At 38.6% G+C, this 1,153,433-nt stretch overlaps 13 protein-coding genes and 1 non-coding gene across 31 annotated transcripts; 6 read left to right on the top strand and 8 right to left on the bottom strand.

Annotated features, from left to right (window-relative positions):
• Positions 1-4,653: 4,653 nt before the first annotated feature.
• Positions 4,654-12,626, bottom strand: RIDA (reactive intermediate imine deaminase A homolog). Its single transcript, XM_062568327.1, has 6 exons — positions 12,481-12,626; positions 8,796-8,901; positions 8,182-8,236; positions 7,114-7,182; positions 5,936-5,991; positions 4,654-5,431 (listed from the first exon to the last, which is right to left on the bottom strand). Exons 1-6 carry the CDS (start codon positions 12,543-12,545, stop codon positions 5,369-5,371), a joined length of 414 nt encoding a protein of 137 aa, XP_062424311.1. The 5' UTR covers positions 12,546-12,626; the 3' UTR covers positions 4,654-5,368.
• Positions 12,627-12,882: 256 nt separating this feature from the next.
• On the top strand, positions 12,883-33,126 carry POP1 (POP1 homolog, ribonuclease P/MRP subunit). The gene is made up of 15 exons (XM_062568326.1): positions 12,883-13,003; positions 15,154-15,339; positions 16,173-16,348; positions 19,134-19,382; positions 19,948-20,035; positions 20,320-20,495; positions 21,089-21,339; positions 21,463-21,556; positions 22,350-22,461; positions 23,401-23,520; positions 26,308-26,423; positions 27,791-27,982; positions 28,882-29,036; positions 29,894-30,235; positions 31,355-33,126. Exons 1-15 carry the CDS (start codon positions 12,883-12,885, stop codon positions 32,013-32,015), a joined length of 3,039 nt encoding a protein of 1,012 aa, XP_062424310.1. The 3' UTR covers positions 32,016-33,126.
• A 22,924-nt stretch (positions 33,127-56,050) lies between these two features.
• NIPAL2 (NIPA like domain containing 2) lies at positions 56,051-108,688 on the bottom strand. The gene is made up of 11 exons (XM_062568552.1): positions 108,584-108,688; positions 89,872-89,940; positions 86,462-86,633; positions 75,476-75,535; positions 73,404-73,525; positions 66,498-66,594; positions 62,201-62,336; positions 59,699-59,787; positions 57,922-57,985; positions 56,492-56,586; positions 56,051-56,145 (listed from the first exon to the last, which is right to left on the bottom strand). Exons 1-11 carry the CDS (start codon positions 108,686-108,688, stop codon positions 56,051-56,053), a joined length of 1,104 nt encoding a protein of 367 aa, XP_062424536.1.
• Positions 108,689-170,822: 62,134 nt separating this feature from the next.
• On the top strand, positions 170,823-173,019 carry KCNS2 (potassium voltage-gated channel modifier subfamily S member 2). The gene is made up of 2 exons (XM_062568325.1): positions 170,823-170,849; positions 171,473-173,019. The coding sequence occupies exon 2, from the start codon at positions 171,486-171,488 to the stop codon at positions 172,941-172,943; it is 1,458 nt and encodes a 485-aa protein (XP_062424309.1). The 5' UTR covers positions 170,823-170,849; positions 171,473-171,485; the 3' UTR covers positions 172,944-173,019.
• A 10,985-nt stretch (positions 173,020-184,004) lies between these two features.
• Positions 184,005-327,100, bottom strand: STK3 (serine/threonine kinase 3). 2 transcript variants are annotated; one of them, XM_062570483.1, is made up of 11 exons: positions 327,041-327,100; positions 320,277-320,357; positions 319,690-319,818; positions 316,811-316,925; positions 294,374-294,538; positions 293,779-293,946; positions 259,924-260,061; positions 257,568-257,693; positions 246,722-246,914; positions 237,572-237,747; positions 184,005-188,257 (listed from the first exon to the last, which is right to left on the bottom strand). In XM_062570483.1, exons 1-11 carry the CDS (start codon positions 327,061-327,063, stop codon positions 188,099-188,101), a joined length of 1,473 nt encoding a protein of 490 aa, XP_062426467.1. In that variant the 5' UTR covers positions 327,064-327,100; the 3' UTR covers positions 184,005-188,098. The 2 variants fall into 2 exon arrangements, with proteins under 2 accessions (XP_062426467.1, XP_062426468.1); XM_062570484.1 differs by lacking the exons at positions 184,005-188,257; positions 237,572-237,747 and adding an exon at positions 244,904-244,950.
• Positions 327,101-348,324: 21,224 nt separating this feature from the next.
• On the top strand, positions 348,325-353,949 carry OSR2 (odd-skipped related transciption factor 2). 2 transcript variants are annotated; one of them, XM_062570482.1, is made up of 4 exons: positions 348,325-348,605; positions 350,987-351,712; positions 352,428-352,527; positions 353,260-353,949. In XM_062570482.1, exons 2-4 carry the CDS (start codon positions 351,057-351,059, stop codon positions 353,332-353,334), a joined length of 831 nt encoding a protein of 276 aa, XP_062426466.1. In that variant the 5' UTR covers positions 348,325-348,605; positions 350,987-351,056; the 3' UTR covers positions 353,335-353,949. The 2 variants fall into 2 exon arrangements, with proteins under 2 accessions (XP_062426466.1, XP_062426465.1); XM_062570481.1 differs by having other exon boundaries at positions 353,178-353,949.
• Positions 353,950-373,032: 19,083 nt separating this feature from the next.
• TRNAE-UUC (transfer RNA glutamic acid (anticodon UUC)) lies at positions 373,033-373,102 on the bottom strand. The gene has a single exon. It is a non-coding gene; the product is annotated as a tRNA-Glu (tRNA).
• Positions 373,103-412,791: 39,689 nt separating this feature from the next.
• VPS13B (vacuolar protein sorting 13 homolog B) lies at positions 412,792-873,192 on the top strand. 14 transcript variants are annotated; one of them, XM_062570467.1, is made up of 62 exons: positions 412,792-412,871; positions 413,577-413,754; positions 418,611-418,754; positions 454,427-454,550; positions 458,997-459,164; positions 461,044-461,225; positions 463,746-463,920; positions 474,402-474,670; positions 477,132-477,227; positions 477,576-477,698; positions 482,342-482,479; positions 483,879-483,966; positions 489,658-489,849; positions 490,511-490,680; positions 494,539-494,733; positions 496,417-496,541; positions 515,184-515,368; positions 562,474-562,608; positions 563,458-563,631; positions 615,870-615,979; positions 627,651-627,795; positions 638,993-639,120; positions 646,303-646,537; positions 653,836-654,056; positions 658,852-659,058; positions 672,322-672,493; positions 673,526-673,640; positions 675,791-675,932; positions 677,705-678,113; positions 683,871-683,982; positions 707,759-707,962; positions 716,753-716,879; positions 718,503-718,646; positions 753,381-754,083; positions 764,150-764,287; positions 775,516-775,920; positions 787,898-788,097; positions 790,831-791,038; positions 791,326-791,528; positions 810,901-811,097; positions 817,279-817,460; positions 819,250-819,599; positions 825,613-825,774; positions 835,255-835,410; positions 836,785-837,048; positions 837,211-837,294; positions 837,461-837,636; positions 838,135-838,305; positions 839,810-840,011; positions 841,056-841,244; positions 841,661-841,807; positions 842,905-843,188; positions 844,738-844,865; positions 845,484-845,683; positions 847,551-847,669; positions 848,898-849,721; positions 854,135-854,311; positions 855,225-855,395; positions 862,104-862,280; positions 864,845-864,947; positions 865,571-865,820; positions 871,015-873,192. In XM_062570467.1, exons 2-62 carry the CDS (start codon positions 413,608-413,610, stop codon positions 871,258-871,260), a joined length of 12,117 nt encoding a protein of 4,038 aa, XP_062426451.1. In that variant the 5' UTR covers positions 412,792-412,871; positions 413,577-413,607; the 3' UTR covers positions 871,261-873,192. The 14 variants fall into 14 exon arrangements, with proteins under 14 accessions (XP_062426451.1, XP_062426452.1, XP_062426450.1 ...); XM_062570468.1 differs by having other exon boundaries at positions 627,648-627,795; positions 791,344-791,528; XM_062570466.1 differs by having other exon boundaries at positions 627,648-627,795.
• Positions 873,193-876,084: 2,892 nt separating this feature from the next.
• On the bottom strand, positions 876,085-882,383 carry LOC134136452 (cytochrome c oxidase subunit 6C). The gene is made up of 4 exons (XM_062568324.1): positions 882,275-882,383; positions 880,924-881,051; positions 878,987-879,125; positions 876,085-876,201 (listed from the first exon to the last, which is right to left on the bottom strand). The coding sequence occupies exons 2-3, from the start codon at positions 881,035-881,037 to the stop codon at positions 879,006-879,008; spliced, it is 234 nt and encodes a 77-aa protein (XP_062424308.1). The 5' UTR covers positions 881,038-881,051; positions 882,275-882,383; the 3' UTR covers positions 876,085-876,201; positions 878,987-879,005.
• Positions 882,384-895,059: 12,676 nt separating this feature from the next.
• RGS22 (regulator of G protein signaling 22) lies at positions 895,060-957,424 on the bottom strand. The gene is made up of 27 exons (XM_062568323.1): positions 957,375-957,424; positions 956,680-956,708; positions 953,163-953,225; positions 944,320-944,547; positions 940,722-940,807; positions 937,909-938,074; positions 937,390-937,561; positions 934,377-935,049; positions 933,660-933,821; positions 932,564-932,753; positions 930,804-930,946; positions 930,179-930,284; positions 928,187-928,312; positions 926,514-926,615; positions 920,055-920,249; positions 915,756-915,848; positions 915,056-915,222; positions 912,068-912,230; positions 911,312-911,470; positions 909,401-909,463; positions 907,244-907,405; positions 904,503-904,682; positions 902,811-902,972; positions 899,057-899,164; positions 897,290-897,392; positions 896,654-896,764; positions 895,060-895,190 (listed from the first exon to the last, which is right to left on the bottom strand). Exons 1-27 carry the CDS (start codon positions 957,397-957,399, stop codon positions 895,171-895,173), a joined length of 3,957 nt encoding a protein of 1,318 aa, XP_062424307.1. The 5' UTR covers positions 957,400-957,424; the 3' UTR covers positions 895,060-895,170.
• A 13,225-nt stretch (positions 957,425-970,649) lies between these two features.
• Positions 970,650-974,618, bottom strand: FBXO43 (F-box protein 43). Its single transcript, XM_062568322.1, has 4 exons — positions 973,141-974,618; positions 972,092-972,194; positions 971,046-971,234; positions 970,650-970,898 (listed from the first exon to the last, which is right to left on the bottom strand). Exons 1-4 carry the CDS (start codon positions 974,616-974,618, stop codon positions 970,650-970,652), a joined length of 2,019 nt encoding a protein of 672 aa, XP_062424306.1.
• Positions 974,619-982,335: 7,717 nt separating this feature from the next.
• Positions 982,336-986,435, top strand: POLR2K (RNA polymerase II, I and III subunit K). Its single transcript, XM_062568319.1, has 5 exons — positions 982,336-982,396; positions 982,689-982,743; positions 984,299-984,362; positions 985,098-985,190; positions 985,649-986,435. The coding sequence occupies exons 3-5, from the start codon at positions 984,302-984,304 to the stop codon at positions 985,669-985,671; spliced, it is 177 nt and encodes a 58-aa protein (XP_062424303.1). The 5' UTR covers positions 982,336-982,396; positions 982,689-982,743; positions 984,299-984,301; the 3' UTR covers positions 985,672-986,435.
• A 4,016-nt stretch (positions 986,436-990,451) lies between these two features.
• Positions 990,452-1,032,528, top strand: SPAG1 (sperm associated antigen 1). Its single transcript, XM_062570460.1, has 18 exons — positions 990,452-990,591; positions 991,144-991,303; positions 992,362-992,487; positions 995,991-996,058; positions 998,266-998,384; positions 998,958-999,063; positions 1,004,440-1,004,570; positions 1,005,195-1,005,301; positions 1,008,153-1,008,315; positions 1,012,420-1,012,845; positions 1,013,236-1,013,335; positions 1,016,154-1,016,306; positions 1,021,999-1,022,174; positions 1,025,112-1,025,253; positions 1,026,142-1,026,268; positions 1,029,525-1,029,689; positions 1,031,672-1,032,049; positions 1,032,224-1,032,528. Exons 1-18 carry the CDS (start codon positions 990,452-990,454, stop codon positions 1,032,353-1,032,355), a joined length of 2,919 nt encoding a protein of 972 aa, XP_062426444.1. The 3' UTR covers positions 1,032,356-1,032,528.
• An 8,165-nt stretch (positions 1,032,529-1,040,693) lies between these two features.
• RNF19A (ring finger protein 19A, RBR E3 ubiquitin protein ligase) lies at positions 1,040,694-1,101,793 on the bottom strand. 3 transcript variants are annotated; one of them, XM_062570461.1, is made up of 11 exons: positions 1,101,671-1,101,793; positions 1,098,835-1,098,991; positions 1,064,119-1,064,876; positions 1,056,443-1,056,651; positions 1,054,461-1,054,605; positions 1,053,747-1,053,909; positions 1,049,736-1,049,850; positions 1,047,495-1,047,656; positions 1,046,130-1,046,343; positions 1,043,370-1,043,513; positions 1,040,694-1,042,936 (listed from the first exon to the last, which is right to left on the bottom strand). In XM_062570461.1, the coding sequence occupies exons 3-11, from the start codon at positions 1,064,712-1,064,714 to the stop codon at positions 1,042,246-1,042,248; spliced, it is 2,439 nt and encodes an 812-aa protein (XP_062426445.1). In that variant the 5' UTR covers positions 1,064,715-1,064,876; positions 1,098,835-1,098,991; positions 1,101,671-1,101,793; the 3' UTR covers positions 1,040,694-1,042,245. The 3 variants fall into 3 exon arrangements, with proteins under 3 accessions (XP_062426445.1, XP_062426448.1, XP_062426449.1); XM_062570464.1 differs by lacking the exon at positions 1,101,671-1,101,793 and adding an exon at positions 1,100,511-1,100,867; XM_062570465.1 differs by lacking the exon at positions 1,098,835-1,098,991.
• Between the last annotated feature and the right edge of the window lie 51,640 nt (positions 1,101,794-1,153,433).

Below are 1,153,433 nucleotides of genomic sequence, written 5' to 3'. Positions count from 1 at the left end.
GTGGCTGTTGCAGAGGCTTGTTTCTAGCTTTTTTACCAGCCTTCTATATTAGAAAACTTAAGGAAAGCAATTAGTCCTATTAAGCATCTAATATTGACATAGAAGCAGGAATTAAAAATTCAAACAGGTAGCCAAACTTTTTGTCTACATACCCAAATCATTTCCTGACAAAGAGCCTTAAGACACATACCATACACTCCGGAGAGATAAGAGATGGGGGGGGCAAGCTAAGAAGCAGCACCAGGGCCCTTGGGGTGATAGAGGCTCAGCATACAGCTGGTGCCATCATGGACCTTCAGCTGCTCCTGGTGGCTGGTTTCCTCCTGTAAACTGGGGATTTGGCTTAGATACCAGCACCTGTGTCAGCACAGTCCTGCTCCCAATTAAAGAAATAACAGAGGCAGGGGAGCCAGGCTCACTGCTTGTAAGATGTGTGTTAGATCAAGAGTTATAGTTTGACCAGCTATATTGAACAACTGTAAAGTATAAACCAATTCCATGACAGCGATAATATTGACAGCAGCAGAAGAGATTGCACTTGGAAAGAAAATATGATGCTACAAGGGAGCTTCTGTGCACTGCAGAGCCACTGTTGTTATCTGAAAGACACTTGTCTCAGCATTCAGCTTTTTTTGAGATGTTAAACAATTGTAATTGGGAACAAGAGGAATATAAGCCAGTCAGTGACTCAACATCTCAGTCCTTATGCACTTTGTGGTTACAACTGATATAAAAGCTATTTTAGCTTTTCCTTTCTGAAAGCTGAAATACGTCTGACACACAAACTAATCATCACATAAATTACCATAAGATCAAAACTTGGCTGCTAGACTTCTGCTGAACATCCCTACTTTGAGAAATAAGACAATTACTATCCACTAGGGCCTAGAGGTATTTATGTTCCATAAGCTACCGAATCATGTACCATGAATAAAGGGCCAAAATATGTGCAGTTTTTCACCCCTGCAGACCTCCATCAAGGACTGCCAAGGGCAGAAATTGGTCTGTGGATCAAAGAGCTTTCCCATGTTAAAGGATGAGAAGATATGCTCCAGTGTTTGTGTTTACAAGTTATACCTCCAGAGCTGGAGCAGCATACTTAGTACAATATAAGCAACGTACAAACCCGTCTTCAGAAATGTTTATGAAAACGTAGACAATCTTCAGCCTTTTACTTCATCCGAGGCTGGTGTAATCATTCCATGCCACAGGGAGTGGTTAACAAGGAACAAATTTAAGCACCAAGCTAACAAGAAATCTCTGGTTGGAATTTCTTTTCAATGACCAATAAACATAGCCCTAGAGGAGGTTAATCTGGGGCTCCAAATTATCGCATCAGCTCTGTGTATGCATACACTGTGTTAGGATCCCAGAATATATTTAGCAATCTGGCTTGCTAGTGTCTGCTCTTTCACTTAGCATGTACCTGCTTTCAGAAGAAAACTTCAGCAAGTGTGAGGTGCTTGTAGCAGAAGATTAGGGCAATTTAAGTTTTGGTGTGCATTTTAACAAAGTTCTGTTAAGATGAGGTACTGAAGTTTGATTTTTGTATTGTTTAATCTATAGAGAATATAATTATTTGGGGAAAAAATTCTGAAAGAAACGCCTGATAGAAAATGCTAATTTAAGTATTGCATCTCAGAAATATATTACATGAACTGTTTTGTTTTTAATAGTTACATATGACTGAAACACATTTTAAATGCTGAAATTAATGTCAAGCTGAACTGTGACTTCTTATCACGCATGGTAGTGGCTCAGTCTACTCAGCAAAAATGGCTACTTTTAACTTAGCTCCAGCTAAAATGATTTCATATATGTTTATGTACTTTTATGAACTGAAACCTAAGCGATATCCACAATATTTGCTTCTCAAATAGGAGAATTATGGGGCTTTGCCTTCTTTAAAAACACATCAAGTAATGTAACGCTGCTTAAAAAGTACAAGTTTTTGTCATCTATATGGAGGGCTGGTCATTTATGTTAAGAACTGCTATGTTAGAGCTATAAATAAAAATGTTTATTTCAGTTATTCTAGAATTCCTCTACTGGAAGAATTCATATTTAGACTCGACTTGCTCAAGAATGTGTATCAGCTCCCCCACTAAAAGCTAAAGAAACTTACAGTGGATTTTTGTTCCTGACTTTTTGCAGAATTGTACCTACTTACTAATACAAGCATTTTTAATGCAAGTCTCTCTTGTGTCCCATGAGTTGCATCTGGCATGCATTCTTACAGGTGCTTCTCTTGCATTTCAGTCTCAGTTTATAAGTTGCTGGGAAAAAAACACGGTAGTATATTCATACCCCTCTGTACCAATGAAGGCACCCAAAAGAGTTCTATAAAGGACTTTAAATCAGCAAACAGGCAAGTCAACATCAAAAAATAAAAATAAATAAAAACTGCCATCTAGTGTTAGGTTTAGGATGATAAAGAGGCAAAGGCAGCTGGTCACACAGTGGTGACAAGGTGAGCTAAGGGGGTAACTCTAGCTATACAAGGCTGAACTTAGCTTATTTTCAACGCTATCGATATTTGCTGCTGCTGAACTCAACTAATTCTGCTACAAATAAGTTAAATATATTCCAACAAAGTAATTACATCTGAGAAAAGCAATAAAGAAAAACAAAATATAAATTGGGAATCTGCTTAAATAATGTAACTCCATTCAATTACATTATTCCAAATGAACAAAACTGAACAAGCATTTGCTCAGTGTTTCCTATAAAGTCATTGTCATGTTACCAATCACTCCTTCCTAACAAGTCTGATGGTGTTTCTATTTTGTTAGCTGGGATTGCTTCTTGAGTGAAAGAACTACTGATGAGCTGTAGAAGATAAAAAACTTGAATAATATAGCCAAAGAGAGAACAAAAAAGAAGCTGGGACTAATAGCATTTGCGAGCAGAAAACTTACATGCAGAAAAGGCATATATAGGCACTTTTCAAAAGCTGTTGCTTAAAAAGTTATCATCAGATACATTAAATACATTACCTTGACTGTCATAAAGGTAATTATCTATTTGAGAGATAACGAAAAGCAAGATATGGCTATAAAAAGCCACACAGATGCACATACTTGCTGTGACAATCTGCTTATTGATCTCTTTTGTTTAAAGACACAAATTATAAATTTGGTGGAAAGCAGGAGAAACACCCAGTTCAAGCTATGTTTGGAAAGACTGACTATTTTCACAAGTTTCTGTGTAATACTGCCTAAATACTACTAAAGCAATCCCAGAAAGGCCTGAAAAATATGAAATACAGTTATCATAACAGTGCAACTAAAGTAACGAGACCTAGATAGGGCTGACAAGCAGGAAGGTAAGAGACCACTGGTGGAATCTTTATAATTTATCAAAGGATCAATATTATTCACAAAAGGTTGTTGTGGAGGTTTATTTGTAGAACAATGTTCAGAATGAGTAATATATGTGTGCATCATTTAAAGATACATACTGATACTAGGTGTATGCAGATAGCAACTGCATGAAGACATGCTGCTATACTGGAGTTTTCTTGTGTGCTTAGCATACAAAGTCATTAACCAATTAAGTGTGTAAGAGATGATCACCAATAAGCATTTTAACACTGTGCTTAGAAAATAAATGATATGCACATAGGAGAACTGTAGTTTGGATTTAAGTTGTTAGGCAACTCAGCCCACAGCGCTGTCACTTGACCGCTGGCAAACCTGCATCATGCCCTCTTTCTGCTATAGCGCTGCAATAAGGATGCTGGAGCGACAAATCCAGTGCTGAGTCAGGCCTTGTGGCTTACCAAAACAGAGCAAGTTTGGTCACAAGAAGAGATGGGACTAGAAATGGATGCTGGGACTGTCAATCACAGCACTCTGGTGCAGCTGTCAATGACAGCAGACTCTCGATAGACTAGCCTACAGGTCTCCCTCTCCTAATACGGTTAAAGCTACAGCTGAAATAGTACATTCCCTAAGTTCCCATGTATAGCTTTTTTTTCCCTTAATCTATTTCTACTTTTTTTAATGAAAATTAAGGCATAGCATTATGTCTTCTATGTGTGTGTGTGTGTGTGTTTATGTATAAACTGGATGGCCATCTTTGCAGAAGAGAACATAAAGATGTTCAGGTCAACAGACTGTCAGCAAAGAGAATTTTTGTTCATTTACACTGAATAAACCGATATTGGGCTCTGGCACATGCCTGTGAGGAAGACAAGAAATCTAGACTACCATGAGATATCTGACTTTCAAATAAGTTCTTTAAAAACATAGTATCCATTTCTACTTGTTTAGCTAGGAGATAAAGGCAAAGGGATGGGATAATGTAACATCACCACTCTGACTCTCAATATTGTTTAAACGCTCTATCAAAAAGATGCTTCTGTTCTTAACTGGCAGAACTGCTAATGTCACTATAGCTGAAAGCTTCTTATCTTAGAAGACTATTTTCATCCTTAGATATTAGGAGATCGGCAATAAATCTATTTCTTTGTGTGTTTGAAACATTTCTTATTGAAGAAGCAAGATAAGAATTTCTTGTAATGGAGTATAAAAGCATGTTAGCCCTGAAAAAAATGGCAGAACTGAATCTCAAGTAAATAGATATGTAAAGCACTTATTTAAAAATAAGAATCAGGAGGAGAAATGTTTGTTCCCAAAAGACACAAACACATTTTATAGATGCAATCATCATTTATTCTCATTAAAAAAGATATTTTTCATCATAAACTTAGAAGTCCTTTTTTTTTTAATTAAGCTATACTGAAAATTGAATTCTCTAGAAAAGGTTGCACGAAGAGATTCGTTTACAGCCAATTTATAAATGTTAGCACATTACTTCAGAAAAGTGTGATATTCTTCTTTCTGAAATGAGTGTTCACTCTCTTAAGTAATTATTTCCACAAGAACAAATATGGCAGATTTCCCCAAAATACAGAAATAAAAATGTATTCAAAGTTCAAAGGTCTACAGTTTTCCCATTTCTATCATTTTTTCTTACTTAAAATAGTTACTATATCCTACTAAATAATAATTTTTCATGTGCAGATCACTGCTAGTGTAGCTGTCATATATTCATCTAAAAATGTGTACTTTATGGTTAGATATTCAGATAATAATCATAAAATAAGGCCCCTACTTGCAGTAAGTTCAGACACCCTAATCTGAGCAACAAGCTCAACTGATTTTCACAAGGCTCCCATAGACTTCAGGGTTTCCTTACAAAGAACTAATTGCAAGTCTGCATTTTAGAGAATGTAAGGTCCCAATGCACCTTTCTTAGGTAAGATCAGTGATTTCAACTGTATGTAACTGCCTATAGTCAATTGTAGGAATGAAACTGAATCTAATAAAATTGTTATTGCAGGATATTCAGTCTCTATTTATAGTCATGCTGAAGCATCTTGGATGGATCCTTGAATGGCAACAGCTTCAATCTCAACTCGGGCACCCTGTGAGCAAAACAACGAAGAAACATTAGGAATATATATAGATATACATACACACACACACACATATATATACACACACATATAGATATACAGACACAGACACACACACATATAAAACTTGAAGCAACTGGATTTATACCACTAAAGAAGAAGATGACCTTGTAAAAACAGGGAGTCACGTTAGAAGGAGATTATACTCCTGATGGTTTTATTACTAGTTTAGCAACGTTAAATAATATTGAAAATTCATTTTAAGTATTATAACCCCTTATTTCTAGGGTAGTAGGCATCTTCCACCACACAGAAAAATATCTCATCATTTCAGATCTCTTTTATTATATGTGGGAATAAGACTGGTATACTTAAAAACGTAAACTAAATACTTAAGAAGATTATCCACCAAAATAATTGCTCTTGAAGCTATTCCTAAGAAAAGCTGTCAGAAAGTTTCAAAACTAAAGAATTGCAGAAAATTGATTTTTGTAAGCAAAAAGTGACACTTACTTTCGGCAAAGCAGCTACTTGATAAGCTGCTCGGGCTGGGAAGTTTGTATTGAAAACTGTAATTTAAACAGAACATCCACCAATCATTTATCTTTGCTTGATAAAACAAAGTTCAAAGTAATCTGTACAAAAAGAAGTCTGTAGAATGGTTTCACGTTCAAGGCTACAAGACAAATAGTCTTCTATGCCAGTTCTTCTCCATTGTTTGGACATTCATTGCTCTAATACCTCAACAAGCTACCATTCATCATCAGGAATGCAACTACAAACACGATCTAAAGGCTAGTGATAATTTTTCACTCTGCTGACATGGCCTTAACACCAACTCAGCTAAACATGAAAAGATTAAATTGGAGCAGTGATCATCCAATTGCAGAGACTGGAGGGTGGAAGAAGGCTCTTCCACATAGAGCAGCAAGAAGGAGAAAGAGGTCCCTGACAAAAGAGTCCCAAGCAAAGACTCCAGATTTGCATAAAGTAAATTCGAGGTCAGTTTTACTCGTACCAAAGAAAGAGGAAAAAGGTGGCCTCTTGCAAAGCAGGCCCTGACCTATTCTTCTGTTTAGGAATAGGCCTTGAGCTCAAGGGTATTAAAACAACAGGAAAAAAAAAAAAAAAAAAAAAAAAAAAAAAAAAAAAAAACACACACACACACACACACACACACACTGGTCACAATATAAGAGCTATTTTGCATCATTACATGAAACTTGTACTAGTGAGAGTTAATGAGTTAATGCTAAGCTCAAAAATGGTAGTTTCACTGCACTGAACTGACAAAGTACATTAATAAGCCAAAGCCAAAGAACAGCTAGAACTACTTTACTGAGTTACAGGTACAAGGGGCATTGGGCAATGAGTAAACACGTATCCAGCTGATCAGTTCTTACAGTTCATAAGCACTATCTAATGAAAATCCAAAGTTACATAAAAAACCTATGTGCATACTCTCCCAAATTCTTATTCAATACGTGGCTCACTGTAATCACCTCCTTCAGTCTATGCTCATTTTTCTTAATTATACATTATTCTTTTAATTTGTTTTAATGTTATGTTTCTTCCAGAATCTTAAAGAATCTGAAACTGTATCATCTAAGTCATTATCACACTTTAGTTACAATAAATACAACTTGTTCTACAAGCCATACTGATAAAATAGAAACAAAATCTCTACTTACATTGTCTGTAAATATCATTAATATCATTGAAGTCTTTCATGTCTGCCATCAAAACAGTAGTCTTCACAACTAGAAATTACATAACTGCAGTTATTTTTGGATATCCAGATCTTTAAATTTTATACAAAAGTTGAAAATCTTCAGTGCATTACTTATACTGTATTTTTATTCCAAATATTTATCTCAAATAGTCTAATGTTTTGAAAAGTTCTGCAGAGAGATACTGACTGTTAGAGCTACTAAATCAGCCTATTTCACTACTAGTTTAGAAATAGCTAAGTATCCCAAAATGTAAATACATCACTTCCTTTAAAAAACTCTCAGGAACCATGGATAAAGAATCAGTTTATTTTTTCAGACTGAGATCTTTCAAATCACCTAAGAAATCCTGATATCCAGTACATATTAAAATTGGATATCCCTGACCAGCTTTGAAAATATCTACTAAAAATTTCATTCTAAGCCCAATTCTTCCAAGAGGCACAAAACTGATGAAGCAAGTGAATTAAAAAGCTGTTGTAATCCAACTGCTGGCAATAAATTATATCATATACAATATTTGCCACTAAAACCCTCCCCAATTAAATGCCTGAAGATAGGGTCTGTGCTAGGACTTTTTTTTAATCCATGACCGCCCAAACCAACATTAATCCTAATTTGGCTCCACTATTAGAAAACTCTTAAGAAAAAAAAAAAAAAAAAGGTGCTGAAGGTGCTGAGATTATTAACACCATTGCTACAGACCTGCTTTTACCTGGAGTAAAGTCTAGGATGTTTAAAATGCCTGTAGCCAGTTGCAGCTCAATCTACAGCTGAGCCTCCTCAGTTTGGAGCTAAAATATTAGTACCACAGGCAGGAACTTCTGGTGAAAGGCAGATACCCATTGATTACCATCATATAAAGAAGATTTGCATGTTGATTTTTTTAACCCAGACTCCTGACACCTTTTGTCTTTTCCAGCTATTGATGATAACTGCATATTTAGCAATCAGCTTTAAAGGTCACTTCATTTTTTTTTTATCCAGGTAAAAAAGTCACTTACGTGCCACCACCATAGCAGCACTTACCATTGCAGTAGTCACAGCCTGCAGCTTTCAGGATTTCTCCCATGTTTTTTAGGGCCTATCAAGAAATGAGACAAAATCTTTAAGTATCAACTGTGTTGTATTAAAGAAAGTGTGCATTGCAACCTGACTACATCCATGGTTATAGTTTAACTTTCAACAGGTAGCCTTCAACAGTAATCGGTGGGCAAGCAAAACAAGAAATAGTTTAAAAATGAAATAATAAAAAGAAACTTCCTAATATTGAACCACCCACTCATTAAATAAGAATGTAAGATGCAGCCCTATCTCATCCTATCTATTACCTCACACATCCTCTTTGCTTCTGGAGGAACAAATCCTCTTGCCTCAACTCAAAGCTAGGTTTCCTGCTGAGGGTCTGATTCTTTATTACAAGCATTGACTCTTTCCTATATGAAATACAGATTCTTGCCTTGGCATCCAAGCTCTTTGGGTGGAAAACAACAAGGATTTAGATGGAATTTTCCCTCCTGCTTTTCCCTCATTTTGGAAGATGTGAAAGGTACTATCTAAGGCACCTCCATTCCTCATAGGTTCATGTTTAACTGAGAGCATGCCAGCTCCACTGCAAAATTTATTGCTAGAAGACATCTTACCTGTTTAGCTTCTTCCTTTGCCCCTCCAGAGACAAGCTGCCCGCTGGAAGGTTCTATACCAATCTGTCCTGCAATATACATGGTCCGATCTACCAGCACTGCCTGGCTGAAAAAAAATAAGTGACATTTTAGGTTGGGAAAAAACATTTCTGAGTAAGTTCTCAATCAAAACATTTAATTATCCACCTCTAAAAGCACTCCCTTGTAAGGACATCTTATAGTATCTCAGAAAGATAAAGGAGTCAGGTTATATATGCACAAATTGTCCACAGTCATATACTCATTCTACTTATGCTTTGGAAGTGCTGGGATTGAGCCTCTTATGGCTACACTGCTACATTAGCATGGCTTTATGTTTGAAGTTATAGGCCTTGTCTCTCAAAAGGGCACAAGGCAATGGCACAGCAACACAACACTAACACAGATGCACAGCTTCCAGACTAGAGCTAACACAGAGGGGAGGCTGAATAAATGTTTCTTGCATCTGCCCAAATATCCCATTCTAGTTTGACAGAAGGTGGACAATACCTTTCCTCTACCTTTCACCTGCACAGCAATGGTAGTGGTGGTGGTGGTGGGGAGACGGAAGGTGGAAAGAGAGAGAGAGAGAGAGAGAGAGAGAGAGAGCGCACATGCGATTATTAAATTCATAAATTTTTTTCCTCAAATGAACACTGTGAGAAATGAGTTACAGCTGTAAGGCAAAGCCTCACACACTGGATTTCTGGCAGTATTTCTCCAGAGCCATGGACAGTCAGCATAGATACCTGATTACTCCATTCCCAGCAGTTTCCTCTGAACAAATAACCTAGGTGACCTGTTGGCAGAGTCAGTTCAGACAAATGCAAAATTCAAACTATCTGCAAAACATTTTTATGTAAGTGTCAAGTGTGTTTTTGCTGAACTTGGTCATTGGTAATGTTGCTTAATTACACAAAGACATTAAAAGTCAAGATTCAAATCACCTAGCAAACATTGTGCAAGCGACATAATTTTCTTCTCTTGAGTTGGTAATTAAAATAATTTGTATAGAAACTAGAGAAGGGCTCCTTTCAAAATGTTTGAGGTTTGTCAACATAATTTTTCTTATCTCTTCCTATTCCACAAGAAAAAGTATTGTTTTGATAGTTCAACAAGCCTCTTAACATTATACAGACTAGAGTCAGATATCTTCCTGGTGCATCTAAATTAGGTTAGCTCCCTATAAAGTCAATAGATAGAAGTGTTCTGTGAAGGAGTCTCTAACAGATTTCTTCTCTAAATTGCTCCCTCCATCGACTTCACAGGGAGCTCGATCTACTTCAGGCACTCAGTAAAATGATTATGCTTAGGCAATCTGTACAGTGCCATCACTCCCATCTTTCCTCTTACCTCTGTCTCATATACTCCTACAATTTTGTAAGAGGAAAAAAAAAAAAAAAAAAAAAAAAAAAAGAAGAGCCAGTAATTTATCTGATGTAGTAAAATACTTTATTTGATGATTACTCTCCGTGACATCAACAGCTTACCAAACTGGAGTAAATGACAAAACTACACAATGTAAAGAAGAGAAACTTGCAAAAGAAAGTTTTTATAGTTGATGCAATCTAGTTGATGCAGTCTTGTTGATAATGTACATATGAACACAACACAAAGTCTGCTTTTATTTTGTTTTCTTTCCTAGAACATCCTGCTTTGTATGAGGCACATGCCCATTAGACCACAAACTTCTGCTTCAGTTTGATGCCAAGTTCTCCATGCAACAGCAAAACACTAGCTCTTCAAAAAAGAGATTGTCTTGTTCTTATTACACAGGAAATAACAGAGGCTTTCGGACAATCCTAAATCATGAATAATTAGGAAAAAACAGGCAGAAGCTTTCTGAAAACTGTCAGATGAGCACTTACAGTAATCTTATGGAGTCCCGTTCTCTGCTCCTCACCTCCTCCTACACTCATCAGTAGCATCCCCTATTCACTCATATTATTAATAATTCACCAACTAAATACAATGCTCACAGACTTCAACTACACAAATTCCAATCACATTTTAGCTGCAGATGTTTCCTACAATTAGGGTCAATTGTAGCTACTCTTTAATTTCTGATTCAGCAAAGATTTAAGAATGTGCCAAAAGTCATTCAGATTTCAGTTCACTCAAGTGCACAACTGGATGGATATTATGACCTTAGGAAGATATCACACATCAGAGTGATGAAGTTAAGAAACATTTGCTTTAAAGACAGTGACGGTAAAAGTTAATCAGATTTTTTTAAAAAACCTCAAAGGATTGTTAATACAAGAACAACACCTCCGCTGTGTACACATACATGTGTTTATACATAAGACTACTAGAAATTGGATGAGGTAAAGGAAATGCAAAGTTATGGTAAAAATAGGTCACCAGAAAGCATATTGAAGGGCTGGAGCAGAATGAAGAACGTAACCCATACACCCAAATTCTTCATTCATACTTAAGCCCTCAATACTCTGTTATCATGCTCAGATCCCACGGCAGAAACACAGCAGTTACTTTTTGTGAATTTTTGCTCACTGGACTTTAAGAAGTTCACTGGAACCTGATAAACTTAGTTAATGATAGACCCGTCAAAGCAGTTACAGGCTGTACAATAAAGAGCATTTCATTAAAAATCATCAACAAGCAAAAAGAAGTTGGAATGCAGTTAATCTACAGCAAAAAAGAAGGGCTATGGTGAAGGATAGGCCAGTTAGTATGTGCGCAGCGGAAGAATTCTTGCTTTCCTATGTCTTAGATGTTCTTTTAACTGCAACAGATGCCAAGCCCCCTGCTGCAATCCACCAACAATTCATAGTTTATAGAAGTTAACCTTCATGTAATAATGGTGTCTCTGCTCCTAGAATTTTTATTTCTCCATCTTTATAATTCCTATAAAGAATACAAAAGGTTCAAAGCTCAGAAAGCTCAAATTCAAAATAATTGAGGCAAAAGAAATCCAAACCTAGAAGACAGAAGGAGAAAACTTAAAATCTAAGGGGACTGTGTTTACAGTGAGGAAGAAGAGTCAGAACACAGCATTAGAAGTTCTTAGAAAATGCTGTTAAAATCCCTCAGTGCCTTCAAAATAATAGCGCACAATATTTACTGACCACTTATCCAAATACGACCGAAGACCCTTTCTCCAATTAAAACTGGTATTTTTTTAAAAAGAATTTAAGTTCTGAACTGTTGCAGCTGACAAGTTCTTTGAGAAAATACCTAAGAACATCCCACTTATTTTTACAGCCACCAGCTTTGACACTGAAAAGCATTACAATGCCTTGTTGTACATACGAAGCAAGAGACAATTTGAAAACCCCAGTCTGTCAATTCTCTTAACTGCCAAGCACGGGCTGGATCAGATGTAACATTCACTCTCCATCCCCTCTAGAGTTCAGATCCACTGCTGACTCGCCTGTCTATATAACACCTGTATTAGGAGTTTTTTCTTTTCTTTCTTTTTTTTTTGGGGGGGGGGAGAATCTTTTTTTTCCTTGCATTTTTTCGCACATGCTGTCTGTCACCGATTTCAAAATCATTTTCCCAATCTGATATTTTTTTGGTAGACACGCACAAACGCCACTTACTACAGCTGGGAAACCCGCCAGTGCCGGGTTTTGCCTGCTAGAAACCCTAACAGCAAAGCCTGCTGCCTCTCATTCCTGCATCTCCCCGAGCTGCGACATACCTGTAGGGGCCCAGGGCAGCGGGCGCCTTGGCCGTGCTGATTATCTTCCTCACCACGGAAGCCATGGCCACCAACTGCCGCCAACCGTCGCCAACCGTCGCCTCGCGCTCTGCCCTCAGCGCCCCTCGCACCGCCGCCTCCCGCCCACGGCGCCGCCGCGCGCATGCTCCCGGCCCGCAGAGGCTTCTGGGAGATGTAGTCCGGCGCGGGAGCGGGCACCACGCGCAGGCGCGGTGTTGGGGGCTCGCGTGGCCTCGTGCGGCGGTGGCTGCGCAGCCTGTGGGCACCCGCTCGCCTCTCCCCGGCCCGGAGGAGCCGGCGGCCCCCGCCGAGCACCCAGCCTGCCGGAGGGAGCGGGGCAGGAGAGGAGAGGGGAGGGGAGGGGAGGGCGGCGCGGCGGAGATGTCGGGGGCGAGGGAGAAGAAGCGGGCCAGGAAGATGCGGAACCAGCCGGCCAGCGTGACCCTGCCCGCCGAGCCGGGGCCCGTGGCGGCCGGCGGCAGCAGAGCCGGCCCGCCGCCAGGTACGGCAGTGCCCCGCGGCGTGGGCGCCGCCCGCGGGACCCCCGTGATCGTGCCCCTGTGCCTCTCCCCGCCCTCATCCCGGGCCGGGTGCCCCCCGCGCCGCCCCCCGCGGTGCGGCGTCCCGCGGAGCCGTTGGGCGCGGGTGCGCGCCTCCCGCGGCGCAGCTCCGGCCGCGCGGATTTCCCCGTGTCATCCCTCCGGTGGCGTTACCGCCCCCTCCCGCCCCCTGCCGCTGGCAGGCCCCAAACGAGCTTCGGTGGTACAGGCGACCTCCCGTCTCCTCCTGGTAGATGTAGGAGCCCCGGAGGGACCTGGTTCGGCTTCTGGCCGCGGGTGAATGCACTGTTCACCCACCAGCTCGGCACGGCTCACCAGCTTAACCCTTGCGGTCCCTGTTTCTGCGAGCGGGAGGCAGCAAAATGCCTTCCCTAAAATGGCAGCTCTGCGGGGCCCGGCTCGAGCCCTGAACCCTCCTCGGGGGCGTCGGGAGGCCCCGGTCAAGGCGAACGCCCGGACGTTTAATCCGCGTCGTTCAGCCCGAGCCCTGCACCACGTGCCTCAGCCAGACTTACATTTTTCCTCTCATTTCACATTTTGATGTTTGTTTTAGCTCTGTTGTTTTGTTGGCGGGGGGAGGGGGGAAGTGCAAGAGCAGGACTTTTTACTGTGAGGCCTTCAAATGTTGACAAACTGTGTCTTTCTGGTTGAACAAAAAAATGCTTAGGTGTCCAGCCTCTTTCTCTGCGTATTTCTGTGACTGGAGTGTTTGTAAGCAGACAGAATGACATCGCAAATAACAGTCAGCCCTGTTTTAAGATTTGGGGTTATCTTTTTAGGAGTACTATCAGATTAAGCACAGTTTGCTGATTTTGTGGTAGGAGACTTTTCCCTCAAATTAATTTTTCATCTGAAGTGCTGCATTGCTGCATGATGTGTGCTTGAGAGGGGACTGCCTAAACCAATATAAACAGCAGTGCTACTGAACAAAAAATGAGCTTTATGCTTACTTGAAACTGAAGAGTTAGGTTTTGTGCCATTTCAAGTTCATTTAAATTGAGGATGAATCTGCTCTTGGCTGGGTCCCTGCCCGTCTGTCCTCATACCCTCAGTGGTAGCAGTTGTGGGACAATGTGATGAGCTTGTTTAAGAAATTGATTAATCTGAAATTACTGATTTACTCTTTTTTTATTAGTGCTATTTTGCCCCCTCACACCCCCTGACAGGCAGGCTGATTTTTAGTACAGCAGCCCCTGAACTGCATTGCCACTTATTACCTCCAGTACTAGTCTTGACGCAGTAGCTGGCAGGACCTTCTGCTGTCCATGTGTGTTAGCATGAGCAGCCTGAGAACCTTACCTCAAATTATACTTGAAATCCTAACCAAAACTTTTCTGAAAGGGTTGAATATAAGCTAATATTTAAATATGTACTTCAGTGCCCTTTTAAACTTTCCTGACATGCTGTTAAGTGCTTTTCACTCCTGAAAGTTTATCTGCTTATTTCTGTAACCTAGGAAGCTAAGTTTAGACTTTCGTTATTTAATGTTCAGTATTGATTTAAATACTAATATCAGAAAAGTATGTGCTGTAATTTACTGCACCAACTTACATGTATCATGTTTATGTTACGTATTGCTGTAACAAAAATGCATTTATGCAAGTCTTGTTTAAGAGTTAAAAGATACTGGAAAAGAATACCTATATGCTTATGGAAAACAATTTAAGGGGTAAGAGGGAGAAATGCCAGCTCTGCTGGTGTGATAATAAAACTCTGACAGGACAGTAGTAGGAACCATTGCTGAAGATGGTTGAGTAGGCCGACTGTAGTCAGGTCTTTCCTATTAGGCCCTTTGCAATACTGGAGACAAAGTTTGGATTTGTACCATTTTCAAAATGTGCAAAAGGTACTTAATCTACACTTACTGCATAATAATGAAATTTTTTTCTGACTTACTATAAATAAAAGCTTAATTCTTCATGTACATAAGACATGATCTCTCACATCTTTTGGGGGTATGTATGTTAAATATTTGCAAACCATACTAAGAGGAATGTGTAATGCAGTCTCATTTAGGAAAGACTTTAGAATTATCAGTTACTCAGACTACTTTGTGTTTTTTGCTACTTCTTTTTACATCTGAACGCTCCAGGAGATGTTCGTTCTGAGGGTCTGCCAGCACCCTATCAACAGCAGAGATTTTCGCATCAGTCGTCTGGGACTTCTTACAGGAAAGACCAGTATTTTCCAAAAGGGCAAAATAGAGGAGGCAGAGGAAGAGGAGGATGGCAAGGTGGATGCCAGAGTGCTTCTGAGGAAATGCCTAAATACATTACTGGTTTGTATTTATGAGAAAGGTCATAATTTATAACTCCAGAGCAACTTGCTGGTAATTAGATTTGCTGTCTTTTTGTGCAGTAGCAAAAATTAGGACTGAAGCTGTGTTTGGCGTGTGCATTTAGTCTTCTGTTTTATCTGACTTTTTCCAAAATACAGAAATAGTTGTACTAGAATGGATGACCAGTAGGTGTTCAGTGAGCCCTTTCAGTCCTCTTGAATTGAAAAGTTGCACTTACTTGTAAGGTGGAGTATGGATTTCGGTACTGTTTGCCAACAAAATGAATACTGAAATCTGCTTTTCATGCAGCTAGTGAAACTGCTTACATTCATTCTGTGAGTTAAAGACAACTTTTTTTCTAACAGAACCTTTCTTTAGGAAAGCAAGGGTGCAAACTAGTTTCTCAAAATGTGGCAGTGCTGTATCTATGAATATGCTTTCATGATCGTAAAAAAGGATCAGCCTCTTCCTTGATTTATTTATTTATTCTTTTTAAAAAAACTCTTGAATATTGCTTCCTGTTTTTCCATGTTGAAGTTTTTTCACCTCTGTGAACAGCTCCTGAAAATATTGTTTCTTTAATTTAATAGAAAAGTACTTAATTCAGATAGGACTTATTGATTATATCAAGACTTTCAAATTCATGCTGTTCTGAGTACTTGCTTAACTATATTTGTAAACTTCAGAGTATCTAAAGAATGGAAATTGCTTCAGTAACAGACAGTTTACAATATTTACTTTTATCTCAAGGAGTCATTAGACTGATGTACTGTAAGAATGCTCTCCTGGAATTCAGTAATTTAAGTACTCTAATGTGGTGGTTCTTATTCCAGCATCTACTTTTGCTCAAGCTCGTGCTGCTGAGATCAATGCCATGTTGAAGGCAGTTGCGCAGAAGTCTTCAAACTCACTAGTTTTCCAGACACTACCTAGGCACATGCGAAGGCGAGCTATGAGTCACAATATTAAACGCCTACCCAGGCGGCTCCAAGAGATTGCCAGAAAAGAGGTACAAGTGCATTTTACATTATTTGGTAAACTACACCTTATATTGAGCAACATTTGTAAGCATTTTTCTTCATCTTGTGCATGTAATTCCTTCAGAGAGCTTAACCTTTGTGAAAGTGTCTTAAGAATTACTGGAGGTAGCAAAAAGTACTTGTGGACTGTAGCCCTCATCTGGTGCTTAAAAGCTAACTAGTCTCTCAAACAGATAGGAGTTTAATATTATGAAAGATCTGATCTGAACTGTGGAGATTTTGAAATCTGTGAGTATGGTTAATTCAGGTGATTTTACCAGAATAGGAATAAACTGGCAATAACTTAGTATGTCCTATTAGCCTACTGTCTCTGTGCTTGAATGTTGCCTCATTTAATATATACCTTTAACTTGGCTGTTGAGATTCAGGGCTGTGAAGTCAGCAGGGGTGTAAATTGGTGGTATTTTAGCTTTTTCATCATGATTTGATATTTGGTGATACCACATATGGTCAATGTGAGGTACTTTCTTTTCAGAATTAAAGGGGCATAGCTAATGTACAGGGTTTGGTTACACATTACTAATGTTCAGACCTGAGCCCATCTGCAAAACCTCAGTCTTTACACAGGCTCTCAAACTTTGACTAATATTTGGATCCAAAATGCAGAAGCACCTCAGTTCTAGACGTTAGCTGAAGTAGATCACTTTAAATGCTTTGCTGCATGATTATTGAACTTCTTGAAAAGTCATTAGAGTAGTGATGATGAAATGGTCCACTGCAGGAGGGACTGTTCTGGTGGTGCATCTGAGGTGATCCAAGAATCCTTGATAGCACCTTGATAGCAGCTGTGGGTTGTGATCCTGCAGGGCTCAAGCCAGAGTAGCCCTATCACAGTTCATACGTCATTGCTTAAGCATGTGAGGTACATCATTTGCAGGTTGGCATGTAGTGTAGGACGTACCAATTGGCTGTCTCTGACTGCTCATGAAACCTTCCTTTTGGGGCTGTATCTCAGGGTTTAGTCGGAATGCTCCCATGTAGCTCCCATTTGGTCCTCCCCTTCTATGCAATTCCTGTGTGTGTGGTGGTAGTTGGTTTGTTTGTTTGTTAGGTTCAGTAGGATTTCCTTTTGAGGTGTATTCTCTGATGTTTGACATTGATCACTTTTTCTCCAGATGCTTCTCAAGCAAACTCATGTAATCACTTTAAGAAATTTTCTCTGTATTAAGGCTGACTGACATGTCAATTTCTTGCATTCTTTTTTTTTTCCCTTGCTTTGCCTTTTTCAAGTTCTCTGGGACCTTTGCCCCTCCTCCATGAGTTTACTGAAGATAATTGTTCATGAATCAGAAATTGCTTCAGGTATTTTTGTACATGCTGATTAGGATGTGTTTTATTGGATCTTCGTAACGATGGACCTCTCTTTTCATTGCTTTGGATAGCATTTCTTTTACTTTGTTAGTCATGACAGAATTTCATGCAATTTGGCCTCTTTTGTGAAAACTGAAGGAAAAAGGCATTGAATACTTTACATCATTAGTCACAAGGTCCTTGCTAAGTAATCATGATTTCTTTAATAATTGTACTTCATTCCTTTGTCTCCTGCACTTTTTAATTTCTTTATACAGTAGCCTTTCTGACTTCTTTGGACATGTGCACACTTAGTCTCAGGTCCGTGTTTCCATCTCAAAAATCCAAGAAAAATCATACCATGAGTAATTTCATTGTCCCTGGTGCAGTTGTATTTCTCTTGCTATGTTTTCTGTCGTCATTTTTTTTTTTGGTGTAATTTGTGTGTTTACACGGGTTGTTTTTATCCTATTTTCTTACAGTTTTCACATCTGTTTCACATCCCTTTTCTAAAGGCTTGCCTTTTAGTTCCCATTGCTTTAAGTCTACTTGTTTGAGTCCACAGTCCTGATTCTGTGATGCTTCTTTCTGTTTCTAAGATCCTTTATCATGACCATTTTCAACCAAACATTTATCTGGACCATCTCTTATCTGTTCATAGTCTTGAAGACAAACATATTTTTCATCTACAGTACCACATCTCTATTTTTTTCTCATTATTTCTGAAAAAAATCAGACACGTATGTCACACTGTCCGGTGGCTTATTTTGCCTGTTCTGTGGTTGAATGATGGGTCATGTCTTGGGACTTGTTTTATTTTTCTTGCATTTCTGTTTTGACATCATGGGTTGCTTTGGTGTTCAGTGACCTGTAACATTCTTATTCCTTCCAGATCTCAAACTAGTGCACTATTATAACTGAAGACCTCTTGTCAGCTGCTCTTGGTGAGCTTAGGAAGGGCATCCTAAGAAATGTTTTTTGTCATATGGACCCTATTTCTTTCTAACAGTTCTCTTTGCAAAAAGAAAAATCAAGCCTGATAAGCATAGCAAAATAGAGCTAAATGAAAAGTCTGTACTGCTGCTGTATTACCTTTAATCTCTAGGTGTTCCTAAAGTCTTGTTCATTTGTTTGTGGGGGATGTTTTGATGATGGGTAAAAATCTCAAACAGGAGGTAGCAGATCTTGCTGTTCACTGGTAATTTTCTGAATGTGAGGAGCTAGGTTTATCTATAGGTTCCATTCAAACCTTGATGCACATGTGTGGATGTGAGTCGTTTATAGAATTTCAAAGTGTTAGTTATCTTCAAATGATATGGTAGACTTGAGGATAATTAACATCAGAATACAGTATAACTCAAGTTACGCTAGTATTTCCTGTATCCTTATATATGTTAACACTTTCTGTCAATCTCAGTTTGTGGATTTGAGATTTACTTCATTATACTCTCTTTTTAAAAACAGGCAGAGAAAGCTGTGCATCAGAAAAAAGAGCAATCCAAGACTAAAAGCCGCAAAGCTAGAAGGCGCCACATAAACTTGGTAGCAGAGTTTAATCGCAGACAAAGAAAGAATATATGGCTGGAAACGCATATTTGGCATGCAAAGAGATTTCATATGATAAAGAAATGGGGATACTGTTTAGCAGATAGACCTACAGAGAAGAGCTACAGGGCTTGTTACCGAGCCATGACAAAACACTGCCTTCTTCAGGTACTGCATTTGCAACTGTTTTCTTTGTTATTTTGCCAAAGAGAAATAATTGGCTATTCAGTTATAATGAATATTTCTGTATTTTTGAAGTGCTGTTGTGTCAACTGTTAATAACTAAGTATGAAGTGAATAATTTCTTAATGTAATGAAGGGTGGAAAGTATCAGAGAGAACAGGATGAACCTTTAAAAAAGTCTTATATAGCAGAATGGCAAATTGGACTGAAATACTGTATCTTCCACCATTAAAGCTAAGAGGTTCAGTGGCTCCCTTTATCATCTTTCTAAGTAGGATGTTTCTGAAGACAGACACTTTTTGTGACCTTTTCTGTCTGTTGGTTTGAGAGGCAGGTTAGCCCTTGAATAAGAAATGCCTGATAGCTCGCTTATACCTCACAACCTTAAATTAAAAAAGAAAAAAAACCTCACTGCTTGACACCTCTTTTAGTAAAATTTTAATACCTGAAAAGTTAATTTACTGTAAAGTTGTTAAACTCAATCTGGTACTTCCTTGCCAGATTCACTTTTGAGAGTTATTCTTACTTTACTACTATCCTGTTATTTCAGGACTTATCATATTATTGTTGTCTGGAGCTGAATGGTAAAGAGAATGAGCTTCTGAAGCAGCTTGCTCGATTATGTAGCCCTGACACAGGTAATACTTAACTAGTTTGAAATAAAGTTAAGATTCTGAATAGCCTAAAGGATGACCCCATGCTTTTTTTTTTTTTTTTTTTTTAATATCCTTCTGAAACCAATGGAGTTGATACTGAGTTGTGATTTTGTTTGGAGAACCTATTTGTAATTTATCACACCAGGATCAGACTTTTTAAATTCATTTATTAAAAAATTATTGTATGTATTCTTTATCTTGTACTATCCCAGCAGGCAGTCTTTTAAGAGGCTACTTCATTTTTCAGTTAGTATGTTTTTCTTCAGGATTAATGTTTGGAGCAGAGTTTTGTCTATCTGGAAGATTCCAGGGTTCCCTGAACCTTTACCGGGCAGATCGCTATCCTGAGGATATGCTTGGTCCTGTTACATTTATTTGGAAACCCAAGGATGGGTCTGAAAACAGGCAGTTATGGATCTGGATGCATCCTGCTCTCAAACAGGTATTTTATTCCTTGAACTTTGACCACTAATTTCTTCATTCCTTGTACTTTTCTTATCCTGAAAATTTCTTCTGAAAGGCTTAGAAGAGCTGGATGTAATACTGCAGAAACGTGGACTGTTTCTGCACTAACAATGTTGTATATTCTGGAACTTTTTAAGAATTGTACAGAAAGTGCATGCATTTGAAGTTGTTTCAGAATTGTTTTTGGCATTCTGTCTTGTTAATTTTCTATGCTTTGCAATATGATGATGTTTGATTCTCTTCCCTTCGATGGCCACTCTGAAGAGGCTAAGGTAGGCCTCGCTCATCACTGGCAGTCATAACCTAGTACTTAACTGTAAAGTTTTATTTTAGAAAAAGCTAGTTTTAATGCCCTTACAACTTTCTTAGATTAATTTCAGTGAGATTAATTTCTTATCAATAATGGTACATTCAGCACTTGATAGTAAGCAATGGACTTCAGCAAAAGCAAGATTATTTCCTTAAATTCATACAAGAAAATAAAATGGTAGATTATAATTCTTAAAACTATACTTAAGATTTGCAGTATGCTGCTTATCCTCATAATCAAAACTTTTCATTTTTCCTTAGGATATACTGAGCGAGTTGAAAGCAATTTTTCAGTGTCCAGAGCCTGAAGAAATCTGTATTTCTGAGCCATTTACAACATTAATTCAAGAGGAAAAACAAAAAGATGTTGCTATGAACCTTGGCAAGAAAAGAAAGAAGAAGGACAAAGACGGAGAAAAAGCTGTGCCAGTAAAAAAAATAATTGGTGATGGAACTAGAGATCCATTCCAGCCCTACTCCTGGACCTCACCAGCTACTGGCATTGTGATCAGGTTTGTTCATAGTAGAGTCAGCAACTGTGACTCTTAAACAAGATTCTGACTTGAATTGTTTTCCCAGTACACTGTTACGCATTATGTGAATATACACTCATATGGAAATTCCCTCTGTTTCAGTGATCAAACTATGGAGATTCTTAGATATCGGCTCATTGGCCCATTATCACACTCTGTCCTTACAGAGACCCTGAAAGCTGCGTCTCTTCAAACAGTAAGGAAATTGACAGCTTGGATATTACTGTAACTGTAATAAGCAAGTATCTAGAATGTGCTAACTCGATAGTTGAATTTGTTAGAAAGAATCGGGAACTACGTACTGATTTATTATAAAGGCTAAGATATGTACACTATTACCTTCTATGTATTGAGTCTTTTGGTTAATATTGATCTCCAAGGAAGAGTTGTGATCAGGATTTGAAAAGTGTAGCACAAGATAAAAGAAGCTGTGGTGCTATAGAGTAGGCTTTGAGTTTTTTGCAGTAATGATGTACTGTGTTGAGAGGCCTAGAATAATGCATATTCTCTTTGACAAGCTGTAGGTCCTGCTTCTTAAGCAATGAGTTAGAGCACTCTAGATGACAAGACGTGTTACAGAAAGCTTCCATGTTCTAAATATTTAATTTCTCCAGGATTTAGTAATTTGTTCACCTCTTGGCATATAGCATCACTCAGGTTTTAATGGTTTTCTATCTCTTCTAGCAAACATGAGGAGGCCATGAAATCTGTTTTTCTATAAGAAATCATTAACTACAGAACTGAGAAGCATTGTGGGTTATTTTTGTTTATTTTTGAAACACAGGTTAAACTAGCCATACTTATAGGGGAATACTGTAAGGTGGAGTATAGGAATAAACATATTTTCTGCTTAAGCATCAAGAAAAATACGATTTTGTTTTAAGAGGAGGAAAGGGAGTCTAGTAATTAAGGCAAACTGATAGTGAATTCATACTGATAGAAAATACTAAATGCGCACTTGAATTTAATTAGATGGCATTGTCTTCCAGGAGATGGCAGATTCAGAGACAGAGCTTAATAATTGGTGGGTAGAAAACTGCAAGGATTCTGAAAAAGTATCCCTTCATCAGCGTCAAACTGCTGTCTTTGAGCTATTAGAAGGTATTTGGGAGTTTGGGTGGTATGGGAGGAAGGGGAAGGAAAATCCTCTTAAAAGCCACTAGTGAAAAACAGCATGACAAGTTAGCTGTAATTTGGAAATGCTTATTCTTTGCTTTATCAGAAATCATACCAGTGAACATGTAGGTGGGCAGTCACTGTTGCATGTCAAAGATACAAGAATTGTTAAATTAGTTTATTTAAAGCAGTAGTAATTCTCTGTGTAGTCTAAAATCTTAATAGATAAATTAAATCTCATTTTACATCTTCAGCAATTTAGATTTGAGATGCTGAGGACCTATACAGTCCCACATGTGCTCTCATGTTCTCCCACCCATATACCTGAGTAAGAAAATAGGTTATGCAATACCTCCATAAATAAAATGGTAGGCCCCTACCCCAAGTGAAAGTATTATATATTGCTTTATATATTTTTACTCTTTATGAATGGTTGTTTATTTGGCAGAGATGTAAAGTATCATAAAGTTAACAACATCTCTACACCTTCAAGTACTGAAATAGGTTAGGAACTAGCTCTGGTAGATTTCACTCTGTGCTTGAGCTATCTGAGGTGAGTAGGGATGAAGTTAAACTTTTAAAAATATATTTCAATTTCTTTTCTCTGGAAGGGCAAGTATAAAACAAGTTTCTTTTCTAAGAGTTTTGTCAAATACTAAGGATGAATTGAGTCTTTTAAGAAGACTTCAGTTCTATGAATATTACTGTAAAATAGCTCTTATTCTGCTGTTGCTGTCTGTGTTACTGGACATCTAACAAGCACTGCAGAGTTTTCAAAGCATGTTAAATTGAATATTCTGAATTGCTTCTCTGGCTAACAGCCACGTCACATCCCTTCAGGCAAAAATGCACAAAACTGGTGCAGAAAAACATCAAAGCTTTATTAGTGGTTTCATCACAGTGTCAATCTGTGTATTTTTAAAGGGATAAGTTCACCTTCAGAAATGCCAGCAGGTACAATACTGGGCCTGACTGTTGGAGATCCTCGTGTCAACTTGCCAAAGAAGAAAACGAAAGCCATGCCAAACCCTGAAAAATACCAAGGTAAAGTCCCTCGCTTATGGTGTGTCTCTCGTGGAATTGGCAAAAGCAGGAGATTCAGTTTCTTTCTACAACTCTGTTACCACTTACTGTGATATTTCACTGATCCTATCTTGCTGTTTCCCTCTAGCATTCAAATTCAGAATGCTTCCTCTTTCAACAGCACCTGTCAGAAACAGCTTTAAAGTTGTGTAGGTTTAAGAACAGCAATTGTGAGGGAGGGACGTGCACCAAAGCTGGTCTTGTGCTCAGTGGAAGCCTCTGTCTCACCATACAGATGATCCAGGTTCGAATCCTGGCAAGGCCAACCAGGTGCTAAAAGCTACTCAGAAATTTCTTTCTTTGCTGTTTAGTCCTATTGATGGTGTATATTTCTCCAAGAAGGTACCTATTCTTTCTAGTTTATAATCTTTGAATGATGAAAGTCCAATGCAAAAAAATTACTGTTGCAAGAGGAGCCTGTTAGACAGCCAGGATGCTAGGCATGTTTGAAAGTGACAGGTGCATGCATGACTTCAGAAAATTCCGTTTCAAAACCAGTTTATACAACACTTCAGTGTAGGTTGGATTTGAATGTCCTTGAAACGTGTGCAAGGGCATATACAATAATGGTGGTGTATAAACTGCTATGTAGACATTTCCATTTAGAGTGACTAAATACACTGACTGTCTCACCTGATACGTGAATCATAATAACCCACTATCAGACAGTAGCAAATAGGACAAGAGAAAGGTTCCAGAAATTTGAAAATATTTAATTTCTTTGTCAGCTTCCAAGATATTAGAATAATCTAACCTTACCCTTCACTTAAATCAGGTTGAACACCAATTTCAGTTACTGTCTTTTAACTCTCTGCACAACCTTTTCCCTACCTGGATTTCCTAACATCCTCCTATCCTAGCCTCTGTGTCCGTAACAGCCTTTCTCCTGTTAAATTTGCTCTGCTTAGCTACTTTTAAATGTCAAATGTTACTATATAAAATGTTGCTGCTTATGTGACCTCCTGCTTTGATTCCCTTTTGCTAACAAGTAAGATAAACGCTTGTTTACAGATACTGATTTGAACTGGTAAAGGAGTTAGCAAGCAAAAAAAGTAATTTCCCTCCTTCTCTCTGCTTGTCATGTCTGTGAAGATGTGATCAAGATGGCAAGATCAGCAGAAGGTTTCCAGGCAGTTTGCAGCAGATTACTCATCCCACAGTAACCTCCCACTGTCAGAGCCGATTGTCCCTCAGGAAGGAGGGCCTTGGTAAAGAGGTGATGATGTAAGATAGGGAGTCGAGGAAAAAGATACCTTTGCCCTTTTTCCTGTGTGTGGTCAGCAATGACCATCTTCAGATTCTCTCTGCTTTGAAGATATCCTTCACTTGCATGTGTGGAAAAAAAACTTCTTAAGCCACAAACATTCAAAAAAGGTGGTGTTACTTTCTTTTCCACGTGTTTTTTTTGTTTGTTTTTTGTTTTTATCTCCTCATGAACTTAAAACTGCATTTGCCCTCTCTGACTGTTGTTCAGAGAAGGGAGAAGGTCCTTGATCAGCTAACAGGAAGAGGTAAGCAAATATGGCATCTTCTAATTCAGGAAAGGACTTGATGTTACACAAACAAGTTGCTACTTACGTAAGTTAAGAGTAGGCAGAAGGATGAAGGAAGATAACTGTCACGTAGCAGAAGATCAAAAGGGCATCATGGTAAGGGAGCCGAAGAGGAGAGGACAGCCTTACAAGAAGCAGTAAGGAGCAAATAGGAAAGATTAATGGTTTGGCAAGGAAAGAGGCTGCTGTGTTCCATATTTCCCGACTGAATGACTTCCTCATGCTGCGTAGGAAGAGTTGCAGGATCATTCACAACCTCCTGCATACCTATAAAATGTGCAATAGGGGCATCTTATGGTGTGGTAGTTTCTCTCCTACCTGGGAAACTCAAGATTCAGGTCTAACAACCACCCCCCAGTCTGCCTCATTGGATGTTGTTCGGTGTCAGTTAGAAAGGGAGGCTGCTGTTAACTCTCCAAGGATTGTTGTTCCTAACCTAATTGTGTAGCTAGTTCTGCAGCAGCTACTACCTGTGCTATCTGTCTTTATGGGTCTCCTTGTTCTAGTAGTTAAGACCAGGGAAGTTAGAGTTATGAGATGTTTCCAGAAGAGTAATCCACGTTAGAGTATTAAAACCAAGTACTTCCCACTTCTACAAATTTTTAATCACACAACTGTTAGACTGTGCAAACAGAAAGTATAGTGCCTTCCTCAGAGTGTAGAGCTTGAAAAGATCAAGACAGTGGGAAGCTAGTGCTAAGTAGGTAGATGCATGCTGATCAGATTCATTTTAAACCATTTCCTGTATGTATGCTTTCTAAAAGTTACCTTCACTTCTCTTACAAGTTTGTTAGGGAGACTTATTTCAGGCTTTGTAATGTTGCTCTGACTTTTACCAAAAGTGGTAAGCTTCACACTCTTCTTTAAGAGGTCAAATACCAGAATATTAAAGGTGTAAGTATTCAAGAGTAATGGATCTTGCCAAAGGTCATATCATTTGTACAAAGAAATGTTTATTCATAAGAGAATACCAGGTTCAATCTATGAAATAAACTAACAGGTGCTGTATTTCATGTTTTGTATTTGATAAGATCATGTTTTAAGATACTAAGGTATTCCAGAAGCTCTGATGCTTGTTAAGCTTTTAAAGAGTTTCCCTAGTTTTCTGCTCCTTTGACTTGTGATACTTGAGTGATTTTTGATATTTAAAACATTCAAATGTGGATTTTGTTTGAAGCCTCCTTTTCTTTTGTAGATTACGATAAAGTTAGGCAGCTGGTCCTTGAGGGTGTACCTGTAGAATGTGCCCACAGCTTTATCTGGGACCAGGGCATCTGTAAGAACGTCACTGAAAATAAAATCTCAGAGCAGGTAACTAACAACATGGATTACCATGGAGAAAATAGTTAATGATCTATACAGTGAGACCATAAGAGCCACGATTTCCGAATGTGGTAGTATCCAGCTGCTGAATGGAAGCATCCTGTGGCCTTTGTGTAATGTTCTTTTATAACTATTGTTCATGATTCAATTAAAAAGTTTTATTGGGTTGTTTATAGGACTAAACTCTAGATTTTTATATCTAAAAGGTATGAAACAGGGTTTTTCTACTTTACCTTGACTCATTTACAGCAGATAGAAGGGATGAAGTGATACAGAGAAGCTCTTATCTGTTTTATCCTCAGTCCTACCAAGGAAGATTCTCTGGACGAAAGAATTGAAGGAGATGAAACTAAACCTTAACAGAGGAAACTGGCTCTGTACTATAAAACACTTTGGGTATTCTGATTGCTATCTGTGATTTGTAGACAGCTTTAAATGTGCTGTTACAGTTTTGAAAGCTTCTATCTTGATATTTTCTATGACAAAGTGGCAATGAAGGAGCAACCCATAAATGCATGGGCAAAAATGTGATAGAGTTGTGAGTGGTGATTAATTCTCGACACTGCCTTTATCAAAAAGAGAAAATAACAGAATTTATCAGAAACAGAATAACAGAATTTAGAGCAGAAACATCACTCTAAATATTCTTTTAATACACATTAGTTGTGTGGTCTTTCAAACTGTCTGTCGTAGGGTAAAAAAGCAGAGTATTTCCAAGATGCTATACTAGAGCAGAACACACGTCAGCACCATCGTTTTACACATGACACTGTTCCCTATCTTATCGTGAACTGTGATACTTACCTTAGAATGGCTGACACAAAAAGGACATGTAAAGTTGCAGTCTAGTGATCTGTTTTCTTTTACAAATATATTTTTAATTAATTTGGTACCATGAAGTATAACAACTGGTGATTAACAAAGCATCTGTGCCGGTGTGCTTTACATGAAACCAATTCATGATGAAATGTTCTTCCCCTGTCCCTGGATGTAGATCCAGTTTGCTCTGTATATTGACAGACTGTTTGAAAGCACCTACTCTGTCTAATCTTGGGGACAAACCCCTTAATAAATATCAAGTTGCAATACTTTTTTTTTTCTCCTTCATATGCACTGTATGTTTTTGCCCTGAGTTTCAGGACTTGTCCTCCATCAAGGTCTGTGGAATTTAAGAGGAAAAAAAGGGTACTTTTCCTAAAGGCATTTTTCATCCTTAAATGAAAGTTAGATCAAATGTGTAGCATACTGCTAATTTATTCTTTCTAGTTATAAGATCACCTCGTGTCTGTATCTCAGGAGGGTATCTGGAAGAGGAAAAAATGGTTACTAACTTACGGGAAATGTTTCTTCCTCAGGATTTAAACCGTTTGAGAAGTCAGTTACTGGTACCTGGATCACAACTTGATTTGGGTCCTTGTGAATCTAAGATTCCTGTACTGTTGGTGCAGCAGCCGGGGAAGGTGGCTGGAGAAGATCGACCAGGATGGGGGAGTGGTTGGGACATCTATCTCCCAAAAGGCTGGGGCATGGCTTTCTGGATTCCTTTTGTAAGTGACTTTCATTGCAGATTGCAGGCAAACATGATGACTGATATAATTTGGTTTGATACATCAATTTTAGAGAGTGCTTAACATTGTGTAATTGATTCACTTAGAGAATCAAAAATCCAACTTTAAAGAGGGTGTATGAATTGGATGTGATAGTGACTTGGTCTTAAAAGCTTGAAAATAAATAAGTAATAGCTTTCCATATCTTCTATCAGCTATAACTCTGCTGGCATGGAAGTCTGAAGCAAGAAATGACAATTGAGGGGAAGTAAGGAGAGGAAGCTGATGATAGAGCTCTTTGGTTTTGTGTTTCTAAGGGCATGTGTCTCTCTAACAACTAAAGAGAAATCATTTGGTGCCTATAGCTAATCCACTTCCAGCTTGTCTGTCTCCACTGTGCTGTCTGCAGATTGGTTGTACTTGACTTTGGGGGGAGCTTGATACACAATGTTTAATTTAGACTGAGTACTATTCTGGTACTGTTTGGAGCACTCTGCTTTAAATATTTAGATGGCTGTTTTTAATGCCTTTCTGCAGTTAACTTTACCCTTTTGAATGTGCAGGGGGAGCAATTGCAATGATCTCTATTGTACAGTAAAAATAAATGAATGGGCAGAATATGACACTCTTGCCAACATTTAAAATTGCAACATATGAAATTCTCTTCAGTTCTGTTACAGTTTTTCCAGAATTAAGTTTAAACAGCATAACTAACATTTTTGCTGAAATGAGGTATAGAACTGTGAAAGCCATACTTTAAGTTGATTTTTAAAAGGTAAAGTGAAAAACTTTCCATTTTCTAAGGTAGTAGCATCTGGGATATTAATATATTTTGTTTCAGGTAGGAACCCGGAATCAATATAAACACATTTTGGGGGGGGGGGTTGTTTTTATAACAGATCTATCGAGGTGTACGAGTTGGTGGCTTGCAGGAAGGCTTAAAGCATTCTGAATATAAAAGAACACCTCATACTCCAAATGATTATCCAGACTGCCCTGCGGGAATACAGTTTGCTAAAGAACTGGAAAACAGTCTTCTTGAAAAATTCAAACGGTAATATTAACTTCTTCAAGATAGATTGTTAGGGAAAAGAAAAAGATAATGTTTAAAATATTCTTTTAATTATCTGTTGTGTTCATTTAGCGTTTGATTTTATGAAGATATTTCACTAGTGTTTTAAAATCTCAGTATAATAAAAGAAAAAAAAATCCAAGATGCATATAACAGAAAATCTCTGCTAAATGGAGCATGTAAATTAACTGAAACCTATTCCCAGAGATGTGCTCAATTATAAGGCTGTAACATACACTGCTACATAACATTAAAATAAACAAAACTATTTCAAGCTCTCTTAGCAGCAAATGAGGGAGGAGGTATGAGCAGGCAAAGGCAGAATATCAAAATGCGTATGAAGTAGTGAAAAAGAAAATGAGTGTAGAGATACTTCAGTTTAATAATAGATATTTTGAAATCTGCCTTCATTTTCACTACAACAAACATAGAATTCTTGCCTACGAATGTGGGGCAATTGGAAGCATCCTTTGGACAAGCAGGTGTCAGGTTCCCTTCAGCTAGGAGGGGGAAGAAGGAGAAGTTAGAGGAAAAGGCAGTGGTGTAGGTCTCAGTTTATAGAGTTAAGAATTAATAGAAATGTCTAGCACAACTAAAAGGATATGGAGACCAGAAATACAGCAGCATTGTGCAGAAGTAAAACTTATATTCAGATTTTTCTGCAATGAGATTGCAAAGTGAATGTACAGTTAAATTGCTTTCTATATACTTATTTTGAAAAAGGAAAATATTATTAGACTAACATGGCAAAGTGGACAAATAGCCTTTCAAAGTGTTAACTAGGGGCTGAATAAGGGCCCTGGAAACAAATATTCTTACCTACTTCATTTGTCATTTAGACGTCCACCGGCAAAAAGGGCAAATTATGTCAAGTTGGGCACTCTGTCTCCTTTCCTCTGTCCTTGGACACAGCTGACAAAGAACTGGGAAGAGAGAATGAAAGCTTCAGGAGAATTTTTATGTCCTTCCTTTCCACGCATTGAGAGCTGTGCAACCGAAGGGCAGAGCCTTTGTGACCCCAAACCAGAAGTGGTCGCAGAAGCTTCGTCTGAGACTGGTGAGGTAGAGGAGACCATGCAAATAAGCTCTGAAAGTGCCATAATGACAGAGGATGTTGCAAGCACCCAAGTTTTTGAGGAAAGAGATGAAACTATGACAAAGAGTGTCTTTATTGTTCTCAGGTATGTCAAAATTACACAAGGATGTGATACTTCATTTATCAGAAATAAATGAATTTAGTCTTGAGAAGAAGGCTCAAGTGGGATCTTATCGATGTGTGTAAATATCTGACAAGAGGGTAGGTGCCAGACTCTTCTCAGTGGTGCCCAGTAACAGGACAAAAGGCAGTGGGCACTAACTAAAATGCAGGAATTTCCACCTGAAAACAAGAAAACACTTCTTTACTGTGAATGCTAGAACAGGTTAACCAGAGAGGTTGTGGAGTCTCCATCTTTGGAGATACTCAAAACCCGACCAGACATGATCATGGGCAACCTGCTCTAGGTGACTGTGCTTGTGCGGGGGTTGGACCAGATGATCTCCAGAGGCCCCTTCCAACCTCAACTACTCTGTGGTTCTATGAATTGGGGGAAGAAAGAATTCAGCCTTGAGTATTAAGATGAGAGAATGATTTGATTGAACTGCAGTGAGGAGGATATTAATTTGCTGTGGATCAGAAATTCTTGTTGAATGGAAGCCCTTCATTCTACCTTTCCCCAGTGAACATGGTGCCTAGATGAAATAAGGAACTATCTTAAATAACACTCCTGAGTTTAGCATTTCCTTGGAGCTAGCATATTCTGCAGGCTTTCAGTTGGACTGAATGTTTAGAGGCTCATATCTGTGATTTAAAAACTGTTGTTTTCTATACCTGCTGGCATTTTCTCTTCTAATACGTTATCACAGATGGTTCTTGCCCGACTTAAAAGGTCCACAGAGCAAATGGAGAATCTCTTGCATACCAATGCAACATATGAGGGCAATAGCATTTGAAGAGAAGTGCCTGAATGCAAGGTCTTTCATTTGTGTTAGCTTGGAAAGAGAATAAAGGCAGTTCAGGACTGACTGAGTGTCACTGAAGGTTCTAGAGCATTTGTGACTAAAATCAGTTTTAAAAATTAATGTGCTCTTCTGAAAAATAGCTCTGCACATGAATTCTTGTTGTCTATATTTCTTTTTATGGTAAAAGTGATATAAACATAAGCTTGGAAGGTTACAGAGAGCACCAGGACTTTTCTTGATTTCTTTGGTACTATTTGTTAAAAATATTCCTAACATTTATTTTTAAAATTTTATAATAGGAGTGAGAAATTATTAATGCAGTTATCAGCCTGGTGCTATCCCACTTCTGGAAAAGATCGTCGAGTCCGCCTTGTTTCTAGACTGGGACAGAAAGAAATGACTGAACATGCCCTTTTGCCAATTTTGATGAGCTATCCGAGGGCTCTAGTATGGGTCAACTTGTCTCTCTTGAGAAAGGGGAACCCTGAATTACATGCCATGATTTGCATTCCAACAGAGGAAGATTTGCTGCATCTAAGCAAAGACCAGCTCTTCTGTGGTCCTCAAGAACCCAAACATCGTGACATATTCAAGCACAAGATACAGAAACTAAAAAGGGAGAAGAAGAAGAAGAGGAAGGATAATGTGAAGGCTCTAGAAAGTGACCCTCACAGTATTTCAGATAAAGAAATAACTGAGGAACGTGAAGATCTGATTCTCGGTCTTTGGTCAGACCCTCTTCCTGATGTTACTTCCCACTGCTCCAGAACTCTCCTTGGATATGTCACTCGAGGGGATTTTTCATTGGCTGTGGGCTGTGGAGAAGCACTGGGTTTTGTTAGCTTGACAGGATTACTTCATATGTTACACAGCCAGCCCACAGATAAAAAGGGGCTTGTTTTGTTAAGAACTCCAGCATCTTTACAGTATAGATTTGCAAGACTTAATATTGAGGTATAAGTATCAATATAATGCAGTAGAATGCCAAAAAATACCAAAGAATATCTTTGTTTTCTGTCTTCTGAGGCCTATCTGATGTGCCCCAAAGTTGAGGAGGTAATTCTGAGCCTCAGCAATGTCTTGAGGCATATGAAACGATTGGGAAGCTTTGTAGCTTTATTCATGAAAATAACTAATGAACAAACAGGCCTAGTGTTGCTTTTGATGTCTGCAATGCTAAGGATTTCTAACAGCAACAGGTCCATTATCACGATCTTGTTTTTATCCAAGAGATACACTGTTCTTTTTATTTCAGAGCATCCAATGCTCTAACAAAACTTAAACAGAAAAATCATGTTTTTCCCTTTAGAAGTCTTCTGGCCAGATGGCTGATGGATTGTAACCTACCAGTTCACTGTTTACCTGTAAGTGTATGCGATTTAGGCCTGTGCATATAGCAAGTATCTTTCTCCTACTCCTTCTATCCTAATACATGTGGCTATTTTGGAATAGAGAGAAGTAGACAAATTAGTACAGAAAGCAGAAGGTCCTTATTTTAATGTAAAAGCTCTGTGCGTAAATGGAATACAAATAAAAGGTAGTCTGGCTGTATAATAGTGGATTAGAGCAACCAAAGTGCTAAGCTGGAAGATGGAGAAGTTTCTCTTTTTATTCTGAGAGAGAGAAATTTCTGTTTTTGAAGGGCAGTAAATGTTTCAAATGTAAATTACAGTCAGTGGGTCTGTTTACATTTTCTGTTAATAATTGGGAATATTTTGGCTCCTTAAAACATGACTTTATTTTTTTATGGCATGTGCTAGGACTGCAGGGTTTTCTTTTGCTTTACAGTATGGGTTATGAATGTTGTCCAAACAGTCATAAAACCTTTAAAGCATTTCTGGGGCAGAAGGTGAGAAGGGTCTTTAGGGTTTTTGTTTTGTTTTGTTTTTAACAAATGATAGGCTTAACTCAAGAACAACTAAAAGTTTAAGCAGCTTGAAAATGAGATGTACAATAATACATTGTAGTTTAATAGCAGCATGATGCAAATATATACCACTTGGTAAAATTACCCTGAAGTGATCATGTATAAGTAAACATGTAATCTATCTATTCTTGATTCAGGAGTCTATTGACTGAGCTTGATTCTTTGAAAAATTAAATATGGATCATTTAATGACTTTGTTTTCCAAAGTATCAGTTTGCAAATTAATTCCTGCATTCAGTTTTGTTTGACAAAGACTTCAACTCATGATGTGAATTTCTTGGTTGAGTTATTTTGCTGGAGGAAAGATTTAAAGTACTTTCACATCACAATTATTAAAACTTAGAACCATTGTTGGATTAAATATGACACACATACAGGGAAGGGAGGGAGAACATCTCTGATTGCAATGGAAGCATGAGTGGGGATGGAGCTAGAATTTTTTTTCCCCCGGAAGACTGATGTAAGAATCAATCCAGTTCATTTAGCTTTGAACTCATTTGTTTAGAATTTTCCTGTTAATTCTTCCTGAAAGAGAACCATAAATTCACTACTTGAGTTTGTGAGTGCAGCTGGATGCATTTTGTGTTGTGCTTGAGTTTCATATGCCATTCACATAAGTCATTAGCAGTTTGTAGTCTTGCACACCAGTTACAGTTACGGCATCGTACGGTATATGACGGGTTACAGAAAAAACACACTTCTCAACATAGCCAGGAATAATATTGTGATGAATTGTTCATAACTGCTTACAGATCATTCCCTTTGTGCGCATCTGATAATGCAATCACCATTACAGAAATAAACTGAACCTGGTTCTGTATCATTTCAGGGAGCAGGTTGTGCAGAGCGTCTGCTGTGTAAAAGCAGGGCCAGTAGATGGCCCCACAGGAGAAAGCTTTGGTACTGTGCAGGCCCAGGATTCACATGCTCGCCATGTGACTTTGAACACTACATCATGTAGGTATGTAGAAATAAAGAACCCCTTAAACATTACAGTCTGGCTGCTGTGATCAAGTTCTCTCATGGTAATAATCCCGGATTTAATGAACCTTTTGAATTGTGAGCTCAATTGAAATATTTCTAGGATCAGAGTTTCCAGAGCTTTGTTTCATGGGAAGAAAGGAGAGGAGGTGATGTTTATATGGCTTTTTCCTCCTTCACCTCCCCCATCCTCTTAGATTCTTATTTTCTTGCCTTTCTAGATTTGGCTTGTGTGTGATTAAAAAAAGAGGAAGAGACCCCCACTCAAACTATCATTTCTTGTTTCTTTTCTGCTTGTAGATCTTTTGTTCACTGAATCTTTCCCAGGTTTTGAATTTTTTTAAAAACATCTGGAGTCTTTTCTTTTTCTCCTATTGGTAATTTCTGCCAGGTTTTCATTTTGACACTTCCTGTTACTTTTCTTTGATTTCCATTCTCTATCTCTGATTTATGATCCTTCTCTCTGGTGAGCCAATGAACAGAAACTAGAATCCAAGTGCATCCTGTTCTGTATATCTTGTAATATTGTTACACAGTTGTTTTCCTTTAAGCCAATGATTTATGCCAGAAGACTTCACTCTCTTTGTAAAGTGCACTGCGAGGCTGATAAGTTAAAAGTGCTCAAAACTCTCAGCCAAAACCTGTCAGAAAAATATTATGACTTTATGTAGCTGCAAGGAAGTTTTTATCTGTGGTTGGGATTTCCAGATTCTCAGTGTCTCAAGGGTGACTTAGTCATAAAAACTGTGTCAACACTGGATAATCAAACTAGATAATTAAACCTGTGTTATCTATGTGTCAACTGTACAGCATGTCTGCATTCTTCATGTTGCATCAGGTGTAGTTGTGGCACACATCTGTTCTTAGGCTGGATCTTACTGCAGTTATGACCCTTTAGTTAACTAACTACCCCAAAACATCTGGATCAGCTCCCATAAGCTCTGATATTTGAGTGTTTTCAGGGATCCAGGGAACTCCAACTCAGTGAAAGAAACTCTCATAAATTCTCTGGCTTCCATGCCATTCTTCAGATAACTTTCTCAAAATGGATGCCAGAATGAACCCTTAGCTTGGCAAGAACTGTTGGAAGCTGGTATGAAGCACAGAAGGCAATTCTGGCATTATCTGTAGCACCGAAGAGCTTCACTGATACTGCACTGATCATGTAACTCTATGTACAGCTCCCTGAGAGTAGCTAGATAAATACTGTCCTTGAAACCCACCTGGTAAAGGGTCTTTTTCCAACCTGAATCCTGATGTATAGGGTCGTTGCCTGCTACTTCAGACAGGCTGCAGTGACTGAAAGACTTCCCAAGCTGATATTCTTATGGCTCAGAGACAGGCATATTTTACCACTGCAAGTCCAGAAAATGTGGCTGCAGCAGAGAGATGTGATTAACCTGCGGAATGTGCTGACGTGGGACAGATGCCAGACTGTGGTGTATCTATTAAGGAAGTTCAAAATGGTGCAGGGCAATTGGTTTGTTTAGCAGTGCATAAGTAATGGACAAAGTTATCTGGCAGAAAGGCAGCTGAAGTTGTTGAGACAAATCTGAGAAAACAATTGGCTGGGTGAGAGACCACTTGAGGGAGGTGTAAGCCTTGCAGGATCACGGCATACGCATATGGAGGGCAGTCAAATGCAGCATGGCAGTTTTTGTTGAGTGGCCTGAATTTGGAAGAGCCAGATATGTTAAACCTGAATCACTCACTTGCTCATGAGCAGAAGTTAGTAGGAACAATGCTGGGGGGAGTAAACTACCAAAAACATATTACTGAACTGCTAAGACTGAGGGAAGCAATAGCTTTTACTTTCTAAAAATCTAGCATGCAAAAGAAAAAAAAAAAAAAGAAAAAAGTCCTGTGCTTGTAAATGCTCCTCCCAGAGGTTATGCATAATACTCACAGTTTACCTGTTGCAAATTAAATTCAGCTGTACTAAAACTTTTTTTTTTTTTTTACAAACATTGGTGTGATCAAATCCCTTCAAGAGCAAGTAAAGTAGTACTGAATAATGAAAACTCTGAGAAAGGACAAATGAGATAGGCTGGAACCATTTTGTGGCATCTTTGAAAGTCAGTCTGCTTGTCCCCGGACAAAATAAGATTAATGAGTTCAAGACAGTTTGCAGAGAAGATGGAGTGACAAAAGAACAGAACGGACAAAACACAGCTTTCAGTTACTGCATTGGCCCTCTTGCTGAAGATAGCTAGTTTCTTCTATAGTAGGAAAAACACCTACACAGTTTGTGGTTGTTCTTGGTTTTTTTGAAGTCCAGGACCTGGAAAGCTTGATCCAGCATTGGCTTTCTTGACCTATTTTAGAGGTCTTCTGGTCATAGCTCACAGCCATGCTGCTAGTGTGACAGCCTTGTCCAGCTAAGAAAGTAGAGAGGAAAAGATGTCCCGGGCAAAGCAAGAATAAAGCAGAGAATGAGAAAGTCTGAAGGAAGAGAGCAGCTCAGTTTTCACCTCATGACGTCAAATATGTGAGGCTTTGCTGAAATTTCTAGAAAGGATGATGTAATTCAGTCTTTTGTTTATCTCAAGAAGGAACTTTGACTGAATTGGGACAAAAGCAGATGTGTTGGTACCTGTTAAGAGAAAGACCGTTTCTTTCAGCTCAGTGCTTCTCTCAGCATCCTTTTTCCTATGCCCAGAAACCTTGTTTTTTTTTTTTTTTTTTTTTTTTTTTTTTTTTGAAAAAGAATGTAAAAATTATGATGGATGGGAAACTGCATGCATACATAAGTCTGTCTGCCGGTCAGAACTTGCTCTGACACATGACTGCTGCCAATTTCTTGTTCTGTTCTTTTGTCACACTGGGTAATAACAGGAAGGCTTTTTTTATTTCACCTTTTAGCAAAAACATGGAGTGAAAGCAAGTTCAGGACAGCAAAACTTGACGTATTTAGAGCTTTACTGCTCAAAAAATGAATTTAAATACCACCTCAAAAATAAACAACCTCTTCCTCCTCCCCACTTAAGACAGCTCAGTTAGTTAACTGTGGTTCTAATAATGCATCCTATCGTAGTCAATGATAAATACATATTCTCTGTACAGGAAGAGAGATTATTATATCACACATGTACTTCCTGAAAAATCTTACATGAGTTGTAACGGGTATCTCCAAGGCAATTTCGCCCAAGTGCTAAGCCAGTTGCTCAATGGCTTTGAACAGTCTGGGTGGGAAAGAGTTTGTTACTTCTCCTTAGCACTCTGAAAAATTCCAAAATACATACACAGAAAAAGAAATTGTAAATCTGTAATTGAAAATATGCTTTCCAGAGTGGCAGTTGCTTAACATAGTGATTTTTGTTTGTTTAAAGATGTATATGGAAGTGGTATTGATATAGGGCAGTAGAAATTAAAGGGTTAAACATAGATCATTTATTTTCCTGTAAGACATTTTGTAAGAAAATCAATTGCATCCAGGTTTTCTGAATATTTTTACAATGCAATAATTCTTGTAAATTAGTTGGCAGATATATCAAGGGTTTCCAAATGATATCACAAAAATGTATCAGATTAGCTAAGAACTAGAGCCAGATTTTTTTCAAAAGGAAGCAGATGAAAATAAGCATTAGTGCACTGAAAAAGTAGTCCACAGAAAGTTTCAAAATAAAGTATCAGTAGTTTCTATTAGTCTTTTTAAGACTTTCTCTGAGCTATTCTATTTTGATGTGCTAATGATTCTTAAACATTGAGTTCTTAAATAAACAAACTTTCTTAGTAAGTTTAAGAACATACTTTTATTCTATAGAAATCACAATGAAGCAACTTCAAAAGTAACAACTCCAGATCTGTAAGATTCGGTAGCCCCTAAAGTGTCATCAAACTTTATCTCAGGACATAGATTTCTAGGACAATATCCAGCCAGTACCTCACAGTCCCCTGATGGTATGCATATTTAGCTGTCACCAGTTGTGACAGGCACTTGAGCAAAGTACAACAACCTTTGCAGAAATTTCTTCTGGAGCAAAGTGAAAGCAGCCTTCCTTTGAAGGCTGTGGAACCCCATCCTTCCTGTGATGCTGATGAAGCTCTGCATCCTTTGATGTTGGAAGTGTGAGTATAACAAATACCTCAGAAATCCTGATCCAGACATTCTGGGTTCATTTGAGAGGAGAGGAAGGGGGGAGGGAGGGGAAGGTCCATTAGAATGGTCCAATAAAACCAGAAATATCATAAAAATAGCAAGTCTCTGCCTGAAGGCTTGGTTCTCACATCATATGCAGTCGGCCCCTTTTCATTAGATAACACGTGGTGTAAACCTAGAACTAACCATCACTACAAGTAGTTACTGTGCCGACGTTTGCATGTCGGCTACTGCAAGTGACATGCATGATAGGTGGCTCCCTACTGAAAGTACATTTACACTGCTTCTTCCCTCAGAGTAGGCTATGCAAATAATTCTCCGTGATTGCCTGAGGAGTAGAGAGGCTTGATACAGCTTTAAAATAAAAATCTCCAAAGACCAGAGATGTTTTTAATCTCACTTGGTAAAAGCTTTATTGCTCAAAACTGGACCCTTCTCTTTATTTAGAAGGGGAATTTTAATAATGTGACTTATTTTATCTTGTAAAAATGCCTCAAGTTCTGTTCCTTTTCCTTAGTAGAATGTATCACTGTGGCCTGTGGGTACACTATTAATTATGTTGCAGATGCAATAAAATAGATCACATCAGAAAAACAGAGATCCTAGGACATGCCTAGCTATAGTATGGAGCATAAAAGGATTAAAATATCATAGTGAGCTAATGCTTGGGGAGGATGTCCCAACAATAAACATTTTTAAACAAGGCATGAAGATGCTACTAGTACTGTTTTCTAGCCTGCTTCAAACACCCGAGACATCCTTTCCAGAGTTAAAGAGCTCAATTCAGTTCCCATCTGGAATTCTTTCCAAGCTCCAGGGTCATATGGGATAGTGAGGAGACTAGCATATGTAGCAGGAGTGACACAATCTTTAGCTGCTTCTCTGGATCATCAGTAAATCTGATTCTTGGAGGTTTTCAGATAAACAAGCTGCCATCCATTTGCTGTCTGTTTTGACTTCCTTGTAGTTAATTTTGCATAATGTTAGAGTGGTTTTTTTTTAATTGTAAATGCCATAGGTTTGAGATTATTTTGTATAACACACACTGTACATTAAAAAGCATCTAACAATGTGAAGAAGTAAGTATAATATGTGCCCAGCATCAGTAGACGTCTCAAATGACAGATCGCCTTCTGTATTTAAAATGCTTGTATTCTAAGAATTAAGCATTTCAAAACAACAGCGTGTTCACTGATGCCATAAAGTGGACCTTAGACCCTGGGAGCCTTCATGCCCAGCCCCTCCTATGGTTTTGATTATATCTCCTCTACCTTCTCTGCTACGTTTCCCCACCTGGAATTTGTACTCAGTGCTCTCACCATTTGTTTTTATGTGGACTTGTTTATTTTTTGATGTATTTCCTATTAAAATCTAGTACCAGACCACAGGAGGGAATAAGGCTGCATTTATGCTGTATTTGTGTTTTAAATTCCACTTCAGTTCTGCTCAGAGTAAATGTCGGTTTTCACTTTGAAATATTGTATATTTTTTATTCAGAAAAATACTGTCCCACAGTACAAGGAGGAACACTGTTAGTCTGGCCAACCTGCTATCAAAAATATGCAGGAAATACAACATAAATTTATTTTTCTCCAAATGTATTCTACAGACAAGATCCCAGACTATTAGATTAACTCCAGGGACTATAAAGGCAATAACTTGAGCTAGAAGTCCCAGGACGGTAGCCAGGTTTCATTTGATCTTCAGGGATAGGAACAAAAAACCTACCAAAAATTATAACTTCTATTTCATTATTCAAAACACTGAACTCCACTGTCAGCTAGACTTTAGAGCTTACTGAGAAGCAAGAAAAGTAACTTCTTCTATCTGTAAGGTCATAAAAATGATTACCATTAAGAACTGAGTCTCATCCAGATCTATTTGTGAAATTAATTTACATATTTTCAAGAATGAAAATTAGTTTATGGGGACCTAGACCAAGGGAAAAAAGTACAAGTTACAGTATCTATTTCCTTCTTTTCAATCACCCAAATGTTAAGGCCACTGAAATAAAAAAAAATAAAAAAAGAAAAAAGAAAAAAAAAAAGAAAAAAAAAAAGGAGCTTTGGCCAATGTCCTGCTGGAACTTGACTCCTCATCTAAAACAGGAGCTAAACATGGTTTTTGACCTAACATACAGGACATACTTTTATCCCAAAATACAAAATTAAAGAAAAGCCGTAAGAGAATCCTCTTTGAACTTTGATTATTATCATCAAAAATTCTTTCCTTTAGTATATTGCCTATCTTCTCTCATAGACCAGAGTAGTCACCCTTTGATTAATTGGATCCTGCTCTATATGTACATTCAACTTTTGTTAAGATCAAGTTTCTTCAAGTGGAAAATACAAGAAAAATGAAAGCGCTATTTTCTCTGGCCCTTTTGGCATCTAGATATTTTTTCCCCCAAATATCAAGCAAATTGTCTTGTAGAAAACTGTAGGATTATGTTTCCCTAATAAAATACTTTTTGCAAAATATTTTTATTTTTAATTTAATAGAGCTTTCTGTTTCCATTACATCTGGCTGGATACCACATTCAAGCCCTCAAATATCTTTGGATAAATTTCTAGGGCACTCTTCTCTCCTAAATCTCTTCTGAGCACAAGCATGCATGCTGAATAGATTCCTTTCCACTAATGAGTAAAACCATTAATCTCTACTTCCTGCTATTTCAAATTCAAGCTGGATGCTGAAGGAAGAAGAAAACTGATTGGCAGAGCTTGGAGAGGGAGCCAGGAGGAATGAGGAGTGCCAGCGCATCCAGCAAAAAACCTCATGTGAAACAATTCCTGGTCCAAGGAAACCAGACAAAACCTCTCACTATAACATCAATAACTGACAGAAACAAAGCTGTCAGGCTTCTGCATGTATTCCTATTTAATGGATAAGCAACTTGAAAATATAAAAAGGAACCCCCAGCTGTGACAGCACATGAACAACATCACTTCATGAGGGAAATGAAATACTGAATTAAAATTTATGTCTTCCCAGTAGCATTACATATTCTGGGAACAGTGAATGTTTTGTTCCTTCCCCAAATGACAAGTGTTAAGATCATAAAATCAAACTCAACTGGAGTAGCACATTGATTCGAGTTGATCTAGTTCTTCCAGGCTGTGTCATGCAGTGCAGAATCAGTGGTTGGTTGCCTAGGACAGCAAAATATTAGGAATAACACAGTATTTAGTGACTGTTGATTAGCAGCGTGCCTCTGAGAAGGGAGGTGTGTCCATGTGTTACTGTGCTTAGCGCAGCAGAAACCCTAGAATTGAGTCAGTCCTGAGTGTTGCATTTCTAGCCAATTTTCCAGCAGCAATGAACTAATAGCATTTCCAAAGGTTAAGATTTCTGTAACTTTGCCAAATGGTAGGGTCATGCCCTGTTTTGCTGCTAATACAATTTACTTCCATCATTTTTTTTTTCTCATGACCTCTTCCTCTCTTTGCACCATCCATTTTGCCTGTTTTTGTATTGCTATAGACTTTATATGTACTGCTCCATTAACAGCTTCATGTCTGTGTTTTGCTCTATCTGTGCAAGTAAGTGCTACAGAACTGCCATAGCCGTAGCAAATCTGCTTAAGCTTTAGTTGCTAATCACACAGTAAGTTTACTAGGTAGCTTCATAACTTCAGGTGTGCGCAAAGTTACTTAGGTGTCAAGCATCTGCAGGTTTAAGTCCTGTTTTAATGGAGTATTATCGTGTCAGTAACAAGCACGTAAGCATATGGAGACATTGCCCTAATGCCCTTGCAATTTGGTGACACCGAATCTTCTTTTATGATCATAAAACTTTCTTTTATGACACAACACTGCCTTCTTCCTAGAAGCTCGACCCCTGATAAGGAGACTATGGACACTTTCTCCAACGTGCAGAGTGCTCTGTATCTCCGAGCTACAGGAGGGTTTGCCCTTCGCTCTGGCACACCTGGTTACGGCCAGAGACAGGGTAATGGCCTGGGTACATCACCAGTGTTAACCAAGATTGCATGCCTTTTATAAGCTTATTAGGTCTTTACTCTTGGAGGATATATGACAGGTGATTCTAAGTCACTGAAACTCTTCTTGCTGCATCTGAAAGTTTTTCTTAATGATCTGGGGTTTTTTTCTAAGTAAGATCTTTTAACCTTTTTCCTTTGGATGCTACATGCTATTACTGATACAGATCACATGTCATGATGATGTCTTGGCGTCCATGAAGAGATCAGAGCTTTGCTATCTCCTGACTCAACCAAGCTATTTAATCGCAAGTACAGCAGCAAGGATAGATGAGGTGTTTACTAAAAAACAGATACTATACACCTGAGCTTAGCTAAAAGAAAAGACACAAATAAGGGATGATCCCTGCCCCAAGATGTCACTCTCCTATGCAGGTATCTCTGAAGAGTAGTAATGGCCAGCATTCACTGTACTCTTGCATTGTTCCCTATTACTCCCTCATTCTCAGAGAAGCAGGTCTTCAAAACCGTAATTCTGGTGGGACTGTTTTGGTCTAATTAGAAGCCCAACTTGTTTATATTTTCTGCATGAGCACAAGCTATTTTTTTGTAGCCCAACAGAGTTTGCAAACTGCACTAGCAGAGGAATTGGCACTGTGAGCAAGAGCTGGCCTGCAAGCTCCAGAGAAGCCCTCAGGCACAGCGAGCTGCTGGCCGCACTCTCCAGGAGAGACTTACGGAGGAGAGCACTACTGTACAGTTTTGAAATCCACAAGAGCTCATGCCAGCCACAGGATTCGTCCTTGTTTCCAGATCCTTGGCTTCCTCGGGCCATTTCTGGAGACTGCCGTTCTGCACGTGGCTGAGCTTGCCACACCTAAATGCACCAGGTGCAGCTTTAATGAGTTACTGAAACAGTAACACTCTACTGCAGGTGCTCATTGCTTGATTTCCAAATCCTTGTAACTGTCAAGTCAACAACAAAAATTTCCTTCAGGACCGGGCCCTGCATTGGACTCAGTGCATTTCCATAGCAAATGTCAACGTTTGAAACTACCTTTTTCCTTTGAAGTCCTGTTTGGGGGGTGAGGGAAAGAAGGGAAAAGGCCTAAGTATATTTTCATAATGAGGCAAGGACATTTCTTTACTTCCCATTGACTGAGTAATGGCTGAACTTTGCTTCCTTTAATCTTTTTAATGAAATGGTCCAAAATAAACAAAACCACACAGTCCCAAGCAGCTGCGATGCCTGGAAATCTGGAATCAAGAGGTGACGGTTTCATAAAGTTAGTGACTGAAAGCTATAATCAAAGCCATTTCCCTATCTTGACCTTTGTTCCTTCTGTAGCTTTGCATACAAACCGTGTCCTAAATAACTCCTGCCAAACTGACAGGAAAAGAGGCACCAGAAGGAGAAGGCCGTGTTGGCAAAAAAAGGCATAGCGCGGCTCTCCGAGCACTTGAGGGAGAGGAGCTCTGCAAGGTGAGGAGCTGCTGGGGAGAAAGCTGACAAGTTCTGACTGACAGATTATATCTGGTGGGGCAGAGAGGCGGCCAACAGCGAGTGGGTGGGAGGCTGGAGGAATTCGTGGAAGAGCTGTGAGACAGGCAAGCTTCCTGCAGAAGTAGGAGGGAAGGCAGTTTTGAGCTGAATCCTGTAATGAATGGGGAAGCTGCCTGAAATGTTCTAGTCATGAGGTAAGAGACAACAGTCTTTCTGCTGCTGAGCAGAGATGTGGAGCCCTCAGAGACCTGGAAAAGTCCAGAGGAGATGCGGTGAGGGGCAGAAGGGAGCCAGCAGTCTGTGCAGAGCTGCTGTGCAGTGATGGGCTTCCAGGAGGAGGGAGGGAGCAAACGGGAAAAACTAAAGCTGAGGGTGGGAGTTCCTGGGAAACCTCATCTGAGGAGGGCTGGGTAGAGGATACACCTCGGAGACCCCAGCAACGTGCCTCTCTAGGGTTTGAAGCTGAATGCAGGTGAGATGAAGGTGGGCATCCCTTCAAAGTGGCAGCAAGGCAAGAAGAAGTCATTGCCTTTGCGGGAGTAGGCGCTCCCGCAGTTTGCGAACGGCTCGTTCTCACTCACTGCAGTCACGTCCTGAGTTCCCGAAAGATCAGCAGCTTTACACCAGGGTGTTGAATGGGCAGTAGGGACGTCAACTTAGAAGCCCTGGGCTATAGTGCGACCCAAACCTTTTGGAAAATGCTTACTGCAAATACAAATTCAAGCATATTTTAGTCCTAAAATGTTTTAAGTGATGACTTAAGCAGGGAAAAAAATTCTTCCTGTAGGGAGACTATAGCAGTGTTGGTATGGTGGGAAGAAGAATGGCTTCTCTGTATGGCAAAATGACATATTTTTGAGCCACCAATGTATGGTATATGCAGAGAAAAGCAAGACCTGCTTTCTGCTAGATTTCCCTCTATTTCACACACACACACATACACACACACACACACTTGTATCAAAGAAGAAAGTGATGAGGAGAGAGAACAGCAGAGAGTACTACACCTACTGATTTTATTATTGGTTTTGCTGTGCAGACTCCTAAACCACGTGGGTGTTGATGGTTGACTTTAAGAAACTTAATGAAGGTTACGAATGGAAATTTTGACATTCATGATGATGAATGTGCTATTCATTTAGAGGAATTCAGTTACCTTCAACAGTTATAGCTGACTATAACAAAATTTTAATTTTTCTCTGTCTTCAATATCTTTTGCATTATCCATTTTCAGAGCTAATGCCAGTATTTTTCAGATGGCTATAATTTAATTGCTTTCTTACTGACAGGGGGAAAAGAGATATCTTTCTTAAGTACTCCTCAAAAGGAACAGATAAGCAAGATCAGTGTAAGTACTGAAAACAGACTCCTCAACATTTAAATTTTATTGCTATTCAAAAGGAAACTGGCAGAGGGGAGGACAATCTAGTCAGACTATCATTTTACGTCTTTTGTCTGGCAGCTCTCATTCACTGAGAATATATTCCCAGGCTTTTAGAGGGCTGCTCCTCAGCCCAGAAAATGAAGCAAGCCCATTAGAGCACCTGGCTCTTTTTAGGGCTGTGCATTTTCCTGTCTGTATCGGCTGCAGCCCACCTACCTGTCTTCCTGGGATGCCCTTACCCTGGTAACTACTGGTGCAGCTTGTCATAATAATTTTATTTCCTCTCAATTCTTGCATGCTTTGGTCATCAGTGAAATCAGTCAGAACTAGGGGCACTGAATGTATCAGCTCTGATTTTACCCTCAGTTTCACTGAAATACCCAAGGCGTTTTACATCTCAGGCTTTCCACAGATGCTGGGAGAAGAACAGCCTGGGTTGCACTTGCATTACGGTTTAAACATTTCCTTCGCTATGACAACAATTAGAGCACTATTTTCTATTTAGCTGTAAGCTCGAGCTGTGAATAACAACAGAGAGGTCTCAGCAGCCCCCTGCTCTCCGAGCAGTCCCCCCGTGAGCTTGGCAGCTCGTGGGAACAATACTCACAGTGCTGCTCCAAAATGTCATTTTGCGCAAGTGAAATTGGGACAGTATTTCTCAACCTGTGCCCTGGGGACCATTCGTGGTCTGAAACATTTCAGAAAGTAATTTGTGAGATCACTCTAAAACAAAACAACTCTCCCTGAAATTTCCCCCAGCCTCCAAAATATCCAAACCCATGCACACATGTTGTCACAACTTTCAAAGGTGGTCTAATTCTTAGCTGATTATTCATGAAGACTATTGCATTGAGATTGCTCAAGGAGCTTGCAACTTCTTCCTCCAAAACCCTCAAGGGTCCTCAGATTGAAAAGTATGGAAAAATACAACTGTGGAGAAATGAGTCCACTATTTTATTTGTTGTGGAAGACACGAAGCATCTGCCTCATGAATTCTCTGTACCCTTTAGAGCCTATGGCAGATTGCTACATAAGGCTTCCATCTTCCTTCACATACTTAGTACTCATGAATGAAGCATACTAGATGTGGCAATTCTAATAATAAAAAGCAGCAGTTTTATATTATTTTGCTCCACTCCTTGTGTCTCCTGGACACCACCTCAGATGCCTCTGAAGTTCTTGTTGCCACCATTGCAGTAGGGTGTGTTGGCTTCTCCAGTATAAACATTGCTCTTGGGATACTTCAGCTCCTGTATCATCTTGCTTCAAATGCAAGGTTTTTCCGTTCCTCCTCCATTCCTCCATTATATGGCAAGAGAGCGCTTCCCGGCGTGCACAGAAGTTTACATTTCAGCTTTATAGTGACAAGAAGCCAAAGCTGAGTGTAACAGCTAAATCAGATTATGGCACAGAAGACAGAGAGACCTCCACAGCCAGAAGCTCCTGTGCTAGTGCAGGCAAACATCTTACATTTTGCAAGCTCCAGCTTAAAACTAGGTTCCTTGCTCTCACTGTTTCTATGGAAAGCACATGGGAACTGCTTCCACCTGTGACTGGAAGCTTTCTAATTTCAGACACATTTTTATGGTAAATGCAAACGTATTTATTCTTGTGCTAATACTGCCCGTGATCTTAGGGAATTGTGCTGCATGCAGCCACACCGTGGGCCCTACCCAGCACTCACCAAATGCTCCAAATGCAGCTGATCTAAAAACCTTTAGGCTGAGGCTCCAAACAGAAGATGGCAAAACACAGCTGTGTGGAGAGGAGTCAAACTCGCAGCTTCCCTGTTTATAGCTCTGCTATCTCTTTCATTACAGGTATATAGAAACACCTCAAAAATTCTACTGTGTAAGGCAAAAGTGGGGAACAGGGGAGAGAGCCAACAGGAGACATTGCTGCAGAGGGGAAGAGAATTGTTTTTATGGCTGTACCAACTTCACCTAAATTTGCTTAGGTGAAAGGAACCAAAAATACTACCACACTCTCCCAGCATGCGGGGATTTGGGATCGCTCTTGTCAGTGCCCTGGCAGAGCCTTTGGTAGTGCTGGGCACAGGGCTGGGGCTGAGCACCTCCCAGTAATCCCATGACCCAGCCCTGCGCTTTGAGGGTTGGTTCCTAGGCAGCCGATGGGAAGCTCCGCAGCTCGGGTGTCCCTTGGGGCTTCTGCAATTTGGGAACACTAATGTTCGCTGTAAAAACTGTTCCTACCATGTTTCAGCACAACTGTGTCTTTGCAGGTTTCTATTTAGATCATCTTATACAATGCTTTATTGCAGTGTGAGTTGCACCTATTACCCTATTTTGTGCCATCTTAATTAGCTCTGCTAACAGCTTAGTGTGTTTAAAGCCACTATTTAGCACAACAAAACAAATTAACATAGGCTTGAGTTTTGGCCAGCCAGACTTGATACATTTTTAAGCTATGATTTCATTTTGGCCAGTGATTAATGATGATACATTTTAAAGCTGTGATTTTATTTTACATTAGAAGCATTATTTATGCAGAGCAGATAAGTATTTTCTCAACTCCTAATGACATTTACTGCATGTTGCACAACTTGCGGTCTCCAGGAAAAAAAGAAAGAAAGAGAAGAGGCAGCCTGAGCGCTGAGTGGCATGGCACTGATGGACACGGGATAGGGCTAGGAAGATAGTCAAATGGGCACAAGGACCCCGTTAACCAGACATAGCCACGAACACTTTTCCCCGCAAGCGGCACGCTCTGAAGCAGGCGAATGACCTGATCTCAGGCACAGCTTGCAGCCCGGCTTGCTTTTCTGTTGTAAGATCCTGTTCTGAGTTGATCATAAAACTCCGCCAGACTTCTACCATGTGAGCTGAGGTTTTCCATATGAGGCAGACACCTCAGACTGCTGCTGCTGGCTATTTATAATCAGTAAGTTTAACAATATGGTTTAACTTGTTCAAAGGAAAATGTAGCAGAAACTGTTTATTTCTTAACAAAACAACAGCACTGAATTTATTAGGGCTTTTTATGCAGAAGGAAAGAAGCATTTTAATTTCCATGAGCACCTTCATTTTGGAGGGGGTGCTGTGAAGGCTGTAGCTTGCCAGGGAGCCGTCATGCTGGCCTGGAGACACGCTAAACCTTTTCAGAGCTGCCTCTGGCACAGACTGACAAGGGACACGCTTGTGTTTGGCCACTAAGGCCTCCAGAGACGTTACCTGCAGGGGCTGAGGTCGCTTCATGTCTCTTAGACACTTACTGCCGCTACGACTTGGAAATGTCTCCCAAGGGGTCAGGGATCCCCTCCCACCCCCAAACCCCTTTGCTGGGTGGAGGGCAGGACAAAACCTGACTGACATCGGTGGCGTCTTCAACCTCACATGAAGGTTTTGACTGCCAGGGAGGCTCCAAGAAGCAGCGCGTACCCCGAACGCGCCGGGGCAGCAGGAAGCCCGTGGTGGCACCGTGCTGAGCCCAGGTGCTGCCGAGGTTTTGTGGGTGGCCGGGGCAGTGTGACTGGCCCCATCTTGGCTTCGGGCAGTGGCCGTGGGAGCAGTGTGGGTTGCCCCAGGAGCCGGCTCCAAGAGCGGTGCCAAACAGCAGCTCCTGCAGGCTGCTCAGCCGGCGGAGCTGGGCAGCGGGGTGGCGAGCAGCACTGGGCACGGCTCTCGCAAAATTAAAGTCTGTCCGTGCCATGGGGGTCATCTAGGTAAAGTATCTGGTAACGGCACATGGTCTGGCCTCGGAGCTTGCTTCATGTAGGCGTGATGGTGAAAAGTGCAGCTCGGTCCGACATCTGCACCATCACCGGTGGCATCGAGAGACCTCCAGGGCAAAGCTGCCGCATGAATTCCCTCTCCCTGCTCTTCCTTGGCTTTCCAAGGTGCCTCTTTGCTTTGGAAGTGCAGACGTGGTGGCTCGCGTTTGAACAACGAGGCGGGAAAGTGAGAGTCGCGGTACCTCCAGTGCAGCCTGCCCTTTTCGAGTCCAAGTGGAAAAGAAGTCGAAAGGCTGCGGCGTGCTTCGGCCAGCAGCAACTGGCATAACAACAACAACAAAAATGCAGCGACCAGGAGCGCCGAGGCTGCCGTCCCCCGTCAGCGTTGGCGCGGGTCGGGTCCTCGGAGGAAGGTGTTCGGCGCTCGAGGCGGACCCTCGCGCGGGAGGCGGGTGGTCGGCTGCAGCCGGCCTGGTGGGGAGCCAGCCCTGCGCAGCGGCCCGGGCTGCCGCGGGCGGCCTGCAGGCCGCTCCGCTCCGCGCAAGGGTGTTTTTCGTGTTACGTGTGGAAAAGAGCAGTAATCCTCGTTTGTTATAACAGGCCCTATAGAACGTCATTTGGAAAGCAGCCATTTTTTAAGATTAAAAAAAAAAAATAAAAATATGAGTCACCGTAATCACATTTGAAGTGCTCCAGCATGGGCTTTTATTTGCAAAGGCTTCACTATTCAAAGCAGTTTTTTATTTTTTATACAGAATTCCACCACAGATTACCTCAGGTTAACTGAGGCAAAATTATTGATCTGCTCATTTTAAATCATTAACGAAACCATAAAAGCCTTGAGATGCTGAATTCAAACTGTTGAATAACCGGCCCTGCTCCGTTGTGGAGGACGTGACTGGGGAATCGAAACGCAACACAAGCTTTTCTTCAACACGGATGCACTTGTGTGCACCAAAGCTTCGCTCCCGGGAAGGGCGGGGGGAGCCTCGTGGCCCGGAGGCGGCCGGTCCCCTCTGCCACGCCGGACGGCGCTGGCAGCCCGGGGGGCTCGGGGTCTGCCGCTGCGTTCGGCGCTGGCAGGCGTTCCCGGCCTCTCGGGGGGCGAGGTGCTGAAGCTGCTCCTTTCGAAACCGAAGCGAAGAGGTTCTGCTTGCTCTCGAAATGCAGCGGGGGGAGGAGTCCTTTGTGTCCAGCAGTTCTCAGAAGAAGGTGGCTCTGAAAGGTTGCCTACTGCCAGGGCAATACCTGTCATGACATTTGTGCAAGCCCCCGGGCCAGCGAGAGGTATTTTCAACATCAGATGTTATCCTGGGCTCCTGGGGACCGCAACGGAGGGCATCTCCTCTTTGGACCATGCTAAATCTCCGGAAGGAGTCCGAAGTCGAATTGCTCAAAAATATCTAGGCTGACGCCTCTCTGGGCATGTGCTGCCACCACCACTAAATTAGGAGTGGTGAAACAGAAAGTTTAGGCAGCTCCCAGGGCGGGTGGCAGCTGAGCAAGGGTTCAGAGTTGCAGCTCGGGAAATGGGAGAATCCAGGCACCAAATCTTTTTTTTTCTTTCTCTGTTTTAGGTCTGGCCAGGTCTATCCTACCTCTTCAGTGGCATTAGGAACTGATTTTTATTCTGCATGTGGCGCTGAAGCCAGTTATAGACACTGAGAAAACACAGAGAGCAGAAAACAATTTGAGGGCTGAGAAAAATGTCTGACGGTGAGAGACTTAAAAGGCCAGTCTGGTTGGCTTAGCACAAAGTCCAAGAAGTGATCTTACTGTGTTTTACTAGAGGGACCTACCGAGCGCTTTAATTCTCTGGTGAAAGACAAATAGCTGTAAGCCAAATTCAAGTAATTTAAAATAAGCATAAGTCACAGCTGAGGATTCACTGCTAATACAAATTACTGATGGTGGATCTTGTACCTTACCTTGCAGGGAAGGGCTGGGTGCCTTTTCATGTAGATGGGCCAAGGTGTTTATGCAGAAGTGTTCAAAAAAGGCTCCCAGATCAGAGCTGTGCAAGAGGCCCAGTGAAAGGACACCGAGCTCCCTTCTCATATTAGCCATCTGTCATCGTTCACACTACACCAAATCATAAAGCACATCCATGCACCTAGAATCCAGTCAGTGGATTTTCAGGACATGCCTGTTAGTTAACTATTAAATATTGCCTGGAAAAAATAAATACATGGGTAACTGTGATGCTTAGTAATATTCAATCATATTCTTCATCTCCTTTCCAGTGTAAAACACAGAACAGCTGTTTTTGGAAAACTAAATAAAGGCTCAAATACTTTGTTGTTGTAGTCCATTGCCATATAATGCGTTCTCAGCAGTAACCTTCGGTGACAGGTAAGAAGTGTCTAATTAGCATCCTCCATGCCATGCAAGTTTTCTTTCTCATTCTTGGCTGAGTGCATTAGAGAGCATTAGACAGCCTTCAGCTCTGAGCTTGGTACACACGCTATTGAAACCCAAGAACAGCTTTTTTTTTTTTTTTTTTTTTTTTTTTCAAATGGAGAGAAAAGTCCTGATGCAGTGTTAATGCTGGTCTGGATTTATGCCCGCCAACTATCAAACAGAGACAAATGACAGTGCTGCTCTCTCAATCAGCTTAATAGTTCTGGCAAGAGAACTGGCAGCAGACTCCAACAATTTCATCTAGGCAAGGCAGTGCCTAGTCCAAGAGCGGAAATCTCCAACTGGAGAGCTGGCAAGTGCATATTTGTGCTGGAGGCTTATATCAGTCATTTCCATTTTTCCTAATGTGACCTAGCAAAATACAAAAACTGGCTCTTTCATCAGTGGCCACAGGCCACTTCTTACATTCAAGGTATTAATGCTGTGGGCTACAGTGAAACATTAACTACGTGTAAAACAGTAAGAGTTAAAAGTACTTGGTCAGTCTTTCTTTTACAGTAGCTCTAGTTTGAAAACTCAACAGTTGCCTTTGTCTGGAAGATCCTAGTTGTCCCTTGGACTTGTCCCTCCATGCCCATGCAACACTTTCCTCTCCTCAGGACACATTCTTGATCCTGCCACAGAGCAGTAGCCCCTCATTGTCGTCTTGTGAACAGACACGTGGTCTCCTGGCACCCACAGCTGAGGTACTCAGCAGTAAAATGCTACTGCAGTTGTTGCGCTATGAGGACTTTCTCTCTCAAAGACTTGGACAAACTTCAGGTGCCTACCTGCACAACTTGGATTCCAACTAAATAAGGCATCTACTCAGCAGCCGCCTAACTCTTTATTTAGGGTGTCACCTGCTGAACCTGGAAGTTCCTGAGCTGCCAGTAATTCTGCTGCTGTGGATAACCCAAAACTGCACTTGTTTTCTATGGTGAGAATCAGGAGGTAAAGGGAACATCATCTGAGTCTTTGTAGGTTTGCACAACTTGCTTGTGGGGCATTGCCATGTGCACACTTCCTAAGTCAAGAGAAATGCCCTGGAAATAGTGTATCTTCTTATCAGAGTAAGTCTGTACTATGTACCAGCCACACAGTCTAACTTCCACACAGAGAGGACCTAACAAGAGCTCTGCATGGGAGACAAAAAACTCCAAAGAGACATCAGTCGGATGCTCACGGTTTCCAGACCAGGTACAAGTGCTCTGAGCAGATTTAATATACAACAAGAGGACAAAGAGCCTTTCTAAGTAGTCATGACTGCTCAGCATGTAGTGATAAATCTGCCAGTGCTGCCCTCCACTATGATACAGCTTAATGACTACTTTAACCAGGGAACGTGTCAGGTGCCTTCTAAACTTCTCTCAGCTTCAAAAGGTCAAAACATCTCCCATCTGCCAAAAGAGTATCTTACTTTCTTCTGTCCTTCTCTAAGCAGAGAAAAGGCATTTCTAAAATTTAAAAAAGCCCAACAAATTACAAATACATACCAAAACAAATGTTACTACTATGTATTCACTGATGTCTCCGATTCTGTCCCGGATCTCAGGCACGTAGCAAGCTCAGGAGTTCTAAAACTCCTGAGAATCCAGAGAACTACATTTTTATTTGCTCTTTTCTCCTTGGTTGGCCTCAGTTGTAAATCTTTCAAGTTGGTCCTCCAGTAATAATTAATGCAATTAACCTGTATCTCCTTTGGACTAGTCAGTAAGTCAGCCCAGCTGATTTCTCCAAAGGCAACAAAAATCCAAAACATTTAAACAAGAAAAAGGCTGAGCCTCAGAAGACAGTAACAAAAGTGTAAACTGGAAGACAGGTCAATCTAATCACGTGCACCCCAGGTTTATCACCGTCAATATTTTTCTATGAAAGCAGCCAGCTTCCCTGCAAAAAGTGGGTTGGAAGGAGAGCTCACTAACAAGGGAAGACCATTTTCAGACCAGAGCCAAGGGCTTTTGATCCCAGTCTGTCCTTCCAACACTTCATAGCAAACAATCATTGGAAAGAAAAAAAAAAAAAACAGTTCTTAGAACAAGCTGTATCATTAGACACATATCTACCTCCTGCGTGACCTTAGGGTGTTCCTCATGCCACAGGCTGCCTATCTCTGTCCCTGGTAGAGTCACCCAACTCTTACCATGCATAGCACAGCAAGCCTGGCCCCGGTTTTTGCTTCAGAAGTCAGACACTTAAAACCTGAGCACTTCTAAAACCTAAGCTAGTAACCGCTGCATTTGGGACATGCTGGCACATGAGGAGTGAACTTACCAGGATGTGAGTGGTACGGTGCAGCTCCTCAGGAGCAGGGGGAGCTAATGTAATAGTTGCCCCTGCTAAAGGAGAAAAGTCTCACTCTCTCCCTTCTTTTTCCTGTGCTTTCCACCACATGCTCCAGCTAGACCCTCCCATGGGCCAGCTCCACTCACTAACCTTCCAGGGCAAACCCAGGAAGAAAAATACAGCAGATGGTTTCTGCAGGGTTAGTGGCTCACAGAGAGCCACAGGCCGTACAGGACCTTGCAGCCAGGGGAAAGAGGGTGACACTTTCAGCAGCACTGAGCTGTTCAAACAGCTCATCAAGTTCATGAAACCAGAGCTTCAGATGAGAGAAGCTCTTTCAACCACTCTTCAGAGATGCTCCTGTAGACTCTGACCTTTCTCCTATGGTTTTAGGTGAGCCTTGCACACAAAACCTGAGCCGGGCCATAGTGAGGAGCAGGCAATAAGCCTCCCAGGTTAACGCCAGGCCCCTGTCACTGGCAGATGTGGGAATCCAGTCCCAGATTAATTTACTTTTTGCCAGCTGAAACCATTTGGCAAAGGCAACCTGATATTTTTATGGCAAAAAATAAATTGCCTAGCTCTCCTCCAAAGTTCCCATTTCCAGGCCCGTGGCCAGTTAATACTTCATCTTTTTCTGCAGCATGCATCAGCAGTAGAACAAGCACTAAATGAGTCCGGCTGGTTCTGGTCTAACAAAATCCCAAACTGGAGCCTGCGGGGATCACGCGAGGTGCTGACTGTCCACCACGCCTTCATTTATTTTTATTTCCTCAGATTCCATAGAGTATCTACTCAAGAAATTTCAGTTTGCAGGTGCAAGTTTCACAGCTTTTATCTGGCCCAGATTTTTGGTGTCAAGAAAAACACAGCAAGCAAAAAACCTCACTATTAAAGAAAAGGGTTTCAGGGACATTTTTGTATTCCGGTGAAAGGGATTTTCTTTTTTATCAAGCATTTGTCTGTGGTGTTTGCAACCTAAATATCGCAAGCACAATCTGAAAATTACATTGATTAGAAGTTGATTCTTAAAAGAAAACATGTCCTCTTTTTTTTGTATAGCAATAATGAAATCCCATCACAGAGTTTTCTGTCCCTATAATGCATTAACTGGAACGTGTCCCATCTCAAAATCATGCCAAATGACAACTTTTAATTGCACATAATTCCTGCTGGAGTTTTGCTCCATAAATTAATTTAAATTACATTCAGGTTTACAGAAAATATTTTAATCCATCAAATATTTGTATAAACCCACTGTGAGAAAAAAAGTATCATTCAAGAAGAATTTCACTAGTTTAAAATAAATAATAGCTTTTGTGATAGATTTTTGTGCTTGATTTCCTACTTTAAAGAGAAAATCCTATACCTTAATATACCTTAGTATAACCCTTAGTGTCTCTTCCAGCCCTTCCAAATCATGCAAACAAATTTCAGAAAGATGCCCAAGACCAATGATTTAAAAAAGAAACGAGAACAAATCCTTTCATCCTCCCGTTTGCTAGGTCATAGAAAGAAAAATTGTAAGCCTTCCGTTTCCATCTTGAGCACACACTTTCACTTGAGAATTAGAAAGTGGCTTAAATCTGAGCTGCAAAAGAAAGATGGAGGCATGCCTTTATTCCCTGGAGAAAGCATACCAAAAAACTCTGCATTTTTTACTTTAAGCTTTAGAAACTCGAACTTCTGCTTCCCTTAAACTGCAAGAGGGGAGAGGAAGGCCATGACCGGGCAGCTGGTAAGGTGCAGACGCTGAATCTTGTCCTGTGCCAGCTGGAAAAGATCCAAGTCAAAAAGCAAATTCACAATGCCCGGAGGCCTGCTGTCGGGACACGGGCGCTGAAGAAGAAGCTCAGTTCTGCGGGTGCTCCGTAGCGTTTGCAACCAAACCACCTCGCTGCTCTTCTGCCGCGCTTACTTTCAAATGAAGTAATTGCTTGCAGAGCATGGAGGTGTCTATCCGGCGTCCCCTGCTGAAACAAAACGCACCCCGCGCCTGGCCTGCGCCCAGGACTGCTGGCTAAGCCCAGTCAAAAAGCGGGATTTTGTCCGAGGCGTCAAGGCTAGTGCTGAGCCCTGGTCCCGAGCGCCCTGCCTGGTTCCTGCAGGCCAGCCGGGGCGTGCGTCCTTGGCTAAGGCACCTCCCGGCGCGGGCGCCTACGTTCGTGGTGAACGCGCTCGTCCTTCCCCCTTCGCACGCTGCTCTGCATTGCCTCGAAGAAAAGGAAATGAGCCTGACGAAGCAGGACTTCCCCACGGCACGTAAACTGGAATACATTGTGCAGCCGTGTTGGTGTATGCTGCATAGGTGCACACCGTTACTGACTGCTAAACAGAAAGGATGAAGTTTTTAAAAGTATTAGACACACCGCAAAAAACCTTAAGACACTTAAGGAAATCTTCATAATTTCCCATCTTTGTCTTCAAGCATCTATGCATATCTGGGGGTTTTCAAAAGCAAATTTTAAAAATCCTGTTATATGCCTATTTGCATTTCTAGGCAATTAAAACTAAAAATAGCTCCAAATCATCACTAAGAGGCATTTATGGCAGGAGCATGTTCAGTTTTGTTAATGCTTATTTAATTCTTCTTAAAGCTTCCTTTATCTTCGTAATGCACTTGGGACAGACGGGATGAATTAAGTAGGATTAAATAACACTATGACACATCAACATACAGGAATACTGTAGATGCTTGAATATGCCCAACGAAGAGGTGCTCCTGGTCCTTGTTCCAGTGGTGTTCTTCCTGTTAACTGGAGAGTAAAGGGCTTTCTCCTCTTTCAGCTTTGAGGTTTCCCCAAGTCATCTTTGTTCCTCAAAGTGCCATAGCACAAACGGCAAGAATCTGGCTGTACTTTGCCTGTCACTTTTTGTCCTAAGGAATGGGGGTGAGGACATGGAAAAACAACAACTCTATGAAAAATTTTAATAAAACAAATGCCTCACCAATACATCTTTTAAACATTCTTTGTTCCAATAATCATTGTTTTCGCTTGACTAGTTGTAACAATAGCTTGGAAAAAGTCTGAAAAATTCTTTGAAAAATCTTTTGGGAACAAGAATAGAAATTAAGGGAACAGTGTATGTATTAAATATGATTAGAGAACATTCCTGACTCAACTCTGCCAGGTCATCCCATTATCTGATATCGCATTTTTAAACAGAGAGACAGGAAAAAAAAAAAAAAAAAAAAAAAGAAAAGAAAAAAGACCTCTACTTACCAGGAATATGTCCACAGTCAATATAAGGAATTTGTAAATGTTCCTCTTTTCTATTTCTTGTAATTAAAAATACACCAAGAAAAGAAAGGAGACACCTGCAAAAAACAGTGACATAGTATAATCAGGGACAATAATTGCATCTGAGATGAGGATTTCTTTCCATATTTCTTTTTCAAGGACTTCCAAACCTGAGCTGCTCAGCTTATAAGTAAAGAAACTTTGGTTCCTGGCAGCTCTATAATTCAGATCGGGCTCCCTATCAGTCTAGTTTTTGCCTCCTGAAGCTTTACTATCAGTACCAAGGGCTCTGCAAACAAAATTACACTTTCCATGACATAGGAACCAAATGTCTGTGGGCGTGAGACCACAACATTTGAATCCTTGAGCACATCTTCACAGAGTGTCTGAACTAGCGTTTTACATTTCCCATCTCATTAGCAACTCGGTCTCATTATAGACAGTCAGCATCTCTGTTGTTTTTCTCATTTGACTGTGTGTCTCAGGGGCAAGCTGTAAGCCAGGAGCAATGAGAAACTGCTATGCTTGGATAAATCTGTGCGCTCTATGTTGGACACACAGTCACTACTTCCAGCCTGCCAGATACATGGATTGAATTTGCTCATCTCCATTTTCTGTTGCTTTTATTGCGGTCAAAAAACAGCAGTTCTGTGCATCTACTGCAGTCTGACTGCAGGGGAAGAAGATGTCTGTAGTTGTCAGTCCCATTTATTTGACAACAGTGAGAAGATACATGACCAAGACTTTGGGGAGATGCATTTAGCTATCACATGCCCACTATCAAATAACTTTTCCCTGTCCCCTGAACTGTTACTATGTTGGCGGCCATTAGAAGATTTCTGCTCTTGCTTGGAACTTCGACTGCATTTCTTCAAACATTTACTGTTAGCAGCTTCTTAGCATGCTCTGAACTTTTCAACAGGCGTGCCATGTCTTCCTGAGCACAAGGAGATGGGGGAGAAGTGTTATAGTACTGCCTTGCAGGCAAGCAACTCATGTATTTGCCCACAGCTAATGGTAGCAGAGAACAGCCGGGCACGCAAGTGGAAGGTAACATGGAAGGATATTTCTCGCAGTCATAAAAGTCTCCTCTATAACATGATCTTTGGAGGAGAGCAGCGATCTGTCCTTCCTGCAGGAGGAACACATGCTGCTAGTTTTTCATTCCATCGTGGGATTAGTAGTTCATAAGTGTCTCACATTTTTACATATTTGGATTCAAAAACAGACCTCCAAACCCCCAAAGCACTGATATTAATCTTTCCTTTAATGTTTTTTATCCTACTGTAATGGCTATTCCATAATACTTTAATAACAAGACGGGTTTCTTCTTACTGAGAAAAGAAGGCACTCCACAAAGCAATGTTGTTTCAATACAAGCTTTAGTGCAGATTTTCAGCCGATACACTTACCCGAACAGAAACATGAACACGCTCAGCAAAGCTGCACTTTGGAATTCCTGATAAAATATGACCCCTGGAATGTGACAGAAACAAGAATTGCAGATCTTGACTGGATTCCAAGTGATATGAATTACAGCTGGGAGGGTCAGGAGCAGTGTCATGCTCAAATGGAGCAAAAAAAAAATCTCAAATATGGTATTAATACACATTATGAGGGGGTTCACATTATCTGTCCATATTCTGTTTTGTAGGCTTTCTCAGGATACTGTATGGAACTGGAGAAGATTTAGTTTATCAAGTTGGAGCACTTGCTGTTATTAACTGCACAGATGCAGGTATCTTTTGCATTGTCAGCAACACAATTTTTATGCAGGTCAGACTCAAGGTCTTATTCACCAGCAGAGTCATACCAGTACAGCTAACAGTTTTTTTCACGGATTTAGTTAAGCCACTCCAACAGGCCATCTTAACGCCAATTAGGAACAGGTTTTAGATAACTAGCAGTGTCCCTGATATTTATACTGAGTTAAAGGCTCCAGCAGACAAGTTTGCCAAATCTTTTTGGCTGAAAAGATCACTAACTCTTTCTGGTCACCCCTTCTCTAGGAATTAGCACTTCTGCAGTGGTGGTGACAGAACCAGATGCATATCTGGATCTCAGCTGCCCCAATTCACAGCCAAATGTGTGAGCTTTAAACCGCTGAGGAGCATAGTTTTGCTTAGAAATATCGGAGTGTGAACTGGAGCAAATGAAGGGTGAATGTATCTTCAAAGGCTGCAACTAGGGATGGGGGAATAACTAAAGAAGGTACCTTCTGCAAGTACCCCAGCAAGATTCAGCAGAGCTCGTTCTTCTGAGCCCTATGCTGGTTTAACTAACCTGGTGCAAATGCATGTGTATCCAGTCTCAAAGCTATTAAGCTGTTCCTGAATAGGTACTTGATCTTTTTAGGAGGCACAAGGCCAAATTCTCCATATGGTCACAAGAATGCAACCCCCTCTTGGCCAAAGTCTCCTCTCAGTCACAAAGTGTAGGTCTCCTCTAACACAGGTGCTGAGGCAATCTGTGCATGAAGCTAACTCCCCTTCTCATTAATGGCAGCTCTGCATGAGAAACTCCTGCACAGCAATGACAGGAAAGCCCCTAGTGTGTGTTAAAATGAGTCATAAATGTTATAACAACAGGATCATTTCGGCTCATTGCTGATACAGCATCTTAGTCCTCCTCCCTGCTCATGTTCTTACACTGTGCACCGTTTCCAAGATCTGCAGTCGCTCTTTAACAACACTGAGTTCAAAGTTCTCACCCAGAATAAAATGTTAAATGCTTAAAAGGTCTTCAGAGTCATTTTATTTCCTTCACTTAAACTAGAATTCCGCCTTCTGAAACTGAATATACACTAACTACTATGAAACACAGCTGGTTGTAATTTGAGTAGTTTGCCAGGCTGTTAAAATTACCCTACCAGTTTGGATATGGAGAGGCTGGTGTGCACATGGTGAATGCATTTACTGGATGTCAAAATGAAGCTAGGACAAATGCAGGTATTTCCAGTAAGCCAGCAAGGCACAGTAAACTCTACATATCAAAAGCTAGAATTTGATTGTTTTTATTTTGCTTCAAAGGTTATGAACTTGCTCATTTTCAGAACTTAAACACCTGTCAAATAAGAAAAAGTTCTTCTGGTGGAAACAAACATGACTGGTTTGTGTTCCTATCAAAGGTGGTAATTCAAGCTTGATCCTTAGAAAATCATTCTGTAGAGACAGAAGGCCAGAAACAAACCTGAAATGATGGCACTGGCTGTGGAGAACGCAAAATTAACAGGCACAACTGCTGTCACTTCGTACAGCTCCATTGCTTGATTCAAGAACCTGGAAGACAAGACTTACTGCACCTCGTAGCTACAGGAAGTTCTTTCCACTTCAAGAAAGTCTATGCAATTTAATGTAAGTTTAATAATAAGTCTGACTGTTTATTACCACAATACCAAAAAGCCCTGGACAAATGGTAACTATTGAATTTGCCTGTTGGGTTCGACTCTGCAGAGTACAAATAGGACACAGCCAGAAGATTGGAGAAGATTCCTCTAGCCATTGGCTGCCATTTGAAAGTCCCTACTGACACCCCACAGGAAAAATGTTGTTTGCCACAGATAAGGAAAAGGATACTAGGGTGTCACTGCCTTTGGTCTGCATCAGTTCTTGGAAGCTGTGTGGCTTGCAAGCAAGTTACTCTAATTTAAACAGGTCATGTAAGGGTGTATTTCCAGCATGGTTAAGCATGTGAGTCGATGTAGGAACAGTTCCACTTTGCTGAAGTCCACATTGCTGCCTCTTTGCTGCTGCGGCTCTACTCAGTTAAAATACACATTTGTATGTTTATCCGTGCCATCACACCCCAGCTTATGTGGGTCATACTCTGTCTTGCCAGGAGAGTCCAGAAAGGTGACTCCAAGCCTGTGATCCCTGAGCTAGAAGATCTGTGTTGTGCTTCTCAGAAAGGCAACACAAAACCTCACCAGGATCTCAGCAAGATGCAGGACCACACAAGGATACACTGCACATGAACCCGCAGGACCAAGATGTTGGTGAGCAGGTCATGGAGCAGCCCTCGAGGTCTGCATCAACTGATGAAAAAAGCAAATGAACCCAATTGTAAGGAAAACTGTGCTATCAGCTCTCCCCATAAGGTGATGAATCATGAGCGTGAACCCTGGGATGCACGAGCAGATACTGTGTTATACTAACAATGTATTTCAAACAGAAAGAGAAAAATCAAGAGACCGCAGAGTGTATTCAAAACCTATAAAAAGAACCATGTTTAAATGCTTCACTGGTACAATATATGTGAACAGTAAAAATCCAAGCTTGGATCTGTTTTAGCCATTAAAGTAATTGCATGGTTATTTTAGCGACCGTTGAACAGTCTCCATGGTGCTTTAAAAATAAAGAAATCCTACATATCCACAGGATAGTCAGGATTTTGAAGTCATTGAAAACACCTCATTATTTTCTCCCATTTGCAACAAACTTGGTCACAGGGACTAAAACAGTGATACTAAGGCCTAGCATTGAATCCGGGAGGATGTTGCAGAACAGGCTATTCTGAGCTAACACATGACAGTTAGATAAAACAAGAGAGAAAAAAAGTTTAAGTGAAAAATCTAGACTGAAAGCACTATCTCCTATAGAAAATGTGGCCAATGGAAAAGAGAGGAAGAGAGGAGAAGAGAGGAGGAGACAATGAGCCCAGGGAATGAAACAGGCACATCTCACTTCTGTTCTAATTCTGACCCAGCAAAAGAAAGAAAGAAAAGAAAACCTGGCAAGAAGGAGAGGTTAATTTGGGAGCTTCCTATTTACTAAACTTTTATTTCCTATTTTAAATGGCCTGAGCTGTTCTTCCAGTGAAGACAAGCTGGATGTAAATCACTCTCTAATCTCTTGCAAGGGAGTTCCTGAGTCAGCCATGGAGAGTCACTGCATAATAACGCATGGACTTCCTGAGTCCACATGGGAATGATATGTCCTGCCACGAGAAAGCTGGGTTGGCTCTTTTACCGGAAAATAATCATGCAAGTAAACACTCAGACTCACACTGGAGCAGTCTAGATGAGATTACTGAATGATGCTATCAGCACCTGAAGCAGAGGGACCGGCATGAAGGGAACGGACTCTCCGTTCAGCTGCAAGCAATATTTTACCATGCTGCCACCCGCAGCAATCTGCAAAGGCAGCATGAAACAATCACTTAGCAGGCTAGAGGCCAGCAGGGAAAACCCTGCTCACCAAAAGTTAACTGTTTCCTAAAGAGCCAAGGGTAACAAAGCTCAATGGGCATTTAAAAGAAATGGGGAGAAACTAGGGGTAAACTCTTTTCTTCAGCCTGATGTGTGACATAAGCCAGGAAAAAGAGGTGTGCAGTGAGGGTATATATGGCCATTTGATTATTTAGCAATGAAGATCTTTAAAAGTATCTGCAAAAAGCAACAGGAACATAAGTTTCTTTTAGTAAGTTCAAAACTTACGGCAAAACTAAAATTGAATTTGACAAAATGAGTTGATAATGAAAGCAGGTAGCACCTTGTGTAATTAATCAATTACAAACTGAGAAATAAAAGTCTAAATAAACTATATAATCAACTGCAGACAATTCATGCATCTGTCAAGACTCTGCTAGGAATTTATTGCATTTAACTGTAATTTATATCTAGAGTCAATAGCAGTACAGAACAAAACTGACAGATAAATGGGTATGAAGGTCAGTAGATTAGTAGAAACTTACTTGACTTGGAAAGCACAAGTAGCTGCCATTAAAATGCACATGATATAGAAAACAGGATAAGTAAGCTGCATTTTACCCTTCACAGAGCATGTTATCATGCCGGCCACAGCCTTTACAGCAATGACTGTCAGGGATGCTGAAAGAGAAAGGGAGAAATTAGCAGGGCAGCATCCACAGCAAGTGCCTTGGAGCATCAGCGAGGGAGGATGATGTGCCAGGTCACATCCAAAGGACTCTCTCATCTGAAAAGAGACCGAAGTAGAGTTTCAATACCTAAACCAAAACACATGAATTTATAAACCCTTGCTATGCTGCTGCCTAAGCTCAGAGTGACATTAACTCTGTGCATACTTTATTGTTTTGCTTTGAAGTTCTTTTGGCATTGAGGTCTGCAACCCTACATCTATCCAGGATTTCCCCATTTTCAGGTTGGAGTCTATTTCATAAAATCCTGCAAGGTAGGACTCTGTGGGTATGTTTGTGTATGAGAGAGGCTGAACTTAGGCTGAGGAAAGAGCTGAATCCATTTCCCACTTTTGGACATATGCCCTAGACACTGAACTATCAGGCTGAATGGGAACGCAGTCTCTACGCCTTCCAGACAGGCTTTATTTAGCCCCAGCTGCTAATTTGGAGCCCATTTTGTATTATTCAGGAGAGGGACAGAGGCATCTCATTATCTGCTCAAAGCTGCTGGACATCTCCTCAGCAGCCTCCATGTGAGCACCCTAAAGGTTTAAAACAACCCTTCATCCTCAGGATTTCTTTGCTGAGCAAGGAGCTGGTGAAAGCCAGCAGAGTTGAGCCTTTGGGTCCCATCACAAGGCACCATCTCTCCCCATGAGCTATAAACATAGTCAAGGCAACTAACATAGGGGTCTGTGTCTTCCCAGGGGCCAGGCTCTTCAAATCACAACTGGGTTTAGCTAACAAACAGAATATTTAAGAGTGCATTTTCAATCCATTTAGCTATTGTTATTCCATCATCAAAAAGGAGTCTTGTTTAAAAGACAGCAGGCAAAGATTTTCATATATGTTGCCAGTCCAGAGAAGTCTTACAACACACATCATTTAGAAAAGAGGCTGACAGTTCAACTATGAATCTAGTTCAACTAGATTTCCTTTTGGAGTGTGCTCTTCGTATGTTGAATCTAATCTAAGTAGATTGTAATTACTCAAGTAAAATGTAACAAATTCAAAACAAAGTAAAAATAAGAGGAGTCAGAGTGTAGAGATGACCTTAAAAGAAAGGTAATTAATCATCAGGAACAAAATCCCTCAGCTGGGATCCACCTTCTTCCAGAGCTTAGGAGTGTTGTTCGGTCTCAGTTTTCTGATTCATCCTAATATAGATGCAAAATTCAGATTGGCAAGGAGATCTGCATTTTCCAAAGAGGAATGGGAGAAAGGTGGGGTAAGAAGGAAGGATTCAGGTCTGGGGATTTGATTCCAAGCATTTTTCTTGTAGTTGTTCCAAAAGTTCAGAGGGAGTTTAAGAACTACATGCACCTCATGAGGATCCTGTTCACAGTCATGAAATACTGCTTTAATGACAACCTTTGCTCATTGTCAGCATTTCACTTCTTGTGCCATAATTGAAATAGGTGGAGTTGTTCAACAAAACAGTCCTCAAAGTGAGCAGAGTATGCCAAATTCTGAACTGTAGTGATGCTAATGATATGAGAAAAGCCAAAATATACCCTCAAAACCCAACAAGTGGCCTACATAATGACTGAGAGTTGCAGTGTAAGATAGTGGAATTATTATCTTAAAATAATAATTACAAGTAAAAACTGGTATTTTGAATTGTCCAGCTGAGCACAAAGATTTCAGAAGAATTGTTTCTGATGATAGGGCAGTTTCCATCCCCTACAATTTTAACAGATCAGAAAAGAAAGCATAGTTTTTGAAACCTAGGAAATGGTTTTGCTACCTCTGATGAAATTACCTCCCTAAGCACATGTGACAAATGATGTCACTGTCCAGCTATTAGAGCAGGAAACTCAAAAATCCCACTTTAATCTGAATTTTTTCCTTGAAATTTATGATAACTCCCAATATATACACAAGGTAAAATAATTCTCACAAAATCAACTTGCAGGTTTGTACAAAGCAAAATGTTTACAGATTTTTATGATCACTTCCATATTTTCTTTATAATGAAAATAGATCTTATTGTATCCACTGAAACACAAGGATTGCATCCTTTTTAGAAAAGCTTTTCTACATTTCATTTATATCTGTATGAACTCTCTTCCAGGAACTTATCAGTGCAGATATTAGAAAAGGCAGAAATTCTCCTCCACAAGCTGTCACAGAGAATTTTCTGCACAGAGCCCCCAAACCTTGGCCACTGGTCATGTAGCCATGGACCTTTGAGGGCTGTTAATATGTTAGACAGTAGAGAGCAAAGCTGCTGGGCCTTCTCTCAGCCCTGGTGAACCAGCAAAGCTCCCCAAGACTTTGCTCAGCAGAAGGGTCAGAGACCAAATAGAGGACTAAAGGTATTTTGTGGGGGGCTGCCAGGCACCAGGACAGCTGCAGGAACTGGAGCCAGCCACAGTTCTGTATTTCCTGCTCAAGGCAGATGTCAGTATTTCAAAAGTTCCTGTGAAGCGGAATTTATTTGTTTGTGTCTTTTTTAATAGAGCAGAAATAATGACACATTATTGCTGAAGCTGCATATGCTCACCAAAACCTCAGCAGCCACTAACTGAAATTGTGGCTTTTTGGTTGATTTCAACAAGACCACCAAATACTGTTAGTTCCTGCTGGGGAATCCAAGGGTTTGGAGCACCCCACACGTCTCTTTGCCACGAAGGATATCCAGGCTCCATGGCGAAACTCGCAGCCCAGCCTGTGCAGCCAGACTGCTGAGCTCCCTCAGACTGTGGGTATACTGTAGACCGATGCAGCCCTCCCAGTGAGTCTGCCCAGAAGTGCAGCAGTTAGGAGTGGAAACCCATCCCGGCATCTCTAGGCTTTCCACCTTACAGCAAGAAGCCTGGAATTTCTCAGGAGCACTCAGCTTTTCCTGCTCCTGGTGGCAGAGCCAGGATCTGGGACCAGTTCAGGTGAGCTCTCTCAAAGCTCCACATGAGGATCTGAGACTTGGTTGAACTTGCACATCCTACAGTCTCCTGCAAACCAAGAGCAGTCAAACACTTAGACACAAGATTCTGGGGACTCTTAAATCTCTTTCTCATGTGGAGAGTATGGAAATCTCTAAAAGCTAACAGACCCTGACACCAAGGAATTTAAGTGGTTGAACTGTCCTGAAATGGTAGATATGAAAGTCTGAGCTTATTAGCTGGATAAGAAACAGGGCAAGGATCTGGTGGAGTCCAACTAACAAATCTATGAGGGTTTTTCACATTCAATTAAATCCAAATTGTGAAACTAGCAAATTCCACTGAAACTCTGTTTTATCGAAATGTTTCTGACCAGCTCCATCATAAACATGTTTTGTAAGTCTTTGCAAGCTGATACATGTACCCACCGTACTCAACAGAAATTAGATTGATTTCAGTGGCACAGTTTCAGCCCCTTTCATCTCAGTCAGAGAAAGATGGTGTCCCATGAGGGTTTCTGTGGAGAACTGAGATGACAAAGATGGCAAAAGATGTGGAATGGTAACAAATTCTTAATATATACCTGCAAGCAGTAGAACTTTACAGATAATCTCCTGCCTTTTTTCAAAATTGGTTCAAATCTGACTTTATTTGAAGCTGCCTGAGAAAATGATCTTCCTTGTTTCTCTAGATATTGATTATTTTCTGACAGCAACACAAGCTTCATTAGCCCACTGAATTCTTGTTATGCCTCTGAAAAGATGGTGAAGCACAAGAAGTTGCATATGCAGACAGGCATAGGTAATTCAAGGAAAAGTTTCTAGACAGTCACACTGTAGCACTGCATATCTTTACAGAGTCTTCAGTTGCTCTGTTTTAAAGTACTGATTTTCACAGCTAGCCTGCTTTCCAAACAACATATCAAACAGACTCAGTAATCTTCAATCCTAGGATCTAAACATAAAGTGTTATTTTAAAAGGCTTCAACAGCATACTCATTTAAGAAGATCTGTAAAAGGAAACAGTCCTAGCAATAAGCATAGAAACGATGTTTGATAATTGGCTTTTCTCTTCAAAAAGGGGCCACAGTAAAATCATATAATTGTTTTAAGGATTCTCCTTCAGCACACAACTTTGAAAATGGCCCTGATCTGAACTAGCAGGCAAGAGTGACAAGGAATTATAAAGCAAGGAATTATCAATTAAAGTGAATAATAAGTTCTTACCTAGTAGCGCTACCATCATTAACAAAACCACAATGTGCTTCACAGCCTTTCTTTTGTAAAAATAGAGGAGAATGCAGAATATGATTATTTCTAAAATCTGGAAGTAAAAAGGAAGAAAGTTAGAGCTGTTTAATTGCATAATAAATACTTCATTCTAAGTCTTTGAGATGTCATATTCATCTACTCTGCTCTAAGAGTTCAAAGGAGAATTACTCTGTTAAGCTTCTTTGACTAAAAAGTAACCTTATCACCAATCACCTGAGTTATCAAACAATTGTTCTCATATATCTTTTGTGTTGTAGAGAAAGTTAACTTTAAGCATTTATTCTTTCTTTACTGTTTATTTTTGCTCATCTATTTTCTCACTGGTAGCATTAAGAAGACTTTTTTCATGTGACAGCAAAGTTACCCATGTTTGCTAGAAATAATTATTATAGAAACTCTGTATTTACAATCCCTACAGAAGGAAGCACTTAACTGGAGGAATGGCTGTCTCTCCTAGCGGTGGTTCTTCTAGTGCCCACCCCTGTGACATGCAAGCTCACTTTTTGCCTCTCTATTTGTCCTTCTCCCTGGCCCTAACCAAAAAAATCTTTAACGCTGTTTTTTTGTTCAAACCTGCTGCCACACATAGTACAGGGAAAAACATTTATTTCATATGGTGGTTCTCAAATCACAGCCTACCTGTCAGAAGAGTACCTGGAAAAACTCAGTGACACGCTAGCAGACCGTGCTGCAGGACATCTGCAGTTGCTGATGCAGCTTTACTTACACTGTACACAGTCCAAATTTGCTTCCTCAATAACATCTGACAGTTCAATGACTGACAGTTAAATATACTGAATTGCTATTAATATGTCTCCTTGCAGATTCCCTTAGTAACTTGCTTTTTGCCAGTGTGGTGGCTCAGCAGATGCTCCCTGCTATTACCAGCTATGGAAGTCACCACTAGACCCTGCTCTGGGCTGAAAAAGCAGACAAGTGAGGTGGTGCCAGGGAGCGACAAAGTCTGCCAGGCTGGCAGACAGCAGCCCGTCTGCTGTATTCACTCTACTCTCATTTTACCTAAAGAGGTGACTGAGAGAGAGGAAGGCAGGTCTCCAGCCTGCATCCTACCAGGGTCCTGCTGTGGTCCTCAAAGCCCTCCTGATGAAGACCAGGACAAGGTGGGTACTCAGGCAGTGCAGCCATGGCTCTACGACTGTGGCTCGGTGGCTGCTTTCCATGCTTACCCCTGTAGCTGTGGCTGAGGTGACTTTTGCCAGTGATGCCTGGGAAGTGGGAAGCTGAGGGGGCAAGGGCACGCCACAGCAACACTGCTCCAGCTGCAGGCAGAGGCTGAGGACAACCTATCTGCACATGACAGAAAGATCATGGCCTCCTCCTTCTCCTCCATATGACTCTGGATGTTGGCCTGTACATGTGATGACTTCTGTGCGTCCTCTCAGGTCTCATCCTGCGAGTGTCACATACAACTGTGGAAAGTCCAGGTATCAGGAATGGGGACCCAATCATGGCCAGAGCCACGAGGGCAGGGAGGCAGCTGACTGACCTCCTGCAAAATCCGCTGGACTTCTGCCCTCATGCTCCCTCCCACCTCAACTGGTACCTGCCAACCACCTCTGGGCGTCTACATCCTCAGCATCTTGAAAACACAGATATTCTCCCTCCTACCCAGGGCATAAGGCAGTAGCTCAAACCCCCTTATACCCACAGAAAACAACAATTGCCAAAGCTAAAGAAGCTTTCATGAAGCCCAGGAAGCTGCAGGAAATGGGTATGATGGGGATCTCTGTGCTGTGAGATGCTCAGAAGCCCAATAGCTTTAGAGGCTGTGCATGTCAGGATATAATTGAATGAGGAAAATAAAGAAGACAGAAAAGGAGATTGAACTCATTACTGAAACTGGTTGTTCTCAATTTTTTACTAAAGAAACAAGTCCTAGAAAAATTTTATTTCTCCCTCTTTGGTTCTGTCACCATGTAACTATTACATGTTTTTTAATGCCACTCCACTCTTAGAAAAACAATAGCCGTAAGGCAGCAGAATCAAAAAGATCTGTGTGTTGAGCTGATAAAATTTCAAAAGAAACCACTGAAAAGTTAGCAGCAGTGGTTATATAATGCAACATAACCAATTTCTCATTTTGGAGAAGGAGCATACCAAGAAAGCAGTTATCTGTTACAGTCAGCTACTAAATTTCTCTGCCATATTAATGATCCTCCAATTTAGTAGTGTTCAAAAATATTAGCAGAACATAGTTATGCATTAATTAATTTTTGATTTACCTTCATAATTATCCTTTGCTCCCAAAGACAGCCAAAAACCAACTGCATCTCAGAATATTATTGATAACACAAATTTGGCTTTTATATCACATTTCTCAAAAAAAAAACAACAACAAAGAAAGCAATGATAACAATATTTTTAAAAAGCATACTATTTTCTGTAAACATGCCATATATAAAAACCATTTTGCTGTTAGTTAAACGAATGCATTTCTGGACTAATGATCTTTACAATCTGTTTCGGAGTGTTGATCTCATCTCCCTTCATAATGACTTCCCTTCCCACCATGCTTGCACCCAGAGGTGAAAGCTGGGACACCACAGGATATAAAAGAGGCTTTTGCTCCAGTCTTGCACAAAGTACCTTCACCAGCTTCCTCAGGTTTATTCAACATTGTAACAGTGGGCATGTCTAAATTAGGAAACAAGGTAGGAATCATATTAGGAGCTGCACACTTGTGATGCCATTCTGGCTTCCCCATGGAAAACTACAGCAGTGTCTTGAGGGAACTCAAGGAGAAGAGAAATAAAGGTAGCAGCTTTGTGTTCATACCACTGGCAAACACATTTTAGGGATAGAGGGGATTATCAGTCTATAGCTACAACAGACTTCAAATTGCTTCAGTTGCTATTTTGACAGTGATCAGTTGCTAACAGAAGGGAAGAAAACTGTGCTAAATAAATATTCCCTGTGTGGACAAGTGCCTAGGCTAAGAAAGAAATCCAGAGGTTTCACAGGTATCCTCTTCCAAGATGCACCAGCTGAGAATGGGCATACAAGGCTGGGGCCAGGGCCATAGCACTGGGTGACAGAGCACTGTGGGACCTACTCCCCCGCCATGTGACTCAAGTACCCATCACCTCTCCCAGACCCCCTAAGCAGTTGTCACAGAGCAGGACAGAGACTGCACTCCATGTGCATAAACCTGTGAGACAGCCCTACTGGATGCAGCAGCTGTATTTCAGGTATCAACCTGTTTTATGTCACCTGGACATTCTTAACAGATCCCATCACAGCACGTAAAGGGAAGCACCATCGTCTTCCTGGTCACTTAGATTTCAAACTAGACAAGAATAATCTTCTACAAAACAGGCCCAGAGAAACTCATCCAGGGCACTGCTGGATCTGCTGAAATGCTGTCTCATGCCACCTCCAGCATGCTGCATGCTCTGGCATGTTGCCATGATCTCCAAGAGCAGAAGGGACCATTGAGCACCACCAACCTCAACTGAACCATATTACTGCTGCTGTCTCCGTGCATCAGCCCTCCATCAGACTTCACCCTGTCATCAGCTCTTCTCTTGCAAGAGGTACCACCAAACTCCACTGTGGTCTCTCTCTGCTTAAGAGCAAACAACCCACCAAGAAAACCTGCTTCTGAATGTAAACAGCCAAGAAAAACTGTCAAAGGAACATAAAGGAGTCCCTGACAACAGGCTCTGGAAGAGGCAGGCAGGTCTGTATGCTTGGCTGGGGCCTCCTTGGGAAGCCTGTAAGAGCAGTGGTGGTGCTCCTATAGGGCAGGCAGTCCTGAGGACACACCTGCAGAGAAAGCTGATGCTTGCTTTTGATGTCCGTCATTTAACTTTGCTCAGCTCTGCCAAATCTTGTACACTGAGTATGAAATTCAAACAATTAGCGCTCACCTCATGCTCCCCAGCAGCCAAACTATTCTTCCTGTATTTGTGGTGCCACGGTTCTCTGCCACTTGGTGACCCACTAGCAGGTCACCTTTAGTCACCAGGCAAGGGAGAGGCCATGGCACTGAGTCACTGCGAGCAGAGTGTGTAGTTCTAACAGGATCCCATGCAGAAAGGCATCTTTCTGGGTTGCCCCAGCTGTAGCCTACAACTGTGTCCTGAGCACTACCCAAAATGGTGCTCTCCTATTGCTGATAGCTGTGGCAGTGTTAAATATAAACTCTAGGAATGGGAAGTGTTTAGATTAACTCTGCTTCATGTATTCTGTTTAGAAGGATGGAAGGAAGTTGACCTGCTTACAATCATTTTTGTTATTACAACTAATCTGTACTGAAGCCTCTTCATGCCTACATCTCATCAAGATTTTTATATTCATAATGTTTTCCATGTTTCTAAACATTACCAGAAGGCACCAGATCAAAATGCCACAGTCTCCCTCAACTGTTTCTCTAGGACATAACAGCAACGTAGGAACCAGAAGCATTCTTCTAGGTCTTCCAGGCACTTTGAAGGAAAAATAGAAATTCTCTGAACCTGATTTTACAAAGATTATATATTAACAATCCAATGTTCTTCTGTTTAGGGAAACCTAAGAGCTTCATCTATAATTGATGTCCTCTGTAATGGCCAACAATGCACATAAGCGAAAGAGAAAAAAAACAAGATAGGATAGTCATTCTTGCTCAGACATGATTATGTTACTTGCAAAGGCTCGGAAAGTGACTCAAAGTTGCCTCCTGTGGGAACTTCAGGCTATTTTTTGCAGACCTCCTCTGAGATCTGTGTATCACCCACACAGAACACTTTGTACCGTTGGGGCTTTATATTTCTCAGCAGACCTTACATCGGGGCTACTTTTAGAAAGTTGGACTGCATTATACTGCTGTACTGTCTCCTCTCTATATATATTTATACTGGAAACTCAGCAGCTTCTGCTGTGCTTTTTATATCTCAGCAGCTAACCTGTGCTAGGCATTTTACAAACAAATATGAAGAGCTAGTTCCCTGCAGAAAGAGAATATTTACTGCAGGGTTTGTCTTAACTTCCAGCAGCATGCCAGGCTAATCAGGCTGGTGTCTGAGTCTTTTGGCGAGCCTTCCCCTTCCTCTTCTTCTTTGGACATGAAGCTCAAAACAAATGAATCCAAGGAGCAGAAGGAACAAATCAAGCAATGTATTGAATGACGATAGAGTCAACAAGACTTCCTGCATACTTCTCTGTCCTTCCATGTAGCCCACACTGTACATGCAGAATTGGATACTGACTGAGTGCAGGGAAAGTGAGAAGAGGAGAAAGTGAGTAGAGGAGAAAGTTACCTATCCCCTCCTTATAGTCTCTCCTAGGAAGAAGAAAGCAGTTTTCCTAGGCATTCAACTGTGTTTTTACGACCTTTTCCAGAAACAAAGTCAAATATGTCCTCAGGTGAGGAAAAACCATTTCCCAGCAACCTACTGGTTTTGAGAAACTGTGGGCTTCTGGGCACCATCTCAAACACCATCTGGCACAGAAATTTCTGATGCCACTAGGAGTAAATGGAGAACTTCCTCCCTCCACCATCTCTACACAGAAGGTGACACAGTGATTTAAAAACACTATTTAAAATGCTGGGCTTTTTGTATTATCTACAGATGGAACAGCATGGTAAAAGGGGACATTAACTAGGAGAGAGAAGGTCCTCCAGCACCCCCTTAGTCTTCTGTCCTGAACCACGTCCTAAAGGAGTTCCTCTCTCTGCTGATTACAGAGATTTGCTGAAGCTCTTGCTGAGGCTGAAGTTAAATCTTGTGAGTACCACACCCCTACCCCACTTCCACCAACAACCAAAAAACCTAGAGAGGCCTTCAGAAGCCTCTGTACTGTCCGACTGAAAGTACATGTTTTGATGTATGGAGCATGATCATTACTTTATTCCACTGAGCTGTATCTTTCAAGATTTTTGAAAATGCATAAAAAATTGAGCATGAGAATTAATACATTTTAGTGCTAACTTGTACTTTCTGCTTAACCAGTAGCATCATGAATAGTAAAGGTGTATTCAATACCTGCAGGCTTGCTCAAAAATTAAGTTTCTTAAGCTGTCTACTCTGGAAGCTTAGCTTTCTAACTGAACTTCCTACTGAGAAAAGCCTGGGCACTAATAATGTAGCCGAAGCGAGGCACTTTGTTGGGAAAAAGTAACATTTCTGAAGCTCGCATACTGCATGTTCTATATTCAGCTGAAGGAACAAATTTTCAGCATTCTAGGGGGAGAGAAATATTCCTCCTACTTACTCTGGCCTTGATCATGATGCTGATTAGATGCATGAAAGAAGAAGGATGAGGTTTGTAGTTTGTATACAGATACTTTAATCAAAGCGGTATTTTTGCATTTGAATTCAAACTTTGGTTCAGGTTAACAGCGAGTGGCTGTGAAGCAGGCAGTCTCTCCACATCTCTACTCCATACAAAGCTCCTTTTGGTCAGGCTCAGCAATGTGGGGATAAAGCAAAGTGGTAGGAAGAATAAAGCATGACCAGAAAGATACATAGATTAATTTTCAAAAGCACAATTCTATCACATTCCAGAAAAGCACTATAATTCAGATGTATGTGCTGAGAGTATGGCATGAACACATACATAGCAAGCATAACCAGTGCCAATATTTAGTCTTGATCCCTCAAGTTCACTAAAAAACTAAATCTTTTCTTTCTCATCAGTCTTGCACAACTGTGACTTTCCCTTGGCACATAACTTGAAAGACATCTTTTGGTTCAGCAGATTTTCAGCTTGGGGACTGGGTGACCCAAGGACTTGTTCTCTCTATGAAAACCACACAGGGAGCAATTTGTCTTCCAGAGCAGGCTTCAGACACTAATTCATAATGTTGCAAAAAGCCCAAGAACCCTAGTTATTCTGATTTAAGAACTAGATACTCACCGCATATATCACAAAAGGCCAACTCACTAAGTAATTCTGTACTTTCTTCGCTGTGAGCTCTTGGTGTACATTTGGAGTGAAAGTCACCAACAAGTATGTTCCTGCTACTGTGAGTGTTCCTCCTTTAAAGAAAAGGCATGCAATACACACAGTCATGGCTGACCTTGCTCTCCAGCTCATTTAGAAATAGCTTATAGCAGAAAATTTTAGTCCATTTTATCAGATTTGAATTTATAACCTAGTATAATTTTTAATAAACACTTAAAGGATTCTGGAAGTATGAAAAATGCTGTCAGTAAAACCTCATGAATTAGGGCTCCAATTCAGCAAATTTTCAAACGTTTTCAGATATGCTCAATTCTAAAATACAAGGCATGACAAAGGAGAATCAGTCCTCTGCATTTCTCATTGGCACAAAGCAGATCACATAAACTCATCCTAAACTGAATGTACAAGTTGTTTATTGAGGTAGACGGCTAGATCATTAAATAGTGCAAATACATACAGCTCTTCTGAAGTCAGTGTGACCACAGAGATCTACATCAGCTATGAACCTGCCCTGGAAACTTTAAGTGTAATAGATATGTTCCAGTCCAATGCTTATGTGAAGCTGCCCTGAAGCCAACATTTTGGCCACTCCCTGTTGTATTTGCAGACCTATGAACTGTTTTTAAAAGGTTGAATTGCAAGAGACTGTTCAGCCATCAGGTTGCTGGGGCCCCTTTTCAAGGTCAAACTTGCCTTATTGTGCTTTTAATAAAACTCTGGAAGTTCTGCCTTGTGGACAGCCAGCTGACAAACACAGATGTTCACGGAGGTATCTAGATACAAGTGAGCTGGTCATGAGCTCATAAACTGTATTGGATTAAAGAAGATATTAGCTAATCAATTTTTTTAAGTAATCCTTAAAAATTCTTGGCAAACCTATATATCGGTATGGAATACAAGGCTTAGGAATACAAAACAAAGCACATCCGGAGGACTTTGCTGGCACTGTTATCACACACAGTTCCTTTGGAAAAGCAAAACTGTTCTATATTTATGTGCTTGTGAAAACATCACCATATTTCCCATCATACAGCTCATTCCTATGGAATGTAGCAACATTGTTAAATCCTTTTTGCAAAATCTAACTCACAGAAATAAAATAAATCAGTGCTGAACACTACTTAAAGAAACACACAATGTATAAGGCCATAAGTGAAACATGATCAGCCAGGGGAGTGGAGGGGTGGGGGACAGATTTTGAATGTAGCAGCTGAGCTGGCAAACTTGGATCCCAATGCTAAATAAATATTATATAGTATTCCTGGAACAATACTGAACAGACGTCTCCAAAGCATTCATGGGGACAGCTGGAATGTCCTTACAGTATTGACAATCAAGGCCCACAGCAGGAACTCCACTGTAATAGCAGGCACCCCATAGCAACATCAGGTGCAGTATCCCAGCTGAGATAGCTTGTTGTAAAGTGCAAACGCTGAAATCTGCTTGTCTTTCGCTATTAATATGTTCAAGCAGGGCAGTTCTGATATGCAACAAAAATCTTGGATGCAGACAAAAAGCTGACATGCTTTTACAGAAAAGATCATGTTTTCCAGCAAAACACTTGACAACATGATTATTTATTCTTTGAAGTGACAAAATTAGTACCAAAGGGAAGTTGTCATTTTCAATTGAGCTTCAATTTTTGTGTAATATCCATGCAGAAAGAAAAAAATCTTCTATTGGAATGAATAATTCAAAGGTCTTATTGTTTTTATTAAAATTGCTTTGTACTCATAACGATAATACTAAATACATCCTCAGAGGCAAAAATAGACAATGAAAATAAATCTGAGCACATAAGGAATGAGTTACAGTTATAAGAGAGGAGGATTTGGGTGTGCAGTCTTTTTCATATGCATTGAAGATTCTCCCTCTTTCTGTCACTTCCTCCCAATTTTGAAAGTATCTGCCTCAAAACACTTGCTCAGGGAAGTGGGAGTGTGAAGGTGGGGGGACTGCGTGAGAGTTACAGCTTGCTAAGCATATGGCAGTACACATGCCCGTATTAGCAAATGCTTACTTACCCAATATAACAGGACCCTTCATCATCTCCTTTAGGAATAAGACCGAAATAAATGCACTACCTAGAACAGATATATAAAGATGTCTTTTATATTCAATAGAATATCAAGTGCTACAGCAAAAAGCTGACTTCGGCAAAGTATAAATATGTCTCATGGCTGCTGCTGTCATACTATACTGTGGTATAAGAGGTATCCTGGCATTCAACCAACTCTCTGGTTTTGTAGCATCTTAAATGCACCCAGAAGGCTCTTACTTGGTTAAAGGGATGCAATATCCTGCCTGTCTCACACACAGACATTGCTTTAACTGCCCTGACTTAGTCATAAGTGAAAATCTTAGGAAACCAGGCACTGGTCAGCCCTACTGTTCCACTCTCCATTCTTTTGTGAATTCAACTATATGGACTTGCTCAAGGCAAATTGGCTTACAGAGGGGTAAAGTTCTGCTTCCTTTAGTATTAGAGGCTTATAAGTAAAGTAACAAATGCACAACTCAGAGGAAGAAAGTCACTGCAAAAGTGTAACAGTACAAACTAAGAGACTGGTCATGATCTCTGCAAACAAGCAAGCTGAGGAACTCACAGGTCTACCAATAGTGGTAGCCCTGCCCATGGCTTTCTAGAGTGACTTGTAATGAGGAGGGAAAAAAATGGAAGTGAGCACTAGAAATGACCTCCTATTTCCTGTCAGCTATTTCACTTGTCCAGCCCTCACATTTCCCCTTGTGCTTTCTCCTAGCCCTGCCTCCTCTGGAAAGGCAGAAGTAGTGATCACGATGGGATTTCTGGCAAGCAGCTCAGTGTGGACATGTGCTGAAGAGGAAAGAAGGAGTTTGGACTTAAGATGGATGAGACTCTTGGCTAGGTGGGAGAGATGTCTCTATTCCACCATACATTAGAGCATCTACCTCTAAGGAGATAAGAAAGAGGCTGAAATGCTCCTATGTAAAAGAAATGATGGAAAACCTTTAGGAAAAGTTCATCAGTAATGCTAGATCCATTTGGAAACATCAGAGACCTTCTCTGCCTAGGAGGGATAGTGAAGGGATACATTGAACCTAAATCATGGGATGGTATTACAAGAGCTCTGTTCCTGCCTACAACAAGAACTTCTTGGTTTATTCTTCAAACAACAATTTAAACTTTTTGTGGCTATCCTTGTCTAGTACCTCTATTGTTCTGATGGAAAAGTTAACTTGTGGTTAGCTATTAGATGTATCCTAGATAAATCAAAACATGGTCATAGCAAGACATAAACAGAGATCTGGTATTCAGCATTGTGTCTGTGTTAATCAGTAGAAAATCAGACATAGCGTAAATCATAGATTTAGACTGTATGAAGAGTAATGGAGATCTACCCAAATAAACAGAAGTAATTAAAGAAAGTAACTGAAAAAAAAAAAGCCTCACTGAAAGTAAGCTACTTAAGTGACATAGTTTTCCTTATTCAATATTACAGTGCTAATTTTACTGAGGAAAAGATATTGGTATCCAGGCAACACTAGTACACCCAGAGCTACCTAACTTTAGAAAAGAGAGAGGATAAAAATCTGGAAAGGAGCAGCAGCCACCCTAGTAAGAGCAGGAATTAATTACTGCTCTGTCTCCCTACCATCTGAGCTCTCAAATGCCATCTCAGACCGCCCATTCAGGCAGTCACCATAATGAGAAAGACTTGGTGCTTAATGAACAGCTGTCTCAGTGATTTTTTGCTTTTGAGTCCACACTCTTGTCATCAATGTTAATAAATACAATAAACTGAAGATGAGAAGAATGCAAGATCTGACCCTTCTGAGTGCTGAGCATCTCCTGGGAAGGACTAGCTGTCTGCTCCTCTGATGGACTGACAGAGAGCTGAGACACCAGTGTCTTGAGAAGGATAACGGATTTTGGTCAATGACCCTTCAACTCAAAAAGGATAAGGTTTCACAGAGGTGTTTCCACTGGCCTCATGTGGGATTCTCATATGCAATGGTTCCAGCTTACTACAAGTCTTATACCAGTTAGGGTGAATTCCCATCTTACCAAACCTTAGATCTCTTCAACAGAATACCTATGTCTGAGCTTGTTGTCAGGACTCTCAGTGTGTTCAATGGACATCTAGTAAATGTAATTTAGGGTTCCATTTTAGTGCTGGCATCCCATTTGGGATGAGATGAGTTATGCCTCAAATTCTATTGCCTAGTTTTCTGAAGATGATAAGGCAATCTAAGGTAATCACAACCTCTGATCATAGCAGTGGGCACAGGAGGGCCTGCAATCTCCAAAATGCATCCAGATAATGAAAATTGTCATTCAATCTGTCATCCACTTTAATAATACATTCAAATGTGGCAAGCTCTTTCTCCAGGGATGGCTGGTAATGCACAAGAGATCATGAGCTTAACAGAATATATGTATAATTAATGCTCTTTGTGATGTGAAATATGTAGAGCAATCTAAAAATAGAAGCGGTTTTAAGAACACATATTAGGGCCCTCGGGGACGGGAGGAATTGGCAGAAACTGAAATAGGAGGGGAGGTGCAACAGGAAAGGGAGGAGAGCGAAACCCGGGAAAGACTTTGAACAGAAAAGGTAACTGTCCCTGTGTATAAGCCACCAAGACTTCACATGCATGGAAGTGAAGAGTAAATCAAGGGCAGTATATCTAAGCAAAAGAACAGAGAACAGTTACACAGAACTGAGAAAGGTCGTATACTGAAGCCTGGCAGAGACTGGCAATTACATTCTGGACTAAATTTTAAGCAAGTTACTGTAGCACAGCCAAGACAGGACCTTGTTATTAAACATTGTCCAAACTTTATTTTTCACTTGTAACTTTCTGTTTTTAAACTTGTAAGTTTGATATTTAAATCATCTTTTACACTCCTCAATTTGCAGAGCCAGACTGAACCAGGGTAAATCAGAGTAACCAAGGGCAGATCATCTCCAGGTAGACAGCAGCCCTCTAGAAGTGATGGGCTGGAGAAGAGAGGATACAAAAGGAGTCTGGGAGCCCCAGGAGTGCAGGCTGGTGCTTGCTTGCCTTGCCATCTTGCATCTGGCATTTTCCTCAGCTGCCAAAGAGAAACAGCAGGGAGCAAAGTGCATCCCTGGACTCCAGGAGATAAATGCAGAGCTCTCACAGCTGCTCTGCCCCACTTCTTAGTACTCCTTAGAGCTCCAACACACAATCACAGGTGGGTCTAGCTGCTCAAGATGCTAAACCCTCCAGAAAAGGCAGCTTAAGCCAATATGCTAGATGGCAAACATTTTCCTTTGCGTTTCTTCTATGGCATGGTGTCCTCTCTGCTTTGATCCAGGTTTGGATTAGGGGCCTCCTGAGGTCCTTTGCAGCCAGAATTATCCTACAATCTGATGAACTCACGACAGAAGAGTAAGTGGCAACCAGTGACCACAGCTAGGTGCACCAGATATATAAATCAGAGCCCTTCCCACATCTCCAGTTCTGCTCCTGAAAGCAGCCCTACTGAAATGCTTGTGCTCAGCTCCCCAGACCCTCCATGCCTTCCCCGTGCCATCCGTCACAGCAGCGGTGAGGTGTCTCCACCCCTCTACCACCTCGCCTAAACACCAGGGACTTTATACTCTTGCGCTTCGTCCCTAACCAGCTTCCTCCTCACCTGACTAAGGTAGCCTGTGTTTAACTTCCTTCTACCAAGGAATTTCTCCTTCCCAAATTTCCCCTTCCTCATGCCGTAGTCCTCTCATTCCCCCTCTGTCATGGGAGTTGCATGCATCCTTCTCCTCCACCATTACTGCTGATGTGGAAAATAAATCATTGAACCTTATGTTCAAAACTCTATGGGTGAATAGACCAAGGAAGGGGGGAAATTGCTGAGCTGAAAGGTATCAATGTGCCTTTACAAATGTTCATTTGCTTGCCTGCATCTTTTTTAAAAAGCTATAGACAGTTACAGAGATTGAGATCTGTGCCAAAGTAAGAAATATCCTCTGATTTTTTTTTTAATTGGTCAGCAATAGAATTCAAAAATACAGTAACTCAGAAAAAATTATGTCAAAGTGTAAGCTGTCAGGAGTTTGGCAATAAAACAAGCAATTTATAATTGTCTTTAAATCTTACTGGTTTTGAGACACTGTTTTAGGTATACCACATGTGCTCAACTCTGTGTCTGAGTTGTTAGCCTGTATGTCACTGAGGCAAGGACAGCATCCCTACGTGTTTCAGAAGACTTGCATACTTTCAGACATTCAGAACATTTTTGGCTTTTTAAATAAAACTTTCAAAAATAGGCACAGAGCCCACTCCTGCTAGGATCCCTACTAGGAACCCTGCTAGATAAAGAGCAGGGCAGAAAATGTTAGGAGACTTTCTGTTAAGTATTGAACATTACAGAACTGAGCCTGGAAAAAGAGGACAGCACAAATTAAAGCACATCCTAAAGAAATTTCTTATCTTGATTGCATGATGCTCATATCAATATCCACAAATGGAGAAGTAAATAGGCCTATAAAATATCTGTATCTGTATGTTCATTTCTGAAGGCTCATGAAACTGTTCAATCTAGAAATATAGAATTAGAGTTTCAGATAAAAAAATATTATGACTTAGTACAACATCAAAATCATGATAAATAAAAACTACTGGGCAGAAAATGCCAAAAGATTTGTTTATTCAGAGTTTAACTGCTTTGTTGAAATAACCTTGTTTTCTCATACTTCGACATAACACAGGCTGCTTTTTATTCCTTAGCTCTCTACTACTGCAGCACATGAATTCCAATTTTCACTGAAAGAAATGGTAGAAAGTGTTCTTTTTCAGCCTGATATACAATTAAGTGCTTCACAGGGGAGGGCTGTAATGGTGCTACACATAGCTTTGTCAGATACTGATTCTCCTAGGAGAGGGATAGCGAGTGATTATCTCCATATGTAGGTTTTCTCCAGTACAAATAGAACCAATGGATAGTATAAAATGTGGATTCCATCCCTAAGAAACTGAATGGTGAGATCCCAGCTCACAAAACAACTCCTCTGCCTCCTAGAAATGAAATTTGCAGTTAGGCTTGTTTCGTGTTTTTTTTTTGTTTGTTTGTTTTGTTGTTGTTTTGTTTTGTTTTGTTTTAAGAAAGAAAGAATACAGAACTAGAGAAGTTAAAGAAAGAAAGTACATATTAAAACACTGATCCTTAGAAGATATTTTCTAAATTTTGTCCAATCCAGCCTTAGAAGACTCAAATGACTAAGTGCCCATCACTTATTTTTCCTACCAAAAACTATTTCATAAAGTATATGTCATTGTTAAGCTGTTTTCCTGGTCCCCAGGCTATTCACGAATCCCATCTCTTTACTCTTATTTTTATTGTCAGGCAATACTACATTACCATAAATAATGCCTCTGTAATTTATGTTCATAGCCTTCAGTATAATCATGTTCTTCCTTTTCTCCTTTTCAAGTCTTAGATTAGCACCCTTAACTATTTTAAATCTATATATTAAATTTTGGTTCCTCGTAAATGCACACAGACTGCTTTTGCTGCTTCTGTCTTGCCAATAGTTTTCCAATAGTGTGACACAAAACTGAAGATTTGCCTCAAACATTCATTCATTCTGTTAAGCCAAACTGATTAGTAGCAAAGCTAAGATCACTGCAGTTAGGTAAAGGCATTTACAATCACACAATTTTCAGAATACTTTTTTAATCCATTTCACTAATGCTTTAGATGAAATATGAAAGCAGGTTTGCTAATCATGATTTGAAGACTTTTTTTAATGTTTGTGCTTCCCTCAGTTTGTGCAATAAAAAAGATCACTTTGAATCAAAGCATTTATGCTGTTCTACACAATTGAAGAATCTGCCTCCAATTTATGAAGCAGTTTCACCCAGGTGTTGAGAAGCGCTCAAGCAGTAAGGATGGCAACCTGCTGCTGTGGAAGGAGACGTCTTAAAAAGTGACCTTAAAGCATGCTTTATGCAGACACTCAGTCCTCTACTGACCTTCCAAGTTGGAGAGATTCAGGGCCATCCTGATACAGAAGCAGATAGACATGTCTTAATCTTTCCTCAAATCCAAGCTAAAATAGCCTGCCTCTCAGTCAGCAAGGTCTGAAGAGGAGATGATGGGGGTAGTTCATTCCATCACAGCAGCCCAACTGAGCAGTAAGCCAGGGCGCAGATCTCGGGGAGGCAGCTCTCCCTGGAGAAGTACCAGTGTTTCCACAGGGGATCTGGAGACTGGTACACTAAGAGGGGGCAAGAAAAAAAGGCTGAAATGATGAGGTTGCTGGTCATGACAGAAGTATTGTTTAGCAGAAGAAAGATGGAGTGAAAAATATAAGAACAAAATCCCTAAGCAGGTAAAGGGCTATTAAGCACATACAAAAGGGAAGGAGCTTGTAAGAATGGGGCTGTGCTCACAGCTTTGGGGTAGATTTGAACATCTCCCTCCCATGCTAAGGGCAATGGGGGTGACTGAGGGGCAGGAAGCACAGACTGCACGGCATGTGGACAGGCAGGGCCACGTGCACGCTGCAGGCACCCACAGATATATCTCAGCTGCCTTTGAGCACTTGTGGCACCGTCCCCTCAGTGCGGTCTGCATATAGATAGTTCATGACTGAGACTCTCCCTGCCCCAAGACCTTCAACTTAAAACCTCCATTGCCATATCCTGCCTGAGTCTCAGATGTATCATCTCACCCCAGAGGGAGCAGAGACCGGGAGCCTGAGGACAACCAACCTACTGACCTCCTGTGAAACATTTTGGGGGGAACAGGGCAGAGGATTCCGGTGGGAGGAGAATGGATGCTGTTAAAACTGGTACGATCTGGGTCTCCATCAGGGCCAGCGCTGTGTGTCAGAGGAGAATTAACCAAAGAAATGGGGAAAATGAAAGAATACCTGCAATCACAGCCAGAGTTAAATGGAGAGCTAGCTCTCCCTAAGACAGCTGGGAGCAAATTTGTCATAGCTAATTGACTACTCAAGCCTATTCTTAGTTTATATGATAGATATTAATGGTGCACTAAATACAAAGGAAGATATTACAGAATTTGATCAGTTGGTGCATGACCTCTTGATAACTATTCTGCACATCAAAGAGGTAATGTTTCCAGTATGACAAAAAGCTAGTACCGTTGTGGACAAGACATAAAACATTTCTTCCCATCCCTAATTCCAATATCTAATTAAGGAAGTAGCAAAATATGAGAGAAATTGTTCAAGAGAGACTATGAAATTGTATTACAGAATATACACACTTTAGAAGGAAGGAAGGACCCTGAAAACCTAACATCCTTTTGTTGCATCTTCTAGAAAAGTACTAAAAAGGCATTTTAAAATATAGTCTGGAGAGAGCTCTCTGGTGAGTGTTTCTCAGTTCTCATTCTTAGCAGAGTCCTCAAAAATCCAAAGCTTTTTGACCACAAAGATGTTACATTAGCATGAGTGGGAGAAATCCATTTCTACGAGAACATCTGAGAATCTTTTTCCTCAAGCACCATCAGGGATATCAGTTTTCAAAGAGTAAAGCAATTTCTTGCCCCACAGCTGGTTAGAAGGCATATATAAAAATGCAAAGGGATCTCAACAATGTCAGTCTAAGTGAGTTAAGTGTAAAATAACTCTCTACGGAATGATGTAAACTGCATAAGAAGTGATCTCCGATACCACTGGCCTCTCCTCATCTCCTTCAGCTTATTTCTGCAAGTAGAAGTAGTAGAGAATGAAGAAAAAAAGTACAGAAGTCTAAAATTATCCCAGTTACATGTAAAACATGAGTATTAATTTTAAAATATAAAAAGCTTTTTATGATCACATCAACCATGTATTACTCCTCCATTTTTTAAATTAAAAATTTACTAATTTCTCCTCTTGGAGAAAACAACCGCTGCCTTCTTAAACTATTTAAAACCCTGAACAGATGTAGAGCTTGCATCATTGCAACCACACACAGAAATACTTCCACAGCGTAAGAAGAAAAATATAGTCTTCATTGCTTAATTCTAAGAAAAAAAAATCTTTTGGTGTAGTGCCAATTTATGGTCTGTGGTGCTGAATTCTTTCTAAAACATCCATCAGAAGTACCCAGCTCAATAGGAAGAGGCACAAACTTTTCACTATTTAATTGATACCAGGTTAAATGCAAAATTCATTTGGATTTCAGCTAAATGTGGTAGCAGAGCTTAATAGATGCTGGCTCCGTCTATTTTAGGACCGAGGGACACTTCCCATTTAGGAGGTCTGAAGATTCATGGTGGGCACAATGCAGATCTGTTGTGGGATAAAACTCCAGTGTGCTTCATCCTCTGCCTACATTGTGGTTTCCAAGCAAAGGAAACTTTCCATACAGACCCAAGGGGCAGTCAGAGAGAGCTTCAGAAAGTCCTCTAGATGACTGTGCATACTACAAATGACATCTCTCCAATGTACAGCCATAGGCTGCAGAGTATCCAATGTAAGAGACTGATTCATCACCTGTGGTTTCAAAATATAAAATGTCATTGCTTATCATTTGAGACTTGTTGACATGAAGTTTGGAAAAAAAGTCCTGTAAAAAAGAGTGGATTAAGATTCAGATATACACTTGAAATTTGTTCTCAAATGCTTGTTTTCCTCATTTTAAAATGAAACTAACTTATGAGAAGATGCTCATTCAACAATACTTCAAAATAATAGCCAACCAGAATATGCAAATCCCACCCTCTCCCACCTAAAAGGGATCACACCTCAATGAGAAAAAATTTCTTTATCTTTGGAATCAGAAGACCTGCTGCCTAAACAGTCACTTACATAGTTGTTAGCAGATGATGTACGTGTGTCTTGGTCAATTTGTCATTGCCCCAAATGATAAACTGTTCTAAAATTAAGAGAATGTGCTCTCTCTCTGGCTGTAATTTTAGAAAACAGGAAAGTATCTAGTGGTAGGAAGTGTTACTGGGAAGTTACCACAGCAGTGCTGTATTTGGCTGTCTACATCATTTTTTATTTTCCCTTCCTTAAGGGAATGTTTGCTAGACTAAATACAATTTCATGTATTTCTGTTGTTTGGGCTATGAAAAGGATACTGTCATCTGATACATGGGAATGGAATAGAAGGTATTAAAGTGCTTTCTGGGGTCTTCCAGGATAAGCATTCTGGTTCAGTTAAAAAAATAAAAAAAAAGTGAATGGGAATTTTGATAAAATATAACACTTATGAAAATGGTATATTGATATTTAATAGGGGTAAGGGGAAATAGAGAACAGAAGAAACAGATGCGACATTTCTTCACATATTGCAAAGGTAGAGAAGAAGGAATCTACCAAGATTAAAATCAGCTCTAAATATGACCTGTTCGCTGTAGCAGTTTAATAACCAATGGAATTTTTTCTGGTCTCGCTGGTTTTTATTTCTTCTGTTTAGTTTTATGTATTTGCATTTTATTCGGTTTGGTCAACAAATTAGATTGGTCAATCTCCCTTAATGTTCAGAGACATCTGGAAATGTCTGCAATTGATAAAGAAATAACTCCTGCTACCAAAATCACATTGGGATATGTCATGTCCAATTTACATTTTCATCTCAGGTAATATTTCATTCTTTTATTTTAGAAATCTTTCTTATGATAGTGAACTACAATAGCTCTGAAATCTTCTAAAATTCTGTGATAATTTAACATTACGGGTTAGAATAAATTGCCTGCACTTTCCTTCCCCTACTACCTCTTTGCTAAACTGCACCCATACATAGTTGACTGTGTCCTTCCACTACAACCGGCCAATCCACAGGGAAGGCAATTCATTTTTATACCTTCTCATGCAGCATCACTTACTGCAATGCTATTGCAAGTCTGAAACTGGTAGCTAGAGACAGACCATGACATGCTATCACCTGTTCAAAGCAACTAAAGGAGCTCCGATATATGCAGAATTGCTGTGATATCCCAGCCCTGAATGTTTCAATTTTGGATGTGAAATGATACAATTAAGGGTCACAGCTGCACCCTGAATTCCTGTTTTCACAGCCTCTGTACAGTATTGGCCTGTCCACTCTGTTTTGCATTGGCACAATATGATAACATATTCTAAAATGAGGTTTTTTTGTCCAAGAAACAGACATCTCATACCTGAAACAGTTCTATAAATAAATTATTCTAGTAACAACATAGTTAAGTGAAGAGCAAGATGATACCAAGTTCTAAATATAGGAATAAGTTCTAAATACAGAAATAACTATATTGAAGTCCAATTGATCTGTACATAAGGGAATAAGTGAACAACTTTGTTAATGTCCATAAGTAAATTAAACTTTTCAGGAAATTTCTAGGTCCTTTTGATCACACACTGCTACCAAAACTAGCAGAATAGATTCTTTGTTCATAACAAGCTTCCTAAAAAATAACACGAATAAGAAACTGATTTAATGACATACAAATTTTGGCAGCTCTGCTAAGAGGCATTTCTCTGCAGAAGAAACTATAGTGTGTGCATCCCAGCCAACCCCCAAGGTGCTGGTGGGCACCGGAGCCCATCAGCCGCACGCGGGCAGAGAGGTGGGTGAGCCGGCCTGAGTCAACATGAAGCATGGCAAGGGGCAAGGGGCAGCGGGAGAAACCACCTGGTGTGGCAACAGCATCAGGAACACATTGTCAGTACTGGGGATCAGACCACAGCTCTGCGGAGCCAGCGGGACACTGGTCCCTCCCCCCCCCACCCCCATTCTGGGAGCTTGCAGGGCTGCAATGTTCATGTGGTGGCAACATTTGGTAGAGCAGCAGGTGAATGACCCACAGGAACAGGCACAGCAGAGTGACCAGAGGCCACAACAGACAAAACTAGAGGAAAAGATGGAGTTTAAAAGGTCTCCAAATTAAGTAGAGGATTTGTGTTTAACTGTCAGCCTACGTCATTATATAAATAATTTCTTTTCAAACCACATTAACATTTTTGTGTTCCTTCTGCAGTTCCTCCAGTATTATTCCTTGGATCACAGACAAGCATTTGATTAAAGTATCTACCCAAGCAAAAGGTGGCAAATCATCTCACCTATGATGGAGACACATCCAAGCGGAGCGACAAGGGCAGCAGGGGCAAATCCGTAGGCTGTGAAAATCCCCACCTCTCCAAGTCCCAGCAGGATAATCCCACACCACCATAATTTGCTTGTGTAGTAGGGCTTTGGATCTGTCTGGCAAGCCAGTCGCAGATGAGCGCATTTCTAGGAAATTAATTATTGGGAACAGACATGAAAAGAAAGACTTCCTTTGTGTTCTCATGCATAACAAAAGTGGGGTAATTAAGAGGGCTGACAAATTCAAATTCCAGGTGCGTCAAGGTTTTATTTTTAAATATGCCTTTAGCTTGATGTTGCAGACATACTGCTTTGTGTAAACCTAAGGCTGCTTCAGCTTTCATATGTGCTTTTATAGCCTTGCTTTAAATGACTGAAAAACTAAACCTCTGAATAAACCAGTAAAGTATTAAGTGAATATACAGTATCCCCAGCTATCACTGCAGTCCTCTGCTCTTCTGTCAAAGCATGGCTGTTTCAGACAAACCTAATTTCACAGGTTGCTTCAGGAGCTGTGCTGTGAATCTGGAAACACTCAGAGGCGATGATAGGACAAGATCAGAAGTACAGCAACAAACCAGGAGAAGGTGACCAGACAGTACAGTGTTCCTGCTCCCTGGTGCATGTTCTAGCCAGAAAACAAATTTCAAAATGAAAAAGCCAGCACGTATCCACAGTTGTTGTGGGGAGGACTCTAAATTCACTAGGTAGAACTTAGGTTTTGGACACAATCACCTGTTTGACCTTAGAAGATCTCAGGTAAAGCATTATTTTCAGAAGCAAAACCAGTGATACTTGTGTCGACTGTTACATGGAGAAGGTGCTATTTACATGTTGTAATTGTTTTCTCTCCTATACTTCAAGAACCTGTATATAACAGGATAATTTGATCACATTGGTCTTCTAAAACAGAGTCCAGGCTGTCAGCATCAGGAAGATGTCATTACTGAGAGAGATGCAACATTCAGGGGCAGGTTTAGCTCCGTTGATTAAAGCATGGTGCTGCTATTGCCAAGGTCATGGGTTCAACCCCCATATGGGGCTATGTTGAGGGTTGGACTAGATGATCTCCAGAGGTCCCTTTCAACCCTACTATTCTATGATTCTATGTCTCAGAATGATTCTATGATTCACCATGTTAGTTCTGTAGAATATAATTTCCGTTGTCATAATCCCTCATCAGTCCCTCTGCGCAGGGAAAAAGGTCAAAAAAGCTGGAAACCAAGTGATGTAGCCATCAAAGTATAAATGGCTATAAAATATACTTTTTTCTTCCACCACCTGATATTTGATTTTGGATGTGCTCCTGCAAAGCCTCAGGGAAATTGCAAATCCTTGTACTTTCACTCTACTCCACAGGCCAGACAATAACGTCTGTGATGTACCAGCCTCAGTCGCTCCTCTTGTGGAGAGGATGAAGCATATATTGCAGCTTCAGGCTAATGGCATGTGCTCAAGAGATGAAGTCTTGAGAATTTTAGCCTTTCATAGAGAAAGTGAACGTGAGAAAAATCAAACTTCCGTCAGCCACAGGCCAGTATTCAGTAACATTCAGGATTTTGCATGTTCCATTTTTATAAACAAAAAAGCAACAAAAATCTAATCAAAATTAATATTAAATAAAATTGTTAAATCAATAATCCTAGCTTCTGCTGAAAACTAATTAAAACAAATTCTTAACTGAGACCTGAGCTCCAGTTTCTCTCCCAAATTCACACAGCAAAATTGTGGTTGAAAAGACATATGATGAACTTTAGAGGGTGAGCTCAGCAGCTCCCCTACAGCCTTCTTTTTCCGGAGGCCTGTGTCCTCAGTATAGTACTGTGTACAGATGGTATTTGAGGTGGAGGCTTGTGTTGCAGCTGAAACATTGCAAATAGTGGTCTTTTTTAGCTGATAGCTAGCTAGAAGGAAGATAGGGAGAACAACTGCATAGTGGAAAGAGGCGAGAGCAATAAAATCTGGCCTGTCCATTTGATTTTAATATGAAAATAAATCTTGAAATTGAAAGAAGGTAATTATTCATTTTTTTATATGATATCTATTTCGTTACTAAAGGGAGAAAAAGCAACTTAGAGGATAAATAAAAGCTCCAGCTGAAACTGTGGAAGGGTAATGCAGAGATACTGGGTTTTCCTTAACAACATAGTAGCATTTAAAAGCTGAAAGAGAGTTTAAATCCAGTAAATATTATTAACAATTTCAAGCTAATTAACGCTCAGTTTTCATGCCTCAGTACATCTCCATGCAAAGCAGCCACTTCGGCACTCGGTGCCCTCAGCAGAAAAAAGACAGTGTCTAAATTACCTTCTCATTATGTGCTAGACTGAATTTCTACTTTGTCAGCCAAAGTTTTTTCCATTGAAACAGAACCTCTCCTGCTCTTGTTGCCTTCAGCAACTAGTCACAGATCAGCACTAATATTGGAGAGGCAGAAATGATTTCAATTTGCATGCCATCTCTGGCTGAACGTTTTTTTTTTTTTTTTTCTGGGGCACTCTCTAACCAGAGATATTAAAGATAGAAAGGGATTGTTGAAGATGATTCCAGTTTTAATAAAAGGGATTATTATATATGAAAGATTTCATATTCCATACCTTTCTGTTTCTTCCTTTAAAGAAAGAGCAAAGGGTAGTTTTATATAAAAGAGCTACTAAACTCATATAAAATTCAAGTTAGTAAAAATATTTTTTCTATACAATCAACACAAAAAAGTCTTCCCTGCTCTAAGAATTTGTATTAGAAGACATAAAAATACCATGAACTCTACAAGACTATAATGAATTATTTAACTTTTTACCAAATATGTTTTCTAATTATTAATACAGAAATGATTTTTTAAATTTCATCCTACAAACCCTTGCCATAATTGTAAGGTCAGCACCTCCCACTGCTTGTATGATTTAAAATAGTGTTTATTGACATCATTTATCTTACTTGCTCAAGGAAAATGAAGTCATTCAAAATTGTTCTAGTGCCCACTACTGCAAGCAACTTCTGTGCATTTATTTACATTAATTACTTTATTAAGCAGCTCTTATGAATTTGTGGTCAATTCCATTTTAGATTTCCACACAATAAGGCAAGTTCACATGACTTCCAGCAGGACCATAAGCAGGTCACAGCTGGCATTTGCTTATGATGAATTGCAAGGAGAAGTAGTAGTTATGAATTTTTATTGTTGCCAAAGGGGAATCACAGCACAGATCAGGTTCAGAGCTACCACTCTGCTAAAAAATTGAGGAAGACACTAGTTGAAGAAAAAGAGAGAACATTTATCAAGTGCAACAGAAATTGTAGTTTGAACTTCACTATAAAAACAAGCTATAACATAAAGTACTTGCTAAACACAAATGACTTAAAATAAAAAGAAGTAAATTCATACCTGTATATTCAAAGATACACTAATCAAAAAATTTCCAGCAGCAGCCAGTAAAACTCCCAAGAGCTGAGTCTACAAGATCAAAAAACAAAGAAATTAAAAAATTCTTCTTATATGTTCATGGAGAACAATAAAACCATGGTCTCCTGATAACACATTATAACAAAATCAAAAACAAATGATTGCAATTTTCAGTCACTAAGTTCATGCTACACTGAGTAAACATATCTCTGCACAATTGAAAATAAAAATAATTAAGCTGGTACGTTTTGCCTAGAACTTGAGCAGAAAACATCTGGGAGTGGAAAGGGCAGCCCAGAGCAGAAGCTGGTTTTGCTATTCATCAGTAGAACACATTTTTACATCTCACAAAAAAAAAAAACTAGGTAGTTTTCAGTTGAACACTACACACATGCATTATTATTGTTCAAAAAGACCCGTTTCATTATACAATCCAGAAGGAAAATCAACAGCATTCGAAGCATTCATACTGAAACACAATTATTTTATGTGTTAACATATCTCCTATTTGACAGAGCAGCCAGAAACACAGGTCTCCTGATAGCTTCTTTAATGCATTGTATTATTTCACCAAATTCTTTTCTAATCAGCCTGTCTAATTTTCTGTAAGATTTGCAAATTTTCTGTGAAGCTGAGAAATTAAAAACAAAGCAGGAGCCATTATTTTGGAAAGTAGCCCTTTAAAGATGCCGTTTCAGCAAGCTTAAATACCAGGTACACAGCAAAGTTCCCTGCCTAGATTCAATGTGTTTGTATGTTGTCCTACGTATATTTGAGTATGATTCCTACCCATCCAAGGCCACATGCCATGGCAAGCCCCAGTAGCCTGCAGAGAAAGAAAAGACTCAACTAGAGTTGGGAGAATATGCAAATCGTCTTGGACCAACCTATCTCTCCCCAGCGGTTTGTGCAGGCAAGAAGAGCTAGAGCTGATCCCTGGGTAGTGTCAACCAAGCAGCTGGACAAACACATACTATCAGTGGGTTTCTATAAACAAAGTCATGCTAACATAACTCAGCATGAATATTGCTCACAAGCTGTAAAGCATCCAAGCAGGCTCAGTGCTCACGGCCTCAGCTTATATGGCTCTTCTTCAGTGAGGTCCCTGGCACCTTACAAAGAGGAAGTACCTACCAGCAGCAGAGATTGTTGCACCTCAGCATTTGTTGAGAGGCGGTACCTGGTTCTTTAGGCCGCTGGAGATGACAATAGGATCTCTTATTGTTCCTAGATAATTCTCAGACTAGGAAAGAGTATCCTCAAAACTGTGAAGAAACAATAGCCTTATTGCAAAAGATCTAACAATTTATCATATTTCTTATTTAAAAGCACTTCTTTTTAGTGCTGAATCCAAAAGTCTTCAGCCACATGTATTTCTGCAATGGCTTAGACCCAGAAGGAAAATAAAACGAGATATGCTGGTGATCAGAGGGCTCGAGCACCTGCCCTATGAGGAATGTCTGCGAGAGCTGGGCCTGTTTAGCCTGGGGAAGAGAAGACTGAGGGGGGATCTGATCAATGTGTACAAGTACCTGAAGGGAGGGTGTCAAGGGGATGGGGACAAACTCTTTTCAGTTGTCCCGTGTGACAGGACAAGAGGCAATGGGCAGAAACTGAACCACAGCAAGTTCCACCTGAACATGAGGGGGAATTTCTTCACTGTGAGTGACAGAGCACTGGACCAGGTTGCCCAGAGAGGTTGTGGAGTCTCCTTCTCTGGAGATATTCAAGGCCCGCCTGGATGCAACCCTGTCTAACATGCTCTTGGTGACCCTGCTTGAGCAGGGAGGTTGGATTAGATGATCTCCAGAGGTCCCTTCCAACCTTACTGATTCTATAATTCTATGACAGACTTGCTTGACAGACTGCTAGGTGTCACCAAGACCTGACTGATGGGTACAAGAGAGGATGCAGAGAGGCGAAGGCAGGTGATGAGAGGGCTCCCCTTTGCTCACACACCCTCTTTGCCCATATAGCACCAGTGCCACAGCCTAGCTACAAGCAATCATTGAATGAGAAGTTTTATTCTGTTTTGCCTGTACCCTCTGGCACCCGGCCAATGAATGGCCTTCCCATCTTACATGCTCTCTCCCTTAGACCAGTTTCCTCCTGTCCCAGAGGATACTCCAGTAGCACATCCCAGGGTCTCACTCACAGCATGTTTTCCATGCTCATGGAACACCTCTAACTTGGAGCAATGGGGAGCATGAGACAAGCCATTTCTGCACACTTAGAAGTCTCTGGTAAGCACAGGGACTGTTACAGGTACATAAGTTGCCTTGCGACCTCCTTATATGCTGAAGAAATGCTATGAAATGGCCCCACATGTTTGGCCACTCATGAGCAGTGAGGATGGGTTCTCCTTTCTGAGGCCCTGATGCCTTGGTGCTACACCTTTTGTAGAGTTTGATCACTTGGCAGGTAAATTTTTTTTTTTTTTTTTTTTTTTTGCACACATGGCAACTTCAATATATCTGTAGTTTAACCAAAATTGCTTTCCTGCTCCCAAAGACTTGTTCTTTTTAAATGAAATGTGCCTTTGAGTGGAAAAGTGGCCTTATCAGCTTTGTCATGAAGGATGTAAGAAAAAAGAAACAGCAGGGAATAGAGAACAGGAACCACCATCTCATATACTCCATCATTTTATTGCTGCTCATAAGTAATTTTGTTACATTCACACAACCCCTAGCAGAAATCTCAGGCTCTCTGTGACTTTTTCTTTGCAGCATCTGACCATGCCCTTATGACTGAGTCTCTAGATAACCCCTTCAAGCTCCTTAATCCCAGCTCTCCGTCCTGAGTTATAGACACTGTGCAGGACTCAGGAGGCAACCAGAATCCCAGGGAGGAAACACATGTCAGTCTCAAGCCAGACAGCCCACAATGGCTCTCCATCCAACTTTCAAGCTACTTTTGGTAGCTTGAAGCACATCGTTCATTCAGTATAAAATGGTTGAGGCAGCAGCTAACTAATTCCTGGGAACAATCAGTCGTCCTCATCTATAGCTGTCAATTCAGAGGGGTGGAAATGGGTAGGGTCACCACCTTGATCTGCATGGGGCAGGTAGGTAGAGCAATATCCCTACCTACAGTCTTAAATTAATTCAGTTATTGAAGAGGCAGGCATAAGGCACTTCACCAGATTCCCTGCCATAGGAATGACCGTGATGGTCAATAATAGTTCCCAGAAGAGTCTCTTTCTTTTGAGGTAACACCTGCATGCAGCTGGTGGAAAAAAAATAAAACTGTGTGTTCACTATATCACCCCAAAACATTTGCAAAATCCCATTCATGCGTGGGTACCTATGACAACTTGAGTATCTACCTCCAGCAGATTGTGAGCTGAATGCCCCCTTTACAGCTATACATACCGTTCCAATAGGGACTCCAGCAGGAAGTCTTCCAATGCCATAGATCATTGGTGGCCTCTCTGGAATCAACTGCTTTCATATCTTGCATGCTTGCTGTATTAGGTACATGTGAGTCTGGCTCAGATATCTTTGTGGTGCACCTCTACAAGTTTTCTAATCTGATAATCTGAATCGGAACAATCTCCCATAAATCATTGTTCTTTTTACAAGTTAAAGAAAGTAGCTTAAAAATCGCATCTGCTCAGCTGTCATTTCATCTTCTGCGAAATACTGGCATATGTGACCTATTTACTGCAGCTACAATTTGCTCAGCTAATGGACTGGGAGAGCCACATACCAGCCTTTGCAATGCCAGGCAGCTTCATACAGCTTTAGAGTATGCTTCTACTGAGGAGAAGGCCTTCAAAACATGCAGTAACAGCAAGGAAACCCAGCCCATGGCATGTAGCTCAGAATTATTTGGGTCTTACCACGGCCCAGCCAAGCCTCAGAGTTGAAACGCCAACCCCTTTTCCAGGGCAAAAGGCCACCAACCCACAATTCAGCAGCAAAGGTCATCACGAGCTGCGATGCTCTTCAGAATAACCGGCAATAACCCAGACAATACTTACAATGAATTTACCTGCTGAAACAGCCAGCTGGCAAAATATACGTCCATGCCTCTGACACTTCCCACAGCAGATGCCACGTGCTTCGCTCAGGAGCCTGAGGTGTGGGACTGGCAAAATCACACTTGCATTGCTTTGCTGCGGCCATGCAAATTTGTTTAAAAGCCATTCCCCACGTCAGGGAGCTTGGAAGGCCAGGGGCATCCTGTGGCCAGGCGCTGGTACTGGCAGGGACTCCCAAAAAGGCAGATCAGGTCCTGGCCACGAGAGCATGTCCCAACACCCCGAGGGAGGAGGGTCCCAGGGGGCATCAAACATCACCACAGGACTGGGGCCAGGGCCAGTGTGGGTGTTGTGGGGCCCATGGCTGGGCAGGGGCAGGACGGTGGCAGAGCTGTAGTCAGCAGCGCTGTGGCATCACGGGGCAGTGACTGACGGCCCCGGGCTGAGCTGAGCTGAGTCTGGGACCTGACAGGAGGAGGTCAGGGGCTGGCAGGGACAGGGAATGCTGGGAGCACCCTCGGGGTCCAGACAAACGAGTGTTTAGGTGTGGAAATGACAATCCCTCGAGTTTAACTTCAGCAACCCAGTATGTGTATGATCAAGGCAAATTCATAGTGACAGTTTGGACTCAAAACTTACCCTTATTGCTCAGGTCATCTTATCGTAATGACCACATGTTTCACCTGAGCATTGCTGTTGGCATATATACTGCATTGATTGCTCTGGACTGACATGTGTTAATGAGCTCTGGTTAATATGGTGCTAGCACTATACTTTTAAATTCAGGGCTGGACAGAGTCCTAACGATTAAAAGCAGAGTACAACGCACTAAGAAGGTCAAATATCACATGGATCTATGCAGGGAGATGAGATGAAAGTACCGTAACACCATGCAACTGTAGTATGGCAAACTTCTCTTGTACAAGTTCATACTCAGGCACAAGAATGTTAAAGAAACAGAAGGAAGCCAAAAGGCAGGAAAGAGGAAAAATAAATTGAAAGCTTCACAAGTCAAAGTCCACCTTAAACCAGCAGGCATTTTCTAATGTACAAGAGCTATAACACACAGTAGTGCTCAAAGCAGGAGAGAAAAAGTGAGGTACCATATCTCAGACTAGTAAAATCATACATGAATGAAAGATGACCCACAACACAACATAGATTACCTATCAAACTAAAATAGTTGATGTATTTCCCTGAAGGCTACAAGGATCCTTCTGTTCCTGTCTTATGATGCAGAAGACTTCATGTGTGCTGCATCTGCCCTTCGACATCCTTCAGAGGCTAGAAGAGTGGTGCAGCCAGTTTTATAAATAATAAACATGATGTTCTCTGAACGCAGAGTTTCCAGTTGTGATATTATTAACAACACTACAGGACTTCCCACAAGCAAGACTGAGGCAACCTCCATGAACTAACTCAGCTGCAGACACAATTTCAGAGCCATGGCACTCCTTCAGATAATTAAGTACTTCTACAGCAGAAAGTTTGAAATATTCAAGCTATTGGCAGAACATGCAAATCCATTTGTCTCCAAAACATGTGTTTAAACCTCCAGGCTACTTTGTTAGACCCTAGATTTCAAGGGAGATGTTCCCTCAGGTTTTCATTGACCCCAAGGCTCACCACAGAATCATCCTGCCCTAAGCTTTCCAGAAGGAAATTTGATTCCTACACCTTAATTTGGTTTCAGATAAGCTATGAAAGTCATTTGCCAGCTTTACAGCTTCTTCTAGACAGTCTCTGAGTGCACAGACCACAGGTGGAGGTAGTGGATCAGTGGACACTTTCCTCAGTGGCAAAGCCAGTCTAAGGAAAGCCTTCCCTGACCTCCTCTTCCCTGGTTCCCACTCCCCACTGTCTCATTTGCATTAAACAACTATTTGTGAGGCCAGCAAGGCACTGTTCCAAGTTTAAAATAAACCTCCCAAAATATACACCATTAGCATTATGTTCTTTATAAGCCACCTGCCAATGTTTAACATCGAAAGAGGATTAAAATTCACAAGCCACAGTGAGGGTTTTAAAACGGTGACCCCACACTGTTTGCCCGTGATGAGGGTGGTCAAGGGGACGTGACCATACACACGGCTGCCTGAGGCAACTGTGCTCCAGAAGCCCCAGACTCATCTTGGTGCGGTGAAAGCTGCAGCTGGCGAGGGAATGGGTTGCTATGCCCAGAGCATGGACCCTCTGCAGCTGGCCAGCGTCCCCCTATCCTGGCTGCATGAGGCTCTTGGACAAGCCCATGTTGAGGGCAAGGAAAGTTTGAGCCGTTATTCAGAGTGCCCCCATTTGCCTAGTGAGATGGCAACATACTGCTATCAAAATAAATAAGTGACAGCAGGCTATATTGCTGCTCACTATCCTGCTTCAGGCACTCACACAGGACCTGACGTTTATTTACCCTAAAACCTTTTCACATCACTCTGGCAATGTTTTAAAAGAGCCTTTTGCATGCAAGGTCTCTTTTTATTGTCTAAGTAAGAGGCTTATGGTAAATGAGAACCAGGCTCAAATGTAAACCCTTGGCACTAATTCTGATAAATTTACCCCTGCAGACTAAAATCTGCATCAGAAACTTAGTTACACAGTGAGATACAATTTACACATCCTGCATGTATGTTTTCTTAATGCACACTGAACTGCAGCTTTGCCAGGACTGTGAAATGAAAACTTAGAAAGATTAACTTATTTGCATTAAAAAAAGGTATATGGCCATTATTTATGGAAACTTTCTACTGCTGTAAGTTAAACTGATGAATAGAAAAAAATGCTTCTAATATATGCTGTCAGCTCACTTATCAAAAGTAGTTAAACTGTTCCTCCTGTTTTTCTATATTTCTGCATTTCTTTGCAATCTAAAAGTGTTTTTAACAAATACAATAATATATACTGCTTCAAAAACTACAGTTAGTTTCCAGTAATTAGAATTTTGCCAGATAACTATGGATCTTACAAGAAAACAATCTTTGGGGGGGAAAAAATGCCTCCTAGAACTTTCAAATCCTGAGTTAACTCTGAAATAAAGGGAATTCAGAGTCCTTAACAAAAAACATATTTTTGAAAAAGACACCACGTGGAATTAGGAGAGGCTTATCATTTAGCTATTATTATTTATAGAGCTCTAGCAGTACTCAGTGCTTTAAAGACATATAAAGAAAACAAGGTCCTTGTTTCAGTGGTTTTTCATAGTGCAATTTGTATATTCATACAGTTCAGGCCCACATGAAGCACTGAAGAAGACCTGAAATAATAGTGAAAGAGCAATTATCAGTGTTGGAACATGCAACGAAAATACATTGTGACATAAAAGACAAAGGACATTGTTCAATACACAAGAAGGAAAGAATTAAAACATTTGGCACCGTGTGTGTTAGGAACAGAAGGAGAGAGGAGAACTTGGTAACAAACTCAGGGTAAATTTGAATGGAGACGGGATGGTTACCAGGTTGGTTACAAATGACTAGGTCGGATTCCAAATCATGGCTGATAAAGTGCCAAATTTACAAATATTACAGCCTTGCTTTTACCAGCTTTTATATCTCATTAGCTCATAGATTTAGAATATACCTTTTGTTCTGGAAAAGAGACAAACTATACAGGCTGGAAGAAGAACATAATAAGGTATAAAATGTGTGTGGGAACTTGCGAAGATATAGAAACCACAGCAGTGGGCCCCTTCTATTCAGCCCAATGCTTTAAATTATTTTCGTGAGATCTTATTTATATTTATCAGTCTCTGATTACTTTATGGAATGTCTATAATGGGTACCAAACTGAGATGAAGAATATGGGTTGTAAAATGTACTAAAGTAACTTTTGATATGCTCTCCAAGGTCATATATAAATGTATCTACTTACTGTAATGTTGACAAGGATTATGAATAATTTTTTTTTCCTTTTCAAAGAGTTACAGCCAAACCTCCCATCTCTTAAATTTCCTTTTCTTCTATTCAGAAATCAAATCTCAGAATTAGAAATAAATGGGAGAACGGGGAAGGAGACCACATTGTTACACTGTTTCTCAAGTGACTACCCTGGGATATTTTGCTGCACAATCACAGCGCATTTCATGTTTTTAACACTGTCTGTTAGCTTACAAATAAAAACCTTTCCAATGAGTGTATAACAGAAGATCTAAAAATTGTGATCATGGTTGATAACATCTTAATAGAAAGATTTTCTCAAGGACCGTCACATTAAATCTCTATGGCAGCTACAGCAATTACATACCCAGAAAAGCAACAATAGGATTTTTAAACATTTGCCAGTCTCCCTCAGGAGAAACAAGGAGGCAAGCCAGCATCGCCTGACCAGCGCTGACTCACGAGAGCGCCAGTCTGCTCAGCGGTCCTCCTCTAAAGCCACCTGGGAGCAGCCGTTCTGCCTGCTCCAGTTTGACCCCATCTGGTTCCAGGTGTATGAGCTGGACCCCTAAAAGCCTATGAATATTAACTCTCAGAAGCTGTAGCCTGGCTCACGCTCAGAGGGGCTGCACTGCTCCTCTCTCAGCTTCATGTGGCTCCCTGACACCTAAATCGAGAGCCAGGGAGAGAGCAGGTCCCACCACTGAGGAGATATGGGGCTCATGGGGAGCTGGACCGCCCCACATCTGGCTGCAGGAGACAACGCTAGCTCAGCCCACGGCCAGAACCATCGGCAAGCTCAAAGACAGCTATTTGAACAACAGTGAATTATGCTGTTAAATGTTACGTTGGGTTGTAGGACAAGGCTCAGAGCACTGTTGGAGAGATGGCTGGGCCTGCGTGAACACACAAACATGCCTCTAAACAAAACATGCCTAGCTCATTCCCTTTTGTTGTTGCAGTAAAAGCCTTTCTGGAGTATAAATGAGCTATTTCAAATTCCACTTAACTCAGATACACAAAGCCCTGACAGTAATGTAGCCAACTCAATACATTATTTACCAAATCCTGAAAGAACTTCTACATAAAAGTCTCTCTTTATAAGCCGAGAGGAGCAGAGAAATGACATGCCTTTTCCAGCATGCGCTTCTCGTGCACCGCTTTCCAGTGAAGGAAGGCTTGTTTCCCATCTAGTCTCTAACTAACCCTTCCTTCAATGTGCACAAAAACCCTTCCCCACGTCACAACCCCAGCAAACATGCAGCAGCCCAGTTGTCAAACCTTACTGCCACATACACAGGCCAGTGGTAAGTGTCAGCTGGAACTGAGAAGACTTCCAAGCTTGTGACATTTCAGAACAGCTTCTAACAGGAGTAACAACAGGGGAGGGACAAAAAGAAAAAAAAAGAAAAAAGAAAATCCAACTTCATTTAGGATGAAGCTTGATTCCTCAGTGAAAAGAATTATGATTATATGATAAGGGAAGGAGCAGCCCAAAGGCCCTTCCAGTCAGCTGTTCCAACAGAGCAAGGGTGTTGTATATTAGTTTCTTGCTTTCCTTCCTGCACCTCATGGACTTGGCCCTCCCAGCTTCATTTCCACAGAAAACATTAATCAATTATAGACAGTTTGTAATGCAAAAAAAATGACTGGACTCCAAAAGGCAGAACTTCTGATTAGCAACATTATTCATTTTGATATAAACAACTGTTAGATTACTAGTGATAATGTTAAAAACATAAGGTCTTACACTGAACTATTCACACAGATATACGTGGATGCACACACAAACAGACAGATGCCTCTTAATTCACAAATGCTACTGGGCCAAAACTTTAAGATGCAAATTTGATGATCATGAGCTGATCAGCCAATAAATTCTTCAGAGAAATTATAGGTTCTTGTACTGTAACTTGTATGCAAAATTTTTGCCAGGATCTGAGATAGAGGCAATGGCCTTGTTTTTTTCTTGCATCTTCCTGTGACACATTACACTTGTGCTTTTTGATCTTTTATTACAAACTGTGACCTGTTAGTGTGAAGTATTGTGAAGTTCGATGGGAGTGTTGACACACAGAATAGGTGTCTAGTTCACAGGAATCCAGATCATCTATTACAGAGTTGCCTTCCACTGCAGTAATCAGTTTAGCTGGATAATTCATTCTAGGTCCCTTTTTTACCATTCATGTTCTTTGCTGCACTTAAATCAAACAAAGAAATAACAAGTATTTTTTCCCCCCAGTTTTAAGTATTACTGATCTTTCAGCAAGTATAGCTTTCATGAGCTCTCCAAACATAGAATATGTTGGCTTTCTTCTGGAACATAAATCTTGGTAGGAGATGTAACAGTTACAGACCTTCTGCCTGACAAGGAGTATTATACAGCCAGGTGCTGTGAAGATAAATTCTCTCTACTCTCTTTTAGGAAAGAAAATAATGAATGGGAATTGAGCACCCTGTTACTAAGTTATATGCTATCATGTTTATGGTCTCGTAAGCCACATGCTCCTCTTCAATTTGTCCTAGTAAACCCTGATCCATGGTCAAGAGATGCAGCTAGCATCCTGATCAGATGAAAGCTGCTATTCTTTGCTTGACTGAGCCTTCTGCAGACACTACAAGCTTTGCTGTCTGTCATCCGGAATTGATGACCGAGTCATTGCCACTTGATAACACATACACTGAATGATAATGTTCACATTGCCTCAGGCACTTCAGGGAGCAACAGATTGTCACAGAAAGAGAGAAAAACAAAGCACAGAGATGAATGTCATTAGAAGTCAATAAATATGACAGCCTAGTAACAACAAGTCTAAAACAGAAGATGAAAAAAAACCTTAAAGAAACAAAAAAAGAAAGAAAAATATTAAGAGCAATTCAGAGTCACAAAGCAAATTAAATGGAATCAGGATCAATTTACTCCCAAGAAGAAACACAAAAATGTTAAACTGCTTTTAATTGGCACTATGTATTAGGGGACATGTCTTTTATGTAAACAAAGGCCATATTTTGGTTTGATTTTCATGATAACCTCCTTCCAATGGAGGTATCTTTGACCGTTAAAGGCTTCAAGTGCAATCCATATCAGCTGGCAAAATGACTTTGTTTTGAGCAGGAGAACAGTTACATCATCAGACATGTTAGCTTAGACCCTGGTGCAGATTTTAGCTCTCATGGAGCTGATTCAGTTCAAGATGATTAAATGTCAGCAAGAGTTAGGTTAGTCTACAAGAGGATATTTACTTCTATGTTACTACTTTACCTCAGCCAGCACGAAGCAGCCATGTTCAAAGAGCCAGCGCTTACTTCACTGTGAGTCATTGTTTTCACATGTAGAGGAATTTCCTCCAAATCTTGCACTTAACACTGTGGGTCAGTATCCCGTAGTCCTCTGCATCACAGGGCTGTTTTTGTATCATAAGGATACAAAGGGGAATATAGCCAGCAAGTCACTTCACGCTTCATCCAAGAGTTAAGCTTCAAAAATCTTGGGATTTCTCTTTATCACAATTCCAAAATCTCATCATTTACTCTTTAAGGGCAAAATGGTGTATATCACCAAACAAGAGCAAAGCTTCTAGTCTAGATGATGTAAATAAGCTATACATATTATGGAGGAGAATGGAGTTACACTGGTATAACCTCACTTTAAGCAGTGCACATTTGCCTGCTTAGATATTGATTATTTACTTTTGAGTGTACTCCTCTCCAAGTATCACTGCCACATATCTTTACATTTATGCTCCAGGCCTGGCGTTGATTCGCGCACCAACTGGCTGCCTTCTGAAGCTTCTGGTGGTATGTTTCAAAGTCCAGATTAGTCACAGAATGGAAAGCATACCTCCCAACTGTTCACATTAACAAATGTTATTCTTCTGGGACAATCTGTGGTGACATTATACACATGAACATAACACTTTATTCATGTCACCAAAACTCCGAATGGAATGATCACAGCCTTAGCTTAGTCCAAGGTCTCTCCTGGCCCTTATGACTGAAGTGCATGTTCTAGTGTGTTTCTAAAACCCTGCTTTTTGAACTTGCTCTAATTTATACTTGAGCCATCAGAATTCTTTTGATTTCTTCAAACAGGAGTTAATCAGATCCACTAGACTACTGGAGATGTGCAAGATAAAATTCAGATATCTTCTTTCAGATGTCCAAAAACAGCTTCCAGGGCATAGGAGGAGGAAGATCACACATCAGTTTCAAAGAGCAGTAGAAAAATACTTCTCCCCTGAAGCATCTAACCCCAAAGACAAAGATACACTGGTTCCTACACTTTGGATCACAAAATCATAAGAGACCATAAAGTCACAGGAGAGATTTTACGTGCAGGATAACTTTTATTTAAAAAAATAAGTAAGTGAGTATTTTCCAGTCAGCTTAGTTCGTTGAAATGCCTCAAGGAGTCAAATGAGTACTGGGACAAGCGAAACAGTAGAAGTACAGACTGAGGACAGGAGCAACACCACCCATTATGGTGGCACTTAATATCAACTCAGTCACCTCATGAAATCTCACTTGCAAACAGGTGTTTGCCTAAGCAGTAAGTCACCTTGTAACTCCCAGGCATGGCTGGGAGACACCAAAATCAACAGAGCAGCCATAGGCACTTTAAGTTTATAATTTACAGAGTAGTCTAGAGGGTGGAATATTTAATTAGGTTGTGAGATATTTATTCACACTCTCCTGAGCCTGTGCTACGTCCTCACCGCAAGGCTACAGGCCTGTCCTTCCTGTTGAAACTTCACCATTGTACAGGCAAGAATAAAAGAGGGATGAGACAAGGAGGAGAGCAGGGAATGTGTCCTTGGTTCCTAGAAGTCTGGAGACCCAGGCAGGACAGCGGAGCCCTGGTTCCAGTTTCTGCTGCCCTAGAGGGTTTCTATTTGAGATTTTTCCTGTACCCTAGTAATATGTAAGCCACTGCATCCAGAAAGTCCAGGTGTCTGGGACTAGAACCTCACCCTTCACACTGGCTGCCTTAACCCTCATAAAGTGGCTCCTACTTGCTTGCTGCCTTTCCAGCCCTGCATTGCTATCTCTCTTAGTTTGAAACACAAGACAGCTCTGCCAAAGAAATAATCTCCTCTATAACCCAGAGGTCAAAGACACATACTCCTCCTCCAGTTGTGCTGCATGGCTTGGTGCCTATCCACAGCAGAAGACTTGATGTCCCTGAGCAGACAGAGGGCCCAAAGCCCCACACCGAGCCATGCCCTCACTCCAGACGAGAGCAGGAGTTCAGACTTGCTGGTGTTTCCAGCTCAATGCCAACTAAGGGAAGAGAAGCACCCACTCTCCTCTGCTAGCCCTATAGTAAATCTAATCCTGCTGCTTTGAATCACTGTGCTGGTGTCAAGTGTCTATGTTTCAAGCACCACAATGGCTAAGAAGGATGTCTGAGACACTTTCTGAAAAAATACTATTTTAAAGCAGTCCACAGCAGAACTAATTTCTGCATTAGACAGAATATGTTAACATTTGTGCCTGAAGTTTCCTTGCTCTTCCTGCACCCCCCACTTCCTGACAAATTGAAAGATTTATAGTGCTTGTTACTGCCTAGAAATTTTCAAATTAACATTTGCAAACCTCTTAAACCAAATTAGCATAATTAAAAAGCCTCCATTTCACTCACTGTCGTATTAATCACTAAAAAAAAAACAAATGCAGAAGTCCTCAGAGAAACTCAAAACCAGACTCATTTTACTAAAACAGGAAGGAAAAAGACACTGAAAGCAGTCTGAGATTTAGAAAAAATAACCCATGGATAGTCAGGGGACAAGCTCTCGGCAGCCCCAGCATGGTGCAGGCAGTTGTTTCCCATGTGTTGGCTGTTCAGGAGAAGGCCACCAAGCTGATTCCCATCAAAATGAGTGGTGATTCATCAGCTAAAATAAAAGGGCTTTGCTCACCAGCTACTTTTAGCTGTCAGGCTAGAAAGCACTCGTTCAAGCAGCTCTGCCAGTAAGCCTGAGGAGACAAAAGTGCTCAGAAAAGTTGGAGGATGGAGCCTTCCATCGGTAGCATTTGCTTTGGGTCTATGTGCCTAGAGCCCAAAACCTGGAGCTGAGTCGGTTTGCTGCCCCCAAGGGCAGGCTATGCCTTCATAGAAGTTCAGGGACTTAGGGTAGTCATGGGTATGAACCAGACAAATGGGTCATTCCTCAGACTATCACAGGTCCTTGTGCTGCTTTCTCCACCACAATATCACTCTCAAACCAGCCATGCCATCTCTGTGTCCTCTATAGTAAGGTACACGGCTTACACCTACTCTGCTTACAGTGATGGGAAGAGTTGGGGAGGGGGAGGGAAAGCTGCATTTCCCTAAGGAATTTGAGTTACATTGATACAAATTTGCCTATGGTACATCACAAGGGAGGCAGGCTAGGAGTAAGGCTCTCCTACGATTATTTCCCTTATCTTTGTAATGAGTAAGTTACCACATAGCAGCTGATCTTTCTTTAACCTCGAGGCTGCAGTCTGCATAAACTGTATGCTAATTTCAATCCTCACGTCTGCAGGGACGACTGATGTTTGACACGGCAGAATGGATATAGGAAGGCTGTACAAAAGATGCGGATAGTCCTTTCTAACCTGTACTTTATTTTGCTTTCTCCTGTCAACTTCTTGCTCACACTACAGCTAATCAGAGTACAGCCTCCAGCAAATCAGACCTACAACTCTGGCAGAGTCTGAAAGATTGAGTAGAAAGCCGGCCCGGCTGACAGTCCTGCATTTACAATCCAGAGCAACACTTCCCCTTCTAGCAGAGCTTAATGAAACAGGCACTGAACAGTGGAGCTGATGCTGAATTCCCAACAGTGGCAACAACACTGGAAGAGCTTGTATCAGCACTGACAGCAACTGTTTGCAATGCTTTTTCATTATAAGCATTGTTTTTTTTTTAATGTAATATTTGGTTTTTGGATTCTCTATAATTGATTCAAAAAAGATGTTTTCTAAGACTGAACAAATATCCATTTCCCAACTTTTGATTTATCAGGGCTGAAATAATATACATTTCCCACCTAAGGAAACCCTATGCATTTTTGCCCTGTACACATCCAGTCCATACCATAAAGGAAGCTGAAATAGTCTGTCCTGTTGCAAAGAACAAGGAGGTTATACATGGTGAAGAAGAATTAATGTTTGCATACTCTTGTTTGTTTTCAGTGAATAATTTTGGAACAAGGAGCTAGGAGAGGGAGGATAACTTTTTGCTACAGTCTTTGCAAATGAGGAGAGCAGTAAAGGCATGCTTAGGGACTGCTCTACTATTAACCTGAAACAGTTAACATCTGCAGTCCATCAGGGAGCACGAAGAACCCTACAGATACCAGGAAAAGAACATTAAAAAAAAAAAAAAAAGAAAGAAAGAAAGAAAGAAAAAGAAAAAAAGAAAAGAAAAGAAAAGAAAAAACACTTGAAGTGGAAAAAAAAATGGAGATTTTGCACCATTTACCTTTCACACTTTAATAGTTTGTTAATATGTGGTGATCACTGCTTGCAGGGGAAAGCTGCCTTGCTTGGAAGGGCCATGCCACCCTTGTGGCTCCTACTCCCATTTCTGTGGACCCCTTGACTTGCTCTGGAGCTTTCACTGATGAAAATCTGTGGGATACGATGACCATTTTCTCTGGTAGTAGTGCCAGTTGAAGAGGTCTTCACTGTCTGCGAAGGTGCTTCTTCAGCTGAGGAAAATGGAGAAATAACCTTTTTCTCCATGGTGGCAGCTCCCTGTCCGCATGCACTGGGTCCCTCACAACCCAATGGCAGCAGCACCCCGTGGCAGCAGGAACACCACCAGGGACTGTGCTGCCACCAGAAGAAAGTGTGATCAAACTATGCCCTCACACTGCTGAGGCTTCTCGTCTATAGATGTTGCATGGCAGCATCGAGCCCTCTGCAAAGCAGGGTCAGCTGAAGCACTGAAGACTTTCAGCTTGACAGAATTAGCTAAAGCCTTCATTGTGGTGTTCTATCTAGATTTCACGTATACAGTAGGAGGCAGCATAGAAAGACCTCACAATGATGTGTTTAATCCTTGGGATTTCTCATTGCACCTGATAGTAGCCTCACACTGACCGCTGATTAGACCACATGAAGGATCAGGTTTCCTCACTGCACATAATCTCCACCTGCGCGAAAGGCCTGTGACAGACCATGATATATTGTCATGGAACACAAAGCCATAGATCTATTTGAAGGAGCTGTCAACATTTTAAACCTCAAGGATGTAACTGAAATGATTTATTGCCACAATTCATGAAATAAAACAATCTCTCGAGGTGAGTGTCTGGGCAGCCAGTAACAACTCTGAGTTTATTAAGAGACAGGCAAAGGAGGAAAAAGAAGCAGAAGTAAAATGAATTTCACCTTCTGGCTCAGCTTCCACACTTTAACAACCACACACAGTGACTATACACAACAACAGCCATGTGAAATACTGAGTTATGGAAGAATTATTACATCCGAGCCTTTATTGATTATTCCCACTGAGCTCTTTTCTCCTTCCCTGATACAAAGGCAAAACAAGAGTAATGCTGTAGTTACTAATCTCAACTAAACTTGCAAAATGTTTTTTGCCCATAAACAACCACACTGCAAATAAATAAACAACATTGAGAAGTGCCAAGGGAAATAAAAAAGGATTAAGCTGAAACAATTATATACACTTTCTGCTAAGCAGACCAGATCCACATGTGGTAGCTTCTTATGTTCATTACTCCAGCAGACCCAAAATATTACCGTAATATTAGTTTGTCAGGAAATGCTTCAGGTAACTAAGTGCATATTACATCAGATTTTACAACATCATTGAACACGTTCATGTCCCACAACACACAGCACGGGGCTCGGTCAGGGAAGGTTGTCAGAGTGCGGGATACTATTTTGCCAGATTTCAGATGTGCAGTTGCTCAAGCAGCATCAATCAAGCTAAATCCTCTGATGCCAAGGAGAGTCCTGCCTCCAGCCTTTGTCCCATGCCACACATTCCCCTGCTTCCTCACGCCAACAGCAAGCACCAATTAGCCTGATCAGAGAGCTGGCAGGAGAATAACCATGATAAACAATTGAAAGCAAATGTGATGCCAGCACGAGAAGGCATTACGATACACAACCATGTGGACACAGGCATTTTAACTCTTTCCAGTGAGCTCCCTGTTTAGAGATGTCCCTTAGGGCTTAGTCTAATATGGATTTCCTCCAACGCCCGTGTAAGATCTGTCAGACCCACATGGTTGTCTCAGGTGCCTAGGTGGCTATGGTCAGGCAGCTGAGCCAATGCCTAGCTGCTGTTCAAAGGAGAGCTCAGTCTTTCACCTCCTGATGGTTTATGGGACTAAAAAGACTGGAAAATACTCTCCTCAGAAGCAATTCCCCTCAGCTTTCCCAGGGTATTTCAAGGCAGATAAGAGCCAGTGCTAGTATCGTCTCTGGTAGATCTAGAATCTCCTCAAAACCAAACCAAGGAGAGGAAGAAAGGGCCTCAGGAAAAGGGGGAGGGAAAGAGCCTCTGTATGCAAACCTGAAACCATGCTGATCCTCTAACACAGCTAGGACAGTCCATTTTTCTGAAATGGAAGGAGAAAATGGTTTCTCATACTTCTAAAAAAGTAAAATGTGAAAATGAGGGTGCACAAAAGTACTTAACTCTTGGGAAAATGAAGGCTGATCTCAACATATGACCCATAGTTATGCATTACCTCCTCCAAAACCTCACTTGTACATGAAAATCAAAGCACAGAAAATCAAAGCCTTTCCTGCTGGTACCCAAGCAATGCCAAAAACCAGTTCAGGACTCCCCAGAAAACTACTAGACTTATAAAATAGCAGTTCTCACACAACCAACCCAAAAAGTACAGGAGCAGGACTGGGATGTTTTGCAAGCAAACCCCTGACTCCACTCTCGGGTGCAGATGGGTGTCCTCTGCGCCAAGGCTGCCCCTCCCCTCCCCTCTGCAGATCAGTGAGTGCTCCCAGCACCAAGGCCTGACTCCCAAGCCATGATACCCCTCTGGCCATGCCTCCCCTAAGAAAGCATGGCTCCGGCCCCCGGGAAGCTTCGCCACCAACCATGATCCAGCACGGGAGCAGCAGGAGTCCCCCCACCCAGGGAGGCCAGGGCAGCAATGCACAGTTTTCCCATCCTCTGAGAACAGGGACCTGAGAAATGCCTCCTTCCATCTGGATATCCACCCAGTAGTGGATGCAGAATCCAGAGGGGAAAGTTTTGGGGACCCTCCTGAGGTTATGACCTGCTCTGGGGCCATTTGCAGAAAGAGCAGTTAGTTGCAAGCCATTTTCTGCACAATTTATATCAATGTTTTGCATAAAAAAAGTGGTTTGCTTCTTGTGCAGCAAAAAAACAAGAATGTTGAGTATCCTCCAATGCTTCTAGCTGGTGAAACAAAAAGCAGGGAAGAGGTAAAGAGTTTAATCAGCCTCCAATTCTTTTTTATTGTTAGCAGATGCTTCTACTTGTTAGTTCGCGGAGGCCACTTCGGTTTCTGTTTTCCAGTCTCCCAAATACCAAATACACTGTCAGCACTGACAACGACGAAAACACCGATGACAAAAACCAGCAATGCTCTAGCACATGACAGGCCACTCTTTTCCCCCATTACTGCCCCAAAAGGGTTACTCGCTCTGGGGAGCGATGCTGGGGGCTCCCAGCATGGGAGGCCTGGGCTGAGCGACAGGGAAGCTGGCGAGGAAGAAGAGGGTATAAGCAGCAAAGGGGGCTCTTCAGAGAAGAGAAATGGAAATTTTGACACCCGCTCCATTCCTCTGCTGAGTCTGGATCCTGGTGCAGAGCTGTGGGGCTGGTGCTTACCTTGGCGGCGTGGTACCAGGGGCTGGAGAGGGGCCCGCTCCCAGCCCCCGGGCCCCCGAAGGTCACATTCACAGCGGCTGGCTCCCACGTGGGGAGGGCGCCCATCGCCCACCCTCAGGCCTCCGCCGGAGCAGGGCCACAGGGCTGGTGGGAGAGGTGGCCAGGAGGGAGGGCTCACTTTGGGAGTATTTGGGGCAAGAAGCATAGGAGAGGGAAGCAGGTTTTCCAGCAAGCTTTGCTGCTCCTTCCCCGGGCATTCAGGTGCCTTTTTTTTTTCCTTTCTGCCTTCCCCACGCCCCACCCTGCTCCGAAAGGGCAGCCTGGGAAGTTAACTCCTTCAAATCAGGGCCCAAATCTAATGGCCAAATTATTCATTCCTCCCTGCTCGGTTGCAAGAGTCGGTGGGGTGAGGGAGGGCCACAGTCGTGTAGTCATTCGCAGAAGTTCTTAGGTCTGTTATGTACCTTTTATTTGTAAGTGTTTCCTGCATAGTTTCTTCGCAGAGATTTCAGGCACTACGTTTGTTTCCATGCTGTGGCTTCATCCATTTGTTCTGTTAGTTTTGATTTAATCACTTAAGCTCTCCTGGGGAAAAAAACAACTGAAAAAAAAAATCCTTTAAAGGGAGCAAAACAATTGCTAGGGGCTAGTAAGGTAGGAACTTGGTAGAATTGCATGTGGGACAGAAATGGGTATCTAGAGAAATTATAGAGCAAAAATGAAGTCACTGCATCTTTGGGCTCAGGACAGGATAACTGCTTGTAGTTTAGACAGCTCATAAAAAACTGCAACTTAGAAGACGTCTCAATTTATTCTTAGATCAGCTGGACTTGAAAATGACCGAAGTCCTGACAATGTCTTTAGCAAATGAGGGTCAACAGGCAATTGTTCCACTGCCTGTGATAGCAGAGTTTTCTCTTGCCCTTATATATAGAAGAAAAGGGATTCATTGCTCATTTTCAGTGGTACTGGTGGTCCGGCCATCTGCAAGTTGCATCAAGAGAGAGAAGAAGGACAAGTCAGCCGGCAGGTGAGCAGGCTCAGGAGTGAACTTCCAGCAGACAAAAAGATATTGGGGCACATAGAGATAAGCTGACTGCAGAGAGAGAGAAGAGGATACGGCCCCTCAGTATGATTAACTTATTTGAAAAGAGGAAGAGCACATAATTACAGGAAAGAAACTGAAGTTAAATCAATACTCTCCTGCTTTCCTACATAAACAATGATTGCATTAGCTACGGGGATGTTATCTGAATCCAGCCAGAAGGTGAACTGAGATATGGGAAAGGCAGAAGTGGTGAGGTCGTGCTTCAGTTAGATGATGACGTAACACCCCAAAGTATGAAACTTGCATTATACCAAGAAATGTTTTGTTCATGTGTGTGGTCTAACTTGAAATACTGGTTTCTGCAGTCACAACTCCGGTGAGTCTTGTGTAAGCACTGGGACTAGCTGCAGCCTTGTATACATACATACACTGAGAGAGAAAGAGCTTCAGTATTTCATGGCTATGTAAATTGCTGCAGACTATTTTTACAGTGTTGTGTAATTATGCTCTGGAGTCTAAGCTTACATTAAAAAAAAAAAAGTTTCTAGGCAATTTGGATTATGGTTGCAAAAAAACTCTTTAAAGTGGAACTGGAGTGTAAACTGCCGCAGTGATACTTGCTTGGGTCTAGAGAGGGTTGAAACAATAGCTCTGAGGGATGTGTGAATGGACCCATTCTTCTAACTGGAGCGTTAAACTGGAAGCCTGCTGACAATTTAAGTGTCAACATCAGCTACTTCAGGGCGGATCATTTTAGCAGAAACACTAGGCTAATGTTCTTATTTGTCATCCTCAATTTGCACTTATTGGATAGCAAATCCTGGGGCAAGAGGAAACGCAGCAACTGGTTGTCAAAGGTTGCTGGACTGAGGAAAGCTCTCTGATTCCTTCATCCAAAGTCACCTCTGCCCCAGCTCGAAATGGGGGGTGAAAAGGGTGATGCTTCCCCAGACTGGTGCCTAAAATTGTTTTCAGTAGCCAAAAGCCATAGCAGTCCTAACGAGACTGCTAATGACCTCTGCAGTAAAGTTCTCTGTGGCCCCAAATGCCCAAATTGGTAAGATATTGAAAAGGGGTGTAGGGGAGTGGGAGAAGAGGAGCAGTCCAAAATATCTTTCAAAGGTAGTTCTTGTTTTGCTTTTTTCTCATTGGTTCACTGCCTGAAATACAAATGGGACTGTGATTTTCTGTTGCATAAGAAAGCTGTTGGAGCAGGTTTTCTCTAATGATGTCTATGGTGAGCCTTTGTTGGATTGCTTTTGAAATTGGTCTAGCAGTGATGGATCACTATTCTGCACTGGGTCCAGACACTCTGTCTTACCTACATTCTAGGGGCCCTTATGGCATGCTATACTTATTAAAAATCTCAGATTGCCTTACATGTGTAATAGCCCAAAGTTATTCAGATGGATTTAACCTTTCTTTGAGTTCTAAGCTGGCCCTTTTAAGAAAGTAAACGGCATTTTAGAAGCTATTTCTATTCAGTTGCCACCCTCTATTACTAAAACCAAATCAGTAAATGCAAATGTCCCTGTAGCTGTGCATGGCTGGTTTTCAGGCTGCAAGTGACACTGAACTGATTGGCATAAAGGTACTTGGGATTGACACTCAAAATATTCTAAGGAAATGCTCCATGGAGTAGAAGCAGAAGATGGGGACTTTGCAGGATATTTTGACTGAGAAAGTTATTTCTGTTCTTCAGTGGAGCTCAGAAAATTGTGCTCAATTTTCTGCCCAAAGTGAAATTCTGTTTGAGATTCCTTCAAAGTAGGTGTGCCCTCTGCCAGGTGAGCTGGCAGAATAGACTAGAGCCACTTCAAACCATGAAAATAAAATATGTTTTGAGTGGACACTACAATAAATTAGCAAGACAGCACAGGAGGGATTTGGCACAAGAATGAGTCAGGGTCGTATCACCAGGGGTGCAATCAGACTGCACCATATATGCTTCCATGTATGCATGTATATTTTGGGTTGTTGTCCTTGTTGCACTGTAGGGAGTTTGGAGTAGCTGAGGAACTGCCTCAGGAAAAAGATCTTCAAAAACATGGGCTGACTTGCTGTTGCTGGGGTGGTGTGTCTTCCCTCCAGGGCAAAGACAATACCAGCAATGATCTGTGTTGGGTTAGGGTAGCTGGACCACATCAGAATCAAGCCAGGACTGGGCCATCTAGTTCCCTATGAGCAGCACATAGCAGGAGGTAGCTAGCACCTGTGAAGATGGGGTGGATGCTGCTTGAGATGGTTTCATTGCTACAAAATTTCTAGGATGATTAAACTAAGTCATTTGAAAGCTGGCAATCTTTGGGTCCTCTCTTTCTATTGCAAGTCATTTTAGGGTAGGAGTGATGGCATTGCAGAGCCTAGGAAATGACATCCACTTTCTGTAATACATCAGCCTGAATTACTTTGGAGGAATGGAGACACAGAAACTATTGTGGATTTCAGCTGCACAAATTCCCTTTGATACTTGTATTCCTATCTGATATTACTTGGCCAAGTATGGGTCTTTATTAACAGAATATGATATTATTCTGTTAGGTCACAAGGATTTGCAGACTGCAATGGATGCTTTGTCAGCCTTCAGTCCAGCTGATCTGGGAAGGTACCTGGTCCACATGTCTTCTAGAACTCCAGCCCAGTTGATGCTCAGACCACATAAAGCAATGGGGTAATTATGCTATCCTTGCTATACAACTGCCTACCTCTGGTTGCCTTCACATCTGGAAGTCATCCACATACAGTTTGGCCTGGCACCTGGGTCACTTGCATTCAGTGCATTGAGTGTCTGAGAAATAAACAAGAGGACCTTTCATGTTTGAGAGGAGCTCAAAACTCTTATTAAGGTTATATTATGCTTGCTGGATACCCTACACATTTTGCAAGAGTTAGAAGACATAGAGGAACAGATGATGCTCAAACAGAACAAGCTTACAAGAATCTGCCCCACTGCCAGTGAAAGGACTAATTATGAGGAATGTCATGGTTTACATCATCAGAAGTTCTTCTTTGTTAATTGCATTTGAACCTGGCAAGCTCCATTTTCTGCTGGTGCAATTTCTGGTGGCTTCTGAAAACAGCATGATAGAAATACAACCTCAGATGATATGGTATACAGAAGAAAAATATAAGGACTTACAGAAAACAATGTACAAGCAAAAGCAAAACAGAAACTGTACAAAGTTGAACTGGAGGGGGAAGAAGTAGTCTGCTTACCAAAGGGGTCATTTAACACAGTCCTAGTCTAGCATAGATCTCCACTCAAAAGGCCAAGCTAATATTACCTTGCATCCTGCTCAAAGTCTATGCTGATGTACGTTATTTTGATAGGGGCTGTAGCTGCAGTGACTATTCACCATGGTTGCTCCAGGAAAGCATGGAGATGCTTTCTTGCTTGTTCATGCCCCGTCACTTCTTTGAGTCTACACTTCATCACTGTAGATAAACTCCTTAGCCGATATAAGAATGCATATCCTTGACTGTTGGGCATTGGCCATAACTACCAACATTCCCCAGGCCAGAATATGAAAGAGGCCATGGCTGTCTCCTCTGCTGAAGAGGATAGTAGCCCTTCCTCAAGGATATTTAGGCTTTTCCACCATCATCCACTGGGAGGACAGAGCTCTGGTAATGGTAAGTTCACTGCTAGGATGGATGTTCCCAGCTGGGTGGTGCAGGATCAAGGAGATGGCCTTGACTTTGACCTGCTACTCAGATGTCAAAGTGCTGCTAGTATCATATTAGTGCCACAAAGTGCTAAAATTGTGCAGAATCCTCAGAAATGTTGCTGAGTTAATTGTGCACTAGCGGACTTCTGCTGGGTCTATTACTGTATGTTCTCATGGAAGTCTTGTTGGATCTCCCATTGCTACCCAACAGGCCTGTTTGCCAGCATCACATTGCTTGCTTTCATTATGCACTTCCCAGAGGTGATTAGACTGTTGCGTTGAACTTCTGGCAAGGTAAGGTGAAGACCTCAGTAGTACCTAAAGACTACTACTAACCTGTGAGCTAGGGAACCTTCCAAGGGCAGGCTGCAGGCAGGGCATTTTCTGCAGTGTTAGCACAGGACCACCTGTGCAAGACCCATGCAGACAATTTACTGATTTTAACAAACAGCTTTCATCTCCCTTCTCCCAGGAGCTTTGAAAGTCCATGGTGCAAGTCTGTCCTGCTTCGTATGCTATCAATTACAGTTCTGATTGGAAGTTGCTTTCCACCTTGAAGTCTACCAATATAAGAAAAACAGGAATCCAGGTGTCCTGCAATCAAGATGTACTTTAAAGACCATAGAAAAGACTTTTGTCCTTCCTCTCTGGATGATGGATCAGTAAGAGATTTGTAGACTTTTTCATTTTTGCCTTTTAAACCTTACCAATTTAGGCTTAATCCTGATCCTTTTGAAATCAATGGCAAAGCTCCTGCTGACTTCAAAAGAGCAGGACTGAGCTCTCAAATACTTTAAAGAACAATTTAAAACAAACAAATCTAAGATGGATAAGAATTGCATTTTCTCTCTCTATTAGGCATACAACTTATTTTCTCCAAATCTAAACAGTACCTGGAGAGCTAAGCAGTGATGTGGTTTTTATTATTTCTTTAGTAGGCTACAGTACCCAAAGTATATTCCAGGCATACCTCATCATTTAGGAGCCAAACATAGCTATGTAAAGTGAGCAGCTTGTTTACAGTAGGCCCTTATGACTTGCTGTCAAATTAGTGGCAAATCAGGACTCTAGTAAACAGAGGTCAGAGATCAAACACACAATTTCACATAAAGTTCCAGACCATGTACACAGAATTTAAAATGCAAAATCTTCAAATCATAAGACCATCAACTGCTCTTAAAACTAATCAAAAGCAGGATAAAGACTGGAGGAAATGAAATTTAAATATGATTTTAATCCAAATTTTAATGGAACAGCTACATCATGGATATCTTTTAAACTGTGACAGTTGACTCTGTGCTACTTATTTTCACTTGCCATGAGACAAGGCTTTGGCACCATGTGTAACTCACTGGTCAAACATGCTGTTTTGCATCTTTTTTTTTTCAATTCATGGTAAAGATAATATAAATTATACTAAAAGTGCCACCAGCTGAAGATGCGCAGTAGCTCTGTTGTTGTTAATGTCCACAGCAGTTTTATATCAGTTATTTCTCCCCATTCAGTATGGGAAATGATAAGACGCAGTTTGCTCATTTTTGTAGTGGAACGACTGTGTTTAAATGCAGCCACCTCACTTCAATGATACTTGCTTGCTTACCTGGCATCCAGTCTCCAAGTAAGATATCCACGGCCATGTTAGTCACCTATGCGTGCATTGGGCTAAGTATGGAAAGATTTAGGAAGTGTCCTTGGTTTTCTGATCCATCTAAGGGAAAATAAGATTGCAGACTCCTTAAAACTAAAACTTACTTTTTTAACAAAGATTTGGTTACCGAGTGCCACCAGATGTCAGCATACACTATACGATTAAAAGCAAGTATCTAAGACCTCTAAGAAATGAATAGCAATAAAACTGCCTCTGTCTAATGGAAATGATGTATCAGGTCAGCTTTGTGGTGGGAAAAATTATGACAAGGATTTGCTGGAAGAAACTGTGAAGTTTCACTCAAATGTCTGCTCAATTCCTCCACCCCTGTGGGGTGTTCATCCACCCCACCAGAGCAGGCAGTTTCTCCTTCACCCCTTTGCTAGCTGGATCTGCCCCTGAGACTCAACCTGCCATTCCCAGTCTGCATCCCTCTCCTGGAGTTTCCCACCACGGGCCTAAGGACCTGCATTTTCCTCTGATCCAGGAAAAAACGAGAAACTTGCTGTGGATTCAAAGAAATGTTTTTCGTATGCATAGTTAGTGAAGATACACCTCACCCCAAATAGCATAGCAATATCGCTCTCATCTGTGTAGGAACAGGAAAACTCACTGAGATGACGACTAGTGATGACTTTGGAAAAAAATATGTGTAGCAGGGAAATTATGTGATTTCCCCCAATATACTCTTTCCAACTCTGGCTGAAGTAGTCCTATGGACCACCAGTTTAATGCCTGCACAGAACAACTGGTATCACTTTTAGACTGTAGTTTATGTACATAAAGAGTCTATATTCTCCTACTGAAATCAATGACAAGCATCTTAAGATTAAGGGAAAACCTGTGGGAGCTTTCAGCCAGAAATCTTCCATACCTTTTGTTACCTGTCTTATGGCAAGACCTTGTAATACAACCAAAACCACCCAGTCTATATCCTGCTGCCTTGACAATTTGCATTTTACTAAAGCTAGGCAGACGCTGAAAGCTTTCCTTTTCTCATAGCCATATGTACTTTCAAAAATAGCTATGACAACAAAGCTTTATATTCTAGCCCTGGCTGGAAGAGTTCTTTCAAGGTGTTTTTCTTAGTGAACACATAGAGAGCAGAAGACATTAGTCTGTCACATTGCATTTCAACCTAGATCTAATATTGTCTGCACAAATCCAGGGAAATCAAGAATATTGGTCTACCAGGAAGCAGGAGTTTGAATGAGGTGTCTGGAGCGCCGGTGACAGTCAAGTAAGGCTACATTTTTCAGGATCTGGGAGTCAAAATGCCATACAACTGAGTTTTCCAGGACATGTCCTCCCTTTCTCTCCAAGGCATTTAATTTAATTTTGAGGATTTCTCTGTGTTTGGCTAGCTTTCTAGGTGTACAACAGCTTTAGTTAAGGCCCAGTACATAACTCCAACTACACTGGTGCCCCTTCAGAACTCCCAGCTGGTGCTAGTGTACTTCAGGAGATAAATTCTGCTTTAGGCATGTGCTGTTGTCACCATGCACCAACATAGCCGGTCTGATGCTTTTGCAAAGCTTCAGAGGTCACAAGTTCAAAGAAAAGAAGCAAAAAGCACGGTGCTTCTGGGCACTGTTAATTCTGCTGCCTACATGCTATCCAGCTGCTTTGCTCCTGCTCAGTTGGTCCAGTGCATCCCAGAAGCGTCAGATATATGTACCAGAAGCATGCATATGCAAAGCTGTGCAACAAGCCTACTGCACACATGCATGCACTATCATCAAGGAAACTCCAGCAATCCAAAGGCAAAAGATCCATCAGGTCTCTCAGCCTTGTTCACAGCACGAGCTAGCGCAATCTTGAGGATGGCTCTATATTGCCTCAATTAAGTCTCACCTAAAGAAGGGGAGGTTCCACCTCAGTCTTAGGTTAGAGGGCTAGTAAGCCTAGCAGATATGGAACCACTGATTGTCCAGGAGATTTTTGAGAGAGATCTCTGAGTGACTAGTTAAGCTATGGTTTGAGGAAGACTTCGAAGAGGGTAAGATAGGCACCTCATCTGAAATCAGTGGAATATCTTTAAACAGGATTTAGGTGCCTATGTGCCTTTGAAGATCTGACCTGTGCCTCAGTAACCTTATTCCACTGAATAGTCCATTGACTTCAGAGGAAGGAAACTGCATATTATAAAACCTGTATTCCAAAACCACAGTGAAACCAGCCCTGGAGACAGATACTTTATGTATTATATCCTTGACAACACTTACATATGGTGGCAGTGAACTGAAACAGAGCATGATAAGGTCCAATCTGGATTGGATCTATCTGAAAAAAAAAGTGATTTAAAAATAAAAATTATAGTATTTTGGTAAATCCGTAAAATCCCTGCAATATTAAACATAAAAACTAAAATAACCTGAAGCAACCTCCAGGAGAACTGGACTGACAAACCACTGTTTTTCTCTCTCCAAGAAATAAATTGTTAACATGAATATCACATATGTATATGTGCGTGAATGTGTGCTGGGAGCAGGAGAAGAGCTTGAATATGTTTAATAACTAGTCAATTGATAACACAAAGCTTGTATATACACAATATTGCTTGTTAAAGTATTTAGGGAGATGAAAACAACCTTTCTTCACATTCCAAAGAACAAAATCTTTATATGCTTTCACATTTTAAATTAAGATTCAATATTTTTCCTTAGAAATTATGATTTCATAAATGTACCATTTTGCCTTATAAAAATAGATAAAATACCCTGATTATAAGCTAGATTTTACAAACATCAAAGATCAAAGTCCTGTATTTTTGTTTTAACCAAAGAAATACTTACTACAGTGTTCCAGAATGCTGCTTTAATCCTTGTAAAAACATCAAACTAGTAATGCTGAATCTGAACAGATCTTTAGAGATGTGGATATACTTTTTGGATTATTTGGACAGAAAAACAGTAAATAATAATAAATTAAGAACATGCTGATATACTCCTTTTGCAGTGAACATCTTCACTGAGATGTATTGACACAGGTGTTTCCTGAAATAGCAAGTAGAGATCCCTGAAGCATTTGATGCTGAAATGTAGTGACGGTGATGAATTCTTATTAGATATTAGAATTAGGCAGAATTCTAAGATTTTGCGAGGGGATCTTTGGTGGGGGATACATTTTCTTCAAACAAATGATGGGTTTTAAATACTTCACTGAAGAAGAAACTAACTGTATTAGTGGAGAAAATGCATATTTTTCCTGTGATTTTGGGTTTTTCTAGACCTGAACAATTTTGTTTAAATATGTATCCAAGTTCTTAAAAAACAACTCCAATATAAAATACCTCCATCAGGGATGCTGCACAAGATTTATCTTCCTTTGGGGAAAGCATATCTTTCTTTGCCAGAAACTTAGTTCCGTATTTAGAGTCTGCAGAACATTCCTCCCTATATTTATTATATTTTTTACCATATTATAATGATTTTAAGATGAATAGGTCTTTTTTTTTACTTCAGACTGCGTGACAGTGTCCCTTTTTCAACTTAGACATGAGGAACTGATCTTTGCTCTGAAAATACCTTTTTATTATTAGAAAGCCATTTGCGTTACAGAGTTTACAGACTGTTTATGATAGTTTTGAACATGACGGAAAGAAAAAAAAAAGAGCAGTATAAATTGAAATCAAGCTGTACCAGACAAGGAACCATATTATATAAGGAAAAGATTTACAGGATTTCAATCAAGAGTGGCTTATGTGTGTAACACATGGAGAGGTTTCAATGTGGTTGTTGTGGATCCTCCATTCCTCATCCAGTCTTTGCACACGTGGAATAAATGGATTCCACCCAAATCTCAAGTCTGCAAGGTTTTTCTGAGCTCTGTAATATACTCTTACAAGGCAAATAGGCTTTGCTGAGTTTTTCTCGAAGGTCTGGGATCCAGCCTCTGATGCATGTGTGGATGGGGAACAGGAGGTCCACCTCTGTCCACAGTGGAACTAGTGTTTCAACTACCAGGAGAGCTTTATGGAGAAACCCACTCGTCTCTCTCTAAATCAAATGCAGCATTTTCTGTTATATAAATAAGCACTGTTCAGAGTATGCACAGATATCTTCATGTATTACCATGGTTATATAGGTCAGTATTGTACCCACTGGTTTGCCAGCTCAGGACATGTCTATATGAAACATATGACAGAAATTGTGGTGACTGGCTTTATAAATAGCCAAGAGACAGACAGAAACTATAAGTCAGAAGAGATTTTAGGTGTTTGACATTTTGAGGAGTTTTGATGTTTTCCCTGTTTTCTTGAAGGTGATTTAGGTTCTCTGAGAAATGGTATTTTGGAATTTGAAGGCTGTAACAAGTTTTCTTTAACTTTATATGCTGGACACGAGCTGTGTTCACCATTCCTGTCTCATCCCCTGCCTTTTCCATTTTTAGATTATCCTTCTGGATGGATCTTTTATGTGTGTACATCCTCCCTTTTCCCCTCTCTCTTGGGATATGGGAATGGCAAAGTAGAGATTATGCCATTCAGGCTATGAGGGATTTCGCAGATCACATATGGTTTACCTGTACATCTCTTGAGTTTGCTCCTTTTGAAAAATCCAAACACAGGTAAGAACTACTAAAAAGAAGGAAAAAAAATTCCTCTGATGGCTTGGTTAACAGGGTTAGGGGGTTTGCTTGGGAAATAAAGTTTCCCAATGGATGGACAGACACCCCGCTGGCAGCGCAGCCCTTCCCAGGGCAGATACGAGTGTCCATCGCTGGTGGCAGAGGCGGCAGGGGTGGCTGGGTTGGGTGCGCTGCTGGCTGCTGGGACCACTGCACAGCACTTGCTCTCGTTGTTGGCCAGGCCGGCCGGCCGGCAGGCTTCTGCTTTTTCCTTTAATATTAATGCATTTCGGAGCATTGCATGGGCATTCAAGACAAAGTTGTCTAAAATACCCTTCAGTTATTTTTGCCTTATCTGTCATTGATTTTGAATCTACTACCATCAGCATTCTTATCACTGCTAGACCTGCTTGGAAAATTGATTTTTTTAATTATTATTATTTAATAACAAACATAACTCAGTCTCTGGTTTTCAAATGAATATTCAAAAATTTTTCAGAAAAGAAAAGCTTCCCAGCAAAAAAGCAAAAGGAATAAGGAAAAGTAAAATTTTCCTTTCAAAAAAATAAGTGGAAGCTGTTTTGACCAGGCATTTAAGTTTTAGTCAGTCATTCACTAGCCTCGGTTATGACTTGCTAGACATTTACTTGCTTTTATAGGTCCAAACATTTATTTGGTGGGATTTTTAAATCTGTTTCCTTTCTATGTATTTCTTGTATCTGTTTGAAAGAAAATGCCTAGAGTTTGGAGGTACAGGCACAGTTCTAGCAAGCGTTCCCTGTGTAGACAAGTCAGTGATTTGTGAAGAGGATGTTGCAAGGAGCAAGCTATTTGTAACACATTAGTTCAGTAGCAGTAGCTCAGTTTTACACGGAAGATGTGAATGCAGATTCCACAAAACCGAGTATTTTAAACGAGGAGGGATATATTTGGTTTCTGTTGCTGTTAATGACTTGCATTCTGGTAGTACCTACAGCTCCCCAGCATGGACCAAGACTGCGCTGTACAAACAGGACAAAACGACGATCCTTTCCCCTAACAATTATCACATGGAGACCAACAGCAACTTCTATTTGCTCTGTGCAGCTTGATTCAATGCTCCAAGGTACTGAAAGCAGCTATTTCTGAAACATGTTAGATCTCTGCATGCGGTCGCATTATGACCGGTTTGTTTGTTTAGGGTTCCCCATGTGTAGCATATTGTCTAGTGGCACATGCTTATTTTCCAGCACATGCTGGTGCTGCTGAACTGTCAGAAATAAATTCCTTCCTTTGCCAACACTGCATTATCTTTGAAGTGGTTCGTTGTGAGCTTCTTCTCAGTAAAATTGTGTGTGATACTAACCACAAGGAAAAAATACACAGTAATTGAAAGGAAGGTGTTTTTAAATTAAATAAAGAAAAGCATCTGTAAGGAAGGCTTAAAAATTATGTCCCTGTAAAGACTGAACTCTTACCCGCATTTTATGCTTCTTGTTCATCATGTCAGTGGAGAATAATGATAGACAGAGACTTTCAAGTGCCTGGAGGTTTTAGAGTCTTTCATTTTGGTTAGTTCATATAGCAATGCTGTGTGGGGTCCTGGCTTTGTAGGAGCTTTGGGAAGCTCATCTTGAAACTCTTGTCACCTCAAGGGCACTTCACCAGAAGCTGAAGACTTTGAAATCACTGTCTGCTTTGCACAGGAGCTTTAGCAGTGCAGTGTAGTGTGAAATAACACACAGAGACGTGTATGAAGCAAGCCCAAGAGTAGAGCTGTGTGAGGGAAAGGGAACCCCCTGTCCAAAGTGATCTTCCCGCCATCTCAAATGCCAAGGATCGCCCCCCATTTGCCACTTTTTTTTCATTCCAAAAATAACCTAGATTTCCTCTGCTCATCTCTCAACTCTCCAAGCTTTGTCCTTGAACAAGGGTTGATCCTAAAGGATGTGACTGATCCTGAGGTTTCACAGATGACTTAAGGCAGTCTAAAGGGGGGTGGCCACTGAAAGAGGGCTTCCTTTTCCCCAGTCCCTCTTCCTCAGCTGCATACTCCTTCCCTCCTCTCATTGCAGCAATAGCAATCCTGCAGTCCTGTGGAAAATCAGAGGCATGCACCGATCCGACTGTTTTTTGTTTTTTTGTTTTTTTGGCAGGGCTAGTTTTATAGCTTTTTTCTGCTTATAGTTATTCTTATCTTTATGCAAAATCTTCCTACTTTACCCTATAAATTATGCACACACTACAGCATGCAAAAATAATGTGTTACTTAAGTTCCCTCAAGAATCTGGTGTGAGAAGCCCATGACGACCACCCATCACCAGGGACTTGTGGTAAAGTGATGCAGCATGTGCACAGGGTGACGAGAGAGATAGGAGCAGAGCCTGAATTCTTTGCTGTGACTTGGGAATAATTAACCTAATCTGGGATATAACCAACTATCCCTTGGTATTTAACCTTTCTTTTTACATAATTAAATCATAGGTTCCCATTTAAATTGTAAATTAATAGTTCTTGTAGATTCTGTTTTATATTTCTGCAGAGTTGCCTGCTAGCAGGGAGGCAATGAACCCAAGCTTTCTGGAGCAACTGGATTTTAAATAGTGGGGCCTTAGAGCTTGCACGACATTTTGCCTAATTTGTCCTTCCCTAGAAGGGCTAACTGCCCATTCAATCTCATAACAGAGCACACGCAGCCTGTTAATCAACACTTTCCTTCTCTAATGTTGGGTACAGCCTGCCAAAATTACTAGGAGGAAAAGGGAAAATTAGCTTTCCTCAAGGCTGAAAAAAATTACCTATCTCTCTGAAGGTCATTAAAAAAAAATAATATGGGGCACTGAAGCATATACCTGGCAAACAAAAATAATCAGTGTCCACACCGTGATATTGAAATGATCCTTGGGGCCGGGGCTCTGCTCTGCTCCCTGCTACGATGCCTGCTGCGTTCGGCTGAGTCACCCGCTCTGTCGAAGGAGCTCAGCTGGGAGCAGCATCAGCCTCCGTCTGCTGAGCTCAGCCTCCCAGCAGCTGTCTCACAGGCCTTGTTTTGATGGGAAATTACACCATGGTAGTCACCAGGACTCCCGAGCAACATGTTCTAACATGACATAATTTCCCAGTGTAAACCATCCCACCAGTGTCTCTTTCCAGTTGTAAGGCCAATAAACAGCGTTAATGCTGGGCTGAGTTGCTAGTATTGCAAAAGTGTTCAAAGATGCCAGTGCAAGGAAGGTACAAGCTCTTTTCTTATGCATTTCAAATCCAGTTTAAAACAAATTGTGATAGGCATGAATGAGACTTCGCACCTACCCTACATGTACAGAGATACACCAACTTAATTATGGCAGCTTTGAATGGATCTCTTTAAATCAGGAGGCTTTTCAAAATTCAGGGTTGCAGGTTGCCTTTCTGGCTGCGGACGTGATTGCTGTGATTCCTGGGTACCTCTCTGTTAGTACCCCCTGCCCCTCCAGCAATCGAGTGTCTCCTACACTGCAGCTCATCCTGGGTGCCGTACAGAAGTTAAAATTGCTGGTTTGAGCCGATGCAGGGAGCACCCGGGTCAGGATGCAGGCACTGGCACCAGCTGCTCCGCCATGAGCTGTGCAGACAAGGCCCATGGACACCTGCCTGCAGCACTTCTTCTACCAGCACAGCAGGATCCCAAACGCAACATCAGTCCATGCCGAGGAGTGCCTACAGCCAGAAAGTTGTCCTAGTACTCCCAGAGGAGAGCAGAGCAAAGGAGAATAGGGATCTCAGCACTAACAGTCCCCTCTGCCGTGTAGGCACTTGCAGAGGTACGCAGCTCTGAGTTACTTAAAGATTTGTAAGGTATACATCAATAAATATTGACATTTCCCATGTGCTCTAGCAGACCAGTGGTAGTTAATGATTTGCTATAGGCAAAAGCAGATACTTCAAAATCACAAAGTCTCAGCTTCAGATACAATTTGACATTTGCACATGGCAAGAAGTGCTCTCAGGACACTGTGGTGAGGGACAAAGAAATAGCCTGTGTGAGAATAAGGAAAAAAAGCAATATTCACTATTACTTCAATATATTCAACATCTTGCTATACTTTGCAGTTAGTATGTTGCAAGGGTTAAAAGACAGCCAGACCTTGGCCTGTCCGCAGGGAGAGTGAGTGATTGCCTGATCTGCTTGGTCTGGCCCACAACATTTTTTTTATTAAATAAAACTTCATTGACTGCAGCTGATTTACACCTGAGTAAGTAAAAGCAGAAGCTGATCTTCAAAACATGCAGGAGAATCTAGAGTTAACAGCCTGATTCAGGAAGTTGATTTTTCTTTCCTAGCTATTGCTAATTGATAGGAACCCAACATTTTCTGTCAAAACAATTTCATAGTAACAGCAATAAACATTTGTAGAGCTGAGCCCTTCCACAAACTCCTTCCAAGCTAGGTGGATCACTGAACACCTCCTCAGTAGATAACGTTAATTTATCCTTCTCCTTCTTTAAGAGATGGTAAGCAAAGATGCAATAGCCTGGAAACCTCTGTCTCTAGGGAGAATATGGTCCTTGAATATAACAATGCTCTCAGCTGGAGAACAGCATTTGAGAGATTCTGCTTCCTTCCTGCACTTGGACTTCTTACACTGTGCAGGTAGGAGGGCTATGTATTTGTGTTTGTAATGGAAACCCAGAAAACACAGATGTGGCAAAAAAAAAAAAAAAAAAAAAAAAAAAAAAAAAAAAACAGTTTGGCATTTGCTTTGCAGTGCTGCCCTACCCACAAGTGCAAGTAAATATACATATTCTTATTTTGCACAATATGAATACCCAAAGCCTCTTTGCCAGGCTTCAAGCACCCCTACAGTCTTGTGGTCTTTGCACGATGTGCTTAGCTCCCTGCCTCCAGCCTTCACTGGCACTAAGCAATCGCCTAAGCAAATGCCAGTGCCCTCACTGCGGGCAGGGAGAGCAGGTGAACAGGGAGCCGGCATGGCTCTTCCCTCTCCAAAGGCACTTTGGTATTTCAGAGCTGGCAGCAGTGATCCCCTTCTCCAGCTGGTGTCAGCAGGAGAGATGGCAAATAGGCACAGAGTGACCAGCACCCCTTTGCAAAATCCTAAGTGCTGGAATTGCATCTAACCATCTGTGTGCAGGAAGGAGTTTCTTCTGCAAAACGGATATCCCTGGGGACAGCAAGCACTGTTTTAATGCAGTCACTTCCCATAGCACAACCACAATGCAGTTATGCCTGCCAGTCATACTGTCCCAAGCCTGATTCTCGCGAGGTGACACTGTGATGGCCTTTAGGATACTCATATTTTAGGTAAAATGTCGTCTCTACTTTGTACTTACAGCATAACAGCAAGGAGAGAAAAAAAGCGCCCTTTACTGGAAAGTAGTTGGACTTAATATAGGGATTATTTGGGCTTTTGGTGGAAGTTTTTATTTCAGTCGGCTGTCATCCTCGAATGACAGGACGTTACTTGATGAGTGGCTGTAACGAGATTTGTAGCTGGCTTGCAAAATAGCCACTGATTTCTAAAAGCTCTGTGACAATACAGTAAAAAACAAAACATTTTCTTATATAAGCCATTGATCTCCTCCTCAGAATTTGCCTGTGTGCCTGCAGATACAGCATTATAACAGCACGACGCCAAAGCCCCTGCACCCAGGAATAGCACGCGCACTGAAGACAGCAAGAGCTGGCTCTAACTTAAAACAGTAAATTTGTGTTTATATTCTTTTATTGCTTACTCATTTACTAAGAAGGAGAACATTTGTCACTTGCTCAGTTTTTCCAGCACTGCACTGTCTCTCACTCTCTCTTTCTGCACGTTGCTTAGCCTATTTGCGTAGGACATACACGCTCTCTCCTACACCCACATAACTCCCAAGGTCTCAGAAATGCCTACGCCCTTTGTATCCACCACGATGCTTTTGCTTATAAATTACGGTGCAGGCAGAGCCCCACCATAAAAAGTGAGCGAGGCAGAGATCATGCGATCCCATGGGAGCGAAGGAATGGGGCAGGCAGCACATCCCACTGCTCCACAGGAAAACCCTCCCATTTCACCCGCTGCTGAACCACCAGGCCACTCAAGGAAGCCTCGGTCATGACCAAGATGCTGAAAGCCGAAGTAGCCTTGTCCTGGCAAGATAAGGCTATGTGAAATACTGTCACAGCGAGCAGGAGCTGAGGAGCTGAGAGCATCACTGCTCTGAAATTAAACGTACCTCTGGTCCAGACGACAGCTAGAAAGAGTAATACTGAGATTAAGCATTCACTGGGCCTTCCATGGAGTTGCAATAATGGAGCAAGGTGTGCTGCAGGCCCCTGTTTTACCCCAGAATATGTTCCTTGAGCAAAAGACCTGGCCTCTTTGGCACCCCATGGGAGAGCAGTGACACTTGCCTTGGGTCAGTGCCCAGGAGCCCTGACACCCTTGGGGGCTGTCACACACAAACCATGAGAACAGCTCCCAGAGCTGAAAACACCCTGCAAAAACAAGGTTTTCACTCTTTGCTCTCGCAGCAGCACAGAGCTTGGGTGTGGAAGAGAGCCCTGGTGCCCCGGGCACCCACCTCTGCCCCGCACAGGGTGCACGGTCTGCAGCCCTTGCGGCTCCCCGGGTGCAGGCCTCCCCATCAGGACCTTTTCCAGCCAGTGCTGCTGCATGGCCTCCCTTGTGCCCTACCTAGCTCCTCCGCTCCTCTGCCAGGATTGAAGCAGAACAGCCCTTGGCACAGATTTCTTTTGGTAGAAAAAGTGCGTTTCCACTTAGAAACACCATCTCTCTCCTTGCTCACTGCTCCTCCCCACACTCCCACCAAGATATGTGTGGGGCTGCATGGGGAACAGGACTGGAGAAGAAAGATGGATAAGCAATGACTTGGTGGAAAGAAAAAGCAATGTCCAAGGAGTATTGGAGTCTGGGATTGCTCAGCGCTGTGGCTCACGAGCAGATTGTGGCCCTGGACCGTTGTCCATGTGACAGGAAGGGCAAGCGGCAGGGAGCAGGCACAAGCGGCAGAGCGGGGCTCCTGCTAGGCAAAGCGGTGATCAGACTACACAGTCTGGCAGGGCCGGGGCCGGGGCCGTTTTCTCACTAACAGATTTCATTCATTTCTCAAGGATGCTGGATATTCTCTGTGAAGGACCGTACACATCTATCCTGCCTTAGACCCTCACGTTGCTTCATTTCCTGCTAGTTTTTTGCTAACAGCCTGCTTTGATTTAGCTCCATGTGGCCAGGCAGGATATTATCAGCCAGGAGAACAGAGAGGTGCCTGATACTGATATTGATATATTGGTATTTATAAAGAAAACAAAAGGCATATATTTTTCCTGATTCTCTCCTCAAAGGCATTGCAAATATACCTTAACTCCTAGCAGTAGCACAGTAAGGAAGACTCCCCCCACGGGGGGAGAGCAAAGCCACTTTTTTGTCAGATCAACATCTTTTAGGAAATGGAAGTTGGAAAACTTCTGTGATCTTTCATTTAGGTGAAAAGTTAAGGCTAAAATCTTAGCGATGTGCCCGTTTGTTACCTGACGCTCTAGCAGCCCTCAGGATTTATGAAAATTGGACTGCAGTTTCAAATCCTTTCTGCTTTAAAAATTGCCTTGTGTTTAGAAAGAGACATTCCTGCAGTTATTTTGTCTCTGTATGATAGATTTTCCCTTCCCAAGTCTAGGACTTTGTACCGGCCTTTATTGAATTTCACCTAATTGATTTCAGACCATTTCTTAAATTTATCAAGATCATTTTAAATTCTTCTCCTGGCCTCCAAAGAGCCTGCCAGCATGGTGTCCTGTGTGAATTTCACAAGCATGTTTGCTCTTCCCCTATTCAAATCATTAATGAAAATATTGAACGCTACCAAGCCCAGGACAGATTTTGAAGAAACGCCGTGAATGCCGCTTGGCCTATTTGATAGCAAAGCGCTGAGAACTACGTTCTGAGTACTGTTCTTAATGACTTTTTCCAACCAGTTGTGCATTGTCCCCACAGCAATTTCAATGAGACCAGACTGCCAAGTTTCTGTGTGAGAACATCATATCCAAAAATGTCAGAAATCTTACTCGGATCAAGGTAGATCACATCCACTTCCTTCTTCCCCACAATGACAGTTTCTTTTCAAGGAGGGGAAGGAGACTGATTTGATCTGATTGGTTCTTAACAATTACATGTTTCTCTTTGTTATCATTTTTCTTCCTAAATCAGTCCTAAATCAGTGTGTTTAGTTGAATAACTTCAAATCATAGCTAATCTGGGTAAGCTATAAATCCCTAGGTCCTCCTCTCCCCCCCCCCCACCCTGTAAAGATAAGTATTTTCCTCTATTCATGATTCAAAATCAATTGCTTCTTGTTCAGAGATTGCTTTGGCTAATTCTTCGACTCTTCAAGCTAAAATTTATCAGACCCTCTTGCAAGCAACATATCCAACTCATCAAAACAATCTTTATGTGTTTTCCCCCTGCTTTGTCCTATGGCACTGTTTCCTTGTTATTATTAGTTACATTGTGCATCTGGTTAAAACTTATTATTTTCCAGCCTTTTTGACAGAATCCAATATTTCCTCACCTCCAGACTTGTTTTACGTCTACTGCATTTAAGGAACCTTTTTTTGACCATTTGTTGTTACATCTCTTGTTGTTGGTAACCATTTTAAGAACTGAAAGTCTTTTTCACTGCTGTTTTGTTCTTATGCTGCGATTTCTGTTCATCTTAGGAACATGCTCTTGCTTCTGCTCTCTGGATTTCCAGGTGATGAATAGCTCCTGACTACAGTCAGGGGAGACTCTCGCGCTGTGCCCTCCCGTTCCAGATTTGCAGGTGTTTGCGCAGCGCGGGGATGGGGATTCCTGCTTTACAATCCCGGCTCAGAGATTGCCCTTTCCTGCAGTGCTCGTTAGCCTGCCTAACCCATTTGCGCAGGAGGAAGAACAATACTTTGGCGTCCTGCTTTGCAGGTGGTTAGGAAAGGGCATACAAAATCCTCCCGCGGCGGGAGCTCCCACAGCCACCAGCTCCGGCCCCCACTGAGACCTTGGGAAAGCTCTGCAGGTTACGCGCAGGCTGCTCCGGACACCTCTCTCGAGGGCACGGAGATCCGACAACCCCAACGCAAAGCTTCAGCTTACCCTGCGCCCCGGTGCAACCCGGCACGCGGAGCTCCAGACACCGGGGCCGGGGCAGCGGCAGGAACCGCAGCTCGCGTGCAGGCCCAGCAGTGTCTTCGGAAAGTGGTCAGATACTTTTGTTTTAATGAGCTTTCTCCACAAAATATTTAATATTGCAGCTTTTGGCAGGATCAGGGCAATGGTCAGAAATTCTCTTTTTCTTTTTTTAGCAATTGGAATAGGATAGTTCAAAGGGGTTTGGTACAAAGCTAGCTTTTTCCAACTGTAAGTTAACTTGTCAATTTTAAAATACAGATTAAAAATAAAAGCTATTTCCAAATCATTAGCCAGGCTGTGAAATGAAAACAGCTCTGTGGGGTAATGACTGGTCCCTGGCAGAGGAAGTGCGGGGCCTTTGGATGGCATTTCCATCTTATTTTTCCTCTATTGAACACTAAATATTTCTCTCTTCCTGAGGAGGAGATGTAAGACAGGACGTTTGGGCGATCACTGCGGGCCACAAACTGAGCCAGGGTCAGCTTCTGGGAGGTAAACCTGCTTTCTCTGGGTGTACCCCACCGAAGCAGGGAACCTCCTCCTCTTCAGCTATTTTGAGAGGAGTAATAACAAAAGCCTTAACTTCAGGCAAGGCTGCCTAAACTTGACACAGCAAAGAAGAGGGACCAAGCGGTTCAGATCACGGATGCGAATCAACACGGGGGGTGACTGACCAACAATTTACCCTTCTAAAAAGGGCATTTCAAAAACACACAGTAGCTGTTCTGGTTAACAACATCCCCAGACAGGGGTAGCGAAGCTCTGCTTGTATCTTAAGTAGCATCAGGTAGCTCCTTTAGCTTGTGAGATATGGGGCAGAGGAGTAATGGCAGGCTCTGGCCCTGCAGGAATGTGACGACTTTAGAAGTATAAAAGTCAAAGGAGTTGTTGGTAGTGAAGATATCTGCCCGAGATGTAATCATGGAAAATTCCTTTCAAGCGCTGGTGTTTAGACCTCAGAAAATGCACAGCAAATTGCATTGTGATTTATTTGTCAGTGTCTTTATAGGTTGGGCGTTACTTTACCCCGCAGCTGGAGTCAATTTTTAATATTTAAAAGTGGAAAGAAAGCAAAACCTAAACACATACAGATCTGTCTGTTTTAGATTGTACTTTTCCCAAACATTACTGTTTAGAATTGAACCCTGAATAGATTTCTGCAGAGGCCAGCTGGCAAGACAGAATTAAAATAACTAGGACTGGGTAGATTATATAGAAAGACCTCCTAAACTGCAGTTAGCTGGTCTGGTATTCATAGTCACTCCAGAAATAAATCTAATCTTTCCCTTCTTTTGATAAAGGACGTAAGGTTCGTTCATTCTTTTTTTTTTTCCAGCTCCATATCTTTCTCTCTCTTCCTCTCTTTCTTTCTTCCCTTCTTTCTCTCACTCTTCCATAGCAAAGTGCAGCACAGAGTAGGTGTGGTACAGTGCATTCTTTAAATACAGTAGTTACTGGTTACCATGAGAGCCTGCAGAAGAAACAGATAAATAGAGTGAGGTGGCAGCGATGATTTACATCACTCTTGAATCACACACATTCGGAGCAATTAATGGAGAAATATATGACAAAGGAATTTTCCGGTGCCCATCAACTTCTACTCACTTAGCCAGGAAAGGCTAACAAAATAACAGCTGCAGTAAGAAGCAGATCCTATTTCAAAGCCTATACTGTACCTACGCTAAAAAACTCAATCTCTTGTGGTTTGCGCTCAGGCTTTGCTGCAAAGCTGTGCCTGGTTTGCTGCAGCGTTAAATGAACTGACAGGCCAGTGCTTAGAGCACAGCTCTGAGAACTGGGATCCAGAAATTTTATTGCCTGCTCTGCCACCAATGTGCCAGGTGATTTCAAGGCTTAGATGCAAAGACAAGTTACCGTGCTGTAACAGATAACTGTGCAACAGCTAAGCCCCAGTAACTGTCTGTGCATGTGTTTATATTCCCTAAGTCTGCCACTAAATGCCAGGTAACAACTTAATTTAGTTCACAATGAAAGAGATTTAAGTTGCGTCTGCCATGGGCTGAGAGCAGAAACACAGACACAGCTCAGCAGACGCATGGCCAGTTGTTAAACCCATGTTACTGACTTCTCTGTCTGAGCCTTGGGAAAAATCACTCTGCTTCTTCACAAACCAGGATAACAGCACCTGACTTGCAAATGTGAAGCATGCTCCACAGTCCTTGTTAGGGTCTCAGAGATTCTCAGATGGAAAGGACCAATGGAAATATTCTTTTTTTTTTTTTAATTCTTATTGTGGGTCCACCATATAAAGAAACACAAATCGCTAAGCTTAGTCCCAGCCTTCCTCTTTTCATTTTTTGGGGAGACATATCTGTGGAAGAATTGCTGTGCCAACTGCCAGCAGCTTCCAGCTTCTCAGAGTCCCTCTGTGTTATGGGAGTGCACATATGGAAATAAGAGCGTCTTTGCATGGCATATCGGACTTCACGCACAATTTCAGTCTCCAAGTTCCTGGTGAGTGGCCCTGGCACCCCTGCAGGGAGTCATGGATATGTTTACCAACAAAAGGGCTCTATAATATGCAACATATGGAGGTAGGAAAAACAACTCTAATTGGGAAAGGCACAATCCCGTTTGGTAACATTGTTGTACCTCTTAATTGTATTTTATTTATTCTCTCTTCCCTACTGAGTCATGGTAGATGCCAAAAGCCAGGACCACCAAGCAAAGCTGACTCTTTGCCAAGAATATGCCTTGCCTGAGTGGATTCGCTCTGTGAAGGATTGCAGGGAGATGTTCTCCTTCAAAGATTTTAATATGATTGGAAGGGATGTTGTGAGATAGGCAAAAAATGCTTCCAGCTGAGAAAGGCTTCAGCTTCCTCCCTGTCTAGTCCAGAGCAAGAATCAGTTTTGGCTGTCTTTGTGGAGCTGCTGCCTGCAGACCACAAGGCCCTCAGTTCAAGCCTCAGCAGCAAAAATGTGCACAAAAGGAGAATTTATTCAGCAGATGGGGGATATCTGTGTTTGAGGAAGGCAGCTAACACAGTGTCTGGACAACAGCTGATGACACTTTTTAAAAAATATTGACTGCTGTGGCTTGTTGTCTCCCTCATGAATTTTCACATCGCTTCTTTGAAGAGTAGCATAATTACAAAAGGTGTCTCTCACAAACCTTGCAGGATCAGAAGGTATCCTTAGAGCAACTCCTCGTTCTTCAGGGCATCTGGTGTGAACTGGTCAGCTTCCGTCACGATGGGATTAGTTTATCTTTCAGAAATCTGCAGGAGGTGAGAAAAATAATGCATGTGTAGTGGCTAATAGGAAACACCAATGAGGAGGACTCATTGCTTCATGTGTTAGACTCCAGGAATACCCTTTGAAAAGAAGTATCTTGCTAGCTCTGGTGGCTACTGATAGTCATAAGAAAGATGGCAGGGAATTTTCTTGGCAAAGCTATTCTTTATGAGAAAAATCTTTTTTACTCCTGAAGTGCTTTTGTTTGAAAAATCTCTTGTTCATTCAAGTTTTCACCAAATTATATAAACACAACCTGGCTGGATTCCAAGTGGAATATGCAAGACAAGGTCCCTTCCCCAGGTCCGTGACTCCTGGCCAGCCCAGCTGACTGGGTCAGCCATACGCTCTTGGCAGTACAGGACTTTTCATCACGAGGCAGGGTAGTCCCGGTGTCAGTGCCTTTGGCAGCCAGTCTCCAGTGTGCTAGGATGCCAGGCAGCATGCCCAAAGTCTGGCAGACCCTACAACTCCAGGGAGCAAGAAGTTCAATGCCCTGGCTTTGATGGGTCCTGGCTCCCTGCATCGAGGCGGAAATGCTGGCGTCCCCTGAGCCCCCTGGTTTGCTTGGCTCCCAGGTCTTGGGAGCACTGGGAGTAGTCTCAGCATTTCTGCCTGCAGGACAAGATAGCAAGGCAGGGCTCTCACAGTTCCAGGGTGTAAGTAGGAAAGACAGGGAAAAAATATTTCAGGCCAGTTTGGCCTAAGTCAAAATTTTACAAACTTTTCTCAAACCAGATACTATGGTTTTGGATCGCCTCTAGAGACGTAGCCAAGTTCACAGGTTAAAACGTCTTGTGATACTAAAATGGGGATTCTGGTCCAAACTGCAGAGGTCACCGAAAGGAGACCATCTCCTTCCCCAACAAATATGCAGTGTTATCAGCTGCATTTGAATCTCACTCCCATGAATTATATGCTTGGCTATCTGAACAGAAATTAACAGATTTGGACTAGATCTACCTTTTTGCAAGAATAACGCAAACCTTTTACCCAAATGCTGCAAAATGTTCATGACTATACAACAATTCTCAAAACCAAGTAAATTAAATAAAGGCACTTTCAGATGAACAGTGAGAGCACAGGAGGAGTAAAATAAAAATAGGTAAACATTTAAGAAAAACATTAAAAAGATCAAGTTACATACAGAAGTATGAGGTATTCTCTCTCTTGGACCTCAGAACCATTTGATCCACATGAGCACACACTGATCTTTCCCCATATTCAAGCCTTTATTCTTTCTGGGACAAAGATGACTTAAATTAGTAGAGCCTAGAGATGGAAGGGTACTTTAAAAACATCCAGTCTCCTGTGTCACGCAGATAGTCTTGGGGGTGTCATGTCTCTAACTTCTTATCAAACACAGCCATACTCAAACTTGGCTGGCAGGTCCAACGTACCTGTAAATAAGTTGCTCTGATCTTAAATTTTTCTCACTAGTAAAAATGTCAGGTACTACTTATCTGAATGTGTCTGGCTGGTGAGGAGATCTTTTTTAAAAGTCATGTGACAAAGGAAAAAACTTCAAGGAAATTACCAAGTTTGCTCCAGATTCAGATTTAAGAATGGTCTCATCCGGTTAGGATTTGGGGATATTTGGCCTGGATACATTTCTCTAGAGAAACTAGATGTGTGCCTGCACATCCCTGGTACATAAGTGTGAGCTGGGACACAACAAACCTGCCCATATTTCTTCTGTTAAGCATCACTTGCATGTGATGGTCTTTCTTGCTGTTGTCAGCCTGGTGTTTTAGCCATGATGTTGTCCCACAGCTGATTTTCAACACTGAGGCACTCCCAGGAGGGGATTCCCTATGCAGCACTGCATGGTGCCATCACTTGTTATGATGGAAGAAGCGTTACCTTCAAAAACAAACCCTCTCACCTGTCTTTGCCAGGTTTCATAGCACAAATAAGCATCACGCTCTAAAGAGTCTTAGCAGCACTCTAATCTTCCTTTTCAAAAGTTTGTTTTTAAACACTCTGAACAAGTTCAACTCTCACAGCTGTCAAGAAAGGCAGCTGTAGTGCTGTAACATTTAAACTCCTGGGTAAAATTTTGACCCCACTGAGTTAATGAGGAATTTGCTACTTACTTCAAGAGAGTGAGAACACTACCGTGTTTACTTGACTTATACCACAGAGAGGGACTATCTGCAAAGTCAGCTGTGGGAGGTTTTGGTGGATCCATCTCATGGGCTTTCAAGACTACTGCTCTGAGATGGATTCTTTATGGTTTTTCATTTAGCAAATTTTTGCTGTTTTTAAATTCTGCCATCAGATACACAGGAGCAAATCCAAAAGCATGAGGTGTAAACATGTACCACACAGCAGAAATTGGTTCTTTTGACTAAAAAAAAAATAAAAAATAAAGAAATACACAGATTATGTATGAACTCCTGGACTTTGGAGTGCTTCTGAGCTTCTTGGTCCAGGTACACACTCAAGCTTTGTTTCCTTCCATACCTGGTTGAGACCTGGCAGTGAATGATGCTTGCCACCTACTACATCTCAGAAAGAAGCCCAGAAACAGGGTCTAGACAGAATCACAGTGCATCCAGTCAGGTCTTTGGTGTGGATAATCAGTGACTAGTATCTGAGTTGTGTTATACAGCCTGTCCATCGTTGCATATGGACATGACTCATGATGGTCCATTGCAGTTCTTCATTTCATTATTATTTACATAATGCTAATTTTGACCTGTGAAATATGCAGTGTCCCCTAATATGCCTGGGGACACTGCCTGCAAATGTAGAAGTGACCCTGGAATCTTCAAAAGTGAAAGCATCACTTTTCTGTTCAGTGTTATATTTGTTGCATTTTTATTCTTGATTTAATTGCCATGCTATTGGTAATGATAATAGTACTCAGCAAAATCCAGCAAAATATCTCAAAATGTTTTGCAAGGCAGGGCTATGCATTTGCCTGCCCCATTTTATAGATGGGGAAACTGAGGCACAGAGAGACCGTGTGGTTTTCCCAATGTCACACAGAAGGCCAAGGGCAGAGCAGGACTTCCTCCTCAGCCCAGTCCGTAATGAGACTATTGCAGACCCTGACTCTAACTCAGGAGACATTCAGCGCTGCTGTGCCATGGTTGCGGACTTGGGACCTTGCTGGGCTGCTACACAAAATCCCTTTATTGCCATGTGCCTATTGGCATAGATTATACCTGCCTCTTACCTCTGACTTCAGTGAGAGTGTGATTTATCCTGTTGCTTTACACTGTCTGATATAATTCAGAAGGAAAAGGCCAGAAGAGAGGGGACCTTCACCCGCTATTGTTCTTCCAAGGGACACGCAGAAGAAAGGGGATGTGCAAATGTGTGAGGGAGGAGGGAGCCGGCAGCTCTTCTGTGCAGTCTCGCAGTCATGCACAGCTGCACTGAAATCGGCCTTGCGTTTGTGTAGGTGTAGAAAAACCTGCAGCCTAAATTTCACCTATCTCCTTATGGCAGTGGGGGTGCCTCTGAGAGTGATTCATAGGACCTAAATAAGGCAGCAAGTAGGGAGCTGCCTAGAGCTAGTCAGAAAATGTTAGGCACAGAAATGAAAATGGAATTTAGCTCTTGTGGTATAATATAAAAGATCTGTCAGTGACCAACTCTCTGCTTGGGTGGTTCCTCTGATGGTAGTTTGCAGTTTCTGTTATTAGTTGCAACAAAAGAATGAGGATAATAAAGATTTCTGAGTCTAAATTAATCTTATGAGGCTTTTAAAAGTTGTATTTTGTACCAGCTTTGTGTTAGACACAATCCGGTGGCTTTTGTTCACCTGAATACCCTCGATTTCTGAACTATGCACAGTACATGGAGGAACACAAGGAGGAAATTCACATTTATTCTATGTTAAAACACTCAGTGTGGAATGTCAAAGGCCTGGCAGTAGAAAGTGTTTCTTGAGACAGAAGCACCTTAGATACAGCAGGATCAAAGTTTCACTTTGAATTTAGACAGACACTGTTTTTCCAAAAAGCACACTCACATGACTAGCAAACAGTCCAGAACAAATTGAGTTTTCAGATAAATTATGCTCTTATGCCAACTATTGTGAAACTCTGAAAACCTACGCATGCTTGTAAATAGATCATACTTACATGGAAGGAGATCTCTAAATACACTCTGACTCATGTAGCTTAGATATACAAGGATGGATCGTATACTGCACTGTGCTGGAGTTTCAGGGTAACACATTAACAGACTTGTGCCGTGCGGTGTCACGGGGAAGCGTTGATAAGGCACCAGGGCATGAGAGTGGCAGTTTACCTGGGGGTTTGGAGGAGCAGAGATCTGACTACCGCTTTGCTTTTCTTCTCAGTAATTATTAGTAAGTCTAATAATTATCGATAGGACAATTTTAAACCTTTGAAAGGTCTCATTTCTTGTCTCTCAATAAGGAAAGGAAATATATGGCCATCCTCGGGACATTATACTGAAGGCTTATGAGTCTGCTCACAAATGTAATATAGGACAGCTTTTACTCTTCTGATTCCTTCTGGTTATGAGTACTCTCAAATGAATTGCTTACAGGCTTAAAGTTAAGTGCATGCTACGTGCTGTGCCAGACTGCTGCTTTGCTGAAGTGATTTGCTACCTTCTCAACAGAGTGGGCTGAAGCCCTCAACTGTCTTTCCAGAATTTTGGCATTTAATCTCACAGTCTATGCCCACCTGGCTCTGAAGGACGATGGATGCAGGAGCCCGTGCAGCTCCTCATCACCTGGCTGCTGTTTGCTGCTGCAGAAACACCTCCTGCCAGGTCAACGCACCAGCTCTGGTCAGACACATACTCGCCAGACCAGGAGTGCAGACTGTATCTCTGGCTGCACCACAGACAGCAGGAGAGAGGAAGAACGGCACAGCCACCCCTCCTGGGGGTCCTGAGGCTGCCGTTACAAGAGAGGGGAAATGTAGCTCAAGACACACAGATCCTGCTTCAAAGGTTGTTTCAGCAGGGAGGAACGTCTCTGTGGCCTTCAGAGTGTTTAGAAACCCCAATGAGCTCTGCTTGCGAAGAACAAAGACTCCAAAGACAGTACTGACATGTTTTATACATTTTTCACATTATTCCACAATAATTGAGCTATAAACATCTTTTATTCAGAACTGAAAGATGAGATTTGGAACGTGACTCTTTGGCAAATTTGGTAAGGAAGTTGCCTGGAGCACTGAATTTGGCTGATGAGTGTACTTGCAGGCTTGTTAGCCAGAACAGGACAGCATGAGCAAACTTTACAGGGAAAAACAAGGATTTTACTTTGCACACATCCACCCTGGGAACCTGCTTTTGGCCCCATCTATTTATCTGCATGTGCTTGAGTGCTTTCCTTAACCAGGGATACAAAACAATACAAACTATTCACTCTGAGGGAGGAAAGAAACTCCTGAGAGTTCTGCAGCCTGAATTTTGAGCATCAAACACTACCATCATTAATTGTTTCCAAGCAAGCTAACAAAGCCAGAACGATGCGCAGACATCTGTGCATGAACAATTCACATCATTGAACACATCTAGGAACATTGGGGCAAGTCTGTTTGGAAGGCTAGTAACGTTCACTCAGCAAATCAGTCACTGCCAATTATTCACTGTGCTGTAATTGAGAACACCATCCTCATTTTATAGATTTGGCAATCATGGACCCTGTTCAGAAAGGCTTAGAAGAACAATACACTCTGAATACAGACTCTGGCTCTTCGATGGGGTGTCTGTATGTGAAGGATACCTATTCTCATTGGAAGAGACTTGCCAGCAGTAACTGTCAAATTTTGGCCCCATGAGTTTTATCTGTGAAAGGAAAACTTTAGATCCATTCTTTGAGTTGGAAAACAACTGAATATAAATGTATGATTCATCTTGCTGTTCGGGGAGCAAATTATAACCAATAACCTCTTTTCTCCTGTTAAAAAAGGAAGATCATACAGAAAGAGGTTAAAAACTGTTGTCTGCCTGTTGAGCTGGTGCCTGTGTTTCTTGAGTTACGAGGTGCATACATTATGAGCCTGGAGGGATGCAGAGTTTTGAGTGCATTTAGATGTCTTCCATTCTCCTTGCCATTGAGTTGTTTGCTGACAACCTAAAAGGGTGGAGGCATCTCTGCAATTCTCTCTGGGGGCTTTTAAGGTTTACTTTATGTTTGTTTTGCATTCCAGGCTTGCAGCTGTAGTTTTTCTACTGTCCTTTTGATATTATTGCTGACCATTAGTTCATTTCCTTACCCAAACTGGCTTGCGCCTGTTAGTAGCCATCCCTTTCCCTCACCACATTTCATCCCTCAGTCCATGTCTCTACATCCTCCCAGTGGAAAAGGGGGATACAAATCTCTCAGTCACCCCAGCTTTCTCCTTGTCATAGGCAAGTGTCCTCTCTGACTCTGAAAGTCTAGGGACCATGACAAACAGAAAAGTCCACCTGAGATGGGCGTCAGGACCACCACCAGCTTTCAAAGGGAGCCCCAGTACAGTCATCAGATGTGGATCAAGTTTCCCACTGCAAGATGTACTGTTTGGAACCCACCACTGATGGAGTGGCCTGATGTCCCTATGGCCAAGTTCATCCTGCAGGAGAAGCACATCAGAGTGAGGAAACCTTTGAATGAATCTCTGACCTTCTAGAGCTCACCCAAGAAAAGAAGGATTTGAGGGTGAGCCTCACTGCCTGCTCTCCAGAAGAAAATCTCACAGTGAAGTAGTGTGACAGCATGCAAGGAAGCTTGGAGAGACTTATCCCAGCCTGCCCATTAAGCTTGAATTGCGGTGACAAAGCCCTTTCCCACTTCCACCTGGTCCATGTGAGCATCTGGTCATCCCATGTTCACCAGGGCCAGTGTAAGGAGAAGCCGGGTTTGGCTCAAGCGAGGGCCAGACTTGAGGCAGCTGCACCCCGGATGGCTTCAGCTGTCACTGAGCTGCTTCCAGAGCATCCGTAAAAACAGACACTAAGCTTAAAAACAGCATGCAAACAAGCCTGAACTGCTCTTTCACCTGTGCTGGTAGTAATGCCTGTAACAACACCACCCATTAACTCAGTTTCCCCTATTGCTTTCCATTTGGTTTCTTGCCGCAGCATCTGTGTTCCCCAAAGCTGTCAAACACTCAAGAGAAATACCTAAAAGAATAAATCATGACATTTGTTTAAGTAGGAAATTAAAAAAAAATAAGCAACCCTTTCACTGTTTGTTTTTTCCTCTGTCTTCCAAGGAATGAGGATGCATATGCATCACATGTTTTGAGTTTTTCCTCTAGTGTCCTTCCTTTTTTAAATAAAACCTAAGATTCTCACTCAATTACTTTTCTCTGCAGCTCTAAGAAAAACAGAAATATGATGACTTATGTTAAAATCAGTGTTGGCAGCACTCTCATCTGTTGAGCTTTTCCAAGCCAGAATGTAGCTTTGCCAATAGCCCAGAATATGGAGCAACACATAGTTGACTCAGAGAATCACAGTCTGCTTGCTGGCTGCCTCTTATTCTGAGTCTGCTATATTAGTAGGTAATGTCCCTTGGCAAACTGGTTGTCACACGGTTGAGGAAAGCTAACCTACACAACTCATTTGAGCAGATAGGCCATGGAGACTTGTGAATGTCAGGCGAGATCCCATGCCAGTCCCTTCCAACCTCTCCCCCAGCCCTAATACCACATTTCCATTTGGGGTAAGCTCTTGAGACCACAGTCCTTCTGCACAGAGCTGAGCACTCAGAAGAGGTAAAGCAGGACCAGGCACCATGGCCTTTCAGCTCCCTGTACGACCTCCTGGCTGCCTGGCCTTTTAGCTTCGGGGAGAAATTGTCTTGCAGCCCACATGTGTTGAGCAGAGCTGTTCAGTGCCTGCTCCTTGTCCAGCAAAAGATGCCTTCAGCCTGTAAGCCGATAAGCAGTTGCATGCTTTTAAGGAGGGAAATACTTAGCGACTGACAGAATTTTTAGAAAATGCCTAAAAGAGAAAAGAGAGGTGCAGGGGAGAAAGAGAAGTGTATATAAAGCTCTCCCTTGGCAAACACTGAACACACCTTTCATCTCACCCTCAAATGGAAGATGACAGTCCTTGGAGGTTCAAAACACAAGCAAGCATCCCAGGGAGTTTAGGGGTGCCATCCCTTCTTAGCTTCCTGCTCTGATACTTAGGATAGTGCTTATTTGTTTCTGTTTCGTCAACTTGGAGGTATCTCCTCCTCTGCAGAAGATGACATTCAATGCTGAACATTCACTGACAGCATCAGTACTTTCAAACTTTCTCTGAGCAAGGACTATTCTGAATTCCCCAATCTTTTCCAAAAGAAGGTAAAGGAGCATGAAGTAAAATGTCCGTATTTTAATGGCACCCATTTTATATTCAGATTCAGGACTTAAAATAATCCAATGAGTTTCATTGCTGTTTATAGTTAGTTTCTGCTCAATTTCCTTTCCTGGCTTTCCTGCAGTAACTCAGCATGGCGGGGCTGGGGCTGCAAACGCTACATGAAAATGTTAAATCTGAGATAAAATTTGTTTCACTAAAAATACACTCACAGTTCATACAAACATATTTATTGATCCTGTTTTCTGAAAGCTTCACTTGTGGGCTAACTGAACTTGGCTACAACCCTCTAAGCTTTTGATGGTATGAATTTTCCCAGATATTGCTTACTGTCTGCTTTTAATTCATATGCATGTTCCTGAGCTATGACAACTGACTGATTTACTTTTAATATCGTTGCTGCATATGAGCAATAAAGGGTGACACTTTTGCATAAACCCGCAAGCTTGCAATGAGCATCTTTAGTTAGACAGGAAAGAGTAGATCCCTTCCACCAAGGAGAAATTATCAAATCTGGGAGAGAAATTGCAAACATACAGAAGAAGTCCTCACATGGTTTGCAACCCACATAGGGTTTTTGGCCACTCAAACATTTTTTATAATTGCCAGCCAATCACTATGGATCAAAGACCAGCTCCCCTGGTGCTGTCAGAGCTGTGCTGGCACTCTGGAATAAACGTAAAGCTGGCCTACATAGCCAGATATGGTTTTCCCAGTTGCACAGGATCCTTGGGTAAGGACAGGAGTCATAACATGGACACATGTAGGGCTACTGTAGCCCATCTAACACTCCTTTACTCTTAGGGGAGGAGAGGACATTTAACAGGTGATGGACACAGTAGACTTGCACAGGAGGCAACCACAGATGGTTGAGTGCCATCCCAGGGGCTAAACAAGCACTCCCAGGCTGACCCAAAACACCATTTTCCTTCCCTTTTAATTGACATGAGTGTAAATAAAGACCTCCTTCTCCTCAAAGGCACTAGCTTTCCAGCCTGCTGGACTTCAGTGGGTTGAGTAGCATGAGTGAGACAACTCCCTGATGATCCGTGGTGGGAAGAGATGGGTTTTTTGGCTTCTCAAAACTGGGAGGTGCTGATGACTTTGAGCTTTCTGAGCCAGAGCAGTGAGATGATACAAACTGACTAGTTATGATATCTACAGGGTGGATGGATGTTACAGTTTAAATGTTTAGACCTGATCAAGGCTTATTCAGCTAATTTAAAATATACACAAGTAAAGTGTCGTTCTTTTCCAACAGCATCACTTTGTTTTTCTGATGCCATCATATCCTTGGTTGATAAAGGCCGCTCTGTATACATAATATGCTTCAGTTTCTGCAAGGTACTTGCTCTAGCATTATGCAATGTTTTGGTGAACAATTAGAATTACAGAATATCTGTAGAGTAAACATTAAACTGAGGAGGAACCAATATGCCTTAGTGACAGCCATTATCAAATCAGTCTGGCTTTATTGCTCTTTTGGCAAGAGTGCTGAGCATGGCACTGTTTGATATCTTCATCAATGATCTAGAAGCAAAAAATCATTGCTAATATGATATATGGTGACAGGAAGATTGGTCAAGAGGTAAACTGCGAGGGTTGGACAGTTGTGCAAGAGAGATATGCACTGACTGAGAATCTGGGCTCATTTTATTCAGATACCTTTTAATAGAGTTAAAATCCACACTGTGTACTATTGAACAAGGGATGGAGACGAAATCTGTGCAAAGTGGAGGGACTCCAGCCTGGGATGTGTGACTCTGACAGGGATTTAGAAGTCATAGCAAACAAGTTCCTTATCAGAAAGTCCCAGTACAATGTTGCAGAGGAATCACTGGTGAACAAAACTAACTGAAATTTGCCACTGGGCATGGGCACTAGTAAAGATGAAACCACAGTTCTATATGTCATCATCTTTTTTTTTCTTGAGATTTTTAGAAGGCCTCTGAGAAACTGAAGAAGGTAGAAAGCAGACTCTTGAAATATTGGAGGGCTGGAGAAAATACCTTGCAGTGGGAGACTTAAAGAGATCAGAATATTAACCTGGTTTAAAAAAAAAAGAAGACAAAGAATTAATTTAGAAGCACCTTAACGGAATAAAATACTAGATTTGAAGGGGCACTTCATTTTCATGGATAAAAGCATAATGCGAACCACGGATGGTAGATCAAGTCAGACAAATTCACTTCAGAAATAAAGCACAGATCCTTACCAGTGAGAACAATTAACTGCTGGGAAAAAAAGAATAGAAGGAACAAATTTTCCATAATTTTCTCATAATGTCTGCTGTTCAAAACTCGATGTCTTTCTGCAAGTTAAGTTTTAGTAAAACACTGGTTGTTGGACTCAAAATAGAAGCAATAGGAAGTAAATGAATAGCTGGGGATACACAGGAGGAGGGGCTCAGTTGGCAGCCCTTTCTAGGCTTAAAAATTCTCTGAATCTATGAACTGTGTTGCTAAAAATTTGCCTCATCTCATAACAAGTGTAATAGGCACAGAAATATTCTTGGAATGGATAACCACAATTTCTGACTGGCCATTGATACATATCACTTAATGAAATCTAAAACAAGGTGACAGGTAGTATCAAAAACACCACAGACAGAAATTGTTCCAATGTATGTTGTGAGCCTCTGCTGTCATGTTTCTTTGTTTGTATATTTGCTGAAGGATTTCTTAGCCAGCAGAGGTGATCATGTGCCTCATGGTATGGATGGGAAGAGAGTACTCTTTTCATGTAGATGATGCAGACCGTATTGATTGCGGTAGTCAATTTATTAGAGAAGCAAGGTCCAAAACACATACCATTTAGTTGCATGGGGATTATAGTCAGTTGCAATTTTTCTTCTAATTTAAGTTACTGTAGAAATAAAAATATTTCCAGGTTGATTTTATTTCAAGAGCAATGAGATTGCATGTCTAGTGCACAGCTTTATTTGACAGAGAAACTTGCATCTGTATTATATCACTGACAGCTACAGAGTTTGCTTGTAGAATACTATGGAAAGGTCATGATTACCAAGAGAAACATAAATGTGTAGGCACTTACTAGCTTATTTGACTTGGAAGCTCACAGCTAGATAGAGCTGAACAGAGTATTGAATTGGTAGGAATATTTCTCAGAGAGGGGTGTAATCAATTTGTGATTTTTACGGAAAACCATGAATATGTAGGCAATCTACTGTTCTTGCCTGCAGTTGGCTTGTTGGGCTGTGTTACATTATTTTCTGCAGCAACTGCCTATTACAAGATTTGTGAAGATCCTGCTGATTCTGAAAGAGTAGGTTTATTATAGACAAATTGAATAATAATACCGTGTTCAATACTTTGCTTTCCACTCTGGTAGTGATCAATTTAAACTCTTCAGGAAAGAAAAGCATTCTTCTTTGTTGGTGTGTCTTGTGCCTGTCTCTTTCCTCAGTGGATAATAACAAATATTTCCCCAGTGCTGGCTTTGTTTAGATTTCCAGAAAATGTAGCCGTGATTCCAGTGAAAGACCGCAGAGAGGGGAAAAGTTCACCTCACCTGGGAGAACTCAGCATGCCTTTGAAACCTTCCTCGATCCAATTGTCTTTCTCTCCTCCACATTACAAAAATAGCCTTTGAGTTCAAAATGATCACACATTCATCTTACATAAAATACTCTTCCCAGAGAGGCCTATGTCCTATTTGTTGAACATTTATGGACTGATTTCAGTCCCTACCCATGGTGGCTTGTGCTACTGTTTTAGAACTAATACGTGGGCTAGTTTTGATGAGAGCAATAACATTAGGAAAAACAATGTGAACAATACTTTCATTAACGGACCAGCAACGATTACACTGAGAAAATGAATGAAATGAATTCTAGCGTCTTTGAAAAGGAAGCTGGAATTCAAGGTATTATGTGTATACTGCCTGCCAAGCCTAGACCTAGTCCTGAATCACCTGACATGCAGTTAGTTTGGACAGATGCCCATTCTCAGGTGTGAGTTTTATGAGACCAGTGGAGAACACTTGGACCTGCTCTTCCTTTCAATGTGTGGATGGCACAGGTATACAACCGCTTGAACCAAGTGCATTACTATATATTTCACCCGTCAGTCCCTGCAGTGGCATCACATAGATGATGTCAGGCACATCTGCTACAGCTTTCTTTTTCTGACCATTTGACACAGTGTGCATCAGATGCTTACCAGGGAAGTCCTACTGCTGCCACTGAGGATACAGCAAGGTAATAAAGTTCTGGGAGTAATTTTTCTTTTCTCAGCTGAGCAGGGAGAATTACAGGAAAATCCAAATCCAAACTTTTCTGCCCAGCTTGCAATTCTCCAGTAGCTTCCCAGCAAACTAAAAGAGATCAGTTTAGGCAGCAGTGACCCTTGACAGTCCAAAGCACATATTTCCTCTGTGTTGGTATAGAGGATGAATAAGACAAGATATGTGGTCAGAAATAAGACCTGACCCTTTATACATCCACCTTACCATGTATCCATTTGCATTGCAGCAGGCAGTGGTGTAGGATATTGCAAGATGGAAAGGCGAGTTATAACAGGCAAGGGTGGGCTGACAGACAAACTCCCACATGCTAAGAAGGCCCCAGCTGTTTTGTTAACAGGAGGAATGGCAATATGAACTGTGGATCTTGCGTGTGTTCAGAAAGCCTGAGTCCTGCCAACCCACACCTTTCAAAAGTTTCTCTCTGCTGCTTTTATGATGTTTCCTCAACGTCAGGGCTTGGCCAGCACTGTCTGGCGTTAAGAGGGGCCTTTCTGTTCTCCCCTTCTCTCCGGTATGTTCCTTGAAAAACAACACTACAAGGACCAGAGTTAAGCCTGCAAAGCGGAACTTATTTACCAAGGCAGTCTGCACCTAGCATTGGGCACACAGATCTTGATTCATTCCATCTAACTTAAATGAGCTGTCTAAACCAGGAGCCAGGTCAACTTTATATCTTAAGTCCACTGGATTGCCCCAGGAGGTGACAGTCTCTGCCCTAAGTGCACAGAGAGCCTAGGATGACTCAGCTCCTGACTACCACATCTCAGCTGAGAGCCTGGAAGTGCAGCATGAATCCAGACCCAGAGTTCCCAGTGAATCTGGAAGGAGCTGCAGAAGGCAGAGCACTGAGCGGTTAGCTGCCAATAGTAGTAAACAGGTAACCCAGCACAGGGGAAAGATCTATTTCTTACCCCCATTCACATGAAGACACCCTACTCAGGGCTGAAGCTTCTGGAAAATGTCTAAACCTGAGGATTTTTGCATTTAGAAAATCTTAGGCTCAGCTGTTCCTGCTGGTCAGCAGGAGGTAGTGCCCAGCTCCATGTGCAGATAGCCTCCTGCCTGCCTGTGCCTGCCAGCATCCGAGCCCAGGGAGGCACGCAGGAAAGTGCTCTGCACAGGCACTGTCTAGCAAGTTGGCATCCCCCCTAGGTTACCACCTAATGCTAATTTCAAGCAGGTATTCACCTTTCTTACACTCTTCCCCAGGGAGCTAAGATGGCTCCAAGATTAGACAGCTACTGAGCAAGGGTGTTTGGGGAACCATATTTTGTATTCTGGCTCTTACAGACCCATGTAGACAGGACACATGTATCCAAGTCCTTTTGAGAACCCAGCCCTAGAACCAAGTCTCCTTTCTGGCTCTTCTGAAGACCAGATGATTTTCCAGCTCCAACCCAAGCCTTGTACCATTTGGGAGGCAGCTGATTAGTCACAGATGGGAACTAAATGGAACTCCCATCTGTTGAAAGTGCAGTAGGTTTTTCTGTTTTTCCAAGGGAAGGAAGTTGTCATTTTCTGCTCTTTCTTTCCTTGCTTCCCAAAAATCTAATAGCCAATGTGATTTGCATTAAATAAAACTCATTGAAGTCCTCCTTATCTTTAACAAGGAGAGACGGTGTCCTGGTATCAATGTCCTACTGTGGTTCAATAAATCCTAGTAGGAGGCTATTTAATCAGCAGGGTCCAAGCTCAGAGTTTGCAAACAGACCTTAAAATAAAAGTGCAGCAGCGAGCTAAACTAAACAGGCAGCTTGGCATTCCTTAACACAGAGGCAATTTGTTTTCATAGCTTCTATAACTACAGCCTCTCACCCCTAGGCACATAAGCACCAATCAACCTGCAGGGAATCATTAGCTTAAAACAATTACTAGCAGATTTCTTTCAGGTCTTGGGAGTACTGGGGACTGTAAAACTTATCATTTGGCATTCACTACATCCTTAACCTTTCCAAAAGCAGCTAGAGAGAGCAGAAACCGACAGAGGGCCCTTTAAAAATCTTTTAATAGCTGCTTTCTCCATTTGTGTTTATAGCGACCATAGTTGTTGCAAAAAGCTTTCTAAAGCACTCCTGGCTTCCCTGGAGCACAGACTGGCTGGTGCTGGGCATTGTAACAGCAGCACATTGTTCCACAGGTGCAAAGTCACTCTAAACCCTTCCATTTTCCTCTCTCCAGAGACCAAGGCTTGCCATAACTTTCCACATCAAGACTTCCAGGTCTGCTGTCATTACTGCAGATATGGTTACAGCACATTCTGTGAGGCTGGGAATTGCACTGGCAGCTCACTACTGTCATGTTTGCACACTGAGGACCCTCTATTTAGAATCACCATGCTGGCTGAAGAGTAACATTTTAATGACATTTGCAGTTCAACTTTATTCAAACCATGGGTAGTTTTACCCATTTAAACACAGCACTTAAGCAACATAGCTTGTTTCAGTTTGATGCTTTGCCCCTTTATAAGCATAATGTTCAGAGTATTTTTCAACCATGAACAGAAAAGTCCAGATTGTCCATGGCAACTGAGACTGCTTAGCACTACCAAAGAGCAGGGATATCCAGAACAAGTTTATGGCTTCTGATCCTCTATTATACTCTGGCCTCAAAGTGAGTTAGGGAAGCTTAGTACCATGTAATGATTTTGGTCCTCAAAGGATTCACCACAAGACAGAGCATTCCAACCATCCCCCTACTCTAGTACACTTGTTCCTGATAGAGGGCTAGGTGTAGAATAAAGATGAAAATTTGGCCCTTAAAAGTCATGGAAATGTGTTTTTTTCTGCACTTTTATTCCCACAATATCCAAGAATGAGGACTTCCATGCAACACTTACGTCATCTATGCCAGAGCAAGAATTCCAGGTGCCCTCATTCCATGATAGGTGGACCCACAGTTACAGCTCTGTTGGTTACATGCTTTGTTACATGAGGCTGACAAAATCACCAATATCATTTAATAACAGAAATTATATCTTCAGTTAGCAGCCCTTAGTATTTGCAGAATTTTTACAAAAAGCATGTGACACTACAATGAGATGCCTGTTGAGGCTCGGAGAACCAGCTCTCATCCATAATTGCCAGTATCTCCATCATCATCATCATCTCTTAACAAAGCAACAAGATGTATGTGTTCTGCTCCTCAACCCACCCATGCACCAAATCATGCAAGGAAAGCTAAAGAAATGCTCTTTTCAGTGGTCTCCAGGCAAGCACCTCCCAGCAGCTTTCTTGCCCAAGGACTGCCCAGGACATTTGAGGATTTCACACTCTGTCACAAATATTCTCACAGGAACATTTCCAAGAGGTGATTCACAGAATGACCTGTCTACCTTTCTCACATGGCTGCAGAAGAAGAGACATAAAACCTAATGTACTACATATATTCCCAGCCAATCTGACTGCCTAGTCACAGAGCTGTGTGAGAGTACCAATGCTTACCTTTGCTTCTTTCTAAGCAACTTTTAAAATTACATCATGGTCCCAACGATCCAGACATAAGGAAAATATATTGTTGTTTATAGGTTAAGTGGAACCCCCTATGCTGGGGTTTTAGATTGACACCATATAAATCCTGTTTCATCCAAAAACACCCATTTAGCTTCTAGCATAACCGTCTTCCACATCACAGTCTGTCATCCTGACATGACAAGTCATCAGGCTTTTGAGGGAGTCCAACATGAGACCTTTAACCTGCCCTAAGAAAGCCATCTTTCTGTTTTGGTGTCACAGACTGGCTTATCATTCCAACTAGTAACAATTGTTTTGACATTTTTGTAAATTTTTTATATCCATGCACATTTTACTGCTATTATTTCTATATTCTATTTCTAAAATGTGATCTTCACCCTGGGGTTTCTGAGCCTGCCTCTTGCCTATTAAGATTTGTTAGATTATGTGGTCAAAGGCTCCACATGCGCAAAGAAGTCCAGAGGCACCACAGCAAGCATGGGAAGCAGTGACCCAGCCACAGAAAGGAAGGCCCTCCCTGGTACCTCCTGGGGCTGCCCCAGGAAGGCCATCAGTCCACAGCTGGGTGTGACCCCAGCTAGATAGGTCAGTGGAAGAGGCTCTCCAAGACAGTTTACAAACTTAGCCTGCTACTGCAGGGTTTGAGGACTTACTATGTCCCCTTAATGCGGGGAAGAGCATTTGGGGATTATACAGATGTTATTGTGGGATGTTTAGGGGAAGGACCATGGAGGGGAAAGAGAGAGAGCAAGGTGGCTTCAGGAGGAACAAGTGTGGGAAAATTGAGATAGTTGGTAAAAGGAGTCAGTTAAGTGTAAACAGTACTGGTAGTACACTTGTCCAGCCATGCCCTGAAGGAGAGCAGGGTTCCAGGAGCAGCTACTGGATAGACTGAGTGCCTAAAGCCAGCTGATGGAGGGATCCATATTATTTATATATTTTTCATTTGCCATTAACTGACCTTCATCTTGAATAGCCAGAAAGGGGACCAGGATGAGGCCATTGGTACTGTTGTGTTTCTGTGAGTGCTGAGTATTTCTGTCTGTGTTGATCTGTGTGGTCACCATGTATATGTGTATATATATGTTGTATATGTGTGTTTGGCACAATCTGGTAACACAGAACTGCGGTAGCCTCTATAAGGCTTTGGTAACCCCTAACAAGATTATTTCTGGGTCCTGAGTCCTGATCCTGTTTTCTGCCACCTTCCTGTGTGACCTGTTTTGGATTATCCTGCTAGGCCTTGCTCCAGTGCTGACGGATCCTACTCCTGGGACCTTGCTGTCTGTTTGGACTCATTTACTCCGACTTTTGCTTCAAACCCTGGCCTAGGCTCCATCTTGTCCCCTGCTGCATATAAAGTGTCATCTATATATGTAAATTAAAAAGCAACAGAGGCTGTTCCTAGATACTGGAACTCAATGACAGTAACTGCGAAGTTGTAAGAACAGCCCTTGTCATGGCTTGGATCCATGCCAACAAACACTCCTAAACAAATTGAAGGCATAATTTTGGAAGTAGCTCACATTAGGGTTTGCACACAGTCATTCTTTTTTTGGAGGCTAAGGTAATGTAAGGCAGTAAATAAAGCCCATCCTGTGGCAGTTAGCCTCAGTGCCAGAGATTCAGCTGGGGCACATTAAATTTACAAATAGAGCTGTAGGCACAGAATGCTTGAATCCTGCACCCTCCCCTTGGTCCCCTGGCTGGTTAATTCCTGGCTTCTCACATCGTCACTATCAGCCAGTCAGATCTCTGGTCCCTGCTTCCAGCCCAGCTCCCTGCTGGATCAGACCCTGAGGTTGTGCAGCCCTCTCCCAGTTCGGCTGTACTTCTGAGCACAACACCCTCTTGGTTCCCTCCATCGATTTGCCCAGTCCAGAAGCTCTAGCTTTTGTCTTAACTACCTATGAGCTTTTCTTGTTCAAGATCCATAAACACCCACACACTTTGCACACTATACAGCTTGAAAACTCTTTTTGCAAATTCTTTTGGCCACAAGCCTATCCAGAGCTAAGTCACTGATGAGCTGACACTCCCACTCACCAGGTTGTCCTAAGTGTTTTATTGTTTCTTTGTAATCTCTGATCCTGTCAACCATTTCTATCAATCTGATATTGTAGTATAAATATTCAATGTCCTCCCTAACCTCTTAAAACAGGGAGGAGACTAAAGCTATCACAGAACAAAGCCAGTATGACATCAGGTTAGGAACCTGTAGCTGAATGGGAAGAGTTGTTAAAAGTCACTACTCTCCTACCAAAAGATCTCTTTCTGCAGGAAGAATCGGACCTTTCTTCCCACAGATTCTTGACCAACTAGTGATCCAGTGTAAGAGTACAGAAGATAGGAGAGAGAAGACAGGAGAGACAAAATAAGTCTTTGAAAAGAGAGACTAAGGCAACAGAGAGTAAGGTAGCAGAGAAAAATGAGGACACTGAAAGGCTTGAATTTTGCCTCTGAGAAGATAAAGGGTAAGAGAATAAGCGGTATTTCTCATGGAAAGAAAAGATTTTTTTGACTCTCAGGCATTTTTCTTCATTACTCTGAAACCCATTGGTGCTAATGGTGGAACAGAAACCCCACACAAACCCTCAGTTTCTCCTCATAACTTCATCAAGTGTCAGTGAGGCTAATCCTCATGTGCCTGTCCTTTCAGCCAAGATCTTAGCGACTCTCCAAATGCCTTCTCTCCACTAACTTGCATAGCTAAGCCATGGTAACAAGGCAACAAGATGCTGGGAAGAGATGAACCCCACTGGTTGCTGCTACTTTACCTGCCTTCGGAAAGCAGGCTGCTGCAGGCACATTACAGTTCCCACTGCAGTGTTGTCTCTGCTGGAAATCACATTTTAATCGCATGATTCTCCCTCCTGCTTCCACCCTCCCAGCCAATTTGCAATTTGTTTCTCAGAATTTGTCAATGACAATCTCTTTCCTCGTAGTACAAACTCAAGATCTTCCTAAAAAGAGGGATAAAGTATTTACCAGTAGGAGGCAGATGAAAGCCAGCATGTAAAAACAGCCAGCTGGTCATCATGAGCAGCATTTTGTGTTGCAAAGGGTCTGGATTAATAATACAATGAGATTAATAAACACAGTAAGCAGTAAAGAGTATAGGGAAATAAACATTTCTAGCACAAATGGGAGCACATCCCCCATCACCAGTGATGGTGCATTTGCTTAGCTCAAGCATGAAGTTCATCCCAAAGAATCAATAAAGACTACGTCTTACCAAACAAACATGATCATTCCTTTCTTATTGAATTTCAAGATCAGTAGATGGAGGGAATGAAGAAGCAGTCTATAGCCAGTCCTGAGAAAAGCCTCAGTGCAAAACGTGACTTGAAAAATGAATGCAAGTTGGCTGGGAAATGAGTACTGTCACAGAGATTGAACACAGGCTGTAGGTCCATAAACAAAGAGGAATGAAAGATAAACATGAGTATGAACAGCCGATGGGAGAATATCTGGGGCATGGATTGAGTGTGAGGAGGGGAGGAAAGGAGGGCTAGCAATCTGCACCAAGTCTGGTTTTATTTAATGTCTATTAATGATCTGGAAGGAAGCAGTAAACAGCACATTCATTCAATTTATATTTGATGTAATGACTCCTATGAATTAGAGAGGTGTTGTGTAAACCAGTGAGGACAAGACACAAAACACAACGAAACCTAGACAGGCTGGAAATAACAAAATGACAGTCAAGTGGATGGGCACAAGACAATAATCTTCAGGAGGAAGAATAAACTCAAATGCAGAGATTAAGTGGAGGAATGCACTTAAAGAAGGGAAGTAGGAGGTCCTGATGATGACAAAGACCAACAAACTGGCTGTGAGCTTGTAGAACAGGCTCATCCCAAAGGAAGCAAGAGGGTAAGCATATGACCCTATTGATTTATGAGGAATCAAGTCAATCAGATGTGTTTGGCTGCATGACAGCAGAGAAAAGAGAGCAGAGTGTGCTCAGGCGTCAATGCTGAAACAATCTTTTGGAGATGAGGAATGACCCTAGGGACCTATCTATTGATCTGTTTATGTATATGTCTATCTATTTGGACAGTGTAAACACTACAGAGGAGGAGGAGTACTGATTTATGGAGTGGGGAGGAAATAAGGGTCAGAAACAAACTGAAAGAAATATAGGCTGGCTCAGTGACCAAGTGAGTTGTATTGCCCTGTGAAACAGCTACCTGTGGAGGAGTCCGACACTTCTCTCTGAATCTCTTAGAACTAGATTGCACAAAAACATCTGAGAGAACATATTCTAGGAAACAGATTTTTGTCTTTGAGAGGATGGACTGAATAAATACACACGAAAATAGCAGCCATAGTGACTGCAGTCTGGATAAAAGAGGTTGTTTGAACTAATAGGTCTCATCTGTTATAAAATCCCAAGAAGTGGTAAGCCTACCTCTCCACAAAACTGTCTGCACAGCAGTTGTCTGAAAAGGAAAAATCACAAAGGCAGGGAACAGCTAATGAAAATACAAAGGCAAGATAGAGGACAAGGAACTAAAATGAGCCACCTGGCAACAGACATCATCTAGGAAAGCAAGGGTCTGCATCAAGGTACCTTGATACTTAACAGCTCAAGTGTTGGCATATTCATCTGGGGCATGGGAAACCTGAGATCATGCCTCTTTTGGCAGGCTGTATTTGAACCCACATCTCCCAGCCCCCTGAAGAGTATCCTAACCACACAGGCTGGCAGAGAGAGCAGAGGTTACCAACCCTCCCATTTAAGCTTGTACTTCTTCCACTCAAGTCCTTACTAGGCTAGAGGCAGGATGGGAAATGAAAATTCTGTTCTCATCACATGAGAGGGTAAAGATCTAGCTCACAGTTCCCATAGAAAATGTTTCAGCATTCAGGAACTTCCAGTTGCAGAGTTACTCAGTAAAAGGAACACATTCACTCAGTCTTTTCTCAGGAGAAAGAGGGGAGGAAGGGATCTGAAAAGAGCTTCAACAGAAGAAGCAGCTTAGGAGATGTGAACTTCAAAGCTGACTACTCAGCGCAGTGCAGGTTTGGGTGGCTCTGGAGGCTTTTCTGAAGAAGTAGACAATTAAGAGGAACTTGGCTGGTGGAAATGCAAATGCCTCAGGAATTTAGACAATCTGAGGATAAAGTGGAAAGGGCATGGGAAGTTCGAGATCTATTTTTGGATATGCGATCAGTTAATCTAGCGCTAACATCTTCCAAGGTCATCATTTCAAGGCATTAAAACTCTTCCATGCACCACAAGAATGTCCAGAATATCCTGGAAAATTACCCTTCATTTATATATTTTTTCCAGAAGGCAGCTATAATGCATTATAAAACGAGATCTCATGATTTGGGCTGAAGGGAAGGTGAAAAGGAGAAAAATCGAGAAGAAATCTATTGATCTTCGTATTTTTAAACACAGGACACTGGAAACTGGCTTCCCAGCTGACTGTAGAAGTTAAGAGCAAAAGAGAAGGTGAGGAGCATTTTAATGTATCACTGGTGATGCAAGCATTAGGCTTGATAATAAGTTGCAGTTCTTCACTTAGGCAATAGTCAATTGAAAAAAAATACACAAGAATGCACATGAATTTTCAAACTGTAATTAGCTTTACTTCCAGAGAGCAGGGAAGGTATCCAAACTCCAGATCTTCATGAGCAAGGGCAAACTCCCACCATACAGAATCATAAAGAGATTTTCAACCATTAAGTATTTTTGCTTTGATTCCCTTTGTTATATAGACAGTTCCTGAGTGAAACAGTCATCTCCAAGTTTAATGCAAAGAACAGAGTTCAGCCACTCTCACATTGAAAAGGTTTCTTATGTTTAAGTAGAATTTTCTGTGTTTCGATTGTGCCCATCGCCTCTCATCCTGTCACTGAGCGCCACTGAGATTAGTCTGATTCTTTACACGCCCTTCTTGAGTATACACATGACATTTTATATTTATATTTATACTTGTATTTGTATTTTTACATAATATAAATACATATATATAAATACATTTTATATATAAACTTGTATTTATACACATGGATCAGATCCCCCAGAGCCTTCTTTCCCCCAGGCTGAACAGGCCCAGCTCTCTCAGCTTCTCCTCATGTGAGAGCCGCTCCACTCCCTTAATCCTCTTTGTGAGCTTCACTAGGCTCGCTCCACCAGCTCCCTGTCTCGTACCGGGGAGCCCAGCACTGGACCCAGCACTCCAGATGTATCTGACTAGGGCTGAGCAGAGGGGAAGGATCACCTCCCTTGACCTGCTGGCAAGTAGCTGCCTAATGCAGGCCATGATGCCGCTGGCCGTCTTTGCCACGAGGGCACATTGTTGGCCCACGGCCAGCTTGTCCCCTTGGCCCACCAGAGCCTTTTCTGTCAAGTTGCTTTTCAGTCAGTTGGCACCTAACCTGGACTGATGCAGGCCATTTGTCTGTTTAAATCCCTTTGGAAATAAAGGAATAGCTTTAGTTCTGTCTGCTTTTCCACGTGTACTGTGATGCAGTCCCCTGGATAAACCTGTCTCCATATCTGCTGAGGACTGGGAAAACAGAGATTTCAGCTGTTTGGAAAGGCTTTTTAATGGTAAGGATATTGAAGTAATGGAAAATTATCAAGAGAGGTTGTGAAACTCTTAGTGGAGTTTAAATACGTACCTAACAGGAAAGTTAGGCCTAGCTGATCCTGCTTTCAGGCAGAGGAGTGAATCAAATGAACTTTTGGAGGCTTTGCTACAGTTCTCTGCCAATTCGCTATATGCAAATAGGGGCATCACTGTTTGAAAAATCTGAATCTGTTATTCAAGGTATGGCACGCATCATCCAGCACTGCATTGAAACACACATACTGAAAAAGGCATTTTATGGCCTTATCTCTGCAAGATCTTTATGTTCTGCAAACAGTAATGATTTCCACAATGCTCCTCTAAATGCAGAAGGAGTATTTACCTTCTGTGTTTACTCATGGCAACTGATGTATGAAAAAATCGGAGGCAAAATTACCAAACTATGAACTTTTGTTTCTAGTTTGAGATGCCTAAAAATTTTTCTTCAGAATGTATAAAATTTCTTTAAAGTACAGTTCACATAATAGTGAGTATTCAAAGTATCCGAAATCAGATCCCAGTTGTCAGGTTTTCCAGCAAATCCGTTAACATCTGTGAAAAGTTTTGTGTTAAGTGACCTGCCCAGCATTACATAGCAATGATGTTCAAGACAATAACAACGAAATCCATAACAGCAACAAAATCCAATACGAGGACAACACTCAATTTCCCAAACCACAAGGCAATCCTTTCCTATCTTTCCTCTGCCATCACCTTCCAAATTCCTCGGTTTCTACAGTGAAGTAACCATGATTCATCCCACAGCAGGTTCATCCTGTGCAGTGAAAAAAAAACAGGCTGTGGTCATGTAATTACAAATTGGAAGATAATGGGCCTGAATTATGGCAACTTTAGTTCTGACATTCTTTACTTTGGCTTGACAATTATTATGTTTTTTTCTTATGAGTTTTTTTTATTGTTGTAAGTTGATTTTTTTAGATTTTTACCAAAGCAAACTGAAAAGACAAATTCCTTATATGGAACCATCTGATCCACAGCTGAGTAAACAGCAGAACTGGAATTTTGCACCCACGGCACGGTTCAGCTGGTATATGGAGATGCAATGGCACAGCAGGTCATGATGATAGGCTGTTATCTTCAGGTGCTTTTTTATTTGCATATCTTCAAACAGGTTTCATGCATTTCAGAAGAAAATAGTGGTATTTCTTCTTTTCTTGAAAAAGATACTCTTCAAGGAAATGTAGATATCTTTCTGTCACACCAGCTTCTTGGTTCTCAAATTTTGGTTAATTATATAGGTGTACCAGCATTCTGGCTATCCTCCAATTATAAAAAAAATAAAGCCATATTGTTAAAAGAGGCTAATTAGCTACATTTGGCTCAACAGATGTAAGGTACAAAATAAAAAGAAAAAAAAACACACTGTGGATCTCTAACAGAATAGGAAACATAAGTATCTTTTTTCTGAAACTGTGCATAGTTCCTGGGCTGATTTCTGAACCTACAATAAGTCTGAAAGCCTAGATCTCAGTTCTGATCTTCCACAGGTTTTATACACATCCAATTACACTAACCCCTGCAGAATTATTTCCAGGTAACACCAACAGATAACAAGAGTATTACATAAATACTTTTTTTTTTATTTTAACATAGCTAGCTTGCTTCACGTATTGAAAATTCGTAAAACATCTATACTTAAAAGCCTAACTCAATTCTTCTACTTAGCAATGTAAATCTCTTACCTCAATTGAAGTCAATATAGAGGCACCAATAGAACAATTAGATCTGAGTAGTTCTGATTGTTTAATACTGTTAGGCCTCTATAGAAGTGGGTCTTCCAGCTCTAAATATATAGAATGATCAGAAAAGCTGAATATACATCCCTGAAGATGAAAAAAGTGAAGGTTGGGAGCACTGCATTTAGGACGTAGAAACAAAAATCACTGAATCTGTCACCCAAATGATATTATCAGTGGTATCACTTGGTAGTTGTGTGAAATCAGGTAAGCTAAAAGGATGTGTTTAAATATGCCAGATATGTTTGGGATATCCTTTATTTTTTACAGTCCTCAGATGTGCACTGATAGGCTTGTATTTAGGGCTAGCTAACCTACTAAGTCAGTCAGTATACAGTGAAGCCAGAAGAAAGTTTCACAGAAAAAAAAAAAAAAGGGGGGACACATTTTTGCCCTGTTTTTACAGCCCCAGTGACTTACAGCATAAACCCATGTAACATTAGATTTTTTACAGCTTCTTACCTGCACCCATCAGGTATTTGTATACATGCATCAGATCCCTCCAAGTCTTCTTTTCTCCAGGCTGAACATTCTCACCTCCCACAGCCTCTCCTTGTCTGAGATGCTCCAGTTCCCTAATTATCTTCGCGGCACCTTGCTGGACTCACTCCAGTAAATCCATGTCTCTCTTGTACTGGGGAGCCAGAACTGGCATATTGCATCCCTTTGGAAGCAAAAGAAGACATTTCTATTTTATTCTAGTCTAGTGTAGTCTAGTCTGGTCTGGTCTAGTCTAGTCTGTCTGTCCTGTTCTGTTCTAGATATTTCTTCTGCACTCATACTGCAGAAGCTGAGCACCTTCCAATCCATGAAATACTGGAGCTCTTCCACTCATTTGCTCTTTCATTCCTTTCACAGGTAAAGAGTTCAAATGTCTGAGCTTGGGAATCTTTCTAAAAAACATTTAATGAGATATTCCCTTAGAAAGAAGGAGGTCAAAGCAATGTGCCTGCAGTGAGGATTGGCGTACCTTCAGTTGCACTGAAATTACCTTCAGGAAGTAGCCACAGTAGTGAAGTCATAGTGACATGGATTTGAGTATAGAACAGCAATTCAAGTACAGTTCTGGGAAAGTAAGAGATTTGCCAATTTATGCTGAAGTCCATGCTGGCTGGCTGTATGTTATCATTATCCACATGAGCCAGAGCACAGCTAGTATGAGTCTCTGCACAGAAATCACACGCTAATTCGAGCATCTAAGCAAATCTCTAGTGTCTTATTTCTTCTTAGGATGACCTATGCACTTGGGCCAGCCTCCAAGAGAAATCCATGTCCTTCACAGATAAACCTCATCACTGCTGTCCCTCCATCTTTGCAGCATTATGTCTCTGATGTCTATTCAGGTTAACATAGGGGTTTAGCTAGGAGAACTGGATATGCAGATAAGAAAGGAAGTTTTCCTGGATTTGGTGTTTGGCTGAATTGCAACAAGAATACCTATCTCAAAAGTATTTCCTGTTACTAAAGGCATCACTAAGGAATGTATAATTCTTAGCAGAACTGCTGCCCTTGTTCTACGCAGTTCGGATTTCACTTGATGATATAAATAAATAAACCATGAAATGTTCAGAAAAGACAAATCACCAGTCCATCAAAATGCCTGATAAATTAGTTCAACAGACTGGACTACAGACATGTTTAATGAATCATCATCACTAAAAGTAAATAAATTCAGATTAAGCAAAACTTGATTGAATCATGCTGAAGTTTGGCACTTAACAAAATAGATCAGTCTGAAATCTCGCATTAGGAACATATAATCTCATAAGATTTATGAGTGTTATTGCTCACCACATATGTTTCTAGGTTACTCTTTGCTGTGCTAAGAACTGGATGCTCTGAGTATATGAAGGCTTGCCTGATATTACACATTTTAATCTCCTCCAAGACACTATTCTTTTCCTCCCCTCTATGGGGTACAAAATAAACTTTTACAGTAGTAGACTATCTCATTATTTCCTCTCCTCCCATAAATTCCCAGTTTCTCCCAGGAGGTTATCAGTTCCATGTGATTATTCAATATTGTTAGCTAAAATATCTGCAGCATGTTGTGATAGAGTCAAAATGTGAACTGAATGCTAAACTCAGTCACTTTGCTTCAGCCATCCAAAAGAATCCTCCTTTTCAAATTCTGTGACACTACTCTCACACACTAGCCATCGTATTAATCTCTTGGTAGCTGTAGATTAGCAATAGCCCATGGCCGTTCAAGACAAGAAATAATTTGGCCACTTTTAATCAATAATTACTTTTATTTAATATTTATGTCATGGCAGTTCCAGAGGTTACAGTCAGGGTGGAAGTCCAGATGTGCTAACTGCTACAGAAATGGGAAGGTAAAGTCATTTGCAAAGCAAACTTATAAATTATAACCACTTGCAAGTCTGACGTCAAGTTCTCCTTTGGTGTAATGGTATAAAAAGTTAAATATCTTTGCATTTAAGTATTACATCATGCTGCAAATATTGGCTGGGGAGAGTTGCTATTATCAATCTTATTATACCATAAAGTATAGTATGCTGTACAAGTTCCAAAGTAATGCAGTGGAGGACTCGCCATTCTGCCTTGGAGAGCCACCTTATTGTACAGAATGCTTAAAAGAACAAACTGAGATTTAACAGCCAGCATTATATGGATTGCTGTTCAATATTATCAGAATTTTATATTTTTGTGGCCTGAATGATTTTCTATAGACAGCAAAGCCCCATGTCTTTATCCAGCTGGGTGTATTTTTGGTTGGAATACTATTCTTCTTCCATACCCTCCATCTCACGTTTTACTGAAGAAAGTGACAGAATCTTTGCAGCACCAAAAAGACTATGTCTGGCTGAATTTTAAATATGCCCAGTGCAAGCCAGTCTAGCTCAATAGAAATAACCTGTACAACTATAGAGACAAAAATAAACTCATAGTAGGTTAATTTTGTTCTCAAATGCTGAAGGCTAAGAAATGTTGGTGAATATCATATAAGTAGTGCATACACACACATATATACATACACACACACACACACACCAAAATAATGTTTATCACTGTGTGACTTTAGGCTCTGGAATAAGCCTGTTCATGATTTCTTATGATATACAAAAGTAAGATTCATCAAAAAAAAGAAAACACATCCTTTGTGGCCCTGATACTTCATTCCATATATAGGATAGACAGAAAGGCTTTCCAAGATACTTTCTTCTGGTAGCTGCAGGGCATTGCTCAGACAGACATTCTTCTCTGTCTGTCCAGGTGGTCTCTGTGGTGCTAAGTTATCCCAATAAATTAATCATAACAATCCTCTACTGAGAAGTGAGAGTAGCGTTCCACTACTCTTTTCTCCAGTACTATGCTCTGGAAAAGGCTGGCTGAGATACATCTTAGCATGCATTTTGTCCTAGGAACTGCAGAAAAACATTCTGAAAAGCATGGATCTATGTAGAGTTCTCTCTGGAAAATACGACACAAAGTGGAACGTCCAAAAGAAAGCACAGCTGGTGTGTGCTCTTGGCAGGAGGCACTGGGTAACGCGAACAGAAGAAAAAGGGACTGTGGAGCAACTCAGAGGGGAAGAAGAGCCATTGTAAGAGCGAAACAAGTAGCACCGCTTCTCAAAAAGCTCTTACTTCCAGACACAGCAGCAATACATCTGCTCTACTTGTGGCAGATTGTGTGAGTCACAAATAGGATTTCACAGCCAGCAGCAAATTTGTGAGCCATAAAACCCACTCCCTTCAGTTACAAGTGATCACCTCACAGGGATGTTGTAAGGCCTGATCAACTGATATTTATAGAGCACTTTGAGATCCTGAGATGAAAGTCACTATAAAAGGCTACAGATTTTTCATAATGTTCATAGACCACCTGCTCAGACCAGAAGCATTCACTTTTAACAGTGCTTGATCCAGCTACCAATCTGATATCTCTACCAGAATTTCCTAAAACAGATGTGGTTGTCACATTTAATCTCTCTTTTGCTAGGAACTCGGAGAACGAGAACTCCTGGAAAAAGAAATAAAATGAATTTCATTAAAACTGATGGTGAGAAGAAGCCCCATAATTCTGTTCCCACAGCTCATGGATTCTTCATCTGTACCTTTCAGAAAGCTGCCACAGTGACTAACTCTGCTAACTTCACAAATTAGACCTGACCTAGATTCACTGGAGTCTTTGTTCAGCAGCTGGTTAGTGTAATATTCTGACTGCAGCAATGTTCAGAATTGCTCTAAAAAGCAGTGGTTTGAAAAGAAAAACAAATAAAATGAAATTCATGTTTTCCTTATTCACAACATACTAGCCCTCACTTGACTTTGTACCAAACAAATCAGTCAGTGAGTGGAATGGTAAAGTTTGGAATACTGCTGTAATTTCTTAATTCCATAGTATGAGCTTGAAAAAAATTATTTCATTATTTCCTCTTACTCTTTATTAGAGAACTAACAAATTCCAGTGCAGCAAAGGAAAACATGATTCTGAAAACCAGAGGTGGTTACAATTAAGTGTACCGTTTAGTGCTTTGTTGAATTAAGGCTATAAAATCTGAAGTTTAAAATCATGTTAGCTAAGGATAAAACAATTCGGAGGTTTTTTTTAAAGCTGATCTGAACCATATGAAACTCTTCAGATCATGGATCTGGACTTGCATCCCTTCAGAATAAGATTTCCCATGATGTTTTGGACTTCCTGCATTTTGGACAGAAACACAGCACAGATGTCCCAACATGTTTCAGAAACTTTAAGATCTTTTGTTCCATGATAGTAGTGGGAAAAATTAATTTGAGTCTAATTTAGCGATCCATTTTTATTCTTTTTAACTGGCTTGCACTTGTTTTAAATAAAATACAAAGCCATCAAAGCCAATCAGATCTAAATGAAATACAGTTTCTTGACCCTTCATCCACTAGTGAGAGATTTCTTAACAGCCAGAATGTGTTTGGTGACACATAATGATGTGCATACTTCCAATTAGCCCTTCAGATAGGTGAGTATGACCTTTAGGACAAATTACAACCCAAGTTGCATTTGAGATATATTTCAGAAAAGGTACTTCCAATGCAAATTTACAGCAAATGAATGAGAGATGGACACTATTGCTGCGGAAAGTTCATTATTAATCGTTGAGGGGTTGGTGGGTCTTATTCCATTCAAATGTCGCATAAGCGTCATTCAGGCTAAGAAAAAGTTTTTGAATTCCTTTTACTGTGTGGGCAGTTATTAAACAATAAATGTTTAAAGCTGACTATTTTCCACTAGGAAGTTCATTTGTTTGTTTTTTTAAATCTATAGCAGTCACAGTAAAGCTCTGCATGCCACAAAATATTTGTCTTTTTGTTTTAGTTTGTTCCCACAAAAGGAGAAATTGCTGATGGCATTACCATTATAGAAACATATCTTCTTGACTGTGTGTGATGGTCATGTATCTCCTAGATACTGTCTTCACAGGCTACCTGCTGCAAGTAGCTGCAGATAAATTTATCCTAAGTTACCAGCTCCCAAATTCTGCACATAGTGGTATATGTTGCAATGTTAAATGTTCCACATCACACAAACTGGGAGAGTATCTTCACAGCACTTGTCTTGGAAAGCTTCAGGCATCTATTTAGCTGTGATAGGCCTCTAACCCACTGCCTGCTAGCAATGCTGGGTACTGAAGATGTATCTGTACTACCAGTTGGGGATCCTTAAGCTTCTACACGTTCATGCGTTAGGGGCAACGTTTGCTCTTGTCGTGGTGGAGAAACCTGGGAAAATAGGGTGAAGACCTCAGAACTGTGAATACCCTCATGCAACAGAACTGAGTCCCCACAAGCAATATGAAAACAAAGGAGTTGTTGTTGGGTGGCTTCATACAAACCAGCCAGTACTGGTACTTCAGATTTAAAAAGCTGAGAACAATATGTGGGAGACAGGAACTGGCAGCTTTTGACTCTGTTCTGAGCTGCACAAGACGATGAGAGTCATGCAGGGTCAGAACCCCTCCTGGCCCATGACCCTCTGTGATCAGAGCTGAGTCTCGGTGTTTATGGAAGTTCCTGAAAAATCTTTCCACCCAAATCTCTCCATCCTCAGGCACTGAAGCAGCCAAGGACCTAAAAGAAGAGGCTTCTCTCAAGCCAGAACATGGCCTCTGTCTTTTTCCTAGTATTGCCATCCAAGAGCACACCCAGCAGCAGATAGAAGGGTGAAGGAGCTATTTTCTTCTGTATATTTTGAGATAGTACTTCTGCACCTAGGGACTAAAGATGTAGTGGAGGACAGAAAGCACTTGTATTTAGGGCAATATGGTAGATAATGTAGTGGGCCACCTATGGCAGACAGGATGCTCAGCAACACTGAAATCCTTTCTCCACTCAAATGGGGCAGAAACTGCAGGCTGCTCACAGCCCTTTGCCCTGTTTGTTTGTAAAACTGCAATGATCAGCTCGCACTGGCTGCCAAAAGCCAGCTACTGTCAAATTGAAAACACAACCTGGGTCATTGACAGCAAGTCACAACACAGGCAAACACAACAACAGACATTGCAGGTATGTCTCCAGGAAGGCTGTCCTTGCAAAGTGTTATGGGGTAGATTGAAGAGGACTTCTGAGAGGCAGAGTTTGGTGAGCCATCAGGAATTGCAGCAGCTGGTGTTTGGGCAGCGAGTGAGTTGTAGCAGGAGGCAACCCAAAGGCATCGTGTTTCCTCTGTTCTTTCCCTGCCGAATCTCTTTTGGGAGGCACACTTGGTATGCCTACTTCCCATTCCTTTTGTTGGTTTGTATCATTTCATTTATTGATGTAGTTGGGCTTTTAAGATTTCCAGTTATAAAATAAGTATTTTGGATAAATGAATTGCTGTGTGTTCTTACGCTTCCTTTTTTTTTTAAAAAAAAAAAAAAAAAAAAAAGGAGAGAGAGATTATTCTTATTCCATGCTCTACCTGGCCCACTGTGGACTAGCCCACAGAGTGCCGGTGGTGGGCATGAAATGATCCTCTTCAGATTGTCCTTGTCAATATCACTAATGATATTATGAAATAAAAGACAAGACAAGCTGCCTGCCTGGACCCCGATGGAGCATTCTCCGGTTGTATCTGAGGCAGACAAGTCATAGCAAGGGGCATGCTGGAGAGGTCTGTGCAAACAGGGTGCAAAGAGTGATGGAGGAGGTCTCACGGCAAGGAATATTCTGTATTGGTGTGACTTCAATAATATGAGTGCAGCCAGTACGTGTTGCTTGGTCAATGATAATGGAAAAGGCAGAGGTGATGTACCTTCAGGCTTTTCTGGGTTATGGTAAGTTGCAGGCAGGAGTGTGAATTCCTCATCTTAGTATTTTCCACTGACAGTTTGATGATAGCTGTTGGACACCCATCAGAAACTGGGGGAGGAAGTCGCTGGACTAAGAAATTGTGTTTGGCAGCAGAAGCAGTCTATTCTGGCTGCTACCAGCACAGTTTCGGAGTTGTTCTTGCTACTTAAACCACAGAATCAGCTAGTGGTCTTCTAACTCTAAACTCTCAGAGACAGGTCAGGAGGTGCCAAGAAGGAAGGAGAGAATACTGATACACATGGCTGGCAATGGCTGCAACACTGGAGCTGGTCTATCATCGCAACACTGAACAACCCTTCCCTGAATCTTACTAACCTATGTAAAGTCCTGCATGGCCCTTGCTTGCTCCAGGAGGTTAGTGGAACCTTCAAGCTTGAGAGGTTTCTCCCGCCTTTCTGTATGGCTCTCTCATACTCAAAAACAGTTTTCCTCCCACACTGAAACAGATTAAAGCTAGAAGAGGATTTATCATATTCATGCTTTTTGAGTAAAATGTTTCCCAGTAAGGACTGCTCTTCCTGTTTGTATTCAACCTACCTTCTGTATTTAAAATGGAGATGCCTATGTCACAGAGATATGCACATAAATATATGGGATAACAAAACTATCATTTCAACTATTCTTTTTAAAATAAAGGACTCAGATTAGCTTTGAGTGAGCCTTTTCTCACTTACTTTGAAAAAGTAGCATCTTTCCCATCTTCTCTGAGTGGTGACAAGCAGGTGCACAGAAGAAAAATGAAGACAAAACACATTGCACCATGTAAGTATGTTCTCAGTGAGTGAAAATCATCTGTGAATATATAAGATCTGGGGATCTGCCCAGAGGAGCTATGCTATAGCTGAATTTCCCATGACTCTGTTTTCCAGATACACAGAGGTCTGAAAAGTGTAGTGTAAGAAAGACAGGTTCCAGAGGAAACTGAAATAGCTTTCAAATGCTCTAGGTTAGCTGACTGACAGCATAGAACTAGATTTTTTTAGTCTAACTAAAACTAGCTGCCATAATCCTGATCCAAGCAATAATCTTTCCCCCTCCATCACCAGGTCACTTGAAAAGCACAATTCCAATCTCAAGTAAAATGCTAATATAAACATACCCATTGCTGCGTCCTCTAGTATACTGTCAGTGAAGTCAGTAGGTATGGTTCATTTAACCTCAGGCATCAATGTTCAGGGGGAGACAAATGGTTGAAATTCTATCGTCTGTGCTAAATGAAAGTCAAGATAGATTATCTGATGATCTTTTCTTACCTTACACTCTGCGATTCTGGGATATGGTGGCTTACTTAAAGAAGCCAACGTTCCTCATAGAGTTTGCAAAAGCAAATATTATGTGCTCCTCATAGTGAAGAATCGGGTGCAGCAGGTACAGAAGTGACCAAAAAAGGTCAACTCGCAGCAAAAGGCATAATGCAGCAATCATCACAGCAAACCTTCAATACGCATACAATCAATGCACCACAAAAGAGCATTATTTTTTTCACTCTGTTGAGCCCCTATGAGCCAAAATGAAATGTGGAATATGTGGTTCAGTTTCTTTAGCTACCAGATGGCCTTTCTGCAGTCCACTCAAGTTTCATCTCCTCACAGTAGAGTTCTGTTTTCATACACCATTATCACTGTCTTGTAAACCTCTAGTGTAGCAAAGTATTTGACTCACCTCTCTGCTGAATTTTATACTCCAAATGCCACAACAGCTTATACCAAAGCTTTTGCCTCCTAAGAAACGCAAGCATGTCAGTCAGGACACTTACATAACAAGCAAATTCATAAACAATTGGCAGTTCTTTTCTGCCTGTGGTTATGGAAGGTTTCACATAGTTCTTTCAAGAATAGCTGAAAAATATGCAGCTGGGCTAATGTCAGCTTTCTTTAAGCTTATAGTTTGTAAAAACTGGCCATAGACTGCAAGCAACTAAAAGTCATGTGAACAGCTACCTTATTTATGGAAGAGTTGAAGAACAAAGCTTATATAGAATGATCTTTCCTCTGGAATATTTTCTGTCAATCAGAAGTGCCAGCAAACTGGAGGTTGTACTCAGATGATTATGATAAATATCCAGAGAGGGATATAGACTCCATAAATTTATTTAAATCCATGTTCAATGTATTCATTCTTTTAGCCTTGGAGATATGCTGCAACAGTCCTATTTCAGTATTTAAATGGGCATTATGTGCAAAATTACTTTTATTTCTTTTAAACATGTTGACCAGCTGGCCACAGTGAACAGGTGCAGTAGTAGAAATGTTGTCAAGAAAGGATCTTAGATTTGCTCCTAGTTGTCTGTGAGTCTTTGCAAAGCAATACAGATCGTATCTATTGACCTTGAGCTGACACATTAAGGCTCCAGGGTTTTCTAGCCCACTTGGTGCAAAAGAAAATGGTCAACAAGAATGTAGGTTTGAATCTGTCTCCAGGGTCAGAGGGGGACCTTCCAGTAGGTATTATGTTCAGACTTTCCACCTTCAGCCTTATGGATGGTTTTGTCCACCAGTCCAGAGTGAATCTAGTTGATAAAAACACTCAGTTAGGTCCCATACCTTCTTTTAGATCCTATTCAATATGTCATTAGTGTTATAACAGTTTCACAGTCTTCCAAAGCTGACAATGTATCTAAGATACCAGCATATTTCTCCTGTAGGACAGAAATGCCACATGTCTCATCAGCACTTAGCTCTCTGTAGATGTGGGGCAGTCAACAGAGACCAGACAGGAGATGGTGTCCAGGGACATGGCTTCTTAGGTAGCAGCTTTGTATGCCTGTTCAGTTCATAGCAAAGCAATAATCCTACATCGCAACCAGCTCTGTCAAAGCTTAGTCACTGCAAGTCCAAAACACGGTATATAATCATGGCAAATGCATTGCTGTAGTAAGTGGCCAGGCCCAGACCGGCCCTGATAGGCCTGATACAGTGCTAGTACCTTCCCACATGGGTTAAATGATGTGGTTATGTTTTATACTACGTGATCACATGCAGTAATAAAACAAGCTCCATCTCTTTCATGAAGTTTTGGAGTTAACAGTGATAATGAGCAGACCCAAAGCTAGTTGAGCCTGTGTAGTACTGCCCTAGGGCTGCATTAGTCACCCTTCATCTCTCCACTCGGAGATGCTTTCACCCTCCATCCTCTCCCAGCTCAGCCCTGCTTCAGGATGCCTCTCACATTTTCCCCCGGCCAAGCAGCATCCAAAATAGACAAAGCCATTGTCTTACATTATTTCATTTATTATTACTCCTTCCCAAGCTTCACTCTTACTTGGCACATCACAAGCTCATTTTGTGCAAAAATGACTCATATGGTTCCTTTTCACATATCAAAGTGGACCTTTTGCCTTGGATTCCACCAGCGATACTACCTCTGTAGAAATTCAGCCTGTACTCACTAGTGGAAAAGGCAAAAGCACTATGTCTGCTGCAGATTTTTTAAACATATGTCCGCAAAGCAGAGTGCATGTCTTGCAGAAATATTCAGATGAATTTTGGATTACTATCTTGGGCAGTAGAAGCATTTTAGCTTTATTAGCAAAGTGCTCCAGCTGAGCTAATTAGCCCTAATTTCAGGAGTAGTTATGTTACACTAGGAGGAGACTATATCCTAACACAGATATAATACTTTTTACTACTTATTTCCTGTTATTTCTGCATGGACCTCTCTGTGCCATTATTAAGGAAAAAAGTAAATATTCCAGGTCTGAAATTCAGCTGATAGCGACCTATGCTCTTTACAGGGTAAATCCAAGAACAGATGCCTAAGCGCATTTCCCAGCACCAATATGAGGCTGCCCATAATCGATTTCTTAGCCAAGTAGACAATATATCAAAGCTTTTTAGAATCAGTAGGTTCTGATGAAAAACATTATTGCACACAGGTAAATATTGACTGTGGTGTAGAAAGAATACAAAGAAAAGTGAGTTTCCTTCTAGCCCTTGAAAATCATCTAAACATATCTGGACTTAATTTCTTCCAAAGAAGCATTAGGGAGAAAGTGTTTCACCTCAAGAATAAGAAAGAAAATTAATAAAAGAATATTTTTAAGAAATATGTGTTGAAAATATTTCAATATGTTTCAAGCCTCAACTAAATGCCTAGAATAGAAAAGAGTTGTGGAAAACTCTTATGCCTCCTGAATACACTGTCAACAGCAGCTCAGTATTCCTTGCAAAATCAGTAAGGAATACGAGTTATTTTTGTTCTCTTAAGAGTGAAGAGGAAATAAAAACAGAGAAGTTTGGTGATTTGCCCAAGCTGGCCGGGGGGGGGGGGGAGGAGGGTGTCTGCATTCAGCTCAGAAATCCCAACTTGGTGGCTCCATTTTGCCATTCCTTTCCCTAGGTGTGAAAAGACAGTGTGTTATCGATTCCTCAGTGACCAATTCGGTAGGACAACTCTCAGACAAGGAGGTTGTCACAAACTAACCCTCTGGAGATTAAAAATTAGCCGTTGTCACAGAGAACGTGCAAGGTGTCCCTCCATTTGGAAAGCCTCTTCTCTGCTGCATGCAGCCACTGCTTCCTGCACACTCCATCCCAGAAAGGGATGTGGGCACTGAACCATGCAGCAGTAGTGCTTTTCCAGGCCAGAAAGCAGACTGGTGGGCGTAATTCACTGCAGATCCAAGCTCCTGTGAGATGCCACTGAACATGCAGTGAAGCAAACCATACTCAGAGCGCAGATCCAGGGGATCTGCAGAGAAGGGAAGGACACCCAGGAGAGCCATTGGGGACTGGGAGGCACAGGTGGCCATACATGCACTGGCAGGAGGCCCAGGCAAGTGCAAGCCTCAGCCAGCAGACAGTGAACTGGAAAAGCACCTGCAGTGAGAAGCATCTCTGGGGGGGCTGAGAGCGCCATGGGCCCAGGCACACCTTTGTGCCAGAAGTAGTGTATAGGAATGGAGTGGTGAGTGCTGGGTGAAGCAGTGAGGAAGCATTTACAACCCTTCATTTCCCTCCTGCCCCCAGGGATCTCTGGCACTGTTAACAGGAATCCAAGGCCCATTTGGAGTTTAATCTGGCAAGGGATGTCAAGGACAGCACGAAGAGTTTCTTCAAATATATCAGTAGTAAGAGGAAGACTAGAGAGAATGAGGGCCTGCTACTGAATGGGGCAAGGGCCCTGGTGACAAATGATATAGAGAAAGCAGAGATACTGAATGTCTTCTTTGCTTCAGTATTTACTGCCCTCAGGAATACCAGGCCCTGGAGACCACAGAGAAAGTCTGGAGAAAGAAGGACTTTCGCTTGGTGAAGGAGGATCAGGTTAGAGATCTTTGAGGAATACTGGACATCCACAGTTCCATGGGCCTGGATGGGATGCACCCACAAGTGCTGAAGGAGCTGGCTGACATCATTGCTAGGCCACTCTCCATCACCTTTGAAAAGTCATGGAGATCAGGAGAGGTGCCTGAGGACTGGAAGAAAGTCAGTGTCACTCCAGTCTTCAAAAAGGGCAAGAAGGAGGACTCAGGCAACTGTAGGCCAGTCAGCCCCACCTCCATCCCTGGAAAGGTGATGGAACAGCTCATTCTGGATGTCATCTCTAAGCATGTGGAGGAAAAGGTGGTGATCAGGAGCAGTCAGCATGGTTCCACCAATGGGAAATCGTGCTTAACCAATCTAATTGCCTTTGATGATGCAGTGACTGGCTGGGTAGATGAGGGGAGAGCAGTGGATGTTGACTTCAGGAAGGCTTTTGACCCTGCCTCCCATAACATCCTCATAGACAAGCTCAGGAGGTGTGGGTTAGATGAGTGGACAGTGAGGTAGATTGAGAACTGGCTGAAAGGCAGAGCTCAGAGGGCTGTGATTAGTGGCCTCTAGCTGTAGATTAGTGGCCTCTGTGATTAGAGGCCTGTAGCTAGCAGCATCTCCCAGGGCTCAGTTCTGGGTCCAGTCTTGTTCAACTTACTCATCAGTGACCTGTATAAGGGGACAGAGTGCCTTCTCAGCAAGTTTGCTGATGCTCCAAAACTGGGAGGAGCGGCTGATATATCAGAAGGCTGTGCTGCTGTTCAGAAGGTCCTTCATTCACAGGCAGTGTATAGAGAACAGGGCTAGATTCTTTTCAGTGGTGTCCAGCAACAGGACGAGAGGCAATGGGCACAAACTGAAACACAGGAAGCTCCATCTGGACATAAGGAAAAACTTAGCGTTAGGCTGACTGAGCACTAGAACAGGTTGTCTATGGAGGCTGTGGTGTCTCCCTCCTTGGAGATATTCGAAAGCCATCTGGACAATTTGCTCTAGCTGACCCTGCTTGAACAGGAGTGTTGGACTAGATGATCTCCAGAGGTCCCTTCCAGCCTCAACCATTCTGTGATTCTCTGATTGCCAGGGGCCAGAGGTCTCTGGTTGTGTTGGGTAAGGAGTGAGGGACAGACAGCTGGCAGGAGATACAGAGTGCGTCTCGCAGAGCAAGCCAGCCCCTTCCCCACCGCAGATCCCTGCTTGGAGCAGGTCAGACACGCTGGCAGCTCATGCACTCGGGGACCGATACCACTTCCAGCAGCCGCCAGGACCAGGCTCCTGCCGCAGGAAACACCGCAGGGACCCTCGCCTGGCGCCAGGGCCACCTCCAGGGGACCGGGCCCCGGCTCTGGAGCGCGCCCCGAGCGGGGCCGGCGGCGCCGAGCGACCCGCGGGCGGTGGGCGCAGAGGGGCCGGGGCGGCTGCCGACGGGGGCAGGTGTCCGCAGCGGGTGTCCCCTCGGGCTGCGGGGTCCCCGGCGAAGCCGCGCTGCTGCGCGGACAGGGCGCCGGGAGCCCTCCGGGCTGACGGGCCGGCGGCAGGGGGAGAGCGGGCGGGAGGCGGCGAGCATCGGAGTTGGCGGCGCGGTCCCCGTCCACGTCTCCGCGCCGCGCTGCTGCGCGGGGGCGCCGCAGAAAGCAGCCCCGGCGCGTCGGACAGGCGCCTTCGCGCCGTCCCGCTCGGGCGGGCGCGGGGCCGAGCCGCGGAGCCGCCGCCGAGCGGCCCCACCTGCGGCGGCGGCGGCGGGGAGGCGGCTGCCGCGGGGGTCGTCGCCATGACGAGCGCGGCGGCGGCCGCCTCCCCGCGCTGAGCGGCGGCGGCGGCGCGGCCGCTGTCCCTTCAGCACCGCGGCGCGGCCGCTGCCGGCCCCGGCCCCGGCCCCGGGGCGGCGAGTGCCGCCGCGGAGGGCGGAGAGCCGAGGGAGCGGCGCCCGCCGGCGGGCGGCGGCGATGGCGGGCCGGGGCCGGGGGCAGCCGGGCGCGCCGGCAGGGGGCCGCGGGCGCTGAGGCAGCAGGTAGGGCGGGCGGCGGGCGGGCGCGGCGCGGGGCGGCTCCCCCCGAGGCGGCGGGCGGGAGGGCGGCGGCGGGCTGAGGCGGCGGCGGCGGCGGCGGCGGCGGCGGGCTGAGGCGGCGGGCGGGCGGCGGCGCCCCGCGGCGCTGAGCGGAGCCCCGGGCCGGGAGGCGGCGGCGGCGGCGCGGGGCTCCGGCCCTGGGTAAGGCGGCGGCTCGGCGGCGGGAGCGCGGGGCGGGCGCGCGGGGCGTGGGCGCTGGCCGGGCGCGGCGGCGCGGAGAGGAGCGAGCGGAGCCGGGGGCCACGGGGCCGCGTGTCGCGGCTGGCGCGCTGCGGGCGGGCGGCGGCCGCGGCGCGGCGCGGGGGAAGGTACCGGGGACAGAGACCTGCCGCGGGGACAAAGGAGCAGCCCCAGGCGGGCAGTGGGGAGGTGCGGGAGAGGGGGAAGGGGGGAAGGGGAGGGAGGGAAGGGAAAAAAGGGAGAAAGAGAGGAAAGAAAAAGAGAAAGGGGGGGGGGGTGGAGAAAGAGAGAAAGAAAGGAAGAAAGAAGGAAAGGAAGAGCCCATAGCTGAGCATGCTGTAGATTTGCCCATTCTGCAGATTTTTTTCCGTTCGATTGCACCCCAGGTTTTTATTCGCTATGCCCCTTTGGAAGGAGCTCACTATGACAGGGCAGAGTCTGAAGGCTTTATCTGAAGCGAATTTTGAAGACAATGAGATCAGCATCAACGTTGGCGGCTTTAAGAAAAAGATGAGATCCAACACGTTATTGAGATTCCCCGAGACCAGACTGGGCAAACTGCTGAGCTGCCATTCAAAGGAGTCGATACTGGAGCTCTGCGACGACTACGACGACACCAAGAATGAATTTTACTTTGACAGGAACCCTGAGCTCTTCCCTTACGTGTTACATTTTTATAACACTGGCAAGCTCCATGTGATGGGTGAACTCTGTGTGTTTTCTTTCAGCCAAGAGATTGAATACTGGGGAATCAATGAATTCTTTATAGACTCGTGCTGCAGTTACAGCTACCATGGGAGGAAAATGGAGCCAGACCAAGAGAAATGGGAAGAACAAAGTGACCAGGAAAGTACCACATCATCTTTTGATGAGATTTTGGCTTTCTACAATGATGCCTCTAAATTTGACAGACAACCCTTTGGAAATGTCAGGAGGCAGCTCTGGCTTGCTTTGGATAACCCTGGTTATTCAGTCTTAAGTCGAATCTTCAGTGTCCTTTCAATAGTAGTGGTGCTGGGCTCCATCGTGACCATGTGCCTGAACAGCCTCCCAGACTTTCAGATTATGGACAGCAATGGCAACCCTGAGGAAGACCCTCGATTTGAAATCGTGGAACATTTTGGTATTGCATGGTTCACTTTTGAACTGGTGGCGAGATTTGCAGTAGCTCCTGACTTTTTAAAATTTTTCAAGCATGCCCTGAATCTGATTGACCTTATGTCTATCCTCCCATTTTATATTACCCTAGTTGTCAACTTGGTGGTGGAAAGTAGTCCAACTTTAGCAAATTTAGGTAGGGTGGCACAAGTCCTGAGACTCATGAGGATCTTCCGCATCTTAAAGCTTGCTAGACACTCAACAGGTCTCAGGTCTCTTGGAGCCACCTTAAAGTATAGCTACAGAGAGGTAGGGCTTCTTTTGCTTTATCTCTCTGTTGGCATCTCCATTTTTTCAGTAGTGGCTTACACCATTGAAAAAGAAGATAACGAGGGGTTAGCCACCATTCCTGCTTGTTGGTGGTGGGCTACAGTTAGCATGACCACAGTTGGCTATGGAGATGTGGTGCCAGGGAGCACTGCTGGCAAGTTGACGGCATCTGCATGCATCCTAGCTGGTATCCTAGTGGTAGTGCTTCCTATTACACTGATCTTCAATAAATTCTCTCACTTCTATAGGCGTCAGAAGCAGTTAGAGAGTGCCATGAGAAGCTGTGATTTTGGTGATGGTATGAAAGAGGTTCCATCAGTCAACTTAAGGGACTACTATGCCTATAAAGTTAAATCCCTTATGGCCAGTCTTACCAATATGAGCAGGAGTACCCCCAGCGAACTGAGCCTGAATGATTCACTGCATTAGCGTACAAGTTTGACAGCAGTTTGCATGAGAGTTTTCAAGAGCTATGTTTATAAATGTTTTCCTATTTGTCATCTTTTTTTTTTTTCCTAGAGGATAGTGTTGCTGACACTGCACTAACTTTGCACTTGAAAATCTAATGACATTTGTATTACAAATCGAGAATTTGCACATTTTCATCCTGTTGCGTATGTACTAAATGCTGACTTTTTCATGCAGCTGTTACCATGTTAGTGCCAGCGGTATGGTGATAATTTGTTACTTTGTGCATTTGCCATAGAAATCCTTGTTTGAACAAGGAAAGAACTTACCCACATGGAATAAAAGTTCTCAGCTGTGAAACTAATAACAAACAAACCACCTGTCACCTATTCTGGTATCTATAGTAGTTCAAGACCATCTCAGGACAGATGTAGGACTTCCAATGTGTTTTAAAATATGACACTGCAGTAGTTTTAGAAAACAACTGTGAATCACTAATGTGGGAATGTATTTCCCCACCTTTCTGACTGGTAATTCTTATCATCACATGTCCATAAACACCTCCAAGCTTCACATTTCGTGGTAATTTGCTTACTGTTGAGTAAATGTCTTAGAAATAGGATGTTCTTCTTTTGAAATGGTACAGAGGGTAATATTTTTCGGAAGCTTTTAAGCATAGATCTACCTCTGTTTTCAAGATTAGGTCCACACTGAGCATTTTGGAGAAGATTGCTGCTCATTTCCAGACAGCTACATGTTCAAAGACTACATTTCCACAAGTGGCTTTAGTTATGGAGGCTCATGAAAACATCTTAGGCTTCTATTTTCAGAGATTATGAGCACATAGCTTGGTTCCAATGAAGCTAAAGATACTCAGTATCGGTCCATCAAAATGGGTCTGAGATCAGGCACAGAAATATGTAGGTGTTCAACAATTAGAAGCACCATTGGAAAATTAGGATTGGTTTAATGAAGAGAAATATTCCCACATGAACAGAACAAGCAGCATTTTAGGAACTGACATTCATATACTGCAAAAAGACTAATTATAAAGACGCCATATGTGATCCTGAGATACAAAAGCTAATTTTATCAGGAAAGCTTGAAAACAGGTGTTGAGGGCAGATAATTCCATTAAGCTTTCTGCCAAGAAAACTCTAAGGAGAGAAAAAATATGTAAGTCATATTTTTACTCAGAAAAGAACCCACAACTTCCAACTAACAAAAAGTACCAGGACCTAAGAAAAAAATAGCCAAAAGCACTTAATACTTCACTCACTGTGGACAGATTCTCCTCCTAGCTGGTTCAATGACGTAGTCGATTAAAATCCTCTCAAAGGCTGGACTGTACGTTTTCAAGTCATTTACAAAAATGAGAGAGCAGATCACTTGGGTTTTCAAGAATAATCATGAATCTGCATAAACTTATCTTTTCAATGATCAGCCTTTTTCGTAATGCAGTTGTGCAGACACCAAACACTCACAGCCAACAGGCAGAACCCATTGCTGTCCTTTCCTTGTATTTCTAGAGATTTGTGTTATAAAACAGATGACTGACACTCAGTGAACATAATCGCTTTTCTTTTCATTTTTTCCAGTCTATTTATTACATATATTGTTCCTTTTTTTATTGTTACTTGTGAAGACTGGAGAGGTTCAGAAAATAGACTTAAACTAGGAGGAAGGAAAAAAAAGATTTAAACTAGTAGGAACAAAAATTAAAATGGTACAGCTAAAATTGTCATGTTTGAAGCCTGTGCTTGCATACCACAACATGGTATTCAGGTAGCAATGGTACCTGAATACAAGTAGCTCAACTAGCAGAATAAAGCAAACTATGAAAGTATGAACAGGTAATTTCCTGTATTAGACTGGTGTTGTCCAGGCTGGATATTTTGATGTTGTTGTATCAACTCCACTTGAAAACAGAAAATTGAGCACCCAGGATGAGATTCTCGTATGTCCAGTGACTTATCACAGAATACACAATGTGAAATAACTTACCCATACATAACATTTCCTTTGACCATTCTTCCCTACATCAGTTAGTAGTTGATTTAGGGCATAAGCCTTGAGGGAAACAGGTCCCTTCTAACCTTACCAAAATAAAACTCTTAGAGATTTCAACATAACTTGCCAAACCTATAAAGTCAATAGTCATGAAGAGTGCTTAGTATCTCTGAAAACCAGTGAGCTATATACCTGTTCCTAAAGGTAGGCTCAGATAACCTGAATTAGGCACCCAAACTTGAAATATTTTGTTAAGGCTTTGCTTCAGGGGAGCTGGTTCAAATTCTTTGCTGGATCACAGGTGTAAGTCGATAGCCTTGCCCCTGCCTCTCACTGCGCATGGGTAAATTATCATACACTTAGGAATACCAACCAAAATGCCGCGTAGCACTAGGTTGGCTGTCAAACTGAAATAATCATGAATGAAATAAGAGAGGGAAGAGATGGTCTTGCAAAGCACATAAACCCCTGTTGGGCTGAAGTCTGCAAGACCAGCAAAAATCTCCCACTGATGTCAAGGACTTTGCAATTCTTGCTAGGTCTGCTGGTTCGGGGCCTACAGAGATTCCAGCTCTAAGCAGGGGTTTTATTTCAGTTTCACGAGCTGTAGATTCAGAGAGTTTAAAAGCAATGCCTTTCAGGGCAGTTATTTGAGGAGATCTGTAAACTTGCCAAAGAGTCACAAATTCCCTCAGCTGATGCTAGTTCAGCATTGCAAAGGTTGGATCCCAACTTTGCAACACATCATTTCAATAACCCATAGTTTATCTTACATTGTAGATTTATTATTCATAGGGCTGGTGCTCTGTCATTTCTGCAAATAGTGAATGGAATGTGTCCAAATTGCATTTTACTAAAGAAAATGAAATACCCTAAGGAATCATGACTTTTATTTACTGGTTGAAAGGAATTTTCATTATTGCTTTTTATATAAGTGCTTTGGATCAAAGACACTAAATAAATAAAATACTGAAATTTAATATGTTCTCATTATCATGACAATGACTTTATTCAGTACACAGGAATTCCCTTCATGAACTTAGCTAACTCCATGTCAAAAGTAGTCAGTAATTTTTGCTCTCACTACTTTGGAAGAGTATTCCAGAACTGCATTGCCCTTCAGAATTTGTGTAATTTTTAGCGTAATTTTATTATTGGTTCCTTTATATGAAGTTTTTCTCATGCCAACATTGTTCTTTACTTTAAATAATTCCTCTTCTTTCTTGGTGTTCGCTTATGTGGTGTATTTATAGACAGCAACCATATGCCCTAACAGGCTTATCTTCATGGGTATGCTTGCCAAACTCCTTTTAGTATTCTTTTTGCAAGTCTTGGTCCCTGCTTATCCTTGTAGCTTTCTTTGTCTGAATTTGTTCTGCTGAGATTTAATCTTTCTGAACCAACATTGTAGAGCACTGTATCGTGTATGAGTTTTTACTACAGTTTTGTACAGTGGTATTAATATTTGCTTACTATAGGAATTTTCACCAAGAAAGATGGCAAATATTCTGGTTTAAGTGATGTTGCTATCTTAAATCACTGCAGATATCCAGGTGAGGAAGACAGAGGCACACCCTTCCTGCCATTTTATGAAGTAACTTCTATTCTAGGGCTCAGTTCAGTAAATTCTGAGAATCCTCACATCTCCTTAAAGAAAAACTAAAGAACAAAATTTAGATTTAGAAGAAAAAATTCAGTATTTCAAAAGTCTTAATGAGGAGAAAAGGCAGTGTACTTTTTGAATAGTCATATTTCTGCCAGACTTTTAAAAATCACTGCTTTATAAGAGCAAGACATCTTCTATAGGCATCTTCTATAAGGCAGCTACTATAACATAGTAGGTCAGAATTTAAGGATTAGAGGACAGATTGACAGCTTTAGCTGGCATTTGAAGCTTGAAAATCGTCATGGTCATAAATCTACTTCTTCAATACTTGCAGTTTAATGAAGAACATTGCACTTGGTACATGCTCCTCTTGCCTGGTGACTGTCACCTTTCTAACATCACTGAAAATGCTGAAACATGCTGCTACTACTCTCTTTTGGCTGAAAACTTTTAAGTACTTAAATAAGGATTATGATAATGCTTGAAAGGAGGGGACTTACTTTTTTTGCTAGAAATAAACTGTTACAGAATCTTGATTTCTAGTACACATTTCAGAGATGGCCTTGAGAAGGAATATGCTGTATTACCTTCTTGAGATGTGGAAATCCATATATAGATTGTGATTAATCATTTTATGTATGTTCAGATTTTGTATTATTGTCCATTTTATTATTCACATACTTTTCATGAATTGGTAATTCTTTCCCTGCAGAATATCTTACCCATTTTGAATGCAGACAAGTTTTTTCATATAGGATAGCATGATCTATTTCACACTGTAGGCTTAAAAACAAAGAAATTTGCATTTACTTTTTAATTTTAATACCTTCAATATTTGTATCTTTTGGTACAGGACTTTGCAGGGAACTACTGTAGCTGGTGTTCTTTGAATCTTGCACCTTGTCCCAGCGGTGTGCAACACACTCAAGAATTCTGCCTTGTGCCATAAAATTCAAAATAAATGCAAGAAAAAGAATCCAACATTTCCACGGCAATAATTTAAATTTCAGGATAGTCTCAGTATATATTATAATCTAACAAAAGCCTGAATCTCAATGTGAAGATAGATTTCTTTTAGAAGCATATCTCAGGCTACATTTTTATAAATACTCTTAATTGGTGGGGAAGACCCACATTTTTCAGCTGAGCAAATGGCACAAGTTTCTTGTTCTCTACCTCCTAGATTAGGGACTGAGCAACATACCGATACTGCTTCTAGGTGCTAAATCAATTTGACATGACCTTTCATCTCTTCCAAAACAAACACCTTCCTTAGAGGCTCCAGCTGTGCACATATTAGCAGCAGAGCACCCCTGGAGTAACTGCGCTTGTTGTGCTAGTTATCCATTTCCTCTCACAATATTCCTGGCTTTACTCTACCTTTGATGGTACTTCCAAATGCCGTTTGACCTTCAATCACCACTCATATACCTCCATGAAGTGTGTGCCAGAACTATTCTTTTCGCATCACGTTATTCTTCATTCTTTCCCAATTTATCCATGTGGCTTTCAATTAGCTTACACCAGAAATTTATTTGGTCTGCTGTCTCTTACTTTCAAGCTGCCTACTATTTAGGCAGAGATAGGGCAATATTCCCACGCAGTTTCTGAAGCATCTTTCACTGATTCTGCCTTTTCCTTAAAAAAAAAAAAAAAAAAAAAAAAAAAAAAAGGAAGAAGAAGAAGAAGAAGAAGAAGAAGAAAGACAATGGTTCTTGCCTAAGAATAATTTACTGGTTTATCAAGGCAACAAGAGGCAATACATTATCTAAAGCAACAGTTCTTTACTTAACTGATTAAGAGACAACCTTAATGTTGTATCTGGCTTCAGAGCAATTGTTGAGTTCATTAAAAAACATAAAAACATCACCTTCATCAAGGATCCACCTCACATGCACAAAATTATGGGTTATCATTTGGAAGAGGCATCCTCCAAACAGCCTAGGAAGTGATTCCTAGGATTAGCATTACACTCACGGTGAAAGCCTGGCTCTTGCGTGTACTTCTCTTGCAAGTACAGAGGATAGAGAATTGACTCATGGGTGCTGAGACTCAAACTGATCTCCCACTGGACACAGCAGAAACGTGTTTGCCTTCCATCTGCTCACCCTTTACACACAACCCTAAATCATGCAAGTCTTCACTTCAATAAATGCATCCATCTGGCTATAGGAGGCAATGACACAAATTCAACACTTCAGACTCACAAAAGTAGAAGAGCCATCAGCACCTCCTACCCTTTTTCCTTTCAAACTACTAATAGGTTTTGGCCTCTTGCTGAACCCTGTTCAGAAATAATCAGGGCTGTGTTTCTCAGGGATTGGATAAAGCCAGCTATAAATCTGCCAACTTCTTCTGTCCGTCTTAACCTAGCACTCTAAGAGAATTGTCCACTTTGAGATGCCCGACGCAGCAGATGCTTGTGGTCGCCATATGCCCAGGAGCTCTGCGTGGTGCTTGAGTCTGCACAGTTCTGACCAGACCAGTTCATTGATTACACTGTTGACCTTCAAAGATAATTTTAATCACATTTGGAAGATTAGTGAGGACTCAAATGTCACAGTCTGCTTACCAGCAGCCACTGTTCTCCTCATTTGAAGTCCTGCCCCTCTTAACTGAACCCCTTGAGCTGTTTGCTCTATTCTGGAATGTGGTATTCCTGCCACTCCCATCACATATGATGAATGGGGCATGTGGTGGGGTGACAACAGAAAAAAATGAGGGGTTGGAATTTGAAAAATAATCATCTGGCTTAGGCATGTAAGTCCTACCACCTTTCAGTGGAAGTTACCTCCTGAATTACTACAGTATTCTTGAAATTCACATTCTGTTTTAAGTGAAGTTCTGAACATTAACATCCCAGCACGGCTTCATTAAATACCAGCCTTTTAATTACAAAATAAATTCTAATTTATTTCTATTGTACCAGAGCTTAGGCGCTCCAGATCTTGGGCCAGCACTTTCATGTTAGGCTTTAAAGCATAGAAAAAGATAATACATCAAAAATGTCCTTTCTTTTATGTTGTCTCATTCTTTCTTCTCTCCATAGCAAGGAACAGCTTCCTACTGCCTCTGGTAGTATGAGTCTTTTTGAACTTTTTGATCCCTATCCTGGAAACATGCATGAATGTATTTTTCTCTGGTGAAGTGGCACTTAACATTCACTGAGGGAGTACGGTTTAAAAAAGACAAATCCAAAATGAAGCTGGTGGCACTTGCAAGTACTTGCCGGACCAGTAAGTCATTGCTGCTTAATTATTAAAAATTCCCCCATTTGCCTCTCGCTCTCCCTCGCACTTTCAGCAGGGTGGCACGACAGGCCACCACGAGAGGAGTATCTCAAGCTGCCTGAGTCGGGAAGCAGCTTCTTTTTGATCCTGCTGTGTTCAAGCTGGCAGATGTGCCAGCAGGCTTGACAACTGGTTTTTGCATGATACTTCTCAGCTGCCATACAGGAAATGCTTTACACAGGGCGATTTTTGTCATGCTCGAAGTGCCAGGTGTAGGCAAAGATGCACAGAGCGCAGAGCCCTCCTTATCCTTCGTGGCCAGCCAGGGCGGCCAGCTGGCTCCTACCCCAGCTGTAGTGGCAACATCTCCAGCCCCTGCAGCCACTTCCTCGGGGCCTCGGGCCAGCACCCTTCGCTGCCTCCCAGCCCAACACGTCCGAGTTGGGCACTGGAGCCATCTTCGTCCCAGCGAAGCCCTGGGATCAGCACTGAAATCACCACCGTGCCAGGAGGCACCGACGAAGCGCGCAGGACAGCCCTGCCTCGCGTGGCTGGATTTAGAGGACTGGACCAAGCGGCTCCCCAAAGCGCACAGTGGGGGTTTTTAAGGATAGAGCAGTCACCGGAGGTGCAAAGCGTTGCCTTCTCTCACCGATGTCAGCAGTAGGAACGGGAACTCCAAGCGTGAAGCTGGCAGCCTCCGCACTCGGGGGGCAGGCAGGGGGAGGCGAAGCAGACGCTGCCCACGCGCGCCGTGTTTCTGTCGCTTGCCGTGGTGCGTGAACACAGCACCGGAGCTGCTCGGGCACAGCCAAGACGGAGCAGGCTCATTTCCATCGATCGGGACATAAGCTGGCACAGGGCTCAGAAACACCAGAATAATCTCTTCTTAAATATAACTTAATCATTGTTCCTTGTTCCTGAGTGAAGAGCTGAGCTAAACACTTTAGTTCAGCATCTGTCTACAAAATAATTTATTAGTCAAACGCTTTGCTAATAAGACTTCCTCCTACTTGAGCTGCAAGATAGAACCCAACTATTGTGCTTTTTGTGGAGGCAGTAACTGAAGATAAGTGCTATGAGATGTATAAAAATTGTGTCAGTTGATGAGCTGAATAAATGAATGTTAACCGCATTTAAAAGGCTTCAAACTTTTACCCACTCTTGGAATAAATTTGCATTAATTGTTGGGATGTGGGGCTACTGCATTGCCCATCCTACAATCATAAAAATGCTCAATTCTTTATCCCAATAATTACATATCTGTGGTCTGTTTAAACACACAGTTTAAACTGTGTGTCAACAAAACACAGTTATAATTGCTCTTTAAATAGAAGGAACAGGTTTATCAAATCTAATACAACACTACTGCAGCAATTGCAGACAGATTACATTGTGGAATATAAACAAACATGAAAGCTACTGGCTTCCTACGAGAGCTGAGCAGTCATTGCTCGGTATTTGTGCTTAGCACAACAGGTTGCTAAGAAAACACTCCAGGGTTATAGTCCATCAATATTTGCTAGTACATACCCATAGCTGGTTACTAAATTACTTCTGGTAGTTTTAGAGTTTTTCACAGGTTTACGAAGATTCTTGCAATGAATAAGAGCAGTATTTCAGAAGCATCACTGTATTTATTAAAAACTTGAACCAATACTTCCTGCATTATAGACTTCTCCTCACTTTTCAGATGTAAATTGGATTTGGATTAAACAATTATATATGTATACATACAGATACATATGTGCATATAAGATAAATCAGTACATTATTGAATATCAATACAGTCACCATATTATTTTCTGTATGATCTCAGAAATTTCATCCTGTAAAGATCAACAAACAGAAAAACAAGTCTTCTTGTATTTTAAGAAACTCAAAAAAGATTTTTTATTAACTGCATTTCTAAGTACAGAGTTTGATTTGCTTCTGCATTTTTAATACAAAACACTTTAAAAAAACCCTAGTCTTCTTCCATAGTTTCAGCAGGGAAAGACTATATGACAAATAAGGCCTGAATTTGAAAAAGAATCTCATACATTTGGATACGGTTGCTAAGAAAAATGGTAATGCTACTTGATCCTTCTTCAAATAATCTCTGACCAACGTAATCTCCGGACTATGACACCTGTTTTCATGTGCTATGAGAGATCAAAAGGACACCTCTTGCTGTTAAGTCTGTATACCCCACAGTACTGTAATAAAAATGAAATATCAATTGATGCATCACACTAAAGGCTTAGTGTCAGATAAATCAAATCAAAAGCTTTTGGTCTTCCTCTTTGATGTATTCGCTGTGAGTTTTTCCTTAACGGTAACCATGAAACTTTGGAAGCACACGAGGAGTGCAAAGCAGCAGAAAGAGCCTGGGAGGGAAAAGAGCAGCACTGCAAACATCTGAGGGCCACGTACATCTCTCCGTGAACCAGCTCTCTCAGAGACAAAAAGGGACCGAAAGAATGAACAGGAGTCAGGGGTGTGTGTGTGTGGGGGGGGTTGTACAGAAAGATTGTACTGAAGGCTCCAGTTTCAAACGCTGTCCTTGAGGGGAGAAACAGGATTAGGAGGGCTGTATTTCTCTCTTGGAATTGGATAGGGAGTGATTTTGCAACATACAATCTCTTTCTTTAGAAGAAACGTCCACATCCGGTAGAGTCCAGATCATCGGTAAAGAACATGTGATTTCATTCTGTTGACAGAGAAAAACATATACCCAGATACATTGCTGTGCATATTTACAAAATCAATTTCTATAGTCCTGACACTTAAGAAAGGAAACTTTGAAAGCCCCCGGGGTTGGCAGTAGCTGGGTAAGCACCGTTAATTAATGTTTTACCTGCCATAGGTGACAGAACCGTCAATGTTTCAGCCCAGATTCAGGTGACATTCATTCCTGCCAATTCTTTCCTGTTGGCTGGCTCCAGGCAGCTCCCTGCTTACTGCCCAATTTATACCCTCTCAAATCATCTAGAGCTTTTAGAAAGGCCTGTTTTCACTGAACAAATACTGACGCCAAGCTAGAACTTAAAGTGTTGGCCTACAGCACATGCAGACTTCCTACCCTCGCCATTACTTGCAGCAAAGCTAAGCCCACCACCTACAGTGAGAACCTCGGAGGCCGAGGGAGAGCGCGACTGGACTGCAAACAGCGTATGGAGCGGTCACTAGCTGAGGCATTTTCAAAGACCCTTCCGCCATGTTGACATTATTTCTTAAGGGTCACTAAACACTGTCTTGTACCTCCATATAAAAACAGACACAAAGAACCTTTTCCTTTCCAAGGGCTAAATACAATTTTCCAACGCCCTTATTTGCCCCTGCCTACATCCGCACCAGTAGCAATGGCCATGCTGAATTCCTGCCATCCGAGCAAAGCTGGATCAAAAGCCATTTGCCCCATCACTGCAGTCTCGTTCCTGAAACAGCGAGCGGGCTCCTGTAAGGCTTCCCAGACCAGAGTCATCGGTTTGATGCTGATCAAGCATCCAGATTCATGCCCGCTCCCTGGTAGTGAGGTGAGCAGGGGGTGGTTTGCCCCCCTTTGCTCACGCACCACTTTGCAGTCCTTCCTCACACCTCCCACGAGCCTGGAAGCCCCTGCTGCAACAGGGGAGGGACTGGAGAAGCAGGCGAGGGTGGTACAGTTTCCAGTGGGGCACAGCGTTTATAAGATAACCTGACTACAGGATCCAGCTCATTCGGCCCTCTTGATAGAACCAGCTATGTCCATATCTGTGTAGGGCTGGGGCACGGAAAGTCTCTGCCAAAACAGCATCATCTGCAGTCAAATCCGCATGACCGCAGATGGCAGCGGGGCGGAAAGGAGGAGGAAACATGTAAACAGGAGTCCTTTTCCATAATGAATACGCCAACCACAGAAAAGAAACACATTTTGTGAAGAAAATTTTAACACATCCCCAGCACAACTTAATGACTTTACAAAGAACCATCAATGTAATTTTGCCTTCTCCAGAAAGGAATTAGCTATTATGTCACCTGGCACAAAGATATGGTAAGAAACTCCATACGCTACTTGTCCTCTCCGAGGCTTTCATTGGCAAGAGTGGGCATAAAACTGTTGCAACGCCTCCTGGCACAGAAAATTCCCCAATCCGATTTCCCAATTAACTATATGACATTACAAAATACCCGTCACTGCTTTCTGAAGTACAGAGAAAGAAATGCCACAGTAAGGTGAAGCCCTTATTATTTACGAATGAAGGAAATAAAGGCTTTCTTCGTGTTATAAGGTCTTTTTAATTATAGTTTTGTAACCAAGCATACACTTAGAAAATTCAGCCCTCATCCTGTCACATTCTGGTAAAGCAGTGTGCATACAGAGTGTTTGACAGACCTTTTACAATATACATTCCGTTTAGAAGCACCAGTGCCCCAAAATGGTCACTAACGTTATCTCCTGTACTTGTGCACTGAGCCCTTCATAACCAGCCATTTTTATACCAGGAAGTTCAATGCATGGTGCAGATGAACAGAGCAGCAGTCTGAGTCATTGTACATTATGTTCTCTCATCTGAATATACCTTGGCAAATACAGACAAGCTATTATTTATTGTGGATAAGCAGTAAATAATTATAATATCCAATAGCTGTCAGATTAATTCATATTAGCAGTAGAATTTTGTCACTTCAAACATAATGCATTTCGCTGAGGAGTTTGGCTCATGAGTCTCTTTTACTAGAGAGTCTTTATGGACAGATTCTTAGAACAGAATGAATACTTAAAAAAAAAAAACCCAGAAAATACATGGGCAGCTTTCCCTAGTGAAGACCCTCCGTTAACTACTGTTCTCATTGCACTAGGAAATCAAAAGTGCACCTAAAGCTGCTAATGTCTGCTAGCACCTTCGGCAAAGGATGTCTATGAATACCTCCAGCCGTCACCATGTTGGGGGACTGCTCAGCGCTCTCGGGATTAGGCTTTTAGCAAGCTTAGGCTGCAGAGAGGGATTCCTGTCCTGAGACTGGCCTATTATTCCTTTCCATGATGATCCCCAGACTTCTGGAGCTTGCATGAATGTCTTCAGGTGGAAAAAACCTCTCCATACCTGACTTTTAGAGATACGGTTATCTGTGCTCACAGCTGGGCTCACAATATTATAGAAAGGAAATTTAAGCATGAGAGAAGGCTATGTAAATGAACTTTAATAGTTATTATTAACACAATTTAGCTTCAGTTAGAATGAACAAGACAATAATTATACCTAAGAAATTAGTTTTCATTACAAGTGGGTTTTTTTGTTTGGTCATTTTTTTTTCAACTTACTAACTTAAACATACAGAATCAGAAGCAAACAAGAAAATGCTGGGTTAAAACCTTATTGAAAGTTAACTTGTCAGTAGTTCTATTAGATTTGCTGCAAGTCTTTCTTTGCTATTAAAATATCTTATTTATTGCACTATCTACTTTCCTTTATAGGGATGCTCATTCACCAGTGGAGATGTGTAGTCATTCACAGAGATGATTTGAGTCACTTACAAGAACAGAAGAAAAGATAAATTGTATCCATTTCTTAATACAAAATCTAGTTCTGTATGTTATTCCTATATTTAATTTAGAGCCTGATAAGCTGGCTTCTGAAGCCAAAGACAGCTTTATATTGACTAGAGTGTGTACCATATCAGATGGCAACACCACTAATTCTGTATTAATTGCTGGAAGTACTCTTTGGTCTCAAGACTTCCTGCATCTATCCAAACAACTCAGAAGTTATTTTTCAGCCATTTTAAGTATCTCATCAGAATTTTGATTTATTCCACTCTTTTAGATTTTTCTCTTGTGTGTATAATCCATAACTGGATGCATGCACATGCACAAAATTTAGTCAAATTGCTTCTATGCATACAGATCAGGAGTAAAAAAAAGATGTCCATCATCTTCTGATACATTTCAGATGTTAGACTGCAACAGCTCTAGTCTAAAATGGCCTTTTACTAGATCCCTCTGGGGCTTAACATTTAGTATTTCGTGCACTACATTGCAAAAATGTCCATGACAGAAAATATGAAAATTGTGATCACTATACTACAGTGTGTATTCTGCTACATTATTCAAAATCAGTGTGTAAGTTTAAGAGAGTAAGGGAAAAGAAAACTACTAAAGATGCAAATAAGAATGCTGCACAGTGACATTTTGCTTGGTATTGATATGCCTATACCAATAAAAGACAAGTTAGTTTTCACCCCTGATGGCTTAAATCTTTCTGTTTCATACATTTGCTTTTGTGTATAAATAACAGAGTTTTTGAGAACAGAAAGTTCAGGAATTGGGAATAAATTTTACATAAATAACTACTAATTAAGGGAGTTGATGCTGGTTTTTGTTGCATTATCATTATAATCAAATGATACAGTGATATGATTATACTTTTTACTTGACATTTCATTGTATAAATGTGAGACCTAAGACTACAAAGTGTATTTATTTTGCTTAAAGTAATTTTTATGGCTCTTCTGTGTTCTTATTTCTTTGTAAGGGATGATCATTATTTTAGGAAGCATAAAGAGAGCTGAGGATAAGGATGTTTTAATAATCACAATTAAAATTTATTTGACTTTACATGTTAGAGCGTGGTGTGCACACAAACACATGCACAGAACGACAACTGACAACAACGGCTGTAGATAGCTCAAAAGCAAACTCTGGTCCCAGCACGCTGTAATATGCTGAACTGTTTAAAATTTTGTTTCCCTTTTGCTTAAACTCTGTAATACACTGCACCATCTCCAAAATCTGCACTGTTCCATCTGAATGGTCCATGTATGATGACAGTAAATGTTAAGAGGTATGAGATGATTACTAACTTCCAGAAAATATTTAACAGAAGATGCCCATACAGTAGTCACCATTAAAAAATGAACAGTTGAAGGCTGCAAGTAAAGATCTCTTCAGCCGTATTGTTTAAAGAAATATGACTATCACAGTAAAGTTAATTACATAAAAGGCAACAATTGTAAAGATATCAACAGAGAACACAGTAGATAGTTCAGAAAGTGGATCACATTTTCTGCTAAGTCTGAACTATTTCTTGCAATATGGTAAATTCTACCTACTAGATATAACACAACATGAACCAGAGAGAAAACCTGTAAAAAGATACTAAGAGCTTGATCCTGTATTTCTGATTCCCCAAGATATATCCACAGAAGACTACAGGAGTTTTTAACGCTTAGTGATTGCAGGACAGAGCCCTCAGAGTACTGCAAAACACTGCTTCTTTTTAGTACTTAAATATTCGGTTGATTTTCTTTGGCTTTTAAAATTACTATCCCTTAATGTCTATAATGTGAAACCAAACCAAACCACCAATAACTTCCTCTTCTCCCAAGACAGTGATAAAAAATTAAATGAACCAAAAAAAAAAAAAAAAGATCCAAAAAGTGTCATTGTTACTTCATTATAAAATTGTGGTGCAAAACAGGAGTTTCTACTGCTCCAAACTGCAATAGCAATTGGAAATCTACACTGTAGGAGTGACTGCAATTATTGCTTCTCCTGAATTCCGGAAAATCAAAACTGACTAGGCACTTGTTTTCTTGTTTAGTAAGAGATCACTCAGTGTGCGTAAAGATGACAGAAATACTCTCTAAAAGAACTCTCTCTAGTATAACAACTACATTGCTCAACCACAGCCACAGTCCTTGATTCAGGACAGCAGTAAGACATGTGCCTATCATTTAGTTTATGCTTAAATCTTATCGATCTGAACAGACTGGATACACATTCAAGTGCTGTCTTGAATTAAGATGCTTGCTGAAATTGGAGTTTTAGAAGACAATATAGTGGTGAGCTTTTGTATCATACTACAATACCAATTTTATCTGACCTGGCTCTGCTCTCCACTATATTATCCTAACACTTCCTAATAAAAAACGTAAACAGGCATAAAATAAATAGGATAACCAAAGATTACATAATAAATATGCTACTAAATGAGAGCAAAATATATTGCAACATAAGGCTCTGTAGTGTTGCACAATCAAGAAATAGTTCCAGGGGCTCCAAAACACAACTCCTAATGTACAACACAAAATTACCACTATACAGTTGAAAAAAAGATTAGGAAGTAATAGACTGAACTTCTATTACATCAAACATTTGAAAATATAACAAGTGGTAATGTGCTTTACTGCCTTTGCAGAATAGCATATGTATGCTCTTTCACTGCTCCAATTGTCATCATTTGTGAAGGAAAATTTGAAAGGTCGCTTTCTTAAAAAAAAAAAAATTCTCAGAATTCCTTCAGACTTACAGTTACCAGTGTCCACACTGACTCATGACATTATCTCTGAACAAAAGTAAAACAAATTCAGAAATTTTGTTGTCGTCTTTTCTTTGCATCCATTGCATCTAGGATAGGTTGCCTCTTTGCAGTGTATCTCTGACGAAGCTCTTCAATTTCCCGTTCCATCATAGGGTCCAAAGCCTTTAATCTCATCTGTAGTTCTTCTAAACTTAGATTCTTTAACTGTAAATCAACCAAGAAAAAAAAGAAAAACCCCAAAGATTAAAAAGTATTTACAACAATGAAACTCACCACCTTTCGTAAGAATTTAATTTACATTTGAAAAGTTCTATATGCTTTTTTGTGTATGCATATATATGTATATAACTATAAAACAAAAAGCACTGATATGTGCTATAGTAAGTTTAATAGCATAAAAACACACACACACTGTACATTTTAAAAAAATCACTTTGTAAAGTTTCTAAATAGATGGCAAATAAATTAAAGGTCTGGAGTTAAATTCATTAATCTGAAAAAAACTTGTCATAGTATAGACATAATTATATTCATATATACAAACTGCTTAATCAAATGCTTTTTTACAGAACCTTAGTCTCCCACAGAAGTATTTTCTCACAGCGTTGAACAGTTCATTACTCGCTTAGAACTTATACAAAAATTAAAGACCACTGGGTCATTTAAAAATAAACAGTCTCGCTGCCCTGCTGGGCACTGCAAATAACAGCGGCCGGAATCTGCCCACAGAACCGGGCCCTTCGGGCACTGCTGCCCCATTTGCCCTTGCATGAAAATATCGACATTTGGAATTCAGTCCTTTGATTGGCCTATGTATTTTTTCATGGGGAAGTTTGGTGCTTCTCTGCCTTTCTATTTCTTGCCAGGGATGCAGCAATACTCAGTGTAAAAATGAGTGTGAAAGAAAGTGCGAAGTATATCAACATCAAACAGCACAAGGAATTTCATCCTTGGAAAGGGACAATCCTTACTTTGCCAATATTCTGACACTGCAAACAAGCATACCACCTAACTCAGGGAAAAAAAAAAGAAAGTATTTTCTGAATCAACCTACTAATGAGTCAATATGCAGTTCATGAATCTAGGGCAATTTTCCATCAACACATTCAGATCCATTTCACCTGAGGAATGCAATACTACTTTTGATCTACATTTTTATTAGTATCTGAGGCATGTAAGTTAGCAATACATGTGGCTACATACAGTCCAAACACCAGCGTTACAGTTGCTACTAAAATACTACATCGTACACGGTAAACGAAAAACAAAGTCAGAATATAGAGGGAGTGGAGATCAGAAATTCATAGAAGAGCATATGGAAAGAGAAGCAAATTTTCATGCAATGTGATTTTAATAATGAAATTCCTACAAAGATGTGAATTATGGGGAAAATACCTAATAAAGGCAAAATCTGCTCATAATTAATTCTACAAGGCCACCCCACCAAGGAAAACATGCATCATTCTGTGATTCCTTCAGAAGGAACTAGGTGAGGATGTTTACACTCCCACAGCCAAGTACAATCCCCTTTGCGCTTGGCAATCAAACTCAGAACTGTCAAAACATCTTCTGGCACCAAAGATCCTCACACTAGTATTCGCTTCAGAGCAACCTCACACGTGCTTAGTGGCTCAGTACTTCATCAAGTAATATTTGTTTCTCCAAGGACAAAAGACAAGTCTGGCTTCTTAGGAGAGAAGGATTTGCCTCCTAAATAATTAAATATCCTGTAGTTTGGTACGTTTCTCACGTTTGATAAATGTGAGAAGGGGCTGGGGAAAGGAACTGTAATTCCTCAATCACCAAGACTCTTTCAAAAAAACCATCTTTCTGTTTTCAGAGAAAGAAAGGAAAAAATGCATTCTCTTTCATTTTTAGCCAACTGCTAAATGTAACTGGCACACTAAAGACACTTTTCACTGAAGATATTCATTAGAGGAGTGTCAGAGATATCTGCAATATCATGAGAAGAGACCACAGTGCTGATTCCCCTGTTTAACCAATTTCAAAGCAACACAGATGAGAGGAGCAATAAAACCATGTCTTCTAGCATATGTGAGAGGAGGAACGTATTTGAGACACCATGGACTAGTTAATGGACTATGAAAGGCACCATGAATAACTGTGTATGTGCATACAGCATGAGGACCACTATTAATGAAGTCTGCTATCTGGTCTGGGCCAGGCCAGCTAACAGCTTGAGTAGCCAGGTATCTGGCCCCCTGAATCACTGTGGTAGACATCAGGCTTAAAATATATATAGTAGACTGAAACTCATGTGATCACATAATTATTCTGTGTTGAAAAACATTTTGCATAAATTGTCAGAGAGGAATGTGATAGGTGAGTTTTTATTTAAATTTCAACCAAGAAATAGAGACAGCAAACAGAATTAAGTATTCTTTAAACATCACAGGCAGCTGGGCTGGAAATTAAAGAAACTGACTTTTCAAATCTAGAAAACAATCATAGAATCAAAGAATCAGTAAGGTTGGAAGGGACCTCTGGAGATCATCTAGTCCAACCTCCCTGCTCAAGCAGGGTCACCAAGAGCATGTTAGACAAGGTTGCATCCAGGCGGGCCTTGAATATCTCCAGAGAAGGAGACTCCACAACCTCTCTGGGCAACCTGCTCCAGTGCTCCGTCACTCTCACAGGGAAGAAATTCCCCCTCACGGTCAGGTGGAACTTCCTGTGCTTCAGTTTCTGCCCATTGCCTCTTGTCCTGTCACATAGGACAACTGAAAAGAGTTTGCCCCCATCCCCCTGACACCCTCCCTTCAGGTACTTGTACACATTGATCAGATCCCCCCTCAGTCTTCTCTTCCCCAGGCTGAAGAGGCCCAGCTCTCACAGCCATTCCTCATGGGGCAGGTGCTCCAAGCCTCTGATCATCTTTGCAGCCCTACAGCTGGACTCTCTCCAGTAGCTCCATGTCTCTCTTGTACTGGGGAGCCCAGGACTGGACACAGGACTCGAGATGAGGCCTCACCAGGGCTGAGGAGAGGGGCAGGATCACCTCCCTCCACCTGCTGGCAACACTCTTTCTAATGCACCCCAGGAGACCATTGGCTTTCCTGGCCACAAGGGCACATTGCTGCCTCATGCTCAACTTCTCATCCACCAGCACTTCCAGGTCCTTCTCTGCAGAGCTGCTCTCCAGAAGGTCAGCCCCCAGTTTGTACTGGTGCCAAGGGTTATTTCTCCCTAGGTGCAGGACTCTGCACTTGCCCTTGTTGAACCTCAGGAGGTTCCTCTCTGCCCAGCTCTCCAGCCTGGCCAGGTCTCTCTGAATGGCAGCACAGCCCTCAGGTGTGTCAGCCACTCCTCCCAGCTTGGTGTCATCAGCAAACTTGCTGAGGAGGCACTCTGTCCCCTCATCCAGGTCACTGATGAAGAAGTTGAACAGGATGGGACCCAGTACTGAGCCCTGGGGGGACACCACTAGCCACAGGCCTCCAACTGGACTCCACGCCACTGATGATGACCCTCTGAGCTCTGCCTTTCAGCCAGTTCTCAAGCCACCTCACTGTACACTTGTCTAACCCACACTTCCTGAGCTTATCTAGGAGGATGCCATGGGAGACAGTGTCAAAAGCCTTGCTGAAGTCAAGGTACACAACGTCCACTGCTCTCCCCTCATCTGCCCAGCCAGTCATTCCATCATAGAAGGCTCTCAGGTTGGTTAAGCAGGATTTCCCCTTGGTGAATCCATGCTGGCTACTCCTGATCACCTTCTTTTCCTCCGTATGTCTGGAGATGACATCCAGAATGAGCTGTTCCGTCACCTTTCCAGGGATGGAGGTGAGGCTGACTGGCCTACAGTTGCCTGGGTCCTCCTTCTTGCCCTTTTTGAAGACTGGAGTGACACTGGCTTTCTTCCAATCCTCAGCCACCTCTCCTGATCTCCATGACTTTTCAAAGATGATGGACAGCGGCCTGGCAACAACATCTGCCAGCTCCCTCAGTACCCGTGGGTGCATCCCATCCGGGCCCATGGATTCGTGGATGTCTAGCCTGCCCAGAAGGTCTCTAATCCTATCCCCCTCAACCAATGAAAGTCTTCCCTTCTCCAGACTTTCTCCCTCACGTCCAGGCTACAGGATTCCTGGGGGCTGCCCTTAGCAGTGAAGACTGAAGCAAAGAAGGCATTCAGTAATTCTGCCTTCTCTGGATCCCTTGTCACCAGGGCCCCCGCCCCATTCAGTAGTGGGCCCACATTTTCCCTAGTCCTCCTCTTGCTGCTGATGTATTTGAAGAAGCCCTTCCTGTTGTCCTTAACATCCCTTGCCAGACTCAATTCCAGCTGGGCCTTAGCCTTTCTCGCCGCATCTCTACATACTCTAACCGCATGCCTGTAATTCTCCCAAGTAGCCTGCACCCTCTTCCACATTCTGTGTATTTTCTTTGTCTGTCTGAATTTGGCCAAGAGCTCCTTGCTCACCGATGCAGATCTCCTGCCCCTTTTGCTGCACTTCTTACTCATAGGGATGCACCGCTCTTGAGCTTGGAAGAAGTGATTTTTGAATACAAGTCAGCTCTCCTCGACCCCCCTTCCTTCTAGGGCCTTAACCCATAAGACTCCACCAAGTAGGTCTCTGAAGACCCAAATTCTGCTCTCCTGAAGTCCAGGGTTGCAATCCTGCTTGTTGCCTTACTTCTTTCCTGCAGGATCCTGAACTCCACCATCTCACGGTCACTGCAGCCAAGGCTGCCCCCAACCTTCACATCTCTAATAAGTCCCTCTCTGTTGGTAAGGACAAGGTCCAGCAGGACACCCTTCCTCATAGGCTCTGCCACTATTTGTGACAAGAAGTTACCATCAATGTGTTGCAGGAGCCTCCTGGACTGCTTGTGCCTTGCTGTGTAGTCCCTCCAGCAGATGTCAGGGTGGTTGAAGTCCCCCAGGAGAACCAGGGCCTGTGATTGTGAGGCTACCTCCAGCTGCCTATAGAAGGCCTCATCAACTTCTCTTCCTGGTCAGGTGGCCTGTAGTAGACACCCACAACAGTGTCTCCCATGTTAGCCTGCCCTTTGATCTTTACCCATAAGCTCTCGACTGCCTCCTCCTCCTCCACCCCTAGGCAGAGCTCGATGCATTCCAGTTGCTCTCTCACATAAAGAGCAACTCCACCAACTTGCCTCCCTGGCCTCTCTCCTAAAAAGCACATAGCCACCCATGGCAGCATTCCGGTCATGGGAGCTGTCCCACCAAGTCTCCGTGACTGCAATGAGATCATGGCCCTGCAATCACACACAGATCTCCAGCTCCTCCTGTTTGTTCCCCATGCTGCGTGCATGGGTGTACAGGCATTTCAAAGAGGCGGTCATGCCTGCAGGTTTCCCAGGAACGGTGTACTGGAGTCCCCCATAGCCGTGTCCCAAACGCACATCCCCAGCTGCATGCACCCGCTGGAGGCCCCCCAACTTGAGTTGTGTTTTGTTGATTACCCTGTCTCTATGACACTCCTCCCTCCCCCTTCCTACCTAGCTTAAAGCCCTGTTTACTAGGCTTTACTGGAATGAGCTTCCAGTAACAGCATTTGCCTTCACGAGGATCCTTCATATCGCCATGTACTCACATGGCTTTGGGAAAGCAACAGGTCAAATTAGAACCTGTAACACCATGAATGCATCAATTACCTGTAGCAATATATATCTGGAAACAGATGTGTAGACCTGTTTTACACACACGAAGAGTCTTCTAGAGTGGGTATGCAATGCATAATTAGTTTTCCAATATAAGAAATTAAGTATGTAGAGGAAAAAATATATATATATTTTTTCCTGAAAGGTATGCTTGTTAATCTAATAACTGAAGAGAGAGCCTAAGGGAAGAGGGAGAAAAGAAAGCAAAGCAATCTCCAGAGCCAGATAACATTGAATAATGTCTTCTACAAGTTGAAGCCATAGCTTCATCCAAACAAGTCAGAATGAAATTATCTACTCTGCTTTGCTGTACCAAAGGAAATGGATTTTGCCCATGAAGAGGTCAGTTGAGAGCTGCTCTCACAGAGGAAGCTCGCAGCAATATAAGCTGACTGCTATTAGCTCCCTTCTCTCTTGCTGCTTTAGGGGGAGATCCTGGCAGAAGAAAGGTGTCCAAACAGAAAGGAGCCCAGTTACCCCAGGCTTCCTCTGGCTAAAGATCTTTCAAGCAACACCAATTTGAACTGAAGACAACCAGCATAAAATAAAACCATAGCTGAATTTGTTCCTGTACTCACAATTTTCAGTAATAATCTTTAGAAAAGGCAACCCAGCCACACCACTTAGGCTCCTCTTAGGAGCTACTAAGTGTGGAAACCTGGCATAAATTATCTCAGACTTCTTGCAAATGGGAGGCCAACTATTTGCCTCCTCCTGAGCCATTTTTCAACTTACTCATAATAGGGTTAGAGACATTTCCAATGAAGGCTACATATAGAAGTCAGAAAGCAGAAGAACAGATTAAGAACTGTTAGCAAACCCTTTTTAATGTGACCATCTTCACTCTCAAGATCTTAACTTGGGATAGGTTAAAAATTCGGAAGTTGGGACAGTTAGCCTGCAAGTTATTAGCCAAAGAGAAGTTCCTACAGGATTTTGGTAACAAACCACAAGGTGATCAAAGCTCATATCACAGCTATTAGCTCTCCAGAGATAGATATGCTTTCCCTGTGTGAAGGTGGCAGGAACCATTGCTCTTCACTACTATCTGTAATTTTAGAAGCAGAGATGAGTTTTGTAGCAGAAAAAAATGCAATACTATCATGCAAGGTATGTGAACCTTAGTGCATTTTAGCATTTCATCAGAAGATTATTTTCTGTGCAAAAAATGTCTTTATCCTTCAGGTTTCTGGGGTTTTTTAAACATGTCTTCATCAAAAAATGATAGAGAAGGAATTATTTCCTCACATACTGCTGTGGCTGTCTCTCAGAACTAAACTCCAGTAAGTCGAATGAAGCAACTTTTACTTATTTCAGCCTAACTTCTTGCATCCCAGACAGACTAGCTTCATTTGGATCAGTATTTTCAGCAGACTACAGAATAATTATTTGCAGTCATTAATTCTTCTCCCTGTAGCAGGACCCATACCAAACCCTTTGTATTCTGTTTGCAACCACGGTCAAGTCATACTGAAGGAAAAACGGGCCAAAATGGGCAACTGGAAAATCTATATGCCTGCCTGCTAAAGGCTGGGATTCTGTAGCAATATCTAAGAAGGAAAGAGATAGTGTTCAACCAAAAATGGACTCTCAGAAGTCATCAACTCAAGCGGTGCAATGCAGATCCTGACTACTGGCTTTCACCTGTTTCCAGCACAGGAGTCAGGAAGAAAGCAATGCATCTGAGGTACTCGGGGGGCGCTTACACTCCATGAATTTAGGTGAAGGGGTCTGGACAACAGAGGCTGGAACTCATTAACTGCACTTGGCCAGCACATATCCGTAGCCATCCAAACTTTTCAGGGGGTGAAAGCCAAGGTTTTGGTGGATATAGCGCACTATAATCTTAATCCACCCTTGACAGCTCACAGAGATAAATAAAAGCTCCAGGCCTGTGATGTTTTCAATATGATAAAATTAGATTTCATTAGTAATTCCATAATGCATGAGTTACCATCACAAACCTGCAGTCTATCAAACTAAGTTATGGGATACTGCCATTAAGCTGGTGCAACAAAAACAAGCAAATGCATTTTCAGGGTTTAAACTGTTAAGAAAATAGATATTCAATCAAAAAATAATCTGTATTAAGTTTGTTGTGTTTACTTGAAAAAACAAATTCTTCCTAGCAACTGCTTAAATGAATCTTACAGATGCTACATGCCTTATTAGAGGCCTTTGATTTAAAAAATATGGATTGCTAATACTGTATTCTGAGTCATCTATTTTCCCATCTGCTAGTAATTCCTGCAATATGAACTATCAACAGAATGGCTAACAACAATAATTTTCTATGGCAATTGCAAAAGTGGGTTGCCTATAGCACTTTCTAAGATTTAACCAGTGCATGCCTTGAATTGTTTTCTGTTGTTAGTGGCCTCGGGTAAGACGAACGAACTTTCTCTCCATTTTACCTCTCCTGAGCAAAGTTTTCTTTTCTCTTATGGAATGAGGTCCACTGACGATTTCAAACTCCTTTTTAATAATGTAAAAAAATTGAACTTGAGCCTGTGCCCAAAATGTAAAAGGTGAGCCTTTTTAACATAATTTTCTGGTCTACAAACTCACAGCCAAACCCTGTAAATCTCACTTATGTAGTAGTTCTCTCAGGCCTGCATGCAAAAGGACTTTTTCCCTGAAACATTCCTCAGTTACTGCCATCTGTTTAGCTGCCCCAGCATAGCAATGAAGTGAGAACTGCTATATGTCCTACGATTATATTTCAAATCATACTGAGCTAGGATGGGCAACATCAGGCCACGAGCTGTCTGAAGCACCCAGCAGCCACCAGTCGGAGCTGTCTCACTGGCACTCCTGCCCTGTAGGCACCAGGGCAGGTAAATCAGCCACGGGAAAGCAAACTCAGGCAGGAGATAGAAGGGAAACATTTATTTCAGTAGATGTGCACAGCAAGTCTCCTTGTGGCAAAATGTGAAATATGGGGTCGTACAGATATAAAAAGGTCCTCATTTACTGTCACTGCTTTTGAGAATTTATGAGAGAGAAGAATTAAAAATACGAGTTTTAAAACCTTACGTTCAGTCAATGAAAGTCAGACAAGACTGACAATTATCTGAAACATTTTGGCGGGTAAAGTAAGCACATAGCATTAAGACGGAAATTAAACAGGGTCAACTCAATGTAATTTTATAAAGTCTTTCACAATAAAATTGTATATGAATGTTCTGTGATTAAGGCCTACATTTACTAGTAGAACCGTCTTTGCTCACACATTAAAGTTACACTGTTTTAACAAAACAGAGGTAAATCTCAGTTACTAACAAAAATCATCACTTTCAGTTTTAGAAAGCTTTTCTTAGCTCTGTGCAAAGTTAGATTTTAACAGCAAACCACCACAGGGGGAAAAAGGAGTTTTCTGTAGCATTAGTGCATACTATCATTTGCATATTACTGTTGCATACTACCCAGAGTGTTTTCTTTGAGCACATGAAGTACTGCCAATCTAACATAAAGTACTGCCAATTCAAAAATCATGAGCCAGGTCCTTCACCATCATTAAATTACCTTAAAAGTCATCAGATCTCCAAAATGAGAGTTTTTAGGGAGAGGAAGTTGGTTTTTTTTATTTCCCTCTCATTTCTAAGTCATGAGGATGCAGCTAGAATCTAAGTGTTTCTGCACAATTAAAAGAGCTAAAAAGTTCATGAATAAAATTCTCCGAGTCTAAAATTTTCATGAGCAATCTTGACTAGGAAAATTGAACCCTAACGGAAAAGCAGACATCATCATAGAAAACAGTATAACATGAGTTATATTGTTAACTTTTGCATGTCATAATTCTATGCAATTCCTGATGAAAACAATCTTTGAGTGTGTTAATGCTTCATCACGTCCTAAACAGTTCAAACGTCACTGACATTGCTTTTACTACTGTGACGGCTGATGTTCACGTAGTTGGAAAGTTTGTAATTTTCACTAAGAAACATAAAACAACCTAGAAGAATCTGAGCATGAGGAAATAATCTGCAAGTGATGTTCCTCAAAAACCTGGTAACTAATAGACGTCCATAAGTAAGAGGCTTTGAGATCAACTGTTTAGTACCTGAAAAAGTTTCCTCTTAATTAAAAAAATTGTACAGAAGGAAAAAAAAAAGCCTACCGTACTCTCTCGCACTCTCTCCTCTCTTTGTTCTGTCATTTACAGAGAGCACATTGGTACATCACATGCTCACAAGTGAGTCTACTGAAGCATGACATTTTAATTTGCTTTCACCTTCTCTTTAAAATTGCATCATCCATCACAGAGATTTTTCAAAATGACTTTTCAGGTATCCCTGGCAAAAAAAAAAAAAAAAAAAAAAAAAAAAAAAAAAAATCACAGTTTGAAATGCCTTAGAAAACTACACTTCTATGTAGATCATAGTGCATTTTTAATACTATGATTTTCTGTACGAGGCATCTCAAGGTTTTGGGTGCAGTTAGAAAAATACTATAAATGTTTACCAAACCTCCCAATAGAGTAAATAATCAAAAGAGGAGGGAAAAACATTCCATCTGGGTATTAATATCATGCTTTTTAAACTCAATTGCAAATATACTCACACAGTGCTGACAGTAAAGCAGCTATAACACCTGGTCTAAAAATATAGACAATTTCCCCCCATCTCCTTTTGGAGAAGAATGAAAAAAAACACATGAAAGAAATTATTTGCAAACACAATCCAACAAAGGTATAAACCTTTAAAACAGAAAGGAATTCTTTAGCTAGAGTTCTTAGTCTGCTAAGTAAGTAGCATCAAAAAGTCAGTATCTTATCTCTGCTGTGATGTGTATCTCCAGCGCAAGCATTTTTGGTTACTCTTCGTATTTCTCAGCATTGGTTCAGTTACCAGCAGGTACATTACAGCATATTTGAGTTTCATATTTATAAAAATATTGTATCACATTTCCAGCAAATTGCAGTTATAATTCATTCAGTTCTATAGATCCAAAAGTTACTTTCATATTTAAAAGATGTTTTCTAAGCTAAGGTATCGCCTCCCTGACATTTCATTCTTCAGATGAGATGATCATTTTTTAAATTTCAGAAAATAAGTTTTACATCTTTTTATAGTTCCACTAAACTATATGTAAATGCAAGTTGTATTAACCACTGAGACTATGAATTATTTAGGACCAGAATATTTTTAATAAATAAAACTATTCAATTAAGGCTTTCAAAAATCCCAAAGACAAAATTAAAAAGTTTCCCAATTTTGCTACAATTTTTTGTAAATGTAAATCTCAAAATCCTAAGGTTAAAAAAAAAGTATAAACCTACAAATTCATTAAATACCTAATGATATAATTTAAAGCTATTTTATTTTTTAAAATTCCACTTAATATTATTTTAAAAATAAAAATTACAATGGAAATCCACAGAATAATCAGGATTTCTTTATATCATACAAAAAAATACATGTATACATAGAGATAATCTTGAAGTTAAACCTAGACCCAGAAAAGCATCTATCCTGGAAAACATTGGAAAAGACTAAAAGAATTTTAAATCTTAAACCTCAGTGTCATAGTGAAGGGCAAAATGTTGATACTCAAAAGTAAAATAAAAGTGGATACTGCAAAACTAAATTTTCCTAAGCAGAAAAGTCTGTTGGAGGACAACTTCAGAAAATAACCCCCAAACACACACATACAAATTTAATTCTAGTTGTTGAGGAATCTTGACTGATTTATATTCTTTATAAGTAAGATGATTCAATTCATTTTAAAATAGCCAATTTAGAAGGGTTTTAGGAAAATAACACATCATCTTTAATAAACGAAAAAATGATAGACATAGTGTGTGTTTGTTTATATTTCATGCAGAAAGCACTCTGGTAGTCACATACAGGAGAGTTTTGGTTTCAGCCACTTTCAGTACAATCTGGAATAGTACAGAAAAAATCCTACAGAAACCCAGGAAAATTTATAGGCAATAAACGCCATATTTCTTAATCACTAGGGGATGGAAGAGAATACAACAAAGACAGCGAGAAAAAAGCAAAACTGAGATATCAGTTGATAAAAAGGCCTGCAAAATAACAGAAAGAGGAGAATCTGAACACAACAATTTAGCAAAGCAAGTCAAAACCAGATTAATAGAGACAGGAAAGGAAAAACAGAGTGATGAAACTGAACTGTGAGTCAAAGCAGAGAGAGAGCGAGAGAGATGTCTACCTGATAAAAGCCACATCCATTTAATACCTGGGGAAAAAGACCGGGCGGAAAACGACAGTTGAACCTTACCCGACCTTAAACAACGACGCACAGCATATTGATGTTACTTTTGGAGGCCTGTAGTGACCTGGGAGAGGAATAACGATCCCCTGGTCCAAGGCTACTGTCATCTTTGCTAGAGAGTAGGTTTCATCTTCTGTGTAACTTTAGCATTAGCAGAAGCTCTACTGGCTTCTGAAGAATTAGCCTCAGTCTGTAAATTCCTCAAACCTTCTTTATTCCCATCTCAGCCATTTTTTAAATTTCCTTTTTTCCCAGGGAACTGCCCAACTATCTATTTAGTTTGACGTGGTTCATTGTTTTCCTAAGAACTGAAAGAATTAAGCTAGCAAAGTATCTGGGTTTCCAACAGCAGCAGCCCAGCTTGCTGAGTCTCTAGACAACAGGACTGTGTTGTTTCACTCTCGGATCACATTTGGAAGCTCGTCAACCACAAGGCATGGAGATTTCATTTTCTTTTATAATAAGAGCTTTGATGTTATAAGAACTGGTGAAACTCATTTAGAAAACTTTCTTATCCCATTCAAGAACCGAGGAGCTCTTTCAAAAATCTTGTTATGCTTTAAGAAACACTTTAATTCCTAACAGCATTGCTTTTTATTGAAGTCATATCTACAAATCATACAAATCAGACAGATACTGCAGAGTTTCAGCAGATTCATTAATGTAGAAGATTTAGTTTTACTTCTGATAAAATGCACCAGCTCCACAGTCATGAAATACAGCATAAATAAAAAACTGATTATCAAATAATCTTTAATCAACCTGATGAAATCCACATTAGAATGGTCTAAATGTAGCACAGATAGCTACTGTCACGCTTCAAGTCCAAACTAAATCATATCTAAGATAAGTTAACAACTACAGAGATTGGCAGCCTACCAAACAGTACCACTTAGCTAGCAACTTTTATATATACAGTATCTTCTCCTTTAAAGACATGTAGTACTTTACTTTCACTATAAGTAATATGCTAAGAAATAGCCTGAAAAAATGAAAATACAGAAAAAGATAATGATTATGTTAAAACACATGAAGTAAGAAGTTCATGTATTAACATACTACTAAGAATAACAGTAATTAAAACAAGTGCCATCAGCTCAATGAACAAGAATCCTTTCTCAACATTGAACAGAAACTTAACCATCATCTAATCTATTCACTAAACCACAGTCCACTCAGTGAGAGTATTAGGTAAGAAATTCTGTACACTATTATTCATTAAATAAGATTCAGTGATTCAGTGGCACATTCACTTATTGAGTCCAGAACTGCCAAAATCATTTCCCAAAAAAAATTTTGTTATCAAATATTTTGCCCATATATTAATCTGATCAAGCCAAAAATAAGCACAGTTCATTCTTACCTTCACAGTATTAACTCTTAGCAAGATCTATACCACATTTGATCTATTCACTTTGTCACAGTTTAAAGAACATTATTTGGTTTAATTAGATTTTTCAAATTACACTTTGCAGACATATTTGTGGTTTATTATGACAAGGGAAGAACATTAGAGCAAAGCATAATGCAAACAGGTATTGTGCAAGCTTTTGTGACAGCAAAAAAATGACAGCACGGTCAATTAATCACAGTCCCAATTTATAGCACTTTGTATTCCACGTCTAGATTGTATGACTAAATCACATCAACTATATATACCACAAGTAGGGACTGATACTAGCTCAGCGAACTCTTCAGATGCATGACGTGATCAGAGTCTCAGTAAAACCCTATCTACCCACTCACCCACTGCTAGTTTTCCCATTCATCATTTCTAGAGTGATTGTCTATATTTCAATTAACTTTCACTTTTCGTGACTTAAAAACATTGAAGAAATTGAAATAATTATAAAATCCTAGCCAATGTATAGTGTATCAACAGTGAAAACACTACACTTTGAGTAGAGATGGCTGTACCTTCAAATCTAAATCCTTGTCCTGAAAAACACTGCCAGGGCTCAAAAACAGGTTTTAAAATTGCTTTAGCATTCTTGATTTGGAAACTGAAGTAGCACCACAGCCTTACTCGTATTATTTCCAAATCTAACTACTATGGTAGGAAATAACAAGTGCCCCTATCAAGCTCCAACTCATTCCAAATAACCCATTTAGCACATTCCCACACCATATAGAAAGGATGGGAAAATACGAGCCAGGCATACGTCTACCTGAAATGCAGGGTATTAGCGCTCAAATAAAATCTATGCTCCATTCACTCAACCGCTATGCAGCTCGCAGGCTCATCTTTAAATAGAACTGTAATGTGTTTCCCAACTGCACTTTCAGAAGTAATTAGAAGTCAAAGAAACACTGATTTCAATTTAGAGTATCTTGCTAAAGGAAGTTCAATTGTTAACATCATCTTCAGAATAGTGCTTTTCCAAGGTAAAGATAAAAGTATAAATGTTGAGGTTATTAAATGCTCTCATAATTCCTTTAAAAAAAAACATCACAGGGTTTTGCTTTTACAGATCTATTCCTCTGTTTGAATGCTATGCTACACTCAAAGATGTAACACTGAGGAGAGAAAGTACAGGTCAATGGGACTGATAAGCTTGTTCAGAGCCTTGTGAGAAGGTGGGAAGGCATGAACACCTCTCCCTTCACCAACAGATCTGCTCTGCATATGCACAAGCACAAACAAACGCAGAGTAGCTCAGGGTTAGTGTCAAAAAAGATCACATGTCTATCCTGGACTTTCTTTATTAAATATGAATTTAGCAAAGCACATGAATTACTTCTTAATCCAACGCACATCTGTATCTGGACATTAGGACGTACTGTTAAAGAAAATTCTCTCAGAAAGACATACAAATATACTCCACACATTCCTGAATCGGTGCTAATTAATTTCATCTTATGTGGCAGAATTATGCCACATTCAAAAAAGCAATGCGCACTTTTACAATGTAAATATCTTGCCACAAGTAGCCAACAACTCAGTATAAGGAGTTTAATAACTTTTATAATACACTGCAACCAATACCGAGAGCTTTAGAAATGTAATAATTTAAAGAATCCTCAACACTGCTCTCCTCTCCCCTTTCCACCCCAAACCAAGACAGATATTTTCATTTGGAAATTAACCTGATTTTTTGGGCAGAGTCTCCTAATGACAGAAGAGTGGATTTGGCTTTAAGCCGTGATCCTCTGAAAAGCTGTTACAGTTTTGAACACAAGCTGCCTTGCTGAACCACCAAATGTACTGAAGAGTGGACCAACAACTCAATTCTTTTCTCTGAAAAGGTGCAAGCTGCCAGATCAGGTTTGGATGGAGAAGAAGTTATACTTCTTTTTCTGCTTATTGCCTTTGAGATTTGTACTGCTGCTGACACAGCTGAAGACCTTGCATTCTTGTGCTCTGAAATCACAAGGTAATCAGAGACTAGATGTCCTAACATCCTATCAACACAGAAGTTACACTAACAATTTAAAAACACAAAAGACAAAAATAAGGCTTTTTTTTTTTTCTTGACAATGCTGCAGAGGTAAGGTTTTCATTAAAATATACCTAGTTAATCTCAAACACACACATGCACACATAGTTCAAATTACAAATACTCAACACTTTTCAATAATTCACTATGCTGCAGAATCAAATATATCAGAAAAAATGAAAAATAATTTATTTTAGCACATTATTCTGCTACAGGCAAACATCAGATTCATCAAAGACTTAGCTAAAAAGTCACAATTAAGGTAAGTGATGACTTCAGAACATTTTAAAAAATCCAAACATATTAAAAAATATTTTAAGGTAGTAATATAATCATATTCTACACAAAAATTTGTGGATTCAGGCCATTTGATCAATTTTAATAAATAACTAATTTTAATTGCTTTCACTTTCACTAATGATCCTGAGGGTAAAAAAAAATTTATGGAGGTACTGGCTTTTTGCCTTTCTCGACCATTTCTCAAACCACATTTCTTTCTCCTCTGTCACTATCTCCTCTTCCTTTAAACAGAGTCTTGCAGACATAACTCATTCTGTTATTTTTGCCATTAGTATCTCCAGACATCTTCCATTCTGGGAGCTTGTGCTGATGCCATCTGATGAAGCACATGGGGAACCCTAGTAATTATAAACTAACCATGTACTACCTTGGTTGATGATGATATTGCCAGAATGCCAGCAATGTTTACCAGAACTTGGCTGTTAAAGTAACAATAGCAAATGAGGACTTTCAGTAATTTAATGATTGTTTTCTACTATTTTCAGCATTAAATTCCATTTACACTCTCCCAGGTAACACCACAGTGTTTAACTTTAACTAGAAGCAGTAATATTGTAAAGCCACTGGGTAATTTAAGCTATATTAATTTGTTAAACTACGCTGAACATATTTCACCTCTTCCTCAGCAATTTAATATCACACAATGTTTTAAAAGTAGCAATATCACTTGAAAATTGACAAATTTGCTATTTATTGTTGCTATAGCGACCACAGAAATCCGCATAAGAAAATACCAAGCAATAAAGGACGAAATGCCATAGAAACAGGGTAAGAATAGAATGAGTTGTCTCAGCACTACCCTTAAGCAAAAATTTAGGCACAAATTCATGGGCAGAATTATAAAAAGGTGAGGAAATAGAAATAGGCAGTTATATGGAATGTTACCCATGTTCTCCAACAGAGATTTCATGCAAATTAGTTTGAACCTCTGAGAAAACTAAAACACATTAAATAAAAATTTAGAGAAAAATTCAGCAGACGAGCTCATTATTTCATGAAACATGCAAGAAGATAAGATGAACTGACCTAACAGCTACCTACTGTCCAAAGGGATCATCCTGCCCCGGCCCTTTCCCCACAGCGACGTTCACTTAATGCTGTGATGAACGGATTCAGCTCACCAAATTTAGCTGGGAGCTATTGACTGCTGTTTCTGATTTAGCGAGCTGCATCAGAGGCAGTGAGAGGGCACAACACTACCCCTCGCAGCAGAAGTGAGCTGTTAGGATGTTGGTCAAGGAGCTCTAACAGTATAAAACAACACTAAATGTTTCATTTAATACTAAGAATATCAGACTATAATACACTATAGAAGATCTGGACATTCTTAAGCTACTACTAAAATAAATCCCAAAGGCTTGTTAATGAGAAACAAGAAGTGAAATTCTACAGTAAAGCCATTCCTTAAAATATAAAAATTACAAGTCTTATTCTTGATTTCCATCTCATAAAGACAGATCCACAATTAATGAAAAGATCCCTCTAGATTTCAGTTTTCCTATGTACCCATCTTTTACTTATAATAATACTGCTGCACTGCTGCACTACAGAAATGGTTAAATGCTTGAAAATCAGAATAGACTAATAGCTAAATTGCTGCCAGTTCCACTTGGTTTTCTAAAATTCCCTCAAGCAGAAGGAACTAACAATTGACTTAGGAAGTTAAGAAGGAATTCAAATGTAGGGATTTATATTCCTGCAGGTCAACCCACTACTGCACTGTATAATAAATGTAAATATGAAATGATATCATTTCATCTTTGCTCCTCACCTTTCCAACGACCTTTAAGAAAAAACATCCTGGAGCCTGAATTTTGTTTAACATGGAAGTCATAGAGGCAGGATAATATGACATTCCTATCTACAAGCAAAACACCTTTAACACATTAATTTCTCCTAAAATAAATGTTGTACAGATATCTCTATATCAAAGCTAGAATCAACATATGGACTAGTCAAAATCAAAGTTTTGTGTACAGCGTAAGAAATAATACATTTATAGTTCTTTGTTTTAAGAATTAGCAAAGCCCAAACGGAACCTGTCTAGTAACACTCCATTTTGGATGTTATCCATAGACTTCTACTGAGAGCATAACCAAGAAAAAACACTTTATTTTCATATCTTTCTTCTGTTTCAAAGCAGGACAAAAAAACAGAAGGGATTAAAATGGAGCTCAAACCAAAGATGTGAAGTTTAGATTTGATTCAGCAAATGTAAGGAAACCATTATATAAAGAAGGGAATTCTTGGATAAGAAAGGTCAGGTGAGATACAACTAAACCACAGACAAGAATCTTAACAGGAAGAATAGTCTTGATTTGTTGCTAATAAAATATCAGTAGGATTTGGAAGCAGTCTGAAAATGGATAAGGATTAAGTAAGCAGCTTCATTTTACACTTAATCAGTTCTAATGACAGGAGGTAGCCAAAAGGGTCACTCCTGCTGTGTAACTCTCAGGCTCCTGCAGGAGATCTTCCACTTCTGCACCTGCAGCGCGAGCTGGGGAGAGGGGACAGGAGGACATCACAACTGCTACAGTCACCACTGAGGAAGCACCAGAAAAAGAACTGGTATCCTCCAACACCCCTCTCCCCTTAACCCCATCTCCAAAGGGGGTAAGGCTGGGTAACATGCCACCAGTCTAGCCCTGGTTCAAGCCATGCAAGGGACAGCTGGCCCACCAAGTCCCAGGCAGTAGCTAACTGCTGACCTCAAACCACAGCCCATACTTCTGCAGAGGCACTAATTTGGATCCCCCCTCTCAGCTGTATTTCTTTTAAATAAACTTCTGGTAAACTAGTTTATCTGGAGACTTCTACCTTTCTGAAATTGGGCAATGTAGCTCAAAAGTTTTCAAGACAGCCAGCCCAATCACAGAACTGTCACTTCCTCAGGAAACAGTCCAAAAAACCCATATAACCCAACTGCACAAAAGTCTTCTTCAAACAAGGTAATTAAAAATTATAAACACTAATATGATTAAATGTTAGCAGAAAACGTATAGCAAAACTGAGTACCTCACTTTAGAGATGATGGGCAGAGGGAATTACAAAAATCCTATGAAAAATGGCCATGCTTTCATGACAAAGTGAACAAAATTGATTTTATACACTAAAACTACTAAAGAATTAATCACACAAAATATTTTCCCCAAAGCTCTGGCAGCAAGATTGCTAGTTTCCTCAAATTCAATCTGCAAGCAGAACTGTAAACAAGTAATCAAAATACAACAGTATTAAATCGCAGTGGGGGAAATCTATACAGAAGCTTTCCTCCTTCTGCTGTTCGTATCTTTTTAGAAGAAACGCAAATACCCTGAATCCTAAGTAAATTTTAAGATTCATGTTACATTTTCTACTATATTTGATAGAAGAATAATATGACTGACCTACCTACATCAAAAATAGGGACTCTCAGAAGCAATCATGCTGTAAGTGAAAAATCTAATAAAGGCAAGTAAAATTTTTGTACTAATCATTTCTTTTGGGTTTGAGGGTATCAGACTTTGAAAATTAAAGCGTTAACTTTTTGCTTTTAGTTCACAAAGTTTCTTTTAAATCTAAAATACACACCATAAATGATCTGTCTGAGGATCATACTACAGCAAAGGGCTATACAATACACGATTTTGGAAAATGTTTTTTTGAAACATCATCTTAAGAAATTACTGCAGTAGTTTATTTCGTAAGTCTTTATATCCCTTCATAACAAAAACCAAAAAATATCATAAGAAAAATGAAGAGAATTAAAGCAATAGAACAAAAATCTTGTACTATGGATTGTTTTAATTAGTATATAAATTTGATCTCCTTACATTAGGAAATGAATTTAAATTATTCCCTAATTGTGGATGTGAACGTGGATCCACTCAAACACTGTGGTCATCATACTGCAGTGAACTCTGAAACACAATGTAACTCACAAAATGCACTTCTGAAAAGCCTTTATACCTTTGAAGATGAAAAAGTGCTATCTTTGGAGAAGTTCAAGGCGTCACTGACAGGTCACTGATGCATCCCTGGTTGTCTCAGCGCTATTGCCGAGGTCCTGACCTCCTTTCAATTAGCTGCTCAGGCAGCCCGTGGTTTAATTTGGAAGCATTTCAACTTCTCTGGAAGAAAAGCCTTCAATGACTTGGCGTCACATCTTCCCACCGTTGTGTAAATATGCAACTTTGACAAAGTATCGCATACATTTAAAAGCACTATACGAATAGCATAATCCACAGTTCTTGTGATAGTTCTAATGAAAATGCAAAGAGAATCATAACAATTCAGCAACACTTTTTTTTTATGTTAAAATACTTCAGTGAGGAAACTGCTATTTCACTTTTTCCATATATTTTGCTTGCTCATTAAAAACAATGCAACCACTTACAATATAGAATTTAAATCATTATCATGGACTTATTAGGAAACATGTCTCCAGAAAGTGAACGTTTATTAGGAAATTCTCTGGCCTATAAAGTAAAAGGCATCTGCTGACCTACTGGATATAAAAACCAGGACAAATTTTTCTGCAAGCATTACAGAATAAGCCACTGCACAGCCTACTAAAACTCTTTAAACACTGAAATTTTACAACACTGCAGGAAAAATTTATCTTATTCCTCTAAAAATTACACTTTTTATGGATAATGACTACAGTACTTCATATTATTGCTGCATGCCATGCAACATGCAACACTGAGGTCACATGTGTTACCTAATAAAATGATATGCTAAGATCATTCCCAGCCTAAACTGGCAGACAGACCAAAGTCAGTGGGGAAAGGGAGGTTTCTACTTGCTCCTGTCCAGGATGGTATACGCTCCAGAATCACGTGATGAGCTATGGTAATACCCATCCCATAAGGCAGACAGCTGTTCAAGAAGCAAAGTTTGAAGTGAAGTCAAATTGTATTTAAATTCCCCATATCACACCATCATGGCATGCGTGCTAATTAAATGGATTCAATTAATTTCAGGTGACTGCTCTGACAACTTCAAAAGCAGAGCAAGTCTGAGACGGCTGCTACCAACGACAAAGCACTGAGTGAACATCTTTCAATTTAACCCTTAAATATGTTTAATGTAAAAGTAACATATTATTTCCTAACAAAGCCTCCCACAGACAAAAAGTAAAACCCCCTCTTATGTTCAGAATACAAAGTTACCTAGTAGTTCTCACTCAAGAAGGAGGAAATATAAAGGAAATTTTGGCAAGCAACAAAGACGGGAGGTTCCCATCAATGATTTCTGCGGTTCTCCATCTAGATTTAAGCTTCCTAAGACACCAGTGTCAGCATGAGCTTTCTTTCTTGTAACGTCAACACCTGTTTTAGAGGTCGTAGGTAAAGCAGAAGTGACAAGAAGAGTCCTCTCTGAAACTGCCCTGAGTTCTCAAACATTAACTGAACACAAAACTGCTCTTATTTTCCGGTTTTCAGAATATCTTCCCCAAATATAAAACTGGCCACATGCATTTTAGTATCATCAGTACGAAAAAATACTAACAGAATACGAGTAGCAACAAAAATTATTTCACGAATATTTACATAAAACAAAAGGTAATGGCTAAATGTGATCTGCAAGTTACCAAAGGAATGGAGGACACATCTATCAGCCTCCTGAGATTCTTATAAAGTCCAGCTGTATTTAGAGAAAACTTCTATTTCTATTAGCTGCTTCACAAGTAGACATGCCTCTTATTAGCAAAATTAATAAAAAGCAGCCTTTTTACTATGTACTTTTCTTCCATAAGTCAACATTTACTTTTTAAAGTACACATATACCAAAGGTTAAACAGCATCTGCAGTGGCTAGCAGAAAATGTCCTTTAAAGAATGAATCAAATATGAATAACCTGAGAGAAATATGTAAGACATATTACTCAGAAAGTATATTCCATGTTCATTAATGCATCTGGTACAACCTTTCATGAAATTTAACTAAAATTTCCAGTTGTGAGTATGGACTCTTGGCACTAAATACTGAGTATTAGATGAGTACAAGGTGAAACAAAGCACGAAGTTTGTGGGTAGAGTCAGCCAAAAACAACAAAAAAAAAAAAAAAATGTGAATAAGCCAGTCAGCTTTCACTTTAATACCTGACACTTACTCAATTGATAACCACCTGCATGCTAAGTCCTTGGCAGCTTTAGAACATGTGGGGGTTTTGTGGCTTTTTTTTTTTGTTTTTTTAAGAATAAAATACTCAAAACTATTTCCCATCATATCAAGCACAAACATGCTTTCATTTAACTTCAGGAATGTGTCTTATTTTAATCTTTCACCTTTGCTTAGTTGAAGAAACATGTATTGCTGATGATAGGAGGAAAGCCAGATCTTACTTAAAATATGTTTTATGCTATGTGTTCGTATATTCTCAGGCCCACTGCATTCCAAACTGATAATTACTTGACTGATTTTTTTTTTTAATGCAGCCAGTCCTGCAATAACAGTTGGCAAGTCAGCAACCTTCTGAGTCAGTAGCTTCATGTCAGGCACTCATTTTACTTTTTAGCTGAAAAACTCTTCTGTGCATCCCATAAATCACCTTCTCATGATTCTAGCACTAACATCCACTCTTACAAAGTGGACTGCATATTCCCAAACAGGACATCCCTGATACAGGAGCTGTAGTTACAGACCCTGCACACACAGCTGCAGGTGTTAGCATGCACTTGCACCCACTTGGTGCCAGTGCTGTTAGATCCCAGCACAGAAGTGCATATACGTCAAGACTGACACACCAGGGGAGTGTGCCAGCTTCATTTTCTAAGCAATATAGCCTCAGGGTTGCAGAAGACTCTTGACAACTGAAGTAGGTTGCAATCAGTTGCAACAGTCCTAGCATACCCTGATGCAGACTGCTCCAGCACAACACAACACAAGTGCAGTTGACCGCCTTAGCACTCTTCTTGAAATAGACTACACCACGTACAGCTTTGACTCTAGTTGCTTTGCTCTTACAAATGAAGAATAGGATGATCATGCAAGAAGAGACTAGTGCAATTGTCTAGTTGCAGGTTCCAAGAAACAAATACTTGTGTGGATCCAAGGTTGTTAGCACAAACTGCAAAAAATGAAAACTCACTTCATGGTAGAAGATAAGATTTGGGAAAAAGACACAGACAATACGAAAACAAGATTATGTTATGTAACAGTGAACACTGAGATGGCAAAACTATAATAGGAAAATATCTTCAGAAAAACGTGCAGTTGTCTGACATAAAAGTAACTCCAAAAGTTTTAACATTCTTATAATTGCAACTAAACCAGCCCAGGAATACCATGGTCTCTCTTCCCATACTCCCATAATACTATACTCTCTCTTTCTCATCTGGGAATCTACAAAGACTGAGTTCTAAAACAGACAAAGAGACACAGACAGAAGACTTAAGAATTGTCTTCTCATGCTGACCCATATTCTTGAAAATTCCAAAGCTTGTTGAAATTCTGGAACAGAAATACAAATGACAAAGGCATTTTCCAGCTATTCTTTATGAGCATTCTCAAGTTCGTCTCTCAGAAGATATGCCACAAGTATAAAGTTCAGCAACTTGCTTCTGTTTGTTGATTGAATTTACAGAACTGAAAGGAACAACTGCGCTACTTCTGATGGTCCTTCTGAGGCAACTGTCTTCAATCACTCATCACTCATAAATGGATGGAAGATGATGATAGAAACTGTGAAGAACAAGTGCACTGAAAAGAACTTCCAAGTACATTAAGAGTCCTAAATAAAATGTGTAGCACTAAAAAAAGAAATTTAATCTTTTCATTTTAACTGCTTACAAATATTCAAAATACCAAAGCCTGTGAAAGCACAACATAAGCATTTCTTGTTTTGCCTGAACTCAGTGAGGCCAGTCTAGCACATCTCAAAGGGACTGGTTCTAGAGTGTACATTTCATTTTCTAAACAACTCTCAAAAGTATCTCCACAAAACCACTTGTCTCTTGTAAATATTAGCTTAAACTTTACACATTGCTGTATATCTGGACTATTCTTATTTCTACAAATCTAAAGGATTTCATTTGCCTATATCTGATCTAAGAAGCACACACATTACTGTGTAAGATACATGTCTTCTGCTTAGCTTTTCTCAAAATACATATAGTAAGCAAAAATAAATAAATAAATAAATAAATAATAACACTGAGTACACGAGAGCACACCATTCCCTTTCAGGTATTATTTCTACTGCTTTGAATCGGTTGTCTGTTACTGCAGCAATCTCTGGAAAGTGAACATTAATAATATTTTGCAGAGTGCCTTCTAGGCTTTCTTACTGCCTTTTTTTTTTCTTTATCTAGGCCATAAAATTGTGCATCATATATGTTTTATTTCCCTTCAAATTCAGCACTAGGCATGAGAACATATTTCTATGCTACAGGTACTTTTGTAAAAATCTGTGAGTAGTTTAATTTAAAAGCCATGGACAGCAACCTAAAGCAATTTTTGACCATGCAAAATGTTTTATAAATAGTTCCATGTGCACTGTTCATCTGGAGTCTCACTAGAGACGAATAATGACCTTGTATTTCATTCTCATTTACTCTGAATTAGTCAAACCTTCTGTTTTTAATTACATACTTAATACACCTGGCATGGTCTAATTACAGAAAACAAAACATCATTTAAACAAAAGGTGACCTTGAACTCAGTCTATCAAAATACCAGCTAACTTTAAGTTTTCAGTTTTTAACGAACTGCCAAGACATGCAATAGCAATTTTCCAAATGTGATCATATGCCTTTAGAGCAACAGACTTACTGCATTAGGAAACATCTGTACACACTCTTTATGGCTTTCTTCATTATTAATGAAAATCCCTCTTAGATTTCAATAGCGCTATAAACAGTTCTATAGGTAAACACCAAATTCACACTACTGATATTTTTAATATGTTAGACTATATTAAAGCTAGATTTGACAAGCAGCAGCCTGCTGGAACTGAAGCAACTTTTTTCAGAAACTAGTCTTGTGTAAGTATCGCAGCTATGAAGGAAACAAGTAGCTGTAGCAATGAACATAGCTGCAAAAAAGATAGCAAAGGGCCTTGACACAAGAAACTATTTAAATAACCATACCAATTTTAAACACATGAGTTATCCCACTGTTAAACTGTAGTTATTCACAAGCTTGAACTTGAGAATGTGCTTAAATTCCTTCTTGAATTCTGCTGAAGAGTTTCAGGGACAATTTGTTTTTATAAGAATGCTTCAATAAATCACTGAATGGTCTTTACATATTTGACACAGGTTTTTCCTCCTATTTGTGACCAAGTAACACTAAGAAATTAGGCACAGCATACTTAATAAAGCATCTGGGATTTAAAACCAACAGAATGTAATGCCTACATAAAACTCAATGAGGCCTAAAATTTCTGTAATGCAAACACACCATGTATCATTTTACACTACGTACTTTCTTGACACTGCAAATTCATTTTAGTACAACAATAATTTAAGTACACTTTCTACTCAGAAGATTTCTAGTTGTTTCCTTGTAGTTCTGACTTTGGTCATCATTACAGACCAAATTCTTCCTTCCTCGACATGTCAGAACAGCCAAAGTACAGCACACGTGAGGTTAATGCTGTCAACAGCTGTAGTAAGGGAAGACAGGAATTGAAATTTAAATATATTTAGGAAAGATCTATCAAACTGCAGGCTAATTCATAAATAGCTGGCTTTACAAACATATATTCTCAGAATTTTTTTTCTATGTTCTACATCACTGATAACTGTATATTCTAAAACAGAATACGCCAATGCACAAGTAGGAGAGAAGCTGGCTACTACAAATTTTGGCAATGTTTCAGCATGACAGCAGTTTACTATCACCACGGACACATCCAACGTTTTAAATGTAGATGAGAAGGTATATTTGCCTATATAGCAATAGTCAGAATGGCTAGATGTTTGTTGAGAAACAAATTCTTACTGCAGTAGTAGGTTTGCAAATTCGTATGAAAGTAGCCCATACAGACAAGCAGATCTGTTCAAGGTTATTATGAATCTTGACCAACACGCATCATTCCATTTATTTGGCTGGCAAAATAAGGAAAATAGTGCTTGTTTAAAAGAGAAGAGAACCCAACCTTTTAATAGTCAATAGAAGGAATTTCATATTATATATTTACAGGAAGGATGTAGTAGGAAAAGACCTACAACCATACATGCAAACGATATATATAATTTACTAATAGATGTTGATTAAACAATTTCACATATATTACTTATTATCTGAACTGCGATAGTGTCTGAACCAAGACTTCATTGCCTGGTGCTTTCCAAACTGCCCAGAAGGAGACACAATCTAAGCAAGGTAAGTTTGTTACAAAGCAGTAGACCATTTGAAAAGGAAGATGAGCGATATGGGAGCGAGAAGAGTTTAAGCTTTACAGGAGACCAGAAGGCAGGATGTCTGTATCTTATCTCAGCTCTGCTATGAACTGAAAATAGTATCTGGGAAACACGACTTTCTGTTTCTGTGCCACTGTTTTCCTGATGATCAAAACATTTATTCATTTTTGCTTTATACAGGGCTATGATTAAAAAAGTCCTCAAATAAGTACCCAGATCTGGATCCTTTTCACTGCTCTCTCTCAATCGTGAGAACTGGAATTCTACATATTCAAATCCTATTATATATTCAAATACTATTGGAATTACATCACTTCAGCTATAGCAGAAAAGTCTTTTCTTATAATCTAGGCTAGCCCATATATACAAATACTGCATTCACTGAAGCATATAAGCAACTGGCGCTGGCAGCTTTCCCCTTATAAGAAGACTTCTCCCTTTTTTTGCCTTCATCCCTGCTTACTCATCATTCTCAACAGTCTCCTGCTCTACCAACCTCCTGAAACCACCCGGTTAGAAAGCACAACAAGTTTTCAGAACGGTGATGGCCTCAGGGCATTTCTGTTTACTTTATGAAGTTGTTTCACTCATTTAACATTTGCTAAACAAAAGAAAAAATTCAGCCTAAAGGTCACAATATTTTTGAATCTTACAATTGTTGTCTGTTTTACAAAGACTCCACACAATTTATATACCATAAAAATCATTTGTCATAGGTTCAAACAGTGTCACACTCCCTTAAGATCTGAAATAGCTATGCTGGTTTGAAAAGAATCCTGTCTGTCAAACAATGACAGTGACATAAAAATAATGTGAAGCAAAATAGATGAGTTATGTTAGCACAGAGGAAAAACACCAGAAATAGAGATAAAAAAAGATAATCCAGAGAAAAAGCCTTGTGACAACACAGGACAAACGAGTCCTAATGTATCTAAACTCTCATGAATTCTGAAATGAATGGCACAAGGAGTTAAAATGCAGTTTATCTGCAAGTTATAAGCAATGCTAATTTTTACTGAAGAATCCCTCTAACAAAAGAAATTCAACACATAGGTAATATAATCTTGTGTAACCCAAATAAGCTAGTCTTCTGAACTGATTAAAACATGGCTAATCATTTCTGCAGCAGAATTAGAGTACAATAAACATGTCTCAAAAACATTGCATCTATGGTGAAAATCAGATCATATTCCTAAACAATCAGCATATAATCTTAAAAAAAACCACAATATGTTTTTTAAAAATTCAAAGACTGTTTTCTTACATTGGCATTTATATTTCTTGTACTAAATTGCATTAATCTTTGTTAATATACTGTATGGCATAAAATAGTTTCCTCTTTCAAGCAATTAATACCAGCCAGAAAACACATCACAATACAGTCTGAGCAGATCATTCACTCTTAAAAAAAAAAAGAATAATAATTCCTACAAACTGCTGGCTTACATGAATCAAATACTGAGCTTGAAGACAATGGCTACTTCTACACTTTCTACACGATACAACTATTATAACAACCCTGGCAACATCCTTGAGCATAAATTCCTTCACGTCTACCAAATCTTCCTTCTGTGGAGTCAATAATTTATTTATATAACATCTTGAAAATAGTTCACACATGAAACAATAGGGTATTTTTTAACTTGACAGCGTTTTGTCTCAGAGCCCAAAAGTAAAGACTGTGCTTTCTAATACCTTCTCTCTGGCTCTGTGTAGAGTCAGCAGAACATACACGAGAAGCAAGCAGCTTCTTAGGGGAGACGGTGCACGGACTGACCAACTCGCCTCTCTTTCCTCTGCTTGCGCTGCCTTTGCTGGTGCCAGAGAGTTGCCAGGCAGTTACTGTATTGCTTTCTGTGCTGCTGCTCCAGAACCAAAGATGGCCTTTCACAAGCTAAAATTAGTGGCCTGCTGACAGATGTCCTATTCCTGGAGGACAAGTTATTCCCACCTGCGGATACTCATGCTGCAAGTACAGAACCACTGAAACACAGGGGAGCTGATCACATTCTTGGCAGCTACTGACAATTTGGTTATGCTCCAGGGACCTTCAGAAGAGAAATGAACTCAGTGCTCCAAATCTTCATAATGATTTGTGGAGTGGGTATTTATACCCTTGTGCATACATCGTTTTATTTGTGTAATATTCTCTCTAAGATAGATATGTAAGGGAAGATTTAATAACCTATATAACTTGAGTAATACTTGTTCCCTGGAGGAATAAAAACTGTTGAAGATTGTTCAAAGAGCTATAACTAGGCATAACATCATAAAATTTTAAACTGAACATAAAAAGAAATATTTTTTAGCAGACAGATCTATAAAACTGTGAGATAGTCCCCCAAGGAAAGTGACAGAAGTAACTTCAATTCTGTCATGTTAAACAAGCCTGGAAAAAGCAGTCAGTAGCAGATTGCTGGAATAACATACTTGAGTAGGGATACAGAAAAGATCATTTAATAAGCCATTTTCATCTATCATTTTTTCAGATTAGGTACTAAATAAAAATAATATAGTGGTACACATCAAAAGAACATGTTGGAATCATTTTTTAATTGCTAACCTACTTTAGGATAACCTCCATATTTGAATTATTCTGTCAATGCATCCTAAGTATAAAAGGCTCAGAAACCATCAGAAGAATAAATTAATGTTCTGATCCTTTTGATTTCTAATAGATGTTACCAGTGGATGTGTTTGGTTTTCTATCTTTCTTTACACTGGGGATTCATTTAAACATAAAGGAAAAGCAGGACTCAAGTTTATCTGAAACAGAAATGTTGAAAGGCCATGAAAATTTTATGGCAATCTACAAAAGTCACCTTTTACACCTTTTGCAAAAAAAAAAAAATGTATATATATATATATATATATTTATAATGATTTTGGAGCTATCTGCTCTCAAATTGAAGGAGACCAATAATTTATACAATACTGTCTCCCAGCAACTTAGAGAGTCAGTATTATCCAGATTGTTTAGGAAAAAACAAAAATGATGAGGTCAGAAAGTGGTGTTCCTCAAACAGTAGTATATTCAGGTATGGCAAGTCTTCAGAGAAATCCTGCCTGCCCCTAATCTAGTAGCAGAAGCAAGTTCTCTTCAAACAAAGTGTCTTCAAAGTAATTCTGCTGGCCCACAATTTAATAGCAGATACAAACTACTACTGAGACCCTCCAGATTTTCCTCACATAATTGCTTCAATTTTTCTTGTTTATAGCATCTGTCAAACTACTAGACACTCTCCAGGAAACATGCAGAAGACAGATTCCTGAGACTAAAGGGTTGATTTTATAAACACAAGTTGTAAACAGTAACTTGAATAACACAGGTAAGTTAATACTATACTGAATCAGAGATAGAAACCTGGAATTTGCATGGAAAAGGGATGAGTAGGTCAAAGAGCTTCCAGATTGGCAAAGCTGGAGATAGTAAGTATCCTACAGACATAACAAAGCTTATGTAGTTGACATATACAAATTACTGGTGACAAAATCTAGCTAAATCAGAATGAATCTTATGCACCTTTACACTTCATACAAGAAAACATAATGAGTAAATCACAGTTGCCAGAGAATCTACTAACAACAGATAGCTGACATAAGTGGTACTTGCCATTTAACTTCTGATATGTCACATCTGAGATTAATGTAATACAAAAAAATCAGTCTAGCCACTAATTTATTAACCACTATCACACAATGTTGTACTCAGCATTTATAGTAACCAGAAAGGTGGAAAAAGGAGACACAGAATAAAATGAATACGACTGTATAAAAGTTATGGGAAGCAATTAAAAATGTTAGGGAAGGGAAGGGAAGGGAAGGGAAGGGAAGGGAAGGGAAGGGAAGGGAAGGGAAAAGAAAAATGTTTAAAATAAGGGTTGTAGTACTTATCATCAATCTCCTACAGGATACCAGAACAGTTTTTGATTCAGATCAGTAATTTCCTTTATAAGTAATGGTTAAGCTGTATACAAATAGTATTTTAATTTTTGCATTGTAAGATACAGAATGTTAAAAATATTAGACAATACACATTTTAGAAAATAAAGAGTTTATTGTACAAATACTCTAAAATGTAACTGTCTACATCAACAATTTTGTTACAAGCTGAATGTAATTTCCAGTGACAACTATTGTTGTAACTCTTGTATAGTTATCAGGTGACTGGGATTTTATACCTATTACAACAGAAACAAGACAGCCACTTCAAGGGAAGAAGAAGGAAAAAAAAGCCCTTCTAGGCAATTTCAAGTGCAATCTCCTGCTTCTTTCTATTACATATTTTTTTAATTTTCCATAGTATATGAATATCTGAAGAGTTTCCATTTTAACTGAAATATTAATAGGTGCTGAAAGAAGAGAATATAAACGTCCTCAGCTCCTCACATCTAGAATCCCAAGTTACTTTTAATGGGATTTCAGGTGAAGTTAGGAATATGCACAAGTGTAGCTTCCTGAAGAGCTTCCATTACAAGCTAAATCTGAATCTTAAAAAGGAATGTAAGGTCTCAAGGAAAATAATGCTTGATGAAACACTGAAGAGCTGCATCGTACCCATAAGCCTCCCCAAAGGCAATATGCTTAGCAAAAAGCACGTCTGGATTCCTTGAGACAGCTCTGCAAGTCTTAGGGATGGAAATGTTCTCCAGATGTCACACCACGCCTGTGTTCTTTTATCACACTCCTGGCACTCCTGCAGTAGATCCTAACACAGCACGCTATTTTCACTGCACTATTTCTTGCGAGGAAACCATCACACACATAGACCTTTCTGCCACACAATTGAAAAGCTGAACAGTTTTCCTAAATCTTCTCGTCTCCTCCATCATGCACGAGAATGATGAGTAAAAGCACTCTGAATAGTGGATTGTATCTAAAAGGAACCATGGGGATAATCCAAGCCAAGACCAAAAACATTAATTTGTCTAATCAAAAATATTTTAGTTGTCAGGGAAAATAGGTCCATTGCAGCATACCCAAAGTCCCCCAAAATGGCTTCCAACATCACTGTGAAGCCTACCACTGACAATTCTCCAGTCTGAATACGGTAATGTAATTAACTTGCTCGTTATCCAACATAATTAGTGCTCTCAAGAAAGAGATAGCCAATATATAAGGTAGATACTAGATAGTCACTTCCAAACGTCACCTGCTTCCTGCAGAAGATCGAACCTGTACCTCCTTGTTTGTTTACATAAATTATCCTCCTGGTATATTTTGGTGCTCTTGAGATAAGCAGACTTAGACTCTTCCTAATACTCTATTGTCATCATTGCCACAAGGGAGCACCAAGTGGAATAGTGAAAAGATCGATTTCTTCAACTGCAACTGCCCTTTGGGCTGTATTTGTGTGAAGCAGGACCTTTCTGGTAACTTCATCAGCTGTAAGACTTAAACATTCACCAATGTAACAATCAGTTAGCTGTTACAAAATATCAGGACAACTGTAAGCCAGCTCTGACTCAACCACTATGCTGAGGAGAGGCAGTCACTTTCCAGAGAAAGGTCAAGAAATGTCCTCAGGTAGCACTGGAGTGCTCATGTGGCAGAGGAGACCTCCTTCTGAGAAGTTCCAGAGAAAGCTGCTGATTTGAACAAGGAGGAATTTGGAAGCAGTACATCTGTATGTGTGATATAGGGCAGTTTGAGGACAGCTCTGTAAAAATAAGTTAAAAAGCAGCTGGGTAGATTCTCTGTCCCTGGCAAGTGTGAGTGGCTGTGTAGAAACTCACTGAAGTGATCTTAACTGTAGGACAGATTGTATATGTTCTTTAGATCACTGAGGAGGAATTAGATCTGGCATTCTTTCCAGTAAAGAAGCATCTGCAGTGGTGGTTCTTCATTACTGAGTTGTGACTACATGACAGAACCACCACGTCAGGAAAAGATAAAGAAGAACTGATACAGACCATGAAACTGCTTCTTTATCTTAATGTCATGGACATATGTGAAGTTCTAGCTAAAAAAAAAAGAAACTGCTGAAATAAGTCTTACTGGGAAAAGCAAAGAGCTTTATTATATTTAAAGACTAGGACTGGTCTTCACTTTCCATTTCACACAGCAAGCGTTTGCCCCAAATGGAATATAGATAGAACTTAAATTGTATAAATCTCAAAAGAACTTCACAACATCAAACCCTGTTTTAGAGAAAGCACTCTAATCTACGTGTAACTGATGCCTCACAGCAATTGTATAAGGTAATGCTAAGAAGTAGAGCCAGTTAACTCTCCCTTCTCTTCTGGACAAGCCTAATTCCCAAGATGTGGAAGCTGTGCTGGCTCATAAACAACTCTCCAGACATTCAGAGGCTCTAAGTGTTTGGAGAAAGCAGGCAAGATGAAGGCAGTAAAAAGCAAACGGGTTGCTAAAGCACTTCTTCTGAGGCATTCTGCTCATCCAAGAGAACCTCTCAACATTCCTCTGGGATAAATCAAAATGAGTGAGATTTCAAACAAAAACTGGAGCAAACCTAATCCATAAGCCCAAACAAATTAAATTTCATTCAAAATGACATATATGAAACTATTCTTAATACTTTTATGGTTCTAGGCCTAAATTCTTTACAAATAGAGCATTTCCCAAGCATACTGTCTTTCCCTAATCAGAAGAAATCCGGGAATGATCATTCTATCCAAAAAATTATATAATTACAAATACAATGCAGAGCTTAAAGCCAGAGGGCTTAAGCAATTCTAGGCAAAAATATTGGAAGAAAAAAGGTAAATAAAATGAAAGTAAGTAAAAAATAACTCTCTAAAGAAAAATAATGCTATGGCTCCAAAAGGGACTAGAACAAAAAGGAAAATAAATTCAAACAGAGAAAAAGAAGACCAAAGGAAACACATTCCAAAGAGTAATTAATAAACAAGAAGTAACCTAGCTGACAGGAACAGAAGACCAGTGTTATTCAGCCCAATATGTATTCCACACTCACAAAGTGTTTGAAACATGCACATCCACATGTGAATGTGCCTGTGGGAATACCACTAGAATTTCTAAATAGGCCATAGTCGTATGGCCAGAGGGCATCTATGAAACATTCCAAAGCACCTTTTCCAAACCTTCTTAGGGCTATACCCCTTACACATCACCATTTATTCAGAATTGAACTTAAGAGTATGCTCTAGTCTTTAACACAATGTGCAATTTTTACACTACATTTTCCCACTCCAAAGATACAGAGGCATACAGAAGTGCACACATGCACAAGGAATGTTTGTGTGTTTGCATACATGCACAGTTAAATTTCTGCATAATTGAGATTCCAGCACAATTCTGTTTAATAAAATTATTTCAAACTGTTACGTTCATATTGCTAGATGACTAAATTATTATGGGAACAGAGGATGGTGAGTAGTTTAAAAGTACTTCAAATATTCTGAATATCTAATATGTTCACAAGCATTCCTTGTTCTTTTGGGGATTATTCCCATCTGGATTAAACATGGCTCAGATGACCTGCTTTGTGTGAAAAGCAATCTGATGCAAAATTCAAATGGGAGTTCAAATCTACTGATCGCACCAGTTTTCTGGCACTTCAGATGGCCAAGAGTAGGTGCAAGATTTTCAGGTATAAAAGGCCTTCTTCAATTTCCTTCTGTTGGAATCTGTGACTCTACTCTGCAGCTAAAAGCATATTCTTGAGGAACCTCATGCAAGTACTCAAAGGGTCACCATCGCCCTCTAGAAGTTGGCCCATCTTTCAGTGAGCTACTTTGGCACATGGATGTTTCATCAGTATGATCTTAACAGGGATGTAAAACCACCAGGCACATCATCTATTCCTGCTTGATAATAATCACAAATATCCCTAACATCACTGGGGAAAGTTCACTTAACACTACTTCCTACGCTACATCTTCTACAAATGCCACTATATTCCTATGCACTGTCCTCTTTGCTGATGGAATCCAGAACATCTGTCATTGCAGGACATTGCAGGATCTGACACTACAGGAGCTTCAAATAGGCATCTAAAAAGGACCATCGTTCTCAGGCATAACTGGAAGCTACATGCATTACTGTGATGCAACCATGCATTCAGTCTGCTAGATAAAAGAGGTTGTTTCATGGATGCCTCCTGGACATATGACTATGGCTTATTTAGAAACTCTAACATTATAGTGTTGGTCTTATGAGAATTCTTCTCCCAGGCACAAACTCTTCAGCAAAACAGAAGTCACATGTCTGATGCTACATATTCCTTGTAGGTTTGAGTCATGAGCCCTCATCTAGATTGTAATGGTCCCCATTGGTCACTTCTAACTAGTTTCTGGATTTCTGCCGTGTTAACTGTGGAGTACTTGTTCAGATAACACATTGCAAGACAGCATGCAGACCAACAAAACACCCACAAGCTCCAGATACTTTAAATTATTTACTCATGTTGTCTAAGCCTTAATTGGATACTCCTTAAAAACATTTTCAGAGTTTCAAAGCCTGATTATAGAAGTATAATGATAACTAAATTTGAGTGAGACACCCTTTGCTTCAATTTCAGACATCTACATTGATTTTAGACATAACTTCAAACACATGAAGTTTCCAGAAGTACCAAAGAGTTAGGGGGAAAAAAGCTACATACAAAGGGTATGGATTTATGTTACCATTCCCCCCCCCCCACCAAACATAACAAGACTTTTCTCCCTAAATATTCTTAAAAGGAAAAAGAGAATTTCTTCCTATATTGCCCTACTCATACATAACGGAGCACTCCTGAAGAGATATAGCAACAGACAACTAAACAGTAAGTTCTCTTGAGGAAATCTCTGCTTAAACAAAAAACACCCCAGACTCAATCTGCATGGCTCACAACTTTATCCAAGAAACATTACATTTTATTTTTAAAAACTATGTGAAAATACATAGCGAAGGATAAAAAGTACATTCCTTGAATATATATAGCAAAAGAAAAACATAGTTTCCTTATTTTAGTTTTTTACAACAGCAAACATAAAGGTTGCACAAGTTATCATCAGTAGAGTGTGAGGATTTTCATATACCAGAAGAGATTGCCCAGAAGTTGTGGAGACTCTGAACTTATTCAGAATTCAACTGCAAGCTAGTAACAACCTCTGTATTTCTCTTTTAATAAACATAACACCTTTTTATGAAATTTTATGGTCAGAAGAGATCATTAAGATAATCTAGACATGCCAATAAAACTCAGTTAGTAATTTCATTATTAAGCATGAAATTATGAATGATTTGAGACATCGTATAACATTTCAAAAAGTTATCTAATCTTAGTATTTGCAATACCTTCTCAGTTTCCTTCAGGAGACATTAAATACTGCGCTAGTTTTAAGCGCCTGGGGTTTATGAATGCAACAACTGCTTAGTTGTGTGAAATTCTATTCAGCTTTTACTAGGATAAAAACTATTTTTAATTGCCATATCCTTTCTAGCACTTACACTTCATAAGAACATACTGAAAGCAGGTTAGAAACAAACAAAAAAAATTAAGATCGATTACACTTCTTTTGGAGGCATCAGTAAATGACACTTGATCTCTCAAGTCCTAACCACTTATTGAGCCCCTACCTCATCTCGCAGTATGCATCTTTACACCTTCACAAGGCAATTCTGTTACACACACATTATTACAGGAAGGGGCCGCATTGGGCTGACTGAGCACCAGTCATTGTGGCGGCAAAAGTCATTTGTGTCTTGTCCGGAGAAATACCTCTGCTGGACCAGCTCACACAAATCCTCCTCCTAAGAGAAAGATTATGTTGATTTTCCTTGTTCCTTCCCTTCCTGGTCCCTTCCATCCAGGCTCCCAATGAGTAGTCAGTCTATTCTTCCTTTTCATTTGTTTTCTCTACCAGTCAACATATTTATTCTAACTACTCAAGACACTGATCTGGGTGCTGTTCTCAGCCTTCAAACCTCACTGACAATGTGACACTGACATTGTGCAGTCGAGGACTATTATATGCTGGTATGGAATAAACTTCATTTTCTTTCACTTCTTTCTTTTGTAAATGGATATCAAATTACACGCATACAACTCTTCAAAGGGCCATTAAATCAAACACTGGAAACATATTAGGGAAGACAATGCTTACAAATGCCTTATGCAACTTTGATTTTGTCCTTTTCCAGTTATATTTATATTATATATATTTATATATTTTTATTCATATGTATTTCCAATTATATTTATATTACATATTAACTTTATTACAGAGTCTCCAATTATATGACTATTGGTTATGACTCAGCTAAAGACTGCATACATACAGGGTCAGACAATCATAAATACAGCAGTCTCTAACTTTTGAGCATTTGATTTCAGCACATAAGCACAGTTTTTAACACTTTTTAGTGCTTGAGATTACATTAGTTGAAAATCATGTACACTACTCACATTATTATTTTTCCCAGAGAGCCAATAAACAAAATTGCAGACTAATATTCTCCTTCCTATTTCAGCCTATCAATCTCTTTGTTAGAGGTTAGAACACAGAGGATGATTTTCAATCTTTGGCTCAACCTGGGAAGTCTGAAATAATGCTAGGAGACTTGAAAAAAGCAACCGGAGCATCCTTTCCTCTCTCAGCTCCCATTCAGTAAGGCAGAGGTATTACTATGACGAAGGTGTGTCGGCAGCCTCTTCACCGCCCTTGGGTATGCAAGCTGCAGTTATGACTGGGACTCCTGAAATTTTTGCTTGGTAAGACATTACTTTCCCCTTTCAGACACAGATCACATTACAGTAGCTCTTCTCATTCCATAAAAATACTACCGCAGTAAATCGAGTATTAGAAGACAGCTAACCAAACATTTTCGTTCACATACTGTATTCCACTTGCTAAGTGACAGCTTTCACAGCAGGCATCATGCACTCTAGACGCCAGGTGAAGCTCACTGTACTGATTTTCAATTTAAAGCTGTGAAATTGGCCATCTGCAAAGTCTTCTCTTCCCCATATGTTGCAACGGCAACTGCCAGCTGCAGAGACATTTCAGATAATAATTAACTGATCAAAAATCTCAGGGTATTTTTCAATGAAGGCATCTCAGCTCTGGAATTACTTTCTCCCTAACCCATGGTCAAACAGCTTATGTTTGCTGTCTCCCATAACAGGGGATGTGGAACATCATCATCGCGGTCTTTGATGAGATGAGAGTTTGAAGACTGTAGGACACAGCAACCACTGCTCTTCAGAGGTGTTTTGGTTTGGGGGAGGGGGGCAAAAAGAGAAAGAAAAACAATAGAAAAATGAGTTGAAATCCAGCTAGATTAGCAAACTGCTTACCTAGAATTACGGCAAGTACATTAGAAAGCTATGTTACCTCAACCCTTGGTTAGCGTAGGTATCTTCAAAGAAGATGGGGGCAGGGAACGTGGGTTGGTGTTGGAAGTGCTACACCCCCTCCGCACACCCAACTGCCAAATTGCTGAAACTTCGCAGTGCTCTGTCCTCCGCGAGCTGCTGCTGCCATAGCAACAGCTCTTTAAAACATGGAAAACAGGTCAAGTAGTTTCAAACCACTGTTTCCAGTGTTGCTATTTTCCCCCGCAGTTTTGACTTAGCCAGCCTTTAAGGTGATCAGTGGGCTGCTGCCATAGTGTCATCAGTCAGTAGCGAGGGGAAAACAAGGCTCCAGAGTCTCGTAGGCTTCGGAGGTGCTTAAGTATGGCTGGGTTCAGCCCCCTCCACCTACCACTGCCCTTCCCCAAATCCCTCAGCAACCCTCTGCAGAGCCACCACCTCCTTCAGTCTCCCTCTATCTCTGCAAATTTAACACCCTTTTGCAAACACTTGTTGTTCTATAGAAGGGCACTGCACAATTTGGGGGTTAAAACTACTGAGCATGAGTTGCCCACAACCTCCTCGCTTCAAGGCTTTGCCTTGCTGTAGCACTCAGGACTTGCAAGGTGCTGTCCAAGCACTCGACGTAGGAGAAACCAGTGGCTGTAAGCCAGGCCTCTGCGAAGCCCATCACAAGGAAGTTAACCTGCGCTACAATCAACAAATAAAACAGGAGAGTGCACACAAATAAAACGGTACTAGGACAGAGTGCTAGTCCTCATCGCTGTCGAGGTCACCTGCGGGCCTCTGCAGAGGGGTTCAAGGGTCAATGAGCAACGAGCCACAAACCAGAACACAAGCATAATGGACTAGAGTTGTTTTTTTTTTTTCATTTTTAATTAATGTCTTCATTTTAATTCAGCCTGTCTAAATGAAGGTTTGCACACATAAAATTTCCTTCTCTGTCTTGATCTACAGTGACATTTTATTAGTTAATTGAAACACTTTAAGAAAACAGAAATAGCAAAAAGTTTACAAAACCAAAATAAAAAAGTTCATTCCAGCAAAAATGTATACATATACCTCACAGAAGCATCATGGAACTAAAATGTGTTTCTATAATGAAGACCACTACTCAGGATATTATTTCTCATTCATTATTCATTCATTATTTCTCTTATCTTTAGATGATCCTTTATCTCTGAAGAGTAAATGCGATGCTCATGCATTGATGGCATCTAACCAATAGGTATAATTAATGCCAAGTATTGCAATCTTTAAGTAGCAATTAATTTTAACTAAAATAAATAGTCACTCTAGGCAAGAAATAATCCAACTGCAATCATTGTGGGGATAAGAGTCCTATGCCCTATTCTTAATGTTAAGTTGTGCACTTCATATACACCAAAGCTACAGCATTTACTGTCTGATTAAAAAAAAAAAAAACTTCTTCAGATTTTTGTAACAGCTCAGGTCTGATTTTAAACCTATACTAAAATAAAATTCTGCGCACTAAGGCTTTTGACATGGCTGTGCTTTGTCCCAAAATATTTTTATGAAAATTTGTTCAGTACAAATCCAGTCCAGTTCAGAGGCTACATCTAAATTCCGTGTGTCCCCCGCCCCTGAAAAGGTGCTTATTTTGGCTGTTACTCTTCATCAATTTTCCTTCCTAGACTGGAGAAGAAAATTGTTTGCATCAGAAGCACATAAAGAATTGCCTTCAAAAACTGGAAGCACCTCCTCCAGCTTTGCAGGAGGAGTGCTGCTCCTGGAGCCCTTGGCAAGGTAGTCTCCTCTTCCATTCACATACTCTCCAGGTAATGCTCTATAGCAAAATGGGCAATCTTCAAAGGACACAACAAAAGGAAAGAGTTACAGTCATTTTGGAACAGCTCACTTTCTCTTAGAGAACTTCTTGGGGCGAGGAGGAAGTCTCTTCTGTATTTTTTTTTTTTTTTTGGCCAAACATTTGTTCCTCCAGTCTTGGTTGAAAGAAGAACATTATTTTTATATATATATATATATATATATATATATATATAAATTAATGTATATATTAATACAGATAATTAATATATAAATTATATATATATAAATATATATATATATGTATAAGCCAACAAAATATATTGGGCTGTAGTGACACCATGAGGGAAAAAAAAAAATCAAATGTTTTTTTAAAAACAGTCTATCTAATTCAACAATCACAACACCATGTTCATACACTTCAAGCAGTAAAGTTTGCACAATTTACCAAGTTCCTGCTTCTCTGCTGAAAAGACAGCCTGACCTTGTCCATGACCCTAGTGTGCTGCATTGCAAAGGAAGATAGGTTAAATTCTTCAAAGCTGGTTAAGCTGACTTGTTTTACTTCTCACTACGGCAGACTGAAAGCATGAACACTGACAGGGTTCTCATCTCAGCTGAGCATCAAGCAGCCTTTTGAAAAAACTGCAACAACACTGTTATACCTTTAGAGCTTTCCTACACAGCAATTTGCCCTGGTATCTCCATTTAAGTTAAAAATTTTTATCAGTACAACTTCTATCCAAAAAAACATTACCATATCAGTAAGTACACTGCTAAAATCTTTAAATGCCTATTAATTAAACCTTAATTCTTCAGGTACTGCTTTTCGAGAAACAGTACATTTCATGTATTTTAAAGAGTGTTACAGGCATTCATGCCCTAGACTAAGTAATACAGAGAGAAACTTTCTAAACTTTGAAATTTCAAACCCTAAACTTAAATGTAGGAGTCTCAGGTTCACATTTAGACACAAATGACCATGGCTTGTTTTTCTAATAAGCTGAGCATCTAAAGTCAACATTGCTCTCAGTGAGATTTTTGCCACTGACTTTAGCAAGAAGTATGGGATTAACCTTCATATGCACTGTTTGTCAGTAGCTACAGCTACAGATTTACATATTGGGATTGCATGGCTTTATTTTTATATTGTTACCCATACAACACTGTAAAATCAGTATCAAAACTTGCTAAATTCACTCCCTTGTCTTCCACCCATTAGATAGCTCAGTTGGTTAGAGCGTGGTGCTGCTAATGCCAAGGTTGCGGGTTCAACCCCCGTATGGGCTACGCTGAGGGTTCAACTAGATGATCTCCAGAGGGCCCTTCCAACCTTACCATGCTATGATTATTTCTATGATTATTTCCGAGATGAACTTCACAGAACAAAGCTTTTCATCTTTTTAAGCAGAGGTGCTGTCCACCAAGTACACTTTTATGAAAACCCAAATAATAACAATAAATGCAAAAAATTAAGCCCCGAAAGAATTAGCTTGAAGCCTTACACAGTACCAAACCTCTATTAAAAGAGCCAGTGTAATGGAATGACATTTAGAACATTTTAAGTTTACACAGTTCACACAATACTAGAAAACAAACAAATAATATGTACCCTTATAGAAAAAGACCTTATTTTCAAGTTCCTTAGGAGCTGCCTTTTTTCTCCCTGAGTTATGACAATTTTAAGAAAAAACACGCATGTAAAATGCTATGTATTCTGAGCAATTTCTGTTTTTTGTTATGTGTGCGCGCTAAGTCCAGTCTAATCAGGTATCTGGAGACATTAATTCCAAATAACGAAGAACACTGACAAGTATTAACATCCTTCTACTATTTGAAGTAAGTGCCTTAATACCTAAGTCTTCATTCAAATTCTAGAAATTATTCACAAACAAAAAACTACATAGACAATTTAAATTCCTCATAAACTTCAACAGTATTAAATATCAGCTATTTAATTCCTAATATTTTGTTTGTGAGATACTGTTAGCATCTATGTCTTCACACACAGTATGTATTGGCTGCAGATCAAAACACAAGGCATAGAAATTTAATACAAGAGCTTTTGAATATTGAGAATTAGCCACATGGAAAACCAAACTAATTCAATTCTTTTTTCAGTTAAATTCCAAATTGCTAGAATTCTATTTGACAAGTTCTCGTGCTGTTTGAGCCCAATAAAAAACAAAACCCTCTAACATTAAAGTAACCATATAATGAGGAAATCCTCTTTAAAACCAAGAAGTTATAAGAATTAAAACATTCTTGCAGAATTCCACTTGCCCACTCTCCTTAGGTAAGTTTTACTTTTGCTTCCTTTCATCATCATTAATCATCATGGTGAAGTGTAGGAAAGCAGATTTTGTTCCTCGGTGGTAAATTTGCATGATAATTTCACAGAGGTGACTTCAATGGGCTTCCTGCTGAAACTGGCATCCCCAGGGAAAACAGGCTCCTCCGAGGGTCAGCATTCAGTCTGGGGATCAGACGGTGCACCCAAAGTGCGGCACACTTTCCTGACATTAACGGTGATTCATGTAACGTGGAAATAATTTCGATTAAATATCCCTTCTTTTAAGGGAAAACAGAATACAGAGACCTGACAGTGAATCGTTTGGATGGACAAAAAAAGTATCATCTAAAACTCATCCAGCCAAAACTGTTCCCTCCCTCCCAAGTATTTCAAAGCTCCTTCCAGGCTATAAACATTACTTTGCGATTGCAAAGTGATCTCAGAGAAGCGTATTAATGCAGACAACTGGTCACCGTGGTAACAAGATGTTACTTTAAACCAGCAATGCTGCCTCAGCTCATCAGCTTCACTTCTTTCATTTGTTCTCTTCAAACTACGCATAAATTGCAGGCATATTGTATAACTAAATATATACACGTGAGCCCCACTTCACTCCAGCGGAGTTAAAAAAAAAAAAAAGAAAAAAAAAAAAAGAAAAAGAGTTCTTAGATGATGCAGACATTTAAATTCCCTGGAGTGCAGTACTTTTGTTTTTCACTTCATACAAAAAAATTGAAAATTGGCTGAAAAGTAAGTTTTAAAGTGTCTTCTCATTAGAAACTATTTTGTAACTAAAATGTAAATATACCATCTTTTCCTATTGAAAATATTTGACACGATACAGTAAGATGACGGCAGGTATGCTTTAAACTTTCAAGAAAGAAAACACCATTAAGTTGAATTGATTGAACCTTGGTCAAAATTTTTCAGAGACAGATTAATGTTTGGGAATAATAGCTAATAGCTAATAACTAATAATAGTTAATTATGAAAATTGTCAAGGTTATCCAAAGCATAGATCCTCCAAAATACTGAGGCTCCTAATAGACAAGTTTGGTACGTCACTATTTTTGAAAGTTTGGTCTTGTAAGAAAGAACATGTTCTCAAAATCTTTCATCGTATTTACGATTTGAGAAGTAAAGTATCATTCAAGTCAACAACTAACACAGCAATAGCTTACAGAGTCATAGGAAACAGGGCAACCAGAGGAAGCAGGGCTGTCAGCAACTTTTAAAGGTCACCTAGAACATTTCTCTGCTCCAAGGTAGGATTAACTCCACCAAAACTATTCCTGACAGATGTTTATCTAACCAGGTTTTTACCACTCAAAATAATGGCACCTCCACAACCCTCTGAGGCAACCTTCTGCAGCGCTTTGCTATCATATTAAAAGTTTTTCCTGCTATCTAGTTTAAAATATATTGCTACAACTTTAGCCTGTTAGTGGCCTTATCCTCAGAGGATATGCAAGAGAGATAACCAAAAATCTCTTATTCTATTATTCACATACAAGAAAGCAAAAAAGCTTTTTGGCCTAGTTGGGCATCTTTGGGGCTCTTTCAGGATACCAAATACACACAGTCTTTGTCAGAAGGCAAGATTCACCTTCCAGAATTGCAGAAATACAGCACTGGCACTCAGACATACAGCACTGGCACTCGGACATTAATGACTTAGCGATTAGTCTAATAGCTTTACAGTAATCTTATCCTACAGTCTAGGACAAACAGGAAGGATTGATTCAGTTTATAGTTTAAACAATTTAGAGTTATATGCAAGACCAAAATTACTGATCTTCTGATTACTGATTACTTGATTTTCAGTTATTTACTTCTATAAGAATTGGGGAAGGGATGTATTCAAAGAAAAAGGATCACATATTCTGTACCAGTTGGAGAATCACCCTGTTCAGATAGTTTAATCCCCCTATAAGAAAAATAATACTCCTTACACAGTCAGAAGGCATTAGTTAAGTCAGAATCAGTATCTGACTTGCAGAATTGAGGTGAGGGGACACAAAACCAAAAACACTTTAATAGGTTGGTCAGTTCTCTTTCCTTACAGGAAAACAGCAGTAACAGATTTTTAACTTACATGTCAGCCTGGCACAGCTTCCCCCACAGACTTCATGAACAACTATACAGTAAGGCTGAAAAACTACTGCTATAATTTGCAAGTCATCCACAGCAGACTCCCAGTACAGACAGGGCTCCCATCTAACCATCTGTCCTGTCCCCCCAAAACACCCCTTTTAAATAGCCACTCAGTGCTCAAGAGGCTCTTGGACTGACCCTCTGTTATAAGATACAAAAACCTCTGCTGCTGTGGTTCACACTGTCTTCACCAAATAAGCTAGATGAAGCAGAAAGCATGCAAATTTATTCTACAGCCTCTGCTCTGTTAGCTGTTTCTGAACTGAAATCAATAAAATTCTGCATGCAGATTAACTGTCGACATCAATACTACCTTGATCAGATGTAGGACGTGGTACATACTCTCCTGTTTATCTCACATGCACAGACCCAGACATAGTCCAAAAGTGAGTTTCGTATTTGCTCAATTACAAAAACACAATGCAGCTATTTCTTATATTTTAATGTTCTTCCTGTTGGCATCTGGAAACACTTCATGATATTTATGCAACTAATTAAAAACAAAGCAAAATGAATATAAGTTAATATTTTATTTAAAAAAGCACGAGACAGGACAGTATGAAACAGTTGAAAAAAAAAAAGAACTAACTACATGAAATACACTCCCATTAAAAAGATACATTCCCACTAGAAAGAAGACTATATTAAAAAAAAATGTATGCTGCTCAAATAAGATCAGAGTAAATCACCCAGTCAAGGTTTTGGACAAATAGAAGCATTTCCAATGAAGTTAACTCAGCCTAGTTTTGTTATTGAAGTTTTAATTAAATTATGTATGATCTTCACTCTTTTTTGGGTGTTTAACTCCCACCAAATAAACTGCTACATTATACATTTGTAAATATTAAAAAAAAAAAAAAAAAAAAAAAGTATTTCCTATCTGCAACACTGTTATGTCACAATGATACAATGATTATATTCTAATACATTTGTTCTAGTTGAAATCCAGTGAACTATTCTGTGTAGAGTAACAGATGGCTTTTCAATTTTTTGTTACTATTCCAGAATCTAAGTAATCCAAAATGCATCTACTTCAACATGATACTGTAGTTGCTGCGAAACATGATCTACATGTTCACTGTTTAATATTTAACAATCTGGATGCCATTCCTGTTTGGAAATAATTCTACTAAAGACAGAAATCATTACCCAGCATTGCTATAATAAATGGATTTGCCTTTTTACATTTTTCTATTGACATCTTGCAACAAAAAACAAATTATTTTCCATTTAAAGTGAAGTGCAAGTGAGGTTTAGCAACTCATTCTGAGTAATGTCATCTCACAGGTTATCATCAATTACATATCATTTAACTGTAACTCACATAAATCCTTTAACATTGTGTCCCATGCTAATACATACTACTAAATGGAAGGAGATTTTACAGAGCAATATTATACCTTAATGAAATGTAAAATGCCATGGTAAAAAGTTAAAGAGCAGGATAATTAACAAGACATGCACACAGTGTATTAGTCTAATAAGCTAGGCTTTATCTTTTTTTCCTCCCACGATCAGAGTTTCATGCACTTCTTGCTCAGTAAAAGGTTTTTTTTCTAGAAATTATTTTCTATATTGCTCATATACGAATCTAATAAAAGCTACATATACCTACAACACCTTAAACTGTGAAAGACAAAGATAAATTTGAACAAGCTGCTTCAATGACACCTTGCAGTTTTATTGCTCGTTCAATATATTTCTCTGCAGTGTGTACGTGTCTAACAGAAAACATTGCTCATGGAAAGAAAAGAGCTATTATAAAGGGAACACAGTCTCGTATGAATACATAGTATCTATAAAATAACTCTTCTTAAAAGGACTGGTCACTTCAACAGTCAAAACAAACACCACGCCATTGGCTTTAATTTGGCAGGCTGCTCAAGCCACTGACCTGCGAGCCCTCAGGCAGAAGGACTTAAGTCAGCCCATTAAATGGTTAAGCCTCATTATGAAAAACCTACGTTGCATATCAATGTTTATATGAATATCACATTCATACACTGCATAGCGTTACCACATCTTTACTTAATCGAAGACAGCATACCACTTTTCCTCAGGATGAGTAATACCTTGTCAATCAGTTCTACTGGCACTGAGGTCTACTGTGAAATAAAGCACCACTTAACCTCAAGTAAAACCAACAGAATTAAAGTTTAAAATGCTGCTTTCATTTTGCCATTAGCTTCGTGCCCTTTAAAAATAGTAAAAGTATGCAAATGAATTGCTCATAGTCAGAAGTAACCATTGAAAAAGAAAACCCACAGTGACCCTGAAGTGTAAAATATATATTCAAAATCTAATACAAAAGATAAAGTTTGAGCAACCTCTAGTTTACTGTTGGTAAGATTTATATCCAGTCACAGCTTCAGTGATGTATTTTTAAAAATGATGAAGTGAATAAAGTGGTTGTAAGTACTTCGACACTAATACATTTCTCTGCGATTTACTGATACAGAAGACTCATATTTCTAGTTTTCAGAATCTACCATGAGATTTAGAAATAGATAGCAAAATAACTGAAAAAGATCAGACTTTTTTTTTTAAAAAAAATATGCACATTCCTAGAAAACACAAAGCTCAAAAATGTTTGTTTTCACTACTTTTCTATTTGCTTTTTTAAAGCTCCTGTTCATGGAATAAGAGCATTTAGTCCTGAAGCATACACAATAGTGTAAATACAGAATAAGGCAATGTTGAAGGTGAGGACGCAGTTTCAGAATTAAGTCTAATTAAAAGTTATTTATAATATTCCTGATTGAATATAGAGCAAAATTTAAAAGGTCTGCAATCAGAACTATCAATTCATGGAACTTTACACCAACAGTGAGCATTGATTGATCAAGAAACTGAGTGGCAGCAGCAGCAACACTCAAGAGGAAGGGGATGGATCTCAAATTCCCACATGTTATTTAGTGACAAAGTAATAAGATCAGCTTTTTGACTTTGAAATCAGATGGACTTCAAAAGTGAAAGAGCAAAAATGTCTATTTTCAAAGGAAAAATCATTGCTAAAATGACTTTTCTTATACTTCTGATTAGTAACCAAAGCATTTTATTTTCTTCAAAAGTCTTATTTTATTTGGCAACTGGTTTTAAACTATACACAACAGGGCAGAAAATTATACCCACGAATAAAAACTTTCAAACTAGACTTTGTGGTAAGTTTGTTGTGCATTATTTTATACATTCATTTATCCAACTCTGGATAAAAGTTTCATATATCATTTCATGTATCATTTATTTACAGTATCTAAAAAGGTTAGGAAGTACGTAAAACTGATTGCATTACATGTGCATTTAAACAAATTAAGTAACGGTGTCTTGTTTTACCCAGTCAAGTAGTAAAATATATGGGGAACACAATACTGTCACCCCAACATAAAGCAAATACACACTCTGGCCTAAACAATTAGCTCTTAATTCTGCAGGTCTCATTTTATACATTGAAATTAAGTAAACTGATCATTTGTTGGGATTTACGAGGATTTCTTCTTCTTCCTATTCCCTTCTCCCTTCTGATCGGTTTGACTGGCATTTTCACTTTTCTGTTTTACACTGTAAGAGATGCATGCACTGATAAAGTTGTTATAATTCTTTCCACTTGATACACTTCAATACCTCTGCTCAGTATGGCATGGTGATTCTGTCCTGGCTCCCAAGTAAAGCGCTTGCTAGCTGCCAGCGCTGGCACGCTCTGTTTGGCTTACAAGGGCATATGGTTAAGTAACCTTTCTGAGAATTAAGGTACCATTTGCCAAAGGAGTTTGATGACCTTCAACTTAAAGAATATACTTTCTTTACTACATGATAGAGTGCTATTAGAGCATTAAATTAGATTCTCATCGTTCATGCTTTAGGTTTATTAACTCCTTCTTCCTAAAACAAAACGATGATTGTCGGTATTTACTGTTAGGATCCTTTTCTAGATGCTATTAAGACTAATTCCACTCAGAATAGAATTATTTAGTACAATATGTTTTCATTATTTATCACTTTCATGAATCATTTAAAGACTTCATATCAGCCACTGAAAACATTCACACTGATCTTATAAAAAATAGACAATATATTATGCATGCCACCCTTTGTCCCTTCATCATTTATCCCTTCAGAAAGTCTCTTGCAGACCACTTACTAATTCTGTCACTCACTTGTTACAAAACATTTTATTTAAAACATTCATGACTACCTAAAAAAAATAAATAGAAGCGTTTATAAAATATATTAACAAACGGTAATTGTCTACGGTTCAAACTTAAAACCACCATCTTGCGAGATATCAGCTTGTAGCAGATGTTTCAGAAAAAGCATTTTATTGAACCAGTCTGAAGCAGCACATCCATTACTTACGATTCTTCCCAATCTCTTTCTTAGATTAGTTTTTCTGTGGAAGTATTTGGCTTTTGCTATCCTTAAAATAAAATCCCAAAGAAACCTACCTTCATTGCCCATAAAAATAGCTGATCATTTTTTTGAACTTTATTCCATTAGAATCATTTTGCAGCAACAAGTCTTGTAACACTATTTTTACAAAGTCAAGCACAAACACACCAAATAGCTTATGAAGAGTTTCTCTTGACACACATTCTAAATCCACTAACAAGGCTCACCTACAACAGAGCATAAGCGTTTTTTGAAGAATCAGACTTCCTCAGGGTTTGATCCTAGGACAAATTATTTCAGGAAAGCAACTTCACACATACAGGCAATCCCAGCAAGATCCACAGGATTATTTGTGTCAAAGTTATTCATGGGTAAGTACTTACAGAATTGTGATTCTAATATTTACAGAAAGTATCATTTTTGCTTGTATTTCTTAGTAAGTGATACGAAAGAATGAATTTTAAATTGTTCTGCGAGCAATTTTGTTGCCACTATAATAATCCCAAATATTCCCAAATTCCAAATAATTCCAACCGATAATTCAATCATTTTTTTCATCAGTCTATTACGAGGATGCTGGCTATTGCATTCTAAAGTCCAAAAAAGATCAGCTTAATCAAAACTCTATTCTCCGGCAGCAACAGCTTGTACTACGCCGTTTAGCTGGCTACACTCCAGTAGCTTAAATTTAAGAGTCAGCTTTATTTAGAAATGCAGTAAGTGAAAACTGGAAAAAAAATCCCACACCTACAGCTGTCACCTAAAATTAAACACAATGTTTTTCTCCAAATCTCAAGTGTACTTTCAGAAGGTGTCATGTGATCATATTTAGCTACTGCACTGCACTGAAGAACACGTGAAAGATGCAACAGATAAAGTTTTTCCATTCAAAAAAGTTTAAAAATTAACAAAGCAGAAAATCAAACATAATTCTCTATAAGTCTTCAAATAAAGTGGTTATTTATTACACTTCATTAAGAACATCTTAAAATTACTATATGCATATAAATAGCTTAAGAACATTCTCTTTTTGCCTCTATTATTATTTGCAATGTAGGCGAAAAGAAAGAAACTACATATACTATGCAGGACAAAAGAAACAGCCTGAAATAGATTGACCAGCCCTAGGTATAATAATTCCATGTAGAACGATGTGCACTATTGGAACAGTATCAGCAAACTGGCTCATGAAAAACAGTAAGTGATCTTAATCTCTGAAGTAGAGTGAGTAAATGTCTCTATCCAGTTTAAAATGAGTATTATCTCAATGAGATACTCCCCTAATGAAACAGTATTTCAGTTCTGTAACTGAAATAATTTTAAAACCTTTAATAGAACTAGATCAAATTCTGAAGTCATAAAACATAAATTATAAATAACCAAGAATACTTTATACTTAAAAAATATAGTAACAAAGAAGTATATTTTTAGTGTCACATATTCACCTATGAGGTCTTGTGTTAAGCAAATATACTTACTATGCAGCCATTACCTTAAAACGAAAAAAAAATGGACAATATTCTTGAATGACTAGTTATTTTATTTCTATTAACAGACTTATAGAAAAGGATTAACTATTTTCGCCTTATACAAAATAAACCACATGCAAGAAAATCATTAAGAGTGTACTTACGAAATCAAAGTCTCCATCTTGAGGGACTTTCCAGTTATCGGGGAAAACATTTTTGGATATGTGGTAAGATTCGTGCATGTTCTGATTACAGTTTTCCGGGCTTTTATTCTTGGAATCTTGTTTATCAAAGTAGTCCATGAAAGACGGTCTTTGTACTTGTGGTGAAGTAGCATTTCCTTAGTTGAAAGGAAAAAAGAAAAAAGTTAAAACTCTTTACAAATGAAAGAATTACTGTGCTATAAAATAAATTCCATTTATCAGTTCAATAAACTCCATTTGTTAATTCATTGCCCTAATTTTCTTGGATTTTACAGAAACTGTTTGTCCCCAGATGATCTCTGGCATAAAAGCTCATAGTTCAAGAACGATTTTTTTGTAGCAAAATACAATGTGGGGAAATGTTCAAGACATTTCAGAGTTGCATACACAAATAACATTAGAAGTTACTTCATGTAATATCTATTTGTTGTTATAGAAATTGAAAAGCACAAGCTGCTAATCATCCCTTTGGGTGCTGAATGTCCTTAAAACTTTAAGGCCTGGTCCACAGGCATCAGTATGAAAGCAACCAAGCTGCATCACTTTCAAAGGTATGATTTAAAAATTATCTAGAAAAAAAAATACATATATATACTTGCAGAAAAACTCCACAAATTGTGGAGCAAGATGCTGCTTAATCAAACTCATGGCCAAATGAAGATTCTCAGCATATTATAGGATCACACTCTACATATGGCTGCAAAGTGCCCTACCTCTATGGAGCAGAAACCCTGTGGGATTTTTTTTGTCATCATCATCACAGCTGCAAGAGCTTTATGAAACACAGACCAGGACCATAGTGTGAACTCCCGTTCTATTATCCTTTTCAAGAAATTATTATTTTTTTTTAAAAAAAAAAAAAAGACCTAAATAACTGGAATTTGTCACATTTCCAAGTGAATTATCTATTTAATAAAGCAGTAAAACCTAAAAAATACTTTAGTACTTCTATGCAACTGTTATCTCAGAGATTATTTCTGCACAGCATTACGACTCATGAAACATGTACTTGCTCACAGTGTAAAACATTTTTCATAGACATATGAAATATATTTCTACCAGTAAAATATGGAACATGATGAGAAACATGAATAACCAAGTACAGTTCTACCTGTAGTTTTATTATAACATTACAAAAGAATTAAGAAATTTTGAGCTATTTGTTTTTAAAAAGAAAAAAGAGAAGACACTGGAAATACTTTCTGAGCTTGTGTTTAACACATGATCACTAGGACTTGCTGATCTTTACATCTGACTTGACATTTCTTTTTACTAATTCAGTGACATTTTTCTTTCATCTCTTATTTCATCATCTTTTCTTATGGTGTCTCATTCCAGCAGTCTTTCTAGAATTTTAATTCATTCCAATTTTGCTGCATAATTAATAGTGGCCTATTTTCATTCATTAATCCTAATTTCTGCACTGCCACCTTTTTTAACATGTTGATTTATTTATTCTTTTCTTTCTTTCTTTCTCTATATCATTCTGGTTTAATAAGATTTCTTTGGAGATTTTTTAAAATATATTCTTCCACTGTGCAGGGGTGACAAACAGCCAGAGAAGTAAGCACTAGAAGAGTGAAAACTGAAGAATACATACTTGAGCAAAGCATAAAGCATAATTTAAGAAGTATCCAAAAAAAAAAAAAAAAAAGTGGTAGCATGGAGAAAGGAAAATGAAAAACCAGGATACAATGCATTTTCTTAACAACATTTCTTTACTACTTGCTAGATTATGTAGTGATCACTTCCCAGAAAAGAATGAAACTGCTTGTTCCAGTAGGAAGGACACCCCACTGCTGGCTCTTCACTATCAATTATTTTCTTCCTGCTGAGATTTCTGTACTTACATTTCATCCTTGAGACAAACAGGAAGAAAAATAGTGTTTCCATTTGAAACACTGAAGTACCATAAAGCATCCTATTACAGCTAAGATGGTCTTGTTCCACTCACACAGGTACAAACACGCACACGTGCACACACACACACACACACACACTCAGAAATACCTGAAAAATGAGAGGACTTGACGTGTTAGGAGGGTTTATTTTTCCAAAGTAAAATAAATTTAAATAAAGTCCTCATCCTGATGAATAATTAAATATAAAAAGAAATTCCTTCTGATCTCTAGCTAACTTAACATGAACAAATTTAGTTAATACTTAGTGGAAAACAAAGGCATAAGTTGACACCTACTAATTTAAAAGCACGTAACATAAGATTCCCACTGCCCCTCTGAAGGTTCCTACCTCTTTTTCATTGACTTTACAGAGGACTCTGGTTCCTTACACCACAATAAACTAAATGTCAATTTGGACTTTTTTGCATGACAGATCCTGGAAGATCATTTTGGTCTGAAAACTCTTTCTTTACAATCTTACTTTACAATAGAATAACAGCATCTTGTGGATTGTCTTTCAAGAACAAAGAAAGTTAAAAGTATAATATGCAAAGACTCTTTTAAGGATAACCAAGTCATTCAAACACATCCATTAAGTTACTTTCTATTTGTTCTACACGATTTATATGCCACAATTTTTCGTGACAGTTAAACATAATCAGTTTCCCATACTCTCTTCTGCCTTTTTTGAAATTGGGTGCAATATTCACCTTTCAAAGTCAGTTTGACTTAAACACAAAACTGCTCATTCAGGGTTCATTCAGTTTAGAGAATAGATACCCAGGAGGCAAAAAGGAATCTATAAATACAGTATTTATTAAACTTTTGAGAACTTTACTATAGAAGTAAATAAAAGTAGAACTTAGTTTTGTTTTTATAATATAACTTACCTAATTATCAGAAATAACTGCAACTGGCATTTAGTTGGAAAATTTGGATATTTTTTCAACGAAACAATTTTCACAAAGTTTTGGAAGAGACTATTAACTCAAGTTTAAAGATTTTTTAAGGAAAAAGTTTATTATGCAAAATATTCCTTTGCTTCCTAAGAACGAGACTTGTAAAACAGGTTTAATAACTCTTGCGTTATTCTTCCTATCTTCAGGGAGAAAGAAAAAATAGTTAATGACACTACTGTTATAAACCCATTAGTCCTTTCCACTGAGTTGCACTTTATTTTTGCAAAACAGAAGAAAATCTATGTTAAGCATCCAGTTTTGCAACTGCTGTTGAACCAGAATTGCCAACGTGATTGCCCCTCCCATTTGTAAAAGATATTACTACTAGTGGCATAAATGAACAACTTCATTACCAAACATGGGAGAAGGCTTGAGGACTGTAATAGGACATCTATTATCTCATTCTATATGTGCAGCAGGAAAGCCCTAGTACACAGCACGTGGCATCAAGCAAACTCTCTTAACATGGACACAGTAAGCATGCTTAAACAAAACTACATTAATGAAATATCAATACCCAGGCTACAGCACCACTGAAATCAGTAAACAACTAAGATTCCTTGATGAGTTCGTAAGTAGTTCAGCTGGGAGACTGTTAGACTGAAGATCTGAAGGTCCTTGGTTCAATCCCAGGGTTCAGCAAGGTGTGTGTGTGGGGGGCTTGTTGCTGCAACCCTGTCTATAACATGCTCTAGGTGACCCTGCTTGAGCAGGGAGGTTGGACTAGATGATCTCCAGAGGTCCCTTCCAACCTTACCGATTCTATGAAATTCTTAATTATCCTACTCAAGCTACAACATCCTAACAGCCAGAGAGCATAGACAGTATTTGAGAAATGCTTTAAACAGGAGAGAGATCCAAAATCCAAAGAACTATCTGAGTTCGAGTGAACATGTGGGAAACCAACTAGGAGTAACTAACAAGGCTACAGGAAAACAGTCATGCCCCACTAACTACCTCATATTTTGTTTCATTACTACAGCAATGCACATGGGCATATGCTCACATCACATCACTTGACTGGATTTTCAGAAAATACTAAAATTCCACATTATAGAATGAGAGGCACATTAAAACACCCACAATAGAGGTAGTATTTGTTCATTCTTATGAGTTAGTTAAGCAAGAGAAACAACTCTAAAAGAAAGCTTTCCCAGTTCAGAAACATTGATCGACTCCTAATGAAGTCTCAATTGAAAAGACCAATCTGTGCAACTCTAACATTACAGTATGAATTCAGTGGCCACTATGTGATTAAGAGAACTATCAGGAACTTGTCCAAAACCAGGAAAGTGACACATGATTTTCAAATTCTAGGACAGCATTCTTGTATCTGTTAAAAAGGTACTGCAGTCATATATGAGTGATTCATTTTCATTTATTACCAATAAGAGTGGGAAAAAAAATGCTGTATGTGAACAAAACTGATATTAAAACCAGTAATATTAATGCAGTTACTAAAACCTAAGCAGGTCTTATTCCAGGTCTACTTCCAGAACAGGTAAATAAAATGCCCTGAGGAAACAGGTATCAATTTAAGAATCTGAACGTGAAAGTCTCACCTTTAAAGGAAATAAGTCACACTCCCAAATGTCCACTTCATTCAAGCAAAATCTGCTGTTTTCTCTGCCTTTCTTTCTTCTCATCTTAATATTAACTACCAAATTTTTCTCTGTTCCCATAAACACATCTGTACAGGAGGATACCACATGGAACCTTGCAGAAGTCTAGAGTGGCTTTGTACATGTGTCTGGCCTATGCCAAGTCTGCCAAAGGACCTAGGTCATAGTTCCACAGAATCACAGAATGGTTAAGATTGGAAGGGACCTCTTGAGATTATCTCAAGATAGTCCAACCGCCACTGCTCAAGCAGGACCACCACGTTGCCCAGGACTGCATACAGGCAGGTTTTGAGTATCTCCAAGGAAGGAGACTCCACAGACTCTCTGGGCAACCTGTTCCAGTGCTCAGTCACCCTCACAGTAAAGAAGTTTTTTCTCATGTTCAGGTGGAACTTCCTGTGTTTCAATTTGTGTCCACTGCCTCTCGACCTATTGCTAGGTACTTCTGAAAGGAGTCCAGCCCAATCATCTTTATACCCTCCCTTCAGATACTTATACACATTGATAAGATCCCCCCTTCAGTGTTCTCCAGGCTGAACAGATCCAGCTCTTGCAGCTTTTCCTTGTATGAGAAATGCTCCAGTCCCTTCACCATCTTAGTAGCCCTTTGTTGGGCTCACTCCAGTAGCTCCACATCTCCCTTATATTGGGGAACCTGGAACTGGACACAGTACTCCAGCTGTAGCCTCACCAGGGCTGAGTAGAGGGGCAGGATCACCTCCCTCAACCTGCTGGCAATGCTCCGCATAATGCACCCCAGGATACCATTGGCCTTCTTGGCCACAAGGGCATATGGCTGGCTTATGGTCAACTTGTCCACCAGGACTCCCAGAGCCTTCTCTACAGAGCTGCTCTCCAGTAGGTCAGCCTACAGTCTGTACTGGGACATGGGGTTATTTATCCCTAGGTGCAGGACCCTACTCTTGCCTTTGTTGAACTTCATGAAGTTCCCCTCAGCCCACCTTTCCAGCCTGTCCAGGTCCCTCTGAACGGCAGCACAGCCTTCCAGGGTATCAACCACTCCTCCCAGTTTTGGAGCATCAGCAAACTTGCTGAGGGGGTACTTTGTTCCCTTCATCCAGGTCATCGATGAATAAGTTGATCGAGACTTGACCCAGAGCTGAGCCCTGGGAGACACTGCTAGCTACAAGCATTGGACTTTCTGCCAGTGAGCACAAACCTCTGAGCTCTGCCTTTCAGCCAATTCTCAGTCTACTCTCTCCACTCATCTAGCTCACACCTCTTGATCTTGTCTATAAGGATGTGATGGGAGGCAGGGTCAAAAGCTTTCCTGAAGTCAACATCCACTGCTCTCCCCTCATCTACCCACTGTAGAAGGCTATCAGACTGGTTAAGCATGATTTCCCCTTGGTGGAACCATGCTGACTGCTCCTGATCACCTTCTTATCCTTCACATGCTTAGAGATGGGATCCAGAGTGAGCTGCTCGATCACCTTTCCAGGGATGGAGGTGGGGCTGACTGGCCTGCAATTCTCTGGGTCCTCCTTCTTGCCCTTTCTGAAGACTGGAGTGACATTGACTTTCTTCTGTCCTCAGGGACCTCTCCTAATCTCCATGACTTTTCGAAGGTGATGGAGAGTGGCCTAGCAATGATATCAGCCAGCTTCCTCAGCACTCGTGGGTGCATCCCATCAGGACCCATGGAACTGTAGGTGTCAAGTTTGCTTAAATGATCTCTAACCTGATTCTCCTCAACAAAGGGAAAGTCTTCCTTTCACCATGGTCTGCAGGGCCTGAGATTCCTGAGGGCTGGTCTTCACAGTAAAGACTGAAGCAAAGAAGGTATTCAGTATCTCTGCCTTCTCTACATCATTTGTCACCAGGGCCCTTGCCACATTCAGTAGCAGGCCAATATTCTCTCTAGTCTTCCTCTTGCTACTGATGTATTTGAAGAAACTCTTCTTGCTGTCCTTGACATCGCTTGCCAGATTCCACTCCAAATGGGCCTTGGCTTTCTTACTCAGATCCCTGCTTATTCTGACAACATTCCTAAGTAGCCTGTCCCTGCCTCCATGTTCTGTGCACTTCCTTCATCTGTTTGAGTTTTGCCAGGAACCTCTCGTCCATCCATGCAGGTTTCCTGCCCCCTTTGCTCCACTTCCTGCTCATTGAGATGCACTACTCTTGAGCCTGAAGGAAGTGATCCTTAAATATTAACCAGCTCTCTTGGACCCCCCCCTTCCTTCTAGGGCCCCAACAGGTCCCTGAAGATGCCAAGGTTTGCTCTCCTTAAGTCCAGGATTGTGATCATAGTTTTTGCCCTGCTGCCTCCTTGCAGGATCCTGAACTCGACCATCTCATGGTCACTGCAGCCATGGCTGCCCATAACCTTCACATTACTAACCAGCCCTTCCTTGTTTGTTAGTACAAGGTATAGCAGCACACCTCTTCGCGTTGGTTCCTCCATCACCTGTTAGGAAGCGATCATCAACGCTCTCCAGGATTGATTCCTCCAGTAGATAGTTAAATTCCTCCACAAGAACCAGGGCCTGGGCTTGTGAGGCTACTTCAGCTGTCTGTAGAAGGCCTTGTCTACTTCCTCTTTCTAATCAGGTGGCCTGTAGCAAACACCCACAGCAGTGTCACCCATGTTAGCCTGCCCTTTAATCCTTACCCATAAGCTCTCGATGCGCTCATCATCCACCCCTAGGCAGAGCTCCATACATTCCAGTTGCTCACTCACATGAAGGTCAGCTCCCTTTCCTGTTTGTTATAGAATACATACCAATAGCTTTTTCTTTCAAGCTGAGAAGCTAGTTGGAGTTGAGGGGCTTTAGCCTTCCCAAGAGTTCTGCAGTATGCACTTCAGAGTTACCCAACGCTCGTATGTCCACCTCCTGTTACAGAGGAGACTGACTTACAATACGACAATCTTTTATGCTAGGTGGATTGAAATCACCAGCCCCCTCCCCCTAAACTATCAACTCTGATGTCACTTTCCTATTCAATTAAAAGGACAGAATGGATCCCAATCGAAGCCTAGGTTGTATGATGTGGTGCATGCCCCACTGTAGGCAGGGATTCTATGTGCTATGATGCCTAGAACAGCCTAGAACTTCTCATTTCTTACAGGGGAGGGAAAATAAACCAAAAAACAAACCAAAACTCCCACTTAAGTTTTCTACATTCAGTATGTCAAATGCTACCTAATTAGTTCATTGCCCTCTTTCTATTTATTTGTTGCCAATTATGAACCATCTAGAAGTTTGAAGCAACAACAAAAAAAAACTAGAATAAATCCTAATGGTAAGAGGAGGCAACCTGTTTGCCAACCCAAAGCTAATGACAAATGTTAAAGTAACAACAACAAAAAAAAAAAGTTAAGGAAGCAGGGAGAAGAGATGATGAAAAGGGAAAGGAACAATCAAGAATATACTTGGCAAAACAAAAAGCCTTAACACTAAGCTCTACAGAAAAGCCCCAGAGGGAATGCTTGGGGAAACTGGCCTGCATACTGATCTGTGATGAGATGATACTTCTACATGAAAGCTAGTGTAGTCTGAGCAGCTGTACAAAAGTAGTACTATTTTTCATCAGTCCTACTCTTTTTCTCCCACTCAGAAGACTTCAGTCTCCTAAACATAGCTGTTTTTCCTCACCTCTTATGTTTTTTTCCTTTTGCCCTTCTAGGCGCGTACTCTAGTCTCTGCTCATGAGCACTTACAGACATACTAAGCAGGAAAGCATAACGTTGTTTATTGCAAGGCTGTATATTTTATGTTGGGGTAGGAAGACAGGCCTCTTTTTGTTCCAAATCTCAATTTTATTTGGGCACAATTCTCTATTTGTGAAAAAAAAATATGTTTTTAATTATTTTCTGTCATGGCTCCCAGAGGCTTCTGAGTATGGACACTTATAAATAAAAACTTATTATTGTTTCTTATTTTGTCCTTGAGGAGGGAGACAAAAGGCAGAGGGAAACAAAACACGAAACTAAACACAAAAGCAATTTTAAAAAGTTTGTCATAAATATGTTGCATTTCTAGGAGGGAAACAAAATCCCTCTTCCCTAGTTAACTAAGTTTATTTCTCCAAGCTGCTGGCTTGCAGTGTCCTATTATTCAGAAGTATCAAGAGCACTTTTAAGCAACCTGTTCTGATTTATTACAGCCAAATGAAGTATTTAGAAAGCCCCCATCTTGTCTGTTAAGGAACTTCAGAAGAAGCATCCTGTCTCCAAGATCTTGCATCTCCCTTAAGCACAAAGGAATGCAATATAGTGATTTGTATGCCTATGTCTGGCGACATAGCACAAAAAGGATGAAAAGGACGACTTCTTAGATAAAATTAAAACAGTACACAAAGGCCTATAGCACAAGTCTGGCAAAATTCAGACATGCAAGTCCCAGAAAGTAATCTAAAAACTTCACCTGAACATCAGGTGCACTTGAGAGGCCTCATACTCTGGCTACTGGTCACACAGGTATTGTCATTTAGGCTGAATTAAAATTTAAATTCCTCCCTTTGACATGAAGCTGCTTGGCATTCATAGACTAGGCAACCCTGCACCTAAACCTCCCAGTGAATTTGACAACACAATGCTTTCATGTAGTATAAGACAATATATTACATTATTCAACAGAAAAGGGAAGTAATTTAACAACATACTTTTCATGGTCCCATCTTCCTCTTCATCATCATCACTATTTATCACCATGGTCCCCAAGTCTGATTCTAACATAGTGCTGTTGTGTTCAATCATTGTCTGAGCACCTTCACTCATTGTGCTTGTGGCCCTCATGGTACCAGCACTCTCTGAACTGGTCTTCACCATGGTGTGAGAGTCCAGCTCATCTTCATCCTGTGAAGATAAATATATCAGAACATAGCAGTACATTTTAAAGAATGAAGTTATGATGCAATTGTTTAGATGCTTATTCACTAATTTTGTATCTTTACCTGACCTACTTGTACTTGTTAGACTCTCAGGTTTAAAACAGTAAAATATATAAAGAAATGCAAAATTAAGTAAATACTCTTCTCTCTCGCATATGTAAGGCGGGATGGATTTACCAGAAAAGCAGCCATTTCTCTCCGCTCTCTGTTAACACTAGTTACACTACATGGTTCCAGTCACACTACAAGATCGAGCCACAAATTGCTTTGCAGTGGCAACCAGCTCTGAACACCTCATTGATCTTCAGGATCCATTATACCTATCTGAGTTCCTAAATCTGAATATCGTATGCGGAGTAATGTGACTGTTTTGTTACAGACCAGCACCAAACATTTGTCCCAGTCACCTGCAACCAACCATGGCCAGGATCTTATATAACACCTAACACCTAGATGACAAGAGTCAGTTAAACTTAGGTGTTACAACAATCCCCTGCAATAGTTTTGAAAGTCCATCTCAAAAACACAAAATCAATCTGTTTTATTCTAAGTTATTCTCTTTAAAAGCCTTTGTCATAAGATGGAGCAATAGCACTTACTGATACCGTGGAGAAAATATCTGTGGAGCACAAATGTTTAGCACCAAGGGGGTGGGGAGAGGAAGCCAGCTGCACAGGGAAATGTAATAACACTTTGAATCAGTGATGGTTGTGCACCATGAATGTAAGGACCAGTTTACCATTAAACTGAATTACCATTCAGTTTAATCCAGGTTAAGATTTAGAAGATCCATATGGAATACAAATATTTGAAAACATCATTAGCAAATCCTACTCCTTTCTGAGGTCAGATTTACAGTACACACATATCATCATAACAATTCAGGAATAACGTGTGGACATGTAATAACACAGTAATAACATGAGGCACCCTACATATTTTCCACCTGGCTAAAATCTATTTGCCAAGAAAAAAATAAAATGTTCTCATCGTTTATAAAAGAAGTAATATCCATCACCGCAAATGCACTCAGGTTTCACACAATTAAATTTTAAATACAAACACTACCTTTGCTGATTTTAGAATCTTCCTCAATAGGACTGAAAGACAGTTAGATATGCATGCATTTCCTCTGCCATGTCACAACATCACTTGCATTCAGACACAATGCACTCCATCCCTGATGAGCAAGATATTCTAACTACACAGCTCAGCTTGAAGGACTATCATATAACATGTTTTTCTATTATTTGTTAACTAAAAATAACAGGCCTGTTGCTATATATAATACCAAACTCACATTTCACTCACTAACAAATTTCCCCTTTCTTTCTAAATCTTTATATTGCTTTACATATTTTCTGGTTTTAACTACAAAGAGATCAGTCCAGGGGGACACAGGTCTGGCACTTTGTTTCTTACTGAACTAGTTCCTTCCCCTTAAGTCTGACAAAGCATTCACTTTTTTGGCCTCCAGTATACACATAACTGCAAAAGCAAGCCACATAGCATGAGTGCCTATTTCTGTAATGGTTGGTGTAAGCACATATAAAGAATTTTAACTAGCAATATCAATACACCAGCTCCTGAAAATTAGCTACTGGACCCCTACCAAGAGACATGGGAGTAGATCTAATCTTGATTGGGGAAGTGTGGCTAACAGCATAACACACTGACACCAGGATACAGACCTAAATCCGTGATTGGTATTTCAGATGTCAGAAGAATCACTCTCCAATTACAATTTATAACAACATGCAAGTCCTTCACTTCCTTTCTTCCTGAATTTTTCTTGAGTTGCATTCTAAAAATTGTATTTAAAAACAATAAAAAACAATGATAATCCTAAAGATTCAGGGCTGTAGCTGTAAACTATTTGTAAGGACTGTGCCAGGATATGAACAAGAAATATTTTAATAGTGCTCCTCCTGGTGGCAACTTAATATTTCTCCTCCCCCCCCCCCAACATTCTTGCTGATCCTACTATTTTCCACAAGTTTTCCCCTTGTGACAGGGGTACTTGGAAAGTAAAACCTTTTCATCCGGAACTGTCTTTCTGCATTGTATTTGAAAAGTGGCAGCACAACTACAGTGGTTTTCCACGAGTGTCTCTTTAGTACTGCAATACAAAGAGCACTGAGTCACGGTGCACTGCTGTTTCTTTCTATTTAATGCTCCAAATGAAGCCTCTCTAACACACAGGCAAATCTTTGAGTTTCAGATCCAGTAACATTTGATTTATTAACTTGACTACTACTAATATCAGTATGATGTGCATAAGGTCCTAAACTTACTAAAACTGAAATCAGAGGTGAAATAAATGTTTTCCTGAAGCTTAGAACTATTATAGAAGTTAACATGATGACCTTACCACTATGAACAAATACGAAACAAAGTCATTAATAGCCATTTTAATATCTTCCACTGCATTAAAAACGTTAGTATTTTTTAGTTCTTGTCCCAAATCAACACATGGATTTTTCCAAGGTACAGCACTTCATTTTCCAGTCTAAGAATGACTGAAAGTCTTTATTTTACTGTTGTTAGCGGCACAGAGAACAACTGTTATCTAGTACCTAGAGGACTAATCGGTCACAAAATAACTGACAGAACAGATGTCCCAAAAGGGGGAGTATACAATATTGTGTCAGTCATGATTTCTCTAGATCAGGAATGATGTACTGAGGGAGCACGATATAAGGCTTCTTCTGGGGCTGTGTATGCTGTAAAATGATCAATTTTGTGGATTAAGCAGGTTGTGTGCTTCCAGAATTATCATGTCAGTATTTTTCACAAATATGAGATTTGACTAATAAGCCAACAGACCATACTGAATCTGAACAAATCACTTATATCAACTATTTTTATGAAGTTATATATAAGTGCATGTTTACATAACAGATCAGAGCCATTCCTCAGTACAAACTACAATTTGTACTTTACTACTCATAAATATTTTTGTAGAACTTCTGATCTGTTATTAAAAAATGTAAACTCACAGATTAAATAAAAACAAACAAAATATCAATTTTAACCAGGAAAAAAATAAGGTAGTAAAGCAAAAGTGTCATGTTCCCATATTGTTTATGAAAACAGATCCAAAAATCAAGTAATGAAAATAGTGAACTACGGCATTACACTGTCTGCCATTCTCCCATGTACATTAATAAGCATCAAATTTGTATTTGACCGGCGTTCCTGATGCATCAGTATACAACAGAGATGCAGACAGCAAGCGAGAGCACAAGAGCTAACTTCTAACATGCTACAGAAGCTCTGAACTTCAGTAAAACACTGTCAATATCCTGCGACACTATACGACTGGTACTCTGCACCTCCGTATCTAAGGAAGTCGAGTTAAAAGACTTCTTTTTAACCAAACAAACCCTTAAAGTACGAAAATGTATTCACGGAGACAGCAAGATCAAAAAGAATTCAATGGAAACCATGTGCAAGACTTCACAATATGCTTCTTACATAAAAGATCTCATCACCATGCACTGAAAGCTCTTTTTTACAGAAGAGATTTTCTTGAATATGATTCATAAACTACATTCTGATACACCCAAATGAACTGAAGCAACGCAATAGAAAAATCCTTAAATCTGTATTTTTTACTTTCAAAGGAGAAAACTGATGAAAACTGATAAAGGAAAACAAATATAGGACAAGCAAATACGGCAGTGTGCCTTTAACATCCGTCTTCACCACGTTTGTATGTATAGAAAAACCACTAGAGGGCACCAAAGACAGTTAACTAGATGGCAGTGCGTTAAAGGAAGATTTACATGCTGGCAAAACTTAGTATCCTGTAAAATAATTTCATTTACAATTAACACCTCGTCATCACCTTTGAAAAACGCGGCTGTAGTCACAGCTATCTTTTTGCAAAAGCACTGTAGTAGCTACATAAACACATAATAGAGTTTGGTCAAGTACAAGGGTTTTTTCAAAGTTCCTTAACATCTATAAAGTTCAGCTACAACTTGAATATATGCTTAATTTGAGCGCACAGTAAGTTTAAACTTATCAGCAAAACATGTAAAGACTTAACTTTCAGCATACACTAAAGACCCATAGAATTCAATCAATATGTACACATAGTCTAAACCTGAAGTCATAAAACAGTGTTTAAGCTTATTTTCTGTGTCTTTTCAGCTGATGTACCTGCTAACAGTGACTTTCTGCTCACACTTACCTCACTATCTTTAACCTTTCTATAATACGCTTCTGCCTCTAAATTTCTGTACACTTTAACTATATGCTCGCTCTTAAAAAGTCGTTTATGCTGCTCGGATATTTCACTGGGCAAAGTGATCTTCATGTATTTCTTACCTAACTTAAAGGACAGTCAGGTTTAACTAGTACATATGATAAGTGTTCTCTACATTAAAGGAAAAATGTGATGAAAATACAAAGTTTTAACACTATTTATCATGCAAGATTATATATTTTATATATATATGCACACACATACATACACACATATATATTATTAGATTTAGATTCTCATATATATGTGAGAAACATCCTTGAGGAAATTACCACCTAGTGTATCAGATTTTAAATACAGAATAACTTAAATGACTCACTAGTTCCTTTAAAACTACTGATATTATACAAATACCAAAGAATAATACCAGCAACTATTTGCTAAATCTCAGAAGTCAGAAGCCAATTTCTAGTAATACATGATTAACCAAAGGAATTTCTGTATGAATAAATAAGCATAGATAGGAAGGTAGTACTGATAGTTGTCTAAGAGAAACAAAACAGATGACTGAAGTAGTAATTACTTTTTTGAATGCTCCAAAACAATTAAGCATTCCTCACATAATAGAGGCATCTAAATGTAAAAGAAAACATACAGTAAGAGTTGTTTGTTAGCTCATTCGTTTAAAGATCCACAGAAATAAATATTTAGACATGTTTCTTGTGAGCTGCCAGGCAACGAGTTACTTTACATTCCCATAATACAGCTGCCCAAACCCAGAATCAAATTCACACTTCAAAAAATGCACAAGAGAAGAGACTGGTCATGTTTAGTAATGCTTAAACTAACATTTAAACTTTGATATTGGGATTAACCTTCTGTAGAATACACCACTTGCAATTTTTGCTTAATTAAAAAAATCTGTACAATTACTTCAGCACCTATCAAAACATGTCAGTTTGTCAAAATGTATTCTCATCACACAAGCAGCTCTTGTAATAGGCATAAAATCAATTTGGAGTGCACTATTTATAATGACATTATGTATCTCTCAGGAAGAATACGGACAGTATTTAACACAGCCACTTAGTGACAGGCAGAGAATGAAGTTTAAGAGCAAAAAATATTTATATCTTAAAACTGGTAACTTCCTGTACTATTAAATAATCACAGAAAGTGATGAAAATGAAAATGCAAAGAAAAAAGAAAAAGAAAAAGAAAAAAAAAAGAAAATCAATTTTAGGGATATGATTCCTCCTCACTTAAAAAAATAGACTGAAAATTAAGTACGTAACTATGAAATTTTTGTATCTAATTCTTCAAAAACACATGCTACTTTCCATTCCAGTTCTAGTTACGTAAGTGCCTTATAACCCCAATGCTCATTACACTATCTATACAACTCTAAATATGACTGTTTATAATATAGAAAGGACATTCCTTAAATTATCTTGGTTTTCCATGCATATTTTAGACATATGATTTATTGATATTAATAACCACCAGAAGCAGTGGCTACTATCGAAGATTAAATACAATAAATGTATCAATGGAATTCTTTTCAAAGCAGTTTTGGAAACACTGAGTAACATAAAAATCATACTTTTCCTAGTACAGCATATAAAATTGGTTATTATATACTTCCACATTATCCAGTATCACTATATAGACACACACACACAACTGCGCATATATATTTAACACTGTTAGTGTTAAATCTGGTTTCCTAACAAAGCAATCTTACACTTACGTTTAACACCTTTCTTCCTGAAGGGCCCCAAAACACATAACAATATGTACACAACTGCTCAAGCTTTATATAGGAAATTCTTGAGTTTTTAGATCAATAAATCAGAGTCACAGACAGGCTAACTCAAACCATTCTCCTTCAGTGGTATACAGACTCAGCCTACTGCCCATGAGAGACATTTAACATTAATAGATTGTCTACTTTACACTAGCATCAAAACTTGCTTTTGCTTCTAGGTGTTATTTAAATATGTATCCCTCTGGGCCTCAGCACAGCAGTATCACTGGGCAAAATCCACTTCTAAGGTATTATTTTGCAGAATTTATGTGCTAGCTGATTATAACTTTCCAATTCAATAGCAACTCCAATTACATACATAACCTGACAGCATTTGAGATTTTAAAAAGATGAAGAAATACGCACATATCACTACTATTACACAACGTATACATAGGGACAATCATATCCCTTTCCACAACTGCAGCCATCGTTGCATGCCGACTTATCAAAAACAAAGTTATTATTTGAACAGCATATTCATGTAGTCATGTAAACTACCTAAGAAGCTCCGTATTTCTCCGGGGCTAGGTGGAAACCTGTATGAAAGAACAGGGAGGTGCAACAGTTACTCTTCCACTTGGAAGCTGGACTGCTGACTTGATCCACTACCATGCACCAAATCAGCGCTCACATTATCTGTTTTCCCTTTCCAGAAAAGGGATTCATGCTCAATTAGAACTGTAAGAAGTACTGGCTTATTGTTTTTCTTGCCATTCCCAATGCAAGTTCCCAATTAACTGAAATATATAATCTTTGATCTTATTTTGAAATTAAGCATTATTTCAAATTGAAAAACAAAAATATTTTTAATAGAGAAACAAATAAATGTTCCAAAGCCTTCTCTTTTTTTAAAAAAAATGGTTTCCTTTAATAACCTGTCCATCCACTCATCAATTTCTGCTTAATAAATTTCTTTTTTTTAAAAAAAAAAAGACACCCTAAAACATGCACTTTCTAGAATTCCACTTTATTCTGGCCTCAGTTATGCCCACACGTTGCTCAGGAGTCTTCTAGGTCTCTTCAGTCTGGCTCTTCACAGTTTAGGACACAGTGCAGAAAATTCCTCTGATTAAAGAAAAATATTTGCAACACTTTGTCTTACTGTTCAGCACAACTTCTCAGTTTAGCAGCTTTTGTGCTTTTAACCGATTATAATATTTAATGACTGGAACATGTTGACCTTTTAGTTTCATCTCTAAAATGAAACTATAGTTTATTACAATGATTTATTGCACCGAAATTTGGTGAAAAGACAAGGGAAATCTGTATCACAACTGAATGGTAATTAAAATTAGTTTTGAATAAAATTAATTACACGTTATTACAATATGACAGCTATTCACAGGTCACTACTAAGCATGGAGATTCACACAAACTGTATTTATCAAAAATATAAGTAAATTCCCCACACCTATCAGTATTCTTGATTTCACTTGCTCTGTAACATAAATTTTAAGGTTAAGCATTTCTTTATTTCTCTCATGCATACACTCAAGGCTTACTAAGCAGTACAGAATGTTTAGAGGCATATGTTCACCAGCAGCAAAAAGTATACTTACTACCAAAATCACATTAAGAAATATTAAAAAGTAAAATTATATCCTAATTATAACTTCATAAGTCTTATCACAGATTGTTTCTCCAAACCATAGGAAAATTCAGGGAATTAAAAAGGCATGCACCTCTAGACAGCATAAATGAACATAAACCAAAATCTTCAAAAGACAGGAGCAAATAATCTAATCTTTTGGTAATGACACAACTTTTTCGAAAGTTTAGCTATTCAATATAAACCTTACAACAAAGACACCTGGACCTACTAACAGGAGCTATCCTGTCATCTACTACAAGACACTTTTGCAATACATGGTGGCTTACAGCCTTACTTCTATAAAGCTGAAGGACTTCAGCAAACAAGCAAAGAAACAAAAAAAAGAAAAGAAAGAAAGAAAAGGCACAATAACTCTTCAGATTAGTTAGTCTCAAGGAATAATTAAATTCATTTCTCTGTCATTAGGAAAAACATGCAATTATCATACTGACACACGTCATTTCCAGTCTTCCAGTAGTGCCAGCTCATACATCCCTTTCATCTTCTGCTCACTAGCGTATCTTCTTGTTATCATTACACATGGGTCTTTCTCTAGATCTGGAGCTTCCTCCCAAGCTTAAATACAAGATTTATTCATTCCCTCACTGAAGTTTATGAGAATGACATAGACTAACTTTAGAAAAATATCCATTTTCTATACTATGAGTAATGCTGGCTTTTGCTGGAGAGCTACACAGTTAAATTCAGAGTCGCATTACCATGGCGTTACTAACACATCCTCTGTGTGTGCATTTGAAATTACAGTAACTCAGGTCTGCAGCAAGTATTACATAACATGACTTACCTTAGCCCACAGTGAATTTGACTATGGGCTTTTGTGATATGCTTAGTCCACTGCTGGATCTTTCTCACATCAAATAAAATAGATATGAAGGTTTAAGGATTAACTTTTCTGTGTTTTACCCACAAAGAAGAGTGGTTGCATAAGCTGTTAAGTAGAGTTAGAATAAGCAGTTTAGGCAGTTACTACCACTAGCAGGATGCAGTATGTACCCAAGCTCTAAAACTTATCTTTATTTTTGCTATAAAAACACTAAGTGATAGTTTGAACGAGTCTTTTTTGCACTTTGTATTCAAACTATCTCCAGCATCCATTTAAGCCTAACCTTTGCAAAGTTTACTTTGCAGTAAAATAGACCCATAGAAGCAACCAGCTTAACTGCTGAGGAAGCAAACTTACTCCCTTAAAAAATCAGCTGCAAGTGCTTAATTATGTCTTATGCGTTCAAATGCAATACATTATGTACTCAGTGCCCAGAATCCATCCCTCAACATCATTTATTAACTTCTGTTAGTCAATTATAGCTTATAAGTGAGCATCATAGAAGACAAAAAGGAGTACAAGAGATCAAATCGCTACAGACTGTAAAGCTATTGTACTAACAATTTCAACAATCAACTCTGAGGATACTATATAGTATCATGTGCCCTGGTTTAGGCTTTCAATGTAACTTTTTTTTTTAATCATTCTTATGTCTTTAATTATATCAGCAAAAAGTGTTTCTCCTAAGAAATACACCCTTCTTTTCAATATGTCCATACTGCTAACCTTTTTATTCAGACTCACTCATTCCCTCTTGCCTGTCATCTTCAAGTTTCCTCCAGTAATCCCTCCACTTCAGGTAATGCCACTGCAAAGGTTAATTCTTTCAACTTTTCCACTGTTTCATTATGATAAAGTCATACCCTGCTTTTCATTTTTCTACTAGCTTCCTTTTCTCAAACATAAACTGACTAGTTTCATTCACAAGCTCCCTTCAGCTTGTATGTATCCCTTCAGCTAAGACATTAAATTTTTATGTCTGTTAATAAATCAGTCTCTTCAGAGGTCAACTATTCTATATTTTAGGTAACAAACATCAACTCTGCACATCAAGTCACACATCTCCACACAGGTAACACATCCTAATGCTAAAAATAATCCCAACCTTCCCTGCTTGTTTTATTCCTGAATAAGCAAATGTTATCCAGAGTAAACTAACTTTATAAACAAACTATCAATACTCTTACAATAGAAAAATATCTGGCAAACAAAAGACAATACTAAATGTTGGGATCCAAAATACACTATAGAATTTGCCTGAAAGCTATTCCTATATGTATTGCCCAGTCTTAGATAATCTAACAGAAATTGTGAGATTTGAGATGTGGCAAACAATGCATTATTGCACTATTCTTATGTGTTTACACAAAGCTGCAAGATTTCTACTAACATCCAGCCTCCATCTTTTCTGTGTGTTATGAGTGACCTTGGCTCTGATGGAATGTGTGTCAATGCACTTCTTCGAAGCATATACTGCTGCATTGCACAAGACTGACCTAAAATAAATCATGTAGGGAGAGTAATAATGCTAAGAAACACTGATTTATTTCTAACATTGCTAAGCAATTATAAATATAACCTATTTGCCACATGACCTCATACCCCCTCAAACATATGCTAATGTCATCCTAGGAATCAGTTGTCACTATTTTCACTTCATACACAAAACTTGAGTCAAACAATACTTTAATAACTACTTCTTATGCTTCATGGGTAAACTATTCTATAAACTTGACTTTTCAGAAAAAAGCTAAGTGGTCTGAACTCCTGAAAACTAAACCAGCCCCTTTTTTTTCTTTTTAAAGTTCATATGTGAAAATGAAAACTTAACAGTATAATTTAGCAGTCATCTTTTTTAAAAAAAATACTATTTTGCAGAGATAAAATTGACATGGTTTCTTTCTCCCCTTTTAGAAAAAGTTCTTAGTGTGGTATCTCATGCAAAAGTGCTTAAAACAGGCTGATGTTGCATTACACTCAAAAGCATTTTACTTAGTACGAGTAAGAGAACACTTAGACCTTCTAGGCTGAAAAATATATAGGAAAAGCATTTGTAAATCTGAGTACAAAAAGTGGTGAGTGGGGGGGGGGGAGAAACAGTAGCTATCTACAAAATAGATATTTCTAGGTGGAAATAAACAAAAACAAAACAGTACGCACCGAATTTTCTTCTTCTTCTTCTAGTTCTCTCTGCTGTTCCTCATGTCGCTTTGCTTTTATTTCCATAGCTTCAGTAATCAGGTCCCTTAAAATTGAAACTGGCTTGGCATTCTTAATAAATGTATGCTAGAAAACAAGATTGTGGAGTCATAACATCATTACCAAAGATACTCTTCAGATAAAACGTAATTACAAGTCACACGTGTTAAAAATAACATACCATTCAACATCAGATTTTAGTGATAAATTGTACTTCACATCACAGAATAATTAAAATCTACACTAACACAACATGTAATATCTTTTAGCTGCTTTATAACGAAGGTCTTATTGTTTTATTTAGTTGGGCTTTTTAAACAGCAAGCCATGGGAAAACATTATCATGTAACACAACTGCTTTATAGTTAAGGATATAATTGTCCAAAGGAAATGTATATTAAGCAGTAAATAAATAGAGTGGTGATTGTCTGACATAGAAAAGCAAACTTTTTCAGATATTTAGTTACAGCATTTAATTAATCTTAACAAGCCGACAGCATAAATTAGTGGCTGTAAGCAGAGCAACTATGGCTGTTGCTTACTTCACCAAACTTGCATATGTCATAAAACATTTCATCATCTACAATGCTGAAATGTGGAACAGGCAAAAGAAAATACACTACTTTTTAGCAGGAAGATCAATTTTAATTCAAAACCATTTAAAATATCGTTCCTTCCTTTAAAACAACATGCTCATGATGCAATTTACATTCATTTTGCTTTAGTAAGCACCTGTCAGAAAGATTCAGATTTTTGAGTCATTTTAAGAAAAACATTATCAAGACAAAATGTAATTCTTGGAGTCTCAAAAGTATATTACTACAAAAAACTGTTCCACCAACAATAGGACTGATGGAAGTCATTCACTCATCATATTAAAATCTAAAACTTCCAGTTTGTACTGCCTTCTACTCCACATTTTGATGATCTCATAGTGAAAAATAAGATACACTTTACACCATGACCTATGAATTTGGAGATTTATTATTGGAAACTACTTCCAAAAATGCTGATGATGTTCTTGCAGTGAGGTTGACTCAAGTTTATATTTAAAAAGAGGATATTTCTACCTGGAGACAGAAGGGGGAGGAAAACAAAACAAAACAACAAAAAAAACTATCAAGAGTCTTACGGCTGAAATTCCGGAAGATAACCATTTTCTTTGTTCATCAGTCTACGTAAGAACCTCAAGAATACTATCTACCAACAGCAAAGAAAAGCTTAAAAGAACAAATTATCCAATATGTTAGTGAAGGAAGAATCAGAAAAGGAAAAAGATCCAAAAAAAACCTAAAAACCTTTTAGTTTCTGTTTTATTATCAAAGGAAGAGTATTTACAGGAATGGAATTTTAACTTCCATTTCACTTGCCAATTCCAACTTTTGATGAAATTCAAAATCTTTTTTTTCTTCCACTACATTTCTTCCACAATGCTTAAATAACTGTGTTTTCTCTTAGTTACTTGAAGGCTGGTTATGACAGCCCTGAAGGCAGCAGTGATACAAATAAGGGGCCAAAAGAGGAAAGTTCCTTTGCATTTTCTCTCTCTCAAACTCACTCAAGCGTGTAGCCCTATTAAAAGTCAGGCCTATTTCACAATTCTACCTCTTTCTTGACAGATCAGTCCTTCGTCTGTTCGACTTCCATAGTTCTTGAAATTTCCTCTATTTGTATCTCAGAACCAAAAATATACAAGTATTATACTTCCACAGTTATTAGAAACTTAGGTCAGTGAGCAAGCTAAAGCTTGGAACAGCCTTGCCTGGCTCCATAGATCCACACTGCCAACGGCAGCTTGGATGTAAAGCGCCCAGCTGGTATAACTGGGCCTGAGAACAAACTCCTTACACTGCCTGTCTGCCTCAGACCCTTCCAGGGCACAGAACAACTCGTCTGCTTAATTTGCCATAAGCAGAAGGGCTGACTGAATACATGCCATTGGTGGTTCTCACTGAAGGGTAACCTGGGCTCAATTCCTTTAGCCAACATTTGTCTAAATTCTGAAACCTAATGACGGCCTCTATCCACAAGGCAAGAATGCAATTTTGGTAGCAACGACCAATCCTACACTTCATAAATAGCGATTCATTTTTAGAAGCAGCAAAGGAGGAATAAGATGGGCTAGAGACACAGAAGCTGACAGAGAAAAGATCACAAAATGGAAAAGAAATAGAGCGTAACAATAGCTAAACCAGGACTTGCTTTTGGAAATTTTCACAACAGTTCTGGGTTGGCACTAGAGGAAAGAAAAAAAAAAAGAAAATAAAAGAAAAGAAAGCCATAAAATATGCATTTCCTCAGCAGTTTCAATACTGACCTGTAGAAGCTGTGTTGCTGTAGCTCTCTGTTCAGGATTTTTCACTAAACACTTCTTCACAAAATCTGTGAATTCATCAGACCAGAGCTCTGGCTTCCTGAATGTTGGAGGGGGATTTGTAGGAATCATAAAAATAGCCTAGTATAAATAAATAAATCACAAAACAAACAAACAATAACAGAAAGTTTTAGACAAAAAAAAATCATAGTACTGAAGCCAAGTAAATAATTGCTTTATTCACTTTTTTTTTTTTTTTTTTTTTAATCAGGTTAAGAATCTGGAAGACAAATTTTAAATAGTCTAGGATTTCCACTAAGATTGAGATTCGGGAATTAAATCCATCTGCTACTAATATAGCAACTTCCTATTAGATTTCCTCTATTTAAACTGTATCCCATTGAGCACATCACTCTTTATTTTATCTATTACTATTTATCAGTCCCAAGAGATGATTTGGTTCTTTCGGAAATTCTTAACAGAAATAACGGCACTGCTTGTTTAAATAGATATATATCAAAATGTTGCTATGAAATGGCAAGTTCACCTTCTCATTCCTTAATTTCATTTAGTGCTATAGGAGAACTGCTAAGGAAAATTGGTAGGAATATTTGCTGCTGCATTCAAAATTGTTTAGCTAAAATTTTAAAACATGCTTTTGCTAATACAATTTAAAATGCTGAAAGACAGTAGAAGACTGCTAAAACAGAGCAATTGAATAACTTGCTTACTAGCAACAAGAACTTACTTGAAACCGCAAATGCAGTATTTACCTATCTACATAAAATTTCACAGAGATGGAAGTCTATGTAGATAAATTCTTTGTCTAGAAAGAAGATTCATGCTATCTACAAGAAAAAAAAAATCTTGTCCTACTTAAGGCTACATAAATTGTACTATTTGTTTGTGTTTTTCTCTTTTTCTTTTTTTTAAATGATTTTCACCAGAATTTCATCTGATTAAACATTTACACTTGCAGAAAAAAAGATAAACAGTGCACTTTTGAGAGATCACTGTAAAATAAGCAGGAAAATTTAAATTGTGAACTTCTATATGTAATATCAAATACATACAGTATCACCTCTTCAGACTTATAAATGACAGCAGCACATTATTCAGAACTAGGTCCACTGACTGAACTAATAAGCTATTCTATTCTTCTAAAACCAGGTTCAATTCTACCACGTTTTCCAAAGTGAAAGGAAGTAAAAGACATTTAAGCATAATAGACTTTGTTTCTCTCTACAAAAACAAAAACAAACTAAAAAAACAGAAAAGCAGAGGGCAAGTGAAATGACAACCAACTGGAATACAAAATACTGATGTATCATGCATATAGTTTACATAGTGGAGGTACCAGAAGCTTCAGACTGTATTTGAAGCATAGGAAAGATAAATGAGGCAAGTAGAGACAAACTTCTAAGATTTTACCCGCAATTTCTTAATATGTTTGTCTGACCTTCAAAGCCAGTTTACCTTGTCCAAAACCCCAATTCTAAAATTCATTTCATACGAAGAACAGCAAAATCTATGCTGAACAATGCAAGAACTTTTTATTATAACTTTTAATTTAAAATTCTTTCAATACTGAATTGTTTATTTTAATTCAAATACTTAATTCAAATACTTTGTTTCATAAAATTATGATGTATGCTACAGTAGTTTTATATTTTCAGTGAAGAGCCTTGCCAAAGTCATATGTGAATTCAGGTAGAAAGAGCAGTGCTCTATTACCCTCTCATGGGCCTGAATAACTCATTTGCAGTACAAGCCCAGTTGTCAGTACAAATGGAGCGCTGCCTGTGCTATAAAACAGTGAATAAGAGATTCAACTGTTTCTGTCCTTGAAAGCAATGATCTCTTCTGAGCTTTGAACTGATTATTTTTATTCTTATCTGTAGATAATCTTGAACTTTAGAGATCAGCTCTGCAGTAGCTTTTAAAAGGTATAACACAGGTATAATACCTGGCTAGGAACTACTCTTCATGTAGTGTCAAAAGGTACATCTTGCACTTGATAAACACTGATCTGCATCTCAAAATAAAAGCAAATCTAAGTTTAGGGGTCATATTCAGCAGACTGTCCTAGAAAAAAATATTTCCATTCGCAAATTATTTTAATCGCTTACACAGCAGTTAGGAATCTTCTTTATAATTTACAAAGGACAGTGAGAAGAAAGTAGGAATTCATGAATCATCCTTTTACAGCAGGCAATAAAAGTTACAAAAGGAGATATCTAAGAGTTAGAATCCTAAATCTTCATTTGTTGAAAATATCTACTTCAAAAAAAGATCTCTATTACACTTAAACTCCACGCTTTTTTAAATCTTGATATGTGATGTGAACCCAAAATACAAATTTAGAAGCTTTTATTTTATACAAGAAAACATATAGAAACTACTTTTTCCATGTGCTTAGTCCAACATGTTAACTTTGTCACGCATTGGCTAGCATACATCTCTCCTCCCCATCCCTCATCACTGCCTCTGTCCACTAGCCTGAAAGGCTGGTGGTAATACTCGCCTCCATCTTCACTCCCTACTTCCTATTACTGGCTTGCGAAGTTCTCTGCATGAAAGTTAAGCTTCCGTTCTCCTTCAAAACGATCTACGGTTTAGATTCCAACTACTTCTGTTTCCTTCCAAGAAACTTGCAAAGCAATCACTGGAGAGTTATAAAACTAGTCCCAAATCTCCAGAAGTAAAAACAAAGTGCTTATCGGACAGAAATTTATCCACCATTTTTCCTTCCATTTCTAGTCAAATGTATCTTTTATATTTTAGTAGAACTCTGTCCTATTTTAAAATAAAACTAAGAAATTTCAGTCAGCAGCAGAAAACACAAGAGACTTTTCACTTACATTCTTCTTTCATTTTACCCTCTATTTCTCCATTCCCTTTCTTCACCCAAAGTATCACCTGCAGTCCTTTTTGGCTTTCACTCCACTTACAGTTTTCTCTAAAAAGTTCTCACTGCTTTTAGTATCAGTCCAGCAGTTCTAACAGTAGGACGGATGAAAATGCTCGCGCAGCCAGCATTAGGTGATTGATGCTTAAAATACAAGCGCCACGCAGCACTTCATACGTGCTACCATTCACCTGAGCACACAGGCTGAACTGGTGCTAACACCCGCAGGAAACACTCGGACGAAAAACATTCACCAGCCAGGGCCTTGACACACTACGGAGGAGAGACAGGGTTAATTCTTTTCTCTCTCATGTTCAGCATCGCCTTCTACGTTTTCCTACGTATCCAAGACAGACTGGCAAACCTTACTCAAGTTAACACACCAAATATGCGCAGCCAAGGTGTTAAACCATACGCGTCCTAATCCTCAGTTTTATCTACTCAATCATCTTTTGAAATACATCTCCAAGCAGTGAGAGGTCAAAACTCAGGCCTGAGGGACCATAATAGCTTAACCGATGTTTGTCTTTGCTGGTCCGTAATAGAGATTCCCTTCTAAGTGTGTCCTGAACTGGCCTGTCCCACTCTGAATCTTGAATACAACTGCGTTTTAGGCTATCTTTCCTACATCGCTTTGAGACAAGCTCTAAATTACTTAGTGAAACAGGAATTCAAGAAGAATTACAATATATACATGACAGAAAAATTAAAAACAAACAAACAAAAAAAACCCCATTCTCCAGTGGAGCTTCTAGTTACCACTTCCAAACTGGGCACTAGGCAATTTAACAGTTACTACTGTAACCGTTGCCTGATTTACCCTGGAAGCACTTATCAGCCAAGAACCAAGATACAGTTAAGCTGAGTATTAGAAAGTGCACCGTGTCTTAACTGGCAGCAGAAATGAGTAAGTCAGCATATAATTTTCTTTTCACTCTTTAAGAAGAGTCCATCATTTTAAATGAAGTCCAGGTTGAAAACAGATTTTTTTTTTTTTTTTTTTTTTTTTTTTTGCAAGGGTTCTTTTATGGACAATTTTATTGGCGTGAAAATGTAATCAGATGAATTAGGAAATGCCAAAAGAAAAATGAGAACCTCATATACTGCATTTGGAATTTCCTAATCAGAAAATCCTTGCAGCTCATTCCTCCTGTCAGTCAGGTTATACATCTGCATTATTTCACACAGCCCAAGAATAGGTTAAATAATCAACAGCAAGCTGGTATAGGTACTACATCTTTCTGTCTTCGGCTCCTAGAATAACTTCTCTACTACTCAGTTCAAACAACAGTGACTTGCAATAAAGTCTGGTAACTTTCTGTTATTTAACTTTCACTGTTCTTATTTGCCAAGTATAATCAATGCTGGTTACTACCAAAGGAGACAGCAAAAATTTTTACAGTATGGTAATTTTGTCATTTTTATTTTTATGCTATGAAGTATTGCCAGACAATCTGCAGGGAGAAAAGTCTTTAAAGAAAAAAAGTAAGGATGTGAGACATCCACAGGCAGTTTTTACATCTATAGTTGGCTTTGGCATCACATGGTTTATTAACTAGTTTATCACTCTACTTCAAAAAAAATTTTAAGTAACAGACTCAAATATTTTTAAGCAGAATAGAATATTTTAAGAGTACAAAACCCTACACTAGGGTGTTATTTTTAAAAAAAAAAAGAACTTGAATACAGGGATATTTTAGCTTTAGAAATGAGGACATTTTAGTTTTACAAATGAGGAATCACCTAAAACAAGAATATTTTTTTCTTCTTTGCAATGTATGTCATAGAATTTTCCACTCTTGTTCAACAGAAATGCTGCTGAAACACCACCAACCTGTCCGATCACAGACTCGGCAGCTGTCTGGGTCACCAGCAGGGGCAAGGACAGTGATACACTTGTAGGTTCTGCACTGTTCTTACAACCCCCCCCCCCTTTTTTTTAATTTTAACTCAGAAAAATAATATATCACAGCAATCTTTTTGTAAAACTCCAATAGTGACAAAAAACAAGCAGTTATTGAACAACCTTGTGTGTAACAACAAGGAAGCTGTTTTACGTCTTCTGTTTCAGCAGAGATTAAATTTAATTTGTTAGAGCCCCCTAAAAATTACTGCTTTCCTCCTCCCATCCACAGCAGTTCAAAGGCCTGCTGAAACACCCCTTCCTTTGTGCCTTATTACAGATAGGTCTGGTTCTATCTGTGATTCAAAAATAAAAACAGTCTCTATATCAGATAGCGCATCCAACGAGATTTACAATATCCTCGGACTTTGATAAAACCAACAGGGAATTGAATGTGTAATACATAAGTGTTTGTTCAAAAAGCTTATTTATTTTCTATGAAATATTATTTTCCTTCTTTTCAAACAGTTGAAGAACCACAAGTTGATTTTTACTTTTTCTTATCCTCAGCCATGCATCAACTCCCATTCATCCATTTTGCAAGTGCTATTTCCTGACCTCTCTGCAGTTCCTGTCACTATTTCACACAGAGCGAGAGCCCGCTACTCAAATCAGAATCTATCCCATGGTGAGGCAATGCCATAGCTTTCATTTTTCTGACTCTCTCATATTCCACATACTTCTTAACAAAGAGGTGGCTTGGAGAAATACACTAGAATAGCATTCGTTTTAATTCAGCACAAGAGCTGAAAAAATTTACTGTGAATTAAAGAGCAGAAATATGCTAAAGTTGTCAAATAAATTTCACCCTATTTGAATTTATCATTAACTTTTTGGAAATGGTGTGTCATGGAAAGTATTTACTGAAGACATCTTCAGTGAATAAATACTCCACACTAAATACCCACACTAGAAGGATAACAGCTTCTCCAATATCTTAGTTAAAAACGCATTTGTTTTAAGCATGTAGGAAAAAAAATACAAACAATAAAGTTGCTTTGAATAAATCAATAAAATAAAAAAATAAAATTCCTTATCAAAATCAAAATTGGCCATGATCATCTTTGATTAGGACATGCAGGCATAAAAGTATTTTATATAAAGAGAGTCACACTTCACAAATTGGCAGGGAAGCCCGCATGTTGCCCTTCACTTGCCAGGCTGACATTTAAGTGACTCCACATTCACTCAACAATTTCAGACAAACTCTTCCCCAGGTGACCCAACTCCCTTCTGAATCTTTCGCTTGCCACCAAATACAGTGGTTAAAGAGCAACCGACCTCAGCTTGAAGATAGCAAAGTTTTTTTTTTCCCCCTCCCCTATAAAAAATGAGATCTTTCTGCAAAATTTCAGGTATCGTTTACACCTAAACGCTGGCTCGTTAAGCCCCTCTTCCAAGTAGCTACAAGCCACACGAGAGCAACCCTACGCCCATAACAGCCAACGGCTCCAGTACTTTAAGCCAATCGCCTGCACAGAGCTAAAAAGACGAGCAGAGCACCCAACATCCGGCAGCCTGTGCCAGGGACAGTCCGACAAGCAGACGAATCGGTCAGGCCCCCGAGCACTTGGGATACGCTTCACAGGACACTGAAGACAAGAAGGCCCGGGGGGTATTCGGTCTTGGAGCGGAGGGAAGACGAGGAAGCTCAGCAGAAGCGCCCTGGGTCAGGCCATGTCCCCTGCTGCTGCCCCCCAGCCCGACTAGAGGAAGGCAAAGGGATCTCCCCCCCTTTACGGAGAGGCGGGCTGCTCCCCCTGCAAGTGGCCGCCCATCAGCCGAAGCCTGAGCACCCGTCTTTCCGGATCAGCCAAAAGCATCCCCTCCGCCCCCAGCTTCCAGCACCAGAGAGATCTCCCTCTGGAATATGGCAATGTCCTTACACCCAGCTTGCTGATCCCTTTTGTGGAATATCTAAGATTATTTTGGATTTTGTCTCTTGCTTAACCTTTATGTGAAAGTACTTTTTTTTTTTTTTTTTTATTGTCAAACAACAGCCTATGCTCATTCCGGGCCCAACTCCAGGCCTGGAGCCTGAAGCAAACAGACACTAGCTAACAGTACTACACTACACCACACTGAGGTCCAGCTAGTTGAATTCACCAGTATCTTCAGTTTTTCTACAGACACTATTACAAAAATGCATCTCATCTCTTCTGCTTAAGAATTCGAAAGCTGTTAGAGCAAGAAAACCTAGTAGTCCAAATAAATTGGGAGGTCTGTTACTATTTTACAACATTTCAGAATACTAATGAATGAATTGGTAAAGCTATCGAATCCTGAGGATGCACTGTATTCTTTTTCACTGAACTGCAGTAACAGTTATCAACAGAGAAATGTTCTGAAGTGACATCTGAAAAAAAAACCACTATTCTGAAAATTAAATCATCAAAAAGGAAAGCATTTCCTTCTTTCACAAAATTTTTAAATGCAGCTGGTACCAAAAAGTACTAGATGTATACTGCCAACAATAAAATTGCATTTCCAGCATTATGTCAAAACTTAAACATGTCTATCACTATTCAATCAGAAAAAAACAGTCATTCTCTTCGCTGATAGTTTGCAACGGTTCCTCATCAAATTGAATGAGAATCAGAATACTGTGATCAGAATACCCACCTGCTTCTACAGACTCCCAATCAAACATATCCATGATTATGGAAGGAGTCCTAAATTCAGGTGAGGGAGAAGGGGATACTGAATCCAGCGAAGTCTGGACAAACAATAATTGATTGAGAATTTTTAATCCTAATGATGAGAAATGCATGTAACAATTCTATCGCGTTCTAATAGTTGATAGTGACTAGTGACAAAAATATGTAAAGTAAACACTACTACACAGGGCAAAAAAAGACATTTAAATTACTTTAGCATAAAACGACAGGCAACTTGTATTAACACTAGTAGCATTTTTTTCAAACTATTACCAGTGGTTTAACAGCCATTTGCTATCACAAGCTTCCTTCTAGAACAATGACCTTTGGTGTTCAAAGCAAAGTATGATGCACTTAAGATGTAAAGTAATAAAGTAATAAACACAGAGAAAAGATAGATAATGGAAAGAATAATCAAATGATTAACAGCAGAGATGGGTTACTGAAAGATAAGTCACTTATATTGACCTGTATATTTATTATTGCTAGTAAATTCATAACATTTTGACAGCGTTACAATAGGTCAAGAATATAAAGATACCAATCTCAAACATTTTGCAACAGTAAGTGTAATGGTGCAATTGTAAATATATTGAAAAAAAAAAAACCCTTCACCTTGTTAACATGGTCACGCAACAGCATTGTGGCTAAAGATTTACATTTAAATTTATTCTTTCTACTAAAAGGCATGTTCCTTTTTAAAATAATTCTTGCTTTAAATTTCAAGAGAACTTTACAGATTTGTTCTTTTCTGTTGACAACAACTTGAAATAGAACTCACTGGCAGTCTTGTAGTGTAGACTGTTTGTTTTTTCTTATTTGAAACAAGATCACATATACAACTAATTTAAATCCCAAGCCATGTCTCAACTTTAAAGTTCTAGCATATGCTGAGACAAATCTGCTTTGGTATACTTAAGAAGCAGAATTCATTGCACCAATTGTCATCCAAACAGCACAACAAAGAGCAAGATCCCACAACTAACTAATCGTAAATGATTCAGTATGATCTACATATGTCTGTTCTTTATTCAAACCCCTTTTCCAGATTATTGACTAAAAATATATATTTATCAATCCTTCTCCAGAAGGACTGATCACCTCAGCATAGTGTTCTATTGCTAGTTAATGTACCAATTTATCCAGCCGTTCCTTTCTTTAATCTCTTGACCTCTAATCAATCATCGCTTATTATCCAAAGCAAGCTGGAAGCAACTCAGTAAATTATCTGATGGAGCTGTATGCAAAGACATAACTTCATTTTTCTGCAGTGGTTTATTTTGCTTGATTACTGTTCCTACTCCCCTGAAGCCCAGTAGCTCTATTAATTTTTATCCAGGCTTTCTTCCAAAATATTTTATTGTTTTCCAACTATCTGGGGAACCTTTCATGACTTCTACATATATGTTCTTCAGATATCATCTTCTCTTAACTTCCATTTTATATTTAATAATGACATGGTTTAAGATTGTTTTCTACTCACGTCATTTGGGCTGTTTAAACTTCCTGAACACAGCTCTTTGGCACAAAATATTCTTGAACTCTGCCACTCAACTGAACTTTGTTATGTCCCTAAACAAAAAAGGAAATGGGAGGCCATTCAAGATTCTATTTTCATCTACAATATTAGAAACTCATTAAAGTCAGGGAAGTTACAATAGAAGAGACCACAATCCAGTCCTCAGTGTTCTCCCCTCCTTCAACTCATTAGTAAGCCTGAAAACAAGGGCTATAACTACCTTTTAAAAGTTCATAGAAATGAAAAAAAAGAGCTTGTAATATCTATAATCTCATGAAAAAGGTTAGTTTGCCACCGTCGCCTCTCCCATCTACCTTTTTTTAAATAAGCAAACTACACAACTTTCAAAGTGAAGGCATTTACAGGCAACTCGAGAGTTTTTGCTTAAACTCCCCCCAGCAGCTAAAGATTTTGAACATTAAATACATACAATAAAATTGAGGCATTAAGGATTTTTCAGAAATAAGTAAAGATACCTAGCTTATAAATAATCTAGCATAGGTACAAACCAGTACAATTGCTTGATATTTTATTGAAAGGATTTATGTAGACAATCTCCATAGTAATTGTAAGTCTGCACATTTTCCATAGTGCCCAGAGACAAAAAATCACGGAGATTAAAAAATACACGAACACTGCATCAGAAAATGAGACAACCAAAGTGTGTTTGAATCTTACAAACACACACACAAAAGCTTCAGACATCCGAAGTGAACTGCAACACCCAGACACCATCTATGACAGTGTTTATAGTATATCCAACAATTTCACTCTCCAAAAAGAAAACTTCAGTGGGCCACAGATTAATTCATTGTTCTTGTCCTGAAGAGTATACTTAACCTTAAAACAACAAAACCACATGTGCGTGCCTGTAGGCACCATTCCTCCTCATGCTTGAATTAAATGCATCTTGCTCAGCTGGTGTTGAGGTTAAGGTAGAACAAAAGTAGCTGTTATTTAACAAGCTGCCTTTACATTACAAGTAGTATCTAATGTAGCCACTTAATTCTCTAACCCAATTTTTACTTAATACTATCTTGTAAACAGAGGTATTTTTAAATAGACAGCTAGAGGAGAAAATTTCTTCTTGACAGTGTTAGACAACACCTGCTCTTAGAGTGACTTGAAGAGGAGATGCTTACAGCCCCTTAGAGCTTCGAGAGTCTTAGAGAATCCTGTGTTCTCTTCAACTACATCAAAGTAAAATCCTTTCTCAACAGAAAGGATTTAGTTGCCTCATATTTAGAATTAACAAAGAAGTACGATTCTAAACTTGATGGCTTTGGGGGTTTTGGATTTTTTTTTTCTTTCTTTCTTTTCTTCCTCTACCAGATTTTGTGCAAAATGCCTATACAGTCCAGGCAACAGAGACCAGAATTTAGACTTCTTCCATTTTGAATCTTCCTTTCTCACCAGTGCTACAGCACTAAGGCTATTCTTGGGTTTTTGTCTTATGACCGACATCTTGGGGAGGTCAGCAAAGATGACTGGCAGGAAAAGAATGGTACACAAATAATTTTTATTTATATTCAGTCTAGTTCAATCATTCAGCCTTTTCACTGTTTGACAAGGTAATTACTTTGTTTATTCTATAAAAAATTACCTTTTCCCTCATTCTGAGGAAATCAATGCAATAAACAGACAGGTCCGCTTCAGAACAATAGCCAATTCTAAGTCCTATCATACCCCTTTGGGGACTTAAGCTACATTAGGGTGCTCTCAGACAAAACTCTGCATTATGAGAGCTCCCACTCAAGAGCTAGGCAGCTAGCTGCCTGAAAGAGGCTCCATAGCTGCACAGGTGTCTAGGGAACAAGAGTGAGGGGATACCCTCATAAATATCTGGTACTGCAGGAGTACCTCTCTTGGATGTAAGCATCTTGCTTCTGATTAAATCCCAATTTTCAAAGAATCTAAGAGGTCTAGAGCATAAGAGAAGAGCACTGAACCTGAACAACTAGTGCTTTTCACCAAGGCCTTCTTCAATAACCAAACAAGGAAACGGCTCTGAAAGTGCACATGCTGCAAGATCCAGTTCAGGGAATACTCTTTTGATTATTTCCCTCTCCTTTCACAATCTTTTCTTTTACTATTATTTCAGTGGTATCTTGAAATTCACAGACATTTAGTGGTATAATGACTAGAAGGTTCATATTCTGTTATCAGATGATATAACTGAATCAAACTGTGTTACAGACTAAGAAATTTACTCTTGCCTCCCTCCAAGAAAAGCTCAAGAACATGCTTAGGATAATATCTTTTCCTTCCACACTTATTCCTACAGTTTGTCAGAAAATGAGGCAGCGATTACATACAAAAATACAACATACAGTGAGACATCAATTAGAAAAAGCTACATGCACAATTATCTTTAATAATAATAGAGTCAAAAAGTAAGGAACTTGTATCTGTGAGAAAAAGCTGTAGTGAACTGGTTGGCCAGCAAATGTGAAACTTCTGCCATAACCTCACAGAATGAATGAGAGAAGACAACTTTCAAGAAATTAAGCATTTCCTCTTTCTTTAGGATACATTAAGACCGCAGTACTGGGTTTGGTTTTAGGCATCACACTTTCAGAAAGGTATGAACCAACTGAAGAGGGTTCAAAGGAAAGCACCAAGAATTGTTAGATATTGAAGAAACATGATCTATGAGGAATTACTGAATGAACTAGAATTGCCTAGTCTAAAGCGGTGACTATCATGGGAAACACGGTTACAGTCTCCCTCACATTAAAAGCCACTTTGAAGAGGAAGCCAATACTCTTTTCTTCAAGGATATAAAGATCAGAACAAAAACTAGTGAGCTTAAGCTTCAACAAAGAATATTCAGGTTACAGAGCAGGAAAGTATCCAATAGATTACCTAAGGAGATACAGAACTTCTGTTACTGTATTTTTCTAAGCAAAGCATAGATAAGTACCTTTTGGAATGGCTTCATTAAAGTTGGTATGTGTTTGGAAGATCTATTCCACCTCCCACACATACACCTTAAGCCCCAATTTGTCCCATCTTCACAGAAATATATATGCATTCTCTAAATGGTCACACAGCAAAGTCAAGGAAGACAGTATTTTCCTCACATCTAACCTGCAAATTCAGCAGAAGGGTGCATTACACAAAAGGTGAAACAACACAAGATGTTTTCCTCAATAGTGCAGCTGATCCTTCATAGACTGTTTTCTCTCCCACAACACCTCTTCTGCCTCCGTTCTTCAAGTGGATTGTGTAAGGACTTAGAGTCAATACTTTTTAAAGAGTTCCAGGTAACAAAACAAAAAAATAATTTAAAAATTGCCATGCTAAATCACAGATGGAACAGTATCTTGCTAGGAAAAAAAAAAAAAAAAAAAAAAAAAAAAAGTCTGCACACTGTGAATTTAAAACCAACAACGACTGACTTCTCTCTGCTATACTCAAAGGTGATTTTGGTTACAAAAAATGTTTATCGTGTTTGGTCATCCACGGTACAGAAACAGCATGATGAAGTTATTACATTAACAAAAGAAAAAGTAAGGAGCAACACACATGGCAACATTCATACAGAGTGAAGTAGGATACAACAAATAACAACAGGTAAACAGGTGATGGCAAAAGGAAAAATGACTCATTTACTTGCAGTATCCAAACTAAGAACTAAAGTTAAACCGACAAACTATAACATTCCAGGTATTAAAAGCCCACACCTCACGAAATAACGGAAATGTCTAATTAACTATAGAAGACTTTTCCAGTTTATTAAAGAGTAACGAAGCATTATTGACTCCTCATGTCTCCGAGTTTTGTCTTCCTCCAAGCTAAGGAAAGCATCTCCTCCATGCCCACTCACACCCAGGCTACTGACTTTGTAGTGCTGCCTTCCCAGCCACCACTCACCTACGGAGAAGAGTTGCTGTGGTTACCTAGGTACTATTTCCAATGTTCTCTCTAGTAGCTCCACAAAAATACCATTTACATTATAGCCTCTTAATTTCATTCTTACTAACAATAGTGTAAAAGTTATCTACATCCTTTCCTGTGAGCAAATGTAGCTGCTGGAGTAAATCTAACTCTCTTTTTCTACTCCATGTAGGCTATGACGCAGATACAGACTGTACAAGGCATGACACTGAGCAAACTCTGGACATTATTTTTGAATGACCAAATGAAAAGAGAAGTATAACCAAGGTATAGCATTACTTATACAATGACACGGACCTTACATAACTTAAAATAACAACCCTTTTAAACCAAATTGAATAACACAAGATCAAAGTCACACAGTTAAAATTAAAATATATCATTGGAACCGACACTTCAATCCTTCACAGCACTTTGCTATCTTGGTAGATGTAACCATTACCTCCGCAACAGAAAGCAATAAATATGAACCACATAACGGCATTTAGAAGTGACCCTCTTGATCAGTCATGACAGAAGGTGAGTAACATACCAAATTCTTGACAGTCTGGGTAGGTCGAAAAGAAATTATGTTTCAGAAATGGCATCGTCTCTGCTAAAATTAGAATTATTATTGGATTTAATAACTTGCACCACATATAACTTACAGATGATTTTTCCAGAAGAAAAAAAATCCAAAGAAAAAACATGCATACAAAATCCAAATGTCAATTATTATTTTTTAAAAGCCATTAGAAGATAAAATGGGGTATGAACCACAGTTGGCTTCCCATACCTTCAGTTTTATTTATCAAACAGAAAAATCTTTCCAACTCACTCCTTTCCTGTATAAGACGAAAACTATGTGATGTTCTGTTTGTATTACAATTATACTAATTCAATGCAGGTCACTTGCTTTTTACCGAGTCCAGATGACATTTAGTAAACTAAACACAGCCCAATTAGGGAGGAAAAAAAAAAGTGGGGGAAGAATTGCCGCTGGGTAGGTCATACAGTGGCTACAGAATCCAATTGCTTGAATTACATTTTAGCTAACATCAAACACAGAATTAAAGTTATGAACTACTTTTTTTTCCCCCATTCCTTCTAAAATTCTCACGTTTAATTGTATTAATTTAAAAGCCAGCTCTTTCCCATGCTGAGGTGATAGGTAAGAACAGACTTACAATAATTTTTCATGTCTCCTCCACTCAATTAAAAAAAAAATAATATTCCAGGAACTGTAAACAATCTAGTTTCCACTTAATTTTTAATATCCCAAGTGGCTAACTAACCTTTTCAAGCCTGTTGATTTTAACCTACTACAGTACAAAAGAAAAACATAGCACTGGAGATTTAGTGAACACTAAAAATAATACTGATCTAAGCCTCTTCTATTTCTGCAATAACATTTGTACTCTTAAATCAACCTGAACTGCCATGTAATTAGCCATACAATAACCTTTACTGATAATGCAGAGAAAGTAGTTCCAGAGGAGTAGGAAAACCCTCAAGCTTATCTCCAAGAAGCAAATAAACAACATGCCTCTGTTAATGTCTTATTCATGATCAAGGGTTGAGCTTTTCCTGACAAAAACACTAAGTTTAAAATGACAATTAAAGCCTACATTACTAAATAAAACATCAAATTAGACCTGGCACACTGATTGCAAAAATCCATCAATGGTATTATTTCTAGCCATGATTGGATTTAGTATATTTTCCAAAAGTTCGATACTTCTAAAACAGTATCATCGGTTGTTAAAGTACAATTTAAGATCTATTATAAAACAGTAGCCCAGTTCATAGTTTATTCCACATGCTGTGGAAATGAAGATTACTTAAAATAGGAAAATGTACAGAAGTGATTCTAAATAGTTGCAGCCTTCAAAAAAATTTACAGATCAGGATGTCCTACACTTTCCAACATGACTGTTACCAAAACACACAGGAAACACAGAATATAAAGTATTTGTTCCTATGAAGAAGTCTAGGAACAATATCTTTGATTACTAAAAACCAAAGTACTGTGCAATCTTCATATAACTGAAGCTTTTCAGTCTTCAGGTAGTTTTAGGATAACTGAAATTCAGTACAAATACAGCCGATGAACTAATGGAGATTTACTGGACTGTTCTCTTGATACTTAGCAGGGACCAATACAAGCAATATTTTATAGCAGCTTATTAAGAGCAAGCTCCTCCTTAGGCTGCAATCTTCCTCTCTACACTGATCTGCACGGTAATGGGAAAGTTACCTCGCTCAGGCAGCCTCTGAATGGTCCAGTACTTCACAATGTACAGGTGGAACTATCAAATGAAGCGTTTGCAGATTTTTGGAAAGGTAAGTTAGAAGATGCTGAGGATTTCACCCATCTTTCTTGCTCTAATTGTACATATTCATTACATTCAAGCAGTTTCACAGAAATTTCTGACAGTCCTCCAGCCAACATGATCGTCCCCAGCTTGAGATAATCGTAACTAAAGCGATCTCTATAGTGGATACAATGGAAGTCCACTCACCCAGACCAAATGCTGATATAAAACCAGAGTCACCATCAGATCTGGCATTACAACTACACCTACAAATTCTATATCTATAATTGTCCTTAAATTCTTCTGGAACCATCTTTCTTATCATCATATTTAGAGCTGAGTTAAACACTGATATGTAACTCAATACACAGTTGAGCTACAAAGCTAACATGACTTCACTTGCAAACCAAAAAGACAGACTCAAAAGAAGTTGAGATTGGTCTTCTCATTCCAACACAAATCAGCAAGCTGCCCCAGTGAAGACCCTGTAAACTCAGAAGGGCGCTCAGTATCTTAGTCCATCCCATACGGGCTCCTCTGGGCTGAAACAAAATTTCCATCAGTAAAACGGGCTAGACAGTCAATAAAACACTACTTACAGGGCACTGAATTTATACACATCATATGATGTGTGTTTCAGTTTTCAATGACTGTAAATGAAGAATGTTGAAAGATTTACAAGCAGATGCCTGCCCTCCCTCTGCAATCCTACTCTTTTACAGCGTAACATCAAGCTGTAAGTAGCAACCAAATCATTTCAAGTCAGAGAAAGGAGAGCTACAGAATCAGAAAACAACAAAGTGAGTGCAAGTAATGAAGCAAGTGTGGGTTTTTTGGTTTTTTTTTTTTGTTTTTTTTTTTTTTAAGTGATACTAGGAGAGGCAGCAAAACCAGAAGGCACGAAAGATGATTTCTTGATTGTTCCTCCCACAGCTCCTACTGACTCCTACCAATGAACTGTGCAAAGTGATGTTCTGAAGCAACAGACTGGAAAAAAGCCTAGCACAGAAAAGCCTGAAAAGATCTTTCCAGTCATTGGAGAGCAAATGCCCCGAATGAACAATGTTTCAGTGAATTACTTTTTTGTTAATAAATAGATATGCCCACTGAAGAAGGAAATAAGCTTTCATAAGTTAAAGAGAATGTAAAAACTTAGCTGGGAATGCCATAAACTTGATTAAACAAACTATCAAATTAAAGAATATTAATTTAAATTGAAAAAAAAATGAAAAAAAAAAGGAAGAATAATTTCACTTATACTGGTCTTTATTTTAAGCAGCAGCAAACTCCAAAGACATTCCTAACTCAACTAGCATACAAAAGGAAAGGGAGATGCAAGACTATTCCATCCACCCTTTATATGCAGGAAACTAAAAATGGAGTATAGCCATTACTATGCCAATCTCCATGTTAGAGATTGCTAGGCTTTAATACCTTACTATGTCAGACTGACACAACCCATCATTTAAAAGGAAACCATGTACAGAGGGAAAAAAAAAAAAACAATTCAGTTTTTGAGTTCTAAAACTCAAGCACAGACTAAACTAGAAAGTTATTCTTAAAACCACCAACAGAAGTTTTAGATATATGCAATCTACTCTAGCTGAAAATGACTAAATTCATATGCAGGTTCAGTGCCTGCATCTACTTTGTGTTTTTTGTATAACAAGATCCAACGGCTGGAAGTTAAAATATATTTCATGTGAATTTGTCTAGCACTAAAGATAACTGTGGAGTGATTTACAAGCTCTCTGGTGATTTCTGCTCCAGATAAAATACTTCAAATCCAATTAATGTCTAAAATGAGTAAATAAAAACAACAGATAAATAAAACACATTTTCTGTGCACTAGTTCACCATTCCTGAAGCACTCACTACTAGTAAGGGAATTGACAGAGCACCAGTTTAGTATCAGACGGAGATTTAAGTCAGTCTAACAAATGTTTGTTGCTAAGTTATAAGAGCTACAAACAGAGATGAACAGTTCATATATAAAAGACACTATGCAAGTTATCAAACAAATAATGCCTTCCAAGTGTTGATAGATTAAACAAACAAAATTAAACTTTTCTGCCCACCTCAAATTATCCAGCTGTACTGAAGCACTTGATACAGTGTCTGTAAATACATCACAAAGCCAACTACAAAAAAAAAATCATTATTTTCTTTCCCGTCACTTAATGAGGGCCGGATTGCATGTGCTTGGAACTAGTTTGTAACCACAGGAAAGAAATGATGAAGAATTCAACTACTCATTTTTGTCTGAAAATCTTGACATTCCTGGGCAAATTTCGGAAACTCACTGACCATCCCCTGTGGAAGATTTACACAGGTTGTCCACATCAGAGTTGAAGTTGAATTCTAAGGTATACACACACAAGCAAGTTGCAGCAGTTCATAAAGGGCGAGTTCTGCCAGTGCATCTGTACAGCACACTAACTACTCGCATGCCTGTTCTGACCTCATGCTGGTGTTGTTTCTCTTAGCAAGTCAGCAAGCAAATACAATACAAAATACAGGTGAAACACTACAAACTACTGAAAAAAGTGAAAGTGGAGGTTCCCAGTGAAGAGATCACCATGACTAGATTCTCATCTTCACTCAAGTTCTTAATACATTTCAACTGAAAAGTTGAAAAAGTTCAACTGAAAAGTTCTCTCTTGCCTGCTGGAGAGCTTTTAGCTTTCCCTATGCACAAGCACAGTACTTGGAGCTAGAGAAGAGGTGAAACAGAAGAAAATCCATGTACCTGGAACCTGTGGAAGTCAGTGAAACAACCAAGAGTTCTGAGCAGATCTTGCCTGACCTTAATAACAAAGATTTAGCATCAAAGTCTGCCCTCAACTTCTGATGTGGGACCATCCAAGTTTCAGTTCAAATGGGGCAAATTAATCCCCTCCACTTCCAAAACACATCCTATGCTTAACAAAAGACAAATTTTTTTAAAAAAATCTTAAAACTACTTATTAAAAAAAACATAAGTATATTTTGAATTTTCTACAGTAATCTCCTTCCTTTTATTAGTGAATACTCAACAGATTCCCTTGATAAATACACTTAATGCTAAATTTAAGAAGTGCCTACAAATATAAAAGTGCATATACATTTTCCAGCGTTTCCATGAAGAACAGTATAAAAAAGGCATGGACTACCTTGGCCGCCTCTTAGCATTGCACTTCTCTGCCATTTGGACTTAGTAACACCTCATACATAAAAATGACTCTCCAAAGGAAGCAAAAGCCATCTTTGGTTGACTATCATTTGAATGGTTATTTGAACCCTGTAATCACAAATCTTTTTCAAATTCTTATCATATTACCAATATTTTATCAGAAGCAGATGTTGGCAACACAACTTAGTCAGAATTATTGAACAACTTTTCTTTCACTTTCATAACAGATTAGGCAATGCTTAGTTGACGCATCTGAAAAAAGTTACAGAATCATGAGCCCTAAGGCAAAGGACTGGGTGTCATAATTCAAACCATCACCAACTGAAATGCAAAGGCATAAGAAACATTACATACTACTTCATAGAACAAATTTCTCTTGCAGATCATCTTCATTTGTTAATAAACTCTTAAGTCTCAATAGCAAACAGAAGCTATCATTTAAATGTCAAGAACTAACAGAACACTTACAAACAATACTAAATTCTCTGAATGTTAATAAACAAGCATTGAAACAAGAATACATAATTATACAAAAAGACACATGTAATGTACTACTAGGTACAACAAAAAAAATAAGAACACAGAAAAATAAATAAAAGTAGTCAGAAGAAAATTCACTTAATATTCTGTGAACATTTAAAAATGTTTTAAAAGAAATCTGCTTTGCACCTAGAAGCCAAAGCCCACAAAACCATAACAGCAGCTGAAGACAAGAGTTCTTGTTACTGCTCTAGCTGTTATGTTTTACAAAACAAGGAGTTGACATAAAAGCCAACTGGAAAGACCAGCTTGAAATAAGCAGTAAAATATTTCAGAATTGGGAGATGAAGAGAACCATTTGCAATCCATTTCTGCTAATATAAACATTGACAGAAACAGTCCTGAAGAAAAACATTGCTAGGTATTTTACTTTTTTCTGAGAAGCATCCTCAAATATGTCAAGTTCTCCTATTTACCAATGAAATAAAAAAATACAATGAAAAACGCAGGAAAACATGTACATCACCAACATGCATCTCTGTCATTTTAACATCAAATTTTTTAGATTCAGCTTACATCACAGTTACCTTTGACAGATACTTAAAATTTCACAGCTACGAACATTATCTACTCGCTTACCCTCATTTCCCACAGGGAATAGGCAGAATGTGTTAAGATATTTCTTTTCAAGTGAAATTTTTATTAATTAGTCTTGAATCGGACATTAAAAGAATAGCTGTTTTAAAGTTGATTTTATCTTAAGATACAAGCCAGCAAGCTTTATTGTCAGTATCAAAAAAAAAAAAAAGTATTTAAAAGAGACTTGACAGAAGAATAGATACAATTAAGATCAAACTACCCACAAGAAGCACCATGGAGAAATCATAAAAGTTGTTGAGAAAAAGGTTGATGCCTACCAGCATGGAGATGTTGGAGGAATAAGCCAAAGAACGTAACAGTAAACTCTAAATGTAACACGAAAACAAGAAAGCCGGTGAAGGAATAATGCTGAAGTCACCTCACCTTGCAAGACTACTGCAGCAATTGAGCCTAGTAAACAATTTTCCAATTTTAATAATATAAAGGAAAATATATTTTTCTTAACACACTCTGCAAGGCCATCTATAAAAGAAAAAGTAATCATCAAAGGAAATCAGAAAAGCTGGAAACTGTCATTCAAATTCTAGAGTGTAAATTAACTAACTTCATACAATACACACCAGGAGAGCCTTTTGAGCAAAGTAATGTTATAAAAGGTTAAAAAAAGTTACGATATAATTGCCACAGTTGCCAGTCTCCATTTACTCACCTTATGTTTTCTGACAAGCGTTATAATCATGATCATAACGCATCTAACATTTTCTTCGCTTGACAGCAAAGGTTAATTTTACAGTAAATAAAAGAGCTTCCTCGAGGTCTGAAAGACAATTGAGCCAACTGTGTTGTATTTTCTGCATATACATATATAATCAATGTAACATACTACTAAACCATTAAGCAACAGTTGAAAAAGAATGCATTCAGACACTACACCTGAAGGACACACATATCAATAATATCATATGAAAGAGAATCTTATACCCAACCGACTTTATCCATTTTAGAATACTTAAATGGTTGAGCACAAAGGTAAAAAATACTCAAGGCTCAGGGACAACTCTACAAAACACCAGTTAACGACTCTAAGTGGCCCAGAAAAGCCAAATACGCTGTATCAAAATTTATGCCTGTAATTATTGCCAAAGAAGATCAGAAACATAAAGTCCTAATGATTTTTTTGTTTAAGTTACATTTCTAAGTAGTAGTTTTTGAACTGTGGTGTTAACTGTAATTTTGTCCTTGCTCTTTAATTATGTTAAAAGCTTAGCATTTACAGAGGAAGAGGTGACAAAGAAAAGGAACCAAAAATGAAGGGAGTAAGGCAGTATTTTCTAAAAAGCTTTTCCTAGATATTTGTATGTAACTTAATGTTAGTGTTAATAACCCCTAGGGGCACCAAATACTGATTCCTCCCCCCCAAAAAAAAAATATGAAGAAAATGATCTATACAATACCATTTGCTGAATATTGAGCAAACCTAAAAGGGACCCAAATAGGCTTCTCTAAATCAACTGCCAGTCACAGATATAAAAATAATAATCAATTAATCTACCAACAATACATACACTTTCAAACAAATATTATTCAGAAACAGTTACAGTTTGGATGTTAATGGGATGCCTGCATTTGCAACATGTTTTAAAGTAACACACACAGAGACAATATAGGACCAAGCTAAGGTGAAAGGGCAACAACCTGCCTTGACCTACTCTTCCATAAATACAAGTTGATGGATAATCATTCATAAACTACTCCAAGAATAGGCCTAGTGAGCAAACAGCTTTTGTAAAGAAAGTGCAAAATGTATTATGTAATTTAAATATCACGTGTGATTCAGAAATAAGGTGGGAGGATTAAATCTAAGATTACAGGAGGTAATTAATCTCCTCCCAATTTCTTTGATGGGGCAAGGAATACCAGAGGCCTTTGGTCAAAATCATCATTGCTTCTCAAAAGACAGGCAGAGTGCTTCTTTCCAAAGTTACACAGTTTTTCCATCCAACTCTTTCAATACTGTAAATACAAACAAGCAATCTTGCCCAGCTGTACAGTCTGACACCATCCTGCAAGGCACAAAACAGCAGTTCTGGGGCAAAAAAGAAAACATGAAGTTCAGTTGGCTTAACCTTCAACCCAACATATCATGGAACTTTACCCTTATTACTCTGACATTTTAAAACCCAATTTTCAGACTAATTCATGGTTAATCTATATCATAGGTTATTATGCCAACCTTGTTCATTGTCTTCTGTGGCTTCTTCCTCTCTCAGTATTTATCTGCTCATGTGTCTAAAGAGTACAAACATCTCTAAAAAAAAGCTTTTATTTTGTCAAACTAAATAAGCCAAGTTCTTTCAGTCTCTTTGCTTTGATCCTTTAGTGTTCAGTCCTCTTTCTCTGTACTTTTTCCAGGAGTAAAGCACCTTTTTTGGCGATCAGAACTGCATACACTGTCTCATCAGTTTCTGGTTTAATGGTATTCATACATTCCTAGCTTCACTGCAAACATCCCCCAACATTTCCAAGATTGCATTTTTCTTAGTCATCACCGCAGAAGACCAAAGTTGGTCTTCCTGTGACCTGTTCGATTCTTAAAATGGACTCCTACCAGGAGTACTTAATGTATATACTTAATTTCTTTTCCTCTCCAACTCTCAAGATGATCTAGTTCTTCATGTACGATGTTCTTCTCACCCTCAAAGTTTATAATATCTTTTGTCACCACAACATTTGCTCAAGAGATGCCCACTTCATTTCCAGAATAGTAAAATATAAAAGCTAAATAATTACAATGCTGATGCTTGAAGTACAGTAGTACCTTCCCCAAAAACCCACCCATTTTTATAATCCTATTTTCTAGTTCTTAAGACAGGTAGCACCAGATTGTGTTTCCTTTACCAAGCAATACATTAAAATAGATAAATATAAATAGTTAGGCATTACTCATAAGCAACGACCTGATTTTTAAACAGTGGAACTGCTGAGTTGATTAAGTTTTACACTTTTCTTTAAAGTCGGGAAGAAAGAAAGAGGCAGGGAAGGTGATTAAAGTCTGATTATTTTCTCAATGATTTTTCTAAAAACTTAATTTTGGGACGTATTTTAAATTTCTCTGTACACAGTTCAAATTCTGAATAATTTTTGTCTTAAGCTTAACAAAATGTACTTTGGCTTTAAGTTTTCAGAAGAACTCTGGATGATAAAATTTGCAACAGAAGGTGAGATTGTGCTATTTTGGAATAGCCAGAATGGATGAACAGTGAAACTGTGGTATTGTGTGTTCATCGAGTAGATTTGTCCACTGGTCACAAGTCCACTGGCCAGTTTTCCCACACTACCTTTTTTTCTCTCTTTCTTTAACTTCATCGCTATCGCCACACATAGCTCACATGCTAGATAATGTAAATCTTGCATAGACATATTTGTCAATACTACAGTCACATTTTTGCTGCATAGCCATATTAAGAACGTTTACCCAATTATTTTTTTTTTTTTTACAAAGACATAGCTTCAGACAACATAAAGCACACTTAGCACCAGATCAAAAATATTGCAACTAAATATACTCTCTACCAATAAGTTCATTAAAAAAATAAATTTAATAGGTTAAACTTCAGATCAGCTAAACTTTATGCTGACTTAGATACTTGGATACTATCAGCCAGCATAAAGTCAACAAACCAAGAGCAGAACCACTGTAGGCTCCAGCCAACTAGAGAACTGCACGTCTGAGCCCATATCCAGTCTCGGTAGCATGAATGAATGCAGTATTAAAGGCTGAACTACAGGCTGAAACAGCAGGTATTTTTTACCTTGAGAGAGGTAACATGTACATGAACTCTGAAGCCAGATGTAATATTTTGGATGTAGCTGCACATTAATGCAGTGTACTGCCTCTGAGCTGGAGCTGACTCTCACGCTGCTCTCCAAGAGCACTGGCATCTGAGCTCCCACCCACTTTTCAACATTCAGACAGACAGACCTGCCCTTTGGCTTTTAGCCTATCCCTGTTCATCCAGGGATACAACAATAAAACCTTTCTCTAGCACCATCAACTTATTATAGTGGTTCCAGTCCAGCAAGAACCTTCTAGCTAGATCATACTCAAAATAGTCTCACACCAAGAAACTGAGACTGCATCCAGGTGCTCCCAAATAGTTTTGCTCCAGAGTCACACTAGAGTCTATGAATATCTGATGACTTGCATCAATGGAAGAAAGATTGAGTTTTAAGAAACTGTGTACCAATTTCTCTACAAGATTCAGTTATATCTGGGTATTGAACTAAACGGCATTTGTTAAATTTTAAAGAGGGGCTTTAAGGAAATTGCACAAGCTCATTTTCATCCGAAAAAAATGCTTACTCCTAAATATCAAAAAAATATGGTTTACATATATTAGTTATTTTATTCAGAGAAAGTAATCAACCACAAGATAGTGTAATGCTCCCCCCTCATCTGACAAAAGGAAAAAAAATGGAAGTGTTCATCCAAGTGTGCACACAATTGCTATGAAACTCCTAGAGAAAAGTGAAAGCGGGAGCAGAGAGAGCAGAGTTCACTTGTGTCTGTTCGTACCTGTCAGTGCAGGCATGCCCTCTGTCACAAGGTCAGGGTACATGATTTACTGGATTCCTCAAGGAATACAATAAATCTGCTGCAACAGATGACTATTTCAACACTTCCATGTTAACCTCCCCTTAAGTCTTGTGTTCTCTAGCAATACCGTGCAGGGCTCCAATAACATAAACATTCAAAGCATGAAAAAAGAGGAACAGCAGCAGAGAGAATACTGGGCTCCCACCTCTATTGCAAGTCTATGACCAAGATACTAAGATGCTGGAAAATATTGCAAGAGCCAGTACACATCCTCTAGAAAACCATCATAGTCTACCCCCCTCACTAAAATATCCATTTTCTGAGAACAGCTAATTTAATTGTGTTCCAAAGCTATTCTAAATTTCTGAGAGATAATGAAAAATACAACAAATCTGAAACTTCAGACTCAAATATTCCTTGGTGTGGTTGCTAGTTCTGATTTACTTCCTGAGAACAAATATCTTCAATGTCAACATCATGGAATAGAGTTGGGAAATATGCAGAGGAGACTTTCATGGAAAAGGAGAGCTCTTCAAGTATGCAGGTAATAATAAACAATGTTTCCAAGAACTATGCGCTTTTTTGCTTTTCTAAAACACAAACTAAAATTCTGTAACACATCAAATTATGTATGGTACGGTAAGCCTTTAAATAATCTTCATAATCAATATGAATTCACAACATGCTAAAGAGGCACAGAAGAAAGCAGAAATCTGGAGGTAACATTTGTGTTGGCTTCATTTCTTTCCCATGGGAACATCCATAATGAAAACTTATATTTGGAATAAAAAGCTGGATCCATACAGCTTTAAAAACAGATCACGCTAGCTAAGAAAATATGAACTTTTAACTCTACTTTTCTGCAGGTAGACCACGTAGCTTTCAAAAGCTGGGATTTGAGGGCCATGAGATACTGCAAGTAATCTTTATGTATTCTCTCAATATTTTTTTAAAAAATAATGTAACTACACAAACTGAAATACAGGAAGTGTTAGTACAAAAAAAATTAAAACACATCCACAAATTGTACACTCAATTATTAGAGTTATTTCAAACTATGACAACATGTTAGAGCTGTTTGAGTTATTTAGCCAGCAAAATCAAAAGCTGACATGAAATAGCCAGGCTGGTTTCAGTCTTCTCTAAAACCAGGGTGGTCTACGGATAACTTTGACACCACTGGTGTTGCTAGGGAAACAAAATGAAAACAGGTGCCAAATTCAAATTAAAGATTTAGTTCTACTTCAAACCACCTCAAAACAAAGTTTCCATAAACTTTTTAACTGATACTGCTACAAATTTGACAATACTTTATAACAAGAAAAGAATTAAGTTGTCTTTAGACCATCAAGTTTTAACTGAAACAAATTTAGACTGATTGGCAACCCTTCCTTTTAAATAGATTTCTTACATTATATATGCTTCATTCTCTTTAAATGACTCTAAGGCAATAATACCAAGACAGAAGGTGAGTATGTACAATCTTAATAGGCTTTCTCAATTCTGAATTTTACCCTCCTTTCCATCTAAGCAATTTTTAAGGTTTCCTGCAAAGTAAACAACCAATATAAACTTAAACATTAAAAAGTCCTACAGTAAGTAGCAATACAAGATTAATATTTTCCTCCTAATCCAATTGTCATTTTCTCCTACATGACTCCTCTAACCAAAACCCATGTAAATACACCTTCTCTTTTTAAAAGTATCATAATGTGTTCAGAATCTGGCTCTATACTAGTCAAGTCTCCTTAAAGCACTCCCCCTAAGTCAATCAGCTATACTGATATAAAACATGTTGAAAATCATGAAAAAAGAATGAATATACAGTTTACTTAAAAAGGAGAAACACTGATTCAAACTTCCAAGAACCTTTTAAAATTATTTACAGAGTTGTTTTTTAGCCTAACAAGACTCTAGTCATGTATAAAAATCCCAGTAATCCTACTCAATTAAAAGCAAAATACAATTTCCCTTTTCAATAAAGCTAGCTGTCAGACCTCTGAAAAAAACTAACCTTGTCTATTTTGTGCTAATCTTGGAGCTTGAAAGATGATAGAATAAAAAGAAATGTAAGAATCCACAGTAAATACATATAGCTACTCAAAATTTTACAATATCTCGCAGGTTATTGTAGAAATTTTAGTAAAATGGGTTCTCGTAAAACTCTGCACTTGCTGACTATTTTCCCAAGTCCATAGTGCAAGTTAAATATAAATTGAGTAAATTCAGCATACAGCAACATGTACTAATGATAGAAAGGCTTTTCCAAATAAGAGTATCTATGAAGTTAAATAATAATAAACCTTTTTGCTGCATTCACATTATGATTCTAATTTTGATGGATCTTGTTTCACTAATGGTTGCCCATTTCAAACAAAACTAAGATCTTCAAGCTGCCCGATAGTTTTGCTTTTGCTTTGCACTTTGATCTGTATTTACAGTAACATCACAAATGAGCAGATGTGTAGTGATTTAAACTTTTGGATTGGGGTCTTTCTGTCTGCTTTTTTTTTTTTTTTTTTTTTTTTTTCCTCCAGAGAGAAGGTAGCCAGCTGAGTAGTAGAGAATAATATTAACCCCTGCAGTGCTAGATTTGTTGAATACTTTCCTGCTTTAACCACAAGGACAGTTCTATCAAATAATCTCTAACAATGCTTACAAAAAGTAGGATTTGCTGAAATACACACTGAAACTCTCAATCTTTCCATCACTTTCATGGCTTTACTCAGCTTCCATTTACTCCAATGGCTTTGGAAAAATCATTCTTAAGTCAATCATTTTCCTATTAAAGTAGCATGCAAATAAATGTGTAGTATCATGGTGCAGGCCTTTTTTCAGATTAGCACTTGTAATAATTTGAATCATACACAACAGACAGACAGCATTACATGAAGCTAACCAACTTCAAACTTCCTTTACTGTTATTTTAGTTAAGGTTTCAGGTTAACTCACTTGTGTGTAATTATGAAATTACTGTACTGATCCTCTGCTTACTTTGAAAGTGATTAATCAAAGTCAGAGAAAACCAACCATCAACTGAGTATGTTTCAAATTTCCTATTGAGGGGATGGTCTAAAAAGATGAACTAATTTTAATTTTAATTAAATCCTCATTTAGAAGCATGAAATAAATGTTTTCTGTTTAATTCAATTCAAGTTGTAGTCCAATATCAAATATTCACTGTTTCTCATACTTTATTACACAAGCCAGATTAACCATTCCTATTTATGCACACATGTAGAAAGACTTGTTATCATAAAAAAAAAGAATTTATACTTCTACTAGTAGGGAAAAATACATATTATGATATCCTATGCTAAATTAAAATTATTTAAGTGATGCAAAGGGGTGAAACTATGGCAAAGCATTTATACTAGATTATATAACCACAAATATTTTTAATCTCACTTTATTTATATTGCAATAGTGCTCACTACGTGAACTTCCAAGACACCACTTCAGGGAAAAACAAGCTGGAGCTAAAAGGAGGAGGGGAAGAAATGCACTAGACAAAAGCAGCAATTCATATATATAATCAAGCTGTCTTCCCGTATCAGATTTGAGATTTAAAAAGCTTTAACGTGGACAGAAACAGGGCCTTGTCATCCTCTGATCTAATCACCATAACTACCTCCCTTACACACTCATTATAACATATAAGATTATGAATGTCATATCACTCTGTGCCGGTTAGGAAAAAAAAAAAAAAAAAAAAAACTAGGAAAGAAGGTGAACCTTCATATCCCATCGATCTCCTCTTGTGAGCGAGCCCTTCTTTCAGATTTTACACGGCTCGCCCTATCTTACCTCAGTAAGATCTTTTGGATTGCTAAAGCCAAACTCAACCCATCTCTCTCTCTCCTGTAATCCTCATCTTTCACTTTCTTCCTTTACTTTTATCCATCTCTTAGGTCATTTTTCCCTCTATGAAGAGTCATATGCTGATAAGCATTATCTCACCTAAAACAAGCTAGATTATCAGGCCCATTCCACATCTCTCTGTGAATATATATGGAAGGCACAACTGAACCGCGACACGCCTCTGCTCTTTTACGTGGTTTGCACTCTCAGAGTCCCATGAACTGCAAATCTGTCAGTCTTTTCTGTGGGAAGGGAGTATTGGCTCTGATACAGCAACATAGCAGAACCTCTTCAAACAGCCCTTGGAGGATTGGGGGCAGGGAGGAGGAGAATTTTTCTCATCTGCAAGTTTTGCCAGAGGACAAATGGTATTTTCTCCTACTTTGCTTTTATAACAGTATCACAAAATCCCTCCTTTCCATGTGAAAGGCAGCTCTCCTCAGGATCAACAGATCTAACATCTAGACATTAAGGTTCTGGCAAAACAGAGATCTCATGTAAATAGGCACATCAGGTATTTTCTCAAAAAAAATAGGATATGCCAGTTGTGTAAATTCCAATGTACACTACTTCTTGTTTCAGTCGGCCTCTCCCACTTACGATCTCTCCATTCCAGGAGGATGCTCTTCTGCTGAGAAGCATGAAATAGGGTAGCAGGAATGGACTGCACCTCAGCATTAACTTCTCACAGCAAGAGCAGCTTTCTAAAACAGAGCTAGCAAGTCCTTCAAGTAAAGAGTTCTGCTCGTACACCATAAACATAGATCTCTGTTCAAGATTTTTTTTTTTAAAAAACACACTACCTATATTTTCACATTCTAGTCTAGTGCCTCAATCATACCCTGTCACAGCCATAGCTTCCACCTATAAGAATGCATTATATAGGGGACCATCATTTATTATTTAAGAATTTAGAAAGAATATAGGATTGTGCAAGACAGCACACTTTTAATCCTGTCCTGAGAAATTCAATTTTGCAAGAAAGACAAGACACAAAGAAAGATCCAGGAAGTAGTAAATTTTTCCCTTTTAACTACATTCATTAATGCAACCCTACCATTGAAAGAAATCGATGTGTTAGGATCTCACATGCTTCTTCAAGAGATACTTAAAGTATTAAGAGTGTTTTTAAATGGTTAAATATTTTAAGTCACTTAAAAGCAGATAAAATATTTCAGTGAATCATCACATCACAAAACTCATGACAGAAATGTTGAAGGATTATTATCCCTGAGGAATCCTGCACAAGGAGTCCAACCACAACTCATTGCCATTCTTCCACAAGATTTTTGAACAGACAGTAAAATAATAAACAGCAACATATAATCAAACATCTGTATTTTAAGTCTCTCTAAATATTAGCTTACCCTGTCTAGAAACAGCAGGCAGGATCAAGTTACAAATTAAAGTGTCTCACAGAAAGCTCTCAATGGAAAGGACTTGAAGAAGTTAATCCTAATCCTAAAGATAAGTGAAAACGCTGAAGCAAGAAACCATTATGATGTACATTTATAGAACTGCTCTAAATTAAAAGTAGTAATGCAGAGACAAGATTGATCAAATCACAAAGAAAACAGAAACTGGTAAGAATTCCATGTGTTGGAGAGAAGAAATGCAAGAGCCTTCTGTTAGAATTGACTACATAGAAAGACAGCTGGCATTGCCAAGAGTGCATTTTCCCACCATCCTTAACTCATGGTATAGACGACTTGGAAGAAACCATTTTCTCACCAAATGAAAAACATCTCTCAATCATGCAGTGATGCCCAATGTGACACCTTGCTTGGTTCTTGCAAGTTTGCATAGTGCTAATTCTCACTTCAATCATATTTCATTTCATATGCATTATACTGAAAATCAGAAACTAGAAAAAATAGTAGGCTGTTAAAAGATTTATCAAAAACACAGGGTTATTACAAACAGGCTGGAAATGACACAGGCTAGGCAGGAGGCATGCGTAATCTGGGTAAGTGCCATGGAAAAAATAAATATCATGACTGGACCTAAGGCAAATGGAAGCATTTCGAATTGGCTTCCTGCAATTCACTGTAGAATATATGATGCCCACATGTCCATTTCGAACAAACTTCATCATTAAAAATAAAGGCATTGGCCTTCAATACTGTGAAGTGTTGAAAAACACATCTACCAACAGTTTCTTCCGTACCACAGCAGCATGAATTATTGCAGCTGCCTGAAAAGCATGAAAGAAAAGAGGTGGATTTTTTTTGTTCGTGGAAGAAAGCTATTGGCATTTATCTGAAGCACTCCATACTGTGAATAAGAGTTAACTTTCCAAAGAAGAGCAAGTTTTTATAAAAAGTCAGGTTGCAGTTTTACCACTGGTCTACATGAATTTGTACGGAGTTCAGCTGTCAAACTGCAGCTGCATGTGCAACTCCGTTCTGCCCGCTTCCCCTCTCCACCTCCATGCCCCAGCACCTCCTCTGCCACAGTTCTAGCAGGTTTTTGTCACGCTGACTTTTCAGGAGATCTGCTCCTTTATCTAACTCCTTGTTAGGCCACAAAAACATTAGCATTTACTTAGCAGAAAGTTCAGCAACTCATGGCTGGGACAGGCTGTTTCTATAATCAGCTGCAACATTTAAATTGGCTTAAATTGATCATTAAGAAAAAAAATCACCGCTTCACAGCAGCAAGTGATCATGACATTGCCTGAATATAAGAAAAATTGTGCTAAGGACAGTCCTAGAAAAAGGATCTCAAAACAAGCCATTCTTAAAGTTTATGATTAGCTTTATAGTAGAGTGTTAACCTACTTGTTAAGAGAAGCCAAATTTCAGGAGCTGGTAAACTATAAATAAGTAAAAACTTCATAGCTTAGAAGAGTTGGTTTTGGTTGAACACGATGAATTTGAGAGCATGGCTTGATTAGAACAACTGAAAGATATTTCAAGGGCGCATTATCAGTTGCAATGAAAAAAAAAAAAGCAAAATCAGAAGTACTATGGCAAAATAGCGCCAACCTTTGTGTTTCCATTACAACAGAGGAGGAATTTGGAAACAAAAAAGAAATACTAGAGATAAATACTGTCCGAAGGGAAGAAACTGAGCAAAGTACCTAATAATTTGACATAAATACCTTAGAGGAACAGGACAGCATATATGCTGCAATGAACAGGGGACACAGGAGCATAGCTGTTAAAACATTTCACTGCACTTCCAAAGCACGACTTTGAATCTTGCTCTAGAATCATAGTGAAGCCCTCTTTAGTTAGCTTAGCTGTAAACTGATAACTGCTCATCCTGGCAGAGGAACCCAAGGCAGATGCAGACACCACCAGCCATATTAATCCCTGCTGCTGCTGCTACTGCAACAGCCATGGTTTTTAAACCATGATAGATGGGTTAAAATATCTAGGTTTAAGTGATATCTCACTTAATAGCAAAATTGTTGCTATTTCTAGTAGCCGTATTACCATGTTTTATGGCAACCTTGAGGATGCCTGCATTTTCCACCTCTTTAAAACTACTTGAAAGTATTTCTGCTTTGAGGAAACATTTCACTTTCCAACATTAGGAAAGTACATCATTATCATAACATTACTGAAAGTATAAAATAACTCTGACATCACACATGAGGCATCCCATAATACTTGCATGAATTAAGATCACTGTTAGACTATTCGGCTGGCAGATGATCTCAGCATTTGAGCCTTAAACCAAGTATGACACCTTCAGCAAAACCTGCAACAAAATCTGCAGCAAAACCTCATTGATGATGCCTATGCAATCATACACATTCGATGAGGAATACATAAACAAGAAATGTGCTATACACTGCTAAAATTCCATTTTGCACCCCCACTTCTCACCCTTCTCCAAGTGAAACTAGTACAATTCTTTGGAGTAGCTGGAGTGTGGTTAAGGAGAGGAAGCTATGCTTGTTTGCATGGAATCTGCTATTTCCACTCTGCCAAAACACTTGTTTAAAGTAGTCATGTAGTATTTCCATTAAATTGTAAACGCAGTTGACAAGGAAATGGCCTACTGGCAGTACATTACCTTTGTGGCAGTGCCAACCAGCCTACAGCAAAATAGTGCACATGATAATTTCAACATGCATTCCCAAGTAACAAAGTTGTACGTTACATAAATACCACAGAACCCAGCAACATCAAAAAAAAAAAGCAACGAAAATTTGCCCAAGCTTTCATGCTTGCCTATATCAATTCTATGTCGTAACTAAAACAAAGTAGGAAAGCATCTACATATGTCCAAAAGTCTTGTGAAGTTGTATCATATAACATTGGAAAAACTATTGAAACTTAAATCTGTGTATTTCTTGTTAACCACTGTAACAACTCACTGATAAAAATTAAGAAAAACTAAAAGGTATCAAATATTCAAAGGAGTACTAACTGCACAGAAGTCCTTAAAGGCGGTAACGTAATTTATTAGCAAGAACATGTGTTCTACGGAACCCAGAATCGTTTTAATTTGGCCCTTGACAGCATTCATTTGATTACAAGAATTAAATAGATTCACAAGCTTTCAAATTCAGTGACCTTCGGTTTATAAGCAGCTATTGTCATGCTTATAAAATCCTCTCTGATAATGTACCCCTCCTTTTCTTCAGCTAGTACAACCACACACAATTATGTTAAAATGAACCCAGACATAATGAAGACAATTAATTTAAGGGTACAACTAAAAAAATCCAGCACGATCAAATTAATTTGTAGACAATATGGTTCTTAATAAAAGAATTTTAAAATATTAATTCATCTCAAGTCAAATTCCCCACTAAAAACAAGCTTGAGAGATGATCGTCTTGTTCTCAGCTTCATCTGAAGTATTGTCAGTTTCGATATTGATTTTAAAATGTCCAAATTATTTATATAAAATATCCAATTATTTAAAATAATTCCCAGGGGGAAAAAAAATGGTGCAGCAAAAATACATTTTCTTTCCCAAATGATGTAATGTTTTAAATTACAAAATGGTCACTAGCTTTAATTGTACTGCACACTAAAAAAAAAAAAAAAAAAAAAAAAAAACACCACACACACACACACACACACACACACACTTCAGAAAAGGTCACTTCTCCAGTGAAAGCTCACACAAACCAAAAAACAAGAACTCAACTGCATGAAAAACACTTGAATTTATGTACGTCCTACCTTAACTAATCATGTATCTACAGTGCTTTCAGTACTGGTGATGGCCCTATATTAAGATCCTGATATCTGAGACATCAACAAAAGAAAACTAAACATATATTCTGGTCTGAATGCTATTCTTATAACAAAGTATGCAAATGGAAAAAAAATACTCTAGCTATATAAAATGCCTTGTTCATACCAAATGGACTGAATATTTATTGATACTAAACCAGCACAGCTATTCTACAGTTCATTTCATAAAACCAAAATCATGATCAACAGCAGCAACAGCTACCCCTACATAAACATTTTTTCCATATACTTCTCCAAGTAATTTCTTTGTAACTTCTACTTCTCATAAAACTACTAATTCTATTTATATTTTATTTTGCAAAAAGTAAACTAATTCAGTACGAGATTTTAAGAGTCAGTAATAAATAAAAGCTGCTCAAGGTTATTTACATTAGCAGTGCTCATATAGGACAATTCTGAGTTCTTTTCTTGCCCATCTTTACTTCAAAACTGCCTTTCAAAGGAGAATGGCCTCTCGGTGACGCAATTCTGAAAATGCAGGCACAGCCTGACAGAGGTTTCTATATGTTGCCTTCAAGTCAATTAAGCACATGTGGCCTTAGTTTTCTTCCTCATGTAAAGACGAGAACACTCCAAAACCTTACAGACACATGTCAAAATACAGGCAAACTACAGTAAATAAGAAATGAGACAGCAAATGAAAAAAAAATACTACAACTTTGTCCATAAATGTCCAGTTTTAAGATTATAAGATTAGGGGGTTTTTATACAACAAACAGGAACGTTCCCTCCCATCCGCACTTACCCTCATTGGATGAATATCAGCATATGGAGGCTTTCCTTCAGCCATTTCTATCGAAGTGATACCGAGGGACCAGATGTCTGCCACACAGTTGTAGCCGATCTCTTGTATTACCTCAGGAGCCATCCAAAACGGAGTTCCTATAACAGTATTACGTTTTGCCATCGTATCCTGCAATTACATTATTTGTGCAATTAAAACAGGAATGCTAATTTTCACAGACTTTTGACATTAATTCGATATTTAAATGTTCAATTAGTCACCCAAAGATCAAACCGTAATGACTTTAAATCATGATCAAACTCATTCAGTCTGTCGGCATACTGAGGCCAAACAGGGCACAGTGACTAACTCTCAAATAAAACTTTAAAGCAGGATCATCCAGCATTTTATGTAAAACAGATTAAAATAATATACAATTGAGAACTGAACAGCCTTTCAATACACAAAATACGCATCATGACACAGAACTTCAGCTCTGTGGCCAATGCTGGCCACTTCTCAGACACAAAATTCAATGGAGAAGGAAAAGAGAAAAGCAAAAGACATGATTGGAAGTTTTAAAGCATTTGCAAATGATCTTTCCACATATACTTACTGTTAACTGGCCAGCAACACCGAAGTCAGCTAATTTTGCATGCCCCTCAGTGTTAAGAAGGATGTTTCCAGCCTTTATATCTCTGTGTATTTTTCTCATAAAGTGCAAATATTCAAGTCCTTTAAGCGTAGATTTAAGAATAGTTGCAATTTCATCTTCTGTTAGCTGCAAGAACACATAAAATCATTTTTATTTTCAGGTATATGCATCACAGTGTATAAATATTTAAACTATTTCAGACATGATCAGGTAGGCACTACATAATAGTTCTTATAATATACACAAAAAAAAAGTATATATAGACAGGAATATGGCCAAGAGCACTTACAATTCAAATATCTAGCTTAGCAATTTGATCCACATAACCCGATGTGGATACACACCTCTAGAGTCCAATTAAAGCAAGCTAGCTGCAAAACTAGAGAAAGGACTGACTGATGCAGATTAGATGGCACAACAGGCAACACTCTCTTGCCTGTCAGTCAAAAATCATTACCCTTCAGACACTGAAATCTTTCATAAAAACTGCTGCACAGTTTCAACAATTCATAATTAACACCTATCACTAAAATCATATTAATTGTCAAGTTATGCATTACCTTTGTCAAAACAGCTAGTCACCACCGGACAAGATAGCACAGACCAGAATATTTCCCTAGAAAAAAAGATAACCCTTTCTCTATGCTAGAAAGTCAGAGCCATTGCTCAAGCATTCAGGCCCTGAAATTAAGCATTTGCACAAGAAACTAGCAGAGTCCTGCATTTGGAAAGAGATGAAAGGAATGCCAGGTTTTCTTAATTTCACCAACTCCCGCATATGAAACGCCTGCTAAGTCTACAATTAGTATTATCAAGAATCTGCTTTTGCCCATTAACAATTCTTAGTTGCATCACTTAGCTTCTCATTGCTGGCAATCTGCAAGTCAGAAAGGAGGCATTAATAGCTTCCTGGCAAAAAATGAAAAACAAAACAGAAGGCAGGGAAATACAATATACAGAAAACAGCCAAGAAGTTATTTACCACAAAGCTTACTAAAAATACATTCATTAAGGACACTTGCTATTACTATCTGTAGAAAGACAAAGTAGCAAGCAGAAATATAAATAGTCATAAAACTCCCAATTACCAACTAGTTTACAGGCAAGCTATTATTTTTTTTAAGAATTTCTTTCAATTTTATACAGAGCACAAGTAAATGCCAATTTTTGAAGATAAGTATTTTTCACACTGCCTGTGCTCCATACTGATGCAAAACTGTAGAAGTACACGGATACAGATGCATCCTACAACCTTCCCAAAAATCCTATGCAGCCCTGAAAAAGCAGAACGAAGACCTCAGGGTACTGTTATGCTGGAAGGTGCCAATAACCACTGTCACCTCTTCCTTTGATCCACAGACAATCACAGAAACAACTCAGACTCGACGCCAGCCAGAGCTATGGGCTCTTTCTTGCACCACTCCTTCTGCTGCCAACCAATGCAAGAACGCTCCCTGAACTTCGGGGCTCTTTTTAAGTTACCTGCATCATCCTGCAATTGCTACATGACACCTTCATAGGAAAACACAATCATATTAAGTGTATGGCTTTCCATCTTCAGATATAAATACCTCATGCTTTAAAGCAGCTACCAAGAATCTTAATTACTTTGCTGTTCATGCAAAGTTTTCCTGTTAGATCTTAATATTAAGTGTAGATAATCCACATGAGCTACATTATACTATATTATGTACTATTGCACTGTAAGGTTACACAACTGAATTAACAGGAATCTTAACACAGCTGGCCCTGAACATATTCAATAAGTAAGACACTCTACATTTTAATAAGCATAACTACCGTGTGAAAATATAACATGTGACTTTCAAAGTAGCTACAGCCTGTTAGTATCTTCTGTTCTCTAGAAAACATGAAGCTTACGTGTTCATACACCTATGACCATGATGAATTTTAAACAGGTTTCTTTATGTTCTTCAGGAACACGGCCTTCAGTTACCTCTGAGAATTAACCTAAAAGGAACTCAAGTTCTAAAAAGCCTCAACTCTAAAGTCAATAAGACATTTTGCATATGTATACTCAGCATTTTTTCATACTCTTACATTTGCTGCTTATTTTTCAGTCAGGATGAACAGAAAGCTACTCTCATAATTAGTCAGTGTGGCAAGACGAGGCATAATAAAACTGAATAGACACTGAAAAACAAAATCAAAAAACTGAAGAGTAAACTAAAAACCACCAATAGGGAAATCTTATTAAACTCTGAGAAAACATCATAAATTAAATATTAAGAACTCTTTTGCTTGATTTTATTTTTTTAAGCAGACCAAACAAACTTCAGTTTAAAGGTAAAAAGAAAAATGACTATGAAATACCTACTACAAATAAAGAGGTAGTGTAAACTAGATAGCCTAAAATATCTCTTTCATTTATTCCATTAACATATTACAGAATTCATACAGCCTCACAAATAAATCAATAAGTTGCAAGTATCAACTGCCAACACACTGATAGGCTTCTTCATTACCAAAGAAAACATAACATGGTACAAAAAAATGATACGCCTATTTTCATTTATCTGCTTCAGAACTACATGGACTATTAAATAAATCATCAGCTAGCACAACTATCTTAACCACTTTAGATTCACACAATAGGAACGTGTACGCTTCCTAAAGAAGTGCTCACAGAGAACCAATGACAGTAAAACTTTTCCACATGCCACACCCCAGAAAAACTCAGATTTTGACCAAGATCCTAGAATAAAATACACAACTCACCCCATGTGATGTAAATTTTCAAAGAAATACAGAGAAACTATTTATGCAATTGAATTATTGCCCAGCTAAAATACATTAATTTTTAATATAAGAGCTAAGCAAGTAAACCTGACATTCTTAGATATACAAAAATATGTAAAATGGAAGAGGAATACTCAAATTAGGCAGCAACACTGGCTTCCAATTTTTCATTTCTCTACTTTCACAATTCTACATAGAAGGTAAATTAAGCAATAGCAATTTCTTCCAGTTTCAGTTTTGAAAATGCTGGATACACATCCACAACTTCCCTTCCCACTAGCACCAAAAAACCCACCAGCCAGTTCTCACGGTCACTGTGTAAGCCAGCAGAGTAACTCAATAGAAAGAAAAAAATGATTAATCAGCAAGATTACCTGCACTTGAATTACTCATAACAAGTTTCAATTATTCAACAAACATAATCACTTCCATATTCCTGCTTTAATCCAGTCCCATAAAATACGGGTGTGGAGCCAGGGCACAGTTACATACATATTTAACTAAATAACAGCATCAAGCACCAGGCCTTCCTGTCACTAAAGCCCACAGTAGTCATTCCCACCCTGTACCAGCCCCTCTACTGAATAATTATGACTGACCCAGATAAGAAACAAACCTATTCGACAAATTATTTTTCAACATCATCAGTTCCCTAATTCAGTTCACGGCATAGCCAACGAGGGTTTAACAAAGGCAGGAGCTCAGGCTGGTGTTGCTTTTTGAACAAGCTCATGTGTGACCATACCCAAAGATTCCCAGGGTCTTCCATGCCCCCTCCCTGTGCAAGCAGAGAAGAAAACTGATGATGATGATAATTCCATGTGCCATAGCCATCACTGACTGACTGCCTCTGCAACTCCTTATACATTCTCTGCCAGCCATTTATCTCAGATATTTCACAACAGTTCATCTTCCATCCTTCCATTTGTTGGCACACTGCCCTAGGCCTTTACTTGAGCTTCTTCTTTAAGCTCACTGCTATGCTGCTTCCAAGAATTGTTCGCCATGATAACAGGAAACTCTTGTGCACAGCTCAAACAAGAAGGTTTTCCTGGCATTGCTCTGCTCCCAGGGAGAGGAACTGCCCACCTGATTGGGAATCAAGTAAGAGGGAATTCAAGTTAACAGTTAAAGTGAACTCGAAAGAGTAGAAAGATACTCAAAGAAAAAAGCCCGTATTACATGAGCTCACGTTTTCTGGGAAAGTACAGTAGAACTGTGATTATCTGAAGAGTAATTCTGGATACAATTTACAAATTGCAAATACTCTTTCAGGAATGGTTTATGTTATGATGAATATAACACTTTCTGTAAGAGCTTTGCCAAATACATCCCAGTTGAGAAATATTTCAGTATCCTTGATCTCTGATGTCTTCCATGTAGTTAATCCTGAACTAACACGCACCAAAAGAACGATCCTGAGCATTAACAAACATGCAGCAAGAGATCCATAGAACTTAATGCCCATTTTGGTCTGGAAACAAGTGTTATTTTCCTTGTCTAAAATAAATATAAATTGTTTAGAAAGTTCTGCAAATAATGTCTCTCTTCAGTATGACATGATCCTAAGGAGGTTAGTCCCTAGTTTTAGTTCTTGAAAAAATTTGTGGTTAAGCCACATTTTAGGGTCAGCTCTGGATAGAGGAGTGTTTTTGCAGATACAGTGCAAAAGCTCTCAGGAAGAAGCAGGTAGCAGACACTACGGAGTGAGAATCCAGGAAACCAAAAGTGAGTTCTAGAGTACTGCAGCCCAAATATACCATCTGGGGACCATCAGAAAGCTCCCCATAACAAAAATTAAAAAAAAGTAAAAATAGATAAGTAACATCAATACACATCTAATGGTCAGAAAAACAGACAGAAGTGAATGTAGTCTATAAGAGGTAAACATTGTGAGTGATTTTTATCAGGAACAGTAGCAACAGGAAGCTAGAGGGAAAAAGGAAAGCATCACAAAGTATCACAGTGCTCAGGTACTCACTACACAATCCCAGCTTTGGATGCCTCCATTCCATCCATTTATACTTTGCAAAAAATAAAACCATCATCTATATAGCTTGATGTAGTTTCTAAATGAATCATGCCTGCTTATATTATTGCTGCAAAACATGGCCTAGAATATACATAACACAGACAAATTATTTAACATCTTAACATTTAGACACATATACATGGAGTTCCAGTCCCATTCAAGAAATAAAGTGTGCTCACCTTCCCACACAAGATCATCTTTTCAAAAAATAATGTACTATAGTATTAATCATTAATACGCAATCACAACACAAAAGATCTTAAGTAGCTTTTCAGAATTATCTGCCTGATTTTGATGCAATTTAAACATTCAATTTTTTACCGAATATATTCCACCTAAGCATACCACTTCAAAGAGTTACAGAAATATGAAACTGTGCAGTAGAAGTACTTCTAAAACTACAGACAGTCTACCTAAGAACTATATTTTAATGCATATTTTATCATTATTTAACTATGACAGTACTGAGTTATAGGTACACCATTTCTACTCTTATTCAACACACAGAGCAGCGTACAGCAAGACAGTCCTATACTGTTTCTAAAGAGGTAAGAGACCAAAACTGTCTACTGTAGCTGATTTTGCACAGCAGTAATGGTATTTAAGTATTTTGTATTGGTATCATTTACAACTAAATCATTCCGTATAGCAGGGTTAAGTGCATTTAGACCAGTTTGAATAGTTTAGGGTGTGAGGTTCCTTTTCAATTTAATTGACTGATCTACATTTAAGGCTTGTATGTCATCCCCAAAAAATAAAGGAATTCCTTAATACTTAACTGCTAAGTAATATCCAACAAATTAGCTGAGTTCTGTCCAAACAGAAGGTAGCCATTTCCTCCCCCCCCCCCCCCCCCCCCGTGGCTATACAGTTACACTCTTTGGATTTTGTAATGCATTCCATATTTCTAAGCTTTTACAACAAGGACATGATGCTGAAACTCAGATTACAGAAAGCATCAGAGGCATATGTCCTCATCTTTACAAGTTATGAAAAAAACATCTTGATGGGAAAACTATAAAAATTTATTATAACTTACAGCTCTTTTTTATACAGTACACAGACTTGGTGGCCCATGAACTAACTTACACTTGGTGCAAATCATGGGGAAAGAAGAAGCAGGTACTTTTTGAACCTCCTGATTGCTGGAAGCAGCAAAGAGCCAAAGCATGCTAAAACAGATCCAAAACTTCTGATTCATGCTGTTCACAGACAGAGCCTACAAACATACATATAAACTCTTAATATCCACAGCAAAGTATTTCCTAACTAAGCCTCCTCCCTTCCTTCCCCTAACTTACAGGCTTGTCCTCATGAGGACAGTTAAAAGCTACTAGAGTAAATAGCATAATACTTGTGTCCCTGGAAATGAGTTCCAACCTACAAAGGAAACTACAAACTACAAAATCGGAACGTAATTTGGCTTGGCATAGCAAACAACTTGCCAGCTACTTAATACCCTGTATTCGCTAGTCTTAGCACTAGTTTGATGTTCACATAAAATTAAAGATGTTGACAACACACAGCACAATTTAAAGAAAAAAAAACTATTTAGTATCTTAATACCTAGAATAGGTTACAACAGTGCTGCTATCCCGATCAGGCAGCAAGTATGCTTCTTATACTGTACTATTTCTGGAAGGTCAAGTCATAGGAACATAATATTCCTATGACTAGAGCAATGGACTGATTTGATGCTAAGATTTTAAATATACAGCACCATTCTTCCACCAGTGTAACATACTCTGCACCTTACATCTTCACGTGATTTCACAATCATTATCTTCACACTTTGTTTCTGATCTTCAGTTATGTCAGCACCCTCATTTAAAATCCAGAGGAACATTCCTCTGCTTGGTGTCTTTGGCTAGTTCTCGTCCTGCACATGGACGTCCTTTTGATGTATTGGTAGTACCCTCCAAACAAGAGTGAGCTCTGAAGCAGCTTCAAATGCCTCATCATCAAAAGCACATTTAAGTTATAAATTACAATGAATGAGAACACTGAAGATGGACAACGCTACTACCTACACAGATAACAGTATCAACTATGAATAGTTGAGTCAGAGAGACCTGGACAGGCTGGAGAGCTGGGCAGAGAGGAACCTCCTGAGGTTCAACAAGGGCAAGTGCAGAGTCCTGCACCTAGGGAAAAAATAACCCTTGGCACCAGTACAAGCTAGGGGCTGACCTTCTGGAGAGCAGCTCTGCAGAGAAGGACCTGGGAGTGCTGGTGGATGACAAGTTGACCATGAGCCAGCAATGTGCCCTTCTGGCCAGGAAGGCCAATGGTCTCCTGGGGTGCATTGGGAAGAGCGCTGCCAGTAGGTCGAGGAAGGTGATCCTGCCACTCTACTCAGTCCTGGTGAGGCCTCATCTCAAGTGCGATGTCCAGTCCTGGGCTCCCCAGTACAAGAGAGACGTGGAGCTACTGGAGAGAGTCCAGCTGTAGGGCTGCAAAGATGATCAGAGGGCTGGAGCACCTGCCCTATGAGGAACGGCTGTGAGAGCTGGGGGGGGGGGGGGGGAGAAATCTTATCAAGGTTGCCCAGAGAGGGTGTGGAGTCTCCTCCTTTGAAAAATCTTCAAGGCCCGCCTGGATGCAACCCTGTCTAACATGCTCTAGGTGACTCTGCTGAACAGGGAGATTTGACTAGATGATCTCTAGCAGTCCCCTCCAACCTTACTGATTCTGTAATATAGCCTTTTTATTTGCCATGAAAGTGGAGTTATCAGTATGCTTGGTCTACTCAGTTTTTTCATATGCAGTAGTCTGATGCTTCCAGGAAGTATCAGGTTTAAATGCGCGTATATTACATATTAAACAGTAAAAACAATTCAGCTGACTTGTAGCCATTTCTGGGGGTGGAAGGTCTCAGGAAGGAGAATGACTGCAAGCGGAGAACCTGGTTGGATAAGTTGTCTCAATGTAAGTGTGTGATATGAGTCACACTACCTCATTCACATGTTTATTCCTATATTTTCTCCTGTTAGATGTGGAACACCTGTGGTTTGCTATATATCTGATTTACTCCAAGTTTTCATTTTAAAGTTTGGCTTCACAGAATCAGTAAGGTTGGAAGGGACCTCTGGAGATCATCTAGTCCAACCTCCCTGCTCAGCAGGGTCACCTACAGTATGTTAGACAGGTTTGCATCCAGGCGGGCCTTGAAGATCTCCAGAGAAGGAGACTCCACAACCTCTCTGGGCAACCTGGCCCAGCGCTCCGTCACTCTCACAGGGAAGAAATTCCCCCTCACGGTCAGGCAGAGCTTCCTGTGCTTCAATTTCTGCCCATTGCCTCTGAAAAGAATTTGTCCTCGTTCCCCTGACACCCACCCCTCAAGTATTTATACACATTGATAAGATTTCCCCCCCCCCCCCCCAGCCTTCTCTTCCCCAGGCTAAACAGGCCCAGCTCTTGCAGCCGTTCCTCATAGGGCAGATGCTCCAGCCCTCTGATCATAGTGTAATCATTCTTTCACCAGCATAACCTATGAGGTTCAGACATCACTGACATTATGATCACGTACTTCTCCCCCTTCTTCATTTATGTGAAGATAAGGCTGGACTGAGAGGCTGAGACATGGAGGAAGAGATGAGAAAGTTACTAAGACTCCTTTTTCACTTGTAATAACTTATAAACTATACTTCAAATAAGGCAGGAAGCTACAGAAAGAGAATTATGGTTACAGCTCTAGCCTGAGGTCAAGCCTAGATTCCGGATCCCACTCTATCTGCTATTAACTTCAGTGAGACTACACCTTCCTGAAGCCAATAATTACTTGAGCTTCACTTTCAGAGCAATTACCTTTGAGGCTTCATTTTTAAGCAGTTTTGCATACTCCAAGTGAAGACAGTGCTCCTCAAACAAAATCACAGCCTGTATGTCTTGAATGAGACACAAAATTGTAACATTTAAGTTAGTTATTTGAAGAAGGTTTGTTGTTAGATTTTCAGGAGTCAATACTCTTATGCTAAGGGTATTTCCTATACTAAAACTAAAGGGACACTTCAATATTATGGTAATGGGAGGAATAAGTACTCATTACCATAGAGGAATTACCAATTTTACTGAAGTATAATAAATGAGGCATAGGATCACACAGTATATAATGAAGGCAGTGAAGCAGGAAATATCATCATTCTTCTTATTGAACATAAGTCACTCCGCACACAAAATTTACATGAAAAATAAGCAATAGTAATCACAACAATAATTCACAAGAACAGGGCTGCACAGATGTTGAATGGTGCTGGTATTTTTTCAGATTCGAGTTTTGACTACATAATCTCCATAAGAAAAATTTTGTAATGTTTCTTACATATAACATGCAGACCCTGTTTCCTCATCCTTTAACTTAGCATTTTTATACTGGACAATACAGCACTAGTGAACCAGTCTTTTACCTGCAGTTTGAAAATGAGCCTAGCCTATAAGCAACGGTAAATTATATAATTCACATCTAGTGGCTCCTATAAAAAGCTATTTCAGGAAATCACAGGTATCTCAACATTACTTGGCACTAATTAGCCAATACAGATTAGATTAGAACTGAACAGAATATGGAAATAAGACTCCTTAGACCTTACTTATCATTAACAAGTTTTAGTTCAAAAAAAAAAAAAAAAAAAGTTCTCTAACCAAATGTGACCACAAACTCAGAACTAGTGCAGAACACCACAGAGCCTCTTCAATCCTGTACTACATGCAGATAACACAAAAAAAAGTTTTTAACTACAATTCAGTAGCACGAAGTCATGCATTTGTCATGTCTGCACACAATTGCAATCAGCATCAATATAGTTAATTTGTTTCTTCAAAGTCATTTTCTGACCAAGTATTGTGATTAAGGTCAAAAATCTCAATAGAAATCCTATTCACAGATTATTCAAAAGATATACAGTGATCTAAAACATATGGGCAATTAGATCACTTGGCTCACAAACTAGGTAACTGTTCACAGCAGGTGAACTTCTGCTGCTCATCCACGTTGGCCCCAACAATACCAAGGGAGACCTCGAGTAATCAGCATGAAAAGAAGAATGGTCCAAGTAACAGTGAGTTTCATCATGCCAGTCAAGAGGAAAGCCTCACGCAAAAGCAGAGGCATCTGTGGATCAACATCTTGCAGTATGCCTTCTGTCACCAGCAGAACATGACCACAGGATCCTTAGAGGAATGAGGGCTGTTGCGGAAAAGCAGGGTCCACTGACAAAGGAGGGGAAGTATATTTTTGCCAACAAGCAAATGGTAGTGGAGGGCTGGGCTGTACACAAACAAGCAGTCTGGATGCACACAGCTCTGCTATGGAACAGTTAACAGGCTTGTTGAGATAGATCAGGATCAGAAGGGTAGCCCAAAAGGGGGAAGTCATTGTGGCTACACACCACCCAATCAAAAAGACAGGGGACGAAGCATTCATTTCTCAACAACTAGAAAAAAAACCCTGATAACAGCCTCCCCCATAGCTCTCATGGGGTTCAGTTATCTCAGTTATTCTGTTACTCAGTTATCCCTCTGCTAGGAGGGCAGACATAGCATGGCACAAGAAATCCAGGAGTGAGCTAGTAAAAATTTTTGCTGCAGGCTAGAGGCCAGCTAGAGGAGGTGTTCTGCTGGATCTGTTACTCATGAATAAGGAAGAACTCATCAGAAATGTGACAGTCAATGGCAGCCTTGGTAGTGACCATGAGATGGTAGAGCCTAAGATGCTGAGGGAAGTGACAGAGGCAAGTAACAGAACCAGATTTCCAAATAGCAAATTTGAGTTTGTTCCAGGAACTAAGTAGGCAGGATGCCAGGGCACACTGCCCTGAAGGGCAATGGAGCCTTGGAGAGCTGGTTCATCAAGTGCAGCCTCCTCATAGCACACCCCAATATCCAAAAATGTGAGCAAGCACAGCAGGCGGCCTTCTTGAATGAACAGGGAACTTCTGACTGAGCTTGAGTACAAGAAAGGTAGTTCATAACAGACGGAAGCAGGGACAGACTACTAAAGAAGTATTGTCTGAGTACTCAGGAACTAGGAAGGCCAAAGCTGGGCTGGATTTGAAACTGGATAGCAATATGGAGGATAACAGGAAGGGCTCTACCAGCATATATGCAGCAAAAAAGATCAAGAAAAATTTTGGCCTGCTGCAAAACAAGGTGATCGACCTATTAACAGACACAAACTCCTCAACATCTTCTCTGCCTCACTCTTTTGTAAGGTCCCTCAAACCTCCCAAACCTCTGTGCCTATTAGCAAAGTAGAACAAGTTAGGAATTGCTCAAGTAAACTAGACAAGTACCAGTCCACGGAAACAGACAGGATGCATCCAAAGTTTGAGAAGCTGGCTAATGCCAACCCAAGCCTGCTCTCCATCATCTTTAAAAAGTCACAGCAATCAGGGAAGCTCCCTTACAACATCATCTTCAAAAAGGGCAAGAAATCACAGGCTGGCCAGGTTATCCTCAGTCCCCGGAATATTACAGAACAAATCATCACAGAAGCCATTACACAAAGGGTAACAAGGTGATTAGAAACAGCCAGCACAAGTTTACCCAGGGGAAATCATGCATAATTAATTTGACCATTTTTTTTGTGAGTATATTGAAAGCTATGGATGTTGTCTACCTTTCCCTTCGCAAGGCTGTCAGTAGTCTCCTGTATCTTTGTAGCCAAACTGGGGAGTCATGGATCAGATGGGTAGGCTACAAGATGAGAAGGAGTAACTGACTGTACTGCTGGGCTCAGTGGTGGTTCAAAGTCAAACCAAGAGCCAGGTATGAGTGGTATTCTTCAAGCCTTGATACTGGGGCCAATATTGCAGCAATCCAGTGCTCTAACATCTTCATCAACAACCTGCACAATGAGCTAGAATGCACTCAAGTTTGTGGACGACACCACATTGTGGGGAGGTGTCAACATACCAAAAGGCGCAGCTGCCACTCAAGACCTCAGCAGGCTGGAGGATTTAAGGCACACAGCAAAATTCATTAAGTTTAACAGAGGCAAAGTCCAGCAGCTGGGGCAGAATAACCCCATACAACAGTATCAGCAGGGGATCAATCAGCTAGGTAGCATCACTTCAGCAAAGGAGACAAGCTGATGACAGCCTGGAGACATGATGAGTCAGCATTACACTTGCAACAGTGAAGGCTTGCCATATCAGTAAGCTTGGCCTTCATTAGGAAAGCTCTGTTAGCAAGTCAAGTAAATACTCTCCTTTAATTAGTGCTTGTGAAGACAAATCCGGACAAATTGTAGTGCCCAGCTATGGACTATTGTAAAAGAAATATTGACGAACTGGAGAAAGTCCTGCAGTGTGGCAGTAAGCTGGCTAGGGCCTAGAGCAAATGACACACAACAAGAAGCTGAGGGAGCAGGGTTGTCTTGTCTGGAGAACAGGGGAGATGTAGATGCAGCCTTCAACCACCTAAATGGAGAACACATTTAGAAATAAAACAAAAAAAAACAAAACAAAACAAAACAAAACAAAGTAGACACTTCTTGGAATTGCCCAGAAAAAGGAGAAGAGGAAACAGTCACAAATTGTAGCAAGGGAAATTCCAGTTAGATACAAGGAAAAAAAGAAACATACAGTGAAAGTGAATAAGTGCTGGAAAGCTGCCCAGAAAGACTATTGCCCAGAAAGACCTTTGCAGATATTTCGAAAATTCAGCTGGAAAAAAGTCCTGATCAACCTGACTAAACTTCAAAGTTAGCCTTCCTTGGAGCAGGAAAGTGGATTAGATGACTTCCAGAGGTCTCTTCCAAGCTAAATTATTCCATTTCAAACAGTGGCAACAAGCCATTCATCTCCTCCCTCACCACCTCCAAAATAAACATTCAGTTTCAACAGAGGAACCTTCGCTTTATCCACAGTTTTCCTACATTTCCCCCCTTTCTTCACGACAATAATATACAGCACTAAAAAATCATCTCAACTTTAAATACAGATTCTTTTACTTTAAAATAAAAAACACATGGAAGAAGGATACACTGCTCTAACCCTAATGATTCTGGTTTTAATTCCTTAGGATTAAGACAATTTTTATTGTCTAAATCAGAATTTTATATGGTGAGAGATTGCCTTAAACTGAAAAATTGAAAGAGACATTAGCAACTCATCTGATGGTTTTAGATCTGTAACAATTTTTTAAACAAATTTTTTTTGAGAAATGCATTGAGGGAAGAGGATAAGGTTAGACTTCCATCTTTTAGTATTACAGGAATAGGGCTCAGAGTGTTTTGTGATGTTCATTGTGCTTGGGATGTCCACACATAATTATCCGTATTAAACATTTGTTTAAACAGCTTCCTTAGAATTTATCTGTACTAATGTATTCCAATCATTGTCATCCTCTGTGTGTTACTGTTTCAGCAACATAAGGCTGACAATACCTTAAAACTATATACAAGAGGGAGAAAAGGTTATGCTTATGTTATGTAATTCTAGCAATCTCTGAGAAAAATCTATAGCAGTTCCTATTAAAAGATATGAATCACAAGTGCAACTTCTGCTATTCTCTTGAAATTCCCCCAAAATTTGGGGGGTGGAAGCCATTGAATATGCAAGTAGATACTCTGTACATTCAGGAGAGGAAAGAAAAATAAAAAAAGTCTGCAAAGATTCTGTCTTCCTGTTCCCCACTGAACATACAGAAGCCCTTCTCAGTTTTCAACAGTGACCAGATTGCAGAATGAAATCAGTAACAAAAGTAAATCTCATGAAACCCAGCAAACACATCCATTAGAACTGAAGTAGTATGTTGTCAACTTTCCTATAATAGGCATATTTTTTAAAAAGACAACCCATAAACTACATAATGCTAAATATTTTACCATTATCCAGCTGCCAATAACTTTAAGACAGTCCAAAAAACAGCTCTCTAATATCTTAAGTATCTACCTAGAGTAATCCAGGTGGGAAACTACAGGAACCTTCCAGGAAGCTAATTCTCCTTAGAACTGACCTGCAGATGCTCATATGGTCTTCAACTTTCTATGAAAATAAATTATTATTAATCAGACATTACAATTAATAATGCAATATAAAAATCTACGGAAAAATTATCTTTAGAGCAACTCTTGAACACCCAAATTATATAGTATTTTTAACAGTGCATAGTGCTTATTCACTGAGTGAGTAGGATCCATTCTTCACATTGAGTCCTGCAGAAAAGGGGGGATAAGATGATAAAGAGTATTTCATGCTGCACATGTCCCAGAGGATGAATCAGAATTGCATAGTGAATCTTAATTCAGAAGCTTCCCAACTTCTGAATGCTCTATTTTGGAGCCTTATTTGCACATAATATACTAATTTGCTTTTTACCACTGTATAATAGCATAGCTCCAGCTTGCTATCATCTGATGTCATCTAACCAACAGATCATATCCATTTCACTTCTATTCCAAAACAGTTCTTTTCCTTAGACAAAAAATGATGTTCTACCATGAGCTAATTTCCAAACAGGCTGATACAGTTTTACTGCAGGGTTGAAGAAAGCTCTATCAGTTTGAGATTCAGATTCAGGAGGTGACTCACAGATTCCAACCACACAGTTTCTGAGGGAATCTACATTACTACTCTGAAGAGCTGAGCAAAAATAATCCTTAAATTTTGAGGTAGTACCACTCAGCATTTATGTAGCAACCAATTGTTCTGAGCCATAACAAGGATTTTACTAGACAAACATCCACCCTGACTACTCTGGTAGAAAATCTAAATAAGCTGTACATTGCATTGCAGAAACTAGTATAGACTACCCTGGTTTGTAAGGCTAGGCAAGGAATGGACCAGGATATTTGGGATTGACCTCTTTTCTTCTCTCCCCACAGACAGAAGGAAGAGCTATATAAAGACTCCATCACGGACATCAAACATGTATACTTATCTGCCAGTATATGCAGATAAATCATAGCAGGAAGTCTAAGCCCTTCTCATTCAGAGGGAATTCAAACACATTTATTTTCTACCTCCCAGAAGAAAGCCTACAGATTAGTATTTAAGTCATCCTGGTGATCATCCTTTTCAAGCCATCTCTCTGGAAAACAAGGATAGAAAACATGAGATTTAGGGCACCTGGGAGGGAAGGGAAAACAAAGAGTAAGAGCAAAGTCCAGTTCCCTGAAGTGCATACATAGTTTGAAGTAGAACAGTAAAATTAAGGTATAGACTATACAAAAATCCAGGAAAAACACTGCAATACAGAACACTTCTCCATCCCAGCTCAGTGCCTATAGTCAAGGATTGCCCTTTCCTTGTCCCATGGAGCTTCACTATCCAGGCTCAAAGCAGACTGAGCAGTCCAGCTCAATATACCTCATAGATAGGTAACCAAGCAAAATTTTCCTGTTACTCTGCAAAGGTTTAGACTTATTTTTATACTAATCATCTTCTGATATTATTAATTTGTTTACCAACTTCAGCAACAATAACATCACCAAGGAGCTTTATTCTTTTTATAAAATGAGTCCAACTTCTGTCGCAGCATTCACCAACTAAGACAGTGCTCTGCAGCTAGCAGATCATAGGCCACATTCAACTGCCAGCTAAGGGACAAGTTAAGGGACAATAACAACCTTCTCCCTCAACCATCAGAAAACTTATGTTTTCAGAAAGCCACTGAAAACTCTACATTATTTGCCTTCAAGATCAAAGATGCATTGACTGCAAAAAGCTGCTGCACTTCAGCTCTTCTCTGCTAATGACCATGTTGCAGTGCTACTGGACAGCAGGCACTGCTCTGCCTGAGTCTTGACAGCAAGAGAGGAGTGAATGACAAAGAGAAGAGTGACATGGCAAAAAGGTGAGAAATGACAGGAGCTTAGCTGGAAGAAACATAGGAAGGAGACACAGTATATAATCAAGGGAAGGAGCCTAAGACGCAACAGGTAAAGGAAAAATCCATTTTTACAGATATATGGCAATAAGAATGGCAGTAAGCAAGCATAATTGGTATAAAGCTGCATCTTGGGACTCTAGCATGCTAGGAAGGCATGGGATTGATCAAAAGAGAAAACAACAGACAAGCAGTTGGAAAGGAGAAGAGAAGGAAACACAGGACATTGGCAAAAGAGTTTTTTTTTTGTTTTTTTTTTTTTTGTTTTTTTTTTTTTTTTTTTGATAGGAATTGAAGAACAGGAAATATACCACTCCTGTTTCTTTTACCAAACAAATGCAGTCTGGGTAAGCGTGGTAAGGGAAACGGGGATTAAGTTAGGCTAGAAAGAGGGGGAAAAGAATAGCAAGAAAGGAAGGAGGGAGGATACATAAGTACATTTTTCATTTCTCTAGTCACACACAGCCTATCCTGCCTTCTCAGCCTGGATGTGTCCTCAGTATGGCTCTGCAGAGGAGTACCTGAAAAGTCTTGGAGTACAGACCTCCCTGGAACACCTGCACAGCTGACTAGTTTATTGATCCTATTCATCTCCTACAAGGCCTAGCAATGGAACATGCTCAGCAGCAGATCCCAGTTGGACTTGCCCACTGTCCTAACTTCTGACCACGAATATCAGTAGAACAAGTTAACCAGGACACAAAGAACTTTGATCTTGCATAAAGGCCTGGCTGGCTATAAATAAATCCATGTGGGATTAGGAAGGGAAGTTGTTCTATCTACAATAGATACCAGTTAAACTGAAAAACATAACAGATTTTAGGCTTCTTATCCTATTCGCAGCTACAAGTCATACATGTTTTAGTGTTGCAAAGGCCTACAGATTTAAATTATTTTAACTGGAAAATTGAAAAATTCCAAGAAGTATGATTACTTAAAACTGCAAAATAACAGTCTCGTGAGCAAAATGTCTTTAACCCAAAGAGGTAACAAAGGTGTGCCCTGGACTCCTGTGGCATTTTATAGGCAAAGTGCAATCAGGCCTTCAAATACAGCATTTAAAGACATAGATACACTGTGCATTTGAATTGCTGGCACTTAAAAGCATGGAAAAAAAGTAATTAGCTAAGAAAATAAAACAGATGCATAGTTGAAAACAGTATGTGAGGCAATGTGCAAAAAAAGTTAATAAATTGGTACATAAAGGAAATCACCGCTTAGATACAAGATACAAGACCTCTGGATCCAATAGCATGCCATCTATATAGCAGTACACTGCTACACTTGCTAGTTACAACACCATCCTGAACAAGCAGGTTTCAACTCACAACCCACAGCCAAGCACAGCTCTACAGCAGGCTACAGCTGACAGAGCTTGATCCATGAAAGAGATGGGATTAGAATCACTCAGCTGATTGCTATCAGTTGATGAGCAACTGTATCCTTGGTTATCAGTAAAGAGGCTGGTGTGCCAATATTCCCTGAAATGTTAACAGCAGGCCACAAAACTTAAGGTATAGCTTCAAATTATATTTATCTCATTCCATTGTAGGCTGCCACTGAAAGTCAGTCTCATTCCTTCTTTTCCTTCCCCTTCTCTACTGCTCACTCATTCCTAATGCCTCTTGCATCAGATCTACCCAATACTTGCTACAATATGACTCAAGTTACCTCACTAAGAATGGAGGGGGGGGGGAATGGGGAGGTTACAGACAAACCAAAAGCCCTTAATAATCTAGAGGGGAAGCAATTTCAATAAATAGATTAATTAAATAAAATCGTATCAGTAAGCTTATCCAAGCTTTCCTTGAAGCCACATAATCACCTGGTCTGAGGCACGGAGGAGGTAGGAACACATGAGCCAGGTTAACTGCCCTTTTTGGCAGCTACCTTGAGTCTGATTGTGTAAGATATAAGCACACCCAAAATCAGGTGGGGGGACGAGGGGGGTGGAGGAGAAAAAAAAACAGACAAAACTAGATATATAGCTTTACTGACTCGGACTGGTAAGCACCACACCTGAAGACAAGCTAGCAGACAGCATCACAAACCTCCTTCAGCATTGCTGAATCTGCTGGGCGTGCTAGAGAACTCTGGAGCAGAACTGGAGGGGTCGACTGAACTTCAAGTTGTGGCTTTGACCTTTTCAGCAAGAATCTGCTCCTACCAAGGCAGAAACTTTTTAACGTGAATAAGCTACCAACAGTCATTAGAAACTGCCTTAAATCTGGATTCTGCTTCCCCCTTTTTTGCCACATTACAGTAAACCAGTAGGTCGAGGGAGGTGATCCTCTTCTACTCAGCCCTGGCGAGGCTGCATCTGGCACATCTGGAGTACTGTGTCAAATGCTGCGCTCCTCAATACAAAAGAGAAATGGAGCTACTGGAGTGACCCAGTGAAGGGCTACTAAGATGACGAAGGGACTGAGGTATCTCTCACATGAGCAAAGACAGAGAGAGCTAGGACTCTTCAGCCTGGAGAAGACTGAGGAGGGATCCTATTAATGTATATAAATATCTGAAGGGAGGGTATATAAAGAGGATGGTGTCATACTCTTTTCAGTGGTGCCCAGCAATAGGCCAAGAGGTAACGGGTACAAATTGAAATACAGGAAGTTCCATCAGAATATGAGGGGGGAGAGAAACAAAAACAAACAACAAAAAAAAAAAAAAACACACTTCTTTACTGCAAGGGTAACAAAGCATTGGAATAGATTCTCCAGAGAGGTTGTGCAGTCTCCTTCCTTGGAAGATATTTAAAAGTCATTTGGACAGAGTCCTAGGCAACATTCTCTAGGTGACCCTTCTTGAGCAGGGGGCTTGGACCAGATGATCTCCAGATGTCCCTTCGAACCTCAGCCATTCTGTGACTCTGAGATTCCTCAGCTTCTTCTACTTAGAGATAAGAGAACAGGAAATAAACCTTTTCTTTTGCCCATCCATAGTCTTCATTCACACTAGGACAACTCAGGAAAATTGCTGTGAATGTTTGGGGCTACTGAATACACATCCTGACAAAGCAAGGACAGGCCCCTCCATAGTGGAGCCATTTATTGTTTTCACAAACAAACTATTTAAGGTAAAACACTGAATACTCTGAACAGTCTCAATCCAGGAACATATTGTCAGACATTTTCCATCACACAATAGTCACAGTAATCAAGTCACTGTTCCACAAAAAAAGAAAAAAAAATCAAGAATGTACGTTTTCTTGTTCATCAGTCGCAATACATAAACAAAACATAGTATGTCACAAAACATAGTAATTTCAGTCTTATAAATTATGGCAGCCACAAATTGCAAGTGCACTAGCTTTAGTTTACATGGTAAAAATTAGTTATTTCAGTAAACTTAAAATATAAACAGTTAAAATTGCTTTTAATGGAAGTGTAATTACATTGTATGTAGGTTAATTAAACTAATTAGAGCTCTTTCAGAACCCCAAAATGATTTGCCAGGGGGACAAGCAGGACTGAAAAGAGACTAAAATTTAAGTGGCCTTATTTATATATAAGACTATAAATTAGGTGGCCTTTAAGAAAGGCCACTTTCTTAAAATAAGGTAGCTGAAGCAAATTAGAGATAATACTTTTGTTTCACTTGCTAGAAAAAAAACAGCAATTTTTTTTCAAGTTTAGTGTGTACAAGAATAGACACTTTCAAGCATACTCGCATAGCACAAGTCAAATTCTTATTCTTCTTTTAGATGAGGAAGGAGATATTGATGGAGACACAATGACTGATGCAGACAACCAGTATACTGCACATACTTTCCATGGAAGACTTTGAACCACTATAATTCGTCTGTTCTTGTGACCTGAAAATATTTTCCACAAACTCACCACACAAACTTTGTAAAGACATGCACAATTTGAAGCTAAATTTTTGTGTTTAAATACAATGCATAAGTATAATAGCAATTGTCTGTCCAAACCATCTTATGCAAACAGAACACCAAATAGCTTCCATATTTACAGAGAAGACAACAAAAGGAGGCTGAATGGCAATCAGTATCTATGAAATAATATTCAACTTTCAGAATTTCTCTTAATATTTCGTATGAGGCCAGGAGACATCAAAATAAGGACCAGTACAGTTTTGGTGGTACAGAAGAACTGCCCAAATCCTCCGAATTGCATACAGGACAAGTGAAAAGTAGAGGCGTTTGCTTTCCTTTTTTATTTATCCACTAGAATATAACCTGTCATAAGCCAGAATAAAAGGTCTATCTAGCCCAGCAGTCTGTCTTCAGCAGTGGCCTACAGTAGGTACCTAGGGAAGAATATAAGAACATGGCAAGTAAAGTGATACTTGTCTGCTTTACCTACTCAGCAATCTGAAATATGCAGATTTCCTGAGCTAAGTATTCAATACTTGTGTTCATCGGCCCTCACTATTTTTTCCATGATCTTGTCCAATTGCCTTTTGAAATCAAACTTAACAGCTATCCTATCCTATATGGTGGACCTCATCACCACAGGTGGAGAAAAAACGAAAAAATACTGCTTCAATTCTACTAAAGTGCTCCCTTGTTTTATTACCAAGTCTTATTCACTTTCTTTGTGCCACTTAAAATTTTCTAAGCCTTCATTATTTTGCCCTCTGGGTACCTCTTTTCCACACAGAGGTCTGATTTATTTAGTACCTCCTTACAGAGAAGTATTCTATGGCTTTGATCATACTCACAACCTTTCCTCTAACTTCTGTAACTGTGTTACATCGTCGGCATCTTTAGCTCCTCCTCTACTTATTTAATTATTGCTAAATAGTAGGCTGAAGAACTCAGGAACCTGTGTCTAAAGATTCACCTCCTCACCCCAAGCCAAATGCATCCCTTCATGTTTACCCACACTTTTTTTTCCCCTCAGTCAGAGGCTCAGTATCACAGAGTCCTTCTGCAAGTCTTCACTTGATTTTACTACTAGTAATAACTCTCATCAGCAGTTCTATTGTTTCCTGGAGAGGATAGCACAGACCCATGTAGGGTTCCCAAACCAACAATTTATTCTAACCCTTTCTTTCTTTCTATAGCTATAAACCACTTAAATTATGAGAGGACTTCCCATTTACTCCATTGTTGCAACCATATTTCTTCAAGAGTCTCTGGTGTGAAAGGCTGTCCAAAAATAAAGAAAGAAAGAAAGAAAGAAAGAAAAAAGGAAAAAAAATAAATCTTTCAACGTTAGAATACATCTACACCAGAGTTACTCACATGGCCAACAACTCCTTTAAAAGGCACTCTACCAGGTATGTATGGCATGACTTCCCCTTACAAAAAGGGTATGTTGACTTTCCCTCATTACATTTATCTATGTATCTATCAACTCTATATTCAGAGTAAAGTTTCTGCTATCAGTTTTTACCATATGAAACAGGAACAGGCAGAAAAAAAAGTTAATTTCTCCAATCATTGGTATACCTTTGTTCCAAGACTCTTTAAATATCATCTTTCCGTTGAGTTCCTAGATATTTTAGCATCTCTATCATGTCAATATTCTAGAGAAATGGATTGCCTGTTTTTTTTCAATCTATATAGACATACACATGCATGCACATATACATGTGTGTGTACATAAACATACACAAACACTTTTTAATAAAGAATTTTAGCTTTTTCGATAGACATCCATAAACTTTTTTTGCTTATTTTTCCTGTATCTTGGTTTAAATAGAACTTTACTAGTTCTAGACTAGTTTGCATCATTTCCCGTTTGAGCTACTGATTATTATCCTACCCTCTGGATAATATATAGCCATAAGTATCATTACTAAATGATGTAAAAACTCCAGCAGTGTACTCTCCTATAATTTTTTGGCTTTTCTACAGTCTTCAGTTCAACAACACAGCAGTCCTGACACATTTTAATTTAAATTGAATATCATCCTTACCAAAGAGATTCCCTCTATTCTGGGCACTACTCACTTCCTAATAAATCCAACTCCATCTTCATTTACCTCTTTTTTTCCTCTTAAGCCTCAACACTTTATTTCCTCTCTCTGCTCCCACAAGTGGTACAAAGAACATTTCAGAGTATATTTAAAGTGCCTTTACAAAAATATAAAAAAGCTAGCAAGTATAGAGTCATCTTACAACACTTACTACTAAAATACATTCCTTATGTTACTGCCCACTACTGGAAAGAAAACATCAAAGCATTTAAAGAATATTCAGCATCTACAAAAAAAAAAAAAAATTCAAAGAAGCTCTTTCATAATTAGAGCTAATAAAGCCTTTTCCTGCCAGATTGCATCCTCCTCTACATCACTTCTATCATAACGTCATTGTGACTCCTCCTTACAACTTCCCTCTGAATTCTTTCCCACATTCCCCAAATGGCATTCCTTTCCCTTCTCATTCCTTGAGTAACACTACTTACTTACACTCCCTAATTACCAAGTGGGGGAGAGACAATTCTGTGGCTATTTTCAAGCCATGTATGTACTAAAACACCTGCTCACAGACTAGGGAGTGAGAAGGGTAGGGAGAAGCAGCCACACACGTCTTTTCTTTTACAAGGCAGTAATTTTCATGAAACTTGCAAGAACTTCATCTTTCAAGACACATTTTCTACTGTCAGTGATCACTCTATGGAAGAATGGATAAAACAGATAGCCAGAGCAAACACATAAGCTTGTTTCCTGAGGAACAGAGGTGAAAACACTTCTTCAGGAACAGCCAAAATCTTGTCTGGTTGCTCTGATTTTTATTCTCACTTCTAGTTTTAAGTAACAGTTTAATTTTATTAAATGCTATAAGTAAAGAAAAAACTCACCGTTTTATTGCGAAGTCTAATAATGTCTGAAACAGAGCCAGCCCCACAATATTCCATAACAATCCACAAGTCCGTGTTCTTAAAATAGCTGCCATAATACTTGACAACGTAGGGACTAGATGGAAAAAATAAATAGATGAAATTTCAGGGGGAAGTTATCAACAAAAGTTCTGTTAAAAATTAGTTTGACAGACAACAGCACAGCAAGATAGCAAGTGTAATCAAATACATTTTAAAACTGTAATTAGTTTAACCAATGCCTAGTTAGAACAATAGAGTTCGACTGCTTAATAAAATAATGAAGGCACTACTATACATATAATAAGCTTTCAGTGATATTTAAAGAAATACTTTTGCCCAAACTTCAGTCATCTGACAAAAAGAGAGAAGCATGCTGCCTGCCTAACAAGCTTGTTTTCTTCTTCCTAAGACCTCTCCATTTTAACTCACCTTGAGAAGCTACTATTTTTCTTCCTTCTTCCCTCAGCACCTTGAAAAACCTGTTTCCTCTCTCCCAGTACTAACTAAAAAGGAAAAAAAAAAATCCCCCACACACACACTCCCCCATTTGTCTCCTCTATTTCTCCCTTTTTTGCATACATGAACTTCTTTCAAGTGCAGATGTAGGCTACTATCTGAAAACAGAATTTTGTGTTGGTTAGAACAAGATTTCTGGATCTGAAAATTCATTTCCATACTGAAGTGTCTCATGTGAAGATATATTTATAGTACTGTCATAAACAGAACATGTTGCTTTGCTATTCATCAACATGTCACTTGACATAATGTTTCCTCTGAGGCACTCACAACAAAGAGGCACAAACAGATGTGGTAAAGATGTAACAAGGATCTTCCTTCGAAATAGTGATTAAATGTTATGTTTATGGAAATAAAAGGCAGCAGTTTTTTTCCAGGAACTTGAGCAAATGAGCTTAGTCAGATTGGCATCAGTCCTTCAGAGCAGTAAATAAGATCCTGAGATCTCCAATGCTGATCTCTGGTCAGAACATCTACATTGTGGGGGTGGAATTGAACACAGTTTCATTTTGGAGCAAGGGACTGTGTTTTCAGATGGGGGCTTTTGGCAGCAGGGATTTTGGTTAGAAAACTGCTACAAGAAAGAGAGGATCTATAGTTTCTTCCTGCAACACAGTGCTATCTTATGCAGGATAGGTCAAAACCTGAAACAAATGTACCTTTTCACAATATCACAGGTACTGCAAACTATAGTTTGCTACTGTGAAAGAGCTACTGGTAGCACCAAAGCAACGTTCAGTTCCCACCTACCTAACAAGTCGAGAACTAAAACCTAACAAATCAAAACTACATATTGATCTTGCCCCTAGGAATTCCTAGGGAGTGAGGAGTTTATTCTGTAGAATAAATCTTTTCAGTAGAATTATTAATCCCACTGATTTTTGTGACTATCTCCTACCAGATTTACACTATGTTAGTATTTCCAGCAAAAACTGTATATTATTACAAATCAAAACAAGGCAATCATAACATTGTCACATTTGCTTATAGCTTCATCCCAGCTAATTATGTGAATCAGCCTTTTCCATAGCAACTGCTTGCCTCAGAATCTACTTTTTTCCCCAGGAGGGCTTCAGCCCAACCACTGTAGCTAGTTCGAGAACCTAGCATGGAGAAGTGTTAAGATTGAAGCATCTTTTACTGGAGATGCTCCATAAACCCAAGGCTTTAATGCAACATCTGTGAAATCACCACCTGTCAAAAAGAAGTGCTAAAAGGGTAAGGTCCCTCCCTTCCATCAGCACTGCACAGTATTGTATTTGCACTGAGGAAGACAATACAAAAGCAAGCACATGCTGCAGAGCTACATCCCAACGTTCATTTTCAACTAGAGAATAGCTGCATCTTTTCCAAAACATTCAGTAACATCTGAATAAATACAGCCTGCACTAAAAGAATTATCTTCAAACCTGAGGTGAGTACTGCTCATTGTCAAACAAGGGCAGACTTTCCATTTAATGACAAAAGTTCAACACTGACACACCAGGAAAGGACAAACACAACTAAGAAAGTATCAGACCATTTGCAATAACACACACTCACCAAGTTAATGACTAAAACAATCAACATTTTAAAGGAAGTTTCTTCTAACCAGAGTGTGAAATTTTCCCTGAACAGCAAGCAACAGACTCCTTCAGCACTGATTAGACATGAATAAAAAAATTCACCCTGACAGGTGTTTGGGAAATTATAACCAAGACTTTAAAAAGTGATATCAAGAGGTACACAGAAACAAACAAACAAAACACAACTCTACAGAGGAGAGGTAATTAATTATTTTATTTCGGCACCCTTGCAGATACCAGCCAAGATAAGCTATATTGTTTATGACATGCAAGATAACAGCCCTTCTCCAGAACCATTTTAAGATTGTTCACTAATTAACAGATGTGCTCCTCTATGAAAACTGACTATTGATAGGATACTATTTTGGAAGTTAACAGCTAACCATTAGTCTTGTGCTATAAGTATCTTTACCAAACTTCCAAAATGGGTAACTTTGAATCCACATGCCCTAGAATGTTTACAGGAAACATTAATCTTTGGGCTTAGCAGTGGAAATAAAGTGATGAAAATGTAGAGAATTCTAAGCACATAGAACTATTTATTCTTTCAACAATTTCTGTGAAGTACCTCATTTGTACTTCCTTCAGTCCAAATGAAGGATAGGATTAAATGCTCAAAGAGGTTGCTTTAAATAGACCATTCAATGTAGATTGCTTTAGTTTTCCATATATGCAGCTGCAAACACTTCTAAATTTCAGTTACATTCACAACACACTACCATTGCAAATATACTTTAACACAGATCCTTAGAAAGGGAGCTGAATTGCCATGCCTACCTGTCACATTGTTGCATTATAGAGATTTCTTTAATTATTTCTTGAAGATCTGACTCCACAGGCACCTGTTTAATTGCTACAACTTGTCCAGATTCTTTGTGTATTGCTTTAAACACACTACCATACGATCTGAAAAAGAGGGAATTAAAAATGTTATTTTTACAAAAGAATTTGCTTCTCTTTTCTAGCAAGCATTACCTCTAAAATGTCACATAAGCCACATGCTCATGTAGAAGCTGGGGGTGGGGAGGGAGAGTAGTTGTTCAACTTGCAAGAATTTCAATTCTATTAGGACTTTAGAAAAATAATACCTCTGAATAATGAATCTTTGTCCAGGTGTACTGTATCTAACCTCAGTACAGGCACACACACCTTTGCTGTCATAAGCAGTGAGAGACATGACAAGAATGCACAAACAGCTTTGGAGGAGCACGGAAGTCTATCAATACAGGCATTTGCTGTATTACTAAAGCTTCTCTAGAACAGATTGACAGGCATTCCTCTGGCATTTACAAACACTGTCTCTGTAACGTAACATTCCAACATATGCTTTAGATACTGTTCCCTTCTCAAACAGTTGCACTTACCCTTCCCCAAGTTTCTCCAGAACATCAAAGACTTCTTCGGGTTGCTTAGTTAAGCTATCTTCGCTTAGCTTCTTCAGTTTGCTAAGATAAAGACAAAGTTATTTTAAAGAAGGAAGATAAATAAAAGAACTTAAGCAAATGTATAACTGAGTGGACAAGGCAAAAAAGCTTATCAAGGAAAACACTGCAATTAAAATAAGGTGTCTAATTATCACGCACTAAAGAAATATCATCAAGTACAAAATGAGGAAAGTTAAGACAATTTTGACACTACAATCTTCCCACTAAGGTACACCCAATACAGAGTAGCATGGGACCAACTCACTGATCAGCCTCTTGTGAAAGCCTGTGAAACAGGCAAAAATTACACAGAGAAGCAAACCACAGAGGTTTGAAAACCACCCAGTAAAGCAAGCACACCTTTCATCACAAAGTAATGACCACAAACACGTGGTCATTACTGACTAGTGCACTCCATGGCTTCCTAAGAAAGAATAAACCAATCCTATATGAAATAACCCAGTTTCTAGAAAAGTATGGATTTCAGCTCCTTTTAAAGCAAATGAAATGTCTATTATATCTAAAATTTACAGCTTATTCTGCAGCACACCTTGGATACTAAAGGAAACTAAAATGGCTAGCACAGAATGAACACTGCCTAAATGGACTCAAAGTCTTCAGAGTTTTTAACTGGTTTATAAGGAGAGTGGTGTAGTTTAAGTTTAGCATTAAGTTAAAAGCAGAACCCAGAGTCAAGATGATTCATGAAGCAGATGGTAGCATTTCAGTCTCACAAATGACAGCAGAACACTGAATTTCCACGAATCAAATACTCTTTAGGGAGATGTAGGAGCAGTCCACTGCGAATACACGCAGGGACAGTTATAACACAGCATCTCTAATTATGTAACGCTGCAGTATTTTTTTCCTCCAGTTTACTCTCTCACAGCTGCATATCACACTGCCATCTCTTCCAGCATCTTCAGCTCACTTTCAGCATCATTCTTGGTTCTTCACAACGTGCCCTAGTCTTTCCCCTGGTCTCCAGCCTTCCCTTCTGCCCAGCTAGCAGGTTCCTTACAGATCTAAGATGAAAGTAACTCAGCTGCAAGCTTTTGATAAAACTGACACTGAACATAACACAGGAAAATAAAACCACACACATGCAGTGAGGCCGTGTGGCTGCAACATGTAAATCCTTCACTACAAAAGTTATAGGGAATTCTACTACAAGATTGAAATGACAAGTTAACTCTACATGGTAGCCTAGGGGACTATTAAAGCAGAAGATGACCTGAAGAATAGCTGGCGCTGTAGTGCTAGATATAGACAATGTATTCCATATGGAGGAGAAGAAAACTTTGAAGTACAGAGTATCATCGAGACCTTATGGAAAACATGTTACCCTGTGACACTTCCAGGAAAAGAATGCAAAATATAGAAAGGGAAGGGGGCATGGACAGAACAGATTGTCAAATCTAACATTAAAAGAACAGTACTCAAAAGACAGACCTCTTCATATTGAATGAGGTGGTTTTGTGATATAGAGAACTAAAAGATAAATGAAATGGCTGTGGTTGAGCAATTTGGGGTGAGGGAAAGACAGGATTTGTTACTGCCAACCATCTGAGTAAAGATAAAAATTCAAAGTAATTATTCAAGAGCACAGGCACATGTAAATTAGCTTTAAGTTTGCTACAATGAACAGACAGGTAGCTGGAAAGCACATGGGTTAAAGGGGGAGTGGGGGGGGGGAATAAAAGTTCCCAAAGTGAAAGGAAAGACCTGCTCAGAAACTAAAATCCTGCAGGGAAGCACATATTTCATTACTGAACGAGTATAAATTGAGGCATAAATAAAAATACAAGTATTAAGAAAAGGAACAAGTCATTAAGATGCTTAGTCTATTTTCTTTTGTTCTCCCCCCCCCCCCAAAAAAAAAAAAAAAATCTATTCTCCACCCCTAACCTGGTTACTTGCATCCCTAGAAGTAATGTTCACAGAAGAAAAATTACATTTGTGCTTGGTTTGCCACCAACAGAAAACATACACAATATGTTATGCTACCAGCAATGCCTCAAAAAAATAAATCTTAAATAAATGATCTCTTCAACAGAACCTGTGGAAAGACTAAACTTTTTAGTAACTGGTGGAAAAAAGGAAACATACAATGGCCTTCCTCTGAAGTGTAAGAAGAAAACACTTCCACTTGCACACCAAAACAAGGTTTGCTAAAATGAAAGTTTTCCATCTGAGGCCCATTTTGAAGAAGTCTTCAAAATTTCACTTTCAAACATTCCTTTCAGCAGATTTGCTTCTTGAAATAAAACTTCAGAATATGCTCAATACCAAAAGGGTTTCATCAGCTCCCTAATGCCAAGGCATTAGGGCTGCTTGCGAAGTACTAGGGAAGTGCTACTGAACAGTCATGAACCGAATAAAACAAGCGTTATTGTCAAATAATAGGTATTACCTGGAGTACTTAAGAGAGAACTTGGAGACCAAAAAAATAAGCACTCTGTAGTTTTAAAATTATTTTCACATTTCTCCCACCCTAGAAAACATTTTATGAGGCCAAGTAACACTGAACAATAAGACAGCCAAATATTAAACCAATTGAGGGGATGCAAGATGTCAGCCTCAGTAACTTCATCTCCAAATACATTGTTCAAAGTACTTCATGCTACTTCGTGCTCCTTCAAAAACACCCTGGAGAAGCACAGATGGCAGATCATGAAAGAACTCTAGTGTTCAAGTGACAGTATTAACATCACAGATCTTTGAACCATGCAGAAAGTTACTGAAGACACAGATGATTTTAAGGCCAGGAATCCTTTTAGATGTTCAGAATTAGAAATCATTAAACTAAATAGCATATGATAAACCCTAAAATGGTTGTAATAAAAAAAGCATTTAAGAAAATTTAGTGAGAAGGGAAGGAGGAGAAAGATGACTGTCATAATTGCCTGTAAACCACTAAATAGAACACAAGAAAAAAGGACCAGAGATATTAACATACTATCTTGGTTAAAAACTAAGCAACTAGAATTGGAGCCAGAAAGAAACATCTAAGATTTAAGACTCAGCTTCTTAACGAGGAGCTGTGTGTATGTCCTAGTAGCCTCATTTTATAGGCATACAAGACAAACAAGACACACCGAGTTCAACATTTCAGAAGCATCGCTGCTGATTTAAAATAGGTATTTAACGGAAGTAATACTGTGTTCTACACAAGAAGTCCATAGTATGAACACCCAACAGAATATCTATCTGCTAAGGCATCACTAGAAATGAGATGAAAACTGTAGAGACAAATGGCACACAGCAATCAGAGTTACAGTCTCCTTGCATTCCTCTCCTCCATGGGTTCTCATGACAGAAGAGTATAAAAAAGAAAAAAAAAATCAGAAACTGTTCAGGAATAGTTTTATTCTGGCTACAGGGTGCAAATCCTGTAGATATAATGGTGAGAAAGCCTAAAGGAGAAATGTAGAAGATAAATACAGAATGACTTTCTTTCCTGGTTTTATAGTTACGGTTCTAGAAAGGTTGCCCATAATCATTACATAGCAATTATGAGCAGTTTCAGTAATTTTCCAGGAGAACTGTTCCTGCAAGCATTGAGGCCAACCAGAAAAAAGTTAGTTATAAAAATCCAGTTGATGAGCAAAAACATTCACACTTAGCTTGACCAGAATCCTTTACATCATTATTATGTCACCAAAACTGCATATAACTAAACACAGAAAAATTTAGAAACAGTGAGAGATACCCAAGACTACTGATTCTAGCATAAGAGATCAGAAAAATATGAATTTGGGACTGAAAGAGCAGAAAAATTTTCCCTCAGATATGAAAAAAGAAGCAAGAGTTTAGTGTTATGACACTATGTACAGCCTGTACAAAGTAAATTGGCAGTGTGTTAAAGAGAGGCATAAAGAAAACTGAAAGCTGGCAAAGAAAAATAAAGTAGGGCTAAAAAACAGAACTCCATTAATCACTGTCATGAATCATTAAAAAAAAAAATTAACACCTATTCCATGAAACACAGATATATGCACAGCTGATTTTGCAGAATGAGCATGTCAAAACATTCAGAAAAGAATGGCTGAGGTCAATTATACTGAAATACTAAGAGAAGCTAGTAAGAGAAATCACTGTAATCATCAGAAACAGAGGTGGCCTATGGACGCCTTGAGATGCTTATACAGTTTTATGCCATTCACATAAACAGAGGTAAGTTTGAGATTATATTACGTAGTGTATTTACATTCTGTTTTCTCAACCTAAGCAAACTCGCACCTTCGTCCCATCATTTTCAGTGAGAAACTGGCCACTGTCATCCACATAACCAAGTAAAAGCCCATTCACACTAAGAACCACACCTGTTTCACAGGCAATTCATATTTTAGTAAGAAAGCTTTTTCTTCCCACCAAACTTGGAAAATAATATTTAAATGAAAGTTAAATTGCTGCAGTCTAAAGAAAGGACTGTGATCAATATACTCCATGCTGGTTAAGAAGCCTTTTATTTGAGGGCAGTGGGTAGGATATACAGATGAGCAAGATTTGACAGAACTGCATCTCTAGCCACTTTCCTTTTCCCTTGCATGTAGTCTACTTCCCTACATACAAATATGTTAATATATACAAACACAACCAAAAAGTTGTAGGAAGATCTAGAAGCAAATTTTGTAGCCAAAACAACTTTCAATCACTTCTGACTGCAGTTCAAGAGTGAACATCTTTTCTAGTGACTGAGAGAAGCACACCTGAAAGAATTAGGAATTCAGATGTAAGAAAACAATTCATGTCAGTTGCTGCAAAAATTCTTCACTATAATAATTTGAAGAAGGCATTCTGATGAAAAAAAAGTAAATGAAATTATTCTGAAAAGGAATTCTTACAGGTCTTTTGTAATTGTTGCAGTATATTACCATCAAAAACAATAACTTCCCTTGCTTAACTATTGCTATTTTAAAAGAATCTACAACAGCCTGACCTATCACTGGACATCATTGTTGCTATTTTCTGAAGGACCTGTTTTAAAGAGTTGCAAGCATTTACATAAAATTTCTGTGATGCAGCCCATTGGTATCAGTGGTGTGTTCCTTCACAGACAAAGGTGGAATAAAACTGTTCTATACCTGTAGAAGAAATTTAGGATTCTAAGACATCCATGAAGCTTTGAAGTGTTCGTTTGAAACTCTTACTACCTCTAAATGATTATCTTTTGGTACATAGATCGTGACATATATAGGTCCCTCTCAGTAATTGATTCTCTAGATAGAAGACACAGTAAGTAAAAAAAATCTAAAAATCTCATCTGTTTTGCCAAATAAACATGGTGCTTCCCTCACAAGTCACCATAGTACTGATAGCAGGTACAAAATAAATAAATAAAAAACCACACACACATACACCTATCACCCACCAAATAATCTGTATTCTTTCTAGACTCAGAACAAGTACATAGCCTAGCAGAATAGTTGGGAATACTACAAAATACTCCAAAAATTGTAAAAGTCAATAGACGAAAGGTATACGCAGTGCAGGCTGCATACACCAATTTCTCACAAAAAGCCGAGTTCTTATCTTCCCTCCCATTAAAGAAGCAAATATATGAAGTTCTCATCACATTCAAATTTCAGCTTTTGAAGCCTATTTCCTGGAAAGCTTAAAAACATGCCAGAGAGTTTAAAGTTTTCCCCATCAGCTTTCTAGTTCTTCCTGACTGAATTTAAAGATTTAAGTAGCTCCACCTCTCCACTATTAGTTAGGATAACAGCACACAAAGTTTGGTAATAAAACTAGTGCAAATCCTAGATCATAGGAAAACTGTAGGACAGGCTAACTTCAAGCTTCATTTTCAATCTTTTGATATCACAAGAACACAAGCTCTGTACTGCTTTTAACATCCACTCCTTCTCAGATACTCATTTCATCTCCTAAATTCTTACTGGCGTCTTTCCTATTTCCTGTATTCAGGACACGCAACGCTGTCCGTCCAAAATTATGCTGGATGTCTGCCCCTCTGCCCCATCGCTTCCTCCCCAGCTTCTACCTGGGCTATTCAGTCAGTGCTCAGTCTTCCATCAGAAAGAAGCAGCAGTGGGGCAGGTCCAGAGGTGAAAAATATATAAAATACAATCTATTTCTGAACTTCACATCATTCTCTAAACTGAGAGACAAAACCTTTTTCTTGCCCTGGGGAGTACCAAGAGGAATACTCAAATCCTAAGGGCCCCCAAAATACGTATGAATTAGTAAGGACGGTTATTCTAAATACTTAAGAAAACGCACACACTGCGGGAAGGGAAGCCTCGCTTTTGCCTCTTCCCACTACTCCCCGCTCTGCAATTGCAAGTATGCAGCGCCCACCCCCACAAACACCTCTCCCCCAGCAGAACAGAAGGGTCCTTTCTGCTGCAAGGAGACGCGCACTGCTTACGCCCCTTTCTGCCCTAGCTCGGCGCCACAAAACGCACCGGGGCTTCAAGGCCGGGCGGGACCGCTCCGCGGCTCCCGGCACCAGCGCTCGCTCGCTCGCTCCCCGCTCGCGTTTTCCTCCCCCACCGCAGTCCGCCCTCGCGCTCCGCGGCCGCCGGGCAGCCCCCGCGCCCCCTCGCAGCGCCGCGCCGCGCTTCCGCGGCGGCGGGGCAGGCGGGGCCGCCGCGCCGGGACAAGGCCGCGCCCGGCCGCCCCATCCCGCCCCGACGGGGCCGCCGCGCTCGCTTCCGGGAGCGGCTCGCCGGAGTCGTTACCTTTTGGGCGCTGCCTGCTCCATGCCGCCGCGGCCCGGCGCCCCCGCCCGGCGCGGCGCGGCGCGGCGCGGCTCGCGGACGGCCCTGGCCAGCGGCGGGCCGGGCCCGCGGAACTCCGCGCAACTTTCCCCCGAGCTCGCTGGCCCTTTAAGCGGGGCTCGCGCCCTCCCTCGGCCGCGGCCGCTCCCCGCCGCTCCGCCGCACGCCACTACCGCTGCCTGCCGCCCGCCGGCGGGGGCCCGCCCTCGCACGCCTCTCATTGGTTACAGGCCGACCAGGTCGAACGCTGATTGGGTGGGAAGCAGGTCACGCAGAACGGCAGCCAGCCCGCGAGGGGCGGAGGGAGAGGGCGCGCCTCACGGGAAGCGGGAACGTGGAGGCGGCGGCGGCGCGCGCCGGCCCCGGGCTCCGCGCTCCCGGCATGCTCCACGCGACGGCGCCCCGCGAGGCACGCTGGGAGATGCAGTCTTCGCGCGGGGCTTCCCCACAGCGGCGGCCTCAGGGGCTGCCGCGGGCACGGGCGAAGCGGGAGCCGGGCCGCAAAGCCACAGCGGCGGCGGGCCCCGAGGCTGCCTTCCCCCGCGCTCGCCTCATCGCCCCGCTGCAGGAGCCGGGGCGTCGGGCAGGGCTGCCGTCCTGGCTGCCCGTCGCCCCCTCGCCTCGGGCCGGTCACGGCGGGAGCCGCTCTCCCGGGCGGGCTCGGGGGCGAGTAACGCCGGCAGGCGGCTGCTTTCGACGCCAAGGCGAACTAGTCACCCTGCCAAACTGTGGTTTTGTAATTATTCGAGGGATTTAGGCTGCTGAACGCTCAGTGACAGTTACCTGCCATTTCTCACTTTAAGCAGATTTTTAAATGCATAACAAAAAATAACAATAATAAGAGACACCAATCTCATCTCCTCAATGTGCACTAGCAAGGAAATTTTAAGTGACTGAAGTCTCACTGCTACTAATGTCCACCATTTTGCCTGAGTCAATCCAATTCAGTAGACTCACTATAGTCAGGATACATGCACAGTGCCAGTGTTGAATGAACCCACAAAACAAAGCACATGCTACCATATGATCTTTGCAGATTTTTTGTTTTGTTTGGTTTTGATTTGAGGAAAAACTGCAATAAGTCCTTTATCCAGCAAGTTAATGCACAGCTCTTCAACTATCAGCTTACAAGCCAGACTGGCCCACCAGCAGTACTGCCAAATATGTCCATACCATAGGAAACTTTTTGAAGGAAACACCAAAACCATACCTAGACAGAGAAGCCAGTGGATACTTCACACTGTGCAGTACAAATGCATTAGAAAATGGTGGAGAGGACCCTGCAGGACTTCCACTCCCCCAGTTCCAGATCAAGTGAGGTTAGGTAGATAGAAGATGCCATGTGGCTAGTTTCCAACTTAAGTGTTTGTTTATATCCAGCTGACCTTTTTTATTATTATTATTTACATTTTGCTGATTTCATCCAGTGAACAGTAGCCTGGCATCCCCATCTGACTCTGACACTCCTGGATTGCAGAGATTATCTCCATAGCCTTTAACACATATCTTTAAGACAACAATTTATTCTGGATATTTCTGAGAAGGCAGGATTTTTCCAGCTCCCCCTCCCTCTCAAGCCACAGCCTTACAAAAGTACAGGTGCTATGTTGTAGTTGTAAGAGTGAGACACAAAAAGCAAGACAAGAAGTGTTACATTTCCCAGCCACACATGTAGCTCTTTTTCTGGAAAAAAAGTTTAAGCTGAACAGCCTAATCTTTCACTCCCCCTTCAACAACAGTTGAAGAAAACAAGTCTAAAGAAATGTGCAGAATCACAGAATGGTTGGGGTCAGAAGGGACCTCTGGATATCATCTGACCCACCTGCTCAAGCAGGGTCACCTAGAGCACGTCTAGTCAGATTTTTAGTATCTCCAAGGATGGAGACTGAACAACCTCCCTGGGGAACCTACTTCAGTGTTCAACCACTCTCACATTGAAAAGGTTTCTTATGTTTAAGTGGATTTTTCCAGTTTGTGCCCATTGCCTCTTATCCTGTCATTGCATGCCAACAAGAAGAGTTTGGTCCTGTCCTCTTGACACTTCCCTCTCCCAGCAGGTATTTGTACACATTGATCAGATTCCCCCCTGAGCCTTCTCCTCTCCAGGATGAACAGTCTTGCTCTCAGCCTCTCCTCATATAAAGGATGCTCCAGACTCTTATTTGTCTTCATGACCCTTTGCTGGGCTTTCTCCAGTAGTCCCATGTCTCTCTTGCACTGAGGAACCCTGAACCCCGAGGTTCCTCTGCCAATTTCTCTAACCTAGTGAGGCCCCTTTTGATGATAGCACAACTGTCTAATCGACCAGCCACTCTTCCCAGTTATGCATCATTCATGAACTTGCTGAGGGCACATTCAGTTCCATCATCCAGGTCATTAATGAAGATGTTACACAGTATTGGACCCAGTGTTAACCCCTGGCGACACCACTAGTGACTGATCTCCAGCTGGACTTTGTACCACTAATCACAACCTTCTGAGCCGAACAGTTTGGCCAGTTTTCAGTCCACCGCACTGTCCATTTACCTAGCCCAAACTTCATCAATTTGTCTATAAGGATGTTATGGGAGACAGTGACAAAACCTCACTAAAGTCAAGATAAACACCATCAATTGCTCTTCTCTCATCCACTGAGGTAGTCATCATAGAACACCATCAAGCTGGTTAAAGCACAAAGCCCACTTCATAAATGTCTTGTCCAAGGGATTTACTTGTCCAGCTTGTCCAAGAAAAGCAATTTTAGGTGTTAGCTCTTCTCACCAAGTGATTTAGTACCACAGTCTTCAGAGTCTCTACTTCCAGAAAATACCCTGACCACCAGATAATTAGGGGGAAAAAAAGGAACAGGAGCATCCTCTGTCTCTGCTGCTGAAGACAGAACAGTTTGAAGGGAGCCAAGATGACTAAATAGAAAAACTGAGGTAGCCTGGCTTTATAGCCTAGTGAGAAGGGCAGTGCCAAAAAAATATGGACTAATTCCATGCCTTTCTCACTGGTGTAAGTTTCAGTTGTGCCTTATTCAACTGCCAGAATGTTTTCTAAATACTTTTATGCTGGAAATAAAATGTCAAGAGGAAAACAACATAGATGCCATAGTATTTTTCAAGATCAATTTATTAATCTCTTATCATTCCAAATGGTATTTTTAGTTTACAACACTGGAATAAATAACATCATCTTACCATCATCCCCAGCAACATGAATTTGGGAACCTTGCTGTGAAATATAATACTAGTTGTGAAATATAATACTTTGCCACTAGCAAAGAAAGACTTTTGAAAGTGAAAACAGTCTCCTACTAATTCAGGCTTTCCAATAAAGGCAAGTCTAGATGTTCTGGAGGCATGAATATACTATTAGATTGTTGCTGCATGTCTAGATAACATGGAGATGAGGAAGTTGCAGACAATCTGCATCAATATTCCCATGATTTCTTCCAACAGTGGAACTATACAACACTATCAAGAAGATAAACAAGTACGAAAAGGTTTAATGTAGTTCAGGCTTAAAAATTTAAGAGAAAATCTTACTGAATTACTCCTCTTCCTTTTAAGTAGTTCATCCACTTCACCATTTTACCAGCATGTGTTAGGATTCACTTCTCTGTGGAACTGGCATCAACATCAGATACAGTTCCTTAGATGAAAGGATAGATGAAGACCATACTTAGTATTTGAGTACAGTAACTATTTTATATTAAAATGTAATTTTGTAAACAAATAAAATTATTTATATTACAACACCTATAATTATTTATACTGCAATAGAATTGGGAATCATAATGGCCTGGGCAAGTATTAGATGCCATATAACCACAAACTAAGACAATCCCCAAAACCCTAATATAGGTACCAATGAATTGCAAGATGTTAGTCCTGCCTCAGTGACACAGAATTAGAAGGACAAAAGTTTTTTTCTGAAAAACTCATGTCTGAGTTTCTAAGAGGTATTACTAACAACAGGATTTAAATTCCAAATATATATTTCACAATCATTCACAAACATCATATAAATTAACAAGATGTGTTATAGTAGGAACCTTATCCAGCTCCTTCGATAGCAATAAAATAAACATTTACTTCAGAAGGTATTAGATCAAGCTCATTTAAACACCATGTGTTTTAACAAATAGATAGTATTTCTGGAAAACATCAGAGGTAGTAGTACATGTTCTCCTATAGATTTAAGTCATGAACACCTTGTGTTCTTCATCAAACAAAATCTTCCAGCTCCTCATCACATCCCAGATGCTTTTTCCAGCCCAGGTCCTTTCTCCACGTGCTTTCTCCCCTTTCACCACTGTAGCCTCCCAGTTCCCTCTTGGGCTCCTCTGCGCTCCCTCCCTCCACATTTCCTATTTCTTTCTGCAATACTTCCATTCACCCCCCTCCCCGTGCCGAAACCGCCAACACCCTTAGTGCCCCCTCTTACCGCCCAGCTCCGCATTCCTCTGGCCTCCTCCAGAGCCCCGCTCGCACCTCCGGTTGCCCTGGCCCCCCGCGACGCTGCCGCGCAGAGCTACAAGGCAGCAATTCAGCGTCTGCTTCCCGACTCCGCGTTCCGCTGACGGAGGAAGGATAGCGGGTCAGTCTGCAGCCTGGGTGCGCAACCAGCAGCTAAGGACAGTGTTTCCCCTGCTTTTCCCTTACCGGGGGATGGGTGGACCCACAGAGAGGGCATTCCCTCCTCTCCCCACTCACCTACAAGCTTCGCAAATAGAACTTGATAATATTAGAGAGCTGCAGTTCTTCATCAAACTTGATTAATATTGGCCAGCTAAGTCACCAGTATCGTGAAGGGAAGAAGGGAAAGGGCTGGCAGGCGTGCACAGAGGCAGAATGACTGCAGGAGCCTTATTTCCTTAGGAAGCTGATTTATAAATTCTGTGGACAAATAGTCAACAACAATATATTTGCATGTCTCTCAGTGTGATTGCCTGATAGGGATCTGGTATGCTGAAAGTTAAGGAAAAGGCCTTGAGTGAAATACCAGCTTGTTTATACAGAAGATAAGAAAAACTGACTTCTGCCTGTATTTTTTCCTACCTATCATGTCCAAAGTGAAGTAACCTTGAAGGCTTATCTAAGAATTTGTTATATAATTCCCTAACCTTGTCAGTCATAAAATGGTTATAAATAAAATAGTAAAAGAACAACATCTTCTCAAGTTTGGGACTAAAATTTAATATTTTTTTAAAGCAAGTCTTCACAAAACTTAGGAATAAAGAACTGCATTTATTTTTTCCCCCGAAGTATTCACAGCTGAATAGGCAATTAATTTGCCATAAAAGGAAATTGACTGTTAATTTTTGCTAGTCCAGCAAAAGAAAGATGCAGAAGGTAAATAATCAGAAAACATAGCTACAAATTCTATCAACCACATTTACCCTACTGAAATTAGTGTGATTCATAAGGATCCTACTTGGCATTAAAAAGCATAGTAAAATCTGGCATAGTAAAAATGTTAGCTTTACTGCTGTAATTCTTCTCACTATGAAATACATATAATTTTAATATCCAAAATATTATTGCTAGAGCTAAATATATTTTTTGATTAGGATAGAGTTTTTCTATTGACTAATTTAACTCACAGTCTTGGTAACAGGCTATATATAGACTTACCATTTGCTATTTTTCCTATTATAGCACGCTATAGTAAAAATAAACCGTGGATACAGGGTTGCTATTTACAGTTAACCACAAAAGATATTCCAATATGTACCGCAGCTGCATTGATTGTGCTTCTGGGATCTAAGGATCACCATCAATGTGAAAAAAAAAAACTTTTTAGTTTGTTAAAAAGTTACTATTGGTGGTAGTAATACTCAGAGTTACTCTGAATTCCCATCTACACAAAAATATTCATCCTCATTATGGCAGCAATCATCTGTTCTCCAGCCTGAAAAAAAAAAAAAAAAAAAAAAAAAAAGGTGTGCTGGGACACTGGAGAATAAATAACACGTCCCAGCAGAGCTTAATGCCTTTGTTAGCAATAGAAACTAGTAACAATAACTAAAGAATGACTGAATCATCATTACTTGATGGAACAAATATTACATGAGGCAGACTTTAACATGAAGGCTGCATTTTCTCACCTCTTCCTTTAGTTCCTGAGCTGAGAGTTAGAGGAAGACATGACAAAAACATTAAAGGAAGATTAGGAATATAACAGGATATTTTCATTTTTAGGGACAACACTTTCAAGAAGCTAACTGGACAGCTATGGAGAAGGGAAGCTTTCCCATTCTTATGGGACTTTTGCCGAGGTGCTTGAAGGAAAGCATAAAAAGACAGCAAGCACAAGTGTATGACAACAGATGACAAATAAGCAAAACTCCCTATTATTGCAAAGTGTATTGTGAATAGTAAGCACTACAAAATCTATGCTGTGAAATGCTTGCACCTTATTCTAGTTATGGTGCTTTTGTTAACAAAATCCTTCCTATTTATTTCTGAAGTGCATTTCCAGCTTGCTTCAACAGCAAAGCAAGTGCTGTGTTTGTGAAAGGACCACTCACTCCACTGACTTTAAAACCACCAAATCTGCTTCCTGCTTTTTTCCCCCCAGCTTTCCCAATCAAACATGCCAAAAGTTCATAATTCAAGTCCAAGTAAGGTACTCATGTAACAGACATGGTCATATCTTAAAAAAAAATACAGAAAAAAGAAAAGCACACAACAATTCTAGCCTTAAAGCTTTACAGAAAAGCTCAGTGACATAATGGTCATTTCATGGCTGACTCTGAAGTAGTGGGTCTGATTACCAGATAAGATCCCACAGAAAGTAGAAATACACTCAATACAAGAAAAAAAAAGATTAAGCTTTGCACTTACATTCCCACTCTGCTCTTAAAAGCAGCGGGATGCCATCCCCACAGCAGCCCCTCTGCCACAGCAGCAGCAGAGCAGCAAACAGTGAAGTTTCACAGCACTTCCTTTATAAGGTGCACTGATTTGGCCTCCGCTAATCCCGTTCAGTTTGGTTCAATAGGAGAGATTTTATGGCAGCCTCCCTGCTCCCCGAGAAGAGCGCTAAGATACTGTCACTGCTGTACAAGCGAACTCTCTGCTTAAAACAAAACTTTCAGGTGGCTGAATATGCACGGGTCAGGCTACAAAAATCACAGAAAAACATAGAGCAAGTTACTATTTAGAGATCTTAGAAACCTTATTAAATTTGAGACCTAAGTTTTTTCCTCTAATTTGTCACTAAAAATATGTTTTCTTAGTTACAAGCAGAAAACTAGCAGAAGATTAATGAATTTCTTTAAAAGCAAAAAAAAAAAGAGCTTATCAACAGCTGCTGTGCCTGTTCTTGCCCAGCTGAATTGGACAAGAAAAAAAATGTTCTGATGATAAAATTTTCTTGACAAGAAAAAGCAGAAGAAAATAAAACAATTTCATATGCTAGGAAGATTCTTAATGGGAACAGTTAAGTTACCACATGAGGAATATTCAGCATCTCACATGCATACAGCTTCCACCTAAAATGAATCATTGCTTCCAGTCCAGAAAACTGAAGCCCTTTATCTTCCTCAGGGTGGAGTCCATCTCCTCCCAGAGATCCCTACAGAGCAAAACCGCTAATCAGTTTAAGATTTAAAGGCATTACTTCTTCTGTGCCCCTATATCACATTTCAGTATCTTCTAAGCAAGGGAGAGTTTAATGTTTTGTGTAACCTTGAATTGGCCCATACACAAGTTTTATTGCTTCATCCTTGAGCTCTTCTGTAGTTCTATGATCTAATTTGTTATGCTGGTGGTATTAAGCTGCTCTTACCTGATTAACAATAGAAAATTTTCATTATTTTAAACCTCTTTTAAAATGAATGTGTTAATCTGAGTACAAGGTAGTACAAGGGAAAACTGAAACAGAAGTAAAAAGCCAAACTAGATGTTTTAATACATATTGTCTCTTCTTCAGTAAGATTAATAGATATTAAATTCTTGCTATATACAATTCATAATAGGTGGAATATCTCTAGGACCTGATCCAAAAAGCATTAGCAGGAACAGTGTCTTTCTTTGAAATCTACTACTTTGGGGATTAGTTCTCAAAGCAGGTTCCTCTTTAATTTGCTGATGGGAGTGTGAATATAAATGCAGATTTTTGCATAAGTGGTGTTTCCATCCTCAGTCTGATTCATTTCCCGGGAGGATGGAGGAAAGGTCAAAATCAGAGGCAGATCATGTTAGACACTACCATTTATTTGACATAAACTCTTAATAATATGTCATAAAGTTTATTCAATTAGGAATAATGCAGTCAAGGAAGATAAAATAAACAGTATAGAAATGGCCCCCTTATCACAGAAATGAAACTAAGAATTTCAAATTTTAGGCACTGAGAAAATTTACTATCCTGAGTCACACAGACACTTACAGAATGCTATGTTATTTGAGGACTCTTTAAATGGTATGATAATTTTAAGTGAGATTATTTAGAGGAAGATTAAAGTCACACAACTGCGTAAGAAAGAATACCCACAAATATCTGCACATAAAGTAACAGGAACGACATACTATAAAAACAAATGCTTGCTTTATGCTGTATTATTGGTGTGTGACTTAAAGTTTCAAAAAGATCTTTCAAAAACAAATACCTGAACTCTCTACATTTTGAAAGGTGTAGGATATTCAGCAGCTCTTAATCAACTGCCTCAAAAGCAGACTCTAAAGCCCTGTTCTAAAGCATATTGAATTAGGCTCCCAAGACCAGTTTTTGGCACCTGTTTTTAAAATAAGAAGGAAAAAAAAATCATACCCTGCCCAACAATTATGCACTATTTTCCAGGAATTCAGCAATTTCTTGGAGAGATTAAATTTACTGCATCTTTGAAATAACAGGGTTACTGCAGATTCTGAATGGTTGCATATCTCTGCAGGGCAGGATAACAGCTAGCACAGTGAGCCTCTGGGGATTTTACTGTAGTTAACCCATCCTCCTGTTCTGCTCCTATTTTTACATGCAAAAAAAATGTTTGTGCTTAATACAATATTTATAGCTATAAGTAATAGTCAATTCCTTTCTGGTTTTACTGTACCAGCATGTACAAGAAATACATAAAACTATATATATATTATTGCTACTACTTTGCAAGATGTTGTATATATTGTAAAGCTGGCTCTCTAATAGAAGGCAGCTAAAGACCTCTGCACTTAAATCTGCCAAAGCTGATACAGCAATCACAAACATGTGTTGTTACACTTCTTGTGGCTCATCTCCACATGGTGCAGCTGTTGTGTTGGCTAAAGAAAATGCAGGCCCAAGGGAAACAAATTTAATTCAGCTGGGGTGACTTCCACTAAAAAAAGTGTTTTAAGGGGAACAGGTGCCTTACAGTAAGGGGGATTGTTTGAGGGGTTTTCCCCAATCTTGTTTTGTTTCTAGGAAATCTGTTCTAACATCTTGTGCTGCTGGTAATAATCTCTTGCAGTCTAATTTTTAAATAATACCCTTCAAAAAGGCAATGGATTCCAGAAATTCTAGCTGTGTTTGTCTTAGTCCTATGATGGGAAGACCAGCACAAGACCTTATCGCACAGCTTAGAAGCCGGAGTGAGCCTTATTGCCGTTATTCGGATTCCTCAGCCTTAAGAAAGTTTGTTTAATCAACAAATGACCGTGCTGAGGCAGCCCCGCAGCCGGTGTAAGTCAGCAGTTGACACCCACAGTGCTGTGCCAGTTTATTCCAGCTGACAATCTGTCTATTGTGTTAAGCTTGATTTTTGATTAAAGTCACTTACATAAAGCATCCTTCTAAATAAATATTGTTTACTTAAATAAATAAGCCAAGACAAAGTATTATTTAGTCTACTTAGTGTAATGAAACAATATGAAGTGGATGGCTCTTTTCTTTTTTCCTTTTCTTAACTTTTTGAACAGAATGGAGTTTACCTTGCATGCTATGATACCTTCTTTAGTTTTTTCATGCATACCTGGCTTTGTATTTCCTCTGATATAGCAGACTGGAAAGTATTAGACTGATGCTTTGTGGCTGACTCAGCACCCTTCAGACACTGTAAGTAGCAAATTCTATAGTGCTGAGACAGTGGGATTTCTGGGGGCTGGGAAACACTGTTTTCCCAGCAAGTTCCCTGTAAGTCTCTCGGTGCTGACTGAACCAGCCTTTCTGACAGACATAGCAGTGGCCAGCAGATATTTCTCCTCTTGTGCTGTTGTCAACCCTTTCTCCAAAACAGGCTAGCTGAGAACTCTTACTCTCTTATTCTTGCTGCACAGATGTCTTCATACTTTTGTTTTTTTCTTTCTGGCCTGCTCTTTCTTTCTCCAAGTCTCCAGCAAAGGTCAAAATTCCTTTTCTTTGGGGAAACAGAAGTCCAAACAAGGCATGATTTTTCACTCAGACCCCAGTGCTCCGAGCTGGGGAGCTTTCTACAGAGCTGGTTCCTCTATGAGATGTATGGATACAACTCCTGGAGCTTCCTTCTCAGGTTTTAACTAATAAACTAAGGTATGATGACAAACTTCTCCTGTTTTTCTTTTTACAAGGTCAAGTGCTTGTGTCAATCCTTGCTGCTACATTTTGTGTCCTCAGAGTGTCTTATGCAGACCGTGGGCATTTTTTTAGGCATCTTCTCAAATTTCTGAATTGGAGACCCAGAACTCCTACTGACTTCCTCTTGGGTAAAATCCAAATCTCACCAAGGTCAATAGCAAAATCAGCAAGACCATGTATGTCTGTGCATGAAGACCTGCAACAAATCTTGCATTTTCAAAGACTTCCCCTTTCTAAGGAAAAGTAAGTTGCTCTGCCCTTGCCACCTTCTCAGCAGGAAAAGCCCCTAAGTCTCACTGATCCCAGGAACTGCCACTTCCATACCTCTACTCACTGCCTTGACATCAAAAGCCAGGAGCAGCTGGGCCCAAAATACACCCTGCCATAGAGAGGGAAAGAAGGATCACAATTTACAAGAATGAGAAGCAACTATAGAAGGGAACCTGTGTTCACAGAGAAGCTACCATGGGGACATTCCCTCTTTACCGTATGAACAGGTAATACCTTTTCCCGAACACTGACAAAAACGATTCGTAGAGTGAGACTAATTCAGAAAAGTGCTTGACTGTCACCCCAGGAGGCTGGTTAAAGCGATATCTGGATTTAAGAGTAACCTCTTGCTTTTCGTGTCATTGGAGTATGTGCTTATCAGGGAAGTTTTATGTTTGGGGTTCAGGGAGAAGGTGATGGCCATCTACTCTGAATGCTTTCACACGGCTGTTTTTTCAGTACACTGCTGGCACTCTTCCAGGAGGAGGCCTGGCCATTAGATAAGCTTAGTATTATGATGGCCATTTGCAAAACAGATGAGAGCAGAAATAGCAAGAGGAAATGAGAAACCTAAGAAACCTGCTGGAACTCCCTTCAAATAAAGATCCACCTTGGAAGGAAAAGTCTTAGATCCTTTTACTGTAAGAAAAACTGGTGAGGGTAAGTTTTCAGCTGCTAGGAACACTGTAACTATTATCCCAAGGGAGATAAAAGCACTAGTTAAAGAAAAGCCATCAAAAGTGCCAGCCTGAAGAAATCTAGGAAGCAGTACACTTCCTTACTTTGTGGGATTCAACACAAAAGTTTTCAGGTAATGCCAGAGAGGATCCATTTAAGTTGTTTTTTGATGATGAAGTCCATGTCCATCCTGGCTAAGGATCCTGTTTAATAATCCTTTCCTTTGCCAGTATTTAGATAGTGTCACATGGCATTGGAAAGTTACGCTAGTAGAAGATTTGACAGATATTCTTCGATAAATCCTGTGGTGGCAGTTCACCATTCCAGCTGCGTCTTCCACCTCCCTGCCAAAAGTTAATGTTTCTGGAGGTGAATTGGCAAAAGGGACCATACCCCTTCAGCAGGTCCAGATGCTATAACTCAAATTTGTAAGCAGATATATCTGAGGGCCATTCATTTTTGTTCTTTTAATAGCTGAAGTCTCCTTTGCACTGGTATTTGGAAATGTTGTGGCCAGTGATCCTTGGTTACCGTGTTTTCACTATCAAGGTTTCACATGGAAATGGAACTGATGTGGCGGAAACAGGAATGAGGCCTTCTCCACTGATAATTTCCTGGCAGAGAGAAAATAGTATTAAGTCATCTTTTTTTAATCAAATACTCTCACCTGAGTAAATATTCCAGCAATTCCAATTTTTAATTTTATTATCATAGTCTGTTGCTCAAGCTGTATTTTCTGACTTTGCAGCAATACTAGTGCTATGAGCACATGAAGATTTTTCAAACTGGCATTGTACTCAGTTCCTTTTACATTTCCACACATAATCTGCATAACATTATTAAATCTTTCCTGTACATTATTTAGCCTCTGGGATCAAATGAAATCATACATAACTGGAACTCTTTGGGCTTTGACAGATGTCCTCTGGCAGATTTTTTGCAGCGGTTTAAGTTGTTACTGCTCTCAGCTATTTGCTTGGCCTTTTCCTGGAATGGGACATATCTCAGCTGCTAGTGGAAAACGCTAATGTCTTAGCTTTAAAAGATGATAAAAGTGGGTTTGTGTTACTGCGTTAGACTGTGAACTGAACCGGCCAAAACGAAGGTACAGTCCGTTTCACCAGGTCACCCAGAGGAAGCGTAATCTTGTGCAGACAGTTGTCAGAAGCGTTTGCAGCGGAGACATGGACTGCATGGACTGCTCACTTGCAAGTACTTGTAGGCATATTTATAGCATTTAGCCTCTGCTCCATTTTCCATGGGAGAGAACAAGGAATCTGGGTTTTCTTTTACCACAGTGACGGTCATAATAAAAATCCTTAACTTTTGCAGCTCTTTTTCATGAGTATATAGATTCTTGTGAAATTTATCTGCTTCTTGGGCTTTAACTTACTGTGGGTCATCAAGTCATCCTAAGTAACATGGTACCTAGACAGTACAGAATTTATTTCCCTTCATCTCTATTCTCGCAGAAGACTTTAGGTGTGTGCAGAGGACTTTTTAGGTTTGAGGGTTTTTTTCCTACCTTTTGTATTTTGCACTCTCTCTACTAAAAAGAACACTGGGCTTAAGGTCTCTCTCATGCCACCTTGGTTACCACACTTTCTACAGATTTGGGCTGAATAAAAATAGTCATCCCAATGTCCCTAATTCGTTTTCTAAAAATCTCTGTACCAATCTCTGTATTAATATGGAAAAACAATAACTTCTAACTACCATCCCATTTTAATGAGCCCAGACTTTTTTAAACAATTGAGCATTTAAATCTGCGAAAGAATGTGTCACTGCATTCAAGAAGTGTGTTTTAGTTTTAGGAAACCACAGCTGCAACAATAAGATGGAAATTTGACACACACTAGGTTGAAGGTGGTAAGGATTAAAGGTATGGAATTAGAAAAAACTTGCACTGTTGAACAGAACACAGCACATAAATCAATGACTAACTTTGGCTAAGCTTCGCGCTATAGAAATATGCAGCACTGCAGCTTCACAGTTATCAGTATTTGTCATCTTGAGTATCAGTACAGATGCCAGATGCAAAAGAGGGGCCCAGCAGGAACATGGGGGATGAGGAAAAGCAAATTAATAATTTCAGTGACAATCTACACTATTTTGATGTGAAACAGAACTTCTGTAATATTTCAAGGGACATACATACATATATATAATAAATATATATACATATATATATATATATATATATACATACACGCGCGCGTATGTACAAAAGCTGTTGGAAATAAGCCTTTGACTTCAAAATGGGCCTGATTAAAAAAATACTGATAAGAATTAGGAAGAGAGCAGCTGGAACTTTGATTACTGTTATGTTTTCTTCTGGATGTTTATTTCTAGATCACTTTTGCAGCTGCTTTTATCTACTCCTTAGAAGTTCTTATAGATTTGAGGAACCATTAGTTGTAAAAGTAAACATTAGCTCTGGTCTGTTTTTATGTATCTTCTTGAAGCCATTTTTTGAGGGGGAGAGATAACATTAGACTAATGTTGAACTAGATTAGACTTAAGTGATGCTTTGTGCAGCCTTTTAGCATTTCAGGCCTCACCTGTAACTCTAACAGGAGATCAAATATTTCTAATATTCCTATTTATCAAGCACACATAAAAGGTTCTAGGAATAAAAATCCTCTCTCCAGAAAAGAATTAAATTCATGTCTCACTGCATTTCAAAAGACAGAATGCTTTCAAGTATGCCTCTGCTATCTAGGTAAATGCATGGTTCTTAATACCAATCATACTGCCTTTCAGTATCTGCCATCTATAAATATTATGCTTTGAATAAAACAGATCTGTGGTTTTGGCTCTACTTCACTCTGATTTATTTTGTTATTGTACTTGTTTAAGAGTTCTTTAGTAACTGTGTTTTTGTGTTTGCTTAAGAGCTGTCTACTTGGAGACCGGAGAAAGGTCAGGGTTAACCCTGCTTAACCTTAGCTAATGACCTTTATCGGTGGTCTTCTTTTCAGATCTCAGGAGTGTCAGCGATGCTGCTATGGCCACAGGCTGACTCTCATACCAGCTTCCACTGAAGTAAACACACTGTGGGCTGTATTACATTGACTTGCTGCTTCTTCCCCATAGAGGTCTTTACTGCACTGTGTCAGTCACAGTCCACCTGGCCAAAGTCACGGAGACTTCTCCACTTTCAGGTTTAGCCAAGGCTTCAAGGGCAAGATAGCTTTCATTTAAGAGTCCTTTCAGATGGCTGCAAGGGTCTTCCTGTGGCACCGTTGTTGAATTCAGAAAACAATTTTTCCCTTACCATGATCAGCTTTGATTTCTCTGCCATTAACATTTCTGTTAATAATGGAGGCTTCCTCACAACTTTCCAAAGATACCATCCTAGGCTTCCTGAAAGTCTCTAGTCTTTCAGACTAGAGAAAAATTAATCCCTGCTTTTTGCCTACCTCATGACCTAGTAAGGCTGACATGCTAAAGCACATCTGGTCCTAGGGTCTTGCTTCTCCCCTCTGTGCAAACTCAACTTTCCTCAACAACAGATAGGGAATACTGTACCAACACAGGCTGGCTCCATCTCACCTTCAGGATGGTGGGCAGGCTCATGGCAAGTACAGCAGTGAAATTCAAAAAGTCAGGTTTGTAGTATGGCTAACACAGTATCTTTTCCCCCTCTTCAATGATCTGAAAAGCTGAAAATAACTGGCCTCCAGGCAGTTCTGCTTCTGCTGCAGAGTAATGTCCTAGGCTTTCAGTTCCCTTGTGGCTAAAATGAGTTCTATTGTTGAAATGAATAGGTTTTGTATTCTTCTTGGAAACAGATGCCAAAAGGGCATTAGAACTAGTAGTATAAGTTTTGCCAGCCTGTGGTGGGTGAGCAGGTCAAATAAACGAAATAGCTAATGCAAGCAAGATAGAGCTGCATTAATAATTGACATTCTTTACTAGAAGTGACGCACCATCAGGGTGAAAGAGAAGAAACTTTTATTCACCAGTTTTCAACCTACAATTTACCAGCCTACAGAAGTTTCTCAATTACTTTTGAGGGGGTCTGTGAATGGAAACAAAGGAGAAAAAGGTTATTGCCACTCCATTGAAGAGAAGTATTTATCACTGTGGGAAAATAAAATAGGGATTCATGAGTAAATAAGGTAGGAATCCATTATTTAGTTTCAACGCATGAGTCATACGGGTCTTAACGTGCCTTCTGTGCCTTGTCAGCTTGCAATACCCAGAGAGGCAAGACTGCAGTCATGATACACTAGGTTTGCATGTTGGCAATGGGCTAGCAATCTGAAGGATTCAGCCACAGGGATGGGATGGGATGGGATGGGATGGGATGGGATGGGATGGGATAGGATAGGATAGGATAGGATAGGATAGGATAGGATAGGATAGGATAGGATAGGATAGGATAGGATGGAGAACAGTACTGTTCACCAGAAAATGTTCTAACTGGTCCCTCCCCAGCTCAGACACATTCTTGAACTGACTGGAGCTCCAGCCCCATTCTTAGCTGCCCCTTTGACCGTGCAGCTTTTCTACTCTCCAGGGTGATCTTGCCCTGGTTTTCCTTTCTCTCCACTGTGGCAATGGGGAGTTCAGCAAAACTACCTCTGAGTTCATGAGTAAAAGGGTTCTTCCTTCCATACCACAAGCTATATCTAAACTGATCCTGACAGTTGTCTAATCTGTTCTGAAAAAGCTCTGTGGTCTCCCTAAGCAAAATCATCACCATATATATCCATAAGCTTCGTGTTGGAGCAACTCTCCCTCCACCTGACCCTGCTCTACTGCTAGGAGGTGGCAATAGGGGGAAGCTTAAGGGAACACCCGCATTTTGTAGGATGGTCATAATGACCAAATGGCAACAACTTAATTCATGAAAATGGGCATAAAAGCAATCACGATGCAAAATTTTGCCTACAATGGCAACTGTCCTTGGTTTTTATAAGCTTTTATTCATTTATTTATTTTTATGAGGTGGTATGAAAATAATGGCCTTGGTTCAAGAAATCCTTTAGAACAGCAGTAAAACACATGCTCAGCATGTAAATTTGGCACATAAAGAAACTGAAGCACCTGCTTAGGTACTGCCTGAGCAGTGATGGACTTAAGCATGCGCTTAAGTGGTTTTCTGGATCATATCCAATAGAGATACAGGGTAGTGTTCAGCTTTGGCAGTGACTTTTAAGAGTCTTCAAATGCCTTATTATAGTAATTTTTCCCTCCATTTCCTTATATTTCAGGAATCTTCAATCCCTTAACTTTAAAAGACCCTGATTTTCCAAAGAAAGACAAGGTTTCATCAGCAAGGTTTATCTGGACATCCTAGGCATGAGCCTGCCCACGAACAACTGGTACTTTTTCCTAATGCTTTTCTTTGAATTAGATGCCACAGAAAATAGAAAAAACACACAGAGAATTATATAGACATTGTGCACATCTGTAAGTGATGATTTGCATATGCTTGCACCATGCTTGTAATACTCCGAAAATATCTGAAATGCTCTTTAGTATCACAGTTTATAACATATTCTTTGCCAGAGTTTATACATCGAGAACGCATGCTGAAAACAGGAAATACACATGTGGAGGGTAGGTAAAAGGGAATTATAGTATACACATTACACTCAACAGAGTAGTCTCAGTTTAAGAGTATCATAAGCACCAGGCTAGCATAAACAAATCATTGCTTAACCCACAGATGTATCTAATGACCATATGTATCCTGCATGTTTACAACTGGAAAAACCCCTTTGAGCTTTTCTGTTGTTTGCTGACTTTCACCCTATAGTATTAATTTTATTTGTGAAAATCAAGCTATTCACTTGGATATAAAATAGTTCTTAAAAGGAAATACGGTTATTTAGTATAAGCCACAGGACAAGATGCATGGGCCCCATTCTCTCCTGCCTTACAGATCTCACGTCCTAGGTGAGTTACAACTGCATTTCTTAAACCAATTTATTGCCTTTACACAGCGCTTCTCTTAGGTTTCCCCCCTAACAGTTGGCTCTGAAATTGCAAACTTCATGATTCTCCCAGTCTCAGGCAGCTGCAGGACTTCAGCAGTGCCTGAAATCCCTCTTTGCCCAGGAGCGAAGTGCACAAACCCACGTGCGTGCAGCAAGCAGTCGGCCCTGAAGCCCTGCTGACCTCCACCTTGCATGCCGAGGTTACTTGGCAAAGCAAGGTGAACCGCCGCTGCCAGTGAGGACGCAGAGCATGCGAAGCGGGGAGCCCTCGCAGCCCCTCGGCTCCGCGCGGAGGCACGGGGCGAGGGAAGGGGCCTGCTCGTGCTGCGGTGCCTCTGCTGCCAGCTGTGGCGGCAGGCAGCAGCCCTGCTCCGTGTCTGAACGCTTACGGCGGGACAGATTTTTGCCAAATGGCTGCTTAAAACGCAGGACAGTAAGGTAAGGCACGTTGCATTTCTTTACGTCTTGACAGCGGTTCGTTTCAGGCACCCCGGGAACATCTGATCACTGATGGCACAGGGAGAAATGTTTCGGGCTGGAGAAACCCCGCTGCTGAGGGCGTCCTCCTCCCTCTTCCCGGGGAGAGGGGCACGCGTGGGGCAGGATGCCCAGCTGCCGTGCGGGGCGGGCTCAGCTGGGGCAGGACGGCGACAGCCCGGCGGAGCGGGGCTCGGCGGCGGAGCCCCCGCGCCGACGGGGCCCCCGCGGCTCCGCGGCTCGCTGCGCGCCCCGTTTCTCCTGCCTGGCAGCGCAGGGGGCCGGGGCGCCTCGCGGGGCTGCCGGCGTGCGGGCACTGCATGCGCCGGGTCCTCGCCGCCTGCCGTTTCGGCTTGCTGGTTACACCTTGGCATTTCGTGGCCGGTGTATTAAAAAATACCAGTAACAAACCACAGCACAACAAAACAGAAAACAAATCTGAGCGAAACAGAAGACGGTTTAGTCACCTAGAAGCACGAGCGGAAACAGACGCCAGATCTGCGGGCGGCCACCGTTCCCCCCTCAGATAGAAGATAGCCCTCGGTGTGCCGCCCGAGTGCTTTCAAGCACCCGCCCGCCCAGCCGGGAAATCAAATGCTGCAAGAGCGGCAAAGCGCAAGGAGCGCCTGCCCCGCCGCGCGAGGCGGGCGCCGCCGCCGGGGCTGCGGGGTCCCGGCGGAGGGCACAGCGCCGGGGCGGGCGGCAGCCGGGGGGCGGGCGGCAGCCGGGGCTCGGGCCGGCGCCGCGGCCTCTTGCCGAGGGTCAGTGCCCGCGCTAGGGCGCCAGCGCGGGAGCGGGAGCCGCTGGGAGCGCGGCCGCTGCCGCCCGCCGCCGGGGCACTGCCGCACTCAGCGCCGGACGCACCGTCGGGGTTTGCCCCGCAGCTGCACTGCCAGCGCAAAAGCTGTTTTCATCTGTTCCTCGCAGTTAGAACAAACACTGCGTATTTCCATGCTCCCCGGGAAGACATCCAGAACTTATATTTCGGGGGGGGGGGGACAAAAAAACAAACCCCCACGAACCCCGAAGGCGGGGAGGGTGCAGCAGGGACTACGACAGCTGCGCCCGGCGGTGCCCCGGCGGGGCGCGCGGTAGCTAAGCCGTCAGCGCGGCTCTCCGCAGCCCGCTCCCGCCGCAGGCGCAGCGCCCAGCCCCGCTGCCGCCCCCAGGGCGCCGCCGCCCCGCAAGGTGCAACCGGGCGGCCGCGGGCCGGTGCGCGGGGCGGCGGGGGGGCCGCGCCAGGTGCCGCCGCGCCGGGCGCCCGCCGGCACCGCGGGCGGCGCTCGGCGGCGGCGGGCGAGGCGGCGCGGCTGGCGCGCGGGCCTCCAGGGGGCGCTGCAGCACCGCCTCAGCCGGGCCCGCGCGCCCGCGCCGCCGCCCCGCGGGGGCCGCGCAGCGCCGGCACCCGCCGGGCCGCGCCGAGGCGGCGGCGGGCGGCACCTGCCCCGGCGGGGCGGAGGGGGGCGCGGAAGGCGCGCGCTGCGGGCGGGCGGCCGGGGCGCGGAAGCGCTGCCTGCCCGCGGCCCGGCCCCCCGGGGCGCCGCGCCGGCCGGTGGCCGCGCCGCGGCAGCCGTGGCCCCTGCGCCTTCCGACGGCGCGCCCGCAGTGACTGCGCCCACCGCTGCGAGCACCGCGCTGCCGCGGGGAAGCCGCCCGGCGCGGGGGCGGCGCGGGGCAGCCCGGCACCTGCCGCCGCGGCAGCGGCCGCCCCGGGGCTCTCGCCAGCGAGGTGGTGGCCTTGCGCGGGGCCTCCTCAGCGCGGAGCGGCAGCGCACCGCGGGGCAAACAGGCCGGGCAGCGTTTTTGCACCGTTTTATTCCCGTCTTCGTTTCCCCGGGATTTGAGCCTTTTTCGTTTCGTTGGTTGGACTGGGATTTTTCTCCCCAACAAGTGCGGCGTGTTGTTGTTGTTTTTTTTTCCTTGCTGTAAAGGGCAAGAAATGATGATTCTCGCGAAAACGAAACCCTTCGAACCCGTGTATCGGAGGGGAGCGGTTCGCGGCCTCCGAAGGGCCGCGGCGTGGAGGGGCCAGCGGGGGCTGCAGCGTCCCTCGCCCCCGTGCTCGGCGAGCCGCGACGCCCCTTCCCCGCGCCGAGCGCCTCTCCTCGGCTCCGCCGGCCCCACCGCCGGGCAGGCGCAGTGTTTGTTCGTTTGCTTGCTCGGGGCAGTTGGGGTTTACAGCAGCGCGGTTCGTGCGCGGCGCTGGGCGGCCGCAAACGAAAACGGCGCGGAGCGGCCGCCGTCACGGGCGCCTCAAACGCTCCGTGCGCCTAACTTCTGCTCCCCTGACGGGATCAAATGCGGAGTTTTACTATGCACTGCAAGGAGAAAACGTTCCCGTGCAGCCGTCACTTTTGTCCTCTTCAGCGGGCACGAATCAAACAGCAGGGTCTCTACCTTGAAAATTATTCAATTTTTTTTTTAATTTAAATGCCATTCCTCCTTACATCTTTTAATTTTTCTCAAACTCTTCCTCCAGTCATCCAACGAGATTATCCAATAACTTCCCCCCACACGGCGTTTAGTTAATGTACAGACTAAGAAAACTCTACTGCTAAAAAAATCAACCCCCAAAACGCTGTATGAAAGCGACCACGTTGCAGCTAACGACGAAAACTACCAGCGTGCTTCTTTATCGAGAAACGTGAGCAGTGCCGCCGAGGCCCCGCCGAGCGCTGAACTCCCCAGGAGCAAACCGAAACTGCTCCGGGAACGGCCGGCCGGCTCCGCGCACGGGCGAGGAGCTCAGGCGCTGCGCGGGCCGACGCCGCCACACGGCCCCCGCGCAGCGACCGCGGCGCGTGGGGCGGGCGGCAGGGCGGCCCGCGTGACGCCCACGCGGCCGTTGGGAGCGAACGTTACCTGCACGCGCGGCTCCTCTCGCGAACGCGGGCGGCCGCCAAACGGACGCGCTCGGGGGCTTTTTTACAGCGTTTTAAGGGAGAAACAGAAAGCGGCGGCGCGGCCCGAGGGCGAGCTGTCGGCGGCGCGCAGGGTCCCGCGCCGCGCGGCGGGGGGTGCGCGGCGCGCCGGGAGGGGCGGCGGGCGGGGGTCGGGCCGGCAGGCCGCCGGCGGAGCGAAGAGTCACCTTAGGTGACGCGGGGCGCCGCGGGGGCGGGGGAAGGGCGCCCGGCCCCTTTCGAGCGCAGTTGCTACCCAAACACGAGTAAACAGCGCGGGCGGCGGGGCGGGGCGGGGCCGCGGGCGGGGCGGGGCCGCGGGGGCGGGGCCGCGGGCGGGGCGGGGCCGGGGCGGCGCGGCCCCGCGCGGGGCTGTGCGCGCCGCGGGGAGGGCCGGCGGCGGCGGCGGGCGGGGACAGCGCTCCACGCCACTTACCGCTGAAATGTGATGGACCGGGCGGGGGGCGGCTCAGACGCGCACCGAGCCTCGCCGGGGTCGAAGGCAGGAGGCTCCGGGGCGGGCGGAGGGCGTCTATGCCGGGGCCCCGGGACTTCCGCAGCGAGACGCGCCCCGAGCTGCCCCGCGGCCCCCGCACCATGCCGGCCGCTGCCGGGACCGCCTCGCTGCGCGCCGCCGCCGGCTCGCTCTGGATCTAATGTCTCCGTGAAGGGGCCGCGACCGCTGCCTCGGCGCCGCCCCGGGAGGCCCGGAGGAGCGGCCCGCCGCCGTCGGTAAGTGGCTCCCCGCGCGGGCCGGGGGCGGCGGCCGCCCCCAAACGCCCTCCCCGGGCAGCGCCGCCGCGGCTCGCCGTGCCGGCCGCCGGCCGCGCCGTCGGCGGCAGCGCGGCCCCTCGGCGGCGCAGCGCGGGCGCGCCGGGCGCCGGGCGAGGCTTGCAGGGCGGCTGCCGTGGCCGGCACCGCGGCGGCGGAGGGGAGCGCGGCGGCCGGGCGCAGGCAGGTAGATAGGGACGCGCCTGGGAGACAGCGGGCTTAATTTAATTAAGCGCCCTGAATGGAAAAGGGAAAAGGAAGTGCCAAGGTTTAAGTAACATCCGTTTTTGGTTGACTTTCCCCCACACACGCAAACACAACTGTCTTATTACAAGTAGCCTTAAAAACGCACACGAAGGCACGGAACGGTCTTTCCCGATAGGTTTTAAAAAAGATACCTCAAAAGTCCAAATACTAGTACAAGCATCGCGGTTCAAGCAGAATGTAGTTTTAAAACGTAGTTTTAGAACTTTCCGTGTTAAAATACGGATTTCCTGCTCAGGATAATTTCTCTAGAATAATTACGGACTTGTTTTTTTGACACGAAGAGGAGCGCCCTGCAACGATAAGAACAGACCTATTACAAAATGCAATAGTAAAAACCGAAACTGTCCTACAGAAGTAATGTACCTACATCGCTCGTTTGCTTATTTCCGATAGCTCGGAAATACAGCTCCCAGTTGACCTCGGAGCGCTCCGCGGTATCAAACAGCGAAAACGGATTTTAAACTTTCGGTGCTTTTTTTTTTCTGACGGAAAGCGAATAGGAACTAACGCTACGACATCTTTAAAAATAGGTCTCTATATATAACCGCCCCCCTCGAAATATCTTTCTATATAGTAGATCATAGTGATAATACTGCCCGTGGTCTCTGTGGAGTAACAAATAAAAAAAAAGAAAAAAAAGAAAACGCCAACGGCAGAAATTCCAGGGAGCCATGATTCAAAGAAAACGAAAATAGGAGCGAATAGCGCTGGAATAGGTACGAAATGTCTTTGCCGCATTTTTTCCCGGAAGGCCGCTTTGGTGCTGTGTGACAGCCGGGGAGGAAAGGCATTTTAGCAAATATATCGAAGGTCGCTTTCCACGCGGAGGCCACCCCGCGTCGCGGAGGCTGGCGGCGGCGGGGCCGGGCGCGGGGCAGCGCGGCGGCGGGCTCCGGCCTCGCAGTATTTCCCTTTCTGCGCGTTTTTTGGCTGCGACGCGTCGCCAGTGCGCTCAGCCCGACGGCGGCAGGCACCGCGACCCTCTCGGCCCTGCCGTGGTGTTCGCAGCTGCCGGGCAGGTCCGCGGAGAGCCGTGCCGGGAGGCGGCGGGCGGGCGGCCGGGCCCCGCGCAGGTGCCCCCTGCGCCGCCGGCGGGCGCGGGTTTAGGCCGAGCTGGCTGCGCGGAGCCCGGCCGCACCGCGGCCCGCCGACGGGCAGCGCCGGGCTGCCGCTCCGGCCCGGCGGCCGCAGGGAAGCGCTCGGGGGCTGCGGGGGCCTCCGCGCTGCCGACGGGATCGCTCGCCGCCGAGCGGGCCGTGGGGCGGCCCCCATGTCTGGCGGGGACGGCGGCACCCCGGGGGCTTATTTAGGGCCTGCAGCGCGGGAGGCGGGCGGAGGATAAGGGAGCAGAGGGGGAGAGAGTTCCCTGACTCTGCCTCGATTATCTTGATAAATGAGTTGTCGCTGAAGTAAGAAAAATAAGCACCCGCGCTAGGATAAACGAAGGCCGCCCGCCCCCTCGCCCCCAGGCCTTACCTCGGCTCTCGTGCCCCCCTTTGCGCCCCCTCCTTCCCGCGGAGGCCTCAGCCGGGACTCGCGGGCTGGGGGCGACGCCGGCGGCAGCGCGCTGCGGGGCGGCCCCGGGTCCCCGCGGCGGCCGCGGCCGAGCTCGGCGCTGTGCGCAGCCCGGACCACGGCGCGGAGCCGCGGAGCGGGGCAGCCCCGGCTCCTGCCGCGCGTTCCTGGGACGTTTTTCACGCTTAGTTTTAATTCGAGGTTGCAGCGCCCGAAGGAGGGTCGCCGTTTTTTCTTTTCTTAGCCTTTTCGGTGGAGAGGTTATTTTTCGGAGACGTATTTCTTTCTTTCTTTTTTTCTTTCTTTCTTTCTTTCTTTCTTTTCGCTTTAGCTTCTTTGGGCTCAGCGACTCATTTCGGCAGCTCGATGGCGGCTGCTCCTCTCCGGCACTCGCGGGAGGCAGGGGCTGCGGCGGGGAGCTGGAGCCGGAACAAGGCAGTGCACCGACCGTTGTGCCTGGCCCTCCCCGGCTCCTCTGTCTCCCTCGCCTTGGCCAAGGAGAAACTTGCTGCTTGCAGTAAAAAGTCTCTTTCCCCTTCTTTCTCCCTCTTTCCTTCTAGGAATTTCTTGCCTTGGAAGCCCTGAAGAGAGGCAGCAGTTCCTCTGCTGGCCTGCCCCCACCCCAGGAAGATGGGAAGCAAGGCGCTGCCAGCTCCGATCCCGCTGCACCCGTCCCTGCAACTCACCAACTACTCCTTCCTCCAGGCTGTGAACACCTTCCCCGCAGCTGTGGACCAGTTGCAGGGTCTGTACGGACTCAGCGCCGTGCAAACCATGCACATGAACCATTGGACATTGGGCTACCCCAATGTGCACGAAATCACCCGCTCCACCATCACAGAGATGGCGGCTGCCCAGGGCTTGGTGGACTCCCGCTTCCCTTTCCCCGCACTCCCCTTCGCCACACACCTCTTCCACCCCAAGCAAGGGGCCATCGCCCACGTCCTGCCGGCCTTGCACAAGGACAGGCCCCGCTTTGACTTTGCCAACCTGGCCGTGGCAGCCACGCAAGAAGACCCACCCAAGGTGGGGGAGCTGGCCAAGCTGAGCCCCAGACTGGCGTCGCCCCTGTCGGGGATCAGCAAGCTGTCCCCAGACCGAAAGCCCTCCCGCGGCCGCCTGCCCTCCAAGACGAAAAAGGAGTTCATCTGCAAGTTCTGCGGCAGACACTTCACCAAGTCCTACAACCTCCTCATCCACGAGCGCACCCACACGGACGAGCGGCCCTACACCTGCGACATCTGCCACAAGGCCTTCCGGAGGCAGGACCACCTGCGGGACCACAGGTGAGGGGCCAGCTGCCCCTGCGCCCCCAGGGTCTCGGCCTAGGCCGCTCCCTGCGAGAGGCCGCCGGAGCCGGGCCGCAGCAGCGGGGCAGCGGGAGCTGTTTGTGGGGAGCTCAAACCATGCTCGCCCCGGCAGCTCTGCGCCAAGCCGGGAAGGGGCAGGAGGAATCGCCTGCGCTCCGCAGCTGCGGAGGAGCCAGAGCAGCCGGGAACTGTGCTCTGCTCTGCGTGGGCTGGGCGCCTCTGCCTCGGCACTGCCGGCGGCAGCGAGGGGGCTGGGGCGAAGCCCTCGGGGCTGTTTTGCTTCCCGGAGATCCTGCGGCGGGGTGGGGAGGAGGGCGAGGTGCAGGTGGGAGCTCCGCGCTCACCCCGCGCCGCGTCCTGGCTCCGTCGCATCCCGGCGCGGCCCGGGGCGTTGAGCGGCCAAGAGCCGCCTGCCTCTGGGGGAGCACGCTGGGATCCCGGAGGCGGCGCGGATGCTGCTCCGCTCGTGCAGTCCTAATGTGTCACCAGAGAGGGCAATCAAGCGTCGATGCAAATTTTTGTAAAAGTTTTGAACCCCTGCATGAGGCTGACCAGAAGCAGAGTGCTAGAGGGCGGAAAGGAGCGGGCAGGGTCGCGGGGGAGCCGGGCTCGCTGCCGGGGAGCCGGGCCGTGGGGCGGGCGCTGGCCCCGCGGCTCCAGCGGGCCGCTCACCCCCTCCCTTGCCTTCCAGGTATATCCATTCCAAAGAAAAACCCTTCAAGTGCCAGGAGTGCGGGAAGGGCTTCTGCCAGTCCAGGACCCTGGCGGTCCATAAAACTTTACACATGCAGGTAAGCCCGGCGCTAGCCCAGCCGCCGCCTCGCGAGTGCCGGCAGCGGGGCAGGGCGGCCCGCGGCCCCGGAGACGGGCGCGGCGGGGCGACGAGGGGGCTCCGCGGCGCCTCCGCGCCTGCCGCTGCTGCTGCCGCTGCGCTGGGTGGGAAAACTGCCGGAGGTTACCCCCGCGGCCGCGGAGGACTCGCTTAAAAACGGCGGCCGCACCGGGGACGTGGTGCGCACGGCGGTGCGCGCCTTGCTTTTGGTTTTGTCAGCGCCGCCGCTTTGCAGCATTTTTCGTTGCGAGCTCAGAGCGCGCCTCCGCGGCGGCGGAGCGGCGCGGAGCGCCCTGCTAGCCCGCCGGCAGCGGCGCGACCAGCGGCGGGCGGCCGCGGCGGGCGGCCGCGCTGCGGTTTCCTCCCTGCGCGCTGCGGCAGCGCGCAGCGCCGCGGGCTGAGAGCTGTGAGCGAGACCTGCGCGGGCAGGCGGCTGCTGCCGCGTCGGCTCGGGCTCCCGCTCTCGGTTTGTGCCGATTCCCGATATTTCACGTTATGCATTGTGATGACAAAAAGTGCAGTAATACACAGTAATAAAAATGCAGTTAAAATCTATAACTTAGGTAGTTTGTAAAGGATTAATCCTTTGCTTGCTTCAAATCTGAACAGGAATCTCCACACAAATGCCCCACATGTGGAAGAACCTTTAATCAAAGAAGTAATCTGAAAACTCACCTTCTTACCCATACAGACATCAAGCCCTACAACTGTGAGCAGTGCGGCAAAGTGTTCAGGCGAAACTGTGATCTACGGCGGCACAGTCTAACTCACACTCCGCGGCAGGACTTCTAGAGCAGCCAGGGACCTGCACCCGCTTCTGCAGCTCCAAGTTGCTAATTTTGCTCAAGGACTCTATTGTAGGAACTCACAGACGTGCGTGCACACACAGACACACATACACACACACACGTTCATACACACACGCACAGACACACATGCAGACTCAGGGGCCAATCTTTCCTACCACACGTCTGCAAAACTCCTTTAGAGAGTGTGGACTGCAGGATCGGGCCCCTCTCCAACCCACACCGGGAGCGTAAAGCTAGTCTTGTAGATACTCGCAGCTCATTTTAGAGCTCTGTACAGAATGTGGTTTTCTTTGTTTGTTTCGTATTGTCATGTCAGATGCACATTGATAACAAATCTGGGAGTCAAAGTATCTCTTAAAAGTGTATTTCAAAATAAATCTTTTTTTTGTTTTCCAAATACCTCCTGCCTTGTTGTATTATTCTCTGAACATTTGGGCTTTTTTTTCCTGCTGTGTCAATGCAATGGTAAAGCATATTGAATAAATTTTCTGGACGGGTAATTGTTCTGTCACAACAATTTTGGTGATCGCTTTTGTTTGGCCTGTTCCACTGTTGCTTTTGTGTTATCTATTGTTAAGTAAAATGAAAGTGTCCGTATTTGAGCGTTTATAGCTCTATTACTTAATAGCATGAATGTCTAAATATTAACTTCTGTACTTTTGTTATTTTCCCGAACGAAATACTTTTTAAAAAAGAAGAGAAAGAAAGAAACACTTGCAAATAAACAGATCTTAGGAAATAATGTATAGAGCCCTTCTTAAGCCAAAGCGGCTTATTAGTAACTTATTTGCAATCAGCCCATATATTGTAAAAGTCATCCCTTTCGTGGAGATTGCATTAGATAGTCTCCTGCCATTAGACTTTGAACACGGGCAATTCGCCCGCGTAGACAGGGACTTTATCCTGCAGAAGACGATTCTTTCCCGATAGCTCTGGAAACAAACAGCGAGGCATAAATAACCCCCCCCCTCCCACCACCACCACCACCACCCCCCGGCGGCAGCGCGGCCGCGCCCCGGGAGGACGCGGCAGTGGCGGGCGGACCGCGGCCGGGCCGCGCTGCTCCGCGCCCGCCGCCCCGCTGGGGGCCGGGCCGAGGGGCTGCGCTGCCCTGGGCCGGGCCCCGCCGGGTGCCCCGGGGCCCGGCGTCTGCCTCCCGGGCCCCGCTCGCCGCCCGTGTCGCCCCCGACGGCGCCTCTGCCCCCCCCTCCGTCCCCAGTTCCCCGCCCCGACGGCGCGGCCAGCGCTGAGGCGGTTGGTCCCAGCTGCTGCCGGGTGGCTCGGGCGCGCAGCCCTCCCTCCACCACCCCACCTCCCACCTGCAGTCCCTCGGGGAGGGGGGGGACTACTAGCACCCTCCCCGCAGCGCCTGGGGGAGTTGAGGGACTGTTTTTTTTCAGGCTCGGGACTGCTTTTGCTTCTTCCCACCCATGCGAGTCCTCCTCCAAAACGCTCGGCAAGGTAAGAGAAGCAGGGTGAAATCTGCCCCGCTGCCCCACGGAGCCCCTGAGTGGCGGGGGCAGTCCCACCATGCCCGGCTGGCTCGGAGGGCTGGCTCCTGGGCCCGGCCTGACAGTGCCGCGGCCCCAGCGGAGGGGAGGAGGTCTGTCGGCAGCAGGGACAGGTCTCTCCAGGCACGGAGCAGCCTGTAGCAAGCCCACGCTGACAGGGCTGCAGCCTCCCCGAGCCTGACACTTGGCGGTCCTGTGGCAAGGAAACGTGCGGCCTGAACCCTGTTAATGAATACCAAGTCAAAACCAGCAGCGCTTGGGCTACGGCTGGGCTGTAGGTGCAGAACCGGCTGCATTACTGCTTGGGGCTGCTCGTTAGCTCTCTGTAACCTCTGCAGAAGGCTATGGGCCCACTACCACTGCAGGGATGGGGAAGGGACCCCACGGAAAAGCCCTGCTCCGTCTCAGGCCACATCACCCAGGTGAGTAGCCGCTGATGTGGATGGCAGCAGACAAGGCAGTCTCAAACACTGCCAGAATTTCATAGACAAGGCCTATGTCCTCATCTGCTTTAGTCCAGAAAGATGGGGAGGGGAAAGTAAGTCTCTGCAGCCGGAGATACTGGTCTGCTGGCTGAAGAACAGCCTTCGTGGTCAAAGTTTAGTTAAGCCATCTGCTCTTTTTCTTGTCAGCCCCAGTGACTTGCGCCCCTTCCCTCGCTGGGGTGCCACATCCCTGGGGCTCCCCTCTTCCCCCATGCTTGCAGTCTGTGCCCTCTCTCCTCTGCCCACTCCTCTGCTCCAGATCTCTCTCCTTGGGCATCCCTCGCTCCCTCGCCGTGGGCATCTTACCAATATCTGATTTGTCTCCATCTGACTGATCTTTCTATTCTCAGTGCATTCCTGTTCTCCCAGTAGGTTATTTCCTCTAAGTTTCTCTATCCTTATTGTTCTCGCAGTTCCTGTCCCCAGGCCCTTTTGCGTCCCTCGTTTCTTGTTCTCAGAACCGAGTACGCACAGGGAGGCTGGGATAACTCCGTTTGAGTAAACACCCCTGTCAGGATACATATGGGCTTATTCTGCTTCTCCCAGGCCAACTCTATGTGCAGTTTGGAAAGAACTTGATCAGATGAACTCTATCAAAGACTAAATTAAAATGATTACATATAGCTAAGGTTTTATTTAATTGTTTGGGGTTCTTGTTTAATGATCTTCCCACTGAGTAGACGCAGCCTGTAAATTTATCTTTGCAGGATTTTCAAAAGTTCAGAGGACAGAACAAAGGCTGAAGAGCTGGATCCAGGCAGTGCCAAGTATGTTTAGTGGTAGGTTCCTTGACTGTTTTTTAAATTTAAACCAGTAGCTTTAATCTTAAAATGTCAGAGGATGAGTTAATATTTCTCTTCAATATTAGTGTCCTTTCCTATGGCACTGGCATTTTCCATTCACATTTAAAACATCACTTCTCACTGGGAAGTTTCAGAGACAGTAGTAAAGAACACATTAAAAATATATATATGGTTTCTTGTTTTTAGACCTGTTTTGCACAGAAACAGGTTCTGTAAAGCTATCTTTGTGTCAGGGCTCTCTCTCTCTCTCTTTTTTTTTTTTAGGCTATAAAGTGCCATCCTGAATTCCACAGTGCAAACACTAAATACAATAATAGCCTTGTTACTGCCATTTGCTTCTGTATAAAGTATCTTTCATGCCTCTAGAGTTCTGTTCTAGCATATAGCATACAGCTGTATATGTCTGCAGCTTCTTGAAGTTTCCCAAATCACCTTCCTCCTGCTCCTGCATGTTCTTTTATCTCCCATTTCTCCCTTTTCTTCACTTTTTTTTTTCTCCTTCACTGGCTCTGATCACTCTGTGCCTTTTGCTGTGTAAGAGATAATAAACAACTGTAGTGGAGCAACAGGAAGGAGGGGACTATCTGTGTTAAATATTTTGGGAAAAAAACAGCAAATGATAAGATCTGCTGTGGCTACAATCTCCAATTTGGGGGCAAATCAGGTAAAAACTCATGCTCCATGAGGTTTTTGTCTGCAAACTGAGCTCTGTCTGCGTTAGTTGTCGAAGCAAGTGCTGTCCACAGTAGATCAATACAGTCATGTGTGCATACTGCTGTTCTATGATGTGATCTATCAGACAGCAACAGCAATCTGTGCTGTTCCAGACAAGCGCTCCCGATACCATGTAGCTTTGCTGGCACTGCCACCATCCCAGCGTCACCTCAGAACCAGGCACAGCCCTAATCCAAGTGGGAGACAGTGCAGCAGCGCCCCAGAAGCGTGACACAAGTCTGGCTTGCGCTGGTGGGAATGAATCCACTCCCTTTGGTAAATCATGACAAAATCCAGTATTTTTTGTACTTTTTCTCCCTCCCCCTTTGCTTTTCCCTCCTGCTTTCTCCTTGCTGCTCTGCTGCCCGTTCCCTCCTGGAGCCTCGGCGCTCGCCACGGCCTCCTTGTCCAGGCAGACCCTGCCTCCCGCCTCCCCCGCGTTGTCCCCTGATCTCCTGCCCCACTTTCTTCTTGCTGCTTCTCTTACATGCTTCTCCTTGCATGCCTCACCCTGTGTTTCAAGCTCTCTTTTCCTAGGCAAAATTACTCATTCAGACTATTTCCCTGTCTTTGAACCTACCCTTTCCAAACTCATTTGTTACGTCAATCTCTCCCTTAGCTACTAGCTCCTGTCAGCTTCTTTCTCTTTGCTCGCCTAGACCTCATTTTCCCTGCCCACTACTTTTAATCCTATGCTCGTCCTTCCTTGCCCAGCCCGCTAATCGATGGACGATGTGTCTACATGGAAATTAGGAGCTGTTAATGCCAGCTTTAACAACGGGTTACCCAAGGTCTGGTGTACAGTTGGCAGCGTGGGCGCAGCAGCCGCGGGCCCAGGCTGGAGGAGCCCATGGGCGCTGGGCAGCCGCACGGGCCGCCCTGGCGGATGCTGCCGCGGGCACCTCCGCAGCAGCTCAGCACGCCTGGTGCTGCGCGGTCAGTCGTCAGGGCACTCCTGAGGAATGAACAAGTTGAGGTAACATGAAAAAGCAACATACCAGCCAAAAAATCACAAGAAAAACACTTTGCAGTTAAGAGTGGCAGTCAGCTAAGCTTCTCCATTGGTTAAGAACTTATTAATAAATCCCTGTTTTTAACATTTTAATTGCGTATAGTCTTTAACACGTAGATGAGGGACTTTGTTTACTGAAATATATTACATGAAAGTTTAAGTGTATGTAGCTTTTATATCAGTACTATACTATGTTCCCAACTTATACTTCCCTCCTCACAAAATCTCTTTTCCACCCTAATTACAGAAGCTTTTATTACTTCTTTCTTCTTTTAAAACAGTGTAATTATGGCAAAATAGGGTAGCTATTAGCAAAGAAATTATTAGTTTTAAGTTATTAAAGAAGCAAATACTTAGATTAAAAATGTTTATTATACATTCAAAATAAAGGCATCAACATCTGTATAAAAAATTCATTTAAAAAAATCCAGATGCAGCTATTTGTTTGTGAAACTTTCTCTAGAAGCTTCTAGTCTATTCAACATGAAATGCAAAAATATTTACGTTAAGAAAACTAAACATCTTTTCTAAACGCACAAAATTATGGAAACATGAGGCGTGGGCTTTTCCCTCTTCTTGGAGGCCTCTTCTGTGGTGCCGAGCCCTGTTTACCAGGCACGAGTTTTAAACGCTGCCCGGTTCTGCAGCCGAAAGGGCACTCAGGATGAGCAGAGCGTGCCCTGAAAACGCGCAATCCCGGCTCCGCAGCCTCCCACCTTCGTTCGTACTCAGGCCGAGAGTGCGAGTGCCACCCACGGGGACCCCACTGCCATCGGCGCCCCCAGGGCAGCCGGTGAGGCGCTTGCTGCCACCCCAGCTGTGCTTATGCCAGGGCTTTCATCAGCAAACTGGTGCCAGCAAGAGGGTATTTCCCAAGCGCCGCTTAGTCACCGTGGGGGCAAAGCTCTGCAGTGCAGGTTGACTTTAGGTGGTGCTTTGAATCTTACTGGTAGGGAAAACACCAAGCTCGTCTTGAAGCAAACAGCGGCTTGGCCTACAGCATGATATATCAGTGAGGAACACAAAAAAAAATCACCACCCGAACCAGCACACTGGTGTTAGCCAACCGCTGGTGCACAGGCAGGTGCCGGCAGCCTGCCTCCGAGGGGACGTCACGAGCCGTGGGGCTGCAGCAGCTTCAGGGAATGAGCAGATGTCTTCTTTCAGGTCCTGCCGTGCTGCCTCTCCCGGTGGTGGTACGGCCGTGCCAGCTGCAGAGCGTCTGCGAGGCCACCGGGCTGGTTTGCCATGGCCAGGCCAAGGAGCCAACTGGGCAAGGAGGACGGCAGGCAGCTTCTGGTGGGTCAGGAGGGGCGCAGCGAGTTCCCCAGCCTTCACCGGCCATCCGCCACGGCCTGATTCTGCACAGCACAAGGAAAGCAGCAGGACTATTGCTTCCCTGAAATTCTCGTAGGATCCAGAGAGTGGCTCCATCGCCTCACAGGGCTGAGGGTTTGGGCTGGGAGAAGATTACAAACCCCAGGCCTTTTGGATTTCCCTATGCACAGAAATCCCCTGGACTTCTGGCTTTGCACTAAGTACCTTAGCCTTCCTTGTGCACTTTACAAACTAAACCCCCAAGGGCTGTAAGCACCCAAGGTGCCTTGCCACAGGCAGAGTGCTGTGAGACTCCCACGTTCTCTGGCAGGGAAATGTTGAACCACGACTCCCTCACTGAGTGCTTGTGAGAGACCTCCGATGTGCTAGAGCATTTTGGAGACCTGTTAACTCTTCTAGGGGAAGGAGATTGATTGATTGCTTTTTTTTCCCCCAAGAGTAAGAGGAAGCAAAATCCTATTTTCTTTTTTCCTCTGAGATTATGTATAGGCATTGTGTCTGAAACTGCTAGCTGACATCCTTCGGCATCACTACCTCTCACTGCACGGAAGATGCCTCGAGGGGTGTCAGTCATGCTTCATGTCAGCGTGCCTTGATGTATCTCTTTGGCTTGGATTGAAAGGTACAGTCTCTAAATCTCCTGGTGACCCATTTTGCATGGATCACTGATATGCTAGAATGTAACTGCTCCTATCATGTTAATGCAAGTTTGCCTATGTTCAAAGCAGCCTATACTCCATGTGCCACACTGTGTGCGCACACAGGGAGAGCTCGCACTGGTGTCTCTGTACGAAAAAAGTACGAGTGTTTCCTGTTTGGTGCTTTCAGCACAAGCTATGTGCATTAGGTGCTTTCATTACTGTATTACAGTGTTTTTATTTAACCCTCTTTGACTTGATAAACATAGATAGACAGCTGAATTATGTTAATCTGGGAACCACTGTAGTTTTATTAGTTAGCAACCATGGCAAATGCTTGCAGGTTCCAGAGCCATCCTCTCCTCCCTGGGTCCATGGGCTGAGTTTGGTGGCAGTGCTGAACACTCAGTACATGAATGGAAAAGGACTAAAACTCCTGTGAGAGTGCAGCTCAGCACAAATTGCCACCTATCATCAGGACTTGCCTGCTGGAGTGCCTTAGAGCCAGTCTTGGGGACTGCCCAGATTAGTTCTCCCAGGGAAACCTTTGGGGTCCTGTGCTGGTTTGGGAGCACTCTGCTGAGAGCTCCAGCCAGCTCTGCAGTGAATTGGTGGGGATGGCTTCAGGAAGACCAGCTCTCTGTGTCCTTTCTAGCAGAGCCCAAAGTCCACCTGTGATGGCAGATGACAGGCAGAGCTGCATAGGCAGCTTTAGCCTCAGAGTAAATTCAAACTGCCTGCAAGGGCTATACAAATGGTGCTCACTTGGCCTGCACCCAAGGGGTATCCTTGGGTTCGGAGCTATTTCAAGACTGCCTGGCTGTGGTACAATGTAAATACAGACTATGAATTAGTCCAGGAGATGGTTCTGCTGGGGTGACTCATATAACCACACAAGTCACCCCATGACTCTGCCTGTTATTTTCATATTGTGGCCTCCTTTTCTTCCTCCATGGGAGAAGTGATGGCAGCCAAGAGGCCCCGTCCCATCCTAGTGAGGCATGGGCATGGGCTGCAATAGAAAAGCTCTGTGAAAACAAGGAAGCCTTCAAGGAGATTTCAATTACATATATGGAAAAATAAACCTGTTTAGATGAATGGGTAATATCCTCTTGCCATGTGCCTGTTCACCTGCTATTTTGTGTCACAGAAAAGTGTGTCTTCAAACAAATGCTGCATGAAGAGGCACCTGGCAGCTCATACCATCACACCATGTTTGTCTTTGTCATGATTCGTATTTTCAAACTGCTATTTAATAGTTTTTCTGTAGTTCAGCTATTAGCAACACAAATGTTTTTGAGTCTCGTTTGTCTAGTTAAAAACAAATTAAACCCAAGATGCAGAGAATTTATTGAAAAATTAGACTGCGATGTAGACACACGGTCTTGTCCTTTCCTGGAGACAAAACGGGCTCATTTCCCTAAAATCACACAGTAAGTCACCAGTCAGCTGCGGTTCCGATGCAAGTGCTAAGGCTGTACATGGGGACTCTGCTGCCTTCGCCTCGTCTCGCCCTGCAGAGGCACAGTTTGTTTGTTTGTTTAAGCAACAGTTTTCCAACTGGGAAGCGAGCATATGGGCAGAGGAGCAAGTTACTGCAGGGAAAACAGGGGGTGTGAAAGTTCAGCATCTTGGTGGCTGCCAAGTAACTATTCCTACGTATTCCTTAACCCCCTCATAAACACGAACGTCCTGCAGTAAGTTGTTTGTCTGCCCAAACCCTGGGGGGAAACAGCTTCCCCCCCCCCCAGCAAAGCCGTGGTTCAGGTGAGGGAACGACACAGGAGCTTCCCAGCTCCGAGGCCTTCGCCCCGAGAGCCGCCTGGATGCAGAGAACTCCTTTGACAGAAATTCTTCAGGTTTCGGCAACAGGAAATGGCAGGTGAGAGAAAGCTCTATAAAGGGCCATTACAGGGCGCTAGCCGCAAGCTGTGAAAGGTAGCAGCCCCCCGAGCTCTCTCTTTTCACACCGCTGCTAATACTGTTTATCGTAATGGTGTCTAGATCAGCGCAGGATCAGGGCTCCGTTGTAGCGGGCACTCTACCAACAGCACACAAAAAAATAACCCCAGTGCCAGCTTTGGGCATCAGCAGGGTGTCACAGCAGATCCCCAAGCGCCTCACACGCTGGGCGCACCTCTGCGTGTCTCTACCTGTCTGTGCCTGATGCTCGGCCTCAAATGCTCAGGAGGATAAGCTTTAACTTTTTTTAAGGAAAAAGATGATTACGAATCTAGGTAACAGGGTGCGCTGCACGGGGCCGAGGGTCTCCTGCCGGACCGAGCCCCGGCTCAGCGCCACCGTTGCCATTACTGCCGCCATTACCGCCGCCGCCATTACCGCCGCCGCAGGGACGAGGCAGCCACGCAGGTCCCGAGGCTGGACAAAATGGCTGACGGAGCTCCGGGCCGCGGGGCGGCCGGGGGCGGCCGGCGGGGCTCTCCGTCTTGGCGGGGTTTGCGTGGCTCCCGGCGTGCGGAGGCATGCCCTCGCCATCGGCTGCGCTTCGTTAAAAACAAAGTAGCTGTAGGCCAGATTGTAAAACTAGGTGGGCCTGGTTCGTCTGGCCCTACTGCGAGGCAATGAAACCTTCAGCGTATCCCCACTCTCACCTTTTTACCCGTTTGAACGAAAAAGCATCACTAATAAAAGAAAATGACTCACCTAATGCTAAACCTGGGCTCTGCAGATCAGCTTTGATCAAATCCACTGACGTTTGGGTAACTGCATTATTATAACTAAAACATCTTTTAAACATTTTTTTTCCAGACGCTCATTCTTTAAACTTTGCTTTGATCACTGTGCGTATCCTTTTCAGCAGAAATTTGTCCACAGAGGGTGACTTTTTTTTCCGTTTGTTTTTCATATGGATTCTCTTTCCTTTGTTCATACTTTAAATCAGTGAAGCTACCCTTCAAGCTAACCCTTATAATAAAAATGCAGCTACTGTGTGGCTTTTAGCAACTCTGTTAACCCATCTGTGTCTCAGTTTTCCTGTTAGCAGCCCAGGGAAGCACTTATTTATGCGATGAGGCTGATCATGAGGCTTAATTAGGTATTTTTTGTAGGATAAAGTAAACATTTCAGAAGGACCGAGCAGTTAAGTGGTAGTATCCTGTTATGGTGCTCTAACAAACCAATTTGCAGCGTGTTACAACAGTAGCATTACAAAATGATTTATGAAAAATCCTTTTTTCAGAAACTACTTTTGAAATTATCTAAGCATTTGGGTTTCCAAATGAGAGGCACAATCTGGGACGATTAAAATAAATGGCAGCAGGAATGTGTCAGGACAATTACAGTGAAAAGACAACAGTCACTGGAGCTGGCGGGGCAAAAATCCGTCTGCGTGTATCTGTACGTATTTGTGCATGACGCTTAGCTCCAAACACTCAGGAGCATAAGCTTAAACTTTTATTTTTTTAAGGAAAAAATTACGCATCCAGTTATAACCTTTTGAGGCAATTAAATTTAGTTAATGTGAGAAAACTGCATTTATTAATGATGATTATCCCCTTCCAAGTGAACAGGAATACTATACCAATTTTAATTTGCTAGTTACTCCTAATTAATTGCTATTTGACTATGCAGCCGGTCAAGGTAGACACAAATCGCCCGCTCCCAAATTGGGGCAGCTGTCAAGCCCTAGAGTCAAGACGGTTCTTATTAGTTTGTTTTTTTACAGCATGGGCAGAATTCTTGTTATAGCTTGTAACAGTGATGGATTAACAGTAAATAATCTCCCAACCTTTCAGGTCCAAAGCTGTACCACCTTTTACAATATTCTAGAAAAAGTTTATGTGTTCATAGAGCCTGTGCTGGCCGGATTCTTCCCCCGTCTCGTACCAGAGCGCTGCTTCGCAGACTCGCCCGCCCGCCCGCCCGCGCAGCCATTTTGCAAGCACGTATGCGTGTTGTTTGACAGACCGAGCCGTTACACTCGGTAAAGCTTTGGTCACGAATAAAACTGTTTATGAGCACGCACATTTGCAAAGATCAGGCCCAGAACATTAACTCTACGTCAAGCAGCTTATGGATTGTTTTCCCAAAACACTTTAGGCTGAGGAGCCCTATTAATATAAATCTTCTTTAAACAGGAGATAGTCATTTTTAACACAGACATTCTCTAATATTTTCATGATGTGGCTCATACCTTAATAGAGAGCAGTTGTGATCCTATCCATGCAGGCCACAGTTGCATAACATATTTGTGGTAATGAGAACCCTTGCCGACATGGAAAATTAATATTAAGAAAATTAATGTAAGGAAATTCTTTAATGGGCTTTTATCAGTGTCTAATGCAATTTAGCAGTTAGTAGAAGGAAGAAATTTAGCACCAGGTGAGTAGCCAGCTCTTCTGAAATCATGCTTCACTGACTATATATTTTAGGACTCGCTGTTTTGCCTTGGTGCCTGAGGAGGAGTATCTGCTTTGTAAGCAACAGCATGAGTAACACTTCGCTCAGGATACAGCCTGGCAATCTCAGCTGTCAAAACCTTGCTCACAAGAAAAAGACCCTTGGCACAAATACTTCTCATGTACATGCCCTTTGTATCAGTGCACATATTTTGAAAGCTCAGAAAGTTTAGCTGGGCACGAGAACAGATTCCTGTTCCCATCCACCTACAAGTGATTGGATGAAATGTTATCTTTTAGTTAGCAGCATCTGTTAAGTCCTCTTACAAAATAGAAGTGATGCTTACTCAAATAAGAACGACTGCTGTGCTTATTTATTGCATTTTTAAGAAGCATACCGTGGCAGCAAAGTGTGTTACATGGCAGCATGCAGACACTGCTCAGTACAGGACTAGAGATCCTGGACAGGAACAGATCTCTCTGTCTCTGATGCCAGCCCCTTGCTCCTGTTGGCACCACAGCACAGAACAACCATCTCAACATATACCATCACTAGTAACACTGCTGGGTATCTACTTTTGTTAAAGGTGACCTGCAAAAAGGAAAATGGGTTAGAAGTTAGTGACTTTCCGTCTGCTCCCTGGATTGCTCTTGAATTATGTAGGGAGAAAGTCTGACATATTTCCCCCTCTTTTTACCATTAGCAAGGTAAGTACCATCCTGCTTTGTTTCCCAGGGATTGTTGATATTTGAGATAATGGAAGCACTAGATATCTGAGATGACAAGACATAAATCAGGGAGGAAAAGAATTCTTGGAAGAAAAGCCATTTTTGAAATTCAGACAAGTTGAAATTATGTTTTTATTCTGTTTAACTTCTACATAAATTATTCAAAACAATCCTATGGGAGAAGGAAGGCTTTCTTGGTAAATATTGTGTACTGTCTGTTTTTTTTTTTTTTTTTTTTTTTTTTTTTTTTTTCCAAGTACTTCACAGATTCTTAACAGGCCTTTGAGTCCTCCCAGAGAGACATCTATTACATGAGGAGTGGTAGTGCTTGATTGATAAGAAATATTTTGCTGTGTAAAAAAAAGAACAACAAATCCAATTCCCTTCTCTCCCTTCCTGCTTCCATGCTGGATCACTTTTAGCATTGGGCCCAATCCTGCGGCTGCTGCTTTCGAGTGGGTCTTATGGATGCTGTGGTGGTTTCTGATCGGCTCCTGGCACAGAATCAGGCCCTACGTTCCTAAATCCTTTCCCTTCAATCATCCATTCTTACAGCACAAAGGAAGTGAAAAAAAAAGAAAGTTTTCTGCACTTCTTTAAAATAAAACTGAAACAGATGACAGCACATCTCTGAAACTGAAAGATAGTAATTATTTTCTAACATATTGACATCATCTTATTGTGAGAAAACCTCTACTGCTCATCCTTTCATTACTGAGATTCCATGTAGTAACATAGGACAAGGCTTTTTTTTTTCTCACATATGATAAGAAGAAATACTATCATAAGACTTACTATCTTCCTAGAAATCAAAATGGACACATCAAGGGATTTTGCTTGGACTAAGTAACTTTCAGGATTTGGATAGCTAGTTTTACTTATATCAGAGATAATTTATTCTCTATAACTAATTCAGAAAACCTTTAAAACTGATTGATTAACAATATGTTAATATACATCATACTCTCAGATATTGGCATTAGTTTGATTGTATTGTTGTTACATACAGAACATAAAATTTAGTCCATTCTGTGCTCTGAATGTTCATCTCATACTTTTACACCCCAAAATATTTAAGACATAATATGCTTATTTAAAAGAAAACTGAGGAATCCAAAATATTGTAAAATAAATTTTCCTGTAAAACTGATGTCATCGAAATGAACTTTTTTGCTTGTCTAGATATTTTTTTATATAATGCAAACAGTACATTTGTATTTGCACACACACATACATTAACCCTCTCAAATATATACGTTGTTTTGTGAATAAAGCAGTTGCATTTCATCACAGTAACAGTGAAGCATACATTTGATCCAATCACACTGCAGCCATCTGTCACATAAATGTAGTAAGAAATATTAAAATTACATATAATTATACTTACCATACTACAGTAGAAGTACTTTTTTCTTCTAGCTTTTGAACTCTATACTCATGTCCTCTAGAAACCTATCCTATTTTATCTTGCTTAAATACAGTTCTTTCCTTTTGGAGTATTACTGGTTGTATTCTCATAAAACATTCAGCAGATGCATGAAGATAAAAATGTGCACAGAGGATATATGGCAAAGGTTTATATCAAACAATATATATCAAAGAGAAGAGAATACATTTCCCTTTTGCTACCTCTATCCATATATTTAACATTAATCTAATCATTCTTACTTCATTTCTACTAGCCACAAATGGCTCCTATTCATAGTTTCTTATTATTTGGAAAGATTTTTTAATTAAATCTTTAACCATCATTATATTCAAAATAATATGTTAATAAACATTTCAAAAGATTGATAAGTGTTACATTTGAAATTTTAGTACTTCTTCGGTGGAGCTGAAAACAAAAATACATCACAGGAGAGAGAAATCTAAAAATTCAATTTCAAATTGATGTTCAACCAGAACATCAAACAATGAGAATACTGAAGAGACTTCATAATACCTAATATGCCCTGAAAAAAGTTTAAAATCCACATGTGAATATAAAATAACTTCTTGCTTTACTCCATTGATATAGAATTGTCAGTGGAGTAAAAGGTTCAGTAACTCATACAGGTAGTAAAATGTGATTTGCTCTCGTTTCAGCTTAAATGGTCTATTTATCCACTTCTGCCTTCTCCCTCTTTCAGAAAGCACAGAGGATTTGTTCGTTCATAGTTTTTAAAAACAGTCTTATTTTCATTAAGCTAAGCCCACTGCTGATGTAATTCTTGCATTACAAAGATCTTAATTTAAACCATGACATAAATGCTTTCCATCAGTTGATTTTTTGTTCTTTGTGCCAAATTTCTTGCATTTTTAAAATAAAGAATATGGTGTATAATAACTGCTGCGGGACAGGCTGCTTTATTCTTCAATATGAAAGACAAATGGGGTGTGACATGCATACGTTTCAACATGCAGCACTTACTTCTTCAGGACCTTACTTTTTCCACTGTTTTCTCAGTAGACTATTTGACTTCCTTTCAATCGGGCCTAACGATAACACTGGATTTGAAGCACAGTCCTCAGCGCTGATCACACTGACGGGATCGAGAGGTGAAAAGTGCTTCTAATCTCTCTCTCTTTTGCTCTCCTTCTCTCTCTCTCCCTCCTCCTCTCAGCCTCTCTCTCTCCTTCTTCTCCCTCCACTCAAGGATTTGGGGTCTGCAGATGATAATTTACAGAGTGTTCTTGAAGCAGGGTGGGGATGCATTCCTAACACCCCAAATCCTGTTTTGCATTACATATCAGGGATTTCAAAGCACATCAAGATTTAATCATAATCAGAAAGTAGAGAAATCGGTTCTACAACTTTCTGCAGCATCAATTCCTTTTTTGCTTTGGTATCCCTGTAACTAACACAGCAAAATTATATCATCATCATGTCATAATATCATTGCAATGATCGATGAGCTATGTTAATGCATCTGGGAAAACTTCATAGCTTATTTAGTTTGGGTATTATTTTGAGTTTAGGAGCTTGGTTAATTTTCAGCAAAGGTAAAAGACTCTAGCTATTTTTCTGATTAAATGAGAAAGTACAGAAGAATTTCTTGATTAATATTACTATAAATGAATAAAGATTACAATGGGAAGCATGTAAATATTTTTTTAAGCAGAAGCTTCAGTGTGATCTAGCTGTAATATGCTACCAAACCACACTGTTACTTCGTTGATCTCCATAAGACAACATTATGAGACACAGAACAGATTTAGATCTCTAATGAATTTTTAGAAAGAATAAAATCTTTTAATGAAATCTGCATCTACACTATTTTAGAAGATGTTGACCTGATACTTCGATACTTGCCCTGATTTTATACTCTGTCCTTAAAGAACCATTCCTGAGAGCTGCCAGAGACAAGATACAGCAATAGTTTGACCTTTGGACTGCCTAAATGTCTGCTTTCTTGTATGATGTAAGACATTAAATTACACGGAAAAAGTCTGTATTTTATTCCGACCTAGTATCTGTAATTAATTAGTTTTTACTTGATGTAAATTAATTTATATATATTACTTTTATTTCTTAAATATTGGACATCTCTTAATAAAATTGGAACTGAGGAAATAAATATTTTTACTATTAATTTGCTTAGAACTATTACATGTTGCCTGCTTCCAAACTGCAGACTATAGCTGTAAAGATGTTGACCGTTCGACTGTTCAGTTTGTTGTTTTATCTTTTCTCCTTGATTCATGTTATTTTCTGTGCAAATCCCTTTGTGTGGACCTGGGAAGAACAAGAGGAGAGCAGGGCTATTCTTTAAGGGTGTGTTCATCTTTACATTTTTTAAACTTATTCTGATAGATTTATATCAAAGCTGAAGTAATTCACCCTGGGATGAGACTTGGCATCAAAACTTTTAAATACAAGCACATTTTTCTTTTGATTTTTTTTTAAATTTAAAAGTAAGTCGGCACGTTCTTAAAAACAAAGGTTTAAGTCCCGATTCATTTGAAGTCAATGGGAGTTTTGCCATTGACTTCAGTGGAGCCAGGACTTCCTTCATATGATGGAAAACAATTAAATTTAGTATTTTCAGATGGAAGATTTGTGCTTGTATAAATGAAAATTGTCTCTTTTTCAGGGGGTACATATTTATAATCCATAGCGTGAACTTGTCTCTGGATATCTTTTTGTTAAGTGACTATCTTTTTTTCATTAAGATAAGTAACAGTTCAACATATGTGGTTACTTAAAAAATTCCTAGGGATCTTGAGTGGAGTCTTTTGGGATAAGATGTAAAATCAGCCGTTGTCATTCATGACAAAAATCCCACATAATTTTTCCTAGGAGTTAGGCATGCCAACTTGAGTGGCTGAGCACGGGTGATTACATTCTGCCCATGTACTGTTCATCTAACGTTTCAATCCGAGATGGGAGTTTTGCCTGTGCTGCTCCTGGTTGCTATCTGGTATTGCTTTGCACTTCCAGTAACTTACACGTCTAGCCAGGCCAGGAGACGTACATGAACTTAATTAACTTGCTTTACTTCACAGAAGGACTAGGTTATTGCTGGCCGAATGCTGCTAGCTTTTCATCGACAAGCCGCAGCTCCCGGAGCAGTTGTTAGGGGCTGCTCGTGGCAGACACGCTGGCGTTCGCTGCGGGACGAGACCTGGGATCCAGCCTCCGTCCCGCTCCGAGAGAGCGCTGCAAAGGTGAATTCGTGTAAGGCAAACCTGCAATTCCTTACTGGCAACGCAGTCAAGGGCAGTAGATTTTTCTCTGATGAGAGAGGCCCCCCCAAGAGACTCCCCATGGGCTCCCCATGAAGCGAGCGCCACTTACATGGATGAGCTTTATTCCTCTCCTTTCCCCTGGCAGTACAGTTCCACTTTGTAAACTACTAGCAATATTAAAAACATGAGAGGTGGAATATATAGTTTCTGAATGGGAGACAGGTAGTTCAGCCCGAGCTAGCAAATTTCTTGCCTTGGACTGCCTGATCCCTGCTGCTGCCTTCCTGGTAGGTTTTACCCCCTCGTGGGGCTTTTGGGGAGAGTGAGGCTGCTGCAGAAATAGCAGCTCCTTTCCTACAGCGGCTGCCGAGGTCTGCCAGTTCATGCCAGCGTTCATGCAAATATTTCAGGACATTAGAAACTGCACAAGATGTGTTGTCATATTTTGGTCTGAGAGGTGAGCCAGCATTTCAAGCTTTCTTGGGTGTTTCTCTTGGATGGGAGATGGATGATAATTCTCTGGTGCAATCCTGTTTATTTACAAAGAATAAACAGAGAGTCCACTTTCCCGAAACAGAGGAGGGACAAAAGCAAAAAGGGATTTCTTTGCTCAGAATTCCTGGCCAGCCTTTCCAGACAGCTTTTTGCTAAAAGGGAGTTCTGTTTTCTGCTTTTCTCTCTGGGCTGTGCCAGCAGCACCTCTTCAGCTCTGTCCTGCCTGCTTTCCTTTCCCAACACACGGACTCTGTGGCATTCTCTCCCCATCACTCCCGCACCTTGCGACTTCTGCAAGAAACGTGCCTGCAGGTGCCTGCGTCGTGCAGCCCAGCAGCCGGAGAGGCCAGGGCTCCCGGATGTCTTGCTCCTCCTCCTGCAAACCACGGCAAAGCAAGGCAGAGCCCCCAGCACAGCTCCATACTCCCGGGCCGGGCACGGGCACGATAGGGCTGCCCGCTGCGAGCGTACCCGGGCAGCCTGGTGTCCCCCGCTGCTCAGGAGAGAGCTGAGCGGGGCTCAGCCCCAAGGAGTAAAGGTGGGCACAGAAGTATAACTGAAATTAAACCCTCGTAATGACAAGCGTCAGCCAGTCTTAATATATTGCGAGCTCTGCAAGATATGCCTGCACCAGTGGCTTTTGAGTTCAAGTCTCTATCCTATCATGCTTGTGATGAACGGGAATATCCTAGAGGCTCCGACAATGCAGGTGCTCACTGCAGATACCAAGAAGAGGCTGAACAGTAAGTCAGACTCAGCAAAAGTCAGAGATTGTCCTATGAGCAAACACGGAAACAGAGCCAGGACAGTGAAACGTTTGTTTTTTCCTCCTTCCTCCACACATCAGGTCCTTGCTCACCAAACGTTTGCTGCAAATGGAGTCCCTGCACTTCTTGGCTGTTCTCTGCATGTAAATGTACTACCACACTCTGCTGCTGCCTGCCACACGTGTACTTTCATTATTATATTCCTTTCATCCTTCTTTTGGGAATAACTCTATTATATGTTAATATAATCAATAAATTACACTGAGAAAATTCTGTTGTGCCCCTGTAAAATCTAATCATTATTTCATGTTTATAATATATAGCTCTATACCTCTAATATGTATTTATATAAATATGACTAAACACCATTTTTTGCTATGCTAGTAAAGCATTTTTCAAGATTTTTAGAAAGTTATTCCTGTACGCCAGAGTACTGTACAAAGCCTAATAGAGATCCCACTGCAGCCAGATGTTGCAGCAACTGCAAGTCAGTTCTGTGACAATAGGATTCCCTTGTGCTTGTGTCTTTTGTGATACAGTGTTAACGTGACCTAGTTGCTCATCGGCTATATTCCTTTCACAGCTGCCTGGGCAGAGGGCCGTTTTCCTACCTTATGTGTCTCCATATATGATTGGTTGTGTTACATCTATGACCAAATGCATGTGGCTGATATATCTGCCGTTTCAGTTAAATATATAAACTGTTTCACACTGCGAAGAAAACCTGTCACATTAATTTGCATAGCTTTTAGAGTATGCAGGAACAACATGCTTCTGCACTAAGCTCCTATTTTTAAATTTTGTGATCTCTTTAGTTTGTTGTTCAGAGTAAACTTTGGCTTCTGTTTGTCTGTGTTGCTCTCCACTCAACATTCTGAGGCTGCAAGCAGTAGTAAAAGAGGGGCTTTGGACATCAAAGATACTCGTACATCTTGAAACTAGGCACTGTGCTAAACTCCCTTTTAATGCTTCTGTGGGAAAGTGTCTCCATATGTCATCCCTTGTATTTTCTTTGCTATTTAAAGTATTGCTTAATAGCACACTAAGCTGGTGGAAAACTATTTGCTTTGCTGGGTTAGTTCTGTTCTGGCTTAACACAGGGCTGGGTGTGCACCGGAGCCAGCAGAGGAGAGTGAGCGGGACTGTGCGCAGCTAGCGTGGGAAGCACCCTCTATCTCCTTAACCCTAACCCAGCTCCTTTGGGGCTGTCATTCCCAACTTCACAGCCTCTCCATCTGCTCCTCAGCAGTTACAGGCTCCTTCTGCAATCCTGTCATTTCATGCTTTCTTCTCTCTGTTGTCTTCTGATCCTCCCAGTGCTGTAGACACTCTTTTAACATGTCCTTTGGAAGATCATTCTTATGCTCTTCTCCAGGTTTTCAAAGAGGTCCTTCAGATTTTGACTTCTATCTCCTTCCCATATTTCTCTATACTTCCTCTCTGGACAATTTCATCCAGAAACAGAAATACAGAAAACATTGCTATACTAACAACTCACAGGCCTACTGTGTGTCTGCCACCTTGTCCTCTGCCTTTCACTGGCCCCTTTCAAGCAGAAGAAGGGCCATGCTTTCCCATTTCTTAATGCTGGGCCACCTCATAGGCAGAAGCACAGAAGTCACAGGACCAGAAGGACAGTGCTTCTTTCTCCTTCAGTTCAGTTATTTCTCAGAACTTTTAATTCAACTTCCTTTAGATTCTCTATTTTTTAAAAATTTGGGCCCATTGTTTTTCCCTTCTTGTTTTTAATGACACATTAAATGTCTTGTATGACTTTTGTCCTCTTTACAGCTGTTACTTCTCCTCCTCTCCATCAGATGGTAATATTTGTCCTCTCTTTCCAGTGTCTGCACCTTTGGAGTGGCAGGGCCTGAAGGACTCCCTCAGTACCTTTCCTCAAGACCTTTTTGGTTACTGTGCACTCTTGGCTGCTGCTCTACTCCTCCAAGAAATCTGGTTAAGAGATGGACCCTTCAAAAAGAAAGTTATAAGGCAGACAAGACACTTTTTCAAATTACAACCTAGTTGTCATTATAATGATTATTTTGTCTGCGTTGTTACAGAGTCACAGAATCAGTAAGGTTGGAAGGGACCTCTGGAAATCATCTAGTCCAACCTCCCAAAGATTTCCTGGTGCTGGTTCCACTGGGGCTTGAACCCAGGACCTTCAGTGTGAAAAGCAGATGTGATAACCACTACACTATCCCTTGAGAAACACTTATGTTAGTGAAAGCTCTTGTGGACAAATGCTTTAGTTTGGCCCTGAATCTCCTGCCCACGCTGGTGGAGTCCCTCCATCTGCCTGCAGGACATGACCAGAGTGCAGGGGGCTGTTTGCATGAATGCTTACGGCAGGCTCCTGCCTGTGCATTGCACAGTAACGCCTAAAGAAACTCTTTACCTTGGAGCCTGCACTCAACCCCACATGCACTTTCTTATTATAGTATCCTAGAAGCCTCCACATACAATATTTTTATAGATCACAACTTAAATAAAATACAGAAAATTTCAAGGCTTTTGTTAGTGCTTACTTGTAATACAGCCTTAATAGGGAGGCTGCATTATCAAATGGTGACAAACGCCAACTCTAAAGCATGTGTGTGACCAAAGTAGTTATTCTGAAGGCTTTTTCTAAATTTTTCTCTTTGCCGTAAAGGAAAACAGTTTTCCCTCCCCCTCCAATTACATTGTTTTCCAAAGACTTACGCTGATAGAAAAATACTTTTGACCATATAGAAACAAAGTGCTCATTACCTGTTATCCACAGGATCTCACAGCACTTGCATCCAAAAAAGTAGGTCTCACAATTGCTCATGAGGCCAGCTGGGATTGCTATGTGAGATCTGCTTTGCAGTTAGGAAGGCTGAATAAGAAGGGATTTGATTAGGCTAATTACCCACACTTGAGAAGAGAGAAATTTTGGTCCATAGATTAAAACTTTCAGATAAATCAAATTCTACTCTCACTTTGTTGCAAGTGCAACTTTCTCTGTAGCCAAAGGGATGAGCACTGCTGTTCCTTTTACATTCAGTTTTATGGTTTTGAAAATTCAAATACATGTGAAAATATATCTCTGAGTTTTCTATCGAGGGACCCATTTTCCTGCGCTGATTTGAGTGGAGTTGTACCAGTAGGAGTTAGGATAGTACTTGCCTTGACCTTGTGTTTGTGCTTATGTTATTGCCCCTATTCACCGAGTGGAAACTGGCTGGATTTTTTCCATTAGGAGGAGAAATTGATGATAGGAGTCAGGAATGTCTTTGGTTTATTTACAAAGCATGTGCTCAGGATCCTGCTTCTCCGAATGCAGTAGAAATAAACAACAGGCCGTTTTCTTACTCACAATTTCCGAGCTTTTGCTTCTATAGCAGATTGCTGCCCCAGCAGATCGCTGCCTCTCTGAGGTCACTGCGGAGCGCAGGTTCAGCGGGAGCTTTGTCTCCGTTTGGGTGGTATCTCCTCCCGCCTCCAGCCATCCCACTCAGGAAGGGACAACATTGCTCTTTCCATTTAATGTGAAATAAAGATGCCGGCATTATCTCCTCTGAGGTATGTGATTGGAGATTAAAAAAATGCACTAGCATGCTATGTCCCTAGAGATACAACAGAGAGGCGCACGCACGCGTAGCCTCCTAACCTTCAGAATGGTTGAATAGTTTGTAGCGTAACAGAATTACAGAACTGTTTTGTAGTTGTGCAAATAATTTACTGTTCTCCATTCCTTTATTGTAGGCAAGTCTTCACACTAGTTTTACAGCCCCACACCTTATCTCAGATCTGTGAACTTTTGACAAAGGAAAATAAATAAATGACGGGAAAAAAATCTTGACAGTTAAGTATCATTTCTGAATGCCTGCAACAAGACAATGTTCTCATATTTCAAACAAGTGCTAATTTTTATGGAATTGAGCCTGTCATTCTTTAGCTCTTCTTTTGATAGGAAGGTGCAGTGTGTAATGTCAGAAAGAGATTCTTCTCCCTGTGGGAAAAAAAAAATCCCATAACTTTTCAAACCGAAAAGGTGGAGAATAAGGGCAAACAGTTATGCTGTACTGTATTTCTCCGCTTGCTGACTTAAAACTCTTTTCCACTTCAAGTAATATTTACATGTATCAAAGAACATAGGAATAGTTTTAATTGCAAGTGAAACCAAAAGCAGTCTTTCTTCAGGATCCCCTATACGAAAAATGAGAGCTGATGGCAGAAAGGTATTCTCACGGAGTGTAGCTTTGCAGTGTTTCCATACTTCCTTCACAGGACAAATGGCTCAGAGCCTTGAGTGCACAAACGCTCTCTTTTTCTCAGACCTTTGTAAATCCCTGCTCTCTATGATTTATGTATCTTCATATGGAAAAATGATCAGATTGGTTCCATGTTAGATATGTATACACTATCCTAAAACAATTTTAAAACTATTAATAAGGTGTGACGAGAATTACATTTAGCACATTTACATCAAATAGCAGAACAGTTAATAATTTAATAAACTGATTCCTCAAACCTGGTTATTGGCCAATGAGAAAGAGATGTTTTCAGTGATTTGTTTTGTATGTTTATTGGATGCACATATTGCATGTATTTGTCAATAGCATTGAAAGCTGTGACTAGATAGGACAAAATAAACATTTTTAAACATGAACAGACTGCATTAGTAGCAGTGGAATGCATCTAGTTAACTAAAGACATTATCCTCAGGCACTAAAGAGATCATAATTACAGTTGCAACTCCACCTTCTGGCTTATTTTGCTCTGAGGAGTCCAAGAGTTTGGATTCTTTATTTTGAATAAATGTTGATGCTTCCTTCAGGGTCTGAAAAAGGAAAAATTGACAGCTACATTCCAAAGAAAGCTTAGCTGGATGGAAAATGACTGCTTGCAAGAGTAATGTGCTCTTTGTTTAGTGGTCCAAATCAGTATCATCACTTTAAAAGTGTGTAACTAGGATAAATATTATATGAGACCAAACAGTTCTCTTCATTACATATGTTAAAGATTTCCATATGAAAATAAGGGTATACATGTGAAATCACACTTGTGAGAAAAATACAGTGGAAAGCTCTTCTAGCCAGTGCAGTTTGGTCTACTTCAAAGAAGCACTGGGGGAGCACAAGGATAAATGAATCAGTGGAGGTGTAGAGTGAAAAATCACTTTGGTTATTTTGGCAATATCAAAAAGTCTCAAGTTTTTCATGGTTTTCCCCTTCTTTGTTTGTTAGGGTACTGCCACAGACATTCTTCTATACTAAAGGCAATATTTTTAACACTTAAGTTTTCCTCTTAGCCAAACCTATATGTAGCAATTTATTTTCAATTTACTCTTAGTGGCTTCAGAAAAACATCCAAACTTTTATGTACTTGGACAGAAGGGTTTTACGCATGTAGCTTTCTTTCAAAAAGGAATATACATTGATTCAGCTATAAACACCTTTCTGTATCCCTAGAAATCAACAGGAACTGCTAGTCAAGCACTGGATTTAATGGAAAAAGTTATAATCTCGTATAAAGACAAGCACCAGCAGTGGAGCAGTGATAAATGAATCTGTTCAGGCTCCCTGGCATGTAGATACTGCAGAATACATTTTACTGAAACAGTTTCCATATCATGTTTGGCCTCATGACTGTTCAATGGTAGAGGCCAAATCCTGTCCCCAATCAAACCTCTGCAATTCCCTTCAAATACATTGCAGCTTTCATCTGTTTTCTTGCATCAGATTCTTTCTGAGGAATTGAGTCTTGCCAAGCATCTTGAAGTTGTATTACCAAGAATGTTTCAAGCACAAATCTCTTATCATCATCATCAAAGACAAGCATCTTTGCCCACGTGCATAAAGGTTCCTTTACCCCAAATCCAAGGAAAAAAAATGGCTTTTATCAGTTTGGCTGTGATCATGGCCTTTAAAGGTACCTCATAAACATAGGTGCTGAAGTGAACTAGGGTTTGGGTTTGGGAGAGAAATCAGTGTCAGTAGGAGTCTGTGAAATGTTTCCAGGTGAAGAGACCAATCTTGAGTGTGTCCGCAGAATGGCCCGTGTGCGGGGCTTGGGAACGACGGCCTGTCAGAGCTCATGGTGGGAGACCAAAATTAGAGCTGTGCCCGGGCACAGTCGCTGTTTCCCCCACCGCCCTCCCCTGGGTGCCTGCTCTTTCTTCCTTCCCTCTGAACAGAAACGAATGGGAGAGCGTCGTGGGCAGGAATGGGCTAACCAAGGTGACAAGACCTCCCTGGACAAGAAAGGACTAATGGGGGGGGGGGGGAAATGAGGAGCAACAGCAAAAAGGGCAGGAGTGCAAAGGGTGAGGGCTCAGGGTACCCAAGGGGCACCTGGAGCAGAGGACCCCTACAAAAAGTGCCTAAGTCACCACAAAGCCCTTCAAATGCCACAGCTAGTGTGCTGCACGTTGCTAAAAGACCTTTCCTGCCGTTGTCCCGTCCGTTCCCGCACCTCTGCGCCAGTCGGCAAGCGTCCGAGGAACCGGCCCTCCGCTCGCCGTCCTGAGCCCTGGGCGATTCGGCTCCCTCCAGGGAGGGCTGCTCCCTGTGCGATGTGTTTTCGCAACGCTAACGCGTTATAAATCCCCTTGCAGGCCAGCCTGCCTGCCTGCGCTGGGAGCTTCCCCAGAGGAAGGATTGACTTCCGTGGTGCCCAAACATATTCCTAGGTGAAGTCTCTTCTAAGAGAAGCTTAAGGCCAGAGATGGGAGGGGGAAGGAGGGAAGCCTTGGCGAAAGAGCACTGATGGCCAGGAGAGAGGAAAAGAGGAAGATACTGTCCCTTTCCCTACCAAGAGTGGGACTATTCTAGCTGAAGAGGGAACATCTGCAAAGTAGTTTTAAAATAATGTCTCAAAACAGCTCTGCCTAGCAGACATCAGTCAGGGCGAATCTGTCTTTCAGTTGCAGGCGCTGGAGCTGTATTTCTATTGTGTTCAAAGCAATTCAGTCAAACCTCAGCTAATTTCCATTGCTGAGGGACTCTGAGAGAGGCAGGAAAGAAAGGAAAAAAACAGAGTCTTCTGAAGAGATATGCAGAGAAAGAAAAACACATTTTGAAGAAAGACAAAAAATGCATAATAACGGACGAGAATAACAGAAAATATAGTCAGCATAATAATTTTTTATATTTTTCTTTTATTTCTGTAGAGATTCTGTGACCAGAATATTCTAACTATGCACCTGTATTTTAACTATAACACACACAGAGGACACAACAACCTTATCTTCTTGCTTTTCTTTGCGTCACCTCTATGGGGAAAATGCCACAGCAAAAAATTATCTGACATGTTGCCGTATCTCTTTGTGTTTTAAACCTGTCCAAGTTGAAAAAGTGAGGCAGTTTGTTTGACTTGCAGAAGGGGTTTTGGCTTTCTCCCTATGGAAATATGATTATAAATTCCTCCTGCATTTACTGCTGGCATATTATAAACAACTTGAGTCGGCTGATTACTCAGTTATGCAAGAATTCTTGGGTTATTTGAGAGTTAATACATCAGACTCTGTATAAAAGCGACATGCCTATTTTTTTAACATCTACAATCCAAACTAAAGAGGACTTCAATTTTTTTCTGTTCTGTTGTTTTTTATTGCCAGTTTGGGGAGGAGGAAAGAAAATTCTGGGAGTTCCTGCCTCATACTCCCAAGCTGGTTGTTTTCAGGGCAATTTTTACCCATTTGCAGCTGGGCTGTGAGTGTTCCTACACTGTGATAGCAATGTCTGTCTACATTTGGATATTAAAAACTGTCAGTGTCCTCATTTAAATCTCTAGGGCTCAGCCTCTGCATTTGGTCCAAGATTCTGAAAATCTTGGCCTCTGTCCTGATGCTTCTTGATGAATTGTAGGGCATGAAATAAATTACATTTTGACTATCCCATTTCACCTTAGTTGTGGCACGCCACATTATCTGTCACAGATGGGAAAAAAACATGTGAATGAATGTAATCCATTTATTGGTTTATGGTCACAAAGTCCTCAAGGGAGTGTTCCAAATCCAGAATGCTGGATTTGGTATTTCAGTGAGTTAGCAGAAAGCCATAGCTTCCTATTAACTATGCCTCTAGAAGTGCTTAAATGCATGGTAAGCGTATCAAAGGTGGGGGACAATCACATATATAAGTATTCTTATCAGGCGTTTTTTATGAACAACTTATTTATCAGAAACAAACTTTCTGAGATCGTCAAAATGCAACTGCCATGCAAACTATCTGTATTGGGGTGACCCAGCTGAAGAACATAATTTCAGAAAACAGTGCTGGCCCATGGTACTGGTTCTACTGCATTACGCTGTATTCTGACGGTGTTTTATTTGTTCTGTTTTGATGTATTCTTACAAACCACACTTTTTTGCCTATTATTAACATATCAGGGCAAACCTGAGCCTTAGGTATTTGGGGAAGTGGGAGTAAAGATGTTAGTTTGCTTTTTCTGCAAATTTCTCACAAGCTAAAAGTTTTCCTTCTTCAAAGAAAAAATAAAGCAGAAGTAACAACTGCAAAATGTACCCATGATGTCCTTTAAGTTTGCTTCAGTTTAATAATGAAAGGAGCACTCACATTGGTAGAAGACAGAATCTGAGTGAACTAGCAATCTTCATTCTTTCAGTTTGGTTTGTCAATTGTGGAATCAGTTTTTCTGGTAAAGTTTTTCTGACATTTGCCTGATTGGAAAGGGATGGAGACCATTACATTCATTTGCTAAAGTCACTGGGCATCCAGTAGTAGTTGGATATCTCCAGGTCACATTGGATTCCCATCAATACTCTAAAGGCATAAAGTGTTTAGACCGGACCCTAGATCCCGTTTGAGAGAATTTACAAGTGAGGCATAATGTGTAACTTATTAAACTGATAGCTCAAGAATCAATTACCCATTGGTAAGAGGCTCATACAGCAAAGTAAGAACATACCAAAAAAAGAATGGTTTTAAATAGATTCCTATAGTCAGGCTATGCGGTCCACAACATTGAATGAAGAGACAGGAAAACCTGTTTTCTACTCTTGAGTCCACTGTCAGCTATTTAACAGTATGTTTATTAGTATCATCATTATTTGTACAGCAGTATTACTTAGAAACTTTAAATACGGGGCCCCAGCTCAGCCGTTTCATATCTAAGGGTCAGTTTCCCTATCTCATAGTAATATTTTAGAACCATGTTGTTAGGATGATTTGGCAATGTTTGTTGAGCACTTTGAAGAAAAAAGCAATGTATTAAGGTATAAGAAGGGTTGTTATTTTAAAAAAAACTTCATTATTTTTCAAAAGCAAACAATTTTGGCAAGAAGATAAAGGAAGAAAGGAAAAGGGAGTGCAGGACTGAAGACAGTATGTTCATTTTCTTCTCACTAGCCAGTAAACTCCTTAAGCAACACTATATTCTTTCATTCTCATTGTTCTATCACCCAGCCTCTTGCACTCAAGAGCAGTCATTTCATATCTGTATTTACACTTTTCAAGCCATACTCTCTGCTCATGCTTTTCAGTACTTTATACATTTATTTAAGGATCAATTCAGGGCACTTATTCCTCGTATTAGGAAAACACCTCACATTCACACATCACGGCCATAACTGCAAAGCTATTATAAATCATAAGATATCACTGACACCCCCTCTTTCATCTTCACAAAGATGCAATGCTCTTTTCAGGGTTTTTGCTTTCATTTAGGCTGCTTTGCTACTTCCTCCTTGGAACTGAAATAAATAGTATTTCATTTCATTTCTCAGCCAATGTATTTGTTTCCTCCTGATAACACACAACAGCATGATTGCTAGTTGTTGGTGTACACAGGTCAATCCTGGCATCCCAGGCAATCAAAAGCTATTCTGCAAGGATGGCTACTTTATCAAAAGGCAATGCCCATACCAAAACCATTAATATAATTTTAATATGTTCAAAATATTACATGATGTCTACCAGTAACATTTTCTTTGTCTATATGTTAGTTTGGGGCTGAAAATCAAGGAAATTCAACTAATGACATGACCCTTGCGTGCTTTGAAGAATGGGATAAAATGTTGACCTCGCTTTCAGTGAGTTTATGCTGAATTCAAGTAGCATGCATTAGGTAAATCTCCACTGAGAGCAGTAAGTAATTCAAGCTAATGAAAAAGGCATATGGAGTAACACTGAAAAGACACAAAGTCAAAGATGGAAGGAGGATGTTTAGAAGAGAGGTCAGAGGGGAAATGTCACAGGCAGCCAGAGGGGGGTGAAAGTTGGAGGATGTGGCTACAGAGATGCAGACAGGACTATTTAAAAATAAGAAAAAACAAAGAAGATATTATCCATGTGGAGCCATGTTGGTAATTCTGTAACATACTTAAACTTCATCCACAAGTTACTGCTTGTCTGCTTATTAAGTCAATCCACTTGCTTTTTTAATTGACTGTATTGCTGATGATAAGCATGTAAATGTTTTGTGGTAATACTCTGTGCCACCTTCATTTCAAATATGATCCAGAGCTGAAGTAAGAAGAGATTAATGAGACTCTGTAGATCTTTTGAAATTTATTTTTTGACTGATTATGAAAAATAGAAATATAATTTTAAAGAGCTGCTAAATTGTCAAGAGCTTTAAACAAACAAGCAACAAACAATACCATCTAGACAGCACAGGTGAATCCAGCCGCTGTGATTCAGCGGCTAGCATGGGACACAACTAGCTATACAATATTCTGACAAATTTCTTTGTATTTCTGCTTAAATTGCCATTAAGTCAATTGCTTGTTCTTAGTTATCTGATTAAAAAAAACCTGTACATTAGCTAAACAGTCTCATGTGTTCCATGAAGCTGGTCAAAAGATATTGACTTGACTGTGTATTAAAAACATGCTGGAAATAAGCCATTCGTCCTGCCTAATAATAAAAAGTCCAATTACGTAAACTGAGTTAAGCCAATTTGTCTAGAATAAGAATTTAGTTTGTTTTAAAATGCACTTTCCAAAAGAACCCATTTCCTAATACATAAAGAAGAAATGGGCTCTTTTTGGATTAAAAAAACATTATCTTCAGGGTTTGCAGCATTATGCCTCTACTGTGTGAACCTAGTATTCACATAGGGTTGTGTAATGATAAAAGTATTTGGCTGGAACAGCCAGCTTTATGATTGACTGGTGATATTCTACTGAAGAAGATCTAAGCGAAGATAACATTTTCAAAAGAAAAATATTGCTGGCACTTGACTACCTGTTCTGTACAGCATTTATTCGCACTTGTCAACTAACCAAAATAAAACCTCTAACGCTGCCAATTTGTGACCTTCTTTGCTGTAAAATATTCTGTTACTAAATCAGCACTTCTTGCTGTCTGTGTTTGTCTTAAACCTTTTTGTGAAACAGTATCTACCTCCTTAGAGCCATTTACTGCTCTTTCTGTGTACGCAACGAGAGTTCTGTGCAAAGATCAAGGGGACATTAGGTGTAGTTACATCCAGGTGATAGTGATGTGGGGTTTACTTTAGGGTTGCTCATTTATTAGGATACATTTTGTGTGTTCTCACTGAAGGACAGCTCAGCGGTGTTGGAGCCTGAACTCATTGTCCTCAGCATTTCAAGGCTTTCTACACTGAATACTTAGGATGAGCTGGGTAAATGTTTTGAGGTTTTTTAAGGTAATGAATTAAAGACACATGAAGCTGCAGTGATACTTTACCAGTTTAATACAGCTGTAAACTGTAACGCCTGATTTCTCCTGACGAAATAATGAGAAGATGTAAAATTTCTCAGAATAATCTGTGTTGGATAGGAAGTGTTTTTGCCTATAGCTATGTTGTGCAAGGGCATGATTAAATCAAAGCTCATAAACTATAAAGTCAAAAGGGGACCCCTATGATCATCTGGCTTGGCCTCTTTTATAATACAAGCCATGGGACTTCCCTGAATTAATTCCTGTTTGAACTGGAGCACACAGTTTAGAGAAGCAGCCAATCTCATTTAAAATATTTCCAGTGATGGAGGGCCCACAGCAATTCTTAGTGAATTGTTTCAAGGAATAACTCTTCTCAGCCTTACCTTTTTGTGCCTTATTTTTATCTTTAATTTGCCTTGATTCAACTTCAGTCATTTAAGTCCTGTTATGCCTTTGTCTGTTAGATTAACTCTGATTTATCCCTGCCATAGATACTTACAGAATGTGATCATCTCATCTCTTAGCCCATTCCTTCTTAAATAACAAATTAAACTCTACTTTTAAAATCTTTAGTCTATTGCTGCAAGATTTCCTCTCAGATTCTTTAACGAGACTCTTCTCCAAAGTCTGTGTAATCCTCTGCATCCTTTATGGATTGGGAATATCCAAAACGGACTCTTTCCATCAGGACTCTTGCCCGTGCTAAGTGCAGCAGTCACATCAGCTTCCTCGCTCTCTGTAAGTGTTCCTGGCCATATACACTTAGGAGCCCTTTTGGCTGCTGTGTTTACTGAGAGGTTACACGCAGCAAGTTACTGACCCTCATCTCTGAAGTCTTTTTCAGAGCCACTTTTTCATAGGACAGTCTCTTCATCTTATAAACATAGGGAATATTTTAATTGTTAATTATTAATTTCAGACTTAAGCAAATAAAAGAGCCTGAACTATTTTTTGCAGCCAGTTTACAGTGTCATTCACATCTGTCTGTCTCTTCATTATTTAACATTCCTCTCAGAAAATTTGAGTCCCATGCAAGCTTAAGCAATAGTGATTTAAGTTATCTGCCAGTATTTGATGGTCAATACAAACCCCAGTCACTAGGTTTAGCGATGATAGCTACAACAGCAATGCAATGAATACCAATAACTTTATTTCAGCAACATAATGCAGGTAAAAAAATTTTGGTTCTCTCTAGGCCTTCCAGGTAGAAACAAAAAGACAACAGTCAGAGGTTAAATAAATTTTTTGAATGAGTATATATTTTGAATAATATAAATAAAAAAAGTATGCTAGAAGAGATTTTAACTTCTTTATGTAGGACAATTATTATATCCAGTCTGAACACAGCTGGACATGGGTGCCGGAAAGAATTCCTCTCACTGCGTGACTTCCTCGTGTACGTCCGTGCAGATGGTTCTGTAGAACTGCTGCAGTGCTTAGCGAAGCAAAAGGATTGAACTTCAGGTGCTCCACTCAAGAGCAAATCAACTGGAAACGGGAAGAGAACAGCTAAATCCACAGCTGCACCCAGCCGTGCACCAACAAGCAGAACTCGCTCCACACCTCACTGCAGTGCAGCTGAGGGCCCCGGAAGTAGGAATGTCCCCGATGCCACCTCACTAGTACCATCTGCCCCAGGAGATCCAGAGGAGCTTAGAAGCTCACAGGCAGAGGAGAGGGTGCCCACAGGTGGGTTTCACCTAATCCCCATGGGAGGGAAAGCCTGGGACCGCTCATTGTAGTGCAAGGCTAGAGAGAGAGAGAGTCAAGGCAATTCAGCAGCTCGGCAGAACTCCTCCTGCCCTACATGCTGTCTTCTCTAGCCAAGTGCCTTCTCCAAGTATGTCTACATTTTGGGGGGTACTACCACATTTTGGAGTATGGGTTAGCATCCTGATACCGCCTTAGATGATGATATTGGTGATTCCTGAGTTGCACAGGCACCAGTGTAAGCCAGCCACCCATCCTTCAAAGATGAGTGAAACTTGTGCTAAGGCCTGTTCTTGCATATCCTCATTGTTGTTGCCTGAAACATTTAGATTAAAGTATGAACTATTTAGATTAAACCTGAGGTAGGGAGCATTTCTGATGTTGTCATTATATTTCCAGTGGCAGCACTGATACGCCTCTAGTTCATAAATATCATTGGGAACAGTGTACGATGGACAGGTGAAAGGATGAACAGGTGTTAAACAGTAAATTATCAAGATAATATAATCTACAGGGAATATATTTATCCTAGTGTCTCATTTACCATATTTATCTGAGATACCAAAATTAAGTGCAAATACCATGGCCAACTTACATGCTTAGCTTTCTGTAACACACCCCTGAAGTCATTAAGTCATTAGCATCATATATATTTTATCATTTTTAACACCATCTCTCTCTCTCTCTTTTTTTTTTTAACCATGTGTGGGATCTAAAGTATTTTCCTTGGGGCTTGGGAGAGTTGTTGTTCCACACTGTGCTGCAGCACAGGGTCTTGGACGTACCCTCTGGGAGTTTAATGAGTGTTTGCCTTCCGAGAGTGCCAAGAGGCTGTCTTGCACTCAGCCTTACTGGTGGCTAGAGTTTCTCCATGTAGTGCTGAGCATATCCCAGTGGATTTAGATTTCACCATCCTTCACAGCCACCATGTTGAAGTCCTGTTGTTGTAATTAAAACATCTCAGAAAAATATACACTTGCCTTCTGCTGCATTGTATCAGCACAAAATCAGTTCCTCAGTGCCCTGAGTTTTTTCAAGATCACAGTTTGTCCCAGGGAGATAATCTGATTACAACAAGGTCTCCTATTTAGCAAGCAGTTAGGTTTTCGGTGGTAGGAAGTTTTCATCTTTGCAGAAGTATCATTCTTCTTCATCGACTCCCCCCCACCACTGGTGATAGTAACACTGGGGCTACAGGCACAGGAGTGTGCAGACAATGCTGTGCGCAGCCTCTGCTGCTGCTCAGGCTGTCAGCACACACATTCCTCCATTCAGGACTGGCTGACTATGTATTTCCTTTGCTTTTTGCAGAGATGTGGTCTCACAGTGTGTTCAGGTGATTGCAACAGATCTATTTAACACAACCTTGTATTAAGTTATTGCTTCTCACTTGAGAGACAGTCTCAATTCACCATATGCAGCATGAAAGCAAAGTTAAATGGGCTAGGTTTACACTGACTGTGATAGTGTTTTAACTTTGCACTTGGGTTTGAAGTAGGCATATAAATACCTGCCATGTAATCAATTTCTAGCTCAAAATGTTAACTTATTTTGGTGCATTTGCTCAAAAGGTCCATTCCTGCTACGCTCCAAAGCTTGCAAGGGATGCTGCAGTTTTTTTTAGTCTCTTTTGCTGTTTGGACCACATTTTCCCATGTCTCACATCTGCTCACCAGGTTCCTGGATATCCTTGATGCAGTTTGGCCTGTTTGCTGTGTCTCTAGCTCTCCAGATAGAGACTTTTATTCCAAAATGGCTCAACTTTATTCTTGGGAGTTTCTATTTTCAGTCATCCAGCTGCCTTTACATACACTATTGTCTATGTCCAATTCATCTTGATAGCTCCAATATTCTTGAGAGGCAAGTAAAGCTTTTCCCTGGTATCTGGCTGTCCTATCAGAAAAATAGACAAAAGCACTTGTAAATCTTTGTCTTGCAAAGTTTGTTTTCAGGTATTTTCCAAATCCCTGCTTTAAAGCCATCTATATAAGAATAGAAAAGGAATACTACTCACTTTGCACACACACCAGGTAGAGGCACTGATTCACTTTTTCCTTTTTTAAAATTCTGATTGAAAATGTTGATATATAGTTGAATTTTCTATCCGTAAGAATATTTCTTGTTCATTTTCTGTATTTTCATGCTGCAGGAGTGCTCAGGCCCCAAATTAATTCTGCATATACAGAGGTAGGCTAGTTTTGCAGTGTCAGATGCTTGTGCTGAAAATTGTTCATGACTTTGTGTCCTTAAATAGCCATATGCAACTGTATCGCAAGACACTCTTTCCAGTGCATGTTTTTATTACCTTGGTAATAAAACTGTTGGTGATCTTGACAGAAAGGCTTTGGGCTGTTTCTGCCTTTTGTCTAATGCCTCAATCCTATCTCAGGAGCGTTGTCTTGCGTGATTGCCTCCTGGTTAGAGTCATTACATTAAAGGTATGAGATGCGTTCCTCGGTATGTTTGATGGCAGCACCATGTCAAGATTTGTTTTTTCCTTTAATAGTTTCCTCCAGTAGCTGCCCCAAGAGTTTCTTGTGCGTTCAAGAGACTTGGAAGAAATATCAGGAGACATTTTTCATATTCTAGTAAGATAAAGGACCCAAATAGTGTGGAAAAGCATGAACATAAGTAATAAAAACATATGTAAATAAGACCATGAGTACATACAAAAATGTCATGGAAAAAAAAAAGCCAGTGCTATAGGACTGTGGAGCACAGAGATTCACTGTTCAAACCAGATGTCCTGCTGTTATTTGTATTCATGATCCTCTGCTTAGGAACAGGAGTCTAGAATGCGACCACAATTTTTGCTTTTTCTTTGCTTTTCTATTTATTGCTTCTGAAGGACTGGGTGCACTCCTGGTTTCCTTTTAGCCTTCATGCATAGAAGGAGAAAGGACTAAAAGCAGGCAACAGTCGGCCTTCCTTTCCTCTTGTGTGTCTGCCACTCTTGCCTGCCGAGCGCTGCCTAGCTGGTGGGTTCCCCAACACATTGGCTCCATGCTGAGTGCTGCAGCGATCCCCGAGTGAGCAGTGCACCACGGCAGCAAGCGGACATGGCGCAGACCTCTGCTGTGCAAATGAGCCAGAATGGCGTAAGGCAGAACTAGTTCGTTCAGGCACATTTCTGTTGCTCATGAACTTGCACCGGCTCAGGCAGAAGTTTCTTCATCTGCAGTGTAGACTTGTCCTAGGATGTTGCTTAATACACAAGACTAAATTAAATGTTTGTATGGGGCTGTGAGTTCAGACATTAGGGATAGTCTGTGTATCTGCTTTTCACACACACGGTAGAGGAGGAAGCCACTGTTTGGCCGGTTTTGAAACAAAGCAGAACCAAGCTCCCAACGAACCCGCTTGGGCCAGAGGCTCTCCTGTGGCATAGCTGGCATACAGGTGAACCAGCCTGGAAGCTGCTTACTGTAAAAGAAATTGGGTGACTGTTAAAAAGAATAAGACATCATATTATGCAAATAATAACTAGATGTTTAGAAGGTGGCTGGTATTTCATTCTAAAATACAAACACTTGATTCCTGTTTAGTCCATCTGCTACCAATGATCTGCCATAGATGCCTGTAAGAGAAGTACTGGCTCTCAATGCTGGTTTCTGCATCAATTCTACTTTCTGCTTCTGATTTGTAAGATAGAAACACTCTGGGACTCCCCGAACACAAGAAAAGTGTGAGTCTTTCAACATTGCTTGCTGCAAGCATGGACAGCTTCCCTATCTGGTGTGATAAGCTAAGGCTACCTCTAAACTGCTGGACCTGCAAGCGCTTTGTAGTTCCTGCAATGAGGCAAGCCCATGAAGTCCCATGTTACACTGGGACTTCAGTACACAGCACTTCCCTCCTCAGCTCCGTTAGACCTGAGTTTCCACCAGAAAGCAAGCTAGGCGCCTTGTCCAGAAGACAGCTGCCTGCTCTGAGAAACCCTGGGGCACACCGTGATGCACGCCGGCCAGGCGGTGAGTGGGTGAGCCTTTCTGTGTCACTCGGCGGAGTGGGGGACCACAGCGTTGTAGCATTTGCACCTCAGTCGTGAGTCAAAGGAGAATCCAGACAGCAGTGTTTGTCCATCCCTGTAAGGTTTTGAGGAACATGACTTCTGTCATGAAACTGCTCTTATCCTGGGAATGTTCTTTTTTTATTTACAATAATTTTAGATTTTAGTTCCTTCTCTGACATGCCTGAGGACATGTACAGAAGCATCAAAATAAGTGTTACAGAAACATGCTATGAATACTGCCCTCTGAAAGGTCAAATGAGCTTTCTCTTAAGATTAAGTAAGGATTCTGGTCCAAGCCAGTTCTTCAGCAAGATCCTACAAAATCCTCTTTTCAAAATGGAGGATGCCCTTTGCTCTTTACAGGGGGGGGGGAGGGGGAATCAAAAAATCTCTCTTGAGATAACAAGAACTTTTCCAAGCTGAAGGAGCAAACCCACTCCGCTGCGACACTCAGCCAACTACTTTCAGTTGAGCTGATACCTTATCACTTCAAACCTGAAACTCTTTATTTAAAAGTAATCTGAAGATGGATCAGTAAGGAAAAGAGAAAATATATGAGAATAGAGGTTCTGTGCATATGTGGAGAAGAGATCTGGAAGAAAGTGGAGTACGTGTGTTGAAGAGAGGTTGAACATGTGTTTTTGTAGGCAGTTGTATTGCCATTCCCACATAAACTGGTCTGGCATAGAACCAGCAAGCAGGGTTTGAATAGATTTTTGGAGCCTGCATGTATGAACACATATTGGGAAAATGTTTGTGTATCCACATATTTATTTCCGTTCTGAAGAGCTGTCTCAACGCATGATCGTAGGAGAGACTGAGAGTGCGTGCAAGTGAAAGGGAAGGCGAGGGAGAGGTTGCGTCTGTGAATACGCCAGCAGAGCATATACATAATTTGCAGCATGAGAAGACGCTATCATAGAAGACCTCTATGACCATCTATCGTACTTTCATAGAGGTCTTCTATGAAAGTGTGATTAGACATCTGGGTGAAAAGATGAATACAAACAAAGCACATGAAGAGTGAGACAAAGGACCACAGTAAAAAGAGAAGGAGCGATCCAGGCAGCAAGGGTGAGATAAAAGATGAAAGAAAGAGAAGAAAAGCAGAAGAAAACAACTATTGAACATTGTAAGAAAATGACACTTAAGAGGAAATGGATCTTAAAAGACAGATAAAAAGATAAGAAAATCAAAAGAAAAGTGTGAAGATGAAGAAGAAGAAGCACTAAGACCATGAAATCAGTTCTAAAAGTTGTTTTTGATAAGCTGGAGTTTTCTGGGGTGGGAACTTTGTGTTTTAGGGTTGTTGCTCTTTTGGTGTAAAATACGCTGTGGAGTCAGAAAGGTGCTTCAGCCCGTCCCTGTTGTTGGTACCTCTCTCAGGGTTTTGTCTTTTAAGTTTGATAATTTTTTTCTCCATTGTGTTGGTGAGCCTCTTCCAAAGGGGCTTTTGATAGCTGTATCTGTGCATCACAGTTACTGACAAGTGTTCAAACTGCCCCACTTGCTTACTCCCCCCACCAAAAAAATCCTTGTTTCTTAAAAATTTGCCTATTTGCCATCCTAATGCAGATCATGATCCTGAAGGGAAAGTATCTGCTGCTCCATGGACAGTCGGTTCACTTCATATCAGTCTCAGGGAACCACGGGCAATGTAAGAGAAGCTTCTCTCCTGAGTTTGACTGGGATATTTTCACTACCATGATGTCAGGATTTCCAAATACAGACGGGATATAAGCAGAAAAAGTGAAGACAAGTGGAGAAATGGCTAGAAAAGGAGAGCAGAGGGCCAGTGAGATGAAGGGTGTGGAAGTGAATGAACCAAAGCAAGAGCAGGCTGGATATAGGCTACAAAATGTGCAATATAAAGTAGAATATAAAATCAGAAGAACTTGCTAGGTAGAGAAAATAAAGACAAACAGAAAATAGTGTAAAAACAGAATTTAAAGGGAGAAAATTAGTGATGGAGATGGAGGAAAAGAAAGAGAACAGGAGGCCAGTGAGTAATTCTTTAAAGAGTAAAAATTTACTGAAGTAAGTGCTTATTTATTTATAGGTGTTATTAGGGAGGGGATGCACTTTATTTTTACGTAAATCTTACGAGGTTGGAAATAAATGTTTAGACAGGCACTCCTGCTGGAAGACACATTCTTGTTTTCCTTAGGCCTTTTATTAACACTCAGCTAGATCCCTAGCTAATTACACCGCTGCCTTGGGTCACGTTGTGTAGAGTATATTGACATTGAGAGATGGTGGACTGGAGGCACAATAGATTCAGTGATGTGTATATAAACTTTTCCAGCTACACCCTCACTGGAAAAAGCCCCAACTCTCTTCACTCAAAAAACAAGCCCAGACCTTGGAGAAAGTGAGCAATAGAGATGGGCCTAAACTGCAAGGTTTTTAATGCTGTGCCAGGGGGAAAAAAAGGAGATTCTAGGGAAATTAGAAACTGGGTTTAGATTCTGGAGTGCCGCCTCTGTGCATAGACACGCACGCTTATGTTATTGTGGTGGTTCAGGTCTTGGGGCTTTGCTTGGATCCATTTCTAATCAGAGCCACCTCAAGTTATTTTATGTACTTTCAGCCTCAGCTTTTGCAGCATTATCTGCACTAGTAAGCGCTTTATCTCGTGCTGGTATGTGTAAGTGCTCTCCATTGTTAATAAAGCCTTTTAAATGCCTTAATTCACAAAATAAATTGTTCTTTTGGTGTGAAACCATACTTTTATTGGTTAAACACGAGCAGCTGGCTGGACTTTTTGTGTATTTTAATAAGGACAACAAAACCACCCTTTTGTTCAACATTTTCTTGTGCTTGGACTGTACCCTCACTCCTTGTATTTCGTATTTACAGCATTTAACATAGGCAATTTAAAACACTTATAAGAGCAAGGGAGGGAACAGTTTAACCTTTGACAAGGGCAGCATTTTTAAATTTAACTGTAAGCAGTTAGGAAAAATCTGTTTCCACTTTATTAATGGGATCCCTTTAAACAAAATACAGGTTAACAACATACAGTAAAGCCATGATTTCAGCCTTGCCAAAAAAAGGACAAACCCTGCAGATCCCTATTCATATGAGCAGTCCTTAAAATTATGAGTCCTTTTCAAGGAGAAAGGAATACTCATGTGATTTTAGGATTTACAGAACCTGGTCTCAGGCTAAGCACCTGGCAAAACTTGTGCCTCCATGGTATTTCTAGTCCCAAGTAAAACCTCCTAAGGGTTTTTAATTCCTTTTTAGGGTTAAAATCCTTTACAAAGAAAGACTGCCAGGTGATAAACTTTCATGGGCTTCAGAATGTTTGCTAAAATGATAACAAAACAAGTCCCTAAAAGCTGAGTCAGAGAATTTAGAAAAACAAATCTTTACAATGGTGTAACCTAGAGCCTAATGACTTCATCTTACTTCCTCTATGGATTTACTTGAATGTAAACAAGAAGAAGAATTTGGCTGGGAAGAGCTTATTGAAAACCGAAGGATAATCTAGTCATTTTTAATGGGCCAAACTCTGTAGTCTTGCTCAAGCAAAATTCCCAACGCTCTCATTTGCCATCAAAGGAACTGCTGTCTGACCAGGGGCAGCAGGACGCAGTTCTGTAACAGGAGAGCCATATCCAGTAGAATTGGTCTTTTCAATCCCTCCCATAAACATTTTGAGATGACAAACACAGATCTTCCCTTCTCTGTTGAAAGCAGAGAGAGGTCCCTCTTTTTCACCCTGTTGGATAGGAACTACCACATCAGTCTTCCTTGGCTGGTGCAATGAGAGGACCTTCTGTTTCAGCCTACTTTGTTCAGCAGATGTTTGAGGGCCATATGCACACTAATCTTTCCAGCGATCCTCCTGTGGTCAGCTATGTCGCTTCACACGGTTTCTTTGCGCCATAAGCCAGCACAGGATGGAACCATATTCTGTAATTCTACCAAGAAAAAGAAGATAAAATCCACAGAGTAGGCATTCCTCCAGCAAGGTTCACAGTGGGAAAAAATAAAACAGAGCTACTGTAGGTTCACAGCAGAAATACAACTGTTCACAACTCCGAGGCATCTCTATCCGATTATCCAAAAGGATTTGGCAAATATTCAAATGGAATGACACGGTTGTCTACTTTTGTGGGAAGAAGCAAACTGTATAAAGTTCATTTCTTTAAATGACAGACATCTGTGATTTTTTACTGGGCTTGCCAAAGAAACTAGCTCCAAAATGCTGGGGGTAACGATGAAGGCCGAACCCCACCCTTGCACGAGGGATGTGGTCTATTATCCAAGGCAACAGGGAGCTTGTACTTACCAGTGACACAGTCATCCCAAATTGAGACCAGTATCACCCTTCGCCTTATTAAGTGTTCTTTTTTTCACAAACCGTCTGACAAAAGATCTACGCTGTCTAAATGCTAAATATGGTTTTATTCTAAAAACATTTTCAAATCTAACTGTCCTCTAAAATCAGGCTACTTTTTTTGACATGAGTCCAATTAGAAAAACCTAGTAGGGAAAATTTTACAATTTGCAGATCTTCTAAAATGACCCCAAAAGAGCTGTTCCATATTTAATAATGCCATGATTTTGTATTCTGACATCTCTAGAGCTCTTTCCTGCCCAGTTCAGCTGTGAGCTGTATCTATGTGTATCTATCCCAGATGCATCAGTAAATATCACTTTACCCAAGCCAAAGACCTGTGTTAGTTCCACCTCTGAAGAGGAAAGGAAATATTTATCAGGCAATTTGTATTTTTAGTTATTTTGTCTTCAGTTTACTTCTGGCTGCTTTAAATTAGTCTCAGTGACCTAGATGGCATACAGAGCCAAAGGTGGGTGAGATAGTTCATGATAAATGTAATTTATCTCCTAAATATCAGCTCCTCATTTGTGTGCATGTGTTTTTTCCCATAGCTGAGTTAATTGCTCTTGGTAATAATATTGAATCAGACACCTGAATGTATCATTGCAGACAAACCCGTGTTATTCATGCATTTGCACTAAACTAATCCTTGCCACAGGCAAGATTTCAACTTCGTAGGAGACTGCAAGCTGCTCATGCACGCAGTTGCTCTTCCCAAGGAACAGACTGGGAAAATGTGGAGACTTGTAGCCCCAGTTCATGCCTTCATGCCTCGTCCTCCCTCTCCTGTGGGAAGGAATAAGAGAAAGATCCACAACTGCTTTAAACCCTCCAAAGACTCTCTGATGTAAGAAAGTTGAAGTTTTGTGTGAGGAACATCTAGGAAAAATAATCCTGAGAAGAGGAAAATATCCTTCTTAAAGTGACTGTAAATTCCCTGTTAGGGACAGGAAGAAAGGCAGAAATACCAGCTCTCACTGGAGTCGCGGAGGAGGCAATCACAGCTGTTGCTCAGCCACGCAGGAGAGATGAGGACGCTTTGCTCCGGCACCTAATTTCAACTAAGCAGAGTGCATCTTGCCTCCCCTGCCATTGCCATCTAAAGGACCTTGCCACCAAAACCCTGGTATCTCGTATCTCTTTTTACTTTTATTCTTTTTTTTTTCTCCCTACAGAGGAGAGCATCGCCGTCCCGCTGCAGGAGGCGAGAGGGGGAGAGCGGGGTGCGCTGGGGCCGTGCTGCGGGCCCCCCGCGGCCGCGGCGGCCAGGCAGAGCCAGCTGCTCGGCGCGGGAACGCCGCCTTCCCCGAGCGAGCGCCGACGGCTTCAGGCAGAGCTACGGACAGCGAAGCGGCTGCGTGAGAGCTCACATTCCCACCCCGCGCAGCGGTCCCCTGCCTACCCTGGGATTAGAGCTGCTCGCTTGCCTGACCAAGACCCCGCGTTTACTATCGTTAGCGCTGCCGAGCCGCGGAGCTTTGGGAGGCTGAGCCGGCTTCTCGTCTGTTTTGCACATCATCAGCAAACTTGTCAGCTCATTTCCTATTGCAGAATCTTTATTGCCAGCAGTGGCATATGAGGCAGAATGAACATTTTTTTTTTACTTTCAAATCTCAAGTGGAAGCTGCAGGTTGGCAGCTGGAAAAAACAGATTTTTGACCTGTAAACTCAGCAAATATGGTATGGGAGTCACTGAAACTACAAAATGTGCATCTTAATTATGTCCCTTTAAAGAATAACTTAATTATAAATGCATTAGTAAAGCTGTCTCGTTTGATTTTCTTTTTTTTTTTGGTTCTCTGTTCTTTAAGGCTGTGTTATGGTCCTTGGTTTCAAACCCATATTGAAACATACAGTTTTGCCAACCTTAAAGTTGGCTTCAAAAATAATGAGACTGGCTTAGAAATCTGAAGTGTCATTTTTAAACTTCTAAGTTTAAATTTTTGAACTTTTAAGCCTTTATTGAATTTGTGTTTGTAATTTCAGATGTTACAAATGTGAGGACTAGGAACTCACTTACTTAAAAAAACCTGAAGCTTAAAACGGTCACGGGTTCATTTCATGTCTGTGAATAGCATTTGTAAAGGAAGAAGCAAATATTGAAACTCAAGATAAAATCTTGAGACTCTTTAAAAATTGAACACTCCCCCCCCAACACTCCAGACCTGAGGCCGTTCTTATTCTGGGGTTTAGATTGCAAACCTCCAGGAAGAATATAAAGCAAAACTACAGCAGAATACCATAATCATTTTTAAAACAGCTTTCATGAAAGTGAAGCCATTCAAAGCTCAATGCCTGGCTTGAGAAAACACACACATCTGAAAATGCAAATTTAAGTATACTTCTCCTAGCCATTCCTAAAGTAAAGCAATTTTGTCTCCTGTCCTCTTTACCGAGTCAATTGCCTTTCAGAGGTGAAGACAGTTAAAACCATATTATCTCCTTATGGTTCGCCGAGGTCAACAGGAGTTTTAAATGTGAAAGGACCGTAGGCAGTTAGTCCTTGTCTAGTTAGCCATTACAGCAAGACCTGTTGACCCTCTGGTCTCCTTAGTGTACGTGGATGTTTTAGAAAGTCCACAAAACAGTTTAAAGTATTCTGAGATTGAGGCAGTCGCAACGATGTAAAGCAGGTCGCTGCTTTTAGAACTGCGCTGGGGGAAAAAGCCCACGGACTTTCACACGGTTTGCACCCTGTGATACCTCCTTCCTGCTCCTCCGCACCTCGGATACGCTCCCTTCCTTAAAATCCATCTGAGGCAAGGAAACACAGTGCAACCGGCATTTAGGAGGAGGAATAAAGGGGGTGTTGCTTTCAATTTATATTACAAAGCTCATTTAAACTATAGTTCTAGAGAAACTGCAGCCACTCCGTATAATGTAAAGGCAGAGCCCAGGATGACTTCAAAACCCAGGGAAAGCGCAGATCATGTGAATGAAAAAAAAGCCCTAAAGCACCGATAATAAAGTCTGTCATGCACATGGACAGTAGGCATTCATTAAAAAACAATTTAAAGAATCTATAGATCTATAGGGTATATGGTTTAACACCGGTATAACACTTCTGCAAGGTATTAAATTATTTCTCATTCAGTCTATTTTATGTCTCAAAGAATTATTTATCCCATTTTTGAAAAAAGAGCTTTTTTTTCTGATACAGAAGCTCATGATACACAATTTTATCAATGGCTTGGCTGAAATCCAAATAAATTGTTCTGTGTGAACTCCTGTATTTTTATCAGCTTTGCAAAACTCTAAAAAGATAAAGTCAAGATAGAAGACTAATCAAACAGAGTGAGTTTTTTTTTTTTTTTCCTGCCATGCCTGAAGTCAGTGAACTTACCTGCTTACCTGAAGTTAATACAACTGATATGGGTGGGATCAGTTTGCATGAAAAATTCTTGTTAGCAACTTTGCTCAAAACATGTAAAACTCTCCTGAGATTTCAAGTATCTGTTAGAGTGCTCAGAATGATTTTATTCCTTTAGTATCCCACTTGCTCCACCTGCTTTTGGCTGGGGCCAGAATGTAAAGAATAGCTGATTTGTGTGTGTGTGTGTGTGTGTGTGTGCGCGCACTCTGAGTGTAACCTTAAGCCAAAACAGTGAAAAACCTTTTGGGACAGCTGTTCCCTTGAGTTTTGCAGCCCCAATCTTCATAGTGAGAACTAGGAAAACTTTAAGATTGCCAGGTGTTCCTACAGACTGAACTGCTGAAAATCAGCATAGGGAAATCTAATTTAATATATTGCATTGATTCTCTTTCAGAGTACACCGCTTTCTTGAGAAAGGTGAACTGAAGGAAGTAGCAAAATAACCCATGTTGCAAAACCTCCAGATCTGTGATGCTTTGTTGTATACTGTACCTTGAACTTAATGAGAAATTATCTGTCTCCTGAGACAGAGGCCATTTTGTTTGCAGTTGCTGCTAGGCAGAAGCACATTGTTTTCTCCAAGAACAGAATTAGGGTTTTTCCATCCATTTCATCCTGAATTTAAAATAAAAACAACTTAAAGATTGACAGAAGACTGGAATGGCTTTGTATAAACATACCTAAATACATATAAAAAAGCATACTCTGTAAGCATATACGATGTTGTTATTTGGTACTTGCCATCCATTTTCATATGCATTTTGGTGGCGAAAAAATGGGGAGCCCTGAATCAGGAGACATTGCTGAGCTGCTATGGGATGCACGCGACAGTCTTCTCTTTTTAAAAAGCCGAATACACAGCAATCCCATGCTAGATTCCTTAAAATCCTATCAGGTGTTATCAGAAGTTTGCAAATCATCAACATACATAATCTTAGTTTTAATCAAACAACCAGCAATAAGACTTCACTGACAAAGAGACTCAAATTTTGCGTAAAAAATTGAGACTTTAACTGCCAGCTCAAACCTCTATTTTATGCGACCAACTCCCGTCCTCCACAGATCCAACAACAGAGACTACACAAGCCGGGAGAAAAGCCCCTGCTCTGGTTTTCCTGTTGAGCAAGACCGTTTTGTCATTTGCATTAACGCGCCGTATAGCATTTTCTCCCTTGTTTGGTATTTCGACGGCGGCTTTCTTGGCAGGCTTCCTGGCAGCAAGCTGTGCAGGTTGCGAGTGGAAGCCGGTGGAGGTGAGTGGATTAATGTGGTGGTGGCTGGAATGTCGTCCAGCTGCCAGGTAGAATTATGTTTGTTTGCCTTTGGCCCAAGTGCGAAGCGAACGGCCGCAGGTTTCAGGAGTGTGAGCGTACATTTTTACATCTCGCACTAATGAATACATTTTTCTGTATCCCTTGCATTTGGGGAAATAGTAGAATTTATTTGTGGGTTTTATTTACCACTTGTGTGGTAGAGAGGGAATGTTTCCTCAGAGACGCAACTTGTACTTTTGAAAAGAAAAAAGAAAAAAAGACCAGACTAATCTAAAACGGTGCAAGTAGAAGTCACCCTAACTTCACTACTTTTGCAGTTATATCTGAAGCCAGGGCAAAGGCTGCTGAGTTTCAGCAAGGCTGGAGAAGTTGTTCACATAGCATGTTTTCAGGGAAAAATGTCACTGAAAGACAGGATTTTGTATTTGTTTCCTGCTGGAATTTTATTTCTTCCAGTCATATCTTTCCTTTACCTATAACCTCTGTCACTTATCCCTACACTCAACCTCCTGTACTATCGATAGAGGGATGATAATGCTATTTGTAATGTGTTCTGCTGTGAAAAGTGCTATATAAGATTGAATTGCTGTTGCTGATAGGACGAGAAATTTCCCCAACTAGATCTGTCAATAGCTGACACTAAAACAACACGGTACAAAGTGCATTTGAAGACTGTCAGACATCATTGCTTTTTTGTTTTCTCCAGCAAACTATTCCTTAGATAGGTGGCTTGACCTAGCGTTGTTTAAAAAGATCAAGGGCTAAATGCCTCAGAGAAAAAAAAAAAAAAAAAAAAAGATGTAAAAGAATAATATTAGTTATTCTACACTATGTAAAGCAAAACAGTCTCTTGTCCCACTATAGTGTGCAAGTAAAAATATCACTTATGTCCCTCCTGTTGGTCTTAACAATATCAAAAGGCAAAAACTTTCTGGTTTTGGTTTGGTTTGAAAAATTTATTTGCAAAAAAAAAAAAAAATACACTACAGAACAGATTTTAAGAAAAACATTCTCAATGAATACCCATACCTAATTTCTTTTTTTGTATGTCAGCTATGTAACTTTTATATATAGGATCAAGACTGCAAATGAAAGCAATCTCTGCAAATAGATCAGCATTTTGTGCATACAGAACTGTATTCTTTAAAAATATCTCCAAATTGGTAGCAATTTCATTTTAGTGATTCTGAATTTGTTGTTTCTATGTTAATCCATTGCTGTTAAGACTGAAATATACTGTAACATAATGCAATGACAATTTAAGCAGAACTAAACATATTAAATATTAAGCAGAAAAACATTTGTTGAATTAATATTCCTGAAACTCTTGTTTCATTCTAACCATTTCAAAAAATATTGGCAATCCTGACCAGAGCCTACTGCCTCCAAACAAGGAAATGTGTATTAAGTGGCATGACCAGTAGGAGGAAGAAAAATAGACGTGAGTTTTGTAAGTAGGAGTGTTTTCTGATAGGATGAAGATGCGAGATAGCGCTGCAGAGATAGGATTAGGGACACGGAGGCAGGGAGAAGAACAAAGAACAGGAAAGTAAAAGAAAGCAAGCAGAGGTGGGGGGACAGCTAAAAGAAACAACAAGAAGGAAAAGACTAATAGAAAATAGGGAGTGGAGGGTAAAGAATGTGACAGAGAAGAACAAAAAAGTGTCAGTGAGGACAGGGAAAGCGCATGAGAAGCCAAGAGGAAAGAAAAATAAAAGAGAAATAAATAAAAATAAAGGCAATGTGAAAAAGCTAAGGAGTAAAGGAATAAAATAACTCAAAGTGAGCACTAAGCTGGAGGGAGTCCCCTCCCTCACGGATGAATCAGTGCTTCCCAATTACACCGGTGTAACTGGGCTGAGGCACCCTGCAGCCACAGCTGGCCAGTCTGACGCCAAGACCACGCTCCAGAGCTGTTGTCCAGTGTCAGAGCGGGCAGAAAAAGATGGCAGAGAGAGTCTTGTGCGGCAGCAGAACTCCAGAGCTGCCCTGCCAACGGCCCCAGCTGCAGCCAGCTCCAGCCTGAGTCACCTCCTAACTGCCGGGCGAGCGAGCAAGCGAGCGAACCACCCAGGAGCAGCAGAGCTGCCTGCCCCACTTCCCCAGCTTACTTGTATGCCGGTGCCTAAGGAGGTGAGGGTAGAAGGAAAGCTGGACAGCAAGGCAGTAGGAGAAATAAAGAAAAGAGAAACCTCACAAAAAGAAAAGAGAAGAAAAAAAGAAACAAAGGGCAAAAGAGTGACGAGAGTGTAAGAGGGAAGCAGTTAATGGCCGTGGCCTCTTTGCAGAAAGAAACGACTCATTCTGCCTACATAAATGATCCCTACGCAAGCTGCAGGTGTGACAGGCTCGGCAAGAAGCTACTGTTGCTCTGGTGAGCTGAGCGATGGGCACGAAAGCACGGGAATGGCACCCATGTGGGCCTCGAGTCTAGCCACTCTTAAACCTGGAGGTACTTCAGCGAGGGCAGGTTGTTGGAGTGTGTAAGTATCGGTTCCTTTCTGGTCAGCTTTGCCCTTAACCAGCCCTGATTTATCTCCTTTATTTATTTTGCCAACATGGCAGTATATGTCAGCAGAATAGGCAGTTGAGTCAGTAGAGCTCTGGGAATAGATTTACAGTTGACTTGTGCTCCCTCTTCTGGTTGGCATTTGTCTCTACACGCCGAGGTCAAAGTAAAGACAAACTTGGTTCCTCTAAACCTAAAGAAAGAGTTTCAAAACACTCTGTTTACTCTGTTTTCACAAAGCTGTGAGATCACTACTGCTCATACCACGTTTAATGGCTCACCGGAGCATAAGGGTTGATGCCCTCTGTCTTTAGAGCCAACAGTCTTTTACAGTCTTCGAAGTCCATTTGTGGATTCATTTAGGAAAATGGTATTTCTATTGTTTTTACTAAAAATCTTGAAAAAAATGAGCTGACCGACGTAAGTGTGCATTAGCATCATTGTTTTCTTCCCCAGAACAGCAGGTTGCTCACAATCTTTCCCCCAGGCTTGGCCAGCTGAGCTCTGGAGGCTGCCAGTCTCTTGGTTTGGGGTGACCTGATGCATGATCAGGTGGGTATGACTACAGGTAATCTTGCTGATTCACTTTATCTAAATGCACAGAAAACAGTGGGGGAATGCAATGCTAAAAATAAATCACTAGTGAGACTGTTCAGTGAGACCAATAGTTTCTGTGAAAAGAATTCATTGGTAGCTTTGGCTGTGGCCTGCTGCAGTGCAACCATATAAGCAAGGATTCATAGTTGATAACACAGTGGATTAGTTCACAGTATTGAAAAATATTGCATTCAGAGCTATGGGTGTTAGCTGGTCATCTCTAATGCAGCTGCTGGCAACAGGAGTGACAGATATCTAATAATATGCATAGCAGCTGGAGTTAACGAACTAAACTCAAAAGCAATTGACTCTTGAATTGGAATCTGGTCTCTTAACACTGAGTCTTGGTCTAAATCTAGTTATGATCTTCCAGATTTGCTGCCACATCTACAAAGTAGAAATAATCCACACCTATAATACCTACCAGGCACACTGCAGCAGATCTTCAGCATTTACACTTCATATCATGTGTTAAGCTGCCTCTACTTGACTAGGTCATGCCTCTTTGGTGCTACCACATAAAATTTACCATCTATTTACCACTAAAATTTACCATCATATGATCTTCAAAAAGGGCAGATCCAAGTCTCTGACTTTTTCGGAAAATTATCCTTTGAAATACTGTTTTAATAAAAAAGAACAGAAAAAAGTCTAGTTGGCCAATTCTTATGTCAAGATCTAGGACAGATTGCTGGATAGTATTGTACTTTCAGATTGAAATTATTACTTTGGCCCTTAGGCAAAATGTATCAGAAGCTTGTCTTGGGTCATGATAGCAACAAATAATCAAGAAACATTTTTTATTTTATATATAGTCCCTGAGTCATTTCAAACATTAAAACTAGATTTAGACAATTGTCTTAGAAACAAACACAGATAAAATTTGCGTTTTTTTTTCTGTTCATTAATTTTCTAACCGCTTAAATTTAAAATAAGCAGTATTGGTCAACTGCTATTTCCTCTTTTAGAAAATTTTCTTTATTACTTTTAACTATTTCCTATCATTATCACAATTCAGTGCTTGCAGACAGTAAAACAGCTGAACAAAATGGATATCCACTGTTTCCAAGGTTTTTCAACATACAGGCAAAGCTATATTATATTTGTTGGTTAGAATTTCACTCACAGTTGTTGAGATTTCTTTCTTTTTCATGAAATAAATGAGTTAAATTTAAATTTCATTGGGCACAGCTTTAAAGAGTCCTGAAAGGTAGCAGAGTAAATACCTGTCACCTGCCTTGTGATAAAAGACTAAATGCCTGTCACCTGCCTTGTGATAACATATGCCATATGGGTCCCCCGGCATATAACACATCTCACAGCTAAACGATGCTCCACAAGCAAAAAGCTCAGCTATCGCTGATTGACACCAGTGCTGCTGGTCTTGCTTAGAGACGGGCAAGAATTTCCTACCTCAAAATCAGAACAAGATCTCAGTCAAAATAGAGAGGGACTGTTTCACTTGCTGATGGACACCAAATATCCTAGTGGTGAGGCAACGCATCTTGCCCAGGTTTAAATCATTGCTGGCAGATTTGAAGCAGGTTCTGGACCTGGGATTGCATGTGCCAGGTACCTGCGTAGCCCTGGTTGACCGTCTGTCTGTTTCTCTCTAGGACTATCTTGCTTTCAAAACATTCTGAAAAATCTTCATTTTGCGTCAGAATGAAACCAAATGCCAAAACCTCAGAATTTTTCATGAAACAGAACCCTTGTTTTCTGGCCAGCCCTATTATTGAACCTTAATATGATACAACATGTGTCCATATTTGCACACATGGTCCACAGCCCTTACACATGTGTAAATCCTACTGAAGTCATGTATAAAGGACCAGGCTCTAAGACTGTTATAGAAAAAGTTCATGTTTCACTGACTGTTTGGTATTCTTTGAAGATATTATATTAAGAGTAAATACAGAGAAGTACATGTTATATGTGAGATTTTCAGAGAACATTTAACTTCCACACCAGAAGGTCACATCTAAGGCAATATGGTCTTGGAACAAGTTCAAAGTTGTCACACTTGATAAAAATAGCTTAAAGGGCATATAACTATGCTGGAATACGGAAAAACAGTGGAACATGAGAGGGAGAATGATTGAAGGCCCCATTACTAATTATGTACATACTTTGCTGCTAGTGAAAGCTAGATTTCCAAACATGTACATAGTTAAATAGAAGTTAAGTAGAAATGCAAGCAATTAAAAGACTATAAAAGGTTTTACATAGCTATATATCTAAGGAAATAATATTTTACAAATATACTTTGCTAGAATAATGGAAAATCTTTGACCTATAAACAAACTGAGGATAAATTATTTTTGTCTCTAGTTTCAAAACTACATTTATAGCATTTACATTTTTGCATTATCATTATTTTTATAAGATTTTCTTGAAAAAATAAAGCCTATTTATTTGATTAATATAAGAAACAACATTTATTTTTGTTTTTCACTTTTTTTTTTAACTATTGGTAAAGAAAAATAATTGATAGTTTCCTGTAACATACTGAAACAAGGACAGATGCAGACATGCAGACAACAGGCAGCTGAACTTTAGGAAAACTTAAATTTTACAAGAGGATCTGTTGGGCTGTTATAGCTTGATTGTTTTTGTACACCATAACCAAAAGGTTTCACTGAACTGACTTGTGAAATACACATTGTATTAGCTGGGCAATCATTAGTCATTAGGACTGTATTCCAGGTATTGGATACCTGTTAAGCCACAGTCAAACCTACCAGTGATATTTCAGTCGTAAATTTAAGTGACCATAAAATAAGATCAAATAGCCCTCCTGCAATAGCATTCATTGACAGGAGAGTCCCACCAAAGGGCAGGTTGTTTCATAACAGGACACTCAGCAAGTCATGCGTCAAATGCTTCCTCTGGAGAAAGCAATTCTGTGTATTTTCCTGTTTAATGTTTGATTTACTGTATTGTTTCCTTCATTTTATTTCTTTAAAGAACATGCCATGCAGAAGGATCTTTTCATTTGGTTTTAATGGAGACATTTGCTATATTTTGCACATACCTTTTAATGATTGAAGGTACAGTGCAATCTTTGGGACAAAGCTTCAGATAAATTAACATCTGAGGATTTTGTAATGCAATGACTTTGAGTCACTTCTACCCATGATTAATACATCTAGGATTCAATAATGTCTTAATCTTATTTATCTCAGTGAAGCTCTTAATAATGAGAAAATACACTTGTGGTCTTCCATGCTTGGAAACCATCTATTAATTCATCTATATTCTTTCCTGTAGAGATATTGCCTCAGACACAGTCTTTTTTGACCAAGTTTCCTTATACAAATTACCAGGATTTGGCCATGAAAAAAGTGTATTTTCTGACAGCGACAGCACTTTTGTCATAGCAATTAGGTTCTTAAGAATGAAGAATATCCCCTCAATCAGAGACATCCAAATGCAGAGTATCACATGCCTTCATGATATGAATAGTTAACAGGAAGATGTTATGTCTTAAATGATTTGGGAGTAAATGATAGCGAAACTGCCTGAAAGCCAGTCTAAGTGGGGATCAAGAATAATCAGACTCCAGGAGGTGCAGTGGATACATGGAACTCTCTATACCATCATTAAAAAAATGCATAACAGAGGGAAAAGGTTACATTATATTACAGCAGAGAAGTAACAATGTAATTTATGCTGCTCCGTTTAAAAGCATCACATTTTTATACAATAACAAAAAAGCAGAGAGTCTGAGTCATTAGAAAAATACTTGCACAGCTGGTAAATTGTATTTTCTATGGACCTTACGCATGTGATTCTAAGCGCTAAGTATACACATTATTAGGGTCAATCCAAATCCAGGCTGTTGAAAAATCCAAAGTGTTGGAGGATTTAGGATCTTCCTGTGGATTTTGTTGTAGCCTCTACAATCTATGCTTTCATTAAAATAATATATGTTCTAACTTTCCAGGTTCTGAAAGAAGCCTTTACAATGTTAACCAGTGCACTATCTCACAGGCTATACAGTCAGACAGACTGAAACAATACTACCAGGATATGTAGAATAATGAAAATATTTGTTCTGTATTTTTGTCTTAGAATGGATTGACCACTGATTCAGAAGCAAGAAACTACTGAGATATGACACTAGCTCCTCATTCATTTGGAGGTGGCAGTGTTTTAGTGGTTTTAGTGCTAACCATCTGTGAAAGAGCATAAAGGTAGCACGTCCCTGGAGGGCAAGACATTCAGAATGTGTGTCTGTTATGACTCAGTTAACAGCACTCTGCTTCGTTCTTTCCTCTTTGCAAAGTAAGAGTGAGACAGTCCACTAGAAGTTTGTTTTTTAGGGAAAAATGACACATCTGCTGTCCATTCTTTTTTGTCTCCGTGTCTGGAAATAAATGCTTCATTTCTCGTTGCATCTGGACATGGACAGAGCAACTGGAGGTACTCCCAAATCCCTGAGGTTTCTAGCATATTTTGGTTTAAACTCTTGCTCCACTCAGAGTTGGTTTCACCTACTTTTTGAGTCATATTTACATGCCGCATTTCTTTTGGCTGTATTTTCCGTGGTCACTACATCCCCCTCTCTATCTAGGCTAAAATTCTGAGAACTGCAGTATACAGGAAGGCCTTTACTCTTGCCAGTTCACATAGTCTACTTCTGGAAGCTCCTGAGCTGGAAGAGCTTCATACTTGGCTTTAGAGGACATATAACTCTTCATGAGCCAATGCCCATTGCTTTTAACTTAAACCATTTTAAAACTGATCTAAGTAATGCCAATTGGATCATCCCATTGAAAGGATTTTGCTACCAAAATTATTTGCATTGCCACAGCAGCTAATGCTGCAATCAGGAATTAAGCTACTATTTTACAAGACACTTCACAAACCCAGAACAAAAAGAAGGCCCCTGCCTGAAAGAATGTACAACATAAAGGTGTCATCTGGCTTCCTCGGATGTAAGAGTTGGCATGTATTTTGTTTGCCAGCTTTGCCACAGGAAAAAAATGTCATATTTAATTACATCCTAAGGTAACAGATAATGGGGAGACATGACAGTTGGATGGGGAGCCCAAGGACATAATCAGATGACACTGATCCACCAGCAAGTGAGGTATCATTTCACTTGCTCCTAGCTGTTGTCACTTTTGTAGACGTCTGGTGACAGTGAGTCAGTGAGAAGGGAGATGACAGAAAACACTGAGGGTCTTTGTAGATGTTTAAAGCATGTTGTCTCCTTGCACGAAAGACTGCTTAGGAGAAAACACAAAAAGTTTGAAAACTTTAGTGTGTGGATAGTGATTAGCATCACTGACTGCACAGAAGTAAATCTGATCTGCAAGAAAAAGGAGAGAAAGTAGGGGTAATGTGTTTGAAAGAAATGAAAAGCATTGAAAAAGAAAGCTTTATCCTAATTAAATTATTGAATATGAAATCCTTAATCCTTATTTTGATAAATTCATACAATTTAATGGAGGGATACAAAAAGGAAGTTGGTATGTTGTAGTGAAGAGAAATAGATCTGCATTTGTCAGGACTGTAGAACAGGATGCTGCTCTATCTGTGACTTGAGATGATGACAACAATACGGACAAGAACCTTTGCTAATTAGAAGAAGCTGCCTTTCCTTCAGAAATCTTCCATCAATAAAATTTAGCTAGTTTGTCTAGCTTGTGTGAGTCAAATATCCATCCTTTTCCAGTATCAGAATTGTATGCTTGAAAGAAGCAAATTTCCTATGAAATCACGTTTTTCTCTCTTTATACACAGATTTCTTGTTGGAGAAGAAATGATGTAAACATGAAAGAAAGCATAGGTATGAAAAGAAAATAGGCTAAAATGACTTGATTTTTCCAGGCAATTTGTGAGCATAATTAAAATGAGAAGGGGTTATATTAGCAGCCGTGTCCGCTTGTGGAGAGAACATCTCAGTATATTGAATTGTTGGGTCTAACTTGCATTTCTAGAAATGGTATTTTTTTTCTGAAATGCAATAGGGGGATGAGAAAACATTTGGATGTTTTAAGCATAAGATCCATTACTGCAAACTAAGTGATTCATTTGAAATAAAAGACAAGAATTCAGTTTTGACAGTGAATTCTTTCCATCTCATAGCCTCTTACAAGCACGACGTATCTACATAAAGCTTGAACAAGCTCTCAGAAATCCAGTGTCCCAATGATTGATAACTTTACTTGGCAGTCTGTATCACAAATATACTAACAGAAATACTAATAGTCTCTGTTAATCATATCCTCTTTAATTCTTACCTAGTTCTTGAGCATTTCCATTATGTGGCATGATTCAGAAAAGAGAAAAGGATATTACTAATAAAATTCTCGGTAATACCTCACACATTACAATAATCTCTAACTTAAATCATGTCATAAATGCTTGTATACTTTACAAAACAGTCTATCAAATTTTAGCTACTGTTAATAGCCAGAGAGGTAAGTCAACAGGCTTCCCATTCTTCTAGGTTTTGGTTTATATGGAGGAAATTACGGGTACATACCATGTAATTCAAATGGCTTTATAGAAAGTTGACTGGAACTAAAAGTTGGACTGTATAACTACCATCCTCCATCATTGTACTGATGAATGATGTTCATCTGTACATAAAAACCTGTTCACTATATTGTGGCTGTGTGATATAAAACGTGTATTTGGAAGTTCCTGTGCATAATGAATATGAGATGCTAGAAACCAATAGCAATTACTAGGGAGTGGATTAAGTAAAATCATGGACTATCAAGGTCCTTGTAATAAAACATAAGATATGCAATACTGTCATACTCCTTGAATTTAAGATTAAAAGTTTCCACTTTTTCTGACTTTCATTTCATACCTAAATTAATGTTTGGTTAGTAATACTGAATCCAATGTGTGAGCACAAAATGACTGAAAGAAAAATAAACTGTCAGGCAAATAATTGATAACAGCTACCTCGGTAGTTAGTGAGGAGCAATTGCTTAAAAGTAACAACAAACTCTCAGGGTCTCAAAGACAAAAATGTCTGAAACTGAACATTAGATGGTGACTGTACATCCTAATCACCTTTTTCAGGTCTTCTCTACTTCATCTTTTCATATTCACTTGTTCTGTCTTCATCTTAAACTGAACTGAATCATCAGGCTTCCTACTCTGAAGAGTTGAGCCTTAGTGCACTCTCCCTTCTCTTGTCACAGCATGGTCACTCATTGCCCCTCCTTCCAGGCTGCTGTACACTTCCTCCTGAGCTCCCACCACATGCACAGGTGTTTTTCCCACATTCTGGGTCGTGTTTTCTGAATAGATGTAATGGTTGCAGACAGCCACTATTCCCGTGGGAGTGGGATCCCTGCAACCCTTTTATACCCATTCCTTTTTGGAAAGGTGAGAAACAGTTAATGAACTGCATGACAAAACATGTCAGAAAATCATCTCACACTACAGCCTACACATTTTTGGAGAGAAAAAAATAAGCCTAAGGCCCCTAAGTTATATACTAATATGTACAGCTATAAAAATTACCATAGGTCTAGAAAGGACAAAAGCCTCACTCATATAAAAGATATATATCTTAGTTACATACTTTACATATTCTCTTAGTCCTTTTTTTTTTAATAGTCTGATTTCAATTTATATAGTCTGATTTCAGTGTTAAGACCCATGTTTTCTTACCGATAAAGTCTAAGAAATCCAGAAGATCACCGGTGAGATAATAAATATTTTATTCACACAGAGCTGTGGCAGCCAATCGGATTGCAAGGTATATAGCAGACTATATACCTAAATTCCATTTACATACATTCAGATTGTTTTTGGTATTAATAGACCAGCCATATAAAGGCTATACTGTTTCTCCAGAATACCTGTAGCACTTTTATTTGCATACTACAGAGAACAGACTGGGAGTATACAAGCCATGCATTTTAGTCTTCTAGGAATTTGATTTCTAAATAAATCATAAAAGACATACATGCACATCTAAATGAGGAATATTAAAATTCTGAAAGTGTTTTCAAAGTTTTTATAAAATCGGGAACAAAGGAGAAGAAGTATCCTTTAAATAGTAAAATTTTAGGTTATATTTTACCTGCACTGGTATGCTTAAAGGGTTTATGTACCTTTTGAGTATGAAGAGAGATATTTTATACCTAATCATGGAATACATCAAAAAAAGTTAGCCAAGAAGATAATATTTCTGGTTCCATACATGAAATGCATGTTTGACAGTTTCAGAATGTATTTGTAAAGAAACATGTAGTTTATTACTGCCTCCAGGCATGAAGAGATTTATGCACTAAAGGTTTCACACAGGTTTTTGTTTGACTACCGCTGTACTGTTCATGCAAAACATATGTACTTCTAATGACAGCTTCCAGCATGCGTTCTTTTAAAATAATCCTGTTTTTCAAGAGTTAAATGATCACTATTCTGTGCTATTTATAGTAGAGAATAAATATATTTCTCTGCTATATGTTTATAAGTATACTGTAAGCATAAGTATATACTAAATATAGATGTACGATAAATATATGTTCCATGTTTATAAATGAATAATTAGGAATATATTTGTAAATATTGTACTGCTATTATAATTTTAATGGTTTGAAAAATATGATGTATTACCAAAAGATAACATTTACTGACAGTTTCATTTTGTATCATCATTTGTTTTTTTTAGAGAACGAAGGTTAAGATGGCAAAGTTCAGGAACATTTTTGCTTGAATTACACTGAAGTCCAATTGTCTTTATTTTTTATTGGCAGAATGAGTGTCTTTGTAAAGCAGTGACATTATAATGCCCTGTGTTCAGCTTGTCTTGCAGCTGGCACCAGGAACATTTCTGCAGGAGCTGAAGTAGAAGCCCCTTTTTGAGATTTCTTCTAAATGTAAATGAAAATATACTTAGATTTGATTTGAATATAGTAGAGCTGATATTAATGAATATTATACATGCCGAACAGCTACAAGAACTGCAAAACCAACAAAATGCGTGTCAGGGCTAAAAACCACCCTTGCATCTCAGCAGGCCGCACAAAGAATCACGAAACAGCAACCTCTTTTCCTGCATGGGTACTCTGATGGCTCCTTGGGGTGCTGCCTGCATCTGTGCCATTGTACTCGGATGCATCTGAGCAGGACAGGCAGAAACATCCCCCAGGACAGACAGGACAGACAAACAGCACTTTGCCAGTTCTATTTACCCATAAAGATACCAATATTAGCTAAGGGAAATAGTGAAAGAGAAGCCTAGAGGATTAGAAATCTTTCTTTTTTCAGTGAAAAAATAGGAGTTCCTTACAGGTTTTTCCCCAAAGCTCAAGAGTTACCTGAGAGTCTCTCACTTTCTGCAAACAGCCTGACCACATTCCCAAAAACTTCTCACCCCACTGCCGCAGGCCATCTGATGGACAGGAGGAGGCCAGCAACCAAGCTCTGACATTAGAAGAACAACAACTTTCAAGCATCCATGTCAGTACAGGGATCTTTCCAAGACTGGTTCAAGTTTACGAACAGAAAAGCTAGAAGACCCAGTTTGCTTATATAATACTTTTTATCTAGTTGAATGTCTAATTTCCTTGTTTTTCTCCTTGACAGCAGCCTCCAGGAACGGGATAGTCACTTAATCATCCTCTACCTTTCCTCATCTTTCCTCATTTTTTTCTTAAACCACATTTAGTACTTTCAGGCCTTGATCCTGTTTCCATTGCAGAAAATGGCAATAGTAGCAATGACACTTAAGCTAGACACACACTTAGTCTCTTTTATCAAGATAACATCATGTGCAGGTAGATGAATTTCCCGAGAACTTTCTTGAAGTCCTGTATCTTTTCACTTGTGGCCAAATGTTACAGAACCTGCGTACCTTCCCCCACTCTCTAGCTTAAAATATATGTATTTTTATTAGCTTTTAATGCATTTAGAATTACCCAAGAAAATGACAGCCTGAAAGAACAAGATGTGCATATTACTGGATCTGCACTTTTTGTTTATATCTATCCTGCACGTTTCATTAAATTGCTGAGATATTGAACAAACTTGGTTACCTCAGGCTCTATACTGGCATTTGCAGTAGACATGCCCTTCCTGCTTTAGTAGGCCTATCTTCATTACTGTCTACCTGTTATATGCAAAATCCTGGTATACTATGCTCTCATCCTTTTTTATTTCAAGGATTTCATTTATCTCTAACTACTTTCATTTCATGCTGTTCATTTCCTTTGTTAGGAAGACTGCTTCCCACACAATCCTTTCCTCTTGTTTTTCATAATTTTTTTTCTTCTGTGGGAAATAAATTATTCAGGGTGTCAACATACTTGAACTGGAACTGAAATGGAGGTAGTTATAATGAAATGCTAATTGGCAGGAAAATTACAAAGTTGTTCAGAGCTATTAGGTCCGCCAAGCAGCTGCCAGCAACACTATGCGTCTCCCCTACTCTTCTTCCAGTTTACTGATTTTCACCAAAATGAATAGGGCGTTGTTCTTCAATTCCAAACTTTCAGAAAACGTTCCAGTATTGATTGGATGCATCATTTGAATGTAATCACATGAAAAAGAAATGGAAGAATGTTTTTAAGTTGAATACAACCGCTTTTGATGCATATTTAGGGCGTGCTTCAACATTATACTTTATCTGTTGGCACACACCTCTGTTGTGTCAATGTAATTCTATACAGAGGCTGTGCTATAAACGAGATTGCTTCTATTAACACGGAGTATTCACTGAAGTGCCTTGCAGTGCAGACTCCCCAAAAGTTGCATCAGTAAACTCACCACTGCCACAATTCTACCTGAGAGATATATGTATGTGTAGTGGTTTTGAACAGGAACATCATCAAGAAACTTAACAGCAGAAAAATTGCAAGTTAGAAGCTCATTATTAACTAGTTATCACTGATGTTGTCAAAATGCTTCTGTCCCTTACCTGTTTGCTACAGCTACAGGGTAAGGTCCCACAGCTGGTGGACTGGAACTGCTGAGGAACAGTCAAAACACTCTGTTATAGTACAAGCTGTGAAGTGGTGACCTTCGTCATAGGAATAAAGCTACCTCAACTATTTGTGAATAAAAACGTATGGGCTTTGATTTGTGAGTGAATGAATGTGGCATGCCTGGTGAGGTGGGGGTTTTATCTAAAACCAGGGTAGGTAGACTCATGACTAACTCATGCCATACCGGAGGCAGAATGGATAGCTAATTCATCACGGACTGCAGCCTTAAGGCCTTGATTAGCCCTGCCAGATTTCAAATGAAATACTGCCACTGCAGTTTGAGTGATACTCAGGATTTTGCTATTCAGGCCCCGCTTCCCGTGAACATACTCCACACGCCACGTATTGCTTTCGGCCATGTAACTACGCTGCACAGATTACACATAGGATTTCAAGTTTTCATGAGTTAAATAAAACTTAATAGGCACATCACAGACCTTAAAATCAAATTAAGAGGCTTTTGTAAGAGGTTATCCATTATCTGTATCAAAGCAATACCCACAGCCACCACCTATTGCTTCACTCTGAAACACACAGGCCCACTTTCTATTCCAGATCATCCACATGCCAAACCTTAAGGAACCTATTAACTTATGCACTTCAAAAGGCAGGTTGTAGGCATTTGCTTGCTTCCAGAAACAACTCCTTCACGATGTCAAACCCTTAAGAGCTGTTGGAGAGGGCTATTTCTCGATGAGTAACGTATTGAGAAGGGTTCTGGGCACACAGAAAGCCACAGAGATTTCCGAGTAACTTTCTTCTCACCTTCAGAACTGTAAACCTAAGCAGCACTTCACTCAGAAGCAAAATGCTAAATGTGTTTCTTTATTACCACACGGTAAACAACAGCTTCACCATCGCAGAGATTCACCCCCAGTGCTCGCTTGCTGCAGTCACTCACCAACACAATGACTCAAACTTCACGGCTCGGCTGAAACCACACAGCCAACAGCACTAACGTGTTTCAGAGATTCTGTTACTACGGTTTAAACCTCCTCCCCTGCTTTCTCCCCCGGCAAAGCAGCCTTCCTCGTTTTTTTTTCCTTCAGGAAGTTAAATCCAGGCGGCGGAAAGCCTCGTTCTCCCCCTGCACGTGAGGAAATAACAGACTCCCCTGCTGGACAGCGAGGGCTTTGCTGCCTCTCCATCCCTCTCCCCAAACTCCCCGCCGCTCCCCGCTGTCCCAGACCCATCCCGCTGCCCGCCGCCCGCGGCGACCCCACCCCGCCCCGGCTGCGCCCGCCTCCTCCCTAACGGCCGCCAGCGCCCCGCCCCGCCCCGCCCCGTGCCAGCGCCCGCGCGCGCAGGAGCCCTAGCCCCGCCCCCCGCCGTTCGGCCGCCCTTTTCCGCCCGCCCGCCCTCTCCTGGCAGAGCACGTGGGTTTCACCGGCTTCAAGCTCAACATCCGGCCCCGCCTCGGCGCTCCTGCCAAATCGTTCCGCCCGGCGCACCTGAGACGGCGGACGCTTGAGGCGAGCACACGCGCCGCAGAACCCGGAACTGCCTGTGCGGCGGAGCCGGAGCGGAGGGGCTGCCCGCGCCGGGCTCCCGCCGCCGCCGCCGCGGTGAGGGGGCGGGCGGGGCGCGCGGGGGTGGGGGGGGGGACGGCGGCGTCGCGCGCGCGAGGCGGCGGCGGCGGCGGCGCTGCGAGGCTCCCTCGGGGCCCAGGGGACGGGAGCGGAGGGAGGCGCGGGGCTTCGCTGGCGGCGGGTGGAGCGGTGTCAGGCGGTAACGTAGGTTCGCGTTGGGTTTGGGCGTTTTTTGCTCTGCCTCGAAGCAGGGGCGGCGGCAAGCTGAACGGCGTTTCTGGTAAGTGTGCGGTGCTCAGCATGTGAGATCCGTGGCATGTTTCTCAGGTGATGTTTTAGTATGGCCCGTATTAGTTGAAAGTGGCAGTTGCATAACTGCCTAGCTGTAGTAATTCTTTAGTTAAATTTTATATGAAGACGTTGCTTCTGTTTCAGAATTTTTATTTATTTTTTGATCGTGAGCATGCTGGTTGCTGATTCTAATACATACAAGTTGGAAACTCATGAATGCAATGAGATGTGTTTTCATCTTGAAATACATGTAGTCTGTCTGTAGGTGTGTGTGTGTAAATTATATACATTTTATATATATATATGTATATCTCCATACACACACTCTATTTAGAAGGCAGAGTTTGAAATATATTTCTTTTTGTATCACCAAACAGTCTGACTGTTGGTTTATTGAAAATTATGCTGACAGATTTGTAAGTAATATCTCATATTTTTTTCTCCCCTTAGTGCTTGGCCTGCAATACAGAAACCTTCCAGAATGCTGGAGTCCTATGTAACTCCTATTTTGATGAGTTATGTGAATCGCTACATAAAAAACTTAAAGCCTTCAGATCTACAGTTGTCACTCTGGGGAGGAGATGTTGTTCTTAGTAAACTTGAATTAAAATTGGATGTACTTGAACAGGTATGTGTTTACAGTTATGCACTGTATCTTTGATTTGAAAGAAGCTGACTAAATAACTTACATGGATCTGCACAGATAAACACTCATTTACTACTCACTGTGTAGTTTCCCCTTTCCCCCCCTTTTTTCCTCCTCATTTAATAACTTTTGTTTTAATTCCATGCTATTTACATATTCTGCAAGTACGGGGTGTGAAGAGAAAGGCTTTTTATGGACAGATTTCCTCTGTCATTGAGCATTGTTTTACAGTACAAACATTTAACTAAATTGCCTTCCAATTTTATTTTACTAGTCGTTTGTAGTAACTAATTCAAAATGTGGCGAACAGAAGGAGGACCCCTTTTGAATTACGGATACTAAACAGTTTTTTTTTTTTTTTTCTGTACAGTATTTTATGACTCCAGTTTTTATCATTCCAGTTGTATATAAACATAAAAGTAAGTGAGGGACAGGATCAGCTAGTTTGTGTGAATTAATTCAGAGGCTCTGTAAAGCTTAGCCTTAAAAAGAAAGGATTGATAAAATAAAGCACTTTATGGAATTTTAGAACCTGTGGCTTATGTGAACAGGGCAAGACTTAGCTTGAGGGACCTTTTCCTTCTATCTTTATCTGAGCTGACAACTTTGAGTTGCATGTGGGAGACAGATAAAAACTGTTCTTTACTTGATGTAGTGCAGCAAGTCTTAGCTAGAATTCTGGGTCCAGATGTAGTCCAACAGAAGGAGATGAGAGAAATGCAACAAAATGTAACAGGAGATTTAGACAATATGGCCTATAAAAGAAGATTGAAAAAGACAAAGGTTGTGTTAATTGTGGGTAAAACAAGATGAGAAAACAGTTCTGCATGCCTTTTATGGGTTGGACAAGAAAGAATGAATTAAAATGTACCCAGGGATGTTTACACTGGATGCTTGGAAAAACTTTTCTCCTGTCTTTTAAATCAGATAATGAGGGTACTGGAGTAGACTGTGGAGAATGCACAGCCTCTATTGGGAGTTGACCTTTAAAAATGTGAAAGAAATGTTTATGGCTAATTAAGTGTATTTGATCCAATTCTAGAATAGTAGTAAGTCTTTCAAGAGACTCTATTTTCTATATTCCTGTGAAGAACCTGATTCTTCTTCCAAGTGTTTGGTGGCTTCTGTACTTTTTTTCTCAAGGCAACTGCTTTTTATTTCTTCATTTTTTTTTGGTAGCTTATTTGTATAGCTGATGTAGATGACCACAGTTGAATATGTTCCTCTTGTGAATATTCAAAACCTTTTTTTTAAATGTGTATGTCCTAGAATCAAAAAAGTGTTGGTTGGAAAGGATTCTGGAGGCCGTCTAGTCCCTGCTCCAAGTAGGGCTGCTGCCAGCAGTAGGTCAGGTCAACTGTGGTTTTGTCTGCTTGAGCCTTGGAATCTCTAGCCTTGGTTGTGAAAACTTCCTCTTTTGGTAAACTGTTCCAGTGCTGTTGTACACTTCCAGGGAGAAAGTTTGTCCTGATAGCAAATGGTGAGTTGGAGATGGATATATTGCTATATATCCTTGCTATTTGCCTGGCCCTGCTAAGAGTTTGCCTCTATCTTTGAAAAAGTTGCAGTTTGGTTGCCTCTGGCATCCTCTTTGCCTGCCTGTCTGTTGGTTGGGCACATATATATCCAGTGCAATCCGTTGCTGTCTTAGCTCTTGCAACATATATGTTTAAACTGGCTTGTACTTGGTTTTCAGTGGCTTAACTTAAACTGTCTGGATTAAAACTTTATTCGTGCTGATTGTGTGCCTAAAGCTGAATTTTTAAGATGTAAGGTTTTAGTTAAAATCCTATAGTATATCTATGAATGAGATGTAGAAAAACACTTTGTAAACCATATTAACAATTCCTTCAAACTGTTTTTATGAGAAGGTCTGAACTCTTCTGGTGGAAAGGAGGCTTGAAACTAGATGTAATTTTGTGCAAGCATGGCCAAGGTAGGAGCCAAGAGTCTTCCTAACATTAGAGTGTGAGGTGCTTTGTTTATCCGTTTATTTGACTTCAATCGTGAAAGCACATTAACCTCCTCCCCAAAATAACTTAAGAGCTGAAAGCTGTACTTTGCAAAAAGTAGAGTTTTTATCTTTGGGTAGCTGTCTTCTCTGGAGGTTCTATGAGCAATCAATATCTCAGCTCTTAGATGCTAGATTAACTTTTCTGTACTACTGGTAGAATGGCTGAGATGGCGTCAGCCTGAAAGTGGAGAGAACATTCCTTAAAATTGCTCCTTTTGGCAGCTGATGACTGTCATAGTGCAAGGTATTCACGCATATGAATAGTAGCCGCCTTTTGGAGAGCTAATTAGAGACTTTGTATTGGTGCTAATCTGTCATAATTGCAGTTGTGATTATTTGGGACTCTGAACTTATGACATGCTAGGTTTGAAAAATCATGTCATTTGAAAGCCTTCTAAGAAGTCTAAGACTTGATTATGGTTTCAGTGTAATAATGACATTAGTGAACTTCACAGAAATATTCCAAAGGTAGACTTCATACTATATGTGAAGTATTAAATGCAAAATCTAGATAGTCTCACTTTTCATGTGGCATCTATAGAGTAGAGAGAACCTTAGGGTCAAGCAGTGCTGGAAAACAGGCTCTCTGGATCCACTTCTAGATGTTTTTCTGAAATGCCCTAGCAACTTGCCTGCTTGGCCTGAGAGCTTCACAGGCTTCTATATTTGACTGCTACTCATTCATATGAGTACTTAGTCAAAGTTTGTAGGTACCTAAACTGAGCGGAAGTGTAAAAGTGCTCAAGTCCCTGCATTGCTTAGCTTGCCAGGGAAGTTCTGAACACAAGTTTAGTCCCTGACTTTACCAAAACCTGCCAGTAGTTTTAGCCAGACTGGCTAAAGTGAACATAATGGCCAAAACTTTCACCTGGCATGTGGGAGACTTAAATTCACTTATCTTCTCAACTTGACAGACCTAGAGTTCCTGGCATCTAAGAGGTAAACGTAAACACCAGGTCAGATGAAGATGGCTATTGTTTCTTGCTATTAAAACCAGAAACCTATGCAGCCAGAAATGTTGGGCTAGGCGACTAGATACAAAATAAGGAGATGTATTGTCATTGAAACCTCATCATTAGAATACTTACTACTGAGAGTGCTGAATTAAATTCTGATGTGTTATCCGATGTTGTTGCTTTATTTGAGCAGTGCTTAATTTCATTGTTTTGAATCTGATATTTCAAGTCCTGAGACCAGGTCTGTAGCCACAGGTGGCTGTGCTTTCTGATAAGCGCTAGGGTCATGCTTCCCAGGAGAGTCTGAGGCTCCTGGGGAAGTCTTAGTGTTCTGGATCCCACACAGATGGAGGCATCTGGTGTGCTGTCCAGTGCTGCATGCCTGAGGTCCAAAGAGTTCAGATAAACCTGTGCCTTGTGTTCTCTGTTGACTAACTGCGGGCAGCAGGTGACTTATTGGGGCAGTCCCACCTCTGTGGGACTAAGAGTTCTATGTTGACTGGGTAGAGTGCCTAGGCATTTGTTAGGTTTTCTGGAGTGACTAGCTAGAGCTAGGCATTGATTTTGTAAGTGGTGTGACATCTGGGTTAGGCCTTTGGGAGTAAGAGTCTCAATTTTTCCAACAAGGAATTTAATAACTTTGTATTTACTGAGGGGTTTGATGTGAATAGGGCAATGCCTTGATTGTTGAAAATGAAAAGACAACAAGAAAAATAGACTAGCTCCCTCTCTAGTGAGTGCTTCCATCCTGATCATCAAATTAGGTGAGGGTTCTGCAGAAGAACTAATATGACATCATGTTATTAAAAAGGACGTCATAAACTACATAAACCAAGGGTCCAAATTAAGGTGGCGGTTCTGGCATTCCTAACTTAGAATGTCTGGTTTAGTAACCTTAATCAATCAATTTCTCTCTCTCTCTCTCTCTTTCTTAAAAAAAAAAAAAAAAAAAAAAAAAAAAAAAAAAAAAAAAACCACAACCATTTGAATTGTTTGTTTTCAGTTCATGTATTTTACATAATGATATTCATCAAATGTAGTAAAAATAAAACATGTACAGAAATTCTCATTTTCTTAAGTCAAAATGTACCAAGTAAATCTTTGCTTTATGGAGTAATTTTAATTTGATTAGCCTTTCTGTCTTTACCACTACTCTTCTGTATGGCTTGTTCACTTAACCTTGAACGTTATTTTAACACCAGAAGAAAAGAGTACAAATTGTACTTACATAAAGAGAACAAGGAAACATGGAGCTAACTTCTTTTTTTTTTTTTTTTTTTTTTTTTTTTTTTTTTTTTTTTTTTAACTAAAACTCTTTATTTTCTAAGTGCCTCATACTTCTTGTGAAGGCCATTCATTTCTGTTTGTGGCTGATCTTAAGAGCACTGAGTTCTTACAACCCAGAAATACTAAAATACTTTTAGAATAAAATGTCTGTTACATATGCAAATACACACTCTTCAGAATAATGCAGGTTTTGTGTCAATTTTTAAGTATTTACTTCCAGCTGGTTCATTTCTGGTTGTTTTTGCAATAATGACATATTTTGCAGTAGCTTCATGTGAAAGAGGTAGTTTTAAACCTTTTTTTTTTTTTTTTAATTATCACAGGCACAGTAATGCAGATATTTCTTTTGAACAGACTAATTGTAATATGTGCATGCAAACAATTATGAAGCCAGTTGTCAAGCCTGATGTCACGCTGCTGATTTGAGGAGGGAGAAGGACATTTTTATACTTCATACATTCATAACAAAAAAATAAAGTTTCAGTATCTTCTTGATATTTGATATATTTCAGCAGTTAACTAACTAATTCATCTTTTTTTATTTCTTTTTTTTTTTTTTTTTTTTTTTTTTTTTTTTTAAGGAACTGAAATTACCATTTACTTTTTTAAGTGGTCATATTCATGAACTTCGAATTCATGTGCCATGGACAAAATTAGGATCAGAACCAGTGGTCATCACTATCAATACAATGGAGTGCATCTTGAAGTTAAAGGATGGAGCTCAGGTAAGAAACATGACAAATGTATTTCTAATGCTAACAGGTTTACAAGAATAATAGCTTAAAGAGTCATCTGTTTAAGCTATCAGAAGAATCTGAGGTGCAAAGTTGTAGTGCCTGTTACTGTCTCGGTGGTTAAAAAACGTTGTTTCTGTAGATACTCTTAACTTATGTGCATGCATGCACGTGCACATACACGCACGTGCACATACTAACAGCTAAATGCTAAATACTTTTCTGAGGTTATGGTGAGATTTCAAGGCCAGATGTTCCATGAGAAATGTGTTTTAGAAGCAGCAAATTATAGCTAATTATAGAAGCTACAGAAAAAGTTTTGTAGCACATGAGTCTGTGCAACCCAGACCTAATACTTGATGTTAGACCTTGCAGATGGCTACTGCTGGAATGATCAGATTTCCTGCTTGTATGGTATTTGAAACTTAAATTTTGTGGTGCATACAGCAAAAGGTCAAATGTCATGAATGTAAAGCATTCTGAAAACAAGTATTTGTTACAGATGTTTAAGATACAGAGGTAAGAAAGGATTTTTTTAAAATTACAACTGACATTTGGACAAATTATTCAATGGTATGTACACTCAGGAGAATAAATTTGGGTCTATGCCATAGTAGGATTTATCTTTGACTAATAAGGATGTAAATGAAAACACTTCTTTTGCTGTTTCCTGCAGATACAGTTTTAAGAAGTTGAACATTTGAATTTTATTTCTTAACTTACTTTTGGAAAATCTCTTAAAAAAGGGAATGTTATGTCAAATTCTTGTGTTCTAATATCTACTGTATGAGTGTGCAATTGACTAAGACCATTCCTTTTATCATAAAAATGTTAATGTAATCAGTTAATGAAAAACCTGAATGAAACAAATACCATTTTTCATAGAAATATTCTAGTAAAATAAACTGTCAGTGAATTTAGCTCTGACTGGAATTGTTTTGCCAAGAACTTTATATAATCAAAAACCATAATTGGCAAGAAAGTTTAGTTTAGTCTAATTCTCAAAAGTTTATGGGCTTAATCCTGCGTTTCCTTCCCTTAGGCAAAACTTCTAATGAGTTCTTGTATAGTTTTGCATGAGCAAAAAGTTCAGTTCTGGATCTCAACTTTGTGTGATGTATCTGTCCATGGAAGGCAGGGGAGAGGTATTTCAAAGAATATTTGTCTTGGGAGATGTATGGGGTTTAATGGACACATTATACACCATTTGAAGGTACAGTTGAAGGGACCCTTCTGAAAATTGTGAATGATGAACTCCTCCTTTATCTATTTGAGGAGTTTTGGAAATGCTTCTGTACTTTACCTCAAGGGATGCTGTTTTGTTGTTGAATTGGTTGTGTTGTTGGTTTTCATGCTATTGCCGCATCTCCTCAACTGAGATAAAAGTTTGGAGTAGACAGTAAGATGGGCAGTAGTGGCTCAACTTCTTAGAAAAGGAGAATTTTAGCATAAAAGTAGGAGAAATGTTGCATAAGTGATGAATTTACTCAGCAATATACAAAACCCACAGCATAGAATTAATGCTATTTTTAGCAAATTTCAGAGTTAAGTATTCTGAAGGTCATTGTTCCCCCCCCCCCCCCCCCTCCCCGGCCTCTTCTGTGTTTTCCAACTCTTGTTTCTCTCCTCTGCAATATAATGCTACACTTCTGTAACTGGTGGACATATTAAATATGTTTACTTTATAAGAAAATAAAACTGTACTGCACCATGAACAGAACTTTGCACTTTTTGAAGTTTTGAAGGTTTTGAAGGCTTTATTGAATATGTTATGTAGGTACTCTGTGTTATAAATTTGGTTAATGCTAGTAACTATAGTAAAAATTTAGGCATACTTTTGCATTATGTTTTGATATCTGTCAGTTTAATGAACTGTACTTGGTTTATGGCTCCTGAATGCAGTCTTGTATAGCATGGTTGTCTACAGGTGGTTTAAGCACGATCACTTCTAATGTTATCAAATTCATGAAATATGTTGACAAGTCTAATTGAAATGTGTAAAACTTCAAGTGAATTTCAGAACCACGTTTACTTGTAATTTTGTTTACTTGTGGTAATTGCCTCCCATGAGATTGTTCTTAATGAATGCCATCTATTGTGATAGAGGGTAGGGGGATTTCCATTATTATGTGATTGTAATTATTTATGTTACTATACACAAAAGCTGTCTGTCTAGAGTTGAGGTCTCCTTGCTGAACTACTCTTGATGTGTGTGGTTTTTTTTTTTAATGTTATCTTTGATACCTATTCATTTTAATAGTGGTATCTTTTTACTTCAGTAGATCTGATCTTCATCTTGAGTACTTACATTTATATGCAAAGTTTAAGCAGAAGAGTGGATTACTTTCTGTAGGACAACTCTCTAACTATTTATGTCTGTAGGACAGCTCTCCAACTATTTATGTCTTCAACTAATGTTGCTTGAACTCATAATCTCAAATTAAATATGAAATTCTGTGCCATTTCAAGCCACTTCTGTTCGTGTTTTAGTAGCTTAGTATTACCTGTACTGGAACAAAGGGGATGTTACCTGTTCTTGTGTGTGTATATATGTATACACAGATATTTATATATATACACATACATAACTTTCTGTATCTTTAAAAAGATTTCTTTATGTAAATCTGAATTTACAGCTAAAAAGCTCACAATTGTCTGTGGTTTTGGGGTTCAAGGTACTTATGACCCATTTAGATCGAAAGAAGTCTTTAGTTTTATTTCATTTCTATCCTTTAGTTTTATTTCATTTCTATCCTTTAGTTTTATTTCATTTCTATCCTTTCTGATGATTGATTTCCTGGGGGGGGGATGAACTTTTTTGATTCTGAAAATCTGCCTTTATACTCAAACTCAGTAGACAATTTTGGCTGCAATTAATGAAACCTCTAAGTCAATTTTAAGAACATATGTGCAAATGCTTTTCAACTTTTGGAGGAAGTCTTCAATGCTGACATTATATGTAGCATGTAAGCTGATATTATATGTAAGACTTCATAGATCTGACACTTAACCAATGTATTTGTAATGCCAGGCACATGGAATGAGATAAAGGTGAGGTCATTGCCTTGAAGAATAGTTCTTGGGTTCTCTTGGTTATTACGGACTGGCCCTGTAAACCCTTTTCCCTTGTTTGCTGTCCTTACGGACTCTTAACTACTTCTGTGGAAGATCTAGGTAGGACTGTTGCAGATCTGAATGCAAGTCTGCTCATTTCTAGTACTTTCTGTTTATTTTGAAAATGAGAAGGGATGCCTTCTAGTGATAAAAAGAAGAGTGACTGAGAGCCTTGCATTCCCCTTCCCTGCTCTTTCATGTACATGACTTTGGTTTTTCTCAACCTTTTCTGTGTCCTCTCAGCATTCTCATCTTGTCTCTTGTGTCTCTATCCCCGTCTTCAGCACGACCTATCCAGGTCAGTGGTTTTGAAATTGGCTTTCCAGCACAGAGGGTTCAAACTTAAATTCTTCTAGGTTTCTGTAAGCCTAAAGATGAAGATATGGCTTAGCTGCTGTGGTGCAAAGTATATTGTCTTTGAGCTTAAACTAAATTGTTAGTCTGTGAGCTGGGACAGCTGAAATGAAGAAGCATATGCCACTCTTGATACCTCTACTTCATAAACAGTAACTTACTTATACTATGTAGTGCAAGTTGTAGTCAGTTAATTAGCAGTTACTTCTTTTCAAAAGCTTCAGGAAGGTCTGGCAGAGCCTTTGGTTGGGCTTTATGCCATTTTCTGTGTAGAAATTTAGTTAGAAGAATTCTCATAATGTCTTTTATTAATGATTTGGTATGAAATAGGACATTTTAGCAGATTTGGTATGAAATAGGACATTTTAGCAGATTTTCCTTCAAGAATATTATCTCCTTTGTAGAGGGAATCAATTTCTTGCAAAAACTTACTCTTAATGAACTTACTCTTTCAGTAGAGGGAGTACTTATGAAAAAGCAGGCTGAAACAGCTGTTAGGAAAGTCCTTGCAGCATTTGGTTCAGAGACTTTGTGCTCTTTTATTTGCAGTGTTTTCAATTGAATAGCTGAAGAGGAGATGCTGAACAGCATTGCTGTTCATTAAAAGCAAAGTACCTGATGGTTTAAGTTGCAGTAATTCTGTTTGCAAAAGAAGAAAATGTCCTTGCAGTGAATTTGTTGAAGATGCCATGGGTGCGTCTCTATTTGACTATAGAAGTCCTGCTGCTGCTGTTATACATCATGTTGCCTCAACCTGGATAGTCTGCTTGCGTACCAAAGTGTCTGTTAGGGTGTTAGTCAATTTGAATGGTTTTCATGCAAACTCACCACTTCAAATCCCTTTCAAGGCTAAATAATAATAATTTCAAATGTCTGAAACTGATTGCTATAAAAGGTATGAATGGAACCACTTGATTCCTTCTGTGCTTTGCCTGGCCCTAGCAAAGTTTCCAGCGTTGGCTGGATGAGCATAGCAGGCACGCATGTGCTGCTGACAGGCAATGATATAGGGGCATTCCTGACCTGATCCTAGGGCTTAGTCTAGATGAGTGAGCCTTGCTTTTAGGCACTTCTGCTAAAGACCTCTGATAGGGGATCTCTTCCATTCAGTACTGGGTGACATCTTCACAGGCAGTGCCATACCACCTGAGACTATCTGTAGTGACAAAGGGTGATAATCTGTCCCAGTATCTCAAGAATACTTGCAATACTGTTTATGCCAGAAGGGTCTGACCAGGAGGATGCTTTTCTGAGCAGCCGAACACTGAATGATAGAGCAAAGTGGAGAACGTATGAGTACCCAGTGCAACAAAACTTACTGGTGGTTGTGACATTTTTCCAGTATGTTATCACCACAGTATGTGTGTGTAGGGAAGATGTAAACAAGATGTGTTTTCCTTTTCTTGTGCCAGTTTATTGTTTAAACACTCTCTCCAACTGGCTTAAATCTTTCTAGTATGCGTTCAGTTTTCAAAATTGACAGTTTTATTCCTTGAAATATTTAGTCCTGTAAATGTCAACGTTATTCGTATTTAAAAAGAAAAGCCAAGTACACTGTGTCAGGCATGTTTATTGTGGTAGCAGATGCAGGAACAGAAAAGCAGTAGGAAATTTATTTTGGTCTGTATTCTTACTAAGAGTTCTGAATGCAGTTAATTTCAAGAGGAAAGCTGTTAAAATCAGCCTGGTCATTATTTTAAAATGTTTGAGATTGTAAAACACCAATATCTTCAACACTTCTGTGTTCAAATGGACTTTTTTATTTTTTTCATACAATAAAGTGAACAACAAATAAGTGCAATGAAGAGGACACAAGGCAACGATATGGTTCCACTTTAGTGTGCACACTGCAAGATAAGGAAACTGCCAGGAGCTGTATATGTAGCTACTTCCCGCTCCTGCTCTCCCCTTGATGCCTGTATTAAGGCTGTTGGGGCAATAGCATCCAATAAGTGCTGCTTTTTATTGGCTTCCCTGTTGTCTTCTGAACAAGACCTTCTCTGTCTGCCTCTTGCGTTGTAGTTCAGATCCAGATTACACTTTGGAAGAAACCTGGTTGTCCAGACTCTGTGCTTTGACTTGTATAATGGAATGGTCTCGAACTCATGAGCTGCATAACCTTTTGGCTGAAACTAAACTGGAAAATGCACTCCAGGAGCATCTGTAATGTGTTCCTGCTGCTGAATGAAATTATAAACAACAGTTGTCTGATGTCAGTTTTTAACAGAATCAATAGTCCGTCACACTTTTCTCACTTTTCTTGGTTAGTGTGATCACCAACCATTGCATGGCCTTGGAATAGGAGCACAGTGAATTCTACTAAACCAGATGAATGTTTTTCAGTTTTTCTGTCTATGATCAGAACGCGTAGCCGATATTTAGTGCCAGCTTCTTTGCTTTTCATAGTTTTTTACATATCTGTGACAATAATCATCTTATGAAAGATCTAAAGATCTAATTATGAGCATTAGCACAAGCATTTTTTTTTAAGCATATTGTTTTAGGATTTTGTGATATTGTAGTAAACTTGTGTTCCTTTTGTCCAAGGATTTAGGGGAAAACTTACACGGTAAGGAAGCAGTCCAGGCTTCCAGAATCACAGGTTTTATCACTTTGTTCATTTATATAATAGCTTAAGTAGCAAATACTTTCTTCATTGTGCAAACAGTCTAGAATTTCTCTCTCAGAATGCAGTCCCTGTCAGACTATGAGAAAAAGGAAAACTGTTTCTCTTACCTCCCAAACACCCCAATTTAGTTGTCCTTTAAATTCAAGAACAGAAATGTATTTATACATAAATGTAGATCATATACATTAACATTTAAATTCTTCATACCTACAGGTGCATATTAACTTCATTTTGACTCCCACATCAGCTATCACTGCTCAGGTTTGCAGCCTGAGATTTTTTTCAAAAGCTAAGTTTGAGTCTTGCTTCCCCACTCCCTCTGAGAGCTTGTTCTCCTTGTGAGCAGCCAGGATCCTGGGGCTCAGGAGCTGGGGCAGGAAGGCCACACATGAATGATGAGCATCAGCATCACCAGTGTCCTGCTGTCAACTGGCCTCTGTCCAAGTGGCTGTGGCTGAGGGCTTTTCTGATGGACAGCTGGTTTCAGTAGGTTCAGTTCTCCATTGCCTGGATGGCTGCGGTTGCCATTTTTCTGTCTGAAAGAACATTATTCTCCAGGAGTTATGTTTGTTGTTTATTAGTTAGCTGTACTAAATTCACCATTTAACAGCCTTGCTTGTACATTTGAAATAAGGTCTTACCCTGACAGATCCTCAGTCAGACTAAATTCCTTCTCTTTTGGCTGTTTTCAGATATAATGTTCTGCCTCTCCGGATAACTTGTTTCTCATTTCCTTCTCTCGGGAACTGTTTGTTCCTGTGCTGCCCTCTCATGCTTTATTGATGCTACCACAAGCTCCAGAAACATTTTCTTCTTTCATGCTTCTCTTCTGAACCATCAAGTTTGTGTCAAACGACTTTCTGGAGCTATCTGGAGAAATCTGTGCATCTGGGCTGAGTTATTAGTATAATTCTAGAAATTGCAAGTATTGCAATCAGAGATGGCAGTGGGTCAATGGATTCAAACAGCGGGTAAGACATCAAGCTATTGGCTCTTGGAACATCTGGGCATGAAGAGGAGTTATATGGCTATAAATCAGCATGCTGAAACAAAGTCTTTGTGATTCTGGAGGAACAGAGGCAACACTGCTACGCAGGGATATTGTTAAAGGCATGCAGCAAACATGCTTGGCTGCTTTGTGTGCCTCCGCACACCAGCTAAAGAGATGCGCTTGTGCGGGGCACTTAAGAGTTGAAGAAAAGTAACATATTTATGGATTTCCATTGAAATGAGAGCTTATATTACATGGGTACAGCTCATCCTCTGTTCAGACAAGAGATGTAATTGGGTGTAGTTCATGTAGATGAACTTAAATGAATTCTAGGAGTGGTGTTATTTTTGGCCATACTACAACATATCTTGATAGGAGATTTACTAGATATCTGTGTATCTGTGATTCGGGCCTGACTTCAAATCATTCAAATGAAAGTGTCTGGTATGTCATTATCTGGGTAGGAAGGTCTAAATCAGACTGTGAGGTGCTTCTTCTGTGCCTGCTTTGACAGATGACCTCTCCACAGGCTGTTGAACAACCCTGCAGCTGCAGAGGCTGTGGCTCCAATTTTCTTCCTTTAGGAGGTAAAAATTGAATTAACTGAATGGTTGCAGGATATGTATGTTTTCAAGAGTTCTGGAGTCCTTGCTGACTTGCTGTAGAATCCTTAGCACTTTTGAGAAAGTACGCACTTGACAAATTATATAGACTTTGTGGTAGAGTCATCAGCTTAGTGCATCTTTTTTTTGAGTTGGTTTTACCCAGAACATCAGTTGCAGATCTGTCTTTCCAGAGTAGTGAGAGGAAAGGATACTGCAGCTTGGAGTGGTACATGCCAGAAGGCTGGGGAAGCCAAGTGGAGATATAGGTTAGGTAAGAAGAGATTAAAGAAAGCCACTTCAAGGATGTGAAGGAGGGATTTTTGTTTCTTTCATCTTTCATTGCTTTACAAGTAATTCTGGATACATTGTTTAAAGAGATTAGGGTAGCATGCTTAAATGAAGAATTTAATTTGTTTGTCCTGAAACACCTGACTAGCAGTGAAATCTCCCTCTCTTGCTCTCACTCTTTTCACCTTCAGGATGCCACTTTTTTGAAGAAGACAATCCTAGCCTTGAACATATTGGAGCAGTTTTCTGCATGTATCTTCTGGGGAATCCTGTGCAGCACTGAGTTTCTTGAATATAGCATAATATTTCAGCCTTAATAGTTTAATTGTATTATAATTTTCTCCTATTCTCTGAAAATATTTTTTTCCATAAGAACAGATTGCTCCAACAGTTATTCCTGTTTCATAGTTTTCTTTTAAAATAGATATATACATGATGATTGTGATTTTCTGGATCAACTTGTATTTTGGCAGAATTCCACATGTTGCTACATGTGCTTCTGATTTGTACTTTTTTTGTTTTCAAAACGCTTAGCTTTTGGGCAGAAACTTTTTAAAATAATTTTTTCCTTCTCTTCCCTTCATTTTTGTTTCTCTTATTTTTCTCTCTTCCTGGATTTTTTTGGATTTCTGTCTCTTAAACATTTAAAGCATAAGCACAGATTTCCTAATTAGCTTCCTTCTTCCTATTTAGAGCTCTAGTTTAGCAATAATTGTGCTTTATTTGTGTGCAGAACTTGATTCCTTTTCTTCCTGTGATCTACTCAGCCTTTCATGTTAGGCCCCCTTTTCCTTTTCCAGTGTTCCCTAGTCTTGTAATAGAAAACTTTGACAAAATATAATGAAACAGTCTCTCATCTGCTCCTCTCAGGTTGTCAATATTTTGCATCGATTCTTGTATTTCAAGGTACTACTTTGGGCTTATTAAAAATAAAAGCCTTATTTGAACATTGAAGTATCACTAACTTAAACTAGATGCTGTTTTTAAAACAGCCCCACTATTTGAAAAGGTGAAGGTGTGTTTTTTTTCTTCATTTTTTTTCCCTCAAATTAATTAAAGGGAAGGCTCCTAAAGTAATCAAAATAAAGACTTGAGGGTTTTTTTTTTTTTTTTTTTTTTTTTTTTTTTTGCATATATAAATACATGGCATGTGACTACAATAAAACATGGAACTTTGCCCACATAATGAAATACTCCTTTAAATCCATGCTTAAAGTTAAGCTTATGCTTCTCCACAACATCGTTTCTAAAAACATGCTGTTCCAGCTCTGGCAGACTTTTCTCTGCTGGGTACTTTCCAAACTGATACTCAAGTCATCTTTCCTTCAGTTTTAGATGATAGAGCTCACTTCCCTCCAGCCTTGGCCTGCCTCTTCTCATGTGCTGGCATTCATATGATTGAGATGAATCGGTCAATTTGCTAATCTGGCAGAAAACAGAACCAGATCCAAAAAGGTGATGAGGCCCATGTTTTTTTGTTGTAGTTGTTTTGTTCTGTTTTGTTTTTTGGAAGCGAGGGAGGGGGAGATGTTAGTATGTTGAATTAGTTCTCTGTGATCAGGCGAGGGCCAAAACAGGAATATAGAGAAGAGGCCAAGCACTGGGCAGGCTCGTTTTTGCTCATCTGTGTTGTCTAAATGCATCCTCGGGTGATCAGTCTCTTCCCACTAGACAATTTATTGTTGTATTTTTTTTAATATAATAAAAAATCTACTAGACTGTCCCTTATAGCCAAGACATCTTTTCAAGAGCTTTCTTCTGGCATTAGAGGATATTCATGATTTAATGGCTGTGTCTTCTAGTGCCAGGTCAATGCACTCTGCTGCTGCAGTTCAATATTGAAATGAGAAGATAGTGAAGAAGTAGACCAGCTCTATTTTAAAAACTGAGTTGGTGACTTAAGAGATCGGATATGGAGAATTCAGGATACTGGCCTCCAGAGTTAAATAGACAAATGGTCTTCAATATGTTTAATACTTTTTTTCCCTCAATATTATCAGTGTTCATGGAAAAATAATTACTTTCATTTGCTGAAAATCAAAACGTCATGAACTTTATGCATACTAGTTAGCATTTCTGAAAATGAGAGCTCAGTAGCGGGATATCAATTTGTAAAACTTCCGAGGAGGAACTGGAGTTGGCTAGGGGTTGAGTTTTGTTGACTTACAAGCTGCAAGCCATGTTGGGAACATAATCTGGCTGAAGTATGACAGCATTTCCAAATTGTGGAAGCTCACAAATTATTGGGAATGTCGTATTGTTTGCAAATACAGCACAAGTAACAGAAAGTAACCCCTTTCTGTCTGTCTCTCTTTTTTTTCCTCCTCACCCTTCCTCCTCTTTGTGTTTCCATAACATTCTCTCAAATTGATTCTAGTATTTGACTGTAACTTGCTAGTGGCAAGTTATGTTCTATTTAAAAAAAATAATCAAATGATGTATGCCAACAGCCAGTAAAATCACTTGACCCCAAATACACACATTTCTCATTAGTCATGCACATGAAAACTTACAAACTCATGCCAAATGCCAGTGTTAACAAAATCTGTATTATTTATGTTAACCAAAAGCAGGTGCTTCCCTTTTCTTTGAGGGCATGTAATCTAGTTCCTGTACTCATCTCTGTATGTAAATACTCTCCTACAATCCCTTTACTAAGCTTTTTCTTTTATTTTTCTTTGATGTTTATCCATACCTTTCTTCTATTTTTGTCGTTATTTCTACGTTGCCTGTAAAGTAGTTCAAAAGACCCTCCTATGTCAAGGGGAAGGATAGCATCTCTGGTGTCCAGGGAGCTTGATGTTGCTTCTTGTACTCATTTGAAGCTATAGTTCCATGTTTCCTGCTTTTTCTGCTTTAGAGTCCATTGCTTGGAAAATAATAGTGTTACTAAATAGTGAGGAAGCAGGAGACATACTTTTCTTTTGTATACATACATACACATACACGTATGTGTGCACACATGCATTTTTAAAGACAGCTTCTGATCTGACTGGCTTTAGTCCCACTGCTGTTTGATTAGGAGAAAAGGTTGGCACAGAAAATGTTGGCACAGCAAATGTAAATAGTGCGTGTAGTACCTAGGTAAACAGTTGCTTTACAAAGTCATAATTTCATTATTATTCCACATTTTTGTAAGGGACTGATAACAGTGGAGAGCCAGTTTCTGATTGTTTGTGGGCAGGCACTGTCACTTACCTCCAGCTGAATGGGAGTCAACGTATGTTTAACTTTCTTCCCTTCCTTCAGACAGACCAAACTATTTTTTTTTTCTTTTTCTTTCTCCTGTTATTTCATGGGCCATCTTCACATGTTCTGTAAACATTGGAAAACTGTAGACCACGGACAGTATTTATGCTACATTGTACAGCTGTATTCTAGAAAGTGTATGTTAAGATTGTGTATGATAAGATTGTTTATAGATCAGATCGGCTGAATTTGCTGTGTGTGGGGAAATGGGGAAGGATACATGGGAATTTGAGCCTGCAAACTTGCATTCAACACTTGCTTTGAAACTGAACATTGAGTTGAATGGTTGGCAAAGCACCAGTTAAAGTCTTTTACTAAATTGTAAATAATAATTCTGTACAGTACCCAGTATTCTTTTTTCTTTCTCTCTTTTTTTTTCCCCAACCTTCCTTCTTTCTCTTCCCTATCCCCAGAGCTGCTGTGTCTGTAAGGAACTGAAGGGTTTACAGGTAACAGACCAGTATCTCGTTAAAGGTAGTGGAGAAAATAATGAGACATCAGAGCTAATGCCATGCTTATCAATGTAGCTTGCTTTCTAGAGCAGAAAATTGGAGTATGTTTTGAATCTTAAACTTTTGGTAGATTTGAATGTGAGTACACTAGAATTGCTTTCAGTAAATTCTGATGCTGTGTATTTTGAAATTCATGTTGTATGTTTTCAAAATAATTGTCAACGGGTTAGTAGATAGAATGAACAGTACTTCACATTAGCAATAATGGTAATTGCTTATGCTAACTTATTTCAGATGAGATTTTCTGTGTTAAATTATTTGTCTCCAGAATATTTATGAGCACAAAAGTGTGTGTATATATACATTTTTTTTTAAATTGAACTTAAAAGTTCTCTCATGTTGGAGAAAAATTCTTCAAAGAGGATACTTGCCAGTATTCTCCTGTATTCCCAAAAGGTGACTGGGATATGGTTTTTTCCAATCTTCTGGAAGTTCATGGCTGAATTAGACACCCTTGAAGATAACTTTTTGTCTCTGTATCCCATACTTTTAGTATGGATTTTGTAGGTTATGTAACCTCCAAAGGAACACATCTGTCTTATCAGGTCACGGATGGAGATACAATAGGGAGTTTAATAAGCTGTTATGTTTAGAATAAATTTAAGAAAACCAGTAAGTGCAGAAGTTGGAAAACTGCCTTAGAGTGATTAGGTTGAATAAAATGACACAAGGTTGTGAACTAATTAATATTTCTACAATACTGCCTGTCATATACTGATACTACAAGTATATTACATCAAAATTAGTGGGAAAAACAGCCTACCATCTTGTCATAAATGTGAACATTAGTACATGATGAGTTTGGAAATATGTAAGTATTCCAAGAGCTTGCACTTAAAAACATAACACAAATGCAGTGTCTGTAATTTTAACTGTTGGGAGATTATTACTGAAAAAGCTAGGAGGATGAGCTGAGGTTGATACTTTTGAGGAGCTGCATTGTGGTATAATCCTGGGCAGGGACCAGACCAAAGTAGGACGCGCTAGCGTTAATCAGCCGGCCTCTTCCTCCCATTTGGAGTCCTTTTCCTGCTTTATTTTGTGGAAGCTAGCTTGTACCTTATGGACATAACTACAGATTTAAGATCAAGTTGCATTCATTCCTACCTTGAACAACCTTGTCTTGAAAGCAGTTTGTATAAGCTTGAAACCTGAGTTGAGTAGCAATCTTTACTATTGATGATGAAGCATTAGCTAGACAGGGAGAGTCTGCGTTCTGTTTTGCCATGGTTAATTTGGAGTTGGCAATTGATGGTGGTCTGTGTCACGGACTGTATTTTTGAATTTTGAGAAGGATTCCATAGGAGCAGAACCAAGGATTGCCACAATACCATTGCTGTAAAGTCATATCTTGAAGCAGAGCTTTGTTTTTCAGGTTTGTAGAAAGAGCATAATAGTAGCCTGTTTGGTAAAACTGGATTACATGAAGTAAAAACCCAATAAAAGGTGTTTTTTTCCTTTTTTTCCTTAATTTTGTAGGTAGGCAAGTAGATACTGGTGTTGAAAACGTATTTTAGTATTTGCATAAGTTAACCTATTTTCTTGAATATATACCAGTCATGGTATGTAAGAGATGCATTTCTCTTGAGGAGGTACAGAGCAACTGTAACCTTGTGTAGACATGGAAGTAAAATGTAATGTAGTTACATACTGTAGTAATGTAATGTAGTTACTCGAGTGATCCTCATAACTTTACTGATTTTAGTTAGTCTTTTTCTTGATTACAACAAGGAAATAAAATGCCAGTAGTCAGAGTCTGTTTTTAGGTATCGAGCGAAGGGATTTATATATCATGTTTGGCATGCTTACTACAATTCTAGGGTCAGATTGTGATTCTACTTTCCCTGGCATAGGTCTGGAATACTTTGGTTGATTTACTTTGGAGTAATACCAGATTTGTTCCAATCCAGCTGACATCAAAATCGGGCCCCTGTAATCCAGATTTGTTTCATGTAGTTGGGGGAAACATTTGCATTGGTATGGTTTAACAGGGAATGAGGTGAGGTAATGCATTTAAAAAATATTTCCTTAGACAGGAAGTAGTTTTTCCTCATTTGTTGATAGATTAAAGCATAGTTAAATTTGTTGGAATGTGTTTTAGCTCCTTATTATAGCAAAACCTACTATTTCAGAGTGAGCATGATCAGATTTTGTAGCAGAAAAAAACTGTGATTTATCCTTCATTGGTAAAGGCATTTAAAAATTTTTAAAGACAAAAATACTCCTAATTCTTTCAAGTATGAAGTATCCTCTCAATTTATAGCTTGCTCTCTTTGGAAAGAGTAATACCCTTTCTAAAAGAGTTGATTCAGCTATAATTTATTAGATATTATGGTTGTTGAACTTAACCAGAAAACTTTCTCCTTTTTCACTTACTGCCTGCAACTTACCTTAGAATATCTGCACTTAAGCAGTGGTTCCTGTTAAATAACTTTGAGACACAAGTGATGTACATGGTGCCTTATTTTAAACACTTACAATAATAAACACTTTTTCCAGTAGAATGGACAAATGTGCAGTTTTAAGGCTGCACTTTCTCTTCTGTACAAAAGTTATGGTCTTTTTGAGGTCTATAGGACTGCGTGGAAACTGTATTATGCTGTTAGCAGTGTCAGGATCTTAGTCATCTTAGCTTAACTCCAGCTGTTAAATAAACATGAACTTTAATTGAAAATATATATATATATATAATCTCTGGAGAAAACAGGAAAAACTTCACCAGTCCACCAAGAAATATGTTAATCTAGTCTCTCCTTCCTCCCAACCCTTCATTTTCATGGATCTGTCTGTGACTTGATAGGATGCCCTGAGGCCCTGATGTCCTGAGGCCATCAGCCTGATTTACTGGGAACTTTCTGTTACCCAAGCACTAGTTCACTTTGGACTAGTTAACGTCTAGGAGGGTCAACTGCCAAAGTGCTGAGGTCTAAAAACCCTGAACGCTTTAAACTGCTGTCCCTCGTTCTCAATATATCTTCTAATGCTTTGTACCTAATTGGAGGGTAAGTAATGGAAAGCTGCTTTAGCTCTTTCCTATAAGTGCAAATCATTCTGGGTAATAAATTTGTCATGTAAGTGGCTTCATTGTTTGGAGCTGTTTGTTTGCAAATAACTTCAATCAAAGCTGAAGATATATTTTGGTTTCATTAGATAGCTAAGCTCATAAGCTCTTGAGGGTGTTTTTTGCCTGGCAACATTGCTCAGCGTTTTAGGTTAGCATAGGGTTCCCTGAAATAGCTAACAGCTGCTGCTGCTGCAGTAGTAATGTGTAATTGCTTAAGATTAGTTAGACCCAAAGCTAGTTGGTGCTGATATTTTATAATTGAGTTGATAATTAGGGATTACTTTTCAAAGAACCAGTGTTTTCCACACATTTCTGAACTATGTGTTCTTATGATCAATATAATTAATTGTTGTATAGTATATTATGAGAAGCAGTTGTGTTGGAGTTCTTTGAATAGGTGGGCTACACTTAACTTTTCCAGTGGCAGGAAAGGGTCTTGTGTCACATTCATATGCACTTTATACACTCTTATATACATACATACATATATATGTGTGTGTGTATATATGTACTTTTTTATATACATATAGACTCAGTGTATATGAAGATCTTCTGGACTGTAGATCTGATGCTTTCAGGAAGCCTTTGCCTTCCTGCATCTGTACTAAATCCCAGGTGTTTAGGCTATCTGTCCTGGAGCTTGCCCCCACTGGGGTCTGATGAGGACCTGGGAAAGAGAGCAGACGGAAGCGTTCTGCCAGCTCCAAACAACTCATTAGCCTGTTCCTGACTATCCTCTTTCCCATGTGTTGCTCATATGTGGCAGTCACAGGTCTTGGGGTTAAATGCATTGTACTGGCAATGGGAAGTGGCCATCTTCCCTGGAAGCCCTTTTCCCAGTACGCATTTAAATACGGGCTCATTATGTGACAAGAGAAAGCTGACAAGCCTCCTGGTTAAAATGATGGTTGAGAGCCCGCCGCCTCCACCAGCGCAGTCATCTGGTGCACAGCTGAGCTTTTGAGGGGAGGAGGCCAGGGGCAACAAGCCAGATGAATTGTCCTGCCACACTGCATAAAGCCTGTGGGCCATAGGTTGATCGTCCTAAATATTTGCTTACAATCATGATGAACATTAAGATTTTTGCAGTAAAACTTTAGAAAAATACTTAACAGCATGAGAAAAATCTGTTTAAGTGATAATGAACTCTAATTCTTTTTACCAGCCTTCCACAAGGAGGGAGCTTCTGGTGGACAGAATAGATCAGAATCCCAAGTGCATATGCTAGTGGTTTCATTGTCATCAACAGACATTAGACTTTTTGATTTATTTTGTGCAATGAATAAAACTTCATTTCCTGCTCTGTTAAGGATGTCCTACTTTTCCTGACTTGTACAAAAATGAATGATGAATGTATCCATATAGAAGTTGAAAGAAATTGGGTGGCATGGATTTAACAATAGACATCCTTTTATCTGCTTAAGTATATGTAACAATTCCTTTCATCTGAAATCTGAAATTTTATTCTGCAGTTAACTTTCCCTCCTCAGGACTGTTAGGTAAAGATCAAATTACTCTTCTCTTTTATTATACACCAAAGAGTGTTACATTTATAATGTGACTAATAAACAACAATTTTATTAGGCATATATTGATCATTTAAGCACTTTGTCCTCTGTAAAGAAAAAACAAGTGAACTCGGCATATAGCTGTTGGAAGAGCTGAGATTCACTTCCAATGAGTGTGTGTATAATCCATGTTCTCTTGAAAAAAGAGCATGCTATACACAGCTCACATGTTTTCATCAAAAATACCAATAGGAAAATAAAATTTCCGCAAAATATTGCTGTATCTATTCTTTCTAGGGAAATTCTTTTTTCTTGAAAGATGAAGCAAGATACTGAGTTTGAAACAATGCAGAGCAATATTTTCTAGCTTATCAAGTGATACCTTTCTGGGACCATTCAGTATTAGGTTGTATCTAATTAAACTGCTACACTGTTTTGTGCGCATTGTAGCTTGGATGTCTGTTTCTCCATTCTGGACTGTGTTTCTGGCTGCGTTTCCTAGGAAGCATTGCTGTCCTCTTTCACACTGAGGTGCCCACTTGACTACAACGTACCGCAAGGGAGATATTCTTTTGAGGAGAGAAGAGTCCATGCTTTGGACGAATCAAGGGTTAGTGTCTCACGTGACCCCACAGATAAAATTATAGGGATTTCTACTGTCAGGTCTGAGGAGGTCTTCTACTTTCAAGATACCACCTCAAAAAGAAATATGAGGGAAATATGTTCTTGTGCAATTGAAACTTTTATGGCTGGTGGCGTCCTACTTCTCTAAATTTTGTCCTTTCCTGCTCTACCTGGAGACAGACTTAGAGTAGCATCATACATAATGTCTTTCCCCCCCCCCCCCACTTCCTTCTGCCTCATCCTCGATTTTTTTTTTTTCATTTTAAGTTCCTGAGGGTCTTGCCTATATTTGATTTCCAGAATTCCACATTTTCCGAGTATTTAGTATTCTCGGATATCTTAACTTGATTCAGAATCTTAATAGTGATGATACTTGCAGCTTTAATGTGCAGCATGTTTGCCTTTTATGATCTTGTTTTTTTCATTTGAAAGAACTTGTTTCTTAGACCTGTGCAAAAAGTTTATGTGTAATCAGCTTACGTAAGTGGAAGGCAAGGGCAAACTGTAGTGAAGTATTCTGTTATTTTCAATGTTTATCACTGCCACAGGAAAACATGTATTTGTTTCTTAACTGATCTCTTAAAGTAGCCTTCTGAACATATCCAGCAAGTAATGGTGCTTAAAAACCCCATTGTACGTGATGAAGTTTTTGGCATTGAACATTCCATTGAATTTTCTTTAAATACGTCAGCTATGCTGGCTTAATATGGCTTCTTGTACAAATTGAAATATTTTCCATGTTTCTTCTTGAGTACAAGTTCATGTGTTCTGTCATACTTTCTTGTATGAATGGCTAAGTAACACTGTTCTTGTTCATGCAAGGTTATCCTTTTCTTTCTGCAGTTCAAGAAACAAAGTGAAAGTGTATTCCTGAATATGCATTCTGCAGCTCTGGCTCTATGCAGTGTGTAGGCTGTTCACAAAGAAATGTGGACTTAATCTTTGCCTGGCTTTGCTCCTAAAAGGCACTGTAAACATGTAAAATCAAAATTTGATGTATAATGTGTATTGATTCCTGGTACCTACTGATTAATTATTAATGATTCTAATTGAACAACAAATGAGTCTTGCACAGTTTGGGTTTTTTGTATCTACCTTCACTGCAGTTACAAAACTTGTTTTAGAAATAGTGGGAGAGCAGACAGGTTGATGGAGAGAGGAGGACAGAGATTTATATTAACACACAGATCCATCCATGCATTTTTCAGTTTTGTTGTTTTTAACATTTTCAGAATGATTCTTTGGTTACTACCTGAGCGATCTCGTGTGTTTTAGCTTTGTACTCATCATTGACTCCAGATGACCACTTGCTGTGATACTTCTTTATAAGGTGGTGTAGCGTACAGAGTTTTCTACTTGGGCTATTTTTCTGCTGCATGAGCTTATGTTCTGTTTTTCCTGACTTCTTTCTTGCTCCAGACACTTTTCTTAGCTACACAAACATAGTTTCAGTTGATACTTCATTTTTAATATTAATATAGAGTCATTGAATTTATTGCATAATTTCTTTTGTTTAAAGGAGTGCAAGACTTGTTTTGAAAGAGGTTGATGTCACAGTTTGAAGAAAAGTAATATGTAAAAATATTCACCATCAGAAAGCCAGACACTTTCTGATGATTATATTGTAATCCTTTATCAGTTTCTGCAAATCTTTTTTTTTTTTTTTTTTTTTTAAAAAAAAATCCCAATTTAAGGTTAATTTTTAAAAGAGATATTAATGAGAGGACAAATTTGTCTTGTTAAGCAAAGTATTTAGAATTTTCTGATGCAGATATTTCTGACAGTAAAAATGCAAACAATGTTCATCTTGATAGCATAATTTTGTTCATAAATAGAGCTGTTTATGACCTTTTGTTACAATTTTTGATGGAAAATGATTTCTTTTAGGAAAAACTTAGTTTTCCCCCCTCTCTTGGAAATGCTACTGTTATCTTATTTTTCTACTTGTCTTTCTGGAAATCTTAATTTCTAAAATTCTTCATTTCATTCTATGGAACATTTAGGTATTTCACAGTTCTGTCCAAACCTTCTCATGTATAAAACAACTTGCATATTTTCAGCAGAATGCTAAATATTCAAGATTAAAGTGTTCATAACTAGAATGTTGTTCCTCCTCTTAAGATCCATTTTTCTTAATTGAGTCATTGCTTTTCCAATTTCTTCATTAAGATGATCCCTTCCATGTGAACATGACTTTAAACTTTATCTAACATATTGGGAAATTGTGATACATAATGTGTTTAAATATTCATTTAAATTATGGTAGTAATGTCAAATGCAAACACTTCTCCACACCATTATCTTTTTTTGTTATGAAATATAGTTTTGGATTTGCAGAAAGTTTTATCAGCAATAATACACATTATGGTTGGAAGAGGCTGCACAGTGTCTCCCCCTCCCCCTTGCACCAGGCTTGGGATAACCATGTTTCCTAGGAATGAGAGCTGTAGGCCACTGGATCTGTTGATGTTTGCTGCGTTGATGGCGTTTCTTGGCCTGGGCCTAAGTACTTTGATGTGTTTGTAGGCCGTGCCCTGGGCTTCTCATCGCTGTGCAGCGCCCTGTAGAGCTTGGGCTGCTGCTGGGGATGAGTTTGGGTGCAGCAGCGATGCCGCTTCGTTGCAGCGTAAAATAACGAGTCCCTGGTAGTTGCCCAGTTCTGTGGAGTGTGTGGTTTGCTACAACTGGTTTTACTGTGTGCTTTTATTCGAGAACATGTTTTATGGCCTATTTCACAACAAGCTTCTGTCATAAAGTTTTGGTAGCATTTTGTAATATATATATATATATATATATATAAAAGCCACCTGCATGCTTCTGCCAAAGGCTTAATGACTCTAGTCTTTTCCACCCTCCCACTCCTCTGTCCCCCCAGTTATGTAGGGTGTCTATGACTGCTAAAATGGCAATATGGGGCAAAGTAACTCAAACTCAGCTTGAAAAACACAACCCCCCCTTTTCCTAAAAGGGAGGGAGAAATCCCAAACCTTGGTAGATACATAGAGTTAATGGCACCTTAGATTGCTTATCTGAAGTGCTTGAACGCAACGTCTTTGGCTTACAGTATTATCTTGTATAGCCCTGGCTTACACCAAGAACAGCTGGATATATGTGAAGTGCATGCTGGCTTCTAGTTTCTGAACCTTGTGCCATCAGATACTCAGATGGCCTAAAAGGTAGTTATCTAAACAACTGTATGTTAATATGGAAAATATGGTGTTTGGATGCAAAATTAAAATTTACTGTCAAATGTGAGATTTTTTCTTTGTTTGTTTTTGGCATTTAAGAATGCTGGAGTTAAGATTTACTGCTTTGTGTGTACCTCAGTTTGGTATGTTGCAGCTGATTGAAGTACTGCCGTGAGATGCTTGTGGGAGTTTTTTCATGCTAGTTGTTTGGCAGTTGTTCAGAGAGCTGTTTTCACATCTCCTTCCAAACTATTTTGGTGAATGTACAGAGCTTATATATAATAAGCCATTTAGTAAATTTTGTTCCTCTTAAACTCTTGTAGAGAGACGATCACGTGTTTCAGTTTTACTGCAGAAATTTAGCAGAAGAGGTGTCTGTTAAAGAGACTACTAAGGGTAGCATCAGCTACTTCTTTATTGGATTAAGTCAGATGACCAGCCATGCTGTTATTTGTACGCTTCTGTAAATGTTATTTCTTGTGTATTAAAAGGAGCACTTCAAGGAGCACTTCAATTTTTGCCACTTCACTTTTGTTTCTTGTTCCTTTTGTCATCTTTGTCATGTTATCCCACCTCCATTTCTGATCGTCTATTACTCTGTCCTTTTTGGCGCCAGTCAGCAGTTGGTACTGGAGTAAATAAATATTGGAGATGTTTCCTGCCATCCTGAATTAATAGATTTTAAAGACCAGAAGAACTTTCTTGATCATCTAATCTGGTTTTTATATAAAAATACATTGAACTAGTTTTTGCTGATCTTTAGAATTACCATTAATTGGATTTTTCCTTGGCCTAACATGGCATCTAAAAAATTCATCTGCTATCTGAAAGTTTTTTCTTGGATAGACTTTTGAAGGGTTTTTTAAAAACTTGATCACGATGTTTGCACAGCTACCTGGCTGCTGCTGTCACAGCTGTGCATGAGCAGTGAAAGTTCAGCAGTATTGGGGAACTGCTTGAGACTCCTATGTGGTACCTTCTCCCTTATGTTAGGAAGACAAAGAGGATTTCATGTGTGTCATCTTATTAATGAGAGCTTGTTACAAAGGTTAGAACACCATAACTGGATATTACTGGGGAATTTGGACAGTAACAGGTGTAGGAAAGGACTCAGCTAGACTGCTCTTTTGTTTTCATGCTTCCTTCTTTAAGAGAGATTTGGCAAAATATGAGCTGTATTAGATTTTGTTGCATGAATAGGGGTGGATGGACTTGAGTACGACTCTGCTGGGGTATATTAAGCCTAGTGGGGGGACAAGTGACCAGAGAGGAAGTCAGCAACTTGATGGGGTGAGTGTAATGTGTTGTGGTGAGTTGTTTTTAAATAAAGATTTTCAATTTCTGGTGCTTTTGAAGATGTGAAGTTTAAAGTTGGTTAAAATGTTTTTGTGACAATTTAATCGTGCTGCAAATGTTTGCAACATGTAGTTGTTTTGTTTCTGAGATAGCTTCCTGTCTTTTTTGGTCATGTGTCCTCTGAGAGAGAATCCAAGCCTCTGGTGAAGAATTACTATGTATTTTGTTGCTTTCTGCAGCTATAAATTAGTCGCTAAGGGAGGAACAGGAACGTGTAATGCTCTGCAACTTGGTAACTCTCAGCCTTTCATGCACGAGTCGCAGGAGCCTTAAAGTACTTTCTTGCTGTTAGGAATCTTAAAATTAGGCTGTTGTCCCTAAATGTCTTTATAAAAGCCCCATATGGTGGGCCCTTAAACTAATCAGTGTTATGCACCTTATTGATTCGTATCAACTAGACATAGCAAATATGATTTCATCAGTGATTTATGTTAATCAGAGTGGTGTTAATCAAAGCTCTCTGAAGGTGAAAAGCTTGTTCCTCAATGTGCTAACTTACCTTTAGCTCCCAATTACAGTACAAAGCCTTTATTCTAAAGCAAATCTCAGTTGGAAACTCTATCTGTTAAGTTACTGCACAAATTTTTGGATCAAAGATGCATTTTGTACACTGGAAATTGTCCTGGAATCTTAACTAGACATAAATCATAAATCTTTGCTATAACATACCTCAGAAAATACGTAATTCTTATGTGTTTCCTGCTGAAACGAGAAATGTGTGTGGAGTCTTCTTCTGTCTTTAGTTTTTGAGTTATTTAGTTTTCTTTCTGTTGAGAGCTTAAGAAGTCTTTGATGTGGTAATGGAAAATGTAATATTTCAAAATATGTATAAGTAATACTTTTTTGGTGGTGGTTGACCTAAAATAATACAGTAGTGAGGAAGAGTCTGTATTTTAATGGAAAATTTTGAACATCTGCTTGGTTTCCTAAAGCAAGCATACTCCTTTTCCTTCTTTCTTTTTTTTTTTTTTTTTTTAAAAAAAAGAGTACATTTCTCGCATTGTTGTTCTATAGGACTGAATGAACTCTGTAGCTTCTATACATTTAAAACTTGATGAGACAGTGAAGTGCTTCCCAGGTAGGTGAAACCTGACTGGGGGGAAAAGAACAAACCAAGTCAAAGGTCTTTAATTTGCAGAGATAGTTGCATATAAGTTATGTACAGAAAAGTAACAAGCAAAAATTATTTTCCTCTACCTACAAAGGTTTTCATTAAAATAAGGATATCTTTTGAGTGAAATATTTGTAAATACACAAAAAAAAATTGTAAATAGCATACAGATGAATGTCACTTGATATTTTGCACATAATGCATTTTAATACACTGTCTTGCAAAACTGAGTAGAGGAACACAGATTATGAGTGAAAATGTTGTGGTATACAGGCCATCTATACTTTTTCTTTCAAAATTATTTTGCGGCCTGAACCTAGGGCAGAAGAATGTGTATTATAAATTATATCCATGAAGATACGTATGGCACCTTTCTGTTTGTGAAAATAATCATAAAATGGTATTTTAATAGAACATTTTGTTAAATAATTGACATTGTAAGAAAATAAATTTATAAATATATGCTGTATGTATACTTATTCAAACTCATGCATATTTGAATTTGTGGATATACTTGTAAAATTAACTTTTAGTGTTGTAAGTAATGTCTGCAGTATGTATACATTATTTCTATAACCTCAGTTATTTAGCTTCATTACTGCTTCTAATGACAAAACTGCATTATCATATTGTTAAGACATAGATTTCTACAGTTTTTGTGTAATTTAAGATCATACATACGAGGTGTGCCTTGGTCTTTTTCAGCAGCTGGACCAAAACCGTTGTGAGAATATGATGTGCAGTCTAGTCCAGTTAGTAACTCAGGTTTCAGGAATACTTCCCTTTGGCTCCTTTCTTCATTTCTTCCAAAGTATTCCACTAATGCCTAAAAAACACAATGTATTCTCCTGTACTCTGCTGGCATAAAACCTGAAGCTGATTTAGCTTAGAAAAAAGAGCAGGTGGAAGCAGCATCAGAAGGTGTGATGTTTTCTGTGCGTGTGTGTGTGCGTGCACACGTGCACATGCACACGCAGGATCCAGGGGGGGTTAGGCTTCCTGTGCAATGTGTTGTTGCAATCTAGGCTTGTGCTGCTCTCTGCCATTGCTGCAGCTTGTATTAGGATTCTGCTGCTTCTAACTGTTGGATCATGCTAGGCTGAAGTCTTTTTTTTTTTCTTTTTTGGAAAAAAAGAAAAAAAGAAAAGAAAACACCCTTTTTTATTAAATGGAAGACAATTAGGTGCACACTTCTTTATTTTTTAATCTAGAGATATTAGGATTTATATTCTGAGTTTGTACTCTGCACTGTGATTTGTTTTAAATGCTATTTAATGGGCTATTATAAAATGCTTCCTTAAGTAGGATAACGTGTGTAATGAAAGATTGTAATACACTTGCACATAGGAGCAGAGAGAAGATGATGGAAGAGTGTAAATACAGTATGATTATAGTCTATGAGCCAAAAAAAGAGCAGAGGGAAGGAAGTATCCTTGACTTTTGTGATCTTATCTGCAACATGTTAATTTTCAGACAGAAATGACATTTTGGTGAACTGTATCTGTATGCCTGGAAATATTAATAACTTTAATTTGTAGACAAGTTTGGCTTTGACACTTGTTATCTATAATTGTTTTAGGTGATGCAACTTTGACTTCATTTTCCCACACTATTTTTTTTCTTTCCCAAAATTACTTTTGCATCTTCTCCCTCCACTCCACTGTCCAATATTTAATTTCTTCCTTTTGCGTGTGGCTGCAGTGCACAGTTGAACACAAGCAGTAACAACCCTTCTGTTTTACCTATCTCTTTCAGAATGTTGGATTTTTTTTTTTTTTTTTTTTTTTGTTCTCTTGGACACTCAACTTTATTTCTTGCTGACACTTGTTTACCTCCCTCATATTAAATCTGAACTTATTCTTTCATTATAAATTAGACCAGGAATGAAAGAAAAAATATTTTCCATTTAAAATGATCACCACAGCTTTGGGGGAGGGGGTTTTGTTCTTATTTTTGGCTAAAAACAATTTAATTAGTTGGTACTAAGGAAAATAAATTGTTTTGAAGAAATTTCTATGCATGTCAAAATTCACATGAGGAAGAAAATAGCATGTACATGTTGTTCACCTGAATCAACAGCAAACGTGTGCTGATTTTAAAAGTACCAACTGCTTTAGAAAGGCACCTTAATTTTTTATCACATAGTTTAAAATTCACTTTTTGTGATGCTATAGTTACAGAGATCTCTTGTTAAACTTTACAAATACTATAATGTGATTTTGACATCTACTTTATTTTAAGATGCAGCATTTTGGTTGTTCTACGTGATAGATGTCTGGCTGTTTTAGAAGATAAAGTGTTCTTATTTAACTTTACATTACTATTCTAAAGGCTTGCTTTCTTACCTAAAATGCAGTACATTGTAAATAACAATAAATACTTTGGAATGGTATGCACATTACAGACTGACACTTGCAGAAGAAATGACTGATTATAAGTAAAAACTCCTTAATGTTTATATTTTTAGGTAAATAGTGCCTCTGTATACTCCTTTACATTTATTAATCAGAAAGTTTGTACAGCTCTTCGGCTAGTTTTTTAAATGCATTAGTTAACAAAACTAAAGGACTAAGGAAAGACATAATTTTATGAATTACTTTTGATGAAACTTTTTTCTTCCTCATAGTGGTATGTGCAGAAAAAAAAACCAGACCCATAAAACTTAAACTGAGTTGCTACAAAATACTGTGGTGCTATTGAAGTGTAACTAAAACTTTAAATACAAAGATTTTGATAATTTTATCCTCCTTCTATGGAAATTACAAAAAATGTCTGACTAACTGGGGAGGACTGGAACCCACCATTAACTTGGCTTCTGTGTTTAGAATTTAACAGCTGAAGAGTTAGAAAACTATCAAAATTAGGATAAGTGATGTCTTAGGAAGTAACTTTTTTCTTAATACAGCATTTAAAAAGCCATGAATGTTCTTTTTGTGAAGACTGTCCTTAGTTCTTAAAAAGAGAGGTTTTTTTTTAGTAATGTAAATAGTTGTAATTTCCTGTTGTATATCGTATTGTATGCAAAGATAGTACTTCTTATCTAAGGAGATTCCCAGCGCTTTTGAATTTGCAGAATGGAATGAAAGCTGTAAAGAGATTCAGTAATGTTCTGCCTATGGCTGAGAAATCTCATTCCTGCTTGAACTCCCTGCCCTGGAAGAAGTTCCTGAAAGCCTTATTTCCAACTAGGGAAGGATTTTGCCAGTGCATGTTCTGTGGAAAATGGCCACAAGCTCAAATTTGACATGGACCCATCTCAAACAGTAAGCCAGGAGGAAAGGACTGTTAGGCTAAAATGCATGACCCCACCACTTTTTTTTGTGGTGTTAGTTTTAAGCTTGGTATCCTCAGGAAACCAGATATGCACCATTATGTTGTGTGTCATTCATTAGTCTGTTCTGCCAGACTGCTCCATTAAGTTTTTGAATCTATTGACTAGTTTCAACTAATTTTCATGGAGAAGTAGTCATTTTAAGGATAAGCACTTAAGTGTGTGAATATCAGTGGCAGATGAGGAGACCCTCATGAGGACATGTCTCTTCCCCTCATTGACAAATAAAATCTATTAATATTTAGTTGACTGCTTTTTGTCTCCTCTCCTCCCTCCAAAACTGCCAAAAGTTAAACACGGCCCACATGATGCTGAGCAATGGAGAGAGCTCACTAGCATGTTCTCCAGGTAAAATGTTGTGCCTGGGGCCCTCTTCTGTCATATGACAGGTTCGTCATGATACTGGAAATATGAGAGTGCTGAGGCTTACTGAACTGGCAAGGTTATTGCTGGGGTTTTGCTGTAGGTGTCTTGCTCAATACTGTTTGGGATTAGAAGAAAATTTGATCTGGACAGTATTATGCCTTCCTCTCAGGGAACTGAGAGGCAAGGTTATGTTGTAATAAAGATTGTTATTACATCTTGGCAGGTGCTTGGTGGAGGAAATTCTTGCATGAAGGATCTGGCTCTCTATTATAGAGTGAAAGAGGAAATGTGTTAGGGAAAAATACCCACTAAAAGTGGGAAATGGAGCTGCAGCTATAGTGTGCTACTATAGTGGGGAAATGAGCACCCTTAATATTCTTCAGCCATGAAGGGAAGTGGCATCTTGGCTAAGAGCCTGAGACTGGCTTAAACAAGGGGAGAGGCTAGTGCTAGCCCTCTCGCAGGTGGAACAGATTAAAATAGGAAGAGTAAAAGGAAGTGGTGTGGTCAAGCCATGCTAATGATGTTTCTTCCATCTTTCTGCAGTGTTCAGAATAACATATCTGATAATGTTGTTGAAAGTGTTTAGCTGTTCATAGTATTGCAAGGGACTTTAACAAGGATGGGAGTATATCCACTGCCTTGCAAAATACCACACCAAAAGTGTAAGCTTGCTTAAGTACTGTTACTTTGGTATATGGAAGGAATGCAGTGATTACAGAAAAAAGGGTCTACTAAGGTGCTGCTCTTTATCAGCTCAGTGGCTGGAGATTTTTATATTGTGAGGTTATTTTGTAATAGCCCCTAAACAATGGAATAAGCTGAATGAGAGCAGAAGAGTCAAACTGTCTTAGAGTTACCACATACGGAGATAAACTGTTGTATTTTAAATGTGTTTTATTTTGTTCAGAATTTTTTCAAGTGAAAATAAATTTTAGCACGTAGTAATTAAGGAAAAAAATGACCAATTCTTCTAGTATCTCTTAAATTTTATTAGATTTGAATATTTTGGAACACAAAGAAGAGAATAAAAATGATGCAAATCACTTCCTGTCTCCTTTCTTCTCATATTTGCCATCTGTTCTTCTTAATGTGTTTTCTGTCAGTCATTCTTCCTGGTCCTTCAGTTAGTAAACCATTTTAGTCACTCTTTCTTCTCACTTCTATACATACAGACTTTGAATGGGCAAGAGAGCCAAGATGGTGAGCAACCATCTCTTCTTATGTGGCTTAGAAAGATACATCCACAGTCGTCTTATATAGAGGATGCTACAGATTTCCTGCTTAACCAATCTGAGAGCCTTCTATGATGGAGTGACTGGCTGGGTACATGAGGGGAGAGCAGTGGACATTGTGTACCTTGACTTTAGGAAGGCTTTTGACACTGTCTCCCCTAACATCTTCCTAGCTAAGCTCAGGAAGTGTGGGTTAGACGAGTGGACAGTGAGGTAGATTGAGAACTGGCTGAAAGGCAGAGCTCAGTGTTGTCATCAGCAGTGCAGAGTCTAGCTGGAGGCCTGTGGCTAGTGGTGTCCCCCAGGGCTCAGTACTGGGTCCCGTCCATTCAACTTCTTCATCAGTGACCTGGATGAGGGGACAGAGTGCCTCCTCAGCAAGTTTGCTGATGACACCAAGCTGGGAGGAGTGGCTGACACACCAGAGGGCTGTGCTGCCATTCAGAGAGACCTGGCCAGGCTGGAGAGCTGGGCAGAGAGGAACCTGCTGAGGTTCAACAAGGGCAAGTGCAGAGTCCAGCACCTAGGGAGAAATAACCCTAGGCACCAGTACGAGCTGGGGGCTGACCTTCTGGAGAGTAGCTTTGCAGAGAAGGACCTGGGAGTGCTGGTGGATGACAGGTTGACCATGTGCCCCTGTGGCCAGGAAGGCCAATGGTCTCCTGGGGTGCATGAGGAAGAGTGTTGCCAGCAGGTGGAGGGAGGTGATCCTGCCCCTCTCCTCAGCCCTGGGGAGGCCTCACCTTGAGCACTGTGTCCAGTTCTGGGCTTCCCAGTACAAGAGAGACATGGAGCTACTGGAGAGAGTCCAGTGTAGGGCTACGAAGATGATCAGAGGGCTGGAGCACCTGCCGGCTGCGAGAGCTGGGCCTCTTCAGCCTGGGGAAGAGAAGACTGAGGGGGGATCTGATCAATGTGTACAAGTACCTGAAGGGAGGGTGTCAAGGGGACGGGGACAAACTCTTTTCAGTTGTCCTATGTGACAGGACAAGAGGTATCGGGCACAAACTGTACCCCAGGAAGTTCTGCCTGACCGTGAGGGGGAATTTCTTCCCCGGGAGAGTGACGGAGCACTGGAACAGGTTGCCCAGAGAGGTTGTGGCCTTGTCACCATAGTCTTTTGGACTCAGACAGCTCCCTTTCTTGTAAACAAGACTTTTACTCTCAAGTATCTCTAATGATCTGATAATCAAAACAGTAGCAACATCACAGGGAGACTTTATTCCCCAGAAATCAGGAAGCAGACAGCATAGATTCTGTGATGTCAGTGCAACATGCTTCCTGCAAGCTGCATGGGTTTTCAGTTGGGGCGGCTGTTGCAGTTTTCCAGCCTATCTTCGTTTTTCACACAGATTTTTAGCTTGTACCTCTGTTTCAGAGCACATTGCTTTTGATTAACATAGAAGGTACAAAACACAGCTTTTAATAGGAGACTGATTAAATCTAACCTCTTGACCCAGTGCAGGTAATCTAAGTGGTCTTGTGGGTCACTGTTACTACTTGATTACCCGAATCTGACATAAGCGGAGACCAGACGCAACAAGGAGAGCAAACCTGGACTAGTGCCTTGCTAAATCATTTCTTAATTGCTTTGACTTGTCCTATTACATTATTCTTATTCAGGCTAATGAATGTGTAGACACATTCCCTGGTATTTCTCATTTGTGAGGTACAGAATTTGAAGAGTTGATTTTGCCACACTTCTATGTGATATGATGCTGAAAAATATTTAAGTACAAAAAAATAAAGATCTCTTTGATTCTTCTCTTGTCTGTCTTAGAAAGAGAGCTGTGCCCAAAGTAAGTTGTTACTAATGTACTCTAGGGTAGGCTTTGCTGTCTTGAAGAGATTTAAGGCTGGGTTTTGCAGCAGTGAAAGCAAATGGACCAACTTGAATAACTTCTTACAGGTGGCATATAGTGTATATAATGCATATGCATTTAATTATATGATACAGAACTCCTTAATAATTACTCTAAAATACTGATCAAATCTAATTTAAACATTGTTTACTTAAATGTCAAGATGTTCCTTCGTTTGAATCAACTATTTGCACTGCTAATATGTATAGTATTGATTATCAGTCAATATAATCTCATGGAAACACCTTTTAAATAATAGTTCTTTTGTGCTTTTACTTTCTAAATAAAAGTTCTTTCAGTATTTTATAGTCATAATTATTGAATACACTTATATGTATGTCCTGTCATATAATGCAACTATTTCATTTTAGACTTAATGTGCATTAAACTCTTAACACAGTCCCTCCAAGAGATTTACAGATGGTATTAATTCAAACTGATTTTCTCTACATCAGGGGTTTTTACATGTTTATTTTGCTGTTCATTAGAGCAATAATAAAATTAATTTTTTAGTTACATGTTTCAGTTTGCTTTTGGTATTAACTCTTAATGAGATTTTCATATAATCATAGAATCAGTAAGGTTGGAAGGGACCTCTGGAGATCATCTAGTCCAACCTCCCCGCTCAGCAGGGTCACCTAAAGCATGTATCCTCCGAAGGGTGAAATTACTGAGGCTGTGTCAAAGTTGTTGATTCATCTGTAAGTAATGCTTAACCTGTGTTAGCCAGTGCAAATAACTTAGAGAAGGGTAGTATTAGTGAATTGCCATATTTGCCTATGGAGGTAGTTTGTATTGACAATTATATATATCAGTGGAACATAATCAGATTTTTTTTCAGAAGCAAGTACTTGATAGTGCTTATTTAAATGGCATTCTAATAAAATTTATGGGATAATCTGAAAATAACCTTTTCAAAACCTTGAGCTTTTTTTTTTTTTTTCATTTTTGCATGGAAAGGAATAGGAGAATCATGGGGTAGTTTGAGCAGGAGGTTGGACTAGGTATTTTCCAGAGATCAGCCCAAAGTGAGCCCAGCTTGAGTAGGAGGTGCAGGACAGCACCCAGCCAAGTGCTGGGCATCTCCAAGGATGCAGATTCCACAGCCAATCAAGGCAGCCTCGTCTACTACTTGAGCACCCCCCGGGGTGAAAAGGCTTTCTACACATCTAATTGAAATCGCCTGCCTTTCAGTTGGTGCCTGTTGCCTCTCATCCTCTCACTGTGCCTCTGAGAAGTGCGTGGCGCCAGCTTCTCCATACTTTCCCAAGAGGCAGCTGTAGGCAGCAGTAAGACCTCTTCTGTTCAGTGTCCAGGCTGAACCACCGCCTTGGCCTCAGACTGTGCTGCAGGAGCAATTGTGCGCTCTTCCCCCTAACCACCTTGGTGCTCTTCCACCAGACTCGCTCTGCAGTGTCCGTGTGGCTCGTGCTGGGGACTAGCAGGCTGGGCGCAATGCTCCACGCAAGGTCTCCCAAGAGCCAGAGGCCCTTACCTCTTTAGGGAAGGAGAAGGATCATGTCCCTCAACCTGCTGGCCTTCCCCTTTCTAATACAGCCCAGCACACAGTTGGCCTTCTTTGCTGCAAAGGCACCCTGCTAACTTGTGTTCAACTTGCTGACCATGCCTTGGATCCTTTGTGCAGTGCTGCTTTCTGGCCATGTTGCACCTACCTTGGCAAGTTGTACAGGGTAGCTCCATGTCGGGTGGGGGATGTTGCATTTGCTTTTGTTGGACTTCATGGAGTTGCTGTGAGCCCTGTGCTCCAGCCTATCAGCTGTAATCTTGCTATAGGCAGCATGCTCAGCCATGTACTGCCAGTCTATTAGTAAGAAATGGATTCCTCATTTGTGTTCTTTTAGCATGTTGCAATTTAAGATATGCATCATATAAGGAGAAATATGTACCTGTTATAGTCTTCTAAGTAATAGGCTTGTTGTTCTAGAGATGATAAATGAAAGATCCAAAAAAGAAGACTTTGTAGAGGAAAATATTAAACAGTAACAAGGAAACTGTCTGTAAGTCTGTGTAGAAGTTTCTTAGAATAAGTTGGATTTTTTAAAAATGTTATTAATAATTATCATTGCTTTTCCATGTTTCCCTCTATTTATTTATTTATTAAAAAAAACCCAAAATACAGTTTTTATCTTCTTAATTTGGTTTCGTGAGAGCAGAAGGTCTACATAAATATCCAAGTGATCCCCAAGAGAATACAGTCTTCTACCATAAATTATTCTCATCAGACATTTGAGATGTCTTGCCTGTTAAATGGCTTTTGCATATTTTGAAAGGAGAGGGTATTTTAAAGAGAAAAAACCCTATGTATTTTAAATACAGAAAACTCATCATGAGGTAACCTTATCTATTAAGAAGGATCACAATAAGCCTCATCTAGTGTGTGTTCAGTCAAAGGTAATTTGCTTTAGAAGTTGAAATAACTCTTTTAATAGTCTATTTCAATAGGAAGTTGAGGAACTCATATTTGAATTTATTTAGCCTAGGTGTCATTAGCATGTTATTTATGACTTGCATCGTTGTAGATGTAACCATAGAGCTCTATAAAAACATTTAGCAGTACCTGGTCTGGAACTGTTGCCAAAATGGAAAAAGAAAGAGGCCTGATTGTGCACATTTTTTAAAAATTTATTTTTATTTTTTTTAAGCTCTGATGTGCTCAGAAGTTACCATGGTACATTCATGTAGTAACTCTCAAAATGAATTATGTTAAAAATTTTGAAATTATCTAGGCTTTACTTATAATATCAGCATAAAATACTACGGAAACAAATTTTAGTAAATTAGTGTTTTCTTTAAAAATCAGCCCTGTAGAAACCTTATGCATATTTTTAGTTTGCTACTGTTGTGACTTGTAATCACTCACTAATATTAAAATGAATGGACACTTTATCAAGTATCATATTATAATACTAGTTAATAGCACTTTTAGAATATAACTCCCTTCCCATCTCCAATATAATTTTTACTTTAGCTTTAAAATGTTTGTCAGCTGGTGTGAGCTGGATTTATTAGAGTGCAGTAGTTTTAGTGCATTTTGGCTGGCGTATTTGTTATGACATCACTGCAGTCTATATACAGAATGTGATTTCAGTTGGTTGCAGTGTTAAATATTTTCATAATTATGCTAGTTTTGGCAGTTCCCTTGGAACTTTTTCACATCTCTTTAATGAACATGTTTTACTTCTGGGCTTATGAGACAGCCACATGTTTGAGAAATTAATAGTGTGCTCTTAAAGTTAACGTTAAGCAGAAGTGTGCAGATACAGAAAGCTTTTGGATATAAATCTAAATAGGAACGTAGTTTCTATAAGGCTGTGGCCACTGCTATCATCTTCTGGTGATTAACAAAAACAATATTTGTTTTATAAATATCAATAACTGTTGTGAAATACAGTGTACATTCATGTTCATACAAGGCATAAGTGGTTAGACCTTTCTGATAATTGCGTAGTGTAAGGAAATGAATTCATTTTATCCAAAATTAAATAAACTTTTTCAAATGTTTTGTCAGGTTGAGTTCTTTTTAAACATAGGTATATGCTATTACTTCATGTAGATTAAGTCATGTAGGTATATTTCTGAGATACAATTTTATGTTGCATTTTGGCACCATCTTGGAACATGCACATTTTCGTTTCATTACTTTTAGGTCCAACGTGCTCTAAATGATCGTAGCCATCTTCTATCACAACAGACTTGTAGCTCAGAGAAATGTAAAAATTATATTGAATTTATTTATATGCTAAGATTATTCTTTTAAAATTAGCATGATAGAATGTTTCTCCCTTAAAAAAAAAAAAAGTATATGTTCCTAACTCTCTAGAAGTGGCAAAATCTTAAATCAGTCTTATTTCAAATTTAATTATCAGTAATACACAGTGTAATGAATGTGCTGGATAGATTGAACAAACTTATGAGAACTTCATCACACATATTTGTGTCAGCACACAGCTATAAAGAAGTTACTCTTGAATGTATTGAGGAGTGATATAGTTAACACTTTAAAAGCAGAACAGCTGTTTCCTCCCCCCGAACTTTTTTTTTTTTGTTGTAGCCAACCTAAGTATTAGGAGGTAAGCGGAATGTGATTGTATCAGGTCAAATCAGTAAATAGTCCTAATTCATCGTGCTGTACAGTTGGTACGTAAGCCCAGTAAAGAAGGAAATGCATTAATTGAGCTGTGTGGTCACTCTGGTGCCTTATTTTTTGCAGGGTCAAAACAGAAATAGCAGTATGGTGACTCATCTGAAAAAGTATGCTCATGCTACATATGAACTAGTGTCCAACAAAAAGTGTATAGTTAAAAATTATTTAAAAAGTTTTGACTACTCTGGGATCTAATTTTTCTCTGCAAGGTGAAGATATGAAGGAGAGGTGAGCTTTTCTGGCTACAAAATGCTTATGCTGATGAAGAGTCTTCTGGAAGCCCAGAAGCTAAAGCTAAAGGGACTTTCAAGTTCTTGAAAGCTAAAGCAAGAACTTGAAGCTGTCCTTATTGCAGAGGCATGCTATGAACAGGACAGCGATGGGTTAGCAGTGAAATTGTACAGTAGTTAGTCTTCAGGAGACACGCATTCCTCAATGAAGAGCATCAGAAGGTTTTCCAAGATAACAAATATGGTTGATATTAAACATATATTTTGTTGTTTTTGTAGCTGATGAGTGGTAAGGTCCTGTATGACTGTAGAAGCCAGCTAATCATAATGAAAAAAATGGAATTTTCCAGGATCTGATCCTGACTGCAGTTCTCTCTAGGAAGCACAGTTTGTTACAATTCCATATTCGTGACTGGAAAACATCAAGTCTTCAACGATAACCTTCCTTTAGAAGCTATCTTCTACCCTTCTAATGTATGAAGGGATCTGTGTTCTGTATTTTCTCCATATAAGTTCCGTCTTATATTTATTTTTCTTTTGGTCTGACCTTATATTGCTCTTCATCTCTGCTTTTCTTTCTGAAATGTTATTTAATACTCTTTATCAAAGAATTTCTTTCCATATTCTGCTTTTCTAAATATGGAGTGGAATGAAAGAAACCATCTCTTTAAATAGAAAGTTACAACTTCAAAAACAATTCAAGTGTGCCATTGCATGTTAGTTAGTTTTTTGTTTAATTTTGTTTCAAAAAGACACAAAAAAGCAATTAATGTGACGTGACTATTCTGTTTCATAATTTTTCTGAGACCACTGAAAGAAGCAAGAAAGTATGCCGGGAAACACATGGTGCATCCTGAACAAAATAAAAATACATTTAAAGTGTCCGTTTTTTAGAGGCTAGAGGATTTAAGAATATTGCAGCTTACTTCTAAGATACTTAACGTATGTTCCCTGATCCATTCTTTTCCTGAACCCTTCCTGTGATCTTAGTAGCCCTGTGACCTAGAGAGTATTTGCTTCTTTTCTTAGCAGACACAAACAAGTAAATACAAAAAAGCCTGTAAGAGGCCACATCTCTTCAAGAGACACTTTGGCTTTTGTCAAGAGGAAGAAGTTGTTTCCTCCCCGGCCGACTTTCCTAATGCACTTGCAAGAATATTTGCGCTGCTTCTCTTGGGTTTCTAGCACAGGAGAGTTGTAATTAAACTGTCATTTTGGAATGTAATGGCATGCTAGTGGGGTATTTAAAACTTAAATTCACCTAAGCAAGCTTTTTTTTTTTTTTTTTTTTTTGGTATGTGTGTGTGCGTATGTGAATTTTGTGTTGGAAGTTTTTTTTATCCTATTCTCTAATGGTGAGCCCTGTTTCTAAATGCCTAAAGGTAAATAAATCATATCAAAGCTCAGGAGGAGCAGTTGTCCTCAGTTCATGTATCTCCTCCACGTTGGCTGTTTTAGAAGTCTGAGAAAACGTTTTGCGGTGCGAGGTGGTTTCGGTTAGCTGGCCGGGGTCGGCTGCGGCCTCTCGGAGCAGGCACGTAAGCTGATGGAAGGGAGCAGTTCCTCGTGTTGGGGTTTGTAGCTAGCGAGGCTTTTGCTTTGTCCTAAGGAAAATTTCAGCAGCAATGCAGCTAGTTACTCTCTGTTCAGTTGAAATCAGTAAGTAACTGAATCTTATTTTTTCATTAATATGAGCATTAATCATAATTAAAAATCACTTTTGCGTTGTCCTGTTAAATTTGTAATCGTTTCCGTAGTTAGATGAATGTATGGAATTGTACCGAAGGAAAAATACTGACAGAAGATTAATTCTCTGAGTTGTTCTCCCTGCATTTTTTTTCTTCTTTGTTTGGTTGACTTTGTTACTTTCTTTTCCTTTAGCAGGAAGACCACGAAAGTTGCGGTTCCAGTTCAACGAACCGCAGTACCACAGAAAGCATGAAATCGGCAGTGAAGCCACGCCGAGTTCAACAGTCTGCTCCTCCTGACCCTGATTTACCGCCAGGTAAACCGTAATTTTAAAAGCTGGATTGTGTTTGAGTAGTGATAGAAAATACTTAAATTTTATTTGAGAATGGCTAGAATTTTTAAGTTAAAAGGTTAGGTTAAAGTGTGTGTTCTTCTGATTATTTTAGTCTTTGAGTTTGCATACAAATTTGTGTGAGGTGTCATTTTGTGTAAAAAAAAAAAAAAACAAACTTGAGAGTACTGGAATGAATTATATTGTATTTTCTTGGGGCATGTAAATTTAGATGGGTTTGAGACATAGAATCATAGAATGGGAAGGTTGGAAGAGACCTCTGGAGATCATCTAGTCCAACCCTTAGCATAGCCCATACAGGGATTGAACCCATGTCCTGGCATTAGCAGCACCACTCTCTAACTAACTGAGCTAAACCTAACATGAAAGTTTTTCTGTTAGTCTTTTCTTCTATTTTTTGTTAACAGAAAGCTCAAGTTTGTATTTGCCTTAACTTGACTCGAAAGAGACCATTGAAGTCTGGTATGTGGAATAGTGTGTTCTGTAGAGTATTATTTTGTTTTGGAATGGCCCTTGCACAGCCAAGGACACTGTCAGAGAGCTCCAAGGCCAAGTAACGTTCCCGGGGTGGGAGCTGCAGGGCTGGTGGTGCCCCCTGTGCGGCCACGGACAGCATGGTAGTTCTCATGCTCCGCAGGCTCCTTCTTGGGCCGTGCCTGCCTGTGGGCCAAGGCTAGAGAATCAGAGAATTATGTTGTCCTCGGTGACAATTTTGGGATTTTGGTTTCTCAGATTTGTTTCCTTGAGTTTCTTCTGGGACTCTCCATGGAAAGGGCCAGTCTCGGGCAATGAAAGGCTGGAGGCCTCCTTATTGTAATGGTGGCATCTTGTGAAGTTGGATATTCCAAAAGATATGTTTACACAAGTGCAAATGCAATATGGGTACTGAAAGTTGGATTTGCGAGTCTTCATTTGTGAACATGGTGTTGTCGTGAATGATAATTATGCTCAGGTGGGTGATACATGGTGACAGTTCTTACATTACAGTCTGATAAATTCTCTAGCTGTACTTTGTGCTTCTGTGAAGCTTTAGGGTATTGTCACCTCCTCCTTTGCCATCTCATTCCTTCATCAAGTGCACAGCCTTGATAAACCCTAATGGGTCAGCAGATATTTGTCAGAATGGGTCAGCAGGAACGCTTACCTTACTGGATGCACTGTAAGTCATTTTTCATGTGACTGAGGACTCCTAAGTGCAGTTTATTTTTGATGTATAAATAACACTGATTTATATGGTTAAATGCCTAGATAAGCAGTCAAGAGCTCCTTATTCCCTTATCATAGCATATGGCCATGGTAAGCTTTAATTTGCACATTTTAGATTTTAGTACAGTGTTGAGTCTGTATATTGTTTTAGTCTTAAAGATGTAGCTAATAGATTGCTGTTGGCACTGTCGAAAGTGTCCTTTAGTTAGCTCAGAACCTTCTAGCTTGCAGAATAATTCAGCCCTGGTAAATTTAGGGGAGATGCCACTAGTCTGATGATATCAATTCTCTTGAATCAATTAGATCACTCTGTGAGTTATATTGCTGCAGCATTATTTGGCTGTTGGAGCTGACAGAGCATTCATAGTTCTTGCTGCACGACACAGCCCGTGGGCTTCTGGCAAATTTGGAAATATCATACATGTGTGTTTTGTATTGTACCTCAGGAGAGGATTCCCCCTACACCCTTTCTGGTGCTTTTGGTTGCTTTGCTGTATAGTACCTGTACTGAATAATTTTCAGTGTCATGCTTAAAAATTACAGGAATAAAAACCACCCCCCAGCTGTATTCTCTACTTGTATTTTAAAACAGGTAAAAGTCTTTATTCTGTGTTACGCGTGAACTACCTGATGCTTTTTCTTTCCTTTTTTTTTTTTTTGAATGCTAAAAATTACAGTTTAAGTTCATATTCTTCTGAGACACTGATCTTCATTCATAAGAATCTGATTATGGTGTATTTGAAGCTAAAATTACCTGGGAAGATGGTACTTGCATGGTACTTCTAACAATATGCTGCACCACAAGTTCAGAAATGTCTTGGCAGAAGAGGGTGACAAAGCTTTTATCAAATCCCTGACCCATGTTTCATTTGGGAGATATTTCTCTGATTTTTATGTATTCAAGCAAAAAGACATGCAGCTGAAAGCTGGTATTTTGGGCTTTAGTCTGTCATGTTACTCTGTTCCTGAATAATGCTGGAAACTTTCAGTTCAGCTTGCTTGCATTCTTTTCTTTTTTCTTTTTTTTTTCTTTGTCTTCGTTGCTGTGATCCTGGATTTATAATACGTTTGTAATATGTAATATGTTTGTAATATTTGTAATACTTTCCACAGCAGGAAAATGTAAATTAGACTGAGTTTGAAAGACCTCTGAAGGCAAAGTACTGAAAAATCCTTTGGACCTCTGGATGGACGGCTTTAATTTCGGTGATGAAATTAATAGCCTGCTCCAGGATTGTAGCTAGATTACTGGTTGTGATCTTATAGTTGTTGCTTATTTAATCTACATATTTCTGCCTTGCACTTAAGAAAAACAGCCAAAAGCTTTGGAGCAATTCCTGTTTACAACAGGGTGATTTACAGCACCCTAGTCATGAAATAAGATCTCTTCTCCCCTTTATTCATACTTAAAGGAATAGAAATAAGAATCATGCCCTTTAAATACTTGAAATAATTATAAATTAATATAATCTGAAAATATATGTTACTATTTTAATGTATGTCAATGACAGAATTTTAAGAAGTTATTCTATATATTTTTCAGTGGTTTTTATTAGATTGACAGATAAAAGGGTATATTCAGGTGAAGTTAGGAATCTGACAGTACTAAACTGTCATAATTTTGACTTTCACTGGGGTTTTTGGATTCCCTGTTTATATAAACAAAGCTCTAAAACATTTTCCCAGGTTTAATACCGTCTCAATCCTATCAAGACGGTAGAATAAGTTAAAATGGTATTTCTGTTCTGTTGGAGCTAGACTACTCAGAGGGCTCAAAAGTGAAGCAGGATGAGTTATGTTAAGAAATGTGGTATGTTTTGTATAATTAAAATATTGAATATTAATATTCAAAACATACAAGTATATCTAATCAGAATCAAAATATTCTACTGGTGGTATCTGAAAGCACCTTTAACATCTAATAAAAGAAGAAGTTGCTGAATGTTTTGAATGCTGGAAAAAGGAAAAAACGTTTGATGTAGATGTGAGTCAAATATATAAACTTGCAGTTGTGGTATTGAAGAAAATTATTTATTTAATGGTAAAGTCCTCCACGTACTCTAAAATGAAGTGCAATATTTGAGTGTGAAAGCTACGGATAACTAGAAAGCAAAATAGAATGGAAGAAGCAGCCTGACTCTATTCCTACTGGTCATGCAATTTTTTTGAAATTATTTTTATTTTTTTAAAATTCATTTAAAATTCCAGTATAAACGAGTCTTAAGATAAATTTTAGAGGACTACTCTTTAATCCTCTGGATTTAAACCTGTACCATTTTAAACTGCCCTTTTTTCAGAATAGTTACCAAACTAGACCTTCATAATATGTACTAGATGTATTTTTAGATAGAATATGTGAATGATGTTATGAATTCTTGCAACACAGAAATTTAAGACTTTTTCCTTTTCCAGCACAAATTAGTTAGCTCCATAGTTACGTTCAGTATACAGAAGAGACACAAATACGGGTAGTATTTAATTTCTTTACCATATTGTTAAAATATGAGTGTTTACTGCCTAGTGGGAATTCAGACGAGATCATTTTTCCAATCACGTTACATCTGAACAAATGTAAGTGGATTTCTTCCCAATAGGGTTCAATGCAGGTGCTTACTATTTTGGTTGTTGACAGAAACTTATTTTGTTATACCTCACAGGGGTCTTGCTGAGCATCATGGGGATATATTAGAGTTTAGAATGAAAGAATATAGGAACACTGATTTTTTTTTTCTTTTTAAAAGCTAGTTGAGAGGGGAAGTAGGTATAATGCATGCATATTTGAACAGTATCCTGATAAGTGGGGCATTCATCTTTTCAAACCTATATCTAAATGTCTTTGAATTAAAAAAGTTACTGTTACTAGAATTCTTGCTCTTCCATAATCTGGAGTCTTGCATCTTAAAATTAATTTGGCAAATTTTTGCCATCATAAAACAATTTTTTATGCCACATTAGTTTCTTAGTATCTAGAATTTTACTTTTCTAATTCTCTGCTGCATTTCCATGAGGCTGATAGACTTAACTGCACTGAATGTTCTTTTAAAACGTTTTTGAATCTTGTGATTTTGGACAAATAAAGGGCAGCGGTATTTGGTTTGCTGCTGAGTTAAAGTAACATATAACTTTGAAGGAGTCACTTTAATAATAAATGAGTTTGGCAACATGTCTTCATAATAACTCCAAATAATTGTTTTTATTTTATAGGTTATGTTCAGAGTTTGATTAGGCGTGTTGTAAACAATGTCAACATTGTGATCAACAATCTCATATTGAAATATGTGGAAGATGATATTGTTCTCTCAGTCAATATCACATCTGCAGAATGCTATACAGTGGATGAGCTTTGGGATCGAGCTTTTATGGATATCTCTGGTAAGTAGATATTTTTTGATTATAGTTATCACAGTGGTGGCAATTTTACATTCATCTAGAATTAGAAATCTCATAAAAATGGCTTTTTCTGTTGAAAGGAAAATAGATACCGTCTATTTTAGTTCTTTATCAGTTTTTCAATGTTCTTTAATTTGCAGAGCAAATTATACTAATAATGATTGATTCTTAAGGTATACTTCTTCAATGATCACAAAAGATTATATAGTGTGTTTTGAAGTCCTCTGCTTGCCATCCTTCAGTCACAGCATTTTATTTTGCACTTGGCCCCAGTGGTAAATGCTTAAGCAGTCCATTTGTATTTTTGTGAATGAGCAGTAGCTTCTTAAGGCTTTCTGCTCCAATTACTTGTGATTATATTGAAGTTCTTTAGACTGGCTAGAGATGTCATAAAACGTGCTGCACTATAGTGAGCGTGACATCAATTTTAAAACACACCTTGTTTCATATCACATTTTCAGAATAAAAATAGCAACTTTTCAATTTTATCTTGGTCTTCAGAATCTGAACATCTCAGTCTTCAAACTAACAATCTTCACAAAACATTTCCAAGACTAGGAATTCTTACTGACTTTTGGTAGAGGATGAGTTTGGGCACAATAAGATTACCTGGGAGATCTGTGGTAGAACAGGAAATTTGGTATGATTTCCTAAGCACTGGACCTCTTTCTTTTTTCTGGCTAAAATTTTTACAAATTACTATGACAAAACTACAAAATCGTGTCATGTTAAGATCACTATAACAGCTTACTTTGGTTTGAAGATTCAAAAGAAAATCTTGGAAAATAGGCAAGATTCTTTCTGGAGAGGAATATTCATTAGTCTTATCGTTGCACATAAAGCAATACTGCTACTTTATAAAAAGATCTAAGGTGCAGTGCAAGGATGAAAATTTGAATTAAGCATGATGAATTTGTCCTCACTTTTTAAGCACTCAGCTGAACAACGGTCTTTGCCATGGGCTTAGTTATTCATAAAATTTGAACAAACTGTAGAGAAACAGATTAATGTATACTAACCTCTGCAGCCAAGATCTGGAGACTGGTATACATCTCTGTCTTCCTGTTGAACTTTAAAATGGGAAACTCTCATTTGAGTAAGTTCTAATCTCTGTAGCAAACCCTTCAATTGGGTAGTTGAGACGTGCAGTTTATGAAAGGGTTGGAGAAAAAGAAGGGCCTCTTCTGCTCGCTATTCCGCTGAAAAATACATCTATTTACTAAGTAAGGTAAGGAGCAACCAAAAACATAACCTTTCTCACTTATTCATGAAGACACACATTGTTAAGAAAAAGAAAAATCATTCTTATGTGATATTCTCCCTCCCACACTTTATTTCTATTCAAATTCTGACTGTAGCTAAATAGCCTAACTTACTAGAAGTTAAAATAAGCTGTTTTTCACATGTTTTTTCTCTTCTGAGTGAAAACTGAACATGCCTTTTGAATGACGTAAAGGTTTATTATTTAGGGCTTTTTTATGGAATTATTTTGAACATCTATTTTTCTCTTCCATTCTTTATTCTCTTGCTCAGTTATGATTACTCTTTGAGATAAATTTGCATTTAAACATTTCAAAGTAAATAACTTGCAAATAAGATTACATTTTCTTGTGGAAATGTTTTGTACTTAATGTCTTTTTTTAATGTTGTAATAAGAATAAGAAATAAGAAGGTTTAAATGTAATTACCTACAGAATATATTTGCCAAAATATTAATTACATTAATCAACACTTTTCTGATTTAAATACAAAATAGTTACATGGTCATTTTTTTTCTTCTAGTTAAGAACATGTACATATAATTTTTTTTTCATTTGTTATATATTTTATAACGTGTATATATACTGTTTTCTTTTTAAAGCTACTGATCTGGTTCTGAGAAAGGTGATCAACTTTTCTGACTGCACCGTATGTCTTGATAAGAGAAATGCTAGTGGTAAAATTGAATTTTATCAGGAACCTTTGCTGTACAAATGCTCCTTCAGGACTCGTCTGCATTTTACTTATGATAACCTTAACTCCAAAATGCCATCTATTATTAAAGTAAGTATCCAAAATACGATTTGGGGGGAATATTTCTATGTGAACAATTTGATTTTTTTTTTTTCAAAATATACTTTGAAATTTCTGGTAAAATGACAAAATGATGTTTTCTTGCTACAGGGGATTTTTTTGGTCGTATTTTATTCATGTGATACTGTTAGTAATAGTGTGCAAGTAATAAAATCATGATCTCTAATCTTTTCTGTTTTTCATAAAGTTTTAAAAAAGAAAACATAATAGTTGTGGGGTAAAAAATATGTCTGCGAAACATCTGTTGAGGAAAAAATACTTTGTTTTAAAATGCCAGTAATAAGATTCAAAGCATTTTTTACTTACATTATTGTTATGAATGTAGCCCAAGCTCTCATAATTCAAAGACAACTTAAATGTCTTGGTGCTATTTAGTGAACTACTTAAGAAGAATTAGCAAGACAAGCCTGGTTACTAATGGGCAGACGTCCAATATCGTGCACACACACACACGCATTCTTTCTCTTCTTCTCCCTTGTTATCTAGTGCTAGTAATGGCAAAAAAAAAAAAGTAAGCACTTCTGGTGTTTACATAGTGTCCATCTAATTAATTGAGAACTGATGCAAGTTGAGATAAAGAGTTTATACTAGAATTTTCCTAAGTTTTAGTAAAACTCAGTCATCAGGTGAATGTACTGCAAAGCAGTCGATGTTGAGATAAATTTTTCATAAGCATTTCTCAGGAACATTTTATGCAAGTGTCCCCCTTTCGTATAGGAAACAACATTTGACTGATTCATGAGATGATCCAGGAAGTCCTGAGCTGTTGTAAATTTAGTAGGTTGGGAGCTAACTAGTAATCCTGTCCAGTTTTTCAAATGCCCCTATTTCCTGTATGTGTTGCACAGCAGTAGGCCTTTAATTGCTTTGCTAGAAGGCAAATTTGGAGATTTCTGAATATGGTAATGGCCATATAAATGCTTACCTGGAGTAGAATTCTTGCAAAATGTTGGATACTTGAACACAAACATCCGGTAGCTTGTGTGTTTTACTAGGCTTCAGATCAGAACTAAACTTTTACAGAAAGAGTATGCTTTTGTGTGATGATTTCAAATTAGTAAGTATGAAAGACTCCACATATTAGAAAGAATTGTTTCCTCTTTTTTCTTTTTGATTTTAGAGTAACTGATAACAATTTTGGAAGTTTGCTTTCTTTGATTTTTATAAACAAGAATTTATATATTCAATTACATAGGACCATATACCCTAAAATTTTAAAGTCTATATGAATTCCAGTGATAGTGAGGAATTATCACATAACTGTGTATAGTTTACTGCTTGAGGTCTCTGATCTGTGGTTACAACATGACTACTGTGTGTAGATAGTAACTGTTCATTTTAAAAAGCCTAATTATTATTATTTTTTAAATTCAAATTTGGCAAGTAGCTCTGTAAATTTTGGAAAATTAATTTGTATGTAGCTTAAGGATTTCAACACAAAGAAAAAATGTCTGACAACAGACTATATAATGGAAATGTAGACAGTCTTTCATATTATGTATGATAGTACTGCTGTTGTAATAAAGACTATTATTATTATTAAATATTATTTTTAATGGATACTGGACTATCGTAAACCACATAACTAGAGTGCACTGAGGCAATAGTCGTTTAGTTAAATTTGTGTGAAACTTTTTTCTGGTGATAATTGCTGGTGGTCATTTATTATCTCTGCTTTTTTTAAAATAAACATTTCAATTTATTCAAAAATGTCTTTTATCCTTTCTTCCTGTATACTCTTTGATTTTGGTTAAGTTGTGCTTAGTTTACTTACCTGTATTTTTTTTTTCTGTCAACATGGTGAGCTGAACTAGATGCCTAAGTGCACAGGAAACACAGAAAGAAAGAGATAGTGTTCTGCTGATTTTAGTGAGCTGAGTCACCTTACTGAGGGGCAGATGAGTTCCAATGACAGTGTAAGAGCGGGGCTAGACTTTCTTGAGGGCAGTCGGGTAGTGCTACACGTGTCCAGGAGTGCAACATGTGCCCCCTCCCATCCCCGACCCTGTTACTCGTCCTCTAGCAACTGGGCAGTGGCAAAGAATCAAAATGAAGGAATTTATGTATAAACACCAGAACGTTTAGGCTTTCTTTGGAATTTTTACAACCTAGAATGCAGAAACTTTTATGAAGTTCTTTATAATGAAAATAAAAATTTAATCAAATGTACTTATATGACTATGTGACTGTTTTAAAATTTTCTCCAGCAATAATTGTAAAAAGTCCCTGAAGTATAGGCAAAATACTTTTTTTCACTTAACTTTTCAACCTGAAGGTTTCTTGTGTAGCAACTCAAAGAGTGTATGTTTTGATGGTCGTTGTTTGCAGGCCTTTGCATTGCATAGTTGTAGCAATTTTTGTATTCAGAAATTAGAGTTCCTATACCTAATGAGTATGGCACTGTATGGTTTAAAAGTTGGCTTTAATGAGGACAGTGCATTATTATTTGCTTCTGTTTTTTTTTTTTTTTTTTTTTTTTTTGTATTGTAGATTCATACATTAGTTGAAAGTTTGAAGCTTTCAATCTCTGATCAGCAGCTTCCTATGTTTATACGCATAATGCAGCTTGGGATTGCTCTTTATTATGGAGAAATAGGCAACTTCAAAGATGGGGAAGGTGAAGATTTGATTTGCCACAGTAAGGATATGTTGGGAAACATCACAGGTAAATACAACTCTTACTTGTCAAAAAAAAATGTTAAAAACAATTTTCTTACCTTTTTGCAAATGTAAATTGCCAAAGGTAACTATTGCTAAGTGTCTTGGCAGTCTATAATTTGAGCCAGTTCATTGCACTAGGTAAGTATATCATATTCTAACATCTTTTTTGTGTTATATTCGGAAAACTGTTCTGATGGTCCTTACTAAATTAAGGTTAAACATTATCTAAAAAGGCCATCCTAGGGAGCAGGGGAGCTCAAATTTGCTTATCACTGTGTTCTGCAACAAGACACCTGTGCTTGACTTTTCTCTGTTACTTAGTTCAGATGTGACTGCTGTCAGTTTCGAACTAATATCTTTCTCCTTTATTTGAAGTTAGTTACTGAGAATAGAAATAATTCTATTCGTGCTAAACAGCAAGGTATTACTTTACAAAAATTCTTTGCACTGTGTTTTCAGTGGCTCTATCTTTTTATGTTGTCTATTCTCTATTTTGGTAGAACGTGTATTCTCTCTTTTATGTGATATTTCGTGGTCAATCATTTCAGTGTATTCTTCTGAAGAGCATCACATTTATGAGGGGTGATTTCTTTTTCTATTTGTGTGATGACTTTAGCTGCTTTTTCCCAACTGTTACTAGGAGTGTGGTAAGTACTCCAGGCCAGTGATGTGTTTCTAGCTGTGAACCTTTCGCTACGTTCTCAATTTCACATAGCTTTGCTAGGAGCTACCAAGATTCAAGCGGTCATATTGATTAAAATTGTACAATCTTTTTAAAATAATTTAAACAGAAAGGTCATGCTTTGGAACTTCCAAACATGAATCTGGAGTTTTTGTAATATGTTTTGCACTAAATAAAAGAGGGAGGGTGGAGCATCATTCCGAATTCTCTTGCTGCCTTTTTTTTTCTTTTATGAATGTTTGGAGATGGAAATAATTTACTTGTCAAAATGGGGAACTTAGAGTTATGCTTGTTAATTTTGTCTGCTCAAGACATTAGTTTGGCATATGTTTCCAAGACTAAATTTGGGCTTAGGGGAGCAGAAGATACTTATCACACATTCAAGAGTATTCTATGATGACTTCTTGAAAATTCGTGGAATTATATGTGAAGGTGATGTAGTAGTCTTAAGCTATGTTTATAGTATTACAGCAGTTTAAGACATTAAGTGTAAAATACTAAATTATTTTTTTTCTGTTTAAGAAATCTGTGATGTTAATTTAAATGGCTTAAAATAAGGTTGTAAGATTTTTTTTTCTCCTTTTTTGCTTAATGTATTGATATCTTCCTTGGTTTTAGAGAAATAAAACGTTTCTGGAAAGATGAGAGCAATGGAAATTTTTTTTTTGCCAAAAATACAGCCTTTAATGTTGGTTGGCATAGATAATCGTTTCACTCTCATGCCAGATGTAAAATTCTCTGTCATGCTGCTGCTATGTAGTACCGGACAAATAAATAAAATGACTCTAAATAGTACTCCTGTATTTTCTCTAAAGCTCAAATAGCTTTCTGTGCTAGTAACTGCCTTATAAGAAATGTGGAGTTTGCTGCATAAAGACAGATGATTAAAAGAACTTAATTAATATTCTAAAAATGTTAACTTAATTTTCTCTCAAAACTTTAAAAAGTGTACTGTTTTTAGAAGAATCATTAATGTACATCTAAAAAACTTGAACATCTAAGCAATGTTTTAATAGCAATATTGTCAGGAGAAAGGCATAACAACTTTTCTCTGAAGAGTTCCACTGCCCTTTCTTTGAGAGAGTTGTCTTTGTACCATGCATATCTTTCATTCCTGTCAAAGTTCACCCAAATTTGGCCAAGCTTTCATGCCATAGAGAATTATAATGTGTTTAGAGTTGCGTGAACTTCATAGCTGTTTTTCTTGAGCTGTGAGGAGAGTAGGACAGTTTGGATGTAGGAAAAGGAGTGAAAGAGAATAGTAAAATGTTATAAATCATGGTGAGAACAGTTAGGTGAGAACTGTGAGGCAATGAATTTTAGATGAAAAGAACTATGGATTGGAGACAAAGATTAGCTAGGTAGTGAGAAGACAACTGGGATGAACGTTAGTAAGTATGGAAGGTGATGGAAGTAGGATAGGAGAGGTAGGTGGGCTTTTGTTTGGCTTCGCTTGATTGAGGGGGTGAGATGAAGCGATGGAAATGGAAGATAGATTGGGGAAGATTGAGGTTGAAAGGAAAAGCTTTTGCTACTGATTCTAGATCTGGAATGGAACTTCATATTCTTACCCCCAAATGTAAGTAAAATCTTTTGGCAAGATCTCTCCTCTCATTCTCATTTCTGATGCTTATCCTGAGAAAGGTTAAATTGCTATTGCTGTTCATTACATTCTTTCACATTTTTTGAAGGAGTGTGTGAACATGACTTCCTAATTCTTCAAAGAATAGCCATCTAAAAAAGAACTGATATTGTGTAATTTCAGACTGATGTACATAGTATCTGTCAGAAGAATTGGAAATTAAACTAAAGTTGCAATGACAAGAACTATCAGTAAAGAAATTGTGATTTCCTATGCAATGTTGTTTCAGCTACACTGTGGTCAAACATTGTGATTGTACTTAGTTCTGTCAAAAATACATGATTGAATAATTATCTCCCTCAGAACACAAAACAGAGGGCAGTCTTTGTGTGGCCCAGCCAGAGCTGTAGGTGTATTTCTAGAAGTCCATTTCTATCTTTACTGCAAAATATTTTGCCATGCAGAGGCCAAAACTAGCAGCAACTGTTTTCCTCTCTATCTATTGGTTTTCTGTATAGAGGGCTTTTTATGTATATGAACATACAGACAGGCACACTTGTATACATGTATGTATACACATATTCCTAGCAATAGATAAAAATTTTCAATACCTAATGATTGTTTTCCACTTACTTTATGCAGTGAAGTTGGAGAGCCAAACAGAAGTTACCCAGCTTAGCCATACCATCAGTATGTGTTTTCTTCTGACTTCATATTTTATCTGCAAATGGGAAGTAAAAACCACTTCCTTAGTGAACCAATCACAGATTTTAACTTTTTTGAGGAAACTTCACATGTGCTACTATTTTCAGAAAATAATATGTAATTGAATACAACTGTAAGTGACGTGTATTATCTGCTGAGCTGTATTAGCCTCCCCCCCCCCTTCCCCCCAGAGCAGTGCTTTATGAAGTCAAAGACTAATTCCATTGGAAATATGCCCGAATTCTTCACAGCTTAGTAGTGTACAGACCTACTTTACGGATGATATTTTTATAACTTTTTAAAAGAACTATAAAGATCCATTAAGTAACCCAATATTTATTAGTAAGCAGTCCCAGCTCTTTCTGCTTTAAGAGTTTATTTAGTTCAATTATCACTAAATTGTACTCTTAGATGGAGCTTATTTTTATCATGTCAGTTGTCTGTCTGAAGCTGAGATAAAAATCAGAGGGTTAAAAATCAAAGAGATTTGAGCAGCAAAAAGCTTGAACTTGGGAGAAACTGCTGGGGAGAGGATTCTGGCACTTGCTAGGCAAAGAAATATGAAGAGTGGAGTAGAAATGGGAAGAGACATAGCTCAGGAAGGGATGCAGGACAGGTAGTTGGAAAGATACCTGGGATGGGAGTCTGCATGGTGATGTTAGGAACTACTGAGCAAGACGGTTGGGACAGATGTGAGAAGCTGGGATTGTGAGATACGGAGGGCTTCTGAGAGTGGCTTTAATGATTCCTGCTGCTGCCTCCTCTGAATGGTTGTCTTGAGATGCCAAATTATGGAAATTTCTTTTTTCATTAAAAGAAATCTGTGGCAGATGTGACTGCAGCATCTGAAGCATGTTTGCCAGGTATGAAATGGCAGTGATAGCAATACCTTTCCATCCTATAGGAATCTTAGAAAATTCATTAGTTTTCATAAAGCACACTGACCCTGTTGTGATCTTTACCCTGACAAAGCTACATGAAGAACAAAATACTCTATGGACATGGGTACTTAACACTTTTAAAACACTAAATAGAACAAAATATTGCACAAAACCTATAAAACTCAAATATTTTAATGGACTGAATTGCTCCTGATTGAAAACTCAGTGGTAAGGACAGTAGCATGGAGAGATTTTTTTTGGGGGGGAGGAGCAAAAAAGCAGAAAGAATGGGTTTCATATATTGCTAACTTTGGGCTGAATATGAGCTTTGGGTTGACTGAGAAAACCAGGGGCAAGTAACTTGTGATAGCAAGAAATTCTACATGAGCAGTAGTTGCTGGAGGAGTTGACACTGCAGTATCGTAGTAGGATAAAAATGGGAGAACTAGAATAGATTTATCTATCCACACTTGACTGAGGAAAAACAGCTGTGCACTGTGTTAAAGAATTTGCATCGAGGAGAGTTATTCGCAAGTAGTGGAGAAAGCAGATGCTACTACTCTGTATAGATTTTTGCTTTGTAAAGCATTTCCAACAAACGTGCAAGGATATTTAGATACGTCCATGTTCCCCCCATAGGACTGAAATGGTGTATGTGCCAAATTACACTTCCCTGTGTATTTTTCTTGACATTGAACTTTTTTGTCTATCTTCTCTTGATGATTAAGGAGATGGAGGTATACATATGATCACTGTAGAAGAGTGAGATATAAAATGCTGTTTTCAGCTCTTCATCTTCTAATTCAGTCATCTGGCTTCATTACTGGGGCTTCTTCCTTGCTTGTATGCTTGGATATCCTTCCAAGAAAGCCAAGGAACACTAGGTGTGCTTGCAAGTCATATTCCAATGGGCAGGAAAGATGCCACGTAGCTGGACACCTGCAGAGCCGGGCTATGAGGGCTGGGCACGGTGCAGCTGTCCAGCAGCTAGCGTGATAGTGAATGACTTCCTTGTAGGCATCCATAATGGTGCATTGTAACTGGTTGCTGAGATCCCATATGCTGAGGATGGGCATCAAGTTCATTGTGTGGAGATGGCCAGATTTCTTTCATTTGGAATACGTGTTTAGGCACTTAGAAGTACATACGTCTGTTAACATCAGTTAAATGATCAGCACAGAAAAAAATGATTAAAGATAGTGTTTTTACAATGCTGAAGTACCAAAGCTGGAGAGATCAAACTCATCTTTACATTTTATATTTTTATTATATTGTAATGTATTGTTTATCGTTTTTTGTGGAGAATTAGATTTTTGTGAATGCATTTTGAAGATCTTTTTCATATTGTCATGCCATTTTTTTTTTGTCTCGAAAAGCATTAATCTCCTTAAGCAGAAACCCCAGTCTTCTGTGAAATCTTTGAAAGGCACTGGTATGGGTCAGGTTGATCTTGTGTTTTTATTTATTACGTGAATGCTTAAATATCAGACTTCTTTTTCTACTGCTGATTTAAAAAGTGGTTTAATGTAGATACAGAAAATGAGCATTCTTTTGAATGCCTCCAGTGAATAAAGTGTATTTTCAAGTGGTTTACTGGAACTTTTATGCAGGAGACAAAATGCTTTTCAGGTTGACCTTGTTAGGCATCTGGCGTCTTCCTCTCCCTATTGGATATCTGCACTTAAGTATCACTCTGAGTTTAGGTGTTCTGTGGTTTGTACCTAAAGCCAACACACCCTAGCCCTTGTGTTACGAAATTTCATGTTTATCTCCTTTGCCGTTAGAAGCAAAACTATTTTCTATGTCTTGCCCTAGTTTAGCTGTTTTAAAACTACTTGTTTAGTATCTCTCTTATGCATCTGCTTATAATTTTATTGAGTTTGGGATATTGCTTAAATAATTGGAATTCTTCAATAGTTGTTTGGCACCTCCAAGTAATATTATGGAGATCACTTTAGAATAATTATTGGTATTATTTCAGCACTTCAATAATTTTGTGGCAGCATTCTTTAATCAGAATTTTTCTGGTAAGTTTGGATGATGGTTATTTCTCTCCTGCCTGTGACCTTCTCTTGTCCATTAGTTCTCACCCAAGCTGGTTTTAGTTTACAGCAAGACAAGACAGATAGATGTAGGTGCTTGGGGAAATCTGTCTGATAGACGGAAGTGCATACCTCAAAAGAGCAGGCTCTGCATAGCACCGAAACCTGCAGCTTTCCAGTGTTGTAGTAACATTGCATATCCAGCTGGTTGTATAACCCAGCACTAGAAGGGAATTTTGATTTCTTCCTATGATTTATGTTTGTCTGAAAGGTGTGAGGGCTTATTCTGGTCTAATAGGATCCAGAGATTGAGTTTAAGGAAGATGATGTTCTGGTTGCAGGAATAATTATAAATCTTTAAATCTTACTCTTTAGCAGTTCTGATTTCTAGCTACCTGAATTAAGGCAGTGGGTTGTCTTGTTCAAAATTAAAATTTTATCTCTTAAACATATAAATATACTTTCCATTGTGTTTTTGAATGTTGTAAAGTTGTATTTATGTTACAATTATCATGGCATCAGGTTTTCAGTCAGAAAGTGTTGGCGGAGGGGGAGGTCCTTTGCTTTTAAAAGGAAATGAAGGATACCTTTCAGACTGGAATATGGTTCAAAGAATTCTAGTTTCTGCTGGGATCGATATCACTTCCAGTTACATGAAAACTCCAGCATCAGTATTGCTGTGCTAATGTATGAAGGCATGTGCATCAGATCAAGAGCCACTTAAAAAAAAAAAAAAAAAAGTACTCTTGAGATAAAACTATTTAAACATCAAAAGTTAGAGCTACTGACATAGTAAATATTATAAGATATTTTGTACCTGTCTATGGTATAGATCCAAAATTCACATCTACTTTTGAATAAAATTCCGTTTGGCCACAGAAGCACTGAATAGCCATTGCGACCATGTTGGGGGAAAACTCCCATGAACACTGAGCGTGGTTTTTTCCTTACATTGGTAATTTCCATACATCCCTTACATAATAAATAGGAAAGGAAAGGAAAATCATCCAGAAACCATTCGTGTTGCACCGAAAGAGTATGTGTTTATTTTTATTGTATTTGAGATTTCCCTAAGGACAGTTCATTCTTTCAGGGACAAATCTAAGAAGTATTGCATTCTCAAGATCAGCACCACATTGTGGTTACCAGCTGGATAACTGTTGTTACTTGCCAATTTTTCTTTTTTTACAAGAATAATTTCTATAATTTTCATATTAATAATAATGTCACTTTTTTAGCTGTGCATTTCTGGTGGCTTCTTTAGCTTAAAGTAAGTAAAATGAAGATGAGGAAATGAGTTTTAATATCTACATTATTTAACAATACAGGAATAAACACTTCTAGCTTCATTTTTGAAGTGCTTACTAACTTTCATTTATATAGTTTCATGGTTGATTCAAGCAGATGAAACATTGCTGTTGCCAGATAGGATGATGATGTGTTCCCTCTGTATTCTCCCAGCCAACACTAGTTTTTATGTAGCTACAGGCTGAGCTGGATCAGGGTCCTTACCTGGCTGAAAACTAACACAGGCAGAAAAATAAATACAAAGGAGTAATTTTCTACTGGGTTACTTCCAGACTTCTGATTAGAGATACCAGTTTCTACACTCTTGGTCAGATATTTTAAGCATCTCAAACCCTTTTATAAAAAAGAAAAAAATATATATATATATATAAATGTCATTTCTTAAACTTGTTTTGGACATGAAAATAGTGAGGTGTAGTCACATATCAGTTATGTAATTCATAAAATTATTACTTAACTGAAATCACTATTCTAGACTGTGTAACTAGATTGTTCCAGTGTGATCTCAGCTAAGGGTAGCTAGCAAAGGTGAGTTAAAAATTTCCTCCTTTAGCAGATACATGTAGGTAAAGAGCAATGACTGGAATGCCCCTTAGTGTGAGGGGAAGAGTTCCGATAGTTTATTTTTGTTCTTAGTAATTCAGTACTTTTTGTAAGAATTTTGAGTCCTGTGGAATATATAATAGGACATAGAAATTTCTTAGTGCTGAGATAAGTATATATTGACAAAATTTAGATCATAAATAATGTCTTAAGAGCCTTATTAACAAAAAAAAGACCAATTTTGGCTTTTGCAAGACAAAAACAGAAACATTTGCTTGAACCTTGCAGAGCATGGCTGTCCCTTAGAGTAACTGCAGAGTAGTCATCCAAAACTTCTTTTCAGTAGTTCAATAGAATTTCTGTGCCTGGAATGTATCTTAAGATACACAAACATCTACAGTTTCAGTGGAACTGTTTCCTGCTACTTCTGTTGCTTCTCGGTTTGGTAATGTGTGTCACAACTGTCTCTTGTTTATAGCCAGCTCAGGTCAGTATCAGCACTTGCTGTGCTGGTTTGCTTAAGGTGGATTGTTGGAGTCTGCTTTCCTGAAATATCCTCATGAAGTTGACATCGTTGGATATTACTGTTAACTGGAAAGGGGACAAAAACTGATAGTTTGGCACTATCCAAAAATACTTGCTCCTTAAAAAGTTTTACTTACCTTTTAGATAAATGGAGAATCCCTGTGAATTTCAGTGCTGACTTTGAGATGGAATAAAACAAGTGGATAAAACATTTCATTCTGCTTATGTAGTAAAGTAAATGGAGCCGAGAGATCAGTCTAGATATTTCAAGGATGGGATTGTATTGATTTATATTCTATTCCTCTTTGTCTAAGAGTTTATATCTTTACATATTTATAAAAAAAGTTTTTCAGGGTTGATGGAACCCAGAAATCTCAAATTATCTGATTGTAGTACTCATTTTGTTATGTTGCATCTGCTTGCTCTAAGCCTTTACCTTATTTCTGTTTTCCTTTTATTCTTCATTTTAATTCTGTATTTAATTCTGCATTATTTGTTATAAAGGAGTATGGATTATATTTATACTTTGAAATGTTTAGAGAATGTTGCACATTGCTTATTAAGCACATTGCTTATTAAACTTACTAAGCTAATCTACATTTTGTTTCAGAGTTTGACTGGAATGTATAGTGGGTGTAATAATTTTAGATCAGCAGTAGAAGACAGATTCTTCTTTCTGTTTTTCCATGTTCTGTCTCACAGTATATAAATATCACCACTTCTAGTCTGTCTGCTCTTCTGTCTTATTTTAATAATGTCTATCTTATTTTAATAACTTCTACAATATTAATAAATATTATAAAACAAAGTGTTACTTAGTATCTTTTATTGGTGTTTGTGTTTTTGTGTATGCATAGTTCAGAAAACAGCACACTAAATGATGGCTCAGTTTCATGATTATGTAGCCCAAACATGCAGAACCTGGGTTGTGCATAATTTCCAGAGTTTATCCATTGTGGCAGACCTTCCACCACTACTTTGCTGCCAACTACAATCTTGTGCTAATCAGTTCTTTTTTCCTTCTGTATCAGACAGTTCTTCCTTCTGGTCACTTCCAAGGCTTTGTGTGCATCTCTTTTGTGTTTCCTGTGTTTCAGAGATGTACACGTTGATTAAAATCTGATCTCTGACAGTAACCTGTAAAGGGGAGCAGGAAGGGAGCTTGCACTGCCCTTGTAAAATGAGGTGTCCTTGCTCCAAGCACATGCAGAGAATTCACATTAGGCATTTTTTCTTCTGCTTTCTCCCATCCCACAACAGTCTAAATAGGGTACTTGTTTGTCCTCATTCTTCTGTGGAGACTACAAGCACATAAAGTTGTAAAGGGTAGGTGCTCCAAGTTAAAAATAGGCATATTTCACTTCTATTTACTTATTTCTGTTCTCTGATACCATATTCAGTATTGTTTCCCTAAAAGGCATAGTACTGCGTCATATACCAATTCTAAAGTAGCTCATACCTGTTTGGGGTCTCATATGAGTAGTGATGAAGCCAGATAAGCTAAAATATTGTAGTGGTGTTTGTACATGCACAGTATTACCCATTTGGATCCCAAGGCTTGTATCTCTGGAGCAATCCCTATATTGTTCTGTTATCTTTGATTTGAGGGGTGAGGATGTAGGCAGAATACCTACATTTGGCTTATTTACTCACAGGAGGCATACTAGACATTTGCAGAACGTTGATAAACTTGTATCTTTGAGTATTGGAAAATCTGCTTTCTAAGTAATAGAGGTTTTTAACCTTCACTTTTTTGGAGTTGTGCTGTGTCTACAATTTACTTGTTATGGCCTTTGAAAACAAAGCGTTTTTTTCTTATTTCATTTTAAAATTGAAAACTGCAAGGTTGAAATACATCCTCATTTAATAGGATTTCATTTGGAACTTCAGAAGGCCTTAGTGAAAGAAGACTAAGTCTGATTGAAAGCATGAGGCATAGATGTCAAACTGGTGTCATTTCAAATGTTCCATCTTAAAATTATTATAAAGATCCCTTTTTTGGAGGAGGAGGAAAATGTATAAGAAGCAAACAAAAATATTTGTAGCTTAAATAGAAATTTCAGGTTTCTGAATATATCTTCTTATCACTGGTAAGATAAATATCAGTGAGTGATATATGTTTGTCCTAGGTAAATTTCTCATTTCATAATTATTCCATAATAAACGAATTTTTCAGTGTTGCTGATTTGAAATTTTACTTGGTTTTTGTTTCAAAAGGTGCAGAAGATGAAACAAGCTCAGTAATAGAATATCCTACACAATATATTAATCAAGAACCTTATATGCATCAAGATGATGACCAGCAACAAGGATGGGTTTCTTGGGCTTGGTCTTTTGTTCCTGCTATTGTGAGTTATGATGATGAAGAGAATGATTCCAGTGGAATGGATGATGGAACGACATTACATCAGCAGAAATCTCAGTCTCTTAAGGATCCTATTATTTCCATTGGGTTTTATTGTACAAAGGCAACTGTGACTTTTAAGGTAAATACTTCTGTGCATTGTGTAGGATTTAATTGGTTTGAGTGTAAAGATTATGTGAATGCTTGTCTAGTGATTGATTCCAGACAGGGAGTATTATGCTGATGAATAATAAAAAATGTGAATATTGAAAGTTAATTTCACGTCATAATGTACAGTTAATTATCATGTGAAGTTGTTTTGGTATTTGAGGCAGAATTTATTGAGTGCAAACATTTTAACCATAAATGGAAAACAATTTACTTAAATAAGAATATATTTTGAGGGGAAAGAACGTTAACAAATAAGGCTTTTGTGAATATTTATTGTAATATTCTGTATATCTAATGTTCATATATATGTATTTCTCTGTAAAAGTGCTTTAGCTTGATATAGCTAGTAAATGAATGTTGGAGGAATCTCCTTACTGTAAGTATGGACAAATGTGAATTTGATTTGATCATGTTGAAATTATATTTGATGGGTTGGAATTGTATTAAGGAAAATGAATTCCACATATATATTGAGCTGTAAACTATGTTGAGAGAGATTTGAATGTTTTATCTAAAATCAAATCTCAAAACAGTTGCTGGGCTTCTCTTGCTCCTTTTGTGAGTTTGTGGAAGAGAATACAGGGAACTTGGATAAGACATTGACTTGTACTGACAAATTAAGGTTCTGATTTAGCAAAGTGCTTTTAACGCATGCCAAACGTTCAAACGTTATGCAGGCAGTTTTATGTATATAAATCAAATAACTGAGGTTTGAGTGGGTTTTTTTGGTTTTTAATTTTTTTGGTTATGGCTTTGAGCCTTATGTATGACCTCTAATACTGTCACTGCCTTCTTATAATGGGTATGAGGCTGATTACACACCAAATAGCATCAGCTGCTCCCTGTACCTTCTCCTTGGCTTGTCATCTGTGGAAAAGATGGTAGCTAGATGCTTGCTTTCTCTGAGCTATTTTTCCGTGGCAGCGTAACAGAGCATTTGGCTGCCTGGCAACTGGCAGAAAGGAGGAAACAAATGACTTTGGGAGCTGCAGCCATTCTGTAGGAATTGAAGAATCTGTAGGGGTGTTTTAGAACTTTTAGCATACTTCAGGTCCTTATAATTCTCTCTGAGATGTCACTTCATTTAAAAAATACAGTCATCTCAAAATTGACATTTATCATCATTCAGCATCATCTTTATTTTGTGCTTCATTGTACAATATTAATTTTCTACATTGTTTCCTCATGTGAGAAATCTTTTTAAAACTTACAAGAACTACTTTTTAGAAAGGAATTTGCTCTATTAATTCTGTGATTCTATCAGGCTTTCCTAATATTTCATTGGCAAGCTGGTACTTTTTATATTAGGAAGTGATAAAAAATGCTTGCAGCATCTTATATTTAATAAATTTAGAATATGAAGTGATGTACAGGACTAATATGGTGATGATTAAGAATAAAACAGAATTCATTGTTCTGCTTACATGCAAAGAATGTATGGAATTAATTTGTGGTTCATATTTTGGTTAAAAAATAAGATCAAGTTTCTGCATTAGCATTCTGAATAGCTGATATCATTTCAGCTTAAAAATCATGCTAAGTTAAATGTAGCATTTTCTAATAGTGCTGAAAATAATTCTTGTAATGTCTGAGTTCTTTTAATCAATTAATTGCCTTTCCTCTACAATAATTGCACACAGCTGTAGAGTGATCAGTGTCTCTTTTTAATCCAATTTTCTTGGATGTTTGGATTACAAAATTTACTTTGAAACAACAACCATGTGTATCCACTCGTGGAAATAATAATGACAACTTGTGGATTTTTTTTAATATAAAAATTAGAATTTGTATTATTTAAGCTACTCAGCATAAACAAAATTAAGTCTTCTTTAATTCAAAACATGAACACTTCAGTATTTTGTACCTCTTTCTTCTTTTTCTTAAGTCTGTTGTATGCTTTTCAGCCACAGTGTGTTTTACCTCTTTAATTTTTTATATCAGAGTCATACAAGAAATATGAATGCATGTTTCTCTCAGATACCATGATAAAAAAGAAAACAAAAGTAAGTGTGATTGCAATTTATAGTGTTCCCTTAACTGGTGTTTAAATATTTACTGGGCAGGATAAATAATAATTTTACGGATTTTTACAGCAATTTGTAAACACATTTGATACTGTGCTGATAATGCAGCTGCATATCTGTTTCATCTTTTCACATAGCTTCTCTTTAAATAAACTAAAAATACTGTAGTGGATTTAAAATTTTGTTATGGCATACTTGAGATTAAATAGACATATTCAACTAGAAGCTGAATATGTGAAGTTCTAATATGGATAATGTGTTACAGCTGTTTTACTGCACCTGCTTCCTGCTTGTTAATAAATTTTGGCCTGTAGTTTAATGTCTTCATCAGTTCTGTATATTAATGACATTACTGCTGTTTAATACTAATATTGACTTATAAAAGATATTTATCATATTGTTTCGTAGCTCACCGAAATGCAAGCTGAAAGTAGTTATTATAGTCCTCAGAAAGTAAAATCCAAAGAAGTTATATGCTGGGAACAAGAAGGAACCACTGTTGAGGTAATTATTCATTAAGAGGGATGTATTTAATTTGTTGTAAATTATGTGGTAATAGTTAGATAGTTACTAAGCCATAAAATATTTTGAAATGATTTCATTGTATATTTGATGTGTTTATTGTAGCAATCACATAGATAGGAGACAGTGGTTACTTCAGTGAAAGAATATTTTCCTGCTAAAAACTTAGTCTATTTCTAAACATCCTATTTGATTAACCTGTTATTAAAGTACTGAATATATAAAAGTAAACATATAACAGTTCACTTCTACTTTTTTTTCATCTTTTCTATTTTTACTGGAATAGAATTCTTCAGTATATCACTTTTTCTCCCCCCCCCCCGCCACTAGGTCCTTATGAAAGGTGAACTTTTCTTCGATTGCCAAATAGGTTTTGTTGGTTGCCAAGCAATGTGCCTTAAAGGAATTATGGGAATTAAGGACTTTGAAGAGAACATGAATAGGAGTGATGAAGTAAGTATACTGAAACAGCAGTTGACTTGTTGAATACAGCAATACTGATATGCTTTATAAAAATATTTTTTTGCAAGAATTGGAAAAGCTGCTGTTATCAGTTGTGATTTTTTTGGATATGTCACTATTACATAAAACTCATTGTCTTTTAGTTACAGTTGGAAAGAAGATAAACGTCTAATAGTGAAAGGGTACAAAGCATAATGCATTTTTTTCTTTGACACTCCCTGCCATTGTAATGTCTATTTACATATATTGATCTTGAATAGAAAATTAAATCACAGTTTAAAAACTTTATAAACTATTTAAATCAACAGAAGACCAGAAGGAAAGAAGTGAGGACATTATACACTAAGAGTAATATAGGTGTAGCTCAAACATTGAATGACTTTCATGCTTCATTTTTTTCAGTGAGGTTGATGAGAACAGTATGAAGTGAAATGCAGTAAGACAACATTAATTTCTGTATTTTAAACAGAAGCAAAACTTAAATTGCTTAGTAAGACAAAATCAATTGTCCATATGAATTACCCTTAGACTGATTTATGAAATTCTAAATTCAATAGCAAGGATTTTGAATCACAATCTATCAATAGACTAGTGTCCTATAGTATTGGAGAGCAGCAATTACTATATGTGTTTGAATAAAAACAAATAATGCAGAGAGCTGCAGACCTGTTAACTTGATATTAGTGCTGTGTGAAGTATTTTGAGCGGAAAACTTAAGAACATGGAAAAATATGTAAAGTGACCGTAGATTAAATTCAAATATCTACTTTTTGAAAAATAATCATATACTATACCATGGTAGTTATGATGGGAGAGGCTCTTGTATCTCCCGTGTGAAAAGAACACAGCTATACATCCATCTCAAGTTCTTGAAGAAAAATGCGTTGAGCGTGGAAAGCAAGCAGGAAGATTCAGACTTCTGTACAGAGTTGTAGAGCTATGGCAACATTGCGATAATAGGGGCATGACGGGGGGTGGGGGTGTGCCCTACATAACTGGAGTCTTGCAAAGAGTGGGTGTAGGCTTTTCTAGAAAAAACAGCTAGGGAGACAAGGATGAATCAGCTTTAGGAGATGCTTTACTGGACTTATTACAGATAAAGAAGACCTGGCTGGGCAAGTGAGGGTGGATAGCAGCCTTGCATAGATGTTCCTGGAGGCCATTTCCAAGCTCCAGAGGATAAGAAGGCTGGGAACTGCCAGCCAGCATGGATATGTGTGTCAAAGGCAAATTGTGTCTGACTGACCTGATCACCTTCTAAAATAAGATGGCTGGCTGTGTAGACAAAGGAAGAACAGATGTTGTTGTGTACATTGACTTTGTTAAAGTCTTTTGACATGGTTGCTCACAGCATTCTTATAGCCAGCTAGGTGACACTGGATAAGTTGGGTAGAAAAACAACTGGACTGCTGGATTCAAAAGGTTATGATCAGTGGTACAAGGTCCAAGTGGTGGCTGACGTCTAGTGTTCAAGAGCAATATTGGGACTGATACCATTTATTTAACAACCTGAATGATGGGACAGAGTGCACTCTCAGCAAGATTGTGTATAACAAACTGTGGAGAGTGTTCAATACACTGGAGAGAAGGGCTGCACCCTAAAGAAATGGGCTGAAGGGAACCTCGTAAAGTTGGCTGGGCATTTAGGGGCCTATGGCAAGACTAAACCTGATACTCAGAGTACCTTGACTCTATAGCAAGGGCTTTGATGCAGTCTCTCAAATAGACCTTAACACCTAAATTGGCAAGAGAGACTGGCTCGTGTATGATAATGTGGGTGGGAAAGTGGCTGCACAGCAGGCTCAAAGGATTGCGATCACAGGTGCAAGTTCCAACCTGTGGCTGGAACGGAAGCCACATGGACATTGTGGAGCGAGTCTGGTGGAAGAGCACCAAGGTGGTTAGGGGGAAGAGCGCACAATTGCTCCTGCAGCACAGTCTGAGGCCAAGGCGGTGGTTCAGCCTGGACACTGAACAGGAGAGGTCTTACTGCTGCCTACAGCTGCCTCTTGGGAAAGTATGGAGAAGCTGGCGCCACGCACTTCTCAGAGGCACAGTGAGAGGATGAGAGGCAACAGGCACCAACTGAAAGGCAGGCGATTTCAAGTAGATGTGTAGGAAGCCTTTTCACCCCGGGGGGTGCTCAAGTAGTAGACGAGGCTGCCTTGAGTGGCTGTGGAATCTGCATCCTTGGAGATGCCCAGCACTTGGCTGGGTGCTGTCCTGCACCTCCTGCTCAAGCTGGGCTCGCTTTAAGCAGAAGATTGGACTAGATGTTCTTCAGAGATCCCTTCTAATCTAAATTATTCTATGATCGTATATATGATAAGTATCAGTAGTGTAATTTTAAGGAAGGTAGTGAGTTGGCTGATGGGCAAAATAATATAGGTATTTTAAAAGGAGGGTGTTTATGAGACAAATTATATTAGCAGTTTTTGCAGGGATAAGTCTTTTGAATGATTCTCTTTGCTCATATAGGTGTTAGAGGAAGCTTATAGTTAAGAAATTGGAAAGTAGGAGGTACTTGAAATAGGAAGGAGGACTGGATTATCTGATGGAAGAAGGGCAAAATGGTAATTGGGTGGAATCTAATAATACAAGTGCAAAATCATGCATTTAAAGAAGAAGAATGAGGATTAAATAAGAAGGAATCCTTTGAGTTTTGCTTGAAGGATACCTTTGAACTTCCACGCTGATTAAGGATGTTATGACTCATTAAAAATATGTTGAGATACTTGCCAAGAAAGAAGGACTATTTACGCACTATTAAAGATAATAATCGTGCAAGATTAAATGGTTATTTGTTGAATGTGCTTTGAAGTATATGTTTAAGTAATAAAAATGTTTCAAATCATCTGAGGAATGAAGTCTTCCAAATTGGCTTGCAATCTCAACTCTTTTAAGATGGAGCTTGGTAAGCTTATTGGAGGTAAAGTCAGCTGAGAAAATGAGCTAGGAAATGCTTAGGTTTGATATCCTCTGTGTTATATATGTATGTGGTTGCAGCAAGGGAAATTCTGATTAGAAAACAGGAAAACATTTTTCACATGCAGGGAAGTGGAACACTAGGAACAGAAAAACTGCCCAGACAGTTTCTGGAATTCATGTTGTTGGAGTTACTGAGAACCTCACTGGGCAAAGCCCTGAGCAACTTCAACTTCCTAAATTGTGCTATGTTTCTATGGATGTGTATGCACATGCACAGTAAGGGGCCTGAGTTGCTTTCCTAGATTTGTGTTGTGCTATTACTGTGCTTCAGACTTTTGGTTGGTGATCAAGAGGGAATTATTTCCCTTCTTCTCCTTAACCATTTGTTAATCCCTAGATTTTGGGAGGTATTTTCCCCTGTTGTTTCTCTGGGTGGTTTTGGAAAATGGATGTGTTGGAGGATGAAACTAAGTGTGCTGGTGGTTATAGTGGAACAAAATTTTCTCAGGCGTGTTTTTACAGCTCTCCCTTGCCTTATTGGCAGTGCCAGATCAAGGGGTCCTGTCTCTCTCTGTCTCTCTGTCTCTCTGTCTGTCTGCTTTCACTTGCCATTCATTTCGAATCTCATGGCCCTGTTGGCCAATCCCTTTATTCTTCAGCCTGTTCTGTTGGTGTAATTTAGGAAGTGGGACTAGGAAGGCAGAAGACACATCATCAGAAGCTGGTATTGTCATACTGTCAAGTAGCCAAACCATTGGATGCCTGGTTGGAGTATCTTGCTTGAGGTTAACTGCTTGATTTTTGGATTGGGATGGGTACATGAACGATTTTCCTGTAGGTCTATCGGTCAGGAACATTTAGGTTTTATTCTTTTTTTTTTTTTTTTTTTTTTTTGCTTTTCTGCCACCATCTTCCAGGATGTGAATTTAAGAAAACCTGCTTTTGTAGGAGCCTTGTGTGTTGTTGACATGGCCTCATTTGTTCTCTTTCTGTACTGTTACCGTTGCGGCTCCTGGTCTTTCATATGAATTCCAGTGTTGTTGTATATGGTTGAGAATAGATGACTGAGAAAAGTTGATCTTGATACAAATTACCTTTCAGAAGAAGTAATAGAAAACTTCTGCTTGTTTCAGAAAACAGAGGATTAGAGATAGGGAGGAAAAATGTATGTAAAACTGCAGATCGAGTGATAAAGCTGCAAACAAGTCATATATTGAAATAACTATGTATTGTGAATAGGATAGATAATAAACCACTTGGAAAGCATTGATCACTCAGAGAAAAGGAGCATGGAGTGACAATATAGTGCATGGGTAAAAGGATGAAGCAGAATTTACAATAACAATGATCGGAAGCTATTTCCTGTTAACATAAAACTAGCAATATTCTGCAACATATACAGAGCTGAACATACGCAATAAAATTCACTAGTCAAGGCTGGTTTTATTGTCTTGAAAATGGAGAGGGAGTGAAGAGAAACTTCATCTTTATTTAAATAAAATGATTTTAATTGTCGTATCTTGATCTATTATCCACATTTATAATGAAACTCATGATTGGGGTTTAGGTAACATCTTTCATATTCTCTGGAGGGAAGCTACCATGTCAGTGTGTTATAATAGAATTGAAACTGCTCTGTTAATGTGACTTTCTTTTTCCTTACCTTATTATAATAATTTTCTGTAATATTTTTTTACCTCATGAAGGAGGCCTACTTCTTTAATTGTGGAGAAAATTTGAGTGCAAAAGGGATGACTTACCTTACCAATTCACTATTTGACTACAGAAGCCCAGAAAATAATAGTATTCGTGCAGAATTTATACTGGATGCAGCTCATCATAAGGTCAGAGAATTAAATTTTTCTTCTAAAAAGATTCTAATGGATTCTAATGGCTTTATGGTAGGTCTTTATATCTGTTGGCTGCTTAAATGGCTAATTTTCTTTGCTTTGCAATGCAGAACCAAATCTTGAGATTGCCAAAAATATGGTAAACCTGTTTGTGTGTTCAAAACAAAACAAAACTGAGCCCCAAAGAAACCTCATAAAAAAAGCAATGGAACAACCACCTTCTGCTCCTTGAAAACTAAATTAATGCTTTGATTTCCAAAATCCCTAATTACAAAATATCTTCAAATAGAAACCGAGTTGTGACAGAATGCTGGCAAAGGTCAAGCTTATGAGCACATACTTCATTAAACCCAGCTAGTAAGTAAACTGCAAACTGAGAAATGCTCTTTTGGAAGTCAGATCTGATGAAATGTAAATCTTATTGTCTCTATACGCTATATTTATCTACTTAGGGGAAGTCTTGCTAATTCTGCCTTTGCTGAGGCTGACTATCTAGAATAATAAACACATTTTCAGTCACCAGTATTCTATCTGATTGTCAGTTCTGGAGCAAAACTTTATTGCCTGATTGCCTTCAGTTATTAAAGACTGGATGTGATGAGCAAGATGGTCCCTTGCAGCTGTAATCATAGCCATGTTCTGCGGTCTGTGTTGCTGTACTTGTAGGTCATGTACAGTCTTGAATAAAACTAATTTCTTTCAAATTTAAACTTCACTGTTTTTACATTTTTAGTAATACTGATGGAGAAGTGTGTCCATATGTGTGTATTATGTGTCCGTAATAAAGTGAAATTAATGAAATCACAAACATTATACATATTCAGACATTTCCAATTGTATCTTTTAGTTAAATTTTACTCTTTCCTTGACTTGTCTTCTATGATTTTATGAGTTGACTGTTTTTTGAGGTGAGGGGAAGCAAACTTGCTGTGTAATAATGGAGTATATTATGTATATATCTTGGCTGATGCATAAAGTTGCCTACTGTTCAAAGAAGAAAACACAATATTCTTTTAAATAAAAAGAAAACAGAATGAGTGAGCTTCAGTTTTGAGTGTATTTAATTAAGCAGTTCTGTTGGATGCAAGAGGTCAAGTGAAGAATATTTACTCCATTAAAGGTACTAATTAACTAGCTGTTATTGATGAATTGGTCAGAGTGTCTGGTAGAATTATGGATGTGCCTTTGTGTGGCCTCAAGCAGAAGTTACATTACCTATCGCAAAGGTGAATTCTTTGGGATAACCTCTGTCCTTTGTTTTGATAAGCCTTTCCGTGTGTTGATGCACAAATCCAAACAAAAATATATCTCTCTCATATGAGCCTATCAGTTGGTAATCTCAAGATTCTTTCCTTATACAACGTTTTCTGTGTTTGCTTTGCTTTGTTGGTAGGAGACGTACACAGAGATAGCTGGAATGCAGAGGTTTGGGGCTTTCTACATGGATTACTTGTACACAATGGAAAGCACCAGTGGCAAAGGTACCTTTCTTCTTTGTTTACCTTGTTAAATAATAGAAACAAAGACTTTTCAGGCCCAGCTGGTCCTTGACCATCTGTCCTCTACCTTACCTTAGGTTTGCCTTCAGGTTCATAGTTAAAATGGTTTCTTCTGCATTGATACATTAGTTGTCTTATCTGTTGTTGATTGTTGGTGTTCTGCCTTACTTTCTGCCTAAGTAATTGAGATAATATCTCTTATAATCAGTGGCTAAACTGAAAATAATTCTCCTGTGGCAGTGCAAATTTCATTAAGATGACATCTTTTTATTTTAAAGTCATTTTTGTTCTTGTTGATGTTATTCACTTTGGAAAAATATATTGAAAATGTTGATCTTCTGTTTGATGTAGAAGATGTTAATTAAAAAAAAAAAGACCATGCTATTTTCTTCTGTCTGGGGGGGGGGGGGGGGGGGAGAAGGATGAGAAGGCTATGCCTTCAAAATTACTTAGCTGAGTATGTATATATAGCCCTAAGGCGTGTGCTCTTTTAAAGGTGGTGTTTATGGTTGCAGAAAAGATGGTGGAGAGAATTGAATTTGAATATACCTATCTTAAGGATTTTGAGAGCAAATAGTAGCCTAAACCATGTGCACATAGGCATCTGCCAAATTCTAAGACATTTTTGACATTCCCATCAATTCCTTTCTAAACCTGTGAGAATACAGGGGATTTGATGCACAAGACATACAATTTGCTTCTGTGAGCATCAGAAAAGCCAGGACAAAGGAGTTAATGCATGAACAATTAATGTGCGTGTGTGTGTGTGTGTGTGTGTGTGTGTGTGTAATTTATTGATTTATTTATATTTATACTGATATTCCTATAATGAATAGTACTTTTTTTCTGGGAGATTGCCATCTACAGCTGCTGATCTGCAGCTTTTTCTGCCTAAGTAATGATTTTTTTCCCCACCTGTGTATTCAGTACTGTGAACACTATTGCTGCAAATGTCTCATGACAATTTTCAACTATGACCAAACATATTTATCTGTTCTTGCTATTTAGTCTGATTCAACTGTGGGGTTTTTTTTTTTTTTTTCTTCACATTTTTATCCCTCTGCGTAAGAGAAATCTCAGTGCTAGTTATGTGGGTTTTTTTCTTTTCCTCTCTTTCTTCCTGAATATGTTAGACATTAAATGTAAAAGGAGTAGGAAAGAAAAACTAATTTTGGTTGGAGGATGGATCGTGCAAAACTTATTAATAATATATCTATGTATATATATGTATATGTGTGTATATATACACATGCATTTTGTACACATACACACATATATAAGTATTTTATATATACTTATTTTTACATAGAAATAATACATTTATAAAATAGTATGTACATGAACGTGTGTGTGTACACTACCATTGCGCTAGATAGTTGGGGGTTCGACTAGGTAATTTAACCATTCTTTCCTGGGCTGGAAGCTTTGCTATCTGTGTACCGTATCGTGAGTTTGATCTGAAGATAACTGAGAATTTGTACATTCAGTCAAGCTTTTACTGCAGTTTATTTCTGTTTTTAATAAAGAAATAACTGTTCCTTTACACACACAACTTTTATTTAAGAAAAGTGGAGGACATGGGATACTTTTTATCTCCTTTTTGATTTTTGTTACTGAAATTTGAATGTGCATAGGTTATTTAATTATGAGGAGAAACTGATGTGGACTTCCTTGCCTTGTTTTTCTGAAGATAGAAGGAACTGAACAAGATACCCTTTCCTGACTGCAATTAACCCTTTTCAGAAAGTACTTAATGCAAAATCACTCTTTTTAGCTCACAGCCAGTCTAGTATTTTCATAGCACTTTTTTTCCTTCCTCAGCTTCTCTGCTATTTCTTTTAGTTTGTTTTCCCAGGTCTTTGGCTTTTATTTGCTATTGGTCACTAGGAAAACATCTCAAAATGCTCAGCTTCCTATCAAGCCTTGCTGTGTGCTTCCATTTCAGTATTACTCCTCTAAATCTAGTTATCTGAATACACCAGATATAAATTATCTAATTAAATTAAAGTTGGCTGTTGAGTCTCTAGACTTTAGAATTTTAAACCTTAAAATTTCAAATAGTTTTGTTCCTTAGGAAAGCGGAGCTGACATTTTCTGCTAGTTATTTTCTGGCTAATTTTTCCATACTGAAAGCCAGCTATATAATTAATAAATTTAACACTATCAAATTGTATATAAATTATTTAATTTAAAATTGAGACTTAAATATTTCAAGATTTTAAAAACAGTATAAATTTTGCTGTAGTTTAAACATGTGGTGCTATTATGAAAAATATTTGTGTAAAAAGTCAACATTTTACTATTTTTCATTTTGATTTTGTTAATTATATATTTAGTTAAAACCAATGCATACTACCTTCCCCTAAAAACTCCAATATAACCGAAATTATAGGAGGCAGTTACTGTGATTGTAAGATTTTTATCTGTCAAAGCAATTTTGGTTTGTCACCTTCTTCACCCCTTTAACCTTTCCTGGAGCATACAATTACTGATTAAACCACAAGTGCCTCCTGGATAGTATTAACCTCAGGAGTTTCACCTGTCACTTATGTAAGCGCACTAATCACTTTTAGTATTTTGAATAAAAACAAGATAGTGAGTCATGCACAATAGTTTAATTTTGAAATTCTTCCTGTCCTTCCCTTCCCACTTTGTTTTTCTGTTTTATGTCATCTGTTTGAATGCAAAACAATAATTTCTCTGAAACTTTTTGTAGAATATAAATTCCACTGATCCCTGAGATCTTCATGACCTGCAGATTTAATACAGTGTAACTCTGAAATTATGTATTTTGTTTGTGTTTATTATGCAGTACTCTCATCTTAAAGTTTTTGTCAGTTAGAACTAGGCTTGTGGTTTGTTGAAGGCTGAAAACTGTGATCAGTAACCTGATTTTTTTCCTTTGTGTGTCTGCAAACTTTCAAAAATAACCTGTGAACACTTATTTCTGCATAACCTATAGAAGTCACGTTCTTTTTGCACTTAAATATGCATGATTATACATAATTTTTCCACATAGTGGATAAATTTCTGTCGCTTCAATGTATTAATCATATATATAAAATATGGCCCACACAAGTGGGTCTGTTCTGTCCTTTTTGAAAATGTAGACTATTATTACTTTGAAGGCTTTTGGCCTTGATTTCTTTCTTTTTTTTTTTTTTAATGTGAGGTTACATTTTTTATTTTATACTTCTTGACAGTGTTCATCTGAACTCGATGTAGGATAGACTTGAAGGAAGTGCTTACAAAAATATGTTAAATGCACATTAAATAAAGTATACCCTGGTAACAGCCTATATATTTCCTTTTTTAAAAAAAAGCCCTTTTCGTGATTGCAAATAATGGTTTCATGGGTTTTTTGTTGCCTTTGAAGCATCTTGCCTTCAAAAGTGAAGACTCTTCTTGAGAAGATTTGAATAGGGTTTATAAGGTTATCTTTTTGTCCCCATTTTCTTTCAGAAATGGTAAACAGAACAGCGAGGGGAAGCAGAGGCCATAAATGCTCTCGCTATCAGCTGTTCTTAGGCTCTGAGGGACAAAGTCAATTCTTCAGCTGAGTCTGTAGGCCTGTAGAAGCCTGCAGGCTGTAAGAACAGCTCTGTCTCAAGTTAGAATGAACCAGGACCATTCCCCTCACCAGCACTTAGAAGGAAGACCATTTTACAGAGTGATTTACAAAGGAGAGAAGAAAACATCCTCTCTTCTCTCCATTAAAAAGACTGTTCTGAATTAATGTAGTGAAGGAGAGAGGGGAAAGGGAATGTTCCCATGAATCATGAAAAAAGACTAGGTTCCTCTCAGGCAACCAGAAAGAAAACTTGCATTTTTCTAGTTGGTTTAGAGGTAAGATTTGCCTTGAAGCTCTGAAGCACACCATGCCAGGCTGGCTTAAGCACAAAACCTCAGCGACTTGGAATTTGACAGATGCCCCAGCTCCTGGAAAAAATGGGTGGGTCAGCCATCTGCAGCTGCCTGGTTCCACTGCTCATCTTCTCTTGCCGTTTCCTTCAAATGCATTGGTACAGACAGATTACATCCATGAGGATGAGAACATAACTAGAATTTGGAATTATCACATTTTCCTACGTTTCTAGGCAATAATTCTCTACAGGTGTGCACTGTTTTTTACTGTAACGGAAGATCAGGAGGTTGTTTAGATTTATGCAGGAAAATTTGCATCCTGGGAGATGGGTGGGAAGGGGAGGGATAGAATCTGCCTTGCTTTGTGTGAAGATGTGCAAATTCCACTTTGGATAAGAAAGGATTAATGGCTTGGCAATCACTTGAAAACTGTTAGTGATATGAACAATGCCACGGGAAAAATCAGTCAACATTAACATAGACTTTAGTTCTTGCACCACGACTTTATCGTAAGTGTCGAAGGAGAACATATTAAGGAGACAACTGTGGAATACAACAGTAGAGACCAAGGTGAAACACTAAGTGTAATGACTTAGCATATTTCCTGTTTCCTGTTTGTCACAGTTTTGACAAGGTGGATTGTGGCGTACTGTACTATCTGAGGAGTGTGCTCTACCCAGATTCAGTGAATGACTATATTATCATAATTCAGTTTTGTCTTAGAATTCTTTTCTTTTTGTATGTTAAATAGTCTGAGAATCCGTTTAATCTTGATAATTTTTTGTTACTTTAATAGTTAGCAAGACATTTCATGTATAATGCTTTTATCAAAATTGTAAAGACATTGTCAAAGTGTTGAGTCTGAGTGGAACTTCGCGAAGTAAGTATTTTTTTGCAGGTTGTACATAGCAAGAAAACCTGTTTCTGACATCTGTATAATTTAACTGAAAAAATTTTCTATGAATTCCATTTAGAGTAATGTAGTCGTAGTATTCCATAGCTGAGCAGTGGCCTGTATACAGTGAACGTGTGATTTCAGTCTACTTTATTGCCCAATATCTATTATCACAGAAATTATCATTATACTTTGATTGGTACACTGGTTGGAAGTCTGAGCACAAAAGCTCAACTGGGTGCAGAGACTTAATAGTCTTTCAGACCCTGAGGTCAAATGTCTAAAAATGGTATGAGACACATTGGTTGAAGAGATCTGCATTCTCACTACCTGTGCTCTACCTCATCAGTAGATGGAAGGGTTTTACCTCCTTCAGTTGTCACTCTGATTTATGACAATATGAGTGAGTGCAATTCCCATTTCTGTTCTCGCCCCCTTTACCTGCAACTAGAATTTCAAGGGCCCGAGAATCTCTTTCAAATGACGTCTCTTCACAGTAAATTTTTTCCTGCACCTTCAAGCTGTAAGATTATTTGGTGGATATCTTTGCAATATAGTGCAGAAGTTTTGAACAGCATAGTTGTCATTGGCACCTTGGATGAAGTTGGCCATGTAAGTTAGAATGTTGTTTGGGCCTTCAAAGCATTAGGACTTCTCAATGACTGATGAATTCATATGGTGCTTGGCGGAAAGGCAGAATCTTACTGTTTGCTCTGCCTTATACAGGAATAGTACTTTTTTACACATCTTTTAAACCATTTATGGTACATTTATGTATTTAATTTGTGTTTTTTGTAACTTCTGTATGTTTATGATAAATCTAGAATTACAGGATTTGAAGCAAAAGTAGTTTGCAAAGGTTAAACTTTTATATCCAATTGTTTGATATATGTTGTTATCTGTAAAACTTCTAGTTCCTGGGAATCAGCAAGACCTTTCTTCAGTAAAAAGTGAAGATTTTGGAAATGTGCAGGAGATGTCTACGAAAAACCTCATTGTTGGTCCACTCAATCTTCAGTTGGATAGCAGTGCAGTACACCGGATAATGAAAATGATAGTTTGTGCTCTGGAACATGAATATGAGCCATACAGCAGAACTAAGCCAGGTTTGCTATTACTGCATATACACAAATATGCAGAATTAAATTAGATCAAATTCAGTGCTCTTGAAGGAGTTTAACTAGTCAAATTTTAAATATGCCATTTTTTTTATGAGTCCAAATGAAAACATTAAAAGGAAGATAAAACAAACCGGGCTATCTCTATCAGTGCCAGTTCAGACAATTTGAAAGCCATATTTTTCAATCACGGGTGGAGACCGTGTTGAGGGGTCTCCATTCCATGTTGAGGGGAATGTTTATTTTATTGACACTTCTAGGTTATCTTAGAAGCCTTAGAGAAGGAAGAATCCGTGCTAGTATTCATTGATTAGTTTGAAATAAAAGTTATATGGAGGGGGGGGGAAGTGATTGGAAACAAGCTATGATGAAACTGTTAAGATAGTATCTTGCATAAAGCTTAGTGAGCTGTATAGATTTCTCACTTCTGAAATGTGAGTTTCAAACTGAGGAAAATACTCCAGTTATGACTGCATTTAGCCTTAGGTAGAACCAGTGGAAGGAATAAAATTATTAAATACGGAGAAATGAAAAAAATACTGGTTTCAGTTTTTGCTAATCTCTATTTTTTGTTTCATGTATGAAACAGCTACTGTAAGAAATATTTTATATGTATTAGTCATACTTATGTAATCTTGATTTGTTATAGATGTTACAGATGGAGGTAGAACTATACCAAACTCGGAAGGAGTAGCATCATTGGAGGAATACATTCCTACTCGACTTACAACATTCACTATTCTTAAGTGTACAATTACTATCCCCGTGGCAGAATTCAATTTACTGGACCACTTGTTGCCCATAATCATGGGTGAGAAGGTAGGTATATGCAGATATTTATTCAGTTCTTTACATGGACATGTGTTATTTAATTTGAAAAATTAAGGTTAAAATATATAAAGCTGTAACGTCAAACATGCATTATCTTAACGTATGGCTAGCCACATCTCTGCTTTTCATCCCTGATTGACTTCATGTGAAATAATGGAAATTGAAAAAATAGCTTTGCTAGGATGGAATAGTGTGATTTTCCTTCTGGGCTGCTATTCCATGTGCCAACCATGTTACTGGCTTCCAAATGAGTTTACTGCCCGTGAGCATTCCTTTCACATACTTAAGACCAGTGGTGTGTGCAGTGATAAGCCAGACTTTAAAACAGAAGATGTGATTTACTGATAGGAAAGCAAAGTTTGGAGGAAGAAATCAAGCAGACTAGGTAGCTGGAACTTGAAGTTTTCATGGTACCCTTTGGATCAGAAGGCTACCGGTTGTCACTTTGCCACACGGATACTTCCAACCTTGGTCAAATCAGAAATCTTGGAATACATGTTCTCAGTAGATGCTTCCTAGGTGCTAACAGCTAGTTATGTTTGTACTAGTTGCAGCCAGGACATGTGCAAGACAGTTTTAACGGGACTTTTAACTGCTGTATATTGTACAATGTTTTTATCTGGGTACTTAAACTGAGTAGGGAATCTATTTTTTTTTCTGATTATTCATTAACAATCTCCTAATTAATGGTCTCTGCTCCGAAATACATGGTTCAAAACAGTGTGAAGATGAAGAGGACTTCTGATTTGGATGCAGAGGAGGTGATAGATGAATCTGTGAGACTAGAAAATTTTGCGTATTTATATTCATTGCATGTTTATATGATTTAAGATTCGATGTATATGTGCAGGAAATGTGCACGAACTAAAGAACTAAAGATGACACAAACTAAAGTGTCATCGATGGCTTTTCTTTTAGTGGGCTCATGTAATTATTCTCGCTAGAGAATTGAAGTACACATGGTGACATGCACATGTTAATTCTTCACTTGGATCACTAGTCTTTTGCCCTTTTGGCTGCAACTTGTATAAAATGTCAAGCACATACCATTTATTCAGTGAATGTGCTTGAGGAATCTGTACCTCTTTTTCCTAAATTTAGACTTCCTGTCTTTTCACAGTTAAACTTGCTGCTGCCAGTGAACTGGTGACAGATCTGTTGCCTGTTGACCTATAGGATACATACAGAAACTTCTATTATTAGAAAATATGACATTACCAAATCTGTAATTGGAAGCATTACTTCCTCTCAGCCTGGAAGTGCTCAGTAGATTGTACTTTAAATATCAGTGTGAATAGCAAAGCTATCTTGGCAGTGTAAAAAGTTTGTAGATATATTATTATTTTTCTTTTCCTTTCTGCTCTGAGACCGTTGTTGGGTTTTTGGAATGAAATAAGCCTCATTTTGAGGGACTGGAAAGTGTGAAAAATTGCATCAGCAATCCCTTTTCTCCCCAAACAGCCAACAAGTTCATAAAACTCTTGAACTTTAAATTGCAAGGCTCTGGTTCAGCATGCGACCTACTTGTGATCAGTTATTTAGCCATTTTGAGCTCAAGGTGGTAAAATCGTGTTTTGCATCAGTGCAAATGTCTGTTGTAGATCCCAGTGAGAAAGGCTCTCAAACTGCGTAAGGTATTGATTAAAATACATTTTACTGTAGATAACATGAGAAGGAAAAAGGGAACAGCATACATAACCTTACATCCCAGAATCTCTTCGGATGCTGGAAACCCTGAGTTGCGCAGCATTGGGTGAACATCAGCACAGATGGAATCTGTGCAGTGTGCTATGCCCTGACTAGAGATTTGTCCAGTGCAGCACAACTAGAGGTTTCCAGCATCTGAAGGGTTGTAAGATTGTCTTTGCTATTCTCTTATTCCTTCTCATGTTTTCACTAGTAAAAGCTATTTTAACCAATACCTTACGGTGTCTAAGAACATTTCTTGGAATCTATAACAAATGCTTGCACTGGTGCATTACAAATCCTTGATGCAGGTTACTGTGTATTCTGCATAAACGTGTACATTAAAAAATAACTAGCAATATTCAGAGCAATGTTAGCTTGTCATCTGTGTTCATACATTAAAGTTGAGGTGATTGAGTTTTACAGATGAATGTTCTGTAACGACTTTACTCTTTAGTTCAGCAACTTGTCAGGTTTAGCTGAGTCATGTCTTAAGTTAAACGTTCGCCCAAGGGGGCTTTTTTCAAATTTGTACACTGGGGCCAGGTGTCACAGTACCGTGACCATATTCTGCAGCATCATGAAAGCTGTTTCTCTGCACTGATGTAAAAGTTTCTTTATACTGGACTCTGTCTTTAACAAAGTAATATAAACATGCAAGTCATGTTCTGTAGCAATAGTCAAGTATTTGAAATTGCAGGTAGAGAGAATAGTTCTTTGCCTCTATAAACTTAGGCTGAATTTCATCAAAATTCAATTGAATATGTGGGTGGAAGAGATACGTTCAGGTATGACCCATCTTTTACCTCTCACAGTCTGAGAATTCTCCGTTTGCTTTCCTTCTACATTTCCCAGATCTTTGTCTCCTTTGCATATTCAAAAAGTGCTGTTTGTCGTTACTTTTTACTTGCTCTTGATATCTTAAACTATGAGACTTCTCCAAATTTTCTCAGCTTTGAGAAGTGTATTTTTCAATTAAGATCATTTCAGTGCTGTGGAGGAAGGGGAGTTACACCCATTTCCTGTCTTTGCAGTCAGGATAGAGACAGTATCTGTAGTCGCTTTGAAAGCTGAAATCTCTGATCTTTCTGTCCTTGGACAGATCGTATCCATATAATGGGTAGACAGCCCTATAGGCAGACAAGTTAACTCAAGTTACCTTTTACATGTTAATTTTTCACTTGATGTTTCACTTTACATTTCTTGAATGAAGCCAAGCATATTTAAAATATTAGTAACTCTAACTTCTAGATTTAAAGCAGTACATAAATCATCTTTTAAAAAATCTTTTGGTGCATATTTAATAAAAGTTTTAGAATCATAGAATAATTTGGATTGGAAAGGATCTCTGAAGAACACCTAGTCCAACCTCCTGCTCAAAGTGAGCCCTGTTCGAGCAGGTTGCTCAGGACAGCATCCAGCCAAGTGCTAGGTGTCTCCAAGGATGCAGATTCCACAGCTGCTCTGGGTAGCCTCTCCCAATACTTGAACAGTAAGATCTTCTCTTGGCCCTCTCTTCTCCAAGCTGAGCAGCATCCTTGGCTTCAGCCTCTCTTGTGGGAGCGATCATGTGCTCTGTACCCCTAATTATCTTGATGGTCTTCCACCAAACTCACTCTGGTATGTCCATGCCTTTCTTTTACTGGACATGGTACTTCATTTTAATGAATACTATGAAAAATGTTGTTGAATGTATAGAACTGCAACACTTACTTTTTGAAAGTGCATTTTCTTCTTTTTGTCCAGCATAATTACAAACATAATGTTGTATGGCAGTGTAAAAGCTGTATCAGCATGAGTGTAGTGTGACTCGTAGTGCTTTTGTGTGATAAAAATGTAACTAAATATTTAAAGTAAATATAATATAGGAAAATGTAAATATTAAAATACATGTAAGTAATATTAAATATTTTGACTTGCATATTCTAGGTGAAAGTTTATTTCTAAAATTATATATAGAATATACATACAGAAATTACTTACGGAATATACATATAGCAATTATTCTCAAAATATTTGAGGATTATCATTAGGAGTATGTGGTAAGCAGTCATCTTTTAATAGATCATTACATGGATATTTGCTTTTGTGTCTATGTGGCAGATAATACATCTGTAGTATAATAATTGCACCTTTTTTTTTTGTTTTCTTCTTCCCTAGAATTCAAGTGGATTGTTAAATGCTGCGAGTTTCCAGCCTCTGCGGCCTTTACCTTCCATCAGAATATTGGTGGATAAAATTAACTTGGAGCATTCTGTACCAATGTACGCTGAGCAACTTGTCCAGATGGTCAGCAGCCTTAGCCAGCCGTCTGATAACCTGCTTCATTACTGTTATTCCCACTGCTATCTAAAGGTAAAATAATCTTGAAACCTGTTTCTTCTTGCAGTATGCTGAGAAGTTCATATAAGCATAGACAGCTCTAAAATTTTAGTTAGGTTTTTTGTGAGCATTTTCAAGTTAACTGAAAGGATATATAGTTAAGTACCTTTCATGGAATAAATATGATATCGGATCAGTACTTCTTACTTGAGCCGTGTGTTTTGTAACATAAACAGAGAACTTCAAATGAGGAAACAACACAAACCGAAGCTCCAAAGTCTTCATGGCAGGACTGAGTTGAAATAATTTGGAAGGAAACCTTTCCCATTTCTTAAAAATAATTCTTATAGAATAGATAGATTACTATGAACTATGCTTAGAAACTTCATAGGATTTTGAGAGGGAAAAAACATTGATTTTAATAGTGTTGATAGAGCAAAACAATGAGAGTGAGGTATACAGTCAAAGACTTTTGCCAAACAGTTTCAGATATTTTCATCTTAGGAGGAAAAACCTTTGAATGCTCTCAATTTAAGTTCTATTAGGAAAGGAATTTTTATTGCTAGGTTGGAGGGAGTTTAAGATGCTACTGAAAAATCATTTTGAGACTGTTCAGTTGTCATCTGCTAAGATTTCAGTAGAATAAAAAAGTAAACTATTAAGAGGAGTTTTACACAAACGTTCCAACCTTTTAGGATGAACTGTCTGCTTGGATGATTTGAAAGGCTTTTGGGTGCTACTAAAACATAAATATTTAGTACCAGTTATATTAATTGTGTGAAAATTTCCAGTTCTCCATTCACTTATCTGCACATACCATAACAAAAATCTAAGCAATGAAATTCTTACTATCTGTGTAAAACACAAACATTGTTCCAGAATTACACAGCAAGTTCTCAGTTTGAGGGGTAATGTGTTCACCTCCTACCATGAGATAGCAATATCACAAGTCAACCTTTTTTTAATTTGGGAAAGACTTTTTCTATTCTCAAATGTTTTAGCAACTATCAGTATTTTAAAAATATAGATTTTAAATTTGAGTTTTATTGGGTCAGATATTTTATTTGCTAGTTTTAATATAGGCATGTGTTGTGTTCTTATGTGAGTAGAGATAGAACGCATTACAAAGAGTCAGCTCTGTGATCAATATTTTACATATTACTAAGGGAAAATTGTAGAGAATAATTGTTGTGAACTTCTATTTAGATTTTTTTTTTCATTAAGGAAAAAGAAAGCTTCAAAGGAAAGCTCCTCTTTAAATACCACTTTTTAAGTAAATGTTATAATTGCAAAAATTAAAATAAAAAAAATTATATGAAAGGCAACATGTAATCTGCAGAGTTAAAGGAGGATATAGACAACCATTTCAATGGAAAAATTATAATTTGCATTTGTTTTTTAACAATTTATATAGAGTAGACAACTTTTCTGAGTGAAGAGAAAATGTACGTACGTACATACATACATATATATTCATATTAGAACACCGTTTAATTACTGGCAGGTTTTTCTAGTTATTTGTGGGCTTGGCTTTGGTGGGGGAATCCTCTAAAAGTAATACTTAATGTATTTCGTATTTATTGAATATATTTTAGAAGAATTGATTTGTATGTTATATTTCAAAAATAACTTGAAATGATCAAATCATGTACTATTTGACCTATATAAATACTTGTACACTTTGTGTACACTTTGACCTATTGCATTTTCTTTCAGATATTCGGTTTTCAAGCAGGACTGACCTCTTTGGACAGTAGAGGATTATACTTTTTTCCTGTTCCAGTTATTCCCTCTTTCAGTACTGCTGTTTATGGCAAACTGATAAAGTTTCCCAAATATTGGTGAGTGTTAAGCTTGTGCACTGTATGTAAGTAAAATACACAATAGCTACTTCTGCTTTTATGAGTGGTTTAGAAAATACATGTGCCCTATGCATCCCTAACTTTCTTTTTCCTTTGTATCTTATATTTTACTTTTAAGTCTGTTATTAATAAACCCCTTTGTGAGGCTATAGGTTTTAATTAGTGTTTTAGATAGATCTTTGGTAGATTTTTGGTTGGGAGAATAGAAGATTCTATCATCTATCATCATGTGAGCACACATTTGTTGAATTCCTGAGAACCAATTTCCATGCTTCCTTAAGCTAAAGTTCTATACTGCGATTAATGTGTTGAACTGAACTTGTCTGCCTTCTCTGTTTCAAACTCAACCAAATAAGAAAACTTGAAACAAAGCCTAATCCTCATGAAGAATCGTACTTAAAATAATAAGGTAACAGTCAAACAGGTTAATGTGTTAAACATTTCCTCTTCATATATTATGTGCTGTATACCTAGATTGACAGAGATTTGTTTTGAAAGTGTAATAGATTATTTAACAACAACAACAAAAAGAATACTATACTTGTAGTGGTACAGATAGAATATAATGTTTTTTCCTCTTAAAAGTTATGATACCATATTAAACCTAAGAGGTTTTTTTTAGCATAATCAGCACACCACCAGGTGGTAGCAGCTTAATTGACTTTCTCATATTTTCCATCAATAGTTCACAAAAATAGTAACCACTTCAAATGAATTACTGTTCTGTCATGGCTTTTTGCTAAAAAATAACATATAATCAGCAAATAGTCTGGTAGGATTGGCAGCCTCTTCTCACATTCCCATATATTTTACATAAAGTTATTCTTTGTGATGCTTGTTAGTAGTAGTACTCTTTTGTTCCTTCTCTCTCTTGCATTCTCTTTTTTAATGCACTGTATTATGACACATTGCCCAGCTAAAAAATAGAGTGTGCTAGACTAGTAACACAGAGAAATAAAAATAAGCAGTAGTTCTAGGGGGATAAAATGATACTGCCTTAAAACAGCAAATCATCTATCAGCATTTATTAGCAGATCCTGCAATACAAGTACTTATTGTGGTCTAGTATGTCTTAAAAGAACATTAGTTGTAATTTTTTCAATTTTTTTCTATGATGCTCTGTGTTTCTAGAGTTTGTTTATTTATTAACAATGTGAAATAATTATATAAAGTTAATTTATTCCAACAATCTATCCTAAACTAAGCAACACCAATTTGCGGGTAATAAAGTAGAAAAACAAATGAGTACAGCAGCAATGTGGTTAAATGAAGTGTAGTTTGAAGTGAATAAAACTCCAGATGAAATGCATCAAATAGCACTTGAACTAAATCGAAATCAGCGTGAGGACTGAGAGCTTCATTGAAGTCATGCAGTGAGTGAGAATTAGTCTGGTAGAATAACCTGGTAATGTCATTAAACTTAAATTCATTCTGTCTCTCCCCTCCCTCTGACCCCCCTCCCCCAATTATACCACCTGCTTTATTTGTGTTTTTAGATTTCACATTCCAGAGTTTCTTAAAGTGTGCACATGTGATGCTACATGTGTTCTTCTGTTTCTTAGTAGAAAATATATACGACAGACCATACCTTTTAAAAACAAAGACATTTTATGAACTGTTATGGAATCCCTCAGGTAGTATGTTTTGAGTTAGCAGTGAAAAATCTCAACTTTATTTCTGACATAAATCAGTAGAATAGCTTTCTTTTCTGGTTTGAATATAATAATCTCAAAATGTATACTGTGTATTCAATACTGTGATAATACTTTTGATAAACATTGCTAGCACATTGTAAGACACACAATTTGAGCAATATCAGACCAATAAATTCCAGCAAAAAATTAATATTGCAGAAGTGCTGTTTCATTATATTTACTAAATTTATCTGTTGTAATGTCAGTTAATACACTTTCTTATAAAAGAAATTGCTCAGACTTGATAGTTAACTACGTCTTGGACAACTTCTAAATTGTAATTTATTTTTGTATTAAAGTCAAAAAGTCTTGTATTTTATTTTATCAAGCACAGCAAGATGCAAAATACAATGTTAATGTCAATAGTTTATAACTACTTTATGTAGTGTTGCATGCCAGATTGTAAAGCAGCTTTCAAAGCTTTCAGAAGGATGTATAAAAACAACTAAGAATTAGCAGAATATGGTTAGAAGCCCAGAATGAATGACAAGAATGTTTAATGCCAAACAGAAATCTTCAGAGGAATTAGCTGATTATTTTTTTTTCTTCTGGCTACAGTTTCTCTTGCAACAGATGAGGTAATTGAGTGTAGGATAGCTGAGCGGTTTAACACTGTTGCTTATAAGGTATCACTGTAATGCCTTTCTGAAGAACACTAAAGTACCATTAAAGAGTATAGATTGCATACCATAAAGAATGTAGATTTTTTTTTCTTACCCTGTCATCTCTGTGTTCCCTTTCCGTGACAAGTGTTCTAGACTTTCATCCTCTTGAATCAGGTCCATGGAAAGGTTCTTGCTTACTCTCTCCATGTGTGACAGCCTTTGAGATGATGAATACTTGTGGAATAAGGATATAAATGGGGATCCTATTTCTACCTACGTTCTGTTCAGCAGTTTAGTCCCAGAGTCCATTGTCAAGGAATCTGTCTCCTTGATATTGAGTCTTTTTGTTTCTCATTTTGAGACTAAGGCAATAGCTACTTATTTACTGTCTGCAAGGAAGCACCAGTATGGACTTGCATAATAGCTGGTCATCCTAAATGTTAGTGTGTGAATGGATCATTGTATGAGTAAGTTGTGGAGCTGCTGGGTAAATTAGTATCTAGGATTTAATGGCTTTCGCTTTAATTATTAGTGAATGCATAGCAATTAGTTGAACATTATTGATACCAAAAAGCCCTGAAAGGAATTGTTACTGTATCAGAGGAAAAATCTAGAGGAGAAACTTGCTCTAGATCTAGATAATTAGCTGTCAACCAACAAAATCTTTGTGATGAGAGATGAAATGGATATATTTCTGCAAATATTCTTTCTTTTGAACTGTTTTCTGCAAACACTGTCTTAGGAAGTAGATTTCAACTTACATATAGGTAATGTGCCAAACACAGCTGAAGAGATACCGAGGAAGAAGGATTCTTGCCAGCGTAAGACTGTCTTATCTACTTGGTGTTACTTCAAAATGTCATAAAGAGTTCTTTTACTGTTTTTATTCCAATCCATCCAAAATGTAGAGATCTTGAAGTTACTGCAGGCAAATTTTGCACTAATTGATCTGGTAGGCATCTGGAAAAGGAATACAATTTTTAGGAAAATAAAGAAGATTTGAACTTCTAGAGAGGCTTACTGCTAAATCACAGAAGGTTCCTATTGTAGCAGACTACATTTTTGAAAGAAATAAGTGTTGAGCAGGAAGCTGGACTAGATGATCTCCTAAGATCTCTTCCAGCTGAAATTATTCTACATTTTTGTGATTAAAATTTCCATTTAATGCACTGAAGTTCAGTAACTGAGTGTGAATATTTCCTAACTGCGCAGGAAGTACTGTGATGGGAGTTCAGATACTGAACTTACCTTTTCTGAAAATCAGACTTGGTGTCTTTTAGCACAAAATTATCCTTCCATCCAGATCACAGTAAGCTGTATAATGGAACAGCATGACAATGCTTAAACTTTTGAAAATTATCCTTATTGCTGTTATTTAGACAGCTGCAATATATTATTATTTGTAGCCATCAGGACAACAGATACCAGAAAAGCTAGTCTCTTCTTTGTATTGTCATCTGCTATTCTTGAGTTTTGCCTATTTTTTTTTTTTAAAAAAATAGTATTAGGAATACTGAAATATTTGTGTGTAGTGTTACGCTAGACAAAATATCAAAGATGTGAATCAATTATATCTTGAACATGGGGACATTTAAGCAGGCTGAATATATGAATCAAGGACTTATGAGCTTGTGAACTTTCAGAGCCAGTTTAGATTTGGCCAAGCTAGTGCTGAGATGGAACTAGTCTGACCTGCTTCGCCTACAGTGTTCAGCATTGTATTGACATTTCTTCTCTTTCCTTTGGCCTTTTATTAAAGAGCTGTCCATTACTGAGAAAAGTTGTAAGTTTAAAATTTGCTCTTCTGTTAGAGAAAGTTGTGTGAACTATGTGGTGGGCACCTCAGCTGCCCAAGAATATAATAATATTGCTTGTTTTAATTGTTGAAAGTGAGGATTGCCATCTTGGCAGTAATTTTATTAGTATGTGCCCTCACAGTACTGAAAGATCACTATGGAAATCTATACAGAGATCCTCACTTGGAATATACATGTGTGTTTTCTCTAGGCTTTGTTTTTGTAATCCTTAAGGGCATTTATATAATATAGTTATTCTTAATATTTCAACACAGATAAAATTATAAAAGTAAATATTCAATATGTTTCTAGAATTTGTTAGGTATACATTTTATTGGCATACTAGGCTATAACCTCCTGTTGGCTAGCTATTATACAAGTATATTGAGAAACATGCTTTCTCATGCCTGATCATGAGCATTTTCTGTTTTCTTACCTGACTTGCTAGCCTTTGTTTTGACTTTGTCACTATGTAGTTGCCAACCATAGTTGCTTTGTGCAATGAATTTAGCTTAACTTTAATTTATAAATTTGATACTGAAATAAAACTAAGAGAATTCTAAAGGTGTTAATTATGCTATTAATCTGCTTAGTTACTTTGTTCTGTTAAAACATTTGTTGTTCTAAAGACATGTCTATCTCTACACAGTTTTATTTCTGCTTTCTCCCATCATGTAACCCTTGCAATGTAATCATCCCTAGCTTAATCAAAGCCATACAGTGCTACGCCACACAACTGCATTTTCATTGACAGAATTCATCATCATTAGACTACTTGTACAATCCAGTTAGGACATAATACTCTATAGTATGAGTCATGATGTGCACCTGCCCATGTCTGCCTTACAGGTCATCATGAAAACCCCTTGTGTTTTTAATTGGTACCACAATGAATTGACCAGAGTGAGAATAATTCATGCTGATCCACAGGCAGTATGATAGATCAAGATCTGAATTGCTGACATGGCCTTTGCCAGCAAGATACTACTGCTGATGACTCTAGTAAATTTTAGGATTTGCTGCAAGCTAAAGAGAGGACCAAGAACATTTTAGGGGGAATGAGGTGAGCTTTCTGTCTTTGTTACTATTTTGACTGAAACATCTTCACAGGGCATGTCCAGTGAAGTAATGCTACTTAGTACTAGAAATCACAGTAGATGTGTGAGCGTGAGAGTCATGAGATGTAGCTGTCATGTAGTTCAGTGCAATTGTTTGCTATTAAGAGCCAAATAGACCCTCCTGGCAAGAAACACAGAGGCAGATATCCAAGAACTGTGAATGTTAGATCATAAATCTAGGAAGTTTTCCAATAAATTGACACTTGGGTCTTGGTTTTGGCAGCCTGTTTTATTGACTGGTCACAGTAAATCAAGAGGAATGTCAATTTAGATTGGATGTGGATTGTGTTTCATATGGGCAGTTGAGGGGTATGCTCAGTTCCTGAGTCAGAAGCAGAGACAGGTTAAAAACACATGAAACTCATTTTGTAGCATTCAATTGTGACTATTAGTTATGTCAGTAATTGGATATAACTGCCAGATGAAAATTCAGTCTATCCTTAGTAACAAAAGATCTGAGCTTGCATGCCTGAACAGGATGCCATCAGTGTATGGGACAGCACAGAATTTTGGCCAGATCAGTGTCAAGTGAGTTAGACTTAGCATGTGTAAAAACCTGCTTGGACTGTTAAAGTATGCCAGTGATTTGGATTGTGCAAAAACAGAGAGAAAAAGTCGTTCTGGTGGGTTCTGAAGAGCTGGTTGGGTAGAATTGCCTGAAAAGTGAACAAACAATCCACGGAGTACTCCGGATTGCTTCAGCATTGTGTACTTCTGTGCCACTGCATAGAAGACACATCAGAGAACATAATTTTAAATCAGATTTTTTTTTCTTGTAGCCTTTTTTAATATGGTTTGCAAACAATCAATTTGATACTTTCAGAAATTTGATTTCCTGTCCACCTTTGTGTGTATTTGCAGGTTTAGATATGCCAGTTGTGACCAATAATATAGGGTGATTTGAGGCTTGGTTTTAACACAAGAATCATCTTTCACTGATAACACAGTTGAATGCATCTTTCATTATTAAAGTTGCTTAGGTAAGACTAAGTTGGCCATGCTTGTATGCAGAGTGCTTAAGGAGGATGAAGATGCTTAAAGAGCTTGTGTGGAACATTCTCTAATCTACAGTGACATTAGCATGTAAAGTTTCTTCACCATGAACATTTTGTGGCAATTACAGCTACAATCTTCTGGAAGGAACTGCTGTCATTTACCAGAAATGACCCTCTGTCCACAGGGTCTGTGCATTTGACTTGCAGCTTGATTACTGTGTCTACAAATTAACTTTGGTTGGAATCCTCTAGTTTAATTTTATTTTTAATCAAGTCCAGATCTAATGTTACTGCTTCTCAGCAGATGTGGCAGGCAACATTCAGCAAATCTGTTAAAAGTGCACTTTTAATCAATGTAAATTGGAAGCAGTTGTATTTTTCAGTATTGTCCACGAGAAGGAAATTCAGCAGAGTTGACTGCAAGGGGTGGTCATGTGTACTGTTTCTAGTGTAATTATTTAGACTAGTTAATTGTCAAGGCTCTTCAGTGAAAATAGATTAAGCCTATTAGCTAATATCTGTCCAGGGAGAGTGATTGCGTGTGGTGAATACATTATTCTTACTACATATAAAGTGATGATCCTTAATTTTAGCTAGGTTCTGGTAACTGCCTTGCCATCAATATTTGCTGACATTTTTACTAAAACCAAGCAAATGATTATATTCTGAATATATTAGTTCTGAATATATAGGATTTTCAGGGTTAAAGCCACCTTTTGCTTTAATTGAAACTGGTGAGAATGATGAAAAATTTATTGTCGTAAGGCTGAAGTGCTATTAATCAGAATTAATACTAAGGTAAATTTGAATCCTTAGTATTTACTCCCTTTTATACTTTATTGGATGATTTGGCAATTTTGTTTGTCTGTCTTAGCATTATCTGTAGGAAACTTGTTAGGATTTTCAGCCATATCTGCAGTTTGAGTTTACCTCTGTGGATTCTGTCTGGAAAGCTTCACTGGTGGGAGTTCTTCACACAGAACGTCCCTCTTTTTGCCAGAATTTCACCTGCAGCTGATGGCTTCATTTTCTGTCTGTGGGTCATGAAGAGAAATAGTCTCTGGGGTTACACTTACCCTACTAAATAAATCACTGCAGAAACCATTCTGTGGCCCCAAGGCCAAATGGCCTGTTGTGGCTCAATTCATGCCCACGTGCTAACCTGTTGCTCCCACTTGCTCCCTGCTCCCTCCCTAAAGGTGCAGGGCACGGGAAGTGAATAAAGCTGGGAAGGATGCGACCAGACTTCTGCCAGGGGACAGCCTTTGGCGCACTTGATCCCTCCAGCACTGCTTAGGCGTTCCTTGAGAAAGCCCAAGCTGCCACGGCCTGAAACTGTAGCAGGGAGCAAGTGAACAGCTGAGCAGCACGGACAGTCGCGGGCCATTACAGAAGCCTGTGCTTGGCCTTGTTTTACTGGCCAGCGTACATGTAGCCTGCTTGAAATTTGCCCCCTCGACTGGGAGGGCTGGGAGCCCACACGCGGTTGCATTCTGCGAGCCCTTCCGTTGGGATGTTAGGCACGGCGGTGAATTTTGAAGTAGTATTTACTATGCTGTTGCAGTTGCTCTTCTATTCTACTTTTATCTTCGCAACTTTTTAATGAAAATATCAGGGGAATTTGATAGGAGTGAAAGCACCATTTCGCAAATTTGTAGTTGATAATTTTTTTCTTCAAGTTATAGAATCCGCATCGTCTTTCATGTATTAGGACTTTATGTATAATTCCCTACACCATTATGTTTCTGAAAGGAAATTCTGAATTATTCCCATTGATACCAAATAATCCTCCCTCACAGAAGCGCTGTGTTTAAATGCTTGTTGAATATACTGTATAGAAGTGCTGACTTTTGTGAATCTTGACACAATACGCAATTACCTTCATTATGACTGTGGACCATTTATTATGTTGCTGGACAAGCCTGAGCATATTCTTCTTTGACTCTGTAGAGCTTCAGTCTCAGATTCTAGTCTCCATTTCCACCCGGAGTGAGGTACCAGAAACTCTGTGGTCTTGGGGTTATGCACCTATTTTAGAAAGCACGTTAACACAACAGGCTCGGCGGAATTTGATAACTGTGAGAAATGGTGATTGGGTAACTGGGGAATATGAAAATATTTTATTAGAAAAATTATATTTTTCTTCATATGGACACTCAGAGCAACAAATAAACCAAATATAAGGGCTTATTTGCATGTTTGCCCATTAAGCTTTTAATATTTTCCTAGAAGCTTTATTCTCTGTTCATCTCTAGGTGGGAGAAGCTTAGCGTCCTATCTCCAGCAGTGGTTATATCTCCATGAGCTTGTGGGAGTCTGGGTGATTCCCTGGACAAATCCCATTAACGCACCTAGCTGTACTTTTTCTTTTCTACAGGCAGAAGCCTTCTCAGAGATCAAGATATGTCCTTGTTTTTAGGCCTAGTGAAGTATTATTTGTATACAAGGAAATTTCCTCACCTCAAGAACTTTTATCCTAATTGTTTAAAGCTTTGTCTTCATTTTTGTTTTATTTCTTTAGTAACATTCTTTAAAATATCTTGAAGTACCTGTTAGCTATATACAGTGAGGAACAAGTACTATATTGAACTATATTGAACACATGCTAATGTTTGAGCATGTGAGTACACATGCTAACTTTTGAGTAGTTTCCAACTGTTTCTCTTTTGTGATTTCTTTTTCTTTCAGAAAGAACTTTCAGCTTACTGTAGCTAAGTAATTCTCATTTAAAATTACTTTTTTTATTTCTAACATTTCAATATGAAAATACATGGAAATTCTTTGAAGTGTTCTGATGGTAGCTTATTGTCATATTCTAAGTGTTAAATCAATCTCAAAGTTAAGTATGTTCAGTACTGTTGGTGAATGAACAAAAATAAATGGCATTTGCACTCTGGCACTGGAGGGTTACTTTTGCAAGGCTTATATTAAAAAAGTGATGCATTACTTGAAATCAGGAGAAGGGAAGGGTTGATGTTATTGGCAAAGGTGGGCTTGTGATGTGGATGATACATAGGGGTCCAGGAATATTTCTACAGCCAATACCTCTTCTAGATAATTTTATAAAACTCTTAAGATTCTCTCTTATTCTCTCTTACTTTTTTATTTTTTCAATTGTGATTTGCTGTTTAAAATGTAATTATAGATATATTAGCACTTAGAATAAATTCTCTTGTTGGATAAGTGAATATTTTCAAATATTTATATGAATTTGATACAGGATACTTCTTTGTAATCATGAATTTGAAGTCTTAAATCCTGTTTTTGCAGTTGTTGCTGGTACTGTTTTTTAATAAAAACTCGTTGTTTCCAGTTTTGTAAATGTAACTCAAGACATTAATGATCAAGTTTTGTCAAGCACCACCAGCCCACTGAAATCTTGCCGCCTTCATTTACTCTTCCCTCAGCTTAAAATTAAGCATAAGACTTTTCAGTGATGTTTTTATTTTTGTATTTGCTTATTGGCTTGCTGAGTGAAGCAGGACTAGAAAGAAACAACTGTTTGTTTTTTGATAATTTTTAAAGTGTATGGAGATTCCTAAATGAACAGTTGAATAGAAGCACTGTATAAGGAAATATATTTGCTAAGGATGATTACACTAGTCCTTTAATTGGCAAGAAATGTGCATATATATGCATAATGATGGATTTTAGATTTTTTTTTTTTAAGTAAAAGTGTATTTAGGATTTAGATATGTTATAATGGCTAAAGAATGAGATTTAAAGTTGATTAGCTGAGATCTTATCCTTATATTTCTTCACTTATAAATTGTTTTTTTATAGTTCAAAATTAAAGACAGTTCTTCAATCTCTGTTTATATGTGTAAGCTGTTAAGAAAAACTATGATATGAATCTGATACGAAGACAAAAGGATTTCTTCTTTTCTGTTAGTTTTCAGAGCTGCACTTTGCTGTGTACTTTAGTATGTTCTTTACAGATTCCAATATACTGAAATAATTTGACCTAGCAGAAATGGAGTTGGTATTACAGAATGCCGTCACTGGCTTAGTATTCTACTCCTAGAGTAGAATCTTCTCTTCCCATTCTAGGTATATTTGTAATACCCCAACATTTATTCTCCATATGCCTTGGATTTGGCTGTGTCCATGCATTACAGCAGGAGAATGTTATTTAGTGACATTGTATTCTACTGACAGTATCTTTTCTTCAGTATGTGTGTGTGATTTTTCGGTACATGTGGCCTTTAGACTCACCAGGGCTTTTCAGAGCTTTTTAGTGGTTAAATAGGCTTAATGAGACTCTTGCAGTGAATACACTAAGACTGAACGCTTAAATAAATATATCAATAGAATCTACTATGAAGTTTACAATGTTTTTGAGAAAGAATGATATAAAGTCAATTCCAGAGTCAACATTTAAGACGATAAATTTAGGTTTAACAATAATTGCAGTCTTTGAATTAAAAATAAATTTTATTCATTTTTTCAGACTTAATATAATAAGCTGATGCATTGCTTTAAATAGCCTCTGATACACTTTAAAATTATTTTGAGGTAGTTAGTGACATGACAATATAATCATGACATATACCTTCTGCTGTTTATGCAGGGTATATATGTGCAACATAATAACAGGTTTTTCTGTGACCTTGTTATTGATGATGATCTTGATCCACCTTTTGGTATATTAAAGGCTTTTCTGATAATGTGAAAAACATCCCCTTCCCTTCCCCCCAACTTCCTTTTGTTACTGTAACTTGTATCTTAAAGGCTATTAGAAGTGGCTTATGGTATACTTACAGGCAAAGAAGAATATAGTTAGGTGCCTTTGTGAATATTTCTAGTTTTATTGAAATTCAGTAATACAGAAATGTGGCCTCAAGTTCCTTGTAGTCTTGTATACTTTTTGATTTGTGCTCCGAGTTTTTCAATATTAAACAAATAACCTGTACATGACTATATTACTAGCTGCTAAAATGACTGTGTGACTTTTCCTCCTGTTAGAGGAACTGGCTTCTATCAGAGCTGCTACTGTTACTTCTGAAGCCATGATGGAAGCAGTTGCTTCCCGCAGGATTACCACAGTCATGACTCTTGTTGCTCTGATAACAGAAATTTAAGTGTGGATCTCTTAGCCATGAAGGCAGCAGCCTTCTTGCTCTTATTTGGTGGCATTGTGTCCTGTAGTTGACTGCAGTTTTCTGCACTAAGCATCAGCAGATTTTTGAGCCCTCCTGGCTCCTTGCGTTACCTGCTAATGGCAACCAAATGGCATGGTATGGCAGATTTAAAGGATTGATTTAATGGCTCTTGCTGCTGCTTCCGGGAGTGTGTCGTGGGGGAAAGAGAAGGGAGAGGGAGGGGGAGAAGCTACTGGTCTGTGTAGCAGGGTAGGCTGCTCTGTTTGTTGGAAGACAATTCCCCAAACCCTGCTCTGCTTCTGTGGCTGCAGAGATTGGATTACGCTGTAGTATCTTAAGCCATAATACAAAACTGGATTGGATTTACTGGATTTACAAAAGCTAGAAAAACTGTAACGCTTGCTTTGTTTTTTCTGCTAATAAACATAGATCTTTACTGTTTGGAGATTTATGGATGCATGTGGCTTTATTGACAGTAGCAGTTTGTGCTTTTACCAACCTCTAGTAGTTTTGGTGGTCTTGGTCATCTACAGTTGTTCAGTCACAGCATCTCTAAGTTCCAGCTGATTTCCCCCCTCAGGGCAACTGCTGTCTTAACATTTACCAGCATGGTCCTGGTAATTATTACATTTTCTTTGTCATTGCTCCTTTTTCCAAGGAACTAGTTCTCCTTGAAAGAAACAAGGCACACCACTAATAGTGGCTATGAAAGTGCTCTGCTTTTAGCATGATTTCCTCTGCACTGCCTTCATGAAACTAGTGGTTGCCTATAGGGTGTCTTTGCTTTTATCCCAAATTTCTAGCTACTTTTTTTTAATGATATCTTTTGATCTTTCATCACAGTTGTGTACCAAAATTTTCATGGTCTTATGATTTGGATCTCTTTGATGCACCTAAATGTCATATCGCTTCCCCTTCTCCTGTTAATACCCACAAGAAATGACAATAAGAGATTCTTAGACTCTATTAAAAACTGACAAACCTTTCTGCAGAAATAAACAAAAAATAGATGTGTGAAGTATAGGTAGCAAAAATGCCCTGATCACGCTTCCAAGAGGAGAGTTCTTATCTCTTGTTTTTTGATCCCCCCTCCCCCCAGCACCTTGGGGAAGTCTGAAGATGCAGTTCTTCAAAAATGCAACTTTATGCACCAGATTCAGTGGGCTGATGATGTATGTAAAACTAACCATATAAGCACATAAACAGAGCTAAGTGCTCATATGGTAGTCTTCTCAGAGCTGAGACTACGTTTTTATTCTTTCATAGATTGCTGATATTCAATATTATGACTTTTCCATGGTGAGTCATTAATGAATGATGAGAAAAGGAGATTTCTTCAAAGGAAGAAATAGCAATTATTGACTAACCTCTACTTGAAATTTGGGATTTTGGATCCATATGTGCCTTTAGGCTTTCCCAAAGTCAGTGAGGTTAATTTGATCTAAACTTCCTAAATATGTTTCTCTAATTCAGTTGCAGGTTTAACATATTCTTGCATTACTTACTTTAGCAGCCACTTTGGTTTATAATGTGCTCAAAAATAAGATTGAAAACTCCACCCTAGACTTGCTGAAACCCACAAGTCCTTTTAGCTCAAATTTGTTGCATTTTGAGGCACAAAGTTAGCCAATGACTGTGAAGGTAGGCAGCCTTCTCACTTTTTCTTAGAAACTTTTAATACAGTGGGCAGAAAGACTCATCTTATGCTTAGTATGGCTGGATTCAAGCCCAGGAAAATTAAGACTTTCCCATCCTCAAATTCCAGGTCTTTGTTTTTTCTTGCAGCCTTCAACATTTTCTCTTGGTGTCTCACAGCAGATAAAGTTACAAAAACCATCCCACTAAGGCCACTGCTTCTGACTTCATTGTGCTTCAAGGACAAGCAATATTACTTGCTTGTAATGATGTTTTTTTTTTAATGTCTAAATGTAACAAATGAGACAAATAATGTCTAATTGATTATAAAACAATCAAAATTATAAAGTTCCTAACATGTTATGTCCATACTCTTGCGTTCTTTGCTTGAAATGGAGTTTTCTGTGGAGTTTCTTCCTTTTGGACATTTGTTTGGTTTTGGCAATTATTTTTGTTACTGCAATGATCCATTTGTTTCTGTTTTGCTGTGTAAGTCTGGATTTGTTTGTTCCATTAAAATGCCCAGTATACTGAGAGTTTTAAAATTCCCCTTAATTCTCTAAGGCAGGTTGAAGCTTGCAGTTTGTCTGCTTTGTTTTGTTTTCATGATTGTTTCAAGGAAATTTCCAAAGTTCATGTCTGAATTACTCTACCAAGATTTTTTTCATCGCTGACAATTTCAAATAAATATTGAATATTTTCCTAAGCTAGGTATCTACTCTCAGCAGAAATGATGTCAAACAAACAAAAAAATCTTATACAGAAGTTAGTTTGGAATGATTGAGCTGTTCTCTTCTGAAGAGAAATAATTTTTCAGGAAGAGAATTAAACTTTATTTTGTTTATTCTGCAAAAATAGAAATGTAATGAATCTAAAAGTTAATTGTTTCCTCCCTTGAGGAGAATTGCATGATTAGTGACATTTGCTGCAGATGAGGAGCAAAATTCAGTTGCAGTTGCTGAAAATAATCTATGTAAGAGATCACATATGATATCAGGTGGCCTTTAGTGAATTCTACAGAAGAGGTTTCAAAGAGATCATTCTTGAAGTTGTTTTTGGAACAAAAATTTTCCAAAGTGGACTTTAATTATTATTTGTTAACAATAGCAAACTTGTTTCTATAGCACAAATAACTGTATGTTGCTGTCTTAAGGCAAGAAATGATGTCAGTGTATTTGAGTGTGTGCTGTGACTGCTTTTTATTCTGTGTAGTAGTAGCTTAAATCTTGCATTAAAAGAAAAAAATTCCAAGACTCTATTGGCTGATTTCCTTTTCCTTTCTTCTTCTCCCTGTGCTCCATTCTGAGTTTTGATATTTGTCATTAACTATACAGACAATTCTTATCTAAAATATTTGCTTAAATGGTAAGAAAAAGGATAAAAATTGTAATGAAGATTAAAAAAAAAGTGCTCAGTTCCTCTACTTTCTTTAACTTGAAAGTTCAGATTGCCTAAAAATATGAATATATTGTGTGTGTGCAGATGAAACTAATGTAAAATCAACATACATTTTATGTTTGCCTAAGAGGAAAGGTGTACACATGCTAACTGAAATTATTTAGGCATTTAAATTACATTCAGGTTCTTGTAAGACACAGTTTTTGGATTCTAGTAGCAGGTTACTGGTTTTGTTATTTTGGAAAAAATGAACTAATCGTGTTTTACTGTACAGGATATGAGTAATAACAAAAATTAAATTTTTGGAAACATTTTGCAGGTTCCAGCTTTGCAGTTGGGGACTCTATATAAACCTCTGTAGCCAGCTGTTCACCACTATATTCTTTCAATCACTCTGAGGTGTTGATTTTAAAAGAATGAGTTGCTGTTCCTAAAGTCTACACACTGAAAATATTTCATAGCAGACCTGTGAACTTGCATGGATTGGTTATACTGGTGCCTACGCATGGGTGTATAATAAGGACTAATGTTTTCATTCAAAAACAGTGAAAAAAAACATTTTCTTTAATGGCATGCCAGATTTATCCAAATATTTCAGCAAGTCTGTATTATAGTTTGTCAGCAAACTAGGTATAACCAAAGTGTACTTAAAAATCATTTAATTAGGACAGATTCATTTTCACTCCATGCCACTACACAGCAAGACTTACTTGTTCATATTTCCTTAAATTTATTCTGGAATTTGTCCAAGTTTGGCTTTAATGAGTAGCCTATCCCGCTAGTTACATTAGGATTTATTTTCCCCTGGAGAGAAGTGTTTGAATTGATAGTTTTTTAACCTGTTCAGTTAAATGAACATATGTTCAGAACTGCATCTTAACTCTTGAGCATAAAGGTTTGAGAAGTAATTATTTCTATTGTTGTTACAGTTTTAAAGGGCAATTTTTAAATAGTGGTTTTAGACTCCAACTATGTGTTGTAACCGTTTTAATATGGTGATGAGTTTTGATATGAAGTCACATTCATTTGCTTAACACAAATTTAATGATATAGTATTGAAACACAGATCTGACTTGGTTTACTGAAAAAAGTATTTGTACTTGTATTTTCACTTATTGCTTGAACATATCTCTTGGGTCATAAAACTTAGTTAAATATAGCTCAGTACCTTATTAGTGATGGATTTTCTGTATTAACAGGTGCAGTTTGGTAGCAACCTTGTATTTTAAAGTTCTTTTAAATGCATTATTTGTATTTCAAAACTATTATAATAAATTCTGAATTATAAATGCACTTTCATCACTAGCCAGGTCTAGTTAAAATTTCCTTTAAGCAACATTTGCTGCACACGTGGTAAAAAATGTGCCCCTCCTCCCTTTATGGCCTTGATTTTTTTTTCTATAAAAAGGATTTATTTTCTTCAACTTCCCATTCCCCTAAAGTTATCTGAAAAGGAATAGTACACTTTATTCCTTTGGGATTATAAAAGTACAATAAGCTTAAAATTTGCATACTGTTAAAAAATTATTTCCTACATTGTTATTACCCATAAGGGAATTTTTACACAAAGCTTTTAAGTTTCAAATTTAGCATAGTCCAGTACAGTAGCTATAATATATATATATATATATATATATATATATTTCATGAATAGTCAAACTTGTAAAGCAAATTTTTTTCCAATATCAGATTGTATGCTATTATCATAGGTCTTCAGAGAGCTCTCTACAGTCCATGAACTTGTTAACATGAATGTGTTATTTTAGAGGAGAAAATCGTGTAAAAGTGTTGGTCTTGAACTTTGCTGAAAAAGTTCTTCTACCTGCTCTCTCCCCTCCCAGTTGAACTTTAGGAAACCCAGCTTTTGAAATCTTCTGACACATTTTTCTGAAACATCTAATACTATAATAATATTCAGAATTAAGACAAAAATTAGAAAATATACTGTATTTGAAGACATAAAAGGAAAACGTTACAATGCACTTGTGCAGTGAGATGAGCAGTAAAAGATCAAGTTGAATGGCTTAAAGAAAGGAATGCCAGGAAGCGATCTGGTTGATGTCACCATGCAATGCATTTCTTTCCCTGTAATATCAGCAAAAGCCTTGCTCATGTTCATATCTAGTCTTTAGACTTCAGTTCTACATAAGAGAAAATTAATTGGATCATTTTTTTAATCTTGTTTTTTTTTTAAATCAGAATTTTATTAATTATTTATGTAGCATTTTTGTTTTGCAGTGAAGGAGTTTTCCTAATTATAAAATCATCTTATATTCTTCATTGCTGTTATTGATAAATTATAGACCTTGGATTTAAACAGCTCTAGCAAAGCAAGTTTTGCTGCTGACTTGGACCCCCATTAAAAAATGCCACCACATTGCAGAATGTCTGTGTTCTCTATGGGACCCAGAACTTTCCTTCTAGTGACAGTCTGGATATACGTGCATTCACACTAAGGGGCGAGTGAGCAGATGGAGGAGGAGATATGATTTGTCTGTGTTCCCACGGTATAGTGATTATCACAGGTCCCTGGTTTGTTATGTGGTAGAAATTGTCAGAATATGTTCAGGGCTGTTGGTTTCTTTCAGCTGTCTATCTGAGTTAGTTTTCTGTCTGTGTGTCTTCAGCAATTTTTCTAACTTTTTGCTTTGTCTCTCTTTACAGTAGTTCTGATTTTCTGACCATCTTATTTATTACCTGATTGCTTCTGAAATGTAGACAAAAATGCCTTTTAAATGATTTTCTTGCATCAACAGATATCAAACTTGTTTGGACGCATTCTTTTCTCAGGTGGCTATTGTACTATCTGGGAGAAGATAATGTTCTCCTGGGAAGGTGTGCTGTGCTTTTGAGCTTCACACTGAGAGACTGGAAGAGCTTCAGGAGCTTTGTCCAGATACCGCTTACCGCAGAGCTGCTGCAGTTTGGTGATGCCCTGTGCTGCCTGGCTGGAGTAGTGCTCTCAGTCAGTGAGGCCAGCCAGTGATCTGCTCAGGCACTCCAGAAAAATCTTTATATGGCCATCAGCACAAAAGACTGGTAGGACACGCTGAGTTCCTGCCAGCAGAACGAACTTTATTGTTCTCATTCTACCTAACCATTTGGCATCAGTGGCTGCTATGAAAAGAGTACTTTAATTTAAGACCTCTGCCAAGAAAGGCTTCTAATGAATTTTGTTTTTCCCAGCCAGAGGCTGTACTGATCCAGAACATTGCAGTTCTAAATTTCAGAGACTGATAGTTTCATTCAGACAGTTGACCTATGTTTTCTGCTATCTGAAGGAAACTCTTACTACTGGACAAGGCTGATGAGTTTTCCTTTCTAATTGTGAAAGGTTTTTAATGCATCCATGTTTTCTCTGCAAGTGGTGTTGGAAGCTGGAGGCACAGTTGTGGCATTTAGCTTCACTGAGTTGTAACTTGGAAGCAGTTCTTCTGCTGTGTTTCTTAGTGAGGCTGAAAAATCGTGGTGTAATGCTGAATATTATCTCAGAAGACTACAATGTCCAGTTTTACTTGTTCTTTGTTGTCTTTCTGTCTTCATGTCCGTTTTCTGAGACTCTTCCATGACAATCTTCTTTCATAGGAATCAACTTTTCATTCATTTAATTCTTTTTATTTTTAGTCTGAGGCAATGGTGTTGGCTTTTGTGGATGGGCTTTATCTCTCAAATTTAAATCTGCAGTGTAGACACCCACAGCTGCAATAATTTCTGTAATCTCCCTTTATAGGCAGTAGGCAGAAATAGGGAGTTGCAGAAAGCAGTTCAGTCTAAAATAATTGGATCTTTATAAGCTCTTTAAGTGCTGATTTCTTTCCTTTTCAGAGGGAAAAAGAAATTTCAGAAAATTTGAATTTTGAACAAATTTATTTTGTGCTTTAATAACTTTGCACAATTTAATAAGTAGCTTTTATTTCAGTAGGAGCACTTGGAAATTTTTTTAAATCAAATATTTTAAAACCAAGAGATACTAAGATGAAGATTTAAGTTAGTTCCTCATATTTTACAGGAAGATGCAAAATTTAATCATGTAGCAAAAGTCCTATATAGAGTCAATGTCATAAGTAGGATAAGCTCTTAAATGAGGAGTTAGTTTTTTTGAAAATGTGAAATTTTTAACAGATACACAACTCTGTCTTTATAGGCTAACTGCTTAAGTCTGTCTTTATAGGCTAACTGTTTATAGTTTGATATTCTATGATTTAAGGTTTTAAATTGTTAGTAGTATGCACCAAAATAATGATTTTTCTTTCCCTTCCCCCTCAATATTTTAAACAGGACCAAGCGAGCTCATGTTCCGCTAGCAGAATGCATATTTGAGCTTCCTAATTTGACAGTTCAAGCAACTAGAGCTCAAACCCTTCTGCTTCAAACTATTTATCAGAGCTGGTGTCATCCTGTTGGAAATGTCAGTTCTGTGGCAGTAAATGAAGCTTTGCTGAATGAGATTTTCCAAACTTCAGGTAAATAAGTGATTGTTTTTGTTAAATGTGTTAGATTAATGTTTTTATTATGATACAGAGCACTGCTAGTGAATGTGCATACAACTCTATCCTTTAAATCCAGGTTTTTACTTGCAGTAGTTAACAGACAGAATGTTTTTGTGTGCGTATGGGTATTTATAGCTTATGCTTAAAATCCAGGATGTAAGCTAAGCCACCAAGCTTCACTCCTTGGCACCAATTTCTGGATGCATTTAATTTTCCCATACAGGATAATTTTTCCATACTTCCCTCATTTGAAACATCCACCCTTGCTACCTTATATGGTGTAATGTTGTAACTTAAGATCATTCAAAGGTGAAGCTGTTGTACGAAATAAAAAATACTGGATTATTAAGGGCTTTATTAATCAAGGACATTTTGTGGCATACAGAGGTGGATTTTTTTTAAAAGGCTGCAGATGTTTCTAATCCAGTTTCCTAAATAAGTATTTCTTACATATTTGGAAACTGCTGAAGATATGCAAATCTCAGAGGTGCTGAGGTAAATAATGAAACTGGCTATGTGGTATCCTTCTGCAAATATCCTAGGTTTTTAGGAAAAAAATAAAGATTTATTTAGCAAAACTATTGATAAAATACTGAAGTTATCACCCATCTATACCGTCTGCCCACTTAAACGTTCTACTGAATCCGGGTGTTGATTAACTTGTAGGTAAGTTAGAATATGTTAGGTTTACTAAATTCACTACTATGGTAGCTTTACTAAGAATGAGTATTTTCCAGTATATTGAATGCTGGCAGGTCTTTCCCCCTTTCTTCTCTTTCCATTCCCAGAATGAAAATATTTATTTTGGCTAAAGTTGGGAAGTAAACCCATTCTACTTCCCTTCTGTTTTCCTTGTGTAGTATACAAAGCTGTTCCATCATTGTGGGTTTTTAATTAGGAGGGTGCGAAAAAAAGAGCTCATGAGTTTTTCTTCAGAAGCAGGGAGAGACTCTTGTGTTAGGATGTCACTAACAGTATCGTATTATGCAGCTCTGGAAAAAAAAAGTGTAAAGCATGCGAGATGGTACAAGTTTGCCAGGCCTTTCATTCTAGAGAAGTTATCCTTCCACTTTGGACCTTCCAGCCTTCCAGAGCAGTGATTCATTTAGAATCAGCATTAACTGGTTTTTTGAATTCCTCATTTTCCAAGATTGAATAGAATGAAGACTCACAGAATTGTGAAGAAGTTCCCAAATAAGAGCTTTAGAGCTTATAGCATCTTAACAGAAGACATCTAATAGCCAGGTTGTCTTGCTGTGCATTGGAGCAGTTTCTTTCTTTTGTTATGATTTTTTAGAATTGTTTCTAATACTGTCAAGATTTTATCCAGGGGTCATAGCTTCTGTGTTTGATATTGAATTGTACTCCAATGTTGTTCTTTTTTTTAAAGTTAAGATTCTAATTTAAATTAAGAATGAAAGGAACTCCAAAACTGAGAAATGTATGTGAGAAAATCATAATTCATGATTGTGAGATAGGTGAGTTGCCCAAAACATCTGAATCAGGCCCTCAAGAATTTTGTGAATTTCTGGCTAGAAGGTGTGGTAGTTCTTTGAGTTCTTTAGAATTCCAAATTCTTGGTATAATGTGCAGCTTTACTGCTGCACATAAACATCCAGTGATTTATTTTGTCTTATCCATCAAAGACTTATTTGAACCTTTTCTTTGTTTTGCATTATGTCAAAAGAACAGAAAGGACAATACTAGTGTATAATTTCTGTTTTGTTTCATGGAGTCAGACAGCAATGAGTCAGAGACTGGGGATGCAGTCAGGAGGCTACAGTCCTTTAGTTCCTTATGGGGTTTCCTGAAAATGTAGGAGCTTGAGTACTTTGTCATGTAGCCCTGTCATGGATTTAGCCCTGTATCTGCATCAGAATGGCCAATTGTTAAATGTCTGTGGAAGCACATAGATAGATGTACAGTGAATTCTTTTTCTGATATGGTCTTTGCTTTTAGAAATCGTATCTATCTCCCTTCCTCCCACCAACTAGTAAGATTTAGTGTTAGAACTTTTCCCTGCTAAAGACTAATAGACTAACACTAATAGATTTTGACCAGCTTAATGGGGGATCACGGTGTTCAAGTGCATTCAGAGGAAGATAATATTTTTTTTCACTGTATTGCTATGCAGACAATCTGCAATAATTTAGGCAGATAGATAATTTATTGTTTATCTATCATGAATAAATATATAGCAAGAATAACTGAGATCATTTGGTGTCTCTATTGTTGCCAGTTTTGGGGAATAGGTTACAAGAATAATTAATATATTAAAATTATGACTCGAGGCAGAAAGGTACATTGCACACCACTGCAGGTCTCTTCCAGTCCTGTTTTTCTCAGTTCTCTTCTCCTTTTCCAGTTCTGTTTTCCTAAAGTTACATCTCTGCTGATTTGATAGTACAGTGTGACTTGCATTTTCATGTGTGCAACCCTTGGAGTAGCTGTTTAAGAACTCTTTTTCTCCCTTCCACAAAAGTTTCCGATTCTCTTCAGTCCTTGCATGATTCTGTGTTTATAATCTGTACTTCAGGTAAATGTGAAAATACAGTTAATCAGTCCTATCAGATGATCCCAGAGTTTGCACAGTTCTGAAGTAAGCTGCTTCATCACTGAATGCTTTGCAGTCCTTCAAATCAATGAACTGTGGTACAACCTTGCTAACAAATGTATTTGCAGTAGAAATCTGGAACACACATTTTAAGTACTTACAATAAAGTAAATGAACATTATATTATACTTGTTTTGATCTTCTCTTGTTCATGGCTTAACGCTTGACCTGGTAAATTTTATCCTTCTGTAGTTCTAGTTCTTGTTAACTAAATGAAGGCAGCTTTGAGTTCAAGGCTGATGAAATAATTACAGTCTACTATTTAGCCCTAATTCTTGGCTTGGTTGTTTTTGTAAGACTAGTATCTTTTATTAGAGTACCTGTATGTAAAACTTAGTATCATCCTTTACTGAAAATTCCCCTTGTACTCAGTTTCACATTCCACATCCTTTAACAACATGTACATGTGTAAGCTCATGAAAAAATCACTGTAATTGCACAGAGAAGGAGAAATTTCAGCTTTTATTCTTCAGTGAAATAACTGTGAAGATAATGTAGCCAGTAAAGAACTTCTCAGTTTCATGATATTTCACAAATATTAAGCAAGGCACATCTGATATTCTTTTACTAACATTCAGCTTACTTTCTCCAACATAAAGCAACATTTGATGAAATTTTCAACTTTTTTTCTGTTTTTGTATTGTAGTTGCATGATTTGACTGAGCACGACCTTTCTGCAGCCACCAATTACTCATCACAATCCCTGTTCTCCTCATTTCTATGCATATGATAATCTTTGCAACCTTTTACAGATTCATTTTTTTTCCCAATTTTTAAATCTGGAAATTGAGGTTGAATGAGTTGATTGATTTGTATTTCCCTGTGCCCTCTTGGAGGGGAGCTTTACGTTTGCCTTGTTTTCAGTCATCTGAAATCCATTTTAAGGATTACTTATGAAATCCATCTTAAGGATTACTTACCTTTTGGGGTGAGGCTTCACCTGGATGCAGCATGCGGTTTGGGGCCTTCAAATTCAAGAGGTGATACAAGGAAGTGGGAGAGACTCTAGTAGATGGTTGCCAAGATGGTCAGGGACCTACAGTCTATTTACATTGGAGGTATTTGAGGAAGCTGTACTTGGTTAGGTCTGGTGAAGAGGAGACAAAGAGATGATTTAACAGTAGCTTACAAATCTGTTGGAAGGACAGCTTCAAAGATGATGGAGCCAAGCTCTTTTTGATAATGCCAGATGATATAACAAGGAGTAATCACCACAAATTGTTGTTTGTAAAGTTCAGATTGAGTATTAATGTGACACTAGAAAAGATTGTCCTGAGATGGTGAGGAATTATTACCCCTTTCTGTAGGTTTTCATGACTTAGCTAGACAAAGCCATAGCTTACTTATATAGCGTCAGTGATAGTCCTGCTTTGAGGGAGTGGTTAGACTAGATGACCTCCAGAGGTCCCTTCCAAATAATGTTTTTGTGATTGGTATTATAGGCACTAGTGACTTCAAATTTTATTTGGCTAGTTACCAAGTTACTCTAGATTTAATGTTTTCATACACACTAGTTTGAAAACATTGAATATTTGTGCAATGCTGGCTTTCCAAAAAATCTCTCAGAAATAATAACCTTTTTGTCAATGGTATTCACTGTGTTTTCCACCTGCTCACAATTCATGTTTTAGCTGTACAACAGAAGTAATACAAAAGTACTTCAAGATGACGGCTTTCCATCCTTGTGGTGCTGTGGATCAGTTGTTTTATTCTTGATCAGCTTTATACAAATAACACTTTATTGTCTTTTATACCTCTTTCTAACTTTGTGTCTTGGCTTTTTCTGATTTTCTTTCTATGTAATTGTAGTGTACTTTGGGAAGTTTAAGCTCTCCTAATCTTCACTTTTCCCTATTTGTCAGGGGATCTCTTTCTTGAAATTCAGTGTTTTTATTTTGCTTTTATACCTCCTCCTCTTCCTTATAATAATAAACTCTGTGTTTCACAACTATTGTTGCCCAAGTTGTCCTCTACATTTGTTTGAAACTTCTCAAAGCTATCTTCTGCCCCTCACCCTGATGATTAAGATGAATATTTAGGTCTCTATCTAGATACTTACTTGTTTAAAAAGTAAACAAAACCCACCCAGACTTCATATCATTTTCAGAAAAAAGGCCTCATTTAGCTTGTCTCTCTACTTTTAATGTTCTGTTATTATTCAGAGATTGCCAGTAAATCTAATCTCAGATACCTAGTCTGAAATGTATTTGCCGTTTTTTTACACGCACAAGAATGCACCAGGAAATGTCTCTCTTACCAGTTTTCGTGTGTTGAGTGAAGAGCGTTACTGGGCTGAAACACTTGTTGCTGAGTTCCTTATGCCTCTGTTGAGGCTCTGTGCTAGATGCTTTTTTGTCTGGTAGTGAGTGGTGTGCCTCCGTAGTGTGATTTGCTCTTACTTGAACTCCAGAGTGATGCCACAAGTGATGGTGGCCTCTCAGCGCAGGTTTTTGTAGCAACAATTGTGGTCCTTCGTTTTTTGCTTTTCCCAGTACTGCCAATTCCTCTAGTTTTCAAATTGCGTCTCTGTGAACCTGTGCTTACAATATGAGCAAAGATACGCTGTAGGGAAAGAAGGATAGATGAATTAGGAAAAGGAGAAAGAAGAAAGAAAAGGAAAAGAGAGGGGGGGAAGTGGATTAGCTATTAAAAAGGGAAGAGCGATGCAGTGCGAGAAAAAGCACTTTCTCCAAGGAGAAACAGGTGAAAAGAGTTAAAGCAGAAGAGCAGTAAAAGTTAAAACAGTAGAAGTGAAACTTACCTAGTTCAGGAGACAGAAGTACAGATGCAGGAGTCGCAGGAGGGGGAAAGCACAGCAGGGAAAAGCAAGTGACTGCTGGTCTGTGCCATGCACAGGAGGGCTCAGGCTGCAGATGCTTCTCTGGGAGCGGATCTGCTGGATAACTGCTAAATGCAGTTTACAAAGGGAGCTCCACACTGTGTACAAACGCAGAAGCAAAAATTAGGGCTAGTATCTGGGGATCTGTTGTAAGGGTTTGTCTGGAGCAGAACTAGTTTTCTGCTCCAAAACTTCCTTCAAAACTTGTTTAAACTGAAGATGATCTGGAGATCCAGATCAAACCCTTAAGCTCGCTGCCATACAAATTATGGTTATGAACAGAGTCATGGAATACCAAGAAATGAAAATTACTTGAAGATTAACAGTTTATCTCCCCCAACTTCCTTGCCTTTCTCTCTCTCTCTCTCTCCTTCCTCTTCCCCCCCAAAACCTTTTTCTCTCAGGAGGAAAACACTTTCCTAAAGTATTTTACAGTTTGCTAGTTATTAGACTTACAATGTTCATCACATAATTGTTTAATTTTTCTTTTGATTAACTTGCTTTAAGAAGAGGCTGCTGAAAAAATAAGTTTTGGAGTCTCCAAGACAATGCATGCGTTCAGTTTCTTACAGAATTTAAGAATGAGGACAAATGTGTATTTCTCATACATGTTTGTAAGGTCTATTATCTTATAATTACTGATTAAAAAAAAAAAAAAAAAAAAAAAAAAAAAAAAAAAAGAAAGACCTGGACAGTACTGTGGCTAGCTGACTGGAGTACAGGACTTGTGGAGGACAGATAAATATGAGTATTTCAAGATGGATATATAGTTTTTCCATTTCAAATTAATTTTAATGCTCTTCTGTGTTTAAATGTTATGCTACCTTTAGCAGAAATATGTTGTCTCAAGCTAAGAGCAGATATTTAAATATAACTGACCTGAAACCTAATGGTGTAGGTAACTTTAATGGGATTTTTGAAAGCACCTAACTCCCATCATTGCAGTGACGGCTTAGCACTAAAGTGTTTTGGAAAATTTCGTACTGCCTAAAATGAGAGTAGTGCAAGAGCAAACAGAAGATTTAAAACTGAGGACAAGACTACAAAATGATAAAAAGCAAAATAAGAAATGGATAAGTAAAACAAATGTGAACAACTTATCAAAGAAAAGGCATTATTCATAATTTTTAATACTGCATTGCACCTAAAACAGAAAAAAAGAACAAAAGCAGGCTGTTGCCAACCCAGGCATAGTTCTCTGGAGATTCTTTTCATCATTGCTCCCCTCCTTCCCTCCAATAGTTATTTTTATAATCTTTTCAATGTATGAGCACAGTAGTATTATAGAAAACATTATGTTAGTTCTTATGCTTGCACATGCTTGTGAAGCAGCCCTATTTTGCATTTCATTCACTAAATATGTAGAAGGAAGCATGAATCTGAAATTCATCATGCTTTGTACATTTTTGCAAGTAAATTGTAAATTTATACATTTTTGCAAGTAATGCTGCTGTTGATTATTATCACATTTTTTCAAAAATAAGTATATAAAAATTGTATTTTAGAATATTGTCGATTAAGATCTTCTTTTAAAAGAAGTGAAGCATAATTAATCCTATGGAGTAATTATAATGTATATTTTTTCATTATTTATTGGTAGGTACCTGAAGCACTTAGTTTCTAACCATTTCAGCCTGCCAAGAAAACATATACACAGTCACACATGGCTTTAGTTTACTCTGGAAAACTGGAACTTGCTACCACTTTTTCCTTGTCCTATTCAGGTAGTTCATTATTTTGTTGACAGTTCAGTTCCATTAATCTGGTATTTTTGGGAAAATTGCTTGCAGACCTTAAATTTCTCTATTGAAGGTGATCAAATAGGCATTTGAATCCCTCATGTAAATGATGTCTTAAAGTTAAAATAAAATCTACTTTCCAGAAAGTAACTGTAAAACTATTTTATGCAAGATTTCATGTGGGATACCTTAATGGTTGAATAATAAATTTTACCTCATAAAAATGAAATTCAATAATACAGTAGCTTTCTCAGCGCAGTAGCATCTGGTTGAATCTCATGAGAGCCAATATTTTCCAACTCATTAGGATCATGTCGTTCTGTATGTCGTCAACATTGACTTAGCCAAGCTACCTTTACTTACATAACCGCCAAACTATTAAATAGGTCTCTTGTGGAGTGAAGTCAAATATTCCTCTTATTTTGCTTTTGCCTTGGAAGAAGAGAAGAAAACGTACATACTGTAACATTTAAACATCTGGTCTAAACCACATCACGGTAACACTGAGGAAAGTAACAGGATTCAGTATTCTTCCCAGGTGTACATATAAAAAGGATTTTGGAGCTGCTGCATAGTTCTTTAACCACTTAGGAAAAAGATTGAAATAAGTGATTTGCTTTTCTAATACCTCTATTTTTAAAACTCTATTTTTTCCTCCTTGTTCCCTACCCCCACCAAACCCCAAAACACAAAACCCAACAAAACCCTAACATTTTTAATTTTAGTGGTAATGCAGGTTGTTGAGCTCTTATCACTTGCTTGCAACATACTGGCTTTTAAATCGCTCTTAACGTGTGTTCATCCTAATGTGGCCCAGCTTGGCATCAATTCTGAGGATTCTGACTTAAACTTTGTGTTTAAAATCAAAGTGTAAGAGTGCATTCTCTTAAGTAATTGCTTGGGAATGGCAGAATACAGCTGTAGGAAACTTGCACAGAATATACGGTTTACTATCTTGCATGGGTGATTGTACCCACGTGAGTTCTCAGCCTTCATGTAGGCTTCTGCATGCAATCTGTAAATAGTATTATTTTTATACATTGTAGATTTATGTGAAAGTCTGGTGCCTCATCAGCACTATAATTTCAGCTGTATGTAAAGTATAGACACCCAACCTAAACATTTTTTTCTTAATTATTTGAACTCAATATGATTTTACACAATTTTTCCTTTCTCTTACTGTAGACAAGTTTTCAGGGATGTTCTTAAGTCATGAACTGACTTAGCCATATTGACTATGGGCTAGGTGAGACGTTTTATCACTTTAACTTGTAATCATTGGTGTCCAGCTCATTGAGAATCTTTTTAATAAATCTTCTGTTTGAAGCAATGATTCTTTAATGACCTGCAATGATGGACTCATATATGATGTATGCATGTAAATCTATAGTTATAACTACCTTTTTAGTTTTTCAGTGTAAGTAGTATATGCTAATGATCTTTGAAATTGAAAAATAGAGCATTCTAATGGAAGAACGGTAATGTGCAGACCTGAGACATTCATACAACCTTAACTACGATCTGTAACATCATGCTAAAGAGTCTAATATAATTAAAAGTCTACTTTTAGATGTTTTAAACATCTGCTGAGGTGAATGTATATACAGGGTCAACAACACAGTCAAGGGGAAAAGGAATAATTAAAAAAATCGATAGGAAGGGAAAGAAATAGTGGTTAGGTTATCTACAGAAAAGAGGAGCAGTGTTAGCAATAACCTGTTCCACCTATACGAACTTCTGAAGCTAAATTAAGTTTCAGAGTTGCAGGAGAGCTCAGTTCAGCATGTGTATTTGTTGAAATTAACAGTGAACTCTTGTTGGGTATGTTGGTGGGCTACGAAAAACAAGACACCTAAGCCTAAAGCTATAAATAGTACCACCTAGAGTGTGTAGTTTATTTGCACGAATAGCGATGGCAGCAGTGACTGAGAGCACCTGTTTTGTTTGTTCAGCTGGTAGCTTTATGTTGTTTCGTGTTCTATTAAAAGAGGTGTGTTTGGGCAGCAGGGACCCAGGGTGCCTTTTTGCCTTGTTCTAGCTGCCATGTACTACTTTGGGGGGAGAACTCTAGAGGGAGAATGAGATGACTCCTTTTTGTAAGAGCAACTGAGCATGCTGAGACTAAGCTACAGGAATACAAGGTATGAGAAGACAACTGGGAGGGGCATAACACATCATGAATCTGCTCCACAACAGGAACTGAGAAATTCCTAAGGAGAGCTTGGAGCAAACACACACAGGATAATGGAAATAACAAAAAGAAAGATTCCATTTCTGGAGGGGACCAGAGAAGTCAATGTCGAAGTTGCTGTGAACTAGGAAGCAGTTACTGGTCTAAGAATAATCATGAATGAGAAGGCCATCCTTTTGGTGCTTTTTGATTCCTATGTTTTAATGAAAAGGTCCTACAACAGGAGTATTAACCCCAGTCATGCCACCATTTGCAATAATGAACATTGGTTTTCTGAACACCAAAAGCAAACTTCTGCTTTGCTCTTGGCAAAAAATAATAGGATCATAGAAAAATTCAGGTTGCAAGGGACACAGAAGATCTCTAGTCCAATCTTCTACTCCAGGCAGGGTCAGCTGTAAGATCAAACTGAGTTACTGTGATGAGTTGAGCTCCATCTCTGTCGTGAGCTATTCAAGACATACTAGAAGGTTATTACTGGGTACCCCTAAAGCCACCTATTTTCAAGGCTGAATGAGCGCAGGTCCCCTCAGTATCTCCTCCAGCCCTTACCTACCATCTGAGTGGTTCTTCACTGAACTTGCTCAAGTTTGTTGATGCCTTTCCTATATTGGGCACCCAATTGTTGACATTCTTCTCATTGAGGAACATTTTCTACCATTTTGGGGAGATAAAGATCTTCACAGGAAATCCATCTGTTGTACCAAACAGCTAATTTCTTTCTTCAGCTGCTATTAAACATCTGCATGGGACTATTGGAAAGCAACTTTGAGATAAGAATAGATGCCAACATTGACTAAAAACACCATCTTCTCTGTTAAGTGCAAAACTGCTGTTTTTCATCTTTTTAATGTTAAAGCAAAACTGTAAGAGTTCTGGCTAATGCTAAAGGTTCGGCAACAGTACTGTTAGAAAAAAAAATGTTTTCCTGTTAGTACAGAACAAGTCAACTTGCCTCACTTATCTCTATTTGTGTTTATTACTGCTATTTAAGCAATCTTGCAGTGGTATTTGCTGTGAGTTCTTCGCTGAAGTAATACAAAATGCCAGTGTGATGTGAGACTAGAATATACAGTTTTCATTTATTCTTGGTTTGCTAGCAAACTTTTTTTTTTCTTGCATAAAAGGAAAGTCAAAGTTATTCAAGTGAGGAAACCACAAAATTCAACTGCGTATAGCTTCAGTGGAACTGGACTTCATATACATGTTTCATCAGTTTATTGTTTCCTGCTGTAATTCTCACACCAGCTAGATTTAACCTGAGCTGTGTACAAACTCAGGTCACACTGCCATCTGCTTAATAGCTATATTAGTGTATGACACTGAACACTGCCAGCCTAGTCCTTCACTGTGTGGTAGTTTGACAGTTGTGGAAATTTCAGCTGTCACTCTCTCCTTTCCTCTATAGATTAAAGAATCCTAGATTTTTAGTCAGCTTATATAGTGAGATGTTTAAGATGGAAATGAAAATATATACAGTGATATAGCACAACCAAATTAAATGATAAATAATTTATGGCTAATTGGTTGTAATATTTTCTGTTTATGGTTTTATAGGACCTCCTTTTGTCTTAAAATATACACAAAGCTGTGTGGTCTGCTAAAATTACCTGTAACAGGCTTTTGTTCCTGAGTTCCATTCCCTGGGCTTTAGTAGTTGCTACTTAAAAATCTTAAATGCCATCACATTCTGAGCCCAGTTTGAAAATTCCACTGTTGCAGTAAATATATATGTAAAACAAATTGAACAGTAAACAAATTAATAGCAAAACCCCACCTTAGATTGTAAAATTGAGATACAGTATTTTCATGCACCCTGGCTGCATGGTACTGTCCTCCTCAGGTGAATTCCATGTATTTGCATTAAAATAACATGTCAGCCATTAAATTACAGCATTAAATCAGTTTGGTATGAAAATCCCTCTTTGTGCTATTCATTGCTCGGTAATACATCCATGTGTTCCAGTTTCCTCCTTTTTGGTAAATAAATGTGTTAAAAGTCCTATTTGGACAGCAGTGCACTGCTGTGGCTGAGAAAAGGATCTGGTTGAAAGTGTCTGGGTATCTTCCCACCTTTGTCAGCTGCAAGAACCAAGAATGTAGACACAGAAAAGGGACACAGAGATCAGCCACTGAATTAGCAATTCAAGCCTTTTCCCCTTCCCCAGATTCAGGAGAGAGTGTTCTAAGTATGTTTTCCTATGTGGACTGTCACTTACATAAATCACTCTCTCACTGAATTTTTTTCTTAAAAATCATACCCACCTATCCCAAGATTTATGCATATTAAAAAAAAAGTAATGGAAAGATTATTTCGGTCACTTCCTTTTATGCATTTCATTCAGTCTGACTGAAATAGTTTGTTCAGTTAGTAATGCTATACAGGACAAAACTTTTGTTAGAATAACAACATAGGTTTTTTTGGTGATACAGAGTTAAATTTAATAAAAATAAATTATGATCCCAAAATGACCTCTATACCTTTAGAAGAAATAAAAACATTTTGCATTATATCTTCCTCCTTGTTATTTAAAATGAGAAAATTAGGCTGTTTAAACAGCAGCAGGCTAATTACAGATTTGATCTAGATGGTGCAAGAAGCATCAGCAAGAGTATTTTGAAAGGAATGCAAAAATAGTACGTACAGAATTAAAGAAGTTTCTGTGAGGCTCGTAATAAGAATGTTTGCTGTAGTAGTAATTTTTATTCTGAAAACATGATAATCAGATATCTAAATTATTTTTATGCTAGAATCATGTTTTTTGCTTAGATATATGTAATATTAGAGGCTTATGTTGTATTTAGTGAGTCTATATAGTATGTATCTTCCTGATCTAAGCAAAGTTGCACTAAGTTGAAATCATGCGAGCAGATTCCAGGTATTGTACTGCTACTTCAGACTTCTATTGTAACAGTACCGACCATATTAATATTCCTCAGAATTCTAATATGTTCTAAAATTACTTTTATGTGATGAAATCTAGTGAATGATATAGAAAATCCCTTTCAATTTTGCATGGCTTTTTTTTTCCTTGTTTGCAATGGTGAAATACTGTAGTATTGCATACTGTGAAAACAGTTGTCAGCATGAAGTCCCAGATGATTTGTTATTGTATTAAATCAGGCTTTTATAATACCTATAAACCTTGTGAATATTTTAAACCTAGAGATGATTGATCCAAATCCTAGCTTTTAATCTCATGAATATTGAAGGAAAAGATATTTTTCTCTTGTAAGATATCCTCTGGAAGAGTTGTTAAGCAGTTGAAGTGCAGACTATATAAGGAGTGATTAATGTGACCCTTGAAATAAAGAACAGATTTTTTTTTTTTCTCCTGCATGTCTTGTCAGTTTTGTAGGAATAGGATAAAATTTATGAAAGATGCATGTAAGGTAATGATAAGGAAAAGGATATAGTAAAATAATTGATATATCAGTAGTATCTTCTGTATCCTAGAAGGTTTCTTCAGAACTATTAGAAGTATCTTACTATATAGCAGAGGACTTTTTCAGCAAATGTTACTATACACAAAAAGGTAATAAACCATTTTTGATGGCTGCCAAGTAAAAGAAATAAAGTAAATGCAAGCAGTGGAAACTAGTATGCTTTTTTTCTCTGAAGGGTTCACTAGTCCTTTAAAGGAGTATAACAGAAAGAGTGTCTTTTCTGGAAAATATTAACCTAAAATTAAAGCCGTGCTTTGACAACAAATCATTTAGTTTAGCATTGTGTGTGTGAAAAGGTGTGTGAGGGGGGTTGGGGTGGGCGAGAAGCGGTAAAAGCTCTACCAGTGTTAAAAATAAATAATAGCATAAAAATATTAGTAATTACTAAAATATAGTAAAGCTAATTATGAAACATTAGATTCTCATGAATTTATAGTAAACAAGACAAATATAACACTTTGTAGTGTTATTCTTGCTGAAGATTAAATGAAGAAAAGGAGGTGTTCTGTTACAGAGTCGCTTAACATGAGTGTCCCTTCTGCTTGGGTGAAATGAGAAGCTGAGGTAAAGGGTAATAGCAAAATTAAATATGGCACAGCAGATGTAACAGCTTCCATCGTACTTTGAAGTTTTGTACTTCACTTGGAGGACGTATTCCTTGCTTTTCTGTATTGTTCCTGTACATGTTTTTTTTTTTTTTTTTTTTTTTTTTAATATGTATAAATAAAGATAGTTGGCCACACTGTATACGATACATTAAACAAAAGCAAGGGTTCTCAGGAGATGTCAAGAGTTATATATATATATATATATATATATATATCCACAGCTGCTCAGTTTTGGGGACTTAGGCAAAGTAAGAGCCTCTGCATCTGCTTAACATCCTTTAAAACATACTTTGGAACTGAGGCTGCTATTCACTCAGAGAACGTAATCAGAGTTATTTCCAGAAACACCTTTGTTTTAGTTGGAGATCTTCTAAATAAGCACCGTCCCCAGCCTGAACTTAGTTCCTTTCTGTTGAGATTACATCATGAGGCTGGTATGGATACAGATCAATTCACATACGTGTTTTACTTTTTCATTTCTTTTTTCCTTTCCCTCTTTTTTCTGGCTTTGTCTTTATTTTCTTTGTTTTGGGGGTAACGTGATAGACAAATCCAGGTATTAAACTCACTTATGCTGATTTCTCCTTTCTTTACACTCTGACTTTTTTTGTACATCTCATTCTTGATCTTTTTCATCTTTTACTATTTTTATGCCTGATGCCAGGAATATTCTACACCTTTCTTTTCTTTTTTGGGCATTTTTATTCTGGCTTTTTTATTCTCCCCTTTTGGTTTTCCTCTTTTCTGGTTCTCCGTAATAACAGCAAGCTTTTTCACATTATCTTTGATTGTTCTTGTATCCTAGCAAAGTTAGCAAAGTTAATTTGCCATTTGCTGTTGAAAAGCTGAAGCAAAAAGCACAGTCATATATCTAATATTCAACAATAATACAAACTTATTGAAAAGCTGGATCAGTTGTGAATATATTTTAACTAAACTGAAGACATAATGTTGCACAGCAGTCCCTTCTCAAACAGTGGTCTTTTAAAATCTCTGTCTGAGAAAGAGGAAGGTGGGATGAAATGGTGCAGAACTATGTACAGTAGTGGAACAGCCAGATTACAAATCCTTGTTGGCTCTACTTGATGGAGCTATTTTAAAAACAGGAGTGAATTACTAGATTTTTCCCTTGTGCCTTATGCTCTTTTCACACCTGTCCTCAATTCTGTTCCTAGAAAAAGGCTTAGGTAAGGCACTTACTCTAATCAAGAAGTAAAGCAGCAGCTTCTCTAGCAGTAGTGGTGATACATATTTGGGAGGGGGTTCCAGCTGAAAGTGCTACACTGAAAAATAGAGCAGTTTCTTGGAATTTGGGCCATTTTTTCTACAGAATCTAATTGATTAGGTATTGTTTATTTGAGTAAAAATTGTCTCTTGCATAGTAGCTTCAAATATTTTTCTTTATAAAGATACTTCTTTCTTATATTGGTGGGATTTTTATAACTGGATTCCTCTCAGTTTTATTAAAGAGTATAGGACAAAAGTATGACTACATAGAAAATAGCATAGAAGTTAAGGAGAAATACAGCTCTCAGCTGTTGTTACAAAAAAGTTTTAAATCTATAGTGATGAGAAGGGTTTCCTAAATTTTTCGGAATTTGTCCAGAGTTCCCAAATTTAAGACATTGATGTGTTTTTGTTAACCTGCTGCTGAGCTTTGTTGCTCTGAAAGGTCTGACCCAGTTAAGAAACCACATTTGGTTCTTTTTCACTTGAATTATTACTTTAAGGAGAACATTTGGAGAACATCTATTTTTTGAGAGAAGTCAATACTGAACATAATTCAGAGGAAGAGGCAAGAATTCCAAGATTATAGGAGCAAGGACGTATTCTTGCACCTCTGCAGATGTTTCTTACTTGGCTTGCACGACATACAACTTACTGTGGCAATCTTTTGCTATCAACTACTTTATTCTTGTATTAGTGTTTTTAATTCTCCTATTGATAACCTCTGATGTTATAGCCAACAGTCAACTTAAACAAGATATGTTTATTGGAGATAATTGGGATTGTTGGAAACATCTCTTTAATAGAAAAGTAGCAATAATAATAACTACTCATATGCTTGACGACATACTGACCAAGAAGAGTTTCTCTGCTGAGTTAAAGAGTAGTCCCAGCTAAAATTTTTAGGATGCCAAGGAGTCCTTGAGATTCTTACCTCCATCTCTCTCTGAATGTTTCTCTTTATCTCTTTACTATCTTCTCAAAGAAGATCTTGCCTAAAAAATCCTTTCTCCCTGATATCTGTGTATGAGCATATTTAGCATGAACTGAGTCACCAGACTCAGGTTCTGAGTCCTTTTGGTTTCAGTTTAAATAGCAAAGAGAATGCTCCAGGTATGGTGGTACCCATTGTTCAATAGTGGGACCCATTCAGCTTTCTGAGCTTGCATTCTCTTAATTTTTTGCCTGTTGCAGGAGTATGTTAAATCTGGTTGCTTTCTCCCATCATATATATCATATCAACATGTCATCTCAGAAATCCAACTCCAAATTAAATTTTGGGGTAAAGAATTACTACATAATCTTTTCTGAGCACCTTCAGATTTGTCACTACCATGAAAAATGATGGGTCATTCTAGTAGTGCCTTAATGCTTCTTAACTTAATGTTATATATTAAGGTATTTCTGTGAATTTTTTGATAGTCTGAGATTTACAGTTTTTCTTTATATTCAATTCAGGATTATATAAACATTAAATGGTTCAGAGAAGTGCTCTGGGCTCAGTCAGTTTTATGTCCATCTGCAGTAGCTGTCCGTGAAAGGAAGAGTTAACTTAGGAGAGCCTGGATCAGTTGTTTGCCTGCTGGGAGAGCAGATTTCCAACATTCACACATTGAAAGGATGACCGGAGTTAGGAATAAAATGGGTGTTTTTCTAACACACCTTTGGTCATCACGTGAGGCTATTGCTGTGATTGGCTTTCAGTGATGAATCCAATTTTACCCAGCAGAATGGAGAGAAGTGGCAATGCTGCCAGCCACAAGAGAGCACAGTCTTCTCTTCCTCCAACTGCCCCAACTGTTTTGATTGCCCCCCAATCAAAACAAAACTTTTCTTTCTGTCATGTTGTGTTACAAACCAAGGATGAACAGAGAGAATGATCTTTTTTAAAACCAGATTTACGGTTTTATGCTTCCCAGTATTTAAATACAATTTTTGTATGGGTGCTTGACAGTGAATATTTGCTATTATAAAATAGTTAAGGCTGTAACTGGCAAGTTTAGAACTTTAGGGTATGTGGTGTAAAACATCAGTTAGGTATCAATATTACTAAAAAGGTTAATGATTGACTTCCTTTCTGATTTTTTAAGAGTCATTTTTAGCTTCTAAAGAACATAATTTGCATGTTCATTCAGTAGCTTTTCGAGTGTGTGAAATTGTGTTAGAAACTAAGAAAATAGATCTCAGAAGGGATTCAGAAGGGTGAACTGCGCTATTCTGGATATAGTCTTAGGAAACTGCATCTAAAAATATATTATTTGTGCCAGCAAAGAAGATCACTGCAGAGACATTAGGAATCTGTAGATATTTATGTCTGTTCTTTTTAGATTGACTAGAAGCTTTAAAGTGGGGCTTTGAGGAACTGATATAACAGAATTTGCAACTCTGTTGAAAGCTCGTATGATTGCATTGTGCTATAGCTCTCTTAGCTCCTGGTTTCATCAGTTAACTCTGAATTCCCTCCACTGGGCTTAGATTAGGTGGCTGTGATCACCGAAGTGCTAAGCACTTGATCTTCTGTCTTTTTAAGAGAGCTTTTTATAAAATTTGCTTTGATGTGTACTTCATGTCCAGACTACTTTCCCACTGGGATCATTTTATTCTGCTACCCATTCATATGTTGCAGTATCCCATATGTTATCAATGAAACACAGCTTGCCAGCAGATTTGTGCTTATCACCAAGATAGTATATCTACCATACTCAGCAATAAGAACAACTACTTTAATTCATAAAACTTGTCTTCTGTAAATTTGCACAAAGACTGTAAAACTTCTTTGAAAATACAAAATTTTACTTACATACAGAAAAGAACTAGCTCAGAAGGGGAGTATTATGGGACCAAACTATTATCATCACAACATATAACTGAACTTGTAATTACATGTTTTGTTCCTAAGCATTTTTAGTATTTTACAGGTTTGTACCTTACGGAATTTATTATGCTAGTCTGAATATGTGCCACAATATTATCTATTTGGAACTCCAATCCATATTCCATGTGTTTTGAAAGTTTAAGTTTATGAGAGATCACAGAAACACCGGAGAAATCCGTTTGAAAACTTTTCAGGGAATGGCGGAAAAGGGAAGTTGTTTGAGGTGGTAGAATATTGAAAAGACCCTGAGTGATTCAAGGAGGGGATTGAATGGCATGGTGCAATAGCAAGCAGAACATATAATATAAAGGGCTGTAAAGAAGGGGATCTCTAATATGTGATTATTCTCTAAATCAGTGAGCAAAACTATAACTGGTGGTAGACTAATCTTCCACTTGGAGGTAAGATCTTGTTTTGGTTATGGTAGTGGATGAAAGGAAAAGAGATGAATTTGAAATGGCTGATGTATGAAATATTGGCTTCTCTCAAGCAGAGATGCTCTTTGAAGTAATGATCAAGTGGTAATAGTGTCAGATTTCTTCATGTAGTGGGCTAACCATGCTAATTCAAAACGGTCAGAATTGCAATTTGTTCTTTAACCTTTCTGAAATTTGGGAAAATCTTTCAGGTCTCGCTTCTGCAAGGCTTACTGCCTCCTTTTCTCTTCTATCCTATGACTTGCCCTCACTGCCCAAAATGATAGTGAAAATACAATAGGTAAAGTAGGGCCTTGAACTATAAATATCATAATTTTTTTTTCACAAACTCCTGACTTTGCCTTATTGTTGTTTTGAAACTACTTTCATTAATAATGCATTACTAACAAGTCATAGTCAGTATAGTTTTTTTCTAGTTTTTCATAGTCTATAGCAAAAAGACATGCTATTCATTTCTGTAGATCCATTTCAGTTTTATTCTGTGGTTGGGAGCCATGCTCTATTTCATTTAGGTAATACAGAGCTTTTTTGTTTTAGTCAAACATAAAAATTTCTTCTTAATGTAATTGAACTTAAAATTACAGTTCAGAGCCAGAATAGCCTTATGGGTGCTTCAAAGCTACTGTTTGGACACAGAGCTTAACAGATGGAGCTCAGAATTTGGTGGTCGTAGTGTCAAGATACTTTTTTCTTCTACTGTCATTGAAAGTAATATTTAAATAGAAGAGTTAAAATATTTTATAATTTTTGTGATTCACTTTTACGTATATTTATACTAAACATATGTATCCTTTTGACTAAGTCTTTTTGTTCAGGTGGGGAATATCTTTTAGGTCTTTGCTAATTTTTATCTTTGCTCTCACTGATTTTAAGCATACAAACCAAGTACTTTAAAAGAGCCTAATGATGAGAAAAGCATTGTCTCTGATTATTCTACATCATATTTACACTGTGGTATTTTCTTGTCCCACACAAAGCTTTGAAGAACAGCTTGACTTCAGAATGCTATTAAAGTCATCATTTTGGCATTGTAAAAGGCTGCTGATCTTTTTAGTCTATGTAAGAGGTGAGACTCTTAACAGAGATTATTTATAAGACTAGAAGAGATGTTTTGTAAGAAGCTAATCTACTGGAATGCCAGGTAACTGCATCATGTATTCAAAATGAAACTCTTTGATCTGGCAAATGAAGACGTAACAAGTTCCAGTAGCCAAAACAAATTCCAGTTAGAAGATACATTTTTATGTTCACAATAATTAATATTTGAAACAACTTTCTGAGACTGCAGGGGTTGCTTTTGATAGATTCATGGTGTTGTTTCAATAGAGAAAGGGAATCCTGTGGTTTATATTTTGTAAGAATTGCAGCTGGTTGATCACAGAGTTTCCTTCTGGTCCTCTTCATTCTGTGTTAGTTGATGCTTCAGGAATTATTTTCTGTTTGAAATGTTATTTCACATAGATCTCTTAACTCAAGCCAGCTGATTTCTGAACTGTCCTCTTGATCAGGCTCTATTTAACATGGTTGACCTGTGTTGGTTTTTGGCACCAGTTGATGCTGTATATTTTGCTGTTGTTTTCATTTAATTTGTATCCTATTATGCATGTATTTTCTTAATATGAGGCTTCTGTTCTTTCTGTTGCATATTAACATAATAGATTTCTGTTGTGAATAGTAATGGAAAGTAGTGTTTCTTTATTACTATTATTATTATTGTTAGGCATTTTGATTTAGGTGATTACATGAGGTGTTTTTTGGTTTACGTAATTTTTCTTTGTCAAAGGCAATTTCTTCATAATGCGTGTGTGGGGAGAAATAGAGAAATGGTTTCAGCAGTGTTCTCCCTGTTTAAGGTGGCCTGTGAAGGAGATGAATTTGTGTGATTTCAAAGACTTCCAACATGGCTGTTCATACTGTTTACTTATTACAAGAGCTAATCTCTTGTCCAGAGGAAAGCTGAATTTATGGACCTCCATAAATGTGGCTAATGTGGATACAAGCGTTTTAATTCTTTAGCTAACCTTGCTGTTGGGTTTGAACTCGAGATTGTTCTAGCACTGAAACCTTTGATGTTGGAAAGGTAAAATAGCTTCTTACTCAATTCTCCTGTCCTTAGTGAGGGGCAACCAGCTTGGGTAGCCATGGAATCTGAATTCATCAGATGAAGTCCTTAAGCCTACTGTGAGTTGCCTGTGTTTTCTCCTGCTTTTTGCAGCACAGCGTAATGTTATGCAGTGCTACTATTTTTATACTTCTAGTTCCACACCTGTTTCTTTGTTTTTAAAAAAAGACTTGCAGAATTTATAAGTACAATAGAGTTGTCCTTTAGATCATTCTCATCTGTGTTAAGAACTGTTTGATATTTAAGTTGTAGGACTCTGTTTCCCAACAAAAGTCATGTGACATCAGCAGTGAGGTGCAGTAAGAGCTCTCTTAGGATTACTTTAAATAGAATGGAAGACTTTGGGTATATAAGGTTGTGTGGCCTTGAATGTGATTTTTATTTGATATATGAGCTGTGACATAGCTATTGCATGACTGAGATGTGCCTGTAAGCGATGTAGTGTACAGATGGGGTTTCTCTGAAACAAAGCCAGCGACTAAATCTGAATGTGCTCATTTAGAGGGTAAAGAATACTTCATGAAACATATGGAAACATTTCTATGTTTCTTCATTAAATAGGCTTCTTACTCCTTACACAGTTTTTATGATTGTTCAAGCTAATGTGTCATTTACCTGACTCAGGACTGCCTGTACATCTGTATGGTTTGGTGACATTTGTATAATGTCATGAATACTGTATTTAAAAACACACTAAATATACTTTTGTATTCTATTATTTCAGAACTTGTAGCGTATTTTGGCATTTCAGCGGTGAAATATTCACTTTCATAAAGCTATTGGAAAAAAACATTATTCATTACAAAATAGATAATATACAATTTATGAGGAACGATAAGAGGTTGTAATAAGGCAGTTGCGTAGTATGATTTGAATTCCATGGTTATTCGGATCCATTGAAATAAAATCCAGGATTATGGATATTTGAACATTTCTTGTTCAAAATGCAAAGAGAAACTCACTCTTCAGAGGCATGGTTGCTGAAAAGGTGCAGGGACCATTGGGGCCCAGGACTCAGCAGGGACTTCCTGTGTGATGTTATCACTTACGTGACGTTCTCATTAGTACTTATTGGCATAACAGAACAGTGAGCAAAAATATAAATAAAGAAATACATATTTTAATAGATGGTGTTTATGAGGCTGAAGGGAGCAGTGCACAAGTCATGCTTTTTGTAGCTTAAAAAAAATTGAAAAGCTAGAGAGAGCACATGTACAAAGCTCACTGAAAATTAGAAAAAGACGCTTTCTACTGAGAAGATTAAAGAATACATCCCTCTGTCTTCTAAGATTTGAAAAATGGCCTAACTGTGCCACCTGTGTTTTTTCAAAGGAGTAGTAAATGGGTAGCAAAGTATTCCTTCATCTCATTTTACTTTTTTTCTCTGATAAAACCATTGGTTAAACCCATGCAAATTGATATATTAAAACTAAAGGACACATTTCATTTATTATTCAAGTGGTATTTCAAAATAATAATGTCATATGTGAACAAGGTAGCTACATCTCATACTTCAATAATACAAGATCTAACAAAGAATAGCAGTAAGGATGATAAAGAAATGTGGAACGGCTTCTGTATGAAAAATGACTAAATAGACATAGATTAGGAATATTCTTCAGGTTAGAAGAAAGGGAGAATGGATAAAGTTATAAAATATTAAATGGCATGGAGGAGATAGACAATGGCTGCGCTGCTTCTAATATAAGAGCTAGGTGTCATGAAATGAACCTAGTAGTTACCAGGCTCCAAAGGACTGCAGGGAAAAGGAGATACTTCCATACAACATCTCATTACGCTGAAAAACTCCCTGTTGGAAGACATGACTGTTGGTATAAGTTTACAAAATGATGGAAAGGCTATTAAAACAAAACGACAACCCTTCTGATTCAGGGAGTCATGTGTTGTTGACAGTTTGGAACGTAGTCTATGAAATGTCATGCAGCATTTCCCTGTCTGCTGTTCTCCGGGAATCCAGCGTGGGCTACTGGTGAGATCTAGGTAGACCTTTGGTTTAACTCAGTATGGTCATTCTTACATTCTTCATCGCTGTTCTGAATGAGAATTGTTTATGTCAGGGAAACATTTTTCTCTTAAAATGGGTGAACTGAAATTAGACTATTAGTCTGAATATACAGTGAGTATATATTCAATAATAATCATTTCTTTTGCAAAATGCAGTATGAGGAACTTCCCTCCGTTATTTCCTTCTCAATGCCCAATGAAATTCTAAGAAAATTAGTCATAACTTTTGTCAATATAGTGCCTTTTAATAGGAAATTATTGTTTTCAGCAAGTGGTAAGTATTTCACTTTTGGTTGCAACTTGTAACTCACCATTGGGACAGGTGGCTGCCTTGGTTACTTGATATTGAAGGTGGTCCTGCAGCGTGCAATAAGAAGAAATGATCTGTCTTTTTCTTAGACGCAAATTGTATTTAGGTTTACATTACCAGAACTGTTTTAGCTTTATTATCTTGTTCTGACAAGTTGAAGGGCATGTTCAGATTGTGTTCATACAGTTTTATTCAAAGCTCTGTTACTCAACCTATTAGCTGTCTCTTTTTCCTTCTTCTTTTTACTAATTATGTAGGGGGGCTATCTGGTACAGTTACTCTAACTTTTCTACCTTAACTTGTCTTTTACTTTCCATCAAGCTTTAGGAACTTTTGTGGTCTTAAACTTCCATCTTTTCTTCCTCTCTGAATGTTTGTCAGTGCATTCTTTTCTCCTGTGTTGCCACCATTGAGTATCCAAAGCATCTGAGCTTCTTCTGAGCTTACCTGGTCTGTAATTTACTTTTCCAGGATCTTGAGGAGCAAATACACCTTCTTCATTTTTTTTTCTATTTTATGAAAGAAAAACAAAATCCAACCCCCAAATCTGAACAGTCATCAGGTAACCTTTGTCTGGGTGATTTCTTTGCAGAGAAAGAGAAAATTATTTATTTATTTAAACTATGTTTCAGTCTAATCAAGGAATAAACACATTGAACTTGACTTTAGTTCATACAAACACATAGTCTTTTGGAAACTTTTGGCACCTGTTTATTCGCGTATACATTATTAAAGAGTTTTGGTGCCAGTCTTTGCAAGTGTTTTCGTATGGATTGAAGAATTTTAATACCTCATCTGCACTGTCTTAAAAATGATGTGATTTCCTATTAGTTTTAGCTGATGTAAGATCATACTACTATGTGAAAGGGTGGTCCTGCTTTTCCTTCCACTCCTGGCAGCAGGTGTCCAACACCTTCTAATGATCAAGCAGATACATGAGCAGTTAGTTAAGCTTGCAGATCCAGCTGGAAATTACTCCTCCTTAGGGTTATTTTTCAGTCGATTTAGCCCATTTATCCAGCTTATAATACCCACATGAGCATTAGAGCAAACTCAAGGCAGAGGGAATGATGGGACTGCCCTGAGGGATAGCCACTAGGAGTTAAATGAATTTATAAACTGATCCACATTCTGCAACCATATCAAGTTTTAATTTTTATGCACCAGCTTTTCTTCTTTCTAAAAGCCCCACAATCTCTCAGGTTAGGATTATTTACATTCTTTATGTGTTTAAAATAATTATTAATACCTACTTCTTGTTCTTTACATTAAGTTTATATATATTGCACAGGGTTATTTGTGCCTCATCCATTAATGAGGAAGTCCATGCCTTAATCAAGAGGTCATCAAAATTTATTAGATGGGGCATTCTGCTACACTATAATGTGTTTGTAGCATTGTGTCAAGAATACTTTGTGCATTACACTTGAGAGGTAAACCAAATATCTTTTAGTAGCATCTCTACACGAAGCTTTACAAAGAAAGTATCTGTAGTTCGGTGTAAAGTTAAGATTTAGTGTCTCAGCTTTGAAGTGGAGAGTAATTGTTTCTGTGAAACAAAGCTTCAGTTTCTTTTATATAGTAGTGGAAGTTGTCACTGCTTAGCTAGTCTCCCATCGTGGGATTTCTGCAGAGATACCACACTGAAAAATTCAATCTTTTTTTCTGGACTTAAAGCGGGGGAAAAAATGAAAATTTAAAAGTTGTCACCTGATCTAATTTGGAGACATAAGAGGAGAAATTTAAAATAGGAGTCAAGGGAAAAGAAATCCTTCGTTATGAGAAGGTGCACCTGAAGACTATGCTTGCAAAGAGGTCTTGCAATTATAAACCCTAGCAGGTCCTGTAAATCTGCATGGGTAATCTATGCAAAGAACAAACTACAATTTGTAGCTGAAACTTTTCTAAGTGTTAATATCATAGACAGTATAAAATTGATTACGAAGTTTCTGTCAGAGCTACCACACCTGGCCTATAGATAATTCTGAAGTAAAAGGAAAAGTCTTTTCCATACATATTGGAAAGAATTTTTTCTATTTGTGAACTGAGTTTTGGGAGAGTTTTTTGCTTATTCATTTGATTTTTTTTTTTTTTTTGTTGTTATGTTCTGTATATACAGGTAAAATACAATCTCCTTGAAGTCTTTTAGTCACTTATATTTCCTTCTAATTAAATAAATGTTTTCATTTTTTTCCGGTATTGGATACCTGTACAAAAGCTTTCTGTACAGCTGGCTGTATTTTATGCAGCTTCTTGCTAAAGTAGGTAAACACATTACCTCAGCCCTTAATCTGCCCGCTATGCCACTGAGGACCCGATGCTTTCGGTGTAACGCTGCTGCTGGCGGAGCGCAGCCAGCCTCCAGGGACGGGTCAGTAATACACTGCTGTAGGCAATTCTTAGGGCGTAGAAGCCAAATACCTTTTTCCCTTGGTTTCATTTCCACTTTCATTTCCTATGGGATTTTTATTTCCTATGGAGGGTTAACCTTTTCTTCAATTGCTTGCATATTTAAATAGTCTGCCAGTGGGTGCATTGGGTGCAACAGGAATAAGTGATTTCCTTTGTTTTCATCTTAATTTCTTCGTATTTTCCTTTAATATGTCAAGCGTTTGTATAGGGGTACTGTCTTTTCACTAGCAAGATAACTAATCTGCAACACACCTGAGATCTCCTTAGGCGACATTCCTCTAAGGTACTTATTACTACTTTGTTTTTCAAACTGCTGATAGTTTATGTAATATAGCAGAAATATTTTAGACTTAAATAATTTTTTAGAGAATATAACTGAAAATTGTCAGCTTATGTGTAGTTGAAAAGCAGCTTAATGAATTTTAGAGCTATGTTCACTTTTTTTTAAATGTAACAAATACATTATCTGTGCGGAAGTGTTTAGAATAACCCTAAATGAATAGACTCCTAAAACTGCCAGTGGTCTCCATTTTTAACATTAACAACTGTCTTCTGGAAAAATAAAATTTGATCACAAGTAAGCTTAATCTTTCTTATTAAAACATCTGACTATTTCTGGCCTTACCCTGCAATGATAACATATTTTGCAGTGAAAGTAAATAATATGCATTATATTGGAATTATATCTCTGACTTGTTTTCTTTGATTTGCATGTATGTTTATCTGTCAGTATGGACATACTTTTTTAGGAGGGATTTGAAAAGTATTGGGATAGTATGTATGTTTATTTTAACTGCCAGTGTTAAAAATCTTTCTCTACTCCCCCCCGCTATTTATTGGGTAAATTGACTTTTACAAATTGTGTCAACATCTTCTGTTTCCTTGATTTCCTGTTGTAAATAGCTTGTGCTTTTTGTATGCTCATTCTTTCATGTATTATCTCCTGTTGCCATGAATTACTTTGGGCTGTCAGGATAACAAGTGTATCTTTTTGACCTGTGAATGTATTGGCAAAGGTATGTTTTCCATGATAGGATGAAATGTATTGAAAGTTTATTTTTTTAAAATGTCAGTTGACATTTTATATAGCTGGTTATGGATTGCTTCTGTATACTCTTTGAAAAGGTTGTTAGTTAACTATTTCCTCTGGGAATTCATTTGAAGCACATGTCTGATTATTAATTAAGCATTCTGATCAATGTCTGAAGTATTGTAATTATTACAAGGAGTAATTAATTTATTTTGATATAAAAAAGAAGCTTTAATATATTAGTATATTATTTATCATATAATTAAAGGCAAATTCTCCCTTGCTGCTTCCTCCTTCATATACATGTTCTTCAAAGCACAAAGGTCATTTGAAAAATTGCTTTATGATATTTTATCACTCATTTGCTGAATAGAGGCTTTTTATCACTGCAAAATTCATTCTCTTTTGCATAAGCAAATCTTTTGAATATGCTGTGTCGTGAAAGAAAAAGCAAATAAAAGCTCAGTTTAACATACCTCATAGTATGATCTTCAGGAAGAATTCCACTTGTTCTACTTACGTACTGCTAATCCTTCAGTGACTTCTCACAATTTATCCTGTTTAAACAGAAAAGATAGTGATTTCCTTCACAGTGCAAGATTCAGTAGTTGAGATCAGTTTGCTGTGGGGAGAAGAACCACGGGCTCACATCTAGAAATATTAGTTACAGGTGAGCGGGAGCAGCAGTGATGCAGATGGTGTGATTTTAGTTTTGTTCCATAAGTGGTTGCATTGCTCTTTGATCTGAGCTTAAGATGGGAAATAATTTGAGCATAGATAACACAAATACAGACCATAATAAAGAATTTGGTCATCTTCAAAAGTCAGTGTAAAGAGAACAATATTCACAGCAATTCTTAATTAGCCTTCTTTCACAGAACCTTAGGAAACCCTGCAATAGTAGTGTATATGCACTTGAGATTATATATATATTATAAATATATTTTATAAAATACGATTTCATATATATATATTTATATATATTAAAGCATAGGATTATATTTTTGCTTGGGGGGAAAGAATCTGGAAGGAAGAATCTGTTCTGTGATGTATATGTTTGTTTCTTTGGTGGAAGTACATGGAGACTATTGAGATCAAAGTCTGTCTGCACTAGTTAATGTGAAGTATACAGAAATTCATGGTAAAGAAGGTTCTGTATTGATTTTTCAAGTTTTGTATGTTTGTTTCCAGAGAAAGACTTAAAGCTTACCTCTTAGAATGTTGTGTTCTAGCCATGCATATGTCGTCTTTTAGGACAAAATTAAGGGAAATGAAATAATAAACATTTTTATAGTTATTTATTATTTTGGAATTTTTCAGCATTACAGAAGGAGATGTTTTTTGAGTGTGACATGTTAAATGTTGAATTAATTTCCAAAGGAATGTCTGCTTCTCATTTTTAAGATGGTACTGTATTTAATGCATTCTAGACATGTGAAAATGATTATGAAAATGAGGATTTGTGATCTGAGCTTCAGTGCCACTTTGGTGTGCTGTGTAACTTGTGTTAAAGACCATGTTATTCAACACTTCTGCTAATAAGGACAGTTTTCTTTTAAGCATAGTAATTAACCCATATTATCTCTGTATAGGAGACTTTTTTTTTTTAATACACACAGAAATTATAGTCTCCATATTGGCAGTTGCATTGGGAGCTCACTGTTGTCTTTTTTCATGTTCCATCTACATTTTTGTCTGGAAAAAGTGATTTGTTTGAAAGTATTTTGTCTTGTTAATTAGAAGATGCTATTTCTCCATTCTTCTAGCACTAAAGAGAAGTTCTAATTTTTATATAAATATTCTTCCAAATGTTTAGTAAAATATTTCTAAGTAACAAATAGAAAACAGTAGCTAACAAAAACTGTGTAAATTGTCTTCTCTTCTAATTTTGGGTGGTAGAAGTACCGTTGCTGTTTGCCTTGATGTTGATGAGATCTGCTGCTTCATGACTAGTTTCTCACATGTCTTTTCCCTCTGCTGATGACTATAATTAGTAGAACTGTGGCTTGGTAATCCCTTGAAAACAGTGCGGTAACTTCTTACAGTGGCACTACCTAAGAATGACCTTGGATACTGACCGTCCATCAGTTACATTGTTAACTAATTATGATAATTAGAAAAGTTTATCAGTTAACATTGATTAGTTACAGATTGCCTACTTAAAATACAGTTTGTGAATGATTTCTGTTGGAAAGCTTGAGCAACTTATGAGAATTGAGCTCTTTTCTTGAGACAACAGCTAGTTGTACTGCTGGAAAGGGTTATTTTAATGTTTGAGCTATCTATTTTAAATCTCCAGAAAAAGAAATGTTTTCTTAGATTTACTGAGGTAAAATTGGAGGACATATACTGCATTAATATGTAATAGAAGATCTGTAGTTGTCATTTAAAGGATTTAATTTATCTACGCTTTAACCTTAGATTTATAATTACTACGAAAATGAGTAAAAATACTAAAGTAGTAAATTGATTTTGAAAATCAATTATCTGTTTGATTCTTCCAGACATCAGAGGATTGGAGGCCAAATAGTATTTTATTTTGGTAAATAAGCCACTTTATTTTTTTGTTGAATAAATTGTATATGAAGACTATAGTTAAAGCTTTAAATATGCTGTGCCAAAATATTTGCCAGATTTTTTTTCTGCTAAACTGTGTAAAGAAAGCTTTACATTAAATTCACATTTTATAGGCATATCGTGAAGGGAAACTACTTATGAGTGTAGATCCTATAGAAGTAGATAGTATACATACACTTTGTCCTATTTTCTTCACATTAATCTTTTCTCCAGATTTTTGAATAGGAACATAAAGATATAATTTCATTTTTATGTGGAAATAAAAAAGAACATGCAGCTTATTTATTGAGTTATTTTGCCTGAAATAGTATTATAAAATACAAAACAGTGGTAATCACTTACTGATTTAATTACCAGTAGATGTAAGAGAGAAAATTTACTACAGAAAAAAGTAAAATCTCAAAGATGAAGCAGTTGTGTAGTTTCCAAACAAGTAACACAGGACACATTTCAAAAACATAAGAAATGGTTTAATTTCATTAACTGTGGTCTAATATGTTGTGCATCCCACTCTCGGTAAACCACAGTGGCATTTACTGGCTATTGCTTCAAAGCACTACTGTTTTTCATCCATTTTCATTGGCCAAATGTGTCATAAGAGCATTAACCAAAATCTGGAAAACAGTTCTCATGTATTTTACTTTAATGATAAATCTAACATACAGTGCACTTGCTGATATAATCAAGTGAATGGAATTTCCAAAATCTTGACTTAATGTCTTTTAAGTATGAAGCAATAATGTTTTTATGAAGTAGCTTTTAAATGGCATTTGTTGAAGTGGAGAGCAGCTGGATTAGAAGGGTCTGTTTCTAACTGCAATCAGCCATGATTGTAGTATCGTATTACAATCACCCTATAAAATAGCTCGTATTTAAAAAAAAGAATGGGGAAAAAAGTAGGAGTAAGCATGGAGAAGCGAAGTAAGCATGGCCTATGTGATGCCCAAAGGGGTCTGGAATTGGTTACAGTTTGATAATGTTGGTTCAGCTGTTTTGGCAGCAATGTAGTTCTCAATACAGTGAGTCCTTCATCAGTTTGGGATTTATCAGGTTTTTAAAAATTTCATACAGATATGATCAATGTGCATTTCTGAAGTATTTTAAGATGTTGGATGACTCTTTAATTGTAATGCTTACCCAAATAAGGTTACAAAATCTTATTTTTGCTGCTTCTGCACTTGTACAGTGTAAGGGGAATAGGTCTCTCTCACCTTGTTTTTGTGTTGTCTCTTTTTTGGTTGAAAAGCTCTTTGAACAGGCCCAACATTGTCTTTCATTTCTTACATAACATTAAATAACATTAAATACATTAGTGGTGGTATGTTCTGAAGCTTAAGTCATCGCTAAGACTCCAACTTTAATCTAGGCAACTAGTGCATCGTTCCAGCAATTGTTCCTGGAGTCTCTTCTTTGATACTTCGTATCAGTGGATTAACTTAACTGCAGAACATCATCATTTGTTTCAGCAATAACTTGTAGTTTTCCTGTATTAGACAAGACATATGTGATTCACTTAATTATCAAGATCTACTGGTTTAACATTTTGCAGGAATGTCTTCAGTATTTGTCCTCAGTGAATGAATCAGGATTTTGAAGACATGAAATGGCTCCTGTGCAAGAGAGCTGTGGTGCGTCAGTATTCGTGTGTGGTTCTCAACTGGGGGTTTTACATGCCACACGCATTTGAACTTTTATGAATTTGATAGTAAAGTGGCATGTTATCTACAGCAAACAATGCGGAAGTTCAGCTACGTTTTTGATTTCTTGGACTTGATTTATTCCAGAGGAGTTTGAAAGAGTCTTGGGCAGGAGCTGATTAATACATACATGCTATAACTGTGCTGAAAATCCCAGCCAGCTTGGGCTGACAAATTATTGAAGTTCACTTTTCCTCCCAGGAGAGGATCTTTTCTAGAAAGTTTTCCACTTCCCTAAGCTCTCTAGATAGAGAAGAGGGTTTTCTATTTTATTTAGTTGTACTTAAATGCAGTTCCACAGGATATGGGAAGAGGCTAAGAGAAGCTTGTCATGATATGCTTGGATTTTTTAAAAATTGGAAAGGGTTGTCTGGGAGAGCACAGGCCAGAACCAGATCTGTACTTACCACAGGGTCAAGTGCAGCTCCATGGTTAGCATGCCAGGGAAGGAGGTCCTGATGTTCTTTCGCGTTCTGTAGGTTTGCGTTCTGTTTGGTGGGACCCCGCTAACCAGCATTCAGGGCTCTCCTTTATCTTCTGTCTTGTACTGGGAAATGAATTTAAAAAAAGGAAGTGGAAATTCTCACCTACCACTACCCATTTGCAGCACAAAAATATGATGATACTCTCGGTAGAAAGTAGAGAACCTCAGAGTGTGATTGGGCCCTTCATTTTGACTAGTGATACATACAGGCTTTGCTACTGCAAAGGCTGTATGTGAACAACTTGACCAAAGTGGTCTGATGCATGAATTTGGCATTTATTTGTGGCATTCACTTAATTCAGAAGTTTATCTTTTTAAGAGCAGTCTCTTCTATGCATTTTTTTTCCCCCTGTGTACATGTGGAAAATTTATTTTAGATCTGCATATATAATATTAACATAATAATAATAGGTCTGGGCTAATTTTGTGGAGGTTCATATGTATAATATTAAAAAAAATTATTCCAATGAGTAAATGTCTGTGTAAGACCTTGTTTTTCTATAGAGATTTTAATGCTTAAGAGTTAAATGTTTTGCTTGAGGTTACACAGGAAATAACTGCCAAAACCAAAACTAAAAACCAAGTTTCTGGCTGATAGATCCGTGGTCCATGTGTAATCCATTGCATTGTTGTTACTTCCAGGAAAAAACACCTCATCTGCCTCTGTCCCTCTTTCACCCTCTCTTGTGCACTCTATCTCTCTGTTTTTTTTAATCCTTACTCTGCTTTAGAACAGTGGTTATCCTTACTATCAGAGTCTGCAAACTCAGGAAAGTAAGATGCATTTTCTCACTTATGTCATTATCAATTTCCTAGAGTTTTCTTAAGTAACTGAAATAATTCTTTATCCTCTGAAAATGTATTTAATGGCTTGTCATTTAATATTCTTACTAGTTGTTCCTTTATTTAATGTTCTCACTAAATATAGTTGTTCTGAGGACACTTTTGTGCTAACAGTTGAGAATACAAATAAATTCCATTCTTTTATAGTCTGTAGTACAGTTTTGACTAATATTGAAGCCCTATGATGATTCTTTTAAGAGCTTTGGAGTCTTCTCAGATATACTTTCTTAAAGATTTCCTGAAAATTCAGATTTTTGCCAAGAGTTCTAGTAGTTTGGAAAGGCATAGTTTTCCTTCATAGATGTCGTATTATTTTGTCCTAGCGTATTGTGTGTTTTTTTTTTTCTTTTCTTTTTTTTTTTTTTTTAAGTAAGGTAGTTTTAGTAATTTTTCTTTCTGAAGTAGAGTGGGGCTTTTATAGGACCAAAGGTCCTTATAATAAGTGAATCCTTATTTCTTTTCAATGTAGCTTGTTCATCAAAGCTATAATGTGCTGTTAAATGTTGCCCTCAGAAACTGTCAGTCTGTTCCAGGCTATTCCTTTTCTTTTTGCATCTTTGTTATGGACTCTGTCTCCAATTTACCAGAAAAGGGTAGTTATGGGATCAAAGTTTTATCTGTATTTTCCTTTGTAGACTGTAGATCCCAGACTAACGCAAAAAAAGTTGTCTTTGAAATTATTGCTTTTCTGTTTTGATTCTGACGGATAGATGCCTTTGCATAAAAGGAATAATGAGCTCTGCCATTTCTGTTTTCATTATCGTCTAGATATCCATTTTTGTCTTAAAGTGTTTTGGATCCTATTTTGTGATGACATGTTCTAGTAGCTTTGATACCGAGTATTCATCATGCCTTTGTGCGTCTGGGGCCAGGTTTTCTGTGTTCATTAGAAGCTGTAGGGCTTAGAAGACCTGCTGCCTTCACACCACGTAAGGAAGTCGCTGCATGGTTGTTAGCTACCTCACTCTGTTATTATGATGATCAGGTCTTAGGATACCATAATGATACCACAAGCTTTGTGTATGCAACTGAGCCATCGGCAGTGATTTTTTTTTGGTGGCTGATTCCTGGTCTTGAAATGTCATTACATCATGGTTATGACAGTGACCGTTAAGAAACTCCTCCTTTCTGTCAGATCATAAAATTGCTTTCTGAATGTGGAGGAAGTGACAGCTGGGGCAGATTTCTGCTCCCAGTGCTCTTGGGTGCTGCCAAAGACTGATACACCCTAGGAAAAATGTGGTAACGCGTTCTCCATGCAGGTGAATGGCCACCCTACTCGTGTTTTGAGTTGGCTTTTTCCTCCAATCATACGAAAACTGAAAAAGCTGTTAACGAAAATGAGTGTGTAAATATATTTCATCTTCAGAAAAGAGGCCTTACGGTAAATTTAAGAAGTGGTTGATTTCTGTGATTCTTGATCAATACCAAAGAGGAGCAAGCAAACACACATGCATATGAATAAAAATCACAATTAAAAGGATTAAGTGGATCTAGGATATGTCCTGAGAAAGTTCAAGTTTGCTCATCTTTTTGAGGCAGTTCTTTAATGATAAAATATATACGAGCATTCTCGATAAAGGTGTGGAAAGTTGGCATAAAGGTCTCATTCATTTTGATAATTGACTCATTTTATTCTTGCTTTTTCCATACGAAGTTTCTTAAAGGAAACTTGTATAAAATTATGCTTACTGTCTTTTCTGGTTCATTAAAATATTTTTAACATCTCTATGACCACCATGAAATCCCATGTACGTACACGTCTTCCATACATTCTGAGAAAAGAATAATTTTTTCTTGTTGTTTTTAACATTAAAACACTAAATAAACATGCAAGATGATGACAGTGTGTTTATTCTGCACTTCTTTTCAAGTATGTTTTTAGCAATTCACCTGTGAAGTAAGCAGTTAGAGCTAAATACATATAGAGATAGAAAAATGTTATGTAGTTACAATAAATGTGACAAAGTATAATATATAACTAGCAAGAAGTTTTATGATACACTAACTGTAATTGATTCCAGTGATTTGTCTATTAAAGCCAATGCAAATAATTGTAACATCTGTCAAAAACCAACCGCTAGTATGAAAACCTTTTAACATTTTGCACTTAATAAACTATTTTATACATAAACTACCTTATTGTTTATATTAAAAACTAAAAAATATTCAGTCTGTTCCAGCCATTCTAACAAAAACTTTAATAAGTAGACATTGCATAAAAATGACACAATCCAGCAGTTATTTGGTAAGGCCAGTATAATCATAAATTTACCATCCATGCTTTTCCAAAAATACTAACCCATATTGTTCTCCCTGGACCTGTTGCAGGGATGACTAATCCAGCTGCTGAGGTCTCCCTTTATGTGTTTGATGGAACACTTGGCTTGCTAGACTACAGCTGTGTGTTTATGTGCAGTGCACACCTGCAGGGGCCTGACAAATAGCCATAGTATGCAGAGTATACAAAATTACCCTGGCAGTGCTGCAAATAAGGAAGTTTCTGTTTTGAAGTCCATATGTGTGTGAGCTCGAGATGCCAGCTGGGGTATTTATGTTGCATTGCACAGATGTAAAACTGCCAACTGATTTTATACCAAATAAAGGCTAATCTTTTTATACATACTTGGTGTCAGAGTTATGAAGTGGTACGTAAGAATGTTCTCACGACTTAGCTCTTTTAAAATAAAAGCTGACATTAAAAATGCTTGAATGCACAATATGCAGAGAGGGTAAAGATAAAAATGTACTGCATTTGTTTAGATATCTGCTATACCAGTGTATCCTAAGGGTTTTATTATTAGTGATGTATAGTTAGTGGGTGCAAATAATAAGGATTTGATTTATTGTATGCATATATGCTATACTATATATCCTTTTTTCCAGGTCAGTTCAGCTCTGTGTTGAATCCAATTTATGGGTTCTGAAATGTAAAAGCCCAATTTATATAGCTACTTAACTTGAAAGCTTTGCTTCCCTATTTTCAAATGTGTTTAATTTATAGCAGACTGGTATTTTTTTCACCAGATATAATAAGGATTTTGAAAATGGTTAGTAGGCCTTGTTTCTGAGGAATACTTCTAAAAGTAATGTTTTCCTTCAAATACATTAACTTCATTTGCTAAAACTAAAAAATAGCAAGGATAAGTCCTGATCACTTATTTATTGCACTCAGTACCTTGACTTCTAGTACAAATCAGCTGTGAAGACAAGGTGAAGTGAATAGTTTCATTTTATAGTTCACTTTATATTCATAGTTAATCCTTTTTAAATGGATAAAAAGGGCATTTGTTTTTCTGTGGAGATGTAAAACTTGTCAGTTTGTGTGCTTCTGATTACATCCGTATGAAGTTCCTTAAGTGCTCCATTACCTTTTTAGCCTCATTATACTTTCCCCTGAAATACATTTTTCTCATTACTGTATCAAATTATTTTAGTGCTATTTTTAATTTGTTGTTTGTTCTGAGCTACTAAAACATTTGAAGATGCATAGAATTCCACTTTGGCCTATGCTGTCAGAATGTAGACTGAAACACATCTAACATATACGTTTAAAAACAAGCAAACGGGGGCAACATGGAAGTATACTGCTGTAGAACGTGTCCCAAAGGAGCAGGGAGCTTATTTTGCTAAATATGATGTACAGCTTAGAAGTGACTAGCTGTCTCACCAGCCTGGTTGGCTTAAACCAAACAACATCATATATACCCAGCCATATCTGTGTGTATACATAAACACACATGCATGCGCGCACGCAGCCTAGAATATCATTCTTTGGCTTTCCAAGCTCAAAATTAAGATCTGTGAATATTCTCCCCGTGGATCAAATGTTATCCAGATTCCCAGAGTTCAGAAATTAAATTGGTAGATTAGTAAGTATTCAGGCAGAAATTTCAGGCATTAGTGATCAGCTGGCTGACGAGGTACAGACGTGCTTCGGTGGAAGGGGAAGCTGAGGAGCACCCCCCAGTGCTGCAGAAGCCCACGTCGTTCAGCGAGCCTGCGCGAGGCAGCCCAGAGCAGCGGCCGCGCCAGCCTTGCGGCCGCTGACAACCAGCCCGCGGAGCGGAGCGAAGAAGGCTGAGACGCAGCACAGAGCGCCAGGGCCGAGGGAAGACCAGAAACACTTCAAAAGGAGCTACTTCTGCTAGACGAGTATAGGAAGTCTTAATTGTTGTTACATCCTCTATTTCGGAAGCATGTTTAAGACCAAAAGACCAGAATTGTATCGCTGGGTGAGGAAATATGTTGGAAAGATGGTCGAGTTACGTAGTGTCGGGCCAGCTCCCTTGTAGGAGGCTGTCACTTCAAACAGCCGGCCGCCGCTGCAGGTTGCAAACACACAATTGAAAGCTTCTAGTTCTCGGCTCGTGCACAGATGTCTTTCAATAGCTCTAGCCAGTAATTTCTTCAAATTGCTCAGTTTATCAGCAGCACATGTCATCAATCCTGGCGTGGTTGCTCAAGTCAGGCTACAGAATCCTTTGCTTACAGCCACAGCTGCAAACAGGTGAACAGGCAGAAAGCAATTTGTGCAGCTTGGTGGCTGTCAGACAAAAGACAGACAATCTGTGTTTAAAACAGATTGCAGGCCTTGCATGAGCCAGACAAAAGGGATTTCTACAACTGCAAATAATTCCAAGGTTAACATATTTTTCTTTCTGCCATTAGGTGATTTGTTAAAATTGGAAACAATGAGCCTTATAAATCTACATAGAAACTAGAGATAAGATGAAAGAGAAAAACAGATCACTAAATAAGTTTACATCCTTCTGTTGAAAAGGATACGATTGGCGTTTATATAGGCCTCCTTTTTACAAACTAAGCCAAGCTATAATACCTATGAGGACATTCAGTACGTATTTCAAATTACGTTAAGGGCATTTAATTGACAAAAGAAACAATGTTGTGAAAAGAGTAAGTTCATAGTAGTATTCTTCTATATTAAAAATGCTTTTTTTCTTCACTATTGGAAGAAAAAAACTAGAAACTTTGCTGTTACTAAGATCTTGAATTTTTAGTACTTGCTTTTGTTGTGTTAGAAATGCTACCTAATTCCTGTGGATTTCATTCTAAGACAATGTGAAGATTTATCAGGATTTCATTTTAACTTTGAAAGAGCTCCATTTCCTCAGATATTATATGATAACATTGTGTAGATTTATCCAGTTTTGCTATACTAAACATACCAGAAGATTTAAAATTTGTTAGAAGCAAATTGGAGTAAGTTAGAAGCATGTACTTCCCTGATCACAGATATTATTTCTTCATATTTGTGAATCTACGGTATCTAATCCTTCCTCTTCTCATGGGCTATATAAACTTGCCTTGACCTCAAAGCTGCTTCTGCTGGGTTTCATGCGGTACTCATCAAGCTCATGTAACGCAGCCCTTCTTCCTGTTTAGTTTAGTGAGTAAGTACTTACTTGTGCTAATACTGATGGGTAATGCTATGCTTGGTTTAAATTGTTCTGGCAATTTTGTTTGCCACGTTATTTTAAAACTTACCAGTTTAGAGATTTGTGGATGAAAGAAGATGCAAAAAGTAACCTGAGGTAGTGCCTAGTTTTGCGAAGATCTGCTCCTGGGCGTAGAGAATAAATCAGTCTGCTGAGCACACCATTTAAAGTGCATTGAAACCAGTGTATTTTTCCATGCATAATGTTGTAATGTGTATTATAGTGAGTATACAAGTACAATAATAAGATTCTGGCTAATCGCACACAAGTTTTTACACACACATTATTTAAATCATCCTGACAAATCCTGACAAAGTTCACTTCTGCTTTTTCAAAATAAAAGAAGAGCTGACTGAAATATAGCATGTGCTTTGTGTTGCATGGTCATGCCTATATTACCTACTTGAGTAATAGTGTTCTTATAGTTGAAGAACTGTTGTGAAATTATTTTAAGTTTATTCTTAGTTAAGATACAGTACTAAGTAATTCTGCAGGAAAACCTTTTGGAGGGTTGAATTGACTAATTCCTTCAATTTCTCGGTCATAGAGAAACATGTCACAAGCATGTGCTTTAATAAGTTGTAATATGGATATATCTTTTTATAATGCTTTTTATTGAAAAATGTTAGTTCCCAGATTACATTGCATCCCTGATATGTTACATCTTTAAAACTTTTTCTGTAATAAGTTATTTAAAGCTTTGATGTATGTTACTTGTAGCGAAACATATCAGATGGAATGTAATGCTTGGATGTTATATTACAGGACTTTCCTTGCATTTAAGTTGTTTAAATTACGTATTTTCTTTTTAACTTAGTAGACGGTAAGTGATTTTTAAACTTTCAAAAGTTAATCATACTAATGGAGATTTTCTAGGCTTTGGCTAGGGAAGATTACATATTAGATTACATATTATAATATTACATATTACATATTAGCTTCTTTTTGATAATGCTGACAGGATGTCTGTTGCTGGTTGGTTGTGCAGGGTGTATTCCATACATCGTAGCTTCACGCCATACATTGTTACGGGGTTAGCATATATGTGCTTCATATATTCACTACGAAGGTGAGATCATCATCTTTAAAGGATGGTTTTAATTTGTGTTGCTGAATCAAGTGGATACTGTATTTAAGGAGGGGAAAAAAGTGTACTCATGCAGGTTACTGTCTGCAGTCCAAACTGCTGATCAGAGAGTCTTTATACACATCGGTAATGTGCTGTGCAATATAAGCTGAAATATATTCCACAAGGGAGGAAAACGGAATAGGTTACATACGCTGTTCCTAAGTGCAATGAATATAAAACTCCATTACTCACTTTAAGCAGGTGCTTTTTATATGAGGCTTTAAAGAAATATAAAACTGCTGGTGAAATGATTGGTTTGTACAGACACGACTTAACTTCCAGTACTTTGACCAGATAAAGAGGCTAAAAATATTTCTACAAACATTTCTTTAATGATTTCAAGGATTAAAGGTTAATATCCTCCTGGTATAAGAAACTGCCATTCCAGATACTAAGTGTACTGTTTCTTTTTAAGTCCTCTGTATTGGTGTTGAGTATTTTAAAGAAAATATAAACACTTCTACTAAACTTTTAGAGCATTATAAGTTGCTCTCCTAAACCATTCATATTTAAATTGCTGGGAGGAGAAGGGTGGTATTTTAACATACAGAAATGCAGTGCAATATAGAAGATTCCAATCAAATAATGCTACTCTAGTTAGCAACAAACTCATCTTTAAAGAAATCCTGTCAGCTCTAGGTGTGGAAAACTGAATGTGAAGGGCTAATCTCAAATCTTGGAATTTTTTCTTTCAAACGGCAAACACTGTCTGAGAGAGAAATGTATGGAGAGGCTGCTTAAGATAATACCGATGTACTACAGTTCAGTCTTTTTCCATGTAATCTATATCACTTTTTACTTAATCTGCCCTGTAAGCACTTCACTGCTAGCTTCCCTCATCTCCTAGCTGTAAAATGTCAGTGGTTTCTTGCATTCAGCAGTCCCCTACCCCCAGCAACTCAAGCAATCAGACTGTGAATGAATACTTTAGGTAACAGCACTTTATTATTTCTGATAATGCCATTACAGAGCATACCTGCATATGTTCATCTGAATTTTTATAAACCTTTGCAGTTTGCTTTGATTGCTCTTTCCAACATCTTGAATAAGGATTCAGTTTGTTGACTTTTTTTATTGGTCCATAACTGTTCTGTCCTATGTGCCATTATCTCAACTTGAGCATATTATCTTTTTTTCTAACAATTAGTTATCCGTAGTTTTGCTCTGCTTCTGTGGTTTTCTGAACAGATTTTTACACTGCAGTTGTCATTGTAGTATTTGAAGTGCCTTCTAATAGCATTTTAGCTGACACATGGCTCTCTTTTCTCTCTCTCCTCAGAAGGAAATCATATATTCACTATAGAGGTTTGGTTTTATCCATTTTCTCATAAGGAAATAAAGCTTACATACCCATTTGGTCAGTCCTTCTAATGTAAATATTTTTATTCCAGGGGTTTTCTTCCAAAACTTCCAAATTTAAGTTCACTTTGAAAGGGAGGGAGAACTTTCAAAATTTTCCAACACAGTTTTTGAACACTGGAAAGTGGCTTGAGGAGAGAAACCAAATTAGCGCCTGCAGTGAGGAGGAAGGGTAAATTTGGTTCTCAGCTCTTCTATGTGGCAGCTGGGGGGTGACCAAGTATCATGCAGGTTCCTGGTGGCTCCCAACATGTGCAGCTCTCAGTGAGACAGAGCATTTTGTTATGTCTTGTGTAGTAGATGTGTTGCATAGCACTCTGTTGAGGGATGGATCTGCACTGCTGAATGAGGCTTTTAAAGGAAAAAGACATACATACTGATAGGAAACTAAGCTTTATAAATTTCGTGATTACAATATAGCTCATCTATATAGAGAAATGAGTTCCACAGTTGAACAGGAAGATGATGAGGTAAGATGAGCTCTTGTTCTTCTTGGGCTGTGTTTCTTCATCCTGTGTCCCAAGAAGTCTGCTTTCTTTTATGGAGAAGTGTGCTGTAACTGGAGAACAGAGGTACAAAATGCATGCTTTATTCCAGAGCCTAAGGTGTATTGGGATCATAGCGTAGTGTGTTTAAAGGTGATGCGCTTGACCTAATATTAGCTTAAACTTGAACTAGTCTTACTGGAGAATCAGGATAGAATTCAGGTTTTGTGTGATCACACTAGCATATATTCATGAGAAAATGCATTTTAGTATTCTCTATGTGTTGACATTTTGCAAGGGCTGTTGAACCTGTTCTCAGATATGGCAAACCTACTGTGTATGAAAGGGATGGGAGGCAGGTATGGGCAAGATGGAAGCAGTGAATTTTGAGTGCATACTTCCAATCAAAGGATATGTTACTAGGGGTGCAAACTGTAAGAACGTTCCCCTGTCCATGAGCCTATTTTTATCTTCTTAAGAATCTCTATTGCTGTAATAATAGCAATAACAATGCAAAGTAAAATAGAGTTGAGATAAAAATAGGCATGACCCTGGACACTTGAAGTAAGTTGCTTGAATTGCTGTATTTTGAAGAAAGAAAATTCTTCTCCCTGAGCATATATGCTAAGGTTGCAAAGTGTAGTCCTCAGATTATGGTGACAGAAATTTAAAAGGGTGGAATTGTAGGTCACAGTAAAGTTGTTTGGGGAAGTCAGTCCTACTGATGTAGTTTTATGACAGAAAAAACTGAGAAAGCTTTTATAATCTGACTTCCACATTTTATAAAATCTTTCTCTTTTTCTCTCATTCTGCAAGTAAAAGCCAACAAACAGTGATTTCTCTTCTGCTCTTGTGTGGGTAGAATCACAGTGACCCAAAAAGTGCTTTGCAGCTTCTAGAGATGCTTGAGCTCCCATGCTACTGCTGACTTGCTGCAATGAAGAACACGGATGCTTAAGCTCCACAAGTGCTTTGACCATGACCAGTCTCAAGTTCCTCAGAAATGCCATCTCTTTAACCAAGTTCAGGATAGCCTTACTGAAGTCCTCACTGAGTACTGTGCTTCAGCAGGGATTCTACTTAACATAAATGATCATCTTCCATGAAGGAAGTTAGGTTTCTCTTGTGCTTTGGTTTTTATACTGATAGGAATCCAAGCTTTATAAATTTCATGATTACAGAATAGCGTATCTAAAAAATTGCATGTTAGAGAAATGTGTTCCACAGTTGAAACGGAAGAGGATGAGCCGATGAGGTTTCTTTTGTGCTTGTGTTTATATACTAGCTTTTGTGTGTTGGTCATGTAAAACTTAAATGCAAGTTTGTATGAAAATAATAGGACAATTTTTCTTCATTCCGAAAAGAGGTAGGCCTAAATGTTATTTTGTTTGCTTAATAGTTACTTGCCTTTATTGATGGATTGATTTCTTTTTTTACTGAGTTCAAAACCATTCTGACAATCTTTTGCTATATCATCTTGTCAAAACATATTTTATTGGTACTTAATGCTTTAAATATTGAATTTTTTTCTTCTGAGGCCATTCCGTAAGTATGGGAAGAATTCACAAGGAGTTGCTTCTAAAAGTTTTAGTCATACCTTATTCATTTTCTATTTCATATTTTACAGTTCTCTCTTTTATGATCTTTCTAAATAATTACTTTTATATTTCAGGGATTTGGCAGCAAATAGTCCTGATTCTTTTCCTAAGAATCAGAAACTCCTTTGTCTTTTGTTGGTTTCCTGTCTTTTTTATTGATCAGTCCAGATTTTCTCTCTTGATTTTTCGTTAATAATTGAAAATTTGCCTGATTATTTATGGTAAAAAACAGACCATTGGTGAAATCACTAATTATTTATTTATTTATTTTAAAAAAGCTTGTAAATAAAGTTATTGCTCAGAATCAATCACTTTATCAACAGAAATTCTAGCCTAAGCTGTAAAGATGCAGTTGGGAGCTGTCTTTAGGAATCTGATTCCTACCAAGGTGCTCACAATGTTGGTTGGATGCAGGGTTTGCGGCAAGCTGTACAGCTGGGCTGGGTGTGCGGAGAAGTCAGATCCTGCTATCAAAAAATCAGGAGGTGGCTGTGGATACCTGCTTTAAAAAGTGTGAGAATCCGTCTAAAGGCACGACGCTTTCTGTGCATCTTCCTGGATCAGAATAACTGGTTACACTTGGAGTAAGATTAAGGTGTGTTAGTGTGTCAGGACACAGTCGAGTTTAACCTGGGAAACCTTTCTGCCTATTTTATACGAGGTCTACAGGATGGAAAGTACAGCCCTTTAGCTCTCCAGGGGTGATATGGTATATTCTATGTATGATAGTTTGGTGCAGCTAAAGCAGCTTGTTTGATCACCAGGTATAAACATTGTTGTATGTTGGGAAGAAGGAAGCACTTGATTTTTCTTGCAACCATTCTGCGGTGGACAATAGGTTTCTAGTACAAAAATCAGACAAAAATTTTCATTCTTATCTGTAAACAGCCTAAAGTTTTATTTGGTGGAGACAGCTGTATGTCTCTGTATTTCCACAAAGTCTTTGATTATCATGCTGCTAATGGAAAAATTAAATTTAAGAAAATGTGAGATGTTGTGGAAAACATAGTTGCTCTTCTCCAATTTTGATTAGTCATTGTACTGAGTAACAAACTCAAGTAAATCAGAGATCAGATATCTATATAAAAATTTTTCACAACTTCAAGTTGATGTTTTGTGTCAAAATGCTTAAAATCTAATGAATTTCGAGGACATTTGCTATCATTGTTAGTGAAAAAAGGTAATTTTCTTTTCTTTGCACACTGGGGTTATGTGGTAGTGAATGTTTTCAAAGACTTGCAAAGTGTAGGTGGTGCCACCTAGCAATAATGTGTGTAGAAAAAAGCGGAGTTAGAGACCTGACTTTTTGACTTGCAAAGGCTAAAAATGGACGAGAGGATTACAAAAGGAGATAAAATTATTGTAGGAAGGTAAGTAGGAAAGGAAACAAAACGAAAGGAGGACCAATTGACGTTGGCAAAGGTACCGGTGTTTCTAAAGAAGTTGAACTGGTGCCTAAAGCACCTTCTGATTTTCCTTGAAAGTGCCAAATGACTATTTAAAATCACAGGAGATAAATTTTGGGTTGATTTATTGTCAAACTGCTTCAGAATTTGATAGTTACTTCAGAGATTTTATCATTCTCTTGACATTAACACTGGGTCCTGAGTTGCAGCAGTGGGATTTTTTCTGACTTGTTTGAATATTTAATATTTTCTTTCAGATTCCCCTTACTGATGTTGAAGTTCACTGAATGATCTGAATCTTTCTTGAAAAATAGATATCCGTATATAGTTTTTTAAAAAATATATTACCTAAGATTAGTAATTAAAAATTACATTTAAGTTATTTTTTATTTGTAATACAGTATTTGATAATATCTAGTGTAACCTCTGCATATGATAACTCTGGCTGGAAGGTAATGATAACATACAATTTGTATCCTGTAGTTCAAATGCACAACCTATACAAGCATTTTTGTGGGGTTGAGAACTAAAGCAGAAATAGCCTCTTGCTAGAAGAACATGTACTAAAAAAATGCAGTATACAAGTGGATCTGGATAATATTAGTGTTTGCAGTAGATTTGGTTCCACTGCTTCCTCTTTGAATTCCTGCTCAATGCCTGAGTTAGAAAAAATATTTTGGAACCTTTATCTGTGTACTAAATTTGAGTTAGTATTTGGGTTCAGAGAACATTACCTAGGAGTATTAACAGCTTCTGGTTTAAACAATTGCTTAGAAGGCACTATTTCAAAACCTTTTAAACAGCTGGAAGGAGAGGCACCCCCCCCATAAATCTTCACTTCTTTAAGCATTTATTTGCTAAAATATATATTTAAGGAATATTTCAAGTATATATACAGTCACTGAGGCTTTGACTTTTATAATGAGTTTATCACCATCGAAGAGATCCATAACTCAAGGGAGTTTATTTGGGAAAAATTGAAGGTATGAAGGGATGGAAACTGCAGTCAGATGCATAGGTAGGAAATGCGACTTGTTTCTCCTCTACAGAACAGTTCAGCTATTTGACGAGTTCTAGGAGTATGGTTCTTCATTTCCAAAGATTTTCTGAGAGTAAAGAAAATGTACTCCTGCTATATTAAACCTATTCATTGTAAGGAGTTCACCAAAGTCTCTAAGCTTTTTGTGCTTTGAAGCAGAGACTTGAAACTTGACAAGAGGAGTCTTATCTTCGTGATGAAAATCTAGTTAGACATCTTGAGTTCCTGAAAAATTCTGTATTGCATGCTCTGTATAGGGTTTTAACAGTTAATGAATAGGTTTTCTGAGTAGCCTTCGGTATGGAGCAGTGGAAGTCAGCCAGAATAATTTCTTCTGGCAACTTCTCTTTGATTGCTGTCATCTGCTATGGTATCAGGTGTTAAATCTGAAAGCTGGATGATGTTGTCGTTTGATGCCAAAGTAATGTAGAAAGGAATGGACGTGATTGTGCCATGGTTTTCCCAATGCTTTTCTCTTTTCTTTTTCATCCTATCCTTCTAATGGGTGTTCCAGAAAGAAGGAGCTTACTACAGTTATCAGTTACTTCTTTGTCATGTGCATTAAAATATATTTGTTGATCACATGACTGTTAATTACATGAGCATGCATTGAGGGTTTGTGGGTGTTTACACGGCCAAGCCACTCCACGTTCTTGGCTTCCCAGTGAGAGCCCCAGCTGGTGCCTGGGTAAAAGCGATGGTCTGAGCTGTGCTTTGCTGGCCATCATGCAGAGGCTGATCGGTTAGCTAACTGGACAAATATGCTAACTTACTTTTGAATTTAAACACTACATTTATTTTAGTAGTGGAATTAAGCATTCATAAATTTGCATGCTTTTCTTTTAACCCAGATTTGTAGGAAATAAATGTCTTTGAGATGCTGCAATATCTTGTTGAGATTGGACAATGAGTCTAGAAGTTACTTGGTGAGGGAATAGGCATGAGCAGAGACAAATGTAGGTAGCACAGTCACATGAAACTTGTCTCCTTGTTTTCAAAACAAGTGAAGAGAGAAATGTATCAGTCATCACACCTTTCATTTTTAGGTGTAAAAGAGTTGCAGAGAGACGGAGGTAAGAGGAAGCTACTAGTTTGAAGAAGGCTTGAAAGATTTGAGGCCACATTATGAATTCCATTTTCTTACTTTGACTGGAATCTTACTGCTGCTACTAACAATATCCTGTAATCTTGGTTTTGGACTAAGCAGAAGGCAAGAAAAAAAACAAATACTTTGGTTGCAACACTAGGGGCTTTGTAATAATTTATAGGAAGAACCAGAAAGTAGAGCCAAGACTGCAGTTTGCCTCCTTTTACCGTATCTGCTTTTGACAAATTCAGATTGTTTCTGATACAAAACCGTAGATCAAAGGGGATTTTCAGCTTGCCCCAGGAAAGATTGGGCACGAGTGTTTTTTTCAGACTGGAAGTAGTAGTGGTCTTTAAGACAGATAAGTTGGTTGAGTGTTGCAGTGCCAGATGCGGAAGTGGATTGCAGCAAGCATGCTTTTGGCCTTCCTCAAGCTCACGTTAGAAAAAGGATGGGCAGACCTCAAACACAGCAGACGGGTTAAATTTTGATAGGAAGGTGTGCATAGAATGTGGGAACCTACTTTCCTGTGGCAATCGATTTTACTAAATGCGTGTGTCCCATTATATGCTGGTTTTCCCTTCCCACTTTGGAAAGTGTTGTTTATTCAAATATTATTTTAATGTCTTTCTAAAACCAATCTTAAATAAATATATTGTACAGATATTCTGCAAAGTGGTTACCAAATGATTTTCTGAGCCTTCCCACATATATTTCAATGTTAAAGAATTGGAATAGGCACAGTGGACTAACCACGATTATCAGATTTAATCCTGAATTTTCTGTTTCCTGTCACTTTTAGAAATACCCTGTTTTCTTTACTGATATATATATATATCAGTACTGATATATATATATATATATAAAGGGTTATTTTTTTGACTATGTCTTTGAGCAATGATACAAAAAACTAATGAATTCAGTCCTTAGAGACTATATTAAATATTGTTAATGCGTCCATCTATCTTGAAATATATACCGAAGTGTTTTTTAATTTTTTTTATCTGCTATTCCGTAACAGTTTCCTTGCGTAATTATGGACTTTGGCACAGAGTCGATGTTACATATGCAAGGAAATGGTTCCATAATTATACTAATGCTTGCATAATTAACAAGGTGCCTGCTAATTTTAACAGGCAGATTCCAAGTCGCCTTAGCACAGAGGGGGAAAAAAAACATTAAAAACTCTAACTTCTGTTAGTTTTTCCTTTCATATTTCTTACAGGTGTTGAAACGACTTCTCTTTAATTTGCAAGTAAATTTATGTCTTTTTTCTGATAGGTAGCAGTGCACAGAGTAAGAGGGCTGGCTCGCTCCGGACGTGGTAGAGGGCTGTTTTGCGGGCTGCCCTGGCGAGCTCTGCCAACATAGCTGAGCGCTGCGGCGGCACCTCCCCTGCCGCTGCCGTCCTGGGCAGCTCTTCAGAAGTGGCTGCCAACAGCACTGATTCCTTCCAAGCTGCGCGGTGGTTTTCTGGTGCGCACAAAGGGGGGCTGAGCAAAGACCACCAAAACTTATTTCCACTTGTGACCTAAGGCAAGGCTTGAACTCTGGTTTCCGCAGAGAAATGGCAAGTGCGCTGGCCGCCTGTGCCGTTCAGCTGCACGTATTTAGTGCTTTTACGTTGCTACTGAGCAAAACGTTGTTGTTTAAGTGCAGGCTGAAAACACTTAGTCATTTTAAGTTCTTGCAGTGAAAGGGTCGTAATAAAAACATGAAAGAGAATAGCTGAGGTGGCACTTACAAAGTCAAAACAAAAGTGTGTGTGTGTGTATACATATTTATTATTCCAGTTTCTTAGTGGCCTTATATATTTTTCTGTGAGTATCCATACAGACTTAATGCATAACTGTTTGTATTAAAAAGTTGGTATACAGTGTTCTCTCACTTGCAGTTAAAAACTGTGAATCACAACCAAAATGCTGTAAGAACATCTAAGGTAGATAATTAAAGTATAATTAAGTTTAAATGCCTTGGTGAAGGAATATAAAAATATTTAAATTCAACAGGCTAGTACATTTGCAGTTTTCTTTTATTAGGTGTGAAATCTAAGAATCCCCTGCCAACTCTTGAGGGCTCAATCCAGAACGTTGAATTGAAGTACTGCAGCACATCATTGGTCAAATGTGCCTCTGGGACCGTGGGATCAATAAAAATTTGTGCCAAAGCCCCAGGTATGTGCAGCTGGACCATGTAAAACTTTATTGCCTGTATAGGAGAATTGGCCTTGCTTTTTACAAGGAGAGTTACTGAAACAAGAATTTACTCATTGTTCCTATGAATCAGAGAGGTTTTTTTGTATTCTGTTTTGGGGCTTTTTATTATTATTATTGAGTGTGCCAGGATGATCCAGGCTGGCTCCAGTATAGTCAATTTTGACGCTCAGTAAAAAGTAAAACTGTTGATTTTGCTGCTGAGACAAAAATTAATCTAAAAGTACTGAGTAGACTGGAATAAAACTGGATTTTCATATTACACAGGATATTTGCATTTTACTTTATTTGGAGTACGATTTTGATATATTCTTATTAATTTTTTAATGTCTTATTTTCCATTAAGGCTGCAAGTACGTTTTTCATTTGTGAAGTCTTTGATGGCTTTGTGATAGACTGTTTTTTAAATTTTTACTAGAATTTTGTTGGAAAACTTTTCCAATCGGTGTGTATGCTCTTTATGTATAACACAGCTAGTGCTAAGAACATTAAAAATGTAGTATATTTAACTCTTAAAAAATCACCATGAATTCAATTTAGAGTTATTATTTTATAAAGTTGGGATAGAAAACACTATTTTAATTAGAATTAATTGCTTTATTTGAAATCCTCTTGGGTGTAAAGACATTTACAAGAAAAATTTAAGGAAGTTGTTTAATATTTTATAAATGCTTGTTCATTCTGTTTCCTCTTTTAATTCTGTGCTTAAGATTTTAATAGCTATCCTCTTTGGACTAGTGAAAAATGTTTATATGTTAAAAAATTATCTTGTTACTGTACAAGGTATAAGCAGTCTAACTTTTATCTTAGGTGATGGTGGAAAAGAGAAGCTGATTCCTTTAATTCAAGGCCCCTCTGACACCAGAGACTTACACAGCAGTAAATGGCTCAATGAGAGTAGAAAGCCAGAATCTCTCTTAGCTCCAGATTTGGTAGCCTTTACAATCCAAATTCCACAGTATATGGATTACTGCCATAATTCTGGTAAGTGCAAAACTCTTGTTAAGCTGATATCACATTACATTTTCCTATCCAGTGGAGTTTTCAAAACAGGGGCTTGATGTAAAATGTGCCAAATGCCAAAGTATTTTTCACATACTGCACACATTATAACTTCAGCTCACTGTGAGACACAAAAACAAAAAATATATGTCCCCTTTAATAAGGAATGCTCTTTGACTTTGGTTGCCTTTTAAATAAGTTATACGGAATCTTTTATAAACATTTTTTTTTTTTGGCAAGGTCCATGTTGAAAATGTTAGCTTTATTTATTTATTTATTTTTCTGTCTACTGCGTTGTACTTCTTATACAGAAGTCGACAGGCTGGATTCAAAATGGTTCACATAAATTTGAAACATAATTTATGATTCAATTAAGAATATGTTCATCTGTATTATAAAAAAATAGATGGTTTTTAAAATGCTTCTGAGCATGCTTTTGACTTCATGTACCTTGCGGTAGTTTTAAATAGGAAGCTAATTAATAGCCAGTTATTGCTTGGATAAATTTAAGGATGTTGTTAACTGAGGGCAGAAATACTCTTACACAGCGTTCTTACAGTGTCTGTGACCTTTAAACAAAACATTACTCTGTTTCAAGGAATATCGTCAATTTAAAGTCTGTCTGTTTGAAAATAATTGTAATAGTTTGTGAAATACACATGGATCTAGGTTTTGCTGTCATTATATTGCATTTTAAGAATAACGTTTTCGTCTTTTAAAATATTTCTCCTGTTGCTGTGCTGAGGATGAAATCAAGAAGTAGGAGAAGGAAACCAGTGAGCACCTCATTTAAGGGAAGCGAAAGAATTAACTCCCCCAGTATTATGGCCCCCTCCTCCCCGCCAAAAAAAAAACCATGGTTCTTCTCTCTCAATTTCTTTCATGTGTAATGATCTTTGAATGTTATCAGTTTGAAAATTAACAGTGGATATGTTACTATCTTTGTAATTTTTATGTGCATATGTAAGCAGTATTTCCTTCTTATGTAAAGTGAATATTAGTATGCACTTTGCACTCTAGCAGTCCTTAGGTTATTTTTTCAGTAACTTCATTTGTGTGTTTCTTAGGCAGTATCATACTGGAAATGTTTATGGCAGTGTTTTTATAACAATTATCTTAAGTTCCTGCCACTAAAACATTGACTAAAAGCAATGATTCATGATTCAACAGTCTCTCCTAATTATTCAGATTCTTTTTAAAAAAAAAAACTTAAAAAGTTAACTATTGCATCTGATTCCTCACATAACTCTTAAATGTCCATAATATTAATAGTATTTATTATTGTTATTACTGATTATTTTATCCTCTACCTTTTCCTAGAGGATCTCTTCAATTTAACTTTCTGATTTTGTCATAGAATATTGATTGAATTTTAAAGGAACCATGCATACTTACCTACAGTAAAGATTTTTTGTTGTTGTTGCTGGTTACCAACATTTTAGCTCATCAGTATTATGGGTAGTTCAGTTATGTAGTAGCACATATTTGATGGGTCTGTGACAGAGGATGCTTAAGAGAAATAAGGGACCAGTAAATCAAGTGCAGACACAGCTCATATACAAAGACTTAGAGAGGCTAGCTAATGATGCAGGAGAAAGTTGGGTGATGGTAGAAAGGTGTCTGTGGTACCTGCTTTGTAGATGAATGGAGATCCATGTAAAATGCTAGAATTTTAAAATTTAAAATCCTCCCAGAGTGCCTCCTGGTAGCAGCATCTACTCCATATACTGAATATTATATTGATAACTTGCATAGTCAGAGCTCTAGATCTGAAAGGCACTATTTATGAGGGATTATAATTGAGAGGGAAAAGTTGAATAATACGTTAAAGCTTTAGTTCCCGAAAATGTAGGGATTAGTGTACTGGAGATGAGCCTTTAAAAAAATTTAAACTATGAAAAGTTATGAATGCTTGAATTATCTCAGAATCCATACAAAGGAAGTGGGAGTTGATTAAAGCTTTTCTTTTTCAAATACTTGCTGGAGGAATTGAGGCAATTTAATACAGGGGATATGGAAATCCTTATATGAAGACTATGAAAGCTGCATGGAGAGAAAACATGAAGTGAGATGAGAGCATGAAAATGGTCTTGCTGTCAGTTACAGTCACTTCTGGGAATTAGGAAAGCTATGCTTGATAATTTAATGGCAAATTCAACTTACACCACATGGGAATTAAAGGGTCGTTAAAAGCTGTACTAGTCGAGATAACTTTGCAGTGTGAAGTTGAGCTATTTGGAGACACTCATCCTAATAATGGGTAATATGATATTCAGGAATAGAAATTCATAACACTAAGAAGAGTAATGAGAATGGTTGAGCCCGCTTGTAGAAAGAATGGAGAAAAAGCTATCCAAGGAAAGACAAAAAACAACATCTAGATTTTTTCTGTATTATCCAATTGCTGGAGATAAGGCCAGGCCAGGCCAATGTTTCTAACTCTACAAGATACATGTAAAAATATCCATATAGCTGAAGCTCTGAAAGCGTACATGCTATTTCTCCAAGAGCCAAGGGGGACAGCAGTGCCACTGGGCTGGGGTTGGCTCAGGTGTCACCTAGTACTCAGCTTGCTTCTCCCCACACACAGGGAGTCAGAAAATTTAGCAAACTTGACATCAGCAAAGCTGCGGGTCACACGGCAGAAAGGTTTGCTTTGGAGCTACACCAGGCTCAGGAGCTGCGTGTTAGCCACCTCCGTTCCGAGCCAAGTGCTGCGCCGTGCCTGTGTGCATCAGATCAAGAGATGTAATTGCAGGGAAGCTTCTGGGCACTCTGGCTAACGAGGAGACCATGACCTAGGAGAGTTTGTAGAAGAATCTTGGACTAAAACATAAGTGATTTAAAAAAATTTTTGCTTATTTGCAAATTGGTGAAGGAGAAGTAACTAGTTACGTTGTGCACCTGTGAAGTTGAGTGAAAAACAACAGGGTCGAAAATCAAAGCAGTTTGGGCATAAGACACCAGCAAGGAGGTTGTGCAAGTGATAGGTATTTCTTGAGTAATCAGGGCAGATTGACCGGAGGGGAGATGTTAGGGGACCTTTTCTCCACTTCCCTCTGTTGCATCTTGTTCCCCGAGCCGTGGGACTCGAGAGGGCCAGCACTGCTGCGCGCTTGTCCGCGGTGGCCCTGCAAAGGCCGAGGGTGTATTTACAGTCTGAGTGACGTGGTACCTACCGTACTAGCATTTCGTTTGTTGATGTTTTACCTGTTGATGCTGAGAGGTAGAGGAAATCTAGGTGATTCGAGCAGCAACATACTGCATTGGGCATAACCTGCCAAGAGAACTCTTAGTCTTTCTAAAATGTTATTCCAAGAGGGGCAGCATATAGAAAGCACACGTACTGACGATGGATGTAATGTCCTCCTTAGCAAGGACGTTCTCCTGTTTAGTGCACAAAGTGCGTCATTAGCACAGTGGAAAACTGATAAACCTGTGGCAGAGGAAGACTTCAGGGGTACAGGAAATAAATATGATTTTATTTAATCCTTAAACATAAGTCTTCATGCCAGTGCTTTTAGTCCTGAGTACATTAATTTGGCATATGAAAATCTACCATGGGGGCATCTATGCATAATTGTAAAAATCAGTGGATGTGCTCCCCAATTTTTAGGTAAACCTCAGCACAGAAAATATATATGAGAGAGGAGATTATTACACTACCCCAGGGCTTGGGAAGGTCTTCTTACTGCTTCTCTGAACTAACCCTGGATTTATTAACCCTCGGAGCAAGCAGCAGCCCTTGTTTGCTTCACCTGGTCTTTGAGGGAAAGGGAGAGATTGGAAAATGAATGGGGGCGTTAGGATTTAATTACAAGCAGCTGTTGAATAGATGAGGTGAGCTGATTAAGCCCTGTTTGGTTTGCCATATTGAATAATTGGCAGTGCACGCACAGCCGGGCTATGGAGAGCTTTCCTATGTATAAATCAAGAGGAAACAAACTCAGGAACAGCTTGCTTTGAGCTCGACTTAAATGTTCAGCAGTGCAGCAGCAGAGGAGCAAACAAAAATACTTGTATTAAATTCACGCTCCTGTGTGGTAAATTAGTACACCCGGCAGAGCAAGTGAGAGTGAGAGCAGGCTTCTCTAGTTTGTATGAGAGCTGCATGATGAATGAAGGGCAAATATTCAACCTTACAGAATTTAGTAATTTCTAATTTAAGTGATAGTTTTCTTAAGCTTCCAAGGACTTTTTTTGATTTTTTCCCAACTTTCAGTATTTTCTAAATATAGATAAGAGCTCTCCTTTTCTTCCCCTACAAATAAAGAAAAATAAGATATTTGTGAAGTGAAAATATTTTTAAAAACTGAAGAAAGCATATCCTCAAATACCAAAAAAAAAAAAAAAAAAAAAATTGTACTGTCAGCAGCATTATATATATATATATATTTTTTTTCTTATGTAACAGCTGATTTTACCTGGTAGAACTTACTCAAAATGAGGTGACAAATTTTACATGTATTTGTTTATATGTACACAGACCGGTATATGCTCCTCCACCCCCATTTCTAGCAGTTAAATACAACTCAGTGACATCTTTTAAAAATATTTTTGACTGCTTAGTTTGGGAATATTGCAAAGTCTGACTTTTAAAGCAAGAACAATGACGTTTTGTAAGTTTTCAGTTCTAATTTAAGTGAATGCCTGTGCTAGTAAATAAAAAGTACTTGTAAAAGAGAATTCATAAACTATTTTGAAGTATTCTGTAAGTATTTGACACGGTGAATGAGTAAAAATGCTTAATATATTGTAGTAATTAAAGACAATTTGCATTTGTGGTTTGGGCATAAATGTGTAAAAATTATAACCATCTATCTTATTACATTTCCTTTCCTTTCCCTGAGGATTTCACTATGTACTTTATCTGTAATTGTTGCCAGTTTTCTATCAATTTCCCACTGGGCTTCTGGTGCAAAAAATCTTATCCTCTCGATGACAGAGCTTGCCTGAATGATTTCATGCTCTTAGCATTTTTGTTCACGGGAATTAGGGGCAGAATGTAACTGCAGCAGAACATAGCATCTATTTTTGTAATTTTGAAGTTTAGACTCTGTTATTGGAACTAAATGAAGAGATGCAGGTGTTCTGCAGTTCAAGTCCTTTGGGATTTTTTGATGGTAGATGCTTGAAAAGAAAATGCATGTGTTTCCAGAGTCAAACAGCAGCTGTGGACAAGGATTTATGTTTTTCTCAGAACTTTGGGATTTCAAAATGTTACATTTAATCACATGCACAGAGAGGAGAGCAAATGTTAAAGATGTTACATATAAAACTAGGGGACTGATCTTTTTACCATACCAGGGAGTTGTGGGAATAGAGGAACAAAGTGATCTTTAATCTTAATATGAACAATTTCAAAAGGATTATGATAGTTGCCAGGACTCTGGTCTTTTGAGAACTGTGCTCTTGCAGCACACAACATTTATAGCCTCTTAATTACTTTTAAAATCTAGCTTACTCTCATATTTTGCATTGGAAAAATCGTAGTGTAAGTACTGAAAACACAGTATATAGTTATGTTAGCATAAGGTCAATTGAAATTGAAATAATTTTACATTTTTAGAAGAATTTTGTTAGTTTTGTTCTGTGGTTTTCAGAATTAGATTAAAAATCTGCCTGAACTAAGAGGCTAACTTTAGGAGTTTTCAAGTTGCAAAACTTGTGGGCAGGAGTATTTTGTAGTAGTGCAATTTCAATATCTCTTACAATTTTGAGATTTTGAGATCAGTGGTCGTCGTAAATATAATGTCTGACACCTTGTTGATGAAGAATGACGTTATACTTAAAAAAAAAAAAAAAAAAACAGTGAAGGAAGACTTTTGTCATTTAACATGATTTTAAGAGCTGGAGTTAAAGAAGTTGATCATCTTAGGCTAAGATGTGCTTCATATATAAAGGCTTCTGTTTAATGGTGATATGATACTTGCAGAAAAGAGGTCGATTTCTCTTTTACAAATCAGTTTGTCCTTTCACAGCTTTTTCACTGAAGGCGCAACAGTATTTGTGGCGTGAAGGTCTATACCCATGGAAACGCATACAGCACGCTGAACATTTTAATTTTATCCCAAGTTCAAGTAGGGGCAACAGATGGTGGTGCTGAGCAGTTTGGGATGGGAGGGTGGAGTGGGGAAGAACAGGTTGGTACCAGTGGTAAATCTAAATTTTGTAAAACTGTAAAACTCAAAGTTTCTGTTAAAATTAGTTTAATTTTGTACCATATCTGTCAGTTTGTTTGTCTCCTATCTTCCCCCATGACTCCCACAGCCAAGTATTTTCCGCATTAGAGCGAGGGTAGGTATGAAGTATTTTTCCAGACCGAATCACCTCTGTATCTACTGTCTTACAAAGATCCGACAGCTATTACTTGTTCCACGGGGAAGTATGCTTGTATCCAGAGCAGTTCCCGGTTACTCTACCAGTTCCCACTGATGCCTGTGTCCCCTAACATCAGGCAGGGGCATTTTATACTCCACTATGCAGCTGAGTATGATTTCCGGTGGGCTGCGTGACTCCAGCGAGTGGCAGTAAGTTCTGGGTATAGAAAGGTGGTTGTGCAGTGCTGGAATAGGGCAGCCTGTACAACTTCCCGTCGAGTAATTCTGCAAGTCTTGTTGGTGGGAGAAGGGTGTTACTCTTTCATCTCTCTGTTTTGCCAGTGTGCCATAAATCCTTTGGTAATTTATGTCCTAGAAGCCTGTAACTGGCTTGAAGAAGTTTCTGAATTTTGTAAATTGAGACTGGAAAACTGATAGAGAAAGAGTACGCTCTCTCCTGTCAGTTGTTGCTGAGGAAGTCGCTCAGAATCTCTCTTTTTTCCTTAAACATTTTCTTAAGCATGACATACTGTTCAGCTGCGCTGTCAAAGGTGGCAGAGTAAAATCTGTAGCCAAAGAGCTTTTTCCTTTGTCCAACTTCCTTTTCTTGATAGTATCACATAAGGACTTGGCAATATGGCAAAGTAGTATCAAAATATGGACAATGAAAAAGTGGAGCCAACTCCAAGGAGCAGCAGCCTGAGATGTTGCACTAGGAAACGTGTTGTGCGTGGGACTGGAAAACCTGATTAAAAGTGCTCTTCTCTATTTATCCCTTTTTCTTAAATAACGTATCATCTAACTTATTCACTTCTTTTGACTCAGGATAACAGCTTTCTGCCCATAGGTAGTGTGCCTCGTCTTGTACCTCCTAGGATGGTTGAGGTTTTGTGCTTCAGCATTGGCAAATGAAGATTGAACTTTTGAGTTCTGGGTAATATGGGGAATATGTGCTTTAAAGTGCATTAAAGAAGTCTCTCCATCTTTTCTTCAAACAGAAAATAGCTGAGAAAATTCTTTAGAACATTAGCTTGAAAATGGAAATGAAAATTTATTTTTTAACTTTTTAACTCATTAAATGTGTGAAAGTTGGAGAATGGCAGAAGGTTATTTCTGCTCCCTTTGTTTTGTGTTTATGCATGTGTGCTTCATAAGATTTCTGTTCACTTCACAGTCTGGCAGAATCAGAGTGTGCCACGTGTCAAAGGGCTTCCCACGGGCACTCAAGTCATATTTAACACCACTGGTATGGGGAAAAAAAAATCTAAATGGGCATTCAAATGGTATCTCTCCTTCCATAACACTTTAGGACAATGCTTCTTTGCTTTATCTATTTATGAAAACGCGTTTGTTTTGAGCACCTTCTCTGCTTGTGGCATCTGAAAAGGCACTATTAAGCAGAGTGGCTATTTACTGATGGTGCAGAGATTTTTGGAAACCTGACAGGCATATGCTTTCAGCAATTGCTGACACATAGCTTTGGACATTGAAATCTGTTTTTAATTGAGAGAGTATATGTTGGCCAACACATTGGGATAGCTCCTACTCATTTTGAAAAAATGCCATGGGATCTTTAACTTCCATTTGGATACTCCCCAGACATGGGCATAAGGGACTGTAACTGTTTACTTTCAAATGATGTTTAAACTGTTTCCAGCTTTTATAATTGAATTGTATTGCTCTCACTACTGCTTTTGTGATGTAAATGGTTCATGCACCATGAGTATTTTTTATGTAATAAAATGTTATATAGATATCATTAAAAAATGATGTGATATTTGTAGTAAAATATAAATACGTTTTGACTACAGCAATTTTTATTTGTCAAATTTTAATAACAATTGATTAAATACCATGTTGCTGAACAGAACTGTCATGCATTTGATGAAAAACAGCATAACTTTAAGTATCTCCACTATTTTCAATAATGTGCAGAAAAGCACACGCAGAAATTGTGATTACTCCTTGGGCTCAGCTACTTAACTGAAACCCTGATTACTACCTAACACACATTACTACTAGTATAAAATTGAACTCTAGTCTAAATGTGTGTGTATATTATATATATATATATATATATATTTGCATATATAAAGCTTTTTTTCCAGCAATTTCAAAGGTTCAACTCTGTAGTTAATCAAAAAAACCTATAGGTCACTCCAAAGTCTCCAATGTTTTGGTTATAATACACACAACTGTACTAGCAGTCTTATTTGTATGGTTTGGGATGCAGTCTTAAAAATACATAGTGAATGTTCAGCCACATATTCCTCTCCTGCCCAAACACTGCCGTCCTGAAGTTCTCCTAGAAGTTCATTACTGTAATTCTACAAATAGCCATTTGTGGTCACAAAATAAAGTTGTACAAGAAAATAAATAGTTATGGTTTTATGTAAAAAGGAACAGTTCTCAGCCAAGATCAGACAAATGGATTCTGTTTTAACTACTAATTTTAATTCAGCTAGGTAGTTTGAATGGTGAGCTCTGAGCTAAGATGTATTCCTATACTTGAGCAAAGGGCAAATGGTTTTCAAAGGATTGTGAAAAGCTCCAGGGTGTCCAGCTTTGCAAATAATCAAATAAGGTTACTTTCCTTAATGTTCTTGAAGTTTTGGGGAATCAAGCTGTATTTTTATCAAAAAAAAAAAGCGAACTATATAGGAATTAGTATTGCAGAAAACATCAGTCACTTTTAGCCTTTAGACCATTTAATCATTTCTGTGCTGCATGAGCTGATTTCATTTTCTTCTTACCCCTGAAAATACTTAAATAGAACCAAGTGTATCTTGCATATATTTGTTCCATTAGACTTGTTGTCTTAAGTTGCAGAAATATTTAAAGTTTCTACTAGGAAAACAGTGTGCCATTTAACTTTTCAGTTCTATTTAGTATATGACCTAAAGGTAGCCTACTTGCAGCCTCCTTATATATTATATGGGCACTATATATATATATATATATGTATATATATATAAAACAGATGTCTCAGTACAGCAACTATAAACAAAAATACTGTATATCTAGTAACTATTAAATTTCCATGTAGTTAGAATTCTGTTTTATTAAAAATTTCCCTCTGAAGTATATTGACAGTCTTAGTACTACTTAGAGAACTGTATCTATTTGAGAAACACAGTGATATGATTATAGTGGAAATATAGCTAACCTAACTAGCTAAATTTTTAAATTGTTACTTAACTTTAATCTGATTTACACTTAAATTGGAGAAGAAGGCAGTGGTGGAAAGGAAAACAGTTTGCTTTTCTGAAGTCATGGCTGAATGAGAAAATTCTAGCTGTAACTCTGATCTTGCAGCTGGTTAAGTTAAGGCAGAAACGTTTTCCTGAGCAAAGCAATTTGCTCAACTGAGTCCTGAGCTCCCATTCAAACACTCTTCTCCTGCTAATCATTGATATTGAGCTCTACTTGCAGCACAGCGAACTATGCAAAGTCCGTTTTTCCCAAGTGCTTTCATAATTGCTGATGTATTTTCAGTGTGAACTTGACATCTGAAGAAAATTGTGATTTTTCCCAAGAGCTTGATTCTTTACATCATAGCAAGTCATTTTAGGGTAGTACGATCCAAACTTCGTGAGCATATTGCGTGGTTACGTGGTGCAATGGGCTGCTGGAGCAGGGGGTACTGGTACCAGGAGAATTGAGAGGATGGAGATTGGCGAACAAACATGTTGGCTCAACGAGCCACCGCGGTCGGAGCCTTCCTCTGTCTGCCAGCTCGCCCCCTTTTAGCCAGTGCTTTTGCACAGCGCTTGCTGCTCAGCTTCTCGGGCCACTTGCCTGGGACTGGTGCCAAGCTGGAGAAGTAGCTTTCACTGGGCTGCCTAATGCCCAGAAATCTTGGAAAAATTGCCCACTGCTCGTGGGAACGTTGAGGCACAGGTTTGTGAATTGCCGTGTTTGTAACTCTGCTGCACCGTAACAAAAAAATGACTGTGTTCTAAAAATACTACACAAACCCTACATGAAAATGGAGTATAAGCCTGAAAATCAGTGTTAGGTGTCAAAACGTTAATCTGAATAACTCAAAAGGCTGTTTTCCCCCACAGGCACTTATAGTTGTTTTTTTCCTGAGACAAAACTGCTTAAGCAATGTAGAAATGCTGCTTAAATACAGTTAAAAGTAAAATACTAGAATTGGCTGACAGAATTTTTTGTTTGTTTGCAAAAATGGAGAACATGGATATTTTATAAATGGAAACAATTCTCTTCAGAAAAATAGCAGAGAGACTGTAATCAAATCTAATGAAGCATTAAACAGTGCCTGGCTCGAGATTAGTGAGCAAGATTATAAAGTGTGTGTGATGGATCATCACCTCTGGACAGTATTCTTATTTTTTGCTTCTGAATTTCTCTTTAGCATAGAGAGTAATCCTAGTCTCTAGTGAGACATAAGTAATCATAATCAGGTGAACTTTTTGTCCTCTCTGAGCTCTGAATAAATTATATATTTGCTGTATTTTTGATATGTAGTGTGACTGTGTTCGTGTTTATGTTCATTATCTATTCAACGGAAATCAGGAAAGGAGAATATGAATTCTCTTCTCCCTCTGATTTTGAGGTTTAGTATCATGCCTCTTGTGTGATTAGAGAAAAGGGAATTCAGCATTGACTGAATATTCTCTCTAGGTTGTGAAATGAAAATTAATGGAAGTAAAATCACAGAAAAGGAAGGATTTTCAGTATGTCATTGTAGGAATACTATCACCCAAACTTTAGGTTAGTATTTGTCAAAGATTAAAATTGTTGCAAAATAGTTGTTCTATGTATGTTTGCTAATAGAATCTCTGTTAAAGGATGAGCTTAAAATTAATCAGTAGTATTAAATTTTGTGCTTTTAAAGCAACTTTTGAAAGACTTGACCAATATGATATGATCTTCAGTATAACGGAATTTTCTGAAAGCAGATGTGTGTTTTAAAAAATACATATCAGTCCTCTCAGCAGTTGCATGCTTAAACTAATGAAATAAAACCTTAAAGCAGATTGCAGTCTATTTGATGAAATTATTTTTAATTTATTAGCCAGGAAATAAGGTATAGTGGATTGTATTTTGGAGTTGTGAAGGCAAGTGCAATAATGACAACATGGTATCTTTTATAATACTAATTGTATTTAGGGTGAAAACTTTTATAGTAATTCAAAGCTGGTAATACTTTTTTGTATTTTCACTTGTAACATAACACAGAATAAGTATAAGCCTGTGAAAGGGATGACTTCACACAACTGTTGATGCACTTTGAGTGAAACATCTTTATCAAGTTAATACAAGAAGCAGTCATGCCCTACTTGAATTACTCATTTATAATGGCTGAGCAACAGCCTGGATGTGAACTTTGAAATCCTGGGAAAATAAGATGCATGCATGCATTCAAATGTCTAAAGCCTTTACTTTACAGCAGCTGTAAAATGTTGAAGTGAGATGTCAGCTACTAGCTGTTGTCCACATTTTTAGTCTAAGGGGAGATGTGATCATTAAATTGCTAACCAAGCTTAGTATTATTTTAATCATTGTGTCCTCAGTTCAAGATTTTCTATTCTCAAGAGCCAATTGAGCATTTAGGATGCAAGTTTCAGATTATTTATGTACGTTTTGCACACTTTTAATGCAAAAGTTATTCCATTTTCATTTTAAAAATATATTTGTTTTGTTACACTACATAGATCTTTTTTTTAAAGAAATGCCTGTGTTTTTTAAAACTTGTGTTGGGAAGAAGTAATACTACAGATTTGTAAAATAAGAAAATAAAGTTTATGTATTGGAAGCAATTTCAAAATGTGGTACTTGAATGTTCAAGGAGGAAATAAGGGTATAATGTCTACTAAAATCCATGCACTGAACATAGGTCTGTCTCTTTGCACAGCTGGAATGTTGCAGTTTGCACAGTGTTTTGCAGGTGACTGCGCTGAATTTCCATAGCCAGGTTCCTTGTCTTCATAGCTTTGTACCATGCTTCTTTTGGAAAGATAGACATGTAGGAAGTTAACTGGGCAAGTCCAGTTTTTCTTTAAATGCTTGCATAATGCTGAAGAGTGTGCATCCCGTCACATTTGAATGAGATATATTTGATAGGAGGTGCCAGGTGTTGTCCTGAGCATCTTCACGTCTCCCAGGTTGGGCGCAGGAGCAGCTCCTCTTCTTTCTGATTGGAGTCCCAGCTACTCTCTTTTGTTCGTTGTTGCTTTATACTTCTCCCCCCCCCGCTTTTTTTTTTTTTTTTTTTTTTTGTCATATGAATGGAGTGGCTAGCATAGTCATTTGTATATGGTTACTGGTAATTTTGTAGTATATTTTCATTGCTTTATTTATTGTGCTGATGCTAATGTAAAATATTAATGATATTTTTCTCTAATGGCATGTCTGGAGGTCTACAGGAATTGCACATGCTGCCATGACAGCAGGTGAATGAGAGTGTGAAAGCCCAGTTCTGCCTGTGGCAGTGTCTGGAGGGGCAGTGTGAACTTTGTCCTTGCATGTCTTTTTGGAGACAGACGAAACATCCATGTCCTATCTATCCGGGGACACTCGCAGAGATAATAGTAATCTTACAGCAATTGATGAGGCTTCAAGAGTGCTTACTAGGGACAGTTCAGGAATTGGTCACATCATTTACTACATGTTTTTGTTACAGTAAGAATTAGGATTCTTTATTTCAGACTGTTTCCTGGAACAGGGAATCTCTAATATGAGTCATGCAAACTTGTTTTTTCTTCTGGAAAACTACTATCTCAAAATTGTGATGGAAGGAGCAGGTGTTTGCTACAGGATGGCAGCAAGTTAAGCTATAAACTCAGAAACTATAATTTCCCTCCTATTAGCAGGAAAACTGAGACACAAGAGTAATTGAACATACAGGTAGAAATATGGTGATTAAAATCTTCTCGTGTATTTGTTCAGGGCAGCACTATTAGAGGTCCTGGAGCAGGAGTAGAGTAGGGCAGAAGGATAGCCAAGAAGGCAATATTTATCTTACATTATTGTGCAAACTGGAGACTTTTGGAAGGGTTTGCAATGCTCTTCTCCATAGTGGTGCTTTGGTGCTCTAGCTCTAGCTCCAGGAGGGTGATGGAGAGGTATTTGGAGGAAGGATGCTGTGTTAGCTCTTAGACCCTCTTCACTCTTGATATCAGAAGCGGGTATGGATGCAGTGCAGGTCACTCACTGCTGGTGCGTGTTTGGAGTGCCTTTTTGAGAAGTTTCTGTCTATGGTCCCTGCGACAAGTTTCTCAGCAGAGAATCTGGAGTAGCTTTTGCTCCTTTGAATGAGTATTTGTTGGTTTCATTAGGAAGCCTCTTCACATGAAGCATCAGCACCCTGTTAAAAGACCTCTATCTTGTCTTGAATGGACAAGTGAGAAGGGTTTTTTTTTGTTTTTTCCTATATGCTATCTTTTTGGAGTGGCAAAAGTACTGGAAGAATTGTGCAAAGAAATACTACTTCCCTGAAAGAATATTTAATGCTATAATATTTCAAACAGCAATTTTTTTATTTAATATTTTTTCTATGTTTTTTTCAGTTTACAGAACATTCATAGTTTTGTATTAGTAGAACTGGTGTTGATTGTGGAAGAAAGCCGCTCTCTGTGCTTCCCTTTCCAAATAACGGGTGTTCCAAATGGTGCTCCTTAATTTCGTTACAGTCAAAGAACAATACTGATGCTGTGCTTGGCTAATGGGAAAAGATGCTGAAAAAGCTGACTTCCTTCTTTTCCCAGAAGAGAGAGTTGTCCTCTTGCCCTCCTTTGTTTGCATAGAGCAATGAAATGCGAATTCAGAATGGCTGGAGTTGATTTCTTAATTACAGTTGAAAAAAGTGGAAGTACTTGATTACATTTTGCAAGAGAGTTATCACAGATTTCCATGTCTAGCTGTACCTATATATATGCTTACATGGGTATAAGCGTATGGAGAGAACAAGATACCTATTCTTACTATATCTGTGAATGAAATTTGAGTACTGATGAAATTTGAGGAAAAAAATTAAAAAATTATGTTCTTAGCCACAGTACATTTCTTGACCTACCCCGACAATATGTGTGAGAGCTAGAACTTGAGAGAAAATATAAATCTTTTTAACTGCATATAGTACTTTGGATGCACTTGTTTCCCAGAGGATTACAAGTGGAATGGTAGGACAATTTCTTTAATATAAATACCTCAAACATATCTCAATCTTTTTGGAAAATCTCCAGTTGGTTCTTCATTCCCCATGAGCAGACAAAAAGGAATGCAAACAGAACGCTTGGAGCTTTTTGTCAAATTTTAATTCCTGTCAGTACCTGTACAGTGTTGTTGTAATGTTTTTGGGAAACACAGACAAACTCCGCTTATGCACATTGGAATATAAAATAGATTAATAATAAATTGAGTCTGCTAATATTCTCCAGCATTTTTCTACATGAGGTGGCATAATAATAAAATACATTATGACATGATATGTAGTATTTCTTCACAGATCTTTCAGGAATTTTTACATAACTCCAACTGGCCTTGGCCTCTCCTGAATGTGCAATACTTGCAACATTTTAAAATGAAACTTGTAAGCCACGTTATCATACGTACATATAGCTGTTTTAGAATATATAAACATGTATCAGTGCTATCCATCTAACAACTGTATAGAAGATTTACATTTCAAGCTTTGTATTGCTTCTTTACTAAATCTTATTGTGTATTTGTAAATTGAGTTATTTTTCAACTAAATAGGTTGCACTTAGTAAAGAAATGTGTCTTCCCACTAGAAATCCCAGACAAAAGCTATTACGTATGGCAGCTAGAAATACATAAAAGGTAGCTGGCGTCGCTGGTTTTAGTTCCTTAGTTTAAGAATACTTTTATACTTATTTAGTTAGAACAGTAAAACGGCTTGCATGTCAGTGTGCCAATGCAAATAATATTGAGACTTTTCTAAGGCTTTTTAATATTTCTTCCACGAAGTGTAGTTTAATATTTAGTTTCTGGTATCATCCATTATTATTGTTACGCTTTAGATCAAAGTAAAGATAAAATAGTTTGAATTACAAAGCATTCAATAACTTGAATTTTCTGCCTAAGCAATAACAAAAAGTAGCGGGCTGAAGTTCAGATTTATATGGTGAATAAGTCTGAGTAGTTTTCTGTGCCATTAGCGGAACAAATTAAACTTTCGCTGGTTGAGTGCATATACCTAAACAGTGTAGTGTGGGAGGATTATCAGCCAGTTAGTCTTATTGGTTTATTGGCAGCAGAGCAGATTTAAACCAAATTTTCCCATGGCAGAGGTACTGTATCAGAGATCCCAGAAGTTTTCCTAAGAAATTTATGAAGTGGTATGTAAGTAAATTACTGAAGAGCCATCAAAGCAAGTATGTTATTAATTGACAATTTATTGACTTCATCCTCAGTGCTATTTTTTTAAAAAAGAAAGAGGATTAGGATTCAGCCTACACTTTGAAAGCTGCGTGGGGTCTTTTGTAGGATATTTCAGTTAAGCTGTAATTAATTAACTTAATTAAATATTAGTAAAAGAGTAAAAGCACACTTATTCTGATGGATCTATAAAAACAGTCATAAGATCAATGTGAATCAGTAATGGAAAGTGTGAATCTGGGTCTGGTTAGGGCAAAGTGTAACACTAGTTATCTTTGATCTTCTGAGAACCTTAGTCCTTGCTCAAGCGAATCTCATATTGACCTCGCTGGCTAATTGCCCGAGACCTGCAGGGTCTTTACCCTTCGGGTTAAGGTCAAAGATATACTGCTGTTTATTGTACTGAACCATTTCTTTGTGTCCAGGTTTGATGGGTTTAATTCAAACAGCATTGAAACTTGCTTTCCTTGTTTGTTACTTTACCCGTATTGAACGAGTGATTACAGCAGAAAGAATCTTTCTGGTGTTAGTTCATGTTGCTTCCGTTGAATTACTGGCCTCGGCTGATCACCTAGCTACTCCCTGTATCAGCTCATCTGTAACGTGTATGTTGCTGTCTATGCAAAATATTCTGGGAATTGGCATAGAGTACTTTTAGACTTGTACTTGAAAAGTGTGATGTAAACCATGGAATTTTATAGTGACTGTAGTTATGTGGTGAGTATCAGTGAGCATGCTGGAGTGTTTTTTTAATGCATCTAATAACTGAGATGCATTTAATTCCTGCTGATGTTACATGGAATTGCAGAACTCCTTAAGCACTTAAGCACTTTTTCTAATGCTTTGAATGGCTGCTAAATTACTATTCCCGGTTGTTTGCCAGGTAGGGGAGAGAGTGCTCGATGTTTGATTCAGAGTTGAATTTCTTGTGAAAATATCATTCAGAATAGTGTATTGGGAGCTATTACTGAATAGGTTTACTTCACTATCAGTTTTTTGGTCAATTTACCTGTGAAAGCAGTCTCCTAGAAATCTGTCTAATCAGTAATAGTGTTTTGAAAATAAACATTGTGTAAGAATCTGCCCTTTTCTATTAACAGTTCAAAACACTCTAAATAAATCTGTGATTTTTTTTTCAGTCACCCATGGTATACTTACCTTCTTTGATATTGTCAGTTCTACCTACTTTGTTCATGGTATTTCAACTTTGATCTCAGCTAATTGCCATTAAATTCACACCGCTTACTGACTTGGCAAGACAGAGCAAGTTAATACCGTTCACTGTAATGAGACCAGTGACTTTATTATGTCCCCTCCAGACATTCACTTGTCTGTTTAACAGGCAAAATGATTTGAGCAATTTTAGATACGCTGCTCATACATTTTCCCGGTAAAAATCAACAATGTTGGAGAATTCTGTGACTAAAAGTCTTAAAGTTTATTTGTTGCTTAACGCGCAGGTATTTGTAAAGGTGTCTTTTTCATGCTGATTCTTAGGCTGCTTCTATCCCACAGTGGGATTTCACACATGAGCTGTTTGGAGCCTGTCCTTCGGTCAGAAAGGGATTTCTGCGTTTGCTGCTGCTTGGCTTTTCGCCGTGAACATCGCCTTTGCCACGCCGTTAGAACGCGCTCAAGCAAAACAAATGCCCGCTGGTTTCGAGGGGTATTTCCCCCCCCCCCCCCAAATGCCGAAGAACGCCTGGTCCGGTGTTGGGAAAAGGCAGAAACCTCTCCTGGGGGTGCCCGCTGAGTGCGTGCTGTACCAGCGCTGATGCCGAAGGGGGTGACTGCAGTTATTAAATACTTACTTGGAATATTAAACAGTCCTGGTGGAGTGAAACACGCCATAAAAACTTTCATATATTTAAACTTGAAACTATTTCCTCAGAAAGAAGCAGGACTGCATTCACTGGGGATTTAGATGGGGGTTATCTTTAAGTCTCCAATCCAGTATTGTCCTTAAGAAACAGCTGTTTAAGTGCTCCTTTCCTCAGAGGATGTAGTGACCATTTACATTTGAGGCAAGATGGAACATCTAAACTATTAAAGATCTGCTGGCAATAAATAAATCGTGAAGTAGATTTTGATCATCTTTTTGGAGTTAAATTGAACCTTAATTTGAAAATGAGGAAAAACATCTAACTTATTAAGTACTGTTATTATTAACAGGTCCTTCTAAAAATAGGTCAGGAGCTAATATTAGTAGTTTATGCATTAGAATGACCAGGCTCCAATTTGCCAGTAAGTTTGTCGAATCTTTCATAACTTCTGTGATCCTAATTAATAATAAATTTCCCATATTGTGAGAAGAATCTCTTTTGATATAATCATTTATAAATGAATAAATAAAATATATAAATAGTTTTTAGAAATCCAGAGCAAAATTTTTCACCTATTTTCCTGAGCATCTGTCTTTCTGTCAGTATTTCTGGTCTTCTTCAGTGTGTGCCTTGTGTCTGCAAAATGAACATTTCAGCATCTTCTCTGCATTTTATTCTGCCCTGACTTTTTTGCACGTTTTTATATTTGAGCATTGAACAGTCTGGCTGTTTGCTGCCGGGTTATGTACGTATTAATAACTAAGGCCAGCTCACCTATCTTTATTTTTTTTATATCCAATATGTATAATGGATAAGAATGTAATAAAAACTAATACGACGGCAAAAATAAAAAATCTCAGCTTGCAAGAGGGCCCAGCAAAAGCCGTGGGACAGATAGGTTTATATTCCAAAAAGAACCAAAAAATCTGGAGCTACAGTGTGATGAACTGCATCCAAACCCAATGCTGTCACTTCCCATTTCTTGGTCAAATATTAGCATTCAGTGATTTGTAGAGTTGCTGTTGCTTTCTGTGTACTGGCATGTCTAAAGAACCAATTTTAAAAGAAAAACGTTGTCACTCCATCATTATTTAAACAATTTCACATCGTAACAAATCGCACCTTGGGTGTACACACTGGAAATGAAAGCAGAGATTAGTCGGGTGCCCGAAGCGACGGAGTCAGCTGTAGAAGCAGAGACGTCAGCTGTGCCGGCGTGCTCTCCTCCTGTGTGCTGCCCGTGCCGAGAGCCTGCCAGGCATCGCACGAGGCGCGTATAGCCTTGCTGGGACCATTGCTTTCACCGTTTGTGTTTATTAAGAAACTAGTAATGCACACAACAGCCCTGTCAAATGGATTTGCTAGAAATAGTGTTAGGAGGACATTGATCCACAACATTAAGAATTTCAAACTATTTCACAAATATGTTAAGTTTTTAAGATTCTTTTAGGCCTTTAGGGTTCTTCATCTCCTTTTGGAATAAAATAATGTAAAAGCTTTTTGTTTGTTTGTTGTGATACAGTTTTCTCATAAGACTCCCCTTAACGTTCAGGAACTGAGATATAAATAAGAGATTGTTTCTTCTTTTCCTAAGTTTGAATTCTTGCTCCAGAAGAATAAAACGTGATGTGAGACAGTTAAATACAGTAAAAACTGAATTAGGCAGTCCAAGCTAAAGTCGCTGGACCACCCAGGTCTTGGACCACCCAAGGGACCCACAACAGTCAGTTGCCTGAAAGAGGTGGCCTTTTCCTAAAGGTCGAACAGAGTTGTATTGCGTATCTTGGAAATATTTTGCAATGATTTCTTAAAACAGTTGGTTGCCTACTGGAGGTGGTCTTTGTTGTTCCCACTGTGTAAGCAGTGTCCCCGTGAATATGGTTCTCCTTACTTTGCTTTTGACCTTAACCTTACAACTTTTTCTTCTTTTTTTTTAGGGCAAAAGTAAAGTAAAGTACTTAAAGAATGAGTTGCTCTTGAGTAGAAATCTCAAGTTATTACAGGTTTGTGTAGTGTCTTGAGTAAATGAGATTTTGAAGGGGGAATATTTAATGGATGCCGCTTCTAGGATTTGCAGTGAATCAGACTGGGAGCACTCATAAGTAAACAATTCTTGATTTAACTACTTTAACTGTACTTCCATTTGTGAGCAGTGTTGAAATATGAAGGTTGTTAATTCAATATTAGGATTGCTGAGTCTGACAGTTTAAATAGTCTTTTGAAAATGTAAATCCATTCTTTTGAAATTGCTGAAAGTAGACTTTTTTTGTCCTTAAATCCAAAGTAAAGTGATGTGAATATATTATTCTGTAAAATATTTTCCATAATGAAAAATAGATACTGCTAGCAAATTTCTTTTGATTAAAGTGTTTCTTGTGGCAATCATCATTCTGCTTTATTTCTTTAGTGTTCTTTTCCCTTGCAGGTTTTAGTTAACATCTTGTTTTCTGATTTTTCTTCCCATTGTTCTTAAAAATGAAAAACATCCCATTACGAAGATAAAGGCAGCATCTGATTTCTTCCTTTTTGTGACCTGGATAAAACACCAGCTAAGATGAATTCCCCTTGAGTAATGAAATGTATTTTGTAGATATAAATTGGTGTATATCCTCTATAATTTGTAGTTTTAATTCAGTTGGTTTTATTCTAAAATGAATGCAAGCTTTCCTATAGCCCTGTTAAAGGACACAAGTGACTCCTGTTCCTTTGTAAAATAAAATGAAAGCACAGTGAGCACTTCAGATACTTCGCAGCCAGAAAGATATAGGTATGGCAGGTCAGAAGATGTGGAAGGGGGGTGAGGGGAGATGTGTATAAAGGATGGGAAGGTGTGTGTAAAGGGGAGGAAGGGAAATCAGTTTAGTTTTCAAGGGTTTTTTTTTGCCTTGATCTTCATAACAAGATGTTTCCGAGATGTATCTCTTGTGGATGAGAATGAGATCCTACGAGAGATGCAAGTTAAAAAATATTAATAATAATAATAATGACAAAGTAATTCCAGAAGTACTGACACAAAAAGAGACGATGTTATTCATAAGCAGGATATAAATCAACTCCATCCTTTTCACTTTACACAATTTTAATTTTGACTAGATTTTTGAGGAGCTGATGGGTACAATGTTAATGGCTGAATATTGAAATGGAAAGAGTGCCTATATATTACTGTGCATTCACACACTAAATTCTCCAGTTACTCCTTCCGTCATTTAATTATGTTAAATGCTAGCTTATTATTTCTTCTTATTATTTTTCTTACTTTTTTATTTCTTTTTTTCTTATTTTTTTGTGTCTGCTGAATATAAGAACATAGACATGGATCACCTGCATCATCAATTCATTGCAAACGCCAGTGTGATAATTGTTTAATTCAGAATAGGACACGTGGACTGGGGATGTGGATGACAAGTCATAGAGTCTTCCCGTCTTACCACCGTGTAACAGAGTGGAAAAAAAAAAACAAAAGCTATAACAGCAATGATGGATTCCTGACATAAAGGAGTGGACGTTGAGGGCAGGGTACTAAACATGTTTGCAATTCCTTAGTAGTTCCCAGGTGATAGTGTGATGAATTAATGTTGGTGACGATGGAGGCGTCCAGCCACGCGTGCCATCACTGGCCTTTCTGACTTCCCTCCGGTTTTCTGTCGCTACTAATTCCTCGCGAAGCTGCGGGCGCCCGATGAGCGCTGGCAGGCAGGGCAAGATGTTAATGGGGTGCAGGAACGAGCATGGGGCTGTGGCGGCCCCTTGCAGACAGCAGCTCACAGATAAAAGCACTGTTTTTTTGTTTTTTGTTTCTTGGTTTTTTTTAAGAAAGTAGTTGGATCTCTTTGCTGGTAAATGGACTTTGAAGTCAAGTGGTGGTATGAATGCAAGAGAGTAATTAAAAATTAAGCTACATGCATTTCTTCTTCTAATTTGGTCTTGCTGAAAGGAGCAGCTCTGCTCCCCCTGCCAAGTTTTAACCCAGTATTTTAAACTGTTCCTTTTCCAATGTTCTCTTTTATAAACGATGCCCTTTTAGTAGCATAGCAGTGTACTGTAATGACAATTTTCCTTAAGAGGAAGAAGGTTACTCTTGCAGTGCCTCTACTTTTTTTGTCATAAATACATTAGAGGTATCTAAGTTATGCTAGAATTTGTCAGTGCTTTTCTGGGGAGGATCTATTCAACACTTTGCTTCATAGTTCCCAAGGACTGAAAAAGTGAAATTTTTTATGCAAGTCTAGTGCCAATTAGTTACCCTGTTCAGGCACGACCTGCTCTTGAATTTGGTGTGAAGAGAATGAAGAAATGTGTGGAGGAGCTGTTTCTTTTTCTACCTAACAGCAGTGTTTCCCAGTCGGGGTCCCGGAGCAGGTCAGATGAGGCAGGAGTATTTATCTGCATTACCCTGAAGCCCATCTGTAGCTGTTAGTGTGAACATTTTGCTCAGATCCCCTCTTTCAAGGCGTAGTGGTTTCAGGCTCTCGCCGTTCGATGGTCAATGCCACCCCATCATGGTGGCTGGCTGTAATGGCTTTACGTTCTCCCTGAAACATCATTTGATACATGGTGGTGAGAAGGGATCAATAACTGTGATTTAAAATGGATACTCCTTGGGGAGGAAGGGGAAGGTACTTTTCTGTCTTGAGACACTTGTGGGATTTGTTTTTTTTTTTTTTTTTTTCTTTCTGAAGTGCAACCAGGCAGTGGCATTAGAAGAAGGTTTTGTGGTGTGGGATGACAGGGACTGATACTACAGAGAAAGGATATGGTTTGTTTGGGGAAAAATTAGTGGCTTGTATTCAAGGAAAAAACAAAAGACCATGAAACAGTGGGATTGTGGTAAACTAGAAGCTGGGAAAAATGCTTACTAGCATTTAAACAGTAAACAGGCTTAGCTGCCTGATATTCCAGACCAGGGGCAGACCTGGACAACCTCAAATTGCCTATTTACTGGCATTCATCTTTAACTACACATTTTCATTTAAGACGCGTTAAGGAATGGGGTGAGCATCTGTCTAGATCATTAGTATCAATTTTCAATAAGCTTTGAGAAAACAATTTCCTAGGACTAGAAGAATGCGAGTGTTAGGCTTTTGGCGAGGAGGGAAGAGGTGGAGGGAGGGTTAAAAAGAGACAGAATATGCTGTGTAGTGCTAGCTTCTTTGTAGGTTAATATTGATTCTAGATAAATTATAGAATAAGCATAGGAATTTCATAAATGGGAGATATATTTAAGCCTTAGAATATGATTAATGCTAATAAAATTGGCCATAAGGGAAATGGGAATGAATGAGAGATGATGGCTTCTATGAACTACGTGTTGTTATAATATCCAGTAGCTCAATATGTATCATATTGTCTTGTTGAAGTAATATATGTGGCCTCCTGTAACTTGCCTCTTTTAAAGCATGAGGTATCAGTAGAGCTCAGTTTATTAAATTTATTAAAAAAGAAGATGGGAAACAGCTTCATAATCTATAAATATGGATAAAGGGACTTTTGAAGCTTTTCAAAAGCTGACAAAGTTGAATACTGATTCTAGCACAATTTAAACTAGGAAAGAGATGAGTATTTTTAATGAAGGTAATAATTAGAACAATTTATGAAGGGCAGTTGATGTATTCTCTGTTACTAGAAACATTAAAATAAGCATGGACTTTCTCAGAAGATATGTTCACGGTTATATGTATGAAGGGAAAGCTAATTCAGAAAATTTCTATAGCCTGCTTTTTGGTAGACTTAATAAAGTGGATGGATCGTGGCTTGCAACCGGCAGTCATTTAATACATGGCACTGCTATGACTCCTGTAGCAATCAAAGCACGTGTGGTAACTAAGCAGTAGCCTTTCTTGGAGCTCTTTTCCCAAATTCTTAAGCTATTGAATTCTGTAGCACTTACTCTTGCCATTGAACTTTTGAAAGCAAAAATGTATAAAGAGAAACCTTAATGCAAATAACGTGCAGCTTAGTGCCAACTAACTGTCTTAGACATGAGATTTGACATAATAAACCTAAGGAAGGTAGATAGTAAAGGCTGAAAGTTCAGCTGGCCCAAGTCCTGTAGGCATTCTGTGCCCTCAGTAAGTTTTATATCCTAAGTTCATTCACTCATACTTGTTTCTGGCCACACAGATTAGGTCAAAAATGATGGGTTTTTTTTCAGTGGAAGTTTAGTTTAAAATATAGACTTGAAATATTTAGATTTTAACAACCTGTTAAGTATGCTGTATACTGTTGTGCAGAGTAGTGATTGCATAGTAGTGATGACCCCCAGCTGCATGTGTCCACTCAGGCCTTGACAAAGACACTGTCCAAATAAAGATGTGAAATTTGGATGAGAGGAAGCTGGCTGAAAGCCAGGTAAGATGAGGCGATGGTAGTGCTCTGAGAGAAGCAGCTGGAGGAACTGTCACAAATCATGTTATTCTTTGAAGGAATGTATCCATTGTTGGTTTTCGGGTATGGAAGTGTGTGGACTTGATTCTCATTAAGTCAAATTAGGTAACGTTCTTTGTTTTCCATCACCAAAAAAAAAGGACGATGGGGAACTTAGCTGGGGAACTTCTGCTGACACTTTGTGATATAACAGACATTATATTGTCTTAATATATACAATATATATATTAAGAACTGTATATGGCAACTCTAAGTATTATATAGTTGGGTCTGGGATCATGAGAAAAAAAGTATGTATGGAGAGAGAAGGAGTTCTTTGGGCCTCTCTCCCCGATTTATTTATTTAGGATTTATTTTAGTTCTTAAGTGTGGCATAAACTCATGTTTGTAGACATGTCTTAAATATAAACATAAATAATCATGTAAATATGGACTGGAGTCTTTAATCAAGTATTCACTTTTACTTCAGGACTGAAGTATGAGACATATGTCTCCCCTATATGAAACATGGGGGACAACTTTTTTTTTTTTTTTTTTTTTTTTAAATGGGGAACAACTTTTTGTTGTTGTTGTTGACTTCCAGTATAAAAGTGTATCACTTTTCAGTTGAGACTCTTAATTTGCAAGATCTACTGCTTGATTAGAATCTTTTTATTACTAGAGCACAATTTATCTTTATAACTTATTTTTAATATATTGTTCAATATGGAATAGTATGTAGTTGCTCTTATGCAGCATTAAGAAAGGATATGAAGTTTTTGATAATTTATTTTGCCAGCTCTTTTTGAACAATTATTGCATATGCTGCTTCAGGAAAAGCAGAGAATGATGGTTGCAGCTTAAAAATTTAAAGAGAGAAAATCCTACATATTTTAAAAAGTTTAAGTTATTTATTGCTTGGATGACGACATGTAACAACAATGTAAATTACATACCTTAGATCTTTTACCAAAGGATAAACTGTTTCATTTCAAAACAGAACCTTAGAGTATAAAATACCACATGAATAAGATACAAATGATGATTATTTATTTATGTATTTACTCCAATTTCACTGGAACCAAAGGAGAAACATTGTTTTTGACTTGTAAAACATGTAAAGCTTCAGAACTGTCCAGGATTTAAGCTTACGTAGTTGGTTTTAAGACTGGATGATAGAATTTATTGTGGAAGTGCAAGCCTGGAAATAGAAATCAACCAAAAGTGGACACACATCCACTACCTGAGAAAGTGTGTTATTTCCTAATGAAAAACACTTCTCTGACAAACCTTCAATAATTTGAGGAAGAAGTTTCCTGCACATGGAATTTTTGAATTTAATGGTTGGTCTGCATCATTTGTGAAAAAGTGGCAAATAGATACATTTCATTTTGGAAAAAAAATAAAAGAAGAAGAAGAGAAAAAGTACTCACACAGTTGGATTCTTCAGAAGCATTACAGTGCCCACAACAACATCTCAGGGAGCTTTAGGAAGTCTCACCGTTCACATCCTCTTCTGAGCACTAGAACTGCTGGGCAGAACCCGTACGTCCCTGCGTGCCTTCCCGAGGCTTAGAAAAGAATTATTTCCCGACAACTAAAGATGGTTCTGCAGCTGTTAATACCAAGAGTCTTTCTTTAATCCTTCCTTTTTAATTTTTCAATAGCATTGTTTTATGGCAGTACCAATAAAACTTAAATTTGTTTGCTGAGAAACCATGAACCTAGTAGGATTTCAGGCCAGAAGAGAATGTCTGCTAATGACGGTAGGGGTTGGAGAGCTATCCCAGGAAAGCCGCCAGTCTTTTCCATTCACCTCTTTCTACTCTTCTGTCCCCCTCTGCACCTTTAAGCCCAGTAATCACTGTGTTTTTACCTTGTGAGTATTGCATATGCATTTTAAAAAGAAAATAAGTACTTGAAGAGGTTTAAAAAGAGAAATTGGGGGCCAGTAACAAACGCTGAAGTTACACAGCTTCTCAGCTGTGTGAAGCAAACATACTTAAAATTAGTTATTTGAATTCTCAGGCTTGGAGAGTTAAAATGAAGTTGTGACGAGGGTTTGACATTGTAACAGGCATTTAAAAAGTGATTAGTGCATTTGGGTTCTTTACACTCATGTTTTATTTAAGCTTGAATTTCTGGAAGTCATTTGATGCTGAATCACATCAAATATGACCATGATATCCCAAGAGTAAAATTATCTTTCTGCTATTAATATTTAATCTTAAGATATTTGTGGATTAAAATCACTCAATTACTCAATTACTGAATTTTTTAGCAAAAAGTGAGAAATGATAAAATTGATTTTTTTTTCCTTTGCAATTTTATACACTGCAAAGGGGAAAAAATGAACACTGAACTGTAATAATTGTTCTTTAGATTCTCAGAATTCAGGGAGACTTTTACTATGCTTCAAATTTGATAGAGAAAAGTTAAAACAAAGCCTCGTTATACCAATTTGTAGGTTCTTTTTCTTTGTATTTATTGGAGAGAGCCTAAATGTCCTTTAAAATGGAAAGTGCTTTTCTACCACAGTCCTGTAATTGAAGACTTAAGCAGAAAAAGTTGGATTCCTTGAATCCTTTATCTGTCTTTATAGAGGTGACTGATGCTAAAAAGATCAGCTAGCTTTTGGCTGTTTCTTTCCAGCTTACTGGTTTGATAAGCTGAATCAGTAATAATTCTACTTCATTAAAATGTCAAAGACCTTGATCTGTCTTCGCCTGATAAAGAACAGGCATTAGGGCTTTAGAGCTGTCACTATAGTCTCATTAGATTATGCAGCTAATTTATAGATTTGTCTGTAGACCAGCTCTTTGGTGACAGCAAATACCATTGTTAACACCTTTGTTATCGCACTTTCTTTTCTGTACTGATTATTTATTTGTTTCCTCTTCTGTGAGGTCTGCTAAGGAGAAAGTTAATAGACTTCTGCTCCAATAAGAAGTTTAACCAGTAGCTACAGTGATAGCATTAGGAAGGTTATGGAAATGCTTAGAATTAGTGTCTTGTGAGTGAGTTTGTGTTTTTATCAGGGTAGCGTGAGAAGTTTGTCCTACTTTGCTAAAAATGGAAAGCACACTCCCAAGCAGAGTAATAAGAAATTGTTGTCTTGGATAAAAACCTCCAGGGTTTTAGTATGTTACTTTGTCTGATTGTTTGTTTAAAATACTTGTGCTCTTACAGGACAGTAGTGGAGAGAATCCTATACACAAATGATGAAGAAAGAGACATTGAAAAGGAGGATGCTCTAAAAATTATGTGACAATCCCTAATAATAATTCTATTGTGATAAGGAGATATGTTTTACTGAATTGAAACTGTATTTTGAAAAATATATTTATAGGAAAGGATAGAAAAATTGATTACATGAATGCAACAAGCTACTTTTCCTGACCATACAGATCTTAAACTCTTGCTGAAAAAGAATGGGGATGCTGAACACAACTGATTTCCTGGAAAATAACTTCCATTTTTTATGGCTGAAAGTGTAAACCCATGCACTGCTTTGTCTTAAGTAGCAATGATGACAGATTCCTAATTATAACAGTATTAGTGGAAAGCACTGTTAAAGCCTGCAAAGTGATTTCACATTTGTCGTGTATTATTTTGCTGAATTATTAATAGAACCGTGGCTATATTTTATTGCTCTGAAAATTAGTTGATTGTGATGATGGAAAACTCGGCAATTACCAACTCGATGTATACGTGTAAATCTAGTAACAGCTTTCAGGCAAGAAATGTTTCATGAGATTGCAGCTAATCATTATCTTTTTAAATGATGATATTGTTTGTGTAAAAGATGTGTTTTGTAGTATGGAAAATATGTAAGGCCATAACATTTCAGTTTCATCAGTTGCCGATGTGATACTCAAATGGCGTAACTCTTCTTACGCTGCCTTCTGCATTGCACTTCTCCATCTGCATTGAAATTCCCTCTCAAAATCCTCTCTTTTGTGAGCCTGTCAGTTATCACAGAAATAAGAGGTGGAAAAGGCTTGCTTGGTCACCCAGTCAATTGTGCCGCCAGTGAGGCAAGGAGAGGTTGGCAAAGAGAGGGGGAATGTTTTTGTGTTTCCCTGGATCCGTTTTTAAGTAACTACTGGCACATCCAAAGTAAAGCCCAGCAATTATCTATCTGTGTTTTCTGCTGAGCACCAATAGGCCTGGTACGTCTAACTGTAGTCCACGTTTCAAGCATTATATTATGAATAAGGTTAACACAGGATCAGTGAAACCTGTTTAAAAAAAATGCTGATACTAGCAAGTGTTTGTGAATGGGGGATGTAGATATATGCATATATGATATGTGTATATATAGCCCTGTTTGTAGTGAAGAAAGCTTCGTGTCCATGCACGGTATCTGAGAAGGCTGGAGCAGTGTCGTTCAGCTCCTTGAGACTCTAGGCGATAGCCACCCTGATTGCAAAAATGCAATCTGAGGTGCCCAGAAGGAAAAGCAAAGTGAAATAAATAAATGTTATGGTACATAACTGTCTCAGAGGAGTCATGGATTTCATCATCCTGTAAAAGCACTGCATTACAAATTAAACATAATACAATCTGAACTTTGTTTAGAAAGTTTGATGCAATTCAAGTATTTTCATGTCTTTAGGGATGGGTACTTGTTTAAATACATAGTGAAAGCCAAGTGGCTAATTTAAAGGAGAATGATGAGGAAATAGTTCATAGTAATCCTGTCTTTATTAGGTGAGACAGAAAGTTTGACCAAATACATGTATATAGGTGTACACGCATACTCTTCTCTGTCTGTCTTTAACGTTACATTGGCCATTTCTTTGTATAGGCACGACAATATTAACCAGGTTTTGTTGTTGGGCTTAGCTAATCCAATTCAAGTAGTTTGTAAAAGGGTGATGCATTACTCTACAGTATTGCAGGTGCCTTGGTTGGAAGCACATAGATTGGTTGCATCCTCTTATCAGTGACAGAGCAATTGGCTTAAATGTGTATGTACCCTGACTGAATAATTATCTGAAATAAAAGAAACCTGATATTTTGATCCCAGTCCTTTGAGCTAGTAAGACCCCACCATGTCTTTTGAAATAAATGGGAATATCTGACAAGGATCTTAATAACCAGAACCAAAAAAAACATACCACATTCCGCTCCACTTGGGCAGTAAATTTTATTAAAGCCTGACTTAAAGGCAGTAGATTGTCAGGATTTATTTATTTGTTTTTTGCAGTATGCTTGCAATTACTTTTAATCTATGGACGCACTGTCATTTAAGTGAGTAACAGCAAACTGTTCAGTCTAGTAGTTAAAATGGAGTAATGGGATTATGTGTTCTGGTTGGTTGTGACAGGGGAGCTAAACTTCAATGGTTTAAAAAGTGTGTCTGTCAAAGTTTTATCTTCTCTTTTTTGTGGGGCACTAGTTACCATCAGAAACTCAAAAAACTGAACTTGGAACCTGTACTTGGGAAGAACTCAACTGCGTCTCAGGCTAGAGATCTCAAGGTGGGCAAGTTAGTACCCTTGTGTGTTTTTACAGAGAACCCTGTATATACACAAGCGTGAATATAAAAAATGGTTTATTTCTTTCAGTGTGAACTTGTGCACGAGGGATGTTTCATGTTTGCTTTTCAGGAACAAACCCTTTCAGCACGTCTCTGCATGAGCAAAATTAGAGTCTGCTAGTGCCAAATCGAGAATGTTTATCTGAGAAGGCCTGATTGAATAGGACAAACAAATGCCTGGGGGAGGAATTTTATCAGCTACGGTAGCGCTGCTGGTGCAGATCGCTGTGGGTATTCTGGTCAGGAGTGCAATTAAGGCAGTTGTTAGCATTCTCGCTCTTTGTACAGGTTCTTAGCATTAACAAGTAAGATCCTGCTCAAATGGCCAGAGAAAATCCATCTGCCTTAAGAGGAAACTCCCTGTTAGTTCCAAATTATGAAGAAAGCCGATATCTTTGCAGCCATAAAGTCAACTTCTTGTGTAATGCACCCCACAATTCCCCCAGCTGTCGACTGGCACGATAGCTATCAACGTAATGACTAGACATGCTCTGCGGCTTTGACCCTTCTCTGCCCTTTCTATAGGAAAGTATCTGTTCCGTGAGCTAACGATCAGGCACAGATAATAAGGCTTCCCTTTCCTTGCCCCGGAAATCTACTTCAGGCTTGTCGTTCTCCTCCAAGCAAGGTTGCTGTGCAGTTGCAGTATGTTTCCTGCTTGCCTCAGATGTCACAGAGCTCGTCTCTGCAGCTTTGGAGATCGCAAGGCAAGCTTGGGATCCATCTCTTCCTTCAGAAGTGGCATCAGGCTACAGCATCTGCAGAATGACTGGGTGGCTGCCATTTATTTAAAAAAGTATCACTGAACTGGAGATTCTTAGAGTCTTACTTTTTTTTTAACATAGTAGTCTTATTTCCAATTACCTTTTTATTCCCTTCCCCTCTATGATTTTTAAGAATAAATGAAATAAAAATCTGTGAATGACTGAATGAGTAGTTGAAGGATTTTGATGAATAGCTGTTGGATAAGCTGCAGGAGAGGATGGAGAGGACTGCAAGGCGAAGTGATAAAAGAGTTGGCATTGGGAAGTGCAGAAAGAGAGAAAAATAGGGTTATCTTCACTGAAGGGTAATGAGAATGGCTTTGTTTTAATCCTGAAATGTATATATGTAGTTGGAGGCAAGGGGACTTTCATGTATTATTTCAAAACTAGATGCAAATGCTGTAGCTACTGCACTTTAAGTGATGCCATTTTTTGAATGTTTTGATCTTCAGGACACTCATATAATTCTTACTGAACAGACTCAAGATCTTTTACCACCTAAGGTTGTTGCTATTGAGATAAAATGATGTTTACATCATTTTAAAATATGAACCTTTTATAAAATTTCCACCTCCAACTAGCATGGTGGTTTGGAGTTCTGTTGATGTATTTAGCTCTGATTTTAAATACCCTTCTCAATAAATTATTAAGTGGTTGTCATTGAATCTTAAGCACAATGCGTATTTATTTATTTATTAATTTATTGTGGTGCAGTCATTTGCAATTTGTATTAAACTAGTGGGTTTTCCAACTTTTGAGTGATATGTGCTGGGAAACTTCAAACGTCGTTTCAGGGAACATAATGGTAAGTATGAGTGAAGAGATCAGGGCTATGTTTGCTGCATGTTTTGCGGACTTCCTTAGTTTTGAATTTTATTGGTGATTTTCTCTGAAGCGTTACAAACATCTGTGCTTCCATAGCTCATCCTCCTGGTCTTTCATTTGCAATAAATTGCAGTGCCGGTTGCTGTGCTCCTGCAGCCTTTCACCTAACAGCAAATGACTCCTTCCCCACAGATTAGCGGTTCATCCAGGAAGTCACTGAATAATTTGTGGGACCTGACAACTTCATCATCTAGTTTGGTAGGTAGTGGGAGAACTGGCTGGTCTCACTGAGATGCGACTGAGGCTGCGATGGCGGTGGTACAGCCAGCGCTGGGAAGCGAGCCCGAGGGGCGCAGCGCGAAAGCTGGAAGGGAATTCAGCTGCGAGGCTGAGTGGACTTGGATTCAGGGGGCCTTTGGTTCATGGGAGAAGCTGAGGCTGTGCATGGACGGACAGGTTGACCTTGCGAGACCCAGCAGCTCATTAAAAATAAAAATCATTTAAATTGAGATAAAATTCTCCAGTTCAAAGAAATGTTACTCTGGGTGGCAATCCATCATAGCCATATTTCAGCACCTTCAAGCTTCTTCAGATGGCCCTGGGGACAACCAGCCATCCTGACCTGTTCCTTCCCATGCGCTGCTTTGCATCCCCATTTCCTGGCTTTGGGCAGTGCCGGTATTGTAGGTATTACTGCAGATTTATAAAATACAATGCAAATAATGATAGATTATTGATAGGGACAATTAAATGAACTGAAAAGTAGAGCTAGACACTAGGTGGTGAAAAGTGATTATCCTGTGGAAAAGCAGAGTTTTGACAAGCAGTAGCTTTCAAATTTTGATTTGGGGGGGAGGCTACTGTATTTCGAACCTTGTGTATAAGAAAATGGTCTGCAAACAAATTGATTTAGGTGACTGCTGTAGGGTAGGTTTTATTTTCTTTAACATTACTGCCCCCATATGGATATGTTCAGAACATACAGCGGCTGCAGGGGAGGCATTTTGTATGGAAAGCAGATTCAAAAAATCAATTTTTTGTCAACTCTGAACTTTTAGATTTCAACTTGATGTTATTTGCCTCGTAATCAGATGAGGGACAGAAGTCTGTATAAACATAAACAAAAAGGGTTTTTGTTATGTATTATGTAAGTTAATGTTCTCAGATGGATAGCTGAAATGCTCATTAGAAGTAATTATTACTCTGGTAATTTAGCAGTATTTGCAAATGCACCTGTACTGAGTTTTCTATAAAATCATCTTGCCACTAACTAGAGATTCAAGAATTTAAGGAAACTTTCTTTGTGAATGAGTTTTGTGTAAGCACAAGTATAGCGAAACATGCAGACATTTTATTTGATTCAAAATTTATTTGAATAAAATTTGACAAGCCATCTCTAACAACTTGTGTACAAAGCAGTGTAGTTGGTGCATGTAACAGAACTGAAGGTGATTTTCGCTAAAGCTAAGCTTGCTAATCAGCTGGAAGAAATCCCTCTTCTCTTTTAAATATGTAAATATATCAATTAAGCTATTTTACTGCCAGTATTAACTAACTTCTATGAGTAAGTAAAAATATGTAACTTAACTTCTTGCCTGTTCTTTTGGTGGTTCACTGTATCAGCACTACCTTTCCAGTCCCAAACTGTTTGGATTGAAAGGTTATTTTTAACAAGCCTCATGCAGGAAAATCCAAAAATGAGGAATTAATAAAGTTAAGATTTACTATTGCCACAGCAGCACTTTTTTAAATGGCCATTTCAATGCAACTAGGGGAACAATTAAAACTTTTTAAAAATCAGTTAAAGTGTTACAGGCCAAGTTAAGTGTTCTTTATTTATTCCAAGTAGCTCATTCAGTAAATTCTTTGAATGTCCCAGAGGGCTCTGTGTGGAAAGGATGTTTACAAGTACAAAGTCAGTGTTATACTATATGCTTGCTTAACTCTAGTTTCTTTTAAACACACTGATATAGGTTGTAATTTGTAATATTAAATCTGTTCTGCATAAACTGACAACAAATTTGCAACTATTAAAATGGTTGGGATGGAAAGTTTCAGACTTTCTTTTTTTTAATTAGAAGAACCCTTTATGATTTCTTTCCACATTTTCATACTATTAAAACATTACCAAATAGCATTTTTTTTTTTACTGTATACAGCAATATGCTTTTGCTTGTTTGATATCTAGGAAGTCTTTCATTCTCCCTAATTGTGTAGGATCCTCTATTTTTCAGTCATCTTGTATATCTAATTTGATAACACTCAGTTTTCAAATGAAAATGCATTTTCTCACCTCTGAAATGTGAATTTAGTTTGGAAAATTAGCAATAGTGTTTGTTTATTATCTGTAGGAGAAGGAATGGGAGGGCATGTCAGCATTTACAACAGTAACTTTTATGTCCTTACTGAACCTTTGTAAATACCGGTAAGTTGTCTATTCAGTAACTCATATATTTACTCTCCAGATTTATCTCAAGATTGAGGTATTCATTTGCAATAATAGAGTTAAACCAACACAAAATAATATGAATAAAGTCAAAATGAAGAAAATATTTACAAATGTATTCCTGTTATAATGACAGAAGACTGTGCATGATTATCTTTACCAGCAAGCCCATCAGAGACATGTATTTTATCAGCAAAAATATTCATTCTTTATGTATTTTTTAGCAATGTTTCTTCCAAATGGGCTGCAAAGTGGCATAGATAGCAATCCATGTGCCTGGTAGCACGTGCTGCCTTTTACCAAGATGAGCAGACAAGGAGTGGAAACCTTTTTGGAGCTATGGAAAATGAAGCAGTAGCTTCACAACGTATTACTCATTTCCCTAATACCTGCTGATAATTAAGATATAATGTTGGACTAGCAGGGGTGTCACGGTATTTTAGGAAATAAATTATGGTAACAGAATGTTTACTTCTAAACCTGATGTGTCCCCAGAGAAGAACTGAAGTCGTGCTAAGTGCTAATGAATCTGCTGCTCATCTGAGCCCTTGCGGGCAGACGCAAAAGCCGGTTGCAGTGGAGATAGCAGTAAAATGACTTCAGAGAAAAATTAGCTGACATAGGATGGAGGGAAAGAACAGCTGTTGAAGTGGAGATGAGTGACACACTGTTTGTCTTGTGCCTTATTTTCCTTAGGAGAAAAAAAAATGAGATCCACATGGTTTGAGTTAACTTACTCTTTTGCAACACCATTCCAGTGAATCTGTGAAGTGCGACTTCAAAATATGTAGAAGCTTCTTGTCCTGTTATCATAGGTTTTACTGAAAAAAAAGAAAAGAGAATGAGATATGGCCCTAGAGCCTAGCTGACATCCCCTGTTTCTGAATTTATGTTCATTTTAATTTATGTTTCACTTACATCTATTCACTTGAAGACTATATTTGAAGGATTATTTCAGTTTTGGCTAAGTGTCAAAATTTATGCAAGGCAGCAAATCTACTTCCTTGAATATTTTTATTTAAATTTTAAACACAAATAATACTGACTTGTTAGGAACTTTATAGATGATAATTATTTGCTATATGTGAGATATATATATATATATATATATATATATATATATATAATGGTTACCATAATATTTTAATTACCAAAATACTGAATTTGAAATTGGATTACTGTAAATTATTTGTCGCACTGTAAAAGTACATGTACGATCCAAAAAAAGCTGTATTCCAAGTTCTCAAAACTCAGTTAAGAAGAAAGAAAATCAAAAGTCTAGATGTAAGACAATATATCAGTAAGTATATGGAGTATGTTGATGAGAAGAAATTGAAAACATTATATTTACTCAAATAGGAACATTTGAAAAAATAGGGGAAAAGGCAGATGAGAATAAGGACGTTTGGTATGTTGTGAGTAACATAACAAGAGGATGAGACAGGTATTAGGGAGCATTAGGAAGATTTTAGATGATAGAATAGATGGAAGAAAGATTAGAACTCTGAGAATATCTGTAGTTGGAGATAGTAAGGTAAAGGATGTCAGTGTATTAGGAACCTAAACTAATTAGGCCTTAAACCTCCTCCTGCTTCTTTTTTTTTAAAAAAAAGTTCTTCCTTTGGGAATCCAGCCTGTTAGATCTTGCCATACACTTTGGGTGGCATTTGAATCCTGGATTTCTGTGGAGACCGGTAAGGTTTTCCCAGCGACGTTGCCAGACTTTCCCATGCTGCCGTTTCCACTGTTTCTCCCAAACATCTCAGAGGACCAACAGATAATGCAAATCTGCTGCACTTACTTGATTTTAATCATATTAACTTGTCAGGGTCTTGTAAGAAGGAATCACAGCAATGCAAAGTGCTCACAGAAGCTTTACCACGAAACAGAGAGTTCTTGGTCAGAATTGCTTCCATAACTTTAAGAAAATAAACAGTCAGAAAAACAAATGCCCCTTTCCTTCTCCCTTTCTCTGAAACCACTAACTTCCACTGCAGTCTGCAGTGATAGCAAAGGACTGATCTCTTGCACCAGGTATATTGAGAACAATGCATGTGCCTTTTTTCCCCTAAGTGCAAGTATAATTTTTATTCACTCCAACAAATTAAATTTCATACTAGAAACTCCATATACTTATTGATATATTGTCTTACATCTAGACTTTTGATTTTCTTTCTTCTTAACTAAGTTGAGTTTTGAGAACTTGCAATACAGCTTTTTTTGGATTGTACATGTACTTTCACAGGACAGTACAGATATATGCAGATTGGATATGTATGTGGCTGGTTCCCCAATCAGGTGACAAAATCCTTATCTGAAATGTTTGTAGGGTCATTGGTCCATTGACACAGCTAAATTTTACCCTTGTCTCCAAAGGGTACTTCTGGGTCTCTGCAGGGGGCCATACTATTAATCAAGGCCTGGGAAATGGTCAATGACTGTAATGGAACCTGGATTTTTTTTCAGAACTTATTGTCTGAAAATGTCTTGGTTGCTTTTTGATCCACAAGACATCTGAAAAAGAAATGACAGATCTATTTCCTGATTTTCCGCTGCTCCCACCCTCCCACCATGGAAGCCTAACTCATGTACTTCTACTTCAGTCATCTAAGACATGGATGACAGTCCCAGGATGATATTTAGGACCAAAATTTCCCAAGAATCAATAAAAACAGGACCATCCAAGGAGCAATTCAAATGCATCAATTCATTAATAGGGAAAATACATTTTCTGTAAAAAATAAAATCCCACTAAAAGCAGAATATAGCTTCTCTTAATATTTTTTGATCTAATGTTATCTTACACTGCACCAGTGTACATCTTGTTCTTTGATACGCAGCTGAATTTCACTCATAGCAAAGGAATGATGGGGAAAAGCTTTTTTTTTTTACAAAAGACCTATCTGTCTGAGTTAATCAGCTTTAAAAATATTTATAAACATTTTACACTACGAAAAACTACTTAAAAGATGGAAACATGGGTAGTTGCGGAATTTGGCAATAGGGAAATAAGCTTTTCTGTAGTAATGATTCATATGCTATTTGAGCTTTATTATTTGACTTCTGCTACACTCAAGCAGTGATTTTTCTTTCTATGAAGGATTTTTGTCCCTTTCCTCGATGTAGTTGTCTTTCAGGACAGCAGGCTTTGCGAGGGCGGGAAATCAGTCTGCATCTCCTTGGGAGAGTGGGGATAAGTACGGTGTACATATAATGTTTCTGGGCGGTGTTAGTAGAAAGCTATCTCTCCAATTTTAAGTAATTTTCTGCAAGTCAGCATTTCTAAATATAGAGAGTGGATTCTCTTTTGTTAAAATTATGTGTGAATTTATTAGAGGAATTGATGTTAGTGTTTTTCTGATATCATGAAGAAACTGCAAAGGTGGTTCTTCAGTAGAGCAATACAAGGCAATTAATTTGTAACTTTTTGGTGGTAAAAGGTTTATTTTAATTGTAAATATTGTATAGATGCCTCCATAGTATTCTCCTTATAATAATGTTTCAGGTTATAAAATCTGCTGCAGATCGGTTGTGATTTGTAAAAGTTTGTCTGTAAAATACCATATTTTTTCCATGTCTGTAACTGCTTCATGTGGCCACAACAGCTGGAGAAAATAAAATGTGTGTACAGCTACAAAAATTCAGATTAGACCCACAGATCTACTATTCATTAATTTGCTTTATTTCGCTTAAGTGAACTCTTCAAGAACTCTTTTTTTTTTCTCCCCCTAATTTTTAACCACAGTTACTACTTGTGAAGTTGTAGTTTGACACAAAATCAATGTTCAGAATAGGTTGTACGTATCTGGTATATTGTTTTTATGCCATACTTCTGCTGCGGATTGCTTACACCTTTGATACATTATCATGTATCATATTTAAAGAAAATCTTATCTGGATGTACCTTATGAATATGCAACCTAGGATGCATAGGTAAAAGTCAAAGTTAAAGTAGGGTTAAACTCACCATTCATGTTTACCTTAAATTGTGGACTCCAAAAGTGTTTCCATTCCATGGTTTCTTTTGGAGGTACATTTCAACTTGGAATCTTTTTCTTATTGATCGGAATTTCTAGTAAAATTCATTATGAGCCTGAATTAACCAAAAAAAAAAAAAAAAAAAGTTTATCTGGGATTAAATCTTACTACTTGCATATCTTTATGTTTTGCTATGGTATTTAATTTAATATACTTTTATGGTAGTGTTTGACCTTTAGTTATAAAGTAAACTAGGCATCAAAAGCTTGTAGAGTAGGAAAATGAATATGTGCACAGTTTAACCAAATGTGGTAATGAAGAACCTGGATACAATAATTCCACCACAGAAGAGTTTGGAGCTGGCCAAGGGAAGATGCTTGTTTGTAATTAACTTTAACACCAACATAAAAATGCGAAGCATTTTTACAGATTTATTTTGAAAACATATATCTGCTAACTGAGTTTCTTCTTCTTTGAATAGAAGAATTTACAGGGGCAGTTTGAGTTAGCAACCTTCATTCTTGAATTAAGAAAGAAAAGGCACATCCTTGCATATGGTTTGCATGTAGTATCAGGCCCTTATAATGACTTTTTTAACACTCTTTGTTGCTGTTAGGAAATAGCGCTTTTCAGATAGAGAAATTATTAGGATTTCCATTCTTTGAGTAGTGGACTTGTCCATGATTTGAGATTTTCCTCCTAAGAAGATGTCAACTAAGATAGTATTCAGATGGATGGAAAGTCCCTAGTACTAGTCTTAGCTTACTGAGGTACTGCTGCCCCTTGTTACAGAAACTGTAATATGATAATCCTATGAACTATGATAATCCTGCATCAAGAATTATTGGTAATTCTGAGATTAAGAAATATGTCCATAATAATAATTTGTTTAACATGGATTCAAATTTTTATTTCTTTCTCAGCCCAAATATATTATACCGTGATTTTTTTACGCATTGTTGTCAGCTAATTTATGTAACTTTCTTAAGAAAAAGTTTTTGAGATACAATATAGAAGCAATGGAGGATGTTGTTTCCAAACCAAATGATGAAGGGATGTTGTATTTGGAGCACACACTGTGCTTACGTATCTTTGTGTTATGGACACACGTATTAGGAGTATTCTTTTCACCGTGACGAGAACGTGATTAACTGAGAGGAGGAGGTTTGATTTAAATCTGTTACCCTGCTCTCATGTAGCTGAACGTGTTGACAACCAATGAGAACTATTCAAGTATGTCCTCTGAAATAAAAATCTTGTGTAAATGCACTGGAAATTTTTAATATGGGAAATCATAATGCAACTTATGGGAAAAATTTGCTGTTTTGCAGGAAGATGTTCTGAGTTATGTGGTATTCTGAAAAAGCTGTAAACGGAGGTATCATGTGAAGCAGTTATATGATAGGAATACGATCAACTTAATGCAGAATTCAGCATAGAATCATCTGGGCCGCAAGAAATATGCAAGAGTACAAAGGGCAGTTGCATTTAAAGGGGAATATTATGTTCTTTGTAATTCAGGATGCTGTCAGATTATTTGAAATCTCACAAATGCAAACTAATGTAAAAATGATCTCATAACTACCAGCTGCAATAAGGCGCTTGCTTACTTGGCGTACACTGCTATTTTTGTAATAATTTTCTGGGAAATTTTCTGGATTTTAAGTAAGGACAAAGAATGTCCTATATGTATATCTGTAAAATAAGAAGCTGAATTTGCAAACTCCTGAGGCAGTCGTGTTAACTGTTCTCGTGCTCGGACTGGAAGCAGCTGAGCAGAACGGATGAGTATGAATTAGCCTGTCATGGTCTTCATGGACAGTGTTTAGCATCTAGCTTGTGACTCTGTGTGGAGATAACTGAGCGTTGGTTAATATCTACAGAAAAATTACGAGATTTTTGATAATCTTTGAAGTCAATATAAACTTACATAACAGGAGAAAGCAGCTATTCAATAGTAACAAAGCAGCTTATTCCACATAAACTTAATGAGCTGGTAAGGAAAATAACTGGAACATGGCATGTGTGGTACTGCTGCCTTTGCTAAGAGTTTGTGTCAATCAATTTTCTCTAAAACTTGCAATTTAATGACACTTTAAAATGACTTGGTCTGTGATTCAAGATGGAATTTGTTTGGATGACAACTGTGTGCTTGGAAATGCTGATACTTCAGTTGCTCTTTAAAAAGAGTTCTAAAATGTCCTCACGGTACCAAAAAAAATCAAAATCAAAACCAAAAGCCAAATATCCATTTAGTATTACAAAACATAAAGCTATAAACAGTCAGAAGGCTTCCTAAACATCTGCAATTTATGCCAGAAACTGGTTTCTACAGTTAGTGTTATAATCGTGATAAAGGACGACTCCACCAAACACAGATTGGGTTAATGAGCGGAGGAAGAAGCTCGTTAGTAATTCATTCAGAATTACTTCCTTTAATACCAAGAAAATGAAGTTCAAGTCGAATCCTCTGGCTGTTTTCCTCTTGCAGATGCAGAAGGCATCAGTGCGATGCCTGTTGTTACGTTTGCATTTTGGTCGTAGGACTGGGAGCGTTGCAGCGCGAGCGCGGGGCTGGAGCTTTGGGGCACCCGGTGGGTGAGCGGTCTGACCCCTTCGCACGGCGCTGAAATCGTGGGTGCCGTAATTCTGCACGCGGTGTGTTTACAGGCAGAAAATTTAAAATTCCACGGAGAATCCAAAGCATGGTTGTGATTAAACATTCCTTTTGACTTTGGATTGCTTAAAACTTTCTCTGCTGATTTTCTTAGGTGACGGGAAGTTTCTTTTAAAATAAAAAGTAATTTTAATAGCCTGAAGTGTTTATTAACACATGCAGCAAAACTTGGTGGAAGTAGCTTGTAGCAGGTACGGTTTTTGTTGATCTGCAAAATACGATGCAAGAGCACATACTGCTCTTCTGGAGCACTTCGCAAAAGATCTGCTCAGGAAATCAGTATTTTGCAGGCATCATGATGTATTGTAAACCATCTGCAGGAGTATTTGCTTTGTAAATAAACTCAGTGTTCTTATAATGCTCATGCAGATGTTTTACACAGCTTATTTAACATTTCTTTTGCTAAAATTCTTAAATGAGGTTTTTAAAATTGTAAAGCTACAGTGTTCAGCTTACTGCCAAAATAATACGAAAGCTGACATGATACTGTTTATTTGTAATGTTTCTCTCAGAAGACACTGTGAATTTGAAAGCTGCTTTCATTTAAAAGTCACTTTTTCGAAGCAATATATTTTAAAACTCCCACTGTGACCTAAATGTATGACAACAACTTTCTGCACTACTAGTTAAGGGATGCAGTTTTATAAATTAACTTACCTGTTATTTTCCAATGCTGCTTTTGGAGAGGTTTGTGTTGTTTCTCTCTCTCCTTTTTTTCTTTGTTTTTCTTTTTTTATTTTTTCTTAGCATAAATAATAGCCAATCAGTCAAGCCTAAAACAGAAAATAAATTTCCTACTATCAGTTTAATTAGGAAGTGATTTAAAACACTAACTGAACTAAATAATATTTTGAACGTACCAAACAAAATGGAAATACTCAATTAAGTTTTACCTTTTTTAAAACTATTTCTTTCAATTGTTCTTGTAGCAGTGATAGAAAAGGTCAGAAAATGATTTTAAAACAGATATGTTTACATAGTAGTATGATGTTTGCATAGTAGTATGATTAGTGTTTAATATAAAGCATAGTTGATCTAATACAGAATATTTCCTGTAATTAAAGAGATATTGATACTGTATTAATTATGACATATATCAAGTCTATCATAGATAAGATCCTGAATAGATCCCCGTATAGGAGAAAATAGTGATTATAAATCTTTGTAAACAGTATGTATTTCAGTCTGGAAGAAAATGAGATTACTTTTTGAGGTGTTTCAGTAAAACTGTAGGTTTTGGAAATACCATGCTGAGCTTATTTGAATCTTAAGTGATGGCTTTATTTTTAGGTTCAAAGTTCTCGAATGTACAAATATTGAGAATATTTCTAACTTAATTTTTAATCAACTAAGTGATACAGTAATTTTGAAACAACTAGCAGCCATTAAAAAAAAAAAAAAAACTCTCCCTGTTCACTACAGGTAGAAATTAATTGCACAAATTTTGGCTTCGTTTGTAGATTTGTGTGATTCATGAATTTCTGATGTGAACGGCTAGCAAGTACTTTTTGACTTGCTTCATTACAGACTCTCATCTTTGTATTTGGGGCAAAAGAATAAAGCAATTTTGGTAAAACACTTTTATAATACTTCATGAAATTTATACTGTACCATCCTATGAAGATTTAAACATCAGCTTTAATTTAATTCTTCAATTTTATGTCCTTCTATGTGACCCATGAAGTCGTGTTTTCATTATTCATCTGTTCATGATTGTGATAACATCCACTATATGGAGAAAAGTTATTTCAAAAATTCCAAATTATTGTTAAATTTATCTAGGAACATTGATCTCAGTAATTTAGATGGTTGATTCAAATTTTAAAAAGTTTTCAAAACTGCACTTGGTAATAAAGTTAGAAAGATCGACAGTCTCCCTCAGTACTACTGGTTGGTGCTTTTGTGTTGTATCCCTTTTTTTTCTCCTCCCCTGTCATTTGTAACATAAATTGCTTTCTCACGCTCACTTAAAATTCTTCTTTAATCTAATCATAACATTCATATTATGCTATCACCATTCTCTATAGAAACTGTATTACCATTCATTTTTAGTATCGTAAATACTAACATTTAATAAATAAATAAATAAATATAAACAATAGTTTATTTATAGGTTTTGTGTTTATTTACAAGAAGACTATATAAATGAAAGCTATTTATTTTAATGAATTTACTAGCATCCCAGAGGAAAGTTAGAGAAGAAATAAGGGAAACTGCAGGCAAGGAACTCAGATTGCACTGTGTGATCCATATGCTCATATGTTCAGTCCTAATTTGCATCAAATCTATTTAAAGCACTTTTCTGCCCAGAGTGCAAAGTTTATCAATTTAAATTGGCCTAGTCAGTGAACTACGGCACACAGTGACATGCTTTTGTTCCTTTGATTTCAAGTTTCTGAAGCAACTGGCTGCAATGGTAAATGTAATTAATCATTTTCTTCAATGCAAATGCAATTGGAATATTAGGCAATGTCATTATTTACAAGAACAGGCTAATTTTCTTTGGTATTTATGTTATGTGGGAATTTTTCAGTTAGCAGTATGCTGAAAATCTTGGAATTCCTCCATTATATGCTGTAGTTATTTTAATTCTTCATCTCTGTTCCCCTCCTTTCTTTCTTACGTATACGTTTGAGGATGGCTTACTTTTTGGTTCTGTATGACAAGTGTAAGTCTATCAAAATGGTACTGCAAAGCTTAAAATCAAATTAAATAACGGACTTGTGACTTTTTGTTCAAAATTAGAGTTAACTTTAAATTAATGTGGTATTATCAAGTTTACCTAACCTGTAGTTTCACTTGTTTGTATTAACTGAGTTTCAGAATAATAATCGAAGCATAGAAGATGCTTCATTTTTTGGCAATGTGTTATTTATTGCTTTCTTGAATTACTGGTGAAGAGCATGAGGGCTTCTTAAGCAATGTAAAAGAATATAAATGGATATATGAACTCATTAGGATTTTCTATTTAGAACATATATACAGTTTTCCATTCTTCTTCTACTTATATTTCTGCTTCAGAAAAGTGTAACCTTACTTGAGGTCTTGACTGTAAAATTTGTTTGCTTTCCAGAAGTAATTTTCTTATTGCTCAACCTCCGTGGCTCTGTGTGCGTGGGTGTGTTCTTTTTATTGAGCACCTTAGAAAGTACATGAAATCTTCTGCGTTCACTGTTGAGCTCTAAGGAGCTATAATGTTTAAAAAAAAGAGGAAACAGAAGTCACAGCTGTATATTACTCAAATTACTTTCAAGAGAGGGTGAATGAAGCATCTGTAAGTACAAAGATTTCAGTTTTATAACCTAATGTGTGAGACCAGTTGGTATCCATAGTCACAGTGCTGCGAATGTTCCCCTACTGAAGAAGGAATGAAATTAGTTCCCTCGATGTGCTGCTGCCATAAGGGAAGAGCCCCGTTAAAATTCCCAGAGAAACAGTGATGTAAGAAATTGCAGAATAGCACTTTGGCAGATGATAGTGAGCTGTTTATAAATATAGAAGCTAAACTGTATTAAGAAACTTCTGAGTAGTCTTTAGAGCATTTGCTGTTTTTATTTTTAAAAGGCTGAAAAAATAATAATTTTGTTCAAAATAATACAGTCTTTTGTCAACACCTCTGTTTGCTAGTTACCTTGTTATAAAGGTAACAAGTGAAGAATGTATCGGAAATCACTCAGAAGGAGGTATTTTGAGGCATTGTTCGTTTGAGCTATATCATTAGTTCACAGCCTTCGTCTAAAGTTGTGTCACAGCAGAAGAAAAGATTTGGGAACACTCCCGGAGTCCGAGCATAAAGCAGGGGAGGATGCTGTCCTGCTCTCTGTGTGTTTGTGTAAGGTGTGACACGCCGTAACTGCCCTGCACGTCATAGATCTCAGGGTTTGTAAACTCTAAAGATAATAAAACGTTTCTCTCCTGCTTTTCATTTCAGGAAAAAGTTCAGAGAACTTATGAGGCATTCCAATAGCTTAGTTAGGGATAATATTTTTGGATCTTGACTGATACCATAATCTTTTGTATCAAGAGAAGAGGGGGTGGTATGAGGTCCTCTCTTCTCTGCTGGGAGGTGGCTGGAATCAAGGAGCGCAGCACTGATCTTCTGTCTCCTGTGAGCTCTGATCCCAGCTTTTCTAAACTGAATGAGATGTTAATAATTCTGACTTTTCCTTCCTGGCTATTTTTCTTGAGTGAGAATTACCCAATGTTGATCTCTTTGTTTTGATGTGAAGAGGAAATCCAAGCTTTAGAGAGGAGGATAACTTTGGGCTTATTTTCTAATGTCTTCAAGCCATTTCTCTGGTTTTACAGATGTGTTTAGGAATGATTCTGTATGATTTCCAATCCCAGCCTATTTTAGATGGCTTTGGGACTTCTGTTGTCAGTTAATTCAGTAAAATTGCTCGCTTGAGGATTTACCTTTCCAAAAAAGCAGTCTTCCTGGTAACCATCATTTCACCAACAATAGTTGAAGATACCTGGTTGCATGTAGGGTTTTCTGGGCAAAACTCCTCCATAGGTAACTCCGGGATTTTACTCAGCAGCCATCCCATCAAAACATTACTTCCCTCACTTGAAAAAGGTCTTTTTTCTTTGGCACGCATTTTTTGAGTCTTTGCTTCTCCATGGTTCTTGGTCTCTTCAGCTGAAGCTACAACTGTGCAGAAGGTTATTTTGCAGAATTTGAAGATTACTGTGTTTGTTTTGTTTTGTTTTGTTTTTTAGTTTAAGTTTCCAGCAGGATTGTTAAGGCAGCTGTAACTACAGTGTTTAGAATCCATTTATTTTGTCTCTGAAGACTTCATTGTCTTCATCAAAGAGTGTCTGTGTAAATAGAATGTAAAGTGCAGCTACTTGTATTAATTATACCTATGTGTACGGGTGTGATTAATACAGGTTTAGCAGGAATTATGCTATCTCCAAAATTTGCAGATACTGTTGCATTTGGAGAAGAGGTTCTGTGGTTGCAGTTTGCCCATGGCTCGGAGGTCCACATTCAGGTGATTTGGTTCCTGCTTTAGAGTTACCTATAGTAAATAGGCAATCATTTAAAAAAAGAAAAAAAGGAAAAGAAAATTACTTAACCAGTAAGTGAAGTTCAAGATACATGTGTGTATGCGTTTTTATTTCTGTGTTCTCTGCTCTGGGATTTGGAGAATGTATAATGCTTTTGGCATGGAGTATAGTGTGACTTAGGGAGCATAAATATTGAATGAATGGTATTGTGAAACAGAAGTTTCCAAGTTTGAATTCTTAAAAATGAAGTATTGTGTCCCTTTTGACTGACCAGAGCTATATGCATTGCTCTCAGTATCTGGGCCCACAGTGGATCTTTACAGTGATATAGATGATGTTCTCTCTTTTGTTGTCTATTCCTTCCGTAATTACTACTGAGTAATCAGCTAACACTTTTCTAGAGTTATTTTAATACCAGAAGTCCTGTTTTCTGAGTCCCAACAGGCAGCTGAGTCATCATCTTATATCAAGTTGATATGATAATGATACAAATAGAAAAAGTATGCTCATCTATATTGAATTTCATTAGCCATTTTTGTCATTTAGGCACTCAGGTCAGATACTTCAGCAGTTCTTCAGTCAGCCCAGGTATTTGTTACTCTAAATAGTCTATTATCATTGGTTGGTTTGGTCACTGTGTTGATTTTCTTGAATGTCTTGAGCAGTGCAAGTCCCTGCAAGGCTCCACCAGCATCCATAGTGAAAATTAACCCTGTCTTCCCACCACTGTTTTTTCTCTCTTAAATAAGTTATTCAATTTTAAATTATTTATCCATTTAACTTGCCTTCTTATCCCTTATAGGTAGCATGGTTTCTTTAAAGTCTTTGATGAAACACCTTATTGAATAGCTCTACAAAATTTAAGTAGGCTACAGCAGCTAAATCTGCTTTGTCCATATGCTTGCTAAATCCTTTGGAGAACTCCAGTTTTCTGTGATATAACGTTGCTTTGCAAAAGCAATGTTGAACACTACTAAATCACTGTGCCCAACTTAAGTTTGATCAGTAACACATACTATTTTTTTTAACTAAATTCGATCAAATATTTTTTGGTGTAGAGTAGAATATAATCCAGAAGTAGTACAAGACTCCTGAGATCAAATGAAAGAAGGGATTTTCTGTCATAATCCTGTTGTTTCTAGTTTCAATCCATTAAATATAGGAATTATGAAAATTTTTGTTTAGCAAAAATTATCCATATAAATATTTTATTTTTGATTTGCTTGAGAATTTGTTTTCAGTAGTTCCTCAGAAATCAAGGAACTGGAACTACTGTGTTTTACAAATAAGGTATTGAGTAACTGCAAGTTGTGCTGATTGTATGCAGGCAATTAAACAGAACAGAATCAACTTTAAAACAGGTATTTAAGTTCTTTTTCCATAAAGATAAACAAGCTAAAATTTTACTAACATTTTGAAAACCCTGTCAGATATGTTCAAGTTAATGAGCTCTAAGTAATCTTTGTCATATACATTCATCTGTGGTATTACTGAATACAGAGGCAGAGCTATTGGTGGTCTGAGAGCAAGCTGTCTTTCATGTGCCATGATACTAGCATCTCAGCATGTCCAAATATTTTTCCTTAGTAAGGAAGACAAAATACTAAGTGGACTCTGTTCCTTTCTTAACAACAAAGGACAGAGCGTGTATGACGTGACTGAGGGTTGTTCCCGCACCTTCACTTGATATTCTTCGCTTCAGATTGATTTACAGAGATGAGGCTCCCTGTACTTTAGAGATCCATGACTTAGAGCCCTTTGTGTTAACCAGCGTGTTGAATGGTTTTATGTTTTGAATGGTTTTGTGTTTTGCCTCATTACGTTGCATTTATTCCATCTCTTTCAAAATCTGTGAGTATTTGAGTAGATATGTAAATATATGTGTTTGTTTTCTTTAATCCTTAAAATGGCTTATCAGAACATGCAGTTGAAATCAGGCCAATGTGATTTATTCTCATTTTTAACATAGGTCAAAACCTTACCTTTACTTTTGCTACTAGCTACACTACTGCTGCCTTAACATCTGAATTCTATCCCCAGGTCTCCTGCTGGCTTGCTGGGTGATTTAATCATTTCGCCTCTGTGCCTCACTTTCTCTGTTTTAAAAATAAAAACAATGATGCCGACCACCTTTAAGTGCTTTGTGTTTTTCAACTATAAACCTCAGTAGGAGAGTTACAAGGCCATGATAGCAGTATTAAATACATTCTCATTAAATATTTCCTAAGATCAAATGCTATTATTTAAGAAAAGAATTTATATTAAAATATTATGGTGTGTATATGATTGAGCAAAGTATAACTGTTCTATGAAGAAATTGTGTTTAATATTACAGTCCAAAATGCTTTAGTTGATGGAAGAATATTAGCCCACTACTTCTACTTTAATGAAATATTTTAATATTGGTCTAAGCAGCTATCCTAATTGATTTGAGGTTTTAAAACACATTAGGAATGTGAAACTACATGAAAGTACAATAGACTTGGAGGTCTTTCTCTGAGATAAAATTTGTGATAATGTTTACATAAAAAGGCCATCTGTAATCATTCAAGTCAATCTTGAATAGGGAGACGCATAGACTTATATTTCAGTAGTTAGACAAAATTTATTAACTTACTGTGGCTGGTATAATGTGAAAATAACTTTTCACGATCGCTGTGATGTGGAATGATATGTCTGCTTTCCTTGTCTGGCTCAGCAATTCAAGATGAGATACTGGACACTTTCTCCTTTACGTAAGTTATTTTGCAAGGCAATCACATTGGCTTGTCGTAGCCATTAAAAGCTGACAAAATGCTTGCGTATTTAATTTTCATACCGTGTAGCTTCAAATTCCAGTGCCTCGGGACATGGGAATGGTGGTGGTGCCCGGGGACAGCTAATGGGGGAAGACTGCTTGGAGCGTGGAGAAGCGGAGCTGTTTTGGCAGCAGGGGAAAAGCAGAACTTTTTCCCTTAGTTGTCTCCCAGGCTAAAATTAAACAGAATTAGACATTTCCACATTTAGTGATTCACAGTGCATCTGCTGTAAGTCAGACTGGCAGAAATAACTAATTACCTGTACACTTTGCTACAAAAGAGTTCTACAGTTGTGCGTTAGAGCTGCACTTTTACAGTATGCCTTACCTGAACTGTCCTTAAAAACTGTATGTTAATAAGGAAGCAGATTATTTCTTCTTTCTCTTAGCCTTTAAAATTACTGGATTCTAAATTCATGGTGCTAACTTGACCTGTATCAGCACCTGTTTATCGTTCACACGGTCTGCTACATCCAGGAGTCACGAAGGCAATGCTATGGTGCAGTTTATACAGCAAGTTACTGTAATGTTATCTTTAGTTACTTAGTTACTAAAAAATAAGCAAAACTTGTCAGAATTAATTTTTATTGGAGGTCATATTTGTGATTCCTCCCCAATAGAAACTGTAACTGTAGCTCAAAGCTGTAGTTTTATGGATTTTTCAGTTCATTTTATAGGGGATTATCTAAAATGTTATCCTGAATGTTTTTAGTGGAGGTAGCTGTATAAACGTGCTTGGATGCATGCAGAGCAGAGCTGGGAGAGAATTCTGCCGGGATGATCCTTTTGGGTTGCAGGGAGAAATTTCGTTTTCTGCTCATAAATCTCAAGTCTGCTTGTTACCATCTAGTGCATCACAGCATACGTTATGCTGTGGCATTACAGTAACTAGAGACGTGATTGCACTGTCAACTAGATGTTCTCCCCAAAATGATGGGGGCGTTTCCTGAGTCCAGAGTTTACTCTGTCGTGAAGAGCTGGTTCTTACACCTCCAAAACTAAGCTCTGTTCTCCAAACATCGGCACCTCCGTTGTCTTTCCACAGCAGTTGGTCGGCGGTCATTCCTCCTCTGCCGTCCTGCCCGCCTGCTTTCTGTCCTTCGCCCGCCGTTCTTCCAGCAGCCCCTTGTGGTCCCTGCTCGTGCGAGCCTCCCTCGGCACCACCGATCTCCTCTGCCCCGTGCACCTCTTCTCCCTTTCTCCCCGAGGTGTCCTCCCGGAGCAGGTGTCCTCCCGGAGCAGGTGTCCTTGACCCGGGGTGGGAGGGAGCAAACGCCGTTGTCCCTGGGGCTCTCACCACGGCTGATGTTGCTCCTCAGGACGGCCCCGGCCCCGGCGAGCCGCGGCGCAGGAGAGGAGCCGCCTGCCCAAGCGGCCGCTGACCGCGGCATCCTCTGACGCTAAAAGGTTGCCGGGGCTTGGGGTCGATCCCTGCTTCTCGGTCACTGGCCAGGAAGATGCAGCAGGTAACTGTGGCAGCACCGGGGATGTGGGAATGACTCTAGTGTGGCATGGAGCAAGGGTCTGGGTTTTTCCTGAAATATAAATTTGATTAAGAGAAGAAAAGAGGGAGGGGAGAAAGGGAAGTTCACCACAGTCTTAATGAAATCCAGGAAATCTGGATGTGGTGTCTTGATGAAGACAAAATGGCAATTAATTTTTTTTCTCCTTAAGCATAGAAAGAGTCTGCTGCCAACTTACAGCTTGGTCCTCACACCAGTGCGATCTTCCTTGAAAACCAGGGGGATTCTTGTTTTTTGGCATGAAAGCTTAAGTTTTCAAGGAGAGGGGCACAAAACTGAGAATATCCTCTTGCGATTATTTGCTTATTTATTTTGAATACGGAAGTTGCACAGAAAACTTTGTGTAGGTAATTATATTCTTCTGTGAATATAGTGCCTGGGTAGCAAATCTGTTTGTGCAATTGCGTGTGGCAAGACTTGCTTGGTGGGAGGCCAGAATTGCCTGGCAGCCAGGTCGGCAGGCGAGGAGCGTGAGTACTGACCTGGCGACTTGCGCTGCTGGCGCGGTGTTTTTGCAGGCTCAACTTATCAATGCCACGAGACAACTGGAAAAATTTTGAGCTCTCTTCCATTTACTTGACACTTTTATGGCATCCTGGTAGTGACCACAGTGAGGTTAAAAAATAGTTTGGTTTCAGCATGACTTAAGTATTTTGAGCACCTTAATTTTAGCTATTTTTTTGCAGTAAGCAAGAAACTAGATTGAGTAACAGCTAGCTGCATGTGCTGCAGTAACACTATTTTCCTGTTCTTTTCAAGAATCTGTTGTAAATGTAGGATCAACAGATTGTGCCTGTAGGCTGACTTTATTCCTCACTCTTTGGGAGGTCTCCCGGACTCCCACTTGTCATATCACATATACATTAAACCTTTCATTAAGCACTGCTGACAACAGGCAGTATCTCTTAAAGATGCAGGGTTCCCTGATGTGGCAGCCAAGTATTTTATAAAAGCTGATGATCGTAACATATGCTTTATCAATCTTCTGCTTGTTACCTTCTGCTTCCATTTTCTGGTCTCCGGCCGATCTGCCGCAAGGCATGTTCAGCCCCGTTTGACGCTGTGGCGCGTTACCCTTTTGCTTTACGCTCGACATCGGCTTTGCCTTAAATTGCAGATTTATTTTTAAGGTTTATTGCTGACATTTAAAACCTTCAGATCACAAGGACTAGTCTCTGTACAGGGGTTCCTCACAGTGTGTGTTCCAGCTCGACGCCTGAGCGGGCCGCTGATTTATCTGCGTGTCCTTCTCGACTGGCATCCTCCCGTCGCGCCCTCAGGCTCTGCTCGCTCGGCCCCGGTACGGTGGTGCTTCTGCCATTTCAAATGCAGCTGGTTTTCTCTCTCTCTTTATATATATGTACACACAATAAATTCATAGGTGTTCTTTTTTTTATCTTTGACATTTTTTGTGGTGCATTTTATGTTTTAGGCGTGTCTGCTGATTTTTGGAAAGTGTTGAATTGTGTGACAAGTGCTGTCCATGAATTTATTTAAATTCATTATTAAATTCAGATTGTTGCCTATTTATATTGGCATACTACAGAGTAAATACAATATATATTGCTTTGGAAACTAACTCTTGCTTCTCTGAATTATAAAATTACTGTAATTCTCTAGAACTTTGTGTGGGACCTTCCAGTAAACAGAATTTCTTCTTTTGAATTTATTTCATTGTAAAATTACAAGTCTTACATGAAAAGACAACTGCCTGTTACTACTTCCATCACTTTTGCAATATAATTTGTGTCTTTATATTGCATTCATCCTTTTGCTTTTCAAGTATACAGCTCTGTGATTAAGTTCCTACTGTAATGAAAATACTGAAGTACCTAAGAGTAGGTATTTTGTCCATACTATCAAAAGTCTCAATATTCACATGTGGTCAGATTTTTAATGCAAATATAAAGGAAATAGTCTCTCATCAATGAGATTTTAGTGTGCTTGGCTTTAAGTATGTGAAGATTCCTAGATTGTAAGAACATTTTTTTTTTCCTATTGGCTTGTTATAGTTCTTAAAAAGCTAACAGGAAGCTAACAACGATGTTTTCTATATAGGTTTTTCTCCATAAGCATTTGGAAGCTAAGTTTACTTTTAAGAAATTTTAAAATAATAGCGGCATCTTGCAATCCTAGGACTAAAAAATTAGAGATTAAAAGAAGTAAGGTATATTATGGAACTTCCATAAAATGTTGACACTACCAGTGTTAGCAGAATTCAAGAATTTACCCCATTTTATTCAACTAGTCTGCTAAAGGGCCATGGTCACATTCACCTGGAAAACAGCTTGTCCTGAGCAGCCTTGGGCAGAGCCCTAGCCTAAAGAGGGATAGGGGGTCAATAATACATTTTTTTCCTCTGTGTCAAGGGTGATCTGATTCAGGTCTTGCCTAATGTTATAATTGGCTGAAAATCTAGGGAAAGGTGTTGTGTGTATTTCGTTACATGCACAAGTTTTGTGAAAACAACCATTTTTCTTGGCAAAAAAAAAATGTAACAAGCAAAATTAAATTGTGTGCATTCTGTTTTTTTTCGTTTTTTTGTTTGTTTCAGTAACATCGGCAGTGCTGGCAAGTTTCTTACTTTCATGAAGTTATTGAAGTTCGCATGGAAATTATTACTCTTGCTAGGAATTTTGTATCAATGAATAAATGTTTAAGTGCAATACAAAAAAAATCCAATCTTCTTGAACCAAAGAAAAAGATGTGTTTGCAGCAAAAATCAATATATATGGAGATATTGCCTAAGGTGATTTACATTTTCTTTTTATGGTGTATAGGTGCAGTACTTCTGTCCAGTGTACAAGGAATAGCCATTAATGTTGATCCGGTCCTGTATACTTGGCTTATCTACCAGCCTCCGAAACGAGCTAGCAGACACATTCAGCAGGTGAGTATCCTTGGAGCGGAAGGAGCGGGGAGTGGGAAAACGTTCTCTTAGGTGTATGCCACTAATGCACTGCTATTTCACACTTTTGTTTTCTGTCGCCCCTGTTGACTGCGGTTTGCAACACCTAGTGTTGGTCTGAGCCTGATTTTTATTTTACTTTGTTTAAAATGCCAAATTTTGCATATTGAAAGTTTTCATTCCACAATTCTTAGCTAAAAGAGCGTACAGAATGTTTTCTGACAGTCACTGTTTGGGAACAGTATGTTGCAACTAGTTTTAACCACCTAGTCCTGTATTTCCGTAAGCTTCGTGAGTCTGAATAGTAAACCAGGTTTTAGTCCTTTTAGGGCTCCCTAACAAAAACATTGTATAATTAGTTATGAAATTCCTGCTCTTATTGAAAATGAGTTTTTAATAGAAGATGAACCATGCAGTACATAACTTGATACAAGTGAATGTTGGAACCAATGATATATATAATGTCAAAATACATATTTGTGTTCAAAGGGCTTGGAGAAGATGCAGGAAATAAGGCAATGGGTCTGTGTGGCACAAGGTTTTCTCTGAAGTATCCTTGACCTTAATTTTTATGCCCCACACTGCAAAGAATTTTAAACATACTTTAACTGCTGTTTGGCAAAGAGAGAGAATTTTCTAAACCTTAAATTTATTATAATGGATCAGACAGTAGTGTGTATAGCCTGATGTTCCATCTGAGGCAGTGGCCAGTATGAAAACCTTTAGACTTTGGCCTCATATTTAGTGAATATTATGCACATCAGGGAAGTTTTCTGCTGGGCCCACGAAGTGGAAGGATTAACATGATCAGCAGACATTTTTGTTCTTACATGTGAACTACCTTATTATGCGTTTAATTGTCAGACATTCAGTTCAGTCTCATTAAGCTTATTTGCACCGATATGATTTTAAGAGGTTTGCTGTGTGAATTGCTATTTTATCATTTTAGTAACTTTGATTTTTAATGTATTGAATTTTTCTTCATTCTTGCATTGTAATTGGAGCAGGGAGATGCTTCCTGACATACCTCTTTGTTTTAAAAAGAGATTATTTATTTACTTTTACAGTACTGTTGTGTCTTTTCTAAAATTTATTGAGCCTGGTCATTTCAAATCCTCTTCATGTGAAAGTTGTTTCATAGCTATTGTGTATTTAATCAGCTGTTTCTCAACATTTTCTCTTTTGATTGCCTTTTAAAAAAATTCTTTTTACTGTGTGATTAGAAAAGCTTAGTACTTAGTGACTGTATTAGGAAATGCCTTTATCTACCATTTTGATCAAATGGCATTTGGCAAATCTTTAAATAGAATTTTGATTAAATAGTTATATTGTAATTTGTTTCCCTACGTTAGGCAGCCTCACATAAGTCTTTGAGATTGATTTCTAAATAAAACTACTCTCTCACATTTTTAATGTTATTAGCATTTAAAGTTGCATGGTCATTTGAAGTGTTTTTTAAATGTGAATTTAGAAACTTAACTATAGACATTGTGCTATTTTTACCATTAATGTAACTGCAATTATAGATTGCATAAAATAATAAAAATGACAATTTCTATGGTAGTACTGGAGATGCAACTTTATTTGAAAAGAAAACTATACCTGCATTAAAATATCATTTAAAAATACAGTTTTCTTTATATCTTAGTATATCTTTATATCTTTTCTTTATATCTTTATATCATACAATAGTACAAGAATCCTTAAAAGTTAAAGATTCTAGCAAAAATTATGTCCTTGTATGTTATTTATTCAAAAAGATTTAGTTTCATACCACAGATTGATGCATACAAGAAAAAAATGGTCTGTGTGATCTTCATAAATTTTCAACGTTTAATGAAACACATACAAAAAATCCAACTTTCAAGCAAGTTTTATTGTAAACGGGTTACTGATTTGATAAATCTTTTTCCTACCTCTACTGTGTCAGTCTTGTAATTGCAATAGGAAGAAAATAAATTGCTTTAAAGCCTAACTGAATGATTCAAAGATCTTAAATTTTAAGATCTTTTACATTTTAAGGCCTATTTAATATAGGTTTTTCTATCTCCTTTTGAATATCAAAATCGCAGCTTTTACATGTGTAGTCAGAAAATCTCTGGGTATGTTTGGTTCCATGTATCCATTCTATCAAGTAAATGTTATGAGAGCAGTAAATTAAAGTTAAGTAAATTGAGTTACTAATTTATGTGGGACTACCACTACAATTACATAAGCTTCTGATTGCATATAGGGTCACTACAGAGCAGAGCAGAGCTGAAGTTGTCTATACGTAGTTGTCTGTATGTCCTCATCTGCCTTTTCATACCTGAACTTACTCAGATTTGTTTGCCTTTTGACTATTACTCTGGGATGCTTTTATATAAAATGTTAATTGGCAGTATTACAACATTTACTGTATATCTTTACGGAAACACTCACTTTTATGTAATGTAGCTATGTTGGCATAGTTTTGTCTGGAAACATGAAAAGCCAGCAGTAAGCAGAAGTAAGCAGAAATGGGATAGCATAGAAGTAAACAAGTACTAAGAAAGAGGATTAATTGCAGTTTTGTGTTTGCCTTCTCTCTCAAAGCAGTAAATACATTTTTACAAAGCACATAAATTTTCATAAGCTAGATGATTTTTCCATAATACCATACTGCATCTTCTTAAAAATTTATGCAGCAAAGTCACAAAGAAATGTGACCTCACTTTGGCCTCACTGGGATTTTATTCAAGTGGAACAGAAAAGAAAAAAAAAAGCAATGAGAGAGGCTGCTCTATAAGGGATGAAGTCAGCCCAATGGGGACTACCTCTTCTCTATTATTATAAATAGTTTCTTGCTAAACCTACCCCTTTTGGCACCTTGCTTCCTCCAAGGTAATAATTGTAGAACTGGAATGATAGTTGAGGCCATTACTCGGTTTGGGTAGATCTTCCTCCCATGCACTTTCTCCCCTCCCTGTCCTGGCGTGGCCACTTGGTGCAGTTAGTTTATAAACTCTTCAACCTTGTTTATGTAGTAGCTAATACAGTAGGTCACATGTCTTGGTAGGTTCTTTGATGGCATCTGAAAAACATGATTAGTAATACAAGTGAATTTTTAAAGTCTAATTAAATGTAAACATCAAAAGGAGAGAGAAACTATTTAAATGAAATGACAAGTTTGGCACAATAATCGGTGAATATAAACAGATCATTAATGTATTTAAGCTAGAAGTAAGAGATTTTTAAATCCTGAGTCATAACAGTTCAGTTTTTTGCTCCTTCTAGTCTTGTGAGGAGGCAAATTTCTAATTAGTTCTGAGATGGAATTTTATATCTTTAGGAATGATATTATATTATATAACTGTTTGCAGGAGAAGGGAGTTGGATTTAATTTTTATCAAAGAAAAGGTTAGAATTTGGAAACGCATTTAATTAATGTGCAACCGTTGTAAGTTATGTTTCTCTAAGATGCGCAAGTTGCATCCTTAATTCTTGCTCACATTTACTTAAAACTAACATGGAAAAATGAAAGCAAATTTGGAAATAGGATCAGTCTCTTTTAAAGACTTCTGCATAATATTTGAAATACAGTGGACTGTTTGGAGCCAGATGCTTTCGATGAATGGCATTGCAGCGTATTACCTTTTTGTTATAAAGTGACTATGCATGCCAAAATGTGGCTGCTGTTACGTTTTTTAAAAATAATCTATGTGGTTGCTGTTGTGACTATGTGGGCAGTGCTCTGGGGTAAATGTGGGTGTAAATATAGGATTTTTTTCTATATCCATGCTAAATTTCAACATACATCTCTAAGTTTTCCATTGTTCTTTCTGAAGAATGGGAACAATGACAACCCTCCCGTCGAAAAATCTGCGAGACTGTCAGTGTTGGAATAAATCGGCCTACTGCTTCTGAGTTTCTCCCATGGCTGCTGTATAATACCGTTTTTGGGTCTCTTTGCTTTGTGGAAAATGGATGGACTTGTCCATCATCCTACTCTAACTAATGATGCTGAACATGGGCAGCGTAATCCCACACTAATGGGCATTATTGGATTTTTACTGTTGAAGAGTAGTGCTTCTTATAAAATGTATTTTGGCAAAAATGAAACAGCAGATTTATATATAAGCATGTACCAACACAAAACTAGTGCATGCTTTTGGTGGACTTATTTTAATGTGCTGTTTCAAGCTTTTGATCTTTTTAATTTTTCATAAATTATCATAGTAATATTAATAAACAAAAGTGTATCTACTGAAAGTTTCTGTTAGGAAAGTCTATTGTCTATCTGTACACAGTAAGGTGGAATGCGCGGCATGTTTCTTTAAAAGGTAGTATGGCACAGTGGATGCTGCTTAAGTTTATATGTATGTGTGTATATATATATATATATATATTTAATACGTATATACATACCTAAAATCTCTCTTGGAACAGAACTTGAAGCAGGCTCTTAGTTTTCTCGTGTGTGAAGTCAGTAAGATACATTTACTTAATACAGTAAGTTGTTCAAGATCTTGGTCAATAATAAATGTTGTGTACAGATAATGACAGCAGTAAGTTACCGATTGGAACAGAAGCTCATGGGTTTACTGGCTTGAAACCAGTGCATATTCCCACAGGCACCAAAATATTTTAGAGGGCTCCTCTCTGTCTCCCTCCTGCTCCTTTTAGTTTCTAAGCTCCAGTGAACTCAGGAAGTTAAGTTTAGTAATATTGCATAGTGTTCATATGTGTTTTTCAAAGCCTTTAAATATTAATTTCATATCTTAACAGCACTGAATAATGTATAAATGCAGAGAAAATGCAGTCCTTTAGTATCATAAAAGGGAAGAATTGATTGGTAACAGGGACAGGATGATGCAAGGAAAAGACATTTGTCATCATAATAGTATTTTCAGCTCATCATCAGCTGATGATCTTTCCAGATATTCAGTGCAACAAGTATTACATGCTGCTATGCCTAGAAAAAGACAAAGGAAATTAGTTCTGAGGAGTTAAAATTCTTACATATTCTGCACAATTGGCAGATGACCTTTCCAGTTTGGAGGGCTGTACAGCATATACAGTGTGCTATAATGGACAGCAGAAAGCTTTGCAGGCCTCTCTGCCTAGAGAATGACCCGAGACATGCGATGGGTGACACTGACAGCAACTGCTGGAACTGATTTTATTAAGTTATTTTCATTTACTCCACAATAAGAGCTGAAATAACTTAAATTTTGGAGCAGAGCAAGGAATAAACTATATAAATAATAATACTGTCACTTCTACAGTTCAAAATTGATTTTCAAAATCCTCCAATTTTGACCTGTCACCATGAGATATCTTAGAAACATGGTTTAATTCACACCTTCACAACATCGTGACTCTTAAGATATGCAAGTTGTTAGTTTAAAAAAGAAACAACCAACCAGACCTTGCTACTTTCATGCACATATTAAAAAGAGTGACTCTGATGTGGGATCTCAGTGGTAGTCCACTGTGTAATAGTGCTAACGGTTAATGGGTTGGTTCTCAGCTTTTTTAAAAAAAAAAAAAAAAAAAAAAAAAAAAAAAAAAGTTCTCAGTTATGTTCTCCTTTCATTCAAAACCTAAAGAATGGGCAAAAAACATCCTGGAGAAAGTCACTCAATGGTGAATTTTAGGTATTGATGGCTGGTGCACTCTAGTACTTCACAGCTCCTGTGAAATGGAAAGACTAAGGTCTAAGGATGTCATTGTTTCTTGAGGTTATATTTGACACATTTGGGTAAAATTTGAAGACATTTCATGACCTTTTGACTGCATGATTTCCACCACGTTTAATCAGAAAAGCCCACTCTTGGCTTTGAAAATACACCTCATAGTGACTCTTCATTTTAAGAAGTAACGCATCAACAAGAAATAGGACAAAAACGTAATTATTGTACTTTGTATACAGTCCTTGCGACTGCTCAGAAGGAAAATTAGCATGTACCACAATACATTGTAGTCCAGCCATCTGTTCCACATAAAATTCACATATTTTACATTATTTGGGTATTAAAAATAATCACATTTTTCATTCCTTGCATTTGTTATACTTTTCTGAAGTATGCTTTTGTTACCACCACTTTTTTAGTAACTAGTAGGAGAACCAAATTACTTCTCCACGAAGTAGGAGAAGCAAATTCAAAGGACATCTTCTGTATCCTATTTGATGAATCTATGCTAGATTTTCAACAGAATTTAAACTGGCAAAGAGATTTCAGAGTTGATTTTTCTTTTAAATATTCTTGTATGTATCAGCCAAAATTTGGTGCTGATTTTTTATACTTGATACGTATGGATTGTTTTGTAAAGCTAAGCTATACGTGTAGCAGAAGGAGATGTGCTAGTGTAATGTGTGTACCGGTTGCTTCCTCCCCACTTTTTAACAGGTTTTAAGTCAGCATATATGTAATATAGACTTACATAAGACCTTTGCCTTTCGTTTGGTTGAACGAAAGCCTTGCTGAATAGACGTGCTCCTTCGTGTTAAGGACTGTAAGTGAAAGTTCATATGAAAAACAATTTAGGAAAGATACAAAGAGGTTTAAACTATATAAAGAGAGTGATTTCCTCTACATGAACTGTGCACTGCATATTAACACTGCCTTTTCATCAAAAAGCAAAACAAACCTACATTTAGGATTTTGTTTCCAGTAATATAATATTATATTTTGAACATTTTTTGAAAAATAAAGTCAGATGAGGTTTTCTGTGTTTTTGTAAACCAGTAGTGTTTATGTCAAATACTTACTGTCTTATTAAAACCCTCATTTAGCATCGCATAGATAAATATTTAAAGAGGTTGATTTCTTTGGCAAGAAAACCCATTAGGTATGCTTTGATAGGAGAGAGTCAAGTATATGGTACTTCTTCAAGTGAAAATAGAAATGAATGCATGTAATCTTGTTTTTCTCAAATGCACATTAGTCTAAAGCCTCCACTAATTGTCAATATTTTGCTTATATTAATTATTTTAACTTTAATTTGTTTCATAAAAGAAAACTAATACTGACAAAAATGTGTTTGTGCACGTTATGTTTGTGTATGTATGGTAAAGTGAATGGATGCGTATTTCTGTCATTTTTTCTATATCTGTTCTGTATGCACATGTGTTATTGTCTAATTTGATGAACATTTCAATAATGGAATAAACCCCAAAAATGTTGCACAGGGGAAACATCCTTAGTTGTAACCAGGAACGACTATGGAAGAGACATTTTACTCTTCCATATTCACTGGGTTTTAAAGCACCAGAATGTAATACAATCTAGGTGATTCCCGAATCCAAATTTCTCTTTTTTTCATCAGAATCTATACTATGGAAAGTTGTCTTCCCAATTCAAAAACAAGAGTTCTTCATCAGCAGGGTGGGTAGATTAGAGAATTGGTCATAGGATAAACAATTCAATTTCATCCAGTTATATCTTTCAAATTTTCTTTTGAAATCTCCTCTTTTTTTCTGCCATTACCATAGGAATATTTATAACTGTGTTATAAAATCATCTTGCTTCTTTTTTATGTAAAGTTTGCTGTGAGCTGCAGTTATTATCAACCCTCAATCCTATTCTTGGGGTAATTCATCATTCAGAGGTCTGCACCAGAAGTGTCTCTGCAATGTTTGCCTGAGACTAGACTGTTTTATCACCGTGACTTGGTCAGTAGCCTTATGCAGAAGAAGTAATTCCACTTGTTTAGCCTGTGGGCTGAATCTTTGCATATTGCAAATGCTGGAGGCTTTTAGAGCCAAGCAGTGCTGATAATGAACGAATGACAAACACAAGAGTGAGCTGCTTTACCAAACGTCAGATTCTTCTGTGCTGTAGCAAGGTTGATTGCTGGGGGTAGAGCCTCTCTAGGTCCAGTTTTTCTACCTTCCTTTAGATCCAATTTTTCTGCCTTTTCCAGTTGTCTACCTTGGTAAATTGCCAGTATGGTCTTGATAAAACAAATTTGTTGCTGAGGTGGACATAATTATCATCTTGGTGTGCAAAGATTTCTCAGATTGTAACACATGTTGGTTTCGGATACTGCTTGCAGACTAAAAGCACTATGCTTGTCCCTGTGAAGATCTGTCACCTCCTGCCGAAAGGAACTCAGTTAAAAATCTGAAGGGTGTAGAAATGATATTACTGCTTATTTAAGGAGTTAGACCTGCATGAGAGGACTTAAACCTAATGCATTCTGCTTTTGGAGGCCCCTTGGAACTATTGACAGAAGGCTTTCAGCAGTTGATGAAAATGTGGGAGGGTTGACTAATGTATATTCATCAAATAAGTTTGGAAAGACTATAACTAATCAATATCTTGTCTTTTATACCAACAGGACATTTTTATGAGTTAAACTGAAATTGCTTCCCAAAGTAGTCATGGGATTTCAGTTGAGTGAGGAAATTCATTTTCCAGTATCAAGAAAGGTCCTTTCGTGAAAGAGGTTAGGCATGCCTGATAGTTGTGTTTGAGCTCTCTGAAGCAACTTAGGTGTGTGCTTATATTACTGATCTCAGACACCAAAACAATAAAATGTAATTCTGTAACCAAACAGTGATTCCATTCATATTAGAACTTGGTTCAAGGGGGACAAGACATACTTTCCTTCCTATTACAGCTCATTTGGGAAGAGCTTGGAGCATCTTGCAGCATAGCTAGATACTCTTCTCAGTAGCACATAAAGTGGTTGCGTGACAGTGATCTCTCGTGTTAACAAAACGTCATGTCTTGAACAGGGCTGCCATCTGTTCCCTCTCCAATGCCTTCAGTAATTCTACTTCTTACTTGCTGGTTGCAGTTGAGACTAATGCACACGTAGAAATCTGCCTGTGTGCATGCCACAGTTGTATGAGATGGCTGGTTTTGGTTTAATTTCAAAGATGACAACCCATGTGTGGGCTGAGGCTTCTGAATTGAATTCAACACTTCACAAACTAGTACCTCTCATTTTTTTTCCTTTGATTAAAAAAAAAGTTTGATTTCCTATCTTGCAATTTTCTTCAGCCTTTTATGTGTTATCGGTGAGGTGACTACTAGGCATCACTCACTCTGGGCGATGGTTGTTCATATTTTTATCACTTAAAAAAAGTGGTACTTTAATTATTAATGGCAGAACTGATAGTAATTTATATATTGTTGATTGTTCCCATATAAGTTGGTTAATATTTTCCAACAAAAGCCATATTATGACTGTTGTGAGAAATTTCCCTTTCTTTACAATATTCTTCAATATAAAAAGACCTCTTACAAGAGTTACTGTATTCCATAGGTGTTCCAGTAAGCGTTCCTTGTTTATCATCTTTATAATACTACCAATTAATGACCATCAGGCCTTCAGCCCAAGAAGATATTTTAAGCGTTAGTGGATATTGTTTATCTCTAGTTTTTTTGATTGTTGTGATAAATGCTTATGATAACGCTTGACTGCGATGTCTCTTTTCCCATCAGATTCATCTTCTCATACAGCTGTGTTGCTCTTGTCATCTGCTGTTTCCCAAGCCCACAGTTTCCTCATCAGTTTGTGGCTAAAACCCAAATCTTGATGATCCTTTTCCATCCATTTCAACGTTAATCTTTCATCTTCTGCATTCTTTTAACCAGAGATCTTTTGCCAAAAACCTGACAAGATTGTACTGGGCGTCATCAACAGCAACATCAGGCTTGATTTCAGTGAGCAAAGATGAAACAGCTGTTTCATTGTCCAGATCAGCACTCAAGCACTCAATATTTGGTCATAATTTTTTCCAGCTTTGCCTGGCTGTGATAGCCTTGATGTTCTTCCCTATATGACTAATGGTGTAACTTATTGTTATAAGAGGATGATCCATTTCTTCAGTGGTACAGAAGTAGATATTGTTTCTTCAGACAATATTTTCCATACTATCATTTTTTTCTTTTTTTTTTTTTTTTTTTACTGTCCTGTATTGCCTCTGATCAGTTTGGCAAGTCAATGGTCTTGCAGTGTCACATCTAAAATTGCCAAGTAATAGGTCACTATAGTGGGAAAGCTACAGGTGGCTTTGCCATATGAAAAGTTGTATCTGATAAACTGCTAGATTTTGGAAATAAGTGACGTAATATGTCTGACACGTTTACAAAACTTTACTTCAGTTTCTATATACATATGAGAAGTATTTTAATAGCATAAAACTTGTCTTTTCAAAGCTGATGGAATTTATCTATTATGATTGCTAGAGGACACCAAAGGGCATGTTACTGTCTTCCAGAATGTCTTTTGGGGACATACAGAGACAAAGCTGATGACTGTATATTCAAAGAGGAGGGATTAGAGTTCTGTTTGGTACTGGCATGTATATTTTCCCATTAACTGTACATATAGTAGTATATATAAGTGGATTGATTTCACTGGAATAGGATTAAATAGATGATTGTCTTTCTTATTTTAATTTATTTTTATAGTGGAAAATGGTAAAGGCGTTTGGAAGTCATTCTTCGTGAATTAAATGATTTTTTTTGTTTGTTTTGGGGTTTTGTATGTGCGCACATGTTGCACACTGCTTGATTCAGTGATCTGTTTTCCATTGGAGAAAATTAACAAGCACATTGCCCGCCTCACACGAATTTGTTTCCCACAGAGATTCCTAATGCAACGTGTGAGGTTTCTCATTACCCAGCTATATGGATTACATTTTCACTCCAATACCAACAAAATTTAATTACACAAGAATTTATTTAGATGCATGTCATCCTAATGGGTGATTTTCAGAAAAACTTCTGTCATCTTTAAATGATAACCCTGTGCAAAATCAACACTGGAAATACTGTCGCCTGTTGTCAACTGGGATACATCTACAGTTTAGCCTCAGCTAATGCTAGAACAAAAAATCAACAGTTGGCTCTGCGGCAAATTATTTTTTTTTAAGATTTTGTCCTTTCTAACTTGTGTTAGTAAAAAAGTAGCAACAAAACCAATAGATTGTGTTTATATGTGGACTTACACAGCTGCTTGTTTTTGCTAAACGTGGATTAATACTTTCCTGTGTTTTCTAGCCTTTAAAATATGGATGCAGTCCTTCAGGCTAGTTTTTAATGCCTTCACTTTTGTTAAACAGTATCATGTTTTGAATAGTTTCGGTGATTTTTATTGAGATGCTTAGGAGAAAAATACAATACAAACTTAGAAATGGTCAGAATCTAGCTACACACTTCTATTTTCTTTCAAAAATGAGACACAAATATAACTCTGTGAATAGCACCTTTTTTTTGAAGTTGAACTAATTGAGATGAATACATTTCTTTGCAAAACCTTGGAATCTCCATATCTGGCTAAAATTTTCATTTTTCATTGAACATCTAGACTATGATTTTGCTTTAATGATCATCCAGATTTATTCATACACATTTTGCTTGGCAAACAAGCATGGTATTTTAAGTTGATAAATTCCATTTCACTTTTCTGTAGTTTTAGAACATTTCCTTCAGGCTATCAGAAGCTAAAATAAAGAATTGTAAGTTTAAGGCTGAATATAGTGTTTCAGCTGTTTTGTGAAGAAGTTGTGAAAATTTGTTTTCATAATGTATGTGCTTTAATCACAGTTTCAAGTTGTCTTCTAGAAATTTCAAAAGAAACAATTTAAGATAAGTTTCTGGTGATGTAATAATTCTTTCATATGTATTTTTGGGGGGTTTTGAGTTTTTCACAAGGCACTTCTTTTTATTAGCAGTCTGTAGGAGCTGTTCCTCTTGGCATGTCAGTAACTCGAAAAAAAGAAGATGAAGCATCAGTTGGAAGTGCACCTTTGGCAAGGCAGCAGTCGAATCAAGCCTCTGAGTATGCCAGCAGTCCTGTCAAAACAAAAACAGTAACAGGTATGGTCACTTTTTAATTGAATCTAGCCATTCTGCCTCTTTAGCCTCTCTCAGTAACATGCATGTACAGTTGAACAGTATCAGTTCTGCAAATACTATGGAACAACTTTCAGATTTAAGCAAATATTTTCTTGGAAAAATACAATTTCTTTAATTAAAAATCATCAGACCTCTATTTTTAAGACACATTTTTAGTTTTCATCTCAGCTTTATTTTTGATACTATTTGATACCGGACAAAGGAGATGGGTTTTCAGTAGTACATCAGCAATTTGTCTTGGTGTTTAATATTTTAGTCCAGAATTTTTTCTGACTTTAGGCACTGTGAGTAATCCGCTTCATCTCAGTCAGATTATTCACATTGCTTAAAGTCTGGCATGGGTGCAAGTCATTCAGAGCTAAGATTCGTGCATAAACATTCACAGTTTTCAAAATCAGTTTCTCATAGAAAATTTATTTGTTTACATTTCTGTTTCTGGAGTTTAAGCAATTCTTAAATTTAGGAGTATTCTCTGGCCATTTATGAGTGCTAAAGTTAAATTTTGTTATTACTAATCGAGATGATATGGTATTCTGGGATTTTCTAGGCTATTTAATCATATAGTACTGTCTGCAAGTAGTGTAGTAGGACATCATCCAGCAAACATGACTATCCAGCTGAGACTTTTAGTAATCCTTCTGAAATACACTGAACAAATTTTCTTTTCCTTTGCATTGATGTTTATTTCCTGAAGTACTTCAAGATGTTGTCTGCTGAAATTGAGATTAGCATCTTATCCACTAGTGGTAGAGTTTAATTGGTATTTTGAGACAGAAAGAGATATGAACAGAAAATCAGTTTGCTGAATACTATGTGGGGTCTGATATTGTCATATGTCAAAAAATAAGAGAAAAAAATTTTTGAAATTCGCCTATTTCATTTATGAATATCCTTTGTCTTATCTGGAATTGTTACAAAATGAATATATTAAGTATATTCTTCTGTTATTAATTATACTTAGTATCTCTAGTTCTGTTCTGCCAACATCATAAACAATATACTTTACTTGCAAACATTTATTTCCTTCTGTGGTTAAGTATACCCATCCCTGTCAACAAAGCACAAAGGTATAACTCACTAGAGAAACTTTTGTGTTTTTTAATGTTTTACTGTAAAAAATAGGGTTAAAAGTGTGTTTTGTAAATGGTTTTTGTGCAGAGACAAATACAAGGGAAGGAGAAGAGGCAGCAAATCTACTTTTTGTTTAGTTTTTTAAAAAACTAAATCATAAAGATTTTTTTTTTCTTTTCTCTCTCTCTCTCTCTTTTTTTTTTTTTTTTTTTTTTTTCTGAGTAAAGCCTAATCGTAGAGGAGCTTTGAAAATTTCAATTACCAAACTTCTCTGTTGACTCAGGGGAAAAGGGGAGTTCTTTGCTTTTTGGAATTACCTGAGCGTGTTTCCTAATAATATACAGAGGTATAGTCAGTCATTATATTAATGTTAAAATTCTTTCTTTTAACTGATTATGAAGCCAAAGTTGGTTAAAATAATGTCACAACATATCTGAGATTGATTAATGTGAACTTTTGAGGTATGGTCCGTGAATGCCATTTGATTAATTAAATACCTCTTGTTTAAAATTTATGTAGAGTGGAACAGTTATATGAATGAATGCATTTACACTTAATACAATAAAAATGAATTTTTTTAGGAAACACCTTTGTAAATACATAATGTTGATCATTGACCAGAAGTAGCGATTGTAAAAGTCACCATTATCTTTTCCTTTAAGTCTTTCTTGAATACTGTTTCTACTGCAATGCCCTTAAGAAATCAGCCTGTTAAGAGTGTTATCATTTTTCTTATATGCATGTACAAGAGACAAAATGTCAAAGTAAAAATAATGAATATATAGCTTTTACATTTTAAGCATTTAATAAACCTTTACATTTTAATAGAAATACATAAAGGTATATGTGTCTTGCATTTTTTCATCCCACTCATTAATTACATAGCTAGTTGTATTTTAATTTTTTGAGTGCAAGAATCAATGTGTTTGTCCCGAACCTAACAAAATGATACAACAATTTATGATTAGGGCAGCAACTTTTTATGAATTCTAGATGGTAAACTCTGTGAATATTCTCATTGTATTCCCTCATGCTTACCTCCTTTATTTTACAAAGGGGAAGGAGGAATTTATGTAGAGTCAAGTGCAAAGCTATTGGTTGAGATTTCAGGAGAAAAGAGTATTTGAGCACAAGAAAAAATGATGTGATTAAAGTCAATGCACAGAAAAAGGAGGTGAGGCAAAGGAACATTTTGCTGTGAAAGGTAAAAGCAAAGAAACAGTGATAAAGAATTACTGTCAGTTTTTCATCAGTAAATTTTCGGATGCTATTGTTTAATCTTTCTTAAGGCTTGTATTACAAAATTGATGCTAAGATTGACTTTTTATAACTGACTCAGATTTTCCGATCTTGAGTTCTGATTATCAGATTTGAATTCTGAATTGCACCTGTGTAAACATATATTAATCCTTAACAGCTACTTGTAAGTACAGGTGCTATAATAGTGTGTGCTAATTACCAACTTACAAAAGTATGTTTATAGTTTACGAAGTAGCTTTGGTGTTGAGTTTTGAAAGTTAGTATCCCAGTCTGATTCCTTTCCAGCTTGGTGGCCAGTTTTGATCTTCAGCCTTTATTTTTCTTCCCTTTGAGGATTAGCTTTCCTACAGTAATGGTCAAACAAAAATTATCTAGTAAAGGAATACGGTTGCTCAAAATTCTGGTTCGCTTACTACCACTATTTTTTACTTTATTTCTTTCCTTTTAATTTCACCTACTTTGTGTCCAAGTTTTCTTTCATCTTCTGTCTCATCTTTTTAAAAATAGGAGTAAAAATCACACTAATTATAGGTTTAAGACTTTATTATAAGCACCAGCCCAGTGCTAGAGAAGCGTTCTAGATAAAAAGGCACTAACAACTGTAAGCCTTGTATCTTTTCACCATCAAGGCTTGGTATGGATACCTTAACTTCTCTGAAAGCTGAGATTCCTGCACTGATAGCAAGCATGTATGCATAGTCTTTGCAGAGTGAAAGAAAAGGTTATCATTTTATATCTTAAAATCACAGTGCTCAGGTAAGGATTTTGAATTTATCCTTTTCAACTCCCCTGTGGTTTTAGGAGCTACTCCCTTGAGAACTGCAAGAAACAGCTCCCCGTATTAAATGAAAGCAGTTTGGAATCACAGCTGTCGAATGATTTAAAACATTGATCTTTTGTTCAGTTTATTAGTTAGTTAATGGCTGCTGAGACCATGCCAAAAATGAAGCATGGGAAAAGAGCAAAACTGCTATTTATATGGTATCTATCTGCAAATAAATGAAAATCCAAAGTTTCTGCTCAAAGTCTGGTTATTTATAAATCTCCTTAACCACAGTGTGTTCAGTACCAGAGTAAGATAAGAGAATATGTGGTTTAAATTTTGTATGATACGGCCATGGACAAATTAAATGATATGGGAAAGGAGAGGTCTGGCTCTTTCCTTTGTTAAGGATCACCTTATTAAAGGCTTTGACCCCCTTCGGTATCCGGTCTTCTCTCCTTTGAGGACCCTTTTATTCAGCTCTTCCTCTTTCCTACACAGAAACATTACCGAAAAGATAGGAAAAATTGAAGTATTTACCTCAATCCCATCGTCTACCTGCTTCTTCTGCTCCTTTACTCAGGTTCAAGAGTTCTCTGTATTGCCTCAGCGAAGAATGATTAACAGACTTATAGACAGGCAAGGAAGCATAGCTCTCAGGACTGGATACTGGCAAAATAACCATTTTAATGTATGTACGATATGTGTAACATACCTATACAGGCAACTAGCAAATTTTTGATATATTGTTCTGTGGAACTGTTGTTCTTAAGGAAATATAATTTAAATGATTTAAAGTTTCAGAAGTGCTAAGTCACACCTAGCTTAATACTGATTTGTATCTCAAGTAGATGGATGGTGTTGTCATAGCAAGAAAGTTCAAAGCGCAGTCCAGTATGGCCTTTATATTCTCTCTCCTGTACAAATCACCAGCTTAGCTTTTTTCGCAGAACTTGTAGAAATGTCAAGACACCAATCTTGTCAAATTTGATTTCCACTGATCAGTAAAGTCAAAAGGAATTAGAGAACGACGAGCAAATTAATGCATGCATATGGGTAGAGCGTAAGATTGCGTAAGCCTTATTTCCTTAGGAAACCTGCTGAAAAGACACCAAATTCCTAACACTTAATAACATAGACATAATAACATGTTGATAGGAATCCGAGTACTGTGTATTGCTTACCTAATAACGAGTTGATCTGTTCGTATCTAGTGAGCAGGAACCAGCAGCCCAGGAGGAGCCCAGCACCTTTAGGCCAGCTTTCCCAGTCGTTGCAGGAGATCAGCAAAGCTGGCCCCAGCCTGGAGAGGCATCAGCCAAATCTTTACTGCAGTGGTCTAAGAGTAGTTATTTCAGATATTCCAGTCTTAATACATTACAACATAGTAAGCGTATGTTACATTTGATAGCTGTTATTAAAAGGAAGAAACGATTCAGTAATTTTGTCTTGCTGCAGAGTAATAGAAGTCAGCGTTCAGGACAGTCTTGTGCTCTCTGGAATTTCCTAGGCAGCCGACTCCTCAGCCAGGCTGATTCTGTCGTACTGGTATTAACTGAAGTTTCATCTTAAGCTAATGAACGTTCTGTTCGCTACAGTGTGGCAGGACTTGGTAAAACTGAATGCAGTTCCTGAGGGGTTTTTCCTAAAATACAGTCAGAATGTGGAACTAGATTCCTACTGAAACTGAACTCTTGGAATGCAGAAAACTGGCAACTGTGAGAGGAGTCTGGCTTGTGAGAAATCAATGGATTATCTGAAGTATTTGAATTAGCAGAGCTCTCTTTCTGCTCAATGAACTGAATGATTATCGTTTATTCATGCCTGCCATGAAATGTATGACTGATACATTGAGGAAGATGAATAAAATTAAATAGACACTAAATAGGCAAAGTAAAATATAGGAATTTAAATCTGAGGCACATTTACCCTAGGGTGCCTGAAAGTACTATGATTATTTCATTTTTATAAATGGATTTTAGTTCTTGGAGGGATTATTTAAAAACAAAGTCTCTGGACTCAGATGGTTTATAGTAACTTCTAAATATCTGGACAGTTAGGTGCCTAGAAGTTAACTATTTTGAGAAATAGATATTGTGAGTTTCCTTAGCTAGTAAAATGCTTGAACTTTGTTGTATGACACCATCGTTTCTTCATTTCAGTCTGCAGGATTTAAGAACATTAGGACTACAAAGCCAATATAATGTATCAGCTACGATTTCAGCATGGAGGAACTCAAAGTTGACAGAGAAAGAACAGGTTTTGATTATATTCAAAAGACTAAGGAACTTTAAGTGTATTTCTAAAATGTTTTGAAAATCAGGCAGAATTACTGCTGTCTTTATCAGAGAAGTTCTTGCAAGCACAAAGTTCTTGCTTTGTAATACACTGTAAGTTGTTTGAAATGGTAACAACATGAAGAGGCATGGACTAGACACAAACACTCATAAAACTAATTTTGATAATTACTAGTATAATAGGTCAGTATTGCCAGTGAAAATACGCACTAAACTAGAACAGTGCGTGAGTGATGCATGAGGATGCATCAGTTCCTTTTCTCTCTATTGTTCCTACCTGCAACATCCATAATTACAACTAAATATATTTTCTGAGCCATTTTTATTGTTTATTTTGAGGTAGCTGATTTTTTCTTCCATTTCTAGATTGACCTTAGTAGTTTTTTTCATTGATATTTTGTTTTGTTTTGTTTTTTTCTTAAGAGCTTAGGAAACTGCTATGTCTGTTAAACAACACCAGTACTTATGTAGTCACAATTCAGCATTTATTCATTATGCATAATTTTTAATACGGGTCCTGCTAGCTGTTGACTAGAACTGGAATCAGGAATAATGGAGAATACCCCTCTAAGAGCAAATGAGATAGAAGGTTAAAGACTACTATGAATTTGTACAATAAAGCTTCAGTCCTGTTTTATTTTTGTTGCACAGAACTAAATAGGTTGCCAGAATCAGTGCAGCAATCATTTCAGAGATGTAAAGTGGGGAATTGCTGACCGTAGCCGTGCCCTAGTTATCCCCCTTTTCCACATGGGAAGAACCTTTCTGCTTGCACAGCCACATTAATATGACATTTATCTTCATATACTCACATACATTTACTCTAGAGAAAGGCATATCGGGTTAAAAGTCAAAAGCTTCTGTATTTTAACACTTACTCTACTGCTAACTCAGTGAATGACCTTTCTAATTGAGTCACTACACCTCGGCTAGCATTTCTCTGGATATAAGTACTTGCTTTGGCTAGTTGTCAGGGATTGTGTGGCTCAATTATGATCTTGCCTGATATAAGTAATAAAAAATGCTCGAAGTCCAGTAGAGAAATTACTTATGCAAAGACTGTTCAGTATGCTGGCAAATGTACTGCATTTTTATTTTATAAAGTTAAATAGACTTATTGATGTTAAGATATTTAAGTTCAACTTTTCTCCTCAAACATCCCAATGAAGAAAAATGCAAAGCAACCTTTTTTCACATACAGCTCGTCATGTTCTTTCCTCAAATAAATCTCAGCTATATGAGTAAGTCAAATACAGTCATCCAGCAATAGAGTATAGGGAGTAGCTTCTTGTATGATAAAACAAAAATAAAATGTGAATACTTCTGAAGCAGTTCTGACACTCGATACTTAGAGCTCAGAAAACATGAGTAAATAAAGCAGTGAGCCTCATCTAATGGTTACAGTGAGCCAGTTCTTGGATGAACTTTTGTTCTAAAATGACAACTATAGGAAAAATTAGTGAGTTAAGATAGGAAGCATTTTCAGCAAGATATTCCCCTGTGTTTTTACAATTTCTTGTATATACATATATTGTACTAAAATTAAATCATGGAACAAAATTATCACAAGTAGACTTGCTAAAAATACATTGTATTGACAACAGAATTTGTTTCTTTGCCTGTCATATATATAAATACGTGAATCATTTATAATGACAGCTACCCCCCCTCCCCAAACGCACACATACGTGCACACACATATATGTTTGGTTCTGTTGCATTGTAAATATAAAAAGTATGTAAACCCACAAGGGAAAGTGGGGTAGGAACCTAAGAATAAACAAATTTTTATTTAACAAGCCTCAGTGAGATTTTGCTTTTGCCCAATATTATACATAGAAACTGCTGGCTGATAGAAAAGGGCAAGCCAATAAGCTTTAAGGAGACTTTTTTTAACAATTAATCTTCTACAAAAAAATCTGTAGCCCGTTTAGATTTTCATCTTTTTTTCAGAGTTGTTTGAAGTTTTAATTTTCTCCTTCACTGCTTTTTAATCTCATTTCTAATCCCTCAGACCTCTTAATCAGTTCCTCAATGGCTTACATTTGTAGGAAACGCCTTGGTATTTTGGGGGGGTTTTCCTAATAAAAAGACACATCTAATGCATAAAAAGAGTGTATATTAAGAAACCCTAATGAGTTCTTTGACATTGTAGAGACTATTTCTGATTTTACTGGAGGAAGAATTTTTCCGGAAAGAGCTGAATAGTCACAGTGTGCTTTTCCTTTGATTTCTTTTTTATTTTAAATGCTATTACTGCTCATGTGTTTTGCTGTCATGCCCTCTTAGTATCTATGATTAGTTTGCAACAGCATTTTTCTCAGCTTAACTAAATTCTGCTGCGAGAGCCCCGCGGGCAGGTGATGTGCTGTGGGAAGGGAGGCATGCCCACCGGGCTGCGGTCATATGATGGATACGTTTCGAGTAGGGTCATGCGATGGGCTGGTGGAGAGAGAATCCCACTGCGGACTGGGGCACAGGCTGTGGCCGGTGGACGTTGTCTTTCGGGAGGAAAGAGCTTGGGGAGCGCTGAGAGTGCGGGTTTGCCTGCAGCGCGATGACCTTCTCCGTCCAGGTTGTGTTACGGCAGTCTCGGTCCAGAGCCAGAGGGAAGCTGCTGCCCTCTTAATGCCTGGGGTACTGAGGCATGGCAGAGGGCCGCTAGAAAAGAGGGGTCCCGTGCAGAAGGATGAGACAGCATGGTGTGTGGATAGGTGCAGAGCACATAACATTAGGCATAACATGTTTGCACTGTATTTACCTGCCTCTAGTTCAGCTACCAGCTGTAAAGGAGGAGGAGGAGGAGGAAGAGGAGGAGGAAGCAAAAGCCTGTGCCAAGGCAATTAGTGGTGAGCACAGATTTAATAGTGGTCCTCAGCTCAGTAGCAAAAGATCTCTGAGCAGTCTTTCACCTTTTATCTATCTGAGAAATGTCCTTTTGCTACAAATCAACTCGCTTCTAAAGAATTTCTTTTTCATTTTGTGTTTCTTGGATCAGTGAGTATTAATTAATAGCACAGAATAGCATATTTTTTTCAAAGATCTTTTCATTTTTAAAATATGTAAGTGTCTTATTTAGATTCCTAGAGAAACCATTTCCCAACAGGCTAAAAACCGCAAAGGAAGAGGCATCCATCTATATAAGAACACCTGTCTCTAGGATTTATGCCTATAAGTCTTGCTTACTGGCATCTCCTACAAGGAGAGGGGTTTTATGATTAATTTTGCAGAATTGCCACTTGGAACTGAACTTTAACCATAAATTGTGAATTAAATTATGAAAACTGCTGCTTCTTGTAGCTCAATCCTTACATGTATGATTGGTCCATTTTTAAAAGTTTTTTTCATTACCAGTGTGTTCTGAAATTGATGTGCCAACTATAACTGATCGCTTTGAAACAGATGCAATGTATATTTTTACCAAAATGTCAGTTACACATTATGGACTAGAAGAAGAGAGTAGGAACGTTTTGTTTTGCTGTGTGTTAGTTTTCCTGAAAAGTCAACTTTGTACAAACTGAAGCAGCCTTTTTTTTTTTCCTCATCAGTTTGTAAATGTTTCAGACAAATCGTATTTTCTATCTAGCAATTGCTGACTGGCTCCTGGCTTCAACACAAGGCTGATTACAGTGCCAGGAAATGTTGCTAGATTTTCAGTTCAGTAGTAGCTGAGTAGCATAATTATTTTAGGAGATTAACCTTCATACTGAGACAGATGGAGCTGATCCAGTCTACGTGTCTGCTACAGAGGACTAGCCAAACGTGCGGGGTAGCCACGCCGTACGGCTGCAGTCTCTTAGCAGCTGTCATCTACTGACGGTCTTGCCTGATGGGGAGTTACGACACTGTTTTGTCCCAACATCCCTTCAGGCAGAAGAGGAGGGGGGAAAAAACCCCAAACCAAAAAACTCATGAGCAGAGGTCTTCCTTCTGCTTTCTTTTTCAGCAGTTATTTCTAACCTTCTTTCTTCTTTTTCCCTGAAACAACTCTTGCTACTTGCATTTTTTTTCTGGCCTTCTGTCTGTCTGTCTTTCTGTCTTTTGGTTGAGTGTGTGGTATGACATGAGGCTGTTGTCTGTCATGGATATTCCAGGACTTTGAAGCAGCTTTGCAGGTTTGAGGGGCATATGAGCTGAAAGAAGTGGGATTTTGGCCAGCCAAGAGCGTGTGTTTCTCGACCAACAAAACATAATGAACTGGAACAAACCCTTCCTTTAGACCCTGCTCTTGAGGAATGCACTTGTTCAGTGACGTAGGATGCTGATATTCCCTGCTGTAGAATACAGTTTTACATTGTATTTGTCTTTTCATCCTACCTTCTCCCATCTGCACCAGTAGCTCCCCGTTGCTGTCTGGATTGTTCAGACTGGCATTCCTGCCTCTCGCAAGTGTCCACAGTCTCGCGGTGACTTTATGAGTTGTTCTCACCATTACCCGCACTTTGAGCTGGATGTACCAGTAGCTCTTTTGTTTTAATCTTTCTTAATACTCAGGCTGTTTCTAATTCTTTCCATGTAATATGTGTAGTAGGGGGCTTGTCCACACAGAGAGGCTCATATGAACTGAGGTAGGGTATGAAGTTAAAGCAAAACAACTCTTCTTCACTAACTATCTTTGTGCTAGTTTAATCCATTTGTATGTCGATTGAATGGCATGGCATAAAATGATTTGTTGAAGGATTTTGTCTAAAATATTAGTCATCCATGGTCTTTTATTTCCTTGAAGGGAAGAGCATCACAATTAATTCCTCCAGTGGCATGAACATTGCACACATTCGGCAGAAATACACCTCTCAAATATCTCATTTTGACTTCTTCTCTGCATTTCCTTATATGATTAAACCTGACTGAAGACCAAATGATGCATATAAAGGGGCATAGAATTTTGCTCACCTGAGCTCAATTGATAACAACTTTTTTTTAAGAATTTTTCTGTAGTCTGTATGCACCAGATTTCTCTGGGCTTTATAATTCTGAAACATAACTTATAACTTTGGGATTGATTTTAATTTAATTTAAGTGAAACCGTGAAGACTTCATAATGTATTCTTGCAATTTTGTCAGTTCAACAATATGTAGGCCAAAGTTGGTAATGCTGAAGAAGCCGATGATAATTTGGTGGGTATCCCAAAACCTAAAAAGGAGGATATTCTGTAAGAGAGGACAGGGGCAACGACATACGATTCATACATTCTTTAAAGAATTTGCAATTGTTATTTGATCCATTCATTTTCTTTCAAGAAAACTATTTAATTTTTAGACCTTTTTTGGATGCAAACAAAGCATCCAAAGTTTTTGTTAAGTGAATTTTTAGAGTAAACAAATCAAAGGCTGTAATTTAATGAGTTCTCTCACATCAAGTTTACAAAACTAAAACCTTATTTAGGTTACGATGGCAGCAATGTACGTGAAAACCTCTTGTATTGCTATTCCATCACCAAATAGGTTATCACACTTTAAAAAGTGATTTAACTGCTTAGAACATTCCTTATAATATTTTCATAGTAGTTCATGTTAAGAAAGTTTAAGCATTTCTCAAAATGCTTTTGAAACATTGCACATCTCATCATGCTTTACTGGTGCAGTTGTATTGCCAAGTTAGAAACTGGTAAATAGCTACTGAAGCTTCTGCTACATAGTATTATCACTGGTGTACAGTGAGAGAAGAACTAGGTTAGAATTTAAAGTAAGTAGTTTCTTTCTTTGCTATCAGTAAGTATATTCCTTAGGTTTGCTTTGTATAACTGAATTTTGCTGTTTGCCATAGAATCTCGGCCTTTGTCACTCCCCGTGAAAACCATGCTGAACTCATCTGAAAGCTGCAGAAGTCCCGAAGAAAGAATGAAGGAATTTATTGGAACAGTATGGAATGCAGTTAAGCGCCTTACACTTCAGGTAAGATGAAAAAGGAGTGAGAAAAACTGTCTTTCCAAACTTTATGATACTTTTTATGCATCCTAGTGCTTTTTATGGAGGATTTTTAAAGGAGTTCCTTGGTTTTATTGTCTCATTTCAGTAGTTTCAACATAGTAGAAGATGAAAATTAAAATATAGGTTGCTGGTAAATTAAGCAAGGAAATCTTAGGCTTTAAAATGTTAGTGTTCAAAATAGTTTTTTGTTAGTATGGGGATGATCCTTTAAAAATCATATGAAAAAAATACTTTTTGCACTTCTGAATTATAAACAGAGCTTCCTGCTCGTCTGTAATTAAAATTGCAGAATACTGTCCTTTCTAAAAATATTTGAGGAAAATGCAAATTCCTTCTTGAGCTATATGGTACAGCATGATGTTATACAGTGGTGACTCTTCTGCTTATCTATCTTTTTATTAAGGACCAGTCATTGATCTAACTGTTTCATCCTGCACTACTCTTGATTTTGATCTTTGATCCGTAGAAGCAGAGTTTTCATGTGGCAATATATATACATACATACCAAACACCAAAAAGGCCATCTTAGAAATCCAGTGTTTAGATTGCATGATCAAATACAGACAATTTAGAAATGCTGGAATAAGACTTTGTGCTTCCATGTATGTATTGAGCCTGTAAATAACCCTAGCTTAACATTATTATAAATTGTGGCTTTTGAATGGTACACCAGCATATAGTAGCAGAGCTGTCTTCACATTAAAATTAAAAGAAAAAACAAACCTCACTATTATTGGCAGAAATTAATGACTAAATGCCTATTCATTTTTCATACGGACACGTCTTTGGGGTCAGACTGTTAGAGGGCTTGAAAAATTTGAGTTTTGCCTGAGCAAGGACTTTAGATTTGTTACTTCGTCCTAGAGCATACTGAAGTTGAGGGGGTGCTTTCTGTTATCTCTGTTTAGCTTCCAGTCAGATCTTTTGTTGTTATTTCTTGAATATTTTGTTTACTTTCTTCTGTTGCTTAGTATTATGACCACTAGTGATAAGAATGACTAGATAAGGGGTAAAAAGATGTAATTTGTAACCTCTTTGAAGGAAGCAACATATTTTTGTTCTGTGTCTGGATAGTACCTAGCACAAGGAAGCTCAGAATTTAAATAAGGTACATAGCTTATATCATAAGAAAAATAATAATGAAATAATGAGGATGATAAAGGACTGAGGAAGATAGCCTTGGGGCTGAGATACTGCCTCTATTCAGACATTTTTCATAGTGAGCTTTATTATGTGAGCAACCCTAAGGAAAGTGGAAAACAAATTTGTTATGAAATATGAGTAAGATGCTGAGCAGTTAAAAATGAAGTTTGCATGTTTTCCAATAGGAAAAAAATGTTTGTGATTGAGTTGCTATTTTTTGATAGAGACAAAAATTCGCTATACTGGTAGGCTCATATTTTCTCAAAACGTAATTTGTGACTATATCCATGCTCTAACATAATATACTCGAGGATTAGAGCTATTGGTGGTAGAAGATTTTTTTATATATATATATTATATCCTCTTTCTTGTGTTTGAAGTTCTAGATTTATTTACTTCTTATAATTTTTTGTAGCATACTCAGATGCTTTCAATTTTCAGCATTACGAATATGAAATTATATTTTTTCTTTTTATATGTATTGAAATTAAATGAGCCTGTGAAATCACACAGCAGCTTACAAACTTCTTCTGATGTGTTTCATCCTTGTGCTTTGATCATATTTGAAATGTATGCCAATATCTTGCCAGAAAGAGGCACTACATGTTACAGTAAAAAGTTGCAACAGATGCCAGGGAAATAGCACAGGAAATATCCAAGAAGGTGTTTCTGAACAAAAATGTAGTAGCCCCTCTTAGTGAGATATGAAGGATTTGTAGATATGCTTGCTATTCTTTTTATTATTAGCAGTCCCTGTACCTATTTTATTTAAATACATTTTTCAACACATAAAATGTATATATATAGGTCTTTTCTCCTTCAATATCAGCCCAAACTGGAAAGCTGAATTTTGTGCAAAGCGATGCATGTATGATAAGAAGTAAGGTAAGGGTAATGATTCAATCAAGAATAGTATGATATATTTATACTCTTAAGAAAACACACCATATAATTAGATTTTCTGTCAACATGAAAAAGCCAAATTGCTGGAATATTTTTTCTGGTTAAATACTGGAACACTTAGACTGTGAGTTTTTTTTTCTAAAGCTGTTTTCATGTTTCGGGATCTTTTATTAACATGATTGTAGAACAGAAAAGTCTGCAGTTGTCGTCAGATAAAACAGAACTTCATAACTTAAAATCATCAAAGGATTATTCTTTTAGTGGAAGCTTGAGTAAGTAAATGTGTTTGGAACCAAAGTAACTGGAAAGTTTATTTTGGAGCCAAAGCTGGTACTTGCTTAGTCCTGGCCCTGTCTTGCTCATGATAGAATATTGCATGAAGATTTTGTGCACTGAAGTTGTGCTAAGCTATTAGTATTTCAGTGAAAAGGCTTTCATACTTCACTATAAAAAGTTGTTTTTATTATTTAGTTGTTGTAGGATTTTATATGCAGCCTTGAAGTCTTCTTGGCAGTTAAACTGTGTAGGAGAGTAATACTCACTTTTCACGTGCTCTTCACACTAATAGTTGCTAAATTTGTGATGCAGTATAAACACAATTATTTTTAATTGGTTGTTAATGCTGAATTCCAGTGAGAATAATGAAGGATCTGTACCGAAAGCAAATGAGTAATGTTGCAGAGAATGCCAACTAAATAAGAGTGTAATTATTACACACAAAAAGTAGCCAGGTACTCCACATCCCTGAAATTATTGCAAATAATATTTTCTTTGAAGCATATAACTTGCACAAAATTATAGTTAAAATGAAACATTGATTGAAAGTACAGAAATACAATGATGAAGGTGACTAGTGTTCTTATTCTTTGAGTAGGTCAGGAAGAGACTTTGTCACTAGTTGCTTAACAATAATATTCATCAGTTATGAGATGGGATGATTTCTTAAAAGGATTACTTATCACAAACTGCCAAAAGTTAGTGTTCCATAACTAAACAAATACTTTTTTAAATCAAACTTGTTTAGAAGAAATACCATGAAATGCTAAGATACTGTTTTAAGCAGTCAAAAAGAAAAAAAGTGCATCTGGTCTTTGTTATATTCTTTTTCATGTACAGGTAGCCTAGCATTTTAGTTCTCATACTAATATGCACTCCTTTCCATTTATATATATATATTTTTTTCCTTTTTATCTAACTCTGAAAGATGGATTTCTGGCCTGTCTTCCTCATTTCTAAGCACTACATGCCAGGCTCAAGTGCAGATGATCTAATTGGACAGAGCTAATTTGGATGTAGGAGACTGAGGTGCAGTTGTACAGTAATGATCACACCATAACCCTGACCTGAGATGGTCCCGGTTGATCTTTGCTATTCTGGGAATCATTGCAAGTTTGTATTCTGTATCTGAAAACACACGAGCCTAGGTGACAAGAGAGACCGTGGTGGATGATGGTTAGTGGGGATGGAGGACCTTTCCCAGAAGACACCTTCATGGGAGTGTCACCTGGTGGGTGATCTTCATCACCTGTAAATGGTTTATATCGCTATAAAATGTGTGTCAGGGAAGTGAATCTCCTTATTTTATCGCTGGCATGAAAGGCTGTGAAGACTCTGGCACCGCCTGTCCCTCTTTGCTGCGGCTGGGCAGAGTAGCTGTGGCATTTTTCTGTTTTTCTCTCTCTCCCCCCTCCACTACCCTCTCCCTCCAGATATGAAGACTTGGTGGTTATGCAGTGTGGATTTCACAGTTTTCTTTAAACAGCGACATTCTCGCTCGCTCTCTTTTTTAATCAAATATGCCTTTAAAAAATACTTCATTTATTCCAGTAACTTTATACTTTCCCTTTAAGACAGCTGGGATCTTAAAGTCATTGCACCTTTTCAGGTCTGTAAGTTAGTAAAAGCTCAGAGCAGTATACTCTGCTTAACTTTTTTAAAGTAGAAGCGAAAATACTGCTTACTTCATTGGTTTGTCATTAGTGTACGTTACTTAGCATGTGTAGGCCTTGACATAATAGACATGAAAATAGGGGGTGATTCTGTTTCAAGAATTTGTAATAATTCCTTCTCTTTAACACATGAATGTGTTCAGTATTGGCAAAAGAACACGTTGCTACCAAAACTGAAATAAGATCCTTGAAACAGAAAGGATGTTGCCATGGAAAAATGAAGTAACACTCAGTGCAGCTGCGAAGCATTAATGAATAGGATATTTTTTTAAAAGATCATTTGTGTTTGGTGTGGCTTGGAGGGTCCCAACCAGATGGTTTCCATGAACAGGATCTGACCCCCAGCTTGAGGACTTCTTACTGGCAGATTACTTCATTTTCTTTCCCTTGGATTGTCAGATCCTTACATTAATGCAAGATTTACTGCTGCAGATTTATATTCAGTTACATAAATCAGTCACATTTTACATTAAATTCACAATTTTAGACACACAGTTTAACAGTTATTTAAAAAGTGTAAAAAGATTTATATGATAGCTTTAATATATGCTATTGATGTAGTTTAATTTTAAGATATTTGGATTACATATGTTTTAAAGCACTTTTCCGATTGGTGAAGCAATCTGTAGCACACATTCGCACTTTTTGTCCAACATATAATTCCATCATTGTAGGTGAACTCTCCCATTCCTTCACTGGAACTTGCTTTTAGACAGATCTCTGGATTCTGTCAGATAACTACCCACAGATCGCACTGAAGTTGATAGTTGTGTGTAAGCAGAACCTGGCTTTGTGAAGTTCAGCAGGTGTGACTCAGATGCTTGAATATGCACTTACTGGGCCCTTCTGCATCCAAGTTGGCACTTTCCTATATAATTACAATAACTGTGTGATTTGCACTGCAATGTGGAATTTTTACATAGGTTCATTTTGTTGGCTTTTGAAATCCTGCAGCTATATGTTCTGCGAATTTCATTTATTCATATAAAACTTTAAATGAAACACAAATATGTAAACATATCTGTAAGCGGATATGTCATACTATGTATTAAGAGCCCAATGCTATCATATCAATAACCCCATCAAAATTCAAGGACCAACTCTCATTCAATCATTTGTAAAGTGAAAGGTAAAATATCTGCATATTTTTACAGAAATTCTCCTCAGGCATTTGCAAGAGTGAAACTATTATGGCAGTCAAATGAAAGAAAAAGATTTTGAAGAACTCATCTTCAATATGAAGCTATACTATACTTTAAATGAGATTTAAAAACTCTACTGAGATTTCTTCTCAAGAGTACTTTGTAAAACATCTCCTGTAGATCCTGCTGCTGGTAATGTGATAACGTATTGTATCTCTTGGAATTGGTGGAATTTTTGGATTATTAGTACCACATGGTTTTTATATCAAGACAGCATTTGATGTTAATCATCATGGAGATATATATGTATGTAGAATGAATGATTGTTAAAAATCTTTTACTCAGTAAGTGCATTGATAAAACAAAAGTTATACTGATCGTAGCTTCTTTTGTCCTCTATTTATCATTATCCCACAATGGTTTGACCTACAACCTGTTGCTAATAGACCAGAAAATGATCTAATGTGTCACTGTAGAAATCTTTGCAAATTGACACAATGACTAATTTATGAGTTTAAAAAAAAAAGCCAAATGCATTACATCTGTAACAATACTCTGTTGCTTTTCATCCAATATAAATAGAGTACACTCTGCAACCTTGGATCAATAAACTACTTATCAAAGATGTAATTAACTTCATTTTACAATTCAAACAATTCTAAAACTAGAAACAAACACAGACTTCATGTAACAATGTATTTATTTTTGCAAAATTCTACTTATATTTTTCTGCGATGAATTCTTGTCAGTTTGTCTAAGCAAAAGGGCACAAAATGCTGAAACAAAGATGAATATCTGTGTTCTCTTCAGTAGGCTGGCAAAGCATTTATGATGCTGAGGAATTCCAGTGCTATTACACATTATTATTGGTGTCTTGGGGAATTATTAGCCTTCAGGGGAGCGTATCATGCACAGACCTTGGTTATCAGTTTCAAGTTATGATTTCTTTAATGATATCAAATTGTTAATCTCTGTTACATAAGTTCACAGCAAACAAATGTTCTTTTATCACAGCTACAAATAACATCTTGTGTCCAATAGTTTGGACACTAGACTGTTCCAAACTATTGTGAAGAATTGAACTGAATCATAGTTTGTACTTGCTTAACACAGTGTTCAAGTGTGCGGGCTCTTAGGGCTATTTGATATCCAGGTGCAGAATATTACTGGTAAGAGCCAAGGAAGACTAACAGGCTGTAGCTTACACTGCCTCTGAATTAACAAGTCATGATGAGTTCAGTTCTTGGTTTGGGCTTACTCAGCCTTGCTGGAAGTCCCTAAGGAGATGGCAGAATTGTCAGAAATGTTCCAGAGTAACAGCAGAGTTTGAAAATAAAGAACGAAGAAGTGACATTTCATTTGCAGTGAAAACAGGACAAAACTTTATAAACTATGTGAACTTCATTCGTTTCTCTTTCTGTTACGTGTGTTTAGGAGGAGGATGCATGTGTGTATGTATCTGTTTTATTGAAAGTCAGTTTTCCACTTAAAATTTTTTTTCTTCCTAGATTCTGGTGATTAACCTTTTCTACATATTCATTACTGTTGACTACAATGTAAAGACAGAACACTCCCTGAAATAAGTCTTTATAGAACGTAACAGCATATAAAATGTTGGTTAGCTCTAGAGCCTTAGCTAGTGCTAACAAAAGCTAATGAACTGCAAAAAGAGGAGGATTTTCTCACCTTTTTTGTGAGAACATTTTCCAGCTCAATCATGTTTCCTGTAAAAAGCTGTTGAAAAGTAGATATATATTCCATTTATATGGCAACACCTTTCTCATCAGATTTACAGACCAAGACGCTTTTTCTTCCTTTCCCTCCCATAATCATAATGTATGAGAATATAAATACTTTCTAACATTTTGTGTCACCTTTCCTTTTAATTTGCATAAAAACTAAGACTACTCCAAATGAACTGTGGTGGATGTGTAATTTGAGATTGGTACCAATGTGAGTGTGCTATGCAGAGAAGAAATGATAATCTGTTTCTTGGCTTTGTTTTACAGCTTGAAGTGCAATCGTGTTGTGTATTCATTCCAAATGACAGCCTGCCGTCCCCAAGCACTATTGTATCGGGTGACATTCCTGGGACTGTCCGAAGCTGGTACCATGGCCAGGCCAGTATGCCTGGCACGCTCGTTGTCTGCTTGCCCCAGATAAAGATTATGAGTGCTGGACACAAACATATGGAACCATTGCAAGAAATCCCATTTGTTGTGCTGAGGCCCATTCTTGAAGAAGGTAGAGTATGATAAATTTAAAAAGCTTTACTCTTTAATTTCCATTTGGAACTGCCAGGAAATTTTTTTTGTTTGTTTTATTTTGCTAACATTTTATGGTGTGGTGCTTTTTTAGCCATATATTATGTCTTTCTGAGGACTAGGAAACTAATGTCAGTCTTTGCCCAAAGAGATCAAAGTGAAACTCATCATCAAAGAGCTAGCAGTAGTTCTGTGATATGTTTTCCTTCTTTGGTGATGCCAAAAAAAAAAAAAAAAAAAATCAGAAGTGCAGTTCTTGCCCAGAATCTTTTGGTCATTCAAGTTACTATGCAGCCAAGTTGGGCTGACACCACAGGAAGGGCCAGTGAGTTGGGAACTGTACGAACAAATGGAGGCAGATTGGGAAAAACATCCATACCACCTTTGCTGCAAAAAGTGTCTTGGAGGTAACATTAGATGTAAGACAAGAAAAGAAATTCATACCGATGGCAGACTATCACAAGAAAACAGTGAGACTTCGTTGGTCATCATGATAAGCAAGTCGTGTTCTGTTTGTTTTTTTGTAGGCATTGGTTGTTGTAGAGGTTTGAAGAAAAGAACTGAGATCATTTTACATTATGGGGGTGTCTCATGCAAGGGAAAGGATGAAAAGTTTGCTACTCCTTATTTGAAAAGTTAATAGGTAGAGGTTTGATTTGTGGACTAATCTGGGGGAAGGATCAGCTTTTAACATTCTGCTACTTACTGCTTGAGAAATAATCCAAAAGGAGAGAGAAAGCTGAAAAAGGCCCTCGCAAGTGGAAACAAGCTGCTTATAGAGCTGTGAGCTGTTAGAAGATGTGAAGTGATCAAAGTAACAGGCTGAGGAAATGCTTTTACAGCACTAGTTTGAAGGAATACCAATGCAAAAATCTTGTTCTATTGATATCCTTACCAAAAAAATGTTTATTGAAAATAGGTAAGGCAAATATCTCTAACAATCTTGAGTGTTGCTCTTTGGATTTATTTTAATGCCATCTGTGAGATCTAGCATCATAACTAAGCTTAAAATTTCATGGAAATGTCAGTGTACAGTTAATTCATTACTGTATTATTGAAAAATGTTACTCAGAAGGATTTGATTCTGTTGTGTGTGTTTGGGCTAAGATGAAGAGAGGGAAATGCATGTGTTGCACTGCTTTTGTGACAGCATTTTCTGGCAAAATTATTTTATGCATATACATTGTTGAAATGTAACCAGTTATAGAGAATGTTTTATGAAAAATAGAGTCAGAAGCATTTTTAAGAGCTACTCCTGCTCCCAGCATCTCAAATTTTTATGGGCTTATAACAGCATTTTCTACCTCCTTTTGTTCTGCAGCTTACTGGACTGTTCTGTTCCTTCCTTCCCCCTCAAGCCACAGCAACAGAAAGAAAATCATAGTTTTTAATGCTGAAAGTCTTACTAGAGGTGTGCTAAGCACCAGCAACTGTGGAAAAAGAAAAGTACAAGTGTTTTTCCTAATTCTAGTGGGAATGATCTAATTTACTAATTACTATAATAGATAAAAGATAAATAATTTAACAAAAGTCGTCTTTTGTTTGTTTTAAACTGATGATGTAACTTAAACCATTTATGGAAGTAAAAAGTAATTTGAATTTCATCAGACACAGATTTGAAGGAAAGATCTTAGTGAGAGAAAAGAATCGCTCTGTTTGGGATAAAGCGTACTGTAAGGAATCTATTTGTGTGGCTTTGTGCTCTGGGAATAATGCCAAACAGAAGTTCTCACAATCTTCATATTTTTGATTATCTAATGGAGCCTTTGCCTTCTCTCTTGCCAAAACTCCCCCTTAAACAGACTATTAAGAAAATTTTTTCAGAGCTTTTAAGTCACCTTCTTTGTTTCCTCCCATGTAGAGGTGAATAATTTTTATGCACTTTCATTGTGAGTGTCTCTAATTTGCATTCTATGTTTGAACAAGACTTAAGGGACATAGCGTCATTCCCAAAACATGTTACCTTCTCTGTGAAATGATATTTATCCAAGCTTGCTTTTCCTGAAAAATATTTTTTGTATCATTAATTCTTTTATTAAAAACAAATATCTGAGCATAAGGCTTGTTCACAGGGACACATACTTACTTTTAAGAACGATATATGTTAATTCATTTTTTTTTTGCTACAAGAAAAAATAAAGGAGAAGAAAAAAGGAGCATAACCTTTTTTTTCTTGTCATTTGGGGATATTGCAGCCTTCTTACTAAGGCTTATTGACCTCAGGATGACAACATACTGTAAAAATAGCTTATACGATATCCCACAATGAAGTCTTTCCGTTTGTTTTGAGAGTTTTTTGTTATATTCCTTTTCCGAGATACTTAAAAGAACATTTTAAGTACAGTATTTCTACTCAGAAACATAATTTAGCATAATTATACAGAGTAGGTTATGAACAGAAATAGGTTTATCTCTGTAAAAAATGAGGTATTCTGTTGAACCTCTGTTGAATAACAAAAACAGCTATGTAAGTTCATAAAAACGTTTTAAAATGCATTAAATATTATCTTAATAGATCAGATCAATCATATGAGAAAATTCTAGGTGCAGTTATTACTAATGAAGCAGAACACACTGAAGAAATTAAATAGTTAGAAACTCTTCCTTTATTTAGAATTTTGCATTTTTAATCATTTTAGTTTAGAACCTCTTCCAGGGATCCACTTTTATTTCTAAACTAGTTACTGTTTGTTCCCTTTGCTTCAGACAATTTCTTCCTTTTAATTTTTTACTGGTGCATGTAAAATAGTTCCTCACTGAGTGCATGCTGGTAGCTTTTGTAAAGCCATCTTTATGAGAATGTTGTTTTTAGAGTATTTGCTGGACAAAGTAAGATGCATTAGAGGAGCAAATGTTCAAAATATCTTAAAATTGTTACTGAAATTGCTAGATATCATGTTCACATTTTCATGTGGATAACAGTATACTGACAATCATGCAAATCACTTTATGCCAAATATTTAAATATGAGGGCAACCCTGGATAGATAGCTTTTGTTTGTGAAATAGAACAAATCATTTAATCTCACAGATGTTTTGTAGCTTAGATTTAAACTTAACGAATTGTTGAGTGAATTCTTTGTAATGAAATGTATTAGCCATAAACTGCTAAAATATAATAGGCCTGCAAAAATCACTGCAAAAAGTGATTTAGTTTATGATTAAAGCAGATCACTGTTAATTTAGTCATTCATAGAATTTTTTTATCTTTTGTTAAATTAAAAGAAAATACTTCAGTATAATAAATGAAAAAAAATGTGTTACTGAAAATGAAAATTAACACAATTGGCAAGTTTTAAGTAAGAAATTTTGACATTCAAAAATTCTGCTATTTCAGTATTTATTCAATGTCACCTGTAAAACATGGTAATTACTATATTTAGCTTCACATTGTCTGTTAACATTACCTGTTACAGGTAATGATTTTATAAAGTTAGTTCTCACATTTCAGTGATATTCTTCAGTATTTGAATAGCAGTGAAGAGTCTGCATAAACAAACTGTTAACGGTGAGCTCCGGTGAGCTTCCTAATAGCAGCATTCAAGCTCGCAAAGCGTCTGTGCCTGTGCTCACATCTGAGGTCTGTGGAACTAAACCTCATCTGCCAAAGTGACTCTGGGCTTGCTCAAAGCTCTCAGTACTTTACACTCGATGCACCTAGGATACGCAGCCACGTAACGGCTCCCCTCTCGTACGACTGGGAAGAAGTACAACATTGACCTAATAAGTAATTATTACAATATCTTTTCCTTTTAAATATTGCGTATCACATGAGAATGTGAGGGAATTGGCAATTCCATGTAAAGACCCTGCAGCGTAGGGGCAGGAAAGGGCAATGAAGACAAAATAACGAAGATGCGTTTTGAAGATTACATAGGATGCATTTAGCAGACCTGGGAATAGATGCCAGATCATTTGCACGATAAAGCTTCCGTGATTTCCCTCCTGCCATTACTAATTTTAAACCAACAAAATTCATAGTTTGTACAACCGCCAACGTTTTATACAACATTCGTATGACTGCCACTTCTGCAGTATAGTTTTTAAAATACAAAGAAGTGTCATATAAAAGAGCAAATGTATAACAAAATTATTAGTAGCTGAACACATTTATCACTCTCTTGTCTCATAAATGTGGAAAAGCTTAAAATGAGCGTTCCCTCTCGCTAAGAAACAGAAAACAAGAAAATCATCGGTATGTTACAGTACATCAAGTAACTACCAGAGAAAGTGTTTCTCCATGGCAAAAGCTTTTAATTATACATGTAGCAAAAATAACTCAAATTCCCTCTAGAAAAGGAGTCTTGCCAAACTATAGCAAATACTGGATACATGATAAATGCCTGTTCTTTGAGAATTGTCTGGTGATTGAGTCAGTCAACTGCCAAAATCTGAAAACGTCATAAATTTAAGAAGTTGTAGAAACAGTTGAAATATATTAATTAACAGATTTTCAAGCTTTTTTAGTCAGTAGTGAGGAGGAATTAAAAGTAAGGATTTATGAAAACCGTCAGTCAGGAATGAACCAGAATCAGTAACCTTGTTTCATGTATAACTTTTATATTCTTGCCTATTAAAGATGTAGGTTAGTTCTGGTTCTGTTGAAGGCAATGTTAATATTACTTATATTTCAGCTTTAAAAAAAAAGCTCAGAAATTAAATAACAAGCAATAGTACATGTGGAGGGGAACATTAGACAGGCGGGGAAAATATCTGCCAAGTTTGATGCTGGTTTTTCCTTCCTACCTACTAATAAATAAACTTTGAAGTAAATACACTTTAAACAGTATTACTTTTGATGTTTAGACACTTTGAATTAAGCAGTTTTATAAAACCAATCTGCAAATGAATGTAGGTGAGTAATTTTTTTTTTTTTAATGTAAAGCAATCAGAATTACAAGCTCAAAACAAATATTTGTAAGGTGGACAGTTGCCGTATAGTGGTGAAATGATCACCTAGTGCACCTGGAGCTGATAAAGAGGTAGATGATGACAAAGGGGGGAGGGAGGAATTTCATAGTTGTAAGTTTGTGATGCATTTTGAGTGTACAGGACTCTGTGGTTTCTATACATTGATAAAAATGGGTATGTTTTACTTTCAAGGTAAAAAATATATACGGCATTGTATAGCTAAAATTCAGTATTCTCTCTGGAGATTCTTTCTAATCCTTGAAATATAACCGATGTTAATTTACTACTGTGATCACAGAGAAAAGCAAAGATCATGTGTAGTAATTAGAAACATGTCATTAGAGTTGACTTCGCATTTGAATTTTTTCCATCTATTACAATTAATACCTTGTATTTCTTGGCTGGCTGAACTTGGAAAAAATACAGTTTGCTAACTGCTTTTAAAAATCTGAAACATTTCCAAAGTGTTTTCAAGTTAGTTTGGCTGAGCTGAGTTCTTCAGTTTGTAGTAGCTTCAAAATAAACTGCAGAGTTTTTCAGTCCTTTCTTAGGATGAGATGCACAAACTTTCCTGATACATACCGCTGACCATACATGCTTATTGCTGGCGTCACCTGTGGAAGAAACTATAAAACTTTTACTAAAATCATGTAGTAAAAAGATGTTTGAATCCCGCTTTATTTTAATTTCAAAAGTTTCTGTAAAATGTCTTTTGAACCGTTAATCAGAGTTAGCGGTTAATTTGCGCTGTTTCTCGGCGATGCGGTTTCTCAGCAGGACGCCCTGTTGAGTGTGCCACGGCAGGCAGCGAACACACGCTGGGGCTCGCCGTGTGTTTCTGGAACGCGCTCGTGCAGGTTCCTTATTGCTCTGTAGGAGTGTTAGGGCCCATCCTGGTCCCCTGCCTGCCACCCTCTGTCCCGTTCCTCAGGACTGGCTCCTACGCTTTGGGGGTTTCAACGCGCGGCTCTTCCTGCCACCATGGCTCCAGCCCTGACGTTACAAAAAATAAAACCTCATACCAAATAATGTTTGAGTTGTGGTACAGGAGAGAGACACTCTGTCTGTGTTCTGCGCGCAGAGACGAAGAAGCGTTCGGCCCCGGCGGGGCTCCGTGGATGCTCGCCAGGCTGCCGGCTTCGGACGTGAGGCTGCGTCCCGCCCCTGCCGCCTTCCTCTGGCGGCCGCGCGGGAGGCAGGGCCCAGGCCGCTCGTCTGGGGCCGCAGACTCCCCTTCGTCCGAATGGGACGGAAGGGCCCAGCTTCCTCAGCACGAAACCTGATAGAGTAACAAAGACTTTCTTTGGGGGAAAAAATTCTTAAATAATTGTTATATTATGTGTTATGTATAGTCAGTCAGTCCGGCCTGAGCAGGACTTTTGCTCAGACTGTTCGATGCGTCGGGGCCTGGCCCCTACGCGTAGCGCTTCCGCCTGGGGCTCGGCCTTGGCCGCCGTGCCGGCCGTTGCCGGCTCTGCCTTCTCTCCCTGCCCTCCGAGGCTCGCGCTTTCCCTCGTCAACATAAGCCGCCGGCGGCCTTGCTGTAGTCATACAGCCGCACACCAGCTTTCCTCCATATTTAAGGTGAATTGGCAGTTGTCACCATGGTCTCTGCCACCCTCTAATTTCCCACCGCAAATGTATTGCCAAAGCGTGAAGGCAGCAGCAGTTACGTAAAAAGGTTCATCTATTGCTTCTTCGTTTTCCTGCTTCCACGGGATTAATCTATAATCAGAGTTGGACAGGTGTCGTCAAGGTCTCACCTCAGCAGTGCTTTGGGATCGGCTTTGTCTCAAGACACTATTCGGTCGAGATACAAGCTGTAAATTTTCAGAAGATAATTCTCTCTTTTAGTATTAAAACCTGAAAAAAATGTATCAACTATAGAGTGTCTATCGTAAGGAACTGCCTCCGCCACCCATATGCTGATATAAGTGGAGAGTGTATCAGGATAGGGTACTCCTCAGTTTGAGGAAAGGTGATACTTAACATTTTTTGGTCAAACAGATCTGAGACAGTAAAATATGTTTGCCAAGCGTATGTTGGATTCAATGTTTATGAAAACTAAATAAAGCAAAAAATATGCTCTCTTAGTGCTATGGTGGAAACATTTGTGCACAATGTGAAGTTAAAGTTCCCAGTTTTAGTTTTAAAGAAGCTGAAAAAAATATTGCTTTTTTTTTTTAGATTTCCAGGCGTAGAATGGAATTGATAGTTGAAGGATGTTTTTGAGAATTTGGGAATAATTTAATGGCCATTGAAGGCGTATACCGTGGGTTTAGGGTAAGGCCTTCAGTCAGTTCTGAAAAAAATTATGACTTAGTATTTATTGTGGAATTTAACTGTTTCCCCTCTTTTTAATGATTAGGTGATGCCTTTCCTTGGACAATCAGTTTGCATCATTTCAGTATATATACTCTTCTTGGACAACAGATGACACTAAACTTAGTGGAACCTATGGGCTGTACTTCTACTTTAGCTGTTACTTCACAAAAACTGCTTGCTACAGGGCCAGAATCCAGAAACTCATTTGTTGTCTGCCTTCATGTCGACCTTGAGTCCCTTGAAATAAAATGCTCGAACCCCCAGGTTGGTACATTTAATTGATTTATGAAAGGAAATTGAAAATAACTTGATTTAAGTACAATTGTTCCACATTTTGTTGAAGAGGTTCTCTTCTATTAAACATCTTAATTTTTTTTTAACTAGGCCATCAAGATCAAGGTACTTAGATTAAGATTTGCTTTGAAGCTCTCTCAAGTTTTGTAATTTAAACTCTTCTCAAAATGTAATAGCTACAGTATAAATGCATCTTTTGGCCGATGGAATGAAATGAATTGCAGATGTACCATTAAATGCTATTGTACTGTTCTGCTGTTGCTGTGGATTCGTATATTGAAATGGTTTAATGCTATTTTTTTTATCATATTCTCCCAGAACTAACATTTCTTCAAACATAAAATGTTTTTCAGGCATACAATGGTAATTTAGTATTAAAAATATATATTTATAAATAAAATATGTATAAACATGTGTTTATTAAAAGGCACAAAGGTTGCTAGGTGTTCTAAGACTGCACCCTGTATTTTTCTGAATTGAATCAGATTTGTTTTAGTCCAACATGATAGGTTTTCTTTGCAAAATTTTGAGTAATGTTTACTGTATCTTGAAGAATACTTTCATGACAACTGCACCATATGAGCAGCAGTGGTGTTGGAAACAGCACTCTTGTTCTCGGGAATTACAGATCTGCTTGGGTCTGGGTAAGGCACAGGGTTCATATGCTGTCTTCCCCAAAGCATTAGCCATATGTAAGATTCTTCAGAGGACTTTACGGACAAAATGGTCTATTTATTTCTTCACTTAATAGAAAGAAAAGAGAAGAATACAAAATATTGTATCTTTTATCTCATAATCAATGCATTGTGTTTATAAAGATTTACAGACCTAGGGCCTAGGTCTGGGAATGCGAAAGCTAAGGTGGCTGCTGTAAGTTTGTCCCTTGTACTTACTCACTGCAATTTATTTCTCAGTCAGTCGTTATTTTTCCCTTTCCTTGTTTCTTGTTCTGTGAATGAAACAAGTGTTTTAAACTGTGAATTTATTTTGCCCTCAGTGTGTGTCTCCTGCCCATTCACTGCCTCCATCCACGTTAGTTCTGACTCATTTTCTATATGCTGTTGTCTTGTGTAGTAAATGCATTCAAGCCCTGTGGTAAGATTACACATTGGACACGGCAAATTAAAACTTAAAATTGAGCAGCCTCAACAAGGTTTACTCAGGCTTGTAAATCTGTATTACTGGGGGTGCTTGCGCATGTAAAAGGCTGTTGTTGTGTTATTCAGCGTGGAAGTAGGAAATGGCAGCATTATGATTGTGCTGACAATCTTACTGTTTACATTTCAAGACTTCTGAGAGCTTCGCTTTGCAACCTTGCGGAATTGCCATAGTTTTCAATAGATTCATGTGTTATAATTTCATAGCCTATGGAGTTCTGTATTTATTTTCATAGAACTGTAAAGAATTCCTATTGATAGTGCAGTTACTCACAGAATTAGTAAATATTTCTTAGATATTCATATAGGAAAATAGTTTGTTATATTTGATTGGCACATTTTCAGTGAAATTCCAGCAACTAGTCTGATAAATTCTGATTTTTTTTATAATGTCTAAAAATATTAATCATGGTTGATACACGTGATACATTGATGGTATTAATTTATAAACAAAATGGAATTATTTTTTTAAATGGAAACTTTATCTGAGTTTGAGTTGCAGAATTAAAAGGAAAAACAATAAGTAAAATACTTTTTTGGAGCTTTCCAAACAAAATGTCATCAAATAGTTTGTTTTGCAAATTGTAAGAAAATATTTGCACTAAAAAAATAAGATTATAATCTCCATGTGAATTAAAATGCTGAGTATATTCAAATGTTGCAATGAATTTGTACAGAGGAATATCAGACCAAATTTTTTCTCTTAAAGGATGCTTGTGTAGACTGTGATGTTATTCATTTATTGAAGGATTATAACGACTAAAAAGTTAAAGACAAATTATTTGAGTTAGCAAGCTTCTGGAGTTGTCCTGTCTGCCTACTTTGCTCAAGCAAAAGGAAAAAGAATTCAGCTTTTTATTTTTTTTTACCAGATGTTCAAGAACAGAAGATGGAAAATACAACTACATAAACAGCATCTGATATTTATAAATTCACAATAGAGTAACTATGAAATTTGATTCTTTAGAATGACAGACTATATTTTGTCTATAGATGACAGCTTTAAATTAGGTGATACATAGTGAATTTGTTAAATGATAACAAAGGGGAAGTATTTCACTATGTAACTATTATGATTTATTATGAAAACATATTCTGATGGTCCTACCCCTCTAAAGTAAATAGATATTTTCAGCATGCAAAATTGTCAGGATTTCACCTTTTATTTTATTTTTTGTTCTCAGTTTTGTGGTAGTGTTATTTTTTGAATATAAAATAGTGTAACGTATTGATTTTACTTTTTTACTGTAAAGTACAGATTTTGCCAAGCGAGCAGTGAGACCTTACTGAATTATGTGTGGTTTTGCTGGGAAGAAAGCGGAAGCGGTGTTCAGACAGGGAAAATTTTCATAACAAACAGTGTCAGTGTTGTTCACAATTTGTTAGGCATTTTTTTTTCTTTTGAATAGGGGGTACTAAAAATAAAAATTATATATTTACTGTTATACTCAAGAATAATTCTAAAAAAAAAGAGAACTTACACTTACGTTAGCTCTCCTGATAGAGTCAGGAGTAGATTTTCAGAACGTTAAGACTACTCACCTGAAAAAATGTAACTAACATGATAAATAGAAATCCTTCCATTTTAATGATAAATAACCATTGAAATGCAATGAAATATATTTTTAAAAAACAAAGATACAGCTTCAACTCCTATTTGAAGATCTTGAAATTTATTTACACCTAAACATGTGTCTTGCTTTTGTTTTTAGGAGGTTTTGCTAGATCTTTTTGTATTTTCTACTCTTTAACGTGTCTCCATGAAAATCATCTCCCTCTATTTAAGTGTGTATTTTTTCTTGGTGAATGTTCTCCTTGTTTTATCTCTTAATTTCAGAGAAGGATAGACTATTGGGTTAATACTAATTGGCTGTCTGGTTACTGGTATTATTCAGAGAGATGGATATTGCTGTCTAAAATAGCAACTCTTTCAGAGTGGCTGCAAAGATTCTAACTTGAGGAATTAGAAGAAAAGACTGAAAATATAAATAATTATTTATCTTTAATGACTATGACTGCTGTCATCTCATTTAGATCCAAATTCTTTAGCAGGGGATTATTAAGTGATAAACCTCTTTAGCTTGTATACCAGCATGCATGTAAACACAGAAGTTGCATTTCTTCATTCATGTGCCTTTATGAACCGTGGCATAATTAAGTTTTTGGAAGCTTTGCTTCCTTAGGACAAGCATAGCTTAAATTAGCTTTTAGTCTCTTGACCAATAAATATTTTGATGAAGGGGAGGTTGCAAGCATTTATGATTTGGATATGTGCCTGTGTCCTATTAATTTTCTAGAGATTGTTTTGCCAGCACAGTGTCAGCACCAATTAGCGTTACACTACTCAATCAATCAGATGGATGTTATTAGTTGCTCTTCCTGAGTTACACGGAAGAAAGTCAGGAAAACCTGGAAGTCTGTAATTAATAATTTAAAGGCTACCAGCGCACTACAGACACAAACCCTTTTAAAGTGTAACTAAAACAGGTTTTTGCTCTAAGTGAAACAACTAGCAGTAATGTTTGTCTGTAATTACTCCATGCATGAAGGCAAAAAAATACTGAGACGTTCATCTCCTTTAAGAAGGAATTCTGTCAGAGTATATGACCTGCTCAGTGTAAGCCTTGAAACTTCAAAAGAAAATCCAAGATGAATTAAGAAGGTTTTTAAAAAATTCCAGCACTTCACCTCTTAAGAAAGGACTGTAGCATATTCTTTGAGACTTCATCACACATTCTCACGCACAAAATCAAGTACTGTTTTATATCAAATGTAGATTGACAACAGTGTTTTTCTGCATCTGTTCTGCCCACATAAGAAGCCAGCTTCAGAGAGTAGATGTGTCCTGAGGCTTAAAGTTCTTATAAATATGAGAATTTCCATTTTTTATAATGGCAAGTTGGGTATGGTATCCAGCTGTGGATCTGCTTATATATTGTTTGCAGTTCTCCCTGAGCTTGTTTTATACAGTATATGGCAATATGTTGTCATACAAATTCCATGATTAATGCTTATTTACAAAAGCTTGTGTAAATATCTTAGAACTGAGTCAAACAATGTGCAAGTTAAACAGTATGTTTTCTGAATATTGGTATGACATATCCCAGGAGACTATTGAGTTTGATAGTGGATATTCTTTCTATAACATAGAACAGTTACATATGCTGCATGAGATCACTATTTTATTGCTATTAAAAATGACTAATTTTTACATTCTTAATATTTTATAATGTTTATTTTTACTATTTTTTCCGTTTTCTAGGATTTTAATAGAAAGGATAGTATCCATACATATGAAATATACCAAAAATTAGATTTTTTTACTGTTAGAATGTGTTAGTAAAAGTTTTACAAGACCAGGTTATTGGTTATATTTTTATGAACTACATACTATGTGTTTAGAGAAACGCAGATTTCTGATCAAAATCACCGTAGTATAACTTGTTCATTAATTTAATTGCAATGTAGTAACTTATTGGAACATTATAAATTGTGAGACTCTCAGTACTGCTGTATTTTAAGTCTCACTGGAGAACTTTGATTTTGATGATGATGTTCTTTCACCTTATTATGGAAAAAATCATCTTAAAAACACCCATTTATTTCAGGTGCAACTTCTGTATGAACTGGCAGAGATCGCAAGTAAAGTTTGGAATAAAATTCAGAAGAAAGGAGTTCTTTATCAGTCTTCGGTCTATACTGAGCCCATGATGGGACCTGTTCCTCCTAGCTCTCCAATTAAAAGTAGTGTTGGTACAGCTCCACCAGATACCAGCACATACAGCCCATCTGCTGACATTGGGACCACCACAGAGGTAGGCTTTCTTAAAAGATGTGTTATGTGAATACCAACCTACAAGATGTGGTGTGTAGTATCCCTATACAAAGTAGTTTTGCCTGTGATCACCTAATGATGGATATTTCATTACTCTATTTGGGGGAAGAGAGGAAGGAGAAAAAGATTGCAGTATTGCTCTTATGTTTATTATTTGTATGGATCATTTCTCTCAGCAACAAATTAATATTAACTCCTATAAGAAAATTATAGCTAGTGTTTTCAAGTCCAGAAGTTTAAGGCATTTTTCAAGTCTGTAATTATAAGAAAGAATAGTAACTGGTGGTTTTGAAGTGCCTGTGGCACTTGTGCTGCTTGTGGCGTGTGAGTCATCCAAAGTAGCTTTGGTGGTCAGCCAGTCATGTGGAGCCAGTCAGTAGGACGCCCGTGCTGTCTGGAGCTGCTGTGTGTGTAGTCTGTATTAGCAAAGTGGGAGAGAAACAGCCCAGCAGAGGTCCCGAGGCCGGCGCTGAGGTCACCCAGTTGCACACTGCCCCTGCCAGCTCCGTCCTGCTGTCATCGTGCCCCATCTCTTCTGTAGCTCTGGGCCTTTGCCCCTCCCAGTTCCCCAGTGTCTCAGGATTTTTTTGTAACGCAGTCACATGGGGATATTCATGTGCAGCTTCCAATATGAGAAAAATTGCTACTTGGTTTTATGTATTTCTGATTCCATAATTTGCAGCACTGTGTAACTGACTGCAGCAAACTAGTAACTGATCTTAATTTCTACATGTACCTAAAAATGTAAAATATTATTTCAAGGCATGGGAAGGAGTTCTGCTTCTTTGCCATACTGCTGAGAGAAGCCTGGTTCTTTACCAACAGGAAAGCAGGGTTCAACTTCATTTTTTAGTGTCATTAGCTTGGTGGCACTGGGTGACCGACATAGTCAAATGTGTGGCCACAGAAGGCTGTGCAACTGGATAGGCCTCATATTTCTGATTTTCTTAGTGTCCCTTTCAACCTTCCTAGTTTAATTAGTTAGTTAGACTCAATGCTTGAGTCTTAACATAAAGCAATGAGTATGTTGGGAGACTACTCCAAAGAGATTCATTTTCATTCTCCAGACAAGCTTGGTGATTTGGGGGCATGTTGTAGAGCAGATCTGGGCAAATGTGGAGCACTGGCAATTCTGACTGCAATTACATAGGATTTCTTTAACCCTATGTGTAGTTTGTATTAATTCTAGGATTTGGACAGACTGAATTGGTGACTGCCATTGCTTGCTTTCTGTATGCATCATGCGTGTACATGCGTGCACACACACACAGAGAGAGAGAGAAGTGACAATCATTAAAAGATGTTTGAGACAGAGTTTCAGTTGTTAACTCATTTCACTAAAATACTCATTTCTAAGTTATTTGACTTGCCTTGGTTTTGGTGTATTTCTACATGTTTGTGTGATTTCTGTTGTGAAAAGTCTGACCACGATTACAAAATTGAAGATAAGTAATAACTGTAAGAAGGGAATATGTAAGAAGCCCCCAAACTAGTATCTTTTCACCTACTGGCATCAAATTCCTTTCTTATTAAAATCAGAAACTAACAACTTTATAAGTAACAATTTATTTTTTACCCTCTCTATAGACAGCAGTATTTAGAGTACATGCTGTACTTACAGCTTTACTTGAAACTGATTCAGTAGTTGTTTCAATCCATATGTTACCAAGATTATTTTGGCAATAGAGATCTAATGAAGTTTGGTGAGTGGGCCAGCAAAGGACAATACTAGAATTTGTGTTGAGCATATTCCTCTCTGAAGCTAAGATCATCATTTCAATCTTGTTAGAATAGAAAGTATTAAAACACATGGCATTAATATTAGATTTTTTTAACAATAGGGGACTTAGAATTGACAGCACCTTACAACTACTATTTGAAAATTGCTTTCAAAGAAATGTATCATTTTGCTAGATGGTACAAATTTTAAAAAATTGACTCCACTCTGGCAATATGGTTATTTAAGGTACAAAAGGGAAGAAAAGATGCAAACAGGAAAAAAAAGGCTTGCAAAAAGCCGTAATTCATCTGACTGGAAGAGCAAGGAATCAAATCCATCCAGCGTCTCAGTATGTGCTCTCAGCCCGAGGTGCTCTGCCTTGGAGCAACAGGAAGGCGAGGAGGAAGGGAAGATGCAAGTACATAAATAGAAAAGCATACTGAGGCAGGCTTCACTGCTGTAGTGGCAACAGTGAGGTGGGAGAACATCTGTGTGACTAGATACATGAGACTGCAAGAAGTTCTTGATTAGCAATTGAAATTGAGAATTAGAAGGTGAGATTTAATATTGTTTTCAGGAAGAGATTGGCAAGTTATTCTAGTAGAAGAGTAATACTTTTTGCTCAGTAGTTAGGAAAGTTGTGTTCTGTTTCTGGTTAAGTAGGTGGGCATATTGTGTCTACTGAGATGATTAAATTCTAAACAATATGTAGGGTGTGAGTGTTTTAATTAACAGTAAAGAAAAGGAAAGGTTTTGAAGTATTATGGTTGAAAGAAGTGTATGGAGAGAATCTTTGTCATGGGAAGTCAAGTCAGAGTTTAAGTTCCTGTAAGACTGGTAGCTACAAAAATGCTGTATTTTTTGTGGGTACCGTCATTTCTGTGAATTTGAGAGTACTTGTTTATTCTTGGACCCCATCTTTAATATCAGTCTGATAATTTGAAGGTTAGTGAGACTGTAAGGAGAAAAAGAACTATGATACCCTGTGGGAGATTCATCTAAGTGATTTGACTGTTACAGGATGTAACATCAAAGAATGGCTTGACTTTACACTTTCTTGTATTTAAAGGCTGAGCAGAAAAGAAACATAATTATTTTTTCTTTCTTAAGACTAAATCTGTGTCAAGCTACCAGTTGTAGAGACGTGAATTACCTAGGAGGATGACCAAGTTAATGTGTTGACATAAACATAGTAAGCTGTTCCAAACAGGTTAATAACAAATTGTAGGGAAAATGATGCTAAATTTTCTATCACCATTTTAAATTGATGAAGTGATCAGTTTATCTAACATTTCCTTTTGAATCTTTTGGTCAGTGATAGTCATAAATAAAAAACACTAATAAATCTCGAACTATTTTGAAGCCATACAATTAACTTGTGCAGATTGTTATGTAGCTGTGAGAAGTAGCTATGAGCATTGCTTCTGAGAGCGTGCACAGGCCTGAGGTCTGTGTGTTGGAAAGGGAGATTGTGTACACTCGGGGGTGGAAAAGGGGAAGAGGAAAAATACCCTTGGCCAACCAGTGAGAAATAGTAACAGGAACCATATTTTCTTCTCACGTTTCTAATAAACTATTTGAGACAATATAAATTAAATAATCTGTAACATAATGGCTGGCAGTATCTCCAAAACACATTCTCTTCTGCGGTTGGTGGCTGTCTCTAACTTATTCAACATATTTTTCTAGTATCAAAGTACAAGCTAGGTTTTTATTACAGTGACATGGTTGCTGTCCTGTCCTTTAAGGTAAGGACTATTGAGAATTTAAAAATACATATATTGAAATGTTAGCTAGGAAATGCTCTCCCTCATTCCTTTTTTTAACCAGTGAAAGTTGTTTGTCCTCTGAGAATAATTACCACTTAGTTTCTCTGTTTCCTCTTGCTGACTTCATTACAATCATCAAACCAAAAGAAAAAGATATTCTCCATAGTTTGTGTGAACACAAAATCCTACTTCTCCTTCAACCATAGAGGGTAGGATTTGAAGATGGAGAGAGAATCTGGTCCCTTCTGTTGTCTCCAAGTGCCACTTACAACCACTTTTATTTTACTGAAACCTCAGTCGTAGTCTACACAGACTTTATTTGAATAAACATAACTTCCTTAGTATACTCAATATGCACAGTTCCTCCTATAGATGCAAGCGTGCTTCTGAGAGGCGCCTATACTGAGAGGAAATGCTGTGCAGCTACTCCGCTGCCCACAAAGTAGGCAAAGAAAGTTAACAGGCCTTGCAGACAAGAAATACAGACAGATTTTTTGATTGGTTTCTGTCCTGTGAAGTACAGCAGCCAGTTCTACCTGTCAAATTGCCTAATGGGCTGCAGATGTCAGTCTGTTATACTATACTCTTTCCAGCAAGGCCAAGTTTTTCTTCTGGGTCTAATGTGAAGATATAGTCCTCCACAGTTCATCTAAATATGGCTCATTGTATATAGCATCTATCTTAGACTTAAGATTATCTTGAGAGCCTATTTCAGTTTGCAAGAGCCCCTCTGGTGAAATCAGTTAGTATTTTGAAACCAAATTGTATTACCTTCTGCCAAAGGACAGTTGAGGACTGAGTATTTTTCAGAGTACCTTCTGAAGAAATCATTTTAATTTCAAAAATTGAGAAAGGAGTGGTGCTCAGAGGAACCTACTACCCACCAGCTCTGTACATCATGGTGTTCTTCATGCACCCCTCACGCTCATGTAAGAAGTCTGAGAGTCCTGGGCAGATATGGCTGCTGTTTGGGGAGGAGAAGGCAGAAGTTATCTTTAATACTTGACAGAAACCGAGATGGTAGGAACTGGGATGCCAGGAAAGTTAAACAAAATAAGTGAAACTGTGTTGAAAGGGAGGATGACTGCAAAAGGCACCCTTTCCCTGAACGGGAGAGGGGAAAGGGATGGTGGAGGCAGCTTTGGGAAGACAGCTGAGACATTTGGAGCAGCAGTTCACCTTTTACTTTAGGTCTGTTTTATCCCTGTCTGTGGTTTTGCTGCTGGTTTGAACTGAACTACTTACTCTCTTCCCTTCCCACAGTGTCTGAATTCCATCAAGGGAGCAATAAAAGCACAGGAGGCAGTTTTAGAGCAGGCACTCAGTGGCCAGGAGAGCTAACACCAACAAAAGTTTGCTTGATTGCTGTCATGATACTCGCAGATCTGCAAAGAGCCTGCAAATATTCTTTCTGAAAATTGAAAAATACTTTTATTTTCATTTTTTTAAAATATGCTATACTTAATTTTTTGCACTCTCTAAAATGTTAGTATTGCATACTCATAGTTCAGGCTTTGATCTTTAGAAATTTCAAGGTAAATATTGGCGTAACTGTACTCACGATGAAGTCAGTGGGAGCAAAGCTACATCCCTTTTGTTTGATTTGAAAAATGCCGTCCTATATTTGTAAATTATAAATTATTTTCAGACTGTTGTAACACTAATGTCATGTGTTACATACTAATGTATGTATTTCTGCAGCTTTGACTTAGAGAAGTTTCCTAAGAGTTTGAGGAATCTTGTTTGTGTTTTGTTTATCAGAGTTTGTGTTTAGTTTATATGTTTCTACAGTTTTTACATTTGAAATCTTAAAGTCTGTCAAACAAAAATTACCTCCCTGCATTCTTTTTTTTTAACTTCAGAGATGTTACTGTTAATGTGCTATTCTGTTCTGTGTGAGACAAATGATTATTTTCAAAGCTTCTTTCAAGTGCAGCAGCCTTACTATAAATGAATAGGAAGAAAGCAAACTCTCAGAACTGTTTGTATTAAAAAGCAAAAGAAGTAATTTGTTTATACGATCTGTGGATGATTTATGTTTTAAGCTGCATGTAATTCTTTTCATGCTGACAAGCTGCTAGTGAGCACCGCAGTCGTATGCAGATAAAGCTACCTAGCTTCCTGAATTTCAGTCTGGGTGGTAGTCAGCCGGGGAAACGTGAGTGAAAGGCTTAAGTACTGGGGGGTTGGAAACAGTTAATCATTTTTACCACCCCGGCTTTGGAACAGCAAGAGCAAAGGTAGTGCAGACTACAACAGGCCACTTGTTACTGTTTACTTAAGTACAAACAGTGGTAGAAGTGTTTAGTCCTTGGGGAAACTCTGTGATTGAGCAAGAACGCAGAAGTTATTTTGATAAGGCATAGCAGTAGTGTGGCCAAACTGTGATCATCCCGGAGCTTTAGGCAGGCCTTGGATGAAGGCCTCGTATGTTTGCTTCTTCCTGATGAACAAAGATAAATTCCACTAAAAAAATAAACTCGGTATATTGGTCAATTTGCAACAATTGGTGAAAAAATTAAATTGTATATTTTAGGACTTGGCATGAGAAGTTGTGGGAAAATAGTTCAGTGTTTCTGACTCTGGCTTGATTTTTCTGTAGATCTGGAAACAGAGCAGAAAATTAATATATAAACATATTTAACAATACCACGCTGAGTGCTGAAAATTCAAACTGAAAATTGAAACTGCATGAGAAACAAGAGCACAGTCTCTCTTCTCACTTCAGTTTCATAGTTACTCAGTGCAAAAATTTTCTAAGGCTTTGAGCTTATTTAAAAAGAAAATGACTTCTGCTACTGCAGACCATCCTTTTTTTTCCACTCCTTGTGACTGTGCCCAGTGGTTCTGAATACCATACCACTCCCAGAAAGCTAAGAAGAAATGCAGTCACTTCATTTCACACCCCTCACCAGAGAGCCAAAGAGCGATTTCTGCCTGCAGAGGAGCCATCTACAGCTGTGGCCACTGAGAAAGGGCCAATCCAGCTGTTTACATATGTTAAACTGGTGGAGCAATTTAGAGTATGTTCAGTGTGAACTGCTGAGCTAAGAGAGAGGAGAAGCCAGCAATGTCTGGCCAGGACCAGGTGACCAGCAGGTGGGAATGTTTGTGGACAGCCCCTTCCGCTGGTGTGGGAGCACATGGCTGAGGACATCTCTGTAAGCCTCCTCTTAATGCAGGATCCATGATACCACTAACCTGTATATAAAGTCATGGCACAGAGCTGTGCATGTTGAATGAGGCCATGGCTAGGACTTGCAGGCCCTGCAATAGAAGAAGTACCAAAATTGCCATGCCAAGTGCCCAACACTCAACCTACTGTGCTGCAAAATCAGTCCTGTGTTATGTCATCTCTGTCCAGATACACACAATTCCTTTATTTCTGATCATGGCGCTTGCTTTAGAGGTGAAGATGCTTCTTTTTCTACAGTGATGTTTTAAATTGCCAGTGTCCATGTGACATCTGGAAATTCAAGTCTCGCTTTTCTACTTGCTTGCAGAAGTCTAGCATGTGTAGACTTGACTTGTATGTTAAATGAACTTTTGTGCTGCATCTTAAAACACTATTTCTGTAGATTTTAATAAAACCACTTTACATACTACAGGAATAAAAGTGTGAGAAAGATCTGCAAATCACACAAGTATAAGCATAAACATAATTGAACTCATGCCAGGGCAAGCTGAGCTCCAGCAATAGTAAAAGAAACTGTGAGCACCTTGGCCTCTCTTCCTTGCCTCTGCATTTTTTGGTTATTGCGTATCAGATATACTGCCTCTTCCAAAGTGTTATGTATTTAGAAAAAGAGGAAGCAGTTTCTGATGATACATCTGGGTCTGTACCTGTAACTCTGTTTTTTGGTAAACTTTATAGGTTTAATACACTTGGAAGTTGGTAGGGGCCGCACTCCCTAAAATTCCGTGTTTGCTGCTTTAAAATTTGATTGCACATTCCTGAGTTACTTCACTTTTTATATGTCTCTAGGTTTATACTAGATAAATGCAGTTCTTTGAGGATCTCACAGATGCTGCTACATGTAACCTTGTGCCAAAATTATTAAGAGGCTGATTTTTCTAAAAACAGAGGAGATCGTTCTATATTTTCAGAAAAATAAGCTTAAAGAAAAGTGTGGGAAAATGATTGACTTAGTTTTCTACAGCACAAAGTTATCTATATCCTCAAGCCACTAAACAAAAACAGCCTTTGTGAAAAAAAAAGTAACAAAATGCATGAAACATATGAACTCACTAAATTATGATAATAAAACATCCAAATTATAAAATGCAAAACTTGCCGTGATGGCAGTATGTATTTTTTGTTAAATATACTCCTTTAAGTTTAATTTACTATTGTTTTCTGCTTTTTTTAAACTATTCTGAAATGTAGAGATCTGCCAAAATTTTAGAACAAAATTGATTTTCATACCAAAAGCATTTTGGAGCATGTCCAGTGGGAGAGTGAGGGTGTGTATGGGGGGGAGAGGAGACCGTCTCTCCCCCCCGCCCCTCCAGCACAGTGTGTGAATTACAGTTTGGCAAATTAAGCATGTCACTAGGACAAAAAGAAGTTCAAAAATGGTACAGCTCTAAAAACAGAAGGGAAAATGCATTTTCTAAAGTGAATGGAGAGGAGCAAATCAATCTACAGAACATCAGCATTGGCTTGAACTTTGATTTGAACTGAAAATAAGCACATTTTCAGGTTTCAATAAGCATTGCTTCTCCCTTTCCTTGACCTTTAATTGGCCTCCATTTCTTGATACTCCGTGAAATGCATCTCGGGATCTCAGCAACGGCAGCTTGTCCTTGGCTGGCTGCTTCCTCGGAGCTGCCGTGCTTGAGGGATCCCCCCTGTTCCAAGTACCTCTGACTCCAGCGTCTCTCGAGCATTTGAGGTTTGATGAGAAAAGTCATTCTGGACACAAGGAAACTCCACAGTAGAAACATCATCTTTCAGGGGAATCATTCAGAGGTTAATTACGAAGGTGCGGAAAGTTCTTGGAAAGCAGTGTCCAAACCATTTGGATGAGTTACAGGAAAGAAATGACAAGGATGGGATTTACAGAAGGCAGAGATCAAAGGGCTCTGAATGGAAGTTGCTGATGCCCTTGTTGGTCATGAAATCGGATGAGGCATCTGGGAGGTCTGATTAAAGGGGGAGACGGGATTCTTACAGTACTGTGTTCATTCTGGCTCTAGAAGTAGATGTGTGCTCCTGCTTTTTATGGCTTTACAAGTAAGCAAAGCAGATGGCTGGGGACACAGGCTACTGTTGGAAGAGAGTGGATAGGGATCAGCAGAGGATGGCAAAAGGGCTGGGCTGCTGCTGCCTCAGCATGTGCTGCTGTCCTAATCCTGGAGGCTGCACTTTCAGGAGAAGCAGTAAGGACTCAGAGGCAGTAAGTGGTGGTTGTGCTGGAGAAGAGGCTGCTCTCCCTCCATGCATCCATGGAGGCTGCTGGGAGAGCCCCAGGCCTGACACTCTCCAGGCTTCTCACCCGGCTTTCGTTCCTTCTCCAGTTCCTATTCCAAGGACAGCCGTGGACATTTGGGAGAAACAAAATGGAGTTTTGTCTACAGTGCTGAAAAGCCTAAAGATATCTGTCTATATGTAGCAGAGTCAGTACTGCACCCATTCCTGGTTTCTGTAACTCGTTTTCTGTAAGCGTATTCGTAATCTTCTTTCCCAGCTTTTTCTCCTTAGCGCTCTCCATGACTGTTCACCGTTCCTTCCACCACACATGCAAGTAAATGCATACACAAACAAGCATTCTTTCTCTCTTACGAATTTTGCTTATACTTTGAGTCTATACAGCTACTTCTGAGCTATCCATACATTCCCTTCATTTTGGTGGCCCTTCTCATATCCAGCAGTGTTTGTCTTGTCTTAGATTCTGGGCTAGTTGTACCTGTTGCTGCCTTTGTGAACTCCTTAAGGAGTCCACATGGTGTGTGTTAGGCATGCAAGCACCACTTTTCTACAAAGCAGGAAGCTGCTGAACATCATTCAGGTTTAGGTGTCATGTTTTTCAGTTTATTTCTGCAGGTCTCTGGTACGTGCAGCTCTGGGTTTGTTCATTCATTCACGCATTCGTTCTCTCTCGCTTGCTTGCTCACTCACTCTCTTGTAGAGGGATAATAAGGGATCAGAGCTTTTCTAGAGGGCAAAATAGTATTTACTTGTTCTATTTTACAATATAAAACATAACAGATAAAATCTGTCACAGGACAATGAATATCTAATGTTCATGCTGATTTATGACCCTTTTTGCCATTTTGTATTTAAAATCCTAGCACAGGACTGGGACTATCACCATTACATGGTTTTCTTGCCTCAGTTTTTTTAGGTCTCTTGAAGCTGAGATGCTTGTTTTCCCTCTGTGTTGAAACTCCACATTGTCTTTCCTTCACGCTCTGTGATCTCGGTTCCTACTAGACATTCACCGACCTAATGAATAATATCCCTTTTCAGTCTGTCAGTGCAGACGTCCGTAGTCACCTAATTCCATGTCCATGGCTCCTCGACACATTATGACTAATATTTAAGGAAATCTTCTGAATTATAACAGCACTTGCTTTTAGTACACTGATTAAATACTTCTCGAGGATATTTTCTTCATGATAAACTCCTTTGTGAAGAAGGTCATTTTTAATTTGCTGTATTTACCACCAGTGATTATTAATAATGATAGCACAAGGCTCTAATCCTAGAGATATGAAAAGATGAACTTGATAATTTTTAGAAATAGTGGCATTGATTCAAGAAAGCATCGAGTATTTTTACTTTAATTTTTTTCTTACAGATTTCTCTTCTTTAAAAGAGTCAACACAGCTCTTTGTTAGTTTTATACATACCTAAATTATATGCTAGATACTTACAATCTTCATGAAGAGACACTTAGATGGATTAGATGGATTCTGTGATTAATATTCTTGAACCATGTAGAGTTAGAATTAATTCATCTTTTTTAAATTTTCCATTTCATAGTGGCATTTGAAGAGGAAAAGTCCCTCTTCATTTGAATGACTTTTTGTAAAACAAAACATAAATTCCCAGTCCATAAAACACGTGTTGAAGTTCATTTTTAAATCCAGCAAAGATGATGCTTAAACTTACACAATTTTTTAAATCTATAATTATATACAATGTTAGGGAACTACCACTGATTTTTCTTAAAACTTATTTGATGAGTGTTAGGGTAGGATATTTGTTTTCTTTCTGAACGGGGGAACTTGCATAACTTTACCATGGAATAAGCATTACAGTGCTGTATGCCAGCTCCCTCCATCAATACTTAGTGTGAAATTTTCTCTCACTTGGGCTATGGCCTGATATTTTTCCTTTTCCTGGTTTTGGAAGAGTGAGATAGATTGAAAAGTGTCTCTACTCCACTAAGAAACCTTCATATTAATAGCAGCTCCCTGGAGTCTAATATAATCTTTCAGGTGACAGTCACCTGACAGTCACCTATGGCTTTAAAGGAATTCAAAGCTGTAGCAATGGTGCTTATACCTATTTTCATGCGCTTGATTAATTCAAACCATAGTTACTTGAGGGTAAACTGAATCGTAATTTTCAGGTCAGCAATTCATATTATGTCTGTTAAACTGCTCTAAATAATACAACCACATTTTTAGGTATTATTTTCCTGTAACATGTTAGCTGCACAGTGTTTGCCTTCCCATACGAATGAATGTATGAAGGGATAAGTTCTATATGTCAGATGTTTGACAGCTTAGATGGTTACTTATCAATCTCAGTAAGTACCACTGAGTTTTTCAAGGGTAATGATTAGCGCACTTAAATAAAAGAAAAAACCTTTGCTGTTTCTCTATGTTTGTGTTCTAAGTTTCACTGAAACAAAAAAAAAAAAAAATCCAATAAATGCTAATGTGAGTGACATAAAGCTGAAAACTTGAGGCGGAAGCTGTGTTTCAGTGCTTTTCTGAAAAATAACTTGGAAACTGTAATAGTATCCTTCATTATGTAATAAATTCTAAAAGTACAATGCCAACTGCTCCATTTTCTGGATATCAAATAGCCCAAAGAAATAATAGCATGTGTGCAAAATTTTAGTAAGATTTTTTTTCTTACTTGCCTTTTTGCCTTGTGTTACAGTTAAGATGGTGATAAGACAACATGTGTATACATGACAGAAATCCTTTAATTAAACTGTAGGCTGGAGCTGATTGAAAATGTGATTCATCAGCCTAAATGCTTCCATACGAGCTATGTCATTTGGTTTGGGAAAAGTTTTACCCTCTCAGAGAATAGATTGCTAACAGAATTTCCCTACTCCTGATTTTGGACTGTAGAATGGGTCAAGTAATGTCAGCTTTTTAAGTTTTGTTACTGACAGCTAAATTTTTCTGGGATTTTTGAAGCTGAAGTAAGTGGATAGCTTTCCTGACAGGTGAATAGGTGTTCATTCAAACTGTACAGTGCCTGCTGTGTAGGTCTGTTTCCAGGGTGTCTTCTCTATAAATCATCATGATTTAGTCATTAGGTAAATCTCAGAATTAGCAATACTTTAAAATGTTTTTTTAATGTTTGTTTGTCATAATTTACCTTTCCTAATCCTCCAAATCTTCTTTAAGAATTAAAACTTTGGGTGTTTTTTGCTCTGTAAATCTTAGAAACAACTTGGCCTTAATGGCTCAAAGCCTATCTGTAGCCAGTTTTGACAATACCTTTTTCTTTGCCTTTTGTGCTGGAAAAGTGATGGAAACATTGCAACACTTGGGGGGTTTACAAGTGAGGATGCTGATGGATTTTTAGTGGCTTCTGGTTGATATTAGTAACCATATAAGAATAAGTTTCCATCATGTTCAGTTTAATAGACTGTATAACATAAGGAGCTGCAACATTTGCATCTTCCCTCCATGGAGGCAGTAAGTTCTGGCAGAGGAGTAGGGTGAAGTCCTGTGGGTTGTACATTTTCTGGTTTCCCATTGAGAATCCTCAGAGCTTATCTGCCGGGCTCTCATAAGCCCTTTTCCTAACAGGGTTTTCAGGATAGCATTCATTTGCATCCCTCTTTCTCTGAAAACATTAACCTTTGAGCTCTTACTGTTTTAGGGAAGGAACAGAGATTATTGATGGCACAGAAATCTGAGTTGCCGACAGGTCGTTCATGTATACAAGCGTAGTGCAAGTGACAGAATCAACTTTTTTGAACAACAGGAATACTAACAAAGTTGAAACTAAAATGTTCCCAATCCTTGCACAAAGCTATTATTTTGTGAAATCAATTTCCCCAAGAAGTTACATGCAATTACAGTTAAGAAGAAGAAAAGCCAGTATGTGTGTGCTATGGAAGTGCTATGGCCGTACTGAGACATTCCCCATTTGGAACCTCCTACAACTCTTTCTTCCTCTGTTGCTGAGATGTACACAAGCCTCCTTATGCCCTTTTCCATTTCAGCTCTGAATATCCCTATCAGGCTGGGTTTTTTTCACTGGTGGTAGTGTTTCATTAAAAGAGCTAGTGAGGAAAACTCGCTACTCCAAAGTGGAACTAAGTGATGGAACTTTACCGTATTGTTTTGGCCGAAGTCTGTTATTTTCACTCCAAAAAGGAGAATGTTTTCTTTTCTTTTTTTTCCTAACATTAAAAGATGACTTGATTTGAAGGTATAATCAGTGGGTGTGTTTATATGTATATAGTTTGTGGATCTGCATCAGTCTAGACAGAAGAAATGAGTAGTGGTGAAAAACAAGACTGTTTTCTCAGCTGTTACTTTTGTTTCCTAGGGTGATTCTCTTCAGGGTGGTGACGATTCCCCATTTTCAGACTCAGTTACATTGGAACAAACAACAAGTAATATTGGAGTCTCAAGTGGACGTGTCAGCCTGTGGATGCAGTGGATGTTGCCAAAAATTACTATAAAATTGTTTGCTCGTGATCCTAGATATAATGGCACAGGTATTCAGCATATTTTTTCCATGTAATATACTATTTTAAATTCAATACCTTATATTAAAGCAGAATATTGGCTATTCAGAGCATTTATTGATAATACTAAACACTCTATAATACAAAAATCTGAGTTGGATCTATGTTTTAACCTACCACAACAAGCTCTAGTTAGGCTAATGCATGTAATCAGAATTCACTGTTGTTCTTTGGCAAACATTTCCTCCTCATGCAGAATAATGATTTTATTGAATTGGAAATAAATTGATTGTTTTACTTAATAAAAATAGGGCTGCATTTCTTGCCTTAACAGCAATCATGTTCCATTTTGGTATGATTTATTAGTATGTTTTGTGTACGTCCATCTATAGGTATGTAGTTTTCTGTTGAAAATTTCAAAATGAAGTTTAACATAATCATCACAGTATAATTCTAAAAGTCATGGGAAATATAGTATGTGTCAAAGTACTTCTGCATTGAAAAGAGAAATATGTATGGCACACAGCTTCTCTTTTTTCTTTGAGAATAAAGTTTGATTATCATCTCGATAGTAATTTTTAAAAAAGAAGATTCTGTAAACATAATGAAGGACCGAACTTTTTTCGTTAGGAAACTGCTGTCATTAATGGTAGAAATACGGGAAAAAAATGAGGAGACTAATATGATTAAAGCTAATTGGCAAAGAAATGGCCTTGAGCCTTTGATATGCAAATAATCATATGAAAGACAGAAATCTAAATTGTTAAAGTACCTATCTTGGCAAATATGTTTTTATTCTTTATAGGAATTGTACTCTGAAAACTGGAAGTAAAAACTCCATAGATAAGTCTCTCGCATTATGCACAGTTGTATGAAAAGATTTGGACTCTAGTTTTTTTTTCACTAGTTCCTGTCTATGACAGCTGATCCAGTGTGCTGTATGAAGAAAACTGAACAGAAACAGCAGCATCCTATTTACAAAACATAGTGTGCCAGATACTGTGCAAACTTGCAGGTTTTAGATTAATAACTTTTTATTTTAATTTTCTTTGACTATTACAGAAGTTTGTGTTGTCAGTGAATTAGAAGATCTCAGCGCCTCGGTGGATATGCAGGATGTGTATACCAAAATCAAATGTAAAATAGAAAGCTTCAATATTGACCATTACAGAAACAGGTAATCCCGAGGAGCTGTACTGCTTTAATTCCAGGCTGGAAGAAGGTGGCCGTAGTTTTTTCTTAATTCTTAGCTTAAATTTAAAATAATTGTTGATTTTAAATGAAGTGGAATGGATTTTAAATTTTTAAATAATAAACATTGGAACTGAGGTTTCTCAGAATTAATTCTGATTCCAAGGATTTCGTATAAAGAAAACATTTTTTTGCATTATCACTCTGTTGGTGTGTTAGACAAAATCATTCATTTAGCTGAAATTTTGAATGGGAAATACCTTAAATACCTGTTTCATAATACATTTAACTCTAGCAAGTGGCTAATGTTTAATTTTTTATGGTGCCATACACTTAGATATTAAAAAGAAATATCTAACAGTAGAGCTATTTCTTTTACTGTGGCTTAGCAACGCAGTAATGCAGGGAGCTAAGCTGGTTATCTGTGACTGTGTGACAAAGCATAGTATTACACAGAAAAGCTGAGTAAAATCTTGGTGATTAAACTCTACCAGGATGCCATCAAGTCAGGCTAGGTCTGTAGTAGTCATACGATGCATCGTACATCTTAGCACGTCCAGCTGGTTAAACAGAGTGTTGGATTGTTGTTTGTCATTACAGCGCAACGGATTCTGTTTAAGGGAGACAGAACTTAAAAGAAAACATGATCACTGAGAAAAAGAGAGAAAAAGATTTTTTAAAAAAAAGTTTTAAAACATTATATCGACATTGAAAATGGCTAAAATATTTAGGAATGCAAATCATGTTGGCTTAGAAGCCTGTGCTTGAAAGGTTTTATTCAACATTTTTTACTGTTCCCTATGTGCATTAGGAAGGAGATTCAGTATCAGCTTTTCGAAGTTACCAGTGGTTCTGAGACTTTTTTCCTAATCAACAGTCTAAAACAAAAAAGTTGAATTTGTTTTATCAGATTTACAAATACAGTTATTGTTTGAAAATATTGTAATATTTGACAATCAAACTTTGTAACTTTTTCTTTTTCTAAATCAAATAATGATGCTTTAAAATGCAGTGGAATCCCAGTAACTGGTTGCTATTTGCAAGCTGCTTTGTCCACAATTCAGTGTAAAACTTCAGAGATGGTGCTTCACTCCCAGCAGCCCGATGCTCCCTTGAAAATGTTTTCAACTTCAGAGTGTTCTTTTGTTTGCTAAAATTTATATATATATATATATATATATATATATATACACACACACACACACACACATACATATATTATATTGATATATTGATATATTATGTATGTGTGTGTGTGTGTGTATATATATATATATATACACACACACACCTATTCACAGATGTGCATGTATATACCTATACCTATATGTACACACACACACGCACAGACATATGAAGTTTTTCCACTTGGCAAAATTTTTATTGTTTGCATTTACATTCCATAATGTCTTCAAAGTACGGTTCTCTATGTTTGAATTTCTGTGGACTACAGCAAAAAGCTAGATAAAAAAAAAAAAAAAAAAAAAAAAAAACAGATAAGGTGAACATTCTGTCTTCCAGGCCAGGGGAAGGCTGGCAGTCAGGAGATTTTGAAGGAATATTTCTACAATGCAAAGAAAAGCTTTTGGTGAGATTTCTTTAGTAAACTAAGATGCTTAACTGAATAATTCTTCTTAAACAACATATTTTTCTTTATTCTTGGATATATTAGAAAGAATGATTACAAGAATTATAACACAAAGCAACATTTTAATTCTTCATAACTAACTTTTTATAAGTAAACCCTGTGATTTTATAATGTATCGGAGTATAGTTTTTCTTTCACAGTTTTTTGGTTCTTGTAATCATTCTTCTCCATTCTAATAAAGCTATTTGCTGAAAATCCAGAGGTAAGTCTATTTGTGTATGGAAGATTCTGTTATTAATTTCACATATCTTGACCTCTTGCTGGGTTGTCCTTTCACATAAATTAAAATTTTTAAAAATTCATTTTTTTACCAGTTTTTGGCTTAATCTGATTGAATTTCAGAATTTAGAAGAAGGTACGGCACAGGCTTTATCATGCAGTTACATATAACTGTGCAAATTGGACATTATTTTTTTTTGCTTATGGCAGTTTCTTTAGTTTATATTTTTTTCTCTTTCCCTCTTCCATGCTTCATTCATTACCTCAAGCCTCGGAGAAGATTCTTGGTCTCTGGGGCAATATGGAGGTATATTCCTTTCCTGTACTGACAAGCTGAACAGACGTACCTTGTTGGTTCGACCCATCAGCAAGCAGGACCCTTTCAGTAATATCTCTGGCTTCTTTCCTTCTGTAAGAATCTTTTAAAATTTTTTGCTACAGCACTTCCACTAATAAATATAATTTGGAGTAAGAAAAAAACCCTCAGATATCTGTAGTTTCTGATTGTCTAAATTTTGTCTATACTGAATGTCTTGATTGATGATATTGATTGTATTAGTTATGTTGTTTCCCTCATTTCCTTTAATAATAACTGTCAATTCTTTTTGACTAGATATGGGAAGGAGGGTTGATGGTTCACAACCTGATGCATGATAGTAGTCCAATGAAGTCAATGGGATTTATTTATATTAAAAGGGAGCATATGCAGTAATGTTCAGAAGGCAAATATGGAAGAGCTAGTACTGAACGCTGGATTTTATTTGTGTAGTTCTGATATCTACTCAGGAATTTAATTACTTTGTGTTACTGAGGTAGATCTTAATGATACTTTTTACAGTTACTTTATATAATTTTGATAGTGCAACAATTAACAAATTCATATTTTTGCCTTTCTTTTGAATTCTTGGATCATTGCTTCCTGATTCAGAATATCTCACTGTGAGATACGTAACTCCTTTTTTTCCTTGCCAATTTTATTTGGAAAACTATTATGTCATTAGGCCCTTCACAAACAAGAGCGACTGTGTAGAATCCTTTTATGTTAGTGGAAGTTCTGTATGGTCTGATTTATTTTCATCGTGAATATTGACTTGGCAATACTTTCTCTTATTCTAGTTGCTTTAGTTCTTATAAACAGAGAATCTAACTTACTAATTTGTTTTAATTCACGTAATCATAAAAACTATAATTTTTTCAGCATTTAAGCTTTGCATACCATTTGTTTAAGAAAGAGATGTTCTTCTACTAATGAAATTTAAATTACATTGAATTATTTTTAAATCAAATTTGAAGATGCTACAGGAAGCATGTTTGCAAAGTGTTGTTGTTTTCATTTGTGCTTAAGTGATTAAAGGTAATTTTTGAACATATTCTTATTTAAATGTTTCCTAAACTGTGAAAATAGCTTCTTCTTTCTGGGTATTGCTTTTTTAAATTTTTCACTCACAAATGGTATAACACTGAAATACTCAGAAGACTTTCAAAGATAAAATGAGAACTGTAATATATGTCTTTTGGGAGCTAAGCGTCTATCATTTATGTGTAGGAAATCCTTCTTGCTAACTGTGAAACAAGTATACTCTTTAAATAATTAGAGGTGATGGGAGCAAAACGAGTTCCATTCTTAGAGTAATTTGTTAAATGTGGGTGTACTTTATACCAAAGGCCTACCTCAGCACTCAGGTGTTGATTGCACTTACAGAAAGGAGTGTGGGAGGAAGTAAGATTTATTTCTAAAATGTCTAAAGTGAAGGAGAAATCAAAATATGTAATTTTGAGTGCAAAAAGTTATCAGACAATCTTTGGTGAATTCAGACTCTCCCAAATATGTGGGCTTTTTTGGCTTTTTGGATTTGAATAATGTTCAAATGTTTGAATAATGTTTAGGCTGCATACTAAATGAATGACATAGAATGTAAATGATCAAAAAAGGAAAAACAATTGTTCAAATATTTATTGTTTTAGTTGACATAGGATGGTAAAATAAGGACACGTTGTGGAATGAATTGTCCGCTAAAAAATCATTTTTTTCCTTGTATTCAGAGAGTAGGAAGATATTAGAAAAGATAGAACCCTAACCATCCAAATAGGAGACAATATGGCAATTGATGGATGTTATGTGTGTACAAGATTTTATTTCTTTAACAGTTTCATTTTTGGTTTTTTTTTTTCCCTTGAAATAGACAACTGCAAAACTTTTAGATGGCTCACACCAGCAACATGGATTTCTTTCTCTCACTTATACAAAGGCTGTGACAAAAAATGTCCGGCACAAACTGATATCAAGAAATGAACGGAGAACATTCCATAAGCTGTTGGAAGGTCACACTGATGGGTCTCCTCACTTTCTTCATGAGATCCTTCTCTCTGCTCAGGCATTTGATGTGGTCCTCTGTTTTCCTCTGCTTAATGCAGTTGCAAGCATTTTTCAAGCCAGGTTGCCAAGGAGTCAAAAGGAGAAAAGAAAATCACCAGGCCAACCTATGAGGACTCACGCTCTCACCTCCCGCAATTTGCCTCTGATTTATATCAACACTGGTGTAATTAGAGTCTTCTTTCCAAAAAATGAAGAAAACCATCATAATGCAGAAGGTACTGTGCTCTATATTAGAGAGGGAGATTTACTGTTGAGTTTTAGACAAATGGTCTTTAGTTAGTTAAATCACTACTGTAAGATACTGATACTTAGCAGCACTGCTCAGACTTCCAGGTTTTTATGGGGCAGAGGTAGAAAACATCTATAATTCTTACTAGTTCTATACAGAATTGCTGAAAAAATTATAGATATTCATTTGATCTCTGCTTTGCCTGTACCTACATACTTTGTATTTAAAGTGTGATTATAAAAGCAAATGGTCAAGAACTGTGGAAAGAGAAATTAAGCCTAAACCTATGGGTTGGGCAGTGGTGATTCTTGGGTCAGTTCTCCTTATGCTGATATCAGTTCAGTCTTCAACAGACTTCTGCTGTGGCCGTGGAGCGCAAGAGCGCCCCAGAGCCTATGGTAATTTGTACCGAGAAAACTATGCAATCGGCAGGTAGACATTCTCATTCATTTTAATCATCTTTCTCAACCTTATAATTGATACCCAACAAAAGATATATTTTAGCATTTGTGTAGTGAATCTTAGATGAAGTTACTTAGACTGAATTATGACTAATGTTTTTTTTTACTTTAGAAAAATTTCTCCTTTATGCAAAAAATGTATTTAAATCCTACTATAATATATATGTAGAAATAAACAAATGTTGAGGTTAAAGTACAGCTGGTAACAGCTAGAGGGAATGTGATTATTACTATTGCAATCCTTCAAAGTCTATCAAGAGATAGAAAATCTTTCTTTTACGTTTTTATTTTTTATTTATTGGTATCATGATATGTTTACGTAAGTCTTATAGGTGTGGATCTTTTTGCCATTATATGCAGTAGCACAGAATCTAATCCTAAGAGTACAGATTTTAAATTTTTCTCATAACGTATTTGCAAGAAGTACCAATAGTGAGAATATATTTGGATTACTTCTTTGCTAGCATCCTCTACAGTTTTCCAAATGGGAATGGTGAAAACACAGCAAGATAAAATTTGATTGGCTGTGTTGGTAAGGAGGAATTATGATTCTAGTTGGAACAGAGTTATGGGGCGTGCTGTCAAGGGAATTTTTTAAAGAGTACTTTTTTGTAGAACTGTAGCTATATACTTCATTAAAATGAAATCAGACAAAAATGCATTGTCTAGTTGCTATCGATCCTATGAAGATGCATGCAAAACAGAATTGTCATGATTAGTCATGAATAGATGTAGAAAAAATGGGTATGCTTTTAAAGAATGATTCTAAGGATTAATTTTACTGAATAAATAGGAAAGACAGCTAACATCTTCCTTTGGAAAATTCTGAAATGTCATCAAAATGAATACCTTTCTCTTTTCGTTTCTTCCTTTACCCAGATTTTCCAAAACTCTCATGTTTATGAATGTGAAATAAACCTCCTCTTGCTTCTACTGTTTATTGTCCTCAAAATCTATACCTTGTAGAGGCAATAATAAGGAATAAGAATTGAGTGTTACCCATGTTACTGGTGTGCTATGTCAGAAAACTTGTTTATCAGGGAACCTGCATGCCTAGTAAGACCTCATTCATCATCTATTGATTCAGAGAGTTTTTTAATCCAGTAAGAGTAGTCTGTTTCAAGATGTGATCACTGCATTGAAGTAAAAAAAGTGATAATATCAGTTTCTGTCTTAATCACAATTGTCTGCTTTTCATATCTTTTATCTACTGCTAGGTACTATAACTATCCTCCCCCCAAAAACCACATATAATTTAGATTCATGTACAGAATTTAAAAACAAGACAAATCTACTTTTGCAGTCCAAATATAGTCCAAAACACCAAACTTGTACAGTGACCTGTGATACACAAACACCATGAAATAATTGAAGTGATTTTTTGGGTTTTTTTTCAGTTTTTTTGCTTGGGGATTTTACACACATGCATGCATGGTTTTTGCAGCAATACCATGTTAACCTTTCCTTCTGTGGTGGACTTTGAGGGTATCAGTCAATCTTAGATGGAAAGCAGAGTAGAAGTGCTGCTTTCACTCAGAGTTTGATTTGTTACTACAGCAAGTGATGTTTCAAGCTCTGGTCAACAGCTTACATTTATTTAGTGATGAAGTAAAGACAACTAAATATGTAAAAGCAGTATGTAACAAATCGGAGAAAGAAATGTTGCATAGCAGCTACTATATACAAGAAAATTGTAAATTGCAAAGAAAACTGATAAGAAGCGGTAAGGACAGGGAAAATCCACATCTGATTGTTTTGAGGATAATAGGAATATTTTTTAATATGTACTAGGAGCAAAATATCAGGAGTGACTAGCAAGGACATGATAAATCTGTTGACTGTGAGAAAGAAAAGGCAACATACTCAATAAACGTATGTCCTGCATTTGTAAAAGTGGTATTTTCTTGTCATATGAGCGTGACTCTCTACTTTGAAGTCAGTCATAACATATGGTCTCTAACATCCTCCTTGCTTTCTATTAAACAGTTTCTGATCAGTCAGACTGAATAACTTGCGCTCAAGGATCTTGATCATCTGAGATTAGTTGTTAACACATTTTGGAATAGGCAGGTTTCAGGCAGCTAAAAGTGTATCTATTAAAAATGACAAGTGTAATGTTCAAGTAAAATTAAGACAGGTAGCTTTATTTATTGTCTTGCACAACATAAAAGAAGAATCCACTACAGGATTCAGTTAATAAAGAATTACATGGTATTTATTGCATGATATATAATATGATATGTACATGATATGATCCAGTATGATTTTATGGAAAATTAGTCCTGTTGAATACATCTGGTATCTGTTCTGTGTCAAAATTACAAGTCTTAGTTGACAAAAAAAATTTTGCAAAGATTTCATATGCTTAAGAGTTTTGCTTGGAGTTCGATGCTGTGTATCATGGTATTCTAACTTAAAAAATATCCCCATCCAATATCAGTGGAAATGTTAGATGAATTTAAAATTGCTAACTTGAAGTCTAAAAAAATAGTTGCCTGTGGGGACTTATAAATTAAATTGACCTTTAGTAAATAAAACCACTGTGGCTAACGCCAACCTGTGTTGTAAAGAATTTCCTACAGGGAAATAATGTTGAGGACTGCATATCTATGCATCTGCATCACTGCTTGTACGAGATATACTAAAAATATTCTAAAGGTAAAGTTCTGTATCAAGGAAAAGGCTACGCAGACCACATTTCCAGCACTGGAGACTTTTCTAGAAAGCAGTGCATGGCAACAGCTTAAGGGTCACAGCGGAGAAGCATCTTAATAACTATGGTGCCATTACAAAAAAGCTAATATTTTTTGACGCAAAATATGACAATACTGGAAAGAAATAAAGGAGGTAGCAGTACTTCTGCATATGGCAATGATGGAGTATCTTATCCAGTTTGCTTTATATTATAAAAATGGATATTGATACAACTACAGAAGGTGCTGAAAAGAGCCACAAATATTAATCAAGTACTGGAAAAGAAGCCTTATGAGTGTGTTTAGCTGAACAAAAAGACAGCTGAGATGATTGGTTAAAACCAAGTAAGATTGAGGGGAACTTGATGACACTCAGGTCTGTAGGTTTGTCCTAGGTTGTATTTATACTCTGTAATGTAGACTTTTTTTCCCTCAAAGATAATATTTGTAAGAAAATGACTGTGTTTGTTTATTACATTATACACATATTTTGAAAAACTAGTGGGAGAATACGTGGATTAATGAATGGAGATACATATTCATCATCCCAGCTCATGACTCATCACCATTCATTAGAAATCAGTACTGAAGTGTGAAAATATTAATGCCTGTGATTGTTTGTGTTTTAAGCGTAAGATTTAATTTCTTAACCTGCATGAAGCTGCCAACAAAAGAACCTTGCCCACCCTTGAAAGGAAGACTCCTGCAAGGCTCACATGATAGAGACCATGATGAATAGTCCTCTGATGACTGTGATTTCCTAAGTGTCAGAGACAAATTAAAATTCTAACCTCAAATTTATTTTATTTAGAGGGTTTGCCACCTAAAGTACATTATGATCAGAATGTGAACTGTATTTAATATCTTTACTCCTTTTTATTCTTTCTTACGTGAGTATCAGGGGAAAAAAATCCAACTTGTCAAGTGGCAGGAAGTCTAATACTTAGTACAGCGCCTTATTTATTTTTTGTTTGAAAAATTCAAAACATATTTTCTAATTAGTCAAAAGTAGGATTTTATTGTCAGCTTAACTTGTCTACCTTAGTTCTGGCAACCAAACCAGCTGCACCTGATTGTGCTCTGCTTTGAGGTCTGAAGATTTTCACTTCTGCTTTTTAAGTAAATGAAGTTCTTTTAAGCAGATGCCTTATATTCTCATCTAATTACTGTGCTATAATTTGTGTTACCATTCCGCTATTCTGTCATTTCCCTACAATTGTTTCAAAATATCCTATTATATATTATATAATATTATATATATTATATTATTATTATATTATATTATATAAAATATTCTATTCTAAAATAGAATTTCTGTGAATTCCGTGACTTCCTTTTTTTTATTTTTTTTTTTTTTTTAATCTTCTGGGGTTTTTTTAATTATAACTGCGGAGCGTGGTGTCTGATTCACCAAGAATTTAACTGGTCAGGAGAAGTGAGGCTTTTAAGTTCATGGTGAGCTCACTAGATCTTTCCACATCAATCAGTTCACTCTTCAGTAAAATATTTGAACCTCCTTTTGCTACTCCCATTCGTGTGCAGAACCCCTTGTGGGGGTGTCTTGCTGACCTTCCTTGCATGTGAGAGCGAGGGGCAAAGCGTAGCCCCAGCGTAGCACTGGGGCTGAAGTTGACTCTTCCACTTCAGACGGTGACCTGCGGGAGCTTGCATCACACGGTCTCAGCTGCTTCCTCATTATCCTGAAGTCTTCGGAGCAGAAGCCTGTCAAAATACTTTGTGAATATGGCTGTGGCTGCTGAAAGGGAGACTCAGTAGACTCAGTCTTTCCCTATAAGGATAATTTGCAGAGTTTGTTTACTACAAGAAATACAGTGCTGGTTTTTTGGACGGAACTTTGCTTCTCTACCTAGTATGATTAGTGCTTTTAAAACTAAGAATTTATACATATGGCTGATATAAAGAGGATAAAATGGAAAGTAGAGGGTTTTTTATTCGTAGAGTAATTTTACTATTGCTGTGGAATTTACTATCCTTTTTTCTCCCAATATACAAAATACTTTGTATTTCATGTATGCATTTATGTATATGGCAGGTTTCAGACCCTCTTTCAGGGTCTTCAGGTTTGAACTTTTCTGTGTTTTACAGCCCATAGCAAATGCTGCTGCAATGATCACATTGTAATATCCTGCAAACTTTTTTTTTTCCCCATCTAAAAGTACCTAGGCCCATGTTAAAAAGAATGCAGGATTCAAACTGCTTAATATGCAGATATTTCAGTAGATAATTATTGGAGAAACAGCTGTATGACAGCTGTTTCTTTGGGATCAACATCATTTTGGAAAAAAGTTGAAATAAAAAAGCCTAAGAGAAAGTAGGAAGTCACAGACCAGGATTTAGTTGTGTGATTAAAATCTGTAGTGAAGTTAAATGAGCATAGTTTTGACTTTTATATGTCACAACAATACTATTAATTTCATGGGGGTTTTTTGCATTTGTTGCTGCTCTTGAGCAGAAATGAATCGTAGCAGACATTCTTATTTAGATTTTTTTAAGAAACATTTTTCCATGGTTCTGCTATATGCAGTTGCCTTTTAATCAAACACATGTTTTCTCTTCTCCTCACTGCAGCTAATCCAGCAATTAAAGAAGACACTTTGGTTCTCAAGATTGGATCTGTCTCTATGGCTCCCCAGGCTGACAACCCTCTTAGTAGAGCTGTGCTCAGAAAAGACATTTATCAGTAAGTGTTGGGGGAGGGTTGGGGTTTTTTATATACAGTCTCAGAAAAATTCATTTTGGGAGAAGTTAATTGATCAATAAAACAGGGGAACGTGCAGCCTGTAAAAATACTTTTCACATACAATCTTTTGATATTCAAACCCAGGTTTTTCTGATTTTCTTCACTTGTGGGCTTTCAAATCCATTTAGACAAATCAAGTTCTTCTGTGAAGTGCTGATGAATAACAGAATTTAAATGTCAAGTCATTATGAAGCTAAAGCTCACAGATGAGAACATTTTAAGAGGCATTCTTTTATTCAGCTATTACCACATTCACCTAAGAGAAGAGGGATTTTTTGGGACTACCAAAGTTCTCGGTAGCCATATAGTATGAAAGAGATAGATCTTAATAATATTAATGGTAAACATATATTCAAAGTGTAGGATTCTTGATGTCGTGTAGATCAAAGCTGTAAAGGAAAGCAAACTTCTAAGGAGTTCTTTCCCAGTAAACACATTTTCTGTGAAAATGTCAAGCTCTGGATTGTGTCAGTAAGTATGTGCAAACCACACTAATCATATGTAGGCAGCAAAACTGGTGAACATATGTAATCAACATGATAAAAGTAATATATGATCCTTAGTAGGGTTGGCACTGTTGCCAGACATGAAAGTATGGTTGCAAATAATACCAAGTGAGAAAAGTCACAGAAGTATAGATGAACAAGTGTCTTATGCTTCCTGTTGGTCTGTTTTTCAGATGTGGCAATATTTTTAAGTACTTCGTAGTGCTCAATAGAAATTGCAAACATCAAAATCTTTTCCCAGCAGTAAAACATTTACTGCCTAGAAAATGACAGAAAGTTTTACCTTTTGTCAAGGCTAGGAATTTTAAGGAGACTATGAAATATCTCCAGTTTCATTTCTGATCACTTAGAAGTTGTAAAAGAGTTTTTTATTCATATTTCTGTTTGAAAATACTTAAATTATTGCATTTGCTTGTATGTTTAGTAACAGTAGTTTATCCTTTTTTCAAAAAAAAAAAAAAGAGAGAGAAAAATATGTATCTGTTGTCATATTATGGCGCTTTCATGGAAGAAATCTTGCAGCTGGGCAACAGCAACTGCTTGGGTAGCAAAGCCTGAACCAATTCCCAACATGCCCACAGATGAGAGAGATCTTCCTGACATTTGTACTGGCTTCTTCTGCTTCTGCCCTCTCTCTGTGAGGAGACTCCCATCTGGTTTCTGCTTTGAGTGTTACAAAACCAAATGTAGGTTCCAGTCTTCTTCTCACAGCAACCAAAAATCTGTCAAAAAAAAAAAATCCCTATAGTAATGTGAAATCTGCAAGTTTTAGCTTCAGTAATGTTTCCATCACCTAAGGGGAACTGCGTAGTGTTCCTTGTATATGCGTTACAAATTAGTGAGTCAGCAATGGAAGTGATGTGATTTCCATTAAAATCAGTGAAGCAATGCCAGTTTGCATTTTTGAGTCTGATATCTTCACATCTGTGGCTTCATCTTAAATGCTGAAATTTTGTGCTTCCCAAACCAAAAGTCACTGGATTGCCTAAAGGTTCTGCTGTCCTTTTGCAGTAGTGGTCTTATTTTTTTATAAATATAAATTTCTGGACTACATTTATGTATGTCGGGTTTTCACAGTTTTACACAGTTATAATATGCTTCAGTCTTCCTTTGGGAATCACTTGCCAAATGGGTAAGGCAGAAATAAGCATTGAGGCACCGACATCTCTCATCTGATAGTTATTGGCTTCTCTGTGACCAGCCTTACAACATCATGCTGTTTCCATAAAGGTTTTCTTCAGAAAATCATTTTCAGTATTTCCCTCTAAATGCTTCTGTGAGCATTGTTCTCATTTCTCAGCAGCTGTCAAAGACTCAGTCTTATCTTTGTTCCTTTAATCATCCAATTATACTAGCTTCAGTGTTTTTTAAAAACATTGGGGTAGAGTGTCAAGTTACTTTGCAGAATTTTATGAGACAATATTGAAGCTGGTGGGTGGTCTTTTGGTTTTGGGAAGAGGGTTGCTATTTTGATCTGTTTAAGCAAGGCTTAACACTTTCTCTAGCAATATAAATTAATATTTCTTACTATAAAGTGCTAAGATTCCAGTTTGATGTTGAAGTATGCGTTTTCTAATTGTGTATTCTTTGGTCCAGAATTTTCTGTAGTTATAGAAGCATGATGGAAGATAGCTGCTCATTTTCTTATGTGACAGTGACTGCTGTTAGAGCACTAGAGTACACTTCAGTGCTTTTCAATTTTTGTTAGGAAAGTAAGATAATACAAAGATTTTGCATTTTTAGGGCAGGGCACACAATTTGTATTCAAGTCAAAAAAAAGAAAAAGAAAAGAGAAGAAAAAAAAAGAAACCCAAAACCCCAAACAGTGGGACGTTGTTATCACATGGGTCAGATACTAGTATTCTATTCTCAAAATACCAGATTTGACACCTATGCAGTATTTACCTTTTTTAACCTGTCACACTGGATGAAACTAGATGGCAAAAATGCATAACTGGGGAATTCTAGTGTTATTAAGGAATACTTAAAAATCAAGTAGTTAAATGAACAAGCCCATACAGTATGCAGCCCATGCATTTTGGTGAAGGATTTGTTAGTACATGTCAACAGATATACAAGTAGTACAATACCCAGCTTAAGAGACTTTAAAAAAAAAATTGCAGCAGCCTCTTGATTACTGAAGAATTAACTGCTACAGCATTTAATAATCCCAACATGTCGTCTTCTCTTTTTTTCCAACCTCTCTTTTCCTCTAATTTACTACTGCTGCTTTTAATAGAATATAAGAAAATAAATCATTGTCTGAATCATTGTCAGAACACTGTCTTTACAGTGTTTCTGGAGTGAGGATACAAACTTAATTTGTGGTGTCACTTTGGTTTAACAGTCTTCTGTTTAGGTCTGAGCTACAACCACATGCAATTAATGTCACTTTGGTAGTGTTTCATGAGAGAGAAGAATTTTTGCTTCCAGTTTAGAAACTCTTCTTTTAGGAAAGGCTGAGAAATTTTTTTCATTAGCTAATGGCTAAATAGAATTTCCAAATGTCTTTTGATAAACTCATGAAAAATATTGATTGTGTCGTTAACAGAATGCTAGTGCCTGAAAGGTAGATCTGGTGTGGCTACAAGTCAGATTAAATAAAACTGTGGTCTGCTTTTGGCCTGTGAGCTGAAGTGTCTCCATCTATGCCGTAGTTAAAAGTAGCTTACTTGCTTAACTTGGAGAGAGAACTAAATTGAAAATGGAATGTTGGAAAAATAGTGTGCCCCAAAGTTTGGGCACAAATATTTTTTCAGGTGAATATTGGAAGTTGGAAAGAAATTTATTGACACAGTAACTTAAGTTTTCTTTTACCATATAAAAATTAGTCTAAAAACAGCTGTTTCCTCCAGTACAAAATGGTCTAATTAAAACTCATAAATACACACAGTAAACAAAGATGCATGTACAATAACACAAAATGCAGGACTCCTAAAAGAAGTGCTGTTGCACTTTATGTAGCTGCTCACGGTAAGAAACAATTTCTGCTTTTTTAATTTGTTTGCTCCTAAAACCTAGGAATTTGTCTTAGTGATTTCTCATGCATCTATGATTCTTAACTTCCAGATGATGTGTGTTTGTCTTCAACAAACAGGATTAGAGTCATACATCCTGTCAAGGGATGGTCAGTTCTGCAGAGCTGAAATATTGTAGGTATGAGGAGGCCTGGGGAGAGGGCAGCGGAGCCAAATAAAGGAGATTCGGGGCAAGCATGCCCAAGAGGCAGCTGCCTAGCCTAGAGAAGTGCACTCAGTTACAGCTGTGGAGGAGTCAGATAATCAGAATAAATGAAGTGCCTGCTAAGTGGTGAAGGAGAGGACAACGTTTTTATAGGTTTTAACCATATGATCATACTGAATTTGGAATGGAGAGGCTACTGTTTGGAGATCACTCTGCAGGTTGCAGAAAAACAAGATGATGAGTTCATTCCTTAGCTTGCATCATCATGCTGTGTATGTTCGCCAATAACTTTGAAAATGGCCAATTTCAACCACATTTAACTAAACAGATGAAGTTCTAGCAGTTTTTGTGAAGAAAAGTCCTGTTAATGCCCTTACTGAGTGAAAGTCAGCCTGTTGTTTCATGTCAGAGAAATCACACAGGAAGGAAATACTATAGTTGCTCTAACTACATGAAAAACAAACATCTCATTGGAGACCAGAGGGTGCATTTCTCAGTCCTGGGCTCGCTCTTGTTTGGATTTTTTGCTGTCTAGTAAGATAAAAATTCCAGTTGAAGTATTTTGCCTCATAAAACTGTCTCATGTATGGATTTTTTGGTACCTAATACCAACAATATGCTTCTGTTACTGTGGTAGCGTAATGAAACTAAGAATTTAACTAGGTGCCAGCTACACACAGATTTTGAACAGTTGTGGTGCTTGTACCACTGTTTGTTCATTTTGGAGAACATCACTAAAGATTTCTTACGAGCACTGGCCCAGCACCATTATTCAAGCTTTTATTTTAATTTGATACACTTGTCTGAAAGCTTACATATATGATTTTATAAGGAATCTGCTCAAAGCAGCTATGTGGGTTCTTTTCCAAATCCCTTCTAACCTAAATTATTCAATGATTTCTCTAGTCATCTAGTCTTGCCTATCATTCAAAGTAACTCAGCTCAACTTGCTCAAGGTTTTCTCCAGGCATGAAGCCTGGAAGATCCAATGTGTTTGTAACCTTCTTAGCCATTTTTCTGCCCAGTTATTCCACATTCTGTTTGTTTGTCACCCTTTCAGATTTCAAGCTATCCAGGGTTGGAATTAGAATTTTTCTGTACATATGAACAGTGCTTAGTGCAGTTATGCTGAGGCTAATTTGAATCCTTGAACATATTTAATCTACTGAAAGCTGGTATAAAAAGACTATATTGAAAAATCTGTGTTTGTTGGATTTTTATAATAGCTAATAGCATTAGTTGCTCTAAGCAACCAGAAGAACTGAACAGTGTTAATAGGAAAATGGTAAGAAAACTCTGTCTCAAGATTCCGCAATTCTATTTCTCTGACTGAAAAACAGGAGTAAACCCATGACTCTGCTTAAATATGAAACACTTAGAGGTGAAGTTGAGATGAAATTTAGTTTTGTATCGGGATAAGGGCCTCCATTATACCAAATACTGTGCAAATTGCCTGCTCACTTATTATAGATAACTTCCAAGTAAATCTACATCATCTTTCTGTGCATGATCTGTGTTTTTCTGCGGTAGAGATGGAATCGACCACAATATTGTTGTTTTAGCAAATTCTGACATGATACATTAATTACTAGTATTCTAGGGAGTATCGATGAACAGATAGACTAAAATAATTAAGTGATGAATAAGTATTATTAAATCATAAAGTTCTGAGCCATAAGCTTTCTCCAGCTTCACCATTAAAGAATCTAATTTCTGTCCATTTTCTGTATTCATCATTTTTGAGATCCAAGGATTTCATTCACGGCAAACATCAGAGCTTAATAGTCCAGGTCTGAATGTTCCGTAGTCATTTTCATGTGTGGGGTTTTCATAGATTGAAGTAAACTGCTGTCTTTAGCCTGTTTTCAGTTTGTGAATATGATTGAAATTCTCCAAAATCCCTCCCCCAAAAAATTACATGTAAAGAGTTTACCTATCAAAAGGTAGCTGTAATTATTTAGAATTTTTCTTAAAATCTTTCATCAATACAATTCTTTTTGCATTGTAAATATATCCCATCTACTTTGTTTTTCATTTTTGTACTTTCCTATTTTATACTCTTCTTTTAATGAACAAACCTTTACAAATAACAAAAAGTATTGCTTATATCCTATATAAAATATATGCTATTCATCTTTATTTCAAGGAGCTTTATTTAAAATGTACCTGTAATAATCATGTTATGCTCATGATTGGTTAACAAAACTCTTTCAGTGGAAAAAAAAAAAAGTTCCAAGCAATTTTTGTGTGTCTGTGCTGATAGTGCTGCGGTGAAAGGAGGGAAAGATGATGGAAGGGTTTTAAGCAAAAATGGTAAGCATAGTCAGAAAGCATAGTCAGAAATCTGGGTGGAAATCTTTTTTTTTTCTTTCAAATATGACTTGAAAAATCAAATGCTTTTCAAAACTTTCCAATAGCACCCACATCTTCTCTTTAGGATTATTTTTTGTTCAGTTTTATTTTGCTGTACGCCATATTTACATCATAGAATCATATCTTATAATTATGAGAAGCATAGTTTTTCTATAACTAGCTTGAAAAATAACGTTAACATTAATTTTTTATTTTTCAAACCAATTAAGAGTCTTGAAAGATTCTTCTGCTTTTGGGTAGAAGCTAAGTATTCAAATAACTAGATGTTACTCAGAAGACATAACCTACTACAAACAATTTTCTTTTTAAGGCTCTATTAAAACTCTTAGCTTATTTTCCCTTTTATTTTATGTTTTGGAATACATAATTGAAGCTTATTTAGTAGGCAAACATATAATTAGCTAATGTCAGCTTGAGTTTCCTTTATTCAAGGAAAAATAAAATCATTAAAAATACATGCATACATTGTTTTTTGATTGGAATGTGAACAGCTTAATAAAATGTGGATATGTACCAGATGGAATTTTAAAAAGTGACACTGCATCGTAAACTCTCTGTTGCAGGTTTTTAATTTCAAAATGTTTAAGATTGCAGAGGTAACATTCTGTAGAAAAATAACTTTTAGAAAAACTCAATATTTCAAGGAGAAGAAGTATTTCATTTACAGCATAGAAGCTATTAAACAGGGTTACACTAACATCATTGCCAGCTCTTTTCTTCCTGTGCTAAGCAGAAGGGAGGAAAATTGAATGTTTTAAATTTGTTTCTGCAATTTATTTCCTAACTCATAGTAGAATTTCAATTCAGGATTATTTTACTTCTCAAGATACCTTTACTTGAGGCTTCTCTCTATATTTAATATGGATATGTTACATTTTTGCATTCAATAATCCTTGGTTTTATTAATTTTTCAGTTTGCTGAATTTTTTTTCAGAAAATATTCATATGAAATATCAAGTTATAAATATTATCCTTTGCTACTGTACTTGAAATTTGCATTTTTTTAGCATGAGCACCTCGAGAAAGTCATCCTTGTCTTCCATGAGCATCCTGAACCTCTCTGTGGAATGGCTCGTGGAGGCCGAGAATCGTCCTGCCTAACATTTGTCCCTTCTGTCTCTAGTAGAGAGACCAAAAAGGCCTTTCCTCCAGTAAAATATTCATACGTATGGGTAGCATTACATGGAAACACAATTCCTAATTAACATTGGCACGTTTGAGGCTATGGCGGCAGTTATTAATTTAAAACCCTCGGTGGAAACTAATTGTAAAATAACAGCTGGAACTGCCCATTTAACTTCAGAAATGTAGCTTGTTAGTTATCTAATACCAAAAGCTATTCAAAGCCACTCTTATATTTGGAATTGAACTCTAAAAATATTCAACTTTAACTATCAATCTTAGTTTCACTTGTAATCTTTTAATTGAGAGTTATACTGGAATGTGCAATAATATATGACTAATTTACCTATATATATATGTGTATATATATATATATATATATATTTAAAATGCATTTATTTTCCTTATACTGTGATTGGCCTTGATAAAGTAAATCTCAGAAGAAGAAAAGCTTTTCTGCAACTTTACATTTTTCCTTAATTTGATCAGGTTAATCATTGTGTGTTCAGTACACATATCCATGTCATGTTTTCTCTTTCTCTTAGTATTGAAATTTTTTCTCTGACTTTTATGATGCTTTTGAATTTCTTTGTTCAATTCTTACAAAAAAAATTGAAGGATTTGATATAGAAGCATTGCTCTCTAAGAGCACTACCATTACCCTGTCATGTAAGAATCCAATTTCTTGTTAGTCAGGACAGCTCTTTTGGATACCTTATTAAATACATCAGTAAAAAAATGGCAAATAATTTGCAATGGAGAATGACTTCACAGAAATAATCCATTCATTCAGAGCAAAGATGAAACCTGTAAATCTGCTAAAATATATATTTATAAAATATATATATATTTTTTTACATCTTCTAGTAACTGTCCAGAAACTGGGGCCCTTAGTGTTTAGTGCGACACACAGGTCTCTCCTGTAAACCTTCTGAACTTGCACTGCGGTTAGGATTTACAACGAAATTGGGAGTAGGATTTCAGGCTGCCTTAAAACTACCCTGTGGTTCGGCTCGTGAGGTTCCCGGTCGGTCGCCGCGACCGGGGGCGGGAGGCGCTGGCGAAGCGAGGCGTCGCGGGGCGAGCGCCGCGACGGCGGCGGTGCCGGGCTCCGCCTGCTTCGTGCCAGCGCTGGCGCCGTTTCTGCGGCTCTTGGGTCGAGGTGCCACCGTTCGCTCGAGAACGGAAGGTCAGATTTAAACAGCAGTTGTAAAGTAGAGCTTCGCCGCGGGTGTTTGGTGTGTTTGGTGTGGCGCCGGAGCGCTGCGCTTTGCTCTGTAAGAAGGTTTCTCGGCTGCGGGTGGCCTTACGTGGCACGGGCATGGTCCGGACTCACTAGCGCTGCTGCGGTGGCCTGAACTGCAGTTTCCTTGGTCCTATAGTTTTTATTTCTGTCTCAAAATACAAATTTTTAACACAATTATTTAGTGTTTGCTCTGTAGTATGTACGGAGCTTGACACAGATTTTGAAAATGAAATTACATGAATTTTATAATTTTTATGGCAATTGAGTGGGGGAAATATTATGATTTGCTTTGTATATACTGCTTTGACAACCTTTTTAATGTAGTTCTTTCCGTATCTTGACCAAAAACCTGCAGCTTTGCTGTGCTGAGGGCAATTACAGTGAAGACAGTCAAAACGAAACCAATTATTTGAATTGTGGTTGGCTCTAACCCGCTGAAGCGTCCCGTTACACCGCGCCCTCCCTAGCAAAGCCCTGCCCGCTCAACCCTTTTTTTGGGGGGGGGGGAACTCAGGGCAGTTATTTGCCAGCCAGGTCGGTCCCCAAAATCATTTATTACTCAGTCGCGCAAGTGTTGGCGCTGGCGGAGGGGAAAGGTCGCAGCAGCCTGGCCTCGGGTCAGCTCCGTCGGCCGTCGCCTCGCGCTTTTGGAAGCGCAGCGGCAGGCTCGGATGCTCCCTGTTTCGAGTTGCAAAAAAATTCTCAGGTCCAACATTAACATTATTAAACATCCTGTAATGTACTGGAAGATTGAAGAGGTAAACAAAAAAGGCAGAGAGAGAAAGAAAAAAGAATGTTAAATACCACTAAAATATTCCAGGGTGCCTTTCACTGGTAGATGCTTAGCAACTTGAACGCAATGAAAAATCTTGCAGAAAAGGTGCAAAACTGGAAAATTAAAGGAAATCTGAAAACTGGAAGTTTTTTTTAATGTGAGTTGTGTTGCGTGTTTTATGTTTTAAAGCAATGTTATTGAAGTTTTTATATTTTTTCTTTCAAGTTCTTCCTTTGCTCACTCTTCTTTAAAGAAGTAGCTGTAGCATTTTGCCTTTTACTGTAAAATAATGTGAAATGGTTTTTTGTTCGTGATTTTTTTTTTTTCATTTTTAATGTGGGAGAAAATAACTCGTTGACCATTAGGAGTTAATGAGTTTTAAGAGTTTGATTGGTCCACCTATACCTGTTACTTAAGTTCAGTAAAGTTCAGTTACTTTCCACAAATTCTTTGCTGTTTCTCCCTGGGTTTCCATTGCTGATTCTTAAAACATGTGTTTGAATGCCCATTTTAAGGCTACTTTCTGTCTCCTATAGTGAAAACAAACATCTAGAGGTCTTGGCTGTGGTAAGGAGTTTACTCTAAAGTAATTCAGAAAAACTTTTAAAAACTTAAAATTTTCTTTTTCTTCTTTCTTCTGTTTGTGAGTAAATATAATTTCCATCAGATTTGGTTTCAACAAATGCTTTGTTAGTTGAAAAGTATTTTCCAGTAATATATAAAGCATATTTTTTGTAGTATTTTTAATTATAACAAGGTCTCAAGTTAAATATAATGCGAGTTCAGTGCTTCTGTTACTGGGAAAACCATACCCCATTTGTAATGGGACGTTTGTTAACTTCTGTATACAGATTGTGGTTCATTCCATAAATATTTGTGGGTTCTCTGATGTCCCTCACAGGGTTTTATCTATGACAAATTCATACCACAGTTCTTAAACTGCTTTTTAGCAGGGCAGTGGTTAACACTGGTATGTTAAGTACTAGTAAGCACAAATACAGGTAGAGACTGATGAAATAGATAGTATCAGGCATCCTCATTAACTTCAGTGTCAGTGATTGTAAATCACTGATATTCCATTCTTCTGGCATGATAGTCTGGATTCTATGTCTGATGACAAAAAATAATCCAGTGTGGAGGTGATACAGATAAAATGTAGGAATCAGTAGGAACAGAACAGATTTTAATTCCTCCTGATTAACAAAATTCTTTAACTACTTAATAGTATTATTTGATTTTTATATGTGATAATTTTTCAAGGAACAGGCAAAAACTGCAGATTAGTAAATCCCGTTGCAAAAAAAAATCTGAAACTTTTCTGTCTCCCAATTTAAGGCAGTGTGTTTGTGTGTGTGTGTGTGTATATGTGTGTATACACACTGAATTTTCTTCCTAACCACCTCTCTTTGTTTTGGGTGCCTCACCGAGTTTGCTGAACTGCCTGACAATAGTATCCGTAGTCTTCATGGTCAATATCATGAAAACAGATGTATAGTTCTAGTAGATCAGGATTACTCTTGCCTGGCACTGCACTGTAAGTGGAGCTTGCCTAAAACCTCTGTTAAGAAACATCTTTGGCAAGCTTTGTGTACATGCTGTATAGTAGGCTTCAACTGATTTAGTGTGAAGGCTTTGTATTTAATGTTAACATTTACAAAAGCGGTGGCTTATTCTGTGGCTTCCTATGGCAGGATGTAGGTTTCTATGAATATGTCATCTCTTGCTGCCAAAAGCTACCTCAACCACAGCTTATAATGAATGAGAATCCTACTGAACTTGGTTTCTGCTTGCTTTTGTCATGTCTTTAACCTTTTGTCTATGGTTCTTTTGCATTTTAGTGTATTTTATGCTTTCACGCTAGAGATGAGTTTTCAGCTTAGTTCCCGATAAATTTCATTTGTTCAAATTTTTGTCTTTTGAATCATATTCTACATGTATTAAAAAGAGCCAGTGTTATTACCCCTTTTAAGGTATTGTGTCTGTGTTCATGTAGAAGTTTACTTTCAAGAACTTCAACATAGTGGTGTTATGGTTTAAGATTTAGCAGTAGCTTTTAAAAGCTATCACTTCACTTTTCATCACAGAAGCAGCAAAAATTACAGTAACTTTAATCTCAAATAACTTTCTAAATTTAAGTTGCAGTAAGTATATTTAATAACATGGAGGAATTAGTGGTTTTACAGTTGACACTAAGAATGGGACTCAATGTGTGGTTTATATTCATAGCCTTGTTACAGATTTCAAAGCAAGAATCTATATATCAGGATTTCGTTTGTAAACAGAGCTTTCAAGTACATCTCTCTTGAAGTATAGCTGCATCCTTCCACATCTTCTGAATGTTTCAATCAATCAGAGGTTCTTAAAAAAAATTTTTTTTGAGTCCTCTTCAGTTATGCCCCCAAAAAATCTCTTAATAGGCTTAATCTCTTCTTGTAGAAAACCTTGCTGGATTTCTGAATTGAAGTTTACACTCTTCAGCCAAAGCTAACTCTTGAAAACATTGTCTAGTGGTAGTAAGTCAAGGAGAATATGCTTGACTTTTAGATATGATTTAGTTAGTCACACTATAAGAAAGAGCAGAAACAGCCTCATAAAGAGAGATGAGGTCTCCAGTAATAACATACCTAAAAGATTTAGCTTAAGGCCCTGAAAGAACCAGTGATTGATATACCTTCAAAAGGTACATCATAATCTCCAAAATATGCCATAGTGGAGCACTTCTTTCCTCTGCTCCAGTCCTCCCTCAAAGCCAGAACACACTGGAAGATGTAGGCTAGGGAGGTGGTTTGATCAAGAGAGAATTGATCAGAATGATCAAGAGAAGAAAGAAAAATTTTAGGAAAGGTACAAGTTTTTGGAAGTATGTTTTCTCTGCTTCTGAAACAGTTGAGAAGAAAAAAATAAAAATCCAATAAAGAATAATGCAAGAGAGGGGAGTTTGAGAGCCTTCAGTGCTTTATACTCAAGAATGTTTTCTAAACAAAGAAAGAAGAAAACTTATCAGGTAAATTATTTCTTGGCCTATGTTTTGCTAACACCATCTTGGTTGTTCCAGTCCTAATATTCTACAAAAAGAAGAGGGGAGAAACACTGATCATGAACCTTTCTGCCTTTCAGACTCTACATTCTTTTAAGAATTAAAATGAGCATGCCTGCCTTTTCACCAAGGAAACTTAGAAATGCTTGTTAACACTCGATTGATACTAAATTTCCGCTAGAAAGGACTAGAAATTGAAGTGGAAAAATCATTTCAGATGATAACTGAGGCCTCGCTTGTTTGTCATCTTCTGTCTGTGCTACAAGAGCTTCTGCTCATGAGCATGTGCACTCAAAGTTGTAATTCTCTCAGGAAGCTAGAAGTGGTAGAACCTTGCTGTTTTGAGGGCACTGATGATTTTGCATTATGACTTCTCTGAACTCAAGATTTATTCCTTGTATATTCCATAATTGAGATGACTGCTGAAGAAAAATAATATTGAATTTAAAGCGAATAAAGTAAAAAGTTCACAGCTTCACAAAGGAAAAAATTCAGACTTATGGGTACAAATACTCAGGCTTCTCATTTAATAAAATCAGTTTCAGGGGGAGTAACAGATCTTTAAGAAAAAAGACTGAAAAGCAGGGAATGTAATCAGTTCCGCACATGAAAACACAATATGGCTAGGTGCAGTGTTTATGCAGAGACGTATCATGCTTAAAAAGGAGACTGTAGCAATTATCAAAGAAAATAGACAAATCTACGTATTTATCAATATCTTGAGAAGCCAATTAATATGCATATTAGGTTAGGAAGAAAACAGGAAAAGAGTGACTATCTGTAAAAATATTATTTTGCCGTGGAGAAAAATTATGTGTCTACATTTAGGCAAATCTGAATTTCTCAAGTAGGCTAATTATCTTTTCAACAGGAAATTTATTAGCTTCCCAACTGGGTATTCAAACAGTGACTTGCTCTTTTTTTACGATGTTCAAATGACTTTTACTTTTTTTGTTAAGTTATCTTGACATCTGTTAGTTTTCCACATTCAGCTACAAAAAGATCATTTCAACAGCTTGACCTTGCCCCTGTGTTCATGTTTAAATGGGCTTTTTATCCAGCCTCAGTCTTGGGACATTCCTGAGGCAACTTATGATCATACTTACGCTACTAAATAATAGGATCATCTAATGAAAACTTACTACATTTCAGAATGTAAAAATAAGAACAATTCAGAACCCTGTGAGCAGCCAGGTTCAGCAGACAATGGCTAATAGGCTATAGAGTCATCACTTGTGTGCTGCTTTGGGTCTGGTTGAACCTAAATATCTTACTATCTTCAAATAGTTCCTATGTCCCAGATTATTTAAAATCATAGAATCATATAATCAGTAAGGTTGGAAGAGACCTCTGGAGATCATCTAGTCCAACCTGCTCAAGCAGGGTCACTCAGAGCATGTTAGACAGGGTTGCATCCAGGTGGGCCTTGAATATCTCCAGAGAAGGAGACAAAGGGCTCATCCAGGATTTGAATCCAGGACCTCTCATACCCTAAGCAAGAATCATACCCCTAGACTAATGAGTCACCCCAAAATAAATGGATTCCTACATTTCTGCTAAACTGCAAAATCCCTAATGAGATCCAAGGTCATGCTGTGGGTAAGTTCAAGAGATTTAAGAGAATAGTCCATAAAAAAGTAACATGCTTTAATCATGTTGTTATAGACTTAAAAGGGAAACATGAATATTTCAGTACTGTCATAGAACTTGTAATGATTATGAAAAGTGCCATTTTTTTTTGTTTTAGCAGGGAATGTTTCATGTGGGATGATCAGATTTGTATAGGTGACCCTAAGAGTTTCTTCTACAACCTAATTAGCACAAGCTAGAAACCATCCTGCCTCTCTAGTCAGATCATAATCTTTTAATTCATTTCTGTAGGCATAAGATAAATCTTTAATTTTCTGGGGAAATATAAAAGGTTATAAAATATAAAAGATACATTATTCAATGTACCTCTTATTTCCATATGATAGTGAATAATTTCTCCCTTTTACAGACTAAAAATCACTGAGAATGTATTGAGAAAATTTTTCATATGTTTATTCTTCCCCCCTCCACCTCCACTACATATTTAAAAGTAAATTTTGCTTGATATATCTTCTTAGGCATAGATTCATATTGAATTTGGAACTGCTCTTAACAATAATTTAACTGTTTTTTCAGGAACACAAAATACTGGTTTTAATATGAAAGAGAATGTGTTTCATATTTATTATGATTGGGTGTGCTACGAGGACAGTTTCCCAGTGATAGTTAAATAGAAAAAGTACTGCAAGGAGTGTAGGAGAGAATTATTAAAGGAGATAAGTTTTAAGAAAGATAAAAATATTTTGTCTCTGACAGCATAGAATAGATTTCAAACATTCAGTTGGGCTATTCCTGATTTCAGACTTTGTTAATGATGTTACATTTCACAATGTCATATTCAGTGTTTTAAAAATTGTTCCAGCTTCTCATGAGTACAAAAGCAAAAAGAATCACAAAATATAAGTGATATCCTTCGAGTTTAATTTAATCAGTGCCGAAAATAAATGTGGGTTATGACCTGGAAAGCTAGGCAGTTAAATACTGGTGCTTTAAATTGGTTCTTGTTGTACAGTATGTGCTTTAAACATCATCTATTACAATACACACATGCTGAAAATATGTATAGATATATATTGTTCAATAGAAAGGAAAAAAAAACAGAGGTTATTTTTTTTCCCAATGGTTCTCTAATACTTTTTATAGAATTGACTGATGTCCAAGTATTGGTTTGGTATACTGACACAACAGTGAAAAGAAATCCTGTCCCATGTCAGCTTATCAAACACACTGTGGACAGTATGTTTTTTACACTGTGCTATTATAACTGTTTGTACTATTCCTTTTAAAGAAAGAAATTCTATGCATAAAACGTGAGGACTATGTTCATTGAAACTCAACCTCAGTAATTCCAGGTGAATTTATAGAACACCAGAAAACACTGAGGTATTGTACCACCAAACTAAACAGTCAGCTATTACAGAGTGAAATACGGGATGAAAGCAATGGCAAAATCACAAGATTATTTATCTTTGTGGTAAAGTGCATATGAAATATTTGAGAAAATCAAAATTAGAGATCCTCTTATTGCAAAACAGCATTAAGTTTTGAGATAAAAATCATTTCTTGGAACAAAAGAATAAAAGTGTTTGGGTTACATAGTAATTTGTCATTTTTGCTAAAAATCCCCCCCCCTCAACTTCCATTCCACCTACTTAAACTCTTCAAGCTCTGTCCTCGCTGACTCTGTTTAGAGAAACTCTATTCCACTTGTTTTTTCTAGAAGCATTTGGCATCCAAAAATATCATGCAGACCTTCCTTTGGAATTGTGCATACTTATCATTTATACAATCTGTCAAATGTATATTTATACTATGCTCCCTGAATTTTGGTGAATGCTTCAAAAATATAACGAGATTCCTCAAACTGTTTAAACAGTATAAAAATGAAAAACTGATCTTTAAAAGTTCAGACTTGCTCAGGCTGTTATTTTTGCTGAGGAATTTAAACAATAAAGTTACAAAAGTCATTAAAACAGATGACATCTAAAAGCACAGCTGCAAAGTTCAGCTTTGTTTCATTTTATGCTTTTTTTGACAAGCTGAAGTTACTTTATAGTTTACCATACTGTACCTTATCATCATTGGATCATTCATTCTGTGTTCCAGAAACAGCTCTAGAAGACAACAGCAGTGTAAAAGTTCTTCAGCTTATTTGCAGGAAATTATTGTATCTAATTCTTTGGAATAAGGGACTACTTTTAAATGTCTTGTCACCTCACACGATATGTAGAGCATTTCCTGCCCGTAGGACTAAAGGAAGGAAGCACAAGGCCAAAATGTTTGATGTGTGATCTACTGTAATTTCTTTCATGTGTTCAGTGGCTTTTATATGATCATTGCACTGCTGCTGCTTCTGACCTTGGTGTGGTCCAGTTGACTAAAATCTGACCTTCCTAAGTATATCGCAAATGGAATTATTGTGGCACCTACCTGGTACCACCACTGTGATTAATGGGCAGGAGAGTTGCTATTTGTTTCTCTAAATAGGTGCCATACTAGGTTCCCAAATAGAAATAATTAAGTAGTTACATAAATGATAAGTATTTTGAAAAAAATTACTGGCAGTGTATGCATATGTATTTATTCACTTGCATTCTGATAGCACTCTGTATCAGATCTCAACATGTTTTATATGGAATTAATTAATTATATTCACAACATCATTGTGGTATTATGCCCATAATATCTATCAGTATGCTGATGGATGAAGAGGTTAATTTTATTGTGTTACGTAGTAAGCAGTTTCAGAGAGTGCTGGAATGAAATCTGCCTCTCGTATTTCTCATTTCTATATTCTGTAGTCTAGCCTTGTGGGGAGGGGACCTTCCTGTCCTGCGGGCCACAAGAGGCCTGACTGGGCAGTCTCCCTGATCCCAGGCCTCCTTGTGCACCAAATACAGAGACCTGGCAGAATTCGCTTTTCTAAATGTCCATCAGCCCAGTTAGTTTTGCCACCTCTGCTTTCCCCAAAGCAGCACGTTCTGCCCCTTCCAGGAGGGTATCAGCTGCATGTGCTGGACACAAAGCATTGAATTCAGTTCTCAGCTGTCTTCTTTTATGCATTCCACACAAGACCTCTTTTCTCTTCCATTATGATACCTCCATACAAGTAAATCCCTCTAAAAATAGTATGAATGAAAATAAATACCTATAACGAATTGATGGTAGTAGTTGACAGAACTGGTCAAAAAAAAGACACAGATTAGTTAACCAGAAGTAATTGTTTGGAATTTTACAAGCTTTCATCTCTGAGGAGTTTGTTTAGGAACTGAGATTTTTGTCTAGATATTTTTCTATGTTTAAGAAAAATCTTACAAAGTAAATGAAAGAGAAGTCTTGCCTACTCCAGCTTGGCAAGAGAAAGCTGTGTTGAAAAGTATTAGTAACCAAAAATAGCATATTTTGGTAAGTTCTTTTGGAAAATTTTAGATAATTTTATTATTACTATTATTATTTTCTGTGGAAAATAGCTGCTGCTGCTGCACAGCTTGGAAAATCTGGCAGCTGAGAGAGGGCTAAGTTTGTTTCTATGAGCCTAGGCTATCCCGTGCACATTTATTTCAAATGTGACTTTTTTACACCTCACTTGGAGATATTTAAGAGAAGCAGGGATAGGAAGACTAGTTTAATAGCTTTGCTGCAGCTGTCGAATACCTTCCCTGACAATGTTGTTCATTGTTCTGGGGGAAATAATGTACTCCTAGTAGTAGATTTTGCACTGTACTTGTCTTCTCAAATTATCTTGAAACAGCAGTAAATCAAACTCCTTTTCAAAGCTGAATTTTATAAACATGTACACTGCCCAGTCGTTACATACATCAGGCTCTGACAATGCAGAGACCAGAACACACACAGTGACACTCAACCAAGCCGTAATCCTGTACTGCTGGGTGATCCTTTCTGGATGATCTTGGGTCTGGATGATCTGTTCTGCAGAGCCTTTGTCTTTTTTACTACACACACTGACATTCATGTTTTATGCTTATACCTGAGTTATCTGAAGATATTTACAACCATTTGGTGGCTCATCCTCCTCTTTAGTATTTTATGCCGTCATTACATCTGTAGGTATAAAGAATATGAAAGGAACCAAAAAAACACAAGAAGCACAAATCAGGCCTTTAAGGATTATTAGATTGAAACAGAGGAAAGTTGCTTGGTTATACATGGACTTTTGCTTAACTTTATCAGTTATTTGAAACTGTGTATCACAATCGTGTGAAATTTCTGTTTAGGTTTCAGTGGCATTTTTTCAGTCACTGCTTGTCATTTATTTTCAACATACTAATTGCACAAGTAATCTACCTCTAAGCTAATTTATGTCTATTCAGAAAAGTTATAAACACTGCAAATCATTATACAGTTATAAATATGACTGTTGATGACTGCATAAAGTATTCAGCTGGAATTCAGTTAGTAACTTCTTCCTCAGCTTTAGTAATGTGATGTATTTGTACACTAAGTAAATGTTTAGAAGTAATTAATCATCTTTTTTATTTTGCTCATGCAGCTAGCACTGATGTTTTCTTTTCTGCAAAACCGAAGCTGAACCTAGGCGCCTAAACCATTTTGACTAATGGGACACCCACCACTTCTGTAACTAATGCTGACATATCTGGCTGTACATAATGTTCTCCCCTAATAAGGGAGAATGTATTTTTCATTGTTAAATAGATTCATGTAAAGATTAACTGTAATGCTAAAATGAAAAGTGAGGTGAATGTAGACATATGAACAAAATATTATCACTTGCTAATCAATAAAGCATTTAACAGAGAAGCTTTACTACTTACACTCTATGTTAGTATTTAATCATTACAGATAAGATATATACAGATAAGAATTACACAAGTTAGTAGGAGTTAATTAGCCATTTGCTAAAAAGGTGAGCTGAATAAAAAATTGAGGGTATCCAGTGCAGAGTATGCTGCCAGCAAGCGTGAGGATGAGGTGGTAGGTGAGATATTCTGCGACTGAGCAGAAGAGGGGAGAGGAGCAGCTGCCAGCAAAGCCACGCCACATAGTTCTTGGGAGAGAAGCAGATATGAGGAGAAGTGCCATTTGCTGCTGGCAGCATGTGGCAGCCTGCCCTCGTGACCACACTGACCTGCTTCCAGCATCCCAGCAATGTTAAACCACAGATTAGTCTCCTTGTGGATAGAGAGGGTGGGAAAGAAAAGCAAAGCTAGGGTTACTCTTTGGAGAAGATACAGAGCTCATGCTGTACGGCAGAATGGGTACCTGGGGCCATATATGAACTTGGAAATTTGTCAGAACCTTCCTACCTAAAGGTCTCTCCTCCTACCTTCTCACAACCCTAGAATTTTCCTGTCTGCTGCTTTTGTTCAATTCCAGCTTTAGTACCCTTATCCCATCTCTCTTCTCCCCTGTTTTTCGCTGCTGTGCCCTCCTTTATTTTCTCCTAAACTTCTCATTCTTCTTTGGCTCTTTCTGAGAAATACATATTTTAACATCTCCAAACTTAAATATTTCCAAATCTTCCAACCTGTACTGTTATACTACAATGTGTCTTTTTATGCATGATTTAAAATCATGAATACAACTATATACTGTCTTGAGATGTTGGGGAAGTTCTGTTTCTGCCCTTGTGGCTCAACCATTAGCTTCCTAGTCTGTGTCAATGGCATTTACTAGCTATAGCAAAAAAAAAAAAAAAAAAAAAAAAAAAAAAAAAAAAAAAAAAGAAAGAAAGAAAAAGAAAAGAAAAAAAAAAGAAAAAATTGCCTTTCTTCAGAAGGCTGATTCCTGCCTGGGTTTTTACTGGCAGAAGTTCAGCATACTAAAAGGCCTGTATGGTCATTGTAGATTTTCTGTGGTTACCACATTTTTCTATCTGCCCTTCTTAACATCTGTAGCATCTTCCTCCAAGTAGAGCTGTTGCTCTCTTCTTTGCTTCTCTATCTTTTTCTAATTCCCTTATATGGTATAACATGTTCTGTCACCTCATTAGGGAAAATAAGATAGGGAATTACCCTGAACTGAATGGGGAAAAGGCAATTAAGGGGCATGAAGTCAATGAGAAATCTTCCTGTGGTTCCAACACTAGTTCGGCGACTTCTCATTCATAGGTCCAGGGCTTTCACCTGGACTTGGACCATATACGCTTAAGTAGAAGAGGAATTAAGCAGTCCTCTTGCATAGCATCTGCATCCAGGTCCAGTAAGGTGCCAGTATTTTTACCTCCATAGAAAGTATATTTTGATCCGAGCTTGCTCTGTTTCCCGTGGAATTAGAATTGGAAGAATCTTTTACCATCAGAACAAAGCCTTTAATGAGATTTGGATAGGCAGATTTGTTTGTCATCTCTATACCCGGAAGGGGAAATCAGTACACACGGAGACCTAGTAAGTACTGCCAAAAATTAACTGTAGAGACCGTAAGTATTTCTTGATCGTTAGATAATCTGTCTTTAAATGCCATTTTCTTGGCTTTTTTAGGTTTTTGGAGGTCTCGGATGAGCTGTAAGTGAATAGATTTAACTTCTTTATAGTGGGTCTCAGAATTATGCCTATTCAGCAGCATGTAGTGACTGATTCAACATGAACTGTTTCTTCTATATATATACAAAAAGCCTGACCCAGACTAAATCAATTTAAAAAGAAAAACATGAAAGCCATGTTTCCTGTTACATGCTTATGGTCTTATTTGGTTGCTTATGATCTTACTAGATTATTGATAAACTGTTGCAGTCTACACCACCTGCTGAAAGGTTCAAAATGGAGAGTGAATTTGTTTTCAGAGAGATGAAGCAACTAAATTCATAACTCCTGCAGTACTCTTCAGCTGGTAAAATAGTTTTTATGCTAGAGGTAGAAAAGTCATGAATCTTGGCTTACTGATTTTCCTGATTTTATTTGCCAGAAGGATTGGCTTTTGTGGAATGCAAAAGGTTGCAGAGTTCATACATAGCATATATGTTTAAGATTAGGCCATTTGTTGCCTTTTTAACTTATTCTCATGCTTCCTTGGAGTATACTTAATAATATTGGGATTGTACTAGTGAAAATAATTAATACAAAAAACATAAATGAATGTTCATGTAAAGACCTCTATGTATATAATTTATTTGGAAAAATTTTATATTTTAATCTGTATATAAAACTGTCAAGATTAGCTTTTTGCAAGCAATAATCAGTTTAATCAAAGTGTCACCAGGCATTAATAATTAATTCTAGTATTTTTAATATAGGTATAAAATATGTGGTTTTTAAATAGTAATCTATAGAAACATAATTTGTTTGCTTGAATTTCAGAGATTTACATCTAAGTGGGCAGAGGAAAAGTTTTGTATATTAAACAGGAAACTGTTGAGAGTAGGAACAGAATGCAAGTGCAATTTTTATGTCAGAATGAAAGTGTTAGGCTGTCATATCCCAAAAGAGTACAAGCATTTTCCAGTCTTTGAGATTTTATAAAATGAAATTAAATAAAAAAACAGGTCTGATCAAATCTTACATTCAGCAGCGGAATACACTGGCTAACCTGGTACCTCTTTTCTTGATGCATCTTACTTGTGTCTAAATAGTAGCTCTGTGTAGTCCCTACACCTGAATGTATGGGTCAAAGAGTGATTTCATTTTTATTTAAATAAGTAAATATAGTTATTACGTGAGAAGAGGAAAACCATTGCCACAATGAGGAGTTTCAGGATAACACATACAGACACATTTTGCACATCAGTGCACCGAGACGTGATTGTGCAGAACAAGCCTAGGAAATATAGTGCTAGGTGCAATTTACTACAGGTTCTCAAGCTGCTCATGAAAAAATGAATGAAAAACACAGTTTATTGTGAAGTAGAGGAGAAAAAATTTCATTCAACAGATGAAAAACTTACCATGTTTGTATTTTATATACTTAACATATTTTATGAAATCTACTTATTTAGTCCATTAGTTTGAATAATATTTCACAAAATAGATACTCCAGTATCTGCTTGCATTAGACAAAGCAAGTGAGTAGATTACCAAGTGACATTGGGTCATAAAATAATCTACGGTCAAAAAAGAATACTGCATACATATTGATGAAACAATGCCTAGAAAGAATAATAAAAGACACAGTTGTTGTGGTTAGACCTCTCTGTGCGGAAAGTTGACAAACAATCCTGAGTTTTAGGAAAACATGTTTAATTTTGAAATACCACCACTAACACAGCAGATTTTCACTGCATTTCTGCTAAGCATTTAAGAGTTACAGGGCTACTGAACGATGCAGGTTTGGCTCAGTTGGTTTAGCTCAGTCGGTTAGAGCGTGGTGCTGCTAATGCCAAGGTGGTGGGCTCAATCCCCGTATGGGGCTATGCTGAGGTTGGACCAGATGACCTCCAGAGGGCCCTTCCAACCTTCCATTCCATGGTGCCATCGCGCTGCCTCGACGGCAGTGCGCTGCTCGCAACTGTTTGCTTTCCTGTCATTTGCCTGACTCTGTGGGTTGACAAGATTGTTTAATTGGTAAATTAGTGACATTAGCGGTGGGAGCGCTCCGTCAGGGACAGCCGCAGCGGCATCAGGAGTTCTCAACTCTGAGCCAGGCCTCAGGGATCTGTGCCGTGATGCATCTGAATTGCGGCAGCGCTGCGATTGCGCTTGGAAATAGTTTGCCTACCGTTAGCAGTGCATGCATCATGGGTTGGCATGTGCTGCCTTAATCTTTATTTATTTTTAGATCATTCACATCAACAATGAAATACTCTGCACAGTTCTCAAGTTCTCTATGGAGACAGTGCTTACATACCAAATAGTGCCTGTGATCTGAGACACCAACCTGGAATGGAACAGTAGGTTGTGTGGCAGATGCCACACAAGGAAGAAGCTAAAGCTTAACTCAGTGATGTATAAAATCATGAGAAACACACTACACTTTGCATGATCACAGATACAAAGCAAAAATTTTGAATAGTATCCTCTTGCCTCCTTTTTTTTGGTTTGTTCAGAAAGCAGTAATAAGTTCCATTGCACATTTTTATTATATCATCAAATGAGCAGTGCATACAAAACTACATTATTCCCAGTGTAGAAAGGACAAGATCGTTTCTTAGAAGATTTCCTAGTGCTCATTAGCAGAAGGCAAATGCTATTATAAGACTTCTCTGATGCTGTTCACATACTGACTGATCTTAGCACGCTCTGATCATCTGACTGCTCTTGAATATTTTTTTGTACTTGGGTGTGACTGTATAGAAATATACTGCAAAATGTAATGCAGCAGAATTTGGCAGACTCCACGTATGATGTGATTCACTTAAAAATGCTTTTTTTTCTTACTAGTCAAAATAATTTTAATGGGAAAGCACCATACAAATACTATGTGTTAAAAAGATTTGCTTGTTTTTTCTATCATCTTGCAGGCTTTTTAATTTTTATTATTTCAGTTAAATTTGAACAGTTGAAAATTATCTTACATTAAGCTTGTTTGTAATACTGATATGTAGCTGTTCTTTTGAGGACTTGAATCTGGCATCTTTTGTCTTTTCAACAGATACATGAGTTAGGTCTGTTTGCCTTCCCCCACCTCCACCAGGCTGCTCACGTGGACGTGATTGAACGTGCACTGAAGTCAGTGGGTAGATCTCATACCAACTTGGGCAGATCAGGCTACATTTTCAAATACATCTGTTCTTATGTCTCATATTGGAATACATAGGAGCAAGGCACTTGGACATAAAATAATACTTGCATATAGTTAGGCAAAATTGATACCTCAATTTTCTCTGTAGCAAAATTCACTTAATCAAATCAGCTGTCAGATTTGACTTTCATTGCTCATTGCACTGTGCAATGTCATAGCTGATTTTACTGTGAAATATAGTTTATCCTGAATTGCACTTTTTTTTTTTTTTTTTTTTTTTTTTGTCACAACAGGAGAGCACTGAATTTAGGGATACTTCGAGACCCTGGATCAGAGGTTGAAGACAGACAATATCAAATAGATCTTCAATCTATAAACATTGGTACTGCTCATTGGAATCAGTTGAAACCAGAGAAGGAGAATGGAAAAGGAGGGGTGTTGACAGAGAGCGAGAGAAATTCTCAAAATCCAGCACTTGAATGGAACATGGCCAGTAGGTAGGAATTTTTTTAACCTATTCTCTTTTGGAATTGAGTACCACAAACATTACAGATATCACTTGCAGTATGTCTGAATAAAGTAATTCTGTATTGTTTTTACATTGCAAGCACATTTCTGTAGAGTAGAGTTTTGGATTATACATTTGAAATGCTCATTACTATTGTTGTTACACTGTAATTACTGTATAGTTATTATATGTCTCTGTTTCCATTGCAAACTCTTTTCTGAGTGGCTTGCTGTATGTCCATAAGAATAACTCCACGACTGAGACTTGGCATTCAGCTTCTCAGTCTATAAGCTATGGAGGGTTTGGTTTGGTTTGCTTTGCTTTTGTTTTGTTTTGTTTTTAACTTCCTTTGTTTGTATTTTTACAAAGTTTGAATAAAACCAGTTTAGACATTTCTAAGTTAGAGGCGGATAAAGTAGAACATTTTCTATTGGTTCTGAACTGTTTTTTGCACTTCTGTAACTAAAAACAGATGAATTTTTAAAATGATACATTTCAACTGAGTCTTCCTTATTGTATACTGTAAGATACACACACCAAAAACCCTTCCAGTTAAACAAGGTTGAAAGAAGCATACATACATTTGCTTTTTATTTCAAATTTTAGAATTTTAAATTATAAAACAGTAATGAACATTTTTATTAATTTGAGAAAATTTGATTCCAGTTTTAGAGGCTTTTTTATACTCTAAAAATTCATACAAGTGCTCTAAAACTTAATTTTTATCATTTGGATAGCAGTCAGATTTCTCTTTTCAGACTGATGGAGAATAAGGTTTGATACCCAAGAGCAAGCCTAGAAAGCTCATTTTGAGGTTTTAGAAGCAGTATTAGGGGAAGCCTGTGGCCCCTTCTTCTTCTTCTTTTTTTTTTCAATTTAAAAGTCCTTCATATTTAGCTTGTGCAAAAACTATCCTATCCAATTTATATAGAACTTTATACACAATTTTATGGGTCCCAAGATAAAGATTCTTAGCTGGATAATGGCACAGGTTCCTAGACATTACGTACAAAAAAGAAGGAATCAGAAGAAAGACGAAAATTGAATTATTGCTGATTTAATTTTCAAAAAAAGGGAGACCTGAGGGATCTGAGAGGTTTTCCTGAAAGTGCAACCTGTATGTAGCAAAAGAAGCTACATGAGGATGGCATACAGACTGCAATGCATAAGTGATGAATTGAGGAATGACCAGGGGAGCAAATAAGCTCACTCTGGAGGAGTGCATGCAGGAAAAGGATATGATCAAGAATAAATTGCATCTTATCGTTAAAAAGATAAAGGACAGGAAAAGCAGGAGATCTAACCAAGTAATGATAAAGTAGGAAGGAGTGGCTGGAGTACAAGTAGAAATTTAGTTAAATCCAGTGATAGTATCTGCTCTTCTTTTATAAGATCCTGTAGTTCTTTCCTGTCAGTTAACGTTTATTTATTTTATTTATTTATTTATTTTACTAATACAATTCCATGAAGGATTTTTCTTACTCTTGAAAAAAAAATTTGTGTGATCTAGTTGGGTCTAGATGTTGGGCAAGCTGCCCTTAAAGTTCTGTCTCATATAACAATATGCCACTGGCACTTTTTGAAAGATAAGATGACATTAATCTCCAAAGGAGTTTTGGCCAATTTACAAGTTAAGCTAACTTTAGAAAACCAGCCACTGAGGAATTGGCTTTTCTTTCCCTTCCTGTTGGCGATCAGAATCAGTGCTGTCAGCAGGCTTTGGTCCAAGCTTTATGGTTATAGATTTTGATAGGAAATTTGGTGAGATTTCTGAAAAGCTATTAAGATAAGAATAAGGGAAGCAGCTGTTAGAAGAAATCTGAGGGTTGGGGGTCTTTTGGGTATAATTGCTTGGACATTTTTTTTTTCCACAGAGTTCTTTTATGTTTTTATTAGAATATATTTGACTAACAAATGTGTCTGTTTTGAAATTACTTTTGAGTGAATACTTTACTTTTTAATTTAGATCAGAGGTGATCCACACCCATTAGTGATGTATTAGTGATGTGCAATAATGTGTCATAATTCCAGACAGAATTTGTTTAAGGAGAAAGCTAGTGTAAGTGTGTTCTTGTTGGTTTGGCTTAAAATTTTACTCATTTACTACAGGATTTGTTTCCAGGATGTTTGCATTTTTGCTTTTGAGTTGGCAGTCAGTTTTGCTGCATCTGGGTTATTTTATGACCTGTGGAAGTGGTGTGCTGAGAACTGGAAGAACCTGTACTGATGTCTGCCATCCGTTGGAATTACTTCCAGCATGCTCCAACAGGGTGGCTGCATGGTGTTTTACATGGTGCTTAGTGTTTTCAGGGTTGAATTTATCTTAAGATTTACTGAAACTCCTATGGAAGCTTTATTCTTTGACCTACTTGTCATACTGTTTTCTTTTTTAATTCTTTAAGTTTCATTGATATGTTTAACCTGGAACATAATGAATGATTTTTATTGAGTTATTTTAGGGTTAGTTTCATTGTTTGGTTTGAATATACTTCTGTTTGTTTTTACTTATCATTTAGACCCAGTGTTATGGTTTATTAGGTTAACTGGGTTATAAGATTCTTTTTTCAGATCCATTTCTGTCTCTTACTGACTTCTTTTTTTAATGCTTAGTTGATGTGTGACGCAGTTTATAATCCAGTCTATATCTGTATACTCCACACAGGGTTACTTTACAGAGGACTTAGGCAAAGATACCAACCTTTCATTTTCTATTCCCATTTCTAAAAGTATTACTGTAAATATGTTTTAAGAAATAAATAATTATAAAAATTCTAAAATAGATTATATTGTAATTTAGTCTTCTGGGCTGAAATCTGTTCTTGATTTAAAAATTTGAATCAGAACCAAATCATTCTAAATATAAAATGTATGGATATAATACAAATAAACATTTGAGAGCTTTTGACGTAATTTATCATTTAAACGCTGTAATGTTTACACAAAAAGTAAATCCTTCAGATTTTCCCACCACTTTCTCTGGAGTTCAATATTTCTAGTATTTAAAGTCTCATGATTGTGATTTTTTTTTTTAACATTTACATCTTAGTTTGGCAAAAAGAAATCTTTCTTTAAGACTAACCAGTTAAACATTTCAAGCTGTTTAGTGCAGAAGTCTCCCACAATGGCTATTCTGAAGTGCTAGTGTAATACCTCCTGTGCTGCTGGAGGTCACCCGAAGAAGGATGGGGGAACTGGAGCATTAAGGTAGGGCAGGTGCCTCTCTCTTTGGACAGAAATAACTGTCCAAATACTGTGCTATACTGAGGATCAGGGATCATAACTCTTCCCATTATGAAATATTTATTCTTCACTGTAGAAGTTATAAAAAGCTCCCTAATGGTGTAATATATAAAAAGAAAACTGGAAACAGTCAGACAGTTCTAACAAGGTTATGTACAAATGAAACCTGTCCACATTTATACCCTTTACCAAACAGCATGTGGGGAACTGGGAGTACTTAACCAAAGAAGTTTTCTTGATTGAAAACTGCTTTTTCAGCTTGCAGATCTCCTCCTCCCTCTCCCTCCTCTCAATGGAAAAAACAACAGCCCTGAAGGAAATAAAGAAATATATCCTCTCTTGAGGCCTCGCCCCCGTCCCTGTGCAATCCTTCTACAGCTCCCAGGAGCAACTTCTGCTTCCTGCAGCCTGAATAAACTCTGTTAAAAAAAAAAAAAAAAAAAAAAAATTAATCCTCTGTTTGCTAATGAATTGAGTGTGGCAATATACTGCATTACAGTTTTGTCCTTGGCATACCACCATCTGGAACAGCTCTCGCCGACTCTCATTGAGTATGTCAGGGAGCCAGTGATCTGTTGTACAAAACTGAACGAAATACCACTCTTGCTTTGCAAGGATCTTCCAAAAGATTTCCTGCAGACTTTTCATTGAACAGTTTTAATTTTCTTGCTCTTCTGGACAGTTGGAATACAGCTTGTACATTTATTAATACATATGTAGGGCAATAAGGGCATACTATGTGAATGTTTTGGAATAAAATAAAATACATTTGCATTCAGTCCTGTATTTCAGTTGTTGAATTTATGGTACCTTAAGTCATGCCTGTATTCGTACAAGCCTTACTCTATTCGTATAAGGCCTTACTCCAATAAACTGGAAGTAAGTTATTTTCTTTATTAATTCACAGCATAGAAATGTTGCAAAGCATTGTTAATAAGACGAAAATTAATTTTACTGAGGCATAATTGTTTAACAATGATCATCTTGCATGACCAAGTGATATATATTTGTTCAGTGTTGAATTTTGGTAGTTAGATCTCAAAATGGTTTTATGCTGCTTCGCTCTCCCGTGACATACGTTTGCAAAACCTTAGTGAGGTGAAAGGATGTGAACTGTTCTGCCCACTGTAAGGTGGGGAACTGAGGCACAGCAAAGCTCGTTTCCCCAGATTTCATTAGTAGTTACATATCCCAATAGGTTTATGGATCAGGGCTTAATTGGGTCACATAGGACGCTTACCAGAGAGAAGTCATTCAGAAGTCCTAAGTTGCCACATTACCTAATGTAACATCCATGGTTCTGCATGTCTCACATATACAAAGCGTAGGTGATTATGTGGTGTAGTCTATACTAATACTTGATTTTTCATGATCAAGTCACAGCATTTCAAGTGAGGATTCATCTCTCTGTAGATGCTAAAGTTAGGTGGCATACACGAGCTTTTGGGGGGTCATCCATGTATTGAATGTATATGAGTTTCATTCTGACCTGTATTTTATTTAGGTATAGAAAAATTCGAACTCCAGAGTCAGTAGGGTATCATAACAAAAACTTGATAATTAAGGCAAACATTTTCAAAGTTTCACATTGAGGTTATGTTCAGCTCTTTCTGGACTGGTTTGTTTGTTTGTTTGTTTGTTTGTTTCCACATAAATATGGAAAAAATTCCATATTTATGTCCAAGAAGGCCAACATACTGCCGTTTGTACGCATTTTCATGGCTTATCCCATCTCACATCATTACACCTTCTTGATTAGTGCAACATCATCTCTTTGGCAGTTTTTCTTCTCATATGAATTCAAGATTCTTCTGAGTGAATGTAATCAAATGCTGATGATTTGATGTGATCAAACATTGTTACTTTGATTGCAAATCGTATTCTTTGTTTTTCTCTCTCTCTCTCTCTCTCTCCTCCCTGCAATGTTTTCTGTCATATTAATCATTAGATACGCTTTTGTTTTTAAGGTACATCCGGGCTTCTGTGTCCCTCCATTTCCCCATATGTGTCGTCTTTCCTTTTCTTTGATACACCTACACGCACTGTTCATCAAACCTTTTCATGCCAGTTAGCAGGCTGCCACATTTAATTTTCAAAAAACCACGCTTTGCTCACTCCCAGGTTATCCTACATGCTTTAAAGGCATTTCCTGTGAATATTCACAAAGTTCTTGCAATGTCTTCTTCCAAAGCCTTCCAAAAAATTCGTTTATATTATGCTTTAATGCAAAAACTCTTCAGACAGCTTTCAGGTTGCCACTGTACTGCTATCACTACCTACGGTGTTGTTATTTTTCCCTTTTACTTCCCTGCCTGCTGGTCTGTTTTCCCCTATTGCTAAACTGTATTTTTTGAGGACAGAGGACATTTTTGTTCTGTGCTTTTACAATACCTCGCACTGTGGCTCCGTGGTCTGTAACCAGAGTTCATGTTATTCTTCGGATATAGCTCAAATTCAGCACGAAGTAAAAGGCACCTAGAAGCCTTACCACAACTGTTTTGTTGCCTTGTTGCTTTGCGTTAGCATATGGTCTTTCAAATGCGCTCTACTTTTAAGTTTACATGATCAACTGCTTTCACATCTCTGAAAGTACTAGCTTTTCCTTTTCTTCAAGACAAATATATAACAGATGCATAAATGAACCATGGAATGAATGCGCTGCAGACATAGAGCCATCATTACGCTCTTCACAATCAAGTTTTTTCATAAGCTCATGTGGTGTACACCTGTGTTAAGTTAACGGTGCACTTAGGTGCAGTGTGGAAGATTTAATAATTCAAAGTGGAATTTGTTGCTTTGTTCCTTTTGTGCGCTTTCTCATATCCTCTCCCCTTATTATTTACTACACTCTGTTTGCCTTCTGTTTGTACTTACAGTTATTTTGTTAATACTTGATTTGGCTGAACTTCACATTCACCAACTAGAAATGCAGAAACCATTAAGTGGGGTAGGACAGGGCTACCATATAAGGATGATGAAAAAAAAGAGAAAAAAAGAAAAGCAATCAATCTATATTACCAAATAGTCCTTTAAAATGCAATGTGCTGGATACCTACTAAAATAATATTTGAAAATTAAGAAATGGAAATATTTAGGAGCTGAAAATTAATTTGAACAAAGAGCCAGTTGTAGGTTTTCTGTTCATCAAATAACCTGTTTTTATAGTTCTGTTTCATATATTAAAATCATGCTTACTAGAAGATTTTTGCCCCTTCTAGTGGAAGTTATCTAACACACAACTGTGTGCTCTTTCAAAGAGTTGTTCCACTACTTAGCTCTTTCATTTTCCTCAAAAACAAAGGCTTTTCTTTCTCATCCTATTGTAAAGGGGAAATAGGAATCTGAAAAAAAAAAAAAAACAAAACATCTGGTTTATATTTAAAACTAAGGTGATGGCAGGGGAGAAGCATTTGCAGAACTGGCAAAATCTAAGGCCAGTTTCTCAGTTGAAACACACTGATCAATAGCTGATCTGCCTTCCAATTTTGATGTCTAATTAGACTAATCTTGCTTCAAAAACCATTTTTGCAGACCAGCAGAGCTACAGCTGGCCAAAATATTGGAGCTTTTTCTGTCAGATGCTTATTTTCTCACAGTTCGCCGATCAATTTGCCCTTAAGTACTATACACAACCTACTTGGCAGTGATTGTGGAGGTCATTTGAAGCAAAGTTTGTTACACCTGTGCTCAGTAAATACTAGCTCTGTGCTTCGCAGCATCTGTTAGTTAAACTCTGTATAAAGCAAAAGTTGTCCTAAATAAACTTCAGTGCCTTCGGACCTACCCACATCTGTTCCCTTATAGTTTGCTGTACTTTCTACATGTTTTGAAGACACTTCAGTTAATTGTTAGTAAGATTTGAAACATCAGTACCAGAGTAGTCTAAGCAGTGAACTCTCATCTATGGACTTTGGTCCTACTACAAGTGTATTTAAGCCATAGTCAGGAAACATTGTTATCTATTTAATTTCTTTTCTGTCTAACTCTTGGCCTATAAACCATCAGCACCTGAGACGGAATCCATTGAATGGATTCAACTGAATCCATTTCGAAACTGCTACCTACACCTGAATGTATGTGTTTAACTCTGTTCTTAATTTAAAGATTAAATCACCTATTTTGCATGCAATTAGAAGATTTCTGCATAGATAGTCATCTGACCATATTGTTTTATGACACTGACATGAATAACCATAGCTGATGGCAAGGATTAATTGCATTACTATATAGCTTGTGTATCTGGCTCACATCTACAGAGCCATTATTACTGGAGATAGTGAAATTAAAGCTAATGTATGTATACCTAACTGTCATGCAGATATATCTCAATAATTCTGCATAGATATGTTCCTTTTTCCCTGGCAGCATAGTTCGGTCTTTTACATTGTAATAGGTGTTTGCATCATTTGTGTATAACTTTAACTTTCATTGTTTTGCAGTTGATACTTTCTTATAGCTTACCTAAGACTAATAACTTTTTGGTGATTTTAGAGTTGTCTGTGTTGGAATGCAGGAAATCATCATACCTGTAAATGATGATACATAGATACAATTATTGAAAATCTCTCTTAAAGGAAGGAGTCTTGAAGAAGTTTGAACTGTATCCTCTTTGGGGTCTGAGCACCATCTTGATCTCATTGCATTTTTTTTTCTTCCCCTGATCAGAAGGTCTCAGATGGGATTCTGTGGCAATAGTTTATTTAACCTGACCCACAAGATCCTGGCTAGTTGGAATGTATTGTCATAAGCTATTAGTGGTCCGTACATAACAGTGTTGTGGCTCTAGGCTTAGTATTTGGTTAAAGTAAAAAAAACACAGCTGAAAAACAAATGTAATTATCAAGTTTAATGGCACAAATGTTCTTAGCAAGAAAATCTTGATATTTAGCTGAAAAGGTACCAACTAAGAAAAACCAGTAACAGGAGCAGTGGAAGAAAGCTGACAGCTCTCCATTTTTAGGGCAATTTTAACTTTGAACAACAATTATAAAAAAATTAATATGTGATTGCGAGAGTTATGTAGGGTTAGCTAGTTAAATTTTTCATATCTTTGATCTTGTGTTATTTTTGTTATTGTAAGCAGTAATGGTAATTTTTTCCCTATAAGGTTTTAATGCACAAATTCAGGTATTATGTATGATGGTTATTTATAAAGTAAAGAGCATCCCCTAGCACATTTGAAAAATACTGATTATTAAGCTTTTATCTTTATTTAAAGAATTTTGTATAGTTTAGTTAAACAACAGAAAAACAAAGCCAATTGCAGCAATTATCTGACTGCCTATAACTTGAAGAGTCAAATATTTAGATATATTTTGTCTTTATTTCATGTCATGAAATAAAGATGCATTCTGCCTTCAGGACTGGCATTAATGTGATCTATAATGATGATACTTAATTTTTATTGAGGTAGCAACCTAAAAGCCAAACTGGTATTTAAGCCTTATTGTGCTGTGTGTTGTGTGTATGGAAGAATGTGAAAAGTTTTGATCCCTGGACAATTTATAATGTGATTTAATCTATCTTTTTTTTTTCCTAGCATAAGGCGGCATCAGGAAAGGAGAGCAATTTTAACTCCGATTTTAACAGATTTCACAGTTCGAATAACTGCAGCTCCTGCAATTATTTTCACAAAAATTGATGCGCCAGAGAATTTGCACCCAGAGGTTAGTACAAAATGTGAACAGAAATAGCAGAACTTTTATGGGTAATCATAATATTTTCAAGTACAGAAATCATCCACTATCAAAAAAAAATTTTAATCGATACCTGAAATGTGCTTTCTCTGCCAGATAAAATTTATGTATAGCACTTGATATTAAAGGCAACCTGTCCAGAGGTAGATAAGCCTGTCTACAAATCAGTAAGTGGGAATCCTTTAATGGTTTCCAGCAATATTTTTAAAAGTTTTGTGATTAAAAGGTGTTGAGAAGAGGTGCTATGATAGGACATTACAAAACATTGTATTCGCAAGCTTCTCATAAACAAACCTGAAAATGTGAGCTACATGCTGCTTGTAAGAATCAAGTTGGGTTGCATTCTTGTAGCCAAATTTTCAGGCCACAGACTTCCACAAAGCATCCACTACTCGACCAGCAATATGGGTACTTCAAGGTATTCCATATTTAACAATCACTTTTAACAGACTGTGATCAGCTTGTTAATGGTTCGTGTATCAAACTTGTTACACACAAAAACTGACTCACTTTTTGGCATTATTTCATAGGTGGGAATTTAAAACATTATATAGGGGAGATGCTAGTCAGCTTTCGTAAGCTCACAGGAATTATTCCTCATAACAACTACCTCCTTGAATGAGCAAAACCGAGACAGGATATTTACACGTTCTGCAATAGGTGCACATTGTTGGAAAAATAGTAGATAATAAGTATATAAAGAAAATTTGACAACTTTGTTGTATATATAGCTATCACAAATACAGATGAAAAAGTTTTTAATGTAAAAAAAAAACACACAGAAAGCTTCAAGGGTGGCTAGGATGCATGGAAATGATTCAGTAAAAAAGTCCCTGAAATCATACTAATGTTCAGGAATTAAAGTATTTTTACTTCTTAAATTCTTCTTCTTATCTGTTCTCTGCATGACAGTCACTAAAGAAAGGAGAAGCCTACTATAGATTACCAAGAACCTGAACATAATGCACATAGTTTTCATGTGAAGGGGCAGTACTTCTACTTATTAAGCAAGTCTTCTGTATTGTTTCTGTTTTTCATCTCTTTATTGCTTGCCAGCAGTGGTCAAGAGCTTTTCTTGTGCTAGATAACACCAATAAAACAGTGATTATCCAGCTAGCTCTGCCAAGGTATTAACAATGGTTTACAGGCAAAGAGAAATCAATTAGGTTGGTTATCAGTGAGTTCCAGCACATGATTTCATTATAAATCAAGTAGAGCTTATGTTCCAAAAAACTGCATCCTTTTTTGGAAGGGAAGGAGATTTGTACTCATTGCCAAGAAAATAAGAAACCAAAATCTGACAGTCCACTATTTGATACTATCAAGAGACAGAAACAAGACCTCACACATTAAATGGTTTACTTACAAAATTTGTCTGAACGGTTACACACACTGTGGAAAGCAAAGCAAAGAATAAGCCACATCCTCATTTAGAAGCCTGATACACCACTGTCTCCTAAAAAGCTATAATTAATACTTTTTACCTATCTTGAAGCACTGACTAAAGCAGAAAATCAAAATATGGTTATACAAGGACTGAAAATTATTTGCCTAGTAGCTGCTGTCTAGTATTTTCCCTTATTTTCTCCACAGGAGATTTTAGTGTGTGGTCATTCTTTGGAGGTAAATGTGACAACAAATCTGGATTTCTTCCTCAGTGTGGCTCAAGTACAACTTCTTCAACAGCTAGTACAAGCCAATATGGTTGGACTTGAACCTGCTAGTAGCACCGCTGAGGTAGGTTATTTTCTAGGTTGTTTTCCCTGGTTTGCAGTTAATTTTTCTTTAAAACAGTGTAGCTGGGATCAGTGTTTGTCTCATCTTCAGTAATAGACAGTGATTTAAGTAAATTACATATATGTATTAATAGTCTGTATTTGGTCAGATTGTTAGAACAACCTCTGAATGCATTTTCAATTGGGGGAGTGTTATTTTAGTAAAAATATTATTCAGTAAATAGACGGAGGTGATTCTGCAACATCTTATGCATGAGGAAAATTAACTGATGAAAATAATGAGGGTAAGAAGGAAATCAATTTTGAAGTAGATTTTGAGGGGTTTTTTGGTATTTAATTTCAACTTCTATTGAAGCTTGGTCATCTTCTCATCAGTTTACATGTGTATACGCCATGTTGTACATGTTACTTAAACCAATGAACTACGAAATGTTCTCTATGCCTGGTAATGAATCCTTACATTGGCTGTCTTCAGTTAGATCACTAGGATTCAGTCCACCTCTGAATCCTCTTCTACCTCTTCATTAAGAGTAATGATAGTACACATATGAGGTATTTCATCTTTTGAACTGTTAATTTCTCCTTTTTTTCTGGAGCCCTGTAGCATTCAGTAATCATCTGAGGATTTGTAGGATTTGTAATTCTTCTTTAGTTCTTAGAGTTAATACATCAGTTTACATGGAAAGCCAGCTACTGATTGTGACAGAATTGTCATCTTCTAGGCTGATGCAAAAAATATGGGAGAAGAGACAGTGAGAGCTTTGTGCTAAGCAAAAAGTAGCTATTTCATGTGCTCTATACCGGGGATCTAGTCAAGCTGACAATATCTTTTAAAGACATTTTATTAATGAGCCAATTAATATGAGCCAAGGTTCCACTGGATGGCTGCTGTTTACGTTAAGAAATTTTCACTGTCTCTCTCTCTTTTAACTCTCTTCCTAACTGTTTTTATTATTTGTCAACTCTTCCTTTCCAAAAATCTATCTGATGGGAGAGCTGGAGAATCAACTTCTTCCTTGCCTGCCCACATATGGATTCAGTGTGCATTGGGGCTGCGCAGAGGTGGGAAAATGCTCTAGAGCAGCCAAGTCTACTTCTGTTTCTCCCTTCTCACCCTGTCAGAACCCCAGTGCTTGTTTATATTCTGCTAATCAAGGCATCACACTATCCTCTTCTTTTTCATCCCATCCCAAAAACAGGGAGAGAGAAAGGGCATTGTTTCATTACCATGTTGAAAGATGTTGTAAAGAAATGCAGTGTTATCTTTCTCTTCCTTGGATACTTTGCAGACACAGGGCCTCTTTTGGATAGGCATTGAATGAGCATTATAAATAAATATATGTGGGAATATCTTCAATAAATAATTTGCAGAGCACTTTTCCAATTGTCAGTGGAATGGATAGAATCACAGGAGTTGAAAAGATGCCCAGAGTTTTAATTTTGAATTGGTGCTGGGCAGAAGTACTGCACTACTAATGTGGACTGTACGAACTTAAGAGCAAATTAATAGATCATTTCAGAAAACATTTTCTTGACTATATCTTGAGATACCTATTTGTTCTTCGTTAATATCTCCCTTGCGTTCCTGAGGTCTTCTGTAATGAGTAATGGGAATAGTTCTGATTTGTATTAGTGTTGTCCTTGTTTGTAATTAGTTGTAAAGCTATAGCTTGATTCACTATACTGAAAATATAAAATCCAGTATTTTATTTTGTTATTCCTTTTTTTTTTTTTTTTTTTTTTTTAATGTTCTGCAGTCTGGTATGCTTATATGAAGTCACCCCACCCTCTAGTAGATACACATTTATTGTTATCCTCATGTTCCTCAGATTGTATGCTGCTATTTTCATTTCAATTAATCAAGTCTGGAGCCTGCATATGACTATACATATGTCACCCTTGCTAATTACTTCATTGCAAATATCAAAATAATTTAGTTTGGAAAAGACCTCTGGAGGTCATTTAGTCCATTCTACTTCTCAAAGCAAGACTAACGTCAAACTCAAATCAGGCTTCTGAGGACATCATCCAGTCAAATTTTTAATATCTCTGAGGATAGAGGTTCTGCTCCCTCTCCAGGCAGTTCTCCAGTGCAAAACCATCCTCACTCTGACTTTTTTTTTATTTATATCCAGTCAGAATTTTACTTGATCCAACTTTTAACCATTGCTTCTCAACATTTCATTGTGCATCTCCAAGAAAAGTCCCACTTTATCTTCTCTATAGTGCTGCTTTAGGTAAGTTTAAACTGCAGTTTGATTCCCTACCATCATCCTTAGCCTTCTCTTCTCCAGATTGAATAAACTCAGCACACTCACCCTGTCCTCATATATCCTGTGTTTTAGGCCCCTCACACACTTGATGCTCTCTGAGAATCTTCAAGTGACCTCCACTATTTGATGCTTGATCCCTCTGCTCAATTGAGTTCATCAATCTCTTCTACTAGGAAGCTCAAAGCTAGAAATAGTACCCCAGGTGTGGCCTTGCAAGTTCCTAATTTAAGGGAATAATCTCATCTTCTGACCCATTGGTTACGCTGTTGTTCATGCAGCCCAGGAAGTGGTTAATCTTCATCACCATAGGGGCACACTGCTGTCACATGATCAACTTGTCCACCAGGTCTCCTGAGTTCTTTTCTTGAAAGCTGCTCTATAGCAGTTGGTCTCCATCCTGTATTGTTGTTTGAGATTGTTCCATCTCTGGTACGAGAGTTTGCACTTACCTTTGAACTTCATGAGGTTTCTGTCAATTCATTCCTTTCTTTTGTCAATATCCCTCTGAATGGCAGCCCTACCTCTCACTACTCCCCCTAATCTGCTGTCACTTATGAACTTCCTTTGGGGACATTCTGTCCCATTGGCAAGGCCATTAATTAAGACATCACATGGCATCAAACCTTGAGGAATATTGCTTATAACCAGAGGTCAGCTAGAATTTGGACCATTGACCATTACTCTCTGATTTTGTTGGTGATTTTCACCTTTGGATGTGTCCTATGTGATCCCATAGACTAGTACATGACTTTGGATATTTTAACAGAAAAATTGAGCTGAAATTGTTCATCCTCTGAAGACTTTACTAAATTATTTCATCTTAACTAGATTGTCATATAGGTTATAGTGGTATACAGAACCTGTGCTGTGGATTTCCAGCTAGCGTGTTCCTGTTGCATTTGCATTCAACACAGCCTTATGCAGCAAGGCTATTCATAGAAAATAACTTTATGATGTTTTTTCCCACAGTGCCAATTTCCTTTGCAGAGTTAGAGCTCCTGAAGCTCTAACTTGAGTACTTAAGGATTTTCACGAGTATTTTTATTAAATGCTCAGCAGAAGAGTAAGTACCAACACAAGAAACACAAGGAAAAAAAAAAAAAGGATGGAGAAACCTCTTTCCATGTACTCCTATTTGAAGAAAAAACAATCCAGCATCTAGAGCAAAAGGACTCATTGTTCAGACTTGGTGAAAAGGTTTAGAGGAATGTAAGGTCTGGAGCAACTTCTGATCACCAGAGTGGGAAGACAAAAAGAAATTTAGGAAGCAACTCAGATTATGAATGCAATTTTGTATGCTAGTTACTTAAGACAATGACTGTCTTTGCCTTCCTTTAGGTACTCCTGTAATTACTAATTATGATAATAGTCTAGATTGTGCATCTTTCTTGAGGGCAGGAAGAGTGATGCATTGCCCCTTCATTGTGTTTGTTTCCTTTTAGTGTCTATGCAAACACAATTGTGCACATGTATATGGTTATGCACACATTTCATTGGTATCATTGATTTGCTTTTAGCACAAAAAGTTTAATGTAGGATAAAATCATAGAATAATTTACCTGGGAAGGGACCTTCAGAGTTCATACAATCCAATCACTGCTCAAAGCAGGCCTAATTAGACCAGGTTGCCCAGGGACTTCTCCAGTTGTGTCTTGAACAGCTCCAAAGATAGATATTCCATCACCCCTCTAGGCAGTCTGTTCCTTGCTGAACTTCCTAAGGTGTCTGTTGGCTCATTTCTCCATCCTTCCTAGGTCTCTCTGGATGGCAACCCTAGCCTGCCCTTAAATGTATTGGGTGTCATCCCAAATTCCCACAATTGGGTGTCATCTGCAAACTTTATGAGCAAGCAATCCATCACCTCTTCCAAATCATGGACAAACGTGTTAAATAAGACAGGCCCTAGTGTAGACTCGTCCAGTACCTGTACTACAAGTGGACTAGAGTTCAGTTGCTCAGACTGAAACATTCCAGCTATTGTGAGAAATAGCATCAAAAGTCTCACTAAAGCTAAGATAAATGATGTCCATTCCTCCACCCTTGTTCATGGATCTAGTCATTTTATCATAGAAGGTTATCAAATGATATATATTTGTTTTGCAAAGTTTCAGTCAGGGCTAGACGTGTCAGACAAAAGATAGTTACATTAGTTTCCACTGCCTGATGTAAACATTTGGGTAAAAACTATAGATACATAAAGTTTATCTGTTATTTTGCTTCTCTCTACCACTCTTTCTAGAGGCCTTTGTGATGGTTCTTTATTCAGCAAGGTGAGCACTCAAAATTTGCCAGCTGCGTGAGCTGATCACACCTCTTCCAGCAAGCAGTCCTTTGAAGCTAACCAAAATTGCAAGGAAAAACAACAAAAATATAGATTCTGGTACTGCTTATGAAAGAAATAGAAAATAAAATTAGAGTCAAATGTATGCAGTTTGGCTGAGAGATGACAAGGAAGAAGTTTTGGAGCTGTGAATTCACAAATATTTGAGAAGTGTAAAAGTCAAGGCAGAAGCAGAATGATCTAGGGCTGTAGAAGGAACCATAGAGCTATAAAAGGAGTTAGGTAGGAAACTGATTACTCAAAATTAAATGTTAAGGAAAAGATCTTTAGCATGAAAAGCTTTGCCAAGAGGCATAACAAAAAAATGAACATCATTAGGGTTGTCTCATTGTTTTTTCATGTCAGGATAGGACTACCTGCTGTGATTGTAGTCTGATTGGTTTGGTTCTAGTATTTTACTCTGTAGCTGCTCGTAATAATCCTTATCAATTTCTAGTTCTTGTGATTCTGCATTTAGCAAATTCCACTCATCTGCCCTGGAGTTCAAAGAGTAAGCCATACTTGGTTAAAAAAACAAAAGTTAGTGACTCCTATTCTCTGAAGCTTAAAAATCATTAAGCATTTAAATCTTTTTTTTAATGGATAAAGGGGAACTTCAGCATATTAAGGCTGCATGGGGCATGTGGCTTTAGCAACCGTAATTAGTTTTGTTATTCATGAATATCAAGTAATCATCATATTAAGCCTACTTTAAAAACTACCATATATAAAGAATAACACATGTCTATTTTTTGAAACCAGTGTTTTCAACTGGTATAAATATTTATACTTTTTAACAAAATAAAAAACATATTTTAAGGGGGAAAGGACGAACCACATCATTAAGGGAGTCAGAGATGGGTGGGGGTGCTCTTTGATCTATGCATGTATTCTGCCCAGTATCCCATAGGGAAGAAAAAAAAAAAGCTAAGTCATAAAACATTCTTTTCTTCTCCAAGTCTCCTGGACTCCGCTCTTTCTTCTTGATATCCTACAGTCTTATTATTTCTTTCACAAGTCTGTATGCAAGTGGCTTAACTTTCAGTAGTCTTGCTGCAATCTTGATACCCATGTGCAGTTCTCCAGTTCCTTCACTATATACCTTTGTTCTGTTTTTGAAAATAAGTTAAAAAAGAAGGATAGATGTGATTTTCTGTTTTCTGAAATTATTTAAAGATTTGTTCCATTTCTTACATAGGAAGAAAAATTCCTCAAAAACCCTGTTGCTGTGTATATTCTGCATTTTTTCTGAACTTGAAAAGTGTAATGAAGAATAAGGTCTGAAGTGGTTTTTTGCTGCTTAATAGTTTCAATGGCAGACTTGCAATTTTGCGAGATTTGCTTTATGTTTTATGCTGGGCAAAGCGGTGAGGGATTATGAATAGATAATTACCACCATCTCAGTGGTAGTTCAAGAACATAGAATCACTAATGAGAGGGAAGCCTACTGCTGATGTTTTTATTTATTAGTCTCTGAGGCCTCAGCTATGTATGAACTTCAGATTACTGGCAAGTTTTTGAAAGCCTCTTTTCTCTTTTGCACCTGACTGGTGCTCATGCCTAGAGAGTTTTTTCATGTATTTAAACATCTTAAATATTTAATGTGTATAGTTGCAAAGAAAACAACCTTTTAATGGCTGATACAATGGCTGATGGCTGATAGGAGCTGAAGAGCATGTTTATGCTTTCTCTTTAAAGTAAAAACTTGAAGTATCCTTAATGTAAGCAAGCTTATCAACTTTCAAAAAAAAAAAAAAAATCTAACTCAGCAACAGGATAATTTTCCTCCATATTACTGTCATTGTATTTTTGTATTTTCAGTTGAATTTTTCACTGTTACTGTCTAATTAGTATTTCATTTACCTTTTTTCATGTGTAAATGAGGATATACCTAGGAAGGAGATGAAAAGTAGCTTTTCAGGGGACTGGATTGAAGCAGATTGAAAGAAGGTGGTTATCCACATTATATCAAAATTTTGGCACATCACTTATTAAGAAAACCTATGCCACTGAAATTAATTCACGCCCAACAGATGAATAGTGCCATAAAGGGATATGACCTACTTGACACCAATGACTGGAAGGAAAACATGATTCTTTTGATGTTTTGAATTATCTCCATGAATGTTTCCCATATGTCTCTCACGTTGAAAATAGAAGTGATTTTCTTATATAAATTTTACATAAATGCAGATTAATCCTCATTGTTCACCTAATATATATCATGTTTTATAGAGTAATGTAGGTGTCTCCAAGAGCATGTGCTTCATTTATCAGTGCACAGTGCATTGAAAAGCAAAGGCATTTCTTTCCCTAAGTCAATTTGAAAAATCTCATGCTGTGTGATTAAATTTTTACTTTAAGCACTAGTAGTCAAAATCCAGCATTAATCTAATGGTATACTTGTAATTTATCTTTCTAAAAATATCATGGTTATAATAAACGGTTTTTTGGGGTCTCTGCTTTTAGTCTGAGACTACATGTATAAGAATGCTAAGTGTAAAAGTTCAGATAGTATTCTTCTGTTATAGTATTAATGAATATTTTATTACAATAAACTTAACAAACTTAACCATTTCTGACATATAAAGCAGGGTAGGAGAGTATTCTGGTGGAAGGTTTTACTTAGGCTAAGCATGAATATGAACCACTGAGATGGTAGTTAAATGTACTGTTACATATATAACTGGAAGAGTGTTTACTGTAGTGAGCTGGAACACGTTTTAATTTGAGGTGAAGAATTACCATTGTACTAGCCATTACTTGTGTCTACAAATGCCTCAGAATTTTATTTTATTGATCTGTGTGATTAGATCATCCTTATGCATAGGTTAATAAACTGTATGATAATTAAGACTGGAAATCCACTGAGTTAACATCTACCTATTCTGATGTGTACATGAAAGTTTGACCTTTGGAGTCAGAGGGATAATTGTGGTGGGTTTTGGGGGGTTTTAGACAAATAAGGAATTTATATTTCCTCCAGCCTCCCCTGGTAGCACAAGGCTCTAAAGCTGGATTACAGTCTGCTTAGTGTTCAGTCAACACAGAAGAGCTCCTGAGTGCAGCTTGTTGCTGTACATCTTGCACATCTCCTTGAGTTTCATCTAATATGTCATAATATTAGACAGTGATTTAGATATAACTATGCACTTTCTTTATGCATATATCTTAGAGTTTTAGTAAATAGGGTGAAATTTATTTTAAGAGTATAACGTGTTCTATTATCCTAGTGCAAACATTGGAAATCATTTTTTGTCTCCAAATTAACACATTAAAAATGTTTTGGCATGTTGAAATAGTAATCCATTGAATGTTAGAATATACTAATTTGGTATAATTTGGTGTCTCTTTGCAAATTCATGCTCTGGATACAGCAGCAATAGTTAAAATAAGCAAGGGATCTAATTAACTATAATGTAAGTCTGAAAATATTGATGAGTTACACAGTGTTATCATGAAATTGGCCATGCTGTGTCAAGCTCTCAGTTTTTGGAGGTGATTTGTAAGTAAGCTTTGCTAATATAGCAAAATTGACTTAAAGTAGTCGAGCCTGGCACATTAAAAATTATTAGATCTTAAAACTAATTGATCTGATTCTGTACTCTTTTATTTGTAACATTTATATCTGTACCCTCTAAAACTGTAGAAATTTTTCTTTACTTCTGAAAAGCCTATTATTAAGAAAGTTCTAACGTACTTGACTCTGAGCAGTGGTGGGTTTTTTTTCTGAAGAGAAATTTAAGAGTGCAATGGTTGCCTTTTTTCTGTATTTTTGACACACAGCAAATGAGTAGATATCAGCAGCATTACAATGGATGTATTTTCAGCACAAAATACTTCTAAAGTTTTCTACCTGGATTTCACTCTGCATATAAAGTGACTACATTTTAATCCTTGGTGATATGTACTAATTAACATATAAAGCAATCTTTGTATATGTTTTAAAGTACTGCATGAACTTTTGTGAAAGTCCCTATGTATCTGTAATTTAGAAAATGCCTATTCTTAATAATTGATATCTGTACAGTAATCATATAAGACCTTCAGTGCTTGAAAAAGTGGCTATAAGCTGCTAGTGTAGAGTATCTAGGGATTATTTTACTCTTGATAAAGTGCATCCATACTTAGAGTAAATGGGAAGAGAAATTAGCTGTATTGTTGTTCTGGCTAGGACAAATATACTCTAGTAATTTATATTACTTTTTATATATTTTTCAAAACAGATTCTCTCTGGTGCAAAATAGTACCAAATTGTCTCCCCTTAAAGAGCATACAAACAGAAAATTGCTATTATTTAGAGTCTAGTTGCTCGGTGTTCATACCAATAAATTAAAAAAAATAAAAAACATAGGTCCTGTTTTTTAGACTTTTCCTGAAATAGGGAAATATAGCAATGAGTCGCATCCAGAAATTATTTTTGATTACAGCTAGGAGAATTTTCCTAACATAGATGAGTTTTTTTCCCTTTTATAAAACTGTGGGTACTACATGACATCTACTAGAGAGGATCTCTTCGATTCCTCCTCAATTTTCTCTCTGTATTTACAAGGCATAAAAGGGGATGATGACATTGAAATTAGACCAATATTAAAAAACATTAAGTAGCTTTACATTATTTGGCTTTTATTATTGAAATAGGTTTCTAGGTAGTCTTGAAAGCAGAATTTATATATTCTTTTGGCTTGAAAGATCTCTCTTAGGTCTTCCTTATCACTGGATTATCCAACAAAACTAGATAACAATTTTAACACATTTTCATTTGACAGTATTCGGAAGTTTATTATTATCATTTTTTACTTTTTGCAAAGAGGCATGTGAATAGTTTAAGCTGTAAGTATAATTAATGAAAGGTTACAAAATGCATTAAATATTGATTTGCTAGAACTAAAACTCTATCACAGTTATCTGAGTAAAAATTTAGATAAAAGTAGAGTCTTTGGTGCCAGCTTCTCTCAATAATAAGAATTATTATATCTTCTATGTTATGCCTGAATTTTCTTTTAAATATGTTCCTGACTGGGAACAATCTATATGTGAGTCTTAAAATCCATAGGTACAGCTTAATCCAGTATACTGTAAATATTTAATTAGTAAAGCTACAACTTCTCAGAAATTACTTTTATTCTAAAAGTGAGTTCTATTGTTTAATAGGGCTAGCAGACATTATACTGGTGGTTGCTAGTTTTTGTCAAAACATGATCACTAAAAAACAGAATTCTGTCAATGTGCTTCTGATAAAATCAAAATTTAATTGTAATTTGATTAGCTCTGCTAGTTAAATAGAAGAGTTGAAGTTCTGACATTGTACAATTTTTAAAATATTTCAATATGACCTTATAGGCAGAATTATTTCTATTGTTAAAGATTGTTATAATTCTGTTTAACTTACTGATTTACCTACTAAAATCTTCCAAGTACCAGGAGCAGTTCTTAACCATCTGTTTTCAAAAGTTTACCATGGCAGGTTATAACAGTATTAGATCATTGCAGATACATTGCATTGGAGGAGCCTACGAGGAAGGGTGTCCTGCTGGATCTTGTCCTTACCAACAGAGAGGGACTGGTTAGAGATGTGAAGGTTGGGGGCAGCCTTGGCTGCAGTGACCGTGAGATAGTGGAGTTCAGGATCCTGCAGGAAAGAAGTAGGGCAACAAGCAGGATTGCAACCCTGGACTTCAGGAGAGCGGACTTTGGGCTCTTCAGAGACCTAATTGGTGGAATCTCATGGGTTAAGGCCCTAGAAGGAAGGGGGGTCCAGGAGAGCTGGCTAATATTCAAGCATCACTTCCTCCAAGCTCAAGAGCGGTGCATCTCTATGAGTAAGAAGTGCAGCAAAGGGGGCAGGAGACCTGCATGGGTGAGCAAGGAGCTCTTGGCCAAATTCAGACAGGAGAAGAAAGTACACAGAATGTGGAAGAGGGGACAGGCTACTTGGGAGACTTAAAGGAATGCAGTCAGAGTATGTAGAGAGGCGGTGAGGAAGGCTAAGGCCCAGCTGGAATTGAGTCTGGCAAGGGATGTTAAGGACAACAGGAAGGGCTTCTTCAAATACATCAGCAGCAAGAGGAGGACTAGGGAAAATGTGGGCCCACTACTGAATGGGGCGGGGGCCCTGGTGACAAGGGATCCAGAGAAGGCAGAATTACTGAATGCCTTCTTTGCTTCAGTCTTCACTGCTAAGGGCAGCCCCCAGGAATCCTGAAACCTGGACGTGAGGGAGAAAGTCTGGAGAAGGGAAGACTTTCCTTTGGTTGAGGAGGATAGGATTAGAGACCTTCTGGGCAGGCTAGACATCCACAAATCCATGGGCCCGGATGGGATGCACCCATGAGTACTGAGGGAGCTGGCAGATGTTGTTGCCAGGCCGCTGTCCATCATCTTTGAAAGGTCCTGGAGAACTGGAGAGGTGCCTGAGGACTGGAAGAAAGCCAGTGTCACTCCAGTCTTCAAGAAGGGCAAGAAGGAGGACCCAGGCAACTATAGGCCAGTCAGCCTCACCTCCATCCCTGGAAAGGTGATGGAACAGCTCATTCTGGATGTCATCTCCAGACATACGGAGGAAAAGGTGGTGATCAGGAGTAGCCAGCATGGATTCACCAAGCGGAAATCCTGCTTAACCAACGTGATAGCCTGCTATGATGGAATGACTGGCTGGGTAGATGAAGGGAGAGCAGTGGACATTGTGTACCTTGACTTCAGGAAGGCTTTTGACACTGTCTCCCATAACATCCTCCTAGAGAAGCTCTGGAAGTGTAGGTTAGATGAGTGGAAAGTGAGGTGCATTGAGAACTGCCTGAAAGGCAGAGCTCAGAGGGTCGTCATCAGTGGCATGGAGTCCAGTTGGAGGCCTGTGGCTAGTGGTGTCCCCCAAGGCTCAGTACTGGATCCCATCCTGTTCAACTTATTCATCAACGACCTGGATGAGGGGACAGAGTGCCTCCTCAGCAAGTTTGCTGATGATACCAAGCTGGGAGGAGGGGCTGACACACCAGAGGGCTGTGCTGCCATTCAGAGAGACCTGGCCAGGCTGGAGAGCTGGGCAGAGAGGAACCTCCTGAGGTTCAACAAGGGCAAGTGCAGAGTCCTGCACCTAGGGAGAAATAACCCTAGGCACCAGTACAGGCTGGGGTCTGACCTTCTGGAGAGCAGCTCTGCAGAGAAGTGTTGGTGCTGGTGGATGAGAAGTTGAGCATGAGGCAGCAATGTGCCCTTGTGGCCAAGAAGGCCAATGGTCTCCTGGGGTGCATTAGGAAGAGTGTTGCCAGCAGGTGGAGGGAGGTGATCCTGCCCCTCTCCTCAGCCCTGGGGAGGCCTCATCTCGAGCACTGTGTCCAGTTAAAGGATTAAATAGTTGTTCCCCACCTCAAAAATAAAATAGGTTATGAGTCTATATTTTATACTTTGGTTACATAAATTTCGATAGTCATCAAAATAGCAACCTCTTGTTTAAGTTTTAAAGGTGTGATTTCCAAATGCACCCTATTTGGTGGTTTATAGGGCAATGTTGTAAAGATTAGTGTAGACAAAAATAATAAAGAAATGATGATTTATGCTTGAATAAGAATTTTTTTAAAGCTTTTTAATATTCTGTAGAGAGTTTCATGCCAGGTCTCCAGTGCTGTGTTTTTACTTATTATAAGCCCTGGCTTTATACTCTTTTATAAATTCATCTTTGATGTACAGTAGACCTATTGTACGGACTTCTTCGTAAAGCACCGTCTGTTATTACAAAGAATATTGCTTTGATCTACTTGACAGTTTTAAAATGTGGACACATATGTGGTGTTTGATAAATTACCTGAGGGGCAAGGAATGTTGCTGCCTTTTCATAATTACTCAGTTTTTAAAAATTAATATATGCCAAATTCTTACAAGAAGAAGATATAATACTGGCACATGGAGAACAGAAACAGACGTGCTAAGAAAAGAAATATAAATAGAAGAATGAAGTGTAGTTAATGAATTGTAGTTCAGTGATGCACCTAAGATTATAGGTGCAGTATTAATAAAAAGGCTGTATTTCCTCATTCTTAAAAGAATTTTTAATATTCTGATAAAAGTATATCAAATAGAAATAATAACTAGTTTTAGTATTGATCAGTGATAGAACAGGTGAGTTCTCAAGCAGCTTATTTCTTGGTCTGGCAAATCCATTTCCTGGTGTCCATCACTTAACACCTGGAGATTTTTGTCCACAGAACATCTGTTTGTCCTGCTAGCATTTTGAAGTAGAAAATACAAGTACTCCTCTTTGAAAAGTAAAGAAATACAAACCAACACTCATCTTAGTCTGTTGTTGTCCAGGTAGACATGCATTGCTAACATATCTTACTGTAAGTTGGTAGACCTTGTGATCCTGAATCAAGTATGGTCATTGAGGTCATTACTGTATTTTTTGTACAAATTACTCCTCCATTAAGCTTCAAGATAAGGAAAAAATATTATTTTCTACACAAATAATAATCTCTTTATTAAATTTAATATTAAAAAATGTTCCTAATATCTACATTGTAGGCAATTATGATCACAATTACTTACTATTTTCCCGAGGAACCTAAAATGGATTTTTGAATGCTTACTTTGTTTTCACAGTATCTCTGTGAGAGTTATGGCCCCTGAGTATCTAGCAGAGAACTGAGTTATACTAGCTAACACAAGATGCTTGCTTCTAAACTTCAAGGAAAGTTAAACATCTAAAGTTTTTTGTGGAGGATGTGGTCCAAGCTCTTCACCCGTTCTTTGTCTTCTGCAAGCGTATCTCTTCCTTTGCCATACATATCTATTTCTCAGGTTGTGTAGACCTGTTTGTTTATTTCTGTTTACCCAAATGCACACTTCAGTAGACTACAGGCCCCTGCCTATCCCATAAAATTTGAAATTCCGACAGATAGCTAATAAAAAAACAGCATAAGCTATTTCTTGAAAGAATCACAGCAAAATTTATCTTCATTTGCATTATCATTCTTTTCATATTCACAAGTTCTTAATTGCATCGATCAATGCAGCAGTCAGCAATTGGCTTTGCAAATACTGAAATGTGTGAGTGCAGTAAAAGTAGAAACCAAAGAACTGTCTCTGTTTTGGATTTCTGAGACCTCTCCTCTCCTCTTTTCTGCCATTCTATTATTTCTGCCATCTAAGTCCAAGCAATGAATAAAGCTTATAAAATTCTTCAATTTACTTACTGTTGTTGTATTTTGTGGTGTTAGTTGTTAGCTGTTAAAATACAGTAGATCCTGCACAAATTTGATGCTTAAGAAATTCCTTCTTCCCAAAAGAAACATGAAAATATCTTTTTGTTAAAGTTGAGGAAGAACTGTATTTAACAACTCAGCTGGCAAAATGTACTGGTAAAATGGTCATGCAGAGAGTGACCTGTGATTGAAATAAGTGGTTGGAACTTAAATTCATAAACATTTAGAGAGAGGTTATTTCAAAGCATAATTTGCATGCAGAGCCACTACCCAATGAATACAAACTGTCATTTACCTGAGAACAGCCTTGAGTAGAAAGAGAGAAAACCTGCTTTAGGCACATCTTTTTCTTTCAAAAATTCAAGGCACAACCTGCTACCTAATGTCTTCTACATTTATAATCCAGGGTCCAAAGCTTGCCTCTAGGTATTTGACTGTCTAGGCTATCCAACCACTGACCTGAGCATTGTTCATCAGTCTGCCAGATGATATTTTGCTTCTAGAGTTGGCTCTTGGCCAATCACTTTGAGCAAACCCCACCAGCAGATGTGACATGGTCCGTAAGGCTAACTCTAAATTCTGAAAAATTGCAAAGGCAACCCACTAGCTTCCTGAATAATGATGTTAATACTAAGAAGAAAGCAAAAGTTATTTCAACTTCAGCAGTTTGGTCTTTTGCCACAAAAATTATTTTTAGAGCCCAACTAACATAAAGATTAGAACGTAAAGAGTAGGATATTACTTATAATCAGCCTGATAATGTGAAAGGCAGGGTGAAATATAGCTCTCAGCTGCTCAGAGACCCAAACAAAATCAGCAAACATTTCAGTGAGTGAACAGGGCACTCACTAGTTACAGCAAGCTAATCATTAGCTGAGAGGTCTCTGAGAGGAAGAAGGCGTAGACAACTCATGTGTGGCAGCCTATTCCTTTCTAGCCTGGTTGAATCAAGCTCTGTTCTGATTCAATATATTAGAGCTCAGGAAGTCTGGAAGAGTATTCTGAGGATGTACTTCTCTGTGCTTGCTTTAGTGTCTATACATTTTTCCCCTAAGCATCCACTTCTAGCTGCAGTTAAGAGACAGAATGAGAGTCAAGAAGGACCTTTGGTCTAACCCAGTAAGGCTGTTGTTATGTTCTGTTGTAGTAACTTTCTATTTGCAGCACTCTTGTCAAATTTTTGTTGTTACTCTAACTCCACAGTAAGATAAAGTACGTGATCAGTAGGAGGTGCGTACAAAAGTGCAATTACGTTTGCATCACACATAAAATTTGAAGGAATGATTGCTAATGCAGTTTATAGCTTTCAGTCTTGCCTATGGTAGTTAATAGAGCAAGCTCTCTTGAGTGAAATTTGATGAAATTTTAGTCAAGTCTATCTATGTACTTACCTCTGTGGAGAAAGAAAAGAAATCAAATGTTACAATACTTCTTGTTGAAAACAAGCATAACTTTGTTTTCCACTTGTATTCTGTTTGAAAATAATAACAATCAGAAAACTGTTAAAACAAGTTCCAGATAATACTACTTAAGAAGCCATACAGTGAAAGAGTGAAGTGGCAGATGCACGTGCTGCACAGATGTAGTGTTGACTGGTTAGTATCCTTATGGAAAGCTTGTGTAATTGGAGGTATTTTTAGTATATTGAAACTTTGAGAAGTTGGCACCTTCATTTACAGGTTTCTTTTGAAGACGTTGTTTATCTTTTGCCTTTTGATTCCTGAAGTCTAAGGTAGTCAGTGCTAAAGCAGTCTCTGTTACTGTATTTTGCATAGGTTGGATAAATTTAGGCATGTTGTGATATTCAAAAGAGTGTTGTCACATAAAAAAAAGGTAATATGGTGTGAAGATAGCTTCTTGAGGGGTTTATAGACTCTTTTTATTGTACATTTGAAATACATTTTGCAATGACTGGAAGCAAAGCAAACTTAATGTATGGCAACAGTGGTGTCCTGGGAACAGTAGATATTGAAATGAGAACTTCCTAGAGAATTTCTTTCACATATTTTGCACAATTATTGGTCAGATCTTGCGTTATCTGCTCCGTCTTGCTCCCTGTTCACTTCAGAGAATGGAAGATCATGCTATGTGCAGTCCCGTATCATTGATATAAAGATCATGCTATGTGCAGTCCTGTATCATTGATATACTGGGCTCTGAGATGCTTTCTCCTGGTTTAGCACTGCAGAAAATCTAGAAAATCATGAGTTTATTGCAGCTGGTTAATATATTTAATTTATTAATAAAGTTGTTAGCAAAGATCTCATTCCTGAGACATCTGGACTGCATTTTTGCATTTTTTTTTTCAAAATGGTGCTACTCAGTAAACATATTTTTTTTTTCCTTTTCATTATTGTAACATTTAAAGCATGAAATGTTATAAAACTTCTAGTTAGGTTAAAAAGTGTAAAGTTTAACATAACAGCCCTAAGAAATGAGATGAACAAAAAGTAACAAAATGTGGATTATTTAGATTTGAAGCAGCTTGATGGAAGTTCTCAAGCAGTTTGACAGGGGTTAGCTTAAATTTAGGCTTGATGAATCTCACTATGTTTATTTTGTGGCTTAGGGAATGATGGGATATTCGCAGAGAACTGTTTTCTTAGCTGAGGAGAACTGCATAAAGTTGTAGCTCCTAAGCACCACACCACAACCTCAACTTGATTGCCAAAGTAGCTCTAATTCATATCACTAGCATAAGACATGTCTTGTGCTTCCATTCCTATTCAGTGCGGCCACTTTATCTACTCTAAAACCAGCTTATGGCATCCACATCCGACAGGAGTTTGTAACAGAAGAGTATCACTTCCATAATCTAAAGGCTCACAAAGATTTGATAAGGAGGAATAGTATTTCATATCAGTCTGAGGAGTGTTCCTAGATTGTGAAAAAGGGGAAATAAAGAACCAGGAAATGGAAGAAAATCTGTTTTATTCCAAATATATGTAATCTTTAGCTTCTGACTTAGAATTATAGAAGAAAATGAATGTTGCATGTTCCAGATGGATTCTAGCAACCAAAATGGTTGTAATGAAGAGATCTTTACTTACAATATATTCAGTTCTGTAAATATAAAACTGAAATGAGCAAAAATAGGTTTTATAGTCTCTATTTGAGATATAAAGAATAGAAAAATTTTATTTTACAGGGAATTATCTATTTAAAAAAGATTTTAACTGATGTTATTCAGAAAGATCAGTAAAATTGTGAAATAAGATAGGAATTAAGCTTACAAAGTTAAGAATTCATAATATAGTAAAAACAACCTTCAAACTGTAGATTCAAAGTGTATTTCTTTTCTGTTAAGGAGAAACCATTTTTTTCTGCCAGTTTTTGATATCCACAGGCACACAGAGTATGTGAAAAAATGGGTGGTTGTTTCCTAAAATAGCTTAAACATTGTGAATGATTGTTGGCCCACTGTGAATGAGTTTCTTGGCCCATCTTCTTAACTTTTATTCTGACTACTTAAGGTGGCAAGATTTTCATGCTTATCAAACCTAAAATACAGCTGTTATGTGTGAGGATGGGGAGTTTCCCCCAACAATCTATAAATAAAATTGTGAATAGCTGTGTCCAAATCTCCATTGAATGGGCATTCCAGAGTATACTCCTTCAACTTCAAAATATATTTGTATTAAGAATGAAAAGAAAAATACAAATATTTCTTCAGAATATTGTAAAGTTTCGTATCAGTAGCTTTTAAAGATTTTCTGGTTCTTATACTGTGCTGCAGTTGGCATACTGGAACACAGTAAATGGAAAAGTACTTCATGGAGAATGTTGTTACCTTCTCCAAAAATACATTATATCCGTCAAATAAAACATTTACAGTAGGAAACGAAACGAAACCAAACTGCTGATCATCCTCGTTGTTCCCATTGATAGTAATTAGTCCCCCAGGGTGGGCATGTTTTTTTTTTCTTAATCTTTTTTCTTTTTTAGTATTTTTTTCTGTAGTTGTTTTAAGATGGAGCCTCATGGGCTAGAACAATTTTTACCTGAGTGTAAGTGCGAGTCTGGGTTCAATCCAGCTTTTTTTTTCTTAGACTACATTACTTGATTATCTAAAACAGACCTTCGTGCCTCTGCTGTGTGGATTATATTTCTTTTATCTTATGCTACACTTGGTGGAGTGGTCTAAAAGAGATAAATGTTCTGTCCAACTTCTTTATTAAATAGCTTGCCTAACAATATTTGAATTTAACTTGCGGCAAGTATTTTTAATATCAATGGCTTAAATATTATTATACTTTCTCATCAAAATAAAGATATTTTTCATAACTAAATGGTACATGAAGTTAGTTTAAAACTTTGTAGTTTCAGATCATTGAATCTATTAACCAAAAAATCTGAAGTATTCATGATAGTGATACTATTATGAAATAGTGTTCTTTAAACTGTAGAATGCTAGGCAAAACTCATAATGGTTAATTTTCCCCCCAAAAAGGATTAGAAAACTAGAGAGTGTCTTTTCAAATGAGAATTCTAGTTTTGCCATAGAATATAAATATAGTTGATTGCTGAGAAGTAGGTGGGGCAGAATCAATAAAGACAACACAGTGGCTCAAAATCACTACTAACAGAAGAAATGTGAGAGAACATGTGCTTGGACTTTCTCACACTATGGACATTAAATGTGTCATAGTGATAATTTGCTTAATCGTCTGATGAAGAGTCGAAAGTTTGAGTGTTAAGTCACAGGACATGTGACTGATGACTCTGAATTCTTTGATCTTTACTAATCTTCTCCTTTGAGTCATCTAAAGCTTGTAGACAGTAGAGTTTGACTTGATAGCAACATGACCTTGAGACAGCAAGTTACAATTTCTTCACTGTATGGACCATCACCTGCTGGACTCTGCAAATAACTTGATTCTTGACAGTCATTATAAACATATGGATTCTGTATTCTCTTGATTTTAAACTGAAACAATATGGGTTTTTTTCTTAAAGAGAAAGCTGAGAAGTAAAAGGAGAAAGGGTGGATGAAGCAGGCAAGGAGTCAAGTGAAGTGACTGTCAGTGGCTAGTGAATAATCTCAGATTTGAACTTTTCTGTTTTCTTTGTGAGGAAGATCCTCACTTTTTGTGGCATCCTTCATGAGAAACAGTCTCTCTCTCTCTCTCTTTTTTTTTTTTTTTACACATTTTAATCTTGTTTCATAAGAAAATAAAGCTAATGTGCTCATACTGTATGTCAGTTTTCTTTAAATAATACTGAATTTGACAGCAGAATAGAAGCCTCAACATTAATTGAAATTTTACCTCTTTTGTGAAAATCAGCAAAAGGATGATGAGAAGCCAAAATTAAGTATCAGCATCAGAGGAAAGCTGTTATTTCATAGTTGACAGTAGAAGCTGTTTGACTGCTTATGTGGCTTGTGTGTGAACTGGCTGGTCAACAAAAGATTAATATGATGCTTAATCTCCCACTGATTTTCTTCAGGTCAGGATTTCACTTTAGTACTGCCCTGCTTCTTGAGCAATGAGACATTATTTCTCAGAGTATACTCCCATTAATCATATTTGCTACCTTCCTACTTTTTCAGTTTTTCTGTCCAGCTGCAGGCTATTTCAAATTCAGGTAATGCTGCATCATCTGAGACTGCCTAGTAAAGAACTACATCCTGAACTCATGCCAGAGATTTTGGCAGGAAACAAGTGTGGGTATTTTCTCAAAATATGATTTGCCTGTTTTAGTCAAAATTCAAGAACATTTCATACTGTTTAAAGAGTGACAAGAATAGTCACATGAATAAATTTTCTTTTTATCAGTAGCATATTTAAACATAAGAGAGACTAGGCTTGCATTTATATAAGATCAAATGGATGCAAGGATGTTCAGGAAGTCCAAGTTATTTAATTGGATGGAATTAAAGATATCTATTGCTTCCTCTCAAATGAATTTATACGGCTCCAAATTGTAATGGTATCCTTGACCCTTACAAACAATTGTATGCTGCACAGGATTCGTTGAAACCATCACATAGTTTAATGTTTTCCACGTATTTCTTAAAAAATTACAAATTAAAAAAATTCCAATCTTTGACCAAAACCCTTTATTCATTAGACCTTATGCGAAAAAAGAGAATGGAGATGAATCAGTTTTACCTGAGTCTTATGCCAGTCTGTATTCTACAGCACCTTTGTAGGATTGTGATTGTTAAACTGAAAGATGAAGTAAATATTAACTATTTGTATTCGTGTTAATATCCTAAAGCCAGAAAATGTGAAAGAACTGTTCATCTTATACAAATATGTAATAACATGAACATGTGTGTAAAATACGTGCAAATTTGAGGCAGATGAGGGCACAGAATTCATGGACAAAATTTATACCATCTTAGTTTAGGTTGTTCCAAAGATTAATCTTACCTAGCTGGTAGTAGTCCTTTACATTGCGTAGCAGTTCTCTTATTACAAGACGGTGTAATTCTTGAAATCCAAATACCTTTAAGTTAGAAAAAATTTTTTTGCAGGCTTTGTACAATAAGGTGAAATTAATCTTTGATTTCTGAAGGAAAACATTTCTCTCTAATATAAAAATACTACTTCGCATTTTTCTTCTTGCATATTGAGAATGAGGAAAATCCTGATGTTTTCATGTATTCATATCCTACACAAACAATAACATTAGAATATATACAGAAATACTGCATGTCACAGCCTTTTATTTCTCTTGATTTTTGTGCATGTAACTGAGAAGGAAGTAGATAGTGGGGAAAGTGCAGAAATAAGGACAAAATTTTAACTTGTCTTTTTTTCTCCCTAACCTCTAAGCCGGAAAGAGGATTTATTCCTATGTTTTTCTATGATTTGAGCATGACATCCATGATACCTAACTATTTCTATCTTACAAACAGGGAGTCTAAGCACAAATAACAAGGTCACAAAACTCAGGGGAGCTGGATAAAGAACTTTACCTCATGAGTCCCAATGTATTGCACCGTTTCCAAACCCTTGTACTAAAAGACACCATGGCCAGGATTTGGCGCAGTGTGCCTACAGTTGAGAAGATACTAGGAGTAGGATAGTATGTAAAGCAGTAGAATCTTATTCATAGTGTAGGTGTTATATATATGTGTGTATATATGTATACTATTATAGCAAAGCTGAAATTGTACCGCATACAGACTATTCACACCTCAGTTAAAGGCACATGCTAAAGAAAAAATAATTCTGAAAGGATGTAAATACTGTTTTTTGCTGTAGAAAGTGAATTTCTGGCGCTGGTAAATCTGGAATGGGATGTATTTTCAACTGAGAAAATTATATGAAGACTCCTCCCTTTCTTAGGAAAGCATAAAAGTGTTCCCTCTCTAGACAAAGCAGACATAAGGATTTTCTGAAGATTCTTGCTTTAAAGTTTCTATTGAACAATGTTGTCTTGATTTCTTTGGTACATTAACTTGTAAGTAGTTCAGATGAAGGCAAATAGATTTTTGTTAGATTTTTGTTTGTCTGTGGATATTATTTTAGTTTCTGTGGACTCTTAATGCAATACCTAAAAATTTTTGAATGGCCAGATCATTTGAAGTGTTAATAACATTAGATAGTACTATCTTCTGTATAATTTTTACTATTGGGCTATTTTGTTCTTAAAGTTTTAAATGCAGAGTAAGCTTGTAGCTTGATAGTGTCAGAGAGAATGCCAAAAGTGTAACTTCCTGAGAGTGCCAGTAAAAACTCTAAGTTGGAATAGCTGAATAATACTTGCATCATTTTCCTGGTAGTTTTACCAGTACTTGGAATCCCACATTGCCATTTGTCGGATGTTTTCCTGAAAAAAAAAAGATCTTTGGTTAGTTCAAGGACTCTATCAAAATAAAGTCCTTGCCAATATCTTGAGTCATCACCATACTATGTTTCCATTGTTAGGAAGCTTTGTCTCATCATTTGATTTTGTTGCCAAAAACAGCAAAGAGATATCTTTTTGAAGGGCTGTGCACTTCACTGTTTTGATATTTTTTATAAGCAAGCATTTTAATTCCAGTCAAAACCTAGATACAATTCCTGTATTTGGAAAATGACTGTGAATGTATTTTGTTACTAAGTAAGGCTCTTCAAAGCAGAAAACTTTTTTTCAACAAAGCACAAAAAGAGGTAAGGGACTAAAGTAAGTAAAATAGAATTCTTAAGAGAAAGGGTCCATTTTGCAGATATGAAGCCAAAGCACAAGGATTACTCAAAAGGACATACGCAGGTGCGCACAGATAGTCAAAAAAAAAAAAAAAGAAAAAGAAGAAAAGAACTTCTCAGAATAAATGCTTAGACCTGTATGCTGTATATTAATCAGGAATGCATAGAAATGCAAAATTTATGCTTCAAAATGTAAGTGAATTTTTAAATTTTACTTTAAATTACTTTAAAGAATTGAATTCATCCCCTTTCAGTGCTGCACAAAATGCATCCAGAGTCACATCATGGAAATTTCTAGGTGGCTGCATTCAAACTAGGTATTTTATATTGGAGAATATAGTTTGAACTTTAAATTGCAAATGGAGTTTCCAAAAGGTAGGCAATGATTCTGTGATACTAATGCAGTCACTCTGATCAGCAACATTCATTTGTGATATTATGCTGCCCAGCTCTGAGATACTTAGCACAACAGGGATTTGGGACTCATTACTCATTCTTATCTGTAGATATTCCTAGAAATTGTAGCTTTGTTAATTTTCATCTACTGCATAATTAAAATATATTCTGATTAGTTGAATATATTTTTATTCTAATTTATATACCGTGTGAACTTTAGAGAAAAAAGTTTATAAGGTTAAGTGACAAATGTGATAAGGAGTTACACTGCTGCCTGTTTCCTGCAGAGTGAGTTCAGCAGCAAATTATATTGACTATTTGTTTTATAGTATTGAAAATAAGAGATGTAGGAATGTGAGTAATTCTGATTTTTCATTTGTTAATGCTCTTGAGTCCATTTGAATCCCAGTAATTCATTTTCGTGCTATGCCCTGTTGTACAGAAGTTCACTTGTCTCAGTGATTTTTGCTTGTCTGGAATATGTGAATGTTGCTCCATTGCACTGGGGATTTGCTGAAGCACCAAAAGGGGAAGGATTATGGGACAAAGAATGTAATACTGCGCCTTGCTGCACACACAGATCAGACTGCAAAGATAATAGCCTAACTGTATTCCATTTATTTCCATTATGTTCAATATATTCTACTATTCACTGCAAAAGCCTATATAGTAAAATTACGTTGAACTACATTTTAGTACAGTGAGCAACGAATCTTCAGCATAAAGTGCAGGCCTCCTCCTTTGTCCCCTTGACTGAGAAGACCTGCAAAGTACTTGCACAGGTCCTGTGGTGATAAAATCCAGTGCTATTTGTGTTCCCATTTAGGTAGTAAAGACAGTTGTTACACTGACATGCTCTAGCATTGCAGAGTGTTTCTAATGAGTATGGAGAAGATTAAAAAGCAAGAAATATTTCTATTTGAACATTTTTACGGCTATCATGACTCTGAATTTGCATGTGATCGCTATAGCCAGTGGTGAAATCATAGATTATAATTGTGATAGACACTGATATGAGTCATGCATGTGATACTAATAACATCTCCTGAATCAAATTCAGGTTTGTGGCCATTTCAAATTACCTGAACTCATTTTAGCAGATAATTGACCATCAATACCTACTTAGAGAGAAAGCTTTGTAAAACTATTATTTTTTCAGTTGTTTATACTTAGGATGTAACTCTGGTATTTCTGATATGCTAGTTAATGTTTTTGCTCAATAACCTTTTCATATTAGCAACTTTTTTCTCAGTACATGTTCGTAGCCGTTATATCCAACTCATTCCATTTCACTGACGCTGTACCTTCTCCCTAAATTACCTGTGACTCGTTGCGTGAATCAAGACTGAAAGCCTTGTTCTTGACTCCTCCTCAGCAAACAAATATTTCCACTAATTTTAGTTATCTTCATCAAAGCATAGGAGTAGTAATCACTTAGTACAGTATTCTCAGAAATGAGCTGTGAAAACTATTTCTTATTATTCAGAAGGTGAGCATAATAGAGAATTTATAAAACTAAAAAACTGTTAGTTTTAATGAGTAAGCATCTCCCCTGCATATTTCATGAAACTCATTTGTCTGAAGAACAGTGAGTTAAAGCAATATTTTAGGAAGTCAGGCATCTTTTATTTACATAATTATAGAGACAATCTATTATTAGGTATTATTATTAGATATTATTAATTAGGTATATATGTTTGCATTAGTTTGCCCATGTTCTTACAGTCATTTGTATTTCTTTTCGCTTTCCAACTAGAATGTGTGATCTGATCTCCAAAATTTTATTGACACAGATCAGTCACTTTTGTACCTTTTTGGGCTTTGAAAACACAGAGAGAATAAGTTATTTCCCAACTCTCATTATCCTTTAGTAGGAGATGGGCAGTTAGCTGTTCTGCGTACTTTTGAAAATCTCCCACTGTTTCATAAAATTCATTCTATCTGGCAAAAAGCCATTTTTCCCAGATAAATGTATATTACACATTGAACATCTGGTTTTTTTACCCATTATGTTTATTGGATCCTTGATTTTTGTATAAAGCAATTTCTCAATACGCTAGTCTGCATTGGGTGCCTCTCTGGGTCTTTTGTCCGGATTTGTCTGTGATGAAGCTTGTCATAGCAAATGGATTTATGCCAAGGTTCAGTTTGGCCCAGCTACTAAAGTAATAAAAGTCAGAAGGTTAGCTTGGCTAAGTTGTGTATCCTGGATGTTTGAGCAAAGCTTCCTGACATTCTCAGCAAGCTGAACTTGAAGTCAGTAGCATGTTTCCCAGGTTCGTATGTGCTACAGTCTGACAGGCTGGGAGTTTTCCAGCAGATATTTAAAATTTAAAAACTAATTTTTAAAAACCCATAAATGTTTATTCTGTGTATTTTTATATAGTATAGCTTTGTACATAATAATGATAATCACTATAAATATTTAAAACTAGTTATTTGCATAATAATACAGGCAACACAATGGTCTCTTCTGTTTGTTTTTTTTGGTGGCATTCATTAATTTTATGCTTAACTTTCATATTTCTGTAGATGAAATATGTGAGTACAAACAGTTTATAGCTGCATTATACATCTGTGTGTCCTGAAGATTTGGTATATTAAGAAGGTTTTAGAGACAAACAGAAAATGTTAAGATATACTTCCTCAAAGATTGCTTTTGCAAAAATATTCTGTAATAGGACACTAACGGATATGAACATTTCAAATGACAGCTGTAAAAGTCACATTTTACCACATGTTGAATGGATCCGTTACATCTCTTGTTTGGGCTGTCTGGAGATTCCAGAAGATAAACCAGCCTGAGTTCACTTTCGAAAGGTTATTTTTCCAACACTAGAAATGAAAACCAGCATTTTAAAAATTATTTGTGAAAAAGAATATCTTACATGGCCCGTATAGGTGAAGAATTAGAGGCTCTTTGGAACACTAGCTTTAAGGCAACATCTCACAAATATTTTAAGATGGACATACTGTTTTTACACTGTGTCCATTCCCATTTAGAACAGTGTGTGTTTTCTGTGTGGCCGCTGCAGCAGTTGCATAATTGAAAAATAATACTTGCGGTATTATTTTAAGACAATATTTTAATGCGATTCAACAAGTAGGGAAAAAAGCAGACTTTTCTTAGTGAACCAATAGGAACATCGTGGCCCAGAACCTGAAAAACACCTATGTAGAAACAATATATAAGCAATATTCGATAATAATCTGCAATCTTTTTGCATCTGGAATATATCTGGAATATAATATGCCATAATAATGCCATATAATAGCAGGTAAAAGTCAAGAGTGTTCTCTATTAAGTAAGAATTTTTCTTTGTATCTAGGCCCTCTTACTGTCTTTAATGCCATCATCAGCCCAAAGTTAGACTGTTTTAATGAAATCTTTGTGCCGCCGTTAGAAGCTTTGAAAATGATAGACTGCTGCAGGATGTGTTTCCTAATAATCACCTATTGGTTTTCCAGTAAGGTCAAAAGTTTTGCTTGGACATGCAAAGCTCAGCATAATTTGAGTAACAGGTATGCCCCCTACCACCTACGTTACTGATGCAGTTAAGAGACTTGATCGATCAAGAAAGCCTGAAGATGCCGCTCCGTGTATATCCTCCTGCTGAAATGAGCTGTTCCTGACCTTTCGTTCCTGCTGAAGTGCCACAGTACTTTCTTTTTTTTATTATTATTATTTTCGATCAAGTTCAGTGGTCACAATTTAGGCTGCAATTTGGAGGCTCACTAAGCTAATCCAAATTAGCTTAATTTCCTTCTCTTTTTAGTACTGCAGTGAGCTAGTGTGGGAAATAGGCCAAAAGCTGAACACTTTTTTTTTCTTACAGCCTAGATATCTTAGATAATTTTCCAGACTTCTGGAATCCTTAAAACATGAGACACTCAATATCCCAGCACACGTTTCAGTGAGCTATTTTATGCCAGCAGTAAGATGTTTCTCACCAAAGACTCCTTTACATCAGATTTTTGTGCATATGGTATTTAGTCTGACTCAGGCCACATTTGAGGCCATTAGGATATGTAGATAGTTTTGAAGTTATGTTGTTGGAAATAATGTATAAGGAATTTTGAGTTGGGCAGAATCTTCTACTGTACTGTGATGTTAGATACTTAAGGATTATGGAAAAATTGTAACATCCGATATGTGGGCTGGTTCATTTAACTGTGCAGATATTTGTTCAGTTAAGAGGCAGCAATTAGATTCTGCATTATGAAACTCAACAAGTTACTGAGTTAAAATAATAACTTGTTTCCTTGTTTATACAGTCGTTAATTATGTCCTAGAAAACAACCTGTAAATTCTCATTATGAGGCTTTATTGAATCTGACTTTGAAACACTACCATGGTGTTTGGCATCTGATTCTGCATCTTTTCATTATTTTTGTAGAACACTTACTATTAGATAATAGGAAAATATTCAGTTAATAATTTTTTAAACATCTCGTCTCCAGTTGTCATAACGTAGGAGCATCTGATATTTTCTTATTTAAAATTCTTAAATTATTTAACCTCTTGAATCTTAAGTTTGTTTAATGAAATCTTACTTTAAAAATCCTCGTCACATAAGAGAATTTTTGATACGTGAATATATGCCTCATCAAGAAAACATCAGTGTGTAGGACCCAGCATTTTTTTGCAGCTAAGGCCAGTATTGCAGTATGTGCCACCCAGTAGATGTGTGGTTCCCAGTACCGGTCAGTGAAAGCACTACTTAAGATGATCCCACCCCAGGCTGTGAAGGGCCAGCTGTGATGGCAAAACTGTTCACGTAGCCACGCTGGGCGCTGGCTTCGGGAATCGGTTGTACCTCGCAAACGCCGCAGAGCATTCTTTTTATTGTGAAACCACAGCAATAACTACTCAAAATTACAAGTCTTTGGGAGTTATGTTTTTTTTTCCCCCCCCCCAATAACTTACTTGCTGGGCACACCAGTGAACGTGAGTTAATTCAGCCTCATGAACGATGCAGATAGCTAGATATGACAAAGTTGTTTTCAATAAGAGCAGATCAACCCTGTAACGCCTTTTAGGTCAATGCACCTCTGCGTGGAAGTGCAACCCAAAACTAATAAAACTGCAGTTCTATAATGATTTCTTAAAATTGAGGTAACATTTCTGAAATGATAGAGAATATCATGGGAGGGTGAGCTGAAATTTCAAATATATTTTTAGGGGTGTATTCAATTGAAATACACAAACAGAACTGCATGGAAAAAACTCATTTCTTGGCCTTAGGGAAAAAAAAAGGGGGGGGGGGGGAAGAAGAAGAAGAAGAAGAAAAGTGCAGAAAGGAACACTCATTTTGTCTAAGTAAATATGTATATTTATTTTAATCCAGATTTTTTCATATAAAAACAAAGATATGAGCTCTAAAATTCTGAAAGTAAATTAAAAAAAAACACAGAAAAGCTAATACTTTTAGTAAATTTTTAAATGTAAAATTACTGCTGGACAAATACCTCTGCCAGCTTTTAGCTTGGTCTATTTAAATAGAAAGTTGTTTGTTTTTTTTTTTTTTTTTTTTTTTGAAAAAAGAAATTAAAATATTGAACACTGAAGTCCTCATTGGCCTTTAATAGTATAGCATAACAAACATACAGTCTGTATTAAGACTCTAAAACTAATTCTACCGAGTTAGAAAGAATGTAGTATTTAAATATAGCCATTTTACAATTGGAACATTTAACATAGCTTTGATTTATGAATATTTGGACCACTGTTTAAGGTTACCAGAAAGTAGCCTCTTACTCTAATATTGAAGAGTTGCAAGAATGTTGCACAAAGAAGCTGAATTTGTATTACTCCTTGCCATCACTCTTTCACATAATTGCTGCAGTATTGTGAAAATTACAATTGAATTCCTGTTGGGAGTAGTTCTGTACTTCTATGAGATCATATACGTGATTATACTGAATAAAATCAGCATCATTTGTTTTACAGCAAGTTCTGATTAAAAAGAAAATTCCCTAATGAAAAAATACATTTGACTTTTATATGAAATAAACTATTTCAAACATCTGTGATATTTTTGTAGCTCCGTTTTAATTTGATTTAATAGTTCCCTTTTTGAAGGATGCTCTCGATTCATATATGCATCTCCTCATTTTACGGTTGGATTGATACAAGTACATGTGAGTCTTTGTCAGGATCAAATTGCGAGATTAAAGTTTCAATTTAAAGATTGAGAAAAAATCCATTACAAATTAGACTGGAAGACATTATTTACTAGTTTAAAATGCTTCTGTGTGTGTGTTTATATTTTCCAGGTGAGATTAGTATTGAATTTACAAAATAGTTTCCATAATTGTCAGAATTATAATCAGTCATATAATGCATATGTGCAGGAAGACAACTTTGTTTTAATTGAAGTGTTCCATAGAGCAATGTAATGAACTTTGGTTAACAAAAGAAAATTAGATCTTTAGAAAGCAATGACAGATGTCAAATAAATTATACACTCTAAGAGGTGCTTTAGTGCAAGAGATGAAATACTTGGAATTAGAATACCTAGAATACTTAGAAAGCCAGGAGGAAATCACAAGGTGTTTTCTTTGTAATTCCAGTTGAAGGACAATAGAAGAAAACTGGAAAACTTATTCTTTTACTGTAGCTAACTTTGTATGCTAGGCAAAATTTTTATTTCCATGAAAATACTACTGCTTTTTAATAAAAGAATTAAAATCAGGTCATGTATTACAGTGATGTACCAGATGCGATTGGCACTTTGATTTTGTGGTTTCACACTTGTGACTCTTTCCATAACTTATGTAATGTGAGGAATGATCTCATGATTGGCTGAAGGTTTTTGATCAGAGTTAAGGAACAGCTATGTTGGAGGCTGGAAATTTTACTTTAGTAGTGCCATTATATAACAATAATTATTATGAACAACTGGAAAAATTTTGCAGAGGTAGATGTTTTGGACTAGAGTAGTTGTACTTCCAGAGATTCTACCGCTTACAATGATTCTACCAAGTAGAGAGCTAGTCTGTAAAGTGCAGAAAAGTACTAGTAAAAGAAAATAATGCTGAAACTGATAGAAATTTTTATAACAAAACTTTGTACATGCTTACTGTTGAAAACTCTTGAGAGATTAAGTTAAAACATAATGAAAAATGTTGCCAGTTGTTGTAAAGCACCGTCCTTTGGTTTGGAAAATGTATTAATTAATTGGTCTAACTATTAATTTAGTAGTTTTACCACCTAAATACATTTATCAAAAATGGAAAATAAATGAATAGAGTTACCTGGTTAAGATTGCAGTGACCATAGGGTGGGACTACTTGCCCGATTTTGAAAGGCAATTGAATGCATTTATCCTGATTTTATGAAGTAATTCTTAGTGTGTGTTCTACAAGACATGCTATTTCCATGCCCTTTCACTAGATAGATATATATGTCATATGCCCTGTTGAACTTGAGGGGTTAAGCTAGTAAAGTTACCTATTTCAACACATAGAAAGAAAGAATTAGCCACAGTTCCCTAGCTACTAGTGTAGCTTTCAACACCTTCTCTATGGTGTCTCGTATTGATAGGATATATAACTGTGAAAGGATGAGAAAATGTACTGAAGTGATCTAAGAAGTAAACTATCAACTTGACATGTTTTTTCTAGCTATTGAAAACCTTTCCATATTGCAACTCTTTCTGACAGTGAAACTGTAGAATTCCTCTGATTTAAGTACCATCTGGTTATGCTCAAAGCTTTAAAGCTATTATCTCAGCATAAAATTTCAGCGTCCTATACTTTTTTCTTCGCCAAACTATCCATTTTTAAGCCACAAATATTTTTCCAGTCCTTTCAGATTTTATCTAAAAGTATATTTTAACAGTATTTAAATAGTTCTTAAACAATAACAATTTATCTTGATAGATGACATGCAGTGTTTTTTCATTTTATTTTAATTAGCCATTGTGGAACCAAATTCCCTTTTGTTTTATTCCTTTGAATACTGTTTAATTACAGTTATCATGCCAAATATCTTAAAGGTTATTTTACCAATACAGTTTCATTTAACATAAGCCATGTGGAATCAATAGTCCTGTTTCCTAAAGTGAATGCTTGGAAAATCTTACATTCATATGTTAAGAGTACACATCCTTTCCTCATTAGTTGGAAAGTACAGGGATTTTGGCACAGGTTCTGTGTGGAAGCATTGTGCAGCTTTTATATGGATTTTGTTTTTAGCCTTTGATGACACTGTTTAGAATAGGAAGTATCTAATAAGTAAAGCATTTTGTCTAATGTGCTGCCAGTGTGTTTAATATATGCCTGGAGGTCTGAAACATTATCTTCTCCACTACAGTAATATGCATTTAATTCTCAGAAAGCAGAAGGTCGAACTTTTAAAAGGGATTCAAAGTACATTTTCAACTAAAATAATTTAAAACATATGGGATAGGGGACCAGAGTAATGTACAGTTGGTTTTTATGGTTTAATCATGATCATGTTAATGCACACCAGTAGCTAATTAAAGAAAACTTTTATTGTTCATTTTAAATGGGTTATGTAAAGAGTAAGAGAATTGATATAATACAGCCCAATGATAAATGTTACCATTACGTTTGCTAACAGCAAGCTGATATTGCTGTTCTTGACATCTTTAAAGTATTGGCCCATTTATTCCGTAATAAAACAAAAAATCTTTTTAGAGTTATTATACTAAGATTCTGTCCCTCTCATCTCCTTATCCCATTAGAGGAATACCTAAATGATGTCCATGTTTATTATTAGGCATATTTTCAAGTTAACTGTGAATCATATTTGGAACCCTTGATGCTTACTGAGGTGAAATTGAGGCAAAAAGTTTCAGTGGTATTTGTGCACCTTTGTTGTGTACCAGTAACGTTACAAAAAACTGTCTTGCATTTGCTCCAACCTTTGTAATATGTATGGTAAGAGAGTAGGTAAAGCAAAATTTCAGTGTAGAACGATGTGGCATGTAATTGGATATGTAATTGGATGTGGTACCTTTCACCTTTTGGGCATTGGTTCATATTCCATGCTGCTTAGTGCTGAGCAGAAGTTACCATCTGACTGCTGTGCAGTGACCTATGTGAATTGATTTGGGGGGCTCAGTAATGTTTCTGTTAGTTGAATATGTCCACATAACAGGAAACTCAACAGTTGGGACCAATTATCACCCTTTCAGTAGTCTTAGCAGAGAAACTAAAGTCTGAATGGGGCTGGAAACAGAGCTGTTTTCCCACTTCCCTGTAGGTGCTTTACACAAACCAGAACATTTAATAAATATTTAATTATAAGAAGAGGCAGAAGAAAAGAACTGAGCTGTAACTCAGATCTATCTAAGTCTGAAAAGAGATGATACATTTGCAAACCAAAACCATTGTATTTTCCCCCTTCATTCAGTTGAACATGCGCAGTGCTTTTCTCTTTGGAAGATTATCTTACAGTGAATGACACTGTATTTTCAATTCCTTTGGCCAGATCAGGAACACCCTAAGTGTCCAGGAGCTGTAGAAATTCCTGCTGCATAAAGCAGAACAAGAGAGTTCCACATGCTAACATAAGAGTCTGTTCACTGCAGAACCCTGTTCTCTAAAAAAGATTTTTCATAGGACTGAACTGAAGACTATGGAGCAATTAAAAACTGCTGGTTTTAGCAGCATTTATCCTCCTGTTCATTTCAGGCAGCATTTCCATTTCCATCAAATTATTTGGCAAATTTTTTTTTTACTACTCTGCTTTCTGCCTCCTGCTTGTCATGAATACATAAGCAGTAAAACCACCCGCAGTGTTTTGAAAGCATCTTCAGTGCAGGATATGGGCAAAGTACTATAGAGTTTTCCAGACTAAGAGACTGAGGTGTAAATAGTCTGAATTTGCTAAGATATCGGAAGGAGTCAGGATTTCTTGGCTCGCAATGTAGTAATTCTTTAAAGCAGTCTTTAGTTAAGTTATTTTTACAGAGGCTGCATTAGAAGTGGTATCACATTTACAAGTCAGTGATACGAGTCTGTCATAGAAATCAGCCACAAGGAATTTTATTGGTTATTTGAAAAATATGTACATGAGTGAATCTGAAAAGGTTGTAACTAGAGCTGGCAAAACCCTTTTCAAAGACAATCTCGACTAGTTAGTGTCTCTGTTTTAGGATTTCCTCTGTAATACTTTTCCGTAGTGTATGTTCATTAAAAAAAAAGAAAAAAAAGCAGGAGCAGCAGCAGCAGCAGGGGAGGTCTCTCCCTTTGTTTTAGAAAGCACAGCATGAAGGAACCTCAATGTTTAAAAAACAAAACAAAACAAAACTCCCCAATAATTGAATTCTGCGATACGTATATTGCTGTGTAAAGATCAAAGCTGAAAGAAATCCAAGCGTTCACTGCCCTTCGTTCCTATGGTTGAGTTTCTGATAGATTTTGCAAGTACTTTTAATTCACCATTATTTTTTCAGATGGAAGTTAAGATATGTTTTGCACTAGTTTATATCTGCCTTTTCAAAGATTCACTAGAGTGGAGAAGATTAAAAAAATTATTAAAGTAGATCCTAGATGAAGAAATGAAATCATTGAGTAAATGTGCAGCAGCAGCCCAAAAAAAAACAACAAAATGTTGGACCACATCAGAGTGGAAATTGAGAACAAGACACAGGCATCATTTTGCTGCTATATAAAGCCCCACTGATGCCACTTCTTGAATACTGTGTAGAGTACCCAAAAAGGGTGTAGTTGAGTTAAAGAACGCACCAAGAAGTAAAAGTAAAATGATTAGAGGTGCAGGAGCAGTTGCCTTGTGAGGCAAGGCTAAAAAGGCTGCATCTCTCCAGCCTGGAGAGGAGAAAGCTGAGGCGGGATATGATGAGGATTTATAAAGTTGTAAAAGCAGTAATAAAGCCAAATGTAGAGTAGTTGTTCAAATCTTGGACTACAAGATGTAGGGGAAATGCAATGAAACTAGGAGGAGATTGATTTAAAACAAAGAAGTTATATCTCCATATGCACTGAATTTCTAGAACTTGCTGCCCCAGAAGGTTGTGGAGGCAGGAGAGTGTCAGCAGGTTCAGAGAAGGGAGTGGACAAATTCATGAACAGGAACTCCAAAAATGAGTGCCAGAAGGACTACACAGGCATGTTCCCACTAACATCCCAAATGAAACAGCCACGAGTGCCTGGGAAGTGCAAGGGGAATGGATTGCAGAAAGTGGCCAGGACGCATGCTCTCTTGCTCTATGAGTATCCTACTTGTGCTGGTGGAAACTATGCACTAGGCTGGACGAGTCACTGATCTGCCTGATGAGGACAATGTACTAAGTGGAGCAGAAAGGTCTACTGGGTAGCACAGATGGTGGGGCTAGTTACCCTGGGGAAGCTAGGCAGGGTGCATATATGACTCTGACTTCCACGTAAATCAAGGCAGTTGGTGCTATGTTATTGTTACTGTATTTATGCAAGCGCAATTTGAAAAATATTTTAGCAGATATGTTCCTCACCTTGTCCACAGGCTTCTTGTGATCTTTCTGCTTGTTTAAGGAGCTGTATTTAGAAGTGTTTCCTTCCTGAAGCACCTGCTTGTCTTGGATATCTTTGTGTCTCACTTGGTTCTGTTCTGTTCCTGAACTGAGCCTTGCACCTTCATTTTATATCACTGTTGCCCTTCCTATTATAGGAGCAAAGTTCTTTTTACTGTTTGTTATGTGACATCAGTTTTCTTCTGAAATATTTCTATATGCAATGATTTCTCATGCAAAACCCTGTGAATGTCACAGCCAAAGTAATACAGCCTTGGTGAGCTAAGAGCTTTTACCCCATCACAGAGACAGTCTTTACATATTGCTGACTTCTACCTCAACTTTAGTTTTTTTATAATGCAGCTGTCATTTCCTAAGAAAAATATTCTTTCTGCACCATAATATTTATACATTTCAGTTTACAATTTCCATTTAGTCTTTTTGTGATTTTGCAGTAGATTAATAATGCATTCAATTTCATGTAATCATTGTAAAATATTTTAGTGCTGAAGAGGACTTTTTTGAGCATCAGTGCTCAAAACTGGAAAAGAGTTCTGATTAGGCTTTTTATTTAAAATGCATTATTTAAGAGAGATTTTATTGTGTTTTAAAACATAACTTTCTTGTAGATTCTTTGGAGTACAAAGAATGAGTTTTTTAAAAAAAGAAAAGTTTAAGTCTAGAAATCATTATTCCTTTTTTTCCCTTCACATGTCCTTTTGGCATTACTTCTGTTATGAGTCATCATTTCATTGGAACAGACACCTGCTGTCTTTTCATGAGTGATTACTGTGTTAAAGTTAACTTGGCAGATTTTTTATAATTCTTTTTTTTGCCATCATGTTTTTATAGTGATTGTTCATTGCCACTGAAATGGAAATAATTGGGATATGGATATTATAAGTTAATACAATATTTTCCTTCACAGGTTTCCAAGCAAGAGCAGAAAAAAATGGATGTGTCTGATGGAGGAATGGTTGAAACTTCTTCCCGTTACAGTGGAGCACAGGACAGTGGAATTGGCAGTGACAGTGTTAAGATCCGAATAGTTCAGATAGAGGAACACAGTGGTACCAGCCAACACCGCATCGCCCGGCCTTCCCGTCAGTCTTCCATTGTGAAGAATCTGAACTTTATCCCCTTTGACATTTTTGTTACAGCAAGTCGGATCTCCCTGATGACGTACTCATGTACTGCTTTACCTAAATCAAAATCCCTGCAAGACCAGAAAGATGGTGAGAAAATAAGCAAAAGCTCCTTGAACCTCCCAGAAGTGGGTTCAGGGAGCAGCCATGATACCAAGAAGCCCAGTCAGGCAGGTATTTCCTCTGTCACGGCAGATGACCTTCTGAATAGTAACGCTCCCCTGGCTACTGGGAGAAAGCCAGGTCTGTTGTCACTGGAAAGTCTGCACGCTTCCACGAGATCGTCCGCCCGGCAAGCCCTCGGGATAACGATTGTACGGCAGCCCGGTCGCAGGGGGACCGGCGACACGGAGCTCCAGCCCTTTCTCTACCTTGTGGTCTCGCAGCCTTCTGTGCTCCTCAGCTGCCACCACCGGAAGCAAAAGGTAGAAATATCTGTGTTTGATGCTGGGCTTAAAGGAGTGGCCTCAGACTACAAGTGTACAGGTAAGGTTATTTAAAGCTCATTCCTGGTAAAAACTGCCAAAATAATTGGACTTCTCAAAAGTTACTGGAGTGGGGGAAGAGCACACAGCTGGTAGACTACTAGGGCATCTTTAAAAATCAATCAGTAAATACATGTATTTATAGGATTATACACCACAGCTGAATCAAGTCAAGTGTGTAAAATGTTTGAAATGAATTAAGAGCTACCCTTTTAGCAACCAGTTCTTCCTGTTCCTCAACGTTTCTTTCTCAGCATGAGATTGCAATATGGATTGTTGCATCACTTTAATGTTTCAATGTTATCTGAGGAAGTAAGAGTTTGTGAGTTAAGCTGATTTCATAAAAAGCATTTTTATGACTGAGAATTACAGTATTTTCTCATATTAGCCTACTGATAAAATTTACAGCAAAAACATTGTAGAAGTACCTGGTGTTTTGATCATAAACTTTAAGAAAATTATAGTGACTTTCCACTATTTTTAACTTTCATTCAGCTGGATAATAGAGTTTTATAAGAATTTTAATTCTCTTAATGAATGTGTCCTATAGTTTTTTGTTTCTTTATTATTGTTGGGTTTTTTGCATTTCATATGTATAGGTTATAGAAAGGAGTAACTGCTGAAAGGGAGAAAAATCTTTGTGGAAGTTTCTTTTTCTGTCTTCCCTTCACTGCTGATCAAAGAAGTCAATGGGTTGCAATTCTTTTGTCTGCCTGACTTCAATGAGATATATCCTTATTCTGCAGAATATTACCAAAAAAAGTGTAGATGAGGATGCCGAGAATTGCTGAAAGCGCAGCCAGAAAAGTATGTTTTCTTAAGTTCTTCACTGAATGAGAGCTGGAGGTGAAAAACATTCCTAATTTTTCTCTTGCCAACTTTCTTACTTCACATGAGTTGTGAAAAAGTAGAATACTTTTATCCAACTATGCTGAATCTTTACTGAGTGAGGTTATATCTTTTGAAAGACTAACAAATGTTATTTTTAATGAATCTAAACTTTTTTTGGAAATGTTAATTATAGTGAAACTTCTTAAGAGAGATCAGACAGAAAGAGGAAAAGTGGAGGAAAAGATGCATAAAATAGAGAGAAGATTCCATTCGTCTTTTCTTACTGGTGCTCCCCTATCCCAGAAGAAACATAGCTGCATCATAAATTGATTAATTTGTTATTGGTCATTGGCAATTTTTGGCAATTAACAAATGTGATAGTTTACATCTTGTTTACCATCTTTTTAGTTCTGGTGATTTTGAAATACATAATTATGAATATATGTCCTTGTACAATTTGTGACTCTAACCAATAAATAATATTGCACCAATGGAGCGTCACAAATAAATTTATTGTAGACAAATGTATAAAGAAAAAGGAAGGATTTTTATTAGCTAGATGATAAATTCCATTTAACCATATAATCTGAGAAAACACGGAATATATGGAGTAAAAGGTTTCATATTTTATCAGGTTATAAAATAAGATTGTTTTCCATCTCTCTGTATTAAATCTTATCAGTACATTCTTAGGTTGAGAATATGCTCCCAGGCACATTTTGAACCATTGTTGTGGATTTGATTGAGTATTGTCCATCACTGATAAGGACAAAGAAAGCTTGAAGAAAAACATAGGAATCGTCATAAGTTAGAGGTCACAACTTCAGTAACTTAGTGTTTTGGAAAGATGCTATTGAATTTCTTCATCTCTCATGTCTGAGGAATTTAGATGTGTCATTGTACAAGCTGCCACTACGTTACCATTAAACCGGACAAAATTCTCAGTTCTGCTACTACAATTTACTTCCAATTGCTTTCAGCATCCTTATATCTATGGGTACAAGGGGCTTTATTCTAGAAAATTAAGCTCTGGCCACAACCTGTAATTAAGTCTTCCTAGAAATTTAGAGTAGATCAGAGAGCACAGAAGCATGATAAGAGGTTAAAGTAATGAAGACAGTAGGAGCATGCGGTCTGAGAGCTCCCAGCTCCCCACCGTCATTCAGTGAGACCTGCAGAGGTCCTGCGGGGGGAGCAAGCATTAATCCTGCATGAGCGTTCCCTTTTTCTTTGTTTTTTTTGTCTCCATGGCAGGCAAATGTGCCTTTCCTTCCCATAAAACCGTGTGGAGGCAGTCACACATTATGGAATGGCAGAACTTCTGGCCCCATCTTGCTGCCTTTGTGGGCAGTAATAAATACCTTAGTCACATTTGTCAGACCATCTCCTGTGCTACATGCCTAAGGGTTAGGGTTTTAAAAAAACTTTGAGAGAAGTAGATGCCAAAGTTCTAGTGCCTAAAAGCACCATCCTAAATATATTAAAAAAGTTAATAAAACTAATCCACACTCAAAGTCGCGTGCTAGTTCACATAGCTAAATAGGTAATATAAAGTTTTTATGGGCTCTTGTTTGGGAAGACCTGCTGTGCTTGTAATTTCATCATTCAAGATTAATGTTGTCATACCACTGTAGTAACGTGTTATGTTACTTTTGGAAATTTCTATTTCTAATCTCTGCCACACTTATTGGAGGGAAAACTGCCATTAACTGTAATAAGATATATATATATAGGCCACATATTATATAATATACCATCAGGAGCTTTGCACTGCATTTGCAAAGTTGCTGTAGTCAATTTGATCTGTCAGGCCAATTTTACTTGACATTATGACCATTTGCTGACAGTTTTATCTGAAAGAGATGCATCATCCAAAGGAAGAATAATAAAAAGTTTATTTAAAGAAGTTAGCTTCTCTTCCTCTGTATGTTAGATAGCTTTGTATTAAAATCCTATACCAAGGACTGTATGGTGGGAAGGGGGCAGAAATGGCGTTTAATTTACAGGGAATGTTGCAACAGAATATTTCCACTTAGCCTCTCTAGAAGAGACTGCTCTTGCATCTGTATAGCGTATGTATGCAACTCACTGTTATCTAAGGTAGGGCAGGAGAAGCACACAAGTTAAATAGACATATAAGATGTTTTTATACTAGGTTTTAAGAACTTATGGAGTATTTGAACAGTGGATCTGAGAGTGGAACTGAGCAATCAGGTCTGATGAAAACATTGTGTGCGTTATACCATATGGTGGAGATGGGTAACGCCACAACCTCAGCTCTTGAGGTCAGGGCTGTAACATGGCAAATTGCATCACAAACTGAAAACTTTAGCCTCATCTGGAAGAGAGAGAGAGAGAAATGCATGATGCCTGTTATCAAGTTTTATTGGTGCTCCTATAGGGGAAGTTTTTCATTACTTACAGTAATACGGTTAAGCTTATATAGTTAAGCTCTATATGAACTATCTAGCTTAGACCCAAAATATGCTAATAAAAACTCTGCCATTTCAAATCATCATTTTTTATATATATATTTATATGTATGTATGTATACACACCCAATATCCTACATATGAATGTTTTAGGAATGTTTTAAAGTATTTGGAAAAATTTTTTGGAATCTATGTTGTTGTAGAAACTAAACATTTGACTACTATTAGTCCAACTGCAATGGATTCAGGTATTATGAAATACTGTGCTATAATTTCTTATAGCTTTTCTAAAAGAAAAAGAAAACTACAGTTTTAAAACAACTTTTTTAAGTCTTGAAAGATGGAAGAAAGTACAAGATTCTACTGTGAAGTTAGAAGGGTCTTATTTTTTGAGGTAAGATAACTCCAAAGAGAACTTTGGGGTAAAGAAAAGCTAATAGTAGTTCAGATGTAGTTTTGTTTTCCATTCTTCACCTCACATGCATGTATTTTTGAGGAATGTATTTTTCAGTTGTAAAATCAACAAAGAAATACATCATTTGCAAATTAATTTATAAAGTTATTCATGATTTCAAAATTGTGTATTTTCCTAAGAAAGAAGCTAAATATTGTGTCCAGAGAACAGCAGAGATATTCAAAAACACAGTATCTGACATGTAGTTCCACAATTTACTGCATGAGTTATACTTCAGCATTTGTTTTAAATATGTAATAACACATAGACGCACACATCACTGTATAGAAATATATCAAAATAAGTAAGTGATCTTAACTGAGGAGGATAACTGAAGATTTCAAAGATGAATTATACAGTGAGTTGAGGTTAATCACACAGTTTGTAAAACAATTCTTTAATAGTCTCACAATATATGTTTTGTGAATTTTTTTGAAAAAAATAGCAGTAATACTTATTTTGTCCCTATTATCTGTGTGATAAAATGTGGAATAAGATAGATCTCCATGTTTACGTTTACCATGCGTACTGTTAAAGTACTGTACTAACAGATGGTACTGCGACTGCCTTGAAACCCTTTCTTGTACTCCAGAAGTTTAAGGTGTTTCTAACAGGTAGTTTGTTGAGAGTTTGTTTTTGTTTTATGACCGTTTAATGAAATAGGGAATTTATCCTGTAAAGCTACACCAACAGCTGGGGTACTAAGGAGAAAAATAGTTGATCCTAGGCTAGTGACAAAACTAAGCTTACTGCCTTATGATAGCTTGCTACTTTCAACACGTGCAGTAATGAAGATTTTAATACTGTTATGAAACTACATACATTTTAATTGGCCTAATGATTTGGTTCTTATTTTTGAATGATTTCGAGTTAATAGAAAATCAAGTTGAGGCTCCTGCTTCTTAGGCTGTCACTCGTCTGCATGAGAGAGGACTGCGCTGAGGCTAAAGCACCAAACTGTTCACTAGCTAGGTTATTTTTTTGCTTACTTTCAGAAAGATGGAAGAACTAGAACTTAATAAGAAAACAGGAGGAAATGGATTGTTTAAGAGTTAAATATTGTTAGTGTGTTACTTAGCAATTAGTAGTAGCACATTTCCAGCCGGCCAGTGTCTCTGTGTGGCAGCACTTGCCTGCCTTGAAGCCAAAGACTAGCAGTTGTGCTTTCAATTTCCTCAGTCTGTCTTTCAAGCCATGTCCACTGGCAAGTCAGTTTGTAGGAGCAGGAGACGCGTTAGAATATTATAATGTAAGCTGAATTTTATTATGGTTGTGCTAGACTGCTTCATTTGTGTTTTGAATTATTTCTGTAATTGCACAGCTTGATTGCAATTATGTTACTTAGCACCAGGGATAGGAACTTCAAAACAAAGTAAATAAATTAACGGAATAAATATTAACTGCTTAGTAAATGTCATTTAAAAGAGTAGTTGTTCGTTGAGCTGACTTGTAAGATTCTGTATAAACAGCCCAGAAGATACTGTAAAACAACCTTTTCATTCAGTGCTCATCCTGTGTTTAACAAAAATGGCATCTGCTAGCCATTAGTTTTTGCAAATAGATCATTGGCCATTTCCACTTAAATAAAAGTGGGTGCAATTGTTTTCAATGTAATCTCATAAGCTGCTTTTATAAATATTTTTTTAAAATCTTTATTTGCTTTGTTTCAGGTAATGTAATCCAGATACAAAATTGCCTCATTTCCTGAGCATGGTGCTCTGGGCATTCTTGAAAAATATTTTTTCTATTTGTTTGTTTGTTTATTTTTAAAGAGGAGATTGTGCAGCTTGGTCATTTTGAAGGGGAGAAATTTCCTCATAAATATTTGTTATGTGTGGAATTTCTTCCACTTCCTCCAATGAAACATTTCAGCCATTGTGAGGCAATTTAAAATTACTCTTGATATCTTTTTTTTTGATAACACCCCCGCCTGTGGTGGCAGGGCGTCCATGAAGAGCAGATGCAGTAGCTAAGAGCACATGTAACCTCTGCTCTAACGGAAAGCGCAGGCTGCACGGAGAGTGACGCAAGCTGGATCCAGCAGGAAATCTGCTGCGCTGCCTCGCGTCAGCTCGCGCTTGCTGCAAAGCAGAGCCAGGATTTAAGGCCATTTTCTCGCAAACCATTGCGGGAGTTTTGTTGAGCGTCACCCGCTGCCCTCCGAGCGTGTTACTGTCCGTGCAGCAGCGTGCACGGGCGTATGCAGGGTACGGCCTCCGCCGGTAGCGCGGCGCTGGCCCGGGAGGCTGCATTGCTCAGGTTACTCCAAGTGCTCGTCTGCGTCTTCCTGACACAGCGCTTGGGATTACGCTACCAGAAACGTTTTCCCATTTGGGTTCCTTGAATACCAATGGAAACCGTTTTTAAAACGAGACCAAGCATTCCAGGGAAGAGTTCGAAACGCAGGGAGCATTGCAGCATTGTGCTGGCTTGTAAAATTGACTGCAGACCAAAATGTGATTCATCCATTGAAATGAAAGCACGTTGCGGAGCGGCCTCGCTTCCAGGCGCGCCGCAGCCGCCCGGGCCAAGCTGCCGCCCGCCGCCTGCGCGGCTCTGCGCCTCCGAGCCCGGCTTAGCAGCCTCTCGCTGGCCCTTGCCCTCAGCGTTGCCCTGCGACAAAACCGCAGTTTGAAGAAGAAAAATCCTGAGGATTTGAAATTTCTCCTGCTTCTCATCCCTTTCCTTTCCCCCTAGTCCCTGGCCTGTTCAGAAGCTGTTTTCTTGCTGCCCCTTGTTAGCATGCAAGCGAGGGGCTATTGAGTGAAGGCAAAAGCTTCCAAATTCAAATCAAGTTAAGGAAGGTATTTCATAAACTGTGAAGCTTTGGAACTGGGGTTTGGAACTTAAGCTTAAAAGTGGGTTTGGATGTTTGGCTGGATACAAAAAATAGCCAGAGATTTTTTTTTTCTTTCATTCTAGTGAAAAAGGAAAAATATTGTGGAAGTTATTCAAGACCTCACAGCTTCTCAGTCTTACTAATTTTGAAATACAGTCCTGGTTGTCAATCTGTGATAGTTGTCTCACCATTTTGCTTTTGCTGCCACAGACAAATTTTTCACATCGCGTGGAGGATAGAGTTTCTGGCCCTCTTCACCACTCTTCACTTTTCAAGCTTTTCTTTTCTCTCTTTTGGCTTGCTGTAGAGTAATTCTACCCTCTCCTTTTACTTATATATGCATCCCTGGGGTTTTCTCCAGCATTTTCTTTATACAAATAGCTGCAAATTTAAGTGCTGATTTTTGGGAGAATCATAGAAAATGGAAATGGAAATGACCTATTATAATACATTATTCAGACCAGTTCCCTACTGATGCATAATTGTTCCCTATCGTATATTTTATAGTGTTCTGTCAAGTGTATTTTTAAACATTCTGAACATTTCCATCATTTCCTTGAGGGAGAAGAGTCCTTTTTCTAATAGAGCACACCATGAGAAATTCCTTACTTTCCAGCCTAAATTTTCTTTTTCATTCTATTGCTTCCATGGCAATTTTTATGCCCTCTGGCACCCCACATGATTTCTTTCTTTCCTGATCATTAATCCTATGAAAATATATATGCTGTTTTCTGCTGTAGAAAGTATTTCAATCAAGATACATTATTTTACTCTTTACCTTTGTAAATTTGTCCTACACAGATACTTTTTGTAGCTCCTCTTTGAAACTCCATTCAAGTTTTTGAGACATAGACCAGAACAGTCAGTTGTGAAGTCTCTGGATTTCTTCTAGCTTTCTTCTCATTATATAAAAACTAATTTATTGATCCATATCTGGCATATTTGGATGTACAGCTAAGTCTGCTATCCAGGTTTCAAATTAACCGTGCCATGGACGTGGAAAGCTCAAGCAGTTCTTCTCATGGCCCCTCAGATTTATTACCTTGCTTGCCAGATTGTGTGAATGCAAGTATCCTACTTCCAGAATTGTCTCAATTTCAGAATAACTCAGTTGTTTTGGTGGTAAAGTTTCACCTAAACTTAAAAAAAAAAAAAAAAAAAAAAAAAAAAAAAAAAAAAAAGACATGAAACCTATAGAGCAAGTGTGGATTCAAAAGTAATATATTCTGTTGGTTAATTCTGAGCACCGCTGTGTCCTTGTGTTGTGTTCCTAATCTGTGAGTTCTGGATCTTCCATTATTCATGCTATACCCCAGATAATGGAGAGGTGGCGGTGCTGGACTTTTTGGACTCATGGCAGATCAAAATAATTTTCTGAAATTCCCTGTGATTCCTTTTATTTATTTTATTTTATTTTGTTTTGTTTTATTGATTCTCTGCTTATGTGCTGCAGTTCCAAGCACCCTGAGGGCTGTGTTTGTATAGCTAGTGTATTATGTCATGCAAGGATTTTCTGCTATGTAACTTCTTTTCATTACAGATATTTTCATCTTTAAACAGTTACATCTCTGAAATAATTATTAGGCATTTAATAACATAAACACATCTTAGAAGAGTAGTAAAAACAGTTGATGTACTCTGCAACAGAGTACATATATTTGGCTAAATTTACTGACATTTCTTAAAAAACAGTGGTTGATCTACGCTGCTATGTGCAACATGTCACAGTATCTTTCAGAAATGTGACAAAATAATGGCCTATTACAACATTTTTCAGCTGCAGTCAGGAACAGTAACCTAAAGATCAGTTTAATTGATCCAGTGAAACAATGCACAATATTCTGTAATTTTTACAATGTTTTTTACTGTGTTCTGAAAAATATAGGTGTATTATTTATTTATCATGTGCTACTAGTGCAAAGTAAGATTGTGTTATGGAATCAAGTCAAAGATAACATTCATGTTCAGAACAACTACAAGACTATATATTTTTGAAAAAATATGTACCTTAGTAGTAAAGAATTTTTTTATTATTTTCAGTATGTTAGGCAAATTCTTGACACAGGAAAAGAAGGTATTCCCTAAAGCTTTAACTATAGAAAAGACAGTGTGCCATACCATTCTGGTTAGTGTAATTAAAGAAAAGGGCTAAGAATTACAAAAATTTAGAAATTCACAGGGAAAATATACAAATCTGTTGTATGCAGTGACAGCTCTTAAATAACTGTTGAGAGCTGACTTTATAAATGTATAGTGGGAATAAAGTGAAGGAAAGGCTGTAATGTATATGCCATGGAGTACAAATATTACTGTAAAGTCACTGCCTGAAAATTGATCAAATAAAAATAGAAGAATGTGCTAACTTTTGATCTTTTCCATATAGATGTAAAGCCATGATCAATTGGTTTCAGTAGGTTCTTTGAAATCACAAAAGGGTTCATATTTGCCAAGTTTTATATGAATCACATGATGAGGTCAAGAAATAGAAATTCCAAAGCTGACTTTATATACCCAGTCCACATATGACTGTGAAGCCACGTTACCATATGTTGATTATAATAGTGGGTTTGTAAATACTGTTCTTGAAAGGTATCCAATCAGTAAATCTCAGTTAAATAAAACAGTTAAAACAATTTTTAATTGACTGAAAATGGGAAAGTTGAAATTTCAAGAAAATCTCTTTAAATCTTTAAGTATGAGACAGAGAGTCTATAATTAAAGTAGCAGTCTTGGTACTAAAGAGTAATTGAGCATTAAGAATTTAAGATGTGTAGTGCCAGAATTCAGGACTCTTACTGCAAAGGTCATGAGTTGCTAAAGATTAAAAGGCTTTATACAGTGCTGTTTCTACCATCTGTGATATATAGAAAATGAAGAAATGCATAGCACTTGGAAGAAATTAATTTTAATGTACTTCTGTAATATTATGGACTGATCAAAGGAATACCATTCAAGATGGGATACAAGAGTAGCTACTGAATTTTAAAAGCCAAACATGATGTGTGAGTGAAACCCCAAACTGAATGATATAACTGCCTTGTCACTATACTCTATCCTTGACAGTGGTGCCATTATCTTTTAGCCTTCGTAATTTCTCTTTCTGTTGTTACTTTCTCTACTTGGCAGTGAAAAACAGTAGCAATTTTTAAGTATTGATTCTTTTGCAAGGATTCTTGAAGTGTCATCATGATTAACGCTAAAATTATGGGATACTAAAAGTCATCTTGTGGCAGATGCTATTTTTTACTCATATTTTACTTGCTATTTTTTGCAGGTTTTCTGTTAGTGCTATCACCTGTATGCATATTTATGCCAGCAAATACATGCCTGCATTGCATACATGTGCACATCTGTCTAGAGGCACAAATGCTGTGTGTAACAGTATTATTATGAATACTAACCACTGTATATATATTTTGAACATTTTATTTTATCAATTTTGTATTTAGTATTTTGTTATATATTACATTCCTGGAATATTGTTAATGAATATGATCGTTATCACCTGTAGATCCTGGAAAGACTCTACCGGAAGCCCTAGATTATTGCAAGATTTGGTTGCAGACGGTAGCAGGAGAGGTAGACGCTAAAAGTGGTATTCCACCTCCTCTTATCACAGTGCAAATTAAAGACTTCCTTAATGGACCAGGTAAGCATTACACTTTAATCTCCTCTTTTTAGTGTAATTTATTCCTAGATACATACAGACATACTGATACATCAGATTATCAGAAAAATGTTGTATTCCTTGCTGATGAATGTGGAAATTTCCTCCAGCAATTACCCTGAACTGAGGTCAAAGTGCAGGAATAGTCAGTCCTGGACTGACCTTACATGGATTTAAGGCCTATTAATTATTTTCTTTCTAGGTTAAATCTGGAAAGCTTATTCCTTTAGAAGTTTGAGATTGGCAAATTTCCAACAAAATGAAAACTACCTGCTTCCAGCCGCTGCCTTTGAATTTGTTTCTGAGATTTTTATGAGCCTTTTTCTCTTGGGTTCATTGGAATCTGGGTACCTGGCATTACAAATTTGTATCATCTAATGTGTTGATACTGTAAAATTGAAAAAAATATTTGTACCATATTTCTTTAACTAACACAGAATATGAGTGGTATGGTATATTAGCAATTATGTAGAATAACATAAATGACTGGAAGTTTCACTCGTGAGGAGTCACAAACTCCTGCGAATAGAAGTACATTATACGTTCTGTTTTGTGAATTGTGTATTTATAACTACATTGCTAATTTAGAACATAAAGTTACAGTTATGTGTACATTACATAATGTATGTACATTATGTATAGACATTAAAAGTTAGAAAATACACTTACATTTTTCTGTGCTATCTTAATTCACCTCTTGTTCATGTTTATTGTAATTTATTGAGCTGTGTTGCCTCCTTTTTTCTTGAACAGCCTTCACGCAGCATACAGAATGATCTGTTACCTGTCATTTTGTGAGCAACTCTTCAGTACTGGGCTGTCCTGTTCATTTAGTTTCCTATAGTGTCTAATTTATTATTTACAGCATTTAAACCTAGCTCTACAGCAAAAAAGCTTGTTTCTGCTGTATTGCTTAGTGCTTCAGGATGTGAAATACTTCAGAAATACTAATTTACCTGCACAACCTTTTCACGAGTGATGGGATAATATATCCTGTGCATTTCACAGATGGTAACTCAGCACAGGGAAATTAAAGACTTTAAAATTGCTTTAGATTATCAATTTAAAATGTATAATTTCATTTTCCAAGGTATTTAGAAAATGTAGAAATTTAGATATTGGAAGCACAGTTCCTTTTGTCTTTTGATGGAGCCGTGATCACTTCTGCATAGCAGACCCAGGTATATCAAGTTGAACTATCAGAGACTGAGACATACAAGCTTGCCAGCTGACTCTGAAGACTATGGTCAAGTAACTTGCAAATTCATTTTTCCACTCAGTTAGGCAGGACTCTTGAGGAAAGAATAAGTACATGAACAGCTTCATTATTTCCATTTTTTTTTTAGTTCTCTGTGCTACCTTAAAAGAGTTCTTTTAATACGAGATTTTAAACCACCTGACAATGCAGGGTTTTGTTATATTGATTATATTGAGAGTCAAGATTTTGGGGTTCCAGTCCAAAACCAGAAGGAAAATGTATTTTCGCTTAACACTATGATCTTTTGGTCATTGCTGCCAAATTGACTTTGTTTTATCTTCCTTTTTTTTCAAATTTGTTTGTGAATGAGTCCTCTCTTTCCCCATCTCTGGTAGATTTTCAAATTCTCAAATGCCTTGTCTCTCCATTCCCCATATCTCAAGGTTCTCCCTGTAGTTTCCTGGCCCAGCCAATTATATTTAATTGCTTACCCAAAGGTGTTTCCTTGACAGTCTCCTGTCAGTAGACAGTCTTCCAACTGAACTAGCAAAGAAGAAAGTCGGTGGCTTTGCAAACCAGCTCGCTAAGTATATATTGACATGAGTGGTCTGACTTTCTACTCCTTTCTCAACAATTCAGTCAGATCCTGATTCAGTGTTAAATCTCTCTCCTCTGTAGTATTTGGCTAAATAGGGAACCAAAAAGCAGTAAATTCATACATCGTAAACATCAGGCTGCTTATTATCCTAAAGCTTATATAGCTTCAGTGCTTTCCTCCAAGATCTCTTCTGAGCTAAGAAGCATTCTTTTTTATCATTTTTCCTGCTAATTGGAATGACCATTAAACATGACTCAATGATAATTACCCTGTATTTCAATAAATTGTTTTAGCAAGGTAATAGAACAAAACAGAGATGAATTCCTCTGGAGATTTTTCTAATCTCCAGTGTTACAACAGGAGATCCTCTTCAAATAAACTAACCAAAAAGCATTTCATGGGGGACTGGAAGTTTCGTTGGATCAGTAATGAAAGACACTTTCAGCATGTGATTGCATCAGAGTAGCATATGCAAGAATGTTATGGATGCTTGACAACTCATTAGCAGGCTACTGGAAAAAAGTTATTAATTCTACTGGGAGGAATAGGTCCTCTAACCAAGGCTTCTTCCAGGATGAGGTAGCCTCTACATTACCAGATCCTAAACCTGCAGCTGTTCATCAGGGTCAAGAACCTCAACAAACTTCTTCAGAGCTCCTGTAAGGTCACCAGATGAATGACATTTGTGACGGGAGACATCATAATTAATAAACTGAATAAACAAGTGCACTGCTGGAGTACCTATGCTTATGCGCATGCCTAAGTCAAAGGTCTAGTGGCTTCTTGTGCACATGCCAAATAACGGTGCAACTATTTTGCGTATTTTCTAAGGACATGCTGCATAATTTTGTATTCATTTATGTATGTAAGTTTTATAATTACAGTAGGTAAATTTTTAATATACATTGGTTGCAATACATACTAATAGACAGTAGCTGTTGGGTAAAGCTGATCTGCTTCTCTGAATGTTTTTTAAAGTTAATCATATACAGACAAAAATCTGGATATAGCAGTTGTGATGCTAAGTGAACACAGTTTTCTGTATGTATTTCAGTATTCAAAACTCAGTGGTTTAATCATAATATCATTTTTCTTCAGAAATATTTTGTTGGCATGCTGAGGTTAAATTTCAGATATTAGGGTCAAACATGCCTATGTTTTATGATGCAAACTATTATACAAGCAGTTAAAAGAAAAAAGCTGCAAATGGTCCCCAGTGTTTGCTGCCTTAGATAAAAACTGTGCTCCTTGTAAATAGTTTGTCAGTAAAAGTAGATAAGTAGATAGTGTTCCACAGAAAAATTGTATACTTTCACCACACAGGAAACCAGGTTGTCAGTCCATATTAAGTTGGAGATCAAAAAACTACAGCAAGTAGCTAAACTTGGAAACCACTAATTAAATGGGAATAACAGGATACATTAATGCACTTCTTGCCACATGAGTTGATTATTTTGTACATTTTTGGCAACTAAAGAAAATGATATTTCTTCCAGATTTTAGGTAATAGGATCCTAGGAGAAATAAGCATTCATCATCAGGCCTGTGGGAACAGACCTCAACTTTAACCCTACAATGTATTAAAGGACTATTCTTTCTCTTTCTACAGTAACTAATTATTTAAAATTTTTTAAATTCCATCTCCATCAGTATGCACAACCCTCTCTCTTTTATATTTAATGTGTTACTGGATTCTACATTTACTTCTTCTCAAATACATATAAGTGAACTATTTATTGCTTCAGCATTAGATATTGTTCTTTAGATGAAGAATAAATATGACCATCTTGTAATATTTTTCATATTTTTATATAATCTTTACCTACTAGTTCTTTCTTCAGATCTTTTTAAAAAATGTACTTTCTTTAAAAGCTGTCTTTTGACATGTTCTTTCTGCATGGGATACTAAACATTTCAGTAATTCATGAAGTAGAGCCTACAAATTCCCTTAAAATACTTATACAAGCAAAATATAAACATTTTATGCCAAAGTCCTCTTCTCTAAGTATTTTCTTGGAAAGAGGTTAGGTGTGAAATAGCTAAGATCTTTGATACTTTGCCATTTGAAATAATTTCTGTAGAACAAACTATCCAGACAAACTAAGAAATACCATTTCCCATTGGACGATAAAATAAGAATCAGGGTTTTTCTTTTTCGGCCATGCCCTTCCCTAGCGCTGTTTGGACATTGTGAGAAGCACTGCGCCGTATCTATAGTTATACGTAAAAGAAACAAACAAAGCTGCACCCTAGCTCTCACTTCAGGGTTTCTTTTCTTATTTCCAAGGGCACCAATTGTGTCCATTAGCAAGGTCAGTGGCTTGGAGAAACCTGGAAAAGAGCAGCTACCAGAAACCCACTAGAATAATATCTCCAGCAGGTGATAGATTAGTTGGAACAAATTGGAACCATTGCACTTCAGCAATCCTGGTTTCTTTCAAGCTGTTTTAAAAATGTCGTCATTTTAATACACAATATCAGCCCTGCGGAACAGTCCACAGCAGGTTAATTTGAATCATATGATGTATCACTGCCCTCAGCTGACATGAGCTCCGTTCCATGTGTGAAGCCATAATAAATCCATTCCCAACCGAGGCAAATTCCCTGTGAGAAGGTGAACTAATCCAGGCCTCACACTGGCATGTTAGCCCTCCGTAATTGAAAGCAGGGCCACCTGTTCCCAGCACAGTTAGCCTATAGAGGGAAAATTAGCATTAGATCAGATACTTAATATATTAAAAATCATTCATACTGCTTGCAAGTTCAGCTGTGGGCTGCTTAGAATGACATCATATATAAACCTAGGAATGTGCCCACTTGATCCCAGTTTAACAGTTTTGTTAACCATGGTGTTTGTTAACTTTGAAATGAGAATTTTTTGATTTAATGAGACCTGACACGTGAGAAGGGGAACTAGCCAGGGTGCAGACTTTTCTAATTAACTCTGGGTCATTTGCAAAACTTTTGAGCTTTCTAGTAGGTTTTTTTTTCCCTTTGCTCTTTTACAGACAAGTTTTTAAAGCACTGACACTGTAGCCATGAAATGATATTTATTTGATTAGAAGGACAAACAGAAATATTCCAAACAGGTGGACCAGCCAGTAGGTATTGCTTTGTTAGTAACACATTTACTGTCTGCAGTTTCAGTGTAAAAATGTGTAAAATTATCAAAGTATCTTTCTAAAAACAGGATCTGAAAAATTAGAAATCCAAACCCCACTTATTTTAAATTAATACTTAGATGCCTGAGTATTGAAAATGAAACTGAGTGCCTAAGCCAGGTAGAAAATTTGGAAAATATTTTCTTGGTCTCTTTTGCCTTATATTGGCATTCTTTAAAAGTTATTGCTAGTATATGCTCAATTTTATAAACACTTTTTTTCCCTTCATATATTTCTTAATCAAGATACATTATTTGGCCGCTAAAGCAGATAACGGAGAGTTACTGTTTATGAGGGTTTTTTTGTTTCCACAAACTTGCTCCATGACCTGGGACAATTTATTTCATCTTGCTGTGCTTCAGCTTTCCTAATTCTCTAATGAGACAGTTCAGTTAGTGTTTCTTCAGGTAGGGTTTTCCTTTCCGGGTGAGGCCTCCAAATACAGAAGGAACCCCTCTGCAGTTTTTGGCCTAGCCACACAACCCTTGAGACACTTCAGGGAAGTATTTGGCCATTGCATGGTTGCTTCATTTTAGTCAACTTCCTACAAATAGGAGTCACCCCCTATCCTTATTTAATGGTACCATTGCTCTTCTAGACCTACAACAATTCATTCTGGTTTAGTCATGACCATTTTTAAAAAAACAGTGCAGTTCCCTCACTGAGCCTTGTCCGAGTTCTCCAGGCTACCTAAAACTTGTTAATGTCTTGATGTCCCCTTTGCGTAATGTCAGTGATGGACCACATCATGGAAGCGTGAGTCAGGGAGCTCCCCGCAGGGCTCCTGGTGGGTTGCTGGTGGCCTTCCTGGCCTTAGAGAGCTTCGTGGGTCCAGGCTGCAGCACCCAGATGCAGTAGGTAGAAATGCTGAGCGGTGACTACTGGCTTCTTCCTGGCTAATTGGTGCCTGTCTCTCAGAAGTGGAGCACAAGATGCACTGCAGATGGCCTCTGCAGCCTTGTCTCGAGTTTCTGCCTTCTTTTCCCTTGATCCAAATCAGGAATGATGAATTAGAGGATAAAAACAATTCATTTGGATTCTTTTTGCTTTTCAGTTTCTTTTAATTTGTCACTCTTTTGATGCCTGACCAGGGACAATTGGGAACAGTACAGCTAATCTTTGCTTTACATGTGTGTGTGCCTCCTCTTTTTTTATAAGTTTAATTCTAACAATTCAGCCTCTTTGTTACTAAAGGGCCACCCTGACTCCAAAGCAGAATCAGGGCTCAAGATTACCTTCACCTTCCTCAGGTTTCCTCTCCTAGGCTTCTTATATCCAGAAGGGTGGCTCCCAGAGAAAGGATATGACTGCTGGTGAAACGTTTCATGCCTGTTGCCTGCTCCTCTCCTGTTTATTTCAGACTGGAAATTCAATCCTCCTAAGAGTTCTAGGCAAATATTGATCTCTTTTATAGCAAGACTATTTTGTTAAGAAGCAGCTTAATATTTTACAGCCTTGCAAGGTGCTCTGGAAATTTCCTGGGATGGGAGGAGAGAGTCTTGTGTGCAACTAGAAGAGAAAGATCTGACCTTTCTCTTGCCAGCTATGAGAAATGAAAGCTCTGTCACAAAGTGAGGGATATGAGAAGTCAACAGATTCTTCAAATATACCACATTTTTTCTCTCGTAGTTCAACTTTTCTCATAGTTTGTGAAAAGACCCCCATCTTAGGAGAGCTTAGAAATAATTTTCCTGACGTTTACTTTCTGATTTTTCAGATTAAGAATGTTTAGACTGTAGTAGACTATAGTAGTTTATTAGTCATCAAAATAATAACCTGGTGTAAATTCAGTTATGGAGTATCTGTGGATAAGCCCACTGACTTCATTAAGAGCTGAGATAGGCCTAAAGCAACTTGCTAGGAGCACTGTTACCTTGTGGTGTTTATTCATCCTTAGCTTGCCAAATAAAAAGTCCTTTTGGAATAATACCATTATCCTAAGCTCACAGAATAAAATTATACCTTCACAGTACAAATGTGAATGTTATAGAGAACAAGGGTAAAATACTCGTAACACTGAATTTTTTATCTGAAGCTATAAGTAATGAAATGACAAAGGAAGAAATTGTTTTGGACAGGAATTTCAGAGTGCTGCTCATAGGTTTTCTTTTATAGATGTTATGATTTTGTTCAAACGGGCCATATTGAATCCATTGGTTTTTTGTAATAGATTTCAAAATACATAATAAATGTAAGTAATATGATGACTAATGGGTCAAGTGAAGTTGGAACATTTTAAATGAGAAAATAGCTGGAAACAGTTTTCAGGAAACTATTCCAGTTGATTTTTGGTCCCCCACAAGGTGTACATTAACATAAACTCCGTAGAATCGCCTCTGGGACCTGAATTCCCTCTCTGATTTCATTATTGCAATCTGATTCTTTTCCTTTTACTGTTAAGTCATCTCCTGGTGTGATGGGAGCATATAATAAGTGTAATTTATTTATATTTATCTAATCTCCTTTTAACTCAATAGTTATTTCATCATTCTGTTTCCTAGTAGCTGTTCAGAAAGTTGTGAAGGGTAATTAGAAACTAATAATTGACAGACATGGATTTGCTTGGTAATCTAAAGAGATGTGGTGAAGAAATAGAACAATTCAATTCTACATTCAAATAAAAAATACTGCTTTGATATCATCTAGTTCAGTTTGATTGAAAAAAGCCAGAAATAATTTACTTCACCTGTTTACAAATACAGAAATTGCTTTATTATTTGTTTGCTGGCAATAGATACACCTGACAAAATTTGGTATTGCTGTTATGTCTCAAAGCATTGGGGTATCATTGTAGTAATGAGTCACTAGCAGGGAAACCACAGAACTTAAGAGTGATCCAGATAAGGAGTTAAAGGGGGATTTAAACCACCTTTTGCCCTGTCCTGATTCTGATGTAATTCTGGACAATTCAAAGAGTTGTTGGAATGATGGTAACCTGAGTCTTCATACCTGCGGGCAGCAGTTGTGTCCAGAACGTGTGCTGCATTAGGTGGTGTGCTGAAGTACTTAAAGTTGTCTGAAAGACGGGTAGCTTTGAGTTTTGCACCCTGGGAATTTTATTCCAGCTGCATCTAGGTGACCTTTTTCTATTGTTACATCTCTTTTTTGGCCCTTTTGAATGAAGCTGCTGAACATTTATCTTCATCAGCTGCTATAAATAGCTCTTCATATTTCATTAGTTTTCACTGTTTCTATCCACCACTGAAATATGCTTTTCATAGAGGGAAAGTTAATGTTTCTTTTACAGTGCAAAGTATAAAGTGCAAAACAGGACAAAGACTAAAAACATGTTGATTGCTCAATTGGATTTTTATTTTTTTTACTTTTTTTTTAACTTAAAATACCAAAGAATCTCATTGCATACTCTTTTCCCAGTTGTAAAAATAACCTATGTCATTATGAGATAGTTAAAATATTTGCAATGGAGGTTCAAATGTCACATTTTCTGCAATTACGCTTCTGGCTGCCACAGCTTTCTGTCGAGGCTGATTCACTGCATAATAAAAACCGAATGCAAAGCTTTGTCAAGTTATCGGTCCTGACAGCATTTTTGCCATGTGACACTGTTCAAATGCACTGCTTCAAAACGAAAAACAGAGAAGCCATTTGCATTGCTCTGGGGTCTACTGATATTTTTTTTTATTGCTTTCTTGAATGAGAGCAATGTTTGTGAAAGCAGGTGACCAGCAGCACCGGTTAGAGACCGGCGCGGCAGGACAGGTGCTGAGCAAAGTCCCCCCCCCGAGCTTCCCCGGGGCCCCGCAGGCTTCTCTGCCCCGGCCTGAGAAAGCCCAAGGCGGAACTATTGCTCTGGCATTCATCTCCTCTTCAGGGCTTTCGCAGTCAGATTACTCTCCAGCTTCATCTTGATGCCTGTCCTATCAACTTCTCCCGAAGCACTTTTAGTTTGGAGGGGTTTGGGTGTTTTCTTCCCCTCTGGGCTACACTACCATAGGAAAGCATTAGCAGTAAAATACAGCCTTGACAAACAAGTTAGGCATGGAAAAGCTATCACACCAATCAGTAAGGGTCCTTTCCTCATATTTACTAACTTACATTTTTGATTATTTATCAAAGCCAAAGTATATTTTATTTTAGTCCTTTATTTGCCACTTCACTAATGAAGAAAATTAATTCAATAAGGCACTTTTTTTCAAAGTGCCTCAGTGGTTCAGGAACCCAGATCCTAGAGTGGGTTGGATTTCAAGCTCGGGTGATTTTAAAAATGCTGCTCACTTGCTGTTTTTTGAAATGTTTATTTGGAATAACTTTCTCTTTTATTGGGTGTCATAAGTAAAGGAATATAATAATGTTACACGAGTCTCTGCTTTGTAGCTCTCTTTTTCTCCAGCAAAATGGAGGAGAAGATCAATGATTTATGTGAAGAGATAGGCAAGTTTTGGATATTTTTTACTGACAAGAGCAGTAGAGAAATTATTATTGGGATTTTCAAAAGCATTTGGAACTTTCTGTTTCCCTGTGGTTTTAATTAAAAAATAGCTACATAAATATTTTGAAAAATCTTCCAAGTGGTCATATGTGGCTTTGGATGCCTCAAAATCTTGCTCTTTTCTTATGTCCAGCTTTCTAGCTTTGATGCTTGCCTTTCTATTAAGCCCAGGTGTCAGCTAGTGTTTGCCACAATCCTTAGTTCAGTGGGGAAGGCTTTTACACAAGAAAAAACATTTCTGAAAACTATTCAGTAAGTTATGATTAAAATAGTTTTTCAGTCTTAAATCTCTGTTAGCTGTGACCCTTTTCTAGGAAGGTTGTCACTGTGTTTTCATTCAGATGTAACAGAAATCTTAGCTGGACCTTAGCAAGATTCTCTTACCTTTGTAGAAAAAGTGCTAGTTTAAAACGTAGAGACTAATCTGTTAAGGTACCTAAGCAGCTAACTGAAATTTAGACTGACAAATATTTTTGGCAGTCAGAAAAGTGCTTTAACGTGTGCCTGAGACTTTCTGAAGTCAGTATAAGCCAATGCTTAATAAAGCTTGAAGGCTCTGCTCCTGCAACCCTTAGCATTGCGGTAAAAAGCTCCAGTTTACCTGAAGAGTGCAAGAACCAAGTTTATCAGTTTACATCAACGTTAAGAGTAGGAAATGATCCTGGATAACTTAAAACGAGGCCCTAATTTTGGTGATATATTTGTTAATCTGTGTAAACCCTTCAGCAAACAGTGTTTCCAATATGTATTTATAGTGAGACTGGGAACTGAGCAGTGCTCTTTTCCCTGAACATTTAACACAGCTTAGATGTATGCACAGAATTTTAATTATATTTTGTTCAGTTCCTGATCGGGGGGAATAAAAAAGCAAGCTTTTCTTCCTGCCCATTACTGAATGAAGGCTGAACTTGAAATGAAAAATTTAAAAATCTAAGTTTAAGCTGGATTCCTGTAATGAAGCATAATGTACTGACGAACAGGTAGCTGGCAGCACAGAAACAAATTTCAGCTATTATAACACCCTACTTTCCCTGTGAGATAATCTTGGTAATTGCAACATCACCACTACTAGAAATATCACTGTTATCAATGTTGTTAATGCTGTTTGAAATTTCTAAAAGTTCTGTGAGATTTTCAGCTGTCTGTGAAGTACCAAAATTGTTTACTAAAGAGGAAAAGAACATAGTCTTTAAAATACTGGATTATTTCACTCTTCCCTGAAAACAAACAAATCTAACCATACCTAGGTTTTCATTTGCTTCTTTTTTCACATTTAAGCATGAAAATGCATTGAAGAATTCTGCATCTTAGCTTTGTCAAAAAACAAAAGAATATACATGTTATTCACTCATTTAAACACGTTGTAAATGTTCGCTATTGGCATTGGAGTTTAGTCAAATAGTTCTACTCTATGTAAAACTCAAGAGAATGTGAAGTGTATTTTTATTGTGGTACACAAGGACTCACGTATTTACCCTCCTACACACTCAGACAAAGCGTATGTCTTTCAGAAAGCTGTGGTGATCAGCTGTGGAAAGAAAGAAGGAAATAAGATTGAGATTGTGTCATTTTCCTCCCTTAAAATTGCAGTTAGTGAAGATTGCTTATAGGTACTTTTCCTGAGATTTTAAGTCAGATTTATTCATAAAAAATATTGCCTTGTTACATTTTACCATTGATTCAGTCACTTTACTGAAACATATTAGAAATGATATTATCCCCCCTAAATGCCTAATATTTTTCCATTAAATGAGTAATTGCACTATAACTGCTGATATTTTTCTCTCCCTTTCTTTCCTACAGCTGACATAAATGTGGATGTATCAAAACCTTTGAAGGCAAATCTCAGTTTTGTCAAACTTGATCAAATAAACCAATTTTTGAAGAAAGTCATAAACACAAATGATTATGAACCCTTCAAGGAGGCTACTAAATCAACTGGTATTACTGCAAACACGGATGCCACTTCAACCAAACACTCCAGTACAAGGGATTTGCTACCTGCAGTACATGCTAACGGTGTGCAAAATGTTTCAGTACAGGAAAACTTGTGGAGAGCTCTTTCCTGCTTCCAGAAAATTTCTGTTCGCACTGTTCAAGTGGTTGTTTCTATGGAAACCATCCCACATCCAAGTAAACCTTGTTTGCTGATCTCTTTTGCAAACCTCAGTGGAAGCCTGAATATCAAAAGTGGACATAAAACTACAGGTAAGAGCTTTTGAAAATGTATTACTGATTTGTTCAAATAGTGGTACTTTCTGTGAGGTAGCAACCAAGGGTGCATACTTTTGTAGTTAATATCCTCTACCTTGTAATTACTAATTTTCTAACATAATTCTGGATGGAATATGATAACAAGAATGACTATTCTTATATTCTGATAATGCAGTATATGCTTTACAGGACAAAATTTTGTAACTCGGTAACTATGTTTTAGCATTATGCCCCTAATTTTCTTAAAAACAAAACAAAACAAAAACATTCAGAGACCAGACATATGCTACAATGTAGTTATTGGTTCATACCATTATTCTACTTCAGGCTTATGAGGGGTTCAATTTTAACATGCTTCCTCTGCACAGCTGAGAGTTACACGCAGAACATGAGAGTTCCAGTCTCAACAACTATTTTCATTACTGCAAAAATGTGAGAAATTTTACACGTTGGGTAGAATTAGCAGAACACCAAATAGATTCCTTTAAGATGGAGAAATTTTGAATAACTTCATAAATAGTTTGGCTAGTATTTTAATAAAATTAATAAGATGGTATATTTACAAAATTTGGAGATGAGCCAGACCTAGGTAGTTGGGAAAGTAGTTTGAGAGAGAAAGAAAATGGTCTGTAGCTGAGAGGTACAAGTCATAGGCCAAGCTAGGTGATGGTTTATTTCTTTTTCATCAGAAATATGTCTCCTCAGGCCAGCAAGTCTCAGGGCGTCTTTATTGTTTTAAAAGCTAAAAATGAAAATTTTAAGGTTCACAGGACACAAAAGCCTATGAAAGTGCTGGAGCCTGAAACTCTTGATTTATCCATAAATAAATAGCAGTACAGACAGGAACAGTGACTCCATTCCCACGCTTTTTCAATCCTAGCATAGAAAGAAATGCAACTGAGTAAAGGGCCTTTTTAATATCCCTTAAATAGTTCTATTTTTTTCTGTGTGTTATAATCCCCCTTTCTTCCACCACTTCCCCCTCTACCATTCGTACATTATCCCTCCTATGGTACATTATGGTGTCCACAGCAAGCTTCAATATATCAAAGCGGAGCCTGTTCCGGCACTGTGTGATAAAGCAGTCTGGCAAATGCAGCAGCGTGTATCGCTTACCCGGGAGTTTTCGTCCTCCCCAAAGGAGGACTTACCTTGCTGCACACAGAAAGCTGCAGAAGCATTCTGCTGCAAAGTTCTGTTTCTTAATTCTTCTGGCAATATGCGGAAACAGATCTTTATTTTTCGTGTCACAAGCTATATATGAATCTTCAATATGTTTGTAGTCTGGCAAGCACTGTTAAATAAAGCAATACTGATGCTGAATCTAATCAGAATAGAAGTTAGTTATTTCATATGAAGAATTTGTGTAACCAGACAATAAATAGACATCAGCAGACTCTTTTCACGTTTTCTCCAATTCAAGTTGCTTATCTTTCTGCTTTACAGAAACAAAAACTTACACACACACGGTGTTGAATGCTACTGTGACTGTATTGTTTTAAGTTTCAAGAAGTATGAAAGATGCTTCCACAAAACCAGTTGAAACTGTGTCAAAAATCCTCTTAATAAATTGTTTCATTTTTTTAAATTATTAATAGATAGCAGCCAAAGTGGAAAATAGAACTTCAGGAAGAAAGATAAATTACTCTGTGCAAGGAAATCATATTATATTCTTGTGTTACAAATGCTTAAAAGAAAAGGAATAGTTACTAACTAAGTTTGTTTTGTTATTGCAAAGAATCTGTGCAAGTTAACTAAATTTGTTTTATTATTGCAAAGAAACTATGCAAGTTAAATCAGTTAAAAAATATATAGTAGTTGTGTCCCAGTCAGATTCTTGGGAGCAAGGAATATTTAAATATGTCAGTTCTTCACTATTACTCTTTCTTTTTTTAAAAAAAGAAGTTTTATAGATATACCTTTTGAGCTGAACAGAGTTAATGTCAGATTTTTTTTATAGTATGAAACTAATACGCGAATACTTCCCTGTGTCTTTGATTTTACAGTCATATAACTATTGTGACCATCTGCAGCAGCTGCATTTTACGAATTATTTGCTGAACCAAACTAAGTACAATGACAAAAGTAGTCATCTCAGATGTACTGTTAAAACAGAGAAAGAAAAAGGAGCATTGCTTGCCTTTTGTATAGTATGGCCATCTGCTGTACAGATGTTATTATATAGAATGACTTCAGATACAATAATTGTAGAAAATTTTCATTAAAACCTCAACAATTTGCACTTGTTTACTTGAATCTGCATAACTCCCCAGTGAGACAACACAATACGCTTGGGGTTTCTTTGGTTCTCACTAGCTTTCTCTTTGATCCTTTTTGATGTGCTGACTTTAATAAACATAGTTAAAAACACTGTTCAAAAACATCATGGAAAAAACTACAAAGGAACAATTATAGCAGTAGAAACTACTCTAATCCCTTACTTACGCAAGCTATTTTTAGTGAAATATGTTTTTTTACACATTTTATGTGGCAGTATTTTATAAACAGTGTAAACAACCCATTTTCCAGATGAGTTTTAATGTAGGATATGAAGTTGGTTTGTAAGGAATCCTATTTGCTAGGAATTGTATAGAAAAAACACTTGCAAGAATGTATTGTCGGCATTTTTCCTACCTCATAAGGGGAAAACAAAAGTGCGTGACCTCGTGTAATGCTTTGATTTTTTAGCGTAAATTAAGAAAGGCACTTGCCATGTAGCTTTATATATGTGTGTGTATATATATATATAATTGCCAGTTTTCCCTCTAGACTTTTCTGGCTTAATCATGGAAGCTAAAGGCCTTCTGTTCTAATTTTTCCTCTCAATTTCTTATGAAAGCAAAAAAAAGTCATAGCTTCTGAAAAACAAAGCAGCTAATTAGTTGAATTATTCATTTCACGTCTAACAGAATAAATTGTAAGGGTTGATCACTCACGCTGTAGTTGGATCCACTTAAAACACTCCATTTCTACTTACCCTGATGCATTATTATACAACCCCATACCTTCAGTGTTTCAAGGGACTTCATTTTTTGGACACCCTTCACATTTTAATACATCAGTGACTTATAATAACATGGTTACTATTTCTGCTAAAATACTTATGCTCTCCTGTGTGCTTATGGTAAAATCCTGAGTACTTTGGTTCTAGTAATGTAATACTATTACAGAATGTGATGCAGTGCGTTGGCAGAAAAACAAACAAAAAAATCACTCTCCCAAGAAAGATATTATTAATTTTACTCTAGACAAGGGTACAGGTATAATTTTTCTGATTCCCTTAAGGGCAAGAGTTTAAGTCAGACTGACGGTAAATACAATTATTAATTGTAACCATTTTATATTTTATGGTTTAGCGTTACAGGTTAATACTTGTACAGGATTAATACATGCAAATAACAAACATTTAGCTCACTTTTTGGCGGCTTATTTGTACTGGTATTTGTACCAAACCCGCAAGCACAAGAGCTGTCGTTAGAAGCGGGTCGCTGAGTTTTGTCCGCTGAAGTATGTGGCATCTTCTAGAAAGTGGCTCAAACTCTCGAGTCTCCTGTAGGCAGTAGGATTTGCAATTGCTCGGGATTGCACTCGAAGAATGTAGCTCACTCTAGAACAGTCTCATGCCATTAAAGTCTGAATAATTTTTAGCAATAAATAGTAGGAAATTGCAATTCTAAACATGCGACTTGCAATTAATTTAGGTTGGTGCTGAAATTAGCACTACCTACCTGCCAAAAGAGCAGATAAATGAGAGAAGCTGAGGACTGCGCTCTCCCCAGAGTGAAAGTCAGCAAGAAGCCTGGAGCCTCTCAGTGAAGCCTTACTTTGTTCTGAGTGGACACAGGAGGGAAGTCTTGCTGTTCAATGTCTGAAGTTAGGGAGTTACGTACATAAAATATTTCCAAAGATCATAGACAGAATTTCCCAGCCCTTGTTCTTGTACACCGATATAATTACTTTAGCATATAAATAAGGCAAAAAAGATAAACACTAGTTGAGCCTGTGAAAATCACAAGTATTTTTAGTAACCTTAAAAGAAATTATGTACTTAAGATACTTTATTGAAATAATAAAAGTTTAATGTGGTTATTAATTGGTGCAGAGCAAAGACCAAACTTCAATTTAGAGTTAACTGACTCTCTTGAGAAAACTCTGCTAAGGCGTTGTCATAGCCTTTGGATGCTGCAGATATGCAAGTTAGCCTATGGGGAAATAAAACATTAAATAAGATATGACTACCTAAAATAATATGCAGCAGTAACAAGCCATTTACAACACCCAGAAGACCTTTGTTACTTTTAGAAAGAAATATAAACTCTTTCCAACACTTGAACAATAGGAAATTAATTCTTTGTCAGTAAAAGCCAGAGGACAAACGAAATATTTAAATGGCCACTGAGGATTGAGGTGGAAGTGCAGCTTGTAGACAGCCATACAAATCACTAACAAACCTTAATGAATATTGGGTGTGGGCATCAGGGTCCTGTCAGATTTGACACCGTGTCCCAAGTAGCTTAAACCCAACACTCAAGAAAAGGTGGAGACCTCATCAGGTCTCTAACATCTGGGATTTTATTTGTCATTTTGGCATACCCTGCAAGCGCAAAAGAAAGAGTAAAAGGGGATTATCCTGACAGTGAAATGAGTTACTGAATCTTGTGATAATGAAAAGCAGAAGAATTCTAATTCCTTTCTATAGTCCCTGAGGTGGAGGTGCGTTTATAGTTCTGCAGAAGTATAATGTAGGAGGGAAGAACAGATGGCCTAAAATCCATGAAACAAGACACCACCTAATCCCAGGACCGAGTACCACAATTAATCCTGGTCAGATTCCCTACTGGTACTTTGTAACAGGGTTCAGAATTGCTACTGATGAACTAGCATGTCAACTTAGAAAACAAATTATTTGTTTGAAAATTCACTGTCGCTTGTTGATTCAAGAAAGTGTATAAGCCTGTGGAACCATACTTACAGTTGAAATAACTTCAAAAACTAGACTTCAAATGAAATTCAATTAATAACAAATACTGTTGTTTTTGTTTCTCTCTGCTTTTATAGCAAAAGTAATTGCCTGCTTTCTGAGACTGGGATCTCTTTTGTTATATGGGTTCCAGTGCTTTGCGCAGCAATAGTAGGTGGTATGTCATTTGCACAGTGTCCATTCTATGGAATATTTACGTTCACCAGGAAATACTGATAGCAGTAAAAGCTGAATCTTTTATTTGTGTATTTTATACTTTTCTGTGCAGTTCCTCCTGTTCAGTCCACATTTTGCAGTGTCAGAAACAGAATGCAGAGGTCAGTCATTATCACCTGGTCTTAAGGACCAGTTCCTTAAGTTGTTTAAATTGTTGACCTGCTAGCAATGTGTTTCCCCTTTCCATATGACAGGAATAGTTTTTACAGGATGAGATCACCAGCTTGCTGCCCAAACAGAAGGTGCAATTCCAGAGGAACGTTAGGTTTCCGTGTGCACACACTTCCACCCTCTGCCTTGGACTAGCTCTGCTCCTCCTGTGGCTGTTCAGTGAGCTGAGTCAGGGAGCTGATCTGACTGAAAACTAACCCCACAGGAAAGAAAAGTGTTCAGCAAGACCATCTCTTTCGGCTGGCTCACTGGACAGGTACACTCTAGCGGCAGTGCTGACATAAAGGAGAATTCAGGAAAGTATGGAAAGAAGGGGAGGGGGAGGAAGGGTCAAAGGGAGGAGAAAATTGGAACGTAGGAGCCTGGACCTGGATTGGCTCTAATCCTGCGGAAAGGCATCTCAAGAGTGCAGGGAGATATTTTTGTCTAAATCTCTGTATTCAATTTGTATAGCCAGGGCATGTCTGTCAAGATTTGGACTTCCACCAGCATATTTCACTGGGTTATAGAGGCTAAAGCAGCTCATCTAGTTCATGGACTATTTAGTTTATTAGGGCAGCTGAAATCCACTGAATCAAGCATAGAGAAGAGGAATGAGACCAAAGCTGTAATTCTAATTCAACCTCGTGGCAATTATACAAGGCTACATTTTCAGAGCCATCCACTATTTTGTGGTGCTTTGTTTATGGGGTGACCATTCGTCTGCTGATTTTTTTTAATTGTTCTGAATATCTACAGCTATACCAGTCGGTGAGAGTTGCAGGTACTAAGTGTCTCCTGAAAATAGGCCACTGTTTTCAACCAACCACCTAAAATTAAGATGCACGAATGTATAGATACTTCCTTTTAAAAATTAAGACCTTCTCCATGCCCAAGTGTAAAGCTGAAGTAGGACTGTTTAATCACTTTTCTAAAAACTGATATCTTAAGATAAAACATTTTATGATACAGGATCCAAATGTTACTCATGTCAGTATAGTCGTGTCAGAAGTGAAAGCTGGCCTCACGGGTATGAAATGAACACTGCATTTTTTTGCTTTCTGTTATGTATTTTTCTCTACTTAATTAGAATAAGACAGTGCAGTTAGAGCTTTACAAAGACCCGTGATTATTCTATACCTAATACAGTGTTGAATTTAATATGACCTCTGCGATCAGGCATTACAGAATCCAGAAGTATCAAATCAACAAGTGAATTGAGATTTTTCAGATATTTGTTGTTCAGTTGTGTAGTGAACGCAATGTACCTGCCCAGCTTTTCTTTAAGGGAGATGAGCTCATTTCAGATAGATAACCATCTCTGACTTCTCTTCTGATTCATCACTGACCTGAACTCCATTTGAACCTTGTTAGACACAAAACAAGCAGGATTCCTGGCCTGAGCTATAAAATATAATTAAGCCCTTTTGAAATGATGTGTAAAAGAACATAGCTTTACCCCCACTATAACCACTACCACCACCACAACCAATAAAGTTAAATCAAGCACTGCCTGTAATGGATTAAAATAATAAATGTTCCTGGATTTTAGTGTTTGAAGTATTTGAAGAAAACAGGCTCCCAGCAGCCAGGACTGCTGAATGCATGGGGACATTTATTAGTGACGAATTCAAGGATTTGGCCTGTTCAAGATCATTACTTTCTGTTTACCGTGTGTTACACATCTCATGTTTTTACTGAGCCCACATGTGTCCCTATGTAATGCTGAAAAAACTCTCTTTCAGTAAAGGATTGCTAATTGGCAATGTAGAAATACTGTTCTCTGGTGGCGGGGGGGGTGGGGGGGGGAATGAGCCATCGCAAGATTCCCGTTGGCCTTAATGAGAAACCCAGCGTAGTCACTGGACTGCTAACTACCTCCCTCCGGGAGAACTGGCCCTTATTACACGTCACACGGTTTGCTTGCTACTGCTGTTACCAGCCCTGAATAAATGGGCTGACTTTTTTACATTAACTGCACTGTTTGCCCTGCCGTTGTGTCAGCAGCTGCGATTCAAAGCTTTGTCGCCCTTTTCTCTCGGAAGCTTCTTCTTCAAGGATACCTGTAAACAAAGCAGCGTAACTGTATTAGCACCTCCTGCCGCATCAGGCATCTGAAGTTTTCGAAAGAAGGAAAAAAATGTCATTTAGATCGTTATATCTAATGTAATATATAGCGGCACGTGTACGTACTCAAAGCTGTCTTAGTTTCTTTGGCAACTGTAAAATAGATGTCAAAGGTGCAAATAGGAAGCACGAACGCTCAAGGGTCAATATCACAGATTACCACCTTTGTAACGTGCGGTGTTAAAGTGGAAGTGAATCGGGGAAACTGCTGGCTGGCTGACGCCCGGCAGCCGGCTCATCGCTTGGCCGTGCCGCCGCAAAGGGCCCGCTGTCGTGGCGCGCAGCCGTCCCCGGCCGGGCACGGCCCGCTGGCCGCTGCCCTGGTGCGTCCTGCCCGGGCAGAGCCACAGGCGCTGTGGGACGCCGTCGTGCTCCTGAGCTTTCCTTTTTTTAAAAAAAAAAAAAATCATGGTCCTATACAGAAACGTGCCGCTGAAGGTGTGCCGCGTTGCATTAGGTGACAGTGCAGTCAAACAAACAGGGTTTGCGCCTACCTGAGGAAGAGCAAAGCGCCTGCAGGAGTCCACAGGGCCTAAGAGGAGGGAAGAAATACTCTGCAGCATTTCCACTTCCTTCATTTGGAGCGGATTCAAATATCAATATTTTTAAATGTTTTTGAAAACAAAAAGTCCATGCTCCCGGCCAAAATATTGTCTCTCCCTTTGTGAAACAGGAAGAATAAAAAAACACCTCTTAACACCTGTTTTGCTTAAACACACAGTGATTGTTATTTAAAGCAAGGATTGGTTTTTAGTTTATTTTACTTGCCGCATTTATTAAAATGGGCCAGCTCTTTTGTTTTCTGTGCGCACACACAAATACACTCACACGTGCACACAGAGCAGTTTTAACTGTCGTGGAGCTGCCTGTGGTTGGTAAACCCTCACATCCTTGCATCGGGCTGCTCAGATTCTGTGAGATGTCTTCATAAAGGTTATGTTAGCATAAATCAAGTCAGTAATGATAAAAAAATTAAGGATGATACAACATCAAAGCTAATGTCTGTTAGGAAATTTTCTTCTATTAAGTGTTCTCTTGTAATGGTCTCCCTCTTTAATTTCTGTGCAAGTTAATTTCTTGATACTACTGAACAAGTGCTAGCAGTTTTTCATACACCCCTACATTATTTCCTGATGTATAAAAATGCCTGGATATTCCTTTAAAGCATATGTCATCATAAGGTAATCCTTGCGGTGACATACAGAAGCCTGATTTGAACTGTATTTTGCTCAGCTAGCGTGGCAGCATGCTGGAGTGCAGTTGAGGGTCTGGGTGCAGCCTGACAACGGCTGGGTTGGCAGCATTTTTTAAACAATGTCCAAAGCAAGTGGTTCATATTTATTAGTCTCTTGGAGGAGTATTTTAAAAGTCATGAAACTGTTTGTTCCTAGAAGTAAATTATTGCTCATACTGAAAAGTGTGTTGGTGTTCATGAGCAATAATCCAAACAGAACAAGTTAACTTCTACATATCACAACAATCGTTTATGAAGATGTATTGCTTCTTCGTGGTGCCATCCCAAGTTCACTTTGAATGGAGACTTTGATTTAATCTGTTTAAAGTGAAGTCAGAATTCTACAATAGATGTTTGTGAGAGATGCATGGAAGAAATGACTGAAAATAGTGTGGGGGAGAAAAAAAAGCAGAGGAGAATTAGTTTACATCTTTACCTTTCCAAGATGACTGCTTTAGTCATAGGAAAGCAACTTCACTAGCAGAGCTTATACTTTGAATTTTAGTGTGGCATTTAGCAATTCTAAAATAAGCTCTTAGTGTATACTGATGTTTCGTCACTCCCTACCCTTAGGATCTGAGCTTATTTCTTTCCTAACATCATTCTCTTAGGATCTCCATGGTATTGATACCTTCTCCTGAAAAAAAGTTCCCTTAAGCCCAGAGATCTCTTTGTTTACTACTGCTTTTTTAGGGTTTGTACCTTGCTTGTCAATCCTTACCTGTGTTTTTAAGTACTTTTCTCCTAGCTCCCTCAAGATTTCACTTTGTGCAAGCTTCTCTGAATATTCTTTACAATTTTTTTCATTAACTGCTTGTTAGTTTACATACTAAGATTCACTTCATCCCCAAGAAAGTGTGTAGATACAACTACTGAGAAGGAGGAGGGTGTCATTCTTGCCTGTAGGGAGTAGAATCTGTGTCCCAGTGAGAAGCAAATAAAACTGTCGTTGGGTCCCTGTGCTTTACCTGGTATTTGTAGGACCTAGTCCATGGAGGTGTTTTGTAACATTTAATTTACAGGTTTAAAATTTGCTCACACTTCTTTCTTTCCTCTACTTTGTCTTCATTTCTCATTATTTATATGGTGTTTGAAAAAGGCACTGCTGATTTAGAACCAATGGGATTATGTGCTGAATGTTCAGTTCTGTTTTTAAGCCATTGGATATTATGTTTTCTTTGTATTTGTGGAGATGAGATGACAAGAGAAAAAGGCTGCAAAACAGTATCCACATAATTCTTCAACATCTAATCCCAATGAAAAATGAGTAAATAAAACCACTTGCATTCTGCTCTCCTTTTTTTTCCCTTTTGTTATTTCTGTAGCTTGGTATATATTCCAATAAAACTATAGACCATTTCTGTATATGGCAGAATTGTACAGTTACCAAAAATTTTTAAATCAATGTTTAAAATCAGTTTCAATAAAGACTATAAAAAATTCAAATGTTCAAATATTGTAGTTTCCCTTAAAATAGCCAAACTAAGAACAGCAGGGTATACTCTTCCCATAAAAGCACCTCTTTTTCTTGGTTAAGACTGTGTGTAATGCTGATTCATTCCACAGTTTTACAGAATCAAGTTTGATCCTCAAACAAAAGGAGACATTGTCATGGCGTTGATGTTTATTTTCTTGATTATCACTGGAATTTAGTGTCAAGAAAATGCTGAACAGTTTCTGACTCTACTTGTTATATAAAAGACGGTTACAAATGAGACCAGCCCCAGAGATTCAGCAGGCAGCTGAAACAACCCAGAGCTAAAACCCCGTTCACAGTTATGGCAACAGTCCTGTTGATTGGCATGGGACAAAGATTCACTTGAGGACTTAATCATCCTTACTAAACTCTAAACTGCTCAAGGGAAGAGTTCTTCCTGTTTGTGATTCCTACTAAAGTTAAACACAATCCAATAGCAACATATATATATATAATAGCAACATTATAAGTTGGGCCAACTTCCTAGTGGATGATGGGTATTTCAAAAAAAAAAATGTTCCCATATATTTCCTTACATTGTATAAAATATTTCCTAGTGTTAAGAAATAATTATAATTCCCAGAATGCAGGCAGATTTTTTTCTCACTTCTAAAAGAGATTCATAGCAGAAGTTTTACTGCAATGTATTCAAAACAGAGTTCTATTTTAGTGGGGTATTTCTACCAGCAGAGGTATGAAAAATCAAAATGGAGCAATACCTTGGAACATCTGTATGTAAGCCTGAGGTGTTTTTTAATCTTTGGTCTTTTGTAAATATCCAATTTCATTAGAAAAATACGCCATGGGCATTATAAAGTTGGTATGGTGACATTCAATATTCAGAATGTGGATTCCAAATATGGACAGGAGAAGAGAAAAAAAAGTTAACCCACGCTCAGATGTAGTATTTTTTAAATTAATACACAAAGAATAAGGAGATACTAAGTGTGATTTGTTTTCTTAAATTGTGATTTGCAGTAACTTAAATTCACAAGAGATATGACATTTCTCAAAGGTGTTTTTTTGGTAAAAATGTTTGTCTTTATCGAAAATACATAAGTCTGATCATAAATCTAACCTGCCATTATCTTTTTATGTTTTATAAAACTATGTAAACTGCAAATGGTTATGATGTGAAAAGTTTAGATTAAACTGATTTTTTCGTAAACACGTTATGTATTTTGAGTTATAGTAATTGTTCTGAATTACTTGAATTCAAACATTTCCCTTTTTCTCCTCCTAAGCACTCCAAAGTCTAGCAAAGCAATACTTCATAGTAAGTAACCTGAACAACAGCAGAGAGAATTGTTCAAAATAGCTATTTCCTATCAGTTTAAAATACAATCAAGTGAAGCAGCTGTTCTTACTCTTAATATACTCTTTTGAAAAAATTTCATAGTTTAATGAAAAATGTCTCTTCTCATAAACCTTAAAATACTCGCACATGTAAAAGTCATAATGTTTTGGCAAATAGTTCTTTGGAAGGAATGTGCACAAACCGTACCTGCTCCACAACTGGAACACTGCGTACAGGATACTCAGTCATGCTGGAAGAGTGAACTGAAAAAGAAACGGAAGTCTCGGGGTCTCATTGTAGCCCTCTTCCTGGAGAGTGGTTGTCCACCCAGGTAGTTCCTTGCAAGTCCATGGGACTGCTTGTGTACTACGATTGCTTACTGGTATGGATTTACAGTCTCCTGCTAAAGTGAATTCAGCAAGCAGGCACATAATTATTAGGAGAAAAAAAAATACTGCAAGGATAAACTGTCTCTCTCTCTCTTTTTAGGGATTCATGGATCATCTTTTGTCCTTGACATAGAAGATTTCCTACTTAAAACAAGTCTCAAAGAAAGAAGTAGATCTCTACTTGGCCCTTTCTACTGCTCTGTTAATATGGAAGCCAAGTGGTGTAAGCACAGCGGTGATCCTGGCCTGGAGCAATCTATTCCAAAAATGTACCTTGATTTGAGAGGAGGGCTGCTGCAGGTCTGTATGAGGTGCTTACGGTGCTGATACTGAACTGGATTGGCTTTGGATGACTGAGGTCTTTTTCTAAAAAACTGCATGGGAGGCTGTGAAGCTTTGCAGCCTAAAACAGTTCATTAAGCTCTTTTTTTAAATTTTAATATAATTATCTATTATTTTATATAGAACTGTTGATTGAAAAATTGTGTGTGGTTTTTTGTTTTTTTTTTTTTGTTTGTTTTGTTTTTTTTTTTTTTTTTTAGATGCTGCTTAGGTCACGTTTTGTAGCTATATGTGTGTGTTCCCCTAAAAGTACTGGATCGGATTGCCAGCACGTAATAGTTAGGGCCCTGATCCGATGTGTGTGTCTGTGTCTTTGTCCATGAGCTACGTATATGTAATGCCTAAATGTAGTTTTAAGAAATATATATCCTTTCTTTTTAAATTTACACTGATTTCCCAGGGGACTACTTATTAACTATTGTTTGTAACAATTAATACTCAGTTTTCCATGCTATCCTCTCCTTACTGTAAGTGCCCATAACTTGAAACCAGTCCAAGAAGCATGGGAGTTCCTGAAATGAAAAATAGATTTTGTGGGACTTAAGTGGGCTTTAAGACATGTAGCTTGTTTTAATTATTTTTATTGTAGTATCTATACACACCAAATGTTTTAAAATAAATAAATAAACCAAGCATATAAATTCTAAAAAGGAAATTTTGACATTAGTCATGTAGTTAAACTTTTTCCCAGAACTGACATCAGAAGAAGTTCTTCAAACCACAGCATTTGGAACAGTACTAGTTGAATAATATGTATAAAAAATATATATTTTAATGAGTAAATAATGTCAGTTTGCTTCTCTGTTTCTTTCTCATTTATTATCTGTAGGTATTTGGCTGGCCACATCTGGATATTATTATAATTAAATTTTTAGTTAAATTTTTCCCCAAAAATTGTCATTTAGACAAAGACCAGAAATAAATTATATGATTCAAGTATCTGACCAGGAAGAATAGCTTTGAGAATGCTAACAGAAGTATTAGCAGTTCTGTTTCAAATAAATTTATTTACAGCTAATGATTTTGTCAACTCCAGATATGACCTCATCTTCAACCACTATTAATTTGTATTACAGTAGAGCCTAGAGAGCTGACATAAGAGTACTGCCTCATCTGTAAACGCATCGAGTAGGAGTTCCCTGCTCTAGACCTCCAACTGCCTGATGATAAAACAAATAAAAGTGGGGAGAAAAAAGAATTCCCCTCTGCGGCATGAGTCAGGGCTGGAGGCCTCTGGCGTTGTCCTGAGGCTGCACTTCCAAGAGGTGGTGCTAGACCAGCTGTGGGAGCCTGAGCCCAGAGTTACTCTGGGAACTCTGGACGTGCTGAATTAAGGCAATTACCTGGGCAGCCGCAAGCTATTTACTTTATCATGGCTGAGCCATGCATAAATCCTGCTACCGTACCTGTAAGCCTCCTTGGTAGGGCAAACAGCAAATGCTGCTTATTGTGCCTTGCAGCTCTTGACGTGGGCTACCTATGTTCTTCTGCTATAGTCTCCCATTTCCAAACAGCCTAAGGCTCCCCTTAGCTCAGGACCCTCTGTAGTTTACTCTTCGATAGTTTACTCTTTATGTGCAGACAGGGCTTGTTCACTCCTACTCTACCATGAACTTTTAAGAGACCATCTGGTGATTTAGATTTCATCCTGCACTGATTCTAAATCATGTTTGTTAATTCTTTAATTAATGGTTAAAGTTGCTTCTTAGTTTTTCCTGTTACTTCTGGGCCCACTTCTGCCCATGAAAAGTGAAGGACTAAATGGAGGGCAGTGGGGAGAACTTGTTATTGTACCGGTCTGACCACAGGATGAGCTGGAGTGCCCAGAGTTCAGATTAGTGGAAGGTGCTGGGGGATTGTACCACATACCCTCCTACCTGAGAAACAAAAGTAGTTGAGAGATAGTGGCAGGACAGCCAGCGTCACTGCTGTTGTGGTTTGTCCTCCTTCGTGGGATTCTTTCAAACATGAGTTTAGTTTGAGAAAAGCAGCACTGCTTGTCAAAGCAGGGGGGAGGAAGACTGTCAACTTGCCTTTTCTTTTGCTATAAAGTGTATGAATCTTCTAGATTTTGAATGCCAGTTTACCTTAGATTTTTTTTTATTTCTGTTTGAAACTTCAAGTTGCGCTCTCAGAACTTAGTACATCCAATCCATATTCTGTGTATACTCAACATTTGTGACTTGAGATGATCTTCAGTATATCTTTCTAGTCATCCTTCTTGCGGTGTTGCTTATTCAGGTGTTAATGCAGTCCAAAATTGCAGTTTTGGAGCACTGTGCTCTTTGAGCAATTTAGACTTTATATCTCTAAGAACTTTTGTCATATCTTAAACTGCAAAACTTTTGACTGGCCATAGCATTATATACTGTGTTCAGCTCTATGTTTTTGCATATCATTTTTTAGTTCTATGCTCTTGCAGGCAACACCTGTAACAACTCTAACTGGTTTATTAATGTTTTCCTTAGAGTGATGAAAAGAACAAATTTACCAAATGATTTTGTAAAGGTTTTTTGTTATTCTTATTCCTTTTTTTTCACATTAAGGATATTGGCACACAAGTTAGGTGTGAGTAGAGCAGGCAAAAAGCAATATATAGTTCTTATTATTTTGGTTTTTTTTTCTTCTTCAAAAATGTTTAAGTATTTGTAGGTAATTGTTTTATCTCTTCCCCTCCCTCCCCTCCACCAGGTTTTCTGGGGTCAGGAGCATTTGAACTGTTTAGTTCTTCTCCAGGAGCTTCTGCAGGGGTACCTCACTAAAAACAGCAGTGCAGAATCATTCATGTCTGAACATACATATCCCACTTGTTCTTCTGGAGCAAGGAATCAGGCCTCAAAAACTGAGCATACCTCAGATGATCTGAGAACAGGCCTGTTCCAGTATATACAAGATGCAGGTAAGAAGAATATTATTACTTTCTTGTTAATTATAACATAAATAGATTAATAACCTATTAAGCATTAGTTGCCTAGTCTTTACTTTTTTGGGAAAAGAAATTGAAAAGACATCTGCTAAAATGAAAAAAATACTTTTTGATTTCTTTCCATTAGGCTGTAATCTTTTAAAAGTCAGGGAAATTGCTTTTTTATTTTCTCTCCTTTTGATCCTGAGGGCTTTATTTTTAACTACTTTAGTCTCATAAACCAGCATGTTTCTTTTTAGAAATTATATAACAGATTATAGCTTTCTTTCATTTGACAGAAGCACAAAAACTGCCTGGTGCCTATGAAGTTGTGTTTTACAATGAAACTGAGGATAGCCCAGGAATGATGCTATGGAGATATCCAGAACCCAGAGTGCTCACTCTAGTAAGAATTAACCCTGTTCCTTTTAATACCACTGAAGACCCGGATATTAGCACTGCTGACCTAGGAGATGTTCTTCAGGTGGGTAATGAAAGTTTTTTTACCTTCATTAACAAAAGAAAGTATTAAAATGTTATGAAATGAATGTTTTAGAAGTTGTGGTTATTAAAAATGAGCACAAAACAAATGTCAGGAGCTCTGTAAAAACAATAGGATGTAAATTCTGCAGCCTGAACACATCTTTAGTTTAAAACTGCTTATGCAAACATCTTAACCACTTACCTGTATTTTTTTTTTCCGTGACTTAATAAGCTATAGCTAACTCTATCAGTCCTGGTTTGCAAGCATACACAGTTTTTATTCTTGGTTCATGTCACTGATCAGTCTTTATTTAAAGACCTCGTTTAATTTGAACCTGAAACATGTAAAGAAGGATTTGGTCCGAAATTCCCAAGATTCACTGGAATTCATGAACTAAAACTCCAAGCTTACCATCGTCTTCTGCGTCTGTGATGGTAGATAGCAAGGCTGCTTCTGTTAAGATCCGCAGTGCACAGAGGACCTATTTTCACAGAATCACAAAACAGTTGGGGTTGAAAGGGATCTCTCTGGAGATCATCTGGTCCAACCCCCCTGCTTAAGCAGGGTCACCTAGGGCAGGTTGCTCTCGGCCTTGTCCAGCCGGGGTTTGAATATCTCCAAGAATGGAGACTCCACAACCTCCCTGGACAGCCTGTGCCAGTGGCTCAGTCACCCTGACAGTAAAGAAGTGCTTTCTTATGTTTAGATGGAAATTCCTGTTTTTCTGTTTGTACCCGCTGCCTCTTGTCCTCTCACTGGGCACCACTGAAAAGAGTCTGAGCCCCTGTCCTTTGACACACTCCCATCAGGTATTTATACACATGGATCAGATCCCCACCTGAGTTTTATCTTCCTCAGCTGGAACAATCCCAGCTCCTGCAGCCTCTCCTCATATGAGAAATGCTGCAGTCCCTTAGTCACAACTCATGCCAGTATGTCTGTGTCTCTCTGGCACTGGGGAGCCCAGCCCTGGACCCAGCACTTCCAAATGGACCTCAGCAGTGCTGAGTAAAGGGGTAGGATCATTTTCCTCAACATGCTGGCAAAGCTCTGCCTAATACAGCCCAGGATGCCATTGACTGCCTTTCCTACGGGGGCACATTGCTCTTGGGCATCTCTCATTTTTTTGCTTTGGGAAGAAGGCAGTCCAGTTTGACTATTAGAGAGCGTGGAACTGTCCTTCAAAGGAGAACTGAGTTCAGCAGCTTTGTGGTTATGTGCCTCAAAAATAGACCTGTATCTAATGACTGCATTGATCTTTAACTTTCAAACTTTTGGCTCTCCAAAATACTCAATTACATAGTTATACCCTCTCCTATCTAGTATGATTCGTATTTATAAATTCACTTGTTCCTTGCAAAACTATTTCAATTTTTGTTCAATTTTAAGTTTTATAGTCTTGTTTTTCTTTTTGTGTTGCAGATTGAATCTTTTTTTATTCATTTGAATCAGCTTGTTGAATAGTGTTACAAGTTAAAGGAATTAAATAAAATATCTCCCAATTCTCCCTACTTGTTCAGAAATATTGAATTATGTTTCATTATAGCTATATATTTTTAATTGCTTTTAAAAATTGAATTATGCAGTAATATGCTTTTTGTTATGGATAGGTAGGATTATCTTCCTCAGATAAATGGTATAATGTTATTACAATGCACATACTGTTAGTGAGATCATGCAAATGTCCTGCCAAGTTCTTTGTCCTCTAGACAACTAAATGTCAGCTCCTTTCAGTTATATAAAAATTAAAATAAAATTGAAAAAAAATTAACTCTTTTTGGCCTGAGGTCTGAAAATTGTGTAATTGTATACTTTCTTGATGATCCTATTAGGTTTCTATGAAAACCAGCAATTTTCCTACTTTCAGGATAGTATTTTTAGAGCAGGGCACACCAGTTTTTTGCTGGAAGCACATTAAGCTCCAATTATAGATAACAGATACCATGAGCATAATGTATGTGCTTTTATAATAATATGTCCCTGTGCAGTGGGCATAGGTTCTTCTTTAGGTGGACACCAGCACGGACTCTGCTGCATATGCCACTGGGCTTTTTCTACTAGCATGCATGTTCTGCTTCTTTGTACTTCCATACTACAGTGTAGAGAAAAGAGGGTATTTACAATCCTCTTTCATTTCTCCTGGGACTGCTTGGTATGGTAAGACAGAAATTAGGAAGTGCTCAGCTGCCAGTTCTCAGGTCCAGTAAACTTTTACAGATCTTCAAGTAAGTATTCAGAGTTGCATTTAAACTTGCACATTTATTATGGGGAAGCATTTCCATCAGTCTTGCTTTGGCTTGGTAGTCAAGCATACCTGTACAATTTCCCTCTCTGGTGATTTTTACTATGGCAGACTCTCTTCTTGTAAGCTTTAAAATCTGTCAATTTTGTGATGAATTCTTTGGAAGTCTTTAATAGCTTGAGCTTTCCGTTACAAGGGAATAGAGTAAAGATATCAGCCAACTTAGAGCATAAGGTCATATCTGTGTTCTTGGCTAACATGTCTATGCAGAAACTCTGGTGTTGTGCACATGGAGCGCACAAATGCTTACATAAGGATCTGTATTTTGGTAGCTGATAATTATGACAGTAGCTGTTGCCTGGCTATAAGTGATGATTTATCACATTCCAAAAATGGCAATGCACGTACACAGAGCAGCTCTGCACAATGTAGATAAGCAGATATTTAAATCACAGTCAGTATGCATTTTTTGATTAATCCAACATAGGTATTTGAATGGAACAGTCAATTTTCAAATGCTTTAGCTAAAGTACACTTACCAAATACTTATCTCAAACTTTTGAAACTGACTTTAATATCAGAAGGCCTTTGATCAGACACTACTTTTTCCCAGTATGGATATACATCTGTCTCTTAATGTGCCGTGTATTTATTGAGTATAGAAATACAGACTGCCATTTCTAAGAGGGAAATTAAAAATGAAAGAGCAAAAAAACAAAGCAACACTTTTATTTTAATTTACTTCTTGACATGAAACAGTAGAGGAACATCTGTAAGCCAAAGACTTCAGCTTTTTTGAAAAAGGAGCTAAATTTAAAGACGATAATGATATCAAAGTATATTAAAAATATATTTTAAAAACTTTCCAAAGATCATGTATATCTTCAAATGTTAGGAGGATCCATAATGTCACCAGCTGTGTTACTAGTCTCCCTTAATCCTTTACTTCACATAAATCAAGGCAAAGGTGCACTTCTGTAATTTGTCTTGTGTTTAACAGATTTAAACTTTGGCCAGTTTCGTGCTCTTTCATTCGCAAGTAAATTGCTGTGACATTTCATCTAGCTTTCTATCTTTGTTAAACTCCTTTTGGCATATCGTTTTAATCATGAGTAGATGTTAGAAGTCTTTTTGTTTCTATAACTATTCTTCAAATTCTTGGAACTTGAAAAAGCTTCACCATAAAGAGAATTTTGATAGTTATTAGAGTTGCATATCATCTACTGTGGCCAAAGAATAAGCTAACAGCTTCAGATTGTAAGAGCTGATATGAACCTTATTATTTCTGTAAAACTTTACTGCTATTTCCAAATTGTCCCAGGAGCTTATCTTCTTGTATTTTTTACTTCTGTTGTTGCAAGGGTGACCAGTTTCACTGGTCAAGTTTCTAGTATTTTATTTTCTTTACAATACTAATATCATTGCTTTTGTTTGTGGAGAGAAAACGAAGAACTGATGTTTCTACCATGCTGTTGCATATTGCATTTTCTTTAGTGATTTCAAATAAAAGTCTGATGAAGTTTTGTTTGAAAGAAGTGAGAGAGAATCCCAGTTACATTCACAAGAAACCTTGTCAAGAGTGTATTTCTTTGGGGAGATTGAAAAGATTTGGGTGTGTTCTCCTTCCTGATCCCTTGGCATTACAACCCCTTTCTATTTAATTGGTAATCCCGCATTGTCCCTTTTTCACATGCCACAAGCCTTATGTGGCTCTATGTGATTTGCCATTCTTTCAGATAACTAGTATTTGATGAAACACCTTTAGACTTCCATGATAGCTCTTCTTAATTTGTTAAGGAGTTCCTGTTCAGTGACATAAGGTATTTCTTATACTGAGGTACTAAAACTGCTATCTGGCACCATGTCTAGCCCTTTTTGACCTGCTGAGCAGAAGATTTGAGGCACAGATGTAATTTAATCTCTCTCTTATATTGGTGGTTCTTTGACAGGGTGAGTCCTAATTTATCCACACAATTCCAAAAATTTTTCTTTGTAGTCTGCATTGAGAACAGAAGAAACTCTTTAAGCATCCTACAAATTAAATATCAAAATGTATTGGTAAGAAAATTGCCATGATTTCAGGTTGAAGATATGATATATGCCAGAAAAAACATTATTTAAATCCAAGAACCATGCTAGTTTTGTAGATCACTAGCTTACAAATCATTACAACTAAAAATATCAGTGGGTGGTTACTATTAAAAAATAAATAAATAAATAAAGAGATATCTAAATTAATATAAAGAGATGTCATGCATCATTTTTAGGGGAAATTTGTCTCTTCCAAAATGACTTTTGTAAATGTGAGAGAAACAAAAACATGTTTGGTTTAGGGTACCTTTGTTACATTTCTTCTTACTGTATGCCTGCATCACTGCCCAGATCTTTTTTTTTTTTTTTGAATCTATCTTCTTGTGACAGTTTTAAAGTTTAGAATAGTAATTAAGTAATTAAGTACTTAAGTAATTAAGTAATTAATACAACATATGTATTTGCAAGTCTTTTATTAATGAAGAAAGTAGCCACGATGGCATTTTAAAATACAAATTCAATCCCTCATCCTGTCCTCTTGCATCCAGCAGCATTGGTATCAGTGTACATCATCTTTCCATACGAACTTTGTTTCTCTCTCTTCATCTTATGAACTACTTAATAATCTTATAGTAGCAGTATGTGACTGTTGGATATAATCACACTGCAGTCTAGAGTTTAGAAAGCTTGGATGGGCAAATAAGGTTTGTTGATTCAAAAGCTGGACAGCCATTTCAATGCTAACGTTCCATATCTTTGCAAAGTCTTGTTTTATAATTACATTTAACACACTAAAAACACTTGCCAGCTGGAAAAATACTCTCTGTGAAGGTAAACCATTGCTTTGTTTACTAACAGTTATTTATTAAGTTTGTGAGGGGTTTTTGTTTGGTTGTTTGTTTTTTTTTTTTACCAACACATTTGGCTTTGTACCTGAAATATTTTCTTTTACTCAGCACAGCTGAGCCACTAAAATCATCAGCCTTACATCAGTAAGACTAAAGGCTGTCCTGCTAGTTTAATGATGGTTGCAGAGAGTTGTAACATGTCCACTCAGACCCTTCAGTCCTCCTGGAAGGGAGGTGAAAGTCAACGCTATTGCAAGACCACTACAACTAAGGTAGTTTCTGTGCATGACTTGATATGATCTACATCTTCAGGATGCAGGATACTTTAAGATCTGTTTTATCTTTATGTGGGAGCAAGTATTCTAGAAAAACTACATAAATTTCTCACAACCCAATTAGTGGAACTGCTATCCAGTATAACTGTAAATTCTCATTAGGGTTCAATGCTAAAATCCTGAAAATAAAAATGAAAAATAAAGTTATTGTGAATTCCTTAAATTATATGTATTTGTGTGAATGCACACAAAGAATTCTGCATGGGACAGGGGCATGACCATTGTCTGTCTTTTTTTAATGTTCTATTTCTTTCTTCCCCCAATATCCTCATTTATGCTGTCGCAATCACAACTCAAGCCTGTGTCATGGACCATCTTGCAGCTGGTACTTAGCTAGTCTATTAGCATTTGTCTTCATCCAGTTTTGAGCTATCCGATGCACTTAGTTCACATTACCTTCACCCAGCTAATAAAACAACTCTTATTTTTCAGTTAGTTACAATGGTTAGTTGTCCTTTTACTCCAACATCCATATTTTTTTTGTATGTATGCTTTAGCCTACTGTAAATTTAATGCTGTTGATGACTTATGCCAAGGTCTGGCCTTATTAGTGCTAACTCATGTCTGTCAACAATGCAGTATAGCTATTTACAACTTTACAACACTTTCAATATAAATATTTCATTGCATTTTCAAAACAGGCATCTTAACATCTGAAATATCAAAGTAAGATATTTAAAAGATTACATATTTCAAGAATATGAATTGGAATAAAGTGAAGTAAAAATCAATTTGTCATTGTCCATAATTTTTCGGGGGTGCAGCTTTACATGGCTACCTGAAAAGAGCTAATATCAGATTCCACATCAAGAAAGAAGTGTGCTGTGTAAGCAGGATACTGCTTTTCTCTAAACATCTTTCTAGTTCTTTGATCAAAACTACTAAACTCTTACATCTATATAACTCTTAACTTTTGTATCACCTTCTGTTTCAATACTACTAATGGTTGCCTGTTATCTAAACTGTGAGAATTTTTTGACTGGTGTTTGCGAAGGTTTAGATACAGCTAAATATCTTAGTAAAAACAACTGTGGGAGGACGGAGTATACGCAAGAGCAATAAATTTATGTTCTCATGAGAATAAACAGCAAATAGGCTCTATCTTGTACAAGTAGCATGATAAATACTGGCTCAAAGCCACTGCTAATGCACTCCTTGTGTAATGGGGATGTACAGAAGAGACTTTTCAGGCAACAGGAGACTCAAATGTTGGTAAAGGCATACCTTTTTGATCTTGACTACTGAGAAGATTATTTTTAAAATACATGGAGAAGAAAAAATGTATTCCACCCTACTGATCATTTCACTTAGGACAACACACATTTCATGAGAGTGAAATTAATCCCAGTGCTAATTCCATCTCATGTCTCTTCAGGCTAGGGTAATTCATTACTGCCCAAATCAGCGAGGACAAAGGGAAGAACAGTGTTGGAATCACGGCTCAGAAGCAGGGAAAAGCCCAAACTCATAAAATTTTCACAGAATGAATTGAAAAGATATTAAGCAAGAGCAGGAGAGAGAAGGAGAAATGCCATTGCTTTAAAATGTTGGAGAGTGGTACTGGTACATCAAAAGGGATATTCTGTGAGATGTTTCAGTTACGACAAATGAAACTTTTAAATCAGTCTAGTAGATCGATGGTGAGGGAAGGTCACAGGGCTGAAGATACAGGGATGTGTGTCTTTTAAATGTTTTTTTTTATGTACTTTAAAAAATATGGACACAAAATTAGGGAGATGAAGCCTGCTGTTATTGCTCCAAAACAGTTGCTTTAACATTTAGGGCACACTCTCTTGTACAGGCAATTTCTGTAGAAAGAAGACTCTGGAATTGTGCAGATGTTTCTAGATTTGGCTCCATAAGTATTCATACATGAAGACTTAATTAAGGTATGCCTCAGTTTCCCAGTTTAACTGTCAAGTCTGTTCTGTAAAGCAACCAGCTCATAGTTGTAGGGCAGCAGATCTTTCATTTGCTCATCGATACTCTTGCATCTTAGCAGTTACAGTTAGAATTTGCTGCTGGTGGTGAGTCTCTTTCTGATGAATCTGTCCATAAAGTCAGGTTGCCCATTGAGAACTTTGCTTTGTGGCAATCACTGTGCTTCAGAATATGTTTTAAAGTGTTCATGGAAACACTACTTTCTCAGCCCTGTTTCTTCTGGTTGCCTTGGAGATGTAGCATTTTTCTGGCAAGCAAGGAGTAAGCACGACCATTCCCAGTTCCGGACAATAGTTATGGTCGTGCAGGTAATGCCACTATGCCAGTGCAGAAAGAAGAATATATTTCACATTGTAATTAGGGATGGTAATGTGTGTTTCGGAGCTGTCTTGTAAGGCTATATATAACCATGCTTGTACAGTTTCTTGAATCTGTTGAACTGAGAGAAGTGAAGTAAGAGTTGAAGAGGGATAAGTGTTTTTCACCTCTTTATGATTTTTACGGTTTGAAGGAGGGAGTTACAATAAATACATTTTTTTTGCTTTATTGGTTTGATAGTGGCATTCAAATTGTTCAAATACTGGACTAAGGTACATTTAGGCATAGCTACATTTAAGCCTGAAGAAAATACTGGCAAATACTTGCTCTGAGGAGATTAAAACTATACTTCTGCTATACTTCTAGTTACCCAAAGTCTTCCTGTGTTTTCCTGCAGTCTTGAGAATCTCGGATTTGTTTTTGCCTTTGCCTCATATTAGCCTATATTCACTCAGAAGGACGAAGAGGAGTTCTTGATGCACAATACTCTAAGAAGAGTTTACTTTCCTTATTTCATCAGGGCTGTATTTTTATATCACTTATCTTTACCAGGAGCAAGTTTGGCAGCTTGGGGTTGGAAGTAGGGGGAGCAAAGATTGAGGGATCATTTTGTATGCCATGAAGGAAGTTTTCTGCTTTTGGGGGGCAAGCAGGTGAGCGAGACAGACAGGCGACTTCCTGTACAGGTAGAGACCTGCTAGAACTAGTGAAGTTTTTACAGAGGTGCTCAGTGTTCCCATTTCATTGCATAGTTATCTCTCCAAAGAGGGATATCACTGGCATTGCCCTATACTTCAAACAAAAAGCTATGAGTTGTTACTATAGTGTTTATACATATGGCCATGGATTTAAATGGTGGAGAAAAACAGATTTGTCCAATCAAAGTGATTATATAATGTTGTAATACTCCAGATTCTGCGCTCTGTGATTTATTTAAGCTGCATCACCAACACAGACTTAATATTCTTTCTCCTGGGTTGTTATCCGCTGAGAGATACAAGCTGTTAAAGCATACAAGACAAAAGGAAGATAATCTATGGCATTTGTTCATTTCTCCATATGAAGTTAGAATAAAATATCTGCTGGGCCATAACACTGACAGGTTTTTATGTTTGAGGATGTTTCCCTTGTGTACCTGCCAGGATTTCTGTTGCATGCAAGTGTAGTCAGCATTGTAAGAGCTGATGAAAAGATGAATGTGTGTTAAGGTCTCCTTTTTTCTTCTTTATATAGCCTTCTGGTAAATAGAGCACTTTTTCCTGGTTTAGAAAAGTGGTGATTAAATTAACCAGATCTCAAGGTTTACCGGAGAAAATTAGGGAAGTGAGTATAGTTCTGAGCTTGCAAGGGCTTAACTGAGATTTAATAAGGAAAAGACTAGGCAAATAATCCCACTTCAGCAAAATTGCCTCATAGTATTTGCTGAGATGGTGAGATCTCCTTTAAGAGAACATAAAATATTTACAACTTCAAAAGATGAGGATTCAAAAAAATTCTCTGTTGCATTGCATTACATGATTACACTGTTTAAATAAAGCGTTTGTAAACTACAGTCTTGAGTCTGATGTTTTCAACACTGTCAGCCAATAAACAGTCATTTTCTTACACTTTGTGGCTGTTTAAACAGTGGCTGAAGGAAGCATGAGCCTAAGAATGATTGGCATTAGACCTACTGTAAGTCATTACCCCAGGAAATATTTGACATGACAGTCAACAGGAAAAGAATTATGATCAATGTCAAAGGCATTCATTTTTTCTTTTAACAGAGAATACCTCATTTTTGGCTGACTCTGCTTCCTTTTTGCTTTTCGTTCCCTGTTGGGCTCCAACGTTCAGCTGGGCATTTGAGAGTCTGGGAAAAGAGCTTTTTGGGAAACCACAAATTTTGTTCATGTTTGGTTCATTTCTTATATTTCCAAAGCAACAAATATTTTGGAAATCCTGATAATTTGTGTATGACAGGTTAGTGATTTAAGTTCATGATGTTATTAGCTAAGCAAGTTGTAAAGTTCAACCATGCTTATCAATAAACCTGATGGTTTGCATATTTTTGAGTCTGCCGTTACACAGTTTATTGCTTTCAAATAATCAGACTTTTAAAATGTGTGGTAAAATAATTTGTCTAATTGCTATGAATTGGCCAGAAGGCAACTTTGTTTTTTGTCTAGGAATCTACTTTTTAAAACTTATATTTCTTACTAATTCTGTCATTTGAAGTTATTCAAAATTATTGTATTGTATATGTGGATTTTATGATCTTTCTGCTATGTGAAGTGTTGAAACAATTTTGAAATGAAACAACACAGTATAATTATTGAGCATATTTGATCATAAACTAGTACTTTAACAAACACCTTTTATCCTAATGTATTGAATTACTTTCCTGCCAATAAATCCAGTGTTTGCAGACATGTAAAATGAATGCAGGTAATTTATATAAACAACTCTTCTATTTTAGAGGGCTGAAGAGTTGTTTTTAGCCTGAGCCAATTGCACTTCAGATGATCGGCATGTGAGTAAGGCCTGTGATGGTGGGCATAGTTTTGCACGTCTGGTTTTGAATGTTAAGACTCTGACTATGAATGATAAGATAGATATTGTCTTCATTTTCTTTCCAGGAAGGAAGTAGGGGCTAAAGAAGTTGCAGTGTTACACAGGGAGTCTTAAGCAGATGTTGAAACAGAGCCCACTCTCGTTAGGAATTCCAGCTTTACACACTGTTTGTGAACTTCCTAGCCTGAGAGAAGGATTATCTCAGACTTTACTATTTTGTTACTGTATTTTGTGTGTATAATCTTAATTATTTTGCTGTGTGATCTTAGTGTTCACTGCATCAAGATGAGACTGTATCCTTTGGACTGCAGTTTCTGTGCAGTCTGCAGGGAGTTAAGCGTAACTTGTTGGGAATGTTAATGGAAGTTGTCCATAATTTGCCTGTGCATCACCCTGAAATTTACCCTTTGGGGTTAGTGAGCTAGTGAAAATTCTGCTGGGTGCCAAAAGACTGACGAAACCATCAGATTATCTTAATGACAGATTTACACTCTCGTTGCATTCTGTACTTTTCAGATTTTGTAACTCTGATTTATGAAGCTTTGCAAGCCAAAGTTCTTCTAGCTATACACTGATCTTGCAACACTTATTGTAGGAGTCAGGCTTTACTTTGGTGAGAATATGTGGTTAAAATATCCTATATACCAAAAATTATGCAGTACACGGTGGCGGCTACCCTCAATTCCAAAAGTGACCGCATTTCAACAGTGTAGTTCTTATGTTGTTCGTAGATATTGAAACCAAGAAAATGAGATGCCTTAAATAAAATGTGGAATATTCTTCCTATATCAGAAGAGAATGGAGAATATTGCCATAAGTAGATAAGTCCCAAGTCTAAGAGTTTCTATCTATATTAATTTGTTTTGGAAAACCTGCTCCACTATATTATAAAAATAACCAAGACCCTAATAAAATAAGCGAAATGCTGTCGCTTTTGCAATGGGAAAAGTGAGTGATTCATATAGATTCAGTGTCAATGAATGACATCTGTTAGAAAAAAATGGGTTTGACACTTAAGAGTGCATACATTCTCTTGCTTAAAAAAAATCTGCAGAAATCTCCTCACTTAGAGCATACCACTATTCTGTGCTTTCTTAACAAAAGCTGTTAGTGTGTTTAGAGTAATTTTTCCTTAATGAGAAAAAGTCAGTATCTGTGACAGATTACACACCTGCATTCATTCTGAACCTGCTAGCTTGATGAATTGATAAGATAAGTTGGTCACATGTTGTTTTAGAAAAGCAAAGAACATAGTTCCTAATAAAAGAATGCTACATATTTCTTCTAAAAGGTTAAAAAGCATTTCTCAGGGCTCTTAAATTACCATATTCTGATACCAAGGGAAAATAAAACCTGGGCTTAGAGTCTTGTTTGTACTTAGAGGGCTTTCCGGACAGGAAGGCAATCTTGATGCAATTCAGTAAGCCACAATACCAGTGGGGCATTACAGGTGAAAAATTTGCAGCTGTACCCCTCACCACAATGTATTACAACTGTACAGTGGAATATTTCCTGTACAGAAATAGGGCTTGGTTAACTTTGTTTCCCAAGAGTAGATCACATTAAAATGTTATAAAATCATGATTTCCTGCATTTGAATACTTGTGGTTTCTCAACTGGTTCCAATATTACAAAGGGTTTTTTATAGCTTCTATTAGTTGAAGATGTATAGAAGCTTTTTTCCAAAGTCAGCTAAAAGGCAGTTATGTATTTTTTAAAGAGCAGTTTCTTTCAGAAGGCATGAGTTTTCTCTCACATCTCTTTGTTATAATTCAGTATCTAATATTTTATAAAAAGTAGTGCAGATATAACTTTAAATGTTATCAAATAAATATGCTAATAGGAATGACAGCACATAAATAAATTTGTTAAACAGAGATGAAAGAGCTGAGGTATATGTTACTATTCTGTAAACAAAATAATAGTTATTTTCCCTTTTCAGACAAAGAAGTTAGTGTGTGTATGAAAAACAAAAATTAAGTAGATATTGCATATTCAATTTTAAAGTGAATATTTAAAATTGAAATATTTTAGCTTCAGGACAAAATTTGTTAAACAAAATTCAAAGAAAAATAAACTGTGAAGAAATTATATAGGATAATTTTTAAAAACTTTTCCGATTGTAATCTCTGATTATTATTACATTTTGAAAACTAAGAGTGTGCCACAGTGGAATAACTTTTACTGCCCCAAAAATAAGGGTATATGACAGACCCAAATGGGATCAATGTAATGAAAAAAAGCATTACAAAGATTTAGAAGAGAGCGTGAGGTAGTGGGGGGAGAGGCAGCAAGTACTTAGTGCAGCTAAAATGTATTGAATGGTAACAATAATAGTTCTTCACTACGCTTTTACCTCACTGTAAATTTTTTTTATTTGGATCTTCATGAGAAGTGAAAATTGCTAATCTGTGACTATGCCAGGAGAGGTTGTTTTCCACAGTGATGTGATACAGCCTTAGCCTTGAGGAGGTAAAAAATGTTATCCAACTACGATTGGGTTTGTAGAGTGATTTCACAGTGTCGATTGCACGAGAGGATAAATAGGCATGTGTAGGTTGAAGCATTCTACAGTTTTTCAAAATGACTAATGAAGTAGTTGCAGTAATCAGATTAGATTGTGTGTGTGGTGCAGACATTAAGAAGTTTTTATGTCCATATAACATTAATTTTCTTTTGAGCTTATTTTCTACATAATACAGTTTGGTGCAGTTTTTTCTCCCTATCTTTAAACAAATCATGGTTCAAAGTTGAAATTAAAACTAAAGTTCTTGGTTGTTATTGCCAAGAATTTTCCCCTTATAAAAATATGGATAAGGATTTTTATTTTCTACTACTGCTACTTATGTTTACCTAAAGGGAGAATTGTATTTTTAAGACAGTTGGCCATAAAACAGAAAAATATCCTAATACCAGAATAGCTTTATTATGGAGCAATCAGTTTATTCATGCTCAGGAAGCTGGAGTTAAAATCTCAGCATGGGTTGGCGTCTGACACAAAGTACAAGTTTATATTGTATTCTGCCTCTCATTCACTTAGGTGGCCCTACTCAGAGAAGATAAAACACACACACGCTTCCTGTCTTCTGTATGCATTTTCTTGTACAGTAGTTGTTTCTGGAACAAGAATAATTTCATTTCCAAGAGGAAGCGCCCACCATGTGAGGGACTGAGATTCAAGAAATGAACATTTATTCTGTAGAAGCCTTTTTTCTCACAAAAACTAAAACAAAACATAAAAAGGAATCATCACTGAAAGCAAGAGTAAGCATATTCTTCTGTAATCCAATTATAAATATCTCTTTCTCAGCTGAACAAGATATGTTTTTCAGCCTAAGAGTTTTGCATGCATATATGTAAGGATCCATTTTGTACATTTAGCTAAAAAACTCTATAAGTGATGAAGCAATAATACTTCTCATGTATATATCCTTCATTCAGCAGCCTTAAAAAAGGATTCAGCTGACTGTAGTTTTTTCCTAGACATAGAAAAAGTGTCTGTGGAAAAGACGTGGTAAGTTAAGAAATTGTGACATTTTAATTTTCTCTGTTGTAAATGGCAAGGATGTTTATGTCTGAGACTTGTTAGCATCATGACAATATTTATAATGGATCATTTATGGCAATGTGACAGCATGTGGAAGTTCACTGGTGCTGGTCCTCTTTTCAGCTATTACAAACATGTCTAGTTATTATTGGTGTGCACTGAAAGCTTTTAAAGTCCAAATTAACAAAGTAGTCTGAAGTAGGGAGGATATCATCAGATCACAGGAAAATCCAGAAGCATGTAAATGTTGTGACCATAAAAGCCTTTTATAAAGCACACATGGATCGAAAATGATTTCTTTCCCATCTTGTCCTATTATTACACATAACTTTAAGTGAGGAACACTTAAGGAACAGCCGTATGGTCAGTAGGGTGTACAGCACATGGATAAAAATACTAATATGTAACATAATGTTAACAGATTCTGGAGCAATTCTTGAACTCTAATTTCCTCATAGGAAATAAATGATTCTAGTACAGACATTGTATGATACAATATATATGATTGCAGTGCATTAATGGAAATACTTTATGTTGGTTATTAGTAGTGTCTTGCTGATAGATTAACAGATGTTCGGGGAATGACTTGAAGAATGCAGGTTTGAAAGTTTTTGTTTTGTGGTTTTTTTTTTTTATGAGATGTATGTGATTTAAATTTCAGATCTGCTCAAACTGAGCCAGATTCTATTTGTAGAGTCAATATATGTTCACAGAAGTGATTTCCTGTAGTGTCTATGTAAGTGTAGTATGTATGAAGATTTTTTTTTCTTAAACTTACAGTTGACTGATGAGAGAGATTCATGGAGAATAGACATGCATGCTCATAAAAGTCGGTTTCAGCAGAGTTTTTTCTTTCTGTACTTGCAGGGGACAGAACTGTAACTGTCAGGCAGAGACAACTGCTTTGGTTATTCCTAACAGAATTTATTAATACATCATTTTTATTCTTAATCTGAGCAGTGCCACCCAGTTTTCAGACCTCTTATGTCTGCAGTCTACAGAGGTAAAGAGAAAAAGGAGGACCTTCCAAACACTGTAACTTCTTTGTTTAAAATTTCTTTATTTTTTAACAGTTTTTATTGTAAGTACATAGACCTCACGCTGATTCCATGTAGCTGTTCACTTCTGCTTTAGATACCTGTTGTTAATGCTGCTGAAAAGAGAATTTGACAGATGCTTTGCTCCCTATTGCCATAATCCTTCTTCTAAGAGTGTAGCATAGTATGTGGTTTTCTTGCAAAACTGAATTTGGAGATTCTTGGTTAAGTCTGAGCCTATATTTAAATAGCAGTTTTATGCACATGTTAATTGAAATAGACTGTACAGTACTGCATTTTAAGGATAATAGAATCACTGCAATTAAAACTTTTTGAGAGCTAGGAAAGAAGACAAAGTTATGGAGAAGTGTCAGTTGAAGAAGTGTGCTTGTTGCTTAGCAAAGAAGTTTGTGGTTAGAAGTGCTGCTGAAATGTTTAGTTTTATAGAGGCGGCCCTAGTGGTCGCATTTTCTAAGAGGGAGCAATTATTTGAATTACAGCTTAGGTTTTATTCAAGTATTTTAATGTAAAAACTATACTTAATTCTACAGATGGGGAATTTTCTCTTGCAGCTAATTCACTTATTCCCACTGCCTATGACTCAGTTTGGGGGTTATAGCCTTTTTCCAAGGTTTCACAACTATTATTTTTGGCAGTTGATACTGTCCAGAGCCACCATCTTTCCTTGAATTTATCCAAATCAGGCATTAGTAATAAACCCCCTAGAACAAATAAAGCTAGATATTTAGGAATCAAAGATTCTAGATCAGTTAAGTCTGTTGCAAGCTTCAAACCAGCTAGCTTAGAGTTTGGACAGTGCCAAAAAACATGGGCTTTTGCTAGTAGAGGTGATCACGTAAACTGCATTTTTGATGTTTTAGCTCTAATGTGTAAAGGACGCCTTGAAATATATTGCATCTTGCTCTGGTGCACTTCTTAATATATCTCAACACAGTGAGGAAAATTTTCCTTATAAAAAATAAATAGGAATAATCTTTTAAACTTACTTATCAGCCTGCTTTAATTGGTAGGTGGTATGTTCCTCCTGGATACTCATACAGCTGAGTCCAGTTGTTGTTCATGTACTGTCTCAAATTCTTTACAATTTGCTTAGGAAGTGACTAATCATGAAGGGTCCCCAAAAAAAGAAATGCACTGTGTTAGGTTCTACCAGAGCCTGAAGAGACACTGTTAATTCTCTGTGCCTTGGTGATTTGGTTATTTTACTTTACCGTGAAGTTATACATGCACATATTTTTGATATCTTTTTCTCAGGATCGCCCACCTACTGAATACCTGCATTTCTTTTATATGATTAAACAATATATATATGAAATCTATTCTGGATTCTTTTCAGATTCTCTAGCTTTCGTCTTTGTTGTTTTCAATTTCTCTCTGTTACTTTTCTCTAGCCTTGTGGATAGGTGTAAGTGTTCCAGACTGTGGTGCAATTTGTGAAATTCTCTTATTGTGCTCTTTAACTTGTTCTTCCAGCTCATTAATCTTAGTGGAAATAGAATTTATTATCTTGCTTAGCTACTTTTAAAATGACTTTCTGGTCCAATTTTGTGAGATTGTCTCTACAGAGACATTATTTTCCTTCCATGTTGAAAAAAAAATGCTTTATTGTGAGATACAATCTAAAAAAACCCAAGAATCCTAAATAATACCTTTAAAAGCATACCTTTTAAAGGCACTGACAAAAAAAATGATAAATGATAATAATAATGCTAAGGATATATAAAAGATAAACATTGATATGCAGTGGGAAACACAATGCCACACTCAGTATTCAAAAATATTGATCAGACTCCTAAAAAATCTCAAGAATATTTTAAAGACTGAAATTTAGAAATATGCAGTAATGTTTACATTTTGAATTCCATTTGCTGTTTGAGTGCATGTCGTAATTTCAGAAGTACTTGTGCAACCATGAAAGGCTGCAGTTTTTTTAGAAATGATGCAGACCAGTATGCAATGATAAATCGCATGATTTATCAACACTGGGGACTGAGGAGCATTAAAGAAAGAAGTGAATGAGTGTGAATGACTCCGCAACGTAGCGTGAAATACAGCAGGCGATGGAAGTTGCTGTTTAAATGTCTGTAATGAACACAGGGAAATTTCCCTGTGTTAACCTTACAGAGATACTGTAGTTCTGCGCGTTTGTCAACAGACATTAAAAGCTAAAGGAATTCAACGCTGAGAAGTTCTTGCAAAATCTGTGTGTGCTGAATTACCGAAACAGTCTTAATCCAACTCCATAGTGCCACTAAGAACAAAAAGAAATACAGCGTGACCTTGAAACATGGCTACAAACACGGTTAAGTACTGTTCCGTGACAGCGTTGTTGCTGCAGAGTGCCACTGTGAAGTTAGGAGCACAGGACCAAGCACGTTCCTGGGTCACCAAGCCCAGCATCCTCCCAGCTGGTTGCTGGGATGCTGGTTGCTGTCTCCGTTGTACTAATGAATGAAGGTTCCTCCTAAAACCAGTTCTCCTGGCTCCTGCTGCCGGGCTTGAGAAGGCTGCCCTAGAGCCTCCCTCTCTTCTGGTTTCTAGCCTTACGTTTTTATTCACAGAGTAACTCAGCTTTGATGCAGTTTTGATAGCCCTCTTCGACTATCTCCTGTTTATGTCCTGAGGTGTCTAGATAGAGCAGTCATGTTCCTTTGCAGCTCTTTGCTTCATTTAGTCCTCTCAACTCTGCATTGATTCCAGTGTGAATTAATACGTTTAACGTGGATAATCAGAAACGCATGCGACGTTCCAGGTGAGGCCCCACCGTGTCTTACACAGGTCGGTGTTTGTCCATCTCTTTGGGAATTATCTCACCTGATGTCTCTCAGGATCACGTTTGCTTTCTGAGGCATTGTCATCCTGTCTTATAATTTTCCAGTAGACACTGGCATGTTTCCCTTCACTGTTTTCAAATGAATATGCAGCTTATGACCAGATGTCTTGCTGTCTTTACAAATATGACTTGCACTCTTCAATGTTAAATCGATTCCAGTCTCTTTGACTCCCGCCTTCAAAAGTGTGTAGGCCTTCCTGCTTGATATTCCTATCTTCCTGTACGTTATAGATGTTACTGGCATCAGAGTGTTTTGCTTGCAGTTATCAGATACCTTTTTTCCCTCCTGACCTTAAAAATAGTCACTGTGGTTGCTCTCCTCAGTCTTCGGGTATCACTCGGACTTGGCAGATGCAGTAAAAATCTATGTTTCAGGCTCTATGGTTCCACATGTTAGTTCTTTCACAGATCTTTGGTGGAGATTATTTATGTTCCTCTGCCCTCCTCAACTTGATCGACTGAGATCCTTGAATTTTACTTCTTAACCTTCATTCCTGATAATTAATCATCCTGCCTTTGCCTCCATGTGCAGTATAGCGCTTACTGAGTAACAAGGGAAAAATTTGAAAAGTTCATAGAGCCTTTTTTTTTAAGCTGTATCTATATTTACTTACGTCTCTACCACATTCCTACCTTTTTCCTTGTTATTTGTGTATACACGCACACACTCATAAAAACAGGATTAGCACATACACGTGAACACATGAATTTTTTACTATTTTTTTCTGTCGACTTGATTTTTAATAATTATCAAGTATGTATGAGTACCATAGCTGTGGATTTCTGTGCTTAACTATGAAATTTTCATATCTTACTGAGCTTGCATTTATTTTAGTTTCATACTGTCATTCACTTTCATGCTATAATGATAAGAGAAGGCATAAGACACATTCCTTTAAAATCTATGTTTTTCTTAGAAATTTTTTCTATATGGTTTAGAAATATCTCTAATGGCATTCTCCCCTGTTCAGTGGTGTATCCAGGCATATTCGAAGTGGGTTATTTACAAACTTAACTTTAGGCATGTGATTAAACTGCAGCTACTATGTATTCATTTGATTTTAGATTTTTAAACCACACATTGTCTAGATAGATAGCATATTGCATGAAAGAAGAGGTCATGTGATTACAAGTACTTTGTAATTTGTCCCAAGATTTTTGTGTGTGTGTTGGCCATCCACATGCCCATTGTCATTTTTCCTCTGAATCTTTAAATTATTTTAATAAGGGAATTAATAAGTGGGTATTTAATAAGTAGATATTTTGTTATGTAATAAAATTAAATGTACTAGTTCAAACAAAAATATTTTATGGTGATTAAAATGTACTTGATACCAGACTGTAATGACATCTGATGGGATTTGTGACTGCATAATATAAATAATGATTAGCTGCATTGTCTTTGGTATTTCTGGGTACTATGGAACACAAAGCTATTTCTGTACCTAGTAAGAGCAACTTCAAAGTAATATACTGCAATGAAATTCTAAAAACCATTTAAGTGGAGACAGCACAGAACGCGTATGAGTGAAATTCTGATTTTCCGTATGACAACTTACTTTTATTTAGTTTAGTTAGTTAGTTCTACACTTTTAATGTGTACAGTAAATCTCATTATATTTGTGGGGAAACATAAAGTAATTCTGACATCTCCTTTTCATCTCAGATTCCTTGCAGCTTGGAGTACTGGGATGAGCTTCAGAAATCATTTGTTGCATTCCGGGAATTCAGTCTATCAGAAAGCAAAGTCTGTGAACTACAGCTGCCCAGTATCAACCTTGTGAGTGATCAGAAAGAGCTCATAGCCTCAGATCTTTGGAGGATTGTCCTGAACAGCAGTCAGAACGTGCCTGACGACCAAAGGTAATTTTGAAAGGAGGAGAGAAGAACAGTAATCTAATGCTACACTCTTGAGAGATCTTATTCAGGATACTTAGGAAATAAGATATTGTTTTCATATATGGTAAGAGTAGCTGGTCTTAAATGAAGTTCAGATTGTAGTTGACCTTCACACAAGTGTATGGCATGTGGGCAAAAAGAGCTCTCTCTTAGATTTATATGGATGCTGGTAGCATCATATTCATCAAACTTTCTGAACACAAGGATTTCTGAAAGATGAAGGGAACAAGTTAGACCATGGCCTGAACCTCATACCTGCCAAGACAGTAAGCTTGGTTAATTAATAGAAGGAGGCTGAGGCACAACCTAGTCTATAAATTAATAGTAAACATTCTTCTTCCATGCACCCTCCCAATGCATAAGCTTTATTGTGCCTTCAGCGCAAGCCAGTGACCAAAATAAGCCAAGCATGTATTTTAAATGTGTTTATTAAACAAAATTCTACTTCTTTAGGAGCACTAGATTATTTTTCACACAGTTTGCTTACCATATTAACAGTAAAAATATTAAATCAATGTTTTTAAAAACAGAGGTTTTAGATTTAATTTTTTAAACAGTTTTTCATTATGTTTACAGCTGGAAGCTTCATAAATGATGTACACTGACAAATTCACTGACTTGCGCTGATTAGATTTTGTTTAATATTTAGAGTTTGAAGAAATGAGTACAAAGTTTCTGCACAAAAAACAGTGGAATTGCCATTGAAGACCTTCTTAACCTTTTATAGTTACAGCAGAAAACCCAGAATGACCTTGTTAGATCATTGGCATTTGCTGATTGTTCTTGCCTGTATATGAACACATGTTTGAATGGATATGTTCCATCCACATATATGTACATGAAGCTACAGAATTCAGAGAAATTAGGAAATAAGACCAGGGATAACAAAATCAATGAAGAAAATTAAACATCTGGTTTCCATTAATAGTATCAGGTTGGAAAAGATTTCTTGATGCTAATTGTGAAAGAATGCATTTTCATCATTGAGAAGTTAAGTGTTTTAGACAAGGTTAATTCCTCTGAATGTGGGACCTTGGCAAAATTACCTTCCTGGTCAGCTTAACACCACAGAAATGTGAACTCGGTGGGAACTGAAAATGAAGTAGTGAAATGTAGTAGATTGTTTTTCATCGAGGCATTTGACACTATAATCATGTTTACTATTTTCTGCTCAAATAGAGTTCACTATATGTAATGTTTCGTACAGGGAACTGTAATACAGAGGCTAAGGAGTAGTAATCATTAAGAACAAAGGTAGGATTAAAATGAAATACGAGTAATTTTAAAATGTAATGAAGCAGTTTGGACTGTGATTAACATCAGAAACATTTTATAGCAAACCACAAATTCATCTGCCTAGAAGGTCTAAATTCTGAGTTTTCAGCTGGGAGGCTGCAGGCCTGCTGCTGAATGGTGAACATCCTCAGAGGTATCCAGGTGTCAAGATTTAACTGGGTAAAAAGTATCTGAATGACCTTGAGGTACTAGGAGACTCCGAGGAGGACAATCATAGTGTCCACAGCAGTGAAATTAGACGTAGTATGTCCTCCAGATTTGTGTGTCTATTTAAAAAATTGCAACTAAAAAAGCAGGAATTACCAAAATATTAGCAGCTTTTAGGATAGGGATATCAGGAAGAAAAAAAGCAGTAAAGAACAAGTGCTGTGTTCCTGAAGCGTCATTTGAAAATCAATGAACAAAAGAAAGAGGGAAGTTGAGGGAAGCTTTACTGAAGCTGAAGCCTTGTCTTCCATCAAATGAACATATTGCATTCAGTATGGATATTTTGTTGTGCCCAAGCACCCTAAAGTACTGTAACCTACTTGACCAAAAAAACACCCACTTTTTTTTTTTTTTTTTTTTTTTTGAGAGAGAGTTTCCTCCATTCCTGTAAATACCCACTGCTATAGGCTTGTTCCTCAAGCAGGAACGCTTAACATAAGGTCTTTGAGAGCTATGAGGACTCGATAGAGCTGCACTTCAAGCCAGGATCTGGTGTTAAACCAAGGAACTTCAGGGCCGAGAGGTCTGGGAGTCCGAATGAGAAGGGAAGACTGTATAAAGGTTGCTGGCTATGTTCTCCTGGAGACTTACGACAATTGGACATTAGTTACAGGCTGGGACTGTATGTGATTGATTAGCAATTTTAGTTCACTGTTGAAGTATAAAAATTCTTAGTCTTGTTGAAGTTTGTTTCCTTTGTTTGATCTTATATTTTGGTCAGATTCTGACAGCTGTCATGTGCAAGCAGACGGTGCTCAATGATAATACTTTTTTCTTCATATTCTGCAGGAGGGTTTTATAACTTCCATGATATGCTAATTATTAATACTAGAGAGCTGATACCTTGTCTTTTAAGTACTTTATTGCTGATTCCAGGAAAACAACCTGATGTGTGAGAAGATGTGCATCCAACTGATATGTTGAGTAATAGCTGACAAGCTACAGCAATATCAACCACAATGACTATAAGAATATTCAAAGATATTATGATCGAAATCCTGTGATATGCAAACTTTTTTTGAGATTGGTCAAGAAGCAATCAGAATTATAAAAATCATGGCGCTATCTGGTTTTGGACATAATATGTATGTATATATGCGTAGATCATTTATTTCAGACCATTCAGACCATTTCTCAGTGAATGAATAAGGTTTGAGTGGGCATTCATGAATGAACAAATATGAAGTCCTAAGTTAAATAATTCAGTATCCCTTTGAGGATTTAATATAGCAGCTACGGAAAGAATCATATATGGCAAAATCACTGTTCATGGAAAACCTTAAAGTAGAGTGTTAGAAGAAAATTACTTGATCATAGAATAAATTATTTTTATAGGTTAAATGTCCATTTTGCAGGATTAGCAAATTGTAATCAAAATGGCTTTAATTTAGGGCTGTGTTTGGCTGATGGGACACTAAAATCTCTCCCCACTTTGGTAGGGAAGGGCTTACTGTTTTTTGTTTAAATGGGTTGCATTACATATATTCATGCATCTCTTGTGTTATGTAAACAGCATTTTTATAATTACTGACATAAGAATGTGAAATAATTATACAAAATGCCTTAAAAGAAACATCTTCAAATGTGGCAAAATGTAAAACTAGTACAAAAACATTTGAATAAGCGTTAAATTGCTACTTTAAAAAAAATAAAGTGAGAAAACATGATCACATTTATTGCTAATTGTTTTAGCTCTTATTCAAAGTGTTAATGTCCTGGATTTTGACATCTAATGATTTGGATGCAGACCAGTATTTAAATGATAAATTAGAAGAGTTAAGTGGTCTCATTCTGCTTCCCAGTGGATGTTTTCCCATGTCGAAATTTCATCACAAATGGCAGTTTTGATTTAAATATTCCACTCTTAGAATAACAAGAATAATGCAGGTCACTGTTAAGTCATTGTTCCCAGTTGACACATATTTAGTCTGAACCGCTTTGCATAATGTGAATTTATCATATTTTGTAATATATAATGACTTACCGTGTAGGTACTTTCCATTTCAAAAATTCTTGTCCTTCATGGGATTAAAAGAAAAAAAAAAAAAAAAAAAAGTATTATTTAAGTCAGTTCTGTTGGTATTTAGAATTTCCTCTGGTTTTACTGCACCCTTTCCTCAGTATATTGTGCCAAACACAAAACAGTAAGTTCCTTTTCTCCTCAGCTGAAAAGTTGCACATGGTCCCCACTTAATTAGTAGCTCTCGAACAGCCAAAAGAATATAGGGTTTTTGTGCTATCATAACCATTTCATGTACGAACTTTGATTTTGCAATCAGATCTACTTTTGTGATATCAATGCTTCAGCTTTTGTTCACCAACACTTAATAGACTGTTTCCTGAACTTTCAGATAACACTGCTTTATTTTCTGTTTGTGTATGACACATAAGGAAGGACTGTGCATTTGCCTTTTGTGTTCTACAGAAGGTAAAAGGGGAAAATAGTTGTGGTAATTAAATAAAAAATTATTCACTCAATATTATGATCTCATATTACAGTTCTTTCTTAAATGTGATACTGTAGTAATTTGGATGCTGCTACAAAGTCACTCTTAGCATTGGTATATTTTATATTGTGACAGGTTGTTATTTTCATAACAACACTGGGACTGTAATTCCAGGTACGGTTTCCATGTGGAAAAGAAATCAAACGTACCTTTTCACAGATAAAATAATAATACCTCCACAAAATCTGTGCAGATCAGAAAACAGTAAGGAAAAGATCCCCATTGTATTTCCCTTCTCATGATTAATTTCAGATTAAGGCTCAAATTTCAGAAATAAGAGCCCATCCTTTTTAGTGCAGTGAGTCTTATAGCTGTTCCTACAAATTGAAACCTAATTCAGGATATCAAAGTGTGATTTTTTGTTTTTAATGCTTCATAGTTTGGTTAACTTTTGCTTTCACTCCCTTTTTTCTGTTTTCATTGTATACATCTCTGCACTTCTGTTTCTAATCAAAACATAAAGAGCTAAAATTGTCACAATTTTGTAAGTTATCCTCAGGGAACTAACCAGTTTCACAGACTCAAAAGTAGTTACTGGTCCAAATCAACATTTGAATTTTGGTGGTTACTGGAAACAGCTCCAAGCTATGTTCTAGGAAACTGAGGAACATCCTGGACAGAACCAAGAAAAGCATCTCATTTTCTGACTCTAGTCCAGTCTCATATACTTTTTAACATGTGAACACAAAGAATAATTTTATTTCCAAAGATGCCAGTTCACCAAATACCAATGACACTGTTTTTGAAATGTGAACAGGCAATTTGACGAGGTTGAAGAAATATAGAAAAGCAACTAAAAAATGCTATCAAGGGGTCTGTCTTTCATCCTTCACCAAGCTACTCCATGCTTTATATCCTGTCCTGATGTTTTGATAATTAGCTTATCTTCAGTTGAGTTTTACTGCTACACAAGTAATTTAATTTATGTCCACAAATTTAAAGTGGGATTTAAGCTCTATAAATAAATATCATACTAGTTAGTTATAGTAACACACAATAATACTGATGTATATACCCGTTCATAGAATTTCACACATTTGCAGCTGTACATTTTGAACAACTCTGTATCTGTACATGATTTTCCAAACTTACACATGCAAGGATGAAAAATTTGGCCTTAAAATCATAAAATGTTGATCTGAAAGGCAACGTTTGAATTTAAACTGGTACTTGAATTTAAAATGTCTTTAAAATATAAATCCAAATCTGTTTGCAGTTCATTAAAGAGATCATTTATTTTCTGAAAAAGTGATAGGTAGGCCTTACTTAGCCCTGATTTAAATTTTGTTTTCGGGAAAAAAAGCTATATTTGACTATGGGCAAGACTTAGTTTTCAGGTCTTAAGTCAAGCCTATGCTTTTAAACTGAAATTCTTTAGTGCCAAATTGCTAAGGAGTGAGAATGAGAAACATTAATGATAGATTTGGCTTAATTTAGAAAGTTTATTTGTACTTCAATGGTGTCATAGCAACCTATAGGATTGTGATGTAGTGTTAGTTTCTCTCAAGAGACTGAAAGATAATGCTTGGAAATATTCATGGGGTCAGGAATGCTGCTAGGAAAAAAAATCAGTGGGGTGGCATTTTAAGTGTATAGTTACTATGCTGTAATATGTGTTAGTAAAAGGCTCCAGGCTGAGCTTATAACACTACAGAAATTTTTCTTAAATGATGACTGTAGAATGAGAAGGACAGAGGAAAAACAGCTGGTAGCAACAGGGTTTGAGAATAGGATGGTTGTGAGTTGGTTTCCTTAAAATGAAAAAATCATTTTCTTGACAAAATTAGCTTTCAGATCAATCTTATAGCTTTAATAACGGTAGTGGAGTTTTTTTAGCTGTATCAATAGCTAAATATAACAGATATTTATTTTTTTCATTTTCTCTAAGCCTGCTTTGATTTTTTGGTTCTGGTGTTTCAGTTAGCAAACTAGAAGTGCACTGTGATAAAAGCAGTCAGATTGCAATCTGTTCTGCTTGGGAAAAAATATGTATGGTAACATTAACAGTTAAACGTAGAATAAAACAATGACATTGGCTGTATCAGAAAACCAACATGGCACGAGGTCACATCCTACTGTAAAGTGATAAAATCCTGGAACTGCTGAACTACCGCTTCCTTATCTATCTTCCACAGCTCAGAAAGTGAATCTGGCTCACAAAGTGCATGCGATCAGCTTGTAACTCCTACAGCATTAGCAGCCTGTACCAGGGTTGACTCCTGTTTTACTCCTTGGTTTGTGCCGTCACTTAGCATGTTGGTCCGGTTTACTTATTTGGAAGTCCATCTCTGCCATCATCTTGATCAACTAGGAGCAGGTATGTATTGCTTTGTGTAGAATAATAAAAGCAAATGGTTCCTTTGTACTACTAGATTGTTAGTTTGCTACCTGTAGTTCCCATTTCTTCATTCAAACAGCCATTCCTGAAATAAGTGATTACCCAGAGCCACCACTGGTACAGACTTCAGGGTAAAACTGTTCTGTGTAGCCAGAGCATACATATGAAAAGCGAGGTGGCTGGCTGATCAGCCCCCCTTCCTCCCTCGGGAATGGGTAACTGTAGAAGCAGTTCAGTTTCCTTAGTCTGATTACTGATAGCAGGTGCCACTTGATTTTTGAGCCATCCTAGTAAATGAGTCAGTCTTTCAAATTTTCCAACGTATTAACAGTACTATTAAAATATTTGAAGATTTTGTAACTCCCTTAGTAAGAATGCCTTGGAAGAGCTCTGAGAACTGCAGATTTAACTGTTATTTCAATTGTGATCACTTCTGGAGCTACATCTGTTTTTGTTCAGTACTCTCTGTCATTGCATTAATGGCAAAATCATTCCAAGAGATCTTTAAATTATTGTCCAATTTTCAAATGCCCAGAATGCTCTGCATGGAAGATGAGCGAAGGTCTTAGATAATATTTACAGGACCAGCTTTCTTCATGAGTAGTTTTTGTTTTTCTGCAAGTATTATATTCAGTATCAAATCATACCAAGATTGACACTCAACCTCTAATAAGTAATTAGTTTTGTATCAGCTACCTCTATCAGCACATAATCTTCCTGGCTAGTACATTCCAAGTCCAGATGCTAGAGCTTTAAAACTACATACTGGAAAAAGCAAAAATCAAATTAGAGTCGAACCCAGCTGTTTCCTTGTTCAACAACTGAGTTTATGTTAATGCTGCTGTTGTTCTTGTTACAGCACCTAAAGACCTTAAGTTTCGGGGCTCTGTTGTGTTACCTAATACATGAAAAGAGCAGAAAACTTATTGTATCCATTACACTTTTGTAGAATAATAGGGCTTGATCCTGGAAAATAATGAGCATTTTCATTCCAGATCCGTAGAGCACTTGAGCATATGCTAATTTTAAGCATGTGAGTGGTCCCAGCAACATAAATAATAACATCAGTGGAAATACTCATGTGCTTTATGTTACACAAGTGGTATACATGCTTTGCAGTTTCTGCTGCCACAGTGCTCATTACTTTGCAGGAATGAGACTTAGTGAACATGCTAAAATCCTTTTGATAGGTTTATCATACATTAGTATCATGATGTTGTTTTTTTAATTTCTCATATTTTGGGGGCAATATGTTGCTTCTCAGTGGGTTTGTGGTCTTGAATACTTTGCTAATGGCAGCAAAATTTTCATTGTGGAGCCTGTTAGACTGCACAATTACATTTCAACAAATGTTATATTGTTAATTTTTATTGTATTCATACTGTGTTATGTGTGGAACTTCATGAACATGTACTGTACTAAAAATTTTCTAAAAAGTATGGCCTCTGCTTCAAGTAGTTGACAGGCTAAAAATGTTGTGCACAGTGTTGGTAAAACATTTTGGCTGGCTGCTGTCTTTACCATGAAAAGATTTCTGTTTTATGTTTACTTTTGTTTGCAGCTACTGTTAATCACAGTTCTGTTTTACATGTAATAAATGGTATGTACAGCATTAACTTCAGATTTCAAACATGTCAACTCTTCTATGAATTTTACATGTTTTGATCATATGTATGAGCAGCTTCCAGTTAAAACATAATTTGTCGAAACACACAATCTGGGAATAGTGATGTTCTAGTCTAGTCTTGTTTGTTCTTTTCATTTTCAGCACCACCAAAGTTTCTTCAGCCATTTATATCTGATAAGAGCATGCCCTCCGAACTAGAATACATGATAATTTCCTTTGATGAGCCTCATGTATATCTTCGTCAATGGAGTGATGAGTCAATGTTCCAGGAGATCCAGTTTTCAACTCAAGCCAACTGCAAACTTTTGGAGTGCCGAAATGTGACAATGCAAAGTGTTGTGAAGCCTTTCAAAATCTGGGGGCAGATTGCTCTTTCCAGGAGTACAGAAGGAAGATTGTTGGACAGCACAGTAATGGTGGACCCCATTTTCATCAACTTTGGCCAATATGCAATTCATTCTCTAAATACAGCGGTTCAAGCTTGGCAGCAGGTATGCAAATACAATAGTGATTAAAAAATATGTTTTGTAACTATAATGATTATTTAATAACAAAATTGGATACCAACTGAATTCATTAAAACAATTGCAGGATGTAGAAGATTAAATTCATACTAGAAGTCTTTTTACTAGTAAACATTAATTCCATCATAGCAATGAAAATTAGGAGATGGTGAATGCGGAGAAGGCAAATGCGCCCTGTACTGTTTGAGTTACAGTGAAAGGACATGGATTTATATTGGAGTAATCAGAATCTTGGTCTTGAAATGCACACTATTCTGTTAATTTATAAAAAGGTGAACGATGTAAGAACAGCTCATTCTAAGCAGTAGAGCATATTGTTTCCAGCTACTACTGCTATCTTTATTGAAGTTCAACACTAGTTTCACATTACACTCTGTACAGGCAGTATTAACGGCTGAAGCCAGCCTCAGCATAAAGAACCTTCCTTCTGCAATGACCCCTCGAAGGCCTGTAATTCCCCTACTCCAATATAGCCTTGAAATCAAATCATTCTCTTCATCTGCCTGAAGACCCATGTGGAGCCTGGGAATTAATTACCTATCATGGCACTACAATAACAAAGCCTCCAAAAAAGGATAAAACATCTGTTTTATATCAAAAAATTCTTTTTTAAGGGCATTCCATGGTTTTCTTGTTGCAAAAGGACATTCATAAAACAAGATCTAGTGTGATTTAAATCTTTACAGCTGGCTCAAATATCAATGTGAACAAAAATCTTTGTAGCTCCAATTTCTGTTTTTTGTCATATTTTGAACAATGCTTTTAATAAAAAACAAACATAGAAAGTATAAGAGAGTCCTTGGTAGGCTTTTTAAGCCCAAAATATTTCTGAAATAGTACCAGTCCCTCATCTAAGACATGTGTGGCAACTACTGCAAAATGGCTTTCAGAAAGGTCAGTTTCCTCTTAGAATTAAAAAGAAAAGGTCTTGCAGACATAGTTACACATATAAATAAAATATGGTGCATAAATATTTAAATGTTTTAAACCACATCTCAGTGTGACTGACTGACTGACTACCCTGTGCCTTGAAGGAATATTCTCAGTTGAAAAAATGGAATTGTATATTTGATTAAGTAGAGCCATATGTCGCATAGTATATTGCTGACAGGTACATTCTGTGAATAGTTGGTACTGATTTATACATGGATTTGGCAATGTTAACATGAGCCGCGGGAGGATATACTTCTGTAATTGTTGCTGTAATTTTCTTGTTTCCTCTCATGTCAAGGGTACTTGCCACCACGTTCTGATGTGGTGGGTATCTAGCCCTGAGTATTCTAGATTAAAAACTTGCTCTGCTTTGAAATTAAGGGACTATTAACACACAAGTGGGTTCAAAACGGCTTATTAAATTAATTGTTACCAAGATGTTTTCTACGTGACTTTACCGCCAGAGAGGGTCGGGGAGTGCTGCACGGGGAGGGAATGAATTTCCCAGTGATACGCATTGTTTGATGTGCGGTGTTCATACAAAATACAGTATGAGGGCTGCCAACTAGAAACATGAATTTAATAAGCAGGAAAAGTTATTTGAATTCTCCACATATTTTTTTACTGGATTAATATCTGAAACAAGTGATGTTGTCGTCAGTGGACAGACAGATGAAGCATGAAACAATTTGGCCCTGCACCTTTGGGTCAGGAGTTCAAGATTAACAGAAGCTTCTGTCAGTGTCTTTGTTTCCTAGATATGGACCAATTTTTTAATTTTTTTTTAAGTAACGACGAACATTCTGGAAGTAGATTAAGCCTAAAAATCTCCAGGAAAACATCTTGCTTTAGACTTCTAAGTCACATGCTGAAAACCTGAGAGGATTAACACTTTTTAAAAACGGTTTCCCCTTTTGACATATTTTCCTGTCTAATCTGAAATCCCTGTTTAAATACAAGCAGTAACAGGCTAATGAACATCTAAATGCAAAGCTCAAGTAATGGCTTTAACCATCAAATAACTGGGCAGGGAAGTTCAAGATGGTTATTTAATTTAGTTTTGTTATTTAATAATAACATGCGGAGTATCAAGTGAGACAGAAAATGCGTGTCTCCTGCAAACATACGAGGACATTTTTTGCATGTTTTCCCTTTATTTGTGCATTTAAGCCTTGGCAAATGGTTTTAAAGCATTAGGGCTTTGTGAGTTCTGTAGACCCAGGGGCAGCTGAGAGAGCAGCTCCCCCGGTACGGTACCGAGGGAGCGAGTACTGCCGAGAAGAAGCTGTCCCGTCGTGCTCTCTCACTGGAAATGGTTTCCTAAACCTCTCAGAAGTTATAAAAGCTCCTGTGCTAAACCTGAGGAAATCAGGAGAGCTTCTCTTCCTCAAAGTCCGTGCGGTGCTTAACCTTTCTGTTAGGAGTTGCAAAAGTTTTCTTCATGAGTTGGGCTCGGTCAAAATGACATCTGTCACAGCAGCTTCCCTCTCGCTCTACCACAAGCACGAAGAGCTTGCATGTAACTTCAATTTGAATTTCTAGCTGATAGTGGCTGAATACTGCAGTGAGATTGTTACAGTGAAAATTAAACAATTAGGGGAAAATTTTCCTTTCCCGTAGAAGGAGAAAAGAAATTGCTGAAGACTTTCAGTCCGAAAAATATTAACGAGTACTAGAGAGAGAGAGATGGTGTGTAGGAGTGTGTGTGTAGGCAGTGTGTGCGCACGAAACCTTGCACAGCTCCTCAGTAGCCTGTGAAGCACACAGAAAATAACTTTGTGCACATAAACAGGCCTGTGCTTTTATGGTGTGCTTCCAGATCCAGAAATGCTTTGAAATAGCTGTGAGCTGAGATGTGAGCAGAAAGTCCTGAGACAGGGAAAGCCTGGCGACTAGTATTATGTGCGATGTTTTTCTCCCTCTGACTAGATTTCAGAAAATCTTTGAAAGCCCAATAAATATGAGACGCTTTCCAGGCCTCTCAGACAGAAAAGAACAGCTGAAAAATGATCTAAAGAGGGGCAGGAAATTGTCCCCCAGGAACTGACCCTAATCTGTATCTGATTCACACTGTTGATCTTTTGCTGATTCTTTTGACTTGCAGTTTTAATTCAGAGAGTTTTTTTTTTCCCCTGTAATCCAGATTTAGGTGTTTCTGGCTCCTGTAGTCGCCGTTCAGCCCTCCTTCAGCATCACAGCCACACAAATGGCCCAGTTCGGGGGGGAGGGGGTCTTCTTTTCTGTCTGGTTTCTTTACACTATCTTTCATCAATCAAGATTTCCGCACCGCATCCATTTGCTGATTTCTGCCCACCCTAGAACTGTTAGACTTCAGCAGCCAAGGTGGGATCCAGGTCCCTCTCATGGTGGCAAGGAGCTGCTGCACCTCCCCAGGGAGGCAGGAGATATTCTGCTGGCAGAAAATATCCTGTATTTACCACAAGGAGACTAAGAGTTGCCTCACACCCTGCCTGTAAAAGCAGCATTGCTGCCATACTGACCTAAAGCTTCCACCAGCTCTGCTGATGCTCCTGTGGTCAGCTGTTACTGTCAAGACGTGAGGCACCAGTAGCTATCTCTTAAGCCTGGCAGCATGGAGCAACTCCCTCTTATGCAAACATTATTTTTTGTGTTTCCTCAGTCAAAATTTTGGAACTGTTATAAAATTGAGTTTAAAAAGCCTCTTCTGCTTAACTCTGAGAAACGTGTCTGCCAAAAGCATTGGATTCAATAGCAAATATAGCAATTAAGACTAATGACTGATGGCTGTGTTCAGCACCAAGCTATATGCAAGTCTATTAGTAATCCCTGATGGGAAAACATTCCTCCAGTACAAATTAGGAGTCCTGCATATGCCAAAACTTCAAGATGAAAAGTTGAAGTTGCTGGATTCCTTTTTTTACTTCATAAAATGCAAGAATCTGGTATAAGATAACTTAATTTCACATTAACAGTCACATAAAAAAAGGAAGTTCATCATCTTGTGATGTTCTTTCAGTCTTTATCCATGCATAACCAACAAGAAAAATCTGTTGGCGTAAAAAAAGCTTTCTTAAATTCCCTGGAGTTTTATCTGGGTTTGACTGTAACAATGTATTGAGCTCTATGGATGGTAAATCCTCCTTTTTTAAAAGAACATTTTATAAAGCTGTAACAGGAAAATTTATATATATTTGTGGTAGACTTATGGGTATGTGGGTATGGCAGCTTGACAGTAAAAAGTCATAGATCCACCACTAGAAAATGCCAAAATAAACTCTGCACTCTGAAGTGGCACTATAAATGTTAGCCCTTAGCATACCCAGATCAGCTACTGATTGTGATACAGGCATATGCTCTGTTATGAGTTTTACTGCTTCAAAAAATGAGATTTTGATTATGCTATGCTAACTGTTGTCCCTCAGAAGATACCTGATCTGATGCAGAAGTCACGAGAACTTTGAAAGAAACATTAATGTAAATATTCTTATGCCTATATACTTCTACAGTGAATCAGTTGATGCACAGATGCTCACAGCTAACCATTTCAAAATTTGATCACAAAAGGAATCACAGTATGCATGTAGATGTGCACCTTAGGTTCTTCTGAAGTTAATAACAGTAGTGGATGTGCATTCAAGGATGTTAAACTGGAGAGACCTTGCACGTTTCGGTTTTCAGAAAATCTGTTCCACGTGTATCACTCAGTAATGTGCTAGGAGCAATGTACCAAACTGTTTTTCACGGATAACAAAGGATCCATAGGGATCTATCAGGAAATATTTTTCTCTCACTGTTTCTTGATCTCTGAATTTCTGCAAGCCTCCAGGCATGTTGTTATCAAAGAACTAGAGACCCATTTGATCATAGACGAAGGAGGTGCTAGCTTCATTATGTCTGTTTAAAAGGTCCACTGAGAGAACGAGGAGGGGAAATAAACCAGCTCTCAAAAACCATGGAGGTCCCATAAGCAAGAGAAAACGTCATGGGAAGGAAGGATGAGGAAAGAGCAGCTGGGCTATATTGTGGGGAGAAAGGAACCGACCAACAATAAAGCATTGTCAAATGTGTGTGCTAGGAAATATGGGTCAGAAAGAGGTAACAAAAAGTGCAATAAGATGGATACTTTCTTGGAGCAATTGTTATTTCTGCTAGGTAGGAGTTTGTAAGGCAAAGGTGCCAGCCCAGTAGTGACTGAAACAAAAATATCTGAGAGGAGATCTCCATACAGAAGTGTCGATCACACTGTGACCTCTCTTGTATAGTGGATTACAGTTTGTGCCGTCAGGGATGGCAGAAAGACCTGTAGCTCTGGTAATTTTGTGACTATCATACTGTCTCATTGTGTCAAAAGAGTGACAAGCAGCTTGATGAAAAGTGTAAAGAGAGGGATGGATGGAGGCTGCAGGCATAGTAAAGCGAGTCTTAGTCTGAAAAACTTAAAAAATCTGTGATAGTTTTCAATTTTTTATATTAGGCTATTAAGTTGGATGACACATTTTCAAATTAGTCTTGTGGAACTGTGGAAATACTCTCTGCATGTATTCTGCCTTTGTTTTTCTTTTTTTTTTTTTTTTTTTTAATATTGCAGTATCAGGAGAGAGAGTCTTCTGCTGCTGACCCACTGCAGTATTTCAAATGAGAAGCAGCAGCTGGGGAAGAGGACAGGCAGCCTGTTGGCCTGAGAGATCTGTTGCTGAGCTTGGAGAAACCACTCTGTTCCTATCTGTTTGAGCTGTAGCGCTCCACCTGCCCTATATGACACACTATTTCCCATTGAAGTTTATCTTGTTGAAGTCTTTTGCATAAGCTGGGAAATCTAATTTTTGTTTTAACTTTAAATGTTTAAGATTTGCCTTACAGAAACAGAAATCAAAATACATTTTTAGGATATCCAACCCAAATTCTAGTTTGTGCTTTTGCAGAGAGTAGAATACTTTGAACCGAAGCTAATGACAGGAGATCTTGAAGCATTTCTGTGTTGTAACGGTCACCATTGGGCAGACAGCTGCCGAATGTCTTGCAATTAATCTGATACTTACAGGCTTTCATATTCTTTTCCTTTCAGAACCAATGCCCCGAGGCAGAGGAATTGGTCTTCAGCCATTTTGTGATCTGTAATGACACACAGGAGACACTGCGGTTTGGCCAGGTGGATACTGATGAAAACATTTTGCTGGCGAGTCTCCACAGTCACCAGTACAGCTGGCGCTCTCACAAGTCCCCACAGGTATGTCAGAAACAGCCCTTCCAGAGCAGCAGTTGCTGAAGCTGACTGGTGTCTTTTTGCATTGATTCTTCATTTTTCCGTATGGTTTTGACTGCCTGCAATGTTCCAGGTCCCTCGGGAGCCACATGCTGTGGCTGCATGAGAAAGAAAAGGTAAACAAGGAATGAGGAAATCCAGAAGTGTTTAGGAGTTACTCAAGGGTTGGACTGCATGTGCACAACCGCTTTCTGTAAAATTGAGCATTCACGGAAACTAAAGCTTCTGAAAGAAAAAAGAAAAATTAGATCACTTGCCAGGTTTATAAAACTAAGTGATCAGTGTCTTCTGTGATGTGCATAAGGGGTTTGGGGAAATCTTTTAATGAATTGTTTTTGCCAGAAGCATCCGTTCGCTGAAATTATTTGCAGAACATAGTCAAGCTGGACACATGTCCCAGCTCAGAATAAGAAAGGTTAGAAATTGACAGAAATATCCCATTTATACGGTTTAAACAATACAGTTTCAGTTTCTTGGTATTTTAAGAATAAACACTGATACTGAAATAAAATAATTCAAAATTATCAACGTGAAATATTTTAATGAAACCAGGCTTTTGCGGGGGGAGTTTGCCTATTGTTGATGTTGAGAAACGGACTTTTCATCTTGATTCAAGGCAGGGAAAGAACTTAAGTTTTAAAAAGTAATTGTTGGATAGCAAAGCCATTTCTTCTCTTTTTAACAAACGCCCAGCTTCTGCTGAGTGGGAGACTAAAGACCTGTGCCACCCTCTTTGCTGAACAGCACTCCTGGCCTGTAGAGTTACTGATTTTTTAGAGAAGCTAAGAGAAATGTAGTGGATGTTGGATTCCTAATTCCTTTAGAGCCTTGGAAAACACCAGCCGTGGAATGCCAAAGGAAAGGGGAAGTTCAGGTGGTAATTCTGAACAACAGCGTTTGTGCCCAAATTCACTGCTGACAAGTTTCAAGTTTCACTGGGAAGCAGAGATGACAAACTCGCTGTGTTTTCCATTCATGTGTCAGTCGGTGGATATGCAAAACTACTGAATTTTCCGTTGCTGTGGTAATCTGCAGCCAGAGTAAACAGTTGTGACTGACACTGAAGTCAAGGCCTACGCTAAGGGGAAGGCAGGGCGGTAGTGTAGTAAAATCCTTGTTAAAAAACTGTGTGTGCAGTGATGAAAGAGCCCGGAGGGGAACCTCTGGGGACCTCCAGGGATGCTGGAGTACTGTACATCCCTTGCCAGGTGAGTGGCCATATTTGTCTCATGCAAACAAAGTGCCAGCGACGCCCCAGCCCGCGCCTGGGCAGCCCGAACAGGGGACTGTGCTCTGGGCGATGGGCACGGGTCAGATCGCATGTCGGGGTCCCCGATGGTCAGGTGACAGGACTCGCTTGTGTACTTGATTGCGACTGACGCAACTCCCTCCGGTCGCGCAAGGCAGAAAGGACAAGGCTTGCACTGGAGAGCCAAAGTGAGCCAACGTTGCATAACCAGCTGTCTTCCTTTTGTAGCTGTCACCGTTAAAAATCATTTTAACCTTTTAATAAATACATAGGGAAACAAATGCTTAATGCAACTGTAAATAAAAAACAGGGTTAGGAAAGGCTTTCTTCCTGTCAGTTTTTCTTACCCTTTTTATGGTATTTACATAAAATTCTACAGTTCGGAGAATCCTCTTTTTGGCCATCATTCTAGAGGCACCAGCTAATTGTGTAGTCTTGATAATGATGTGGCTCTAGTGATAATTGTGTAGTCTTGATAACGGTGTGGCTCTAGTGATGAGGTGTTTCTGCCAATGGCACAAACTGGAAAGAGGAGGATTATCTCAGCCAAAAGGGAAAAGTAGACCACCAGCACAGCCTACCGCATTAGCCAGCCAGCACCTGGAGAACTTGCAGCTAAGGTACTGATTTTTATCTTGTCCTTTCATCACAGACTTGAGCGGTGCAAAAGATTCAGTTTTCCTGGCTGCTATCTAGGTTTCTTATTAAATGAAAAAATAAAAGTACAGGATGAACGGAGAAAAAGTCCACAAAATAACAGCATCACACACTAGGGAGTGGGTGACAGCAGGAACTTCAGACTCATTTTTCAGATATTCTTCAGCTGAAGCTGGTGATGTCAAAGGGTTTCCCTGTTCCAGTTTACTCTGGTCAGATTCAGATTCACTGAAGAACGAGGCTGATAAACATTTGAGAGAGTCATTTTGGACTCTTATATCCCAGGAGAGGGTGAAGCTAACAGCTCCCTTCTCCTGCCTTAACCACACTGCTGTCCAACAGTCTCTTAGCAGGGGGTCATCCTAGCTTGTCCCAGCCCTTGGAATAATTTCAGAAGTATGATCGTTCTTTTAACATTTTTCAGCAGCCATCTCTTGCTGGGAAGGTTAGAGACTAAAAAAGAACGCTGAGGTTATTTCACTGAAAATATATGGAAGAAAAGACTTTCTGCATGCTCTAAGATAGAAGCTAATTCTCTTTACAAAGGTCAGGGAATCTTGGCATCTCTATATAAGCTTTGTTCATTTGGTTAATGTTAAATACAAATCACTGCAAATATAGCATGCTTCAGATAGGCATTTCATCTGAACATCAGTCTAAACAGCACAATATTTTGTCATTTTAGATCTGAAAAATAAGTTTCTTTAAAGATTATTGCAAATGTTGTCATGTGTAAATTTTTATAATGATTAATACAAGTCTTTGAAATGAAAACAGCTACTGAGTTAAGACTTCTGTTTGTGCCTATTATGCTGTGGCACTTTTCTAATTATTTCCATGCAAAATTATCTAACAGCTTATTATCCAAAGGTCAGAATAATGCCCAAGCATGGACAAGCCCTACAAGTGTCATATTCATGGAATGCTAGATGACTTCATAGTTATGAAATTATTTCATTTCTCATGATAATTCTTGACTTGCCAAGTTAGTGAATTTTAAGAACTCTGAGAGCAGATTGTAAGATAAATGTGAAATAATCCATACTTTTGGAGTCAAGGACTTCCCTCCAGGCATTAGTTCATACTTGACTTACTTGACTTACACTTGGGAATAAAATGAGTTAGGACAAGGTCTTAGATACCACATTCTCTTACTGGGAAAGAAAACCAACTTGCACAACTTCGACTGGCTCATGTTTCTTGTTACACAGGCACTAAGAAGCAGCGGTTGCCATGAAATACTTTATTTAACCTCTGCAAAATGTTTTTTTAGTATGGCAAGGCAGTTTAGTTAAATGAAAATAAATAGTTTTAAAAGGATTGTGTTTCTTTTGCATTCACATCAATAAAATTCTCCATTTTTCTTTTGCTAATTAAGAATAGTGAGAGATGTAGGATAGACCATTTGCATTTATTTAACAAGATTAAAAATATGCCTAAAGTATATTATTTTATGTAGTAGCAGATAGCTAGATAATGTTTGACTTGCATTTAGAATTAATTTTATAATATTAATGAAGCTAGTATAAGCTATAATTAAAATTTATTCAAATTTTTAATTTTAAGAAAAGAGTAACAGCACATGGGATTTCAGTATATCGACTATTGATGCTGTCCCTCAGATTGTTGGACTTATATTAAAACTCTTCTTCCTTCCTTGTTTCCTTCATTTTTTCCCAGTCTGGTTCTTCTGTATTTCAGGAAACCTAACCTTTCCCTTTTAACTTTTACTCTGATTCGCGCAAGTCTCAATAACTTGGCTAGTATTTCAGTAATAAGACTGAAGTCTGATGCTCTTTCTTCTGCTCTGTTCCTTCCCTGATATTTTCTTCAGATTTCTTGAGTTTTTGACCTTCCTTAGGGATAAGACACCCAAAGTATATAGTCCTTTTCAAAGTTGGGGTAAGTCCAAAACAGATGATATTTGAAGCTTTAAGCAATTCTGCAGAAGTTGCCAGACCTCGTGATTTCCTTTTGCAAATTTTAATGAAAGTTAGAGGTCTGTTAGATCTCATTTGAAAGGAAGAGAAGCTACATCACTTCTGTGCTTATTGGATCCAATTTACGCTCCTTATCTTGATCTTCAAGTTGCGTTGTGGGATGGGCCCCAGTTATGTCAAAAGTCATGTTTGTCTCCAAGACAGCTGTGGTTTTTAGGAGAACTGGAGCATCTGATAGATAGGGTGAAACTCTGAAGTTAGAAATGATCAGATCTTCCTAGAAATTTACTCAGAGTTAAAGAATTCTGTCGTGCAAGACAGTAGGCAGTCTGAGGGTCCCACTAGGGATCACAACAAATGCAGAAAACAGCTTATTCATATGAGATTCTCGTGAATGTATTCTCCAGAGATTGTTTACTTGCAAACAAACAGCAAAAATCTTTTGCAATGCACTAGTTCAGTCATTTTCCCCATGTTCAAACTTCAGCAGGGTCCTGCAAAGAATAAAAGAATATAGGCTCTGTGCCTTGGATTTCTCTTTCTATTCAAAGCATAATATTGTAAAGGGATGTCTGCATTTTTAGTAGCAGCTCCCATATCTTTCTCCAGAGTCAATTCCCAGGGTTATGACAACAACCCATTTTCACTATTCACAGTCCTTAATCCAGAAGCAGCAGGCCTAATGGGTAAAAATCAGTTCATATTTTGATGTGGCTAATGACTTCAATGAAAATACGACTAAGTTTCTAATTATAAACAGTATACACTTATTTCTAATCAAAATAGGTAAATATTCCTGAAAGAGCTCTGTGCTACCTCTGTTGTTATTTGCATAGAATTTGAGGGAAGAGATTTGCTTTGCTATTCTTCTGAATGTATGCTTACAAACTCTTTACTAGTTATTAGTAATGGTTAGGAGGTTAGTAATACCTTCACTTGAACACCACAATCCATTTAAAGTTTTCCTTATTTTAAAGTGTGACTTATAAGCACAATTTCTGCTAGAATTTTATAAATAGTATTATTTATAACTAGTATTTTAAAGGCAGTTTTAGCTTTGGAGATAGCTTTAAGAACCTCCTCCTCATTCTCCTAAGAAAAAAAAAATGAAGCCAAATTTTAATTTATGTTGCATCTCCATCAGGATAGTAATTCACTGTTATTTATTTCCATGTTGTCATTCTTTCGATTATGTCCTGTAAAGTGCAAAATGATATACTGTACTCTGTGGGTTCAAACTTAGCAAATATGACTTACACATTGATCATTATTGGAATAGTTTCCTGTTTAATTGTTTAGAGATGTTACACATTCTCTATGCAACCTTTTGTACTTAACATAATCCTCCCTAGATCATTTACAGAACATCATTAGGCAAAAAAAAAAAAAAAAAAAAAAGCTCTGTGTTGTTTTACACTAAGTAGTGAGAAATGTGCTATTGCTTTCCTTTCGTTTTCTACATTCCGAATGTAATTTACTTTATAGATAATATTTTGGGCAGATAAAGGTTGTTCTTATCCCTGAGGCATATGATTCCTCATAATTTGGTTACTGTTTGTTGACCAAAAAGACTGTTCTAGTCTACAATGCTTAGGGCTAGATTGTTCCTGCTGGGTTGAAGCCTGCTTTGCAGGTTGTGTTGAGACATAAAACACCTCCAGAAGTCCCCAAGGGTCAGCACTTATCTGATGAGTGGGACCTTGGCAGAGAGGTCTGGCCCTGTTTCTGCTGGCCAGGGTGGTGGTGGTGGAAATTGTTTTCTCCCATCTCCCATGCTGGTGGTTTGTCTTCCGAGTGATGATGGCCTAGGAGTGGTCAGTTCTCCCAGATCCCATGAGAAGATCAAGACAAATGGAAATTCAAAGTGTTTTGGTAACTGCTGTAGTTGCCAATATGCAGAATGAACATTTTTTTCACTGTTTCCTGAATACTAACTATTTTTATTGTGAGCTCTATCCTGGTCAAGGGCCACATTATGCTAAGCATCATAAAAAACACAACCAAAAAATACCATAATCATCCTATGATTTAATTTTTCGATAAAAAGTTACTTTAACTTCATGTCTGAGAATTCATCACCCATCTCCAGGTCTCCATTTTCCTCCATGCTGTTTCATGTTCATAGCTTTTATTTCACTACCCCAAAACTCTCAAAATAACTGTCTACTCCCATGCCATTAACCAAGTGCTCTTCTGATTCCTCTGAGCCTCTCAGAGTTGACAACAATAACCTCTGTTCTTCCTAAAAAGCATTTATTAGTTCCACCTAGAAAATAGATATAATTTAAGTTAATTACGGGGAAACAAGGTTAGCTTTGGTGAATCTACAAGCAAGGTAGAAATCAAATTTCTGTCACTAGACATTTTGAGGGCACAAGCTTTGAATTATCTATACAGCTGAAAAATGCTACTTTTTCTGGACCCCACTCTTAGGCTCTTTTATAATCCCCATTTTCATCTTCATGCCTTGTCATATGACACTTAGTTTTATTTAATCAGGTCCTATCCTTCACACAGACTTCTAGCTGAAAACCTACGTAAATTCTGAAGAGTGGATAGAAACGTTCTGAGAAGAGATGTGATAAAGAGTGCATCTCCTCCTAACCCTTTACTCTAGGAAAAAACGATTCATCTTATTCTACTACCCTGTAGGCAGTTTCATTCCCTTTTAAAACATAAATCCATAGTGGCTTAGAATTAAAAATCCAAAACACGGCAAAGTTTAATCAAAACAAAGAACTCTGCACTATGTATTGATGTGTCCCCTAACACAAAACACTGAGATCAAATGATTACACAAATGAGTGCATTTCTTAATATACACGATAGAAAGTCTGATTTAAATTCTCTCTAAACTATAAATTGCCAGTTATCACTGGATTATATTGGTTAGAATGCTTTTGAACTACTCTTAGTATTTTCTGTACCTTTTCTCAAAGACTTCTCTTTTCTCCTGATATATGTAGCATACTTAACTATATTTGTTAAGTGCTATTTTTTAAGCAGAATTTCTTAATTTTACTTAAAACTTGGTAAGTGAAAAGGAGTTATGCAGGAATTACTTTGAATCTGTAATTTTAGGTCAGTTTTATAACATTGGGACTCCATCTTATTAAATATGGAATACCATCTATTGTGATGTCTTCTGCTAAAATAATGTTTATACCTGATAACTTAATTTTCTAAAATTACTTAAATTTGTATTTCCTCATAGGTCTGTATATCACTTAGTGTTATTTGCTAATCTTTCCTAGTTGTGTTTTTCAGCATTCTCACAAACATTCAGGTAACTGATCCACACAGAGGTCCTTTTATGTTTTCTTGAACTGCAGTTTCTTGGCTTAAAAGTAAACTTACACCATACACAATTCTCATATTAATATGTCATTAATACAAACACATTAGATGTATTTAAAATAACTTAAGTTGTTCCTTATTGTATTTAGCATTTACCAGTATAAACAGTATGTTTAGAGAATAAGGGATTGCTAATATTAGCTCTTTTTAAATTTTTCATTCTGAACCATAAAGTTAAATGTGCACATATTTTTCTGCTACAAAGAGAATTAGTAAGGCAGCATTTGTGAGCTAATGGCTACTCAGTGAAAGCTGACAGCGTTTTCCTTGGGAACGTTCAATTCCCAAGCAAAGCTGTTTATACAGGGTGGGAGACATCCTAATGTTGGAGCTACATGGAGTTGCTAATCATCAATTATGGCATTTATATGGCATCTATCTTCCGAGTGCACTGCATTTTGTGTGCCGTCTAGCTGAGACTGACCGCTTACTACCTTTTTGCATTACTTGGCTGTCATTTCCAGCTACCAGTCTCTCCAAAGTAAACAATTTTCTTGTTTCTCTTAGTTTTCATATGTGGTGAGATTTATTCTCAGCTGCCTCTGTAAGAAGCTGAATGGATGCCAACCACTGCAGTTGGATTTTTTTGTTTTGTTTTTCCTTTTCTGAAACTAATACTTAAGTATCAAAGCTATGAGTTTGTTTATGAGTTTGAGTGCCCAGTGTACAGTTTTCCTCAGCATATTCTTGGATATAAACATGCTCATACACAGGCACACACATGTGCTTATCCAAATACATGCCTGTGCACACACTGGCACATATTGGCCTTTGTGCTTCCAGCATAAAACTAATTTGTATCTGAATGCAACAGTCATCACTCTTGCAAATTCAAAAGCCACCCACTGAATGGATGTTTTTGTTCTGTGTGTAACTTGTGCTGAGGAGATACCACAAATTGCAAACAGGCTACTGAGTTGTAATATCTTTGAAAGTTGTTACTGTGGTTGTTTCTTAAAACTATGAAAAAAAAACCCCAACATCCAGACATTCTCCAAGTCCAACTGGCCAGATCTATGGACAATGCTATCTGTTTCTGGAAACACAAAGCATGGGAGAACATAATATTGACAAGTTTCATTTTTCGCTAGTGTAAATACTTATACTTTGGGCCTGATCCTGTTCCCAATTACTTCAATTAATTAATGACAGATGTCAAAAATCGGACTGAAATTCAACCCGCACCAGAGAATTCCCACAAGGCCTTTACATAACTATTTTAAAGGACTTAAGTGATGCTTACGTTCTGTGCTGGCCCTCTGCAAAGAATAAATTTTACCCAGAATGCTTATTGCTTTGATCCCTTTATATATAACTCACATTCTTAAGTTTGCACAGCCACAAAAGATCTATATAGAGCTAAATAGCCAGATCTTCAGCTGGCGTAAATTTATGTAACTTCATTGACCTACATGGAACAGTACCAATTTTCACTACTCTGGCTTAAAGAATCTCCATGGGATAGAGGTAAGTGCGTATGGTGGGTAAATGGATGAAAGACTCTTCAAATGATGAAAGACTGTATTGCTCTGGAAGTGATTTAAGTTAAACGGGAAAGAAAGAAGCCACTCCTTTTCCGGAATAAATCATACACGGGGTATAATTATGCAGTTAAATTTCTTCTCGTGCAGTCAAGCTTGAACTTACCACCACATTTGTGGAAGAAATGAAATGTTTCCAGTATCTCAGCAATATACTAAATTCTTCTGCATTTAATACTCATATATATGGAAGCTATACAGATATATACATATACACAGACAGATTTGCTTCCTTCTTCTGAATTTTATTCTGAATTTGTAATTATTGGTCTTATCCTGAAGGCCAAAAATATGGCCTGGACCTGTGCTCCATATTGCCTACTGGCAATAAAGAGGGTGGATTTCTATAACAATTTCAAGGGCAGTAAAGAAAATCTCTTATTTCCTGTTTTGTGCTCGCTAGTGTATGTAATCTCTTTTTGAACAGTTGTGCTTTGGATCTTTACCATCCATGAGTATATGGTTAAAGCAGGTAATTTATAGAAATGCATGATGCTGGGCCATCTTACGGTATTATTCCTTCTTCCGTTTGTATCTGAAATTGCAGAATCACTGAATGAGTGAATCATTCAGAGAACTGATGTGCTTAGCATTGCTGACCTTTAAAAACAAAAATATTTCTCTGTCATGGGAATTTCTATCCTACTGCAAGATATTTTTTCTGCATTATATATTGAAGTTATGATTGCTTTCTTTCCAGCTGTTACACATCTGTATTGAAGGCTGGGGAAACTGGCGGTGGTCTGAACCATTCAGTGTGGACAATACAGGGACCTTTATTCGAACCATTCAGTACAAGGGCCGGACGGCATCACTCATCATCAAGGTTCAGCAGCTCAGTGGGGTGCAAAAGCAAGTAAGGATTTGATCCAGTCTGGGGAAAAAGTAGTTTAATCTGATTAAATTAAATACTGTCTGTTTAGGAATAGCAAGTCACTGCCTTATTCTGTTTCTAGTGGGACACACACAAAAAAGTAAGTGTAACAGGCTTATGGATACATTTTGAGGATTTTTGCAGCTCTTCTGTTAGAATTCAGTTTGGTATGGATCTCAGCATTTAAAAGCTCAGTTATCTCCACATATTTTACATGTTTTATAGGACACCCTGGCTTATGAGTTCTGACATTGCTAAGTCACACAATTTCTGGCATGTTTTTATGCTCTTGAGAAGCAGAATTTTTGATTTTCCCTTAAAGAAACTGTTTGTGTTTTATTCTGGGTGTAATTCATACCTTTGTATTGTTGAAAGAGAAGTTAGTGATCAAGTTAACATTTGCAAATGGGCTGCTGTGCAGTAATTTTTCACATAGTGGCTTTGCATAGGTATCTGTAATAATACTACTGTTGTTCTGCCTGCAGTGGCAGAAGCCAGAGTTCGTGGTGGACATACTGCGTTCAGCTCACGGATGTGGCAGTGCCTTGTGCTGTGCAATAGTAATAGAACTGATCAGGCACAAGCAGTTTCTGGTTTCAATGACATCCCTGCTGAGACTTGGCTGTAGAGGTGGTAGTTATGGTGTGTACCCTCATCAGTGAAAAGCAGATGGAAACCAATTGTAATAGGAGTATTCATGGAACACTGTTCCTCACTATAGCTTAGAAGTCAGATATAGATTCTATGAAAAATAATTCATATATTATAGACAGCAACAACTCTTTTCTAGGTAGATGCACTTCAATAGAGAGATACAGTACAGCCATTTAATAGCATTGCAAGCTTTAAAACAGTAAGCATACTGGATCCCTGGATTGTGATGAGACTGTGAGGTGTCAATGGAAACCCTTCTCTGAAGTACACCGCTGTATCATCACAGAGAGGATACAATACTTACAGAGCATTACAGTACTCTTAAAATCAAAACCAGAACTATGCCAGCCATGGACAACATTGCTGGGTTCCTTGGAAATGAGTCAATATATTACATGTTTCCTTCAGATCCAGATATTACTGTAGGAATATTTGAGGCATCTTATTGCCTAAGTTTCTCTGAAATTGCACATTCATTTGGCCAATAAAAACAACATTTCACCACTGACTGCCCTCAGCAATGCTTGGGAAAACATAACAAAAACTAAATGCCAAAAAAGAGAAATTATTCTTGTACAGGATTTTCCTCAAGTTCAGTTTTGACCTTTCTTTCTTTCTTTCTTTCTTTTTTTTTTTTTTTTTTTTTTTTTTTTTTTTTTTGCAATTATTTATGTATGAGTTGTGTATTTTTATGTGTTTTAGATCCTAATCTGTGGAAGACAGACAGTCTGTAGTTACCTTTCTGAAAGTATTGAATTGAAGGTGGTTCAACATTACATTAGTCAGGATGGACAGGCAGTTGTTAAAGAACACATCAACTGCCTTGCAGCCAAGCAGAAGTTGCCATCGTATGTCCTAGAAAACAATGAGCTCACAGAGCTGAGTGTGAAAGCTCCTGGGGATGAAGACTGGTCACAAGATGTATGTCTAACTTCTAAACATACAGAACACAGCACTGTCATTCAGGTATGATTAGAATATTAAATATTTATTATTTAAGTGTAACATAAAAAAATATTAGTGAGAACTGGAAACTTCGCATTAGAGTTCTATCTGATATACTGTAATGTTGAACATTATCACCCTCAAATAATCTTAGTGTAATGCTAGTCATCTGTCTGCATACAGGTACCATCTTCAAAGAGTTCAATTACTTACGTGTGGTGCACGATTTTGACTTTAGAGCCCAACTCTCAAGTGCAGCAACGAATAGTAAGTACATGTATTGTCTCTGAAGTCTAAATGCTTACACCTTACATGTCTTACAATAAATTAAGACCAGAATGATGTACAGTAAAGATTTTTAATTACAAATTTAAACAATTGGAATACTGTAATAAAATTAGCATTAAATTGGTGCATTCTCTTCTTTTTCAAGATTGTTTTCAGCCCTCTTTTCATTGTAAGGAGCCATCTTCCAGATCCAATTATCATACATTTAGAGAAAAGAAGCCTGGGATTGAATGAAACGCAAGTAATTCCAGGGAAAGGACAAGAGAAGTCGTTGCAAAATATAGAACCTGATCTTACACACCATCTAACATTTCAAGCCAGGTATCATGTCCACTTCCCCTGAAAATGGTCCATTTATATAGAAAAGAAGAAATAAGTATGTACACTATAATTTCTGGTGTAACATTTGCAAAAGTACTGCAAATGCAGTGGAGATGCAACAGAAGACGCATATGTGGCCTGAAATTATATGACAGGAAATATTAAACTTGGTATAAGTATTCTGAATGTTGTATTTGTTTGCTTAAGCAGTACATATTTTTGTATTTTGAAAAGTAAATCTCAGAAGTCTCTTGAGCTTTTTTTTTTTATAATATTCTTCAGTTTATTGGGACTCTAACACAGAGGTTGTTACAGTGACTTAATAAATTCATGTCAGCTGATGCTTGGTAACTTTTTAGATACCATAACTTAATTTATGCTTGATTACCTTGAGAGTGTTCCAGTTGCAGAGTACTCTTGGAAAGCTGCATTTAAAAACATTAGTGCTGCTTTCGGTGTTCTTGTGTTGTAAGCAATTGAATCTGTTTACAATGACAGGGAAGAAGAAGATCCATCACAGTGTGCAGTCCCTATCTCAACCACACTTATTAAACAGATAGCAACTAAATCCCATCCAGGTGGCAACGTGAACCAGATACTGTCCGAGTTCTACGGGACCAGGAGTGCTCCGCAGCCTGCATGGCCATATAGTAGGAAGGATGCAGACAGGTAATTCTTTGCTAAACCTTCTCTATGAATATTGCATTGACTTTTCAAATAAAGAAGTCTGTTAAAATGTATGATTGTTAGTTGAAATAAAGCATCTAGGAAGTTAACTAACACTTTACCATCCAAGTCATTAAACCCGAAGGTATTAAACACAAAGGTTAAGTAAGTCCCTCATTCACTAATTCCTGGAGACAGGGGACAGGTACTGACAGAGTATCACTCTATGCCTGCTAGCTTTCTTCCAGATCCTGTTAGTGACTGATATCAGGTCAGAATACAGGGCTGGATGAATCTTTGATCTGACCCACTTCTAGGTTATTTTCTCCATCCTCATGAAACTGATAGATATCTGGTTTTAGTATTAAAAGTTTTTAATGAACTTTCAAAACTGGAACATACGATAACTTGGTGTGATTTGAGTCTTGAGCCTATCAAGCAAAAACATTAAACTTCACGCATCTGAACTACTTTCCTTAATCAACAGATCTTGCATGCACTCACATTAATAGGTTAACTTATATCCTTTTCAGAGTAAGGTCATTGGCATATATATCATAGCTTGAATTGGATTCCTTGTTAATTAAAATAATCTCAGTGATAAAAAATTAGTTGTGTGTGACTTGTTAAAGCTATATACATTGGTTAAAGTTCTTGAGAATTTCTACATTTTGTTTTTCACTGTATAGTGCAAATTTCGTAGAAGCTCAAGCTTAATGTATTTTACTTTTTGTTAGATTATCCCAAATACATTTTAGGCAATAATATTTTCCAAACTAGGTATAGATTTGATCAATTTTGATACTTTATTTATTTTTTGTGCTTTTGTCTTGTGGAGGTCAAAAAACAAAATCCAACACCCATTCACTGAAAAGAGCCCCAGAAATACTATTTATAATACTTTATTTGTTACCAAGAACTTTTTTGTGCGTAAGTGCCGGGTTAGTTAACTTTGAAATCAAGTTCAAGAAGACTGTATTTCATCAAAGTTGAGTATGTTTTCAGTAATTATATGACTCCTGCATGTAAGCTGCAGAATCTGTTTCAGGAAAGAAAAATTTGGTTAGCCTAAGGACTGCCCACGATTACAGTGAGAAGATTGCATCAGCTTAAGGATTAAATAAAGAGAACTATATTTTTTTTTGTGAATGCACTTTCTTTACCACTGTAGAAGCTGTATATTTCAGCACAGAAACAGGAGAGAAGGAGTTGTTGTAAAAAATAGGCAAATGTGACTTACTACAAAAGTTTAGTTCTGAAGAACAGAGGAAAATCTCTTGTTAAGGCATTTATTTACTTGGCCAAATTCTATGTTGATCTTACTCAGTTTAACATATGACTTTATAGCCTACATACATATAGATCTGTCTGAGAGGATAAGAGGAATTTCTTTTTTGAAGAAGAAAAACAAAGCTTTGCAAATTTCTTTAAATGATGGCATATCATTCATAATCTTGAATTCAGTATTTTTTTTACCTGAGTGTTTTGTTTGTTTGTTTTTGAACAGCAGTGAACAACTCTCTCAATGGGACAGTCCAATGCGGGTAAAGCTGTCCATGTGGAAGCCATGCGTTAAAACTCTGCTGATAGAGCTTCTGCCCTGGGCTTTGCTGATCAATCAGTCTAAGTGGGATCTCTGGCTGTTTGAAGGAGAGAAGATAGTTCTTCAGATACCCTCTGGGAAAGTAATTATACCTCCCAACTTTGAGGTAATTTTACTATTCAAATTAATAAGCACAGTTTCACTAAATATTCTAATTCTGAAGCGTGATGATTAATGTAAGTGATTCCCACCTTCCAGTTACTATGTCTATTAGTCATATGATCAGGAGTAGAAATAACAGTTGACATTCACCACCACTGACTGAGCAACATAATCCCGTGCACGCTGACACAGTGAGTAGCAATAGCAGGCTTAACAGCAATGATTACAGTGCAGTGTGACTTAAAGATGTGTACTTAAAAATCAACTGTAAGACACAATAGGCAGCCAATTGTGTATGCTTTCTGATTTCCGATGGCTCTGTCTCCTTCCCCCCAGTCCAGCCAATGAGTCTGTAATGCAAGCCCAATGTAGCAGCCTAAGTAAACTGCTGTGAAGACCAAACGTAGACTTGGGCCCCTGTTGTGCAGATATGACTGCAGCCTGCATTTGTTTGTCACTTAGGAAGTGTGTTGACTTTGGTAGCAAAGCTGACAGCCTGGGAGGAGTGTTTGTTTCATGCATCTTTTAGGTTGAGGTGTTTTGTAGCTCATATGCTACCAAGAAAGGTTTGATAACAAGATCGGGTGAATTACAAATAGGGAAGGTGCTTTAGGATGCTTGCCTGGTTCTTGAATTTAGAGTTCTGTCTAATGGATTTTCTTGCCCTGACTTGGCCATCCAAATGCTTTTATTACAACCCCAACACTCTTTATTTTAAAAATAATTATATTATTTTACACAGCAGCTTGTAAATTCCAGTTGGACAATCTGATACTTCCTGCTTATTTTGCCACCTTCTTTTGTGTTTATGGCTATCAATAAACAAAAGGTCTGTCTGTTAACATGTCTCAGTGTAGCCTATGGTCTTGATCCTGCGATGAGGATTAGCTTCATATTCACTTTCTAGTTCCACCTTTGTATTATAAAGAAAGAATTAGAGATAAAAAGGCCTGAAGTGAGATTGACTACTTACGAGAAAATACATTTAACTGTAGTAGAAATGTATAAAATTATCAACAAGTAATAACTGGTCATTTTTCGCATATAGGAAGCTTTTCAAGTTGGAATATACTGGGCAAACACTAATACTGTGCACAAATCAGCAGCGATCAAACTAGTTCATAATGTGACCTCCCCAAAATGGAAGGATTCCGACAATGGGGAGGTGGTAACGTTGGATGAAGAAGGCTTTGTTGAAGCTGAAATAAAACTTGGTGCTTTTCCAGGTCATCAAAAGGTAAGGAGGAAATTACCATGAATTACAGTTTTATCTCTTAAAAAAATCGTGCAGCAGATGAAAACAATCAAGTGTGTGCAACCTCTTTCAAAATCATAGTAATACATACAAAACATAATAAGAAAATATACAGTGTTCTAGGAATTATTATAAGAATTAGATCATCAGAAACATTTGGCCAAGCTCATCCAAAAAATGCAAAATTTCTTGGAAGAACAAATTAATGACTTCTCAAGCTTGTCTAGAAAACATTGACAGATGCAACTTCAAAATATGTGACGTGGCTCCAGATAGAAAGGGCATGAATATAGACAGGATTTCCACTGTTAAGAAAATAGCAGTTCTGTCACTATGTTACAATACCTTTTTTGTTTTTATGTGTAGTCACTATTGTTGTTATTATTATTATCTTACAGTTGTGTCAATTCTGCATTTCTTCTATGATTCAACAAGGCATACAAATTCTACAGGTAGAAGATAAGACAACAATAATCAATGATACATCATATCAAATCTATTATAGCCCACAGCTTTCTGTTTCCAAACCCCACTCAGGAGAAGAGGTAATGTGCTATGGATATTGTTTTTGTTTGTCATCTGCTGTAGTAAGTATTTAGATTTGTAAAGTCTCAGTTGCGTAAGGTTGAACTTCAACAGAAATCACTCGACATAATGATACTAAATTATTTTATGTCGTTTTAATTTAAAATACAGAATCCTGAGCAAATTCAACCCCAATAATTAACTGGGATCTGAAATGTGTGCAAAGCAAGAGATTCTTACACACTGCAGAATTAGTTCTGCCTGTTCTCCATCTGTTCAGACCAGTTCTGTAAAATAAGCAGCATAATCCATAGTAACTGTTGAAATTATTCTGAGAATTTTTACTGAGTTTGCATGTAAAAGAGGTATATTGGCCTGGCAGGCTGAAATATTTTTGTTATCCTTTTGGGAAGATTCCAGTTATCTGAACAAAGCTGCAGAACTACAGACGTGCCCAAAATTTATGTATTTCAGGGAACTGCATCAAATCGTGAATATCAGTTTTCTAATAATGGCACAGTATACTCAAGGACTAGCTTACAGTAACCAAAATGTATGCATGGTCAATATATCTTAATCGTCCGCTTGTATATATTTATTGAAGATAATATTTATTATCAAATATGTGGAAAGAATTCTCAGGGACCAAGTTTCTGGGACAGTTGACAGACAAGCATACTTTTCAAGTTCCCCATTTCTATACTGTTTAACTTCTGCATTAGTTCTCTTCACATCAGTGTCTACATTTGTGCATTGCACATTTTGTAGTAGTCTTATGAGGAATTTATGAGGAATCAGAAGAATTTTGAGGCTAAAATCCAGTCTTCATTTTGTATCTGTAAATGGATTTTCTTCTCACAGTTATTTTACAGTAACTCTGCTCCTCTTGGCACTTCATGCAACTGAGAAAGGACTATAGATAGTTGTGTTCAGTTAACTGCCTACGTATAACTGAAGACAGAATTGAGCCAAATGTCTTTTAGTGCATATAGGCTCATTGCAACTTTCAGTTAGTTGTGGTTAACTGGCTACTTAAAATTGTTCATGTGAAAGGGAAACATGAATAAACTTGTTATGAACCAGCATGTTTTAGTATTATCATCTTTTTACTTTGCAGTACTTGCACTTAACAGGCAACGCTGTCTTCAGCGTCGGTCCGGCTGGGGCATCACGCAATGAAACGCTGAGCTCTGTTCCGTGCTGGGACCTCGTGTCGGACATCAGTCCGCTAACTTCAGGAGCGTCTCCTACGCAAAAACACATACTGCTGAGTTTCAGCCCAGGTGGTTGTGCTGACAGTTCGGAACTCTGGAGCCTCCCAGCCGTGATTAAACAGGAGTTTCCTAGACAGAGTGTGGCAGTACCCATAGGGGTTTGTAATGAAAGTGGATTTTGTACCAGGTACTGTCTGCTGAACAGTTTGAATAATGCATTTTGATTGCTGCTGTAAAGCCTCAGCTAGTAACAAACCATAAGAGTTTAGTGCAAAAGCTAGAGTAACACATGCACCCCATATGTAAAGGCAAGTCTTATTTTAATTTAAAATTTGTTGTCTTTTGATAGTTTTGATGCTTTTATTATAAATGGTTTAATGTTATGATCATGTACAACTTGTACAATTTTTATAGTTTTGGGGCTCCTATGTGTAAATGCATGCAAAATAAGAGAATGAAAAGTTTATATTCAAGATTATGGTCTTTTTTAATTCATGTCAAATACTTTAAGAGTTCAAGGGCAGTGTGAAATAATATCATATAAAAATATAGGGTTTTTTATAAGATAAAAATATATTTTAGTAAGGCAAGTATGACAAAAACAGGAAAAAGCAATGTAAGGGAGAAACTATTTTGAGACTATGACAAGAAAGGCTTTCCAAGTTTTAAAGCTTGAAATATCCAAATGTGCATTCCGCTTCCAAACAAATGCATCCAGCTAGTTAAAAATGAAAGTCCAATGATTTGTCAGATGCTCAACTTCAGTTCTCAGACCTGATATCTGAATCTATTCATGCCTTTTTTTCTGCTGAAATTAGTGAAGCTTCATCAGTATAAATTATCAGCCATATGGTCTTTCTCTTGCCTGAAATACTTCATATCATTCAATCCCTCATACAGTTCCCCTACAGAATCTAAGAGATGTCTTTGTGGATAGTAAAGATTCCCACGCAGATTTCTGATATCAAAATGCAGCAAATATAGGAAGAAGCAGGAAAAGATTCCTTATAATTCTGAGACAGCTGTAAAGGATCTCAGGATCATAATCAAATTTTCAGACTGTTTGGATTTTAGACATCATCTTGAGGTGAAGACTTTTAGAAATAACCAATAAATTTACACATGCAAAAATTAACTTTTTGTTTACACATGAAGACATTTTACATCTAAGTAGCCAAGGAGTAGAGCACAATTAATTGATCTTCATTTTGAAAATTTATGTAGTGATGATCCAAAACATTTAGTGTTTGAAAGGGTGATAGCATTGTGGATCATTTTAGGGGAGTAGTCAGTTATAGATTTATGTAGTTGTTAAAAATAACTTTCATGTGTACCAAAGAAGTATGCGTGCAAATTCTTATGGAAAAATTTTAAGATTTATGTTGAAAATTTGGGCCTACAATCTCATGTTTTTAATTTAATATAAATCTGTGCTGGCTCGGGCTCTCATCTTGCAAGCACACATACTTAATTTAACTCATAAGTAGTCTCAATAAAGTGATTTCTTCTCCAATGTTGCTTTTCTTGCTATTTCCATGTGCTCTTCTGTTTAAATGTAATCCTCAATGAAGTTATGTATTTGTCTTAAGGTGTATAAGTATCTGTAAAATTGGAGCCTGATCATAAACAATCTTACAGATGTTGGTTTTGAATGTTTTCTTTGTTATCCAGTGTAATAATACATATGAATTTCATCGAAAAAATTACTTAGTCAAATATATCTTACTCTGTTTTAGAGCTATAGCGCTGACTTATCAAGAACATCTTGGTGTGACATACCTAACACTTACAGAAGATCCTAGCCCTCGTATAATTATCCACAACAGGTGCTCCATTTCATTGCTTGTAAAAGAGAACTTCAAAGGTATGTAGTATGCAGTAATTAGAAACAACGTACTATTGTAGTATAAATGGTTTTACTGCATGTCCAATATAAAGTTCAGTTCAGTATGTGCTTTGCTTGGAACAAGAACCTGACATCCACCTTAAGGTCCGTCTCAAAACAAGAGAGTCTGGAAGTTTTTGATCCCTGGAAGGTATTGAAGCTAACCATGCAGTTACAAGCATGAACTTAGCCTCAGACTTTCGTGCCTCCATCGTCCCAGCTGTCAGGGAATCAGGTGCCTTGGCCGTAGGAAACTAGTAGACTTTTGTTGATATGAGTTTAATCCCACAGAACATTTAAATTTCCTCAAATTGGCAAATGTAACACAAAACATATTGCAAAAATTCCAGTCATAGTACATTATTATAATGACCAGTGGAAACTTGTTTATATAAATCCTAATGAGAGGAAAAAAAAGAAAAGGAAAAAAAAAACACACACAAAATTTCAACCAATAGGAAAATCCTATTTTATTAGTAGTGATATTTCAGGCAAAGTATTTTAGAAACTTCCTAGTTTGAGTAAGCATAGGTGAGTTTTGATTTAATACAGGATATTTAGAAAGCCCTAATCTTATGCATTTTGTAACATTTTCAGATACACCGAAGTTTGAAGTTTATTGTAGAAAGATTCCAGCTGAATGTTCAGTTCATCATGAACTTTACCATCAAGTCTCCAGCTATCCAGATTGCAAAACAAGAGATTTGTTACCCAGCATTCTTCTGAAAGTGATATCATCTGATGAATTAGTAAATGAATGGAGTGATTTTGTGGATATAAATAATCAAGGAACACAAGTAAGTCGTTACAAACTATTTCTTAGTTAACAGCATAAATGGCAGTCTTCTGAACCTGCCCCTTATGCTACTCCTCTGCTATGTGCATGTTCTCTGTGTTGATCTGTTTTTTTTTCTTTTTTTTTTTTTTAATCTAAATGTTGGGAGCTCCCTTTCTAAGCCCCTTTCTGTTGAAGTTTTAGATTACTGATTATCTTCTTCAGTAGCTGTTTTTAGAAAAAGTTAGGTCAAAAATACACACTTTCTAGTGTTGAAGTTTTCAGTCCTTTTGATCAGCCTAGCAAGGCCAAGTAGTTCTCCGGAAAAATTAGTCTTGAAAATTTCTGGCCCCTGGAAGCAAAGAATCCCCAAGAGCCAACAAAATCCTTGCATTTGGTAATTTCATTATCCTATTTTTTTGTCTTTACATCTTGTAGGAATCATCACTGTTATTCTCCCTCTGCATCTTTGCAGAAGCTAAGTGTGTCTTTATAAAATGAAACAAGCAAACAAACAAACGAAAAAAAACATTTATTTCCTTCTGTTATTTTTCTCCTGTTTTGAGGTAAATGAAAACTTCCTTGACTGGAGTAATTCTTTTTGATGGGAATTTTTTCCGTCTTTGAAGTCATTAGTTTACATGGAATCAACATAAACTGCTTGGCTCTTTGAAAGAAATACTAGTTTCAGATGTTTTCCCTGGGGACCAATCACAAAATGCTCTTGATTATTGAGTGTTATGTTATATAGCAAGTAGTTCAGTTTCATTCAGCAAGCAAGTCAAGCAATGCAAGGTTTCAAGTTTCAGTCATTAATGTTATGCCAGACCAGGGTTCTTTGTAAGTATCTGGCTCCTAGAAGGAATTAGATGCTAAGACAACATTTGAGGATCATTGTCTACTTGAAGAATTCTCCAAATAAAAATTGTAGCTTTTTCTTATTGAAGTTTTAGGGTTTGCATGTAGAGAATTTCCCAAGGATTTCTCAGTCTTTCTCTTGGAAAACTATAAATACTTGAAATAAATAATAGAAGTGCTAATTACTCACAATTTGTATGGAAATTTTGCAGAATTAAGCTCCACAAAGAGTATATCCTTTGTTTAATGAGAATTTTTATTCCTGTAGGTAATTTGTCTAGAAGAAAGTTTACACATCTGTGAGCAAGATAAAAACCTGCTGTCAGGTTCCCATTTTCCAGACTCATTAGGCTTTTTACACTTTCCAGTAGACCTTTGCCTTTTCTTTTCAACAGCACCTTGCAAAGATTTTCTCACAAAACTGCTTTAGATGACCCAAAAAGGTGTTCAGACAATGTTGAGTCATAAAGCAAATCTTCATGAATCCAAAATATTACTTTTTTTTTTTTTTTAGATTTAAAAATAATTTTACTGTCATGTTTTCTATGATACTGTGAGCCATTGATCATTGATCTATGATCAATGCCCACCTTTGAGCTAAGGCATAGTAATATAACTGTTTTTTTTTTTTTAACGGAGGAGAAGATGGAATTTTGCCTAGTTCCAGGAATGTCCTTTTCTCCTTAGTTCAAACTCAGAAATTAAAATTTTCCATGTATTCTTTTCGCATATAACCTTCTTCCCCAGCATATCTTGCTCAATCCTGAGAGCATTTTCTTATTAAAATGTATTTAGTTATACAGTTAAAGGATAAGGGGCAAATTTCATCTTGCTCTACAGCTGAAATACTTAAAATACCAGAGCAAATATTTTATAAAGAACTGAAACTTGTTTCTCCTTTTGCTAAGCAATATTATGATTTGAGTAAAAGATCCCAACCAGAAGGCATTAATAGGATTAATTCAAATTGTAACAGATTAAGAAAAAGTAATTTCAGTAGCATTCCATCTGTTTCTTACTTTCTCCACTAGATCGTGTTCTTAACTGGCTTTGGCTATGTTTATGTGGACATTGCCCATCAGTGTGGAACAATAATAATAACCTTGGCCTCAGAAGGAAGAGCAGGACCTGCTGAGATCAACCTAAACAGGTACATAAAGCACATAAAAGATCATTAAAAGCATTGTCAAATTGTCCTGAAAAGTCTTTCAGCTTTCTAAGTGTGAACTGACTTACAAACTTTGACTTAACTGTTTGTTTTGTTTAATACTGCTGCATGCTCCATGGCATATGTGTATGCCACGTGTTATGTTTTGTGTATCACAAATCTTTTTTTGTAAGAAAAGAAAAAAAATCTATCATCAAAGATCATGTCACTTTAGGGTAAACACTGTGCTTGATACAATAAGGACTCCTGTGTCTTCACTGAAAGAAATATTTTCCATCCTAATTAATTCTGAGTGTGTTTATGTGTGTTTAAAATATATTTAGGCATATCCTGCTATCCTTTATCATATAAGCTCCCACAAAAATTGATAGGAGGCTTGATATACAAGGGCTGTAGACATAGTCTTACACTCAGTAATTAACTGTGCGCTTGATGATCTTTGCATCGTTCTTCCTTAGCAGACTCTTCCCCCATGTCTGTAACACCCCACTGCCTGGTGCTCAGCTCCATTCAAGTGTCATTATAACACGACCTATTTTTATCACACAGAATGTCTGGCCTCCAGCAGTGGTGTTACAATTAGAGTGGAATGTGTGTTGTACTGTTTTTATTTGAGCTATAATTAAGTATTAATCCCTGAGAAATTGGTCATCAGCAGTACATAATAGCCCACTTGCTAGTTAAACTTGGCCAAGAGCAGTTAACACTGGGGGGGGGGGGTGGATCTCAAAACCATCATTATAAAAATGCAGTGGTGGTTTAGTTTAGTTGGAGGGCATTTTGCTTCCATAATGTGCAATGAATTATCTGTAATAGTAACCTTCAGTAGTGACTCCAAGAAAATACTAAAACAGCTGAGGCTGCACTTGCATTATCAGAAAATTTTGTTTGTTGTCTGCTTTAATATCTTGCTATGTTGCAAATGTAATAGGGAATTACTGTGTATATGCAGAGAAACCCCTGTCCAAACTATTTTGTTGATTGATAAGAAAGAAAGAGAAACCTGGCATAGATCTGCAATATTCCATTTCTTAGAGGACCTCCTGGGTGGTACATACTCGCTGTGGTGATTTAGCCTGCCAGTTCTCATTACCGTTAGTGGAACTTCCACAATGAGTTTCTCATGTATTATAGCGAACATGTCTACTGATAGCTTTCTGAGAAAGCAAGATGCCAGGTAAACTAACAGTCTTTTTTCCCTCCTCTCTAGAAGCCAAGAACAGACCCTTTTATTGAAAATGTTCATCAGTCAGTTAAGTCTTGCTGTGCTTGATGATATCACAAATCACAAAGTGTCATCTGAACTTCTGCGCCTCACGGCAGACAACGTTTTCTTCCACATGGCCCCAGCAGCCAGCTACCTTAGACCCCTGTCACATGAGCTCCAGAGAGACACCGTGGAAGGCCTCCCACAATTTTATAGTCTCCAAATGTATTGTGAAGACTTGCAACTGGACAATCAGTTGTACAGCAAATCCAGTTTCCATTTTGCAGTCCTGCTTTGTCAAGGAGAGAAAAATGAGACCATGCAGTGGTCTAGAGTGAGCAACCTCATTGTGTCTAACAAGGATTTGGAAGACTATAAGGAAAACTGCTTTATAAAACTCTGCATTGCTTTGTCTGAGGAAGAGAAATTCATATTTCACATTAATGACCTCAGCTTTGAGCTCAAACCAGCTAGGCTATATGTGGAAGACACCTTTGTTTACTACATTAAGACTTTGTTTGATACGTATCTTCCACAAAACAAAGCCATTTGTCAGTCCACGAATACTGCAGATACTACTCTGATACTGCCTGAACAAGTGAGAGAACATGCAAGAGCTTTGGTCAAGCCAGTAAAATTAAGAAAATTAACAATACAACCTGTTAATCTCCTTGTCAGTATTCATGCTTCGTTAAAACTGTATATTGCCTCAGATCACACCCCTCTCTCCTTCTCTGTGTTTGAGCGAGGACCCATCTTCACCACTGCCAGACAACTCATCCATGCCTTGGCCATGCATTATGCTGCTGGGGCACTTTTCAGAGCAGGTCAGTACTTTTCCTTAACATGTAACATTTTTATTAGGTACCAGGATTTAGTAATTGTTTCCCAAACTGAATAATCTAGACATTAGCCATGCAATTTCTGTTTTCCTCAGACACTTTCTGATAATGATATAATATTCTGAGACATATTTCATGTCCTGCCATATAACAGAAGGGAAATAAAATGGCAGAGCAGACGCCAGTGAAGATTTGTAAAGTTGTGGTAAACATTAACCAGCCGCCTGAAGACTTTTCTAAACCCTGAACAAAGCATAAAAATTTCTAGCTATAGGTTCTGGCTGGCTTAGTTTTTGTCATTTTAGATTATAGCACTAGTCAGAATCAACCCACATTCCTCACATAAACTCCCCAAAACTACATTTGATCAAATTATTCAACATATTGCTCTGCATTCAGAAGTAAATTATAGCCCTGAATGTTGTTTTGTTGTTTAAACTCCTTTTGGCTGCAGTTTATGATTAGGAATCTGTCTTTCTTCATAGAGCCTTCATGCTAAACTGGCACCCAGATGTTTGTTGTCCTTTGATCCAAGACCTATGAAGTTTGCTGTTACTAACTTTTCCCCAAATAGGATCAATAGTAAGCAATTAGTCTATTAGGTTAGCAGATACATTCTGTTTGCCATAAATACTAACTTATAAATAATAAAATTTGCTCTCTGCTGTATCTTGGTGTGGAAAGGAATTTGTACCTGAAGGAGGAGAAAGCTCCTCCATGATCACATGCAAGTAATATACTCCTTATTGCAACACTGGATTTATTTTCCTGTGTACTGATAGTCAGATTTTCTAAAATCCTGATGTTTCCATTTGTGCTGCATGTGTAGCCGTGAGCTGATTTCTGTGCACCATTATGAGAATTGTACACATACATTTCAGGTATTTATAAATACAGTCAGATCTTGATCTAGTTTTGCATAGCTGATTATGTCAACTGTGTACACAATAGTGCACCATAATGTTGTATGCTGATTCATTATTTTCACACGTAGCTGCCTGCAAAATTTGCAGGTTTTTCTTTTTGCCGCTTGATTGAATTTGTTTTACAGTGAAATCCCATAGTACAGAAGGGGAGATCCAGTTTCTTGCTAATTAAGAGTGAAACTGTGGTCAACTGTGGTCCACGGTGTGAATTTACCTCCCCACAACTGGGTAGGAGTGGTGATATGAGTGGTGATAGACTGCAGCAGGAAATTGGGGTTATATTGATTTTTCATCTGCAACATCCCAGGTGAAGCACATATGCTAGTTTTAGACTCTTGAGCCTGATACTGGTAGGCCACCACTTGCTCTGGGCTCATGACAAAGCTGAAATCAAGCAGATTTAAATATTAAGAAATAAAGTTTGCTGCAAAGGAACTTTCATTTCAGGAAAGTGCATGAGCATATATTCAACTATTAATTAAATCTCAGAGCACTAGAAGTAAAGTGTGTTTTTTTGAAAGGAATTATTGTGATTAAAATGGTGAATTTTGTATACTAGTGCTTGCTTGGGCAGATAAAGAAACTGCTTTATTTTGAAGAGTTTGAGACACTGGTGAAAAGGCTGACTGTGTCAACAAAGTTAAGGAGCAAAATGTCATGGAGAAAGCTGTGTATGGTCTGTAAACCCCCAAAACTTTGCCCATCGTACAGCCTAGTCAGAGGAGTTACACTCCTTGGATTAGACTTTCCTGGAAGAGAGGTTACTGTCCTGCATTTAAACTGTGTTAATCTCCTGCGAGATGAGGGTCTTTTGACCCCATTCTGCTCACCACTGTCCCATGCATAAATCATTGCAGCATTTTCAAAAATTATACTGCTATTCATCTATGCCTTGCACTCCCTGCAAGCTATAATGCAGTTTTGTTCCCTAGTTGTGTGTAAGACCATTGCTGCATTGTGGAAAGGGGCAGGATTTGCCCCCCAAAACCTCCTGAATACATTTGTCTGGGACCTCTGCACATGCTGCAAAAAAGTGGCCAGATTCCCTGTCTGGCAAGCAATGAATGGGGCTGAGAGCGCTGCTCAAATATGCTGATTAGCACTGCCTGTCTCATTACATTAGCCAAACTTGCAATGGAAATCTCCCATCCTTTTCCAATTAAGTTGGTTTCTATTTAAAAGTTAATAAAATTCTATTTAAAAATATTATTGGTATTAGCCAGATCTAACACCTATAGTTGCCTATAAAGAAAATACAGTGGCTCTTTACTAATACAGTCATAATTATTTCATATTAGTGAATAAGCATACTTAGGGAAATGTTACTTTAACATGGTATTATAGTTAGGCAAAGTAAAATGTAGTACAAAGCTAGTGGATTGAGGCATTACTCCTTTTTCTTCATGTGCCTGTTCCCGACATACTCCCACACTTTCCTGCTTGGGTCTGGCTCTCCATTCGTTTTGCTCTGAGCGTTGGCCAAAAAGCGTCGCCCTCGATGCAGATTCCCTGCGCCTCCCACGCGCTCTTTGAAGGTGAGCGTGCTGCTTCCAGAGCTTCCCCCGAAGCGGCTGCTCGCCCGCCAGGCCGCGCTGCGGCGGGCCGCCCGCGGACTACCTGCGGCTTAGGGCTTCGGGTGCCTTCCTGCTCTCCTCCCGCCTGGCGTTGCGGTGCCGTTGTGTCGTGCAGCCCGCTTTGTGCCCTCGCACAGGCTGAGCGCCACCTCTGCCGAGGCTCAGGCGCCTCCGTCCAGTGCTCCTCAGCTGGAGGGTCCTCGCTTTGACGATGGCGTCTTGGAGAAAGAAGCAACTGCTTCAGGAGCTCCAAGAGCATTAAAAATATTAAAATGTGGCAGGTTGTAAGTAATTATTACAACATTATTGATCAGAAAAAGACGAAATAGCATCTCTTCCATCTGTACACGCCTCCCAGCCCCTCCAGCTTTTCATCACTTCACACAGTGGCAAGTATAATTTGTTAAAAATACGGCAGTGAGGGAGTAGCAGGCCCAGCCCGGAGCGCTGGCTTCCTCCGGGTCCCCCGCAGCAGCGCCTTGCCAGTGGGACACACCTCTCCAGGGCAGCGACTGCAGGGCCAAAGCATTTGTTGCCGCTCTGCTCGTTGAGTTGCCAGTAGTACTTGTTTTTTGTTTTCATATTCCATCCCACCCTCTCCCTCATGTCCACTGTGATTCCCACTTTTTATACTGCATGTACTGTAGCTCTCAACCTGCCAGGGCTGAAATGTGGGACAGATTGGACAAGAATAATAGATTTTCCGGGAGCTTAGAATGATAGTATGAGATTAATTCATTTCATATGAGTAACATTTTCTCTTCAGTTTCATGATTCAGCCTTCCACGGGAGTGACTGGGAGGGGTTACTAGAAAACAAGAAAAGCATCTGGATAGCAGGAGTTTGCTGTGACAAGATGGGAATGAGGAGGGCAATGCAAATCCAGGGCCCTCAGCAAGAGAGCAGGAGGCGATGCAGTCTTCTGCCCCTGTCGTGCCTTGTGTCATTCTGGCAGTGCTGGTTGAAATTCACAGTCTTGAGGCTCCAAGACCCAGCAGTTCCTATTTAACCTTTATTGCCATTTCTGAATCACTCTCTCTGGGCTGCCGAAGAAACAGTTTTGCAGCACCATTTCCCTAATAAATCTGCTGCCAGCCAGCCTGAGAAAGGCAAGACCTGCAACCAGCTTTCCAGCAAGACTTGCAACAGATGATTGCTGTGCACTTGGCCATCCAGTAAGCTGCTGGCAACCGTGCATTTATATAGGAAACCAGATCCACAGATACCTCTCCTGGGATATGCAGAAGGAATACTCCCCTATGAGTAACCTAATCAGCATGTAGATGTCATTGCTGTTTACACAACTGCACTGAGAAAAAGAAGTTTGTCTGGCTTTCGCTATACTCTGAAAGAAAATGATCAGCTTAGAAGGGTTGGGGTGGATTTAGAATAACTTCTTAAGCACTTGTCAAAAATCTGCATCCCCTTTCCTAACACTCCATCAAGCAATTGACCTCCACACTCCTGTAAGGCAGCACGTTGTATCGGTGTAAACCTGCTGTCACAATTCTATCATACGAGGATGTGAAATCGCAACGTTGCCTTACAGTATATAAAACCGACTGAGCAATCTAAACTTTGGTGCTATTTCTGCTTAGCTGTTAGGATCTAGCATCCATCCCTCTAACACACTTTTAGCAGAAATACGGGAAGCTCCTGGAAGGAAGTCATTCTAAAGCTATTTGTGAGTTTGCCAAAAGGATTTCTTTGATTTACGAAGTATGAAAGATTGCCATTTCTGAATTCATAGTGGATGAGTTATTTCCTGTGTTTTGCTCAAAGGAAGTTCATAATGTGATGAATTCTAGTGTGAAAAAGAGAATTAAGGAGTAACCTTTTCACAACTGCTGCTTCTGCAGTTTCTGCAACCGTGATGTTTGTCATCTTTCTCCACACAGGCTGGGTTGTTGGATCTTTGGAAATTCTTGGAAGCCCAGCTAGTCTGGTGAGAAGTATTGGGAATGGCATAGCGGATTTCTTCAGGCTCCCATATGAAGGGCTGACCAGAGGCCCAGGAGCATTTGTCAGTGGAGTTTCCAGAGGAACAACATCATTTGTAAAACACATTTCCAAAGGTAGAGCTTTCACTTTGTTACTCCTACTACTGCTTTATTGTCGTACATTGTTAAAGGATGTGTTAAAGTTTTAAACAGCATTGCTTGCAGCTTTGTTTGGCTTGCTAGGTTGCAGTGAAGTGCTGGGAGGGTAACAAAGCTCATATATAACATCTTATGTATTAAACAGATCACTGCTTAACTACAGTGTGTAAGAATGTTTCAGAAACTTCAGAATTTTAAACCTCCCATTGGGAAACCGAGATTAGCTCAGCCAACATTTCATGTGATAACTTCAGAAATATTAAAGGTGTTCTGTACTTCTGCTAACCATCAGAAATTCTACACTCTGTTGCCTCATCATATTTATTATTTCTTTTTAAAAAGTAGATACAGTTGTCATAACTTTGTAAGTATGTGGATAGGTTTTGACATAAGGGCAGATCTGGATTTAAAACACAAGCAGCTTTTGTTTTGCGAAGTCCGTTTAAACAGTGCCATCGTGTGGCTTCAGGAGGCCAGCAAGAGGCAAGGGAGCCTGCAGAGCTGCCGCAGCTGTTCACTAGTGATTTCGATTCACTCAAGAGACTTCCTTGAGGGCTCATTCAGTAAATATTTGTTTACCTTTCCATCACCCCCATTACATCTAGGTTAGAGCTGCAGAAATTTGGGAACTGGGGAAGGATGTTCGGATGAGCTGTTTTTCCCTCTTGGCCAGGCAAGCCTGGTGAAGGCTAATGTAAAAGGCATGACGTGGACCATAGAAACAGTGTGGTGATGCTTAACAAATAGTAGAATGTTACACATGGGCAACTTTTCAATTGACTTGCCGTTCTGCTCATAAGCACAGTTTTTCAGTGAGGCATAGAACATCTCTGTGGTTTAAATTAAAGTATTTTGATCCGGACCCAAATGTATATCTCCATGTATTTAGGTACACTGACGTCAATTACCAATCTGGCAACGAGTCTTGCTCGGAATATGGATAGGCTGTCACTGGATGAAGAGCATTACAACAGGCAAGAAGAATGGAGAAGGCAGCTTCCTGAGAATCTGGGAGAAGGACTCAGGCAGGGGCTCTCCCGCTTAGGCATTAGCCTGCTAGGTAATGTACCATTAAATATCTAGTTGGGTGATAATGCTGTTTTATGATCTGCTCATCAGCCTTTTCTGCTTATGAGTTGTAATTGCAAAATCTGTTTGTTTTTTTCTTGAGAAATAGCCACAGAGTATGTACGTGAGATACTGTTTCTTTTTATCCAGGTTTATAGTGACTTTCGAATGTTTTTATTTCCTGATCAAATAATTGCAGAAACAGAACAAGTTTGCGCTCTTTTGTCTTTGTGAAATGTTTTCATTGGTACATGATGTATAGCTCAGAAGAAAAGAATAATTCTGCATTGGGCAGGGTGACTTGTAACCAAGTCAGCACAAAGACGTCATCGTGCTGATGTTTACTTTCCAATGAGTTATAGGAATGTCTTTTGAAACTGATTGTTTTTGCTGCACTGTAGATATCAGGGGTTCTTGGTAGTCTTTGAAAAATCACTTGAACTTAGTGCAAAAGTTAAATAAGCTTTGATGAGGTATTCTGATTTTACAAAGAGACCTAGATCATCCTGATCCAGTGCAATTGTATTTCATCAAGCAGCCAAGTGGTTTGGTTAGAGGTGACGATTACTCTGACTATCTCAAAATAGTACCTAAACATTTGAAAACTGACCGTCTCTGAAAAATCTCTGAGAGAAGTTTTGCAGTAAGGAGCTGAATTTTTTAGGTTGTTTCTATTGTACCACAGCAAAGGAATGCAGAGTTGTATTGTTTGGCAGAGTTCCTTAGTACGTATTAAAGAGTATGAATCCCTTAGAGATCAAAGTGACCAAAAGCAGTCCAGTGCAAAAGGTTAGAAGAGATGAAGCTTGAAAGGATTTGTCCTCTTTCCTAATCTTCAGTAGTGTACACAACTCCTAAATTTGCAACCGCAATCCTGAAAGCCCCAAAGAGGAAGTGGTAAAAATGTTACAAGTTTGGGTTAAGTTACTGGAAATTATTTTAAGCAATAACATTAGATGATGTGAAGCACTGTCATTTGATAATGCCTGTAAACTGGCAAGCGAGTGTCCTGGGAGAAATGTGCATAAAGGAGCAATTTCATATATTAGTAGCTACTATCCCAATAGTAAACTGTTACTGGGGTTGCAAATCAAAGGCAGTTCAGAGAAGGTTTTATTTTTCCTTCTTGTTTTATTGGGCTAAGGGCAGGCAGGTTGAGTAGCTGGATGAAAGATTATACTTTTAGAAGCATTGTGTCAGCCTGGTGTGCGTGTGTGCTGGTGAGATGGTTTGGGGAGCTTGGCTCAGTTACTAGTAAGACAGCAAGATAACGTCGTGGCTCTCCCCTTGACCAACGTACCAGAGCTCTTCAGAGCTAAAAGCATCAACTGCCGCAGCCTGAACTAAAAAGCAAAACTTCGTAGCTTTGGCTGCAGCAAGTCAGAGTTTCTGCTGTTCAGGAAAACGGGAACTTACAATATGCATTCACAAATACGATGCGTTATTATGTCCCTGCACATGAGGCTTTGCTTGTGGGAAGGCTTCTGAGTTTAGTAAAACAAGAATTAGAATTCAGTGTCCCTGATTTCCTAAGAAGTTCATGTTAGAAGAAACATTAAAACTTGTATCATCATTTAAACAGAACTCCTTGGCAAACTAGGCATTAAGGATCTTGTTCTTTCTCCTGCTGTTTTTATTTAGAGATTCCTCGCTGCTAAATACCTCTGTTCATAGCGGTAGAGACAGTTAACCGTCCAAACAAATACCTAGTGTTAGTGTGTAATGGGAATTACCAAGCAGAGGACCTGTCACTAAGCAAGGAATCAGAAATATTTCAGTGGAGTTGTATCATGCGTAAATATTTACTTAAACTTATTTTTTTAAACAGAATGTTTTCTCTGTATACACAGCAGCATTTATGAAAATTGTGTTGAGACCTACGTTATGAATAGACCTGCACCTCAATTTTACAATCACATCAGAAAGCTTTCTCTCCTGACCATTTAATTTAACGAATGTTGTGGCTTATCCCCCAAAAAACAGCTGGCTTTGAAGAGAGGTACCACAGTGCTGCTTTCTGTCACCAGCACATTTAAAGCAAACATGAAAATGCTTGCTCTAAAAATACCTCCAGGTTCTTCACACAGAACAAAACAAAACAGAGCTGCTACGTTATTTTCCTTTGCAAGCGTGAAGTGCTCAGATGGGTACAGAAACGCAGATAGCGTGACCCCTCAAAGCCGTAATTTCTATGATTCTATAATTGTAGGACTGGAAAGTGTAAAGAGCTGTACAGCACAGATAGTCAAAGTTCTGTCACGTTTGTAAAAGCCATCCCAGTCATGCAAGTGACTTAAAGAGTTGCGAATGCAGATGCCATGCCTAGGCACAGCCACGATCCCCAATGCGCTGTGGTATCTACATAGAAAAAGTAGTTTCGCTTCTAATTTTTCTGAAAATCGGGCTCATGGTGGCCCCAATTCAGCAAAGCACTTAAGCATGTGCTTAAGAGCTTTGCTGAATCAGGGCCAAAATCGTGTACTCTTGTCTCTTCCTCAGTGCAAGTTGTTCCTTGTGGTACATTCTTAAGTGCTTTGTCCTGTCTAGTTTTAAATGACTCAGGCACTGTCAGGGTGTTGTTTGATTTGATTGTTATCTTTGGCTGGCCGTGTTCTTCTTTTCTAGTTTGGGGGAGACTTCTGGATCTTTTTAGTAACATTTGTACATGAGAAGAAGCAAAAGCTTAGGATAGGTGTGTTTTTATTTTAAGCAATTAGATAAAAATGTAGTAAAACCGTACTTAAAATATTTAGATGATAGGCACTCTCTGCCAAGGAGTTATCTTCTGCATTTTGTATGACTGAGTCAAGCTAAAATATTAACTTATAACAGCATAAAAGAGAATGTTGAAACAATGGGCCTTATTTTCAACTGCTGGTCCTGGTGAAAAATACCACGACATAGTAGCTTCCTTTAGGAAACTGAGAATTTCTGAGTAAGCGAAAAGCAAATGTTAGACAAATGTTAGAGAAGCAGCTTTTCACAACGTCTGCAGCACGGTGCCCTCGAGTTATTCCTTGCTGCTCTTTAGTGAAATGAATTGATAGTAACAGTGGCTGACGGTGTAATTGGAGCATTAGACATCGTAAAGCCCAGATTTCAGAAGCTCAGATTTATGTTATTAGGGATTCTTCTTGTTATTGTTTTGTAGCTATCACTTAATCAGGACCGCTTTACGTTTGGCTCTCTGTAAACAAGATAGTAAGAGGCAGCCTTATTAACCCTGACGATCTGGCTGGCTCATCCTACGAATTTGTTAATGCACACTTTTAACTCTAAAATAACAGGTGGTCTTTTATTTTAACTGTATTTCCATTGAGATGTTTGCCATGTGGTGACTCCCTTCCAACCGTATTTTCAGAGCGTAGGAGCCTTGTGGCACTCCAGCAGGACAACAGAAAAAAGAAAAGGAAACAAAATGGTTTCAGTTTTGCTAGCTTCCAGCTTCATGGCAAAGCAGGGACAGTTTCACGTGAGGGGAGATTTTTTTCCGATTATTTCTTGGTCTGCAGGAGTTTGCCGCAAACGAGCTGAGCTATGCTAACTTCTGTAAGCACAGCCTTAGCCACGTTCACCAAACACTGCTTGTCTTTCTGAGCAGGAACCAGTTGCCTGCAGTAATCAAATTCTTCTTGAAGTAATACCATGACATCCTCTGAACTATCCGAATTTTGTAGCTATCAAAGTATCTTTTTTATGAATACCAAGCAACATATATTAACTGGAGTGCACCCCAGCTGATGCTTAGCAGATGTTCTGGTGTTGCTGGAACCTCTTTGGTCCAGTAATGGAAGAATATGTTTTTGTTTTGTTGCTTTGGTGTTTAATTTTATTGGGGTTTTCTTTATATATACATAATGTGTGTGTACATATGCGGACATGCATATAAAATTGAAAGCCTATGGTAAGGAGGAAGAACAAACTGGGGAACTGTTTTTTTTTAAAAAAAAAAAAAAAAAAAAAAAAAAAAACTGGACAGGGGGCATTGAGGAGAGAGGACAGGAACAACAGTAGGACACTGTAGCTGTCTCCAGGCTGTGAGGGTGAGACAAAGACAGGAGGAAGCACTAGGTGTACCTCACGCTGTGCCTCCCTGATACTCGCGCCGATGCAGGGAGGGACCTGCTGTGGTGAGTCCATCTTGCATGATGCTTCTTCCACAAACTTTATGTTGTAAAGCAAGGATCCACGTGGATACCAGGAGACGTCCTCTTTGTATGGTGTTTGGTGCTAGGAGATGCAGTGAGCTTCATGGGTGTATCACCATTATCTCACTGCTGCTGGCTTTTGAGGTTGTTCAGACTTTAACCTTTTCTGCCTTTGCCCATGCATGCTGCATACAGGAAAGGAGCTGCACAGAGCTGGCTTCCCTATCCAGGGGTCGTAGGACCAGCCACAGGCACGGAGAGAGCTAAAGCTTAGTTAAAGGAGTAAGTTTATAGCTTATTATGAGATTTGTGGGCATAACCACAACACGTGAAGAGTTATGCCACTGAATACAATTCGAGATAAGATACTACAAAGGGTGAATGGAGAGGGCAAGCAAGATCACTGATCGTATTTTTTGCAGGTACCAAGGCAGGATTTGCAAAAGGATTTGAAGGATGAAAGGGCAGTGGCTTCACAGACAATTCAAAGCAAATGGCAGAATAACAGAAAGTGTGGAAGTACTAAACAACTGGCTAATTAAGCTCTGTATTATTTTGGCTACTATATAAATAATCTTATATAACACATTCACAGCAGTTTCCATTCTGTTTCCTTGTCCTCTGGGCCTAATTCCAGCTGAGAAGTGCCTGGAGCATACCACAGGTCCTTTGGAGTAGGCTCTTATTTATTATTACCTTATAACATTGCTCAAGTGTATTGCAGTAAATAATTTACTAGTGCTAGGACTTAGGTGGATTACATTTAATAAGGCAATAACTTCTGTTCTGAAAGCGCAGTTGCTGCGGATGACCTCGATAGATAGGGTGAAGGAGGTCGCAGGGTAACGTAATACTGCAGCTTAGCAGAACACCAAGTGCTGTTTTATGCCTTCAAGTGCATCACAACTGTGCAAAAGAAAAGACTGGACAAACAATCCCAATGGTGAAATGCCGTGTCAGGGTATTATTTTAGCTGAGCAGCAGGAGCAGCTGCTAAGTACTAATGAAACAGTTGAATTGAAAATTGTGTCATTTCCATGGCTTAGACCTAAGGAAGCTTCGTGGCCTTTGTGGCACAAAGAGTAAAAACTGAGCTGAGCACTCAGCTTCAGTGGGTGAGTTCAGTAAAAGCTGAGTATCGTGTTAAAAATGGACCATTTTTTTCTGAGGAAATAGTATACATTTATCAGTAAATAAGAGACGTAGAAAAGATGGAAGCAGTATCTCCAAGAGGACAGATGTTTATGGAGATTGCAGGTTATGTGAGTTGTTGATAGGTAATGTCCTAGCAAACAGGACGTGAGGAAACATGTGCTGCTTCTCATCCTCGTCTTTTATTTGGAATGAATACCAGTGTACCAGTACAATATTAGTTCTGGTTGTTCAAAGTCAGCAACTTCTCCATTTATCCGGTAAACAGTAACTAAAACCATCTGAAAACCAGTTAGAGGCTCGCCGACTAGCGTACGTCACTCTGGTAAACATATGGGGCCACATACCTCTGCTGCGATGGTCGGGCTCGGTGGAATTATGCCTGGATTTGCTTCCCCATACAAAGCAGAATCTCCAAAAATGTCTGCGTTGCAGTAAAAATGCCTGGTTGCCCTGGTGACGCTCGCTCTTGCTCCTTCAATAATTGCTTTATGTTGATATTTGCAGCAGAAGCTGCAAACTGAGAGCTCTTTGAGGAGCCCGCAAACTCACTTTGCACTGAGCAAAGAACTGCAGAGCAGGCGGGCCGTGTCGCTTTGCCCAATCATTGTACTCTTAGCAATTTCCAAATAGCTTATCTATCAAAATTACAATAACTAGAGACATGTCTGTGGTTAAGTGGCTAGAGTAAACTCAAGATCAAAGAAATGTACCACCTCACATACCTGTTTACATTTCAGAAGATTTAAGTTGAAGTTTTGTGTTGATACTAAAAGCTGGGAAGGTCACTGTGTCACTTGTAAAAGTTTGACCCATGCACATTAAAGTAAAATATGACCGTTTTCACAAAAAAGTAACAAAAAGTCCCAAAGTCTAATTCTGCTAATCTTAGTAATATATCAAAAGTTGCATTAGCTTATGAACATTTCTGGCAGTGGAAGAGGATATAAAAATGATCTATTGAATACAGGCAGTTTTTATTCTCATGGAGTCAATCTCAGGCTTATAAGAAAATCTCATTTCCATAACTGCTGAAGTGTCCTAAAACTGATGGATTTTATTCCAAGCCCAACATTTTCAGCATTGCTACACAGAATGAACTAAATTATACCAACTCAACTTGATGGTATGTTTTCATCTTTCAACTACTTTTAACTAAATGCTTCTGCTGAGTCATCTGAATTTTTGAAAAAGTAAAATAGCTAAAAAGGAAGTAGAGATTTAACATAAACTTCAGCTAAGGAGTTGTTTAGTTAATTGGTTGTGTGTACAGTAAATAGCTGTATAAGATGGGTGGAGTACAGTCCGTAATCCAAACAACACTCACTTCCAGTAGTAAGATTTCCTCTTATTCCGGGATATTAATCTTCATTAATCACTGGGGGCTCTTGTTTTTTCAGGTGCGATTGCTGGTATTGTAGATCAGCCGATGCAGAATTTTCAGAAGATATCCGAGGCCCACGCTTCAGCCGGGCACAAAGCCAAGGGGGTCATCTCCGGAGTGGGAAAGGGACTTATGGGAGTCTTCACGAAGCCGATTGGAGGCGCGGCTGAGCTTGTCTCCCAGACAGGTTATGGTGAGTTACTCTGAGCTCCAGCATCGCCGTTTAAAAGTGCGTGAGCAGATCTTTAAAGCGCTGTTCAAATACAACCCGCTGTGTCAGCTTACATGACGCAGTAGCTGTGTGGCTTAGAAAAAGATTTAGAAATGCTACAGCTGAATAGTTACAAATGTTGTGCTGCTTTTCTTAAAAATCATGTTAGGCTTCTCTCTTGCGTTACAAATCAGTCCTGTACAGCACCACAAACAGAGGACGCAGAAACCATGAAGTAATTCTTGGAGTACAGTAGAATTAGTTACAGAAACATATGTGCTGCAAAAGGGTTCTTGACATAAATATAATAGAGCAACACCATACCCAATTAAAGCATTATTTTGAGATTGCTTTGTTACGACAGGGAAAGAGTTGTGTTATCTCTATAAGGAAGCGATTATGTTACAGGGAGAAAGAAGTGAGTTGTGTTGTGGGAACATCCGCTTTAAACCGAAGAGTTGCAAGAAGAATGTCCTGGTTTTAGATACCCAGGAGACCTTTTAGCATCCAGAGGTGGGTTTTACAGCTAGACTAAGTGCTTAGTGGCTATAGTGGTCAAACCTTTCAGATTAATGTAAATGCTTCTGGACCACTAAGAACTGCAAAAGATGAAATATCAAAATATAGTAATTTAATTGCTTTCAGTGTCATGAAATCTAAGCTGCTGGTCTAGATAGTAAAAAAAAAAAAAAAAAAAAAAAAAAAAAAGATGGGGGAGGACAAGGGCAGGGAGACCTGATGATACAAGGACTGTAAATATGTCATTAATTTTGCCTCACTAATTACAGCAAACAGATCTTGAAGATTAAAGTGTTCAGTGCTAGTTTATTTTTTGTGACGTATTGATTAGAGTAAAAGTAGTTTTCCTAGAGCTTAAGTTCAGAATATTGTTCCCACAGCTCCCCTTACATTTAGAACCCATTCCTTGAGGCAACCTATTTAAGAAAAAAGTTAATGGCATACCTGCTGCAAGTGTTTGAATAGTTTAATTTAATAACATGGTTGTTAGATAACTCTGTCCGTTCTGCAATGATTTGAAATAATTGTCCTGACTTGATCTCATTTGTATGAGTGTAAGTAGTAGCTACTGCTCTGAATTGTGCATCCCATAGGTGTATATCACATATCTGTAAAATCAGAAACTGACTGTCTTCCGTGAGCTATTATGGGCTGTCTGCACGTTCTTTTTGTTGGCTGTGGAATTACAGTTTCTAGGGTTAATTCCAATGCAGTCTTTATCCATAACAGCAGAGGGACACTTTTCATTGCAGATATGGTATACGACACATCATGTTTTCCAAGAGCATGTGACAAAAAGAGTTAGCCAGGAAAAAACATAAAAACTGTATCAATAATAGCTGACAGTGCGTGAGAGGAAAACACACGAGTTTGAGTAACTCTTGCCCACAACTGGGTTGGAAGTGGGACCATGCCTCTTGGGGGGACCGAGCGGTGGGGGACCACACAGAAATAAACACATGTTCTCTCTTTCTCCATCTGTAAATGACATTTTCACTCACATAATGCTGAGAACCTCGGTAAGCCAACTGTTACAACTGGGATGCTGCTTTTAAGTATTACCATCAACATGTGTGTTAAAAATTAAAGGGTTTTTTTTCAGTGCTGATGTTTTGTTTAAATTACTGTCCATTGTGAAAAGGAATGTGTTATTGACACCCTTATGCAAAAATGCCTTTTGCTTCAATTGAATGCTTAATTAGACAAAATAAGTTTTCTTCGTTTACTTAAAGAGCAGCTTTGCACTAAACCTTATAACAGTGGTGCTTATTGCTTAACCCAATTTCTATCTATCTTGTAAAAATTTTTAGACACAATTTATTTGTGAGTTTTTTGCAACCCATTGATTTTCTTTCTGGTGACCATACCTTATTTTTAAAAGCTTACAAGGCACCTGAAACCACCCATACTGTATCATCTTTAGCTTTGGATAGTCTATTTAGAAACTGTGTAACTGCTTCTTGTAGTCTGCATTCTGTGCTGGCCCTAAGAAGAAGTCACAATAAAGCAGATGCTCTGGGAGATCTCATAAATGTATATGGATCTGTGTTTAACAGCTAAATTAAGTAACTGAGCATTTAAATACAGTATCTAGGCAAGCTTTTCTTCTAATTTGTACTCATCATGACACATTTATGAACACATTTATTTTAATATTAAACAAGAAAGTTAACAATGGTCTTGCTTTTGATGCAAGTGATGTGTCCGATCCCACTCTGAAATGACGGCTCTCAGGAGCGTTGTGTTGCTCTTCATTGCTAGTGTGTGGCTGGTTTTAAGAACGTTTTAAGAACATTTGGGAGTTTTTCTGTTTGTTTGTTTCTTGCTAATGCAAGATCACTGGGGTTAAGTGCACAACTCTTGCATTGTAATATTTAATGAGTTATCTTGACTGCAGCTTCCAAAGATGTGACATCATTTTGGACCTATACTATTTTATGTACTGTGCTAAACAGATGACATCACTGCAGCATGTAACTCTTTTGTAGAAAACAACTAGTAAAAAATCTTAAATTCTCTTACCACAGGTATTTTGCATGGAGCTGGACTTTCTCAGCTTCCCAAGCAGCGCTCTCATCCAAATGATCAACATGTTGAACAGGCTCCAAATAGCCACGTCAAATATGTCTGGTAAAATTATTTAGACACTTGCTCATTTTTACATCCACATTGTTTATTAATAGGTTCTGGCCTGTGGTCAGGTTAACAGGCTGCTTCCCTAGGAAAGGCTGAGTTATGGCAGTTTGTTTAGGAACATTAAACACAAAGGTAGTGCTTAGAAACCCAATCTGCAAATGATGGGCTGCTGATCTGCTTCCAGCTTTGGAACTACAGAGCTGATCTTTATTTAATGGCATTCAGTGAGTTCTTACTTATTTATCATTGCCCAAGAAAAATACTGCACATCTCCAGAAACAGCTGCTAGTGAAGATAGGTTTATTTTCTGCACTTAATTTGTAAGCCACTTCTCAGGGTAATTTTTCTATTAGGATGGAAATCAGCTGACCTACTGTGGTTATTAGGTCAATTTTGCAGTGAATGATTAAGGAGATTTTGATAAATAAAGTTTCATATTTATCTTGTAAGTCTCAGGTCTTACATCTTTCAGTAAAGGAAGTTTAAAGGATATTCACCACCTGTTTATTTTATACTTGCAGATAGCTACAACCTTAAGTAAAAACATTTAGTAATCAAAAGAAGTCCTTAACTTTATGTATAACAGTGATTTTTTTTTGGGGGGGGGGGTAATGCAGGAAAATGCTGCAATCTCTAGGAAGGCCAGAAGTCCATATGGCCTTAGATGTCATGATCGTGAGTGGATCAGGCCAGCAACATGAAGGCTGCTTGCTGCTGACCTCAGAAGTGCTCTTTGTGGTCAGCCTCAGCGAAGATACCCAGCAGCAGGCATTCCCCGTGACTGAAATCGACTGTCTGAAAGATGATCAACAAAAAAACCTGTTGAAGGTGCAGCTAAAACAGCAAAGAGTGCCTTGTGATTTGGAGGTAAAGGCTGAGGCGTATTTTGCTTCAACAGTGACGCTGTGCTGGTGGTGTTCTTGACAATGGGCCTACTTTTGGGTCAGGAGGGCAGAGGAGTAAGTGTGGAGCTAAGGGACCTGCTGTTTTCCCACACTTCACTGTTGATTCTGTCACTGTTTGGATGAAACAGAGGTGTCTCCTCCCTTCTATCCTGTTTCTGGTTATAGAATTTAAAAATCTATGCCAGTAATTTCCTGAGGGAAAAAACAGAGGAAGTCTGGGATCTTGGTAAGGACCAACTCTGTTCTGAAGAGGGTCTCACAACCAATTTCACGTGTGTGAGGTGGCTGTTGCTTGGCATCCTGCAGGTGCTTTGCCTTTGCCTGCAAAGTCACAGTGAGAACAGTTCCTCATAATATTCTGTGAATTCTCTTTAAACTGTTCAGTGATGCCAGTGTGTGCTCCTTGCAGTATATTTTTTACCTTGTCCTGTTTAACACAGTGGTCTTATTTGACTACTAGCTGTATTTAGTTCTTTATGTCTTCCATTTCTTGCACATGAAAAATTTAAGTTAAAGACTTTAACTTACTACTACTACTACAGGGCTACTGCCCTGGAGGGGAAAGGGAGATAACTGGTTCCTCCTGGGCATTTCATGCACTCAGCCCATCCTAGCCCCAATTTTAGCCCAGATTTTTTTATTGCACTATAGCAACTGTAATGGCTGTTGTCTTTGTATCTGCTTATTCAAGGGGTGAGGAGCAGGCTGCTGCTCTGGGGAAAGGGCTACTTGCCCAAAGGGAGGTGGTAGCTGCAAAAAGGCGACAAGGGAGAGGGGCCTGTCTGGAAGAAGGGAAGGTGAGGGACAGTGAGCCTGGTTCGAGTCCCCACAGCTGCTGCAGCTGGGAATATATCAATGTGTAGGACTTCCAGATAAATGGCTTCTGTATGTGCATAAGCACAGCCCTGCATGCAACCGGGAACGCAGGGTGCATCATGCCCACATGCTTGTGCTAGTACACATGGTAAATGTGACTACCTTTGGAGGTACTGGACCAAATGCGTACCTTTTCTTCTGAAGTTTTGGATGGAAAAACAGGAGCCCTGCTCCAGTGGTGCAGCAATGCCAGCAGCGGTAAGCCTTGAGCCACCCAGTCTCAGTGCACGAACTCCCTTGCTGACACTGGCTCTTGAGAACACAGTGAAAATGTATGGCATGAGTAAAAGCAGTGAAGTGTGCCTATGCCCCCCCAGATGGAGTGGAGTCAGTGATGGCAATACAGCAAAGCCTGATACTGATGCCCCGAAAAACAGACGTAGCATAAATATTCGTTTGGAATGCACAAACTGATGCTGGAGTTTCCATGAATGTTAAAAAAAAAAAACGTTCTAAGGAAGAGCAGTTGAAAGCAAGGCAGACAGGAATAAGAAAGTTTTCATTTTGGGTGCCTAAGGCAGCTACACAATGGGAGATTCCAAAAGATTTCAAAAAGCATTTGGTGATTACCTAGAGTCATGTAATGTTCTTTGGCAATTAATGTTCCTATGTATTTTTTCTTAGTGGATCGGGACATTTCATACTTAGTAATTTCTGCAGCTGAGGATGACGGTTCTGCGGTGCTTGAGTCTGTTTTGTACGTCATTGGTGCTGATGGGAGCCAGGGCCCCTCTGCTCTTTGACAAGGGCTTGTGTGAATAATCTTCAAACACGATTAGGGAAAGTAGTCTTAGGAGCAGCAAGCTGTGGCTTGCCGATTAGCGGTTTCAGAGCTACAGACCTACACCTAAATAGATATAAGTCTTAAATACCAATGGTGGGCAATCGTGTTGCACTGCAGATGTCCTCAGCTGAAGTGCGAACACTGCTGTGCATGATGACACTAGCAGAGCTGGCCAAACTTTTTTGCTGAAAAATGCCCGTGTGGGCATTATTATGATACGTTTAAAGAGATGATCTTACTTTATCTATTTTGCTAGTTAATTTAGTCAAAAATCCTAGAAATAATAACAATAAATTGAAACATTTCATTTCAGCATTACAAAATCCACTTTTTTTCACCAAAAAATAGTTGCCAAAAAGTTTTGTTTCAGCTCTGCCCAAAACAGTTTCTGCCCTTCCCTCTCCTCAGCTTCTTGGAACTGTTAAGAAACAAAACATGCATTATTGCACAGCTGCAGTCACCAGAGATGTTATAGAGCATTCTTTGACTCCTTCAGAAATAGGTTTGCCTGATGGCTTGTTCGTCTTCACAATATATAACTTAATCCATCTGGCTAGGAGTAGACTGGATAAATTCTTGAAAACTCTGGCACTGACAACATCATTGTTATTGAAAGGGAAGCATTAATTGTACTTGGATTATCTTGAGATAATTGAGACGCTGGTTGCTTCCAGACACGTGTCAAACTCCAAAAGCCTGCTCTTCCAGCTGCTCTTGGTATAGCTCATGATATCAAGAAGACAGCAAAAAGCTGAAGGGCCCTGCAATTTCAGATACTGCAGTGTGTCTTTCTGATGATCAGCAACAGGGATTTCATGATAGTGCGCATATATCATCTTTGGAGCTTAACTTCTGGATTTTTCAGAGCAGTAAAAAAAAAAATCCAAAGAAGACTTACGTTCTCACTCATTGAGTGTGCACAAAGCAGGTCTTTAGAGCTATGTACACATCCAGATTATACACCAGATGATAGATAGGTACTTTGGATTTAGTTAGAATTGCTGAAGAATCATTCTCTGTAAGCCATAAAAGGAGGAGGGTGGAATTCTAGAAAACATCTGTAATTCTTAACCGCAAAATGTTAATATGAAAAGACAAGCAATCTTTAAGATTCCCCTAGCAGATAGATTAAGCAACCCGTGACCAAGTTTGGATTCATATAATGGTTTGGCTATTAGCATAATAATTGTTCACACTAGGTGGTTAAAGCACTCAGTGGCATTGTTAGGTCCAATTTAGGGCAAAATGTAGACTAGAAGCAATTCCAAGTTTCCGTTGTTGTCGTGACATTGTAAGCTAAACTGAAACTGGCTGGAGAAGCAAATGGCTACAGATGAAGTCATCTGGAAGCAAGTAGGGTCCCAGTTACTTTGGAAGACCATCCAAGTACAGTTAATATTTCCTGCTGAATAATTTTGCTATCTATATCTGTGGGATATGGCCTGGGGCTGAATGAGGAATGGATTCTCAGTGATGCCAGCACCATTTCCATCTCCTCTGACAACTTTGATCTTTTGGTCAGTGTGGAGTCAGAACTATAACCTCAGCTTCCCCTGGGCTTACCTACCTAGAGCAGAAAACAGGAAAAAATGTGGAGCCACCCACATGCAAGTTTTGCCTCATAACTTACAATCTAGCTTACGTAGGTGCTACTTTAACATATTTCTCTCATTTCAACTAGTAAAACAGGCCAACTGCTAAGATATACTTTATTTCTGTGACACGAGGCTGAAGACGTGGTTCAGACACCATGCTCCACTGTTAGCCATGTGTCTGCTGCAGCAGTAGTCTGTCTTCTGACTCTAAGGTCATTCACGGAAACCACACTTTCCTCTGCCCATTTCATCATTTTTCACTGTTCCTAAGCATATGATCAAACTTTGAGCTCCTGAGTTTGTTCATGTGCCTGCTTCCTGTAGCATTTTTGTGGTGATGATTGAAAACAGGAGTGTTTCTACTTGTTGAGCAGCAAATCCATCTCCAAAGTCATAGTAAAAGTCCAGAGGGGAATGGTTTGATTTGGATGGGATATGTGTCTCTATCTGTCATACTAATTCTTTCTTCAGATAAGTGAGAGTTTGTTTAAAGTGAGCCCTACAGTCCAGAGATGTGACAAGATATTATTCTGAGATGTTAAAATGAACCCAGTGGTCCTGTTTGAAAATCATCACATCTACTGAGGCATCTGTAGTACTTTAATAAAGATAGCCAGAAAAATAGCACAGTCTTTGAATCACCTGTGTGTCCTCCATTGAAGACACACATACATTATAAATCCTGCAAAAAAATAACAGTGATCAGCAATTCTCCAAGAATAAATAAAGAATACCCTACAAGAGATTTCCCAAAAATGCAAATGACAGAAAAGTAGAAAAAGGTTCTATTCTGAATGACTTTGCTAATGGCATCATTATACCGTCCAAGGTGGTATTTCTGAAATACCTTGTTTTGAATTCATGCAACTAGCTTGATGGCTGTTTACATGCTTTCTTTTCCCAAGCTAGTTCCATTTATCTCCAATGTCTTCTTCAAAAGGGCACCGCAGACTGGTCTTTCAGAGCCAGGTTTGCCTGTGGCTTTTCATCTAATACTTTGCCTGGTTGGCTCCATATGGTAGATGCCTCTTTTCTGTTGGCAATATTGGTTTTACTGGTCTTTTTTTCCAACAGATGTGGGTTACCTGCATTTCTTTCTTTTTAATAGAGCCTTGAAATGCTATATGTCAGCCTGCAACCAGGATTTCTTCAAAGGAGTCCTTCCAACACATGGTGATGGAAAAGTCAGCTGTGTAGATGCCTCAGTTTCTTTTTCATAAGTTATATGCTCAAACAATCTTTAGTAAAACCCTTTGGTTAAAAAAAAAAGAAAAAAAAAAGTAATTCTGTTGATGCTCTGATCCAAAGTAGGGTTTTGGTTTTTTTTTTTTTTTTTTTTTTTGGTTACTGGAGACAGGTGGATACATGCCCTCATACACAGAACATATTTGACTGGAATGTTGATTCAGGCCCTTATTCCAGATCCCAGTAAAGACTTACTTAAATACTTCCCTGATATGGCTATGGGCTGTTGCGATTTTTAATTGTATTTTGTGAAGAAAAGCTGTGCTAGTTAGAACTGCTGCCTGATAAGCACTGCCAGGAACTACTGGCCTTTTTCTAAAAGTGGTTGAGAAGATTTTTCTGTCTGCAGGTTGATCTGTTGTTAAGATTACTCTTGAGTCCATCCCTGAAATTCTCGGAAGATACTGCTTCAACTTTTCTATGGCAGAGTTAGAGCTTCTTAGCATGGAAGCATCCAAAATATCAGAGAGGACTGAGCCACAGAGCACAAAACTATGAGAGAACTCTGCTGATGAAAACATCCATGCAGATACACTTAAGTTTCTGGGGGGGGGGAGGGAATGTTAACTACAAAAGTAATGTTGAACTTTCTGTCTTTACTATTAAGTTCAGTTTCTGTCAATATTTCAGTAATCATTCGTGTTGTCTGATTCCAGGCAGATGGAGTTAGAGAGAGACTATCAGAACAACAGTACAACCGCCTCGTGGAGTACGTCACGAAGGCATCCTATCACCTCGCCCCCGGCACCGCTTCTGCGCCAGCCTCACAAGCTGTGGCTACCGAACACCTTCCAGCTATAACGAAAACCTATCAGTATGTAGTTGATCCAAATTTTGCCCAAGTATTCATTAGTAAATTCACAATAGTAAAAAATAAAGCCTTGAGGAAGGGATTTAATTAATAAATATTTGTGGCAAGAATAGTAGTATCATCTTACCTTTTTGAAAGTAGTACTTTCTATGCAGTAATCTACGTCAAGTAGAGACACACGTCATTGGTGAAGTAGGAGACAGTAACACAATTAAATGGAATAGCTTTTCTAGCATTCCAGCTCCCTAGCTAAGGTGTTAGTGCTGGAAAGAAAGTGCTCTCCTAGCCTCGCAAATGAATAAAGTGAAAAGGGACAGTATTGGACTATAAACTGAATCAAAATCTTTTGTCCTTTCAATAACTGAAAACCAGGGAATAAGGAAAATTTGAGTGTACAGACACATTTTTGCCACATGCAAAAATTTGTATCAATACTTACTATATCGTATTTTAGGGTCTGCCAGTTTCTGTTATAAACCAGGTTTATAACTCAGCTGTAAAAACTAGCTCAAGGTTGAGCCTCCCCCCCCCACACACACACACCCACACACATACTCTCCCCAACATGTACGTCCTGAGGCAAAACATTTTCCCCCACTAAATCTGAAAAACCCAGTGTGGCTGTTTTAAGTTACTAGTGACAGCTGGGTTTTAGCACCACTTTAACCTTAAAATAGCTTCCTTTATTTGACTGAAGTTTTGCAGGACATTAGTCCTTAATGTAAACTAGTGCCTTTGTGTGGTTTGGAGAACAAAACACTAACTACAACATGAATTTATTTTTAAAACTGTCTGTATACAAAAACTTTATTTTATCCACAATCAAATTTTCAGAAGGACTTTCATCATATGTATGGCATTGTGCATCGTCTGGTAGTTATTTGGAAGCCAGTAACATGCAGTTTAAAAACTTTAAGAAACAGTGCTTCAGCTCCTTCAAATTTACCAGAAAAATCTGTACACTCATTGTAACAAAGAAGTGCAGGTGCTGAACATAGCCTTGTTGGCTGTCACTTCCTTCTTATCTCCACCACTACTATAGCACATTTTCTTTCTTAAGCCCTTACTTATTTTATACTTACAACCTTGAAGTGATAAGACCAGGGATATTTAGAAACATGACCTTTTAGATATATTTGTGTTAAGCAAAAAATGAAAATTCTTGCAAGTTGATCCAAAAGTATGGACCCACAGGCTCCAATTACATTAATAGTTAATGATGCTATCATGATACATGTCAGATACTATGTTAAACAAACACATTCAGGACAAATGGATTTGCTATATGTCATCTTTTCAGATGTTTTAGTAGGCAAGAAAGCGCTTTCTCCCAGCATGGTTAGATTGCTTTATAAACCAAATGTGGCTACAGCAGCTTTATTTAAAAAAAGAAAACAAAAGTTTACTTGTTTTGTGAGTAACTTCTCTCCCCTTTTGTATGTACTTATGGACGCAGTCTTTGGGGATTCCTGAACGTGGCCAGAATTGGAAAATCTTTAAGGATTGGAATAAAATCTGATCTAGTTTAGTTAATACCTTCTGTGCATACCAGGTATGACCAAATGCACAGTAAATAAGAATGTAGTAATTGCAATTTTTTTTTGAGTGAGTTCTGCTTTGTTAAAAAGCTGCCTCTAAAAGCCATGTTTTTTGTGTACTGAAAATGCAGAAGCCGGGGATCTGAATTGCCCTTTCTTGAATGTGAAATGAACTCATCCATTAGCAACATTTCATACAGTGATTGAATAACTTAGTCATTGTTTAAGTAACACTATTTAAAAATGTGTACATATCTATATTTTCTTCATTCCTGAATATTTTATGGAAATAGTTTAATACTTCTAATTGTAATAGATTGTAATATTAATTGTAATATATGAGATATTGTAATATTATGAGATTGTTTAAAGATGATAAAATTATTCCTACACTACCTGGGTTTTTGAGCTATTTGGTCATTCAGTACAAATGAATGTGCAGGTCATTGCATAGAACAATGACAAAGACATACAAGCTTCATGTAGACCCCCATTAGATTCCAGTAGGTGACTGGTCTTTGTCATGTGCCAGAAAATGCAAATAGATCATGACAATCCTTTGGAAGTAAAGACTGATGAGTAGCTTGCCAAAACACGTGCTGAAAAGTTTTATGGTTTTGTGACTGAATCAAAACAGCACTGTAGTCACCATTTGAATTAGACTAATCTGTTCATTATGTATGTAGTACGCAAATCAGCCAAGAGGACGCAAACACACCTGTAAAAAATGATGGAAGGCAGCAGTTTAATTTCCAAAAGTCTGTAGATTGCTGCCATTGTATAAGATTATATTAGTGTTTTTCCAGCATTAGCTTCTCCTGGAATAAACACTTGCTTAAATTACACTCTTCTTCAGTGAATTAAGCTAGCATCTTTACTGCATTAGGCAGGTTCTTTCTCCCCCTTCTGACCACATGTATGGAAACATGTGTGGAGACTGCATATAAATCAGCCTCTCCTACATATGAGCTGTGTGAACTATGAAAACAAAGTTGTCCAGAGAGCAGCTGCCTGTACTTAGCTGCTAAAGCACTCCAATGTGTATGCGTAAAACATACCTACGCTCATAATGCTCTTTAGCCCTGGAGAGAGCTCACAACTTCAAATATCTTTTTAGTTTGCTCCCAGAACAATCAATCATTCCTCAAACACTCGTGAATAAAGCAAGGCAGCCAAAAATTTGAAGGCCTAGCCAGCCTGATACAAGGCAAGACCTTTCCCAAAGTAGTTTAGTGCAAACCATTCCTTTTTATATACTTCATATATAAATATAGCAAAATCTTTGAGGTCAGTTGGGGATGGGCTCAGAACTTAAGCACATGTTTTCCAGAGCTGCATCTCCCATAAACAGCATACCAGACCCTGCAACAAGCAGCTGCTTCAGCAGTAACACACATGGGCTTTTCCTGTGCCTTCCCTCTCCGGTTGTTTGAAAAATACAATGATAGGCAAGACCTGGATTAACGTACTTGGCTCTCTCTGGCAAGGGGAGGGGGAAGACACGAGAGGATGGTTAAAGAGATTGAAGGACTGGTGCTGGTAAGGTGAACCCTTCACTGCTAATGGAATTCACTGTTAGATACCCCCAGCCTTGCCCTCTCTTCCTGCTTCACAGGTAAGAAAGCTCTGCTCACGCTCATCTTTCTTAGTATTCAACTATGGGCTGTTTTTTATTGCCCGCTGAAAGGATGCATTTGTTTTGCAGCCATGGTGAAACCGTAGCATCATTATAAAGTAACAGTTAAACCTGCTGACTTCCAAAGTGCAAACAGGAAAAGGAAGACCTCACTTTTTCTCTTTAATACATTTAGCCAAAGACACGTTTGATCTGGTGCTCTGCTATATGATCAGAAGCTGAATTCAGGCACAAGACTCACATTTCTTTGAGTCATTGCTAGTAGCAAGAACCAGAATGCACAGACTCTAACTGCTGTTGGCTATAACAATTTGTAAGACACAGAAATTTAAAGTAAATTAATTCAAAGCAACTGTGAAAAATATATGGGTTAGAGCTGTGAGGGAAGCCAGTTCTATTAGCCAGTGCACCTGGCAGTAGCAAGTTTCCCTGCCTCTGAAGCTGTCAGTATGACTAAAGCTCCCAGGCTATTACAACCTGCAGACATGCCTGAGAAATGTTAGTCAGTGCTTAATGGCATACAATGTTTATACTGTATATTTGGAAGATATATTGCTATCATTTGCTATTGTTAAGCTTTGGTTTACATTTTATAGGAGCAGGGAGTATTTTGATTACTAAATAGTTTCCCCTGCACTACTAATGTCGAATTATTTCTTTGGTCAAAGGAAGCACTGTGTTTAAAGAAAGTTTAAATAATATCCCTTGTTCCTGCATCCTAGCATTCTGGATCAAATATGTTACTTAAATAGCTTTCATTAGTGATACCTATTAAGTGTTAAGAAGTTAATAGTTCATTTAAAATAATAAAAGTTACACCAAACAGAATTTGAACTTAAGACCTTCAAATGCAATACAGATCCTTAATTTGTCCTGCTTCTTCATACAAAACTTCCCCTGCTTTCACATGATCAGATTTGGCTCTTCTTGTAGTACCCACATTCAGCAATGAGGCCACAGTCCTAGCACTATCTCGAACCTCAACTATAGGCAACGTAAAAAAAACATTTTCCAAATATCTGGTAATGAGACACACAACAGACCATCAGGTCTTGGGCAACACAAATATAACCTAGATCAAAACCATGCTTAGCTGAATAGTCTCAGGTATTAGAAAAATGTGTGCCTACAAAGAGTGGCAAAGAAAGAGTAGCATTATCACAATATCCTAAACTACATTTCCTCTTTTCCACTGCTTTAATACTCCTTCCCTCTGTACATCAAATACGTACGTATGTACGTACCTCCAGTTTAGAGTCATTTTCTTCCTGTTACAGTTACCCATTGTATAAGAGTCAGCATTTGTGTAGTTTCTAAGTCTTGATTTAACACTTGGCTGCTGTGAGGAAAGCAAGGCAGTGGTGGCAGCAGAAAGATATGAAGGCTCTCTCGTGTATTTTCCAGAATTCCTCTGCAAGTTCTTTCATCTCAGGGTCACTTCACCTTCCAAAACAAGAGGTAACCAAGACCCTTCCAGAAATCCAGCCACTCCCTTCCTGTTAACAACTACCCTCTTCTTGACTATTCCTGTTAGCAGTGAAAACTCAACCTAGCTGTAATTGCTAAACAATATACTTTGCTATCAAATGTGGAATCTGGCCAAAAGAAAAATGCAAATAATTCAGGGGGCGGGGAGGAGGGAGCTAGGCTTAGTAGTCTCAACCAATTTATGAAGAATTTCCACTACTTTTCCCAGCATCTAAACATTTAAGCATTTCAACATTAATGAAGACAATTAAGATCCACTGGCATAAGTATTTTATTTATTGAGTTATGTTACAGTTTGTTATGGATTGAAGTGCATTACACTTTATAATTCAGTGAATAAGCCATCAAGTCTCCTTAAATTGAAGGGAATCTGCAAGATGGAAAAAAAAAAGTTAAGTTTGTCAAACTTCTCTTTAAACAAACATATTAGTATGTATGAATGCAAAGCAATAGAGGGAAATGTTTATGCAGTGGTTTAGTCTAGAGGAATTCCCCTTGTTATTTCCTGATGGTTTAAGATTCACACACCCTTCATGTGGCAAACAGAAGTGAAACATGGAAAAAATCAAGAGCTGGAACAATACTGCACAGCACTTCAGACTGACTATACATGCTGCACTGATAACTGAATCAATCTTGCTAAGCATTAAGGGTTTGAAAGAGAAAGGAATGCAACTTTCAGATAGGAGCCAGAGGGGAAGAAAGTGGTGTAGGCAATCTACCAAGGGAGGAAGAAAACCAAATTCAAATTGCTCCTCCACATATTGGACACTGGCCATAAGCAGCTGTACTCCATGACAAGAGTCATGCAAGTGGTTAGCACCAAACTCTTAGCTTGCCCCCTTTATTATATTACTGAACACACTGTAGAGGTGAGATACCCCTCATTAGTTGTAATACTTCAGTTGTACATTATCATTACTACCGTACAAAGCCTGTAGTGAATAGCTAAAACATTGTAAAACCACACTCAGATACCAAGTTCTCTACACACCAAGCAGGAACAAACTCGGTACCGAATTCCAACCTAACGCCTTAACTAAAGAGGCACGCCTCAATCTTTTTTTCCCCCTCAATTTTTGGGGCAAGTACTGAATTACAGAATGATATTTAAATGAAGTTAAACCACTGAATTCACTGTCATACATAAGATATACTCCAATAAAATTAGAACATTATTAAAATATGCATGAACACTGTACTTTTTAGGTAAGTACTCCCAAAAAGCATCATATTTAACCTCAGCCCAACTTTCATAACTAACATTTAAGCTACCGAGTCAAATGGAAGTGTCTTCCATCTATTTTGTGTACTTGCCCTTTTCATAGTCTTTTGTAAACACCAGGAACATTGGCATTGCCTTCTCCCTGTTCTACTTGCATTTTCATGTGCTGCTCTACCCAGGCTGGGGTGGGGGCAAGGAAGAAATCTATCTTTCTGTTATAAAGGACTGAAAAAAGTTCTTATTTAAATAAAGTAAGGCATAGGAAGCATCAAAAATTCAGAGTGACATAAAAATTTGTCTTTCACATTTTCTTGTGAGCTGGTCTAATACAGGATGGAAAAAATGTTCAGGAAACTGTTACTAATGTTAAAAGGTGCGCACAATCTGCAACTTTATTTCTTTTATCTGCAAACAGGAGCACAATCCAACTGAGAGCAGAGCTCCATTTGCTATGAAAAATGCTGTTCAAGACTGCAATTAAATTTTTAATATGCATCCTTGCTGATAAAATACTTTGGCCACCTGGCTAAAGAATGCAATTCCATGGCCTAAAAAAGTTTAAAAGCACCTATATATTAGCAATAGGACTGAACTAGAGGCAGAAATACCAACATTTTAAAAGGCAAGTTACTCATTTCATTACTTCTCTGTATTGTGTTCATAGCTAAGGAACAGAAAAATTTCCCGTAAGGCAACAACAAAAGAACTGCCATCTTTTTTATATCTACTGGATAGAGCTGAAGCTGTGCTTCTTCTATGTAATAGTGTTACGCAGAAACCAGATATTCATAGTCTGTCACACAACAGAACTTAGTATTAATGCTGTTAAATATAAATGTTTTATTCCATCTTGCTGCCTTAACCAAACAGGCTGAGAAAATCCAGCTGTCCAGGATAATTAGAGCCACAGACTATCACGCAACGATCACAATATAAAAACATTCCAAAAGAATGAAAAAGCTATCATTCTAGATTAGTTTGAAGTCACTTTAAGAGAAGCAGAGGACTCAGTGCAAGAAACATGGATAAAGAATTCCTTTCCTCCCTTCTTTTTTGAGCTGTCACATCATGAGCTTGTGCAGCTGAGTGAGCATACTTATCAACAATTATGACAAGGTTGAAATCAATTTTTTTTTCCTGACATTAGCAAGCAAGGGCAAACAAAGTTTGGTAGTCTTAGAACAAAATGCAGTGTTAAGCGCTAAGAAAACGATATTGTGAAAAAAGTTCTATTCAGGCTTGATTTAGTAAGGGGAAAATCCGAATATTATCACACAAGAGACCATATACCACCGTAATTTTTTTAAACACAGACACACATATATATATTTTTTCCCCATAGCTAGTTCTCTCTCCTCTCTCGTCAACTTCAGAAGACAAAAGGATATGTGGAAATTGTCTCCATTTCTTAAATTAAAATCCATGCTACAAGAGAGAAACAGCCTTTCCATTTTCTCATTCACCAAAACACCAGGAGCATGACAATAGTGGATTTTGATAGTCACAGACTATCGACAGCAATTAAACATAATGTTGATAGCATCAACATAGTATCTTAAGACAGGCAAGTCTTATACAGAGTTTCCACTCCCCCTCCATTTGTAGAGGGAATTGTTCTGAATGCAGCTGTATGAGGAGGGAAAGGCCCTCATTCAGCACAGAGGTTTGCGATATCACGGAAGTTAAACAAATTACCCAAAAGGTATTCAGGCATTTCCTATTCTGACTTCAGCCCCTCCCCCATTCCCCAATTCCCCTATTTCCTAATGTTTCCTACTACAGCAGGTCTCTGTTGAGGAATGCAATTTGAACCCTTTATCTTCAAATCCCATCTCTATTTGACAGAAAAGGAAGAGCCTCAAAATACAAGCACAAGGTTTCACTGAAACAATTTAAGTTAGTTTTGCTCTAATGCAGAGTAGCTTATTACCTGTTAATGCAGGTTGCCATCATTTGGGCTCTGCAGACTCAAACACACCAGCTGCTCTCATAGCTTCAAAGTCCTTCATAGGATCATAGTTTTTATAGAACTCTGCATAAGCTTTTTTTCTGGGTTCAGCAACAGTAAACTGGAATGTAATACACAGAGAATTAAAGCTTCCACAGCTAGACAAGCAGAAAGTTTTTGTCTAGTAATGTCAGGATTTGTATCAGCAGATACCAGCCTAAAAAGCCTTTAGCTCAAAGATGAAATTAGTAAACTACTACTTTGTACCTGTTCAAATTTGCACTGCTTGACTATTGGTCAGGAAAACAGAAGTCTAAAGCATGCCCAGCCTGCTAACGGCTTTCATAACACAGACAGTTATAGCAAGTCTTGAGTATGCCTGTGGGCCATTTGCAGAACTAAAACTCTAGATAAAGGACTTCCTAATATAATTTCTTACATTTGAGCTACATGATAGGTCAACTACAGAAGCACAGTAAAATTTTAAGAGACTGCCAAGCCAGTCTTCCAGCTCACTGACATCAAAAGACGTGGTCCTGACTCCATGGGCACTCATTCATCTGAAGTACAAACTGACAGAAAACTATTTACTTTTTACTGAGTTACTTTTTTGATAGTTTGGCAGGTTAACTTAAATTAGTAGGATGACAAAAAAAAAAAAAAAAAAGAGGGAGAGAAGGAAAGAGGGAGGGAGAGAATTAATGAATAAGGGAACCAGAAAGAAACACAATCAACACAATCGGGGAGGGAAACTACCAAACCGTTAGATCAGCTTAGCTGTCTTGTGAATTTTCAAAAATTTTCACCCTCAGAGTGGGAAGCAATATGCTCAAATAGCAAAAGAAAAAAAGAAAAAGGGAAAGCAAAGAAAAAAAGAAAAAATACGGTTTGTTCAATAACAGTTACGATGTAACATGAGATCTCTGCAGTGAGACCTAACTTGTTTTAAATATGGTCCACTGCCTTACTAATGTATTCATGTAAGGATGCCAAAGTATAAAATCACAGCATAAAGCTCATCTACACAGATTCCTTGCTGTTGCCAAAAATCAGACTTAAAAAAAAAGTATATTGCTAGTCTGATCACAAACAAGCTTGCCTACATCTTAGCAGATGTGTTAAGTGGGTGCTCAGCTTTAGCTGTGCAAGTTTATTGTTTCTCATGGACATTTGTTGGTCTCCAGGGACTTCAGTAAGTTGACTGTGATGTTTTTGCAAGGAACAACCTGAAAATTAATTTCTAGTCATCTTTATCAGTAATCTCCTGATTACTTAGAATCAGGAAACTTAGAATTGCCTACAATAAAAAGAGAACTTACGATATCAAAGAAGCATTTAGTAAAGGCACTCAAGAAAAACTACCATTTATCAAAGACTCTTAGGGACAACTAACTCCAATCTGTAAGTGTGGGTTGGGATTTTTTTTTTGGGGGGGGGGGGAACATAACGCTTTATTTCCACATACTACTTCAAAAAAAAGTAAAAAAGGACCATACTAGTCCTCCCCACATCAAGATCTTCACAGCGAATGGAAAATTCTCCAACTTGCTTAGGCAGATGATTTCCGAAGTCAATCTAGAGGTAAAATAAGACTTTGGCAACGCTCTCCCTCAAAATATCCTAGATTCTAGAGTTGCAGGCTATCCACAGTTAATCCAAGAAGCATCAGTTTTGTGTGAATGATCTAGAGTATTAGGCGGCTCAAGGTTATGTTGTCATCAATTGCACAGATCAAACACCTTATGAGATCAGTTTATTCACACCTCTTCTTCCAGTGAAAATTAAGATTTAGTTACATTTTGAAAGAATACATTACTAAAACTTTCTGATGAACTCAATCAAATCTTAATGAAGCAATATTAATGAATTTTTAGCACTCTACTTGTTGAACAATAACTTGGTCTCATCAAAGTTCTTACTTTGTACACAGCTGCACATCCTAGAGATACAAAAAATGCCCCAAAGAGATGAAACTTCATCCGTCTGGCCAGAAGGCGCCTCATTTGCGGCTTAGGCAATAGTGCAGATGACATGGTGATTCTATTTCCTAGAAGAAGAGGGGAAGGAAAAAAAAAAAAAAAAAAAAAAAAGAGAACTTGGGGATAAGCAGCTCTACTTAACCAGTTCTCTGTAGCTCTATTCTCAAGGACACAACCCTTCTGGAAATGCACAATCACCATCTTCACAAAGCAAGCAACAGAGTTTCCCTCTATTTGACTTTTCAGTGAGAACATTTAATGTACAACATTCAAGGAGAATCTATTAGTGAAAGGAATCTAAGTAAGATTTTATATATTTACATGCAATAGTTACAATAGTTAGACTGGCCTTCCTTGTTCATACTAAGCCCATCCTTCTCCATAGGATACACCATGTTAGGCCTACTATTGGTTACATCAGAAGACCTTCAGAACATCAATCACATTTTATCCACTTGTAAGGCAAAACACTTGAACTATTTTTTTTTCTTAAAGAAATGCAAATACCATTGCATTAAAGGATTTTATCGATTCTGCAAGATTTTACTAACAATCTACAAGCCCTGGAGAGCGGTCAGCTGCCGTTAAACGTGGCCTAGCAGTGTGCAGGCTCGATACGTGTAGAATCATAGAACTGGTAAGGTTGAAAGGGACCTCTGGAAATCATCCCATCCAACCCCAAACAAGCGGCCCATACAGGGATCAAACCCGCGACCTTGGTATTATTAGCACCAAGCTCTAACCAGGTGAGCTAAACCACCTAACCCCATAGATACAGCTTAGTGCGCAGAGGCCCCGGGGCAGTGCTCCCATGCCGCAGGGTGCAGCCTCCTGCGCTCACAGGGTCACCGAGCACGCGCAAAGCCAGCATGTGGCCCCGCAGGGCCCAAGGAACTCGGTGCTGCCCGCAGCCGCGCACGACCCTCTCCTCCTGCATTTAAGAGAAGGAGCTGCAAACCGGCTGCTCTCCGCGCCCGGCAGGCGCGGGGCGCGCCGCCATTACCTGAGGGAAGGAACCGCAGCGCCCGGGCCAGGCTGAAAAAAACCCCGCACTCGACCCCCTTTCCCTCCCGCCGCCCCCCTCACAGAAAGCGCCGCGGCCCCTGGCTGCCCTCCAGGAGAGGGGCAGGCGCCGCAGGGCCCGTCCCCGCCACCCTCAGGGACGCGTAGAGGTCACGGCCCGCCGCGCCGCGCCGGCGGCGGGGACGCGGCCGGCGGGGGGGGAGGGAGGCGGGGGGGAAGCGGCGGTTGGGGGGCGCGCGGGAGGGGGGGGGGGGGGGCGCGGGCTCACCTCGGCGCGAGCCCACCACCGTCCTTCCGCCCCGCGAGCCGGGCACCCACTGCGCCTTCGCCACCGCGCATGCGCAGGACGCGGCCTCCTCGCTACGGCGAGCGGCTTGGCTCAAACGCCGCTGCTGCGGGCGCGCGCGCGCTCTGGGAAGGCGCTGAGGGCAGTGGAGGCGCCGGCGGGCGCCCCTCGCAGCGGAGCCCGCTGGGTCGACCCGAGCCGCGGCCCGGGTGGGAGCGGAGAGCCCCTGCGATGGCGCAGCCTCGCTTCCCCCACCGCTTAACCGGCGCGCACGGCCGCCCTCCGCGCTTCCCAGGCGTGTTGGCGGTACTTCTGCCTCGCAAACCCGAATGGCCAGAAAACTCGGACACATCAAAGCATAACAGTTACATAGTTTGCTAAGAGTGATCGGTCAAGCTTAAACACACACCACAGCATGGCCGAGCAGTTGGGTTGGAAGGGATCTCTCTGGCGATGAGCTGCTCCAGCCCCCTCCTCGAGCAGGACCGTGTCCAGGCAGGGTTTGAGTATCTCCAGGGATTGAGACTGCGCAGCCCCTGGGCAGCCTGTGCCAGGGTCCAGCCACCTTCACAGCGAGGAAGGGTTTTCTCGTGTTCGAAGGGAGTTTCCTGTGTTTAAGTTTGTGTCCATCGCCTTGTCGTGCAGCACCACTGAGAAAAGTTTGGCCTCTTGACGCCCCCCCCCCCCCCCCATCAGATATTTATACACTATGATCAGATCCCCCCTGAGCCTTCTCTTCTCCAGGCCGAGTCACCCCAGCTCTTGCAGTCTGCTTCATACGAGAGCTGCTCCACTCCCCTAATCATCTTTGCGGTCTTTGCAGCAATTTCTAATCCTGTCTAGACATACCATAGGCACTGATCTATAATCAGTTTTTGTACCTTTCCTGGAAATAAGGTACCTATATGTTTTGCCCGTGGCTTCCACATAACAAACACCTAAGTATGGCGTTGGTACTGCTTTTATTCCTGGACAGTCTCTGTGAGATTTACACTAAATGCTAAAAATTCCTGCTTGGAAAAATTACGCCTATCCTGTGCAGTGAGGCATTTATTCAAGCCTAGTATTGCCTTAACAAAGCCAGAGGATCTTAACATCAAATGACAGGGGAGATAGGCCCTTGAAACTGAAGAAAAGTAGCTTTTTGTTTGATGAGATCAGAAAGGAGGAGGAGATCAGTAGAAAATTTCAGAGAGAAATCATACAGTTAAGGCAACAAACCGAAGTATGTTTTTTGCAACAGCATTTTGAAGAGATGTTATTTGGAAAACATTTTTCAAGCTGGAGAAAAGTTTGTTACAGTAATTGAGACCAAAACGAACAAGTTCTGGCCAACAGGTTTTTCTGTGTGGATGAACACTAAAAGCCAAATGTTAGTGATGTCTTACAGAAAGAATGACAAGATTTAAACACAACCTGAATGAGAGGGCCTAAGGGCCTAAGTACCAGTATGGTACTGCTGTTACTGAGGCAGGCTGGTGGGGCTGAGGAGTGGAAAACAGAAAAGAAATAGTAGAGAAAGTTGTCTAGGAGATTTTAAAAGCTCCACTGTTACACAATGTCAGAAAAAGAAAGTAAGATTAATTAGAATAAAAGCTTAGCGGTTTTCATGGCTGTTGTCATTATAAATTGTGTCTGAGGAATTTATCTATAGTCTGCATGACAAAGAATACTTTGGTGGATGGACCTAGGTCTGCATATATGAAAATTTGATTTCTTTTTTTCACTAACTTGCATGAATGGCTAGCCAAGTCATTAAAATAGTCTGTGCCACCGTTTTCCCCATGTGCCTAGGATACTGTGAGCTAGGCATTTTTGTGTTATAGTTGTGTTATATGTGTTACAGATGTTAAATGAAGTGCTAATTGTTATTATTCTTTTAGGTCATTCTGTGGAACATACAGCCAACTGTTTACTGTTCTGCACAGCGGGCAGTTTGGGACTGTATGTAGGGAGGAAGATACACAGGAGGAGGAGCAGAGGAATGAAGGTAGAGATTACCAGTGCCGTTAACTCAGTGCACAGAGTTGCTTCCTATCAGTGTGGTTTCTGAGTGGGCTTATGAGCTGACGGCCGTTCTGCACCTGAGCTGGCGCCCAGTGCATCCAAATGGGTCTGAGCAGAAAAGCCCTCTGCGAACGCTGGGGCATACAGCACGCAGACGGCAGCAGTCATTTCCTTCCCTGGCCGCTCAGGCCCGGAGGCTTCTGGCACCTGTTCCAGTTGTCCTTCGAACATTAATATTAGGCCTATTTGCCTGAGAGGCACCACAGTTACTGAACTAGAGCCTACAGTCCTCTTTCTCTCCAAAATGTGGTAGCACCAGCAGCAATTGAAGCTTCTTCGTGGTGTCCTAGAAATGGATCATCTTTTGAGGAAGAAATGAAGGCATTAAAACAAAAACCATTCTTTGCTTATGCTCCAATCGGATTTAAAATAAAAATTACCGCTGACTTGAGTGGGAGAAGGATAGATACTTAAATCTTTCCCTTTCCACAAAAACTGCCAGCTGTGATACTTAGGATAGTACTTTCTGCGGTGTGGACTGGAGCCCACTAGGATCAGGACTGGGACAATCAAGTGATTTTGCATAGGCCACAAAATCTTTAGATGGGAATGACTGTCAGATAATCATGATCTGGATCAAATTAGAACCAAAAATCTACTGGAAAAAAAGGTCACATGGGACATCAGCAATCTCTAGAGCCAACTGCTTTTCTAAACAGTTTAATATAAAATCTACCTCTCTATCACAAAAAAAGAAAAAAAAATTAAACAATGTTAGTTGCTAGCTACGTGCCACATATGAAAACACATACATTTGTACTCCTCCTCCCATTTCTGTGCCAGAAATTAACTAATTAAATCCTCTTTTCCCACAGCTGTGTTGACATCAATCAATGGTGCAGTGGAACAAACAAAGATATTATGGCACAAGAAGTTGTTTTATAAAATTGGAATGCCAGCTGTACAAAAAAAAATAAGGGTGAATCAATGATTCCAAAATGGAAAAATACAAAATTAGTAGGGGGAAGAAAAATATTTTCAGACTTCCAAAAGGGCATTATAAACAAAGGAGAAAAAAAAGCAAAAGTTCAAATCAGAATAAATGGAATGGACAGGGATTTCATAAGCCTTTGTTGATTTTATGAATGCTTCTGAAGTAGGAATTTTTTTTTTAATTTCTTAAGCTTTGTTCAATTTGTAAAGAGACAGATTCTGATATTTTTATAGACATCAAATAGTAATACAATTACATGAGTGTTCCCCTGTTTGGTACCATCATATTATTGAAAAAGAGAGTCAGCTATTTCCTAAGCTGGCAAATGTCTTGCTGTTCCTGTGTCCTCTTTCTGGTCCCCGTGGCAGAGCCTAACCTGCAATGTCCTCACCATTCAGCTCCTCCACTCTCCTGTCTTGCACAACTGGTGCAGCTTGCCATGACTCCCTCCTTGCCCACATACCCATGTCTCCTCCCAGGGCCACCCAGAGGATTTAGGAATTGTGCTCCTCACTCCTTTCTCTCATCCCACCTGCAGTCAAGACATGGCTAAGGTGTGAACCCAGGCCCAAGAGCTAGAAAATACACCAGGTCCCACAGCTTAGACCTGAGCCTGCGTTCATGTGTTATATTTCTTTTCTTTTCTTCTCTCTTTCCCTCCCCCCCCTTATTTTTCTGAACTGGAGCATTGTTCTGTGTTAATTGTTCTCACCCTGAAATCCTCCAGGTTCACAGGGCCTGTCTGAAGCAAATACATTGCTTATTTTAGCAGTAGGAAAAAATGATTTAGATAAACTAGATTTTAAAGAAGTAATACCTTCTATATGTATCATTCTTGCCCAAAACCTTAGCTTAGACAAGGCTAACTTTACCATGTACTGCCAGAAAGGTTCCACATTATAATGCAATTCTTCAGAAAACACAAAAATGTACCCACCTTCTTCCAATCCCTGTTCCTTGCTCAAATCCCTTTTACTGATGCCAGATTTCTTTTATCTTTTAATTTTTTAAACATTATATAGCTTGCTTGCAATGGGAATAAAGTCATTAATGTTTTTATACTGTTCCTTCACTTAGTATTAGCTGAGAGATGCCTGATTCTGGGTAATTCTTTTCATTCCTCATCCCTGTTTTTCCAGACAGCAACCTACAGAGTTAAACCAGCCTCACAAATACGCCAATCTGCACTTTAACTTGTCAACATGTGAAATTGTTACGTATAATTCACTACACCCACCATAGCAAATAACAGCTCATCATATGTAGGCCACAAGTATCGTTAGCCTGGATTCGGAAAGTAATAGCAATATGAAGGCAAAATTCCTCTTTTCGAAAATGAAAGCGAGGATCGTCGTAATGCAGGGACGAAAGGCCAAACCTTTCCAGCTCCTTTCACAGTTTGGTTCAGGTGCTGCAAGGTGGTCACGTCTCACGCAAGGCAAAATTCTCTCGCTCCCAACCTCATCCATCGCACGGAAACTTTATTATGCGGCAGGCAACGTCTGCACGGGCTGCCCCGCGATCCGCCGGTGGTAAAACACGCTCGGTGTTTTACCAGCTCCCTCCTGCTTCTTCGTGGATGTTTTACGGTAAGTCTAAGCAGAAGATCCGCAGACACGTTTCGGTAGTCCAAAGCCATCGAAACAACGTGTTCTTAATGCCTTAGCAGGCTTTAGACCAGACCCTTTGTTAGCTTTTCTTCTTGCTAGAGCTGAGAAGTGATCATCTGACGTCCAGGGAGGCAGAAAGCGGCCAACTGCTGCTGTTCGCTGAGCTATCATTTTGTTCAAGGAATTAACTTGGGCCGAAAGACTGCAGCCGGAATTATCCGCGGGCACGAAACTGGCTGCCAAGTGGGAAAGCCTCCCTCGAAGAGCGGCTCGTGCCTGCTCTCTGCAAGACGTAAAGTTTGCCCTCCTTCCCGGGCTGCGTTCAGGGCTGCTCGTTTCAGGCGGCTCTTCGGCACGGCGCGCCGGCGGGGTCCGGCGCGCCAGCGGGGTCCGGCGCTCGCGCAGGGCGCTGCGCCGAGCGGGCCTGCTCGGGGCTGCCCGGCACGCGGAAGGGCGACGCTTGCTGCAATAGGATTTAAATTAGAGGCATATATGTCCTTTATTAGATTTAGCCCTTCAAATACAGAGCTCATTCTGCCCAAAAAGACTGGCCTAGGTCCCGGTTAACATGCCGCAGAACTGTTGTGCAGTTGTTTCCAATAGCAAGTTTTTAAACCTTTTTCTCGTAGGTTTATAAACCTCTCATTTTAGTCTGTTTTAATTCATGCTGAGGTGATGACAGGACAAGTGTTACGAGACGCTGGCAAATTTTCCTTTCTGGTTCTGAAATGACAGTCTAGGAGGAGGAAGGGGGGGGTCTCTTGCAGATTTGTTTTATGCCTTATCGCAGTCATGTCAACTGAACTCTGTCCATTTATGAAAGGAGAGTTCATGAACACAATTAATAACAGAAATAAAATAACAAGTATCCCAAACATGATGTATTTCTTGACCTGCTTATGACCTGATGAACAACTGTGAGCCCGAAAGCTTGTCCGTTGTTCCCGGTTACGTCACCTAGTCTAACAAAAGCTATTACCTCTTCTTAAAAAATAGTGTTGCTTTTGTTTATTCTCATGTAGGAACAATCTATCAACTTGATTGCTATGATGTTCTTTAAAGATGCTATCGCTTTTATTTGATATTAGAAGGTACCCCATATAAAATAGTTTTTCTTTGTAATCATGACTTCAGCAACATTTGAAGTCTCAGCAATCAGTGTGTTGCTAGTTAGAAAACAGAGCTAAAATCCATGTCAGGTCATGGTCTCCGGTTTGAAAGGCTAGGCACAATCAGAAGTGTGAGACTTTCAGAAAATACTAAAATCTTCTATTGGTGTTTTTGTTATGCCAACTTCTCATTGGCATAAACTTTAAAAAATATTCTTAAAATGGCCTGTTTTAACTTTACTGTTTTGTTTGGTATAATCTAATTAGGAAATAGTAGATCTCAAGTTTCTACTGTATTGAAATATTTGAGCTTCACAATTAACAAAATTGGCAATAGATAATAGTATAAGCAACCTTGGTTCAATATATTTTGATTAAATGAGCTAACGGTACATTTTTTAAGATGGATTTGGCCATGTTCAGTACGGTGTTACATGTAAATGGGTGGAAAAATTGCAGCATTTTTCCAAGCAGGAGGCACAAGATTGCTCTAATCCATAGCCTTCACCACAGTATTAATTAGCATGGCTCACCAACCAGGGACGTAATATTTGTAAATGAAACTCCAGAAGGGCATCAGTAAAGAACAGGATATCGAAGCCAAATGGAAAACATGAACCAATAAAAAGGCTGAACTAGCTAGAAGTGCAAGCTCAGCCTTTGAAGTTAGTTCAAGTACTGCATGCTTTAATTTTGGTGTAATCTTATGATGGGGGTACAAACAAGAACTCAGAAACAGATTTTGTAACATTTGGCCCAATTGTAGATGAATCAGTTTGTTGATGGTTACCAACAATTGCACAGCCAGAGAAGCTGTGGTCTTTGTTAAATTAGATTGAATAATTGGCTTCAGTGGGAGTTTTGGGTGCAGAACAAATGAAGTGTTACAGCCCTTGACTGTAGTAAGATTTTTCGAGCAGAGGCTAAGCTTTAGCCTTCAGAACAACCTGAATATGGATTCAAAGAAAATAAGTCCCTCAAGAGTCTATCTGCCCACTCCCCTTCCCCAATGTGGGTTTGAAAATACTTAGTCATTTCTGACAAATGTGCGTATGTTATCTGTTTTTAAAACCGATGACGATAAGGATTTCTAAAGCTCTCAGGGCAATTTATTCCAATGCTTAGCTATTACCTCAAAATTCAATCTATGATTAATACTACTACGTTATCTTGCCAAGCCCAATTACACCTATGTATCTCTGTGTTGTGATTTTCTTTGCTTTGTTTTTAATATAGTCTCATGCAGAGCTGCAGTGACACAGCAGTGTTGCTTTCCTGGTTTTCAGGAAAGAAAAGATCACTGTTTTGGTTTGTTGGATAGTTTGCTCAAGACCTGCTACTACTGAGCACCTCTGGAGATGGGAATTAAGAGACCCAGTTCAATATATTTGTCAAATTTTAGGATTGAGCAGCCAGGAGTTAAGATGATAGGAAGGTCATAAGTGTAGCATAAAGAAACCCAATGATAAACACTCTCAATTTTCAGATCAAGCATTCAGTTCATTAGCTTGAAAGTATTAATTCATTTATTGCAGGCCATGGTGAATGGCCCAACAACTGCCATTAATTGAAAAATACAGAGAAAGTTAATTTTTTCTTGCATATCCTTTTTTAGGTTAAAAAACCCTCCCTAGAAGTGCATTTATTTTCTCTACCCAGCAGACATGAGAGCTCTAGAAATAGCAATATTCCTCAGCCAAGCAAACATAATGGCTCTATCCTTTGAAATGCGAATGAGTACAAGACCAAACACTTTAATAAAGCATGAAGATCTTAATTTTCAAACAGTTATACAGGAAAAAAATGTTTGGAAAGTCATATTAGGAAAAGATGATATACATCAAGCTTAAGCCCTGTGTCATTATGACCTTAAAATAATTTACTGAGTAAAGTAATATTACCCATATATGCACACACGTGCAAATCTATGAAGTATAGGTTCTATATACATAGATACACACGCAACTGTAAAGGTGTAAATTACTCTAGAGATGTGACCAGTTTGGTGCCCAGTATACCTTTTTGAGGAACGAGAGGTGTTCAAACTCACTGAGGGTCTGGGTTTACAAAACCAATACTGCCCAGCTAGCTCTCCTAGCGGGGATGAAATTCATTTGCTTGCCTACTGGTGAAAAGTACTACGAATGCTACAAGCTAGTTGATTGCATTTCCTGAGCCATAGGCATCACAGACTATTATAATAATAAATATTTCCAATAAAATCTCATTATTTATTGGCTTTGACAGATAGGGAATATTGCATAAGCTATTGTGTGCTTGTGCATTCCTTGAGTGTGATGTTGTGTTTTTTTCTTGTTTGTCTTGTCATTTGTTTCATTTAACTTTCTCATTAATGGCACAGTTGCTTTGCTTTGTTCAAGAGTCCTTTTCTGAGAAGAGAGAATTACTTTCTTTTTAAACTTCTTGCCAAAAGAAGAATTTCAAACGCATATGGTACAGAGGGATTATGTACAAGATTTAGAGGAGGAAGAAATATATCAAATTAAAAGCACAAATCCACTTACTACATTTCCACTTTTCCTTTGACATTAAATGAAAAGTTAATATGAAAAATGAACACAGTTCATCAGCATACTCTGAACAAATACATAATTAACATGTGGCATAAGCCGTGCTATTGTCAACACTTTCAAATCCGTTACCATGAAAATAAAATATTTTCTTTCAGTAGTAGAGAAATAGAAGATAATCCAACTAGATGTAGTATGCACTTGAGATATAAATTTGTTTGGCACAATGATTATTAAAAAATAGACGTAGGATCTCATTTATACTTAGAATACTTTTAAAATACGTGGCAATTCAGTGGCTCCTGCATACTTCAGTCTGCTCTAGCACTCTGAGATATTACTACTCAGCAGTGAAATACTCATTGTGGCCATCGTGTAAATGCTTTATTAAATCACTGGTACAATTACAAATTTGTGAGTTCATTAGCAGGTAGCTGGGAAGTGTTGATTTTGATGTTTTGTATTAACCCAGTGTGCTGGACTGACAGATCATTGTTTGAAGGCTACATAGTAAAGGAAAAATAAAAAACTGTATAGCAATGCTGTGTGGCTTTTGATTTGGAGACTACAGTTTAGCCCGTTAGGTGTGGACCTGTTCCAAAAGTACACATTTGAACAATCTTGCATCAAGCAATTCGAAACTTAGATATGAATTTTAACTTTCCCAAATCTTGGGAATGCTAGAGGCCATTAGAGATAGGCTTGAACTGTGAGTAGAGACCAGATCTAAAATATTGGTTCAAGCCTGTCTTTCCCTAGCATTTTTACAGCAACTATTGAAAGCATTAAAACCAGAAATGCTCCATAAGCTCAGAAGCAACAGACTGTGATTAACTCGATCTTAACTGTGTGCAGACATGACTTACAATGGCTAAGAGTATTTATATATAGCAAGACAGAAACAAAAATCATCAGTTATGTATCATGGGACAATTTAAACAGGTCAAATGCAAGCTGGATGACTGCAACTCCACTGGCCATAAGAAGCTGCACAGTGATCAATTTGGTCCAGTATTTAACATTAGAAACATAAATAATGTGAGGATTTTCTTTTTCCAGTGTGAGACAGAACTTTGAAGCACTTAGTCCCTTTTCAGTTACTTTTACACACACAAAAGGCCTTGCTGAGGTCTATAGTTTTGACTAGAGCAAGAATATCGGGCAGGATCGAAGCTGGCCATTTTGCAAGTATACAGATGGTACAGGATACAAGAAGTCCTTGATTTAAGTCTGTAATACTGTACAAGGCTGAAGGCGCAGAAGCAGCAATGAAGGGACACTTGTCATTTCGTTAAACAGAGTTCTGAGCAGCTGGAAACTGAGCGTCCCATATTAATGACAAGACCTAGTTCATAGATGCTTTTATCTGTAGACTTCATTAATTTGTAGTTCTTCCCTTCTTTGCATTCAAACTCATTTGAAAAGCAAGTTGCAGTGAGATTCTTCTCATATAGAAGATACAGAAAGTGCAGCCCAGCCCAGCCTGGCCTTGCCACCCAGCAGTGCAGTAAGAAAACCAGTAGCTGAATCTGGCCACCTGCCAGGTCCATGAAGCACCTCTCTCAGCCACTGATCTCAATACCTGATGATGAAGCACGAGATCTCCACACCTTCAAAGGGACAAGCCAATCCACATCTCATGGACTAAGACTACTCCTCATTAATAGTCTTCTAAGGAACAGCCACTGCAAAAAAGGTCATGAGGAGTATGGACGTAATGACACGGTAGCTTTTCACGGATGCAAAAGAAGAAAGTTTCTTATTCCTTTTTAGATAGGGTGGTGACCACCACCAGAGAGCTATTGTGAGTATGCATGTTAATAACATAAATCGAGACTACATATTTCAGGACTTAACCTCATAGTCTGGTGCTTTGTGTCATGCAGTAGCAGGCCAAAAGTCAAAGCAAAATATATAAATCTCCTTCTTGAAATATGTAGTCACAGCTCATGTTGATATAAGAAAGTATTTGAATGAATACCTTCAGAGCTGAACCCTTCAAGGTAAGCTGTGTGTGATAGGCAAAGATTACAAAATATTTTAATAAACGTATTAGGTGGTGAGAGAAAAGTAAAATGCACGGTATTAGTATCTAAGTGAAAATATTTATGAATCCAAAGAATGCTTTAAAAAAAATCCAGAATAGTTTCAGCATGTCGCATTACTTGGAAGTAAAGAGGAAAAGTGTAACTCTGTAGGAATATATTTGGATTCTGTGTTTTGACCACCAGTAAAGCAAATGAATCATAAATCCAGCCAGAAGAGTTTTTAGATTTCTGTTTCTAAAAACAGAACTGTTTTTGTTATCTGTAGCAGCAAACTCCACACACAACTGTGGTTCTACAGTAATGCTGTAGTCTTCAGAAACACCTAAATATACACAGTTAAATAAGGAATGAAGTTTTATTTATCTAAAGAGAGAGGTGCTAGAGGTGCTCAGGGCAACTTTTCTAGTCCTTTAAATGGCTGAATTCACACAGATGGTGGAGCAGCAGCCCAAGAGAGAACGTGTCTGACGGACAAGATAGAAAGGCAATAGCAATGTAAGCTTTCTGAAGTGATTTAGAACGATTGTATATATTTAGTTGCTTTATCTGTTTGGTTCTCAGACTTTTGCTGGAACTGGCCATAGTCATTACTTGATCTCTGTAGATTGGACTAAAATCACTACTTCGCTTCAGATATATCATCAAACAGTAGTCATGTGGTATCTGCCACTGCATCAGATTGAGTTCAGTAACCCAAATATGAAAGAGTCCCTGTCTCTTAATACTTTCCCTGTGCTATTCTTCTGTTTTTATTTAAAACTAACACATAAAATAGGCATAACCATATGACATATATTTTTCTAGGGTTACTAATGGACACGATCCTTCTCAGTTGCATACCGAAGAAATGGCCTATTAATGATTGTATATGTACACACACACACACACACATATATACACACACATAAAATGTATATATTTCAGTTAATATAGGGATAGAACTGCAAACTAGATTGAGGATTATTGCTGATTTATGGAACTCAGAGTGGATAGACCAGGTTTGCAAAATTCTACCCACCCCCTGAAGTACACAAAGTACACGGTGGGTTTTTTGTCTTGGGGTTGTTGTCTTGTTGGAACTTCTTGTTCCACCTAAGAAGTCTGTCTGAAGCAGTGATGAATTCGTTTTCAGTTATATCACATGGACAAATAATTCAGACACTGAAGGAGTAGAGCTAAGCATGAAGTAAAACTCTGTATCTAAACTGTGAGGAAATCAGGAGCTGAATCGATGATCTCCCTTGCTCCTTCTGTGAGGATATGTGAGTTGTGTCTATAAAAGTGTGTTCCTTCCCCGCAAGCCGCTCTGAAGAAGCTGCCAATAGAAGTCTCATACAATTCTAGGTCACTGGGCTTAAAGAGTGAAAAAGCCTATTCGTTGTCCTTAGCACACTGAAGTAGTCCACACTGAAGAGGAAAGAACTCTTAAATGATCCTGGGCAGGTTGATGCCCAAGAGCTCCAAGTGAGGAACCTGGACCTCTGTCAGTTCTCAGAGGGCTGCACAGCTCTTCCTCCTTATCCAGGAGGTTGGGAAGGGGAGAGGAAGATAATCCCATCCCTAGCGCTGGGATAAGCCCTAGAGAACTCAGCAAGCTGGAGCACACTCATTTGCCTTTCCCTTGCATGCGTTGCACACGTGTACAGAAGAATGGAGCCAACAGCTCTGTGGTGGAGGACTGGTGATTGAAGTGGTCTGAAAAATGTGGAGAGGTCTGTCATCATCCTGTCTCCTGCCTAGCAATTAATTCTGCCCCTGCCCCACCTTAACTTCCCAAATAATCCTTTGGCCTTGGTCCCAGCATCAAATCTGCCCCTTACAACTACTCTGACTCCCCCAGTTCATACATTCAGTGTGGCCTCTCTGCCTCTCTTGAAGTTGTAAAAAGAAGCAAGAAAAAAGAGAGAAGAGTTCTCCGAGAGCTTTTTGCTCCTGCAGCGTTCCTGTGAGTACAGCTTTGGGAGGAATAACATTTTGCAAAAGTTATTAATCAGATCTGTTCCTGGTATATTTTAAGCCTTGTTTGGGGATTGAAAGTCAGAAATGAGGCAGAAGGTGTACTTTAAATCAGGAATCAGACTGGATTTAGACCAAACCACAACAAGGTTTGATTTTATGATAGTTCAGAAACCTCATGAGTTATCCTTGATGAATAGAAGTTGCATGAATTGCAAAACTGAGACCACAGTGTGCCAAGACACACTGTTTCAGAGCTGTCAATTCAATGCACAATGTTTTACTTATTCATTAGATCAGGCACCAAAGAACTGGGTTTGATTATAAGACCTTTAGAACCAGGACTGCCTACCTAATTGTTTGCACCACGCATACCTCAGTGGAATCTAACTCTGTCTGGAGCCTCAAGCCATGCCATTAAACAAATAAATAACACAAGAGTCAGTGTCATGGTCATGTTGGTATTAAGCACATGGGAAGATGTTTCTTTTCTACTTTTGACTAATGTCTCATTCTTAATAACATTCCAAGTTGTGATCTTCGCTGGAAACATAAGTACAAACCTCACCAACATCTTATTTCTTGCTTGTCCACTTTCACTGAGTGCCTCTGCATCCCATTCCTCAGGGAAATTTTAATCTGCCTGCAAAAGGTAACAGAATATCATTGACTGTGTTATGGCTGCTTGAAATAGTCAGAGCAAGTCACCTACAACTGCATCAAAAAGGATCTGAGGAACCTGGTTTTCTGTGGAACAAAGTGGGGAGGAGCAGTCCCCTCAAGAGCAGCAGTGATCGTTTGCAGAAATCTTGCATCAACAACAGAGCGACAAAATGATTGCAGGGAGTAAGGCTGAGGAGAACCACCAGAGGACAGTGATGCAAGAAGAGCAAACTATTCAAAGGGAGTGGGAACACTGGAGCTGAGAGCAAGGGAAGGATCGGGCAGGCAAATTTCCAGTGGAGTCTGAGAGCAGGCTGTAACTGAAACTAGAGGGAGAGCAGAACACGCAGCTCTCAGACCTCTACTTTCTCATGGCGTTAGACAGTACCACAACCTATTCTCAGGTTTCAGCCAGTGGGATGGGACAGACCCTTGCTGGGCTGGGTTGCAGCAAGGACTGCAGCTACCTTGGGGTGGTCCCTTTGAGCAAGGGCCAGCTTGGAGTTTTCTCAGCTCACTGGGCAAGATCAAAGCCCCTGCTCAAGGACTCCGCATGCTGACACAGCTGCATGGAGTGCAGGGTCATAGAGCAGAAGAGCTACAGTACAAGAAAGGAATAAATGTATGAGGTATAGTAACATCTGCAGAGGTGTACAAGGTCCAAAGTAACTGTGTGAGTTTTACCTGCATCTAGGGGAGGTGAGGAGAAGGCAGAAAGAGAACATGAGGAAGCAAAAGAACAAGGATTGCTGCAATTTTCTCCTCCTGGCCACACACAAGATGCTGCCACCAGAAGAGTCTTCAGGCCCTGGGAACTTTAGGAACGGTAGGGAGGACAGGATACTAGAACAGCAATGCTGAAGTCTTGAAATAGAAGATGAAGGAGGAGCAGAGATGGAGGAAGAGCAATAATCCAAGTTCTATTAGTTCTACAAAGTCCATCTAATTTCAGGATAAACTAAAAACCAAACAAAACAAAACCTCCAGGGAACTCTCTCATCTAGGAATTCAATCTCTGAAGCAAAACCTATTTCCTTTTAATGAAACTCTCTGCTGTCCCTCTCCTTTCTCCCATTCTAATGTTTAATCTGCTTCAGCAGAGATGATCTGTTCCTAGTTCTGTGTCAGGCCTCCGCTAGTAACTCCATGGGGTATGAGCTTCCTCTGGTCACCTCATGCTCCTAGTTAAAGTATTTCAACCGGAAAGCCTAGAATACCACATTTCAGAGACTGACATTTTGCAACAGATTTCCTTTTGGGCTAAAAGACAACCATGTTTGGAGTAAAAAATAATCTTGTCTTCATGGTGAGGCTGCACAGCTTCAGTTAAATGTGATTTGGAATGGAACAATTTACTAACAATGAGCATGAGCATTGACAGCAGGAAAATTAGCTTTTAAGAATTCAAATTTCAAAGCACACTACTGGCAATCTGGTACTCACTTTCTGTTTCTCTGGGAAGATCTAAGTGTTTCTCAAAAATCGTACTACTCCTTGGAGAAAGGATGAATTTTTCAGAGCTGCGTGGCTTCAGCAAGGACACAGATGAGGAACCTGCATATAGAAATAAAACTGAAATGACGGAAAATTGAATCCTTTAATATCACACATACTATTTAAGGAACAAATAGGTCATAAACTCCTTTGGGAAGACTCTAAAAGGATATTCACAGCTGATACAAGCTTGAGGCAACTCCTGGTAGATCCCGTGAAAGCATACTGACAAACTGGTGAAAGTTTAACCTGTTTGGTTGCACACAAGTTGCTGAAGTGCTAGAATCCAGGGAGGTGAAATATATGGGACCCAAACAGGTGTGGAAGGAAAGAATGGACATATTCCCCTCTGCAACAGGCCATATGCAATATAGCTAATGCTGGTGCCCTGCAGCTTTCCCTTTTCCTTTTGTAGAAGATTTGTCACTCATTCTAGTGCAGAAAGCAACTTCCCTATTGACAGCGTAAGAGAGGCAGTGGCTTACATTTGACAAAGGAGAATGAACAACTGAAGCCTCTATCCTAAAAAAAAATTCACCTAAGCTATAAGCTTGTCCTCCTAAACTACAGAACTTGTTTTAAAACCTGTAAGAAGTGAGGATGAATCTTTCTCCAGATCTTCTTGCACTTTAAGGAGTATTCTCTCCTGCTCCAAGGCTTCTATGTACTTGGAATAGGACCAAGAAATCTGCAAGAACATCAAAAAAAAATCAGGCTCCAGACCATATCACTGGTAGTTGATGGTCCATTTCAATAGCGCAACAGAAAGCTTATGTTATATCCCAGTTACTGACTAATCTCAGTTATTGAAGATGGAGGCTTTATCATGACAATATTGTAATCATGGGACAAATAATACTGTCAAAAAAAAGAAATCTCAAAACACCGTTATGTGCAGCTTAGGATCTGATGGTGCAGATAGATCTGATGCTTATATTCTTTTATCATACATCCCTATTCTAAATGACCTTCCTATGCACAGCAGCACTTTCCAAAATTTCAGCCTTTTATGCTTTTGAGGACTTTAATTCATGTTACCTCCCTGCCACATCTCTTCAGTGTGCCTTATCTCAAATCTAGAAGGTCTCATTAACATCACAGTTCTTTCTCCCTAAGTTCTCTAGCAGCATGCTCCTACCACTAGAGAGGGCTCATCTGGGGATGGCATCCTCTCCTTTTCTAAGGAACAAATGTTGCTCTTTACATTGTAACATCCCCAGTTTCAGGTTCAGTGTTCAATATTTCAGGGTCAAATCACTATGAGAAGTGTATTTTTATTTGACCTTTTTCTCCTTACATCATGAAAAGCCTGAGGCCAATTTTTCATTTTGTGACGCAATAAGAAGAATTTGTAGCGTCTTCCTAGAGCAGCAAGGGGCCAGGAGAAGAAACTGATCCAGAAGAGATTATTGCTCTTTGTGCAGTTATCTGGCGTCTTCTTGAAAACTTAGGCATACAGTATTGATACACTTGCCTAGGAATCACCCAGCTCATTTTTTTCTTGACATAAATATAAGCAAAGTTACAAAGGTCCATTTAAGGTATAAGACTATGAGCTTAATTATACAGTTTGGACTGCAGCTTCAGATTTTGTGGGAATTTCAGACTGCCCATTTCTATATTCTGCCATTGCTAATATAGTGCCATAGAGGAGCTCTATGGAACTGAATCACTGAACAAAGTGGGATTTACTCCTGCGTCACATGCTACATCTGTGATTATTTGATGCACAGATTCCTTATTATATCATGGCAGTGTCTGCTCAGCTCTGAACCATCATTTGATAATCCCAAGGTGGCAAGTCTGTTCTTCCTGTTTCTCTAATAAAATGACTATTGCACTTCCCTATATATTTGATATATCATGAGAGTTGTTCTTAAAATGTGAGACAAGTAAATTACTTTCTGTCTGATTTTATTTCCAAATAGCTAGATTTACTAAATGAGCTCACTTTCAGGTTTTGACCTATAAGCACAACAAGACTTAAGCTTAAACCAAATTCTTTCAAGAATTTCCCCAGTCATATAAAATTTCTTTTTCTAAATTGAACTAAATTGAAATTTCTTATCCTAAATTTCCTGTAACTTATCTTTATATTGAATCTCTACATTTAAATTAAAGCTTGATATTATTAGGTATTAATATTTCCTAGAACATAAATCTTCAAAAAGAATTTAGGATACGATAAGATAGGTAAACTTCTAAACAGCAAAGTTAGTGGTGGAAGAATGAACAGTTATTGAAGAATAATGTAGCAGTAATATTCTAAGCCAAACTCTACCTTCCCATTCTCCCCAGATCATTTTCTCTCTCTTGAATGGTGATATCTGTAGCAATATGCTTATTAGTCACCTGCTGCTCATATCCATATGGAGATGATGCTCGTCTTCTCTCCACACCAAATTCATCTCTGAAAATACTGCTTGACAGACTGAGAGGTTTTTTCCCCTCTCCTTTACCCTGCCAATAATAGTAAGAACTCATAATTAGATGTGAACAATAACTTCTGAGCCAAAGTAAAAAGTAATACCTGAAGAAACAAAATTGTCATTTGAAATGTGTCATTTGCAGTATCATTTTATACATGGACATACTTTGGACAGAACTTTCTAATGCCTAGGTTCATAATTAATCACTTCAGGCGTACTAACAAAAGGAAGGAGATGATACTGCTTTTTAAAGTATTTCTTTGTCCTTACGAAGTTTCCTGACCTCTGGTCTCCTGCCAGCTATCTTCATTTCAGATCTCAGATCTGCTCCCAAGGAGTGAGCTGTAGCTAAGGGAGAGGGTGAACATGCAAAAGAACATATCGTAAGGATAGATAGGCCACTGTAAATCCTTTAATGTGGCCTCCTGTATAAATGTAGGACATCGGATTTCCCATGGTTAATTCCATCTTCAAGTCCAGCAGCTGTGAATGAATTGCAGTGTATATATTAGAAACTTAAGCAATCTCACTTAAAACATTTAGAGTGGCAGGCAAGGCACTGTAATCATTGGTAAATGCTTGAGAGATTAACAATTTGCCATTTTCATGTTGTTTTAGTGTTTTATTAAGGCTTTGCTTTTGCACATCTGCCTAATAATCCCCATACTCTATGAACATAGATTAATTAGCCCCACAACATCCCCGCGAGGCAAGTAACATAACTTGCCTGTCCCTTGCTGCAAATGAGACAAAAAGGGAGAGGTCAAATGGCTTCCCAAAGTCACTCAGGAAGCCCCTGAAAGATCTGGAAAAGGACCAGAATATCCAAATTCCTTGCTTCCAGCAGCCTTTTCCTTCATCCTCTTCCCCGTTGTCCCAGGTACCCATCATCTATAATGGAGACTTTTGGGCACAGAGCTGCCTAGGCAGCGTGGTATTAATCTTCTCTCCAGAAGCAGGCTTATTAACTTCGATGAGACACTCAACTTAGGGAGACTGATGCATATGCAGAAACACTGTATATACTAATATAATATAGTTTATATATGCTATTTTAAAATGAGAATGGAGAATTAAATAAGTCCTTTAATAATGTCTTTTCATAATAAACTAGGCAAAGTTATGGCAATCGCTTGATGTTACATCACGTACTAACAGATCAGGTTACTACTAAGAAGCTTAGTTACTACTAAGAGCAATGGACGAAAGATGGAAAACTAAAACTAATGCATATGGCTTTAGCCTTTCTCTGACAAGTGCATGGGAAGAATAAGGACAGGCTTACAGTTAAGACAATACTACTTTGTACAATTTTAGCTTGAAAAATAAAATTTCCAAATCAACTTTGGTGGCAAAGTGCAATTTTGTATGCAGCCAACTACAAATACTGGCATCAAGGCAGTTTGCAAAAAGTGACTACTGTTATTTTAAAAAGTGTCATGTGTGTCTAGGAATTAACTGAAGAGCAAATCCACAGCCCAAAGATCAGCTCATATAGCTGCACCACACCAAGGGCAAATATGTGCAAAGGGATAAAGCAAATCATCCCCCCCGCCCCCAAGCAATATCTTTAAAACAACTATTTTAGCTCAATATTGAAGGAGTCGCATTGACTAGTCAGCTTACTTCCTCCCATACCTACTCAGTCATACCTTCCAGAGGCTGTGCTTAGAAGAGGTGTCAGCATTATACAGCACTCGCAGGGCTTCCCTCACTGCCAGGAAACCTTCGCTAGGCCAGATAAAGGAGCTGGATTTGTTCCTTAAATGCCAAGCAGGCACGCACGCAAAATACTGTCAGCTAATACCAAGAGAAGTCATGCACCACTGTCCAGTGACAACCTCCTGGTCTACCCATGTTTTCCTTTGCACTACACCATGGTGCAGCTGCCTTAGCTGGTCACTTCAGAAAGTGAGGACACCCAGTTAGACGAGCCACCCCAGCAAAACGTTTGTGGAAAGAGGAGGTAAAACTCCTCCCTGAGGACTATGGTTGTCTGTCTTGACACAAAGAGCAAATGGCAACTGATTTGGGGGGGGTCAGAAAAATTATCATTTTCCTCCCTTGTCAGAGGCTTCCTCTCCTTCAGCAGAATACTTCTATTTTAAACCTGACTTTAGGAGCGGCTTTAGGAGTTTTGTGCACTGCCCTGCCACGGATGCTTTGTCTTTGGCTGTCCTGAATCAATTTGTTTGAATAGTTCTGCTGTCACTGAGGGGGCAGAAGAGAGGAGGGAATGGGAAACTCTTTAAAGAAAGAAAGGAAGAAGAGTTTCAGAGATTTATCTGTCCCTCCTATTCTTTTGAGGGATTTTAAAGGTAACTGGTTTACTGATAATTTTTGTGAAAAGAATAATCTGTAAACTGTTTGCTGAGCTGCATTCTCTGCCTGTCACTTTCTAAAATTTCTTACCTATTTTCCAGTTAAGAAGAGTAATTCACCTTTCCCATTTGTTCCCCATAAAAGCTAGGCTTTTGCCCTCTTGGCCAAGATTTTATTTCCTTGATCCTAATCAGAAATCTTATAGACAGGCAACAAACAGATGGAAAAAATAAGTCTGTGAAAACACCAAAGTGCATTACTTTGAAATATTGCATTCTTGCACTGTAAGTATTGCCAATGGCCTTGCCAGACATTTCTGTATGGAGGCAACGTGCTTTGGAGAAAGGAGCATGAGTTCTTGGATTTTAGACTTCACTTGACATTGCTGTGTGGCCTTGAGTAACACTTCACTCAGTTTTCCTGTGTCTAAAAAGAAGATAATAAAGTGTATATGTTCTTATGGGCATATGTCTCTATCTATTCAGGTGCTCATGTGGTTCTCATCACCAGTAACATCTCAACACATGTGTACATGGTATCTAAAATATGTAAAGGTCTTTTAATGCTACTTATGATAGTTTGCAAGTCCAGTAATTTCTCAGCCCTTACAGGAATGTTCTCCCTTCAAAGCTAGCCAAACAAGTACATTTTGTAAAAAATAAACTTTTGCAAAGCCTATTATCAATAGGAAAAAAAATGCATTATATTTTAATAATAAAATTCCAAGAAAAACACTTTTACAAGCAAGCATTCCACTCTAGAGGCCACAGTTAATGCACTGAAACTGTCTGGAAACTCGTTGTGAGAACTCTTAACAACTTCACAGTCAAAGCTGACAAATATTCAAGAAAAGACAAAGAGTATAAATAGCAATTAGCACATAAATATTTTTAAAAATAATGTGCAGACTTTTCAAGGGCTTTTTCTGAACAATAGATATGAAATCTCTGTTTTTTTTAATAGCGGTCCCTGAGGACTGTAAATCCTGAAAAATGACAGTATACACTGAAAGTGCAGGCAAATCTACATTTATCCATCGTACATATGTAGCATGTATAGATTTTTTAAAATTCAGCCCTCTTTTCCACTTTTTCCCTCTGCACAAAAGATGGCTAAAGTACATTTTCCCCTCTACTTAATGAAAGGAGTATTCCATTGACTCATCTGCTTCAAGTTAAACATATGTATATGCATTGGCAGGACTAGGAACTAATTGTCCTCGGAGTGGATCATATGTAAAGCTTACGTTCTAACAAAAAGATTTCGGTAGCTTTGGATCAGACTGAGAAAAAGGCTGTTTGAATTCCTATACGTTTGCTCATACAAGAGTGTATATGCAGTCTGTCGGCTCTCACCTGAACCTCTGTAAGCCTTACCTCTGCTGTTTTGCCCTTCTTCTTTTGCATCTGTTTTTCTTTTCTTCTCTCCAAGGCAGGTAAAATTTTGTCACTCGTCAAATTGCTTCGAAACTCACAAAAATTTGGCCAAAATTTAAACAGAAGAGCAAAAATAGTCATCTGTGTGAAAAGAAAAGAAAGTCTATCTTGACTGCATTAGGAAAACAGAGTTTACTGTAAAATAAGCTGTAGTTTACCACGAGAATGAAATAACTATTTCTTTTTGAACACACAGCCCTGTTCCTCCCACGTACTGTGTCCTGGCATTTCAACCCAGCTTTGCTCGGCACTTGCTTTTCATCAGTGTGTTTATTACTGGTGAGAAATCTTCCTAAAACACAGTTAAAAAGCACTTTTTTTTTTCAGTTTCCCTAAACAATTGTTTGCATTAATGAAAACATCCATCATTTTTTACAAGTATTCTTGATAAAATATACACCAGTAGAATTGTTTTTGCACCACTGTTCTGCTCAAGTATTCTAAATATTCTGCTCATTAGGGAGAGCTTTTTTTTTTTTTTCCTGCTTAAGAGAAAGGAAATACTTTTTTGCCTCTGGAAAGGCTCTTAAACCACATTACAGATCTATGAGCAAATCTTGGATAATTTTTAAGTGATATAATCTCTCACAGGGTCTTTTTTGAACTAGAATAAGAAAAACAATTTTAAAAAAAGCAAACAGAGGGGCTCAGTGCATTCTAATGCTGCACGTACTAAGGCCCACGTTTTTCATTTTATTTAGAAGTTCAACTCTCATTGAGAAACTTGGCTTCAGAGGGAGTCAAGCGTGCTCAGCACCTCACTGATTCTGGCTCAACCTACTTGAAAGTGACATTTGAGTCACTATTCCAGTCGCAACTGTTTTGCCAAGTTCTTCCTTTGGTTTTGTGCTGCATTTCTGGAATTCACTGTGTTTTACACAGGCTTAACTCTTAAATGAGTCTTCTTGTTTCTCCTAGGATCTGCATGAAACCTCCTCTCTCAAAAAAACATTCATCTCCTGAGATCCAAATATTTTATGGACGCGCACTGGATTTTTAAAGGTGTCGATGGCAATTTTATAGGAGAAGAAGAGGAATCAGCTTTGTGGATTTTAGAAGAAAAGTCATAAAAGATAGTAACCAGGAATGTGTAGCCAGGGTTCACAAATTGCCATTAAGGCTGCTTAGTACAAAGATCAGGGAGAGAAAATTGTCCACAGCCATTTAACATAAACCCTATGTTATAAGGAAGGGAAAGACATTCAGTAAGCTGGCTGTGTCCTTTACTGACATCTACATGTTTTTTATATTTGTATGAATGAATCCTCTGACTGCAAACTACCCTGATGTTAACCAAGCAGTAAAGAACAAGCAGGTCAGAGAATGAACAAAGGTCATCCACCACCCACGTTCCTAAAGCAGGGCTGGAGAACACCTTCCAGGATCCGCGAGCTGACAGAGATTGTCCAGGCAATCGAGCAGTTAGTACCCGAAGCTTCTTTGTCATCTCCACCATATAATCTGTATTGAAATGGGTGACTACGATGTTCTACTCTGTGCCCAAGCTTATGCAGGGAGTCAAAATTTTCACGTAAGCAACAAAAACTGTTCCTAAAATCAGGCACACGAATTCTAGCCGCATCTGTTACAGAGAGTCTTCCACCTTTTTACCTGTGCCTCTCTAAAAATGTAAGGTCCTAGCTCGTTCCTGTGCTCCAAAATCTTCTCTGCTTGTTCAATTGGGATGTCAATCTGCAGAGCTGGTGGTACAGCGGAATTAATAAAGCAGTTGATAATAGCTGTGATCTTATTTTGGATTGTGGCGTTATTACAATGAGAATGGCACAAGTCCTGAAGGGTGAAAGACAGCAGTTTCAGTCACTGTAGGCAGAGAGAGAAGAGATTCTACGGGGGGGGGCAGTGATCAGAGAAAAACAGTCATACAAAATTATAAAAACAGATTCCTTCAGTACAATAGGACCAAATTCTTACAGCAAATGTGTAGGATTACAGCAACAGGAAAAACATTTGTGGGTCTTCTGGTTTGCAACTCTATATCTATATACAGCAATCTTTAAGCTCTACCTGCATATTCTGATGGAGTAATACAGCTCGTATCCCCCATTCAATCTAAGCACATTACTTGCAAATCAGAGGCATTTCTGAAAAGAGAAACACACCTGCAGGTGTGAAATGCACTGATTTCTGTGAGTCCGCTATGACTAGCATAGCAATAGTAGCTAAAAACGACAAAGATGGTCTACAAACTCCAAGAACAGAGGGAATTACTTAGGTATAACCTCAAATGATGACAGGAGAGAGATAATTTCAGCTACCAGCACAGTCTTCCATTCACTGAGTTCTTCTAGTTTCCCAAAGTTTTGGTGTTTGAAATAATTCTGTGCAGGGTAGATGGAATTCAAAACAAACCTGAATTTACAAGGGTGATATCTCAAAGGAACACTGGGGATTTCCTATCCTTTTCCACATGATCCTATTGTTCTTGTAAAATCTATGATTACTGTGTTTTCACACTGTTATGATGCTGCCAGTGGATTTTGACATGAGAAAAAAATCATTCAATGGACTTATTATTTCAAACCCTTCAAAAAACATGCTTTCCATCTATCCATAAAAATCCAGAAATTTCTGTAACACTAGGAGATTATCACATGCATCTACTAGAGACACAATGAACACTCTAGAGAAATTTCAGGAACAGAGCTCTCTAAATGAAGAATAAGCATTTAGTTTTGGTACAGGAGGTTGGATATTTACTCTGGAAAGAAATTAAAAACAGGGCTTTTAACCAGAAATGTGGTATGTGAAAGAGCTGCTTTGTTTTATTATGAATACTTCTTAGTTTTCTAAAGGGAGAAAAGAATGATAGCAGCTACAATGAAGAAAGTAAGGCAATACAAAAACATATTCAATATATCCTGAGAATATATTATGGTTTCCTTTGCTCATCTAGCACACAAGGAAAGACAGCGAGCTGAAATAGGAGGGAAGACAAACAAGCCATTAGCTATGAAAAAGGATGAGATGTGAACATAGACAAACACATGGAAATGATCCACAGAGTTATATTTCCCCATATTTGTTTTAGAAAAGAAATCATTTTTATTTTGTATTTGTCCCAAAATGTGCCGCCAGCCCGATGGGTTATGAGGAGCAATACAGACATTGGCTTCCAAAGGAGTTCTGCCCAAACAGATGGCATGATAGGGCTCAGAAAATAGAAGCATGTGTGATGCAAAGTGCTGCCCACAGCTTTGGCAACGTTCCCCCCGTTCAGCCTGACCCACAACGCTCCGGCTACTCCAGCCCTCGCTTCTATAAAGAGCAGCAACTGCCAACCATGACGAATCGCGTGCATGTGGAATTATGGTCAGATTGTACTTTTTCTTGATAAGAAGACAAATAAAATTAACATAAATGGAGGAGAGGGGGTGGGACACAAAACAATGAAGGCTTTCTTCAGAGAGCAATTCCACAAAAAAAACAGCCTGAACACATGGATTTGCAAACAGTTTCCATTTTCTCCACAATGTAGCAATGAAGAGTCACAAATCTGGAACAGCACCAGATATTTGAAAGATTGATGTCATGTAACTTCAAGTGCCTTTCTAGCCTGAACTACTCTTTCTGTATCCAAGATAGAGACAACAGCACCTCCAGAGAGCATTGCAGTCTCTAAGTCTTCCGCTTTGCACCAGAAACTGCTTGAGGAAGGATTGCCCTCTGGAAGCAGAGGGACTCCAGCTTCTCACGTAGACGCCTAAGTCAGAGGCCTGAGATGTGGCACCTCATGTCGTAGCAATTTCACCCAGGGGCAAGTATCCAGGGGACCCACTCCTGGGTCTCCCAGCCCATCATGTTTCATATCCTCTGCTGCAGTCAAACGTGACGGCACTGAATAAAGGAACTGGTGTCTGCATTTATACACCTTTTGAGCAGCTGCTATTTTTGATTCGTATATGTGACAGCATTTAAAAGTTCTCTCTGATTTTAAAGGAATTACCAAGCCCAGCAATAATCCTTCTATTTAGCAGCCTGCAGCTATAAAGAGAATGAACATTCTAATGCGGTCATTGCATTTTGAACTACTGAAGATATATATAGCAAAATCTGGGCATTAACTAGTTAATAGTATCCCTTCAGAGACTCAGAAGAATGTTATAGTCAAGAAGCACGAAAAAAATACAGAGGTAATACATTCAAGTCAGTTAAAACAGTCATCCCGAAGAAGTGAGAATTTTCATGGAAGAAAGAACAGTTAAACATGAAGGTTTTACAATGAACAAAAAATGCTTAGAGATATTCTAGTAAAAATTCTCCTAATCTGCAGTAATGGATGCGTTTGCTTAGAAGCTGAGTGATACTCCTTTCCATCCATTTTACCACCATACCTTATACCTCTGAACCTCCTGCCAGAAGAGCACTCCGTTCGCCAGTAGTTCTCCCTTCAGTGACACAAAGCGTTGAAACTGATTTGCTGTCACTGGACTCAACAGCGCTTTGCGGAAAGCAATTATTTCCTTAGATGAAGAAACCCACTTATTGTCCACATGCTGTCAAAAGAAGAAATAAATGCACCAAATAAACTTTGTTTCAAAAAGCAATAACAAAGGCATTAGTTAGCGTAAACTGTGTGATTCTTATCTTTGCACTGACCCTAACTTTCAGTAGTTTATGAGTTTATGACATGGATACAATAGAATTTGGCAAGGTTTCATTTCTTTCTTTCCTTCTTTTCTTTCTTTCCTTCTTTTTTTTCAGTTTGGTTTGGGCAACATTTTTTGGAAGATGTGATGGGAGAGGAAATGACTGACAATGATTTAGACCATATGACTACATACTATAAAGTATGGAAACAGCTATTGTTATTGATTATGGCAACAGGCTACTTTTCTAGAGAACAGTTTGACTTTTGTGCAAACAAACAACAAAGAAAAGGGAACAGACAAACCACACAGCTAAAAGCTGTAAAATGCTTCTGACAGGGATCGCGCTAACAAAATGAGCTTTGAAATGTGTTGCCATGATCACCAACAGAAGCTGGAGAGCCTCCTCTCTATGGAGGGGAGCTACCAATAGTAAAATAGAATTTAAAGTCATCGAGACACTTGGGTGCTGCAAAGCACAGAGCAGTGAGCAGCCAGGAAAGGGTGGGAGCGGGAGATGGCTCGTGCAGGGACAGCTTGTTTGCAGGGCGGTTCGGAAAGGCTTGCCTTCCCGAACAGACCGTCGGGTGCAGAGGCGCAGCCAGACTATCCCCCTCGCTATCCAACGGGTGAATGAAAACTGTCTTGCAACACCAGTATAAAACTCTCAAAGCCCGGCAGAGATGGAGTGCTGCTCAATGGTTAGCATGGGACAAGAACGTTTTCAATTGTTTTGGAAAATCTTGGAAATCCAACTCTAAGCTAAAAGCCTTTCTACAGCTTCTCTTAAAAGTGTGAGTTACACATAGTCTCCTGCAGAGCCTGACAGTGAGAAGAGCATGCCCTCACCGGAGAGAGTGAGGTGGTTGTCCCAAGGGTCCTTAACGTTAAAATAAAAATCAGCTTAGACAGTAAAATGGCATCTTCCCAGCCCTCCTCCAAAACATCAAGCATGTTCTGTCCAAAGTCATAAGATCACTGTGACCAAGATTTAGGCAGCTTTGGGGAAAAATTCCTGGGGCACATTCTTAAAGAGATGCACAGAGCACTGCTCCCACCCCTATACCAATCTACAAACACTGCTTATCTTATGGGTCAATAACCCTAAAACAAAACATGGAAAATTACCATCTTCCTGACAAACAGATGGAGAGAAAACTCAGTTAACAGAACCCACATGCACTTTCCATCCCTTTTGAGCTAATGGTTTGCATGGATAATTGGTGACCGGGTCTCCAGTTTGATTTCAACAGACAATAAAAGTTCAACTGAATAAATGTACACAACTTGTGTGTTGGCAATCACAAAGAGTTCACTGCTCTTCAAGAGAAAAAAACTGGCAAACCTCTGATGAAACATATTATTACAGAGGTTTAAGATGTTTAAAACTGATATTATCTCAGTGCTGTAAGATTAAAATACAATTGTAAATGAAACAGATACTGTAAGATATGATTAAACCTGCCCACTCCACTGCATACTTCACATTCCCTTTTGTGTCTGCACGTAATCCATTCGCGATAATAAATAAACTACCAGATGCTGGAATGAACAGCTTGTCCCAATAAGTCCTCTGCATGCAAAATACAGATAAATGTGAATTAAAGGTACAATATCAGTTTGAGAGGGGTGCTCCACAGCCCAGGACAAGAGATATGTTTCTTTCAGACATGACCTCTCCAGCCAGGAAAGGAGAGAAGTTTATCATGGTCATCCAACGGGGAGCTAAGTTCATCAGTAATGTGAGTAATCAGTCCATTGTAGTCAGTAAAATCATTTCTGCTTTCGCCAGAATCACATTTGGGTCTCACGTTGTCAACAGGGGAATTGTGAAGGATGTGCAAGGTACACACAGGAAAGAATGAAACTGTAGACACAACAGGCATAACAAACTTCACTTGCCTTCCACATCCTAGTTGTCTTCTCCTTCTTCTGGGTTAGGAGATCTTCAACTATGTCCCTTATCTATGGTGAAAAAAAAAAGGATTATCACAGTGCTTTCTAACTCTTCTTGTTTGATGATCAGCTCCCTAATGATTGAGACCACAGTGGTGTAGCTAATTCATTTATCAAGATGCAAATGAAGATGTAACTTGTGCCCCACACTGAACACCATCCCTTGTTGTTACGCTATAAAATGAGCATTTAGTCATTAAGACTGAGGAGTTAGAGAAGACAAGAGGTAATGGCAATAAAACTGCTCTCTTTCACTGGTTTGCCTTACCCACACTGTTCTGAGGGACTGCTGAGGTTGGGAACAGATTTAGGGCTGTAATGGGTTTTTTATATGAAATGCTTTTAGTTCCTTTGGACAGCTGTATCAGAAATACAGACTTGATCCTGCAGCTTCTTTGTAGCCAAAATACCCTTCAAATCAAGGGCAGATTTTCTGAATAAGGACTACATAGCATGCCCAGAGTATTTGGTCACTGTGAAATATGAAGCCAAGTGGAGAATGTCATCTGGTTTCATTTCTTCTAAAATACAGTCTTCAAAGGACCTTTTCATCCTCTGAATTTGCAGTAAGAAAGAGAAAAAAGCAGTGAGACTTAAATGGAGTTAGGAAAAGACTAAAATCTCATTAAAATTATGTATTTCCTGTAAACTGCTTATTAGACTTTAATGCAGCATTTTTCCAAACTGCAGGGGCTACTCACGCTGCAGACGCAGAGCAGCAGGTGCAAGAGGAGGCATTAGCTACACCTGGAAGCCCCTTAACCTGGATGCATAGTGTTGCAGCAGGGCTCGTAAGGGAGGGTGGCCTGGACAGCGGAGTTCAGCTAAAAAGCGCAGAGGCTTGGGAAATTTTGCTTTAGCGTAATGTATTAAAACTACAGTCTGGCTTACTAGAAAGTACACTTCTCATATTACTTAGTACTCTGAGTCAATAGGAAAGATCCAGGTCGTATAAAATTATGACAAATTTTGAACACTCTTGATGTTAAAGTGATCATAGATAACAAATTTTGTGAGTCAATGCAGCGTGCATATCTGTCTGCTGGTGGAATTGTGAAATTTCCCTCTGCAGTCGCATTCGCATTTCAGAGCTCTTGTGGGATTGCAAAAAAATAAGTCTTTTTGCAACTGTCACCAGCAGGATGATTTCCCCACATAGATCCCAGCTACAGGGGCACTCACATAAAAAGTCAGGAATAAACTCTGCCCATTCCCCAGTCTTTTGACTCTAATGAGCCAGCAGGAGTGAAAGGCTTCTCATTCCCAGTTTTCTGACAACTTTTTAAAGTAACCAATTGGAAACCAGGCTTGTAGCAGCTCATCTCCCTACTCAGCAGAATTTCCTGGGACCTAGAGTCGTTTCTGTGGGCTCTGCCGCTCTGAACGGGAGAACACGGGCAGTGTAAGAGCGAGAGAACACAGCGTGGGAAGACTGCTGATTTGCTTGCGTTTTTGTCCCCTTAGGCAAATCCCGTACACAAAGCAGCATTTCTTCTACGCAGGAGTGTACGGCCTGGGGCAAAACGGCATCTTGAGGGTGCTGCACTGTCGTGAACACCCTTCCTACAGCAAAGGTTAGTTTTCTGCCCCGCGGGCTAGCTGGCAGCAGAGCAAACACCAGCTTCTTCAGATTTAGCGTCCAACAATAACACTGTCAGCCACACCAAGCCGCCAGAGGAAGGGCTTTCATAGCTACCAAGCTAAATGCTTCCACCTACACATACTAGAGCTTCTCTTTCAATCTAAATTCAGTGCGAGTTACAGGTTGCTTTTCCTCTGACCCGTTTTATCTCAATAGTAAATTATTAGCCAAACAAAAAACAATGCCTGAAGGTGTTGCAGTCTTTAAAAAATTACCTTTGCTTTTTCATCCGCCCCATGCTGTTCTTCTGCCAGGAACAACGGCAACCATCGTTTTTCTAATCTCCTCTGGGCGTATTTCTGAATTTCTAGCAGAATCGCTGGAGAAACCTGATCATGAAGGATCTGTCCCCATCCTCCACCTGAACGCATTAGCTAAGCAATCCAAATACAATAAACACATGACATAAACTTCTGTGTATACCAAAAGCCCTTTATCTCTCTACATACTTGATTTAGCAAAGCATGAGCTTAACTGTAAGCAAAGCATTTAATGCATGCTTACTCAAGGCTCACGTGTACTTTTCATAAAAGGGAACAGATTACATTTGTCCCTACCTATAATAGAACACAGACACCAGCAAATAATATCCCAATGTGACTGAGTGCGTTTGACGAGCATCACGATATACTGGAGTACCGCAGCTCAGACTTGCTGTCTGTGACTTAGCTACTAACATACTAAAAGAGAAAACTGGAATAGGTTACTCTGCCTTAAAGCTATTTTTTACACATCTTCTGAGTTGGGCTGTGCAACTCAGATCCACATTTAGGAGACCATCCTTCTGGGAGGAAGAGCATAAACAGGAAGGAAGGATCCCCCAGAACAGAACCAGACTTTTAGCCAAAAATATAGATAAGATTTGAGGAGATAGTTTGGAGAAGAGTTGGGATAGAGCCGATCATGGACTCTTATCTCAGTCACAGCTATTTGTGTAATTGTTCTTTATGAACAGCTTTGCACACTGGTACCTCTTCTTGTTGTTCCCTGGTAGCTGGGCTGCTGGGTCCAAAGAAGTACTTTTTGTTGAGGTACTTGTTTTTAATGTCCTTAGATTTTTCCTCCCTTTTTTCTTTATCCTTGTGGAGCATCCTTCTGAACTGTTCAATGTCTAGCCAGCACATAAGATCTGTGCTATGAACAAATTTAAACAGAGTGTTTTTTCAATATTGAGTTAATAACTCCAGGGAGTTACTAGTTTAACCACAAGGCAAAGTGTCCAAATCCTAAATACCAGGTCAAACTGGGTCGAAATTGTCAGCTGTTCTTTGCTTAATAAGAAAGTACCATCGGGAAGGACCGTGGCACTTGCTGAACAAACAGATCAAAACCCACCCTAGGGATCTCGCTCAGGCTCCCAGGAGTAACATCCTCCTGGATGGGGGTAACATCTTCCGATTACTGCCGCTAGATCCAGCAGGGACTGTGAGTCAGAGCCATAACGCAGAGCTCACAGAACCAATGAAAAATGAAACAGATGGGAATGTGAGTCGATATTGCAGGCTGTGAGCCACCAAAAGATGAGCTGACACCCCCCTGCTCTGCCTCCTCTGCTGAAGGACTTCAGAGAAAGTTGCGGGGATGACAGCTGGGAATGTCGGCCCCAAAATCATCTCCTTCCCCTACCCCATGGGAAGTGATAGAGCTTGGGAGGCAGTCAGGCAAGCAGACAAAAACAATTTATGGTGAATTTTGTTTCTAGGGCTTATTGTGGTCTGCCTTTTCATAAATTACTGATCCCACTACATATTTCATTATTCATAGTAAATGATAAATAATTTCCATATGCAATTCTTGATTGATACATTATTCATAATAATTTGAATGTATATTACCAATCTGAGCTTGCTTTAATGGAACATATATTGATTTTGTTCTATAACTGGAGGACAGAATAATTGAACGTAACAGAATAAATTTCAGTTTAATTTATATGACTACTTTCTGACAGTATCTTACAATTTGAAGTTTTGTGACCATTTTAATCAGCACATTTACTCCATTGGCAGCATAAAATATGAAACAGTAAATTCAGATAAATCTGTTTCATCTTTCCATTCTGTTAATAACAACTGGCTTTTTTGAAGTATTAATCTGTGAGTAAAACTTACAAAAGCATCTAACTGATTTAAGAACAGATGTCTCCATTTCAAAATTCTTTTGAAACCCTTACAGACTTAATTTCTATTAAGACTGAAATTCTTGAGCATAAGTAGTTGGAAAATTTCAAACGGAAAAAAAGTTTAATTTGCCAGGTTGTTAAAATGTGAGAATGTTCACCCTGTTGCAAGCAATCCAAGTTACGGTGATTTAGAGTCACCTCCCTTGTCATCCAGCCCTGCTAACTGACCAAATGTGTCCATCTTACTTCAAAAGTAAAACATATTACTTTCAAGTCTGTAAGCTTAAACCACTTACAGTAGTAGCTTATACTAGCATACTCTCCTTTTTACATGCAATAAGCTAGGAACATGTGCACAGTCAGCTCTTCTGGCTAAACTGACAAGTAGTAATCCACAAAGCCAGAGTAACACAAATTGTCCTGCAATTGTGTGTGACTGCACCCTACATATCTAACAAAATATTAATTAATGGATCTTGATTAAGCTTCTTCACAGAACTTGTGTGTAGGTACTCAGCAATCGGCCCTCTGTGAACCTTGTAATTGGCCAAACAGGGCCATAAATTTTAATGAAATGGCAAATTAAACATTTTTTGTTTGTTGCCGTGCTACACTAGTCCTAGGATCCCTTCAGCTTTTAGTACCACCAGGCATCTTCAGGCAGGCATATCCGCTGGCCTTCAGTGTTACTGTGTCTGCACCCAGCACTAAAACATCAGGTTTTGGAGACTTTTTCAAACGTTATGGATCAGTTATTAGTAGAGTAGTCCCAGAGACTATTCAGCGTATCCATCCTGGACCCCATCTCAGCAGGTGACCTGGTCTCTGGCGATTCCCACCAGCCCCAGTTAGAGAGGAAGTCTGGCCAGCTAACTCAGACTAGCAGTGGCATTGAGCTCACTTAACCCTGGACACCTGCAACACAGCAATCTCCACCTGAGCTCATTACCTACAGATTTTTCGTAGCCAATGAAGAGAAATATCCATCTTTAGGTGTGATTCATCCAAATCATTTTTAGACGCTCTGTTAAAATTAGAAGAACTGTGCCCTGAAACATGTATTTGTCTCCCCATCTGTCCATCTCTGGACACCTTTGAAAAAGCTTCCCAGCTTCAAATCTAAAACAACAGTAATGTTCGTCCAGAAGCAACAGCAATATGCAAGGTATCAGCTCAGGGGAACCCAAGTTAAGTGAAGGAGGTAGCAGTTAAAGGACTTGCCAGCAGTTACTTATCAAGTAATATTTTCCTTTTTCCAAAACAGGGTAAAGATTAGGGTGAGGCTAGGAAAAAAACAGTTACAAATTTGCATTTACTTCTACCTAGAACTTCCATTTAAATTTTCGTTTTTAGAAAAGAGGGCTCAGCTTTTCAAAACCGCTGCATAAACTGTATGTGCTGTGAGCTGCTGCTTAATTCTGTTCAGTGCAAACACAAAACCGCAGTTGCTCTCACACTGTGAGAATAACATGGCTGTGTTCTATTAGTACATTTTTGTAACATCCAGCTTTAATTTTTAAAATATACTAAATTCAAACTGCACTAAAAGCATAAACTTCTACTCATTCCAGGCTGGTTGCTGCTCTCAGGTAGGTTTGCCACTAATCCAAGCAGAATTGAAAGCTGAACTATACGACAATCATTTTATGACAGGACAGTTTTCACAAAAAGCAGTTAAGATGACTCAGTTGTCTGAATAACATGCATGTGTATTTCATAAATACAGATGCGCATTAAAAATGACTAAAATCCAGGAACATTCACATAACCCAGATTCCCAGCAAAGATTTCTTCTGTACGAAGAAATGAGTAAAATAATAGCAACGAAGAAACGTACCCAGCAGAACGCTCATCAAGAAAAACCCGGAACTGTTCTAACTTCAGTTTGTCGTGGATCAGGTCACTCAGATTAGGACCTGCCAACTCTTGGGGAACTTGATACAAGTGTTGATCCTTTGGGGGAACATCAGGGCAGGTTGGCAGACTGGTGTCAGCAGCAGCACTCTGGTGGAAGAAATTATTTCAGTTGCATAACTGATTTCTTTGTCTGTATATTTTGCTCAGCCTCATAATCCTCCATTAGATTACTTCTGTCTCCATAGAACAGCTTTGTGATTTCTGAGAAAATAAATTGAGTTAATGCTCCCGTTCTTTATCAGCTTTATTTTTATGTTTGCTTTAAACATATCAGTCCGTGCAGTTTCCATAATCAAATAAACCAATACATAACTGTAATTTACTTGAAATCAAGGATTTACTCCAGATTAAGGGCTGAAAATACATTCCACAGACTTTAATGGAAACTATCCCATCAACTCCAACCATAAAATGATCTGACATTGATGCAACTGACGGAAGAACTAAATTTGTAATTAACGTATTGATGGCTTTCAAGCATTGCACAAAATGAACCGTAGAAATCAGACTGCTCGCTCCTCCAAACTGGCATGCAGTCAGTCTGTCCTTGCTGATACTCAAAGCGTTAACCCTCTCTGATAGAAAAAGAGTTTGTTTTTGTTAATAGGTACTTGTGTTACCTCATCCTTCTTGGAAACGCTCTCTTGATGCAAAGCCTGGAGCTTTCTAAAGTACACGGAGTCCAGCTGTCGAGTTTCTTCCACCAGCTCCACCTAATAAAAATAATATCTTATGTCATCTGCACAGTACACATTATAGAAAGATGGAGAACTGGACAGGCAACTTGCCAATGACAGTGGATAAAAAAGAATACATTTGCCAATAATGAGACAGATGTTTAGAAGACACTAGAAGTCGCATCCCTGTGACAGATGAATCAATTAAAAGCTTTGGTAGAACAAAATTTTATTTTAGATCTGTGTGGAATCACATGTGGAGTTCTGCAGAATACCACTGAACAGCCTAACTGTATTTTTAAGGAATTAACTTCATAAAAAATTCTAAATTGTAATGTGATAAAGCATGCCAGGCTCACCTGATTACTTGTATCAGCAAATAATATGTCACAGTGGCATGGAGAGGCAAAAATCCAGGTCTTAAAACTATCCCTCTCAGTGGGAAATGACACAAAGACAGGGTGCCACATATTTTCAGAAACAGGGTTTGAGGCAAGGAAGACACCTTACTAGGATATCTGAGCAATTAAAATGAAAGCTTTCAGATTCTCCATCCTGTCCTCTCCCTTAGCTTTTTACCAGTTAATGTCTTACTATAATAAATTGTGCATGGTAAGAACTCGTGGCGTTTTTTTAACCTAGTTAGGGGCAGTATGCATACAAGCTGATTAGTTCTCCGACTTACATGCAAACAGCTGATTAGATGCATCAAGGGTAGTTTGGTGAACCTTTCAGCTGACTAACCCTTTCAAACATGGGTTTAGGATATTTAGCAAAATTGAGCCAATTCACATACTGGTTAGCAATCCCATTACAAAGGTTAGAAACTACACAAGACTTTATGTGCAAAATAGAGAAGAGAGTATTTAGATTTATATTGTCATGCTTTTGTTTAAATACGAATAGCACACTAATCACTGTGCTATCTGAATGCCTTCAGGCTCTGTATAACTCTCTTCCACTGTTATGCAGAGCTTTTGGGTATTATTTCCTTTAAAAGAAAGTGTAGTTTAAAAAGAAACAAGAAAACAATTTAGAACATTTTTCACAAACTTCAAATAGAGACTAGATAGATGCAGCCTGAGAGTCAATAATAACAAACTCCCATTTTCATGTTTTGCTTAAAGATAAAAATGCAGATACAAACTCGCTATGTCCCAAATAAACAATTTTGCACTCACCTAATTCTTGATAAAATGTCTAGTTTCATTATGGGCCAAATATATCCTGCTGTATGGGAGAACAAAGCGGGAGAGCAGAGCCAGGGGCTGGAGAAAATACAAAGCTTTATGTTTGGAAGAAGTGTGCCTAATGCATCAGCCTGCGCCGCACCGCAGAGAAGAGGCTCCTGCCTCGTAGAACAGGTCCTTACGTCTGCATAAAATAACTCTTCACTAATGAATATATTGTGCCTTCAAAAGAATGTTGCGCTATTCTTCATGCTGTGAATAAGATGTGCATGTTAATAGGGCACTGAGAAGTCGGCATCCAACTGAACGCTTGCAAAGTATCATCTAACCTGAAAAGGCAGTAGGAGATTATCCCTTGATCACCTCACGGAGATATAACCTGGCACATGCATTAACTTAACATAAAACAAGAGTTTACAATTGAAATTCTTACTTCCAGAGTTCTTCCATCAGTAGAAGCAGTGAAAATTATGTGTTTAAAGGACGTTCAGAAGCAGTTGATCAGATGACATGGCTCAACGAACATTTGCAACAGATATTATCTAATCTAGTATTCTTAATACATATGGAAAATAGATATCTACAAAAGGTGCATAGTTTACAGTAACATAAGTCTGGCAGAAAATAAATAAAATTTCATATTAATGAGAGTGTCAATCCAGTACATGGTATTCTGTGGGTCATAAACAATTATAGCTCAGATGAAAAGAGATGGAAAACAGAGAAGAATATGGCACAAATGTGTTTGGATTAGCATATTTCATTCTGAAAAGTTTTAACAGTGTTCAAACTTCTGAAGTTTCATAAGTAAATTAAGTTATCACAGGATGAGACAGAAGATCCCCTGTGAATTAATCTAAAGATTGAAAAAGCTGTAAATAAATATATAGCTTTCATAATGGGGTGGGGTTCCTTTTGGAGTCTCACAGGAATCTGTACTGGGGTTGGTTTTTTGAGCGCATTCAGAAATTATCTGGAGAAGGAGGTGAGTGAGGAGAGAACAAAGTTTGCAATATGATTCCGCAGAGCAAAGAACTAAATTGACTGTGAAGAGCTGCAGGATTGCAGGATACTTTGCGTCTGCCTGATAAGGCCAGCTAAATTCAACTACAATAAACATTAAGTAATTCAAATGGGCTCCAAATTAGGGCCTTAACATTAGCTGTTTTACTCAATAAAAATATCTTGGAATCATTGCAGATGGCTAATAGCTTCTATTTTGCACATCCACTCAAAGCTCACCAGGAATCAAACGGCAATTAGATTGGTAGGAACAATTAGGAAAGGAAGAAAGGGCAAAACAGAAAACATCATTATGCCACTGAGTAGTCCTTGGTGCATCCTTATCTTGAGTATTGCTTGCATCGCATCAAAAGAATATAACACAGATAGATACAGATGGAGGAGATAAGTATAACGGAGGTAAGGAAAAGCTTCTGTCAAATGCGAGATTAAACAGTCTGGGGCTCTTCGGCTTCCACGAGAATTAACTGAAGGAGGATACAAGAGAAACGTGTAAAAGCACAAATGACATTGAGAATATGACTAGTAACAAATGTTCGCTGTTCCTCTGTTCTACTATTTATAATATATCAAATTGGGGCGTCAGATGAAATTATCAAGGAGAAGTTTGAAAACAAACTCTAAGTAAGCATTTTTTTCACCAGTTGTGGTGGAACTCATTGCTACAGTGAGGCTGTAAATATAAAATGTCTCCGCAAAAAAAACATTACATAAATCCATGAGGGGAAAAGGTCATCAAAGACTATTAAAAAACACAAAAAATGCAGATGAAGCCTGTATTTCATGAACTGTCTTAGTTGCAAAGTACTGGAAGCCGGTGATATTGCTGCATGTTTATCCTACTCCTATAATCTAGTCTTATACGTCTAGTACCAGCCACCACCTAAAAGTCCATTCTCAACTATGAGTTTACGTTTTTGTTCTGTCCATACATATACGGACAATATTAAAGCAGTAGCAAAAATAATCCATTGTGCTACAAAACTTCCACAAAAAGGGTCTTTGCAGGGTCGTTATCACCTTGCAGGTGGTAATGAGTGTCTGTTCCCACTACACACTGACAGAAACACATGATGCTATTGCCTGTACAAGCAGAGGTGCTTAATCTTAGATCACAGTAGAAGGAAAGAGGAACAAAAAACAACTTCCTGCCCTCCAGCTCCTGGTTTTCCATTGCAAGAATTTTCCATTTACAAAAGAGAGATTTTAAGGATCTGGAAGTAGCATTTTGCACTACAGTTGGTAACTACTTGTAAGTTTGCAAGCAGCAGAGAGCCACAGCCCTCACTACTGCCTCAGTTATTCCTTATTCTGATTTGTGAAAAGCAAATAAAAACGCCAAAAAAGGCAAAAAATCCCCTCTGGCTGCATGCACCTCCTCAGTCCAAGAAGTCTCTCTGGACCTACATTCACATATGCCACTGACTCACTTACTTCAGGAAGCCCACAGAGCACAGTTAGCCCTTTCACAGTGCGGCAGCTATCTAAAAACAGTGTTTTGGGCAAACACAGCTGGGTTACAGTATCTCATTTCCTTCTATGCTAAGCACTAGCTGCACTTTAATTCCGAACACCAAGAAATGCCTGGTACAGTTACCTATGGATCCCTATCACCCTACTGATCCTCTAGAAACATTACTTATTTTCTGCTCATTATTAAAAACATAAAAGGCTCATGGGCTATCCATGGTAAGAAAATTACTTTTAATCAGTGGCATGATTGCAGAAACATGACACTCTCCTAGTGCAAAGAGAAATTTTGCCATAGCAAGATACATTCCCCCCAACCCCTTAATTTACAGACCTGCCCCATCCTTTTGGAGGGGAGGTCTGCTCCTGTGATGAAGTCAGCCTGTCTGTGGATCAGCACAGGGAGTGAGTGAGCAAAACAGCCTGTAATATTTCTCTTTTCCTGACTGAAAATGCAACAAACTCATAGGTGGGACTGAGCAGGGGCTGCATAGGAAAGCTTTTGCAATTTTCTTCCCCTGACATAAGAATCCTTCACTGTGTTACCCAGGTTAGTTACCTTTTCATAAGTGCATTTGTCTGCTTCTATCATCTTCATCCATGGTTCTAGCAGAAGAGTGAGAATATATTCTTCTGCTGGGTCAAAAAGATCCTCAAAAGCTGGGTCAATCTTCTTATAAATCTCATATTTCTTATTCTGACGAAGTCCAATGTCCATACTGGCAGATGGGGCAATGTAAGTTGCGTAAAGGAACTGCAATAAAAGAGAAAACAACTGTTTCTTAGTCATCATCTAGTCTAGTGGTCACAGTCCACTGGAGCAGAAGATTAATATATATTCGTCCCTTACGGTCCTGTTGTATGTTCTAGATATACACCTACTCACACCTACCTTGTTTTGACCTATGTTACTGTTCTGTCCAAAATCCAGTAATTGCCATAGCTGAGTCCCTGCCATTTTTACTCCTACTTGTTAAAATGGTTAGACTGCAAAATAATGCATAATGTAATCCTTGCGGGGGGGGCGGCTATTTGGCTGATCATTAGTTACATTCAGATAAGCACAACAGTTACAGCAACTGTGGGTCTTCATAGATCCATGGATTGTTATAGCTACAACACTTAGATATAATACAGTGCTTTGTTCTTTTGCAAAATACATGCTTGGCCAGCTTGTAAATGATTCTTATTTCCTCTGTTTGAATTAAGAATAGATTGGAATTTGTAATTTTAGGTTTTGATTAATAGAAAAAAAAGAAGATTTCAATTTGTGCTGAGATTATCTTGTCTTGGACCCTGGTAGGACTCCAACATGGTACAGGATCCATAACAGGAGATACCAGTGCAGAAGTGAGGACTAAACCCTTACCAAAGCCAGGTTTATTACAGGATTTGTAACATGTAAAAACTGAAAAGTTGAACCTGGAGAATGTTGCCTTCTCACAAGCAACTCATACTTGAAACATAGAGCTAATTTTTAATTTATTTTGAAGGATTTTTTTTTCAAATAGTCACCTAAATCAAATTCTGCTTTTTTTTCAATGTTTCATAATTTGTTATAAAAAAAGAATATTGAAAAGTCAGCAAAAACCCACTTTATTTCAGGAACAAATTTAAGAACATGTTTCTTATACTCTGACTGTAGCTAAGAATTCAAGGAAAAAGAGATACTGCCATAACAAAACTCATTTCAATTTAAATGCTTTCTCTTCTTTACATCATCAAAATCCAACTAAACTGCAAGATAGAGTCATTTGGGGGGATGAGACTGTTAGAGTAAATCAGCATTTCTCTGTGGGATGGCGCCAGTTTGCAACGATGGGGTGATGAGCCCATCCTCCCTTCCCACTGCCACAGTTTTGACAGTGAAGTAAGGCGATTAAAATCTTTCTCTAACTAGCAGACGAACAAAGCAGTAAGAGAGAAGAAAGTACAAGATAATCACTGAAAACTGAAAAGGTTTTTGGCTATTTTGGCCCATGTGTTATCAACCCAGTGGGTGCAAGGGTGAGGCCAAGGAAACAGGCCACGGACATTAGAGTTTTAGCTGAAGAACAAGACTACATTTATCCTAACTTATGCCCTTCTCAGCAAATCCCAAAATGAATGGAGATTTAGCAGAGACAGCATTAATTAGATTCATAGTGATGTCAAACCTTGGAAGTTATTATGAAGAACCCTAAAACTAATAAAGTTTCAGTTACATCATCTTTTAATCTGATCCAAAACATTTAACATATAAAATAGCCAAATTAGAGAGGAACAGTCCAACAATATAAATATGTGGTATCTCTAAAAATACCCTTTTTAAGGAGGGGTCAACAAATTTATTCAGCATTAGGGCTATATTGGTCCACCTGTTATGACTCATAGAACCACACAAGGGATCTATAAATGGGTGAAAAGGGGCCAAAATAGATTCTCAATATTTTCATATACATTTAACCTGGTTACTTAAGTGACTGGTTGTCTTTAACATAATTTTAAGAATAAAATCAAAATTAAAGCGCCATATCTTTCTTGGGTGGAAAACTTATTTCACACATTTGATTCTGTATGAAATGGGTTAACTTGAATGTATTTTTCTACTTTTTACAACTGACAAAAACTATTGTCTACGGGATCAGAAATTACCCAGATTAAGAGGCTTTCCACAAAACTGTTAACAATCTACTCACAAGGACACTGTCATAATATATTGCTGTATTACAGTCTACCTTTGCAGGCTTCTTTACCTGTAGACCACCCTCCAGTAGTGTTTAATTTCAGATGCAAAACTAAAGCAAATAATAAAACCAGACATCTTTTTCCATAAGCAACACAGGGAGAGTTAGGGCTGGCAACAGACATACGAAGCAGAAATCTAGAGGTGGTTGAATTAGCTGTAGAAGCGCGCTTTTCCAAACCCAAAGGCTCAGCTCCCTCAGTGCTGTTCTCAGGATGGTTTCTTCACCTTTGAAGGGCGCAGACTGACACTGTCTAAGGATTCGGCATGACGCTACCTTTCTGCTTACGTTCGCCAGAGTCCATTGCTACGGGCTTTGACGCCCCCCTATGCCAGAAACAGCATCGTGGAGCGGCAAAGTGACTGAAGGCGCTTGCAGGTGCTTTGGGGGAGCGGAGAAGGGGCTCTCAGCCCCGTGTTCAGGCGCATCTGCAGATCTGCACGGAGCTGAATGCAAGGACTCTGTGAAGACCAACGGCTCTGAATTCTAGACACGCCAAAAAAGCGGAAAAGAGCCATGTGTTCACATCCTTCAACGTTAGGCATAAGTCAGCAAGATTTAGGGAAGAACACGCTGTATCCTTTTAAAAAGGAATATACATAGTCTTTTTTGACTCCCATGTTATGAAAATTTAGTAGTTTTCTGAATCTCAATGTAATAATGAAACTTCGATATTGGTCAATGTCCTAAAGGATGCTAAAGAAAAAAATCACATTAAATGAATTTAAAGGCTCCAAACATAAATATCTTATTCATATGACATCACATGCACATAATACTTAATTTAATCAATACTTTGTTCCTTTTGTAGAACACAGAGAAAAAATCCTACCTTTTCAACTATGTATTTTCCTATAAATGTATTAGAATAAGTAATAGATCTAACCCAAAACCCAGATATGGAAATTTGATCAGAGCTTGCATCTTGAAATTGCTCATGATGGCGCAAATCCAAAGGCAACAAATGCTTGAGAAATTCAGATTAACACTTTGTCCTAGTTTATGAATTTCCAAATTGGGGCTTGAACAGGTCTTGGGTTTTGGTGTGAATTCATCTCTCGATAAGAAGACTTTGGTAAGTGATCTCAGAATGACTAGGCTGAAGCAAGAGGCAACAAAAAGAACTAAGTTTAAGTGCTTTGTATAGCTGTCCATGGGCAACTTTTCTCTGATCTAAACAAAGGGGTTCTGCAGCTGTCTAACTGAATTTTATGCTACGAAGAGTGTGATGCACTGGCTGGTCTTAAATGCAAAAGCTTAACCACCTTAACTGCTTTCATGACTTTCGACTAACATAAATCTTGTGTCTGACCTTAGAAGTTCACAGTAACGATAACTCCCTCTATCTAAATTGGCTCTAGTGTTAAAATATTGTACTTCCCATAGATGTATCAAATTTTCTAACCAACTGTTTTTCATTGCAAAATACAACATACGTTTCTCTACTGTTTTCCTTTCTCAAGTTATCTTATACTCCCGTGTGTATGTTTATAATGAATAACCACTACATTCTTAGATGATTACCCACCATTTTTCTTATGCATCAGCTTTCATTCTCACTATAGTTTCCTTCCCTGTATAATGAATATACACCTCAGAATGCATTTCCTTATTCGATCATGAAGCTGAGATAAAAATACCTAACAAATAAAATACTGAGTAGCAGATACACCGCAATCAGGGTTCGTTCTCGTTTCTAGCAGGAAACAGGCAGAACACATACAAAGTACTCTGGATGTCTCTTTCTGTAATAAATAGTCAAATATATATGACGATGTACTATGAGAATCTGATCCACATTCTCTTAGGAGTATTTGGAATAACTATCTTATTGTGCCAAAGGTGAGCACAGATTTTGGGAAGGCATCTTTTCCACAAGCATACCCTGTAGATTGGATGCAGCTTGACTCTTAGCTGTGTTCCAATGAAAACAAGACTAATTTTTGTGCAGCCTTAAAAGGCAAACTTGAGAATGATACCAAATGTTGCAGCACATGTGTTGATTTGTTATGTTACATTTCAGCTGTTAGTTATGCTAATGGAACAGTTTCACATATTTCGTTTTGATGTATTTACTTTAATGGCTATGTGTATGTAGCCCTCTGCAATTGCCTGGTAATCCCGATTGTGCGATGTTCTGCTGTCACCACCAGGCCAGCACTGGAAATAAGATAAGAAAAATTAAAAAGACAAGGGCCTTAATTTTCAGTCATGCAACCATTGCAAAAAAAAAGAGTGCAACCAGGTGTAAAATGAAACCAAATTAAAAACCATCATTTTAAACTCTCATGGACCAAAGCCTAAGATTCAGCCTACAATAAAAAGTACAGGAAAATGAAAACAGTTTAGATATGGTTAAAAAAATTTTTTTCTCATGTTTTTGGCTTTGCACAGAGCACCATTGCTATACCCCTAACTCTCTTACTGGGCTTTAAGCAAGCTAGCCATCCTCACTAATGCCACAGTAAATGTAGGTCAGCATAACTTTTCCTAATAAAAATGAGATTCAGCCAAGCTACAACTGAATCTCCCATTCCTTGCCCCAGGAACGAGACTGAGTTGTCACAGTTTGACAGCGTCTCACAACTTCCCTTTATCTTCAGGTTAATGGAATGCAATGCAGTCTCTGGAGCACAACATCGTTTGGGGTTTACTTCCAAGGCTACACCCTAAGGGTCAAAATAGATGATGAGCACAAGAAGCAATGCTAATTACTTAGGTACTAACATCTATTTTTTTTTATTGTTAGTATTTTTCCCACATCATCCTAAAACTACTATACCGTAAGGATGTTATAAGACTTTGGAAAATAAACAAATCACACATCTGGACTTTTCCCAGAATAACATTCCCCATCAAGATTCCCAAGAGATTACCTAATTAAACATGTGCCAAGCTCGGAGGCTAAGCTCTGAAGACCCGAGGACAGGGATAAGGTGGCCAGGCTGTCTGGTGTGCTTGTCCAGCTTCTTAAGCAAATGCATGTGACAGAGCTGGAGGAGTGCAGGGGAGGCAGCGAGCTCACGTGCCTAATGTGGACTGGGTCCCCTCACCATATAGAGGCTTTACATGTATGCTGGGCAGATACTGGAGACACAGGCAGTTGTAGGGATAAACAACAAGGTCAGCCTTAAAAGCTTTATGCCCTCAGCCTCCGGGTATAAGTAGAGCTAGAGGAGAAAAAAATAAATAAGACAGCAGTTCAAGTTAGCTAGTGTGTGAAGGGAAAGAGGAAGGAATCTGTGCCTCAGTCCCCGTTTCAAGTTTCCATACAACTGAAAGTGATTCAGACTGGGAATTCTGGACAAACGCGCAAATTCTGTCATTTGCCCTAGTAAAACTTTCAAGCAGAAAAAGAAGACAAATTCAAGGAAGTCCAGATGCTCAATAACCTTAGCCATACAAAGAGACTATTCTCACTGCTGTACAGACATTTGTTCCAAGGACACGTGAAGTAGCTTTGCTCTATTACAACATATATTCAAATATGCAGATAGAATATACTCCTACACAAGGTTCAGAGAGGAAAAACAGACCAAAGTTTCACGAAATGATTTTAAAAGTTGCTTGGAACGTTTCTAATGATATCGCACTGCTGCAGCCTCCTTCCTGGCAGCGTCCGACTAGTCTGCAGTCAGCAACAGTTATCAGCAGTCATGGCCTGTGGTAAATCAGTTTATTCTTATTCTGCACCAAGACTTAAAGTGCAAGCTCAGTTAAGGGCACTTATTTATAGGCAATATCAGTTCCACTTGATAGTAAATGAGGGTCTAAAGATCAAGCAGGGGGGAGAAATTGCCTAAGGAGAATAATGACACCCTGACATTCAGAAAAGGAAAAGCAGGACTGGCAATTAGAAGATCCATTTCCACGGCTAAGGTCACTATCTGAGGTCTGGGCTGCAAGACTTGCAATTCTAACCCACATGGGAGACGGAAAGAAAGGTACAGTACTATTAGCTGATTTATAAAAAATGCTATCACTAATGTTAACACTAAGCAGATAGTTTCAAAATTCAACACAGAGTAGCAAAGGGGAGACTAGGTAAACTGAACATAACAGATAAAACTGGGAACAGACAACAGAGCCTAGAAATCAAACTATGCACATTGAACATTTAAATCAAGAAATTCCGTGGTAACAATCCAAAGAGCTTCTTTTATTGTCCACAGCCCAGATTTACTTTGGTGTTGGTTGTCAAGATTTGGAAGCCTTTCCACCTCCTGTCTTCTTTTCAGTCTTACACTGAACAAATGTATTTGTGAAGGGAAAACACATTATTTACAACTTACTTGAGCTTGCTTGCATATTTTAAAAGGATGAAGAGTTTCTTGGTAGAAAAGCTGATGATAAGCCTGTAGGTCAAACCAAAAGTACACACTGTTCTCCCACAGCTACAAATGGAAAAAAAAAAAAAAAAAAAAAAAAAAAAAGTAAGCTACTGCAACCCAAATATCAGGACTTTATAAAAGGTTGAGTTACCAATGCAAGTAATTATTTAGCTCCTTGGGGTCATCATAAATCAAGCTCAATTTTAGATGGATTTAATCTGTTGCATACTGGCAGAAGGACAACATATTTAATGGTATTGTCACTGTGATACTCCATATTTTATTGTATCCTTTGTGCATAATTTGCCATTAAAATTGTTAACATTGTTGTTAACATTTGAAGAGTAACCACATTTCAGTGGCACAAAGCCAGCACTTAGGAAGAAATGCTGATAATGGACATGCAGAATTTGTGCCATGGTAGAACAGCAATAACCAAAACAATTAAATACTTTGTACTTGACATATGTTACTGTGACTATCATTACATTTTTATTACATGCATTTCTGAGGCACAAAATCTTGGCCCCATTTCATAATTTCAAATAAACATCAAAATATCTTTCAGAAGAAGGGGCCTAGATCCTTCCCCAACTCCTTGTTTTAATCATGTACTTACAGGGTTTGGATCTTACAAATATACTGAAAACCCCATTACTGGACAATAGAAGAGGGTGTTCCAAAAAGATAGGCAAAGGGAGGAACTTTGCGCCACAAACTGTAGCTTGCCAAATCAGGCATATGAATGAAATAGTCTCCACAGGTGTAGATAACACCTTAAGAAACTAATTTTCAACAACAGTTTGGCACCTGCAAACACTAGAGGACGTGTAGGTGCTTATCTCCCATAAGCTACTTTTATTTAGATTTCTATCTAATACATATCTAACATTTTTAGCTTAAGGTATTCAGCTTTGGAAATACTGGCTCTTGCTGTCTGGTAGCCAAAGGCATTTCTAGCTACTGCTGCTGGATTCTGGGGTGTGCCAGCAGTGAGCAGATGTCCATCTTGATTGTACTGAAATCTCCCCTAAAGACTCAGTGTTTCTGCAAAGCCACTAAACACTGACTCAGATTGATAACTTGTTCCAGCCAATCCTCAGTTTACACCCAGCAATGAATGATGACTCTACTGACTGCGGAGAAGAAATAGTGTTATGTTTCTCAGAAATCCAAGAAGCTTCGTGGAAGTAGAAGAACGTTCTTAAAACATCGGAGATTTTGGACATTGCTAACCCAGCAAGTAAGAAAGAGGCAGATTATCATGAGTAATAGCACAGCAGATTTTCCATCTTTTTAAAAAATGTTTTTGTGGGTTAAGACCTCATTTTTTCTGCCAAGTTAAAGGCTGGTTTCTAAAAATGATTAGTCTTTTTTTTATTCCTGATGGTACAATCAGATTTCCAATAGGTTTGAGATAGTTAGGGTCTGACAGTTTGGTTAAGACCTGTCATTAGTTTCAATATACACAGGAACAGTTTATTGTTGTTGAGGGATTGTAGTCTCACAAGTAATAATTCATCCAGTCATCAATCTTTCTTTCTCCAATTATTTTTTCAGTCTGGCTGCCCTCTATAACTTGGCATTCAGTCAATTGTGGACTAAATTATCACAGGGTAGGAAAATGCTCATACCTTATTCCCTGACTTCTCGCAGAAGTGTGTGAAGTAGTAGCCTGCTCTGTTCTCCAAATAAAGAGACTGCAGCATGCTTTCCATTCTTGATCCGCCTAGGACAGCACTGCCAGCAGCACTTTTCCCCTGGAGAAATAAAATATAACTATACAACAAGGAATAACAGGCTTTCATTATTTTCAAATGTCAGTACGTTGCAATGGAGGGCCATGCAGTGTGTTCAATTAGCATCTTCATCCCAGGAAACCAGGCTCCATTTTCTACGACATATGCAATTCATCACAGCGCTCCATACTGTTTTCCCACTAAATATTCATGTTCAGTGGAATAAATCTGGTGACTAAAGGCACATAGAATATCAAAATGACCAGAGTATCCCTAAGGTGGTTCCTCAGTACTTGAAACGGGAAAGCAATCCTGGCCTTAATTCCGTCATTCTCTCTTTAGCTCTGAAGCCAGGAAATCCTAGTGATAGCAGGCAGTACTGCTTAGCGTCGTAACCTACTGTCAAAAGTTGCCTTGGTGCAGGCTGCTGTATTTTAAACTAACAGAAGTTGCAGGTGACTTTTTGATCAAGCCTCAGAACAATTCAGGAGCAAAAGATACGTCTCCTGGAGTTCTACCACTGATGTCAACATCAAAATCATGAACATGGAAAGGAAATTTGTGCCCTCTACTGCAGCTGGCTCTGAAAGCATTTGGGGAAGAATACAACAGTTTTGCCAACACTCACAGATAAGCCAGAGGAGCTTTCAAATTAATAAATTAACTTCTCGTGATCCCACAAGGGAAGCTTTAGCTGGCCCGCTGTCACTGACAGCAAAAGTGAGAGTAGGTGATCATAGTGGCCAACAACCAGCATCTTTCCAAACAGTAATAGTGAAGGAGAAGGGGAGGAGGAAGCCAGGCCTCTGATAAAGAGTGGGAGGACCCCACTTCCCCATACGACATTAAACTATGGAAACCTGAAAACCCTTATATTTGGGATTGCAAATTGTAGGGGCCTGGTTGTGGGTTCCTGTCCAGCCTTACAGGTTTGAGTGAATAGTATTTTCCTCCTATCAGCCAGAGAGAAACTCTACATGGTGAAAATGTGTAAAAGCTAATAGTTCGTGTCGTAAACATTTCCTGAATATATGATTCCAACTATAAATGTCCCCTAATTACAATAATAGCCTTTTCTTCTCTTAAAATTAACAAAAGAAGAAAAATATTTCAGTGAAGTAATAAAGTATGATTTTGATGTGAAAAACAGTAATGAGCTCAACAGATCAACAAATTGCATATATGTGGAAGTAAGTCCAAATTTCATAGAATATTTTTTAAGTTGTGAGCTATGGGTATCAGTATCTCTGAAACAGCAGGTTGTTTCAGGAACACTCCACAGACATGAAAATTTTGGGATATGTTTCAAATTGCCAAATCTTGTCATCTCACATACTCTATTTGTCAGCCTTTTAATAGTTATTAAGAAAAGGCTCTTCTGTGCAGCCTGTCCCTCCTGAAATTTGCTGATCAAGGGCTTCCTTAGCAGGCAATAATTCAACAAATCAAAGAACAATGTATGCAAGTAATAAAGAGGAATTTTACAACTGAAACATTTCCCTTTTATGAATTTTACTGTTTTAATGACTTTCTAGGCCAGATTCAGTTCTTAGTTACCCTGTAAGCCTGGTATAATTTCCTAGGCAATGATTCCAGTGAAGCATTCATCCAGTGACTTTTCACTGAGCATACAGTCACCATGGAAAAGATCAACATTTTCTAGTGAAAATAAACCTCTGTACATGGTATGATTTCCTATCAGATAGATGACAGATACCACACAGAAATTTATAACATTTTAATTATACCTCTGCACAAGGCAATGACATTCACATAATCAAACTGATTTCCCCAAATCATTGACTTTAATACATTCCCTTTAATACTACAAAATAAAATGTTTTAACTCATGATTCAAGACAATTAAAATTTTTAAGTGTTACTTACTTGAAGCAACTCAGCATAGGTGTATTTTCTACCCCCCTGGTATTTTAAGTCTGCAGTATCATCCAAAGCTAAGCAAGGACTCATGCCACTGCTCACTGATTTTGGCCTGGATCCACACAGAAAGAAGATGTTCAATACCTACTTAATGAAAGACTAGGAATTTTTATAAAATCAAAACTAAGAAGGGCCATGAGACAGGTAGAACAATATAGTGAATAATAAAGAAAAAATAAATGGTGTTCAGATTTAAAATAAATTTAAAACTAATTAGAGGGCTGCTTTTTCATGTGGCCATGTGGAACTCATTGACAGAGCTTATCGTTGAGGGCAAGTGCTTGAAAGAGCTTAAAAGAATGCAAATGTTTGTAGACATTATCAACGATTATACTAGAGAGGGTGAAACACTTGTATTTGGAGGAATAAACCCTTTTGTGTTGTGACATAAACAAAATGACAAACTAATCTGCCAGGAAGAAATTTCCCATGCAAGCAGTCTATACCATAACTATGCTTCAGCTAGCAGATCATTGTACTAAGGAAACACGTTCATGAAAACAGTAGGATCCAAAAGCATTTCTTAAATATTTGAGGTACAGAAAGAGGCATAGGCAACTTTTGTACCTACCACATTCTACTGCTAGAGTCGGTGTCCCTTTGGGGGCCCTGACTTGGTGACAGCGTAGCTGATAACCTTGATGAGCTCTTCAAAGAGAAATCTGGTGTAGCTAGTTTTAATAAAGTTGTTGTTGGTGAGCTAGTTCTACATTTCTAAAAGATATAGCAGAAAAATAGGGCAAATCAGATTTTTCGTTTCCACTTTTGTGTTTTTTAACATGGTCTCACTAACTGCTCTAAATAATTAAAGAGTTTTCAAGACCATTTGTTTTCCTTCTTAATACATAAATATTATGTATTATATAGTATATAAATATGCAATATATAAAATTGCAAATTTCAAAAAGCTTCTCTGAATATCTTCTAAGGTTTTTCAGCACAGCTTAATAACCACTATAGCTTAGAAATTACATTTCAAACATGTATAATTTTTTTTTTGCATTTTGTACAGAATTACAGAGGATGTCAGATGAAGAACACATGAATAATGTTTTGTGAATCTTTACTGAGAACACCTAGAACAGCTCACTATAAACCAGGGCTGTAAAACAGACATAGTCACTGCTCAGAGTAAGAGGGAAAAGGAGCATTCTGCCACATGGTCCTTAACTTATTTTGAACAAAATCATGCTCCTACTTTTTGAAGATGCCACTTGCACCCAGAGCACCTTTAGAAACTCAGCCCGAGTTGCTGCACTTTAAAAGCTCTTGCAAGCACGGTAGAGCCAAAAGGTTCAGAAGTCCAGTTTTCTCACAGCAAAAAAGCAGCAAGAAATAGTTGATCGGCTGATTTTGTGAGAGTCAGGGGTGCCAGAACATGGTTTCCTTCAAGCGCTGAATGCAGCAGAACCTGCAGTTAGGATCCCGTCCCCTGACCTGCAGCTGGGCCGGGAGTCGCGCACCTTGTGGGGCCAGGCCTGGCCTCTGTCAGAGGCAGCTTCTTCAGGCTCCCACCCCAGCTGAGCTCAGGCTCCTGGGCCCAGCTTCTTCTAGGCAGGAAACCCATCCCACTGTTTCCCCTCCATTATCTAGATTAATTATCTTTTTTAAAAAACATACATTAAAATTGTACTCTAAAATATCCAATTCAAAATATTAAAGAGGTGTTTGAACAGACCCATGGCATAGGCTCTCCAGGCCTGGATACTGGAACCACAGTCTGGAGTCACATTCTCCAAGCACCTTCTCTCCTAGCTTTAACACTGTTGCTGAAAAGCTGCAGTTTTCATTGCAGCCAATTCTCCAATTCAGGCTTCCAAGGAAGAACCTAGTTACAACTGAACTGGCCACCTACAAGCTACATGCTGGCCCTCTCTAGAAAACCGATTATCACATGTAGCTGGTTGAATGACTGTGCTGATAGAAACTGAGCAGAGCTCTGCCCTTTTTACAAACATAAAGGGAGATTTAGGGGAACTGCAGTGAAGCTGTACGAATTACTCTGGATTAAGATAAGGTTGATTGAAGGGCAGAATCTGCCCTGCTACAACTTCAATGTAGTTCTGAGAATGTTTACCTAAAATATCTATCTAAAGGACTTATTAAATAGCGAGCATATAACTGAAAAGATAATTTGGCTTGGTTTATAGTGAGCTGCTGCATAAAATTTTGCTGCATTTTTATACATGACCATCTGCAAGAAGCAAGTCTCTCTTACTAAATCATGACCTGATAACAATCAAGGACTATATTCTTGTCTCACTGAATTCAAGGAGTATTACCACAATTTCTGATGGAGCCAGGCTTTGTTTTTCAATGTTGTGACCTGACCCTACTTACATGAGGAGGGAAATGTGTTATCCTGGGCAGGCAAGACTTAGGTCTCAATGGCAACAGTGATACCATTTGTGGAAAAGGATCGATGTCCACCCTGGGTCTCTCCTGGTGTGTGTGCCAAAGCTTCAGTTTTGTGCAGGCAGTTTGTATTGCTGTTGAATGAGTCACACAAAATCTGGGACCCCTAGAGAAAAATAATGCCAATAAATAGAATTTCCCCAAAACTGGGCTATTTGGCATTTTTTCTCATGATGATGTTGACTATAGAAAGACACGGTGCTTTAAGCACCTAGAATTAAAGTTCTGTAAGATATGTTTAGAGATTGCACTCTTCCAACTCTAAAAACAAGATACACCTAAAAAAAATCTTAGGTTGCAAATACTGTGTTGTAACATAGATATGAGGGTGCAGTAGAACATGCCACATCCTTCCTATAGCAAGAACAGAAAAGCAGCATAGGTCATAGGACATAAACCACAACTCTCACGAGACTCAAAGGTCCCAGTTGCAGGTATTTGTTCATGACTGTGATTTGTTGATAGCCCTCAGGGACGGGAGAAGCTCTTCACAAATTTAGCTTATGGTTTGGAAATAGCTTAGAATTTATATCCTTGTTTAAGCTGTCAATAGGATAAAAGGATTTTGCACAACATTGAACAATAAAGTCTCAGGGTCAAACTCCCCATAGATGTATACTCAGAGCATCTTCAGCAACTTGAAAAGGGCTGTATGGGGGATAAATTAGGACTGAATTAATCTTCTCTGCCTGGAGGGATATGTGCACATTGCAGCCTAGAGTTTAGTAGAATGATATCCAAGGCACCTGTATGCAAAGCTGTTCAGTTGCTACTGGTAGTAGTGTAGCAAGAAACTCATCAAAGCAGATTTATTTGGCTTCTCAGCAGGTTGCAGTGTAGGTTAGTCTCAACTAAAAATGCAGAGGCAACATCTGCTAGTATTTATGCTGACATTGCTTCCCATAATTGCAATGGGATAAATGAGATGTGATAAACCTTTCTAAAGGGCTTATCAAAGGAAAAGGAAACATGTTAAGGAACAGAATCTTATTAAATCTTCATTTATTCATACCAATAAAGAAGTAAAGGTTTCACTACTTCAGGCTGAATCTGTCTTAAATGTCTTATATTCCACTGATCGCCATGTAGTAGATCAAATCTGAGCAAGACTTCCGAACTGAGGCAATAATCTCCACCGCTCAGCAGATAGAGTTTTTTCATCTTATCAAGTTGCCTTGAGTCAACAAAAATAGTTACATAAGCCTATATCAGATGCTATACAGAATAAAGCACAGTTCATCCTAACGATTAAACTGCTATCATGTAATATTTTTTTTATTGTAAATGGCAGAAGCCAAAATATTTTTTGCGCAAGTTAAAGCCAGGTCTTGTCTGAAATAAAATACTTAAGTACCTTAGGTCTTAATTTAGTAGAGCCTTTCATTAAAGCAGTTTGTCATTCTGAATGCCCTAATTATGACTTTAAGTTCTTTTATTCTTTCTTGTTTGCATTGCTGTTCTGTTTTCTAAATTGCTTTCCAACAAAGCCTTAATATTGAGACAATTCTGATTTCACTTGAGCTTTGCAAAAGCTCTGCAAAAAAGAGTTTTGTCAGCTTCAGTGGAGTCAATCCTGACTTACCTTGTCAAGAGACTCATAACTACTTTAACTGTGTCCCTTCTACTCACTCATTGCCATTATTTATTTTACAGTCTCAAAATCTGCATTAATCTAGACAGGTTACAAGCATTAAAATAATGGGAATAAGTGTTAAATAATGGGAAATACCTTTGCTGTCTTCTAGTGTCCTTAAGAACCTTTAGTCGTTCGATATCCATCCAGAGCCACCAGTACCTCTCCCCAAGCGTTCCTTTAATGAACTTCTTGAATCTTTCAAACTCATGTCTGTTGCCAATGTCATAGGTTCTGTGACTAATGCACCAGGCAGCCCTGCTCTCTGCCCCTTCACTTTCTGAACTCGATCGTACGCTCACTTCTTCAGTACCATGTTCTGGTACATTGCCCTTGGAGTCCAAGGCAGTAAACGGAGAAAAGCTTTGAGGACAGAGTGGTTCTGTAGGACCAAGGGAAACTTCATTATTTGCTAACTTGTGTATAAACACCTTAGACTGTTTATTGAAATCCACATCACTCTCACTCTTGGCAGCTGGCTGGCCAGTCAAGTTTGACATAGCTTCGTTCAGTATAAACTGAACATAAGCTGATATGAATTCTTCCAGGGTTTGAAAAGTTCCATTTTCCTGTCCGTTTTCTCCTTTTGCTTCACTCTCACATTTCTGGTCTAGATAAACCCTCAAATGAGTGTGGGAAGGATGTTCAGCAATGGCCACGGAAGAACCCTCCTCAGCCTTTCTGGAGCTCTTCCTGGTTTTTGCTGATGCTGTCCTCGAAGGGGAAACAGGACTCTGCTGGTGAGATTCCTTAGACAAGGAACCTGCTTCTGCATTAAATCAGAAAAGATTATTGAACATCCTTTTGATCCAGAACTGTCATCTTACACATCAAAGTTTTTAAGTTAAAAAAAAATGCAATGTATTTATATCATTCTGCTGCAGAACAGCCAGACCATGTTACACCACAGTGCCAGGAAGAGCAGAGGTGCTTCTGCTGTGGTGGTCTGGCTGTAACCACAGCCCCAGGACTTGGAAATTCCCCATTGAATTCCAGCAGAGCAGCAGAGTTCAGGATCAACTTCCTCCCAAGCAAACTGCCATGTTTACTCAGCTGAGCATCCTAGCTCCTCAGCATTTGTTAAACTATGTTATTGTCCTGCAAGGCCTGGTTGCTTTCCTGGGCATTTGTGCATAGTTTGATCAAAGTCATAGTCTGTAGCAGGACTGTTTTTTTGTTTACGCATGGGGAAGCTAGTAAGTGATAGTTTTTTGTCTATTTATGTTGAAAATAAAAACCCAGATTATTGCAGAGGAGACTAGAACATCAAACAGGCCTCTCTCAGTTGGGTAAAAGCATATTTTTTTCTTTCATGCTCTGTGTATTCCTAAGACAAATACACACGCTGATTCAGTTGCATTATGAGTAAGGAGGATGCTACAACCACCTGACACACATGCAGTGAGTGCATCAGACTGTCCTAGAAAAGAGTAAATTTCTCAGATCCGATAAAGTCATATTTGTAATGTTATCAACCTACGTTATTCCTTATGGTAGGCTAATCAATACACAGCAATTAGTCATTCTTTGTTTCTCTCACTGAATAAGCCAGCATCTAACTAGCTTTAGCCACTGTCACAGGCAGAACCTTGAAATAGAAACATGGCACAGAAATTCCCTACTCTGCACTTACATAGCTTCATGTGGAAGCACATATGGCACAATATGTTGGCATAGATTAATATAAAATCAATGTAATTTAAAATGTCTTTTCTTATTTTTAAACTATTTCAAATATTATCCCTTGACAAAGAAAAGTTATAACTTCTCAACACCATTCTGTGAAACTGAAACATGAAGAACAATTTCACAGGATCAAAGAGAATTAGAGAGATACACAGCTCTGGAGCAATCACAAGCCAAGTGGCTAACGGTTTTGCTCAAGAGGTGTTAATTTATAATCCTGATAAAATTGAAGGAGAGTGCAAGGAATTCACGCTGCATCATCCAAGCAAATACCTTCCCCTTCAGCTACTGAACTCTTTCCAATTGCAGGCTGGCTCTGAGAAACTTAGCTGATGCCCCTTATTGCTTCCATTTCCTTACGTCTGCATCAGGTGAACATTGTGCCTAAAAATAGTTTTCTAACTGGAAAAATGCAAGCACATGTAAAATAAAGGTCTGTTGAGGCAAAACCCTTGATTACAGGACAGTGGAAAAAGAGGACAAATAGGCTTTCCTTAGGCCTATGCCCAGCTCACGGCAGTTCAGAGCTGCTCTGCAGTACGGTGGTCTGCAATAACTGTCCACCCGTGGCCTCTCTGCTCAAAGCACTGCAAAAATTAACAGTAGACTCGTAAGTCACAAAACAAATACAACTACACTAACTTTGTTGCTAATGCACAAATCAGCAGTGCATTTCCAGAGGTAATCTTGACGGGTTTGGGGGAAAAGATAAGACTTTTCTGAGCAACAAAAAAAATTGCCATGTCTTCCAATTTCCAGCCCAGCCTGTGTCCCAGCAATGCCATGTTCGAGGAGTAATAGCTGCTTCTTTCTCTGAGAAAGGGGAGAGAGACAACTCCTAGCATCCTTCCACATGTTGAGACTTCTCTGTTCATCTTGCTGCTGCCTAGAGAATAGAAGCTAGGCTACGCAATCTTATATGTCTATACGTGCATGTTTATGTTCTCCTCCAGTAACTCTGAACCTGCTGAACAATTTCAATTACAAGTGGCAGATGGACAAGAGTGTCGCAAACAATAAGGCAGCCAGACAGAGCCTTTAAGTGCTCAATATAGATACTCTAAGAAGAGGCTGCAGAGCAAATCATACATTATCAAATTCTCAAAAAATCCAAAGTCTTTATCAGCACCTCAAAAGAGAAAAAAACTTCAGCTGAAACTTGCAAATGATCTGTGAGATACAAATCCATATGCAAACAGGTTTCTTCTGTCACAAAATTACTCAGCTACAAGTTCAGATTTTCATTGACCATTGTGGCTATGGAAAGAAACAAATCCAGTCTTTTCTCCATCAGAGTCCTGAGGTGCTATGGGATACTCAGAACAGTAGTAAGTAGATGTAGCAGCAATTCCTTAGAAGGCCTTTTATTTCCACATGGTCAGACCTGTGCTATAAATACTATGGCTGATGCTCTATTACTTACCAAGAAGCCCAGGTTTTTCACTTAATAAATCATCTCTTTCATGCTGCTCAGGCAAACACTGACCATCTTGAATTTGATGAGAAGCTAAAGGATGAGTAAACAAATCTGCATTTTTCATGGATTCACTTTGTTTTGCTAGTGTAAACCAATCCTCTGTCTGAGAAAGCGTAGCCTACGAAAAGAAATGTCATCAAATAATTCAGTTTTCTCTATTTGTTGTAATATTTCTGAGTCCAGAGGTCTTACTGGGTGAAGTGATTTTATATGCTCTGTTTGTATAGCTTTCTATAATGATAGTTCCCAGTGAAAGAAGCTGCAGGACAGTTGCTGAGCATACTTGTAACATAGTGGTGCATTCTTTTTAAGCTGTAGTATGACCTTCTGTAGCACAGAGAGCTTTGAGAAGAAGGGATATTCAGAGAATCAGTTGTCCAGCTAGGTTGTGAGGACAATAATTATAATTTAATCCAATGCATCAATCTAGCTCAATGTGATACCCACAAAACATGTTTATTTTACCTCGCCAAGCGACACATAGAACTTCTTCATAGTGGATGAAGTGGCATCCTCCTCAGGGAAAGAAGGACTTGGGTCCCTCCTCATTATCCAGGGATAGTAATCTCTGTCTATAATGAAATTAATGCCAGTCTTGCTCCATTCCACCTGTGATATCAATTTAGCTAGTCTGCAATTAAATATTGAGACAAGAAAGTAGCTAATTTTAGCTTTTTGTCAAAGAAGTTGTTGATTGATTTATCACTAAAATGGACAATAAAGAACATAATCACACTAAAAATAAATTGCCCCAAGGAACTTTATTATTTCACTCGTCTCTTGTTGTTACATATGTAAACACCAGCACTGCCATTCATAGTCCACTAAGTTGGTTTCTGTCAGGGTGATCTTGCATATATCCATGCAGTTCCAAACCCTGCCAAGAAACCCTTGAACATTTTGATTGCTAAACCGAAACGATACTGATGCGGCAGAGCCCCATATCAGCACCAGACACTGCATTTCCTGCTCCTGACGCAAGCAATATTCCAGCAACAGTGCCGCGGTGGTGATCACACTAATTGAACTTTAAAAATCTGATTGCTAATAACAAAACAGTTGGTGCTCTCCTGTTCTGCTGTAGGAGAACTTCATTCCAGTGCTACCTTGTGAGTGTTAGCGTGAACTTTGCAAAGTCCAGAAGATCAGATATGGTTGGAACCACATGGCAATAATAAGGACGCTCTGAGCTCAAGAACAGTGGCAGAATTAACTAGGTTAAGTTAGAGAGAGCAGTGAATAACCAAGGCACAGGTGAAGGGAGAAAGAAGCCTATGCTTAGCCCCACTATTTGAGAGCAATAGGATTTCAGTGTAGGGTTGGAACAGCTTTATCTGTTCTTTAAACACAAGTTCCCTTTTTATCATCTCAACCTGTCTTGATCCTGATTCAGATCCTGATTCAGGATGTTAAAGGAAAGTAACTTAAAACACTGATGTCAATGAAAATTAAGCACAAGCCTGAAGTTAGTTTTCTGTAACTCTGTATTGTTTGATAAAGAAAATAGTTTGCTATAGCAGATCAAATTTGTTAGTGTTTCATGAAGCTCAGATACCTATATCATAAAGCAGGCTGATACAAAGGGAAAAATTGAGCACGCTCACATGGTTTGCTTCTTTGGACAGTGAGGTGGATTGAAAACTGGCTGAAAGGCAGAGCTCAGAGGGTCGTCATCAGTGGCGTGGAGTCCAGTTGGAGGCCTGTGACTAGTGGCATCCCCCAGGGCTCAGTACTGGGGGATACTGTCCCATCCTGTTCAACTTCTTCATCAGTGACCTGGATGAGGGGACAGAGTGCCTCCTCAGCAAGTTTGCTGATGACACCAAGCTGGGAGGAGTGGCTGACACACCAGAGGGCTGTGCTGCCATTCAGAGAGACCTGGCCAGGCTGGAGAGCTGGGCAGAGAGGAACCTCCTGAGGTTCAACAAGGGCAAGTGCAGAGTCCTGCACCTAGGGAGAAATAACCCTAGGCACCAGTACAGCCTGGGGTCTGACCTTCTGGAGAGCAGCCCTGCAGAGAAAGACCTGGGAGTGCTGGGGGATGACAAGTTGACCATGAGGCAGCAATGTGCCCTTGTGGCCAAGAAGGCCAATGGTCTCCTGGGGTGCATTAGGAAGAGTGTTGCCATCAGGTGGAGGGAGGTGATCCTGCCACTCTACTGAGCCCTGGTGATGCCTCACCTTGAGTACTGTGTCCAGTTCTGAGCTCCCCAGTACAAGAGAGACATGGAGCTACTGGAGAGAGTCCAGTGTAGGGCTATGAAGATGATCAGAGGGCTGGAGCACCTGCCCTATGAGGAACGGCTGCGAGAGCTGGGCCTCTTCAGCCTGGGGAAGAGAAGACGGAGGGGGGATCTGATCAATGTGTACAAGTACCTGAAGGGAGGGTGTTAAGGGGATGGGGACAAACTCTTTTCAGTTGTCCCGTGTGACAGGACAAGAGGCAATGGGCAGAAACTGAACCACAGGAAGCTCTGCCTGACCGTGAGGGGGAGTTTCTTCCCTGTGAGAGTGACAGAGCACTGGCACAGGTTGCCCAGAGAGTTTGTGGAGTCTCTTTCCCTGGAGATATTCAAGGCCCACCTGGATGCAACCCTGTCTAACATGCTCTAGGTGACCCTGCTGAGTGGGGTCACTCAGTGCCCCAACAGCTGGTTTGTCATTGAGTTTTGTGAAGCATACTGCCAGGCTTATTTGCATTTTAGGACTTCTAAGACACATGACAATTCTCTGTATCTACACACAGCCTTAAGGAATGTAGAGGCAAATCCTTCCAAAAAGCAGACTGAACCTCCTGAATATCTTGCAGTGAAGGTGCAAATTGTGCAGCTATGCCATGGCATTCGGCAGAGAACCTTGCAAAAGGAAGTCTGACAATAGACCCAAAGATACAAAACAATACAAATACAAAACAAGACTAATTGTCTTTCTTTTTTTCTAGATTTCAGAGATCTGTGTCTTTCACTTATATGGCTTATATATTGATTAGAGAGACACAAACACCATGATATCTCTGTGGAACAGAGATTCAGAAATAGATAAACACAATCTTCACTCTGTAGTGCTGTAATATAGTATGTAATTCATGGTCAAGGAAAATTACAGAATGAAAAGCGAAAAACGTCACCAATTTTAATTTACCAAGGTCACTAAAATGCTAACATTAAACAAGACATGAGGCATAAGAAAATATCTTAAGTTTACTGTTAAGATGAATTAGGCAGAGGAGATAAATTTAAAAGCCTAAAACTGAGAGATAGCATAAAAGATTACAATACCTGTATTCAAAGTAACAGTCACTTTCTAGAAATGCTGGAAGTCTTTCTTTCTTAATCCACTGAATTGCTTGTTCTCGATGAAGACGCTATTAAAAAAAGGAATGCCAAAGATTTGCATAATTCTTGACTTCCTTGTATTTTGTACCGTGTAACTGATTCTCTCCATCTCCCTCCTACAGAAGCATTGTCTCAGAAAAACAAATAACAATGAATATTACCTTTGTTATCCAGTTTAGCCCTAGTTGTGCTGGGACACACAACTGGGTTAATTTACTTTCCTATAACAGCTGAGAAAGTCTGAATCTGATTTCACCTACATGAGTATAACTATGCTAACAAATCATGGGGTTTTTGTTCAAAACTAATGCATGCAAGAATCATGCATTTATTGTACAATTCTACATGCAAATTAAATGCCAGATGCTCATAGATTTTCTACAATAGGAAACTGCTAATTTTTCTGACTACAGTGCATGTTTTATAAATAACCACTGTTACATTTTTTCTCAGTAGCTTGAGCTTAACTCAGCTCATGCTTCCAGAATGGGATAACTGTGGGTATTAAAAACAAAATCAAACCAAAAAAAAAAAAAAAGCTGGAGCATTGCATAATTGCATTGCCCACATTAACTTTCTTAATGGAAACCTAAGTGAGAGTGGAACCAGGCCCACAGCAGAAGTCCTTTCAGCTGGTCCAGGTCTCTGAGCGTGGCCGAAGCAGCAGCCTGGGTGCCTCCGCAGTGACTTGGAGGGCAAAGGGAGGTGGTGAGTAGTGAGCTATACAGAGCCAGCGCACCGAGAACTGGGCCTAGGATCGTACACAGAGGGCAAGTTTTCTGAATATGGGCCACGGGGAACCATAGCTGGTGCCATTAGAACATAGTCTGACACACTCCGTTTTTTTTAAGAGTGCACTTTTTACTCTAAGGAGATGACCTGTTCTATTTATTTGATGTATTTTTGCTTCTAGCTAAGGTGAAATGGATAGTTTGAAATAATGTGGTAACTCTGCTTTTCCACAAATACAAATGAAGTTTGGACAAGGATAGAGTACTGATATTTTTGCTACTTGCTGTATCAAACAATCAGTTCACGTAGATTACATTTTAAATTTTCTTTCCATGATCTAATATTTCGTTAGGGACGAGGGTAATTTCTGCTTCATAGGTCATCTGTAGGGGATTAAAAAATCTAAATTACTTAGAAAGTGGGTGGTTTCATTTAGAAAGAAGAAGATATTTCAAAATACAGAAAGCTTATATTGGCTATGGCTCATACAGTGTAATTTGTGGAGATGAAGACTAATTACTCCCGACTGCAGAGTGTATGCCTCCTTTTGGTAACCAACGAGCTTTCTGGAAGTACAGAAGATATTGTCTCTTTATTTTGGCCAATCAGTCCGCATTTAATATTTATGTACTTACTGACTCACAGCCCAGTTTTTTATCTAAGTGATTCATAACATGCCCCTGTCTATACATGGCTGGTACACAAAATCACATATTCTCTCAGCAGGAAAGAACTTCCACTCTTTCCTCTTCCCCAGAGAAGTGCCACGTTTAATCTGGTGGGTTTTGTTACCTTGCTTAGCTTCCTTACCCAGTCAGTCTTAGGCCTTGCTGGGACCCAATCCAGCAAAGCTTTTTGCATGTGTTTAAGCTTCAGCATGTGTTTAACTTCACTTGACTGAAGTTAAACACCTAAGTGCTTTGCTGAACTGGGGTTTCTCTGAAGTAAGGTATGTGGGATGCCAGCCAGTTTCTTTCCATACTAGTGACTGGTCCTACCTAACCCCGCAGAGTCTTTGTTTTTAGTATATTTTTCCCCTGAGATGATTTTGACTATTGATGAGAAGATACTTGCTTCTATATCTATAATTTGCAAGTGTGCATGCACAGGCATAGAGGTCTTTTGCTTATTTGTAAATTTGTAAAAGGAAATTTGAAAGGGAAGTAAAATACAGAGAAAAATACCATCCCGTGTATTTCTCAGGCTAGGTATGTTTATATTCAGGCTTCAGTTTGGAAGGCATATTAAGACTGTCAGGTCACAGCTCATTTTCATCACTAATGTGCCAATGATGGCCTCTCAAGCTGATTTAAATGTTAAATATAACATTTAAATAGCCAAACTCAAGTTAATGAGGCATCTCAATTAGCTGTTCAGTAAAACAGGTAAAAATATCAAGAAATATCTCCCTTCCCTAAAAAGGGAAAAGAAAGTGTATAGAGGCGTAGTGTTCCTTACAAAGGCCATAATGCCTCCCATCTCTGGAAAATCCCCTAGAGAAAGATGTATTCTAAACTAATGCAGGAGCCCTTTGCTCCAACCCACATGAAAGATATAAAAAACAATGAAGGCAAAGTGGTGGCTCTGAATTTGTCAAGAAAGGCTGTCCACAGTTGCAGTGATGTGAGGTCACTCCAGAGAGCAATCTCTTGCCCAAGCACACAATTCTTCAGTTAAATCCTGAGTACAAATAAGAAATCAAGAACAGCCTTTTTTGTTTTTGTGCTCTCAAGCGAAGTGTACTGAGAAAATAATCACTTAATGTGGTAGAAATATTTGTGAATCTTGGCTTTTTGTACTATTTGTACTGTACCTAGTCTACCAGTTTATATGCAAATAGTTTCTCTCCCATAACCATCGATTTACTAAATGTCATTGCCTTTTGATGTCTCAACACTGTGTTTGCTTTTCTGAAAATCATTAAGCTTATACTGAGCAAAGCAACAGTCAGTTTTAATTCCCTGATTTTCTATTAGCTTTCCAGCTATGACATAATTTAGAGCAGCCTCCTCTTAAAATGTATCAAGACCTTAGACTGGCCTTGAGTGAAATGAAATGAACTCACATCAGTCACACCAATGCAAATTAAGCAGAAAAGGGATAAACAAAGTATCCCAGTGAAATTTGTTCTTCTCTTCCAAAGCTATTGTCTAAAGGTAGACTCCCAGGATTCCCAGTCCAATGCTGAAGAAAGCCCTGAGAGAGAACAGGTGAAAATACCAAAATTGATGGTGGCTGAGTAAAGCTGAAACAGGATTTTTATTTTTATTGGGTTTTTTTAATAAATTCCAACCTATCTCTTCATTAATTTAGCTTTCTTGTTGCCAAAGGTTATTTTTTCTGGCCATTTCAATTGATGCTAATCATGTAAATCCTTTGGGAATTAACGGAAGAGAGACTCATGTGTTGCCAGACCACAGATGAGCTCATAGCCACATAAGGAAATTAATTAATAAGGAAAGACTGAGATGCATTAGTTTCAGTCAATTTGCACATTCCAGGGATCACTAGTAAAGTAACTGTTGTCATAATATTTTTTCTTTTAATATTAAAAAGCATTCAGACCACACAACTGAATCCTGCCCTACAGAACCTTCAATATTCTGTGGTGCAGGATATACATGTGTAACTCCATTCACTTGTCTGGTAGACACATGTGCGTTGCAGGGCATAATTTGGCTCATCATTATGTTTTCCTAACATAAATTAACATTTTTTCCCAAGCTAACAAGCCAAACACAACAACAACTACTGCCAGTATCTCTACAGTAAGATCTAAATATAAACTCAGTGGCTATAAGATGCTTACCATAGTGTTGTAATTTGGATCAATACTGAAGGCTGGAGAAGCGCTGCTCTTTTTCTGTTTGGAAAGCTGCCCATCATTCTTTGCTTTCCTTATAACATCATAAATGGGGTTTGGAGGTTTCTGATCATGCAAAAATTTTTTCAGCTGGTTTTCCAGGCGTTGGGGGGCATCATTAACTACTTCAAAAACCCCATAATCAGAATTAAACTTAACTGGCTGGGCAAAAGTCTACAAAAGAGGTTCAGAGAGTTTATAACATTGTAACAAGGGAAGTATTTAAGTTAGTTCTTACAGTATAGAAGCGCCCTGCAGAATCTGAGTTGATATCATAAGGCTTCTTCCTCCTCCATTCTGCAGTTTGTGTTCAATAGTAAAATAGTGGTTTTTCTGTACGCTTGTTCTGCCTCTTCACTGTAGAGCTTTCCAATGCATTCTTACTCTTTGTCTCAGCTATGCTTAAATGACAAGAATTTAAATCATTCTAGAACATAGACCAATCTTTTTCACATGCAAATAACAGATACAGTGCAGCAAATGCCTAGAATATATAACCCACAGTGACTTCAGTAACTGTTCTACAGGAGACTACTTGACTCCTTCCAGGATTTCAGAGCTGCGGTTAGTCCCCCATTCACTACTACAAGGCCCGAAAACATTAATAATGAAACAGACTCTTTAAACATAAGCTGCATTTGAGAAGAATGATTCTGAAGATTCCCATTCCTTGGTTTTGTTGTATGTGTCATTTTGATCTTGCAGCAAACATAAGAAAGATTTTTCCTCTTATTGTTACTTCTAGGTCAAGTACCTATCAAAAGCCATGGCCTATTGTAAGTTTTACTATACACCACCAATTCATTCAGATGCTCTATAACGCATGAGATAGATAGACCAAATTTCAACTTTGATTAGGCAATTGCAACTTTTGTCAACTCAAACAAAAAACCAAAAAAACAAACAAAAAAACCCCAAAACACTGCAGGTGTTTTGAAAACAGAGCACAGCCATCATTCATCTTTTGAGTTCTGGCATTAGATATTTCCCTGCCTTTTCTCTTCTACTTAAAATGAAAAGGGGGAAATATGGATGGATTTTACAAAAATCTTGGAGGATACCCAAGTCATTTGTGAAAATGAGGTTATATAAAATCAGAGGATATAAGCTTCTCTGTACTGAGCAGGAGGATGTGAAGACAAGTTGTATTTAAACAGAACTGAATAAAAGAGGAGTGTGAAACCCTGGTCATATTCAGACCCAGTGCCAAAACTCTTTTTGGCTTCCTTTCTGACACGGTCCCACCTGGTGTTTGTAAAATTGTCATTCCTTTGCACTTCATAATAATACCATTTTACTTTTTCAAAGATCGTATTTTTCATAGTATTGAATTTTTTCTTGTATTTTAGTACGCATATAGAAGCGTGTATCTATTTAGGTATTTATATAAACTCAGACATACTTCATACACATACTACATTTGTTGAATACACGCTACATATATTGAAGAACACTCTAGGCCATTTGGACCCTATTTTATGCCAAGGTAAGTCCAAAGTAATCATGTTGGTGTCAGCTATTTTGTTGCTTATGTTTGAAGTCCCCTGGCTGACCGGCGTCATGCAGAGCAATGCGCGGAATCAGACAACGTGCCTGCAACGCGTGGCAGCAAGATTCACACATTTGCCCCACAGTGTCTCACAGCGGAGGCTCAGCCGGGCAGAGCACGTGGCATGTGAGGGCTTTAAGTGTAGAGTTAGTGTCTGGGACATCAGGATGTCACTGGTCAGCGCCATGTGCTGAATTGCATTAGTCTGTTTAGTTACCTAATTTCACCAGAAAATCGTGTACTGTTTTTGTTTTCTGATGCCTTGTGCCCTTTTTGGCATTAATTCTGTCCAGGGTACCTTGCAGGTTTCTCTACATATACTGAACTTTATTTTAAAGAGGCTTTTATGTGCTGTAGATTTCTCTATACTTAATTCAGACCTCCTCCCAACTTAATATGTGTACATTTAATTTACTTTCAAACCTAATTTGGGCTTCTCTCAGCTTTTAAGAGACTAACTGTGCAACCTTAATAACCTCCAAATGTATTTTTCATTATTTATTTTTTCATGCTTTTCAAAAGGATATGGAAGAAAATGCAACAAGAAACAAGATGCTTCACTCTGCTTGGATTTTAAATGATCTTGCTTGCAGAAAAAAATAAACAAAGCACCCAAATTCCATAATCTAGGGCTACTTGACTAGACATGACCAGATTATTTTAGTTCCATGGTATTCAAATTGACAACTAACCAAAGACAACATTAATTTATCACACATATCTACTTTTACTCGATCCCTTGTAACTTACTCTAGGTCTAGGTTTTTCAACACACATTCTAATTAACTGAACAGAAAACATCTGGCAACTTCAATGTAGTGAAAAAGATGCCAATGACAACTTTTAAAATGTAAATTGTATTGCTATTTTGGGTGTCTGACCACAAATCTTTTATAAGACACATTTACTAATGGAACAAAAGAACACGCACTGATGAGATAAAAGGATTAAGCTGTTGGATACTACATATTTTATCAGAACAGCTGCATTCATCCAAGGTGTAATTTCCTGTCTCCAAGAACATCAAGACACATGCATATTGTCCTGCATCAGCAAGAGATTCACTTGTAGATCAAGGGAAGCGATTAGTCCCCTTTACTGGACACTAGTAAGACTGCATCTGAAATACTCTATCCAGTTTTGAGCCCCCAGTAAAAGAAGGATCTTGGTAAACTTGAGCAAGCTCAGCAGAGGATCACTGAGATGGTCAGGCACTGGAGGACTTGCCCATGAGGAGAGGCAGAGGGAACCGGGCTTCTTTAGCTTGAAGTAAAGACAGCTCTGTGGGGAGATAACAGCAGCCTGCCAGTACTTACAAGGAGGTTACTGAGAGGGTAGAGCCAGACCTTCACAGCAGTGCATGGCAGGAGGACAAGAGACAACGATCATGCACTGAAATGGAGAGGTATAGATATACAGGGGAAAAAAATCACTGTGGGGATAATTAGACTTTGGAACAGACTGTCCAGAGGGATTGTGGAATCTCTGTTGCTGGAGGTCTTCAAGACCCAACTGGACAAAGCCACCAGCAGCTTAGGCTGAATTGAGTGTTGACCCTGCTTTCAGCAGGAGGCTGGACTACAGACCTCCCAAAATCCCTTCCAGCCTGAGTAATCTGTGATTCTGTACAACTCCCAAATTCTACTAGATGGAACATTTCAATGAAATCTCATATAAAAGCATTTGAAAACAGTTTTAACTTTTCTGGGGAAGCATATATTACTTTCTTGCTTAAGAAAACTAGCAAGATAAATTAGAATGTTTTCATAGGCGTAATAAAAGAAGAGGTAAGTCCTGACCTTCTTCACTCATCCCCACCACAAAAATGAAAATGATAATGTTATGATAAAAATCAAATGAGAACACCAAAACAAATCATCTTTATTTCTTATAGAAAACATTTTCACAGTTATAGTACAGGACAGAGAGGCTCAGACAACCCATTTCCTTCTCAGTATGCAAAAAACTTTGGAACAGAACACCAAATCTAGCCATTCCCACACATTACATGCCACAAAAATACTGCTCAATACCCTGTAGCAAATTTAAAATCTTTCCCACAGAAGCCAAGTGCCATAAAATCCTCTAATGTTTCATAAGAAGAGCATGAGAGAGGTTTATCAGTATTTTAGGTCATTACAATAACAAGGAATCTCTTCAGTGAAGATGCCCACTTGTGTTAAGGAGAGGACAATAGCCTATGCTACAAAAGAAGGAGAAAAAATATCCCTGCCAATCTAATATAACAGAAAATGCCTTTCTTACCCCAAATTTGGCAAGTGCTTTAACTTTAACATATAAGTAAAATACACTAACCAAACACTGGGAATATCAATGCATTCTTCCCTACACTCTGTCTCTAGTCTGGGCCAATTTCTGATCCTTCAAAGACAGAGAGAAAAATTCCAGAGCCAAATTATACCTCAAGAGGTTAAAATAAATTCAGTCTTGGCAGGAGGGCCAAAGCTTTGGCCTTGAAGCTTGGGATTCAAACATTATCAATTTAGCACAATAAATAGGATCAACGAGGATTTGAAAATACCAACAAATAGGAAATCTACAGACTTTGCGAACTGTATCACTCACAGGCAACTCTCCTCTTGACCCCACCACAACCAATGTATTTCTAAATGTTTAACTCAGTGTTGTTCTCTCAACTTCAGAAAAACATGGGGCAAAAACCATAAAGATGTTTTCCTACAGTTTCACAACCAAACAGTGTGGTATAGCAGTTATATTAAATAACTAACAATTGCATATACATTTTTTCACAGCAAAGAAATGTCTTAGCTGCAAAATGCTCATTGAATATGGTTTCAGCTGAAGAATAAATAGAATACATAACTCTGAAACCTAAAATAATATAGTTTACTGAAGGGAAGGCAAATTTATTTCAGTCTTCCCAAAACAGAAACTAAAACAGCATCCATCACCATGTTGCCAGGATATCAGACATATAAATCTCACTGTTCTCTGCCTTAACAGTTTTCAGATATACTTAACTTCAGATATACTTAACAAATGTGTATATACGCTCCCCACATCCCACCCCAAGTTCTGTAGTTTGATCCCAAGAGAAACAGAATGACCACAGCTTGGCCGCCTCTTAGGTTAAGGCCCTGAAAGGGTGGGAACGAATAGAGACTTCATCCAGGAGTTTTGCCAAACTTTCTTAAGACGGGTATGCATATATCATAAATAAATATCAGTGAAAATCTAGACCAGAAAACAATTTGAGCAGCTCTAGGAAGTGCTTGAGAAATTCAGACTGCACAAGGTCAATGGCAAATCTCCCACTGACTTCAGTGTGTACAAGATTTCCCTTCCGTTGATGTGCAAGGCACAAGTCACAACCAAACACCACCATCTGATTAGAGGAAAAGAGCTTTTTGACAGTAAATGTTGTGCTATCAACAGCGAAATAAGTCAGGATAGCTTCTTTTGCTTTCTAGAATACCAAAGATATCACGCAATTTCAGCCCTATATTAGCCTCTACGAACACAACATGCATGTAGAGCCTCACTGATGCAAAAGCTTTTTGAGGGGAGGTTGTAATGGCACCTGCAACCTCTACCTGCACACCTGGAAAACCAAAAAGGAACTAATGAGCATATTTTAGTACCTAAAGGAATAATTCACAGGCATCTTATATGCAGCCGAGTGGACCATTTCCAGCCGTTTGTCCTCTACTATTCACAGCATAGCTTTCAGACCTGATTCTACTCTTGACATCACCAGGCTCATTCCATTTTCAGAAAGGCCAATTGGCCCAAATCTTATTTTTTATCTCATGTTTTAGTCTTTTCCATAATCATTACCCTGGGTCAAATCCTGGAACACAGTCTACTCAAGACAGTCATGCTAAGGTGAAAAGTGTTACCTGCAGACTGGCCCACTACCTCTTAGATCTTGTACCATGATATTTTTTTTCTAATCCCACCACCATGGTTCCTCCTGGCATGAAAATTATAACAAGCAATCTAGCAGCAGTGTATTCATTCTTCCTTCTGTGGGGTACTATTAATACATCTTTGTGCTCCTAAGCAAGGAAAGGAGAGTATGTTTAATTTTAGTGTAAAAAGTGATAAAATAATTGCTTGTCCTTTTTATATGAGCTGAGAGCTTCTATATTTCAAAAGAAGTAGGTCTTCAGATCTGAAGTTGGTAACATTGTGGTCAGCTTTCTGCTGCAAGGGAAACCTAAGGCCTTGCCACCAAGAATGCCATCTCCCAAATGTACTCCCACCAAGGTACAGTTAGCTCTTTTGACCCGAGTGCGACTCTTCCAGTAGGCTGCGAAGAGGAAGAGCGTGTCTCGGTGAGGACCCAGTCCACTGGTAGTTTGAAAGTGAAGGCGAGGGCAGCAGGATGGTGCGAAGCGAATAGCAAGTGGCTTGTGGAGTGCAGCTTCTGACACTGGGCTGAAAGGACATTTCTGACAGTCTGAATTTTCATGGATAAACATATGAAGGTTTTAAATACACGAACAACAGATTCAAATTCTAGGGATCCCTGGCCAGCTAGGAATGGATACGTATCTATACCAGTGCTTCTATCTTAAATCTTTCATTTTAAATTAATTAATCAGGAAGGTGTTTAAGGTGGTTGATTACTCACGAAGGTGTAACTTGTATGTCATGTAAGTGATTTTTGCTAGTGTTAAATCACTGTACTACTGGCAACAAGTGTCCCCATGTTTGAGGTGGGGATTTTTTGTATTATTTTATCTTTCAGAAATATTTTCCTAACAATCTATCCTTAATTAGAGTATGTGCATCTTTGGAATATATAGATATTCATGTCAGATTGTACTGAAAATTATTGTAATAACGTGATAGCTTAAAGGATATACTGTAAATCAAAGTAAATTTTTTTTCTGCTGCTACAGAAAATCCCCAGTGGTATAATTTTCCATACACTAGCAGTGCATTATAAATCGATACTGAGACAGTCTCTTAAAATAAGCATATGCTACCACTGATTATTTGTATCAAGTCACACAATATTTTCAGTTTAATTTGTTGCCTAACTACTAACACACCTGGGTAATACTGTTTCTAGGCAACAGCATATAAGCACAACAAGAATAAAGCAATGGAATTTTCAATGCAGGGTTTAATAGAAGTGTTCTGAGAAAAGGAGGGAAATGGGGAATATAAAAATATTCAAACCACAGAACTGAAGGTATTAATAGAACTTAATCCCAGAAAGGATAAATCCTCAGGAAAAAAAAAAAAAAAAAAAAAAAAAAAAGAGAGAGAGAGAGAGAAAATAAAATCAATTATGAGAACATTACAAATAAAAATATCTAATAGAAGATAGTCTGTTTCCAAGAAGATAGTCTGTTTCCATTAAAGAATATAAGTATGTAAAGAGAGACTTATCATCTTAGAAATCTACCAAGATTACCAGTATAAAACAGCATTAACTCAGGACTGTTCACGTGAACTCTTTCCGGCGGGCTTCGAGAGCAGTCGTAAGTGCCTGGGCAATTGCTGTGTTTTGGGGCTGCTAAACTGAGCCAGGACCTGCTGAACAGGGCCTAGGAGCCCTGTGAGGCCAAGGAGAATTTTGGCCTCTAACAGATGTCCTGAAAACTATGCATATCCAAGGAGACACTGAGAATAAGCAGGTTAAACTTTCCTACTCCATCTGCTATGATTTGGGGAAAACTTGAAACGTAAGTTTCCAAATAAATGAGGGAAGAGGTGGAGGATGGTATTCCTGTGTTAAGAGCAATCTGGCTTATGGAAAGTCAACTTGCTACCTCCTGGAACAGCCCTGTTTGCTCAAAGGGATGGCCAGGTTTAAAGACCATGTAGTTAGGCTTGGATTTAGATAAGCATCCTAAAACAGCTGCAGGAGAAGAGGAGAAAGGAGGAGAAAAGAAAAACACAAGACACCCTTCCTATGTGTTAAAATTCCTCTTAGGAACCTTGCAGGCATGTGAGGGTGTATAAAGACTGGGTTTCTGGGAGAAATCAGTGTCATTCCTGTGCACAAAATTCACATTCTGACATAGTTGTTCTAATACTTCCATATCCTCTTCTAAGATCAAAAATTGGCATAGGGAACCCAATTCTGGCATCCTACGGTATAACTCCCATTACATTTACTTTTAGGCAAATCTGTGATGTGGTTTAGAGAATACTTTCAAGTCTAGATCAAGTGTTCCTGGATCATAACTGAATTTATTCCAGTAGTAGCCACACCACAGTCTGAGGTCCAAGATGCATCAAGAAATATCTCACATCATGAAAGTCAATTTCTGCCTCTTTGCAATGCTGGTGGTTAGTCCTACCAGGCAAGGAATGAAACAGCACGTATGTTCCCACAGCGCAGGATACCTGGCAGCAGTGCCTTTGGAGGGGGAGAGGTTGTGGGGGGCTTTGGGCAGATCGGCCGGGAGGCCCCATGGGAGCTGTGAGTGATGCTGCAGAAAGGGGGCTACGCCACCATGCAACGGAAGATGGGTGAGAAGTGTGAGGATGGAAGTGACGGGGATAGTTAGGGCCTACAGTACTAAGAAGAAGTTGGGTGAAGTTGCCACACTGAAGGAACGGGATAGTATATGCGACTCGTACGCTGCTGTGGAGAAGCAGGGTGTTTGAAAGGGAAAGGGAGCAAAATACAGGGCAGGTGGCTATATACAGGGCACTGGGTATGGTGATCTAGCTGTCAGTGGATCGAGACGCGGGACACAACGTAAGGCTGCGTCCTTCCAGGTGCACGTGGGAGGGGAACAGGAGGGGTACTACCGGCTTTTGAGGCCTTCACATGAAGACAACATGAAGAAAAATGTGTTTTGACTCCTGAATGAAAATGTTAATTCACTGCCGCATTCATCACCAGAAGAATGTTAAAGGACCAACATTCGTTATGTCAACATGTTGTGGTACAGGAACACCAGTGGACTCATTACACATTTTACATGAGCATTCGCATGTCTTTTTCATTTCCCATTCATATTATTTTGATGTACTATGGGTTAAATACATAAATTTACATGAAGCAAGAGAAAGTCTATCCCCAGAAGTCCAGGTACTGCATTATATTTCCAGACACTGATAATAATATTGAAGTGTAAGAGTTGCTACCATTAAAATACAGAATTATTGTAAAAGCCGTTTTAACTTCCCAGCGATAAAAGGTAAAATAGTCTAAGATGAATTACCTTATTAATAGTCCTAGTGAGGTGGGTTTTTTGTATTTTGGAAGAGATTTCTATAGAGTACTTACCGGAAGACTCAAAAATTCATTAAAGTAGTCTACAAGCATATCATCTGTGGCTAAGTAGTCTTCCTATGGAGACACAAAATCATAAGGCAAGGCTTACACTAATCTGTGTTAACATGTTTTGAATACAATATCTTCTGAAAGAATGATTTTCCCATAAGGTAAGGCATGTAAACTTTTGCAAAAAATGTATTTTCACTTCTGAGAATATGATCATTGCCCTTTTTTATTTTCTCGCCATTGCACAGCAGATTCTAAGCAACGTAAAAAACACACATGAAGGCAGATCCTTTGCCAAAAAATGTAGAGATAAAGCCTTCATAAACCAGACAGCTTCTAAATGCTGTAAATCTGCACATTTACTTTTGAAAAAAAAATGTGCACAAGCAAATAGTTTAGAGATTCCCCAAATTATAACTTTCTCTCATCTGGGAACGAGGGGCATATAAGAGTTCACCAGAGCCTGCTTCTGCTCCAGTACTGCTGCTTGGGGAGGTTTGGGGGAACATTTGGGAAACAAAAGGGAGTTCACTAGTCTACAGTTTAGCTCACCGAGCAAGCAGTATATGCCATACTTGGAGTCTCACAGAGCTGGGAGGTGTCCAGTTCACTTCATCAGAAGTCAATACTGTATTTGCAGTTTTTTGTGACTTTTTGACCCCCACATTTTGAATACCACACACAAGACTCAAAAATTATGAGTAAAGCACAGATGGATTTTTTTTTTTTTTTTTTTTTTTTGCTCTTGACAAATCAATAAATATGGAACCCCATTTTACTTCTACTGCCCACAATACCAACCCCTGCATTCCAGCTCAGCAGCAGGCAGAATTAAAATGTTAGATCTTTGGCCTTTATAGATCTGTCATCAGCAGGATGGAGAGCTCTGAATGGCTTTAATAGCAGAATATTCTGAAACTAAAATCGTTTCTGTCTTGTAGAACAAGCACAATGCACCTAAGTCAATTCTGTTTACTGATACCTGCAAAGTGTTACATCACAAATCTTTTTTTCTCTCTCAAGTTCATAGGATTCAAATGTGCAAGTGAGGAATAATGCTTAAAAAGATGTAAGGGTGTAAAAGGGTAACCACTTGTAGGCAGGCAATATTTTGATCTGTTCTCCACAGTGTCTAAACTAATTTAAACTAAGACCCAGCTTGTAGGCAGGTAGGGAAGAAACTGTGATCTACTGAACAGCAGGCCAGAACCAGCCCTCGTGGTTTTCGTCCAGCCTTAGGCTGCTCACATTTATTTCTCAGCACTTGTGGTTACTGCTGAGATACAGGACAGGCAGGTTAGTCAGGCTCTTTCCTAGAAAGAGCTGACATCGCTCAAAGCAAGGCTCTCTGCATTGCAAAGTTCACGCTTTATTTGAGTATCAGGCCCAGGGTCCAGCATGGCTGTAGCACTACAGACCTGAAGATGTTAGGGTACAGCTTAAATAGGAGAATTTACCAGAGTCTCTAATCTGAAGCATTCTGATGTCAGCAGGGAATTCTCCCCCTAACATCTCTGGGCAATCAATCAGATCCAGAGATCTCAAATCAGCAAATGTTAATGCAATTAAAAAAATCTAGCTAGAAACAAGCTACAGTCTGCTTTACATTTGTTCTAGGTAACACACAATTAGATCTGAAACTGATAAAGGTGAATATGAAGATGGTTAGATATGACCATTAGGGGAGACCTGGCAAATAACTAGTTCAGTTTTGTTAGAGCGTGATGTTAATAATGCCAAGGTCACGGGTTCAATCCCTGTATGGGCCATTCATTTGAGGGTTGGACTAGATGATCTCCAGAGGTCGCTTCCAGTTGTATGATCTCTACCATATATATAGTGTGTAAATATTTTATTGGTTCAAATGACTTATTTAAAACAAATTATTTATTAATGTCAAAAGTATAAGCTGTTTAAGAATGTTTAAGGTAATGTGGTTTTAATTTGCCAAGGATATAATTCTCTTTAGTCCCATGTAACAGCAAGAAATATAAACACACTGGATCATTAATCAATGCAAAGATCATGATCTTGTTCATGCAAGTTTTGCTACTTACTGCATTGCAGGAAGATACACAGAATATCTTCCTTGGGTTCTCTTTTTTTTGTGTGTGTGTGTGTGTGTGTGGTCTTTCTTATTTTAATTTTAAAAGCATAGTTACACTTTCATAGTTACACTTTTGCCCCTTTATATGTTATAGAGTTTCATATACAATACTATAGCCTAGATTTATGTGGTAGGAAGTATTTTATTTTAATCCTTCTCATGCTATCTTTTCTGCTGCACAGTCCAAACTACGACTAGAAAAAGCTGTCTTACAATTGCAAATGGAGGACAAAATGCACTAAAAATAGACCAAAAACTACAGCCTTCATGACTTAGCAGCTGGGAGGTTTGCCTTCATGCAATTTATATACAAACAGGTACATCTTGGGTCTGATTTCTACCAGTCTTCAAACATTGAAAGGATTTTATAAATCACTTTATCAAGGATATATTGTAAAATTCTTTCTGAGATATTTTGTGGGAACAACTCTAATGACACTCTGTCTGTAATATTCGATAGCTCTCTGTATTACTGCCATCAAGGAACCAGCCCAGAAACACAGAGATATTATTAGACACCCAAGGAGAAACTGAACATGGGAAATAAGTAGTGGAACAGTCCTGAGAGGTTTGCATTTTACTTTACAGCATCCACCAAATGATAAATACACCCTCAAAAAACACATAATAAACTGTGTCTTTAAATATCTAAGTTAAAGATAATATAAATCTCTGATCCTACAAGAAAGTCTGACAGCTTCATAACCATGAGCAAAATTCATCTAGAGTCAAACATGCCTAGTCACAATAAGTAGCCTGCAGGATTAGGTTTAATGTAATGTAAATATGAAGTTAAGAAATGCTATGAGTATGTTCTCATGTACGTATTTCTATATGCTAAATATCTACTGTATATATTGTTTATCTCTACCTGAACTCAGTGTAGATTCTGTTTGCGATTTATAATATGTTAGCATATAGAGGCCCCCAAAAGGAATTGCAATGCATTTATACTTTAAGATATGCAGCTACAAAGGTGTCCAAAATTCCAAAATAGGAAAGAGTCAATCATTGCTGCAAGATTTAAAGTGTCATTTGATATGAAGTAAAAGGTACATATATCTACTTTTCAAATGAGAAGGCAAACTTCAGGGAGATCCCACTGTGAGCTATGAGCACAGGTAAAGTAAGGAGAATCTTGTGAAACCTGTTGTGTTGAACCTTCCAGGAACTGTTTCCTTCCTTTATCCTTTTTTTTTTTCCATTTCTCTCCTTAGTCTCCATAGTTTCCCATTTCTTTTCTTTTTCTAACTGCAGTGTTTGTCTGAGAATATCGTAACAAATTGTTCAGTCACTCCACGCTTAGAGAGCGAGACGAAATGAGAAACAACAGCTTCCAGTGACTTGTTTTACTTTTTTTGCTCTACAGTTGCATGACAAAATGAATGACCAAGCCTTATAAAGCATACTTACAAACACATCCTCAGTAATACATGGAGGCTCTGAAACATAAAAAAGACACGTTGTGTGTTATTCAAGCAATACAATTAAACTTGTTAAACTATGATTACTGAACAGAAACAAAATAAGTAATGAGGCATGACAATGTTCTTGGATAGTCTGAAATAAAATAGCTTAGTCTGAGGAAATAAAATAAACTCTAGTATGCCATAATGTTGACCTGTGCATAAAAAGATCAGAAAAATACAAGATTGGTTTCAGTATCGTAAAAGTGTTATTTAACTAGATTATTTCATTTACATTCATATACGCATCAGTTAATTTTTGATAGCTTTCCTTTGCAAAATGAAGGACTAGAGGCTTGCTGGTTTTAATGAAAATACAGATTAGTATGATACTTCAGGAGCTGTGAACAGCAAATACTGTGAATCACATGATAAAACTCCATGAAATGTAATTGGAGGTGTTCCCAAATAACCAAATCTCACTCCAGAAAAAAAAAAAAAGATTCTCTCTTTTGGGATGCCTCTGAAGGGAGCAAAGTTCTCTCTTCTCCCCGGTGTACTTTTGCTAGGCAAGTTTCAGCCCAACGGTTTAACGTCTTCCTCCTTCACCTCAGTGTCTCTGTGCCCCGAGACGACCGCTGCGAGGGTCAGAGCCCCTGGCGCTGGCTCGGCCCCCTTCCCAGCCCGGAGAGCAGGACTCACCGGTGGTAAGCCTCTTCGGCCGCATGCTGCATCTGCACGTACGAGGTCTGCCGCCTGCCCCCGCAAGCTTATAGCCTCATTCTCCAAGGAAAAATCCTCCGCTGAGGACCAGAAATTTAAGTTGCAGGATTCCTGGGCCTGGCTGCGGACTCTCGGCCTGAAATAAGGCGGCCCGTCTCTCCCGCGTGGCTCACAGCAAGCCTGGGTTGCTATGGCACTGCAAACAACGCAGGGCACCAACAGGGCTTGTCTGAGCCGTAAACAAATACTTCTTCCGTTACTGATGCGAAGCTGCCTGAAGCAGACTCGCAGATCAGGCGCACTGACGCGACGGTCGCAGAAGAGATGTCTGTGACCCGGGAATTTGAGGGGTTTTGCTAAGGTGAAATAAGCAGCAAGAAAAGAGACTGAACGCTCTTCTCTCAACCAGCCTAAGCAGCTGTTAGCCCAAAACAGCGTCGTTCTTTCCTCCAAAGTAGCTAAGCCCTTCAGCCACACAGAATTTTGCTGTAAAAACCTCAGATCAAGTGACTAATGACCAATGGATTTGTACCACGCATCAAATAATTCTGTGAGCGGACCGTGAGGCTTGGTCCCAGGAGACGCAGCAAGTCCCAGCTACGCTGGGAAATTCCCGCGACAGCCTAGAGAGGGGAAGGAGCTTTGCACGGCCCGAGCCGAGATGATACTTGGGCTGTTTCCTAGCAGGCACAAACGTCTCCATTGTGAGGCCCCAGCAACGCAGGCTACGTGGTGACGGCCTGGTGACAGCCGTGCCCGGGGCTCCTTCCGCTCCCCGCTGCTGCCAGAGCCGAGCGAGCAGAAACCCAAAGGCTTTCCGTCGGTTAGGGAAAGGGTTACAGACAGCTTGCACGGATGGAGAAAGGATACCAAGAGGAGCAGACGACCTTCTCGCCAAATGTTAGCATCTCCCTGGGCTGGGGAGGCCACCCTCGGACAAAAAAAGAGAACCATCTTTTTCATGTTTAGCTAAAGCTGTGTCCAAAGAAGGAATTCAGGCTCCCCAAGAGGATTTTGGTGGGTTTTTGATGTTCCACGATTGAGACTGAAAACTTACTACTTAGTGGGCATCTGATCCTAGAACTGCTTAAATCTTTCAGCTACTTTCAGGCTTTTTGAGCATCAAAGTTCCCTCAGAGGTTCTATTTCTGCATATTTCCAGAACTGCACTGATTTCGGTAGTTTGGCATAAATCTCACCAAGATCAAAAGCTGTACAAGATGCCATGTATGCAAGTTATGCAAAGGGCTGTTTGAGAGGCCTAATCAGTACTGCGGAACAGCTGTACTACAGAAGTGCCCAAAATGATGCAAGAGCTCTCCATTCCCAGAAAAGCATACAGAAAACTAAACCCATTTCATACAATACAGAACTATATAGTATCTCCATCCATATTCTTCAGCTTTGAAAAAAAAAAGGATAATTTTAATTCATATGTGCCATTGGTGGAGTCTATGATCAGCTAAAAACAGAACAAATTCACGTGCTCAGGGACTACAACATAGAGTCCGGCAGCGGAAGACTATTAAAAAACAAGCAAACAGAAGATTAGATATCAGAGTGTCAGAAGAAAGGTTTATTTGCCAAAAAAATATGGTATTTTGTATCCTTTGTTCCAAATGCACATTCCCACCCACGCGGGTGCCCACTCAAGTACCAGAATCACTACTCTAATTACCAAATACCAGAATTACCTCTAATTATCTTGGCAGAATATTTATAGCTGTCAGGTTAGCTCTTTTTTTTTCGCTCTCCATTTAAGGGAAGAACAGCATCTCCAAAGACCTAAGAGATACACTGGGTGAGCCAAGATAAACATTTCAATCAAGAGTTTCATATACCTTAAAAGCATATTCAACAGGAGCAAAGAACAAAATACAAAGTTTCAGACTCACAAAGTTAAGTGAACTATAGACAATATAATTATCATGGACATAATTCCAATGAAAAATTGGTTAATCCCTTGTAAGTGAAGCTCTCCATGTAGTTTCTATTACAGAAGACAAAGCATAAGTTAACACTGATCAACATACACTTGAATGCATCATTACTGCATTGTATCAGGATATGTTCTATTGGGATTATGAAATATTTCAAATAGGTATGTCTGTTACACATATGTGTGTATGTGTATATATATATTTTTATATGTATATAAATATATACATATGTGCACACACATAAAAAAATATGTATAACAAAATAATCCATAAAATGTAAAGGGAAAGTTTCTGAACAGGTAGCAGAATTGTACTGCATTGTATTTATTCATGTTAGCCTTGTAATAAAACTACTTAATATACTTGTGTCTTGCCAATTAATACTTAGAGGAGTGTTCCAGTGTTTTCCTCCTATTCCTTTTTTCTTTGTAGCGTAGATTTAGATATAATCTTTGGTGTATAGCTAGTATTTTCCTAAACTTCCCTAGTTGCTTATAATACTTGAAGAACAAACAACAACAGAAACATGACAAATGCACCTATTTAAAAATAAAAAGTGGAAGCTACAAGTCAGCTTAGATACAAGTGAAGTTTGGATCAGATGAGGAAATGAGTCAATAAGAAAATAGAATTCTTTTTGCTCTCCTCCTGGTACATTTTGGCATTCTGTAGTGTGCTTCAAAATTTTGGGATGAATCTCATTAGGAAGTATGCACTGTACTCTCTCATGAGCAATATATTAGGGGTTGCTACTGTCATTTCTCTCTATCTTAATTATCAATACACATTTAGATTGAATATTTCTTGTGTGCGTTTGCACACCTTTCACTCCTATTTTTCTGTTACCAGTTTAAATTGCCAGCTCCAGTTGGTGGAGATGAGCTAAAGGATAGCTCATTCTCCTCACATTTTTCTCTTTCCATATTCTTCTCATTTTTATTTTGATTATCACCATTGTTAACAGAACTGAAAATGTAGCAGAATATTTGACAAGTATAGTTGAAGCTATGATCACACCCCAAAGAGGATCAGATCCCACAGAAAAGATGAATGGCAGGACAGGAGGGAGAACAGGTTCAGCAAAAGGTGAGAGTGATAGAATTCCAGAGAGGAGAACGTAAATAGACTACAAGTAGATTTTAAGTTACTAGCATTTTCAGAAGGGGGGTGTCTAGCAGAAGCTCACAGAAGTCTAACACAAGAAGAGATCTGCAAGAGAAGAATAATAAGGGCATAACAAAGTTGTTCCTTATCTGCGCGGGCATCTCCCTCCTCTGTTCGTTACTGAAGGATCATTTGAGAAGGTGAATTTTACTTGTGATTTTCATCTTATTGACTCTTCTTTCTCTACTTTTCAAAAACTTTAAAAGTACTATTAGACACTCAAACATTTACCAGGAAGAGTGTTTCAAAATACCATCCAGGCAAATTGGATCAAAACTGCTAAAAATACTGCACTCAGACATGCTGATAGGATATGCCAGCTTGCTGTGTGAACAAGTCTCCTCCTTATGGCTTGCTCAAGTGAAGGAAAAAAAATAAAAAATAAAAAGCAAACTCACATCCACATTGCTTCATTAAATCTAAACATATGCCTGTGCTTTTTGGTGCAAAGATGGGTTTGATTCCTGGCAATGATCATGGTGAAATCATGAACATCCCTATAATTAATTACTTATTCAAAAAGTAGCAATTTCTAGGGACTTTTTTAAAGGCACCATAAGAAGCTTATAAGGCAGAAAGGCATCTAGAATGATTTCCAAAGGCAACTACAACCTAATTCCCATCGCTCTCCTTCTCTGGAGGTATTCAAGGCCCGCCTGGATGCAACCCTGTCTAACATGCTGTAGGTGACCCTGCTGAGCAGGGAGGTTGGACTAGATGATCTCCAGAGGTCCCTTCCAACCTTACTGATTCTATGATTCTATGATCTCAAAAGAAATTCTGTATCTCAGATTTGGTGTCCATATATACCAAAAACCTTTAAAAATATCTGCCTCTAGTTAAATGTGAAGAAATATTCTTTCTTTGGAGGATCACCCTATACATTTTATTTTTGATATCAGAAAGCACTGATCTCAACTGGAAAAGAGATGCTAGGAGACCTACTTAAATATTCACTACCAAACAGTTTGCCAAAACGGGAGTCAGATCCTGAGGAATACTGGTGGAAAAAGTATGGACTGATCCTCAGATAGATCATTAAATATTTTAAGTTATTCTGTTTGTTAGCAAAACTACAGAAAGTACCTACTGCTGTGGTATGGCCTCTGAGCGTTGGATTTTACAGTACCAGTACATAGCACAATTTAATACTGTTCAATCACAGTAGGATAAAATTAACGTAAACATCGGAAGAAGCAGTTGTAAATGATTCTGAAAGGAATCAGAAAAGGATTATGAAAGGAAAGAAAACGTTTCTGAAAATAATCAAGAAAAAAAAATAAGTGCTTAAAAATAAAATAGGAAGTATTAGCTAGTAAAGGAAGAGGTACAATACAACTTTGGTCTATTGACATTAGAAACCTTTCATTAGTGGATGAGACAGTGAGAGGGAAGGTGAGTTAAGGGAGCCTTGACCTGCACCCAGAAATTTACTTGGATAATCACTGAGAGAATACTCTCTCTCTTCTGTTTCACTTAGATAAACTGGAATCATGTTTTGTAACACAAACATTTTGGCCATATAGGTTTAAGCTTTACCTGTTCACCACTGCTTCTTACTCTTAGTTGCATTAGTTCTTAGTTCATTGATCTTGGCTTAACAGGCATTCTAGTCAACTAAGGGGCAAACACAAAAGGCGCACGAAGAAGCCACAATGGATAGGAAATAAGGTACCCAACAACAAGCACTGAACGCGTGCCTGTCTTTCAAGTTTTGTTGTTACAGTCAAATGGATGTCAGCAATAGTTCCCAAGCCCCAGACTGCCTAGCTAAGAGGGAAATTATCCACATGGGAGTTTACCAACACACCCAGCCTGTGGATTCACATGTGCAGCCCTCCCACCTTCCTGTGTTCTAGTGCAGAAGTTGCTTTTGTACCTATAATGAAGCACATTGAGCTGAAAGAATAAAATTCAGGAGGAAAGAAGAAAAGCTATGTCATGTGGATCAGTTTCCAGAACACAGCAGTGCCAACACAGTGGCTGTGAAGAACAATATAACTAATAGAGACTACTTAGGTGTTCAGTAATGCTTAAGAAAGGCATATAAAAATCATACCCTTCTTATTTTAATGAAGTAGTCTAGTTTCCCAGCTAGTCTAGTTTCCTCTCCTGTACTCCTGAGATATCTAGTTAAAGAATAAAGAACACACTAAATTCCCAAATTCTCACCCCAGTTTTCATCTAACAAAAATGTTACTGTTCTGATCTTTGTTAAAGTCTCTTACATGCAACTATTTAGCCCCCTTCCCAATTTTGTTTAAAAATAAAAAATTAAATGCTACCCCTCTTGTTCACTAAAACCATCAGAACATCAATTAAATATGGACAACGTGTGTACAACAGAATTTTTTTCCAATGAACACTTTATGATAGTTTGAGGAGCCACTTGTAGATTACCCATCCTTAGTAAAAGTATATTGAATTATATTACCAAATGCATTTTCTGTATTTGGGAACTTTTTTTTTTTATTTTTTTTTTTATTTTTTTATTTTTTTTTTTTTTTTTTGCAGTAAGCTCAGAATCTGCAGGTCTTGAAACACCATCAAATCTCAGATACTTCAATTGTGACATTTCCGTGGAAAGGCTACATTTTACTACTAGGACTAGCGCCAAGATGGCATGAAGACTGCTGGATAATCAAAAGCCATGGCTGAGAGAGGAACTGAGCCAGCAGTGACTGTTCAGGCCAATCTCGCTAGGTTGCTGTAGGACCTGGCTGGGTGCCTGCACAGCTTCGCCCTGCAAAGAGGGCCTGGAGAAGTAATATCATCTGAACTGCTTCCCAGGATGCCAGTCTTCTCTCAGCTATGTGAAGATTCTGGTATGCAGCTCTTGGGGGCAAGAATTACAGCCACCCTTGCTTTAAGTTATTCCAAACATTTTACGTTTGTAACATTGAGTTACTGTGTAAGGGTTAAGGCAAGAAGAAAAACAACTTAAAGCATTAAATAGTAGCTCTATTTTGTACAAAAATCTTTGGTGCCCCCTTGTGATAAAGCATCAGCAGAATGTTTGCATTTGAAATCAAAGTCTGTTTTCAGTGGGGGGTAGGGAGGGAAGCAGTTTTACTCTTTAGATATGCTCACGTTTAAGTTAATTAATTGAGTAAAGTTCCTGGCATTAATTTGTTTCCTTTTTCACCATTCCCTGTTTCATGACTGTCTCCCTAGATTATTCTACGATGATTGAACTCTAAGGAAAGGAATCCAGAACAGGAATTTTAGCAATGCGCTGCTGAGTATTTCTGCCTGGAACAACAAGCAGGACCCATAGCTTGCCCTTCCAAAGCTATGCTCATTCTCACTGCCCTTGTTTGGGCCAGAGTCTTCAATTAATTCATAAGAAAAAAAGATTTCAACAGCAAGGCTAGGAAATAACTGCATCACATCATAGTTTTTGTTCTCAATGACAGAGTGCAGACCAGGAAAAGGATGAAGGCAAATTGAATCTGAATTTTCTTTGTTTTATGGGAGTGCTTTTAATGTGTGCAGATTTTTTCCAAAGACAGGAAGATGTTCTCAATAACCAGAAAAAAAAAAAGAAAAAAAAAATCTCTGCTTGAATTAATAGCAACATCTTTGCTTTGCTTTTAATCTGTATGGTATATAATCTACTAAAACATACAGCAGGAACATGCACTGGATTCATTCCAGAGGAAAACCTCACATATAGATCATTGAGATCCAGCAATAAGCAAAGTGTTGAGCTAATTAGTCCTGTCAAAGTGAAGCATTTCTAGGAGACACGTTCTTCAGGCTGAATAATGTTAAGCACATTTCAGTACTTAGGGAACTTTAACAGTTAAGTGAATATGAGTTGGGAGGCCTCCATTTAGGCAATTGAAGCACTTTAGGATGCTGATTAGCATTTCTGTTAAAATGAAAACCCATTCACAAGTGTTGTTCAATTCTACATACACCTTGGATGCTCCAAACAATGACTTATAGCAAGTTTAATTATGGTTATCTAGGATACTATTCCTTCTCAGCTAGCTGTCCCTCTTCTGCCTGAGGTTTCTATACACCTCCATCACTTCAGCTATTTCTGGTCATGACACAGTATTTAAGCTTAAACAGAAACAGCTTACGGAAATAAATTTTTCATAAGCTGATATACGTAATACAGGCCTGAAGAAAAGCACCTGAAATACAGGGGCACTTTCCACATTCCATTATTTGGAATTGGAAGGTGTCTACAGAATTAATACAAAACAGTTTAGCTACTCTTGCACAATTGTTTTCAGAATTAGTTTTAGAACCTAGGAAAAAAAAAAAAGAAGGTTTGTATGGGGGGGCTTTAAATATGTGAACTCCAGTTTCTAATGTAGAGATCTATTTACATGAAGCTTCTAGTATTCAACACCAATCTTTGGGTTCATTCGGAACTCTATGCCATCTGTATTTTAAGTTGAATAATTGTTTTATTTACTACTCATCCATTAGCACCCAACTCAATAAAGCCTTGCAATCAATGCTTCTTGCAAGTCTGGGCAGGTTCTAGCACTGTACAGAGGGCTGCCAAAGTTAAGAGGGGAAAAATATGAAGTAGTCTTAATAAAAAGATTTAATACAACTAACCAAAGCTTAAAAAGTCACATAACATAGAAAAACTTTCTTTGTTATAAACACAGCTCCCAGGGAGCAGACTTGTTGGGAGGGGGGGGAATAATCTGGCATGTGATAGCACAATCTGCTAGATAATTCGCATCAAAAAATCCTGTAAAACACTGATTACAGAATTTGCACCAAAAATAGAATTTTGATTTAGCTTGATAGAAAGAGAAGAAAGACTGCACAAATAGTTACAAGCTTGGATAATCTTATTTCTGCACCAGTTCTCCCACAGTTAGGTAAATTCTGCAATGATTTTAGCAATAAAACTCAGATTTTCATTGGTTTCTGTCCTCTAGATCTTCCCAGATAAGAACACAAGCATTTATTACATCTACAGCCTATCCTATACTTTTATAACTAGTGGCTCCATTAAAGAAATCACACTGCAGTTTGAGTCATTTGATATTTGTTAATGGATTACCTCTAACCTCATGCAAAAGCAAACTAATGTTAACATGTCTGTAACGGGGAAACTGCAGTTTTACAGTGTGGCCAATCCAATCCAACTACAAGCAACTGCTGAAAACAGCAATGCTCCCAAACCCCAGCTGCATATTCCTGCTGCTTCCCTTGCGCTGTTACTACCGTTTGCTCTGACTTCATAGTTATCTGGTGTAGGGAATTAAAGCAGCAGAAAATTAAGCCAGCAGGTTTGCTTATGATGAGGTCAGACAGGTGCCAGTACCAGAACAAATGAGTAGGTCAAGAACACAAAACTGAGAGCAGGACTACCGCATTCAATAACAGGCCCAAGTTATACTTGCTCAGTCATATTAGAAAACTATGACCTACTATGTACAAGACTGAATGCATGAGAACACTGAACTGTTGAGCTAAAAATACAAAAAGTCCTCCTAGGGTTCCTGAAAATCAGTCTCAAGGATAATAGAGTAGTATTTTAATGAATTTGACAAGACAATTGTTTAGTGAGGATGTCAGATACAGGAGGGTTTGTTTAATCACAGAAAACACTAGATCACTTCAAAACTGAGTTGAGGAAAGCAAAAAGCCTGAAGGTGAGTAGCACAAAGTGGTCATGCCCTTCAGGATCAGTAACAATTTATAGAAGAAACGGGGTTCTTATCTTTTCAAAATTTGAGATAAGCATGTGAAGGTACTACACCTAGTGACTAAACTGCAAATATGTACAGGCCATTTACGAGGCAAATGCTAATCTTACAATGTAGTAGTCAAAGTATTTCTAGTAGAGGAGGGAAAGCACTAATATTATTCAAGGTCCTGAGGAGGTTTTACCTGGAATACCTGCTGCATAGTTTCGGAGGAAAACACATTCAAATGCAAACAGTGGAGAGCCAGTAAGAGAGGCTGAATCTAAGAGAAGAAATCAAGTTCAGCTTGTTCCATCAATGAAATACAGGGTGAGAGAGTATTTACACCACACAATCATAATTCTGGGAAAAAACCTAAAGGTGAGAAGCAGTTGCATGGAAGAGAACTACCTAAATAGCAATACTGCTATTCAGTATTTCTGCAATACTGCTATTTCTATTTCTACAATAGAAAAAAGTTGACCAGTTGTTTGAAATTTTCTGACCAGCAGAGCAATCTGGAACAGATTTCCAGTGCAGAGGTAAAGAGAGGGGAATTCTACCCAGCTTTAAGACAGAGCTGGATGAGCTGTTTTAAGAGCTTGATACTAGGCTCCATGAACCAGAAATTCTTTTCTAATCTGACATTCCTGTGCTTTCTTCATGTGCCTAAGAAAAGGAATTACTTCTTGTATCAGAATTAACCTTAATGGCCTGAACTGCCTGAAGGGCATTAGTGAATAGCAAATAATTGGATCAGATGTGGGTGAGCTCCTTAAGTAAGTTTAAGGAACAGAATTTGTTGTCATTTTAGATTGTTAGTAAGAGAGCAGATACTAACAGTCTCCAAGCTGTAAATGATTTAAAACATTTAACTTTGCCTGCCCCTCCAAGTTGTTCTCTACTTGTCACCAATGAAAGAGCCATCAGAACTCTAATTTCCCTCTAATTTCAATTTCCTTCTCACAGACCACTTGAGCTTTATGATTGCTGCTCCACAAAAAACAGATTTATAAGGTATGATTCTTACAGCAAGGTCTATCAAGGTCTGACAAAGGTTATTTCTAAGAATTAATTTTAGAATTTAAACCCACAGTCCTGGCTCAAACCACAACTTTTGAAAATCTAAACACATCCCTTGGGCATCCTTTGTAGGTAATATTGATCCTCCCAACTGTAAGTCATGTCTGGCTGAGTGGGAAAGAATTGAAGTGTAAAACAGAATTGGAGATTGTAAAAATAAGTCTGTCAGTAGCAAACAAGTGCAATATTTTCTTTAGTATTCATTTTAACCTCATTATTGCCATGTTCTGAAGTGAAAGACAAGTCACTCCTCCCTTCCCTCTTAATAGTGACAATTTATTATCACTGTTAAGAGAAATCTTAGAGCTTGAAAATAATCATAGGCAGAATATTTGAGAAAATTATTGACCTTTGCCATTATACTGCTTCTATCGCAGTGCTGCTCTTGCATCTTTCTTCTCCCTGCTGTCAGTCTAGCTACCTAGTCAAGTTACCCTAGCCTGAAGACTTTCATTTCTGTCAATAAAGAAAGAGCAATCAGACATGTTGAAATCATTCATTCCCTTCACCCAAACCATTAGAGGCTATTGGATAACATATTAATAGACTACAAACGTTGTTACAGTTGTTTGTTAGCCACAAATTGAATGTATGAACATTTCTTTTCTTCCTGATGCCAAGGCTGAAAGAAATTTTTATTAAAACACAGATATATCTCAATCATTTTTGCAGAGCCATTGAAGTCAAACTGACTTCCTCAGTTTTTTTTTCCCCTCCAGTGTATCAGTAGATGGCAGCAAAGAACTTCTCACCAAACAGAGCATAGCATTACATCTGTGATAGACTTATCTGAACAAGAAACATATGATTCAAGATTTTTGTGATATAAATTCAGAAGAAAAGTTCCTAACATCCCAAAATAGGAAAATGTTTAAAAATGTGAAATGGAATTCAAATGATTTTTCTCTCAAGCTAGTTCCTTTTGGATGAACATTATAGGTGTCAAAGATATTACCCTTTAAAACAAGCAATTGCCACACCAAAACAGTTCCTCACTCATCTCCTCCTTGAATTATTCTGATTTAGCAAAAACAAACTCTTTAGATAAGTACACATCTCTCATACTAAAAATCAGAAATTTTTCTCAAAGTGAAAGGTTGTTTATCAGCAACTGACTTCAACTGAGTTGCCATATGGCTTCTCATTCAAGGGGGTGTCCATTTTGGAAATACTTGAAGAATTATTGCTCAAGTTTTCAACATATGAATTGCTCCCCAAGTTTTTCTGGACCAGACTGCAGTCCTGCACATCAGAATTGTGAGCTAAATCATCTCATTATCTGTGGTGATTCTCCCACCAGTTTCAATCATGTGTTTAAAGCTGTCTTTTTCTTTGTATTAGAGACATAACAATGATATTTAACAAAGGTATAATGTAATGATGGCTATAGGAGTCTTAATGCTATGACATGCTGTACTTATGTGTTGCAGATACTAGCATCCCCTAACACTAGTATCACTAATGGGATCCATATGAAGTTACTATCAAGTTATCAATTATACATATTCAGGCTTGAGTAATATACCTTTCTAACAGGGAATTTCCTCTTCATGATATCAGCTTATCCTGTAATAGAAACTATTAAACATCTCAAAAATGTACGGTTAGTTACTTTATACCTAAGAATGATAAAAGAAACAATCCAATAGTTCTTCAAACTACTAACTTTTAATACTTTGGATACTTGGAAAGTTCCAAAATATTAGAAAAATGCAAACATTAAATAGTTCTGCTGTTTTCCCTGTATAATGTCCTCTCTGTAGTGACTTGCCATTCTTCCCAAGCCTAAACTGTATATTCACATACCTCTATTCACTAGCTTACTCCAAAATACTTCCCCTCAACCATCCCCTCAGAGTACATTCCATAAACACTCCTCTTTCAGCCTTCCAGATTAAGAGCTACCAGTCTAACTCTAGAGGGCAAAAAAAATAAAAACAAAAAATAAATAAAAATAAAAAAAAAACACCTTAGAGTACAAATGAGTATGGAATAAAAAAAAGTATTGATATTTTAGTTAATGCAATAAACATATCTAGCAGATATTTTAAGCTTTGAATTGATCCCTTCAATGGCATCATGTTGATTGATGAAGCTAACACTAACACTTTTATGGCATCTTATTTACCACTTTGTTTCTATTTTAAACACAGCACAGTGCTAAATCTCATCTAGGAATGCACAAAGTAAATCATAAGATCAAGAATATCAAGCATAATACAAAAAACAGAGGGACAGTGGTGGGGGGACAGCTGGCTACAAACGCGCTGCAAGATGCTTGTGACAATTCATTGGATGTTGAAGTAGAAAAATCTCAGCTGGGGTAGTAAATTAACATTATATCTCCATATAGTAAGTACTGTGTAAAGTTATCTGTATTTCAAGCTGTTAACAATTGCTATGAGTTTTGTTTTTTTTTTTTTTTTTATATATATAAAAAAAAAGAGCATTTGGGTCTGAGAGATGGATTGTATTTTTTTCTGCAAGGCATCAGCCTACTTAGCACAAAATAAAAAAATAAAAAAGATCTTAAATCTAAAAATAAAGAAAGAATCATTTCTGGCAGTGGATAAGTTTTTAAATCTAGAAAAATATACAAAGATGATCCAATACCTGGGTGCTGAAGCAAAGTCAAACTAGGTATAAACCATAAGTTCAAAACAACAAGGGTACTGGAAGAGCTTGTTTAGAGATGCGGTAGGCTCTATATCACCTAACATTTTAAAATAAAGACAAGAAATCTTCTGGGAAAAAACACCCACACAGCATAAGAGAATATTAATCAAACATTAGTTTGATTTAGAAATTACTCCTGTATTGACTTGCATTATGTGGGCTAAGTGAAGAAAAGCAAATTATTCATTCTGATACTAAATTCAGACTCAGATAATATATTGCTTTTGTGGTATCATCATTTACATAGGTAGCAGTATTTCCTTTGCATAGTTACTTTATGGCTTCCTGTAATATATTTTACTTTTACTGTAACTTAAAGCAAGCAATAAATAAATCCCATAGAAAAGTTTTTTTAAAAAGTTTCATTTTCTTTAATTTGTCATTAAGACAAGAATCACGTATTTAAACATCTGTAAGATGCTGTAAACTAGATATTGAAGACTACATTTAAGGTACTTTATTGAAAAATAAGATGTTAGTAAGTGCCTAGCTACACAACAGGTAAAACAAGACAGTTTTTTAAAACGTTAACTTTTTTCAAAATCATAAAAATACACTAAACTGATTAAGATATATACATAAGAAGTCATCATCTTGATAAGCCAGCAAAACCACATTGAACGAGACTTTCAAAGTGTGTATATTTAGGAAGAATATGAACAAGACTAACAATTTACATTTCACTCATTTTTCCCTTCCTCTAAGGACTTGTATTTCTTACAAATTTAGAGTCTTTTTAAGTTTCTCTTGCTCTGGGCACTTCCTGGAGGAGCATCTTTTTTATTCTGCCTTTTTGCAGATAAACTACTACAATCCTTTGAGCCATGGAAAGCATGCAGACATAAAATACAGAAGTCAAATGCGCAGGCCTCTCTGCTACATAATCCCCGTTTCTTTACCAATTGATACTTTGCAGGATATTGACATTTTGGACAGGGTTTTAAAGCCTCATCAGTGAACAGAGTTTTGGCAACCTGTAGCAAAAAAAAAAAAAAAAAAAAAAAAAAAAAAAAAAAAAAAAAAGAAGAGAGGGAGAGAGAGACAGAGAGAGGAAAAAGCCACTTAATTCTTGTGACTCAAATTCTTCTAAAATCTGAGAATGAAGTTTCTTAGCTGCTTACTTTTATATATTCTTCCTGTCTACTAATAGACCGGGGAACTGAGTTGCATCTCATGGGTGTTAGAAGTTCAGTGCAAGAAGGTGGGGTTTGTATTACAGGAGTTTTGGCAAGAGCTTGAACAGGCCTTAGGGCAGATCTGCTGAGAAGATTAAATCTTGTGGCAGCATCTTCAGCTTTCAAAAAATACCCCTGTTAAAAATGACAATTATAAGGGGAAAAAAGTTAAAGGAAACAGTTTTATTTAATTTGGGATTTGTAGCTGTTTCTTATTTTTTAAGGTTTCCCCTGTTCAATGGCAAGATATGAAAGCAAATCATATATAGTGCATGTTTTATCAAATATTTGTCTTAAATAAATGAACAAGAGAGGAACCGTAAAAATAGTCCCATAAGCAGAGTAAACAAGCCAACTGCCTTTTAACACCTCTTTACTCCCTGCTGGTTGTCAGGTTTCTGAAGTAGGATATGATTAATAGTAAGCATTGAAAGAACAAACAAAACTTTTGTCACAATTAAAACAAGGTTACACTAAAGTGTGTGGATGTACAGGGCTTAAGTTGTGAGGACTGACTAAAAATTATTCTACTATTGATAATATGCTTGCTCTTCTAAATACCTCTTTAAAAACATCTACATAACTCCTGATGTCCACAATTACAGATTGAAGAAGCTAAGCTGCAAACAATCCTGAAAATAATCAGCAAATAATCAAGTGTGAGTCCCACTGGATTGCAGTCTAAAGTAAAAATGGAAAATGAGGAAAAGCATGGCACATGAAGGCATAGAACAGAGTTTAAAATCCAAAGCTAGAATCAGTTCAGGAACTGATCCAACAGAAAGCTCAAAAAATTTACATGGTTACAAGGTTATTCAAACTGTGCCCAGTTAAAAAGCAATAAAAACAGTCACATTAGAATGTTAAAGTTTTTAACATACTTGCATTAGAACTGTCATTATCAGCTTTCTGAGTTTCACGAGATATCTACTCTTTCATCTGGCCTATGTTCTTTCCCTCTTGAAAAATACTTTCTTTGAGAGAAACCTTACCCCAGCTTCTTCTTTGAGGTATTTCATGTATGACTTTCTCCTCCTATCTGCACTTTTGTCTTGTTTGACAATTTCACGCCAGTTTTTGCTTACTTTCCAAATGCTGGAACAAATGAGTTAAAAAAAAGTTATCTACTTTCACATTTTTTGCTGAAAGTGAAGTCATGATAATGAAATGACTTCAAGATTTTTGTATGATTACACACACTAATTTGGTCATTTTGCAGATGCTATATACTACAGGAGTTTACCATACTGTCACAAAACATAGATCAAGTACTCTTCCATACCATTGCATAGAATTACATACAAGACTTCTGCAGACAATTGCAATACAGGTAACAGCACTTCTTCAGGTTACAAAAACAAGCAAGTTTCTTCCTCCTACATAAACTAGATTTATGAAAGAATGCAACTTTGGGTACAAACTTGAATAAATGCTAAATGTCCTGAGAATACCTGTGGTCCTTATACTTCCACCCATTCTCCTATTGCCTTTGTAACTAATAACAAACACGGCATTCAATTTCTTTTAAATAAGTGACAACTTCTATTGATTTAAAATGAATCCAGAACATTGCCCATGAAAAAAATGTTTTGATTTTTTAAAAAGTAACTGAGCAATTTTGGTTTTGTGCTTATAAATAGCTAATGAAATTAAATATGCAAAAAAAAATCTAGAAAATAGATTGAGTACTGCGCATTATTGGGCAACATGCAACAAGAACAACTGACTTTCTAGGCTTAAATACATATTTAATACATTTAAAATTTTAAAGGCACGATGATTTAAGTTTAGTAATCCCCACTGGCAGGGTTTTCTTTTCCTTTTAAAAAGTACTCTATGTTTTTAGAACTACATAGAAAGAACAACCTGGTCACAGGTGACAAACTTTGGTTTTCCCTAAGTCAGCAACAAAAATTCTACTGAAAACCCCCACTACTCCAGACCTTATTCCAATCCATTAGCAGAAATACATTTTCAATATTTTGAACAATAATAGAGCTTACCTGCACAGTAAGTATCATAGTATAGTAATAGTACTTACCTGCATAGACTTTCCACTGTCAAAGCATCTAACACTATAGCAAGAATATGTTTTAAATTCCTGTATTTTAATTCTGTTAAGATATCTAATTTTTCAAGGCCCATTTTCTTGCCTATAAGTCCAGCAAGAACATCTTCTAATGCAAATACTTCTTTCCTAACAACATTCTCTGAGGTATGATTTTGATCTGGTCTTTGGCTTTGCAAGCAAATTTCATGAACTATTTGCAGAGCAGGAGTTCTTGAGAGATCTCCATGATTTAAAACAAAGTCTCTATTAGTGTTTTCTTTTGAAATCAATGCACAATCTTCACTGACAAAGTTTCTTTCTTCTGTTAAAACATACACTGAATTAGGAGGACTGACATGATGATTTTCTTCCGTCTCTGACTGCGAGCCCTGTTCACGAAGAGTTGATAACCTTCTAACCCGTTCAAGTTTTCTTGTCTTTCTTTTACTATCCAGAATTTTGGAAGCTTCTTTTTGTTTTTGGATGAACTCTTGGAAAGATCCCTCATGATCAGACAATGAATCTCCTGATTTATCCAAATGAAGTGAATTATATCCACTATCCTCAGGCGTGGAAAGATCTGGGTAACTTGCCAGCTTAACAGGGGGAGTGTTTATATTACCTAGTTCACAGTTAAAGTTCTCTACAAGACTGTTGATAGAAGTCAGGGACTTACCCTCGTTAGCCTCAGGTAACGTACTAGGAGTAGGAGTCCTAAGCAACCCACCACTAACACTCATAAGGACACCTTCACTGAGTTCATTAGTATTACTAACATTGTCCTTGCACTGAATTGGAGATAAACATTCTGGTTCTGGTAGTGTTGCATCCTTACATTTAGACTCATCTAGTGTAGACGACCTTTGCTGTGAAAAGGTCAGTCTCCTCTTTTGGCTATCAGGACTAGACTCTTCAGTTTTTGAAGTGCTAGTTGCAAGAGGTTTGTAACTTTTATCTCTTGGAGAACCTGAAGTTTGTGAAAATCGTTCTTCAAAGCTCAAAGCACAAGAGAATACTTTTTTCCTGCTGCTTCCTGAAGAACTGTCTTGTCTTTCACAGCATCCTATGGTGGTGCCACTTGGAGCAGTCTTAGATAAAAGTAGTCTCCTACGCAGTGATGAGTCTTTTTTACTCACTTTAGGAGTTTCAAAAAAATCTGTACTTCTGTTTGTTTCTCTTCTTTCTGATAAGGAGATAGAATTCATCTCATTTTCAATAGATGATGACACAGGAAAGAGTAAATTTGGAGGAGTATGCTCAGAATGCTCTTGCAGTAATAATAGACCTGCTGTTCTCTGTGCATCTCTCTCTTCTGCATCAGGATCTTTTAATGACTCGTTGCATCTGCTGTCCAGAAATACTGAAGTAGAACATGAGTCTTTAAAACTGGAGTATTTAGCATTGTTGTTTGGAGACATTAACCTATTTCTTTTAAGAATATTGAACATGACTGAATGACTCTCTGACATCTTCTGCTCAGCACTGACTCTGTAAATGAAGATACCATTTTTATTTCGGAAACGAACGATGAGAGCGATCAATAAAAGACATGCAGAGTAGTGAAAAAGCTTTGTGCAAGTCTGTCAAGGTGATTGCTGTAACTAATGTATTTTCATTAGTCTTAGTGAAAACAGTGCTTATACATGAACACAAATCATAATTAAGATGGTTAAAATGAACAGCTAACATGTATAACATATCATAAATGAGAAATTAGAATATACAAGTTTCAAATAAGTGACAGCAACTAAGATCTCAGTCCTACTGAAGTCAAATTAAAAAGAAAATGAGGATTAATGCTATTATTGCTTCCTCCAATTACAAACAGTTCAATTCAAGAACCAGCAAAAGTTCTGGTAATAAATTAATAAGGAAAAAATGCCTTTTGTCTAAATTTAAATAAGAGGGTATTAATCATGAGTCACAAATCTGCAGATCTTATTTTTCAGTTCTTGCAGTCCCTTGAAGAAAATAAGTCCTGACTTCTAATCACAAAGCTAACACTCCATTCTTACTTGCCCTAACACTGAAATGTCATTTTGGAAGACAACTATTCAGTTCTGTTGATAAAATGAGTGCCCTAAGTCTTTATACTTTGAGGAAACTGATGGACTGACTATCCTTTCTATATTTCTGGTGAGAGAATGTAAGTCTATTTCATGCAATGATGACAGTATTTTGTGCAGTTCTTCACCCTGAAGGTTCTTTTTAAACTTAGAAAGTACAGAAGCTTCTAGACATACTATGTTTTTTTTTCCTAAAAAGTTGAACATGGCTGACACACCCGTTTAAATAACAGATGTAAGAATACATTGTTTTTTGCCATTCAATGTGCAAAGGATTTCTCCATCCAAATGAGAATGGCAATAGGCACATACACAAGATATGGCAGATACATAAAAGACATTATGAATAATACCAGACTCTCAGAAACCATAGGAGTTCATACTAAACTCCTATGGGTTTAAGACCCTTAGAGTTTGAATCAGCATTTTTTTTTAGTAGTCTATGTTATTGGTCTTTAGCATTGGTAGTTCAGAACATAAACCTGGAAGCAATCATTGAGACCAGACAAAATCAGGATTTTTATAGGAAAACACCAAACATTGAGACTTTGCTAATATACCAACAATCCTAACCTAGCTGAGCCCTCAGGCGTGAGGCACAAGGAGCTGGAAACCCAAACTGCAAGGACAAAACAAACAAATGGTAAACAAATAAACTATCATTTGATGAGCCTGGGTCATTTAATTGGCATTCTTGACTGGTGCTGAAGGCCCTCTACATGATCATTGTAATACAGAAGGCATTCCTCTGCTGTGAGAAGATTGCAACATATACAAGTTCAGAGGAGCGGGACAAGAACAGACTGTAAGGACTTGGCATAAAGGCCTGTAGAACCATGCTGATACTGCAACTCTGGAATTGATTATTCACACTAGAAGGTGAATACTACTTCAGCATAACTTTTTTTTTATAAAATGAGGAAGAACTATGAGAGAAAGGATGTTATCTTTGTGTAATCTACAAAAAGAATAGGTCTCATTATCCGTGTATATCCATTTAGGTGAACTGCAGTAAGTTAACAAACATTGTCAGGAGGTATTCCTACCAACAAATATTGATGGAGATATTTCATTTTTAATGATATTTAGAGACAGCTGTTTAAATCTTCAATCCCCCAAAATCACATACCCACACTTACCTTTACAAACATTAATAACTTTCTTGGACACAAATCAAACCACATGAACTTTTGTTAAAAGTATGTAAGTTTGCAGTTTACAACCTCAGTGTTCAGGCGGCATGTTGAGGAAACAATGGAAAACTCATGCCTGCAGTTTTGTTCTCAGCCATTCCACAGTAGAAGTTATTTAAATTTATGAACAAGAGAGTAGAGGAAATCTTAAAAAAAATATACAGTACAAAAATCTTTATTAAAATTGTGTTTCAAGAGGCAGAAAAATCGTAGAAAAAAATCCAAGTTTTTGCAGCTGTAGGAGAGATCAAAATGACAAAGAGATGAAGGAAAACTATGTCAGTAAATAAAAGTCTCAAATAAAAGCCTAAATTTGTAAGTATGCCTAGGTCCAGCAGGAGGAGCCTGTGAGCTTCTTATATTGATTTTGTGGTCATTATTCTGAAAAAATTGTAAGGAAGTACTGCAATACAGACACAGAGCAAACACATTCCATGATAATTCCTTATGACAGATCCTAGTATAATGTGTATGCAAAACTGAGGTGAAAAGTTATTTTAAATAAGTTATACTAGGTAAGAATTAGTTCAACTCCAAGATTCCTTTTACAAATCCAGTATTGAAAGAAAAACCTTATAGAGCTTCTGAACATTTCTCAAAGTGAAATGAGGCATTACTTGTACTCATAACAGACAATTAATTAAATCTTTTAAGAATTGTTTAGTGTTTTCTAAGTACTTCCTTTCTTCTCAGAAAGAAATTTTGATCTACTGGATTTATTACATAATACCAACCCTTTTTCAGTTGAAGATACTGAAGTAACTTATGGAAGTGCTGTTAGACTTGTTTTAGATGTCAGGAAACATCTGTGTAAAGAAGAGAAGACTAGTCACACAGCAAATCAGTTACCAAGGAAGGAGTAAAATGCATATCTGCTGAGCATAGATCCTTGTGCTCTATCCATTTCTCTTGTCCTTACTGTTAATTTCATGGTTCTAAAACTGACATACAAGTCAACTGCAAATTTCCTGGCAGTTTACACAATCAAGTGTTCTAGAAACATTTGCAGTGTATTCAGGGAACCAAACTAAACTAAGAATATGGTTAGGATAGTTAGGCAAGGAATAATATGTAGCAAGCTCATTCTTACAGTGTGTCCTAGAGAAAAAGAAAAAAAAAAGTTGGTTACTAGAAGGCAACATAAGTGGTGCTGAGACATCAGCTCTAAGGTGGAGTTGAGCCTGTTTCTTTCTTACGCTAGTTTACATTCTTAAGTAATGCATAGCCATCATTTTTACCCTTTAAATATTTGTTTTCTGTTCTTGTTTGTCCCTGTTCATCACGTTAACAAAATGATGAAGATCAAGCTGCTGCGATACAAGAATATTTTCTCTGTTATCTAAACAGTTATTACGGCTGCAGTAGAACTAACTTTATCCGAGAACTCTGCTCTTTGAGCTCCCAGATCAAAGCCTGGGCAGTCCCTGACACGAGGAAGGTGTTAATGCTGAGGAAGCATTAACTAGCTACAGGCTAGCTGGAAGAGGAGGGGGTCACTTACCCCAGTTTGTGAAGCAATTCGAGATGTTCCAGTGGAAGGGTGCTGTATTCAAAGTACTATTTACCCCTATCGATATCCTAAAGTAAGATGTGAGAAGAAAAGGGAGCTATGCAGAGAAACAGCAACCTACCCAGCGATTTAATGGCAGCTCAGAAACAAGGAGTTTTCAGTTGCTCTATATATTCGTTTACTGTAAGGTCTAATTACCCAGCGAGGAAGATAATTGACGGCTACCTAGGGAGCAACACCTGAGGGTCTCTCAGTCACCTGGGCAGGAGCACAGCGGCCGCTTCACGTGCTCCTCAGGCAGCCGCCGGCCCGCCGCTCCCCACGCACAGCCCGCGCCGCCGCCGGGCCGGGCGGCGCTCCCCGAGCGGGGCTGCAGGCGAGACCCCCGCGGCCGGCTGTGCTGGCGGAGCCGGGGACCCTGCCGCTTCCGCGGCCCGCCGCCGGGCTCCGGTTGCCCTAGTGAGGAGCCGCTTCCCTCCACCCCCAGCGGCTGCTCGCGTGCCGCCGCCGCCGCTTTCCCTCGCTTGGGTTTGAACTACCCGCCCTCACCAACCGCCTCGCCCGCCCCCGCCGCGCTGCCTCCCTCGGGAGCGCGGGGCGCCGGCCGGGGGGGCCCTGAGGAGAGCCGCTCTCCCCGTGGGCGGGAAGGCGCCGGCGGCGCTCGCCTTCCTCCTCACGCGTTATACTTGTGCCCCGCGGCACCCTGTGAAACGCCCCCCCCCTCATCCCCCCCCCGTGTCCCCCCACCCGCCCTCCGCCCCGGGGTCTTTGCGGCTCCCCCCTCAGGCGCCCGCGGAGGCTTTCCCGCCGCTGGCGGGGCGGCCGCTGCCGGCGCGGGCCGGGGGCACCCTCACAGGCACCGCTCGACCACGGCTACCCGAGGGCTCTGATACACCTGATCTGCCCCAAAGCCTTTCAGCTTGGGTTATCAGACTGCCAATTAATTCAAGTTAATTAAGGGATTTGTACCCGATGGCCCAGGAAGAAGCCGGCTACAACAGAGGGGTTTGCAAGGTGCCTGCTGCTTTATACTGGCTGTCAGTCAGGTGGGAGCATGCCCAATGATGTCGCCTAGGTTTTGCCATGTTTGTAGTTAAAATGCACTAAAAAAAAAAAAAAAAAAAAAAATGTGCTTTTTTCCTGAGCTAAGTGAGGCTTACAGGAGGATACACTGACTCAAGAGCCTGATGACTCCAAAATGCATAGGCAAGAGTTGTCAAGCGCCTGGAGGAACTGGCAGGCCTTGCAGGAGCTGCGCTGTGGGGAAGGAAAGAAGGTATTTCCCCCACAAGAACAAATGAAAGGCCAGAAAGATTAATCAGCTTTGTAGTCGCATTCCACTGGGCATTATTCTCCTTTACAACCTTGTTGATAAAATATTTACCCCATGTTATCTTCTTCCCCCCTTTTTTTTCCCTTGCTTATACTTCCACCAGAACAATGCCAAATCTGAAAATGAGATTTAAAATCGTTGGGTGTGACTCTGAGGGTGATATCCATGTCTAAAGTGGCAAAGGACAGAGTTCCTAAAGTAACTGCGAAGTTAAGTCAAAATCCCAGGAAGTGAGTTTTGGTGGATTTGCATCCTTCCTTTATGCCAGCCTCCACTTCTGCAGCCCTTTAAAACAAATCAGCGGGTTGATCAGGCAACATCATGTTGAGAATGAGGCAGAAAAGCCTCACAGTCTAAATGGGGCCTGAGAAAATATGAACTTAAAAGTTACCTATCTAAAGCAGGGGAAATGATGACTTTTTACAATAAAGAATAGGGAATACAATACAGGCTTTTTTAACAATATCATTTTATGCAACTACAAGGAACCCATTAAGAATAAAAAGAGAAAGGTGTATTTCCTCCTTCCTTTTTAGAAAGAAAAATAAATATAACTCTGTAGAAATTTAATCCTGGAATGCTGTAACTGCTTACTGTATTAGTATCTATTTTGAAAGAATCAGAAGGTCCTTCTTTTACAAATAGTTATGTGCAATAATAAAAGAAACAATCTTTTCTGTAAAATTAACAGTTTGTTGGCTCCTTTAAGTAGTATATCAAATGTGCAAGGTCTATCTCTGTCATTCAACCCCAGAAGGACATGTTACCTGGAACAAAAAAATCCAGTAAATGTAATATGTTATAATGGGATTTGATGCAATACACAAAAGGATCACACCAGAAAGAAAGTGCTGTATATATATATATATATATATATATATATATATATATATGTAAAAAAAGTCACAAAAAAATAAGGCTGCAAACACTGCCTCTAAACAAACAAAAACCATTAAAATAGTCACACTGCTTTAGAATAAGATCACATTTCCTTCCAATATAAAAAATACTCCACGCATCCTCTCCATCCAGTACCACAAACCCTTGTGCTTTCTTACCCTTTCTGTTTTCCAAAAGGAGGATTTCCCCAGGTCTCATTTTACTTTACTGGACAGTGGAAGCCTCTCACATATTTTCTCCTGTTCCCCCTCCCCCTTTTCTGCTACTGTAAGGAGAGTCTTTAATGCTAGTGTTTGTCAGCCCATCAAAATCGGGTTTTACTGCAAAAGTGGTCCATTCACGGGAGACGTGCTTTATCAAAACCGGGAAAAGGACCGAAGTTTCAAGACCTTGTAAAGACAGCCTTGTAAAGGTCCAAGAGAACAGTTAAACGATGCCAACAATCAAGCGATTTCTTCCTTAATATTTGAGACCTTATTTTCACGGCATTAACTTTAACTGACTTTTCCATGGTGTTGTAATTAATAAGCCGTTTTAAAGTATCGTTTTGACAAATGCATTTAAATTACGAAACAAACCTGGAGAAAGATTATCAGTTGTTTTTATTTGATTATTTATGGGATTTCTAATTACTTAGATATTACTTAGATGCGCATGATGAAAGAAAAGCATGATTCAGGTTTATTTTTTCTCTGCTTCAAACTCCTCGTGCACATCCACACCCACACAAAGTCGAAGACACAGGAAATAATAGTATCAGAAACTCAGAAGCAATATGAATAATAGCTCTGTTTTTCACATATCGTTTTTCTTGTATGTGTTTTATTTTGGCACTCAAAAAGTTACGTTGAAGGAAAGCAGGTTATTTATACAAAGTAGTATGGAGAATCCAGTGAGCTGTCTAAAATTATTATATTTTTATTAAACGTTTAACCTAAAATCAAATTTGAGAAAATGGTAAAATGGTATTTCTCATTCCTCAAATTTAATCTAGATTAGCTGAAAGTCAGGGTATGAATGTGATTTTTGAAAGCAATGTCAATAAACAATGATTAATAAACCCTCATACTCATCAGTGCATCCGATTGTTCACTCAGGAGACAATTCTTGTTCAGCATTCAGAAAAAATAAGATCATTCCTTGCACTAGGGCATGTAACCATCAAATGATTAACTCATTTAAGTTGGCATATTGACAAAACATAGTATTTGTTAAACATTTTTCAAGCGTAATTCTTATGGAACTGAGCAAAGACAGACAATTCTACCAAATAGCTATGGAATATTCAGAACTTATACTATCGGTGATGTTGAGCCAAAGAAAAAATAGTATTGCAAATTTTATGTATATTATTTCAGTTCAGTACATGTTAGAATCGTCGAGATTTGAGCTTCTTTCCTAATATGAGAGTATAGTTGAAATATTGTATATTGTATTGTATTATATGTAATATTGTATTGGTGCTTGCAAGTTTGTTTCGATATGGAAAATACGATACAGACCACAAGGAAAAAAATAGTAACATTTATTTTTTACCTATTTGCCTTAGATAAAATACTTTGAAAGTCTTATGGTGGAACACCTCCGTAGTTTACAATTCTCTAGTCGTATGTTCAGACGTGTCATATTTTTTTCTCAGAGTATATACAGTAAGTCAGGTATAGCCAAGTAAGAAACACCGAGTAAGAGGTATGTGCGTATGATCCAGGGCCACGCACCAGCCACTGCAGCCTTCCCTTTCCCTCAGATTTTTTTTGGAGGGGGGAAGTAGGGGGTTGGAGGGTCTTTTCTTCCCTCTCGCGCGGCGGCGGTTGAAAACCCGTTACAGAGGGAGAGTCTCCCCCGCAGGCTGACGCAGCAGCCCGGCCCCTCGCCTTCGGGGAACGCGGCTCTTTTATCTGCTGCCAAGCTCCTGGCTCCGGATCCTCCGTTACACGCTTTCCCCGCGACCAGAGGGCCGACGCATCTTGCCCAAAAGCCGCTCCGAGCTCGATCACCCGCCTGCCCGCCCCGGCGGCGCCGGCGGGCGGCGGGCGGCGGCGGCGGCGGCGGCGGCGGCGGCAGCAGCTCCCCACCCGCTGCTGAGGGAGCGGCCTCAGCGCGAGCTCCGCCCCGCGCGCCCCGCCGGCGGGGCCGGAGGGGAGGGGAGGGGAGGGGGCGGGGTCGGCCGCGGCTGCGGCGCCGCGCTGAGACGTCATCAGGCGGCGTCGGCGGGTCCTGCGGCGCGGTGGAGGTGCTGGTGCGGGTGAGTGGGGCTGCGGTGTGTCCGGGGCTCTCGGCCTGCTCTTCTCGGAGCTGGCGGCGCCCTTCGCGGCGGGAGGCGAGCAGGGAGAGGCCCGGCGCGGCCTGGTCTCGCGGGCTTCCCTCCAGCGCTCCCTCTGCGTTTAAAGCTGCAGCGGGGCGGCTGGGGGCGGCGCTGCCGCGGGTTTGGGGCTGCCTGGGGCCGAGGGCCCGGTCTGGTGTGAGGGAGGCGGCCCGCTCCCTCCTTCGTGGGCTCTGAGGGGGACGTGAAAGGATGGGTTTGCCTCTTTTTGCAGGTACGCGTGGCGACCGCCCTCTCCGCACCGGTGGTTGGATCTCCACGTCTTTGGGGTAAGTTGGAGTTGCAGTGGTAATGCTTGTCTTTTAATGTATCTGTGTACCTCAGTCGTTCTGGTTGTGTCCGTGGTGGGTAACTTGGGCAGATACTGTTTTAGCTGTGGTGATACCTGCTGGCATGTGAAGGCTAGCTAAAGCATGGTATCTTAGTAGCAGACTTAGTTCTACGTCGTTGTTGTCTTCTGCAGCTATATTATTTTGGTGAATGAGTGGTGGCATCATCTCAAGTTATTTATCTGTAAGTGTGCTGGTTGATCCTCTTCATCTAGTTCTCTGCTGTAGAAAACGCTGCTGTTCTAAAATGTCAGTGAAGCCTCCCTTATGTATTACCATAATATACTGATAACAAGAGACAATTTGATATATAATGGTCAAGCTACTCTTATGACTATGGTTGAGCAAAACCCTGCTGAAAAGCTGTAGAGTTTATCAGTTATCTTGAACTGAGTGGCATATGGATGTTTTAATGAAATGCTTTGTTACCTAATGATCAAACTTAAACAAAGGATTAACTCTTTCTGTCAAGGCTTACATCACCCTGGTTTTCATAGTTGCATTTATACTGGCATAAACTGGAAGATCAGGAAAATAATTCTTAGTGTAATATTAAGCCAAAAGGCATCAGAGGGTTGTGCTCATGAGAAAGCATTATCAAAATATGAAGGCCATTCACCTGCGTATGGTTGAGAAATCCTGCCCTGTATGTCAGACAGAAAAGCAGTGCAGTAAATGGCATTATCAGTCAGCTACAAGAAGATGCTTGCATTCTAGCCTGGATTTATAGCAAGTAGAAAAATAATGTTCACTATCTCTGTAGTAATTACAATAACTGCCATAAAATTTATGGTTGCAACAATATTAGCAGCTTAGAACTGGTTGATTTAAACTTTGTAAATGTTTGTGGAATAGATGTAACTGTTTAGTCTGATATTGTAAAGGAATATTTGACTCCAAATAACTTTGAACTGTAAACCATTACAGTGGAGCATTAATATTTAGAGTATTGCTTGGTAATCAAGTTCTTGGTCAGGTTAGCAATCCTATATGGTTATTTCAGGATGATGAAGATGGGCTTTCTTCTCTCTCTTGTGCCCCCTCCTTAAAAAAAAAAAAATCTATTATTATTTTACCTGCAGTCTGTTCCTCAGATTTCTATCCCCTAGACTGATCAAACGGCAGATCAGTTTTAGCTAGCACTGATTCATTTTATTTTCAGCATATTCAAGATTTTACCACTGGCAAGTGGGAGGAAAGAAAATATTATTCATTGAGCTTTAATGTTTAAATTTCTCATTAATAAAAAAATGTTGTGCAGCCTCCATCCTTGGAGATTTTTATACCAGACTGGTAAAGCCTTCCTAAGGTCTCTTTCCACTCAAATTTTTTGATATTCCGTGTATCAAATGCAGGTAGGATTTGTTTGCCTTTATTTTTAAGGAAGTCTCTCATCTTCTGTTGTTTTTAGGTGGAGATACTGAAATGCTTCTATACATCTTGAAATAATAACAAAAATACCTGGTGTGCTTTTTTTTGTTGTTGTTTTGTTTAGAACATGGATTCACAGAAGGATGTTCAGCCTCCAAAGCAGCAGCCAATGATTTACATCTGCGGAGGTAAAGAAAAGACATTTCTGTGTGTATGTGTGTGTTTGCTTGCTTTTTTTACTTGTTCTTGGATGTTTAATATTTTAATAAAGGAAAATTCATAATTATTATGTCAATAGTAGGATAGTGGATCCAGATGTCTTCAGTGTGGAAAGCTTAATAAATCAGAGTGACACAGAAGTAATTCAAGAGAATGCTGCGGTGTAGAAGTCCCACCCAGAGGACGCTTTCTCTAAGTGTGTGCTTGTGATGCAGATTATCATAGGCAGGTCTTTGTGGACCTTTAGTCAATTGTGGAGAGGTGGGGTTTTTTTGGGTTTTTTTTTGTTGTTTTTTTTTTTTGAAATACTGAAGTGCAGAATTCAAACTTAGATTTATTTTATCAAACTATAGACAGGCTAAAATGCTGTTAAAATTTGCGTTTTTCAGTGTCATTTTGAGACATGTCTATGAAATACTTTGTCATTTAAATTGAAGTATTCATTAGTAGACACTGGTATCAAGAGTGGAATGGATTCTTTGCTGTAATCTGGTGATTATAGCAAGATCTTCAGATCTTAATAAAAGTGAAGCTTGTCAGTCATGTTCTTTGCATGGTACCTAAGTTCAGCTCTTAGCCTGATAAAAATTTTTTTTTTGGCCACAGATAGGAATTTGAATGTTATGACTTCTAGAAGTTGTATTGTTGTTTTAACAATGCTTTTTATTTTTCCCTGTTCCCCTTCTCTTTTTCTATCACACCAGAATGTCATACAGAAAATGAAATAAAAGCAAGAGATCCTATCAGATGCCGAGAATGTGGCTACAGAATAATGTACAAGAAAAGGACAAAAAGATGTATCCTTTTATACAGGCACGTGAATGCATTTTGGAAGCTCTAGGTGAAGGCAAGGAATATAATGAAACCACAATGAAAAGTGGAGTAAATATTGTATGGTCTTGAAAAATTCTTACATCAGTACAATAGAGTAAATTACTATAGGGAAATCTAGACAATGTAATTGTATTTTTTTTTTAACCTGGTACTTTCCCTCTTTTTTCCCTCCTTTTATTTTAATGCAAAATATAGTAAGGCATGGTAGTTTTCTGGGTCCTATATTGCTATAGGTTGCTATAATATGGCCTTTTAACAAAAAGAAAGTGTTGTGGGGTTAATTAAAAATGAAATTACAAAATGCTTTTGTGTGATTTCGTGCAGTTTTAGATTTGGGCAGTCTCTCTTCCCTTCTCTCTTTTCATCTCCTCGATCTTCTTTTTTAATCTCACTTTTTTTTCCTTTAACTGTACTATTACAGTGGTGGTTTTTGATGCCCGGTGATATGAGCTGAAGATATGGTGACTTCTTATTGCAGTTCTATATAACAGTATTTCGCTTAACTTTGCTCTGTAAATCTTTTTGTGTACAAATACGTATTTTGTGTTTTAGGATTTTGAAATATTAAACTTTAATGTGGTACTAAATTTTGCCCATTATACTTTTCAGTAATACATTTCTAAAGTTTTGTCTTAAACTGTAGTCAGAGTGTATAGCAATGGTATTTTAAATTCAGTGGTATTGTATTAGCTTTTTAAGTCACACTTAACCTTGTTTTCATGACTCTCATGTAAACGTTGTTTTTTAACTGTGTTAAACATTCTTTGGATTTAAACGAATCACATAAAATAACCTTGGATTGTGTAAATTCCACTGAAAATAAAGGAAAGGTTAAACAAAGTTAGATCTGAAACAAGTATCTAGATTTCAGAAGAGGAAGACTCAGAAGATTTTAGAGCCAGTGGTTCCAGCACCCATTTGTGGAAGAAGTTTTAAAGAATCATCATCATCATCCCAAACAAGGGGTGAAGAAGCAAAGAAAAATTAAGAAACGGTGTGTGAGCAGAAATTGCTGAACTGTTTTGTGACTTGCTTCTTAAGGAAAGAAGTAGGACTGTAATATAAAGGTAATTCAGGTGTGGTCCCAAACTAAAGTAACATCATGCTTTGCTTTTCAGGTAAATTCTCAGGAGCCTTATTTATACAAGGATCTTTCTACTGAAAATCCATATGGCCTTTGTAATAAAAAGTTTAAGATGGTTGTTTTATATTGAAGAGCCAATACTCCTGGGATCTTTTAGGTTATCTGGAATGTGTATTAAGTAATAGTAAATAATTACTGAAGTGTTTTACAAGATATTGCTGGATTGTGTGTGATGCAGATGTGTCCTTAAATGCTTGCAAATCCAAATTTTGATGGTAGTGCTAAGGATGCACTTAATGTTGAGGTAATACATGTTTAACTTTTATCGATCTGGTGAGATGGCCTGGTTGTGGAGTGCCTGATGACGTTACAGCTCAGAAATGAATAGAAACAGTGAGTTGTGTTAGGGAGAAAAGGCATTTAGCTTTGGAGGTGTTTGTTAGGATCTTCACATCTCTTATCCAAGTTGTTCCCTGGAAGTCAAATACACAGGTATTTAAGTTCCAAGTATACACAATTACTGTGTGTACTGTATATAATGTGTACACTAGACACATTTGACTTCGAAGTAGGTGCAAACGGACCGAGACCTCTGCCTGGTAAAAACGTTTACCTCAGTTTAGCAGTGTTGTAGCTAAGCCTCTGCTTTGTACGCTTGCACGACAGGAAGGAACGATTATGGCTGGTTAGGAGGAAAGCAAAGGAACTGCTCGTTAGAGAGGGAAGCACGGGTCCTACCAGAGGTGGGAGTAAGCCAGTCGGAGGCAGTGCACGAGTTTAGCTTGGCTGCGCTCCGTTTTCGCCTCACATAGAGAAGGGCCCCTGCTGCGGTCTGGGGGGCAGCGCTTCGTTGTAGCCAAGAACCCTGAAAGCTAATGGTAACAGCAGTAGGTTTGAGCACTTCAGGCCGTACGAATCGGTGCTGGAAGCACAGAGGTAAGGAGCGGGCCCCGCCGCGCCGCCCCGCGGCCGCCTCTCGCCGCCCCCGCGCTGTGAAGGGAGAGGCGGCGCGGCCGGCGGAGGGCGCGGGCGCTGTGTCCTTCCGCCGCGGCGCCAGCTGCGCATGCGCTGCAGCCTCCCTGGCTGAGGCGACGGGGGGCCGGGACGCGTGCGGCTGCCAGCGGCCGCGCCGCACCTGGCAGGTGGGTGCCGGGCTCCGGCGGCCCCGCCGCGGCGCGGCGCGGCGCTGCGGGAGCCTCGCCGGGGGGTGGCCGGGGAGAGCAGCCCTCCGCCCGGCCCGGCGCCCCCACACCGCGGCGGCCGGGTAGCGTGCGCGCGGCGAGGCGCCGGCCGCCATGTTGTACATAGCAACAGTTGCTAGGCACGGGCCGGCGCCGCTGCGGGCGCAGCGGGGACCCCGGGGCTGCCCAGGGCGGGGGCTGCAGGCTGCTTCGGGCTCGTTTTCTTTAAGGTTGTTGCTTATTTCCTGTGTTAGTCCGTCTCTCCGTGCACGTTATCTCTTTCTTTTGTACTGAAGCATTAGACTAGTGAGGCAAAAACCTGTGTTTTGGATAATAACTGGTCATATGTAGCTATCACATTGTGATGCTGTATTATAAACATTGTTTGCCAAGGTCTAATATGGGTAATTATGCTGGACACTAGAACACAATTATTTTGATTAGGTTTGTAGCAATACCTAGGTGTCATCACTTACTAGTGGCCTCTGTGATGCTAGCTTGAAAATAACTGATCATTTCAAGTGCTATATAACACAGACAAATAAAGAGGAACAACTTTTGCTCCACAGAGCTTGGAATGAAAGATGTAGGTAGCAAAGTAAAAAGTACCAAGGGAGGCAGGGAGTGTCTGCTTTGAAGACCTTTGCTTCAGCAAAGATGTGGATTTACGGAAAAGATCCAAGTAAGTTCAAATGATCTGAGACCCAGAAAATACAGCTTGTGAGGAAAGACAAACATTAGATTTATTCTGGCTACAGAGAAGACAAAGCTTATCATTTGAGAAGATACAGTGAGTTGGTTTAACATCTTGCCTCTGGGAAAAAAAGCAAAAGATCTTGCTTCTTTTCCTCTATCCCTATCATGCTTGCTTAAAATAAGTAATATTCTCCAGCTGTTAATCTGCTGACATTGGACTCTTCTGTAAGCCAAATAGGTTCATCAAAATCAAAGACAACTGTGCTAGCAAAATGTTTTCTGAATATAGCTCACTCATGGAAAGCGGTTTGCAGGATGCTGCAACTTGTGCAAAAGGTGAAGCAGAACTGTATGCCTGGGAACAGTGCAGAACAGAGGAAAGCAAAAGCTTGCTTCTTTTAGCAGCAGTGAGTTATTACTTAGGTGTTGCTCTCCATAAAATTCATGCGCTCCAAATTCACCTTAAAGCTATGGCTTTGTGAAACCACAAGCCAGACTAACAGTGTTCTCACATCAAAATGCAGAATTTATACTGATCTTTTCTTTAATTTTGTTATGTTTTCATTTTCATTGATTTTCTTTGTGAGCAGATTTAACTAATTAAAATGATGGCCAACTAACTTTGAAAATGAAATAAAATGGGATAATTTGGTGAATGCCAGTGGGATTTTACCTGTGAAGCTCTGAGTAAGAAAAGAGGAGGGCAAGCCTTACCTAAATGATGCCAGTAACTGATTAGACTGGCTTATCTGCCTGTGGGATTGCAGGCTAGGGCTGCAGTTCCGTATCATTTTAAGTTGATTGAAGTGTAGGCTGTCTCTCTCCCAGCAGATCAATGGGAGTCTACAAGAGCTGACATAACCTGGATCCATTAGCGTGAAAGAATCCAGTTTACTGTTCAGAATTTTAAACAAGACCGTGGTATTTATACACAATGGTTAACAAAGGATGTGGAAGTCCCTGAGGGGACTGAAAGAGCTCTCTATGAGTTGAAGGTGTATCCCCAATGAAGGTGTCACATTTTGACTTTGACAGGAGGAGACATATTAAAGTAAAAAGGTAAAGCACTGAGATAAATAAAGTCACTGGATTCACATCTTACAAGACTGTCCTTTTAGAGGGGTATGCAGGGAATAAAACATGAGAACAAAAGCTATCTCGAGTCTTCAGAGAAAATCAAAGCTCCCCAGTACAAGAGAGACATGGAGCTACTGGAGAGAGTCCAGCATAGGGCTATGAAGATCATCAGAGGGCTGGAGCGTCTGTCCTATGAGGAAAGGCTGCGAGAGCTGGGCCTCTTTAGCCTGAGGTGGTGGTGGGGAATCTTAGCGATGTCTGTAAGTACCTGAAGGGAGGGTGTCAAGGGGATGGGGACAAACTCTTTTCAGTTGTCCCATGCAACAGGACAACAGGAAATGGGCAAAAAGTGAACCACAGGAAGTTCCGCCTGACCGTGAGGGGGAATTTCTTCCCTGTGAGAGTGACAGAGCACTGGACCAGGTTGCCCAGAGAGGTTGTGGAGTCTCTTTCGCTGGAGATCTTCAAGGCCTGCCTGGATGCAACCCTGTCTACCATGCTCTAGGTGACCCTGCTGAGCAGGGAGGTTGGACTAGATGATCTCCAGAGGTCCCTTCCAACTTTACTGATTCCAAGGAAGAATGAGTATGCTGATCGAGAAGAGGTGTGAAAGACATGGTTGGATGTATGCAGTAAATGAAGCACTACAGTAGAAAGGCAGAGAAGCAAAATAAAAATTAGATTTAAGTAAAAACATGGTCAGTCATAGTGAAGATGCCTTCAAGGTCAAGGAAAGATGTTGACAAAGTATTTTTTATGAGTTTTGATCAGAGAGATGTCATTGGATATTTTGCAATTAAATGGAGGAGGACATTTTGGATTTTATCAGAAAGTGAATCTTTGCTTTTAAGAAATAAAGTGAGAATCATTTTTTTCTCCCAGAGTTTTTAGTGATCTCACATTGTGTTTAAGGAAAAAATGCGAATGTGGTAGCTCCAAATGTAAACATTTATACAGTAGAATTGTACATGTTCTTTTTCCAAAAGACATCTCATATAGAATGTTATGTGTATCAGTAGAGGTCTGCTAAAGGAGAAATCTGTGAGATATGGGCTTCAATTTAAAATGTCTCTCTTTTGGCAATAGGTCTGCTTGCATAAGAAAATATTTAGAAGCATGAACAGGAGTATTCTTTACATTAACATTGTGCCAAAAGAATCACTCTGTTTTCTTCTAATATTTAGTTATGGGTGATGACTCAGTACCATCTTTGTTCGATCAAGGAACAACTAAGACATATCAAATACCTATTGGTCATCTGGACTACAAATTCATTGAGAAATGCACAGATGTTAAACACTTAGAAAAGATTCTCAGGGTATTAAGGTAAACTTTACTTTTTTTTCTTTTTTTTTTTTTTTTTTTTTTTAATATTGTTATTAACTATATTCCTGTCCTGTAAAATTCACAGGAACTTCAGCTTATATATTCTATTTGTCTTGACAAATTGTGTTAAAAGTGTCCAAATGATAAGTACTGTTTTAATCCACCAGACAGGCTTAAGTAATTTAATGCCAGCTTTTTCTGAAATGCTTCCACTGGATCTTGGTTTTGTCATGAAACCATCTTGCCTGAAGGTTTGTGGTAATTTCATGTCATGCTTAGCAATTAAGAAGAGCAATTTTTTTTTATTAGTACTGTGATGATAGTTTTTGAACTGTATATGTGTATCCTTAAAAAGTGGTTATAAGTTAAGTTGTAAGTTTCTCATCAAAATGCAATTAGGTGTAGCTGAATTCAGTTACAGAGAATAGTCTGTATATAGTCTGAATAGTTCTGCAGTCGTTGTAGTATACTTAGAAATACTGAGATTTATGGGTAATGCAGCATAGTTCAGTTCTTTTCTTAACTTTTAAATTCTATGCCTTTATTTTAAAGGTCTGGTGAGGAGGGATGTTATCCTGATCTTACATTATTTTGTGAAAAGCGTATTGAGTGTTTGCACCCAGGGAGCAGAGCTCTGAGAAAAGATAAACCTGCAGCCACAGCCTCTGATTTTACTGCTGAAGAATGGGAAACAATTAATGGTGAACTAATGGTGCAGTATAATTCTAATTTATAGTTTTTAGTGATAGAGACTGTAATTACTCTGACGTATCAATCTTGGATGATTGTTCAGCTTCTTAAGCATAAACAGCATGTGATTATTTGCTAGTAGTATAGCATTTTAGTTATCAGTCTTGCATATTGAGATGTATTTGCTAGAAGAATTAATCTGAGGAGTCTGTGTTTTTTTCTTTTGAAATAATGCCACTGAATCTCTAATTTCCATTATAACTTGAAAGAACTTATATGTAAATAACTTTTAATCCAAAAAGGCACAAAACAATTATAACTACTTTTAGGAAATACATTTTTCACAATATGGAAAGCAGCATACTTTGAGAACATAAGTAGATGCTTTTTGTTTCTTTCTATATTTTTAAGATAAGTTAGAGGAAATACTGTTTATAGCATGTTCTAATCGTACAATACTATTTCTGTTTGAGAAAATTTATTTCCACTCCCTTAAAGAAGATTCTCTAAGCTCTTGTGAAAGATCAAAGTCACCTCTAGTTCCTTGCATATTTTATAATGGTTCCTTTCTTTTTTGTCTCTAAAAACCCATGATGGTTGTAACCAGTAATGGAAGGTGCTGTTAGAACTGTTGTTGAGTTCGTCTTTATCACACCTAGAATCAGCAGATGGATTGAAAGAATTAACCCTTTTAGCCTAGAGTCAGGAAAATTGGTTTATGTTTAAGGGTTTTTTAAGCCTAATCTTAATTTTTTTTCCCCCACATTAGGAGCAATGCATTATGGGGATAGTTGTTAGGATCATTGCAGACTTTGAAGAATATCTGTTTTAGTACTTTGAGGTGCAAATGTGAGGGTGAATTTCTTCCCTGTGAGAGTGACGGAGCACTGGACCAGGTTGCCCAGAGGTTGTGGAGTCTCCTTCTCTGGAGATCTGCAAGGCCCGCCTGGATGCAACCCTGTCTACCATGCTCTAGGTGACCCTGCTGAGCAGGGAGGCTGGACTAGATGATCTCCAGAGGTCCCTTCCAACCTTACTGATTCTATGATTCTATTAGATGTGTTATTTATTTCCTTTCAGAGCTGGGTGGCAGAAATGAATGAAGATGATTATAAATCACAGTTTTCCAAAACAGATACACTGCATGAAAGACAAGATAACTTGCCTCCCATTCGTTGTTCTAGCAGCTCTCTTCCTGCTAATAAGGTATCTTCAGTTTTCTAAAGCTATGTTTTTACAAATGTAAGTTATAGATTATATAAAAGTAAATCATAGATTTTTCTAAAATCAGAAATTTTTGTTTGAACAAATTTTCACTCATTGAGCCTTTCCTTACGAGATTTATTCTGATAATCAGAAAAAACAGAAGCAAAAAACTCTATAAATTCCCTTGCAACTACTTCTTACTGTTAGCTAATATTTAGACACCCAACCAAGATATTGGGATAACTCCCCATTATTTGGGATACTAAGAGACTGGGAATTCCAGTATAATGCTTTATAAGTGCTTATTATTGAGATTAATTTTTTTATTAATTTGTCCTAGTTCACATTTTGCAATGTATGTTCCTCTCGACTCTCTTATTTTGCTGAGATGAAGAGTGCCACTGTAGCTTGATTACTCTTGGTTTATGTCCTACATGAGTGTTTCTTAGAATAGAAAATGGTAAATAAAATACTATGTAAGCTCAGTGAATCCAGAAATTGAATATTAGCGTAAACTGGTGTTATCAGGCTTAAAATCTAGGATATACAGTTTTACTGAAGAGGATGTGATCTTCATTCAAAGGCAAAATATTATGCAGATTTTTTTTCTGTCTGGCTTTAAACTGTACAACAGCCTTCAGTTCAAGTTTTTATCATTTTTATTCTCCATAGGAGGTTTAGATAATAAAATTCTTTTTCTAACAAGGAAACCTAGATACAGCTTTATGCATTGTCTGTTGTATATTACCTCCTTTCCTTTTGTCCAAGCAGCCTGTCTCAGAAATAATTTTAATCTTATTTGAAAGAAGGAAGGGAGGCCTGAAATTGAGTTTTAGAAATCCGTTTTTCATATAGCAGTACAATTGTACCACTACTGAGTAAATGGAAGCTTTTTGCACAGTGTACAATAAATCACCTGCAATATCAAAACTCAAAAACACTAGATTAATACATTTAAGTTGCTATTTTTTTTTCTTACTGGTAAACTTTGTGTAATCTGATATTTTTAAAAAATATTTTACTAATCATTTAGTACTGTATTTTTTTTTTTTAGACTGGGATCACATAATTTTGTAACATGATCTCAAAAATAAAGTTGGTATGATGTATTTCTTTCTAACAGACAGGAGAAATTTATAATTCTTCCATTAAATGTGTGTGTTATTTGGTGGGAGACAGTGTCTATTTAGTTGACTTGAGGCATTAAAAAGTCCAATTATCTTGTGTGAAGTCAATCCTGAAAACCCTTAATGACCCCTACTTAAATCAGTGTATTATACCAGTGGGTACAAGTTTGATAAATGAAGGCATCTGTTTTTTCTGCATCTAGATATTTTTGTTGATACTAAATGTAGTTACAGTTTCAATTTACTGCCAATAGATTATATCTCTGTATAGCTCTTCTTGTTGTCATAAAGTTACGGGGAAGATTGTCCACAAATCAGTAGATAAAGAGTGAACTTTATGCATTATTTCTTTCTTTTAGATAATGTGGAAGTTTACCTGTCTTATCTGTTTTCCTTTCAAGCTGCCCAATACTTTGTTGTTACATCTATGCTTCAAAATAGAAGGGGACAGGGGAACCAGCTTGACTGTGTGTGTTCCTAACTGTCCACAGTGCTTAATTATTAATTTTGCTGTCTCACTCTCTCCAGGGCAGCACTAAAGCATGGGTTTAGAGATACTCACTTCCAAAAGACAGTATGGAATTGTTCACTGGCCTTCAAAGTCTGTGGGATCTGTGCATGCTGAATGCTGGCAAAAAAAATGACAGGGGCAGAATGGTTGTAGTTCTTTGCTTACAATACAAAGTATTAGGGAAAAGCTGAAACAGGATGAAAACAAACTTTTCAAGAAATGCTCTTGGATGGGATGGAATATTAGTGATTGAGAAATTCCTAACTGCTGGAGCTGCAGCTTGATTACTGTGGTCCCAAGAATATGAAACCTGGAATTTTGAGGATTTGTGCGTTTTTGGGTATACATTTCTATCTTGTTCCACAAAAGGAATAACTAGCAGTTCTCTCCCTATGCTACGATTGCATTAATGTAAATACCTTATGAGTTTTCTTCTGAGAGTTTCATCATTTTTGTGGTTGCTGTCTGCCTTTCTATTAAAGTTATGTAATTCTGTTCTGGAAAGAGATTTCATATTTAATAAATGAGTCCACAATATACATCATGATACATAGATCGATAGTCACATTCCAGGGAGCCGTATTTAGGAATCAGCACCTCCAAACATGCATTAATCCCTAAATGTATTTGTCATTTTATCTAGCTTCTTGAAAGATCAAGAACATTAAGAGTAGTTCTAACTCATATACTCCAAAAGTTTACAGATAGCCTGAATAAATACATTTACATTATATAAATTGATCTGTAGAAGTATTTCCTTGTTACAGTGTCACCACTTGTAAAGCTAGTTTAAGAAGTTATGGTTTGTTTCTTTGGTCCACTTTATCACATACTTAGCAGCACTGGTATAAATATTTAGGGAATGCTCCGTAAACTCTATCAGATTGCTTGTTGGAACGCAGATGAGTGTCAGTCTGCAACCCCACAAACAATTACAATGATCTAACTCCATGAGCAATGGCTTGCAGGGAAAGAACAAGGTTGAACGGCCAGGACGGAGCAAGGGGCAGTATTTTGAACTGTCTGTGCCACCAGGAGTGCCTGTTTGGAACTACACCTTGTTGTTAGGTATTGTTGGAGTCAGCAAGCAGGGAGGGATGTCTCAAAAGCATGGTCTCATGACAGAGGTACAAAAGATGCCAAAGGTGCCAGCCATGGAAACAAGCTCCATTAGCATAGGACATGAGACACTGGTTAGTTAAATCATTTACTGGGACTGATCTTTGGAAGAAGAATAAATTTTGGGTAAAGCAAATTTTAATGATGAAGCTTGTTTAGAAGGTAGAATGAGTGTAAATCATCTTGAGAATTAGCTTGACAGAAGTGTGAAATATTTGAAGGAAGTACGGAAACCATTCTGAAGTCAAATCAAACTTTTATGTTACATTTGTATAGAGGGCTTCAGGGGCTATCAGAACCTGTGTATTCCATTCTCTCAGGAATGGCCAGCCTAAAATGAGGTTAGTGGTTCAATCTCTTGTGTCAAACATCTCATCACAAGATTGGGATTTCCCAAGAGTGAATAGAGTCCTCCTCTGCTGTATTGAAAGGACTGGTTTGACAGATGGCAACACAAGATCCCGATTAAGAAGAGCTGTCTCCTGTCCAAAGTTTTATCCAGCACTTCTGTGACATCTAACAGGGCAGTGGAGAGAAAGTGCGAGACTGAAGATTTCCTCAGAATATAGTATGTCAACTACATAAAAGATTTTCTTTAAAGCAAGAGGAATGAAGTTTACGAGACTATGTTGTGATTAGTCATAAACAGTGTTAGTTACAAGCCATTTGCACTGCAGGAACGAACAAATAGGCTGTGAATTTCCTCTTTTAATAATTGTCTTACAGGCTGGCTGTTTCTCTTTCAGAACAAAAACTTGCAGAACAAACAAAGAAACAAGAAAAATATACCACGGGATTACAGTGAATGGGACAAGTATGTTAAATCCTTTATATTTATCGGGGGGGGGGGGGGGGGCTTAAACTCTATATTTATTTACTTATGTAATAATAAAACACAGTTGTTAGGCTTTTTAAAGTATTTTCCAGAAACATAATATTAAGGTCAACATTTTCACAGAATTATAGCTCTTCAATGAAACTTAGGTTTTTCATAATAAGTATTCTGTTAAAATGCAAATGATGTAATATGGTGCTAACTGCTGAAAACAAGTTAATATATACCTTTTGTTTAAGCTGAAAATAAAAAGTAATCTTGTTTCAGATCTCATTTTCTCTTTCTAAATCTAAGATATAAAATCTAGAGAGGTACACAGAAACACAGAACTAAAAATAGGTTGCTTTACCAGCTTTTTGAAAGAATTTCTAAGTTTATTTAATACATATTTGTAAATTTTATCTTCTGTGTGTCTAAAGCCACAATTTTAAATTAAAAACAAATTTGATGAATTTTTATTCTTGCACTAAGTCCCATTACCTTCAAAGAATAAGCTTGATGCAGATGCATTAGTTTGCTCAAGTGCAGTTACACGTCGTCAGGTTTCAGACGATACCTGACTTACTTCTAGAGTGGGTGGAGCCCTGATACAAAGGTATTTTCTGCATCATGTAATGATAGCATATTACCGTTCGTGCCCCAACTTGTGGAGCTCTGTAGAGAGGATGCCCGTACTTCTCTATTTAGCACAATAGCAGCTTCTTTCCAACTCCTTGAATCTGGAATATAATGCTGTAGAATCAGAGTGACGATGCACAGGTTTCCAGTGCTGCAGATGGGGAGCTAAATCCAAAGACTGTGGGGTCTGAGTGATTAAACACTTTCAATATCTCAAAAAAATCTACAAAAGCCTTTTCTGCCTAAGTCACTGTTCTTGCAAACAGTTGTGCATATCAGTTTTTAGTGCATATCAGTTTTAGGTATCTGTGTAGTAGAAATTGGGGCCTTTCTGTTTCAATGTGGATCAATGGAATTTGTTATCAAAAATAATTTCTACTATAGTTTATTCTTTCATCCCTTTTCCTCTGTATCATTTGAAATATTATTTCTGTTGTATTATAGAATATAGAATATATATATTTCTATTATATTTCAAATATGTAACTGTAATCAAATATATGTGCTCAATCTCTAAGTGCTTTGGCATACTAATAACATTAAAGTAGCTTGTGAATATTCCACCAGAATGTATGCATTTTGAGTAATATTTATGTTCTGAAACCTAAGTTGTTTGAATGAAATTGTCAGGTTTGAAGCATATCCTGTTTTCAAAACATTTTGAATATCATTTCAAAATCATCAAGTCATTTTAGAAAATTTCTGAACCAAAAAGGTTTCATTTCATATTTTAAAAACATTTATTTTGAAATATGGTTAATTTATAGTAAAATGCTAAAAGCAAGCTTGTAAAAGATCAGAAGCAAAATGGAGCACAATTCATCTTATCTGAAAATATTTTGAATTGCATAAATTTTCAGAATTATGACCCTATTGCAAATAGGAATTACTCCTATTGTCAAGATTATTGTGGAAAGCAAAGGCTATTTCTCATTAAGTCCTAAATAGAACAGTAGTTTACTGTTTCTGGATGGTATAGGAGTATTGCATTTGTTCTCTAGGACTATGGCAACAATATTTATTTAAAAAAAAAAATCCTAAACACCTTTTTCAAAAGCCACTTCAGAGTAGGCTGGGAAGTATGTAAGATGCTATTTTGAAATCTCTCACAAAGTAATCACTTTGAGACCATTTGTTGGGTATTTATGACAAAAGTTAATACAGATGTTTGACAGGGCTGAGACTAAGGCTAAAGATGTTGTTTCTTAAATTTTACCTGTTGCATGTAGTTTATCAACTTTTTTTTTTTTTTTTTTTTTTTTTTTTTTTTTTTTTTTTTTTTTTTTTTTTTTTTTTTTTTTTTTTTTGGTGTGTGTGGTGATTGTTTCTTAATCAGAAGGAGGTGGAAGAGAGGAGTATATGTACATGGAGAAGCACAAAAAAAAAAACAACACAGGGAAAACAACTAATGTTTAAAACCTTTTTCCTAACTAGTCATGGATGACTGAACACAGATCACCTTAATCTCTGATTTCCTTTGGTTTATAATGAAAATATATATGTCTTTTTCTTAGCAGAGGAGTCATGCAGTGCAATATTCTTATATTTGTTATTTTTATTAATTTAAGGTTTGATGTAGAAAAGGAGTGCTCTAAAATTGATGACGGCTGTGAGGAAAATAACTCCAAAGCAAGATTCTTTACTAGACCAAGTTTACCTGTAATTGAGAAGAAAATAGATACAACAGGTATTGACTTAGAAGCATATAATTTTTATTTAATTCTAATACTGTGTAAAAGATTGTGCACACAAAATGAAAAAGCACATTCCAGAGGAAAAAGCGTCTGTTTTGGTTTGGAGCCCCTCTAGGTAATATAGTACTTACAATGTCAACCAAAAATGAAGCCATCTTTGACAAAAATCTAGTCTTGCTATTGAAGATCAGATGAACTATTTATATTACATATAGGTTGAGAGAGCTCAGTAAATATACAAAACATACTTCTGCTATTATAAACAAAGGTCTGTTTGCTACCAGCAGTTGAGTAGGGACCTCTGGAATGTATAAGCTTTTTGATCATTACTGAATATAAATTTAAAAACCACTTCCATCTTGTATTCTAAATTATATGTGTATCATAAGAATTTAGGCTTTTATTATAGAAAATAAAACACACACTTATGTTTTAATAAGCTATGTTCTTTACAATTTTTAAAAATAATATCTAGAGCGTGACATTCAATGTATTTTAGCTGAAAATGTTTTCATAACATCTATGCAAGTTGTTAGCTGTTATTATGTATGAATATTTTTCTCTAGGCATGCCAAAGAAAGAAAAGATGTTTATTGCTATTCGTGAAAAGGAAAAGGGCAATGAAGCCTTTGCTATTGGGGATTATATGGAAGCGGTGACATATTACACTCGGTGAGTAAATACTATTGCATTCCTTTATTTTAATGACTGTTATTTGTGAACATTACATTTAGAGCAATCTGATTAAGGCAACTTTTTATTGAAGCCATATCTAGTGGCAATTAGATGATTTTCAAAAGGCAAAAAAACTTGACTGAAGAATATGTAAAGTACTGTTACATCCTGATATTAATTTTTATTAATCAAGAAGAGAAGTAGATGATAGTAATGGGATGTAATTTGCAGGTCTCAAAGTTATTCAGATTTTTCAAAACAATTGAGAATCTACAGCAAGTTGATAAAAATAAATGGATAAACAACATGGTGAAAAATTAAATAAATTACTGACAGATTTACTGACAAATTAATGCATTAGTAGGATTATCTCTGTTATGAATAAATAAAATTATTTTAATAAAAACTTATTTTTAGAAAAAAGAAAATTCATTGTGTGCAGCTTCATCACAACACTGTTTGTAATTAGCAGTAGTCCAGAAGAAAAGAATATTAACACTGGATTTTAAAAAAAGTATGAGATTCTTACGAGTTTATTGCTGTTTTAGGACCTTTGCTGTATGTGCTTCAGAAGTAGAAAAGTTCAAGGTGAATGGGATTAGGCATGACAGGAGGAGAAAGAATAGTATTTCAGTTATTTCAGTATTTGAATACTACCTTAAAGAACTATATTTTTTTCTGTCTTTTTCACAGTGTTCAAATATAACTCCATTTATACAAACCCAGATTTTCATATGAAACCAACATTTTTTTCTCATTTGCAGATTACCCAACTTGAGACACAAAGTGCTGTCTGCTTGCACAAAAAAAAATGAGGTTAATGGAAACTCAGTTCTGTGTTTAACTCTGTGCTTTTAAATAATAAGCACTTAAAAAATAAAAGAAGCCTTAAATGTGTCAAAATGATCACTTAGAATTTGAGAGCACATAGAAATCTTGCCTATTAATTACCAGTGTCTAAACTGAGGGCAAGGATATGACACAACTGTGAAATGAAGTGTTAATTTATGGGCTTTGCTATTATAATGGGATATCCTCTGAAAAAAATTATGCAGAAGTTACTGGGTCTATAGTCAGTGCAGAAAAATACACAGAAAATAATGGAGTAAATTGTGTCTAACAGGAAAAAATTACTTATTGAATAGATTTATGTTTAGGAAGCACTGTTCATATTGTCACTGAAGGATGCAAGGTTTTGTGGAACAGGTAGTTTCTGAAAACTTAACTGGAGATTGTTGATGTATATATGTGCACAGAAGTATTGTATTTGTATTGCATAGACTGTCTAAAAGGAGATATTTGATGTATATATTTTCTTGTTCTTGACTTGCAGCTGTAACATTTTTGTTTTTCTTTAACATGCAACCATCAAAAACATCCACAGCTGTATTTCACATGCATACATATGTATGTATATAAGTGATTGAAGTATAAATCTGTAATAAAAAGTAAGAAAAAAATCCCTGCTTTTTTGGCCATAAACCAGCCATTCATTATCAAGAATGGGCAGAAACTTCCCTAATAGAGAAGTCTCTCCAAATTGCACCACCATAGGTATTGTACACCTTCTTCTGAGATATTTGGATATTGCTCCTTAATAATGTTCTAGCTGGGCACTTTTCTACTACTTTCTGAAAATTCCTATTTTAAGCTTAGAAATATTTAAATATATATTTTGGAGTGGTTGATAGTAGTCTGAAGGAATTATATGCATATGGCTAAAAAAGGGAAAAAGAGTAAAATCCAATATAAAAATAAGCAGGGTACAGTTCTTGTTTTGTTTGTTCTCTACTATTGTAAGCCAAACATAGATAGTACATTCTATTTTAGTCTTTTTAGTTTACAAGAAAACCATAAATCTCTCATTTCTAAAGAGATTCAAAAATTTTTTTTTGCACAGGTCATGCTCTGATATAATTCTGTTATGTCAATATAATTTTAAAGTAAATAGATCTTACTTATTACGCATGTGAAATCACATTGCTGAAGGATTTTAGTCTCACCACAAAATCATGAAGTAATTTAAGTTAGAAGGGATCTCTGGAGGATGTTTTGTGCAAACTTCCTGTTAAAGCAGGACCAACTTAGATCAGGTTACTCAGGGCTTTATCCAGTTAAATTTTGAATATCTCTAGGGGTGGAGATTTCACAATCTTTCTGGGTGGCCTGTTGCAGTGTTTAACTATCCTTACAGTGATTTTTTTTTTCCTAATACCTAATCAGAAAATCCCTTGTTTCAACTCATGTCTGATGTATTTTGTCCTATCAGTGTGCACCTTTGAGAAAGATCTGGCTCTGTCTTCTCTGTGCCTTCCCATTAGGTAATTGAAAACAGCTTAAGACCTCCTCTGAGCCTTCTGGCTGAACAAACCTAATTATTTCAGCCTCTCGTTATCAGTGCTTCATGTGCTCCAGGCCCATAACTGTCTTGGTGACCATGTGCTGGACTGACTACATTTTGCTAGTGACTTTCATGTACTGGGGAGCCCCAGACTGCACACAGTACTCCAGAAGTGATCTCACAAGTGCTGAACAGAAGCTCAATCCCGGGGCTACAGTGTTGCTAATATAGCCCAGTGGGTGGCTGGCCGCCTTTGCCTCGGGCACACTGTTAACTTACACGCAGTTTGTCATCCACCAGAGCCCCCAGGTCCTTTCTGTAAAACTGCTTTCTAGTTAGTTTGGCATCTGGCCTGTACTGCTGCATGGAGTTACTCAGCCTCAAGTACAGGATTTTGCTCTTGCTTTTGTGAAATTTCCCAAGGTTGTCAACTCATTTATTTGACTTGGTAAGTCCCTCTGAATAGATGCCCTGCCCTCCACTGTATTGACTGCTCCCCCAACTTAGTATCATACACAAATTTATTCTCTTCCGTGTGATATCCAGATGATAAAGATGTTACATGGTATTAGCCCCAGTATTGATCCCAGAGGGAGGCCAGTAGTAACTGGCTAGCAGTTGGACTTTGTAGGATTGATCACAATTCTTTGCACTCAGAACTCTAGCTATTTTTTAATGTACCTTATAGTCCATCTTTTCTCAGTTTGTCTATACTACTGTCTTAAAAGCTTTGCTTTAGTCAAGAGAAAGAATATCCACCCTTCTCCTTTCCTCCCATGAGCCAGTCATGTTGTCATAGAAAGCTATCGCGTTGGTCTGTTATGATTTGCCCTTGGTAAATCCATGCTAGCTGTTGCCAGTCACTTTCTTGTCCTTCATGTGCCTGAACATGAATCCAAGATGATTTGCTTCATAATCGTTCTGAGAACTGAAATTAGGCTGACCAACCTGTAATTCCCCAGCTCCTATTCCTTTGCCTTCTTGAAGATGTGTGTGATATTTGCCTTTTCCAGTCATCAGGAACCCAATCACCAGGACTCTTTGAAGATGATATAGAGCAATCTTGCAGTAACATTGGCCTGTTTCCTCAACACCCTGTCTGGAACTTGTGTATGTCCTACTTGATTAAGTGTTCCCTAACTTGATCTTCTGCTGTGGATATTGCTTCATTCACACAGGATATGCCTGTAGACTCAGGGATCTGGGAGGCCTGAGAGTAAACATTACAAATAAAAAGTGAGGCAAAAAACTCACTGAGTACCTCAGCCTTTTCCATGTCCTCTGTCACTAGGTCCCTTGTCCCACTGAGCAGTGAGGCCAAAGTTTCATTTGTCTTTGTTCTGCTGATGATTTACTTCAAAAAACCCTCTTCTTGTTGCCCCTCACATCCCTTGCTAGTTTTAAATCCAGTCTTTGCTTTCTTAATTCCATCACTAATGCATAGGCAGTGCCTCCATATTCCTCCCGTGTAGCAAATACCACTGCCATCTGCTGTGTACTTCATTTTTGTGTTTGAGCTCAGGTAAGAGTTCCATTTCCATCCCATCTGCGAGGCTTACTTGATCTCCTCCACCTTGGAAAGGAGGTGCTTTGAAGACACTGCCCTTGAAGATTAACCAGCTCTCCTGGGCCCCTTTGCTCTTCAGGGCAGTCTCCCTGCAATCCTGCCAGGCAGATTCCTAAACAAGCCAAAATCCTGTCTCCTGTTTATATTGCTTACTTTTCCCAGGATCTTATACTCTACTATCTCATGGTCACAGCAGCCAAGGCTGCCATTTATTTTCATATTCCCAACCAGTTCTTGTTTGTGAGAAGTCCAGTAGAGCATCTCCCTAGTCAGCTTGTTGATCACATGTTGTCTTCAGTACACTCCAGAAATCTCCTGAATTTCTTGTTTCTTGTCAGTTTGCCCTTCCAGCAGTTATGGGGGTGGTTCAGGTCTTCCATGACATCCAAGGCCTGCAATTGTGAGGCCTTGTGTGAAGAAGGCTTCATCTACTTGCTCTTCTTTGCCAGTCTGAAGCAGCCACTTGCTGTGATATCACTATATTGGTCTGTTCTCTTGATCTTGTCCATCAGCTCTTGATGAGCTTGCATCTGTTCCAAGACAAACCTCCACACATTTCAGTCACTCCTTTGACTACAACTCCAATTGTCCTCCTTACCCCCCCACGCTGTTCTTCCTAAGGAGCCATCACATCCATCCATCACAGCACTCCAGTGAGGCAAGCTATCCCACCATGTCTCTGTAATCCCATTGAGATCATAGCTTGACAACTGCACAAACGTTTCTTATTCTTCTTGCTTTTTTTCCCATGCTTTCTATATTTGTATACATGGTTGTCCACTCATGCTGCTTGCACAGAGAAAGTGAAGAATCTCTTCCAGTATGTCATTTCCTGGGTACTTTCTTATTGCCCCAATTCTCTTTAAGTTTTGATTACCATCCCCAGTGAACCTAGTTTAAAACCGTCCTTGCTAAGTTAGGAAGTGTGTTGTCAAAAATGCTCTTGCCCTTTGTCAGATAGATGCCAGTCATCCTCATTCATCAAAAAAGATTCTGTCATAAAAGCCAAAGCTCTGCTTGCAATATCAGCTGTGCAGCAAGGATTCATTCACTTCTACCTAAGCCTTTCCATTTTATGAGCAAGACAAGGAGAAGCCAGCCTGGCTCCCCATGCTCTTCGCCATACAGCTCTCCAGAGCTCCGTAGTCACTCTTGCTACTCACAAGTTTTCTTTTGCCAGTATCATTAGAGCCTACATTGATGGGCAGCAAGAATTAATAGTTTAAGAGCCAAGACAGCTTCTCTGCATCTCAGATCTAAGCCCCAGCAAGCCCTCCCAAGACAGAAAATCGTGTTGGTGGATGGATACCTCTGCTCCTGCAGGAAGGAGTCTCTAATCACAATCATTAATAACATCAATATTAATGTTGTTATAATACTGTTTTCAGCTTCTAATAGTGGAGTGTTTTTATGTTCAGGTTTTCTAGATGTGAGCGTATCATGATCAATACTCTGTCTTTTTCAGGAGTATATCAGTGTTGCCCACTGTGGCTGCATATAATAACAAAGCTCAGGCAGAAATCAAACTTCAGAACTGGCACAGTGCTTTGCAGGATTGTGAGAAGGTGCTAGATATGGAACCTGGCAATATAAAAGGTAAAGTGAAATGTAAACTTGCCTTGCTATATGGTACAACATCCAGTCACATTGTCATTTGACTTCACTGAGCTTTGGATCCATTCCAGGTATGAAGAAGTAAACAGGTTAGTTCCCCAAACTAATTTTAACAGTAATTTGGGAGTTAGGGCAGTTTTAGGCAGCCAACTCTGTTGATCTGTAATGGCTATTTTAATGTGGTAGCATAGGACTAATTCTTACTTTTCATATGATGATTACAAGACCTCTTGTATTCATGCAGTGCATTGTTTCCATAATATCCACAATGAAGTACTAATCACCTTAAAAGCAACATGAAAACAGTGAAAGGTGTTGATTTAATCCGTTCTGAAGGTGAGTGTTTCACTATAGCTAACTATACTTGCATGGGAGGAGGGGATAAATTGGAAAGTTCGTGATCACTATCTCAAATGAAGGTGTGATGTCAAATTACAATTATTAAAAAAGCTCAAGAGAACAATAATTAGTAGCACTTCATTATGAGGTAAGTGCAGACTTTTAAAAATCATTTTACGCTTATACTTCATATACATAGAAAAAATAGCACAACACTATCTTCTTTATGCTTCAAAAGAATATATAATACACTTTCTTCCTTTGTAGCTCTGATGCGCCGTGCCACTGTACACAATCATCTGCAGAATTACCAGACAGCTATAGAGGATCTGAAGAAAGTATTGTATGTTGAACCAGAAAATGCTGTAGCTAAGGTAAAAATAAATTACTTGTATATGACTAGAGTAAGGCTATATGGAGTTGTAGAATGAAGTGCATGCACTTTACATTGTTTGATTTGAACATATGTTCTGAGGACACAAGTGATCTACTGTGCTAGCGATCCACTTCTCAAGGTGGATCGCTGGCCACATAGGTGTCTTTAGTGAGAATTAAATACCTCAGTGGGATTCACCAAGTCTTTTCTTTGCTACTTAATCTTGAGAACCTGCAGGCACTGAAGTTTTCTGTATTAAAGTAATTTAGGTGCCTAAAATTCTGCTGCTGAACATGTACTACAAGTGTTTCTTTCTTGACTGATCAAAGTTATTTGGAAAATTCTCTCAAAAAGATCCATCCTGATAGGTATACCTGAAGTTTGACACATACATCAAAAGAAACATTTTAAAAAATGTTCTGACCTTTTATATGGGAATGCTGTAGCATTAGCATTAACCCAAAAGAAGATGACTAGTGTTCTGTCCCCACTTCCACATGATAAGTACTCATTTCCCAACTCCAAGCTACAATGAGGTACCTTTAACACTTTCTGATGAATCTGGACCCTTCTGAGACAAAAATGCATTATTTATGGGACCAGAGAGAGAAGCAGGCAATGACTTAGTTGCACAATCTTTCATAACTGTGTAAATGGTCTCTGGAGCATGGATAAGATTTTAAGATACAGGACTATAATTAACCTTTAGGTAAGTTCGTTTAGAGAAGAATATACTATGATCTTCTCTTTGTGAATATAGATGAAGGAGAAATGGTAATCAGGATGTATGTTCTGATCACACTACAGGTTAGAATAGATGCCCCATTTAATTTAATTAATTCCTAAGGTTTGGTCTCGTAGATGTTTTCCCTGCAATGGGAAGAAGTAATCAGACTTTTATGACTAGGATCAAAAATTGCAGCCTGCTCATGTGTTGCAGGGGAATATCCACTTCAGGCTTGGTATCAGAAGAGATGCCAGAAACTTCACTGCCATAGAATGATTTGGGAGGTCTTACTTATCCAGCCAACACTCATTCTCCATGCAGCAACTCTGGAGATACTTCCAGAGCTATGAAATTGCCTCCACATTGCTTCCTTGCATGTCTGCCACTGTGCAACCCATTCCACTTTTTCCCTTTACGTGAGAGTTGCTTTGGCAGAATTAGGCACTCTGCTGACACTGTAATTCATAAAATCAGCAGAAGGAATTTATATAGCAAGGGGTACCATGGGTGTTTTGTAATATCAAAGAAGGCAGGATGGTGACCTGTTTTGGACCTAAGAAAGCAGGATGCTTTCTTCCCAAATTCAAGGTCAGGATGGGGATCCTGCATTACTATTATTTCAGGACAAGATAGTCCCTGTCATTTAATTTAATTCATGTCATTTAATCTCTATTTTCTTAAGGGTGATTTGTGGCTTAGAACCCCGTCCCTGCATTTGGATTCTCTATGTGCCTGGGCATCTTCAGTACTAGGCAGTTTATTACTAAACTGTTCTTTGCCTGTCAATTAGGAGTCCATCATGCTGGTAACCTCCCAATTTTGTTTGTGTACAATTCCAAGATGTGCAATAGCCTCATTGTGTGAATTTTGATTGGCTCTTACTACTAGCACATTTTGAGCTTTAGCAGCTTACATACATATATTTAGCACATTCAATAGTATGTGTGGAAAGATTATCAAATAGACTGTGTTGAGACTTCTTACAATACTAGACAGAGAGAAAGTGCTGTCCTTGATCGTGAATATGCTCTCCTAGAGCTCCGAGTATGTTAGTCAGCTTTGCTGAGTAATGCTTTTGTGTCTGAAGCAGATGTCTAGACTTGGACCAGTCTTTGCCAACTGTTATGTCTTGGCTGAGGCATTTAGAGGTGCCACAGTGTTTGGCAGGGCATTTCTCAAGTTGCTGTTTGCCTGGAGGATTCCCCAAACCCTCATGAGTTATGTAAGAATGTATGGAATGCAGTTGGTATTGCACACACAATGAATATTTATGTGTAGAGTCACTCAAAGAAAGAAAGGTAAACTGCTTATCGGTTACTGGAATTCATTAAGGTGCATTGTCCACGTGTATTTTTGCTTGTTCATGTCCTTGTTTGCTCTTTTTCTCAGTGGACTGAGTGTTGAACTGGCACAGCATGGGAAAAAAAAAAAAAAAAAAAAGAAGAGTAAAATTGGGTGTGTCTTGTACTGCTCTGAAAGTGTAAAGAGAAAGTGGAGGGTTTTTCTTAATTAATCCAAAAATGATTAGTGAATGAGAGGCTATTTAATCATCCAATTTGTACTTCTTGCTGTAGTAACAAACCTTTTCATTACTCGACAGGGTACTTCTGCTGCACTACTCGTTATCTCTTTGGTTCTAGTTGTGTCAGTTACACTTGTCCTTCACATATCAATCAGAAACTTCATAGCATCCATTTTGATAAACTTGTTTTAGGCTTTTTCAGAGATTCTGGAAAGAACACGTTGTTCATAGGTCTTAAATATGTCTCTTCTGAGTAGACCATGTCAGGTGTCATAATAGCACAATCTACTTCTTTTTCTTAATTATTTTATTTAAATTTTTGGCCTAAACAGTTCATTCATGAAAGGCATATGTTTATTTGTGTAATGCCTTATGGTTGAGTTCCTAAGAGACAAAAATAGTGTGTTAATCTCAGTTCTGATACTGCCTCTTGGAAAAGTCACATATATTTTCTCTATTTTTATATTTGTAACACTTAACATCTTGATAGATTAACCAGCTATGTGGACTATTTAACAGAATATACTTTCTGGCTATAAATTACAGTTTATATACCTTTAAAAAAGGTTTCTACTATTGTTATTTTTTTCTGTATTGCAGAAAAATCTGTTAGAGATTGAAAAGAAACTGGAAGACTTAAAGCCTGTATCTGAGACTAAAAGCAAAGGAAAAAAAATACTAATTCAAGATATAGAGGATTCAGAAGGTGATGAAGAAAGACAGGAAAATACAAAAGAATGTGAAAGAAGCAGAGGAGATAAAGGTAATGTCATATAATTTTCTATTCAGTTTTAACCTGAGAAAAAAATCATTGCCTTTGATACTGTAAGTTTTAGTCACACAATTCATCTATATTTGTTTGTAAAATATTTTTCCCAATTGAAGAGTAAAATTATATTCTGTACTTAACAGTAGATCTTCTCAGAGTGTGAGATCTAGAATCCAGTTGTATTACACATGTCTTTGGAATTATAAAAAAAGTATAAGGCAGAGGCAGATAGAAAATGCTCCTAAATCACCTACTCCTTGTGTCCTCTATGATTTCAGATGATGCTTTGATGTGGGTCCAGGCAGTTATTTCTTCTGGTGTTAAAGAACATCTTGTGTTCCTTAGCTATTTCCCTCATATAGCTCTCCTGCCTTTCTACCATCACATTTTCCTTCTGTGTTTTTTTACTTCCTCTATTAGTGATTGTATCAGAGAGTGTCAAAATGATAGAGTGGGAGCTAATTTGATTTTTGTTTCAAAAAAAAAAAAAAGGAATCATACTTTTTAACTGAAAAGTTTATGCCTATACACTGAAAGTAAATATTATAGGTAAACAACGTGTAGTTCTTGTGCTGGATGTAGATTACAAGCAGGTGAAATGCAGCTTCTGTGTCTGGATTTTTGTGTGGCTAACAGCAAGACTGTTGAGATGAAGCTGCTTGCTTAACCAGAATGCTTGACTGTAGTAAGAAGTGAGGTTATTGAGGCTTGCACTAGCAGATTGCTTTTAGATCCAGCTGAATGTCTGGGCCCCAAGTTGGAACAAATTGATGGCATCCTTGAGTTGATTTCCACCCTTTCCCCTTTCATTCAATTCTTTAAGATAATTTGGTCTGATGATTGGGGCTTTTGTGTTTTTCATGGCCTATGTAGTTCTTTGTCTTGGACTTAAATCAGTTCACACACTGTGGGTTTTCCAGTAAGCACAGTTTTCCACATAAAGCTTTAAATTGTCCTATATTGTGAATAGTAGACTGTAGGTGTGTGATTTAATAATGCAGTATTTGCACAAGACTTCAAGAAAAATAAATTTTTCAAAATCAAGATGTATACACTAAGTCTCTTCAGGTAAAACCATGACAGAAATAGACTATAGCCCAAACCGTGGTATTATTTCATTTGGGGTTATTTTCCATTGGGGTCATTCAGATGACTAGGTGCATTTTAGGTCCATAGGAAGACTCCCATTCAGTTGATCATAGAATCAGTAAGGTTGGAAGGGACCTCTGGAGATCATCTAGTCCAGCCTCCCTGCTCAGCAGGGTCACCTAGAGCATGTTAGACAGGGTTGCATCCAGGCAGGCCTTGAAGATCTCCAGAGAAGGAGACTCTATAACCTCTCTGGGCAACCTGGTCCAGTGCTCCATCACTCTCACAGGGAAGAAATTCCCCCTCACAGTCGGGCAGAGCTTCCTGTGGTTCAGTTTCTGCCCATTTCCTGTTGTCCTGTTGCATGGGACAACTGAAAAGAGTTTGTCCCCATCCCCTTGACACCCTCCCTTCAGGTACTTGTACACATTGATCAGATCCCCCCTCAGTCTTCTCTTCCCCAGGCTGAAGAGGCCCAGCTCTCGCAGCCGTTCCTCATAGGGCAGATGCTCCAGCCCTTTGATCATCTTCACAGCCCTACACTGGACTCTCTCCAGTAGCTCCATGTCTCTTTTGTACTGGGGAGCCCAGAACTGGACACAGTACTCGAGGTGAGGCCTCACCAGGGCTGAGTAGAGGGGCAGGATCATCTCCCTCGACCTGCTGGCAACACTCTTCCTCATGCACCCCAGGAGACCATTGGCTTTCTTGGCCACAAGGGCATATTGCTGGCTCATGGTCCACTAGTCATCCAAAAGTTGATGAAGGGTTAGGATTTTAAACAGGCGGAAGATTGTCAGCTAATGTCCATTGATAATACTCTTTGAGTTTTGCTTGTTGATTTTTTGAACGTGTTTTATGAAATGGAAGTCTTCAAATAAAACTGGATTCCTTTTCCTTATATTTTCATTATTTCTTGAATTATTCCATATGAATAATGAAAGATTTATCTGATGCTGTCAATAATTCGTCAACATACGTGTTGATGTTTCATAGGTTTTCACAGAGAACAAAGAATTAGGCCTTAGATTTGCATTTTAAAGTTTCTGATTCATTTAGAAGCAAAGCCTATCAGGTAGGATATGATTAGAGCTTTTTGCTGCTTAAGAGACCAGGTGTGCTTGCTGCTGTATTTCCAGTGTTGATAATACTTCTTTCTGCTCTCCTCTGCCACTGGAGCTCTGAGATAATAGAGGTGCAATCTGTTGGTTGATACTTACTGGGTGTGTTCCTGTACCTTTGCTTCCCTGTCTTTACTCACTTGGCCTTTCTACCGTATGTGAATTCACATGTAATCACATCTTAATTCTTAGGAATCTGTCTGACAAGATTTTTACTGTAATAGAAAACTTACCTTGCCACTCTATCCTTGAATAATAATTTCCTGTGTCCATTCTTGTTATGGTTAGAAGCATTATTGATGAGGCCTTCTAGGAGGTTGTTTGGCCACTTTGTTATTCTGTACCCTCTAACCCTTTTCCTAGGGTGCTTGTTTATTTGTTATTTTTGATTTTTAGAACTTTATACTTTTTGAGGAAGCAATTCTCATTTGCCATTGATTTGTATAGGATCTAGCACAGTGAGGCCCAACATACTGTGGCTTTTAGGCTGTATTGCAAGCTAGCAAAATTAGATTATGTTAAAGTAAACAGCATTGAAAATTAACCCTAATGTTGCATGTATAATGAATTTCCTGAGCCCTCAGTAAGAGTATCAATATAGATGTGGACCAGTAATTCTTTCTTTTAATTCCTTACAATTTTCTCTGTTCCTGTAGCACTCTCAGTGCAGATTGTCATTTAATTTTAGTTTTATTGCTTCTGCCTTAGAACAATTCAGGTACAATCTATATCAGCTAAAGCAAGAGCAAGTAATAAAAACAGATATTTATTGGCACTGTGTGGCTCGAAAGCAAAACTATTCTATTTGAGCGTTCATCTGTTAGGCACTAGAGAATCAGACCGTGAAGCACACATCCACATAAAACAAGACTGTAGTGGTTAGTTCTTCTGCGTATGGCAATAAGTATTTTTAAACATCTTACACTTTTCCAACCTGTCTGGTTTGATTTCAGTAAATGTTGTGCATTTAAAAAATATTTTTTGTAATTTGGGAACAACCTGGAGTTCATTGATTTTCCATCAACTTCAGAATTTTAGTTTGAGTCAATAGGAATCATTGCTCTAATATATGAAGGAATTTTAAAAATTCTGTTTGACAGCAGAGTACTTCTCATTGAGGGAAGGTGAATGCCCAGCATCTTGATTAATAGCACCAAAGCACAAAACTGGTTGTTTGCAGAGTTGCCCTTGCCTGACTGATAATTTTAAGAGTCAGTACCCTTGAATATAGTTTTCCATTGAAATCTACATTTGAATTCTGTAATGATAATCTGTTCAGGTAACTAAGGAATTTATTTATGTTAATATCTGATACAGTCATTGTATGCATTTTTTCTCAAATTAATAATAAATAGTAGTGAAAATTAAATGATCCAAACTTTATAAGAGGCCTTTTGCCATTATGTTTTTATGAAACCTTTTTTGAGAATGATTTATGAGCTTTTGTGCCTCCTCCTGTAAGTTAAATTTGAGGAGGGCTCTGAAGTGTGTAATGTTACTATCTTGTTAGTTGTGTGCTCTAATTTTAGCATGCAAGAATTTTGATTTGTTCATGGAAAATCAAAACATCTGTATTTTAACTGGTATATAAAGAGTTAATTCCAAGGTAAATTCTGTACCATTCTGACACTACAGAACAGGGAATTAGAAAATGCTCAGCAAGGAGAAATGAGATCTTACAGTAACACATTCTTAACAATAATTACAGATTGCTAGTAACTAGGAATTCTTCTGTGCCCTTGTAAGTGTTTTCTGAGGTAGACAAATCCTTATAAAATGAAGATTCCTCAAGTATTCTGTGTTCCTTGGAAGTACACCCCTCTTTTGCAATGACAGTAGTTTCTTCTGATGATGCAAGCTCTAACTCTGCTGATTAACTTCCTTGTAGAAATTGGTGTACCAGTAATAGGAGAGGCAGCTACTGAGAAGCCTGAGATGGGGAACGCACATAAAAAGTTTCCTAGCAAAGGAGATGGCATTAAGTCAGAAGACAGAGAGACACAGAAGCAGAAGGAATACACTGAGAATGGAGTGAAAAAAGGCACACCAAAGAAAAAGGCACAAAAACAATTACCAGACCATGAAGATGAAGTTAATGGCTATTTAAGCAGTGACAAAAAGAGTGAAAGCCATGAAGCTGAGAAGATCTCCAGATCACATGGAACAGGGTCTCTGTCTGCTGGTGGTGGCAGTTCTTTGCTTCCTCCTACTGCAACAAAACTAAAAAGTGAAGGGAATGAGTTGTTTAAAAGTGGACAGTTTGGAGAAGCTGTGCTCAAATACTCAGCAGCAATTGAATATGTCATGGGTTTAGGTGAGTGAGATACCTTATCCTTAAAACTAGGATTGTTGTTTAGATCATTTAAAGGAACTACAAATGAACTAACCTAGCATATCCCTCAATTTTTGGCAAGAGCTACAGTGCAGTAAATTCTTTGTGATGGACAGTAGAGAACAATGCACTTAATACAAAATATAGGAAAATTAGTGAAATGATCTTTAACTTTCTTGGGGCAGAAATGTTTGCATTTATTTATGTGTTTGAATAATTGCATATTCTAGGTGACATGATAAAAGCTTCTGGCAGCTTTGCGTCATCAGCAAACTGCGTCACTGCGGTGCAACTCAGAGTGTACAATGTAATTGTATACTCTTGAATGTAATTTTAGTAATGGTTTTTGATTGTAATTGTATATTCTTTTAGGAGAACAAAGTCCAGGTGATATAAGTATCTTATACTCAAACAGAGCAGCGTGTTACCTCAAAGAAGGGAACTGCAGTGACTGTATTCAGGATTGTAACAGGTAAATTGCAAACTCCCATGTAGGGCAACAACATTCCTGATGATGAGTAAACATTTTAATTGATACCTTGTTTTTAGAGTTTGGCTTAGAACAATCTTTAATAAGGGCTGATACCGTAACTAAATGACAGTTCTCTTTGTCAGTTCAATCACATGGAATCTAGGGAATGAGTAACTTTAGTTTGTTGTCTTACTGTGTGAAAACAGTTGTTAGTCTTGATGTGTACACTGAACTGCATAGAAGGCTTAACATTTTTAGTACAAAAGGAGGCTTATTTCACTAATGCTCTCTACTTACTTAAATGTAAAAACTTTGTTAACCCAAAGGCTTATAACACTGTTGGAAACTGCTTTCAAGCATGCATATGGTGAATATGTGTGTGTTTTGTGATTTTCACATACATTCAGTGTAATTACAAACTGTGTCACCGTGTTCAAGAATTGAGCTAAAATCCTTTTTATTTGTTGTGGCTTTTAAAGACACAGGAATTAGAGAAGGTCAGACACCTTCAGTACCTTCCAAACACTGCCACCCACTAAAGTATCACAGTATTTCTAGATGTCTTTTGTTACGTTTCCTTAGATAGGGTTAGTAATACTGAGGTGTAAGGGGCAAAATAGGATCCCAAGACAGCTAGAAGTCCTCTTAATTAATCAAACTTTTTTGTAACACAGTGAAACCTAGCTATTAAAACCTAGACAATGTAGCTATAAATATACTTAAATATAAAATACATATATAACTTTGTGTTGATTAAATGGTTACTTACTGTATATATTCTGCTTGGTAGCAAAATTTCCTGAAAATGTCATCTGAAAAAAAATGATTTGTTAACGATACTTTGTTAAAATAGCTGCAAGATCATAGGCTGCTGGCTGATAAAACAAACTTGCGTACTTAACAGCTGTCTGCTTTTTCTTATTCAGATTGGTTTTAGTATGTAAGACAATTAAAATCAGTCATACAAAGGTTTGGGGTTTTCTGTTCTTACCAGTTACAAGCTCATTTTCTTATTACTTAATGATACTGTCCTTAATGTTGGGCATATTTTCTGGATACACAAGGACCCATGATTCTTAGTGAGCACAACTGAGGTGGAAGCAGAACTGCAAAACTGCAGACATGCACAGATTAGGTAATGTCAACTAATCTGTTGAAGGCAGCACAACGTAAGTAGGGTATGCTAAGAATGGGTTGCTTGATTTCTTAAAAGCAAAAAATGGTGTTGTATTACTTATATTCTTGATACAAAGATAAATTTTGAACATTTTTCTTTTATTATGCTGTAGCTATTTATTGCTTAAAAGTGTATCAAAACCCCTGTTGGGTTTCTTCTTCTAAGGCTCTGGCTTGGAATACCTTCCTTTCTTGCTATACATAGTGAAATAGGGCTCCTACATAGTAACCTTATTTTCTTGTATTTAGTGCTGTGATGTGGCTTGCTCTGTGGCTGTATTATATTTGAGTGCTTACCTAGAAATTCCTACCGATTTTGTTCTTCAGCCCATGTGTTCTTCCCCTGAATTTATCTTTGTTCTGGATGTTAACAGCCTGAAACCTATGTTAATTCTCTTCTAAGTTACAGAATGCCAAGTGAAGAAAGTGATTATCTCCCTGTACTCAGCACTTGTTAGACAACATCTATGATACTGTGTCAGTCTTCAGCCTCCCAGTACAAAAAATAGATACTGATTGACAAGAGTTCAGCAGAGTATCACTGAGATGGTTGGGGCTGGAGCTCTTGGCATGAGGAGAGGCTGAGGGAGCAGGGTTCATTTAGCCTAAAAGAGAGATGGCTTTGGAGAGACCTAACTACAGCGTGTCAGGATCTGTGAGGAGGTTATTGCAAAGACAAATCTAAAGGACAAGACACCATAGATGTAAATTGAAACATGAGAAGTTCTGACTATGTATTAGAAAAAATCTTTTCCCCATGAGGAGAGTCATGCATTGCAACAGGTTGCCCAGAGAGGTTGCACCGTCTTCTTCCTCAGAGGTTTTCAGGACCCACTGGATAAAGCCCTGAGCAACCTGGTCAGACCTAAGAGCTGACCCTGCTTTAAGTGAGAGGTTAGACTAGAAACTCCCAACCTCAGTTTCTCTATGATTCTATGAAATCTAATCCCCTAGACTCATCTCAATTTCAGTATTGCAGTGTTGGTCTTTTTGTTCCATTAACAATAATCATTGATTAGTAAAAGGTAATCTTTAATAAATAATGCCTTTGTAGCCTGCTGCTTCATTTTACTGGAAAAACCTATGGTATTTGGAAGGAGCCCTGATTACACTATATCAGGGACTGAACTCACTATTGACCAGACATGCAATCAGAAAAGGAAGCAAATGAAGCCAAAAGACAGGCAAAAATCTGAAAGCCAAAATTAGGCAGGGGTATATTCATGTTTTATTAAACTCATTTTTTAATATGCATACTTGTATGTAAGGAAGAAGGACTGAAAACCATGTAGGCAAAAGCACTGTATACTTGAGAACCCTATATATCGAAGAAAAAAAATAGCTTTTCTCTTTAAACAGATGTCATTACCTCAGTCTTTTCTTGAAGAAAGTAGTTTTTCAGATGGAGGATATGAATTTGAGTAGAGAAGGTTGTAATAAAAGCACTAACGCTTTCAGAACTGCATCTCATTTGGGGTACTGAGCAAGTAATAAACCATTCTATCCCTGTTTTCCTTGATTATGTTACTATAAGGCCCATCTGAAATCACAGATATTATGTATAGCTGTATATATAATAAAAATTTCAGTATTATTATTAATATTCTTTTTCAATGCTGCATTTTCTTTTTGTTTTCTTCAGAGCTCTGGAACTTCAGCCATTTTCTCTTAAGCCTCTTCTACGACGAGCAATGGCATATGAGTCTATGGAGCGATATAGACAAGCATATGTTGATTATAAGGCAGTTCTACAAATAGACAGCAGCATCCAAGCAGCAAATGATAGTGTTAATAGGTAAGTACACTTTATAAACTTTCTGCTGATATGAGATTCTGAATAGAAAAATAGAATTCAATTTTGTTTGTTTAATTTCCTCCCTCCTTTGCATGTCCCTCAAGAGGCAGGGTCATCATAACTAGAAGACTGATTGTTATTATTTAGTAGCTTTCCTGTAGTTTCAAGCTTTCTGCACTGGAAATATTCCATGAAGTCACAAATTGGACCATAATAAGGAATATTTTTCCTTTACTGTTGAGGAACTATTTGAAAAAAAGAGGCTTGATTGTCTTAAATGTTTAACAGCTGTGGAAGTACTTTTTTTTTTTCCTGTAAGCCTCCTTTACTGCTGTATTATTTTTTTTTTCTTTTCCATACACATCTTTGTTCTTGGCTTTCTTTGGGTTTAGCATGAGGGCAGTAGCGTAATGGAGCTTGTGGTTTCCTAGTTCATTGGATGGCAGTAGTTTTTTAATCACCATATAGATCAATACAAATTCATAAATTTTCTGCATTTCCACTTGCAAAGAGATCTGAAGTAGGATGTGTTGCTTACTGCTAACACCTGGGGAATATTCCAAGGGAGGTATCGTTGCATTCTTCTCTAAGTGTCCACTGCTGGAAACTCTTGAGATGTGAAACTGGTCTATATGGGTCCCCATACAAATCCAGTCCAGCCATTTTTCTTTCTTTGTGATTAACATGACCCAAATGCCGTTAGTCCTACACCAGCATCTCCGTTCATTGCCCATGTACTTTAGAATTAAGAGATTGTACACATCCTGTATAGTAGTGACTGCATATAAAATTCAATCTTTGGTGTATAATGACTTTTTAAAAGTCTGTGCTTTATTTTTTTTTCTTTTTTCATTTTTCTGACATTTCCCTAATACCGTTTGCACAATTTTCTCTGCCTGCCAGTTTTTAAAAAGATTTTGCCTTTTAGGCTCAATATTTTACCTTGAGCAAACCGAGCAGAACATATTCCTGTCCCTTTCCAGCATTCACCTTATATACTTGTGCAGTTCTGCAACTAGCTTCAGTTAGAAATAACTGCATTACATGATAGAACAAAATAGGAGGTGAACATTTCACTGAATCTTCAATAATATTTCTCTTAATTTTGTACAAATGAATGCATTCATGAATTGAACTAAAAAAAAATCCCGACTTGAATAGATTACTTTGGATGATGTGGACGGAAATTTCTCTTACTCAGTAGTGTTGTACCAAGCATTACTTTTGAAGATTGCACTGGTCATCTGTTTAACAGTGTTTTAGCCTCAAGACATCTTATGGAAGACTGAGATTCACTTTAGGGTATAACACTGTTAATGGATGACCACTGCAGCCTTCAAAATATAATTATACTTTATTTTACTGTAACCTTTTCGTAAGATTAAAGTTATTCATATGTTTATATATATGAATTATATATAATATATGTCAGAGACAATATATGTATATAATATGAATTTATATATATAATCTATGCCATATTTGTTACTGGAGTTACACAGAAATGTAGTTGTAGGCATTGTTGCAACCTTTTTAGGTCACTATTTGTTTTTAAAATGTCATATTTTAAAAGCTTTTTTTACTGGGGCTTCAACGTACTTCATGTAATCTAAAGTAATATTTTAACACCTATACCTTTTTTCTTTCATTTCTTTTTCCTTTTCTTACTGGCATACTCATTTTGTCAATTTAAGATCTATGTCAACCATAAATCCTTCTATGTGCTGCCATTGTGAAAATACTGAAGTAGCTTAATGTAATGATTGGCTGCAAAGCTTAGTGGTATAAAAAGGAAAATAAAATTTAGTATTGTTTTTAACTTCCTTTTTAATACTTTCAACACTAATTCTTGATACCAAGTGAGATGTCTCAATTTCTGTAATTATATTAATATATCACGTGTAAGATATATATATCATATATATTATGATACACTGTAATACAATAATACATAGTATGTATTATATATAAATTATAGTTACATATAATTTTAATCATGTAAAATTGTATACACGTGATATTTATATTCTCAGTAAGATATATTAAGTACTTAAGTGCATGAATGACAGGATTTTCCCTTTTTTTTCTTTCCTTTTTAAAAAAGAATTTATGAAAGCAGAAGAAGCATTAGTCATTGAGCAAGAACCCACATTAGTGCAACTTTTACCAATAGACCCTAGTTTATGTTGTTTAACAGAAGGCCATGAGCACTGACATAATTTCTTATCCTTCCTTGAGAAGGCCATCGTATCTTTAAATTCTAGTTATTTTGTCAGAGGTGGCCAAAAGAGATCATTACACTCTAAGGAGTCTTACTTTTGATCACACAACAAGTTGTTTCTGCTCTCCTATGTCTGCACTGATAGAGCACTTGGGCTGGTGAGATAACTGCTACTCTGGTGTCTTCTGTGAATGATTATACTCTTTTGATCTTCTTATATTATCTGCTGCTGTTTTTTTCATATTTCTCCTGACAGTGACTTGCAACTTGCTTAGTAATAAGCTTACTTCCTTTCTTTTTTCCTTAACATCCTTCCTTTTCTGTTCTCTAGGCCTTCCTTATGTTTTTAGCTTCACTGTTCATTACTCTTTCCTCCCTGGCAACCCATCACCATATTTCAAGGTGCTTATTTCACCTGCTTCTTCCTCCTTCTCCTCTGCTGGTAATTCATTTTTGCTTGCAAATTCTTATTTTCTAGAGCATAGAAAATTCCTGCCTAATTGAACTTCTAATGTAATTCATTTTTAACATTTTATTGTTTGTAAATCAAACTGAAATTGTTGACCAAAACACTAATTTTCATTGACAAAATAAGGCGTTTTAAAAAGTGAATTCCAAGAAAATATGAGGACTGTTCTAAGTATACTGCCTTTTAACTTAAAGGGACAACCCAGAAATGTATTTTAAAAATACCTATAAAAGGAATAATAGTTCTTACCAACCTGATTTTATTGGAGGATTTATCTATTTTTAAGTTACTGAGGGAAACTGGATCATGATGCTGTAGAAAGCTGACAGAAAAACTCTTCTCCTACTTCTATCTGAGAGTGGTTTTGGTGAATCTTGTTAAAGCTTGTCTACAAACACTCACCTAATGTAGCAGGCTTCCCAGAAATCTTAGTGTAAGGGAGGAAGTTAAGTCTAGTATTCTCAACAATTCTCATGTAAAAGAGGAGTGAAAGTTTTAGTATAAAGCTTTTACCTGATCATTTTACATCTGAAAGGAAATAAGTAAGAATATAAGTACATACTTTTATGAAAAGTCAGCTGAAAACAAAATTAAAGCATTACTAGAGCGAATATCACCTTGGTTAGATAATGTTGACTTGCATCTTTTACTGGTTTTCTGAGGTGATTGACAAATATACTGGAAGAAATGTTGTTATATAGAGGGTGATTGACAGATATGTTTCATCTAATGATGTGGGCCAAATCGCAGGAAAATGCTGTTCGGGCATGCTTTTAACTAGTGGCGTTTTACCAGCTTTGTGAATATGAATTATTTTCTTGTTTTGGGTATCTTAATCTTCTCTTGATTGCCCTACTGTAATGAAGGGCAGTATATTTATGTGCTTCCATTTATTAAATTGAGTTTTTATTCTCGTTGTCTGATATCCTTTAATGTCAGTTAGTAAATTGCATTAGACAGCTTGGGAGCTCTTATTAGAAAGCCCCATCTCAGTACTGTACTCTATAAACTGTGGCTCTGTGATAAATCCCCAAGTGCAAGGAGAGTTGAATTAAGTTAGGAGACTGTAGAGAGTGACTGTATTTGCCCTTGCTTTTCTGTGAGATAGCTATACTTTTTTAAACTATCCATGGCACTCAGGGAAGCATTTTTGCAAAAGACTATTCTAAGAACAGGTTGTTGTATTACAAGAAATCATCAGTCATCAAAGTCTGTATGATTGTTTTGTTGATTTTGATGAATTAGGTCAGGCTTTTTGTGCAACCTTAAATGCCCATTCTGATAAACAGAGAAGGGATGGACAGGAAGGAAAGAGGACCTTGGTTTGTGCTAGAATTGTTCTATTAATTTCTGTGAGAAATACCTAAACAGAATTAACTGACTTTTCTTTTTTATATAAAGCGTACAGTGTTGATTTCAAGTAAAACGAATTTAGTAAATCTTAGAGCTGTTTAACTTCTGGTGGTGTGCCCCTTATTTCTTAAGAATTGAATTTAGACTATCATTTAAAAAATAATAAGTATTAGTAAAATTAGAGTAAAACAGAATTTGCACAAGCCTGTCTGGTGGTGGCATCTTTTAAAATACTGTTTATTAGTGATCCAGATAGAAGGGAGCCGTGGAAGGGCGTATGCAGCTGATATGCAGAAGAACATTACTTAGAAAAGAAATTAAACAACTAGGTAATAATATGAAATGACATTCTGAGTACAAAGAACTTATTTTAAATTCTAAGATATAAGAAAAGGTATGTTTCATACAGCTTCATATAATCACTTATGTAAAAGCTCCACAAAGAGCCTTTTTAATGTGTAACATTCTTCAAAACGTTTTGGTAACTTCTGTTTTATAACAAAGTGTATTAGAACAGTTGCAGCTTCTTGTATTGGTTCTTCTGTCAGACCTGAAGTAGATAACGAGAAAAGAATTTAGTCCTGATTGCTCTTACTCTGTAGCCATAATATTATACTGAGTTTTCTTTTTGTAGACATTCTAATATTAAAAGAAAATAAAACCAAGGAAGAAAACAGTCCGAATTATTTCCCCTCATTTTATCCCATTCTTTACATCACAACTGCGCTAAATGGAACTGTACCTAAAATTCCAATTTCAGGTTTATTAGGTAATGTATCAACGTAACCTCTTTTATGACTCAGTTCAAAGTTTTCCTTTGTTAAAGTAGATTGCAAATTTATCACCGCTTGAGCTTGGCACTTAAGTTCTTTTTGATATTAGAAGACTTTTAGGTCACTGGTTATTGATTTTTTTTTAATGAGCTACCAAAAATGTAACTGAACAGATTTTATATAACTCATTAAGTTTATTTAGGTTTTGCTCCAAAGCATGTCTAGTGGAAATGAGAAACTTCCACTAGAATGGATTTTGGATTTATTCTGTTGTGTATGGAAATAGTTGACCTATAATCTGTGGATTTAAGAAAGACTCTGAGCAGTTGTAAATATATATATTTTTTCTCATTGTTTTTATGGAGATGAAGAATGATTGAGGAAATAATTTGACTGTTCTGTAAAATGCAATTTAACATGTCCTTTGTAACCTGTATTGGTTATCTAAAAAATGGTTGTAAGAGATTTCATGTGACATTGGCACACTTCATGACTGAAAATATTTTTTCTACTCTATTAGGAAAAAACTCTATGAGCGTCTGAAAAGAGTTAAAAAAAAAATCCCTCTATTTCTTTATAGCATGGGTTAGGTAGGATTTAGAGTTCTATTGCAAAATCAGTTATCGGCTTAAATACTTTACAGATCATGCTTTAAATATCAAATCCTAGTAGAAATATTCTAATTTAAAATGGTAAAAAATCCGAATATTAAATAAATGTAATACTGTTGGCTGTTGTGACTATTTTTAAATTAGTCTTAAGGATAATTATTCAACCAAATTTGGAAAGGAGGACACCGCATTATTTAATTTAGCAGTAAGTCATTAAAGAATTAAATATTTGAAAAGTCATGCTAATAGCACTTTTCTCTCTCAGAATAACAAAAACTTTAATAGATCAAGATGGTCCTAGTTGGAGGGAGAAGCTGCCACCAATTCCAGTTGTCCCAGTTTCTGTTCAGCTACACAGGTGGGATGGAGGCAGCTTCACTTCAGAGACGAAGCCCAAAAGCACTGCAGACACCAACAGAGAAGAACGGTTGCAGATGAATGGTATGTATAGGTAATGCCAGCATACAGGCACAAGCAAAGAATTTTTAACTGAAAAACAGAATACGATTTTTGCTAGTGATGTCAAAGAAACTGCTTTAGATAGTATTTATGACAGACCTTTGTGAAAAGCTTAGTTAGATGATGGTCATTTATGTGGTTAAGTTTAATAGGTTTCATGGAGCCATGGTTAGCTATATTTTTTAATGATGTAGTTAGTAGCATGCAATTAGTTCGGTTGTATATTAGCAGAAATATTTGTCAGCAGTATGTTGAATCCTGTCACAAATACTGATGATTTCCCTGACCTCATACTATTAGTTGTAACATAGTTTTTAAAAAAAGCATACACACAAAAAATCAGCTGTGTAATCTATACCCATCATTTAATTGTCCATGAGAGAATTACTCAGTTATTGAGAATATCAAGTGTAGACTTCTAGATGGCTGGTAGTAAGTGAAATGGGCTGTAGAAGAACATTTCTGATGTTTTTTGGTATGCATTCTAACTGGTAGCGGATAGTCAGTACTTTTTTTTTTTTAAACAGTGTTAAATCAGAAGTTGTTTACACATAAACACTGAATGCTTTACTCCTTTTGGACACTCTCCCTCCTGATTTTTTTCCTTCATTGGAGTTTCTTTTTTTCCCCTCCAGTAATTTAGGTGAGGGAGCCCTTCTAATTCCATTTTAATTGACGTTAAACATCTTTCCTGCAAAGGCCCTAACTATCATTTTTTACTCTTATGTAACTGTTAACTGGCTCAGCTTTGATTTTATTTTAACACAAAGAAAAGTAGTGCAGAAGAGAAGTGGAGGTGGGCAGCAATGCATAACTGAGTTACTAGCCAAACGTATAGCAGTAATAGGGTTATCTATCTGTAATCCATTACTGTAGCAGTCTACGTTCTTGCACTGTACAAATTTAATGGTTTTAATGCTGTCTGAAAGATCATCTTTAAATTTATTTGCATCTGATGTAGAACTACAGACAACTTACAGATACATGCCTTCATGTGAGAATTGAGTGTTTCTCGCTGGAATAAGATGTGGCTCTAGAAACTTACAATAGTATAGTTTATGTAAGATATGAATGATGATGCATATTGAAATACAGTAATGCTATAGAATATTATTTTTCGTTTAAGGAACATGAGGGAGATAATAGGTGCATAATTTAAGTTCAATTGATAAAAATTTACTTTTTAAAATGTCCAGTAACTTAAGTTTTTTTCATTAAAGTTGTTGTAAATACATATCTTTAGTGATTTAACACTCTTAAGAATTGGGCAATAATTGAGTTTATCTTTTATTTTTGGAATGAACTAGAAGGTTGGTATTTTGCATGAACAGATTGCTGTTGAACATAAATGCTTAGCTTGAGCAGTGCTTTTTGTTACAGTGTTTGTAATCCTTGTTTTTTTCTGTGAATGAGGGATATAACTTATTCATTTCTACATATAACCAAACTTTTTAGTCTACACCTTTTAAGTAGTGAAGATTAAACTTACATCTGTATAGCCTTCTAGTAACTTTACCAAGAGAGAGAACTTGAAGATCATGGTAGGGAAAAGTACAAAGGTAAATGGTTCCTCAGAACAGTAGTGATGTCTAACCTGTTCTGAAACTTAATGAGATTAGCCATCATTTTCTTCCTCAAGTGTGTTCTGTAATATTTTGATACGAAACACTTATGTCTCATCTATTTCAAATAGACTGGGCCTTGTTTAGGTTTTGTTTTTATAAATATTATATGAAAACTTTCACTGAAGTTTGACTCTCAAGTAGGTAGATGCCTTTTAGGGCCTGTACTAAGTCAGTGAGACCTATAGTAATAGCTGCTGCTGGAAGCATGTCAGCAATAACACTCAGCCTTTTTTGAAGCCTTATGGCTGGCTGACACTTTTTTGCAACTATTTTATGTGTTGTTTTTTGGATCTTATGACTTGAGTTAAAATTCAGTTATGTTTCCTGTTTAAGTCTGCTCTAGCTTCAGAATATTACTTTTTCACAAGTCTACATATAGTTTTCTGGCATTGAAGACTGCCACGTTTTTATAAAAGAGCTCATTGAGTTTAGTTTTTGGTTAAAATGATCTTTTTACATACAATCTTTAAAATCTGAAGCTTCACAAGGGTGTCATGCTCTTTAGAAAAGTACAAAAAGTCAATTTTTCCGTTATGATTTACTTAGAGCTATGTTACTAATTATTGTTTACTTACTGTAGAGATATGAAACTGCATTCAGGACTGGTTTTCCATTGCAAACATAGCTAAAAATTGTAATCTAACTCAGAACCAGATGCAACAAGCGATGTGGAGTTTAGAAGGAAAGATAATTTTGGAAAAACACAGTATTATTCGGAAAATATATATTTACAGTTAGATGTTTTCAGCTCACACAAAACATGCTTTTTAAAAAAGATCTTAACAGAATATTATTGATATATCACTCACCTCTATTGATGATTTCCTTGCCATTGTAAGTTTAGCATAGCAATTGAGATGAATGACTTGTTTGCAGAAAAAAATACTGGCTTAAATTACAGCCTACCTAGTGTGATAGTGATAGTCTAGAAGGCTTTTAATCATATTGATAGATCTGCACCATTGTAAATAAAATCAGTATCTCAGCAGAGATGTGTTGTCCCTCTGTACCACACAGAAAGGGTGAATGAGAAGAGTTGGAAGTGTAGACCTGCCTGTTGCATTCCCAGTATTCTGGCAAAAAAAGTTCCCCTGGTGCATCAGAAAGTATTTGCTGTGCCAAATGTGTATGGTAGTTTAGTCCTCCTTTAGAGCAGTAGCAAGATCTGAAACAGAAGTTGTAATGCCCTGACAGATCAAAGATACTCCCGATATTGAGCACTTGTTCTTAGCTGTTGAGCTACCCTTAATGAACTGACCTTCTTAAGTAACATTGTGGTTATTTTGTAATGTAGGTGAAAGAGATGAGGAGAAATTCAAGACATTGAAAAACGAAGGGAATGATTTTGTAAAGAAGGGTAAATACGAAGAAGCTGTAAATAAGTACAGTGAGTGCATGAAGTTAAATCCCAAGGAATGTACTATATACACTAACAGGTAAAGATCTGATATCCAACCCATTTTGTGGGATAACAATACTTGTTATTTTTCTGACTGCAAATAAAAATTTTGCATCACTTCAGTCACTATTATACAAAGATTATTTTTTCCATTTGATTGGTGTTTCCAACAGCATAATAGATTTTTCTTTAAACCACCTTATTTTTCAAGGGGAACAGATACTAATGTTGCTGAAATAAGTCCTCAAATATTTATAAAGATAGAACAGACTAGAATAAATAATTAGCATAACATTTTGCAGCATTTTTCAAGAATGACAGTAAGATTTTAATTAAAAGCTAATGTGCAGTAGCAGTATCTCAAATATGAAAAATAGTATTTCAGAGAAAAGGTACACTTTGAGAATACAAAAGTAGGAATAGTAGGAGCATTATTTTTAAAGGTTGACCTAATTCTGTAGCATAATTCTTTCTGCTATAATCCTGTCAGCTTTCACAAACTAAGAAGGATTTGATTAGGCTAGTACTTGAATAGGACACTTCCAATAAGGTGCAGAAAGTGATATTGCTTATTCAATTCGGAGTATTTTTTTTCCCTAGAATGACTGTATAAAATCAGTATTTAATTACTGTGTTAATGGTATTGTGCAAAGTTAGGCTCTGCTTTTGAAATATGTGCATATCTGCTTCACTTCAAGCATGTAGGTGAGTCATACTTCAGTTTTGACTTACACTGCAGAAACTGGCTCTCTCTAAATCCATCCAATGATATCATTAATACTTACTGGTTTTGATATACTCTAAAAGTACCTGATTGTGGTGGAATTGTGTACAGTTGTATTGTAATTTATGAGTCAGATACTGTTCTCACTACAGGACTCTAAAATTTACTTATATTGCAGTGTATTTTGTTTTTCTGTGTTAGAGCTCTCTGTTACTTGAAACTGTATAAATATGAAGAGGCTAAGCAGGATTGTGATCATGTTCTTCAGATAGAAGATTCTAATATTAAAGCTTTCTATAGAAGAGCACTAGCATACAAAGGATTGCAGGTGAGGAAAAAAGAACATGGCAGGTATTCGTAAGCACTTCTAAACTTGCTTATCCTCTTCAAAGGCAATCAGGTAGTTGCAGTGGATGGGTAAATACAAGCGAAGTATGCAATGTAAATAATTTATTACTTTATGTTTGTAGAGTACTAGACGTATATAAAACAGGAGTATTTTTGGAACATAAATTATCTGAATATTGGCTTGCAATAATTTGAGATGATGCAGGAATATTGGAATAAGAGTTTTGACTGGAGTTCAGAAAAGAGTTGAAACTTGCTTAACTGAAGTTCTAATTTTCTTCCAGGTAGACCAGTCTGTTTTTTCTGTCAAAGTGTTTGCTGTATTTTTGCTGTTGACATACTGATCTTCTCCAAGTCTGTCTTCACCTATCCAAACAAAAATATCAAGCTGTTTTTTTGAAATCAGCTCCCACTTGAGTGGGTGTCGCATTAAACCAGAGCTTTTATTTTCTTCATCCTCTCCCCACTTCTTTTCCAAACACAAGCCAAACCTTTTTCACTAACTTACTTCCTCTCTCTCAGGGGACATCATCATTATCTTTCCACTCAGGCTAAACTGGTGTTCATCTTCCATGTGTGCCAGAGTCTCACATTCAAACCATGTTTAAGTCATGCAGATTCTTTCCGTCTGCACAGTAAAATTGTTCTCTATCATTTTATCCTCATTTTACAGGACAGATTTTTCAATATCCTTTTATCTGACCTTGATAGCTTGGTCTTGTACTACTTCCTCCTGAGTGTGACTGCAAACCTCATGTTCCATCACTTGAACTATGTTGTTCCTTTTGTCTTTGTTCACTTCCCTTCTTCAGTGGATCGATACTAGCTTCTTTCCACTCTTTATAGGTCTTTCATAGCAATCCTTACCCTACCTGTCAGCTCTTACCTGATACTGAATGGTCAACTTGTCACTTTGCGTGGTTCATCATGGCAACTTTTGTAACCTACTCTGCATTAGGTTCTCCAACAGTGTCTTTAAATAAGCATCTTAAGTGCTTTCTCCCAGCTCGTTCTTTAGTCTAGTGGGGATTACTTTAAACATGCACTTCATTCCATCAGTGTCCTTCAGACATCAGAGCTCTCCTATGTTTCATGCCATAACAAAAAATTTCCTCATTATCAGCCTAAAAATTGTTTGAGGACAGCCTGTTTGTGCTTAACACTGCACTATCCTGTGTTACACACAATTCCAAAAGCAAGTCTTGGTAAGCATGAGATAATTTTTGATGATAAAGTTGTTCCTCTGCCTGTTAGAGTAGCTAAAAATTTTTTAAAGTTGGTTCTGAGTAATTATCAGGAGAGGTGAAAAAAATTAATTTTGTATAAGATCGTTTTCTGTAGTTGTATCAGGCCACCTGGTATTAATTATCTGCAGCTTTATATTATCAGAGTCAATAAAAGTTAGTATAAGTAATAGCAAAACCAGATCGTGATTCTAGCAGTCAAAAAAAAGTGGGAATTACACACAGAAGAAGAATGTCAAGAAACAGAGAAGTAACTGCTTTTTTTTTGAATATCTCAGGATTTTTTTTTTTTTTTTTTTTTTTTTTTTTTTGAAGATATAACCTGAACTATACTGTTCATGGGTTCTCTCAGGACACTGGCAGCAGGAGACTCCCAAGATGTTTTGTTTTATTACGTTTCATACCTTCAGTATTGCCACTTCCAGGGATGTAAGTAATTGATAAAACAGAGAAAGCAATAAGGATGATCTGGGGTTGACGAATGATCATAGTAAAAGATTTTAATTGGGCAAAGATAGAACTAAGCTGAGAAGTGTTATTAGTTTATAAATATGGAAATACTTGAAAGTTGAAGTGGAATTGAATACAGTAAATGAGAATGTTTATAGATTTATTGAGATGTAGTTAAGGGAAAAACAGGAAAAAACCTCATATACATCATATACATCATATACAATGCATATGATTTCATTAAGAAATCTAGCAGGCTGCAGTTTGAAACTTAGGAGAGTTGTTTGTTTGCTGAGCCTCATGATTGCTGTCAGAAGTCTATTCCAGAACCTTGTTTCTCTGTAGTTGTGAATCTTCACATTTGTAGTTCAAATAGTTTAGCTTAAAAAGTAATTCTTTGCTGATGAAAGCAATCTACTCCATTTCTGCATTAATTTTCTGAGTCTAAATAATTCTGGTTCTCTTACTCTTTGATGATATAGCAGACTTCAGTTCACTTAGAAATTATGGTATCTCTGCATCTTAAATACAATTGACCAATACTGAACAAAATATCCAGACAGGGGTAGAGTGTGAGTATCTTGTATAGTAGTTATTACAGTTGAGATACTGAGGAGATGCATCAACTGATACATTAGAGAATTTTTGTATGATAAAATTAATGGCTTACTGTTATCTTGTGATACTGCTTGGGAACAGAAGAAATGTTAGGTCTGTCACTCAAAGAAATTCTCATTCTGATGTGCATAATCTTTTACTATCTCCTGTTATAGTTCATCCCTATTTTTTTTCCACTCCTCAAGGTATCTTGATTTTTCTATATGATATTCCAGTCTTCCTCAGAATTGATATTGATATCAACTTTATCTTTCCAGAAAATTTAGTCTGAAAATTAATATTTTTAAATGTCAAAATTTGAAATAAAATTAGGCAAATCACAAGACTGATTCTTGTGGAACTGTATAGTGATTTCCTTCTACCTCTATACTTGTCTGTCTAATTCTCTTGTTTATTGGTAAGTTGATAGTTTATTAATGTCTCAGAGTTCATAAAGTAATTCCAGTTTTCTCAAGTATAATTTCTCATTTCAAACTGTAAGAGATGGTCTATTGAAGTGACGCTCTGGAAAGATTAGGTATGTTTGTAATTTAAGCTTAATTTAACTCCTGTATTGGCAAAGTTGGCATGAAAATTGTAGTTAGAGTCACATTATATTAATCTTGAAGGAATATTACATTGTAAGCAATTATGCTTAAAAGCAACAATCTTCAATAATCTGATAGTCGGATGTGTCTTTCAGAATAAATTATTTCACTCTACATATTAAATATGAAAACATTTAGCCTTAAGGCACTCATTTAAACTCATGTTCAGTTTCATTTTTTCCTTTGATGAAATTACGCTATGTTTTGTGATTATTTTTGCATATTTGATACCAGTAACCAGACTTTTCTATTTTTCTTACTTGTAAAGAAGAGTATGGCAGTTCTAATTTATTTTTCTAGTTGTCCATGAAAAACATATCTTCCCTTCTACTCACAGAATTACCAAGCCAGTGTTGATGATCTCAACAAAGTACTTCTAATAGATCCAAATGTTCTTGAAGCAAAAAAGGAACTACAACAGATAACACAACTGCTTAACCTTGAGAGCAGTGCTGTAGCTGGCAGTCAACAAAAGCAAAGGAAGAAAATAACCATACAAGAGGTATATCTGTTCATTTTTTAATGCATGTAGTACTGAAGCCACACATTTGAAAAGAGATCATTGTTTTGCAGTTCTTGCTCCACAGTTTCTGGTCGTATTGTATTTTCACATTATTTTAAAAGCCTGTTGGAGCATTCTTGTGTTTGATGTGTTTGTGTCCACTGCATTCTATAATAAAGCTTATACTGCTTTAAGGTGCATCCAGAACCACAGCGGAAATGAAAAAAACTTTTACATGGCACTAAAATTGAGGATATGCTTGTAATCAAAAACTACTTAGACTTCAAAATAACTGCTTTATAAAATACTACAATGTCAAATGTTAGTTGCTTTTAGTCTGTGCTATTCGGGAAGCCTCTGGGGCAGTGCTGGCAAAGGTTCATTGTCGGCGGATATGCCGCATGTTCTTGTACTAGTAGTGAAGTTACAGGTCTGAGTGAAATCCTACCTCAAAGAGTATGAATAAAAATAATAATGAAAAAAAAAGGAATATGTGATGGAATGTTACATATTGGAGCAAAATATTAACTGTACGTTGTTCAGTTTGAATTAGTGATGAAAGGATTTTCTCAGTCATCTGAGATTTTCGGATTGATATTTTGGATCAGATTTGCTGATCCTGTAAGAACATATTTTTCCCTCTTCTGTTTTATAATAAGATATATAGTCTGTACACTATTACAGATGATACTGTAACCTGGCAATGTAATTTCAAAACGGTGCTGTGGTGGCAACTACAGCTGGTAATACAGAGACAACATCTTTTACTGGAGTGCTTCACAATTGTGTGAATTCCCAGGATTTCTGTAACTGGCCTAAGGCTGGAATAGGGTTCCTTGAGCTTTGGGTTGTGACAGCAGAGGGACCTGGAGACTGTTCAGAGGAGGTTTGGGAAGCGACTGCATTGTTGAGGGACCAGCTCCCTGCGTTACTGGCAGTGGTAATATTTTGTCAGGGGTGAGGCAGAAAGCATTTATGCTTGCTATGATAATTACAGCTGCTCCCTTTGAGAGCCTTCCCTGTCTCATCTATTGCAAGGCAAGGCAATTGCCTGAGAACAGATTGGAAAAAAACATATGTAAAGTTATGAAACTTTGATTTATGAAACTCCGATTTATCATTATTACTTCATTTTAATCAAGCTGTAATTATATATCGGAGAATCAAGAATACCTCCCTTGATACTAAGGATTGTTGAAAAAAAGGAGCAGGCTCAGAGCAAAAGGTCTACAAGCCCAATGCAGTATTTTGCAAAAATGCCGAAGCAGGCTCCTAGCGCAACACTGTACTATGCAATGCAGTGTCTTCAGACTTATGCAAAAACTTGGCATCGTTTGGAGAAATCTTGTTCAATGAATTTTAATCAGTTTATACTAATTCCACCACTCTTGGTAGCTTGAAGTGGATTTTAGCAGATGTAGTTAAACCCAGGGTAAATTTTCTAGTGATTGTTGCATGAAATTCAGTACAGATTGCAAACTCTGGAGAAGTTAGAGGGTATTCAGGCAGTTAGACTACACTAAGCTTTCTACTTTGACAGCACTACTGTAAAAAATAATCTGATACAGCTGACATGCCTATACTGTTCTGAAGTCACAGCAGTGAAATGAAACATGGGTACCCTGCAACTAAAATTCAGTTCTGTTTGTTCTCTGACTTCACATTTTAATGTATGTATGTGATCCTCTTTAGTTTTGTCCCAATAGCCTTCAATTCCGTTCCTAGAGTGGAGTGCTGGATACTAAAAAAGACATAAAAAGTTAGTGCTGACTGAAAACCTTTAAAGATGAACAGTGGAGGTACCATTTGGGGGGAGGGGGAGAAAGCAAATTGTATAAGAAAGGAACGTTAAATCCATTTCTTTTATGAAGAAGAAAGTGCTAACTTTAATGACTTTTCAACGGATGTATGGATGTGTTTTATGAAGCTTCAGGTTATCTGTATGTCCATTTTAATGTTCTGTTGCCGTTTCCTTTATGAAGGTGACTGAATTTGATGAACAAAAGGAGGGACAGTCTGCTGCATCAGATGATGCTGTGACCAATCAAGCTGTTTCTGAAGAAGAAGTGCAAATGACTGTGCCACTGAAGACCTCTGAAAAACTGTCTATTTCGGAACCAGCTAACGCTTATGACTTTGGTCAGATTATAAACACAGTGAATGCCAATAAGGATAAATGTGCTTGTGCAGATCTTTTAACAATGATTGATCCGCCAAAATTGCCAGTGCTGCTAAGTAACAAACTTGAAGGAGAGATCTTTTTCATTTTTATCCAAGCATTGGAATGTTATGTACTTGGAAAAGATCCTGGCCTTGTTTATCAGCACCTTTTCTACTTGAGTAAAGCAGAAAGATTTAAGGTAAGAATATAGGATGGATATGTACTTATATTGAACAGAAACTTAGAGGAATTTTTCACATTTAAGAAAAATAGATACACTGACTTTGAATCTCTGTCAAATGCTAATTTTCTGTCACCTGTGCTGATTATGACCTCTGCTGATTATAAAATGTTTGTTTGTTTGTTTTTTCAGGTAGTACTGGCACTTCTTAGCAAAAATGAAAAGGAGCAGATTCAGAAACTATTTGACTTGCTTTCAGAAAACCAAAACCATCAATACTCTTTGGAAGATCTGGAGAGCCTTAAAAAAGTTTATGAACTTTAAGAAGAATTTAAAATTTATTTATTGCATGCATATAGTTGATGTTAATAAGATGGATGAATGAACTATGCAGACTTGAATGGGATAAAATAGGTCTTTAACTGGACTGTTTTGAATTCCATTTTGTTTTAGTGGCACATGCACATTTTAAAACTTGCTGCTCTTTTTTCTTATAGTTGTATACATTTCTTAATCTCTAGAATTTAATGCATATCTTTGTGTTCAATAACAGAGTTCATATTATTTAACATATACTGATTTTAATTAGATTGTATTAATTATATATTATACATATAATTGTGTATGTGTATATATGTGTGTGGGTATATACACACACACAGAAAAGAAGTGCAAAATACATTGATGGTACAATATATAACACACTTTTTGTCATCATCTGTTATGTGTTTTTGTGGATTGTATATTCTTGTGGTAAACAAGTGTCCTCCAGATAAACGGATCAGTTAGCAATAGCTTTGCTAAAATGAGTTTACAAAAAGTATTAAGATTTTTCAGCTAAACTACTCCCTGCTGTCTTTGTTTTCACTATCTCTGGTCAATACAGAATAGATTTAAATATTTTTGGTGCCATACAACTTAGCAGCAAAGATTAGCTTGTCATGGAGCACTTTGAATGAAAATAATTAAATAAATTGTTACTTTTTAAAATGATGAACAAGTGAGCAATTTTTAGTGCATAGAGAGTTGGGGGTTTTGTGTGCGTGTAGGGTTGATGGTTTGCATGGCTTTAGAAGTGATAGCAATGAACAAGAAGACAAGTGGCTGCAATTAGCAATAAAAATATTTAACTCAGATTAAATAATTATTATTAATTATTAGATTATTTAAAACACCAGCTATTTCTGTTTACAGATGTAAACTAAGTTAAAACTACAACCTCTTCATGAACTCCATGTGATTCTGGCTTTATTTCAGGCAGTACTTATATTTTATATTCGATCTTGAAGAGCTTGTTTTCAAAATGAAGCTTTTTCATTTTTCAAAATGTATTTAAAACCCCAATGCCTTCTTTGCCACTGTAGGAAAAGAAAGTACAGCAAACTCACTAGCACTGCAGAAATATTAAGAATGTTGTTTTAATTAAAACTTTTCTCAGGTTTATACTAATACAAAATGAAAATATTTCTTGAAAAGAACAATTCATGGATTCCCATTTCTAGTTCTACACTCTTTAGACTTAAAATTTTGATATATCTGGATTACAAATTTTGTCTTGAAGTAGAATTGTCAATCATATGCCTTTTAATTCCTAAAGGAGTATCTGTACAATTTATATTTTTAGTTCTTAAATGTTGTCCTTTTGTGAGGTGGTCATATGTTCAAGAGAGATCTATAGCTGGTCTAATCTGTGTATGGATTGTACATATCCTACAAAACATGAGACCACTTCATCCTTCAGTCATGGTGGCAAATACTCATGTTCACTAACTTCCATATTAATGATTTCAGTATTTTTTTTCCATTGTTCTGGAAAAAAAATATTTTATTGAGTTTCTTATTAGGTTATTTATAGTTCCTATTTTAGTTGTCAGAATCTTTCTTCCACAAAGTCCTACCAAAGTTTTCTTCCAGTGTTTAAGAGCAACATTTGTTGTACTTAGCAGCAGTTTAGATTATTACAATTCCCAGTTTTTAAATGTGTGTTTCAACATTTGTGTTAGGAGAAAGGAGAGAGCAAGTGCCTAGTTATCAGCTGGAAATAGGATTAATGCTGTTACATTCCTATACTGTTAGGAAAATTGGCAGAATGGGAAGGCAGGAAGAGCTCAGCCCTGGTGTGCTGTATGACAGCAGGAGCGACGCTGGATCCCTGCCTGCGGAGGGCTGCGCAGGGGAGGCTGCCCCTGCTCTGAGCGCGGTGGTCCAGGAGGGAATCGGGAGAAAGGACAGAAACGGTAAGAATTCAAATTCCATTAGTTGCACTTTTCATGTAACAACCTTTTTGTAACAGTAGGCATAAAGTGACACTGAGCTACCTCTGTAGCAGGTATTGAGGATTTCAGTTGTTGTACAGGAGGAGGAGGAGGAGGCTCTCAGAATAAGGAAGGGAAGCCGGGCCCCAGGCCTCTCCCACCCCTGCGCAGCAGGTAGGGAGGACAGGAAAACGTCTGGGACCAGCAGTTCCCATCACGAATGTTGCTGACGAAGAATCCAGTCTTTCAGATGCGTGTGTGTACCTAAGTTGGGTACATAGAAAATACCAGGATGACGTTTCAAATAATTTTTCATTTATAGCATACTAACGTAACAACTGATTACCAATTTGTGTTTCAGCCAGTCATCTCCAGAATTTTACATCTTTTCCAGGCCTGAGACCTGTTACTCATAACTCTTACAATTTTGCAGCCAAAAGACCAATTTGCTTTAGCAATCTCCTTGAAATAGCAGAAGGATCAAAAGGCCACTGTTATACAAATTTGTAAGTTCAAAAAGGTTTAAAGTTTTTTTTTTTTTTTTTTTTTTTTTTTAGAAAAAACCTATTTTGCCAACAATGTTATCATACACATTGTGTCATCTTTAAGTAGAAAGTGGAAGTCCAGCTGCTATCTGGGGAAAACTCTTATAGAAAAAAGTAGAGGACTTCTAAGTTGGGAGTTCTGGTATTTAATTAACACATTGATTAGCAAAGAGTAAGGGGGGCTGGATAAAGTCAGCATAAAAACAGTTGTGTAATTTTTAAATAGTCTTAATTACTTAAAAGCTGTCAGGTAAAAGATAGTTTCATAAGACACCGAATCTCAAAAGCTCTTCATGAAGTTAAACCTTGACATCTGCCCTAAAAAAATCCCCAAGCCCAAGTATTAAAAGCTCTTGGATATCTTCTGAGAAGTAATCATCTTTAGTAAGGTTTGCATCTTGTTGTGTGGTTTATTTTGACGCTGAAGACAAACCAGAACCTTAGCAGCAATAAATCACAATAAAAATACCATTCAGTGAACAGGAGACAATCAATATCAGACCGGTTACTATTATGACCTAAAAAGATGAGATGTCAAATGAAGTTCTTCCTGAGAGACCAATTATCCATGAGGAGATAGAGAAATGGCGAGGAGATAGGTATGCATTATCACTGTCAATTTTAGGACAACTTTAGTCAATTCTTAGTAATTAAACTAAAAACCTTAATGCAGTTGGTAGAGAAAGGGGAAGATAGATACCTTTGGTAATACTCTGGTCTAGCTGGAGGGGTGGAGGAGGCAGGGGTTAGTTAACTCAGCGTGAGACAGAAATGATGAAGCAATGAGCAGACCAGCAAGCTAAAATTACACCGCACTAATAAGGTTTAAGGGGCGAGCTGCCGTCAGGCGCGTTTCCACGCAGAGCCGCCAGCCGGCTGGCCGGCGGCAGCGCGTGCTCACGCTCGCGGTAACCGGAGCTTTGTGCCCCCGTGTTTCAGACGCGCTCAGCGAGGGATTAAATAGCCACCAGCTCCCGAGGTCGAACGAGCAGCGCTGTGCTGCTAAGCCGCCCCCATGCAAAGGGCGCAGCTGAGCCCCAGCGCGCCCTGCTCAGACGCAGCGGCAAGAGCCCGGGGCCCTCTTCTGGCGCTAACACCACCGCTACTGTAACCCAACGCCGAGTCAAACAGTAGGCCCACTTGGTCCCCTCGGTGATGCCGGACTTTCCTCCAGCACCTGAGGGTGCGCATCGCTCCCAACTGCCCTGCTGCAGGCAGCGAACAGCAATGCTGTAGCAGTGAGCACCCTGCACGAAGGGCAGCAGGCCCCAGCGTTTCGGGCCCTATACTACAGCTAGTCTTTAGGATCATTTCAGGTGTAGTGGCGATAAAAATTGTGTCAGTCCATTCATTTTGTAACCTCACAACTGTTTCAACTAGGCTGCCTTTAACCTCTACAATTAAAGAAAATACCCTTTTTTTTCATCAGTACAAGGGAATAAAGAAGAAACTAAAATACTTCTTTGATAGCTTAAAGAATGTCAAATAGACACCTACCTATACAGCTCCTCAAATTAAAAAAGTTATCAACAGTCAATTAGAAAAAAAAAACAAACTAACTGCTATGAAGTTAAGCAAAAAATATGAAAGAAGTTTGATATGGGTCAGCAACACACACTACCCTCCCCCCCCCCCCCCAACCAGTGAGCTAGCAGCACTTGCAGTCGTTTTGGTGATGGCTCCGGCACGTCCAGCTTTCACTGAGGTTGGCTCCTCGCTTCAGAAAGTCTTGGAGGGAGCCACTGAGAGATGGTACCATTTCTACAGAAACCTTACAAAAGCAAACTAAAAGACTTGGAGATGACACTGCTGATTTGGCCTGAACAGCCTGGGGCAAGGGCACCAGGCTTCAAAACCTGCCCCTGTTGTGGGACAGCATTAGTCCCCGAAAGAAATTGGGGGGGGGGGGGGGGGCATCACCCCTGGACTGTCACCAAAGCCGATCCTGGCTCCTGACGCTGCTGCGCTTGGAGCGAGTGCTGGAGTGGGTGCAGGGAGCATCGAGGGTGGCTGAATTGCTGCTTTCCCCATCACTGGGTCAGATCACAGCTTTCCCCTGGCAACCCCTGCCCTGTCCACACTTGGTCTTTTTTTTTTTTTTTTTTTTTTTTTTTTTTCCTTCTTCTTTTTCCTGTTTTGAATCGTTCTTGGCTTTTAAACCTGAGTCTCCGCTCTGCCCTTGGCGTTCGTTATCATTCCCCTTCGTCTTCCCCCCCAGGGCTGCCAGGCTGAACTGCACTGAGAAAAGCCATCGCATAGGCAGAAAACGCAGGCGGAGACAAGGCAGCGGCGGCTCCCCACCTTCTGCCTGGGTTAGCCTGCAATCCTGATCCTGTAAAGCCAGACCAGGAATGGGCCTGTCCACCTGAACTGTGGCGGCAGATAGCGTTCTGCACGGCCCAAGCTGAAATATTTAGATTGGTCATTAAAGTAACTGAAATACGTATTTGGGAGAACAGGGAACAAGACCCCCCCCCCCACCACCACACACTTGTAAATCAAGGTTTATGGTTTGAGTTATATTGATGCTGATGGACTAAAATCCACAGAAGAATGCTGCAGCACAGAGGTTTAGAAGTATTAGCATCCTTGAAAAAGTTAGATGTGAGAAGGATTATTATTAAAAAAAGATTAAAAAGAGAGGGAGAGGGACAACATGGCCCAACATAAAAGCACGTTGTATTCTGTCCGGCCCAGAAGGGAGGCGGCTGTTAGCACACCCGCAGGGGGGGCGCAGTGGCTGTGGAAGCAGAGGGTGGGAGCAGCGCAGACATAGGAGCAGCACAGGGAGCCCACAGCTGGCCCCCGAGCTCGTTGGCAGCAGCAACGATTACAGTAAATCTCACCCAGGAGGGCTGCTGTGCCCAGGGACTGACTGGGAGCCCCAGACAGCGGCCCTGCACCAAGCCAGAGCAGTCAGCAGCCCATTCTGAAAGCCTATAGCTGTTTTCTATAAAGCAGCAAGATGTGGAAAATTTTTAGTTCCTGAAGACTTAAAGTGTGAATTCCCTGGACAGCTCACCTGTTTCGGTCTTGGTACTGTCAAAAAATTTATAATCTCAAAAATGACTATCTCAATGGCTCAGATACTCAAGGCTACTTTAAAGTACCCGTGTGTCAATATAACTATAGAATAATGTAGCAATGGATCTGAAATACTTAGGTTTATCAATAACCTGGCCTGAAGTCAAGCAGAACTGTTTTAGCTGAAAGAGGCCACCTGAAGACAGCAGCTCAATGGTTTTCTTCATCACAACAAGGGAGTGAGATGCCCGACACTATCTAGCCCTTTCAGGCAAAGGCCCCTTATACCAACTACAGCCAGAAGAAGGGATGCTTCTGCACACTCAGCTCCCACGCACATAGCAGAGGAGGGACCAGTGTGTCCTGCTCAGGACTTGTCCCAGCACTTTTTGGAATCGCATGTTCATGAGATGCCCTCACAGAGAAAAGACACTATTCCACCTTCTCTACAATTTCTTCACGGCAGCTTTCAGAATCTTATATGAAAACTCTGCATCTCCCTAGAAATAAGCTGCAAAATCCTACACACGATTGATACTTGCCAAAATCTTCCTCTTTGGAAGAGGGGCTCTGCCCACATGCTAGATTACACTAGACCTAGTATCAGCTTTAGTTGCACCTTGATCAATCCTCCCTTCAGCAATACAGAGGCATTAAAAAATGCTGTCATCTTTTGCAGTGATGGAACATTGCTGCTTATCTGAGGGACAAACATGGAAGGTTGTCTACCAAGTAGCTGGACTTCTTCAGCTTTCCATGAACGTTTGCCAGGAGACCAGAGGTAAATTTCACGTAACTTGACCTTTCCTGTGGTTTACTTCTATAGATGAAAAAGCTTTATTTATGCAAACAAGTCTTCTTATAGTTGGAATTCTACAGATAGCATAGAGGCATCTTCTATATTAGTAAAAGATAAAACACTTCCATCACACTTTTTTAAAAAAAGCAGATTCAAAATAAAATTCAAAGCTAATTTCAATTTCATAATGATCACTTCTAGCAGATGTGCATGTGACTGCCTCCCGTCTCAAGTATTACCCAGGAATAAAAAGTTACAAATGAATTAGCAGAACAAGCTTTCTGCTTAAAAAAAAAAAAAAAGGAAAGAAAAAATGTCAAATACTATTCACTACCTTTGAATATATAATATAAAATTATCAAAGGTGATTTCAGAGTGACTGAAAAAAGTCACACTATTATTTGATAAAGCTTACTTACAAGTATTTTTAATTTCCTGCACAACAGAATTGAGGTACTGCGAGATGGGTTGAAATTTGCAGAAGAATGAAACAGGTCTTCCAACTCCCAATTCCTTGCTGTAAGCATTAGATTGCGTTCCTACAGATTAATGTGCTCAAGCCGTTTCATAACTGTACTAGCTAAAGCCAAAATATAATTTTCAAAGCTGCAGATGACAACAGCAAATGCTTTTATAGCTACTGTATGACACATTAGCTGCAAAACTAAACTGAAAACAAAAGCTAAAGCAGAGGTTCACTTTCTTTATGGCAAAGAACAAGTAAATTCTGGCTTAAGATGAAGGTGGTCATATGAGACAGCACAAAGATTAACTTACTCAGAGGTCTGGAAACACAAGGGCCTTGAACAACCTTCACCAGCTTGACCGCACGTACAATGACAGCAGCACAACTGGCTCACTACATCAGTCTGATTCACGTAACGGCTTTATTCCAACTTCGTTCTCTAGCCTCTGCCTACAAAATTGGTTAAGCTTTTATACTTGAGCTCCTGACTATAACAGAGAGATTTCTATATAGGCTTCTTGTATCAGGGAATTCACAAATTGACCTTTTAAGGAGATGAACAGCAAGTGCTAAGTTAATACTGATCCTAATTCAATACATTTGCTCTTCAATAACGATACATTTTAAAGTCACTCATTTTGTCAGATAAAGCAAAATTAGGAACAGAGCATAAGAAACGAACTGTTAACACGCTGACCTATTCTGCAAAATATAAGTTTCTTATTTACTTTCAATTCAGACCGTCAGATAACACGGCAAAAATTAACTCTCTGCCTTGCAAGTACTTCTAGGGTTCACCGTGTGCTTCACTCATCTTCTTTCTTTTCTCCTTGAGCATCCACCACTGGGAAGGGTGTGAGAAAGAACACTCTGCTAATAGTAGCTTTAAAACTGACTCAGCGCAGCAGTTGTCTTCTTGAACTACACTCTGATCAAAATACAGCTTATGCACGGGTTAGGAATGAGGCAGATCTAGGTATTCCTCCTATAATGCATCCTATTAGTTCTAGTTTTCTACTTCCTGAGCCTGTCAAAATGCAAGTGCAATGTAGGTGCAATGCCTAATGAGCACGCAGTTCAGCCAAGAAAAAAAAACAGCAGTTGTTTACCCAGGCACACTGGTCAATTTGCAGCATTTCAGAATGAATGTCTTACAGATCAAGCGAATCAGGAATAGTGTTGGTTCAAACACAGAAAGAGGAGTTTTAGTTTAGTTCCGTCTGACCATATTCACTCACTTGTGCTAGGTACAATTTTTAAATAGAATAATATACATACAGAGCTACATGCTCTCAGAAAACCATTTACTGTCCTGCCTGCTGTAGAAGCAACTCAAATTGCTACTGTATAAGATGGAAAGAAATCATGTTGAAGTCTTACACAAAAATGCAACTTTAGCTTTACAACCTATATTTCCAATTATCACAGCTTTCAACTTTCAAAATGCACCTAACAAAACAAGCACAATTGAAGGCAAGAGATGTCAGTAGTCAGCACCTCTCAAAAAAAAAGGGGGCCTTCCAAGGACATACAGTTTTTATAACACTATCAAGCACACTAAACAAAGGACAACTAGAAATTAGTATTTAGACATTTATTTCAGATATGCAGTTTACACGCATATTATTGAGCAAAACTGAATTGCAAATATACAAATACTATAACAAGCATTATCAAATAATGTAACTGGCACTAGTGTTATCAGCATATTAATGAAACTGGTAAGGATAAGTCATGGAAGAGGGCTGCAGCTCATGGCATTTTCTTTTTATCCAACTGAACTCCCAGTAGCACCATAATGGCAATACTTACAAGAAACACAAGACAGAACATTAACTGTTATTCTGATACTCACATTTTTTTTCCATTTTAGTGAATTACCTAGCAAAAAAATGTTAACAGTGCAGGCGCTTTGGCCATCTTCAGCTTGTGTTCAGCTGTACATCTTCCATATGCAATAAAGAAAAAAAAGCCAGCATATTTGAAACCCATCTTTGCATTTGTGCAATCATTGTACTGCACTTTGATTCAGGGACTGAAGATATGTATGTCTTGCAAAGAGATGGCATATGAAAGTCATCCACTAAAGCCTGAGTGAGTCTTTGGTAGGCTAATACTTCATTATTATTATACATTTATCTACCACAGTCATTTTATTCACTAGAATTTTCTTTTGTGATCCAAGGTGGCCAAAGAGGACATTCTGGAGAACACTACAGTAAAATCCTAAAATGACCAGGCACTTAAAACCCAGTCTTTTCCAAAGGCACCAAGAATTGATGGGGCACTGTTTTTATCCCCTCCCAATGAAAGGTGACTGACTGCAACTTATTTTCTATTATGTTTATAAATCAATGGATTCTTTACAGTTTTTATACAATATATAGTAGCCTTATCTGCTGCACGGTTGGTTGCATGAATAAGTAACCCCACTGTTGCTCTTAGGTGACATCTCCTTCCTACCATATATCAAGCACCAATTTCTTCTACTTCAAAATTATGTGAAGTGCCATAACCTTGCTCAAAGTGTACACACACATCAATGCATCTGACAGGCTACGTCCATCCGAGAATATGCAATTCATTCTACATGCACTCTAAATACAACGTGTCCAGCCATGAACCATAATGATCATTACAAGTATTCACTGCTGAAGTATGTTGCTATAGGTCTCTGCAAAACTTTTGTTTCCCTTAACTAGTGTTCACCCTAGAATGGTTTCGTTTTAAGTTATTACTGCTCAGCTATTACTCATTTATCCCAAACCCCATATTTGTCAAGTGAACAGTGCAGGAAATATTCATTTTAGCATTTAACATATTACGAATTAGCCAATTTTATCTAAATACACTAAGTATATGCTTTCAAGCAAAGTTGTGGCAAAAATACAAAACATGGACTTATTTGTACTGCTGTAATGCACTTGTTAAAGCCTTCATATCTTTTCACAGAGGTCTGTAAGATCCATATGAAGTATTCTCCCTTATTAGACAGGTATATAAAACACAGTTGTATCAAAACCTTGCTTCTGCTGGTTACTTGAAATTTACGGTAGTTGCATGTATTTCAACCAGCTTTCAGACAGGGTTCTTTAGTGGTAAATGTTTTTGCAGCACTTACAGGCTTAAATTTCAGTCTGAATTGCAGTGCTTAATTCCACAGCATGTTGTGAATGGTTATTGTTTGTTTCCTTCAGTGTTTCACCAATACCTAAATCTACATCTGTTGAAGATCCATTATTAATGCTTTCCTCAGCAATGTAACTCAGCTGCGGAACATCAGTGCTTGGAGCTGTTGGAACAAGTACAGGAACTCCACTCTGGTGGGGAGAGTTTTCCAAGCGATCGTTTTCTACCTCTGGGAGAACACTAACTGTGGTAAAGCGAGTATGATAATCACTGGAACCATGGCTACAGGAAGTTTTCATACTTTCCATATCTGAGCAGCTAAACTCAGAAAAATGACTTGAGTGAGAATCTGCTACAGATGGAATACTATCACTTAGAGAGGGAGAGTCAAATTCACTAGAGTTCGTGCTTTGCTGTTCCAACAGCTGAGCATCCATGTCCTCTCTTGTCTCGTTTATCTTCATGCTGCTCTTCTTTCTCAGTTTACCTTTGCATTTTTTTCCAGCTGTTGCTTCTTTGGACCACTTGGTGGCACTAGATTTGCTTTCTGGCAAGCAGGCAGATGAACAACCAGCATTACTACGACCTGCAGCACTGCCGTCATCGACACTACTGCTTCCGCTGTTATGTCTGAATTTGGCTGGCTTTGATTCAATATCCACTTGCACTTCCATACTGTTGCCTTCCCTAGGACAAGAAAGATGTGTGAGTGTAAGCAGTCATCTCAAAATCAGGCCAACCAATACAGCCAAACTAAACCTTGCTGCTTTCCAAAATATGTAACAGAAGAAAGTCAGATGTAGCTTGTTTTAGAAAAAGCTAAAGGAAGTATTTAACTCCCCAAAAAGAAGAAAAAAAAATTCAGAGAGAAACAAAGTCTGAGCGATCAACTGCTTTTGAGGTATAACAATTGTGTTCCTCTTTGGAAAAATACCCTTACTTGATCACTGATATGCTCAACAAATAAAGCAGGCATTTAATGTAGTTTAATTAAACTACAAACAAAATTTGAAGGGGTAAGTATTAAAGCAATTAAGGTAAGGGTAAGCTGAGGCATGCTTAAAATATCCTTTAGTAAACAAGGTTTATTAATTTTCTATTTTTATCATGTTTCTCTTACCTGTCCAAAGGGATATAGGAGTTCAGAATGGATCCTGCCATTGCTTTGGTACTGGCATTGTCACTGACTGTTCCCAAGCTAACCGTGCCAGATTCTCCACTCAGACTGTATCGTTCTTTCTGCACATCTGCTTGTACTTCCAATCTTGGAAAGTTAAAAAAAAAAAAAAATGTTGCATGTACTGCTACAACAGTTAAAGCTCTCCAGTTAAAAATTAGTGTCACCTTGTAAAGTTCCTCCACCCTTCTGTATTAAGTACAGTTTACCAGTTACTCCTCAGATAGGCATATTTTTCCCTATTGAAAAAGGCTCGTCTTACTAGTGTTAAAAGAGGTCTATTTTCTAATCAAGAAAACCAAAAACTTCCCAGCAAAGCAAAATGTTGCACACTAACAAGAAGTTGAAGATTCTCTCTTCCCTGAAATTTACAAGTAAAACTTCCAGGCTAAGCTACAATTCTTTTACAGATAATGTCCCTTACTATTAAAAAAAAAAAAAAATAAAATAAAATAAAAAAATAAAAAAGATCAGAAGGATACACAAGTTAGATTCTATAGTTCCCACATCTCTCCTGCTGCACAATTATTACTAAACAACAAGCATAGAACTGTTCAGTATGTACCAATGCAACAGGATCAATTGAAACCTGAACACTCTTAAGCTTGGACTGAGTAGATAAAGCAGAAATGAATTTAAAATACAATTTTAAAACTTGTTTACAAATGCCTGGCTTATCTATGCTTTGACAATTAACTGTAGGTATTTTTTCATTTTCTTCTCTCAGCTCCTAAAAGGGGATAGGTGTACCTCAGTCAAGAGTCAGATGGAAACATCAGCCCAAGCATAAGGAAACTCTAGATGTTGTCTTGCCCTTGTTATTCCATATAGCTGGGAATTCCAGATTTCTTAAATCAGGTGCTAAACACTACCTATGTTCTTAAGAAGCAAATTCCATCCTGAACCCTAAATGTTAACAATTCTTTCCAAACACTGCCTTTCTCTTCAGGATACAAAGGTCCTGATTCATAGGAGACATGGGAACATATATGATGCAAACTTGTCACTTCAGCAAGGCAGATGTCAAGCTGCCTGCCCTCCTGCCTAAATCTATTTTGAATTCACACTCCACCTAGGTGTCCTGAAGGCACAATTTGATACTTGGACAACGATAGCTGAGTCAGCAGTTTGACTTCAGTATGAGATGACAGCAGGATCACAGAATCACAGAATCAGTAAGGTTGGAAGGGACCTCTGGAGATCATCTAGTCCAACCTCCCTGCTCAGCAGGGTCACCTACAGCATGTTAGACAGGGTTGCATCCAGGCAGGCCTTGAAGATCTCCAGAGAAGGAGACTCCACAACCTCTCTGGGCAACCTGGTCCAGCGCTCCGTCACTCTCACAGGGAAGAAATTCCCCCTCACGGTCAGGCGGAACTTCCTGTGCTTCAGTTTCTGCCCATTGCCTCTTGTCCTGTCACACGGGGCAACTGAAAAGAGTTTGTCCCTGTTCCCCTGACACCCTCCCTTCAGGTACTTAAACACACTGATCAGATCCCCCCTCAGTCTTCTCTTCCCCAGGCTGAAGAGGCCCAGCTCTCACAGCCGTTCCTCGTAAGGCAGATGCTCCAGCCCTTTGATCATCTTCACAGCCCTACACTGGACTCTCTCCAGTAGCTCCACATCTCTCTCATCCTGGGGAGCCCAGAACTGGACACAGTACTCGAGGTGAGGCCTCACCAGGGCTGAGTAGAGTGGCAGGATCACCTCCCTCCACCTGATGGCAACACTCTTCCTAATGCACCCCAGGAGACCATTGGCTTTCTTGGCCACAAGGGCACATTGCTGCCTCATGCTCAACTTCTCATCCACCAGCACAACCACTTCTCTGCAGAGCTGCTCTCCAGAAGGTCAGACCCCAGCCTGTACTGGTGCCTAGGGTTATTTCTCCCTAGGTGCAGGGCTCTGCACTTGCCCTTGTTGAACCTCAGGAGGTTCCTCTCTGCCCAGCTCTCCAGCCTGGCCAGGTCTCTCTGAATGGCAGCACAGCCCTCTGGTGTGTCAGCCACTCCTCCCAGCTTGCTATCATCAGCAAACTTGCTGAGGAGGCACTCTGTCCCCTCATCCAGGTCACTGATGAAGAAGTTGAACAGGATGGGACACAGTACTGAGCCTTGGGGGACAACACTAGCCACAGGCCTCCAACTAGACTCCACGCCACTGATGACGACCCTGAGCTCTGCCTTTCAGCCAGTTCTCAATCCACCTCACTGTCCACTCGTCTAACCCACACTTCCTAAGCAGTGGAACTTCCTAGGAGGATGTTAGGGGAGACAGCGTCAAAAGCCTTGCTGAAGTCAAGGGACACAACGTCCACTGCTCTCTCCTCATCTCCCCAGCCAGTCATTCCATCATAGAAAGCTATCGGATTGGTTACAGATACTGCCAGCTGAGAACATGGCTGCATTAGACATGAGGTGCCTCCTTCTGACTCCGGGGGAGACGCTGCTTTCCTGCAAAGTGGGAGAATAAAACCTCAGGCCCTTCTCATCTTGGAAAAAAAAAATCAAACCCTTCTTTGAGAACTGTGTTCCAGCAAGATCTTTTGGAAATCAATAAACTTGTCACAGATGAACCGGGTCAGTCTCCCAGAGACAGTTAGTTTAACAAGAACCATTTAAACATAAAAACCCAACCCACTAGTAGCACCACCTGTTCTTATATTTAGAGCTGGATACTGATGGTAGGAAGCATGTTTCTCACCTGTTAAAGCAGTTAACCATTGCACTTCCTGAGAGACTCCCTGTTATGCTAGCCCCAGCCAGTGCCATGGTACTAGCAGTTTCACTTAGGTTGTCTCGAATGGCTCCTATTCTATCCATGTGGCTTCCACTTGCACTCAAGCTGCCAGTTAGCCCTCCAACACTTCCTTCCCCTATGCTGGGGTTATGACGTGCCTCTGCTACCGAAGTGGTATCTAGAGACAGAAATAAAGAAGGCTTGTTATTCATGGAAGTAGAACATGCTAGTTTCTAGAATGTGACCATGGAAACTGCTTCTGAAATAACACCGAGAAAAACAATTTATAGAACATACTATGATTAAAGATAACTTTGTCAAAAAATGGTGCATTCCTTGGAGTTGCCATAATGGTTATGCTTGACATCCCATACTTAAGTTTCTTGAAAGTTAACCACGTACAGGGCAACTAACATGGAGTCCAGGGATACAGAGATCCTATGACTAAGAGTACTGTCATGTAATTTAAAAAGAAATCCACCAGATCAGCAGCTAAAAGGATTTAACTTCTCCATTAGAGATAAAAAGATGAAAGCTAATAGCTTCCACAGACCAGCATTCTGAAAAAAGTGTTAATTTTATCTTACAACGTTTACCTAGGGAAAGGACACTACGTAAATCTCTCTGACTAAAATGACTAAGAGCTTGAATGCATCACTACTTTGAATTCTCACTCTGAGAACTGACTAAAAAAAAGACTGAAAATAAAACCCTTTTGTTCTCTTGACTAGTCTAACATAACTTAGGCTGTGGATCCACTGTGCTGTGTTTCTGCACTTTCAAGATCTTGCTGGCTGTTGGAAAGGAAGGGAAATGGAAGCAGGATGCACAGGTAGCTTTTAGTCATGCAGATCAAATTGTAAGACTGCATTCTAAGAAATCAGTGTGTGCCCATTTCAGAGAAAAACTCTCTATGCTAAAGAATTACTCCAGAGGCACTGGCTGGTAAAGGGGGGTGACAATATGACAGGGCTTTTTATCACCTGAAAGGCACATATTCGCATTTAATTCTGATTAAGAATGAGAAAGCTGTTATTTTTCACTTGCTGTTGTGTTGAGAGCAGGAGAAAAACTCACGTGGAATTCAATACACAATAGAACTTGAATTGTCCTGCCCAAGTGAGCAGGAGTTAGTATTATTCTATGGCACTGCAGGAACATAACGAAGCACTCCTCTCAGCTGAGAATGGGTCTTTCAACAAGTGGAGGTAGCCCTAACTGTACGGTATCTCCTCTGAAATAAGTACTCTGGTATGTATGACCATCAAATACACCACATCTGGGCACAACACCCAGATTTATAAAATATAAATCACTGAATTTTCTTACCTACAGCTGCATTTGTGCCACCAACATTTATATCATTTTCATCGTCAAACTCTATCCTGACACCCTTCCCGTTGCCTGCTGACACTCCACAACCTCCACTTCGGCAGAGCGAAATTGGAACAACTCCATACACATAAGCCAGCATAATGGGAACACCAATACCTACAGAAGAAAGCACAAAATCTTTCACTCAGTATAAGCACCTTTTTTGAATGGTTTATAAAGGTGATTCCATAGCTACTTAACATTTAACAGCTAAAAAAAAAAAATCAAGGGGGAAGGAAATTATGAAATATTGAATAATGGCTAAGATGAAATAATAAGAAAGTACTTTCAGCAGGCTGAAGATCCTCCATCGGCATTGGTAGGCACAGAAGCATATGCACAGAAGCATAGTGTTGGATGAGTTTAACACTTCTAGAATGTCTATAATGCCTTTTACAAACAAAAAGAAAATCTGATACTTAAAAGGTTCATATAATTAATAGTCCCTGATAGGGCTTATGTTCCACACCTGAGAAACAGAAATCGCACAGATCTGTTTCAAATGTCATTCAACTAAAAAAGTTACTTTAATAAGGTACTTAATTTTGTATCCACTGAAGTGAAACAAAATTTTGTTATTAACAGAACTTAACATGATTATTACTATGGTATTTTCCTGTTTACTGTATTGTATTGTTTTCTTTTAGGAAAAACATTCATAATTAAAAATTTTTAAATGGAATCAATTCCAGGGAGTAAGTGGAGAGGTAAAGGAAAATGGTGAAAGGCACTGGGCTAAACTGCACACAGATATGCATATGCATTTATTCTACAGTTTCTAGTGGACTGTGAAAGCTATTCTTTTGGCATATGAATCAAGCCATTTAAAGCTTTGCTGATGGAAGTACATGGAAGGTACAGAATAGCAGCAGATTTAAAATGGCAAACAGGCACATTCCAGAAGAGCCAGGACAGATGTGGACACAATGCAAAGGCTCCTCAGTCTAATCTAAGTGGAGGATTCCAGTCATAAAGAGTCCCTTTTACTAGAAATTCCTCAGAATTCAAGGGAGAAATTCATATTCTTGGGGTCAGTATTTTGGAAAGCCATCTTATGCTCTGAAATTGGAGGCCATCTGTCATCTGCAAGAGTGCAAAAGTAAACTTTACAAAATAAAAATAATCCCTTCCTCTAAAAGCCAAAGTTTATGTCTACTCAGGAATAAGGAACAGTCCTAGATCATGAGTTATAGTAAAACTACCCATTTAGCAGCTATCCATTTAGCACTACCCATTTAGCAGCTTCTTGGATCTGACACCACAGCCACATGAGAACACAACACAATGCAGACAGAAGTCCGAGCATATATGCATTAGTACAGTGGTCCACTACGGTTAACATACAGTTTAAAGCCACAGCTTCATGGCTGATTTAAATGGCATTTGCTGTAAGTGGCGGCCCAGTTTTCCCAATGCCGCTCATTCTTGAGTGAGTAGTACTTCTGGCACATGGGAGCCGCATGTGATCGTGCTATGAATCGAATCAGGGAATGGACCCAGCTTAAAAGTAAATATGATGGGTCTTAATGTGCATAAGTTATCTACAACAGCTTACTGTACAACTATAAGGATGCTTGTGCTGGCACAAAGGAGAATGCTAGGAAAGACCACTCCCTCCAAAATCAGGACTGGGTTACAGTGATCTTGAGACTATGTGGTAAGAAGACAAGTATCTTGCAATGTAGAGCCACATTTCCTCAAATGCTGTCCTCAACAATCCCATGAGAAAGAATATGACAATTCAAATCAACTCAGAGTGTAACAAAAAGTGCATCAATTACTGTAATGTTAAATGTCTAGGATGCTATTTTTCTACTACGCTGAGTAAAGTTTGATATGAAATCATTTAAGTATGACCAGACTGTGGCATCAGCTTTTTCTTAAGCAGTAATTTTTATAAATCTTTAAAATATTTCAGTTTAAAAACAGTTGTAACAATGCATAAACTTCAATTTGCAGTTAAGATAAAAATTATTTCTAATTCTTCATTACAATGAAGCATTTCCCAGAAGTTTTACTCTATTCTACCTTAACAAATGTATACCTCGAACACTTCATTTCTTTTCAATGCCTTGGTTTCCTCAATTGTTAGAGAAAACTATACAACCTGGTTCAGTTAAGTGCTTTATTTATAAATTCTTACAAAACTGTTGTTGCAAGGTGCTACTAATGTACAAAATAGCAGTATTTGCTTACCTACAGTTACTGCAGCTACAACTGGAGAAACAATTACAGACAAAGTTACACCACCTGCTATTGCCAAGTTTCGCTTGTGCTTTGAAATGTCTTTGCCTTCGTATCGGTTGTGAATCTTGAGAGAAGAAAAAGAAGAATTTTTTTAAGGGAATATTTTCATTACTCATACTGCTGTAAGGATGGAAGAAATGATACATAACAGTTTAGAAATCTGTTCTAGAGAGACCACAATCTGCATCACAATTTATTCCTTAACCTGTCTGGAAGAACAAGGAAATGTATACTTCTCTTAATTTTAGGCAACAGTCCTGTAAGTTAGAAGTTCATTTGTTTTTGATTTCTAATCATTACTTCAGGTTACATAGTTGGGAGGAGTTGGCAATCTTCAATATCAAAGAATTGCCACATCTGATCAAACTGACTTTTCCCCCAATCAGTCCCCCAACCAGAACAATTAAGAGCTTCAGTATATATTAAGCTTACTAAATTATAATTTCAATTAGCATTTTGGTAGGGTGGTTTTTATTCTCAAATACAAATAATAATAAGAAAAATAAGATTGCCACTTGTTCAGGCAAGACAAAAAGGGGGAGAAGACATTGCTTTAAGAAGAATGCATCTTCTTGCTCCGAGGTTCATTACACAGAGACAGAGAGCAAGAGAGCATTTGAATGTGAAGCCTGCTTACAGAAAACCTGTAGGTACCAATTAAAAGAGGAAAATGAACGTGAGCATGCGTGTGTAGGAATTACCAATCCAGAAATACCAGGTTTTACAAGGCAAATAGCAAGATCACTTGAAGCACTGAATTTAACTACTATGGACAATTTTACTCGAACTAGGGTAAAAACAGCCAACAATTGTATCTATGAAGGCTACGACATTTATTTTAACCATAAAAAAAAAACAAACACAGAATAGGTGGGGTTGGAAGGGGCCTCTGGAGATCATCTGTCCAACTCCCCCGGCTCAAGTAGGGGTCACCCGAGCAGGCTGCCAAGGACCATGTCAAGTCAGGTTTTGAATATCCATAAGGATGGATACTTCACATCTCTGGAAAGCATATGCCAGTGTTCAACCACCCTCATGTAATGGACTGGTTACAGGGAGAAAGTAATTGAGAAGGCTAAGTGAGAATGTCACATAGCTAAGAACAACCATGAAATAACAAAATTCAGAATCTTGATGAGGAAAAGAAAGAAAGAAAGAATGGAGAATAACAAAAACATTGGTCTGAAAAAAGCTTTCAGTAACAGTAGAAAATTGATAGGTAAGGTGTAACAGAAGCAAACACACACATGCATATACACACACATTTATCTATAGATAGATAAAATAAAGTAAGGATAACTAGTAGTTCTTCAAGGAAACTATCAGAAGTACAAGCACAGACTCTTCTCATGAAGCAGAAAGAATGCTGTAAAAGGACAACTCAGCTTCTTTAATTGAAGGAGGAGCAACACTAAGAAAACCATTAAGTAGGTCAGGTTACTATGAAAGGGTATAAAGGAACAGCATGAGGGTGTCAGGACAAAAACAGAAAGGTTAACTTAAGAGATAAAGCAAGAAACATCAAAGTTACCAAGAAATTATTCTGCAAGTACATTGCTCGTAAGAGGAATACCAAGACGGATAGATTTTCTATTTAACAACCAGTAAAGACAACCAGCAGATGAAAGTGAAGCCCTATTTTTTCCCCCTTCAGTCTTCACTAAAAGACTGTAAGTCTTCAACTGTCCACTAGGTGATTGGCAGCAGTAATACTGCTGGCAAAAGAATGAGATTTATAGAAAAACAGCAGTTAGAGCATACTTAAATGAGCTGATCTGAAAATACCTCAGCAGCCCCAGTTTCAGAGCCACTACCAGTAATTTTTGAAAACTGTCATTTGTTGTAAATTGTATGAGGGAAAAAAAAAAGACAAAAAAATGGAAAAAGTCAAACTGCAATAATGATTTTTAAAAAGATGCAAAACAAGGATCCAGCGAATTATAGACCAATTAAACTCTTCCCCCTACACTATTCCAAGAGGACTGCTGTGGATCTAGGAGTATTCAACATTTTCATTCATCTGGTAGATGGAAGGAAGAGAATGGGTGTATTACATTTTTTAGGATAATACTAACCTTAGCAGGGTTGCAAAAAATGCCTAAATCCACACTAGTCTTGACATATTGAAAGAATGGCCTGAAATGACCAAGATGCAACAAAATGGGAGCAAGTGCAAGATTTCACTTGGAAAGAAACCAACTGCCTATGTACTAATTCAGTGGGAAAATGCAAGGGAAAACAGACAGGAATTAGAATACACACTATCAAAATAGCATGTTGTTGAGAAAGAGACTGCTGCTACTCATATGAAGAGAACTACTGCTTGAAAAAGAATGAGAGGGTATGTTTTTCAGTTATCTCAACAATAAGTAGTAGTGCTTCAGCTTCATTGCTGCATTCAAACTGCACAAAAAACAAAGGAAGAATGAATATCTGGAAAGAAATCCAGAAAAGAATGACAGGGTAATCAGAGCTCTAAAAACACAGTTTGCCAAGAAAATCTGAAAGCATTGGATTTGTTTAAAGAGGAGAATAAAAGTGGACTGAGAAACAATCATTGAATATGCAATAAGGTGTTGCAAAGCAAAAGGATTCTTGGCATCAATTAAAGATAGGGCAAAAAGAATTTAGCGTAGGAAGAGAATTTACGTTAAATGTCAGTTAGATCAGATGCATTAGGGCAATTAGGCCTGGAGGGACTGTGAAACCTCCATCACCAGGGACTTTGAAGAAAAGCTCAAACATCTGACAGGAGTAACAGAGAACTGGCCATTAAGCAGTGGGGTGAAATGGAAATTCTCTTGAGGTTGCCTCCCAGATTAACTGTGAGACTTCACCGTTAGTATCTGAAAGGTGTTCAGTGACATGGACCTGTCCAAGTGTTTAAACAGGAAAAGCAAAACATGCCATTATAACTGGAAACAGATAACAGCTGCTCTTCTCCCCCTATTATCTACAAGGATTCAATAACTGTATGGGAATAAAAGAAACCAGAGTGGCAGTCACAAAAACCACCACAGCAAAAGGTAGGAGTACTTGTTCAACAGAAAAGGCTGAAAAAGGATAGACTGGAAGACCTGAATCTCTAACCTTCCTGTCTAGCAGCAACAGTTCATGTGGGAGACACAGAAAAAGAATCCCCCAGAACAAAGATGCAGAATTATAGGTGCAAACCTGTACCAGTTACTCTGAGAATCCATGTTGATAAAAGCAGGAGTAAACACATCCTCTTCCAGCACATGCAACTCAAAAATCAGCATCTACTGAACCAAGCCATCATTTCAAAAAGCCCATTTCCAAGTGATGTGAATTACAAAATGGAGGAGTTGGGAAGGGGGAAAAGAGTTAATTCTAACTTGCAATTTTTCATTTATTTTATACTAGAAGCCAATATTTTTTGAGAGGAAACACATTAACTACTTTCTTGTTAACACGGTCATTTCTAGCCAATTCCTACAAACAGTAACTTGAAAATAGATGCTGCTAGCTACTTGTGCTGAGCAGTACTCCACATGATGGATCGGCCAGAGGGCCGATAAGCTGCCAAGTCTAAACACTGAAATATGTGCACGCATGCACACACCTATGCTTTCTTATAGTGGAGCAGAACTTTATACTAAACTGCTGGTATCAATCTGCTGCTAAGAAAAATAAAAAATATTGTTTAGTTCTAAAGGAAATAGGGGAAACCAGAGGTTAAAAACAGAGCAATTTTGAAGTATGCAAAAACTTCCATGACAAAAACAGAAATCTCTTTTTCAAAGTTTTGGTTCAACTGTACAAAAAGAGAAACTACATTCTGATAAACATTGCCTCTCCTTTACACAACTCACACAGAAGTTTTCTAAACAATCCCCATCGTTTATTTGGAAAAGGCTGGTGAAGACAACCAACTGAATGCATATATTATGTTGCAAAATGTAAAATCTGAAATACATTAGAAGTTGCAGTACATTTTACCTTACGTCCCACGTACACAGGAATTCCGATAATCATAGCAGGAATAGCAATGCCAGCTATTAATGCAATTCCTACAGGAGCTCCAACAAGCGTCCCTAGTTGCCACAGTATTTTCTTCTTACGGCTCCAAGGTTTCTTTCCCCAAAACGTGCAACCTGATGGGCTAATAGTAAGAAGATGTAAGCAAACTGTAAAGAAATTGCAAGTAAATCTACAGAGCTGTACAGAACTTAACTGCTCACTAGGTACAGAACTACAGGTACTGGAAAAGTTCAAGGTATGTATGTTACAAACACCAAATCATCAATTACCATTTCTGCATATTTTTTCAGCTTTACAGCATGTTGTAAAACATACTGAAGAGCATACTGTTTGCTACCACATGCCAGTCAGTAGTTCACAGGTAACTTGGTATTAGAGTTGCGTCACTGCTTAGTATGAACACAAAACATCAGTATTAAGACATCATCTAAAAAACTTCATTCATTGTACTAAGTACATCACACACAAAACTTGGAATAAAACTTGAAATAAAAATATTTTTACTAATTTAAATATTTGCATGGAAAAACTAACCTAATTATCAGATACAGATGCTTCAACTTTGATTCTCTACTCCAGCAGGAAGCAAAATAGATTTACAGCACTCAGAAATCTACCTCTATACACCTTAGAGAAAAATTACCAATCACATTGAACTTTTCTTAAACGTACCTTAAATAATGTAAATCTGAGATCTCTTTCATACACAGCCAACAGAATTCACAGCCACAGACAGCACAAGTCATATGATTGCAGCTTCCATCATTCATTTTTATTATATAAGCAGCACAGCGTGGGCAAGGCTTTATGTCATCAGCTGTTTAAAAACAAATATTAAGATCATACCAGTTCTTTAGGATAGCAGATTTAATCAAAATATAGAGATACTTGGGAAAACTGATCGAACCACCTTTTTCCAAAGATGGAAAAGCTTTACAATAAATTTGCTTTAACAAATCATGATTTGGTAATGAATTTTCTTTGATAGCCATTTGTATTTGTGCACTTCATACTGAGTAGAACTGATCAAAACAAGGCATACTATATCACATTCAAGTAACTGAACAATCAATGCACACTGTTCAAGGATTTTCTAAGCCTAATGTAATATATATTAAAGAGTCAGACATAATGTATGTTAATACATAACTGAAAACATAGTCTCTTTAAATATAATCCTCTTTTGCATTTCATGCTGTTATGAATCTTTTTCTTGAATATTCAAGTCCCTGCTGTGCTATTTCTTCTTCCTTACATGTATCTCCCCTATGCTAAATAAATTTCTTTGGTATCACCAGCCTCCTCTTGATTCCTCTTCACAGCCTTACTTAACATTCATTCATTGGAAAAAAAAAACTATTACAGTAAAAAGAAAATTCTAGAGCCAGTCCTTGCTCCTACGTCAATACTGAAAAACATGGTTAAGCAGCAAGCTCTGAGACCATTGAGCAACACTGAAATTTTTGCACGCTGACACCACCACAATTGTGATCTTCGCTACTTCACATTACTGGCTAGCATTTGGACTCTGGGACAAACTATTTATTCACAGCAGCAATAGTAACATGCAGCTCCTGGTGCAAAAGACACTCTTGCTGAACATGCTCTTTGTCCCTATTTTCTACCTCTGTGATACTACACAGGGCAAAAGGAACCAAGGTGGTATTCTTGGTACAAAGAGTATCAAGAAGTGCAGAATGTGCAGAAAGAGTCTCTCCGCTATAGTCTCCACAGTGAGGTGCCTTTTAAAATGAGCCACTGCAAATAATGAACTAGAGACTCCCAATACTAGAGCTAGATTAAAGAATTAAGAACTTTAACTGAACTCAAGTTGCATGAGACACACTTTCCCTAAGTATCTATCTAGTTTGGTCAGGGAGAGACAGGCTACCAAACAGATTAGAGTTTGGTGAAACTCAAAGCTAGTTCTTATCAATAGCAAACTGGACCCTTGCTCTGAAAACTGCTGCTCTGAATAACCTGCCCTCTTATTTTTTTTGTTACAAAGCAATTCAGTTTTCAGAAGCTGAACTCATTTGATCTTTGCTAGTCAAGACAGATAAGCAGTGTACTGAAAAATATAAATTAGTTATGTGGCTCACTGTGAACAAGAACCATCCTACATATAAAAATAAGTAGCTAATACACACACAGACGCTGGACTTCAGAGCTGGAAACAAACCAGTCTCTTTTGAGAGCGAAAAAATCAGTGGATCTTTAGTTTTATTTACAACAGCACTCATTACTGGCAACCTTAGGAAATTTCACCTACAGTGAAAAAAATAAGTGTTCCCAATGTCTAAGTAATACAACCAAGCAAGTGAAGTCAGCCTGCTGATCACAAAATGCTGTGCTGTAAGTTCTTTACACTTCATATTTCTCAGCTACAGAGCAAGAATTTAAAATGCTGACAAGCTTCTAAGATTGAAGCCCAGTGCTCTGGCTACCAAGTATTTCAAATATTACCAACAAAAACTGGAGATTCAAATCTTGAACTTGAGAACTTGAATTCAAATCTAAAATTGTGTATTTTATATTTCTGAAGCACAAAGAAAAAGGAGCCATATTCCTGTTCTGCTCTTTCCTTTTGGAGTTAATTGTGCAAAAGGTACCAGTAAGATACCTTATGGACACAGTATCCTGACCATAAATACCTGCTGCTCCAGATTCCTGGCTGTAGCTAATTGAGGAAGAACGAATTGTTCTCAGGCGCAGACTCTGAGCTCTCTCCTGGCGAGCAGCATCACAGGTCTGGTTTGGATGCCAAATCTGCTTGCAGTGATAGCAGAACTCAGTCCCACAGCCTTCTCGTCCGCACGTAAGTTTGGGACAGCTGGCACAGCCAAAAGCGATGACAGCATATCTTGAATGATCAAGAGGGGAAAGAGATTTTTGTTAATAAAAAAAGTTCTGTGTATAGACCCAAAGCTGGCACAACAGCTGCTGGAGTAGCTGAAGCAGGTAGGAAAGTAGCAAGTGCCAGCAGCTGACATGCCATCTTAGGCTGCCTACCAGCTCCGTCTTCCATGGCCACATCACCATCGCACTGGAATAAGACTGCACAGAAATAATAAAACGAATCAATGCAACACATGGATCTCCCCAGTCTTAAAAACCTCACACAGTACTACAACATACTACAGTTTTGGCACTGTGCTCAGCCTTAACTTTTAAGATCACAAAGCAACCACAATTTAGACGGGAGGGAGGATAAACCCAAAAGGAATTTATGTAACTTAAAAAAATTTCTATTTCAAAAGCATCCCAGGCACTAGGGGCACATCTAAGCTAGAGTCTTTCTATAGGCTGGGAAAATCCCTGCTAAGTCATCCATAACATAATCTATTACTGAAAAGGCATCTGACTTGGCACTGCATACTTTGGTATTTTACTTGTTGCCTCTCACCATATATGCTGGTATTTATTTTAAATAAACATTTGTTTACTCTTTACATTTTAAAACATCGAAACACTGAAGTGATTATTTTACATACAAGCATTTCTGTTTCCTAGTTATTAGCAGAATTTCAGTTTTTTTGACAGTCTTCCCAAGAAGTTCCAAACTATAAATGCAGAAGCAGAGCATTCAGGGCCTCATTACCACCTTTACCATAATCATGCTGTAAACTAAGCCTCTCCCTGCCCCCCCCAAAAAACACTGAGACTTTCAAATGAATTTAAATTTATTATTCTAGTTATTTTTAATCAAAGGCTATATAAACAAACAATTCATCTTACAGTACTGTGATTTCCATGAATCACTACAGTTTAAACCAATTCTTTCATCAAGGTTTGCCTTTTGAGGTTCACATGATTTGTGCTCACGAGTCACAGAACAGCTTTTGGAAATTTCACTAAAATGTCTATATATTTATTTGGGAGCTCACAAGTGTATCTTTGAAAAATCTGCATAATGCATATAACCATTGCTAGTAATACTAGTTTTAAATATATCTTAGTTCTTGTAATTTTTTTTCAATTACTTTATGCAATAGCTATATTTTAAGTAGAATACTTTTTATGACCACCTAAACAGGTGTAAAATTTTATTCATATGAATAGTGGCCCCCAGACTTCAGCAGATACATAAATATAACAAGGCTTAAGGCTATTTAAATGAGAGTAACTGTTTCACAAGATTAAGTTGTTAATTGTTATTTCCCCTCTTCCCTTTTATAGTAGCTGTGCAAAATTCAGGTGAAATATTCCATATCGTTAATGATTTTATATATGTAAATAATCTGGTGAACTAAAATGCGTCCAAATCGTAACCAATAATTGAAATACCATAAAAGTATTAAAGTCTTTGGTCCAGTGAACAATATATATTTTTTCCACTCAAATACTTATCTGAAAATTCAACTATTTTCATTTTAGAGTAGGCAGATCTGAACCCACTAAGATTTTAAAAGAGCATTTTAGAGGTTCTCCCCTCTAGAAGTTCCACAAAAACATGAGTTTAAGCTTTTAAACTATAAATGATACAGCTACAAATGAAAGTGACATCTTCAAGTATGTTACACTTTCCAACTGAATATATTTTGTTTCAGTAACTGCTCAAACCTACTATGTTGTTGCCAATTTCATCAGCTCAATTCTCCCACTTAAAGCGACTGAAGAGATAACCACTCTTGTACGTACACAAAGCGATTCTGACCCAAATGTTTCTGCAACAGAGCCACTAGTATTTTATCACAGAAGCCTTAAGCACAGGCCTCAGAATGATGCAGCAATTTATATCCTTCCTCCCAGTGCTAATAAAGCACAGACACATCCTTGAAAGCACTCCCCAGCTGCGACGCATTTATTGGCATACATTCAGAAAGTTACCTTTTCGGTCAGAGCAAGGGGCAGTTGAACATTTCAGGCTTAAACTCAACATTCTGAAACGCCCATTTTACAGAAAACATGAAATCTAAGAGCTCTTGTTAGGCTGAAAGAAGAGACTAAACCAAATTCAAAGTAATGACAAATCAAACAAAGAGCAGAGGCAAAGAGTGATTCATTGGGGAAAGGAGGTAGAGGTGGGGAGAGAGGAAGAATGAAGAAACAGTGATCTTCTGCTCAGTCAGTTTTTTGGTTGGCACAGCTAAGAAATCTAGAAATCACTGCTTTCTGCTAATAATGTCAGCAGCATAACTCCAGAGCAGAACTATTAAATAATTCAGCCAGAATAAAGGACAGAATGCATTTGGAATATCAATTCACTCAGGCTTATCAAAATGACATCTGAAAATTTACATGGTGAAACAGAATCCTCCGAAAATTAGTTTGGAAGAAAGCCCAAGAGGTCTTCCCATCTGCATTCCTTCCCCAAGGACAGATCAACTATCTGCAAGTGTGCCCTATGAAGCCATAGCAAATAGTCTGCAGCTGGACCAAATGCCATATTACTTTTGTGGTACTTAAATTATTGGTTATCATTTGGATGCATTTTAGTTTGCAAGAAAAGCTGAGGATGGAAGAGCCCAGGATCAGAAAAACCCTGTATATGATATGGACCCCTTCTGGCATGAGCCTGCTTCAGCTTTGCAGACTTCCCCCCCCCACAAGCTCTTGGCCAACTTGGCCCATGGCATGATTATTGCCCAACCTAATTTAACTGTCTTCTTGTGAAAAGGAAGGTCATAAGTAGTTCCCCACTGAGACAAGAGAAGTAGTAGTACACTTAACTTGTAGTGACTTTTTCTTAAAAATATATGTTGCAAGCTCTCTCTCCTTCCAATTTTGCCTTCTCTAAGACTAAATGATTTTCTGCTTTTATTTACTGCTCTACAAATCAACTTTTGCCCCACTAGAGTGGAGGACAAATGAAAAAAATATATACCCTTAACTATTTGTGCTTTCCTGAGAACTAACACAAAGGGCCTGGATGTAGAAAACCAGTATTCTAGACTAATTTATCTTCCCCTGCTTTTTTCCCCTGCACGAATCCTTTCTCAGGGATCAAAAAAATTATTCTTCTTCATCTGGCCAGGATCTTTTCTCAATGTGATGCCCAAAATTTTAAACAGTATTATATTGGATGTTTCACTGAGAAGAGTGAAAACACTGTGTACATCATCCATTCAGCTCTCCCTTATCTATTTGTGTAGTAAATGACTCCCACCAAAATGCAGTACTTAAGTTTGAATGTATTTCCTGTATTTAGGAATCTAAGACAGCTTTAGTAAGTAGTCCTGTCCCTCTAAAATTTCTTGTAGCTCTCCTACTTTGAGATTAATTGCAAATTAAGTGTTTTCCATCCTGGTCCTTCATGAAAGTTTTGATTTGCACTACAACCAGGTGAGCTATTATCAGAACCCTAATGCATTCTGCCAGCATTACACATCAAAAACCAATCAGAAGCAAATAATCTTTTGATTTTAATCAGATACTGTACACGTTAATTACAGTTGCCAAAACTATTAGAAAAATATTACTACTGCTGTACCACAAAGTCATTAAACATCTGCTGATCTGAAGTCTTTGCATGCTGTGTGTGGCATATCTGGTCTTTAAACAATCATAGAATCAGTAAGGTTGGAAGGGACCTCTGGAGATCATCTAGTCCAACCTCCCTGCTCAGCAGGGTCACCTACAGCATGGTAGATAGGGTTGCATCCAGGCGGGCCTTCAATATCTCCAGAGAAGGAGACTCCGCAATCTCTGCTGGGCAACCTGTGCCAGCGCTCTGTCACTCTCACAGGGAAGAAATTCCCCCTCACGGTCAGGTGGAACTTCCTGCCCAGAACTGGACACAGTACTCAAGGTGAGGCCTCACCAGGGCTGAGTAGAGTGGCAGGATCACCTCCCTCCACCTGATGGCAACACTCTTCCTAATGCACCCCAGGAGACCATTGGCTTTCTTGGCCACAAGGGCACATTGCTGCCTCATGCTCAACTTCTCATCCACCAGCACAACCACTTCTCTGCAGAGCTGCTCTCCAGAAGGTCAGACCCCAGCCTGTACTGGTGCCTAGGGTTATTTCTCCCTAGGTGCAGGACTCTGCACTTGCCCTTGTTGAACCTCAGGAGGTTCCTCTCCACCCAGCTCTCCAGCCTGGCCAGGTCTCTCTGAATGGCAGCACAGCCCTCTGGTGTGTCAGCCACTCCTCCCAGCTTGCTATCATCAGCAAACTTGCTGAGGAGGCACTCTGTCCCCTCATCCAGGTCACTGATGAAGAAGTTGAACAGGATGGGACACAGTACTGAGCCTTGGGGGACAACACTAGCCACAGGCCTCCAACTGGACTCCACGCCACTGATAACGACCCTCTGAGCTTTGCCTTTCAGCCAGTTCTCAATCCACCTCACTGTCCACTCATCTAACCCACACTTCCTAAGCAGTGGAACCTCCTAGGAGGATGTTAGGGGAGACAATGTCAAAAGCCTTGCTGAAGTCAAGGGACACAACATCCACTGCTCTCTCCTCATCTACCCAGCCAGTCATTCCATCATAGAAGGCTATCAGATTGGCTAAACAGGATTTCCCTTGGTGAATCCATGCTGACTACTCCTGATCACCTTCTTTTCCTCCATATGCCGCGAGATGACATCCAGAATGAGCTGTTCCATCACCTTTCCAGGGATGGAGGTGAGGCTGACCGGCCTATCGTTGCTTGTGTCCACCTCCTTGCCCTTCTTGAAGACTGGAGTGACACTGGCTTTCTTCCAGCCCTCAGGCACCTCTCCAGTTCTCCAGGACCTTTCAAAGATGAGGAGCAGCCTGGCAACAACATCTGCCAGCTCCCTCAGTACCCGTGGGAGCATCCCATCCGGTCCCATGGATTTGTGGGTGTCTAGCCTGCCCAGAACATCTCTAATCCTATCCTCCTCAACCAAAGGAAAGTCTTCCCTTCTCCAGACTTTCTCCGTTATGTCCACACTACAGGATTCTTGAGGGCTGCCCCTAGCAGTGAAGACTGAAGCAAAGAAGACATTCAGTAATTCTGCCTTGTCTGTATCCCTTGTCACCAGGGCCCCCACCTCATTCAGCAGCAGGCCCTCCTCTAGCTACTGATGATGTTTGTTAATATGAGCTGTTTAGTGAAAAGCTGATTTACTTCCCTAAATCTCACCTCTGTACAGTTTCTTCTTTCAAATACGTGAAATCCCCATTGTTACTTTCTATGTTGCTTCTCACTTCGCACCACCAGCTGCCACATGCTTTCTCCCAGCTCCCCTAGCTAACAGCTGGGGCAGGGCTGGGGTGCTGCCATGGGCGCTGCCGCAGACTCCCCGCTGCGCACATACTGATGGACCAGGCACTGCTCCTGGGGCTGTCCACCTGGCCAAATTTAACAGGTAACTGTAGGCTTTCTACGCAACCTCTTCTCCCACTAGAGGTGGTACTGTGGGTCTCCCTTTCACTTAAGTATAGTTTCATCACAAAATTTTTAGTAACTTAACTGATACCGAGAGCTGCACCCCCCCTGCCAAACACAGCTGACAGTGCTTCAAAAGCTCTTGGGGGAGAATGGGAGCAAGATAAAACCTGATCACATCTGATTTTTAGTTGGGAAAGGATGTACGAAGGATGTACTTTATGTGCCTAAAAAAACAGAATTCATCTGTGTAAAGCAGTTTCCTATCACACAAAAACATTATGGGAAAGTCATGCCATCACCAAAGGTACACAGTTAAGGTTTCCCATATAGTATTAGTTTGTTTCCCTCACACAAAACATTAACACAGTATAAACTGTGTCTTCTTGAAGGACTCCATCCTCCAGTCAGAGTATAAACTGTGTCTTCTTGAAAGACTCCATCCTCCAGTCAGAGTATAGAGCAGATAGCAAGAAGTTATAAACAATTACTAAAATAGTTTCCTTTATACTAATATAATTCTATGGCCTACAGATAATTGCACAGAATTTGAACCTTGCTCTGAAGACCCAGTTTATAATATTACAATGGCATTATCTACACCAATTATCCTAAGTTTCTGAACACTTAAAAAAATTAGGATGGGTATTCTCCACTTTTTTCTCATCTGTTAAAAAAACAAACAAACAAAAAAAACACAGTAGGGCATAAAACAAATAAGTCAGGTGAAAAACCTCCGTTAAATAAATACTCAGTACTTCACTGAGCAGACTATCTGTGAATTACAGGAATATGATGTAACAGAAAGTGTAGCCAAGTTCTTGCATAGTTCCTCTTACTTTAGAAAACTGTAGTTTGTTCAGAACACCAGAATTCAGAGAATTCAGAGTAAAGCATATTTCTGCCTATCAAACATTGCTTTTCATTATGTTTTCTTTTGTAGCATCACAATATTATGAGTAAGCTGTTGTATTCCTGTCCACGAGACTTCAAAATTCACACAGACTGTTCCTCTCTCAAGTCAGTCCTCTTCCTCCTCTGCTCAAACGATGCCACAGCCCAATGCCATCCATTTTTCTGACTTTCAGTTCTGTACTCTCTTCCCCAAGTTCTTCGCTTGGAATACATTCTTCCTAGAAGACCTAAGAAACCACCACTTCCCCAGTCCCTGCTTTTTACCTCATTAGCAAAATTCTATTTCATTTAAAATACGATTTTTTAAGATAACATTTACATTTGAAAGCACAGTATTCAGCCTGCTCATGTCAGAATTCAGAATGGTTGCAGAACTGTTTAAACATTAAAATAACGTTAAAACATTACTACTTCTGATAGTAAGCAGGAAGTAGCTCACTAAGACCTTACATCAGAATCCTGTTTACAGGCAGTAAGTGGTATCTCAAGCAGCCACAAGATAGAAGATATTTGAAGTAGAAGAACGCTTCCCGTTCCAAAAAAATCTTCAATCATATTCCACAGTTAAAAAAGATGCTTTAACAAATGGACTAAGTTGAAAGTATAGTACCACTAGCATTTGACCTAATTTCCAAGTTTTTTTTTGTCTGCACTTTGTACTGTTCCATTCGTAGCACAGTATTTGATTTTTTCATAGCAGATAGATAGCAACCACCTACCAAGTTTCAGAAAAATCACTGAAATTCTCTCTACAAAGAAGAAAAATTCTATGTGAGGAAGCATTTTCTTAAGGAATTCTCCCTTTCTTAGCCACTGGTAAAACACATAGAAAGTATTAAGCAAAGCAATTAACTGAGTATATCTGTTATGCTCAAAAAGCATAACAGATAGTTATAGATTCATGTATTGCCGTATCTATGTTCATCCAATCTGTATCATTTATATAAGCATCCAATTATAATGACTTATGTTTCAGTTGTATCAATTCTATTAAAGAAAATCAGATATTTGGATAAAGCAGATATACAAATTCAGCAACACTGATATTAAGCCAAGAAATTCCACATGTCTGACTAGACTGAATGGGAAAAAACAACCAAAACGCATACCCGCAGTCTGGAGCTGGGCACCACCTACAATCAGGATCCGCAACTAGCCATCGCCTAAGCATAAACTCTTCATATTTTTCCATCAAGACGTCATCGTTCAATATCAAACGAATATCATGAGGATTAAATCGTTCCGAGCATTCTGGACAACTGATATTAACTCTGCTCTCAGAGATTTCTATCCGGAGATATTGACGCAAGCAGTCCACACAAGATCTATGGTGACAAGTCATGATCTCTGGGAACCTGTCCTTAGAGTGCCGCAAAAGGCACAGGGGGCACTCCATGAAGTCTCCGCTTGGTTTGCCACTAGAGGTTGTTCCATTATCGGAAGAGGTACATGTGGAGAAAATAGAGTTCTTGTCTGTACACATTTCTGAATGAATGCTTTCAATACTTGCAATTCCATCCACACCTCCATTTAAATCTCTTGACTTGCGTTTCGTGTCTTTTTTTCTCCGAAAAAGAGAGCCTAAGGAAATTCTTCTTTTCTTTGGTGCCTTTTTAACTGAAGGCAAACTCACAGAGGAAGCAGAAGACTGCAGGTCCCGATCAGAGCCCATTTGCCGATGTAAACTCATGTCTAGATCACTCATCAGAGACAGGTTAAATTTCACACACAACCCTAATCATGTTTAAGGATCGAAATAATACGAGATACATGCGTAAGTCATATTGTTAAGTAATCCAGTTTGAGAGTCTTCATGCAGAAAAAATTCACACACATCTGCTTTCAGCAAATTCTTCACAGAAGCTCCCTAGGTAAGAGGGAAGAACAAGAAAAAGGTAGATTAGAAATCATATCCATCACAGTTTTGCTTCTGAAAGAGCAGGACACACTGAAGACCGGCCATTCATACTAACTACCACTTTCTCCTCCCCATCTGACCCAATTTTTTTTCTATTACCTCATTCTCATCTTATCAAGACTGAAAAATCCCTGGAGGCAAGAAACACCATGCATTAAACAGTGCTGAGAGCAGCATCTTCACTCCCCTGCCTCTCTGGGGAGGCAGTGTTTTCTGTGTGTACAGAAATTACCATCATCCAAAATGACAACTAAGTAAACATACAAGTTATTCTGCAAAGCATAGTCTATAACAGGTAGAGAAAACAGGAAAGTTTTCAATACTACAAGTTTGTTTCCTGCACATGTGATAAGGTCAAGTACACAGCCAATACAGGTAGTTACCCGAAACAAGTAATTTCTCTGCATTTTTAAAATCCACAATAATTTCTGCTGGTAGTCTAAATGGCTAAATAGCCTAAGATACTCTCAGATATAAAGGATTCACAGAGAAGTAGGCAGCTGCATATAAACATGTAAAGCCTCTGAATATTTCAGGAAACAGAGCTGGAGAGTAAGTAACAACCACTGCTGCTTTGCTCTTGGATTTCCTTATTACAAGCCAAGCAGACTCTAGAGTTAAGGTGATGACTTCTGAATTTTCCATGAAACTGACTAAAACTGCTCAAAGAAAGATTCTTATCACATAAAGTTCAAGCAATCCTTTTGCACAGTAAGTCAGCAATGACCTGCCTCCTGTCCCTTAACTGACTTCTTCTGAAAGGAGAAAAAGGTGCTTTCCCGTTATCCTCCCACAGAAGTGGCAGATCTCCTCCAATGAAAAAACACTAGCTTCCCACAAACGTGCCCAACATTCCCACTTCTCGGCAGTTTATTTGCTCAAGAAGTATTCACCTAACCCTTAGTGAGCCACTTTTGTAACCAAAGAAGACAAGGTATTTCTTAGGAGACATCAGTGTTGCATAGCTACATGGAGCTACTGGAGAGAGTCCAGCATAGGGCTACGAGGATGATCAGAGGGCTGGAGCATCTGCCCTATGAGGAACGGCTGCGAGAGCTGGGCCTCTTCAGCCTGGGGAAGAGAAGGCTGAGGGGGGATCTTATCAATGTGTACACGTACCTGAGGGGAGGGTGTCAAGGGGATGGGGACAAACTCTTTTCAGTGGCGCCATGCGACTGGACACAAGACAATGGGCACAAACTGAAACACAGGAAGTTCCACCTGAATATGAGGAAGAACTTCTTCACTGTGAGAGTGACAGAGCACTGGAACAGGTTGTCCAGAGAGGTGGTGGAGTCTCCTTCTCTGGAGATACTCAAAACCCACCTGGACGCAATCCTGTGTAATGTGCTCTAAGTGACCTGCTTGAGCAGGGGGGTTGGACTAAATGATCTCAAGGTCCCTTCCAACCTCAATCATTCTGTGATTCTGTAATAGCTGGATGCAACACCACTGCTGGCATCATTTTCCATCAGTGTTTCCAAGCTAGTCTTCCAGAAAGGTGTTTACTGGGTTTCCATGATTTCACTCAAGTATCATAATATTAAAACCTAAGCATCTAAAATAGGTCAAAAAACAAAGAGAAGAACGCACAGGGCTCACTGATAATGATACAAAACCACAATTTCTAACTTGAGCATTGTGGTATAGAGAAGCATCAAGTCAAATACCTCCGTTTAACTGTGCCCAAGTAAGTTGCGTACCAGCTACCAACAGCTCGCAGCCCACCTGACTCACCAGTGCAACATGCGTTACACACAAACCTCTAGGCTGTCCTCAGGTTCCTGTGGCCCCAGAGTATACACGAGCTGCCGGGCAGCCAAGTTGATGCTGTTCAATTTACTAACAGTATTAGCTTCATCAAGTATAAGAAATTCAAACAGAAAACACATTGCTATTTCCCGGTTTTGCTAAAAAGGAAATTATGTCTGGGCCACTAGAGGTTTTCTTTTTTATTTAAGAAAAAAAAAAAGCCACTATATTCTGTTTTTGCAAATGCGGAACTATTACTACTTTTTTCTTTTTTGTAAAGGAAAGTCTTACCACTACTGGACATTATCCAAAAAGTTTTATTTTAATCCTAGGGTCTAAAACAAAGCATATAAAATACTCTTCCTTGCTTCTATATTAAGAGAACATTTTCAGCTTAAAATTTAATCAAAGGGATCTTGGATGTTTTACCTGCTTCTGTTCCCCAAACAATTTTAGTAGTTTTACAGCTGCTGTTTCTCATTAAAGGAATTAAAGCATTCCCTTATCTAAAGCAAAAAAAAAGGTGAAACTGAAAAATCATTAAGCAGCACTGACAAAATGAAGTCTTCCTTGCTGGAGCAATCTTGGCATTACACTGTGTCACACACATGATCTGCAGTTGGTACAGTATTGGAACCATCCACAAAGACACAAACTCTACAGTCCATGGCTGAAGGTGAATTAAGTTTGAAGGTCTAGAACTGCAGGAATAACGTTGAAAGCATTATTATAACTACATAGTTACTGACACTTAAATAATTGCCCAGATACTACCAGCACAGTAAAAAGTGCCATCCTATTTGAAGCAGAAGAGTCTGCAAAGACGACAAACAGCAGTCAATTTTTTTTCTTTAAATGTAGGAAGTAAACCAATGACACAGCCAAGAATACACAAGCTTCCCCCTCCCTTTCCCTGGAGGGGGGAGAATGCATACTACAACATTTTTGCCAGTTTCAACAGATGTACAAAATCAAGAAACAGAAATTCTGGTGATGAACCAGTTGTACTTTTTAAAATAAACAAGGATTCTCCCATGCTCTAAAGCAACAGAGCAGTCAGCCCTCCAATTCCCTCCGCGCAATGCGATATGATAAGCACTCTCTCAGGAACAGTGGCTTGCTCCTATAAAGCAAACGGTCGAACTTTTGTCAGGCTTTTTGACTAGAGAAGCTGCCAGTTATTTCAAGGCAATCAACAATGACTCTCTAATACCTATTATAAAACATTAGTTTTAAAAGCCATACTCTCCCTGATACGGTAATTTTGAATTGCCGTTTTAGAGACATTAGCAGATGACTTCAGTGAAGCAAAAAGATACAGTAGATTTATTACAGGAAAATTGAAGACAAACCCTGCAACAGATCAGAGCTGCACAAAACCATGAGAGCTTTACTAGTCCTGCAAGGAGTGCTGGCCAGTTCTCATATTGCCCAACCCAAAACAGCATCTACACGCTCCTGCTGACAGGAAAAGGCAAAACATTTCATTCTGTACAGTGGTAGAACAACGCCTGTATTATTCCAGTAACAATGTGTCAGTATGAAGGAGACTGCCTGTGTGAAAAGCAGATCTGTGAAACCAGAAGACTCGGGAGCCGAGATGCACCATTACAATAATGAACGTGAGTGACATGAATGCTGCTTCTCAGTCAGGTTAAGTGCTGCGCCACTCGCATGGACCAGCGCGGACTTCGTCAATGATACAGAAGAAACCAATACAGACAACAGACATGGGATAAAAGCAAAACAAAACAGAAATACCAATCAGTAGAACGACACTTAAAAATGTAAGTTCATAACTAATCCCAGCATTTCCTCAAAAGCACTTACAGACTATAGAAAAGACATGGTTTTGGCTTCCTGCCCTGCCTAAAACCCTACCGCAAGAGAAAATTCCATCAGTTACTTGAATTCTCCTCGTGCCACAGACTGCCACAAAACACCAGTGACCACAGCACAAAAGCACCTTCTAATTGAAGATTTCCAAAAGGACAAGCGATATTTATATGCGTAACTCACACAGAGCTCGGTGCACTACTGAAGGAACAGATAGCAGTTATCTCCCCTAATTTATTTCCTGGGGAAACGTACCACTGCTTGCATACAGTTAATTTCCTTTTGTAACTTTTCAAACACACTGCTTTAAGTAAATGCTATTGCTGATGATATAACAGAGGGGAAGGGAAAGAAATAATATTCCTGACAAATTGTATAGGACAAAGCTCTCAATCACAAAATGACTGGGAGTGATAAACATCTCGTATTTCTCCCCATAACAGAGCCTATGGATGACTCAATCAACTTCAAAACTTTTAAAAAATGCTCTAGGACAGCTGGGCATATTGATTTTACAAGAAGGAGAGAGTGGTAAAATTTGACTTCTACAAGCTAGTTGCTGCAAAATAACTCCCTCATGTTCCTAGCTGCCCTCCAAACGTATCAGCGGCACAAGCTTAATATGTTGCCTGCTCTTTCAGTACACGTTCGCTCTAGCATACAGGAGCTATAAGCCTACCACCACAGTGGTCTGACATCTTTGCAAAATAAAGACAGGTTTGCATGTATATGCAGGAAAGTAAGAGAAACCTCCTCACCAAAAACGATGGACGGATACAGCTCTATCCTCACTACAACCTTTAAATATTCCCCTGATGTCACTGGTACTTAGAAGATAAATTCTGACTTTTCTTGCTGTAAGTGAATACCTTTCATTTTAGGCATTCGCTCCTCCCACTAATTTAACCAAATACCAACTTGGAACTGGTATAATGATAACTATTTCTTGATTAAAGCTGATAACAGCTTCCCTCTAACATCTAATAGGCCCAACATCTACACTCTGTAGCTCTTTTGAGATGCATTACTTCAGCTTAAAAAGAGCTGTAACAAAAAACCTCCCAGCGTACAAAGTTCATCCACCGATAACGCAGGAACAGATCTGAAATATATCCTGCCTCCCTATTCCAGCACACAGCTCCTGCTGGGATCATGCAACAACCTTGGAACTTCTCATCTACGATGGTCTTAACGTACTAGTATTTGAAAACACCTACAAAACAGCTTACTCATTTGGGAGTAAACAAAAAGGTATCTATTCAAAAAGCGTAAGTCTTGTGGAACACATTGTAGTTCCTCAAGAAAGAAGCAAGTGCACACTTCAATTTACTAGGTCTAATGCAAATCTAATACATGCTGATATGAAATATCTAATGCTTTTCATCCAGATGGAGAACAGTATTTGCTTTTTGATTTTCAACACATTTCTGATCAGATCCAGCCACACTAGCAGAAACTCATGTAAAGCAGATTGGGCAGAGAAGGTAGCTTTCTTTTAAAATTATTATTTTATGGTGTAAGAACAACAAAATTAAAATTGAATGAAATATAAAACGTAGACAAATGTACAAAAGCTGAAGCTACTAAATTAAATTCCAATACATAGGATTTTTAAACAGCAAAAAAGTCCCATTAAACATTTTTAATGTCAATTCATTCCACAACAGATTCAGATTGGGAGTGGAGCAGGGGAGGGGAAACAACCCCTCAGTCTGTCTCTTTTTAAATAAATCCTCAATTCCTTATTTTTTGGCCTTAGTTTAAATAAAATCTGACATCACTAAGAGTTAAAATAGAGTGAGTGATAGTCTTAAAGTCCTTAATTTAGATGTCTATGTCCGTCTATGGTGTTATGTCCCATTTGAAAAAAAAAATTGTTAATACATAGGTATCAGGCTATGCTGGACTATAGTTCGGTTTAATCACAGATGATTCAGCACATGCAGAACACACCGCAACTTGGAAGTAAACAAACTGAATTATATGGAAAAAATACTCTCACAAAACCATCATATGCACTAAGTTGAGAAAATTTTTTTAACAGCAACAATGTAGCACAGGTGAAATGCTTAATTGCAACAATTACCAGAACGAACTTATGCTATTATTCCTAATTTTAGTTTCTGAGGAAAAAAACATTGAAGGAGAGTTCCATTTGCCATTTAGTGTTTCCAAGACTGTAAAGACATCTCTACATTCAGAAGGGGAAGGCAATGGGGGTTGGTGTCTAACTTGGATTCCTAATAAAAGATGAAAAATAAAAAGCTCATGGAATCTGAATTAGATTGGAAAAAAAAATCTAATTAAGTTAACAAATCTGTATAAGAAGATTTCTCAAGCTTTAGGAAGAGTACCTAGATCTACCAATATTTTTCCTTACCAAATACACAGTGATTTGTAACAGCATGCCCAGGATACAAAAATGCAAAGTTGAGGTGATTTAGTAGTGGATTTAAAAATAAAACTGAGCTCTGTAAAATTACTATAAAAAATACTAGTGTAAATTTAGCTCATCATAATTTTCCTCTTTTTCAAAAGAGGGCAGCAGTAAGGTTATTAAAATTTTTACAAAATTGATCTAAGCAAAAAGTGATTCTGATCCCTTAAAATAAAGAGATCTTCTGGCAAAAATGTTTATGTTCTGCTTTGTTTCGAGACCACATATGTGAATGACTCACTTCACGCACACAATATTGTTTAGGTACTAATGTTACCAGAGCTACTGTTATTACTAGCAAGTCTTTTTCAGACTGAAGACGATTTCACTGTTGAATTAGGCTTTCACTTCCTTACATATACTGTGCACTAATGATACAAGCACAAGAAGCTATCATTTTAAAAACAGGCATCTAATGTTAGGCTACAGAAACCACACCTGGGAATTCAAGGATGAGTTTTACAAAACCTTCACAAGTCTCTCATGACAAGTCTCAAGCTTCAGGCATCAGCTTCAAACAAAAGAACAGGTTTAGTGAAATACTTTCATTTTTAGCTTATGCAAGCTCAAAAAATTGGGAGTTGAGTTGCCAACAAATATGATGTTGGAGTTTGCACCCCTGAAGGTGCTGACAAGATCTTGGATAACAGTTCTGTGCTGGCATAGGCACAACAGACTAAACCCATCTGCCTTGAAGTGAAAGGGTTATTGGATATTACTGGCTATCATATTACTGGATATCAAAATTAGACAAAAGGTTTTAACAATTCCCTCAGCACATGCAACCTTTCTTTTCAGCTATTATCTGCTCTTCACATGGAATGTTCACTAAAGCAAGATTACTATTTTTTTAAAGCATTTTTCAGAATGAAACAATGATTTTCCCTAACCAAATTTTTGTCTAGATTATTTCATAATATGATTCAGAATATTGAGTAATAACATTTTGATTTTCTAAAGATATTATCACACGTGAAGACTTAAGAAAAGCAAGCACTTGTGAGACAGAGGTACTTCAATCTCCTGAATATCTAAATGCTGTACTGTTATGTCACAGCTTGTTCTGACTACACTTCATTTTTCTGCAAAGTCCTGTCAATTATCTGGAAATTCTATTCTCACATACAGAACAAAACAATATTGTTTGCAAGACAATGAAGCAAACACAGACTATGAACCACTTGGGCTCGCAGCCTGCGACGGTCAGACTGACCAGCCACGAGATCCAAGTCACTAACAGAAGCAAGCAGACTGCAACACTGCACAATCCCCGACAGTTCGCTGATATACGGCCTTCTATTTCAAAATTCGTAATGGCATGTAGCACATGACAAACCAAACCTGACAGCCAGAAGTCTCCAAGTTTATTAAAACACAAACAAAAAAAACCCTCTTACGCTTCTTCCTTAGAAATTGATGCGCAATACATCCTGTATCATGTGTCTCTGACAACTGCTGTTAGGAAAGGAAGTCTTGCAAGCTGCTCGACTCATTCTGAAAGTCTCGATCAGCTGCTTGCCAGCTCCAGCAAAACTGCTCCCCTTGCTCTTCAAGGGCCTGTAACTGAAGGAGTGTGGAGTTCTTTTGCCTCCTCTTTTTTTCTTCCACCATCCTTTTAAATCCCAAAGGAACTCTTTATAATCCAAAAAAAGCTGCTAGAAGAGAAACAATTTTTTCTATACAGTTCAAATGTTCAGTAGAAGATTTCACCAGGATGGATGTAGATTTTAAGTAAGGTCTGCCATGGTAAGATGGAGGTCCATTGATACTCCCAAAGGCGCTGGCAAATACGCATTAAATCCTCCTTAAATCTCAAGAAACTTTAATTTTCCTGACCAGCAGCATTAGATCTGGATAGATCGAGTGCAACGGTTGACCAAATTAAGAACTCAGTAGAGAAATACTCCTTTCTGTTCACAAGTCTCCAGGCCTACATCTGCTGCAAACAAGATGAACAGGCTCAATTCACCCTCATCTAATCACGCAGAGTGGCCTTAGCACAGCCACGCAGCCCCTCACGCAGCCAAAAGCACCTTCTCTGCACTGCGGTGCATTACTGCAAGCAAGCGTACGCCAAACTCTGGCAGCACAAATCAGCTGTGAGTATCTGGGAGAGGGGGACACCAACAACATGAGCAAAACATCACAGGGGCGTTTAATTATTTTAATCTTCTAACTATTAACAACCTCACACTAGCACAATGTTTTCTTGCTTCAGTGATGGGAATGCACCTGCTTGAAGCAAGATTGGTACGTACTTCCATTTCTGAATACTGTGGTGAGATTCATATATATTGAATATATAGTATATTCTAAAACATCTGACTAGTGATCTGTAAAGTGCAAGCTATCCTAAGGGACTAAAAACTGCAAAAGCTGTCCATGCACAAAAAACACTGTTTTCGTCCAACTGTATTAATACTATCATTTTAACCAAAGACTGTTTCTGAACCATCAGTAAAGATAATTAGCCTGTAATGAAGAATCATTCAAAAGAACTCCTTTCTTATTTGACCTGCCTAGTATGATTAAAAAGAAAAAAAAACTTTTGCCACTTCCAGAAGAGTATACAGTAAAATTCTGCTCTTAAAATTCTAGCCATTTTTAAGAACAGTCAATGTGAAAGAGCTAAGAAAGTTTTGTTTCCTGCATTGTCACCAATTCTGCAAATGGAAAATACAACAACACTTCCAAATGCTTAGATCATTCTCAGAGGAAAAACTTCTCCAAAAGTAACCAGGACTTTCAGAAATTCCCAATTTACGCACATGTAATAAATGCTATCCTCGGTGCACAGGTGTAACTACATCTGATCAAACAGTGCTATCTATTGGGAGGGGCACAGAAGAGGTGGCAGATTTCAGCTCCCGGCTCCTTGCACTGAGGCAAGATATTATTGATCAGCTGACTGAGTTTTTCTCCAGCAAGCCTGTTTCCTTGCGGGGCAGGAGGGAGGGGGAAGTGGAAGTAGTACACTAATCTTGAAATATCTTTGCCTCTTACTAAGAGGTGCTGGAAACTATTCATGTATCACCTTTCAATCCTCTGGTAGTGCTATTTTATCCATTCTGCTAACAAAATGGATACAGAGACACTTTGGATTAAACTTTCAAAAGGTACTCAAAATTAACTTTAAAAAAAGAGTAAGTTAAAGAGTTTGAACTCTTTCAGTGAGAACAAGTTAAGCTGTGTTATCTTACACTGGTGTGGGGTAGGAACACAAACATAGTTTCTAGAAGCAACTGTGACAACTCACATGGAGCACGGGATTAAACCACTGTAAGCAGACAGTGCATCTCAGCCCCTGGGAACTGAACAGCCACTGAGCACAAGTCTGATTTGAGATGAGTCTCTTTACAAAAAAAGCAATCATCTTGGAAAACACAATTCAATTAAAAAACCTACAGAAAAAATTGGGCGAGTGAATAATCCAAGCCAGTCTATTCTAGCAGCAGCAGGTCCATGATAGAGAAAGGAACTACAGAGTTTTCAAAACCTTGAGACCTTGCCACAGCTAACGCCGTAAGCGCCGAAACCATCGCGACATAGCATCCACATACAGCCTTACACCAGCAAAACTAACCACCTCTGTTCACTCACAAGTGAAGTCAGTGCAAACCTTAACATAACATGCTTAACTCCACCGCTGCCCAACCTATCAATTTATTCTGTCAACATACAAAATGTTAGTGCAAAATCCTGCACAGATAAATCGAAATCACTGGGTCTGTTTTGTGTTTAATGACAGCTCTGGTTAAACTGGTGCAATTCTGAATACAAACCAAGATCACAAAAGAACAAACAGACAACTGGAAGAGAGAGAGACAAAAACAAAGACAGGGAAAGATCTAGCCAGGGAAACAAAAATAATTGGCCCTGCCAGGAACACTGCCTCTAGTTTCCAGACAGGAAACACTCGCGGCCTCCAGAAAAAACCATTGGCGTCAGGAAACGGCAAATGTAGCAAGAAAGTTATCTCACAGCCTAGCCTAGTGTAGAAAGAAATGAGAACACTAGAAAAGAAAGGTAGAGGAGAAAAACTGCCTAGCTGTAAAACAGAAAGCATTGCTTATTAACACCTCAAGGTGAAAAGTTTATTTTTACTGACACTTTTTTTGGGAGAGGGAGGTAGAAAACAAAAGAGTGTGCGGGCTGGAAAGGCAGCCCGCTCAGCACAGCTAAGGCAAGAGAAGGGGGATGCTCTTACAGCCTTTACAGACAAACTTCCCTGGTATTACAAATAGTGCATACACTAGTTAAAAAGCCCAAAGCAAGAGAAAACTGAATGCCTGTCATCAAAAGTACCTCTGATGCTGTAACTGTGCTGGAAAATACAATATATGCCAGCACAAGGAGTTTTTCTGCCAGCACAGTTATACCACCTACAACAACATCATACGCTATACCAAAAAATGTGCTATGTCAGCATACAGCTGGATTTAGCCAGGTTGATGCGAGTTTTTCCCCACATTTTTCACTGACAGCAATACAGAATAACTGCAATGTAGACTGGGGTTAAGTAGATTTCCTCTCTGCAGACGTTTGCTATACCAAGTGGCTAGAAAAGTCAGTGCAAAAAATACACTCTCGTAGTTTTTAAACAAGCAACACAGGACAGTTTGAGGGATCCCCTGTAATACACTGTGTATTACGCAGAAACATTACACATTTTCGTGGCATGTACCTGTGTTCCAGCTGACACTCCAGATCACATGGCCATTAATGAAACTTTGGCAATGCTGTGACATTCTCAGTTGTCAGAAAGCCATCTTATCCCAAACTCCAAATTGTAAATAAATAAAAACACTCAAAGGTTTAGTTCTGTGCTTAATATATTTAATAGCAAAATATAAAGTCAGAAAAAAGTCACAGGACCTTGAATAATTTTCCTCTGAATGTTAGGTAGGATATGAAAGCTCTGGAGCAGTGCTGAGTGCCACAATCAGTGACCAATCACAAAAAAAGGGGAAAAATTACTGTTGATCACAAAGTTGTATTTGCACCATTACATTTACTCCATGATTTTTAAATTAGCAAGTTCCACCTCCGTAGACAGGCCCCACAACACAGTCAGTATTTTGGAAATACAACCTGCCTGCTTTTGTGCTTTTGAGGGGAAGTTACAAAGCATTTTTTTCTTGACACCCTCCCCCTCCACATGCACACCCATATATACACAGGTAAACTCACACATTCTCTTTAAATGCACTTTACTGATGTTGTTTCCACCCCTCAGCCTCTTTGTAGGGTAGGCTGTGATGCATCAACCACTTTGAACAATTACAAGTACAGGAAAAAAAAAAAAAAGAATAAGCAAAATACAAATCCTAGAAAAGCTACTGTGCTTATTTTCCTCAGTGCTAAAATAGCTAAACATTTCCTAATTATAATTTCCAAAGGAACCTATGTTATTTCAGCTTCTAAGGTAAAACCACACTTTGTGTTTTTTAAACAGTAACACTGGTATATGCCTTCAAATATATTCTTTTTAGTAAAACCTAAGTAAAAGCAATTCTCTTATCTCTTTACAAGTCAAATTTAAAGGCTTTCTAGATCACAGAAACACGAAATTTGTTAAATAAGTTAGTAAGAATGCTGCAACAGGCCAAGAGTACTTGCTCACCTAAACTCGCAGTGGAGCCCTCAAATGTTGAGGAGAACTTTTTTCTTATTAAAAAAAAAAAAAAAGTAATTTGTAAAACATAGAAAAGCTTCTTGTTTACTTCTTATGTCAGCTGCAATCCTCCAGCTTGATTTTTGAATTGTCACCATGACACCCACAGTTCTGCTCTGATGGCTTTATATACAGTTCTCCTGAAGGATCTGCATCCAGATAAGCCTTATACGAAACAAGCATCCTAAACAGAGGATGACTTTTGATGCTGGTCATTTTAAACAAAATCTTTGACTTGGAAATTAATACAATAGCCTATGTGTTAGTCAGTTTATCTTAAATATCACATTCTCTGGAAGATCGTAAATTCATAGTTTCATTAAGTCCCTGCTTGCTTTCTATATCAGTTACCTATTGTGAACGCCTAATTATAGTACGTGATTACCGATTTTTTTTTTGCACTTAACAGTGGAAAAAAATTCCTCACTCAATACATACAGTACATTTCTGAAACATACATTCATTTTGAATTCTAGCAAAGTCAGTGTTATGGTGATGCCAGCTTGAAGAACTAAAAGCAATAACCTGCAAGCCAAAAGTGTCAAATACAAATATTTATATCATAATCTCAAATATTCATAATAAACAAATGAGACAACACAATTTGTCAAATACATTCTCTGCCCATGAAGATACAGATTGAGTATTACCAGTCACAATTCTTTCTGCCTCATGTTTTGCTTCATTTCCAGTATGCCGTTACCCATAACGAACAAGGTGACTGAACGTGCGCAACGCAAAACCTCACCCCAACTTCACTGACGTCAGAGTTTTCCTGCCAGCACATGCTTTGGAAGTAGCTACGCAGCCCAGTGGAGCCTTAACATAACTCAGAGGTTGCATTCCTGAGCCACAAAGCAAATGCAGAAAAGCAGGAAGGGAGGCAGGCTGAATTCAATTTCCCCGACGGAGACAGTCACTATGTCAGACGTGGTCTCTCCATGCAACTGGCTCATTTTCCCAGCATCAGGTAGATTTTCTATGCCAGACAGAGCCAGGAAGAGAACGAAGCAGCAGAGGCAAGCACAGAGGAGGTCAGGTAAAAGGAGCAGCTAAGCAGCAACTGGGGAGTCAGGCAGGGGAAAGGGGCACCTGCACTTCTGGTCATTTCCTCGCCTGTTGCCAGGGCCACCACGAGCCCACCTCGGCCCTCCAGGCCTCACAGCCTGACCCAGACGGAACAAGGGCAGACAGCAGCACATCTGTCTTCTCTTCAAACTTTAAAAACAAAACAGATGCCTCAAGTAAGAACAGTCATCTGAATTATCTAACAGGAGAAAACGGAGCCAAAGCTAACAATTTGCACGCACTGTGGATTTCTCAAGACTAAAGGATTTCTCAACTGCCTGCTGATACTGTGTCTATGATGGTGGCAGAATATCTCACACTGGCTATTTGAGGAACAAACAATTATACTAAAAAGACCTCAAAAATTAGTTTAAAAGCCTCATCTACTCACTCACCTTTTTGTAATTACCACAGGTCACCACTGCTACAAACCAACACTGGTCATGCTTTGAGTTTTTAATCAAAAGGTTAGATATTTACCCTAAACAAGCTATGCACAGCCATCAGGAAAGGTTCATAAGCCTGACAACTGATATCGCAAATCCTCAAACTTCAAACCATACATGAAAGGACGCTCACCGTCACCTCACTAAAAAAGGATCTCATGGGCCATCCTCGCACAGTAGTTTCAACTACCTACATTCATTTATATAAAAGGCTCCTCCTTCCACTTCTGTCAGAGTTTCTATCCGACAGCTAGTGCCACATAAGACAGAAAAAGAACCGCAACAGAGGACAGCAATGTCTGAAACAGATTTAAAATATGATTTTTACAAACTAGCACACAAACATTCAAAGGATAATGACATTTAGCTTCCACAGCTACTGTCAGCACAACTTGGTTTTTGAACAAAAATCAGCTCCTAGGAGAAAAATTAATGTCTGACAGAGAAATCAGACAAAATCAAGTTGATGTTGACATTCAAACAAAGAAATCAAAAAAAAAAAAAAAAACGTAAGAGCTTCAAGTTTCATATTCTAAGGGCCAAGTCTGCTCCCAGATAATCTGATGACACTATCAAGCATTACCTGCAGCTATCTGTAGTTTAATAAGACATCCTGTCCCAGCTCAGTGGACTGTGATCTGACAAACCTGTATTTGCCATCTCCCAGCAAGACCCAATCAATACAACATACTCAGACACAATGCCAGCTACTCTTGGGTAACTCCCGTTAACACAGCAAGGGCCCTTCTCCAGCTACATGCACTGCTAGGCTCCAATCTCAACCTAGGCTTTCCCTTGGCTTTTGGGAGGAATTCAACAAATGAGTCTTTTACCGGGGGGCTAGTGTGTGTATGTGGGGGGTGGGGGGGAATTGAAAGGTGTTCGGAGGGTGCCAGAGTTAACTAAAAATAAATACATACGTAAACATTTAAAGTTTCAAAAAAGAAGCATTACCATCAGCTTGTTTCTTCAGGCAGTACAGAACTTCCTACAGCGAAGCTGCAGCATGTCTGTACAAGGGAGAATTCTTCCAGACCCTGCTCTGGAACACAGGACAAACTTCCACAAAACAAACAAGTATCCCTGCCTTAATGACCGTTCCAGATGTACTTCTCTAACCTTATTATACTGCAACATGCATGTGGTTTCCTTGCTACAACTAGCATGAGACAAAAATTAATCATACAGTGTAACAGTGCCAATATGGGGAACAACACTGGCCCACATCATTGTCACTGAGGAGTCCCTTTTAAGAGTTTAGTGGCTCATCTGTTTCCACTGTGCAAAGAAGCCATTATAACTTTATTTTTCAGTGATTCTGAAGTTTAATAACTTCACCTGAAAAATAAGGCAGTCTATACGACATTTTAATGATTTTAACTTAGCTAGCTGTTAAAATACCAATTTTTATGATTTAACAGTTATTTAGAAACTTCAAGTGTGTCTTGATTCAAACAGTAGCTACTTAAGCAAATTAGCTTTCCTTTACTAAAACTGCAATTTTTATGCACTTCTGTTATATTAACTCCATTTCCAATAAAGAGGATTTATGGACCATTCCCTAGTAAATTACTCAATTCTACATAAAAAAGGAAAGCTGTGTAACTGAAAAGTTATTCAGAAATTAATTCTGAAGTTCTCTTTTGCTGCTCTTTTTGGCTGCTCTTTCCTTCTTTTTTCCTCAAGTATTTTCTGTGTTTTGCCTGCTCGAGTCACTTAAAAATTGATCACAGTTAGCAAAAGAAACTATTCATGATAACCTCCTTTCTGTCTTCTCCTCTTACCTTTTTAATTTGTAATTTACAATATCATTTTTTAGCACTTCTTATCCTCCAGCTAGTCTATGAATTGAAAACACTGAACTATTAGGCATTTAAGGGACATCCATGATTACTCACTCTTTAAAATTGGATACAAGTATTTTGTTACAAACTTATAGCCAATATTATAAATGAATCCTCCTTAGAAGAGCAAAACTGTCATTATCGTCTACCAAAATAAAAAGATCACCTCACAGCTATCAAAGTTTTGTAATTAATTGCAAGTGCTGTGCACTAGAATCTAAGCATGCATAAAGCCCAAGATATATTCAAAAAGCATATTAAAATCAGAATAGGTAGAGAATATGAATAATAAATGCAAATAAACTAGAATAATTATATGCCAAGTCAACACTGCCACAACACTATGTTCATCCAAAACCAAATTTTGTCTCATATTACCAGACTTAACCATTATCTATTAATACTAACAAGCTTCAACTTCAATTGAAGCGCATGCTGCTTGAAGGCTTTTTAAACAACTGCTGGTCAAGTCAACATTGTTCCATACTAGGAACATTTCAAAACATACCACTTTGTTTAAATTTACATTTTGATACAGCCTAAATAGTTTAGAGATGCCCACACTTCCCCCTCAGAGTCTGGAGCAGCCTTAGCGACATTTGTGGCTTTTCAATGGAACAGGAAAGAAAGATGTGTGAGAAACAGCTAGTAGAAAAATATTTAACACTGCACAACTGAGCACACAAAAATTAAGGATGCCAGAATGCAAGTTGCCAATAAAACCCAGAGTCATCACCGCTCCCCCAATTCACGTTTTGCTACAATGCATGAACTACACAATCAAATGCTAGTTCAATCTCAGCAAGTATGATGGCTGGATATGCATATTTGACCCTTGCCACCACTTCTGGAGAGCCCAGGAAGCATCCTTTCCTGTGTCTGCAACAGCAATTTGACAGACAGTCTTGCTTTAAGTAGAAGCATAGGTTAAGCTAGGCTTCCTAACCCAAGCAGCTGGCTGCTTGCTATGAGGAGAAGGTTCAAGTGCAACACCTGGCAGATGAACTCTGTTAAGAGTCATCTGGATGCCAGTTAGTACTTTAGCAGCTATTTCCCAGATCTTCCGGGAAAAGGGGCACCAAGCCAGGCAAAAGTATCCTAAAGGCTCAATCTGGCTCTAAACTTCCTGTAGGACTGCACAGGCATACAGATTCCTCTGAAGTTGGCCTCATACCATGGATGGCTTTCTCATTTCCTTATCATTAAATAAGGCCACATACCTTATGTACTGTACGTTTACTGCTTCAAAACATTATGCAACACTAAATTTGCAAATATCACCCAAGTCCATAAGACTTTTTTTAAAAACAGACTTAAGGCTTCAAAAGCATTAACAAACCAATCTTTGAAGTATTTGTGTGAAATCTGCATAGCACTTTTGTGATAGAAGATTAATTCTCCCAATTTACAAAATAGGAAACAGATATTAGTGCCAAAACTGTCACCTGAAAGAGGATTAAGGCACTGCAGGCTGCTGAAGTTTTAAGACTGTTTTATGTCCTTACAGGATTCTGCTCAGCATAAGCTTTGAACATACATTTACAGCTGCAGCTATACGCAAATCAACTCCCTGATGTCTAGAGATGGACATATATTAACTATTTAGTTAATCTACAAGGGCCTTGTCCAACACCACACACTACAGATGTACAGATGAGGCTACCACAGACTCCTCATTCTAGTGTAGCCCAGCTTAAGTTTTATCTAAATATTTTCCAAAACACATAGCTGTTACCTATAACGTTTCAAATATCAACAAGATTTTTTTTTCCTGTGCATAGGGCATGAATACATTCTCTTATATAAAATTTATATGATTTAGTAACATGTGGGCACATGGATACAGTGGAGAGAGGGAGCACAAGAAACTGCAGCAAATCCACTCTTACACAGCAGTGGACAGAGAGCAGTGGCTTAGAGGGCTATCCGGGGCTAAGCTCCATTTAGCCTTCCCATCCCTCACTACCCAGAAACCAGACCCACATGACACCCTGTGCTGGCCCAGGTGTTGGCCAATACTTAGCAGAGGGTTAAGGATAACACCTGTGAGCAGTCCCTTCTTTTTTTCTATCCATTTTCCACCACGCCCCATCAGGTTTGAGGGGCACAAAATACAAGGGGGTACCAATAATGGGAAAGAGCAGAAAGCTGTCAGAAGTAGTGAAGCTTGATCTGAAAGAAGTGCTGTTCGAGTAGTTTCAGCCTTTCCATCACCCTCACACTTCCTCCATCCTGGCATACTACCTTTTCTTCCTACCATTCCTCATTGCACACTGTTACCTCTTTTCCGTCTCCCTCCTCTGTTGCCTGTACTCATCACCTTTTCCTGTAGCTCATACGAGCTGGAGTTAGGCAATTCCCACTTTCTCCTCAAGGCCCTCAAACTGGCAGGAAAGCAAGAACAGAGAAAATTTCCTCCTCACTTGGGGCTCTATCACTGACTCGATGCCTGGAAGCTGGGAGAAGCAACTGAACTATCTGACCAATTTCTATACTGGCTGAAACAGGCTGATAGTGTGACATTTAAGTTCCTGGATATTTCACATACAAACCAGTCTCTGAAGAAAATGCTCAAAACAATTTTTCCAGAATTTATCATTCTTTACAAATTTTCACAGGGACAAAATAAAGATGTAGCAAGGATTCTGTTTAAGCAAAAGCAAAGCAATCAAAAAACCCCAGATATCCACCCCTGCTCCAGAACACTGGCATTACTGCTTCACCAAAGCAGCTTCCAGGATTTTTTTTTCCTAATAAAAGAAACATTTTCCCTATGTTCTCAGAAACACTTTTTAAGTATCTAGATTGAGGCCCAACACAATAAATGTTTCAGCCCAATTACAGTTTGAATCGAAAACCTAAAAACCTGGCTTTATAATGCACAATATTAAACAGTCTTAAATCATACGAGTTACTGTCAGTTCCAAATATTGCATACCTATATAGATATACTCTCCTAAAAATACAAACTCTTTACTGCTCACTCAATGATAGTATCTCCAGTCAAAACGAAGATCTGTCAAGATCATTTCCACTCTATTATGCAGTGAGCATACATGTAAGAGTGTCTTTCCTTATATAATTTATTATATTCTAAAAATAAAGCATTATGAGAAACGAAGCATCATTCTTACTTTACAGACAGTGATTGATATGGAGAAATAACGTGACTTGCCAAATTCACACAGGGTGTAACACAGCTGGACTATGGACAGAAGAGAACATGCCTTATCCCAGACCACCGTAACTGTGAGATCACATGAACTGTCAGTCTCTGAATCCGAGCTGATGAACACTGTGTATTAAGCCACAATAACTTCACAACTGGCACTCAGGCACCTGTACTCTAAGATACTTAAAACATCAGTCCAGTGTCTCAAAATTATGGCTGTCTTTAACAGACATTTATAAATCCCACTGCCATCTGGAGCAGAAATAAAGCACACTTTTTTCTCCCTCATATATATATCCCAATAGTCTCTCTCAAATATTCATAGACTCCACAAGTATAAAATGACTATGTTCTTCCTTTCCACATTTTACAGTATGTCATCCTCCATATAACTGACATTAGTAAAGGAAGAGCCCCTCATGTTTTTCTTTGCTCAGAAAAAGATATGGTCTCTAATGATAGCCTGGAGGCTTAATGTCATTCAAGATTACATGTCTTCCTATCCTCAAAGGAACCATGTATCTAAAAGGCAGGTATCTTTATGAAAAGGAAAACAAAAATAAACCTACAGTATTTAATGAAATTTGCAGTATTAGCTTCATAAGCTATAACAGAAAAAGGTGGATACTTTCAGATTAGTATTTCTATAGTTAAGCGTCTAAGATAACCTGATACACACAACGATATGCTCTCTGTAGAAAGAATTAAAAATAGATAAGACATCTTGCTTTTACTTCTCTGAAGTGATCTTCTCTAACAGAGAAATAAAAAGATGTGCATAAACAGCCTGCTATACTAACACTCAAGCTAGTTCTAATATCTAAACCTTTTTCAAACTACTCTTTCAGAATAATGTAACCCCAAATTTATTTTAAAAACCATTTTAGCAATTGCTTCATCTGATTATGTTTTGTGAAAAGAACTGCAAACTTCATGCTGCCTCCAAAGCCATAAATTTGTTTCAGATTTTGGATTATAACATCATTGAAAATGTCCTGATGGAAGTGTACCTTTTCTAGGTATTTTCTTGAAAGGAATGAGATTTAGTTTTTATGTAAGAAATACTCTTTCGACACACCTTTGAGATATATTATATTAAAAACAAAATGCCTATTTTACTCAAGCATCATAAACCTTATAAAAATACATGCAGCAAAATATTACAGTTTTAACACACTTCAAGATATCAATGACCACCAAAACAAATAGACTGTGATTTGACTGGTCACCTATATTCCTGACTACCCCCAAACTTCACAGAAACACAAAAACGGCTACAGCGAATTACACTGGGGTTCATGATCCTATCTTCCAAGACTCCATAGTGTAGATGAAGGATGTAAGAAACCTCTCACTGGGCCCACCGCCTACGCATAATCTCCTGACAGACTACTTTCAAATCTAGCACGGTCATCTCCCTGCCAGTATGCCCCACTGTTTTCTACTCTAACTTTCTACATTGCTATCCATATAAATTTCAAGCATCTGTCAAGATAGACAGAGACTCTATCTGCAAGTTCAAAGAGTTCTATGGCAATGGGTTCAACAGTAATCAAGCATGGCTTGAAGCATTTTACTCTCTTAAAATATCTAACTTGCCACAGATTTTACTTAGTATCACCTGGTTCTTACATTATGATCCAAGTAGAACAGCAATTTTAACTTGTCCTCATCCTTCTCCTATCTGAACAGGACTGCCACCTGTGAAAAGCTGAGACCTAGGGAGCACTGGGGTTGGCAGGGAAAGGAAATACACCAGAGATTTGTTCCTGAAAGCAAATGCATGACCAACACCTGAAACAGGGACATACAGCCACTTGCAATACAATAAATTACGTATTTTTTAGATTTATAAACGAACAGTTGAAGGATACTTGTTTCTGCTTTTGTCAGTACATTAGCAGAAAAACAGGAAATGAATCAGACTGAAATAATAAACCTTGAAAAGAAACACCACAAAATTTTTTGGTCTTACATAATATTTTTTTTTAAAGTGACAGAAACTGCAACAGACAAATTGACCTATTATACACTATTATCTATTAAAATTGTGATAACTAACAAATTGTTCAGAAAAGGAAAACAAATCAGGGCTTTCTTTGTTATCATGGTTGATCACAGGTCTCCTCCACAGTCCTCCTGATGTATAACATTTTCAGGTGGAAACTGAATAAATTAAATGCAAGTGACTAATATATAAGTACACTGACTGACACAACACTAGCCAAGGTGAGAAGATATATGTGAGCTGCCAAATAAACATCACTGTCAAAGCAGACTCTCTCTCTCTCTCTTTCCTTCCAGCTTTGCCGCAGAATAGTCTTTATGCGGAACAACTCTGGGCCTGTTTCACGAATAGGCTATCGATATTATACTACATTCCGCTAAGACTTCCTCCATTTATTTTTGTAGTGAGCTTTCTTTTGGATGAAATCTCACCACTGCAATGCAAATTAAAACACTAAGGACTAGCTACTTAAGGAGTTACTGCTGTGATAGACTTTGCATATGTATTTTGAATATATCATATTTGAATAAATGAAAAGCCCAGATGATGTTCAGGTTTTTTCTCTCCGCTATCACATGAAGAGAGTAAACTTGATTAATTTGATCAAAAAACAGCATCCAGAATCCAATCTATTTCATTATTTATATATCAGACACTAGACTGATAATATTATGCTTTGAAATACATCCAGTGAATTCATACTCACTGTTTGTAATGTTCTAATTCTTTATTTTTAATAACATTTATTGTTAAAGAAACCTGCAAGGAACAGAACAAAATTCCACAAATGGCACTACATTCTATATATGTACAGAAGCAGCAGTCTCAATGACTGAAGAAAATTACAGTTCTCTATGATAAATGTCTAATGGCAACAGCCACCAAGTACTGTCATTCTCTATCACTGTGTCCTAAATCCCAAAGGATCTCTTTTTCTGCAACTGACCAACACATTAGCATTTTCTTGTATGTGGAGATTAGCAATTTTTTAGTTTTATATTTAAAGAGAGTTTTACTACTACTTAATTGGTACAAATGCCAGAGACAATCCTGCAAAGAGAATAAAGTAGATTTTGATTCTCCTCTGGTAAACTATTCTATTTAAATTGTAAAGCTATACCCGTACAGTATAAAATACAACTAAGAACTAGAGTTACAAAAGCATAAGAATAGGATATAATTTTTCCTGAACTTTTATTACTGGCAATGCATTGGAAGGAAAGAAAGAAATTAGCTAAATTCTCAGACTATCAGTTGAGCTCTCAGGACTTTAAACTAAAAAAAGGAGGGGGGGGGAACCAAGCATAATCGATAATTTAAGTATTAAACCTATGATATGCTTCTGTAACTGTTTTTAAGAGAAGAGCATAGCTTTTAATCTTTTCATATTCAAAATGAATAATTTTATTCATGCCCCTATCCTGACTTCAATCTATCATTTTTCCTAAACCTGAAAGTAAATCAAACTTCCCAAAGAAATTAACTGGTTCCAAACTATCACATGAATGTAGCCCCAATTTATTGCTCTCTTCAAAAAGCTAAGTAATGGTTGGGGCCTCTTTCTCACAAATATTTTAAACCCCATTCCTCTGACTGTCTTTCTCATGCTCCCATCACATACTTGTCCTCAGCACACTCTCTCATACTTCCTTCTTCTGAAATAATGCCTATGCCTATACATCTATCATTTATGTTTCCAAAACCACTAACCAGAATATTCAGGAATGAATAAAGAGTCCTTCAATGAATGTCATGAAATAAGCTATAATGGCATCAAGAACAAAAATTAGGCAAGTTTTGAAGTCACTTTCCCTGCAAGTGCATAATCCTATCATCCATGAGCACCATTCCTTCCAACTTCCCCTCCTCCTAAAAAGGAGTCATACACACACAAAGAAAAAGTAGAAAAAATGCAATGCAGAAGCCAAGTCTTCAAGAAAATGTCTTTCCACAAAAAACTAAAATGCTAGTCAGCAGCCAAAGTCTTTTAACTCAGGATGCCACAGGACATGCTGACAGCTGTCTAATTGCACAGATAGAGGAAGAAGAGAGCCCAATTACAACCCCATGCTAGATACCATAACAACAACTTGAAATTCAACTCTGGACTAAAATTGTTCAGAGTAAAGGTCAATTTCTTAGGAGAATTTTAGAGGAGATCTTCCCCTCCCCCCCCCCCCCCCAAAATCACACGCAAAAAAAAAAAAATAGTCCACAGGGAAAAAACACATCACTGTCTCCTGACCAGGTACAGCTTTTGTTTTAACAGTAAGTTCTACAGCAAAACATCTTTTTTTCTTTCTTTCTTTTTTTGGTGAAGCATTTATTAACTTTGCAATAAAATTCCCCTGGAGCTTGCTGGATGTCTCTAAAACTAAGCTAAAACTGAGATCTGTTTTATTAATCCCAGGCTACAAATTCTTCACTGGTTACCTGCAATGGTCAGAAATGAAGCAGCCTTCCTCATCCAATGCATTTCAGAGTTTGTTTGTTTGTTCATTTCTGCTTTAAAGGAGGAAGGAAAATTTACCTTATTCTCAGGTACTAGAGATTGGCTACAACTAGAAACAGGATACGGCAAGTGTATACTGATACTCTTCAAGTTACTAAGATTTCTTAGATACCTAACTGGTATGTATTGCCCATGTCTCCAAGGTTAAACCAGTTACCATACGTCATCTCAGAGAAGAATTTTATCCTAAATCTCATTATTAATGATATTATGATTCTCTTCTCATTATTTTAAACACCTTGGAAATATATAATTAGTTATAAACTGCAGTATGCAACCACAGCCAGTGAGAGTAGTTTTTAAACTGGTGCCCTGAACATCTGATCCTCCAGTAATTCAAAGTTATGACTTTTAAAAAGAACATTAGCATATTAGCAATCTCCTGAGAGGAATGCAAGCTCTCTGAAATCTAAAGCAAGTTTGTTAAGAAGTTAAACAATACATAGCCTTGCAGTTCAAATATTATGGCCATATAAAGAAAAGATACATTAGTATTTCAATTTTCTATCAAATAGTCTTTTCTTTAAAAAACAAATACCTTCACAAAGTGCCAAATACTGGATAGAAAGCAATGTACTTTATTAAGATGCAAGTATACTAACCTATTTGTAAACAAGTTTGTGAAGAAAAGCTCCTTAAAAAAAAGAATTAAAGTAACTTTATTCTAATAAAATGAAGTACATGCTTATCTAGCTATGACAGGCATATTTTTCAATAATTTAATTATTTCATGTTCTAACAATTTATTTAATGATTAAAATCATTGCCTGTATCAATACTATATAATTTTAAATATTGATATTATAGCCATAATTAAAAGAAGAAATCAGATCAATTACTGTGATAAAGAGTATTTTGTATATAAAATATAGTTCTTGTATTCATATGCAACTTGCACCAGGTTTAGCTTTTCAATAAGAATTAAATATTTCACTAATCACAGACTTAGAAAATGTTTCTCTGAACCTACCAGTAAATCCCCTAGAAAGTAGAAGTGAACTGGAAGAAACTGTAAAAACAGCATTATTTCCAAGAAGATAGCAGTAAGCAGCATAAGCATATACAATATTAAATAGTATATACAATATTAAAAGAGTATACTTTAATAAAAAGTTTTCATAACAGGCCTGAGGAGAAAAAAATAAGTTTTTCAAAATGCTACAAGCAAAGCAAAAGTATCTCAGCATTCTTAAGAGGACAGGGGGAAAGCAGTTCCTACAGATCAGACTTGCAAAAGAACTGAACTGCTGAAGAAACCTAAACTAAGCAACAGATTTTTCAGAAATGTTCAGCATTTCGGTTATGACAAGAATAATGAAAACAACTGGGTGTCTAACACTTTTGGACATTTAATCTGGTGTGTGTGTATAAGCTTATTTCAAGATCAAATGTCTGCAACCATCCTCATTAAGCAACTTTTGCCAGTAAAAACTATTACATTTTAAATATATTGCTCGAGTATTGTCCTGCTTAAGGAGACCATGAGAGCAGATGTTATCTAGTTTATTTTGGGGATACTCTTGGTAAGGAAGGAGTCATTGAAGAAGAAACACTGTCCTGCAGTATCAACACAGAAAACTTTTGCTGTGCTGCCTCTTCTAAACAAGGGACTTTATCTCCAAGAATGAATCATTTTCTCTTTATATTATCTTACCTTAAGATATGCACCAGATGAGAATAAAACCAGCCAATCATTTTCAACACTAATTTGATATGTCTTATACTAGTAATTCTTTTCCTATAAAAAATCCAAGATGAACATTCCAGTATATTTACATACACAGGAAAAATTTTTTATTCATTTGAGAAAGGAAAGTGAAGTTATTTCACTTCTGAAGGAAGTTCTTTGAAGTCAGAAGCTTCACTGTTTGCTTGAAACCATTTATTTCCTCCTACAGTTCCAAAGAAAATAGCTATGCAAATACGTTAGAGGAAGCAGGTGTATAATTCCACTTAAAAGCTATTTAAATTTGTTAAAAAAGTAACTTAGATTGTTAGCACAGGAGATTTTTCAAACATTTAAGTTACTTGCTAGGGCATACACTGTAGTATTTGTCTTACTAACTCACAAAAGGAAAGCAACCACCCAGCATTCCACAGAATTAGCAAATATTGCTCTATGGCCCAAAATACAAAATTAACGGCTACAGTAGCAGGAAAACATTGATGTTACTGAGTTATATCTATATAGGCAAAATTCTCAACATCATTATAATTAAATGGGGAAAATTCTAGGTACATGACAGTTTAAAAGTTATATGGAAATGAAATTTTAAGTTAGATTGCAGTAATTAAAAGCTTAAAAGGTGTGAATTAGCATAGAGAGCTGATCACTGTCCCAGCTGTGGGTTACCTATCCCACAGCAGAAATTCAGAACAGGGCCACCTTGCCTATTCAGAACAAAGTCAGATACTTAGTTTAAACTTTCTGTGAGGTATATTTAAGCTAAATCTCCAGATGTGAAGGGAAGCAAGGGTATTCATCTGATTATACCAATGGCTGTAAGTTGACAAAATCCAAGAGGACACTAATGAACAGGATGAGGTAAGAGATTTAGCATTTTAAACCACTGCAGCTACTTGCTAAATTAGTGATGCCGTTATGACAGCACCTATGCTCCCAAATTGGCATGCTACACCATTCTGCACGACTAACCCCTCAAAAGTCTCATTCTACAAGCCACATATGAGCAGCACATGGAGCAGTACAGCAGTGCTACTAAAGGAAGCAGCAGGCTTAAAGCAAGGATGGATATAGCATCTCATGGTTATACAGCAGATGCTGTTACGGGGAAAGGGAACGTAAGCAGACATATTAAGTTAAATTGGAAAAATGCAACTATGCTGCTGAAAACAGAAACCAAAAAAGTTAAATGCATTGTGACTCACCTCATTTTTACAGTTTAATACATCTTTTATCATAAAAGATAATGATTTCTTGTTGTAAGATGGGTAGCTCTATTACTAAGATTGCCTGACATTTCACATCATAACATCCTATTTCCAAATATGCTTTGAATTTTCTCATAACTGGGCTGAAAAGTTACACATGAAGAATCTTCTTCATATCTCTTATTTCAACACTTAATTTGAAAAACCAGCACTTGAAGAAAAAGAGCAACTTGGAATAGAAAAAAAAATCCAAAACTGACAATACTTTATCTGGAAATCTTTCACACTAACATGCTTTGAGGCTGGGATTTCATTCTGACCGCTGTGTCAAGGACTCACATTTTGTCAGAGTTGTGACAATGTCAACACAGTCATGCTTGCAGGTTTTTGAGAGAGAAAAGATGCACAATTTCCATCTTACAGGATGTATTTTAGCTGCTTTATTGAATATGCTGTAACTATTGAATGTGATCCAGTCTGGAATTGAACAGGATCTTACTTTCATTTTCAGGTGCACAATATGCTGAGCTGAAGTACCAGAAGATAAAAGGAAGCTGTCTTATGCTTCCCAACAACATACCACCGGGTAACAGCCTTATAGAAGGTATTCAGATCTAATGCAGAGGGGGTAGGATTAAACTCATGGAAAAGAAGGAAATGAAAAAAAAAATGCAGATTCAACAACAGCAGAGACCAAACATGCATAGACAAGGTTCTGAGCAAACTGACCTAACACTAGCCCCGGCTCTGAGCACGGGACTTGGACAATATTCCCTCCAAACATCCCTCTCGACATGAATCACGTTGCAATTTTAACGGTGGAATTGGTGGCTGCCAGGACAGCAAATGGAGTTAGCACTGAAGAGGGCTATGATGACTGAACTGAGAGTCTTAAGAGGACCAGAGAGAAAAAAATACAAGAAAAATGCGGATCACAGAGTGATGAGACCGACAGGAGTCATTCAGTAAATTCACGTCCTGAATCTGGAAGAATCTAGAAACCCATAGCACAAGTACTAGAGACAACAAATCTCATGAAAATCCCAGTGAAGTAGGAGAACTGACTGGCTGATCTCTAACACTAGAGGAAAACGAGCTAACAAGCATAGGGTGAAGTTAATATAAAGAGACACTATAAAGCAGCAAAACGGGGCAAGCTGGGAGAGGGAGCATCTCTGAATGGCAGGAAAGACAGATCAAATTAGTAACTGGGAAGGATAAGAATTTAGATTGGCTAGAGTATCTTCCTAACACAAAGCATAGCCAACTAAATGAGATAAAATTTGTCTAAAGTAGCGTAGGTAGGCAGAAAGTAGAAGGTGTATTGCCAGAGAGTAGGAGGAGGCAATGAAAGTCTTGGATAGTCAAAGTATGCTTTTCTCTAGAGCTTGTCCTAAGGTCTGCAGATATCTGCAAAACCCTCTGCACAAGCACATGGATCATACTATCTAGGGCTGATCCCTAAAAGCATGACGGAGTATTATTAGATACCATGAGCTCAAATAGCAGAAGTCTGCCTGGCAAGTAGGTTCGAGACCTGCGAGTATGATCACAATTATTATTTTTAAACAGCTAGGAAGCAGCACACAAACTACATTAAAGTAACCTCCTCAGGTAAGCAGAATTAAGACCTGGAGTTTTGAAATGAGAGCTGAAGTATTCTATGACAGCTTAATTGTGTGGCCATTTTCCCTTTTCCCCTTGTAGAATCCTTGTTAGAGTCATACTTACTAGGTCACTATTTGGTATTTTGTTTTTTCTTTCTCATTTATCTCCTATCTTAAAAAGAAAGGAGAACACACTACCGAATATAATTCTGTGTTGAAAGTAGGAATTGATTTCCTCATATGCCTTTGCAGAACACTGATCATGTTAGGGTAATATTGCTGAAACAGTCAAATACCATATTCATAGCAGTGAAGTAAAATACTCATTAAGCCTACATATGATTAAGAATGGAACTACTTATCAAGCTCATGTGCCTGATCTGATACACATAAGAACTTAATTTCTTTCTGATTATGTTATACAGCAAATTATGTGTTCAAAGATCAGCTTTCACCAACCTCAGGCCCAGTTGTGCCAGCTCAGTGCTTTTGTAAGTCAGTTTGTACAGTATCAAGTGGATACACAAAAAAAAAACCCTCAAGAAATACCACTGATGTCGACCTATGAAAAGTTTCAGTTAGCTTCCCAAATGCAATGTATCAACTGTAAAGCAGAAAAAGGATAGAATACAATATACACACCCAGGATTTGGATGCCTTCACCAAGCAAGAATAAAATCCTTTCAGTCTTCTGGTTTATTTGCATTGTATCTCCAAACTTTTGCAAAGGAAACAATTGTCCTAGAGATAAAGCTTTACTACTGTCCAATCTAGATCAACTCCCCAATGAAAAGGGCAAATCAGTTCTGAAGAAAGCTTCTCTGATGAAGAAAAAATAACTACAGTTGTATTAGTAAAGACTGTATTTTAACATAGCCACAAAAGGTAATCAAACTATGGTTGCTTCTTCAACCTTAATTCTGGCATTTCCTAACATTTGAGTTTGACCTGAAAGCCTTAAAATGACAATAAACTGTATGCAATGTCAGACTGGATTTCACTTTACTGCTATGAGTAACACTTCACAAAAAGAGTGCAGACAGAGGTCAACTAATTGTTGCAGAAGTCATGCACACCTATTTCTAATGCATTCATTAGCATGGTATCCGAGCAACACAAAGTTACATTAAGCTACCAGCATCCTGAAGGCATTTTCCTTGTTTTAATGCCAGAAAGTAAGAATGAATTCCTGCATTCTACACACTAAAAGCTAAGCCATTCTTCACCCACAAAACACAGTTTTGCCAAACGTACACTAGAGAAGTCAAAGTCACTGCAAATACACAGAGTTCTAGCTTTATACAATATTTGCTCAAAGCCATACTTTAACTAGTTTGTTGACTTGAGTCATACAACAACAAATGTAAATCAGATAACACCCATCGTTTAAGGGAACCAAGTCACCAACACAAGGTTTTGTCTGTATCACCAGATATTCCAAAAGCACCCACATTCTGTCACAACCTTTTCTACAGTAGCATCATACAACCGAAGTGCACATTTCAGAAAGGGTTCAACTTTAATTGTGAGTAGTTCTAACTTGAAAAGAACTTTTCTTTACAGTTAGCTTCATTCCTGTATCACTTTGTCAGGGACAAAAGCATCAATTTATTGATGCTTTCTGTAAGATGTCGTATTGTTTGCTAAACTGCCAACTGGAAGCTTCCTTCTTTTATAGATATATTCTTTTATATCTATATTTGTATATCTATATTTGCTTCTTTATATATATATATATATATATATACATATATACACACACACTCCCTCACCGAATGATTTTTAGCACAATGAAACCTTACTTCTCTCTTCTGCTTACTCTTAGAGGTGCATTCCCATGCATTTCACCACCATATCAAAATGCATGTTCCTTTATTTTATCTACTTTTAACTACCAGAGATGAACAAAAACAAAGAGAACCTGTCCCATAAATGCTGCCTATTGTGGCTTCACATTAATTGTGCATATGCCATTTTCCTCTAGAACGGCTTTAAAAGGTATACAGTACAAAGGTTCCCACAGTTTGTGGGAGAGTATTTAAATTGAAATTGTGGCATAGAAATCATTTGTTACCCTTAGAACAGAAAGGCAATATATGACCCTTCATATCAAAGGAAAAACATATGAACTAACTACATAGCCCTAAAAAGGCACAGCAGTGTATCACATCTCCAAAACAAAACAGAGAAAAAGAAAAAAATGGCAAGAATACTATTTCACTGTCTTCATATTTTATTCAAATGATGCTTCTTGGTCTAGATCCAGCCATGATATTATGTTGATTAGGGCAAAGTGTAGGAGGTGGAAAGAAACTGTTTTATCACCACTTATTCTGTTTTAGGGAAAAGGCTGCAACTCTGCTGGGCAGGGCTAAACAGGATGCTTCTGTTTCTTAACTAATTCCCCTAGAAAACACCATCTCCTTCGCAAAGCCTCAGTTCAATAACATAAACTCTGGCACATCACATACATTATCCACTAACTAAATTAATGTTGAAAACAAGGGAGCTTGTTGTTCCTTTCTCAGACAGGCAGGCAGCATGTAATCCCAGTAAACCAAATTCTTGCAAAGCAGGATCTTTCTCTTATTTCCTCCTTCGTTAATCCATTACCTAATTTACCTTGGAATCATCCTTTAATTGTTAATAGTGGAAAGACTCTGGATTCATCTGCTGAGCTTACAAGGCTCTCTTCTATTACTACTCTGGTTGAATTTCTGCCCAGTGTCATCAGATCACAGAAGGCAAAGTCTACTTTTCTGCAGCCACCTGCCACTACAACAGGCAAAGTATGAACAAGAGTTTGCTGCCACATAATGGGAAAAAAATCCAACAGCAAATAGGAACAGTAAGGGGAAGAAAGAAAGGCAAAAAGATTAACAAGTCAGGTAGAAACTCAAAGAAATACATTTGGTTACTAGATACAAAAATCCCTCAGCCAAATGGAGATGGCTAAAGACAGAAGCGTTTTGAAATTATAGGAAATAGCAAGCACAGTAGCACTGCACTCTTCTCTGCACTGTCTCATAGCTAAAATTGTTGACTAGGGAACCTTATGTTCCAAGGCAACAGCCTGCCTTCACAGCCTATGAGCACTGCAGATCCCTTTGCTTAAGAAGGACCTAGAAGTTTGGTACCTTCATCTCTGACCCTGAGTAAAAAACCTCCTGGTCTCCCATAAAGACATGTATCTAGCAGTAAGATATAACAGCAAGATTGACCTTTTTTTTTTTTTTTTAGATATGAAGTCAAACAAAAAGTAAGTATCAGATATAGCTATTGCTTTAGAAGTAAAATGAAACCAAGGAGACTATCCTTCATCAGAAACTGAAGCAAGGGTTTCAATTCTACAAAAAAATAAGCAAGCTTAAAGACTATATTCTGTTTATATTTTACTTACGATAGAGGAATACAAACTCAGAGCACCTTCATTGGGACATACGGTGAAGAAGTCTTTGTGATAAAAAAATTTTCTTGTACATATAGATCAAAAGATAACTTATAATCTTGAACAGACTTTGTCATACAGCTACTTTTTTCCACATTAAGAAACTGAGTAATCTAATGTGCTGATTAGTCAGCTTTATTCTGCAATTCCCTTGCTTATTGTGTGGTATAAATACAATCATTATCTATTCCCAGTCAAACATTCTTCCACTACTGTATGACTGAGGGACAGCTCTCTTCCCTACATAAAGGATTTTGATAAGAAGGAGAGAATCCAAACAGTACATTTTAGCTACCATCCTCAGTTCACATCTCCACTTATTACACAGAATTATCTTACAGATACTCAGTTACCACCTCAATAAAATATTCACTGTCAAGGTACAATTAGATTCTGATGAAAAGAGCTGCAGCGCTGAATCTGGGTTGAGCATATGGCACCCAGTTTCTCTGGTCCTAAGAAACACGAATCATTGGGAGAAAACGTATTCTTCAACAATCTGATTTAGACAGAGCAAAAGACTTCTATTTCCTAAAAAAAAGAGTTTAAACGTTTCTTCTTGACAATGAGTTTTGAATGATGATATTGCAAATCTACCAAAACATCCCTCCCCTTACCCAGTTTAAGTTCTGTGCACTATGTATTTTCAGTAAAGGAATTGCATGAATGATGAATTTAGACATGGTACAACCAACACTCTTATCCTTTGGAATACAACCATTATTAATCATCACGGTGCTACAAAAGATTCTTATTTGCCTGTAGTATCTATGAGCAGATAGCTAAATTAAAGCTATTACATAAATGAACAAGGCAATAAATTAAAGCTAATTATATACATATATGTATATATAAACAAGGTGCAGCAACAATAGTGCTATGGTGTTCACCTATCAAATAAGCTACCCATAGAGCACTGTGAAATTCCCATGGCTCAGCTAAAACCTTCAGTCTTCCTGAACCCCACAGCACTCAGCAGATCCCTCTGAGGTCCTAGACCACTTCACACTCCTTACAAACCATTTCCTGGAAAAATATATGGTAGGTTTGTTCCACCAGAAACCACATGCAGTACATTAAGCAGTGTGGTATAGGAGCTGTCTTACATTTCCAGCATACTGGACAATTTGGTTTTATGGAAATTATCTGATCATTAAATGAGAAACTTAAAGTTGATACTCCTATTTATTGAGATTATGTAGCATCAATGACTCACACTGAGAACAAAGCAACAAGATGCTTACTTAAAACACTTTCTCCAGAGTAAGGTCTCTTGATGAAGCTGCTCTTTAAGTAATAAATGGAACAATTGAAGAGGACAGCCGAGGGCTCCAGTTTGGGACAAGAGCTCTAACCTGCCCTACGGGAGCAGCTAAAGGACCTATGGAAAAATATTTGTTTAATAGTAATTTATCTCAGCTATAAATGGCAACAGAACAGAATTGACATAGTCTCACAATGACAGCTTGTAGTGAACAATAACAGGATACTTGCATTAACAGAGCTGTGCTCTACTTAGGAAGCAAAAAAAAAAAAAAGTAACTATACCAAATTCAATTGCTACAGAAATTTCTGCAAGGTGCCCTTCAAATATCTTGCTGAAGACATCATTAAGGGGATATGGTGGCCTCTAAAGAGAGGAAGTTTTAATGCCTGAGGAAACATCTGTGTATACGTAATTTTTATTTAAGTTCATTTCATTAGATCTCTGTGCTAAGCTGCTTTAGAATAAGGCAACTCATATCAGTTTTCTAGTCTCGTGTGATATCTAGACGTAAAGTGAACCTGTTGGAACTTGCCCTTCAGAAAATACCCTCTCCTACAGCTATTTTCATCTTGCAAAAGGCAATTATAGTTGCAGTGTTTCAGTTACCTGCCCAGCAAGATACTACTAGTCATCCAACAGGTGACTGAGTTGAATCTACAGCTGATATATTTAAGAGTAAAAAAAAAAAGCCTACTGTAACCTTTCCTTTGAAAACAAGCAACGGAAGCAATCCTACTTTTTCTTATTCCATGGACAAACTAATGATGAGGTCAAATTTTCTCTTAGAAGTATGCCACAACTTTCATCAAAGTCAAGCAAAAGAATGAGTCAAAGCCCTCCTCACTTGCCTTAATGAGGAAAGACTTAACAGTAAAATCACAAAGGATATCTTCCAGCTCAGCTATAGGGTTCTTCTTGCTTCTCTGAATTCTAGCTGATCATCTGATAGGAATATTATGTCTTTCAAGAACTCAAAGACTATTCCTAAGTGGTACAGGCCAGGCAGACAACACGAAAATTTGTAACTGAGGCTTATAATACATTAGTTACAGAAAACATCTATAGTTTTGCTTAGATATCCTCCATTCCTCGTTTTGGATCCTTTAGCCAGCATGCGTGTGCTACACTAATAGAAAAGAAAAGAGTAAAGCCTGCTGAGAAAGGACAAGCAATCAAAATCGAGTTGCTATATTGACTGAGATTTGCTGAAAATACACATAAAAACAACCAGAGACTATTGAAAAAAGACTATATCATCTTATGACTCAGATGCGCAAAGACTCTTTCATTCATGTTAGCAACTAAAAAATATCCTTACAAAAAAATCCTGGATGCCAAGGTGAATGTTAATTTACAAAATTCTGGACAAAATCTGTGAATCCTTAAATATCAATATAAGCAACTAAAGATCTTGCACAATAAACTTACCACAAAACTCTTAGAAAAAAATAAAAGATGAAAGTGCCAAAGTTTCTTATTAAGTTTTCACTTAAAGATTACTTCAAAAGACAAGACTGAAATTCTACTTCAAACAGCAAAAAAACAGTGTAAGAATTTGAGGAAAATTTTTAGCTTATTTGGATTTTTTCTAGTTAGAGTATAGCATATTTGAGATCTGATATTAAAAAAAAAAAAGCTTTGATTTTTCCTTAAAAATCATTTAAGTGTAGATTTTAAAACCACATTAAAAATGAACTATAATTAGACTAAATCACAGTCAAAACTTCCGGTTCAGAGAATCAAAAATAGAAGGAATTCCCCTCTTGACAAAAATTAGGAACATTATTAAAAAAAAAAAAAAAAGTGAGAGAGAAAGAACCTTTCATGTACAGACACAGCCTCTTCCATAGTCCTGCTACAGCAAAAGAAAACAGACACCGCTGAAATTCAAGTCCAATGCTATTAAAAACAACTGAATCTCAAAGACTCAAAGTAACTTTTTACCTTCTCGATGGAAGTCTACCTCCACGTGAAATTCAGATGCATTTAGGAATATAATATCCAATATCATTCTTAGTATCTTGAAGTGTGTATATGCATTGGTTCTTTCAGCTACACATCTTCCATCAGTTACCAGAGAAGGGACAATGGAAACTTAGAGCTAAGACAAACGCAAAAGAGAAAAACTGAAATTAACTTCCTCGTGGATAAGCTACTGCTAGCATGAACATTTATGTTACTACAGTACAGAGCATTCACTGACGGTGAGAAAGAATCAGACCGACTTGCAACTCAGCTATAAACCGGACATCAGATCAAGAAGAGCGGCAACTAAATCATTCATCAATCAACTTGTTCTAGTCAGGTATTAAAATTTACTCTACTAGGCTGGTATGTGGTGCTTAAGACAATTCAGAAAATAAATCACAAAGCAAATTATGGGTGTCCAACTGTGGGCCAGAGTAAACTAACCCCATAATAGAGACCATGAACTTGGCTAAAGGCCATCAGAGGACAGCAGTACAGAACAGTAGTTCTAATAGTGGTTGTACTTCAGAGTTCAAAGACCCTTCTTAGCTCTTTCGAAACAGGATTCAGAAGTCCTGCAAAAAGATGCAGGCCTCCTACTTTGTTTGCCTGGAAGGGAAAAAAAAATACCTTTGTGAGGGACACTTCAGTGAGAAGTAAAAAAAAAAAAAAAAAAAAAAAAAAAAAAAAAATCTCAAGCAAACTGGAAAGAAAAAAAAAGAGTATGGAAAAGTCACCTGCCCATTGAACAAATTTAGGGAGACAGATAACATTACAGCTCCTGAAGTTTGTTTTTGTCACGGGAAGTAGTAGAATCAAAACTGTTTGTTAATGAATAACAAAGTTTAAGCACATTTTCCATCACAAAAGGCTCTACACAGCTACCAAAAGAACTCAAGGACTTGTTTTCTTTCATAAACTGATAATAATCACACAAAGCAAATCTTCCTAATGTACATATTACTGTTATCTGGGAATCCCAGGGCTAAGGGAGTTTTAATGATTCATTTATTAATATACAGATTACAATTTGTACACATTATGAAGGTAAACAAATACATCTGTCAAGTACCTTTCTTCCTCCTGAACCACTGCTGGCATGATTAATCAAAATCTGATGACTGCACCATATAAGAAATGTGCCATTCGGCTATATTTTGGGGAGGGTGAGAGAAGAAAACTACATGTACAGAGATTTTGACTCCCTCCTTTAAAATTAATGGTCTGACATCTTCAGACTCAAAAATAGCTGACACCAGGAAGAAAACAGAGAATTCAGAATTTAGTTCACTTAGAAGATGACCAGTAAACATTTTCTCCAACAAGAACCTTACAAAGCAAAATTGAAACTGACACAGTTCAGTAAGAATGCATATGGGAAAGAGGTCTCATGTAAATCTTTTTACTGCACTTGTTTTTAAGAGTCGCATTATTGCCACAACGCAAAAGAAAGTGAAATTTTCATTTCCTGGTCCAAAAAGACCTAATTCACATGCAATTACAAAACTGTTTTTTCAGCTTTCAAGAACAGTTTTAAGAATGAACATTTAAATGTTCACAGTCAAACAAGGATAAGATTTTGGGCAACTGTTAAACGATACTAGATTTATACATGTAAGCGAATTCTGTTAATTGGGCAATTGAGAACCTACACTTTAGTTCCAGCTGAATATGAAACCGAAAACATTCTTTTCCTATGAAATTAAAGAGTGAGGAAAATAGTTATTTTAGAAGAAGCAAATTTATGATTAAATGACCAAATTAAATGCTGCAAGATCCATTTCCTGTACTGCCCTCTGCCCTTTTAAAATAACGCTGTCCTTGATGACAACTGAGATAAAGCACTGATCGGTACCAATGCCAACTACAGTATTTTAACAGAAACGAGAGCTGTTGTACTTCTCACAGGGAAGCACAGGCACATTTGCAGTAAGAGTCCACACAAGGGCATGAAGGCTTCAAATTTTGATTTCGCTGTTTGGCAACAACTGCGCTCTACCACAGTCCCCTTGGCACAGCCCCATTTTTTTTTTTTTTTTTTTTATTTTGTGTCACAGAGCCTTGGAGCGGGAGGGCAGGACACCACTACCCCCCCTCCGCCGACCACCACCACTTCAGCTCCCTCGCTTTTCCCCGCGCGCTGGCTGCCGAGCGCTCGTTGCCCCTTCTTCCCTCGCCGCCCGACAGGCCGCCCAGCGCCCGCGGCAGCTGCCGGGCAGGTGGAAAGCTCCCGGCTCGCCGGAAGGCCCCGCGCAGCGAGAACGCTGCACAACGCGCCGACGACCATCACCGCCCGCCCCGCCGCCACCTTCGCAGCCGAGACACACTGGAAGCGGCAAGAACCTCCCCGGTCACTTGAAACCCCTCGGCGCTCACGGCCGCCTCCGGTTCAGCGAGCCCGGGCTGGAGGCGAGCCCGGAGCTGCCTCTGGGGGAGGCGGGGAGACCTTCCCCCCGCCGGACTGCGCGCCCCGCGCCGGGACCCGCCGCGCCCCGCTCCGCTCGGCTCCGGCCCGCGGCGGGACGGCCGCCGCCCGCCGGGGGGGCCGGCGGAGACAATGGCCACGATGACTTCACCCTCCAGCAACGCGAGCAGCGGCCGCCGCCGCCGCCTCCCGCTGCCCCGGCCGCGGCGCCGGACCCGCCCGGGCCCGCTCCCACCCGCGCTCGGGCCCCCGCCCCGAGGCGGCTCCGGCGTGCGGGCTCCGCTCCGCTCCACCCCTCCCGCCCGCCACACTCAGGGCGGCGGCGGCTGCCGGCCCCGCGCCCGCCGGCGGGACCCCCCGCGCCCGCTGCGGGCCCATCCCCGGTACCTGCGAGGCGGCGGGAGGAAGCGGCCGCGCTCCGCCCGCCCGGGCCCGGCCCCACGCAGGAAGCGGCTCCGTGTGTGTGAGGGAGAGCGAGCGCCAGGGGCAGGGGGGGCGGCGCTGCCGGGGCGGGGCGGGGCGGGGCGGGGCGGGGCGGGCCCAGCTGCGCGGCGGCGCGGGGCCGGGCCGTGCCGTGCCGCGCCGCGCCGCGCCGGGCGGCGGCAGCCCGCCGAGGGGAAGGCGGCGCCCGGGCGGGTGGCTTCCGCGACGCGCTGAGCTCACGCGCACGGCGGCGCCGCCCCTCCCCCTCCTCCGGGCCACCGCCCCGCGGCCGTTGGGAAGGGGCGGGGCTGGGCGGGGCCGCCCGCGCGCAACAGTCGGCGACCGTTGGTACCGCCCCTCCCCCCACTGCGGGCAGGGCGCCGCCGCCGCCGGCCGGTGCCCGGTTAACGCGGGGGCTTGGCCCCCTCGGCGGCCCCGCGCCTGGGCTCTCGCGTGCCGCGGAGCGGAGGGAGTTCGGGGTCGCCCCAGCCCCGGCGCGGGGCCGCCTCCATTTCGCGGCGCCGCCGGAGGCGCTAGCGGCCGGGCGGGCCCGGTGTGCGGGGCCCCGCGGCGCTGCCGAGAGCCGTTATTTACCGTCCTGCGGCGCTCGCAGCCGTCGCGGTGCGAACGGGGGGGCGTGTAGCTGGGTGCTGATTCATTCACTGGGATGAGAAAGCACCGGTTTCATGCTGTGAAATGCCCCCTCTTCAGCTCCCTTCTTGCTGTTTTCAGGGTTTGCCTAACATCCCAACTTTCATTGCACGACCCTGCTCTCTCTTTGCTTAACTCCAGTCAGCTTTTCTGGCCTCCTGGACGCCAGTACTCAATAGCAAAAATAATCACCTGTCTCTTTTCCATGCTCTGTAGCTTGCTTGTGCTGTGAAGTAAGTTGTGATGGTCAGGACTAACAGGGCTCCCTGCGTCTGTAACAGTATCTTCTTAACTCTCTGCTCCCTTGCACAGCAGGCTCACTTTTTCTGACCTACACTTCTGGGCTGACTCCAAATGCCTGTTCTCTACTATGTTTAAAAAAAATGCATATATCAGTATTACCGCGGTTTAAATCCTGTCCCGTTTTTTCCTTTCTCGAGTCAGTTACTTGTGCTTTCTAGTGTCATCTCTGATTTCTCCAGAAGTGGCATTTATCCTGGTACTTGCAGAGCAAGAGCAGTGCTTCCATTAAGCTTGTATGAAATCCTAAAAGCTTGTTCTGAAAATAATTACTACTTATCCAATCTGCATTTAACACGTGCTGTTATTTTAAAGCGAATAAAATGTACCATGCTTGTCCTGTGGAATTTACAGTGTTCAGTGTGGGAAAGCCTTATGCCTTCACTTAATTTTATTTACGTGCATAGTTCCATTTAAGTCTGTAAGACTATTTGCAGTATATAAAATTAAGTGTGGATGCAAGCCTTTTCATAGTGAGATACTTAATCTGAAATGTCAGAATGGGTGATTACAACAAACAAAGGAGGGGAAGTGGAAAACGAGGGTAACTGCAGTAAGATTATCCTGGAGTTTTGTTATGTTGTATACAAATAACAGCACTTCCTTTGTTGCTTGTTAAACCTAGTAGCTAGGTGAGTTATTTAGGCTCCAGTACTACAAACATTTATGTTAGTAAGTCAGTTAACGCATGTAAGTAGTCCCATTGTATTCAGTTGGATAAGGTATGCAGAAAAAATATTACACATAACTTTGCAGGAAGGAGTCTTGCACTCTTACGTAGGAAATTTGGTGTAGAGAAATAGAGAAGTGAAGTTCATAAAAAGAAAGGAAAATCAAGGATGGAGATGAATGAGGGGAAGAAAAGGAAGATGGGAATAGCAAGATTGGATAATGGGTGTCTATTGTATGATAAAATAAATGAACAAGGTATGACTAAAATTAGACTAGAATGGGAACAGCAGACTTTTTAGTAACTTAAATGTGCAACTGCCAATTACAACAAAACAGCAACAACAAAAGCGGAGCAATGCAGTAATCTATTGTTTTTCTAATTGCCCAGAGGAACTCAGTAAATCAGTAAAAATATTCTGAAGTCTCTTGGCTAGTGCTGGAGAACAGGAGGGGCACAGAGCCCAGGTGTTTTAAAATTCTGGATAGTCACTGCGGTGTCAGATGGCTTTTCCTTGAATCTGATGAGGGACGAAATAGAAAACTCCAGCCAGCAACTGTTCTGAGAGACCTGCAGCAGAGCCTGCAGCTAAGTAGGTGCCTTTTGACAAAAGCATTCAATATAAGTCAATTAGCAAAATACAGAAAGCACCATGAGGAAAGAGAACCCTTTTTGCACAAGTGATACACAAAAACTGATAGAGGCTTGTTCTGATTTGTAGGGAGGATATATTTGCTTGATTGCTTGCTTGTTTTTTGTTATAGAACAAGACAACAAAGAGGTATTAAGAAAAATTAGGGGCTGTCCAAACCCTTTAATAGAGAGGAAATGCATCATGCACACTGCAGTTCACGAAGCACATAAGATTTAGGAAAACAAACAAGCTTGCCTTTCCACAACACTTTCTGGAGAACATCTGGGATGGAAAGATTCTGTCTAGATAGTTGGTTTTTTAATTCAGCTGCTGGCAGAAAAGTACAAAGTGGTTTATCAGAATACAAAAGTACTACCCTCAGAACAAAACATCTGCTATGTTCTAAAAAGGCCTAAGTGTACAGAACACTGTCAAGGATAGAAAGGCAAAAAAAATCATACTAATATGAAGAGAGGAGGTAAGCAGAGAGGGCTGGGAGGTGAAAGTGCTTTTTCTCCCAGTGGTAGGAAATGGAGAAAGGATGTGATGCGTATAACCTTCTCTTGATTGAGATCATCCTTCACATAATCTGTGCTCTGATGGACTTCTGATTTCCGAATAGTTGGAGTAGTTACAAGGGTACTGTGGAATACAGTCTCTTGGCCCTGAATTTCATGTTTATGTTCTTTTCTCTACACTTACGTTTGAAGAGTATCAAATTTGATGGGTGTTTCCATATCTCTGATCCTGCATCTGAGTCTCTCTCTGATTTTTTTTTTTTTTTTGAATATTCAACCATCAACATTGCTGAAACCAAACTCTTTTTCTAAAAATCATTCCAAAGTTCCTGCAGCCTCTGCTGTCACCTGTCTCCAATCCCTCATTTTTTAGGGGGAAAGGGACATCCTCAACGTCTTTTAATTTGTGTCCCTGAACTTTCTCTCACCTTCTTCTGAAAAGCATCGCTTGTTTAAGCATTCACCACTTTCCTACACTCTCCAGCTCATCTCTCCTGCCAAAGACATTTTTTGGGGAGATTTTCTTTCTAACAACCCTCATTTTACTAATATAGTTTACAGTGTTGCCCCACAAAAAGCTGAATTAGCACAAAAACATGACAGCAAATTGATGTGGCTACAGGAACAGGTGACTAGAGTAAGGCAGAGAACTATGTAGATCAATTTTGCTATTTGAGAAAATGTAATGTGAAAATGCATTTTGACTTGCACCTGAGGAAGAAAGGATAAAAGCCTTTGATGGATTGAAGTATCTATAATATCTACTGATAGCAAAACATCTCTTTAGACTAGGCATAAATACTTCCAGTAAAGTATAAGCATGGAGAAATAGATGATACTAATAAATATCAATATAAAACTGATAAACATATTACATATTAATAAGCTAAGGTAGAAATTGCACAAGGACAAGAATGGATGTTGAATTCTCTCAGGTTTCTGTTTCCCCTTCTCCCCCTTTCCCCAAATCATTTGTCATCAGCTAATTATCATCGTCAATTGTATTAAGTGCAGTAGATTAAAAAATGTATACTGTGGAAGAAATCCAGATTAGGGTTTTATCAAAAGGCAATATGACCTTGAAGCTAAAATGGAAGGATATTTAAGTACTGGGGCACAATGATAACAAGCACATTTCAAATGCCTGGAAAGATGGATTAGTGTCAATAGAACTAGGTGAGGTAGATACAACCCCTTCTCAATGATCCAAGTTAAAAAGTGGCAAGATATGAGTGAACAATGTGCAGAGTGAGATCTTCCAGATTCTCAGCATGTCATTAAACATTGATGAAGACCATTGATGATAGCCATATCAAACATCTCAGATACCTTAGAGTCACATCATTTGATCTAATCAGTATTCAAAAATGATACCATGTTTCTGCAGTAGTAATAGAGAAAAAGCAAGAGTGGAAAATTTAAGATATCTAGAACTGTAGGCCTCAGAACATGCCTACCTCAAGAAAAAATCTGTTTAAAACAAATATGTTTCTTTGCAGCTTTTTCTCTTGGGAAACTGAAAAGGAAGGCACTATTGTGTGAGGGCTTGATACCACGTCGTCTGCTATAGTCAGCCTCCTACTGACTTTAGCAAACTTCTAAGTAATAAACACAAGTTGGAGCCTATTAAATGGAGAATTACAAGAGGGAGCCATTGATTTTTAAAGTTTCACTCCAATAAATCTAGTTGTTGCCAAATTTTTTGGCACTTTATGCTTATCTGACATAGTAACTGTGACAATTGGCCATATGAACATTTTTTTTATGGCACGACAGATTTAATATAATTGATCTAAACTGGAGAGACTGGACAACCAGTTAACCAATTGATAGTTGTGCTAGCTATATGACATCTGAATTTAAATGGCAGATTGTGTTTTATGCCAACTCGTGGACGCTATTAATCATACAATGTACAATGGGGAAGAGAAGCAAATCATCAAGTCCATCTTGCTCCAAATACCAGATTGGCTCTGCAGGATACTTTATATGATTAACAGAGAAAGATCTCATTAATTGTGTTCAGGTTTGTCAGTACTGAAATCCCACAATGTATGAAATACACCATTTTGCATGACATGAAGTACTGGAAATAAACAACGTTACACAAAGTGTATGAATATAGCAACCAGCCATATTTTTCTGTGTGTTGGTGCCAGATACTATATTTTGATTATAAGCGGTGTGTGGAGCAGAAAGGAGGCAATTGCTCTTCTGTTACCCTGCAAATATTTTTTAGAAATCAAAAAAAGAAAAATATTTTCTAATTCCCCCAAAATTAGAAATCCTTTTATCATTCCAGTTCCTCTAAAATGTACTAGACCTGCACATTTCTTGCAGCAGAGTTAGGCCATTACTAAACTTTTTCAATGTGGATGAGATGATATTTGGACTTTCTTTGTTCTTTTTTTTGGTTTGGAAAATCCTTTTACTTTTTCAAGATACTGTTTTGTAATGCATGGATTCTTCTAGTTTTTTAGAGCATATGGCTTCCCCCATCAAAAAAGACAGAATAGAAAAATTTAGATAAATCTAGGTGCCTAAAATCAAAAATGTTGCTCTTAAAAAGTCAGGTGGCATTCAAATTGTAAAGCATCAAAATCTGCAAATGACCCATTTATGAACTTAAAATTTCTTGAACACGTAAAATTCCACTTCTAGACAGAACACTTAAGTTCTGGAGTCTATTCTGGAAGTTAGGTGCCCAAAGATGAGAAGTTGCAATGTGTGCATGTGCTACCTATGTCCTTTCTTGGATCTAGCCTTCTTTTAAGGTCAGTTGCTATTACTCTCTGTATCCTCAGGTACGTTTTTATGTATCCTTAGGTACAAATTTTAATTTGGCGGAAAAATAAGAGTTATATTGTGAAAAGGAGCAGACTGACATTTCTGTTGCACAACACTGTTTCCATTCAAGTCCCCTGGGTTTTTCCCGTCTTTTACTCAGAACAGACTGAAACTTCTGTTTTTCTGGTTGAGAAGTTATGTGCTTAGTCTCTGACCAAAGGTGAAATTGTTTCTGGAAAGCTTGAACAAGTTTCACATGTGAGACGAGTGGGGCAGTGGGGTAGGGGGGAAGAGTTGCATAAAGGTAAAGTGCTTGAGATTTTTTTTTAAATAGCTTTTTTGTAAACATCTAGATGTCAAAATATTGAAGTCATGGTGGAAATAACCCTGCTCAGGAAAGACCCACACTTTTTCTAACATTTGTCTCAAAACAGCTAAGGGTCCTTCAAGCATGAGCCCATCTTATACGGAGCCAAAGAACACGCAGATACATCCTTCCTTGAGGAGTTAATGTCTGCTCGGGCTTAGCTGTCCTCAGAGTCCCAAACAGTGCATCTGTACTCACATGTTAGCATGCTAAAGGCACCCCAAAGTCCTCATCCAACAATTGCCCTATTACTACATAATACTAGCTCACTTGCAGTGTATTTACAGGTTCGCTCACAAATAAAACCTGGATAGGGACAGCAGGGAGCTGCTGATGCACCTAGAGGTCCCACCTCAATGTGTGCTCTGGCTGTGGTCTGCCACAGATGTCATGGATTCCTGCAGAAGTGTCGGAGCAGGCCTTGAGGCCTCGTCCCTCTGCATGTCCTCATGCCACAGTTAAGTGTCATCCCTCACTCACATGCATTTAGAAGAACACGGCATCAGTGCAACAATGCAGGGCCAAAAGGAGCCTTTGTCACTGCCTCCGTGGGGTGTGCAAAACAGAGTGTTTCTCTGTGGGAGCACCTCATAGTTGCTGGTAAGCAGCCTCAAGCCAACTGCAAGGAGATCAGAGAATCTGAAGGCAACATGTGTTTGCATCCAGAAAAGCAGCTGCCTGCCTGGGCAGCATGAGAGAGAAATTTGGGTAGGCATGACACCACGCAACCCACTAATACCTGCAGTTGTGCCAGGCATGCAGATTTAGCATGGGACCTGTGTTAAACAAGGACAATGAGGGAGGTAGCTTGCAACCTGTGACTTTCCTGTAGCCACAAAACCATCTTGTCTGGGTGTGGCTGGTGGTTCCCTGGGGGGCAGGAAGCTGGGATCTGAGTGCAACAACACAGCAGGGCCAGACCTCACCAGCCAAGGCCAGTGCCATCAACCCATAGGAGAGCAGGGCTGCTGGGTGCAGCTGGGGCAGCCCCAGCCCCAGCATCGGGCACCACTGTGGGGACAGGGACAGGCTGAGGTCAGGCCAGGCAGTCGCCCATGGGTTGGGATCCAGTGGGGCCACAGCCAGGCAGAAGCAGGGCTGTGGCGGGGCTGGAGACCAAAACTGCTACAGTATAGCTCAGGAGCTCCTGCTTAGATCGGTTAAGGCTTGTTGGTGCCCCCACGGCCCTGACTCAGTGAGGTTTTGCCCATCCCTGACTTCAAGAGAAGCTCACACAAGCAGAGTTCTGGAGAGAGCACTGATGTGTGCCATCACGTTGCTGGTGGGAAGCGACAGAGGTAGTGGTCAATGAGAGGCAGCTGCCTTTAGTCCCTGCTTAGGGTCACACAGGGTCTGATATAACTGCTATGGCTCTGGTAGCCGAGAAACAAGGAGCAGTAGGACACAAGATGCTTGTGCAAGGAGAGCGTTCCAGAAATGCATCATCCTTCCACGACCTCACCAAGGCAGAAGGGCCATTTGTGGGAGAGACTCACTTTCTCTCTATGGGGAGCAGCAAGCACAGCCCTACCAGGTTGTCTGGCAATTTCTGCTTGCAACAAAACATCATACACCCCAGCTGCTGCTGCCTGAGTGCAGGGGACATGATCAGGTTGCTCTGAGGCAGCTGGTCCTCGCTAGTGTCTGCAGGTGAATTCTGCACACCACACACAGCTGCTTTCCTCTACATACTCAGGTCACTGCCAGGGTCGTGGCTTTACCACAGGTATTGCGATTTTGACTGAGCCTGCTCTCCTACCAAGAACATTTCTGGTGAGAGTAATCACGGAAAAAAGCAAACTTAGCATGACCCCCACGAAGCAGGAATTGTGGCATTTGTCCCTTGCCCAGGAGTTCCCTCAGTTGTCTCTCCTTCACCAGCCTGGCAGGAAGCAGGCCTCACAAACTGCACCAGAGTGAGATGGGATCCCCTTGCTCCTTCACATGAAGCTTACTCCAGGTGCAAGTTAGTATCAGAGCAAAGTGCCATGGTCAGAGGGCACAGCTCCACCAATCTCTCTAATAGTTCCCAGGACTTCAAGTCCCTTTTGAAACAGTCATTGTATAGAGAGAGGTCAGTGACTGCCATGTCCTGAGATTCCCCAGGAAAGCTAAGCAGGTAAACTTGGGGCAGAGAGCTCTAATTTTGACTGATTGTGGGCAGCATATCAGACATGCCTGATTTTGGCCATGATGCAACATGACTGGAAAACAATTGCTGGTCTTTCACCCTGCAAGCCAGGGAAGTATCTGAAGCAGCCAAAGGTTTTCAACCCAAGCACCACTCAGACCAGGCTATAGAGAAAGAGAAATAGCAAAGAAGACCATTAACGTAATGCCTCAAACCTCAGATAGAGATTAGCTGCTCTCTTTCCTCCTTTTTATTCAAACTGATAGTGCATCCCTTTCTTTCATCCTGCAGTCTAAGCCAGTGCTCACAGAAATGTGCAGCATGCAAATGTGCTTCTTGGGCTCTGACCCAGCCCTTGCCGCCTCTCCTAAATACTTGGTCACTTAGCTCATTTACCACTTGCTTTGAAGGATTTCTGCAAGCAATGCTGCCAGGATAACAGTCTGCAAAGGTTGAGCTGAGCCTCTGCATCCATACACAAGGTTTCAGTGCCTGTCCTGTAGGTGCAGGTACCTTCATAAGCCATGTTCCACTGGGGACCTGGAGGAAAAAGACATCATGGTAGAGTAGTAGCAACAGAGCTGTCTCCAGGAGTATTAACATCACCTGGAGACCCAACCCTGGAGGGAATCCCTCTTCCTTCATGTGTAAGAAAGGAAGCTGAACTGGTAAATGATCCATGAAGCATGTGGCTTGAGACTTCATGTGCAGCCCCTGGGAGCTCCAAGTCTGGAGACAGATGAAGGGAATGTGTCCCACAGACCTCCTCCTCATCCTAGGTCCATATCAGTCACTCTGCACACAGAGAGAGCTTGTGAAGGGCTAGAAGACCATAGGAGACCATGACACTGTGACAGTCATTTTTTTCTTTTAGTTTACCTAAAGACCAACTTACTTCATGGCTAAGCAGGCCTTTTAAATAGCTTTTCTCAACCTGATAGTATTTGTGTTGGAGATTGAAGTGTTTTTGTGTAATTACTATCTCCTCCTTGCATTCTTGAAGTCTTTGACAGCTCAGTTTCTTGACCTGCACAGGAATTAACCCTTTAGTCTCCTTTAGTCAGTGAAAGAACACACAGGTTCTGGACCAATGAAAGGCAAGAAATGAATCCTACCAGGATTATCAGGTAGGTAGGTCTGTGTTTTTTTTTTTTTTTTTCTCCTGCTATTTATTAGTTACTTAACTATTTAATGAGTGGAACATTCCTGGGAATATCTCAGATTGGTAGCAGCCCACAGTATCTGGGAGAGGATCAATCAGCTGTGCACGGTTGACAGTGGGCAGCGGGTCTTCATCCATAACAGCTTCCATGCTTTCATCCTGCTGGATCAGCTACAGGATAGTCCTCTGAGCCACATCCTGCAGAGTCACGAACAATTCAGTCTCTATATCATGCTCAAAAACATAGGACTAGAAAATACGCTATGCAGTTTGTACATAGAGGAGCTTATACGCATGCAGGAGTGCATATATGCTTATATACACTTCACTGATGGTGAAGTGAAGACAATGCTGTTAGATGTCTTCTTCTTCCTAGTTTCCAGCAAAGTCCCCAGGATTGGCCCTCCATCCGTCCTCCCTTCTGCTACGCTGGAGGGAATTGATGGGCTGATGATACAGCCCTTCAGCAGTGTGCCCACTTGGCCTGTCCTTCTCATAAAATAAAATAGAATTAATTTAAAATATGTTTAACATATGCTTTAGGCCACAGCTGTTAATTGATAAAATTAAGTTTCCTGAGTTAACCTCTTTCTTTTTTTTCATACCCAAATTTACCTAATCAATACAGGAATCAGTGGATTTGGCTTTTCTGAGGCCTGCCTGTTACAGATAAGATCTGTAGGAAGTATTACGCGTGTTGGTGTTGCTTCCCTTCTTTTTTTTTTTTTTTTTTTTGGGGGGGGGGGTGTTATTTGCTTGTCCTCATGGGCTTTCTTTCTCCTTGATTCCTTTCTATTTTTGCATTAGATCAACTAAACACGTGACACCTAAGACTTCACTTTCTTGCCCCCCCTACTGTGCTCAGTTCTGGCCAAGAAATGCAAACAGAGATTTCCTCTCACCCAAAATTAATGAGTCATAAAGTCTGGATGAGTAGAAGGAAGGGTTAGGGTTTCATATGGCTTTTGGGAGATCATTTTCTCCTTCAGATCCCATTCCTAATCCTTTTATACCCATTGCAGATGCAGTCTGGCACAAGAAGTGAGTCCTCCCTGGAGACTGCAGTGCTACTCACCACTTGCTGGAAGGTGTTTCTGCACCACATTCTTCACTGGGACTTGACACTGAAACTTATTCTTTTTTGTTGTTGTTGTTATTGGGTTTTTTTCTTAGTTCAGTAGAAGTTAACCACTGAGATAGTCCAGGTTTCTAGCTGAAGCAACAAGAGGGCAACCATACTGTTCAGTGAGCAGGCTCTCCGATGTTATTGGGGGCTCTGTAATGCAGGGTATGTAGCTGCATCTGGGCGAGGTTTAAATGGGTTCAGCTGCCTGTGCAACCATAGAGCCTTGTGAAGAACAAGAGCTCAGCAGCCTCCCAGGCTGAAAAAGCTCTGCACTGCTGCAGCTTCGGTGTTCACAGTAAGCAAGTCCGCTATGATCTTAAGATCCTCGTCTTGCTATTGCTGCTTAATTATTCTGTCCTTCACTTCAACTGGGAATGCTGACTGAGTTAAAATAATACCAGGATGATGGGTTTTGATACAAAATTATTCCCCATAATAGGAACTAGCAACACAGGTCTCTGTTCAGGCAGTTTTTTTTTTTTTTTTTTTTTTTTTTTTTTTTTTTTACAGTGCTGGGAGTGAGTGTCTTAAGCTTCAGATCACCCCAGCTCACCATCTCCTTCACTGTCAGATCTCAGCCCCACAGTGTAGGATCTGGCACAATCAATGACTGGAATTCACGCCCAGATGCTTAGCTGACATTTACCAAAGGCTGGAGCAATTTATGATTGATAAGAAATTCACATAACTACAGCTGTGAAGAAAAGAATGAGCAAATGATACAGTTTGCCCTGCCATGTGTGCATGCAGGCTTCACAGCAGAACAATTCCTCCGAAGCCTCTCAGATTGCTCATTGCTAGAGACAGGCCTCACTGGAGTAATTACCTTAGTCATAATGACAGATACTCCAATGCCATCAATTTAAATCCTTTTCATAGTACTGAATTACAGCTTGACAGCAGAGATCTCATGACACACTGCTGTTTCTGATTCTCCACCTGCCTTGTGACAACTGTATTGCTTGGTTACATGAAAAAAAAAGAACATCATTGCCTAACAGGAAGAAAAAAATGACATTAAACTTACTTTTATGCATTCTTTGGATTCTTTGCCATCTCCCATTTGTTTTCTGTGTTTTTTATTTCTTCTTCTTATGAGATTTTACATTTATTGGGACTGCATCTTCTCAGTGCTTGCAATTCCCCACTGCTCTGATGTGATAACTTTCTGGTTTGCAATTTATATTTGTTTGCTGCTAGATGTTAAAATCCAGTGACATCGTTAGCATTTTATGAGAACACAGTCTGTACCAGTGAAACACCTCCCTAACACCGAAAGTAAGTTTAAGGTAGTTGTCTAAGGTATGATGGGATGCTTGCTTATTTTAGTTTTGCTGACAAAAAAATAAAAAATCCAGGAAGCCTCCAGCTCATGAATTGAGTTCCTATTATCTGGTAACATGGAAACTCTTCTCTTTTTTTTTTTTACCACAATGACACAAAACACCTGGAGCCCAAGTACCCGGAACTAGGGTACCATGCTGTTCTAAAGACTGGAGATACTGAAAATTGTTTATATTTTGACAGTGAATTCACAGATTTTAAAGATAAGTACTTTATCATATACCCAAGGTGTGCCATTTTCCTATGGCACGTTGTAGCTTCATGTCAAGTAGTTGTCTATGAGGAAGTTGTATGAATCACCTTTTGGCTATGTCTGTCCCTGTTCTTTCAGTACAAAGAAACCACAGACTATGAGCTTAGACCATCTATAGACTATATCAGATGTCAGGTAAAATGCATTCTGCCTTCAGAATAGACAAATATCAGAAAAGATTTCAAATGTTCTCTTCGTTCTTCCTCCAAAGCATTACTAAAAATCTAGGTAGTAGTTCTTGTGGAATTATTTGGTATAATAAACATTTATACTTAAAAGCAAAGTAATGTAATTAGTCAGTGATGATAGCTTACATAGTTTAATTTGTAAATAAACTCTCATCCCATTTCTAATCTTAAATATATTTTTCAGCAGCTGGACAATTTTGCTAGCCAGATCACAACAGACAGCTGGAGGAAAGTGGTGAGTGATCTTTACAAGGATTTATTGCTGTGCAAAGATGTGAGCTAGCCAGTTTGTTAGCTTTTATCCCTCTTTTTTTTTGCATATGAAGCCTTGATTTAATGTTTGTGCAGTACCAGAGATGTGCAAGGGACACTGCAGTCAAATAAAAGGCATTGGGAGTGTACCATATGGGGTTAACACATGCCAGGACTAGAGGAGGGCTGCAATAAGCAGAAGGAGGAAGTGCAGGATCACAAGTGTTTGCACCATACTGAACTGTCATTATTACCCTTTTTGAGGTCACTTTTCCCAAAGGAGCTAGGCTGAGCTATTAAGCTTACAAAGGAGTCCCCTGAAGACCATTTGTGTCTCCCTCACGTAGGGAATGAGGGCTGGCATGTGTAGGATGCAGCTGCCATGGGCATCCAGACCAACTGGCTCTGCCTTTTCAGCTGTAGAGGTGCTCAAAGCTAGCTTTGCAGAGAAGTGCTATGACTGTTTAGCAGTGAATAAACCAACAGTAAGAGGTTTTCCATGCCTTTGGTTACAGCCAAGGCTTCAAGGGAGTGAATGGTTTAAAAATAGGGGACAGAATACTACTCAGGACCATCTGCTCTTGTGCTTCCATCGTATTTTCAAGTCCAGGCCCATGCTCCCTGGACAGAAGCCAAAAAAAGAATAATTCAAAACATCTTGTTAAAAGAAAGAACCACTCTCAATACCAATAGGTTAGGAAGAGCCCAGAGAAGAATGTGTTAACATCCCCATAGCATTCAGCCCATAATGGCCTGCTTTCTTTTTTACTTACTGCTAAGCAAAATATAGGATGCATAAATAGAAACTCTGAATATAGACTGCAAGAGATTATTTTAGCACAGTGTGAAGTAGTTATGCCAGTAAACCTGTAATTTGAATACATATTTTCATTTCAAGAATTACTGTTCTGTTTATACACACACACACACACACACATATTACATATATAAAACACAGCAGCAATGATGTTGTCAGTGCTTGCCATCTCAGAAGTATTACCGAATTCTGGAGAAGATGAAAGACTGCTGCATTCAACTGAGAAATCAACTTAAGCAAAATGCCTAGAGAAAATAGATTTTTATCTCTGTAAAAGGGGAAATTAAAGGTAAGTGGAACTTTGCTAAAGCATGCCCTGTTTAGAAGAAAACGGAGAAGTTCTAAGCTGCAAATCTAGCTGAGCTTAGAACAGTTTAGCAATTAAATTTGTTGAACTAGTTTAATTGCAAGAAAAGTAATCCTTAATACACAAATATCGTATTTCTAGAAATTAGAATGGGCACTAATGGAATAGGAGACATTTCTAAATTAACTGTCAAAGAAATATTCACAATAGTTCATATCTGGAACAACGTGACAGGGAAACATGAAAAGCCATTTTGAACAGGAGTTAGTCAAACTTGAGGAGTGCCTGCAGGTTTCTTCCTGGTGGGATGTATCAATGAGCTATTTTTACACCAGTTAATAGAAGTAGTCATTTGGTATATATTTAGTCCTGTTGCCATTGCGGCGAATGAAAGACGGTTTGAAAATAACTGTGGAAGGAAGATCTTTCCTCTCCCTCTTTCATGTGCACAAACAGGCTTGGAGGAGAGGGTTGACGGAATTCACTTTCCACCTTTGGGAAAAGTGTGAAGCTATTCCAAATGACTCAGCTGGAGTTAGCCAGAGAATAGCACTGCCATGCACCTCCAGTTCACCACGATTTGGGTCACCTCCCTGGCTCTTGCGTCCTTTCCAGTCTTAACAGGGTTGACAACAAATGTAACAAGATTATTTCCCTTGGAGTTCTGCAGACTCTTCTTGTCTCTTCTTGTTTTTCAAATGAATATTCATGCTTACTAACATCTTGTCCAAAAGGCCAAGACTTTGGTACAGCTTTGGAAATACTGCATGCTGTGAGCCTTTAAATCATTAATAGAACTATTTAAAAAGATAATCCATATAATACTCTACTAAATATCCTTCCTGGCACCACTAAACCTAGTGCCTCAGTATCAGTGCACAGAGAGTGAGACTAGCTTTTTTTTCAATGTGTCTAGAAATTTCCAACTGTGGTATATGGAGAGCTGCCTGGTGGTCCCCATAGACTTGGCTGATCACATGCTACTGGCTCCTCATCTTTTCCAGCTGCTAATGTCTAATAAAGGCAGGGGAAAAAACGGTCTTCCACAGAAATAATGAATATGACTGCCCCAGGGGTATTATGTGAATGTGAACTGGAGAAAAAATGGTCTCCACAATCCTGAAAGAGAAGGAAGGCAGAGTATGCGAGACAGGCTCTTTGTTAAACTGTGATCTACCATGTGAAAAAGCTGAACAGCTGAGTTGTCTTTCAAGTCCTACTTTGATTAAGCACTTCAGGGTTCCTGCACTTGTAATACCTTTGTACAGCACTCTTCCTCTGAATCTCGGTCCATAGGAACTGCATGTAGGATAAGATGCTTAGCTCCTGGGCCAGGGCCATTTCTCTGCTAATGTAGGGCTTTTTAGTATAATCTTAATCGAATTACTTATCCAATCTAGTTGTTTTTTCCTTTTTTCAGTCAATACAGAATTCAAGCAACGCTCTAAGCAGTATGAATAAGCCTAACCAATGGGAATTTTCTCTGAGTAAGGACCTTGGTTTGGCCTCTGAAGAACAGTCTGTGTAATGAAGAGTGTTTGGCTCCCTTGAAAATTGCAGTTGTATGGAAATGTCACAAGTATACGTGTATCTTTATTTAAAGATCTGGGTTTTTTTCTGTCTGGGTTGCTGAAAACCATATGACTGAGGTATTTTTCAGTGCAGCTGACTCCAGAATAACCTCCTTTACAATCAAAAGGAACCAGGGAAATTAGCAGATCATCAGATAAGAAAAAAATCATTTATAACTGTGCTTAGGCTTGTTTTTCTGTTTGCCGATCCAGCTGACTCCCAGCTCTGGGCCTGGCCCCATGCGGGGCGGCCGGGCTGCCTGTCGCCTACCCCTGCCACCGTTACCGTGTGCCTACGCTGGCCACTGGCGCTGCCAAATCACTGCCCCGAGCCTGTGCCAGCTCCCATTCAATGAGTTTTTTTCTCTTTCTCTCCTGTTTTCTCTCCTCTCTAAAACAAATCTTAATCTTGGCATGTCTTAGGACGACAAATGATTTAATTTGGTTAGAATAAAACCGAGACGGGAGGTAGCCTAGCGTGCAGTACAGACGAGCAAATAGCTTTTAATGCAAAAGTGAACGATGCAAGAAAGCATCCTTCGAGCGGAGGGTATTGGAAACGTCTCAGTGGCTGTTCGCACTCAGCGTGGCTCTTACCGCTGAGCACTGGACGATCATCGCCTGCCAGTGCAGCCCGCGCGGTGGGTGTCAGAGCGGCTGAACGCGCCGTGGGAAGGGCAGCAGCTACGTCCGATGGCACCCAAAAGCCGGCTGGCCCACGAGCCCTGCGTTTCCTGGTGCAGCTCTTCCAGCCCACTGCGGGCTCAAGCTAGTACTGCCTTGGCCCTCAGTGTGCAGTTCACATTTTAAAACATTCTTTTAATTCCAAAACTGTAAAAGCTAGAGATTTGACAGTTCTGAAAATGAAAGTGAACCGTGCAATAACCAACAGACACACGTAATAGCTTTTTACAGGAGGCAATGGGCAATCTTCTGGCTACAGTTAACTTGTAAAGAAGGTAGAAGAATACACAGGCACACAGGAAAGAGAAGATGAAGACAAAATCTATTTAAAGTCTTGCTAGCAGCTAACGTAAGATCAAATTTTAGTTTTGAAAAACAGTACGTTTTACCAGGCAAAACCTAATGAGGCTGATTTGTAAACAACTTAGCACAATTATATTGATTGCAAGAGCAATTGGGGTAATTACACATGGAAATGGCCATAATTAGCCAGGAATGAGTGAGAACCTTGCAAATGTTCCTATGTACAAGATTTTTTACCTCTTTCCACAGCTTGTACAATGCATATTGCAAGCTCCTTTCCTTAACTGATGAAAAGGTGTGGTTAGATCAGTGTAAGCATCTGTTCATAAGTAACGTGTAATGATCCAGATTCCTAAAGAAACAAATACTTCTGAAACAATTCTGCATTGTTAAACATAACTGCCAGGACTTTTTGGTGAGGGCTGGGCGTCAGCGTTGCAGTAACGGTGCCCAGAGACACACGGAGAAGCATTTCAGTATGCAAATGGAGATGGGGGAGGAATCATGCATTTTGTATTGAAATTCTGTCTGGCATCATGTCAAAAAGTTAATTTCAGTGTGGTAAGAAGAACAAAGAACAATTTTAGGAAGGATTTGATATTTTATTCATATTTAGATTAGGTCCGGAGAGATGATGAGAACATTAATTGGTCTCTCTGAAGAGACAGGCAACCAGCAAGAAAAAACGTCTCAAACAGTTGGGTCTTTCTTCTTTTCCCCTCCCTTTTTTTTAATCTTTCCTATGCAAAGCTAAAGAGATGCTGAAGAAAGCCAGACTAATGGCAAAAAAAATGAGTGCAGGAACAGAAGAGGCATGAACAACAGTCAACTGATGAAGGGAACTGTGGACAGTAGGGACAGCAGTCAGAGAGAGTGCTATCGTTTTGGATAGGACTCAGTTGGCCAGGACTTTTTGTAATTGTTTATGGTTTATTATTGTTGCTGTTATCATTATAGAGCTCTAAACAGGGAAGAAAGTAGCTGACAGGAGTTTATGACATGTTTAGAGACAAAACAGTGACTCTACAGAAAGTTTCCCTATTAAAAAGCCATGTTCAATGATTATGAGAATCTTTCTTTAAACAAAATTCCCTGTGATAAGAGATTTCCATCAGAATGCTCAAAATAGCCATCTGAAATGACTATCACTGTAAAGCTCAACAAACTGCCAGCAGAACTGTGTTTTTGGCAAAACTCACTCCCCTGTTCATCGACACAGTGAACTTCCTCTTTAAAACTCATCCACAGCCCAGCTGGACAAGGATCTTAAAATACATACAATAAACTAGATTAGCTTTAAAAAGTTAACCAAAAAATGACGAAACTGGGGGGATTCAGCTGAAGCCCTGTTGTTCAGCTCTGACAAACTCTCTCTTAGATTAATACCAATTTTCCAATATTCAGTGTTATTTCAGTTGGTTAAAGTACTCTTTCTTTTCCTGGTGTTTTTCCATATCTGCTAATGTTTTTATCTGTCTTGTGACTACTTTTTCCACTAAGCTCTGTTGCTTCCTTAGAGTTGCTCCTAAACATGGTATAGGAGCCTAGCTCTGTAATGTGGTAAATATTCCTGGGTGCTGTTGACCTCACTACGATCTCATGTCCAGCTCCGTTCCCCCAGCTTCTGGCTTGACGTATTCCTGGTAGCCTAAGGAAGAAGAGTAGCCGTGTCGTAACCTAATGTGAAATGTACCCTTCGGCTGTGATAGCACCAGGCAAACATAGCCCACATGAGTAAGGTGAGCAGTATTGCTAACTGCTGCTGTAGCTTCTCATCTAGAGTTAAAGAAATTACAGGCAAGGAGAGCAGGTGAGAGATTGTTCAGCAAGCCTTCCTCCCCGGCTGGGGATACGCTGCTGCGCCTGCACACTGCCGAACTGCAGTCCCTGCTCAGCCCACTCTAGACAAGGCTACACGGCGGGGCTAGTGTCCAGCTGGCCTTACAGACCTCCGCCAAGAGGCAAACCCTTATTCACTTGCATCTGGGAGACTACTGCTTGTGCTTGAGCTTGTTCTGCTATTCAGTTTCTCCCAATAACGCCCTGTTTGGTCAATTCCATTTGTTTGATTTTCTTTTGCAAATGTGACACACTGGGCATTCAGAGAGGAAAAAGATGGTTTTCCTCAAGTTTTTGGTTAGGGGCTTCAGCTGATTCTTCCATGAAGACCCCTTAGATTCAGCCTGGCCAATGCTGCTACCAACTAACACCAGGCAGATGGGTAGCACACTGCTAGTGTTTGAGCTGGAAACATTCGAATCAGCTGGGCTTGATGCAGAAGCACAAGCCAACCGTGCAACCCTGTCCTTTCATTGCCTTGCCTTGCTTGCCTTGCCTGTCTTGACCTGCCCTGCTTCTTGTGCTGTAGTTAGCACTACGGGAGCTAAATAGGCAGCAAATGCAGCATCATTGCTAATGAGGCAGCAGTAAATGCCTTTGTGAATGTCTGAGACTGTGGTGATGCACAGAGAAGCATGAATTTGGGTTAAATTTGGGTCTGCTTTCAGAGGAATGAGTTCTACTGAATTTTTCCACTTGGATAGGATATGATACCTGATGAGGGCTGTCTGTCTATAAATACTATTTCAGTGTGTAGTAAGCTGGAATTTAACTTTCTGATTTGAATTAAAAGACAACGCATAGCTTGCTGTGTTAGGGAGCAAGTGGATCAGAGCTTCAGCCAGCATGTGACTGTGCAACTCTGTTGAAAAACTGTAATAGTACATACCAGTGAAGAGGCTGGCCTCAGGTCTGTAATTACTTTTGGCCCATATTGTCTATGTTTACTCTGCAAACACAGTGAGTGTGCTCCTAAGGTGAATGTGCGGCTTGCTCTACAAAAGACTTGGGAAGCAACAGTGCACATTTGCGACAGGCTTTTGTATAGTTCAGTTTTATGTGTAGATGTTGTATCTCTTTTATGGGCTGCTTGGGACACAATAGATCTTTTTTTTTTAACCTGACACTGAGTCTGGTGCAGCTGTTTAAAAGTCAGCCTCTGTAATCTGCAGTGATGGTTTTCACCACTTGCTTTATCTAACTTTGATTACCTGGAGAGGTTCAACTGCAGTCAGCTTCAGTGGTGTAAAATTAATTACTTTTGTATATTCCTGTGTGGTAAGCGTTGGGTGCAGCCGTTGTGCTGTAGTATTAGATTAAACTGAGTACATTATTAGCTTTATTGATGATTCATTATAATCTTAATGCAAACTGAAAGGACGCAGAGTACCCATTTACCAGTGAGCCTCTAGCAAACACTGCAACACACGGGTGTGTTTTGGGAAGTGCCTTTATCAAGGAATATACAATATTAGAATTTTCCTGAGCTGAGTACATGTGTTTCAAGTAGATTAGATCAGATGCAGGGGGGGAAATGCTTTTAACTTTGGATTTAAGGCAAGGTGCTCAAGATCTGACTCTGAACCGTATGTGCCATGCAGCTAGGATTCAACAGATGGGGCAGACACCTTAGCAACATTAATACCAGTCTGTGCAACAGCAAACAAAGCTGCAAACGGAGCTAGATCGTTTCCATGCATTACAGTACTGATTGGCAAGTGTATTCTTCTAAGTCTGTGTGAAACATAAAGCAGCGAAATATGTCTGTGAAATAAAGTCTCAAAGCCTCTTGGAAGCGTGTAGCATGTAACTGATTACCTCCCCTCGCCGGTCCCTTCCCTTTCTTCCTTCTCGCTCCCAGAAGGAGCCGTCTCCTCCAGTCATCACCCCAGTGGTTTCCTTCCACCGCAGTGTCATTCTTCTTCCTCACAGCCCTTCATAATGAGTCCTGAAGGAAGGGTGGGCACACTCGCTGCTGTTAAAATGTAGAGAAATGCTGATTAATAGGATCGGAAGGAGTATTTCAATGGGCAAACTTCAGTTTGGTGCCTACCTTCAAGGCTGCCCAGTCTTTTTGAAAGCCGAGGTGCTGGCTGGTGGTATGTACCTCTGTCAACAACCATATATTCACCCCTGTGGGCTGGAATCAAATCTTACCATAGCCCAGTTTGTCACTGGTATAACCACTGATTTCAGTTAAATTATTCAGTATTTACACTGGTGAGTATGAAGAAAGTCAAGTTTGCTAAATACAGCAGATGATACAAAAGCAGTGTTTTCCTTCAAGGCAGGTTACACCATTAGTCACTGCAGGCACTTTGCTGCGCAGGTCCGTACACGGGGCAATCAGGCTTTCGAGAAAGCAGGCGAATGTTTCTGAGGGCTTTGAGCTGGTATTTTGTTAAGGCTGGTTAAAGCAGGTAATTGTCTGCTTCAAAAATGAATCAATAAAATTCCAGAAACAAATCATGGTGGAAGTCAGAAACTAGGATTACTGTAGGCAAGACTGACAAGGAAATACATGTGTCCTAGCAATAGCCCACAACTGTTTACAAAGCACCTCTGCTAGGACCTGAGGGGTGAGAGTAGTGCCATGTGTCTCTATATGCACACATATAGTAAATACTACTTACTAGTAGCCATTTGAATGGACCTTGTAGAGCTCAAGGTCCTTCTGAGAAAATAAGTTGTTATTTGTAATAGGTGTTACATAACTGCTATGGTTTTCAGCTTGGGGTTGTCTGACCTGGGACCAGGGGATTCGCTAAACACTAAGCAAGAAAATGAGATGTCCTGCAATTAGGTTTTGTTTCACTGTAGAGGGATTTGTATTTCTACTGGAAGTAGAGTGTTTCATGACTCAAAAAGAACTGCAAACTATTGACTACTGCTTTTGCCCTTTACAGATGAAAGTAAATGATGTTACGTAGATGAGAAATCTAAATCATCAGTTAGATATTTAGCTCAGACTCATACAGCAACTCTGCTTTCAAGCAATGCACACACAGATCATTTCGGGGACTAAAAAAAAATTCACATTTTACTCTGCCTTCTTCAAAATTAAATAAGCAAAACAGACAATTTCTACAAAAGATAAGTAAATAAATTTAAAAATCATTTCCTGCTTAAATACTTCTTCAAAACATTTTCAGCCAGACCTAATTAGAAACTTAATTTCCTAGAAGCTTTCAGAAAATGTGCCCACTTCTTTCACATGTGTTTTGCGGCGTCCCCCCGCTTCACCATATGTGCAGAGCACCTCCCTGAAGAAATCTGAAATGCCTTTTTCTTTGATTCACCTCTCACAGCTTGCTGATGCTGTGACACTAGCAGGAAAAACAGCCACTGTGTTCACTAGGCTAAGAGGCAGCTGAGGAAAGATGGTGCTACTTAAGTACTCAAACTTACATAAATCTGTATATATTTTATGTATATTCACATATTCTAAATCTTGAGCATTTCAATCAGTACATATTTACGTATATATGTTTATATAGACACATTTTGTGCATGCACGTGCACGCATGTGTGTGTGTGTATACACACAAACCATATGCATATAAGCTTATTTTATTTCTCCTTCATCCTTATATATTGTCTTAGTCTCCTTAGGTTGTAAGTTTGCTGGATCAGATGCTACATCTGTACCTGGTGCATCTTGTGCTGAGGAGAGGGTGTTCCTGTAATATAAATACTGGTTTATTCAAAGAAAACTAAGGCTGAAAAGTCAAGCAGCCAAAGATAGCAAACACCAGGATTAGGGAGTCCTATGCCACTTTATTTCAGTCTGCTTTGCATATTGATAATACCTGGTCACATACCTCCTTTTTCTATAGTCACTGCTTCGTTCAGGATGTGAAACGTGTGGTACTAATGTACGGAGAAGTGGGGCAAGATTGGTTTTTCCCTTGACTGTTCCATGTATGAAATTACATCCTATTTACTGCATGCTATTCAAACTCTGCGTCAGAGAAAAAAAGTTGTTTGCTCATTCCTTTACAGCTGTTGAAGCTCCTCTCGATCCCCGTGGGGTCCCCCAGGAATGTCTGTTCACAATATCCTCACTGAGGTGGGAGGAATGGCTATCTCTGATGGCAAACAGAGCTACGGATAGATTAAGATAAAAAAATGCAGAAACTTGGGGTTCATGGTTTGAGAAACACCTTTTATTTTTTACAGTATCCATCTGTGAAATCTATCCATAGTAATTCTTTATAAGTTCAAAGCCCAGGTCTGCAAAGGTTCCATTTGGTGCTTAGCCCTTGGGAAAAATGAGGCCAGAGAATATCAAAATAGCCCTTAAATCCTGGATAACAGGCCCAAAATACTGAGTAATGGTGCATGTGGCTACAGCTTTGTTGAAGACTCCCAGTAAGTACAAGATGGTTCTCTGAGTTCTTTCCATGCTGTGGTTTGGGTCACTGTACGTCCCATGGTTAAAAAAACTTAATTCTGTGTTGCTCCAGGCCAGCACATGTCAAAAGACCCACAAATGGAGTTTTGGAATAAATTAAATATGAAAATGAATAATGCACTTCGTACAGCATTCCTGGGGAAACTTAGTTTGAAATCACATTTAATTTTACACTTCTCTTAAATATTTCATTTTCATTGCACTGTAGAATTTTAATGCAAAAATGCTGAGTTATGTCATGGAAGCTGCAGAAGGCCTCACAGTTTTGGCAGGCAGCCAGGGACACTCCAAGCTGCTGGCCCCCGAGAAGTTAGCAGGAATCACTGTGGGATGGGGAGTGAGTGAGCTGTCTGGATGTTTCATGAAAATCATCTACCTTGGCACCATTACTAATGTTCAAGTCGTAATTATCATCATCACGTTCCAAAGTCAGTCTTGTGCCTGCCATTGCCCTTAAAGATCCTCAAGGTTTTCCCAGGCTCTGGCACACTCACATCTGTTTGTACTCACTTTGGGGTTGGAAACCTTCCTTGATAAATGGAACAAGTCAGGTGAATTTTTCTTAAAGAAAAGGTAGGTGGATTTCTTGAGCACAATCTGCTACTATTGCAGGCAAAGCAGGGTTTGTAAGAAATTTGTTTATTTTCAAGCCTTTGAGCCAATATTTTGGCTCTTTGGTTCTGTTCTCTGTTTCAAGACATGGTTAGAGATGTTCCCTGTTCAGCTGGAAACACTCACATTTGTTCACGATTACAAGACCCTCTGTATTCTTGTGTCCTTTGAATAACTGCCCATGCACAGAGCGATCCCCAAGCTGCTATGTGCTGTCAGCTCCAGTCTTTAAGGACTACTTGAGATGCCACCTGAAAAAGATCACTGAAGCTGATTTTGGAAACCATCCAACGCTACCCTGTAATTTTTTTCCTCCTTGTAATTTATAGAAATGACATGAGCTCTCTCTGGACAGTGCCCCATGCCTGCACCTTTTTGGTACCCTTCAGGCAAGTATGACAATACATGCAAAGAAAGAGAGAGGTAGGTGTAGATACTGTGGGGCTTACTCATTTTTTTTGTCTCTTTTGGATCATCTGTGGGCTGTGGAGCTGGCACTGGAAGCCAAATGCTCATCAGGTGACTAGGAGGATGAACTTCTGAAAACAGAAGGTTGCTGAGAAAGGAGGAGTATGGAGGATGATAGCGTGGAAAACCAGAGATGCGAACGACAGAGAGGTTCAGGCCTGAGGCAGAGAGAAGACAAGTGAGGACAGTGTCATCGGCATGGGGCACGTTGTGAAGGATGGGTAGCAGACATGTCTGCAGCAAAGTGGTGCTTGAGGATATTGGGAGGGGGGTGGAAGGCCACGGGAGCCCAGCTGCACCCAGAGGGGCCAGGCGCACAGGCCACCGGCCGCTGTGCGGTGCCATGGGGCTGGGTGTGGGCGGAAGGGAGTTGGTGTCCTCGCGTCCTGGCTGCGACTCCGTCACTAGAATTAAGACGCGGGGCATTAGGTTCATACAGCAAACACAGCATCCCAGCTGAGCCCATAAATGGGGCCAACAGCTTCATATGCCATTTCTGTGTCATTTGCTCAAGCGGGGGTGTGTTGGAGGGAAGTCAGCCTTACCTACCACGTGTCTTCTCCTTTCTGACACCCGTGCGTTGGCACTGACGTCTAGGGTCTGTGCTGTGGCTGGTTCTCCTACCAAGCAACAGCAAAACACCTGTGGATTGGATCCAGGAATCGGCAGAATTCTAATTTCGGGTAAGAGGGTCTTAGGTAGCTTATCACCAGCTAAAAAGAGCTCAGATAAAACTGAGAATTAAAATAAACTCAAGAAAGCAATAGGAGGCAAGAGACTGACTTGGATTGGACTTTTTCCTCCTTTTGAATAGAGACAGCACACCACATTTCATTTTTTTCTACAGAACAGAGAAAATAACCCCTCATAGTAGAATTATTATGACCATTTACTCCACAGCCACTGCAGTTAATCACTGCACTTTTTTTTTTTTTTTTTTCGCCATGCCTGGAAAGGAACTGGAAATCTCTTATCTGGGGTTGAAGAACAAGCCAGGAGCACGACATTTAGGCACCTGGTTCTCCGGTTTGTATGAATTAAATCAGTGGTGTGGACAGTGAATTAATTGCTTTTCCCTTTTACGTACCTTAGCTGGCTGCAGCTGTTCTAGACACTTTTAAATATCCCAACAACTACAATATTGTTTGTCAACGCTTTCTAAGTGCTCCGCTTGGCATTTGGTTGCCTCATTAGCGTCAGATGCTCTCTTTCGCTTGCAGGCAGCCGGAGTGTGGTTAAGGGTCTCTACAGGTGTTGCAGGAGCAATCAGGGCAATTCCAGTACCACGTAAAAGCCATACTGTTTATTTTTCTTTACACAAGGGCTGCTTATCACAACCATATGGAAAATTCCACACATGCAGTTGCTCCAGAATGCAGCTTTGTGACAGAGCAAGATAAATGGGTTTTCATCCGATTCGGTCACATTAAGTCTTCAGTAGGTGAAAGCACATTTGGTCTGGAGTAGCAAGGCAGACAGAGAAGAGAGAGGCTTAAACTGAAGTGGAGGCTTTGTTAGCAGAAAAGATGAACCCGAATTTCTGCTGCCGGTGGCCAGGAACCTGCTCCCCTGCCATGACTTGAACCCCTAGCACCAGTTTGTAGTTGTGTGGAATAACGTTGTGCGGGAATTGCCCCTCTGTGTGCTTGTGTCAGGGCCGCTCGTCGGTACTGCTCCACTGGGAGTTTACATAGGGGCAAAGATCTTGCTTTCTCCTCTGCTTGTTCCTCATCTGAGCCAAAGCTGTGGAAAGGGCAAAGCTCCCGGCACCCAGGAGCCCTGGGGAGGCAGAGAGCACTAGCGCGGCTGGGAGGGGAGCCCGGACCGGGGCCGCTGAGGGTGCCAGCCTGCCTGCTGGGTGGCCGGCACAGCGTGTACCTGTTGTACAGAATCCAGAGGGCCCAAGGGAGCCCCGGCCCGGGCAGAGCTAGCAGGGTCTGTCCTCTCCAGTCCTCTGCAGCTCTTTCATAATAGTGAGCTCAAAAACAAGGCGATAAATCAGGCTGAGACTGGGGTGAAGTAACTTGTCTTGTGCCTGAAGCAGTGAGTGCTCTATCTCAGAAGCGACGTGGGTGAGAACTTATGGGCCAGGAAAGCAAGAGCTCCTCTGTGTGTCTCACTTTCTCCTCAAGTATGGGCAATTTTCACCCCTGCTATATGACCTCTCAATCATGCTGACAGCTGCTTTGGGATAGCTGAATGGGCACAGTAAAACCTGTCCTGCCCTTCACCTGTCTGCTCTGATCGAGAAGAGCAGTACACTGCGCCCAGCCTTTTCCCTTTCTCCTCCACCTCAGCCTCCAGCCTTTTCTTATGCAAACATGTGTGGAGTTGGAAACAACCATGATCTTAATGATAGGAGCCGATGGCCATTCCCGGGTGGCCTGGAACAGGTATGGCACAGCAGCTGATGCTAGTGAGAAATGGGGAAGCTGTGGCCCCTATAGCTGCCCCTGTAAATCTGCAAACGAGGTGGGTGTATGTGTGTGTGAGTGTGGATTTCGTCTCCTTGCTATAGCCCTGGATTGCTGCACAACAGGACACGATTTGGTTCTAAAGAACTAAACTCTTTCAGTTTAGTTCTCCCCCCATTATTCATAGATAGTTCAACTAGATAGATACCCAGGCTGAAAATTAATATCCAGAGAACCTCCTTAATGCAATGAAACCACTGGTGTCTCTGGAAGTTACCCGGAAACCATCTGCATGTTGTAGAAGGGTAGCTTTCCTGCAGATATTCCAGGCCCTTCTGCAGTGGGCTGTGTGCTGCTAGCAGAGTTTTTTGCATCAGCACCTGGACTTGACTTTTGCTGTGCAGTGTAAACTTCTTCAGTCTGGCTTGGCTCTGCTGCCTGCTCTAAGATATTCTCCATTTTTATAACTAGTTTAGCAGTCTGCTCCTCATGACCTCCCACATCACTGTTATCTTCCTCATTAATCATAACTGACATACAATTGGCATGTTTTGACAACCTTATCAGTGAGATTTGTGTTCTCATTTGACCTCAGCCTGTAGCAGAGGGGAGTCCTTGAGCAATTCTTGGCCCTAATGGTAAGTACTGAACAGAGAGACATCCTTCCTTATGACCTCTTGCCATGTTTTTTAAGAAGTGATGGGGGAGTCCATTATTAGGTGGTTGTCTAGTGCTCAGTGCCACAGGACCCCCTACCTTCACTGGGCTCTCTAGGCACTGCCAGAATATGCATAGCAAACTCTGTAATATTTATTTGCCTTTTTTAATGGAAGGAATTGCATTCTTCTTCTTTCCTAACTCTCTCTCTAGCCTATTGATAACATCTAAAAATTTATCCACAGTCAATGTCTGCTATCACTTCATGAATTCCAGAGCATGAACCTCTCTGAAGCTCCCCTACCATCGTTCCTGTCAAGACTGTCCAGCAGACATGCACTGATGGCACATTCAGGACTTGTGATATGTAGGAAGAAAATAAGAGAAAAAATGTGACCAATGGGAATGTCAAAGTTCAGTGGAGAGGTAGCTTTGCCTAAAACAGAGTGTCTCAAGTTATGGGGCAAGCAGCTCTCTGAGCAGCAGATTCCCTTCAAGGGATCCCAAAAACGTGACAGTGAAAAGCAAGTTTGTACAAGCTATAAAGTGGACTACTAACTGAGATTTCTAAAGGGATTCACAACAACCCTGGGAATTTTTAGGTTTCCAAAAATGGCAAAATGTGGAAGACCTAAGAGTTACTGGGGGCTGATACACCACAAGAATATGAGACTGGTCATCATCATATTGATACCTGAGAGATTATAAATTCCTCATGACATAGAATCTCTCTCTGTTTTGTGCTTTGTAAAGCAATGAATGTTTTTATGGTGCTGGACACCTGCTTACGGAAGATAAGCTTGATCTCAAGGCATTTAGTTGGCTAAGTGTCTGGTGTGCCACAAGTGTCTTTCATTTCAGAAAAGGTACTGAGCAATGCCTTCAGGATATAGCCCAGGAGTTGTAATTCACATTAAGACAGATCCTGAGATGATTCAAACTAAAAATGCTAAATCAATAAGGTCTCTCCTTCTACTTGTCTTCTTGTTGTGGCAATAGTCTTAATGTCTGTAGCTCTCATTTGCTGCATGGGAAGCAATTATGGACTTGGGCTGAGCTGCCTGGCCTCATGCCCGTCTTCTGGGTCTCATTAAGTATCCGTGGACAACTGGAGGGGTGGAATGTGCAAATGAGTGTATTCCTCGCAGTAGGCTTGTCCTGTCACTTGCATCAGGCACTATTGTGGAGCCAGGGCAAAGCAGATGAGTCACATAAAGGTCTCAGTTGTGGGATTGTCTTCCAGAAGTGGACATAAAAGGGACATCCATCCCTCATCCTTGAGCAGGAGAACGTGGGGAAGGAGGGCTGGAATGTGTAAGGAATATCCTATGCCCCTTTTGTGCAAGGCCTACTTGGAAGGGAAATTCCTGGAAAACTGGAGCTAACTCTCCTTGCATTCATCCAAATCACTATAAAGATATTAGAGAAGATGCAAGATCAGGCGTAATTGTCCAGGCATCCTAGCAGTAGGGGAGCTGGCTGAACTATCCAAGAGATGTTGCAGCTTACAAACCTAGCCTGTGCACAAAAGCCTAAGTCTGGAGCATGCCGTTGTTTCGGTAACAATACTGTGCCCCTCCCCCTTTTTTTTTCAAGCCTGTTTGCAATTTGCCTGCCTCTAAGTGAGGATTATACAAATCTCATATGGCACATCTATAGCAGGCTGGCTATTCTTCACCTACTATTAGGCTCTCTTGGAAGAGATTCACATTAGTTTTTTTTTTTTTTTTTTTTTTCCCTTCTTCCGATGACACATTTTCTAAACCACAAAGCTGCTTTGATCTGAATGTCAAGAGTCATGCTGTGCTGTGGATTTTCTTATAAAAATTCTTGGCAATTGTGCACATGGCCATCTATGCCTTCCCTGGGACCACTGCTTAGAGAGCCTCCAAATGGAGCTGGTGCTTTCTTGGAGCTCTTGTCCCTTTTTGTTCCTGTGACCTTCATCCATAAAGGTTTTGCTTGTTCTTAAGTCCTGACTGTCTTGGATCACCGCAGCTCATAGCATATTTGAGTCCTGAAGTGTTCCAAGGATGTAGGAACTTTGCCTGACATTTGACTCTCACCACCATCTCCTCATGTTCCTCCTCTACAGATGGGCCTGCACATTGTGCTTTTGTATAGTGCTGTAGCCTCCCTCCTGCTTCATGACCCACATGGATCAGACACAACTGAATGGACTGATCCATGATTCATCCTAAAGTTGTCTCTGGCATAGGGCTTCACAGAGCAGGAGAAAGGCTAGTTACATCTTGTATATGATGATCCAGCGTGGTGCTGCCGCATGTGTCAGAGAAGTATTTACATAAAAGTCTGTTCATTTAAAAGCAGAATTTGGCTTCAGCTGACCAGGGTCTACTCCTGTACAAGAGTTGCTGATTAGCACTTAGATTTCAAGTTTTGGAGCAGATAGTATGTGTGTATATGTGGTGTATGGGATGCTGTATTTTTCCTACGTTTCCTATTTTTTTCTGTCTGCAGCTCGACATGGTCCTGGAACATCCTTTCAATGAAGCCACGAGATGCCCGCAGAGCCCACTCCATTCTGCTGGACAGCCTGCCTGGGAAGCTCTTCCCTGCTGCCAGTAAGGACTTTGGAGCTGTTGAGTAAAGACAGTACAAATAGTCTGTTCCAGGCAGGATCTGCTCTCAGGGCAGCATTGCAGGGGCTACACTGGATTCCAGACACAGAAGGCAGAGTTTTTCATAGCTCTGTCCTTGACCTGGGCGGAAGAGAAAGTTTTCAGCCACTTCTAACTGCCTGGTGCTCTGCAGGAAAGTAATTTGTGGTGTCTATCCATTTCCCTGCAGGCCAGCATCTGTGCACAAGCCATCTCCACAGCCGAGCTATGTGACAGCAGTCCTGGGACTCCTCGCCCCAAGAGACTGCCTCAGTGTTGCAGGGTGTGCTGTGCATCACTGCCTCCTTTTTGGGCAGGCCTGAGCCCTCTGCTCCTGTTAGAGGTCTCTATGCCAGGTAGCAGCTCCCTGCCTTGGCCAGTAGCCAACAAACTCGCCTGACCCTTTCTTTACTTTTATCATTGGCCATCATATGTTACTCAAAAGACACAGCACACTCTCAGGGAGGATGCAGGTACTTCATGCCATGCTCATCCTGCAGGACTTTCCACTTGTGCCCCTCCACTCTTCACCTGCTCTTTCCCTTTTCACTGTACCAAGTAGAGGAAAGTGGGCAGGTTTTCTTTCTTTCTCTCATCCATTGAGTGCCTGCTCACAGTCCAGAAGAACCCTGCTTCCCCTTCTGTCTGATATCTAAAGGATTTCAATTTGTCCAAGCTACAATGCTTTCCTATCTCCTCCTCATCATCCTTCTTTCCCAGTAAAGGACTGTGCTCAGCAACCAGTGGTGAGCTATGCAAATTCTTGGTCTCCCATCAGGTATAACAGATATTACTGCCATTTCTGCCCATCTCCATTGCCAGTAATAAGGATGTAAATAATATGTGAACTGGTGCTAGATGAAGATCAAATATACACAGCTGTGAGTTTCTGTGTGGTACCATGTTTTAAAATCTGGTGAGAAGATCCACTTTGCAGCTACTTAGGATTTTTGCACTCTCTTCCCAGGAACCTTCATTTGAATATGCTCACAAGATAACATCTTAGTCGCAGTGCTTCATTTCAACTTCTGCTTTGCTAGACTTTGTTGGTTAAACATCTGAGGACTTCCTGGGCCAGAATCACAGCAATGCCAGCAGGAGTTTGGTGTTAATGGCTGTGGAGATTTTTTCACCGCAGGAGGGTAAGCAAAAAGGTTTCAGGTGAAAGGGTGGGATTTTTTCGTTCCCTTTGTCTCTTCCCTCACTCAGAAGTACCCTGAATAGCACAGCCTAAAGCATCCCCAGCTGAGGCCTTTGGTTATCTTCCTCCTTTTACTGCAGAATGCAGAAAGTTCATCAAAGTCAGGGTATCAGCACTGGTGAAATGAAACAGCCATTTACCTTTCCAAAACGCTTTGACGATCTTAATTTTCAAGTTTTCAAATTACGTCACAGGCAAAACAATCACAATACACGAAAATCTTCTCTGAAGTTACCAAAACTGCCAGTTTGGGACACATTTCTGTTCAAGATTTTATAAATCTTTCCTGTCTTTGTTGGTGTTGCTGCCTGGTCACTGAGAACAGATCAAAAACCTTGCTGGGCTCCTTTTCTCCTTGTGAAAAAGGTACCTGTGCCTCTTGCTGCCACATCCTTATCTGTTTCTAGCACGCTTGAGACACACAGGTCAAATGCATTTTCTGCTGCTTCTGAGCTTGTGCATCATGAAGGAAATCCTGCGTATGAGCGCTCTTTCCGCAGCCCCCGTGGCCCAGGCAATGTGGCTGGAAAACAAGGAGCTCCAGTTTGGAAGGCTTTGCTTTGCAAATCAGCTAATCTGGGATGACTCAACCTGAAGGCAGGCATGTGTTTAAGTGGGGGGCACCGTCATGACATTTCCATCCTTCCTAGGTTAAAAACTGCAGGGAGTCAGATTAAGTGTCAGGGAATCAAAGACAGTGGAAATGTCAAGTTTCTGGGCTGTTTCAAGATTATAAAGAATGTTTTAAGGTTATAAATAAGGTATTTTAGGAGCTGAAAATGATGAAAGGCATGTCCTGCTTCTGGCCAGTTGCTGTTCTCCTCAAAATTTGGGTGACAAAGCAGAGGTCTTTGCCCCAGCATAGTGCTTCTCTGGTCAGAGCAGGGAACAAGGTTTTGGCTGTCTGTGATCAGAACTATTGAACTATGGGGCAAATCTAGAGTACAGCACTCATGGCCCATTTCTGTGCATTGGTGTCTTGATGGAGTAGTATGTTATGGTGTAGAGGAAGGCTATGGTAATGCACAAAAGTAAGCTGACATAGTTCAGCATTTACTTTGGCTTTTTGCATTATTTCACTTTGCATTTTCTAACAATTTTTCGTGTTATCTTTTCGTATATGGAATAGTATTTCTCCCATGCACACACACACACTAAGCTGTTGTTTCTTTCCTAGTGGTGCTCCAAGACATTGTTCTTTCAGGGACAGTAACTGTTTTCTCTTAAGTAAGCCTTCCTCTAGTGACTACTGAGTAGTCAGTATTTGTGTTCTGCAATTCTTCACCAAGTATCATGTGCAAGTTAACACAGGAAGAGCCTCAAGACCCTGAATGGACAGTCTCTCTGCTCCAGGGTAGAGTGGAAACAGCCCAACAGTGCTTTCCTCACTAAACATGATCCTGTCTTTTGCTAGTATGAGTCCCATAGCAGAAGGGACTTGTGTATCTCATGACAACTCTGCAAGGGAATCTACATTTTATCTAACTTTGTAAAGGGAAGAGGCTTCTGACCTGGTGGTCTATATCCAAGCTGCCTCTCATTGCTTTGGAAGGCAGTACTTGGAAAAAAAATCAAGATCAAAAAAAGCAAATCAGTATGAGAGCTTACAGTTTGTTAGCATCCTAAGCCCTACTAAGTAAGAGCAGAGTGCACCACTGAGCAGATCTCTGAGGGTCACTTGCGGAGGTGAAGTGAGAAACCATGCAGCTTTGGTAGCCTGGAGATCCCCTCAGAGGTGAGAGGCTCACACATGATAGTAGGAGAGAGTTTTCAGGAAGATTTGGACACTACAGGAAGTGCTGCTCCCTGTTCGCTTGGCAGACTCTCCTCTCCACGTCTGTTAGAGGACAACCCTGTCCTGCTATCTCAGCAGCAAGAGGCATTATCAGGATCCCATTTACCTGTGGTGGTTAAAGATCCCCTTACAATTGTGCTCAAAAAACCTAGTGATCTATCCAGTCTCCTGAAGTTATTTTTCATTTAGTGGCATACTTGTTTTGGATGAAGGATTTCCAAAGATGCTTAAAAACATTAAATATCCAGCACTAATGCAGTTTTCCTGGTTGATGGCAGCTGACTATTGCATTGCGAACATCTGGAAATCCTAACTGAGATTCTTTCTAGGTTTCCTCTGCTCTGCTGTGGAGCTTCTTTGTGCAGTAAGCATTCCCATAAGCCTCCTGACATGGTCATATCCATCTTACATTTGCAAACATGTGGAATGAATAGCTAACAGCTTTATTGACATTTCTGTACAAAGAGCAACTACCGTAACGAAACAATGTTTAAACATCTCATTCAGTTGCAAATTTACCTCTGTCATGCACATCCCAGACCTACGTTCATGAAATGTACTGCCATAACAAACACTAAATTATTCCAGTGTCGATACTAAGAACTTCAAGTATTCCCACATCCTTCTCTGCTATTCTTTTTGGATCTTCCATTATACTGTATTTTGGACCTAAAGCAATAGAGCCAATCAGCAGTAAATCACTTGGATATCTCCTACATCAGTGCTCAGGAAAACAGTGTCAAAATTGAAGAATAAGGGAGAGGAGGAGAGGAGAAGGGGAGGACACTCTTAGTTTCACTTAACAATGTCTACTAATACTCATGATGTCAGAAACTGAAGTAACATCATCTAGATCTGGAGAAAGAAACATTTTAGCTCAATTTTCAAATCCTAATTCAATCCAATTTTCAAATTTTCAAAGTGACAAATGGTCTTTATCTTATCTGAAAAAAAAATGTTATTCTTAACTGTAATATTGTCATTGCTGCCAGCTTTCACAGTTTTCATATGTGTCTCATGACAAATGAGATCTCTTCAGGCCCTGCTTTAATTATACAGGAATCTCAACAATCTTTTTGGAACTAGAACTGGAAGACAGAGAAATCACTGTACATTGCCTTGTTTAATATCTCATAATTTTTAGGGAACTGATCATTTTGTATTTTTATTTTTCCAAGTCAGCAATACTACACTAGAGAACAGGAAGGCACGATATATGTATGTACACATACATATAACATATGAGAATACAGAAGTGAGGAAAGCTTCCAGAAGATATTTTTCAGGCAGCTGCCCATCTCCGCATTTATCAGAAGTCCTCTGCACATTTTCACAGCAGCAATGTTTTTTAAGGCACTGAGCCACCAAAGCACTGTTTGTTACTGTGCATTACTTTTCAGAATCACGGGGATGACGCCTGAGCAGGGGCAGACCTGCAGTTAGACAGGGCCAGAAGAAGACTTTAGAGTCACTGTGAACAAGTCCCTGAAACATAGTGCCCAGTGCTCCACAGCAGGGAGCCTATGAACAACGACCTGGATGTGCCAGGTGGAGGGATCAGTGCAGAACTGATAAGATTTGACCATTAAGAAGAGAAGATGGCCTATGGCCCCTGGTACAGATGAAGCCTTGAGAAGGGGCTAGGAAAGGAGGTAGATCATAGTCCTGACCTCCCACTGACACAGAGAGCAGCAAGGCTGCAAGGTGGAGGGGGTATGGGATGGAGAAACAACCTCTCCCATCCAAAATTACTTTCTCACCTTTCCAATCCTTCCACAGCCAGGCTGTGTGGAAAAAGTGGCCCTAACAGAGATGGTACCTTCCAGGCACAACAACTTGGTGTGACAGGATGCTTAGTGAGCCCCCTTCTCTACCAGGGCTGGCAGGTTTGAGCTAGGCCAACAGATCTGACTGCAGCAAGCTTGGAAGCACTCGTGCTCTGTGTGTTGGCAGACTGCTAGGGCAGTAACCTAGAGGTGACAGCAGCTGGGGGTGAGCAAGGACATACTTGGTTGGCACAACTCATTCTCTATACAGGAACTTGCCTAAAAATTAGAAGTGGTCTTCTCTTCTAGACGTACTGGTGGACAATTAGAAGAAATTACTACCTCCAGTTTGCCATCCACTCTACCTCCCTGGCCCTCCAAGCCAGCGGACAGGAGTATTTATTTGGGATATCCCTCACCTCCTGTGGTCAAAAGGAGCCAGATTATCAAACTGACAAATTATTTAAACTGCTTGGTCTCACTCAGCTCATTTTGACAGAAAGGTATCTGGGACTACTCACACCAGCAGGTACAATGCATTGAAGGGGCAGCAATCTCCATCAGACATGAGAAGTGAGGGTGAGTCAGTGGCAGAACAGCTGCTTCCAAAGTGTCTGTCTGTCTGCACTGGCAGCATGCAGAAAAGCATACTGCATAGAAAAAGGCCTGGGAACTATTTATTAGTTTGAAGATGGCAGGCACACCACACAGCCTTCTAGAAACAACCATGTGGTATGTAGAAGATAAGGCAGCCAGATCCCTTTGGGGAATTCAAGCAAAGATTTGGTTGTAGCTGTATTTACGAGGCACCTGCTCACTATGAACAAGATGAAACCAGTTGTACAAAGGCCATATAGTCGCTATTAGAGCATCAGGGCATTGAGACACTGCTGATTGTGTGGGATTCAGGCTAACATCCTGAGTGGCATTGCCGGTATCTCCTGTCAGGTAGACTAGCTCTGGTTACTCCTCTTTCCTGCCAGTACTGGTAAGTTTGGGAGGTGTTCAAGGGGGAAAGGCAAGGCTGGTTGGATGTTGGCATGAAAGGAAGGCTGTGCAAAACAGCATGTGAGTGCTAGGCATGGCTCTATTGCAGGAGACACTGTGCTACTGGCCTCTACCCAAGCAGAATACCTCTTTCTCTCCTCATCTTTGGGATAACACAGTTCAAGAAGCTGAGACCCTGCTCCCATCATTTCTCTTTGGAAGCAGTTTTGGCTCTGCTCAGCCCTGGGCCTTTATTCTGGAGTGATGCCTTCTCATGTATGCAGATCTGCAGTAGGGATGAAAAACAGGCAGGTCTAAGAACAAAACAGGTGTAAGAGCTCCGGGTGTACCTCTTGTTCCCAGCAAAACCCATGTGCATCTAGAACAGTTTCGTAGAAATCAGTAGATTTGCTTCTGATTTACACCAGAATAGTAAAGCAAAAGCTCCTGAAAAGTTCATGTTGCCAGAAGAGCTACGTACTTTAGTACAAAATACATCCACCCTCTTCTCTGGCCTCTTTCTTTGGGATGACTCATACACATTTCTGCTTGCAGTTGCCTTCAATCACTCCAATCACTGTGATTCAGCTGTTCTCATTTTGAACTCCCTCAGAGAATTCAGTCAATCCCAGCTTACCAAGATGGGAAAGTAATGAAAATAACATACTACAATTTCCAGAGATGCTTGATAGGCTTGCTACTCAGCTACCTTCTCTGTTGCATCGTCATGCAGTTTCTCTGCAGGAACATGATTAACTCTCTAACGCTCAGTGGGAAAACAGGCATTGGGTTGTCTGCCACAATCTCCAGTGGATAGTTCACAGTCCAGCTGTGTGTTACAAACGAAATAGAGCATACTACACACAAATGGAAATACGTGGGAACATTATCTTACCAGGCCACTTTGTGTCCTGTGTTGGCCCAAAGAATCATGGCTTTCCACTAAAAAGAAGATATCCTATCTGAAACAGGAAGATACAAGGTTAGGAAATGTTCAGCATCTCCAAAGATGGTCAGTATCTGGAGCAGGTCTGGCAGAAACTCTTCAGCTTAGATCTGGAAGGTTGAGAGGAAGTCATATTTAGAAGCCCCAGTACAAGTTTATGTGGAAAATAGATACGAAGGGGATCCTGAGAAGAACAGCTGACAAAAAGGACCAAGGAATCGTCTCTGCAAATCAACCGGCAGAAAAAGCCTGACTCTTCTCTGTTAATAGCATAAATAGAAACTTGGACATGGCAACAAACTGCTTTAGGCGGAAAGAAATGAAGGGAAGGCAAAAACACGGATTCTGTTGATTAGAAAGTTCCACTGGTTTTAGTAAAGGGATGACAAAAGTGTGGAGTGAGGAAAGACTTGTTTTGGGTAATGTTGCCAAATGAGCTATGATGTTATTGTAAAAAAAAGAAATATGTATCTATTTTGAGCTTTGTACAAGTATTGGAAGGCAGTTTTTAAAAATTCCAGGGAAAAGGGAAATGAATGCAGCAAGATCTAGCGAAATCTCTTTTCTGTCTGCTTTTGCTAGCAATAACTTAACTCAAGTTACGAATGAACATTGTTTTTGTTCAAGATTCAGCATGCTACCTTTTAATTTCCAGTGAGAGATTTTCCAGTGCACATCTGTGAACCATCTAAGGAGTCCTACAGTGAAAACAGGAAAGATGAATGATGATATTAACCAGTAAAACAAAACAAGACAATAAAATCCAAAGACAACTAAAAAAGCCCTGTTTGGAAAGAAACCAAAAACAAAGCCTCCCCCCCCCTTTCTTTTTTTCTTTCCTAATACACCATAAAAAGCATAAAGGGCACACGTATAATTTCTTTTCCTTTGGGACACAGCTGTAAACCACATAATAGCAAAAGAAACTCAAATAAGTTGAGAAGAAGCTTGGAGCAAATGCCTGGCTCTGATGGAAAAGCCTCAGCACCATTGCTGATCCCAGAACCTCTGTTATTTCTCAGATAAAAGACTGCAGCACTACAGCACACCCACAGGATAGATCAGACCTTGGCTCAGGAGCAGCACAGAGCAAAAACTTGACTTTCTGCAGAACACAGGATGTTGCATGGCCATCTGCAGAGCCTCCTGGGCACAGGGAGGTGATGAGATCACAGGAAAAATCCCAATCCCTGTAAAAATAAATTCCTGTGGAAGACTACCAGTACCATAAACAAAGCGTTTGGTTTCCTAGAAACAGCTGCTTTTCTTTTTAGCAGGTTACCCCCTTACTGCCCGGTGACCAGATTTACTACCCAGCTTTATTCTTTGGAAGATAAGTTCATTAAAACACCCTCCCTAATCAGATCATTGAGCCGTCTAGCCCAGCACTCTGCTTTCAGCACTGGCAGTTCGAGATGCTACTTCGGGAGAGCGCACGAGCCTGGCTGTGCTCTGCAGTCCATTCCCCTCTGGCTCCACAGCACCCACAGCTCTTACACTAGCTACCTGCCTGCCTAGTCCCTCCAGCAGCCCCTCCCACAGCTCCTGCCCAGGAGCTGTCTAATCCCCTTCCGAACCCGCCAACACGATCTGCCTCCACAGTGCTTGGGGCACCAAGCTGCAGAACCAAGTGCCCTGCCACCTCTGACACCTAAAGAAGTCCTTCCCTAGGTCCATTTGAAACCACTCTCCTACCAGGCCCCTCAAGTGACCCCTGTCATAGTATTGCAGCACTGTGTTGAGTACATCTCACCTTATCCAGCCAGCACCTTCACGATTTCATAAATCTTGACCACGTCTCCACCTCAGCCTTCCCTTCTCTCGTGTGAACAATCCCAGCTTTCCAGCCTTTCCTCATAAGGAACCTGGTCCCCTTGACCCTTTCCGATGCCTTTCGCTAACCCGCTACAGCCTTCTCCAGACCAGAAGAGCACAAACTTCTCCACATGGGGGTGCCTCAAGGCAAAGCAGCAAAATGATGGCCTCTGTCGTCTTCTCAATACCTTCCCTGACGACACTATTTTCCTGGTTTTCCAGCTATCAGTGCGCACTGAGCTGATGATTTCAGAGCACTGTCAATGATGACTCCAACAACCTTTTCTTAAGTGGCAGCCTTTAGTCCTTAGTTTAACACCGTGTAAATGTGGTTTATATTGCTGTACCCAAGACACCTCACCTTCAATGTGTATACACTGAAGGTCATCTGTCACCTTTCTATCCCCTTCCTTGATTTTGTTAAGTCCTCCTGGAGTTCTTAACCCACAGTTCAGCCTTTTACTAGATAAAAAGCCTGGTATTGCCTGAAAACCTGTGCACTGAGAATGCCCTCCTCCACACCACTGATAAAACCAATCTCAACACTGTTTCCTGAGGGCCCTAATGCTGACTTTTCTCCATCTTGAAAATAATTGTTGAGTCCTAACCTTTCTTTCTGCTTTCAAACCACAAAGAGACCTTTTCTCCAATCAGTGATGACTTAGTCTCGAAAGCTTTTTGAAAATCCAAATACATTATATCCCCTTTATCCATACGCTTATTACCAGCTGTGTAGAATTCCAGCAGGTTAGTGAGGCAGGATTGCCCTTTACACAAGTCATGTTGACTGTTTCCATCAACATCATGTTTATGCATGTGATCTTACAGCTATAAGACTCACTGGTCTGTATTTCTCCAAGATCCCCTGTAGCTGGGAGCAGCTACGTTGTTGAACTATCCTGTAAATGGTGTCTAGCCTGCTGACTTACTGGTCTCCAGCTTATCTATCTGGTCTGATATGCCCTGTGAACTTGTGTCAGGATGGTCTAGCTCCTCTGACAGACTGCTATCAAGAATAGGTTGGGCGTGGGATTCCCCCTAATGTCTTCAGCTGGAAAGACTGATTGATAAAATTCACTGAGCCTTTTGTTGTGGCCTTGTCATCCCTGAATGCCCTTTTCCACTTCTGTTATCAAGCTAACTAACATCCTGCTTTTGATATACAAAAAGCTTTTTAGTATCAGCCTTTGCATGGCTCAACTCACACTCTTTTCAGCCCTTGAAATTTCCTGCATATGGTTGAATTGCCGTGTTTGATGGTCTTTCCTGTTCTCCTTATTTGGGTAATCTTCCCATTTTTAAACATTAACCTGTTATCTGTGATAGCATCCTTAATGTTCCCATCGAGCCATGAAATGGCTTCTTTAGACTGCATTACTTTCTTTTCAAATTGTGGCATAACTTTTACCTGGGATTTTAATACAGTATTTTTTAACAGCATCTAGGCTACCTATAAGCTTCTTGCTTTTGGACTGCTCCTTTTAAGATTCTCTCTCTCTCTCTCTCATTTTTTTTTTTTTTTTAAGTTCGTTTTTATATACCTTACTTGAAATTGAATATCCATGGGCTGGATTTCTTTGGGTTGTTCTCTCTCTTTAAAATGTTGATCTAAGTGTACTGTGGTTACTATCACAAAACTGTGCTTCCATTAATACCTCTTGAAGTAGGTTCTGTGAGACCAAGTCCAGCATAGTGTCTTTTTTTTTTGTTTTGGAGGGGGGTGTACTATGACCAGTTGTTTGAGGAATCAGTCATTTATTGTGTCTGCTTCTCATCTCGATGAGGCATTGATTCAAATGTGGATAACCAAAATTCCCTCTTCTTACTTCTTTAAGAATTTGTAACTTCTCACTTTTAGTTTACAGAATCACAGAACCACAGAATGAATGAGGTTGGAAGGGACCTCTGGAGATCGTCTAGTCTAGCCCCCTGCTCAAAGCAGGGTCTACTAAAGCAGGCTATTAATGACCACGTCTACTCAGGTTTTGAATATGTCCACAACGTCTCTGGACAACCTGTTCCAGTGTTCAGTCCTCACAGTCAATAAAGTTTCTTTTTTTATGCTTAAATTAATTTTCCTGTATTTCAATTTGTGCCCGTTGCCTCTTGCCCTGTCACTGTGTCTCATTGAGTCTGGCTCTGTCTTCTTTACTGCCCCCACCAGGTATTTATGTGTATTGATCAGATCCCCCCAAGCCTTCTCTCCTCCAGGCTGAACAGTCCCTGCTCTCAGCCTCTCTTCGTATGAGAGATGCCTCAATCCTCTAATCATCTTTGCAGCCCTCCACTGGACTCACTCCAGTATGTTCCTGTCTCTCATACTGGGGAGCCCAGCACTGGACCCAGCACTCCAGACGTATCTTACCAGTGCTGAGTAGAGGGAAAGGATCACCTCCCTCAGCCTGCAGGTCTCACTCTGCCTAATGCAACCCAGGATACCATTGCCCAGCTTTGCTGCAAGGGTGCAATGCTGGCTCTCATTTAACTTCTTGTCTACCAGGACTCCAGGTCCTTTTCTGCAAAGCTGCTTTCTAACCAGTCAGCTCCCAGCGTGTGATGTGCACAGGGTTATTATTTCCCAGGTGCAGGGGTGGACGCTCCCTAGGGTTTCACTCACATGTCAACACCGGCACACTCACACGGGCATCGATAGCTGCCAGCTGTGGTTGTTCAAAGGCTCTTGCAGCACACGCTGAGCCGGTCACTGAAGGGTCCTCCACAGTGCAAGGATGAGTGGAAAGTAAACAAACTCTTCCTACACTGTCCAGTGAGTTGCCCAGAGGGGGCCCTGGCAAGGGAAAGAAGGTAAAGCATAGGTGATTTTTCTGACCTTGTGATTTCTAGCTCCTAAAGGGCTGTGCAAAGGCTGTGCCTGTGCAGCACAGAAAGAACATAGGTGGAACGCAGGCAGGCACAGTCACACTTCATCGGGCAACAAGTACAATACGGAAGAAATCGTACACATTTTAGTCCATTTTGTCACCAGGTTGCCCCATAGGCCCAAAGCGCTAAGTTCCAGCGAGTTTTCACTGTTCTGTTTTCTAAAGGAGTTGCATATGCAGTCCTCAGCCTGTGTTCCTTACCCATCTAGAGACAGACGGTTTCTACGAGCTGAAATGTTACACTGCAAATGTCATTCCATTGCTTTATTAAAAGGAATTCTACTGTCAAGAGGCTTCGCCTCAGTACCGGGGGATCTCTAATTTCACTGCAAAATTTTTAGGAGTCTGCAAGTCAAAATAGATTGAGAATTCCAACCTAGATTAAAGCTACTTCTCCAACTATACATTCATCTGCTGTGCAGCCCAGCACCAAATTATATTGTGAATCCAGTGTATCTATCTGAAATTCAACCAGGTTTAGTACTGAAATGGGGAAGCACAGCAGCCATCCATTTTGACTCTCCTCTGCCCCCCCCCCAAATTACAACCAGATTTGAAATTTAGCCCAAACAGCTAGAGAAATACTATTTATTCTGCAGAGATATTTATAAACAAGCAATTACAGTAAAATGCAATATGAACAGCACTGGGAATATAAACAGAAAAGCCATGCTAATTCATGAAACTCTGCCTAGCGCATTTAAGACCAATGTTACCCAAAATTACAGGAAAACACTTTCCTCAGCTTGTTCAGAAAGCATTCAGGTAACAGATAAGGTTAGCAGCATGCTAATTGCAATGATGGAGCTCTCAGAGAATTCAGCCCAGCCTAGAAAGGCTTTTAAATTCATGACAATCCCTTTTCTTGTAAGGATCCATGTAAAGATCCCCTTTATTGGTATTCATGGGACTGCATTTGGAGTACTATGTCCAGCTCCGGGCTCCTAGTAGAAGAAAGACATTGACAAATTGGAAAGTCCAACGGACGGTCACCAGTATGGTCAAGGTGCTGGAGTACATCATGTACACTGTGATGCTAAAATGACTGGGTTCATTTAACCACGGAGGAGAGAAAACTAACATCTACCTAGTAAGAGTTGCAGAGAAGACAGTTATACACCTTTTGGAGGTGCACAGCGAAAGGACAGCAGATTTGATCACAAGTTGCAACAAGAGAAATTTCACCTGGGCTTAAGGGAAAAAAAATCATGAGAGTAGATAAGCACTGGAACAGGTTGCCCAGAAGGTGCTAGCATCTCCATAGCTGGAGATACTCAAAATTGACTGAATTAGGCCCTGAGAAATGCGAAGTAACTTTGAAATTATTCCCGCTTTGAACAACAGTTAGTCCTTCACCCTTAGTTTTTGCATACCTTTCCCTGAAAGTTCACCTATAACTTGTGGCAAGGTGATTGTCTTCTCTGGACATAAGCATTCCCAGATAACCAGGCTTAAGTATTGCTCAGCACATAGAACACATTTAATGATGAAGCTCTCTCAGTAACAGAACAAATTTGGCATGTCACAGCGCCTCGCTCTGCCTGGAAACCCAAAGATGATGATAGAACCATTTTAACCTGATCTCTAAAAGATATCTCAGGTTTTACAAAAGGCAATGGGCACAAGCTGAAGCACAGGAAGTTCTGTCTGAACATAAGGAAAAGTGTTTTTTTCTGTGAGGGTGACTGAGCAATAGAATAGGTTGCCCAGAAATGTTGTGAAGTCTCCATTCTTGGAGATATTCAAAAATTGTCTGGACAAAATCTTTGAAAATGTGCTCTAGGTGACCCTGCTAGTGCAGGGGGATTGGACCAGGGGGTCTCTTCCAACCTCAACCGTTCTGTGATTCTGTTGAGTCTGATACGATACTAAAGGAAGTAGGAAATATTTGTGTGTCTGTAGAGTGGGGGAAGGACATCTTCCGGTTGTTTGAAGCAAACTTTGGAAACAAAATACTAAAAATGAAATTATCCCCAGCTCAGAACATAGCTATTTACACTTCTTTCCTCTCTCATCAGGGTAATTCCCTTCAGAAAATACAATCCAGCATTCTCAGCCCTCCAGCGTAGTAAGAGTAGGTCCAAGATGAATCGCTCTTCCAATGCAGAGCAAGAAGGAAAAGACTTCAGAACAAACTTAAGACATTGATCCTTTGCAGGCAAACCAATCCCTGCTTTTTCATCCTTTCATCCCATGTGAACCACCCACCACAGAAAGTTGCTAACTAGGACATGGAATGTAAAATGTGCATTAAATGAATGGGTTTGGCAGAGGGAACATCTGTTCGTGAGTAATTTCATGTTCCCTACATATGATAATGGTTATGCATTAGTGTGCAGAATGCTGAATTTGTTTACAGCTCCTGGGATCTGCATGTTTTGAATCATTAATAAAGAGTGTTTTTAAATGAAGAATTTCTGATCAATATCAGCTTTGCTGCTTTCCCCCTCCCTAAACAGGTACAATTCAGGGTGCAAATTAAGTATCAGTGAGATTCATTTAATATTGCACTGTCAGCAACCATAGAGGTCAACATTTTTATTATCACAGTCCGTTCTACTTAGTTAATATTCACTACAGTTACCAGGCAACAACAGAACCATTTTAACATGACCACTAAAAGATATTCCAGGTTTGATCTGACACGATATCAAAGGAAGTAGGAAGTATTTGCTTGATGGGAGGAGGATGTCTGGTTGTTTAAAATGAACTTTGGAAGCAAAGAACTAAAAACGAAATTATCCCCAGTTCAGAATATATTTATTTACACCTTTTTCCTTTCTCATCTGGTTAGTTCCCTTCCAAGGGCGAGTGGGCTAACCCGAGGATGGATGAAGAGGATTCTGCATCTACTGCTCATCGTCAGCTTTCTATTATCAAACTCTCATCTTACTCAGATGCTTCCTTCTCTCGTTGCTTTTCACTGTACTCTTTAGATAGCCCGCTCTACTGTGGGGATATTGCCTTTCAAAGAACCAAAATGAACTTCTCAGTACATTTGTGTAAATCCCAGCTAATTTCTACACTGACTTAAGCCCTGTCTAGCGTTAAATGCAGATTTGCAGAGATGCAGATTTGCTGAGCTCCCCCGACACCACACATACAATTGCTCATTTCTGTTTGCCATCTTTGTGTGACACGGCCCCAGTGCTGGTGCTTATTTTCCCTCGGCCGTAACGTGAGCCCACCGAAGGCAGGCACTCCTGCGCGCGACTGGGAGGTCTGCATTCCAGCGCCCCGGCTCAAGCCCATCGGAGCTGAGAGCAAGAATAGCCCATGACACACTCCCCTCGGAATGCCTTTTTAAAAGGCGTTTCGGGCAAGACGCCAAGCACAGCAAGTGCGGGATAAGGATCTCATTTCACCTCTAATGCAAGACACATTCATGTGAAAACTTCCCTTCAACAGAAGAAATGGCATCGTCAGCTAAAGCTGAAATTAGTTTTCTGGTGTTATCTGATTTTGATAAACATACGAGTACACGTAACCACACTCATACCCTGTCATAGCTAAACGAACCTGAAGGAAATCTGTAGTGTGGATTTTCTTTTTTGTCAGAAAAAGTATTTAGGAAGAGTTGAGGATTGTTGGACAAGTTTTATCAGACAAGATAGAACAAGAAAAATCACTAGAAAATTTGCATGGTTATATTTTGAATGTTTTAAAAAACTAGAATTTGGGCTGGAAGATTCTAACTGTGATGAGTTAAACTCTCAAAAGACACTTTAAGCCAGCTGCCAGTGAGAGATCCTTTTTCACACAACTACCCCATCTCTGCCTCTCAGTTGTCAAGAAAGACCTCCCAGAAGCAAGCCTAGCAACTATTAGTCACCTCTACCGGTCACTAAAAATCAGCAGATCAGCAGAGACATTTGTTTAGCATCGCTGTGCAATGTTTCAGCACCCTACCACCTGCTAATCCTTCTCAGGCCAATGAGCGCCCGTTACCCACCCGTGCCCCCAAAGCCCTATCACTCCCCTTGGTGACACCCCTTGGGGTTCACAGGTGTCATCACCTTATTCTGCTAAAGTGATTATTAAAAGCAAACTGAATTCAGAGTGATTGCTCCTCTTTTGAGGAAAATTGCAGCTTCTGTTGCAAATCCATAAAAACTTTGTTTTCTCAAAGATTTAGGTATAGTTTTCAACTGCATGGGCTGGTCTAATGAAAAATTAGACCTACAGTCCTCTCCTTGACTATGCCCTCAGACCATCAGAGCTCTAACAACAATAAGTAATGTTAGGGGCTGGACATATCCACTTCCCGTGATTACAGAAAGCCTTAGGATCCCTTTTGGCACTAAGGAGCTGAACAATGAAGCTTTCACCTCAGAGCATAGGCAGAGGGGTTTCTCTGGCTATATCTGTGATTTGTCATTTGTGTGGCTATGAAAGACATGTAGACAGAGCGGAGAAAAAAGATAGCAAGTAAGCGCCCACAAACACAGAAGTATTCATAGCAGGAAAAATCCCCCCACCCTAAAACAGATTTCTAGCTCAGCACTGGCAAAGAGAATGTCTTTGTTCCCAGCTCCAAGATGCTGTCACTCCTGTTTGATTTCTTCTGTACTCAAAGAAACAGACTTTTGCACATTCTTTGTAAATGAAGGGACTGTATTAAAGAATTAATAATTGTTAATTTTCCTTCCTAACAGAGAATGTTTGCAGAGTCCTTCTTTCGGGCCAACAGTTTGTCAGAAAGCAGTAATAGTACTCTGAATCAGAGTCTGATGTGTTACATTTATCTTTATTCGCCATTGCTGATCCAAATGAAGGAGAAGCAAATTGTACTGGATGGATGCTGGAGCATTTCAGCAGGAGCTGCCTATATTGGAACTGACCAGATATATGAGCTTTTATAAGTTTGCAAATAAATGCTCCAAAACACTGTCAGAGGGTCCTCATATGGGGTATAACTTGTGGTGGTTATAAACCTGAAAGGGTCTCTTAAAAAGATAAGATCTACCTGTCCTTCTCGGGAGATTTGCACAGTAATAAAAATTTTAAAAATTAAAAAGATAAACACATTTCAATCCATCTTCCAAAAGCAAGACTGTATGTCAAAATGTTATAGTCCGTTCATGAACAGTATTTTAAAGAGCCCGAGAAGATTTCCAGATAAAGAATATTGCATCAAATTGGACCTCAAATTGTTATATAGTTATAATTACTTATAGAGAGAAAATGCATAAGAACATGATGAGGTTATTTTGCAAATGAGAAATTCTGGCTCTTCAAATGTTAAACACTATTAATAAGGCCATCTCCACCAGTGCTGAATACTCAATAATCTAGAAACACAGTTAAGAAACTCAAATATCTTAAACTCTGCCTTGTTCCTCATTGCCTCCCACCGATTTTTTATCTGGTGAAGATATCGGTTACACGGGCATGAAACTAGATACATGGGAGAATGACAACTATCACAGTGACATAGTCGGCTGTTTAAATGTAAGACACCTTGGCGGCTGGGTGGCTGACCCTGTCACTTTGGCTCTGAGCTATAAGAAACTCCTGTTATGTGCCTGTGGTTATGGGAACTATTATGTCCATGCAAACAGGCTATTAGAAATACTGGTCTTACGATAACGAGATGAAGATATTTATTAAGGCTGAGTTTAACAAATAAAAACTCCTCCCTCCCCAAATCATGCATAATCTCTCACACATGATTTCTTTCTAAACCTAAAGACTTACTAAAAGTGAAAGATGAAGTAGAAATATTGTGGGGATGGAAAATAATGATATATAATTATTATATTATTATATATAAAGTACGCTTTATATTTTATAAAATTAAAATTAAAAAAACATTTTATGGATAATATTATATAATTATATATACAACAATAATAACAAAAAGCATATAAACCCTCTTTGACTTAGTCATCCCTTTGAATGTATCAGATGCTGTATTTTCTGTCACCAGTGAAGGCGAGCAGATCTGGAATAGACCTCTTTTGAGACCATTCCCTGTACACTTAGAATATAAACACCAGGTAAGAGCAACTCTAAAACCGGATGATTGCGTCACTGCGTTTTGCCGGGATCTTTCCTTTTAAACAAACAGTGGAGAGCAGAGGGGGCAAAGGATAGGAGCCTGCTTGTAACCAGGGCTCTGCAGCCCGGACCGGGCCCGCGTTGAACTTGGGAAGACCGAAGGCTTTCCTGTACGTGAAGAGCATTTTGAAAGCTCCCTCTCGTGCTCTGAGAGTTTACCGGCCTAGCAGACAGACTTTGCTGAAGCTGTTTAAAAACATCCCCTGCCTGATCTGAACACAGTGGCCCAGGCCAGGAAAGCTGTGTTTTTCTCTGGAGGTACATCCTAGCTCTGGATGTGGTAAAGCGTTTTCTGAGAAAAACTTTGTTAGCAAACCAACAACGATGGGCTCCCTGTCAGCACCAAGAGAGGATGCGCTGAGGAACGCGCAAGGTTAGCATAAACGGCCGCAGACAGGAAACGAAAAAACAGAAAAACGGAGAGGGAAGTGAGAGCCAAAGGTCAAAACAAGGATCCAGGCGGGAGTCTCAAGCAGAGGGATGTTTGGTGAGGACCTCTAGGAAGATTCTAACTCCCTCAGCTGGAGGTGGTCGTGCACCAGAGTGTGTTTCCAGGTGCATTTCTCTGGTGTCATACAGGCGTACAGAGCTCACGCCCCCCCCTGGCCTGGGCTGTCCCTTCACACTGCACACTCCCTCCACGGTGCTGGGAGAGTGTTTGGGGGTAGATACATGGTGAGCCTCAGTGAGGAATGGAGCCTGCTAAAAATGTAACCCTTTCTCTATGAGTTTTGGTGGAGCTACAAGACTGCATGACAGGAAGCGCAGTGAAGAAACGTGATCAAGTCCCTCGGAACCTGTCTTCCACTGTCTTTCCCCTGTCTTCCACTGTGCTCCCGCTCTCCTGTCCTCCACGCCTGGAATCTTGAACCTGTGTTTGAACAGATCCAGAATCAAGACAGCAAACGTGTTGTGACAAAAGTCTTCCTGGGATTTCCAAGAAGGTTGTGAGAAGCCAAGTGTTTTCTGGTTCCTTGGAAATTCCCACGTGTGCATGTTATAGTAAGAGGTACAGTATATTTAAGCTTCCTTTGGCCTCATGTGCCAACCTTTCTCCTTCCAGTGCCATTTTAGCACTGGTCACGTGTATTCTACTGCTTATAGCCCGAGAGACTTTGCAGAAGGCACTTTGCTAGTTCTGTTCCATGGAAAAGGTCCACAAGCTGGCATCAGTCTTTCTGCAGCTGGCTGTTATGCTGATAAATGAATGGTTTTGACCATCAGCTCCATCCAGCATAACCTCTCCTGCATTCACGAAGCAATTTCAGAACTGGATAAAAAGTCTTCATAACATTCAAGTTAGCATAGTCTAACAGTGATAGCACACACTTAGCAAGGTAGTGTGGCTCTTGCTGTTCCACGTGCTCTCCCTAAATGCCTTGTAATTACTTGCAGCATAGGAATATCTTTTCCTTCTGGTTCTCATTTTACTATCATCACCACTATTCACAGTATGACAGTATGACTGTGCCCGCAGAGGGCACAGTTATCTGTCACAGCTATCTGGTGGTAAGTGTTACTCTGTTGCAGTAGTGCCCAGAGGCCAGAAACCTGCTGTGGTAGGCACTGGTCACCCAGGCAGAGGCAGTATTTGTCCCGAAGAGCTCACCACTGCAATAAAAGATAGCTAAAAGGTTAAGACAAGTGGGCATAGCCCCCAAAAGAACCAGACAATAGCTGCCGCCTGCAAAGTTATGCTCAGATTTCCCTTGCAATATTGAGAAGCCTGAAGATTTTTCTCTAGTCTTCATTGTGAGGAAGCATTATGCAGAAGATATTAAGGCCAGCATTAAATGGCTTAACAGGAGCTCTGGAGAGGTCTTTTCAGTCACGGGGTGGACTATTGAACACCTCAAAATATTGCACTACTAAATACAGTATTGCAGAGTCTAAGAAGTTTTAAATAATAATTGATGCAAGCAGCAATGCCATTATACCGAAGGATCTGACCTTTTCATAACTAGGGATTCAAGAATACAAAGTCTTGATATGAAGACTTTTACAAATTGTTCCATAAATAAGTGTCTTGTAAGATCAATCTTTTTTGATCATATATTCCATTTTGCCATAATGCAATGGTCAGATTCTCTGTTGTGGTCCTTTGTCTCAATGTAATAGAGGAGTCATGAATTTTTTCCAGACAATTTCCCTAGCATAAAGAACTCCATAAAGAGGGCTGGTGAAAGTTATCACAGTGGCTAACTCAGCCCCATCCCAGCTGGTATATTCTAGAAATCAGAAAGGACTGCGCTGGAGAAGACCCCCTTTTCATCTAGCCTATATTGGAACAGATCACGAATAAATTAAAGCAGCTCCATAAATGCTACGAAGTCGTAGCAGGCCAGCTCCCAGAACATGAAAGCTTGGAGGTTTCTCATACTTCACCACATCTTATACATGGTGAGCAGAAACAGACCTAAAATTAGCCAAGCATACTTTCAGAAATCAGATCAATCTTTCTGTTGAATTCAGTCTGGATCCAACTGAAAGAAAGGTAGTAGAATCACATGGACTTGTTTTTTAGGCCCACGTTCACCTCTTCAGACTTGGTTGACTGAGGACAATGTCCAAGGCACTATTTTGCAGATGACAGCACAGTATTTTCCAGTGATAACTATCTCTGGCAAAGGCGTGGTGAAGAATCAGTCAACAAGGTTTTAATGTGATATTTAGGACAGATTTATGTCTTTTTGCACTGTTAGAATGATGCAGAGTTGAGGGCCAAGGTCTTTATCATCGAAAGCATTTTAATCTTGTTTTCTGCTCACAAAGTCTGCTCCGAAGTTGTATAGTTACCAGTGTCCCTCTTGCCACACATTAAAGCATCACAATTAAAAGACGTCTAATCGCCCCATGAGCCTGAAAGCCCAAAGTCTTACTCTTGCTTTTCTTTTGAAGAAAGTCGCTGGTCACATCAAATGCCTCATTACTGTATGAGACATAAAAGCAAAGTTCTACCATTTATGATCATAACCTGTCTTGAGACATATTTCACATTTCAGGTGTGTTAATCCCAAGATACTGGCCACCATCCAACCTCAGTAATTAGTTCTCTGTTTTCACAAATTCCTTCTTAACTTCCACAAATTCATCAGTTGCACTTTGAGCTTTTTCTTCACATTTTGATCTAAGGCTACTGCCTCATTCTACACTGTTGAGGCAGTGTAGACCTTGTCAGAAATTTCTAACAGAACTGTTTTCCCTGGAAAAATGTCTTACATCCCATTTTTGGAGCTGCTCTTTCCAATTAAGTATATGCTGTGCAAAGAAGAGTAGAGGGGAAGCTAACACTCTGGCCTGAAGATCAAGGCTTGCTTCCAGGATGAAAGAGTTCCAGGTTCAAGCTCAATTAATATTTACTTATCAGACAATTTGGAAGTGTTTCAGCAGAAGAGATCAAGACCCTCCTCATAAAAGTTAAGAGAACAGTTGTGGTGCACTCATCTGGGAAATGAGGGACTACAGTGAATTTGCTCATATAACCCAGGAAAGAGAGGGACATAAATCCTAGAAGAGTTTTTAAATCAATAGCTAATCTTTCCTTGTGCCCTTTTAGAAAAACAAAGAACTAATTAAACAAAACTTAGAAAGACTTTGGTGCTGACCCACTAAAAGAATGGTAAAATTTTAAAATCTTAACTACTTTCATGGGAGTATTTTACATCCCCATTGAGCAGAGAGTTTCATACAAGAAGTAATAGCCTTTAGTGGCGCTGAACTCATAACCCTTCCCCTTAGAATCAGGGAGTCACTTATGTTGGAAGGGACTTTGGGAAGACATCTCATCCTTCCTCTTACTCAACGAGCATCCAACTAAAAACAGATGGCTCTGGCTTTTTCCAGTCAAGTTTCAAACGTCTGCTAGGATGGAGATTACACAGCTTCTCTGGGCAGCCTATTGCAGTGCTTAACTACTGTCATGGTGGAAAATATCTTTCTAGTATTTAAGCAGAATTTCCCTTACTGCAACGTGTGTCCCTTCCCTTTCATCCTATCACTGTGCACTGAAAAGAAACTGGTTCAGTGGTTAGTTGTAGAGCAATAAAGATCTCCCCTTGGTCTTCCCTTCTTAAGGCTGAACGAACCCAGCTCAGACAGTTTCTCTTCATACTTCATATGCTCCGGCCCCTTAACCATCCTGGTGACCCTCTGCTGGACTCACTCCAGTTTGTCAATTAACTTCTTGAACTGGGGATCCCCAATTGGGACACGTTACTTCAGCTCTGGTTTCACAAGTGTGGAATAAAGAAGCATTTCACCCATTCTGCTGGCTGTAGTCTTGCTAATACCACCCAGCACACCACCGGCCTTCTTTGCCATAAGGGCATATTGCTGACGCATATCCAGCTTGTGGTCCTCCAACACATCTAAGTTCCTTTCTGGAAAGCTGCTTTCTAGACATTTGGCCAGACTATAGTGTCACACGGGATTATTCCATCCCACATACAGGACTTAGCATTTGCCATTGTTGAATTCCTTCAGTTTCTGTCAGTCCATTTCTCCAACTTGTCAGGGTATCTCTGAATAGCAGTCCTACCCTCCAGCATATCAACCACTTCTTCCCAATTTGGTATCATCCACAAACTTACTGGGAGTGCTCTCCATCCCATCACTCAGGTTGTTGTTAAAGGCATTAAACAGTGTTGGCCTCAGTATCAATCCACAGAGGGGCTGCCAGCACAGCTGGACTCTATTCTGCTGATCACAACTCTCAGAGCCAGGCAGTCCAGCCAATTGTCCATCCACTTCATTGCCACTTATTGAATCCATATCTCACCTTACGGAGGCATAGTGAAGATTTGTGGGTGTTTATAAGATGCTTTGATAGCTGTCAGCCTTGTGCAAAAAAGCCACAAAAAACTTGGACAGAAATGTAACGTTTCTATTTTCTGAGTGCCTGACTTTGCAAATTAACTGAGTTATTGTTTATACAATCTTATTTATGTTTACACCAACAAGTGAGAAACGTTGATTCAAGGCTCAAAGCCTTTTAAATAGTTTTCAGTAGATACTTAGAAATTCCATGGTTAATAGATGCCGCAGGAATAACTAACTGTTGCTGTGTGTTGATAATGAAACTTGAACACAGCAACTATATTGACCAATACTCTTAACATATTAATTTTCCACATCCTCTGCCTGATATAGTGAGTTATGTGGTTATTCATGTTATTCCATTTGCCTA

Source organism: Rhea pennata, chromosome 2, assembly GCF_028389875.1.
Source record: "Rhea pennata isolate bPtePen1 chromosome 2, bPtePen1.pri, whole genome shotgun sequence".
Lineage (NCBI taxonomy): Eukaryota > Metazoa > Chordata > Aves > Rheiformes > Rheidae > Rhea > Rhea pennata.
This window is presented reverse-complemented; position numbering and strand designations above follow the sequence as displayed.

Coding starts and splice junctions, on each gene's coding strand:
- OSR2 (XM_062570481.1), top strand. CDS start 351,057: ATGGGAAGCAAGGCGCTGCCAGCTCCGATCCCGCTGCACCCGTCCCTG. Junction 351,713..352,427: donor GACCACCTGCGGGACCACAG/GTGAGGGGCCAG, acceptor CTTGCCTTCCAG/GTATATCCATTCCAAAGAAA. Junction 352,528..353,177: donor ATAAAACTTTACACATGCAG/GTAAGCCCGGCG, acceptor AAATCTGAACAG/GAATCTCCACACAAATGCCC.
- VPS13B (XM_062570466.1), top strand. CDS start 413,608: ATGCTGGAGTCCTATGTAACTCCTATTTTGATGAGTTATGTGAATCGC. Junction 482,480..483,878: donor TGGATGCAGCTCATCATAAG/GTCAGAGAATTA, acceptor CTTTGTTGGTAG/GAGACGTACACAGAGATAGC. Junction 864,948..865,570: donor AGCCACGTCAAATATGTCTG/GTAAAATTATTT, acceptor GGGGTAATGCAG/GAAAATGCTGCAATCTCTAG.
- STK3 (XM_062570483.1), bottom strand. CDS start 327,063: ATGGAGCAGGCAGCGCCCAAAAG. Junction 293,947..294,373: donor GTGTTGCTGGCCAGTTAACA/GTAAGTATATGT, acceptor ATGTAATTGCAG/GATACGATGGCAAAACGTAA. Junction 246,915..257,567: donor AAGAAGAAGAAGAAAATTCG/GTGCGTACTGTT, acceptor TTATCTTCACAG/GATGAAGATGAGCTGGACTC.
- SPAG1 (XM_062570460.1), top strand. CDS start 990,452: ATGGGTGATGACTCAGTACCATCTTTGTTCGATCAAGGAACAACTAAG. Junction 1,013,336..1,016,153: donor TGTATTCAGGATTGTAACAG/GTAAATTGCAAA, acceptor TGTTTTCTTCAG/AGCTCTGGAACTTCAGCCAT. Junction 1,025,254..1,026,141: donor TGTACTATATACACTAACAG/GTAAAGATCTGA, acceptor TTTCTGTGTTAG/AGCTCTCTGTTACTTGAAAC.
- POP1 (XM_062568326.1), top strand. CDS start 12,883: ATGTCGGGGGCGAGGGAGAAGAAGCGGGCCAGGAAGATGCGGAACCAG. Junction 20,036..20,319: donor ATTATGTAGCCCTGACACAG/GTAATACTTAAC, acceptor GTTTTTCTTCAG/GATTAATGTTTGGAGCAGAG. Junction 27,983..28,881: donor TGGCTTTCTGGATTCCTTTT/GTAAGTGACTTT, acceptor TTTTTATAACAG/ATCTATCGAGGTGTACGAGT.
- KCNS2 (XM_062568325.1), top strand. CDS start 171,486: ATGCCCCTTTGGAAGGAGCTCACTATGACAGGGCAGAGTCTGAAGGCT.
- RGS22 (XM_062568323.1), bottom strand. CDS start 957,399: ATGCGGCCGAAGAGGCTTACCACCG. Junction 933,822..934,376: donor GACACTAGAAGACAGCAAAG/GTATTTCCCATT, acceptor TGTTGACTCAAG/GCAACTTGATAAGATGAAAA. Junction 930,947..932,563: donor TCCCTCCTCATGTAAGTAGG/GTCAGGTCACAA, acceptor TATATCTTTTAG/AAATGTAGAACTAGCTCACC.
- POLR2K (XM_062568319.1), top strand. CDS start 984,302: ATGGATTCACAGAAGGATGTTCAGCCTCCAAAGCAGCAGCCAATGATT. Junction 984,363..985,097: donor AATGATTTACATCTGCGGAG/GTAAAGAAAAGA, acceptor CTATCACACCAG/AATGTCATACAGAAAATGAA. Junction 985,191..985,648: donor CAAGAAAAGGACAAAAAGAT/GTATCCTTTTAT, acceptor GTACTATTACAG/TGGTGGTTTTTGATGCCCGG.
- RNF19A (XM_062570461.1), bottom strand. CDS start 1,064,714: ATGAGTGATCTAGACATGAGTTTACATCGGCAAATGGGCTCTGATCGG. Junction 1,054,606..1,056,442: donor CCAGGAATCTGGAGCAGCAG/GTATTTATGGTC, acceptor GTTTTTAAACAG/CTGATGACATAAAGCCTTGC. Junction 1,049,851..1,053,746: donor CTGTGTACGTGGGACGTAAG/GTAAAATGTACT, acceptor TCTTCTCTCAAG/ATTCACAACCGATACGAAGG.
- FBXO43 (XM_062568322.1), bottom strand. CDS start 974,618: ATGTCAGAGAGTCATTCAGTCATGTTCAATATTCTTAAAAGAAATAGG. Junction 972,195..973,140: donor ACAGTGGAAAGTCTATGCAG/GTAAGTACTATT, acceptor CATTTGTTCCAG/CATTTGGAAAGTAAGCAAAA. Junction 971,235..972,091: donor ACCTCAAAGAAGAAGCTGGG/GTAAGGTTTCTC, acceptor CATTTTTAACAG/GGGTATTTTTTGAAAGCTGA.
- RIDA (XM_062568327.1), bottom strand. CDS start 12,545: ATGGCTTCCGTGGTGAGGAAGATAATCAGCACGGCCAAGGCGCCCGCT. Junction 8,237..8,795: donor CAAAGGAAGAAGCTAAACAG/GTAAGATGTCTT, acceptor ATTTCTTGATAG/GCCCTAAAAAACATGGGAGA. Junction 5,992..7,113: donor TAATGATATTTACAGACAAT/GTAAGTAGAGAT, acceptor TTTAAATTACAG/TTTTCAATACAAACTTCCCA.
- NIPAL2 (XM_062568552.1), bottom strand. CDS start 108,688: ATGGGCGCCCTCCCCACGTGGGAGCCAGCCGCTGTGAATGTGACCTTC. Junction 66,595..73,403: donor GGCCTTTTGTGATATATGCG/GTGAGTATCTAG, acceptor TTTTACTTCCAG/ATTTTAGAAATAATCATATT. Junction 57,986..59,698: donor AGCCAGTGCCATCATTTCAG/GTTTGTTTCTGG, acceptor GTCACATTCCAG/GGGTCATATTTTATCAGGAA.
- LOC134136452 (XM_062568324.1), bottom strand. CDS start 881,037: ATGTCATCTGCACTATTGCCTAAGCCGCAAATGAGGCGCCTTCTGGCC. Junction 879,126..880,923: donor GATGTGCAGCTGTGTACAAA/GTAAGAACTTTG, acceptor ATTACATTCCAG/TTTACTGTTGCTGAACCCAG.